Source organism: Scyliorhinus torazame, chromosome 11 (genome assembly GCF_047496885.1).
Source record: "Scyliorhinus torazame isolate Kashiwa2021f chromosome 11, sScyTor2.1, whole genome shotgun sequence".
In the NCBI taxonomy this organism is placed as follows: domain Eukaryota; kingdom Metazoa; phylum Chordata; class Chondrichthyes; order Carcharhiniformes; family Scyliorhinidae; genus Scyliorhinus; species Scyliorhinus torazame.
In genome coordinates, this window is record NC_092717.1 from 163,786,038 (window position 1) to 164,844,683 (window position 1,058,646).

A 1,058,646-nucleotide genomic window follows, 5' to 3' on the forward strand; every position below is an offset into this window, starting at 1 on the left:
CAATCATCATCGAAGGATCTTCAATCAACAAAGAAAGTTCCCCATCGAATTAACTTCATTAACAACGACAATGAATGGACAACGACAGTACATGTGAATAACAGCCCGATATAATTCAAACTTGACACTGGTGCTTCCGCCAACTTGTTAAATCGCCAGGATCTCTCATCAATCCAAGGAGATTACGAGATTATACCTGCGGCATGCAAATTAAAAGATTATAATTGTAACAAGATTGTGTCAAATGGCTCCTGCCACTTAGAAGTTATCAACAAAGAAGTGCAGAAAACACTTTATTTTGAGATTGTGGATGATCACAAATCTTCTTTATTAGGTGTTCAGGCATGCAAGGAGTTGCAGTCTATTCAAAGAATCTTCATGTACACAAATGAGACATCGCGGTTGGAAGAAGACATTCAACTGTTACTCAGTGAATACCCTGAAGTATTTCATGGTATGGGCACATTGCCATATGAGTACAAGATTTTGCAAAAAAGGATGCAAAACCCATCATCCATCCGCCAAGAAGAGTTCCAGCACCTCTACGAGAGAGATTAAAAGGTGAACTACAGAGATTACAAACTCAAGGCACAATATCCAAAGTCACGCGACCGACTGACTGGGTCAGCTCCTTGGTTTGTGTGAAAAAACCTTCAGGAGATATTCGAACTTGCATGGATCCCAAAGATCTAAGTAAAAACATACATAGGGAACATTATCCTATTCCCAAAAGAGAAGAAATTACTTCTGAAATGTCAAATGTACGAATTTTCACAAAGTTGGACGCATCACAAGGTTTTTGGCAGATGCAGCTCGATGACTCTAGCAAGCTACTCTGTACATTTAAATGCCTTTTGGAAGGTACTGCTGTAATAGAATGCCCTTCGGGATTATCTCCGCCTCAGAGACTTTTCACCGAATTATGGAGCAAATGACTGAAAACATAGATGATGTTCAAGTCGATGTGGACAACATCATTATATGGTCAACCACTGAGGAAGAGCATATTGCAAGGCTAAGGAAAGTATTTCACCGAATACATCAATACGGTTTAAAATTGAACCAGTCTAAATTCACATTGGCTACCTCGACGTTAAAATTTTTAGGTGACATCTCAGCTAAAGATGTCAGGCCAGATGAAGAAAAGATAGACGCAATACAACAAATGCAGCAACCAAATGACAAGAAAGCTGTACTTAGGTTTCTTGGGTGTGTAAATTTCCTCGGGAAATTCATCTCCAACTTATCTTCAAGAACTGTTGCTCTACGAAACTTGATCAGAATAAAATACTGATTTTGAGTGGAGTCCATGTCATCATGCAGAATGGCTGGACCTCAAACAACAATTAATCAAAGCTCCTAGTTTAAATTTCTTCAATCCAACTAAACCCACAAATATCTCGACAGATGCAAGTCAAGATGGAATTGGTGCAGTTTTACTTCAGCAAGTTGACCAGACCAATTGGATTCCAATAGCATACGCATCTAGAGCGATGACCGCCACGGAGTACAGGTATGCACAAATAGAAAAAGAATGTTTAGGACTAATAACAGGTATCACTAAGTTTCATGATTATGTGTATGGTCTACCTAATTTCATAGTAGAGACTGATCATCGACCTCTAGTAAATATCAGAGAGAAAAGCTACAATGATATGACACCAAGATTACAGAGAATGATGATGAAGTTAAGGTGGTATGATTTTACTTTAATTTATACTCCTGGCAAAGATCTCGGAGTTGCAGATACACTTTCAAGATCTATAAATACCGAAAATCTACCGTTTGAATCCATCAACGACGCAGAAGCTCAGCTGCAGTATATAAAGAAACACTTCCTGCATCAGATGTAAAGCTGAAGCATATACGTGAAGAAACACAAATAGACGAAACGTTGCTTAGGGTTATCAATCATCTACAGCATGGGTGGCCAAAAGGACACTATCCTCAGTATCAAAGTATTCAAGCAGAATTTACTGTGGTAGATGGTACACTGTTAAGAAATGACAGGGGCTGTTTAGCACAGGGCTAAATCGCTGGCTTTGAAAGCAGACCAAGGCAGGCCAGCAGCACGGTTCAATTCCTGTAACTGCCTCCCCGAACAGGTGCCAGAATGTGGCGACTAGGGGCTTTTCACAGTAACTTCATTTGAAGCCTACTTGTGACAATAAGCGATTTTCATTTCATTTCATTTCGATTGTCATTCCATCAAATCTCAGGTCAGAAATGCTAAGCAAATTTCATGAAGGACATCTCGGCATCGAGAAGTGCAAATGAAGAGCTAGGCAAGCTGTATATTGGCCGGGTATAAACAAAGACATCGCAGAAATTATAATGTTATGTTCGACATGTCAAATGCATCAACCAGCACAATGCAAAGAAACACTACACAACATGACATTGCTACATCACCATGGGTGAAAGTAGACATTGACTTGTTCCATCCAAGCGGAAAAAACTATGTTCTTGTCATTGATTATTATTCCAACTTTCCGGAAGTAATGAGATTACCTGATCTCACCTCGACAGCAGTGATCAAAGCGAGTAAGGAAATTTTTGTGAGACGTGTCATTCCGCAAACTGATAATGGTACTGTACACACCCCTGTCAGCATCAACGGGGCCGAGGTGGCGATGGTTAGCAGTTTCAAATTCTTAGGGGTGCACATCTCCAAAAATCTGTCCTGGTCCACCCACGTCGACGCTACCACCAAGAAAGCACAACAGCGCCTATACTTCCTCAGGAAACTAAGGAAATTTGGCATGTCCACATTAACCCTTACCAACTTTTACAGATGCACCATAGAAAGCATCCTATCGGGCTGCATCACAGCCTGGTATGGCAACTGCTCGGCCCAGGACCGCAAGAAACTTCAGAGAGTCGTGAACACCGCCCAGTCCATCACACGAACCTGCCTCCCATCCATTGACTCCATCTACACCTCCCGCTGCCTGGGGAAAGTGGGCAGCATAATCAAAGATTCCTCCCTCCTGGCTTACTCACTCTTCCAACTTCTTCCATCGGGCAGGAGATACAGAAGTCTGAGAACACGCACGAACAGACTCAAAAACAGCTTCTTCCCCACTGTCACCAGACTCCTAAATGACCCTCTTATGGACTGACCTCATTAACACTACACCCTGTATGCTTCATCCGATGCCAGTGCTTATGTAGTTACATTGTACATGTTGTGTTGCCCTATTATGTATTTTCTTTTATTCCCTTTTCTTCCCATGTACTTAATGATCTGTTGAGCTGCTCGCAGAAAAATACTTTTCACTATACCTCGGTACACGTGACAATAAACAAATCCAATCCAATCCAATCCAGTCCATGCTTTGCACGCTGGGAGTGATCGGAATTTTCAAGAATATGTAACTTCATTCACATTACTTCAAGTCCCCATTTTCCTCAATCAAATGGAAGAGTGGGAAAAGGTGTACATAATGTGAAGCAATTGTTAAGCAAAGCAAGAGATTCTCAATCAGATATTTACTTGGCTTTACTATCATACAGAGCGTCTCCGTTGAATTCAGGCTTATCTCCAGTTCAAATGTTGTACAATTGTGAAATTAGAACAACATTACCGAAAATGCATGTTGGTGACCCAGGTCAACTGGGTGCGCTGAAAAGAATTCAACAGCAATGTGAAAAACAACAAAGTTACTATGACAGGCACGCAAAACCACTAAATCCTGTCACAGTAGATGACGTTGTTAGAATCAGATATGCTGATGGAGGATGGTCTGATACTGCTATGGTTATTAGGCAAATATCACCACATTCCTGCATAATCAAAACTGCAGAAGGTGTATTTATTTGAAGGAACAAGCGTGCTATTTTAAAAGTGCACATTCGTCAACCTATCTTTCCAAATTTGAATCTAAATCAATCTTTAAATCAGCCTGTAAATATCAAACAACCTGTTGAAATTGAACAGCAGAACATTAAAGTGTCGACTTCTGCAATCAAATTGAGAAGATCTACTAGACTTAGAAGGAAACAGGAATCGTTTGAATTTATGAACATTTGACTGAGTGATTCATAACTAATGTACAATGCATGACAGAATACTTAAATTCTTACGTGCAATTTTCTTTATCGCGTATATAGAAAAGTGTAACACAAAAAAGGGGATGTAGCGATCTCTGTATATGTTAATACATGATTAGTTAATGTGCAGTCAGTACAGACAGATGATCACTAGATGCAACACTAACAGGACCTATATAAGGAGTTTCCCTCTCTTTCTGTAGGCTAGTGTGTGTGTGTAGTGCAGCTAGAGTAAAGACGTGACAGATCAGAGTGTAGTGTATTATCATAATTGTTAGTTTAATCTAATCTTAGTTAATTATATTACTAGTCAAAGTATTAAAGTGAAAGAACTCACAAGCATATTATTTTATTACTCAATAAATAATTTGTCATCAACTGGAAGACTTTGACTGTTTATCATCAAGTTAAATACAACTCGGCAAGACAAATGAGTAATAACAATGCACACAGCATTGAGCCTGACTGTCATCTCACATTAGGCGTGGTGCACTGTAATCTTCTGAGGTGTGTACCTAGAAGTGCAAATCAGGGCAATTATCTCCTCAACCAGTACACCATTCACTGCAGCACCAAATAATTTCAAATGTTGGGGCCATTCAAATCACTTTTTTGCAGACTTCCTTACTGAATTTGCCTTCATTGAGTTCTGCCAGAGATTGTTTCCCCTCATACCTCCAATACCCCTATAGAGCCTTCACAAATGCTACTAAATAATGTAAATCTATTTCAACCTTTATGAAGACTCATTACTTGTTCCCATATGTGATCACTTACCTTCAAGTGCCTTCATGCCTTTAAGTATGAACTGCAGCCCATTAAGAGATCTGAAGTTTTAATGTAAGCGGGCAGATCTCCTGTGGTTTTTGTCATGTTGAGTCAAACTATGCTGTTTATAACAATAGTGATGTTAATAAGAATGTGTAATGATTTGTATTTTTATTACAATATTTTAGAAATTAATAGATCTTTTGAAGATTGAATCCAAACGACTCAGTGTGTTACTCTATGATAAGCAAATTTGGATGGCTTTATGTTGTTAGGGCATTAGTTAGGAGTTATGAGTGCGAGATTAGGGATAATGGATATGTATTCTAATTGGCAGGATGTGACTAGTGGTGTTCCCTGGGAGCTATACTGAGGCCTCAGATTCTCGCTTTTTTTAAATCAATATCTTAGATGAAGGAATATGAAGCCCTGTGTCCAAGGTTACTAACATTCAGGTGCTTAAATAATGCTGATGTGAACAGGAAGCTGAAAGGGTCATTTATGGGTTAAATGGGTGTGTAGAACATTGGAAAATTGAGTTCAGTGCAGGGAACTGTGAGGTCATTTGCATTTTATTGAAGAACGATAGATCAGAGTATTTCCTAACAGGTGAGATGACAGGAACAGTGGAGAAGCAGAGAATTAGAGATTCATGTCCAGAAATAATTAAAAACTAGTGAACATATACAAAAAAGAAGAATGGAATGTTAACCGTTGCCTCATGGGATCTGACATTCTAAAGGATGGCATTTATTCCATAGTTGTATAAAGCTCTAGTTTGACCACATCTAGTACCTTCAGTGTCACATCCATCGCTCTGGAGCCCTCTCTTTGCCCTGGTGTTCACATTGCAATAGTATATATTACCTCAAGGTTTTGGTGCCACTTCTCTTTAAGAGACAGCCTGAATTTAAGAAGAGCAGGCTCGCTGCTGACTATGGTCTGCAAACAATGTTGCCAGACATTAACCATCCTGATGTGGGAATACATCGCTGTTCTTTCACTGTCATTGAGTCAAAATCCTGGAACTCACTCCCTGCGGGTGTACCCACACCACATGGATTTTAGCGGTTCAAGAAGGCAGCTCACGGGCAATCAAATGATGCGAATGTGGGAGCAGCTGTGGTTTCATGAGCTCCAGCTCTGCTCATCTTTCAATCTTCATTTTTATCCTTCTGCACATCTTTTTGTTGTTGTTTCTTGGTCTGCATTGTTAGTGTAATGTACCAAGTGTTGTTGGGCAATGTTTCAACTTTATTGAGTCAAATTGAAAGGCTTTAATCCGTGTTGTTTTGTGGCAGCTGGAAGAAGTTGTCGTGGGGCCCAATTGTGCCTGGTCCTCTCCTTGAATTTATCTTTGTGTTTTGCGATCTCTAATGTGAGGGTTCGGGTCTGGAGAAGAGTTCAAATTGCGCTTGTGGTAGTCACCACTGATGTATATATTAGGTGCTTTGTTGGAAGGCCCTGTACTACAGGTACGGGGGTAGTTCCCTGCCTGCTGGCTCCGCCCAGTAGGCGGAGTATAAATATGTGTGCTCCTCGTACAGCAGCCATTTCGCCAGCTGCTGTAGGAGGCCACACATCTTAGTGTAATAAAGCCTCGATTACATCCTACTCTCGTCTTTGTGTAATTGATCGTGCATCAATTTATTTCACTAAAGTTTTCAGAAGATGGACCTCCGCAACAAGCCGGGTCGCCTGCAGCTGGATCCGCAATCAGGCAACCCCCAAAAGGACATTGAACATTGGCTAGCCTGTTTCGAACCTTACATCAGGTCTGCACCAGACCCAATTCCGGAAGCTCAGAAGATTCAGATCCTCTACACACGGCTGAGCTCCAACATCTTTCCACTTATCCAGGACGCGCTGACCTATGAAGCCGCCATGGCGCTACTGAAGGAGAACTACGCTCAGCGGACTAACATGCTCTACGCCAGACACATCCTCTCCACTCGTAGACAACTTCCTGGTGAGTCAGTGGAAGATTTCTGGCGTGCTCTAATTCCGCTAATCAGAGACTGTGACTGTCAGCCCGTCACGGCCAAGGAACACTCGAACTTGCTCATGAGAGACGCTTTTGCTACGGGGATAGGGTCGGATTACATCTGCCAGCGCCTCTTAGAAGGGGCTACGCTCGACCTCGCGACAGCCAAAAAGCTAGTGCTCTTGCTGACGGTCGCTTCGCGCAACAACCAGGCCTACACCCCTGGCCGTGCGGCCCACCCCTCCTATGCATTGTGGACTCCGCAGACGGCCGCCCCATCGGGGACCCCACTTAGCCAACACCACGCCTGTGCCGCACGGCAGCCAACGAACCCCGGGGGCCCCAAATGTTACTTCTGTGGGCAGCCAAAACACCCCCGACAACGCTGCCCGGTACAGAGCGCACTTTGCAAGGCCTGCAGCAAGAAGGGACACTTCGCTGCGGTGTGCCAGGCCCGCGCAGTCGCCGCTATTGTTCCGGCCCCCCCACGTACGGCCAGTGGGCGACGCCATCTTCCACTCCCCGGACCACGTGCGGCCCGTGGGTGCCGCCATCTTGTTTGACCCCCACCACGTGCGGCCCGTGGGCGCCACCATCTTGTTCGACCCACACCACGTGCGGCCCGTGGGCACCGCCATCTTGTCCTCCCAGGATCATAAGGTGCCGCCACCTTGTTTCCCCCACGACACGTGCGGCCAGTGGGCGCCGCCATCATACCAGGACCCATGCCCACCGGGCACCCCATCGTCTGCCACCATCGACGACCATCCGCGTCTCACCTCGGTCACGATTGACCAGTCCCACCCACGCAACCTAGCAACGGCCTCTACCAACGTGAAAATCGATGGGCATGAGATCTCCTGCTTGCTGGACTCCGGGAGCACCGAGAGCTTCACACATCCCGATACGGTAAGGCGCTGCTCCCTCACGGGTACACCCCGCCAACCAGAAAATCTCCCTGGCCTCCGGGTCCCACTCCATGGCGATCCGGGGGTACTGCATAGCCACTCTCACTGTCCAGGACGTGGAGTTCAGCGGCTTCCGCCTCTACATCCTCCCCAACCTCTGCGCTGCCTTGCTACTCGGCCTGGACTTCCAGTGCAATCTCCAGAGCCTATCATTGAAACTCGGCGGGCCCCTACCACCCCTTACTGTGTGCGGCCTCGCGACCATAAAGGTCGACCCACCTTCTCTATTTGCAAACTTAACCCCAGATTGCGAACCCGTCGCCACCAGGAGCAGACGGTACAGCACCAAGGACAGGACTTTCATCAGGTTCGAAGTCCAGCGACTGCTTCGGGAAGGTATCATCGAGGCCAGCAACAGCCCCTGGAGAGCCCAAGTGGTAGTTGTGAATAATGGGGAGAAACACAGAATGGTCATGGACTACAGTCAGACAATCAATCGGTACACGCAGCTCGACACGTACCCCCTCCCACGCATATCTGATATGGTCAATCAGATTGCACAGTACCGGGTCTTCTCAACTGTCGACCTAAAATCCGCCTACCACCAGCTCCCCATCCGTAAGGCGGACCGCCCATACACGGCATTTGAGGCAGACGGCCGTCTTTACCACTTTCTTAGGGTTCCCTTTGGCGTCACCAACGGGGTCTCGGTTTTCCAACGGGAAATGGACCGAATGGTTGACCGGTACGGGCTGCGGGCCACTTTCCCGTACCTAGACAATGTCACCATCTGCGGCCACGATCAGCAGGACCATGACACCAACCTTGCCAAATTTCTGCACACCGCCACTCTCCTCAACCTAACTTATATCAAGGAGAAGTGCGTGTTCAGCATGAACCACTTAGTCATCCTAGGCTATGTGGTCCAGAACGGAGTTCTGCGGCCCGATCCCGACCGCATGCGCCCCCTCATGGAACTCCTCCTCCCCCATTGCCCCAAGGCCCTCAAACGTTGCCTGGGGTTCTTTTCTTACTACGCCCAGTGGATCCCAAATTATGCGGACAAGGCCCGTCCACTCATTCAATCCACTATATTTCCCCTAACGGCCGAGGCTCACCAGGCCTTCAACCGTATTAAGGCTGACATCGCCAAGGCCACGATGCATGCAGTCGACGAGACGTTGCCATTTCAAGTAGAGAGCGATGCATCAGACGTCGCTCTAGCCGCCACCCTCAACCAGGCAGGCAGGCCCGTGGCATTCTTTTCACAGACCCTTCATGCCTCCGAAATCCGGTATTCCTCCGTCGAAAAAGAGGCCCAAGCCATCGTTGAAGCTGTGCAGCATTGGAGGCATTACCTGGCCGGCAGGAGATTCACTCTCCTCACTGACCAACAGTCGGTAGCCTTTATGTTTAACAACACACAGCGGGGCAAGATCAAGAACGATAAAATCTTGAGGTGGAGGATCGAGCTCTCCACCTACAACTATGAGATTTTGTATCGCCCCGGTAAGCTCAACGAGCCCCCCCGATGCCCTATCCCGAGGTACATGTGCCAGCGCACAGGTGGACCGACTCCGGACTCTGCACGACAACCTTTGTCACTCGGGAGTCTCACGTTTGTACCACTTCATCAAGGCCCGCAATCTGTTCTATCTGACGGGTTAAAGTGTTGCACCACAAGTGTCACAAGTTGGTCCAATTAGGGTATATCTGGCGCCGCCGGGTGTGTAAGACTCCTGATCACTCCGAACGAGTGCCACAACAGTATGACCGTCTGGTGCTCATTCTCCATGGTGTTGTTGGCCCGGAAGAAGTAACGCGTTCTTACTGCGTACTGGTTCCAGTCTTCAACACCGGCATCAAATGCATCTAATCGCCCAAACAGAGGCATGTGAAATAATGGGTTCCAATCTGCATCCAGAAAATCAGGGAGGTTGCAGCGTCGACAGCATTCCAGTTTACTCCTCATTGCCAATTTAATAAGAAATGGGGAGTCCACTCTGGGTAAAATAAAGAACTTTGATTTACTTGCAATTACAGTATATACACTTCGTGGTAGATCTCTATCGGGTCTCTCTCTGGTCAGTGCCTTACTGGCCGACCTTTTATACAATGCTAAATGGCTTTCCCCCATCCCTCAGCGGGGTAGTTCGTACTCCGCAAGAACCACAGAGAAGATAATCATTCCCACCCTGTAGGTTCCATGTGGTATGTTACATTGCTGTAAGAATTAGCTGAATTCCCCTTGACACATTTTCTTTTTCTGTTATTTTGTTTTGAAGTTATGGTGTGGTGTCGGTCTAAATTGTGGCCTGTATTCTGTTCGGGTGCAGACGAGTCATTTATCGGTTGGGGGAACCTGCTGGGGATTTTGTCCCTGATTCACCTGGTCTTGTTGTTCCTAACGCTTTACTAACTGTTGTTTTGGGCTGCACCTGGTGTTCGTTGACATCTGTAGCTGCCTTTTTGCCTTTGCTTGTTTTGTGTGAATTTGTGTAAAAATTGAAAAACTCCGATAAACAGACGTTCACAAAAAAGACAGCAGCTCACCAGCACCTTCTCAAGGGTAATTAAGTTTGGGCAATAAATGCTGGTGCAACCAGCAATGCTCATATACTGTAAATGAATTTTTTAAAAAACCACATCTGCCTCGCACAGAAGCTGCAGTCAGTTTGGAGGTACAGACAACACAGGACTCAAAGAACAAAAAGAACAAAGAACAAAGAAAAGTACAGCACAGGAACAGGCCCTTCGGCCCTCCAAGCCTGTGCCGACCATGCTGCCCATCTAAACTAAAATCTTCTACACTTCCGAGGTCCATATCCCTCTATTCCCATCCTATTCATGTATCTGTCGAGATGCCCCTTAAACGTCACTATCGTCCCTGCTTCCACCACCTCCTCCGGCAGCAAGTTCCAGACACTACCCTCTGTGTAAAAAACTTGCCTCGTACATCTCCTCTAAACCTTGCCCATCGCACCTTAAACCTATGCCCCCTTGTAATTGACCCCTCCACCCTGGGAAAAAGTCTCACTGTCAATGCTACAATAGTGCAGGCAAATTTGCATGTTGCCCACCTTGACCGTTGTGTGTAAGTCACAAATCATGACCTTTGCAGCCAAAAAACAGGTTTATCCAATTTCTGGTCCTTTTGGCTTAGTCGCTGCACTCATGAATGATTCTGAACTAAAGTTGCACTATGAGTGTTCAGAACTTTGTATTCCTGTTCCGAGAGTTTAGCACTTCTGGAATCCTGAGTTTGGCAGCAGTCCTTTGGTCTGTTGTCTGGACATTACCAGAAGACAGGCCTGGTGGAAGAGGGGAGTGGTGGGATTTAGTACCCTGGTGGAATCTTGGGGCACGATTTAACTGGGGAAGGACAAAGTGCAGTAGCGAGTGCGACCTGCTGGGTGATTTCCAATGGCTGAACTGGCGAGACCGCAACGGTATCGAACGTGCATTAGGGTCGGAAATGATTCCTCACGGGCTTCACAGCAGAAATGGCTGTTCTGCCAGCTGATTCGCCTGGACTGCATCTGCCAACACCCCCCGCTAACAAGGAGGAGCAGATCATAAATGCTCCCTTCGAATCCACTCCAGTCAGTACACAGACATGACACCACGGAGACCTGCTGTTTCGGACATACCAACCTCGCCAGGCTGCTGAATGCCATGGAATTGAGATGGAACACCCTGTTACCCCGAGGGGGTTGGAGGATCAGCCACAGGTCTGCCAGTATCACCTGGGTGGTAATGGCAGTGGCCGTCATTTCGGGCAGCGTCACGAGGAGGACCACAGCCCAATGCAGGAAGAGGCTCAACAGCCTCCACTGGGCCACGTGGGTAAGTTTACACTGGCCCCCTGGCACCGTCCCACCTGCCACATCTCAAACCTCCCTCACCCATCCAACCCCCCCCCCTCTCTGAGTTGGTGTCAGGTGCACACACCATCCTCCCCCATGTATAATACCATGCCTGTGCCTCAGCACAACCCACCCATGCCCAGCAGAGGTGTCTACACCTGTCACCCGCTATAGATAGCCCCCACGATGCATCAAGTTTGCGGTTCACAATACCCTCTCTTTGTCCTCACAGGAGAAGTTGGCACATAACAGGTGGGAAAGACCCCAGGCTAGTGGTGGGGTGCCAGACATCAGAGTCCTCACCCACTATGAGGAATTGGCCCTGGAGATTTCAGGGATGCCCAAGGATAGAGCGATCACTGACAGTGAAGTTGGCCTGCACCTCAGAGATGCGGATCCATTGCCACTTCACCCAGACGACCTGTCTCAAGTGGGTTTTGCATGTCAGACGAAAATATCCTTCCTTTTCACTGATCACATGTCCATTCTCTCGCAGGATCTCCATCGGATGGTACCAGCCCACCCGGGGTGCCGCCCCCACAGTCTTCCAAGAGAACACCTCGGAGGAGAGCTCCGAGGATGCCACCATTGATCCTTCACAGCTGTCATCCCCACCATCCACCAGCGCAGAGACACACAACTTGGTGGGGAACATTAGTGGACAGGCTTCTGGGGCACTATCTGGTGAGCACCACACAGTTGCTGATGCACCTCAGAAGGAGGCAGGGACATCCAAGGGAGTCAGTAGTCGGAGGTTTGCTGGATCCCAGGACTTCACTGAGTCCCAGTTAGATGCCGAGCCTCTGGACAAGATTATCCCAGAGCTGATGCAGACACTAGAGCACGGCCGTGACATTCAGTAGGGGATGTCAGTGACACTCCGGCAAGGAGGAGTCCCAAAGCCTACAGGTGCAGGAGATGGCACCGGCAATCCGTGGCACCGAGGCCAACACTGCTAGCGTGGCGACTGCAGTGGAAAGCCTGGAGCACGGCATCTGGGCCATGAGAGGCGGTGTCCAAGGCGTGGCTCAGTCAGCGTTGGTCATGGCTGAGGGCCTCGACAGCATGTCCCAGTTGCTGAGCGACGTGTCCCAGATGCAGATGGATTTTGCCGAAGCACTCCTCAGCGTGACCCAGTTACAAAGGAGCATCACTGAGGGCATTGACACCCATGGTGCAGACAATGGGGAGACGTCAGGACCACCAGGGCTGGATGAGCTCACTCCAGCTGCCCCTCTTTCTCATGGAGGTCCTACAGTCACCAGCAGGAAGGTCGACCCGGAGTCTTCCAATAGGGAGTCTACAGCAGTCTCCAGCTCTCCCGAGTCCTCCACCTCCGCCACCGGCACAGCTTGAGGTCAGCGGCAGAACAGGGTGGCACGGTGGGCCAGTGTCACCGGTAAGGCACCTGGAGCCCTCCGATCCTAGTCCTCCAGAGGACGCCCGCCAGGGGCATCAAAGGCCACGGGGCATTTAAAGCAGAAGGATGCCTCCACCTCTGATGTATATCTGGGGACACACCTAGACCTAGCGGCGGCGGGGGGGAACGGGACACCACTGTTAGCTAAGGACAGTTAGGGTTTTAAATGTTCACAATTAAAACATGTTACACCTGAGACATGTGAAGCCTGTGACACGTATTCCGCACAGCAGGCTGACCTGCACACCCACCCCCTGTAGACCTCTGCTTTTCCATAGCCTCTGCCCCTCTGGGCAAGGTGGTCCTAGATCTGGAGCTCCCAAGGTGTACCATGTGCGGGTGATGGGTGTGCATGCGCTGTCAGCAAAAAGACAGGAATCACACTATGGCATAGATTGAGGAGCAGCAGAGCTAACCTCACAGCAGGCTATCATCACCCTCCTGTCTTGTCTAATGACCTGCTGACAATGCTGAAACAGGTCCATCGCCCTGGAATGCTGTTACACAGTCCCTGGCCTGGGGCGGGGAGGGGGGGGGGTGCAAGGGGTGGGATGATGGACAAAGCCTCGTCCTCTGACAAGTGGGCAAGGATGTGGGCCTCCTTGACCCTCCGGCCATGCTAGACCCTTACCACTGCCTATCCTCCTTCCTCCGACTGCTCCCGCGGGTCCTCCCTGGGCTCACCCTCCAGCCCGTCTGGCCTCTCCTCGCCCTCAGATGAGGCCGCATGAGCCTCCTCCTCCTCCAGCTTGTCGTTCCGTTGCTGTGCCAAGTTGTGGAGGCCACAGCAGACCACCACAAAGCTGGCAACCTTCTGGGATGGTGGGGGGGGGGGGGGGGGGGGGTGTACTCCAGTGTACCACCAGAGTGGTCGAGGCATTGGAGCCGCATTTTGAGCAGCCTGATGCAGCGCTCAATGGCAACATGGGACTCGTTATTGCGGGTGTCCCGCATCGCACTGGCATCATTGGACAGGGCCTCAGTGGGTACCCCTCAACCCCAAAGAGCCAACCCATCATCCTGGGATGGTCCCCAAAGATACCGGGGATCTCCGAGTGTCCAAGGATGAGCTTTCGTGCATACTTCCTGGGAAGCATGCGCACAGGTGCATGATCCTGAGGTGGTACTCGCTCATGCGTTGAACATTCAGGGAGTGTAATCCCTTCCTGTTACCCCTGTGTGCGCAAGGTGACATGCGTGCCATCTATTACCCCTGAACGTGGGGCATCCTGGCATGGCAGAGAATCCTGCTGCCCGGGCATCTTGATGGGCTTGGTCCAGCCCAAAGTTTATATAACCTGATGCCCGGGCATAGAGGGCATCCGTGACTTCATGAATGCACTTGTAGGCTGCAGGTTGTGAAATGCTGCACAAGTTCCCACTCGAGCCCTGGAATGAACCGGTGGCAAAGCAGTTAAGGGCTGCGGTGACCTTCACGGCCACCGGGAATGGGTATCCTCGTTCATGAGGTGCCACATCCGCAAGGACATCGCACAGGTGCCGCACCATCCCCTTGTTGAGGTGGAGCCTCGTGCAGCAGCTGCTCTCTGACATCTCCTCAAATGACCAATGACACCTGTACACCGTGGATCGTTGTTGGCCTCTCCCTCTGGGTCGCTCCCTGGCCTAATGGGCAGTCGGGCCCTCAGGGCCCTTGCACATGGGCTGCCTCATAGAGCCTGCTTACATTTCCTGCCTTCTCTCAGGGTGCCATCCACAAGCCAGCTGTGCTGGGGATCCTGCCCTGCACTCGCAACATTGGCACAGCAGAGGCCCCTGGGCCCCAGACCCCAGACCCCCACTGTGAACATTACGTGGACTCTGGTCGTGGGGACATCCCCAGCACTGAAGCCCAACTCTTGGTTGTTTGATTGTTGGCTGCTGCCTCTATGGTGTTGATGCCTCTAGGTTCAGGCAATGTCCTGGCCTCACAGTTTGAATGGGATGTTCGGCAATAACACTTGCCTGACATGGCACGTGTAGCCACGGGATTTCACTCGAGAGCTGTCAAGTGCTCATACAACTAACAATGCCAATTCCCCCTTAACAATAGCAGTCAGCTGTGCAATCAGAGGCTTCCTACAGAGAGAGTTAAAGTGTCCAGTTCCTCTAAACTCAAAAAGCTACCCCCCACAAACAGGTCCCCAAACCACTCGATCCCTGCCCGTCACCAACGCAAAACATCGCATATAACCCCATCGGTGCAAATCAATGATTACTGTAAATCGATGCCTGCACCGAGGCACCTTTCAACCTCAAGTGCTGCCGCCACTGTCCCCACACCCGCAGGGCAGCCACCACAACTGGGCTTGTGGAGTACTTGGTGGGCGAGAATGACAGAGACGCCATCAACAATGCCCCTAAACTCGTACCCCTACAAGAGGCAGCCTCCATCAGCTCCCACGCTGACCCCACCCCCACTACCCACTTCCTAACCTTGGCTATATTTGCTGCCTAGTAATAGTTCATTATATTTGGCAAGGCCAATCCACTGCTTCCCCTCCACCCGTGCCCCCATTTCAACAGTACCTTCTTTACCATGGGGATTTCCCCGCCCACACAAACCCCGAGTTCAAAGCATTAACCTGCCTGAAAAATAATTTTGGGGTGAAGATCGGGAGGTTCTGAAAAACAAGTAAGAGCCTCGGGAGTACCGTCATTTTCACGGTCTGCATCCGTCCCTCCAGTGATAACGGGAGCACATCCCACCTCTGGAAATCCCCCCTCATCTATTCCACAAACTGCGGCAGATTCAATTTATGCAGTTGTTCCCATCCCCGCACCACCTGGATGCCCAAATATCTAATGCTCACCCTCACCACCCTGAACGGCAGCTCGCCCAACCTCCACCCCTGCCCCCTCGTCTTGATCGGAAGACTTCGTTCTTCCCATGTTTAACTTATCTCCGGAAAACCGGCCTATTCCGCTAGAATATTCATAATTACCCCGATGCCTCCCAGTGGGTCCGAGATATAAAGCAACAGGTTGTCCGCATATAGCGAGACCCTGTGTTCTATCCCTCTCCAACTCCTTGACACTCTAAGCGCTAATGCCAGTGGTTCTATTGCCTAGGCAAAGAGCAATGGGGAGAGTGGGCACTCCTGCCTTGTCCCATGGTATAGCCCGAAGTACCCCGAGCTCACCCGATTTGTCCATATACTCGCTACCGGCGCCCTATACAACAAACGGACCCAGTCGACAAATCCCTACCTGAGCCCCAATCGTCCCAACACCTCCTACAATACTCCCATTCCACCTGATCAAACGCCTTCTCCATGTGACCGCCACTTCCACATCCTGTCCCTCTGGGGGCCTCATTATCACATTCAGTAATCTCCTGACAGATGCCTCCCCTTTATAGCGCGAGTACACCCTTTCACTAAATTCTTTTGTCCCCGGCCTCCCAAACTTCCACGGGTCCATCCCCTCATGCACTCCATAAACTCCTTCAGTTCCTTCACCACCGCCAACACTCTCCCCGACCACGGACTCGATTGGTCCAAACCTAGTTCAATGACCATGTTAAAGATCCCCCTCCCATAATCAACCAGTGCGAGACCAGGTCTGGGTTCTTCCCCAACACCCGCCCCGTGTACTCAACATCGTCCCAGTTTGGGGCATAGACATTCACCAAGACCACCGGCATCCCCTCCAGCTTCCCACTCACCATCACAAATCTACCTCCCAAATATGCCACTTTATTCCCCACCTCAAACGCCACCCACTTATTTATCAGCGCCACCACCAACCGCATCTTCATATCTAATCCTGAATGAAAGACTTGCCCTACCCACCCTTTCCTTAGCCTAGTCTGGTCCCCAACCTTCAAGCATGTTTCTTGCAAAAAGGCCACGTCCGCCTTCAAGCTCCACAGATGCGTGAACACGCACGACCGCCTGACTGCCCATTCAGCCCTCTCACGTTCCATGTGACCAACCTGGGCAGGGTACACCCCTCCCCTGTCGATCAACCATATCCCTTCTTGGGCCAGCCCCCGGCCCATGTCACGCGACCTACCCGGCCCATCTCTGATGTCCACCGCCACCACCTCCCTTCTTGCTGCTCCACAACAGCCACACCTTTGTCAGCACATCCCCCTTACCCCCACCCCCCTCCTTAAACAAGACAACACTCCCATCCCCCTCTGTTACATTAACCACCTGCTCAACCCCACTGCGCTTCGATTAACTAGCTCGCCCAGCTAGCCTGGCAGCCCCCGCCCATGACGTAAAACCTCTTACATCCACTGATTGCCGTCCCCCCACTCGTATACCTCTATAGCAAAAACAAGAATGAAATAAGAAAAAGGTGCAACCCTTCACGTTCCTCAAACAGCCTGCCACAGAACCAACAAAACATCTCAAAGAAGAGAGTTTCTCCCTAACCAACAAGCCAAAAGCAATAAAACGAAAAGGCAGAGGGAACCAACATCTTCTCACATTTCCTCCACAGTCCTCCCCCTCCTGCCAGTCCATTGTCTCTTAAAATTCTCATTGCCTCCTCTGGTGTCCCAAAATAGTGCTTGTGGCCGTTGTAAGTCACCCAGAAGCGGGCCCCCTTCTTAAAGAGGGCGGCCTTTACTCGGTTGAACCAAGCTCTCCTCTTCGCCAGGTCCGGGCCCAGGTCCTGGTATACCCAGAGCTCATTGCCTTCCCAGGTGCACCTCCTCGTCTGCCTGGCCCCCGCAAAATAGTCTCCTTGTCGAGGAATCAGTGGAGCCGCACCACCGTCGCCCTCGGCGGCTCATTCGCCTGCGGCTTCCTTATCAGCACCCTGTGCGCCCGGTCGGTCTCCAGGGGCTGGTCGAAGACCACCTTCCCCAGCAGCCTCTCCAGCATCTTGGCTACATATGAGCCAGAATTCGCTCCCTCATAGCCCTCTGGCATCCCTACAATTCTTAAATTTTGTCTCCGGGACCGGCTCTCCAGATCCTCCACTTTATCCTTTAGCCGTTTCTGGGTCTCCTGCACCATCCCGATGTCGGCCGCCAATGAGATAAGCTGCTCCTCGTGTTCTACCTCCGCCTCCTCCACTTTCTGGATTGCCTGGCCCTGGGTCTCTAGCCTCTGCTTCACCCAAACGATTCCTGCTTTCGGTGGTTCCACTACCTTTGTCAGGTCCTTCTGGGCTTCTCTCCTCTGCTGGTTGAACTTCTCATTTATGAAGTCCACCAGCTGCTCCGTTGACCATTGGGGTGGTAGGGCCGGCCCTTTACCCTCTGCCATCTTCACCTGTGACGCATGAAGAATTTTGTGCTCCAACAGCTCCTTCCTTCTCGACCCACCTCTGGTCCATGGATTCATACACCAACATCACCATTGCAGTTTAACTTTCCTTCACCAACTCTACACCTTTTTTCCACCAAAACATCCACCCAGCAAACGGGGAAAAGGACCGAAAAAAACTGCCTCGAGCGTGATTTAGTTCATGGTTTCAACTCCAAGCAATAAAATTACTGACATCATAATAATTCAGAGGACATTGCAGCAATAGCGAACATTCAACATAGATTCATCAGGATGGAAAACCATAGTTCTGAAGAAAGATTTGAAATACTGGTTAACTTTCATTGGAGAAGAAAAGAACTAAGAAGTCATTTAATATAGGTTTTCAAAATGTTGATATATTTTGGCGGAGAAGCTGGTTGGTCAGGGACTCGGTGTCGAGTGTTCATCAACTTAAAATGGTCACATTTACAAAGGTAGAGAGGAATTTTGTGCACATTGATTTGTTGTTTTGCCACAGGGAATGGTTGAGGCTGAGCCCACTGCTACTTTTGGAGTAGAGAGAGACAGCAGCACAATGGGATTGGTTTTAGATTCCTCTAGCAAATGGCTGACACAGAAATGACAAGTAAATTGCCTCTTTCAGTGGTAAAAATAAATACAATTTTATTTAGATCAAGTGACACTGTGGGTTCACTTAACACAGAAGGTTTAACCTTAACCCAGAACTTAGTTTATCCTGAAACCTTAGCATAGTACTGAGAAAATATTGCATTGTTAGAAATCTTGCTCTTGGTGGTGTTAAATTGAAACAATGGTTCTGGTACATATTTAAAAATACAATGTCCACACATGACAGTAGCCCAGATAAGCAGCTTTTTGGAGTGGAGGACAGGTGTGGGAGGTGTGCGGGAGGGCCCACAAACCATGTCCACATGTTCTGGGTATGTCCAAAGCTTAGGGGATTCTGGCAGGGATTTGCAGATGTCATTTCCACGGTGCTAAAAACGAGGGTGGCACCAAGTCCAGAGGTGGCGATTTTTGGAGTGTCGGAAGACCCAGGAGTCTAGGGGGTGAGAGAGGCTGGCATCTTGGCCTTTGCCTCCTTGGTAGTCCGGAGACGGATCCTATTAGCGTGGAGAGACTCGGAGGCCCTGAAATCGGGGTATGGATTAGCCACATGGCTGGGTTTCTCAGGCTTGAGAAAAGTAAGTTAGCCCTAAGAGGATCAACGTTAGGGTTCGCCCGGAGGCGGCAGCCGTTTATCAACTTCTTCGGGGAAAAGTAAACTGTTAGCAGATACAATAGGAGGGGCGGGGGTTAGGGAACGTGGGGGTGGGGGGTGGTGGTAGTCGGGGGAGTTAGTTTAGTTTTGTTTAGGCGGGCTCAGTGTGAGGAGATGGAGGGACTAAGGAATTGTGCGTATACGCCATGTTGGCTGGGTACGGTTGTTGGTTGGGGGGGTGTTGTGTACTGAATTATGTTTACATTTGTATTTGTTGTTCCAAAATCATAAATGCCTTAATAAATTTTTTTAAAAAAAAAAACAATGTCATTAGTTGAAGAAGAGCAGGGTTTTAACATTTCACCTTTAATCAATTCCAATAAAAGCACATCTGTATCTCATTGCTGTTTCAGGGGGGTTCCTGTCCAAATTAGCTAGTGTACCCATATACAATACCAATCACTCCATTTCAAAATATTTCATTGAATGATTCTGACAGCTACAGTGTTATATAAATGCAAGAATTGGTTATATGTTGGATCACTTCTGCAGCTTTTATCCAGCAAGATTACAGTTAATTCCAAATAAATTCACAAATCACATATGGATAGAATCTCAAAAGATCGAATCAAATCCAACATTTTACTAAGTCGCTCACATTCTGCTAAGTGCTGTGTTCATGTTTTGTTTTCAGTTCTGTTCTATAGAATTCTTCTTAACATTTAAATCCTGATACATCCATTCAAAAAATGAATGTTCAAGACTCTAAACAAGTCTCTGACCTAAATAAAAGTACTAATAGAGTGGTGAATTCAATAAGGTAGAAGATTCAAAGACCTGGCTTTGAATCTCACATGGACTGATGGGATTCAAGTCAGTCATAGTTGCTAGGGTCATAAGTGAAGTAGCCTGAAGCAGTCTAGCTGGCAGGAGTTCATAAAACAAAACAACCCAGAATTCAGCATTAATTGACACTAAGTTACCAGTTTCACTTGAAGTGGCCAGAAGGAAGATTGCTGCAGAATATGAAAATACTACACTATGGAAATGCTGTCCCCAGGCAGTGTTGAGGCACATTTTGGGGACAATGTATAAATATAACTCTGCAACTGGCTTGTTTTATTTTTGACCTATTAATGCTGATGCTAACCCTGCAAACATAAATTAATGTTCCATCCCCCAGTAGTATATTTTAACTGATTTTGGTGTTTATCAAGGTGAGCAACGTTGTGGCTGACCCATCAATCTCTCAGCTCATTTCAGAATTGAGCAAAAAAACAAACAGAAGAGCTGTGTGTTAGAAACTTATTTTAAAATTATATATTAATATTTCTTGCAATATAAAATTGTTTGCCTGTAAGATTGCATTAAAGTAACTCAGCTTTGATTCCTTTATCTTTGTAAATGAATAGGGCAGCACGGTGGCGCAGTGGTAGCACTACAGTCTCACGGTGCCGAGGTCGCAGGTTCGATTCTGGGTCATTGTCCATGTGAGGTTTGCATATTCTTCCCGTGTTTGCGTGGGTTTCACCCCCACAACCCAAAGATGTGCAGAGTAGGTGGATTGGCCACGCTAAATTGCCCGTTAATTGGAAAAAATGAATTGGGTACTCTAAATTTATAAAAATAAAAAATCTTTGTAAATGAACACCCATCTCCAACCCCCCTTTCTTCTTCAAAGTCCTTGAATGCATGGCTGCCTCTTAAATCCCTGCCCATTTTTCTTACAACTCCATGTTTAAATGCTTCCAATTATGTTTTCGTACTGCCACAGTGCTGAAACAGCCATGAACAAAGTCACCAATGGCTTCCTGTATGACTGACACCGTTATGCACTATTGCTTCTCATCTATTTGAGCTCTCTGAAGTCGTTGACATGGTTGACCACACCAGTCTCCTCTAATTCCTCACCTCTGTTGCTCAGCTGAGTCGGACTGCCATGGCAGATTCTATTCTTTCACCTATCCAGTCATAGCTAGGTAAATTACTGCCTTGGCTTCTCTTCCCAATCCTACACTGTTACTTCTGGAGTCCACCAAGGCTCTCTGCTTGACCTTCGCCTATTTCTCATCTACATGCTGGCCCTCAGTGGCATAATATGAAGTCATGATGTCAGACTTTGTATGTACACTGATGAAACTTCACCCTCACCTCTTCCATTCCCTTCATTGAATCACTGCTGTCAGACTTCTTGCCAATTTACAATCCTGGATAAGCCGCGATTTTCCCCAATTAAAAATTGGGAAGACACAAGTTATTTGTCTCCAGTCCCCACCACAAATTTGGATTCCTTGCCACCAATTTCATCCCCATTATCAGCCACTGTCTCAAAATTAACTAGACTGTTCCAAATCTCTGCATCCTATTTGATGCTGAGCTGAATTTCCAACCACAAATCCTTTCAATCAAAAGATCGTCTACTTTGATCTTTCTATCTCTGTCTCAGTTTTGTTAGAGTTGAAATCCTCATCCATGCTTTTGATACCTCCAAACATGACTATTCCAATAGTATCCTGACCTAGATCTAATTTTTTACCCCTCCACTAACTTGAACTTATCCAGAGGTTAGCTGTCTTTAACCGGTCTTGCTCATTCACCACTGCTTGTTGTGTTTACTGAGCTACATTGGCTCCTGGTCCACCAATTTATCATATATACAGCCTCCACCTTTCCTGCAACTTGCCAAGAACTTAGTGCTCCTCCAACTCTGGCCTCTTGTGCAATCAATTTCCTTTGTCTAACTGTCAGTAGCTGTACTTTCAGTCAGCCAGACCCTGAGCTCTGAAGTTCCCTCCCAAACTTCTCTGTCTCTCTCACATTTAAACCTATGTTTTTCATTCGCAAGTCCTAAAATCTCCTTCTTTGGTTTGGTCTCAAACATTTCCCCTTGCCTACGTTCTTGTGGAGTGCCTCGGGACATTTAACTATCTTAAAGGCACTATATAATTGCAACTTGTTGTTGCTTATAGAGATTGTGCACATGATTTGATCCATGATTAGGTTTTAAATATTGTTTCCAATTGTTTCTTCACGTTATTTTTAACACATTCGTAAAGATTTTTGAAAAACATATTTATGGTTTGATTAAAATAATTGCAATTATGTCTGCTTAGTAAGTATAAAAACGACTTCCGGGTGCGGCGATGACCAGCTGAGTCGCACGTTTCGGCAGCTCCCTGTGAAACGGACTTTTGGGCTCTTGATAGGAGCCCCAACGGCAATTTTGACGGCTAAAAACACTGTGCGGTAAACCAGAAGGGAATCCCCCCTGGATACGGATGGAAAAAGGAGGAGAGAGTGGCCAGATTGCAGTGGATCCTTTAGAACAGCGGCAAGGAAGGCAAGCAAAAACCAAGATGGCGTCGGAAGGTGGCAGTTTAACATGGGGCCCTGAACAACAAGAGTTCTTGAAATGCTGTGTGGAAGAGATCAAAAAGGAAATGAAGAAAGAGCTGTTGGCCCCGATACTACAGGCGATCGAAGGGCTAAAGGAGGAACAAAAGACCCAGGAGCGGGAGCTTCGGGTCGTGAAGGCAAAGGCAGCCGAGAATGAGGACGATATACAGGGCCTGGTGGTGAAGACGGAGACGCAGGAGGCACATCAGAAACGATGTGTGGAAAGGTTGGAGGCACTGGAAAACAACGCAAGGAGGAACAACCTGAGGATTCTTGGTCTTCCTGAAGGTGTGGAGGGAGCGGACGTCGGGGCATATGTGAGCACGATGCTGCACTCGTTAATGGGAGCGGAGGCCCCGGCGGGTCCGTTGGAGGTGGAGGGAGCATACCGAGTGATGGCGCGAGGACCGAGAGCAGGAGAAATTCCCAGAGCCATAGTGGTGAGATTCCTCCATTTTAAGGATAGAGAAATGGTCCTTAGATGGGCGAAGAAAACTCGGAGCAGTAAATGGGAGAACGCGGTGATCCGCGTTTATCAAGACTGGAGTGCGGAGGTGGCGAGAAGGAGGGCGAGCTTTAATCGGGCCAAGGCGGTGCTTCATAAAAAGAAGATAAAATTTGGAATGCTGCAACCGGCAAGACTGTGGGTCACATATCGAGGGAGGCACCACTACTTTGAGACGGCGGATGAAGCGTGGACTTTTATTGTGGAAGAAAAACTGGAATGAGCGGGTTATTAAAAAGAACGTTCGAACAAAGTGGTGGGGCGAATGTGGGGTGCAAAGAGGGGTTTTATGTACTAATCCTGCGATGTGGTAACTTTTCTCTCTCCCACAGGTGGTGATGGGGGAGGAGGGGAGGTGGAGGAGATGGGGCGTTGGCCATTGGGGGCGGGGCCAAGGGAGAAGCGTGGGCTTGGTTCCCGCGCTATGATAATCATGGCGGGAATAGAGAAGCAGGAAGGAGGGGGCGTCGCACGGTGCGAGCCGAGGTCACGGTGGGAAGCCGAGGTCAGCCAGAGTTTGCTGACTTCTGGGAGCAACATGGGGGGAGTAATTACGCTAGCGGGGGATCTAGCGGGGGGGGTGGGAGGGGGGAATTACTGGGTTGCTGCTGCTGGGGAGAGGGGGGAGCTGGTATGGGAGAGGATGGGCGGGGGGGGCACCACCTGGGGGAGATACAGCTGCGTGGGAACCGGGTGAGGAGCTGGAAAAAGGTGATGGCTAATCGACAAGGGGGGGGGGGGTAGGAAGCCCCCCAACTCGGCTGATCACGTGGAACGTGAGAGGGCTGAACGGGCCGATAAAGAGGGCACGGGTACTCGCACACCTTAAGAAACTTAAGGCAGATGTGGTTATGTTACAGGAAACGCACCTGAAACTGATAGACCAGGTTAGGCTACGCAAAGGATGGGTGGGGCAGGTGTTCCATTCGGGGCTAGATGCGAAAAACAGGGGGGTGGCTATATTAGTGGGGAAGCGGGTAATGTTCGAGGCAAAGACTATAGTGGCGGATAACGGGGGCAGATACGTGATGGTGAGTGGCAAACTACAGGGGGAGACGGTGGTTTTGGTAAACGTATATGCCCCGAACTGGGATGATGCCAATTTTATGAGGCGGATGCTAGGACGCATTCCGGACCTAGAGATGGGAAAGCTGATAATGGGGGGAGATTTTAATACGGTGTTGGAACCAGGGCTGGATAGGTCGAAGTCCAGGACTGGAAGGAGGCCGGCAGCAGCCAAGGTACTTAAAGATTTTATGGAGCAGATGGGAGGTGTAGACCCGTGGAGATTTAGCAGACCTAGGAGTAAGGAGTTCTCGTTTTTCTCCTATGTCCATAAAGTCTACTCGCGAATAGACTTTTTTGTGCTGGGTAGGGCATTGATCCCGAAGGTGAGGGGAAACGGAGTATACGGCTATAGCCATTTCGGATCACGCTCCACACTGGGTGGACTTGGAGATAGGGGAGGAAACAGGAGGGCGCCCACCCTGGAGAATGGACATGGGACTAATGGCAGATGAGGGGGTGTGTCTAAGGGTGAGGGGGTGCATTGAAAAGTACTTGGAACTCAATGATAATGGGGAGGTCCAGGTGGGAGTGGTCTGGGAGGCGTTGAAGGCGGTGGTTAGAGGGGAGCTGATATCAATAAGGGCACATAAAGGGAAGCAGGAGAGTAAGGAACGGGAGCGGTTGCTGCAAGAACTTTTGAGGGTGGACAGACAATATGCGGAAGCACCGGAGGAGGGACTGTACAGGGAAAGGCAAAGGCAACATGTAGAATTTGACTTGCTGACTACAGGCACTGCAGAGGCACAATGGAGGAAGGCACAGGGTGTACAGTACGAATATGGGGAGAAGGTGAGCAGGTTGCTGGCACACCAATTGAGGAAAAGGGGAGCAGCGAGGGAAATAGGGGGAGTGAGGGATGAGGAAGGAGAGATGGAGCGGGGAGCGGAGAGAGTGAATGGAGTGTTCAAGACATTTTATAAAAAATTATATGAAGCTCAACCCCCGGATGGGAGGGAGAGAATGATGGGCTTCTTGGATCGGCTGGAATTTCCCAAGGTGGAAGAGCAGGAAAGGGTGGGACTGGGAGCACAGATCGAAGTAGAAGAAGTGGTGAAAGGAATAAGGAGCATGCAGGCGGGAAAGGCCCGGGACCGGATGGATTCCCAGTCGAATTCTATAGAAAATATGTGGACTTGCTCGCCCCGGTACTGACGAGGACCTTTAATGAGGCAAAGGAAAGGGGACAACTGCCCCCGACTATGTCTGAAGCAACGATATCGCTTCTCTTAAAGAAGGAAAAGGACCCGCTACAATGCGGGTCCTATAGACCTATTTCCCTCCTAAATGTAGATGCCAAGGTCCTGGCCAAGGTAATGGCAATGAGAATAGAGGAATGTGTCCCGGGGGTGGTCCACGAGGACCAAACTGGGTTTGTGAAGGGGAGACAGCTGAACACGAATATACGGAGGTTGTTAGGGGTAATGATGATGGCCCCACCAGAGGGAGAAACGGAGATAGTAGTGGCGATGGATGCCGAGAAAGCATTTGATAGAGTGGAGTGGGATTATTTGTGGGAGGTGTTGAGGAGATTTGGTTTTGGAGAGGGGTATGTTAGATGGGTGCAGCTGTTGTATAGGGCCCCAGTGGCGAGCGTGGTCACGAATGGACGGGGATCTGCATATTTTCGGCTCCATAGAGGGACAAGGCAGGGATGCCCTCTGTCCCCATTATTGTTTGCACTGGCGATTGAGCCCCTGGTGATAGCGTTGAGGGGTTCCAAGAAATGGAGGGGAGTACTTAGGGGAGGAGAAGAGCACCGGGTATCTTTGTATGCGGACGATTTGCTACTATACGTGGCGGACCCGGCGGAGGGGATGCCAGAAATAATGCGGATACTTGGGGAGTTTGGGGATTTTTCAGGGTATAAATTGAACATGGGGAAAAGTGAGTTGTTTGTGGTGCATCCAGGGGAGCAGAGTAGAGAAATAGAGGACCTACCGTTGAGGAAGGTAACAAGGGACTTTCGTTACCTGGGGATCCAGATAGCTAAGAATTGGGGCACATTGCATAGATTAAATTTAACGCGGTTGGTGGAACAGATGGAGGAGGATTTCAAGAGATGGGATATGGTATCCCTGTCAATGGCAGGGAGGGTGCAGGCGGTTAAGATGGTGGTCCTCCCGAGATTCCTCTTTGTGTTTCAGTGCCTCCCGGTGGTGATCACGAAGGCTTTTTTTAAAAGGATTGAAAAGAGCATCATGGGTTTTGTGTGGGCCGGGAAGACCCCGAGAGTGAGGAAGGGATTCTTACAGCGTAGCAGGGATAGGGGGGGGCTGGCACTACCGAGCCTAAGTGAGTATTATTGGGCCGCTAATATTTCAATGGTGAGTAAGTGGATGGGAGAGGAGGAGGGAGCAGCGTGGAAGAGATTAGAGAGGGCGTCCTGTAGGGGGACTAGCCTACAGGCTATGGTGACAGCCCCATTGCCGTTCTCACCGAGGAACTACACCACAAGCCCGGTGGTGGTGGCTACACTGAAGATTTGGGGACAGTGGAGACGGCATAGGGGAAAGACTGGAGCCTTGGGGGGGGTCCCCGATAAGAAACAACCATAGGTTTGCCCCGGGGGGAATGGATGGGGGATATGGAATGTGGCAAAGAGCAGGAATAACGCAACTGAAAGATCTGTTTGTGGATGGGAAGTTCGCGAGTCTGGGAGCGCTGACCGAGAAATATGGGTTGCCCCAAGGGAATGCATTCAGGTATATGCAACTGAGGGCTTTTGCGAGGCAACAGGTGAGGGAATTCCCGCAGCTCCCGACACAAGAGGTGCAGGACAGAGTGATCTCAAAGACATGGGTGGGGGATGGTAAGGTGTCAGATATATATAGGGAAATGAGGGACGAAGGAGAGACTATGGTAGATGAACTAAAAGGGAAATGGGAAGAAGAGCTGGGGGAGGAGATCGAGGAGGGGCTGTGGGCAGATGCCCTAAGCAGGGTAAACTCGTCGTCCTCGTGTGCCAGGCTAAGCCTGATTCAGTTTAAGGTATTACACAGGGCACATATGACTGGAGCACGGCTCAGTAAATTTTTTGGGGTGGAGGATAGGTGTGCGAGGTGCTCGAGAAGCCCAGCGAATCATACCCATATGTTTTGGTCATGCCCGGCACTACAGGGGTTTTGGATGGGGGTGACAAAGGTGCTTTCAAAAGTAGTAGGAGTCCGGGTCGAACCAAGCTGGGGGTTGGCTATATTTGGGGTTGCACAAGAGCCGGGAGTGCAGGAGGCGAGAGAGGCCGATGTTTTGGCCTTTGCGTCCCTAGTAGCCCGGCGCAGGATATTGCTAATGTGGAAAGAAGCCAAGCCCCCGGGGGTGGAGACCTGGATAAATGACATGGCGGGGTTTATAAAGCTAGAGCAGATTAAGTTCGTCCTAAGGGGGTCGGCTCAAGGGTTCACCAGGCGGTGGCAACCGTTCGTCGAATACCTCGCAGAAAGATAGACGGAATGGGAAAAAGAAGGCAGCAGCAGCAGCCCAGGATCGGGGGGGGGGGGGGCGGGGGGGGCGGAGGGGGGGGGAGGGGTGGGGGGGGAGAGGAGGAACCAGAAGGACTCTCAGGGTTGTTAATATATACTGTATAGTATGTATAGGTCGTTGCTACAGATAATTATATATTGGACTGTTAAATTATATTTTTGGAGAGTGTTACTTGTGACAAGGCAGTTGCCAATTCGGGCTCGTTTTCATTTTTGTTATTTATTATTTATTCATTTTTTGTTTATAAAATAGGTCATTGTTATTTGTGTTGTTATAATATTGTGTAAAGGATGCACAATGTACTGTGTTGGTTGACCAAAAATTTTCAATAAAATATTTAATAAAAAAAAAAGTAAGTATAAAAACGTGGACAACTTAGTGGGTCCACTGTTTATATAAGACCATAAGATATAGGAGCAGAATTACGCCATTCGGCTCATCAAGTCTGCTCCGCCATTCAACCATGGCTGATATGTTTCTCATGCCCATTCTCCTGCCTTCTCTTCTGATCCCCTTATTAAGGCAAGAACCTGTCTCTCTCTGTCTTATAGACACTCAGTGACTTGGCCTCCACAGCCTTCTGAGGAAAAGAGTTCCACAGATTCACCACCCTCTGGCTGAAGAAATTCCTCATCTCATAAGAACATAATAACTAGAAGCAGGAGTAGGCCATCTGGCCCCTTGACCCTACTCCGCCATTCAATGAGATCATGGCTGATCTTTTGTGGACTCAGCTCCACTTTCCTGCCTGAACACCATAACCCTCAATCCCTTTATTCTTCAAAAAACTATCTATCTTTATCTTAAAAACATTTAAGGAAGGAGCCTCAACTGCTTCACTGGGCAAGGAATTCCAGAGATTCACAACCCTTTGGGTTAAGAAGTCCCTCCTAAAGCTCAGTCCTAAATCTACTTCCCCGTATTTTGAGGCTATGCCCCCTAGTTCTGCTTTCACCCGCCAGTGGCAACAACTTGCCCGCATATATCCTATCTATTCCCTTCATAATGTTATATGTTTCTATACGATCATCCCGCACCCTTCTAAATTCCAATGAGTACAGTCCCAGTCTACTCAACCTCTCCTCGTAATCCAACCCCTTCAGCTCTGGGATTAACCTAGTGAATCTACTCTGCACACCCTCCAGCGCCAGTACGTCCTTTCTCAGGTAAGGAGACCAAAACTGAACATAATACTCGAGGTGTGGCCTCACGAACACCTTATACAATTGCAGCATAACCTCCCTAGTCTTAAACTCCACCCCTCTAGCAATAAAGGACAAAACTCCATTTGCCTTCTTAATCACCTGTTGCACCTTTAAACCAACTTTTTGCGACTCATGCACCAGCACACCCAGGTCTCTGCACAGCAGCATGTTTTAATATTTTATCATTTAAATAATAATCCCTTTTCTGTTATTCCTACCAAAATGGATAACCTCACATTTGTCAACATTGTATTCCATCTGCCAGACCCTAGCCCATTCACGTAACCTATCCAATCCCTCTGCAGACTTCCAGTATCCTCTGCACTTTTTGCTTTACCACTCATCTTAGTGTTGTCTGCAAACTTGGAAACATTGCGCTTGGTCCCCAACTCCAAATCATCGATGTAAATTGTGAACAATTGTGGGCCCTGTCGTGTTGGGTGTCCTGATACACAAATGAGCCAACACGGCTGTAGATGGTACAACTTGATTTTATTATGTTAACTAACAGATGCAACTAACTATATACTTGGGTGCGTTCGCTACCAGCTAACCTATGGACCTAACCCTATCACTAATGTTGGTGAGGCACTCAGCACATGGTCTATGTCCGAGTGTCACGCTGCAAGCTCTGTGTCCCGAGCTGTCTCCTACCAGAATGAGCGGGAAATCTCGTGTTCCCCCTTTTATAGTGCGTGTGCTCTTACGAGTGATTGGCTGTGATGTTGTGTGTGTGCTGGTTGGTCCAAATGCCTGTCCATCAGTGTGTGTGTGTGATTGCACCATGACATGCTGATCTGGATATCATGACAGGTCCAACACTGATCCCTGAGGGACACCACTAGCCAACCAGACTGATTGCCAACCAGAGAAACACCCATTAATCCCCACTCTTTGCTTTCTATTAATTAACCAATCCTCTATCCATGCTGCTACTTTACCCTTAATGCCTTGCATCTTTATCTTATGCAGCAACCTTTTGTGTGGCACGTTGTCAAAAGCTTTCTGGAAATCCAGATATACCACATCCAGTGGCTCCCCATTATCTACCGCATTGGTAATGTCCTCAAAACATTCCACTAAATTAGTTAGGCACGACCTGCCCTTTATGAACCCATGCTGCGTCTGCCCAATGGGCATACAATCTCAGTATGAAAGGATCGTTCCTTGAGTCTGAGGATGTGCCCTCAGGTTCTAGTCTCTCCTAATAGTGGAAACATCTTCCAAACATCCACTCTATCTCGGCCTCTCAGTATTTTCATAGTAACTTCATTGCAATGTTAATGTAAGCTTACTTGTGACACTAATAAATATTGTTATTATTATTCTGTAAGTTTCAATGATATTCCCCCTCATCCTTCTCAACTTCAAATAGAACAGACCCAGAGTCCTCAACCGTTCCCCATATGACAAGTCCTTCATTCCTGGGATCATTCTTGTGAACCTCCTCTGGACCCCGCTCCAAGGCCAACACATCCTTCCTTAGATACAGGGCCTTAAACTGCTCACAATATTCCAAATGGGGTCTGACTAGAGCCTTGTACAGCCACAACAGTACATCCCTGCTCTTGTATTTTAGCCCTGTCAAAATGAATGATAACATCGCATTTGCCTTCCTAACTGTCAACTGAACCTGCATGTTAACCTTAAGAGAATCCTGAAATAGGACATTTGCAAAGGTACTAATGTCTGTTTCAGGCATGTCTCTGAGATGACTGTGCTTCAGCCTTTCCCAGTCCGGTGCGGAGGTGCTCTTTAAATATGTAGGCCCATGCTGTTTACCATTTTAGATGACTGGGCACCTCTTTACACCTGAACAATGTTCGCAGTATCTAAGAATTTCTAAGTCATGGACTCCCTACAAAGTCCCAGTGGTGTTGAGCTGAAATCCACTTACTGTCAACTTCAACTCCAGAAGTGCCAGGATGAGTGAGTCAGCAAGTGAAGCTGGTCAGGGATTGCGCATTCAGTGCAATAGAGGGCTATGTCCCTCCTAACTCAACAGGAAGGTATCACTTGCTCAAAGCAGAGATCAGCGAAAACGTTGGCTGAGTCGCAGGAGTATGTACCGTGTACCTGGGTGGGTGGTGTTCTCACGTGTAATGGTGGTACCCATGTCAATGATCTGGCACGTCTTGCAGAGGTTGCCAGGGAGCGTTGTGTGGTGTCGTGGTCGCTGTTCTCCTGAAGGTTGGGTAGTTTGCTGCAAACAATGGTTTGTTTGAGGTTGCGAGGTTGTTTGAAGGCAAGTAGTGGGGGTGTGGGGATGGCCTTGGCAAGATGTTCGCCTTCATCGATTACATGTTGAAGGCTGCGAATAAGATGTCGTAGTTTCTCTGCTCCAGGGAAGTACTGGACGACAAAGAGTACTCTGTCGATTGTGTCCTATGTTTGTCTCCCTCATACGCTGCAGGAAAGGATATCCCGAGGCGTGGTACATTGGCGAGACCATGCAGACGCAGACAGTGGATGAACGGACATCGCGCGACAATCGCCAGTCGGAGGACGCTTCAGCAGTCAAGGGCATTCAGCCTCTGATCCTCGGGGGAGCATTCTTCAAGGCGGCCTTCGGGACACGTGACAACGCAGAATCGCCGAGCGGAAACTGATAGCCAAGGTCCGCACACATGAGTACAGCCTCAACTGGGACCTTGGATTCATGTCTCATTGCATTCACCCCCCACTATCTGGCCTGGGCTTGCGATGTCCTACCAACTTTCCTGGCTTGAGACAATTCACACCTCTTTAATCTGTGATTATCCCTCTCTCCAGTTGCTCTATCTGGACCTGTAAAGACTTAATTACCTGCAAAGACTCACATTCAAAATATCGTCTTGCATCATTGACTTTGTCTACATATGTGTTTCTGGAACCCACCTCGTCATTCGCCTGAGGAAGGAGCTGCGTCCGAAAGCTAGTGATTTGAAACAAACCTGTTGGACTTTAACCTGGTGTTGTAAGACTTCTTACTATTATCTCCAATAGTCTGTTTGTGGATGTGAACAGTGTTGTGTGTTCATAGTGTTTTTAGTGTTTCCTCACAAGCAGCCTTGTAGCTGAACAAGGGCACTTTAAGAGAGCGATGGCCTGACATCATTGCCCATTTGCACAGGCAAATGGGCAGTCTAACATCTCAGTCTGTAGTGTTAACATCTTCTAAATAAAGCTCTACGTTTTGGCTGAACGTCCAAGGCCTGCCAACTCAATCTTGAATCCACCACAAACAGTTTGACCTTCTGTAGGAGCTGGTCAAGAGTGAATGAAAGGTCCCTTTACCCTATTGTTAGATTCTGATCCAGAGGTGTCTTTAATCTGCCTTGGAGGCCAATGATCTGATCTCCAAATCTAATTTCCCTGAAGGAATGAGACCCTTCAACTGCTGCTCGGGGTTTAGCAGGGCTTTGCCTTATTGAATGGATGAGGAACTGATCTGAGCTGAGGAAAAAAGAACAGCTGCTATAATTGGTTATTTCAAAGCAACCTGCAAAGTGGGTGTTTAATAATATATGGTGGGCAGAATCTTGTGCTCTATCTGACAGTGATTTAGGAAGCAGAAAGGACATGTACTTAGGCAGGATAGTGGCATAACCGAACCCTGTTGCTTTTCCAATTCCACCTGAATTACTTTCTGGGCGGGAAGGCCCTTGGCCAACCTTCCTGTCCCACTTTGACAAAGGGTCACCTGGACTCGAAACATTAGCTCTTTTCTCTCCCTACAGATGCTGCCAGACTTGCTGAGATTTTCCAGCATTTTCTCTTTTGCTTCCTGCCCCATTGCTAATTGAGGCCCTTAAGTGGTCAATTAAATCAGTGACTGATTGAGGCACTCCGCAATCTTGGACTCTGTGGTGCAGATGAATGCAAGTGTTACTGGCCTCTGATTGGCTGGTAGCTCTTGCTGGGTGGAACTTCCATTTCCAGGGTCTTGATTCCATGGGAAAGCCCACTGAAGGCCTTGCCATTGCCCGATTGGCTTGTGGTTCGGCAGGCCTTTCCAAGAAGAATCAGCATGGGCCTCTCGCTGGGTCACCGGTTGGCCGGTGAGACCCCTGAAGCCTCAGAAGATTCCTCCTGGTGAATCAGTCAAAGGTGTAGAGATTGCCAAGACGTCTACCTCTGGAATGGTGGTTTTCTACATCTTCTTTCAATCCGATTGGACATTCACAAATTTACAACCAACAACTTTACCATAGAAACAAAATGTTGCTAGATTTAGAGGACTGGCTGAAACTTGCGAAGTTAATTTGTTCTGTCGATGTAACATGTAGCCGACAAAATCACTAATCCAGATGAGCTCTGCCAGTTGCAAAAGTTCCTCACTCTTGAGGAAATGGAGATAAGAAGTTGCTTCTACTCTCTTGGCCACTAGTGGTGTTGGTGCTCATAGCACTTATCCGCAATTGTGCTTTCAGCTGCCTTGTCCCCAAGTTCTGAAAGTTCCTTCCAAAGCTCTTTGCCTTTCTCCTCCTTTAAGATGTTCCTTAAAGCCTACTTTTTTGACCAAGCTTTTTAACATCTGCCCTAATATCCTTCTATATCTTGCTGTCATAAATGTTTTATTAATAAAGTGTTTGTTCAAGACCTTAGGACAATTTGTTACATTTACAGTGCTTTATAAATGCAAGTTATTGTGGTTGTAGCATGAGCACAGTAAGAAGTCTTACAACACCAGGTTAAAGTCCAACAGGTTCATTTCAAATCACTAGCTTTCGGACGCACTGCTCCTTCCTCAGGTGAATGAAGAGGTAGGTTCCAGAAACATATATATATAGACAAAGTCAAAGACGCAAGGCGATACTTTGAATGCGAGCATTAGCAGGTAATTAAGTCTTTACAGATCCAGAGAGAGGGGTAATCCCAGGTTAAAGAGGTGTGAATTGTCTCAAACCAGAACAGTTGGTAGAATTTTGCAAGCCCAGGCCAGATGGTGGGGGGTGAACGTAATGCAACATGAATCCAAGGTCCCGGTTGAGGCCGTACTCATGTGTGCGGAACTTGGCTATAAGTTTCTGCTTGATGATTCTGCGTTGTCACACGTCCTGAAGGCTGCCTTGGAGAGCGCTTACCCGAAGATCAGAGGCTGAATGCCCTTGACTGCTGAAGTGTTCCCTGACTGGAAGGGAACATTTCTGCCTGGCGATTGTCGTGCGATGTCCGCCATCCGTTGTCGCAGCGTCTGCATGGTCTCGCCAATGTACCACGCTTCGGGACATCCTTTACTGCAGCATATGAGGTGGACAACGTTGGCCGAGAGGCACAAGTATGTACCGCGTACCTGTGGGGGTGGTGTTCTCATGTGTAATGGTGGTACCCATGTCGATGATCTGGCACGTCTTGCAGAAATTGCCATGGCAGGGTTGTGTGGTGTCGTGGTCACTGTTCTGAAGGCTGGGTAGTTTGCTGCAAACAATGGTTTGTTTGAGGTTGCGTGGTTGTTTGAAGGCAAGTAGTGGGATGTGGGGCTGACCTTGGCAAGTGTTCGTCTTCATCGATGTCGTGTTGAAGGCTGCGAAGAAGATGTCATAGTTTCTCTGCTCTGGGGAAGTACTGGACGTGTCCCGTGTTTGTCTTCTGAGACCGGGACCTTGGATTCATGTCACATTACATTCACCCCCCACCATCTGGCCTGGGCTTGCAAAATCCTACCAACTGTCCTGGCTTGAGGCAATTCACTCCTCTTTAACCTCGGATTACCCCTCTCTCTGGATCTGTAAAGACTTAATTATTTGCAAATGCTAGCATTCAAAGTATCACCTTGCATCTTTGACTTTGTCTACATTCACCTGAGGAAGGAGCAGTGCTCCAAAAGCTAGTGATATGAAACAAATCTGTTGGACTTTAACCTGGTGTTGTAAGACTTCTTACTGTGCTCACCACAGTCCAACGCCTGCACCTCCACACCATTGTATTATGAGGGCATAGCCTGAATCAATACTTTTGGCAGCAGGCGAGTCTACCACCAGTTTCAGAACTTCTTGGGCTTGAATCTCCGATTTTGAGGCTTCTCTGATTTTGAAGCTATGTCCAGAGGAAGTGTCTGGTTTTATGCTGAAAAAAATCAGCGAGGCCCCAGCACCGACTGGTGAGGGGCTAGTAGCCGGGCCATGTAAAAAGCACAGCCTTCCCTATATAAGCGCCTGGAGAATTGGCAGGTACATGGCCGCGCATGAGCATGGCGACAACCTGTAGCGGTCGCGCCGTACAACATGGTGCCGGACGTGTGCAGACCCGACCTGCCAGATAGTGCCCCCCTGGACACTCCCTGGGCCACACCCCACCAGTACCCCGAGCCCTTGCCGTAATCCCCCCGGCCAGCAGCATGCCCCCCCCCCCCCCCCCCCCCGGCCGACTGTGGCAGCACTGGACACAGACCGCAGCCTCCACGTCGGGTTCACGACAACTGAGAGCACACATGCCCCGCGTCATCGGGAACTCAGCCTTTGGGGCTGGAGCATCAGGGGAGGGCAATCAGGTAACCTCCTGAGGCCGTCCCAACGGCAGGCGGCGTACTGCTAGATGACGCCGTTTTGGAGGGGGCGGAGTATCCAAAAACAGGCACTGCCCTCGATTCGGCCGTAAACAGGGATTCTTTGCTCGATCGCTGATTACAATATTGGCTTCGGGCAATGGAGAATCCCCCCCTTGTCTCTAAAAGGGAAGCAGATGGTGTACTTACTGGAAGCTATCTACATCACTCCTGGACAGGAGGCAGTGGGGGTCTCCACATGAGTCATCTGGCCACAGGTTCTTACCATGTGGCTACCAAATTAACTGTATATTTTCAGTATGTGGTACAGGGGATCAAGGAGTCAGTTAAACGTTATTTGCTTCTGACACCAGACTTCTCATGTAACTGTTCTACTCAGAACTTGCTTGTGGCAGGAGAGTCCTGGAAGACAACAGAAACCCTTTAAGTCCTCAAAGAATACCTGAAGAGATCAAACATCATCACTGACTCATGGAAGTCCTTCGCTTGTAACTGACCAAAATTGAGGTTTATTCAGGAAGTCACCAAACACATTGAGAGACTTTGTTGAGATAATAATAATAATTTTTATTATTGTCACAAGTAGGCTTGCATTAACACTGCAATGAAGTTACTGTGAAAAGCCCCTGGTCGTCAGACTCCGGTGCCTGTTCGGGTTCACAGAGGGAGAATTCAGAATGTCCAATTCACATAACAGCAATCTTTCGGGACTTTGTGGGAGGAAATCTGAGCGGCCGGAGGAAAGCCACTCAGACACGGGGAGAGCGTGAAGACTCCGTACAGTGACCAAGACGGGAATCGAACCTGGAACACTGGCGCTGTGAAGCAACAGTGGTTACCACTGTGTTACGAGCACGCAGAGGTGAAACTGAGGCGTTGGAGAGACCGTACAAACCTCCACTCACTTCATGCACCTGACCTTTCAAGCACCACCTGCCCCACATGTGGCGGTTTGCGGATTGTGCTTTGGACATAACCGCCATCTCAGACACACCAAACCAGAGTGAAAGCAAGTTATCCTTGATCCGGAGAGACTGTCCAAGAAGATTTGTGCCATCTTTCTCTTTGACATAGGGTGTAACATTTCACCTTGAACATGCACACTCCATACAACCATTCCGACTTAGAACTATACCGCTGTTCCTTTACTTTCCCTGGGTCAAAATCCTGAAACTCCCTCCCTCATTGCTCAGTTGGCTGAACTGCTGGTTCGTGATGCAATGCAGAACCAGGCTAACAGCATTGGTCCAATTCCCGTACTGGTTGAGGTTTATTCATGAAGGCCTGCCCTTCTCTACCTATTTTACTCCTCTGAGGTGTGGTGATCCTCAGATTAGGTCACCACCAGTCAGCTATCCCCCTCAAATCTGGGATTATGGCTGTTCTACTTTGAGAGTAGACAAGTGCGAGGATCGAAGAATGGTTGCAACAACTGGTCCAGTCTTGACCACCTTGACCCAATGAATGGTCTGCCGCTCTCATGCGCCCTCTCCCAATTCTATTTGGATTTCGACTTGGGTGTCCCGCTGGCTGGTGGACACCGTGCACATTGCAAAGACAGTTTGGCCTTCAGCAGCGTGAGTGCTCCACAACATTAAAGGCCGCTGTGCTGGGGGAGGTTTCCCCCACAAGTTCTCGCTCTGCTCATCTCTCTCCCTGTCCCCCTGTGACGACCGCGGTCGCAGCGCGCGCGCGCGCGCGAGAGAGAGAGCCAACACGCGCACACGTGCACGCGGCTGTCGGTGCCGGAGATGGGAATCGGAGAGCGGGGCTGCGCGGCGGAGCGGAGAGACGAGGAGTAAGGGGGAAAGCGGAGCCGGAGCGACAGCGCAGGAGGAGCCGGAGGGGGGAGAGGCCTGTAAAGCGGTGAGCAGCTCAGGCCCGGCCGGACGTTGTTTGTGTTATTTTGTTCCGATGGGGGTGACTCGGGCACGGTTGATAGCGGAGCTCCGGCTGGGGCTGTCAGTGAGGAGGCCCCGGGGCCCGGGGGAGCTGTGCGGGCCGAGCGCCCCGAGTCTCCGGGGCCGGTCAGACAGGCGATGTGCCCGGGCCGAGGGCGCCACTGCTCCGCCTCTCGGCCGTGTTTCGGAGCTCGCACTCGATCCCGATCCTGCAGGAAAAATAAATCGGTGTTATAAATAAAAGTTATTGTCAAAGGAGTGGAGATTTGCAGCTCGGTTTCCCTGAGAAGGCTGCTGCTGCTTTTTGTGGATGATAAAATGGATCAGACATGGTCTGGCCGACAGCTCGAGATTGGTCTGGTCTGTGCTCCAGGCTGGACAGCGGATGGTTTGTCGCCTGTGTCCCGGGGGGAGGCAGAGAGAGAGAGAGAGAGGGGGGGGGGAGGAGGCAGAGAGAGAGAGAGGGGGGGGAGGAGGCAGAGAGAGAGGGGGGGGAGGAGGCAGAGAGAGAGGGGGGGGGGAGGAGGCAGAGAGAGAGAGAGAGGGGGGGGGAGGAGGCAGAGAGAGAGGGGGGGGGGGAGGAGGCAGAGAGAGAGAGAGGGGGGGGGAGGAGAGAGAGAGGGGGGGGGAGGAGAGAGAGAGGGGGGGGGAGGAGGCAGAGAGAGAGAGAGGGGGGGGGGGAGGAGGCAGAGAGAGAGAGAGGGGGGGGAGGAGGCAGAGAGAGAGAGGGGGGGGGAGGAGCAGAGAGAGAGAGGGGGGGGAGGAGGCAGAGAGAGAGAGAGGGGGGGGAGGAGGCAGAGAGAGAGAGAGGGGGGGGAGGCAGAGAGAGAGAGAGAGGGGGGGAGGCAGAGAGAGAGAGAGGGGGGAGGCAGAGAGAGAGGGGGGGGGGAGGCAGAGAGAGAGGGGGGGAGGCAGAGAGAGAGGGGGGGAGGCAGAGAGAGAGGGGGGGAGGCAGAGAGAGAGGGGGGGAGGCAGAGAGAGAGGGGGGAGGCAGGAGAGAGAGAGAGGGGGGGGGGAGGCAGAGAGAGAGAGGGGGGGGGAGGCAGAGAGAGAGAGGGGGGGGGAGGCAGAGAGAGAGGGGGGGGGAGGCAGAGAGAGAGGGGGGGGAGGCAGAGAGAGAGGGGGGGAGGCAGAGAGAGAGGGGGGGGAGGCAGAGAGAGAGGGGGGGGAGGCAGAGAGAGAGGGGGAGGCAAAGAGAGAGGGGGAGGCAAAGAGAGAGGGGGGGCAGAGAGAGAGAGAGTGGGGGCAGAGAGAGAGAGAGTGGGGGCAGAGAGAGAGAGTGGGGGCAGAGAGAGAGAGTGGGGGCAGAGAGAGAGGGGGGGAGGCAGAGAGAGAGAGGGGGGAGGCAGAGAGAGAGAGGGGGAGGCAGAGAGAGAGGGGGGAGGCAGAGAGAGTGGGGGGGGAGGCAGAGAGTGGGGGGGAGGCAGAGAGAGAGAGGGGGGAGGCAGAGAGAGGGGGGGAGGCAGAGAGAGTGGGGGGGAGGCAGAGAGAGTGGGGGGGAGGGCAGAGAGAGAGAGAGAGAGGGGAGGGCAGAGAGAGAGAGGGGGGAGGGCAGAGAGAGAGAGGGGGGGGAGGGCAGAGAGAGAGAGGGGGGGGGAGGGCAGAGAGAGAGAGGGGGGAGGGCAGAGAGAGAGAGAGGGGGGAGGGCAGAGAGAGAGAGGGGGGAGGGCAGAGAGAGAGAGGGGGGAGGGCAGAGAGAGAGAGGGGGGAGGGCAGAGAGAGAGAGGGGGGAGGGCAGAGAGAGAGAGGGGGGGAGGGGCAGAGAGAGAGAGGGGGGGAGGGCAGAGAGAGAGAGGGGGGGAGGGCAGAGAGAGAGAGGGGGGGAGGGCAGAGAGAGAGAGGGGGGGAGGGCAGAGAGAGAGAGGGGGGGGAGGGCAGAGAGAGAGAGGGGGGGGAGGGCAGAGAGAGAGAGGGGGGAGGGCAGAGAGAGAGAGGGGGGGAGGGCAGAGAGAGAGAGGGGGGGAGGGCAGAGAGAGAGAGGGGGGGAGGGCAGAGAGAGAGAGGGGGGGAGGGCAGAGAGAGAGAGGGGGGGAGGGCAGAGAGAGAGAGGGGGGGAGGGCAGAGAGAGAGAGGGGGGGAGGGCAGAGAGAGAGAGGGGGGGAGGGCAGAGAGAGAGAGGGGGGAGGGCAGAGAGAGAGGGGGAGGGCAGAGAGAGAGGGGGAGGGCAGAGGGGGAGGGCAGAGAGAGAGGGGGAGGGCAGAGAGAGAGGGGGAGGGCAGAGAGAGAGGGGGGGAGGGCAGAGAGAGAGAGGGGGAGGGCAGAGAGAGAGAGGGGGAGGGCAGAGAGAGAGAGGGGGAGGGCAGAGAGAGAGGGGGGGAGGGCAGAGAGAGAGAGGGGGGGCAGAGAGGGGGGAGGGCAGAGAGAGGGGGAAGGGGGCAGAGAGAGGGGGGAGGGGGTGGAGGGCAGGGGAGGGGGGCTGAGAGAGGGAGGGCAGAGAAGGGGGGAGGAGGGCAGAGAGAGGGGAAGGAGGGCAGAGGGGGGGAGGCAGAGAGAGGAGGGGGGAGGCCGGGGGGGGGGGTTCTTGGTCTGTCTGGGGGGAGGCAGAGCTTGGGGAGGGGATGTCTGGGGGGGAGGCAGAGCTTGGGGAGGGGGGTCTACGTCTCTGGGGGGGAGGGGGTTTCTGGGTCGGTCTGGGGTGGGGGGGGGGTCTGGGTCGGCAGAGCTTAGGGAGGTGGGGGTCTGGGTCTGTGGGGGGAGGGAGGTCTACGTCTCTGGGGGGGGGGGTGGAGCAGAGCTTGGGGAGGTAGGGCTCTGGGTCGGTCTGGGGGGGGTTCTGGGTCGGGGTGGGTGTGGGTCGGTCTGGGTGGGCAGAGCTTAGGGAGGTGGGGTTCTGGGTTCGTCTGGGGGGGGCGGTTCTGGGTCTGTCTGGAGGGGGGGGGGGGGTTCTGGATCTGTCTGGGGGGGGGTGGGGGAGATTCGGTGTGGAGGGACCACTGCAGTTCCAGTTACAAGCCACCCTCCTGGCAATCACAAAATGACCATGACGAAGCAGCAGCACGTCTTAGACTTGTACATGAGTGTTTTTGATCAAACCCCGTTCTCCCATCTGTGCGCTGGTAGGTCTCAATCCAGCGGGGGTCTAGTGTGACTGGAGAGGATGCAGTTTGCAAGTTTTGACGAAAGCATTTTTTCTCAGGTTGTTTTTTTAAAGTGTTTTGTTTTGGACTCCTGTCAGCTGTCGTGCCCCCCCCGCCCCCGGTCTGATCCAAGATGCGAGAAAAGGATGCCTCTGCTGACAAAAGTAAAACATTGCAGCATCTCATTTCTGGGCCTTTTGTAGGCCTGGTGCTGTCTGCAAGAATACAGCCCGATGAGCTGTTTTGTAATCACTGTGTTCCGATGGATTTTTAAGCCTCCCAAATGATAGTCATCGTGACCTCTCTCCATGCCTAAATGACAACTGATAAAATTCAGGAAAGCCTTCCAAATCTTCACTGAATTTCATAGATTAAGTCCCTTTTTAAAAAAAGGGAAAAGCAAAGAACGGAATTTAAATACAATCACTACAGGAGGGAATGTGCAGGCAGCAAAGCCTTCATTTCTCTTATGTGTGTTTAATAGTGTATTTGCTGATAGTTTTATTTTTGACTTGTGATTACACAGATGCCATTGTTTGTCAACATTCAAATTAAAAGTCAAAAATATTCTTTGAAGCTAAAACTGCATCCCGAAATTACAAGTCTTGATGACGATGTCCGTGAAATTAATTAACCTAAAGCTCATGCCATGTATTTATGTTGAGAGTTTTTTTACCAACCAAAGCCTGACTTTACTCAAACCCGATGCCCGTATTGTGTTTATATTATGCCTGTTTTTAATACATAACTCACTTGAAGCTTAGTTTGCTGTGGCCACCTGGACAATTATCTTAAGTTGCAGACACTTGTTAAATCACTTCATCTTGATACCTAGTATCTTTGTGGTACAAGACTGTATGAGCTCTTCTTTTGACCAGTGACTGAGATTGCAGCTACTTCAATTACTGCATGCATTTATGATCATATTTTATTTGCCTCAAAATCAGAAAATGAAATAACGAGAAGACATGCAAAAAGAATCCATGTGATTTGGCACCTATTTAATTCAGTTTTGTAAAAAGAATTTGTATGCAGGACCTCAGATTAATTATCACTAGTTATTGCGGAATATATCTCCCCGTGTCTGCGTGGGTCGCCTCCGGGTGCCCACAGTCCAAAGACATGCAGGTTAGGTGGATTGGCCACGCTAAATTGTCCTTAGTGTCCAAAAAGATTAGGAGGGGTTATTGCGTTACGGGGATAGGGTGGAAGTGAGGGCTTAAGTGGGTCGGTGCAGACTCGATGGGCTGAATGGCCTCCTGCACTGTATGGTCTATATGCACGGTTTAATAACTTCAGTTTATTTCTCTGATTGCAGTAACAGGCTGCAAATAAAATTAGATAATTTAAAATTATGCAAACCATAGTCTCAAACAAGGATCAGCAGCAGAAATATATGATGATTGACAGTCCTATTATTCTGCATGACTCTTGTTTCCTTGCTCTGTGAATTGAAAGTCACTGACGAACCGAATTTGAAGATGGGGGAAAGGGGCAATAGGATGAGGTGAGACTGAGTAATGTTTGCATTCATGGGGGCCCTGTACATGAATTATGGAAAGTTAACATACAGGTACAGCAAGCAATTAGGCAGTCAAATAGTATGTTAGCTTTAGTTATCAAGGGATTCATTTAAGAATAAAGAAGTTTTACTAAACCTCTACAGGGCTTCAGTGAGGTCGTACATGGACTTGTTGCAATTTGGTCTCCTTACTCAAAGACAAACAAGACTGGTTCCTGGATGAAAGGATTGCCCTATGAGGAGAGGCTTATCTTCTCTGCAGCCTAGAAGAATGAAAATTGATTTAATTGAAACTTGTAAAATTCTTAAGGGACATGATATAGCAGATTCTTTGTTGGGGAACCTAGACATAGGGTCACAGACTCAGAATGAGTGGTTGGCTAATTTAGCCTGAGATGAGAAGTTTCTTCACTGAAGTAGCTGTTGATCTTGGAATTTGTTGATCTTTGGAATTTGCTGTTCCAGAGAACTGTGGAGACCCGGCTGAAGTTGCGAGATTTCTGGGTACCAAAACAATTAAGGAATATGGGGATAATGGGGGAAGGTTGAGTTGAGGTGGAAGATCAGATATGGTCTTATTAAATGGCATATTTTGTATGTTCTAATGTGGGATGAACATATATCTTCTGTGATATAACAGAATATGAAGGCAATGAGACCCAAGGAAGTTGCGATTTTTAGAAAAATGCTGAGGGCTGTGATTAACCTTCTTGATGCATGGGATTAGCATAGATGTTTTTAAGGGAAAGCCGAAACAAAAAAATGCTTGAAACATATGAAAGCAGAAGCATGGGTTAATATTTTGGTATAAACCCCTGCCTAATCTTCTGAAAATTAGCTTTTACATGTTAGGTGATGGAGAAAGACGAGTAGCACCCCTGAAGGGACAGAAACAAAAGAAGTTTGTAAATTACAGGCAGGCGACAGAAAATCGGAGGGTCAATCACTTGGTCTGGTCTCATGATCTTCTCTGTGGTTGGCTCGAGTGACATGGGAGAAATTAATTTGGCTACCATATTTGCCAGAAATAGTGCATTTCCTTGGATACATAGCGTAAAAAGGATGTAAAATAACAAACAAATGCTCCTCTTTATGTGCATCTTTGAACTTTTAAGTTGTATTGTGTGTATATTATGCATTATGACCAGTTCTCAGTTGTAAGACTGTCCACAATATACATTTGAAAACAATAGTTGAATTCTAATATTTCCCATGCATCATTGTTGCATCATTTTGAAGTGCTGCTTAGAAAAATCAAAAAGTGATGACACTCATTACAGTGTTTGTGAGACCATGGTTGTAGAGACATGTAAAATTGACACTGATGGGAAAATAATCCAGAGACATTGTTTCAAAAGAATAATAGTATCAGAAATGAGCCCGACGCTGGATATTTCATTTTCTTTAGTTAAAGTGATAGATAATTCTACATTTTGTTCACCTTTTGCGGCAGGATATTCAAATTGGTCAGACAGGCGTTGGATCGAATTTGCTCGGTTGTAATTGTTATTATTTGGCAAGGGCATGTTAGTAAAGACAATTACTGTTCGGTTAGCCATACCAAATACACTGATAGCTCTACACAAACACCAGTTTGTCAGTTAGAAAATCCCCTGCTTTTGGTTCAGAATATATTTTCCTTTGGTTTAAATAAAATAAAAGCCAGGTAATTTAAGGAATATGTTTCTCTATAAAACAGATCTCTTTTTTAGTAATATATTTGAGAGAGATGTTTTTTTTCTCTGTCGGAGAGTACAGATAGTGTATTAATATTTTTACTTGAGTAAATGCTTACATTTTCAGATAAAAAAAACATTTAATTTCCATGTCTTTCCAATTGGCTGTGATATTGTTTATATTGGGTGGGATTTATCGACTATCCCGCCACATGTTTTTTGGCGGCGGAGGTGACCCACCAGTGGGATCTACCGGTCTCACCGTTGTCAACGGGGTTTCCCGGTGACAGCACCCCTCGTCGCCGGGAACCCCGTTTGCTGGCGTGGACAGCCATTGGTCCAGTAGCAATGTTAACATTTCTGAATCTTTTTAAACAACCTTGGTAGTATTAGGGATGATGTAACTGGAAGATTAGTGTTAAAAATAACAATAGCAGAAAATATTCTGCAAATGGGTAAAAATGGTAACTGATCATTCTATCAAAATATAACCAGATTGTTGAATTATGCCTTTATTTGGGAAACCAAACACTTTTTTTTACTCGCATACAATACTTGTGGACAGTGTTTTATCATGATGAAACTTCTCCAAATATTTTACATAGTGGCTTATATAGCCTTGCAGGTTTGTTGTATGGAGGAGTATAGTGGGTGAATTTAGCTTTATTCTTGCTGCACCTGAAGCAAATTGTGCAATCACAAACAATATTGGATCTCAGAATTTAATGCAGAGTCAGACTGTAGAGTTGATACTGTCAATTGTAAACCAGAGTGTACTGGAAAATGGAAATGCTTTGGTTTGCAGTTGTCAGTATAAACAGAGCATAAATGACAAAGTTGAACTCTTAAGTGCCAAATGAGATAAAATTGAATATCTCACTGTTCCACACTTGTAAAGACAGAACAGATAATTAGAACCAGATGAATTCTAATCTATTGACACATTTAAAAAAAAAAAGAAGTATATATATTGAAGTTTTCAGTTTTTACAATTTTCACATCAAAACAAAAGGAAAAGAGAAAAAACCATAGCTATCAATGAAAACAGGTACAGCACACAACAGAAGTCATTGCAAACATAGGAACAAATAAGAATGGATGAGCTGGGGACAAAGTCCCCAACGTGTTCACATCACGGATACAAGCTCTGTCTGCGCCAAAGCAGGATACAGTCAACAGCACAGAGTTACATCATACCCATAGCTTCAAAGAAAAGTGACAGAGGAATAAAAAAATCCCAGAGCTAAGATGGGAATTACACTGACACCCACACGTAATTTAGTGCCCTTCTAGGTCCAGGACAGAGCGGACAACCACCATATAATTACAAGATTACAAAGAGAGGACTGGGTACCACAATCCCAAGGAAATCTCAGTTGTCAAGCTCAGGGAAAATTAAGAAAAGAGTAAAGAATGAAGAGCAAAGACCCAAGCTATCAAACCCCACCCACCAGGTCCCAGGTCAAATGGAGGAACAGACCATCAAGCAACAACGCATCCCCTAGGGAGATACCACAGTAGCCATGAGGCGCGAGTTAAGAAAGACACCACCGGATTCCAGTCAGAAAGGACCCTGTCCCAGAGATGAGGATGCCGTCAAGGGTCACCAACAAGGCATGGGGGGAGCAACCTGATAGGGAGGGCCAGCCCATCGTGTCGTCCCCCCCCCCCCCCCCCCCCCCCCAGCACCAGAGAACCCACCCTGACGACCATAAGACCACTCATGAAAAAGATGTAGAGCTACCCAAAAACCACTTATCAAATAGGCTCGCTCATTTGACTATAGCACTGAGAACTACCATCTTAGCATCACCACAAGTACCTCAGGAGGAAACCAAGTACAAAATGAAGGAAGCAGTTGAAGCCACACCTCCAGGATCTCTCAAAAGGGAAGAGTAAGGATGGCAAGAACTATCAGAATCCAGAATCAATTGCTCGGACATCAGAGCTACCCGAGCTACCACCCAAGGCATTCCAAAATGGTCAAGAGACTTCCAACTGAGCCACAGGGGCACCTCACCCCTACCCCAGGGGAAAGAAAGGATAACTCTTAGGAACAACGCTCAGTCTGTTCCAAAGTAATTGATCACCCGGGTGCTAGACCCAGCCACACTGGGCTCCTCCCTACATGCGCCCTGAGAGAGAGCACCCCCATTCCTTGGGGACTGCAAGATACTGACCATTGCGCCAGGCCTTGGCACCGCCACAGATGGAAACTCAGGAGAATCTAAACCCAGGAACCTCTACACAACATCACTTCCACACAGTGCCAACCATTACACACACACACACACACACACAACCCACCCAACAAGAAAGGACATACAAAATGGTCCTAGCCAATGGGGGACTCCAGCACCGAGGAAAAAGAACTGTCACCCTCCACCACACCACCAGGTCAAGCCAGCATCAGAACCAACACCACCCCCAAACAAATGGGAGGAGAGAAGATAACCCCTGGGGAAGGGTGAGGAGAGAGGTGGGGGGAGATACAGCCAGATCATGGAAATAAAAAGGATACTCCAGGTTACCTCTGTCCTCAGTGAAGCTCCAACAGCAACTTAAATAATCAGAGAGGGAGACCCATATCAGGAGAAAAGACTGATTCGACCAAAAGGAAGAATCAGATATAACCCTGTATTCTTTGCGGTAAAATGCAGCCTGCCTGGGCCTAAAAAGAAAAAAGAATGGATGCTCTGAAATGAAAAAGTAGAAAACCGCCCTGAAACTGGTTAGTTCTAACTTTTTTTCAAAATATTTTCATTAAATTCGTAACAGTAATGCATGTATCAACAACCTCAACTAACATATTAAGACAAAGACCATGTCAACAATTATAACCTCCCCACCCCACAGCTTAAGGTAACCAGATCCTTGAAATACAATATAAACAATAGAACCCATCAATAGCTCCCTTCACTGTCAACTTGACCATCTCAAGATGCAAGAACTCATATCAAGTCATCCAGCCATGTTGCAACACTGGGAGGTATCACCTGCCTCCATCTCAGCAGAATCTGCTACCGAGCCAACAATGGGGCAAAGGCCAGGGCATCCGCCATCAGTCCTCGATTCCGGGTGCTCTGACATACCAAATATCGCTACTAAAGGGCAGGCTCCAAATCCACTTTTAAAATTGCCGATTATGGTGTTGAAAAAAGATCCCAGAACCCCACCAATTTGGGGAATGACCAGAACATGGACACATGGGTTGAAGGCCCTCTCGAGCACCACTCGCACCTATCCTCCACCTCTTCAAAAAATCGACTCATTCTGGCCTTGGTGAAATGTGTCCTGAGCACTGCCTTGAGCTGTATCAAACTTAACCACGCGCAGGATGACGTTGCATTCACTCTGCAGAGTGACTCATTCCATACCTCCTCCTCCAAAATGGGACCCAGCTCCTCTTCCACCTAGTCTTCACCACCTCCACTGAAACCTGCAGTTACCCCATGATCCGACCATACAACTTGGACATATGCCCCTTCTCCGACCCTGCACAGGAGAGAATCCGTTGCAGCAAGGTAGATGGTGGCAACCCGGGAATGTCGAAAAAGCTCGCCGGACCCAGTCACGCACTTGAAAGTACCTAAATGTATCCCCCCAGCTTATAATGCTTAGGATATAACCACCGGATTCAACGAATACTTCGACGGAGCCAATGGCAGAGTGGCCGTTGCCAACGCCTCCAGACACAACCACGACTCCATCCATACCCAGGCAGCCTCCTGGTCGCCGAACCAACCTAACACCTTCTCCGCATTGGTCGCCCAATAGTAAAACAACAAGTTCGGCAGCCCCAACACCCCCACATACCTCTCCCTTTGTAAGACCCCACTCCAGATCCGAGGCGTTCACCCTGCCCATATAAACCCTGTTATAAGTGGCTCCAACCCCTGGAAAAATGCTTTAGGTAGGAAAACCGGAAGGCACTGAAACAAAAACACAACTTGGCAATATATTAATCTTAGTCACTTGCACCCATCCTGCCAGAGACAATGGAAGGCTGTCCCACGCTCACCTACTCGCTAGATTCAGCGCTACCTGGATACCCAGATATTGGAAGCTTATCCCAGCACAATGAAATGGCAGCCCCCTCACCTCAGCTCCTCTTCTCCCCCCCCCCCCCCCCCCCACGCCCGAAATGTATACCCCGAAAAAGAGCTGAACTTCTCCAATATCCCCATTATATCACTAATTACTGGCCCTGGGTCCCTTGCATACATCAAAAGATTGTCAGCGTATAACGACACCCTGTGCTCCCCCCCCCCCCCCCCCACAAACGATCCCTCTCCACTTGTCCGGGGCCCTCGAGGCTCAATGACTCAATGTGAACAACGATGGAGACATAGGACAACCCTGTCTCGTCCCCCGATACAACCTGAAGGACCCTGAAACTCATGGTGTTAGTTTGCACATTAGCCAATGGTGGCTAATACAACAGCCACACCCATGACACAAACCCAGGACCAAACCTAAACTTCTCCAGAACCGTAAACACGAACCTCTACTCAACCCTGTCGGAAGCCTTTGCTGCGTCCAAAGACACAATTATCCCCGGCTCTGGCCGCACACTGGTGCAACAACCACATTGAGTAACCACCTCACGCTAGATGGCCATTTCCTATGCTTCACAAAGCCCATCTGAACCTCTTCCACAACTTCTGGGAGACATGGCTCCAACCTTAATGCTGACACTTTGACTAGAACTTTTGCATCTACGTTAAGCAGGGAGATCGACCGAGACGACCCGCACTCTGTGGGGTCCTTATCGTTTTTTAGAAGCAGGGAAGTGGAAGCCTGCCTCAATGTCTCCAGAAAGGAATCCCGACCCAATGAGTCATTAAACATTCCCAACATCAATGGGCCCAACAGATCCACAAACTTCTTATAAAATTCTACCGGGAACCCATCTTGCCCTGGCACCTTCCCAGCCTGCATCTACCCCAAAGCCGTGCACACCTCCTTCAACCCAAATCCTCCACAACTCTTCCTCTACCTGGGAAAACACCAACCCCTCTAAAAACCCGAACATCTGCTTAACCTCCGGCAACACCAACTTATAAACCCCCTCATAGAAGGTCCCAAACATACCATTGATCTTTTCTGGGACAGACACCACGAACATGTACACATGACTGTGTGGCAAAATTTGGCTCCAAACCCATCTACAGGTTTGCTGATGACCGTAGTGGGTCGGATCTCAAACAACAATGATTCCGAGTACAGGAGGGAGAAAGAGAACCTAGTGGCACGGTGAAACAACAACAATTTATCCCTCCACATCAGCAAAACTAAGGAGCTAAACATTGACTTCAGGAAGCAAAGTACCATACACATCCCTGTCTGCACAATGGTGCAGAGGTGGAGATGGTTGACAACTTCAAATTCCTAGCTGTGCACATCACCAACAATCTGACTTGGTCCACCCATGTTGACGCTTTGACCAAGAAAGCACAACAGTGCCTATATTTCTTCAGGAAACTTAGGAAATTTGGCATGTCCACATTGACTCTTAACAATTTTTACAGATGAACCATAGAAAGCATCCTATCTGGCTGCATCACAGCCTGACATGGCAACTGCTCGGCCCAAGTCCATAAGAAACTACAGTGAGTCGTAAACACAGCCCAGTCCATCACGCAAACCCGTCTCTCATCCATTGACTCTGTCAACACCTCCCAGTTCCTTGGGAATGTGGGCAGCATAATCAAAGATCCCTCCCACCCGGGTTATTCTCTCTTCCAACATCTACCATCGGGCAGAAGATACAAAAGTCTGAGAACACGCACTAACAGGTTCAAAAACAGCTTCTTCCCCACTGTTACAAGACTCCTGAATGGCCCTCTTATGGACTGAACTAATCTCTTCACATATCTTCTCTACTGAGTAGTACTACACTCCGTATGCTCAACCGATGCCTGTCCCTATGTATTTACATTGTGTATTTATGTATGTCCCATGTTTATTCATGTATAGAATGATCTATCTGGACTGTACGCAGAACAATACTTTTCACTGTACCTCGGTACACATGACAAATCAAAACCAATCCAACCAATCCCCTCTGATGTGCCATCAATTATACAAAGACGAGTTGTGGAATGAAACTGTAGTTTTAATAAACCTGCTGGCAACTGATCCCGAACTGGGGCAGGGCCAGAAGTCGACCACCTTTATACAGAGCCTGAGGGGAGGAGCCACAGGCAGAGCCAGCAGAGACAACAAACAATATATACAATACAGTAACTGGTTTACCACAATATATACAATACAGTAACTGGTTTACCATAATATATATAATACAGTAACAGTGGTTTACCACATTCACCCCCTGTTTAAAAAAAAAAGTCCGGCGGGGGTGAAGTGAACTTAAAGATCGAGTCTGTCGGGGGCTTTGACCTTATGCCGTGAATGCCTCCGACCCGGCTGTGGCGTGGGCACTGGTGTCAAGACCTACATGTCCGGGAACGTGTTGTCGTCTTCTTCGTCCAGTAGTTGAGTCGGTGGAGAGAGAGAGACAGTGAAGGGGCAGGGGTGGGGGTGGTGGTGGTGGTGATGGTAACTGGGGGGCCTGCGGGTGCCAAATTCCGAAGTAGCCGAGTAGCGGTGGAGGGAGACGGTGTAGGGTCGGGGGTGGTGGTGATGGTCGCTGGGGAACCTGCAGGTGCCAAATCCCGAAGGGAGACTGTCCTGCCGCCCGTTATGGTGTGCCACGTAGGCATATTGTGGGTTGTCATGGAGAAGAACCCTATAGATCAGGGGTCCAATTTATGACTCCTCGCATGCTTCCGGAGGAGGACGGGCCCTGGGACCGTCAGCCAGGATGGGAGCGAGACCCCTGAGGTGGACTTCCTGGGGAAGACAAACATTCGTTCGTGAGGGGTCTCATTGGTGGCAGTGCACAGGAGTGACCGGATGGGGTGGAGCGCATTGGGAAGGACCTCCTGCCAGCGGGAGACTGGGAGACGTCTAGACCGTAGGGCAAGAAGGAAGGCCTTCCAGGCCGTCGCGTTCTCCCTCTCCACCTGTCCGTTTCCCCGGAGGTTGTAGCTGGTAGTCCTGCTTGAGGCGATGCCCTTGCTAAGCAGGAACTGACTCAACTCGTCACTCATGAAAGAGGAACCCCGATCGCTATGGATGTTGGTGGGGAAACTGAATAAGGTGAAGAAACTGTGCAGGGCCTTGATGACAGTGGCAGAGGTCATGTCAGGGCATGGGATGGTGAAAGGGAAATGTGAGTACTCGTCAAAATTGTTGAGGAAGTACACGTTATGGTCAGTGGAGGGGAGGAGCCTTTTGAAGTCGATGCTAAGGCACTCAAAGAGGCGGGAAGCCTTTACCAGGTGGGCTCTGTCTGGCCGATAGAAGTGTGGTTTGCACTCCGCGTAGACCTGGCAGTCCCTGGCCATGGTCCTGACCTCCTCGATGGAGTAAGGCAGGTTGCAGGCCTTGACTAAATGAAAGAAACGGGTGGCCCCCGGGTGACAGAGGTCAGCATGGAGGGCCCGAAGTCGGTCTACTTGCGCGCTGGCACATGTCCCGCAGGATAGGGCACCTGGGGGCTCATTGAGCTTCCCAGGTTGATACAAGATATCGTAAATGTAGGTGGAGAGTTCGATCCTCCACCTCAGGATCTTGTCATTCTTGATCTTGCCCCGCTGTGTGCCTATATGACCCACACTCCAGGTCCTTCCCCTTCTTCGGGATTAGCGTAATCGCCGCCTGTGTCAATGTCTCCGACAGCTCCACATTTTCCAGCACCCCGCGAAACATCACCAAATGCGGTGCCAACCCCATCTCAAACTCCTTATAGAACTCCGCCTTGGTAACCTCCCCATATCTACGTCCTCTCCGCCGGCTCTGTACAGCTTCTCATAATGCTCCCTCAATGCCTCGTTGATCCTCCCCAGCTCCGACACTAACTCCCCCTTCCCTGTCCGCACTCTCAAAATTTCTCTAGACGTGGCCTGCCTCTGTAGCTGGTGGTCCAGCATACGGCTCACCTTCTCTCCATATTCATATTGGACCCACCTCGCTCTCCGCAACTGCCCCACTGCCTTCACCGTCGTCAGCATGTCAAACTCCCCCCTGTAACCTTTTTCCCTCTGTCAACCCTTCCTTGGTGGAAGCTCTTGAATATTTCCTGTCCACCTCGACTATCTGGTCCAACAACCTTCCATACTCCTCTCTCCTCCTCCAGTCCCTTTATGCCTTGAATGAGATAACCTCCACCCAAACCACTGCCTTCATCACCTCCCAAAACCTGGCTGCTGACAGATCCCCATTCTGATTCAACGCCACATTATCTCTGATCACTGACCGTACCTTCTCACAGACCCCCTTATCCGCCAAAAGCCAGATTCCATCCCGGCCTCTGCTCCTGCCTCGAACTAAGCCTGACCTCCAGCCAGTGCGGAGCATGATTTGATATCACAATTCCCGTGTACAATGGATGTAGTGCTGGAGTGAGCCTCCATTTGGCCCTGAATGGATTCGGGATCACTGATCCACAATAAACCTTAAAAAAATATTAGCAGCCCAGTAATAAAACAATACGTTTTGGAGTGCCAAGCCCCTGTCTGTTTATCTCTCTCGAGTGGAATTCTTACCCACCCAAATAAAAGCAGGTTATAAAATAAGGTTAATTTGTTGACCTTAATAAAAAAGGATTTTGGCAGGAAAATGGGGAGACATTGAAAGAGAAATAAAAACCTTGGGAGTACGTTCATTTGTATTGTTTGAATCATATACACCAAAGATAGAGAAAGGTTATTCCACCTCTGTAGGTCTATTTTAACATTATTGATTAGATTCGAGGAATTCAATTTGTGGCTATCCTGACCCCCAAGTAATAAAAACTTGTATTAGAGAGGCGGAAAGATATTAGAGAGGTGGAAAGGTATCATGCCTAAATAGCTCACCTTCTAGGGGGGTTGACCGGGAAACATTCACTCTTGCCTAGGTTTAACTTCTAGCCAGAGCAGGAACCAAAGGTTACTGTCTAAGTGTCTTCATTATGCCCTCAATGGAGGGAGTGGGTTTGTAATATATAAAAGTAAGTTGCCTGCATAAAGAGGTATTCAATGTTGCACCCCATCAAGGTTAATATCCCGCCATTGATTAGAGGCCCTCAAGGCTATAGAGAGTGCTCTATTGCTAGGGCGAATAAGAGTGGAGAAAATAGGCAGCCATGCGTAGTGCCCCTGTTCAAGGGGAAGTCGTCTGAGTATAAAGTGTTCGTGTGAACACTGGCTGTAGGGGCATTATATAACAAGCAGATCCAAGAGGCATATTTATGGCCGAATCTAAATCTAAATCACCCGAGAATCTAAATCACCACTCCACCCTGTCAATGCTTTCTTAACGTCAAGAGAAACTATCACCTCAGGCTGGGGGCAGGGGAGGGGGAAAGAATAACATTTAAAAGGCAATGTATATTGGCTGATAATTCTCGGCCCCATACAAAGCCAGTTTCAGCGTCCAAAATTATATTGGGAAGGCAAGGCTCCAACCAGAGTGGCAGAACCTTATCGGGCAGCTCGGTTAAGGATGAGATGGGATGATATGAACCGCATCGTGTCCTTCTCCCTCTTAAGGAGCAAGGAAATAGAGGCTGGAGTAAGGGTCAGAGGCAATGAACCCCTGGATAGGGAGCCATTAAACATATCTGATAACAAAGGTCCGAGCTGTTCCGAGAACGTCTTATAAAATTCGGAAGGCCATTCGGGCCATGCGCCTTGCCAGGCTGCAGCAGCAAAATACGTTTTAAAATCTTGTCGGGGCGTAACAGGGAGCCCATCTCAGGGCTCTTACCCACTTTGATATCTGGGACGGGCAGACAATTTAGACATGACCGACTTGTGCAAGGGGGACTCTGATTTATACAGTCGCAGTAATAGGATTTAAAAGCTGCATTTACCATTCAGTATCTGGGAGATTTCACGGGAAGCCGCTTGACGTGGATATGGTGAGCCAGAAGACGACTGGCCTTCTCCTCGTACTCATAAAAAGTACCCCTGAGCGTTGTAACTGACAAACAGTTTGGTTGGAGGACAGTAGCTCAAACTGTGTCTGTAATTTTTTTCTGCTCGCGAATAGCTCTGGAGTAGGATTGAGTGAGTACCTCTAAAATGGAGTCCACCAGCCTCTGCTGCTCCAACCTTTTGTCCTCAGCATGTATGCTCTATAATAAATAATTTCCCCCCCGGACAGCACGGTGGCACAGTGGTTAGCACTGCTGCTTCACACCGCCGAGGACCTGTGTTCGATCCCGGCCCCAGGTCACTGTTCGTGTGGAATTTGCACATTCTCCCCATGTCTGCGGGGGTCTCACCCCCACAAGCCAAAAGATGTGCAGAGTAGGTAAATTGCCCGTTAATTGGAGACAAAATTAATTGGGTACTCTAAATTTATATTAAAAAAATAATTTCCCCCCTTCCTCCCTAAGGATGGCCTAAAGAATCTTCCACAACGGGGGGAGATTGAGTTGGACCTATTTAATAGATGTAGTCGCCAATAGAGGCTGAAAGGCGCTTGCAAAATTTTTCTCAGCCAGCAAAGTAGTATTGAACCTCCAGGGTGGGTGTTGGGTTGGACCCACCATCAGCAAATTAACACTAAAACCCACCCCACATCCCATCCCCACCCCAAAAACGCCATCACAATTGGGTATAATCACACCCAAAAACAAATGAAACGGTGGCAAACAATAACACTGTAAAGCCTACATTTAACAAAATAATACGAAACCCGAACTCTAAGCTCATTTTAAAAATGATTATTATGAGCTGCAGCAAACCCTCTAATACCACTCCCATTAACTAACACTCCTTGTTAGCAGGGAGACTCCCAACTGGAGAGTAAAAACGTATTTGATTTCAAGGCCACGCTAGCGACTAAAAGTTGCGCCAGATGACAATAATGAGAAGAAAAAGGGAACAATAGATTAATGTAAGAAACAAAGAGCAGAGATCTCTCGGATATAACTAAAGGCATTAAGAGTTCACTCAAACAATGAATATGAAAAGAAACAAAGTACAAAGTGCCTGTACACAGAGCCATAAAACCGATAAAACAGCGCAAAACTTGTGCTTTGGACAAAGGAATCCACATCTCCTGGTGAGTCAATTTCTTTTTGTGGTCTTTTTCTCAATGTTACTTGAAGACAGGTTGAATAAAACATCCTGAACTTTACTCCACTCTTGTACAGGGTGAATTTCACTCCATTAAAAGCGGCTCTTTTCTTAGCTAGGTCTGCACTACAGCCTTAGAGAGTGGACTTCCCACTTGAGATCCCGGACGCTCCCTTGCCCATTGAAGAATCAGCTCCTTTTCTTTGAAACTGTGAAATCTTGCGATCACTGCACGAGGAGGAGCTCCAGAGCGAGGCTTAGGTCAAAATGAGCGATGGGCCACGTCTAATTCTCGGGGATTGAAGCAAACCCTCGTCGACCATCTTGTGGAACAGGTCGGAGAAATATTCAGAAGAGGTGCGACCCTCACTCCCATCCAGTAACCCCACAATAAGCACAATAAGGGATAGTGTTCTCTCTATTACAAGAATTTTCTATTGTGCCTCCATAAAAACACCCACAACTCTTGGAATTGGATCTTGTACCTCAGAGCTGAGATTGCCCGCCAAAACAGAATCTTCGTTGGCAGCCATCATCTGATGATGCACGCTGCACTGTCAGGGCGGGAGCCTGCTCAAAAGCAACTGCACCACTAAAGGTAGCGCCCCACCCCAACTCCTTATAGCCACCACAAACAAGCGAGGATTTAAACATTCAAACTTTGCTCCATCTTGCAGAAACACCGACCAACAATTCTCACATATAGTGTAAACTATGTAAATCAAGTAAAGACAAAAAAAGTAATGCGCATAAGGATGTGGACGATGGCACAGTGGTTAGTATTGTTGCCTTAGCACCAGGGACCAGGGTTCAATTCCTGCCTTGGATGACGGTTTACGTGGAGTTTGCATGTTCTCCCCATGACTCCATAGGTTTCCTCCGGGTGCTCGGGTTTCCTCACACAGTCCAAAGGTGTGCAGGTTAGGTGGATTGGCCATGGTCAATGTGTGGGGTTACGGGATAGGGCGGGGGAGCAGGTCTAGGTAAGAGTGCTCTTTCGGAGAGTCGGTGCAGACTCAATGGGCCAACTGGCCTTCTGCACTGTAGGGTTTCTATAGATTCTGTGAAAAGCAGAAGCTCGCAAAAACACAACCGCGCTCATATCACATAACCTCCCCCCATTGTCACTTTTTAATGCATTGAAATCGTTCAGCAATTAAGTCAATTGCATGTTCACTTCTTAAATTCTTTAATTTTTATCCAAGAAAAGTGGTGGAATCTGGCTTCCTGGCTATTTTACTGTATTTAAGTCAACCGGGACAGGCTGAGTAATAACTGTTATTCACTCCACCTCCTGCAACCTCTTTTTGTCCATATGTCTCAAAGCAAGTGTTAAAGCAGGACTAATATGTTAACTATCACCATGGCTCAGTTGCCTCTGAATCAGAAGGTTGTGGGTGAAAATCCCACTATGGATTTTGAGGACTGAATCTAGGCAGATGCTTCACTGCTGTACTGAGGGACTATATTGTCAGAGATGCCATTTATGGCTGCCCTGTTATAAAGAATTTCCATGGGGCAATTAAAAGAAGGTGCCTGATCCATATTATTCTCTCCGGTAATGCCATTAAAATCGGATTATATCCTAATTCATTTGATGGAACCTTGTGGATAAAAGGCACTGATTTCTTTGCCATATAATAGATTATATACTTCCGGAATAGTTCAATGGTTGTGAAGCATTTTGCGATGTCCTAAAACCGCGATAATGGTCCACCAAATAGATTTGTTAGCAAAATTGAAGTCCATAGATTTGAAGGGGCACTGGCAGCGGAGATATAAAATTGACTACCAGAAAAAAAGCAGAAAGTAGCAGTGAATCATTGTTTTTTTGATCGGAAGAAGGTGTATAATAATTTTTGCTAGGGTCGGTATTAGAACCGCTGCTCTTTAGTTATATGTTAATGACTTGGAATTGTATATCGGGGATGGACACAAATCAAAATGAATTTAAAAATAAGAATAGTAGCAGACTTCAGGAGGATGTAGACAAACTGGTGGATAAGCAGATGCATGGCAGATAAAACTTAATGCAGAGAAGTGTGAAGTAATGAATTTTGGTAGGAAAATGAGAGCTGGTATAATTAAATTGCCATTTTAAAAGAACAGAGAAACCTGAAAGTTTCATGCCCAGAAATATTTGAAGGTGGCAAGACATGTTGTAGGATCTGTTACTTAAAAATAAGATAAGGGATGTTGGCATCAAAAGTAGATGCACAGAGCTACTGACTTGGAAGGCAACAACACGTTCAAGGATACTCATTAAATCTCAGCCCGAGTATTGTGTCCAGTTTTTGACTTCAGAAAGAACATCAAGCCCTTTTACAAGAGTGCACCAGGGATGAAGGATTTCAGCAATGTGGAGAGACTAGTGAAGTTTGGGATGCTATGACTTTGTAGCAATAAAGGTTAAGAAGAGATTGAATAAGAAAATAATAACTGTATTTACAGAGCAATTTCTCAACAACCCAGTGCCCCAAAGTGCTTCACAGTCAGCGAACTACTTGTGTTGTAAGGTAGGAAAGCAGTGAGTTTTTTGCACTCCAAACTCCCACAAACAGCAATGTGATAATGACCTGATAATCTGTTTTGGTGATGAATATTAGCCAGGACGCTGGAGATAGCTCCCCACCTCCTCTTCAAAACAGCGGCATGTGATCTTTGAAGTCTGCCTAAGGGTCCAGACAGGGCCTTGGTTTTTACTTTAAAATCATTTTTTCCCAGTTAAGGGGCAATTTTAGTGTGGCTAATCCATCTACCCTGCGCATTTTTGGGTTGTGGGGGTGAGACCCACGCAGACACGTGGAGAATGTGCAAACCCCACACGGACAGTGACCTGGGGCGAGGATCGAAGCCAGAACCTCGGCGTTGTGATGCAGCAGTGCTAACTGCGCCACCCAGCCTTAGTTTTTACCTCTCATCCTAAAGGCCACATCTCCTGACAGTGCAGCATTTCCAACAGTACTGGGATGTCACCCTGGATTGTTGTGCTCAAGCCCTGGAGTGGGACTTGAACTCACAATCTTCAAACTCACAGGTGAGTGTTACCAACTGAGCCATGGCTGAAGTGTTATAGAGGTGTTCCAAATAATGGGGGGGTGGGGGGGTGTTGATAGGATAGATGGGGAAAAACTGTTGCCAGTGGCAGAAGGACATAGATATAAGATAATTTTGCAAAACAATGGGGGAGGTGAAAGTAATTTTTTTATTATAAATTTATGAGTACCCAATTAAGGGACAATTTAGCATGGCCAATTCACCTACCCTGAACATATTTTGGAGTTGTGGGGGATAGACCCGCACAGACATGGGGATAATGTGCAAACTCCCCACGGACAGTGACCCGGAGCCTGGGTTGAACCCGGGTCCTCGGCGCAGCAAAGCAGCAGTGCTGCTCGGAGGTGAGAGTTACAATGATCTGGAATGCAATGCCTGCAAAGTTGGTGGAAGAGGATTTAATCCTAGTTTTCAAACTGGAATTGGATCTCTACTTAAATAGGAAATATTTGCAGGCCTGTAGGGAAAGGGCAGGGTTTTAGATTGTGTTTATTATCACGTGTACCGAGGTACAGTGAAAAGTATTTTTCTGCGAGCAGCTCAACAGATCATTAAGTACATGAAAAGAAAAGAAAAAAAAATACATAATAGGACAACATAAGGTACACAGTGTAATGGCATAACACTGGCATTGGGTGAAGTATACAGGGGTGTAGTGTTAATCAGATCAGTCCATAAGAGGGTCGTTTAGGAGTCTGGTAACATCTGGGAAGAAGCTGTTTTTGAGTCTGTTTGTGTGTGTTCTCAGACTTTTGTATCTCCTGCCCGATGGAAGAAGTTGGAAGAGTGCGTAAGCCTGGTGGAAGGGGTCTTTGATTATGCTGCCTGCTTTCCCCAGGCAGCGGGAGGTGCAGATGGAGTCAATGGATGGGAGGCAGGTTTGTGTGATGGACTAGGCTGTGTTCACGACTCTCTGAAGCTACTTGCGGTCTTGGGCCGAGCAGTTGCCATACCAGGCTGTGATGCAACCAGATAGGCTGCTTTCTATTGTGCATCTGTAAAAGTTGGTAAGAGTTAATGTGGACATGCCGAATTTCCTTAGTTTCCTGAGGCGCTGTTGTGCTTTCTTGGTGGTCGCGTCGACATGGGTGGACCAGGACAGAATTTTGGAGATCAGTACCCCATGGAATTTGAAGCTGCTAACCATCTCCACCTCGGCCCCATTGATGCTGACAGGGGTGTGTACAGTACTTTGCTTCCTGAAGTCAATGACCAGCTCTTTAGTTTGGCCAGCATTGAGGGATAGATTGTTGTCGCTGCACCGCTCCACTAGGTTCTCTATCTCCCTCCTGTATTCTGACTTGGCGAAATTCGAGATCCAGCCCACTACGCTCATATCATCAGCAAACTTGTAGGTGGAGTTAGAACCAAATTTTGCCACGCAGTCGTGTGTGTACAGGGAGTATAGTAGGGGGCTAAGTACCCAGCCTTGCGGGGCCCCGGTATTGAGGACTATTGTGGATGAGGTGTTGTTGTTCATTCTTACTGATTGTGGTCTGTGGGTCAGAAAGACGAGGATCCAGTTGCAGAGTGAGGAGCCAAGTCCTAGGTTTTGGAGCTTTGATATGAGCTTGGCTGGGATTATGGTATTGAAGGCGGAGCTGTAGTCAATAAATAGGAGTCTGATGTAGGAGTCCTTGTTGTCGAGATGCTCTAGGGACAGTGTAGGGCCAGGGAGATGGCGTTTGCTGTGGACCAGTTGCGGCGGTATGCGAATTGCAGTGGTCAATGCATTCTGGGAGTATGGGGGTGATGTGCTTCATGACCAACCTCTTGAAGCACTTCATTACGACTGAAGTCAGGGCCACCGGACAGTAGTCATTGAGGCACGTTGCCTGGTTCTTCTTTGGCATCGGTAAGATGGTGATCTTCTTGAAGTAGGTGGGGACCTCGGAGCGGAGTAGGGACAGGTTAAAGATGTCCGCCAACACATCTGCCAGCTGGTCTGTGCAGGCTCAGAGTGAACGACCAGGGATCCCGTCTGGATCCGTCTTCTTCCGAGGGTTCGCTTTCAGGAAGGCCTATCTGATTTCGGAAGCTGTGATACAACAAAGAAAACTACAGCACAAGAACAGGCCCTTCGGCCCTCCCAGCCTGCACCGATCTAGATCCTTTATCTAAACCTGTCTTCTATTTTCCAAGGATCTACTTCCCTCTGTTCCCCGCCCGTTCATATATCTGTCTAGATGCATCTTAAATGATGCTATCGTGCCCGCCTCTACCACCTCCGCTGGCAAAGCGTTCCAGGCACCCACCACGCACATCCCCCTTAAACTTTCCCCCTCTCACCTTGAAATCGTGACCCCTTGTAATTGACAAGTGATGGTGGGTATGGGTGTGTTATGAGCTGCTGGGGCATTCGACAGCGGATCGTTGATTTCCTGCTCGAACCGAGCATAGAATGCATCGAGATCATCGTAGGACACATGGGGAAGTAGGACACATTAATAGATCTTGCAGAAAACCCACATAGCTTGATGGACCGGGTGTCTTCTTTCTTTGTTGTATAATTCTCTGCACTACAAGTTTAAAAAAAAAAAAAAAAAATCATAGAATCCCTACAGTGCAGAAGGAGGCCATTCGGCACATCGAATATGTACCAATGCTTAGAAAGAGCACCCACGCATCCATCCGATCCCTATAGCCCAATAACCCCACCTAACCTTTTGGACACGAGAGGGCAATTTTGCATAGCCAATCCACCTAACCTGCATATCTTTGGACTGTGGCAGGAAACCAGAGCACCTGGAGAAAACTCACGTAGTCACTGGGAGAAAGTGCAAACTCCACACAGTCACCTGAGGCCAGAGTTGGACCCGGTCTCTGACGCTGTGAGGCAGCAGTGCTAACCACTATGCCACCGTGTCGCTCCGTGTAGGAAAAAGGTGACCCCCCCCCCCCTCCTGTTTAGGATATTTCGAGGTACTTTTTTGTCATTGATCTAGGGTTTTCAATAAATTTAGAATTAGTCCCAACTTTGTTTTTATTTTTGACATTCTATTTTTCTATGAATTTTGATTTTTGAATTTTGCATGAGTCCTACCCACATCAATAAGTCAGTAAATGTAGAAAAAGTAATTTGCAGGTTGTCTAATCTGGTTCCCAGTAATTTGCAGCTTCAATCTCAACTCACTTTGGGTTCTCTCCTCACAGTTCACCATCTTCCCTGAACCTCTCCTATATAAACTCTTCCTTTACCCATATTCACACCTATACCTTGGACTTTTCTACTCAATGTAGTCTCTCTGTACTCATTGTGTTGACCACAGACAAGGAAATCTCTGGAAACTTCCTAATAATAATAATCTTTATTGTCATAAGTAGACTTACATTAACACTGCAATGAAGTTACTGTGAAAAGCCCCTGGTCGCCACATTCCGGTGCCTGTTCGGGTACACTGAGGGAGAGTTCAGAATGTCCAAATTACCTAACAGCACGTCTTTCGGGAATGGTGGGAGGAAACTGGAGCACCCAGAGGAAACCCACGCAGACACGGGGAGAACAGGCAGTGACCCAAGCCGAGAATCAAACCTGGGATCCTGGCGCTGTGAAGCAACAATGCTAACCACTGCTACTGTGCTGCCCCTTGCATTCCTCATGACTTGCATACCCTTAACTCCTTCCAACCGCAGTTATTCTGTATCTCAGCCTGTTTTTAAAAAGTGCCAAGTCACTTGCAGTTGCAAATTCCCAACTGTCAGGTTTTATGCTGCCATTGGCCATGATTCTTTTTTTTTCATAGAATTTACAGTGCAGAAGGAGGCCATTTGGCCCATTGAGTCTGCACCGGCTCTTGGAAAGAGCACCCTACCCAAGATCCACACCTCCACCCTATCCCCATAACCCAGTAACCCCACCCAGCACTAAGGGCAATTTTGGACACTAAGGGCAATTTAGCACAGCCAATCCACCTAACCTGCACATCTTTGGACTGTGGGAGGAAACCGGAGCACCCGGAGGAAACCCACGCACACACGGGGAGAACGTGCAGACTCCGCACAGACAGTGACGCAGTGGGGAATTGAACCTGGGACCCTGGAGCTGTGAAGCAATTGTGCTATCCACAATGCTACCGTGCTGCCCAATCTGCAACTATCACATCTGCTGAATCACTTCCTCATATCTGTCTTTGTCCTTGGCCCTAGTAAAGTTCTTACTCTCTCCCATACTGTTAATTTCCCTGATAAAGCCCTCTTTCACGCCCTCAAGTCCAATACATGACAAACTACTTTAATAATCCATTGCCTGAACTAATTGCACTATTCCAAGCACTTTTGGGCCTTACTCATTTATGATAGAACTGGGAACCACTCCAGGATCTCCTGGAATGCAAGGATATCGCCCAATTTATTTCCTTCACTACCAATTGGTTTCTTAAACCTTTCTGCCATGTAGCCTCGACCTCGCCTCCAACAACTGTTTGGAGCTCATATTTGTCGTCTTCACTGAGATTGAGACCATACGTTCAGCTGTCTCTGCTGCATTCCCCTTCTTGACTCTTGTCCACCAAGCCAAATTTCTCCCGAGGTCTCTCTAGCCCCAGTTCTGATCCTACATCTTCCTCCAATTGCTGTTCTCCTTAAGTTCATGTTCTTAAACCCACTTACACTGTTGAAGTGGATAACAACCAACTTCACTCTTCATCCTCATGCAATCTGACATTGTAAATTATTCCCTTTCCGCAGGTATGTAAGCTTCCCTTTCAAAATTGTGGTTTGTACCCTCAAAAGAAATCATCATTGATTCTTCTGATTTTGCAAACGACTACCCCACTTCCAATCTCCCTTTCTCTCCAAAGTCCTTGATTGTTGCCTCCCAAATTTACACCCATCGTTCCTACAGCTTCATATTTGTATATTTACGCCAGGTTTGTGCCTTTGCCAAAGCTTTTAAATGACTCTAATTAAATTTACACACATTGACATCTGTAGGGCACTATCCCTCCTTGTCCTTCACAACTGCTGAAGCTGTCTTGCCTCCATTGTCCACACATGTGGAGCACAGAGTGATTGGGAATTGTGTACTTTGCAAACAGATTGTTAAAGTCAGGAATTTGGTGCCAATGGAAAAACCTTTTTTAATCTCCAGTTGCTGGTGAGTGTTGTCTCTAAGCTAGGAAATTAACTTGCTATTTCTTTATAAATTAGTGACTAATTAACTAATCAAATAAATAAAGTTGCAACAGGTGTGTTGCCTGTCAAGTGCTGGGGTTAAAGACAGCTCCTAATGGCTAGAAATGAACCTGGAAGGGGAGAATGAAGTTTTTATGGTCCATGTAGCAACCAGTGACATGGATAGAACTCTTACAACACCAGGTTAAAGTCCCAACAGGTTTGTTTCGAATCACTAGCTTTCGGAACGCAGCTCCTTCATCAGGTGATTGAAGAGGTGGGTTCCTCAAACACACACACAAACAAATTCAATGATGCAAGGTGATACTTCGAATGCGAGTCTTTGCAGGTAATTAAGTCTTTACTGGTCCATACGGTGCGACTGGAGAGAGAGAGAGATAATCACAACTAAGAACAAAGAAAAGTACAGCACAGGAACAGGCCCTTCGGCCCTCCAAGCCTGCGCTGCCCATGCTGCCCGACTAAACTACAATCTTCTACACTTCCTGGGTCTGTATCCCTCTATTCCCATCCTATTTGTGTGTTTGTCAAGATGCCCCTTAAATGTCACTATCGTCCCTGCTTCCACCACCACCTCCGGTAGCGAGTTCCAGGCACCCACTACCCTCTGTGTAAAAAAACTTGCCTCGTACATCTACTTTAAACCTTGCCCCTCGCATCTTAAACCTATGCCCCCTAGTAATTGACCCCTCTACCCTGGGGAAAAGCCTCTGACTATCCACTCTGTCTATGCCCCTCATAATTTTGTATATCTCTATCAGGTCTCCCCTCGACCTCCGTCGCTCCACTGAGAAAAAAACGAGTTTATTCAACTGCTCCTCATAGCTAATGCCCTCCATACCAGGCAACATTCTGGTAAATCTCTTCTGCACCCTCTCTAAAGCCTCCACGTCCTTCTGGTAGTTAAAGAAGCGTGAATTGTCTCAAGACAGGACAGTTGATAGGATTCCGCAAGCCCAGGCCAGATGGTGGGGGCTGAATGTGATGAGACATGAATCCAAGGTCCCGATTGAGGCTGTACTAATGCGTGCGGAACTTGGCTATCAGTTTCTGTTCGGCGATTCTGCATTGTAGCGCGTTCTGAAGATCGCCTTGGAGAACACTTACCCGAGGATCAGAGCTTGAATGCCCTTGACTGCTGAAGTGTTCCCCGACTGGAAGGGAACATTCCTGTCTGGCGATTGTTGCGCAATGTCTGTTCATCTGTTGTCGCAGCGTCTGCATGGTCTTGCCAGTGTACCATGCCTAGGGACATCCTTTCCTGCAGTGTATGAGGTAGACAGCGTTGGCCGAGTCGCACGGATATGTACTGCGTACCTGGTGCATGGTGTTCTCACATGTAATGGTGGTACCCACGTCGAAAATCTGGCACATCTTACAGAGGTTGCCATGGCAGAATTGTGTGTTGTCGTGGTCGTTGTTCTCCTGAAGGCTGGGTAGTTTGCTGCTAGCAGTGGTCTGAGGTTGCGCGGTTGTTTGAAGGCAAGTAGTGGGAGTGTGGGGATAGCCTTGGCAAGATGCTCTTCATCGATGACGCGTTGAAGGCTGCGAAGAACATGTCGTAGTTTCTCCGCTCTGGGGAAGTACTGGACGACGAAGGATACTCTGTTGGTTGTGTCTCAAGTTTGTCTTCTGAGGAGGTCCGTGCGGTTTCTTGCCGTGGCGCGTTGCAACTGTCGATCGATAAGTGGAGCGCCATATTCCGTTCTTACGAGGGCGAACACAGAGAGAACGTGCAGACTCCGCACAGACAGTGACCCAAGCTGAGAATTGAACCTGGGACCCTGGAGCTGTGAAGCAACAGTGCTAACCACAGTGCTACAGTTGCGCCCTGTGTGGGTCTGGAGTCACGTGGGCCAGATCGGGTAAGGATGCAGATTTCCTTCCCTGAAGGACATTAGTGAACCAGATGGAATTTTACAACAATCGGCAATGGTTTCATGGTCATCATTAGACTTTTAATTCCAGATTTTAAAAAATTGAATTCAAATTTGATCATCTGCCCTGGTGGGATTCAAACCCAGGACCCCAGAGCATTACCCGGAGTCTCTGGATTACTAGTCCAACGACAATACCACTATGCCACCGCTTTCCTGTGTGTGGTCTTGGTCTCCTTATCTGAAGAAGGCTGTACTTGCTACAGAGGGAGTGCAGCAAAGGTTTACTAGGCTGATTCCTAGGATGGTGGGACTAACGTATGAGGAGAAATTGAGTTGATTAGAAATATATTTACTGGAGTTCAGAAGAATGAGGGGGGATTGCATAGAAACTTATATGCCGTGTAATGAGGCAGGGTCAATTAGTAATCTAATTAGTAAAAGACCCCCTGGAAAGGTGATCATAATACAATTGAATTCCATATTAAGTTTTGAGAGCGACTTATTCCAGTTCAAAACAAGAATCTTAAAGCCATTCACATTGGGATGAAAGGGGAGCTGGCTGTGGTTGAATGGGCTATTGGACCAAAAGGAATGGCATTAAATAAACAATGGAAACATTAAAGAAGTTTCAAAATGTTCAACAAAATCACATTCCATTAGAAAACAAAGGCTTAGTGAGAAAAATCCATCCATGGCTTACTAGGGAATTTAACGACAATATTAGTTTAACATTCCAGAAGTAGAAGGTAACAAGGAGCTAATAAGAGTGAGGAACTTGAGGCAATTCATGTCAGCAGGAAAAAAAGAGTGAAAGAAATTTACAGGATTAAAAGCTGATAAATTCCCAGGACCCGATGGCCTACCTACATCGTAAGGTTCTAGAAGAGGTAGTGGATGCACTGATTATGATTTTACAAAATTCCCAAGATTCCTGAATGGCACCAGTAGATTGGAAGTTTAAAAATTTAACACTGCTACTCAAGAAAGCAGAGAGAGCAAACAGGAAACTGCAGGTCAGTTAGCCTGGCATCAGTTTTCAGAAAATGCTGGAATTTGTTATTAAGGAAGTTTTAATAATGCACTTGGTAAATCACAGTATAATCAGACAGAATCAAGACGGCTTTACAAAACAGAAAACGTATGACAAATTGATTAGAGTTTTTTTTGGATATAGCTAGTAAAATAGATTAAGGGTAGCCAGTGTATTATAATTGGACTTCCAAAATGCATTTAGTAAGCTGCCACACAGGGTTAATATGCAAGTTAAGGGCCTGTAGTTGGGGGTTTATTAGTATGAGTGGAAGATTGGTTAATGGATAGGAAGCAGAGAGTATGGATAAATAGGCACTTTCAAGTTGGCAGGCTGTGACTAGTGGAGTGCCACAGAATCAGTGCTCAGGCCTCAATAATTTACAATCTCTATTAATGATTTAGTCAAGGGACAGAGAGTAATGTATCTATAAGTTTGCCGATGATACAAAGCTGGGTGGCAACGAAGCTGTGAGGAGGACAGAAAAATTTCAATGTGACATAGACAGGTTAAGTGAATGGGCAAGAAGGTGGCAGATGAAGTATAATGAGATTATTCACTTTGGTAGTAAGTATTGAAAAACATTACTTTTTATAAGATGTGAAACTTGTCAGTGTTGATGTTCAGTGAAGCCTGGATGCACTTGTACAAGGAACAGAAAGTTTGCATGTAGGCACAGCAAACAATTAGGAAGGCAAAAAGCAAGTTGGCATTTACTGCAAGGGGATTGGAGTACAGTTGTATCAGATCTGGAATACTGCTGCCAGTTAAGGAAGCGTATAATTGCATTGGAGCTGGTACAGAGAAGGTTCACTAGATTAGTTCCAATGTTGATAGGCTATGTAAATTGGACTTATATTTTTGGGGTGTGCAATGCAATCTCTTTAAAACATCTACGATTCTGAAGGATCTCTTCAGGGTATACAATGAGAGGTTGTTTCCCCTCCTGGGGAATCTGTAACAAGGGTACCTGGCCTCAGGATAATGTGTAGATTATTTATAATTCAGATGAGGAGAGGTTTCTTCACCGAAAAGGTTGTGAATCTAGGGAATTACGACTCGAGAGGGCTGTGGATGCATCATCATTAGGTATATTCAAGGCTGGAATAGATTGTTTTGCTAACCTCAGAGAATCAAGGGACATGGGGAGTGGTGGGAAAGGAGTTGAAGCAGAAGGCCAGTATGATTGCATTGAATCGCTAAGAGGCTCGAGTAACAATTAATTTTTTTAAACAAACATTTAAAAAATATATATATTTCTTTATTCTCCTTTTTCGCATTTTCTCCCAAATTTACAGCCACCAACAATAAACAATAATCAGTAATAACCAATAATCAGTAACAAATATGTCAATCCCCATATCGATAACAACAATCCCATCCTCCCACCAAACCCAAAACATTCGCCCACATGTTCACATAAACAACTGACAAAAAGGAATCCGGAATCACCCAATGCCACCATTAACACCCCCCCCCCCCAACCCTTCCACCCCCCGCCCCCAACTAATGTTCGATGTTATCCAGTTCTTGAAAGTGCATAATGAATAATGCCCATGAATTGTAGAACCCCTCCATCCTTCCCCTCATTTCAAACTTAACCTTCTCAAGAGTCAAGAATTCCAACAGATCCCCCCGCCACGCCAGGGCACAGGGTGGAGAGGCTGCTCTCCAACCCATCAGGATCCGCCTTCGGGCGATCAATGAGGCGAAGGCTGCAACATCTGCCTCTGCACTCGTTTCCAACCCTGGCTGGTCTGACACCCCGAATATGGCCTCCCGGGGGCCCGGGTTCAGTTTCACGTGCACCACTTTAGAAATTATCCTAAAAACCTCCTTCCAGTAATCCTCTAGCTTCGGACAGGACAAAAACATGTGAACGTGGTTAGCGGCCCCCCCCCCCCCCCGCAACGTTCACACACATCTTCTAATCCATCAAAGAATCGGCTCATCCTCGCCCTCGTGAGGTGTGCTCTGTATACCACCTTCAGCTGTATCAGCCCCAACCTCGCACACGAGGTGAGGTATTCACTCTCCGGTGCACCTCATACCAGAACCCCTCCTCCAGATCCTCTCCCAACTCTTCCTCCCACTTTGCTTTGATCCCTTCCAGCGGTGCCTTTTCCTCCTCCAAAATAGCTCCGTAGACCGCTGACACTACCCCCTTCTCCAGTCCCCCTGTCGTCAGCACCTCCTCCAGCAATGTGGAGGCCAGCTCCTCCGAGAAGTTCTGTATCTCCTTTCTGGCAAAATCTCGAACCTGCATGTATCTAAACATTTCCCCCTGCTCCAGCCCATGCTTCGCTTCCAGCTCCTTCAGTCCTACAAATCGACCCCTAAGAAACAAATCTTTCAGTGTCTTAATCCCCTTCTTCTCCCATTTCCGAAAAATTCCATCCCATCTCCCTGGCTCAAATCTGTGGTTCCCCCGAATCGGCATTTCCCTTAACCCTGCCCCCAACCCGAAGTGTTGGCAAAATTGCCTCCAAATTCTCAATGAAGCTATTATTACTGGACTCCCTGAGTACTTCCCCGGGGCTATCGGGAGCGACGCTGTTGCTAGTGCTTTCAATCCCGACCCCCTGCACAAACTCTCCTCCATTCTGACCCACTGGGAATCAACCCCACTTACCCAGCTCTGCACCTTCTCCATATTTGCCGCCCAGTAGTAATACATCAGGTTCGGAAGACCCCAAACCCCCTGCCTGCCTTACCCTCTGTAGTAGCACCTTTCTAACTGGCCATCTTCCCTCCCCATATGAACGACGTAATCCTTCCCTCAATCTCTCTGAAAAAAGCCTTTGGCAGGAAAATCGGCAGACATTGAAAAATAAGCAGAAATCGTGGCAACACGTTCATTTTAATCACCTGTACCCGATCCGCCAGTGACAGAGGGAGACCATCCCACCTTGTCAGATCAGCTTTCACTCTCCCCACCAAACTACAAATGTTGTACCTGCGGAGCCCCCCCCCCCCTCCCGGGCAACCTGCACCCCCAGGTACCTAAAGTGAGTCCCTGCCCTAAGGAATGGCAGCCCCCCCATCCCTGCCCCCGCACCCGGCCGAGATACCACAAAATACTCACTCTTGTCTAGATTTAGTTTGTAGCCTGAGAAAGACCCAAACACTCGAAGCAGCTGCAATATTCCCGCTATCGACACACTCTGTTCCGAAACGTACAACAGCAAGTCATCGGCATATAAGGACACCTTATGCTCTATTCTCTCCCCCCCCCACCCCCCGCACTATTCCTTTCCATACCCCTGAACTTCTTAATGCGATGGCCAACAGCTCAATCGCGAGTGCAAACAGCAGGGGGGGGGACATAGGACATCCCTGCCTAGTCCCATGGTGGAGACAAAAGTATCTTGAGCTGATGTTGTTTGTGCGGACACTCTCCCTCGGCGCCTCACGGCTAAATCGCTGGCTTTGAAAGCAGACCAAGGCAGGACAACAGCACGGTTCGATTGCCGTAACAGCCTCCCCGAACAGGCGCTGGAATGTGGCGACTAGGGGCTTTTCACAGTAACTTCATTTGAAACCTACTTGTGACAATAAGCAATTTTCATTTCATTTATATAGTAGCTTGACCCAATTCACAAATCTTGGTCCAATCCCAAAACGCTCCATAACTGCCATCAAGTACCCCCATTCAATCCGGTCGAACGCCTTCTCAGCGTCAAATGCCACAACCACCTCGGTTTCCTTCCCCTCTGCCGGTGCCATAATGACATTCAATACCCTTCTAATGTTTGAACAGAGCTGCCTCCCTTTCACGAACCCCATCTGATCTTCACCTATCACCTTCGGGAGGCACTCCTCCAGCCTACCTGCCAGTACCTTCGCCAATACTTTTGCATCCACATTCAGAAGTGATATGGGCCTATACGACCCACACTCCGTCGGATCCTTATCTTTTTTTAGCACCATGGAAATCGAGGTCTGCCCCAAGGTTTGTGGCAACGTCCCCTTCCCTATCACTTAATTTCCCCTAATCTGTATTCCCCTGACCTGGCGCCCAGCTTCAAGTGTTGCCTAAACTGACTCCAGATCTTCAAAGTGGCCCCTATCAGCCTAAACTTCACCTTCTCCAGGGTCAAAAACACCAGTAGGTCCCCCTGTCACGGTGAGGCACAGGGTGGAGAGACTGTTCTCCACCCCAGCAGAAACTGCCTGTGAGCGATCAGCAGGGCAAAGGCTAAAACATCTGCCCCTGCACCCGCCTGCAACTCGGGCCGGTCCAACACCCCAAAAATGGCTTCTAGAGGACCAGGCTCCATTTCTATGTGCAAGACCCCGAGATTGTGCTAAATACCACCCTCCAAAACCTTTACAGCTTCGGGCAGGATCAAAAGATATAAACGTGGTTTGTTAGGTCCCTCCCACATCACTCACAGGTATCCTTCACCCCCTCAAAAAAAGGCTCATCCTTGATTTTGTGAGGTGGAACCTATGCACGACTTTCAACTGTATCAGCCCCAGCCTCGCTCACGAGGTTGGGACATTTATCCTCGGTAGGACAGCACCTCACACCACAGTCCCTCTTCCAGCATGGTAGCATTGTGGATACCACAATTGCTTCACAGCTCCAGGGTCCCAGGTTCGATTCCGGCTTGGGTCACTGTCTGTGCGGAGTCTGCACATCCTCCCCGTGTGCGCGTGGGTTTCCTCCGGGTGCTCCGGTTTCCTCCCACAGTCCACAGATGTGCAGGTTAGGTGGATTGGACATGATCAATTGCCCTTGGTGTCCAAATTTGCCCTTAGTGTTGGGTGGGGTTACTGGGTTATGGGGATCAGATGGAGGTGTTGACCTTGGGTAGGGTGCTCTTTCCAAGAGCCGGTGCAGACTCGACGGGCTGAATGGCCTCCTTCTGCACCGCAACCCCCCCCCACAGCTCTTGCTCCCACGCCGTAATCCCCTCCATAAGCATGCTGTCCTCCAGAATTCTGCCATTGATCGCTGAAACAACCCCCTTCCCCAGCCCTCCGGCTGACAGTGCCGCCACCAACAACAAGAAGGCTGGCGCTATCGGGAAGGTGGGGAACACCTTCTTTGCGAAATGCTGAGCCTGCTGGTACCTAAAACCTTCCCCCTGCGCCAATCTATACTCCGGACTCGCGAATCATCCCCCAAGAGACAAGCCCTTCATTTCCTTAAACCCCAGTCTCGTCCCATCTCTGTATCCTTCCTCCCCAGCTCGAAACCATGATTCCCACTAATCTGTATCCCCCTGACCTGGCCCCCAGCTTCAAGTGTTGCCGAAACTGACTCCAGATCTTCAAAGTGGCCACCACCATTGTGCTCACCGAATATGGTTCCTGGAGCCATCGGGAGCGGTGGCGTTGCAAGAGCCTGCAGCCCTGACCCCCATACACGAGCCCTCCTCCATCTTAACCAATCGGGCCTCCCCATCCTTGGTCCAGCCCGGCACCTTCTCTGCATTTGCTGCCCAGTAATAGTACAGCAAGTTTGGGAGGCTTAGCCCCCCCCCCGGGCTTGTCGCTCTCTGCAAGACCACCCTCCTAATCCTGGCTACTTTTCCCCCCATTAGATAAACGAGGAGATCAATTTGTCCACCGAGAGGAGTAGTATATGAATATGGGGAGAAGGCCAGCAGGATGTTAGCACACCAGCTTAGGAAACGGGAGGCGGCTAGGAAGATTGGGAGAGTGAATGATCGAGGGGGGAACACGATCTTGGATCCAGCGGGGGTGAACGGAGTGTTCAGGGAATTTTACAGTAGGTCGTACGAGTCTGAACCCCCAGCCGGGGTGGAGGGGATGAGGCGTATTTGGAAGGACTGGAGTTTCCGAGGGTGGAGGAGGAGCTGGTGGCGGGCCTAGGGGCCCCAATTGGGCTGTTTGAAGTAGTGGAAGGATTGGAGGCTATGCAGTCGGGCAAGGCCCCGGGGCCAGACGGGTACCCAGTTGAATTTTACAAGACGTTTTCCAGGGTGCCGGGGCCCTTGCTGGTGAGGGCGTTTAATGAAGCTAGGGGGTGAGGGTTTCTTCCCCCAACGATGTGACAAGCTTTGATTTCCCAAGCGGGAGAAGGACCTGGAACAATGTAGGTCATACAGACCAACCTCCCTTCTGAACGACGACGCCAAATTGCTGGCCAAGATCTTGGCCTCGAGAATAGAGGATTGTGTGTCAGGGGTGATAGGGCAGGACCAGGCAGGGTTTGTAAAAGGGAGGCAGTTGACGGCCAACGTCAGAAGGCTCTTAAATGTGATCATGATGCCCTCCGAAGGCGTGGAGGTGGTGGTCACCATGGATGCAGAGAAGGGCTTTGACCGGGTGGAGTGGAATACCTGTGGGAGGTCCTGGGGCGGTTCGGGATTGGGCAGGGTTTCGTGGACTTGGTCCGGTTGCTGTACCAGACACCAGTGGCGAGCATGCGGACGAACCAAGTGAGCTCAGAATATTTTGGGCTGCATCGGGGGACGAGGCAGGGATGTCTACTCTCCCCACTGCTGTTTGCCTTATCTATAGAGCAACTGGCGATGGCGCTGAGAGCGTCAAAGGACTGGCAGGGGATAGTGCGGGTGGGGGGTGGAGCACACGGTTCCGTTATACGCAGACAATCTACTCTTGTGTACTTCTGACCCGCTGGGGAGGATTGGAGAGATTATGAGGATCTTAGGGGAATTTGGCCGGTTCTCGGGGTATAAATTGAATATGGGTAAGAGTGAGGTCTTTACCATCCAGGTGAGGGGGTAGGAGGAGGTTGGGTGGGATGCCGTTCAAGGAGTTTCCTTGGGAATCCAGGTGGCACTGGTTGGAAGCAGATACATAAAATTTGGCTCGGTTAGTGGAGCAGATGAAGGAGGACTGTCGAAAGTGGGATATGCTCCTGTGCTCCCGTTGTCACTGGCGGGGAGGGTACAGACCATAAAGATGACGGTTCTCCTGAGATTTTTGTTCATATTCCAGTGTCTCCCTATTTTTATTCCAAAAGCCTTTTCTAAGAGAGCCAATGCAGTGATATCTGGGTTTGATCGGGCGGGCAAAACCCCACGAGTAAAGAAGGTTGCCATCGCTTCCAGACATGCCCCCTTACTTGACCTTGACTCCATCCGAGCCCAAGCAACCTCCTGGTCCCCAAACCAACCTAACACTTTCTCTGCATTGGCCGCCCAATAGTAAAACAACAGGTTTGGCTGCACCAAGCCTTCTACCTGCCTCTCTGTAAGACCCCACTCTGAATCCGAGGTGTTCGCCCGACTCATATAAGCCCCGTTATAAGCTACTCCAGCCCCTCGAGAAACCCTTTAGGCAGGAAAACTGGAAAACACTGAATCAAAAACACGGATCTTGGCAATATACTCACCGTAATCATTTGCACCCGGCCTGCAAGAGACAATGGAAGGCTGTCCTACCTCTGCAAATCCTCCCTCACCCTACTCGCCACCCTAGTAAAGTTCAGTTTGTGAAGCCGCGCCCAATCCCCCCCCCCCAGGGGCCAACCACAATATATTCACTTTTCCAAACATTCAACTTAAATCCCGAAAAAGAGCCGAACCTCTCCAATGTCCTGAAAATATCACCCATCACTGCCCTTGGGTCCCTTCCACACAACAAAAGATAGCCAGTGTTCAATGACACCCTGTGCTGTACCCCCCCTCAACAAAAATTCCTCTTCACTTGTCCGGATTCCTCAAGACAATTGCCAATGGCTCAATTGCCAATGCGAACATCAATGGAGGCAAAGCCAACCCTGCCTCACCCGAACAACCTGAAGGACCTCGAACTCATGGTGTTATTTCTCTCACAAGCCGATGGTGCCTCATACAACAGCTGCACCCAATACTCAAACCCAGGACCAACCCCAAACTTCTCCAGAATCATAAAGAAGTATCTCCACTCAACCCTGTTGAAGACCTTTTCTGCGTCCAAAGACGCAATTATCTCCCGCTCTGGCCCCACCGCTAGTGCAAGCCCCAAATTGAATAACCGCCTGACCTTAGACGACAACTTCCTACGCTTCACAAATCTCGTTTGATCCTCCCCCACAACCTTCAGGGGACATGGTTCCAACTTTAATACTAACACCTTGGCTCGAAGTTTTGCATCTATTTTAAGCAGAGAGATTGGCTGGTATGTCTCTCACTCTGTGGGATCCTTGTCCTTCTTTAGAAGGAGGAAAATGGAAGCCTGCCCCAACATCTCCGGAAGCCCCGCACATTCTGGGTGGTCAACCTTGTCAGGAGTCTCTTACTCCCCCATCTCCATAGGCCAGAAATCGGCACCGTGACTCAATGTTCCTACTCACATTTTCGGATCCCAGGCCCCCTCCCCCCAAAATCTCAAATACCTCCACCACTTGGACAACCAGCTAGGCCCATTGCAACCAACCCAAAGAGGCCCAACAGACAGCAGCTTCTCTTTCCCCCCCCCCCTTACTCCCGTTCGGTTGCCTCCCCGCTCCTCCTTGCTAGCAAAGTGGCCCCCAGCCAGGGCCCTACTCCAACAGTCCCTCAACCAATCCATCCCTTCCCACCAACATGCTCAATTCCACCATCATTAACAAATCTCTTCCTCCTCCAGAACAATCCCCATACTTTTATTAAAGCTGTCCCCCCTTTCCCAACAAAACCAAAAACACACAACACCCCAAAGCACAAAAGCATAAATACAGTACGCAAACATCCTCTCCTTCATACACAGACTCCCAAACAGTCCTCCTCACAGGAGCCCTCTCAGATTTCTTCTCTCTGATGAAAGCGCCTGCCTGTTCCAGCGTAGCGCAAAAGTGATCTTTTGAGTCCATGGTGACCCGCGACCTCGTGGGTACGCCACCCCAAATCGCACGACCTTGCTGTAGAAAACAACCTTCACTCTGTTGAAGGCCGCACGCCTCTTCACCAGCTCAGTCCCAATGTCTTGATATATCCGCACCGTTAGCCGGTCCCAATCGATATTCCGAATCCTCTTCGCCCACGCCTGTTGTATCTGTAAAACCTCCGATACGTTCGACCAGTTCAATTCCTCAAATGTTTTACCCAGGTGTCTTTAATAATGAGAAAAACAAACTAACACAAATTCAAGTTCAACAATATTTATTACACACAATTCACCCCCATAGTACCCACAAATATAATCTAGAGGTACCCAAGATTGGTTTATACAAACGTTAAGGATGGCTTGGTAGGTCATGGATCTGACCGTGAGTCCCTCTGGTTCGTCGTTACGAAGGTGGTTCTCGCACACTGTTTGTTCCTTCCTTCTTTCTCTGGTCAATCGTCTTGACTGCCTCTGCATGGAGTCTCCACTCCTGATGTGCTTCGGTTGCCTGTTTTATCCCCCTTCCTCACGCCCGTTTGCCATTTCCTCTAGCTTTCTGCCAATGATGCATCGGGGGGAGATTCTCGGCACCAATGGTCCGATTGCTGACTGTTTGACAGGACACCTGAGCCCGCCCCAGGTGTCCACCTCTGGTGTTGTGGGCTGCACATAACCTGTTCCCATGTAAGGTGACAGCAGAAAGTCTGACCCGATCTGCGCTACTGACAATAGATCTGTGCATATCAATAGCGTGTGATGATCTCCTGACGGGTGATTGACGGGGCAGGTCCAGAACTGTTCTGGCAGTTTGTCTGTTGGTTGTGTATTCAAACTTGGCCAGTTCGAATTCCCAGGTGCTGTGTGCTGGAGTGTCTGTGGCTTGATTTAAAGTGCCCAATTCTTTAATGTAAAATACCCAATTTTAATGTGGCTTAAATCTAGGCCTTGCTAGGTTAGCACATTATCATCGCTTTTTGTCACTCTTCTCTCCCTAAAATTGCACTGCTTTTTATGGGTCGCCTCTCTCTAAAGTCTTGCTACTTTTTATGTCTTCTTTCCCCAAGGTCTCGCTGCTCTTTTTGACCCCCTGATGTTAAACTAACGGGCCTGTAGCTGCTAGGACTGTCCTTACATCCTTTCTTGCATTCGGGTGTGACAAAAACATTTGTCACTCTGTAATCCTCTGGCACCACCCCCTACACCCTCCATATGTTTAGGGAAGATTGAAAGATTAAGACAAGACCTTCTGCTATCTCCACCCTCATTTCCTTTAGCAACCTGGGATGCAAGCCATCAGGACCAGATGACTAAGCATGGCTAGCCTTTCCAGAATCCCTTCCCTTTCAATTTTCGCACTATCCATTGCCTCCACTATCTCTGCTTCCACCGATATATTATCTTAAATCCGTCTTGGTAAAGTAGGATGTGTAAATTGTGAATGTTTTAGTTTACGCATGAACATTTCGAGTAGGTATTTATCATGGTGATAAAATCTAGTGCCTAGGAAGGCAGATTATTATTTGAATGGATGTAAATTGAGAGATATTCAGCGATACTCAGCGAGACCTTGGTGTCCTCGTGCATCAGTCACTGAAAGTAAGCACACAGGTACTGCTGGCAGTAAATAAGGCAAATGGTCTGTTGGCCTTCGTAGTGAGAGGATTTGAGTATGGTAATAGGGATGTTTTTACTGCAATTGTATAGAGCATTGGTGAGGCAACGCTTGGCGTATTGTGTGCAGTTTTGTTGTCCTTATCTGAGGAAGGCTTTTGTTGTTGCTATGGAGGGAATGCAGCAAAGGTTTACCAGGCTGATTCCTGGGATGGTGGGACTGTCTCATGAGGAGAGGCTAAATCGGTTAGGATTACATTCCTTTGAGTTTAGATGAGTGAAAGAGGATCGCATAGAAACTTTAAAACTTCCAACAGGATTAGACAGGGTAGTTTCAGACGAACGTTCCCGATAGTGAGGAGTCCAGAACTAGGGGTCATAGTCTGAGGATATGCAGTACACCTTTCAGCACTGTGGTGAGGAGACATCTCTTCATCCAGAATGGTGAATCTGTGGAATTCACTAATACAAAAGTAGTTGAATCCAAAATGTTGTGTGATTTCAAAAAGGAATTAGATATATTTCTTGGCCAAAGCGATCAAGGAATATGGGGAAAGGGGGGTAAGGCTGGATCAGGGTATTGAACTTGATGATCAGCTATGATCGTAATGAATGGCAGAGCAGGCTTGAAGGGCCAAATGGCCTCCTCCTGCTTCTATTTTTGATGTATGTTTTTATGTAGTGTGAGCTGCTTGGGAGAGTCCATGGCAGGACAAAGCAGTGCTAGTGTGATGTACACAAATTTCCAGAGTCTCTGGCGAATAGCCTACTAAGAAGAAACTGAAATCAGGAACAAAGCAGTATAAAGATGATTTCTTCAGGTATGGCTTTGTTAATTGCGCCAATGAAAATCAGGATGCAAAGCCTGTGTGTGTTATATACAGGGAAGTACTGGCAGATGAGAATTGCAGACATCTTTTCACTTCCAAATGAATTGAACCTCAAATTGCAAAGGAAGGATGATGATTGCTTTTGACACTGTGAAGAAATGGCTGCTTTCAGAAAGTCATTGAAAGTTTAGCACGTGCGTGTACAAAGTCAAAACTACTGCATGTTCCCCACACTGCTACGACACAACAAAGAAAACAGTGTTAGTAAGGGAACTGTCAATAGACTGGCAAGCCTTATTCAGTCGCATCTAGTTATGCCGATCAACAGTTTTTGTTGCTGCTTTCCAGAGGAGAAGTTTCAGATTTTGAAAAGAAGTGATGGGTGAAAAATCCTTTTTGAGTTGAGACCCCAGATTCAATCATTAACTTGCACCTGACTCCAAATGAAGAGACCGAACCTCTGCGCTTCACCTGTGACAGCACATTAAAAACTCGCCACAGGTCTATGAGGCTGTCAACATTCCGGAGTAGAAGTGTCCAGTGCTGAGTAAAACAAGCATTTTGTTGCGATTGCTCTTCATAACGACCTACATGTGCACGGTTGGATTATTCCTTCTCACAAAGGTGAAGACAGCTCAAAGGACCTGGCTGAACTCTGCACCTGATATTGCCCTTTCCTGTGAACCTGATTGGAGTGAGATCATGAGGATCAAGCAGACTCATTTGTTGCATTAAAGGTAAACGAAAATGGTGTGTTGCAAAGATCGGCCAGCGTGGGTCCTGAAGGTTGGCTGGTTGGTAAAAGTGGACCCTGGAAAAAAAAAAAAAAGTTTAAAAAAACACTGGCCTGGAGTATATCTTGCTCCAGTGAATTTATGGTGCTTAGACTGTCAATGCTGATTTACTTCACATCCAGTGGATCTTTCCAGGAATCCTTTCTTTGTCAAAGACCAGGCGGAATTGAGTAGAATCTCAGTTTTACCTATGTTTTATGTTTTAGCTCATTCAATAAGTCCACTATCTTGCAATATGAGGGTTATTTTGCTCTTGAACTAAAGAAGCTCTTGCTAAAAGAACACTGGTTAAGTGCTTGTCTGGACAATATTACCTGGGAATAATCAGTGTTCTGTATTGTGGGTATAAAGAGGCATTTTTCAATTCGTCTTGAGGTACATTGAAATCATGTTATTAGAGTTTGGTGAGAAATTGGCGACCATCTCGTTTCTCATTATTTTGTAACTACACAAATATTTTTGTGCTGCTCTTGATGATGGTCAGTTTATGTAATACTGGCCAGGGTCCCAGGTTCGATTCCCCGCTGGGTCACTGTCTGTGCGGAGTTTGCACGTTCTCCCCGTGTCCGCGTGGGTTTCCTCCGGGTGCTCCGGTTTCCTCCCACAGTCCAAAGACGTGCAGGTTAGGTGGATTGGCCATGATAAATTGCCCTTAGTGTCCATAAGGGTTGGGAGGGGTTATTGGGTTGCGGGGATAAGGTGGAAGTGAGGGATTAATGTGGGTCGGTGCAGACTCGATGGGCCGAATGGCCTCCTTCTGCACTGTATGTTCTATGTAATCTATGTTCTATGTACGTAGCAATCTTCAGTGGGTTATGTTTCCCATTCTTTGTCATTGATACGGGTTGTACAAGAATGTTGTACAAATTAAATAGTTTAAATATTTGTGTATTTAATGTTCTTCAATATTGTACACATGATGGATTCCACTTTTGCACTTATCAGTCTGATTTTTCATTGAATAAATCACAAACTTAAAATTGATCACCGATGAGAACAGAAGTAAAAATTCCCGACCAATATGGATTCACACACCATGCAATAATACTAAGGAAGTGTGATGTTTGAGTTGCTGTCTTTCAAGTGAGGCTAAATACGTGTTGAAAAGTCCATGGCATTATTAGAAAAAGAGCATACTCTTGATGCATTGCATTTTCTTTCTTTCGTATGAGTTGCTGTAGTTTAGGGCAATTTCTATTTTGTAGTCTTTTAACACAACATCTATAAATAGACTCAGTGGATTAAATAACTAATCTATTGAGTTACACAGTAATTGATTTGAATTACTATATAGACAGAAACCTGCAACCTGAAAATAACTTCACTTAGGGATGTGAAAATCTCTCAAGTTTGCAACAAATCATCGCGTTAACATTGGACTCTTGGCCTAGCCGTAGAATTTTATTGACAGTTGAGTATAAAGTAATTACTGGAACCAGATTACCATAGCTCCATAATCCATAATTTACATCCTAATACGGCCTTACATTCTACTGTTGTAACCAAAGCTGACTGTAATTGCTTCACTGTAATTGTGGACGTTTTGCTGCAGTTATCCGCAGAAACAGTTGTTACTGTAATGGGTGATAAAAATGTTTATTTCTTTTTTCTACACTGCCTTTGTGTCCTTCAATATTCAATCATTAACTTGCACCTGACTCCAAATGAAGAGACCGAACCTCTGCCCTTCACCTGTGACAGCACATTAAAAACTCGCCACAGGTCTATGAGGCTGTCAACATTCCGGAGTAGAAGTGTCCAGTGCTGAGTAAAACATCAACCTCATTCTATACCCACTCAAGCACATCAGTTGGACAGTAAGATGCATTTGGCATCAACTATTTGGATAAAAGCAAATTACTGCGGATGCTGGAATCTGAAACCCAAAATAACCTTCTTTTTCCAAATAAACTATTTTGAGTTAGGCTTGGGAGTACCAATTTTTTGGGTGCTACGAATGCCCTTATAGTTCCAAATTGGTGTCTGTGATGTGTATTTGTACATTTGTAGGTGAATCACGCTGAACGCGATATTGGTACAGACATTTACACATATGCAATGAATGTCCGTTGAAAGTGTTCAGAGTAGGTACATCATGATGTCAGTCATTGCCATTTTTCCTATCAACACTCAAATACGCTCTCTCAACCTCACACAGCTGAACATGTAATCAGCAGCAGGAAGGTCAGCCCCCACCATCCTGAATAACACTGTTTAAAGGAATCATCAGCTACGTATAGTTGAATTGTTGATTGATATCTTCTAGCTGGTGCTGCAACTCTATAAGTGTGTAAGTGTTTAGTGCTTTCTATCATTCTTTCATGTTGCAGAAGTCTACAGAAAGTTATGTGGTAAGTATTGAAAAAATGTTGTTGACTTCCACACAAACTAGTTGCTCACAGGAAGTAGAATCAGTACGGGTAGAGATTAAGAATAGCAAAGGTACAAAAGTGCTGGTAGTAATGTCCCCCTAACAGTGGTTACATCGTTGGACAGAGCATTATACAAGAAATTATTGTAGTTTATAGCAAGGGCAATGTAATAGTTAATAAAAGCGAAATACTGTGAATGCAGGAATTCTGAAATACAGACAGTAAATGTTGGAAAAGCTCAGCAGTTCTGGCAGCATCTGTGGAGAGAAAAATAGAGGGTTTTTTTGAGTCCATATGACTTCAGACCTGAAGAGAGCTTAAAATGTGATAGATTTTATACCGTTGAAGATGGGTGGAGAAGTTGGTGCAAAATAGAAAGTCAGGTACAGGTGAGAGCTCAGGAAAGATTTGATAAAGATGTCATGGACGCAAGATGAAGGGAGTGTTAATAGTTGTGCTAAAGACTAAAGAAGGTGATAATAGTGGCATAAAGGTAAAATAGCGGAATATGTTCTTGGCATAACAAGGGTCAGTGCTCTGTGAACATAGAACAGTACAGCACAGCACAGGCCCTTCGGCCCTCGATGTTGTGCCAAGCCTTGTCCAAAACCAAGATCAAGCTATCCCACTCCCTGTCATTCTGGTGTGCTCCATGTGCCTATCCAATAACCGCTTGAAAGCTCCTAAAGGGTCCGACTCCACTATCACAGCAAAGCAAACGTAAGAACAGATGGCCCTGTACGGGGAGGGGTTGGGGAAAAAAGAAAGATTTTTTAAAAGATTGAAACGGAGGAGAGCATTTGTGGTCTAAAGTTGTTGAACTCCGTGTTAAATCCAGAAGGCTGTAAAGTGCCAAATTGGAAGATGAGGTGCTGTTCCTCCAGTTTGAGCTGAGCTACATTATAAGTCTCGTTTAATTTAATACTATCCTTAGCCTCCTTAGTTAGCCATGGGTGGATCTTTCTTGCAGAATTTTTATTTTATAATGGAATGTATTTTTCTTGAGCATGTTTATTTACCATCATATCTTTTAGGCTATTTATCCAAGCAATTTTAGCCAGGTCTCTCTTTGTATCAATTGACTTTGTTTAAGATTCTTTTTTGCATTGGAGTATGCCATTTTCAAACTTAATGTAGCATGATCACTATTTCTCAGTGGAACTTTTGCTGTGACATTACTAATTAACCAATACTGGATATAAAATAGCCCAATCCTAGTTGGTTCCAAAACACATTGCTCCAGGAAATTGCCACAAAAGCACTCTAAAAACTCATCTTCCAGACCAACTTTTGCCAATTTGATTGTTCCAGTTTATATGAAGATGAAAGACCCAACAACTATCACTGTTAGCATTCCGTAGAGGACGTTCCCTCCGTGACACTCTGGTCCACTCCTCCATCACCCCAAACTCCTCCATCATCCCAAACTCCTCATTCCATTCCCATGGCACAGCCCCACCTCCCTCCTCCCCTACCAAGGCCCCAAACACTCCTTTCAGATGAAGCAACAATTAACTTGCACGTCCTTCAATTTATTCATTGTATTCGCTGCTCACAATGCAGTCTCTACATTGGAGAGACTACACCCAAATACTGGAACTGCAAGTCATGTATGTCTGTGCCTGGTATCCTGGCACAAGCTATAGTGCCTAAATTCTGTGGCAGTTCGCTCTGCAGTTGCATTTGAGCCAACAAAGCAAACCAAAGGCTGATTACCGGACTAGTCTATGCAATGACTTCATGGCTGATGACTCCAGAGTGCAACCCAAGCATAAGTGTACCGTATGCATACAGTAAAAGTCATAGTGCCTAACTAAATGTGACAGAGAAGACCATTGGCATGCTGAAATAATGCTTCTGCTCCCAGGACTGCTCTGCAGGAACTGCAGTACTTGGCAGAATAGGTATTTTAAGATTCCTGGTGGTCACCTGCATGATGCACTGCCTCGGCATCATGAAAGGCCAACCCTTGCCACCAGCTATATGATGTGCATGAGGAGGAAGAACAAGTAGAGAAAGGGGGAGGCATCCTAGAAAGCCATCTGGCTGGCAGGCTCATCAAAATCTAATCTGAGTATGATACCAAGTATACCGTTTTGGATGCTGTTGGGGGGGATGACCTACCGGGGGAAGGCCCTAGCGGCCAGGTCTCTGGCACTGAGTCTGGCACTGGGGCTCGGAAGGGAAGGGGGGGTGGGGGGAGAATAGAAAAGCAATAGTAATAGGAGATTCAATGGTTAGGGGAATAGATAGGAAATTCTGTGGTCGCGAGCGAGACTCCCGGAAGGTATGTTGTCTCCCGGGTGCCAGGGCCAGGGATGCCTCTGATCGTGACTTCAGGATCCTTAAGGGGGAGGGGGAGCAGCCAGAAGTCGTGGTGCACATTGGTACCAACGACGTAGGTAGGAAAAGGGGTGTGGAGGTAATAAATGAGTTTAGGGAGTTAGGCTGGAAGTTAAAAGCCAGGACAGACAGAGTTGTCATCTCTCGTTTGTTGCCGGTGCCACATGATAGCGAGGCTAGGAATAGGGAGAGAGTGCAGTTGAACACGTTGCTGCAGGAATGGTGTAGGAGGGAGGGCTTCAGGTATTTGGATAATTGGAGCTCATTCTGGGGAAGGTGGGATCTGTACAAGCAGGACGGGTTGTATCTGAACCAGAGGGGCACCAATATGCTGGGAGGGAGGTTTTCCAGTACTCTTCAGGAGGGTTTAAAATAATTTGGCAGGGGAATGGGAACCGGATTTGTAGTCCAGCAACTAAGGTAGCCGATGTTCAAGGCGCCAAAGCGTTTAGTGAGGCAGTGGGGAAGGGAACACTGACAAAGGAGAGTACTTGCAGGCACAGAGATGAGTTGAAGTGTGTATATTTCAACGCAAGAAGCATCAGGAATAAGGTGGGTGAACTTAAGGCATGGATCGGCACTTGGGACTACGATGTGGTGGCCATCACGGAAACTTGGATAGAAGAGGGGCAGAAATGGTTGTTGGAGGATCCTGGTTATAGATGTTTCAATAAGATTAGGGAGGGTGGTAAAAGAGGTGGGGGGATAGCATTGTTAATTAGAGATAGTATAACAGCTGCAGAAAGGCAGTTCGAGGAGGATCTGCCTACTGAGGTAGTATGGGTTGAAGTCAGAAATAGGAAAGGAGCTGTCACCTTGTTGGGAGTTTTCTATAGACCCCCAAATAGTAGCAGAGATGTGGAGGAACAGATTGGGAAACAGATTTTGGAAAGGTGCAGAAGTCACAGGGTAGTAGTCATGGGTGACTTCTACTTCCCAAACATTGAGTGGAAACTCTTTAGATCAAATAGTTTGGATGGGGTGGTGTTTGTGCAGTGTGTCCAGGAAGCTTTTCTAACACAGTATGTAGATTGTCCGACCAGAGGGTTGGCCATATTGGATTTGGTACTTGGTAATGAACCAGGGCAAGTGATAGATTTGTTAGTGGGGGAGCATTTTGGAGATAGTGACCACAATTCTGTGACTTTCACTTTAGTAATGGAGAGGGATAGGTGCGTGCAACAGGGTAAGGTTTACAATTGGGGGAAGGGTAAATACGATGTTGTCAGACCAGAATTGAAGTGCATAAGTTGGGAAAATAGGCTGTCAGGGAATGACACAAGTGAAATGTGGAACTTGTTCAAGGAACAGGCACTACGTGCCCTTGATATGTACGTCCCTGTCAGGCAGGGAAGAGATGGTCGAGTGAGGGAACCATGGTTGACAAGAGAGGTTGAATGTCTTGTTAAGAGGAAGAATGAGACTTATGTAAGGCTGAGGAAACAAGGTTCAGACAGGGCGCTGGAGGGATACAAGATAGCCAGGAGGGAACTGAAGAAAGGGATTAGGAGAGCTAAGAGAGGGCATGAAAAATCTTTGGCGGGTAGGATCAAGGAAAACCCCAAGGCCTTTTACACGTATGTGAGAAATATGAGAATGACTGGAGCGAGGGTAGGTCCGATCAAGGACAGTAGCGGGAGATTGTGTATTGAGTCTGAAGAGATAGGAGAGGTCTTGAACGAGTACTTTTCTTCAGTATTTACAAATGAGAGGGGCCATATTGTTGGAGAGGACAGTGTGAAACAGACTGGTAAGCTCGAGGAAATACTTGTTAGGAAGGAAGATGTGTTGGGCATTTTGAAAAACCTGAGGATAGACAAGTCCCCTGGGCCTGACGGGATATATCCAAGGATTCTATGGGAAGCAAGATATGAAATTGCAGAGCCGTTGGCAATGATCTTTTCGTCCTCACTGTCAACAGGGGTGGTACCAGGGGATTGGAGAGTGGCAAATGTCGTGCCCCTGTTCAAAAAAGGGAATAGGGATAGCACTGGGAATTACAGGCCAGTTAGTCTTTCTTCGGTGGTAGGCAAAGTAATGGAAAGTGTACTGAGGGATAGGATTTCTGAGCATCTGGAAAGACACTGCTTGATTAGGGATAGTCAGCACGGATTTGTGAGGGGTAGGTCTTGCCTTACAAGTCTTATTGAATTCTTTGAGGAGGTGACCAAGCATGTGGATGAAGGTAAAGCAATGGATGTAGTGTACATGGATTTTAGTAAGGCATTTGATAAGGTTGCCCATGGTAGGCTTATGCAGAAAGTAAGGAGACATGGGATAGTGGGAAATTTGGCCAGTTGGATAACGAACTGGCTAACTGATAGAAGTCAGAGAGTGGTGGTGGATGGCAAATATTCAGCCTGGAGCCCAGTTACCAGTGGCGTACCGCAGGGATCAGATGGATTACGGTAGAATGATTAATTTGTTCTTAAGGGCAGCACGGTAGCATTGTGGATAGCGCAATTGCTTCACAGCTCCAGGGTCCCGTGTTTGATTCAGGCTTGGGTCACTGTCTGTGCGGAGTCTGCACATCCTCCCCGTGTGTGCGTGGGTTTCCTCCGGGTGCTCCGGTTTCCTCCCACAGTCCAAAGATGTGCAGGTTAGGTGGATTGGCCATGATAAATTGCCCTTAGTGTCCAAAATTGCCCTTCGTGTTGGGTGGGGTTACTGGATTATGGGGCTAGGGTGGAGGTGTTGACCTTGGGTAGGGTGCTCTTTCCAAGAGCCGGTGCAGACTCGATGGGCCGAATGGCCTCCTTCTGCGCTTTAAATTCTTTAATAATCTATGATTAATCTAGGACAAAGGTTCGGCACAACACCGTGGGCCGAAGGGCCTGTTGTGTGCTGTATTTTTTTATGTTCGATACCAGTAATATGGACCTGCACCATAATGCATACAGAAGTCAAATCATTTCTGTGTATTCCCTTAGTCCTCTGTGTGCCTTTGCCTGTCTGCATGCACCACCCCAATGGTTGCGGCTTGGCTAGTGGCAGTTTGCTGACTTGCAGTGATGGAGAGTGCAGGTGACCCTACAGGATCACCCTGACTGCGGATGACAACATTCTAGCTTGGCTGACTGGCGTTAAAAGTGTCTAAGAAGTGGGAGGGTTAATGTTGTCGTCCTGAGACATGACAACAGATCTAGCCACGGCTATTTCCCTGGCACACTCTGGGTCATACTGAAAGTCCTTTTGCGAACTGAAGTCTGCAGTCACGATGACCGCAGTCTGCATAACAGCACTCAGATATTGGGTGGCTGCTACTTATGGTGCGATGGAAGCTCACACATCAAACACTATCATGGTTGGGTCTGCAATTGCGTGAGTGGAGTTGGCACCACTTCCACAATGATACGGATGAACTTCAAGCTCCGTGTAAAACCCTTTGCCAAATTGGTGGTGAACTCCTCCATGCTTGCCGGCGGGTTTGGATTGGATTGGTTTATTGTCACGTGTACCAAGGTACAGCCCAACAGATCATTAAGTACATGAAAATAAAATAAAAAGAATATACATAATAGGGCAACACAAGGTACACAATGTAACTACATAAACACCGGCATCGGATGAAGCATACAGAGTGTAGTGTTAATCAGGTCAGTCCATAAGAGGGTAGTTTAGGAGTCTGGTAACAGCTGGGAAGAAGTTATTTTTGAGTCTGTTTGTGCGTGTTCTCAGACTTTTGTATCTCCTGCCCGATGGAAGAAGTTGGAATAGTGAGTAAGCCGGGTGGGAGGGGTCTTTGATTATGCTGCCCGCTTTCCCCAGGCACGGGAGGTGTAGATGGATGGGAGGCATGTTCGTGTGATGGAGTGGGCTGTGTTCACGGCTCTGAAGTTACTTGCGGTCTTGGGCCGAGCAGTTGCCATACCAGGCTGTGATGCTTTTTATGGTGCATCTGTAAAAGTTGGTAAGAGTTATTGTGGACATGCCAAATTTCCTTAGTTTCCTGAGGAAGTATAGGCGCTGTTGTGCTTTCTTGGCAGTAGCGTCGACGTGGGCGGACCAGGACAGATTTTTGGTGATGTGTACCCTGAGGAATTTGAAGCTGCTAACCATCTCTACCTCGGCCCCAGTGATGCTGACAGGGGTGTGTACAGTACTTTGCTTCCTGAAGTCAATGACCAGCTCTTTAGTTTTGGTGGCATTGAGGGATAGATTGTTGTCGCTGCACCCCTCCACTAGGTTCTCTATCTCCCTCCTGTATTCTGACTTGGCGTTATTCGAGATCCGGCCCACTACGGTCATATCGTCTGCAAACTTGTAGATGGAGTTGGAACCAAATTTTGCCTCGCAGTCGTGTGTGTACAAGGGAGTATAGTAGGGGGCTAAGTAAGTAGCCTTGCGGGGCCCCGGTATTGATGACAATTGTGGAGGAGGTGTTGTTGATAGTGGAGTTTAAACTAATTTGGTCGGGGAGGGGACGCAAGACTGTTAGCACAATAGGGACACTGCATAATACATAAAAACAATCAAGTCAGAGGAAAAACAGCGATATTAATTTTCAAGGGAGCAAGGCGAGGCAGAACGGCCTCTACTGTAATACCTGGAGTATTACAGGTAAAGCGGATGAGTTAATCACGTGGATTGACATGTGGAATTGTAATATAGTAGCCATAATGGAGATGTGATTGAGGGACAGGCAGGATTGGCAGCTCAACATCCTGGGATATGGAGTCTTCAGGTGAGACAGAGGAGGGGGGAAAAAAGGAGGAGTTGCATTATTAGTTAAGGAGTGAGTTACTGCAGTAAGGAGAGATATCTTGGAGCTGGCATCAAATGAAGTTTTGTGGGTAGAGGTTAAAAAAGGGACAGCCACATTGCTAGGTGTTTATTGTAGACCCCCAGACAGAGAGTGGGGCAATTCATGGAGGTGTGTAAAAATAATAACAATAGTGTAATTATATTAGGTAATTTCAACTATCCTAAGATTAATTGTGATAGTCATAGTGTTAATGGAGTAGATTTTTTATTGCCCATCCCTAATTGCCCTTGAGGGGGCAGTTAAGAATCAACCACATTGCTGTGGGTTTGGAGTCACATGTAGGTCAGACCAGGTAAGGACGGCAGATTTCCTTCCCGAAAGGACATTAGTGAACCAGACCGGATTTTGCAACAATCGACAATGGTTTCATGGCCATTTTTAATTCCAGATTTTTTTTTTTATTGAATTCAAATTTCATCATCTGCAGTGGCAGGATTTGAACCTGGATCCCCAGAGCATTATTCTGGGTCTCTGATTTACTAGTCTAGTGACAATATCACTATGCCACCACCTCCCCTAGATGGAGTGGAGTTCTTAAAATGTATACAGGAGAACTTTTCAGGTCAATATGCAGAGGATCCAACAAGGGACGGCGCAGTGCTGGACCTAATCCTGGGGAAGGAAGTCAGACAGGTGGTTAAGGTGTTGATGGGGGAGCATTTTAGGGATAGCGCCCACAACACGGTACAATTTAAGCTTGTTATGGACAAAGAAGTAGACAAGTTGCAACTGTATTGGATTGGTATTGCGTGGATTTTAGTAAAATAAAGCAAGATCTAACCAAGGTAGACTTGGAGGAATTACTTGTGGGGAACTCACCTTTTTACAGTTTCCCCTTGTGGGAGAGTTGAGGACCAGAGCATAATCTCAGGTAAAGGGTTGCCCATTTAAGGGGAGGAAGAATTTACAATGAGGAGGAAATTCGTCTCTCAGAGGGTAGTGAATATGTGGAATTCTTTACCACAAGAGAGCTGCAGAGGCTGGGGCATGTTCAAGGCTGAGATGGATAGCTTTTAAATCAGGGAATCAAGGGTTATGTGGATAAGAGGGCAATTTTGACCAATATTTATATAAAGAAAATGGCTGCTAACTCTGTCTAGCTCTAAATCAGTTTCAGAGAATTTATACTTGAAAATTCATCATTTCAGAATATTTATATAATATTTGGAGTCCATGATGAACTTGAGAGAGCTCCATACTATGGCAGCTTGGGGTTTTGCTTAGTCTAATGAGATAAAGTGCCATCACAGAGTTTCTATCAGTTGGCTGCAATCATAATACTCATAATTGTGATTATGATCCTCCTAATTGCTGGCATGAACTTGACAGACCGGATGGCCTCCTTTTCTGCTGTTATGTTACTTTAACTCCAGTTTTACATGTTGGGCCAGAAAGTATAATTTACTTTTTTTTGTGTACAAGACTTACATAAGTTGGTGTGTGGTACTTTAATTCTAGTTTACATATTGTGGCAGAATGTATAATTGACGATTTTTGTGTACAAGACTCGCATAAGTCAAATGTATTGTGAAGTACCTTTTGACACTAGAAAATGGCAGTCAACTTGCTGAACATCCTTTCTCTGCCAGAATGTACTGATGAGTCTTTTCAATTAATGTTTAATCTTGTGAGGGATTTGAATGTTTGCAGACAAAACCTCTAACTGAGAAATCAATCCACAACTCTTGTTACTGGAGAAATTAACATAGCACGTGGAATGTCCTGCTCCACGTGGCTTGGTCCAAAATAATTTTATTTCACTGATGACAACATACACATTGCCTCAACAGACCTGGAGCTACATCGTTCAAAGATTATTTCAACATTTATGAATACACTTGATTCCCTCACTCCCTTTCTCAATCAGGTATTCTTCTAGCTATTTCCCGTTAATAGACACAAACATTTGATAAAGTTCTTCCTGTGAGATTTTTAAAGAAGATTTTAAATTTGTTCAATTAATTGTGGATTTGATAGCTTGACTGAGATTGGCTTTGGTATAGAAATCAGATGACTATAGTGATAGAAAAAAATCTTGTTGCGAAATGGGAGGCAGCATTGCCTAGTGGAAATCTATATCTGTTATATACACTGTTTAAATTCTTTTAGTAGTAGTTGAGGCGAGAAGTGTGATTTAGATGACCTACTGAAAAGATTGATAGATCTCAAATTTTTTTTGGAGCCTTTCATGTATGGAAATTCATCATATTTGGAATCTCCATGATAGTGGATAAGGGGGGGTGGTGAGAGACCCCCAGTGAGGATCATCACGTGGAACGTGAGGGGGCTGGGATGCCCAGTCAAGAGGTCAAGGGTGCTGTGGCGCATCTTAAAAGTTTGAAGGCTGATGTAGCAATGCTGCAGGAGACTCACCTGAGGGTGAAGGACCAAGTGAGAATTAAAAAGGGCTGGGTTAGTCAGGTGTTTCATTCTGGATTTTACGGAAGAGCTTGAGGGGTAGCGGTAATGGTCAGCAACCGGGTACGGTTCCAGATGGAGAAGGTGGTTGCAGATCAGGGGGGTAGGTATGTGATTGTGACAGGGGTGCTGGAGGGGAGGCTAGTGGCTGCTGGTAAGTGTATATGGTCCCAATTGGGACGATGTGGGATTCGCTAAGAAGGTGTGTGGGGCCATCCCCGACTTGGACACACACGAACTGATAGTGGGGGAGGGGGATTGAACTTGGTGCAGAAGTCAAAATTGGACAGGTCACGGCCGTGCTCGCTAGTCCTGTTAGGGGGGGGGGGCGGTGGCGCTGGCTGGGCTAATGGTGGAAATGGGAGGGGTGGACCCTTGGAGGTTTCTGCACCTGAGGGAGCGGGTGTACTCGTTTTTCTCAGTGGTCCATAAGGTGTACTCGCGGATTGACTTTTTCATGGTGGGGAAGGCGCTGCTGGCTGGGGTTAAAGGGTCGGCGTACTCGGCAATTGCAATATCAGATCATGCTCCGCATTGGGTGGATATGGTACTGGAGAAGGGAATGGTACAGAGACCAGGGTGTAAGTTAGATGTGGGACTGTTGGGGGACCGAGGGTTCTGTGACAAAATTGGAAAAGTAATCGAGGAATATGTAGGTTTTAACTGCACGGGTGAGGTGTCAAAGGCGGTTGTCTGGGAGGCTTTAAAGATGGTCCCTTTAAAGGGGTGAGGGGTGGGGTGATGTCGTTCAAGGCTCGGCTAGACAAAGAGGAGAGGTTGGAACGTCAGCGGGTAATAGATGTGATGCTGGAGATAGACAGGAGGTATGCAGAAGATGGGCACCCAGCACAGTTGGAAAAAAGGAAGGAACTCCTGGCGAGCTTTGACCGACTATCTACCAGGAAGGCAGTACGCCAATTGAGGTGAGCAAGGGAGGCAGTTTAAGAGCGTGGTGGGAAGGCGGGCCGTATGTTGGCGGGTCAGCTCTGTAAGGAGGATGCGGCAAGGGAAATTGTCCAGGGGCGGGACAGGGCAGGGAAGTTGGTGGTAGCTCCAGATCAGATTAACAAGGTCTTGAAGGAATTCGATGAGAGGTTGTACAGGTGAGAGCCGGCTGGGAGAGGCAGGAATTTCTAGATGGGCTGGAGTACCCGAGGTTAGGGGAGGGGGGCAGGGCTACATTAGAAGGGGCGATAGTGGAGCAGGAGATAAAAGATGCGATTGGGAGGATACAGTTGGGGAAGGTGGCAGGGCCAGATGGGTTTCCGTTGGAATATTATAAAAAATTCAAAAATAAGCTGGTACCGCTGATGGTGGGGATGTTTGAGGAGGCGACAGGGAAGTGGGTGTTACCACAAACTTTGGGGCAGGCATCGATTTCCCTGTTACTTAAGAAAGATAAGGATCCGATGGAGTGTGGGTTGTATAGGCCCATATTACTTTTAAACGTGGAAGCAAAGATATTGACAAAGGTACTGGTAGGTAGGCTGGAGGAGTGCCTCCCGAAGGTGATAGGTGAAGATCAGACGGGGTTGTGAGAGGGAAGCAGCTCTTTTCGAACATTAGGAGGGTATTGAACTTGTTTATGGTACCGGCGGAGGGAAGGAAACAGAGGTGGTTGTGTCATTGGACGCCGAGAAAGCGTTTGACCGGGTATAATGGGGGTACTTGAAGGCAGTTCTAGAGCGGTTTGGAATTGGACCCAGATTTGTGGACTGGGTAAAGCTATTATATAAGGAGCCAAGGACCAGTGTCCGCACTAATAACATCAACTCAGAATACTTTCCTCTTCACCATGGGACTAGGCAGGGATGTCATATGTCCTCCCTGCAGTTTGCACTCGCGATTGAGCCACTGGTATTGAGCGATTGAGTTTGGGGGTATGGAAAGGGATCGTGCGGGGGGGGGGGGAGAGAGAGGAGGAGGGAATAGAGCATAGGGTGTACTTATATGCCGATATTATACGTGTCGGAACCAAGTGTGTCAATAGGGTGAATACTGGAGCTGCTTCGGGTGTTTGGGTCTTTCTCGGGGTACAAATTAAATCTAGACGAGTGAATATTTTGTGGTGTCCCAGCCAAAGGTGGGGGCGGGGATGGGGGGTTGCCATTCTGTAAGGCAGAGACTCACTTTAGATACCTGGGGGTGCAGATTGCCCGGGGGTGGGGGGGGGGGGGGGGGGGGCGTCCGCAGGTACAGCATTTCTAGTTTGGTGGGGAGAGTGAAAGCTGATCTGGCAAGGTCGGATGGTCTCCCTCTGTCACTGGCGGGTCGGGTACAGGTGGTTAAAATAAATGTTCTGCTGCGATTCCTGTTTATTTTTCAATGCCTGCCAATTTTCCTGCCAGAGGCATTTTTTAGAGATGCCTTGAAGGGATGATTACCTTATTCATATGGGGAGGGAAGGTGGCCAGAATTTAAAAAGTGCTGCTACAGAGAGGGAGGCAGGCAGGGCGTTTGGGTCTTCCGAACCTGATGTATTATTGCTGGGCGGCAAATGTGGAGAAGGTACAGAGCTGGGTCAGAGGGGTTGACTCCCAATGGGTTAGAATGGAGGAGAGTTTGGGTAGGGGGTCAGGATTGAAGGTGCTAGCGACAGTGCTGCTCCCGACAGCCCTGGGGAGATACTCAGGGAATCCGGTAATAATAGCTTTGTTGAGAATTTGGAGGCAGTTTTGACAGCACTTCGGGTTGGGGGCAGGGTCAAGGGAAATGCTGATTCGGGGGAACCATAGATTTGAGCCAGGGAAGTGGGATGGAAATTTTCAGAGATGGGAGGAGAAGGGAATTAGGACACTAAAAGATTTGTTTCTTGGGGGTCATTTTGCGGGATTGAAGGAGCTGGGAGAGGAGCAGGGGGAAATATTTAGGTACATGCAGGTTCCCAGTAGAGCCGGCTTCCACATTGCTGGAGGAGGTGCTGACGACAGGGGGACTGGAGAAGGGGGTAGTATTGGCGGTTCACAGGGCTATTTTGGAGGAGGAGACGGCGCCGCCAGATGGGATCAAAGCAAAGTGGGAGGAAGAGTTGGGAGAGGGTATGGAGGAGGGGTTCTGGTGTGAGGTGCTCCCTCCGGAGGGTGAACGCCTCCACCTCGTGTGCGACGTTGGGGCTGATACAGCTGAAGGTGGTGTATAGAGCGCACCTTACAAGGGCGAGGATGAGCCGGCTCTTTGAGGGGGTAGAGGATGTGTGTGAACGTTACGGGGGTGGGGGGGGGGGTGCAAATCGCCTTCATATGTTTTGGTCCTGTCCAAAGCTGGAGGATGACTGGAAGGAGGTGTTTGGGGTAATCTCTAAAGTGGTGCACGTGAAACTGGACCCGGGCCTTCGGGAGGCCTTATTCAGGCTGTCTGACCAGCTGGGGTTGGAAACGGGTGAGGAGGCAGATGTTGTAGCCTTCGCTTCGTTGATCGCACGAAGGCGGATCCTGTTAGGCTGGAGATCAACCTCTCCACCCTGTGCCCTTGTGTGGCGGGGGGACCCGCTGGAATTCTTGACGCTTGAAAAGGTCAAATTTGAACTGAGGGGAAGGATGGAGGAATTCTACAATTCATGGGTGTTATTGATTTTGCACTTTTGAGAATCGGATCACATCGAACATGAGGGGGTTGGGGGGAGGGAGACTAACTGTGTTAAAGGTGACTATGTGTGATTCCTGATTCCTCTTTGTCATTTGTTTATGTTAACATGCAGGCTAATGTTTGGAGGTTTGGTGGGAGGATGAGATCGTTATTGATATGGGGATTGACATTACATTCGTTACTGATTGTTGTTTATTGTTGGATGTAAATTTGGGAGAAAATGTGAAAAAGGAGGAGAATAAAAAAAACTATTTGGGAATCTCCAAACCATAGTACTGAAATATACAAACAGTTCCTCTTTCTAAAACAAGAAAAAAAACACTTTCCCGTAACATGACCAGAGAATCGGGTGCAAGATGATAGTGAAAGCTTGGGAATTCCCTCTCTCCTACCTTCCCTGGTGGAGAATGAATGGTACTGCTGAAATTTAACCAGATACAACTATCCAGCTTATCGGCACAGAGCAATGGCAAGTTCCCTGCTGTCTGTCCAGCCCAGACCACCCTACAGAATTAACTGGAGTGGAGGAGGATAGGCCAGGTAGAAAAAGACCAGCTGATCCATTTGTGACTAACCTATTCAGTCATGCTTCATGGAATTGAAGGAAAATAATTGATCTAGTTAGGAAATGTGTTCAGTGGAAGAAGACCGAGAATAGAGATAATAGGCAAACTACCCTAACTGACAAAATGTGACTTGTAGTGTCACACAAGGGTTTGTGTTAAGGTCTGAACAATTCACTATATTAATTAATGACTTAAATGATGGGATTAAAAAGTCATATATCCAAATTTTTCAATGCCAGAAAGATAGCCATTGTAAACCATGTATTTGTGAGGGGTTGAATTCTTATTGAATTCTTTGAGGAGGTGACCAAGCATGTGGATGAAGGTAAAGCAGTGGATGTAGTGTACATGGATTTTAGTAAGGCATTTGATAAGGTTCCCCATGGTAGGCTTATGCAGAAAGTAAGGAGGCATGGGATAGTGGGAAATTTGGCCAGTTGGATAACGAACTGGCTAACCGATAGAAGTCAGAGAGTGGTGGTCAATGACAAATATTCAGCCTGGAGCCCAGTTACCAGTGGCGTACCACAGGGATCAGTTCTGGGTCCTCTGCTGTTTGTGATTTTCATGAATGACTTGGATGAGGGAGTTGAAGGGTGGGTGAGTAAATTTGCAGACGATACGAAGATTGGTGGAGTTGTGGATAGTGAGGAGGGCTGTTGTCAGCTGCAAATAGACATAGATAGGATGCAGAGCTGGGCTGATATATGGCAGATGGAGTTTAACCCTGAAAAGTGTGAGGTTGTCCATTTTGGAAGGACAAATATGAATGCGGAATACAGGGTTAACGGTAGAGTTCTTGGCAATGTGGAGGAGCAGAGAGATCTTGGCGTCTATGTTCATACATCTTTGAAAGTTGCACTCAAGTGGATAGAGCTGTGAAGAAGGCCTATGGTGTGCTAGCGTTCATTAACAGAGGGATTGAATTCAAGAGCCGTGAGGTGATGATGCAGATGTACAAAACTTTGGTAAGGACACATTTGGAGTACTGTGTACAGTTCTCGCTGCCTCATTTTAGGAAGGATGTGGAAGCTTTGGAAAAGGTGCAAAGGAGATTTACCAGGATGTTGCCTGGAATGGAGAGTAGGTCTTACGAGGAAAGGTTGAGGGTGCTAGGCCTTTTCTCATTAGAATGGAGAAGGATGAGGGGTGACTTGATCGAGGTTTATAAGATGATCAGGGGAATAGATAGAGTAGACAGTCAGAGACTTTTTCCCCGGGTGGAACAAACCATTACAAGGGGGCATAAATTTAAGCTGAATGGTGGAAGATATAAGGGGGATGTCAGAGGTAGGTTCTTTACCCAGAGAGTAGTGGGGGCATGGAATGCACTGCCTGTGGAAGTAGTTGAGTCGGAAACATTCGGGACCTTCAAGCAGCTATTGGATAGGTACATGGATTACGGTAAAATGATATAGTGTAGATTTATTTGTTCTTAAGGGCAGCACGGTAGCATTGTGGATAGCACAATTGCTTCACAGCTCCAGGGTCCCAGGTTCGATTCTGGTTTGGGTCACTGTCTGTGCGGAGTCTGCACATCCTCCCCGTGTGTGCGTGGGTTTCCTCCGGGTGCTCCGGTTTCCTCCCACAGTCCAAAGATGTGCAGGTTAGGTGGATTGGCCATGATAAATTGCCCTTAGTGTCCAAAATTGCCCTTAGTGTTGGGTAGAGGTGTTGACTTTGGATAGGGTGCTCTTTCCAAGAGCTGGTGCAGACTTAATGGGCCGAATGGCCTCCTTCTGCACTGTAAATTCAATGATAATCTATCCTTAATCTAGGACAAAAGTTCGGCACAACATCGTGGGCTGAAGGGCCTGTTCTGTGCTGTATTTTCCTATGTTCTATGTTCTAAATCGTTGCATAAAATTACAAAGAAATATTGGAAGGGAAATAAGGTGGATATTGTGGAGGTACTTGAAAGCAAGAAAGAAACATAGTGGCTATAACCTTCCAATCCTCCTCAGATATGAGGGTGGTGCCAGAGAATTGTAAATATTATGCTCTTATTCAGTAAAAGGATAAATACAACCATCAGTTACAGGCCACGCAGCTTAACCTCAATGATGGGAAAACATTTAACAAGAATGATTTGGAACAAAAATAATAGCCACTTGGACAAATGTGAATTAATTATAAAAGCCCCAATGGATTTTGTAAAAGGCAAATCATGTTTAACTAACTTTATTACGTTTTTTGATGACGTAACAGAAAAGATTGATGAGGGTCAAGCGATTGATGTGGCATATTTGGACTTCTAGAATGCTTTTGACATAGTGTCACAAAATAAGTTTGCCATCAAATTTAAAACCCCTATAAATGAGATTCTGATGGCATTGATATCGAGTTAACAGTGATAGGAAAGAGGGTAGTGGTGAATGAGGATGACTTTGGACTGGGTGGAAGAACACATGGTTCTCCAGAGGCCGGTACTAGGAGAATTGCTTTTCTTGATATATATGAATTAATCTTAACTTGGATGTACAGGGCACCATTTCATATTTGTAGATGACACAAAATTTGGAAGTATTATGAACTGCGTGGAGGATACTGATAGACCTCAAGAGGATATAGATAGACTGATGTAGACAGCAGACATGTGGCAGATTAAATTTAATGCCGGGATAGTGTTAGGCAAATAAAGGCAATTTTAATGATTCTATATTTGTGTGTGTAAAGATTAGAAGTAAGGTGTAGTTTTAAGTTTGTTTAATTTAATGTTTATGTGCCTGGAAGGGTAAAACCTATAGTTAGATTCAGGTTGGACAAGATGTTTGTATGTGTGAGGGTTGGTTAAATTCCAACCGTGTTTCTATTGTGATTAGGAAGGCTACGGCGAGAAGATAAATAAAAGGCGCAAGCATGTGGGGGTTGCTAAGCAACTGGGGCCTTGTACGGTAGAGAAGCATTTAAGTTTTAATTCAACTAATTTGATTGCAATTGAGAGACAGGACCTCAGGGAGTGAACATCTCTTAATCCTGCCAGAAGAAAGAATGGACAGGACGGAAGCTACAAAGAGATGGGTTTACTAAAATACAAGTTATAATCCAGCTAGCCAGGGCATTGGGACAGAAAGAACGTTTAAGGTACCTGAAGTTAAGAGAACTGAGACCAAGGTATTAGAAGAAATCAAGGAAGAGGATTCTGAGTTAAAGAGACATTTGAAGTAACTAGATTTAAAACGGGATAGTAGACTTCAGAGTAGATTAAATGATGGATGTCATTTTAATACAGTTTGGAACTTAAGAACTAAAACAATTGTGAGCAGTTGTGTCACTTTTGTAATAATCCCAGTTGATGTTACAACTGGATGTGAAGATCCCAAAATAGAACCCTGGCTCAAAAGACCGCAAATTGCACGGCAGTCAAGACAAAGAAATCTGAAAGAGGTTGGTGTAAAATCCTGGACTAGATTCAATGTTATAAGTGGAGTGGAAACTTTGTTTAAGAGAGTCATTTGAAAGACCTGGTCTGTACTTAAGAATGCAAATAATAATAATCTTTTATTGTCACAAGTATGAAGTTACTGTGAAAAGCCCCTAGTCGCCACATTCCAGCGCCTGTTCAGGTAAGCTGGTACGGGAATTGAACCCGCGCTGCTGGCCTTGTTCTGCATTACAAACCAGCTGACTAGCCCACTGAGCTAAACCAGCCCTTCCACTAAAGGAAAGCATTATTATAATAATAATGATCTTTATTGTCACAAGTAGGCTTACATGAACACTGCAATGAAGTTACTGTGAAAAGCCCCTAGTTGCCACATTCCAGTGCCTATTTGGGTGCACGGATGGAGAATTCAGAATGTCCAAGGTACCTAACAGCACATCTTTCGGGAAATGTGGGAGGAAACCGGAGCACCCAGAGAAAACCCACGCAGACATAGGGAGAACATGCAGACTCCGCACAGACAGTGACCCAAGCCGGGAATCGAACCTGGGACCCAGGCACTGTGAAGCAAATTATGAGAGAAGATTTCAAATCATTTTTTTGAGTAGAGTTTGGAAACTCTCATGTGATCATCATCTGGGGTTACTCTAAGGAGAAACCCACAGACACTAATTTGGTTCAGAGCGAAGTCATTTTTTTTTAATTAATAAAAATTTTAATGAGGTATTTTTGGTATTACAAACAGCAACAGTATAAAAATAATGTACAAAGAACAAAAAACATAGTGCAATCACCGACTCCCATCCCACCAAGGCCTGCCTAATTGACCCCCTATTCTACACTACCCTACCCCCCGCCCCCCTTGCTGACGATTACTCCTCCGCGAAGAAGTCGATGAATGGTTGCCACCTCCGGGCGAACCCTAACAGTGACCCTCTCAAGGTGAACTTAATCTTCTCTTGGCCGAGAAAGCTCGCCATGTCAGTCAGCCAGGCCTCTGACTTCGGGGGCTTTGAGTCCCTCCAAGCCAGCAGTATCCATCTCTGGGCTACCAGGGAAGCAAAGGCCAGAACATCTGTCTCTTTCTCCTGGATTCTCTGGTTTTCCGACACCCCGGAAATCGCCACCTCTGGACTCTTTGCCACCCTTGTTTTCAATACGCTGGACGTGACGTCCGCAAACACCTACCAATATCCCGTAAGTTTTGGACACGCCCAGAACATGTGGACATGGTTCTCTGGTCCTCCAGCACATTTTATACACCTGTCCTCCACCCCAAAGAATCTACTCATCCGGGCCACTGTCATGTGGGCCCGGTGGACCAGCTCGAATTGGATCAAGCTGAGCCTGGCGCATGTTGCGATCGCATTGACCCTACTCAACGCATCCGCCCATAAGCCATACTCCATTCCCCCACCAAGCTCCTCTCACTTACGCTTCAGCTCCTCGGTCTGCGTCTCCTCCGCCCCCATGTGTTCTTTGTAGATGTCCGAGACTCTTCCCCCCTCCCACACATCCCTTAGACACTACCCTATCCTGGACCCTCCTCATTGGCAGGAGTGGGAAGGATGATACCTGCCTGCGCAGAAAGTCTCGCATCTGTAAATATCTAAATTTGTTCCCCCTTGCCAACCCAAACTTCTCCTCCAGTGCCCTCAAGTTAGGGAAGCACCCCTCCTAAAACAAGTCCCCCATCCTCTCAATTCCCACCCTTCGCCATACTCTGAACCCCCCATCCAAGCTCCCCGGGACAAACCGGTGATTGTCACGTATTGGGGACCAGACCGATGCCTCCACTGCTCCAACGTACCTCCTCCACTGACCCCAGATCCTCAAGGCCGCCACCACCACTGGGCTGGTGGAGTACCTCGCCCGCGTGAACGGCAGAGATGCCGTTATCAACGCCCCCAGACTGGTGCCCCTACATGAAGCTGCCTCCATCCGCTCCCAAACCGACCCCGCCCCCACCACCCACTTCCTTATCATGGCTATGTTAGCCGCCCAATAATAATTACTGAAATTCGGTAGCGCGAGCCCACCCTCCCCCCGTTTCCGCTCGAGTATCACCTTCTTCACTCGCGGGGACTTACCGCCCACACAAAGCTCAGGATGATTTTATTAACCCTTTTAAAAAAGGACCGCGGGATGAAAATTGGGAGACACTGAAATACGAATAAAAATCTCAGTAGGACCATCACTTTGACTATCTGTACTCTCCCAGCCAACGACAGCGGGAGCGTATCCCTTCTCCAAAACTCGCCCCTCATCTGTTCAACCAACCTGGACAAGTTCAACTTGTGTAACCGGCCCCAGTCGCGCGCCACTTGTATCCCGAAGTACCTGAAACTGTCCCCTACTAACCTAAACAGCAGCTCCCTCAGCCGACCCTCCTGACCCCTCGCCTGGACTACAAACATCTCACTCTTTGTCATATTCAGTTTGTACCCCGAAAACCGGCCAAACTGCCAGCGGCTCTATAGCTAACGCAAACAGCAGTGGGGAGAGGGGGCACCCCTGTCTCGTCCCCTGATACAGTCTAAAATAATCCGAGGTCGTCCTATTCGTCCTTGCACTAGCCTCCGGGGCCTGGTACAACAGCCTGACCCAGTCGATAAAGCCCCTACCAAACCCAAATCGTCCAACTCAACCCGGTCGAACGCCTTTTCCGCATCCATTGCCACAACTACCTCAACCTCCCTTCTCTCCGGGGGCATCATAATCACATTGAGCTGCCTTCTTATATTGGCCACCAGCTGCCTGCCCTTTACAAACCCGGTTTGATCTTCATAATCACATCCGGCACACCAATCCTGGAAGCCAAAATTTTGGCCAGCAACTTGACATCCACATTAAGCAGTGAGATCGGCCTATATGACCCGCATAGCTCCGGGCTCTTGTCCCGCTTCGATATCAATGAAATAGTGGCCTGCGACATCATCGGGGGCAGCATCGCACTATCCCTTGCCTCATTGAAAACCTTGACCAGGAACAGCCCTAAAATCCCCGAGAACTTCTTCTAGAACTCTACCGGGTACCCATCCGGCCCCGGGGGTTTACCATTTTGCATTGCCTTCAAGCCCTCAACTATTTCTTCGGCCCTAATCGGGGCCCCCAACCCATCTACCAGCTCCCTACCCACCCTTGGGAAGGTCAGTCCGTCCAAAAAGCGCCCCACCCCTCCGGCCCCGTGGGGGGTTCCGAGCAATAGAGCCTACTGCAAAAGTCCCTGAACGCCCTGTTAAGCCCTGCCGAGTCCCCGACCAAGTTCCCATCAGAGCGAAGTCATCTTGACCACAGTGACCTTGTGTAATTCAAAGGGCCTTTTTGCATTAATGCGAGCATTGCAGCTTGAAATGTACTTTATAATTCATGTTAATTGTTAAATCTGTGTGGATTTGTTAAGGTACGGGGGAATGAAGAATATTGTATGATCAACTTTTCATGTTTAATGTTTTTTTTCTTGTTGTTCAGGCTAATTAGTGGTCCTGTGACTCTGTTCCTCCGTGTTTTATTTAAAAAAAGTAAAAGTTACGGTCTTTTGAGCCAGGGTTCTATTTTGGGATCTTCCCATCCAGTTGTAAGATCAACTGGGATTATGGCAAAAGTGCTACATTTTGGTAAGAAGAATGTGGGGAGACGATATTAAATAAAGGATAAAATTCTAATGGGGGTGCATTAATCGAGACACCTGGGAGTATAGCTGCACAAATTGTTGAATGTTGAAGGCACAGATTTAGAAAGTGATTTAAAAAAAGCATCTGAGATCCTGGGTTTTATAGCGGCATCAAATACAAAAGTAAGAATTTATGATGAACCTTTTACAAAGCACCTCAACTGGAGTATTGTGACCAATTCTAGACACTGCACTTCAAAAATAAAATGATGGCTTTAGAGTGAGTGCAGAAAAGATTTACGAGAATTATTCCAGGGATGCAGAACTTAGTTACTTGGATAGTTTGTAGAAGTTGGGGTTGTTCTCCTGGAGAATGGACGGTTGAGGGAAGATTTGACAAAGATGCTAACAATCATGAGTGATCTAAACAGGCTAGATGGAGACAAATTGTTTCCATTGGCAGAAGGGTCGAGAACATAGGACACCACTTTAAGGTAATTGGCAGAAAAACCATTGGTAAGATTAGGAAAACCTTTTTACGCAGTCAGATTCAATTGTAGCTTTCAAAAGAGAATTTGATAAATACCCGAGAGGAAATTATGGAAAAAGGGCTGGGGAGTGGGACTAGCTCTGTTTTTCTTGCAGGGAGCTGGCCCAGGAATAGAACATATAGTTCTGAAGGAGGCCATTCGGCCCATCGAGTCTGCACCAACACACTTAAGCCTTCACTTCCACCCTACCCCCGTAACCCAATAACCCCTCCTAACCTTTTTTGGACACTAAGGGCAATTTAGCATGTCCAATCCATCTAACCTGCACGTCTTTAGACACTGGGAGAAAACTGGAGCACCCGGAGGAAACCCACGCAGACACGAGGAGATTGTGCAGACTCTGCACAGACAGTGACCCAGCGGGGAATCGAACCTGGGACCCTGGCGCTGTGAAGCCACAGTGCTAACCACTATGCTACAGTGCTGCCCATAAACCAGGGTTGTGTTCCCTGGAATTTAGAAGGTTAAGGAGTGGTTTTCTTTTCCAATTAAGGGACTATTTAGTGTGGCCATTCACCTACTCTGCACATCTATGGGTTGTGGGGATGAGACCCATGCAGACACAGGAGAATACGCAAACTCCACACGGACAGTGACCAGGGGACGGGATCAAATCGGGGTCCTCGGCACTGTGAGGCAGCAGTGCTAACCACTGCCACTGTGTCGCCCACAGTTAAGGAGAGATTTGAACACAATTTTCAAGATAAGGTAGATTGTAAGAAATACTTTGCCAATTGGGACGTCCAGGGCTATGCTGCACAGTGTAAAAATTAGAGCCAGGTTTTTCGGGAAATTAAATTACGAAATACTTCTTCACGCAAAGGGTCGCAGAAATTTAGAACTTGCTTCTGTAAATGACAATTAATGCTTGGGTGATTTGTTAACTTTAAACAGAGGTTCGATAGATTTTTGTGAGCCACAGGCATCAATTAATATGGGGAAAAGACTCGTAGATTGGCCATGATCTCATTTGAGAACAGGCTCAAGGAACAAAATGGTCTACTCTTGTTCTTATGTTCCTCTTGGTGTCATGGGAGTGTACCTTTAAGAAATGGGTGTTTATAAAATAGCTGCAGTGATGTCATTGTGTGGGTGGAGCAGGGTTGTGTCTCTGGCTTTTACTTTCATTTTGAGCTGGAAGCTGGTTGTGGCTTTGTGCTTCACTTTCGTTTTAGGCAGGTGAAAGCTGAATTCAGACAAGGAAGGTTCATTTTGTCTCCCTCTCTCTGTATGTTAAAAGGTAGCCAGATCACTTGATAATTTAAAACTGATAACTATCTTGTGTAAAGAATTTATACCTACTGTTTGTTGAAAAGAGTTTTTGGCTTATGGATGTTGTTAGGAAACTTATTATGGGTTACATATAGAGTACTGTATCTATGGGGGGTAGTTGTGTTGGTTTGATAAAATGTTTACTGTGTGTTTATAAATTGTTAACTGAATTCGTAGAATAAACATTGTTTTGTTTAAAAATACTTAAGGTCTCTGTTGCATAACACCTAGAAAGTAGGCCCTTGTGCTCCTCATAACCAAAATCCATTAAATGTTGTAGGTCAGGTAAACTCCTTGATATGCTTTGGAGTTTTCTAAACCCTGGCCCATAACAAATTGGGGGCTCGTACGGGATAAAAGTTTATCTTTCGTGATTGGGGTGGCTTAGTGAACTTAAAGACAGTGAGGGGTGAACATATTTGTGTTTGCTTTTCAGGTGTGGTATTTCAGTTTAAGTAGGGAGTGTGTTGTGGACAATGGCTCTTTCAGAGGCCCAGAAGTTTTTGGGGGTGGAGAAGGTTACACGCAATACCTTACGAACAGAGACTAAAAACAGGCTTTTAGATTTGGCAAAAACATTGCAGTTAACATTACCTGACAGAATGCGAACAGAAGAGGGACTTTTTGTTTTTGTTTCCCTTCAGTCCGGATGAAATAATCAATCGAACACCAAGTTTCTTAATCGTATGTTTATTCTCGGCCAGAGCTAAAACCACTGTATCTCTGAGAGTTACAACAGCTAGCCAAAGTCAATACATCTAACAGCAGTTTATATACATATTGACACTGTTTCATTGCTGAGGACAGCCCCCTCACCTTCTGTCTGTGCTTTCAGCTCAATTATAATTATCTTTAAAGCGAGCAACCATTCCCAAGGCCGGTCCTGCAATTTGTCTGGTACAAAAGCAGAAGTGATTACAGCTTGCTACAAAAAGCCTGTCTTGACACTCCTGCACACAAAGCTTTATCTAACATTTTGTTTTCCCATAAAGTTCCAATCCATCTTGAGCCAAACTCTCATTCCCGCCTGTTATCATTTCATGATAACTTCTAATCCATAGCTACTCGTCTCAGTCTCTCCCATTCTATCTGTACTTCTATCATTTCCTTATGTTCTTCAGCACGTTCTTTTACATCCATTAACTCTTCAAGGCTCACTTCATGTTGCTGCATTAACTGTTGAGAAATTATTTCTGCACTGACACTTTTACTCAAGCATTTCATTAGGAAGCTAAGCATAATTATTACAAGTATTACAACTACCAGGATTATTAATCCATGCACTAGGTAAGACCCCCATGATCCGGCAAACAACCAATCTAACCACCCATCTCTTGATATTTCATGCAGTTTCTTAACCTCTTTGCGGATATGAGTCACGAGGTGGGTGATGTTCTCCGAACTATCGGGTATGTAGGTGCAACATTCCGAATCGATCACGGCACAAGTCCCACCTTTGTTTGCAAGGAGGTAATCGAGGGCCATTCGGTTTTGTAGGTCTACGGTTCTTATTGCCACCATTTCATTATTTATCTCAGTCAATGCTTCAGTGGCGTCGTTTGCTACCTCTTCCATGATTTTTGCTATCGTCCTTATTTCCTTTATTGCAAGAGCTATCCCGATAGGGGGAAGCAGGATCCCAAAGTATCGTTGCGTTTCGGTTATTGCTCTCTTTTGCCACTTCATCATTTGGTAATGGTCGCCTAAATTGGCGAGGTGGTGTACAAAGGGGACTACATACCCCAGATACCAGGATCCCGTCCAATTCTCTGGCAGCCAGGGATATGCCTTGTGGCCACAAGTACATCCCATTGTATGAAGTGAGTTTGTCCACATCAAACCCTTCAGCCATCAGTGAGTACTTGAAGATACCTGTCCTGTTAGCGTAGGGGACGCCCAGTGTACACCCATAAAACTGAGGAGACGTATATACGGGATAGACCTCGGATATGTTGGCCACCTCAAATCTGTGCTCGCATTGACTAGCACCTACAAATATCCCTTTAACCACATTCCTTACTAAACATATTATTCCCAGTGGTCTTCCCATGTTGGTGGTATTAGTGAGGGTAAGAAACGGAGGCTGGTGGGATTTGTTATAACTTGGTTGGTACCACATCTCAAAGATGTTCATTGGATAGCCCCCCTCTTTCCAAGGCCTTGGGAATATGGGGAGAATCGATAAACTAGAAGCTGCCCCGCCGTCTGGGTGTCTTACCATAGATGCAATTCTTATAGTCCTGGGGGATTGACGAGTACCATTCTGGTAAATATACCATTCTACTGTTTCTGACAGGTTAAGCGGAACAGGTCTGAAGGGGATCCCTCCCTTAGCATGGATCAGGATATGTGTGCATACCCAGCAACCAGAAACATTCATATCCTTTGCGTACACATATGACATATACAGATACGTGTTTACATGTAATTCCCTTTTTCCCCGCAGACTTACCCGCCCTTGGTCAACGCATCCCAAGGGTAAAGTCTTATTTTTGTTTCTGCAGCTATAGTCCCAATTACAGTTGACCCGATGACAGGGTAGGTTGCCCTTAGTTACTCCACTGATGAGTATGGTCCGATTGCATCGTTGTACGTAGGTCGAACATTCGTCCGCAGGGGTCGCGTTCCAAGGTCCTTCTCCTGGGTCTTGACTGGTGCATTGTAAGGTGTCTCCTCGACAGAGGTGATGAGTCCGTCTTCCCTTGGGGCCACAGGTTCTTCGCTTGGCCTCTCCTCCAGTTTCCAAAAGTCCCAGCAGGGTTACGATAATAAGTGTGGCCTTCATCCTTGAAGTGATGTCGGAGTTATTACCTAGGATTCGAAACAGAGGGTTATTCTCGATTGCATTTTCACAACCTTACAATGGTGGATGTGGATCCAGGCATTTCTGCCTTCCACTTTTACAGCAGTGGGAGTAGTGAGTAGGACCTGGTGTGGTCCTTCCCATCGGGGTTCTAATCCTTTCCTAACCCAATTACGAATCAGAACATACTCCCCAGGATTAATAGTGACAGAACTGGACAAGGGAGGTATCTCCTCATAAGCAGCTCGTACCCGTGAATGGAGGCCTTTTAGTACTTTAGTCAAGGCTATCACATAGTTGGGCATTTCAGTGGTCATATGGTGAAACTGTACTTCCTTATGTTTCCCTTGATCCCAAGGAGTACGCAAGGGTCTTCCATATAAAATTTTGGCGGGACTCAGTCGTTTTCCAGCTGGGGTTGCACGTATTTGGAAGAGGGCAATAGGCAATAATTTGATCCAAGTGGCTCCAGTCTCTGCCTGTAGTTTTGCCAGTTTCGTTTTTAATGTCTGATTAGCCCTTTCTACCATTCCCGCTGCTTGGGGACGGTATGCGCAATGTAATTGTTGTTTTATTCCCAGCTGAGTACAAAATTCCTCATTGATCTGTCCCACAAAATGAGGTCCATTATCAGAGCTTAATCGATATGGAATCCCAAATCTAGGAACAATTTCTTGCATCAAAACTTTTACTACCGTAGAAGCTTTGTTATCTACAGTGGGGTAAGCTTCTATCCATTTACTAAACACATCAACAATAACTAATACATGTTTATAACATTGGCATCGTTCCAACTCAATGTAATCCATCTGGAGTGTCTCAAAGGGACCTTCCGGTAGCGGGGTTTTACCCATTTCACAGGGTATTGCTTTTCCAGGATTATACTGCTGACATACTAGGCAACGACTGCTAATGTTTTGCACTATGTGCTGCAGTCTTGGATGCCACCATGTCTTGAGCAATACATCACCCGTAGCTCGCGCACCACAATGAGTTGCAAAGTGAACACATTCGGTGACCCAGGCTGCTAATGCATCGGGCATACAGGTTTGCCCTGCCGGGGTGACCCATAAGGTGTTTACAGGATCATAACAACATCCCAATTCTTCCCATAGTCTTTTTACACAGGCAGGAGCGTCCTCCTGTAACTGAATGACGTCAGTGATGGTCGGCATTGGCTTTTCAGAGGGAGACTGACCCTTAGAGCTTTTAGTCTGGCTCATCATTTTTGGTACCACCATGTCTTTTAAGTGACAAGCCTCTTTGGCTTGGTGGTCCGCCTGCCAATTACCCGCGTCCACCAGGGTTTTGCCTGTCGTATGGGCAGCGCACTTTATTACGGCTATTTGTTTAGGGAGCATTAAAGCCTGTAGTAATTGTGTAACTAACTGTGGGATATCTGAGTGCCTGCAGATGTAAGAAATCCCCTGTTCTTTCATAATTGACCGAAGTCGTGTGTGACTCCAAATGCGTATCTGGAATCTGTGTAAATGTTTATTTTCTTATTCTCTCCTAACACGCACGCTCGGATAAGTGCAAATCGCACGGCTTGTTGGGCGGAGAACGGCGTTTCAGATACTGCTGCTTCCAGGGTTTCGCCCTGCTGATTAACTATCGCATTTCCTGATAATCTATCCCCCCTTTCGCCGATGGAAGCACTGCCGTCGGTGAAAACAGTTAAGTCTGCATCGGGCAGGGAAGTGCCAGTGAGATCATCGCGCACGGAGGCTTCCTCTCTGAGGAGCGTCAGACAATCGTGGCCCGGCTGTGAGCATTCCGAGGGTGGTTCGGAGAGAAAACATGCTGGATTGATAGTGGTGCAGTGGCGAAATTGGCGTATTTGTTCTGCCGAGCCATGGTTAAATGTTGGGTTTGGAGCTGTCCGAGCAGTGCCGTAACAGAGTGGGAACTGTAAACCACAATGTCCTGCTGGAGGGTAAGGTTAGCCGCCGACTGGAGGCTGTTGTAAATAGAAGCAAGGATCTGAGTGCAGGCGGGATAGTCAAGAACTGCCAACTTAAGAAAACTCTCATTATTCTGAATATTGTTTTATTAATTTTAAGACATTAACATATCTTGTTAGTTGTGCTTTCTTTAATAGAATCGACAAATTCATCTACAGAAAACCTATATGTTTAATAAGTTATTGTGTTTGATATTTTAAAATAAATGTTTGGAATTAGTCTGGAAATTAAAACTTCAAACAATGTGGAAGCTGGTTTTAAAAAGACCAAAACAACTCTGATTAAAAGCAAATCTATATTCCAAAAGAACAGATCGTTCAAAGACATTTGATAACGGGAATTTGGCAGCAGTCCAACTTTTACTCCCAGTCCATTTGAGTGACAAATATTTTTTTTAAAAGTTTAGAGATGCGAATGGCATCATTCCAAGCTATATACCTCTTTTTGTCTCTGCAAGAAAATTAACCCCTTCAACAAGCTTTTGTGTATAATCCAGAAGATGTCAAAGTGCAGAATGTTGCACTTTCATTCCCAATAACTAAAGAAGTTAAAGATTTGGCATTACATATCCAAAAAGAAATCAAAAAATTTGATCCACCCCAATTTATCTCTCTCTGGGATAAAATTTGTGGGTGGCTTGGACACACTGGAATGTCCACAATAAGAATAATCTTATTCTCCTGTGTAGCTGTATTCATCATTTACATAACATACCAATGTGCTAAGTGCATAAAAAGCTATTCGCTAAACGCAGGGGACCAACTATTAGAATGATTCAAACTAACCCAACTGTACCCCCAATCGATGAATTTGAGCTGAAATACTATTATTGAAATGTTACTGATCAATCAACTGTTTGACTGTATTATTAACATATTGTATAATTTATTAATACTGAATCAGCAGTATCAAATTTGATTAATTTATTAATTATAATAATTATTTTGAAATGCCTGGTTGTTGGGCCCCGGGGGTTGGCAGGGTTGTATGCTATATTGGGAACTTGCCGGATGGGGAACTGGCACTGCGACTGATGATCGTCTGGGTAATCAGGGAAATCCACCTCCGGTGCCCCCTCTTTTCCCGGGACTAACTCTTGATTCATCTGTGGGAGTTGATTAGCACGGGTTTTAGAATGAGTGCGAGTCGCCGGACCTCCTTGCGGCGGAGGTGGTGGTAGTGGCGGTGGGAGTGGTGGATAAAGGGCTTGGATGTAAGGTGGAGGCGGTGGTAGTGGCGGGGGAATGGTCGGTCGTCCCCTATATTGCCAATTTTCAGGGTCATCCTCGTCGTCTCCCTCGGTCAAGGCAAGGCCGACCATTTGACCGCACGGTCCTGATTTAGAAATGGGGGGTTTTACAGACTTGGGTCTTTTTCTATGGTGGGCACATTCCTTTCTCAAAACCTCCGCAGTCTTAACAATTCCCCCTTCTGTTAATTCAATACCCAACTTTAAAGCGTTAGCCTGCCAACTAGCCAATAAAGATGTATCTTTTAATTTTGGGCAGTACTCCCGCCATAACTCAATCAATTTCTTAGCCGTGGAGCTACGGTTATGTTGCCAAATAATCTGCTGTGCCTCCATAACCGTGGACAAACCTTTTGATCCTCCCAGGGGCCATTTCTCCTTTCCCAAATTCATATGCAGTTCCCCCGACAACTGCCGCAGCTGCTTAGAATGTTCCGGATACTGTTCGCAAAGAGTCTGAAGCTTCCACTATCAGAGGTGCTATCCAGAGTATTACCCATTGTCTCCTATCCTCGGATGATCCTTGTGGTTACCTACTTAATTTTGATGGTGATCCTAAATCGCTTATTCAATCAAGAATTTAAACGGGGTTATCCTGCCTCGTTACCCAATCAGGAGGCTTAGGCGATTGTTCGAGTGTTCCGACAGGGTACGCAACGGTGAAACCCTGATGGGAAGTACTATAATTTGGAAGGAGTTAACCATTCTCCGCTGTAGCCAATAGTCAACCCGGAGTATCGAACAAGTCAAGACACTGGTTGAGACAATCACTTGTTTTAAGGGCAACCTTTTATCGCGAAGGTATCAAGCAACCAGAAGGATCATCAACAGCCAAGCACCTTTCTTCAGCCGAGGGCCTCTAACCCTCGCGCACGGGCCTTTAACCCTAATTCGAAGAGGACTCTAACCTCTTACGGGCTTCTAATCCTGACTGTAACGGGTTCGCTGGACTGACCTGATCTCGTAAGAGTCTCTCCAGAAACAGACGGTAGGACTAGGTCGCGCTCGGTACAGCGGAGGGGGAAACCAAAGAGTTAACAAGGGTACTCACATTTGGGGGCCCAATCCCTCCTTCGCCTCTGGGCACGATCTGTCAGTTACACCGACTGCTCCTGGCGAGGCTCGTTGAGAACCCACCGCTGCCACCAAATGTGATTTTTTTTCCCCTTCAGTCCGGATGAAATAATCAATCGAACACCAAGTTTCTTAATCATATGTTCATTCTCGGCCGGAGCAAAAACCACTGTATCTCTGAGAGTTACAACAGCTAGCCAAAGTCAATACATCTAACAGCAGTTTGTATACATATTGACACTGTTTCATTGCTGAGGACAGCCCCCTCGCCTTCTGTCTGTGCTTTCAGCTCAATTATAATTATCTTTAAAGCGAGCAACCATTCCCAAGGCCGTTACTGCAATTTGTCTGGTACAAAAGCAGAAGTGATTACAGCTTGCTACAAAAAGCCTGTCTTGACATTCCTGCACACAAAGCTTTATCTAACATTTTGTTTTCCTATAAAGTTCCAATCCAGCGATTTAGCCCTGTGCTAAACAGCCCCGTTTAGCCCTGTGCTAAACAGCCCCGGATGTATCCGAAAGCACACATGGAAGAGTTATCTGAGTGTATACCAGAATGTTATTACCATAAAAGTGATGTCTTGATGAGAAAATGGAGACCTTTACATATGCAGGCGGATGAAAAGTGGGCAGAAGTTCATCAAGTGGTATTGCCGGTAGGGTATAGAAAGGAGGTGTTGCGAGTAGCACATGAGATAACAGTGGGAGGTCATTTGGGAGTAAGGAAAATTCAAGCTAAAATCCAAAAACATTTTTATTGGCCTGGACTACATAAAGATGTAGTTAAATTTTGTCCATCATGTCACACATGTCAAGTGATAGGGAAACCTCAAGCAGTGATAAAACCAGTGCCCTTAACACACATTCCAGCATTTGAGGAATCTTTCACAAGGGTCTTAAATGATTGCGTAGTGCCGCTTCCTAAAACTAAAAGGGGGAATCAATATAATTTGACTATAATGGATGTGTTTATTAGGTTTCCAGAGGCCATTCCAGTACTCAATATTGCATCTAAAAAGATTGTGGAGGACTTACTTAAATTCTTTACTAGATATGGACTACCCACAGAAATACAATTGGATCAAGGATCAAATTTTACTTCCAGGTTATTCAAAGAAGTTATGGATACCTTAGGAATAAAACAAGTTAAATCAAGTGCGTACCATCCAGAATCACAGGGAGCGTTAGAAAGGTTGCATCAGACATTAAAGACAAATGTTGAGGGCTTATTGTCAAGATTATCCAGAGGATTGGGATAAAGGAATTCCATTCGTACTGTTTGCAATTAGGGATGCACCTAATGAGTCAACCAAATTCAGTCCTTTTGAACTAATTTTTGTTCATGAGGTAAGAGGACCACTTAAATTGATTAAGGAAAAATTGGTGAGTGAGAAATCGGAAATGACATTATTGGATTACGTGTCAAATTTTAGGGAACGATGAAATAGAGCAGGTGAATTGGGTAGACAACATTTAAAAGTTGCACAAAATGTGATGAAATGGGTAGCAGACAAGAAAGCAAAAGTTCGTAGTTTTGCCAATGGAGATAAAGTTTTAGTATTGTTACCAGTGGTAGGTGAACCTTTAAAAGCAATGTTTTGTGGACCGTATCAGATTGAAAGGAAATTAAGTGAGGTGAATTATGTGGTAAGATCGCCAGTTTGCAATGGGCTTCATTGCAACATTGCAGCAGGCAAAGAACGGATATGTGAACACGAGAGCAGGAAGGTGAATTGAAATGGCAAGTGACAGTAAGGTCTGGGTCCTGCTTGCGGACGGACCAAAGGTGTTCTGCAAAGCGTCATCCAGTCTGCGTTTAGCATCTTCAATGCAGAGTAGACCGCATTGGGAGCATCGAATGCAATAAACCAGATTGAAGGAGATACAAGTGAAGCACTGCCTCACCTGAAAAGAGTGGTGCAATGAGAAGGTTAATGAATAATTTTGCTGTGCGGAGTCCTGGAGGGAAGAGTGACCATAATAGAATTCTTCATTGGAATAGTCCAAACCAAAACTCGGGTCCTAAGTCTATACAAAGGAAACTACAAAGGTATGAGAGGTAAGTTAGCTGCAATAGATTGGGTAACTTCATTGAAAGGTGGATAGGCAGTGGCTAATATTTAAGGAAAAAATGCATGCATTGCAACAGCTGTACATTCCTTTCTGGTGCAAAAACACAACAGAGTGACATAATCATGGCTAACAAAAGAATTATGGCTAGTATTAGATCCAAAGATGAATCATATAAAATTGGTAGATAAAATAGTAAGCATGAGGATTGGGAGCAGTTTAGAATTCAGCAAAGGAGGACCAAGACATTGAGAGGGAAAAAAATAGAGTAAGGGAGGAAACCTGTGAGGAACATAAAAACAAACTGTAAAAGCTTGTAATAAGTATGTTAAAAGAAGATTAGTGAAGACAAATGTAGGTCCTTTACATGCTGAAAGGGAGAACAAGGAAATGATGGAGCAATTAAACAACTACTTTAGTTCTCTTTTCACAGAAGAAGACACATAACTTCAAAGACATGAGGGAGGAGCTGGCCAGAGTTGCTTGGAAAAGGAGCCGAGCAGGAAAGTCAGTAGAACAGCAAAGGCAGGAGTTTTGAGGCGTTATTCTTGAGGCACAACAGAAAATCATCCCAAGGAGGAGGAAACATGCTAAGGGGAGGAAAAAGCATCCATGGTTGACAAGGGAAGTCAAGGACAGCATAAAAGAAAAAGAAAACAAACTAGTGAGGATTAGTGGGAAGCCAGAGGATTGGGAATCCTTTACAAGCGAGCAGAGGACAACTAAAAAAAACTAGCGGGAGAGAAGATGAAATATGAGTGCAAGCTAGCTAGTAATATAAAAGAAGATGGGAAGGGTTTTTTCCAATATATAAAAGGTAAGAGAGAGGCAAAAATAGAAATTGGACCACTGTAAAATGTGGCTGGAGAAGTAATAATAGGAAACACAGGAATGGCGGAGGAACTGAATAGTTACTTTGCATCAGTCTTCACGGTGGAAGACACCAGTGGGATGTCGGAGCTCCAGGAGAATCGGGGGCAGAGGTGAGCGCAGTGGCCATCACTAAGGAGAAGGTTCTGGGAAAACTGAAAAGTATGAAGGTCGATAAATCACCTGGACCAGATGGACTACACACTAGGGTTCTAAAAGAGATAGCTGAGGAGATTATGGAGGCATTGATGGTGATCTTTCAGGAATCACTGGAGACAGGAAGGGTCCCAGAGGACTGGAAAGTGGCTAATGTAACACCGCTGTTTAAGAAGGGAGGGAGGCAGAAGAAGGAAAATTATAGGCCGGTAAGCCTGACTTCGATCATTGATAAGATTTTAGAGTCCAATATTAAAGATGAGATCGTGGAGTACTTGGAAGTGCATGATGGCGACTAGGGGCTTTTCACAGTAAATTCATACTTGTGACAATAAAAGGCGATTATTATTATTATTATTATTATTATTATTATTATTATTAATAATTTAAAAAAAGGAGTGAGTCAGCACGGCTTTGTCAAAGGGAGGTCATGTCAGACAAATCTGTTAAGAGTTCTTTGAGGATGGGGATATGGGCTGGAGCAGGGGGAGATATTTGGATGCGTGCAGGTTCGGGATTTTGCCGGGGGGGAGATGCAGGGCTTCCCGGGGGAGCCAGCCTCCACGTTGCTGGAGGGGGGTGTTGGGGGAGGGGGGGGGGATGGAACTGGAGAGGGGGGTGGTGTCAGTGGTCTAAGGAGCTATTTTGGAAGGGGAGGGGGGGCGCCACTGGAAGGGCGGGGTGGGGGGAGGGGTTGGCGGGGGTGTGAGGGAAGGGTTCTGGTGTGGGGTGCTCCGGAGTGTGCGTGCCTCCACCTCGTGTGCGACGTTGGGGCTGATGCTGCTGAGGGTGGTGTGCAGAGCACACCTCACGGGGGCGGGGGTGAGCCGATTCTTTGGGGGAGTGGGGGATTTGTGTGGGCGTTGCAGGTGGGGGGCGGGAGGGGCGCTAGTCACTTTCATGTGTTTTGGTCCTGTCCAACGTTAGAAGATTACTGGAAGAAGGTTTTTAGGGTAATTTCTAAAGTGCGCACGTGGGGCTGGACCCGGGCCCCCGGGGGGGCTATGTTCGGGGTGTCGGACCGGCTGGGGTTGGAGGCGGGTGCGGAGGCGGATGTTGTGGCCTTCGCCTCGTTGGTCGCCTGAGGGCGGATCCTGGTGAGTTGGGGGGCGGCCTATCCACCCTGGCGTGGTGGGGGGATCTGTTGGAGTTCTTGACTCTTTGGGGGGGGGGGGATTGAGTTTGAACTGGGGGGAAGGACGGAGGGTTTCTACAATTCATGGGCATTATTCATTATGCACTTTCAAGAACTGGATAACATCGAACATTAGTTGGGGGGTGGGTGGGAGGGTTGGGGGCGGTAGGTGTTAATGGCTGCTGTGGGTGATTCCTGATTCGTTTTTGTCAGTTTATGTGAACATGTGGGTGAATGTTTTGGGTTTGGTGGGAGGATGGTATCGTTGTTATTGATATGGGGATTGACATATTTGTTACTGATTATTGTTTATTGTTGGTGGGTGTACATTTGGGAGAAAATGTGAAAAAGAAGGAGAATGAGAAATATTTTAAAATAAAGAGTTCTTTGAGGAGGTAACAAGGAAGTTAGACAAAGGAGGACCAGTGGACATGATTTATTTAGATTTCCAGGAGGCCTTTTACACGGCGCTGCATAGAAGACTGTTAAATAAGTTAAGAGCCCTTGGTGTTAAGGGTAAGATCCTGGCATGGATAGAGGATTGGCCGACTGGCAGAAGGTAGAGAGTTGGGAAAAGGGGGTCTTTTTCAGGATGCCAACCGGTGACTCGTGGTGTGGCTCAGGGTCTGTGCTGGGTCCACAACTTTTCCAATATACATTAATGATTTGGAAGAAGGAACTGAAGGCACTGTTGCTAAGTTTGCAGATGGTACAAAGATCTGTAGAGGGACAGGTAGTATTGAGGAAGCAGGTGTACTGCAGAAGGATTTGGACAGGCTAGGAGAGTGGGCAATGAAGTGGCAGATGAAATACAATGTGGGAAAGTGTGAGGCTGTGCACTTTGGAAGGAGGAATGGAGGCATAGACTATTTTCTAAATGGGGAAATGCTTAGGAAATCAGAAGCACAAAGGGTCTTGGGAGTCCTTGTTCACGATTCTCTTAAGGTTAACGTGCAGGTTCAGTCAGCAGGAAGGTAGGTGCAATGTTAGCATTCATGTCAAGAGGGCTAGAATACAAGACCAGGGATGCACTTCTGAGGCTGTAGAAGGCCCTGGTCAGACCCCATTTGGAGTATTGTGAGCAGTTTTGACGCCCAGTATCAAAGGAAGAATGTGCTGGCCTTGGAAAGGGTCCAGAGGAGGTTCACAAGAATGATACCTGAAATGAAGAGCTTGTCATATGAGGAACGGTTGAGGATTCTGGGTCTGTACTCACTGGGTTTAGAAGGATGAGGTGGATCTTATTGAAACTTACAGGATACTGCGAGGCCTGGGTAGAGTGGACGTGGAAAGGATGTTTCCACTTGTAGGAAAAACTAGAACCAGAGGACACAATCTCAGACTAAAGGGACGATCCTTCAAAACAGAGATGAGGAGGAATTTCTTCAGCCAGAGGGTGATGAATCAGTGGAACTCTTTGCTGCAGAAGGCTGGGAGGCCAAAGCATTGAATATCTTTAAGACAGATAGATAGGTTCTCGATTAATAAGAGGATCAGGGGTTGTGTGGAGAAGGCAGGAGAATGGGGATGAGAAAAATATCAGCCATGATTGAATGACGGAGCTGACTTGATGGGCCAAGTGGCCTAATTCTGCTCCTCTGTCTTATGGTTATAAATGCTAGGAAAGCAAAGGTCTAGTGAGGAGAAGTGAAAGAAATTGGTATTAGTTGAAAAAAAAGATGCTGGCAAAATTAATGGGACTGAAAACTGATAAATCCCCAGGGCCTGATAATCTATATCCAAGGGTACTAAAGGCGGTGGTCCTGGAAATAATGGATGTGTTAAAATTCTGTAGATTGTGGAACAGTCTCAACGGAATGGAGAGTGGCAAATATAGCCCCACTGTTTAAAAAAGGAGTGAGGGAGAAAACCATGAATTACCAACAGCTTAGCCAAACATAACTAGGGAAAATGTTAAGAGCCTGTTATAAAGGATTTGATTACAAGACACTTAGAATACATCAACATGATTAGACAAAGTCAACATGAATTTATGGAAAGGAAATCCTGTTTGATAAACTTCCTGGAGTTTTTTTGAGACATAACAAGCAGAATAGACAAGGGAGAACCAGTGGATGTGGTGTATTTATATTTTCAAAAATTGATAAAGTTCTACACAAGAGGTTGGTGTACAGAAATAAATTGCGGGGTAATATGCTGGCATGGATTGAGAATTGGTCAGCAGAAAGGAAACAGAGTAGGAATATTTTTTTTGGGGGGGGGGGGGGGGGTGGGGGGGTGGAAGGCAGTGGGGTACCATAGGGATTAGTGCTTGGGCTCCAGCTACTTACAATGTACATCAATGATTTGGATGAAGGAATCAAATGTAATATTTCCAAGTTTGCTGGTGATAGAAGGGAGGAGGTAATGAGGCTTCGAGGTGGTTTAGACAATTTGAGTGAGTGGTCAATACATGGCAGTATAACGTGGATATGTATGTGGTAATTCACTTCAGTAGGAAAAACAGAATGGCAAAGAGTATTATTTAAATGACGATAGAATGGGAAATGTTGATGTACAAAGGGACCTGGGTGTCATTGTACACTAGTCATGGAAAGCAAGCATGCATGTGCAAGAAAGGTAAATGGTATGTTGGTTCATTGCAAGAGCACCTGAGTACAGGGACAAGGATGTCTTACTGCAGTTGTACAGGGCTTTGGTGAGACCACAACTGGAATATTGTGTGAAGTTTTGGTCTAAAACATATACTTGCCATAGCGGGCCTTTGCTATTTGCTCACCATGCAGGCTTGATGCTGAAATAGGGCGCTTCAACGTCATCCTGTGGATAAAGGATACCCTGATCAGATAATTTCACGCTGTATATTGCACAAACTCATGGTCTATGGAAGTCATCACTCTTGTCCCTGAAAAGTATCCAGTTACCCTGGAAAGGCAGGGTATCTCAAAAATTTGCAAAGCTGGCTGTTTCACGCTGGTACTGTGCAATAGCCCCATGAGCCGCTAACTGGATGCTGTCATCAAGCCAAGAAGACCGCCTGCCTATCACACAAATGATTACTGGTGTATATGAATTTCAGTGCCAGTGTGATGCTCTGTATACACTGTGCTACTGTGCAACCCATTATCTCTGTTCTGTCAGACTGCTTGCCTGATATCCAAGTTGCATGAACCAAAATGTTTGCCAGTTAAGTAGTCGGAAAACTGAAGCCATCTTCTTTGGCTCCTATCACGAACTGCACCCTTTCCGCCTGTTCTACTACCCCCAAACCACTGTTTTCCAATGCTGTCATTTGGCATGTCGCTTGTTGTCAAGTCTAGGACCAACCATTCAACAGCTCACATGTCCCAAACTCCATGCCTGAAGTATCTAAGATCCAGAGAACTTCCTTACCTTTGTACCCTTGGGTTAAAAGGGAAAAACATTAAAGGGATAGCATACATGAGGCGGCATGGTAGCGAAGTGGTTAGCACTATTGCTTCACAGCGCCAGGGTCCCAGGTTTGATTCCCGGCTTGGGTGACTGTATGTGTGGAGTCGGCACGTTCTCCTTGTGTCTGCGTGGGTTTCCTCTGAGTGCTCCGGTTTCTTCCCACAAGTCTTGAAAGACGTGCTATTAGGTGAATTGGACATTCTTAATTCTACCTCCTGTGTACCTGAACAATCGCCAGAATGTGGCGATGAGGGGATTTTCACAGTAACTTCATTGTAGTGTTAATGTTAGCCTACTTGTGACAATAAAGATTATTATTAAGCTAATTTTCAGTATTCAAGGCCACTGATTTGTTGTTTTCATCAGACACTTCGACTGCCTTTTTCCTGAGACATAGTGATCTTGGGGATTAAAGAATGAGATGTTAGACTTGTAGGTGCTATTCTTGTGACACTTGAACATTGCACTAGGCATGCTGTAACTTAAATCTGACATAGAGCTGTGCTTTAAAAGTGCTCAGACATTCATCGGGGTATCACGGAGACTTTATAAAAGTAGCTGAATTTTTTGACTGTTATGAGAAAAGCTTGTCTACAATCTCATAATATTCAAAATTAACCTGCTTGGAAGTGGAACTGTCTGCCTGTCAGCATTTAATTATGCATGCAGAAATCTAAGTGAACTAATTGTAGGGTGCAGCAGAGTGTAACTGTTCTCCTGGATGTGGATGTCTGCAGAAATAGAAATTAAGCTTTTGACTGGTAGAAATAATATCTGTAATGATTATTGTTGTGAAGGAATTGCTAAAACTGTAATTTTATAGTCAAAGATTTTTCAAAACCGTTTTAATGCAGTTTCTTCCTGGAATATGATCCTAATAAACTGTGAGATTTTTATGATTTCCAATACTGCTACTGCACTTGTGGAGCTATTTCAGTTTACTTCGGCGGGGGGAAGCATTTACAGGATTCTTTATTCTAATTCTTATCGAAATCTGTGATGAATTTTTGGCAGCCTACCAGAAAATTCTTGTAACTAGTAACTATTATTATTTTGATAGCAAATTTCGTAATGACTGATTTTTAAAAAAAAAACAATAGCAGTCTGCTTTCATGCGCTTTTTCTCTGCTTTGGAGGCATTTCTAATTTGAATTTTAAAAAAATTTTAACTTTTTTTATCTTCCAGTTTTTTGAATTTCTTTTCCCCTCTGTCCTATTGCAGTTTTCTGTGGAAGTTTTGATTTGTTTCAGGAACAAAATGCTACTTTTCTGTAATTGGCAGCAGGAGCTTTAAAAATAATCCGAGTTATGATGAATATTTCAACAAAATTAAATGGCATCATGCCTTCAACACCATAATCTCAGCCAAGCTCACATCAAAGCTCCAAAACTAGGACTTGGATCCTCCCTCTGCAACTGGATTCTCGACTTTCTGACCAATAGGCCCCAATCAGTAAGAATAAACAACAACACCTCTTCCACAATAGTTCTCAATTCCGGGGCCCCACAGGGCTGCGTATGTAGCCCCTACTATACTCCCTGTACACACACGACTGCGTGGCAAAATTTGGTTCCAACTTTATCTACAAGTTTGCTGACGACACGACCATAGTGGGTCGGATCTCGAATAACAACGAGTCAGAATACAGGAGGGAGATAGAGAACCTAGTGGAATGGAGTAACAACAACAATCTATCCCTCAATGCCAGCACAACTAAAGAGCTGGTCATTGACTTCAGGAAGCAAAGCACTGTACATCCCCCTATCTGCATCAACGGAGCCGAGGTGGAGATGGTTAACAGCTTCAAATTCCTTGGAGTGCACATCACCAAAAATCTGTCCTGGTCCACCCACATTGACGTTACCACCAAGAAAGCACAACAGCGCCTATATTCCCTCAGGAAACTAAGGAAATTCGGCATTTCCACATTAACCCTTATCAACTTTTACAGATGCACCATAGAAAGCATCCTAAATGGCTGCATCACAACCTGGTATGGAAACTGCTCGGCCCAAGACTGCAAGAAACTTCAGAGAGTCGTGAAATCAGCCCAGTCCATCACACGAACCTGCCTCCCATCCATTGACTCTATCTACACCTCCCGCTGCCTGGGGAAAGTGGGCAGCATAATCAAATACCATTCCCACCAGGCTTACTCACTCTTCCAACTTCTTCCATCGGGAAGGAGATACAAAGGTCTGAGAACACGCACAAACAGATTCAAAAAACAACTTCTTCCCTGCTGTTACCAGACTCCTAAATGACCCTCTTATGGACAGATCTGATTAATACTACACTCCGGTATGCTCCGCCCAAAGCCGGTGTCAATGTATTTACATTATGGACCTTGTGTTGCCCTTTTATGTATTTTCTTTTTATGTTATTTCCATGTACTAAATTATCTGTTTGAGCTGCTCGCAGAAAAATACTTTTCACTGCACCTCAGTACACGTGACAATAAACAAATCCAATCCAACCATGTCAATGAAAAACCAAAGATTATATTATTCCACTCTTGTCTAGCTGCATCTTGTGGGAATAAATTTCCATGCATCCCAACAACCCTCCTTTGTTTCAACAAAGAAGTCACCATGCTTAATGCAGATAGTGAATGTTGACAGCTGTTTGACTGTGGAGGCCTTCATAAATGTGTTTTGTCTTTCCTCAACTAAGTTATATTTGTTTTTTTACATTTTTATGTTTCCTTGTTCTAAACTCCCATTTTAACATAATATCTTGGATATATAATCCAATATCTTGGAAAGGGTCAGGAATCTAACTTCAGGCATAGCAGATAAGGGGACAACTATGAGAAGGAGGGTGGTCAACGCAGGATTGAGAGTGTTGCACCTAAATGCACGCAGTATACGAAACAAGATAAATGAGTTTATAGCGCAAATTGAAATTGGTGGATACGATGTTGTGGGCATCATAGAGATGTGGCTGCAAGGGGATCAGGGCTGGGATCTAATTATCCAAGGACATGAGTCCTATCGCAAGGACAGGCAGATGGGGCAGGATTGCCTTGTTAGTATGATATTAAATCATTAGCAAGAAGCGACATAGGGTCGGAAGGCATAGAATCTGTGTGGGTAGAGTCAAGGAATTGGCAAAGGAAAAAAGACCCTGATGGGAGTTATGTCCAGGTCCCCTAGCAGTAGTCAGGATGTGGGGCAGAAAATAAATCAGGAGCTAGAAAAGGCATATAAGAAAGGCAATATTACACCAATTCTGGTGGACTTCAATATGCAGCTGGACTGGGAAAATCAGGTTGGTAGCGGATCCCAGGAAAAGGAATTTGTAGAATGTCCACGATATGGTTTTTTATGAGCAGCTTATGGTAGAGTCAATGGGAACAGGCAATCTTTGATTTGGTGATGTGTAATGAGGCAGACCTGATTAGGGAACTTAAGGTGTGAAGGAACCTTCTGGGGCAGTGACCAGAATATGATAGAATTCACCCTGAAGTTTGGGAGGTGGAAGCTGGAATCCGATGCAATGGTATTGCAATTGGATGATGGTAACTACAAAGACATGAGGGAGGAGCTGGCCAGAGTTGTTTGGAAGGGGAACATAGCAGGGAAGACAGTGGAACAGCAATGGTATGAGTTTTTTGGGTTATTCGGGAGGCACAACAGCAATTCATCCCAAGGAGACATGTTAAGGGGAGGACGAGGCAACCATGACTGACGACGGAAGTGAAGGACAGCATCGAAGCAAAAGAAATCACCTGGACCGGATGAACGATACACCAGGGTTCAGAAGGAGATAGGTGAGAAGATTGTGGAGGCATTGGTAGTGATCTTTCAGAATCTCTGGAGTCAGGGAGGGTCCCAGAAGACTGGAAAATGGCTAATGTAACACCCTTATTTAAGAAGCGAGGGAGGCAGAAGCTGGAAATTATAGGCCGGTTAGCCTGACTTTGGTCATTTGTAAAATTTTAGAGTCCCTTATTAAGGATGAGATTGCAGAATACTTGGAAGTGCATGGTAAAATAGGGCTGAGTCAGCATGGCTTCATCAAAGGGAGGTCATGCCTGACAAATCTGTTAGATTTCTTTGAGGAGGTAATGAGGAAGTTAGACAAAGAGAGCCAGTGGACATGATCTATTTGGATTTCCAGAAGGCCTTTTACAAGGTGCCATACAGGAGGCTGCTAAACAAAATAAGAGTCCGTGATGTTCGGGGCAAGGTACTGGCATGGATAGAGGATTGGTTGACTGGCAGAAGATAGAGACTGGGGATAAAAGGGTCTTTTTAGGATGGAAGCCAGTGACCAATGGTGTTCCGTAGGGTTCAGTGTTGGGACCACAACTATTTACTATATACATTAACGATCTGGAAGAAAGAACTGAGGATATTTTTGTGACGTTTGCAGATGACTCAAAGATATGTAGAGGAACAGATAGTGTTGAGGAAGCAGGGAAAGGCTTGGACAGGTTAGGAGAGTCGACAAAGAAGAGGCAAATGGAATACAATGTGGAAAATTATGAGCTAATGCACTTAAGTAGGAAGAATAGAGGCATAGGCTATTTTTCTAAATGGGGAAAAGCTTTGGGAATCTGAAGCACAAAGTCCTAGTTCAGGATTTTCTTAACGTTAACAAGCAGGTTCAGTTGGCAGTTAGGAAGGCAAATGCAATGTTAGCATTAATGTTGAGAGGGCTAGAATACAAGAGCAAGGTGGCCAAACCCCATTTGGAATATTGTGAGCAGTTTTGGGTCCCATTTCTAGGGAGGGATGTTCTGGCTTTGGAGGGGTACCAGAGGAGGTTCAGAAGAATGATCCCACAAATACAAGGCTTGTCATATGGGGAGCGGTTGAGAACTCTGGGTCTGTACTTGATCGAGTTTAAAAGGCTGATGGGAAATCTCATTGAAACTTACAGAATACTGAGAGGCCTAGATAGAGTGGACGTGGAGAAGATGTTTCTACTAGTGGAGAGACTAGAACCTGAAGGCACACCCTCAGACTGAAGGGCCGATTCTTTAAATTTGAGATGAGGAATTTCTTCAGCCGGAGGGTAGTGAATCTGTGGAACTCATTGCCGTAGAAGGCTGTGGAGGCCAAGTCACTGAGTGTCTTTAAGACAGAGAGATAGGATTTTGATTAATAAGGGGACCAGGGATTACGGGGAGAAGGCAGGAGAAGGGGGATGAGAATCACATCAGCCATGATCGAATGGCAGAGTAGATGGGATGGGCTGAATAGCCTAATTCTGATCCTATATCTTATGGTCTTGTATTTTCCTTTCCCTTGACTGACTTGTATACATCTAGGATCAACAATCAGATGTGAACTTTCTTAAATCTCAGACAGATCCTTAACTCAAGGAATCAACCTTTTCTTTGGGTTTGGTCTTGTACTTGAATACCCATTTTCACTTTTTTTTGGTTACCACTACTGGATGTAGTGCTCACTTCAGAAGCACTTAATTCGCTGTAAAGCACTTTGAGATTTCTGGTGGTTATAAAATGTGCTTTATAAATGCAAATCTTGTTTTCTAAACATTTTCCTGCTTTTAATATGTTGCTAGTGATATGGCATTCTTTACTGACAAAGACCTTTGATCGAGCACCTTATGCTCTTTAAAGAATTGGCTAGCGTGATAGTTGATGCGTTGGTTTTAATTTTCCACAATTCCCTAGACTCGGAGAAGGTTCCATTAGATTGGAAAATAGGAAATGTAACTCCTTTATTCAAAAAAGTCGAGAGACAGAAAGCAGGAAATTATAGGCCAGTTAGCTTAACATGAAATAGAATAGAACAGAATTCCTACAGTGCAGAAGGAGGTCATTCAGCCCACTGAGTCTGCACCGGCCCTTGGAAAGAGTACCCTACTTAAGCCCACGCCTCCGCCCTATCCCCATAACCCCACCTAACCTTTGGACATTAAGTGGCAATTTAGCTAATCTACCTAACCTGCACGTCTTTGGACTGTGGGAGGAAACCAGAGCACCCAGAGGAAACCCACGCAGACATGAGGAGAAAGTGCAAACTCCACACAGCCACCTGAGGCCGGAATTGAATCTGGGTCCCTGGAGCTGTGAGGCAGGAGTGCTAAACATTGTGCCACCGTGCTGCCCAATCTTTCATTGGGAAAATGTTAGAAGCTATTTTTTAAAGACATGTAGCAGGGTACTCGGTAATTAGGCATAATCAACATGATTTTTTCAAAGAGAAATCATGTTTAATCAATTTATTTTTATAAAATCTTTTTGATTGAGGCAATTTAGCATGGCCAATCTACCTACCCTCACATCTTTGGGTTGTGGGGGTGAGACCCACTCAGACATGGAGAAAAATGTGTAAACTCCACACAGACAGTGACCCGGGGCCGGGATCGAACCCAGTTCCTCAGCGCCATGAGGCAGCAGTGCTAACCACCGCGCTACCTTGCCTTTCCTGATTAACTTGCTCTTTGAAGAAGTAACATGTGCTCTGGATATAGAGGAATTGAAGGATGTACTTTACTTAGATTTGATAAGGTGCCACAGGGAGGTTATGTTTCAGTTGTACAGGATATTCGGGTGACCACTTCCGAAGTCCAGTGTGGAGTATTGGTCACCTCATTTAAGCAAGCATGTAAATGGATTGGAAGCTGTTGAGAGAGGATTTTGTTCGACTAATACCTGGAATGGGTGGGTTGTCTTATAACAAATGTTTGGACAGACTAGGCTTGTATCTGCTGGAGTTTAGAAGAGAGTAAGAGGCAAGTTGATTGAAACATACAAGATCCTGAGGAGTCGTGAAAAGGGTGTTTCCTCTTGTGGGAGACTCTGAACTAGGGGTCACTGTTTCAAAGTAAGGTGTTGCCCAATTAAGTCAGAGATGAGGAGAAATGTTTTCTCTGAAGGATGAGAATATTTTGAAATTCTCTTCATCAGATTGCGATGGAAGCAGAGTCTTTGAATATTTTTAAGGCAGAGATAGATATATTCTTGATGAACAAGGGGGTGAAAGGTTATATGGGGTTGCCGGGAATATGGAATTGAGGTTACAATCAGATCAGCCATGATCTTATTGAGTGGCAGAGCATTCTTGAGGGGTGAAATTACCCATTTTTCCTAATTTGTATGTCCGTCTGTACTGCTACAAGTAAGCTGTATCTCTCTTAGGTCAGTTGAGCTTCTCTACACTTTGCACTGGCTATGTGCTCTGGCTTCACATTGAATCAAACAATTTTTTATATAATTCAGATAAAATTGAGGAACATGTTATCAGACCACCTGTAAAAGACAGTTTTGGGTTTAATAGTACATGTCAGTTGGTGCAAAATAATTTAAAAAGTTAAATTAAACAGCAATGCAAATGAATAAAGCTCTGTGAAACATTGCATGCATAGAGAACTCGCGACCTGGTCAGAGATTGATTCAGAGCCCACGATGCTGAATCAGTGGTCAGGCTAGCACTTGTTGTGATCACATTCCTTTATCTATTCTTTAGCAAGGTGTGGGCATCACTGCCTAGATCAGTACTTGTTACCCATCCCTAATTGCCCATGGGAAGGTAATTGTGGTGAGAGCCACCTTTTTTGAACTGCTGTTGTCCATGCAGAGTTGGTGTACACATAGTGCTTTTAGGGTGGGAGTCCCAGGATTTTGACCCAGCAACAGTAAAAGAACGGTGGTGATATATTAAGGATTATGTGGTTTTGGAGAGGAACTTCCAGGTGGTCATCATCCCATGCAACTGCTGACCGTGTCGTTCTAGGTGGTCAAGGTCAGAGGTTTGGTTTGCTTAGCTTAGCTTAAAGAAAGACTTGTGTTTATTTATTTTACGACCAGTTAGTCTTATTTTTGATGCTGTTAATTGTGGGAAAATATTGGCCAAGAAATCACGAGGAATCTTTTTTTTAACCATAAAATACTGCTCTGAAATCTTGAGCAACCAATTCAAATACCAGAACAGGGAGTTGGGCCTCAGCTTAACATCTTATTCAAAAGATGATACTTTGAATATTATAGCATCCCCTCAGTACTGCACTTTAGGCTCAACCTAGATTAGATTCTCGGTATTTGCAGTGAACTTGAAGGCACTTGTGATTGTTGAGGCTGAACTGCTACCTGTCAAGCAAAGTTGATGTAATTCACATGCAGAAAATCTCATCCTGCTTAGAAGCTTATTCATCTAAATAAAGTTTTACTTGCAGGCCTTGTAATTGTTCCCTTCAGAATCCTCAGGTAGTTTAAAAAAAAATTTAGAGTGCCCAATTAATTTTTTTTCCAATTAAGAAGCAATTTAGCGTGGCCAATCCACCTACCCGACACATCTTTGGGTTGTGGGGGCAAAACCCACGCAAACACAGGGAGAATGTGCAAACTCCACACGAACAATGACCCAGAGCTGGGATCGAACCTGCAACCTCAGCAATGCGAACCACTGCACCACCGTGCTGCCCCTCAGGTAGTTTTTAACGTATTAACTTTGTACGCCCAAACCTTATAGAAGCAGAATGTCTCCTTGCACTGAGAAATTAATCCTAAAATTGTTTTAAGAACTGAGGAATAAAGTATCAAATTAAGTGTGAGCATAGTGCTTTGTTGAAGCTTATCCAACCTCTTTTATAAAGTTAATTCACAAGATATGGGCATCGCTGGCAAGAGAATACTGCCCAGCCCTATTTGACTGAGAACATGACGGCTTTTGAATTGTGGTAGTCATGTAGTAAAAGTGCATCCACAATGCTATCAAGGAGGTTGAGGAGTTTAATTCAGTGGCAGTTTCGGAATGTGATCTACGACCATCAGGAAGAAGTGTGATTTGGAAGTGAAAATTTACCTGTGTGCATGCTGCGCTTGTCCTTCTCTTTGGTGGAAATCGCAGGTTTAGGAGGTATTGTCAATGACATTTTGGTGAGTTGCTGCAGTATTTTCTACAGCCACCATAAACCAATGGTTGGGGCGGCACGTGGTGCAGTAGTTGGCACTGGGACTGCGGCGCTGAGGAACCGGGTTCGAATCCCGGCCCTGGGTCACTGTCCGTGTGGAGTTTGCGCATTCTCCCAGTGTCTGTGTGGGTTTAACCCCCACACCCAAAGATGTGCAGGTTAGGTGGATTGGCCACACTAAATTGTCCCTTAATTAAAAAAAAAAAATAATTGGGTGCTCTAAAATTTTTTAAAAAGTAAACCAATGGTGGAGAAAGTGGGTGAGTAAATCTGTGGATGGGGTGCCGATCATGTGGACTGCTTTTTCCTGGATAATTAGAACAGAATGTTGAGCTTCTCGAGTATTTTTGGAGCTTCACTCATCTAGGCAAGTGAAGAACATTCTGTCACACTCTTGACTCGCACATTTTAGGTGGAAGAGAAACTTTGAGGAATCAGGAAGTGAGCCACCCGCTGCAAGATACTGTCTCTCATCTATGGGATTTGTATGGCTGCTTCAGTTCAGTTTCTGGACAGTAGCGACCCTCAAGATATTGATGGTGACAAACTAAACAATGGTAATGCCAGTAAATACCAAGAGAAGGTGGAGATGCACTCTCTTCTTAAAGAAGGTTGTTGCATGACACTTGGATAACATGAATGTTAGTTTGTGCTTTAAAGCCCATGTCTGGATCTTGTCCAGGTCTTGCTGCATAGACTCCTTTGTTACTTGAAGAGTTGTGAATGGATCTGGATGCTGTGTAATCATCAGAAAATAGCTTTACTTCTGATCTTATGATTGAGGGAAAGTCTTTGATGAAGCAGTTGGAATATATTGGGCCCAGTGCACTGCTCTGAGGAACTCCTCCTGTGATGTTGAAGGGTTGAGATGCTAACAGCCACATCCATCTTCCATTGTGCTGTCCAAGGTTTTCCCCTTAGAAAACATAGAAAAATACAGCACAGAACAGGCCCTTCGGCCCACGGTGTTGTGTCGAACCTTTGTCCTAGATTAATCATAGATTATCATAGAATTCACAGTGCAGAAGGAGGCCATTTGGCCCATCGAGTCTGTACCAGCTCTTGGAAAGAGCACCCTACCCAAGGTCAACACCTCCACCCTATCCCCATAACCCAGTAACCCCACCCAACACTAAGGGCAATTTTGGACACTAAGAGCAATTTATTATGGCCAATCCACCTAACCTGCACATCTTTGGACTGTGGGAGGAAACCGGAGCACCCGGAGGAAACCCACGCACACACGGGGAGGATGTGCAGACTGCGCACAGACAGTCACCCAAGCCGGAATCAGACCTGGGACCCTGGAGCTGTGAAGCAATTGTGCTATCAACAATGCTACCGTGCTGTCCTTGGGAACAAATTAATCTACACTACATCATTCTACCATAATCCATGTATCTATCCAATAGCCGCTTGAAGGTCCCTAATGTTTCCGACTCAACGACTTCCACAGGCAGTGCATTCCATGCACCCACTACTCTCTGGGTAAAGAACCTACCTCTGACATCCCTCCTATATCTTCCACCATTCAGCTTAAATTTATGTCTCTTTGTAATGGTTTGTTCCACCCGGGGAAAAAGCCTCTGACTGTCTACTCTATCTATTCCCCTGATCATTTTATAAACCTCGATCAAGTCGCCCCTCATCCTTCTCCATTCTAATGAGAAAAGGCCGAGCACCCTCAACCTTTCCTCGTAAGACCTACTCTTCATTCCAGGCAACATCCTGGTAAATCTCCTTTGCACCTTTTCCAAAGCTTCCACATCCTTCCTAAAATGAGGTGACCAGAACTGCACACACTACTCCAAATGTGGCCTTGCCAAGGTTTTGTACAGCTGCATCATCACCTCACAGCTCTTAAATTCAATCCCTCTGTTAATGAACACTAGCACACCATAGGCCTTCTTCACAGCTCTATCCACTTGAGTGGCAACTTTCAAAGATCTGTGAACATAGACCCCAAAATCGCTCTGCTCCTCCACATTGCCAAGAACCCTACCGTTAACCCTGTAATCCGCATTCATATTTGTCCTTCCAAAATGGACAACCTCACACTTTTCAGGGTTAAACTCCATCTGCCATATATCAGCCCAGCTCTGCATCCTATCTATGTCTATTTGCAGCTGACAACAGCCCTCCTCACTATCCACAACTCCACCAATCTTTGTATTGTCTGCAAATTTCCTGACCCACCCTTCAACTCCCTCATCCAAGTCATTCATGAAAATCACAAACAGCAGAGGACCCAGAACTGATCCCTGTGGTACGCCACTGGTATCTGGGCTCCAGGCTGAATATTTGTCATTGACCACCACTCTCTGACTTCTATCGGTTAGCCAGTTCGTTATCCAACTGGCCAAATTTCCCACTATCCCATGCCTCCTTACTTTCTGCATAAGCCTACCATGGGCAACCTTATCAAATGCCTCACTAAAATCCATGTACACTACATCCACTGCTTTACCTTCATCCACATACTTGGTCACCTCCTCAAAGAATTCAATAAGACTTGTAAGGCAAGACCTACCCCTCACAAATCCGTGCTGACTATCCCTAATCAAGCAGTGTCTTTCCAGATGCTCAGAAATCTTATCCCTCAGTACCCTTTCCATTACTTTGCCTACCACCGAAGTAAAACTAACTGGCCTGTAAGTCCCAGTGTTATCCCTATTCCCTTTTTTGAACAGGGGCACGGCATTCGCCACTCTCCAATCCCCTGGTACCACCCCTGTTGACAGTGAGGACGAAAAGATCATTGCCAACGGCTCTGCAATTTCATATCTTGCTTCCCATAGAATCCTTGGATATTTCCCGTCAGGCCCGGGGGACTTGTCTATCCTCAGGTTTTTCAAAATGCCCAACACATCTTCCTTCCTAACAAGTATTTCCTCGAGCTTACCAGTCTGTTTCACACTGTCCTCTCCAACAATATGGCCCCTCTCATTTGTAAATACTGAAGAAAAGTACTCGTTCAAGACCTCTCCTATCTCTTCAGACTCAATACACAATCTCCCGCTACTGCCCTGATCGGACCTACCCTCGCTCTAGTCATTCTCGTATTTCTCACATATGTGTAAAAGGCCTTGGGGTTTTCCTTGATCCTACCCGCCAAAGATTTTTCATGCCCTCTCTTAGCTCTCCTAATCCCTTTCTTCAGTTCCCTCCTGGCTATCTTGTATCCCTCCAGCACCCTGTCTGAACCTTGTTTCCTCAGCCTTACATAAGTCTCCTTTTTCCTCTTAACAAGACATTCAACCTCTCTTGTCAACCATGGTTCCCTCACTCGACCATCTCTTCCCTGCCTGACAGGGACATACATATCAAGGGCACGTAGTGCCTGTTCCTTGAACAAGTTTCACATTTCACTTGTGTCCTTCCCTGACAGACTATGTTCCCAACTTATGCACTTCAATTCTTGTCCCTTGGTTCCCATTGACTTTGTTTAACTAGCTCCTCTTTGTGCCACTCTTGGTCAAAATGCCTGGTGCCAAGGGTAGTGATTCTCACCTTGCCTCTGCAACTCCGCTATCCAGACTATGTTTGGACAATAATGAGGACTGGATTTGAGAACCCAAATTGAACTTTGGTGAGAACAGGTTATTGGTACGCTAGTGTCACTAGTTATGTTAATGATTCCTTTCATCACTTGGCTGGTGATTGGGAGTAGGGCGAAGAGATTTGATTTGGCCTACTTTTTTGTGGGCAGAATATATTTGGTCAAGTTTACACTGATTAGATGCCAGAGTTGTAATTGCACAGCTTAGCACAGGTCTCAGCACTGCTATATTGAGGCATATGGTCTTTGCTAATGAGTCCTAGAGGGAATCATCTACTCGGTGGTATTGACTGACATGCTGGGTTTTGTAATCAGTGAGGATGGGGTATTCATGGAACCACCTCCTTCTGTTAGTTGTATAATTGCCTGCCTCCATTCATGAATGGATGTAGCAGGCCTGCAGAGTTTGAACTGACCCACTGATTGTGCACCACTCAGCTGGACCTATATTATGTTACTTCCACTGAGTAGCATGTATGTGCACCTTTGTTGCAACTTTATCAGGTTAGCACCTAATTTTCAGGCACTATTCCCCATCTCGTTAAAACAACGTCGTTATCTGGCATGATGTTGATGGAGAAGAGAGCAATGCGTGAAGCATGCAATTATAGATTATGGTGGGATACAATTCTATGGCTGTGTACGTATTTCATGCCCTTGGGTGGCAACTTTTGAGCTGGTAGATCTGCTTTTAATTTATCTCATTTAGCGCTGTGAAAGTGCCACATGATGTATGCTTATAAACTAGGCAACATTTAACATTACAGAGAGCGTGCAAAAATTATTAGTTTTTCAGCAGGGTGTGTTGTTATATACAAGGATCAGTTTGTGCCATAACTTTAAATGTTAGAATAAATAATCTGAGTGTGAAATAAACCAAATAAGTCATCGGAAAATTACACTCTTATGGTTGGAGCTTGTTGCTACAGGCTATTTTTGATTCATAACTACTTGCCGTTTTACCAGTGTGCATTTTTTCTTGCCTTTTCAGCATCTTAAGATTGTTGTAAAATATTGGGCCTTGTTGGAGGGTGTATGTGAAAAGAATGGAGAAGGATAAAATTGAACTAGATTTTGTTGCAACCTCAATTGATTACTGTGTAAGAAGAGCAGTGGATTGTTACAGTAGCTTCCTGAGACCTGGGTGTGTACAATTTTGTTCAACAGCATGTGCAGAGCCAAAGATTAAGAATGTTATTGGATACTTGACCTAAATTATGGAGTCCAAAAAGAAAGTTGATAATGTCAGACTGATACAGGGACTTTTTCAGAGAAGAATCAAACAGTTACATTCATAAATTGTCATTTTTTGCTTTGTTTTATAATTGAATCCAATAATGCTGATTCACAGATAAACTGAGGATTTTATGACATTTCTAAACCAAGGTAACACAGAATGATTCAAATATTTAAACTTACTGTATTAAAATACGAAGTGTTATAATATTATTACATCGTTGAATTTTTATAGAATTTTGTTCAATCTTCGAAAATAAACACGTGAATAACTTCTATTAACTACAAGGACCATCTATCTCCAAAAGGTTTGTGGAAGCTACTTCCATGATGGTTTATTAATATGGATTATTAATTATCAATCCAATGTAATCTAGCATACAGCAATTTCCATGGTTTGTTATATTAATGCTATACTGGTAGTTAGTGTATTTTGGTAGCTAACAATCTAGCTCACTGGCAATGTGATCATCACTCCTAAATAAGCAAGTAGCTAATGAACAGATCTCTGGCAATGTCGCTGCTGAGCTATCTAGAAGGATATAAGCAGGAGCACCAGATGTCTTTTACTGTTCCCCATCACCTCATCTCATTTGAAATACCTGTTTTCTGAGTGCAACAGGTGTTTTCAGGGATTCAAATTGTGTTACTGGTCATGGGTTCTGTAGGTACTTGCATGGCTGATGAGCCTGATCCTTGAACAGCATCTTCAACAGCACACTTGTTAGGTGTTTCCGGGAGGTGGGATCGGTCCTTGGACTCTGGATCACTGGTATTTTTTTCTCGGGCTCCTTTTTCAGGCTTCCTCTTGCCATTGGGTGTCCTCGAAGAATTGTGTCCCTTCAATCAGGAGCTTCTTCCAAATAGGTCTCATCTGAGCAAGGGTCTTCTAGGTGGTGATGTCTATGTTGCATTTCTTGAGCTAGGTCTTCAGGGTGTCTTCGAAGCACATCCTTTGTCCTTCTCATGTTTGAATGCCTTCCTTGATCTGGGCAAAGAATATTTGCTTTGGTAGTCGGGACTCTATTAACTCACATCTGGTCCAACAAAGTTAGTTTTGGATGATCATGGCATTGATGCTGGTGCACTTGGCTCCTTCAAGGACACTGCGTCTACTAGCCGATGTGGAGAATATGTCTTTGACAGCATTGATGGTACCTCTCCAGGGCCTTGAGATGCTATCTGTATGTAGTCTAAGTTTCTGAGCTCTGTAAAAGAGTTGGGAGGATGACTGTCTTGAACATGAGGATCTTGGCTTCAGCACAGATGTCGCAGTCATCAAAAGACTCTCATCCTTAGCTGTTCGAAGGAGGAACTCACGGATTGGATATGATGTTAGCCTTCATGTATGGGAAATGTTTGACATTTGGGAGGGTTTCTCAGTTGATCTTTATGGAGGGAGAGACCGGATCTTGTCCTGGGTGAGATGGTAAATGACTGGAGTCTTCTTGAGGTTGAAGGCTAAGACCGATTCTTTGGTATGCTTCCGCAAAAATATCAAGCAAGGCTTGGAGAGTCTGTTCTGAGAAAGTGACAATGGTGTTGTTATCCGCATATTGAAGCTCCTTGAGCAATGACAGTGTTGTTTTCTTCTTAAATTTCAACTGTTTGAGGTTGAAAAGTTTTCCGTCCATCCTGTAGATGATTTCTACTTCACTGGGACGGCGTGGTGGCTTGGTGGTTGGCACTACTGCATCAGAGCACTAGGGACCAGGGTTCGATTCTGACTTTTGGTGACTGAGTGGAGTTTTCACGTTCTTCCAGTGCCTGTGTCTGTTTCCTCCGGGTGCTCCGGTTTCCTCCGACAATCCAAAGATGTACAGGTTAGGTGGATTGGCCGTGCTAAATTGGCCCTTAGCATCCAAAGGTTAGGTGGGATTATGCGATAGGGTGGGGGAGTGGGCCTAGGTAGGGTGCTCTTTCAGACGGTTGGTGCAGACTCGATGGGCTGAATGGCCTTCTGCACTGTAGGGATTTTGTAGCTTGCTCTTGAAAAGGTGAAAGATGGTGGCGATGAAGAAAAGGGTAGGGGCGATTTCACCTTCCTGCTTGATAGCAGTCTTGTATTGAAGTTTATTTTATTTGTTTAAAGCTGTAGAATCACATGACTAAATTCTCTTAGTGGGTGACTGGGATTTCAAACTTATTCTTCTTTAAACAAAAAGTTTCTGGTTCCTAACTAGATCGTAACATCAACTGAACGTTAAATGGTCAGCAACAAATAAACTACAGAAAAAGTATTTTCCCCATTAACTAATTAACAACTGAAAACACCACATATGTTAAGGACACAGTCTTAGCAGATATGCAGCCATGTAGTTTGTATCCAAAATCTCTCCCAGCTATCAGACAGGGTTTCTTCTCCCACTACACCAAAGTGAGTCTTTAAGTGCCCTTTTAAACATCCCTTCACTCAATTAAAGTATGATCGAAGCAACCACCAACATCAAAATGAGCTCTGGCGATTCTTTGGTCTTTAAAATCTCTGTCTATTCAAAGAAAAAAATCCATTCTCACCAGCATTTTGCTTAGGTGCTTAACACAAAACAGTCTAGCCCTCGGCTTGGCACAGCTGCTGTTTTTGTCTTCCTCTCCATGTCTCTCTGTCTGACTGAGACTGTAAATCTTTACTCAAAAAAGACAGCGGTCCCACTTTTGCATCATGGTGTGAAAACTTGAAACTGTTTAAATCTGGATATCTGTCTTCATGACAATTAAATCACCTGTGCCTGTTTCTAGGCAGATTTCAGCATGATTACCCTATTTTGAGCTAAATCAAATAACTCAGTAAATTTGGCATGATTATTATCCCCATTCAGGGCAATGTAAATTAATAGACACCATTTAAAACATAACAATCTTCCATTTGTAACACGTTTCCCTTGCTCAATTAATTCTCTCCCTTCCTGTAATTATCTCTAAATAATTTTTATTCTATTGCTCGTATCCTCTTCTACCACATCTCTCTCCATCTATATAGTGGTCCCATTTAAAAAAAAATTCCTATGTCTCTCTTCTACTTTTTATGTCTCCAATGGTTGTACACATTTTACTAATGTGCTGATTATCTGTTCTTATCTTTTGAAAAGGTGTAAAGCATGCATTAAAATGGAAAGCAACATATACTATGTTGAAAGTGAGGTAGGAAAGGTTTCTGGAATAATGCTGTAACATGGGTGTTTGGGAATAAAATTGGATGCAGATGCTCGAGGAGGTATTTGCATCTGGAAGGAGCAAGAGTTTGGAGCAGGAAAGGTTGCAAGTGAATGAAGACATACTGTTTGAAGGAATTATGGTCAGAATATTAGAGTGCGAACTTTTATTGGGATTATGGACTCGAACCTGCTGGGATGTGCCAGAGCTGAATGTAGCACCGGTGAATGAGATTCTTAATGTGAATGTCCAAATTTCATACAATGTTGTTGATAGAATTGATGGCTAAAATAGTCAACCAATGTGTAGAAGCAGAGTGAACTGGTAGTACTAAGAAGTGTGGTATGTAAGAAATACTCGAAGGGAGCTCAGGAAGCTGGTGGTATGAGAAAGCCATTATACATTACATGGTAAAACCCTCCTACCTTCAATAGAATTTACAGTGCAGAAGGAGGCCATTCGGCCCTTGTAAAGAGCTGCTTATGTAAGTCCACACCTCCACCCCATCCCAGTAACCCCACCTAACCTTTTTGGACACTAAGGGCAATTTAACATGACCCATCTGCCAAACCTCCACGTCTTTGGTCTGTGGAAGAAACTGGAGCACCAGGAGGAAACCCACGCAGATATGGGAAGAACATGCAGACTCCACACAGATAGTGACCCAAGCCGGCAATTGAACCTGGAACCCTGGAGCTGTGAAACAACAGTGCTAACCGCTGAGCTACTGTGGCTCAAGATAGCACGTGTTCTGAATTAAACTTCTTGACTGGGAAAAAAAAGCTTGCATTTATATAATACCGTTCAAGATGGCCTTGATTTGATTTGATTTATTGTCACATGTACCAAAGTACAGCGAAAAGTATTTTTTCTGTGACCGAGGAAACGTACACCGTACTTACATAGTAGACAAAAGAATAATCAGCAGAGAACATTGACAAATGGTACATCGACAAACAGTGATTGGTTATAGTGCGGAACAAGGGGCCAAACAAAGCATAGGGCGTCGTGAATAGTGTTCTTACAGGGAACAGATCAGTCCGAGGGGGAGTCGGTGAGGAGTCTTGTAGCTGTGGGGAAGAAGCTGTTCCTATGTCTGGATGTGCGGTTCTTCAGACTTCTGTACCTTCTGCCTGATGGAAGGGTCTGGAAGAAGGCAATGCCTGGATGGGAGGGGTCTCTGATAATGCTGTATGCCTTCCTGAGGCAGCAGGAGGTGTATACAGAATCAATGTGGGGGTGGCAAGCTTGTGTGATGTGTTGGGCTGAGTTCACCATACTCTGCAGTTTCTTGTAATCTTGGACCGAGCAGTTGCCATATCAGGCTGAGACACTTTCTAGCCAATCTAGTACTTTAGATGTGTAATCCCTGTTGTAATATAGGAAATGTGACAGTCCATTTGCGCACTGTGTGTTCCCAAAAGCTGAAATGTGATAATCTGTTACTGTGCTGTCGATTGCGGGATAAATATTGACCAGGACACTACAGATAACTCCTTCCTTATCTTGGCAATAGAGGCATAGGATTTTTTTACATCAACATGAAAGTACAGACGTGGTTTAATATCTTGCTCAAAAGACACCACGTCCAACATGGCAACACTCCCTCAATACTGCATTGGAGGGTCAGCCTTGATTGTTTTTCTGCTCAAGGCCTGGCTCGTAACTAGAACACACAACATTTTGTCTTACAGGCGAGGTTGCTGCCAACTGAGACACAGCTGACTCCAAAGAAGGGTGCAGTCAAGAAGCTCAATGCAGTGGGGGGGGGGGGGGGGGGGGGGGGGGGAGAAAGAGAGAGAATCTGATGTTTTTTACACCCAAGAGATGGATTTCTCCCAAGTCTGTTAGGTTTAGAACAAAGAACAAAGAACAAAGAAATGTACAGCACAGGAACAGGCCCTTCGGCCCTCCAAGCCCGTGCCGACCATACTGCCCGACTAAACTACAATCTTCTACACTTCCTGGGTCCGTATCCTTCTATTCCCATCCTATTCATATATTTGTCAAGATGCCCCTTAAATGTCCCTATCGTCCCTGCCTCCACTACCTCCTCCGGTAGTGAGTTCCAGGCACCCACTACCCTCTGCGTAAAAAACTTGCCTCGTACATCTACTCTAAACTTTGCCCCTCTCACCTTAAACCTATGCCCCCTAGTAATTGACCCCTCTACCCTGGGGAAAAGCCTCTGACTATCCACTCTGTCTATGCCCCTCATAATTTTGTATACCTCTATCAGGTCGCCCCTCAACCTCCTTCGTTCCAGTGAGAACAAACCGAGTTTATTCAATCGCTCCTCATAGCTTATGCCCTCCATACCAGGCAACATTCTGGTAAATCTCTTCTGCACCCTCTCTAAAGCCTCCACATCCTTCTGGTAGTGTGGCGACCAGAATTGAACACTATACTCCAAGTGTGGCCTAACTAAGGTTCTATACAGCTGCAACATGACTTGCCAATTCTTATACTCAATGCCCCGGCCAATGAAGGCAAGCATGCCGTATGCCTTCTTGACTACCTTCTCCACCTGTGTAGCCCCTTTCAGTGATCTGTGGACCTGTACTCCTAGATCTCTTTGACTTTCAATACTCTTGAGGGTTCTACCATTCACTGTATATTCCCTACCTGCATTAGACCTTCCAAAATGCATTACCTCACATTTGTCCAGGTTAAACTCCATCTGCCATCTCTCCGCCCAAGTCTCCAGACAATCTAAATCCTGCTGTATCCTCAGACAGTCCTCATCGCTATCCGCAATTCCACCAACCTTTGTGTCGTCTGCAAACTTACTAATCAGACCAGTTACATTTTCCTCCAAATCATTTATATATACTACAAAGAGCAAAGGTCCCAGCACTGATCCCTGTGGAACACCACTGGTCACAGCCCTCCAATTAGAAAAGCATCCCTCCATTGCTACCCTCTGCCTTCTATGGCCTAGCCAGTTCTGTATCCAAGGATTGACTTTTCTCTGATAGGTAGGCCCCTTCTCCCTGGGTCATGAAGGCTGGGTACTCGGCTATTGTAATTTTGGACCATGCGCCACACTTTGTGGACTTGGTTCTGGAGTCGGGGCCCCTCTCAGCACCCACCATGGAGGTTGGATGCAGCGCTATTGGCAGATAAAGAATTTTGTGGCCGTGTGTCTTATGTCAGGTTTAATAAGAACAAATCTGTCTCGCCATCCACGCTATGGGAAGGCCTTAAGTGGTTATTAAGGGGGACATAATGTCCTATAAGGCACATAGGGGAAGGAATGTGAAGGTGGAGTGGCAGAGGCTGGTGGACTCTATCCTTGAGGTGGACCATCGGTACTTGCTTGACCCTAACCTGGGGTTGCTGGCGAGCAGGAAGAAGCTGCAGATGTAGTTTGGACTGTGTCAACAGGTAAGGCAGTAGGCCAGCTGTGGCAGTCGAACGGGATATTCTATGAATATATGAAGAAGGCCATTGTCTTTTGGTCCATCAACTGAGGTGGTAGGTGGCTTCCCGGGAGATCATAAAGATAAGGGATTCGAGTTGCAGTTTGGCTTCTGCCCCGGGCAAAGTCAGCGGAGCTTTCAAAAAACTCTACAAGAATCTTTATAGACCAGCCCCCTGGAGGAGAGTTCCGACATAGCCGAATTTTTAAATGGGTTGTCCTTCCCAATGGTGGAGACAGAGAGGAGGCCTCGTTAAATCCTAAGGAGATATTGAAAGGTATTCAATCAATGCAAACTGGCCCAGTTGGTTTCTCCGTCGAGTTCTACAAGAGGTTTGCGGGTCAGCTGACTCCATTAATATTGGACACGTTCAATGACTCTTTGTCCTGAGATTCATTGCCCACTAAACTTGCACAGGCTTCTATCTCTCTTATCCTGAAGAAGGACAAGGACCCCACGGAACATGGGTCATATCGCTTTCGATGGCAGGTGCCAAACCTTTCGCTAAGGTATTGGTGTTATGATTAGAGTCCTGTCTCCCCGGGTGATTGCGGAAGACCAGACAGGCTTCTTCAAGGGTCAGCAATTGTCGGCCAATATATGACGGTTGATGAATATTGTTCTTTCCTCCTTTCCTATGCCCGAGCCATGATTGTATCCATGGACGCCGGAAAAGCGTTTGATCGGGTGGAGTGGGGATATATTTTCAAACTTCTTGGGAGGTTCGGTTTGGGGATAAAGTTCATTTTTGTGGGTTTGATTATTGTATAAGGCCCCCATGTTTAGTATCTGCACTAATGCCTTGAGATCGGGGTATTTTCTGTTGAACAGGCGTACAAGACGGGGGTTCATTGTTTGTGATTTTGTTTGCCTTAGCGATTGAACCATTGGCCACAGCATTGAGATCTTCTGATATGTGGAAGGGGATAAGACAGGGAGGGAGGGAACATAGAGTGTCTTTGTATGCAGACAACCTGCTCTTTTTATATTACAGATCCAGTCTCCACTATGGATGAGATAATGAAGTTACATAGGTGTTTTGGCTCCTTTTCAGGCTATAAGTTGAATCTAGATAAGAGCGAATACTTTCTGGCCAATCCCCCAGGGAAGGGGAGCCAATCTGGGGGCATAACTTGTTTTGTCTTGCCAGACCTAGCTTTCGTTACCTGCCTATCCAGCTAGCTCATGATTGGGCCTAACTTCATAAATTAAACTAGGCTTGTCTGGTGAGTGGAGTTAAATCTGACTTGCAAAGGTGGGATAACCTTTCCCTGTCCTTGGCAGGCAGGGTTCAGACTATTAAAATGAATGTCCTCCCAAGGTTTTTATTTCTTTTTCAATGTCTCTCCATTTTTCTTCCCAAGTCCGTTTTGGTGGGTTAACAAGTTGATGTCCTCCTTTAATTGGGCAGGCAAGACTCCAAGTATCCATAGGACATTTCTCCAGAGGGATAGGCAGGTGGGGGTTTAGTGTTACCAAATTTGTTATTCTATTATTGGGCGGCCAACATTGAGAAGCTGATGGTGCGGGTTAGCGGTCGGATTTCCATTTGGGGATTGGATGGAGGCGAGTTCTTGTAGGGTCTCTAGCTTGGGTGCCTTTCTTCCATTCTTCCTCGTGAAGTTTTCTTCGAACCTGGTGGAGGTGTCCACCCTGAGGATATGGAAGAAATTTAGACAACATTTTAAGCTTAGCTCTATGTCGTTGTTGGCCACTATCTGTGGTGACCTATCTTTTTGTGCCATCGAGTTTAGACTTGACGTTTGGGTCGTGGGAGGGGAAGTGTCTTGAGAGGTTTGGGTACTTTTTCGTGGAGGGGTGGTTTGCCAGTTTGAGGAGCTATTGGTAAAGTTTCAACTCTCTGGGGGTGAACCTTTCAATTACTTCTAGATTCGTAACTTTTTGCCAAAGATTTTTCCTTCATTTCCCTTGTCACTACCATCCTCCCTGTTGAGAAGGATTCTGTCTTTAGCCGGGTCTAGTGGAGGGAGTACTTTGGGTATCTATGGCCAGATCTTGTCAGCGGAGTCGGCTGATGGATGAAATGGAAGGTAAAGTGAGAGGGGGAATTGGGAGCTATTTTGGACGAGGAGGTGTGGAGTGAGGCACGTTGCAGGGTAAAACTACATGTCCTCATGTGCGTGGTTCAGCCTGATCCAGTTTAAGGTGGTATATAGGGCTTATCTAACCAAGGCGAGGAAGAGTGGGGGTTTTTCGGGGGTGGAGGACAAATGTGAGCAGTGTTCTTGGGGGCCGGCTAATTATATTTGTATGTTCTGGTCGTGTCCCAAATTGTTGAGCTTTTCGGTCTCCTTTAACAACCATGTTGGAAATTCTTAACGTCAAACTGGAGCCTTGTCCTGTGGTGGCCATTTTCAGGGTATCCGATATGACCGTGCTTCTGCAGAGGGGGTGAAGGTGGTCCTCACCATTGCCTTGTTAATAGCACAGAGGCGAGTTCCGCTAGGGTGGATGCCTCCTACTCCGTTAAGTGCCTCGACCTGGTTGGGTAACCTCATGGAATTTTTGCTTTTGGAGAAGATCAAATACACCGTCAGGGGGTCAGTTGAGGGGTTCTATCTGAGATGGCCGCCATTTATTTCCTTTTTCAAGGAATTAGTCACTGACAGTTGTTTGGGGGGGGGGGGGGGGGGGGGTAGTTTCTTGTTAACGCTTGGGGAGGTGGTTTTTTTTGGAGGTGATCCATACTGTTGGTTTTGTTTCTTTTATACTATATCTCATAACATCTGTTATATTGTTATTCATGAAGTCCTGCCTACTCAACTTTGCCCCTCGCTTGAGGTGTGGTGATCCTCAGGTTAAATCACCACCAGTCGTCTCTCCCCCTCAAAGGGGAAAGCAGCCTATGGCCATCTGGGACTAGGCGACTTTGCTTTTTATCTTATTGTTAAAAATGAAAAATCTTAGTAAAAATATTATTCAAGGAAGAAGTTCAATACCATCTGGGATAGAGCACTTTACTTGATCAGCACTTCTACCACAAAACTCGCTATCCAAGACTCCGTCTCACTCACTGGCATTCTGTGGTTCCGATGCACCATCTACAGAGTTCACAGTTGCAACTAATTAAAGTCACTCTCTCAGACTCTTTTTCTCTCTCTCTCTCTCTCTCTCCCCCCTCCAGTCCCCCTCCAGTCCCCCTCTCCAGTTACCTCTACTGCTCAGAACACAAGCAACCAGGTCACATAAATCTTATTGCTTGAAGATTACCCTCCAAGCCATAAATTATTTTGACTTGTACATATATCCATGATTCTGGATCAGTAACTCAAAATGCACAACACTGGTAGGAGCACAGTTACCACAGGGATACAGCTGGTTTAAAAGGAAGCCAATCACCTTCTCAGGACTTATAATAAGGGCAGCGTAGGAACTGTGGCCTCCTTGGTGTTGCTCATATTCTAAGAATAATTTTATTTAAATCCACCAGTAATTTGGAGTTAGTCCATCAGGCTACCACCACCTTAATTTATGACATATAATGGAGAAAAATAGATTCGATTATTTGGGGATTTTGTGGTTGGGAGCAGAAGTGCTTTCAGTATAACAGGAGCTCTTTTAGTTGCACTAAAAGTAATGTATTGCAGTAGTTTTTGTCTGCATTTTTAAATTACTTTATCAGAGTTACAAAGCCAGAGCTCAGAGTGTGGACAGGGGCAAACCCCTAATGCAGCTCCTTGCCTGCTCCAAAAACCAATTCAAATTGAATCCAATTCATGGTCCCCACAAGAGAGACATACCAGATCCAGGCATTACACCTGATTGCACGCTCATCTTAGCCAAAAGGCCGAGAAGCAATTTTGTCTTCATTTTTAAAGTCCTTTTCATAGCTGTTTATGTGCATTCTACTGGGACAATAACTATTGGTTTCCACAGGATACAAACATGGAAAAGCTGTGCCCATGTTTTCTATTTATTCTGTTAACAAACAGTACCTTTATAAGTAGAAACTTAACAACAAGTTTCCTTAAAAAATATATAAATACCTTTTTGTAGCAAGTAGAATGATTTGAAATATTGCGCCCACCCTCAGTGCAAATAACATTGAAAAATGTGAGTAAATGTTTTGGGACTTGCAAGTAGATTTGTATATAAACTGGAATGTCATTATCTTGTATCGGAGACTGACTTGCATTGTATTAATTTCACAGAGCTTGCATTTGTTATATTAACATGTTAAGTAAGTTACAGTCATGTGGCATATTCTACAAAGTTGCACAATATGTAGCAATAGTTTATAATGACTAGTGAGGCTGCATATTACACATTAGGAGGAGTAATTTGACGGGTAGATACAGGGGAATAGTGTGACTTTCATTTTTTCCCCAAAAAGAATCCTGTTTTAAATATGTAAGCAACAGTTGCCATTTAAATGTTATAAAGTCAGTGGTTGGAGTCTGGAATGAACTTCCTGAAAAAGTAGTGGAGGCAAGTTTGACTGAGGTATTCAAAAGGTAATTGGATTGATATCTGAAAAGAAAGAATGCAAGGTTATGGGGATAAGGCAGGGGAGTAGGATTAGGTGGAATATTCTTTTTCAGTGATCAAGTGCATACTCGATGGGCCGAATGGCCTCCTGCCCGTAAGGATTCTGTGATTCAGTGGCCAACTGGCCTACTACTTTCCTTATAAAAATCTTTTGTTAGTCTCTCCACCGTTGTAATATATGCTGCAAATAAATTCTAAAAGTAAATTAGTGTTGTGGGCTATAAATTGAAGAAATGTGTATTAAATGCAATTTTCTCCCCAATCTGGATCATCTTGTTATTATGTTAAGGATTAGATTTGAAAGTCTATATTCCTGAATTTGCACCTATATTTGAAAAGGATAAGCCTCATTACCAGTGATCTTATGGAAACAAGCTTATTTATCTCTCTGAGAATAAATCATTATTAAGCAGCGAAAGAAAGAAACTTGTTTGGTGAAAGCAACTTTCGTGGCCCCAGGATGCGCCAAAGCACCTCACAGCCAATGAAGTACTTATAAAATGCAGCCACTGTTGTAATGTAGGAAATGCAGTTGCCAATTTGCACATAGCAATGTGATAATGACCAGTTGATCCGTTTTAATGCTTTTGATTGAGGGATAAATACTGACCAGGGCATAGCACCTCGTTGAAACAGAACCCTCTATTTAATGTCTCATCCAGCATAAAGCATGTCTGATAGTGCAATCGCACCCACAGCATTGAGTGCCAGCCTAGATTTTTGTACTCTGGGCTGGGGTGAGATTTGAACTCTGCTTAACTTCACAAGCAATACTCTTTGTGGGCTGGGACGTGAGTGAGGATGTTAAAGCTTTATGAACATAATATTACAGTTTTAAATTAAAGGTTGCATTTCTAAAACAGATTATCTGATTATTTCCTATGCTCTAGTCCATAGCTTATTTAAATCATTATGACAGATTTTCTGGTCATTATTACAAGTGGTATTTTGGAAGATTGCAATATGCAAATTCTCCACGAAGAGAGAATCTAAGAATCTCCTATTGACATTCAATAGCATGATTATCACTGCACACACCACCATCAACATCTTAGGCGTTAGCATGACCAGAAATTTAACTGGACCAGCTATGTAAGTACTGTGATCACAAGTGCATGTCAGAGGCTGGAAACCTTCAGTGAATAACTCACCTCCTGACTCCCCAAAGCCTGTCCACCATCTACAAGGCACAAGTCATGAGTGTGATGGTATACTCTCCATTTGCATGCATGAGTCCAGCTCCATCACGGCGCCGAGGTCCCAGGTTCGATCCCAGCTCTGGCTCACTGAACGTGTGGAGTTTGCACATTTTCCCCATGTTTGCGTGGGTTGTCCCTACAACCCAAAGATGTGCAGGTGGATTGGCCACGCTAAATTGCCCCTTAATTGGAAAAAATAATTGGATACACTTAATTTATATTTAAAAAAATTAGTACACTCCATCAACACTCAAGATATTCTTGACACCATCCAAGATGAAGCAGACTGGTTGATTGGCACCTTATCCATCACCGTAAGCATTCGCTCCCTCCACCAAACCTCCTTCAAACCCGTGACCTCTATAACCTGGAAAGACGAGGGTAGTAAATGCATGGAAACAGTGACAATGTTTCAAAAGTACTTCATTGACAAGATGGAAAAATGCCCTGAGAAATACAACAATTGACTCGGCAGATATAATGATTTTGATAAATGTGTGGTTATTTGACTAATCTTGTAATGTTGAATTTTCCTCCTTTGTAGGCTAACATTGCAGCCTATGACATGGCCACAGCTTGTTCAAGTAACAGTCAAAATGGAAGATCACAGTTGCATGTAACTGGTATGTATTTTTTTAATTCCATGATAACTTAGCTTGAAATTGCACAGCAATTTTTTATAAAGAGATAAATCAGCTCAGATCATGTGCTCACAGGTGATCTTAAATCTAAAGTACAAATGTGCCATTTCCAAACATACAAACAAGGAATAAGAGTAGGCCATTCAGCCCCTTGAGCCTGTTCCACCATTTAATACGATCATGACTGATCTAATAGTAACCTCAAATCTTCACTCTGCCAACTCTTTATAACCTATCACCCCCTTGCTTACCAAGAATCCATCTACTTCTGCCGTAAAAATATTCTAAGACTCTGCTTCCACCACCTTTTCAGGAGGAGAGTTTTTTTTATTTGTTTATGGGACGTGGATGTTGCAGACTGCCAGCATTTATTGCCCATCCCTAATTGCCCTTGAGGGGACAATTAAGAGTCAAACACATTGCTGTGCGTCTGGAGTCACATGTAAGCCAGACCAGGTAAGGTTGGCAGATTTCCTTCCCTAAAGGACATTAGTGAACCAGATGGGTTTCTGCAACAATCGACAGTAGTTTCATGGTCATCAATAGACTTTTAATTGTAGATTTTTTTATTGAATTCAAATTTCACCATTTGCAGCGATGGGATTTGAACCTGGATCTTCAGAGCATTACTCTGGGACTCTGGTTTACTAGTCCAGGAACAATATCACTATACCACTGCCTCCCCTAAGACTCTACATGATTCACAACCCGCTGAGTTAAAAATAGTCACCTCATCTCCATTTTAAATGGGCGACCCTATTTATAAACAGTGACACCTAGTTCTAGATTCTCCCACAAGAGGAAACATCCTCTCCACATCCACCCTGTCACAACCCCTCAGGATTTTATATATTTCAACCAAGTTGCCTCTCACTCTTCCAAATTCTAGCAGATATAAGATGACCTGTCCAACATTTTCTCATAAGACAACCACCCATTCCAGCTATTGGCCTAGTAAACCTCCTCTGAACTGTTTCCAACGCATTTACATCTGTCCTTAAATAAGATGACCAATACTGTACACAGTACTTCATAGAATATTATGTATTTGTAATGAAGAGTAACATGAGTATGGTGTCGTCATGGGGATGGAAACTGGGATGTAACATCAGAGAGGAAAAACAAGGTGCCAAAGAATTGGGAGAGTCCAGTAACACTAGAGTAAGAAACAATAAGTTCTCAGATGGGATCAGAGTAAAAGGACACGCTGTAAGCTCTAAAATTATGTTGGCCGTGCATGTATTGAACACACAGTCTGTGGTAAATAAGGTTGGCGAGCTGCAGGCGAAGGTGACTAAATGCGAACATGATGTCATGCAAAAATGGAGACCTGCATCAAAATAGAATGAGGCTGGGTGCTTAATATTCCTGGATGCAAGGTCTACTGGAAAGATGGGAAAGGAAAAAAAGCAATGTGGAAGTATTGATCAGAGAGAATATTACAGTGCTAATGAGAGAGGATGCCCTCAAAGGGTCGAGGATAGAATCTGTTGGTTAGCACTAAGGTACTGTAGAAGTACCATTACACTTGTGGGTGTAGTCAGTTGGCCGCCAACTAGTAGGAATGAATTTGTAAGGAAATTACAGTGATGCACAAACTATCTAATTATAATGGGAGACTCAAATTATCCAAATATTGTCTGAGGTAGTAATAGTGTAAAAGGCAGAATGGGGGATGAGTTTCTGAAGTGGGTTTTGGAAATTTTTCTGGATCAGTATGCTCCTGCCCAAAAAGGAAGAAGACATTGTTTTATCTGATTCTGGAGAATGCAGTGGGGCCATGTGGATCAAATGTCAGTAGTAAGATATTTAGGAGACTGTGTCCATAGTATCATAAGATTTAGGTTAGCCACAGAAAAGAAAAAAAAGCAATTTGGAGTAAAATTAGTTAATTGGGAGAGGGTCAGCAGGGTAAGAACAATTCTTTCACAGGTAAATTGGCCTGGTTGGCAGGCAAAATTGTAATGGAACAGTGGGATGCCTTTAACGGGATGGTTTGGAGTGTAGTGAGTTACATTCCCACAAGGGGGGGGGGGGGGGAGAAAGAGGTAGGAAAAACAAATTCAGCATTCCCTGGATGATGTGATAGAGGTAGACAGTAAGAGGAAGCAGAAAAAGTTTGGGTATGACAGATGGCAGGTTGATGATAAAAGTGAGAAAGATGCTGAAACTAGAAAGTTGTGAGGGGAAGTGAAAAAAGAAATGAGAAGCAAAGAGAGAGTATGCAAGGAGACTGTCAAGTAACATAAAAGTGAATCCAGAAGTCTTCTATAAATTGCAAAAGGGTGATGAAAAGAGCAGTAGGACTCATGAGGGACCAAAAAGGGGTTGACTGCATGGAGACTGTGGCCATAGCTAAGGTACTAAATGAGTACTTTGTATCTATCTTTACCAAGGAAGAAGGTGATGCGAAAGTCATAGTGAAAGAGGGAGGTAGTTGAGACATTGGAGAGCTAAAAAAATTATTAAGAACAGCGTTGGAAAGGCTGGCAGAACTTATGTTGGTAAGTCACCAGGATCTGATCAGACGCATCCAAGGATATTGAGGGAAATAGGGGTGGAAATTACGGAAGTATTGACCAAAATTTTCCAATTTTCGGATTGTGGGATGATGCCAGAGGACTGGAGAATTGCAAATGTTTACATCTTTGTTCAAAATAGGATGCAAACGTAATTTTAGCAATTGCTAGCCAGTCAGTTTAACCTCAGTGGTGTTGAAAGCTTTTAGAAATGATAATGTGGGACACAATTAATTGAGGAAAGCCAGCAAGTATTTGTTGAAGGCAAATTATGGTTAACTAAATTTATTGAGTTATTTTGATCAGGCAACGTTAGGGTTGATTAGGTAACAGTCAGAGTTCATGATGGTAATGTGATGTTGTGTACATTAAATTCCAAAAGATATTTAATAAATTGCCACAAAATAGGCTTGTCAGCAAAGTTAAAATCCATGGAATAGAAGGGACAGTGGCAGAATAGTACTTTCACAGTAACTTTGTTGCGGTGTTAATGTAAGCCTACTTGTGACAATAATAAAGATTATTAAAATGCAAAGCTCACTGATTGACAAGAACAAGGAAGGAATAGTTGTGAACGGTTGTTTTTGAAGTGCGGTAGGGTATATACCATACAATTCTACAAGGTTCGGTGTTTAGGATTACTGCTTGCCTTTCTAAATCAATGATCTGGACAGAGGTGTGTAGGACATGATTTCAAAATTTGTAGATAATACAAAATTTGGAAATATTGTAAACTGTGAGGAGGATAGTGATGAAATTTCAAGAGGACAGGCTGGTTGGATGGGTAAGGACATGGCAAATAACATTTATCGCAGAGAAATGTGAAATGATACTGTTTGGGCAGAAGAACCAGGAGAGGCAAAATAAAGGATGCAATTCTCAAGTGGATGCAGGAGCAGAAGGGATCGGGGGACATATATGCACAAATTGTTAACGGTGACGTGATAGGTTGAGAAAGTGGTTAATAAGACATACAGGATCCTAAGCTTTATAATTAGAGGAAACCAAGGAAATTGCGGTTAATCTTCATAAAACATTACACCAGCCTCAGCTGGAGTATTGTGTCCAATTCAGAGCACCACAACTCAGAAAGGATGTGGCGAGAGGGTGTAGAATAGATGAATAGTTCTACGGATGAGGAACTTCAGTGAATTGGATGAATTGGAGAAGCCGAGGCCATTCTCCACAGAAGATAGAAGGTTGTGAGAAGATTTCAAAGAGGTATTCAAAATCAAGAGGTGACTGGACCTAGCAGAAAAGGGAAAAAATGTTCCCGTTTCATAGATGAGAATTCTGGGGGGATTCTCTTCTGAGATTTCCAGATAGGTTGAGCACCACAAAGAATGATTTAATATTGTTAAAATAAGAACCAAAGGCAACATGCGGTAATACATTTTTGTACAATGACCAGTTAGGATCTGGAATGTGTATCCTGTATCTTAGAATCGCTGGATTTTTACAGTGCGGAAGGAGCCATTCGACCCATCGAGTCTGCACTTGCACTCTGGAAGAGCATTTTACCTAGTTCCACTCCCCTGCCTTACCTCATAACCTTGTACATTCTCTTTTGAATACCTCAGTGGAACCTGACTCCACCACCGTCTCAGTTGTAAAATTCTGACCACCGTCTCGGTTGTAAAATCGTTCCTCATGTCACTTTTACTCCTTTTGCCAATTATTTTGAAACTGTGTCCTCTATTTCTTGATGCTGTCTTGAGTAGGAACACTTTCTCACTGTTTACCCTGCCCATACCCCTCAGGATCTTGAATACCTCTATCAATCTCTACTCAGTCTTTTTTCCAAGGTAAACAGTCCCAACCTCTCCATTTTATCTTCATGGCTCCAGTTCTTTATCCCTGGTGTCATTCGTGTGAATCTTCTTTGTAATCATAGAATTTACAGTGCAGAAGGCGGCCATTCAGTCCATCGAGTCTGCACCGGCTCTTTGAAAGAGCACCCTACCCAAGCCCACACCTCCACCCTATCCCCATAATGCAGTAACCCCACCCAACACCAAGGGCAATTTTGGACACTAAGGGCAATTTAGCATGGCCAATCCACCTAACCTGCACATCTTTGAACTGTGGGAGGAAACCGGAGCACCCGGAGGAAACCCACGCAGACACGGGAGAACATGCAGACTCCGCACAGACAGTGACCCAAGCCGGGAATCGAACCTGGGACCCTGGAGCTGTGAAGCAATTGTGCTAACCGCCATGCTACCGTGCTGCCCTTTCTAATGCCGTCACATCCTTCCTCAGGTATGGTGCCCAGAACCTGACACAGTGCTCCAGATGAGGCCTAACTAGTGTCTCATACAAGTTCAACATGACCTCCTTACTCTTGTACTCAATGCCCCTATTAATAAAGCAGAATAAACTAGGTGCTTTATTAATTGCTCTCTTAACATGCCCTGCCATTTTCAATGACTTAGGTGCAGATATACCCAGGTCCCTTTGTTCCTGTAGCTTCTTTAGAATTTCTTCCTTTACCTTATACTGTCTCTCCATTTTCTTCCTGCCAAAATGAATCACCTCACACTTCAATGCATTGAACTTCATCTGTCACTTAGTCTTCCCAATCTACCAACACGTCTATGTCATTTTGAAGTTCAAGACTATTCTTATCACAGTTAACAATGTTTCCAAATTTTGTATAATCCGAAATTTTTGAAATCATGCCCTGAACATCACAGTCTAGGTCATTAATATATACCAGAAAGAGTAAGGATTGCAACACTGGCCCCTGGGAAACTCTACTCCGAACCTTCCTCCAATCTGAAAAGCAACCATTTACCACAACACTCTTTTTCATGTCACTCAATTAATTCCTTATCTAAGTGCGTACTTTACCTTTTATTCCATGAGCTAAAATTTTGCTCACAAGTCTGCTTTGTGGCATGGTATCGGATGCCTTTTGAAATTCCATCTACACGACATCAACAGTGTTGTCCTTTTCAAACTTCCCTGTTACCTCCTCTTTAAACACTCCTTTAGTTAAACAAGATTTTCTCTGAATGGATCCATGCTGGCTTTCCCTAATTATTCTGAATTTGCCCAAGTGACTATTGATTTTTGTCCTGTACTTTAATTTGCAGAAGCTTCCCTACCATTGAAGTCAAACTGTGACTCGTCTGTAGTTAAAGGCTTTATTCTTGCACCGCTTTTTGAACAAGGGTGTAACCTCGCAATTCTCCAGTTTTGTGGCACAATCCCTGTATCTTAGGAAAACTGGAAGTTTATCATTAGTGACTGAAATTTCTACTCTCATTTCCCTCAGTACCCTTGGATGCATGTATAGAATCCATAAAATCCATACAGTGCAGAAAGAGACCATTCACCTCTTCATGTCTGTACCGACCGTTTGAAAATGCCCCCTGCCCAGGCCCACTCCCCCGCTCTATTCCTGTAAGCCGCTGCATTGATCCTGGCCAACCCACCTAACCTGCAGATCTTTGGACTGTGGGAAGAAACTGGAGCACCCAGAGGAAACCCACGCAGACACGGGGAGAACCTGCAAACTCCACATAAGCAGTTACCCAGGGCCAGAATTGATCCCAGGCCTCTGGTGTTGTGCAGCAGCAGTGCTAACCACTGTGCCACCATGCTGCCCATCTCATCTGGTCCTGAAATCTTATCTGTTTTAAGTAAAGATAATCTTTCAAACGCCACCTCCTTCCCAATTGTAACGTATGGAGGAGGCAGAATTCTATTCTGGCTTTTAAAAGGAAATTAGATATTTCCTTGAAGAGTGAACATTTGCAGGACTATAGGGCAAACACAAGGAAGTGGAAATGGCTGAGTTGCTTTTGCAAAGAGCCAAAATGCATGCAATAGTCAAAATTGCCTCCTCCTATGCTGTAATCCGTTTTTAAAATAAACAAGAATATTCCTAATCGATCGCCTTTGACAACATTTATGGCGAGTTCAGAACCAGTTCAGCAACTTCTATAGTTCCACCACAGTGTTCCTATATCAATCGGAATACCTCCACAGGACTGGGTCTCTTTGGTCCTTATTACGGGTTATCAAGTGGCTTGGGTTGTCCTGGCATCCTGTTGATATTGTAGATCCACTGCAATAGTCTGAAAAACCAGCGAATGATAAATCATTCACCCACTTAGCTTATCAGTAGGCCAGTGAAATTTTAATTTCCAATCTCAACTTCACCTTTGAGAGAAACTTTTTCATCAGTCTTCTTTAAGAAAAGACTTGTGATTATATAGCGCTTTTGATGACTGCTGGATGACACAAAGTGCTTTACAAGAAATGAAGTATTTTTAAAGTTTAGTCCCTATTGTAATGTAAGAAACATGGCAGCCAGTTTCACACAGCAAACTCATACAAAAAGCAATGTGATAATGAACAGATAATCTGTCTTTGTGATGCTGATTGAAGGATACCTATTGACCAGGGAATGTGCTTTTCAGAATAGTGGCATGAGATTTTTCGCATTAAACTGAATAGGCGGGTTGGTTTGATATTACATGCAAAAGATGACACCTCTGACAGTGCAGTACTCCCTCACTAGGACACTGCAGTGTCAATCTTGATTTGTTAGCACAATCTGTGTAGTGGGTCTTGAATCCAGTTCTTTGGGACTTGGGCAAAAACACTATAACCAACCTAACCAATTGATCATTACTCAATTAATGGCTTGTGTTATATCCAACTATATAGCCATGCCAGAGGGTAAGAAAAAAAGTACCTGATAAAAACTTATGTTTGAGCAATTTGATCTGTGCTACTTAATGGATATTTGATCGAGTGGGAAAAACCTGAATGCTTGCTTAGTTTTTTTCTACTTATTCAGTTTAGCCCGCATTAACGGCTGGGATGAGAAGAATGCACTTTCTGTCTCTAGTTCCACTACACCATTGGTCACAACGTATATGGCCAAATACCTGCTTTAATTACCCCCCCCCCCCCCCCCCCCCCAAAATAGAGTTATTTTGCACAAATGGTTAAAAGTTTAGAGAGGTGGTCACACTGCAGCTCAAGGGACTGGAGGAAAGAAGGGTGACCACTAGGCTGGATGACTTCTACTTTAATGCTAAGATTATTATAGGTAAGACTGATGAGTTAAGGGTTTGAATTGACACGTGGAATTGTGATATTGTTGCCGTCACAGAGACTTGGTTGAGGGAGGGGCAGGAATGGCAACTGAACATTCTGGGATATTGGATCTTCATGCGAGACAGGGGAGGGTGTAAAAGAGGAGGTGGTGTTGCATTATTAATTAGAGAGTCAGTTACTCCATAAGGAGAATATAGAATCATAGAATTTCTACAATGCCGAAGGAGGCCTTCTGGCTCATCGAGTCTGCACCCAACCTTTGAATGGGCACTTTGCCCATTGACGAGTGTCCACCTCGCCCTATCCCCATAATCCCATAACCTAACATGCACATTCCTGGACATTAAGGGGCGGTTTAACATGGCCAATCCACCTAACCCGCACAATTTTGGATTGTGGGAGGAAACCAGAACACCTGGAGGAAACACACGCAGACACTGGGAGAACGCATAAACTCCAGACATACAGTCACCCAAGGCCAGAATGGAACCCGGGTCCCTGGCGCTGTGAGGCAGCAGTGCTAAACACTGGCACCCTGAAGCCCCATAAACATTGGTGCCCAACATGGAAGTGTCTTCACATGAGGCTTTGTGGGTAGAATTTAGGAATAACAAAGGGGCAGTCACTTTGCTGGGAGTGTCATAGGCCCCCAAACAGATAGCGGATTGGAGGAGCAGATATGTCGGCAATTTGTTGAGGTGTGTAAAATTAATAATAATTGGGTAATTATATTCGGAGATTTCAACTTCCTCAACATTAATTGGGATAATCTTAGTGTAAAGGGTTTAGACAAAATGAATTTATTGAAATATATTCAGGAGTGCTTTTTATGTCAATATGTAGAAGGTCCAAAAAAGGATGCCACACTGCTGAATCTAAATCTGGGGAAATGAGGCCAGACAAGTGTCCGAGATTGCAGTGGGGGAGCATTTTTAGTGATAATCTGCGTGTAAAATTATCTGGGGTAATCTGTGTGTAAAGCCGGAGGACATTGGTAGGGTGCTAAACGAGTACTTCATCTGTCTTCACTTGGAAAAGGATGTAGGTACAGAATCCAGGGAGTGGGACTGTGAGATTCTTGAACAATTTAACATAGGGAGTGAAGAGGTATTGGAGGTTTTGGCAGGTTTAGAAGTGGACAAATCTCCAGGTCTGGATGGGTTGTATCCCAGGCTACTGTGGGAGGCAAGGGAGGAAATTGCAGGGGCTCTTACCCAAATTTTTAATTCCTCTCTGACCACAGGGAAGGTGCCAGAGGATTGGTGGATAGCTAATGTGCTTCCACTTTTCAAGAAGGGTGGTATAGATAAACTAGGGAATTACAGACCAGTGAGTCTCATATCAGTGGTAGGGAAACTATTGAAGAAAAATCTGAGGAGAGAATTATTCTCTGGAGAGGCAAGGTTTGATCAGCGATAGTTAGCATGGCTTTGTCAGACGGAGGTCATGCCTAACAAATATGATTGAATTTTTCGAGGAGGTGATTGGGTGTGTAGATGGGGATAACCCAGTAGATGTAGTTCATATGGATTTCAGCAAAGTCTTTGACAAGGTCCCACATGAGAGATTGATAAAGAAGATAAAAGCACATGGAATCAAGGGAACTTGGCAATTTGGATCCAAAACTGGTTTTGTCATAGGAGACAAAATGTGGTGGTAGGAAGTTGTTTGTATGTCTTTACAGGGGCTCGTTGAGCACACTTGGCTAAATCGCTGGCTTTTAAAAAGCAGACCAAGTGCAGGCCAGCAGCACGGTTCAATTCCCGTACCAGCCTCCCCAAACAGGTGCCGGAATGTGGCGACTAGGGGCTTTTCACAGTAACTTCATTGAAGCCTACTTGTGACAAGCGATTTTCATTTCATTTCATTTCATTGAGACCAGTGTCCAGTGACATATCACAAGGATCAGTACTAGGTCCCTTATTGTTCGTGATATATATAAGCAATATAGATGAGAATGTAGTGTGATGAGAAGTAAGTTTGGTGGATGACAAGTACGATGCCCGGAACCCACGTTGCTCTGTGACCAAAATTTTGGACTTGCACCACGTCGCCGGGCGAAAAAAACCGAAGGGGAGTATGCCTGCCAGAGGCAAATTCTGACCGTTCCTTCCCGCTGCGGACCGCCCCACCCATGTCTGGCAACACACGGCTCAGGCATAGGCGCCACCCCATGAGCAACTCTTTTTTAAAAGTAAATTTAGACTACCCAATTCATTTTTTTTCCAATTAAGGGGCAATTTAGTGTGGCGAATCCACCTACCCTGCGCATCTTTGGGTTGTGGGGGCAAAACTCACGCAAACACGGGGAGAATGTGCAATCTCCACACAGACAGTGACCCAGGGCCGAGATCGAACCTGGGCCCATGAACAGCTCTGACGGCACCACACCCATGGTGGCGAGTGCCATAGTCCAGTAACAGAAGAGGAATTGGGCCTGACATGTCTCAAGGAAGCCCGAGTTTGTTTCTGCATTCCCCGCGTGGGCAAATTTGGCAAACCCGCTCTCCGCTAGAACATAGAACATTACAGCGCAGTACAGGCCCTTCGGCCCTCGATGTTGCGCCGACCTCTGAAACCAATCTAAAGCCCATCTACACTATTCCATTATCATCCATATGTTTATCCAGTGACCCTTTAAATGCCCTTAATGTTGCCAAGTCCACTACTGTTGCAGGCAGGGCATTCCACGCCCTTACTACTCTCTGAGTAAAGAACCTACCTCTGACATCTGTCCTATATCTATCTCCCCTCAATTTAAAGGCTTGTCCCCTCGTTCTAGCCATCACCATCTGAGGAAAAAGCCTCTCACTGTCGCTAGGCGTTTCAGCCAGTCTTGGCCCAGTAAGCTAGGGCCACCACTTTGCATCATGACTAACGGCAAACAAGCGATTGCTGCCCATACTCGAAAGGAACCACCGAGGTTCTGCCAATCGCAACAGCTCTCCAGTATAGGTAGTTAATCGGGCATCCATTTCCTGCAAAGATGAGACTTGGATCTCCAACTGGATTTTGATCGAAAGCGTGGCGGCTGACGACGGAGGATGGCAGCCCCTATATTCAACTCCATCAAGATTGGGAGGTCATTTATGCAGAGCGCAACTCGTATTGGTGCTCCCCTCGGTGCAGTGATGCAATTTAGGTGTTGGCAGTCATCAGCAGTCTCATCCACAAAAAAGTCTGAAATTTGGGAGGGCAGCTGCACCTGGCGGGTGGGCAGGAAGGCCCCACTCTCGGAGCAACACGGTGGCGCAGTGGTTAGCACTGCTGCCTCATGGCACTGAGGACCCAGGTTCGATCCCAGCCTCAGGTCACTCTCCATGACCAGTCATTCGTACCTGAATCAAAAATCTCCAGCTTCCCTATGTGTGGCATGTCTGCCTCGGTAAGGTGGCCTCCTGAGGCCTCTGAAACGTGGGCTGAGTTCTGAGAAATTGGCGTCGTCGGCTGCTCCAATTTTTCCTCATTGCCAGTGTTAAGTCCAGACAGAGCAACCATAAGGAAGGGATGATGAAAGCTAACAAAGGCTTTAATCACACGATAAATTACAGTATACAACTCCACTCCCCAAAGGATCTCCCCCACCACCCATATCCGGATCTGGGTTTTTATGTCCAGTTGGCTTCTCTTGTTAAGGGAAAGCCCTACCCCCTTAACGGGGAAGCTTGTATTCTTTTGAGATCTTGGGGAACCTGGCAGTCCACATCTCCTGACTCTTGTGAGGGGATAACAGAATTGAAATGCCATATTTACATGCGTTTCATTATGCAACGTAGAAACAAATAATCAAAAATACTAAACCGCATCCACACACTCATTCAATCACTTTTTATGCAAAACAAGTAGTTATTCTCTGTATCATTTTGGCCTTTAGACAATTTGGAGCAAAGTTAAATTCTAGCTAAAACATCGGCAATTACATTGCTTTTCCTCGCAATGTAGACAATCTTTAAGTGATAAGGCTGTAATAATAATTTCCATCAAAATAGTCTGGCAGTCTGGGTTTTACTATTTTTTTTTAAACTTTAGAGTACCCAATTATTTTTTTCCAATTAAGGGGCAATTTACCCTGGCCAATCCACCTACCCTGCACATCTTTGGGTTGTGGGGGTGAAACCCACGCAGACATGGGGAGAATGTGCAAACTCCACACGGACAGTGACCCAGAACCGGGATCGAACCTGGGACCTCGGCGCCGTGAGGGGTTTTACTATTTTTTTTACAAAGTGGGTGCTGATCAATATATATCAGTGTCTCCCTGTATCCATGGCAGACATACACCTCAAAATGTTTGAAAGTTCATAGCAAGCCCATGGTTTCATTTTACACAAAGGTACCTTTTTTTGGTGTTGATTTAGCTTTTTGGAAAAGTATTCCACTGGCCTTTTTATGCCCAATTTATCATCTTGTAACAGGGATGCATCATCTCCCATGTCATTAGCATCAATTAATAAAAGCAAATTACTGAGGATGCTGGAATCTGAAACCAAAAGAGAAAAAGCTGGAAAATCTCAGCAGGTCTGAGATGTACAGCATTTTCTCTTTTGGCATTAGCATCAATTGTTACTTTGAAGTGTTCAGTGTAATTTGGCACAGCCAATGCTGGTTCATTGTCCAAAGTTGCTTTCAGCCTTTCAAAAGATGCTTGGCACTCCCCTGACCATACCATCATGGCTTTCTTTTGTAGCAAGTCTATCAGCACAGCATCTATAGTGTTAAAATTTGATGCAAATTTGCAGTAAAACTCACACATCCCCAAAAACTTCATGATCTTTCACTTAGTCTTTGGTAAACAACGCCAGTATTGGGCAGCACAGTGACTCAGTTGTTAGCACTGCAGTCTCACGGCGCTGATTCTGGGTCACTGTCCGTGTGGAGTTTGCACATTCTCCCCGTGTTTGCTTGGGTTTCGCCCCCACAACACAAAGATGTGCAAGGTAGGTTGATTGAACACACTACATTGCCCCTTAATTGGAAAAAATGAATTGGGTACTCTAAATTTATTTTAAAAAACAATGCCTGTATTTCTGCTGCTTTTGGCACCACTTGTCTTTACCCTATTATCTGTCCAAGGTATGTTACCCATGCTTTCGCAAACTCACATTCGGCAAGGTTTATTACCAGATCAGCTGACTAGTTTTCTAAACAAAACTTCTAATTGTTGTAAGTGGTCCTCCCAAGTTTCATTCTATATAAGTACATCATCAAGATAGAACACAGTTCAAAACACTAGCTACCACTTGGTTCATTTGTCTCTGAAAAGCAGCTGGGGGCTTTTTTAGCCTGTGTGACAAAGGCCGATATTTCTTTAACTCGGGGTGTTAATGGAACCTGCCAATACCCCTTCAGGAAATCCATTTTGGTAAGAAACATGGGGCGCGATTCTCCACTCCCGCACCGAAGTGACCGCGCCGTCGTGAACGCCGTTGAGGTTCACGATGGCGCGAAACGGCCCCGATCCCGACCGATTCAGGCCCTGACAATGGGCTAGGATCAGGGCCAAGTCATCTACACGCGCCAGGCCTTGTCGCCCGTGTAAAGGCGGCGCCGCCGCATAGATGACGCGGCCGGCGCCGCATAACTGGCGTCATCCGCGCATGCGTGGTTGCCGTCCTCTCTAAATCCGCCCCGCAAGAAGATGGCGGACGGATCTTGCGGGGCCGCGGAAGGAAGGAGGTCCTTCTTCAGAGAGGACGGCCCGACGATCGGTAGGCACCGATCGCGGGCCACCCCACATTTGAGGTACCCCCCTCACACCCACCCCCACCCCCCCCCCCAGCATTCGCGCGTTGTTCCCGACGGCAGCGACCAGGTGTGGACGGCGCCGGGGGGAATCCGCCGTTTTGGCAAGGCCGCTCTGTCCATCCGGCCCTGAGAATAGCGGGGGTGCCGGAGAATCGCCATTTTGGGTGTCTCCGGCGATTCTCCGGCCCGCAGAACTCGACCAGGCCGTTCCTGCCGCTTGGGAGAATCGCGGGAGGGCGTCGGACCGGCGTCCCGGGAAATTTTGGCGGCCCAGGCGATTCTCCCAACCGGCGCGGGAGTGGAGAATCTCGCTCATGGTACTGCCAACTCAGTCAATACAGTCTCCCAAGCGAGGAATTGGGAAGGAATCTGCTTTTGTTGCTGCTTTGACTTTTCTGTAGTCTATGCAGAATCTGATCGAACAATCTGGTTTAGGCTCTAACACAACTCTGGAATTCTAGCAACTTTGACTGGTTCGATTAGGTGATTTTAAAACATGTATTTGATCTCTGCTTTCACCTGAGCTGTTTGTCTGGACCTGGTATGCTGTTTTATATGAGAGGATTCTTTTACATACACATCATGTATGGCTAAAGTTATACACCTGGTTTGTTTCTACAAATTCCTTGAATGCTGTGAGAAATCTTGTTGGATCACCTTGTTGTTCCGCATCGAAATACAAAAGCATGGTGTCCAATTACCCTAATAGTTCAATGTTAGCTAACTGGTTAGCCGGAAGTTCAATTTGAAAATGATCTAGGCCCCTTTCTGCCTCATTTTCTCATCTCTTTTGTCCTCCACTCTTTGCTACCTGATATACCTATACTTGTTTATCTTCCTCTTGGCAGTGACATTGCTTCAACAAAGCCTATTCTTTTTCCTGTGTTTTGGGCATAAATTTTGACTACTTTATCTGAACCACTGAACCATGTTTTTAGTGGTTCACCCTGTAAAAGCAGTGTTGTACCTGGAAAACCGTTGATACTTTTGACCAGTTTACTTACTCAAAAGTTTTACCGAGGTGCCCTTGTTCGCGAGATGAACAAAGGACAAAACAGGTTCACAGTTTAACGCAATTTTATTCACAATTCTCTTACTCAACAAAGTATGACTCAGCTGAGCTTCAGGTTTTACCCGCACTTTGTAAACGAGGCTGACCAGGCTACAATCACTCAATGTGGATGTCTTCTCTGGGTTCGAAACCCAGGGTCCTTTCTTCTTACGATGGCTGTGCCTGACTTCCAGGTTATCGCTGAAGATCTGTTCGATGTTCCTTTCTTTAAACTGATATGCTAGGATTGAGTCATAGGTATACACCACCATAGGCCATTGCCCCATCCCTCGTCTGACCAGCCATCAGCTCATTATGGAGTCTGGTGGCTTCTTTTGTCTGTTCTTCATCCTGCTGCAAAGTTGATCACCTGTGTCTGGATGTTTGCTGCATATTCATAGCATGGTCTTGTTCTTAGGAGTGGGTAATCACAAAATCCATATAGCAATAACAAGTTTATGCCTTGACTTGAGTGCTTTTGCAGATGGCCAGTATCGATTTCAGCCAGAGCCTCATGAGACAGTTTCTGTTCCTGGCCTATGTGTATCTTAGCCTGCTGTCAGTACCACAGCAGGAATGAACACCTCACCACCCGGTAGTTGAAGCTTGTCTGCCCATTTCTTCATTGTTGTTTGGGAAGCTTTATGGTGTTATTGAGCCACATTGCAGGCTCTTGTGAGTCACTGTCCGTGTGGAGTTTGCACATTCTCTCCGTGTCTGCGTGGGTTTCACTTGAATCCAGATGCATAATCTACCATGGAATATTTTTGTCCCTCTGTACTAGAAACTTTTCTTTGATGAGGGTATCTCGCCTCATATCCATAAACTATCTCAAAAGGGCTAAAACCGGTAGACTCATTCGGTGCAGCCTAATGGCGAACAAAAAATATGCTAACTTCTTGCCCCAATCATGGGGCTAGTCTTAACAGTTTGCCCTAATTCTCATAATGAGAGTCTGATGTTATTGTTCCCAATCTTGAATTTGTGAGTGGAATACTGAGGCCTTTAACTGTTTTATAGCTAATAATTACTTTATTTGATTTGATTTGATTTATTGTCACATGTACCGAACTACAGTGAAAAGTATTTATAGAAAAATGTTGAAAATGTTGAACACAAAATTGATCCAACTGGACTTCAATCTGTAATCCATATAGAGTGAAGAATTGGGGTAATTTCTCTACCATTACTGTGGCAGAAATTGTTTTCAAGAGAATGGCTTTTGAGAATCAAGTAGCCATATACAAAAGAGATTAAATATTGGTATCCCACTTTTATTTTTGGTAAAGGACAGGGCAGCACGGTGGCGCAGTTGTTAGCACTGGGACTACGTCGCTGAGGACCCGGGTTTGAATCCTGGTCCTGGGTCACTGTCCGTGTGGAGTTTGTACATTCTCTCTGTGTCTGCGTGGGTTTCACCCCCGCAACCCAAAGATGTGCAGGCTAGGTGGATTGGCCATGCCAAATTGCCCCTTAATTGAAAAAAAAATAATTGAGTACTCTAAATTTATAAAAAAAACATAATTTTTGGTAAAGGTCCCACAGAGTCTACCAACATGTTACTAAATGGTTTTCCAGAAACTGGCATGGGAATTAGCAGTGCCAGTTTGATTGTAAGTTGTGGTTTTCCCACAGTCTGGCAGTTATGACAAGTTGTACAGAACTGTACCATATCCTTGTGAATACCTGGCCAGTAAACAAGTCAGCATATATGTTCTTGTATCTTAGGATCCCTACATGTCCGGCCATAGGAATTCCGTGAGCTACCCTTCATATTCTTGACGATATTTGGGTGGAACAAATACCCGATGAGCCCTCGTCCACTCTTTAACTCCTCCTGTTTCAGCTTCGGTTTGAGCCGATTGTGCCACTTTACTTAAATCTGTATTGGCTTTCTGTGCCTCAATCAGAAAAGACTTGCTAACCATTTGCTTTGGATTTCCAAATTCCCAAAGAAAGTTTCGGATATCTATTTGCAGTGCCAATTACAATCAAATTTGTTTAGCTATTGTTCTGGTCATGACACAAGAACGAAAAATTATTTGAACCTTTTCCTGTAACTGCTCTGTCTCCTTGATTTTACTTGGTCTTTCCCTAACTACTGGAGAAGCATCAACTTTCATTCTGGCCAGAACATTTCCGAGAAGTAAATCAGTTTCATCGACAAGCAAACTGAGGAACTCCTACCATTATCAGCCAACACATTAGGTCACAGTCAAGTGCGCCTGATACAAAGGTACGGGCATATCCTCGCTACTGATACCATTCACTAAAACCTTGGCATTTAGTGAACTTTGGTGGAAAAATCATGCCTTTCCCTAGCAAAAGAGTTTGGATTATACGTATACCTAAGTAGACTTGCCTGCTTCACTTGCGTGATGAGGAGCTGCTTTTCCTTTTGACAACAGTTCCCTTTCAGGTATCTTGTTCATCTCCCCCTATACTCACAGCAGTGTTTGTACTTGGCTTTACAGCTGTAGTGAGAACCAAAGCTTGGTCTGTAGTAATCTTGGCCTGGGCCACTTCCTTTGCACCAATCTTGTGTACCCTGGTAAGTGTCTGTACTTTCTGGCAATTTGCAAGATATCTGACCTTGTGGCAATAGAAACAATTAAGCCTTCAGACATCACCCTCTCCCTCCTTTCTTTCTCACCTGAGGAAGAGATTCTGGTACATTGCCAGCTGTACATTCTCATTCCTGCTAGTTACCTCCTGTCACTCTTGCAACTTTTAACCTTCTTGGGTTTGTGGGGATGACAGAAAAAAGGTTTGGACTTGTGGACAAACTCATAATTATTAGCCATCTCAGCTGCCTGCCTAGCTGCTGAAACCTTCTGGTTTGCTACAGAAATACTTACTACTGGAGAGAGTGAAATTTTAATTCCTTCAGGAGATTTATTTCCCCAAGAGTCTCATACGAGGTCCCTCCGTTTATTGTCCATGTCCAACCATCGAAGTTACCTCTCAAATTCTATACAAGTCTGCCCAGGTTGTTTCAAGGCTACTCATAAGCAGGGAGAGTAGCCTTTTTTGCCATCTCATATTCTGTAGAAGCCTCTTCAGAAAGTAAAGCATATACGCCATGAGCTCCGCCAGTCCTTCTGCTTTGAATAAGCAATGTCCAATTTTCTCTCTGCCACATCATCTGCTTAGCTATCTTGTCAAAATAAATTTTAAAATGCCTCCATATTCCTTTCTTCAAACTTAGGGACAGCTTGTCCATATTTAAACAGCTCCCTACTGGGTCTTATGTTAGTCAGGATATTCCTCATTAATATATCCCCTAGAGTCATGGCCAGCCTGTTTTTACAGTTCCAGCAGTCTAACCCGATATTCCCTTTCTTAGTCCATTTCTTCTCGTTCTTTTTCTCTTGCCCTTTTCTGTCTCCTGCCTTTCTGTTTGCTCTCTTAAGTTCAAGCTAGTTTATTTTCTCTATCCTGCCTTCTGCTTGCTCCATTTGAAATGCTCTCGTTTTCCTTTTCCTTTGCCCAAAACTCTTAATTTCAATTCTAGTGTCCTTTGCTCTAACTGAAACTGTGCCCATATAAACTTGTCACCTTCCTATTCTACAGCTTCCTCTAGTTCTTTCACTTCCGTTTTCAGCTTTTTGACCACTAGTTTCAAAGCTCTGCTTTCTTAGCTCTCGCTCTAACTTCTGTCTGTAACTCATCTGCCACATTCGCCAATTGTGCAATGATTCATATCATTAAAGAGCCATAATATAACCATAGTTGCTTCAAAATCTCGCTTGCATCTAAAGTAGCCTTTCTTCTAACATAAACGTTTTAATGTAGAAGAAACCTGGTTGTTGCCACTTAGCCATTTATATTCTCTCAATTATTATCAGCTTACAATTACACGTTTTTGTCTTGGGTTAAATCTCACAAACCCCCAATTATATGTTACCACCGAGAGAGAATAGTGCACTGTCTGTCTCTAGTTACACTATTCCACATGTACGTCTGCGCTACTTAATGAATAGTTGATTTTCTGGGAGAAGCCTAAATGCATGCTTAGTTTTTTCTATTTATTCAGTTTAACCTGTGTTATGACCTAGATGGGAGGGATGCATTCTGTCTCTGGTTCCAATACTCCAATGGTCACAACTTCTATTTAAATGATTTCTCCAGCTAGCTTTATGACCAAATATGTACTTTCCCCATGAATCTCAGAATGAGCACTCAGTGCTTGGATTTCTCCAATAAACAATAAAATTATTTGTTTATTATAAAACCAGACTTGCCAAGTAAAAGGCAAGGCTCATTAACATACAGCATGAATTATGAAAGTATAGTAATTACTCTTCTAAATACCCTAGCATGCATACACACTCACCAAAACAAATGGAGAAATTCTGCCAAAGATCAATGATTCAAGGGAAATGGTGGAGTCCTTGAAATGGCATTTGGGTTTTACGGTTGGTTTCTCGACACTGGTCTGCAGAAGAATCAATAATTCTTGCACTACTTTTCAGACAGGCTTCATGGAAAACTTGCAGTCAGTTGATTTAAGAACATAGAGAGACTTTGAAGCAACTTTCATTCACTTTTTGCTTTGGACTGTCTAGCTAACTGAGCTAAACCAGTCCCCATGATGCAGAGCAAGGCCAGCAGTGCGGGCTAAATTACCGTACCAGCTGAGTAATTCATGAAGGTTCAGCCTTCTCAACCTTGTCCCGCGCCTGAGGTGTGGTGATCCTCGGGTTAAATCACCATCAGTCAGCTCTCCACCTCAAAGGGGAAAGTAACCTATGGTCGTCTGGGATTATGGCAATTTTACTTACTGCTTTGGACTGGGTCTGGAACTTCAGGAACTGCTGTCTTTACCCAAGCGGTTGATTCTTCTTGTTTTACCGCCTCAAAGCAAAACCTGTCAGCCAGGCATGTTTTTTTCCCCCAAAGCTGTTAACCTTTTGCCAACAGACCACCAATTGGGGTTCCAGCTTCTTTAAACTGCTTTTTTTAAGAAATCGTGATAAAATGAAAAGAAAAAACAAGAAATCAAATATATGGAAATGTGTTCTGGTGATTGTGATTGTATGTTTAAAGAAGAACAAACTATTTAAAAATGGAAATTGTAGAAAAGACAAGCTGATGAAACTAGTGTTTTGATATGGTGATTAGCCTAGCAACACTGTAAACAAATGCTTACCTAAGGCAAGTTGGTAACAATGGTGAGTGGGGATCTCTTCATTGAGGAGTGTTTCCCGAGCCTGGAGGAGCTAGAGAAGGAGTTTGAGTAGCCGAGTGGGAACGGGTTCCGGTACTGCAGGTACGGGATTTTGTTCGGAGGCAGGACCCGAGCTTTCCTCGCCTCCCACGAAGGGGACTACAGGATAAGGTGATGTCTAAAACAGGGGTTGGGGAGGGGAGGGACTCTGAAATATACAAGGAACTGATGGAGTGGGAATGTGAAGAGGAAGTGGGAGGAAGAGCTGGGAGGGGAGTTGGAAGTCGGGCTATGGGCGAAGGCCTTGCAGAGAATCAATGCAACCTCGTCATGTGCCAGGCTTAACCTGATCCAATTCAAGGTGGCCCACAAGGCTCATATGACTGTGGACCGGATGAGTAGGTTTTTTGAGGAGGTGGTGTGGGGGAAGTCCTGCGAACAATGTGCATATGTTTTGGGCGTGTCCGAGGCTGAGGGGTTTTTGGCAGGGATTTTCAGAGGTCCTGGGAGGGAGGATGACTCCGAGTCCAGAGGTGGCAATATTTGGAGTGTCAGAAGATCTGGGAGCCCAGGGAGGAAGAGAGGCCAACGTTTTGGCCTTTGGCTCCTTGGGGGCCTGGAGACGGATTTTGCTGAGATGGAGGGACTCAAAGCCTCCAACGTCCGGGACTTGAGTCAGCGACATGGCAGGGTTTCTTAGGCTAAAGAAAATTAAGTTTGCCTTAAGGGGTTCATTACAGGGTTTCGCTCGGAGGTGGCAGCCGTTCATTGACTTCTTCATGGAGAATTGACCATCAGCAGGGGATGGGGGGTGGGGGGGGGGGGGGGGGTGTAGGCTTGGAAGTGACGAATAAAGACAGGGAATCTAATGTATGGGTAGTTAGGGTTTAGGGCTGGGGGGCGTTGGGATTGTTATTGTGGTTTTTAAAAAATATATATATATTTTATTCAAGTTTTTTGGCCAAACATAACAATACGTAGTGTTTCTTTTACACAACAATAAAGCAATATAAATAACCGTGGCCAGTTTTAAACAAATAAATAAGTAATATATAAACAAAAACAAAAAACAAAACTAAATGGCAACTGCCTTGTCCAAAATAAATACTCTCCAAAAGTACAATCCAACAATCCAATATACTTATTGTGGTTTTTTTTGCATGTGTTGGATCTCTCTGTTTAAAATGTTAAAATTATAAATGCTCAATAAAATATTTTCTCAAAAAACACAATGGAGAATGGGGTGTCAAAAGTTAAAGATGGAAAAAATTCAAAAGTGATGAAGTGAATTTCTTTTTTTTTTTTTTTGTTGAATATTTTTATTCGCCTTTTCACATTTTCTCCCACATTTACACCCAACAATAATCAGTAACAAATGCAAGGTCAATCCCCATATCAATAACAACGACCCCATCCTCCCACCAAACCCCCAAACATTAGCCCGCATGTTAACATGAAAAAATGACTGAAAGGAATCAGGTATCACCCACAGTAACCATTAACACATACAGCCCCCCCCCCCCCCCCCCCCCGCAACCCTCCCAGCCATCCCCCTAACGTTCAATGTAATCCAAATCTCAAAAGTGCATAATGAATAATGGCCATGAATTGTAGAACCCCTCCATCCTTCCCCTCAGTTCAAATTTGACCTTCTCAAGGGTCAAGAATTCAAGCAGGTCCCCCCGCCACGCCAGGGCACAGGGTGGAGAGGTTGATCGCCACGCCTTCGGGCAATCAACGAGGCGAAGGCTACAACATCTGTCTCCGCACCCGTTTCCAACCCCGGCTGGTCCGACACCCGAATATGGCCTCCCGAGGGCCCGGGTCCAGTTTCACGTGCACCACTTTCGAGATTACCCTAAAAACCTCCTTCCAGTAATCTTCCAGATTTGGACAGGACCAAAACATATGAACGTGGTTTGTCCCCCCCCCCCCCCCCCCCCGCAACGTTCACACACACACCTTCTACCCCTTCAAAGAGCTGGCTCATCCTCACCCTTGTAAGGTGTGCTCTACATACCACCTTCATCTGTATCAGCCCCAACCTCACACAGGAGGTGGAGGCGTTCATCCTCCGTAGCACCTCACGCCAGAACCCCTCCTCTATACCCTCCCCCAACTCTTCCTCCCACTTTGCCTAGATCCCTTCCAGTGGCACCTTCTCTTCCAAAATAGCCCTGTAAACCACTTCTCCAGTCCCCTGTCGTCAGGGTCAGAAGACCCAAACCCCATTCCTGCCTTCCTCTTTGTAGTAGCACCTTTCTAATTCTGGCCACCTTCCCTCCCCATATGAACGAGGGAATCATAGAATTTACAGTGCAGAAGGAGGCCATTCGGCCCATCGAGTCTGCACCAGCCCTTACAAAGAGTACCCCACTGAAGCCCACGTATCTATCCTATCCCTGTAACCCAGTAACCCCCACTTAAGCATCCATTCAACCTCTCTAAAAAATGCCTTTGGCAGGAACATTGGCAGGCATTGGGAAATAAACAGCGACAACACATTCATTTTAACCGCCTCTACCCAATCTGCCAGTGAGAGAGGGAGACCGTCCCACCTTGCCAGATCAGCTTTCACCCTCTCCACCAAACTAGAAATGTTGTAGCTACGGAGTACTCCCCAGTCCCGAGCAACCTGCACCCCCAGGTATCTAAAGTGAGTCTCTGCCCTACCGAATGGCAGCCCCCCCAGTCCTGCCCCCACCCCCGGCAGAGACACCACAAAATATTCACTCTTGTCTAGATTTAATTTGTACCCCGAGAAAGACCCAAACACCCGAAGCTGCTCCAGTATTTCCGACACGTATAATAACAAGTCATCGGCATATAAGGACACCCTATGCTCTATCCCCCGCCCCCACACTTTCTCTTTCCATACATCCAAACTTCTTAACGTGATGGCCAATAGCTCAATCGCGAGTGCAAACAGCAGGGGGGGGTGGACATAGGGTATCCCTGCCTAGTCCCAGTGGAGAGGAAAGTATCCTGAGCTGATGTTATTTGTGCGGGCACTCGCCCTCGGCTCCTTATACAGTAGCTTTACCCAGTTCACAAACTTGGTCCAATCCCAAACCGCTCCAGAACTGCCATCAACTACCCCCATTCTACTCGGTCAAACGCTTTCTCGGCATCCAATGCCACAATCACCACTGTTTCCCTCCCCTCCGCAGGTGCCATAACCACGCTCAATACCCTCCTAATGTTTGAAAAAAGCTGCCTCCCTCTCACAAACCCTGTCTGATCTTCACCTATCATCTTTGGGAGGCACTCCTCTAGCCTACCTACCAGTACATTCGCCAATATCTTTGCGTCCACGTTTAAAAGTGATATGGGTATGGTTATATGACCCACGTTGTCGGATCCTTATCTTTCTTAAGTAACAGGGGAATTGATGCCTGCCCTAAAGTTTGTGGTAACATCCCCTTCCCTATCGCCTCCTCGAACATCCCCACCATTAGCGGTACCAGCTTATCTTTGAATTTTTAATAATATTCCTCCGGTAACCCATCCAGCCCTGCCACCTTAGAACATAGAATTTACAGTGCAGAAGAAGGCCATTCGGCCCATCAAGTCTGCACCGGCCCTTGGAAAGAGCGCCCCACACCTCCACCCTATTTGCGTAACCCAGTACCCCCACCTAACCTTTTTGGACAGTAAGGTCAATTTAGCATGGCCAATCCACCTAACCTGCACATCTATGGACTGTGGGAGGAAACCGGAGCACCCGGAGGAAACCCACGCAGACACGGGGAGAACGTGCAGACTCCGCACAGACAGTGACCCAAACCGGGAATTGAACCTGGGAAGCTGGCACTGTGAAGCAACCTTGCTAACCACTGTGCTACCGTGCTGCCCTTCCCCCACTGTATCCTCTCAATCGCATCTTTTATCTCCTGCTCCACTATCACCCTCTCTAATGTAGCCCTGTCCCCTTCCCTAACCTCGGGTACTCCAGCCCATCTAGAAATTCCTGCATCTTCCAGCTTCCCCCAGGTGGCTCTGACCTGTACAACCTCTCATAGAATCCCTTAAAGACCTTGTTAATGTAATCTGGAGCTACCACCAACTTCCCTGCCCTGTCCCGCAGCTGGACAATTTCCCTTGCCGCAGCCTCCCTCCGGAGCTGATCCGCCAACATACCTTCTCTCCATGCTCATATACTGCACCCCTTGCTCACCTCAATTGGCGTACCGCCTTCCTGGTAGATAGTCGGTCAAAGCTCGCCTGGAGTTCCTTCCACTTTTCTAACTTCGCTGGGTCTCCATCTTCTGCATACCTCCTATCTTCCTCCAGCATCTCATCTATTACTCTCTGACGTTCCAACCTCTCCTCTTTGTCTAGTCTAGCCTTGAACGACATCACCTCATCCCTCACCACTGCCTTTAAAGCCTCCCAGACAACCGCCTTTGACACCTCACCCGTGCAGTTAAAACCTACCTTTTCCTCGATTACTTTTTCAATTTTGTCACAGAACCCTCAGCCCCCCAACAGTCCCACATCTAACTTCCACCCTGGTCTCTGTATCACCCCCTTCTCCAGTACCATATCCACCAATGCGGAGCATGATCTGATGTCGCAATTGCCGGGTATTCCGACCCTTTAACCCCAGCCAGCAGTGCCTACCCTACAATGAAAAAGTCGATCCACGAGTACACCTTGTGGACCGCTGAGAAAAACGAGTACTCCTGCTCCCTCGGGTGCAGAAACCTCCAAGGGTCCACCCCTCCCATTTTCACCATTAGCTCAGCCAGCGCCTTCGCCCCCCTCCGACGGGACCAGCGAGCGCGGCTGTGACCTGTCAAATTTTGGCTCCTGCACCAAGTTCTAGTGCACCCCCGCCCCCACTATCGGTTTGTGTGTGTCCAAGTCGGGGATGGCCCCACACACCTTCTCCGCGAATCCCACATCGTCCCAATTTTGACTATATACACTAAACAGCGTCACTATCCTCCCCTCCAGCGCCCCTGTCACAATCACATACCTATCCCCCTGATCTGCAACCACCTTCTCTATCTAGATCTGCACCCTTTTGCTGACCATTACCGCTACCCCTCGAGCCCTTCTGTCAAATCCAGAATGAAACACCTGACTAACCCAGTCCTTTTTAAGTCTTACTTAATCCTTCACCCTCAGGTGAGTCTCCTGCAGCATAGCTACATCGGCCTTCAAACCTTTTAGATGCGCAAGCATCCCTGACCTCTCGACTGGACCTCCCAACCCTCTCACGTTCCACGTGACTATCCTAACTGGGGGTCTTTCACCCACCAACTTCTTATCCACCATCATCATACTAACAGGCCCTGCCCTATGAGCCTGACCCGTCCCTTTCCATTATTAACATCGAACCCCCTCCCAGAATCTCCCCCTGCACTTCCCCTCTAAAAAATCTCATCCAGTATCGATTCTGTCCCTCCTACTTACTCATCAAAACCTGCTAACCAGGCTCCAATGCCCACAGCCCTCCTCTCAGCTCACCTCCGTTCACTAGCCGACTTTAGTTAGCTAGCGCGGGAGGTCCCTCTCCTCAAAAGGCAAGATGGAGTGAATTTCATACTTGGGTTCTCAAAGGTGAGTTCAAGTAATAACGGTAATTAAGAGTGATTTCTGAGAAGTTTAGTTAATTAAGGGAAGATCAAAAGGAAAAACAGTACATCAGATGCAAGTTTATCCTATGCAAGGGAGCTGTGTCAACTCCCAACAAGTTGTGCCTGAGGAAAGCCTGTTTGCAAAGAAAGTTGTCTTTATCCTAAGTCACAAGCACCCCAAAAGATATAACTGCCTGGTGTGGTGACTATTACAGGATTTCACTTGTACTTTACAACCTCTGGGATGTTGTTTAAGGAGGTTTGCTTCGGAGGTTCGCAAAATAGAGAGATTTGGAACTGAATAAATTCAAAGATACTGTCTATAGCCATTAATGTGGTCAAGTATATTTTCAGTGACTTGTGTGTTTTGCTGTTTAATAAATATTTATTTTGTTTAAAATGATCACAAAATTGCTTGGGACATCCTTCACAGGTCTTCACACCTTTATTCACATTTTACCAAATTGCAAAATACAGTTGAGCGAAAGCATTCCAAGTTTCTCTGCTGGGATTTGGAATACCCGAACGTTTAACAATCATCGTGCTCTTAACACTTTTTCTCGTAAAATGCTGTCTTTCCCAGGAATAACAGCAACCCTTTAAGGGACAGTGTCTTTCAAAAAAACACTTTCTTCCAGAATGTTCCTAATCCTTGAAAATGAGCCATTTTTGATGATTAAAGCATTTATGACATGTCATTAATTATTGCTTATGTCTGGGCGGCACGTGGCACAGTGGTTAGCATCGCTGCCTACGGCGCTGAGGACCCGGGTTCGAATCCGGCCCTGAGTCACTGTCCATGTGGAGTTTGCACATTCTCCCCGTGTCTGCATGGGTTTCACCTCCACAACACAAAAATGTGCAGGTTAGGTGGATTGGCCACGCTAAATTGCCCCTTAATTGGAAAAAAAATAATTGGGCACTCTAAATTTATAGAAAAAAAAATATTGCTTATGTCATGACAGGTGCCTGTCAATAAAATATTTTAAATATGTAAATATATACCCTAAAATGTAATACTGAAGTATAAATGATTGCAGGATTATGATATTGTAATTTCTAATTAGATTGGTAGCTTACTTCAAAGCATTCAACCTGGATGAAATTGAGCAAAAGTAATGAGATTCCCCTCAACACTATTTTTAATGCTTTTCATATCCGGAAAAGGTCACTTGGACAATCACACTTTTGTGCGTGTTTTATGTCAAATTACTTGTTCAAAAGTGTGGCTTTCAGGTCTTTTATTTTTGTCATTATTAAATTGGTGGATTTTTTGGGGGAAAGTTTGATTATTAAACTCAAAATCTTATTGCTGAAATTTATACTTTTTTATGTATCTCTTTTGTTCCAAGTACAAGATCAAGCATTCCAAGATTTGATGTAGATAGCACAACCAAAAGCCTAGAATCCCCTGTCCTTTGCTTTAGTGAGATCCCTTAATTCCAGTTTTATGGTATTCCGATTTTACGATTGTGAACTTTCTAATTCCTGTGCAAGTTGTACTAAATTGTGGTCCCAGAGGAAACGTTCCTTTGCCTATTAGTAATTGGTTAAGACTTGCCAATCTCATTTTGTTTAGTATTCTTATAGCAAGTAGTTTCAAGCCGTGATGTGTCTGTGGATGAATTTAACTTGGTTTCAGGAATAATAAAAAAGTGTGTTAGCCTATTGCTCTGCACATTTTCCTGGCGTACTAGACTTTAACCTACTTACAATTACAATAGAAAATCAGGCAGTAAGAAAACTGCAGTGAAGGTAATGGGTGGGATTTTCTGGCCTCCCAGCTGCATGTTTCTCAGCGCGTCATTCGTTGGAATCTCAGTTCCTGCCGCTGTCAATGGAATTTCCTATTGAAGCAACCCCATGCCGCCGGGAAACCCGGGGTCAGAGAATCCTGCCACCAGCGAGTGGCTGGACAATTCCGGTCTATCTTACTGTCCTTGAAGAAATAAACCCTAATTTTAAGTTGTTGTTAAAGTAATTTTTGACATTGCTCGGCTATTTCTCACGTCAAACGTTAGAAGCACTCTAGTTTTTGCGATATTTAAAATGACATGCACTTCTGTTGACAATGAGTAACTCCCACGATTTCTATAAAAACAGAAGTAGAAGCATTGAATAGTAAATGACTGAAACAGGCAGCTTTTGCACTAATTAATAATTGTTTTAGCCTACTCTGAATAAATCTAATGTGAGCTAGACAATCAGGAAGTCTGAACAAAACACAGCTTTTACAGAAATATGTTTGCTTTCCCTTAATGTTACAAAATTTATTCTATTATATGATATTGCTAATTTGTGTTCTGAGGTCTGGCTCACTTGTCAGTAGGAATAGGTCATCGGCTTGGTTGACTGTCTTTGCGAAATCTGCACGTTCTCCCCATGTCTGCGTGGGTTTCCTCCGGGTGCTCCGGTTTCCTCCCACAGTCCAAAGATGTGCAGGTTAGGTGGATTGGCCATGCTAAATTGCCTTAGTGTCGAAAAGATGGGGTGGGGTTACTGGGTTACGGGAATTAGGTGGAGGTGTGGGCTAGGGTAGGGTGCTCTTTCCAAGGGCTGGTGCAGACTCGATGGGCCAAATGGCCACCTTTTGCATTGTAAATTCTATGAAATTCTATGAAATAGAGGACTGCAGGAGTAGTCCAGTCAACCCTTCAAGCCTCTCCATCATTCAATAGCTGATTTGGTTGTGGTCTCAACTCCATTTTTTTGTCTATCTAAACCCTATTTAACACAACCCTGAATAAATTCAATGACCCAGCCTCCGCTGTTTTCTAGGGAAGACACCATCTGAGAGAAAATAATTCTCCACATCATCATCTTAAAAGGGAGACCTGTTATTCTTAAACTGTGTCCCCTAGTACTTGTCTTCCCATGAGAGAAAACATCCTCCTGGTCACCCTATCAAGTCGCCTCAAGTGAATTTCTAAAGTACATTTAGTCCATTGAGTCCGCACTGACCCTCTGAAACAGCACCTCACCCAGGCACACTTCCCCCACCCCCGCAACTCCACCTAACCGTTGGACACTAAGGGGCAATTTAGAGTGGGCAATTCACCTACCTGCACATCTTTGTGACAGTGGGAGGAAACTTGAGTGCCCAGAGGAAAACTACACAGTCACGGGGAATACGTGCAAACTCAACACAGACACCCAAGGGCAGATTCAAACCCGCTCCCTGGCACTGTGAGGTAGCAACTAACCACTGTGCCACCTTGGTGTCCGGTTGATTAGATCACCTCTCATTTTTCTAAACTCCAGTAGGTATAGGCCCAATTTGTTCACCCTTTATTCATCAGCTCTTCATCCCAGGAATGGGCAGCACGGTAGCATTGTGGATAGCACAATTGCTTCACAGCTCCAGGGTCCCAGGTTCGATTCCGGCTTGGGTCACTGTCTGTGCGGAGTCTGCACATCCTCCCCGTGTGTGCGTGGGTTTCCTCCGGGTGCTCCGGTTTCTTCCCACAGTCTAAAGATGTGCAGGTTAGGTGGATTGGCCATGATAAATTGCCCTTAGTGTCCAAAATTGCCCTTAGGGTTGGGTGGGGCTACTGGGTTATGGGGAGAGGGTGGAGGTGTTGACCTTGGGTGCTCTTTCCAAGAGCCGGTGCAGACTCGATGGGCCGAATGGCCTCCTTCTGCACTGTAAATTCTATGAATGATTCAAGTGAAACTTGTGGAATAGAACAGAATAATAGACTTGTTACAGAACAGATGAAGGCTTTTTGGCCTGTTGTGTCTGTACTGATTCTCGTAAGGTGCAGTTCACATACTGCCCCCCCCCCCCTCTCCTCACATCCTTGCATATTTTTCCTTTTCAAATATTTAGAAAATGAAGAAAGATATATGGCACAGAAGCTTTGTTCATCATGTCTGCGCCAGCCGAAAAACAATCTAATCTAATTTTCTAGCATTTGGCCCATTTCCCTGGCTACAGAATATCAGGTGCATATCCAGCTACCTTTTAAATAAGCTGAGGGCTACTACCCTTTCAGACTGCTACCAGCCAGAGAGTGAAAATATTTTTCTTCTTTTCCCCTCTAATCCTTCTACCAATTTAAAAATTAAATTAATTTTTAAAAACTTCTCTGAACTACGAATGCAATTATATATATTTTTGGAATAAGAAGACCAAAACTGCACACACTTCTCCAGATCTGGCATCCCCAATTTACTAGCAAAACCCAGCACAGATTGGGCAGTGTTGCTCTTATTTGTGTCTAGTTATGAATGTAATTGAGTCTGGACACTGCATATTGTAGACAGGAGTTTGATGACAACAGGAGTTCCAATCTACAAATGCAGTGGTCACAATAACTTGCATTTGCACCAGCACAGAGTGGTGAGAAAAGGAAGCAAGTGGAGAAGAATGAAACGGGAAAATGGAAGTTAACACAAATACGGTTGGCAGAGAGTGGGAAAGTGAGCAGAAAATAGATGACAGTGGATGAGAGCAAAAAGAAGACGAGTGGCATGCTGGCTTTGTGAGGGGTTGAGGAAAGAAGCTGTAGCTGATATTTGGGATTGTGACACTATGTATAATGTCTAGCACATTAAGGGTTAATGTAATATACTAACCGACCACTAGATGGAGCTGGGGAGCAGACCTATAAAAAGGAATGCCTCTCAGGCTTCTGGGAGAGTGTAGAGAGCTAGAGAGAATAGGAGGAGAGCAGAGAACAATTTAAGATCAAGTGCATGAGACAGGTGTTAGTATAGTGTAGATTGTAGTTTAGTTATAATAGTGCTTGTTTTAAGAATAGTGATCAAACTGTATAATAAGTAGTGTAATAAATTTAGCTTTGTTTATTAGACTTAGCTTTTTGAGGTCTTTGCGTATACTATGAAATCCATCTTGTGTAATAGCAGCACAAAGAACACGATAGGGATGTGGAATGAAGAAATGTGTCAGTTTGAACTAGGTGGAGGAAAGAGAGCCAATGTCAGCATAAACTGGAGGGGGAGGGAAAATCCGCTTGAATTGGAGGGTGAAAATGTGTTGAGGGAAATGAGTTTTCCCAAATAAGTATGGAGTGAAACTTGAGCTTTGAGTTGCAAATTTCACTGACTCTGTTGTTAAATTGTGTTGTGCATAATGTTTGACTGATGCACTGTGGAACTGATCGTGTGAACATGTCTTTGTGAAGTGGTGGGGAATTAGGTGTGTCTCTGAAATGTGTCCAAAATAGATAAATATCCCGAGAATATAGGAGTGATTGCTATGGTAATTCTTTAGCGAAGTGATGGTCTGACTTAATTGGTTTCATTCCAAATGTTGCTTTTTAAGTTTAAAAAATCCACCAAATGTGAAGTAGAAAAGTACTTAAAATGTAGGGGGATTAAGGTTAAATGTCCACCCTTCTCCCCACTATGTTTAAAAATCTACCATCAAATTTATTTCCATCTTCAGGCTTGCACTCATGCTCAATAACTTCCAATACAAATTAAGACTCTAAATTACAAATCCTATATAGCTGCTTGTTTTCACTTGTCTAAGTTTATAAGCAGCCATTCTTATGTTATTAACTGTTTAAACAGTGGCAAGTTTTTTCAAGCTGTTGGTAAGCTCCTTGACTCTTTCTGGCATGTATGGAAGCAGTTATTCTGATTTGTACTATAATACTGCTGAACCATAAAGATGGGCTGAGCTTACTTAAGCGCACTTTTCTTAAATTTCGGTTCCCTTGTGCATTAAAATATCGAAACAAACCTGTTGGACTTTAACCTGGTGTTGTAAGACTTCGTACTGTGCATTAAAATAGATTAATAGTTCTGCATGATATTTCTTTGTAAACAGTAACATGTATTTCTTGCAATTATCTTGACTACTTTTAGTCAGATGAGCAAGAATTGGTCAAATGCCCTTTCCAAACCGGAATACTGGGAGCCTTCTGCATTTATTTGTAAATTCTGATACACTGGGTTGGATTTGTACTTGGCTAACTTTGTGGAGTTGATGGGACACACGGAACCCGGAAGTCAGATAACCTTGCATGATGTTGAGTACTAATTCCATAGCATACACGTTGCGTTGCTCTCAGGTTCCATGCTCGGAAACTAATCTGATTAACAGTTCAGGGGAGACCATAAGAGGAGGACTGGTAAACCCACACCCTAGGTGGTAGAGATGAGTAGACTGCCATCATGTGTCCTGTATGAGCTGTGCGTGGTGCGGTGGAGGTTGGAGACAAGAGGTGTTGTGGGAGATCAGGGACCTAGGGCAGCACACTGTTGCTTCAGAGCTCCAGGGTCCCAGGTTCGATTCCTGGCTTGAGTCACTGTCTGTGTGGAGTCTGCACGTTCTCCCTGTGTCTGCGTGGGTTTCCTCGGGGTGCTCCGATTTCCTCCCACAAGTCCCAAAAGATGTGCTGTTGGGTGAATTGGACATTCTAAATTCTCCCTCCATGTACCCGAACAAGTGCCGGAGTGTGGCAACTCGGGGCATTTCACAGTGGCTTCATTGCAGTGTTAATGTAAGCCTACTTGTGACAATAAAGATAACAAAATAATTATGGATGTTTGGGGTAGGGTGAAATCGGAAAGATTGGAGTGCAGTGGGAAATTGATGCCAGATTGCAGGAGGATCAATTGTGCAGCAGGCATGCTGAATTCAGCAGATAAACAGATAACTCCGAGATTCGACGGTGACCACCTGAGTTTAGCTACTGGATTTTACAAGGCTTAGAAAGCCTGGCCGTCCACCATTAATCTCAGAATATTGACTAATAATGGAAATTACAGTCTCATAACATTAAAGTGCCAACCTGCATTCTTAAGAGTGGCTTGATCACCCTTTTCTGTCACAGTGCTGATAAAGTGGAAGTGGAAAGCTTGGAGGTCTAATGGTTTTGAGATTCTGATCTTTAACATGTATAAACCCCACAACCCAGCCCCACCTGACCAAAACTTGCCTTTTTGTGGTTAAAATGCCCTACATCATCATATCTGTGACCTCAAACAATTGGTCTATTTTTATTTTATTTTCCATCCAAATTACTAATCCATTTCTTGTCCACAGTCTTTAGAAACACATTTGTTCACACGAACAGACAAATTTGGAGCACGAGCAGGCCACTTGGTCCCTCAAGCTTGCTCCATCATTCAATAGATCATGGCTGATCTGATTGTAACTTCAACCCCACATTGCTGCCTACTTACCTTTCATCCCCTTGTTAATCAAGAATCTATCCAGCTCTGCCGTAAAAATATTCAAAGACTGCTTCCACTGCCTTTTGAGGAAGAGATTTTGAGAGACTCATGACCCTCAGAGAAAAATTGCTCCTTATCTGTCTGAAATGAGCGACCCCTTATTTTCAAACAGTGGTCCCAAGGTGGGACTAGTGGTCTTTTGACAAGAGGAAACATCCTCTGCGTATCACCATGTATAATAATAATCTTTATTGTCACACTTCATTAACACTGCAATGAACTTACCGTGAAAAGCCCCTAGTTGCCACATTTCGGCGCCTGTTCGGGTACACGGAAGGAGAATTCAGAATGTCCAAATGACCTAACAGCACGTCTTTCGGGACTTGTGAGAAGAAACCGGACCACCCTGAGGAAACCCACGCAAATGGAGAGAACATGCAGACTCCGCAGAGACAGTGACTTAGCTGGGAATCGAACCTGGGACTCTGGTGATCTGAAGCAACAGTGCTAACCACTGTGCTACCATGCCACCCATAAGTCAATACCCCTAAGGATCATAAAGGTTACGATCAAGTCTCCTCTTATGCTTTTAAATTCTAGTGGATGCTAATCTAATCTCTCCTATCTTTCTTCCTAAGATATCATGTCCATTCCTTGTATTTGTCTCGTAAACCTTCTTGAACTGCTTCTAACGCATTTACATCTTACCTTAAATAAGGAGACCAATACTGTACACTGAACTCTAGATGTGGTCTCATCAATGCCCTGTACAACTGAAGCATAAACTCCCTACTTTTGTAATCAATTCCCCATACAAATGATAAAATTCTGTTAACTTTCCTAATTACGTACTATACCCGTGTACTAACATTTTACCTACACCTTGATGAATTCACATTTATTTCTTTTTATTTCTTTAAGCCTTGTCCTGGAAGACCAAGTTGCTGCTTCAGTGACACTTATTCTATATTTTATGCTGATACCACTTTGGTTTGCAACTTAAGAACTCTTATTTTCCTAAGATCGGTAATAGGTAATGTTGGATGGTTGGATAGTACTAAAATAATGGCTATCAAACTTTGAAGTTCAGAATTGGACTCCTTTCCCTAAGTGGCCAAAATGCTATTCCTGGTAAAGTTTTAAATAGGGATGACCCAGAGAAAGATACCGTTGTATCTTGGATATTGTTTACCCATCACATTTTAAAGAAGATTTTAGTGTACCCAATTCATTTTTTCCAATGAAGTGGCAATTTAGTGTGTCCAATCCACCTACCCTGCTGCACATCTTTGGGTTGTAGGGGTGAGACCCACTCAAACACGGGGAGAATATGCAAACTCCACACAGACAGTGACCCAGAGCCGGGATCGAACCTGGGACCTCGGTGCTGTGAGGCAGCAGTGCTAACAACTACATCACCGTGTTGCACACCCATCGCATTTTTAACAGAGCACAACTGAGAGGGTTTTGGGAAACATCCTTATTCCTGGTCATGGTGAAGTGTGTGGATGTAGGGGGAACTAAAATTATATACATATATATATTTTCAGAGATGAAGCAGGGGCTTTCGGTCATCGATTTAGATGATGGACATCATATGATACATGCTACAAATGTACTCTTGTAATAGGAGTGTATATGAGGAAGATGTAGACATGCCATCAAATGAGTTATTCACTGGGAGTAAGACGAGAATAGTTCAGTCCTCCGTAGTAGTAGGTTTTGTTGTGTGATACAAGAGTTAGCTAGGTCTCCAGTGTTTCAGGGTACTGTTTGCTTTTTTTCCAGCAATGCTCGTGTCATCCTTAAATAACAGAGCAGCTCCACCGTTCTTTCCTAGCTTCATGTTCTTCCAAAACACCACGTATCTTTGAATATTTAGTTGTCAGTATTGGTCACTTTGCAGCAAAATCTCTGTAATGACTATCAGATCATACATGTTTATTTCTATTTGAGCTGACAATTCATCTGCTTTGTAACGGACGTGACAGGCATTCAGATACAAAGCCTTTAATTTTTTCATTTTTTATTATTTTTGCAAACTCTGGCTTTATCTGCTGTTGCACTCTTAAGTTTGTAGGCTCTGTCCCTTCCTGACACACACTGATTGTCATTCTCCTTATTACCACCTTCCTCACTTGCCTTGGCCTTTTCTTTTAAATTACCACATCTTCCCTCCCACATGATTCCTGCCCCCATTATTTAGTTTCAGATCCTCTCTATTGTCTTTGTTATACGACTTGCTGGTCCTAGCACGATTCAAGTACCAATGGTACATCTGTTGCTTTCTCCAGTACTGGTGCCAGTGTGCCATGAATCAAAACCGATTCCCACACCAATCTTTCAGCCATGCATTTAACTCTCTAATCTTATCTACGCGATGAAAATTTATTTATGGATCAGAGGATAATCCAGAGATCATTATTATTGTTGCATCTGTAAAACTTCAGATACTTTCGACCAGCTCACTTACTCAAAGGTTTTACCTAGGTGTCTTTAAGAATGAGGAGAACAAACCACAAACACATTCAAGTTCAACAATATTTATTACACACAATTTACCCGTATACTACCCATAAATATAACCTAGAGGTACCCAAGAGTTGTTTATACTACCTGTAAGGATGGCTTGATCGTTCGTGGATTTGACCGTGAGCTCTTCTGGTTCGCCGTCATGAAGGTGGTTCTCGCACGCTGTTTGTTCTTTTCTTCTGTGGTCAGTGGTCTTGATTGCCTCTGCATGGCGTCTCCGTTCCTGATGTGCCTGTTTTTATCTCCCTTCCTTCACACCCTTTTGCCATTTCCTCTGGCTTTCTGCCAATGATGCATCGGGAGGGTAATCTCTGGTTGTGTGGGTTGCACATTACCTGTTCCCATGTAAGGTAACAGCAGGAAGTCTGGGTGACAGAAAGCTTGGCCCGATCTGTGCGACTGACAATAGACCTGTGCATATTAATAGTGTGTGACGATCTCCTGACGGGTGATTGACGGGGCAGGTCCAGACATGTTTGTTGGTTGGTTGTGTATTTGAACTTGGCCAGTTCGAATTCCCATGGTGCTGTGTGCTGGAATGTCTGTGGCTTGATTTAAAGTGCCCAATTCTTTAATATAAAATACCCAATTTTAATCGGGCCTAAATCTAGGCCTTAGTAGGTTACCACATTATCATCGCTTTTTGCCACTCTTCTCTCCATAAAATCGCATTGCTTTTTCTGGGTCCTCTCTCTCCAAAGTCTTGCTACTTTTTATGTCTCTTCTTTCCCCAAGGTCTCGCTGCTCTTTTTGACCCCCTGATGTTAAACTAACAGGCCTTTGGCTGCTAGGACTGTCCTTACACCCTTTCTTGCATAAGGGCGTGACAGAAATATTTGTCACTCTGTAATCTCGGTTTTAGCAAGAGAGATAAATGTTTGGATTAATCTGCCAACTAAGATAAAACCAAAAATATTCGAGTTATTCAAAATTGTGTTCTTACACCTATTTGGCTTTTTTGCATCAGGTACGATAATCATACTTTTAAATACGGCAAGACCTCTTTTAAAGTCGATCCGTTTAAAATTGCTTCTCTTTAACGTCAATAGTTACTCGGGCCCCTATTTGCATTTGGCGGGGAGGATTTTGTTTTAACGTTGCTTCGAGCTGGGTCTGATGTGATTGGTGCTATTTTGGAGCGGCCTCTCCTTCCTGACCCTCCTGGTTATTGCTGACCCTCCCTTACACCAGTCCTCCTGGTTACTGTTGACCTTCCACCACACTGCCTCTCCAGTTTCTGCACTACCTCTGCACATTCTGCAACTTGAAGCTGCTCTGCCTGCCCCTCACTGTTCATCTCGCTATCCCTTACTCATAGGAAAGGTAGTGTGCTGGAGAGTTTGGGGAACAAGCGAGGCAGCAGACAAGAGAGGCAGCAAACAGAGGGTTGGGGAATAGAAGAGGAGACAAGCTTGAGGATTGGGGAGCCAGGAGAGACAGCAAGCCAGAGATAAATTGAGGGAGTCAGTATATTTCGTTTATATTTTTTAATTAATGTTATTTTAAAAGTTATTTCATTTATAAATATAGGAATTCAGCCATGTAAGGTATTTTAGCTTACTGATGAAATGACAATGAAATGAAAATCGCTTATTGTCACAAGTATGCTTCAAATGAAGTCACTGTGAAAAGTGATATATAAAGTTGAACTGTTTTTTCAGATGAGAGAGGTCCCACAGAACTTAACTGCAGCTTTTATGTTTGTTCTAATGGGAATGGGATTTGATCAATGTTGTTTTATTTAAAGTTGCACTTTTTAGAATTGCAATTACAACGTTAAACAAGGGTTTTAAGTAGAAGAATACTCATCCCAATTATTTTCAACGGACAATGGACTACTGATGACGTCTTTAAATATTTGCATTTATTACTATTCATAGAAAAGTGTTGTGAATTTAAAATTATGTACACCTAACATTTTTTTGAAACAATTGCAGTATAAGATGAAAATGGTGGCTTTGCAAAAATATGTATTTTCAAATTAAATGGGGGGGGAACTGTTTTAGAGATTTGAATGTGGCACGAAGGTCATTTGAGATTGAGACTTTTTCATTGCTAAATATTTGATAACACAGATCAGTATGATACAGTCCAAATAGGATTTGTTTGATACAGCTTCTATTCCATCTACTGGGGGATTTAAGAGATGTACTATATGCATTTACTTAAATTTGTACCACAATTTTGCTTAATAGTTGCTTCTGCAAAACTAAAAAGAAGAAAGAATTGGTTTGGAACTGCAATCTATGTGGAATTATCAGCAGACGGAGAACTAAAGAAATCTGCAAAGTCACATAGTTCTTCCAATCCAAAATGGGATGAGCACTTAATAATGTAAGCACAATTATGAAACGAATAATTAACCTTACATGGCATTATTTTCAATGTGTAATAAATTTTAATATAACTTCATGAATATGTTCCGAACTGATTACAAAGTAACACAATGAATGGCTCTGCATAAATTGGAAAATTTATTTTTTTGGAATTATGTGAAAGCAAAATGGCAAATATTATGTGTAAATGGGACAAAACTCAGGAGGATTTTTTTTGTTTGCTGGCATTGGAATTCAGTCTCTTTTCCCACTAAGTTGTTTCAGTAACCTCACTGGCAAGCAGCATCCTGGGGTTTCCCCAACCAGCATTGTTAGAAACAGCAGGATTGCAGTTTCACCTCATGTGTGCCAATCTTCAACTGCCCAAGTCAGAGAAAACACAGGCTAAAGAAAGGGTGGGGGTAATCTATGATAGACAGGGCAATGCTTCTTACTCTGAACTTCATGTTCTTATGCAGATTTCTTAGTTTTCAGCATGGCCTTTTTGGCTTTCTGCAGCAAATTGAATATCGCTGAGTAGAAGAAATCTAATACCTGGGCTATTAAGTAACAAAATATATTCACTTTTAACTTCACTAGTTTGCAATTGATCATGAAGTATTGAACTGTCCCTTTAAGCAGTCTGCATCAGCTACATCTTCATTGTCAAAATGCCACTTCAAATATTTCCAGAAAAAGAACTCTGTTTAGGTGCTACAGGAGTCTATTTTGTTATCTTAACATGTTTAATGCAACCATAGTGCATGCGTATGATCTTTCAGAATAACCATGATTTTTTTTTTCTCATGCATTTAGACCACCCAATTATTTTTTTCCAATTAAGGGGTAATTTAGAGTGGCGAATCCACCTAGCCTGCACATCTTTGGGTTGTGGGGGTGAAACACAGACAGACACGGGGAGAATGTGTCAAAGGGTGGTCATGTTTGACAAATCTGTTAGAGTTCTTTGAGGAGGTAACAAGGAAGTTAAACGAAGGAGCATGATTTATTTAGATTTCCAGAAGGCCTTTGACAAGGTGCTGCATAGGAGACTGATAAATAAGTTAAAAGCCCATGGTGTTAAGGGTAAGGCCCTGGCATGGATAGAGGATTGGCTGACTGGCAGAGAGTGGAGATAAAGGGGTCTTTTTCAGGATGGCAGCTGGTGTCTAGTGGTGTGCCTCAGGGGTCTGTGCAGGGACCACAGCTTTTCACAATATACATTAATGACCTGGAAGAAGGAACTGAAGGCACTGTTGCAAAGTTTGCAGATGATACAAAGATCTGTAGAGGGACAGGCAGTATTGAGGAAGCAAGGGGACCGCAGAAGGATTTGGACAAGTTGGAGAGTGGCAAAGAAATGGCAAATGAAATACAATGTGAAAAAGTGTGAGGTTATGCACTTTGGAAGGAGGAATTTAGGCAAAAACTATTTTCTAAATGGGGAATTGCTTAGGAAATCAGAAGCACAAAGGGAGTTGGGATCCTTGTTCACGATTCTCTTAAGGTTAACGTGCAGGTTCAGTCGGCAGTCAAGAAGGCAAATGCAATGTTAGCATTCATGTCAAGAGGGCTGGAATACAAGACCAGAGAGGTATTTCTGAGGCTGTATAAGGCTCTGGTCAGACCCCATATGGGGTATTGTGAGCAGTTTTGGGCCCTGTATCTAAGGAAGAACGTGCTGGCCTTGGAAAGGGTCCAGAGGAGGGTCACAAGAATGACCCCTGGAATGAAGAACTTGTCGTATGAGGAAAGTTTGAGGACTCTGGGTCTGTACTCATTGGAGTTTAGAAGGATGAGGGGGATCTTGTTGAAACTTACAGAATACTGCGAGGCCTGGATAGAGTGGACGTGGAGAGGATGTTTCTACTTGTAGGGGAAACTAGAACCAGAGGGCACCATCTCAGACTAAAGGGACGATCCTTTAAAACAGAGATGAGGAGGATTTTCTTCACCAGAGGTTGGTGAACCTGTGGAACTCTGCCGCAGAAGGCTGTGGAGGCCAAATCACTGAGTGTCTTTAAGACAGAGATAGATTAAGACAGAGATAGATTGATAAGGCGATCAGGGGTTATGGGGAGAAGGCAGGAGAATGGGGATGAGAAAATATCAGCTATGATTGAATGGCGGAGCAGACTCGATGGGCCGAGTGGCCTAATTCTGCTCCTATGTCTTGTGCCTTATGGTCTGAACTCCACACAGACAGTGACCCGGGCCGCGATCGAACCCTGGTCCTCTGTGCCGTAGGCAGCAGTGCTAAATAACCATGAATTAAGATAGGATTGAATTAATTATGTCACATAAACATATGTTAGTAAACCTTTTTATTTGTTTGCAGGAACGTAACACCACACACCAAATTGGAGTTTAAAATCTGGAGCCATCATACGTTAAAATCTGACGCTTTACTAGGGAAAGCCACTTTAGACATCTGCCAAGCTTTGGAATTGCACAACAGAAAATGTAAGTTTTACAATTAACTTAAGCATTGTCGCTCCTTACTCTGAACCACTGAGACCCATTTACCTTGTAGGATTGCTTGTCAGGGAAAGGCTGTATTGCAGGAGGCAATCTTGTATTGTAAGCAGTCCAGCATCAGTTACAGTTCCTCCTTCTTTAGCTCTGTCTTTCTGAACTGGGCACCGTGGTCGCATGGACAAAGTGGAAGCAGCCATTAGCACGTGAAGAATGGAAAAGCCACAGGAGTGGGCGGGATTCCAGTGGAGATTTTCAAACTTGAAGGAGGAGATGAGATCACCCGTCATCTCCATGATCTGAAAATATGGGACAGAGAAGAAATACCTGCCGACCTTAGAAATGCCGTTATGAGCACCATCTTCAAGAAAGGAGACAAAGCAGACTGTGGGATCTGCCGAACAATCTCCGTATTCTCCATCACCGGGAAGATCATTGCCCAAATCCTCAACTGCCGACATCTCCCAGTTCTGAAGAAATCCTCCCAGAAAGCCACTGTGGCTTCCGACCAAACCGCGAAACAGCAGATATGATTTTCACTGCTCGACAACTTCAAAAGGAATACCAGAAGAAACATCAATCATTCTACGTGGCCTTCATTGATCTGCCCAAGGCTGTTGACTCAGTCAATCGGGACGTGCTATGGAAGCCCTTGTCAAAAGCCAGCTGTCCAGAGAAATTCATCAACATACTCCTCTACGACAAGATGTCGGCAACAGTCCTCACCGACGGAAATAAGAGAGAAACCTTCGAAGTCAAGACTGGGATCAAGCAGCAATGTGTCATTGCCTCCACTCTTTTCTGCATCTTCATGGCCACTATTCTTAACCTTGTCAAGAACAAACTCCCCAGTGGATTGAACGATTGTCTGTAGGATGGACTTGGATTCGGATTTATTGTCCAGTGTACCGAGGTATAGTGAAAAGTATTGTTCTGCGTACAGCTCAGACAGATCATTCCGTACATGAAAAGAAAATACATAGGGCAAACATGACTCACCGGATGAAGGAGCTATGCCCCGGAAGCTCATGATTCCAAATAAACCTGTTGGGCTTTAACTGATGTTGTATGACTTCTTACTGTGCCACCCCAGTCCAATGCCAGCATCGCCACATCAAACATAAATACACAATGTAAATACATAGACACAGGCATCGGGTGAAGGCTACAGGAATGTAATACCACTCAGTATCAGTCCATAAGAGGGTCGTTTAGGAGTCTGGTAACAGTGGGGGAGAAGCTGTTTTTGAATCTGTTAGTGCGTGTTCTCAGACTTTTGTATCTCCTGCCCGATGGAAGAAGTTGGAAGAGTGAATAAGCCAGGTGGGAGGGGTCTTTGATTACGCTGCCTGCCTTCCAAGACAGCGGGAAATGTAGACGATGGGAGACGGGTTTGTGTGACTGGGCTGTGTTTATGATTCTCTGCAGTTTCTTAGTGTTGGGACGAGCAATTGCCATAACAGGCTGTGAAGCAGCCAGATAGGATGCTTTCTGTGGTGCATCTGTAAAAGTTGGTAAGAGTCTATGTGGACACACCGAATTTCCGTAGTTTCCTGAGGAAGTATAGGCGCTGTTGTGCTTTCTTGGTCGTAGCGTCGACGTGGGTGAACCAGGACAGATTGTTGGTGATGTGCACACCTAGGAATTTGAAGCTGTCAACCATTTCCACCTCGGCTCCGTTGATGCAGACAGTGGTGTGTACAATACTTTGATTCCTGAAGTCAATGATCAGCTCTTGAGTTTTGCTGACATTGAGAGAGAGATTGTTGTTTTTACACCACTCCACTAGGTTCTCTATCTCCCTCCTGTATTCTGACTCATTGTTGTTTGAGATCCGACCCACGAGCTAAGTCCTAGGTTTTGGAGCTTTACTATGAGCCAGCTGGGATTTTGGTATTGAAGTGAATAAATAGGAGTCTGAGTTAGGAGTCCTTGTTGTCGAGATGCTCGAGGGATGAGAGTAGGACTGGTTAAAATCCAAGAAAAAAACGACACTGGCATTACTTAATAATAATCTTTATTGTCACAAGTAGGTTTACATTAACACTGCAATGAAGTTACTGTGAAAAGCCCCTAGTTGCCATATTCCGGTACACAGCGGGAGAATTTAGTATGTCCAAATTACTTAACAGCACGTCTTTCGGGACTTGTGGGAGGAAACCGGAGCACTCGGAGGAAACCCAGGCAGACACAGGGAGAACGTGCGGACTCCACACAGACAGTGACCCAAGCCAGGAATCGAACCTGGGACCCTTCAGTATGCGGATGACATTGCCATCTCCACTCTTCTCAGAAGAGTAGCTATAGGTCATGCTTTGGCGTCTTCGCGGAAGCAAACCGAAGAATCAGCCTCAACCCCAATAAGACTCAAGTCATTTACCAACCCACCCCAGAACAAAACCCGGTCTCTCCCTTAATCAAGATCAGCGCAGAAACCCAACCATACATGTAACATTTCCCTATCTGGGGGGGGGCCACCTCTCCTGTAAGGCTGACATAGATGCGGAGATCCACCATCGTATCTAATCCATGAGCACTTCTTTCGGACGCCTAAGGATGAGAGTCTTTGATGACCGTCACATCCATGCTGACACCAAGATCCTTGTGTAAAAGGCAGACGTTCTCCCAACTCTTCTAAACAGCTCAGAAACCTGGACTACAAACAGATGCCACCTCAAGGCCCTGAAGAGGTACCATGAACGTTGTCTGAGACAAATTTTCCACATCAACTGGGAGGACAGGTGTGCTAACATCAGTCTCCTTGAAGGAGCCAAGAGCACCGAGGCCGTGATAATTCGGAACTAACTCCGACGGACCAGCTATCTGCCTAGGATGTCAGAGTCCCAACTGTCAAAATAAATCATCTTCACCCAGCTCAAGGAAGGCTCCCGAACAAGTGGAGGACAAAGGAAGCACTTCAAAGACACCCTGAAGCCATACCTCAAGAAATGCAACATGGACGTCGATGCCTGGGAGACCCTTGCTCAGAAGAGACCTACTTGTAAGAATCTCCTGATTGAAAGGACAGAATTTTTCGAGGACGCCTGGCAGCAAGAGTAGGCCCGGAAAGGAGCCTGAGAAAGGAATTCCAGCGATCTAGAGTCCAAGGACTGACCCAACAACTGGAAAAACCTGCCAAGAGTGCAGGTGAAGATGCGGCACTCTGATCTGGCCTTTCAGCCGTGCAAGGTCCCACCAAATCCATGACCGGTAACATAGAGTTCCTTATGTGGTCAATAATTCTCATTAGCGGGTGATCACCAAAAAATTGCAGGAGGCAATCTTGTATTGTAAGCAGTCCAGCATCAGTTACAGTTCCTCCTCCTTCAATTCTGTCCTCCTGACTTTGGCATAAGAACATAAGAACTAGAAGCAGGAGTAGGCCATCTGGCCCCTCGAGCCTGCTCCACCATTCAATGAGATCATGGCTGATCTTTTGTGGACTCAGTGCCACTTTCCGGCCCGAACACCATAACCCTTAATCCCTTTATTCTTCAAAAAACTATCTATCTTTATCTTAAAAACATTTAATGAAGGAGCCTCTACTGCTTCACTGGGCAAGGAATTCCATAGATTCACAACCCTTTGGGTGAAGAAGTTCCTCCTAAACTCAGTCCTAAATCTACTTCCCCTTATTTTGAGGCTATGCCCCCTAGTTCTGCTTTCACCCGCCAGTGGAAGCAACCTGCTCGCATCTATCCTATCTATTCCCTTCATAATTTTATGTTTCTATAAGATCCCCCCTCATCCTTCTAAATTCCAATGAGTACAGGCCCAGTCTACTCAACCTCTCCTCGTAATCAAACCCCTTCAGCTCTGGGATTAACCTAGTGAATCTCCTCTGCACACCCTCCAGTGCCAGTACGTCCTTTCTCAAGTAAGGAGACCAAAACTGAACACACTACTCCAGGTGTGGCCTCACTAACACCTTATACAATTGCAGCATAACCTCCCTAGTCTTAAACTCCATCCCTCTAGCAATGAAGGACAACATTCCATTTGCCTTCTTAATCACCTGTTGCACCTGTAAACCAACTTTTTGCGACTCATGCACTAGCACACCCAGGTCTCTCTGCACTGCAGCATGTTTTAATATTTTAACATTTAAATAATAATCCCTTTTGCTCTTATTCCTACCACAATGGATAACCTCACATTTGTATTCCATCTGCCAGACCCTAGCCCATTCACTTAGCCTATCCAAATCCCTCTGTAGACTTCCAGTATCCTCTGCACTTTTTGCTTTACCACTTAACTTAGTGTCGTCTGCAAACTTGGACACATTGCCCTTGGTCCCCAACTCCAAATCATCTATGTAAATTGTGAACAGTTGTGGGCCCAATACTGATCCCTGAGGGACACCACTAGCTACTGATTGCCAACCAGAGAAAAACACATTAATTCCCACTCTTTGCTTTCTATTAATTAACCAATCCTCTATCCATGCTACTACTTTCCCCTTAATGCCATTCATCTTTCTTATGCAGCAACCTTTTGTGTGGCATCTTTTACATTCACCTCTATCGGCCCTTCATTGATAGTTGTGCCTTGTGCTGCCTGCATTCAGGAACTCCTTTCTAAAAATCTCTGCCTCTCCGCCTTTTTTCTTTTAAGACTTTACATAAATCCACCTTCGATGTTAGCTGTTGGTCACCCTTCGTTTGGCTTAACGTCCTTTTTATTTGTTTTCCTTTTGAAGTACTTTGGAGTGTTTTTCTATGTTACTGGAGCTATATAAATACAAGTTATTGCTGTTAGTAATAACGTTGTCATTGTATTAATTATGATTATTTCTTGCTAAAATCTAAAATTTCTCTTATCTTTTCAATATACTTTGTAATGTTTTGGTTTTCTACAACAAGAAATAAAATATTTTATAATTCTGATTACTCCATTAAATCTGTTGCTGTACATTTATAAACAACCAACATTTTATTTTAAAATCCCCACTTTGTTTTTGAATAGTGGAGAATATTAAAGAAGTATTGAAGCTCACATTGGAAAATAAAAACGGGGTGGTACAAACAGGTGACCTGACTGTTTTCCTCGATGGTATGACAGTAGATCAGGAATCTGTACCAAATGGCACTGCACCAGCAACCAGTGAGTAACTGTCACTAGTCTGATGACTGGTATAATAAATGTATATTTATTTCAAGATAATTTTTGAGTCCAAGTATATCGATTTAACTGAAATTATTTTGCACAGAAGTTCAGCAGAATGGAGATGCCATCCATGTAAATGGAGGTGAATCCTCAACAAGGGCTAGAACAAGGTATGTAAAGACTTTGTTGAAATGTAGCCACATTCCTGACTGAGACACGGCTGTTTTAAATGTGATTTCCAGAGGCGAAAATAAATTGCTGCTGTAACCTCTTGTTGGGAAATCTGGAAAAAATGTATGCATTGTTTAATGTAACTGAACAGAAAATAAGAAATGTTTGAGTTATTCCGAAAATGCCCAAAGTACCAAAGCCATTTGTACCGCGTAATTTGTATATCGTGATCTAGTATTTTGAAAAGCAACACAACTTTTCTCAAATATTTGCAACTGTCAACTTTAAAAATGTTTAAGAAATGTCTTGAAAATTCATAAAAACGCTGATGGTTTGAAACTAGAAATCGATATTTAAAAATGGTTTATGCACTTATTTAAATTGTGAGCAGGTGTGTGAGTAAGAGTTTATCTACTTCACGGAAAAAATAGACAAAATGTAAACAAGTTTGAACTAGAATTTTGCAATAACATTACAGCCTAAAGTCACACTAAATTGTTGCAAGATTTGTTTAGTAAACGGATAGACAAAATAAAGTCAGTAAACGATGAATGGAAAAACTGTGGGGGTCAAATTGCTTCATATATAGGCAAGTGTTGGAATGTTTTTATTTTCTCAGTATGCATGCTATGCGATGGAAACTACTAACCTTGGTAATTCGGGGTGTGGTTTCATGACATTGAATTTGCACTTGATTTTTACATCTGTATGAACTATATGAAATGATTGTTAAGAATGTTGCTTGATGGAGCATTCTATTGGTCACTTTCTGTTGGTAGTTTGTTATAGTAGTGGATATGCCTCCTAGTCAGCTTTGTGGTTTGATCTGTATGGAAACCTGAAGTTCTGGTTTGAAATTCCTAACTTACTGTGCATTATGCTTATTCCACCATAATCCCGACATTCAAATTTGCTTGCCTCCATTGTATTTTTATAATGAGATATTTGGGAATTTGTGTGCTCACTGGTCATATAAATCATTGGGAGTAATTTTGACTTTGGGTGATGGTGTGAAACAGGAAATATTGATTCAGCTGCCTGTTATACATCTCTTCCAACTTTTGTTTCCAATTAAATCAATGGAAATTATTGGATGGATAACAGATGGCTGAATTGGTGTCACCCATTTTACACTATCACCGAAATCAAAATTGCTTTCATTGGATGCATATGATTATAGCCTGTAGTTTAAAAAAAAACTTGTTTGTACTTCGCACAGCTAAGGCTTCTTTTGGACAAAGAAAATCTACTTTGTAATTTGTTCATAATTTCTTCCCTACTGTTCTTCTTGATGAGGATGACCAGGCTGTCTGATCCCCAGAATTGTGGAAATGGATCTTGAAGATTTGTGTCTCAGTTTTCATAGTGAATATCTAGCACTCAGCCACCTTTCTGCAGGGCACTCCTTGAAGTTTAAGTGCAGCTACTTTAAGACTCATCTTCTTCAGTTTAATCCTCACCTGTTTTTCCCTGACCCACAGCTTCTGCGTACTTACCTGACTCTGGCCGGGTTTGCATTATTTTTCACAGCTGCTCCTTTTAGTGACCAAGCAATGTCACTAAGGGGAGAGAGCTCCTAAATGCAGAAATAGATTGCTGAAGGCTTGGTCCCTAGAAGGATAAGTCAGATTGTGCTTTGTTTTAGTTAATGCCAATTAAACTTTGTACCATACAGGAACAATGCATTTCCTTCAGTGAGAGTTCAGTATATTACTTTTAAATGAAATAACTTACATTCAACAATCTATTTTTAAAATAATTTTTATTAGTGTCACAAGTAGGCTTACATTAACTCTGCAATGAAGTTACTGTTGAAAGAGAAAAACACATTCCAAATCTTCGGAGACAAAGGAAACATTCAAGATCCAATGTTATTTGGAGAGATTGTGTTATCATTGGATTTTGTAAGAAATGTGGGTAAAGTACCCTAACATAGAGGCGGGTTGATAATGTCAGCTAACATGGAGCTAAGGAAATTTTATAGTCAGAACTGCCATGTGAGCGAATCAGAGCAGCAGGTTTCATGAATTAGATGTATTTCGAGGGGACAATAGAGAGAAATACAGTGGTGAGAACTTGGTGAGAGAGTAGGATCGAGAGCTGGGTGTTGACGTTGTAGAGTAACTTGAAGAGTCAGTGGAGATTGTGCAAATTACTTTGCCCAGTCGTGCAGGATTAGGATTACTCCTCTGTGCCTCAGGGTTGGGTAGTGGAGCATTGAATTTTGACACCATAAAGTCCATGAATTCCTTCCATTTAGAACTTGAGACGAAGGCTGCTGTGTATATGTGACTTTGTTCATGAAGGAGGGAAAACTGACTTGTTTGTGCTGATGAAGTTATTGGAACTCTACCTAACCTCTCTGATGACCTTAGAATAGACAGTAGATTTGGACAGAAAGTGCAGTTTGAAATGTTTTAGGCAAATATGGCACTTGACAACCAGGTAGCTGAAAGCCATGTCAAATTGCAGCCAGTGGATTTAACGTTCCAGATATACATGTTATACAGATTGAGCAATGGTGGGAAACTGGCCATAACCTCCCTTTCTCCCAAAATAATTGATTGCTTAATGGGGTAGTGGTCCAGTTGTAATGCTCCACCCTGAGGCACTGAGGAGCAATCCTAAATTCAGCACAGACTGAAACTCAAAACTGGGATGTTCTAGATCTTTATGGCGTGAGTATTTTTTCTTCTAATTTAGCTGTTTTAATTTTGTGCCTTTGTATCCTTATTTTACTGTTTGTACCATCAGCATATTTATATGTCTGTTGTCATAGAATCATTTACAGCACAAAAGGAGACCATTTGGCCCATCACGTCTATTCTGGCCCCCCATAGAACAATCATTCAGTCCTATTCACTCCACTCTATCCCTATGGCCCTGTAAGTCCCTTCAATGACCCATCTAATTTTCTTTTGAAATCATTGGTTGTCTCCACTTCCACCAACCTCATGAGCAATGGGTTCCAGGTCATTATTGCTCGGTGTGTAAATCTTTATTCCCTGGTCCTCCTATTATCAGGGAATTATATTTCCTTGGCTACCAACCCAAACCTGTCGTAATCTTGTACAACTCTATCAAATTTCTCCTTTGCTTTAAGGAGAATAACCCCCAGCTTCTCCAACCGAACCTTGTAGTTAAAATTCCCTGGGCGCGATTCTCCGATGCCGCGCCGTTTGGGAGAATCGCCTGGGGCGCCATTTTTTCACGCGACGCTGGCCCGAAGCCCTCCCACGATGCACCCAAGCAGCGAGATCTGCACTATCTAGGTCTGCGCGGCACAGTGCGGTGAATTGCCCGAGACACCCAAAATGGCGATTCTCCGCCACCCTCACTATTCTCAGGCCCGGATGGGACGAGCAGCCTGCCCAAAACGACGGTTTCCCGCCGGCGCCATCCACACCTGGTCGCTGCCGGCGGGAACAGCGTGGAAACGCTGGGGGGGGGGGGGGGGGGGGGGGGCGGCCTGTGGGGGGGCGAGGAGGGTTCTTTCACCGGGGTAGGACTCAAAAGGGGTCTGGCCCGCGATCTGTGCGCACGATCGGCTGGCCGTCCTCTCTGAAGGCCCGCAAGATCCACCCGACATCTTCTTGCGGGGCGGCCTCGGGGAGGGCGGCAACCACGCATGCGCAGGTGACGCCAGTTAGGCGGCGGATGACGTGGCGCCGCTTTTATGCGGCGCCAATGCCCGGCGCACGCTGACAATGCTGCTTTAGCGCCACGCCCCCTGGGTTTCTCGCGGCCCCGATCCTAGCCCATTGTCGGGCCCTGAATCGGTCGAGATTGGGGCAGTTTCGCGCCGTCGTGAACCTCGATGGCGTGGGCACTTAGTCGCGGGAGCGGAGAATCGCGCCCCCTATTCCTGGAACCGTTTAGTAAATCTCTTCCCTCTTTTAAGGACCTCCTAGCCTTCCTAAAGTGTGGTGACCCAAACTGGATGCTGTACTCTAGTTGATGCCTAACCAAAGCTTTATAAAGGTTCAGCATAATTTCCCTGCTTTTGTACACTTCAATTTATGAAAAGCAACATCTGTCTACTTACTAACCATTCTCAATATGTCTTGCCACTTTTCGAAGATTTATGCACATTAGCCCCCAGACACTCTTTAGAACAATGCTATTGTGTTTATATTGCCTTATCCCTTCAGCCAAAATGCATCACATCTCCCATCTTCATATTAAATTCCATTTGCCACATTTCTGCTCAAACTGCTTGCATATCTATATTCTGTTGCAATTGATCAATATCGTCCTCACTGAATGCCACGCCTCCAAATTTTAAAAAAACCTTTGGACTGTATTTATTTCCCCAGTTTTGCTTTTTGTTGAATGGTTGCTCTTTCTTCACATCTTCAATAAATCCGTACCTGTCTATATTTGCTTCTTTATTATTCTATTCCTGACTTTGTTAGTTATTCCCCGACAGATATCTTTTTTAGCCCCTGTTCCCTTTCATCATTTATTTCCTTAGGGTAAAGGTGAGATGCTTGTTGAAATTTACATAGGTAAACTCTACTTCTAGTAGCTCTTCCTTAACCTAGTACAGACGTGAGAGCAAGGCAGATCATGGAATGAGCTGCATGGGAACGAGGCTGAGAACTAGCATCCAAAAGAAGTCTGCTGATGTATAGCTCCATAACGCGCTGATACTTAAATGTCAACATATTTCCAATGCTGGCAGCAAAAGGGGCATTTGTTTTTTTATTTCAAACTCCGATTTTCAATTTTTTCCTCCAAATACTGATATACTTCTAGAGACCTTTAGAGACTCCCCTACCTTTCAAAAGACACGTCAGCTACTCGTGGGAAATTAAGCAGCCTTATCATTATGCAGCAATGGAAAATATGTGCTATTAAGTCGAGAAGAAAAAAAAATCTTATAATCTTTAGGGTCCCCAAGTGTAGCTCAAATTGAAAAACGTATTTAATAACGTTGTACCGAATTGTAATTTAGAACACTGGAAAAACTGAGGGAACAAGTTTTGTTTCAATTTGTACATGGATAGAATAACAAAAGAATTTGCTGTAACCAGTTGAATGATTAAATGTGCCATTTAAACTTGAAATGCCACATATTGTTACCTGTTGTACTTTACAGATTATGGATGTTGCATAATAGTCGGGATCACTAATATATACACGGAGGGAAATGTTTCTGATTTTTTTACGACAAAATATTAGAAAATTATATGTTAAATTCCCTCCTCTATTAATGAAAGAAAAAGATTGAAGAATTTCAGTTTTTTAAAAACATTTTGAGCACAATACTTCAGAATCGGAGAAGGTGATCTTCGGGTTGCACAATTAGGGTGTTTTTCAGTTGCTGAGACGAGACATAGGAATATCCTTGTTTCATGTTAAACTGTTCATAGCTTGGCAGCTGTTGCAAAATTGCCTTGCTGTGGCAGTATTTTTATGGCTGGTCTATTTATGAATGGTCATGTTTAATCATGGCTGCAGTCAAAAGTGGAAATATGTATTGCGTAAAGTATTATTGCTGTAAAGAACTGGATCCCAAGTTGTTCCAAATTCTTAACTGGTCACAGTCTGTTAGTTGAAGAATTTCTCAAGTTTTCTGGAGGAGTAATTCAAGGAGAAATGAAGCAGTAATTTTGCACTGATGTTAGGCAGGATGAATTCTCGTGTCTATGTGCCAATTAGGATTGAATTTTGTACACTTGGCCCTTTTAAGACCAGTCATTTACTTTTGGTGGCAGGTATTTTTATTGTGAATATTTTCTTTACAAAGAACAAAAATACAATTAAACAATAAATATACACATCACTGAGTTAGATGAACAGTTATATTGCACTCAAGAATTCAATGTTAACAGGATTGAAGCCAGTTATTGAAGCTGAAACCAAGACACAGAGCTTTTCTTTATAAAGAGAGCTTATTGACTTTGTTCAGTATCTCAACTTTCTTCAGACACACCCAGTATCCCAGCTCTCCCCTATTTATACACTTTTGAGTACTAATAAAAATGAATTAATTGACTAACTTGTTAATTGGCATCCCTTTAAAGGGGCATTGTAACAAAAAGATAAAACTTTTAAAGGAAACTTATGTCATGACCGCCTGGACTAGTGTGTGGTCAATTCCAGCCCCACTTGACCCTTAGTCACAACACAAATGAAATTAGATGTTACCTGAGGATCTTAGCTGAGCCTAATAAACTGTAGTCACCAGGTTTGTAAATTTAGCACACAAATAACCTTTCATGATTAAACAGTAATATAATTAAACTGATAAAATTGTAACTGACTACCTAATATACCGTACCCAACTTGCCCCACTGTTGCTGCTAACTTTAGCCTTGGTTTAATTGCTCTGTTCTATCACCTTTGCTCTTGAGTCGCCAGGTATCTTTCTGATACCGCCACGTGGTTCAAGTCTGAGTAATGATCAATAATCCAACACACCGCTTCGTAAGAGTTAAATCGACGCACATTCATTATCTACAGTAATCAATACTCATGCATAAATTCTACTTCTAAGCTACTTCCTACAACTAACAGGCCAATAATTAACTTGGAAATGGCCCACCAGGTCAGGGAAACGAATGGCCTTTCGTTTGGGTTCTGAGCCTGCGGGATTCGAAGCTGGTACAGATTGATAGCTAGGAGCGCCTATCTCGTAGCGAGCGTTGAAGTAAGACTTGTGATTTGAGCGACTGTTGCAGAAGGTCAGCAGAAGGGTGCAGGAGGCAGAGGGGTGGCAGAAGGGGTGGAAGAAGGGGCGATTTGAACTTGGACTCTTCTTCTAGTCCCCAGGGGCTTCCCGCCTTTCGGGGCGGACCCTGTACCTGGTTCCAAGTGATTGGACTTTGTCCCAATCACTTGGTTCGATATTCTCCAATGCTGGATCGATTCCTTGATCGATGGGCGGTCTTGGGGTGATCGTTCACCTCCCTTTGTGTAGGCTCCTGTTGGCGCCAAAAAGTCTGGGTTGTCTTTGTGTGTCTAAATTGTTGCACATTGTTCCCGGGGATTGCTCATTAATATTCAGATGGCTGGTGTTTTGTTGTGCTGATGGCTGCAGGTATCGACCTTGTCTGGCCTTCCCAGAGGCGAATACACAGTTTTATCTGCAGCTGCTTGTTTTAGTCCTGTTGGCTGATTTTCCCATCAGCCTTTTCCGTTCGCCATTTTAAATCGGGGTTAGCCATTCTAAATCGGGAGTTAGCCATTTTAACTGGCTACATTCCCTCCTTGTGATCCTAACGCAAAGCGTGAAGAATCACATCATTATGTTGCTTTCCATTCCCTGACCTGGTTGGGGAGGGGGGCATGTCCTTCATGGCCTCTGCACTGACCATAGCTATGCACAAAAAATATTAACTAACAATTCTAAGGGCGCTATGTCAGACGGGGACATGCATTACAAAACAATAAACTTGGAACCTCTAACTTATTTGTAATGTACGACACTCACCTAAACATTCCATTATCCTACCTTCCTCAATCATACAACAAAATCATAGCATTTCATACAGTCTTTCCTGGCTTGGCAGTCAAGCTCAGGATCATACAATTTTTTTTTCCTCATGAAAAAGTTCTTTACATCTCTTTATTTACAATAACAATAAACGCAAGTGAATGCACTTTATTACTTTATTATAGATCGCGGAGGTCGGGGGTCTGATCGTAACCGAACATGGGGGATCTGATCCTATATACCAGGGTGCGAGCGCAGTAGGCTCTCCTTCTCCATTTTCGTAGACGCATAGTCTGCACGATGCAGCAGAGTATCGCCAACGCTAGTAGTGTTTCGATCACATAGGACGGACATTACCAGGTTATGAACCTGGCACACCAAGAAGATGTAGTGTCGCTGGTGACTGGGCTCTGGGTACTGCGGGATAGTGAAACATTAACGGCTGGGGGTCTTGAAGTCATGGGGTTCACGGTCACGTGCAACCAAATGTCCAATAACATTATGTTGATCCATATGAAGGAAGTCCTCATGGCTGTTCTCTTTCCTTTTCTTTCTTTGCTTTCTCCGGTCCTGGAGCTTCTGGAGTTCTGTAGAAACAAGCATAGTGTCTGTAACTATCTTTGTTTAATATCTGGTAAGCTAGTGTGTATGTACTTTTGTGCCAATTATTCCCTTTATAATTGGTCACTATGTGTGACTCCCTTATTTTTTTTCAAAAAAACAAATTTTACGACACGGCACACTTCCCAATAATGAACCAGTGCTGGTTTAGCATCCAAATGTTCCAGGATGTAAATAGCAGATGGCCGGCAATCTAAAGGTTACCTAAACAAACAAAACTTTTTGAACTGAAAAATGCCAAAATGAGGTGCGTATGGACCGCGATGGGTAAGAGTTGGATGGAGTCCCTGGGTAGGACGGCTACCAATGCCGTATCTCTCCTACGCGAGCGTAGTTGACCAGCGGGGGGGGTTCCCAGGCAGGGCGGGTCTCAAGCCGTTTCTCCACTGCCTGAGCAACCGACAAGAATGGGCAAAAATGTAGTCATCGTGGTGGGGCTGCCGTAGTGGTTCTACCTTCGAACCAGAAGGGCAGTTACGAGCGGGCTTCTGGTACCCGAACAAGTGTCTGCCGACAAGCTAGTTCCTCTGAACAAGTGTCTGGCAATGGTGGGTCTCTGTGGGCAAGTCCTCAGAGGTTTCAGGTGAATTGGCGTCTGGCAATGGTTAGCCTCTGAAGGCACGTCCTCAGAGGTTTCGGCCGAATAGGCGTGTGGCAGTGAGAAAAATTCTCCTGTCGGACATACAACATTTAACAAACGTACACACAACATAAAACATTCTGCAGGTTCCATCAGAAAGGACAACACTTCTCCCAAGCGGTTCCTTTAAAACATCATCTGGACACCTCAGTTCTCGGCTGCGAACAGGGTCGCAAAGGGGTTGGCGGTTTGGGAGTCAGACCCAAGGTCGTCCTCTTCTCCCGGGTGCCAAACTCTGGAGTGGATTAGGGCTGAAAGGGCTGCATGGTGTGAGGTGGGGTCGCTCTTGTCGTTGCGGACGAGTCTGTATGAGTTGTCACGGTGCCAATAATTGGTGTCTAGTTGTGTGGGGAGAAAATCGGGGTCGTCAGTGTGGTTCGGTGGTGGGGTTTGTTCAGGAAAGTGATCAGGAAGGGATCACTTGGATCGTAGTCGGGAGTCGCTGGGTGTGGGTCCGGTTGCATGGGGATACTAGGGAGGCGTGCTGTGGCTATCGTCCGAGTCACAGTCGCTGTCTCTGCTGCTGCAGTCTGTGGGCGTTCCGGGGCGGAGTGTATATTTCGGGGGTGGAGTCGAGGTCGAGTCCGTGGCTGGGCTGGACGTGGTGGGGGTTGGTAGGTTTACGTTGGCTGTCGGCGGGGTGTGGTGTGCTGCGTCGAGCATGACGTGGTGTGCGTGGTTCGACTGTGTTCCATATGCCTTCAGCTGGTTAATATGGAACCACTCAGTCTTACCATTGGGGTACTTTATTTTATAAACGGAAGGGCTTACTTTATCCGCAATGGAATAAATGACCCGAGTATTTTGGTGACAGGAATGTGCTGGGGTTATATACAGAGAGCATCACTTGCTGTCCGATACTATACTCAGTCGCATGCACTGTCTTGTTGAAACAAGCCTTGCTCTGTTTCTTTCTGGTGCCCAATTTTACTGCGGCTGCTAGCTGAGCCGTTTTAACATTTGCAACTAACTGCTCCACGGCTTTCTCGTGTGTGAGGGCCGTCACTTCAGGGCTGGTCAGGTCCAAACCTAACAAATATTCTGTGCCTTTCATGGGGCGTCCGGTCATGAGAGTGTGTGGGGTGTAACCTGTGGAGGTAGAAATAGTGTGACGCAAAAACATCAAATCAAAAGGGAGGACTGAGTCCCAGGTTGTTCTGCTGGACCATTTTTCTGAGGGTGGTTTTTAGGGTCCGATTCATGCGCTCCACGATACCACTCGACTGTGGGTGGTATGCTATGTGGAATTTTTAGGTGATGCCAAATACCGTGAGGACGTTCTGCATGACACGTCCCGTAAAATGGGAGCCTTGGTCGGATTCAGTGCTGCGGGGGAGTCCCCATCTTGTAAAGATGTGGTGGGTCAGAATCTTGGCTGTGGTTTTTGCAGTGTTTGTGCGGGCTGGGAATGCTTCCACCCATTTGGTAAATGTGTCTATGACCACAAGTACATATTTATAGCCATTCCTGCAAGGGGGCAATGGTCCTATAAAATTGATCTGGAGGTTAGTCCAGGGGCCATTAACGGGTCGGGTGTAGCTGAGTTGGGCCTTTTTGGCATATCTGTCGGGGTTATTCTGCGCACAGATAAGACAGTTTTCTATGTAATGGTTTACATCTTCCTTTAAATTCGGCCACCAACAAAGCTGCTTGCGATGGGCTGTAATGGGATCGATTCCCTGATGTCCATGACCGTCATGGAACAAGCAAATCAATTGATTCCTGTCCTGTTCAGGAACCACATAAAGGGTGTCCTTTAACACCACACCGTCATGTGTGGTCAGTGTATTTCTAAACCTCTCGTAGGATGCTGGATACTTCCCTTTTAATATCTCCGTGAGATTGCTGTCCTGCTTCTGGGCCTCTACTAGATCCTCGATCTTTGTCTGTGAGACCTGAACTGCACTCACTGGCGCGCCTTCGGGGGTATTCCAAAAATACCCATGTCTGGAACCTGCTTTAGCCAGTGCGTCGGCTTTTACATTTCCAGGGGGTAGGAACGATGGTGGCTGCGGACTTTGATTATCCCATAAGTCTTGTTCTGGGCTTTTTCTAAAATATGACGGAGCAATGGGGCTGAGGGGAGGGGTTTTCCGTCTGTGGAAACAAATCCTCTTGCTTCCCACAGGGGCAGAAATTCCGTAAAGCTGTTACAGACATAGAGGATGTCCGAGTATATGTCTGCTGGGCTGGGGAAGGAATCTGGGTGTTCAACTATATATGCGATGGCCGCAAGCTCTGCTGCCTGCGCGCCTAAGTCTCCGGGTAGTTTTAACGGTATTTCACGCGTCCTCGACATATATACCGCAACCTGTTATGCGTTTCCCATCCAAGACTGTGGAAGATCAATCCACATAGATCTTCATGGGCTCACATGTGCCCGTGTGCTGGGGAATCTGGGTTGAACTATCTATCTTTCTGGGGGGTGTTTTAGCGATAAAGTGGCCTGTGTTGTGGTGTGGAGAGATAATCTCACATTCATGGGGGGTTCCGGGGTACTGTAAATTGTTGGCTAAATAGGTGTGTGTCTTTCTCCTTTTCACAGTGATGTCCCGTCCCTGCAAGAGAAGGGTCCATCGAGCTGCTCGAATCTGACTAACTGTACCGTCCTTGAGTCGTCCGTGGCCAGTAAAAGTTGGGTGGGGGTGCGTTCGGTCAGAATTGTGATGGGGTTCAGTCTGGTAATATACGAAAAGTACTGGACTGTCCAGAAAACTGCGAGCAGGTGCTTCTCACAGGCTGAAAATCCCTGCTCCACAGCATCTAAAAGTCAGGAGGCGTAAGCTATGGGCCTTAACTGGTCGTGCCGTTCCTGCAGGAGCACGGCTGAAAGGGTGCGGTCTGTGGTCGCTACCTCTATGGCGTAAGGGGAAAGCGGGTCTGGAACTTGTAGTGCCGGGGCTGCTATGAGTGCCTGTTTTAAAGAGTCCACAGCATCCGTATGCTGCGGAAGCCATTCCCAGGGGGCTCCCTTCTTTAGGAGGTCTGAGAGGGGTGCTGCCTTGCTGGCGAAACCGTCAATGTGGTTTTGGCAGTAGCCAACCAGTCCTAAAAACGACCGGAGGGCTGAAACGTTCTGGGGGAGGGGCAAGTTAGCAATCGAGTCAATCCTTTTATGCTCGATCTCGCGTTTACCGTGCGTGATAATTGTTACCAAATATATCACTCTTCCAAAATCTGGGCCTTTTTGGGGTTGACTTTACAATCAATTGAATGTAATAGTTCCAGGAGTTCGGACAGAAGCTCAATGTGCTCTTCCTTGGTGTCTGTCTGCAGTAGTAGGTTGTCTACGTACTGTACCAGACATTCGGGGCGAGAAAATTTTGCTAAACCATTTGCCAGCTGTCGGTGGAAAATGGAGGGGGAGTTGTGGAATCCTTGTGGCAGGCATGGCACGTGTACTGCTGTGCTTTAAAGGTGAAGGCAAATTTGTACTGGCACGCCTTTGCCAATGGAATGCACCAGAATCCATTACTGACGTCCAACACCGTAAAGAATCGGGAATTGAGTCACTGCTTGAGCTTGGTCTCGGGTCTTGTTGCTATGGTGGGGGCTGCTGCGGGGGTGACTTTGTTGAGTTCCTGACAATCGATGGTCAGTCGCCATGATCCATCGGTCTTCCTCTCTGGCCAAATCGGGGCATTATTAGTGGAGGCTACTGATCTAAGTACGCCCTGCTCTAATAAGCTTTCTATTACTTTCGAGATTTCTCCCTCTGCCTCTTGGGGAAATCCGTACTGTTTTGGGGGTCTAGGGCCAGGTCCTGTTACTTGTACGGAGCCAGTCATCCGTCCACAGTCGTGCTTGTGGGTCGCGAATGCTGCCCTGTTCTTTTGCAGAACTGCCCTAACCTGCTTGTCCGTGCTAAGCGTGGTCAGGTTGAACCAAAATTCGCCTACGGCGCTAATTCTGTCCATGTACTCTCCTATGTTGAGCGTTGCGGGGGCTCTTGTGGATTTTGCTATCTTCCAGACACACTGGTTGACTGGATCAAATGAAAGGTGGTGGGAATTCATGAAATCAATTCCCAGAATGTGTTCTGCTGTGTGGGGCAGGTCAACTAAAACCACGGGGTGATTGGTGGTGATGTTACCAATTTGAATGGATACAGGGGCTGTGATGTGTCCCTGCTGTGAGTGGCCTGTAAAGCCGCTGAGGGTGATAGTGGCTGTAGTGGGCCACGTGTCTTTTTGGAACATGGTGGAGGAATTTATTGTGGTGATGGACCCTCCTGTGTCCCAGAGAAATTCGATGGGCTGTCCCCGAATTTTTGCTGCAACTACCGGTCGCCCGGACCTATCCCAAAGGGTGTCGCAGACCCAACTGGGGGAGCCCGTACACCGTCAGTCCGTTCCGGTCAAGTCCGTCTGATCCGAATGGGCGCTAACGCTATGAATGGGCTCTGTCTTTTTCTTAATCAGAGTGCCCGTCTGCTGGGCTCTCTGTGGCTTTTTAGGGGCATTGCACTCTTTTGCGAAGTGTCCCAACTGTCCTCAGTTGTAACACTCTTGTGACTTGGGTGGGGGGCTGTTCTTTCCCTCATTTACCCATGCGGGGTTCTGGTGTGTTTTTACTGCCTGCATACCTGCGCCGGCCTGCTTTTCCTCGCTATTCTTAACGGTGGGTTTACTTTGAACAGATTGTTCCCAAACGCGGGACAATCTTTTCACTACCCACTTCTAGTTATGGGCCTCCCCTGAGGAATCATAACCCATACAAGCTTTCTGTCCTGTTTCTGTGGCATGGGAGATAAGGGTGCCGGTCCATTTAGCCATGTTGTCTGGGGACAAATGGGCACGGTCTACGTATCCAAAGACTGCTGCGAAGTGGATCCACAGGCGTCCAGCGAACGCTGTGGGGTGCTCAGATTTCTTCTGCCTACATTTGTTGAGGCCATCTACGGGGTCACCCCGGTTATACCCGATCGCATCCAGGATCGCGGTATGCATTTCTGCAAGGGTGCCTCCTCCTACATTCTGTGGGTCGGGAAGGGTTGCTGCTACCGACGGATCTAAACTTAAAACCGTGAGCTTTACATGCTCTCGCTCAGCTAGGCCGTACATGTGCGCCTGATGTCTAACCGTGGCAAAGAAATGGTGGGGGTCTGAGGTGGGGAGGAACGGTGTGATCTTCTCGCACGCGTCCCGTAATTGGGTCATTGTTAAGGGGGTGGAATATAGATATTCCGCATCGTCCGGTGTGGCTGTGCAGAGTGTGGTTACAGGGTTCATTGGAGCGTGAACTATCTGCTGTGTGGGGGGTTGGGGCGCTTTTCTCTTTTGGGGCTTTCCCTGTGCACATGTTTACTGATCATATCTCTGCGCTATTTCGTTTAACTCTTCCCAATCAGGGCCGTCTTCCTGATCTAACTTTTCCCCAAAGGTTTCCAGAAAACCTTTTTGAACAGAAAGCAGCGATTGCAACTCTGCAATCTGCTTCCGGCACTTTGCGTGATCTAAGGTGCTTTGTGTTTGTTCTGTGGTGGCAGCATGGAGTGCTCTTAATGCTGCCTTGAGATCATTACACTGTTTCTGTAATGTCTCTCTCTGTTTTTCTGTCTCCTCTCGTACCAGGACTGCACGTTGCGTGTCCTGATAGGCCTTTTCGTATTGAGACTGGAAGCTGCTTAAATGCGCCAGACAAGACTGGTGAGCCCATTTGGTGTCATCCACCTCTCCATCTTTTGCTGCCAATTTCCTCCTCAATTCCATATTCTCTCTTTCTACTTCACTTACATCGACCGTGCTCATCCGATGTATGCCCTCAACTTCTTTGCGGAGCGTCTTAACGACCTCCTCTGTGCCGCGCAATTGTGCCAAACAGGACACGATTGCCATCGGCTTGCGATCTTTTCCCAAGCTCTTTTTGTGGCTCTCGCTCAGGTTCTCCCACCAAGTATGTCCTATACTCCTGGGACCTGGGGCGAAATTCTCCGGAAACGGCGCGATCAGACGGGCATCGCGCCGCCCCAAAGGTGCGGAATGCTCCGCATCTTTGGGGGCCGAGCCCCAACCTTGAGGGGCTAGGTCTGCGCCGGACGAATTTCCGCCCCGCCAGCTGGCAGAAAAGGCCTTTGGTGCCCCACCAGCTGACGCGGAAATGACATCTCCGGGCGGCGCATGCGCGGGAGCGTTAGCGGCCGCTGACAGCTTCCCGCGCATGCGCAGTGGAGGGAGTCTCTTCTGCCTCCGCCATGGTGGAGACCGTAGCGGAGGTGGAAGGGAAAGAGTGCCCCCACGGCATAGGCCCGCCCGTGGATTGGTGGGCCCCGATCGCGGCCAGGCCACCATGGGGGCACCCCCGGGGCCAGATCGCCCCGCTACCCCCCCCCCCCCCCCCCCGGACCCCTGAGCCCGCCTCGTTAAAAATATGAGACTGCCTGGTACCTCACCTATCCGTTGATTACCTGCCATGACTTTTACCCATTTTCTATCACCACCTTCTCCCAGCACCTGTATCCGCTGACATGACATATGTTCTGTCTTCACTTCCTTAACCTAGCATACTTTTTTCATTCAGATATTGGAAGTGGCAAAGCCAGCTTGTATTGCCCTTCCCCAATGACCTTTGCAAAGATGATTTTATAGTCACAAAACCATTGTGCGTATCCTGCTGCATGCTAGGATTACCTGGAATGGTGTTCAAACCTCTACACCTCCTGGTTCAGTGTCAGGAATACCAATGCCAATTCCTAAGCCAAAGATTTGCTCTATACTTATAATGAAGAAGACACATTTATGATTGTCGCAAAATAATGGTGAAGACTTGTGTAATTCAATACCCTAAACACCTGGTCAAATCCTAAAATTCTATTTCATAAGATTGGAATTTGATATTCAGTTACTGGAAACCTTTTGGTTCTCGAGTTAGTTTTTACACAGCACTGCTACCTTTTTTAAAAGTGCACCCTCCAACACATGGAATATCTGCGTGTGGATAATGTATTCTATTTCCATAGCCAGTGTGGGAATATTTAATGAATGGACTCTGATTGACGAGGAAGGTAGCAGAACTTATTCACACTCAGTTGAATTAGCTGACCACAGCCATGTTAGGATGCAGTAAATTAGCTGGTATTCTCTGTGTTGGTCCGTATTGAGTCACCCTTTTGGAAGTGTGCACATGTGGATGTTGGATGTGGACTGGATTGGCTTTAGTCATATTTCTGGATGGATACCATATATACTGTAACTGTAACACAGAGCAACACCTTCAGAAAGAGAGAAAAAAGGTTTAATGCAGGGAAGATTATAAGAATGATGTCTGAATTATAATTTGGACAGGGATTTTATCCAACAATAGTGACACTTGTGATAGCTTCTAATGTGTTAACTTGAAATATCTTTTTTTAAAAGATCCAACACCGAAACCTCCAACTGTGCAGATAGTCCATCAACAAGTTCTTCACGGCAGTCAGCTGCCAGTTCACCGGTTGTGAATGGAGAGAGTAATCATTCTCCTTGCCATTTAGCTGCCAGGCCTAAAAGTACAACAGCGCCAAAAAGTTCTACCACTCAAGGTGCCGACAGTACTGGTAAGAGTTTATAGGTAGTTTGATAAGTGCTAAGAGAGATATGCATTGAGGGCAGCACGGTGGGGCAGTGGGTTAGCACTGCGGCCTCACGGCGCCGAGGTCCCAGGTTCGATCCCGGATCTGGGTCACTGTCCGTGTGGCGTTTGCACATTCTCCCCGTGTTTGGGTGTGTTTCGCCCCTACAACCCAGAAATGTGCAAGCTAGGTGGATTGGCTACGCTAAATTGCCCCTTAATTGGAGAAAATGAATTGGGTACTCTAAATTTAACAAAAAGAGAGACATGATTTGGATAATGCCTTTCATGACCTCAGGATGTCCCAATGCACTTTTTAGCAAATCAAATACTTTTGAGGTGCCATCACTGTTTTATTGTAGGGAAAACAGCAGCCATTACATGGTAAGATTTCACCAACAGCAATGTGATAAAGATAATCTGCTGTAGGGCTTGACGTTGGTTGGTTTGGATCTGGAAGGCACTACCTAAAAATGCTGGAGGCAGATTCTGTTGTGACTTTCAATGGGAAATTGACCAAAAATCTGAAGTGGAAAGATTTGTTGGGTTAAAGGGGAAGGATCTGCAGAGTGGGACAAATTGATTTGTCCTTGCAGAGAACTAGCATGAGCCCAATGTGCTGTAGCCATTCCATGGTAGGTGAATTTAATTAATTTGAGGGATCAATGTTGACTGCCCTGCCCCCGCTCCTCTTTAAAATTGATCTTTTATATCTATCTGAGATGGTAAATGAGACTGATTTAAAATCTTAGTAATCCTTCAGTCAGTATTGCACTGCAGTATAATCCTGATTGTGTGGTCAAATCCCTGGAGTGGGAGATAAACTCATAAAATTCAGATTCTGAGTCAAGAGTGCACTCACTGTGATACGGCAGACACTGAACAACTGTACCTTAATAAAGTATATATTTTATTATATTATGAAATCTTTACTTTATGTTATTACTCCAATGTGGACCCTGTGTTTAAATTTAAACCCGCACCCAACTTCAAATACACAGCGAGACCTGCAACAGTTTAGTCCAAATAATTTCAAATTAGCATTTTGTTAAGTTAAAATGTAATATGTTTGCCAAAAGATCCAGTTTAAAATCCAGAAAACTAAGCACCATGACACGCAGACACAACAGATCCAAATGTTGAAGGAGGTCTTCTAAATTATTTGAAGGATAACTTCCATGAAAGATATAAAAAATGAATATTTATCTAGTTTGTTTGATACCTTCCATGTAAATTCAATGTGACACTCTCTCGTGCACAAGGCTCCATGCTAGGACCATTGCAATTCATTTAATGTGGTTAATGAGATAGATTTGAACATTAACATTACTGTTCATAAATTTGCATATGACTCGTGTTGTGTACAGGAGTTAAACATTCAGTACAAATTAATAAACTGCAGGCTTATTTAGATAAATGATTAAATTGGTCCATGTGTAGCAAAGCCCTCAGTGTGGAAAAATGTGCTGAAATATATTTAGGATTGGGAAACTCCAGGACAGTATAAGCATGCAATTTGTAAAATCAATACATCCAAAAAGAATCATGGGGATAATTGTTGATAAGTTATTAAAGATGCACAAGAGGTGGTTTTTAATAGGGTAAATGCATTTAACTTTTTAATGCCAACATCAATCGTCGTGGCACTCTTGAGTTATTCGTGCCATCCCAAAAATAACTATTCTTTATTTCTGTCCATTAACAAGTTCTCAATCCATGCTAATATAGTATGCCTAATCCCATGTGGCCTAATATTGTGAAACAAACTCTTGTGTGACATCTTATCAAATGCCTTAAAATCCAAATGTATGACGGCCAATGATTTCCCCTTATCTGCCCTGGTAGTTAGATCCTCAATAAAGCAATAGGTTTGTTAAATGAGACTCCCTTTCATAAAACAGCATGTCCTCTGCCAAATCATATTGTAATTTTCCAGTGTCCTGTTACCACATCCATGTCCCTACTATTGATATTGGGTTAGCTGGCTTTTAATTAGAGGTGGAGTTTGTGTTGTCAGCATGCATGTGCAACCTGACATGTTATTGAATGATGTCACTACAGCAAAATTAGAGGGCAGCACAGTGGCGCAGTAGTTAGCACTGCTGCCTCACAGTGCCGAGGTCCCAGGTTCGATCCCGGCTCTGGGTCACTCTGAGTGGAGTTTGCACATTCTCCCCGTGTTTGCGTGGGTTTCGCCCCCACAACCCAAAGATGTGCAGGGTAGGTGGATTGGCCACGCTAAATTGTCCCTTAATTGGAAAAAATGAATTGGGTACTGAAAATTTATAAAAAGAAACTACAGTAAAATTAAGAGGATGGACCAAAAACAGATCCTTGAGAGGTAATAATGTGGAATAGGGTGAGAAACCATTGTGGGAAATGCTGTGGCAACAATTAGCTAGATAACAGTAGAACCAAACAAGCGCAAATCTCACTGAGCTGGATTACAGAGAACAGGGTGTTGGAGGAGAATGATGGATTTGACCATTTAAGTCAAAGAGGTGAGGGATCACGGGGTTTATAGGGATGTAATTTGTGACTGCTTAAGGCTGTTTTGATGTTATGGCAGGGACAGTTACCTGATTGATGCTTCAGATATGGAACTTTGGGAGGCAAGAAAATCTGACCTTTACTGGTTTCTTTTCATACAAGTGTTTGAAGTCACATCTCTCTGTGGGCATGTTTGCTGTTTTTTCTCCTTTTGCATTAATTTGTGGGTGTGGTGGTGTTACTTCTAAATGGAGTTACTGAAAGTCATAGACTACATCCAGTTTATCAGAATTGTTGCTTTATTCCCATACCTTTATGTTGAAACCTTTTCTTACAAGTGCTTATGATAAATGGCAAATATATTGTGCTCTGAAAATTGAAGTGCTTGTCACGTTATTGAAGATTGTGGCTGTGGTGTGAAATGTGAAAAGTAAGTCCACATCTGAGCAGTAGAAATTAGTCAAAAGGGAGGAAGAAAACGTCTTGGCTGCCTGTAGGGGAGAGGAGACCAGGTGGAATGCTGCAGACCTGGGAGAGAGAACTGCATTTGGCCTTCTGACTGGAGGTAGATTCCTAAAGCAGAGGATACCAGGGACCAGTTGTACATGGCTAAAAGTCTTTAAGTTGAAAATAAAATCTACTTTTACCTGCTTATAATATCATCTAGAAAAATGGATGCAGAAGATGAACCTTGGGAGTAACAGTACAGTATATTGGGAGGGTTGAAAGGTAAATAGTTATGTGCATAGGAAAACTAATGGTAAGTACAGAAATATAAAATTTAAAGTAATTGTGGATATTATCAGCAGGTATCAATACTCAGGTGTGATACAGGAATTGATAAACATGAAGTAACCTTGAAAGTTTAAAAAAAATGTATAAATGTTAACAATTTGAGCATTTTGCAGGAACAGCACAAATGTCAGTAGTTTGCAGCAGATTTTAAAACGCAAACTTATAGTCCAACTTTCATACGTACAATTGATTCATGATTATGGATAGGTAATGGTCTAATTTGTTGAAATGTTACTTATTTTTGTCCAGTAAATGGAGAAATAGCACCACCACCACCAGCAGCAGCACCTCCAACACCTCCGTCAATATCATCAACATCCTCACCAAAAATAACTGTGACTATGACATCTGTCAGTGGAGTTACAACCCAATCTACAGAACCTTCCACCCCCACAGTTTGCACTACTGCTACTATTACTACTAGTACTACTTTACCTTCCGTGTCTGCTGTAAGTTCAACAGAAACAACTACAGCAGCTGCAGGCAATAGCACAACTTCAGCAACAAGCACATCTAGTGGTGCAACAGCTGATACTCCTTCAGAAGCCACAGCTGTGGACTCCGCTGCCAGAAGCAATACAGAGCCAGACAGTGGAAAACCTAGACATTCAACTTCAAATCCATCTGCTGGGCCTATTAGACAGCAGCCAAACAGCATTAGCACAGAACCATTGCCAGCTGGGTAAGTACATGAACACTGATTGACTTTGTTGACTATTTATCTTAGAAGTATGTTATAGGATGGAGTTTAATGGAAATACGCTATCCAAATGTTATATTCATCCTAAAATTAATTTTATTAAGCAACATTCGTCACTTGGCTAATTCAGAAATGTTTTGATTAGCTATTGCTTTTAAAACTTGTCCATATTTTTCAAAATAAATAAAGTGTATGATGTGCAAAGTTGAAAGGAAGAATTAGATTCAAGGAGCTGTAAATAATTTGATATCAGGGCTCTTAAAAAAAAAAAAAGTCCATGTACATCTGCAAAATGTTTACAATTTTTTAATGGGCCCATAGTCCCAATAATCATTGATTCAGTCTTTTTTTAGACCTAAGAAATGCTTGAGTACCACAAGAAGGGTTTTTGGTATTTTATGCCCACTCTGCCCACTTACAATGCCCTCTAAAGGTGGTGATGTATGTGAGAATATAGTTTTAATAGTATTTTTGTTAGTTTGGGGATTGAGGTTATCAAATACACGCATTAAAAAGCACAAGGAAATCAATTACTTAAAATAGTACATGAATTTATTCAGATTTTCATTTCGTCCAAAATAACTTCTGCTATAAGTACATGCTGTGGAGCACAACCTCATTAACACCACACGGTGTCAGGCAATGACCACCCCCAATAAAAGAGGATCTAAACATTTCCCTTGGTATTCAATGGAATTGCTATTGCTGAATCCCCCACTCTCAACATTCTGAGGGTCACCATTGACTGGAAACTGAACTGGACTAGCCATATAAACACTGTGGCTATAAGGGCAGGTCAGAGGCTAGCAATCCTGCAGCGAGGAACACACCACCTGATTCCCAAAAGCCTGTACACCATCTACAAGTTAGGTGTGTGATGGATTTCTCATCTTGCCTGGATGAGTGCAGCTCCAACAACATTGAAGAAGCTTGACACCAACTAGGACAAAGCAGCTTAATCCTTTCCACAAACATTCAATCCTTCCACCAATGATTAACAGTGGCAGCGGTGAGCATCATCTATAAGATGAACCTTAACATTGCTCCTTCGGCAGCTCCTTAGGTAGCACCTTCCAAACCACGTCTGTTACCATCTGGAAGGGCAAGAGCAGCAGATACATGGGAAACACCACTAGGAGGTCCCCCTCCAAGTCCCTCACCATTCTGACTTGGAAATATATCACCATTGCTTCATTGTCACTGGATCATAATCCTGGAACTCCCTCCCTAACAACACTGTGGGTGCACCTGCACCTCAAGGACTGCAATGGTTCAAGATGGCAGCTTACCATCACCTTCTTGAGGGCAACTAGGGATGGGCAATAAATGCTCGTCTAGTCAGCGATATCCACATCCTATAAATGAACTTACAAAAACCTAATCTTCATCATTTAATTAATTTTTGTCTCGAGAGTCTAGGTTTTCCACTCACCACCCCCAGTTCTCAGAATCTACATACTCCGCACTCCACACACTCGAGATCTAAACTCTGCCCCCTACCTTGCACCATGTATCAGGGTCTAAACTCTGCCCCACCACGCATAAATACTCCTGCCTGTCTCCCACCAGTCTCCAAACTCTTACCCCTCCATCCAAACTAGTACTCCCTCCAAATTCTCTTCCAGCCTCCAAATTCCCCCGCCAGCCTCTGAATTCCCCCTACAGCCTCCAAATTCTCCCACCACCGAGGTCACTTCACTCCTCCCAGCCACTTCACCTCCTCCCCAGCCACTCATCCCCGCCACTGCCCCCCCCCCACTTCTGCCACCCCCACAGCTTCCCACCTCCTTGTTTCTGCCCCCCTCTCCCAGTCTCTTCCCCCCCCCGTCTCTTCCCACCCCAGTCTCTTCCCCCCTCAGTCTCTTCCCCCCTCAGTCTCTTCCCCCCTCTCCCAGTCACGTCCCCCCCTCCCCCCAGTCTCTTCCCCCCCCTCCCCCAGTCTCTTCCCCCCCCTCCCCCAGTCTCTTCCCCCCCTCCCCCCAGTCTCTTCTCCCCCCCTCCCCCCAGTCTCTTCCCCCCCCCCCTCCCCCCAGTCTCTTCCCCCCCTCCCCCAGTCTCTTCCCCCCCTCCCCCAGTCTCTTCCCCCCCTCCCCCAGTCTCTTCCCCCCCTCCCCCAGTCTCTTCCCCCCCTCCCCCAGTCTCTTCCCCCCCACCCCCCAGTCTCTTCCCCCCCCACCCCCCAGTCTCTTCCCCCCCCACCCCCCAGTCTCTTCCCCCCCCACCCCCCAGTCTCTTCCCCCCCACCCCCCAGTCTCTTCCCCCCCACCCCCCAGTCTCTTCCCCCCCACCCCCCAGTCTCTTCCCCCCCACCCCCCAGTCTCTTCCCCCCCACCCCCCGTCTCTTCCCCCCCCACCCCCGTCTCTTCCCCCACACCCCCCAGTCTCTTCCCCCCCACCCCCCAGTCTCTTCCCCCCCCACCCCCCAGTCTCTTCCCCCCCTCCCCCAGTCTCTTCCCCCCCTCCCCCAGTCTCTTCCCCCCCTCCCCCAGTCTCTTCCCCCCCTCCCCCAGTCTCTTCCCCCCCCCACCCCCCAGTCTCTTCCCCCCCCACCCCCCAGTCTCTTCCCCCCCCACCCCCCAGTCTCTTCCCCCCCACCCCCCAGTCTCTTCCCCCCCACCCCCCAGTCTCTTCCCCCCACCCCCCGTCTCTTCCCCCCCCCACCCCCCGTCTCTTCCCCCACACCCCCCAGTCTCTTCCCCCCCACCCCCCAGTCTCTTCCCCCCCCACCCCCCAGTCTCTTCCCCCCCCACCCCCCAGTCTCTTCCCCCCCCACCCCCCAGTCTCTTCCCCCCCACCCCCCAGTCTCTTCCCCCCCCCCAACCCCCAGTCTCTTCCCCCCCACCCCCCAGTCTCTTCCCCCCCACCCCCCAGTCTCTTCCCCCCCACCCCCCAGTCTCTTCCCCCCCACCCCCCAGTCTCTTCCCCCCCACCCCCCAGTCTCTTTCCCCCCACCCCCCAGTCTCTTCCCCCCCACCCCCCAGTCTCTTCCCCCCCACCCCCCAGTCTCTTCCCCCCCCACCCCCCAGTCTCTTCCCCCCCACCCCCCAGTCTCTTCCCCCCCACCCCCCAGTCTCTTCCCCCCCACCCCCCAGTCTCTTCCCCCCCCACCCCCCAGTCTCTTCCCCCCCACCCCCCAGTCTCTTCCCCCCCCCACCCCCCAGTCTCTTGCCCCCCCCACCCCCCAGTCTCTTCCCCCCCCACCCCCCAGTCTCTTCCCCCCCCACCCCAGTCTCTTCCCCCCCCCACCCCAGTCTCTTCCCCCCCCCACCCCAGTCTCTTCCCCCCCCCACCCCCCAGTCTCTTCCCCCCCCCCACCCCCCAGTCTCTTCCCCACCCCCCAGTCTCTTCCCCCCCCACCCCCCAGTCTCTTCCCCCCCACCCCCCGTCTCTTCCCCCCCCACCCCCCGTCTCTTCCCCCCCCCACCCCCCAGTCTCTTCCCCCCCCCACCCCCCAGTCTCTTCCCCCCCCCACCCCCCAGTCTCTTCCCCCCCCACCCCCCCAGTCTCTTCCCCCCCCACCCCCCAGTCTCTTCCCCCCCCACCCCCCAGTCTCTTCCCCCCCCCACCCCCCAGTCTCTTCCCCCCCCACCCCCCGTCTCTTCCCCCACACCCCCCAGTCTCTTCCCCCCCACCCCCCAGTCTCTTCCCCCCCACCCCCCAGTCTCTTCCCCCCCCACCCCCCAGTCTCTTCCCCCCCACCCCCCAGTCTCTTCCCCCCCACCCCCCAGTCTCTTCCCCCCCCCACCCCCCAGTCTCTTCCCCCCCACCCCCCAGTCTCTTCCCCCCCACCCCCCAGTCTCTTCCCCCCCACCCCCCAGTCTCTTCCCCCCCACCCCCCAGTCTCTTCCCCCCCACCCCCCAGTCTCTTCCCCCCCACCCCCCAGTCTCTTCCCCCCCCACCCCCCAGTCTCTTCCCCCCCACCCCCCAGTCTCTTCCCCCCCACCCCCCAGTCTCTTCCCCCCCACCCCCCAGTCTCTTCCCCCCCCACCCCCCAGTCTCTTCCCCCCCCCAGTCTCTTCCCCCCCCACCCCCCAGTCTCTTCCCCCCCCACCCCCCAGTCTCTTCCCCCCCCACCCCCCAGTCTCTTCCCCCCCCACCCCCCAGTCTCTTCCCCCCCCCACCCCCCAGTCTCTTCCCCCCCCCACCCCCCAGTCTCTTCCCCCCCCCACCCCAGTCTCTTCCCCCCCCACCCCCCAGTCTCTTCCCCACCCCCCAGTCTCTTTCCCCCCCCACCCCCCAGTCTCTTCCCCCCCACCCCCCAGTCTCTTCCCCCCCACCCCCCAGTCTCTTCCACCCCCACCCCCCAGTCTCTTCCCCCCCCCAGTCTCTTCCCCCCCCCCACCCCCCAGTCTCTTCCCCCCCCCCACCCCCCAGTCTCTTCCCCCCCCCACCCCCCCAGTCTCTTCCCCCCCCACCCCCCAGTCTCTTCCCCCCCCCACCCCCCAGTCTCTTCCCCCCCCACCCCCCAGTCTCTTCCCCCCCCACCCCCCAGTCTCTTCCCCCCCCACCCCCCAGTCTCTTCCCCCCCCACCCCCCAGTCTCTTCCCCCCCCACCCCCCAGTCTCTTCCCCCCCCACCCCCCAGTCTCTTCCCCCCCACCCCCCAGTCTCTTCACCCCCAGTCTCTTCCCCCCCAGTCTCTTCCCCCCCCAGTCTCTTCCCCCCCAGTCTCTTCCCCCCCCAGTCTCTTCCCCCCCCAGTCTCTTCCCCCCCCAGTCTCTTCCCCCCCACCCCCCCAGTCTCTTCCTCCCCACCCCCCCAGTCTCTTCCCCCCCACCCCCCCAGTCTCTTCCCCCCACCCCCCCAGTCTCTTCCCCCCACCCCCCCAGTCTCTTCCCCCCACCCCCCCAGTCTCTTCCCCCCACCCCCCCAGTCTCTTCCCCCCACCCCCCCAGTCTCTTCCCCCCACCCCCCCAGTCTCTTCCCCCCACCCCCCCAGTCTCTTCCCCCCACCCCCCCAGTCTCTTCCCCCCACCCCCCCAGTCTCTTCCCCCCACCCCCCCAGTCTCTTCCCCCTCCCCAGCCTCTCCCCCTCCCCAGCCTCTCCCCCTCCCCAGCCTCTCCCCCTCCCCAGCCTCTCCCCCTCCCCAGCCTCTCCCCCTCCCCAGCCTCTCCCCCTCCCCAGCCTCCTGGATGTGGAAGCTCTGGAAAAGGTGCAAAGAAGATTTACCAGGATGTTGCCTGGAATGGAGAGTAGGTCTTACGAGGAAAGGTTGAGGGTGCTAGGCCTTTTCTCATTAGAGCGGAGAAGGATGAGGGGCGACTTGATAGAGGTTTATAAGATGATCAGGGGAATAGATAGAGTAGACAGTCAGAGACTTTTTCCCCAGGTGGAACACACCATTACAAGGGGACATAAATTTAAGGTGAAAGGTGGAAGATATAGGAGGGATATCAGAGGTAGGTTCTTTACCCAGAGAGTAGTGGGGGCATGGAATGCACTGCCTGTGGAAGTAGTTGAGTCGGAAACATTAGGGACCTTCAAGCAGCTGTTGGATAGGTACATGGATTACGGGAAAATGATATAGTGTAGATTTATTTGTTCTTAAGGGCAGCACGGTAGCATTGTGGATAGCACAATTGCTTCACAGATCCATGGTCCCAGGTTCGATTCCAGCTTGGGTCATTGTCTGTGCGGAGTCTGCACGTCCTCCCCGTGTCTGCGTGGGTTTCCTCCGGGTGCTCCGGTTTCCTCCCACAGTCCAAAGATGTGCGGGTTAGGTGAATTGGCCAATGATAAATTGCCCTTAATGTCCAAATTGCCCTTGGTGTTGGGTGGAGGTGTCTCCCCCTCCCCAGCCTCTCTCCCCCCCCATTCCTTCCCCCCCCATTCCTTCCCCCCCAGTCCCTTCCCCCATTTCCTTCCCCCATTTCCTTCCCCCCCCAGTCTCTTCCCCCATTTCCTTCCCCCCCCAGTCTCTCCCCCCCCCAGTCTCTCCCCCTCCCAGTCTCTTCCCCCCCCCAGTCTCTTCCCCCCCCCAGTCTCTTCCCCCCCCCAGTCTCTTCCCCCCCCCAGTCTCTTCCCCCCCCAGTCTCTTCCCCCCCCCCAGTCTCTTCCCCCCCCCAGTCTCTTCCCCCCCCCAGTCTCTTCCCCCCCCCAGTCTCTTCCCCCCCCCAGTCTCTTCCCCCCCCCAGTCTCTTCCCCCCCCCAGTCTCTTCCCCCCCCCAGTCTCTTCCCCCCCCCAGTCTCTTCCCCCCCCCAGTCTCTTCCCCCCCCCCCCAGTCTCCCCCCCAGTCTCTTCCCCCCCCAGTCTCTTCCCCCCCCAGTCTCTTCCCCCCCCCAGTCTCTTCCCCCCCTGTCTCTTCCCCCCCCAGTCTCTTCCCCCCCCCAGTCTCTCCCCCCCCAGTCTCTTCCCCCACCCAGTCTCTTCCCCCCCCCCCAGTCTCTTCCCCCCCCCAGTCTCTTCCCCCCCCCAGTCTCTTCCCCCCCCCAGTCTCTTTCCCCCCCAGTCTCTTTCCCCCCCCAGTCTCTTTCCCCCCCCAGTCTCTTTCCCCCCCCAGTCTCTTTCCCCCCCCAGTCTCTTTCCCCCCCCAAGTCTCTTTCCCCCCCCCAGTCTCTTTCCCCCCCCCCGTCTCTTTCCCCCCCCCCCCGTCTCTTTCCCCCCCCAGTCTCTTTCCCCCCCACCTAGTCTCTTTCCCCCCCCAGTCTCTTTCCCCCCCCCAGTCTCTTTCCCCCCCCCCCAGTCTCTTTCCCCCCCCCAGTCTCTTTCCCCCCCCCAGTCTCTTTCCCCCCCCCAGTCTCTTTCCCCCCCCCAGTCTCTTTCCCCCCCCCAGTCTCTTTCCCCCCCCCAGTCTCTTTCCCCCCCCCAGTCTCTTTCCCCCCCCCAGTCTCTTTCCCCCCCCAGTCTCTTTCCCCCCCCAGTCTCTTCCCCCCCCCAGTCTCTTCCCCCCCCCAGTCTCTTCCCCCCCCCAGTCTCTTCCCCCCCCAGTCTCTTCCACCCCCCCAGTCTCCCCCCCCCCCCAGTCTCCCCCCCCCCAGTCTCTTCCCCCCCCCCCAGTCTCTTCCCCCCCCCCCAGTCTCTTCCCCCCCCAGTCTCTTCCCCCCCCCCAGTCTCTTCCCCCCCCAGTCTCTTCCCCCCCCCTGTCTCTTCCCCCCCCCCAGTCTCTTCCCCCCCCCAGTCTCTTCCCCCCCCCAGTCTCTTCCCCCCCCCAGTCTCTTCCCCCCCCCCAGTCTCTTCCCCCCCCCAGTCTCTTCCCCCCCCCCCAGTCTCTTCCCCCCCCCCCCAGTCTCTTCCCCCCCCCCCAGTCTCTTTCCCCCCCCAGTCTCTTTCCCCCCCCAGTCTCTTTCCCCCCCCAGTCTCTTTCCCCCCCAGTCTCTTTCCCCCCCAGTCTCTTTCCCCCCCAGTCTCTTTCCCCCCCCAGTCTCTTTCCCCCCCCAGTCTCTTCCCCCCCCCCAGTCTCTTTCCCCCCCCAGTCTCTTTCCCCCCCCAGTCTCTTTCCCCCCCCCCAGTCTCTTTCCCCCCCCCCAGTCTCTTTCCCCCCCCCCAGTCTCTTTCCCCCCCCCGTCTCTTTCCCCCCCACCTAGTCTCTTTCCCCCCCCAGTCTCTTTCCCCCCCCCCAGTCTCTTTCCCCCCCCCCAGTCTCTTTCCCCCCCCCCCCCAGTCTCTTTCCCCCCCCAGTCTCTTTCCCCCCCCAGTCTCTTTCCCCCCCCAGTCTCTTTCCCCCCCCCCAGTCTCTTTCCCCCCCCCAGTCTCTTTCCCCCCCCCCAGTCTCTTTCCCCCCCCAGTCTCTTTCCCCCCCCCAGTCTCTTTCCCCCCCCCAGTCTCTTTCCCCCCCCCAGTCTCTTCCCCCCCCCAGTCTCTTTCCCCCCCCCAGTCTCCCCCCCCCAGTCTCTTTCCCCCCCCCCAGTCTCTTTCCCCCCCCCAGTCTCATTCCCCCCCCCAGTCTCATTCCCCCCCCCAGTCTCATTCCCCCCCCCCAGTCTCTCCCCCCCCCCCAGTCTCTTTCCCTCCCCCAGTCTCTTTCCCCCCCCAGTCTCTTCTCCGCCCCCCCCCCAGTCTCTTCCCCCCCCCCCCCAGTCTCTTCCCCCCCCCCCAGTCTCTTCCCCCCCCCCAGTCTCTTCCCCCCCCCCAGTCTCTTCCCCCCCCCAGTCTCTTCCCCCCCCCCAGTCTCTTCCCCCCCCAGTCTCTTCCCCCCCCCCCAGTCACTTCCCCCCCCCCCAGCCCCCAGTCTCTTCCCCCCCCCCCCCAGCCCCCAGTCTCTTCCGCTCCCCCCCCGGTCTCTTCCGCCCCCCCCCAGTCTCGTCCGCCCCCCCCCCCCCCCCGGTCTCTTCCGCCCCCCCCCGGTCTCTTCCGCCCCCCCCCCCCCCAGTCTCTTCCCTCCCCAGTCTCTTCCCCACCCCCCTCCCCCAGTCTCTTCCCCACCCCCCTCCCCCAGTCTCTTCCCCACCCCCCTCCCCCAGTCTCTTCCCCACCCCCTCCCCCAGTCTCTTCCCCACCCCCCTCCCCCAGTCTCTTCCCCACCCCCCTCCCCCAGTCTCTTCCCCACCCCCCTCCCCCAGTCTCTTCCCCACCCCCCTCCCCCAGTCTCTTCCCCACCCCCCTCCCCCAGTCTCTTCCCCACCCCCTCCCCCAGTCTCTTCCCCACCCCCTCCCCCAGTCTCTTCCCCACCCCCTCCCCCAGTCTCTTCCCCACCCCGCTCCCCCAGTCTCTTCCCCACCCCGCTCCCCCAGTCTCTTCCCCACCCCGCTCCCCCAGTCTCTTCCCCACCCCGCTCCCCCAGTCTCTTCCCCACCCCGCTCCCCCAGTCTCTTCCCCACCCCGCTCCCCCAGTCTCTTCCCTACCGCACCACCAGTCTCTTTCCCCCCCTCTCCCCAGTCTCTCTCCCCCCCTCTCCCCAGTCTCTCTCCCCCCCTCTCCCCAGTCTCTCTGCCCCCCTCTCCCCAGTCTCTCTCCCCCCCTCTCCCCAGTCTCTCTCCCCCCCTCTCCCCAGTCTCTCTCCCCCCCTCTCCCCAGTCTCTCTCCCCCCCCTCTCCCCAGTCTCTCTCCCCCCCTCTCCCCAGTCTCTCTCCCCCCCTCTCCCCAGTCTCTCTCCCCCCCTCTCCCCAGTCTCTCTCCCCCCCTCTCCCCAGTCTCTTTCCCCCCATCTCCCCAGTCGCTTTCCCCCCCTCTCCCCAGTCTCTTTCCCCCCTCTCCCCAGTCTCTTTCCCCCCCTCTCCCCAGTCTCTTTCCCCCCCTCTCCCCCAGTCTCTTTCCCCCCCTCTCCCCCAGTCTCTTCCCCCCCCTCCCCCAGTCTCTTCCCCCCCCCTCCCCCAGTCTCTTCCCCCCCCTCCCCCAGTCTCTTCCCCCCCCCTCCCCCAGTCTCTTCCCCCCCCCTCCCCCAGTCTCTTCCCCCCCCCCTCCCCCAGTCTCTTGCCCCCCCCCCTCCCCCAGTCTCTTCCCCCCCCCTCCCCCAGTCTCTTCCCCCCCCCCTCCCCCAGTCTCTTCCCCCCCCTCCCCCCCAGTCTCTTCCCCCCCCTCCCCCAGTCTCTTCTCCCCCCCTCCACCCAGTCTCTTCCCCCCCCTCCACCCAGTCTCTTCCCCCCCCTCCACCCAGTCTCTTCCCCCCCCTCCACCCAGTCTCTTCCCCCCCCACCTCCACCCAGTCTCTTCACCCCCCCCCTCCACCCAGTCTCTTCCCCCCCCTCCACCCAGTCTCTCCCTCCCCCCTCCACCCAGTCTCTCCCTCCCCCCTCCACCCAGTCTCTCCCTCCCCCTCCACCCAGTCTCTCCCTCCCCCTCCCCCCAGTCTCTCCCCCACCCCCCTCCCCCACCCCCTCCCCCTCCCCCACCCCCTCCCCCACCCCCACCCCCTCCCCCACCCCCTCCCCCACCCCCTCCCCCTCCCCCACCCCCTCCCCCTCCCCCACCCCCTCCCCCTCCCCCACCCCCTCCCCCACCCCCTCCCCCACCCCTCCCCCAGTCTCTCACCCACCCCCCTCCCCCAGTCTCTCACCCACCCCCCTCCCCAGTCTCTCACCCACCCCCCTCCCCAGTCTCTCACCCACCCCCCTCCCCAGTCTCTCACCCACCCCCCTCCCCAGTCTCTCACCCACCCCCCTCCCCAGTCTCTCACCCACCCCCCTCCCCAGTCTCTCACCCACCCCCCTCCCCAGTCTCTCACCCACCCCCCTCCCCCAGTCTCTCACCCACCCCTCCCCCCAGTCTCTCACCCACCCCTCCCCCCAGTCTCTCACCCACCCCTCCCCCCAGTCTCTCACCCACCCCTCCCCCCAGTCTCTCACCCACCCCTCCCCCAGTCTCTCACCCACCCCTCCCCCAGTCTCTCACCCACCCCTCCCCTCAGTCTCTCACCCACCCCTCCCCCAGTCTCTCACCCACCCCTCCCCCCAGTCTCTCAGCCACCCCTCCCCCAGTCTCTCAGCCCACCCCTCCCCCCAGTCTCTCAGCCCACCCCTCCCCCCAGTCTCTCAGCCACCCCTCCCCCCAGTCTCTCACCCACCCCTCCCCCCAGTCTCTCACCCACCCCTCCCCCCAGTCTCTCACCCAAGCCTCCCCCGGTCTCTCACCCAAGCCTCCCCCGGTCTCTCACCCACCCCTCCCCCCAGTCTCTCACCCACCCCTCCCCCAGTCTCTCACCCACCCCTCCCCCCAGTCTCTCACCCACCCCTCCCCCCAGTCTCTCACCCACCCCTCCCCCCAGTCTCTCACCCCTCCCCTCCCCCCAGTCTCTCACCCCTCCCCTCCCCCCAGTCTCTCACCCCTCCCCTCCCCCCAGTCTCTCACCCACCCCTCCCCTCCCCCCAGTCTCTCACCCACCCCTCCCCCCAGTCTCTCACCCACCCCTCCCCCCAGTCTCTCACCCACCCCTCCCCCCAGTCTCTCACCCACCCCTCCCCCCAGTCTCTCACCCACCCCTCCCCCCAGTCTCTCACCCACCCCTCCCCCCAGTCTCTCACCCACCCCTCCCCCCAGTCTCTCACCCACCCCTCCCCCCAGTCTCTCACCCACCCCTCCCCCCAGTCTCTCACCCACCCCTCCCCCCAGTCTCTCACCCACCCCTCCCCTCAGTCTCTCTTCCCTCCCCTCAGTCTCTCTTCCCTCCCCTCAGTCTCTCTTCCCTCCCCTCAGTCTCTCTTCCCTCCCCTCAGTCTCTCTTCCCTCCCCTCAGTCTCTCTTCCCTCCCCTCAGTCTCTCTTCCCTCCCCTCAGTCTCTCTTCCCTCCCCTCAGTCTCTCTTCCCTCCCCACCCAGCCTCTCCCCTGGAACCCACAGTGCCCCACCCCCCAGAGCCCCTCCCTGCCCCCCAGAGCCCCTCCCTGCCCCCCAGAGCCCCTCCCTGCCCCCAGCCCCTCCCTGCCCCGCAGCCCCTCCCTGCCCCCCAGCCCCTCCCTGCCCCCCAGCCCCTCCCTGCCCCCCAGCCCCTCCCTGCCCCCCAGCCCCTCCCTGCCCCCCAGCCCCTCCCTGCCCCCCAGCCCCTCCCTGCCCCCCAGCCCCTCCCTGCCCCCCAGCCCCTCCCTGCCCCCCAGCCCCTCCCTGCCCCCCAGCCCCTCCCTGCCCCCCAGCCCCTCCCTGCCCCCCAGCCCCTCCCTGCCCCCCAGCCCCTCCCTGCCCCCCAGCCCCTCCCTGCCCCCCAGCCCCTCCCTGCCCCCCAGCCCCTCCCTGCCCCCCAGCCCCTCCCTGCCCCCCAGCCCCTCCCTGCCCCCCAGCCCCTCCCTGCCCCCCAGCCCCTCCCTGCCCCCCAGCCCCTCCCTGCCCCCAGCCCCTCCCTGCCCCCCAGCCCCTCCCTGCCCCCCAGCCCCTCCCTGCCCCCTCATCCTCTCCCTGCCCCCTCATCCTCTCCCTGCCCCCTCATCCTCTCCCTGCCCCCTCATCCTCTCCCTGCCCCCTCATCCTCTCCCTGCCCCCTCATCCTCTCCCTGCCCCCTCATCCTCTCCCTGCCCCCTCATCCTCTCCCTGCCCCCTCATCCTCTCCCTGCCCCCTCATCCTCTCCCTGCCCCCTCATCCTCTCCCTGCCCCCTCATCCTCTCCCTGCCCCCTCATCCTCTCCCTGCCCCCTCATCCTCTCCCTGCCCCCTCATCCTCTCCCTGCCCCCTCATCCTCTCCCTGCCCCCTCATCCTCTCCCTGCCCCCTCATCCTCTCCCTGCCCCCTCATCCTCTCCCTGCCCCCTCATCCTCTATCCGTCCCCCTAGTCTCTACCCGCCTACCCAGCCTCTCCTCTATCCTCCAGCCTCTCCCCGCCCTCTATCCTCCAGCCTCTCCCCGCCCTCCGGCCTCCCTCTCCCCGCCCTCCGGCCTCCCTCTCCCCGCCCTCCGGCCTCCCTCTCCCCGCCCTCCGGCCTCCCTCTCCCCGCCCTCCGGCCTCCCTCTCCCCGCCCTCCGGCCTCCCTCTCCCCGCCCTCCGGCCTCCCTCTCCCCGCCCTCCGGCCTCCCTCTCCCCGCCCTCCGGCCTCCCTCTCCCCGCCCTCCGGCCTCCCTCTCCCCGCCCTCCGGCCTCCCTCTCCCCGCCCTCCGGCCTCCCTCTCCCCGCCCTCCGGCCTCCCTCTCCCCGCCCTCCGGCCTCCCTCTCCCCGCCCTCCGGCCTCCCTCTCCCCGCCCTCCGGCCTCCCTCTCCCCGCCCTCCGGCCTCCCTCTCCCCGCCCTCCGGCCTCCCTCTCCCCGCCCTCCGGCCTCCCTCTCCCCGCCCTCCGGCCTCCCTCTCCCCGCCCTCCGGCCTCCCTCTCCCCGCCCTCCGGCCTCCCTCTCCCCGCCCTCCGGCCTCCCTCTCCCCGCCCTCCGGCCTCCCTCTCCCCGCCCTCCGGCCTCCCTCTCCCCGCCCTCCGGCCTCCCTCTCCCCGCCCTCCGGCCTCCCTCTCCCCGCCCTCCGGCCTCCCTCTCCCCGCCCTCCGGCCTCCCTCTCCCCGCCCTCCGGCCTCCCTCTCCCCGCCCTCCGGCCTCCCTCTCCCCGCCCTCCGGCCTCCCTCTCCCCGCCCTCCGGCCTCCCTCTCCCCGCCCTCCGGCCTCCCTCTCCCCGCCCTCCGGCCTCCCTCTCCCCGCCCTCCGGCCTCCCTCTCCCCGCCCTCCGGCCTCCCTCTCCCCGCCCTCCGGCCTCCCTCTCCCCGCCCTCCGGCCTCCCTCTCCCCGCCCTCCGGCCTCCCTCTCCCCGCCCTCCGGCCTCCCTCTCCCCGCCCTCCGGCCTCCCTCTCCCCGCCCTCCGGCCTCCCTCTCCCCGCCCTCCGGCCTCCCTCTCCCCGCCCTCCGGCCTCCCTCTCCCCGCCCTCCGGCCTCCCTCTCCCCGCCCTCCGGCCTCCCTCTCCCCGCCCTCCGGCCTCCCTCTCCCCGCCCTCCGGCCTCCCTCTCCCCGCCCTCCGGCCTCCCTCGGCCTCTCCCCGCCCTCCGGCCTCCCTCGGCCTCTCCCCGCCCTCCGGCCTCCCTCGGCCTCTCCCCGCCCTCCGGCCTCCCTCGGCCTCTCCCCGCCCTCCGGCCTCCCTCGGCCTCTCCCCGCCCTCCGGCCTCCCTCGGCCTCTCCCCGCCCTCCGGCCTCCCTCGGCCTCTCCCCGCCCTCCGGCCTCCCTCGGCCTCTCCCCGCCCTCCGGCCTCCCTCGGCCTCTCCCCGCCCTCCGGCCTCCCTCGGCCTCTCCCCGCCCTCCGGCCTCCCTCGGCCTCTCCCCGCCCTCCGGCCTCCCTCGGCCTCTCCCCGCCCTCCGGCCTCCCTCGGCCTCTCCCCGCCCTCCGGCCTCCCTCGGCCTCTCCCCGCCCTCCGGCCTCCCTCGGCCTCTCCCCGCCCTCCGGCCTCCCTCGGCCTCTCCCCGGCCTCCCTCGGCCTCTCCCCGCCCTCCGGCCTCCCTCGGCCTCTCCCCGCCCTCCGGCCTCCCTCGGCCTCTCCCCGCCCTCCGGCCTCCCTCGGCCTCTCCCCGCCCTCCGGCCTCCCTCGGCCTCTCCCCGCCCTCCGGCCTCCCTCGGCCTCTCCCCGCCCTCCGGCCTCCCTCGGCCTCTCCCCGCCCTCCGGCCTCCCTCGGCCTCTCCCCGCCCTCCGGCCTCCCTCGGCCTCTCCCCGCCCTCCGGCCTCCCTCGGCCTCTCCCCGCCCTCCGGCCTCCCTCGGCCTCTCCCCGCCCTCCGGCCTCCCTCGGCCTCTCCCCGCCCTCCGGCCTCCCTCGGCCTCTCCCCGCCCTCCGGCCTCCCTCGGCCTCTCCCCGCCCTCCGGCCTCCCTCGGCCTCTCCCCGCCCTCCGGCCTCCCTCGGCCTCTCCCCGCCCTCCGGCCTCCCTCGGCCTCTCCCCGCCCTCCGGCCTCCCTCGGCCTCTCCCCGCCCTCCGGCCTCTCCCGGCCTCTCCCCGCCCTCCGGCCTCTCCCGGCCTCTCCCGGCCTCTCCCCGCCCTCCGGCCTCTCCCGGCCTCTCCCCGCCCTCTCCCCGGCCTCTCCCCGCCCTCCGGCCCCTCCCCGGCCTCTCCCCGCCCTCCGGCCTCTCCCCGCCCTCCGGCCTCTCCCCGCCCTCCGGCCCCTCCCGGCCTCTCCCCGCCCTCCGGCCCCTCCCGGCCTCTCCCCGCCCTCCGGCCTCTCCCGGCCTCTCCCCGCCCTCCGGCCTCTCCCGGCCTCTCCCCGCCCTCCCCCAGCCCTCCCCGCCCTCCCCCAGCCCTCCCCGCCCTCCCCCAGCCTCTCCCCCAGCCCTCTCCCCGCCCTCCCCCAGCCCTCTCCCCGCCCTCCCCCAGCCCTCTCCCCGCCCTCCCCCAGCCCTCTCCCCGCCCTCCCCCAGCCCTCTCCCCGCCCTCCCCCAGCCCTCTCCCCGCCCTCCCCCAGCCCTCTCCCCGCCCTCCCCCAGCCCTCTCCCCGCCCTCCCCCAGCCCTCTCCCCGCCCTCCCCCAGCCCTCTCCCCGCCCTCCCCCAGCCCTCTCCCCGCCCTCCCCCAGCCCTCTCCCCGCCCTCCCCCAGCCCTCTCCCCGCCCTCCCCCAGCCCTCTCCCCGCCCTCCCCCAGCCCTCTCCCCGCCCTCCCCCAGCCCTCTCCCCGCCCTCCCCCAGCCCTCTCCCCGCCCTCCCCCAGCCCTCTCCCCGCCCTCCCCCAGCCCTCTCCCCGCCCTCCCCCAGCCCTCTCCCCGCCCTCCCCCAGCCCTCTCCCCGCCCTCCCCCAGCCCTCTCCCCCAGCCCTCTCCCCGCCCTCCCCCAGCCCTCTCCCCGCCCTCCCCCAGCCCTCTCCCCGCCCTCCCCCAGCCCTCTCCCCCAGCCCTCTCCCCGCCCTCCAGCCTCTCCCCGCCCTCCAGCCTCTCCCAGCCTCTCCCCGCCCTCCAGCCTCTCCCAGCCTCTCCCCGCCCTCCAGCCTCTCCCAGCCTCTCCCCGCCCTCCAGCCTCTCCCAGCCTCTCCCCGCCCTCCAGCCTCTCCCAGCCTCTCCCCGCCCTCCAGCCTCTCCCCGCCCTCCAGCCTCTCCCAGCCTCTCCCCGCCCTCCAGCCTCTCCCGGCCTCTCCCGGCCTCTCCCCGCCCTCCGGCCTCTCCCCGCCCTCCGGCCTCTCCCCGCCCTCCCCCAGCCCTCCCCCAGCCCTCCCCCAGCCCTCTCCCCGCCCTCCCCCAGCCCTCTCCCCGCCCTCCCCCAGCCCTCTCCCCGCCCTCCCCCAGCCCTCTCCCCGCCCTCCCCCAGCCTCTCCCCGCCCTCCCCCAGCCTCTCCCCGCCCTCCCCCAGCCTCTCCCCGCCCTCCAGCCTCTCCCCGCCCTCCAGCCTCTCCCCGCCCTCCAGCCTCTCCCAGCCCTCCAGCCTCTCCCAGCCTCTCCCCGCCCTCCAGCCTCTCCCCGCCCTCCAGCCTCTCCCAGCCTCTCCCCGCCCTCCAGCCTCTCCCCGCCCTCCAGCCTCTCCCCGCCCTCCAGCCTCTCCCCGCCCTCCAGCCTCTCCCCGCCCTCCAGCCTCTCCCAGCCTCTCCCAGCCTCTCCCCGCCCTCCAGCCTCTCCCAGCCTCTCCCCGCCCTCCAGCCTCTCCCAGCCTCTCCCCGCCCTCCAGCCTCTCCCAGCCTCTCCCCGCCCTCCAGCCTCTCCCCGCCCTCCAGCCTCTCCCCGCCCTCCAGCCTCTCCCCGCCCTCCAGCCTCTCCCCGCCCTCCAGCCTCTCCCCGCCCTCCAGCCTCTCCCCGCCCTCCAGCCTCTCCCAGCCTCTCCCCGCCCTCCAGCCTCTCCCAGCCTCTCCCCGCCCTCCAGCCTCTCCCCGCCCTCCAGCCTCTCCCGGCCTCTCCCAGCCTCTCCCGGCCTCTCCCGGCCTCTCCCCGCCCTCCGGCCTCTCCCGGCCTCTCCCCGCCCTCCCCCAGCCTCTCCCCGCCCTCCAGCCTCTCCCCGCCCTCCAGCCTCTCCCCGCCCTCCAGCCTCTCCCCGCCCTCCAGCCTCTCCCAGCCTCTCCCCGCCCTCCAGCCTCTCCCCGCCCTCCAGCCTCTCCCAGCCTCTCCCCGCCCTCCAGCCTCTCCCGGCCTCTCCCAGCCTCTCCCGGCCTCTCCCGGCCTCTCCCCGCCCTCCGGCCTCTCCCGGCCTCTCCCCGCCCTCCCCCAGCCTCTCCCCGCCCTCCAGCCTCTCCCCGCCCTCCAGCCTCTCCCCGCCCTCCAGCCTCTCCCCGCCCTCCAGCCTCTCCCAGCCTCTCCCCGCCCTCCAGCCTCTCCCCGCCCTCCAGCCTCTCCCAGCCTCTCCCCGCCCTCCAGCCTCTCCCCGCCCTCCAGCCTCTCCCAGCCTCTCCCCGCCCTCCAGCCTCTCCCCGCCCTCCAGCCTCTCCCCGCCCTCCAGCCTCTCCCCGCCCTCCAGCCTCTCCCCGCCCTCCAGCCTCTCCCCGCCCTCCAGCCTCTCCCCGCCCTCCAGCCTCTCCCCGCCCTCCAGCCTCTCCCCGCCCTCCAGCCTCTCCCAGCCTCTCCCCGCCCTCCAGCCTCTCCCCGCCCTCCAGCCTCTCCCCGCCCTCCAGCCTCTCCCCGCCCTCCAGCCTCTCCCCGCCCTCCAGCCTCTCCCCGCCCTCCAGCCTCTCCCAGCCTCTCCCCGCCCTCCAGCCTCTCCCAGCCTCTCCCCGCCCTCCAGCCTCTCCCCGCCCTCCAGCCTCTCCCCGCCCTCCAGCCTCTCCCCGCCCTCCAGCCTCTCCCCGCCCTCCAGCCTCTCCCCGCCCTCCAGCCTCTCCCAGCCTCTCCCCGCCCTCCAGCCTCTCCCAGCCTCTCCCCGCCCTCCAGCCTCTCCCCGCCCTCCAGCCTCTCCCCGCCCTCCAGCCTCTCCCCGCCCTCCAGCCTCTCCCCGCCCTCCAGCCTCTCCCCGCCCTCCAGCCTCTCCCCGCCCTCCAGCCTCTCCCCGCCCTCCAGCCTCTCCCCGCCCTCCAGCCTCTCCCCGCCCTCCAGCCTCTCCCCGCCTCTCCCTGCCCCTCCAGCCTCTCCCTGCCTCTCCCCGCCCTCCAGCCTCTCCCTGCCTCTCCCCGCCCTCCAGCCTCTCCCAGCCTCTCCCCGCCCTCCAGCCTCTCCCCGCCCTCCAGCCTCTCCCCGCCCTCCAGCCTCTCCCAGCCTCTCCCCGCCCTCCAGCCTCTCCCCGCCCTCCAGCCTCTCCCAGCCCTCCAGCCTCTCCCAGCCTCTCCCCGCCTTCCAGCCTCTCCCCGCCTTCCAGCCTCTCCCCGCCCTCCAGCCTCTCCCAGCCTCTCCCCGCCCTCCAGCCTCTCCCAGCCTCTCCCCGCCCTCCAGCCTCTCCCCGCCCTCCAGCCTCTCCCCGCCCTCCAGCCTCTCCCCGCCCTCCAGCCTCTCCCCGCCCTCCAGCCTCTCCCAGCCTCTCCCCGCCCTCCAGCCTCTCCCCGCCTCTCCCTGCCCCTCCAGCCTCTCCCTGCCCCTCCAGCCTCTCCCTGCCTCTCCCCGCCCTCCAGCCTCTCCCTGCCTCTCCCCGCCCTCCAGCCTCTCCCAGCCCCTCCCCGCCCTCCCAGCCCCTCCCCGCCCTCCCAGCCCCTCCCCGCCCTCCCAGCCCCTCCCCGCCCTCCCAGCCCCTCCCCGCCCTCCCAGCCCCTCCCCGCCCTCCCAGCCCCTCCCCGCCCTCCCAGCCCCTCCCCGCCCTCCCAGCCCCTCCCCGCCCTCCCAGCCCCTCCCCGCCCTCCCAGCCCCTCCCCGCCCTCCCAGCCCCTCCCCGCCCTCCCAGCCCCTCCCCGCCCTCCCAGCCCCTCCCCGCCCTCCCAGCCCCTCCCCGCCCTCCCAGCCCCTCCCCGCCCTCCCAGCCCCTCCCCGCCCTCCCAGCCTCTCCCCGCCCTCCCAGCCTCTCCCCGCCCTCCCAGCCTCTCCCCGCCCTCCCAGCCTCTCCCCGCCCTCCCAGCCTCTCCCCGCCCTCCCAGCCTCTCCCCGCCCAGCCTCTCCCTGCCCTCCCAGCCTCTCCCCGCCCTCCCAGCCTCTCCCCGCCCTCCCAGCCTCTCCCCACCCCTCCAGCCTCTCCCCACCCCTCCAGCCTCTCCCCCCCTCCAGCCTCTCCCCCCCCCCCCCCCTCCACAGCCTCTCCCCAGCCTCTTTTAACTCACCCTCGCTTCTGCCCCCTGCCTTTCAGCCTCTCCCCCACCCCCCTATCTGAAATATTTCACTTTTTAAAAGTTGGGGGGGCGTGCAGAAGAAAATTGAACTAGGTGGGAAGGTTTTGTGTAGGGGTGGGTGCAGTTTGCAGAAGGAAATTGCTTGAGGGGCGTAAATTGCATGGCAGGGAGTGGTGGGGTCAAATCATCTTTGGTATGGGTGGTGTTGATGGGAGAGAACCGCTGCAATCGAGGGGTGGGGGTAGGATGGGTGCGGTGGTGGGGAGGGCACATAAGGTATGGGTTATAAAGAAAAACATAAAAGTGCCTTGTAAAAACAGGGCCTGCTTTCTCTAAAGTTAGCTCAAGTTTATGATTTTCAAGTTATTGAAAGTCGAAATGTGGAAAATAACCATTTTTGGTGTCCAAATGCTTAAATGATTCATTTTGAGTGTAATTGATATTAAATGAGTGCAAATGAATGCTGTTGAATGCAAATGGTATCAAACTTTTCAGGTAGAGTGACAAATGACCGAAAAATAATATTGCAGATCTAAAATCGTGGAGTGAGAAGTAAATGTAAAAATGATACTGTAGAAATTATACTATGCTTGTGGAATCTTCTCGCATGTAAGAGCTATTTTGGACTATTCCACTTGACTGAAATAGCTTGCTGTTTAGTCATGTTACGGATCTCTGAAACACAAATTCCACTGCCTCTTTTCCCCTGTTTGTGCATATTTAACCCATTGAATTAATCTTTTTCCTAAATTAATTCCACTTTTGAAGGTGGGAGCAGAGGAGGGATCCTCATGGTAGAACATATTATGTTGATCACAATACAAGAACTACAACATGGGAAAGACCACAGCCTTTACCACCAGGGTGAGTGATATTGAATTGAATGGTTTATATAGCCCTGTTTGCGAGAAGATTTTGAGTTATATTCTTGAAACATACTTTGTCTCTTAGTTGGGAAAGACGGGTGGATGATCGAGGCAGAGTCTACTATGTAGATCATAACACCAGGACAACAACATGGCAACGGCCAACAATGGAATCAGTCAGGAACTTTGAACAGTGGCAATCTCAAAGGAATCAGCTACAGGGAGCTATGCAGCAATTCAACCAGCGATACCTCTATTCGGTAGTTATTGCTTCATTTTGTTTCCCTCTTGGGTCTGTGCAGCATGCTAGCAAAAATGTTTCATTTACTTAAATATGTTCTACTAATTATTGATATTCTGTATTTTTGTCTATGGTAATTCTGTTCTGTGTTAGTAATTGTTTCCATCCTGTAGCCGGAATTGTTTGCTTCATTCCTACAGTACCAAAGAATGTACGGAAGAACGACAACAAGTTTTTTTTTTTTTTTTTTAGTTAAAAGTTTAAATTTACAACAAGTGATGGAGTTATCAAAAGAGTGTTCTTTATGCTGCTTACTAGTAGAAGTCATTTTCACACATCCAATTCTATTCAACGAATGCTAGAACACAGCCAGCTGATTATAAGCAATATGCTTCCCTGCAATTAGAAATAGATGGTGATTCAATGTGGGCTTTCTTTATGTCAATCGTGGTTAATGATTAAAGAGCAACGTGAGCCTATGCTGAACAGGAAAACGTTTGTGATACTGATGCTTCATTCTGCACATTGTAATGTATGTTGTTTGACTGAAGTGAACATTGTTTTTAACAGGCCTCAATGTTATCAGCAGAAAATGATCCTCTTGGCCCTTTACCACCTGGCTGGGGTACGTTTGTCATAATTTTTGGAGAGGTCCTGCATCACTGCTTAAAAAATACAACACATTGAGTAAAGTTTTCAGGAAATAATCATGCTCCTAAATTGGAATGGCTGTGATTTGTATAGTTTCTTAAAACGATGAAAGTTCTCTCAAATTAATAAGGATTTATACATATAGTAAAGCTTATCATTTCAACTTTAACTGAATAAATAACAAAATTGCCATTCAGTTTGGCAGGCACCTCTAACACACTTCTATTCTTTTCATACACTAATGCAAAGATATTTGAAATGCATTAAGAAAATCTTTTTATAAGCTAAGCTTTGAATTGAGGAATACACAACAAACAGAATTAACACAGACTCAAATCCTGCATTTTAAAGATTTTGTTCTTATATCTATGTTCTATGCTAAACATCACATAGCATCACTTCTGTTGTGATACTTGATTTGCTGGGAGAGGGAGAGATGCAAGAGCAACAGAACTGGGAACTTTGGGAACAGCAGCCCCTTTGCTCCAGCTCGGTCTATCTTGAAGGAAGATATGTAGGAATGAGAAATGAAAAAAACCTAAGTCCCTCTTTGTTTCTCTGTAACAGAAAGGAGGGTGGATGCGAATGATAGAGTTTACTTTGTGAATCATAATACAAAGACCACACAGTGGGAGGATCCAAGAACACAGGGGTAAGTATCTAGTCAATGAAACCCAAAGCCAAGTAAATATGTGCATATCTTAAGCCCAACTGAAGCAATAATACACTCAATAAATAATTCCCTGTATGTTTCCAAGGAAGCTATTTACATATCATCTACATATTTCAATAGTATGAGTCATGTGTTCCTTTTAAGCTGTTACAAAAGTTAATATCTAAATAGTAAAGAAAGTTCAATAATTACAGTGGTTTGTCAATTTCTAAATTGGGTTGATGTTGGGTGAGATGTTTAAATTTCAAAACATTCAAACCCAACTCCAAACATCTTTTTAAGAGGTGGGATACAGAGCAGGTAGCCAATCCAGGGGGTGGATTGGCTAATTAAGTGTTATGATTAGGCTGGCAGCTTCTTATTTGACCTGTATTACCATTTTAACAACGGCCACCCAGACACCCTGCATTTAAGGGAGACATAGACAACTTTGTGCAGACGTTAAGCGCATCTCCCATAATCTCCAAGCTCGGTCCCATCAGCCTACCCTCTCCCCTCTTCCTGGATTGGGATCAGATTCCCATCATTAGCAACAGCAGGTGATTTACTTGCAGGCCTGCTCCAAAGTGCTTCCTGATTGATTGGAAGCCATGCCTGTCAATCAGGCTGACTTCCAGACAGGGAATTGGTCAAACCAATACCATGCATTCCCACCCCAATGGAAACTATATGCCCACTTGAGCCCCGATATTTACAATGCTGCAGCTGTCAAGATTCATTGCATTAACCTTTTTGAGGAGGTTGCGATATCAAATATATTAGGGGATACCTTATTACATAAAAAGTATTAATACTTCCAAACCGTTTTTAGCAACTTTTTTTCATGAAAGGTAACTGTTTATGCTTTGGGAAATCTAGATGAAATCCGCAAATCAAAAAAACAGCTGAAAGAATCAACAGCAGTAGAATAAGACATTGATACTAAGCCAAAGAAGGAGATATTTGGATTGATGACCAAAAGTGACCTCCCATTTTATGTTTCTTGGTTCTCTCTTTCCTTTTGCCTCTGTGTAAAGGAAGGAATGTAAATCTGTATGCAAAGATTCAAGCATAGAGTTGCAGTAAAGAAGAGTACAAATTTTGGGTAATTTTAGAGAGGAAAAGGATATTGAAAGTAGGATTATAGTTTGCAAGCGTAGAGGTGTCTACAATAAATTTTTCCGAGAAGGCTGTTTTGAAAGATAAAGGGACATTGCCTAAAAACTGGGAGCCATTTACAATATTAGCCAGCATGGGGGGGAGGGAGGGGAATGTAGTCAGTGGTTAATTGGGAGCAGGATCAAAAAGCATGAGATGGGGAATCTGGTGGGAGACTCAGCAGGGGTGAATAAGGCGTTTAAGGATTTTTATAGTAGGCTGTATGGGTCGGACCCCCACCGAGGCCAGAGGGGATGAGGCACTTCCCAGGGGGGCTGAATTTCCCGAAGGTGGGCGGGGAGCTGGTAGTAGGGCTGGGGGCACCGAACGGGATCGAAGAGATAGTGGAGGGTCTGAAGGCCATGCGGTCGAGTAAAGCCCCGGGACCGGATGGGTACCCAGCGGACCTCTACAAAAAGTTCTCTGGGATATTGGGGCCACTGTTGATGAGGACATTCAATGAGGCAAGGGAGAGAGGGGTGCTTCCCCCAACAAAGTTACAGGCCACGATCGCGCTGATTCTGAAGCGGGATAAGGATCCGGAGCTGTGTGGGCCCTACAGGCCGATATCCCAATTGAATGTGGACGCCAAACTGCTGGGCAAAATTTTGTCCTCTAGGATTGAAGATTGTGTTGCGGATGTGATTGAGGAGGACCAGGCGGGGTGCGTGAAGGGAAGGCAGTTGGTGTCCAATGTAAGAATGTTGCTAAATGCGATCATGATGCCCCCAGAAGGTAAGGAGGTGGAGGTAGTGGTTGCAATGGACGCAGAGAAGGTTTTTGATTGAGTAGAATGAGAATATTTGTGGGAGATGTTGGGACAGTTCGGATTTGGATGGGGCTTTATTGACTGGGTCAGGTTATTGTATCAGGCTCCTGTGGCGAGCGTACGGATGAAAGGGACGACATCGGACTATTTTAGGCTACACCGGGGGATGAGGCAGCAGTGCCCCTCTCCCCACAGTTGTTCGCGCTGGCTATAGAGCCGCTGGCAATTGCGCTGAGAGACTCAAGGAGCTAGAAGGGGTTGGTCCGGGGGGGGATGTGGAACACAGAGTCTCACTTTACGCAGACAGCCTGCTCCTGTGTGTGTCAGACCCAGTGGGGGGATGGAAGAAATCATGAGGATTCTGGGGAATTTGGCCGGTTCTCGGGGTACAAACTGTATATGGGGAAAAGCGAGATGTTTGTGATCCAGGCAAGGGGACAGGAGAAGCGATTGGGGTAACTGCCGTTTAGAGTGGTCGGGGGAAGTTTTAGGTATCTAGGCATCCAAGTGGCGCGAGAATGGGAACGGTTACACAAATTTAATCTGGCCCGTCTGGTGGACCAAATGAAGGACGATTTTCGGAGGTGGGACGCTCTCCCGCTGTCACTAGCTGGGAGGGTCCAGATGGTGAAGATGACGGTCCTTCCGAGATTCCTGTTTGTGTTCCAGTGTCTCCCCATCTTTATTCCACGCTCCTTCTTTAAACGGGTTAACAAATTTATAATGGGCTTTGTATGGGTGGGTAAGACCCCGCGAGTAAAAAAGGGGATGATTGAGCGGAGCCGGAGAGAGGGCGAGCTGGCGCTGCCAAACTTCAGTAACTATTATTGGGCGGCGAATATATCCATGATCAGGAAGTGGGTGGTGGGGGGAGGGTCGGCATGGGAGCATATGGAGGTGGCTTCATGTAAGGGCATCAGTTTGGGGGTGCTGATAACGGCGCCTCTGCCGTTTCCGCCGGCACGGTACTCCACCAACCTCGTGGTGGTGGCAGCCCTGAGAGTCTGAGGGCAATGGAGGAAGCATGTGGGAGCGGAGGGAGCATCGGTCTGGTCCTCAATCTGTAATAACCACCGGTTTGCCCCGGGAAAGGTGGACGGGGATTTCGGAGATGGCAGAGGGCAGGAATTGAGAGGATGGGGGAGATGTTTATAGAAGGGAGCTTTCCTAGCTTGAGGGAGCTGAAGGAAAAATTCAGATTGGCGAGGGGAAATGAATTTAGGTACCTGCAGGTGCGAGACTTCCTACGTAGACAAGTCTCAACCTTCCCGCTCCTACCACCAAAGGGGATTCCGAATAGAGTAGTTTCCAGAGTGAAGGTGGGAGAAGGGAATGTCTCCGACAACTATAAGGAGCACATGGTGTCAGAGGACACGCAGACTGAGGAGCTGAAGTGCAAATGGGAGGAGTGGTTAGGAGGAGAGATCGAGGATGGTCTCTGAGCGGATGCGTCGAGTAGAATCAACGCGTCCACAACATGTGCCAAGCTCAGCCTGATACAGTTCAAGGTCGTTCACCGGGCTCGCATGACAGTGGCCCGGATGAACAGGTTCTTTGGTGTAGAAGACAGGTGTGCGGGGGGGGGCAGCGAACCATGTCCACATGTTTTGGACATGCCCAAAACTCAGGGGATTCTGGCAGGGGTTTGTAGACGTCATGTCCATGGTGTTAAAAACAAGGGTGGCACCGAGTCCGGAGCTGGCGATTTTCGGGGTGTCGGAAGATCCGGGAATCCAGGAGGCGAAAGAGGCAGATGTTCTGGCCTTTGCTTCCCTGGAAGCCCGGAGATGGATACTATTAGCTTGGAGGGACTCAAAGCCCCCGAAGTCGGAGACCTGGCTTACTGACATGGCTAGCTTTCTCTGTCTGGAGAAAATCAAGTTCGCCTTGAGAGGGTCACTGTTACGGTTTGCCCGGAGGTGGCAACTGTTCGTCGTCGACTTTGCAGAAAATTAATCTTCAGCAGAAAGGGGGGGGGGGGTTAGTTTACAGTAGGGGGCTAATAAAGGTGGCACCTTCAAGGGAGGTAGCAGACGTTTTTTGCACTTTGTTTATAGACTTATGTATATTGTTTATTTTGTCATTGTTGTAAAACCAAAAAATACCTCAATAAAATGTTTATTAAAGAAAAAAGCATGAGATGGATCACAAATAGGCTTAAGAGGGAAGGTAGAAAAAAAATTAGTGAAAGCCATCGGTTCAGACTTCAGGCAGGAATGCGCTTGAGGGACATTTTGTCTTGGTGAGCAAGGTGAAGCAGAGGCAGAATGAGTGGTCTCAATTGTAATAACAAAGAATTCCATGCTCACCTTATACTTTTTGTTGGAAGAAACTTGAGAGTTGGGTTTAACAAGGCTGATAATGGAAAGTAAGCACTGAATACTAATAGGTGAGTGCTTTGGAGAAGGAGACTCAAGAAACTTGATGAAAAGTGCTTGGTGTGCAAATGGTACCAAACTAGTGAGAAGAGGAAAATAGGGGTTAAGCAACATGTTGCCTGCAAAAATGAGTTCAACAAAATTTATAAATGGTCAATAGTGCATTGACATAGTGGGTATGCCATTGGCTGAGTGATCCAGAGCTTTGGACTAATGTTCCCAAGACATTAGTTCAAATGCCACCAGTAAATTAAATAAATCTGAAATAAAAAGCTAGTATCAGTAATGCTGATCATGAAACTTCCAAATAATCAATAAAAATCCATCTTCTTCACTATGGTGTCAGCCGTGGCTCAATGGATATCATTCTTGTTTCTGTGTTGGAAGGTTGTGAGCACTCAAATCAAAGCTGACAGAGCAATATTCCCTTGGTTCTGCACTGTATGAGTTTCAGATGAGACTGTCCTCTCAATTGGACACTATTTCAAGAAGAACAGGACAGTTACCCTCCGTATGCTGGCTATTATTTATCCCTCAATCGACATTACTAAAGCAGATGACCAGGTGATTATGACATTGTGGTTCGTGGGAGCTTGCTGAGTGCAAATTCGCCACCACGTTTCCTACATTGCAACAGAGACTAGACTTCAAAAGTAATTTGTTCGCTGTAAAAAAAATGAGACGTCTTATAATTGTGAAAGGTGCTACATAAATGCACAATTATATTTTTATTGTCTTCAGAGAAGGAAATCTGCCATCCTTGCCTTCTTGGCCTGCATGGGATTTTGGGCAGCACGGTAGCATTGTGGATAACACAATTGCTTCACAGCACCAGGGTCCCAGGTTCGGTTCCTGCTTGGGTCACTGTCTGTGCGGAGTCTGCACATCCTCCCCGTGTGTGCGTGGGTTTCCTCCCGGTGCTCCGGTTTCCTCCCACAGTCCAAAGATGTGCAGGTTAGGTGGATTGGCCATGCTAAATTGCCCTTAGTGTCCAAAATTGCCCTTAGTGTTGGGTGGGGTTACTGGGTTATGGGGATAGGGTGGAGGTGTTGACCTTGGGTAGGGTGCTCTTTCCAAGAGCCAGTGCAGACTCGATGGGCCGAATGGCCTCCTTCTGCACTGTAAATTCTATGATAAACAATGCGATGAACTCATAATTGCCTTCTGAATTGGCCTAGCAAGCAACTCAGCTATACTCAAAGAAGTGGCTCACCACTCTCTTCTTGAGGGAAATTATGGATGGGCAATAAATGCTGATGATATAGTGATACCCACCAATCATGAATGAATAAAGAAACATTTATCAGCATATGAAATATAATATAGGTGTTTTAAAAAAATTATTTCATGGATTGTAAGTGTTGCTGTCAAGGGCGGCATTTACTATCCCCTTGAACTGAGGCAGTCCATGTGCTGTAGGTTGTTGAGAAGGATGATCCAGGATATTGACCCAGCAACAGTGAAGTTCCAAGTCAGAATGGGATGTGACTTTGAGGGAAGCTGATGTGTTTTGTGGTTGGGTTGGGAGTTTTTGAATGGTGCTGCTGAAGGAAGCTTGGATGAATTACTACAGTGCCCTTCTATATGATAGGAACTGTAGCCATGGTATGCCTGCAACAAAGCAAAATAATGTTTAAGGTGTGGATATGGTGCCAGTCAAGTGGGTTGCTCTATCTTGTATGGTGACGAGTTAATTGAATGTCGTTGGAGCTGCACTCATTCAGGCAAGTGGGAAGTATTCCATCATACCAGTACAAAAACAAAATGCTTCAGATGCTGGAAATCTGAAATAAAGACAGAATATTCTAAAAAGTGGAAGTTAAGCAGCTTCTGTGACGAGAAACAGAGTTAATGGACTGAATTTTACAGGTCACTCACAGACTAGGAGGTTCCACAGGTTAGGAGGGATTACCGGGATAGGGTGGAAGTGTAGCCTTAAGTGGGGTGGCCTTTCCAATAGTCGGTGCAGACTCAATGGGCCAAATGGCCTCCTTCTGCGCTGTAAATTCTATGTTCAATGTTCTAAAGACGGGAAAAGAGGCATGTGGACCACTTAACTAGGGTGCCACGCCATCGGCGCTGGGTTCCAGGCCCGTGGCCCAACTGAGGTCCTTAAGTAGGCAATTGATGCCCAGTTATGGGCCTCATCCTGCTGGCATTCTGATATAACCGGAAACAGGAGAGGCCTTTGCCTCACGTGTGCAGCCTGGCAGGTTTAACCTTGCCTGTCAGTAAATGGGTGGGGAGGTGTGTGCCTTCCTGCCCCTGACCAAACTCCACACACTGTTTTAGATCTCTATATCAATCCTACATCCTGTTTTGCCCAACATGATGGAAACACCCCATCCCCTTTACTTGGCCTTTCACCATGACTCTGGAAAGATCTTGGTCTTAACTCAATGGCCAGGTCCACTGCCACCTCCTGCCATGCCTGCAGTACTAGCAATGGCCACTACTCCTACTTGGCGCTGTGGGTGTGCAGAGCAGCCAACCTCCAATTGGCTGGCATCTTTGAGGTATAACTTCCTCCAGCCGATGGAAGGAAGTCCCGCCTCATACTAATTAAAGAGCTGTTGCTCGAAAAATTAAAGTAGGGTGAGTTGGCTAAGCGGAGATGAGCTTGCCCTTGAAATATGCACTCGGGTACATGGAGCCCACCGTCACTGTAAATTCCAGCCTCATGTTTTTAGTATTTCATCACATTTCAGCACATGACTTGTGCTGCATCCGGGGAATCGGGAGGTGAGTTACTTGCCACACAATTCCCACCCTCTGATCTCTTTGACCAACCCTAAATGCTGTGGTGAACCCCAGGATGTTGATGGTGGGGGATTCAGCAATAATGATGTCATTGAATTTAATAATTTAAGTTGATGCTTGAGGGCAATTATTGAAATGATTAGATTTTCTCTTATTGGAGATGGTTATTGACTGGTACTTGCGTGATGTGAATGTTACTTGCTACTTAGCAGCCCAAACTTGAATGTTGTCTGGGTCATGCTGCAGGCAGGCACAGACTGTTTCAGTACCTGAAAAATTGAAAATGGAACTGAAGACTCTTAAATCATCAGTGTACATACCACTTCTGACCTTATAATGGAAAGAAGGTTGTTGATGAAACAGCTAAATATGGGCAGACCTTGGACACTTCCCTGAAGAATGCCTGCAGTCACATCTTAGGGCTAAGATGATTGGACTCCGACAACCACAACTATCTTTCTTTGTGCCAGCTATGAATCCAACCAATGAAGAGTTTTCTACAGTGTCAGATGTGCCATGAAGTCCCCCCTCTTAAGTGTGCCATGAAATAAGATTCAAAATTAGTAAAAATTCATATCTTTAAGCTAAAATTAACCTTCGTCTTCAGTCACTGGTCGGCATCTCCAAGCCCCGATGAACCTCGGGCTAACCGTACATGCACTAGCCGGGAAAGGGCTGAAGATTGGCCCTATGCACCTGTGCAAAATATGAAACCTCCTGAACGGTGCAGAAACTGCGGGAGAAGTGAGGGAGGCAGGAAGAGGCGGAAAAAATAAGAGAGAGTACAAGGAGAAGTAAAAAAGTAAATTTCCCAGTGAGGGAAGAAGACGGAGGTACAAAACAGGAACCAATAAAGCTAAGAAACGGCGAAACAGGCTCCAATTAGAGTAGGGGCTGCGTGGAGCAGATCTTAAGTGAAGTGGGCTTGTAGCCGAGGAGACCCCCAAAAAAGCCTTGACGAACTGGGAAAGCAACCAAAGGTTGGTACCTTTTTGGGCAAGGGTACACCTTTGAAGTAGTTACGTTCTGCTTGGCACAGCCAAAGAGCTGAAATTGTGCTTTTAAGTTGATGCTTGAGGGCAATTATTGTGTTGTGGAGTATGTTTAACTACATTTTGTCACGGATAAGTTCTTGAAGTGAAGAATCTCATTCTGATTTAGGTGTGGCTGAAAGAATGGAACCTCAGGAGAAAAAAAGTGAGGTTTGTACACAGACAGTACAGTAACCGCTACTTGGCCTTGGAATATCATGGATTGGTAATACCTCTTACCCTGGCCCAGCCTAATTTGCAGGGAGAAGCTTTTAAACACTGCAATGGTACCAAGTAAATTGAAGAACCATTTCTATACAAAATCCCATTCCATCTTCAGCAAGGATCTTGAGTACAGTACAGAGATCTCTACAGTACTTGAAGTGCCTAAAGAACAAAACGTAAAGCAAAATCAACATATGATGGAGTGTGTGCAAGTTTCAGTTAATGCATAGAAGGCGAGCTACCTGGTGGCATAGCTCATAGCAAAATCGCAGAACCAGCATGCCATTGCTGAAACCCTAATTCTATCAGCTTGCAGAGAAGTATTATGAGAGTAATGTTGGGAGCTGATGCTGCCACAGAAATCAACTAAGTTTGTCTTTCTGATAATGCAATCAAATAGCATATTGATGAAATGTCAGTTGATGTAGAACAGGTACTTCAGGAGAAATTAGAAATGAGTGGAAAGCTTGCCCTGCCGATAGATGAATTCTCTCCTGGCATACAGTACCTGTAACCTCTATTAGCAACCCCGACCTGAGATTCCAGATCTGGCTGACAGAAGTTGCAGAGTTCCATAAACATCTTGTTTGTAGGTGCAGATTAGAAAACACTGCCAGCTCTTAGCCAATGTCAGGTATGCTGACGGAGATTTGATCAATCAGTTTCTTCTTTTGCAAAGAGCTGTCTGGTTGTGCGCCCAGAGAGGAATTCTTTCATGTTCCAACTGCTTATCCGGAGGAAAATGATTTTAACAGGACCACCTGCGATAGCATCAGCACTAACTGAGCAGTTCCTACGGCTGGAAAGGTCAAAGGATTCATGGGTAAAAACAAAATTCTGACGTGCAGGTCAGCTGCAGTATCCTGTATTGTGAAGCCCTTGGTGCCAAAAGAATGCCATCGGAGTTAACTGCAATATTAGACTGAACAGTGAAAATCGTAAATAATGTGAAGTCACGGCCTTTAAAATTGTACTTGAAATGGGAGCCGAGTACCAGGGTTTACTTATGCACACACAAGTGCAATGGCCATCTCGGGAAATGTCCTCTCTTGTCTTTATGAGCTCTGTAACAGACTCAAAGAGCTTTTGACTGCATGAATTGCCACACAAAAATTTAACATGTGATGGTTCTTGGTTTGCTTAGCTTTGCATACCTTTCAAATATGTTAAGCCACCTGAATGTTAAAATGCAGGGGAACGGTGAGAACATTCAGATCAAAACTGGCCCTTTGGTAGGAAAAAGTGACGAGTAGGTCGACTGAGATGTTCAAGTTGGCATCAGCAAATCCTGCTGGCAAAACCATACTCCACTTTATCTCCACACATCTTGAAACACTACAAAAGAAGTTTGAATGCTTCCCCTCCACAAGTATGGAAGACTTTGTGGGTATGTGAACCACTTACATAGAACATAACGTGCAGAAGGAGGCCATTCGGCCCATCGAGTCTGCACGGACCCACTTAAGCCCTCACTTCCACCCTATCCCCATAACCGAATAACCCCATCTAACCTTTTTGGTCACTAAGGGCAATTTATCATGGCCAATCCACCTAACCTGCACGTCTTTGGACTGTGGGAGGAAACCGGAGCACCCGGAGGAAACCCACGCAGACACGGGGAGAACGTGCAGACTCCGCACAGACAGTGACCCAGCGGGGAATCGAACCTGGGACCCTGGCGCTGTGAAGCCACACTGCTATCCACTTGTTCTACCGTGCTGCCCCCACTTGTGCTACCGTGCTGCCCACATTTAGCTCACTATCCTCTGTGTCATCAGACATTGTCATTAAAAGAACAAGACTAATTTGTAGAGCGCAGGATGGATTGTACACTGAAAATGAAGTTTACAAAGATGCCTCTGGATGTATTTTATATGTTTGGGGAAACAAGAATATCCGTCTATTTGCGCTACAGCAGTGCTCTTACCACCTGTGCGAGTTGGTGTTGTCAACACTGGCTTATGTTAAAAAAACAAAAAGGGGAAGTGGTTGTCAGTGGAGTAAGACCTGCAAGTTGGCTTGTCATCATTTCCACCCCGGATCAAGAGACTCTGCTGACAGAGACAGGCACAGATGTCGCCTAATATTGTCAGTAAGTTGCTCTCCTCAGTATTTCCTTTATTTATGAACTTTCACATTGAGAAATACAGACTGAAAAAGAACGGAAAACAATTGAGACCTTTAATGGGAAAAACTTTTAAACTTGTTTACATTTTCAATAAAAATATTCTATTTGACATGCATCTTGTGATAAGGCTTTCCTTGTAAACTTCTTAAACTTTTTAAAGGATCTTTTTTTGAGGACAGTTCAGTAGGAGAAAATAGGAAATGTGCCTCAAACATTTTATAGTATGAAAGTGTGCCATGACACATAAAAGGTTGGGAACCACTGAGGTAGATGACAGTGTTGTAGCTGTACTGAAATAACTTGGCTTAGGTCATAGCCAATGCTGAAGCGCATCTTCAGCACTGCATACAGATGTTGTCATAACCCAAAACCTTTCCTGTATTCTGTGCCTTTGTTTCTTAAAATCTTGTGGTGTGAATTGAATGAGCTGAAGACTTTCATCTGTGATATTGTGGACTTCAGGAAGAGGCCAAGATGGATCATTCACACAACACTTCCGGCTGAAGATAGTTGCAAATTGATTTGCCGTGGGCTTTTGTACTGATGTTCTGGGCTTTGACATCATTAAAAATGGGGATGTCCGTTGAAACTCCTTCCCTGGTTAATTTGTTTAATTATCCACCACCATTCATGACCAGATCTGGCAGGACTGCAATGCTTTGTTTTGAACTTGATGTGGAGATGCCGGCGTTGAACTGGGGTGAGCACAGTAAGAAGTCTTATAACACCAGGTTTAAGTCCAACAGTGTTTCAAACACTGGCTTTCGGAGCACTGCTCCTTAGGTGAACTGATTCATTCACCTGAGGAAGGAGCAGTGCTCCGAAAGCTAGTGTTTGAAACAAACATGTTGGACTTTAACCTGGTGTTGTAAGACTTCCTATTGTTCTGAACTGTTGGTTGTTGGAGCTGTCAGATGCTGCTTCCACTGTTTAGCATGCATGTAGTTCTGTGTTTGAGCTTCACCATGTAGGCATTTCATTTTTATGTATTCTTGGCAGGGTTGCAAGAATAATAATCTATATTATTGTCACAAATAGGCTTATATTAACACTGTAATGAAGTTACTGTGAAAAACCCCTAGTCACCACATTGCGGCACCTGTTCAGGTACACAGGCAGAATTCAGAATGTCCAATTCACCTAACGAGCAACAAGCATGTCTTTCGGGACTTGTGGGAGGAAACCAGAGCACCGGGAGGAAACCCACACAGACTCCGGGAGAATGTGCAGACTCCGCACAGACAGTGACCCAAGCAGAAATCGAACCTAGGACCCTGGTGCTGTGAAGCAACAGTGCTAACGACTGTGCTACCATGCCGCCCCATCTGGTTCACATATGGCCTTTAGGGACTGAGGTCTGCCATCTTACCGAGCCTGGCCTGTGTGTGCTTGACTTTTAACTGTGCTGACAATGGCTGAACAAACCATTCAGTTCAAGGACAGTTGGGGATTTTCCAAAAATGCTACCCTTGCCAGCAATGCCGACAACCCATGAAAGAATAAAGAAAGCATAAGGCTCTCCCAAGTTGCTCATTGATCCCCTGGCTTGATGCTAATAGTAGAGTGGAGGATATGTCCGACTATGAGGTTGCAGATTGAGGTGCAATGCAGCTCTGCTGCTGCTGATGGCCGACAGTGTCTCATTAATGCCTAGTTTGAGTTGGTGTAGGGTACTCCATATTACAAGAAAGCATAGACGATATCAGCTTTAGAAATAGCTCAAGGTAAGCTTGAAAGGAATCTTGGCATGTTGGAATGATGTACAGTTGTGCAAAAAATAATCCAAAATAATCAAGAATCCTGAACAATATTAGTTATGCCAAATCTAATCAGGCTACAGCTTATGTACTGTCCATTACAAAGCCTTGTGCATTTAATTCATGAATATTTGCAAACTTTGACCTTATCCCTTCTACAGCTTGTGGTTAATTTTTATTCCATTTTTCTATGCTTCTTCATCTGTGCAGTTTGCAGAATGAAGATCCACTTCCAGAAGGCTGGGAAATTAGATACACGAGGGAAGGTGTCCGATACTTTGTTGACCATAATACTCGAACAACTACCTTTCAGGATCCGCGCACAGGCAAATCATCTGTGTAAGTCCTATTCATGAACAAACTGGCAGGGATTAAATAGCTTTGTGTATTGCAATCGTTCTCCAATTATAATTTAGTTTACAGTTCTTTTCTCAAAGCGGCACTTCTGCATGTTAAGCAAAATAAATTAGATATTTCCCATTTTTTCTTAAATCAATTTAATATTTAAGTAAACTGCTGAATATTAATTCTCAGAGCGATTACCAGTTTGGATGTTGATGAATTCTTTCAAATACAGGTTGAGACAAGATTTTGGTTCTACAGGTCTTTTCCTGGTTCTCTTTTGCATGCCACCTTTTCTCTGCTCATCTCACAAACATAATGTTACATGGGTTTTAAACTCTTGTATTGTCTCGCTCAGAAGGTCGTTATTACTGCATGATCCTTGACAGTGAATGTCACCAGACCAGCTCACTCATTGTCCTTTACAAAAGAACTGATCTTGATCACATTTGTCCCCACGCAATGTACACACAAATGTACTCAAGCACCACCTTCTCTGTAATATTTATACTCCTCAGGACATCACTATTTATTTCCCCAAGCTCCCTAACATTCATGCCTTTCTCAACAGTAAATACCGCTGAGAAATATTCATTTAGGATCTCACCCATCCCTTGTGGATCCGCATAAAGATGATCGTGTAGATTCTTAAGAGGCCATACTCTCCCCCTAGTTGCTCTTTTGCCCTTTATGTATTTGTAGAATTCCTTTGGATTCTCCTGTGCTTTATCTGCCAAAGCGATCTCATGTCCCCTTTTTACCCTCCTGATTTCTCTCTTAACTCTACTCCAACAACCTCTGTACTCTTCAAGGTATCCACTCGATCCCAGCTACCTATGCATGCAATAAGTTCCTTCTTCTTTTTGACCAGGGCCTCAATATGAAAATGGAAATCGGTTCTTGTCACAAGTAGGCTTCAAATTAAGTTACTGTGAAATGCCCCTAGTCGCCACATTCCGGCGCCTGTTCGGGAAGGCCGGTACGGTAAATTGAACCCGCGCTGTTGCCTTGTTCTGCATCACAAGCCAGCTGTTTAGCCCACTGTGCGTGACTCCAGACCTGCAGTAATGTGACTGACTCTTAAATGCTCTCTGAAATGGCCTAGCAAGCCATTCAAATTTTATAAAACTGCTACGAAATCTCCAAGAAATGGAAAGACCAACTGGCATTGACCTCGGCACTGGAAATAACAAATCACACCTAGCCCTGTCGACCCAGCAAAATCCTCCTTACTGACATCTGGAGAATGTGCCAAATTTTAGAGAGCTGTCCCACAGACTAGTCAAGTATTTTTTAAAGGAGAACAATGTTTATTCTATTAACTCAAGTTAACCTTTTTAAAACATACAGTGAACATCTTCGCAGCCATTAATTCAAATACAACCCCCAAAGAATACAACACTAAGTAATCCTTACTTTACTTTTAACATCGATAAGACTTTCAAAAACTTTTTAACAGAAGCACATCAGGTTTAAATTCACTACTGAGAACAGTTACAACTCTGAATTCACCAAATGATCAAGAGGTAGTCTTTACATGGCAGAGAGAACAACATTACACATTCTGTGGCTGACTGCAGTTCCAACATTGAAACGAAACCAAAAAAAAGACACACCAAGCTTTTCTCAAAGTGAAACTAAAAGCTGACAGACAGCCCAGCTCGACCCACACTCTGACATCACTGCAGTAATAAACACCCACTTCTTAAAGTTACATCCACTGTATTTATCCTATAAAAAACACCCATTTCTTAAAGGTACTCTCACATGACAATAGGGACATCGAATACCAAAGTAAGAGAGTCATGTTAAATCAGTGTAAATCATTGATTAGGCCTCGGTTGGAATATTGTGGGCACACCACCCTTTAGTAATGTTGTCGAAGCCTTGGAAAGAGTACAAATGAGGTTTACCTGGATGATATGGGATGAGGGACTTCAGTTAAGTGGAGAGATTGAAGACCCTATTCTCTTCAAGAGCCGAAAAGTCTAAGAGAGAGCTAATAGAGATGTTGAAAATTTTAAGAGATTTTGATAAAAGTAGGGAAAAACTGTTTCCTTTGTCAAGTACATTGGTTTGGACTAATGATTTAAAACGGGCAAGGGGTTTAAAGGGGAGATTTGAGATTTAATCACACTGAGAGTTGTTAGGATCTGGAACACCCACCTGAAAGAGCAATGGAATCAGATCTGTGGGGAAATTCAAGAGGCAACTGGAAATGCACTTGAAAAATACTATTTTTCAGAATTTTATGGAAAAAGCTGGGATACGGGACTCACTTGGACCAGCCACTCAAAGAGCTAATACAGGCATAACAAGTGCAAGACTTTTCTGTACTGTAAAAGCCCAGGATTCTAATGAGACTTTTAACAAAATACATTTTCGCAATATTATTAGCATGTTTAGTGTAATATTAGGATTTCTTTCTACATCATGGTGTAACAGTTAAAATAATTGAGAAATCATCTAGTTTAGGAAGAACTGGAATCCTTCCACAATATTTTACATCTTAATGATATTTCAAAGATGGTTACAAAATTCAATTAATACCAACTTCTATTCCTTTAAGGGTAAACTGTAACTTATTTTCACAGTGCAAAGGGTCCACAAATTGCATATGAACGTAGCTTTCGGTGGAAGTTAGCACATTTCCGGTATTTGTGTCAGGTAAATCAATTTTCTTTTCTATCCACAACTGACTCCTAAACCTTTGCAAGTTTATAATTACTGGGGTAGACTGTTGAAAAAGTGAGCTAATGTAAATTTTTGCATTTGAAAGATTAATGTTTTAAATATGTCACAGACATTGTTGGTTAATGCAATTGATTTTGTTCTTTCAGTCTAATGCGTTGCCCAGTCATGTAAAGATCACTGTTTCTAGGCAGACTTTATTTGAAGACTCCTTTCAGCAAGTAAGTAGTTTCCCAGTTACCAGAGGTTGAAAACTTTTTAAAAATGTTATAAAAGCTTAAGGTTATCACTTTTCACTGAAATTTCACAGTATTTTAAAGAGAATAAATATACTCTTTGTAAGCATGCCACCAATTTACAGAAAAGGTTCTTCACTGTATATGGATTCATGTTTATGAATCCTGGTTCATGAACACCAGACTTCCAGTTGATTTGTGTCTTATGCATCAACAATTTTGTTGCTCCATTACCTGGGAGAGGCAAAAAGAAAATGACTGAGAATGCCACAGGATATCAGTTTGCCCAGTAAAGGAATGCACACACCCTTTGTGTTGTGGCACATCTCACTTGGCTAAATCCAGAGAGTTTAGGAAGAGGATGGAAAGATCCAAAGCATGCAATATTTCTCCTTGATCTTGGATTTCTTCCTCCTTCCATTTTACTTGAGGTCGCCACAATGCTGGTTGATCACCCTTCTCCATTTCCTCCTGTCATTGCTCATTCTTCTTTCAATCCTGCTGCATTTAAGTCTCCTGCCACTGCATCTTTCCAACTAGTCTTCGGTCTTTCTCCAGTGGCAGCCATCTGCAAGATACACTGCAGGAACTGGCCAAGGTCCCTTAGACAGCACCTTCCAAACCCACGACCGCTACCATCTAGAAGGACGAGAGCGACAGATATCTGGGAAACCAACAATTGACGATTCCCCTCCCAGTTACTCATCACTCCAACTTGGAAATATATCACCATTCCTTCACTGTCGCTGGGTCAAAATCCTGGAACTCCCTCTCTAACAGCACTGTGGGTGTACCTATACTTCCGGACTGCAGCGGTTCCAGAAGGCAGCTCACCATCACCTTCTGAAGGACAACTAGGAGTGGGCAATAAATGCTGGCCTAACCAGCAATGCCCACATCCCGTAAATGAAATTTTAAAAAAGTAATATAGAACATAGAACATTACAGCGCAGTACAGGCACTTCGGCCCTCGTTATATTAGCCTCTCGGAGCCAGTAATGAGCAACAGTGGCTGATAATTACCAAAGATGTCCTGCTGTACTGCTACACTGCTTGATTTCAATTCCAAATGACTAAATTTGCCATGGAGTGTAGATTCAATTCTATTATTTTCCACTGTCAGTTGTACGATTTGGGGCAAAGGAGATCCATTAACCTCTCTTTTCCACCGTCTTACAAAAGTTAGTCTGTAGCTGGCCATTAGAAAAGTACCATAAAAATACTAGAAAAGCATTTGAGTCGATGCCAAATACCATTACTTTCTCAGGAGCAACTTGGTGAACATCATAACTCATGTTTAGGTGCAGCGCTGTTGCCCTTCTGTAACAGTTTGGACAACAATGCTTGCATGTCCATAACATGTTTCATTCACCTGAGGAAGGAGCAGCATTCCGAAAGCTAGTGATATCGAAACAAACCTGTTGGACTTTAACCTGGTGTTGTAAGACTTCTTACTGATCTCACACCAGTCCAACGCCGGCATCTCCACATCATGGCATAACATGTTTGTCACAGTTCAGTATCCTAAAATGTTGTACAGGAACGTTATCCAGAGTTGTCAACTAGCACGTATTTTCCGGAGTACGGTTTCTAGCACTGAAATACGGAAAAGGAGAGCTGATTGGAAAGCCACCTCCCGAAACGCTTCATTTGGTTTCCTTGGCGACAGGGCCCCACACAGAGGCCCCGCCCCATTCCTCTCTAGCCCGCACACTAACAGAGCATGCATGTCAGGTGATCCTGACCGCGCGCTCTCGCACATGAGGCATCGAGGTGTGTGTATTGGTTTCCTTGGCGACAGAGTCCCGTGCAGAGACCCCGCCCCCTCTTCTCCATCCTACACACTAACAACACATGCATGTCAGGTGATCCTGACCTTCGCGCGGTCTCGCATGAGGCATCGAGGTGACTGTATTGGGATTTTAAAAATCGAGGGTCGACTACAGTAGCCATCACCTAGATCACCTACATCATCGAAGGCCTGTAGCATTGGGAATTGTATGGGGTGATAGTGATGCAATTTTTAAATGTTTCCATCTTAATAATTTAAAAACACAAATAGATGGGTAATTTAAATCCTGCTGCATTTGTTCTCTGTGCAGTATTATAGAATATGTTTTCTAGTGCCTTCCATTACCATTTCATTTAGTCAAGTGAGGAGGAAGCTAGCCACAGCAGAGCTGTTTGTCTAGGAGTTACCAGACTAACAAGCCTGTTAGTCTCTTGTACTGACGGCATAGTCAAGTTGGAAGAAAAACCCAAATATTGAGTAAGTAGCGATCATGACTTTGTTAAGTGCTAAATCTAGAAAACCGATTCAAGAAGGACTACACATCAAGATGGTCCTTTATTGTGCAATAGAGAGGATGAATACACTGTGCAATGTAACGTCTGCTCATCAACTTCAGCATCGTTCACGGAGGAGCAAATGACATACAGGCACATATGAGATCCGAGAAACATCATGCTATGACGTTTCTGAAAGCACCTGTCTCATGGCGCCGAGGTCCCAGGTTTGATCCGGGTCACTGTCCGTGTGGAGTTTGCACATTCTCCCCGTGTTTGCGTGGGTTTCGCCCCCACGACCCAAAGATGTGCAGGGTAGGTGGATGGCCACGCTAAATGTTCCCTTAATTGGAAAAAAATGAATTGGATATGCTAAAATTTGAAAAAAAGTTTCTGAAAGCACCTGTGACATCAAACCTTTCGTGCAACAGAAAGAATGCTCAGTCATAAGAGCAGAAACTTTGATGACACATTTCCTGATTGATCACAATGTGGTGTTTTCTGCTGCCAATCAAGACTGATCTTGTGAAAGTGATATTTCCGGACATCTCGATTGCTTCTAAGTTTGCTTCACACTGGACCAAGACAACAGCAATTGCCAAGACTCTAGGCCAAGAGACAAAAAGTGACATCCTTGGGAAAATCAGGGAAATCCCGTTCTTTATCTCAACCAATGTGAGTTCTGACCATGTTGCGGAGGAACAACACTACCCTATCATTGTCCGGTTCTTTGACACAGATGTGCACAGGGTGATCAGTGTGCTACTTGAAATAGCACAACCCAAGAGAGATCAAACGGCAAAAACATTTTCCAACTTCTGGACAATGTTCTTAAGGAAAGCAACATTTCTTGAAAAAACGAGATCTGCTTTTCTGCAGACAACGCAGCAGTGATGATGGGAGTCCATAAAGGTGTCGCTTCCTTTGCGAAGAAAGAAAACCCAGATATTTTCATTAGAACATAGAACATACAGTGCAGAAGAACGCCATTGAGCCTATCGAGTCTGCACCGACCCACTTAAGCCCTCACCTCCACCCTATCCCCGTAACCCAATAACCCCATCTAACCTTTTTGGACACGAAGGGCAATTTAGCATGGCCAACCCACCTAACCTGCACGTGTTTGGACTGTGGGAGGAAACCGGAGCACCCGGAGGAAACCCACGCAGACACGGGGAGAACGTGCAGACTCTGCACAGACAGTGACCCAGCGGGGAATTGAACCTAGGACCTTGGCGCTGTGAAGCCACACTGCTATCCACTTGTGCTACCGTGCTGCCCCAAACCATTCTTGGATGTCCATGCCAACTTCTTCATCTGGCTGCAGAGAAAGGGGCAAGTCAGTTGCCATTCTCTCCAGTGGACTTGCTTGTACCAGTATATTACTACCTTGAGAAGTCTAGCAAGCACCACAAAGAGTTCAAGGAAATACAAACATTGTGCAATCTAGAAAATCGCAGAATACTCAAGCATGTCTGCACAAGATGGTTGTCCTTAGAAAGAGACAGATTTCTGGAACAATGGTCTGCGATGTCATGATATTCAGGTAAACATCATAGCACAAACATACATACATACTGATGGACAGATCAACGGACCAATCAACACACACACAACACCACAGGCAAGAGCATACACAGTACAAAACAGGAGAAACTCAGGGCACAGAGCTCATATGTAGAAGCCAGGTATTTCAAATACAACTAGTATAGGTAAAAGATAGCTGTTTAAGCATAAATGTTGAGCCCCAGTTTTAAATACCCATTTATACAGCATAATTCACTTTTACTGAGGTCCGTTCTGGCAAATGCATATTTTCAAAGACAGTGTGACATTAAAACAGCACAGTTGCAAGATAATTTGACACTGCTTGTGCTAATTGTCAAGGCCAAGGGATTGAATACACAGCAACATGAAGGCACCATTGTTCACAATGCAGATAACAGCTAGGTCAGAAAAGCTGATGTTGCACATTGAAGATGGACGGCTTGCCATCAAATCAAATGTGTTTGAGTCTAACCCAAACCAATTAGGATTATATTGGGGTGTAATCAGACGACTCAAGACAGATATGAAAGTGTATAACTGAAAAGTTTCTCCCCGCCATTTTAGGTTTTGTTTTAGTTTAGTTTTTAGGTTATTGTCTTTGGGGGTTCTGTCAGTCTAACAGTCTGTGTCAGTGATGTTAGTCCACTTTTGACTTTGAGTTTAGCTGAAGATTAGCTTTCTCTCTCTCTTCATGTTTCATTGCCAGACTTTGACCTTTTAAAAGTTACTTTCGAGCTGTCTGCCTAAGCAAAGAAAGATAATGTCTGTAATTCTCTGAAAGCTTCGAATTGTCTACGAATTGCCTTTTAAATGACTTTCAAATTGTAATCAAGTGACTACAAATAAAACAATTCCTTTTGGCACCTGAGAAGTTTATACTGCAAATTTCTGCTGAGTTCCAGTATTCGCAAAGTGCTACTGATAACCGAATAGCAGAGATGATATAAATTCCTTCAACTATACACTGTCTAATAATACAAGGAATCGAACTACTTAACACAGTCTCGAAATAGTACAAATCTTATAACTTGTCGTATTGCGCCAGGACTTGATTCATCAACTAAGCTTCCCCCAAACTTGGTGTAGTTCGACAGGTTAAGATCCCTATAAATTACAAGATTCCTTCACATACACAGTACAAAACAGGGAACACGACACTTCCTGAGCATTCCAGCAGGAGAAACTCAGGGCACAGAGCTCATAGCAAGCCACTCAGACATCCACCATGTGCTGAGTGCCACTACAAGATAGTATTAGGAATAGGTCTAGGGTTATGATCGAACCTCAGTAACCTGTTTACCATTGTAAATAAATGTTAGTGATAAAACTGAGTTGTACCATTCGCAACCGTGTTGGTTCGTCTGTGTAGCAGAGTACCCAACACATCATGCGATACAAGAGTACTTCTCCCAAGAAGCAGAATCAGAGAAAGAAAAAAGAAAGAATGAAGGGACTTGAGAAATGCTAATCAACTGAAGGTTGACACTTCTGGAAAGACTTCTACCAAGCCTCCAACGGCAGAGACCATATCAAGGAGATTCCTCAACCTTCTCACACACACACAGGGTAGTGTTACATGTAGCACATCATCTACAACAAGAACATTGTTTACAGGAACAAAAAACAGCATTCATGTTGTGAAAACAAAGAGTGGTAGAGTGTTTGTCTGGGTTTCAGCTGCTGTCAGGAAACAGGACCCTGCAACAGTGAGACTCAAAAAGACCAGTGCAGGATTTGTTCAGAAAACTGCTGCTCTTGAGCATGGTAGCAAGACTGACAATCACAAGAAAGATGGAAAAAGCAGCAGTTCAAGTGCTGGAAGCAAGATGTCTCCCACAGCTAGCAACCCTGTTGCTAATTCAACAGGAGAGCCATCTCGAGGCAAAGCTGCCAGGATTTATGCAAAGCTGTGTGATAGAAACAAACTGTATTGTATCTTTCTTCAATATACACTTCCTGTGGTCAACAGGCCCCATCAAGAGCTCCAAAATGAAGCTCCCAAGATACAGATACTACATCAGAAGTTGCTCGACTTTCTTCAGGACTTGTTGCTTCGCTTTGTGAAACCTGCTGCAATTGCCAGAGTTACATTTCCTGCTAGCTGCATGTACAAGGACAAACGCAATCAGAAGTCCGATGAAGATCTCGTCGTTGATGAACAAGCCAGGCAGTTTCTTAAGATAGGACACTTCCCCTCGCAAGATAGGAGTAACTTCTACTCATCAGTACGAAAGTACTATGTTGCAGTGTGTGATTATGTCACCACCAAATTTCCCCTTCAGGACGAATTGCTGCTACATGCAAGAGTGGCAAATCCAAGGGGGAGGATGGAGGGAAACTTTACATCAGTTTGTTACTTTGCAAAGCGATTCTATGTCATGGAAGATGTTCTGGATGATTTAGAAGTGGAATTTGCTCAATTCCAGGTTGACACATTGGAAGGTATTGCATTAGACAGATGATCAAATGAAGTTTGGGTGGAATCTCCAGCTGAGGGGAAAATCAACGGTGAGCTGAGGTATCGGCATTTTCCAAAAATCATGCTGGCAATCTTGTCAATCGCACATAGTAATGCCGAAGATGAACGAATCTTCAGTCTGGTCAAGAAAAACTCCACTGAGTTTCTACCCAGTTTAGGAACCGAGACACTTTCTGACTTCTTAACCCAGAAAGTCTGTACTCCAGCCAAAGGACAGTGCTGTCATAAAATTCAATTCAATGCAAAACTGCTTGATAAGTGTAAAAGAGTTACATGTACATCCCTAAGTAAGCCTGAGGTAAACTCGGAAATTAAGGTGAAAGCAGATGATTGCAGCACTGTCTTGACAAATGCAAAGGAGCTGCATCAGTAAGGTTAAACTGAGTTCTAATGCTAGTGTAAGGACAATTTTGAAAAAAGGCGAATGTTTTGTTCACATTTCTCATCCTTAGATTTACTGAATGTTTGAAACTTAATTTGTAAATTCCAGAGCTTAGAGCCAAAGCAGTTAAAGGCATGGCCACCAGAGGTGGGGATAGCACTTGTGGATATGCAAGAGACCAGAATGGGAGAAGTGCAGAGATCTCGGAGAGTTTGAGAAGCCATGGAGGGACTTGAAGACCAGAATGAGAATTTTTAATTTGAGGCATTGTCAGCCTGGGAGTCGATTCCACTGTGCACCTCTGCAGCATCTCTCAAGCTTCCACTCAAGTGCATACACAAGGTGGTGGATGCCCTCTTTGCCATGGCGCATGTCGCAAGAGATTAAACTAGCCAGGCAGCCCGAGCACTGAAATTTGCTGCTGTTTCAGAATTCCCACATCTGCAGGGTGCCATCAAATGCACTCACATGGCAATAAGAGCTTCCTGGCAAGAGGCAATGCAATGTATTAACAGAAAATATATCCTCTGTGTGGCACTGCCACCAGACTAAATGGGATAGATTTCAAGCAGATTTAGCAACTCAAGACAGGGCATCCATGAGGTGCTGTGGACCACCAACAGCAGCAGAATTGTATATCACTACAATTTATAATCTCATGACCTGACATACCCTCCACTCTACCATTACCACCAAACCAGAGGATCAATCCCGGTTCAATGAAGATTGCAGGACAGCATGCCAGGAGTAACACCAGGCATACCTAAAAATGAGGTGTCAAGCTGGTGAAGTACAGCACAGGACAATTTGGCATGCCAAACAGCATAAACAGTAAGCGATAGCCAGAGCAAAGCGATCCCACAACCAACGGTGAATGGTAGTCGACAATTAAACAACTCACTGAGGAGGTGGCTCCAAAAATATCCCCACATTCAATGATGGGGGAGCACAGCACATAAGTGCAAAAGATACGGCTGAGGCATTTGATACAATCTTCATCCAGAAGTGCCAAATGGATGATACATCTTGGCCTCATGTGGAGGTCCCAAACATGACATGTGTAAGTCTTCAGCCAATTCAAATTCACTCCAAGTGATATCAAGAAACAGCTGAAGTCACTGGATCTGCAAAAACTATTGGTCCTAACAGTATTCCGGCAATAAGTTGCCACACCCCTAGCCAAGCTATTCCAGTGCAGCTGCAACACTGGCATCGACTTGACAATGTAGAAAATTGCCCAGCTATGTCCTGTACACAAGAAACAGGACAAATCCAGCCCAGCCAATTACCACCCCATCAGTCTACTCTTGATTATCAGTAAAGTGATGGAAGGGGTCAACAGTGGAATCAAGCGGCACTTGCCTAGCAAAGTCCTGCTCACTGGCGCTCAGTTTGGGTTCCACCAGGGCTACTCGGCTCCGGACCCTGCAACCTTGGTTCACACATGGACAAAAGAGATGAACTCCAGAGATGAGGTAAGAGTTCATGGCCGCATTTGATTAAGTGTGGCAACAAGGCGCTTTAGCAAAATTGGAGTCAATGGGAATTGGTGGATAACTCTCCATTGGTTTGAGTCATACTTAGCACAAAGAAAGATGATTGTGGTTGTTGGAGGCCTGTCACCTCAGCTTCATGACGTCACTGCAGGAGTTCCTCAGGGAAGTGTCCTAGACCCAACCATCTTCAGCTGCTTCATGAAAGACCTTCCTTCCATCATAAGATCAGAAGTGGAGATATTCATTGATGATTGCACAATGTTCAGCACCATTCGCGACTCCTCCGATACACAGTCCATGTCCAAATGCAACAACACCTGGACAATATCCCGGTTTGGGCTGACAAGTGGCAAGTGATGTTCACCCCTTTACACTCAATGGCATTACCATCACTGTTTCCCCCACTATCAACATCCTGGGAGTTACCATTGACCAGAAACTCAATTGGACTAGCCACATACATCCTATGGTGACAAGCGCAAGTCAGAGGCGAGGAATCCTAGGCAAGTAATTTATTTCCTGACTTTCCAAAGCCCGTTTACAATCTACAAGGCACAAGTCAGGAGGGTGATGAAATATTCTCCCTGAGCCTGGATGAGTGCAACGCAAAGGACGTGACTATTGATGCTCGTCAGGTGGCCACAATGCCATTTGGGGAAAGGCACAATGATGCTCATGCCACCGAAAGAACATTGGTGGAGCAGACCATTGGCATATTGAAGATGAGATCCCAATGTCTTGACCGAGCAGCGGCACACTCCATTACCATCCTCAGAGCATCTCACGGATCATCATTTCTTGCTGCACCCTGCACAACCTGCACTGGGAGGACTTGCTGGATGACGAGCTGCAGGAGCTGCACATCTTCTCTGCGGATGAGGACATTGAGAGGGATGAGGCTGAGGAAGCTGAGGCTGCAGAGCAAGATACCATAGCATGGGCCAGTTGAGCCAGGCGTTCACGTGAGGTGCTAATAGCCACCAGATCATAGGAAAATTATGACAAAATGCTCTTAAACCAGGCCCCACCGAGGTGTGTGACTCTGTGCTGGTGGAGAGTGTGGGTGTCTGCTGTGATGGATCTTCCAACAGCATTTCGTCTGGATCTGCATTCGGGGCTCGAAATGAGGGACTGGTGCCTAGTGTCGCTGGGGCATTTGGCTGTAGTGCCTATTAAAGATAGTGGAGATTAGTAGTGCATGACACAGACTCCAAAACATAATAATGCATGCAGTGTTGCTGTCTGAAGGAGGAGCTGGTGAAGGATCCTCACTTGGGTCCGGGCCATCAATCTTACTGTCGCCACTGGCATGGCGTTCAACAGCGTGCTCCTCATGGGGAGTGGAGGGGCTTGATCTAAGGCATCGCAACATGGGTGTAGGACCTCTTCCTCTTAATGTAAGTGTCTTTGTCCTGCTTAAGGACAGATGGTGAGAATGAGATCAGGACACATGCCAAGGAAGATGATAAGCTGCTTGGTTTGTATGGGTGCTGAGTGGAGTCATGCACAGGATGAGTACGTAAGCTGCACAGGATGCGAGCCTAGATGGAGATGTCAAGGTGTGTGAGAGAGAGCTGATGTCCCTTAAGCTGGCAGTGTGTGAGATACTTGTGGAGAGTTGTTCTACGAATGTCTTCTGGGTTTGTGAGAGTACGTGTTGAGAGTGATGGTTGAGGTTGACTTATCCTGGTAGAACGAATGAGATTATTCATCCTCTTCCTGCACTAGATGACTTATCTCTTACGGGCTGAGTTGGCTTTCACCACCCTAGCCACCACCTCCCAAGCCTCAGCTTAGAGGTATTTAGACCACATCCTGTCTCACGGGGGCAAAGTGCGTGCCCTTGATCCTCAACGTCGTCAAGAAGGTAGAACAGCGATATGTCGCTAAACTTGGGAACTGCAGTCTTCTTCCCTTTGGGGGCCATCTGACTCTTCTAGCAATCCTGGGCTGCACATATTGAGAATACTGTGCGGGTGCAGTTTAAATATGGTGGCTGCTGCGGTGACGCACTAAGGCCACAGGCTCCTTGCCTGCGATTTAATGTGTTTCCTGTTGATGCATATTAAGATGGTGAGAAGTATGCAAGCTGGTGTGAAAAACACATCATCATGGCCAGTGGGGAAAAAGCTACTTTACCCTCTCCGGGCACCACACTTACACGGGAGTATATAATTCCACCCAACGTTACCGAGGACGCAACCCTAAATTTAACTACTATAAATGCTTCACTGGTTTCAGTTTTGCGAAACGCCAGTTAGCAAGAAATTTGGATCTTGTATTTTAATGGCTTATGTTATGTACGGCCAAAGTATCTGGTGGAGCCACTACTGCCGTGAACAGAGGAAGTGACTTACCTCTCTGCTTCCCAGTTACTCCACGACAATGCTGTTGGGGGCGCGCTTCACTGCTCCTGTCTCACCCAGCCTGAGTGAGGAAGGTTGGGCGAGACGGGCTTTGAAAGCTCTGCAGAGGTAAATCTGGCGAGAGTGGCAATCTGATGGAGGTTGCCCCTCTGCGGAAGTTACGACCACTGAATCTGTTTCTATTGCACTTTCAAGCAGCGGACTTGACAGACCATCACAAGTCTCTGAGTAAAGTCTTCTCTTGTTTTTTTTTAAGAAAGCACTGAAATTAAAACAACCGCTTTTGTCATAAGGTTTTGATGATTGAGCTCTCTTGAGCACATCTGCCTATCTGTGTACTTATGAAATTATAAGCTTTCTAAGGCTGATAATGTGGGGTTTTTTTTAGGTAATGTGACAGAGACTTGAATTCTACTCAGTTTTTATAATCTGGTTTTGCTCTTTGGTTTTATTAAGTTCTTTATTTCTATTTTAAATGGTAAATTTTCTGTTTTGCATCTGAAATTAATTTGGTGTTAAGCTTGGTGCAGAAATCTGCTTAACATTCATTTGATGCCTTTATCCATTATATATAAACTTAGTAAAATGCAAACAGACCATTGAGCCTAACTGATTTATGCCTGTGTTTATGTTCAAAAAAGCTTCCTACTCTGTCCTCTATTAGATGTTCTAAGGCATTTTCAGGATGAGAGGTTTTGATAGAATCATAGAATCTTTACAGTGCAGAAGGAGGCCATTCAGCCCATCGGGTCTTTACTCTGAAAGAGCACCCCACCTAGACCAACTCCCCCACTCTGTCCCCGTGACCCTACCTAACCTTCACATCCCTGGACATTAAGGGGCGATTTATATGATGGCCAATCCACCTAACCTGCACATCTTTGGACTGGGAGGAAATAGAGCACCCGGACAAAACCCATGCAGACGTGGGGAGAAAGCGAAAACTCCACACAGTCACCCAAGGCCGGAATTGAACGCGTGACCCTGGCGCTATGAGGTAGCAGTGCTAGCCACTGTGTAGCCCTGAGGTAAAATTAGGGTAAACTATTCTCTCTGGTGGGTGCATCAATGACCAGGGGTCATGAATTTTAAATGGTTGGCAAAGATCTCCTCTTCTTCGGCGATCACTCACTAACAAGCATGATTGTCCACCTAAGAAACTCTGTTTTGTTGGTCACGGATTCTGTGGTTTCTTGCATGGCAAGCATGATCCTAGAGCCATATCTTTGACCTCACACTTGGCAGGTATTTCCAGGAGGTGAGATCGGTGCTTGGACACTAGATCGCTGGTATTTCTTTCTCAGGCTCCTTTTCCGGACCTCCTCTTGCCATTGGGTGTCCTCTCAAAATCGTGTCCCTTCAATCAGGAGGTTCCTCCATGTAGGTCTCATCTGAGCAAGGGTCTCACAGGCGTTGAGGTCTAGGTTGATTGGTTTGCTCATAATCCATGAGGGTTCCTACATTCCAGGTTCCGAAATTCAGTTTAACTTTGATTTTCTGACCTCAGGTAGATGAGCCTGCTGGAAGCGGTTTTCCAGCCAGGTTGGGATGGAACAGACTATTTTTAGGGCACCTTTTCTGGCCCTTCCTCATGCAGGTAGGCAGAGTGGATCCTGAAAAGGACCGCTCAGTTGTGAAGAAAGATGCCAAAACGCGCTCTTGTTCCTAGTCCAAGAGCAAGATGACTGAATCAAACTCCACTGCCTATGTACTGGTCCTAAGCTAGGGACTTCCATTCTCATGGACCTGTCCCCCTCACCTCTCTGCGATTGCTGCAGGGTTTGTCTGTGTGGACGGTGTGCTGGTTTCCTCAAGGTAGATGCCTGGTGTGGGACATCTTTTAACATGGGAATGCCATTGCAGATCAACAGACACATAGTCCTTGACAGAGGATAGGTCCAGTTCCAGTGGCAAGGGAACCTCGACAACTGGGGATCTCCCTACTGCTGCAGCCTCTATCCGGCATTCCAGCTGTTGTTACCGCCTGATCCGCCATTGAGGACTTGTTTTGGATTGTGCTTTGGCTGGTTCCTCCCCTCCAAACTTACAGTCATGGTTGATCCTGCTAGGCGGATGGTAGTGCAGTGGTTAGCATTGTTGCCTCATGGCGCCGAGGACCCAGGTTCGATCCCGGCCCTGCGTCATTGTCGGTGTGGTGTTTGCACATTCTCCCCTTGTGTGGGTCTCATCCCCACAACCCAAAGATGAGCATGCTAGGTGGATTGGCCACGCTAAATTGCCCCTTAATTGAAAAAAAACAATTGGGTACTCTAAATTTATTTTTAAAAATGGTTGATCCTGCCAGGAGCTTAAGACTCCCGATGGTGTTGCTCTTGGGAACAACGGAACGTTCAAGGCTCTCCATTACGGCAAGGTGGCAATCCAAGGAAAAGATCTAGAGGAGAGCTGAAGATAATTATTTTCACTCCGATTTGCTCTACCCCAATAGGTGGTGCTAGCTAATTCCACAAATAATTTAAAAACTGATATGCACAAGTACTTGAGCAATTTAGAGTCATGGACAAAACGTGAGGGTTTGTGACTAAGCATGACTGCTCTTCCGAAGAGCCAGCACAGGCACTGAATCCTTCTAGTGCTCTGAGTATCTACATTCCTCTGTTCGGAGTAAAGTTCTAATTGTAATACCACCAGTTTACAGTGAGAAATGTGTAGGCCTGTTATTCATGAAGGGCTAATGTTTTATATTAATTAGGTACAAGTCCACCATGACTATCAACATTAGGTATCTGTAAAGTTATTAATTATGGCTCTGAAAATCCTTTCCTGGCAATCCTTCTGATTATATTCTGATTATGTGCCATTAAAGACCTCCAGTGCTGACCATAATAACTTATTTAATGCCAACCTATTGTCCAATTCTGCCGACTCCCACCTGCCAAAGTTACAGGGAGAGTACACTGGTACGGCTGTGAAATTTCTGATCCCTTATTTCTTTTTCAATAAACTGGCCAGTTGTTCCTTATAGAAATGTGCTATTTTAAGCTGCCTATTTTCACTTTTCCTAATGTGTGCAAAAGAAAACCTTATTAAAAAATAATGCTTTTTTTATACAGATCATGGCCTTAAAACCATATGACCTTCGAAGGCGATTATATGTAATATTTAGAGGAGAAGAGGGACTGGATTATGGTGGATTGGCCAGGTAAAGCACCATCACAATGATTTGCAAATAAATATCTAATTTCAAGTAAGATTTAGTAAAATGCAGTAACTGGGAAGAAACATTTGTTGATGTTCTCCGCTTGTGAAGATCCTAATATGCAAGGTTATATTTGAATACAGTTTTGTACAAAATAATAAAATTAATTTATTGTTGTATGGAAGATTGTTAATTTAGAAAAGAGACCATTCAATTCCTCATGCCTGTGGTGATTCTTTGAAAGAACTGTCCAATTTAGCCTCAAACCCCAACTATTTCCCCATACCCTCCAAATGGGTCATCTTCAAATGCATATCCATATGGAATTTGGTTTTACCATTCTTTCATGCAGTTCATCCCATTCATTAACCTGTGTGAAGAGACCTTGCCTTATTTCTCCTCTTCTTCCTTTGTCAATAATTTAAAATCTTTGATGCACTTATCAGAGGCAACTGCTTTTCTCTACTTACCCTAATAAAATCCCTTGTAGTTTGAAATACCTATAAGGAGAACAATCATAGCTGCTGCTTCAATCACTCCAGTCATACAGGTAAACCGCTTCTGTACCCATTACAACACTTGACATCCAAAAGTATGGTGCTCACAGTTGTACACAAGACTCAAGCTGAGGCCTAACCAGAAATTTGTAACGGTTCAGCACGAGGTCTTTGCTTTTGTATTCGATCCCCTATTTACAAAGCCTGGTATCCTGATGTCTGCTATCATGCTTGCTATTTATTATGTGTCAAGTTTTGTATTGTCTGCAAATTTAATTGTGCTCCCTGGACCCATGGCCAGGCAATTTAAGTAAAACAAGAAAAGCAACATTCATACACATCTTCTACTCCTTCAAAGAATCGGCTCATCCTCGCCCTCGTGAGGTGTGCTCTGTATACCACCTTCAGCGGTATCAGCCCCAACCTCGCGCACGAGGTGGAGGCATTCACTCTCCAGAGCACCTCACACCAGAACCCCTCCTCATTTCCTCTCCCAACTCTTCTTCCCACTTTGCTTTGATCCCTTCCAGTGGTGCCTTCTCCTCTTCCAAAATAGCTCTGTAGACCGCTGACACTACCCCCTTCTCCAGTCCCCCTGTCGTCAGCCCCTCCTCCAGCAATGTGGAGGCCGGCTCCTCCGGGAAGTTCTGTATCTCCTTTCTGGCAAAATCTCGAACCTGCATGTATCTAAACATTTCCCCCTGCTCCAGCCCATACTTCGCTTCCAGCTCCTTCAATCCTCCAAACCAACCCCTAAGAAACAAATCTTTCAGTGTCTTATCCTCCCATTCTCCTCCCATTTCCGAAAATTTCCATCCCACCTCCCTGACTCAAAGCCGTGGTTCCCCTGAATCTGCATTTCCCTTGACCCTGCCCCGAACCCTAAGTGTTGGCGAAACTGCCTCTAAATTCTCAATGAAGCTATTATTACCAGACTCCCTGAGTACCTCTCCGGGGCTATTGGGAGCGACGCTGTTGCTAGTGCTTTCAATCCTTTCCATACCCCCGAACTTCTTAATGCGATGTCCAACGGCTCAATCGCAAGTGCAAACAGCAAGGGGGACAGAGGACATCCCTGCCTAGTCCCACAGTGGAGAGAAAAGTATCTCGAGCTGATGTTGTTTGTGCAGACACTCGCCCTCAGCTCCTTATATAGTAGCTTTACCCAGTTCACAAATCTTGGTCCAATCCCAAACCGCTCCAGAACTGCCATCAAGTACCCCCATTCTACCCGGTCGAACGCCTTCTCAGGGTCCAATGCCACAACCACCTCCGTTTCCTTCCCCTCTGCCGGTGTCATAACGACGTTCAATACCCTTCTAACGTTTGAAAAGAGCTGCCTCCCTTTCACGAGCCCTGTCTGATCTTCACCTATCACCTTCGGGAGGCACTCCTCCAGCTTACCCGCCAGTACCTTCGCCAATACTTTTGCGACCACATTCAGAAGTGATATGGGCATATGCGACCCACACTCCATCGGATCCTTATCTTTGTTGAGCAACAGGGTGATTGAAGCCTGCCCCAAAGTTTCTGGCAACACCCCCTTCCCTATCGCCTCTTCAAATATCCCCACCATCAGGCGCACCAGCTTGCCCTTGAGTTTTTAAATTATTCCACCAGAAACCTATCCGGCCCTGCCACCTTTCCCGACTGCATGCTCCCAATCGCATCCTTTATCTCCTGCTCCACTATCGCTCTAATGTAGCCCTGTCCCCCTCCCCTAACCTCGGGTACTCCAACCCATCTAGAAATTCCTGCATCTCACGATCTCCCCCAGGTGGCCCTGACAACCTCTCATAAAATGCCTCTAAAACCATGTTAATCAGATCCAGCGCCACCACCAACTTCCCTGCCCTATCCCTCACCTGCACAATTTCCCTTGCCGCTGCTTCGCTCCGGAGTTGACCTGCGAACAGACGCCTTATCTCCATATTCTTAAACTGCACCCCTTGCTCGTTTCAGTTGGCGCACCGCCTTCCTGGTAGATAGTCGATCAAAGCTCACCTGTAGTTCCTTCCTCTTTTCCAGCTTTGCTCGGTCCCCATCTTCTGCATAACTCCTATCAACCTCCAACATCTCACCTATTACCCTCTGCCGCTCCAACCTCTTCCCTTTGTCAACCCTGGCCTTAAACGAGATCACCTCACCACAGCCTTTAGAGCCTCCCAAACAACCGCCTTCGACACCTCACCCGTACAGTTGAAACCTACATATTCCTTAATTACCGTTTCAATTTTGTCACAGAATACTTGGTCCCCCAAAAGTCGCACATCTAATTTCCACCCCGGCCTCTGCGCTACCCCCTTCTCCAGCACCATATCCACCCAATGCGGAGCATGATCTGACACTGCAATTGCCAAGTATTTCGACCCCTTAACCTCAGCTAACAAAGCCTTCCCCACCACGACAAAGCCGATCCGCGAGTATACCTTATGGACTGCTGAGAAAAACGAGTACTCCCGCTCCCTCGGGTGCAGAAACCTCCAAGGGTACCCCCCCATTTCCACCATTAGCCCAGCCAACGTCTTCGCCCCCCCCCCCCCCCCCCCCCCCCCCCCCCCCCCCCGATGGGACCAGCGAACGCGGCCATGACCTGTCCAACCTTAGCTCCTGCATCAAGTTCCAGTCCCCCCCCCCCCCCCCCACTATCAGTTTGTGTGTGTCCAAGTCGGGGTTGGCTCCAAACACCACCTTTGCGAATCCCACATCGCCCCAATTGAGGCCGCCACTAACGTCCTTACCAGCGCCCCCATCACATCACATATCTACCCCCTGATCTGCCACCACCGCCTCCATCTGGAAGTGTACTCTTTTGCTGACCATTACCACTACCCCTTGAGCCCTTCCGTCAAGTCGAGAGTGAAACACCTGACTAACCCAGCCCTTTTTAAGTCTCACCTGGTCCTTCACCCTCAAGTGAGTCTCCTGCAGCATTGCTACATCGGCTTTCAAACTTTTAAGATGCGCAAGCACCCGTGACCTCTTGACCGGACCTCCTAACCCCCTCACGTTCCACGTGACTATCCTAACTGGGGGTCTCTCCCCCCCCCCCCCCCCCCCCCCCCCCCCACCCTTCTTATCCACCATCATCATACTACCGGGCCCTGCCAAATGAGCCTGCCCCCCCCCCCCACCCCCCGCATCCATTATTAACATCAAACCCCCCCCCCCCCCCCCCCCCCCCCCCCCAAAAACAACCCTACACTTCCTCTCGAAAAAACATCTCCCAGCATCAATCCCCCCCCCCCGACTCACCTTGTAGGCCCATCGAAACCTGCCAACCAGGCTCAATGTCCGCAGCCCTCCTCTCAACTCACCTCCATTCACTAGCCGACTTTAGTTAGCTAGCGTGGGTGGCTCTCCCTGCCACGCTATACCGTCCCCTCCCACCCAGTCCCAGAGAAAGAAAAAACAAATCCAACAATCCAACCCATACAATTCACTAAACTAAGATATAACTGTCGCAACACAGAATGCCAATCAACCCAGCTAATAACTTGAACTCTGTAACAATGTTAAGAGAAGTAAATTACAATACACGTCAGTAAAAAGAAAGTTATAGCATTTATACATTTTCCAGCTCCCCAATCACAGTCCACAGTCTCTCGTCCAGCTCCGCTCCTCATGTCTGTCCCAAGCCTTCTGCCCTCACGAACATCTCAGCCGTCTCCGCTGTCTCGAAATAAAAGTCTTTGGCACCATACGTCACCCTCAGCTTCGCCGGGTATACCATACCAAATCGCACCATTTCTTGTACAGTGCCGCCTTCACTCGCCCGAACGCCGCTCGTCTTTTTGCCAACTCCACGTCAAGTCCTGGTAGATCCGAACTCCAGCACCATCCCATTGCACCTCGCGCTTCTGCTTCGCCCAGCTTAACACCTTCTCCTTCATGCAGTACTTATTGAAGCAGATAATTACTGCCCTTGGCGGCTCATTCACTTTGGGCTTCGGCCTTAACGACCGATGAGCTCGGTCCAGTTCGTACCGAGAGGGGTTCTCACCCTCCCCCATCAGCTCCGCCAACTTCTTAGCGAAGTACTCTGTTGCCCTTGGACCCACTATCCCTTTGGGCAAGCCCACAATTCTTAGATTGTGCAGCCTCAAGCGGTTCTCCAAGTCCTCAAGCTTTGCTCGGAGCCCTCTGTTGACCTCCACCGCCCTCCGCAGCTCGTCCCCCATCGAGGTGAGCTGGTCGCTGTGCTGCGACCCGGCCTCCTCCACTTCCTTCATCTTCTCGCCCAGCTCTCTCACCTCGGCCGATGTCTTTGCCACAGCTATTCTCACCGGGGTGGTTGCCTCCTCCATCAATGACTTCAATGTGACCGCCATCTCCTTCCTCAGAGCCTCCATGTGCCTCGCAAACTACTTCTCCAGCTCCACCGTCATCACCTCAGTCATCTTCTCCACCATAAGTAGTGCGGCCCTACCATGCGGTCCGGCCCCGCCATCTTGTCAGCACTTTTGCTCGTCTTCTCATTCAACGGCGAGCCCGCGTTTCCTCCCTTCCTCAACGCTGCTTTTCGCATCCTTTAACGACTTATTATTTTTCCTTTTTCTCACTCTTCCTCCCTTATTCAATCTCAAATTTCTTTAAAACTTCTTTCTCTTCTCTTTTTTTTTGTATACCTCCAGAATTTCCCTGGGACCGGGCTTCAGTCTTCTTACCACATTCTAGGCAGGAGCTATCCGATGTGAGACATCTCACCTACATCGCGCCCTGGCTTCGGGCCTGCAGCCTTGGCCTCCGCTTGGCTCCGCCGCCGCTGCTTCCTTCAGGTTTTCAGGAGAGAGAGAAAAATAATTTTTTTTTTCCCTTTTCCTCTCCGTGCTTTTTGAGCCCTTCGGCTTTCAGGGTGCTCTTTGGGGAACAAGTTGCGATCCCTGCTCCTCCTCCACGTGCAGCCGTCTCGCTGAACCCACCGGGATCTGTCTCTCCCCTCCCACCCTTTTAATCCTCCGTCCGGCTCCGTGAAACGGAGCTTTGATGCTATCACAGGGCGAGGGAGGCAGGGCCGACCCCGGAGAGGTTGATTTTTTCCAAACAATTTGCGGGGAACCCCCCGAAAAAGACCGCGATATCGCGGACCGGCGGGAGCTTCTTTTTTTTTTTTAAATAATATTTTATTGAAAATTTTTGGTCAACCAACACAGTACATTGTGCATCCTTTACACAACATTGTAACAATACAGATAATAATGACCTTTTTAAATTTAAACAAAAACAACAACAAATAAATAAATATTAAATAACAAAAAATAAAAACTAGCCCTAATTGGCAACTGCCTTGTCTCAGGCCACACACCACCACCCCCATCCCTCCCCCCCCCCCCCCCCCCCCCCCCCCCCAAGTCCTGGGCCGCTGCTGCTGCCTTCTTTGTTCTCCCCTATCTATCTTTCCGCAAGATATTCGACGAACGGTTGCCACCGCCTAGTAAACCCTTGAGCCGACCCCCTTAGGACGAACTTAATCCGCTCTAACTTTATGAACCCCGCCATATCATTTATCCAGGTCTCCACCCCCGGGGGCTTGGCTTCTTTCCACATTAGCAATATTCTGCGCCGGGCTACTAGGGACGCAAAGGCCAAAACATCGGCCTCTTTCGCCTCCTGCACTCCCGGCTCTTGTGCAACCCCAAATATAGCCAACCCCCAGCTTGGTTCGACCCGGACTCCTACTACTTTCGAAAGCACCTTTGTCACCCCCATCCAAAACCCCTGTAGTGCCGGGCATGACCAAAACATATGGGTATGATTCGCTGGGCTTCTCGAGCACCTCGCACACCTATCCTCCACCCCAAAAAATTTACTGAGCCGTGTTCCAGTCATATGTGCCCTGTGTAATACCTTAAACTGAATCAGGCTTAGCCTGGCGCACGAGGACGACGAGTTTACCCTGTTTAGGGCATCTGCCCACATCCCCACCTCAATCTCCTCCCCTAGCTCTTCTTCCCATTTCCCTTTTAGTTCGTCCATCATAGTCTCCCCTTCGTCTCTCATTTCCCTATATATATCCGACACCTTACCGTCCCCCACCCATTTCTTTGAGATGACTCTGTCCTGCACCTCTTGTGTCGGGAGCTGCGGGAATTCCCTCACCTGTTGCCTCGCAAAAGCCCTCAATTGCATGTACCTGAATGCATTCCCTTGGGGCAACCCATATTTCTCGGTCAGCGCTCCCAGACTCGCAAACTTCCCATCCACAAATAGATCTTTCAATTGCGTTATACCTGCTCTTTGCCACATTCCATATCCCCCATCCATTCCCCCCGGGGCAAACCTATGGTTGTTTCTTATCGGGGACCCCCCCAGTGCTCCGGTCTTTCCCCTATGTCGTCTCCACTGTCCCCAAATCTTCAGTGTAGCTACCACCACCGGACTCGTGGTATAGTTCCTTGGTGAGAACGGCAATGGGGCTGTCACCATAGCCTGCAGGCTGGTCCCCCTACAGGACGCCCTCTCTAATCTCTTCCACGCCGCTCCTTCCTCCTCTCCCATCCACTTACTCACCATTGAAATATTAGCGGCCCAATAATACTCACTTAGGCTCGGTAGTGCCAGCCCCCCCCTATCCCTACTACGCTGTAAGAATCCCTTCCTCACTCTCGGAGTCTTCCCAGCCCAAACAAAACCCATGATACTCTTTTCTATCCTTTTGAAAAAAGCCTTCGTGATCACCACCGGGAGACACTGAAACACAAAGAGGAATCTCGGGAGGACCACCATCTTAACTGCCTGCACCCTCCCTGCCATTGACAATGCTACCATATCCCATCTCTTGAAATCTTCCTCCATCTGTTCCACCAACCGCGTCAAATTTAGCCTGTGCAATGTGCCCCAATTCTTAGCTATCTGGATCCCCAGGTAACGAAAGTCTCTTGTTACCTTCCTCAACGGTAGGTCTTCTATTTCTCTACTCTGCTCCCCTGGATGCACCACAAACAGCTCACTCTTCCCCATGTTCAATTTATACCCTGAAAAATCCCCAAACTCCCCAAGTATCCGCATTATTTCTGGCATCCCCTCCGCTGGATCCGCCACATATAGTAGCAGATCATCCGCATATAAAGATACCCGGTGTTCTTCTCCTCCCCTAAGTGTTCCCCTCCATCCCTTGGAACCTCTCAGCGCTATCCCCAGGGGCTCAATCGCCAGTGCAAACAGTAATGGGGACAGAGGACATCCCTGCCTTGTCCCTCTATGGAGCCGAAAATATGCCGATCCCCGTCCATTCGTGACCACACTCGCCACTGGGGCCCTATACAACAGCTGCACCCATCTAACATACCCCTCTCCGAACCCAAATCTCCTCAACACCTCCCACAGATAATCCCACTCCACTCTATCAAATGCTTTCTCGGCATCCATCGCCACTACTATCTCCGTTTCACCCTCTGGTGGGGCCATCATCATTACCCCTAACAACCTCCGTATGTTCGTGTTCAGCTGTCTCCCCTTCACAAACCCAGTTTGGTCCTCATGAACCACCCCCGGGACACATTCCTCTATTCTCATTGCCATTACCTTGGCCAAGACCTTGGCATCTACATTGAGGAGGGAGATTGGTCTGTAGGACCCGCATTGTAGCGGATCCTTTTCCTTCTTTAAAAGAAGCGATATCGTTGCTTCTGACATAGTCGGGGGCAGTTGTCCCCTTTCCTTTGCCTCGTTAAAGGTCCTCGTCAGTAGCGGGGCGAGCAAGTCCAAATATTTTCTGTAAAATTCAACTGGGAATCCGTCCGGTCCCGGGGCCTTTCCCGTCTGCATGTTCCTAATTCCTTTCACCACTTCTTCTACTGTGATCTGTGCTCCCAATCCCATCCTTTCCTGCTCTTCCACCTTGGGAATTTCCAGCCGATCCAAAAACTCCATCATTCTCTCCCTCCCATCCGGGGGTTGAGCTTCATACAATTTTTTATAAAATGTCTTAAACACTTCATTCACTCTCTCCGCTCCCCGCTCCGTCTCTCCATCTTCGTCTCTCACCCCCCCTATTTCCCTCGCTGCTCCCCTTTTCCTCAATTGGTGTGCCAGCAATCTGCTTGCCTTCTCTCCATATTCATACTGTACACCCTGCGCCTTCCTCCATTGTGCCTCTGCAGTGCCTGTGGTCAGCAAGTCAAATTCCACATGCAGCCTTTGCCTTTCCCTATACAGTCCCTCCTCCGGTGCTTCCGCATACTGTCTGTCCACCCTCAAAAGTTCTTGCAACAACCGCTCCCGTTCCTTACTCTCCTGCTTCCCTTTATGTGTCCTTATTGATATCAGCTCCCCCCTAACCACCGCCTTCAACGCCTCCCAGACCACTCCCACCTGAACCTCCCCATTGTCATTGAGTTCCAAGTACTTTTCAATGCATCCCCTCACCCTTAAGCACACCCCCTCATCCGCCATTAGTCCCATGTCCATTCTCCAGGGTGGATGCCCTCTTGTTTCCTCCCCTATCTCCAAGTCTACCCAGTGTGGGGCATGATCCGAAATGGCTATAGCCGTATATTCCGTTCCCCTCACCCTCGGGATCAATGCCCTACCCAACACAAAAAAGTCTATGCGTGAATAGACTTTATGGACATAGGAGAAAAACGAGAACTCCTTACTGAATCTCCCTACTGAATCTCCACGGGTCCACCCCTCCCATCTGCTCCATAAAATCCTTAAGCACCTTGGCTGCTGCCGGCCTCCTACCAGTCCTGGACTTCGACCTATCCAGCCTTGGTTCCAACACCGTGTTAAAGTCTCCCCCCATTATCAGCTTTCCGGTCTCTAGGTCTGGGATGGGTCCTAGCATTCGCCTCATAAAATTGGCATCGTCCCAATTCGGGGCATACACGTTTACCAACACCACCATCTCTCCCTGTAATTTGCCACTCACCATCACGTATCTGCCCCCGTTATCCGCCACTATAGTCTTTGCCTCGAACATTACCCGCTTCCCCACTAATATAGCCACCCCCCTGTTTTTCGCATCCAGCCCCGAATGGAACACCTGCCCTACCCATCCTTTGCGCAACCTAACCTGATCTATCAGTTTCAGGTGCGTTTCCTGTAACATGGCCACATCTGCTTTAAGTTTCTTAAGGTGTGCGAGTACTCGTGCCCTCTTTATCGGCCCGTTAAGCCCCCTCACGTTCCACGTGATCAGCCGAGTTGGGGGGCTTCCCACCCCCCCCCCCCCCCCCCCCCCCCCCCTTGCCGGTTAGCCATCATCTTTTTCCAGCTTCTCGCCCAGTTCCCACGCAGCTGTATTTCTCCCAGACGGTGCCCCCCCGCCCATCCTTTCCCGTACCCACTCCCCCCTTTCCCCAGCAGCAGCAACCCAGTAATTCCCCCCCCCCCCCCGCTAGACCCCCCGCTAGCGTAATTACTCCCCCCATGTTGCTCCCAGAAGTCAGCAAACTCTGGCTGACCTCGGCTTCCCCCCGTGATCACGGCTCGCCCCGTGCGGCGCCCCCTCCTTCCTGCTTCTCTATTCCCGCCATAATTATCATAGCGCGGGAACCAAGCCCGCGCCTCTCCCTCGGCCCCGCCTCCCATGGCCAACGCCCTATCTCCTCTCCCTCCCCACCTCCCCCCATCACCACCTGTGGGAGAAAGAAAAGTTACCATACCGCAGGATTAATCATACAATCCCTCTTCGCCCCCCCCCCCCCCCCCCCCCACTCGTCCCACCACTTTGTCCAAACGTTCATTTTCGTAGTCCAATCATTCCAATTTTTCTTCTACAATAAAAGTCCACACTTCATCCGCCGTCTCAAAGTAGTGGTGCCTCCCTTGATATGTGACCCACAGTCTTGCCGGTTGCAGCATTCCAAACTTTATCTTTTTTTTGTGAAGTACCGCTTTGGCCCGATTAAAGCTCGCCCTCCTTCTCGCCACCTCCGCACTCCAATCTTGATAGACGCGGATCACCGCGTTCTCCCATTTACTACACCGAGTTTTCTTCGCCCATCTAAGGACCATTTCTCTATCCTTAAAACGGAGAAATCTCACCACTATGGCTCTGGGAGCTTCTCCTGCTCTCGATCCTCGCACCATAACTCGGTATGCTCCCTCCACCTCCAACGGACCCGTCGGGGCCTCCACTCCCATTAACGAGTGCAGCATCGTGCTCACATATGCCCCGACGTCCGCCCCCTCCACACCTTCAGGAAGGCCAAGAATCCTCAAGTTGTTCCTCCTTGCGTTATTTTCCAGTGCCTCCAACCTCTCCACAGACCGTTTCTGGTGTGCCTCCTGTATCTCCGACTTCACCACCAGGCCCTGTATATCGTTTTCATTCTCTGCTGCTTTCGCCTTCACGACCCGAAGCTCCTGCTCCTGGGTCTTTTGTTCCTCTTTCAGCCCTTCAATCGCCTGTAATATCGGGGCCAACAACTCTTTCTTCATTTCCTTTTTTATCTCCTCCACGCAGCGTTTCAAAAACTCTTGTTGTTCAGGGCCCCATATGAAACTGCCACCTTCCGACGCCATCTTGGTTTCTGCTTGCCTTCCTTGCCGTTGTTCCAAAGGATCCGCTGCAATCCGGCCACTTTCCTCTCCTTTTTCCATCCGTGTCCAGGGGGAACACCCTTCTGGTTTACCGCACGGTGTTTTCAGCTGTTAAAATTGCCGTTGGGGCTCCTATCAAGAGCCCAAAAGTCCGTTTCACAGGGAGCTGCCGAAACGTGCGACTCAGCTGGTCATCGCCGCACCCGGAACTGCCGCGGGAGCTTCTTCTGAACGCAGACGCCACCGGAAGTCCCATGAAAATTATTTATTTTGAATGCTTTGAGTTTTGTTAATGTTGCAGCTTTAATTTAAAAAGTTTGCCAATTATGTTTAAAAGAGGAAATAGGTTGTTATTACAAAAGCAAAATCCTGTTGCTGGAAATCTGAAATAAAATCAGAAAATGCTGGAACTGGTCAACACAACTAGAACATCTGGAACAGAGAAACAGTTAACAATTCAGGTTGGCCACCATTCATCAGAACCCAGAATCTGGTGAAGGAACATTGACTCTGTTAACTCGGTTTCCTTCTCCGCAAATGCTTCCAGACCTGATGAGAATTTCTAGCACTTTGTTTTCAACAGCTATTGTTCTTGCAACATGACAATTGCTCAATATATCAGCCTCCAACCTTGTAAAGTGGGAGATTCCATTTGAGTAATAAAGAAGGAACCTCATTTTTAAAAATGAGCAAGTTATGGATAGTGCATTTTAAAAGTTTTGTTTAATTTTCTTCACACAGAGAATGGTTCTTCCTGTTATCCCACGAGGTGTTAAACCCAATGTACTGTCTTTTTGAATATGCTGGCAAGAGCAATTATTGTTTGCAGATAAATCCAGCATCTACGATAAATCCAGATCACCTTTCATATTTTTGTTTCATTGGACGATTTATTGCAATGGTGAGTAGGTAATTCCTTAATTGGTTAAATGTTAAGTTGAAAATTCAAAAGGATTTATGGGTAATGGACTAGCTTCAGATCCTTTGGTGCTTTCTTTTTGTATTGAAATGAAACGAAATGAAAATCGCTGATTGTCACATGAAGTTACTGTGAAAAGCCCCTCGTCGCCACATTCCGGCGCCTGTTCGGGGAGACTGGTACGGGTATTGGGAATAAATCTAAAATGAGATGCTGTTCAAATGTTATAATTCACACCGCATAATTTTGTATACATTAGCCCCTTTAATTTGACAAATTGAAATATTAACGCACTGATAAAATGTGATACCCTAGTCAGTGAGTTTATCTTTTTAAAAAATCAGAGTACCCAATTATGTTTTTCCAATGAAGGGGCAATTTAGTGTGGCCAATTCACCTATCCTGTACATCTTTGGGTTGCGGGGGTGAGGCAGTGCCAACCACTGCGCTGCTCTGCTACTCGCCAGTGAGTTTATAATCTCAAATTGGCTGTCTGCAAAAAAAAGTTTATGAACAGAGGTGAGAATTGTTTTCCAAAGTCTGAAGGCCTATTCTAGAAGCAACAGTTTTGTCCGCCATCTAGTGGTTAGTTTCAGGAATATTGGCAAATGCATGATAGTAGGATACCTGCGCAACAGCTTACGTAGGGAGTTGAATATAAAACATATGCACTGTAAATTCTATGACCTATAACACCTCATTAAATGGACACACTAGTTATTTTCTCCGCTTTGCCAAGTAGGTGTTTTAAGAGGACAGAGAGATAACCAGAGAGATAACATTCAACAATGCTTTTATGAAATTAGCCAGTGGGAGGGGTGTTGAGGTAAATATTTTGTTTTACCTACCTCTAATTTAAACAAAACTTGCTAAAGGCTAAGAAATATAAACTAAGTTGATGAAATGCATAAACTTTAATTTATATAGTTCTTGCTGCCTTTGTAGATAAGGAAAATGTCGGCAGGATGGATGAACACTCTCACCACGTACCATGTTACAGAAAGGGGGGGTGAGTGAAAAGGAATGTGGTAGAGGACACTATCGTCAGGGGCTAGATCTTGTTGCTGCATCATGGGTAGAAGCTACAAACATACAAAATAGGAGTAGAGGTAGGCAATTCGGTCCATTGACCTTGCGCTGCCATTCAATATTATCATGGCTGATATGTTTGTGTTTCAAGTTCCCACAGTCCCATCTACCACCAAAAACCTTAGATTCCCTGGCCTAACAAGAATCTATCTATCTACGCCGTAAATATTTAATAACCCCGTTACCACCACTTTCTCAGGCAGAGAATTCCAAAGTCCATAATCATCTGAGAAAAATTCTCATCTTTGTTTTATAAGTTTGACCCATAATTTTAAATCTGTGCCCCCTAGTTCTGAACTCAACCCACAAGAGGAAACATCCTTTCAACGCCCACCCAGTCAAGACTATTCAGGATCTTGTATACTTCAGTCAAGTCACCCCTCACTCTTCTAAACCCAAGTGGAAATAAAACCAGCCTGTCCAACCTTTCCTCATAAGGCAAGTGCCCATTCCTGATCTCAATCTAGTAAACCTCCTCTCAACCGCCTGCAACACTTTCCATCATTCCTTAAATAAGGAGATCAAAACTGCACACTAGGCAAGATGTGGTTTCACCAATGCCCTGGATAACTGAAGCATGACGTCCTTACTTTTATGGCCAATTCCTCTTGTAATGAAGGATAACGTTCCATTAGCCTTCTTGATTATGTGTTATACCTGCATTTTAAAAAAATTTAGAGTACCCAATTATTTTTTTCCAATTAAGGGGCAATTTAGCGTGGCCAATCCGCCTAACCTGCACATCTTTGGGCTGTGGGAGTAAAACCCATGCAGACACAGGGAAAGTGTGAAAACTCCACACCGACAGTGACCTAGGGCCGGGATCGAACCCGAGTCCTCAGCTCCATAGGCAGCAGTGCTAACCATTGTGCCACCGTGCTGCCCTATGTTGCACCTGCATACTAACATTTTGTGACTCACGCACTAGAACTCCTAGATCACTCTGCAGCTTGGAATTCTGCAGTTGTTCTCCGCTGAAGTAATACTGTTTTAAGTCTTCCTGCCAATCTGAATAACTTCATATTATAATCCATCTGCCAGATTTTTGCCGACTCACTCAACCTAGTTATAGCCGTCTGCAACCTCCTCATGACTTCTTCACAACATTCTTTGCTACCTATTTTTGTATTGCCTGTAAATTAAGTTGTGTTGCCTGAAAATTTAGCTACCATGCCTTCGGGATGACCACCCCCACCCGTTTCCACCCCCCCCCCAAAGTAATTAATGTAAATTTTAAAAGGTTGAGGCAGCAGAACAAGCTCCTGCATCACAACCTGCCCATCAGCCACAGACCCATCAGGAGAGATTACATAAATGAGGGTTGTTTTCGTTAGAGTTTAGAAGGTTAAGGGGTAGATGAAGATAAACTATTTCCACTCAAAGAACAAAAACAAAGAAATGTACAGCACAGGAACAGGCCCTTCGGCCCTCCAAGCCCGTGCCGACCATGCTGCCCGACTAAACTACAATCTTCTACACTTCCTGGGTCCGTATCCCTCTATTCCCATCCTATTCATGTATTTGTCAAGATGCCCCTTAAATGTCACTATCGTCCCTGCTTCCACCACCTCCTCCGGTAGCGAGTTCCAGGCACCCACTACCCTCTACGTAAAAAACTTGCCTCGTTCATCTACTCTAAACCTTGCCCCTCTCACCTTAAACCTATGCCCCCTAGTAATTGACCCCTCTACCCTGGGGAAAAGCCTCTGACTATCCACTCTGTCTATGCCCCTCATAGTTTTGTATATCTCTATCAGGTCTCCCCTCAACCTCCTTCGTTCCAGTGAGAACAAACCGAGTTTATTCAACCGCTCCTCATAGCTAATGCCCTCCATACCAGGCAACATTCTGGTAAATCTCTTCTGCACCCTCTCTAAAGCCTCCACATCCTTCTGGTAGTGTGGCGACCAGAATTGAACACTATACTCCAAGTGTGGCCTAACTAAGGTTCTATACAGCTGCAACATGACTTGCCAATTCTTATACTCAATGCCCCGGCCAATGAAGGCAAGCATGCCGTATGCCTTCTTGACTACCTTCTCCACCTGTGTTGCCCCTTTCAATGACTTGTGGACCTGTACTCCTAGATCTCTTTGACTTTCAATACTCTTGAGGGTTCTACCATTCACTGTATATTCCCTACCTGCATTAGACCTTCCAAAATGCATTACCTCACATTTGTCCGGATTAAACTCCATCTGCCATCTCTCCGCCTAAGTCTCCAAACAATCTAAATCCTGCTGTATCCTCCGACAGTCCTCATCGCTATCCGCAATTCCACCAACCTTTGTGTCGTCTGCAAACTTACTAATCAGACCAGTTACATTTTCCTCCAAATCATTTATATATACTACAAAGAGCAAAGATCCCAGCACTGATCCCTGTGGATCACTCGTTGGGGATTCTAAAACTAGGGGGTATAGTCTAAACATTAGGGCTAGGCCGTTCAGGAGAGATGTTAGGAAGCACTTCTTCCCTCAAAGGGTGGTAGAGATTTGGAACTTTCTCCCACAATTTAAAATCTTCTGAGATAGATAGATTTTTGTTAAACAAAGATATTAAGGGATATGGCTAACAGCAGGTAATGGAGTTAGGCCACAGATCAGCCATGGTGTCATTAACCAACATTCTGGTGAATTGAGTAACTGGACCAGTCGGTGGGACCCTCAATTAATACTGGGGACGCGGAGGTTAAATGAGGATAAATTAAAAAGTTTGTCGAGCAGAGTTTAAATCTGAGTAAAATCACCCAGATGTGTTGGGGAAGAACAGAGTTTACCAAAGGTAATAGTTATTAAGGTGACATCTGGGAAAATAATAAAAAGTTGAAGCTTTAGGCATTATATCTAAATACATGAATCATCCATGACAAAATAGATGAAGCAATAGCACAAAACAAAATAAATGGGTTTCATCTGATACTTAAACAGATTAAAGTCCAACGGTTTATTTGAAATTGCAAGCTTTCTGACATCTGATGAAGGAGCAGCGCTCCAAAAGCTTATGATTTCAAATAAACCGTTGGACTTTAACCTGGCGTTGTGAGCCTTCTGACTGTGCCCACCCCAGTCTAACGCCGGCATCTCCACATCACTTATAACAGAGATGTGGTTGTAGATGATCAGGATAAGGAATGAAAGAGACAGACAAATTGGAAAAGAAGGGTTGGGTAGCATTGATATTGAAGAATGGACTAAAGACAGTCGAAAATAATGTTGGCTCAGAAAACCAAGATACAAAATCAGCTTGGGTGGAACTAAGGACCAACAAGAAAACATTAAGGTGGAAGAAGGGTGGGCCATTTCCTCCCCACCCCGCTACAAGATTCGACGTGCTCCTCTCAAATGCATAATTAATTAACTGAATGGTACAAGATCTCGCTCCAACTTTTCCAGCCACCGAACATAGCCTCCAGAATAGAAGAGTCTGCCCTGTTGAGAGTAGTTTATTGGTCCCCTAACAGTAGCTGTAGTGTTAGGCACAGTATAAATCAGGAAATTTGAGATGCATGAAACAAGACAGTAAAAAATGTGGAACTTTAATGTTTATAGGAGGGCACACCAAATTGGCAGTAATAGTGTGGAAGATGAGTTCTTGGAATGTATTCAAGATAGTTTTCGAGATCATTTTCTAGATCAGTGTGTCAAAGAATTAACTAAGCAAACTCAGGCTGTTAGTACTTGGACGGGAGACTGCCTGGGAAAAGCAGGTGCAGTAGGGTGGGGTGGCACAATGGTTAGCACTGCTGCCTCACAGCTCCAGGGACCCGGGTTCAATTCCGGCCTCAGGTGACTGTGTGGAGTTTGCACATTTTCCCGTGTCTGCGTGGGTATCCTCTGGGTGATCCGGTTTCCTCCCGCAGTTAAAAGATGTGCAGGTTAGGTGGATTGACCATTGTAAATTGCTTTGACAAAGGGTCATCTGGACTCGAAACGTTAGCTCTTTTCTCTCCCTGCAGATATTGCCAGACCACCTGGGATTTTCCAGCATTTTCTCTATGGTAAATTGCCCCTTAGTGTCCAAAAGGATAGGTGCGGTTACGGGGACAGGGTGGGGCGTGGGCTGCGGTTGGGTGATCTTTCGGTGGGTCAGTACGAACTCGATGGGCCGAGTGACCTCCTTCTGCACTGTAAATTCTGTGATAGGGAATGGATCATTTTAGATCATGCTTAATGCAAAATGACAAAGTTAATGAATATAAAATCAAAATGATCTGCTGCTGTAAAAATCTGAAATATAAACAGAAAATGCTGGAACTACCCAGCAGGCCAGGCAGCGCTGTGGAGAGAGAAACACAATTGACATTTCAAGTCAATAACCTTTCATAAGAACTGGTTAATTAATTGCAACTTCAATAATTGTGGATTAATTAAGGTAAGCCAGCACTAACTTGTTAAGGGAAAATCACATTTAACTACTTGAATCTTTAGTGAGGTTTAATAAAATAACAGGGAGGGTTGATGAGGGTGATGTGGTGTACATGGACTTCCAAAAGTCATTTGGTGAAATGCTGCATAGCAGGCTTATCAGCAAATAAGAATATGGAGTAAAAGGGACAGTGGCAACATGGATACAAAATTGGCTGAGTGACAGAAGCAGTGATGAAAGGTTTTTTGGACTGCAGGAAAGAATATAGTACAGTTCCTCAGGCCTCTGTTTTCTTGGTGTACACTAATGATCTAGCCGTGGGTATATAGGGCACAATTTCAACATTGGTGGCATAAGCTGCTGGAATGGGTGGACAAGCGACAGATGAAATTCAATGCAGAGAAGTGTGAAGTGATTCATTTTAGTAGAAAGAACATGGAGGGCCAGTATAAATTAAAGGGTACAATTCTAAATTGGGTGCAGGAGCAGAAGGACTTCTGTGTCTAAGTTCACAAATCACTTAAGGTGGCAGAACAGGTTAAGAGCCTGGGTAATAAAGCCAATGAGATTCTGGGCTATATCAATAGGAATAGAGAGTACACAAGCAAAGAAGTTACAATAAACCTGTGTAAAAGGTTATTTCAGCCTCGACTGATGTACTGTTTCCAGTTCTGGGACCAAATTTTCAGAAAGGTGACAAGGCATTGGAGAGTTCACATACAAAGATTCTTGAGAATGGTTCCAGGGACGAAGAACCTCAGTTATGTGGATAGATTGGAGAAGTTGGAACTGTTCTCCTTGGTGAAAAGGAGATTTAACAGAGATGTTCAAGACGATGAAGGGTCTGGACAGAGTAGATAGGGAGAAACTGTTTCCATTGGCAGAATGGTCGAGAATGAGAGGGCATTGATGTAAGATAATTAATTGGCAAAAGAAGCAATGGCGACATGAGGAAAAACTAATTTTTATGCAACGAGTGGTTAGGATGTGGAATGCACTGCTTGAAAATTGTTGGAGGCAGATGCAATCCTGGCTTTCTACAGGAAATTGAATAATTATCTGAGGAAAAAAATATTGCCAGGCGACAAAGTAAAGATAAGGCAGTGGAACGAGGTGTTGAGAAATTATCAGTGCGACAAAGCTGAATTTTGCAGCCAAAGTGTTTATTTAATGTCTCAGACTTTCCTGATTCCCTATTATATTTTCTCCTGTGTCTGCCTCTAAAGGACCCATGTTTACTTTCATTCTCTTCCGTTTTGCATACTTATGGAAATGGAGAGCTAGCACGGACATGACAGGCCAAATGGCTGATTCTATAATAACCATGCAGTAAAAAAATCACTGGGGGTATAATACTAAAAGATTGAATTGTATACAGAGTTTGAGAATATTTAATTAAGTGTTAAACTCTCAGCAATAAAACAGCCATGTAGCCACGAAGGGTGAATTAACTAAGGTAGAATGAGGAAACTAGATTAAATGATATAGTAGATAAATAATGGCAATCATTGATGTATAATTTGCAACAAATATATATTCCATTAAAGGATATAATGGGAAAAGTGGTCCAACTGTGGCTAACCAGATAAATTAAAGAGAATAAATTAAAGGCTTATAATTGTATCTAATATAGTTGAAAGCCTGGGGATTGGAAAAATTCAGCAGAGGATAACCAAGAAATTGATAGAGAGATTAAAATATTGGAGTGAAGCAACAAGAGACATAAAGACAGATTGTAGAAGTTTCTATTGGTGTTCAAAAAGGAAGAGAGTGGAAGTCCATTGGAGACAGAGACAGAAGAAAATATATTGGGGAATAAAGAAATGTCAGAGTTGTTAAAATTCAGATTTGTTGCACTGGTATTTTTGGTGCTACGGCTGATGGCATAGGTGAAAAGTTTCTGCCCACATCCAGTGTGGTTCACGTTGAACATCATGTTGTTGAAGGCATTAGCGTAAGCGTAGCATGCACATGCCATAAGTATATAGATTGGATAGATCATGGTAGTAGTTAGCGTCTCACGCTGATTTGATACCTGACGCACAATTTTTAAACTCTCTGCTCTAATTAATGCCCTCTCTAAACATGCACAGCAGAATATTTAAAGACATTATCATCAATTCATCAGCAGATGAGTTACCTTCTACTATCTACTTGCACTTGCAGAGTTTGTGGAAGTACCTGGGTTGTTGCTGTGATTCAGAAAAACTGGCAAAGTATGCTTGGGGCAGCACGGTAGCACAGTGGTAGGCATTGTCACTTCACAGCGTCAGGGTCCCAGGTTTGATTCCTGGCTTGGGTCACTGTCTGTGGGGAGTCTGCACTTTCTCCCTGTGTCTGCGTGGGTTTCCTCCGGGTGCTCTGGTTTCCTCCCACAAGTCCCGGAAGACATGCTGTTGGGTAATTTGGACATTCTGAATTCTCCCTCCGTGTACCCGAACAGGTGCTGGAATGTGGCGACTATGGGCTTTTCACAGTAACTTCATTGCAGTGTTAATGTAAGCCTACTTGTGACAATAAAGATTATTATTATTTTAGTGGTACTAGACTTTGGGAATTTGTGTGCTTCTGAAAAGCCATGGCGCACATAATTTGGTCCTGGGAGCTATAGTTGCAGTTTCCCTTTGTCCACAGCATTGGAAAGAAATGGAGCAGAGGCAGCAAAGAAGAGAAACTAATTTCAACGGAAGGAGAAGGAGGAGGAGTGTTATCAACAGAAAGATCTTCAGGATGCACTTCTACCTGCATCTAAGGCAGAAGCAATGTGCTTGATGTCATTGCTTCAAAAACAGGTGGACAGATAAGTGTGCCACCACTTAGAACCTTGGGCGCGATTCTCCGACCCCCCCACCGGGTCGGAGAATCGCCGGGGGCCGGCGTGAATCCCGCCCCCGCCGTGTCACGAATTCTCCGCCACCGGAGATTCGGCGGGGGCGGGAATCGCGCCGTGCCGGTCGGCGGAAATCACGCCGGTCAGCGAGCCCACCCCCGGCGATTCTCCGGTCCGCGGGCCGAAGTCCCGCCGCTGTCAACCCACGCCAGCCGGCGTGGATTGAACCACCTTTCGAATAGCGGGACAAGGCGGCGCCGGCGGGCTCTGGGGGGGGGGGGGGGGGGGGGGGGGGCGCGGGGCGATCTGGCCCCGGGGGGGTGCCCCCCGGTGGCCTGGCCCATGATCGGGGCCCACCGATCCGCGGGCGGGCCTGTGCCGTGGGGGCACTCTTTTCCTTCCGCCTTTGCCATGGCCTTCACTATAGCGGAGGTGGAAGAGACCCCCTCCACTGCGCATGCGCGGGGATGCCGTGAGTGGCCGCTGACGCTCCCGCGCATGCGTTGCACGGCAAAGTCATTTCCACGCCAGCTGGCGGGGCGCCAAAGGCCTTTCCTGCCAGCCGGCGGGACGGAAATCACTCCGGCGCGGGCCTAGCCCCTCAAGGTGAGGGCTCAGCCCCTCAAGATGCGGAGAAGTCCGCACCTTTGGGGCGGCGTGATGCCGGACTGATTCGCACCGTTTTTGGCGCCGATCGGCGGACATCGCGCCGATTGCGGAGAATCCCGCCCCTGATCTTTAGCCTCAAAGCAGGGTGCTGATCAAGGTGACAAGTGATCCAAATTTCTTTTATCCGTGTATCCTTCCATGCTGGAACTGGTGATATTCTAAACATATTGCAGTTTTCTATCCACCATTACGCCCAGAATTCGCTGACTTTTCAAACAAAAAGCATGAGGAGCGGGCATGTGACTTGCCATGGTGCAGGATGCCATCAACTACACACACTTGACTTTGTTGGTACGCATTTCAGTTGTGAGATGTCCCAAAACCACAAAGGGTATAACTGACTCGGTGTGCATTTGGTGTGCTCATTGTGTTGATGAATGCCTGCTCTCTTGACGGCAGTCATGATTAGTTCATTCTGCGCTAGCCCTGTAATCTTCCAGTCACCATTTGAACTAGAGGGCAGGTGCTTGGTGACGCGGTTGCCATCGCTCCGCATTGCTAACCAGCTATCCAGCCAACTGAGCTAACTGACCCCCACTGATGCACCAGATACACATCACATTGGGCTTGTAACCGTTTTCATGGGGTTGACTACCAATTCTATGCTTGAAAGAGTGGGTTACAAATCCTGGGAAAAAGCTTGTGCCAAATTGGAGCCAGACTGCTTTGTATTCCTTTGTCCGGACAATATGCACTCTGGCAGGAATGTCAAATACTTCATTGTGCATGCCCATCAACCTTTTTCCCATCATAGTCCTTATCTTGGTCCTCTGCAGCTGAATACTTATTCATCCTCACCTTCCAGTGCACTGGCACCTGTGCTTCTCCTTTTACCCTGACCTGTCAGCAGCCCACACATGTCTGGTGTCTCACCATGTACAGATCCATTCTCTATAAGTTATCCTCTAAAGTACACACCTTTCCAGTAACTGCACCGAAGGCTTCAAGTGTTCGATAGGATAATGTTGTTTCATCCTCTTCAATCTCCCAGGCCCTCGACCTCCGGCACCATTAACTGACCATGTGCTAGTACTTGGGTATATGAAAGAATAAAATGTATGGTTGAGGGTGAGGGAAGTGGTGGAGAAAAGGAAGAGGTGCATTGTTTCTTCATCAGGAACTTGTATATTACAGTGGAGTGGGGGGTGGAATTTGAGAAAGTGGATTAGGCAGGAGCATATACTCCAAAATGACTTCAGTTACACTCCTGGCCACAGCCTCAGTAATGGCTGCCCCAATTACACCTAGCACCATTTTCCTCATGTGGATCAGCAAGTGCAGCCTTGCCTGCTCTAACTACATGGTCAATGAAGAGTGCAGGAGAGCATGCCAGGAGCAAAATCATGCATACCGAATAATGAGGTGTCAATCTGGTGAAGCTACAACACAGGGCTACTTGTGTGCCAAACAGCATAAACAGCAAGTATTAGACTGCTAAGCGATTGCACAACAAATGCATCAGATCTAAGCTCTGTAGTCCTGCCACACGCAGCGATGAATGGTGGTGGACAATTAAACAACTCGTGGAGGAGGCAGCTCCATAAATATTCCCATTTTCGATGATGGAGGAGCCCAGCACGTGTGCAAAAGACAAGGCTGAGGCATTTACAACAATCTTCAGCCAGAGGTGCAGAGTGAATGATCCATCTTGTTCTCCTCCGGAGAAATCCAGTGTTACAGATGTCAGTCTTCAGCCAATACGATTCACTTCATGTGATATCAAGTAACGGCTGAAGGCACTGGGTACTGCACAGGCTATAGGTCCTGACAATATCCCGGCAATAGTACTGAAGACTTGTGCTCCAGCACTGGCCGCACCCCCTGCCAAGCTGTTTCAGTACAGCTACAACACTGGCATCTACCCGGCAATGTGTAAAATTGCCCAGGTGTGTTCTGTACACCAAGAAACAGAACAAATCCAACCCAGCCAATTACCGCCCTATCAGTCTACTCTCCATCATCAGCAAAATGATGGAAGGAGTTATCAACAGTGTTACCTAGCGACACTTACTCAACAATAACCTGCACATGACACTCAGTTTGGGTTCCGCCAGGGTCACTCAGCTCCTGACCCCATTACAGCCTTGGTTCAAACATGGACAAAAGAGCTGAATGCCAGATGTGAGGTGAGAGTGAGTGCCCTTGAGATCAAGGCAGCATTTGACCGAATATGGCATCAAGGAGCCCTAGCTAAACTGGAGTCAATAAGAATCATGGGGAAATCTCTCCATTGGTTGGAGTCATACCTGGCACAAAGGAAGATGGTTGTGGTGGTTGGAGTTCAATCATCTCAGCTCCAGGACATCACTGCAGGAGTCCCTCAGGCTAGTGTTCAAGGCCCAACCATCTTCAGCTGCTTCACCAATGACCTCCCTTCCATCATAAGGTCAGAAGTAGGAATGTTTGCGGATGACTGCACAATGTTCAGCACCATTCACGACTCCTCAGATAATGAAGCAATCCATGTCCAAATGCAGCAAGACCTGGACAATATCCAGGCTTGGGCTGACAAATGACAAGTTACATTTGTACAACACAAGTACCAGGCAATGACCATCTCCTACAAGAAAGGATCTAATCACTGCCCCTTGACATTCAATGGCATTACCATCGCTGATTCCCCCAGAATCAACATCCTGAGGGTTACCATTGATCAGAAACTGAACTGGACGGTGGCATAGTGGGTTAGCCCTGTTGCCTCATGGCGCTGAGGTCCCAGGTTCGAATCCCGGCTCTGGGTCACTGGGCCATGTGGAGTTTGCACATTCTCCCCTGCAGGCTAGGTGGATTGGCCATGCTAAATTGCCCCTTAGTTGGAAAAAATGAATTGGACTAACCATATTAATATTGTGGCTACCCTATATAAAAAAAAAACTGAACTGGACTAGCCATATTAATATTGTGGCTACCAGGACAGGTCAAAGGCTAGGAATCCCATTACGAGTAACTCACCTCCTGGCCACCCCACCATCTACAAGGCACAAGTCAGGAATGTAATGGAATACTCTCCACTAGCCTAGATGAGTGCAGCTCCAACAACACCCAAGAACTCGACACCATCCAGGACAAAGCAGCCCGCTTGATTGATCCCCCTTCCACAAACATTCAAACCCTCCTCCACCACCTACATCTACAAGATGTACTGCAGTAACTCACCAAGGTTCCTTAGACAGCACCTTCCAAACCTATGACCACTCCCATCTAGAAGGACAAGAGCATCAGATACCTGGGAATCCCACCACTTGGTGGTTCCCCTCTAAGTCATTCCACCCTGACTTGGAAATATATCGCCATTCCTCCACTGTCACTGAGGCAACACCCTGGAACTCATTCCCAACAGCACAGCGGGTGTACCTATACTTCAAGGACTGCAGCGGTTCAAGAAGGCACCTCGCCACCACCTTCTGAAGGGCAACTAGGGATGGGCAATAAATGCTGGCCTAACCAGTGACACCCACATCCCATAAATGATTTTTTTAAAAACTGCTGTTGTTGTCTATTGTAGACTTGTCCTGCAAAAGAGATGGCAGTATCTCAGTGAATGTCTATCATATGTGGTTGGTAATGTGCTTATCATAGTTGAATAGCTGACACTGTGTGAAAGATCTGAGGTTTGAATATGTGGCTTGCCAGCAGTACTAGGTGTTTGAGGGTGAGGTGTGAAGTATGAGTGTGAGATTTGAGTTGTAGTTGAAATTGATAGGTGATTATGGAGGTTTAGTGAATGGAGCAATGTGTGGGGCAAACTGTGGTACAGTTGGTGGAATGTGGCACATCATGATGCATTCATTGATCTTGGTCACTCATTTAGGTCATTTGGAGACGTGGTGTAATGGTATTGTCACTGGGCTAGTAATCCAGAGTCCTCGGGTAATGCCATCAGGCACAGGTTTTGAATTCCACTACTACAGATAATGAAATTTGAATTCAATAACAATCTGGAATGAAAATTCTAATGATGACCATGAAATGTGTAAAAACCCTTTACTAATGTCCTTTAGGGAAGGAAATCTGCCACCCAACCTGTCTACCTTACACGTGACTCCGGATCCACAGTAAAATGCCCTAGGCCTAGCAAGCTTCTTAGTTCAAGGGCAATTAGCAATGGGCAATAAAATGGTTCCTGTGAATTGGAAGGTAAGAAATGTAACCCCAACTCTTGTATAAAGGAGGGAGAGAAACTGCCTGACATCAGCAGTAAGGAAAATGTTAGTATCTATTTATAGGGATGAAACTTTAACATGACACTTAGAAAATCATGATATGATTGAGCATAGCCATCACAGATTTATGAAAGGCAAATTGCATTCAACAAATCTATTGAAATTGTAATGAGCCGGCTAGATAAAGGAACATGTTGATGTGACATTTTTGGACTTTCAAGAAGCAAGTTATAAGGTGCTCCACTAGAGGTTATTGCACAAATTTGGGACTCAAGGGATTGGGATAAAATATTAGTTTGATTGATTAATACACAGAAAACAGGAGGAATAAACAGGCCATTTTTGGTTTTGCAGGGAGTACACAGGTAGTGTGTACTGCAAAAAGCTTGGGCTTCAGCTATCTACACACTATTTCAACGAGTTAGATGTGGGGATCAAATGTAATATATTCAGGTTTGTTGATGATGCCAAACTAGGTGGATAGCTGTTTAGCACAGGGCTAAATCACTGGCTTTGAAAGCAGACCAAGGCAGGCCAGCAGCACGGTTCAATTCCCGTAACAGCCTCCCCGAACAGGTGCCGGAATGTGGCGACTAGGGGCTTTTCACAGTAACTTCATTTGAAGCCTACTTGTGACTAAGCGATTTTCATTTCATTTCAAAAAGTAAGTTGTGAAAAGAGCAACAAGAGGCTGCAAAGGGATATAGACAGACTAAGGAAGTCAGAAAGACCACAGCAGATGGGGTATAATGTAGGGAAATGTGATGTTATCCACTTCGTAGGCAAAATATTTCTATTATTTAAGAATATTTCTTAAGAAGTGAGAAATGGTAGTATTCCGAGGAATTTGGGTTGTCTTCTGTATGAATTACCGAAAGTTAACATGGCTGTGCTTGGATAGTGATGACTTGCCATTGAGGAAAACCGTGAAAAGGCGATGCATCTCCTCCAGTAGTTTCTCGATTACCTCATTGTTTTCATTGAATCGTGAGTGAATATTTTCACTGTAGACATGCGACTCTTGAGTTTCTCTGAAAGACTCCTTCATGACTGCCTGTTTGAGCATTAGGATGCAGTGCAATATTGAAGGAGTGTTATGTGAGTGTTATGTTTACTTAGAGTTACCATCTTATTGATGAGATGTTAAATTGAAGCGTGTCTACTTTGTTAGGTGAATATAATAGATAGCACTATTCAAAAAAGATCAGGGGAGTTTTCCGAGTGTTTGGGCCAACATTTGTTGGCACAGTGGTTAGCATTGCCGTCGCACAGCGTAAGGGACCCAGGTTCGATTCTGGCTTCCTCCAGGTGTTTCCTCCCACAGTCCAAAGGTGTGCTGGTTAGGTGGATTGGCCATGCTAAATTGCCCCTTAGTGTCCAAAGATATGCAGGTTAGGTGGGGTGATGGGGATTGGGTGGGGGAGTGGGCCCAGGTAGTTGTTCTTTCACAAGGTTGGTGCAGACTCGATGGGCCAAATACCCTCCATCTGCACTGTAGGAATTCCATGGGTTTGTCCCTCACCAGTATTACTAAAACAAGTTATTGTGCCATTTAATTCATTGCTGTTTTTGAGATCTTGCAGTGTGCAAATAATTGTTTCTATACTTGAAAAGTTGTTCACAGTTTGCCAAACACTGAAAAATCCTGAAATCATGAAAGGCAATGCAATCGTGAAAAAATGTTTCTTTAAAATGCTTTCCTAATGCTAATGGTTGTATTCCTCCCACCTGTCCCTGAGGTATAGAGTGAATACTGTAAAGCAATAAACCAGCATTCAGATGGATTCCTTTGGTAGCCTTCTCAGCATTGATATCAATTGAGCTTATGACCTTTCACAAGTGCATATTTAAATAGGTAGGCTTTATTTTACTTTCTAAGTCAGTAGCTTCAATTGCGGAGGCTATTCCCTGACTGTGTGGGAACACTTTACTTCTGTAATGGAGTTGGGATGATGTTTCAGAACTGGCACCAGGGCAGCAAGGTTTTTTTTGGCCACTTTCCAGTCTGTGGCAGAATTATGAGCAGGTACGTGGAGGAAGCTCTTATAAGACACCTGAATGATCATTTTGTAAAATTAACTGATAAGGTCAACCGGTATAACCCAGTTTTGCTGGGGGAAGAGACAAAGGAAGCAGTTAACAACACTTTGAGGGCTCTTTGTTATCTGTCAATTTGTGGTATCTATCAGGGATTCCATCATGCTAGATAATTGAGGTTTGAGCATATGTGTTAATACCCATATTTTATCAAAATCCTGCAAGTTTCTTTCAAGTGCTTAAAAAACTTTTGTTTCGATGTTTCTATTTTCTGTTGAAATTGACCTGTTTGTGCAAATCAATAAGATTTGTTTCAATGATAGTCTAGACTGGCTCCTTCTGGGAAAATTGGGCCGAGGGGAACATGCTAAATGGATCCTTTATAAATAAAGGAAGTATCTGGACAGATTCCAGAGAGTGTAATTTTGACTCCGTTATTATGCTTGCAGGAATCAATTTAATATTTATTATCGGGATACTTAAGAATGAAGTGTCTGTACACTATATGAATCTCTTCCAGTTCAGATCTATTTTGCAATCCTCAGGAAAATGAACAAAGAAACTGACAAAGCTGCAGTTAATATTTTGATGAATAAAATATTAACTGATATTTGAGCGTTGGGTATTGGGAGGTTGAAAACATCTAAAGAACCTGAAAGCCCAGGTACACAGAGGTCTTGCCAAACCATGTTATCATGTTTGTTAAATGCACTTCCCACCCAGCAACCAATTAAATTTTACAGCCTGACCAGCAACAATGACAATTGGTGATGGACAATAAATGCTGACCAGGCCAATGGCTCCCACATTCTGTGAACGAATAAATAAAAACACACCGAAAGAGAAGATCAGTGACAGGAGGCGGTAACTGGAAATCTCCGGGAAGCGTCCCCAGCAATTGTGGGAGATGAAGATCACCTTGTGGACAGAGTGGGAATGATCATGGGCTGGATTCTCCGTTTGGGAGACAAAGTCCCTACGCCGACGTGAAAACGGTGGTGTTTTACGCCAAGAAAACTGGTGCAAAATGGCCACCGATTCCCTGCTTGTTGGGGGGGGGGGGGGGGGGGGGGGGGGGGGGCTCGCAGCCTGGCAGCATAGAGCTCCCAGCTCTAGCTGCCGATCCGGCCCGGAGCGTTGCTGGGTCCGTGGCCACGCATGTGCACGGCGGCGGCCTGCAGTGGCCGAGCAGTGCTTCATGGCGGGCACAGCCTGCGGACACGGCCCGCAAAAATAGTCTCCCCCTTCGGCCGGCTCGCATGCCCCGGACCGGTCCTCCCCCGACTGTGGCGGCACTGGACTGAGTCCGGAGCCGCAACGTTGCGTTCCCAATGGGTGAGACCACACGTGTTCCACGCCGTCGGGAACTTGGCTGATCGGGGGCGGTGGATACGGCATGCAGCGTACTCCTAGAGTACGCCTCTTTTCAGGGGGCGGAGCATCGTGAAAGCGGCGCCGCCCCCGATTTCGTCACCATTGGGGATTCTCCGTCCCGTCGCCGAACGCGATTTCGGCGTCGGGGATCGGAGAATCAAGCCCCATATATCATGGAAAGGTGAGGTTTAGAAGGGTCCAAAGATTTCATGAGGGTCGAGCAGTCCTGCTCTCTCTAGCCCTCCAAAAGCGTTGGAAAAGGTGGCTCCTGTCACCATTTCACTACCGAGTTTCCTGGTCGCTGGGTTTAAATCGATCTCTCGATTACGTTCTTGAGCGTGATTTAGTTATGTCAATGACAGAGTCGTCTCTCCAAGATGAATACTTGGATGCTACCAGATCCATCGCTGCAAAAATGGCAATGGCACATTTACCATAGGTTAGGGTCAAATTTCTCGTATTCGATGCTTCACCCCTTTTTCACCCATCATGGTAAAGGGTTAATATCAAAGCCATAATATCTTTATGTGAGGATTTGTTAACAAATATTATCTCAATAATCAAAATAAGGAGCGAGAAATTAATCAAGAAATTTGATTTATTTAACTGATGCTATCTTGACCCAGTCAATTTAGTGTGATCTCTTGCAATTCTGTATATGTCAGTACCTTTGTTCCTTATCAAGCAACTCAAATTGTTTTTCTATAGGCTCTTTTTCATGGAAAGTTTATTGACACTGGATTTTCACTACCATTCTACAAGCGTATGCTGAACAAGAAGCTCACAATTAAGGATCTGGAATCTATTGATCCTGAATTCTACAATTCCCTTATCTGGATTAGGTATGTACTTCATAGAATTATTGTAATTTTTACAGGAATAGACAGCTGAATGTAAATCAATCACCTCAACTGAATTTGAACTTGTGTTTGTCTTAGGTAGAATTTAATAATTTGATGAGAGGAGGCTGGATTCTCCGCCGGCGGGATGCTCCGTTTCGCCGGCAGCCCGGGGCTTTCCCAACGGCGTGGGACTGCCGCACAATGGGGAAACCCCATTGACTAGCCGGCGTAACGGAGCATCCCGCCGGCGGGGTGAAACGGAAATGTGGTGCGGGAGGCCAGAGAATCCAGCCCAGGTTATCTTTCAATTTTAAATCTTTGAGTTGATTCACATGGAAAATTAAATCCCTTAGTAGAATTCTGATCAGGTGACATTCTGACAATGTTTCATTGTAACCATTTGCTTGCGAATGTGTACGAGTGGCCTGATCCCTCCTTTTCTATTCTCCAATATGCAGCTAGCATCGACTTCTAACTTTACCTCTGCTTTGGGAGGGGGAGGGAGAAAAAATTGTGGGAACTAGCCATTTGCGTAATCATGGATGAGAATCTGCAATGCACCAACATACTCTGTTAGTTAGGTTAAACGCAACAGTGTTTTCCTAAGAAACAATATGATTCTAGACAACCACCTCAATTTACAATGAAACTGGTGTTTGGAGTTTCCCTCAGCTTGCATTGGTACATGCACAACCTGAGTGAAATCGACTATCCAGTGTAAGAGATGGTGGAACTGTATGTTACATGAAATGTAAATCAAGTTTCTCCAATCTTTAATGCTGTTTAAAAAATCATTGTACCCAAAGAATAAGCCATTTAGTCCATTTAAATAGTCCCTCTAATACCTCAACTTGCTCAGCTGACTACTTTCAACGGGCAGCACGGTAGCCTTGTGGATAGCACAATTGCTTTACAGCTCCAGGGTCCCAGGTTCGATTCCCGGCTTGGGTCACTGTCTGTGCGGAGTCTGCACATCCTCCCCGTGTGTGCGTGGGTTTCCTCCGGGTGCTCCGGTTTCCTCCCACAGTCCAAAGATGTGCAGGTTAGGTGGATTGGCCATGATAAATTGCCCTTCGTGTCTAAAATTGCCCTTAGTGTTGGGTGGGGTTACTGGGTTATGGGGATCGGGTGGAGGTGTTGACCTTGGGTAGGGTGCTCTTTCCAAGAGCCGGTGCAGACTAGATGGGCCGAATGGCCTCCTTTTGCACTGTAAATTCTATGATAAATTCTATGAACTGCATTTTGAATTTCTTGAATTACTTGTTTAAAAAATATAGAACACCCAATTTCTTTTCCAATTAAGAGGCAATTTAGCGTGGCCAATCCACCTACCCTGCACATCTTTGGGTTGGGGAGGCGAAACCCACGCAGACACAGCAAGAATGTGCAAACTCCCCACGAGGCCGGGATTGAACCAGGGACCTCGGCGCCATGAGGCAGCAGTGTTAATCATTGCACCACCATCTTGAATGACGTTGATTCCATTAATTCACTTCGTATATAATTCTAAATGTGTGTAATTTATTTCAAGGTTTCCTAATATCTATTTCAAAATTTACAATTTACTAATGTAAATTCAAACCCATAAATTCTATTGATTTTAATTCACTTTAAAGTGATATTCTGGGTTTATGTGTACAATGTAATTATTTTCTTTATACATAGAACCATACGGTTCTGTGGTGTAGAAGAAGGCTAATTATCCCCTTGCAACTTTGCTGTCTGAAAGATTTCTTCACTTAACGCTATTCTCCCTCCCTTTCCCTGTGCTGCCGAACTTCTATTTTATAGATTCTACTTCCTTTTTCAAATCTATTATGGAATTATTTTCACCACTTTGATATTAACGTACCATGATCTAACAATCCTCTGCACAAGAAAACCTTGCAACCTGTTCATTCACTCTTTCGGTGATTATCTTAAATTTATGCCCTCTAGTTACCATCTCATTGACCAATCAAAATAATTGCTTGTGATTTATTTTATCAAAAAACACTCAGAATTTTGAGCATCTCTGAAATCAAATCTCCTCCTGACCTCTTTTCTTGTAACGTGACTCCCACATTCACTGGCATAATCCCGACTTCATAATTACCTCCTTAGTCTACTTATTTCTCTGCCCATTCAACTAACCTGACTATGTTTTCCTGAGTTTACTTACAGCCTTCACTAATAATCATTATTCAAATTTCATGTCATTTACAATTCTTTTTGTACGCCCTATGTCCACACTAAGATAGAGAAGGGTAGTGGTCCCATTTTTTAATGCAATCCCTTTCAGCAAACGAGTGTGAGCAAAGCAAAACCGTTGTCCATCCAATGAGGTTTACCAGAGGCTTGAACCATTTTTTATGGTTGGGTCTAACTGATAGTCTGCCAAAGCTATTCGAGCAGCTTGCCAATTATTGTTCTATCAGCCTACTCGGCATCATTAGCTAAGTGAGTTAAATGAACCTGAGCATAAAAGCCAAATAATCACCAAAAATGGGGCCACTGCCCTTCTCCATCTCAGCGTGTACATACAAAACAAATTGCAAGTGACATGAAATGTGAATAATGATTATTAGTGAAGAAGACTAAATAAACTCAGGAAATCATAAACATGTTAGTTGAATCAGCAGATAGACTAAGGAGGATGTGATGAAGAAGATTATGCCAGTGAACTTGGGAGTTCTGTCACTAGAAGCTGAAATAAAGCAGTTTAACTGACTTTGTATCTAATCTAAGTGTTTATTTGGTCTGCCAAGAGAGTTCGGAGATGTGAACGTGTAAGATTATACATATGCAGTTTAAATCACAAGGGGACACTATTGTAAAAATAGATTAAAGGACAGTGAGAGTCAACTACCATTTAAACTTAAGACTCTCAACTCGCAATTGCCAATGACAGCAACTGAACTCATGCAGGAATCCGTGATAGACAAGAATCAGTAATAGTGTGAAGTTCTAAAATTCCTGCCAGAACCCAGTTTGGATTAATCCTATGGCCATGAAATTATTTTAAAACTTTTCTCCTTGTGAAGATTTATTTAGTTGGAGGAAGAAGAACTAGTTCCTCTAGTTGGAGGAAGAAATTTGAATATACAAGTGTGAACTGCAGAATAGTTTCTAATAATATTCAACAAATACCTTTTTATAGATTAAAAATGCAGTGTCCATTCACATTTGTATTCTAGTCAGTAAAATGCAGAATAAATTAGGCAGAATTTTTTAGATGGATGCTAGTTTCATCTGTAACACATACACCAAGAAAGTATCAATAAGGAAAATTTTGGGCTGGGGAGACACTCGGACTCTACCTGCAAGAAATATATTATTTATCTTAACCTTGGTGCTTTCACAAACTTTGTTCAACCTCTCCAAATCAAGTGAAGGAATGCTGGGTATCCCAACTACTTATGTTGTAAGCTTGTTAATGACTTGCTTAAGGCTGCTCTGCCACTGAAATCAGCTAACTATGTCATAGATTTAAGGATTGAATCTCACGTTTCCTGATCAGTATGGATCAGAACATTAACCCACTGAAATACTGGCAGAGGATCAATAGGGGAACTGTACCATGTTCAATTTATAAAATTAGCTACTTTCTGATTTGCATTTAAGTGCAGTGATATCTCATAACGCTATTAACCCATTTTTTGTAGGGATAACAATATTGAAGAATGTGGCCTGGAAATGTATTTTGCTGTTGACATGGAAATTTTAGGAAAAGTTACCTCCCATGAACTGAAACAAGGAGGATCAAACATCTTAGTAACAGAGGAAAATAAAGAAGAATACATTGGGTAAAGCAATTTTTAAATACGAAACACATTTGTCACGATATTGTAAAAGTTCTTGTGTCTGCTTGAAGCTTCTGTCAATTCTTGTCATTAAATATACTTTAACGCACAACAACAACAACAGCAGCGAAAGCCGTCCTGGAGAAACAAGTAACAACACCAACACCATTCTCGTATTGCCCTCTCTATATTGGACATAACTACTGTAATTGTTCCTCCGGCACCCAAATGTATATATACCTCCCCAGTTTCCCCCCCCCCCCCCCCCCCCTATTTATTGGTTAAACGTAATATTGCTAACTGTACAGAGTTGCTGTTTTTGAGCTGGGGTACAATATCCTACCAGTTTTTAAAATATATATTTCATTCTGTGTACATAACTGTAAATATACTATGTTCAAAAACCCAATAAAAAACATTTTATTAAAAAAAATACCAACTTTTAATTTTAAAATGAAACTGCCAACATAAACTTGTTAAATTGTAATACACACTTGTATCAGTAGCAGCCCTGTAACACTTCAGTTCTGCATCTTCTGAGTCTTCAGCCTCTATGGCACAGAAATTCCTATTCGCTAACATGTATTTCTCTGCATTCTAAATTGTCATATACTTTCCTTTTTAACTAGAAACAATAATAAAATTGCAATATATAAAAACAAGGGCAGAGTTTTTGATTTAGTTCATTTAGTCCCTTGCCCTCAAACTATGCTTCATCTGAAGATGGCACTTAACATGGTTCCCCAATGTGCAAATACATCAAAAATCATTAAAAGGATTCTTTAATAATCTTGGGATGACCAGCATAGTGCAACATATATGCAACCAAATCAATGATAGCAGCATGCATCATCAACAAGGTGCACTACCACAGCTTGCTAAGGTCCTCAACAAGAACCTCTGAAACCTAGAAAGGCAAGGATGGATTCACATTGGAACACCACCGCATGAAAACTCCCCCCCCCCCCCCCCCCCCCAAAAGGCCAAGCACCATTGTGACTTGGGACTATATTGCCACTCCTTCACTATCGCTGGGCCAAAATCCTGCAACTCCCTCCCTAACAGCACTGTGGTTGTACCTACATCACATGGACTGCAGCAGTTCAAGAAGACAGCTCACTATGTCAAGGGCAATTTGAGGCTGATACTCTCATCCTGTGAATGAATCAAAACAAGTTGCAGAAAAACTAATTAGTTCATGATGTTGTTTTGACATAGAAATATTGGTTAAGAATATAACAAAAATGATTCAATCTAGAGTTCTGTCAATCAACCAATCCTCTATCCATGCCAGCAACTTGCCCCTAACACCATGGGCTCTTATCTGATTGGGCAGCCTCCTGTACTGCACCTTGTCAAAGGCCTTCAGGAAATCCAAATTAATCACGTCCACTGGCTCTCCTTCGTCTAACTTCCTCATTACCTCCTCAAAGAATTCCTATTTTAAAATTTATTTTTTATAAATTTAGAGGACCCAGTTCTTTTTTTCCAATTAAGTGGCAATTTAGTGTGGCCAATCCACCTACCCAGCACATCGGTTTGTGGGAGTGAGACCCACGCTGACACAGAGAATGTGGAAACTCCACACGGACAGTGGCCCAGGGCCATGAGGCTGCAGTGCTTACCACTGCACCACCGTGCCGCCCCCTTCTCAACGAATGCTAACGGATTTGTCAGGCATGACCTCCCCTTGACGAAGCCCTGCTGATCAGCCCTCTTTTACCATGCACTTCTAAGTACTCCACAATCTCATCCTTAATAACAGACTCTAAAATCTTACCAACGACTGAAGTCAGGCTAACTGGCCTATAATTTCCCGTCTTCTGCCTCCCTCCCTTCTTAAACAGGGGTGTTACATTAGCGATTTTCCAGTCCTCTGGGTTCCTCCCTGACTCCAGTAATTCCTAAAATATCACCACCAATGCTTCCACACTCTCCTCAGCTATCTCCTTCTGAAACCTGGGAGTAGTCCATCCGGTCCTGGTGATTTATCCATCTTCAGACCTTTCAGCTTCCCCAGCACCTTCTCCTAAGTGATGGCCATTACTTTGCCCCCGACTCTCTTGAAGTTCTGGTATGGCACTGGTGTCTTCCACCGTGAAGATTGATGCAAAGTAACTATTCTGAAATTTCTTTGTTCCCCATTACTACTTCTCCAGCCTAATTTTTCAGTGATCCAATGTGCATTTTTGCCTCTCTTAGCTTTCATATATCAGAAAAAAACTCTTGCATCCTTCTTCCTCCCCCCGCCCCCCGTTGCTTTTTTAGTTATCCTCTGCTTGCTTCTGAAGGCTTCCCAATCCTCTGGCTTCCCACTAATCCTCGCCACATTGTATGCTTTTTCTTTTTCTTTTATGCTGTCCCTGATGTCTCTTGTCAGCTATGGTTGCCTCAGACTCTCCTTACCATGTTTTCTCCTCCTAGGGATGAATTTCTGTTGTGCTTCCCGAATAGCTCCCCAAAACCCTTGTCATTGCTGTTCCATTGTATTCCTGCTAGGATCTCCTTCCAATCAACTCTGGTCAGCTCATCCCTCATGTCTTTGTAGTTACCTTTATTCCCGTAACAGCCTCCCCGAACAGGCGCCGGAATGTGGCGACTAGGGGCTTTTCACAGTAACTTCATTGAAGCCTACTTGTGACAATAAGCGATTTATTTATTTATTATTTCAATTGTAATATCGTTACATCTGATTCCAGCTTCTCTCTTTCAAACTGCAGAGAGATTTGTACCATATTGCCCCTTAAGGGTTCCTTCACCTTAAGTTCCCTAAACAAGTCTGCCTCGTTACACATCACCAAATCCAGAATTGTGGTTCCTTAGTAGGCTGTACCACAAGCTGCTCCAAAGAAAATCTTGTAAACCTTCCATGAATTCCTTTTCTTGGGATCCACTTGGGATTTTTCCAGTCCACCTGCACTTTGAAGTCCCCATGATTATTGTAATATTGCCTTCCTTGTATGCCTTTTCTATTTCCTGATTTATTTTCTGCCCCACATCCTGACTACTGCTGGGGGCCTGTACATAACTCCCATCAGGGTCTTTTTACCTTTGCGATTCCTCAACTCTATCCACAGAGATTCTATGCCTTCTGATACTATGTTGCTATCGATTTAACTTCATTCCTTACTAACAATGCAACCCCACCCTCATTGCCCACCTGCCTGTCATTTCGAAGGACACATACCCTTGTACATTTAGATCCCAGCCCTGATTCCCTTGCAGCCACATCTCTGTGATGCCCACAACATCGTACATCTAAATTTCCATACAACTATTGTTCTCCACTTAATACATTTAATAGAGTAAGAAGTCTTATGACACCAGGTTAAAGTCCAACAGGTTTGTTTCAAATACTAGCTTTCGGAGCACTGCTCCTTCCTCAGATGAATGAAAAGGTATGTTCCAGAGACGTATATATAGATAAATTCAAAGATGCAAGACATGCTTAGATGCGAGCATTTGCAGGTGATTAAGTCTTTACAGAACCAGAGATAGGGGTAACCCCAGGTTAAAGAGGTGTGAATTGTATCAAACCAGGACAGTTGATAGGATTTTGCAGGCCAGATGGTGGGGGATGAATGTAATGCGACATGAATCCCAGGTGCCGGTTGAGGCCACACTCGTGTGCGGAACTTGGTTATACGTTTCTGCTCGGCGATTCTGCGTTGTCACGCATCCTGAACGCCCCCTTGGAGAACGCTTACCCGGAGATCAGAGGCTGAATGCCCTTGACTGCTGAAGTGTTCCCCGACTGGAAGGGAACATTCCTGCCTGTTGATTGTCGTGCGATGTCCGTTCATCCGTTGTCGCGGCATCTGCATGGTCTCGCCAATGTACCACGCTTCGGGACATCCTGTCCTGCAGCGTATGAGGTAGACAACGTTGGCCAAGTCGCACGAGTATGTACCGCGTACCTGGTGGGTGGTGTTCTCATGTGTAATGGTGGTACCCATGTCGATGATCTGGCACGTCTTGCAGAGATTGCCATGGCAGGGTTGTGTGGTGTCATGGTCGCTGTTCTGAAGGCTGGGTTTGCTGCAAACAATGGTTTGAGGTTGCGCGGTTGTTTGAAGCAAGTAGTGGGGATGACCGTGGCAAGATGTTCATCTTCATTGATGACGTGTTGAAGGCTGCGAAGAAGATGTTGTAGTTTCTCCGCTCCGGGAAAGTACTGGACGACGAAGGGTACTCTGTCGGTTGGGTCCTGTGTTTGTCTTCTGAGGAGGTCGGTGCATTTTTTTTGCTGTGGCTCGTTGAAACTGTCGATCGATGAGTCGAGCGTCATATCCCATTCGTACGAGGGCATCTTGCAGCGTCTGTAGATGTCTGTTACGCTCCTCCTCGTCTGAGCAGATCCTGTGTATACAGAGGGCTTGTCCATAGGGCTTCTTTAATGTGTTTAGAGTGGAAGTTGGAGAAGTAGAGCATTCTTAGGTTATCCGTGGGCTTGCGGTAAAGTGAAGTGCTGAGGTGACCGTCCTTGATGGAGATGAGTGTGTCCAAGAATGCAACTGATTTTGGAGAGTAGTCCATGGTGAGTCTGATGGTGGGATGGAATTTATTGATGTCATTGTGTAGTCGTTTCAGTGATTCTTAGCCGTGGGTCCAAAAGAAAAAAATGTCATCGATGCATCTGGTGTATAACATCGGTTGAAGGTCCTGTGCAGTGAGGAGGTCTTGTTCAAACTTGTGCATGAAGGTGTTGGCATATTGAGGTGCGAATTTGGTCCCCATGGCTGTTCCATGTGTCTGGGTGAAGAACTTGTTGTTGAAGGTGGAGACGTTGTGATCCAGAATGAAGCGGATGAGTTGCAGAATTGCGTCTGGAGATTGGCAGTTGTCGGTGTTGAGTACTGAGGCTGTTGCAGCAATGCCGTCGTCATGGAGTATGCTGGTGTAGAGTGCGGAGACGTCCATTGTGACGAGGAATGTTCCTGGTTCAACTGGTCCATGGGTGCTGAGTTTCTGTAGGAAGTCCATCGTGTCGCGACATGCAGACGCTGCGACAACGAATGACCGGACATCGCGCGACAATCACCAGGCAGGAATGTTCCCTTCCAGTCGGGGAACACTTCAGCAGTCAAGGGCATTCAGCCTCTGATCTCCGGATAAGCGTTCTCCAAGGTGGCCTTCAGGACGCGCGATAACGCAGAATCGCCGAGCAGAAACTTATAGCCAAGTTTCGCACACATGAGTGCGGCCTCAACCGGGATCTGGGATTCATGGGCGGGATTCTCCGCAAACTGGCGCGATGTCCTCTACCCGGCGCCAAAAACGGCGCGGATCACTCCGGCGTCGGGCCACCCCAAAGGTGCGGAGGTTTCCGCACCTTTAGAGGCCAAGCCCTCACCTTGCGGGGCTAGGCCCGCGCCAGAGTGGTTTCCGCTCCGCCGGCTGGCGGGAAAGGCCTTTGGCGCCACGCCAGCCGGCGCCGAAAGGACTTCGCTGACATCATCCCCGCGCATGGGGAGGGGGTCTCTTCCGTCTCCGCCATAGTGAAGACCATGGCGAAGGCGGAAGAAAAAGAGTGCCCCCATGGCACAGGCCCGCTCGCCGATCGGTGGGCCCTGATCGCGGGCCAGGCCACGTGGGGGCACCCCCCGCAGCCAGATCGCCCCGCGCCTCCACCAGCACCCCGGAGCCCACTCACGCCGCCTGCTCCCACCGGTAAGGTTGGTGGTTTAATCCACGCCGGCTGGAGAGGGTTGACAGCGGCGGGACTTCGGCCCATCGCGGGCCGGAGAATCGCCGGGGGTGGGCCCGCCGACCGGCGTGATTCCCGCTGACCGGCGCGGCGTGATTCCCGCCCCCGCCGAATCTCTGGTGGCGGAGAATTCGGGACATGGCGGGGGCGGGATTCACGCCAGCCTCCGGCGATTCTCCGACCCGGTGGGGGGCCGGAGAATCGCGCCCCATGTCTTTTTGTTTTCCCAAAAATATACTTTATTCATAAAATCTCTAATAAACATTACAGAACATTTTGAATTGTCTTGACTGTACATTTCCATCAAAGCTACACATTCACTTGACTTTATTCCATTCAATTGGGATAACGTTACACACATATCCCTCTTTACGTTACAATTCTGCCTTAAATATTTACATCGTCATGTTTCTTTTATACATTGGAGTGTTAATGACCCAGACCGAGGGGTTTTACACTATTACCCACCCCTCGGTGTACATTTGCTGGTAAGACCTTACACAGTGGTCTTTCCCCATTGCGCCTTGGCGGCAGCTGCCCCAAGCTTGAGTGCGTCCCTCAGCACGTAGTCCTGGACCTTGGAATGTGCCAGTCTGCAACACTCGGTCGAGGACAATTCTTTGCACTCGAAGATCAGCAAGTTTCGGGCAGACCAAAGAGCGTCTTTCACCAAGTTGATGACCTTCCAGCAGCAGCTGATGTTTGTCTCGGTGTGTGTCCCTGGAAACAGTCCGTAGAGCACAGAGTCCTGTGTCAGAGCTGCTCGGGATGAACCTTGACAAATACCACTGCATCTCTCTCCAGACCTTCTTTGCAAAGGCACATTCCACAAGGAGGTGGGTGACCGTCTCATTTCCCCCACAGCCACTCCGAGGGCTGCGTGCAACGGCGCTGAGCCTTCGGGTGTACATGAAGAATCTGACGGGGAGGGCCCTTCTCACCACCAGCCAAGCTAGGTCTTGGTGCTTGTTTGAAAGTTCTGGAGATGAGGCTTTCTGCCAGATGACTCTGACAGTCTGCTCAGGGAACCATCCAACGTCCTCCACAGTCTCCTTTTCCCTGAGGGCCTCGAGGACATTACATGCTGACCACTGCTTCATTGCCTTGTGGTCAAAGGTGTTTTTCTTCAAGAATTTTTCCACGCGGGACAGGTGGTACGGCACGGTCCAACTACTTGGAGCGTTCCGCGGCACTGAGGCCAGGCCCATCCTTCGTAACACCGGGGACAGGTAGAACCTCAGTCTGTAGTGACACTTGGTGTTTGCATACCGGGGGTCCACGCACAGCTTGATGCAGCTGCACACAAAGGTGGCCATCAGGATAAGGGAGACGTTGGGTACGTTTTTCCCTCCCTTCTCCAGAGGTTTGTACATGGTGTCCCTTCGGACATGGTCCATCTTGGATTTCCAGATGAATTTGAAGATGGCCCGGGTGACTGCTGCGGCGCAGGGTCGGGTAATGGGCCAGACCTGTGCTACGTACAGTAACACCGAGAGTACCTCACACCTGGGATTCATGTCGTATTGCATTCATCGTCCACCACCTGGCCTGGGCTTTCGAAATCCTACCAACTGTCCTGGCTTGAGACAATTCACACCTCTTTAACCTGGGGTTACCCCTAGCTCTGGATCTGTAAAGACTTGATTAACTGCAAATGCTCGCATTCCAAGCATTGTCTTGCATCTTTGAATTTGTCTATATATATGTTTCTGGAACATTCCTCTTCATTCACCTGAGGAAGGAGCAGTGCTCCAAAAGCTAGTGTTTGAAACAAACCTGTTGGACTTTAACCTGGTGTTGTAAGACTTCTTACTGTGCTCTCCCCAGTCCAAAGCCGGCATCACCACATCACATTTAATAGAGTCAGAATTCCCATGCTTAGTCATTTGATTTTGGCATATTGCTCAATTGTGCTATCCAGCGAATGCAGCTTTGCTTTATGTTGTAGTTTAGAGTAATTGTTTGAACAGTACAATGTGCATATTTACTTTAAACCATGATCTCTGCCCTTGCAGTCTCATGGCAGAATGGCGATTTTCTCGTGGGGTGGAAGAACAGACCAGAGCTTTTTTGGATGGCTTCAATGAGGTAGTACCTCTACAGTGGCTCCAGTACTTTGATGAAAAAGAGCTAGAGGTGAGCGTGTTACTATTATTTTTTTTCCCCAAATAATAAAATAATAAAAAATAACTTAATTTATTAAAGAGTAATAGAACTTTCCATGTAGCTAGTGTTACTCGCCCATATACATTACCTGCCTGGCCCATTTTATAAGAGGGAATCCTTGCTTTAATTTGTCATACAATGCTTCACTTCAAGCTTTGCTCTGTTAAATGTCATTCATCATGAATCTGCCCATTTCACCAGTCCGTATCCTCTTGGAATCTGTTACCATCCTCCTAATTGCTTAGCATATCTCTTCAGTTTTGAACCATTCACACATTTTGAAAATATGCCCAGTATACCAACATCATTAATAGGGAACAAAAGGAGCAGTGTCCTAATACCGACCGATCGGGAAACACCACTATATACTTGCCTCCAGTTGGAAAAACGATTGCTCACCACAATGTTCTGCTTTCTGTCCCTTAGCCAATTTTAGATCCAAGTGCTAGTTCAATGGGCTTTTACAAGCACAAACATACCAATGGTATTTTTAAAAATTCTAACCTCTATTCTACCCATGTGGAACCCCGGACTGAGGGATAGGCAGGCGGCCTACCATTTTTCACTGCTTGTCTGTGATTATCATATGGAAGAAGTGTACATTTGCTCACACCATTCCCTAGTTTCCTGTCTCCCCTCATGTCACTTCTGAACTCATTGCATCCATGAGACCCACCTCTTGCACCCTCTACCCTCTAAACATCTGTACCTAACTTCCCTTTTTGGTCCCAATGTTTGCTGATATTGTTGACAGTTCTCTCTCTTCAGGTACTGTTCTTCTCTCCTTGAAATCTGACATCATCACCACTCAAATGAAACAAACACTTGACCATAGCATCCTTGCAACTACCACCTCACCACCAACCCCTCCTTTTCTACCTGTAGTCTTTGAATGTGTGTCACCTCACAAATTCATTCCCATCTTTTCCAGACTTCCTTGTTTGAGTCCCTCCATCGAGTTTCCTCCCACACCACAGTACCAAGATAACTGTCTGCAAATTTTTAACATTTTAGGTGGCAGTGACAAAAAAATTAACTATCTCTCCTTGTCTTGCTTTACCTGTATGCAATCTTTGACATCCTCCTCTAAAACCTCTCCAGCTAGAGTATCTTCAACAATAGTTTATTTTCCCATTTCTACACCTTTATTAGCCCCCAAGGATCTATCCTCTGTCTCCTCATATTTCTCTTCTACTTGTTGCCCTCTGCAACATTATTTGAAAACATAGTGTTAGTTTTCACATGTACGTTGACAACACTCAGTTCTACCTCACCACTACCTTTCTCGAATCCTCCACTTTTTTTAAATGAATCAAACCGCTGGTGCGTAATCAGTATTGGTACAGCAGAAGTGCACACCGGTTAATTATTGGGAAGATTGAAATCATTATCTTTGGTTCCCACTACAAACTCCATTCCTAGCTACAGAATCCGTCCTATTCACTGGCAACTTCCTCAGGCTGAACCACACTGTTTGAATATTGGTGTCAGATATGATTCAAAAATGTACTTCTACATATCTGTGCCATCACTGAGACCTCCTATTAACACCTCAATGATATTGCTCAACACCACCTCTGCCTCTAAACCCTCAAACGTATGTTTGCTATCTTGGAACTTGACTATTCAACATCCCAATGACGGGTCTCCCATATTCTATCCTCCATAAAATTGAAGTTATCCAAAAACTCTTCTGCTTGTCTGCTTAACCGCACCAAGCCCTGTTCACCCATCACCCCTGTGCTTACTGACCGACTGACTCTTGTTTAAGCAACATCTCTATTTTCCTCCTTGATTTCAAATCTGTCCATGTCCTTGCTCCTCCCTAACAATGTCCTTGCTCCTCTTTATCAATTTTCTGCATTCTAACAGTAACTACATTTTAAAAGCACTTAATTGCTGCAAAAGTACTTAATTGCAGCAAAAAGTTTTGGGGCAACATTTTGGAATGAAAGCACTATATGCAAATAATCTATCTCTGTAATCTCCTCCAACTCCATAACCCTCAAGGATGTCTGCACTCCTCTAATTATGGCCTCCGAAACAACATCCGATTTTCATCACTCCCATCATTTAGTAGCTGCGACTTCTTCTGCTCTAAGCTCTGGAATTCCCTCCACTAATCTCTCGCCCACTCGTCCTCCCTTTTATCCTTTAAGGCATTCCTTAAAACTTACCTCTTTGAGCTTTTGCCCATTTCCATTAATATCGCCCGATGTGGCTCGTTGTCAAATCTTGATTTATAATAAATATTCCTTTGAAGTGCTTTGGGTGTTTTATTACATTAAAAGTGTTGTTTATATACAACTTTTTTTTTAAAGCACTTTTTTATTCCCATCGTTCCACTTCAGTGTCTTTCTCCTCCCCTCATTCAGAATCATGTGACAACCCTGATTAACTTAAAATGTACTACCTAAGTTAGGTGTATTAAACCAGTTGCAACAGGTCAAGACACAATTAAATAAGAAAAAAGGAATAAAATTCAGAAGAAAATATATTATGAGCTAAAATAAATTGTGCAATGTGAAAGGATTAATTAATGATCTCATAGTGAAGGCGTCCCTAGGTATAATGTGATTGAGTTTTAAATTCGGTTTGCAGGAGAGAAGAGTGGGTCCAAGACCAGTATATTAAACTTAAATAAGGATAATTTTGTGGGCATGAGAACAAATCTAGCTAAAGTGAACTGACAAATTTGTTTAGGGGATAGGCCAAAAGAGATGCAGTGACAAACCTTTAAAGGGAAACGAGAAAGAAAAATTCCAAAGGAAGGACCCACCATCTGCGGTTAACTAAAGAAGTTAAAGATAGTAGGAAGTTTAAAGAAAAATAATATAATTGTGCAAGGGTGGGTGACAGGACAGAAGATTGCACGGAATATTAAAAAAGCAAAGAATTACTAAAAGAGTAAAAGGAGGGAGAAATTGGAGTACGAGAGAAAGCGAGCTTGAAACTTAAAAACAGATAGTGTTTCTGTCGCTGAACTAAAAAAGAAAAGTTAACAAAGTGAGCATTGGTCCAATATGGGGAGATAATGGAAAATCAGGAGATGATCGATGAATTGAGTATATCTTCAGTATAGATCAGGGGCTGTATTCTCCAAGCTTCCATGCCCAAATCGCATTCGGCGTTGAGGTGGAGAATGGCTGTTTACCGGAAATCAGGACCGGCACCACTGAAGTAATTCTCCGGTCCCCGGAGAATCGCTCGCGCGCGATCTACGCGGCGCAGGTAGGGGGCTATTGTCAGAGGGCCTCCCCCCACCCGCGCAATTCTCCACCTAAAACTGGCCGAGTTCCCGACGCCGTGGTTCTAACCACATATCGGCTGTCGGGAACCTCGGGTGGCGGCTGCGGACTCAGTCCGTGGCCGCCCTGGTGGAGTGGGGCGGGGGAATCGATCATCGGGTTGGGGGGGCCTCATGGATGGCCAGGGGAGCAATCAGGCGGCACGGATCCGTGGGCTCGCGCGACCTCGGTGGGGGGGGGGGGGGGCCTTCATTTCTGATGACAGTACACGGTGCGAGTCCGCCATGTCGCACAGTGCGGCCACTGGAGGCCGCCGTCCTGCGCATGCACAAACTCCCGACCGGAAGTGCGGGACCCCGTATCCGCAGCCAGAGCTAGCCCCCTGCAGGTGGGAGAATCGCTCAGGACTTTCTTGAGGAAGTCATACAAGTAACACCCCAGAAATAGCTGTAAATCAGGAACTGGAAGAGAGGGAGGAACTCAAGAAAACTGCAATCACCAGGGAAATATACTGAACAAATTATTGGAACTGCGAGCTGACAAATGCCTGGGTTCTGATGGAGTTCATCCAGGTCTTAAAATAAGTGTGTCGTGAGACAGTTGATGCGTGGATTTAAATTTTCCAAAATACACTAGATTCAGGGAAGGTTCCATTAGTTTGGAAAATCGCAAATGTAACTCCTTACTTCAAAAAGGGAGGAAGACAGAAAGCCGAAAACTAAAGATCAGTTAGCTTAACATCATATGGAAAATGATGTTTATTAAAGTTGCTTTACTAGGACACTTAAATAAATTCAAGGTGATCAGGCAGAGACAGTGTAGTTTTGTGAGGGGGATATCAGGTTTAACCAATTTATTGGAGTTCTTTGAATAAGTAACGTGCTGTGCATAAAGGGGGATTGGTGGGTGCACTGTACTTGGATTCCCAAAAGGAATTTGATAATGTGGCACATCAAAGGTTGTTGCAGAAAATAAAAGCTCATGGTGTCGGCCTGTAGGGGATAACCTACTGGCATGGACAGAAGATTGTCTAGCTAACAGGAAACAGTGAGTAGCCATAAATGGATCCATTTTCTGGTAGGCAATATGTAACGAATAGTGTACCACAGGGATCAGTTCCGGGGCCTTAATGTTTTGCAAAATGTCAATGATTTGGATGCAGGGACCGAAGGTATGGTTTCTAAGTTTGCTAATGATACAAAGATAGGGAGGAAAGTAAGTTGTGAAGAGAACATGAGTTTACAAGGGGATATCAATAGGTTAAGAACACGGTAACACAGTGGTTAGCACTGTTGCTTCACAACTCCAGGGACCCGGGTTTGATTCCCGGCTTGGGTCATTGTCTGTGAAGAGTCTGCACATTCTCTCTATGTCTGTGTGGGTTTCCTCCCACAAGTCCTGAAAGATGTGCTTGTTAGGTGAATTGGACATTCTGAATTCTCCCTCAGTGTGGGCAGAAAAGTGGAAAATGGTATTCAATCCGGAAAAGGGTGAAGTAGTGCATTCCGGGGAGGGCAAACAAAACAATGGAATACTCAATAAACGGGAAAATCATGAGAGGGGTTGAGGAAGTGAGAAACCTTGGAGTCATGTCCACAAGCCCTTGAAGGTGGCAGGACAGGTGGTCAAGGAGGCATATGGAATGCACTCCTTTATTTGGCAGGATATTGAATACAAGAGCAGGGATGTAATGATGGAACTGTATAAAATGCTGGTTAGGCCACAGTTGGAAGTTTGTGTCCAGTTCTGGTCACTGGATTACATGAAGGAACTAATTTCTGTGGAGAGAGTACAAAGAACAAGAACAAAGAAATGGACAGCACAGGAACAGGCCCTTCCGCCCTCCAATCCCGTGCCCACCATGCTGCCCGACTAAAGTACAATCTTCTACACTTCCTGGGTCCGTATCCCTCTATTCCCATCCTATTCATGTATTTGTCAAGATGCCCCTTAAATGTCACTATCGTCCCTGCTTCCACCACCACCTCCAGTAGCGAGTTCCAGGCACCCACTACCCTCTGCGTAAAAAAACTTGCCTCGTACATCTACTCTAAACCTTGCCCCTCTCACCTTAGACCTATGCCCCTAGTAATTGACCCCTCTACCCCGGGGAAAAGCCTCTGACTATCCACTCTGTCTATGCCCCTCATAATTTTGTAGACCTCTATCAGGTCGCCCCTCAACCTCCTTCGTTCCAGTGAGAACAAACCGAGTTTATTCAACCACTCCTCATAGCTAATGCCCTCCATACCAGGCAACATTCTGGTAAATCTCTTCTGCACCCTCTCTAAAGCCTCCACATCCTTCTGGTAGTGTGGCGACCAGAATTGAACACTATACTCCAAGTGTGGCCTAACTAAGGTTCTATACAGCTGCAACATGACTTGCCAATTCTTATACTCAATGCCCCGGCCAATGAAGGCAAGCATGCCGTATGCCTTCTTGACTACCTTCTCCACCTGTGTTGCCCCTTTCAGTGACCTGTGGACCTGTACTCCTAGATCTCTTTGACTTTCAATACTCTTGAGGGTTCTACCATTCACTGTATATTCCCTACCTGCATTAGACCTTCCAAAATGCATTTCCTCACATTTGTCCGGATTAAACTCCATCTGCCATCTTTCCGCCCAAGTCTCCAAACAATCTAAATCCTGCTGTATCCTCTGACAGTCCTCATCGCTATCCGCAATTCCACCAACCTTTGTGTCGTCTGCAAACTTACTAATCAGACCAGTTACATTTTCCTCCAAATCATTTATATATACTACAAAGAGCAAAGGTCCCAGCACTGATCCCTGTGGAACACCACTGGTCACAGCCCTCCAATTAGAAAAGCATCCTTCCATTGCTACTCTCTGCCTTCTATGACCTAGCCAGTTCTGTATCCACCTTGCCAGCTCACCCCTGATCCCGTGTGACTTCACCTTTTGTACTAGTCTACCATGAGGGACCTTGTCAAAGGCCTTACTGAAGCCCATATAGACAACATCCACTGCCCTACCTGCATCAATCATCTTAGTGACCTCCTCGAAAAACTCTATCAAGTTAGTGAGACACGATCTCCCCTTCACAAAACCATGCTGCCTCTCACTAATACGTCCATTTGCTTCCAAATGGGAGTAGATCGGCCTGTAGTTCCCTGGATTATCCTTGCTACCCTTCTTAAACAGAGGAACAACATTGGCTATTCTCCAGTCCTCCGGGACATCCCCTGAAGACAATGAGGATCCAAAGATTTCTGTCAAGGCCTCAGCAATTTCCTTTCCAGCCTCCTTCAGTATTCTGGGGTAGATCCCATCAGGCCCTGGGGACTTATCTCCCGTAATATTTTTTAAGACACCCAACACCTCGTCTTTTTGGATCTCAATGTGACCCAGGCTATCTACACACCCTTCTCCAGACTCAACATCTACCAATTTCTTCTCTTTGGTGAAAGAAGAGATTTACCAGAATGTTGCCAGGGCTTGAAAATTGCAGTTATTAGGAGAGATTGGATAGGCTAGGGTTATTTTCCTTGGAACAGCGGAGGCTAAGGGGTGATCCAATTGGCTTGTACGAAATTATGAGGGGACCTAGACAAGTAAGGCAGGAAATGCCTTATTCCTCTAGCTGAGGGGTTAATTACCAGGGGGCATAGACTTAAGGTGATTGGTAGAAGGATTAGAGGGAAATGAGGAAAATCTTTTTCACCCAGAGGGTGGTGGGCTTTTAGAATTCACTGCCTAAGTTGGTGGTTGAGGCTGAAACGCTCAACTCATTTAACAGGTACCTGGATCTGCATCTGAAGTGCTTTGACCTGCAAGGCTGCGGACCAGGTGTTGGAAAGTGGGGTTAAAATGAGAGGCTAGTTTCTTTTTAATCTTTTAAGCCAGCACAAACATGATGGGTTGAATGACCTCTTTTTGCGCCGTAATATTTTTATGGTTCTAAAAGGGAACCAATTGTTACCTTGTATTTGGATTTCCAAAATACATTTGTTAAGGTGCCACATAAAAGGTATAACAGTTCATGGTGTTGGAGGGAGAGCATATTAGCATCAAAGGAGGATTGACTCTTCCATTAGAGTTGGAATAATGGGTTGGAATACTGTAATTAGTAGGGTGCACAAGAATCGGTGCTGGTGTCTCAAGTATTTACAATCTATATTAATAAATTAGTTGAAAGGACTGAGTATGTTGTAGCCATATTTGCTGATGATCCAAAAATAAGTGGGAAAGCAAGTTCTGAGGAGGACCTAAAAAATCTGCAAAGGGATATCGGTGGGTAACGCGAGTGGACAATAGTTTCGTGGATGGAGTATAAGATGGGAAAACATGAGATTCTCATTTTGGTAGGAAGAACATAAAAGCAGAACATTATTCAAATGGAAAAAACGGAAGGATGTTGCACTTCCAAGGCATCGGGATGTACTCCTACATAAATGACAAAATGTTAACATGCAGGTAACTGTAAGTAATTAGGAAAGCAAATAAATTGGCCTTTCTTGCAAGGGGGGATGGAATTTACAAGTAGATAAGTCTTGTTATGATTGTAGAAGACAGCGTTGGTGAGACCATACGCAGTACAGATTTCATTTCTTTATTTAAGAAGGGATATACTTGTATTGGAGGCAGTTCAGATAAAGTTCACGAGATTGATTCCTGGGATGAAGAGGAAGGTTGAGCAGTCTATAATCTTTGGGATTTAGAAAAATGTTAAGTTAAGATACATATAAGATTCTGAAGGGTTTGACAGGGTAGGGTGTTGAGAGGATATTTTTCTTTATGGGGTTAATCTAAAATCAGGAGCAAAGTTTCAGAATAAGGGCCGGGATTCTCCCCTAACCGGCGGGGCGCGGGGTCCCGGCGGGATGGAGTAACGGGAACCACTCCGGCGTCGGGCCGCCCCAAAGGTGCGGATTTCTCCGCACCTTTAGGGGTCAAGCCCTCACCTTGAGGGGCTACCCCCACGCCGGAGTGGTTGGCGCGCTGCCGGCTGGGGGAAAGGCCATTGGCACCACGCCAGCCGGGGCCGAAGGGACCTCGTCGGTCGGCGGAAGGCCGCGTATGCGCGGGAGCATCGGCAGCTGCTGACGTCACCCCGCGCATGTGCGGGGGGGGGGGGGGAGGGCTCACTTCCACATCGCCCATCGCGGAGGCAATGGCTAAGGCGGAAGGAAAAGAGTGCCCCCACGGCACAGGCCTGCCCGCGGATCGGTGGGCCCTGATCGCGGGCCAGGCCACCGTGGGGCACCCCCCGGGGCCAGATCGCTCCGCGCCCCTCCCCCAGGACCCCGGAGCCCGCCCGCGCCGCCAGTCCCGCCGGGAAAGGAGGTGGTTTGATTCACGCCGGCGGGACTGGCATGACAGCAGCGGGACTTCGGCCCATCGCAGGCTGGAGAATCACCGTGGATGGGGGGGCGCCGACCGGCGCGGCGCAATTCCCGCCCCCGTCGTATTTTCAGTGCCGGAGAATTCAGCGGTTGGCGGGGGCGGGATTCACACCGCCCCCCGGCGATTCTCCGACCCGGCGGGGGGTCGGAGAATCCCGCCCAAGGTATCTGCCATTTAAGACTAATAAGAGAAGGAATTTATTTGGTCAGAGGGTCATTAATCTTTGGAATTTTGTATCCCAGGGACCAGTGGAGGCTTAGTTATTGAATATGTTCAAGATTGAATTGCACAGATTATTGGGAGTCAACAGTAATAGGATGCAAACAGAAAGGGGAGTTGAGACCGCAATCAGATCATCCATGATCCTATTGACTTGTAGGCTCGAGGGGCCAAATGTCCCACAACTACTCCTATTTCTTAAGCTCTTACATTCTTGAGTTCTTTTCTAAAGAAGAAAAAACCCAACCTTTTTAATCTGTTCCAAACTTTTTAATTTCTCAGCCTGGTGCCACCCTTGTAAGTTCTTTTACTTTCTCTGATGCACCTGTGCTCTTTTTATGGTATGCAGATCCGAATTGTGCACAGTGCTCTTCTACAGCCTGATCAGTGTCCCATGCAAGTTTAACATAACTTCACCACTTTTGAATTCTATAACCCTAGAAATAAAGCTAGAGCTTTGTTAGCTTTTTTTTTTATTAAATATTTTATTGAAAATTTTTGGTCAACCAACACAGTACATTGTGCATCCTTTACACAATATTATAACAACACAAATAACAATGACCTATTTTATAAACAAAAAATGAATAAATAATAAATAACAAAAATGAAAACTAGCCCTAATTGGCAACTGCCTTGTCACAAGTAACACTCTCCAAAAATATAATTTAACAGTCCAATATATAATTATCTGTAGCAACGACCTATACATACTATACAGTATATATTAACAACCCTGAGAGTCCTTCTGGTTCCTCTCTCCCCCCCCCCCCCGATCCTGGGCTGCTGCTGCTGCCTTCTTTTTCCCATTCCGTCTATCTTTCTGCGAGGTATTCGACGAACGGTTGCCACCGCCTGGTGAACCCTTGAGCCGACCCCCTTAGGACGAACTTAATCCGCTCTAGCTTTATAAACCCCGCCATGTCATTTATCCAGGTCTCCACCCCCGGGGGCTTGGCTTCTTTCCACATTAGCAATATCCTGCGCCGGGCTACTAGGGACGCAAAGGCCAAAACATCGGCCTCTCTCGCCTCCTGCACTCCCGGCTCTTGTGCAACCCCAAATATAGCCAACCCCCAGCTTGGTTCGACCCGGACTCCTACTACTTTTGAAAGCACCTTTGTCACCCCCATCCAAAACCCCTGTAGTGCCGGGCATGACCAAAACTTATGGGTATGATTCGCTGGGCTTCTCGAGCACCTCGCACACCTATCCTCCACCCCAAAAAATTTACTGAGCCGTGCTCCAGTCATATGTGCCCTGTGTAATACCTTAAACTGAATCAGGCTTAGCCTGGCACATGAGGACGACGAGTTTACCCTGCTTAGGGCATCTGCCCACAGCCCCTCCTCGATCTCCTCCCCCAGCTCTTCTTCCCATTTCCCTTTTAGTTCATCTACCATAGTCTCCCCTTCGTCCCTCATTTCCCTATATATATCTGACACCTTACCATCCCCCACCCATGTCTTTGAGATCACTCTGTCCTGCACCTCTTGTGTCGGGAGCTGCGGGAATTCCCTCACCTGTTGCCTCGCAAAAGCCCTCAGTTGCATATACCTGAATGCATTCCCTTGGGGTAACCCATATTTCTCGGTCAGCGCTCCCAGACTCGTGAACTTCCCATCCACAAACAGATCTTTCAGTTGCGTTATTCCTGCTCTTTGCCACATTCCATATCCCCCATCCATTCCCCCCGGGGCAAACCTATGGTTGTTTCTTATCGGGGACCCCCCCAAGGCTCCAGTCTTTCCCCTATGCCGTCTCCACTGTCCCCAAATCTTCAGTGTAGCCACCACCATCGGGCTTGTGGTGTAGTTCCTCGGTGAGAACGGCAATGGGGCTGTCACCATAGCCTGTAGGCTAGTCCCCCTACAGGACGCCCTCTCTAATCTCTTCCACGCCGCTCCCTCCTCCTCTCCCATCCACTTACTCACCATTGAAATATTAGCGGCCCAATAATACTCACTTAGGCTCGGTAGTGCCAGCCCCCCCCTATCCCTGCTACGCTGTAAGAATCCCTTCCTCACTCTCGGGGTCTTCCCGGCCCACACAAAACCCATGATGCTCTTTTCAATCCTTTTAAAAAAAGCCTTCGTGATCACCACCGGGAGGCACTGAAACACAAAGAGGAATCTCGGGAGGACCACCATCTTAACCGCCTGCACCCTCCCTGCCATTGACAGGGATACCATATCCCATCTCTTGAAATCCTCCTCCATCTGTTCCACCAACCGCGTTAAATTTAACCTATGCAATGTGCCCCAATTCTTAGCTATCTGGATCCCCAGGTAACGAAAGTCCCTTGTTACCTTCCTCAACGGTAGGTCCTCTATTTCTCTACTCTGCTCCCCTGGATGCACCACAAACAACTCACTTTTCCCCATGTTCAATTTATACCCTGAAAAATCCCCAAACTCCCCAAGTATCCGCATTATTTCTGGCATCCCCTCCGCCGGGTCCGCCACGTATAGTAGCAAATCGTCTGCATACAAAGATACCCGGTGCTCTTCTCCTCCCCTAAGTACTCCCCTCCACTTCTTGGAACCCCTCAACGCTATCGCCAGGGGCTCAATCGCCAGTGCAAACAATAATGGGGATAGAGGGCATCCCTGCCTTGTCCCTCTATGGAGCCGAAAATATGCAGATCCCCGTCCATTCGTGACCACGCTCGCCACTGGGGCCCTATACAACAGCTGCACCCATCTAACATACCCCTCTCCAAAACCAAATCTCCTCAACACCTCCCACAAATAATCCCACTCCACTCTATCAAATGCTTTCTCGGCATCCATCGCCACTACTATCTCCGTTTCTCCCTCTGGTGGGGCCTTCATCATTACCCCTAACAACCTCCGTATATTCGTGTTCAGCTGTCTCCCCTTCACAAACCCAGTTTGGTCCTCGTGGACCACCCCCGGGACACATTCCTCTATTCTCATTGCCATTACCTTGGCCAGGACCTTGGCATCTACATTTAGGAGGGAAATAGGTCTATAGGACCCGCATTGTAGCGGGTCCTTTTCCTTCTTTAAGAGAAGTGATATCGTTGCTTCAGACATAGCCGGGGGCAGTTGTCCCCTTTCCTTTGCCTCATTAAAGGTCCTCGTCAGTACCGGGGCGAGCAAGTCCACATATTTTCTGTAGAATTCGACTGGGAATCCATCCGGTCCCGGGGCCTTTCCCGCCTGCATGCTCCTAATTCCTTTCACCACCACTTCTACCTCGATCTGTGCTCCCAGTCCCACCCTTTCCTGCTCTTCCACCTTGGGAAATTCCAGCCGATCCAAGAAGCCCATCATTCTCTCCCTCCCATCCGGGGGTTGAGCTTCATATAATTTTTTATAAAATGTCTTGAACACTCCATTCACTCTCTCCGCTCCCTGCTCCATCTCTCCTTCCTCATCCCTCACTCCCCCTATTTCCCTCGCTGCTCCCCTTTTCCTCAATTGGTGTGCCAGCAACCTGCTCGCCTTCTCCCCATATTCGTACTGTACACCCTGTGCCTTCCTCCATTGTGCCTCTGCAGTGCCTGTAGTCAGCAAGTCAAATTCTACATGTAGCCTTTGCCTTTCCCTGTACAGTCCCTCCTCCGGTGCTTCCGCATATTGTCTGTCCACCCTCAAAAGTTCTTGCAGCAACCGCTCCCGTTCCTTACTCTCCTGCTTCCCTTTATGTGCCCTTATTGATATCAACTCCCCTCTAACCACCGCCTTCAACGCCTCCCAGACCACTCCCACCTGGACCTCCCCATTATCATTGAGTTCCAAGCACTTTTCAATGCACCCCCTCACCCTTAGACACACCCCCTCATCTGCCATTAGTCCCATGTCCATTCTCCAGGGTGGGCGCCCTCCTGTTTCCTCCCCTATCTCCAAGTCCACCCAGTGTGGAGCGTGATCCGAAATGGCTATAGCCGTATACTCCGCTCCCCTCACCTTCGGGATCAATGCCCTACCCAGCACAAAAAAGTCTATTCGCGAGTAGACTTTATGGACATAGGAGAAAAACGAGAACTCCTTACTCCTAGGTCTGCTAAATCTCCACGGGTCTACACCTCCCATCTGCTCCATAAAATCTTTAAGTACCTTGGCTGCTGCCGGCCTCCTTCCAGTCCTGGACTTCGACCTATCCAGCCCTGGTTCCAACACCGTATTAAAATCTCCCCCCATTATCAGCTTTCCCATCTCTAGGTCCGGAATGCGTCCGAGCATCCGCCTCATAAAATTGGCATCATCCCAGTTCGGGGCATATACGTTTACCAAAACCACCGTCTCCCCCTGTAGTTTGCCACTCACCATCACGTATCTGCCCCCGTTATCCGCCACTATAGTCTTTGCCTCGAACATTACCCGCTTCCCCACTAATATAGCCACCCCCCTGTTTTTCGCATCTAGCCCCGAATGGAACACCTGCCACACCCATCCTTTGCGTAGCCTAACCTGGTCGATCAGTTTCAGGTGCGTTTCCTGTAACATAACCACATCTGCCTTAAGTTTCTTAAGGTGTGCGAGTACCCGTGCCCTCTTTATCGGCCCGTTCAGCCCTCTCACGTTCCACGTGATCAGCCGAGTTGGGGGGCTTCCTACCCCCCCCCTTGTCGATTAGCCATCACCTTTTTCCAGCTCCTCACCCGGTTCCCACGCAGCTGTATCTCCCCCAGGCGGTGTCCCCCCGCCCATCCTCTCCCATACCAGCTCCCCCCTCTCCCCAGCAGCAGCAACCTAGTAATTCCCCCCTCCCACCCCCCCCCACTAGATCCCCCGCTAGCGTAATTACTCCCCCCCCATGTTGCTCCCGGAAGTCAGCAAACTCTGGCTGACCTCGGCTTCCCCCCGTGACCTCGGCTCGCACCGTGCGACGCCCCCTCCTTCCTGCTTCTCTATTCCCGCCATGATTATCATAGCGCGGGAACCAAGCCCGCGCTTCTCCCTTGGCCCCGCCCCCAATGGCCAACGCCCCATCTCCTCCACCTCCCCTCCTCCCCCCATCACCACCTGTGGGAGAGAGAAAAGTTACCACATCGCAGGATTAGTACATAAAACCCCTCTTTGCCCCCCACATTCGCCCCACCACTTTGTTCGAACGTTCTTTTTAATAACCCGCTCATTCCAGTTTTTCTTCCACAATAAAAGTCCACGCTTCATCCGCCGTCTCAAAGTAGTGGTGCCTCCCTCGATATGTGACCCACAGTCTTGCCGGTTGCAGCATTCCAAATTTTATCTTCTTTTTATGAAGCACCGCCTTGGCCCGATTAAAGCTCGCCCTCCTTCTCGCCACCTCCGCACTCCAGTCTTGATAAACGTGGATCACCGCGTTCTCCCATTTACTGCTCCGAGTTTTCTTCGCCCATCTAAGGACCATTTCTCTATCCTTAAAACGGAGGAATCTCACCACTATGGCTCTGGGAATTTCTGCTGCTCTTGGTCCTTGCGCCATCACTCGGTATGCTCCCTCCACCTCCAACGGACCCGCCGGGGCCTCCGCTCCCATTAACGAGTGCAGCATCGTGCTCACATATGCCCCGACGTCCGCTCCCTCCACACCTTCAGGAAGACCAAGAATCCTCAGGTTGTTCCTCCTTGCGTTGTTTTCCAGTGCCTCCAACCTTTCCACACATCGTTTCTGATGTGCCTCCTGCGTCTCCGTCTTCACCACCAGGCCCTGTATATCGTCCTTATTCTCGGCTGCCTTTGCCTTCACGACCCGAAGCTCCCGCTCCTGGGTCTTTTGTTCCTCCTTTAGCCCTTCGATCGCCTGTAGTATCGGGGCCAACAGCTCTTTCTTCATTTCCTTTTTGATCTCTTCCACACAGCATTTCAAGAACTCTTGTTGTTCAGGGCCCCATGTTAAACTGCCACCTTCCGACGCCATCTTGGTTTTTGCTTGCCTTCCTTGCCGCTGTTCTAAAGGATCCACTGCAATCTGCCCACTCTCTCCTCCTTTTTCCATCCGTATCCAGGGGGGATTCCCTTCTGGTTTACCGCACAGTGTTTTTAGCCGTCAAAATTGCCGTTGGGGCTCCTATCAAGAGCCCAAAAGTCCGTTTCACAGGGAGCTGCCGAAACGTGCGACTCAGCTGGTCATCGCCGCACCCGGCCGAGCCTTGTTAGCATTTTTAACTGCCTTCTTTACCCGCAATGCTGTTTTTAATAGATTTATTTCACTTCGGTCCCTTTATTCTTCTGCTCAATTCAGTTTAGATATAAGAGCAGAATTAGGCCAGTCTGCTCCGCCATTTGATCACGGCAGATCTCATCCTGGCTTTAACTCCACTGTCCTGCCTGTTCGCCATAACCCTTCAACCCATTACCAATTAAAAATCCGTCTAACTCCTCAAATTTACTCACTGTCCCAGCATCCACCGGACTCTGTGGTAGAGAATTCCACAGATTCACAACCCTTTGGGAGAAGTAATTTCTCCTCAACTCCGTTGTAAATTTTTAAATTTGCTCAGCTTCTCGTTTTGTATGTTGTAGATGATGTTTCTATTTTTTCTACCATAGTACATCTTCTATTTATGTATGTTGATATTTATTTGTAACATAACCACCCAGCCTGCAAGGTTGCTCAAGTCTTTCTTATTCATTCATGGGATATGGGTATCACTGGCTAGGCCAGCATTTAATGCCCATCCCTATTTGCCCTTGAGAAGGTGATGGTGAGCTGCATTCTTGAACTGCTGCAGTCCATGTGTCGGAAGTGCACCCGTAGTGCTGTTAGGGAGGTAGTTCCAGGATTTTGACCCTGTGACAGTGAAGGAATGGTGATATATTTCCAAGTCAGGATGGTGGATGGCTGATGGCTTGGATGTGAACCTCCAGGTGGTGGTGTTCCCATGTGTCTGCTGCCCTTGTCCTTCAAAATAATAGTGGTCATGGGTTTGGAAGGTCCTGTTCAAGGAGATTTGGTGAGCTTCTGCAGTGCATCTTGTAGATAGTACACTCTGCTGCCACTGTATGTTGGTGGTAGAGGAAACGGATGTTTTAGGTGGTGGATGGGGTGCCATTCAAATGGTCTGCTTTGTCCTGAATGGTATCAAGCTGCTTGAGTGTTGTTGGCACTGCAGTCATCCAGGTAATTAGAGAATATTCCATTACACTTCTGACCTGTGCCTTGCGGATAGGCTTTGGGGAGTCAGGAGGTGAGTTGCTAGCCACAGGATTCCAAGCTTTGACTTGCTCTTATAGCCACAATGTTTATATGGCTGGTCCAGCTCAGTTTCTGGTCAATGGTAACCCCCAAGATCTTGACGCTAAGGGATTCAGCTACGGTAATGCCATTTAATGTGAAGGGATGATGGTTAGATTCTCTCTTGTTGGAGATGGCACTTGTCTGGCACTGTACTATGTATGTTTCTTGCCACTTGTCAGTCCAAGCCAGGCTATTGTCCAGAACTTGCTGCATTTGGATATGGACTGCTTTAGTACCGGAGGTGTTGCGAATGGTGCTGAACATTGTGCAATCACCAGCGAACATCCCCACTTCTGACCTTAAGATGGGAGGAAGGGCATTGATGAAGCAGCCAAAGACGGTTGGGCATAGGACCTTACCCTGTGGAACTGCTGCAGTGATGTTGTGGAACTGAGATGATTGACTTTCAACAACCATAACCATCTTACTTTGTGCCAGATATGACTCCAACAAGCAGAGAGTTTTCCCCCTGATTCCCATTGACTCCAGTTTTGCTAGGGCTCCTTGGTGCAAGGGTCAGTCAAATGTTGCATTAATGTCAAGGGCAGTCACTGTCACCTCACCTCTGGAGTTCAGCTCTTTTGTCCATGCTTAAACCAAGGCTGTAATGAGGTCAGGGGCTTAATGGCACTGGTGAAAACCTAAACTGAGCATCTGTGAGCGTTCTTTGCTGAGTAAATGTCACTTAATTGCACTGTTGATAATCCCTTCCATCACTTTACTGATGACCGAGAGTAGGCTGATGGGACGGTTATTGACTGTATTTGTACCGAATATACCGGAGTAATTTTTCACATTGTCGGGTAGATGCCAGTTCTGAAACTTACTGGAACAACTTGGCTAGGGGTGCGGCACGTTCTAGAGCACAAGTCTTCAGTATTATTGCTGGAATATTGTCAGGGCCAATTCCTTTTCAGTATCCAGTGTCTTCAGTTATTTATTGATATGTGGAGTGAATCGAATTGGCTGATGGCAGGCATCAGTGATGCTGAGGGCCTCTGGAGGAGGCCGAGATTGATCATCCCCTCTGCATTTTTGGCTGAAGATTGTTACAAATGCTTCAGCCTTATCTTCTGCATTCATGTGCTGGGTTTTGCCAACACTGAGATGGGGATATTTGTGGAGCCTTCTCCTTCAGTGAGTTGTTTAATTGTTCACCATCATTCATGGCTGACGTGTCAGAACTGCAGAGCTTGGATATAATCCATAGGTTGTGGAATAATTTAGCTCTATCTATCCCTTGCTGCTTCTGTTGTTCGGCACGCAAGTAGCCCAGTGTTGTAGCTTCACCAGGTTGAACCTAGTTTTTAGCTATGGCACTGCTCCTGGCATGATGTCCTGCACTATTCAGTGAACTAGTGGAGATCCCCTAGCTTGGTAGTAATGGTAGAGTGGGTACACGCTGGACTATGAGGTTACAGATTACGATTGAGTACCATTTTGCTGCTGCTGATGGCCACAGTGCCTTTAGGAGCCTAGTCTTGAGTTTCTAAATCTGTTCAAAATGATCCCAGTTAGCATTGTCGTAGTGCCACACATGATGGAGAGTATCCTCAATGTGATAACAGGAATTGGCTGCACAAGGATTGTGCAGTGGTCACTCCCACCGATACTGTCATGGACAGATGCATCTTCGGCAGGCAGGTTGGTGAGGATGAGATCAAGTATGTTTTTCACCCTTGTTGGCTCCCTCACCACCTGACGCAGTCCCAGTCTAGCAGCCATGTCCATCAGGACTCAATCAGCTCAAGTCTGTAGTGGAGCTACCGAGCTGCTCTTGATGTTGGACATTGAGGTCCCCCACCTAGAGTACTTTCTGCACCCTTGTCACCCTCAGTACTTCTTCCAAGTGGTGTTCAACATGGAAGACTGAATCATCAGCTGAGGGGGCAGGTTCAACATGGAAGAGTCTGATTCATCATCTGAGGGGGGACGGTATGTGATAATCAGCAGGAGGTTTCCTTGCCATGAGACTTTATGGGGTCCAGAATTGATGTTGAGGATACCCAGTGCAACTCCCTCCCTCCCTACTGTATATCACTCTGTCGCAGCCTCTGCTGGGTCCGTCCTGCTGGTGAGACAGGACATGCCCAAGGGTGGTGATTGTGGTGCCTGGCTATAAGATATGATTCCGTGAGTCTGTGAGACAGCTTTCCAAATTTTGGCACAAGCCCCAGATGTTAGTAGGGCGAACTTTGCAGGGTCAACAAAGATTAGTTTGCCTAGGTCGATGCCAGGTGATCCATCCGGTATCATTCCTTTTAGACTTTCTAGCAGTTTGATAGAACTGAATGGCTTGCCAGACTATTTCAGAGGGTATTTAAGAGTCAACCACATTGCTATGGATCTGAAATTACATGTTGGCCAGACCAGGTAAGGACAGCAGATTTACTTCTCTAAAAGCCATGGGGTTTTATCACAATCAATAATGGTTCATGGCCATCATTCAACGTTCATCTTTCTTTATATAATTCAAGATTTCATTTTTCTTTATTAAATTCAAATGTCACCATTTACAGTGGTAGGATTTTAACACAAATCCCCAGAGTATTGACTTGGGTCTCTGGATTACTAGTTCATTGCGCTGCCTCCTTAGTCTCTGGTATTTCTGTTCTTCCTCAGTGTTAGCTGTGTTCGCAGTGCTGTGTCATCTGCAGAATTTGACATGAAAGTGTCCTAAGCACTAGTGGGAGTGAAGAATCTATGATGTCTTTAGTACCAGTCCCTTTTTCCCCTCTACTTTCTTTCCCTGTGGGAAGCCAACACGCCTCTTCTAAACACAATAACAGGCCAGTTGGGATTGGGAATGACAAAGGTGAATAATCACTTTTGCCTGATTTTTTTCAGATTACCACGGCTAATTTGCCAATGAGTTTATAATCCTAATTACCCTAAGATTTGGCTGTGTTGGCAATATGACAATGTTTAATTCTGATTGTAAAATAATTACTTGACACTCTAATTACTTGCCACAGTGCTCAATGCAGTTCTGTAATAAAACTTTATTGTCTGTCTCTGCAGGTTATGCTCTGTGGCATGCAGGAAGTAGATCTTACTGACTGGCAGAGGAATACAGTCTACCGCCATTACACCAGAAATAGCAAACAAATCATTTGGTTCTGGCAGGTATGGATGGCAGAATTTTTTAAAGTGATAGACATCTGGGGCGAAATTTTCCGGTATCGGCGCGATGTCCGCCGACCGGCGCTAAAAACGGCGCAAATCAGTTGGGCATCGCGCTGCCCCAAAGGTGCGGAATCCTCCGCATCTTGGGGAGCCGAGCACTAACCTTGAGGGGCTAGGCCCGCGCCAGACTGATTTCCGCCCCGCCAGCTGGTGGAAGTGCCCCGCCAGCTGGCGCGGAAATGACATTGCCGGGCGGCGCATGCGCAGGAGCGTTAGCGGCCGCTCACGGTATCCCCGCGCATGTGCTGTGGAGGGAGTCTCTTCCATCTCCGCCATGGTGGAGACCGCGGCGAAGGCGGAAGAAAAAGAGTGCCACCACGGCACAGGCCCGCCCGCGGATCGGTGGGCCCTGATCGCGGGCCAGGCCACCGTGGGGGCAACCCCAGGGGCCAGATCGCCCCGCGCCCCACCCAGGACCCCGGAGCCCGCCCGCGCCGCCTTGTCCCGCCGGTAAGATAGGTGGTTTAATTCACGCCGGCGGGACAGGCATCCTAGCAGCGGGACTTCGGCCCATCCGGGTCGGAGAATCGCGGGGGGGGGGGGGGCCTGCCAACCGGCGCGATTCCCGCCCCCGCCAAATCTCCGGTGCCGGAGTATTCGGCAACCGGCGGGGGCGGGATTCACGCCAGCCCCCGGTGATTCTCCGACCCGGCGGGGGGGTCGGAGAATCTCGCCCCTGTTCTGCACTATGTGCAATAATTATAAATGAATTGAATTTGCGTGCGTGATTTAAGAGGATAGCATGTCATATTACCTTGGTGATGATGTCGCTAATATACGGATTTTCACTTTTCTATTATTGATAGGGGCATTTGAAACATTACCTAAATTTCCAATTGTATATTTTTAAAAACCCTATCATCACACAAAAACAGTGATTTAGTAGATTAATGGTTTTCATTCAGATCTGACATCTTGGTATTTCCCTCTTCTGACAATCTGATCTACCTTTCCATTGAACCATATCTTTTATTTAGAAAATATTTTATTAAGGCAATTATAATTTTAACATTTTTAAACAGAAAAATCCAACAAAGACAAAAACCCAGAGTGACATAACCATCCCCCCCCCCGAACACAGACCCCAACCAACATGGTCCATAAAAAATACTCCGTCTCACGGGCCTCCCTTCATTGGTTTTCCTACCCTTACTCGTCACATCCATGCCCCCCCCCCCCCCCCCCACCTTGTTGACAGGCTAATTTTCCTTAAAGAAGTCGATGAATGGCTACCACCTCCGAGTGAACCCCTGTAACGAACCCCTGAAGGAGAATTTGATTTTCTCCAACCTGAGAAACCCAGCCATGCCGCTTACCCATACCCCGACTTCGGGGGCTCCGAATCCCTCCATCCCAGTAGAATTCGTCTCCGAGCCACCAGGGAAGCAAAGGCCAAAACATCGGCCTCTCTTCCTCCCTGGGCTCCTTGATTTTCCAACACTCTGAATATCGCCACCTCTGGACTCGGAGTCACCGACCCTTGCAGGACCTCAGACATGACGTCCGCAAATCTCTGCCAAAAGCCCTTCAACCTTGGATAGGCCCAGAACATGTGCACATGATTCGCAGGAACTCCCCCCACACCCTCACACCTGTCCTCCACCTCCTCAAAAAACCTGCTCATCCACGCCACAGTCATATAAGCCCTGTGGACCACCTTGAATTGGATCAGGTTGAGCCTGGCACATGACGAGGACGCGTTTACTCTCCGCAAGCCTCCTCCCATAGACCAACCTCCAACACCCCTCCCAACTCTTCTTCCCACTTTCTCTTCACCTCCCCTATTGGAACTCCTTCCCACTCCATCAGATCCTTATATACCTCCGAGACCTTACCCTCCTGTTTTTGACATCACCTTGCCCTGTAGCACGTCCAAAGACATGCGGGTTAGGTGAATTGGCCATGCTAAATTTGCCCTTAGTGTCCAAAAAGGTTAGCAGGGGTTATTGGGTTACGAGGATAGGGTGGAAGTGAGGGCCGAAGTGGGTCGGTGCAGACTCGATGGGCCGAATGGCCTCCTTCTGCACTGTATGTTCTATGTACCGAGCCGACGAGAACGGCAGAGATGCCGTCAACAAAGCCCTCAGGCCCGTGCCCTTACAGGATGCCGCCTCCACCTGCTCCCACACCGACCCATCCCCCACTACCCACTTCCTGACCATCAATATATTAGCCTTCCAGTAATAATTGCTAAAGTTCGGAAGAGCCAGCCCCCACCCCCTCTCCACATCCCCGCTCCATCAGAACCTTCCTCACCCGCGGGGTTTTTCCAGCCCTAATAAAACCCGAGATCGCCGCATTCACCTTCCTGAAAAATGCCTTCGGGATAAAAATTGGGAGACACTGAAATACAAACAGCAATCTTGGGAGGACTGTCATTTTCACAGTCTGTACCCTCCCCGCCAGTGACAGTGGGAGCGCGTCCCATCTTCGGAAGTCTCCTTTCATCTGTTCTATTCGTCTACCCAAATTGAATTTGTGAAGCTGACCTCATTCCCATGCCACCAGGTACCTAAAGCTCCCTCCCACCACCATGAATGGCATCTCCCCCAATCACTTCTCCTGCTCCCTTGCCTGGATCGAAAAAATCTCGCTTTTGCCCATATTCAATTTATAATCTGAGAACCAACCAAATTCCTCCAGTATCTCCATAATCCCTCCAATCCCCCCTCCCCTCCCGTCTGCTATATATATAGGAGCAAAACCGTGAAAAAAATCAAAAGAAGAAAGAAAAGAAACAAACAACCCCTCCTCAAGCCCGAACACGGGGACCAATCCCCCCATCCTTTAACAAAGAACGATAAACAAACCTGAAGCCGAAAAAGAGAGAGAAGAAGAAACAAAAAGGAAAAGGACATGGCCTTGAACACCAAAAACAATTTTTTTTCCCACAATACAGTACAGTATCTTCACATCTCCTCCACGAAAGTTCACAGTCCTCCTTCTCCTGCCAGTCCACTGTCTCTCTTCCGATGAGCCAAAATACAGCTCCCGGCCCCCTTAGGTCACCCATAGGCGAGCCGGGTACAATAGTCCAAATTTTATGCCCTTCTTGTATAGGGCCTCCGTGACCTTGTTGAAGCTTGCCATCCACTTAGCCAGTTCTGCACCTCAGGTCCTGGTATACACCAATCTCGACACCTTCCCAGGTGCAATGCCTCGTCTGCCTGGCCCACCTCATGATACGCTCCTTACCAAGGAACCGATGCAACCGCACCACCATTGCCCACAGTGACATAGATACCCCCCCCCCAACCATGGGCTTGTGCATCAGCGCCCTGTGGGCTCGATCCACGTCCAACGGCAGGTCCAACTCACCTTCCCCAAGCAGCTTCTCAAGCTTCTCCACATATGCAGCAGCATCTGCTCCTTCGCACCCCTCTGGCAGACCCACAATCCAAATGTTCTGTCTGTGTGACCGGCTCTCCAGATCCTCCACCTTCTCCTGCAGTCGCTTCTGCTGGTCTTACATCTGTCCCATCTCAGCTGCCATTGAGGCGAACTGATCTTCATGCTCCCCCGCCAGCTCCACCAACCTCTGGAACGCCTGCTCCTGGGCTGCCAGTCTCGTCTCAACGCGGGTCAACCACCACCTTGATCGAGTCCACCACCCCGGGCCAGGTCCTCCAAACTTTCCTTCCGTTGCTGAGTGAACTTCACATTCAAGAAGCTCACCAGCTGCTTTGCCGACCACTGAGCCGGCAGGGCCGACCCCTACCCCTCCGCCATCTCCGTGTGCGTCACCAGCACCACACCCGCTCCAACCAACTGATTTCCTCTTTTTAGGGCACTTCTGGTCCACAGCTCCATAAACTTGGGGGGTCAATCTCCTCGGCTCACGTTCCACACATTTTTCCTTCACAATTCCAACTACAAACCGGGGAAAAGGCCACAAAAAGACTGCCAAGAGCGGGAGCTACCACATGTGCGATCACTCACTCCATGGCCGCCACCGGAATCCATTGAACCATATTATACAGGGATTGTGATTAATTGTGACTAAGACAGTAGGATAAACTCGATCGGGCATGTGCTGCCATAGACAGCCAGCAATTATTTTGAAAAATATTCCACATGCAGCAGCACACAGTGATTGGCTGGTTCAGTTTCCTCCACTCAACTGTTTTCTTGGTCTCATCTACAATGCCAAGGGAAAGCTTAGATACTCCCTATAGGGAAGAAAGAAATCTTACTAAGAAACTGACAAAAGTGTACCAGTAAAAGTTTACAGGTTGTATGACTGTACAGCCTTTGACAAGATCAATTCTACCATTTACTTTTAGTCCTCTCTTCCATGAGTCAGCTTTATGGGAGGGACATGGATTGTTCCACACTTAGCCATGCTGGAGCATCTTTGTTAATAGTCTCTCCCCTACCTCTGGAGTCTGCTAAGATTTTTGATCTTTTTCATCTCGGTGCTGTCCCTTGATAACACTACGTTTAGACATGCGGTCAGATTCCACACGTATTCCATGAGATCTAACTAACCCTGCGTGACCGCTCTGGGTTTCTTGCCTAGAACCATAGAATAGCACAGCACAAAGGAGGCCAGCCATCCCATCGAATCCGCAATCATTTGAAAAGCAATCCAGTTAGACCCGCTACCCAGCAATCTTTTCCCATATTCCTGAAAGTATTTCTCCTCTTTACCCAATCCCCTTTTGAAGGTTGCCTCTGCTTCTTTTGCCAATCACCGTTTCAATCTGTGCCCTCTGGTTATCAATACATCAGTCATTGAAAATAGTTCCTCTTTAATTACTCATTTACTCTTGCCTAAACTTCTTATGATTTTAAACACCCATATCAAATCTCTTCCTCGCCTTAATTGCACTAAGAACAATCCCAGTTTCTCCAATCAACTCCTCATCTCTATAACCACTTGAGTAAATCGCTTCTCACTCTCTGTAAAACCTTCACACCTTTCTTATAGTGTGGTTTGCCAACATACAGCATTGCGTGAATCTTAACTTCCTCTAATTAAGATTGCGAAGATCAAAATGATTATCTTTGATCTCCATCACAAGTTCTGCTCACTTATCACTGTTTCTAACTGAACAAGATTGTTTTCAACCCTGGCATCCTATTCAATCTCGAGCTATTCAGTCTCACCACATACATTCTCCATTACAAACAGCACCAATTTGTCGCTCAGAATAATCTTCATTTCACCCAGTGCCACCCCTGCCCCACATCGCCCTAAGGGCGAACTTAATCTTTTCCAATTTACGGAATTCTACTACATCCCCTAGCCATTCCGACATCCTCGGTGGCTCCACTGACCTCCACTCCAGTAGAATTTGCCACCTGACAATCGGAGTGGCCAAAGCCACCACATCAGCCCCCTTCTCCTCCTCCAATAGCTTCTGCAGCACTGACACCCCAATGATCGACACCCGAGGACCCAGGGACATCTCCAGCCCCATAAGTTTCTATAATGCTTCAAATATCGGGACCCAAAACCCCACCAATCTTGGACATGACCAAATCATGTGGACATGATTTGCCGGCCCTCCTCCACATCTCTCACAGAAAAGAACCTGCTCATCTGCGCCCAACGTGAGCCCGATGCACCACTTTGAACTGTACCAAACTCATCCTAGCACAGGATGATGTTGCATTAACATGGGTTGCATAATCCAAACCTCCCACCCCAACTCCATGCTCAGCTCCTCCTCCCACTTCCACTTCATCTCCTCGATTGGCGCTCCCAAGGAGCCCCCCCCCTCCCTCCATCACTGCCAGACCTTCTCCACGTTCGCAGCCCAGTAATAATACAACAATTCCGGGAGGACTAGTCCCCCTCAACCCGTCGCCTCCTTTAGAAACACCTGTCGAATCTGCACCGTCTTACTCACTAATACGAACGCCGAGATTAACCAGTCCACTTTACAAAAGAATGCCTTTGGCAGGAATATCACGAGGGACTGAAACACAATCAGACATCTCGGCAAGATATTCATCTTGACCATCTGCACCCACCCTGCTAATGAAAGTGGGAGGGCATCCCATCTCTTCAGATCCCCTTTTGACCCCTCCACCAAAGCCGACCGATTCCATTTATGCATCGTGGCACACTCATGGGTCACCTGAATACCGAAGTCTCTGAACCTACTGCTGGCCAACATAAATGGTAGGACACTCAAACCTGCCGCTCTCCCCAGGGCATTATCCGGACACTTTTCACTTTTGGCTGTGTTCAATTTGCAGCTAGAGAAAGCGCTAAACCTCTCCAATATGCCCATTATCCTATCCATACATTCCAATGGATTGGAAATGTACAGCAAGTCCTCTGCATACAGCAAGACAATGCTCCCTGCCTCCCCTTACAATACACAACTACTCCTCTGATGCCCGGAGCGCAATAGCCAAGGGTTCGATAGCCAGCACAAACAGAGATGGGGATAACTGGCACCCCTGTCTCAATAACTGCCACCCCTGTCTCATGCCGCTGTGTAAACGGAAATCACCCAACCTAATCAAATTTGTCCTAATGCTAGCCGTGGGGACCGCATATAACGACCACACCCATGAGATAAACGTGAGCCCAAACTTGAGCCTCCCCAGAATGTCGAACAATTACCTCCACTCCACTCGTCTTTACTATATCGATAGATGCAATAACCTCCGGCACCCTGCCCTTAGACGTCATCATAACCATATTCAATTATAGTCTAATATTGCTCGACAGTTACCTTCCCTTTACAAAACCTGCCTGATCCTCCGACACCACATCCGGGACCACCTCTCCAACCACCTCGCCAATACCTTAGCCAGCACCTTCACATCTGTGTTTAATAGGGAGCTGGCCCTATATGACCCACACTCCACCGGTCCTTATTCTTCTTCGGTATTAACAAAATCGATGCCTGAGCCACCATGGCTGGCAGCTCCACCGAGCCAGAGAGTCAGGGAATATCTCCAGGAGATATGGGGCCAATTCCACTGCAAACTGTTCATAGAAGTCGACCGCGAAGCCATTTAATCCCAACGCCTTACCTGACTGCATCAACCAAATTGCCTCCATAACCTCCTGTAGCCCCAGCGGCTCCTCCAATCCCTGCTCCATAAGCCCTTCCAGAAACCACTCCATTTCCGCCCCCTCCCCCTGAGGCTCAGAACTGTACAGGTCCCTAGTTAAAGTCTCCAATGCTCTATTAATTCTCTCCGGCGTCGTCACCAACTCACCCCCCACACCCCTCACTTGTACTATCTTTCCTGTGGCTGCTTGTCATCTCAATTGATGAGCCTTCTCTCTATTCTCATACAGAACTCCCCTCGCTCTCCGAAGTGGGTCCACTGCCTTCCCTGTTGTCAGCAAATCAAATTTCTCCTGCAGTTTCTTCAACTCCGCTAAGAGCTCCTTGATCGGGACCATAGAGTACCACCGAACCACCTCCAGAATTCATAGATCATAGAATCCCGACAGTTTGCAATCCGTCCTCTCCAGCTTGTCTTTATGGACCTTGCACGAGATCACTTCTCCCCCTCCCAAATCGTAGAGGGTGAGACCACCCCATTCTGATTAAACTTTATATACTACCTAATTACCACAGTCACTTTTCCAAAAATCTTTTCGTCTGCCAGTAACGTCAAGTCCATCCTCCATGAGGGTCTCTGTGCCTGGTCCAAGCCAAGCCTCACATCCATAAAATATGGCGTGTGGTCAAAACCATGATTGCCCCATATTCCACCCCCACTACCCCGGGAGAATCTAATTTCCCACCACGAAAATATCTATATGGGAGTACATCTGATGCACATGGGAGAAATAGGAAAACTCCCTCCCTCCCAGATGTCTAAACCTCCACGGAACCACCTGGTCCATAAACACCCCCAGTTCCTTCGCCATTCCAGACTTAACCAGTGTCCTTGGCTCAACTGGTCCAACCGTGGATCTAACACACAGTTGCAATCACCCCTCATTATTAATTTATCCGAGCCCTGATCCGGGATATCTGCCACAATCCACTTAACAAACTCCACATCTTCCCAATTAGGCACGTAAACGCCTACTAGCACTACCGGCACCCCCTCAAAAGCCGGGCTGACCATCTTAAACCAATCCCCCAGATCCCACACCACCGCAGCCATCACAAATGTCACCCACTTATTAAATAAAATAGCAACCCCTCTCAACTTGGAATCAAAATCGGGGCCGGTTTAGCTCAATGAGCTAGACAGCTGGTTTGTGATGCAGAACAAGGCTAGCAATGCGGATTCAATTCCCGTACCAGCTTACCCGAACAGGCGCCGGAATGTGGCGACTAGGGGCTTTTCACGGTAACTTCATACTTGTGACAATAAAAGATTATTATTATTAATAAAACCTTTATTCAGATCATGTCAAAGTCTTATTTCCTTGGCTTCCCTTCAACACTTATTTGGACTGGCTACCTAAAAAATCTAAATCCTGTTGAATCTGGATTGTCCCTCATCATTTGCTCTGTCCGCTAGTTTTGTATCACTTCTTTACCTGGGAGAGTTTGCTTATCCAAATCAATGTACATGATATCGAGCAGTCTTTTGCAAATCTTTTTCCCAGGACCCACTTTTGCAAACCAGCCAATCTTCGGGACCCACGCCAGCAGACCTTCGCGACACGCACCATGTTGTGCACCTTTACTGTGAAAGGAGAGCTTGTTTGATTAGTTCTCATGGTCATACTCCCAATCAGCTTCCCAGGAGGGGAGGGCAATGCGCATATCAGGTGCAGACTTCAGCTAGTTCCTTTGTGCTGTCTTCATCTTCGTGAGAACAGAAAATCCAACCTCGTACATGTAGGTCATCATGAAAGACCATATCAACAAAATGTTTATTTTACTTAGCACTGGCTACTCCTCAGGGATTCAGAGATGCTACTCCAAAATGCTGATAGCCTCATGGGCTTTTGCTGGATTTTTGATGTGCTGTCACAGGTCAGGCGCAGCTGTCTTTTCATTTGGAGTCAGCTGTAAGTTAATAATTGATTAGATCATAGAATTTACAGTGCAGAAGGAGGCCATTCGGCCCATCGAGTCTGCACCAGCTCTTGGAAAGAGCACCCTACCCAACGTCAACAACCCCACCCTGTCCCCATTACACAGTAACCCCACCCAACACTAAGGGCAATTTTGGACACTAAGGGCAATTTATCATGGCCAATCCACCTAACCTGCACATCTTTGGACTGTGGGAGGAAACCGGAGCACCCGGAGGAAACCCACACACAAGCGGGGAGGATGTGCAGACTCCTCACAGACAGTGACCCAAGCCGGAATCGAACCTGGGACCCTGGAGCTGTGAAGCAATTGTGCTATCCACAATGCTACCGTGCTGCCCGTGATTCTGCAACATGATTCTGGGGTCTCAACCTCAAAAGGAATTTTTCACCCACCTGTTTCAAAATCTGAAACTTCTCTCATTTACCAGAAGTTTCCTGTGTCTCCCTCATGTAGGCTTTGCATCCTTGTTTGCAGGTAATGGCGTTTGATAAACAGTAAGAAGTCTTACAACATCAGGTTAAAGTCCAACAGGTTTGTTTCAAACACTCAGGAAGGAGCAGTGCTCCGAAAGCTAGTGTTTGAAACAAACCTGTTGGACTTTAACCTGGTGTTGTAAGACTGTGCTCACCACAGTCCAACGCCGGCATCTCCACATCTTTGATAAACAGGGTACACACCCAAAACATCATAGCCAGTATATTGCTTGAGAAATAGGAGCAGGCTATAACCCCCTCAAGAAGGTAGTTTCAACTACCTTCCTCTGACTTTGGCAAAATACTCTTCCTCGCTAAAGACAGATTCAGAGTGCTCATTCAGTACATCAGTCTTGCATAAATCCGCTTTGTGGTCCCTCTTTGGCCTGCACCTCCTTTTCCTACCTGTTCACAGAAGGGAAGACTTCAGGATTCTTTTTGGTGTTAGCTGCAAAACCGCTTCTCATACTCTCCTTATTTATGTTTTATTCTAATGCTTCCCTATGAGTTTTCTATATTCTGGCTAGTTCTCATTTATATTATCAACATGACATCTATTTCTTTTCCACCTTATCCTCTGTCTCTTACATCATCCTGGGAGCTCTAGCTTTGTTTGTCCTACTTTTCCACCTGGAACTGTCCCTGAACCACCTCTTCCCATTGTTCCATTACATTTTTGCATGCTGATTTTTAATTCCAGTTTACCTAGGACAAATATGTTCTCATCCCATTGATGTTGGCCCTCCCGCAATTAATTATTTTATCTTAATTCACTGCTTGTTCTTTTCCATAGCTAACCTAAATTTTATGATCCCTGTTCCCTAAATGTTCCCCAACTGACACTTTATCCCCTTGACTCCACCTCATTCCCCAGATTTAGATCCAGTACCGTTTCCTTCCTGCTTGGTTTTTTTTTTGGGGGGGGGGGCAGAATTACAAATTTAGAACATTTTCCTGAATGTACTTCAGAAATTCTTCCCCCTTTGACCTTTATTCTCTTACTATCCCAATCTACATTAGGATAATTAAAGTCCTAATAGCACTGATGTATAGTTTTTGCACCCTTGTAATTTCCTTGCAAATGTCTTCCTCTGTATCCAATAATGGCTTATAGAAACCTCCGGTATAATAATGGTCCCACATTGTTACTTAACTCTAACCAAATAGATTCTGTCCTTGATCCTTTTGACGAATGTGATATAAAATAGTTACTTTAGAGTTACTAGTTAATGTAATGTAGAAATAAGCCACTTTGATTCTTGCAGTTAGGGACAAAGGAATTTGAGACCGCATGGAAAAAGCAGGAAGAGGTGTGTCTATGAGAGTGATGCTTCATTGATAGGGGCCAGAGAAAGGGATTGGAAGTGAGCCAATCAGAATAGATCGAACAGGTCAGGAGGGACATAGGCTGACCTATGTCCGTCGAGTATGTGAAACTTGATACCATTTGAACTGATTTTGCAGAGATCCCTTTGTCTTTTAGTTCAGTCGTTTTCTGGAATGAAAGAGGCTGGATGTCTCTTACATTTCTGTAAGATGATTCAAGCTTGCAAGCTAAATAAATAACTTCTGTTCTCTGTCTTCAATCAATACTGCCACCTCTCTCCCATTCTTTCCTTCCTTATTTTCACTGAAAACCCTGTGTCTGGGAATACTTTGTACCGAGTCCTGCCCTTATTAGTGCTATCGCCAAAAGTCATATTCCCAATAGCTGTCTGTGCCTGCAGGTCACCAACCTTATTTACCATGCTCTGTGGCTTATTTACTACATTCTGTTTCTTTCCCATGCTGATTTGCAGAACATTTAGCCTTTTATTGGGGATGCGAGCTGAACTTCCATTATTATGAATATTAAGATTCTATTCTATCTCACACATTCAAATATGATTGTATGGATTTGAACCATAGGATTGTATGGGTTTGAACCATTCTGCCTCATAAGTAAATTTGTTTTGCTTCCCAGTTTGTGAAAGAAATGGACAATGAGGTGCGTTTACGATTGATGCAGTTTGTCACGGGTACCTGCCGCTTGCCGTTGGGAGGATTTGCTGAGCTTCTGGGTAAGCAGAACTGCTCAGTTATTATTGTAACCTCTGTGGCTAGTTACATCACTTCAACATTTAAATTAGTTTTGAGAATTCTGATTTTGGTGTGTACAGCCAAATTATCCATATTTATATTTGTGTTAAAATAATAATTGACTTAGATCTCCATTACAAATTATTTACCTGTTTTTCTGAAACCTTTTGACCTGTAATTTCCATTTACAGAATAACATTATGCATTTTATGTTCAGTTACTATTTATAGCTGCCTGTAGTGCACAGGTGAACTGATGACATTACTAATATTAAATGCTTTAATTGTGTGTTTCTCTCATATCCTCACACATCATTTATGCTTGCTATTATTTATGATTATTTATTTTTATTTCCATGTGTTATTTTGTTTATTTGTTATCCTGTCCCACATTTTAGGCACCCTCCATGATTGCTGCCTAATTAGATTGCCTGTGTGTCTAGTTCCTAAACCTTTGCTGCCTTATAACCAGCCATTAGAAGGTGTACAAGTGTTTCTAAGGCTAACTTGGTCCCCAGATTTCATTCCCTTCAGTCTGTGCCTCCCGTGAATCAACCTGACATTTGAAGCAAATTGTCTTGTATAGTCTTATATATCCTTGCCAGCCTTTAACCCCAACTGGGCAAGCTAGCAAAGATTATGGATGTCGAGTAGAAGTGGTAGAGATAGGGAAGGAAACATTGCAAAGTTGAAGTGGTTGGGATAAAAAAGTGGAGAGTATTACAACATATGTCACTGGACATATTCAATAAACCTGGTAGCATCTATGGAAAGAGGAACACAATTAATATTTCACGTCAAAGACTTTTGGCTAGATGTGTTCTGACCAAAGGTCATCGACTGGAAGCATTAACCTTTTTTCTCTACACAAATGCTGTGTATTTCCAGCATTTCTGTTTTCCCTTCAGATTTCCAGCATCTGTAGTACTTTGCTTTTGTATTGGGGAGAGTAAGAAATTATTTTTTATATATTCCAGAGATTAGCAAAAATACACTCTGGGAAGCTTGCGCTCAGGGCTTTTGAGGGGAAGACAGAGAGTAAAGAGGATGCAGTGTTGGTGGGGAATCAAAGCCTGGTAGACCAGTATGGTGGCTGTTAAGGACTTGTGTTCCTGGTAGGCATGGGATTGAAGTATCTGAGGTGCAACGTGGTTGACTATTAATAGTCCTCTTAAGTAGCTTAGACTCAATTGTTCTATTGGAAACCTTCTCAAGAACAACCAGGGAAGGGTAATTACTACCAACCTTGCCAGCAACACCCACATCTTGAGAATGAATAAAATAATAGGAAAACTGTGATTTAACAAAGCAAGTGTCTGCTAATTTTGCAGGACTGCTTGGCATGATAACATAGGTGCTGCAATAACAACATGTTTGTGCACTCTACTTAGAATATGTAAACTGAACTAAATTATATGCTTTCCCATTTGTGTTTCTGTCTGAAAATGTTTAACTTTTGCATTGCATTATAAGAGCTTAACAAAACAGTTTGATTGATCAGCCATTGATGATTATTGATTATTTTAAATAGGGAGTAATGGTCCTCAAAAGTTTTGCATTGAAAAGGTTGGTAAAGATACATGGCTCCCCAGAAGTCATACTTGGTGAGTAATGATCGGAACTTTAATCAACTTTATTGGAAGGGAGGAATATCCATGGTTTTAAATCTGTACTGTGCTTTAATATGATGCCTTTATAAAGTAGTAAATCTGATACTGTGCGCTGGTCTAACAGGGAACTGTTAATTAGTGTGGAATAGCCATTTTATTATCTTAGTTTCCATGTTCACGAATAGGAGCCCAGGCTATAAACAATATTACAGTAAGTCTGATGAAAACGTATCCTTTCTATTGCTTCTCCCCTTGGTATGTTCACCAATGCAGCCAGTGCATTTCTTCTTCTTTTTTAAATATAAATTTAGAGTACTCAATTCAGTTTTTCCAATTAAGGGGCAATTTAGTGTGGCCAATCCACCTAGCCTGCACATCTTTGAGTTGTGGGGGTGAAATCCACGCAAACACGGGGAGAATGTGCAAACTCCAGTGACCCAGAGCCGGGATCGAACCTGGGACTTCAGCGCTGTGAGACAGCAGGGCTAACCCACCATGCTGCCCGCCAGTGTATTTCTGGCAATAGTTTTGCTTCTCACCCCTACACCATCACTTCCAGAATCTTGGTAACTTAACCTGCAAGGGATCAACCATCCAGTGACACCCAGCTCTACTTGCCACCATATCCTTTCCATCATATCCTTTGAACCCCTTCTCAGCCTTCTGAGATCAAGTGGGGATGATGTAAAATCTCTTCCAACTGCATTGTGGGTAAACAGAGGCCATTATTTGTAATGACACTTAACTCCCCCTCACTACCATGGAATATTGTTCAAGAATCATGTCTTGTCCTTGGAGTACTTGCCTCACCCTCACGTGCAGACACTTTCTTTTTGTTACTCACCTCTAGACTTGGTTTTCCAATTTCTGTGCATTCTATTAATTAGCAACCCACATCCTGTTCCATGCCAAGTCCGTCACAGAACAGTTCAGCACGGAAGGTCATTTTGCCCATTGAGTTGGTGCCAGTGCTTTATAGAACAATTCAAGTAGTCCAAAATCCCTGATCATTTTCCAGTGAGTGCAATTTGTTCCCCTTAAACTATTTATCCGATTTCCTTTTGAAGGCTACTGTTGAAACTGTAGTCACCACCTAATACTTCAAATCCTAATCACTCATTCATCAAGATGTTTTCTCAATGCCGCCTCTGGTTCTTTTGCCAATCATTTTAAATCAATGCCAACTGATTATCGACTGTTCAGGCATTAGAAACCTTTTCTTCTTAATTGCTGTACCTTTCAGATTTCAAATGTCTCTATCAAATCATTATTTGACCTTAACTGCCCTAATGAGAACACCAGCTTCTTTAGTCTAACCACATAACTGTAATCTCTCCTTCCTGGCACCATTCTAGTAAATTTCCTCTCTACCTTCTCCAAAGTAATTCTGTCCTTCCTAAAGTGCAGTGCCCAGATTTACAAACACTACTCCAGCTGGGACCAAACAAGTGTTTTATATAGATTTAACATAACTTCATGGTTCTACTCTATGCCTCTATTCCATATGCTTTATTAATTGGTTTGTTAACATCTCCAGAAAGATTTATGCATTAACATCCCCAGGTTTCTCTGTTCTTGCATTCCCTTTGAAATGGTACCCATTATCTTGAATTGTCTTTCCTCGTGCTTCGCACCAAAATGTGTCAGCTCACATTTTTGTGGTTCAAATGTCACCTGCCCATGTCTACTTGAAGTCTATTACCATTACTATATTTCTTACTGTTAAACCACACTTCCCAGTTCAATAATAATAATCTTTATTAGTGTCACAAGTAGGCTTACATTGAAACTCACAATTACAGTTTAATATCATCTATAAATTTTAAAATTATGCCATATACTCAAAATCTTTATCAAAAACAGCAGTGATTCTAGTACTAAAACCTGGGAAACACCCCTGTATATCTCCTTCCAGTCCAAAAATATTAATTCACCACTCTCTCCTTGAATCCATGATTTTACTGTCCTTTTTATTCTATGGACTTCAATTTGGTAACAAGCCTATTATGTGGGGCTTTATCAAACAGCTCTCATCATTTACATTCTTACCGAAATACATCACCGTTCTACCCTAAAAATTGAATTTAAAGTATTTCTCTTCAAATCCTTCCACGCCCTTTCCCCACCCTTTCTGCAACGTTCCATGCCTTTCAGTTCTCTGGCATTCCACTTTTGTCACTCCACAACAGGACAGTCTCTCCCTGTGGAGTTTCAGTCCTCTTCATTTCTCTTTTCAGATTTAAAAACCTTCACAAATCATCTTTTTGCCCCAAGCTTTCAGTCATCTCCCCTTATCTTGCACTAGGGATTGTCTTTTATTATTTTATCTGGGTGTATTCGCACCCCCCCCCCCCCCAATAAATTGCCAAGGGACAGTTTCTACATTAAAGGTGCTATATAAATGCAAGTTTTCATTGTATTAAACAGACTAAAATGCCAGAGATAGCTTTCAATTTAAAAAAACATTTGTTAGCCCCATTCTATTGTACTAGCTTTACTTTCACCTTTTTTCTTCAATGGGCATATTTATTTCTTTAAACCTGCCACTCAAATCCTCCTAATATAAACAGAGAAAATACTGGAAATACTCCGGTCATGCAGCATCTTTGGAGATAGAAATTAAGTGAACATTTCAAGTCAATGACTCTTCCGATAACTATAGGCCGTGTACCTTGGTACACGTGACAACAAATCCAAATCCAAACTTCTGGTTCCCCAGCGTCGCATTTAGGGGATACCCCTATGATGCGCTGGGAATCCCTTTAGGAAGTTACCACATAAGGGTTTACCCGGCAATTGCCCTGAAGCGCTATCTTCCTCTGGACAATTGCACTTGGCTGGATGTGTTCAAATTTGGGCACTGCACTTTAGGAAGGACAGTATTGCTTTGGAGAAGGTACAGAGATTTACTAGAATGGTGCCAGGAAGGAGAGATGTTGTGGTTAGACTAAAGAAGCTGATGTTCTCATTAGGGCAGGTAAAGTCAAATAGAGACTTGATAGAGATATTTGAAATCATGAAAGGTACAGCAATTAACATCTGACAGAAGTGATTTAAATGCCAACTTTGGATGGGATTTAAAAAACCTAGACCCAGCCTTGCACAGGACACCATGCACATACATGATGCCCCAGGGGACCCACCCCCATGTCCAACCTGACCCTTCCAGACTGAGCCCCCTCCCTCTCGGACTGAGTCCCTTCCCTGCTTCCTGGACTGAGGCCCCCCCTCCCCACCCAGTCCGACTGTTTTAGTTCCTACCTCAAAAATGCTAAGCTTCCCTCCAGTAGCACGATTTCTATTTTCCACATTTCATTTGCTTCTCTCATTGTGGACTGCTTTGGCCAGGAGAAATATATCTTGCATCAGTTACATGCAAAATGTAAATCGAGGTCCAAAAAACACAGAAACATGCTGGGTTATGCAGTCCCAAGATAAAGAGGAATTCTGCAGCAGTGGTAAACCTGAATTTTGAAATTTATTCAGAACATCTACATGACAGTGTTCAAATTGAGCCAAATATTCATTGACCTACATGTGTTGTTTAACAGCTTTAATCGTTTGGACTTGCCGCCTTACAAAAGCTATGAACAGTTGAAAGAGAAACTGCTTTTTGCAATCGAAGAAACGGAAGGATTTGGGCAGGAATAGATCAGCACATCTTCTGGATGACATCACAATGTACTTTTCTTGTTTCATATCCAGCCATCTACAGTTGCACAGTTGCCTACAGTTGTATATAAGCTATTTGCCTAGAGAAGTAATTTACTTCTGGAATCCTATAGAACTGAACTGCTTTTCTTCCTGAATCATTATGCAAATTTATGTTTTGAACCACACATAGTATTTTACATACCTGTGTTTCCCCTTAAAATGAGTGTCTTGGAGAAAAGAGTTTGGCTGCTTTCTGAAACATAGAATGTTTTTTTCTAAACAGAAGCAGCTGGAATATCAATGGCTCTAGTTTTATAGAGCTTACTTGGAGATCTGGTAGGTTTGCTGTTCGACCCCCTTAGAGTTGCATCTTCGAGAAAACACATGCCCTATTGATCGGTTTCCACTGATGTAACAAATCTACCCGGGTTATTTCTCGCATGGCTGTCACTAAAGTATTTAAGGCTTATGCCAAACACTGTTAAATATCTAGAATTAATGCTGCTGGCTTGTTGAGATCATAAAATGTGTAAATGCTGACATGAGGTTTTCTTTTACTTCCTTGTGTTATTGCTGTTTATGTATGTTTTGTGTATAGCAGACTGAAAAAAAGGAACGCAAAAGTACTGGGTAGTACCCCATACTACTAATGTAATTTTATATACAAGAAGCTAATGTGGACAATTTTCACAGTAATTATGCAAAATATTACCTCTGCTGCTTTTATGTTCAGCCTTTTAGAGTTACATTTATCAATCAGGAATAAAACAAAATAAATCAAATATACGTTTTGCACATTGTAAGGAATGTTGTGTAATTAGTTTTCCCATTGCAATGTTATACATGCTGTTTTTTTTAATGGCTGTTCTGTAAATTGCTTTCTATGCATAGGTTTGATTTCTTTTTCTGTCTTTGAAATATAATTTCTAATATAGGCCTTCATTCTTTCTAGAAATACCAAGTGATTTATTTTTTTTCTTAAATGCAGAAGTTTCAAAAACATGTAATAAAATGATTTTTAAAATAGTTTCATCAGTATTGAGGGCATTTACTTAATTACATGTAACAAAAATCTATTTAAAAATAATTGTGAATTATATGGAACTGCAACTTCTAACACACCGTGCTTCCTTGCAGTGAATGGGGAGATATGGACATTGAAATGTAACATTTGTAATGCTTTAAATTTAAACATTGTAAATTCCATTAAAGTTTTTAATTTGTAAAGGTTTTGTAAATACTTGAGTTTGGTCAGTTTTTCCCATTGCAATTTTTAAAAACTTCTAGTCACAAAAAAAATTATTGTCAGCAGAACTGATCAGTTGGTCATTAACAAATAGGTGGCCGTTGCTGTGGTAGATAGGAATTACTACCTAAACTTGTTAATTTTTCTTCTGTCAGGTGTTCAAGATTAAAACTTCTCTCAAAACCAGACAGGTAACTACAGGTAGACAGACTGCTGGGGCCATTTCGTCCTGACTTTTCCTCTTTGATGTCTGTTTATTTATTTTTTCTTATCTGAAAGCCTTTCTGTCAAGCTGTTGTATAAGAAGAGTAGTTCTAGACCACACATTGTACTGAATAATTTAAGATCAAAAGAAATGGATTAACAGTTAGTGGGGGGGGGGGGGGGGTTGCTGATGATTAATTTCATGTGAAGTTTGGGATATCTTTTTGTAGATTTTATTTTGGAAACCTGAGCATTGAAGGTGCATCAGTCAATATATGATGTCATTTTCCCGTCAGTTTCCCGTGGCAGTGAGCCCTTTTCTATTGAGAATTGAGTTGCTCTGCAATTCTACTTCACTGCCTCATTGAGTTATTTACCACAATAATTACACAGAAGGTACATGAGAATATATATTATATATAAACATACTTTATTTGGTTAATGCTGTGTCCAGCCTGTACAATTTCATCATGTAGAATTCTTTTGTGATTAAAAACATTTAATAAAAACCCTTTTAATTTACCGATGTTCTGAGGAATCGATTAATTTATTTTCAAAATTAACACAAAGTTCGCTGGCGGGGGGTTGCTTTATTGGGCTAGATTGATTTAATCTTTGTTGATCAACTTCAGTAATTCTGTAGCTTCTTTTTGAACCTACAAATAGAGGAAAAGATAAGTTTGATTATCCACAATTGCTGCAAAAAAAACCTCACTTTCATGCACCAAAAACAGTGTGTGTTAGGACAGTTGTTACAAATTAAAAATGAGCTTCTGACACAAATGTAATGGTTCGGCAAAATACACCAGGAAGAATTTAATAACATTTAGCTGATTAATTTGATCACTTGAGAAAAAGAATATTTATTATATATTTTGTTATGCAAATTAATTCACCACACTTGTTTGACAATAGCCTTGAGATTCGGTGAATATTCACCACTTCTAACACGTGTAACTGTCTCTAACCTATGTAAGAGGCAGTTTTCAAGGTTACCTCTGGTTACTAAATATGCAGCTGGACATCCTCTGGCCTGTATAATCCATCAAACATAAGGGGTGGGATTCTCTGTTAGCAGAGGCCGAAATCGTGGCTGGCGCCGGATTCATGCTAAATTGTAATTCTCCTCACATCGGCGTGCGTTCTACTCCGCCCATACAGTAAATGCTGTTCGCAAACTATTAACGGGCCTGACCCGGTATTTTTCAGCAGGGCCTACACGATCCTCTGCCGGGGGATTTCCCGACAGCGAGGTTAAATCAGGAAACTGATGATGGAGAGAGAGGAGATAGGACATGCAGACGTGCGACCATGGGCTGCCTATCCTGACACCCCTTGTACTGGGGTCTGTGGCCCAAGCCAGCCAGCAGCCCCTATGCACCCAGCCCATCATTCTGACAGAGCACCAAGGCTGGTTGTAACAGAGTGAACATGTGTTTATTATGAATCTATATGTACAGGTTTGTGCCCTAGCCGCTATTGCTATTTTATGTATAATAATCTTTATTACTGTCACAAGTAGGCTTATATTAACACTGCAATGAAGTTACTGTGAAAATTCGCGAGTCACCACACTCCGGCACCTGTTCGATACACTGAGGGAGAATCCAGAATGTCCAATTCACCTAACAGGCACGTCTTTCGTACTTGTGGGAGGAAACCCACGCAGACACGGGGAGAACACGCAGAGTCCGCACCGACAATGACCCAAGCCGGGAATTGAACCTGGGACCCTGGTGCTGTGATTATCATTCACACGGTGCACTTAATAACATCGTTAACAGAATACTAGGAGAGTAACCATGATACAAACATACCATTTGACCCCTCAGAGAATCAACTGTGCTGGAAACTGGATATGAAGTTAACACCCCATGAATGAGTAAATAAGTTTGAGTTTTAAGTCTGACATGTACCAAATCCACTCTACATTCGACTTTGGGATTTTAAAACATTTTAACATTCTCAGTGACAATGTTATGTTTTTGCACAGGGTTCTGTCAGATTGTCATTTGGATGAGCTCTGCCACTGGAGTCCCCGGCACCTACACAAAATGGATGAGTTATGAAAGGCTGTGATCGGGCCTGCTGAAATTGGATCCTTAAAGCAATCAAAGAATCGGTACAGCGCAGAAGGAGGCCATTTGGCCCATCATGTCTGCACGGGCTCTCCAAATGAGCAACTCAACTAGTTCCATTCTCCTATCTTCTCTCTGTAACTCTGTATTATTTCTTTTAACAGTCCCAATTCCCTTTTGACACTGCACTCTCAGGAAAAGCTTTCTAGACCCTATCCACTCGCTGTATGAAAACATTTTTCCTCATCACTACCACTTCTTGCTCTCAATCCTTTCATTGAGCGGGAACAACTTCTCCCCATCTACTCAATCCAAACCCCTCATGATTTCAAATATCTATCCCAAAACTCCTCTCGGCCTTCTTTTCTCGAAGGAAAACCATCCTAACTTCTCAAATCCTAACCAACCATTCAGTGAAAAAGCGCTGCTTCTTTTGATGAACTCATCAATAGTTAGTTATTTTCTATTGGCACTGTTTTCCATGTCCTGGAACCTAGGACAGATAGTGCTGCTGACACTTATTTCTGGATACAATTCCTTTTTTTTGCCCTTTATTCTTTCAAGGGATGGAAGTGTCTCTGGCAAGGTCAACATTTGTTGCCTATAGGGCAGCACGGTGGCGCAGTGGCCTCACGGCGCCGAGATCCCAGGTTCGATCCCAGCTCTGGGTCACTGTCCGTGTGGAGTTTGCACATTCTCCCCATGTTTGCGTGGGTTTCGCCCCCACAACCCAAAGATGTGCAGGCTAGGTGGATTGGCCACGCTAAATTGCCCCCTAATTGGAAAAAATGAATTGGGTTCTCTAAATTAAATTTTTTTAAAAACATTTGTTGCCTATCCCTAATTGACCTTGAGTTTGGGGGCTTGCTCGGCTATTTCAGAGGGTAGTTAAGAGTCAATCACATTGCTCTGGATATATAATTATACCTGGAATATAATTCCAGATATATTACTTGAATTTAAATTCCACCAGCTGCGCTGCGGGAACCCATGTCCCAGAGAATTTGCCTGAGCTTCTGGATTACTAGTCCAGTGACATGACCACCACACCACGATCTCCCCCTGAACTTAAGTGAATGTAATCCCTTAATTAAGTTGTATTAATATTACTTTTCTACCAAATCTAGTTGATAATATGACATCCTCCATCCACCTGCAGCCTTTGAACTACTTTCTTAAGCTAAACAGGCGCTTACTGTAGCTACTTACTTCAGCTTGGCTGGAACCAAGTTGAATTAATAGTGTTTTATCAGCACCAATAAAAGCAACAAAAAAATTTAAATTTTGTTAAGAACTATAAAGCTAACCGGAAGTGAACTAAAATTTATACCACAGCAAAGATAAAGTTTCTTGAATTAAACAGTACAATTGTACCTGCTTGTCTTCTTCATTACGTGCTGGGTAGTCTCTTGCTTTTGTCAGCCACAATAGAGCCAGAATCTCATTTTTTAATTTCATATAGGTTTTACCCATCATTAGCAAGTTTTTACTGTAGAAATTTGGGTCAGCTGGAAATTAAAAACATACGAAACTTCAATTTGCTCCATTTTGAAGAATGATTTCTGGTTCTCTACTCATAAGTTCCATTGTAAAAACAAACCTTATCTGAGAAAGTCATAGAAATCTTGAATGTTCAATTTCTGGTCTATATTTAGTTAACAGATCTTAATGAGGAAGGTGGGAGCAATTTATCCCAGAGTTTCTTGGTCTGGAGGAAGGCAATACAATTAAAGAAACAAATCGAGGCACTTGCTTCTGAACTCTACCCAGTGACTACCTGCTGGAAGTTCTACTAGTGGACAAGATCAGGCTAAACTGCTCTTAAACTGCCTGCCAGGGTCCAGAGTCACTCACAAACGACCAGAAGGCTTTATACAAGAAAATGTGAAAGATTTTGACAATGTTCGTCATTCATGTCATATTTAAAAGTACCTGCCCTTTCCAACTACTGAAAGCAATTTGAAGAATGATTTTTACCAACTAACACTGCATTAATAGGGTGTTGCGCATTAACTGGAAAATCTGTTTGGAAACTTGTAGATTTATGTACAAGGCAGGATTAAGATGTTTGCCAACAATACAGAAACCAACCGGGTGGTTGGCAGTAAGAGAGAAAGCTGTAGACTGCAGGAAGATATCAATAAATCAGATGGGCAGAAAAGTTGCAAATAGAATTCAATCTGAAGAAGTGGGAGTTAATGCATTTGGGAAAAGAAAACCAGACAAAGAGATGCACAGTAAATGTTAGGATACAGAGAAGTGTACAGGAACAGAAACTTTTGAGTGCATGTCCACAGATCCTTCAAGAGAGGAAAAGAGGCAGATAAGGTGGTGAAGAAGGCACTTGAGATAGTTTATTCACTGAGGCACAGAATGCAAGAGCAAGGAGGTTATGCTGGAACTGTATAAAGCACTAGTTAGACCAAAATAAGAGTAGTGTGTGTAATGTTTTTGTCGGGTGGCCTGATTTCTATTACAACTTGTAGCTAAAGCTATAAACGATTTATTAACATTAACTGTGGGTCAAATATATACAAAACAACAGATGAATAATCGTATGGACATGCTCAAGCAACCTCTTTCTTCCAGCTCTCCAGTCAGTCTGAGGTCACCTGACTCCAACATTGACTTATATAATAACGAGACTCCTAGTGGTCAGTCGGTGAATTACAACACAACCATTATATCACTACACTGTACAGTTCTAGTCACCTCAATACAGAAAGGACATAGTACTACAGAGGGTACAGTGAACATTTAGGAGGATGTTGCCAGGACTGGAAGATTTTAGCTATGATGAAATATTTGATAGGCTGGAATTGTTTTCTTTGGAACAAATTAAATTATGGGGATATTTAATTGGGGGCGGGTGGATTTAGTTGAGTTCTATAAAACAAGGGGTTAAATAGAGTATATAGGAAGGGTCTATTCCCCTAGCAGAGAGATCAATATCCAGGGTCATAGATTTAAAGTTATTTTCATCAGTAATCAGAAACTACAAAAAGTGATGCAGAAATATAATTCACAGACTTTTTTCGCTATCTCATTTTGGGTGTACGGAACTGTTTCTCATTCTGATTAAACCTAATCACTAAATAAAAAATTAGCTAAACAAATAGCCAAGTGTACATTTCTGCCCAGCAGGCATAGTAATAATTGCACCAATGGCAGGATTTGATTCTGTCCTTAGTCTCATATTTTTATGCGGTTGATTCAAATGAAATTTGCAAAACTAATATTTGAAGTAATCCTCATTGTAGATTGGGGATATTTGGTTTCTCAAATATTCTGCAACCAAATTCCTTAAGAGGCTTAAACACTGAATACATTCTGCTGTGCAAAAATCTATAGATACTTGGGAGAAAAGAGAACAAAAATGCTGCTTGGACTAGTTCTACTCATCCCATTCCTCTGCAAATGCTTCCTTTTTAAGTAGCGAACACTGCTGCATCTCATTCCACCACCCTTTCAGGCAATGCACAGATTTTCCACACAACTTAAAGCTGGAATTGGATACTGTAATCTCCAGTTCATATCTGATCAGTATCCTTGAATGTGTTGTTGCCACCCAAATCAGTAACTATACCTTTATAAAAGACAAGAATCCCATATGTATTTTTATATTAACTATTTTTAGCAGTTGAACAGCCAACTTCAAATATTTCACTATGTGAACCCTACCCCTGCACCCTTCTGTTACACCATTTAATTTATACTGCCTCCCATCATTTTTCCTTTCACCACTTCAGAGATCTGCATTAAAATTCATCTTCCCACTGTCTACTTCCTCCTGAAGACTGCTCCATTTCTAAACTGCATCATCTGCACATTTCAATAATATGCCATGTAAACACTAAAAATAATGGATATAGTAGCTATGAAATAATGTACACGAATTAAATACAACATACAACTTCATGTAACTTAATAAACTAAATGAATGAAATACATTTATTAATTTAAAGTGCATTATTTAATAGTTCAACACGATACAACTTAATATAACTGAATGAATTAGTTTCATTAATCTCCTACCTTCCTCAGCTTTGTTAAAATATTGGAGAGCCTGAAACAAAAAGGCTTTGAAATTTTAGCATCTTCGATAATATACTAAATAAGTAACATTTTCAATCTTGTAAGGGATCTAGTTTGAGCGCTATGGTGACGGCAGCATTGCCAATGGCTCCGAATAGGTATTCAAGGAGCCCGGTTGTTGAGCGGGTGCTGAAGATCAAGGAGAAATGGGAAGCGGAGTTGGGAGGGGAGATCAATTTGGGAGCATGGTTGTGAGGCACTGCAAAGGGTAAACGGGACCTCCTCATGTGCAAAAATGAGCCTGATACAGTTTAAAGTGGTGCACAGGGTGCATATGTCGCAGGCGAGAATGAGTGGTTTCTTTCAGGGGGTAGCAGATGAATGTGAGAGGTGTGGGCGGGGGCCAGCGAATCACACGCACATGTTTTGGGGTTGTGAAAAATTGGGAAGATTCTGGGCGAGAGTGTTCACGGTCTTAGCCAGGATAGTGGAGGAGGTGGACCCGCACCCTTTGGTGGTGATATTTGGGCCAGAGCTCATGGAGAGGAGGAAGGCCGATGTCTTAGCTCTGATTGCACGGCGAGGAATTTTGCTGGAGTGGCGGTCGGCATCGCCACTGGGGGTAGCAGCTTCGTTGGGTGACCTGTATGACTTCCTGCGATTAGAGAAGATAAAGTATGAGTTAAGGGGCTGTTCAGGGGGTTTTGAGGAAAGGTGGGGGATGTTTGTGACCGTGTTTGAGGGGCTGTTCATCGCGGCGGAGGGGGGGGTGTGTGAAAAAAAGGAAAAATCTGTACAGACTATAGTTGATTGTAGGGAAGCATGTTTCCCAGCGTGTTTGTTCATTGTCACCTGTTTTGATACATGTTTGTAATAAAATACATTATTAAAAAATGTAACATTTTCCCCACACAAGTGCCAGGCAATGACCATCTCCCAACAAGAGAAGATCCAATCATTTCCCTGATACCAATGGCATTACCATTGATGAATTCCACACGATCAACATCATGGGGGTTACCTTTGACCAGAAACTTAACTGTATTGGCCATATAAATGCTGCAGCTGCAAGAGCAGATCAGAGGCCAAGAACTCTCTGGCAAGTAACTCACTTCCTGAATCCCCAGAGTGTCCACTAACTACAAAGCACACACATCTACCACCCAGAATGACCACTAACTACAAAGCACACACATCTACCACCCAGAATGACCACTAACTACAAAGCACACACATCTACCACCCAGAATGACCACTAACTACAAAGCACACACATCTACCACCCAGAATGACCACTAACTACAAAGCACACACATCTACCACCCAGAATGACCACTAACTACAAAGCACACACATCTACCACCCAGAATGACCACTAACTACAAAGCACACACATCTACCACCCAGAATGACAAGGGAGCAGATGCATAGGAATATCACCACCTGCAAGTTCCACTCCAAGTTTTACATCATCATGACTTGGAACTATATTGCTGTTCCTTCCCTGTCCCTGTTTCAAAATCCTGAAAATCCCTCCCTAACAGCATGATGGGTGTACTTACACTACACGGACTTCCATAGTTCAAGAAAACAGAACACCACGACCTTCCCAAGAGCAATGAGAGATGGGCAATATTTGCTGATCAAGCCAGCAACACCCTCATCATATGTTTAAAAAACTTCTGGATAAGTGCGGCTCCAATAACACTAAAGAAGCTTGACAGAACAAAGGAACCCACTTGATCGGCACCCCATCCACCTCCTTAAACAATCATTCCCTCCATCACTGAAATGTTGGCAGTGTGTATCGTATACAAGATGCACTGCAGCAACTTGCTCCTTTGACGGCACCTTCCAGATCTGTGATCTCTTACCATCCTGAAAGTCAAGGGTAGCAGATGCATGGGAACACCAGCACCACCGTACAAGTTCCCTGCCAAGCAGCACACCATTGTAACTAGAACTGTATCATCGTTCCTTCAATGTCACTGGGTCAAAATCTGGGAATCCCCTGTGTAACAGCATTGTGGTGTATCTACACCAGATGGACTGTAGCAGTTCAGGGCAATTAGGGATTAACCTCGTCAGTGACACTCACATCTCATGAAAAGGATCTAAAATATATTAAATTGCAGGATATGAAAAGTTAACAATGCACTCAGTATTTCTGGGGGAGGGGGGGGGGGGTTATTGAAACAACAATGACAGTTTTACTCTTCCCAACTACAGAAGTAATTTTAAAGAAGACAAAGAGAGGCTTGCATTTTTAAAGCATCTTTCATGATTGCATGATATCCCAATATAAGAAACAATGACAGCCACTTTACACACACTAATATCCCACAAGCAGAACTGTAGTAATGACCAAATAATTTACTTTTAAAGAAGTTGGTTGAGATAAAAATTGACCAGGCCATTGAGGAGAACTCACCAGCTCATCTTCAATTATTGACATGGGATTTTTTTCATCCACCCGAGGATGGATGGAGCCTTAGTCTAACATTCCATCAGTACTCCATTTATGGGCCAGTCTACATTCTGTGCTCAAATCAGATGGAACTTGTAGCCATGTAAAATGGCTGACTCCCGATTAGAATGGCCAAACCCCGATTTAAAATGGCGAACGGAAGAGGCTGATGGGAAAATCAGCCAATAGGACTCAAACAGACAGCTGCAGGTAAAACAGTGTATTCGCCTCCAGAGAAGCCAGACCAAACCGATACCTGCAGCCATCAACATCACAACACCCCAGCCATCTGCATATTAATCAGCCATCCCCAGGAACAATTGCTACAAATTAGCAACTCAAAGCCGACCCAGGCCTTTCGGCGCCGGCAGGAGCTGACACAAAGACAGGTAAACAACCACCCCTCGATCAAGGAATCGCTCCAGTATTGGAGAATAGCGAACCAAGTGATTGGGACCGAGTCCAATCACTTGGAACCAGGTACAAGGTCCGCCCCGAGAGGCTGGAAGCCCCTGGGGACTATAAGAATAGGGGCCAAGTTCAACTCGACCCTTCTTCTCCGCTCCGCACCCTTCGAGACCCTTGCTGAAAGAAACCGTAAGTTTTACTCCAACGATCGCTACCAGATAGACACTCCTGACTATCGACCTGTACCAGCTTTTGAATCCCGCAGGCTCAGAACCCATTCGAAAGGCCATTCGTTTCCCTGACCTGGTGGGCCATTTCCAAAGTTAACTATTGGCCTGTTAGTGGTAGGTAGTAGTTTAGAAGTAGAATTATTGTATAAGTATTAATTGCTGTATATAATAAATGAGCATTGATTTAACTCTTACTAAGCGGTGTGTTGGATTATTAATCATTACTCGGACTTGAACCACGTGGCGGTATCAGAAAGATACCTGGCGACTCAAGAGCAAAGGTGACAGAATTAGAGCAAATAAACTAAGGTTAAAATGAGCAACAAACTCCACAACGTTTGACTCAGGCGAGAGTCATGGTTGACAAATGAGTGGGTCAGGAAAGATTTGTTGAACTAATTGATACCTTCTATGACCAAATACAACAGTTACCCATTTTATTTAGGCCCAACATTGCTTATCAAGGGATTCTGTTATGTAGCTTATAATGCAAACATTTTGCTTGAACAGACTATTACTCCATTATTACATCTACTATGTTGTGCCTATTAACTCTAACCCTAATTTTCTTATGGCCACAGCTATTCTTTGAATGGAAGTTGTCCTTTAATTAGGACCATGATCCAGGAGGGGATTTTTTTTTTTTTTTAAAGCCTTGAAACCTGTAGATTTATCCAGTTTTTCTTTCCAATTGAGGCTGTATAATACAGGTAAAAGTTAATAAAAAGTGAAAAATGTACTAAAAAAGAACACCCAAAAACTCCAAATTAGAAAGGGTGAAGGTGATGGAAGCAGGACATGCACAAAAATTAACTCAAATAATGAAGATATCTGTACTAAAGGACATTAATTTTACTTTTCTGAACTCTATTATTTTCTATATGCTTTAGGATTCCTTGCTCACCAAAATGTCACTTTAGTCCACCTATCTACTTTACACCTGAAGATTATGGCAACTCTTTTGACATTATCCCACAGAAATACCATAGGTTCAATGCAAGCAAACAATAAAAAGATGCAAGAACTGTTAGTGGTGATAACGAGGTCTTCAATTATCCTAATATAGACTGGGAAAATAACAGTGTAAAAGGCAAAGATGGGCAGAAATTCCTGAAATGTGTACAATAGAGCCTTCTTGATCAGTGTGTTTCCAACTCAAAGGGAAGGAAGTACGGCTAAATCTTGTTCCGGGGATCAAAATGGGGCAACTAAAGCACGTTTCACTGGGGAGCAGCATTTGGAGTTCATCAATCGTATTATCATCAGGTTTAGAGAAACTATGGATATAGAAAGGAACAATCAAGCGTTAAGAATTTAATTGGAATAGGACTTATTTCAGTAAACTGAAAGTGAAGTGGGATAAATATTGGTTGGCAAAAACAATAAACTGATCAATGGAAGGCCTACAAAGAGGAGATGGTGACAGAGTAGACAAATTCACATAAAGGGGGGAAAACAAAGTACCTCCAATGCTAGAATTCCATGGGTGACAAAAGATAGAGATGAAAAATGAAAGAAAAAGGACACACATTAAATATAGGGCTGAATTCTCTGCTTCCTGACACGAGCAGCGAGAATTGCAATTGGGGGAGGAATAGCGGGTAATGCAAAACTCACTATTTTCACTGGCACAGATTCAGACGCCATTCTCCAGCCCCCACTGGCGGCATTAGTGGAGTTTGCGCCCCACGCTGGTGGACCCATGCAAAACTATAATTTGCCTGGGTTTAAATCTCATTAGCGGGTTGCAAACAAGTACCTCCACCCCTTCACGATGCTCCACTCCTCTCAGGCAGGATTCACACAAGAGCGAATTGGTGCAACTATTGACAAGCGGGGCCTGGATGCCATGGCTGTTGAGGGGGAGCGAGAAGGTAAAGAAACTCTCAAATCCTGTCGGGCTTGTTGAGGGGTGGCCGTCTGGGCCGGGGAGAGTAGCGGGGAACAACTTGGTGCCAAGTCTCCGTGGACTCGAGTGCCCCCCTCGGGATTGGGGTGGACTCCTCAAATTGCCATTTCTGCAGTATGTGATTTAAACACACCCCTCTGGTGATAGTTACAGGCTCCTGGGTGTTCACACTGATGAATGCTCCCTGTGTCCTGTAAATCCTCAGAACCAGTGGTGATGGGGAAACCCACCCAGACAGCCCCCTGGTAACCCTCATACCCCAGCTGTATCAATAAGGGGATGAGTCAGTCAAGCACAATCACCGGCCCAACAGGTGTTGGCACTCCTCAGTGCACTCATCAGAAGCGCAGCCCCATAGCAGAGGATTCAGGATATAGCAGTGCTCACCCCAACCAAAGGACACATGCACCGTGGCCTTTGGAACTCTCCCTGACGCACTGCCACTCAGTAAAGAGGATACTGCAGGTGCAACAGTGCCCCCCCCCCCCAACCCCACCATCAGCCCGCTGACCCCACATAATGGTATCCCCTCCAATGGAGTTCCCTAGAAGTCCCACCCTCGGCCCAACCCCTTGGCACTGCCACCCTGGAAATGCCCCTGGCACTGCTGTATCCCTCACCACCTGGGAGCTATACTCATCTTCTCGTGCTCTGGCATGATATTTGCGACTGGTTTCTTTTTTTGAAAACCAGCAGTGAATCCCACCGGCATGACATCATGTTGGGGGGGGGGGGACATCTGACATTGTCCAAAGATATGGCGTCAAGCCGTTTTGACATTTAAATGCATTCTAATTTATTGAAATAAGGTTCATGCCCAGATGATCACATCATCGGGGAGGGCCCGGGAACATCGCGCTCAGAAATCTCACCAGCGCAAATCCCATTATGGCCCTCTTACACAAGTTGGTAGCCACAATGGGATCTGTGCCTGCCGCAAACAGGCCCTGAAAATCTCACCCGATGGCCCATCCTCAACTGGAGTACTATTGTCAATTTTGTGTACCACACTTTAGGAAGGATGTCAAGGCCATAGAGGGGATAGATATACTAGGATATGGCAGCACGGTAGCATAAGTGGCTAGCACTGTGGCTTCACAGCGCCAGGGTCCTAGGTTTGATTCCCCGCAGCAACACTGTCTGTGCGGAGTCTGCACGTTCTCCCCGTGTCTGTGTGGGTTTCCTCCGGGTGCTCCGGTTTCCTCCCACAGTCCAAAGACATGCAGGTTAGGTGGATTGGCCATGCTAAATTGCCCTTAGTGGCCAAAAAAAAGGTTAGAAGGGTTAGTGGATTACGGGGATTGGGTGGAAGTGAGGGCTTAAGTGGGTCGGTGCAGACTCGATGAGCCGAATGGCCTCCTTCTGCACTCTATGTTAATCTATGTTAATCAGGCATGAGGGATTTCAATCATGTGAAGAGAGTGGAGAAGCTGGGATGGATCTTAGAGCAGAAAAGGTGAGGGGAATTTTAGCAGAAGGCATTCAAAAATCATTATCGCATTTCATAGAATAAGGAGAAATTATTTGCAGCAGTAAAAGGATCTGTAACCAGAAGAATTAAGGTAATTGGCAAAAGAGCCAGAGGTGACATGAGGAAACTTATTTTTTACAATGAGGTGTTGTGATCTGGAATCAAGTAAGGTGTTGGAAGTTGTTCAGCAGTAACTTACAAAAGGCCTAGTACTTGACAGCGAAAATCTGTGGGGCTATTGGGAAGGATCAGGCAAATGGGACTAGCATACTTACTCTACAAAGAGCCAGAATAGACACACGGGCAAAATAGCCTCCTTCTGTGCTATATCATCATGAAATCTTCTATTTATGGGCATTGATTTTGGATTCCCCTATAAGTGGAAACATCTTTTCTACATTTACCCTATCAAACCCCCTCATCATTTGAAAGACCCCCAGTCGCCTCTCAGTCTGCTCTCTCCGACATAAGGAAGCCCCAGCTTATTCCAATGTTTCCTGGTAGTAAAATCCAGATTTTATTTCAGGAAATCAATGGTAAGGAAATGTGCAGAAAATGAAGTTTTAATAAAATTAACATTCTAACAAATAATTTTTGAAGTACCTAAAATACAAAAAACACAATGATTGAAGATGACAATCTTCAACTTGTACATTTGTAAGAGATTGAAAGTTACACGTTGGCATAGGCTTAAAGGATTAAACTGATGGGTAACAAGATGAAAAAGCTTTAAGGTCTTTTCCGACGAGGAGAACCACAACTATAATGCTGCTGCTGCTGCCACCAGATGATAAAGGAACTGCTTATTGATCTGTGATCAAGCTTTTATTCAGTAGTGGATGGGAAGGAATTAAGAGAAGACAGCTCAATTCAAATGATTTAAGGGTTATACAATTCTTGAAAAAGAATGCTGTTTGAATGCTTTTTCCATGGGTAGATATGAATCTTGGATGGGATTCCCCAGTCCCTCAGCAGCATGTTTCTCAGTGGTGGGAGGCAGGGCTCCATTTGCTGGAGGCGGGATTCTCTATTCCTGCCGTTGTCAACGAGGCTTCCCATTGCAACCACCCCACGCTGCCGAGAAACCTGCGGACAGGGGTGTGCTGCCGGCAGGTCCAGAGAATCCCACCACCAGTGAACGATCGGATAATTCCGGCCATGGTCCCAATGCACCAAGAGAGAGGCTATGACGAGAAACAACAATGAGGTGTAATAACTGAAGGGGAAATAGAGAACCAAAATTAAAGAACAACATCACCCTCAGGCCGAGCAAAAAAGGTGGCAAGTGTGAAAAGGGAGGTGATCAATGCAGGATTGAGGGTGTTGTACCTAACTGCGCGCAGTATACGGAACAAGGTAAATGAGCTTATTGCGCAAATTGAAATTGGCCGGTACGATGTTGTGGGCATCACAGAGACGTGGCTGCAAGGGGATCAGGGCTGGGATCTAAATATCCAAGGATATGTGTTCTATCGAAAGGGCAGGCAGATGGGGTTGCGTTGCTAGTAAGGAATGAAGTTAAATCAATACCAAGGAGCGATATAGGATCAGAAGGCATAAAATCTCTGTGGGTAGAGTTGAGGAATCGCAAAGGTAAAAAGACGCTGATGGGAGTTATGTACAGGCCCCCTAGCAGTGGTCAGGATGTGGGGCAGAAAATAAATCAGGAGATAGAAAAGGCATGTAAAAAAGGCAATATTACAATAATCATGGGGGACTTCAATATGCAGGTGGACTGGGAAAATCAGGTTGGTAGTGGATCCCAAGAAAAGGAATTTGTGGAATGTCTAAGAGATGGTCTTTTGGAGCAGCTTGTGACAGAGCCTACTCGGGAACAGGCAATTCTGGATTTGGTGATGTGTAATGAGGCAGACTTTATAAGGAAACTTAAGGTGAAGGGATTCTTAGGGAGCAATAACCACAATATGATAGAATTCACTCTGCAGTTTGAGAGGGAGAAGCTGCAATCAGATGTAATGGTATTACAATTAAAATAAGGGTAACTACAAAGACACGAGGGAGGAGCTGGCCAGAGTTGATTGGAAAAGGAGCCTAGCAGGGAAGACAGTGGAACAGCAATGGCAGGAGTTTTGGGGGGTTATTCAGGAGGTACATCAGAAATTCATCCCAAGGAGGAGGAAACATGCTAAGGGGAGGATGGTGCATCCATGGCTGACGAGGGAAGTCATGGACAGCATAAAAGCTAAAGAAAAAGCATACAAAGTGGCGAGCATTAGTGGGAAGCCTTTAAAAGCAATAAAGAAGGAGAAGATGATGTATGAGCGCAAGCTAGCTAGTAATATAAAGGAAGATAGACAGAGTTTTTTTCAATTTATAAAAGATATAAGATATAAATATATAAGAGAGAGGCAAAAATAGACATTGCACCACTGGAAAATGTGGCTGGAGAAGTAATAATAGGAAACAAAGAAATGGCAGATGAACTGAATAGTTACTTTGCATCAGTCTTCACGGTGGAAGACACCAGTGGGATGCCAGAGCTCCAGGAGAATCGGGGGCAGAGGTGAGTGCAGTGACCATTACTAAGGAGAAGGTTTTGAGGAAACTGCAAGGTCTGAAGGTGGATAAATCACCTGGACCGGACAGACTACACCCCAGGGTTTTAAAAGAGATAGCCGAGGAGATTGGTGGTGATCTTTCAGGAATCACTGAAGGCAGGAAGGGTCCCAGAGGACTGGAAAGTGGCTAATGTAACACCGCTGTTTAAGAAGGGAGGAAGGCAGAAGACAGGAAATTATAGGCCGGTTAGCCTGACTTCGGTCATTCGTAAGATTTTAGAGTCCATTATTAAAGATGAGATTGTGGAATACTTGAAAGTGCATGATAAAATAGGACTGAGCCAGCACGGCTTCGTCAACGGGAGTTCATGTCTGACAAATCTGTTAAGAGTTCTATGAGGAGGTAACAAGGGAGTTAGACAAAGGAGAACCAGTGGACATGATTTATTTAGATTTCCAGAAGGCCTTTGACAAGGTGACGCATAGGAGACTGGTAAATAAGTTAAGAGTCCATTGTGCTAAGGGCATGATCCTGGCATGGAAAGAGGCTTGGCTGACTGGCAGAAGGCAGTCACAATAATGATCTGGAGGGAGGAACTGAAGGCACTGATACGAAGATTGCAAATGATACCAAGATCTGTAGAGGGGCAGGTTATATATTGAGGAATCAGCTGGGCTGCAGAAGGACTTGGACAGGCTTGGAGAGTGGGCAAAGAAGTGACAGATGGAATACAATGTGGAAAAGTGTGAGGTTATGCACTTTGGATGGAGAAATGGAGGCACAGACTATTTTCTAAATGAGAAGATGCTTAGGAAACCAGAAGCACAAAGGGACTTAGGAATCCTAGTTCAAGATTCTCTTAAGGTTCACATTCAGTTGGCAGTTAGGAAGGCAAATGCAATGTCAGCATTCATGTCGAGAGGGCTAGAATACAAGACCAGGGATGTACTTCTTAGGCTATATAAGGTTCTGGTCAGACCCCATTTGGAGTATTATGAGCAGCTTTGGGCCCTGTATCTGAGGAAGGATGTGCTGGCCTTGGAAAGGGTCCAGAGGAGGTTCACAAGAATGATCCCTGGAATGAAGAGCTTGTCGTATGAGGAACGGTTGAGGACTCTGGGTCTGTACTTGTTGGAGTTTAGAAGGATGAGGAGGGATCTTATTGATACTTACAGGATACTGCGTGGCCTGGATAGCGTGGACATGGAAAGGATGTTTCCACTTGTAGGAATAACTAGAAGCAGAGGACACAATCTCAGACTAAAGGGACGATCCTTTAAAACAGAGATGAGAAGCAATTTCTTCAGCCAGAGGGTGGTGAATCTGTGGAACTCTTTGCCGCAGAAGGCTGTGGAGGCCAAATCACTGAGTGTCTTTAAGACAGAGATTGATAGGTTTTTGATCAATAAGGGGATCAGGGATTATGGGGAGAAGGTAGGAGAAGGGGGATGAGAAAAATATCAGCCATGATTGAATGGCGGAGCAGACTTGATGGGCCGAGTGGCTTATTTCTGCTCTTATATCTTATGGTCTTATCATAAAGAGATGGGTGACGAAATCGATTCACAGTCCCTTCCCATTTCTAAAACCCTAATCTCAGGTATATCACCATAAAGAAAGATCACTTCAGGACATCACCAGGTCACCTGTACTTCCTCTAATAATGTTCTCAGTCCATTATGTCAAGCCTGGGAACAGCTCACAACTGTATTTGTGGCTCAACAAAAAAACAAATTAGGAAGGAAATAGAATCGGTTATCAAAAAGCAACAACTTGTAGATGACCAATAAATAAATGTTGGCAATTTCACAGTGACCTACAGAAATCAGTGGAGTTATTGGTTTACATTACCTCTTCATAAGTGGATCTTGGTGGTGTCGCAAAAAACATAGCAGCTATTTTCTGTTGGACCCAGGGCAATTCTGCAAATGTGAAACACCTAGAGAGAAATAAATGTGAATGAATTAAACATGTTACGATTAGAAATTTAGTATCATCTGATTAAAGGACTACAAACAATCTTTATTTTGCTGGTCATTCACTATGCCAATAAATGTAGAATCAGTAGTCTGCACCATTCACATGGTCAGGATATGAGCAACTTTAACTACTCCTCTCCTCGTCGGTGTGGCAGGGTGGCACAGTGGTTAGCACTACACACCATGGTGGCACAGTGGTTAGCACTACACACCACAGTGGCACAGTGATTGGCACTACACACAGCGGCAGGGACCTGGGTTCAATTCCGGCCTTGGGTCATTGACTGTGTGGAGTTTGCATGTTCACCCCATGTCTGGGTGGGTGATAGAAACCTACTTTATTACAGGTAATAAAGGTTTAAGGGAAGAAATTATTTAGTGACATTATACTATTAAAAATCATATAATAAACCAGGACAGCAGAAAATGCTGAGAGCATGAGAAAAGATCTGATAAGGAAGTCAGTATTCGAACTGACTATCCACATTGCAGAATAGACTCATTGTTATCATTACTGGGCAAACATCCCAGCGTTCGAGAATATGGTGGGAAAACAGGTGGTCCGATCACATCATATTAGAGAAACATAGAGAAGTTTTTCCATGCCATATTATCTTTTAAAACTTGATAGACAGACATTTTGGTCAATTGTATGAATAATAATTATTTTAACCCAATCACAGTCAGAAAGGGGACGGAGTCTAAAAAGATTATGATTTATTCAAGAGACCGTGAGAAAACCATTGCACGCTCTCTGAATTCATTTTAACCTAACCTTTGAAACCTATTTCGACTTTGCTTTGCAAACAGCTTTTTACTTTTGTTTCATTTTTGTATCGTGCATTTTGATCTGAAGAAATTACCTAGAACTGAACTGTATCTTGAATTCAACTCAACCATCTGTATTTGCGTTGGACAAACAACTTTTTAGATTCTGTATTTGTATAAAATTTGACTTGATCAATAGACTGTGAAACTGACATAAATAATGATATACTTGACTTCACCCAAGAAGCTCAGTCTCGAGTACTGTAAGATTAATATATAGTGCGGCGACACATAAATATATTAACAAAGGGCAGCATGGTGGCGCAGTGGGTTAGCCCTGTTGCCTCACTGCCCCGAGGTCCCAGATTCGATACCGGCTCTGGGTCACTGTCCGTGTGGAGTTTGTACATTCTCCCTGTGTTTGCATCTGTTTCGCACCCAAAACACAAAGATGTGCAGGCTAGGTGGATTGGCCACGCTAAATTGCCCCTTAATTGGAAAAAATGAATTGGGTACTCTAATTTAAAAAAAAAAAAAATACAGATCCATCAGTGGGTTTCCTCCGGATGCTCTGGTTTCCTCCCACAGTCCAAATATGTGCAGGTAAGGTGCTAAATTAGTCCTTAGTGTGCAAGGGTTAGAGGTGGGGTCATGGGGCTGTAGAGGTAGGATGGGGGAGTGGGCCTAGGTAGGGAGTTCTTTCAGGGGTCGGTGCAGACTCGATGGGCCAAATGGCCACCTTCTGCACTGCAGGGATTATCTATGAAGTAACACACCACACAGCCACACCACAAATTACACTCAACAGCAGTGCTGAGTTAGAGTTGACCATTAGTGTTCAACAGGCTTCTCAATTAATTTCTAACTGGAGAGTGCATGGAAGGTCACTACAAATAAAGAAGAGATGAAACCATTTAATTTAGTCCATGTTCTGAAATAGAATGGTGCAACAAGATGTCTAAAAGCAGCAAGATTAGATACTCAGGTCTCACTGATAAGTTTTCATACTTGTTTACAGATTGTTAAAATAACAGAGACAAACTCCTATAAGTAGAACTAAAGATTTACCACACATGCTAAAGTTATTACCATAATCCCATCAAATGAATTGATGTTGCGTCTTTAGGATTAAGTTCAATGGCTTTCTGAAAGAGAAAAGAAAAGGATTTCAAATAATTGTTCCACCATCAACATTTTCACAATTCCTCCATGTATATAGCTGAATGTCAGAAAGACAGCAGGGAGGAAATGGCCTTCGTTTTATTACACAGCCGCTACACTCAACATGCTTTTCCACAGAATCACAGAATTATTACAGTAGAGGAGGCCATTCGGCCCATTTTGTCTGCTAGCTCTCCAAATTAGCAATTCTAATCCTAATGCTGCTCCCCTGCCTTCACCCCGTAATCTTGCACATTCTTCCATTTCAGATAATAATCCAATTCCCTCTTGAATGCCCCCTATTGAACCGGCTCACAGGGCCTGGTGGAGGAGGTTACAAAAACTACCAGGGCTCTTGCTCTAGGGAAACCCAGGCTCACTGCCCGAACAACAGCAGGCCTGCTCTGGCAGTGTCCAAAGGAGCCAATCTGACATGTAGACCATCTTGATTGCGAGGTTACTTGGCCAATGACTGATGTTGTTCTAAAGGATATGCTAAATTCCCCACAGTTTAGGGGCTGGTTTCTGTTGAGCTGAGGAGCAGATCTTCTTCAGACCTGGCTCCAGAACAAGTTAAGATAAAGCCCCTAGTGCCTTTGTGTTAATTCTACCGCTAGATCCTACATAAGGAATTCCTGCTTCACGAGTGTGAATATTGGTGGTTCATGACCAAACTTCCCTTCCACCTCCCTTGATGGTTTGTCCCCATTCCAACCTCCTCCCACGGTGATGTGGCCCTCTTTCCTAACCTCTGCCCTCAACAGTGTGGCTCTCCTTCCTTGACAGTGTTGCACTTCTTCCTAACCCCCTCCCTCATTGGAGTGGCCTTCCTCCCTGCACGGTGTGGCCTAATTCCTATCCTCCTCCCTCGAAAGTGTTTCCTTCCTCCCTAACCTCTTCCCTCATTGGAGTGGCCCTCCTTCCTAATCCCCTCCCTCGATGGTGTGGCCCTCCTTCCGAATCCCCTCCCTCGATGGTGTGGCCCTCCTTCCTAATCCCCTCCCCCGATGGTGTGGCCCTCCTTCCTAATTTCCACCCCCGATGGCGTGGCCCTCCTTCCTATCTCCTCCTTCCTATCTCCTTCGACAGTGTGGTCTTGATTCCACTTGGCCTGCCGGTTAGCTTATAAAGTGCCTTTCACAATCTCACAAAAGAGATTTTCATTGTAGTCAACGTTGTTATGTAAGGATTTCTGACACCAAACGGCAGTTAGCAAGATTCACAAACAGAAAAAACCAGATTCCTGTGCAAAATTGGAGGGGTGCTCCCCAGCCCCTTAAAGTACCAAACTGGAGTTTGCGACACATCCACCCACTTCTGAGCAGAATGTGCCAGATGTCATATTGGTGAGGAGTTAACCAGGTTGATAAGGGGCCTGGAAACAGGAGAATCACCAGGGCCCATGCTTTCTCTCACTGTTTCTGGCTGCCTCCACCACACTTTCAGGCAAATGGTTCCCGATCTGAACCACCCACTGCATGAATAGGCTTCTCCTTTTACCAACTACCTTAAATCTGTGCCCTTTCATTCTCGATCTTTCCACCAGTGGAAATCTCCCTATCTATTCTGTCCAGATCCCTCAGGAATTTGAATATCTTTATCAAATCTCCTCTCATTCTTCTCTTCTCAAAGTCTCTATGTAACTGAAGTTCCTCATGCTTGGAACCATTTTCATGAAACCTTTCCACACTCAGGCTAATACGTTCACAATTTTCCTGAAGTATTGTGCCCAAAACTGGATGCAATACTCCAGTTGAGCCCGAGCCAGCATTTTATATGTCACTTTATTTCTCTTATACACTTTCCTCTTATTAATAAAGCTTTGGATACTCATTGCACTCTCAACCTATCCTTCCACCTTCAATGATTTATGCACATATACATCCCAAACTCATTTTCTTAAAAATGACTGCAAAATAGTTATGTCAAGAACTGCCAAGATTTTCAATTTGTGTTTTCTGCCAAGCTGTTCACCTAGAATGTCATTTGATTTTGACTTCAGCCAGGAAGAGTTTCCTCAGAGATTGGACGGAGAGCAGAGCTCACTAACTGCCAACCAGCTCTCCAGTTATGGAATAAGGGAAGGGTTTTCTGCCAATGCAGGAAAGATTGTTCTATCTCTGCCCTTGCCCCATCCTTAAGAAATTCGGCCCCATGGCACAATCATTTGATCTGCAGCGTTCTTAACTATCACTTCAGCCTCAGGAACGGGACCACCCATCGCATGTAACATCAGGGTGAGCCTGAAGAATTCAATAATATATCTGAAGATGTAGATAAAGTATTCTTACTGGCCGTGTAAAGACTGAACAAATGATCAGGTGCCAGATTTTTTTTTGCATAAAGAGTATTTCATTGTTTGAGGTTGAGGCTAATTTGTTGTCAAGTGAGTTCAATTTACAAACTGTCCAGTGGCAGGTTTTTTGATCTTTCTATGGTGTCTAATTGGCACATGAAGCATGGCTCCAAAATGGATTACTTCACAATCACCTTTCTCATGGTCCAACTGAGCCAATCAGTCCACATTTGAAATCACTCAACCAGTAAATATACCATATCCAAAACTAAACTTAATTTAGAACTCTGACCAAGTGGGGTGGGTGAGGGAAGGGAGAGATTTCCACCTTGTGCTATTTAAGATAAAGTCGCCATAGTCCCAGGTGACCATAGGCTGCTTTCCGCTTTGAGGGGGAGAGCTGACTGGCGGTGGTGATTTAACCCGATAATCACGACACCTCAGGAGAAGGACAAGGTTGAGAAGGCAAGGTCATGACTAACCTCAGCCAGTATGGGAATTGAACCCGTACTGTTAGCCTTGCTCTGCATCGCCAAGTGAGCTAAACCACCACCCCCCCCCACCCCCCCACCCCCGTGGTATTTAGAACAAAATTATAAATCAGTTTTATGTCGAAACAAGAGACAATTCTGTTGCAACAAACGCACAGAGGGCATAACCCTTACAGATAAATTTGAGATATATTATAGAACTAGATAATATACATGGATCAGTTGCATTTGATAATTATCTGGTGTTTGATCACCTATCGATTTAAAAGCATTCTTTCAGTTCAGACATTTCAATGGTATATATAGAGAAAGAAAGATATACAGAGAAAGAAAGACACTCATCTAAGGCTGACTGAGAGTCAAACATTTGCAAGGATCTTCCAGTTTCATTCACCAAACTGTATTGCTGCTGATCTCGGCTGTGTTTAATCACAACAATTAAACTTTATCGTCTTAAAGGGTTGAAATAGCTTAAAATCAGCTTCTCCTCAACAGCAGATTAATACATTCTATGTCCAACTTGCTATGATTATAAACAATTTCACTGAAGAGCCATGTCTATTTTTGAAAAAAGCAAAAATGACAATCTGGTCAGCAACAGCAAAACATTCAATCAGAATCGTTAAATGTGAGATCAGACCATCATCCTGCCCCACAAGGTTCCCATCAAGACAGATAGCAATCGAGAAGAGGATAAATGGAAATTACTGAGGTTATCTCATAAACGCTAATGATTTGCGAAAGGAAATAAAATTGAATTTGGTGAAAAACAAGGCTGCACACATGAGTACGGCCTCAATCGGGACCTTGGATTCATGTCGTATTGCATTCACCCCCCACTTTCTGGCCTGGGCTTGCAAAATCCTACCCAACTGTCCTGGCTTGAGACAATTCACACCTCTTTAACCTGAGATTATCCCTCTCTCCAGTCGCTCCGTCTGGACCTGTAAAGACTTAATTACCTGCAAAGACTCGCATTCAAAGTATCGTCTTGCATCATTGACTTTGTCTATATATGAGTTTCTGAAACCCACCTCTTCATTCACCTGAGGAAGGAGCTGCGCTCCGAAAGCTAGTGATTCGAAACAAACCTGTTGGGACTTTAACCTGGTGTTGTAAGACTTCTTACTGTGCCCACCCCAGTCCAACGCCGGCATCTCCATATCAGATCTGAAGTGAATTACTTATGACGGATATTCCTTTACTCTTGTTTGAAATACACCCATTTATTGATTAACCATTTACTTATATTTATTAAAGCCTTTTCTATATCTTTTTATATTGACCAGTGGTCTTTTTTATACCCAGTCTGAAAACTTCCCAATTTTCCCTTTCTTCATTATTTATTCATAGAACCACTGACTTGGTCACATTTCATTCACTCCTAGTTGGAACATATTCAAACTGCTCATGTCCACTTCAATATTTAAATATTTCTTATTGTTGGCCCATCATTTAATTAGCTATTTTTACCACCAATTAATCTGGGATAGCTCCCCCTTATATCCTGCTGGGCTGATTTAAATTATTGAGTTCATCACATTTATATTGGTTACTATTGTTCTTTGTCCATTTTGTAAGATGAGCCTAATGAAGATAAGGGCCAGGATTTGCCCTTAACCGGCGGGCGGGCCGTACCGGCGCCGAGGAGTGGCGTGAACCACTGGGTGCGGTATCCTCGCCACCTTCAGGGGCTAGGCCGGCGCCAGCGGGGTTGGCGCCGTGCCAACTGGCGCCGAAGGGCCTCCGCCGCCCGGCGCGAGTTGCCGCATGCCCGGGAGAGCCAGCGTGTGCTGCCGTGATCACAGCGCATGCGCAGGGGGGTTCTTCTCCACGCCGCCCATGGCGGACTGTTACAGCGGCCGGCTCGGAGGGAAAGAGTGCCCCCACAGCACAGGCCCACCTGCGGATCGATGGGCCCCGATCGCGGGCCAGGCCACCGTGGGGGCACCTCCCGTGGCCAGGCCCCCCCCTCCCCCCACCCCGAGGACTCCGCAGGCCGCCCGCAGAGCCAGGTCCTGCCGGTAAGGACCTTGGTTGATTTACGCCGGCGGGCCTGGCCGAAAACAGGCTGCAACTCGGCCCATCGTGGAGCAGATGATTGCCGGGGGAGGCCACTGCCAACGGCCCCCGACCGGCGCGACGCGATTCCTGCCCCCGCTGAAAAACCGGCGCCGGAGAAACCGGCAGCCGGCGTCGGGGCGGGATTCACGCCGCCCCCCGCCGATGCACCGGCCCGGTGGAGGATCGGAGAATCCCGCCCAAGATCACATGTTCTTCCCTTCAAGTTTCTTACTTGTCCTGCTTCATATTCTAGGGCTAGGTCTGCATCCTCCTTTAGGGGTAGCTTTTCACTCCATTTAACCAATAATTAATTCTGTAGGCACGTGATTAAAATCAGGAATTATGAGAAGCGTTGTCAGCAGGATTTAAACCTAGGTAGGGAAAGCCCAATGGATTTCAAATCCATCATCTATGACGAGTCACCATTACGGAGACTCGACTAGTTTTCAATTGCAGATATTTTAAATTAATGTAATCTAAATTCGACAAGTGGGTTTTATATTTGTTTCTCCAGAGCATCAGTCTGGAACTCTGGATTACCAGTGCAGTGATATTGCCACTCAGCCACCAACTTTCTCGACTAATCAGAATATCCCAGCTGCTCTGAGCCTGATATGATATGAACACACAACGTTCTGATGTGGAGTCGGTAGCACAGTGGTTAGCACTGTTGCTTCACAGCGCCAGGATCCCAGGTTCGATTCCCACTTGGGTCACTGTCTGCATGTTCTCCCTGTATCTGCGTGGGTTTCCTCCGGGTGTTCCGGTTTCCCCCCACATGTCCAAAAGATGTGCTTGTTAGGGGAATTGGATATTCTGAATTCTCCGTGTACCCGAACAGGCGCCGGAGTGTGGCAACTTGAGGATTTTCACAGTAACTTCATTGCAATGTTAATGTAAGCCTACTTGTGACAATAATTGTGATTATGTGCTCCTGTTGCACCACAAGCTCCACACAATATACTAATTAAGAAAACAGCAAGGCCTAATGATTGCTCAGTCTCCCACACCAATTCACCTGAAAATTACACTTATTTCTGGAGTGCAAAGTCCATGGAAGACTGATCAGCATCTATCATTCAGTAACTCAATTCACATGTAAGTGCCATTGACAAAATCTTTCCTTTCTAAACCTATGTCACAGTCCATAATTAACAAGCTCACCCCAACCATCTTTTCTAAATATTTTGCATCTAGAAATATTCAGCTCCCAGATCTATCTCAACTGTAGTCATGTTCCTGTCAACAATGTACAATCTCCCTTCGTTAAGTGCCTCTAATTTCTCCATTTCTCATGTTTTGGGTATTTGCAAATACAAATTGCAATTCTGACCCATTCACATTATTCAATAACTTCTTCCGATCTATTTCCCCCCCCCACTGTACTTTATTACCCTTTTTGACCTTTCTCACATCTGCCCTAAGGTACATCTTCAACTTAATATTTTTAACTACTTTGCCTTTTCACTGCACTTATTCTTAATTCCAACCCCAATTTATCTAAATTGGGTTTCTCAATCTTACCTTTAATAGAAGCAGCGTGACCTTTCACAAATAACACATGAAAATAAATGTGGTGATATTGCACAACTGGAAATTGTCATATTCTTTGGCTGCTACTTTACCTGAAAATGTTCTTTAATGACATAGGCATTTGCAATCTTAGCCTTGGTGCCCTCGTAGTCTCCAACATCACTGATGCATATAGCATACCACTATACAGATTAAGAAAAATTAGGTCACAAACTGGCAGAAAATTGAAAGAAAAATGACAAAATAATATGCATTACCTTATGAGCCGCAAAGCTGAATTCATTTTTCTCCAGTGCCTTTTCAGCAAATTCCAAAGCTTCATATGTCAGTTGCTTCTTCTGTTCTGCGGGGGTATTTTCCAGTTGAGCCAAATCACGTGATGCACGAGCTAGGCGCCACAGAATCTCACCATTCGTACTAGATAAAACACGGGACTTCAGTTTTGCAAACAGACAAACTTCCTTCTTCCAATCTTTTTTTCCCCCTACATCTTTAGGTCAAGGACCATGTTCTATGTGGGAAATCAAATTCATTATTCTGAGACTAATGTTACACTTTAATAGGCTAATTGTGCTTAGTTTGAGTTGGTCTGCAATTTGTACACAATTTCTCTGAACAAACATTTAGTCACTGCCTGGCATCCCAATCTCTACCATGGTTTGAGCCATGATCAAGAACTTGTAGCAGGAAGTCAAAATCTATCCCTCCATGATAGCACTTCAGTGCACTGAACTGTTTTGATACATCTGTTTTTCTTTAAGTTCTTTAAGACCCGTAGTGGGTCGGATCTCAAATAACGATGAGTCAGAATACAGGAGGGAGATAGAGAACCTAGTGGAGTGGTGTTACGACAACAATCTCTCCCTCAATGTCAGCAAAACGAAAAAGCTGGTCATCAACTTCTGGATGCGAAGAGTCGTACACACCCCTGTCTGCATCAATGGTGCCAAGGTGGAGATGGTTGACAGCTTCAAATTCTTGGGTGTGCACATCATCAACGATCTGTCCTGGTCCACCCACGTCGATGCTACGACCAAGAAAACACAATAGCGCCTATACTTCCTGAGGAAACTAAAGAAATTCGACATGTCCACATGATTCTTACTAGTTTTTACAGATGCACCATAGAAAGCATCCTATCTGGCTGCATCACAGCTTGGTATGGCAACTGCTCGGCCCAAGTCTGTAAGAAACTACAGAGAGTCGTGAACAGTCAGTCCATCACGCGAACCCACCCCCTCCCCACTGACTCGTCTACACCTCCTGCCTAGGAGCGGGCATCATAATCAAAGACCCTTCCCACCCAGGTTATTCTCTCTTCCAACTTCTTCCATCGGGCAGAAGATACAAAATTCTGAGAACATGCATCAACAGATTCAAAAACAGCTTCTTTCTCGCTGTTACCAGACTCCTGAATTACCCTCTTATGGACTGAACTGATCACTCTACATACCTTCTCTACTGTTGTAGCACTACACTATGTATGCTTTACCCGATGTCCATCTCTACATATCGTCATTGTGTATTAATTGTATGTCCTGTGTTTTCATATATGGAACTATCTGCCTGGACTGTACGCAGAACAATACTTTTCACTGTACCTCGGTGCATGTGACAATAAATCCAAAACTAAAGTTAATAAAACGCAGTCATGAATCAGTCATGAGATAGCTTCAGCAAATCTTCACTGTCTTTCAAAGTTATCTACATAAACAATTGCTTTCGAAGGTGGGGAAAAAAGCACCATATCTTTTTCTTAAGTTACAGTCACCATAGGCCCAGATGATCATAGGTTGCTTTCCCCTTTGAGGGGGAGAGCTGACTGGTGGTGATTCAATCTGAGGATCACCACACCTCAGACGAGGGGCAAGTTTGAGAAGGCGGGGCCTTTATCAATAACCTCAGCCGGCACGGGAATTGAACCTCCGCTGCCTTACTCTGCATCATGAACCAACTGTCTAGCCAAGTGAGCTAAAGCGGCCCCAAATCATATCTATTACAATGTCAATAGTGGCTTATTCAATAAATTATTTGAGCATTCTTCTGTTTATATAATTTAAAGCATCTATTGCAAAATCGTCTTTATCTTTCACATTAATGAATGAAAGTTTATATATCCAACTGTATAGTACACCAATTGAATCCTCCTTGGAAATGTAATGTACGGTTTAAATATTGGAAAAAAACATTCAAATGATTTCCATAGTTCAGTGCAACAGACAGGAGATACAACTGCATCCATGGGCCAAACAGTGAGCTATGAAGGCATTACAATAAAATGGTATTTACAAAGACTGTTGGTTCGAATTGTTTACTTTTGTAGCTGCAGAATAAATATTTCACTATTTAAATAATTATGTACATAACCTCTGGTAGCATATGAAAGCCAAAATAAACACACAGTTAAAACTGACTATTTTTAGTTCAACATACACAGGTCCCTACAGAAACATGGGGTGGTATTCTCCGAAATGAAGGTGGAGTGTTTGCGCCGTCATGAACGCCATCGAGGTTCACGACGGCACGTAACGGCCCCTATCCCGACCGATTCAGGGCCCGATAATGGGCTAGGAGCGGCGCCGAGTCATTTACGTGCCAGGCCTTGACGCTGCGTAAAGGCGGCGCCGCATACATGACGCGGCCGGCGCCGCATAACTGGCGTCACCCACGCATGCGCGGGTCGGCCGGCGCCAACCCGCGCATGCGTGGTTGCCGTCCTCTCCGCGTCCGCCCGCAAGATGATGTCTGACGGATCTTGCGGGGCTGCGGAAGAAAGGAGGTCCTCCTTCAGAGAGGACGGCCCGACGATTGTTGGGCCCCGATCGCAGGCCAGACACCATTTGAGGCCCCCCCCTGTGCAGGATCCCCCCTCGCCACCCCCCCAGCATTGCCGCGCTGTTCCCGCCGGCAGCGACCAGGTGTGGACGGCGCCGAGGGAACCCGCCGTTTTGGGCAGGCAGCTCGGCCCATCCGGGCCTGAGAATAGCAGGGGGGCCGGAGAATCGCCATTTTGGGTGTCTCGGGTGATTCTCCGGCCTGCGCTGCGCGGAACTCGATGCCGCGGAGGGCGTCGGACCGGCGTCGCAGAAAAATTTGGCGACCCAGGCGATTCTCCCAACTGGCGCGGGAGCGGAGAATCGCACCCATGGAGTGATCTCACACCCTTCTGAAAACCTCAGTAAGTCAGTAAGCATTTTTACATAAAAGCAGAAACGGCAGGAAATAATCATAGAATTTACAGTGCAAAAGGAGGCTATTCGGCCCATCGAATCTGCACCGGCTCTTGGAAAGAGCACCCTACCCAAGGTCAACACCTCCACCCTATCCCCATAACCCAGTAACCCCACCCACCACTAAGGGCAATTTTGGACTAAAAATAGTAAGCTGTTTCATGTCTCAGGTTAATGGTCTTTCATCAGATCTGGGAAAAGTGGAAGATCTAATAAGTTTTCAGCAAGTAAAAGTCAGTCAAAGGTAAGCAGGAAAAAGAACAAAAGGCAAGGTTTGTGATAGAATGGAAGACAGGAGCCATTAAATGACAAGAGGGTCGATGTTACAAGGCAAAAGGGAGTGTCAATGTGATGAGTAAAGAAGCTAAAGATGTGTCTGGAAGAAAACAAAAACAGAAAATGCTGGATAATCTCAGCATGTCTGGCAACACCTGTGGAGAGAGAATGGAGCTAACATTTTGAATCTGGGTGACTCTTTGTCAAAGCGTCAGCCCTACTGAAGCATTTTCTGTTTATGTTTCAGCATCTGCAGTCATTTGCTTTTATCTACGTATCTGGAATGTGTGAACAACAGGATCACGAACCCCTTCTGTCCAAAAATAAAAAAGACAAAACCAGTGAAAAAAAAGGAAACAAAAAATGGGGTGGAGGTTCTGATCTGAATTAGTTGGACTCAATGCTGAGAGTCCAGAAGGCTGTAAAGTACCTCATCGAAAAATGAAATGGGGTTCCTCGGGTTTACATTGAGCTTCACTGAACACTGCAAGAGGTGAAAGACAGAAAGATCAGACTGAGAGCAAGGTGTTGAACTGAAATGACAGGAAACCAGACGCTTTAGGGCAGGTTTGCTGATTGAATGGAGGTGTTCTATAAAGCAGTTCCTCAACCTGAATGTGGTATCCCAACGAAGCGGAGACCACATTGAGCAGCGAATACAAACTGTAAGTACATTGTGACCCTGCTGTAACTCGATCTACTATAGCGAGAACTTGGTATAATGCAGATCTGTCCGAATCCCCAAATTTAAATTCTGTAAATGTGGCCTCCCCCACCCCCCCCCACCAAATATTAAACACAGCCACCCACTTGAAAAAAAGATAAATTAAAAGCGGCTGTCTAATTATTTGATTGATTTTATACAGCCCCTGCTTTACACCCTGAGCAGGAGGACGAGAAACTGTAGGTACACATGTGCAAAGTTGGACCTGGCACTAGCAAGATCTGAGTGCTAGGTACCAGCAAAGACATAGTTATGAAAAAACATTGGGTGCGATTCTCCCTCAAAATGTCAAAGTTAACTTGTGGTGGGTTTTTCAGGGAGTTTCCCGCTGCTTCTGCCGGCAAATTCCCCACCGCTATTCAATGACATTTAGTCACTTTTTTGGGTCTTGGGAAGTTTCTCACCGGTTTAGTTCACACTTAGAATTTTTTTTAGCACTGGGGAGCTGAAATCAGAGATCGGGCCGCCATTTTGAAAGGGTGCCCGATCTCTCAGTGAGCATGTGTGCCCCCACACCCCCTACCCATGGGAAATGTCACACCCCACACACATAGGGGGGGTAGTGCCCAAGTGAGGACACCCCGCTATAGGGTCCTTGGGGGCCCCCCTCTTCAAGTCCCCCCCCCCCCCCAAGGCACCCTGGCACTCGGGCACCCTTGCACTGCCACCCAGGCAGTGCTCCTGCTGACTTGGCAGTGCCATCTGGGCACCTTGGCAGTGCCAGGATGGAAGTTCCAAGGTGCCCACATTCCAGGAGGAGGGCCAGGGAACCACCCTGCACTTACCCTGGCCACCTTGGGGTCTCCGGTGGCCCAGGAGACCCCCGGGTGCCATGTTTGTGTGGACTAGCACTGATCGGCACCCAGCTGCAGCCTCCCTGGAGAAACTGCAGAATCGCGGGAGACTGGTGGATCCCGCGCAGGTAGGTCGTAAATAGGTTTACGACCTACTTCCGCGAGCGTCATTCAGTCTGTGCCTTTTGGGGCAGGGTTCCGACTCTTGACGCGGGACTTCGGAGAATCCCGGGAGGCGCTCAACGCGGCCAGAGAATCGCACCCACAGTCTCAACTATAATGTAATCTCGAGATGTGGTCACGACAAGTACGCCACTGTTTCATCTGAAAGAAAAGTGTTTTAGAACTTGGGTGGCATGAAGGGAGGAAGGTAAAAGGGCAGGTCCAGAATCAGCAGTATTTTCAGCTCTGAAGAAGTCATACGGACTTGAAACACTAACTCTGTTTCTCTCTCCACAGATGCTGCCAGACCAGCCGAGTTTCTCCGGCATTTTTTATTTTTCATTCTGCAATAGTTTACTTTGGTATTAGTATTTATTTTTACTTTGTATCTATCTGTGCCGAGAGTCATCAACTCTCAGCACAAAAGGTTATTTCTTCAATTAATCCTGCAAAAGCACCCACTCTTCTACACCAAACGTCAACAAATGATGACCTCTCATAACAACCCACTGACAATAATTAATGCAAATTTAACTTGGTTTTTAGGTATTTGCATGCAATTAAGTATCAAGGTCTGATTTCTGCTGAATATCCATGGGCTCCTCAAAACACTGCCAAACACTTCAATTGCTTCTACTCTAATGTACAATAAACATTTCCCCAACTCCCATTTATTCTTTGGGGGAATTAAGATTTATGGAATTTCATGTATCATAAGGTCTGACTTCAACTGGACATTGGACAAGTGTGAATGAGTGACAGACGACAGCACAACAGGCAACACTTTGGCATATTTCCAGTATAACTTTGGTGTTAGAGTACCTGTTCTTGTGTTCAATAAGGAGGTGATACAGTTTAGCCACTTCTCCAGTACCATAAAGATAGTCAGCCTGGTCTATAATTTCTTCCACTGTAAATGCAAAAAATATTTGAATCGCATTAAACAAAGTCATACATTTGTATGTTACAATTTAAAAAGTGCAGATATTTCTGCTAGTATCATACATTATCAAAGCACACGACTGAGAAACTCATCAAGTAGTAACGCCATACTGTAGGTCCATAAAGTATGTACACCAGTTTAAGGACATTGAGAGTGTGTTGCTGGAATATAGAATCGGATGCCAACTTCATCTCACATTCTTGATGACATTAAAGAAGTTATGGTTTGTTCGCATAGATGATGCTCACGGGTTGCAATACGGACATTTTCTGAACTATTTTTGAAAGAAAAGATGTGTTCCTGAACTCTATTTTGCTGGGTAAACATTAAAAGGAATTAGCAATTGTTTCTGGATCCCAATCTGTGTCACCATTTTCAACCCCATTTATACAAATGTAACTAGATGGAGTTCCACAACTGCATTTTCTCAATATTTCTGAAGGTGGGCCTAGTTAATACTACAGGAGACAAATTTAGAACCAAATGCTGCACCGTAAGTGAACAGTTAACTATGATCAGATTCATGTGGTTCACTCAATGCAACTTATATCTGCCAGAAGAACAATGCAAATAATATCCAACACCACTTCAGTGGATTGTCTTTCTCTGCTCGTAATGAGTCTCCTCTGCATCTTGCCTTTTCTAGACACTCTGGCTAAGCTGCTGCTTTTGTAGCAAAAGCTCGACTGATTTTTAGTGGTCCTACATTCGCTGCTTCATCACAGTCAGTTAAAGATCAAAAACCACGCAATGTAGTAAGTGTGAGGCATTTATCAACCACATTGCTCAGTTTTAAGGGAGAATGGTCAAAAGATTCTGGAATTGCAAGAATTTACATAACAGACCATAACATGGAAGGATAAATATGTTATCCTACTTCCCCATCGTATTTGCTCAGAAAGGGAGTGAAATGAACTATTCTAAAGAGTGGTTCCTCCTTATTTGCTAGCTCTAATGTATATTCTCCCCAGTCAACAAAACTGACTTTAGTCCATGCATTTTTATATCCATTCAATAGATGGCAGTATTGCAGTACAAGTTGATAGATTGTTTCTAGAAAAAGAAAATATAAGTTCCAAATTCATATCGGATGCAAAATGTTGACTCTGTGTCTCTCTCCACAGATGCTGCCAGGCCTGCTGCGTTTTCCATGCACTTTCTGTTTTTGTTTCAGATCGACTGGACCCACTGCATTTTGCTTTTATTTACATGAAAAGACAAGATGGACCAGCAGTTCCATCAGGTCTTTCCTATGTCGTTATGTTGCAAGCTATGTGTCATGTGACCCCAGTCATGCAATCATCTGGGAGAAAATCCACTGCTATTCTCAGGAAAAGAGAATAAATTCCTCGGTGACACATAAATTCTAGGCCAGCACAATGACTGTGAGGGCTGCATCACCACCCAGTACCAACCTACCTTCCACATATCAGTTTGACCACCCTCAGGAACTCCACCACCTCCCTTTTCAATGACTGCAGCAAATTGGGGCTCACTGCACAAGCCAGCAACTTGTTCCATAGATTGACGACTCTCTGTGAAAATAAATAATCTCCTGACAAATAATCTGGTTCTATACCTAAGCAACTCATACTCAAATCCTTTGCTGCTTGCTGACCTATCTAACTTAGATAGCCTATCCCTTCAATGTTTGCAAATTCTCAATCAAATCTCATTGAAGATTACATTTTTCATACAAGGTGAAATCTAAACTCTCCAAGATATAAATCATAACTAAAATCTGTAAAGGTAACTATGCTACCGTGGGCAGCACAGTAGCACAGTGGTTAGCACTATAGCTTCACAGCGCCAGGGTCCCAGGTTCGATTCCTGGCTTGGGTCACTGTCTATGCGGAGTCTGCAAGTTCTCCCTGTGTCTGGGTTTCCTCCGGGTGCTCCGGTTTCCTCCCACAAGTCCCAAAAGACATGCTGTTAGGTGAATTAGACATTCTGAATTCTCCCTCCCTGTCCCCAAACAAGTGCCGGAATGTGGCGACTAGGGGATTTTCACAGTAACTTCATTGCAGTGACATTGTAAGCCTACTTGTGACACTAATAAAGATTATTATTAAAAAAGGCCACCATCTTTTGTAGAACCCCACATTTGCACAACTTAACATGTATTTAACTTTCTCAAGATGCAAAAGTTCCATGAGATCCCCCAGCCACACCGAGGCACTGGGTGGAGAAGCTGACCTCCACTCCAACAGAACCCACCTGCAAGCGGTCAATGAGATGAAGGCGAAGACATCCACCCTCGCACCCGTTTACAACTCCGACAGGCCTGACATTCCAAATATGGCCACTAGGGGACAGGGCTCCAGATCCATCAGTAATATTTCCAAGTGGGTAATTCTACCATCAATCACATTATGATGGGAATAGTGGTGCTACTATATTCGGCCATATCAGCTGACTCACAAAATGTGTGTGTGTAGAATCATAGAATTATATAGCACAGAGAGAGGACATTCACTTCAGCATGTCTGTTCCAGCTCTTTGAAAGAAATGTCTCACTGCACTGTTTTTCCAATAACTCTGTAAATTTGCCCCCAACAAGTATTTATTCAATCCCCTTTTGAAAGTGACTATTGAATCTGCTTCCATCATGAATTCCAACAGTATGTTCCAGATTATAATCATTTGCTGCATATATAACTCGTATTCACTCCACAACTTGCTCCATTTACCAGTGATGTTTGTGCCATCACTAAGCCCACAGTTTGTAACATCGCCTGACTCTGCCCACCTGATGCTGAAATCCCCCTTCCTGCCTTCATTACCTCCAGAAGTGGCTATTCTAATGCACTCCCGACTGGTCTCCTACATTCTACCTTCTGTAAACTTGAGAACATCCAAATCTCCTGCCCATATTTTAACTTGCACCAAATACTGTTCATCTATCACCCACGTGCTTGCTGATCGACATTGGCTACAGGTCAAGCAAGGTCTTGATCTTAAAATTCTTATTTTCAAATTCCTTCAATGCCACATCCCCTCCCTACATCTGTAAACTACTCCTGCCCCCAAACCTTCAGATATTTGCACTCCTCTAGTTCTAGTCTGGGCACCACCCTCTTAATTCAGTGGCCTGGACGCCAAGCTCTGGAAAAATGTCCCCGGCACCTCTCTATCGCGCTTTACTCCTTTAAGGCACTCCTTAAAACCTACCACTTTGACCAAACCTTTGGTCTTTTGACCTGACATCTCCTTATGTGGCTTGGTGTCGTACTTTCAGGGCCCAAGACAAACAGATCTGAAAGTTTTTGTGACAAAGTATCACATAATTATAGCACTTTGTGATTTTTCTCCTTGTAACCCCACACAAACCTGCCTATTTTTTTCAGTTAAAAATAATTCAATTTAAACACAAAGAAAATAATTTAAGATCGATACTTTCCCTTTTTAAAAAAATAAATGTTTTATTAAAAAGCTTTTCAAACCAACGTTTTTACATAACAAAAATAGAAGTACAAATAATAATAAAAAAGAATTATTAAACAAGGTGGGTGTTGTCTTCCTATAAAACGTACATTATATCAACAGTTCCCCCCCCCCACCTGAGCCCCCACCCCCCATTCCCCCCTCCCCCCAGGATGCTACTGCTGCTGACAATTACTGCTCCCCTAGAAAGTCAAGGAAAGGTTGCCACCGCCGGGAGAACCCCATCAAGGACCCTCTCAAGGCGAACTTTATTCGCTCCAGGCTGAGGAACCCCGCCATATCGCTAACCCAGGTCTCCACACTCGGGGGTTTCGAGTCCCTCCACATTAACAAGATCCGTCTCCAGGCTACCAGGGAGGCAAAGGCCAGTACCTCGGCCTCTTTTGCTTCCTGCACTCCCGGATCCTCCAACACCCCAAATATCGATACTGTTGGACTCGCCTTCACCCGAGTGTCCAAAATCCTAGACATCACCCTCGCAAACCCCTGCCAGAATTCTTTAAGCGCCGGGGGGAGGGTCCCTCTCTCCTTTGCCTCATTGAAGGTTCTTAGCAGGGGCGAGCTCAGTAGCTCCGAGAACTTCTTATAAAAGTCTACAGGGAAGTCATCTGGACCCGGGGCCTTGCCCGACTGCATGCTTGCCAGCCCCCTGACTACCTCCTCCAACTCAATTGGGGTCCCCAATCCCTCCGCCCCCTTCACTTCCACCCACGGGAACCTCAACCAGTCCATAAACTGCCTCATCCCTTCCCCCTCCCCGTGGGGTTCCGACTCGTATAACTTCCCGTAGAACTCCCTGAAGACTTCAGTGACCCTCTCTGGACTCAGCACCATGTTGCCCTCCTTATCTCGCACTCCCCCAATCTCTCTAGCCGCCTCCCTCTTGCGCAGCTGGTGCGCCAGCATCCTACTCGCCTTCTCCCCATACTTGTAGACTGCCCCTTTCACTTTCCTTAACTGCATCCTACTCCGCCTTCCCCGTGGTCAGAAAATCGAATTCCGCCTGAAGTTTCCGGCTATCGTTCAGCAGCCCCCCCCTCTGGGGCCTCCGCGTATCTCCTGTCTACCCTGAGTATCTCTCCCACCAGCCTCTCCCTCTCCTTCTTCTCTCTGTGGGACCTGATGGAGATGAACTCTCCCCTAACGACCACCTTCAAAGCCTCCCACACAACTGCCACCATTACCTCCCGTGTCATTCGCTCCCACATAGTTCTCAATGCTCCTCCCTATTTGCCCACACACCTCTTCATCCGCCAGCAGCCCCACATCCAGTCTCCAGAGAGGGCGCTGACCCCGCTCCGCCCCCAGCCACAGGTCCACCCAGTGCGGGGCATGGTCCGTAACCGCAATGGCCGAGTATTCGGCCCCCTCCACTCTCGGGATCAGCGCCCTACTCAACACAAAGAAGTTTATCCGGGAATAGACTTTATGGACGTGGGAGAAAAAGGAGAACTCCTTCGCCTTGGCCGCGCACACCTCCACGGGTCCACCCCCCCCATCTGGCCCATGAACTGCCACAGGGCCCTGGCCACCGCCGGCCTCTTTCCCGACATGGACTTGGAACGGTCCAAAATCGGGTCCAAGACCGTATTAAAGTCCCCTCCCATAATCAGGTTACTTGACTCCAAGTCTGGGATCCTACCCAACACCCGCCTCATAAAGTCCGCATCGTCCCAGTTCGGGGCATACACATTCACTAGCACCACCCGGGCCCCCTGCAGCTTGCCACTCACCATTATGTACCTGCCCCTCTTGACCGTCACGATACTCCCCGCCTCAAATGCCACTCGTTTACTAACCAAAATTGCCACCCCTCTGGTCTTTGAGTCTAACCCAGAGTGAAACACCTGCCCCACCCATCCTTTCCTTAGCCTCGTCTGATCCGCGAGCATTAAGTGCATCTCTTGCAACATGGCCACGTCCGCCTTCAACCCCTTTAAATGCGAGACCTCTTGACCGGCCCATTCAGGCCCCTCACGTTCCACGTGATCAGCCTGGTCGGGGGGCTGGCCACCCCCCCATCCTGCCGACTAACCATCTCCCTTTTTCGGCCAGCCACGTGCCCCCGCTTCCCAATTCCAGCCCTCCCCTTGGCGGCCCCCCAGCCCGACTCTCCATCCATTCCCCTCACCTGGCTCCCTTTCAGTCAGCACAGCAGCACCCCCGCCCCCCCACCCCACCAAGCATCCGCCTAGCTCTTATTTACCCCCACTATACTTCCATGGGACAACTCACCCAAGCTGATCCCGGCCGCTCCCGTACTTTCCCTTTTATTAAATGCAAACTTAAATTTTAATTTCAGTGAATCGAAGTATCAAAATCGCTTAACTCGCAATCCATAATTAATTAAAATCAAATCTTCGTCCACTTCCCAGTGTCAAAATGCTGTGGAAACAGGGCGGCACAGTGGCACAGTGGTTAGCACTACTGCCTCACGGCGCCAAAGATCCAGGTTCGATCCCGGCCTCGGGTCACTGTCCCTATGGAGTTGCACATTCTCCCCGTATCTGGGGATGTGCTGGGTAGTTGGGTTGGCCACGCTAAATTGCCCCTTAATTGGAAAAAAAAATGGGTACTCTTATGTTTATTTTTAAGAATGCTGTGGAAACACCATATAATACTTAATTTGGCCAGTATGTCAAGCACAATAACATAAGTAAATAACATCAACTGCTCATGGAGATTACGGCCTGGATATTCGCTGAGTCTTTAAAAATGGAGGGTAGAATCTGATTCTGGGATTCCCACCGCCCAATCCTGGGCGGGATTCTCCGCTCCGCGCCGGTTGGGAGAATCGCCTGGGTCGCCAAAATTTCCCGCGACGCCGGTCCGACGCCCTCCCGCAATTCTCCCAAGCGGCGAGAACAGCCCCATCGAGTTCCGCGCTGCGCAGGCCGGAGAATCGCCCGAGACACCCAAAATGGCGATTCTCCGACACCCCTGCTATTCTCAGGCTCGGATGGGCCGAGCGGCCGGCCCAAAACGGCGGGTTCCCCCCCGGCGCCGTCCACACCTGGTCGCTGCCGGCGGGAACAGCGCAGGAACGCTGGGGGGGGGGGGGGGGGGGGGCCTGCGCGGGGGGGGGGCCTGCACCGGGGGGGGCCTCAAATGGGGTCTGGCCCGCGATCGGTGCCAACCGATCGTCGGACTGTCCTCTCTGAAGGAGGACCTCCTTTCTTCCGCAGCCCCGCAAGATCCGTCCGACATCTTCTTGCGGGGCGGACTCGGAGAGGACGGCAACCACACATGCGCGGGTGACGCCAGTTATGCGGCGCCGGCCGCGTCATGTATGCGGCGCCGCCTTTACATGGCGACAAGGCCTGGCGCGTGTAAATGACGCGGCCCCACTCCTAGCCCATTATCGGGCCCTGAATCGGTCGGGATAGGGGCCGTCTCGCGCCGTCCAGAAACTCGACGGCGTTCACGATGGCGTGGGCACTTTGGCGCGGGAGCGGAGGATCGCGCCCCGTCTCTGGTGTTTTTTGCTGGCACAGGATAAGGATGCGGGCAATGGGCCCACGCACAATACTCCCGCCATTTCTGGTTCCATTGCTGGGTTGGGACGTTTAAAGCCCCCTCCTGCAGTTTTAGCACAATCAGGTCCCCTGCAGTAAGTAGGCATGGTTCACAGACTGGAAGAACCCCAATTTCAAATGGGGAAACAAAAAAACAACAGCCACCTGCACTCAGAATTCTTTCATTGACAGGCTTTGAAATACAAAAATAAACATTTCTTCTTTCAGTTTCAATGATTAGATGCCATATGATACGTTAGGTATGTTTTGAATAAAAGCATAAGATTATGCTTTAAAACTCAAGAAAACACTGCTTGGAATCTCTACTGTAATAATCTGAAATGACTTACTCTCCCAGAGCCATTTTAAAATGAAAAATAAACCTTCAGCTGCTTTCACTTGGAGGACAAAATAAGCAACCCCCCCTGCTCCTGGACTGCTTTCATTGACAGGACGAGACAGGGCGGCACAGTGGGCGGGGGATTGGCCCTAGGTAGGGTGCATTTTCGGAGGGTCGGTGCAGGCTCAATGGGCTGGGTGGCTTCCTTCTGAACTGTAGGGATTCTATGACATATGTAGTAATTTAGAAACATTCACATTTCCCAGGGTTTGTGATTGCAGCTGAGGCCATAATAGATGCTTGGCTGAGTTTCAAAAGCTTTGAAACCACTTATCTGAGCAAAGGGCTGTGTTCACATTTTGAGCGACAGTTTTAAGATGTTAGAAAAGGGTTATCTACTTTAATGCTGTAATGTAAATAAATGTTTGCTTTAACAACAGATAGATCACTTGAGGGGATGTTAATTTTCGAACAGGTTTTATGAATGAGTTTTTTTACATTGTGAAGTGTGTTTGATTAAATGTTCTATTAGATTGTTAAATGTTTATTTTTTAATCTCCATTTAATAAACATGGCACCTGAAATCTGCCTGTAGAGGATATTTGGTGATTCTTTAAGGAGGATATGGGGTGGGGAGGGGATGAAGAGAGCATGCAGAAGATTTAGGAATGTGAGGAGGCATGGAATAGGAATGAGGGGTATGACAGAGCAGAGCAGGGAGTGGTTGGGGATTATAAGGGAACATGGAAAAGCATAAGGGATGGGGGTGAGATGAATTGAGGATTTGAAATTCATCACTAAAAGAGGGCTGATGTCCCAGTAAGTAGAGGTGGGCGTTGGCCACACCATCTGCCCACCTCCACTGCTGCCTCAGACCGGTCCTCACTCTGCCCTTGCCTCCCCGGGCCAAAATATGGTGGCCAGGGATCTTTTTAAAGGAGATGAGTTTCCCTACTTGACCTTCCCACTCGTCTACAAAACTCCAGACATTTAGGTGAATTTATGAGGTGATAGGAAACGGAACTGTAAACCCTCCAAGGTCAGATAACATCGTGAGCCAGTTGCAGGGTAAAGAGTCTTCTGCTAAGAGCATCTCTGCTCACCATATCGATGCAAAACCGTTGCACTTTGATTAACACACATGTGTATGACTTCTACCATTAGGGATCCTAACCTATGGTGACCCAAGAGAAATCTGTGCTGTGAAGCTGTGACAAGGAACTAGACTGGACTGCTAACCACATTCCACTTCAGAGAGGTGCAGAGAGGAGGCTTCCAGTCTGGTAGTCTGAAAAGAGTTTTCACTTGAATCTAGATTTGAGAAGTGATTCCAGGTGGATTATTGCACTTCCCTATCAGTGTGACCTACAATTTCAGCGTTGACATCCTTGGGGCAGGATTCTCTGTTTGAGAGACTGAGGGCTGGATTTTCCGATTTTGCAGCCATATCCGGAGGACGTGTCTGGCCTTACAACCAAAAAGACGGCGGCGGCGCCGCACCGATGCTCTGCCCAGTGAGGGGCTAGCAGTCGCGCCACGGAAAGCCCCTGGCTTTACTTGCAAATACAGATGGAGAATGGCCAGATCCGTGGCCGCGCATGCACACGGCGTGACCTGCGCGCGGACCTGGCCTGCCAGATAGTGCACCCTGTAACCCCCTTCGCCACCCCCCACCAGTCCCCCAGCCCCCGACAAAGCCCCCCCCAGCCCCCAGCCAGCATAACGGCTCCCCCCTGACTGTGGTGGCGCTGGACACAGTCCGCATGCGCCACGCGAGGTCCCCGAAAACTGAGAGGACATGTGTCCCACACCGTCGGGAATTCGGTCCATCGGGGGCGGAGCATCGGGGGAGAGCCTCAGGTGACGTCCTGAGAACATCCCAACGGCGTGCAACGTACTCAGCAATTATGCTGTTTTTGAGGGGGCGGGGCATCTGAAAAACAGCACCGCAATGGATTCTCCAGCAACTCATCGAGCGAGATTTTGGCGTCGGCAATCAGACAATACAGCCATAAGTGCTGACGCCGGGACAGAAACAGTATTTCTATGACAACAAAATTGCTGTCGCTCCCGGAGCAATTCAACAACCGTTAATAGGCTAGCACCGCGCCACATGGAACACGAGCGATTGCAATGAGAAACGGTGTCAGATACGCCGGAGTCGGGATTGGTACTCGAGAGGTCGACAAGCTGCAGCCACATATTAGCACCCCACTCCTCACACACACCCATCCCAGCCAACAAGATGGCACTAGTTGCGCTAGATCATGCCCATCCCGTTGAAGGGTTGGCTGGGGCCAGAGGATACATTGCGGGGGAGGGGGGGGGGGGCGCTTGTTTCTCAAATTTTGAAACCACAAGTGAAACCCGCTGTCAGTAATTGAGATGGAGGCCATGGACTTCCGGGTGCGGCGATGACCAGCTAAGTCGCACGTTTCGGCAGCTCCCGGTGGAACGGACTTTTGGGCTCTTAATAGGAGCCCCATCGGCAAATTTAACGGCAAATAACACTGTGCGGTAATCCAGAAGGGAATCCCCCCTGGACACGGATGGAAAAAAGAGAGGAAAGTAGCCGGATTGCGGTGGATCCTCAAGAGCAGCGGCCAGGAAGGCAGGCACAAAGCAAGATGGCGTCGGAAGGAGGAAGTTTAATATGGGGCCCTGACCAACAAGAGTTCCTGCGACGTTGCGTAGATGAACTCAAAAAGGAGATGAAGAAGGAGCTGTTGGCCCCGATATTACAAGCGATTGAGGGACTAAAGGAGGAGCAAAAGACCCAGGAACAGGAGCTTCGGGTCGTGAAGGCAAAGGCTGCTGAGAATGAGGACGACATACAGGGCCTGGTGGTGAAAACGGAGATCCACGAGGCACAACACAAAAGATGTGTGGAAAGGCTGGAGGTGCTGGAGAACAATGCGAGGAGGAAGAACTTAAGGATTCTTGGTCTTCCCGAAGGTGCAGAAGGGGCGGACGTCGGGGCATATGTGAGCACGATGCTGCATTCGTTAATGAGATCGGAGGCCCCGACGGGTCCGCTGGAGGTGGAGGGAGCCTATCGGGTTATGGCGCGAAGACCGAGGGCTGGAGAAATTCCTCGAGCAATAGTTGTGAGATTTCTCCGATACAAGGACAGGGAGATGGTCCTCAGATGGGCCAAGAAAACTCGGAACAGTAGATGGGAGAATGCGGTGATCCGCGTGTATCAAGATTGGAGTGCGGAGGTGGCGAGAAGGAGGGCAAGCTTTAATCGGGCCAAGGCGGTGTTGCATAAAAGGAAGGTCAAATTCGGAATGTTGCAACCGGCAAGACTGTGGGTCACACATCTAGGGAAACACCACTATTTCGAAACGGCAGACGAGGCGTGGACATTTATTGTCGAGGAGAAGCTGGAGTGAGCGGGCCAGAAAAAGAACGTTTGGGACAAAAGTGGGGGGGTGAATTTGTGGGATGAAGGGGGGAATAGGGGGAAGAGAGGACTTCCCAGATTGTTAAACCTGCGACCCTGTAACTTCTCTCTCTTCCCCATGTCGTGGGGGAGGGGGTGAGGGAGGATGATGAGCTGTGGGCGCCGGCCATTGGGGGCGGGGCCAAAAGGGGAAGCGCGGGCTTTGTTCCCGCGCTATGGTAATCATGGCGGGAACAGGGAAGCAGGAAGGAGGGGGCCTCTCACAGTGTGAGCCGAGGTCACGGGGGGAAGCCGAGGTCGGCCAGAGTTTGCTGACTTCTGGGAGCAACATGGGGGGTGCAATTACGCTAGCTTGGGATCTAGCGGGGGGGGGGGGGGTTAACTGGGTTGCTGCTGCTGGGGAGAAGGGGGAGCTGGTATGGGAGGGGGGGTCGGGGCGGGGGGGCGCCGCCTGGGGGGGATACAGCTACGTGGGAACCGGGTGAGGAGCTGGATTGAAAAAGGAAATGGCTATGCGTCAGGGGGGGGGGGGGGGGGGGGGTAAAGAGCCCCCCAACCCGGTTGATCACGTGGAATGTGGGAGGGCTGAACGGGCCGATTAAGAGGGCACGGGTACTTGCACACCTAAAGAAACATAAGGCAGATGTGGTTATGCTCCAGGAAACGCATCTGAAGCTGACAGACCAGGTTAGACTTCGCAAAGGATGGGTGGGGCAGGTGTTTCATTCGGGGCTAGATGCAAAAAACAGGGGGGTGGCCATACTAGTGGGGAAGCGGGTAATGTTTGAGGCAAAGACTATAGTGGCGGATAGTGGGGGCAGATACGTGATGGTGAGTGGCAAACTGCAAGGGGAGGCGGTGGTATTAGTGAACGTGTATGCCCCGAACTGGGATGATGCCAATTTTATGAGGCGTATGTTAGGACGAATCCCGGACCTAGAAGTGGGGAAGTTGGTAATGGGTGGAGACTTTAATACGGTGCTGGACCCAGGGCTGGACAGATCGAGGTCCAGGACCGGAAGGAGGCCGGCTGCAGCTAGGGTGCTTAAGGATTTTATGGTGCAGATGGGAGGAGTAGATCCCTGGAGATTTAGTAGACCTAGGAGTAAGGAGTTTTCGTTTTTCTCCTATGTACATAAAGTATTTTCACGAATAGATTTTTTTGTTTTGGGAAGGGCACTGATCCCAAAGGTGACGGGGACGGAGTACACGGCTATAGCCATCTCGGATCATGCTCCACACTGGGTGGACCTGGAGATAGGGGAAGAAAAACAACAGCTTCCACCCTGGAGAATGGACATGGGATTATTGGCAGATGAGGGGGTGTGTTTAAGGGTGAGGGGGTGTATTGAAAGGTACTTGGAAATTAATGATAATGGGGAGGTACAGGTGGGAGTTGTCTGGGAGGCACTGAAGGCAGTGGTTAGAGGGGAGCTGATATCTATTAGGGCACATAAAGGAAAGCAGGAGGGTAGGGAAAGGGAGCGGTTGTTGAAAGAACTGCTGAGGGTGGACAGACAATACGCGGAGGCACCGGAGGAGGGACTATACAGGGAAAGGCAAAGGCTACATGTAGAATTTGACTTGTTGACTACGGGTAAGGCAGAGGCACAATGGAGGAAGGCACAGGGTGTACAGTACGAATATGGGGAGAAGGCGAGTAGGTTGTTGGCCCACCAACTGAGGAAAAGGGGAGCAGCGAGGGAGATAGGGGGGGTGAGAGATGAGGAGGGAGAGATGGAGCGGGGAGCGGAGAGAGTGAATGGAGTGTTCAAGGTATTTTATGAAAGATTATATGAAGCGCAGCCCCCGGACGGGAAGGAGAGAATGATGTGCTTTCTGGATCAGCTGGAATTTCCTAAGGTGGAGGGAGGAACAGGAGAGAGTGGGGCTGGGAGCACAGATTGAGACGGAGGAAGTAGTGAAAGGGATTGGAAGCATGCAGGCGGGGAAGGCCCCGGGACCAGACGGATTCCCAGTTGAATTCTATAAGAAATATTTGGACTTGCTGGCCCCGCTACTGATGAGAACCTTTAATGAGGCGAGGGAAAGGGGGCAGCTGCCCCCGACTATGTCAGAGGCAACGATATCGCTCCTCCTAAAGAAGGAAAAAGACCCGCTGCAATGCGGGTCATACAGGCCCATTTCCCTCCTGAATGTGGATGCTAAGATTCTGACCAAGGTAATGGCAATGAGGATAGAGGATTGTGTCCCGTGGGTGGTCCATGAGGACCAAACTGGGTTTGTGAAGGGGAGACAGCTAAATACAAATATACGGAGGCTGCTAGGGGTAATGATGATGCCCCCACCAGAGGGGGAAGCGGAGATAGTGGTGGCGATGGATGCCGAGAAAACATTTGATAGAGTGGAGTGGGATTATTTGTGGGAGGTGTTGAGGAGATTTGGCTTTGGGGACGGGTATATCAGGTGGGTACAGTTGCTGTATAGGGCCCCGATGGCGAGCGTGGTCACGAATGGATGGGGGTCTGACTATTTTCGGTTCCATAGAGGGACGAGGCAGGGATGTCCTCTGTCCCCGTTATTGTTTGCATTGGCAATTGAACCCCTGGCCATGGCACTGAGGGGTTCCAGGAAGTGGAGGGGAGTACTTAGGGGGGGAGAAGAACACGGGTATCTCTGTATGCGGATGATTTGTTGCTATATGTGGCGGACCCGGCGGAGGGGATGCCAGAGATAATGCGGATACTTGGGGAGTTTGGGGATTTTTCAGGGTATAAACTGAACATGGGGAAAAGTGAGCTATTTGTGGTGCATCCGGGGGAGCAGAGCAGAGAGATAGAGGATTTACCGTTGAGGAAGGTAACAAGGGACTTCCGGTACCTGGGGATCCAGATTGCCAAGCATTGGGGTACATTACATAGGCTTAATTTAACACGGTTGGTGGAACAGATGGAGGAGGATTTCAAGAGATGGGACATAGTGTCCCTGTCATTGGCAGGTAGGGTGCAGGCGGTTAAAATGGTGGTCCTTCCGAGATTTCTTTTTGTGTTCCAGTGCCTCCCGGTGGTGATCACGAAGGCTTTTTTCAAAAGAATTGAGAAGAGCATTATGAGTTTTGTGTAGGCTGGGAAGACCCCGAGAGTGAGGCGGGGATTCTTGCAGCGTAGTAGGGACGGGGGGGGGGCTGGCACTACCGAGCCTAAGTGAGTTCTACTGGGCCGCCAACGTTTCAATGGTGTGTAAGTGGATGGGAGAAGGGGAGGGAGCGGCATGGAAGAGATTGGAGAGGGCGTCCTGCAGGGGGACTAGCCTGCAAGCAATGGTGACGGCCCGTTGCCGTTCTCACCAAAGAAATACACCACAAGCCCGGTGGTGGTGGCTACATTGAAAATTTGGGGGCAGTGGAGACGGCATAGGGGAGGGACGGGAGCTTTGGTGCGGTCCCCGATAAGAAACAATCATAGGTTCGTTCCGGGGAGAATGGATGGGGGATTTGGAGCATGGCAAAGAGCTGGGGTAGTACAATTAAGAGATCTATTTGTAGATGGGATGTTTGAAAGTCTGGGAGCGCTGACGGAGAAATATGGGTTGCCCCAAGGGAATGCATTTCGGTATATGCAATTGAGGGCTTTTGTGAGGCAACAGGTGAGGGAATTCCCGCAGCTCCCGACGCAGGAAGTGCAGGATAGAGCGATCTCAGAGACATGGGTGGGGGACGGTAAGGTGGTGGACATATACAGGGAGATGAGGGACGAGGGGGAGATCATGGTAGATGAGCTGAAAGGGAAATGGGAAGAAGAACTGGGGGAGGAGATAGAGGAGGGGCTGTGGGCTGATGCCCTACGTAGGGTAAACTCATCGTCCTCGTGTGCCAGGCTAAGCCTGATACAATTTAAGGTGCTACACAGGGCGCATATGACTGGAGCACGGCTTAGTAAATTTTTGGGGGTAGAGGATAGGTGTGCGAGATGCTCGAGAGGCCCAGCGAATCACACCCACATGTTCTGGTCATGCTCGGCACTACAGGGGTTCTGGGTGGGGGTGGCAAATTGCTTTATATTTATATTGCTTTATGGTTGTATAAAAGAAACACTACGTATTGTTATGTTTGGCCAAAAAAACCTGAATAAAATATATATTTTTAAAAAAAGTAATTGAGATGGAGTATCACGAAAGCCCCGGAGGATACCGGGTCAGGCCCTCTAATGATATGCGAAGGGCGTTTAGTGTACAGGGGGAGTAGAACGCACTGACACTGCGGTCGAGGCACCCGACAATGGCATTCTGGCGGGCGCCTGGCGCTGGCCCCGATTTTGGCTTCACAACCAATTCTCCGCCTGATCGCCTTTCCCGATTTCGGCTGATAGAGAATCCCGCCCTAGGTGTCTGTTCTTATAGCGGTAGTAGAAGCACAATTAAGTATACAATCAGAACCTAGACAGAGATGTAGAAATTTGGTTCCATTGCATCTGGTCTTTGGCGCTACTCTGTGCCAAAATGGAATTAGGGTCATGCATGCACTAATCTTCTCTGCCAGTGCCACTTTGGTAAACAGGAGATGTCCTTTACGCCCACCAGAAACAGGTTAGAGGCTATTTGCATAATCAAATAAGCAGCATAATCCATTCCTCTGTGCCCTCTTTCAACTTTGGTTGGTGTCTGCTCAGCCAGTGTAGTATAAAAGATCAATAGAAGGGATATGCTAATGTATGCCATAGATAATGCTGCACTGCTGACATCAGTCAGTCACCTGTTAGACTCTGGAGAAAGAATTTTGAATCAGGCCCAGGAGCTATGTGCCTGCTCTGTAACCTGTTGCTATGCAGTACTAATAAACAAGCAATATGCAGATACCAGAGTATGCTGTAGTCTGTGTATTAGTCAAGTACCACACCTAGAGTCCAGGTATGGAGGACAATCTCAGAACAGCCAACACCTGTGCTGATTGTCTCCAGAAAAAACGATGCTAAGCAGGAAGGAACAAAGAAAAAGGTCATCACTCACTTTAATCACCATCCCTCCTGGTTCTGAGATCCATGACCAGAATCCCAACACTGACCATCAGGTCTCCCCCCACCATCTCCCCCCCCCCCCCCCCTGCCCCCCTGATCTCTGTCATGATATCCATATTAACATATCATGGTGCAATCACACACACACACTGATGGACAGGTAGATGGACCAATCAACACACACGCAACATCACAGCCAATCACCAGTGAGAGCACACGCACTATAAAACAGGGAACACCACAGTTGCCGCTCATGCTACGAGGAGATAGCTCAGAGCACAGAGCTCACAGCGTGCCACTCAGACATACACCATGTGCTGAGTGCCTCTCTAAGATAGTGCTAGGGCTGGGTCCACAGGTTAACTGGTGAAGTACGAACCACAGCCAGAAGTTAACAGTTGTTATTGTACAGAATAATAAAACAGAGTTGTACCAACTACAACCGTGTTGTTTCATTTGTATATCGTAACACCCAACACGACATGATACCAGGACTGGAAACTCGCCAGCAACTGTGAGACTTACCTGCACCTCTTCAGAGATCCGCCATCCTGCACCATGGACACCATCAGCCCGCCGCAGCCGCTCCAAATCGCTGGAAATCTCGGCGTCAACTGGAAGCTGTTTAAACAGCGCTTCCAGCTCTTCTTAGAAGCCACAGACAGGGAGAATGCATCCGACACCAGGAAGATCGCCCTCCTCTCCACAGCGGGGCAACACGCCATCCACAATTACAACTCCCTGGCATTCGCGGAAGGCGAGGACAAGACGAAGTACAAGGCGGTCCTTCTAAAATTTGAGCAACACTTCAGCGTTGAAGTGAATGAGAGCTTCGAGAGGTACCTCTTCAAGCAGCGCCTGCAGGGTAAGGATGAGCCTTTTCAATCTTTTTTGACACACCTCCGTATCCTCGCGCAGTCCTGCGGCTATGAGGCCACCTCCGATTCCACGATTCGGGACCAGATAGTTTTTGGGGTCACCACGGACATCCTACGCCAGCAGCTCCTCAAAATATAGTGCCTCACCCTAGCCACCGCCATCGAAACCTGCGTCCTCCACGAACACGCGACCAGCCGGTACTCCCAAATCCAGGTGGCCGAATCGGCACAGCAGGGGTCCTACGAGGCCGAGCGGGTCCAGTCAAAGACAGACAGAAAGCGCACTTCGTAAGCATTGCGTGGTCAAGGAGACACAGCCTGAGTGAGTGAGACACAGGCAGAGTGAGAATTTGGTAATTTGGTGCAGTGAGGTAATTCGGTGAAGAGTGGGAGAAGGTGCTTTTTCCCGACTGTTTTGTTCTCTCTCTTTCTTCGGGCCTAATTTTGGGAGCCGTTCGGAGGAGGAGGAGCATTCTCTGTGAGTATAGAAAACCTAACGGTAACTTCCTGTTTTCAATTTTTTCCCCCGAAAAGTGACGTCAGAGGGAAACTGTGATCTGATTGGTTGATAGCAAATCTGCCCCAAATTTTTTTTTAAAACACAGCTAAACTCGTAAACTTAAATTAAACTAATTAATTAATTAGTGATGGCTGGTCAGGTGATGTGCTTGAGCTGCTTGATGTGGGAGCTGGCAGATCCCATTGCGAGCTGCAGCGACCACATCTGCAGTAAGTGTTGGCTGCTCGAAGAGCTCCGGCTCAGAGTTGATGAGCTGGAGTCTGAGCTTCAAACACTGAGGCACATCCGGGAGGGGGAGATTTACCTGGACACTGTGTTTCAGGAGGCAGTCACACCTGTCAGAGTAAGTAGTTTAAATCCTGACAGTGGCCAGTGACAGCAGGGTGTGACTGCAAGTCAGGCAGGCAAAGGGAACCAGCAGTCAGGAACTCAGGAGCCTCAGCCTTTGACCCTGTCCAACAGGTATGAGGCACTTGCTCCCTGTGTGGATGGCGAACAGGGCTGCAGGAAGGAAGAGTCAGCTGACCAAGACACCATGGTTCAGCAGGCCATTCAAGGGGAGGAAGTAAATAGGCAAGTTGTAGTTGTAGGGGATTTTATTATCAGGGGGATATATAGTATCCTTTATGAGCAGGATAAAGAGTCCCGCATGGTATGTTGCCTGCCCGGTGCTAGGGTGCGGGACACCTCTGACCGGCTTGAAAGGATACTGGAGAGGGAGGGGGAGGATCCAGTTGTTGTGGTCCATGTCGGTACCAATAACATAGGCAAGTCTAGAAAAGAGGACCTGTTTAGAGATTATAAAGAACTAGGATTCAAATTAAAAAACAGGTCCTCAAGGGTCATAATCTCCGGATTACTGCCCGAGCCACGTGCAAATTGGCATAGGGAGGCAAGAATAAGGGAAGTTGACACGTGGCTGAAAGAGTGGTGTGGGGAAAGAGGGGTTCCTTTTCATGGGACACTGGCATCAGTTTTGGGACAGGGGGGGACCTATACCGTTGGGATGGTCTCCACCTGAACCGAGCTGGGACCAGTGTTCTGGCGAAAAGAGTAAAGAGGGTGGTCAATAGGACTTTAAACTAGAGATTGGGGGGGACAGGAAAGTCAGGGAACCAAGAGGTGAAGTAATCAGTGGGAAGCGTAGCTGCTTAGGAATACAAAAAATCACGAAAAGACAGAACTCAGGAGAGGTTACGATAGTCCCCATCCCACAAAATATGACACAGTGTATGGAAAGGCTCAGTAAACCAAGCTCCACCACACTAAGAAAACAAAAAGGGACAGTCAATAGAGAATTAAAGGTGCTATATTTAAATGCGCGCAGTGTACGGAACAAGGTAGATGAGCTTGTGGCCCAGATTGTGACTGGCAGGTATGATGTGGTAGGCATCACAGAGACGTGGTTGCAGGGGGTTCAGGACTGGCATTTAAACATCCAGGGATTCACAACCTATCGAAAAGACAGAGAGGTGGGCAGAGGGGGCGGGGTTGCCTTGTTAATTAGGAATGAAATTAAATCAATAGCACTAAACGACATAGGGTCAGATGATGTGGAGTCTGTGTGGGTAGAGTTGAGGAACCACAAAGGCAAAAAAACCATAATGGGAGTTATGTACAGGCCTCCTAACAGTGGTCAGGATCAGGGGCACAAAATGCACCACGAAATAGAAAGTGCATGTCAGAAAGGCAAGGTCACAGTGATCATGGGGGACTTCAATATGCAGGTGGACTGGGTAAATAATGCTGCCAGTGGACCCACGGAAAGGGAATTCATTGAATGTTTACAGGAGGGCTTTTTGGAACAGCTTGTGATGGAGCCCACGAGGGAACCGTCCATTCTGGACTTAAGTGTTATGTAATGAGCCAGACTTGATTAAAGATCTTAAAGTAAGGGAACACTTAGGAGGCAGTGATCATAATATGGTAGAATTCAATCTCCAATTTGAAAGAAAGAAGGTAGAATCAGTTGTAAAGGTGTTACAGTTAAATAAAGGTAATTACAGGGGCATGAGGGAGGAACTGACGAAAATCGACTGGGAGCAGAGCCTAGTGGGAAAGACAGTAGAACAGCAATGACAGGAGTTTCTGGGAGTAATTGAGGACACAGTACAGAGGTTCATCCCAAAGAAAAGAAAGGTTATCAGAGGGGGGATTAGGCAGCCATGGCTGACGAAGGAAGTTAGGGAATGCATCAAAGCAAAAGAGAAAGCCTATAATGTGGCAAAGAGTAGTGGGAAGTCAGAAGATTGGGAAGGCTACAAAAACAAACAGAGGATAACAAAGAGAGAAATAAGGAAAGAGAGGATCAATTATGAAGGTAGGCTAGCCAGTAACATTAGGAATGATAGTAAAAGTTTCTTTAAATACATTAAAAACAAACGGGAGGCAAAAGTAGACATTGGGCCGCTCCAAAATGACGCTAGTAATCTAGTGATGGGAGACAAGGAAATAGCTGAGGAACTAAATAAGTACTTTGCATCAGTCTTCACAGTAGAAGACATGAGTAATATCCCAACAATTCAGGAGAGTCAGGGGGCAGAGTTGAATATGGTAGCCATCACAAAGGAGAAAGTGCTAGAGAAACTAAGAGATCTAAAAATTGATAAATCCCCGGGCCCAGATAGGCTACATCCTAGTGTTCTAAAGGAGATAGCTGAAGAAATAGTGGAGGCGTTAGTTATGATCTTTCAAAAGTCACTGGAGTCAGGGAAAGTCCCAGAGGATTGGAAAATCGCTGTTGTAACCCCCCTGTTCAAGAAGTGAACAAGGAAAAAGATGGAAAATTATAGGCCAATTAGCCTAACCTCGGTTGTTGGCAAGATTCTAGAATCCATCGTTAAGGATGAGATTTCTAAATTCTTGGAAGTGCAGGGTGGGATTAGGACAATTCAGTATGGATTTAGTAAGGGGAGGTCGTGCCTGACAAACCTGTTAGAGTTCTTTGAAGAGATAACAAATAGGTTAGACCAAGGAGAGCCAATGGATGTTATCTATCTTGACTTCCAAAAGGCCTTTGATAAGGTGCCTCACGGGAGACTGCTGAGTAAAATAAGGGCCCATGGTATTCAAGGCAAGGTACTAACATGGATTGACGATTGGCTGTCAGGCAGAAGGCAGAGAGTTGGGATAAAAGGTTCTTTTTCGGAATGGCAACCGGTGACGAGTGGTGTCCCGCAGGGTTCAGTGTTGGGGCCACAGCTGTTCTCTTTATATATTAACGATCTAGATGACGGGACTGGGGGCATTCTGGCTAAGTTTGCCGATGATACAAAGATAGGTGGAGGGGCAGGTAGTATGGAGGAGGTGGGGAGGCTGCAGAAAGATTTAGACAGTTTAGGAGAGTGGTCCAAGAAATGGCTGATGAAATTCAACGTGGGCAAGTGCGAGGTCTTGCACTTTGGAAAAAAGAATAGAGGCATGGACTATTTTCTAAAAGGTGACAAAATTCATAATGCTGAAGTGCAAAGGGACTTGGGAGTCCTAGTCCAGGACTCTCTAAAGGTAAACTTGCAGGTTGAGTCCGTAATTAAGAAAGCAAATTCAATGTTGTCATTTATCTCAAGAGGCTTGGAATATAAAAGCAGGGATGTACTTCTGAAGCTTTATAAAGCATTAGTTAGGCCCCATTTAGAATACTGTGAGCAATTTTGGGCCCCACACCTCAGGAAGGACATACTGGCACTGGAGCGGGTCCAGCGGAGATTCTCACGGATGATCCCAGGAATGGTAGGGCTAACATACGATGAACGTCTGAGGATCCTGGGATTATATTCATTGGAGTTTAGGAGGTTGAGGGGAGATCTAATAGAAACTTACAAGATAATGAATGGCTTAGATAGGGTGGACGTAGGGAAGTTGTTTTCATTAGCAGGGGAGACTAGGACCCGGGGGCACAGCCTTAGAATAAAAGGGAGTCACTTTAGAACAGAGATGAGGAGACATTTCTTCAGCCAGAGAGTGGTGGGTCTGTGGAATTCATTGCCACAGAGGGCGGTGGAGGCCGGGACGTTGAGTGTCTTTAAGACAGAAGTTGATAAATTCTTGATTTCTCGAGGAATTAAGGGCTAGAGAGAGAGAGCGGGTAAATGGAGTTGAAATCAGCCATGATTGAATGGTGGAGTGGACTCGATGGGCCGAATGGCCTTACTTCCGCTCCTATGTCTTATGGTCTTATTTTGCGCACTTTCCGAGGCCTCCCATGCTTGTACGCGCATAAGAGGGGACGTTGCTGCAAAGGGACGTGACGCGCAGGCGCGCTCTACGCAGGACCGAACCGCGCATGCGCGATGGCGCAATGAACGCCATGACGTCACGACCTGCGGCAACTGTGGATCCGCACACTTAAAGCGGCAATGTCCAGCCAAAACTCGACAATGCCTCCGCTGTGGCAAGATGGGCCACTACGCTGCCTGCTGTCGAGCGGCTCAACCTGCCAACGCTCCGCAATTCCACCAGCCTCGCAGGGACGTGCGGGCCATTCAGCCTCCATACACCGAGTCATGCCCTGACGACGTACAGACCGGTGATACCGACGACCGGGAACCTTTCCGCGTTGCGGTAATAGGAAGAAATCGGACAGCCGATGCCAGTGCACAGCTTTAATCCGGGTGATGAATGGTGTGCCACACTAACGGCCAACCGATCACCAATCACATTCTGCTTACACACTGGTGCCTCCGCCAATCTCCTCGCATGGTCAGCCTTCTACACCTTGAAGGTCAAACCACCGATTCGGCCATCCCACTGTCAGTTGGTCGATTATAACGGTAATGTTATCCCGGCCATGGGGTCTTGCCAGCTCGAGGTTGCACACAATTCATACACAGCCACACTGTCTTTTGAGATAGTTGGATCCACGAAGGACTCTCTGCTAGTCGCACAGGCGTGCAAGATCCTCCACCTCGTTCAGCAGGTACACGCTCTGTCTCCAGAAGGCACGTCCGATTTCCCGGATGCAGACTTTAGGGCGCAGCTCCTCTCGCTCCTCGCCCACAACCAGGAAGTTTTCAAGGGCATGGGTACACTGCCCTACACTTACAGAATATGGCTCAAACCGGACGCCACCCCGGTCATTCTCGCACCTCGTAGAGTCCCAGCACCACACAAGGACCGCCTCAAGCAGCAGCTGCAGGACCAAGGACCAAGGAGTGCTTTCCCAGGTCACGGAGCCTACGCCATGGGTCAGCTCCATGGTGTGCGTAAAAAAGCCCTCTGGCGAGCTCCGGATCTGCATCGACCCAAAGTACCTGAACAATAACATCATGAGGGAACACTACCCCATACCCAAACGGGAAGAAATCACGAGCGAAATGGCCCGGGCTAAAATTTTTACCAAGCTTGATGCCTCAAAGGGTTTTTGGCAGATTCAGCTGGATCAGTCCAGCAGGAAGCTGTGCACTTTCAACACTCCATTTGGCAGATACTGCTACAATAGGATGTCGTTTGGCATCATCTCGGCATCCGAGGTGTTCCATTGCATCATGGAACAGATGATGGAGAGCAACGAAGGTGTGCGCGTCTATGTTGATGACGTCATCATCTGGTCCACCACACCACAGGAGCACATCAGTCGTCTCCAGCGTGTCTTTGCTCGGATACGAGATCACGGCCTGCGCCTCAACCGAGCCAAGAGTTCTTTTGGCCAAACTGAGCTAAAGTTTCTGGGGGACCACATATCCCGGTCAGGGGTGCGTCCGGATGCCGACAAAGTGGCAGCCATCGCAGCCATGCTGCAGCCGGCAGACAAGAAGGCAGTGCTACGCTTTCTCGGGATGGTCAACTTCCTGGGAAAGTGTATTCCCAACCTTGCCTCGCACACAACGGCTCTTGGCCACCTGGTAAAGAAGACTACGGAGTTCCAGTGGCTGCCCTCACACCAGAAGGAATGGGTGGAGCTCAAGATCAAGCTCACCACCGCCCCGGTATTGGCGTTCTTCGACACTACTCGAGACACAAAGATCTCGACTGATGCCAGCCAGTCTGGCATTGGGGCGGTACTCCTGCAACGGGATGACACTGCAACATGGGCCCTGGTCGCCTATGCCTCGCGGGCCACGACCACCACAGAACAGCGCTATGCGCAGATCGAGAAGGAGTGCCTGGGTTTGTAACTGGCATAGATAAATTCCATGACTATGTGTATGGTCTTCCGCAGTTCACCACGGAGACCGACCATCGCCCCCTGGTCGGCATCATACAAAAGGGCCTCAAATGTGATGACCCCTCGCCTCCAGCGCATTCTTCTCAAGCTCCGGAGGTACGACTTCCAACTTGTCTACGCCCCGGGAAAGGATCTCATCATTGCAGATGCTCTGTCCAGAGCAGTGAGCACACCGCCCGAATCGGGAGGGGGGGGGGGGTTAGTCTGTCAGGTCGACGCACATGTAATCTTCACATCGGCCAATCTGCCAGATACTGATGCAAGTCTGGCCCACATTCGCCGTGAGACTGCAGCTGACCCCCTTCTACAACGTGTGATGCGCCACATGACGGAAGGGTGGCTCAACGGGCAGTGCCCACAATTCTACAATGTCCGGGACGACTTGGCCGTCATTGATGGTGTCCTCCTAAAGTTGGACCGGATTGTGATCCCACACAGCATGCACCGGCTTGTCCTCGAACAACTGCACGAAGGCCATCTCGGGGTTGAAAAGTGCAGGCGGAGGGCCCGAGAGGCTGTGTGCTGGCCGGGTATCAGCGACGACATCGCCAACATGGTGCTCAACTGCCCCACCTGCCAAAGGTTTCAGCCGGCGCAACCCCCTGAGACACTTCAGCCCCATGAGTTGGTAACGTCCCCCTGGGCGAAGGTGGGTGTGGACCTCTTTCATGCGCTCAGCAGGGACTATGTCATCATAATTGACTATTTTTCCAATTATCCGGAGGTCATACGCCTGCACGACTTGACATCATCAGCTGTAATTAGAGCATGTAAAGAAACCTTCGCTCATTATGGGATTCCGCTTACCGTCATGTCTGACAATGGGCCCTGTTTTGCGAGCCAAGAATGGTCTTCTTTTGCCGCTTTATATGGCTTCACACATGTGACATCCAGCCCTTTGCATCTCCAGTCGAATGGCAAGGCGGAAAAGGGAGTCCATATTGTGAAGCGGCTCCTCTGCAAGGCTGCTGATGCCGGATCTGACTTCTGTCTCGCCCTGCTGGCCTATCGCTCGGCCCCACTGTTCACAGGCCTCTCACCAGCCCAGTTGTTGATGGGTCGCACTCTCAGGACCACTGTGCTGTCCATTCATGTTCCTAAACCCGACCATGCTCCAGTACTGCAAAGGATGCGACAGCAGCGTGCTCAGCAGAAGGTGGCACATGACGCTCGGGCAACTGATCTTCCTGCCCTGGCGCCTGGAGACAACGTCCGCATACACCTACCAGAGGGTGGCTGGTCGGCAACTGCCGAGGTTCTTCGCCGCGTGGCTCCCCGCTCGTTCCTGGTTCGCATGCCTGATGGTTCCATTCGCCGGCGTAATCGGCGGGCCCTTCGGCTGCTTCCGCGCTCGCTACGTGATCATGCACCGGTCCCATGCCCTCCTATTGTCCCTGATGTCGACTTCGTGGAGCTTCCTGCCACTCTGCCTATTCCTCTATCGCCCGTGACCAGGCCCATTCCTCAGCCGGTGGCGCCTGACCCACCCTTGAGGCGGTTAACGTGTTTCTTTTTTGTCGTTCCAGGAGTTCTCTTTCGATATTTGATGATTGCACTTGTTTTGTTTGTGGTACAACCTCGTTGCTATGTTGCACCTGACACCATCCTCTTTATATAGTTTAGCCCCATGTACATGTTGTAAATATTGCACACATATACTCAGCCGCACTCAGTACACACCAATATCTATTACCATGTAGGTACATATCCTTGTGAAAAGGGGGGGATGTCATGATATCCATATTAACATATCATGGTGCAATCACACACACACACTGATGGACAGGCAGACGGACCAATCAACACACACGCAACATCACAGCCAATCACCAGTGAGAGCACACGCACTATAAAACAGGGAACACCACAGTTCCCGCTCATTCCACCAGGAGATAGCTCAAGAGCACAGAGCTGACAGCGTGCCACTCAGACATACACCATGTGCTGAGTGCCTCACTAAGTTAGTGCTCGGGCTGGGTCCACAGGTTAGCTGGTGAAGTACGAACCACAGCCAGAAGTTAACAGTTGTTATTGTACAGAATAATAAAACAGAGTTGTACCATCTACAACCGTGTTGGTTCGTTTGTATATCGTAACACCCAACACGACAATCTCCAAGCAGCACCAATCCCCTCACCCCAATCAAGAAGCATCCACATAGTGCTGGTCATTTTCTTCCCTGATCTTCGAATAACCCTCACCCCAACTGCAGTCTGAGGCCCCCACCAAAATATCACCCACCATCTTCCTACACTGCTGACAGCACATCTGACCCAACAATGCTCCAGAATTCTGCAATCTTTTTTCCCACCCCCAAACACCCCTATCACCACCAACAGTACTCCAAGACCAAGCCAATAATACCACAGATGTCCGTGATCATTCCTGGAGAGTATGAACGTGCACAGGCTCCAACCACCATCTCTTCTGCCCAATACTAAGGGCGGGATTCTCCGGTCATCCAGCTCCGTGATTTTTGGAGGCGAGCCGTTCACTGGCGGTGCGATTCTCCTCTCCCGTCGCTTGTCAATGGGACTTCCCACTGAAGCCACTCCACACTGCCAGGAAATGCGTGGGCAGGGGTGCGCTGCAGCGGGAAAAGAGAATCCCAACAGCTGGATAATTCCGGTCAAAGTTCCAAGGCCCAAAATCCTCTGCTGCTTAGGCCTCCTCATTTGAACTCAGACTGTTAACACACTGCAACTGAGGAACCCAAAAATGATACTACCAAATTCTAGGCCGTAGTCTTGAGGGGACTTGACATGGAGGGGGATAAATCTGTGATCTAGACTATATGTGATAACATTTAGGCAATGTTTAGCAACACGGGCCATCTTTGAGCATCATAAAATGCTAAGAATGCCAGTTAAGACCACCAATAAATGAAGAATGCCAGTTAAGACCAATAATAAATGAAGATAATATATAATTTGCATCGTTGCTGGTGCCAATTCTCAAGTTTGCACTTATTTCACCGAGAAAATTGTAATGCAAACCTTCAATTATATGTTTACCTTTTTGATTAGCATGAACTATTAGAGATCCTGGAATGTTTCTGTAAGCTTCATAACCCAGAAAGGCCATTAATGTGAGAGTAAGTCCTCTTCCTAAATTTATGGCACCTCCCAAAACCTAGGTGTAGAAAAGAAAAAGTTATGGTTACACACGAGAAAATCCCAAAGTCGCAATAAACAGTAAATACCCCACCACCTTAAAATGTCATTTCCTTCCCTGCTGTCTCATTCAGACACCCAGTAAAGAGAACTTGCTGCCAGCCCACTGCCGATGCATATTCAATTGGCTGGATTCTGTACCGATCAGATGAATGTCATACAGGGACCCAAGATAATTCAATCTCTCTGGGTAAAACATTTAATACTTCTTCACAATAGCAGTGCCAAATACGAAAAAAGTACCAGCTGTTGCACAAGCAAACCCAGAACACCAGTTACTTTGAATACGCATAGAATTGATTTGGCAGTCATTTTGATTATACACATTAATTGATACAGTACTTCCTTCTCCTCCCCTGCAGGGTTGTTCCATCTACAGCTTGACACTGGGACCGCTGGTCCTGAATCCTTGCTGTACCTTGCATTCTAATTCCATGGGCAAAAAACAATTAAAACAGGAATTAAATCTCAGAGGCACTTAGAAGCAAGTGATTTATCCCTTCTTGCAATAGGATGGGTAATGGACAGCAGTGAAGCATGGCATTTTCTTTCACCAGTGATAAGTCACATGATAGTAAAACTAATTTTTCAGTCAGATTTCTATTTTCGACTGCAATATTTTTACAATACTTTAAAGATCATCAACAAATAAAAGGACAACATCCATATAACGGTACCTGGTAATGGCATTCAGCTTTCTGTTTCACCACCATCACGGCAGCTAATCTGTTCTACGTTTCCCTGCTTTGCTCTTTATCACCCAGTGTTTAAATTGCTCCATCATCTTTTCGACTGCCCCATCTGTCCTAACACCATCACTGCTCAGCACCTATGTTTGAAATTTCTCAGGACATGCTAAATAATAATCTTTATTGTCACAAGTAGGCTTACAGTAACACTGCAATGAAGTTACTGTGAAAAGCCCCTAGTCGCCACATTCCAGCACCTGTTCGGGTACACTGAGGGAGAATTCAGAATGTCCAATTCACCTAACAAGTACGTCTTTCAGGACTTGTGGGAGGAAACTGGAGCACCTGGAGGAAACCTACAGACAGAGGGAGAACGTGCAGACTCCACACAGTAACCCAAGCTGGGAATCGAACCTGGGACTCTGGAGCTGTGAAGCAACAGCGCAACCCATACTGGAATACATTAAAAATATATCTTATTTTTCTTACTGGAGATTTCCAAATTACACTCTCACTGCAGAACACTGTTTGAAATTCAAACGCACAAATTCTTGCAGTCACCCTTCCTGCCATCTGTAATGCTGCATTCACAAGAGCTTTTAAGAGTGGAACCAAACAAGGACACTCCCACCAAGTGACAGACTAGAGCCATGGTATGGCAGGGGCAGAAATCCAATAGGTGCAATTCAAGACTGACATCTGGGAGCCATTGAACCCAGTGATGAAACACTGAAGCACTGTGAAGAAAGGGAGGCTGGAGTGAAGGTCGGATGTGTATCGGGCACATCTGTGGTTGCCAACTCCTCCAGAATTGTCCAGGAGTTTGCCAGGATTGAAGATTAATGCTCACTAATGCGAGCAACATAGAGGAATTGTCACAGAGGTATTAACAATAATTGTGCATTTTTCGGTTTGTTCTGAATATTTTTGTTTATAGCTGCACGAGGGGAGAGGAGAAAAAGCCTGTATGACTGCACAGTTAGGCATGGGAAGCCATGTGATAAAAGCTGCAGATATATAAACTTGGCAACCGAAAACATGTCACCACCAAGAAACCAAAGGTTTCCAAAGTGAGCCTGCAGATTCTGTGAATTGTAAATTTTAACAAAACCAACAGACTGGGAAACTCAAAAGTTGGCACCAGACTGCCAACACTGCGCCTGCGCGCCCACGGACAGCCAGCAATGCGCCTGCGCGCACACGTCCTCTTGGGCAACTTCCAGCAGGGCGGAAGGGATAAAGCCCTAAACCGGCTCGGATAACACACATCCGGCTCGCCACCCACCTGCACTCTCACCCCAGGCCAAAAGCTGCAGGGCCTCACTCGGCAGCTCCAGCTCCGCCCGATCACTGCGGTTTTTATCACGAACCGAGTGAAAGCAGCTCGGCCAACAGCCGCCATTCTTACTGCGTTCGCACTGCAACTCCGCCACCACCCGCAGGGGGCGCAGTCAGCAGAGCCTCTGCTGACACCTAGCCTCATTTAATCCGGATCAGACCGAGAGCACCCTGTCCTCATTTGATTCAGATCAGACCGAGAGCACCCAGTCCTCATTTGATCCGGATCAGACCAAGAGCACCCCAGTCCTTATGTAATCCGGATCAGACCGAGAGAACCCAATCCTCATTTAATCCAGATCAGACTGAGAGCACCCAGTCCTGATGTAATCCAGGATCAGACTGAGAGCACCCAGTCCTGATTTCATCCGGATCAGTCCGAGAGCACCCAGTCCTCATTTAATCCGGCTCAGACCGAGACCACCCAGTCCTGATTTAATCCAGGATCAGACCAAGAGCACCCAGTCCTCATTTAATGAGGATCACACCGAGAGCACCCAGTCCTCATTTTATCCGGATCAGGCCAAGAGCACCCAGTCCTGATTTAATCCGGATCAGACCAAGATCACCCAGTCCTGATTTAGCCCAGGGTCGGATCAATAGCACCCAGTCCTGATTTAACCCAGGATCAGTCCGAGATCACCCAGTCCTAGTTTAATTCAGGATCAGACCGAGAGCACCCAGTCCTGATTTAACCCAGGATCAGCCCGAGAGCACCCAGTCCCAGATTAATTCAGGATCAGACTTGAATGCAACCCATCCTGATGTAATCCTGGATCGGACGGAGTTTGCCCACTATTCACTGGGTTATCCCACAAATGCCAACGGTTAATTAAATCTGCATTAACCAATAAGCACTCAATAATCTGTATGAAAGCATTCTATGCAGACTAACATAACCCAGCAATACCTAGGGCTGGATTCCCAAATGCCCGGGGACATAGTCACCCTACAATGCAGGCTAAATTAATCTTCAGGATTCCTGGGGATAGTTTGAAAGTACTTGGTGCCAAATGAATTCACCCACAACACATCTTGAGAAAGATAAGAGTATCCAGTGATAACTCGTTTAGCCCACAGACACCTTGGAATTCATTAAAGACTATCCAGTATCAACTTTGTTAGCTCAGTCATTCAGACAGCTAAATGCAGACTTGCATAATCCATCCGCTGACAGCAGTGACTACTTTGAAGTTGGCCAGGGGTGTCTCATCAACAATGGAGGTGTCACACGGGAGGGTTTAAACGAGTATGGCAGGGGGGTGGGTACCGGAGCAATAGGTCAGAAGGTGAAAGCATTGAGGGAGAACTAGGGAATAGGGCCAGTATGGCTCTGAGGAAGAGCAGACAGGGAGAAGTTGCTGAACGCAGTGGGTCTGGTGGCCTGAAGTGCATATGTTTTAATGCAAGAAGTATTACGGGTAAGGCAGATGAAGTTGGAGCTTGGATTAGTACTTGGAACTATGATGTTGTTGCCATTACAGAGACCTGGTTGAGGGAAGGACAGGATTGGCAGCTAAACGTTCCAGGATTTAGATGTTTCAGGCGGGATAGAGGGGGATGTAAAAGGGGTGGTGGAGTTGCGCTACTGGTTAGGGAGAATATCACAGCTGTACTACAGGAGGACACCTCAGAGGGCAGCGAGGCTATATGGGTAGAGATCAGGAATAAGAAGGGTAGAGCTCAGGAATAAGAAGGGTGGATGCACAATATTGGGGGTTTACTACAGGCCTCCCAACAGCCAGCGGGAGATAGAGGAGCAGATAGGTAGACAGATTTTGGAAACGAGTAAAACAACAGGGTTGTTGTGATGGGAGACTTCAATTTCCCCAATATTGACTGGGACTCACTTTGTGTTAGGGGCCTGGATGGGGCAGAGTTTGTAAGGAGCATCCAGGAGGGCTTCTCAGTCCAACTAGGGAAGGGGCTGTACTGGACCTGGTATTGGGGAATGAGCCTGGCCAGGTGGTAGACATTTCAGTAGGGGAGCATTTCGGGAACAGTGACCACAATTCAGTAAGTTTTAAAGTGCTGGTGGACAAGGATAAGAGTGGTCCTAGGGTGAATGTGCTAAATTGGGGGAAGGCTAACTATAACAATATTAGGTGGGAGCTGAAGAACCTAGATTGGGGGAGGATGTTTGAGGGTAAATCAACATCTGACATGTGGGAAGCTTTCAAATGTCAGTTGAAAGGAATTCAGGACCGGCATGTTCCTGTGTGGAATAAAAATAAATATGGCAAATTTCAGGAACCTTGGATAACGAGAGATATTGTAGGCCTCGTCAAAAAGAAAAAGGAGGCATTTGTCACGGCTAGAAGGCTGGGAACAGATGAAGCCTGTGTGGAATATAAGGAAAGTAGGAAGGAACTTAAGCAAGGAGTCAGGAGGGCTAGAAGAGGTCACGAAAAGTCATTGGCAAAGAGGGTTAAGGAAAATCCCAAGGCTTTTTACACGTACATAAAAAGCACGAGGCTGGCCAGGGAAAGGGTTGGCCCACTGAAGGATAGGCAAGGGAATCTATGTGTGGAGCCAGAGGAAATGGGTGAGGTACTAACTGAATACTTTGCATCATTATTCACCAAAGAGAAGGAATTGGTGGATGTTGAGTCTGGAGAAGGGTGTGTAGATAGCCTGGGTCACATTGAGATCCAAAAAGACGAGGTGTTGGGCATCTTGAAAAATATTACGGTAGATAAGTCCCCAGGGCCGGATGGGATCTACCCCAGAATACTGAAGGAGGTTAGAGAGGAAATTGCTGACTCCTTGACAGAAATCTTTGAATCCTCACTGTCTTCAGGTGATGTCCCGGAGGACTGGAGAATAGCCAATGTTGTTCCTTTGTTTAAGAAGGGTAGCAAGGATAATCCAGGGAACTACAGGCCAGTGAGCCTTACGTCAGTGGTAGGGAAATTACTGGAGAGAATTCTTTGAGACAGGATCTACTCCTATTTGGAAGCAAATGGACGTATTAGTGAGAGACAGGATGGTTTTGTGAAGGGGAGTTCGTGTCTCACTAACTTGATAGTTTTTCGAAGAGGTCACAAAGATGATTGATGCAGGTAGGGCAGTGGATGTTGTCTATATGGACTTCAGTCAGGCCTTTGACAAGGTCCCTCATGATAGACTATCAGAGGATACAGCAGGATTTAGATCGTTGTGAGACTTGGGAGTCTCCATGGCAGATGGAGTTTAATCCGGACAAATGTGAGGTAATGCATTTTGGAAGGTCTAATGCAGGTAGGGAATATACAGTGAATGGTAGAACCCTCAAGAGTATTGAAAGTCAAAGAGATCTAGGCGTACAGGTCCACAGGTCACTGAAAGGGGCAACACAGGTGGAGAAGGTGGTCAAGAAGGCATACGGCATGCTTGCTTTCATTGGCCGGGGCATTGAGTATAAGAATTGGCAAGTCATGTTGCAGCTGTATAGAACCTTAGTTAGGCCACACTTGGAGTATAGTGTTCAATTCTGGTCGCCACACTACCAGAGGGATGTGGAGGCTTTAGAGAGGATGTTGCCTGGTATGGAGGGCATTAGCTATGAGGAGCGGTTGAATAAACTCAGTTTGTTCTCACTGGAATGACGGAGGTTGAGGGGCGACCTGATAGAGGTCTACAAAATTATGAGGGGCATAGACAGAGTGGATAGTCAGAGGCTTTTCCCCAGGGCAGAGGGGTCAATTACTAGGGGTCATAGGTTTAAGGTGCGAGGGGCAAGGTTTAGAGGAGATGTACGAGGCAAGTTTTTTTACACAGAGGGTAGTGGGTGCCTGGAACTCGCTGCCGGAGGAGGTGGTGGAAGCAGGGACGATAGTGACATTTAAGGGGCATCTTGACAAATACATGAATAGGATGGGAATAGAGGGATACGGACCCAGGAAGTGTAGAAGATTTTAGTTTAGACAGGTAGCATGGTCAGCATGGGCTTGGAGGGCCGAAGGGCCTGTTCCTGTGCTGTACTTTTCTTTGTTCATTGATATTCATTAATTAGTGTGAGAGTGCGTCTCCTTTATCTTACATTATTCTGATTGTCATTACGATGGCATCCAATGTTAGCAAAACCTCTTCTGCTTATGGCAGGGGGTTGGAAACCAGAGCATGAGCTTAGATGGTGTAATAGCTGAAGGGGAAATAGAGAACAAAATTAAGAGAACAACATCACCTTCAGGCAGAGCAAAAAAGGTGACAAGTATGAGAAGGGAGGTGATCACTGCAGAACTGAGGGTGTTGTACCTAAATGTGCGCAGTATACGGAACAAGGTAAATGAGCTTGTTGCACACATTTAAATTGGCGGTACGATGTTGTGACATCACAGAGACGTGGCTGCAAGGGGATCAGGGAAGTGATCTAAATATCCAAAGATACGTGTCCTAGCAAAAGGACAGGCAGATGGGCAAAGGGGGCAGGTTGCATTGCTAAGGAATGAAATTAAATAGCAAGGAGTGATTTTGGATCAGAAGACCTAGAATCTGTGAAGAATCGCAAAGATAAAAAAGACCCTGATGGGAGTTATGTACAGGCCTCCTAGCAGTAGTCAGGATGTGGGGCAGAAAATAAATCAGGAGATAGAAAAGGCATGTAAAAAAGACAATATCACAATAATCATGGGAGACTTCAATACGCAGGTGCACTGGGAAAATCAGTTTGGTAGTGGATCCCAAGAAAAGGAATTTGTGGAATGTCTAAAAGATTTTTTTTGGAGCAGCTTGTGACAGAGCCTACAAGGGAACAGGCAGTTCTAGATTTGGTGATGTGTAATGAGGCAGACTTGATTAGTGAACTTCAGGTGAAGGAACCCTCAGGCAGCAGTGACCACAATATGATAGAATTTATCCTGCAGTTTAAGAGGGAGAAGCTGGAGTCAGATGTAACGGTATTACAATTAAATAAGGGTAACTACAAAGACACGAAGGAGGAGCTGGCCAGAGTTGATTGGAAAAGGAGCTAGCAGGGAAGACAGTGGAACATCAATGGCAGTGGTTTTGGGGGTTATTCAGGAGGCGCAACAGAAATTCATCCCAAGGAGGAGGAAACATGCTAAAGGGAGGACGAGGCATCCGTGGCTGATGAGGGAAGTCAAGGACAGCATAAAATGTCATGAAAAAGCATACAAAGTGGCGAGGATTAGTGGGAAGCCAGAGGATTGGGAAGCCTTTCAAAGCGAGCAGAGGACAACTAAAAAAAAGCAATAAGGGGAGAGAAGATGAAATATGAGTATAAGCTAGCTAGTAATATAAAAGAAAATAGGAAGAGTTTTTTTCAATATATAAAATGTAAGAGAGAGGCAAACCAAAGAGAAAGAGCTGGAAAATCTCAGCAGATCTGGCAGCATCTGTAGAGAGAGAAAAGAGCTAACGTTTCAAGTCTAGATGACCCTCTGTCAAAGCTGGTCATCTGGACTCAAAATGTTAGCTCTTTTCTCTCCCTGCAGATGCTGCCAGACCTGCTGAGATTTTCCAGCATTTTCCCTTTGGTTTGAGATTCCAGCATCCGCAGTAATTTGCTTTTATAAGAGAGAGGCAAAAATAGACATTGGACCACTGGAAAATGAGGCTGGAGAAGTGATAATAGGAAACAAAGAAATAGCAGAGGAACTGAATAGTTACTTTGCACCAGTCTTCACGGTGGAAGACACCAGTGGGATGCCAGAGCTACAGGAGAATCAAGGGGCAGAGGTGAGTGCAGTGGCGATCACTAAGGAGAATTTTCTGGGAAACGGAAAGGTCTGAAGGTCGATAAATCAACTGGACCAGATGGACTACACCCCAGGGTTCTAAAAGAGATAGCTGAGGAGATTTTGGGGGCATTGGTGGTGATCTTTTGGGAATCACTGGAGGCAGCAAAGGTCCCAGAGGACTGGAAAGTGGCTAATGTAACACCCTTGTATAAGAAGGGAGGGAGGCAGAAGATGGGAAATTATAGGCAGGATAGCCTGACTTCAGTCATTTGTAAGGTTTTAAAGTCTATTATTAAGATGCGATTGCAGAATGCTTGGAAGTGCATGATAAAATAGGACTGAGTAAGCATGGCTTCGTCAAGGGAGGTCATGTCTGACAAATCTGTTACATTGCTATGGGGAGGTAACAAGGAAGTTAGACAAAGGAGAACCAGTGGATGTGATTTATTTAGATTTCCAGAAGGCCTTTGACAAGGTGCCGCATAGGAGACTGTGAAATAGGTTACGAGCCCATGGTGGTAAGGGCAAGATCCTGGCATGGAAAGTGGGCAAAGAAGTGACAGATGAAATACAATGTGTAAAGGTGTGAGGTTATGCACTTTGGAGGCATAGACTATTTTCTAAATGGGGAAATGCTTAGGAAATCAGAAGCACAAAGAGACTTGGGAGTCCTTGTTCAAGATTCTCTTAAGGTTAACGTGAAAGTTCAATTGGCAGTGAAGAAGGCAAATGCAATGTCAGCATTCATGTCGAGAGGGCTAGAATACAAGACCAGGGATGTAGTTCTGAGGCGGTATAAGGCTCTGGTCAGACCCCATTTGGAGTATTGTGAGTAGTTCTGGGCCATGTATCTAAAGAAGGATGTGCTGACCTTGGAAAGGATCCAGAGGAGGTTCACAAGAATGATCCCTGGAATGAAGAACTTGTCGTATGAGGAACAGTTGAGGACTCTGGGCCTGTACTCGTTGGAGTTTAGAAGGATGAGGGGGGATCTTATTGAAACTTACAGGATACTGCGAAGACTGGATAGAGTGGATGTGGAGAGTATGTTTTCACTTGGAGGAAAAACTAGAAGCAGAGGACACAGTCTCAGACTAAAGGGACGAACCTTGAAAACTGAGATGAGGAGGAATTTCTTCAGCCAGAGGGTGGTGAATCTGTGGAAATCTTTGCCGCAGAAGGCTTTGGAGGTCAAATCACTGAGTGTCTTTTAGACAGAGATATATAGGGCAGAACGCTGGCACAGTGGTTAGCATTGCTGCCTCATGGCGCCGAGGTCCCAGGTTCGATCCCGGCTCTGGGTCACTGACAAAGAACAAAGAAAAGTACAGCACAGGAACAGGCCCTTCAGCCCTCCAAGCCTGTGCCGACCATGCTGCCCGTCTAAACTAAAATCTTCTGCACTTCTGGGGTCCGTATCCCATTTTATTAATTTTTTAAAAAGGAGTATCTTCCAGTCACGGCGAACGGGGCTTTCCCGTCACACACAAAAACAACAAAGGAGGATTTGCAGCAAAAAGGTCACATGGTGATAGCACCGAGTGGAAACAGTCTTCACTCCAAAGCTCAAATAAAACCTCAAGTTGTCCCCCCCCCCCCCCCCCAAGAGCATCACCGACCCCGCCAGAGCATCACCGAATGTATGGAGTTTGTACATTCTCCCCGTGTTTGCATGGGTTTCGCCGCCACAACCCAATGATGTGCAGGGTAGGTGAATTGGCCACGCTAAATTGCCCTCTTAATTGGAAAAAAATAATTGGGTACTCTAAAAAAATGTTTTAAAGATAGGTTCTTGGTTAATAGGGGGATCAGGGATTATGGGGAGAAGGCAGGAGAATGGGAATAATAATAACAATCACTTATTGTCACAAGTAGGCTTCAATTAAGTTACTGTGAAAAGCCCCTAGTCGCCACATTCCAGCGCCTGTTCAGGGATCGAACCCGCACTGCTGGTCTTGTTCTGCATTACAAGTCAGCTCTCTTAGCCCACTGTGCTAAACCTGAGAAAAATATCAGCCATGGTTGAATGCTGGAGCAAACTCGATGGGCCGAGTGGCCTAATTCTGCTCCATTGTCTTATGGTCGTATAATATCTGGTCTCAAAAGATAATTTTGAGAAAATATTCCTGTTTACAACTGAAGGCCACATTAACATTCTTAACATTAAGAATCAGAGCCTGTCCTGTTCCTGACATATAAAAATGAGCTGGATTCTCATAAGCCACTCTGAAAACACCATGGTTAGATTGCACACAGAGTATTTTGTATAAATCTAAAACACTTTGTACAACATAAGAGGCCAAAAGCCTAGAGGAAACACAGAGAACAATTGATCTGATCACTCGTGTTAAAAGATAAGCCAAAGGAAATGATTAGATAAATGAGGCACACAGTATAGAAACAAACACATCCCCACAAACAACTGTTTAAAGTTATGCAAGATTATTAATGAAAAAGTAAACCCAGAACAATTCTTCTAATGAGATGTATAAACTAATTGCCAACCTATATTCATTCACATTTGAAGAAAAAAAACAGCTCATGGCTTTTATATCAAATCTCTGGATTTTTAATAAGTTGTCTCCTGATGTATGAGTGAGCGGGGTCACGTGTCTGGCCACAGATGATAATATTATTAATTCTATTAGTTTTATGCTTTTGTCCTTTATTCATCGCACCCCACTAAAAAGGGGACCCATTTGTTAGTATTTTTGCTTGGTGACATTGAGCCAGTCCACTCGTGTCCCATTATAATTAATTCAGCAAATAGATACCAAATGCCCAGCCTCACAGTTAGGTGGCTGCTATTGAGTTTATATTGTTGAATTAATTTCACTTTATATTTAAGGCTGACATACAATATGGAATTGTCAAACTAAATGTGCTGTCCAGCTGCAATCCAAATACAGATTCTTCAAACAATCACCGTTTTCATATGCATGGGGAAAGTTTACATGCATTCAGGTAGATTATGGATTGTATGGCACTTGCAGACATATACTCAGAAAATATACATAGTTCTCCCCACTTTGAACAACATTACGTATTAACTAACGCTTTTTTGGCAGAAGGTTTAGGTCAAGGAGAAGGTCGGATGTTGGCCAGTGGACATGGGCAAGGTTTGGACAGTCTTTGAAAATGGGCAGGTTTTCAGATGGGCAAGTGACGTGCTGCATCTCGACTTTCTTTAGTCTGACTGGGGGAATCAGAATCCATTATCTCCTGAGTATTTAGCCAACCTATGCCTTAAAAAAAATTAGTAAAGGTGGTGCTGGGTTGCCCAGCGTGTTCAGGCAATGAATCAAGTCCACAAATGTCTCTTTTAAGGGGGTATTATTAAACATTATCCAACTGGATCTAATAGTGAATCTGTCAATTCTGCTAGGAATGTCCAGCGGCCCAGGGAGGTATATTTTTGTGTGTCAGGGGCTTATCGCTGTCATATACCAAGATTCGCTCCTTTCTTACTCAAAATGCAGTTTATTTCGGTGGCAGTCACTCCAAAAATAAACCACGTCAGGATACCGTTTCAATCAGTGTTTCCAACATTAACGTTGCCCAATTTCTCCAGTTTAACAACATGCCCCACCCACCACCGCAAACCAGTTGAGCTAAGTTTCAATGAGATAGATTGTTGATGGAAGAAATGTGGGTGGTGTGAGGAATGGCCTGGAAGAGACACCGCCCCTGAAGGAGTCCCGGGGAGGGAGGAGCTGGGTCAAACGCGGTTTGAATCTGGACATTTCAGTGCGTGTATTGTGGGATTTTTAAATCTTTCTCAACTACGTTCCTGCAAGTGTGGTTGAAGGAGTGAGGTGGCCCACTAGTGCTGACACTGAGTAAGAGGCGGACTCCGGGATTGCTACTGCTTCCAGCTATCTGTCTGTCTGCTGTTGGCCCTTCCCACAGGAAATACTGAATGAAGCGGCCCTGACACTGGGGTAGACACACCACTTACTAATCCTGTTCGCCTCTTTACCTGGCACCTTAGTAAGTGCGATTTCCTTACTGCCTCACTCCGGAAAAGTAGGACTGTTTTACTCTGTTGCCAGTTTGCTGTTAAAAACGGAGATCCTGCTGCGGCGGTGTGTTGGACAGAGTGTCCAGTGCGGCTCTTTCTCGGGGTGTAGTCAGTGTGGGAGGAATGCTGAGCGGCTAATCACCCGCACGAAGGGGGGAGTGCACCGTTTCCCCTCACCCTGCACGATTAATGTTCTCACCCACTGGTTAATGCTGCATGGAGGAGGTTGTGGAAGTGGTGGGTAGATAAATAAACTGACCTGTGCCCCTTGCCAGCATTGTTGTGATTGTGGACTTTTGACATCTGCTTCATTTCACAAATAGTCACAGGGGAAATACTTGGAGACGCGCAAATGTTGCCCGCAGTCGCTCCTTTTGAGTTTCGGGTATCTTTTTTCTATCGCATAGATGTTGTCTCCAGTGGTAACGGGCCTTTGCTTTGTGGGCTGAAATGGTGCATTCTGTTAGAATTACAAGGCCAGCACACTCCATTTGCATCGAGAGACAACGCCTGAATTTATTACTGGATGTTTGTGTGTGTGTGACTCTGGATGCCTGTGTGAGTGGGACTCTGGATGCCTGTGTGTGTGTGTGACTCTGGATGCCTGTGTGTGTGTGTGACTTTGGATGCGTGTGTGTGTGAGACTCTGGGTGTGTGTGTGTGGGTGACTCTGGATGTGTGTGTGTGGGTGACTCTGGATGTGTGTGTGTGGGTGACTCTGGATGTGTGTGGGTGACTCTGGATGTGTGTGTGTGTGGGTGACTCTGGATGGGTGTGTGTGTGGGTGACTCTGGATGGGTGTGTGTGTGGGTGACTCTGGATGGGTGTGTGTGTGGGTGACTCTGGATGCGTGTGTGTGTCTCTGGATGCCTGTGTGTGTGACTCTGGACGCCTGCGTGTGTGCGTGGGACTCTGGACGCCTGCGTGTGTGCTTGTGACTTTGGACGCCTGTGTGTGTGTGACTCTGGATGCCTGTGTGTGTGACACTCTGGATGTGGCTGTGATCCTGGATGTGGGTGTGTGTGAGTCGGTGAGATTGTGGATGTGGGTGTGTGGGTGGGTGAGATTGTGGATGTGGGTGTGTGTGTGTGGGTGGGTGAGATTCTGGATGCGGTTGTGTGTGGGTGAGATTCTCGATGTGGCTGTGTGTGGGTGGGTGAGCTTCTGGATGCGGGTGTGTGTGGGTGGGTGAGATTCTGGGTGCGGTTGTGTGTGGGTGAGATTCTCGATGTGGCTGTGTGTGGGTGAGATTCTCGATGTGGCTGTGTGTGGGTGGGTGGGTGAGATTGTGGATGCGGGTGTGTGTGGGTGGGTGAGATTGTGGATGCGGGTGTGTGTGGGTGGGTGAGATTCTGGATGCGGGTGTGTGTGGGTGGGTGAGATTGTGGATGCGGGTGTGTGTGGGTGGGTGAGATTCTGGATGCGGGTGTGTGTGGGTGAGATTCTCGATGTGGCTGTGTGTGGGTGGGTGGGTGAGATTCTGGATGCGGGTGTGTGTGGGTGGGTGGGTGAGATTCTGGAGGCGGTTGTGTGTGTGTGGGTGGGTGAGATTCTGGAGGCGGTTGTGTGTGGGTGGGTGAGATTCTGGATGCGGGTATGTGTGGGTGGGTGGGTGAGATACTGGATGTGTGTGTGGGTGGGTGAGATTCTGGATGTGGGTGTGTGTGTGTGGGTGGGTGAGATTGTGGATGCGGGTGTGTGTGTGTGGGTGGGTGAGATTCTGGAGGCGGTTGTGTGTGGGTGGGTGAGATTCTGGATGCGGTTGTGTGTGGGTGGGTGAGATTGAGGATGCGGGTGTGTGTGGGTGAGATTCACGATGTGGTTGGGTGAGATTCTGGATGCGGGTGTGGGTGGGAGAGATTCTGGATGTGGGTGTGGATGGGTGAGATTCTGGGTGTGGGTGGGTGAGATTCTGGGTGTGGGTGGGTGAGATTCTGGGTGTGGGTGGGTGAGATTCTGGGTGTGGGTGGGTGAGATTCTGGGTGTGGGTGGGTGAGATTCTGGGTGTGGGTGGGTGAGATTCTGGGTGTGGGTGGGTGAGATTCTGGGTGTGGGTGGGTGAGATTCTGGGTGTGGGTGGGTGAGATTCTGGGTGTGGGTGGGTGAGATTCTGGGTGTGGGTGGGTGAGATTCTGGGTGTGGGTGGGTGAGATTCTGGGTGTGGGTGGGTGAGATTCTGGGTGTGGGTGGGTGAGATTTTGGGTGTGGGTGGGTGAGATTTTGGGTGTGGGTGGGTGAGATTTTGGGTGTGGGTGGGTGAGATTTTGGGTGTGGGTGGGTGAGATTCTGGGTGTGGGTGGGTGAGATTCTGGGTGTGGGTGGGTGAGATTTTGGGTGTGGGTGGGTGAGATTCTGGGTGTGGGTGGGTGAGATTCTGGGTGTGGGTGGGTGAGATTCTGGGTGTGGGTGGGTGAGATTCTGGGTGTGGGTGGGTGAGATTCTGGGTGTGGGTGGGTGAGATTCTGGGTGTGGGTGGGTGAGATTCTGGGTGTGGGTGGGTGAGATTCTGGGTGTGGGTGGGTGAGATTCTGGGTGTGGGTGGGTGAGATTCTGGATGTGGGTGGGTGAGATTTTGGATGTGGGTGGGTGAGATTTTGGATGTGGGTGGGTGAGATTTTGGATGTGGGTGGGTGAGATTTTGGATGTGGGTGGGTGAGATTCTGGGTGTGGGTGGGTGAGATTCTGGGTGTGGGTGGGTGAGATTCTGGGTGTGGGTGGGTGAGATTCTGGGTGTGGGTGGGTGAGATTCTGGGTGTGGGTGGGTGAGATTCTGGGTGTGGGTGGGTGAGATTCTGGGTGTGGGTGGGTGAGATTCTGGGTGTGGGTGGGTGAGATTCTGGGTGTGGGTGGGTGAGATTCTGGGTGTGGGTGGGTGAGATTCTGGATGTGGGTGGGTGAGATTCTGGATGTGGGTGGGTGAGATTTTGGATGTGGGTGGGTGAGATTTTGGATGTGGGTGGGTGAGATTTTGGATGTGGGTGGGTGAGATTTTGGGTGTGGGTGGGTGAGATTCTGGGTGTGGGTGGGTGAGATTCTGGGTGTGGGTGGGTGAGATTCTGGGTGTGGGTGGGTGAGATTCTGGGTGTGGGTGGGTGAGATTCTGGGTGTGGGTGGGTGAGATTCTGGGTGTGGGTGGGTGAGATTCTGGGTGTGGGTGGGTGAGATTCTGGGTGTGGGTGGGTGAGATTCTGGGTGTGGGTGGGTGAGATTCTGGGTGTGGGTGGGTGAGATTCTGGATGTGGGTGGGTGAGATTCTGGATGTGGGTGGGTGAGATTTTGGATGTGGGTGGGTGAGATTCTGGGTGTGGGTGGGTGAGATTCTGGTTGTGGGTGGGTGAGATTCTGGGTGTGGGTGGGTGAGATTCTGGGTGTGGGTGGGTGAGATTCTGGGTGTGGGTGGGTGAGATTCTGGGTGTGGGTGGGTGAGATTCTGGGTGTGGGTGGGTGAGATTCTGGGTGTGGGTGGGTGAGATTCTGGGTGTGGGTGGGTGAGATTCTGGGTGTGGGTGGGTGAGATTCTGGGTGTGGGTGGGTGAGATTCTGGATGTGGGTGGGTGAGATTCTGGATGTGGGTGGGTGAGATTCTGGATGTGGGTGTTTATGGGTGGGTGAGATTCTGGATGTGAGTGGGGGGTGCCAAGTTCTGCAGTGATGCCCCTCCTGTCCTTAATTTCCGACAGAAGTTGGTGGCAGGCCGCCCCGGTTGGACCACTGTGGAATTTCCCCCTCCCGCTAACTTGAGACAGTTTCTGAAACTTGCAATAGCGCTGCAGCCATACATGTGCAATTGTTTTAAAATTACATTTCTAAGTTAGTTAAGTTATAATCTCCGTTATTTATATCTGATTCACTCCAGAACCCAAACGTGATCTTCATTTCAATATCTGACAATTTAGACCCATGCAATAGAGAAAATCCAGTACCATTTAATTTTCAAAAAGGTTTATTGGCAGAAAGTTTACTACTTTTGATCAGAATTATATTCCATGTGTCAGCTACTGTCAGGGTAAACTATCTCATCTCTCTTGGGATCACCTGCAATCACGATTAGTTTTAGTTGGAATGTTATCCTAAAACAGATACTGGTATCAGTAGAGTAATGTTCATTAGGGCAAATTCAATCCATGCTGACTCTGTCGAGGGTGATTCAGGCAGTTCCATGCCCTTACATTATCCCCGTAGCAAGTGCCTATCCAATTTCCTTTTAAAATTACTGACTATCTCAACATCCGCAGTGAGTTTCATTACCATATCCTGTGTGGAAATAAATCTGATTTACATGCTTCAAACCCCCTGGTGTCTCTTGCCCAAGATCTTAAATCTATGTCCCCTAGTGCGAATGGGAACAGCTTCTCTTTGTCTAGCTTATCTCAACCTGTCATAATCTTGTCCACCTTCGCTCCAGGGAAAAAAACACAGCTTCTCTTGGAGCGAAATTTCCTCATCTGAGTCCATTCTGGTAAATGGCCGCTGCGTCGTCTCCAGGGCCCTCGTATCTTTTCTACAATGGGATTATTAAACACTATGTAATGCTCCAGTTATGGCTGTGCCGCCCGCTGGCATGTTAGATGATATTGCAAACCGTTCTCTCATCGAGGATTGGCCCTCTCGTTTTTAAATCTGCTGTCAACAGCACACTTCAAAAGCAAACCCTTGACCCAACCATCCTTGCAAACTACCATCCTCAACCTCCTTTTCCTCTCCAAGGATCTTCAATGCGTTGTCACTTCCCAAATCCATTCCCATTTTTCCTAAAAGTCCGTGTTTGAATCCCTCCAATCAGGTTTCTGCCCCAGTCACAGTGCTGAACCAGCTCTTATCGACATGACAAATGACATCCTATGTGACTGTGACAAAGATAAACTTATCCTCCGCAACCTTGACCTGTCTGTCGCCTTTGCCACAATTGATCACATCATCATCCTCCAATGTTTCTTCACAGTCCTCCAACTGATAGGACTGCTCTCCCCTGGTATATGATAGACTGATCAACATTTACATAGAAACATATAAATAGGAGGAGGCCATTCAGCCCTTCAAGCCTGCTCCGCCATTCATTATGATCATGGCTAATCATCCAACTCAATAGCCTGATCCCCCCCCCCTCCCAATATCCTTTGATCCCCTTCGCCCCAAGTACTATATCGAACTGCTTCTTGAAAGCATACAATGTTATGTCCTCAACTGCTTTCTCTGGTAGTGAATTACACAAACTGACCACACACTGGGTGGATAAATATTTCCTCATCTCAGACCTAAATGGTCTACCCCTTATCCGCAGCCTGTGACGCCTGGTTCTGGACACCCCTCCCCATCGGGAACATCCTTCTTGCAGTGGTTTCTCTTCCTGCTCCCACACCATTATCTCTGGTGTCCCTGAAGGATCTATTCTTGGTCCCTCCCCTTTTTACCATCTACACGTTGCTCCTTGCAACATCATCTGAAAGCAGTGTTAGCTTCTATACATAGGATGATGACACCTGGCTCTGCCTCCCCACTACCTATCTTGACTCCTCCATGATCAGAATGCTTATCTGACTTCCAGTACTGGCTAAGCAGAAATTTCCTCCAGTCAAATATTGGGAATACTGAAGCCATTGTTTTCAGTTATTAGCAGCACCTTACTGACGACATTAATGTCACATCTGGGCCTCTTGATCCGAGAGGAAATTATGACAGGGTATCTCGCAGGTTTTGCTCCACTCTCGGGTGATTCCTCGTTTTGTTTTTTAACATGTCAGTTTTGAGAACGCCAACTCGCACAGGTAGGTTGTGGGAAACGGTATGTGAACTGCCGATAACAAAATCTGCAAGCAGCCCAAATATGTCCAGAGGCATTTCTGCTAACTTCAGTTTCAGTGTATGATCTATCCTGAGCTCTGTAAATTCTTCTTTCTTTTGATGACAATGTATTTGATGATTCAAACGAAAATGAACTAAAAATGGACTGTGGCGACTAGGGGCTTTTCACAGTAACTTCATTGCGGTGTTAATATAAGCCTGCTTGTGACATTAATAAAGATTATTATCAAGCTGTGTGGTGATGAGGTTGATCATGTTGTGCCACCAGGATTTGCTGATGCCAACTTGAACTCACTCGACCCACTTGCCATTTTTCCTTCCAAAGGGCCAGTTTTGATCTGAAACCTTGAAGTTTATCTGTGGCAGTCAGAATGTTCTCACTTTTCCCCTGCATTTCAACATTCAATTCATTCAGATGGCTGAATATATCTGAAAGATATGCAAGCTGAGCACAGCAAGAATCGCCACATATTAAATCTTTGTGTGGCAATTCATGCAGAGTTGAAAATCTTTTAGTGCATTACAGAGCTCATAAACATGAGGGGACTTTTCCCGAGACGGCCATTGCAGTTGCATGCATATGTAAACCCGGGTACTCGGCTCCCATTTCTTCACACAAAATAGTTAAACAAGCACAATTTCAAAGGACGTGACTTCACATTACTCACGATTTTCACTATTTAGTCTAACATTGCAGTTAACTCGGATGGCATTGTTCTGGCATCAAGGGCTTCACGTTACAGGATACTGAAGCTGACCTGCACGTCAGGATTTTGTTCTTGCCCATGAATCCTTTGACCTTTCCGGCCGTGGAAGATGCTCCGTTAGTGCTGATGCTATCGCAGGTGGTCCAGTAAAAATTGTTTTCCTCCAGATAAGCAGCTGTGACAGGACAGAATTCCTCTCTGGTTGCATGACCAGACAGCTCTTTGCAAAAGAAGAAATTAATTGATCGAATCCCCGTCAGCATACCTGATTGGCTAAGAGCTGGCAGTGTCTTCTAATCTGCACCTACAAACAAGATATTTATGGAACTCTGCAACCTCTGGCAGCCAGATCTGAAATCTCAGGTCGGGGTTCCTAATAGAGGTTGCAGGTACTGTATGCCAGGAGAGAATTCATTGTCATCTATCGGCAGGGCAAGCTTTCCACTCCTTTCTAATTTCTCCTGAAGCACCTGTCCAATATCAAATGAATATTTCATCAAAACCCCTTTCCATTCAAAGGGATGTGGGTGTATATGTACACATCACATTTTTCTCGCCCGCGCTAATTTCCTTTATTATACAGAGAGGTTTAGTTTGTCCTTCGTTTAACTGACCCTAAGTGCATTTCATTACCCTCCTGGATCGGTCCATGGTTCCTTCCCCTTCCCCGTTGTCCTCCCACCTCCCCCGACTTCGGCTGTGCTTTTCTTTTATTTTCCTTTGGGGCTGCTTTTGAGCTCTCTTTGACCAGTAGGGCTCTTCCCGAGCTCGCCTCACTTAATCTCTAATTGGAGCCTGTTTCTCCTTTAATCTCTAATTGGAGTCTGTTTCTCCTTTTCTTAACTTCATTGGCTCCTGGTTTGTACCTCTGACTTCTTCCCTCCCTGGGAATTTTTTTATTTTTTACTTCTGTTTTTGTTGACTTCTGCCTCCTTTGCTTCTCCTCAGGTTTTCGCTGATTTTGTGTTTTCATTTTCTGCGCAGGCACATGGGCCCTTCATCCTCAACTCCATTATCAGCATCTCCAATTCCCAAGGAACCTGGGGTCTTCCATGCATGTGCAGGCTAGGAAAGGGCTGCACATTCGCAGTTCAAACTGTTTTAAATTGGTTATTTGAACTGCACACGTGCTGGCCGGGCTTCACATGCACTGGGAGGGCTGCACATGCACATGCACTGGACGGGCAGGGCTGCACATGCACATGCACTGGTTGGGCACCGCTACGCATGCACATGCACTGGCTGGGCATGCACATGCACTGGCCGGACAGGGCTGCAGGTGCACATGCACTGGACGGGCAGGGCTACACATGCACATGCACTGGCTGGGCACGGCTGCGCATGCACATGCACTGGCTGGGCACGGCTGCGCATGCACATGCACTGGCTGGGCACGGCTGCGCAGGCACATGCACTGGCTGGGCAGGGCTGCACATGCACTGGCCGGACAGGGGTGCACGTGCACATGCACTGGCCGGGCAGGGCTGCGCATGCACATGCGCTGGCTGGGCACTGCTGCGCATGCACATGCGCTGGCTGGGCACGGATGCACATGCACTGGCCGGGCACGGCTGCGCATGCACATGCACTGGCTGGGCAGGGCTGCACGTGCACATGCACTGGCCGGGCAGGGCTGCACATGCACAAGCACTGGCCGGGCAGGGCTGCACGAGCGCACGCACTGGCCGGACAGGGCTGCACACCCACTGTTCGGATTTTCTATGTTGGTCAGGCGCATATGCATTTGGGTGTAACCAATGTTAAAAATCCAAACCGTTCATGTGCAGCCCTTTCTCAGCCAGCGCATGCGTGAAAGGCCCAAAGTTTATCGGAACATGGATGCCAATCACGAAGCTGAAGAATAGATTTAATTTATTTAAATTCATTTGTAATGTGTACACATTTTGGTTGCTTGGGGAGACCGGAATATCCACCTATTTCAGATTGCGCTACAGCAAAGTGGCACAGTGGTTAGCACTGCTGCTTCATAGCACCAGGGACCCGGGTTCGAATCCGGCCTCGGGTGACTGTCTGTGCGGAGTCCACACATTCTCCCCGTGTCTGCGTGGGTTTCCTCCAGATGCTCCGGTTTCCTCACACATGCAGAAAAATGTGCAGGTTAGGTGGTTTGGCTTTGATAAATTGCCCCTTAGTGTTCAAATATGTGCAGGTTAGGTGGGGTTGCAGGGAGGGCGGGACAGTGAGCCAAGGTAAGGTGCTCTTTCAGAGGGTTGGTGCAGACATGATGGGCTGAAAGGCCTCCTGCACTGTAGGAATTCTATGTTCTAATACCAACTTTTGATGTAAAGGCGGAACAAGATCACAAACAATGCAGATGAAAGCAGTACTCATACCGTTTCCCGCAACCTACCTGTGCGAGTTGGCATTCTCAACACTGGCATATGTTTTAAAAAAACAAAAGGAAGAAGCGCCTGAGGGTGGAGCAAAACCTGCGAGTTGCTCTCTTATTTCCTCCCCGATCAAGAGGGCAGGCCCTGGTGTCACACTAATGTTGTCGGTATGATGCTGCTCAAAGTATTTCCTTCATCTATGAACTTTCACTTTGAGAAATGCAGACTTAAAAAAAAAAAGCAATTGAAATCGTTAATGGGAAACACTTTTAAACTGTGTTCCTTTTCAATAACAATATTGTATTTGGTGATGAGACTTTCATTGTAACTTCTTAAACTGATGAAAATTGCATTAAATGGTGGCTTGACTTGTTTTGGAGATGAAAGGGTTTTGCGAGAGGGTAGTTCAGGAGAAAATGGGTGTGCTTCGAAGTTTTTTACAGTACAAAGGTGTGTCATGACATTTAAACGGTTGGGAACCACCTGTTCTAAAGTCACACATCAGTTCTCCCTACTCTTGAGTATGCATACTCCTCTTCCCTTGACCCTCCCTCACATCATACACATACAAACCAATGCATTGAATAAAGATTATTTTATTTCACACTTAACTCTTTCCAACCTTGATAGTGAAATTCATTGCGGGCTTCGATCTTCATCTTGGTTTCATGGTTAAAAGACACTACACTATGTACTTTCACAATCTTGCTGTCCCTAGAGCTAGTAGGATGAATTATGCCTACTTCCACATTAACACCAATGCCATATTCATTACTTGCTTATGACAAGTCCACATTTGGCAGCCACGTCACCTGCCTTGAATCCTGCAGCAAATTTAATTCACACTTTCACAATGTGGTGGACTGTCTGATCAGGGTGCCTACAATCGAATGCTGGCTACTAAAGTGTGATGTATGTTTTTAAATTCCTTTTTCCCCACTGCAGAAACATGATCTCTGCTCAGTTTTTCCCAGCGAGAGCCTCACTATATCCATCTCCAATCTTTTGACTGCCTATTAACTTTCGTAGTGCTAGTGAAGGAAAGAAGCAAACAAACGTGACAGGAATTGACTCATAATCTTTTAAATTCTTTCATGGAATGTGAACATTTCTGGCAAGGCCAGCGATTTGTTGTCCATCTTTAACTGCAGTCTTTGAATTGCTACAGTTCACGTGGTGTAACGACACCCACAAAGCTAGTAGGGAGGGCATTCCAGGATTTTGACCTAGCGACAGCGACGAATAGGTGATATAATTCCAAGTTAGGACAGTGTGTGGTTTGGAGGAGAATGTGCAGGTGGCGATGTTCTTGTGTGTCTGCTCCCCTTGTCCGAGGTGGTAGAGGTTGAAGGTAGAGGTGATAGGTTGCAGGCTTGGAAGGTGCTGTCAAAGGAAGCTTGACAGATTGCTGCAGTGAATCTTGTAGATGGTACAAACGCTTCTGGAGCTCCTGTATTTACATGGCTGACCCTGTTAATGTTTCGTCATTTGTGGCCCACTAACCATCCAGGATCTTGATAGTTGGGATTCAGCAGTGTAATGCTGCTGAACATCAAGACGCGATGATTAGATTCTCTCTTGTTGGAGATGGTCATTGACTATACTTGTGTGGACACTTCCGGTGACGGCGGGCGGGAGGCGGCCGCACAATGGAGAGCCCCCGCTCGGGAACGGCAATTTTGGGGCTTTAAGCCCGGTCCCAGGGTCCGCGGAGGTAGCAGAAGAAGGGAGAAGGCACGGAGGAGGCACTGAGAAGACACAGGAGGGGAAAAACCCCCAAAGAAAAATGTCGAGGGTGAGCAGAAAAACGGCCGAAAAAAAACCAGCTGGAGGTCCGTCGGGGAGTGGAAAGGTCATCGCGGGGTCACCAGGAAAAATGGAGGCAGGAGCACCAGGGAAGGCCGCACTGCTTACGGCGGAATAAATAACTAAGGTGATGGCTGTGGAATTCCAAAAGCAGTTGGCGCAGATTGCGAAATGCATGGAGACGGTGAGGAAGGAGATGAGGGAGGTTTTGAGTGTGCTGGTGGAGGAGGCGGTTTCCCCGGTGAGGACGGAGGTGGCGAGCGCAGTGGCGGAGGTGCGAGAGCAAGGGGAGGCGCTGAAGGAAGTGGAGGAGACGTTATTGCAGCACGGTGATCAACTTGCCTCGATGGGGAAAGAGATGCGGAAGGTGATGGATACTAACAAGGATCTGCGAGGAAAAATGGAAGACCTGGAAAATAGATCCAGGCGTCAGAACTTGAGGATTGTGGGGCTGCCCGAAGGAGCTGAAGGACCGAAGCCGACTGAGTATTTTGCCGCGATGCTAGCAAAATTACTGGGGGAGGGGGAGGACCCCTCCCGATATGAACTGGATCGGGCTCATCGGTTGTGGAGGCCTGTACCAAAGGCGAGTGAGCCGCCAAGGGCAGTGACTCTGTGCTTCCGTAGGTACAGGGTGAAGGAGAAGGTCCTGAGCTGGGCCAAGCAGAAGCGGGTGGTGCAGTGGGCTGGAGCTGGTATATGTGTATACCAGGACTTTACGGTGGAGCTGGCAAGGAGGCGGGCTGCTTTCAACCGGGTGAAGAGGGCACTGTACATTAGCAAGGTGCGGTGCGGCATTGTATATCCAGCGAAGCTGAAGGTGACTTACAAGCTCAGGGACTTTTATTTTGTAACGGCGGAAGCAGCGGAGGAGTTTGCGAAAGCAGAAGGACTGTGGCAGAACTGACAAACTGAGGAATGGCCATGTGCCGATGTAACCTCATGACTGTATTTTCTTCTTTTCTGTATCACTGCGCGCGGGTGTAGAGATTAAAGGAGCCAATGTGGTATATATTTGGACGAGGGAAGGGACGGGACTTTCACTCGAAATGAGAGTTCTTTGGGGTGTAGGTGGATAGGCGGGATTTGTGTGCTAAAAGGGGATCTTTGGGCTTTCCTAGGGCCGGGCAAGTGGGAAAGGGACCCGGGCGGGGGCCTCCACGCTGGCCGGTGTGTGCCGGCCAGTGAACGGGAGTGAGGTAGGGGGAGGGGCTGCGGCCATCGGAGCCTGGCAGAACAGGGTCCGAGTGGTCTAGCCGGGGTGGAAAGTTGGGGGGGAAGGAACCGATGGTAGGGGGAGGAGTTTTACAAGAGGCAGCGGACGGGAGGAGCTGGAGACCTGGGGTAGGGGGGTGGGGGGTGGGGGGGTGGGAGCTTTGTAAGATTAAGGGTGACTACGGGTAATCCCTGATTTATTTTTGTCATTTGTTTATGTAAACATGCGGGTTGAGGTTTGGGGGTTGGTGGGTAGATGGGATCATTGTTGTTATTATGGGGACTGACATATCTTGCTGATTATTGTTTATCGTTGATGGGTGTAAATGTGGGAGAAAATGTGAAAATGGAGGAGAATTTAAAAAAATTTTTTTAAAAGACTATACTTGTGTGGTGCAATGGTTACTTGCCACCTTATCAGCCTCAACCTGAATGTTGTCCAGGTCTTGCTGCATATGGACTACTCTGTACCTGAGACGTCAAATGGGGCTAAGCATTGTGCGATCATCAGCGAACATCCCCACCTTAACTTTATAATGGAGGAAAGAGCATTGATGATGCAGCTGATGGTATTTGGATATATGACACTGCCCTGAAGAACTCCTGCTGCCTACCACCCGCTGCCCTCCATACTCTTCCATCTTGAACAACACTTGGGAGGAGTCAATACTTCAATACTGCCAAGGTTCAGCTGTGACAGGTAGATTGAGGAGAGTCCAGTACAGTAGGTTTTTTCCTCATTGATTCTCTCTCTACCTGTCGGAGGCCCAGTCTGGCAGATATATTCTTTAGGGCTTGGACGGTAGTGATGCAACTGAGCCACCCATCAACTTTGAAATCCCCCACCCAGAGTAAATTTGATATTTTGCCTCCCACAGCGTGGTGTTCAAGGTGGAAGAGTACGGAGGGCAGTGGGTGGTAGGCAGCAGGAGGTTTGACATGGTGCCATGAGATTTCATGGGGACCAAAGTCCAGGACAAAGACTCTCAGGGCCACTCCCTCATGACTGTGCACCACTGTACTGCAACACCTGGTGGGTCTGTCCTGCTGATGGCAGAGGGCACACTAAGAGAAAGGTGATAGTCATGTCTGGGACATTGAATGTAAGATATGACTTGTTGCACATGACTATGTCAGGCTGTTGGTTAGATAGTCTGTGGGACAGTTCTCCCAATTTTGACACAAGGCCCCAGATGTTAGTGAGGAGAATTGTGAAAGCTTGTGCAGTATTCAGCTCAATTTGGCTGCCTTCAGAAATTTGTCCGCATTCTCTACATACTCGATGACATGCACACCGTGATCCCTGGCACAAACCCTAGCCAGGAAAACTGGGGTCAAATCAGGTTGTTTTCGTTGCACCAACTCTCTTCTACATCTACCTCATTGCAATGCTGCACTTCACCTCCATCAAATGACCACATGCGCGAAGAGAATCTACAGAACGGACAGCAAATTGTTCAACCTAAACTACTTCAACTCAAAACTGTCTGCGTGGAGTCTGCACGTTCTCCCTGTGTGTGTGTGGATTTCCTCCGGCTGCTCCGGTTTCCTCCCACAGTCCAAAGATGTGCAGGTTAGGTGGATTAGGCATGATAAATTGCCCTTAGTGTCCAAAAAGGCTAGGTGGGGTTACTGAGTTACGGCGAAAGGGTGGAGGCATAGGCTTAAGTAGGGTGCTCTTTCCAAGGGCCAGTGCAGACTCGATGAGCTGAATGGCCTCCTTCTGCACGGTAAATTCTACGAAAATGACTCCCGCGGCTTACTACGCAGCTTGGGTACCTATGAAGATGCCGGACAGGTTGGAGCAGCGGGTTTTCACCTCAGTTGTTGAGCTTCAGTATGCAGATGGCACTTCATACTCTCACTTAGAAACTGAGCTGCAGGTCACTGTCAACCCCTTCTTAGAAGCAGATGAGAAAATGGGCGCCTCACTAAACACCCAGAAAATCCACTTTTTGCACAATCTCACCCCGCCCACCTCAATCAATTAAGATCAACAGTGAGATTCTGGAAAGTGTGAATCATTTTCTCTATCTTGGGAACTTTCTCTCGATGAAGGTAGTCTTTGGCGGCAAAATTAATCATTGCCTCCAATGCACCAGCTCAGCCTTCAGCCAACTGAAGACCAGGATTTCAAGCCTGAGGCCAAGTTATTGGTTTACTGGCAATGATGATCCCCACGCTTCTACATGCTTTAGAGACCTAGACAACCTACAGCAGGCACCTCAAAGCACTGGAGGAGCATCATTAATGGCGCCTTCACAAGATCCTCCAAATCTGTGGCATGAAAGGTGGTCCAACAGCCGCAACTTCTCCCAAGTCAACCTGCCCACCATCGAGGTGCTAATAACTCAAAACCATCTCCGTTGGGCAGGACATGTCGCTTCGTATGTCTGACACCAGATTCCTGAAGCAATTGCTCAACTTGAGACTTTGTCGACGCTTCCAGGAGGACAGCGGAAATACTTTATGGATCTCTTCAAAGCACCCTTGATGAGATCAAACATTCCTTCTGGCGTATGCAAATCCCTGGCTAGTGACCAACTGAAATAGAGAAGGTTTATTTAGGAAGGTACTAAACAAACCAAGATATTGAGAACATGCAGAGCGAAGGTGAGGTGTCCGAGATGATGCACAAGTCTCTAAACACCTTCTGCCCAACCCTCCAAACGCCATCTGTTCCTCATGTAGCAGAGTCTACAGATCACCCATGGACTTTATCAGCCATCCCCGAACCCATTTAACCAGATTGAAAAGAAATCGTCCTGAATCCTGAGGGACTGCTTTAGAAGAAGAATTCAAAAATTAAAGGTCAGGAATGGTACCTCCCCTTATTACATACTCTAATAACTTAACCAAGGCTCGTCTTCCAATAGCAAACCCCTTTTATTGTAGGAACGGAAAAGGCCACTCCCGCGGCTTACAACACATGCGTTCAAGCCCGGGGGACCTATGAAGATGCCGGACAGGTTGGAGCAGCTGGTTTTAAGCTCCCACCATACATTTCCTATTGGGCAAGCGCCCGCTTAATAGGGGAATTCATACTCCACAAAGTCCACGGTGAGACCTATTGATGATATCCCATGTCCTTTGTGGCTACCATAACACATACTTTCTTGTGGGAAAAGTGATTTATGTTGAGCATCTTTTCATTCAGCACACCATTTGAACACATAGGAGTTCTGAACAAGGGATAGATAGCTGTAGCCAGAAAACAGGTTCTCAAGAAATCTATGAGACTTAGTGTAATAGTTCCTTGACTTTTTCATATTGCACCTAGACCTCCTAACAGTAATGAGGAGTTATTTTTACAGACAACTCAACAACCAGGAACACTACAAACAGTTATTCGCAGATCTGACCAAGGAACATACCCGCCAACTCAACAGACTGATCAAGACGTTGGATCCAGACATTCAGTGCACCCTATGTGCTCTCATCCCACATATCCCCGCGTTGGAGATCTCTACTGCCTCCCAAAAATACACAAGCCCAACACACCAGGCCATCCTATTGTATTAAGCAATGGGACCCTGTGTGAGAACCTCTCTGGCTACGTTGAGGGCATCTTGAAACCCATCGTACAAGGAACGCCCAGCTTCTGTTGCGATATGACAGACTTCTTACAGAAACGCAGCACCCATGAACCAGTTGAACCAGGAACATTCCTCATCACAATGGACGTCTCGGCATTCTACACCAGCATCCCCCATGACGACAGTAGTGCTGCAACTGCCTCAGTACTCAACACCGCCAATTGCCAATCTCCAGATGCAATTCTGCAACTCATCCGCTTCATTCTGGATCACAACGTCTTCACCTTCGACAACAAATTCTTCATCCAGACACACGGAACAGCCATGGGGACCAAATTCGCACCCCAATACACCAACATCTTCATGCACAAGTTTGAACAAGACCTCCTCACCGCACGGGACCTTCATACCGACGTTATACACCAGATACATCAATGACATTTTTTTCCTTTGGACCCACGGCGAAGAATCACTGAAACGACTACACGATGACATCAATAAGTTCCACCACCATCAGACTCACCATGGACTACTCTCCAGAATCGGTTGCATTCTTGGACACGCTCATCTCCATCAAGGACAACCACCTCAGCTCTTCGCTTTACCGCAAGCCCACGGATAACCTCACGATGCTCCACTTCACCAGCTTCCACCCTAAACACATTAAAGAAGCCATCTTCTGTGGACAGGCCCTCCGTGTACACAGGATCTGCTCAGATGAGGAGGAGCGTAACAGACATCTACAGACGCTGCAAGATTCCCTCGTACGAACGGGATATGATGCTCGACTCATCGACCAACGGTTTCAACGCGCCACAGCAAAAAAATGCACCAACCTCCTCCGAAGACAAACACAGGACACAACCGACAGAATACCCTTCGTCATCCAGTACTTCCCCGGAGCGGAGAAACTACAACATCTTCTTCGCAGCCTTCAACACGTCATCGCTGAAGACTAACATCTTGCCAAGGTCATCCCCACTACTTGCCTTCAAACAACCACGCAGCCTCAAACAAACCATTGTTTGCAGCAAACCCAGCCTTCAGAATAGCGACCACAACACAACACAACCCTGCCATGGAAATCTCTGCAAGACGTGCCAGATCATCGACATGGGTACCACCATTACAAGTGAGAACACCACCCACCAGGTACGTGGTACATACTCGTGTGTCTCGGTCAATGTTGTCTACCCCATACGCTGCAGGAAAGGATGTCCCAAAGCATGGTACATTGGCGAGACCATGCAGACGCTGTGACAATGAATGAACAGACATCGCCTGACAATCGCCAGGCAGGAATGTTCCCTTCCAGTCGGGGAACACTTCAGCAATCAAGGGCATTCAGCCTCTGATCTTCGGGTAAACGTTCTCCAAGGCGGCCTTCAGGACGCGTGACAACGCAGAATCAGTGACACCTCTTCATTCACCCGAGGAAGGAGCTGTGCTCCGAAAGCTAATGATTCGAAACAAACCTGTTGGACTTTAACCTGGTGTTGTGAGACTTCTTACTGAGTTATTTTTAGAAAGAGTTGTAACTGTAATAAAAAGTGATACATGTCATGTATTTGTACTAACCGAGTCTCAATCACTGCAATGTTGCATGATTGCAGGCAGCATGGTGGCACAGTGATTAGCACTGCTGCCTCACAGCACCCTGGACCCGGTTTAATTCCAACTTTGAGTTAATGTCTGTGTGGAGTTTGCACATTCTCCCTAGGTCTGCGTGGGTTTCCTCCGGGAGCTTCAGTTCCTTCCCACTGTCTAAAGATGTGCAGGTTAGGTGGGGTTACAGGGATAGGGCAGGGGAGTGGGCCTCGGTAGGCTGCTATTTCGGGGGGGTGGTGGTGGGGGGGGGGGGGGGGGGGGTGGGGGTGGGGGGGGGGGCGGTGGTCAGTGCAGACTCGATGGGCCGAATGCCCTCCTGCCCTGTAGGAATTCTATGGATTTGTGCTGATTTAAATATACTTTAGAGACTGCATCCTCCTATTAGTACAATACAGTTGAGGATACTGAATATTTCTCATTGCAGAGATCAGGATGTTATAAGTAGGGGAAAATAAAATGATTGCTCAGCCTAACCTCTACACGTGTAACAAGATGTTGACCCTGCCAGCAGCCAATTAAGCAGAATGCAGATACAATTGGCTGAAAATGATTGCTTATTCCGTTAACGTTCTTTATCTGCTGATGCTGTGGAAAGTGATCAAGCTGTACTCCGTTCTAAAAACCAAATCTTCATTCCTTGACACCTTCAAAACCAGTAAATGTGCTGATTGCATGGAACTGAAGACCTGATGATCAAATATGCTAAAAACAGAAATGTACTGTGTGATCCCGATAAGAAATATTCTACCAAACATCATAAGCTTTCTGGTATTAGAATAATTAGATGTGCAAATGATTCTCTATCTAGAATCTAGAGGTTGGCTTATCATAACACATTGCATTGTGCAAACTTAAGGCAAATTACCATTACCCACAGAACACATTGGGGATAGTAAACAATGGATCTCTCATTAATTCATTCCTTGTTTTAATGCTGTTAGCATCATTGACTTTATTTGCTCTTGGGATGTGACAAAGGTTGCAGCCATTGCCCTGAAAAGATAATAATCTTTATTAGTGTCACAAGTAGGCTTACATTAACACTGCAATGAACTTACTGTGAAAATCCCCTCATTGCCACACTTTGGGGCTTGTTTGGGTACACTGAGGGAGAATTTGGAATGTCCAATTCACCTAACAAGTCTTTTGGGACTTGTGGGAGGAAACCGGAGCACTCGGTGGAAACCCACACAGACACGGGGAGGACGTGCAGACTCCACGCAGACAGTGACGCAAGCCGGGACTCGAATCTGGGTCCCTGGTGCTGTGAAGCAACAGTGCTAACCATTGTGCTACCGTACCGCCCTGTTGATTGATATGTTGTTTGAACCATGATAAAGTAATTAATAGGGGTGAGGAAACAGTTGGCTTGTCTCAGTCTGGGTAGCAAGATTTGTTATGTTGTTAAAATATTAATTAGACGGAATAATCTTAACAGATGGTGTATATTTGAAGTGTTCTGTCTCATGTTAGTGTGCCATAATTATATTTCACGCAACTTCAAAAATAATTTGGTTTCATCATCCACTCGATGTACCATTTTTGTTTATAGTTGTGCTCTCTGTCCTTGCAAACTACCATCTTATCTCCAACCACCTATTCCTCTTGGGGCTTGAGCATGTTGCCTCCAAATCTACCCAGCTTTTCTCCAATTCCATGTTTCCTTCTTTCCAATCGTGCTTCCATCCCAGAAACAGGCTTTATGTGATGTAATTTGTGATTTTTATACAAACTGTGCCCATGGTATGTTATGCCTTTTGGTGCTTCTTGAGATCATTTAGACAATCGATCACACCATTCTCCCCCATTGTCCAATTGAGGGAGACTTCCTCCACTTGGCTCTACTCTTAGCAGTCCAGGTCACCAGAGAATCTGCTACATTTGATACTCCCGGGATCAATACTTGAGGCCCTTCCAGTTTAGCATTTATATATTCCCTCTCAAAAACACCATCCAAAAACACAAATCAGATTCCACATATTCTGACAGCACCAGGCTCCAGCTTTCATCACCACATCTCTTGGCTTCCCGACTACCATCACACAGTGCGTCTGACATCTAGTATTGGGTGAACCAAAATTTCCTCTGGTTAGCTATTTGGAAGAACAAAGCTATTGTTTTCGGCTTCGCCATCAACCTCATCCGCCCCACCACTAATTCCACCACTAATTCTGTCCCCCTCACTGTCTGAGACTAAACCAGACTCTTCACAACATCGGTGTCCTAGTTCACTCTAATCTGTGCTTCCAGCCCCATATCCTTGCCATAACCAAGGTTACCTACTTCTACCTCCCTTAATATCAGCCCAACTGCTGTTGAAACCTTCATATAAGCTTTTGTTGCCTTCAGGCTCAACTATTCCAATATTCCTCAGGCCAGTCTCCCATATTATAGCCTCCATATTCTTCAGGCCAGCTCCCATGTTCTCCATAAAATTGAGCTAATCTAAAACTCTGCTGTCTAAATTCTAACGTGCACCTGAGTTCCAGTCAACTATTGGCATTGTAGGCTTCTAGCCTAGCGATGCCTCAAATTTAAATTTCTCCTCCTTATGTTAAAATCTCTTTCTGGCCTCCTCCAGCTCTATAACCCTTTGAGACTACAACATTCCTTCAATCCTGTCTTTTTTTGCATCTCTGACTTCTTTCACCCTATCATTAGCAGCCATGCCGAAGCTCTTCAAATCCTGTAAGCTCTAGAATTCCTTCCCTAATGTTTGTTTCTCTATCTCGATCTCCGGCTTTTAAACCTACCTCTTTGATCAAGCTTTTGGTTAGCAGTTGTTGTACATCCTTCTGAGACTCAGTGTTGATGTCTATTTGAAATACCCTGGGATGTTTTGCCCCATTTAAAGCTTCATTTACATTATCGATGCAAACTGTCAGTGCTGGAGATCCCAATTCTGCCCATATTCTCTAACTATAACAAAAGGAACATGAAGACCACAATTATGAGGGACTGCGGCTAAATTTGTTGTGATTTTTTTAGTTTGAGTCTTTCACTATGCAAACTATAAACAGTGTGAAACTACTTAGTTTGCTGGCACATCAACGTTAAAAGCATCAATGCTTTGGCCGTGATTGGGCGACAAAGTCAGGTGTGTTGGAATCTTTATATTGAATTTGGATAAATCCGATATCTAGATTTAGTGCAGTCTTAATTCCCAGAAGTAACAGATGGAGATGTTACTTTGACAAGCCCTAAATATCTTCACTTCATAAATAGTGACTCCACCTATGTTTATGCTGGGCTGCTATTAATTATCTTTTGCAATTCTTCAAACTGGTTTAGCCAAACAAAAGTGTTTGTATGCTGTGCATTTGGCGATAACTCCCTGATATTATAATTAGATTATGGCTCTGGGAAAGTTTTTCTAAAAGATATCGGAGGTACCCTCAATAATGATGCTTAGAGATTAAACTGTAAAGAAGGCTTTATTAGATGAATAACTATGCTACAGCTATGGACAAGAGCTGTACAGACCATGAGGCAGGCCTTTATGTATGGCTCCCAGATGGGCGGAGCCAGAGGCGGAGTCCCCAGGGTTCCAAGCCCGGTCTTAAAGGGGACATCACCTTACATGATGATAAGGCAGTAACCGTTCATCACATTCACCCCCTGTTTAAAAAGGAGTCCGGCGGGGGTGAAGTGCCATCATAGGTCCATCCGTCTCGATGGCCGGATCGTCCTCCTCGACCTCCTCAATTCGGGCGGTGGTGCGGCGGGCACGGACGTCCCGGTTGAGGGCACATCCGGGAGCACAGCGGTCGGTGCTTCGGTCCGGGTCAGGGCAGAGGAACTAGGCAGGGCCGGGGGTAGCGGAGCCGGCGCCGGCGGGGCGTGTAAAGGGGGGCGCAAGGGGGGGCGCACGGTAGGAGCTCACCAACTCCTGGGCCGGAAGGGGGTGTGTTGTAGGGGGCGACGGGTCCTGCAGGGGAGCGGCGCGGGAAGGGGCGTCTGTGGTGGAGGATCCAGCGGGCGCCAGATCCCGGAGGGAAACCGTATCTTGCCTTTCGGAGTACTCCACGTAGGCGTAACTGGGGTTGGCGTGGAGCAGTCGGACCTTTTCAACTAGTGAGTCCGTTTTGTGGCTCCTCGCGTGCCTCCGGAGAAGAACAGGTCCCGGAGCCATCAGCCAAGGTGGAAGCGAGACCCCGGAGGTAGACTTCCTGGGGAAGAGAAACAATCGGTCGTGAGGGGTCTCATTTGTGGCTGTGCAGAGGAGTGACCTAATGGAGTGTAGGGCATCGGGTAGGACCTCCTGCCAGCGGGTGGTTGGGATATTTCTCGACCGCAGGGCCAGAAGGACACCCTTCCACACAGTCGCGTTCTCCCTCTCCACCTGCCCGTTTCCCCGTGGGTTATAACTGGTCGTTCTGCTCGAGTCGATGCCTTTGCTGAGCAGATACTGACACAGTTCATCGCTCATGAACGATGTACCCCGGTCGCTGTGGATATAAGCAGGGAAACCGAACAGGGTGAAGATGCTGTGCAGTGCCTTAATCACCGTGGCTCAGGTCATGTCGGTGCAGGGAATGGTGAATGGGAAACGGGAGAACTCATCGATCACGGTGAGGAAATAGGCACAACAGTTTGTGGACGGGAGGGGCCCCTTGAAGTCCACGCTCAGTCGCTCAAAGGGGCCCGAGGCCTTCACGAGCCGAACCTTGTCTGGCCGATAGAAGTGCGGTTTGCACTCCGCACAGACCTGGCAGGCCCTGACCATGGCCTTGACCTCCTTGGTTGAGTAAGGTAGGTTGCTGGACTTGATGAAATGGACGAGCCGGGTAACCCCCGGGTGGCAGAGGTCATTGTGGATGGCTTGCAGGCAGTCCTCCTGCGCGTTGGCGCATGTGCCGCTTGACAGGGCATCTGGGGGCTCATTGAGCTCCCCTGGACGATACTTGATATCGTACGAGTAGGTGGAGAGTTCGATCCTCCACCTCAAAATTTTATCGTTTTTTATTTTGCCCCGTTGCGTGTTATCGAACATCTAGGCGACCGACTGTTGGTCGGTGACGAGGGTAAACCTCCTACCGGCGAGGTAGTGTCTCCAGCACCGCACAGCCTCCACAATGGCTTGTGCCTCCTTTTCGACTGCAGAGTGTCGAATCTCGGAGGCGGTGAGGGTTCGGGAGAAGAACGCTACTGGTCTGCCTCCTTGATTGAGGGTAGCAGCCAGGGCGATGTCTGATGCATCGCTCTCTACCTGGAAAGGGATGGTTTCGTCCACCGCGTGCATGGCGGCCTTGATGATGTCGGCCTTGATGCGGTTGAAGGCCAATTGAGCCTCAGCCGAGAGGGGGAAAGTGGTGGTCTTTAGGAGTGGGCGGGCTTTGTCCGCATACTTGGGGACCCACTGGGCGTAATAGGAGAAAAGCCCCAAGCACCGTTTGAGGGCCTTGAGGCTGCGGGGGAGAGGGAGTTCCTTAAGGGGGCGCATGCGGTCGGGGTCAGGACCTAGGACCCCGTCTTCCACGACATAGCCGAGGATGGCCAGCCGGGTGGTGTGGAAAACGCATTTGCCCTCGTTATAGGTCAGGTTAAGGGCTCGGGCGGTCTGGAGGAACTTTTTGAGGTTAGCGTCATGGTCCTGCTGATCGTGGCCGCAGATGGTGACGTTGTCCAAGTACAGGTATGTAGCCCGCAAACCGTACTGGTCCACCATTTGGTCCATCGCCCTTTGAAAGACGGAGACCCCATTTGTGACACCAAAGGGGACCCTGAGGAAGTGGAAGAGCCGGCCGGCTGCTTCGAAGGCAGTATAGGGTCGGTCTTTTGGTCGGATGAGGAGCTGGTGGTAGGCAGATTTGAGGTCGACCGTGGAAAAGACTCGGTATTGGGCGATCCGATTTACCATTTCTGCGATGCGAGGAAGGGGGTACGCATCAAGCTGCGTGAATCGGTTTATGGTCTGGCTATAATCCACGACCATCCGTTTCTTCTCCCCGGACCGGACTACCACCACTTGCGCTCTCCAAGGGCTGTTGCTAGCCTCGATGACCCCCTCTCCCAGTAAACGCTGGACCTCTGACTTGATAAAAGCCATATCTTGGGCACTGTAGCGCCGGCTCCTGGTGGCGACGGGCTTACAGTCGGGAGTGAGGTTAGCGAATAGCGAGGGGGGTGCGACTTTCAGTGTCGCAAGGCAGCACACCGTGAGGGGGGCAAGGGTCCGCCGAACTTCAGTATCAGGCTTCGGTGGCTGCACTGGAAATCCAGTCCGAGCAGCAGGGGGGCACAGAGGTGAGGGAGGATATAAAATTTGAAACGGGTGTATTTGGCACCCTGGATCGAGAGATCCGCAATACAGTACCCCGTGATTTGTACCGAGTGGGACCCAGGTGCGAGGGCTATGGTTTGGGATGCGGGATGGGTGCGTAGGGAGCAGCGCCTTACCGTTTCAGGGTGGATAAAGCTCTCCGTGCTCCCGGAGTCGAAGAGGCTTGCAGTGTCGTGCCCGTTGACCTGGACCTGCATCGTGGAGTTCTGCAGGTGTTTTGGCCGAGTTTGATCGAGGGTGATCGCACCCAGTCGCGGGTAGTCGGAGTCGTCAGCCGAGTCGGACTCGTAAAATGGCCGCTGCCGTCGGTCACACGTGTCGGGTCGAGAAGATGGCCGCCGACCAGATGGCCGCTCCCATGATTCGCACGAGGCTGATGACGCATCAGAAGAGGGCGTGTCGGGTCGGTGCGCAGCAGCATTGCGAGGCCTGCGGGCCTGAGAGCCTGATTTTCGGGCTGGCTGTTCTTTGTTTTTCTGGCCCCTGGATCTGGCCAGGCAGACCCTCGCAAAGTGCCCTTTCTTCCCGCAGTCGCTGCAGATCGCGGAGCGGGCTGGGCAGCGTGGGCGTGGGTGCTGGCCCTGTCCGCAGAAGTAGCAAGGTGTGCCCCCATGGTGAGCGGGTCGCCGCGTGGCGCAGGCCTGTAATACGGGTGAGTCTGAGGAAGTCCGGGGGGGGCTGGCAGAGTCCGCGGGGTACCCAAGTTATGTCGGGCCACCTCCAGCGAGGAGGCGAGCGTGAGCGTCTCCTGGAGGTCTTTTGCCCCGTTTTCGAGCAGCCGCTGCCGGATGTAGGTCGAGCGGATTCCGGACACGAAAGCATCCCTGATGTGCAGGTTCATATGGACTTCCCCTGTCACATCCTGATGGTCACAGTCCCTGGCAAGCGCGGTGAGTTTCTCAACAAACTCGTCGAGCGATTTCCCCCGAGCGCTGCCGGCAGGTAGAGAGCAGATGCCGGGCGTGCACCTCATTGACGGGTTTGACAAACCGCTTGCGGAGCAACTCAATCGCTTCCTCATAAGTCGTCACCTTTTCGAGCGTGGCGGAGGTTCTGTGACTCACCCGGGCGTGGAGTAGACGCAGCTTGCGTGGCCCCAGGATGGGAATCTCTGCGGAGTCCAGGTAGGCCTCGAAGCACCGCAGCCAGTATTTTAAAATGTCCTTTGCCTCCGGCGTTCGTGCTTCCAGATTGAGCTTCTCTGGTTTTAGGCCTGTTTCCATCCTGAATCTAGTTTAGTCTAATAAATTGAGGTACCCTCAATAATGACGCTTGGAGATTAAACTGTAAAGAAGGCTTTATTAGACTAATAACTATGCTACAGCAATGGACAAGAGCTGATGCTATACAGACCATGAGGCAGGCCTTTACGTATGGCTCCCAGATGGGCGGAGCCAGAGGCGGAGTCCCCAGGGTTCCAAGCCCGGTCTTAAAGGGGACATCACCTTACATGATGATAAGGCAGTAACCGTTCATCACAATATCGAAGGGGAGGGAGTGGGGTGCTTTTAGTTTTTGCTTATTTTAACCAGATTTCATCTGAAGGTGAATGATTAACATTTGCATGCTATGAAGCACTCACTTACACTTCCTGGTACTTCAAAGTAAGCCAAGGACATGGTTTATGGATGACTGGAACTGCATTGTTCATGTAATACTTTGTTACAGATTATTGTTGTAATTTAATCATGATCTCATATAGGTGAATTGGTCAGAACACCCAAATGAAATCAAACGTAGTGTGGAGAACTGTTACTTTCCAACAGTTGTTGATGCAAATTCAAAACAAATTGAACTTGAAATTGAGATGTTTGGCAAATTGATATGTGTATCAAAAATTCAGTTCCTTTCAAATTCTTATTTTGGACATTTAATTTGTACGTTGGGTGGCGCAAGTGGTTAGCAATGCTGCCTCACGGTGCCGAGGACCCGGGTTCGATCCCGGCCCCGGGTCACTGTCCGTGTGGAGTTTGCACATTCTCTCCGTGTCTGCGTGGGTCTCACCCCCACAAGCTAAAGATGTGCAGAGTAGGTGGATTGGCTACGCTAAATTTCTCCTTAATAGGAAATTTAAAAAAAAATGTTTTAAATTTTAATTTGTACGTATTTTTCCCCTATCGATCAGAATTATTTTGTTGACTGCTAACTTGTACACAAAGAGCTTCTAGTAATGTTAAATAATGTATGTTACAATATCCGTTTGACTTGTCTACATGCTTAAACTAATTAGAGATAAGTTACAACAATTCCTGTAAGTAATGCTGAGTTGTATGTTGAGTATTATATCATGCTATCTTTAACCACAGGAGAGGGGTACCAAATACCTTTCCACAGACTTGTAGGATTGCAGCTTATTCCTGTATTTACTGGAGTGGTTTTCAGCTTTGGCCAGGTGAACAAGAAGCTGCCGGGCCAAGGTTAAAGAAGCTTCCTGTAAGAAGGAAATTCAGTGGCTCTTTTACCTCTGCATAGTATAGGGAGCAGCCAAGCAGCTTGCATGCTTGTCTTGGTAATATGTGGGGCAAGTAGCGAGGGAGCTTTTTATGTATTCTTTCATGGTATGTGGATGTTGCTGATGAGGCCAGCATTAAATGCCCATTTTTTGAACTGAGTGGCTTACCATTTCTATTTCAGAGGGTGGTTAAGAATCAACCATGTTGCAGTGGGTCTGGAATCACTTGTAGGCCAGACCAGGTATGATAGCAGATTTCCTCCCCTAAAGGACATCTGTGAACCAGATGGGTTTTTATGCCAATCACAATGATTTTATGGGTACCATTAATGAGATCAGCCTTTAAATTCCAGACGATTAATTGAATTTAAGTTCCACCAGCTGCCATGGTGGGATTTGAATCCTTGTCCCAAGAACATTGGCCTGAGCCTCTGAATTACAAGTCCGGTGACATTAACACTACACCGTCTCTCCCCCATTGAATCAAATAGTATTTTGTATAAATATTTAATTTTATGCACATTAATTTTTGATTTGAAAGTTGACAGTTTACTTAATTGTTCTACAGGATATTTTTCAGTATTTGACAAGTTAGCAGATGGCACAGTGTGTGACTAAAGTTGAACTGAGCATCTCCTGCGAGAATCTATTGGATAAAGATGTTGGTTCCAAGTCTGATCCATTATGTGTGTATTTCATAAGTACTGGCGAGAATCAATGGGCTGAGGTGAGGTGTTCTCCCCAATGTATATTTCTTTAATGTTTGTTGTGAAAATGATTTTTCAGGTCCTTGATGAACAGAGGGAATGTTTTTTTTAAGCTGCAGTTTACTTTTAGTAATCTATTTCAAGACTCTGCGACATAGTTTAATCAATATTTAATATTAGCAGTTAGCTGCTTTCTCATCTTTCCCCAACCCATTTTCATTGTCCAATAAAAGCAAATTACTGCGGATGCTGGAATCGGAAACCAAAAGAGAAAATGCTGGAAGATCTCAAATGCTGGAAATTGTCAAAGCTTTGACAAAGGGTCACCTGGACTTGAAACATTAGCTTTTCCCTCTCCCTCCAGATGCTGTCAGACCTGCTGAGATTTTCCAGCATTATCTTTTAAGTTCCATTTTCCAATGTTTGCTTTTTGTTGTAGCATTGTAAATGGTAATCGCGATGAGAGAAATTCTTGCTTTGTGTGTTGTTTTCATTGGTTCTCATGACTACTTGCTATAGAAAGATTGGTTGAAAGGAATTACAAGCTTTAACATGCTCCTTTATCCTCCCTCCCTTCTCACCACCCCTGTCCTAGTCACTTGAAATTGCTGACTCACAGAATGGTAGAAAACTACAGCACAGAAGGAAACCATTCTGTTGTTATTCCTGTGCTGCCTCCTGGAAATGTTATAATCCCATTGTGGGATCTGTTAACCAACTTTGCCAAACGATCCCAAAATTGAGAAATTGCCAATAGGAGTTCACTTTATGTAGCTTTTTCTTTACTATGAACCCGAGCCAAGGTAAATTGAACATGACTCAACAGGCAAATTATACTGTTGTATCTGTTTAAAAACTCAGATACTTTGACCAGTTTATTATTCTAATGTTTTACCCAGATGCCCTTATTTGCATGATGAACAAAATGGGTTCACGGTTTAAAGCAATTTTATTCACAATTCTGTCACTCAACGAAGTATGACTCAGACTCACAACTGAGCTCTAGGTATTACCCGCACTTAGTGAAGGAGGCTGGTCAGGCTATGATCACTCGATGTGGATATCTTCTCTGAGCTCCAAAATCCAGGGTCGCTTCTTACAATGGTTGTGCCTGCGGACTCCCAGGTTATCGCTGAAGATCTGTTCCGATGTTCCTTCCTTTACACTAGTCTGGTAGTCATAGGTATACGCCCACAACTGACTGGAGTTCTCTTGTCCCATTCAGAACCCAACTGGTTAATGGGAAAAATACTTCTGTTTATCCAGGGTGGTTCAATCAAGATCCATTGTCCTCAGAAACACCGTCGTCTGACCAGCCATCAGCTCATTATGGCGTCTGATGGTTTCTTTTGTTTTTCCTTCGTCCTGCTGCAAAGTTGATCACCTGTATCTGGAAATTCATTACATATTCATAACATGGTCTTGTTCTTTCATGTAAATGTGAGTGGGTAACCAATGTGTCTTGTCAGCCTGTTTTCAGTACAACAATACTTCAAATAAAAGGTAAATTTCACCATAAATAGTCTAGACAACAAAGTTACCTCATGTACAACCACAAGGACCCGCATCACACTGCGGATTGGTGGCAGTACACAATATACAGTTCGGTATTCACGGGGTAGATCTCTGGCATCCTATCTGACAGAAGCTTTTACCTTGTAAGTTTCACGTGCACATTTCCATGAACCCTCTCTCCCGCAGGCCACAATGTACCTGATAGTGTAGTTTTCCAGAATTAATTTCCAACAGACCTGTACGCAATCTGGTCCTCTGCTACAAACACTCTGCTCTTTTCATGCCTGAGCTATTTGCATTTCTTTTTTAGCATTCATTCCCTTTTCGGTTCATGCGTACATTGCTTCCCAAAGACCTCCTATAATTCTATTTTTCTTACTGCCTGCACTAGGTGTTTATAAGCAGCTGAGTCCAGTAGCAAAGATCATAAACAAAGGTGTTATCTGATATTGGAGTCACTGAGAAAAAATGCAGTGAGGTTGATGCTTGAGCTAAGGTGTACACAATCGTGAGGTGCTTAAGAGAATTGGGGTATTGCCTGGTTGAAAGCTAGTGTAGACCCCCCTCCCCCTACCCCCCCAAGAAACTCATCCATCGTAGAATAGCAGTAACAACTAGAACCAAAGTGAATACCTAAGAGTTGTGGCACATCTTGCTTTGGTCCCAGGAAGAGTGGGGGAACCTAAGGATATTTCATTTAAAGAATTAAGGTTTATGAAATATAATTTTAAGTTAGTACTTTCTTTGTTTACTTATTGCACCGTTAAAGAGTTTATTTAAAACATTAATTCTTTCAGGTAATAACTGGGCATTTGAAGTTATTTTAAAAAAAGTTAATGGTCTCCCTCAAGATCTGAAAGCAATGACTTTAGGCTTCGCAATAATTGATTGGATAACATTTTTACTTCAACAGTAAATTGGCATTTGAAAGTGACTGTGGCATACCAAAATTGAAGTTATCTGTGGGCCGAATGTTACCTCCTCACCATCCAGACATAGCAGAATATCTTGCCAGATTCTGTGCTTGGAGCCTCATTAATTATGCACAAGGGCTTCTCCTCCAAGTCAACTGTGGACCGGTAGCTGATTTATCCACCAATCTCTAGCTGAAGGGTTTGAAGGTCCCGGCACCATATTTAAAAACCAGTCCAGCACACTCGTATCATTCTCGCTAGCTCACCTGTCTTCACCAGACCGTGCAGGATGTTAACAACCCAGAGGTAGAAGGCTAGTAACCTCAAGAAGAAGTCTGTACTTGATTCAGCCACCTTCCCGCTTGAACCTCTACCCACCACATCTGGAGTCGTAAATGGTGTGATATCCCTTTGGACCCTGGTTTTGAGCTTTTCATGCAGCCTTATTGGAGGTCCAGTTTCCCTCCACTCGGTCATCCCCTTTGCCTTCGCTTGTTTGTCACCGCCTCCTTTTTGTTTTTCTTTATTAATTCATGGGATGTGGGCGTCGCTGGCTGGGCCAGCATTTATTGCCCATCCCTGAGGGCATTTAAGAGCCGACCACATTTTTATAAAAGCAAATTACAGCGGATGCTAGAATCTGAAACAAAAAGAGAAAATACTGGAAAATCTCAGCAGGTCTGGCAGCATCTATAGGGAGAGAAAAGAGCTAATGTTTTGATTGCCGATGACCCTTTGTCAAAACACATTTTCCGTGGATCTGGACCAGACCAGACCAGGTAAGGATGACAGATTTCCTTCCCGAAAGGACATTAGTGAACCAGATGAGTTTTTACAACAATCAACAAGGGTTTCATGGTCATCATTAGACTTTTAATTCTAGATTTTTATTGAATTCCTATTCTACCATCTGCCCGAGTGGGATTCGAACCCAGGTCCCCAGAGCATTACCCTGGATCACTGGATTATTAGTCCACTGACAATACTACTATGCCACCGCCTCTCCCTCCCTCCTTTCCCCTCTGTGTGCCTTTGTGAGACCTTGCCTTTTTCTCCCTCACTCCTTGCACAGCCCCCTTTCCACCTTTTCTTCATCAGGTCACACACCGCCAGCCCCTGCCCTCCCGTCTTAGCCAATCACTGGTTGGACTCCGGACCTTTGTTGCGGTGGTTGTATGCATCCCACAGCACAGTCCTACCAGATAGACACTGGCGTGTGACACCGGGGGGGCAAAGAGACCCCTGTACTCCCCAAACCCAAATGCAGTACTGATCTGAGATGGTGACAAAGGAGAGTCCATGGGCACAGCAACACAGTGCTGTCCATGAAGACCAGCTCGGCATGGCGATGGAGACAGGAACCAGTCTGCCCTGGCAGAGTGGTGAACAGCACAACACAATGGCAGAAGGTTTTGCAGTCGCCCTGCAGTCTGTCGCAAACTGAGGACTGCCACACTTGGGTTTGAGTCCGACGTGATGTCCCATTGGCATCGCACAAAATTGGAAGGCCTGATCTAATGCTGATGGACAGCTGTTTTAATGCGCATTCATGAGATGCAAATTGCATTTGTGCCACCTGCCAGCAGGAAGACCGACCCGCCGTTGGGAGAATTGCAACTTGATTTTACACAGTCAGGTTTCTGACTTTTTGCCTCTCACTAGATTCTCTGCGCCCACCTGCCACCAAATTGCGCTGCGGGTAGTTTGGGAGCATTCCACCCTGTATTCTTGTATTGTTGGTGCAAAAATATTTTGGCCAAATTTTAGTTCAACATTCACCTGTACCATTTAGCTTTTACTTGCCTGCTCCAACTTAGCTGAAGTGTGAACTGATAACCTTGTTGTTCCCATCATGCTGTTATCTAACCTTGATGAAGAAAAGGCCCAAGTGTGCGTATTTCCTTAGCAAGGGAGTTCAGGAAATGAGAGGAATGACAAAGAAATAGAGGGAAAATACAAATTCCTTAACAAGGGGATAAAAGAAACCAAGGAAAAGTAATAAAAAAATTAAGTTTAAAATTTGGGAGTTTTGAAATCTTCAAAAGCAACTATGTACAGGAATGAGAATGAACATTTACAATGTTCCCTTTCTGCCCCAGCTTACTGATTGAACATAAGAACTAGGAGCAGGAGTAGGCCATCTGGCCCCTCGGGCCTGCTCCACCATTCAATGAGATCATGGCTGATCTTTTGTGGACTCAGCTCCACTTTCTGGCCCGAACACCATAACCCTTAATCCCTTTATTCTTCAAAAAACTATCTTTATCTTAAAAACATTTAATGAAGGAGCCTCTACTGCTTCACTGGGCAAGGAATTCCATAGATTCACAACCCTTTGGGTGAAGAAGTTCCTCCTAAACTCAGTCCTAAATCTACTTCCCCTTATTTTGAGGCTATGCCCCCTAGTTCTGCTTTCACCCGCCAGTGTAAACAACCTGCCCGCATCTATCCTATCTATTCCTTTCATAATTTTATATGTTTCTATAAGATCCCCCCCTCATCCTTCTAAATTCCAATGAGTACAGTCCCAGTCTACTCAACCTCCCCTCGTAATCCAACCCCTTCAGCTCTGGGATTAACCTAGTGAATCTCCTCTGCACACCCTCCAGTGCCAGTATGCCCTTTCTCAGGTAAGGAGACCAAAACTGAACACAATACTCCAGGTGTGGCCTCACTAACACCTTATACAATTGCAGCATAACCTCCCTAGTCTTAAACTCCATCCCTCTAGCAATGAAGGACAACATTCCATTTGCCTTCTTAATCACCTGTTGCACCTGTAAACCAACATTTTGCGACTCATGCACTAGCACACCCAGGTCTCTCTGCACAGCAGCATGTTTTAACATTTTACCATTTAAATAATAATCCCTTTTGCTGATTGGCATTACATTTGCAATTTCTATTACTGTTCTTTTAGAAATTTACGGAAAAATCCAGCAAATTCCTTAGGTGCAAGATGCTATTTGTTTAAGGCAAATAGTGGAATCACTTACATTAACTAACAGGTTCTGGTGATTCTTAACTCACAGTGCATCTCTGTACCTCAAAACCTGCTTTCAGATTTATGCACTAAAAACGAGAGTATTGTTAAGTCTTGTTTTTTCCAGTGAGGCATGGTCTGTTTACTTTAGCAGCAACCATTTTGTTAAATATTTTGTGTAAATTGGCTTTAGATCGATAGTGTCCAATATAAAACTAGTATCTGGATGAATTCATGTTAAACTTTTTGTTTGCTTAGTAACTTGGGGTATATTTATTTTTTAGATTGAGCGCACAGAAAGAGTTAATAACTGCCTCTCTCCAAAATTCTCAAAGAAGTTCCTGGTGGATTACTACTTTGAGCAGGTTCAAAAATTGAAATTTGGAATTTATGATATTGACAACAAAACCATTGACTTGAAGGATGATGACTTCTTGGGATATTTTGAATGCACCCTGGGACAAGTAAGTACAATGTTTTTGTTATAATTCCATGTCCCAAATACCCTGGGAGCATTGTTGCAAATCTGGGTCATTCACTTATCAAGAAAAAAATTGTACTCTCGCTGGAATTCAGAACATTTTTTAGAAGATCAAACTTGATATATCCTTGCCACAACCAGATTTTTTAACCCACTTTTGACCCAAGTTAAACGACTATGATGAAGGTGCAAATGCCATATTTATAGAACCTCATTTATTTCTGTTTATTTCTTGAGCTTTGGTAAGCAACCGCCAAAGTTGTACTTTCTTAATTGTAAACTTCCTGATTATTGAAGTGATTATCACAAATAGTACAATAACTTAATTCACGAATCCTATTTGGATATGCAGTGCATGAGTTCAGCGTCATCATCTTGTAGCCTTAACTGGGATGAAAATAATATAATTCACTCCATTTAGGATTACAGTTTCAAGTGCTAACTACATGTAGCCTCTTTTTTTGCGTAGGTGTGTAATTGATAGATTTCTATGTGCAAAAGGACTTTGTTTAAAAAAAGAAAAATGTATTTTGGAAATAGTTGCACTCTGGGTCATTGTTGATCTGGTCTGTAATGAACTGTAATATCATTGGACGAGTAACCCAGAGGTCCAAGCTAATGTTTTGCTGGCATGAGTACTGTACGAACATATGAACATACGAAATAGAAGCAGAAGTAGGCCTTTCGGCCCCTCAAACTTGTGTTTCACAATAGTGACTGACCATAAACCGTTATTTGGGTTACTTAAAGAAGATATCGCCTCTGCCTGGATTCGACTTTGGGCATTAACATTCTCGACGTATGAATACACCTTAGAGCATCGGCCCCAGAGTCCGGATCACTAACGCTGATGCTTTCAGTTGTCTCCCATTACCCATAATGTATTACCCCCACCAGTGCCAGAACAAATTGTAATGGCTTTAAACGTCTGAGAAACGCTGCCAGTATCTGCAAAACAACTTGGCTGCAAAGGGACCCTATACTATCAAATGTCAAGAGTATGATGTTAAGCTGGGGTTTCAATGTTTTAAGTTTTAGAGGTCAAGAAACCTCATTTGGTTCAAAAAAGATGAGTTAAGCTATGAAGAAGGTGTAATCCTTTGGGGATCACGGGTGGTTGTTCCCAATCCCAGGAGATGATTATTGTAAAAAGAATTACGTAGTGCCCACCTGGGAATATCAAAAATGAAAATATTGGCAAGAAGCTACGTGTGGTGGCCCAGCATTGACGCTGAAATAACAGACATAACTATGTGACCCATGTCAAGAACAGTGGAACTTAACTGTTGCTGCCCTTCTTCTAAGCCTATGGGAATGGCCTGGTAGGCCTTGGGTAATAGTACACATTGACTTTGTAGGCCCTTTCAAGGGCTTAATGTTTCTTTTATTAATGGATGCACACTGTGTTGCTCTTTTTAGCCTTAGTTTTATTACCTCTGATTATGTCACCTTTGCTCACGAGTCGCCAGGTATCTTTCTGATACCGCCACGTGGTTCAAGCTCTAGTTATGATTAATAAGACAGCACACCGCTTAGTAAGATTGAAATCAACGGTCATTTATTATATACAACAATTAATGCTTACACAATAATCCTACTATCTATATAGAAACCTATCACTACTGGCCAATACTTAACTTTAGGAAGGGCCCACCAGGTCAGGGAAACGAATGGCTTATCGAATCGGATCTGGCCCGCGGGATTCAAAAGGCTGATACGGGTCGACGGCTAGGAATCTTTATCGGGTAGCGATCGCTGGAGTCAAACTTGCGATTCTTTTCTGAAGGTTCTTGCGAAGGCTGCGAGCAGGTGAAGAAGGGAGAGAGAGAGCGATCTGAACTTGGCCCCTCACTTTATAGGGCCCAGGGGCTTCCCGCCTCCTGGGGCGGCCCTTGACCCTGAGTCCCAAGTGATTGGACTTGTTCCCAATCACTGGGTTTGATATGTCCAATAACATCGATCGGGGGGTGGTCGTTCACCTGTCTTTGTTTCGGCCACTGCTGGCGCCGAGAGGTCTGGCCCGGCATTCGATTGCTAATATGTTGCAATTGTTCCCGGGGATAGCCGATTAAACTGCAGATGTCTGTGTTGATGTGCTGCTAATAGTCTTGAGTATCGATCTGGGCCGACTTCCCCAGAGCCGAATACGCTATTCTGTCTGCAGCTGTCCGTTTGTGTCCTGTTGGCTGCTTTTCCTATCAGCCTTTTCGGTTAGCCATTTTAAATCGGGTTTTGGACAAATTAATAGGGAATCAGCCATTTTAGGTGGCTACAGTCCCTCCTTGTGATCCTAATGCGAAGCGTGAAGGATCACATAAATTTTGTCCTTTCCGTTCCCTGACTGGGGGGGGACACCTCCTACATGGCCACTACTCTGACCCTAGCTATGCACAAAAATCTACCTAAACAATTCTTGAGGGCGCTATGTCAGGCAGGGGCATGTATCTACAAAATAAAAACTTGGAACCTCTAATTTTACCCAAATACACTCAGCAAGCATTGCATCATTCTATCTCTCTAAAACATACAACAACAATCATAACATTCCATGTATTCTTTCCTGGCTTGGCAGTCAAGCTCAGGATCATACATTTTTTTTTTCATGAAAGTTTGTACATCTTTTTATTTACAGGAAAACGCAAGTGCTTGTTCTTTATTTTTGTATTATAGGTCGCGGGGGTCTGGGGTCTGGTCATACCCGAACATAGGGGATTGGATCCGATATACCGGGGTTCGAGCGCGGTACGCTCTCCTTCTCCACTTGCGGAGGCGCATAGTCTGTACTGCACAGCAGAGTATGGCCAACACTAATAGTGCTTCAATAACGTACGACAGGGAGTACCAGGTTATGAACTTGGCACACCAGGATAATGCAGCGTGGCTGGTGACTGGGCCCTCGGTACTGCGGGGCAGTGAAACATTAACGGCAGGGAGGTTTGGAGTAATGGGGTCTGCGTTCCCGCGCAACCAAATGTTCATCAAAAGAGTTTTGAGCACGATGAAAGAAGTCCTCATGGCTGTCCTCTTTCCTTTTCCTTCTTGTGTTCTTTGTTTTCTCCGGTCCTGGAGCCTCTGGAGTTCTGTAAAACAAGCATAGTATCTGTAACTTCCTTGGTTTAATATCCAGTGTGTTAGTGTGTCTGTCCTTCTTGGGGCCAATTAAACCCTGATAATTGGTCACTATATGTGACTCCCCCATTTATTTTTTCAAAACAAATGTTAGGACACGGCACACTTCCCAATGGTGGACCAGTGCTAAGTTTATCATCCAAATGTTCCTGGATGTAAATAGCATGAGGCAGCAACCCAAGGGTCGCCTAAATAAATAAAACTGTTTTTGAAAGGAAAAGGTCGAATGGGGTGCGTATGGGCTGCGACGGGTAAGATTTGGATGGAGTCCCCGGGTAGGACAGCTACCAATACCGTATCTCCCCTACCCAAATGTTTTTGACCAACGGGGGGGTCCCCAGGCAGGGCGGGTCTCAAGCCGTTTCTCCACTGCCTGAGCAACCGAGAAGAACGGGCAAAAATGTAGTCATCATGGTGGGGTTGCTGCTGTGAGTCTCCCGTCAAATCAGAAGAGCAGTTACAATCGGGCGCCTGATACCCGAACAAGTATCAGCTGAAAAGCTAGTTCCTCTGAACAAGCGTCTGGTCTGTTGACCAGGTATCTGCAGATAAGTTGGTTCCGCTGAACAAGCGTCTGGCAGCGGTGGGTCTCTGAGGCAAGTCCTCAGAGGTTTCGGCAGAACGGACGTGTGAGAAAAATTCTCCTGTCGGACGAACAACACTTAAATAAACATACAAATAACATAAAACATCCTGCAGGTTCCATCAGGAAGGACAACACTTTTCACCAAGTGTCTCCTTTAAATCATCATGTGGACACCTCAGTTCTCTGTTGCGAACAGGGTCGCAAAGGGGTTGGCGGATTGGGGGTCTGACTCGGGGTCGTCCCCTTCTCCCGGGTGCCAAATTCTGGAGTGAATTAGTGTTGAGAGGGCTGCGTGGTATGAGTTGGGGTTGCTCTCGTCGTTGTGGACGAGTCTGTAGGAGATGTCGCGGTGCCAATGGCGTTCGTCAAGTTGTGTGGGGATAAAGTCGGGGTCGTCCGTGTGGTTCGGTGGTTGGTGGTGTGGTTTGTTTAAGAAAGTGATGAGGAAGGGATCACTGGAGTCGAACTCGGAGTCGCTGGGAGTAGGGAGGCGTGCTGTGGCTGTCGTCAGAGTCACAGTCGCTGTCTCTGCTGCTGCAGTCTGTGGGCGTTCCGGGGCGGAGTGCCAAGTTTGTGGGTGGAGTCGGGGGCGAGTCCGTGTCTGGGCTGGACGTGGAGGGGGTTGGTCTGGTCACGTTGGCTGTGGGCGGGGTTTGGTCTGCTGCGTCAAGCATGACGTGGTGGGCATGGTTTGACTGTGCTCCATAAGCCTTTAGCTGGTTTATGTGAAACCACGCAGTCTTACCATTTTGGTATTTGATTTTATATACCGATGGGCTTACTTTATCCGTAATGGAGTACGGATCCGAGTATTTCGGAGACAGAAATGTGCTGGGGTTATACACAGACAACATCACTTGTTGTCCTATATTATACTCCGTAGCATGTACTGCCTTATCAAAACAGGCATTGCTCTGTTTTCTTTTAGTACCCAGTTTAACAGCGGCTGCTAACTGAGCCGTTTTTACATTTACAAGTAATTGTTCAATGGCTTTCTCGTAGGTGAGAGTCGTAACTTCAGGGCTGGTCAGGTCTAAACCCAACAAGTACTCTGTCCCTTTCATGGGGCGTCCGGTCATGAGGGTGTGTGGGGTGTAACCTGTGGAAGTAGAAACAGTGTTACGCAAAAACATCAGCGCAAAGGGGAGGACAGAATCCCAAGTGGTGTTGTTCTGCTGGACCATTTTTCTAAGGGTGGTTTTTAGGGTCCGATTCATGCGCTCCACTATACCACTCGATTGAGGGTGGTACGCAATGTAAAATTTTTGGGTTATGCCAAATATCGTGAGGACATTCTGCATGACCCGTCCCGTAAAGTGAGAATCTTGGTCCGATTCAATACCGCGGGGGAGTCCCCATCTTGGAAAAATGTGGTGGGTTAGGATTTTGGCGGTGGTTTTCGCGGTGTTGGTGCGGGCTGGAAATGCTTCCACCCACTTTGTAAAAGTGTCTATGACCACCAGAACATATTTAAAGCCATTCCTGCAAGGGGGCAATGGACCTATAAAATCGATCTGGAGGTTAGTCCAGGGGCCGTTAACTGAGATGTGCCTTTTTGGCATATCTATCTGGGTTGTTCTGAGCGCAGATAAGGCAATTCTCAATGTAATGGGATGCATCCTCTTTGAGATTAGGCCACCAACAATGGTGTGTTCGATTTCGTGGTGTCCATGACCATCATGGAATAAACAGATTATTTGGTTCCTATCCTGCTCAAGAACTACATAAAGGGTGTCCTTTAGCACCACACCGTCATGTGTGGTTATTGTATTTCTGTACCTCTCGTATGAGGCTGGAAACTTCCCTTTCACGATTTCAGTGAGAGCGCTATCCTGCTTCTGGGCCTCTACTAGATCTTCGATCCTAGTCTGCGTGAACTGCACTCACTGGCGCACTCACTGGGGCGCTCTCGGGGGACTTCCAAAAGTACCCATGCCTGGATCCTGCCTTAGCCAGTGCGTCGGCTTTTACATTTCCGGGGGGGGAGGAGTGATGGTGGCTGCGGACTTTTATAATGCCAAAGGTCCGGTTCTTGGCTTTTTTCAAAATATGGCGGAGTAATGGGGCTGAGGGGAGGGGTTTCCCATCCGCGGAAACAAATCCTCTCGTTTCCCAGAGGGGCAGAAATTCGGTGAGGCTGTTGCAGATTGTCTGAATATATGTCTGCTGGGCTGGGGAAGGAATCTGGGTGCTCTACAATGTAAGCGATGGCCGCAAGCTCTGCTGCCTGCACGCCTAAGTGTCCGGGTAATTTTAATGCGATTTCCTCGAGGGCACGTCCCTGCGCGTCCTCCACATAAATCCCACAACCTGTTATGCGTTGCAAAATCCAGGACTGTGGAAGATCCATCCACATAGATCCTAATGGGATCACACGTGTCCGGGTGAGGGGGGTTCTGAGATGGAGTGGCTAGATTTCTGGGGGGTGTTTTGGCTATAAAAGGGCCTGTACTATGGTGGGGCGAGATGATTTCACACTCATGGGGGGTTCCGGGGTACTGTAGATTGTCCGCTAAGTATGTGTGTGTTTTGGTCCGTTTGACTGTGATGTCCCGTCCTTGTAAGAGAAGGGTCCACCTAGCAGCGCGGATTTGGCTGACGGTACCGTCTTTAAGTCGTCCGTCGAGTAAAAGTTGGGTGGGGGTGTGCTCGGTCAAAATGGTGATGGGGTTCAGTCCGGTAATGTATGAAAAGTACTGGACTGCCCAGAAAACTGTGAGCAGGTGCCTCGCACAGGCTGAGAATCCCTGCTCCACAGCATCTAAAATTCGGGAGGCATAAGCCACGGGTCTTAACTGGTCGTGCCGTTCCTGCAGGAGCACGGCTGAAAGGGTGCGGTCCGTGGTCGCTACCTCTATTGCGTATGGGGAAAGCGGGTCGGGAACTTGTAGTGCGGGGGTGGCGATGAGCACCTGTTTTAATGATTCCACAGCATCCGTATGCTGCGGAAGCCATTCCCAGGGGGCTCCTTTCTTTAGGAGGTCTGAGAGGGGCGCTGCCTTGCTGGCGAAACCGTCAATGTGGTTTCGGCAGTAGCCAACCAGTCCTAAAAACGACCAGAGGGCTGAAACGTGTTGGGGAAGGGGCAATTTAGCGATCGAGTCAATTCTTTTGTGCTCGATCTCGCGTTTGCCGTGTGTGATAACCGTACCCAAATATACCACTTTCTCTTCCAATATCTGGGCCTTTTTGGGGTTTACTTTACAGCCAATGGAATGTAGTAATTCCAGGAGTTCGGACAGAAGCTCTGTGGTAGTATGTATTAGGGGTCATGTGGGACTGGAAGCCCCAATGTCATTGGCTGACAGATCCCGGGTCCTGGTTGGCCGTTGACCTCTAGCTCCGCCCTGAAGGCGGAATATAAGAAGCCGGAGTCCTCCCCCGCAGGCCATTCTATTATCGAGCTGCGGGGGAACAGACACGCTTAATAAAGCCTCATCGACTTCACTCTATTCGTCTCACGGAGTCTTTGTGCGCTACAATTTATTAAGCGTGCCTAAAAAGGACTATGGAGCTCAGGATCATCCCGGAATGCCTGAGGATCAGCCCCCACGCAGTGAACGTGGCAGCAGCCTTCAAGCACTGGCAGACTTGTTTCGAGGCCTACCTCAGAACGGCCACCGGCCGGGTCACAGAAGACCAAAAACTACAGGTCCTGCACTCGAGGTTAAGCACGGAGATTTTCTCCCTCATCGAAGACGCGGAGGATTTCCAGACGGCGTTCGCAGCACTGAAAAGTCTCTATGTCCGCCCAGTTAACCAAATCTACGCTCGCTACCAGCTCGCGACGAGACGGCAAAGTCCCGGAGAATCGATGGACGAATTCTACGCCGCGCTGCTGATTTTGGGACGAGCCTGCAGCTGCCCTTCGGTGAACGCAAATGAACACACGGACATGTTAATGCGCGATGCTTTTGTGGCAGGTATGAATTCCTCCCAAATCCGCCAAAGACTTCTAGAAAAAGAGTCGCTAGGACTCTCAGAGGCACGGGCCATAGCAGCCTCCCTAGATGTGGCCGCGCGTAATACCCGCGCCTACGGCCCCGACCGTGCGGCAGCCCATTGGGCTCCGTACGTACCCGTCGCGACAAACCCACCCCCCCCCCCCCCCCCCCCCGGACACCCCACAGGCTTGCGCGGTCCAAACGCCAAGTCGCACCGGGGGCGCCCGCTGCTATTTCTGCGGCCAGGCGAAACACTCCCGGCAGCGCTGCCCGGCCCGCGCAGCAATCTGCAAGAGCTGCGGGAAAAAGGGCCATTTCGCGGTAGTGTGCCGGTCCCGCGAGGTCGCCGCTGTCCCGGGAGACCAGGGAGCCCTGCAAGCCGCTTACGCTCCCCAACCCCCCCCAGCGCCCCATGTACGACCCGCAGGCGCAGCCGCTCTGGGTCCCGACCACCGTGGCCCCGGGAGAACAGGCAGCCCTGCACGCCGCTTACGCTCCCCAACCCCCCCCCCCCCCCGTCCCCACGTATGACCCGCCGGCGCTACCAATTTGGGTCCTGACCACCGCTGTCCCCAGAGATGAGGGAGCCCCGCGCGGTCCTAACGCTCCCCAATCCCCCCAGCGCCCCATGTGCGACCCGCAGACGCCGCCATTTTGAGTCCCGGCCACCATGAGGGGAGGAAGGGCGCCGCCATCTTGGACCACCCCAGACCTGTACGACGCGTGGGGGCGGCCATTTTGTCCACCCCCGCCGCCATCTTGTGACCCCCAGCCATGTGCGATGTATGGGGGCAGCCATTTTGTTCATCCCCGACGCCATCTTGGACGGCAACAACGGACCCCAGTGTCGACGGCTCCACGGGGTTCGAGGAAGACGCTCCACTACTACAACCACGTCTCGCTTCAATTACGCTCGATCAAGCTCGGCCCCGGACACTCCAGACGACGACGACAACGGTGCTAATAAACGGGCACGAGACACCATGCGTAGTCGACTCCGGGAGCACGGAGAGCTTTATCCACCCCGACACGGTAAGACGCTGTTCCTTGACCACCTATCCCAGCGCACAAAAGATTTCCCTAGCTGCAGGATCCCACTCCGTACAGATCCAAGGTTTCTGCATAGTTACCCTAACGGTGCAGGGGAGGGAGTTCAAAAACTACAAACTACACGATCTTCCCCAACTCTGCGCCCCCACATTACTGGGATTAGATTTCCAGTGCAATCTACAGAGCCTTACGTTCAAATTCGGCGGCCCAATACCCCCACTCACTATCTGCGGCCTCGCAACCCTCAAGGTGCAACCCCCGTCCTTGTTTGCGAACCTCACCCCGGATTGCAAACCCGTCGCCACTAGGAGCAGACGGTACAGCGCCCAGGACCGGACCTTCATTTGGTCCGAAGTCCAGCGGCTACTAAAGGAAGGCATAATCCAGGCCAGCACTCCCTGGAGAGCACAGGTGGTAGTAGTGAAGACAGGGGAGAAACAAAGGATGGTCATAGACTATAGTCAGACCATCAATAGGTACACCCAACTAGACGCGTACCCTCTCCCCCGCATATCCGACATGGTCAATCGGATTGCCCAATATAAAGTCTTCTCCACCGTGGACCTCAAGTCCGCCTACCATCAGCTCCCCATCCGCCCAAGTGACCGCAAGTACACAGCCTTCGAGGCAGACGGGCGATTATACCATTTCCTAAGGGTCCCATTTGGCGTCACAAACGGGGTCTCGGTCTTCCAACGGGAGATGGACCGAATGGTTGATCAACATGGGTTGCGGGCCACGTTCCCGTATCTCGACAATGTAACCATCTGCGGCCACGACCAGCAGGACCACGACGCCAACCTCCAAAAATTCCTCCAGACCGCCAAAGCCTTGAACCTCGCGTACAACGAGGACAAGTGCGTTTTTAGCACAAACCGGCTAGCCATTCTGGGCTACGTAGTGCGCAACGGGATAATAGGCCCCGACCCCGAACGTATGCGCGCCCTCATGGAATTTCCCCTCCCGCACTGCTCAAAAGCCCTGAAACGCTGCCTGGGTTTTTTTTCATACTATGCCCAGTGGGTCCCCCAGTACGCCGACAAGGCCCGCCCCCTAATACAGACCACGACCTTCCCTCTGTCGACAGAGGCTTCCCAGGCCTTCAGCCGCATCAAAGCGGATATCGCAAAGGCCACGATGCGCGCCATCGACGAGTCCCTCCCCTTCCAGGTCGAGAGCGACGCCTCCGATGTAGCTCTAGCGGCCACCCTTAACCAAGCGGGCAGACCCGTGGCCTTTTTCTCCCGAACCCTCCACGCTTCAGAAATCCGCCACTCCTCAGTGGAAAAGGAAGCCCAAGCCATAGTGGAAGCTGTGCGACATTGGAGGCATTACCTGGCCGGCAGGAGATTCACTCTCCTCACCGACCAACGGTCGGTAGCCTTCATGTTCGATAATGCACTGCGGGGCAAAATCAAAAACGACAAGATCTTAAGGTGGAGGATCGAGCTCTCCACCTTCAACTACGAGATCTTGTATCGTCCCGGAAAGCTGAACGAGCCGTCCGATGCCCTATCCCGCGGCACGTGCCAACGCACAAATTAACCGCCTCCAAACCCTCCATGAGGACCTCTGCCACCCGGGGGTCACTCGGTTTTTCCACTTTATCAAGTCCCGCAACCTCCCATACTCTTTAGAGGAGGTCCGTACCGTCACAAGTGACTGCCACATCTGCGCGGAATGCAAACCGCATTTTTTCTGGCCGGATGGTGCGCACCTGATTAAGGCTTCCCGCCCCTTTGAACGCCTTAGTCTGGATTTCAAAGGGCCCCTCCCCCCCCACCGACCGCAACACATACTTCCTTAATGTGGTGGACGAATACTCCCGCTTCCCATTCGCCATTCCCTGCTCTGACATGACCGCGGCCACAGTCATTAAAGCCCTGAACACCATCTTCACACTGTTCGGTTGCCCCGCATACGTCCACAGCGACAGGGGGTCCTCTTTCATGAGTGACGAGCTGCGCCAGTTCCTGCTCAGCAAGGGCATAGCCTCAAGCAGGACGACCAGCTACAACCCCCGGGGGAAAGGGCAAGTAGAGAGGGAGAACGGCACGGTCTGGAAGACCGTCCTACTGGCCCTACGGTCCAGGGACCTCCCAGTTTCACGGTGGCAGGAGGTCCTCCCGGACGCTCTCCACTCCATCCGGTCGCTATTATGTACGAGCACTAATCAAACGCCTCATGAGCGTCTCCTTGTCTTCCCGAGGAGGTCCTCCTCTGGAACGTCGCTGCCGACCTGGCTGGCGGCCCCAGGACCCATCTTGCTCCGAAAGCATGTGCGGGCACACAAGGTGGACCCGTTGGTCGAAAGGGTTCACCTCCTCCACGCGAACCCGCAGTACTGCGGGATCTGGCGCCCGCCGGCAACACACACACACCCCCCGACACCATTCACCCAACCCCCCCCTTCCTGCCACCGCCGCACCCCGCGACCGCCCCCTTCCCAGGAGGATCGGTTCCCCTCCCCTCAGGCCCGACCAAGAATAAAGCCCAAGCTGAAACCGTAAGGCTCCCGGAGACGACAACACCGGTACAAGCACCACCACCACCACCGGGGCCGAGGCGATCGACACGGACGACCAGACCGCCCGACCGACTCGTGGCGTCGATCTAAATCAATATATGGACTTTTCACAAGAACATTTTGCTTTTCTCCCGATACCTTCTGTAAATAGTTGAAACAGGACAAAATTGTACATACTGTATTGCCATATGAATGTTTTCCTCCCAGGACCAGCCCTGTAAACCCTTACCACCATGCGAAGCATCACCCCGCTGGGTTCATTTTTGACAAAGGGTGAATGTGGTAGTATGTATTAGAGGTCATGTGGGACTGGAAGCCCTAATGTCATTGGCTGACAGATCCCGGGTCCTGGTTGGCCGTTGACCTCTAGCTCCGCCCTGAAGGCGGAGTATAAGAAGCCGGAGTCCTCCCCCGCAGGCCATTCTACTATCGAGCTGCGGGGGAACAGACACGCTTAATAAAGCCTCATCGACTTCACTCTATTCGTCTCACGGAGTCTTTGTGCGCTACAAGCTCAATGTGCTCTTCCTTCGTGTCTGTCTGCAGTAGTAGATCGTCTACATACTGTACCAGACATTCGGGGCGAGAAAATTTTGCTAGTCCATTTGCCAGCTGTCGGTGGAAAATGGAGGGGGAGTTGTGGAAGCCTTGTGGCAGGCATGTCCATGTGTACTGCTGCGCTCTGAAAGTGAAGGCAAATTTATGCTGGCACGCCTTTGCCAATGGAATGGACCAGAACTCATTACTGACGTCCAAAACCGTGAAATATCGGGCATGGAGTCCCTGTTGGAGCATGGTCTCGGGACTTGTTGCAACGGTGGGGGCTGCTACGGGGGTGACTTTATTGAGCTCCCGATAATCAATGGTCAAGCGCCATGATCCGTCGGGCTTCCTTACTGGCCAAATCGGGGCATTATTAGTTGAGGCTACCGACCTTAGGACGCCCTGCTCTAATAAACCTTCTATAACCTTTAGGATTTCTCCCTCTGCTTCTCGGGGAAATCTGTACTGTTTTGGGGGTCTAGGGTCCGGTCCGGTTATCTGTACGGAACCGGTCATCCGTCCACAGTCGTGTTTGTGGGTTGCGAATGATGCCCTGTTTTTTTTGCAGGACTGCCCTAACCTGTCGGTCCGTGCTGAGTGTGGTGGGGTTGAACCAAAACGCGCCTACTGCGCTAATTTTGTTCATATCCCCTATATTGAGCATTGCGGGGGCTCTAGCGGATTACGCCATCTTCCAGACACACTGGTTGACTGGATCGAAAGATAGGTGGTGAGAATTCATGAAGTCGATCCCCAAAATGTGCTCTGCTGTTGGGGGCAGGTCGACTAACACCACGGGGTGTTTTGTATTAATGGTGCCGATTTGGATGGGTACAGGGGTTGTGATATGTCCCTGTTGTGAGTGGCCTGTGAAGCCGCTGAGGGTGATAGTGGCTGTGGTGGGCCACGTGTCCTTACCAAGGGTGGAGGAATTTAAGGTTGTGCGGGACCCTCCTGTGCCCCAGAGAAGCTCGATCGGCTGTCCCCTAACCTTTGCTGCGACTACGGGTCGTCCTGACCTATCCCACAGGGTATCGCAGACCCAGCTGGGGGAGCCTATACACCGTCAGTCCGTTCCGGTCAAGTCTGTCTGATCGGACTGGGCGCAAACGCTATGTATGGGTTCTGTTTTTTTCTTATTGAGAGTGCCTGTCTGTTGGGCTCTCTGTGGCTTTTTAGGGGCCTTGCATTCTTTGGCAAAATGTCTCAACTGTCCGCAATTGTAGCATTCTTGCGTTTTGCTGGGGGTCTGCTCTTTCCCTCGTTTACCCAGGAGGGGTTGTGAAGAGTGGTTCTTACTGCCTGCACGTCTGCGGCGGCTTGTTTTTCCTCGGGGGTTCTAGCTGCGGGTTTACTGTGAGCCGCTTGTTCCCAAACGCGGGACAATCTTTTGACCACCCACTTCTCATTATGAGCCTCCTCCGAGGGGTCATAATTACTACAGGCATTCTGTCCTGCTTCCGTGGCATGGGAGATAAGGGTGCGGGTCCATTTGGCCATATTGTCTGCGGACAAATGGGCACGGTCTACGTTACCGAAAACAGCTTCAAAGTGAATCCACAAGCGTCCTGCGAACGCTGTGGGGTGTTCAGACTTTTTCTGTCTGCACTTATTTAGGCCATCTACGGGGTCGCCCCGGTTATACCCGATCGCATCTAGGATCGCGGTATGCATTTCTGCCAGGGTGCCTCCTCCTACATTCTGTGGGTCGGGAAGGACTGCTGCGACCGATGGGTCTAAGCTGAGGACTGTGAGCTTTACCTCCTCTTTCTCATCCAGGCCGTACATGGTCGCCTGGTGTTTGACGGTGGCAAAGAAATGGTGTGGGTCTGAAGCGGGGAGGAATGGTTTGATTTTAGCACACGCGTCCCGTAATTGGGTCACTGTGAGGGGGGTGGAATATAAGACTTCCGCCTCGTCTGCTGTGGTGGTGCGGCGGGTTGTTACAGGGTTCATGGGAGCCTGAACTACCTGCTGTGTGGGTGGTGGGGGTGCTCTCCTCCTTTGGGGCTTTCCCTGCGCACATGTTCCCTGAACATATCTCTGCGCTGTCTCTTGCAGTTCTTCCCAATCAGGGCCGTTTTCCTGTTCTAAACTTTCCCCAAAGGTGTCTTGGAATCCCTTTTGGACAGAAAGCATTGCTTGCAGGTCTGCAATTTGCTTTCGGCACTTCGCATGGTCTAAGGTACTTTACCTTTGTTCCGTGGTTGCAGCGTGGAGCGCTCTCAAGGCTGCCTTGAGATCACTACACTGCTTCTGTAGCGCCTCCACCTGCTTCTCTGTCTCTTTCTTAACCAGAACGGCACGCTGCGTGTCCTGATAAGCCTTCTCATACTGGGATTGAAAACTGCTTAAATGCGCCAGACAAGACTGGTGACCCCGTTTGGCATCAGCCACCTCTTCGTCCTTGGCTTCTAACTGCCTTTTCAATTCCAGGTTCTCTTTTTCCATCTCGCGTACATCGATTTTACTCATATGATGTATGCCTTCTATTTCTTTTCGGAGCGTCCTGACGACCTCATCTGTGCCTCGCAATTGTGCCATGCAGGACATGATTGCCATCGGCGTGCGCGCTTTCGCTAAGCTTTTCTTATGGATTTCACTCATGTTCTCCCACCAAGTATGCCCTATACTTCCGGGACCTGAGTCGTCATTATTACAGAAACCGCTCCACACGGGCCATCCTTTGCCCTGCAGAAAATTGCGAATTTCCACTTCCCAAATGGGACACTGTCCCACTTTAATGCTGCTGATCGGTGCGAACGCAAATTCTTCGGGGTTCATGAGGCGTTGCATTGCCTGCATGGCCATCTCTCTTATCTGCTCGCTACGTTCAAATTTGGAACAGGGGGCTAAGGTGGTGTCGTAGATGCGGGTACGGCTTGCGCTGATTTCCGAAAATACCGACTGCCGACAGTTTTGACGCAACAAAAATCTGTCAGTTTTACCTTATAACCCTGTTAGTTATGCATGCATACACACACTTCCGAATTGTGAATTATTAACCAGAACCGCTTGAACACTTGTGTTTTTTTTTGTTTCCGATTGGACTTCTAATTCAAATTGTTGGGGTTCTCCCGGAGTGGTTTTTCACTTCTATGTCGGGTCCCGGCGGAGTCGTCAATTATATTGCTCTTTTTAGCCTTAGTTTTATTACCTCTGATTGTGTCACCTTTGCTCACGAGTCGCCAGGTATCTTTCTGATACCGCCACGTGGTTCAAGCTCGAGTTATGATTAACAAGTCAGCACACCGCTTAGTAAGATTGAAATCAACGGTCATTTATTATATACAACAATTAATGCTTACACAATAATCCTACTATCTATATAGAAACCTATCACTACTGGCCAATACTTAACTTTAGGAAGGGCCCACCAGGTCAGGGAAACGAATGGCTTATCCAATCGGATCTGGCCCGCGGGATTCAAAAGGCTGATACGGGTCGACGGCTAGGAATCTTTATCGGGTAGCGATCGCTGGAGTCAAACTTACGGTTCTTTGCTGAAGGTTCTTGCGAAGGCTGCGAGCAGGTGAAGAAGGGAGAGAGAGAGCAATCTGAACTTAGCCCCTCACTTTATAGGGCCCAGGGGCTTCCCGCCTCCCGGGGCGGCCCTTGACCCTGAGTCCCAAGTGATTGGACTTGTTCCCAATCACTGGGTTCGATATGTCCAATAACATCGATCGGGGGGTGGTCGTTCACCTGTCTTTGTTTCGGCCACTGCAGGCGCCGAGAGGTCTGGCCCGGCATTCGATTGCTAATATGTTGCAATTGTTCCCGGGAATAGCCGATTAAACTGCAGATGTCTGGGTTGATGTGCTGCTAATAGTCTTGAGTATCGATCTGGGCCGACTTCCCCAGAGCCGAATACGCTATTCTGTCTGCAGCTGTCCGTTTGTGTCCTGTTGGCTGCTTTTCCCATCAGCCTTTTCGGTTAGCCATTTTAAATCGGGTTTTGGCCAAATTAATAGGGAATCAGCCATTTTAGGTGGCTACAACTGCAAATGGACAGATGTACATCAGATGAAGTCAACTACCTCCTACGCCATGTGGCTGGCCTAGTAAGGGCTATGGCTAGTCGGCGGGGGAGGGGGGCGGGTAGCCCCCTGATCCGGCTGATAACCTGGAATGTAAGGGGACTGAATGGGCCGGTCAAGCGGGCTCGGGTGTTGCGCGCACCTGAAGGGGCTGAAGGCGGATGTGGCCATGCTTCAGGAGACGCACCTGTGGGTGGCAGATCAGGTAAGATTGAGGAAGGGGTGGGTAGTGCAGGTGTTTCATTCGGGTTTGATGCAAAAAATCGGGGGGTGGCGATCTTGGTGGGGAAGAGAGTGTCGTTCGAGGTGTCGAGCATTGTGGCAGACAATGGCGGTAGGTATGTGATGGTAAGTGGCAAGCTGCAGGGGGAGCGGGTGGTGTTGGTCAATGTATACGCCCCGAATTGGGACGATGCGGGGTTCGTGCGGCGTATGCTGGGCTGAATTCCGGACCTGGAGCCTGATAATGGGGGGGGGGGGAATTTCAACACTCTGCTGGACCCGGCACAGGATCGCTCTAGGTCTGGACGGGCAGGAGGCCGGCGGCGGCCAAGGTGCTGAGGGGGTTCATGAACCAGATGGGAGGGGTGGACCCATGGAGGTTTGCGAGGCCGGGGGCCAGGGAATTTTCATTCTTCTCCCTTGTCCACAAGGCCTACTCCCGGATTGACTTTTTTGTCATGAGCAGGGCGCTGATTCCGAGGGTGGAGGATACGGAGTACTCGGCGATAGCCATTTCTGATCATGCTCCACACTGGGTGGACCTCGAGTTGGGGGAGGAGAGGCTGTGGCGCCTAGAGGTGGGGTTGCTGGCGGACGAGGAGGTGAGCGGGCGGGTCCGGGGGTGTATAGAGAGGTACCTCGAGGCAAATGACAATGGGGAGGTGCAAGTAGGGGTGGTCTGGGAGGCGCTGAAGGCGGTGGTCAGAGGAGAGCTGATCTCCATTAGGGCACACAAGGAAAGGGGGGAGAGGAGAGAGAGGGAGAGGTTGGTGGGGAGATGGTGAGGGTGGACAGGAGGTACGCGGAGGCCCCGGAGGAGGGATTGCTTCGGGAGCGGCGTAGCCTCCAGGCCGAGTTCGATTTGTTGACTACCAGGAAGGCGGAGGCGCAGTGGAGGAAGGCGCAGGGGGCGGTATATGAATATGGAGACAGGCGAGCCAGATACTGGCGCACCAGCTTTGGAAGCGAGATGCAGCTAGGGAGATTGGTGGAGTTATGGATGGAGGAGAGAGCATGGTGCGAAGTGCGGTGGGTATATTTGGGGTCTTCAGGGACTTCTACGAGGAAATGTACTGGTCTGAGCCCCCACTGGAGGAGGAAGGGATGGGTCGCTTCCTGGACCGGCTGAGGTTTCCGAGGGTGGAGAAGGGGCAGGTGGCGGGGTTGGGGGCGCCGGTAGGGTTGGAGGAGTTGGTCAAAGGGATAGGGAACACGCAGGCGGGTAAGGCAACGGGGCCGGATGGGTTCCCGGTTGAATTTTACAAGAAGTATTCGGATCTGCTGGGCCCGCTGTTGGTAAGGATCTTCAATGAGGCAAGGGAAGGGGGGGTCTCTGCCTCTGACGAAGTCTACAGCGCTGATTTCCCTGATCCTGAAGCGGGACAAGGAACCAATACAGTGTGGGTCATGTAGGCCGATCTCACTTCTAAATGCAGATGCAAAGTTGCTGGCAAAGATTTTGGACTTGAGGATAGAGGACTGTGTGCCGCAGGTCACACACGAGGATCAGACTGGGTACGTGAAAGGGAGGCAGTTGAATACTAATGTACGGAGGCTCTTGAATGTTATAATGATGCCGGCGATGGAAGGGGAGGCGGAGATAGTGGTGGCGATGGAGGCGGAGAAGGCCTTTGATGGGGTGGATTTGGGGTACCTGTGGGAGGTGTTGAAAAGTTTCGGGTTCGGGGAGGGGTTCGTCAGGTGGGTGAGGCTGCTATATGAGGCCCCGGTGGCGAGTGAGGCCACGAACAGGAGGAGGTAAGAGTATTTCCGGCTACACCGGGGGATAAGGCAGGGGTGACCCTGTCCTCCCTACTCTTTGCGCTGGCGATTGAACCCCTGGTCATGGTGTTGAGGGTGTCGAGTAACTGGAGGGGGCTGGTGCGGGGTAGGGAGGAGCATCGGGTGTCGCTCTATGTGGATGATTTGCTGCTTTATGTGGCGGACCCGGTGGGGGGAATGCTGGAGGTAATGAGGATCCTTAGGGAGTTTGGAGATTTCTCCAGGTACAAACTTGCTCTTCCCCATATTGAGTTGTTCGTGGTGCACCCAGGGGACCAGGAGAGGGGGATTGGTGAGCTCCCGCTAAAAAGGGCGGAGAGGAGTTTCAGGTACCTGGGGGTCCAGGTGGCTAGGAGCTGGGGGGCCCTACATAATCTTAACTTCACGAGGCTGATGGAGCAGATGGAGGAGGAGTTTAAGAGGTGGGACGTGCTGCCACACTCCCTGGCGGGTAGGGTGCAGTCAGTTAAAATGACGGTGCTCCCGAGGTTTTTGTTCCTGTTCCAATGCCTCCCCATCCTGATCCCTAAGGCCTTCTTCAGGCGGATTAACAGGAGCGTTATGGGGTTTGTGTGGGCGCAGAAGACCCCGAGGGTGAGAAGGGTGTTCCTGGAGCAGTGCAGGGATGGGGGGGTGTTGGCGCTGCCTAACCTCTGTGGGTATTATTAGGCCGCCAACGTGGCGATGGTGCGTAAGTGGGTGATGGAGGGGGATGAGGCGGCATGGAAGAGGCTGGAGATGGCGTCCTGTGGGGCACGAGCCTGGAGGCGCTGGTGATGGCGCCGCTGCCGCTTCCTCCAACGAGGTATACCACGAGCCCGGTGGTGGCGGCTACCCTCAAAATGTGGGGGCAATGGAGACGTCACAGGGGGGAGGTGGGGGCCTCGGTGTGGTCCCCGATTCGGGGGAACCACCGGTTTGTCCCGGGGAGGATGGACGGAGGGTTTCTGAGCTGGCACAGGGTAGGTATTAGAAGGATGGGGGACCTGTTTGTGGACGGGAAGTTTGCGAGCCTTGGTGAGCTGGAGGAGACGTTCGGGCTCTCCCCGGGGAACACCTTCAGATATATGCAGGTAAGGGCGTTTGTTCGGCGGCAGGTGGTGGAGTTCCCACTGTTGCCGCCACGCAGGGTCCAGGACAGGGTGCTGTCGGGGGTGTGGGTTGGAGAGGGGAGGATCTCGGCAACGTATCAGGTGATGCAGGAGGAGGAGGAGGCTTCGGTGGAGGAGCTAAAGGGTAAGTGGGAGGAGGAGTTGGGCGAGGAGATCGACGAGGGGACGTGGGCGGATACCCTGGGGAGGGTGAACTCTTCCTCCTTTTGCGCGAGGCTCAGCCTCATACAATTTAAGGTGCTGCATAAGGCTCACATGACCGGGGCAAGGGTAAGCCAGTTCTTTGGGTGCGAGGACAGGTGTGTTAGGTGCTCAGGGAGCCCAGCAAACCACACACACATGTTCTGGGCGTGCCCAGCGCTGGAGGACTTTTGGAAGGGTGTAGCGAGGACGGTGTCGAGGGTGGTAGGTTCCAGGGTCAAGCCGGGCTGGGGGCTCACAATATTTGGGGTGGCAGAGGAGCCGGGAGTGCAGGAGGCGAAAGAGGCCGGAATTCTGGCCTTTGCGTCCCTGGTAGCCCGGCGAAAGATTCTTCTTCAGTGGAAGGATGCGAGGCCCCCAAGCGTGGAATCCTGGATCAACGATATGGCGGGGTTTATTAAATTGGAGAGGGTGAAATTTGCCTTAAGGGGATCGGTGCAAGGGTTCTTCAGGCGGTGGTAACCGTTCCTAGACTTCCTGGCAGAACGTTAGAAGATGGTCAGCAGCAGCTAGTGTGTGGGGGGGGGGGGGGGGGGGGGTCGTTTTTCTTGAGTGGGCATGTATATTTGCCTTTGTGTTGATGAAGGCTGATAATTTATTATTTATGTATAGTGGGGTGGGTGGGGGGTTTGTTCTTTTCTTTCTGTATTTTATTGTTGATATTTTGTGAAAATTTGAACAAAAAATGTTCTGCGTACAGCTCAGACAGGTCATGCCATACATGAAAAGAAAATACATAGGGCAAACATAAAATACACAATGTAAATACAAAGACACGGACATTAGTTGAAACATACAGGAGTGTACTACTAGTCAGTAGAGAAGATGTGTGAAGAGATCAGATCAGTCCATAAGAGGGTGGTTTAGGAGTCTGGTATATAGCAGGGAAGAAGCTGTTTTTGAGTCTGTTCGTGTGTGTTTTCAGACTTTTGTATTTCCTGCCCGATGGAAGAAGTTGGAAGAGTGAATAAGCCGGGTGGGAGGGGTCTTTGATTTTGCAGCCCGCTTTCCCCAGGCAGGGGGAGGTGAAGATGGAGTCAATGGATGGGAGGCGGGTTTGTGTGATGGACTGGGTGGTGTTCACGACTCTCTGTAGTTTCTTACGATCTTGGGCTGAGCAGTTGCCATACCAGGCTGTGATGCAGCCAGATAGGATGCTTTCTATGATGCATCTGTAAAAGTTGGTAAGAGTCAATGTGGACATGCCGAATTTCCTTAGTTTCCTGAGGAAGTATAGGCGCTGCTGTGCTTTCTTGGTGGTAGCGCCGACGTGGATGAACCAGGACAGATTGCTGGTGATCTGCGTACCCAGGAAATTGAAGCGGTCAACCATCTCATCTCCACCTCGGCCCCATTGATGCAGACAGGGTTGTGTACAATACTTTGCTTCCTGAAGGCAATGACCAGCTTTTTAGTTTTGCTGACGTTGAGGGACAGATTGTTGTCGTTACACCACTCCACTAGGTTATCTATCTCCCTCCTGTATTCTGACTCATCATTGTTCGAGATCCGACCCACTACAGTTGGGTCGTCAGCAAACTTGTAGATGGCCCGATTGGCTGGCCCAAGTGAGACAACCTCCAAGGAGACCCCCAACCTGTGATACTTTCACTCTCTCAATACAGAAGGAAGTCCCCTGTTAGACTGGGATATTGATATTGACATCTCTAGGCATTAGGGGACCTGAGGGGGGAAGGATGTCGCGGCAATTCTTGGAGACCACATGACTTCTCGTACAATAGGATCGCGTGCTGCTTAAAGGAGAGCGAGGGTTTCAACCCTATAGTTTCTTGCCTGGACATGAAACGTGTAGTAGGCGTATGAATTATAATCCTACGAGTAATGATAATTGGAGAGGATTCTTCGAGACAGGATTTACGCCCATTTGGAAGCAACTGGATGTATTAGTGAGATGCAGCATGGTTTTGTGAAGGGGAGGTCGTGTCTTACTAACTTGATCGAGTTTTTCGAGGAAGTGACAAAATGGTTGATGAAGGTAGGGCAGTGGATGTTGTCTACTTGGACTTCAGTAAGGCCTTTGAAAGGTTCCTCATGGCAGACTGGTACAGAAGGTGAAGTCACACGGAATCAGAAGTGAGCTGGCCAGATGGATACAGAACTGGCTCGGTCTTGGAAGACAGAGGGTAGCAGTGGAAGTGTGCTTTCTGAATGGAGGAATGGTGGTGTTCCACAGGGATCAGTTCTGGGACCTTTCCTGTTTGTAGTATATATAAATGATTTGAGGAAAATGTAACAGGTCTGAAGTTTGTGGATGACACAAAGGTTGTGGATAGCAATGAGGACTGTCAGAGGATATAGATCAGTTGGAGTCTTGGGTGGAAAGGTGGCAGGTGGAGTTTAATCTGGACAAATGTGAGGTAATGCATTTTGGAGGGTCTAATAGAGGTGGGAAATAGGCGAGCAGGTGGAGAAGATCAAGGAGAAATGGGAAGCGGAGTTGGGAGGGGAGATCAATTGGGGAGTATGGAGTGAGGCACTGTGTAGAGTAAACAGGACCGACCCCCTCTTATGCAAGGATGAGCCTGATGCAGTTTAAGGTGGTGCACAGGGTGCATATGACTCGGGCGAGAATGAGTGGGTTCTTTCAGGGGGTAGCAGACGGGTGTGAGAGGTGTGGGCGTGGCCAGCGAATCACACGCACATGTTGTGGGGTTGCGAAATATTGGGAAGATGGTGGGAATGTTCGCAGTCTTAGCCAGGATAGTGGAGGAGGGAGTGGACCCGGACTCTTTGGTGGCGATATTTGGGGTTTCAGAGAAGCCGGAGCTCATGGGGAGGAGGAAGGCCGATGTCTTGGCCTTCACCTCTCTGATTGCATGGCGGCGAATTTTGCTGGAGTGGCGGTCGGCATCGCCATCGGGGGTAGGGGCTTGGTTGGATGACCTGTACGACTTCCTGCGATTAGAGAAGTTAAAGTATGAGTTAAGGGCCTCTTCCGGGGGGGGTTTGAGGAAAGGTGGGTGATGTTTGTGACCGTGTTTGAGGGGCTGTTTGTTCGTCGTTTTAGGGGGGGGGGGGGGGTGAAAAAGGGGAAAAATCTGTACAGACTGTATAGTTGATTGTTGGGAAGTATGTTTCTCCGGGTGTTTATTTGCAGTAACCTGTTTTGATATATATTTGTAATAAAATGCATTTTAACAAAAATACATGTGGGAAACAAACAGTAAATGGTAGAACCCTTAAGAGTATTGACAGGCAGAGGGATCTGGGTGTACAGGTCCACATGTCTCTTAAAATGGCAAAGCAGTTGCAGAAGGTAGCCAAGAAGGCAAAAGGCATGCTTGCCTTCATCGGCTGGGGCACGAGTATAAAAATTGGCAAGTCATGCTGCAGCTGTATAGAACCTTAGTTAGGCCATACTTGAAATATAGTGTTCAATTCTGGTCGCCATACTATCAGAAGGATGTGGAGGCTTTGGAAAGGATACAGAAGAGATTTACCAGGATGTTGCCTGGTATGGAGAGCATTAGCTATGAGGAGAAGTTGGATAAACTCCGTTTGTTCTCACTGGAACGATGAAGGTTGAGGGGTGACCTGATAGAAGTCTACAACATTATGAGGGGCACCAACAGACTGGATAGTCAGAAGCTTTTTCCCAGGGTGGAAGAGTCAATTACTAGGGGACATAGGTTTAAGATGCGAGGGGCAAGTTTTGTACACAAGAGGGTATTGGTTCCTGGAGCTTGCTGCCGGAGGAGGTGGTAGAAGCAGGTGCGATAGTGATATTTAAGGGGCGTCTTGACAAATACATGAATAAAATGGGAATAGAGGGATACAGACCCTGGAAGTGTAGAAGGTTTTAGGTAAGACGAACAGCATGGTCGGTGCAAGCATGGAGGGCTGAAGGGCCTGTTCCTTTGTCAAAGAGGTAGGTTGAAGGAACTGTCTTAAAGGAACAGAGCGAGATAGAGGGAGGAAACTTTAGAGAGAGAATTCCAGTGTTTAGAGCACTGACAGCTGAAGGCACGGTATCGAAAATGGAGCAATGAAATGCCAGAAGCCAAAATTGAACGACAGCAGAGATTTCCGATGATTGTAGGGCTGGAGTGAGTTAGAGATATGGAGAAGCGAGGCCTCGGAGTGACTTGAAAACAAGAATGGAAATTTTGAAATTCAGGCGCTGCCAGAGTGGGAACCGAGCACAAGGGTGATGGATGAATGGGACTTGATACGAGTTAAAATAAGTTTTGGATGAGTTCTTTACTCGGGGTGCAAGGTGGCAGGTTGGCCAGGAGAGCATTAGAATAGTCAAGGCTGGAGATAAAATACAGCACGGAATGAGGGTTTCCACAACCGATGAGCTGAGGCAGATAGAAATAAATAACTGAAGAAAATTTAAATATACATTTTGAAATGCGATATTAGCTCTGTTTTAATGTGGTTTCCTCCCATTACATGTAGGAGTATAAATGTCTGTTTATTCAATATGCTACTTAACACTCTCACTTTTTAGGTACGGTTTGATTATGAATTTGACTGTTAACAGTTTGTGCGAATTCGAGACTCCCGGCTGGCCATTTTTAAGTTCAGGTTCTGCTTCTTACTTATTGGTTATGTCAGTGAGTAAATGAATAATGCAGATTGGGTAGGTCCTAAATGCCAATTTTTCCTGATTAATTTATATAATCTGGGGCATTGTTTAGCTCCAGAAAATTACATTTGTTGATCATTTTGGAGTTCGGAATACCCGATGAGAACACACACAAAATGGTGCGCAGCAGTGGTTCAAAATGTGATCGAAACATAGGAAATAGAATCAGGAGGAGGCAATACAGCCCTTCGAACCTGTTCCACGGAAGGGGCCATTCGGCCCTTTGAGCCTGCTCCGCCATTTATTATGATCATGGCTGAAGGGGCAGCACGGTGGCGCAGTGGGTAGCACTGCTGCCTCATGGCGCTGAGGTCCCAGATTCGATCCCGGCTCTGGGTCACTGTCCGTGGGGAGTTTACGCATTCTCCCTGTGTTTGCGTGGGTTTCACACCCACAACCCAAAGATGTGCAGGGTAGGTGGATTGGGCGCGCTGAATTGCCCCTTAATTGGAACAAAATGAATTGGGTACTCTAAATTTATATATTTTTTAAATGATCATGGCTGATGATCAAGTTCAACCTTGATAGCACCTTGCAGCATGCCGTCACTTTAAGGCATATTACAACAGATCACACAGGCAACTGACTCTGAACAGATTCTTTTATTTCTCCTTTCAAATGTTCCTTAAAACATATGCAGACTTTGGTTCTAAAAACTAGCAGTACTCTGAATTAAAATGAGGGAACAAATTATAAAAATAGTGAAAATATGGTTTGGCGAATTCTAACCTTAGATCAGTTAACACAAAAATGAAGGTGTCCTATGTGTTCATTATCTTTTTAAAACAATGTTTTCACTTCGCCCAATAGGTTTATTGTCATCTTCCATGAGTTTCAATTATGGATGATAAAGGATATGGATTATTTCCCATCTTCAGGTTTCACATTGACAAAAACAGATAAATCCATAGATCTAATAAAGCTAATCTCTAACCACTGCAATGCGAAACTGCAGCATTGCTTGGCTCCTGCATTAAATAATATGCTAATGACTTCAAACTTGAATGCCGCCAGACCTAGACTATTGATTATTACTATAAACCTTTGTGCAGTTGATATTTATATGCCTAGTGCAAATTAGTTTCTAAAAACCCTTCTAATTTTTAGTTAGTCAGTTCATTTTTCCAACGTTCACATCTCTGGTTAATCATTTTGATCTTGTTTATGTGCACCGCACACTAACACACAGGACCAAGAAGCTAATCTACAAGGCGTGTATCCTCAGCACATTGCATTATGGTAAAGAAAACCCGGACAACTTTACACATACCAAGACGAAAATGGCTCAATAACCTCCATCTTTGATTTCTACGACACAATCTTGGCATCACATGGAAAGGCAAAGTCAACAATGAAGCAATCCTTTCGAGAGCAAGCATAATGCTAATGAAGCAAAAAAATTCTTTGCTGGCTTGGGAATATACGCAGGATGGAAGACGGCCATAGATCTGAGATATACCACATAAGAAAGCGGCCTGTGCCAAGAGAGCAGCAGGGCACCCAAAACTTTGATTAAAAGACGCTGTCAAAAGCCCTCAACATGGATTGCGATGAGTGGTAAAACTCAGTTGACAATTGATGCAAATTGTTACATCATTTGTATGCAGGAATTCACCGCCATGATGACATGTGATTTCAGATGCTCCAAAGCAGACTCCAGCCTTGCAAGCGAAGTATCAGTAGAGACCATCCCATGGCATCAGAAAGGAACACATGTGTGGCACTTGTCGCAGACTTCTTGCCTTTCCTGAATCGGTTTGTTTGGTGCAGCAGATGATCTCATCTGATCTCGCCAAATTTCTGGGGCTGTACTATCATCTCTCACAGATGGAAGGATGCCAATCACAGTTTATGTTACATTTAGGCACATTGACAGAAACTTTTAGTGTAGGTGTGATGAATTAGCATGCCAGCTTTCTTCACTGAGACTACTGTATTTGAGGTACTCAGCAGGATAGTGTGCATGAGTGATTCACTGTGTCTTGTTTGCTGATCCACATATTTTATTTAACCACTTCTTAAAGAGAAGTTCTTGATCTTTCCTCGTGGAAGAGCTGCGTACATTTATGAAGTGAAAATCATTGGTGAGAACTGATGGGCAATACAGTATTGGTTTGTTGCACTGTCGGCCTTTCCTTTGGTACCATGCCGGACCAGGCAATTTCATTTCATTTAAAGTTTTTTTGCTTGCTGTTGCAAAATTTTCCTGAAATAGTTATATCAGGAGCATTCACAGCATATCATCAAGCTGATCGTGGTCCAATTGTTTTTACAGATCGTCTCGAGCAAGAAACTGATGAGACCACTCGTGCTGAAAAATGGAAAGCTTGCAGGGAAAGGAATAATCTCGGTAAAGACCTAAATTGCTTTAGACACTATGCTCACGTGGGATGTAGATTGAAATGCTAAACATTGAACATTGAAATGTTAAAGTTCGACAAGTTATTGTGGTAATGTTTCAGGCAATTTTTGATTTGTGAAGCTATTTGTAAGATTAAAGTAATTTTAATAGCTCAAACAATATTTTCAGTAGGTGTGTTTGCCTAAAGGTTCAGATGCATTAGGCGTTTAAGTAGGTTACATGAATATATAAGCACAAGACTGTACTGTACATCGCTTTGGGCAAAAGCATTATTGTTTGTCTATTGGGGTATAAAATCCTTGATGTAATCTTGAAAATTAGAATCTTAGTAAAATGTAAACCACCTGAGGGTGATTTTATTTCCAACATAATGTTCTAAGATCTTCTTTAGTTCTCTGCCTAAAACCAGATCCGTGTCAACTATTTGTCAAACGCACGGCTAAGTGACATGATTTTTAAAAAATTGCGGTTTGAGTGAGGAGGCCAGCATTGAGTCTGCCTCAGCTGGAATCGGGATCTAACTCCATAGTGTTGGTGTTATCTGCCTCACGCACTCTAACCATCTAATCAACTGAACTAATTAGCATTCCAGATTCTAAGATATGGTGGCAGAAATTGTACTTGCCCAATCTCCTGCATGTCATAGGTTAAATTCCACTTTTATTTGTAATTTTTAAGATGAGCAGCCTATAAATATTATTCAACTGGCACTGTGGCAACTTACTCTTACTTGAATGACCATATGAATCAATTGGTATTTAATTGTAATATTGTTATCAATAAACCTAATAAGAAGAAAGTAAATAGATTACTGAAAATTACTTTGGTTTTTCAATTCTCAGAGGCAGAATTATTGTAACTAAGCTAATTTTACACAACGTTTAAATCCTTGCAACAATATAGGCAAGTTTCCAAACCCAGACCATGGAAGGGTACTTTATAGGATCATGTGACTTAAAAAAAAAATCTCCTTGGCTTTTAGATTTTGGCAGAAGAAGTGAAAGATAACAGAATAGTAAACCTTCAAGTTCAAGCACGGAATCTGGATAAGAAGGTATTGTTAAACTTTGTCCAAAAATTATTATTTTTTTATAGACTCAACTGTGGCACAGTGGTTAGCACTGCTGCCTCACAGAGCCAGAGACCCGGATTCGATTCCAACCTAGTGGAACTGTGTGAAGTTTGCCCTAGGTGGATTGGCTATGCTAAATTGCTGCGAGGTGGGATTGCGCAGATAGGGCGGGGGATTGGACCTGTGAAGGGTAGTGCTCATTCAGAGGGTCAGTGCAGACGCGATGGGCTAAATGGCCTCCTTCTGCACTGTAGGGATTCTATGATCTGTTCTACCACAGCACATCTGTTTGTCCTGAGGAGGTAATGTTGGGCCTTCTTGCACTGTGAAGTCAAGTTGCTACAATTTAATAAAGTTGACTGGTTGCTAGTCCACTTCACATGAACAGTTATGATTCAACCACATTGATGTGAGACTGGAGTCACATTATAAATCAAACTAGGTTAGGGGTTGGGCTCCTTCCCTCAAGAACATCAAATGCTTTTTTTAATGTCAAACCTACAGCTGTGAGTGTCTATTACTGATATCAGCTTTTTAACTCTTGATATAATTTTTAAAAAGAATGAAAATTCTCAAACTTGTGCGATTTGAATTTCCACTCTCTGGATTATGAGCATCTGGATTATTTAGATAGGAACGATAACTGCTATAATAAAGTCCCACTTCCCACAATTATGTGGCCCTGGTCTTTGGAGCTTCTTTATTTTCAGTGTAAGGCATTAATAAATAAAGTTGTTGGTTTCCCTCTGCGAAAGTTGTTGGTTTACAATGTATTGTATTTATATCTAAACTATAATTGCTCCACTCTTTATTACTCCTGCTGGTGATGGTTAGGATCTCTTTGGAAAATCAGATCCTTATTTAGAGTTCCACAAACAGACTGAGGATGGAAAATGGCAAGTGGCATACAGGACAGAGGTAAGATATCTCTCCTCACAGATAACGGCCAGCACTTTGTTTTCATCAAATATTAACACACTGATAGTTTACTTTAGTGTTTCTTACGTGCAAGTTCTAATGGCTTATTTGAGGCTTTCAAAATAGTGGTACTTTTAATACATGTATTTCCTCCGGGTGCTGCAGTTTCCTCCCACAGCCCAAAGATGTGCAGGTTACATGGGGTTATGGAGCTACGAGGATAAGGTGGAGGAGTGGGCCTATGTGTGGTGCTCTTTCTCAGAGGGTCAGTGCAAACATGATGGGCTGAATGACCTCCTCCTGCACTGTAGGAATTTGATGATTCATGTTCTGTTGCAACTGGGTGGTCACGTGTACATAGAGATGATGTGGGCACAGAAAGTGACATGTTCATAGCGTGGGTATTCTTCCCCAACCCGTACAGATACACAGCATGTAAGAGCTACGAAAATTGTTAAATAAACCCTCTGTTTATTAGTCCCTTGTCGTCAGTCTATGCAACCCAGCAACTTCTATGGTTGATTTATCCAAGACTAGGGGCAGGATTTTTCGTGAAACCCACTGTGTGTTTTGCAAAGGCAGCCGCCATTGGGCAGCGGCAGACCTTCTGGTCCCACTGTTGTCAACAGGGGTTTCCTGTTGAATGCACCCCTCGCCACCGTGAAACCCACGTTGGGGGTGCGCCATCGGAGGGACCAGCAGAATGGCTGGAAAGTTCCGGTCTAGGTGTTAGACAAGCAGTTTGGCACCATGGGGGAATGAAGGGCTTGAGAAGTAGTAAAGAGTTGCAGCAGGTGGTGTTGACATAAACGTGGATGCTGACTTCCTGGCTTCAGATAATGTCGCCAACTTGTAAAGGGGAATAGGGGGAGGCAAATGGGATACTCCAGAAGTGATTGTTGTATACAAAATCATTATGGAATAATGTTTAAAATTTTATTTTGTTCTTTCAATTTCTTCTCTATTTCTTTTCAGGTCATAAAAAACAACTTGAATCCCAGTTGGAAAGCATTTAAAACCCCTTTGCATTCTCTCTGTAATGGTGACTTGCAGAGACCTGTCAAGGTATTCAGTTTTCCTTCAATAAATAACATTACATATACATATTCAAAAGATCAGTTCTCATTAATTGGAGGGATGAGAAAATATTTACACTGACATGATTGTGTAGCTATAGAGCAGGGATTTTCTTCCTACAGCTTGGCATGAAATTTGATCCCTCTGAGAGAAAGGCACCTGTTTTTCTAGCTTGGCATTGGTTGATGTGCTATTGCTTAACTGTGTGTGTAATTCCAGGTCCCACATTCCCTCACATGAATAGAGTTTGTGAATCCTGTGATTGTGTGGGTGGGACAGTGCTGTTGCCGGTATTGAAATTATAGCTTTTAAAAAAAGAAATTTACTGTTTTAACCCTGGAAACCTGTATTCGAGAATCTGTTTGAGATTTCGAAATGTTGACCTTTCTAAAATGTACATTTAACTATGCTTGACGAAGTGCCAAATTTTGATGGTGGGTGGGTGGGGTGGGGAGGGAGGGGAGGGGGGGGGGGGGGGGGGTAACTTAGGTCTGAATAATGCACACTGTTCCTACAGCATTGCAAATTAGCCAGCAATTTAAGAGTAAAGAAGTAATACCCATGAAATGTGAATGACCACAAATTACTAATCAATGTGCACGGTCTGCTATTAGCTTTGCAAAAACAGCAACCAAAACCCAGATGACGTTTGATTTTTAGAAGTTGCTGCATTTGCACTGTAAATGACCATTAAATTTGCCACAGAAAATTAAGGCCAGGAATTTCCCCAATATCGATAAAGGCCAACGTCAGGCGGGAAAAGCAGTGTTGAAGCTCCAGATGTCAATGGCCGTTTTCTCCTTATAGTGCATGCAGAACTTTGAAAACAGAAGTTTAAAGTCACAAGTCCCATGACGTATCGCTGGCGGGGTGACCTCTGAATTGCCCACCCCACCGTCAATTTAGACACTTGATGATCTGGAAACCATTGTTAAAGGCCAGTCTTGCGCACAGTGAACAAACCAGTTATCCAGGTGCAGCTCTACCCAGGCAGTGCCAGGATTATACCAGTGGTGATGCCAGGGAATCCTTTCTCTCCTCCTAGTGCTGCACTCACCTGAGATCCTCTGGAAGTACAGCTGGCCAGGTACACTCCTTCGGACAACAGTTATGCTTCACGCTGTTCTGACATCTCATCGCCGTGGATAGATTTTTTGACAGGGGGGTGTCGAGGGTGGAGAATGATTCCACCATTTGAGACAGATAATGATACGTGAATTTATTAGAATGTTCCCAAAGTTCAACATCGGAAACACAGCCCAGGGAGGGGATAATTGCATCATCCTTTCACGCCATGTAAAATGCAACATTGCAGGGTCTTTTAGTAAAATGGCAAGCAACGGTGTGTGCGCATTCAGGACCCTGACCTTCCCGTTGCTTGTCATTTTAACACAAGACCCTGCTCCCATGTCCACATGTCTGTCCTTGGCCTGCTGCAGTGTTCCAGTGAAGCTCAATGCAAACTGGAGGAACAGCATCTCATTTTTCGGTTAGGCACATTACAGCCTTCCGATCTGAACATCGAATTCAACAACTTCAGTTGATTTGCTCTACCCCACCTCGACCCCTTTATTTTCATTCCATTTCATTTTAACTGTCTTTTACCTTTTATTTCTTTCTTGTCTTCCTTACATATATATATATTTCCCCCCCCTTTCTTTACCTTTTCTCCCTTTTGCTTCCCCCATGTCATCTCTCCCACCCATGTCCCCTCCCCCACATCTACATCTGTCACAGCTTACCCTCCGATTTTAGCTTCTCTTATTCCCTCTGGGGACTGCCGATAGCACTCTTTTCCCTTGGTTTCTGCGGTTCGCGCCGCTCCACCTGCCGATCCCGGTGCGAACTGTGCGCTGCGGGATCCGTGCAAGCGCAGTTGCACTGGCGCCAATGAGGACATGCACAGCCGGTGCCAACACACGTATACGCAGTGGCCTCCTTCAGTGCGCCGGCCCCGACGCTAAAGGGGCCGGCGCGTAGGAAAGGAGGTCCCCAGCCACAGAGGCCGGCCCGTCGATCGGTGGGCCCCGATTGTGGGCCAGGCCACAAGGAGCCCCCCACCCCCCTTCCCACAGGCCACTACCCGACCCTTCCCTTCCACACCGAGGTCCCACCGGCCCAGAGCAGGTTAGAATGGTGCCGGCAGGACTCGGCTCTTTTCTTACGGCTGCCGGAGAATCGCCGGGCCAGCCGCGTAGAGCAGCCCGCGTCCGGCACCGTGCCAACCACGGCAGCACCACTGGCGCCGCGAACTGGCGTCGCGGCGGCGTGGACCATTCGCGGGGATTCTCCGGCCCGGCCCAGGGAGAATCCCGCCCCATGTGTCTGCTGCCCTTGTCCCTTTAGATATTAATGGCCATGGGTTTGGAAGGTGGTGCCTTAGGGACCTTTTACAAGTACTATCTGATCGCTACATACATGGAGTAAATTATAATGCAATTCTTAAACTTTCATAACAATTGGAATGACATCATAACTTAAACCTGTTGTCTCATCATCACATAAAAGCAAAAATTTAAATGTTTTTTTAAACTTTGAGTGACAGTCTTTTGTTACTCAGTTACATGAATTGGAATTGATGCATTTTATGGCAAATGCATAAATTTGTCGTGCTCTATGCAGCTTAGTCTGGTGAGATGCAGAGATTTGTGGCTTGCACTTTGACTCAAAAGTCATTTAAGGTTGCAATTTACATGAAAATGGTGTAATTCCTGAGGGTTGGGGTGAGGAAGGAATGTTTGCTCCTTTTACTAACAAACATCTTAACTTCTTTTGTCAGGTGGAATGCTATGACTATGATAATGATGGGTCACATGACTTAATAGGCACATTTGAAACCAATGTTGCCAAACTTCAAGAAGCATCACAGAATGCAGTAAGATTTCTTTTTAATTTTGGTTTCAATTGGTCACTGTTCAATAATTTAAAAAAAATTTTTTAGAGTACGGAAATCATTTTTTCCAATTAAGGGGCAATTTAGCGTGGCCAATCCTTTGGGTTGTGGGGGCGAAACCCATGCAAGCACGAGAAGAATGTGCAAACTCCACACGGACAGTGACCCAGAGCCATGATCGAACCTGGAACCTCGGCGTCGTGGGGCAGCAGTACTAACCACTGCACCACTGTGCTGCCCCCGTCACTGTTCAATAATGGGATGATGCTGAAATCTGCAGTTTTGATTTTGTGTGCATGCTTGCAATTTATATTTGGCTATAATCGAGTCTCGTCTATGATAAATTTTGTATGCTGTAATTGAATAGAAGCCAGACAACCCAACAGGTCTATGATGATGATTATGGTCCACTTGAGCTTCCTCCCACCTTGCATCATCTGCTATCAGCAGGTTTTTTTCTAATATAACTGATACTTTCTCTGACTGCCATCCTTCCACATTGTTGCTTTGGCAAAGAAAGCAATTATCCCAGTTCTGGCAGGGATTCCGCCCGCCTTTAACTAGGCTGGCAGGAGGGGTTCAATGGGTGGATGGAGATGGTAGTCCAGCTGGTCACCCTCCTTTGGTCTCAGGAACCCCTTTCCACATCGGGCGCACTCTCCCCTTCCCTCTGCCACAAGTTGCTCCCTTCCCCAAGGCCTTTCCATCCTGACCCCTCACACCACTCCCTCGGCATGACCTGCACTCTAAACCGTGAGACTCCCCACACTGAGTCCTGGACTCTGGAACTTAGAATCTGAAATCTGCTCTTAGTCCCTGCCGTGGCCACCGCTGGCGTGTCCTGGTGCTGCTGTGACTACAACGATGCCAGCCAATCAGATTGGCCAACAGCTCTCTGAATCAGGGCTTCCTCCTCCGTGAGGGGTGAAAATCCGACTCCAGCCAATTAAAGCGCTTCAGGGCCACCATGACACATTGGGAGAGTTCACTTCTCTTGATAGTTGCATTTGATTCTGGTGTGATTAAATTGCTTCACTTGTGTCCCTGTCTGGCGATATCATTGCCCATACATTGTGCAATTAAATTCACTTGCAAAAAATTAAGAGTTGAAATTAGTTTGGAGCTGAGGAATGATAGAAACCAGTCCTCTTGCTTTATTTGCACATTTGGTGAGCAAACAACATGGGATATGCCTCCACAGCTTGCTGAATAAGAAAATCTATTTGTGCCAGCAGTGACCCTTGGGTGACCGCGTGGGAGAGGTTAGAGTGAACTCCAGTGGGAGGGATGGGCAATTCTGACACCTGTGGAGTCGAAAATCACTTTTCCTTCTCCTGACTTCGAAAAAGGTGTTTTATTTTCCTAAACCGCTTTTAGTTGACAAACTGCTAATGAAGCCTGACTGAGGCAGGCTAACACTCACCCTGCCGATTGCTAACTAATTTTGTAAAGGGATCCTTCAGTGGATAGTAGATCCTCTGTTAATATATTCAAGGGGCACGTAGCAGTGGGACTAAAACCTGTGCAAATTGGGTGCGGTTCCCCCACTGCTGAAATTGAATGCTTTCTTGGGCATAAAATGGATACGAGGCAAAACAAGTTTTACCGCATAATACAGTGACCATGAATATTGTTATTTTATATTTTGGGAAGAAACGTTCAATTGTTTAAGCATTTTGATGTCAAAAGGAATTTTTCCTCTGCTGTTAGGTTATATAGTGAATGGTAGAACCCTCAAGAGTATTGAAAGTCAGAGAGATATAGGTGTACAGGTCCACAGGTCACTGAAAGGGGCAATACAGGTGGAGAAGAAGGCAAGAAGGCATACGGCATGCTTGCCTTCATTGGCCGGGGCATTGAGTATAAGAATTGGAAGTCATGTTGCAGCTGTATAGAACCTTAGTTAGGCCACACTTGGAGTATAGTGTTCAATTCTGGTCGCCACACTACCAGAAGGATGTGGAGGCTTTAGAGAGGGTGCAGAAGATATTTACCAGGATGTTGCCTGGCATGGAGGGCATTAGCTATGAGGAGCGGTTGAATAAACTCGGTTTCTTCTCACTGGAACGACGGAGGTTGAGGGGCGACATGATAGAGGTCTACAAAATTATGAGGGGCATACACAGAGTGGATAGTCAGAGGCTTTTCCCCAGGGTAGAGGGGTCAATTACTTGGGGGCATAGGTTTAAGGTGCGAGGGGCAAGGTTTAGAGGAGATGTACGAGGCAAGCTTTTTTACAGAGGGTAGTGGGTGCCTGGAACTCGCTGCCGGGGGAGGTGGTGGAAACAGGGACAAAAGTACCATTTAAGGGGCATCTTGACAAATGCATGAATAGGATGGGATTAGAGGAATGCGGACCCAGGAAGCGTAGAAGATTTTAGTTTAGACGGGCAGCATGGTCGGCACGGGCTTGGAGGGCCGAAGGGCCTGTTCCTGTGCTGTACTTTTCTTTGTTCTTTGTTCAGTAGTATCACATTACTATCTTGAGGAGATACTGCAGTACGATTCTGATATTCATGCTTCTCTCACAGACGGAGTTTGAATGTATTAATCCCAAGAAAAAACAGAAAAAGAAGAATTACAAAAATTCAGGAACTGTGATTGTTAAATCATGTCAGGTATGTTTGGATTTTTCTTTTGTTTAATAAAATGTTTCTAAATTAAGCTAACATAGTATCATGGGAATATACCCCTTGTGTGATTTTGAGCTAATCATAGAATCTCTACAGTGCAGAAGGAGTCTATTCGGCCCATCGTGTCTTCACCAAACCTCTGAAAGGGCACCCCATCTAGGATCAGGCCCTCACCCTAAACCCTGTAGTCCCGCAACTGCATTAACCTTTTATAATAAGAACATTTATTGTCACAAGTAGGCTTACATTAACACTGCAATGAAGTTACTGTGAAATTCCCCTAGTCGCCCCACTCCGGCGCCTGTTCAGGTACGCTGAGGGAGAATTCAGAATGTCCAATTCGGGACTTGTGGAAGGAAACCGGAGCATCCGGAGGAAACCCACGCAGACACTGGGAGAACGTGCAGACTCCACACAGACAGTGATCCAAGCCGGGAATCGAACCTGGGACCCTGGCGCTGTGAAGCAACAGGGCTAACCACTGTGTTATTTTGGACACTCCCCTGGTTTAGGGGCTGTTTAGCACAGGGCTAAATCGCTGGCTTTGAAAGCAGACCAAGGCAGGCCAGCAGCACGGTTCAATTCCCGTAACAGCCTCCCCAAACAGGCGCCGGAATGTGGCGACTAGGGGCTTTTCACAGTAACTTCAGTGAAGTCTACTTGTGACAATAAGCGATTTTCATAAGGGACAATTTAGCATGGCCAGTCCACCTAACCTGCACATCTTTGGATTGTCAGAGAACCCAGAGGAAATGCAAGCAGACACAGAGAGAAAATGAGAAGTCCACAGAGTCAGCCGATGCTGGAATTGAACCTGGGTTCCTGCCGCTGAGAGGCAGCACTGCTAACCACTGTGCCACTCTGTTGCCCATGGATTAGCTTAGCTACCCAGGCAGTAAACCTGGACATGTAATTATTTTCCTTTATTTTCCAGTGTTAAGATTAAGTGCAGAAAATAAATTGGCATTTATATGGCACTTCTCACTTCCTTGGTAAGTTCCAAAATACTACACGATAAATGAACAACTACACAGCTTTGTAGGCAACTGATACAGTCAATTTGTGCTCCACAAGTTAACACATTGAGATTAATAATCAATTAATTATCTTAATTTGGAGGTGTGAGTTGAGCGATCAATGTGGACTATGACATCAATAGAATTCAACATTCTTCAAAGAATGTACATCTAAAATTGACCTTGGTGTATTGCATTTGAAAGACAGCTCCTACCAAAATAGCAGCCCAGCTTATATGCGTGAGTCACCAATGAGACTGGAACTTGCGAAAGTTTCATTCAGAGACAAATCCTACTGCAAGATCAAGCTAGCAATGCAAATTATTTTCCTCAATGTGACTTGCTTTCTGCAGTCCATACTTGAAATAGTTGCACTGGGCAGCAAAGCCATTTTCCCTCACTCCTATATTAAATATTTTACATAATACAACTAAATAGAACAAGAACATACAGTGCAGAAGGAGGCCATTCGACCCATCGAGTCTACACCGACCCACTTAAGCCCTCACTTCCACCCTATCCCCGTAACCCCTCCTAACCTTTTGGACACTGAGGGCAATTTAGCATGACCAATCCACCTAACCTGCACGTCTTTGGACTGTGGGAGGAAACCGGAGCACCTGGAGGAAACCCACGCAGACACAGGGAGAATGTGCAGACTCCGCACAGACCGTGACTCAGCAGGAAATCGAACCTGGGACCCTGGCGCTGTGAAGTCACAATGCTAGCCATTTGTGCTACCGTGCTGCCCATGGTATCTACGTAACTTATTAAAAAAAACTGTATTGTCTTTGCCAAGTCAAATTTGCATAATTTGAACACTTTCACTCTTTGAATGCTGAACTTTGGTAACTATGTTTTTAATTATTCGTAATTACTAATGCGGAAACATAAGGAGAATTTTGAGTTTGAGGAGAGAAGGACTAAACTGACCAAAATGTCTTGGCATCAATCCAATGATCTGGAGGTAAAATATCTGCTAAGAAGCCTTCAGTTTGACCCTTGGTGTGTTGTGGGCTAGAAAATCCGGACTGAAGTGCACTGGATGCATGCTAACTAAAGGACTGTAGTTAATTGTGACATCTCCAAAGGTAGAATGATCAGCGGTCTAAATGAGAATTTGTATTCACTGACCCCCCCCCCCTTTCTGAGGAAGATCACCTCAGTGCCATATATAGCATCCCAAGTGTAGCCTGCAGCCATTGTGACTTATTTTACCATCAATTTCATACAACCCACAACCGTTCCAGAAACTAAATAAAAGACCGTGAGAGAAACAAGAGACCAGGATAAAAGAGTAGTCCGAGAAAGATTAATTTAAAGACAGGTGAGCAGGTGACTGTCTTTTCCAAATTGCCATACTGATCACCATGGGAGATTATTAAATTGGAATTAATCAATCAAGTGATTGTTGAATAAAATCCATAGCAAATTTGACAATGTGCATTGTCATTTTTTGCCACATGTTAATCCAATTAAATGTTTCATCAACAGATTGTGAAAGAATATTCTTTCCTGGACTACGTTATGGGTGGCTGTCAGATGAACTTTACTGTAAGCAAATTTTATTTAAAATTTTAAATGAATTACTTTAGTATCAGTGGAACTTGATGTATTCTCCGTGGCAACTTGTATAAATTGAAGTTGTTGGATAACATACACCCTTCAAGATCTCAACCAAGTAATTTAATGAAACTATTGATTACATAGCTAGTGCAAAGATCAGCTCAATTTAATATTTGAAAATAAAACAGAAGATTATTAAAACACTCAGCAGGTCAGGCAGAATTTTTGGAAAGAGAAACTAATAGGCTAGGTCATAGTTACCCAAACCTTTCGAGCCGCGGAACCCCTTGTGACGTCCCAAGAGTATCGGGGAACCCTAAGCATTCTTCTAACATCAGCTGTTTTTCCTTTGCTGCGATATAGGTGTGAACATAGAAATCAAATGTAAACAAGTCTTTCTAGCTGTATCAATGCATATGTCAGGAATTTGGAAGAGGCACACAGTCACAGATACATTCACCACCTCCATAACCCTCTCACATTAAACCCTGGCCAAGCCATCCTCCCCCGGCCCTTTAACGTTAACCATTGGAAGTGGTTAATAACAGAAATGTTATTTCTGGGTTTCCTAACCATTTAATACAAGTAAGCGAGATGTTGACCTGCTTGAGGTGTTCTCTGCCCCAGCTTTTAAAAGCACACACCAAGCATGTAATTTGGGAGTTGGGAGCATAACAGAAGCAATTTGCAGAATGAAATTCAGATGTTCAAAGGCTGTGCCTTGTTTTAGTGACAGCTCACTGTCTGTGCTTTGGAGGGAGCAGAGAGAAGAGCGTTGCCTTTTCAAGTGGCCAGATCACTGGACTGATGGAACTTGAGTGAACCTCGCAACTGTGAGAGCATTCTGGTAGCATTGAGTGCATCATATATGGCCACTTCCAACTCCTTCTCATTGACGTCTGAAGAGGCTCCTTGCACCTGTTCCACCTGCAGGTCCAAACTTTGCTGCAATGTAAGTTTGTGCAGAACTCTGCATACCACGGCCATTCTAGAGAACATGCCTGATGTGTATGATGGGATCTCCAGATATGTCCAGGCACCTGAGTGTTTTCAGCAGACCAATGACTTTTTGGTGATATATATTTTCATGGCTTTCATTGTATTGCTCCGAGGCCTCATTGGTTGGATTCCTCATTTGTGTCATCAACAATGTTGTAATTAGGCAGCCAGCCACCAAACTACTTTTGAGGTACCTATCCGGGAGGTTTAACTGGCACAGATTGAAAATATCACAATAGAATCCCTACAATGCAGAAGGAGGCCATCAGCGTCTCAGGTCTACACTGACCCTCTGAAAGAGCACCCTACCTAGGCCCACTCCACCACCCTATCCCTGTAACCCCACCTAACATTTGGACACTAAGGGGCAATTGGTCTTTGCCAATCCACCTAACATGCACATCTTTGGACTGTGGGAGGAAATCAGAGCACCAAGTGGGAACTCACGCAGATACTGGGAGAATGTGCAAACTCCACAGACAGTTACCAGAGTCTGAATTAAACCCTGTTCCCTGGCGCCGTGAGACAGAGGTGCTAAAAACTGTGTCATTCTCTTGGCAGCTGCCTGGGAATCTTGTCCTCACCTGTATAAAATTTTTTGTTTTGGATGTACATCAATAGTACATTGATGAAGTGGACGTACTTTGATGATGGATATCCCTGGGTGTTGAGTGTTTTAATCACTGCCTGTGTACAGTAAATGATGCCATGCGACTGTGGGAAGTCAGCCAAGCTGAAACCTAACGCAAAGCATCTGCTCATTCTGACTAGTGCCATCGCGGGAAAAGTAAATATAATTATCAGCCCTCAGGCCAAAAAGCCATCAATCATCCATTTGGTAAAGAGCGACTTCTTCAAAAAAGGCTGCAAATGTCTGCCCCAAAGTTAATTGTATAACAATTGTGGTTCATTATATGCAGATGGACGATGTTGATTGCGTTGTTACTTGAGTACATATGTAAAGGGATATTTTGGATGCGATCTAATAAAAATAAAAATTTGGCCCCTTCAAGGCCACACTTTGCCGCGGAGCTTCTCAGTGCAAAAAGGGATTGGGAAGCCAATTGCCAAATTGCCCCCTTATCTCACAAATTCCAAAGCGACCACCCCAACTCCCCTGCAGGGGGATCCTCGGGAGCAGGGGGGGTGGTGTACCCCGTAAGATACGGACAGGCCTCCTCTGGGCCTGATTCCTGGTGCAGGCACCATGCCAGTCTGGCACCCTGGCAGTGCCTCTGCCAAAGTGGCAATGCCACCTGGGCACGCAGGCAGAGCCAGGCTGGCACTGTCAGGTAGCACCAACAGTGCCAGGGCAGCACCAGCAGTGCCAGGGTGCCACTTTGCCCAGTAGCCAACCACCCGGGGGACCCGCTCACCTGGGAGATTCCCCCCCCCCCCAGGTACCATTCCACCTGGTCCCTGTTTGTGGGAACAACAACTGAACGGCGCGCAATGGGGTCTCCTCGGTGAGGCCAGTACTTGCGGGTGGCTTTTCGATCCGCTGAAGGCAGAAGTAAGTTAGCTTCTAAGCCGACTTCACTCTTGTAAGATCGCCATATCCGCGAGATCTGGTTAGATCTCACGAGGTGTAACGGCTGATGGGAAGCCCAGGGGGGGATTCTTCTCGTGGCATTTACCAGCCGCGTCGTACCCCCGTTCAGGCGCCCTTTATTTTATGGGTGATCAAAAGAGAATCTAAAGCGACACCTACTGTCACTGGGGTGAGGATTGAATTAGGTGCTTACAATGTTTCCCTCAGAAAAAGTTTAAACTGAGTAAAGATTGATTCTGGTTTTATTCTTTACAAACTGGCTGTCAGAGGTTTTAATTCACTGAGCACCTGGGAAGGTTTATACTCTAGCTGTAGTGTGCCTGGGCATGGTCTGCAGTGAGCTGCATTTCTCGGTTGATCCCATACTCTTCCATTGAACTACATTTCTGTGTCGTTGTTGCTGCTGTTGGTGCTGGTCATCATCTTGGGTTCATCTGAGATGGGGCCGGAAAGTGGAGCTGAGTCCACAAAAGATCAGCCATGACCTCATTGAATGGTGGAGCAGGCTCGAGGGGCCAGATGGCCTACTCCTGCTTCTAGTTCTTATATGGAGTAACATGATGTAAGCAGCACCCACGTTGATCTAATAGGTCAGAACTTCAAAGTGCAGATCAGATGCGTAAACCTCCTAAGTTATAAAACTAACCTCCCGGCACAAGTACTATTAGTAAAGCCTTTAACACAAACAGGCAAGAAAGCAACTGAGAGTTTTATGTACTTATTGGCATATTTCCCTGCCATGTTCCCAGTGCCCACAATTGGCACCATGTTCTCACCTTGCTTCCCTGAGAAGTTCAAGAAATACTGGGAAATACACAAACCCACAATTGCAAAAGTAGTGTGGTTGTTGTTGATCAATTAACATATTGAAATTGACAATACCGAAGGGATAAACAGTACAAAATTGGAAAGTAAGAATACTGGTCAGAACTATTTTTCCTATTGGGTATCAAGCTGGTTTGGAAAGGCTGGGGGTGCAGTCAGAGTGCAACCTAATACATAGAACATAGAACATAGAACATAGAACATACAGCACAGAACAGGCCCTTCGGCCCACGATGTTGTGCCGAACCTTTGTCCTAGATTAATCATAGATTATCATTGAATCTACAGTGCAGAAGGAGGCCATTCGGCCCCACTGAGTCTGCACCAGCTCTTGAAAAGAGCACCCTACCCAAACTCAACACCTCCACCCAACACCAAGGGCAATTTGGACATTAAGGGCAATTTATCATTGGCCAATTCACCTAACCCGCACATCTTTGGACTGTGGGAGGAAACCGGAGCACCCGGAGGAAACCCACGCAGACACGGGGAGGACGTGCAGACTCCGCACAGACAATGACCCAAGCCGAAATCGAACCTGGGACCATGGATCTGTGAAGCAATTGTGCTATCCACAATGCTACCGTGCTGCCCTTAAGAACAAATAAATCTACACTATATCATTTTCCCGTAATCCATGTACCTATCCAACAGCTGCTTGAAGGTCACTAATGTTTCCGACTCAACTACTTCCACAGGCAGTGCATTCCATGCCCCCACTACTCTCTGGGTAAAGAACCTACCTCTGATATCCCTCCTATATCTTCCACCTTTCACCTTAAATTTATGTCCCCTTGTAATGGTGTGTTCCACCTGGGGAAAAAGTCTCTGACTGTCTACTCTATCTATTCCCCTGATCATCTTATAAACCTCTATCAAGTCGCCCCTCATCCTTCTCCGCTCTAATGAGAAAAGGCCTAGCACCCTCAACCTTTCCTCGTAAGACCTACTCTCCATTCCAGGCAACATCCTGGTAAATCTTCTTTGCACCTTTTCCAGAGCTTCCACATCCTTCCTAAAATGAGGCGACCAGAACTGTACACAGTACTCCAAATGTGGCCTTACCAAAGTTTTGTACAGCTGCATCATCACCTCATGGCTCTTAAATTCAATCCCTCTGTTAATGAACGCGAGCACACCATAGGCCTTCTTAACAGCTCTATCCACTTGAGTGGCAACTTTCAAAGATGTATGAACATAGACCCCAAGGTCTCTCTGCTCCTCCACAATGCCAAGAACTCTACCGTTAACCCTGTATTCCGCATTCATATTTGTCCTTCCAAAATGGACAACCTCACACTTTTCAGGGTTAAACTCCATCTGCCACTTCTCAGCCCAGCTCTGCATCCTATCTATGTCTCTTTGCAGCCGACAACAGCCCTCCTTACTATCCACAACTCCACCAATCTTCGTATCGTCTGCAAATTTACTGACCCACCCTTCAACTCCCTCATCCAAGTCATTAATGAAAATCACAAACAGCAGAGGACCCAGAACTGATCCCTGCGGTACACCACTGGTAACTGGGATCCAGGCTGAATATTTGCCATCCACCACCACTCTCTGACTTCTATCGGTTAGCCAGTTCGTTATCCAACTGGCCAAATTTCCCACTATCCCATGCCTCCTTACTTTGTGCAGAAGCCTACCATGGGGAACTTTATCAAATGCCTTACTAAAATCCATGTACACTACATCCACTGCTTTACCTTCATCCACATGCTTGGTCACCTCCTCAAAGAATTCAATAAGATTTGTAAGGCAAGACCTACCCCTCACAAATCCGTGCTGACTATCCCTAATCAAGCAGTGTCTTTCCAGATGCTCAGAAATCCTATCCTTCAGTACCCTTTCCATTACTTTGCCTACCACCGAAGTAAGACTAACTGGCCTGTAATTCCCAGGGTTATCCCTAGTCCCTTTTTTGAACAGGGGCACGACATTCGCCACTCTCCAATCCCCTGGTACCACCCCTGTTGACAGTGAGGACGAAAAGATAATTGCCAACGGCTCTGCAATTTCATCTCTTGCTTCCCATAGAATCCTTGGATATAACCCGTCAGGCCCGGGGGACTTGTCTATCCTCAAGTTTTTCAAAATGCCCAACACATCTTCCTTCCTAACAAGTATTTCCTCGAGCTTACCAATCTGTTTCACACTGTCCTCTCCAACAATATCGCCCCTCTCATTTGTAAATACAGAAGAAAAGTACTCATTCAAGACCTCGCCTATCTCTTCAGACTCAATACACAATCTCCCGCTACTGTCCTTGACAGTATTGTCACCTAATGCATTGAGGTTAAATGCAGAAGTCGGTGGGTTGGAACAATAGAGGTTTTTTTCAGGACTTCTCGCCATCCATTCGCCTTTAAACCCATATTAAAGTTTCTCCAAATCTTTCGGGTCAATTACCTTTCACCAGACCCCACATATTTGCAAAGTACACTGACAGTACCTACTAATAAAAGATCCATAATTCGTAACTTGGAGAGGATAAACCAATTATTTCATTTTTTAAACTTTTTTTTAATAAATATTTTATTGAAAATTTTTGGTCAACCAACACAGTACATTGTGCATCTTTTACACAATATTATAACAACACAAATAACAATGACCTATTTTATAAACAAAAATGAATAAATAATAAATAACAAAAATGAAAACTAACCCTAATTGGCAACTGCCTTATCACAAGTAACACTCTCCAAAAATATAATTTAACAGTCCAATATATAATTATCTGTCGCAACGACCTATACATATTATACAGTATATATTAACAACCCTGAGAGTCCTTCTGGTTCCTCCTCCCCCCCCCCCCCCCCCCCCCCCGATCCTGGGCTGCTGCTGCCTTCTTTTTTCCATCCCATCTATCTTTCTGCGAGGTACTCGACGAACGGTTGCCACCACCTGGTGAACCCTTGAGCCGACCCCCTTAGAACGAACTTAATCCGCTCTAGCTTTATAAACCCCGCCATGTCATTTTTCCAGGTCTCCACCCCCGGGGGCTTGGCTTCTTTCCACATTAACAATATCCTGCGCCTGGCTACTAGGGACGCAAAGGCCAAAACATCGGCCGCTCTCGTCTCCTGCACTCCCGGCTCTTGTGCAACCCCAAATATAGCCAACTCCCAGCTTGGTTCGACCCGGACCCCCACTACTTTTGAAAGCACCTTTGTCACCCCCATCCAAAACCCCTGTAGTGCCGGGCATGACCAAAACATATGGGTATGATTCGCTGGGCTTCTCGAGCACCTCGCACACCTATCCTCCACCCCAAAAAATTTACTGAGCCGTGCTCCAGTCATATGCGCCCTGTGTAATACCTTAAACTGAATCAGGCTTAGCCTGGCACACGAGGACGACGAGTTTACCCTGCTTAGGGCATCTGCCCACAGCCCCTCCTCGATCTCCTCCCCCAGCTCTTCTTCCCATTTCCCTTTTAGTTCATCTACCATAGTCTCCCCTTCGTCCCTCATTTCCCTATATATATCTGACACCTTACCATCCCCCACCCATGTCTTTGAGATCACTCTGTCCTGCACCTCTTGTGTCGGGAGCTGCGGGAATTCCCTCACCTGTTGCCTCGCAAAAGCCCTCAGTTGCATATACCTGAATGCATTCCCTTGGGGCAACCCATATTTCTCGGTCAGCGCTCCCAGACTCGCAAACTTCCCATCCACAAACAGATCTTTCAGTTGCGTTATTCCTGCTCTTTGCCACATTCCATATCCCCCATCCATTCCCCCCGGGGCAAACCTATGGTTGTTTCTTATCGGGGACCCCCCCAAGGCTCCAGTCTTTCCCCTATGCCGTCTCCACTATCCCCAAATCTTCAGTGTAGCCACCACCACCGGGCTTGTGGTGTAGTTCCTCGGTGAGAACGGCAATGGGGCTGTCACCATAGCCTGTAGGCTAGTCCCCCTACAGGACGCCCTCTCTAATCTCTTCCACGCCGCTCCCTCCTCCTCTCCCATCCACTTACTCACCATTGAAATATTAGCGGCCCAATAATACTCACTTAGGCTCGGTAGTGCCAGCCCCCCCCCTATCCCTGCTACGCTGTAAGAATCCCTTCCTCACTCTCGGGGTCTTCCCGGCCCACACAAAACCCATGATGCTCTTTTCAATCCTTTTAAAAAAAGCCTTCGTGATCGCCACCGGGAGGCACTGAAACACAAAGAGGAATCTCGGGAGGACCACCATCTTAACCGCCTGCACCCTCCCTGCCAGTGACAGGGATACCATATCCCATCTCTTGAAATCCTCCTCCATCTGTTCCACCAACCGCGTTAAATTTAAAACCTATGCAATGTGCCCCAATTCTTAGCTATCTGGACCCCCAGGTAACGAAAGTCCCTTGTTACCTTCCTCAACGGTAGGTCCTCTATTTCTCTACTCTGCTCCCCTGGATGCACCACAAACAACTCACTTTTCCCCATGTTCAATTTATACCCTGAAAAATCCCCAAACTCCCCAAGTATCCGCATTATTTCTGGCATCCCCTCCGCCGGGTCTGCCACGTATAGTAGCAAATCGTCCGCATACAAAGATACCCGGTGTTCTTCTCCTCCTCTAAGTACTCCCCTCCACTTCTTGGAACCCCTCAACGCTATCGCCAGGGGCTCAATCGGCAGTGCAAACAATAATGGGGACAGAGGGCATCCTTGCCTTGTCCCTCTATGGAGCCGAAAATATGCAGATCCCCGTCCATTCGTGACCACGCTCGCCATTGGGGCCCTATACAACAGCTGCACCCATCTAACATACCCCTCTCCAAACCAAATCTCCTCAACACCTCCCACAAATAATCCCCATTTTTTTTTAACTTCTAACCAGAGATCAGTACCTTAGTAAAGTCCATAAATGTATAAAACAAAAGCCTAAAGGAATGACTCATGGAATGTAATAAGTGTGTTTACTTACCTTGCTTTTTAAAAAAGATTTCCAATTGAGGAACAGTTTAGTGTGTCCAATCCCCATACCCTGCACATCTTTGGATTATGGTGGGGAGAATGTGCAAACTCCACATGGACAGTGACCTATGGCTGGGATTGAACCCGGGTCCTCGACGGCGTGAGGCAGCAGTGCTCAACACTGTGCCACCGTGCTGCCCAGGTTTACTTACCTTGCTGAACAATTACAGGAAATGGTGTGTATATATTCAGAAAATTATTTTTGTCTCTTCATGCCCAGGTGGGTATCGATTTCACAGGCTCCAATGGGGATCCTCGCTCACCTGACTCGCTACATTATATAAATCCGAATGGATTTAATGAATATCTGATGGCAATCTGGTCTGTGGGAATGGTCGTTCAAGATTATGATACGTAATGTATTCTTGTTTATTTTGTTAATTGTATTACTGTGATAAAACAGGATGCTACGAATACCGGAAGAATTTGACCCAACATGAATGAAGTAATAAATGCTCATGTTCTTTTCCGTTCATTTATAGTTATTAGCACATTTCCAAAAGATACCAATGAAATTTGTTTTCTTGTTGAGTTGAGCCCAATTTATTTTTAGCAGATCCACTCTTTCTCACTTCTCAATCACTGATACAAATATTGAGCCGTATAGTGTGTAAGTTTCAGAAATAACGTTTGAGATATACATCGTCATTTGCGTTGTGTAGGTAAATTGTTTTAAAATGCATAAAAATAATCCTGCAATTTGAAATTGTTAAATCCACAATGCAAACATGTTAATTATTTTCTCACTGTCTATGGTCAGATGTAATAGAATATACGTGCCATCAACTGACAAACACAGATGTAATTAGAGATTGAGGTTGCCGATGTGTCAGCATATCAAATGTTGGTACATGGTGACAGTTTCTCAAGAAGATAATGTTGTAACTCCTGGCTTTCTAAGGACTGGGCCAAATCTACATCGGCCTTTAAAAACCTATATTTCACGTTGTTGTTTTTGACCTAATGGTGTTGGGCTATAATGAACAAGTTTATAATGAACAAGTTTTAAGTGAACAACAGGCTTTTGTTTATTTTGTCCTTGCTTTGAATATTTATCTGACACACTTTAGCAAACATACACATTTCTGTACTTTCTTTTTAAAGGACAGTATTTAAAAGAGAAATGGAAATTAAATGGAGTCCTATTTAGGGCGCGTTTACCGGAATTTTTCCCTGCGCTTGTAGCACCGAGAATGGCCCTGCTATTAAACGGGACTCTGCTTTTTTGGGCCTTGGCGAGGAACGTTTCACTGAGACTGCACTTGGACCCATTTCCTGCACTAACATGCTTACCAGTGCAGGAAGAGATCAAATGGCGTGCCAATCTTTGGACCCCCTCACCACAGCCTCCATACTCCCAATTAAGGATCCTCAAGCCCCGATACCCACTTCATAAGAGCAAGGCACTGACAGACCTGATCCCTGGCCTAAGCAAGATGCCAGGTGGGCACCTTGACACTGGCAGCCTGGCCGTGCCACCTAGGCACCCTGACACTACTGGGGTGGCACACAGGTGGCACTGCCTGGGTGGTATTTGGAGTGCCAGGGTACCATCCTGCCCAGATGCCGAACACCTGGGGGCCTCGATCACCCCCCCCCCCCCCCCCCCCCCAATCTCCCAAGTGCCATCTTCTGGTCCATGTTTGTGGAATCCAATGCTAAACGGCGCCCACTCTGGGTCTCCGGAGAATGGCTGTTAGGACCCGTGTCTTGGGTAACTTCGGTGCAGATATATTCAAGTGAATCTAACTACTCGAATATGCAAATTTTGATCACGCCCATTGAGGGCGAGATCCAGATCGCGATGCCTCCTTAAATATCACGAGGCGTAATGAGTGTCGTGAATTTTACCGACCTCGTTGTGTCCCGAGTCGGGTGCAACGAGGCCGTTAGATCACATGCCAAGTTGCATCATCAAGGTTTGTTCTGATGTTTAATTAACCTCAGGACTTGTCTAAAGTTAGTTAGATACAAATACTGTCAATGAACCGCAGCAATTAGATTTTGCGGCCTTAAATTTATAAGCAGCAAGATTTTAGCAACAGAATATTACGTGTTGTATCCTTTTTTAAAAATAAAATGTGGAACCATTAACTTGTGAATAGCTTCATTGGATGGCTAACAGTTACATGAATACAAATACAGGGACAAAAAATTGTTTTTCTCAAAAAATGTTTTGTTCCTATTGAATTCAAAATGATTGCTCTGAGGAAGTTGCTACTAAGAAATGCACAAGAGTCTGCTGGGGAGACTTTTTTTTTCTCCTTTCCTAGTCCAGCTCCAGTGGAAATTACCCACAAGGTTATCACTGAGCTTGTAAGCCTATAACATTGAGAGAGTTGCATCATTCTGTAACATTACAATTCACTGGACCATCCCTGTCATCTTGTATGAGCTGTGCTATAAACAATTAGCACTTTTCCTGCAGAAGTGAAGAATCACTGGCCCAAATTTCCTTGGGCTTGTGAAAGGTGAATCAAGCTCTCTCCTGACTTCTGAAATGCCAGGCTGCCTCTGAAATCCATTCCTGGCACATTTCTTTCCTCTGAGAGATGAAGGAGGGGGAGGGATTGGCTTTTGCAAGCCATGGTGCAATGTGGGAGGAGTGCTGGTGCGGAGGAAGCTGGTTTGAAGGCCTGCCTTAGTTCTGAGACAACAGTCCAACTCCCTACGTTATTTATGTGCCCCCTAATCTTCAACTCCCCCCCCCCCCCCCCCAACCCCCCATGCCTGCTCTATGTATCCTCCATAGACACTTACCCAGTGCCCACTATGTACAGTCCTCAGGATCCATGTGATACAAATGGGAATTCTTTTAAATGTAACTGAAACATACCTGTAACAATTTAATAAAACTCGTTCAAACAATTGTCATTGATATGGCAATAAAGCTTTAATCCTATACAAAAAATAGTTAGGTGGTCATTAAGTGGTGTAACCAAACAACTATGACAATTAAAAAACACGTAAGTGACAGATAATGTTATTGCAACACCCCCTGTTGCTCCTCTAAACAATTGTATAAACAGACCATCTACTGAGCTGAGTATTCCCATTAGCTTTTGGAACTCAAGTCAAGCATTTATAATGGCCACAGCTGTCAAAAGTTTTAGCTGGCAGCAGCTGACCCTGAAGCCAAAAGACGGATGGTGTTAGTTTTCTGTTTCAAATTAATCAATTGAGTGGAGACGGTGTTTTATTAACCTTCATCAGCAGGAAAGCTTTTTCTCAAAGTTAAAGATTTCTGGACATTTAATTTTTTAAAAATCTTTTCCAATTAAGGGGCAATTTAGCATGCCCAATCCACCCATCCAACACACCTTTAGGTTGCGGGGATGAGACCCACTCAGTCAGTGAGAGAATGTGCAAGCTCCACATGGACAGTGACCTGGGGCCGGGATCAAATCCAAGTCCTCGCCGCCATCTCTGTACATTTAAATCACAGTCCAAAACATGAGAATTTCCCATCACGTTTCTCTACACTTCTGAATGCATTATGACACTTTCCAATAGGAACAACATTGTAATGCATATCAACACTTGCACAACGCTACTTAATGCAATGGCCAACTTGCCTAAAGCCGTATGCTCAATCACTGCATTACAGCACAGCATCAAACAGTGAAATTTGAAGGTGTTGAAACATTTAACGTTTATCTGTCAGAATGTTCCTCACACCTCAGCCGGATTCCACCAATGGTAACGAACGCCCGAGCCTGGCGGATTTTTTATTTTTTAAGACTGCCAAAACCCGCACCAGCAGATGTAAATAACAGAGAAAGAAATTGTAATTTCTTATAGGGTTCACAAAAGCAACTTCGACCTCTGAAGAGGTGGGAGCGGGATTCGCACGCGATGCCTTTCTGATCCACTAAAAGGCAACACAAAAATAGCTTGGGGTTGGGAAGGCACTGCAAGTTGAAATTTGCAGCCGAAAATTCTTAACTCTTTACTTCCCTGACCTCAATGTCACCTCCATCAGGAGTTGACAATCCAGCCCCTAGTGTCTAAAATGAACTAGGAAATATTTGTTTGATCTCCTGCCAAATATCTGATTCAATGATGCCTCCCATTCCTTTACAGAGACAAGATGTTCCCAGCTTTGGGGTTTGGTGCTCAGATACCCCCTAACTGGCAGGTAAATATAAATCAATTGCATGAAAGAATATTTTGCGTGATTACTACATTGGTTGTCAAATCTGAGCTATGTCTTTTTATCCTTCAGGTGTCACATGAATTTCCAATTAACTTCAACCCTGACAACATGTTATGTGCAGGTATGAAGTTGTGTAAAAACGTATAATACTGGGTCACTCATGGATGTTGGGGATAATGCAAATACATAGTTAGAAACAGCTTTGATCTTAGCACAATTATATATAATTTCATGGATTGGACAGTGAGATTATAGTGTTATAATTTACTGTCTACCTGGGCTTCACTGAATTGACAAGTTGCTGATCTCAGTCATATTACTGAGGTTCTGCTGAACTAATAGGAAGAATATTGGCCTGGCTTCTCCGCTGTGAGTCCGCCCACTACCGCTGCTAGCAAGGACGGTAATTTGGCGGCGGGTTTCTTTACTCTTGCCGCTTGTCATTGGGATTTCCCGTTCAAACATCCTACGCCGCTGCTAAACCCATGGGCAAGGGTGCGCTGCCAGCACGACCAGAGAAGCCCGCTGCCAGTGAATGGCCGGAGAATACCGGCCATTATTTGTATCACAGAAATAAACACTAAACTGGATTTCCAAACGGTTTAGCAGAGAACATTCATTTCTGCTTTCAAAATCATTTTTAATGAAGTACTTTTTCTGAGAGGGTGGTATTGAAAAGCACTCTGGGAGAAGTCAGTGCCGTCGGCAGGCAGCGGACTTGGCGCGAACTCGAGGAGGAGGACCTCCAGAGCAGTAAGTATAAATAATTAAGTTGGGGATTAGCGGACTAGTTGCCAGGGAGTGGAGTCGGCGAGAACTCGGGGAGGAACGGGGGTTCGTGATCTAATCGGCAGGGAGTGGAGTTGGTACGAATTCTGGGAGGAGGAGTTTCAGAACAGTAAGTGTAAATAATTACCTCGGGGATTAGCAGCCTAGTCGCCAGGGAGCAGAGTTGGTACTAACTCAGGGATGAGAAGCTTCGGAACAGTAAGTATAAATAATTACCTTGGGGGTTCTGGATCTAATCGCCAGGGAGTGGAGTTTGCGCAAACTCGCGGAGGAGGAGTTTCAGAACAGTAAATATGAATAATTACCTCAGGGTTTAGCGGCCTAGTCGCCAGGGAGCAGAGTTAGCTCGAACTTGGGGAGGAGGAGATTCGGAAAAGCAAGTATAAATAATTACCTCGGGGATTCACGGCCTATCGGCAGGGAGCGGAGTTGGCGTGAACTCGGGGAGGAGGGGGAGCTACGGAACAATAAGTATAAATAATTACCTTGGGGATTAGCGACCTAGTCGACAGGGAGCAGAGTTGGCATGAATTTGGGGGGGTGGTGATCAGGACAGTAAGTATAAATAATTACCTTGGGGGTTCATGGCCTAGTCACCAGGAAGCGGAGTGGCATGAATTTGGGGGGAGGGTGATTCAGAACAGTAAGTATAAATAATTACCTTGGGGGTTCATGGCCTAGTCGCCAGGGAGCGGAGTTGGCATGAACTCGGAGAGGAGGAGATTCAGAACGGTAAGTATAAATAATTGCCTTGGGGATTAATGGTCTAGGCGCCAGGGAGCGGAGTTGGCGTAAACTCATGGAGGAGGAGATTCGGAGCAGTAAGTATAAATAACTTGCCTGTTGGTATCAGGACTGGGGAAAAAAACTGAAAAGTGACATTATAGTAAAGCTGTGACCTGATTGGCTGGTTGGGAATTTGTTTTAAATTTGAAAAACTAGAGTGATTAACTAGGGGATTAATGTATTTAGCATGTATATTTATCGGCGAAATCTAGCGCAAGAGACCATATAGTTAATTTTAACTTAAATTTAATAAGTATTTATTTTGACATAATTGATTAATTAGTGCCTCTGTGGTCGTGATAAAGACTCCAGGATGGTGTTGCCTCCCTGGTGCCAGGGTCCGGGATGTCATTGAACGACTGCAGGGCATCCTGAAGGGGGAGGGTGATAAGGCAGAGGTCATGGTACATGTTAGTACTAATAACATAGGTAGATAAAGGGATGAGGTCTTGCATCAAGAATTCAGGGAGCTAGGCAGTAGACTAAAGAGCAGGACCTCGGGGGTTACTCCCAGTGCCACGTGCTAGTGAATACAGAAATAGGAGAATAGCACAGATGAATGCATGGGTTAAGAGTTGATGCAGGAGGGAGGGTTTTAGATTGCTGAACCATTGGGACCATTTTTGGGGAAGGTAGGACCTGTACAAGCGGGATGGTCTACATCTAAACCAAAGTGGAACTAACACCTTTGCTGGTGGGTTTGCTAGTGCTGTTAGGAAGAGTTTAAAATAGTTTGGCAGGGGGAGGGGATGCAGACTGATAGCAGAATGGGGACAGAGTATAACATAGAAAAGCAATCTGGTCAGAGAGAATACAACGGTAGTATGTTTCAAGGGAGTAAAACAAGTCTGGATGGCCTCTACTTTAATGCCAAGAGTATTAATGGTGAACGGATGAGTTAAGAGAGATGATTGAAACATGTAATTATGATATAATAGCTATCCCAGAGACTTAGTTAAGTGAGGGACAGATTTGGCAGCTCATCTTCCCGGGATATAGAATCTTCAGGCAAGACAAGACTTGGGCGGAGAGATGGCAGATGGAGTTTAATCCGGACAAATGTGAGGTAATGCATTTTGGAAGGGCTAATGCAGGTAGGGAATATACAGTGAATGGTAGAACCCTCAAGAGTATTGAAAGTCAAAGAGATCTAGGAGTACAGGTCCACAGGTCATTGAAAGGGGCAACACAGGTGGAGAAGGTAGTCAAGAAGGCATACGGCATGCTTGCCTTCATTGGCCGGGGCATTGAGTATAAGAATTGGCAAGTCATGTTGCAGCTGTATAGAACCTTAGTTAGGCCACACTTGGAGTATAGTGTTCAATTCTGGTCGCCACACTACCAGAAGGATGTGGAGGCTTTAGAGAGGGTGCAGAAGAGATTTACCAGAATGTTGCCTGGAATGGAGGGCATAAGCTATGAGGAGCGATTGAATAAACTCGGTTTGTTCTCACTGGAACGAAGGAGGTTGAGGGGCGACTTGATAGAGGTATACAAAATTATGAGGGGCATAGACAGAGTGGATAGTCAGAGGCTTTTCCCCAGGGTAGAGGGGTCAATTACTAGGGGGCATAGGTTTAAGGTGAGAGGGGCAAAGTTTAGAGTAGATGTACGAGGCAGGTTTTTTACGCAGAGGGTAGTGGGTGCCTGGGACTCACTACCGGAGGAGGTAGTGGAAGCAGGGACGATAGGGACATTTAAGGGGCATCTTGACAAATATATGAATAGGATGGGAATAGAAGGATACGGACCCAGGAAGTGTAGAAGATTGTAGTTTAGTCGGGCAGTATGGTCGGCACGGGCTTGGAGGGCCGAAGGGCCTGTTCCTGTGCTGTACATTTCTTTGTTCTTTGTTTTGTTTGACAAGGGAGGGGTTTAAAAGAGGACGAGATATTGCATTATTAGATAAGGAGGCAGTTACTGCAGTAAGGAGAGATGATATCTTGGAGGGAGCATCAAATGAAGCTTTGTGGGCAGAGTTTAGGAATAAAAAAGGGACAGCTATGTTGCCAGGTGTTTATTATAAACCCCCAGATAGTCAATGGGAAATTGAGGAGCAAGTATGTGCCCATTTCGCGGAGGGGTGTAACAATAATAATAGAGTAATTATATTAGTTGATTTCAACTTTACGAAAATTAAATGCGATAGCCATCATGTTCAGAGCTTAGATGGAGTCGACTTCATAAAATGTATACAGGAGAACGTTTTAGCTCAATTTGAAGAGGGTCCGACTTGGGATAGTGCAGTGCTGGACCTAATTCTGGGGAATGAAGCTGGGCAGGTGGTTAGGGTAATAGGAAGATTTAACAAATCCAGAGAACCATGGATGACCAGAGACATTCAGGATACGATGAGAAGGAAAAAAAAGAGGCTTTTAACAAGTATAAGGGGAGCAAGTCTGCAGAGGCATTAATGGAGTACAGAAAGTGCAGGATGGAGCTTAAGAAATTAATTAGGAGAGCAAAGAGGGGATCTGAGAAAGCTCTGTCTGGTAAAAGTAGGGACAATTCCAAGATATTTGTGACACTAATAAAGATTATTCTAAAAGTACTTCAATTGGATGAGGATAACCAGGGAAAGATTAGGGCCCATTAAGGACCAAGGGGGATATATGTGGGTGGAGCCAGAGGACATTGGTAGGATGTTGAACGAATATTTCACATCTGTCGTCACCCAAGACAATGAGGAGGAAGTTATGGAACTCTGGGAAAGAGTTTGTGAGATTCTTGAGCAAATTGTCATAGGGAGTGACAAGGTATTGGCAGGCTTAAAAGTGGACAAATCTCTAGGTCCGGATGAATTGTGTCCCAGGATGCTGTGGAAGACGAGCGCAGAGACTGCCGGGGCTCTGACCCAAATTTTTAATTCCTCTCTGGCCACGGGGAACATGCCAGTGGACTGGAGAACAGCTAATGTGGTCCCACTATTTAAGAAGGGTTTAAGAGATAAGCCAGGGAATTACAGACCAGTGAGTCTCAAGTCAATGGTTGGGAAACTACTGGAGAAGATTCTAAAGGAGCGAATCTTGGCGAGGCACGGTTTGATCAGTGATAGGCAAATGCACATGGGCATACAGGGTGATTTGATAAGGTGGATTCGTAATTGGCTTAGCGATAGAAGACAGAGGGTGATGATAGACAGCTGCTTAAGTTTCTGGAAGCCAGTGACCAGTGGCATACCACGGGGATCCGTGCTGGACCCCCTCTTGTTTGTCATTTAGAAAAATTACGTAGATGTGGGGGGCAGGATCAATAAGTTTGTGGATGTCACAAAAATTGGCCAAGTGGTTAACAGTGAGGTTGTGTGGCTTGGGTTACAGGAAGATATAGACGGGATGGTCAATTGGGCGGATAAGTGGCAGATGGAATTTAACCCTAAAAAGTGTATGGTGATACACTTTGGAAGGAGTAATTTGACAAGGAAGTATACTATGAAAGGTCTGACACTGGGAAGTTCCGAAGAACAAAGGGACCTTGTCCATAGATCTCTGAAGACAGAAGGGCAGGTTGATAGGGTGGTGAAAAGGCATATGGGACAATCGCTTTTATCAATCTGGGCATAGATTACAAAAGCAGGGAGATCATGATGAAACTGTATAGAACTTGGGTGAGGCCACAGCTTGAGTACTGTGTGGAATTCTGGTCGCCATATTGTAAGAAGGATGTAATTGCACTGGAGAGGGTGCAGAGAAGATTCACCAGGATATTACCTGGGATGGATAGGCTTGGGTTGCTTTCTCTGGAGCAGAGAAGACTTGAGGGGTGATCTGATTAGAGGCGTACAAGATTATGAGGGGTGTGGATAGGGAGCAAATATTCCCCTAATTTGAATGGTCAGTTGTGAGTGGATACAAGGTGAGGGGCAGGAGGTCTAGGGGGGATTTGAGAGAAAACCTTTTTATCCTAAGGATGGTGATGGTCTGGAATGCACTGCCGGGTAGGACGGTAGAGGCGGGATGCATCACATCCTTTAAAAAGTACCTGGATGAGTACTTTGCACGCCATAACATTAAAGGCTATGGACCAAGTGCTGGCAAGTGGGATTAGGTGGGCAGGTCAGTGCCTTATGCGTCGGTGCAAACGGGATGGGCCGTAGGGCCTCTTTTACACTATTATTTTGTGATTCTGTGAGAACCGAATACAGCTGAAGAAAACACTTTGGGAAAATGCTGGATTTAAATAAAATTAAGGGTTGAAAATCTGCACGTAACGAGGGTCTGCTTTTTGCAGCTCTGACCCTGTAAATAATCTCACTCCTGAAACTCCAGCACCTAATTTAATATTGTTGTAGCATCTAATTGGTCTTTCTTATAACACTTTGGAAAGCCTTTAACAATGGTACAGTAACAGAAAGCCTATGCAGTCACCCATTACGTACCATTTGCTTCTAATTATCGCAGTATAAGGGTGGAGGAAAAATACATTTTGAATTGTGGAGGATGATGCATCTTATTGTTGCTTTTTGCGATGACAATCAGGGGGATTTTCTGGTTCTTCTCGCCAGCGGAATCTTCGGTCCCGCCAATGGGAAACCCCCACCGCGGGTTTCCCGGCGGCAGGAGGTGGATTCAATGTGATTTCCCATTGACAGCGGTAGGACTAGAAGATCCCGCCACTGACCAATAGCGGGCCATCTCCTGCCATCGAGAAACACAACACAAACACAACACAACAGAGAAAATCCCTTCCAATTTTACTGCAAAATTCCTCAATGACCGAATTTTTCTCCCCTCCCACCTCCAAAAGTATTTAATCTAAGAACTCAATGAGTTATTAAAATTATTGCCTGAGATGGTTTTGGTTCCTTTGGTTTTTGTGCTCCTATTTTCTTGGCTAGGAAATGAACCTTTGTATATGATTCAAATACAGGATCGTACTCCATTGCTTGTACACGAAGGGTGCCTCGAAGCCTGCAGCCCAGGGACCAAGTTCGTGCCAGATATCGGATCTTGGTGGTTTAGTCCGGGTTGGGTTGGGCATGTAGAGTGTTAAGAGCATGTTTTTCAATTAAGGATTGGAAAAGGCAGTTTTGAAAGAAAGCGAGACAATGCTGTAAGATAAGCCAGGAAGTTTTTTGGAGCTCTTTCAGATCAGTCAGTGTTACTTTACCAGAGGTGCTGCAGAAGCTCTGTTTATGCATCTGAATGGTGTTCTCCATACACTTGTGCTAATAGTGGAGTAGGACTGAGAGCAGCTCCAAGGAATTTCCCAGTCACGCAGTTAGACTAAAGATGTTGGTGAGGAGGGAAAGTCAGGAGATGGCAGCTTAACAATTGTCCAGTTTTGGGATAGCCGGATGTGATACATGTACTAACAATTGAAGTGCTGGAAGGCAAGAAAAATAACATAAGCACTATTACTTTTTGATGTGCATTTTTCAGGTGAGACTAAAAAGCACCAATGCAATTTGCCTCTATAATTTTAACATAATTTGAGTATGAGTATGTGGGATGGAGCTTATTGTGGTAGTTATTAATGAGCGAGTGAAGAGGTCTGTACTTATAAACATTCAGATATTTTGGGCTTAATTTAACGGAAAAACCTTTGAAGTGTCATTTTGGGTGCGATTGTCAGGGTGTTTCTCGACGGCTGCATTGGCGAGATCGCGGCCCATATTTACGGCAGTTAGTGACGAAAATTAGCCCCCATGAGCGTCCATGCCGTCACTGGCTGTCTCAGCGTCTGATTCACCAGATTCGCACCTCAGCGTCTTGTCACTAACAAGGGGGAACTGCTTTTAAACGGTCCCTCACCACTCACTCCCAGTAAATACACAAGCATGGCAGTGCACAGACCTATTCCTTGTTTTCTTGGACTTGGATTCGATTTTCCACCAGTTTAATTCAGTAAATATTTTGAAAAGGAATCATTTTTCACTGTTGTGTCAAGGGTGTAGTTACCATAAATAAGTCCTTTAGAGAAGGAAATCTGCCATCCTTACTTGGTTTGGCCTACATGTGACCCCAGACCTACAGCAATGTGTTTGACTCTTAAATGTCCTCTGAAATGGGCTAGCAAGCCACTAGGTTGTCTTCAACCACTATGAAAAGACAAAAAAGTAATGAAACTGGACGGACCACCCAGCACCAAACCAGGCACTGGGAATGACAACTGCAAACCCAGCCCTGTCAACCCTGCAAAGACCTCCTTACTAGCATCTGGGCTTGTGCCAAAGTTGGAAGAGCTGTCTCAAGACTAGTTCAACACCAGCCTGACATAGTCATACTCACGGAATAATGCCTTGCAGATAATGTCCCAGACACCACTATCACCATTTCCGGGTATGTCCTGTCTCACCGGCAAGACAGACCCAGCAGAGGTGGCGGGGCGACACAGTGGTATACAGTCGGGAGGGAGTTGCTCTGGGATCCTCAACATCAACTCTGGACCCACAAAGTCGCATGGCTTCAGGTTAAACATGGGCAAGGAAACTTCCTGCTAATTACTACGTACCAGCCACCATCAGCTGATGAATCAGTACTCCTCCATGTTGAACACTACTTGGGGGAAGCACGGAGGGTGGCAAGGGTACAGAAATGCTCTGGGGGGGGACTTCAGTGTCCATCACCAAGAGTAGCTCGGTAGTGCCACCACAGACCGAGCTGGCCATGTGCTAGACTGGGACTACAGCAGGTGGTGAAGGAACAAGAAGAAGGAAAATATACTTGACCTCATCTTCACCAATCTGCCTGCTGCAGATGCATCTGTCTATGACTGTATTGGTAGAAGTGACCACGCACAGTCCTTGTGTAGACAAAGTCCCATCTCCACATTGAGGATACCCTCCATCGTGTTGTGTGGCACAATCCCCGTGCTAAATGTGATAGATTTTGAACAGATCTAGCAACTCGAGACTGGGCATCCATGAGGCTGTGGGCCATCAGCAGCAGCAGCAAAATTGTATTCAACCACACTCTGAAACTTCATGGCCAGGTATATCCCCTCTCTACCATTACCACCAAGCCAGGGGATCAACCCTGGCTCAATTAAGAGAGCAGGAGAGCATGCCAGGAGCAATATCAGGCATACCAAAATATGAACTACAACACAGAACTACTTGTGTGACAAACAGCATAAGCACCAAGTACAGAGCTAATTGATTCCCCAATGAACACATCAGATATAAGCTCTGCAGTCCTGCCACATCCAGCCGTGAATGTTGGTGGACAATTAAACAACTCACTGGAGGAGGAGGCTCCACAAATCTCCCCATCCTCAGTGATAGAGGAGCCCAGCACATATGTGCGAAAGACAAGGCTGAAGCATTCACAACAATCTTCAACCAGAAGTGCTGAGTAGATGATCCATCTCTGTCTCCTCCGGAGGTCCCCAGCATCACAGACGTCAGTCTTCAGACAGTACGACTCACTCCACGTGATATCAAGAAATGGCTGAACGCACTGGATACTGAAAAGACTATGGACCCTGACAATAGTCCGGCAATAGTAATGAAGACATATGCTCCAGAACTTGCCGCGTCCCTAGCCAAGCAATTCCTGGCATCTACACGGCAGTGTGGAAAATTGCCCAGGTGTGTCCTGTACACAAAAAAACAAAACAAATGCAACTCAGCCAATTACAGCCCGATCAGTCTACTCTCCATCAGCGGCAAAGTGATGGAAGGACTCATCAACAGTGCTATCAAGTGGCATTTGCTCAGCAATAACCTGTTTACGTACACTCAGTTTGGGTTTCCCCAGGGTCACTCAGCTCCTGACCTCATTACAGCCTTAGTTAAAAACTGGACAAAAGAGCTGAATTCCAGAGGTGAGGTGAGTGATTACCCACGTCATCAAGGCAGCATTTGACCGGGTATGGCATCCAGGAGCCCTATCTAACTGGAGTCAATGGGAATCAGAGGGAAGCTTTCTGCTGGTTGGAGTCATACGTGGCACAATGGCCGATAGTTGTGATGGTTGGAGGTCCATCATCTCCGCTTCAGGACATTACTGCAGGAGTTCCTCAGGATTGTGACCTAGGCCCAACTCTTCAGCTACTTCATCAATGACCTCCCTTCCATCATAAGGTCAGAAGTGGGGTTGTTTGCGGATGGCTGCACAATGTTCAGCACCATTAGCGACTCCTCAGATAATGAAGCAGTCCATGTCCAAATGCAGCAAGACCTGGACAATATCTAGGCTTGGGCTGACAAGTGGCAGGTTATATTTGCATCACACAAGTGCCAGACAATGACCATTTCCTACGAGAGAGGATCTAATCATCGCCCCTTGATATTCAATGGCATTACCATCGCCGAATCCCCGACAATCAACCTCCTGGGGGTAACCATTGGTCAGAACTGAAGTGGACTAGCCATATACATACTGTGGCTACCAAGGCAGAGTGAAGGCTAGGAATCCTATGGCGAGTAACTCACCTCCTGACCCCCCCAAAGCCTGTCCACCATCTACAAGGCACAAGTCAGGAGTGTAATGAAATGCTCTTCAGTGCCTGGATGCGTGCAGCTCCAACAGCACTCGAGCTGAACACCAAACTAAGCTTTTTCAGTGTATGGCCTGTACCTCACAGTAAGGTGGATTTCAGTTCAATTTCAGTCAGTACATTCCAGTCAAACTTGTGCTGCCTCTTCAGTGTGGTCATGTATATAGTTCTAGTAATAAGTCATGTGTAGCAGCACAGTAGTAAACTGCTGTTTCATGGAACGATAGGACGTAGATTTCCAATCTTATTCTTATTGTGCTTGATCGCATTCATTCCATCGGGCAATGCTCAGTGCAAATTGAGTAATTTCTTCTCCAATGGAAGACCAGAGGACAATCATTCTGGGCTGCTCTACTGCAACTGGTTCAAAAACACCATCGAAGGCCTGTAAAAAACCTGCCAACTTAATCTCTGTTGGGGAGAAAAAGTCTTATTTATTTTTCTTCTTCCGGCCTCTCTGCACCACATGTTTCAAGAAGTAGAAAGGATAATTTTCACCTATTCCAATGACTTAAACTAAAAGTGTAATGTGTTTGTCTGAGTTGATCTGCAGTGGTAATAAACAGTTCTAACTATTCAAAAGAAAAGAAGCTGAGCACCATCCAGGACAAAGCAGCCCGCTTGATTGCTCCTTGTTCCACAAGCATTCAAACCCTCCACCACCACCGACGAACAGTGGCAGCCGTGTGTACCATCTGCAAGATGCACTGCGGTAACTCACCAAGGTTCCTTGGACAGCACCTTCCAAACTCACGACCACTCCCATCTAGAAGGACAAGAGCAACAGATACCTGGGAACCCCACCACCTGGAGGTTTCCCTCCAAGTCACTCACTGCCCTGATTTGGAAATATATCGCCGTTCCTTCACTGCCGCTGGGGCAAAATCCTGGAACTCCCTCCCTAACAGCACAGTGGGTGTACCTACACCTCCAGGACTGCAGTGGTTCAGGAAGGCAACTTGCCACCACCTACTGAGGAGCAACTCGGGATGGGCAATAAATACTGGCCTAACCACTGCTGCCCACATCCTGTAAATGATTTCTAAAAATGTTGCACAATGTCACCAAGCACTTACTTCTGTGAGTGTAAGCACATGGTTCACAATGTTCCTCAAGAATGATGATGTTGCCTCAATATATTGCAATGTTGTAACACATAACAGTATTGCGTAGAACTACACAACTATAATTGAAAAAGTGTTCAGCACAACCAGTCTGCTGTCATATTTATCTTCCACAAGAACAGTCGTTTTTATTCCCAATTTTCTTTATGCCCCCTTTCCTTCAACCATATAACTTGCCTAGTTTTAAAAGTTCACATTGGCCCAGAGCTTCTGATGCCAAAGACAGTGAAAGTTCAGACCTTAAATAAAAGCAGAAAGTTCTGGAAAAGCTCAGCTGGTCTGGCAGTATCTGTGGAGTGAGAAATAAAATTAACATTTCAAGCCCAATGTGTTTCTTATGAACTGGGTTCTGAGGAAGTCATGTTGGACTTGAAACATTAACTCTGTTTTTCTCCCCACCCCCACAGATGTTGCCAGACTTGCTAGAGTTTTTTCCATCGCTTTCTGTTTTCTATTTCAGGTTTCCAGAATCCGCATTATTTTGCTTTTATTTTAAAGGCAAGGCCCTATTGGGGGTCACAATTGTAGTGATATGCTGATGGCCTATATCATAGATGGATGGTGTGCAACCTCCAACCAGCAGGTGGTGGTGCAGACACACCATGCGGTCTTTAGACAAAGGTCATGTGACCCGTGACTCTGCTATAAGGGCAGATACATCCAGCCATCTTCAGAAGAAGATTGAGAGGATAATAAGACATACACGTGAATGTTCAGTGCTGGGTGCAAGTTCCAGAGGAGTAATTAGCAGACTCCATGATACATACATAGATCATACAGTGCAGAAGGAGGCCATTCGGCCCATCGAGTCTGCACCGACCCACTTAAGCCCTCAATTCCACCCTAACCCCGTAACCCAATCATAGAATCTACAGTGCAGAAGGAGGCCATTCGGCCCATCGAGTCTGCACCGGCTCTTGGAAAGAGCATCCTACCCAAGGTCAACACCTCCACCCTATCCCCATAACCCAGTAACCCCACCCAACACTAAGGGCAATTTTGGACATTAAGGGCAATTTAGCATGGCCAATCCACCTAACGTGCACATCTTTGGACTGTGGGAGAAAACCCACACAGACATACGGAGAACGTGCAGACTCCGCACAGACAGTGACCCAGCGGGGAATCGAACCTGGGACCCTGGCGCTGTGAAGCCTCAGTGCTATTCACTTGTGCTACCGTGCTGCCCTTATAACGTGCTCTGTATCAGATTGCTATCCTACCACACGAGACTCAATAAACTATTCTGGTTTGGACAAGTTGAAGTGTTTGGTGGATTCCTTCGTAAGGTACAAAGGACCAAACACAACAACAATGACATTGTAAGTTGAAGGGTGCTGACTTATGTCTGAACTTGGAACTTCTAATACCTCAGAAATAATTTCATATAAACCTTTGCTGATAGTACTGCCGATGCAGGGGTTTGGGGATACAGTGGGGTGAGCATTGTAAGGAGGTTTGGATGAGCATTCAGGGAGCGGATGAGCATTATTAAGGGAGCTGTATTGCCAGGGTGAGCTGTGGCGGGAGAAATGAAGGAGGTCTGGTAAGCAGTATGTCAATAAGGGTGGGGGGTGAGAAGGGCATGGGGTAGGGCGAGGGTGCCGGCTGAGCAGTGTTGGGAGTGTTGGTTTTGGGGTGTGGACCTAAAAAATCCAAGAACGTTGAAAAAAATGTTTGAAGACAGATCTTAAGGGTGTGTCTTCAGTTCAGAATGAAAAAAAGGGCATGATTTCACTGCTCTTGTGCATTGCCGCTGGACCTCAGCACTGCTCGTCACTGGAACTAAGGCTTCAGTGTAAAAAGGCATGCATGTTGTTTTAAACAGGATCAGCGGGATGTGCTCCTCCTTTGCTTGCTGACCAGAAGATCTGACCGTAATGTACCTTATGTTTAACACAAAAAGTATTTCTTGAGCACTCCCTCAGTATGGCACAACTGTCAGCTCATGAGATTGTGCTCAAGTTTTTACGGGCCTTGAAAGCCTCTGCCTTGGGAGTTCCACCACAGAGCAAAGACTGACACCTAAATTCTCGATTGTTTGAAATCTTTTTGGTAAAAAAAGCAAATTTCCCTTTAAAATCTCAAGACTAGGAGAGACCCCTTCTGCATCAAGTCCCAGAAATCTACAGATGCATTGTATATTTTTTGTCATTTACACATGCACAAAATGCACATACATAGTTTAAAACCTTCTTTTATTCTGAGGTGGAATATCCTGAACTTTAGCTCTGAACTATAAACTTTAAGAAGGTCTTAAAACACAAAGCAATTCAGTGGATAAATGTTAATATGTTGTTGTTAAATATGCAGAAGTTTTTGTTACTTTGCCAAACATGTTATTTTGGAAGACGGAATATCAGAAACTTGCGCCAATTTAGTAAATTGTTTGAGTTACTCGTGTTCTGTTAAAACCTGTACAATGTTACATTGCTAGATATTGTGAGGCCAAAGTCACATTAAGATATTTGAGTGGTCTTTTAGTGTTGAAGACCAGTGAAATATCTAGATGCAAGTTAAAATTGAAACCATGCCAGGTTGTCTTCAATAAACATCTTTTACCAATTTGTGTGTTAGGAGTACAAGGGATTGTGGATGCCTACCGCAACTGTCTTCCTCAAGTCAGACTATATGGACCAACAAACTTCGCCCCCATAATAAACCATATGGCACGATTTGCAGCTACAGCAGCACAGCAGCAGACAGCTTCTGTGAGTATGAAGAGAACGTGAAATACTAGAAATAGAAAATCAGTCAATGTCTGGGGGAGAAAATGAAAGATAAGCTACTGTTTAAGGTGGGTTCCTTTTATCAGCATCATACACTCCAGTATTTTCTAGCTGCAGTAAGAATCTTCATGGCTGTGGGTGTTCAGTTTTGTCACACACTGCAGCGGAAAGACCTTTTTTTCCAGTTCTAGCTTTATCATTTGGAACTAACTGATCCTTATGGATATCATTATAAGTACTTTGGATGAGCAAGAAAAGGTTATCAATATGTAGGATTCCACCTAATCTGTTTTATTTGTATGAACCATTTTTAAAACTCATTTCATGAGATCTGGGTGTCACTGGCTGAGCCTGCATTTGTTGCCCATCCCTAATTGCCCTTGAACTGAATAACTTGCTTGGCCATACCAGTGGGCAGTTAAGAGCCAACAACATTATTATGGGTCTGGAGTCACTTGTAGGCCAGACCGCCTAAGGATGGCAGATTTACTTCCCTATAGGACATTAGTGAAGTAGATTTTTTTTAATGACAGTCGCTTCATGTTCATCATTCGACTTTTAATTCCAGATTTTTATTAAATTCTAATTCCACAACCTTCCATGGTGGGACTTGAACCCAGGTCCCCAGAGCGTTACCCTGGGTCTCTGAATTACTAGACCAGTGACAATATCGCTACTCTACTGCCTCCCCAATATTTGTGTAAATTATTGCTGTAAGTGTGGTATTTTGTTAAGACTGTATTTTAATTGACTACAACATATCAAGCAGCATTTTCTGTGATATACAATTAGACAAATCAATAGAAAATAGATGAATAAATGGTCTGATCAGGTACATATTTTGGAGCGTAGCTTTAAAAAAAATAATATCTCATTTTTTTACGAGCAAATTGTGATATTGTAGGACACTAGCTGGACAGATTTCACTACAGGTTGAGCAGATAGGTGGCAAATACAGTTCAATGAGGAAACATATAAAGTGATTGATATTGAAAAATATGAACATAGAAAGGCCAAGCACCTTTTTGGATGGTAAGGTTTCAAATGATATACAGGAGCAGAACGACAGTGTTCTGACATGGTGGATATCATTAGATTAGTAATCTAAATGATCTGGGGACCTGCATTCGAATCCCACCATGGCAATGGTGAAATTTGAATTCAATGAAAACTCTGCAATTAAAAGTCGAACCATGAAACCGCTGTTGATTGTTGTAAAAACCTATCTGGTTCACTAAAGCCCTTTAGGGAAGGTGATCTGCCATCCTTGCCTGATCTGGTGATTGATTCTTAAATTCCCTGTGAACAAGGGCAATTAGGGATGGGCAATAAATGCAGGCCGAGCCAGAGACATCCCATGAACGAATAAAAAAAAAAATTAAAGTTTGGAGCACAAGTAAATAAAGTCATGCAATGGGAAGAATGGATTTTGTAATTAGAGCCGCAGCATACAAGGGCAAAAAAAATTGTTAAATTTGTAAAAGACCTCAATTAGATCAGTTACTGTATTCTACACAGTTTTGTTTGGATCATTCTAATATTCTATTCCAATATTCTTTCTTTCTTTCTTTATTTCTCATTTGAATGCCTTTTTCTGTGCTGTAGGTGAGTCTATGTTTCACTGCTGGGCATAAAGGCTGACAGTACTTTATCACTTTGTCAGTCTTGTTGAGCACTCACAATGGGAAAACAAATTACTCTGGGGCGCAGGGAGGTTAAATTTCAAAAGCCTCTGTTCTGCCTGCTTTTTAGATAAGATATGTCCATAAACTCCATGCTTTCTCCTCGGCATGATTCAAAATTCTCTGGGTGTACATTTGATTGCCATGTTTGAATATGGTTAAAGTACAATAAAACTTTGACCACAAAATTCAATATATAAATTGTTTGATTTCAATTGTTATCTAATATAATGGTGTGATAAGAGATAATTCAATCATGGAAAAGAACACAGTGGTTTACATTTAAAGATATGGAGGCGGAACAGGATGGAAAATTCACCTGTTGTTCCTCCAGAAACTTGAGGTGAATTATTAATTGTAGGTAAATTGTATCAAATTTCTCATTGACATTTATCATGTCACCCATTTCTGGCATTTAAAAAAATGAATACTGAGGCTATGTAATACATGAGTTTAAGTTTCATGTTTTATTTCCTCTGGAGTTCTTTTTAAAAATAAGTTTAGAGTACCCAATTCTTTTTTTCCAATCGAGGGGCAATTTAGCTTGGCCAATCCACCTACCCTGCACATCTTTTTGAGTTGTAGGAGTGAGGCCCACGCAGACAAGGGGAGAATGTGCACACTCCACATGGACAGTGACCCGGGGCTGGGATCGAACCCGGGTCCTCAGCGGCGTGAGGTAGCAGTGCTAACCACTGCGCCACCATGCTGCCCTATTTCCTCTGGAGTTCTAATGCCCATTTATAAACCTTAGATTTTGAAGTTTTTTTTCCATTTTCTGTCAGCATTTCTTGAAAGCATAGACTGGTACATAGTTTTACAAATATGGTAGCTCTCTGGCACTGCATTCCATTATGGCTATTCTCTTGGCCAGCAAGAAATGACACGATAAATGCTAATTCGATGTTTAAAAAAAACAATTGGATTTTAATCAAAGTGGAGGTGCGGAAATCCTACAGGAAGGCAAATAATCATGAAATATCAAGGAAAGGCCAGTATTGATAGGTGCATTTCCTGTCAGTTGCACCTTCAAAACATTGCATGTAAGAAATACCTGTGCTCCTGTCTTTTGCATCTTTTGATAATGCAACTGCTGGTACTTGGGTGCTGTGTTCATCCTGCACAACCTCAGTGGAAGTGGCATCAAAAGAGCAACTTCTCAGCCAGCTTAACTGAAGAAGAGAATTTGACATGAGTTTGTGAGATGTCAGAACATCTCAAAGTGATAGATTTTTTTTCCAAAAGTATCTAATCGTTATTTAATTTATATGTATTTAACCTGTGTTTGGTAAAAAATTATATTTCAGCACAGCACTAAAGTGACCCTTTGTTATGCCGTTTATCTTTGATCTGTGAAAATCTTTTTGATCTGTGAAGATCTTTGTTTCAACAGCAATATTTCATCCTGCTGATCATCACAGATGGAGTGATAACAGATTTAGATAATACAAGACAGGCCATTGTTAATGCTTCTAAGTTGCCAATGTCCATCATCATTATTGGTGTTGGTGGAGCAGATTTCAGTGCCATGGAATTTCTGGATGGCGATGACGGTGTTCTGAAATCACCCACCGGTGAAGCAGCTATTCGTGATATAGTCCAGTTTGTGCCTTTTAGGAAATTCCAAAATGTAAGTATTTTATTGCTTATCACGGCATTAACATTTGAGCTCTATTTTCAATGTTTGTAGTAACTATGGACGCAATCCTCTGGCCGCGCTGCGCCGGTAAAGCATCTTGCTGCGATGCAACGTGGCCGGTGAAAGCTGGGAGTCCCCGCTCCCGGGATCCACCCGGCTCGCAACGCCTCGCGAGATTCAACGCAATCTCACGAGACGTTGCAAGGAGAATCCCACCCACAATGGGAACGATCACTTTTTGGCAAATCTACACATTAGAGCGAGGCAGCTAGCCTTACCCTAATGTGCAGATTCCTGAGGTACCTGAGGCTTTGGGATTGAATCCCTTCGCCTTGGGGACCACGGGCGAGTGCCGTTTGGTACTGGTCTCCACAAATGGGAAGACTTGTGGGGGTCCCCAAGGGGATTGGAGGCTCCACGCTGCATGCCCTTTGGGCAGGGTGGCGTATGGCACTGTTGATGCCAACTGGGTACCCTGGCAGTGCCAGGCTGGCAGGGGCACTGCCATGGTGCCAGGTTGACACTGCCAAGGTGCCAAGCTGACATTTTTTGCGCACCCGCGATTGGGTGGGGGGTGCCCACCTTGGGTGTTAGAGGGTAGCAAACAGGGGATCCTCCCATGTTGCTTTCGGGCTGGGGGGAGGTCGGGGTTTTTTTTTTTTTTTGTTGGTTTCGGAGATTGGGACGGCATTTAAAAATGGTGTCCCGATCTCTCGCTACAACGGGCAGCTCTGGCAAGCAGAGCTCCCTGTTGTAAAAAACGGGGCTATGAGCGGCTTCAGCCGTGCATTTCCCATTTAGGCCCCTTATTCAACACGAGTAGCGTTGAATAGCCAGGTGTTTCTCGGCACTGCGAGTGCCATGAAACCCACGGCCAAACGCGCTCGCTAGGGAACTTTATTCCTTTTGGGAAGATCGTGCCCATAGTCATAGTAGTACTGATTTGTAGGAACTAAATTATTTAACTTAAATGTTAACCATTATTGTCGCTCTTTCTCGTCAGTGTTAATGTAGACAGAATGCCATCCTTTAAAACTGTACGCATCTTAATCAATACGGCACTCGGGTATTTCAACAACTCTCAGGGATTTTATGACGTAAGACAAGTCCTGTACACTATTTGATTAATTGGGAACATGGACCAATAATAACTGGGTCTGTTTCAGTCAGTCACCTGGCATTGTTCTGGCTGTGTTTTTAAAAAAATATATATATATTTTTATTCTCCATTTTCACATTTTCTTCAGAATTTACACCCCACCAACAAACAGTAAACGGTAACGAATACAATGTCAATCCCCCTACCAACAACGATCCCATCCTCCCACCACCCCCCAAACAACGACCCGTCTGACAACATAAGCATCAAATAAAACGAAACCTCCCAAGGAGGAAAAAAAGGAAAAAAGAAAAACGAATCCGGAATCGCCTATGGTCACCATTGACATATATAGAGTCCACCCTCCCAACCACCCCCCCCTAATATTCAATGCCATCCAATCCCCGAAAAAGTACCGCGAATGACACCCATGAATTGTAGACCCCACCCCCCTCCCCGACTCCTCCCCTCCACGACTCCTCCCCTCCGCTTCCTCTTGTAAACTCCTCCCCCCAACCTCTGTTCCTTCCCCCATCATTTCAGCCCAGCTAGACTCACCGAAACCTATTCTGCCAGGCTCCGATGACCGCAGCCCCTCCCCCCACCTCACTCCCGTTCACTGGCCGGCTTAACCGGCCAGCGTGGAAAACTCCTGCCCGTGACTCCTTCCCCCTTGCCTGGTCCCAGGAAAACCAAGAAATCCCCTTTAGCACACAACCCCAACGTACACACCCAAGCCCCAAAGAACCATCATTGCAATAGAAAGTCCCAACTCTTCCCTTGTCCAAATATACATCGTCGATTCATTTAGTACATACACCAACACGCAGTGAAAAAAATAAAGTTACATGAGGCGACATCAGTACACGACCCGCTCTCAGTCCCATTTCTCAATTCTGCCACAGTCCTTCTGTCTTCGCAAACTCCTCCGCCGCTTCCGCCATCCCAAAATAAAAGTCCTTGGATTTGTAGGTCACCCTCAACTTAGCTGATATACTGTGCCGCACTGCACCTTGCTGATGTACAGCGCCTTCTTCACCCAGCTGAAGGCAGCCCACCTCCATCCAGCTCCACCATAAAGTCTTGGTATATGCGTATACCAGCTCCAGCCCACTGCACCACCCTCTTCTGCTTTGCCCAGCACAGGACCTTCTCCTTCACGCTGTACCTACGGAAACACACAGTTACTACTCTTGGCTGCCCACTCGCCTTTGGTATAGGCCTCCACGACCGATGAGCCCGATCCAGTTCATATCTGAAGTGTTGGATACTCTGAGACACAGACGAACCAACACGGTTGCGAATGGTACAATGCAGTTTTATTTCATTTAACTATTGACATAGTAAACTCTGGTACTCAGCACATGGTGACTGTCTGAGTGGCTGGCAATGAGGTCTGTGCCCCGAGCCGTCTCCTGCTGGACTGCCCAGGAAGTGTTGTGTTCCTTGTTTTGTACTGTGTATGCTCTTGTCTGTGATTGGCTGTCGTGTTATGTATGCTAATTGGTCCGTTGATCTATCTATCATTATGTATGTATGTATGTGCTGTGATGTTCACTTGAATATCATGACAGTATCTGGAGGGATCGTCCACGTCCCCCAATAGCTTCGCCAACATCACGGCAAAATACTCCGTTGGCCTCGGGCCTTCCACCCCTTCGGGCAGACCGACGATCCTCAGATTCTGCCACCTGGATCTGTTTTCCAGGTCTTCCATTTTGGCTCGCAGACCCTTGTCACTATCATCTTCCGCAACTCCTTCCCCATCGACGTGAGTTGATCACTGTGCTGCGATAATGCCTCTTCCACTTCCTTCAGTGTCTCACCTTGCTCCCGCACTTCTGCCGCTGCACTCAATACCGCCGCGCTCACCGGGGCAATCTCCTCCTCCACCAGCACTTTCAATACATCTCCTTCTTCATCGCCTCCATGTGCTTTGTGAAGTGTTTTTCAAGTTCCACAACCATCACCGTGGTCATTTCTTCTGCTGTGAGCAATGCGGCCTCCCCTGGTGCCCCAGCCTCTGCTTTCCTTATAATTCCTGCGCTGACTTTTCCACTCACCTGCGGACTTTCGTTAACCCCCTTTTTCATGGCCGTTATTTTCCAAACTTGGACATTTCTCCTCCCTGTGCCTTCTTACAGCTTTCTCAGCCTCCGATTCCCCCGGGACCGGGCGTTAAAACCCCAAAATTTCTATTCCCGAGCGGAAGCCCTCCAGTGTGTGGCTGCCTTCCGCCCGCCGTCACCGGAAGTCCCGTTCTGGCTGCGTTTATGAAAAGAAAAAACGGATACAGATGCAAACTTTATTTTGTAATATTGTGGAAAATATTACACCTGTTTAATATTTAACCTGTTTAATTATTCTATGTCCCACTTACAACTGGCTCTATGTGGTACCACCAATTGTTTCTTAAATAGAGGCACTTGGACACAAGTTTCCAATATTCTTTATATGTGGAGTAGTGTCAAAGGAGTGGAGGATTGAAAATATTACACCTGTTTAAAAAGGGGAGATGGATAAACCTGAGAACTATAAATTAAACAGCGGAACACGATATTGGGGAAACTTTGAAATAAAATCCTTTGTTAAAATTGATGGCATTTGAAAAAGTATGGAAAGTTATCCTAGATTAGTTGAAGGCAAATTACATTAGACAAACCTGATTTGAGTTCTTTGAAGTAATGGCGAGATGACGATAATGCTATTGATGTATATCAATGTTTGAAAGGACACAAGCAAAGTACCACACAATAGTCTTAATAGCAAAATGAAAGTCCATGGGATTAAATGGATAGTGCTTGTGTGGAGACAAATTTAACTTAGGGATGGAAAGTAAGTTGAAAGAAAATCAGCAATAATTGTCATTAATTGCATTGCTCTCCAAAAGGGCTAGCACAGGCATAATGAGCTGAATAGCTTTTTTTGTGCAAGATCATTCCATGGTTCGAGGATATTTAATTTGCAGTACTCCATGTCGAGAATCTATTTCATTTTATCTCACACAGAACAGGAAACCTCTTAATGTCAGTCCCAAATTTGCTTTTTACTTGTTTGAACCTTGCCCTGCTCTTAAAGTTTAATTTGAGGTAATTTTTTTTAATGATTTGCTTTTTCCTATAAATCTCACCATCTATACTTCTATGTCCCTTCAACTGCATTGTCTTTCCAATCTTTCACAACAGGAATCATTCCCTGGCACTTTTCAAGACTGCCTCGAAAACAAATTAGTATCTCTGTCTTTTTTGTGTTCGGTGCTAATCACTGTAACATGGCACTCAAGCTGCAGGTTGGCCAGAGCACTGTAGTTTGATCATCATTTCCTCTCTTGGCGAATATGGTCTGGATAGTAGAATGCAACATTCATTTGGAAGTTCAAGACTGAGGGAGATGGGGAGGTCCCACTTTCTGGATGAGATGTTAAACCGAAGCATGGGTGGCTTCTCGGGTGATTGTAAATGGTCACACGGCACTATTTTGACAAAAACGGGAGTTCTCCTATTGTCCTGGACAACCTTTATCCCTCAACCAAAATATGAAACAGATAATCATAGAATCCCTAAAGTGCAGAAGAGGCCATTCGGCCCATTGAGTCAGCACTGACCCTCTAAAGGAGCGCTCTACCTCGGTCCACTCCCCCTGATCATTTATTTCATTTCTGTTTGTGGGAGCTTACTATTTGTAAATTGGCTACTGTTTCCTGCATTACAATAGTGGTTGTGCTTCAAAAGTACTTCACTGGTTGTAAAGTGATTTTAGAACATGGCACGGGCATGAAAAGCACCAGAGATGCATGTCTTTAATTTATTTTGCTGCTTTGTATTGGTTGAGTCTACAAAACTTCCAGGTATTTTTCAACCTTGGCGATTTGAAGATGGAGTGCACATTGCATTTTTTATTCTTGCTATGTGCAGAACTTGCACTCATCCATATCAAATCTGATCTGTTCATCTCCAGTTTTTATTGAATTCTCTAATTTTTGTGCTGCCTCCTCCTATTTCAGTACTCCTAATTTGGTGTTATCTGCAGCCGGAGGAAACCCACCCAGACACGGGAGAACGTGCAGACTCCGCACAGACAGTGACCCAAACCGGGAATTGGACCCAGGACTTGGGTGCTCCGGTTTCCTCCCACAAGTCCCGAAAGATGCGCTTGTTAGGTGAATTGGACATTCTGAATTCTCCCTCTGTGTACCTGAACAGGCGCCATAGTGTGGCGACTTGGTGATTTTCACAGTAACTTCATTGCAGTGTTAATGTAAGCCTACTTGTGACACTAATAAAGATTGTTATTATTATTACATTACCATTGGTGTTGGATTGCTGGATCTTGGTTGTTGTGGCCTCAAAATTGTGGAGGTGTACATTTACTGGAATAATAGATCACAGAGACTTAATCAAGACTGTTGATATTATGAAAAGTTGTGGTCGGGTTAAAATAAACTGTTTCCACCAGACCACAAGATGATAGCTACAGGGCACACATTAAACATAACGACCTAAGAAGTTGAGGTGATATCAGTAAAAATAACCTTTACATATTGGTTGTGAAAATTAATGTCCCCAATACCCCTTTTCCCTGGGTGAGTTCAGAGACTGGGGTCGGGGTTATGTAATTCGGTGGGTGTAGGGTGGAGAACTAAGAAGCTACTTCTCCGCTCACTCTCTCCCCTCCCATTCCCCCATAACGCCCCCCCCCCCTCCCCATCCTCTCCCACCCCTCCCATCTGCTGGAATTGCAGAACTGCCAGCCTCTGATTGGCTGGCAGCTTCCAGGGATGGGATTCCTGTCCTACTGGAGCTTAATCATTGGGAGGCTCGATGTTGTCCAGGTAAGCTCCTGTTTGGAATTAAATAACATCGGGACCCTAGAGAAAGGCACCCTAGAAAAAGGTAATGTGGGACTCCCCTCTGTTGAACCCCTGTCATCCACATTAAACCCCAGCGTAGATTTGCAATTCTGCCACACACTATTATTGAAGTGGAGTCCTTTGTAACTTCCAAACAGAAATGGAACATTGCTTAAATTAAAAGAATTTTAAAGAGCATGGCTGGAGGGCAGGTAAGTGGTATTTGCTCCACGAATTGTTTTGTACCCTTGTCTGGTAGTTCCAAAATCTTACAGATTCTATTGTAGGAATTTTAGTTCCAAAGTTGTTCTATACTGCTTGAATGATAGCATTATCTTCTAACAACAATTTGTATTTACATAATAAAACGTCATAAAATGTCCCAAAATATTTTGCAGCTGTTATCAGGCCAAATTTGACACTGAAACACAAGACATTAGAATAGTGTCATTAAATCATTTTTTTGTGCTTTCTTGTCCCCTGTGGAGATTGTAACATTCAGAACACAGGATACTCCCATATTTGTGACATTTCATCCTGCCTAGTGGTGTTTTGATAGGTCAGTGAAGAACAGTTTAAGGATTGGGCAACTTTAGTCATTGAGAGAATGGGGAACAGGAATATAAGCTTTGTGCAGCTAACTCCGAGGAGCTGGGTTGGCAGGCTCCTGGTAGAGAGGGCTCTGGAGAAGCCCAGAAGAGCTGAATAGACTCCGGAAGCTCGGTAACTCTGTGCTGTGGGTTGTTGGGACAAAGATATCCCTTTGAAGCAGTGGTGTTCTGCTCAACATGGCTGAAGGGCTGGAGTTGTGGCTGAGTTGGCATTGGAGTACAGACTGAGGAATCCATTGGGAACGTAATCTCGAGAGATAAGATTAAAACCCTGGGAGATGAGCAGTCATTGGAACAGTCTGAGTGGGACTGAACTTTGCAGGGAATTCTGAGGCTAGATTTCTGAAGGGGAAGAGTGAAAACTTGCAATCCCTTATAAGGGAGACAGAATTTTAACGAGGTTGTGTAACGTACAATGAAATTGATGTCTGGGTGGGTTGCTGAGAAACCTATGTTGTCTGTCTTGGTCACATCTAACATTTACTGTGCAGTGTTGTGTGTTTACCATAGTTTACCTGTTAATTCACATGTACCTTACATTAACTCTGAATGTTAGAGTATAAGAAAGGTATTGTAAATTGTTTTACTTTCTTGACTTTGTAAAACGTATTTTATTTGGAAAACAAAATAATAGTGCCAGGTAACATATAGTTAACAGTAACTTTTTTAAAAAACGTTTAAATTTAATTTACTAATTAATTGACGCAATGTCAGTTAGAGGGGTGCTGTGCTCTGACTGTGAGATGCGGCAGGTCCGGGAGCCTTCCAGTGTCCCGGATGGCTTCATCTGCAGAAAGTGCACCCAACTGGAGCACTTCACAGACCGCATGGTTCGGTTGGAGCAGCAGTTGGATGCACCTAGGAGCATGCAGGTGGCGGAAAGCGTCATAGATCGCAGTTATGTAAATGTGGTCACACCCAAGGTACAGGCAGAGAAATGGGTGACAACCAGAAAGGGCAGGCAGTCAGTGCAGGAAACCTCTGTGGTTGTCCCCCTCTCGAACAGGTATACCCCTTTGGATACTGTCGGGGGAGATAGCCTATCAGGGGAAAACAGCAGCAGTCAGAGAAGTGGCACCACGGCTGGCTCTGATGTTCAGAAGGGAGGGTCAAAACGCAGAAGAGCAATAGTCATAGGGGACTCTATAGTCAGGGGCACAGATAGGCGCTTCTGTGGACGTGAAAGAGACTCCAGGATGGTATGTTGCCTCCCTCGTGCCAGGGTCCAGGATGTCTCCGAACGGGTAGCGGTCATCCTGAAGGGGGAGGGCAAACAGGCAGAGGTCGTTGTACATATTGGTACTAACGACATAGGCAGGAAGGGGCATGAGGTCCTGCAGCAGGAGTTCAGGGAGCTGGGCAGAAAGTTAAAAGACAGGACCTCTAGGGTTGTAATCTCGGAATTATTCCCTGTGCCACGTGCCAGTCAGGCTAGAAATAAGAAGATAGAGCAGCTAAACAGCTGGTGTAGGAGGGAGGGTTTCAGTTATCTGGACCACTGGGAGCTCTTCCGGGGCAGGTGTGACCTGTATTAGAAGGACGGGTTGCATCTAAACTGGAGAGACATAAATATTCTGGCCGCGAGGTTTGCTAGTGTCACACGGGAGGTTTTAAACTAGTATGGCAGGGGGTTGGGCACTGGAGCAATAGGTCAGAAGGTGAAAGCATTGAGGGAGAACTAGGGAATAGGGCCAGTATGGCTCTGAGGCAGAGCAGACAGGGAGATGTTGCTGAACACAGCGGGTCTGGTGGCCTGAAATGCATATGTTTTAATGCAAGAAATATTACGGGTAAGGCAGATGAACTTAGAGCTTGGATTAGTACTTGGAACGATGATGTTGTTGCAATTACAGAGACCTGGTTGAGGAAGGACAGGATTGGCAGCAAAACATTCCAGGATTTAGATGTTCCAGGCAGGATAGAGTGGGATGTAAAAGGGGTGGCGGAGTTGCGCTACTGGTTAGGGAAAATATCACAGCTGTACTACGGGAGGACACCTCAGAGGGCAGTGAGGCTATATGGGTAGAGATCAGGAATAAGAAGGGTGCAGTCACAATGTTGGGGGTTTACTACAGGCCTCCCAACAGCCAACGGGAGATAGAGGAGCAGATAGGTAGACAGATTTTGGAAATGAGTATAAACAACAGGGTTGTTGTGATGGGAGACTTTAACTTCCCCAATATTGACTGTGACTCACTTAGTGCTAGGGGCTTAGACGGGGCAGAGTTTGTAAGGAGCATCCAGGAAGGCTTCTTAAAACAATATGTAGACAGTCCAACTAGGGAAGGGGCTGTACTGGACCTGGTATTGGGGAATGAGCCCAGCCAGGTGGTAGAAGTTTCAGTAGGGGAGCATTTCGGGAACAGTGACCACAATTCAGTAAGTTTTAAACTGCTGGTGGACAAGGATAAGAGTGGACAAGGATAAACAGGGTGAATGTGCTAAATTGGGGGAAGGCTAATTATAATAATATTAGTCGGGAACTGAAGAATCTCGATTGGGGGCGGATGTTTGAGGGTAAATCAACATCTGACATGTGGGAGGCTTTCAAGTGTCACTTGAAAGGAATTCAGGACCGGCATGTTCCTGTGAGGAAGAAGGATAAATACAGCAAATTTCGGGAACCTTGGATAACGAGAGATATTGTAGGCCTCGTCAAAAAGAAAAAGGAGGCATTTGTCAGGGCTAGAAGGCTGGGAACAGACAAAGCCTGTGTGGAATATAAGGAAAGTAGGAAGGAACTTAAGCAAGGAGTCAGGAGAGCTAGAAGGGGTCACGGCAAAGTTATTGGCAAATAGGGTTAAGGAAAATCCCAAGGCTTTTTACACATACATAAAAAGCAAGAGGATAGCCATGGAAAGGGTTGGCCCACTGAAGGATAGGCAACGGAATCTCTCTGTGGAGCCAGAGGAAATGGGCGAGGTGCTAAATGAATACGTTGCATCAGTATTCACGAAAGAGAAGGAATTGGTGGATGTTGAGTCTGGAGAAGGGTATGTAGATAGCCTGGGTCACATTGAGATCCAAAAGGACGAGGTGTTGGGCGTCTTGAAAAATATTAAGGTAGATAAGTCTCCAGGGCCTGATGGGATCTACCCCAGAATACTGAAGGAGGCTAGAGAGGAAATTGCTGAGGCCTTGACAGAAATGTTTGGATTCTCACTGTCTTCAGGTGATGTCCCGGAAGACTGGAGAATAGCCAATGTTGTTCCTTTGTTTAAGAAGGGTAGCAAGGATAATCCAGGGAACTACAGGCCGGTGAGCCTTACGTCAGTGGTAGGGAAATTACTGGAGAGAATTCTTCGAGACAGGATCTACTCCCATTTGGAAGCAAATGGACGTGTTAGTGAGACGCAGCATGGTTTTGTGAAGTGGAGGTCGTGTCTCACTAACTTGATAGTTTTTCGAAGAGGTCACAAAGATGATTGATGCAGGTAGGGCAGTGGATGTTGTCTATATGGACTTCAGTAAGGCCCTTGACAAGGTCCCTCATGGTAGACTGGTACAAAAGGTGAAGTCACACGGGATCAGGGGTGAGCTGGCAAGGTGGATACAGAACTGGCTAGGTCATAGAAGGCAGAGAGTAGCAATGGAGGGTGCTTTTCTAATTGGAGGGCTGTGACTAGTGGTGTTCTGCAGGGATCAGTGCTGGGACGTTTGCTGTTTGTAGTATATATAAATGATTTGGAGGAAAATGTAACTGGTCTGATTAGTAAGTTTGCAGACGACACAAAGGTTGGTGGAATTGCGGATAGCGATGAGGACTGTCAGAGGATACAGCAGGGTTTAGATCGTTTGGAGATTGGGCGGAGAGATGGCAGATGGAGTTTAATCCGGACAAATGTGAGGTAATGTATTTTGGAAGGTCTAATGCAGGTAGGGAATATACAGTGAATGGTAGGACCGTCGAGTATTGAAAGTCAGAGAGATCTAGGTGTACAGGTCCACAGGTCAATGAAAGGGGCAACACAGGTGGAGAAGGTAGTCAAGAAGGCATATGGCATGCTTGCCTTCATTGGCCGGGGCATTGAGTATAAGAATTGGCAAGTCATGTTGCAGCTATATAGAACCTTAGTTAGGCCACACTTGGAGTATAGTGTTCAATTCTGGTCGCCACACTACCAGAAGGATGTGGAGGCTTTAGAGAGGGTGCAGAGAGATTTACCAGAATGTTGCCTGGTATGCAGGGCATTAGCTATGAGGAGCGGTTGAATAAACTCGGTTTGTTCTCACTGGAACGACGGAGGTTGAGGGGCGACCTGATAGTGGTCTACAAAATTATGAGGGGCATAGACAGAGTGGATAGTCAGATGCTTTTCCCCAGGGTAGAGGGGTCAATTACTAGGGGGCATATCTTTAAGGTGCGAGGGGCAAGGTTTAGAGTAGATGTACGAGGCAAGTTTTTTTACACAGAGGGTAGTGGGTGCCTGGAACTCGCTGCCGGAGGAGGTGGTGGAAGCAGGGACGATAGTGACATTTAAGGGGTATCTTGACAAATACATGAATAGGATGGGAATAGAGGGATATGGATCCAGGAAGTGCAGAAGATTGTAGTTTAGTCGGGCAGCATGGTCGGCACGGGCTTGGAGGGCCGAAGGGCCTGTTCCTGTGCTGTACATTTCTTTGTTCAGAAACTGAGGAACCTTGTGGTTTTATTCTCTTAATAAGTACCCGGGATCTCAAACTTTGTCTACTTCAAACCAAAAGTTACTGATCCTAATTAGATTGTGCCAAAACATGGGGCTCTGGCCCAGATTCGTAACAATAGGTGATCAAACGCTTGATCAATGAGGTAGGTTTTTAAGATCATAAAGAAAAAATTAGATGGAGAAGCAGAGATGTTTTGGGAGGGAATTACATAGCTTAAGACTTATGGTTTAAGAACCAATCACCAGTGCTCTGGTGAAGGATTTTTGAGGGTACACAAATGGCCATAATACTGACACTGGGTTCGAAAGGTAAAAGGAAATAAAGCTCCATTTCCCATCACAAACATTAGTTACATTCCTCCCAATTGAAAGTAATGTGTTTAAATTGCACTTTTTATCGCAAGTATTCAGGAGGATTAAAATCTAGTTTTATTAATTGCTGTATACTGAAGTTAAAGTTTCCTTTTATTGCAAATTGAGTGATTTACATTAATTTGAATAAATATTTGATTTGCATCTGAATTCATAAATACATTTAAATTGTTTATGATATTTTAGGGTAACTTTAAAATTTGTCCAGATCCATGTATTGACCTTTGACCTTTTCTCCAGGCTGCCAAAGAAGCTCTTGCACAAAGTGTACTCGCTGAAGTGCCTCAACAAGTGGTGTGCTATTTCAACACACGTAAAATGTCTCCTCCAAAAGAACAAAAACCTGAAGACCTTCTGGATTTCTAGTTGACGGACAATTGTCCTTCAAAACTTAGACTTGTCTCTGTGCCATTTAGCTTGTTAAGCTCTTGTAAATTCGTGAAACAATTGCCTCTGGTTAGTCTATTCTAAAGGAAAAAGTTAACAAAGTTGTTCCTCCCCCTACTGTGTGACTAATGTTTTGATTTGAGGCTTGATTTGGGGCCTCTTTCGAAAATGAGTTGTTTGATTGGTCTACTCTTGTGATGCAAGTTATGGGTGTGTCTGGCTGCATGTGATTCCATTGCTTTGCACAAAGCTGATCTAAAGGTGCTTGAATTGGGACATGGTATTACCTGAGCACCTTTTCATGTTCAGCTGCATGTCATAGCCTGGGGTTGCTCCACCAACTAAGTTAATTAGCTTTGCCATTCCCAGGCTATTAAGGGAATCGTTCAGTCAGAGTTCTTGCTCGAGACTGTGCGAAGCATGGATAGTGATTGTGTGAAGCTGAGGACAATCCAGCTCTGATAGTTCCCTGACCCTATTTCTAAAAAAATCTTCCACGTGAAAGTGGCCACTTGGATGAGACACTTGAACAGGCTGTTTGTTCCTGTGGACCTGTACAGATGCCTCCTTATTCAAAAAAGGAGGGGCATGGGAAGGAAATTAAAATATATATATATATTAAAAAATTAATGCTGATTCCATATGATGTCTAGGTAACTATATGGAGTTGACCCAGGATACAACAATAATCCACATCATTAGAGCAGCTCCTGGTGTGAGCAGACATGAAGTGGCGATTTGCAGTGCATGAGAGGAGAGAAGTAGAAAGCAAATGAAAGCACTTTTGTTATAAGTTGGCATTTCCCGTATTTTCCATTACATGCAATAGCTTTCTGTTGAATTATTCATCCAGACATCTCTGCACCACTTTCTTCCCCAGAAACATGTTTCACCTCTAAATTGATTTCTTAAATGTTTAGCAAAATTTACATTATCATGTTTAATTATTCTAAAACAATATTCAACATAGATCTTAAAATGATTTTGTTTTTGCTAAGCTTTACAGAAGATTATTTCTGATGGTAGGCAGAGCATACTTTTACAGTGGTCTCATTTCCCCAGTTTTGCCAATTACACGCATTCAGTATAAATATCAGGTGTAACATTGAACTGGAAAATGACTTGTGTAGTGTGCTTTTAATATAGCACCATGCAGTACATTCTATTAAAAGCTTCAAATATTTAGCCAAAATTACCCAAGAGTAAAAATTAATAAGGAAAAGCTAAGCTGTTAGAGTTGTTTCAAAAACAAAGAAGTATTTGCCAATGAGAGTTGATGAAAAATGCTGGTGGCACGTTTTGCAATAAAGAAACCATGAAAACATAATTTTCCGTATGCTGTTTGTTTTAGAGCTCATCTGTTAATATTGCTGGCAAAATTACTTTTTAAAAAAATATATATATTTATTAAAGTTTTCAACAACACAATTTTTTCCCCTTACAAACAATAACACCCCCCCCCCCCCCCCGGTAAAAAGATAACACAAAATCGCACTGAGCAAGATATATACATGGCAAAATGGTATATTTACATAGCTTTATACACTGGCTCTCTCCCGCACGTGCCAGTTTCCCCCACCCTTCATGTTATCTCCTGCTCCTCCATCCCCCCCAAGCAACGCCCCCCCCCCGCCCCCCCAGGGTTGCTGCTGCTGCTGACCGACCATCCTCTAACGTTCCGCGAGATAGTCTAGGAACGGTTGCCACCGCCTGTAGAACCCCTGCGCAGACCCTCTCAAGGCAAACTTAATCCTCTCCAGCTTTATGAACCCGGCCATGTCGTTTATCCAGGCTCCACGCTGGGGGGCTTCGCCTCCTTCCACATTAGCAAGATCCGTCGCCGGGCTACTAGGGACGCAAAGGCCAGAATGCCGGCCTCTTTCGTCTCCTGCACTCCCGGCTCATCCACTACTCCAAATATTGCTAGCCCCCAGCTTGGCTTGACCCGGACTTTCACCACCTGAGATATTGCTCCCGCCACTCCTCTCCAGAACCCCTCCAGTGCCGGGCATGACCAAAACATATGGACATGGTTCGCCGGATTCCCTGAACACCTTCCACATCTGTCCTCTACCCCAAAGAACCTTCTCAACCTCGCCACCGTCAAGTGCGCTCTGTGAACCACCTTAAATTGTATCAGGCTGAGCCTGGCACATGAGGAGGAGGAAATAACCCTACCCAGGGCATCAGCTCACAAACCTTCCTCGATCTCCTCCCCCAGCTCCTCCTCCCATTTACTCTTCAACTCTTCTGCTAGCGCTTCCCCCTCTTCTTTCATCTCTTGGTGTATTGCCGAAACCTTGCCCTCCCCGACCCATACACCCGAGATCACCCTATCTTGAATTTCTTGTGCGGGGAGCAACGGGAATTCCCTGACCTGTCGCCTCACAAAAGCCCTCACCTGCATATATCTAAATGCATTTCCCGGGGGTAACTCAAACTTCTCCTCCAGTGCCCCTAGGCTCGTAAATGTCCCGTCAATGAACAGGTCCCCCATTCTTTTAATCCCCGCCCGATGCCAGCCCTGGAACCCCCCCGTCCATCTTCCCCAGGACAAAACGGTGGTTACCCCTGATCGGGGACCACACCAAGGCTCCCACTGCACCCCAATGCCATCTCCACTGGCCCCAGATCCGTAACGTTGCCGCCACCACCGGGCTCGTGGTATACTTTGATGGCGAGAACGGCAGCGGTGCCGTCACCAACGCCCCCAAGCTCATTCCTTTACAGGACTCCATCTCCATCCTCTTCCATGCCGCCCCCTCTCCCTCCATAACCCACTTGCGGATCATCGCACATTTGCTGCCCAGTAGTAGCTCCCTAGGTTTGGCAGCGCCAACCCTCCTCGGTCCCTACTGCGTTCCAGGAACCCTCTCCTTACCCTCGGGGTCTTATTCGCCCACACAAACCCCATAATACTCCTACCTACTCTCTTGAAAAAGCCCTTGGTGATCACGATGGGAAGGCACTGAAACACAAACAAAAACCTCGGGAGGACCACCATTTTGACCGACTACACTCTACCCGCCAACGAGAGCGGTAACATGTCCCATCTTTTGAAGTCCTCCTCCATTTGGTCCACCAACCTCGTCAGATTCAGTCTGTGTAGGGCCCCCCAACTCCTGGCTATCTGGATCCCCAGATACCCGAAACTCCCCACCGCCCTCCTCAGCGGTAGGTCCCCTCTTTCTTGGTCCCCTGCCTGTAATACAAAAAGCTCACTCTTCCCTACATTGAGCTTATAGCCCGAGAACTCCCCAAACTCCCTCAGAGTCTGCATGACCTCCACCATCCCCTCCATTGGGTCCACCACGTACAGCAACAGGTCATCCGCGTATAGCGACACCCGATGCTCTTCTCCCCCTCGGACCACCCCCCTCCATTTATTAGACTCCCTCAGTGATATGGCCAAGGGTTCGATCGCCAATGCAAACAACAGGGGGCACCCCTGCCTCGTTCCTCGGTGTAGCCGAAAGTACTCCGACCTCCGCCGGTTCGTCACTACACTCGCCACCGGGGCTCTGTAAAGGAGCTTAACCCAGCTGATAAACCCTCCCCCGAACACAAACCTACGCAGCACCTCCCAGAGGTACTCCTACTCTACTCGGTCAAAGGCTTTTTCCGCGTCCATAGCTGCCATTATCTCCGCCTCTCCCTCCTCCGATGGCATCATTATTACGTTTAAGAGCCGCCGCACGTTAGTGTTTAATTGCCTGCCCTTTACGAATCCCGTCTGGTCCTCATGAATCACCCCCGGGACACGATCCTCGTGGCCAGCACTTTTGCCAATACCTTAGCGTCCACATTGAGGAGCGAGCTCGGCCTGTACGATCCACATTGTGGGTCTTGTCTCGCTTTAGAATCAAGGAAATTGTCGCCTCCGACATTGTCGGGGGCAGGGTCCCCTCCTCTCTTGCCTCGTTAAAGGTCCTCACTAGTAGCGGGGCCAACAGGTCTACGTACTTCCTGTAGAACTCCACCGGGAACCCGTCCGGCCCCGGGGCTTTCCCCGCCTGCATACTCCCCAAACCCTTGCTCAGCTCCTCCAACCCAATTGGTTCCCCCAAACCAGCCACCTCTTGCTCCTCCATCCTCGGGAACCTCAGTTGGTCTAGGAATCGTCTCATCCCCTCTTTCCCCCCCCCCCCCCCCCCCCCCCCCCCCCCCCCCCCCTTCCCGGGGGCTGGGATCTGTACAGCTCTTCATAAAAGGCCTTGAATACCTTGTTTATTTTCGTTACACTCCGAACCGTGGCTCCCCTTCCATCTTTGATTCCCCCTATTTCCCTCGCTGCCGTCCTCTTACGGAGCTGGTGTGCCAGCATCCGACGAGCCTTTTCCCCGTACTCGTAGGTCGCCCCCTGTGCCTTCCTCCACTGTGCCTCCGCCTTCCCCGTGGTCAACAGGTCAAACTCCGTCTGGAGCCGTTGTCTTTCCCCAAGTAATCTTTCCTCCGGGGCCTCTGCGTATCTCCTGTCCACTCTCAAAATCTCCCCCACTAACCTCTCCCTTTCCATGCCCTCTGTCCTCTCCCTATGAGCCCTGATGGAGACTAGCTCTCCCCTGATCACCGCCTTCAACGCCTCCCATACCACCCCCACTCGCACCTCCCCGTTGTCGTTGGCCTCCAAGAACCTTTCGATACACCCCCTCACCTTCCCACACACCACCTCATCTGCCAGCAGTCCCACATCTAGTCGCCACAGTGGGCGTTGGTCCCTCTCCTCGCCCAGCCCCATTTCCACCCAGTGCGGGGCATGGTCCGAAACGGCTATGGCCGAATACTCCGTCCCCTCCACCCTCTGGATGAGCGCCCTGCCCAGAACAAAGAAATCTATCCGGGAGTAGGCTTTGTGTACGTGGGAGAAGAAAGAAAATTCCTTGGCCTGCGGTCTCGCAAACCTCCATGGGTCCACTCCCCCCATCTGATCCATAAACCCCCTGAGCACCTTGGCCGCCGCCGGCCTCTTTCCCGTCCTTGACCTGGAGCGGTCCAGTGCTGGGTCCAGCACTGTATTGAAGTCCCCTCCTATTATCAGGCCACCTACCTCCAGGTCCGGAATGCGCCCCAACATGCGCTTCATGAATCCAGCATCATCCCAGTTCGGGGCGTATACATTTACCAACACCACCCACGTCCTTTGCAATCTACCACTCACCATCACATATCTCCCTCCATTATCCACTACGAGTCTTGGCCTCAAATGACACATGCTTTCTCACCAAAATTTCCACCCCTCTATTTCTCGCGTCCAGTCCCGAGTGAAATACCTGTCCTACCCATCCCCTTCTTAACCTGACCTGGTCCGCAACCTTCAGGTGTGTCTCTTGGAGCATAGCCACGTCTGCCTTCAGTTCCTTCAAGTGCACGAACACTCGAGCCCTCTTCACCGGCCCATTCAGGCCCCTCACGTTCCACGTTATCAGCTGGATTGGAGAGCCGGATTGGAGGGGCTCTCACCCCCCCCCCCCCCCCCCCCCCCCCCCACCGCCGCGACCCCCCCCCCGACTAGCCATCTCCTTTTCTGGGCCAGTCCCATGTCCGCGTCTCCCTCGCCCTCCAGTTCCCCAGCCGGGGGACCTCCGTCCCGACCACCTCTTCTGTGTCCCATTCCCTTTCGGCCAGTGCAGCAGCAACCCTCTTCCCCCCCCCCTCCCCCCCGCTAGACCCCTGTCTAGCTTTTTTGCTCCCCCCATATCACTCCCGTAAGTCAGCTGACACCTGCTGACCCCGGCTTCCCCCGCCGTCCCTTTGACCCCCCCCCGTGTGGGAGTCTCCCAATCAATCCTTCATTCCCCTTCCCGCCTTTCTTCCCGCGCGCGGGAAAAAAAACCCTGCGCTTTCCAAAGCCTGCCCCGCCCCCTCTGGCGCAGCTCCTGTCGCGGCCTAGTCTCTCTCCCCCAGCCCATATAACATTTCCTGCGCGTGGTTGACCCCCTATATACAACAACCATCATACTTCAACCCTCAAACACCCCCCCACCCTCACAAACCCTCAGTTAGAGTCCAGCTTTTCAGCTTGTATAAAGGTCCACGCCTCTTAAGGCGTTTCGAAGTAGTAGTGTTGGTCCTTGTATGTAACCCACAGTCGCGCTGGCTGCAGCATTCCAAATTTCACTCCTTTCCGATGCAGCACCACTTTGGCCCGGTTGAAACCTGCTCTCCGCTTGGCAACCTCCGTGCTCCAGTCCGGGAAATTCGGATCTCTGCATTGTCCCACTTGCTGCTCCGTTCCTTCTTGGCCCATTTCAGGACCCTCTCTCTCTGTCCGTAAACCAGTGAAATCTCACCACCATCGCCCTTGGCGGCTCAGTTGCCTTGGGCTTCCTCGCCAACACCCGGTGCGCCCCGTCCAGCTCCAGCGCCCTCGAAGGGGCCTCCGCGCCCATCATCACCCGATCATCGTGCCCGCTTATGCCGCGGCATCTGCCCCCTCCACTCCTTCTGGGAGACCCAGGATCCTCAGATTATTTCTCCTCGACCTGTTCTCCAGGTCTTCGAGTCTTCCCGTCCACTTCTTGTGTAGCGCCTCGTGCCGCTCGACTCACCGCCAGGCCCAAGAGCCCGTCCTCATTCTCACTCACTCTTTTCTGGACCTCCTGGATCTTCACCTAGTGGGCCTTCTGGGTTATCCCTAGTCCTTCAATTACCGCCAGCATAGGCGCCAGCATCTCCTTACGCAGCTCCTCGAAGCAGCGCATGATGAATTCCTGCATCTTCTCTTTGTCCCTGGCCACCGCCATTTTGCTTTTTTTCCCTCGCTTCTCCCGCTGCTCCAATGCCGCTTTTTTGGCCGTTGCACTTCGGGTCCGGTCCATAAAAGTCGGTCGGGGACCTCTCTCTTCTCTTCCCCACGGGTTGTCTGTGAAAAAAAAAATTCCGTTGGGGTTCCTCTAGCAAGCCCGAAAGTCCGTAATCGCGGGAGCTGCCGAATCGTGCGGCTTAGCTCCGCATAGCCGTAACCGGAAGTCCTGGCAAAACTACTTTTATTGCAGCTGATGCCTAAAGATCTTTTTTATTTACATCTCATTTTTCAAACATTTAACTAATACTTGGGGCTACTCTCTCATAATGAAGATTATCAAGCTTGTGCTCCAAGCTATCAGATAACAAAAATAGGCATTTTTGCTTCAATTTCACAAAATAAAATCAGAATAACCATTGCATTTTTGGTGAGGGGATGGATGAGAGGGAATGTTGGGAGAAAGATGATAAATCTATTTGGAACAAGTTTGGAAAGTCTGGAAAAACTCAGTTCTTCATTTGCTTTCAGCATCTACGGGGGGGGGGGGGGGGGGGGGGGTTCAATGGACCGTTGGGGTGTTGACGGCCTCTGAGGTGACCAAAGATGAGGTACTGTCTGAGCTGAAAATGCTGATTTAACCTGTGTTTAATGCAAGATGATCTACATACTATTGAAGCTTGCACCAAGAATGGTGACCTGGAGCCCTAAAGGATGGATTGCCACTTTTGTATTGGCTTTTTCCTATTGCTTATTATGAAGATGGTGGACATTGACACCGACAACTGGAAGACGGTCCGCCGATGGCCACGACCAATGGTGCTTGACTGCTTGAAGGTACATTGCAAAAGACTATCACAAGCAGAGAGCTTTGCTGGCCAAGAAGGGGTTCCAGAGAAAACTGAGATCAGCCCACTGTCTTCCTCTGCAGCAAAATGCGCCACAGCCTGCAGGGGGCAGTTTGGAGCTGCATCCTGAGTGTAGCGCACAGGTGAGTTTTAAAGCAGTGATTTTTTTTTTCCCCCACTGTTTCTGTCGGGACTCCTCTCAATCTTCCAGGCAGAGGTCTCTTTTATGGTGGTGGTGGGGGGGGGGGGTTCTGGTGGTGGTCTTTCTTTTGGAGGCGTTGCCTCTCTTATTGGAGGGATCTGGTGGGGGGGTGGTCAGGATTTGCATTGTGGGGGCTAGGAGGGCCCTCCAATGGATGGTGGAGGTGGGCAGGATTTGCATTGTGGGGGCGAAGGGGGCCACCAATGGATTCTGGTGGCTGGCCCACCACGTCAGGGCCACGCTGGGAAATACCTGCACCAATTCTCACCCACGTGAATCCAGGTCTACAGAACCGCAGAATCACACGGGCTTTGAGAATCCGGTGCCCGACAGTTAATAGGATACAATTGGGTCAATTTGACCTATTTGCACCTTCTCGCTGGTGTGGGGCTAGAAATTTGACCAAACAAAACCAAAAAACTGCTAGTAACACTCAGCAGGTCAATCAGTATTTGGCCGAGAAACAGAGAACATTTCAGACTGAATAATATTCAGCACTCTATTCTCCATTGGTCTCAGAACATGGAAGCATATCTATTCCCCTCCAATTAGCTCCTGCCGCTTCTTTGCACCACCTTGTCTTACAATAGAGAGGAAAGTATATCCATGAGTATTGTGGAGTATGTTTGACTAATGTGGCTATCTGATTGAATAGCTGACTGTGTGTGCGAACTGTGTGTGCTAAATATGTGAGAAGACAAGGTGAAGCAAATGGTAAATGGCTCCGTACTGATCTATGGGAGATGAGTGAAAATGATACGGTGATCTGAGCAGTGGCTGTGGCTATGGCTGCGGTTGGTAGGATAGAATTGTATTCTATGCCTCGGATATGTGCAGAGATTACACATCGGGTGGGGGGTGGGGGGGGATTGATCTGATTTTGGAGGGTGGTTGTGATTTGTGGTGATCAGTTGAGTTACGTTAACTCACCACTGAGTTAAACCAGGTATTAAACTAACATTTCCACGGTAAGTATGCAGCTCAGTCCCATGTATCTAGCCCAAGTCTCCATCATGATCCCAAAGTCAGAGACATTCGTGGAGGTTCCCAGGGAGTGGAAATCAACATTGGAAGTTTAAACTTCCTGAGCAATTTCCGTCCATCTCCCAACTTGTGACCCATCTCGATGGTCCAGTCATCAGAAGATTTGGCACATTGTAACGACACCCAGGCTTCACTAACAACACAAAAACAGTCAATCGATACACAATTAAACACCGAACAATTGAATACTGTAGATAGGGTATCTGAAGATGCATTTTCTGATGTAATCATTTGTGAGGACATTGAACATCTTACAGAACGGCATTCAAGTCTTGGGGCTTGACTCCTGGCATTAACCAAATGCTCCTTCTTGCTTTAGATGATATGACTGGAGGACCTACTTTGCCCTACAAAGAAAGGACATCATGACTCTCAGCACCTGCTCTAACCACATGCATCGGCCCTTTAAAAGGTGCAGGTTCATTTTACATGCTGCAGGCTTATTTTGCACACACAGTACATGCAGGTTTTATGGGGGGCTAGCTGCCCCTGATGATGTGCCTAGCTAGTCAATAACAGTTCTGGCTGGGCACACTGGTCGCTGAAATCAGTCTGAAGCTGTTTAGTCATTTGCATTGCAATGAGTAAAGGCAGGATAACTGCGCTTTGCCATTTTGGATCAGTATTTGGAGGCTTCCCAATTTGATCTTCCCTTATCTTTACCTTTGAGTTTTGATTTCTACCCTCCAATTATCTTTCTATCAATGTGGCTACATTCCCCCTCTATTTCACACCCCTCATCTTTAAGTTGTTGTGCAATACCTTGTCCCATACTTTTGTAACATTAATTTTAAAAAATGCAGTTCATTTCTTTCATTGATTTTTTTTTAAAAAGAGGATGGCTCTAAACTCAGTTTGGTGGCATGGTGGCACAGTGGTTAGCACTGCTGCATCACAGGGACCTCTGTTCACTTCCAGCTTCGGATGACTGTGTCGAGTTTGTACATTCTCCGCATATCTGCGTGGGCTTCCTTTGGGTGCTCCGATTTCCTCTCACAGTCAAAAGAAGTGCGGTTTAGGTGGATTGGTCATGCTAAATTGCCTGTAGTGTCCAAGGTTAGGTTGGATTTTGGAGTTATGAGGATAGGGTGGGGGGAGTGGTCTGAGATAGTGTGCTCTTCCAGAGGATCAGTGCAGACTCAACGGGCTGAATGGTCTCCTTCTGCACAGCAAGGATTCCAAATACAAACTTTTAGAAATATGTACAAACTGACCCTGATGCAGCCTCCCACATTTTTATTAAAAAAGAATAAGTATCCTGATTCAATTCATTAAGTAAGTGACATGGTTGATGAATATATCTTTTGTATGGATTCCCCCAGGCCACTCAGCTCCAAGTCTCTTGACAGCCTTGGCAAAAATAGAAAATAAAAGTGCTCAAAGAGTTGAGGTCAGGGTGAATGCCTTTGACAAAAATTGAAGTCCATAAGAATCGGGGATGGCCGGCGGGGCGGGGCGGGGGGGGGTGGTGGGGTGGGGGGGGGGGTGGGGTGGGGGTGGGGGGGGGGGGTGGGGGGGGGGGGGGGGTGGGGGGGGGTGGGGGGGGGTGGGGGGGGTGGCGATGGAACTCTCGACTGGTTGGAGTAATATTAAGGAATATGGATGTGCTTGTTGGAAACTAATCTTAATCCAACAACATCGCTGCTGGAGTTCCTCAGGGTAATATCCTGGGCCCGATCCTTAGTTGCTTCATCAATGAACTTACGTCCATCATAAAGTCAGAAGTGGGGTGTTTGCTGACGATTGCACAATGTTCAGTATCATTGTGGACTCATATACTGAAGCAGGTCCATACACATGTACAAAAGACACAAGCTTGGGCCTAGTAAGAAGCAAGTAAATGTTGTCCTCCACACAGTTCAGGCAATGATCCTCTCCAGCAAGAGAGAATTTAACCAGTTCCCCATGATGCTCAAATGCATTACCATTACTGTGATACCAATGTAAATATCTTGGGGTGACCACTGACTGGAAACTTAAGACATATAAATACTGTGGCTACAAGAGCAGGATAGAGGCTGGGAATTCTGTGGTGCATAACTCATATCCTGACTCTCCACTACTGTTCAGTTACCTGACAGGTACAAGTCATGAATGTTATGGAATGCTTTCCGCTTGCATGGAAGTATGCATCTGTAATAACACTGAAGAGGTTCAAGACCATCCAGCTACTTAAATGGCACCTCATCCACCACCTCAAACATTCATCCCCTCCACCATTGATGTGTCGTGGAAGTAATCATAGAATCCCTACAGTGCAAAAGGAGGCCATTTGGCCCACTTGTGTTGGGACTCTGAGCTCTGTGGGGCTGGAATTGGCCATGCACTAATCCCGGATGTCGTAACATAAATTTAGTTCAATTTTCACCTTATTATTTAATTGGAACTCTATTGCACCTGACCATTGGGTGCAGATATTTTCCTGATTAAATCTTTGGCCTCTTCTGCACTCAATATATTTTTGATATAATAACAGTGGCTACCTTTTTCAATATACAATCTATACAATAATGCAATTATATTGCAGTTATCTCCTTTCAAGGATTGTAAACCACAATTTCTGCAATCTATCATGTCCCTCAGCCCTCGGATTCTGATAATCAGCTTGTGGCTCGTGTTTGAACTGTGTGTCGGGCTTGAATGCCTTCTTTGGGCTTTAGTGACCACAAATGGTCTGCCTATTATAATATATCCTGGTATTCTCCTCCCATTCTAAAACAGTGCATTATAAAACAAAGTGGATGTTATCACTATATATACAAATTACATATCTGCTCCAACATATTCCAGTGTCAGACTTCACATGTGCAACTCACAGATGTATTTGTCTCATAAAGTACTGGAAATACACAATAGGTCTGACAGCATCTGTTGAGAGGGAGACAGAGTTAACCTGTCTGGTCCATGACCTTTCATCATATTTTTATTCATGTGCCATTATAATGAAAATGGAATTTCATCCAACGAAGTGAGAAACAGCACTGGGGGAAAAAATCTCGAACACAATGTACAAAATAGAAATGTCACAATAAATTCTTAAACTTTGCTGGATTAGCACATTGGGCTAAATCGCTGGCTTTGAAAGCAGACCAAGGCAGGTCAGCAGCACGGTTCGATTCCCGTACCAGTCTCCCCGAACAGGCGCTGGAATGTGGCGACTAGGGGCTTTTCACAGTAACTCCATTGAAGCCTACTTGTGACAATAAGCGATTTTCATTTCATTTCGAATTACAACTTCCTAAAATAATTCACCAGGGACATCATGAACACATCATCCCAAATAGAGAGTTAACCTAAGTCAAGGATTTCAATATTAAGACTGAAGTTGCAGGCAAATTAAAAAGGTTCAAACTAAATAAACCACCAAGAAAGATTTTTGGGCAGCACGGTAGCATTGTGGATAGCACAATTGCTTCACAGCCCCAGGGTCCCAGGTTCAATTCCGGCTTGGGTCACTGTCTGTGCGGAGTCTGCACATCCTCCCTGTGTGTGCGTGTGTTTCCTCCGGGTGCTCCGGTTTCTTCCCACAGTCCAAAGATGAGCAGGTTAGGTGGATTGGCCATGATAAATTGCCCTTAGTGTTGGGTGGGGTTACTGGGTTATGGGGATAGGGCGGAGGTGTGGACCTTGGAAAGTGTGCTCTTTCCAAGAGCCGGTGCAGATTCAATGGGATGAATGGCCTCCTTCTGCACTGTAAATTCTGTAAATTTACTCAAGCACTATTTTCTGTGTTCAACAGCATGGGACAGATTAATGCACTGGCCTCTAGGGCAAAACATAACATAATGCAGAAAGCTTCCTCACAGCTGCTGGTTCAAAATATTCTGGAAATGAAAAACTGTCAAAAGGAAGTGAGGCAGGCATTTTACCGTATAAAAGCTGACAGTTGTTGTGGTATGCATGTATGCAGTAATGGGCTAGGCTAGTGTGTGGAAAGTCCCCAGAGATTTCTTAACTCCAATATGATCCATTACAGTGCAATTCAGTGGGAGGTGGAAAACAAACATCACTTTGAAAGCTTCCAGGAAAGCTTTATTCAAGGGCCTTTACAAAAGAGAAACTGAAAATATATGAAAGGCATATAGAATACCAAACAGAAATGCACAAGGAAAAATGTTATGAAATCTCCTCAAAAACAGGCATACCTAATTACTATTTTCCTTCACAGATCACTAACTTTTATATTTGACCGTTCCTGTATTTCCCTAGATTTGGAGAAGGGGGGGGGGGGGCTGTAACCCACCTTACATATGCACAAAAAATATTTATTTGACAAATGCTTTTAGCTTGCTGAAGTTATTTAAATTATACATCCATGTGCAGTGTCCTTTCACCAGTTACTGAAAACAAGACAGCACTTTCCTGAAATACATTGTACTCCTCTAAAAAATACCCATTAACTAGATGTTAGTCTATTTTTTTTCATGTTGGACAATCTGTTGTGCAACTCTGATTTTTACGGAATTTGTTTTCAAATCGCTCTCTTCCCAAGACTATGTTTTAAAACCCCCCGTTGCTGCTGTGGACCCACCAAGACCCTGTTTTAAAAGCCTCCTTTGCTTCTGTGGACCCACCAAGACCCTGTTTTAAAAGCTCCTTTGCTGCTGTGGACCCACCAAGACCCTGTCTTAAAAGCTCCTTTGCTGCTGTGGACCCACCAAGACCCTGTCTTAAAAGACCCTTTTGCTGCTGCACAAACATACTGTCTGAAGTGTCAACAGGAATGACGTCTCCTGCAACCCCGCCCAGCACACTGGCATGCGCAGTGCGATCGAATCTTGTGTCAGCCGGAGCGGGGGTTTGTGCGCGAGCTGATCAATGAATGTAGCTGCGGCTCCGAGTGGTAATACTTTATTTTCCCTCGTCGCGGTATGAAATGATATGTCATGAGGTGCTTCTGGTTGTTTCTTTATGCCGTGTTTTCCATTCTGGGGAGACGCAGTGAAGGCAGTTTCAGTGAGAGGTGTGTCGACTGACTCGGGGAGTTTTCCTTCAGACTGCTTCAGTGTGATTTGCTGGCGAGCACGGAGGAATGAGCCCGCCTCACGTTATGGGGTGTCGTCAGAATAAGAGCTGAACCAGGCAGCCACCCGGTGTTTGTGCGTTGCCATCGTGGTGTGAAATCTGGTTTGTCAGTAAGCCTTCCTGCTGCTGTCCATTGACCCTTTGCGGTGGAATCTCAGCGATTATGTTTTCGCTTAAGGCTCTGGGTGTGAGAAATAAAATGTCAAAGAAATTGCATTTCTGTGGCTGGTGTTAACTTTCTGATCAACCGCCCCCCCCCCCCCCCCCCCCCCCCCCATCAGATTTTTTTTTCTGTTGAAGAAGGCCATTGCCTGGCACATGTGTGGAGCGAATTGTCACTTATCAGCCTAAGCTTGAATGTTATCCAGGTCTTGCTATCTGCAGGCATCGACTGCTTCATTTTATATATAGAGTTGATCACTGAAATTATCAGCAGACAACTCGACTTCTACTTTATGAGGTATTGTGGAAGCAACTGAAGAAGGATACAAGGGATTTTCCGGCCCAGCTGTGTGTGGTGTGACCCGCTGTGAGTGTTACGGTGGGCCAGCCAGACGTCCACTGACCTTTGGTGGGGCCGGAGGATCCCAGGAGGATCCTGTGCAGGCAGGAAAATCCCAGTGTCGGCATTGCCCTTCAGAAACCCGTGCACTGATGTGCTGGAGCTGAGATGATTGGCCTGCAGCCACAAGAGGAGGGGGCGGGGGCAAAAAAAGTCACTCGAATCCCTCTGTCCTTCACTCGTCTGATGTGTGAGCTCAAGGAATGGCACCTCTTTTTTGAATAGGCACCTTGAAACGTTCAGGAGTCAATTTGAGTTCAACAATTTCAGATCATAACCCTGCCCTCATTTACTTTGGACATCAGTTGTTGATGATGATTCTGCTACTTCCCATTTATACCTCCTACTAGGTCCAACCTTTCTTTGTTTACTTGCTTGATTATCATCTCATTCAAGACCACCTTTTCCTTCAATCACTCCTGCTTAATCACAAGACCATCCCTTTTTGTTTCCTCCTCCCACCATTCCCTGCCCCTGCATTTGCTTAAAACCTGTTACGACTCTACTTTTTCCATTTCTGGCGACCTGAAATGTTAACTGTTTCTTTCCACAGATGCTGCTAAATCTGCTGAGCATTTTGAGCATTCTATTTTTGTTTCACATTTTCAGCATCTGTAGTATATTGCTTTCCTATTCTGTTCCCAGTCATTCCATGTATGTATTATTAATATTTGTATGATGTGTAATCATTTCATTCAAATGCCCTGTGTTATCAGCGCTTGTTAATCTATATTTGTTCTTCTCGATGTGGGGACAGTGGTCGGGTCACATTTATTTTTGATTGTGATCTGCAATTGCTTGAGAAGGTTGTGGTGCCTACTCCTTGAACAGACCTTACAGACATGTCCCAGACACCAGTATCACCATTCCTATGTATGTTCTGGCTCCCCAACAGGACAGACCCAGCAGAGGTGCCAGCACAGTGGTATACAGTCAGGAGGGAGTTTCTGGACCCCATGAAGTCTCATGACTTCAGGTTAACATGGGCAAAGAAACCTCCTGCTGATTACCACATACTGGCCACCATCAGCTGATGAATCAGTACTCCTCATGTTGAACACCACTTAGAGAAGCACTGAGGGTGGCAAGGCTGCAGAATATGCTCTGGGGAGGGGACTTCAATGTCCATCACCAAGAGTGGCTCGGTAGTGCCACCACAGACCGAGCTGGCCGGGTCCCAAAGGACATAACTGCTAGGGTGGGGCTGCAGCAGGTGGTGAGAGAACCAACAAGAGAGAAAAACATACTTGACCTCATCCTCACCACCATACTGCCTGCTGCAGCTGCATCTCTCCATGACTGTATCGGTAAAAGTGACCACCACACAGTCAAAGTCCCATCTTCACATTGAGGATAGTCTCCAGCGTGTTGTGTGGCACTATGACTGTGCTAGCAAATCAAGATTGGGCATCTATGAAGCGCTGTGGGGCATCAGCAGTAGCAGAATTGTATTCAACCACCATCTGCAACCTCATGGTCCGGCATATCTCCCACTCTACCATTACCGCCAAGCCATGGGATCAACCCTGGTTCAATGAAGAGTGCAGGAGAGCATGCCAGGAGTAACATCAGGCATACTGAAAAATGTGGTGTCAACCTGGCAAAGCTACAACACAAGGACTAATTGTGTGCAAACAGTATAAGTAATAATCTTTATTTAATAATCGTTATTATTGTAAAAGTAGGCTTATATTAACACTGCAATGAAGTTGTTGTGAAAATCCCCTCGTCGCCACACTCCGACGCCTGTGCAGGTACACAGAGGGAGAATTCAAAATATCCAATTCACCTAACAAGCATGTCTTTCGGGATTTGGAGGAAACCTTCGCAGACACGGAGAAAATGTGCAGAACAGTGACCCAAGCGGGAATTGAACCTGGTACCCTGGCGCTGTGAAGCGACAATGCTAACCACTGTGCTACCATGTCGCCCACAACAGACAGAGCTCGCCAATTCCACAACAACCTCATTAGATCTCAGCTCTGTAGTCCTGTCACATCCAGCCGTGAATGGTGGTGAACAATTAAACAACTCATTGGAGGAGGCAGCTCCATAAATATTCCCATCTTCAATGATAGAGGAGCCCAGCACATGTGTGCAAAAGACAAGGCTGAGGCATTCAAAACAAGGCTGAGGCATTCAAAACAATCTTCAGCCAGAAGTGCAGAGTGAATGATCCATCTTGGTCTCCTCCGGAGATCCCCAACGTTACAGATGTCAGTCTTCAGCCAATACAATTCACTTCATGGGATATCAAGTAACGGCTGAAGGCACTGGGTACTGCACAGGCTATAGGTCCTGACAATATCCCGGCAATAGTACTGAAGACTTGTGCTCCAGCACTGCCCGCACCCCTAGCCAAGCTGTTCCAGTACAGCTACAACACTGGCATCTACCCGGCAATGTGGGAAATTGACCAGGTGAGTCCTGTACACAAGAAATAGGACAAATCCAATTACCGCCCTATCAGTCTACTCTCCATCAGCAAAGTGATGGTAGGAGTCATCAACAGTGCAATCAAGCAGCACTTACTCAGCAATAAACTGCTCATGGACGCTTAGTTTGGGTTCCGCCAGGGTCACTCAGCTCCTGACCTCATTACAGCCTTGGTTCAAACATGGACAAAAGAACTGAATGCCAGACGTGAGGTGAGAGTGACTGCCATTGACATCAAGGCCGCATTTGACCGAGTATGGCATCAAGAAGCCCTATCAAAACTGGAGTCAATGGGAATCAGTTGGAAAACTCTCCGCTGGTTGGAGTCATACCTGGCACAATGGAAGATGGTTGTAGTTGTTGGAGGTCAATCATTGCGGCTCCAGGATATCACTGCAGGAGTTCCTATGCCCGACCATCTTCAGCTGCTGCATCAATGACCTCCCTTCCATCATAAGGTCAGAAGTGGGGGTGTTTGCGGATGGCTGCACAATGTTCAGCACCATTAGCGACTCCTCAGATAATGAAGCAGTCCATGTCCAAATGCAGCTAGACCTGGACAATATCTAGGCTTGGGCTGACGAGTTGCAAATTACAAAGTGCCAGGCAATGACCATCTGCTGCAAGGGAGGATCTAGCCATCACTCCTTGATAGTCAATGGCAATAATAATAATAATAATAATAATCCCTTATTGTCACAAGTAGGCTTCAATGAAGTTCCTATGAAATGCCCAAAGCCTATCCACCGCCTACAAGGCACAAGTCAGGAGTGGAATACTCTCCACTTGCCTGGATGAATGCAGCTCCAACAACAAAAGCTCAACGCCATCCAGGACAAAGCAGCCCGCTTGATTGTTCCACCTTCCACAAACATTCAATGCCTGCACCTGTGACAAAAAGTGGCAGCCTTGTGTACCATCTACAAAATGTACTGCAGTAACTCGCCAAGCTTCCTTTGACAGTACCTTCCAAACCCATGACCACAACCATCCAGATGGACAAGAGCAGCAGATACCTGGGAACGCCACCATCTGGAGGTTCTCCAAGTCACTCACCACCCTGACTTGGAAATATATTGCCGTTCCTTTACTGTCGCTGGTCGCTGGGGAACCCCCTCCTAACACAGTGGGTGTACCGACATCTCGAACTGCAGCGGTTCAGGAAGGCAGCTCAGCAGCACCTTCCAAAGGGCAGCTAGGGATGGGCAATAAATGCTGGAGTAACCACCGATGCCCACATCCTGTAAATTAATTTTTAAAAGTTGCAGTACTTGTGGTGATGGTGATCCTGCGGATGGTGTTGGATAGCGAATTCCAAGATAATGACCGAACAATGATATATATAGAGGTTTCAACGTTCATTATGTCCTCACCTAAGTTGCATCTGGTCATGCCTGTCTTGAGCATTTTGAATAGAAATGTTGCAGCATGTAATGTTAGAATATTTTAAGAATTGCTTGGATTAAAATTTTTTATATTTTCCTCTGACTCTAGTCTCTGATAAGAATCAGTTTGACTTGTACTAAAGTTTGCTCTTTAATGTTTTCTAAAAATCTATTCCTCCGTTTTCAAGAACATTTAACTTCATAACTTGTACAATTTTAAGCTACCTAACACGACATGCAGGTTCAACATTCCCTTCTCAAACCTCTTGCTCTGTCTGAAGTCTTTGACGTAGTTGATGACCATCCTCCACCAATCCCTGTCCATTGTTAACTAAGCCAGTTGGAACTGCACTCACTTAGTCTGATTGTTATAAATCTAACACAGCCGACTTCCGGTCCGCACATTTCGGCAGCTCCCACGAGAACGGACTTTTGGGCTCTCTGGAGGAGCCCCAATGGAACTTTTTTGATCTAATCCCGTGTGGGAAGGTGAAGTAAGGTCCCCCTTCCGTCGTGTATGGAGGGGACTAGAAGTGGAGGGATAAAAAAAGAAGCTTTGGAGCAGCGGCAGAAAAGAGGGGGAGAAAACAAGATGGCGGAGATCGAGCAGCATGGGGGCCGGACCAGCAGGAGTTTCTCAGGCGCTGCATGGAGGAGCTTAAAAAGGAGGTGCTGGCGCCAATGCTGTTGGCGATCGAGGGGCTGAAGGCGACCCAGAAGGCCCAGGCGGTAGAGCTCCGAGAGGTGAAGGAAAAAACTAATGAGAACGAGGACGAGATCCTGGGCCTGGCGGTGAAGATGGAGGCGCGTGAGGCGCTGCACAAGCGGTGGGCCGAGAGATTCAAAGTCCTGGAGAACAGGTCGCGGAGGAAGAATCTCCGGATTCTGGGTCTCCCCGAAGGAGTGGAGGGGGCTGATGCTGGGGCGTATGTCAGCACGATGCTCCATTCGCTGATGGGTGCGGAGGCCTCTCCGAGCCCCCCGGAGCTAGAAGAGGCTCACCGGGTCCTGGCAAGGAGACCCAAGGCTGGTGAGCTGCCAAGGGCGATAGTGGCGAGGTTCCATCGTTTCGGCAAGAAGGAGCGGAGCAGTAGATGGGAGAATGCGATAATTCGAGTTTACCAGGACTGGAGCGCGGAGGTGGCAAAGAGGAGAGATGGCTTCAATCGGGCCAAGGCGGTGCTGCATTAAAAAAAAGGGTGAGATTCGGAATGCTGCAGCCAGCGCGACTGTGGGTCACGTACCAGGACCGACACCACTATTTTGAAACGCCAGAAGAGGCTTGGACCTTTATCCAAACGGAAAAATTGGACTCGAACTGAGGGGCTGTGGTAGTGGGGAAGAGGTTGACTGTATACAGGGTTGTAAATATGGGTAAAGAATGTTTCACTGGTGGGACGATGGATGGGGATGGGGAAGAGTTTTTAAGGGGGTACAGTGAGGAATGTGGGCGTCGGTGCTGGAGGGAGGTGAGACTCTGGGATGGGGGAATTAGGATAAGGCCACAACAGAAGCTGCGCCACAGGGGGCGGGGCTGGCTTAGGAAAGCGTGGGCTTTTTCCCGCGCTAGTGAGGGGGGGGGGGGAAGGAGCGCAAGGAGGAGGAGTGATTTCCACACGGGGCGGGGGGGGGGGTCAACGTGAAGGCGGGGGTGGCCGGGGTCAGCAGGAGTCAGCTGACTTACGGAAGTATTATGGGGGGAGCAAAAGAGCTAGATTTGGATCTAGCGGGGAGGGGGGGGGGACAATAGAGTTGCTACTGCAATGGCCGAGGGAGAACTGAAAATGGAAGAGGTGGTCAGGGCGGGGGTTCCCCGTCTGGGGACTGGAGGGTGTGGGAGACGCGGGCAAGGGACTGGCCGAAAATAGGAGATGGCTAGTCGGGGGGGGGGGGGGGTAGCCCCCCAATCCGGCTGATCATGTGGAATGCGAGAGGCCTAAATGGGCCGTTTAAGAGGGTCCGAGTGTTCGCGCACTTAAAGGGACTGAAGGCAGACGTGGTCATGCTTCAGGAGACACATCTGAAGGTGGCAGATCAGGTCAGGTTAAGACAGGGATGCATAGGACAGGTGTTCCATTCGGGGCTGGATGCGAAGAATAGAGGGGTGGCAATACTGGTGGGGAAGCGGGTGTCGTTTGAGGCCAAGAACATAGTGGTGGATAACAGAGGCCGATACGTGGTGGTGAGCGGTAGTGGACGGGGTGGTATTGGTAAATGTATACGCCCCGAATTGGGACGACGCTGGATTCATGAAACGTATGTTGGGGCGCATTCCGGACTTGGAGGTAGGAAGTTTGATAATGGGGGGGGGACTTCAACACGGTGCTGGACCCAGCACTGGATCGCTCCAGATCCACGAGCGGAAAGAGGCCGGCTGCGGCCAAGGTGCTCATGGGGTTTATGGACCAGATGGGGGGAGTAGACCCGTGGAGATTTGCCAGGCCTTTGGCCAGCGAATTTTCTTTTTTCTCCCATGTACACAAGGCCTACTCCCGGATAGATTTTTTTGTTTTGGGCATGATCTCGAAAGTGGAGGGAACGGAGTATTCGGCCATAGCCATTTCAGACCACGCCCCGCACTGGGTGGAATTAGAGCTGGGGGAGGACAGGGACCAACGCCCGCTGTGGCGGTTAGATGTGGGACTGTTGGCAGACGAGGAAGTGTGCGGGAGGGCGTGGGGGTGCATCGAAAGGTATCTGGAGGCCAACGACACCAGGGAGGTGCAGGTGGAGTAGTATGGGCGGCGCTGAAGGTGGTGGTCAGGGGAGAGTTAATCTCCATCAGGGCTCATAGGGAGAAGAGCGAGGGCAGGGAAGGGGAGAGGTTAGTGGGGGAGATTTTAAGAGTGGACAGGAGATATGCAGAGGTCCCTGATGAGGGACTACTCTGGGAGAGGCGAAGTCTCCAGACGGAGTTCGACTTGTTGACCACAGGGAAGGCAGAGACACAGTGGAGGAAGGCACAGGGGGCGATGTATGAATATGGGGAGAAGGTGAGCCGGATGCTGGCACCTCAGCTCCGTAAGAGGATGGCAGAGAGGGAAATAGGTGGAGTCAAGGATGGAAGGGGAACTACGGTGCGGAGTGCAGTGAAAGTGAATGAGGCATTCAAGGCCTTCTACGAGGAGCTGTATAGGTCCCAGCCCCCAGGGGGAAAAGAGGGGATGCGATGATTCTTGGACCAACTAAGGTTCCCGAGGGTGGAGGAGCAGGAGGTGGCTGGTTTGGGGCGCCAACTGGGGTGGAGGAGCTGGTTACAGGATTGGGGAGCATGCAGGCAGGAAAGGCCCCGGGGCCGGATGGGTTCCCGGTGGAGTTCTATAGAAAGTATGTAGACCTGTTAGCCCCGTTGCTGGTAAGGACTTTCAATGAGGCAAGGGAGGGGGGGACCCTGCCCCCGACAATGTTGGAGCCGACGATCTCTTTGATCCTGAAGCGGGATAAGGACCCACTGCAATGTGGGTCGTATAGGCCGATCTCGCTCCTCAACGTAGATGCTAAGTTGCTGGCAAAAGTGTTAGCTACGAGGATTGAGGACTGTGTCCCGGGGGTGATTCACGAGGACCAGACGGGATTTGTAAATGGCAGGCAGCTAAATATCAATGTGCGGAGGCTACTGAATGTGATTATGATGCCATAGGTGGAGGGAGAGGCGGAGATAGTGGCAGCTATGGACGCGGAGAAGGCCTTTGACCGAGTAGAGTGGGAGTATCTCTGGGAAGTGTTGAAGAGGTTTGGGTTCGGGGGAGGGTTTATTAGTTGGGTTAAGCTCCTGTATAGAGCCCCGGTGGCAAGTGTGGTCACGAACCGGCGGAGGTCGGAGTATTTCCGGCTGTATCGAGGGACGAGGCAGGGGTGCCCCCTGTCCCTCTGCTGTTTGCATTAGCAATTGAACCTTTGGCCATGGCGTTAAGGGAGTCGGGGAAATGGAGGGGTGTGGTCCCAGGGGGAGAGGAGCATCGAGTGTCGCTGTACGCAGACGACCTGTTGCTGTATGTGGCGGATCCAGTGGAGGGGATGGTTGAGGTCATGCAGATTCTAAGGGAGTTTGGGGACTTCTCGGGCTATAAGCTCAATGTGGGAAAGAGTGAGCTCTTTGTGGTGCACCCGGGGGATCAGGAAAGAGGGATAGACGACCTACCGTTGAGGAGGACGGAAAGGAGTTTCGATACTTGGGGATCCAGGTAGCTAGGAGCTGGGGGGCACTGCACAAACTTAATTTGACGCGGCTGGTGGAGCAGATGGAGGAGGACTTTAAAAGGTGGGACATGTTGCCACTCTCGCTAGCGGGTAGGGTACAGTCGATTAAAATGGTGGTCCTCCGAGGTTTCTTTTTGTATTCCAATGCCTCCCAATTGTGATTACCAAGGCCTTTTTTAAGAGGGTAAGCAGGAGCATTATGGGATTTGTGTGGGCGAGCAAGACCCCGAGGGTAAGGAGGGGGTTCCTGGAGCGTAGTAGAGATAGAGGAGGGCTGGCGTTGCCGAATCTGGGTGGCTACTACTGGGCAGCCAACGTGGCGATGATCCGTAAGTGGGTGATGGAGGGAGAGGGGGCGGCATGGAAGAGATTGGAGATGGCGTCCTGCAAAGGAACGAGCCTGGGGGCACTGGTGACGGCACCGCTGCCGCTCTCGCCGACAAGGTACACCACGAGTCTGGTGGTGGCGGCAACGCTAAAGATCTGGGGGCAGTGGAGACGACACAGGGGTGCGATGGGAGCCTCGGTGTGGTCCCCGATCAGAGATAACCATCCGTTTGTCCCAGGAAGGATGGACGGTGGGTTTCAGAGCGGGCATCGGGCAGGGATTAGAAGAATGGGGGACCTGTTCATCGATGGGACGTTTGCGACCTTAGGGGCGTTTGAGGAGAAATTTGGACTACCCCCGGGAAATGCCTTCAGGTACATACAAGTGAGGGCACTTGTGAGGCAGCAGATGAGGGAATTCCCGCTGCTCCCGGCACCGGGGATTCAAGACAGGGTGATTTCGGGCGTATGGGTCAGAGAGGGCGAGGTGTCGGCGATATACCAGGAGATGAAAGAAGAGGGGGATGCTTTGGTAGAGGAGCTGAAGGGTAAATGGGAAGAGGAGCTGGTGGAGGAGATTGAGGAGGGTCTATGGGCTGATGCCCTAAGTAGGGTTAATTCCTCTTCCTCATGTGCCAGGCTTAGCCTGATACAATTTAAGGTTGTTCACAGAGCGTATATGACGGGGGCGAGGCTGAGTCGGTTCTTTGGGGTGGAGGACAGATGTGGGAGGTGCTCAGGAAGCCCGGCGAACCATGTCCATATGTTTTGGTCATGCCCGGCACTGGATGGATTGTGGAGGGGAGTTGCAAGAACAGTATCTAAGGTGGTGAAAGTCCAGGTCAAGCCAAGCTGGGGGCTAGCACTATTTGGAGTAGCGGACGAGCCGGGAGTGCAGGAGGCGAAAGAGGCCGGCATTCTGGCCTTTGTGTCCCTGGTAGCCCGGCGAAGGATCTTGTTAGTGTGGAAGGATGCGAAGCCCCCCAGTGTGGAAGCCTGGATAAATGATATGGCAGGGTTTCTCAAGTTGGAAAGGATAAAGTTTGCCTCGAGAGGGTCTGTGCAGGGGTTCTCCAGGCGGTGGCAACCGTTCCTAGACCATCTCGTGGAGTGTTAGATGGAGTTCGGTCGACAGCAGCAGCAACCAGTAGGGGGGGGATATCTCTTTCTGGGGGCGGGGGGGGGGGGGGGGGGGGGGGGGAAGAGGGAGGGATAGGGAAGGTTTTTTTTTCGGGGGGGCATCTGAGCAAGAAAATACATAAAGGATCCGGAAAACTGATATGTACGGGAGGAATCCAATGTACAAAGTTCTGTATCATATTGATTTGCCATGTTTATGTCTTGCTGTGCGAGTTTTTTCTTCTTTTTTGTTACGGGGGGTGGGGTTTGTTTATATGGTTGAAAATCTAACACCGCCAGCAAGTCAACTACAATTGCCTTATTTCCTACTTCTGCATCATTACCTCTGCTGAGCACCAAGCAAGTATCCTTGCCCCCACACACACACATATACTGGGCGGAATTCTCCGACCCCCTGCCGGGTGGGAGAATCGGCGCCGCGACATGCCGCCCCGACGCCGGCGCGCCGATTCTCCGGCCCGGATGGCCGTCACAAAAAATCCGAGTCCCACCGGCACTGTTCTAACATCCTCTGAGCCAGCAGGACCTCGGGGTTGAAAGGTCCAGGGGCGGCCTGTGGGGGGGGGTCCGGGTCCGACCTCGGGAGGGGGGGGTCCTCTGCAGTGGCCTCTCTGGCTGGGATCCTCCTTTCCTCCGCGCCGGCTCCTGTAGCCCTGCGCCATTTGTCGTCGGGGCCAGCGCAGGGAAGAAGGCCACTGCGCATGTGCTAGTTGGCGCCGACCCATCTGCGCATGCACAGACCCCGCGGCGCCGGGTTCAGGCCGGGATCGGCAGCTGGCGGGAGCGACGTGGGCCGCTCCAGCACTGTGCTAGCCCCCTGTGGACCGGAGAATGGAGTCCTGCAACGAGTTGCGATGCCGGAGTAAAACACTCCCACTTTCACGCCGGCGTCGACACTTACCCACCCGATGGGAGAATCCCGCCCACTGTTTCTCATTTACATGAGATGTATCCAAAAACAGTATTTTCCACATGTAGACTGATGACGTGTAGCCCTACCTTACCACCACCTATTTTGACCCCTCCCGTGTCGTTAAACTCAACAGTCAGTAAACAATGTCTGACACTGGTTATATGGAACATAGAACATAAAGTGCAGAGGGAGGCCATTCGGCCCATCGAGTCTGCACTGACCCACTTAAGCCCTCACTTCCATCTATCCCCGTAACCCAATAACCCCTCCTAACCTTTTTGGACACTAAGGGCAATTTAGGCTGGCCAAACCACCTAACCTGCACGTCTTTGGACTGTGGGAGGAAACCGGAGCACCCGGAGGAAACCCACACAGAGACTGGGAGAACGTGCAGACTCCGCACAGACAGTGACCCAGCAGGGAATCAAACCTGGGAACCTGGCGCTATAACGCCACACTGCTATTCACTGTGTTACCGTGCTGCCCGTGCTAGGTACTGGATGAACAGAAATGTTCTCCATTAACCTGGCATATCATTGACCAGAAACTGAACTGGACCAGGCATATACATACTGTGGCTGCAAGAGCAGGGCAGAGGCTGGGAATCCTGCAGAAAGTAACCCAGACTCCTGACTTCCCAAATTCTGCCCACTATCTACAAGGTTCTGGACTGTGATGAAAGACACTGCACTCGACTGGATGAGTGCAGCTCAAACAACACCCGAGAAACTCAAAACCATCCAGGACAAACCAGCTTCCTTGATTGGAATCCATCCACTACCTTAAACATTCCCTCCCTCCACCACTGACACACAATGGCAGCAGTGCATACCATCTACAAGATGCACTGCAGTTACTCACAAGGGCTCCTTCGAAACCTGCGGCTTCTACCACCACCTAGTGTAAGAGTCCTTCCTGTTTAATCCCTTTGTTCCCATTTTCTTTTCTTTTCGTGTGATTGGATGGCTGACAACCAGTGGGTTGGCCAGGAACAGTGTTCTGCTTGACAACAATCAGTGATTGGTTCCTGCATGATCCTTTCTGAGAGGATTTGACAGAGTGTTTAGACCTTGGATGGAGAAGGAACAGTTTCTCTGTCTCTTGCTTGCTGAAGTGAAGAACTGCTTTATTGTTCTTCAACCAGTAAGTTCTTGGCACATCTATGCTGTTAACTTGAAATAATCCTGAATTTACAAAAAAAAAATCTCCAACCTGCAAGGAAGAAGTACTAAAACAAAAGCTTGAACTCCAGATAGACATTAACTGGAGGCCATCTCAGTGCATCAAAGGTCCTTTATCCTTTTATTTTTATTAATATTTTCTTTACCTCTCAAACATTCTTTTCCCTCTGATGTTTGTGTGTGTGTGGTTTTGAGAGTGGGAGTAGATTAATAATAATGCTGTACATAATAAAAGGTTACTTGTGTTAAAGTTACAAAACTGGTGACTGCAGTTTATTGGGCTCAGTCAAGGTCCTCAGCTATTTTAAAATAACATCTAATTTCACTAGTGTTGTGACTCTGGGTCAAGTGGGCTGGAATTGACTGCACACTCACTCAGGGTGTTGTATCACTAGAAGGACAAGAGCAGCAGATGCATGTGAACCCCACCACCTGCAAGTTTCCCTTCAAGCCATACACCATCGTGACTTGGAACCATATCGACGTACCTTCAGTGTTACTGGGTCAATATACTGGAGCTTTTTGATTTTTAAAAAATTTAATTTGATTTATTGTCACATGTACCAAAACACAGTGAAAAGTATTTTTCTGCAGCCAAGGGAACGTACACCATATGTACGTAGTAGACAAAAGAAAAATAATCGACAGAGTACATTGACATGGTGCATCGGCAAACAGTAATTGGTTACAGTGCGAAACAAGGGGCCAAACAAAGCAAATACATGAGCAAGAGCAGCATACGGCATCGTGAATAGTGTTCTGAACAGTACTGTAGGAGTACCTACACCACATGGACTGCAGTGGTTCAAGAAGGCGGCTCATCACCACCTTCTCTAGGGCAGTTAGGCTAGGCAACAAATGCTGGCCTATCCCGTGAATGAATAAATTTTAGCCTATATATTGAGAAGACTGAGGTTCTTGTCTTTGGTCCTTGCCACAAACTCCGTTCCCTGACCAATTGCACCATTCCTGTCCTTGTTAACGGAGACTGAACCAGACTGTTTGCAATGTTCGTGTCATAGTTTCTTTTTAAATATTTTTTTATTCTCTTTTTTCACATTTTCTCCCAAATTTACACCCAACAACGAATGTAATGTCAATCCCCATATCAATAACAACGATCCCATCCTCCCATGAAACCCCAGACATTGGCCCACATGTTAACATAATATAAACAAATGACAAAAAGGAATCGGGAATCACCCATAGTCACCATTAATACATACAATCCCCCCCCCCAACCCTCCCAGCCCTCCTAATGTTCGAAAGTGCATAATAAATAATGCCCATGAATTGTAGAACCCCTCCATCCTTCCCCTCAGTTCAAATTTGACCTTATCAAGCATTAAGAATTCCAGCAGGTCCCCCTGCCACACCAGGGCACAGGGTGGAGAGGTTGATCTCCACCCTAACAGGATCCGCCTTTGGGCGATCAACGAGGCGAAGGCTACAACATCTGCATGTTCATGTCATAGTTTATCCCAAGATGAGCTTCCGGCCATATATCTGTGCCATCACAAGAGCAGCTACTGCCACCCCTGTACCGTCGACCATCTCCACTCTGCCTCAACTCATCTAATGCCAAAATCTCATCCATGCCTCTATTACCTATACACTGTTCCAGTGTTGGCCTCCCACATTCTACCCGCCATAAACCTGAGGGCATCTAAATCTTTGCCACCTGACATTTGCCTATTACCCCGGTGCTCCCTACATTGGCCTCTGGTCAAACAATGCCTTTATTTTAAAATTCTCATCCTTATTTTCAAATCCCACTGCAGACTCGCCCTGCTCTACTTCTGTAATCTTCCCCAACTGCAGAATCTTTGAGATATCTGCGCTTTCCTAATTCAGGTTTCTTCACTGCCCCTAATTTCTACTGCTTCACCATTGCTGGCTGTGCTTTAAGTTGTCAAGACTCAAAACCCTAGAACTCATTTCCTTAAACTTCTTCTGCCTCTGTACTTTTTTTCTTTTGAAAAGGTGCAACTTTAAAAAAAAAAAATTTAAGCGTACCCAATTATCTTTTCCAATTAAGGGGCAATTTAGCGTGGCCAATCCACCTATCCTGCACATCTTTGGGTTGTGGGGATGAAATCCACGCAGACACGGGGAGAATGTGCAAACTCCACACGGACAGTGACCCAGGCCGGGATTCGAACCCAGGTCCTCAGCGCCGTAGGCAGCAGTGCTAACCACTGTGCCACCGTGCTGCCCGAAGAGACACAACTTTGGTCATCTACCACAATACTTCCCTCAAGTGACTTGCTGTCAAATTTTGCTTTTTAATATTCCTGTGAAGCACCTTGGGATGTTTTATTACATTAAAGATGTTGTGTTGTATACATATAACTTGCCTTGTAACTCCTGAAAGAACTGTCCAAATAAGCCATTGCGATCTTTTATTTAAATATATCACTTTGGAGCTCACTCCAAAATATCCCATCTTATAAAATGTGTTCTTAACTTGTACATTTTCACGAGGCACATTTTCCTTTTCTCAAAATTGAGGCTTTGTAATTAAAATTTAAATCATTAATAACTAAAAATGATTTATAATTTCTAACCTTACAAAAGTGCCTACACGTCACAAGAAATAAGTTGGATCTAATGTGCTTTGGGGCATCCTGAGAATGCAAAAGGTGCTATACAAATGCAAGTCCTTTTTCTAAAAGAAGCTATTGTGAGTAATCTCTAGCTTGTCTGTATAAAACATAGTATTTAGGATTACCGTTGACAAAGATAATTATTGATGATCTGACTGATTCCAAAGTTGAAAAAACAACTACTCTGCAACCTCTTGCTTTTAAAAAGTTTCTGGTTCTCTTTTAACCTTACCTGACACTATCTATTTCCAGTTGTTCTCAGAGCAGTAAGCTCGAAACAGCTGTACCACTTTCTGTGAAATAATTCAATATGATATTTGTTGTATATTAAGTGCACCAAGGTGCCGGCAGAAATATCTGTGGCCAAGACTGTTTCTGGTCCATCTAATACTGAGTACAAACAGATGAGAGGTGTGCCCGTGTATGCATGCGTGTGTGTGTAAAGGTTAACAGAGATAACTTGTCTGGGAGAGTTGAGAGATAAAGGAGTAACGGTGAAAATGCATATCTATGTAATAGCCCATGGTGACGTGGATTTATAAGTGAACATGAGGTTTAGAAATTTGCATTAGGAGACATACAGAGACTTGGCTTTTCAGCTGTTAAATTGATATGGGGAGTAAGGAACTTTTACTAGTTACTAAGGTTTCATAAGTAAAGATGGGGGAGGCAATAGGAAAATATAAAAGACATTTTTATATTTTGGATAGGTTGAGTTCAAAGAGGTGTAAGGGGAGGAAGACACCCTGAGAACATCGCTATGCTGAGAGACGGTGCAAAATGTGAGGCAGCCTCCAGAAATCAGAAAAGTCTTTATTTCAGAAATCATTCTTGTTTCTGGATTTTCTTGGATTACCACAACAGAGTGTGAGTGAGTTAGAAGTCATGTGGGATACCTTTACTAAAGTGACTGCAGTTTTTGACTTGGGTAACATTACTGGATTTTTTAATGGTAAAAAAACTAGAACAAAGTGGTTGCCTCGAGGTGTTTACTTGTGTATTCTGGCCAAGTGGATTTTTTGGGGGATGTTTTGTTCGACTTTTAACTGTGTAGTTTTGATTTCATATGCTTAACTTTACTTTTCTTCTTCTTAATAAATCTGTTAATTTTTAAAATTTGAAAAACTTGTTACTGGAATTCTATGTTCCTGAGATCAGTAGTTACATTTTTCCCTTGTTTTCAGAATATGAAGAAAGGATTATGATCAGCAAGGCAAGGTTCCCTCTGGGATTTGGCTTGCTCAGTAGATAACATGTGGTCGTAACACATTCAATATTTATTGAAAATCGACGATCCCTGTCTTGTTAGTAATTTGTTGAATTGTTTTTAGGCATTCTCCAGTTAGCCTGGTGGAATGCATATCTTCTGTTTCCACACCGAGGTATAATTTTAAAAATACATTTAGAGTACACAATTATTTTCTTTTCCAATTAAGGGGCAATTTAGCGTGGCCAATCCACCTACCCTGCACATCTTTTTGGGTTGTGAGAATTGACCCACACAGACATGGGGAGAATGTGCAAACTCCACACGGACAGTGACCTGGGGCCGGGATCAAACCTGGGTCCTCGGCGCCGTGGGGTAGATATTCATCAACGATGGCAAATGACTGGCTGGAGGAAGTCGCATATTTTAATGACAAGAAGTGCGGGGAAGACTGTTTGTATAATAGATCTGTCTCTGAAGAGTCATATTGGACCCGGTGAATCTCTGCCTAATGCAGCCAGGCCTGCGGAGTCTTTCCTTCAGATCTCCAGCATCTACAGTATTTTGCTTTTATTCTGGTTCTTTACTTGTACTGCTTATATTTTAATGCAGGTAATTGGACCAATTGTGGATGAGGTTGTTTTAATAATTTGAACAAAAGAGTTTGCTGATTTTACAGCATTATAGGAACCTTTGGGTAATTTAACATTCATGCAAAGCATACTGATATGTACCGTACGCCTATTTCATAATCTCTCTTACCCACTTAATCAGCAATCACGGTAAGTCATACTTGATGAAACCTGTTTACCTCACAGAGGGAACAAAAGAAAATCTACTTTTTAAGTTAATACCACAACCAGGCCTTGTGCACATTTTGAATGACCAGTTTTAGAGCATCACCAGTGTTAATCTAGGAGCAATGGTCTGCCTGTCCTGTTTGTCATTTTAAACTTGCATTGATGCATGTTTAGAGTTTTAAAATGTGGTACTATGCATAGTAGCTAACTTATATATTTAAAAGCTCTTTGAGGTATGGGCTAGTTCCAATGGCCTGGGGTAATTGCGATAATAAGAAATCAAACCGCGGAAATTATAGACCAGTTAATTTGCCATCTATTGCAGAAAAAATAATGAATGGCATTTTAAGGTCTGTGGTGTCAACAATTCTAAGGGAATCCCAATATGGATTTAGGAAGCAGACACTTTGCCTCAGAAACCTAATCTGAGCTCTTTGAACAAGGGAACAGATCAGTGGATATCTGTCGAGTAGACGTTGAGTTCAATTTCTAGAAGTATTTGATAAAGTGCAACAGCATAGACTAATGGGTAAGATTTCATCATGCAAAGGTGATGATCAGATATCTTACTTGAGAGGAAGTGGATTTCAACCTAGTCGTTTCAACCTAGTTTCAAATTGAATGTCTGTCATTTTCATACCCAAGGTGACAGCATTAACAGAACTTTTTGGAAGGACATAAAATGTGCATTAGATTTGGAATTTAAATACAATGAAGACAAATTACAATCTGATGAGGGAAATGGATCAATTGTGACTGATGCCCTTCAATGTGGAAAAGTGATGCTGTGCACTTTGAGAATCTCTGCTAAAGGTTGCTCTGCAGGAAGGGGACCTAGTGCTAAATCATTCAAGGATCACAAACAATAGGGCAGCACAGTGGCGCAGTGGTTAGCACTGACCCTCACATCACCGAGCTCCCAGGTTCGATCCCGGCTCTGGGTCACTGTCCGTGTGGAGTTTGCACTTTCTCCCCGTGTTTGTGTGGCTTTTGCCCCCACAATCCAAAGATGTGCAGGCTAGGTGGATTGGCCACGCTAAATTGCCCCCTAATTGGGAAAATTAATTGGGTACTCTAAATGTATTTTTAAAAAAGGATCACAAACAAGATGGCAAGACTACCGGGAGGGAAAATAAGGTTTTATGTTGTATTGCAAAATTGGTACAGAATAGAAATAAGCATAGTAACCTTGGGCATGGGTTCACTTGAAATGCTGTGTCTAGTTTTACTTCTCATAAGGGCCTTGGTGAAGGTACAGAGCAGGAATACCAGAAGAATAATCTGTCATGGGGCAGATTGGCTGAATAAGTTGCAGCTTTTTCCATTCACAAAGCACTGGCTCAGTAAAGATATAATTGAAATTTTAAAATGAAGGGATTAGATTCCATCTAGATGATGTCATGATATTCAGATAAACATATCCTGGTGCAAACACACATACACACTGATGGACAGATCAACGGACCAATCAACACACACGCAACATCACAGCCAATCACCAGTGAGAGCACACGCACTATTAAACGGGGAACACCACAGTTCCTGCTCATTCCAGCAGGAGACAGCTCAGGGCACAGAGCTCACAGCGTGCCACTCAGACATACACCATGTGCTGAGTGCCTCTCTAAGATATTGTTAGGGCTGGGTCCACAGGTTAACGGGTAAATTACGAACCACGGTCATAAGTTTACAGATGTTGTTATTAAGAATAATAAAACTGAGTTGTACCATCTACAACCGTGTTGGTTCATCTGTATAGAGGAACACCCAACACGACATAGTACCAGGATTGGAACCCAGAAACTGTGAGACCTACCTGCACATCTTCAGGGATCCGCCATCCTGCGCCATGGACACCATCAGCCCGCCGCAGCCGCTACAAATCGCTGGAAACCTTGGCGTCAACTGGAAGCTGTTTAAACAGCGATTCCAGTTCTTCCTAGAAGCCACAGAAAGGGAGAACGCATCGGACACCGGGAAAATCGCCCTCCGCTCCACGGCAGGGCAACATGCCATCCACATCTACAACTCCCTGGTGTTCACGGAAGGTGAGGACAAGACGAAGTACAAGACGGTCCTTCTCAAACTTGAGCAACACTTCAGCGTCGAGGTGAACGAGAGCTTCGAGAGGTACCTCTTCAGCAGCGCCTGCAGGGTAAGGATGAGCCTTTTCAATCTTTCCTGACACACCTCCGTATCCTCGCGCAGTCCTGCGGCTATGAGGCCACCTCCGATTCCATGATTCGGGACCAGATAGTTTTTGGGGTCACCTCGGGCACCCTACGCCAGCAGCTCCTCCAGATAAAAAGTCTCACCCTAGCCACCACCATCGAAGCCTGCGTCCTCCATGACAATGCGACCAGCCGGTACTCCCAATTCCAGGCGGCCGAATCGGCATGGCAGGGGTCCTACGAGGCCGAGCGGGTCCAGTCGATCGAGTTCCTCCCGGCCCACGGCCCGGACGAGGGTGGCCATTTTGCGTGTTTTCCGCAGCCTCCCGCGCTTGTACGCGCCCAAAGAGACGTCGACGCAGAGGGACATGACACGCAGGCACGCTCTACGCAGGACCGAACTGCGCATGCGCGGTGGCGCAACGAACGCCATGACGTCACGACGTGCGGCAACTGTGGATCCGCACATTTGAAGCGGCAATGTCCAGCAAAGAATCAACAATGCCTCCGCTGTGGCAAGATGGGACACTAAGCTGCCTGCTGTCGAGCAGCTCAACCGGCCAACGCTCCCCAATTCCGCCAGCCTCACAGGGATGTGCGGGCCATTCAGCCCCCATACACCGAGTCATACCCTGACGACGTACAGACCGGTGATACCGACGACCGGGAAGCCGTCCGTGTTGCGGTCATTGACAGGAATCGGATGTCCCCAAGTAGGACCCACCAGCCGATGCCAGTCAACAGCGTTAATCCGGGTGATGAATGGTGTGCCACCCTAATGGTCAACCAATCACCAATCACATTCCGTTGAGACACTGGTGCCTCCGCCAACCTTATTGCATGGTCAGCCTTCTACGCCTTGAAGGTCAAACCACCGATTCGGCCATCCCGCTGTCAGCTGGTCGATTACAACGGGAATGTCATCCCGGCCATGGGATCCTGCCAGCTCGAGGTTACACACAAGGTATACGCAGCCACACTGTCCTTTGAGATAGTTGGATCATCGAAGGAGTCCCTGCTAGGCGCACAGGCGTGCAAGATCCTCCACCTCGTTCAGCGGGTACACACTCTGTCTCCAGAAGGCACGTCCGACTTCCCGGATGCAGACTTTAGGGCACAGCTCCACTCGCCCACAACCAGGAGGCTTTCGAGGGCATGGGCACACTGCCCTACACTTACAGAATACGGCTCAAACCGGACGCCACCCCGGTCATTCACGCACCTCGTAGAGCCCCGGCACCACTCAAAGACCGCCTCCAGCAGCAGCTGCAGGACCAAGGAGCGCTTTCCCAGGTCACGGAGCCTACGCCATGGGTCAGCTCCATGGTGTGCGTAAAAAAGCCCTGGCGTGCTCCGGATCTGCATCGACCCGAAAGACCTGAACAACAACATCATGAGGGAACACTACCCCATACCCAAACGGGAAGAGATCACGAGCGAAATGGCCTGGGCTAAAATTTTTACAAAGCTTGATGCCTCAAAAGGGTTTTTGGCAGATTCAACTGGATCAGTCCAGCAGGAAGCTGTGCACCTTCAACACTCCCTTTGGCAGGTTCTGCTACAACAGAATGCCGTTTGGCATCATCTCGGCATTCGAGGTGTTTCACAGAATCATGGAACAGATGATGGAGGGCATCGAAGGGCTGCGCGTCTATGTTGACGACGTCATCATCTGGTCCACCACACCACAAGAGCACATCAGTCGTCTCCAGCGCGTCTTTGCTCGGATACGAGAGCACGGCCTGCGCCTCAACCGAGCCAAGTGTTCTTTTGGCCAAACTGAGCTAAAGTTTCTGGGGGACCACATATCCCGGTCAGGAGTGCATCTGGATGCAGACAAAGTGACAGCTATTACAGCCATGCCGCAGCCGGCAGACAATGCAGTGCTACGCTTTCTCGGGATGGTCAACTTCCTGTCGAAGTTCATTCCCAACCTTGCCTCCCACACAACGGCTTTTCGCCACCTAGTGAAGAAGACTACGGAGTTCCAGTGTCTGCCCGCACACCAGAAGGAATCGGAGGAGCTCAAGATTAAGCTCACCACAGCCCCGGTATTGGCGTTCTTCGACACCTCTCAGGATACGAAGATCTCGACTGATGCCAGCCAGTCCGGCATTGGGGCGGTACTCCTGCAACGGGACAACACTGCATCATGGGCCCCGGTCGCCTGTGCCTCGCGGGCCATGACCCCCACAGAACAGCACTATGCGCAGATTGAGAAGGAGTGCCTGGGTTTGTTAACCGGCATAGATAAGTTCCACGACTACGTGTATGGTCTCCCTCAGTTTACCGTGGAAACCGACCATCGCCCCCTGGTCAGCATCATACAAAAGGACCTGAATGAGATGACCCCTCGCCTCCAGCGCATTCTGCTCAAGCTCCAGAGGTACGACTTCCAACTGGTCTACACCCCGGGAGAGGACTTCATCATCGCGGATGCCCTGTCTAGAGCAGTGAGCACACCGCCCGAATCGGGGGGATTCGTATGTCAGGTCGAAGCGCATGTGGCCTTCACTTCGGCCAATCTGCCAGCTAATGATGCAAGTCTGGCCCGTATTCGCCGGGAGACTGCGGCTGACCCCCTTCTACAGCGTGTGATGTGCCACATGACGAAACGGTGGCTCAAAGGACAGTGCGCAAAATTCTACAATGTCCGGGACGACTTGGCCGTCATTGACAGTGTCCTCCTAAAGCTGGACCGGATTGTGATTCCACAAAGCATGCACAGGTTGGTCCTCGAACAATTACACGAAGGCCATCTCGGGGTTGAGAAGTGCAGTCGGAGGGCCCGAGATGCTGTATACTGGCCGGGCATCAGCGACGACATCGCAACATGGTGCTCAACTGCCCCACCTGCCAAAGGTTTCAGCCGGCGCAACCCCCTGAGACCAGGGGCGGGATTCTCCGTTGGCTGACGCTGAAATCGCGAAACACAATTTGGCGGAGAATAGGTTGCAATGTCAAAATGGCGGCGGGCGCTGATTTAACGCCAAATAACAATTCTCTGTCACCTCGATAGCAGTGTCAATGAGGTCCGGAACGCACGTACTGTAAACACCGTTTGCATGACATTAGTGGGCCCGACTCGGTATTCTCCGGGGCATCCGCGATGCTCCGCCTTCGATGGGCCGAGTTTCTGACGACGCGGTTCACATGTGCTTTTAAAAATCGTGAAACCCAGCTCCGTGGCTGCTGAGGAAGTGAGAGGGCGTACGAAAGTGTCCAACATGGCCATATTTTGTTGATAGTTGGGCCACAGGTCGGGGGCTTATGTCAGGGCTTTGGGGGGGGGGGGGGGGGGGGGAGTAGCAGGAGGTGGGCTGTAGGGTCGGGGTGTACGGGCACAGAACATCATTGCCGCAGCCGCAAGGCAGCCAAGCAGCTGCACACGCCGCCAAACGCCCACTGTGAACTAAGGGCCATGGGTCGTATGGGTGTCTTCCCAAGCCACCCCCCCTAGATGCCCTCTTGCCCCAGTCGACCCATCAGCTGTATGGGCATGTTCCAGCACAGCCAGTGCCATCTTGTTGGCTGAGATGAGTGTGTGTGGAGATTGTAATGTGTATATGCGGCTGCAACTTGTTAGCCTCCCAAGTTTCTGACGGCACAGTTCACTTGTTCTTCTAAAAATCGTGAAACCCAGTTGGGTCAGGCTCCTATATAGAGCCCCGGTGGCAAGTGTGGCTACGAATCGGCAGAGGTCGGAGTACTTTCGGCTGTACCGAGGGACAAGGCAGGGGTGACCCTGACCCCCTTGTTGTTTGCATTGGCAATCGAACCTTTGGCCATGGCACTAAGGGAGTCCAGGAAATGGAGGGGACTGGTCCAAGGGGAGAGGAACATCGGGTGTCGCTGTATGCGGACGACCTGTTGCTGTATGTGGCAGATCCAGTGGAGGGGATGGTGGAGGTCATGCGGATCCTAAGGGAGTTTGGGGACTTCTCGGGCTATAAGCTCAATGTAGGAAAAAGTGAGCTCTTTGTGGTGCATCCAGGGGACCAGGGAAGGGGGATAGACGACCTACCGTTGAAGAGGGCGGAAAGGAACTTTCGGTACTTGGGGATCCAGGTGGCTGGGAGCTGGGGGGCCCTGCACAAGCTCAATTTGACGCGGTTGATGGAGCAGATGGAGGAGGATTTCAAAAGATGGGATGTGCTGCCACTCTCGCTAGCGGGCAGGGTACAGTCATTTAAAATGATGGTCCTCCCGAGGTTTCTCTTTGTGTTCCAATGCCTTCCCATTATGATTACCAAGGCCTTTTTTAAACGGGTAGTAGGTGCATCATGGGTTTTGTGTGGGCAAATAAGACCCCGAGGGTAAAGAGGGTGTTTCTGGAGCGTAGCAGGGACAGGGGAGGGCTGCCGCTGCTGAATCTGTGCGGCTACTATTGGGCAGCCAACGTGGCGATGATCCGTAAGTGGGTAATAGAGGGAGAGGGGGCGGCGTGGAAGAGGTTGGAGATGGCGTCCTGCAGGGGCACGAGACTGAGGGCGCTGGTGACGGCACCGCTGCCGCTCTCGCCGACAAGGTACACCACGAGTCCGGTGGCGGCGGCAACGTTGAAGATCTGGGGGCAGTGGAGACGGCATAGGGGCGAGGTGGGAGCCTCAGTTTGGTCCCCGATTCGGGAGAACCATCGGTTCATCCCGGGAAGGATGGATGGGGGGTTTTGGAGCTGGCATCGGGCAGGGATCAGAAGAATGGGGGACCTGTTTATAGATGGGACGTTTGCGAGCCTATGGACGCTGGAGGAGAAGTTTGAGTTACCCCCAGGAAATGCTTTCAGGTACATGCAAGTGAGGGTGTTCAAATGCTTTCAGGTACATGCAAGTGAGGGCCTTTGTGAGGCGGCAGGTGAGGTGAATTCCCGTTGCTCCCGGCACAGAGGATTCAGGACAGGGTGATTTTGGGTCGGAGAAGGCAAGGTTTTGGCGATCTATCAAGAGATGAAAGAAGAGGAGGCGGTTTCGGTAGAGGAGCTAAAGGGCAAGTGGGAGGAGGAGCTTGGGGAGGAGATTGATGAGGGTCTGTGGGCTGATGCCCTGAGTAGGGTTAACTCCTCTTCCTCTTGCGCCAGGCTCAGCCTAATACAATTCAAGGTTACTCACAGAATGCATATGACAGGGGCGAGGTTGAGTAGGTTCTTTGGGGTGGAGGACAGATGGGGGAGCCCGGCGAATCACGTCCACATGTTCTGGTCGTGCCCGGCACTGGATGGGTTTTGGAGGGGTTTCGCGAGGACGATGTCTAAGGTGGTGAAAGTCCAGGTCAAGCCGAGTTGGGGGTTGGCACTATTTGGGGTAACGGACGAGCCGGGAGTGCAGGAGACGAAAGAGGCCGGTATCCTGGCCTTTGCGTCCCTGGTAGCCCGGTGGAGGATCTTGCTATGATGGAAGGATGCGAAGCCCCCCAGTGTGGAAGCTTGGATCAATGACATGGCAGGGTTCATTAAGCTGGAGAGGATAAAGTTTGCCTTGAGAGGGTCTGTGCAGGGGTTCTCCAGGCGGTGGCAACCGTTCCTAGACTATCTCACGAAGCGCTAGGAGGAGGTCAGCAGCAGCAGCAACCCAGGAGGGGGGCGGTGTCTCTTTCGGGGGGTATTTGGGCGGGTGGGGGGGGTTCCCCAAGGGTACTTTTGAATGTCATATGGGGGGTTAATATATATGGGAGAAACCCAATGTATAAGTAGCTTATTATTTTTGATTGTGGTGTTTGTGTTCTTCTTTTTGTTATGGGAGGGGGGGTTGTTTGTTACAAAAATTTTGTTGGAAAAATTTGAATAAACTTATTTTTTTTAAAATCGTGAAACCCGGCTCCGTGGCTGCTGAGGAAGAGAGAGGGGGGTACTGTCTTTTACCTTTATTTCTTTTCACAGTAATTTCATTGCTGTGTTAATGTAAGCCTACTTATGACAATAAAGATTATCATTATTATCAAGGAGGCACTTGGAGAGTTCAGGGACCATGAAGTGCACTAACAAGCTTCTTTGTGATAGCTTTCAGCTGTCAGGCTGGAGGCTGGTCACAATCAATGGGGTGTGAAATGAAATGTGAACACCCAAACACACAAGTAGAAAAGAAGGCAGATTGCAACATTGAAACCACAGAGCCTCTTTGAACCTCAACAGGGTGAAATGGACTTCCATGAGGCAAGCTGCAGCATGGCTCTGTCCTGGGAGAGTTTGGCAGGACAGACAAGCTGTAGCTGTGGTTGCCCCTGTTATGGGTGTCCACAATATTTAAAGATGGTTTGAATGCTCACATATCGAAATTCTCCCCACCCCACCCATCCCGGTCCCAGGTGACTTCCCCGACTTGGTCTCTTCCAGCCCCGAAACAACCCCAGCCCCTTGCACGGCTGCTCCCCCCAGCTAAGATGCCCCTGAGCTACATGCAGGTAAATGGAGAGGGCTACTTACCTCTTCGCTCCCCTCAACGTCCATGGCACCAGGTCCCCACTTTTTCAGAGGAGTACTAAACAACGTCCCCGTGACTTCTCACTAATGAGATTAATATGATTGCTAGTGAGATTAATATGATTGCATATGAGGTTTAAGCAGGTCTCGTTCTTTCTGGGCCAGATCCTGATTGTGCCGTCCCGTTTTTGGCCTCTCGCTATTCACTCGACATAGCGGGATTGGCACCAGGCGCAACATTGTTGTAAATCGCACCCAATGTTAATACTGAACTAATTGGTGTGCCTGCCTTTGAGAGTCCTACACACACCAAACGGGTGCAAAATATTACACTCTTGTTTTAGTGGAGATTAATTGATTTGTCTTCATATGCAGCTTTTCAAGGCAATTTCTTCAATAAGTATTCAAAATAAGATGAGAATTGGGAAACCATTTGTGGTAAACCGGATTCCTCTAATTCTACTTTATGACTTTTAGCATTTGAAACATAGCATCTGTGTTAAGGGGCTAACTATTTGATGCTGCCTTTGCAACTGTTACATTTTGCATAGGTGCACTGGCTCCTGCTGGTGGCCACAGGACCACCAAGTGCAGGGAGAGCGGGGCTGCTATATTCATAGTGTTGGGGCTGGTTTAGCACACTGGGCTAAATCGCTGGCTTTTAAAGCAGACCAAGGCAGGCCAGTAGCGTGGTTCAATTCCCGTACCAGCATTCCCGAACAGGCGCCGGAATGTGGCGACTGAGGGCTTTTCACAGTAATTTTATTGAAGCCTACTCTTGACAAGCGATTTTCATTTTCATTTCAAGTTCTTTTTGGTAATGAGGCCCCTCGCTCTTAGACCTGTGAAGAATGTAGGAATTTCAGATATATTGTATGATATGTACTTGGTGCAGTAAGGGTTAAAAGCCTGGGTTCGTGTGCGTATGACTGCTGCAGTCGTGTTTTTAAAAATCCTTGTTTGCAAGACAGCTAGGCTTTTTGGGAGCCAGAGGCTGCAGCATTGTAGACGTTTGATCTAATGGATTTTTGTTTGGATTAAGAGGGTTCCCTGGGGAGTAGATAGTTGGAGTCATTGTGTTCAGTTGGTAAGAAGATGTAGTTAATGGGAGGAGCCATAGGCTGAAGCAGTCTGATGTTGAGGTTTCAGTTTAGGTTTTAGATTGGGATGTGAACAGAAGTCAAGCATCTGCTCTCAATACAGTTCAGTGAAAAGTCTGACTGGAGACAGACAATCGGTTTCTTTCCAAGTAGTTCAGAGTCAATTGGGAGCTGGAAGCCACTGTGAAGGCAGTTTCTGAAGACTTCAGCTAGAGATCCTATATTGTTCTGACATGGTCAGGCCTCTTTCTTTAAAACAGTCTCAAAAATTTATCTTTTTCGAAGTAGAGTTTCAAGATATCTCTGTACAGCACGTATTTCTGAGTGATAATTGTATTTAATAATGGATTGGGATCATAGATGGTCCTGTTTGAATGGAAGTAAAGATAGCAGTTGAGGGTTATTATGTCACTGTATGGATTAACATTATTTAAAGGATAATGTTAAGATTTTTTCATGTTGATGTTAAAGATATTTTAACACTGTTAGAAATAAAGTTTGTGTTAATATACCATAAACCCTATTTTGCGTGAAATCACTCCTGGTGTGAGGTATCCTTTCCTCAGAGTATTACAAAATTAAAATAAAATATTGGGGTTTCTATCCAGTATCCTAGCCACTGTTGGGGTCTGTTCCAGGATTGTATTGGACCCAATGACCCCTGCCTCCACCCTACCCATATGCTCTCACCATAAGAACCACTGACCCCCCCCACCCCTTGCTGATCCTACAATCAGTGTTCTTTATTTATTTTCTTAAAGAGTTTCTCACTCTTCTATACAGAAAAAGAACACAGAGAAAAGAACAAAAACAATTATTTTGAGGAGAAGAAGCAAATCTCTAAGGAAGGAGTTTTTTCCTATTTGGCTGGCAAGGAAGCAGGAGCTCTTGGAAGCACTATGCGAGCTCGCTAAAAAAAGGTGTAAAACCTGCAGGGTGTATGAATAGCTCATGGTCGTTAAAGCAATGGGTGTTGTTACAGAATTGGCCAAACTGTAACCTGAAGTTTTATTGGTTGGTCAGTTGAATAGGAACTCCAGGAAGCTACACCATCGGGACTATTGTGACCCAATTAGAGAGAGGATCATAGAAATATCCATGTGATTGACAATTGTACCTGTGAAACTTGAGAGCTGCCGCCAGATAAGACTCTTAACCTAGACAGCATGAATAAAAAACAGCATATTGTGGAACTGTGTGGCTATGTAATGCCACATGTCTGTGGGAAGGGATATGGGTGCTTGTCGGGGAGTGATATGGGTATTTGTGGTTGTGTAAAATGTACCTTTTTTAGATTGACTATTTTAAAGTGAAATTTACCTATTTTATTTGAAGTATCATTTGTTGTTAATTCATGTTTAGTTTACATTGGTTCTGATTCTTGTCAAAGTAAAAGTTGTAATAACCTTTGTTGGAACCTTTAGGGGTGTCACAGTGGCATAGAGAGAGGTAAGCGCTGCTGCCTCACAGCTCCAGGGACCGGGTTCAATAAAGGCCTTCTTCACTACAGGGATTCTATTATCTTCTAATTTCTTCATTTGAGGGTTATTTGGTAATTTTGGTTTACGCTTACCCCCCACGTGGATTATAAAGTCCCCCCCCCCCCCCCCAGTTTTCACTGCAGTGCTTGTGATTCAATGTAAGATGAGTTAGCTGCTAATACAGAGTTTGCTCACTCAACCTTGTTGCCTTCTGGAGCCAAGGTGTTGGCTCCCTTTTTTATACATGTTTAAATACTTGGCTCATCTGCCAGTTTTCTTAATGCTGCGCCAATTGGAATGCAGAAAATCCTGAACTTAACAATGAAATATTTTCATGTGCTGAAATGTTCAGTAGGTGACATCAGGTAGCGGCCATGGAGTGAGTGGTCGAGGTGTAACTGTTTGGTCTTTTTCACACAAAATAGGGCGTGTTTGCTGATGCAAAATGCATGAACAGTGAAAGATAGAAATTCTCCTCCGGCATGGCCTGTTTATGGTTTATCGAATGAGGAGTGTAACATTCAAGCCTAGTGTAGCCTAGCCGGGAGGACTTTTGAAATGCAACGGAGGGGAGGGGCAGCGGGCTCAGGGACGTCGTTGCCTGCCTAGCGGTCTACTGAGCAATTGGTGGATTTCCTGAATGCCAAGTTCCAATAGCAGAGGCAAGAGGTCTTGGAGGACCTGGCTAAGGTGGCAGAGGCAATCAGAGTGGCTATTGAGAGAGTGAAGCAAAGTCTGGAGACACATAGAGTTCGGCACTCCAGAAGGTGGAGGTGTCAGTCAGTGGTGGATCATGATGATCCGTTGGCCTCATTGGCGGCAGAGATGGTGCTCGTGGTGGAGGGCCAGAATTTGATTTGATTTGATTTATTTATTGTTACATGTACCGAAGTACAGTGAAAAGTATTTTTCTGCGGCCGAGGAACGTACGTACCCCTCGTATCCAGCACGTACATAGTAGACACAAGAATAATCAACAGAGAGCATTGACAAATGGTACATCGACAAAACAGTGATTGGTTACAGTGCGGAATAAGGGGCCAAACAAAGCAAATACATGAGCAAGAGCAGCATAGGGTATCATGAATAGTGTTCTTACAGGGAACAGATCAGTCCGAGGGGGAGTCGTTGAGGAGTCTTGTAGCTGTGGGGAAGAAGCTGTTCGTATGTCTGGATGTGCGAGTCTTCAGATTTCTGTACCTTCTGCCTGATGGAAGGGTCTGGGAGAAGGCAATGCCTGGGTGGGAGGGGTCCCTGATACTGCTGTCTGCCTTCCTGAGGCAGAGAGAGGTGTATACAGAATCAATATGGGGGTGGCAAGTTTGTGTGATGCGTTGGGCTGAGTTCACCGCAGTCTGCAGTTTCTTGCGATCTTGGACCGAGCAGTTGCCATACCAGGCTGTGATGCAGCCGGATAGGATGCTCTCTATCGCACATCTATAGAAGTTTGTGAGAGTCGATGTAGACATGCCAAATTTCTTTAGCTTCCATAGGAAGTAGAGACGTTGGGCTTTCTTGACTGTTGCATCAACGTGAGTGGACCAAGATAGACTGTTCGTGATGGTGACCCCCAGGAACTTAAAGCTATCGACCATCTCCACTTCGGAACCATTGATGCAGACAGGTGTGTGTGCCGTGCTGCGCTTCCTGAATTCGATGATCAGTTCCTTAGTCTTTCCAACATTTAGAGAGAGGTTGTTTTCAGTACACCATGCAACCAAGTGATTTATCTCCCTCCTGTAGTCTGATTCGTCATTGTTTGAGATGCTACCCACCACAGTCGTATCATCCGCAAACTTATAGATTGAGTTGGAGTTAAATCTTGCCACATAGTCCTGTGTATATAGGGAATACAGTAGAGGACTGAGCACACATCCTTGTGGGGCTCCGGTGTTGAGAGCTATTGTGGAGGAGGTGCTGTTGCCTATCCTGACAGATTGCGGTCTGTTGGTGAGGAAGTTGAGGATCCAGCTGCACAGGGAGGGGTCAAGTCCAAGATTACGGAGTTTGGTTATTAGTCTTGTTGGGATAATGGTGTTGAAGGCAGAGCTGTAGTCTATGAACAGCAGTCTTACATAGCTGTCTTTGTTGTCGAGGTGCTCGAGTGTTGATTGCAGAGCCAGTGAGATAGCATCTGCTGTGGACTGGTTGTGCTGATAGGCAAACTGCAGTGGATTGAGACTGTCTAGGAGGCTGGCAGTGATCCGTCACATGACAAGCCGCTCAAAGCATTTCATGATAACGGATGTTAGGGCCACCGGTCGGTAGTCGTTGAGGCAGGCTACCTTGTTCTTCTTTGGTACTGGTATTATGGTGGTCTTCTTGAAGAAGGTGGGGACCTCAGAGCGGAGGAGTGAGGTGGTGAGGATATCTGCGAATACACTCGCCAGCTGGTCTGCGCAGGCTCTGAATGCTCGCCCAGGGACTCCATCGGGGCCCGTCGCTTTCCGCGGGTTCACTTTCAAGAATGCAGCTCTTACCTCTGAGGCTGTAATAGTGGGTATGGGTGTGTCCAGGGCTGATACATTAGCTGACTGCTCAAAGCGCGTATAGAACTTGTTCAGATCATCGGGTAGGGATGCTCCAGCCCCAGATATTCCGCCTGGCCTTGTTTTGTGGCCTGTGATCTTGTGTAGGCCCTGCCATAGTCGTCATGGATTAGTGTCGTTGGCCTGGGACTCTAGTTTGATGCGGTATTGTCTTTTTGCATCCCTGATGGCTTTCTGTACGTCGTACCTAGTTTTCTTGTATTGGTCAGGGTCGTCAGACTTGAAAGCCTCCGTCCGGAACTTCAGCAGGGAGTGAACCTTTTGGTTGAGCCATGGGTTTCCGATTGAGGAATACTCGTATTGTCTTCTTGGTACACAGTCCTCGACACACTGATAAAGTCTGTGACGGTGGTTGGGTACTTGTCCAGGTTAGCTGCCACGGCCTTGAATATGGACAGTCCATAGTCTCCCAAGCAGTCGCGGAGGATGTCCTCAGATTCCTCGGACCAGCACTGCACTGTTTTCTTGACTGACTCAGCATGCTTGAGTTGCTGTTTGTAAGCCGAAAGGAGGAGTACCAACTTGCCATAGTGAGGTCGGGGAATGGAGCGGTAGGCTCCTTTGATGCTTGTGTAGCAGTGGTCCAGGGTGTTTGCACCGCTGGTGGAGCAGGAGATATGTTGACGGAGTTTGGGTAGGATCTTCCTGAGGTTGGCCTGATTGAAGTCTCCAGCCATTGACTTCAGGGTGATTTGTTTCTTGGCTGTTGATGGTGGAATGTAGTTCGTCAAGTGCTTTCTTCACTTCTGCCTGGGGTGGGATGTAGACTGCTGTGATGAGTACAGAGGTGAACTCAAGTGGGAGGTAGAAGGGGCGACACTTCACGGTTAGGTATTCTAGGTCTGGGGAGCAATGGCATGCTAGAGACACCAGATCCGAGCACCAGGAGGCCGCCACCCCCCCCCCCCCCCCCCCCCCCCCTCTCTCTTCACTCTGGGAGGTAAGTCTAGCGTTGAGGTCATCCAGCTTGTTCTCAATCGCTTGAACGTTCGCCAGGAGTACGCTGGGGAGGAGTCTTGAAGCCGCATAATTTAAGTTTCAGAAGCAGCTGAGGGAGATGGTGTAGGACATGGAGAATCACTTCAGGAGGCAGATTTTCCTGATGTGGGGCTGCCTGATGGGATTGAGGGAACGTAGGCCACAAAGTATGTGGAGAATATGTTCGAGACGTTGGTGGGGGAGGGGCACCATACTAGCAGGCTAGTTAATGGGAGTGAAGTGCAGGTTGAGAGATGACCGGGGTATGGTGGTAACGGAGCAGGAGGAGATAAATGGGCTATTTGAGGCTTTTTACTGGAAATTGTATAACTGAGCCTCCGATGGGGGTGAGGGTGCGATGGGGGTGAGGGCATGTGGTGGTTTTTGGATGGGCTGAAGTTCCGAGTGTGGAGGAGGCAAAGGTGCAGGGACTGGGGCCCCCGATTTGGCTGAGGGAGATAATGGATTGCTTGGGTTGAAGCTGGGGCATCTGTTGTCGAGATGTGTAATGAGTCGATGGAGAGGGGAGAGCTCCAAACCATGCTGTCTTAGGCCTCTGTCGCTTATTGTAAAGAAAGACAAGGAGCCCGAGCAGTGTGGGTCATACTGCCTGATTGTGCTGTTGTATGTAGGTGCAAAGTTGTTCGTAAAGTTACTGATGATGCAGATAGAGGATTGTGTGCCAGGGGTGATAGGTGAGGACCAGACGGGATTTGTGAAGGGGCAGTAGCTCTCGATGGGTGTCCAGAGGTTACTGAATGTAATTATGATGCCCTTGGTAGGCTTGGAAGTGGTTGTGGCGATGAGCGCGGGGAAAACGTTTGATTGGGTTAAGTGGGGACGTACTTATTCCTGGGGCTGGGGCGGTTTGAGTTTGGACAGGGATTTGTGGACCGGGTTTGGCTGTTGAATAAGGTGCCTAAAGCGTGTGTTCAGACCAATAAGGTTAGTTTGGAGTATTTTGGGTTGGAGCATCGAGTCTATTTGTATGCGGATGATCTGTATGTTTCGGACCCGGCCGGGAGCTTTGAAATGAAATGAAAATGAAAATTGCTTATTGTCACAAATGAAGTTATTGTGAAAAGCCCCTAGTCGCCACATTCCGGCACCTGCTCGGGGAGGCTGGTACAGGAAAAGGAGTATAAGATCAACATGTGGAAAAGTGAGATATTCCCACTTAATACCCAGGGACAAGGGAGGAGTTTGGGGGGGCTGCCTCTTCTGTTGGTCGGGAAAGTTTTTGTTACCTTGGGTTACAAGTGGGAGGAGTTGGGCCCAGCTGCACAAGTTGAATTTGTTACAGTTGGTGGAGGGAATGAAGGTGGACTTTATGGGGTGGGATGTGCTGCCATTGTCATTGGCTGGTTGGGTCCAGATGGTAAAGATGACGGTGTTGCCGTTTTTCAGAAGCTCCCGATCTTCGGTCCAAATCCTTATTTAGGGAGGTTAATGGGATGATCTTGAGGTTCGAGTTGGCGGGTAAGTCTAGGAGGGTGTTTTTGGAGGCGGGTGGACTTACAAAACTACTATTGGGCAGCAAACATTCTAATGGTTAGGAAATGGGCGATGGAGGAGCGGTCGGTGTGGGGGCGGATGGAGGCGGCCTTGTGTGAGGGGACCAGTTTGAGGGCACTATTGCTGGTGCCCTTCCGTTCTCCCCGTCTAGGTACTCCAGTGGTGGTGTCAGCGTTGAGGGTGTGGAACCAGTGCCAGCAGCATTTTAGAATGGAGACATGTCTCTGTGGGAGCTGATTTGCGACAATCATAGGTTTGCCCCAGACTCGGAGCTTGGATGTGAGGTTCCAGTGGCGGGGCAGAAGGGGATAGAATACTTTAGGGATTTGTTGTTGGAGGGAAGTTTGCAGACCTGGAGGAGCTGGAAGGGACATATCAGTTGCCGAAGGGGAATGGATTCAGGGTATCTGCAGGTTCAGGACTTTGTGAGGAAGGAGATGCCTTTGTTTCTGGTGCTGCCACCCCCGGTGCTGCAGGACAAACTCCTGTCCAGGAGGAAATAGGAGAGGGCAAGATCTCTGACACATATTAGGAGCTGTTGAAGAGAAGTGCCCCGGTGGAGGAGGTGAGGCGTGAATGGAAGGAAGAGCTTGGTGGGACGCTGGGAGCTGGAGTATGGAGCGAGGCTTTGCAGAGGTTTAATACATTCTGATAGTGTGTAAGACTAAGTCTCATCCAGTTCAAAGTGGTACACCGGGCCCACATGATGGTGTCCAGGATGACGGTTCTTTCCAGGGGTGGAGGATAGCTGTGGGGAGGCAGGCGAACCATGGCCATATCTTTTGGGCATGTCGGAGGATTGAGGCGGTTTTGGACAAGATTTGCAGATATAATGTCGACGAGTTTGGTGGTAACAGTAGCTCCGATCCGGAGGTGGAGGTGGCAATATTTGGAGTGTCGGAAGATCCAGGAGTGCAGGTGAGGAGAGTGGCCGATGTGTTGGCCTTTGCCGGTGGGGGGGCGGGGGGGGGGGGGAGGTGGCAGGATGTTTTGGCTGTCTGCTGTTGCAGCAGTTGGATTTTGTTTTTCTTTGTTGTGTATATATTTGAAAATGCCTCCGATAAAATATTTTTAGAAATAGAAAATGTCAGTAGGCCTGGAAACATCTGTGTAGAGAGAAACAAAGAGTTAAGTTTCAGATTGATGACCTTTCATCGTGTGTGGATTTGGAAATTGAGCATCCCATACAAATGATTGTTGGGCTCATGGTTAAGGTAAAATGCTAGGACTGTTGGGCTGCAAATGTTGGGGCTATAGACTGAAGGAGGGGGGAAATGTAACATTTCAGTCAAATGCAACCTGGCTGCATTAACTACATGTTGTTTTGTTCTGTTTCTCTTGCAGGGCAGCAGATGGCAGATTGTGTCAGCAAAGTTGAGCTGAGTGTCTGCTGTGAGAACCTATTGGATAAAGATGTTACTTCCAAATCAGATCCACTGTGTGCGCTGCTTATGAACGTTGGTGGAAATGAATGGGTTGAGGTAAGTAATTATTTTCAGATGTGCAGTGCAATCTTGCACCCATGGAACAACAAGATCACATCAATGGTGCTTTTATTTTCCTTCTATTCAGGTTGAAGAGGCACATTTTCTAACTTATTTTGCCGATCTGCCTCCCACTATTAAATCCTCCATTCCTTACTTCCATGCGGAAGATATGAGTGAGATTTTTGTTTCAAATTTTGCTGTCCCACAGTTCTTCAGGCTAGTTAGTCTCCAGTGGGGACCAGCTTACGGAGTGGACACCGCTAACAAGGTCCTGGGATTTTACTTGGATAATCAATATTTGTTAAACTGACCTTGAATGTTACTTGCAATATGATCGAAATTGATAGTAAAAGTCTGCAGGAATTCTGAAAGTTATAATTTTGCCAGTAATAACGTGAATGGTGCTGTATGAACTGCATCTGCACATACATCCTTCATAATTCGGGTTTACCAGAAGTGATCCATTGATTTCTTTTTTTACCTGTCTTTGGAGCTGCAGGTGCATCTTTTGTGGTAGTGAGACCTGGAATACCAGTTTAGAGTGTTATTTCCCATTGGCATTTTTGTAGACTTTGTTATAGCCCTGGTTTATCGGCATATAGTTGGTGCTTTTCGACCCATCTGAGTCTGGAAAGAAAATAGAGGGGAAGCTACAGTTCAACATGATTTTTACATAGATTGTGATCATCAATTTTTGAGTTTACGATACACTGTTGGCATGGGCTGTGCCATTTGATCCATTTTACTTTAATGATTTTAATATTAGTAGTTGAGAACTGCAGAATAATTTGTTGAGTGAACAAACAATGATTAGTATTTTGGGGGTTTTATCAGTAGGTGCATAGATTTCACAAGTGATGATATAAAGTTGTGGAAAAGTTATATTTGATAGATTTGAGCACCTTATACAAAAGATGTTAAAGCCATATTATAGATTTGCCAGGATAATCCCAGGGATGGCAGTCAAAACTTGTGAGCGGAGACTTGAGGTTATTTCCAGTAGTGCAGAAAAGATGATATTCAGTGGAGATTTTTAACATTATGAAAGGCTTGAATGAATGAATGAAATGAAAATCGCTTATTGTCACAAGTAGGCTTCAAATGAAGTTACTGTGAAAAACCCTTGGTTGCCACATTCCGGCGCCTGTTCGGGAAGGCTGGTACGGCTTTTGAGGGGAGGAATAGGGAAATATTACTTCTCTCCCCTTTTGTTGGGGAGTCATCCATTTAAAATGGTCATGAAGTGAGTGGTGAAATGAAATTCCTTTGCTCCGGAATTGGAGGACATAATACTTTGCCACAGGGACTATTTGAACCAGATTCCATTTTAAGGGGAAATTGGGAAAATATTTAAAGCAGTGTACAAAGCAGCGGGATTCATTTTGAAATTCTCTAGCAAAAGGCTGACAAGAAATGTTGGGCCCAATGGCCGTCTTTTCTGCTGTAAACATGTACGGTTCTGTGAACATTTCTGTCTTGGACAAGCTGTGTCAGCATTAGGCACTCTTATCTTCCTTGGTCCCTTGATACTTTCGAGAACTTTAGATCAGAATAAGTGTCCCACCAGACCGTAGCTCTGTATAGGTATAATGTCGCTGTTGCTTACTTTCTAGTGACCTAATTAGGTACTTTAGATTCTATTTATCTATCGTTGGCGTTGAAGAAATTTGAAACAGTGCCCACAATACACTAAAATAGCGTTGGGCAGTTTCTGCTTTGTCGCTAGTTAATGATGTATTTTGGGTTTAGAACACTACTGGCATGAATTGTACTTGTTAATTCTTTCACTCCAGTAGTTTTAATTCTTGGATTGTATTCTTTGTAGATTGCTCAGTAGTTTTAATTCTTGGATTGTATTCTTTGTAGATTGCTCGCACAGAGAGAGTTAATAACTGTCTCTCTCCAAAGTTTGCAAAGAAGTTCCTCATAGATTACTGCTTTGAGCAGATCCAGAAACTGAAGTTTGGAGTTTACGACATTGACAACAAAACCATTGATTTGAGTGATGACGACTTTCTGGGAGAGCTTGAATGTACTCTGGGACAGGTAAATAAGAATAAAAGTTTTTATTTGTTATTGCCACTGAATAACACTTTGGGGATTTTATTTTAACAATGCTGAATTAGGTAAACAATTTATAAACCTTAGGATACCTCTGCTTTGATCAGAAATAGATTTGTTAGGGCGGCACAGTGGCACAGTTGTTAGCGCTGCTGCCTCATGGCGCTGAGGACCCAGGTTCGATCCTGGCCTGGGTCACTGTCTGTGCGGAGTTTGCACATTCTCCCGTGTCTGCGTGGGTCCCACCCCCACAACCCGAAGATGTACAGGGTAGGTGGATTGATCACGTTAAATTGCCACTTAATTGGGGGGGAAAAAAGAGTTGGTTACTCTAAATTTATTAAAAAAATAAAAAAATTTGTTTCATGAGAAGGAAAAAAGGCTTTTAAATGAAAAAAATGTGCACACTTTTGGCCAAGTCTTGAGGGAAGATTCTGTGGAGGCTTTTAAATTACGAAGGAATTCGAGAGGATGAATAGGGAAAAATGACTTTTCTCTTTTTATTGGAGAGTGTTCACTGCTGCCCACAAGGTCTGGTGATACTTTTGTGACAGCAATTTTGGTCTGGTGCCAAGTTGAGGGGATTTCGAAGTGTACAACTGCAGTATTGTCAGCAAGGATGTTAAATGTACTGAATGACTTCACTTTTAATTTAAATCTTAAGGTACTGACATAAATAATTATGGATTAAGATAAAAACCAACTATTATAAACAAACTTTTAAAAAAATAAAACAAGCGTACATGGAGTTTTTTTTACAACAAAGAAAGTTGACACACTGCAAGTAACTTGTTTGATGGTACAGAACTTCAGTCCTGAGAAAACAATCATGCTATCGAAGCTTTTCATCTTATACTCATCAGGACAGCTAAGCAAGATGAATCCACAGTAAAGGGAACAATAATTTAGACTGGATGGAAGAGAGTGCTGATTGATTGGCAAATTGAGTCTGATTGGAGAACAGAGCAGAGAACTGTTAACTGCCCAGTTTTTGTTTCAAATTCAAACCAGGCAGGTTATGTATGATTAGTCAAGGCATTACCATGGGGAATGAACCAGGCCCCAAGTTTGCCTTGTAATATCTTCAGCAATCTCAACTTCAGATATTTTCCATATAAATTTCTACATCTACAATTATAATGGAAACTGCCTGTAAAACTTGTTAAACTGGAACCACTGCTTCTGTTTGTAGTAGAACTGCAGTGCTTCCAGTGGTGGAGTAACAAATTTACAGCACAAGGACTTGCGCAGTTTTCACTGCAAATATGGATATGGGCGATCTGTATTGAAAATAACTGGCTTGGTACATGTAGAAGTAAGGTTTTTAATATCGATTTTAAAATTATTTTTTGTTATTTCACTAAGTTTTAATGCAAAACACTTGATGAATACTACATTGTGTGCAGTAACAGCCTGATATATAAAGCCGGCTAACCATTTCTAATTGCTAGCATGATTTCTTACTTTACAATGGATTCTGAAATTAAAAGCACATAATCTCAGTCTTTTGTCAATAATTTATTTTCTTGTTGCGTGTTTGTTTAATGCCATTTATTTTTATATGCTCTGCCTTGGTCCCAATGATGTAATACATGAATTTGTGGTACTTGAGTTGAGGTAGAATATTGCTCTCTAGATTATACTATTGAATACTTCACAGTAATCTATCTGCATGTTCAGGTATAAGTGTGAAGGAACATCAGCATTTTTACTCACTGTTTTGTATATTTTGCCTGTGGTTGTTGCTCCTATTGGAAACAGTGGGCCTAATAATTGAGTTGTTTTGACAGATTGTCTCCAGCAGAAAACTGACTAGACCTCTTGTGCTGCGAAACAGAAGACCAGCCGGAAAAGGAACTATTACGGTACAGACTTGAAATAATTTTTTTTTAAATTGTCAGGTGTACACTTGTGAATGCAGCTAGGAAGTAATTTTAATATTATGTCAACAACATTAGGAAAACAACACAGTGGATCATACAAATGCATTGTCTTAACTGTTTCTCCCTCCGTTATTTTTCTTACTTTTCTCTGCTAAAAGGTGTCTTGTGCTAGAGCCCTCTGACACCTTGCCCAAATTGTCATACTGGACCGGAGTTTAGATTTCAGCGTGTCCATATGACATTGCTGCAGAACTCTTCGTGTTCTGTGGGGGGGGGGGGTCATTTTATATGTATGGTGGATTTTTAACAATATTCCTACTCCTGATTAGTTGGAAGAGAGGACATTACCGTCTAAGTCGGTTAGGATTATGTTCATTGGAGTTTAGAAGAGTGAGAGGGGATCTCATAGAAACTTATCAAATTCTAACAGGATTAAACAGGGTAGATTCAGAAAGAATGTTCCCAATGGTGGGGGAGTCCAGAATTTAGGGTTATAGTTTGAGGATAAGGGGTAAACCTTTTTAGGACTGAGGTGAGGAGAAAATTCTTCACGCAAGGGGTGGTGAATCTGTGAAATTCACTACAAAAAGTAGTTGAGTCAAAAACGTTGTGAAATTTCAAGAAGGAGTTCGATATAGCTCTAGGGTCTAAAGGGATCAAGGAATATGGGGGGAAAGGCTGGATCAGGGTATTAAACTTGATGATCAGCCATGCTCATTATGAATGGTGGAGCAGGCTCGAAGGGCTGACTGGCCTCCTCCTGCTTCTATTTTCTATGTATATTTCTATATTACAGTGCAACTAAATAGCTGCAAGTTTTTTAAGGGGTCAGAAATAGTAGATTTTGGGGACACATAAGCTAACTAGCAGGGGATGCAATAGTAGATACTTCTATTGTCATTGGAGCCTCCAGATTCCTGAGTGCTTCAATTTACGCACTTTTGGCAAAGATAAAGGCAAGGATAAACCAATTGCTCAACATTCATTTGGCAGGAAGGATCAAGGAAAACCCAAAAGCTTTCTATAGGTATGTCAGGAATAAGCGAATGACTAGGGAAAGAGTAGGACCAGTCAAGGACAGGGATGGGAAATTGTGTGTGGAGTCTGAAGAGATAGGCGAGATACTAAATGAATATTTTTCGTCAGTATTCACTCAGGAAAAAGATAATGTTGTGGAGGAGAATGCTGAGCCCCAGGCTAATAGAATAGATGGCATTGAGGTACGTAGGGAAGAGGTGTTGGCAATTCTGGACAGGCTTAAAATAGATAAGTCCCCGGGACCTGATGGGATTTATCCTAGGATTCTCTGGGAGGCCAGGGAAGAGATTGCTGGACCTTTGGCTTTGATTTTTATGTCATCATTGGCTACAGGAATAGTGCCAGAGGACTGGAGGACAGCAAATGTGGTCCCTTTGTTCAAAAAGGGGAGCAGAGACAACCCCGGCAACTATAGACCGGTGAGCCTCACGTCTGTAGTGGGTAAAGTCTTGGAGGGGATTATAAGAGACAAGATTTATCATCATCTAGATAGGAATAATATGATCAGGGATAGTCAGCAAGGCTTTGTGAAGGGTAGGTCATGCCTCACAAACCTTATTGAGTTCTTTGAGAAGGTGACTGAACAGGTAGATGAGGGTAGAGCAGTTGATGTGGTGTATATGGATTTCAGCAAAGCGTTTGATAAGGTTCCCCACGGTAGGCTATTGCAGAAAATACGGAGGCTGGGGATTGAGGGTGATTTAGAGATGTGGATCAGAAATTGGCTAGCTGAAAGAAGACAGAGGGTGGTGGTTGATGGGAAATGTTCAGAATGGAGTACAGTCACAAGTGGAGTACCACAAGGATCTGTTCTGGGGCCGTTGCTGTTTGTCATTTTTATCAATGACCTAGAGGAAGGCGCAGAAGGGTGGGTGAGTAAATTTGCAGATGACACTAAAGTCGGTGGTGTTGTCGATAGTGTGGAAGGATGTAGCAGGTTACAGAGGGATATAGATAAGCTGCAGAGCTGGGCTGAGAGGTGGCAAATGGAGTTTAATGTAGAGAAGTGTGAGGTGATTCACTTTGGAAGGAATAACAGGAATGCGGAATATTTGGCTAATGGTAACGTTCTTGAAAGTGTGGATGAGCAGAGGGATCTAGGTGTCCATGTACATAGATCCCTGAAAGTTGCCACCCAGGTTGATAGGGTTGTGAAGAAGGCCTATGGAGTGTTGGCCTTTATTGGTAGAGGGATTGAGTTCCGGAGTCGGGAGGTCATGTTGCAGCTGTACAGAACTCTGGTACGGCCGCATTTGGAGTATTGCGTACAGTTCTGGTCACCGCATTATAGGAAGGACGTGGAGGCTTTGGAGCGGGTGCAGAGGAGATTTACCAGGATGTTGCCTGGTATGGAGGGAAAATCTTATGAGGAAAGGCTGATGGACTTGAGGTTGTTTTCGTTGGAGAGAAGAAGGTTAAGAGGAGACTTAATAGAGGCATACAAAATGATCAGGGGGTTGGATAGGGTGGACAGTGAGAGCCTTCTCCCGCGGATGGAAGTGGCTGGCACGAGGGGACATAACTTTAAACTGAGGGGTAATAGATATAGGACAGAGGTCAGAGGTAGGTTCTTTACGCAAAGAGTAGTGAGGCCGTGGAATGCCCTACCTGCTACAGTAGTGAACTCGCCAACATTGAGGGCATTTAAAAGTTTATTGGATAAGCATATGGATGATAATGGCATAGTGTAGGTTAGATGGCTTTTGTTTCGGTGCAACATCGTGGGCCGAAGGGCCTGTACTGCGCTGTATTGTTCTATGTTCTATTCAAGCAAAGTCACACAAAGCGGTCATTATAGAGGAGATGGCTCAGTGCAACCCCCACCCTATCCAGAGCCATGCATTGAAGAAGAAAGACTTCAAGACATCCATGAGGTTAGCCAAGGGTAAGTGAAGGCATGAATGCCTGTGATCACCTTGAAAGAGTATTAGGAGCATAATTTGCTGCCATTTTCACCCTTACTGTGCCAGCGCAAAGCTCAAATGAAAGGTGAATGGTCTTCTATCCTACACTTAGAATGATTATTATCAAAATATGGATGGACACACCATTAGGTGACATTAATTGGAGTGGCAAGGAGACACCTTTAGTACTCTCTGCTTTCTTTGCAAAGTAAAAAGTGGCTTATGATCAGAGTCAACAAGTAGCCATGGGGAAAGAACCCTGAGAGCACTGACTAATGCGGATTAAATCAGTGAATCCTGTCTTACATCTACTGTATGCTCAGAATGATAATTATTGTCAACAATTGTTAATTTAGTCACAATGAAGATATTCACAGAGGCATCACCAAAAAAAGATGGTTGTTTTCCTTGACACTGTATCATCAGGTGCTGGATGACCTGTCCTTTGTCCGCAACGTCCTCTCCCTCAACTGGTACCATTAACCTTTTGTAAATGACATAATTGTGTAACATTCATTCAGGCGGCATGAACCTATCAAGGTAGCTGTGAGAGGATTTCTGATTATGTTCTTGTCTTGTAATTGGACTGATTGTAAGAGTCTTCACTGTTGGGTTGAATGCTAGGAATATCCTTCCTTTCCAAACAACCAACCCCAAAGCAGTGATCTGGCTCAATAATGCAGATCTAATTGATTTTCCAAAATGAATCATGGTGGTTTCCAAGGTACCACATGTTCATGCTTAGTAGCACATAAAGTTGATGGGGCTCTTGTATAGGTTTTCATGAGGTTTTCAGTAACACAATGTACACGCGGGACTCGTGCTATTCTATAAAATTAACTGCTGTGTTCCTTGCTTGAAAGGGTCTATTTAAGAAGCCTGCCTGATAGAAGATCTTGTAGCCACTTTAATACACTAATGCACAGCAGATAGACAGATGTGAATTAGGTCATCCAAAGCTGCCTGGAAGGACCTGGTGAAAACAGTCAGTGGTGTTGTCACATATCTGCTAACAATGATCTCCTTATTCATTTGGGCTGTAAATCTGAATCCAGCAACTGGCATGACCAGTTGGTTGCCTTTAGGTGAATTGACATACTAATATTGCCTCTGTGAAAAGTCAATTTATGACCCCCAAGCTTAGAATACCTTCTGGAGTGGGTGCATATAATTCAGATCCTGACTTCTTTCATGATGCCTTCGTCATCATGCTTCCATCTTCTACTCCATGTTTTGATCATTACTTCTCATAACATGGGAAACGAGGGTATTCTCACAGTGAAATCCAATGTTTTTCCTAAAATACATGAAATTTATGCAGTACTTGCTCAACTCTGACGTATTGTCAGGTGAAGAGCGTACTATGACTGTAGTATACACTATCTAAAAGATACACTGCAATAAGTTGCCCAGCCTTAATTGAAAGCACCTCTCAAAGCTGAAATCTGTGTAATTTAGAAGGACATGGTCTCGGTGCTTGGGAGTGCCCTCACCTCCCGAATTTTCCTTCCAAGTGACACAGCATCCCGATTTGAACTTGTAGCGCTGTTCCTTCATTGTCGCTGGGTCAAAATTCCAGAACTACCCACCTAACAGCACTGTGGCAGTACCTACACCAAAACCAGCTTCTCAAGAAGGTAATGGGATGGGTAATAAACCAGGGATGGGTAATAAATGCTGGCCTGTCCAGTAATTCCCATATCACAGAATATTTATGGCGTAGGATGAGGCCATTTGGCCCACAGTGTCTGCACCAGCTCTCCAAACAAGCATCATGACTTCGTGCCATTCCCCACCTTTTCCCCCGTACTCCCTATCTTGGGAAATATGTTGAATTTATGCCCTGAATCTTCAGGGTAATTGACAGAAACTTTATACACTAACAAAGTTGACAGCTTGAATGCACTGGCATCTGAACAAATTTGCTGTATTGGTATAGAAACGAAAGTAATTTTAACAATATTGCTGAACAGTCGCAGCATGATTTATATAGCCATTGTAATGTACACATATCCCAAGGCATGTTAGAATAATAGGAAGATGACTAGTTGCCAGCCAGAGAGACTGGATGATTAAAAAGGGTAATGGAGAAGATGTGGTTTTAAGCTTAGCTCAATTAAAAAAGACACTATGATTTTGCACAGTATTGTTCAGCCTAAGTTGGTGGCCAGGGAAAGGATGAAGTCAGTGGTAAGGAAGGGCTTCTTCACTACTGAGATCATCTCCAAACCTGCCCACTTGTGTCGGTAGGGGTGGACTTCAGAACAGTGGATTCCACAAACAGTAAAAACCTGTTGCTTTTGAAATTAAAGGTTGATGAATAGATTGCCTTCAGGGATAATTTGGACAACATGTTAAATATTTAAATATATTAGAATAACTCATAAAATGTGAATCTTTAATGATTGGTATCCATTAGCTATAACTCTAAATTGAGTGATGTAGATCATAGCAACTAGAAAGAAGAAATAATTGATGAAGAATCTGAAAGGAACATTGTGGCCTAGTAACTCAGACATGCAGCGCCTTGTTTCAGGTTCACTGTGAACACCCAAGGCCTCAAAATAGTGGGCTTGAAGCATGCCTGCACTTCTGACCAGATGTGCACCTCCCACCATTTTGGATAAGGACAAATCATATAGAATCACGAATTCAGCCCATCGAGTCTGCACCGACCCTCTGAAAGAGCACCGTACCTACGGTCACGCCCCCACCCGCTCCCCATAACCCAATAACCCCACCTAACCTTTTGGACACTAAGGAGCAATTTAGAATGGCCAATCCACCTAACCTGCACATCCTTGGTCTGTGGAAGGAAACTGGAGCACCCGGAGGAAACCCACGAAGACACAGGGAAAATGTACAAACTCCACACAGTCAATGGCTCAAGGCTGGAACTGAGCCCGGGTCCCTGGTGCTGTGAGGCAGCAGTGCAAACCACTGTGCCACCATGTCACCCTTGAGGTGTGCCAGACCCATGCCTGAAGTAGGTGTTGATCCCTTTGCATAAGAAAATAAAAGGGTTAAATCCACTTGAGGTCCATATTGTAAAATTGGTTTGCCCTGATGTACTCCGTAGAATGAGTGCCGTAAACCCAACAACAAAGGTAATTAGAACTTAACTGAATGTGGAACCAGGAGACGCAGCAGTGTTTCTTCCAACTGCACATTAAAGGACCCTCCTAATGGCCACTGCTAACCCTGTACACCCTAGGCCCAGAGATCCCAAACCTCTGCCACTCCAAGCCTCTTCTAGCCCACAATATATTGCCCTATTCCCAACCAGTCCCTTGCACCCACTTATCTGAGGGCCTCTATTGTGCTCACAGCAGTGTATTTCTTACCAGTATGTTCCATTTTTCATTGTTCGGTTCTGCCATGATGGCTCAATTACAATATGGTCCAATGCTCAATATCTAGGACACCTTGCACTTGTCATTCGGGAACAAGCTATTTGCCGTGGGCCCTCTGTGAGCATAAAAATAGTTGATGCCGAATTTTCCTATGATTTTAAGGCCAATGCCTCTAGTTCATATACTTGAAGTGCAAGTTACTTAATCATCTTGTTTTTAATTGGTTTTTATTCTGTTCTTTATCTTCTTGCTCAAGATTTTTGCAGAGGAGATAAAAGATAACCGAGTAGTAAATTTTGAAGCACAAGCACGGAATCTGGACAAAAAGGTGGGTTTTGTGTGTAAAAACTAAAATACACAGCTAGTTCTTCAACCCAAATCATGGGTCAATCTTCCGTCTTTTCAGTTGAACCCCTAGAACACTGACTGTTTAATTTCCATCAATTTCTCTTTCGGATTAACAGCGTTATCAGTTTTGCCTTCTATTTCTGAGTTTTATACCTCGCCTTAGAGTATTATCTGTACAGTGATGGTTTGTCCACGTTTTCTGACTGATAATATTTGTTGTTCATTTCCTCGCATTGATGGTGATCAGGATTTCTTTGGGAAGTCGGACCCTTATTTGGAGTTCTACAAACAGACTGAGGATGGAAGATGGCAAATGGCGCATAGAACAGAGGTGAAGGTTACAATTTGAAGAGCTATTGGTAACATGTTAGCTCTTGTTTTTAATACACTATTGTCTACTTTTCTTCCTTATGCAATCCAGCTATCTCTGTTACTTTGATCCTTTTAAGTGTATAGTAATTGGGATGTTGTGATTTTATGCCGAGGTGTGGCAATCTTCCAGTTAAATCACCATTAGTCAGCTCTCTCCCTCAAAAAGGGGAAAGCAGCCTTTGGACATTTGGGGCTATATCGACTTTACTATGTATAGAGATCTGAATTGGATAGTAAAGTGCTTGATTTTTAGGTCCTATGTGATCACACCTGGATTAAAAAATTAGGTTCAAGATGTTGGAGCAGACTCCTGCCACGAAACAAGAGCCTATGCTTGTAGTAAGCCACTTGTTTGCATATTAAAAGCCGACGCATGCTTCTAGCCCAATGATGGGCAACCTAGGCTAGTGAGTGGGCCACACGAGTGTCCTTCCTTCACCTGTGTGCCGCAAGATTGAAATCAGGCTTGTTTGCTAACCAAGACCCCTATGAATAAGATCAAATACATTTAATACACGCTGAATATTTCATAGCGAGTAGAAAATGTTTATTCATTCATATATTAATAGAATTATCAACTTGAAATGGTAAATATAAAATAAATATTCACGCTTGGTTGGACACAGAGGGAGCTCATGGCTCTCCCAGTCAATGTTATGTGCAATCAGCACACTTCACTTGCCCTTGCTTTACGTGCGTATCACTTCGGTCATACCGGTAGGAAACATCTATGTGGACGGAAATCAGCAGAAAAAGTGGCAACACTACACTTGGGCAACGGTCAACAAAATGCCTCTTGGGCTGCACTCAGAACCCAAATTGGCCACATATGGCCCCCAAGCCGAAGGTTTCTCATTCCTGATCTAACCCCTGCTGTAACTTTGAAGGTAGCCAATGCCTATCTCTATTTCCTCTAAGTACCATTGAAGTTACACCACACCTGATACCTCTCTCTTCTTCGCCTCCCCCTCCCTCGCCCCGCCCATATCATTAATAGTGCTTGCTGTGCCTGTGATCTTACTGCCTGATCCACAGTAACACTGTGAACATCTTAAAATTACTCCCAAGACCGTTGTTCTTCCTACCTGAACCTTGATCACCGTCTTCTTTTTCTGCTGCAGGTTCCCACGATTCAACTCGATCACTTAACCTGGAAGTTGGAAAACTAATTTGTGTAGCTTTCCAGCATAACTCCACTTGCATTCCAATGAGACCTGAGACCCAAAATCCAGATATCCTTGGAACTCACCGTTTTAGTGTGGGCTGTTAACACTGCACAAGTGGGGTATCTCTGAATTTATCCCCATAAGTGTGTTATTGCTTTGATTAATTTGGTACACTTTTTGGGAAAATCAGATGAGTGAATATATATATATATATATATATATATATAATAATCTTTATTAGGGTCACAAGTAGGCTTACATTAACACTGCAATAAAGTTACTGTGAAAATCCCTTAGTCGCCACACTCTCAGGGTACACTGAGGGAAAATTCAAAATGTCCAATTCACCTAACAGCATGTCTTTCGGGACTTGTGGAAGGAAACCGGAGCACCCGGAAGAAACCCACGCAGACAGTGGGAGAACGTGCAGACTCGGCACAGACAGTGACCCAAGGCGAAAATCGAACCCGAGTCCCTGACGCAGCTAATCATCAGTGCTAACCACTGTGCTGCCGTGGATTGTGCTGGATATTATACGGTAGTGTTCCTGCTCTGGATAGTTGGATTCCGGAAACCCCTACCTTTGGCGGTGACCCCCCCATTAAGACCATGAACCATTCATGAATCCATTTACAAAAAGCAGGTATATGATTTTAATAAAAATGCACAGAAATCCTAATCTAACCCATTCTGTGGACAGAATTCTCCCATCCCGCCCGCTGCTGGTTTGGCAGCTGACTAGCGTGGAGGATCTGGAAAGAGCCAAAAAGGTGGAAACCTACTGGTGTAAAAACACGTTGGAATTCTCTCAATTGTGGGTTAATAGTAGGTCAGTAATCCTGCTGGCTGAACGCCATTTGCATTCATTTGTATCTCATTGAAATAGCTGCCCATCCCAGTGTGAAATCATGTTGGCAACAAACCTGATTTCCAAAGAGTGGCATGCACAAGGCTGTCCTCCGTTCTCCAGAGACTTTGAGGTGAGTGCAGTAAAGCACATCTGCCATAGTACTGCGCTGCTCCTGATGAGCTGTGCAACATTCTGCCGGGTCAGATCGGTTTCTGCCCTCCTTCTCCATGCTCAGCTGGTCTACAGTGACTGTACCGTGCTGCTGGACCCATGAACCCTCCTGTGCCACCATCTCAGTTCAGAACTGCACCAGGGGTTGGGGAGTACAGTGGTCTCCTTCCCCTTCACTGGTACAACACACCAATGTCTATCTGGACTGGACTGTGTTGCGGGACCCAGGCAAGCACCGCATCAAATGTCCAAAGTTCGACTGGGGGTGGAGTACGAGGAGAGTGGGCTGGTGGTGGTAGCCTGACAAAAGGCAAGGAGGGCAATGTGGACATGGGGCTGTGCAACGAGGGGAATAGGCAGAGGGCTCACAATGGCAGGCACAGGTCCAAGGAGGTGGATGAAGAGGAAGAACAACTGAAAGCAGAGAGAAGATAGAGGAGAGGGAAGCTGGACTCTGGCAAACTGCGTGAAAAGCTCATAAACAAAGGGATACCACTCAGTTTACAGGAAGGGGATGGCGAAGACTCCAGAAGCGGAGGATAGAGGTCCTAGTGGAGCACAGGCATCCCGCAGGTGATGGGCTCGGGGCAGCATGGCTGAATCGAAGAACTGACATCTTCTTGAGACCTTTTGCCTCTGTATTGCTGACATCCTGCATGGTCTGGTGAAGACGGGTGGGCTGCAGAGAGTGATAAGAGCATGCTGGACAAGTATTTAAATATGTCGCTGGGCCCCTCGAATCCCTCAGCTGCGGGCGGGTGGGTGAATCAGCTGATTATGAAAATTAATTAAGTTCCAGGCAGAGAACATGGTGTGGGCTCCCAGCATTCTGTCAACGGGACAGGTGCCGCTGCAGCCATTCGCAACCACAGTTAGTGTCAAAATGGGAGAATTCCACCTAATATCTTGATAAAATAGAAAGTGCAAACCAGAAATATCACCAGAATATTTACATTGCTTGGTGATTAGTTCTAGAATATTCCCCTGACGAGACAACAAAATCCATCATCCCTGTACCAAAGAAAAGCCAAGCAGCATGCCTTAATGTCATCCAGTGGCTCTGACATCCATCAATGTGAAGTGCTTCGAAAGGTTAGTCATGGCACGAATCAACTCCAGCCTCCCGGATTGCCTTGATCCATTTCAGTTCGCCTACCGCTGCAACAGGTCCACAGCAGATGCCATCTCCCTGGCCCTGCACTCAACACTGGAATACCTAGATAACAAAGACACCTATGTCAGACTCCTATTTATTGACTACAGCTCAGCCTTCAACACTATTATTCCTACGAAACCCATCTCCTGGGCCTCGGCTCCTCCCTCTGTGACTGGACCCTGAACTTCCTAATCCACAGACCACAATCAGTAACGATAGGCAACAACACCTCCTCCACAATCATCCTCAATACCGGTGCCCCACAAGGCTGTGTCCTCAGCCCCCTACTATATCCCTTCTACACCTATGACTGTGGCTAAATTCCCCTCCAACTCGATTCTCAAATTTACTGATGATACCACCGTAATGGGTCGGATTTCAAACAATGATGAGGCAGAGTACAGGAATGAGATAGAGAATCTGGTGAACTGGTGTGCCGACAATAATCTCTCCCTCAATGTCAACAAAACGAAGGAGATTGTCATCGACTTCAGGAAGCGTAGAGGAGAACATGCCCCTATCCACATCAATGGGAACAAAGTAGAAAGGGTCGAGAGCTTCAAGTTTTAGGTGTCCAGATTACCAACCACCTGTCCTGGTCTCCCCATGCCGACACTACAGTTAAGAAAGCCCACCAGTGACTACTTTCTCAGAAGACTAAGGGAATTTGGCATGTCACCTACGACTCTCACCAACTTTTACAGATGCACCATTGAAAGCATTCTGGTTGTATCACAGCTTGGTATGGTTCCTGCTCTGCCCAAGACTGCAGGAAACTACAAATGGTCGTGAATGTAGCCCAGTCCATCAAGCAAACCAGCCTCCCATCCATTGACTCTATCTATAATTCCCACTGCCTCGGAAAGGCAGCCAGCATAATTAAGGACCCCTTGCATCCCGGACATACTCTCTTCCACCTTCTTCTGTCAGGAAAAAGATACAAAAGTTTGAGGTCATGTACCAACCGACTCAAGAACAGCTTCTTCCCTGCTGCCATCAGACCTTTGAATGGACCTACCTGAATGGACCTACCTCGTATTAAGTTGATCTTTTTTCTACATCCCAGTTGTGACTGTAACATTATATTCTGTAGTCTCTCCTTCCTTCCCCATGTATGGTATGCGTTGTCTGTATAGCATGCAAAAAACAACACTTTTCACTATATACTGATACATGTGACAATAAATCAAATCAAAAATATCCTGATCTAAACAGCTGACTTAATTTTTAGACACTTTATTTATAAATAATATATAATTGAAGATTTAATAAATTTTGGCTTGTTAAGATCAGAATGTACACACTGAGAATTGACTGATCTGTAGCACAGTCATTTCAATAAATTTATCATCTCAGTGGCTTCAATTCATAAAATTCCAACCATTTACTTCTGTTTGAAGCATAAGGTGTTCATGGTCATGTAACTGAAAAAATGCCTTCACAAATTCACTCACCTTTTTAAAAGTAACAGCAATAGTGTTATTAACTAAAGTGGGTACATGGTGTTAGTAAGCTGAAACTACCATAAGGCTCTCAAATCTCCTTTCTCAATTAAATAAATATGTAATGTTTTGCGGTAGCCTCACTGATAAATTGGGATTTCGCTTCTTAAATCTGAAAACTTACTTAAACACCAAATCAGTGGAATGAACTAAATGGCACAATGCAAGTGGCAGTTTGAAGCTCATAAGCAGAAAATTATAATTCAACACTTTCAACCTGTCACTTAACTGGGAATCAACATTCATAACAACACAAAATGTACGATAAATGATTCAGTTAGCTATAAGTGATTTATTTATCTGAACTAAGAATTATGGAACACCCTCCCCCCAAATTGTAAATCGCAAGGCTCGAGAGCTGTGTTTTTCAGACTTTTTTTCCCCAGAGACCCACTTTTACAGATTGGCCGAATCTTGCAACCAATGCCACATTCACAAAAAATTCTCCTCCGTTACTTTCAAAAACGCCACACTCATTGCTGGAACTTCTGTATTATTAAATGTAAAATTGTAAATTGAGCTGCTGTTTCACCTTAAACAACAGCTCCACCCGGACATAGAACATTGAACATTATAGCGCAGTACAGGCCCTTCGGCCCTCGATGTTGCGCCAACCTGTGAAACCACTCTAAAGCCCATCTACACTATTCCCTTATCGTCCATATGTCTATCCAATGACCATTTGAATGCCCTTCGTGTTGGCGAGTCCACTACTGTTGCAGGCAGGGCATTCCACACACTTACTACTCTCTGAGTAAAGAACTTACCTCTGACATCTGTCTTATATCTATCTCCCCTCAATTTAAAGCTATGTCCCCTCGTGCTAGACATCACCATCCGAGGAAGAAGGCTCTCACTGTCCACCCTATCCAATCCTCTGATCATCTTGTATGCCTCAATTAAGTCACCTCTTAACCACCTTCTCTCTAACGAAAACAGCCTCAAGTCCCTCAGCCTTTCCTCATAAGATCTTCCCTCCATACCAGGCAACATTCTGGTAAATCTCCTCTGCACCCTTTCCAATGCTTCCTCATCCTTCCTATAATGCGGCGACCAGAATTGCACGCAATACTCCAAATGCAGCCGCACCAGAGTTTTGTACAGCTGCAACATGACCTCATGGCTCCAAAACTCAATCCCTCTACCAATAAAAGCTAACACACCGTACGCCTTCTTAACAACCCTCTCAACCTGGATGTCAACTTTCAGGGATCCATGTACATGGACACCGAGATCTCTCTGCTCATCCACATTGCCAAGAATCTTACCATTAGCCCAGTACTCTGTCTTCCTGTTATTCCTTCCAAAATGAATCACCTCACACTTTTCTGCATTAAACTCCATTTGCCACCTCTCAGCCCAGCGCTGCAGCTAATCTATGTCCCTCTGTAACTTGTAACATCCGTCCGCACTGTCCACAACTCCACCGACTTTAGTGTCATCTGCAAATTTACTCACCCATCCTTCTACGTCCTCCAGGTCATTTATAAAAATGACAAACAGCGGTGGCCCCAAAACAGATCCTTGTGGTACACCACTAGTAACTGGACACCAGTCTGAACATTTCCCATCAACCACCACCCTTTGTCTTCTTCCAGCTAGCCAATTTCTGATCCAAACTGCTAAATCACCCTGAATCCCATGCCTCCGTATTTTCTGCAGTAGCCTATCGTGGGGAACCTTATCAAACGCTTTACTGAAATCCATATACACCACATCAACTGCTTTACCCTCATCCACCCATTTGGTCACCTCAAAGAACTCAACAAGGTTTGTGAGGCACAACCTACCCTTCACAAAACCGTGTTGACTATCTCTAATCAAATTATTCCTTTCCAGATGATTATACATCCTATCTCTTATAAACCTTTCCAAGATTTTGCCCACAACAGAAGTAAGGCTCACTGGTCTATAGTTACCGGGGTTGTCTCTACTCCCCTTCTTGAACAAGGGGACAACATTTGCTATCCTCCAGTCTTCTGGCACTATTCCTGTAGACAAAGATGACTTAAAGATCAAGGCCAAAGGCTCAGCAATCTCCTCCCTAGCTTCCCAGAGAATCCTAGGATAAATCCCATCCGGCCCAGGGGACTTATCTATTTTCACACTTTCCAGAATTACTAACACCTCCTCCTTATGAACCTCAAGCCCTTCTAGTCTAGTAGCCTGAATTTCAGTATTCTCCTCGACAGCATTGTCTTTTTCCTGTGTGAATACTGACGAAAAATATTCATTTAGCACCTCTCCTATCTCCTCGGACTCCAAGTACAACTTCCCACTACGGTCCTTGACTGGCCCTACTCTTGCCCTAGTCATTCGTTTATTCCTGACATATCTAAGGGTGTAACTTAGGATTATTTGATTATTTTATATCTTCACACCTATTGTTAGCATTTGGAGAATTGCCTACACGCGCTGGAAAGATTAACAAGCGCAATATTGTACAATTTTAACAACATCATGTTCAATCGTTCGAAACCTAACAGGTCCTCGGATAGAAAATTAAACTCAAAACTTCCACTTCAGAAACAGGAGCCCTAACTGCTGAACACGGTCAGACAGAATGTCACTGGACGCCTGTCAGTACTGTTTCCCGGTAAATAAGTAACAGACTGCAAACATGCTGAGAAAAAAAACAAGGCTTGGCACAACTCAGCTGACCATATGCAAACGTGCAGACACATTTCATTCCATATACCTGCAACATTTTACCGGCTCCTGTATATAGGAGTGTAGTTTAGTTTCCAGCTAATGCCATCCTTGGCGAACAATTGAAGGCCCGATAAAGGTAGGTGTAAAAGTCCTTGCGGTACAGGATCCAATTCAGCTGATGGAGTCCAAGCAGCCGCATGGCAGAGATGGATGATTGGGGACGAGTACATGGAAAGAGGGGGTGGATAGCGGCGGAAGAGAACATAAGAACATAAGAACTAGGAGCAGGAGTAGGCCATCTGGCCCCTCGAGCCTGCTCCACCATTCAATGAGATCATGGCTGATCTTTTGTGGACATCGTATTGTGGACATTGCTGAAGGGGTTGGATTACGAGGCGAGGTTGAGTAGACTGGGACTGTACTCTTTGGAATTTAGAAGGAAGAGGTGGAATTTAGAAGGAAGAGGGGGGATCTTATAGAAACATATAAGATTATGAAGGGAATAGATAGGATAGATGTGGGCAGGTTGTTTCCACTGGCGGGTGAAAGCAGAACTAGGGGGCATAGCCTCACAATAAGGGGAAGTAGATTTAGGACTGTGTTTAGGAGGAACTTCTTCACCCAAAGGTTTGTGAATCTATGGAATTCCTTGCCCAGTGAAGCAGTAGAGGCTCCTTTATTTAATGTGTTTAAGATAAAGATAGATAGTTTTTTGAAGCATAAAGGGATTAAGGGTTATGGTGTCCGGGCCGGAAAGTGGAGCTGAGTCCACAAAAGATCAGCCATGATCTCATTGAATGGCGGAGCAGGCTCGAGGGGCCAGATTGCCTACTCCTACTCCTAGTTCTTATGTTTATGTTCTTATGTTTACTAGGGTGTTCTGAGCAAGTTAATTCTTTTGGGGAGGTTCATGTGTGATTGTTTTAACTGTGTCACCTTAATATTGTGTGCTTATGTTTTTTTTAATAAATCTTTTTTATGTCACTGTAATTCTATGCTTCTAGGATCAGTAGTATCTTCCTCGTTTTCAGAATGCAAACGAAAGTGACATGTTAAGTAAGGCACGTTTCCCTCCGGGATTGGCATGCTCAACAAATAACATCTATGATAGTAACAAATGTGGTGCCATGATTTTAGATAAAATATATTCTTACATTAGTTGTATTCCAGGAACAGATAGAATGTTGATGTTTATCGATCTGTCATCACCAAATCAATGGATGCAACTGATTGAACTGCCACACAGATAAGAAGGGATTTTGTTTGAATTCAAAGCAACATTTTGTTACTGTGTTTCCTACCTTTTTAGGTAATAAAGAACAACCTGAATCCAAGTTGGAGACCCTTTAGAATCCCTTTGCGATCTCTGTGTAGTGGTGACTTGCAGAGGCCAGTCAAGGTACTTTACGTTTATCTACTATGAAGGGGAACAAGTATTTTTCACATCCTTTTAAGAATATCGATTTACTAAAAACAGTTGGGAAGTATATAGTACTTTGATTAACTTTATAGTGATCAGTACAAAATCGCCTCAGCAAATGTGTCTGCCTGAATATTAATATTGCCATCAGCATTCTTGTAAAGAACTGACCAAACTGAAAGATTACATTCGATTGTGAATTAAGCAATATAATAGATACATGGTTATTATTTTTTTTTACTAGTAAGTAGTGACAGACAGGTTTTGAATTGATGTGATGGATGGTTTGGGAATATTTAGGTGTCCTGAATTGAAGTGATAAGATTCTTAAATAAAGACCACTCGGAAAGAAAGTCATCTTCAACTCTAACCATTGGCATTAGTTCTGTAAGTAGTTCTATTTTTTATGAAAGTCAGATTTAGGCTGAGTTGAAGTTTGGCAAACGTTTCCAAAGGCACTTTACTGCATTTACCTGTTTGTCATGTGCTCCCATGTTGCTTAACTAAGGTCTTCCTACCCTGGGATGAGCAGTTTGCTATTGTTTAACAGATAATTTCTGACATATCACAGCGATGATTTGGCAGTGCACTTGCTGAGACTTCTGTTGCAGATTTGCATTGAGTATTTTTTATGACCAGTACTACTGCAAGCAACAGAATGAATGAAATGAAATGAAAATCACTTATTGTCACAAGTAGGCTTCAAATGAAGTTACTGTGAAAAGCCCCTAGTCGCCACATTCCGGCGCCTGTTCGGGGAGACTGTTACGGGATCCCCGAACAGAAGATAGTAATGAATGGCATCAATCAGCAACAATAGGCATATTAATACTGTAGATTAAAGTGTGGAAACTTGAAAGTAGCAATTTTTCAGGTAACAGCTAAATGTAATCTTTTTCAGGTGGATTGCTATGACTACGACAATGATGGATCACATGACCTAATTGGTATATTTGAAACTAATGTGACTAAACTACTAGCAGCATCCCACAGCTCGCCGGTAGGTTTTACAGAGAATTACATCGAATATACAGCGCAGAAAACGCACAGTAGCACAGGGGTCAGCACTGTTGCTTCACAGCGCCAGGGTCCCAGGTTCGATTACCACTTGGGTCACTGTCTGTGCGGAGTCTGCACGTTCTCCCCGTGTCTGCGTGGGTTTCCTCTGGGTGCTCCGGTTTCCTCGCACAAGTCCTGAAAGACGTGCTTGTTAGGTAATTTGGCCATTCTGAATTCTCCCTCTGTGTACCTGAATAGGTGCCAGAGTATGGCGACTAGGGGCTTTTTAACTTCATTGCAGTGGTAAATAATGTCAGCCTACTTGTGACAATAATAAAGATGATAAAAACAGGCAACTCACCCAACTAGTCTGTGCTCCACGCAAGTCTCTTTCCATTCCATCTACCTCATTTCAATCTTTCAGAATATATTTCTATCCCTATTCTCTCATGTACCAATTTGGTGTCCTTTTGAAAGCATTGTTTTATTTACCTCAACCACTTCTGTAGCTGAAAGAATCGTATTCCAACCACTCTAAGTAAAGAAATCTCTCCTCCTGCCCCTATTAGATTTATTAGTAACCATATCTTGTACTTATCCATAGAATCCTACAGTGCAGAAGGAGGCCATTCGGCCCATCGAGTCTGCACTGAGTCTCCAAAAGAGCTCCCCACCCAGGCCCACACTGCTTCCCTATCCCCGCAACCTTACCTAACCTGCACATCTTTGAACTGTGGGAGGAAGCCGGAGATTCCAGAGGAAACCCACGCAGAAAGTGCAAGCTCCACACAGATACCCAAGGTCGGAATTGAACCTGGGTCCCTGGCGCTGTGTGCCACTGTGCCACCCCTAGAAACTGAATCCATCCCTCTCCCTGGCAACCTCTGAGGCTGACCCAGATTATACGGTTTCATAATTAACCCAGAGCTGAGCTACTGACCTCATTTACTCATTCGCCAAGACCACTTACTTCCATGATAACACTTGATGCCACCCCCCCCACCAGCTTCCTCCCTCACCCACACCTCCGCTGGTTTGCTGCTGAAATCTTCATCCGCGCCTTTGTTACCTCTAGGTACGACTAATCCAGTTATCTCCTGACCAGCCTCCCATCTTTCACACTCCAGAAATTTGAGCCTACCCAAAGCTTTTGTATCATAACTCGCATCAAGTCCCATTCACCTATTGCTGGCCTAAAGGGATCAAAGGACTGAGGGGGGGGGGACACACAGAGATTACTGAGCCATTATCATAATGAATAGCAGAGGAAGCTCAAAAGGTACTCCTATTTTCTATGTTTATAAACTCAGTTAGCTAATCTAAATTGGAGTTGAGTGAATCAAAATTCTGATCCATGTTTTCAAAACCCTCCCATGCCCTCGCTCTTCCCACCCTATAACTGTCTAAAATACGAACAAGGAGTAGGCCATTCAGCTCCTCGAGCTTAGTTCCCGGTACAACTGAAGAATAACCTCCCTACCTTTGAGTTCAATTCCCCTCATAATTAGTGAAGCTGGATTAGCACAGTGGGCTAAACAGCTGGCTTGTAATGCAGAACAAGACCAGCAACGCGGGTTCAATTCCCGTACCGGCCTCCCTGGACAGGCGCCGGAATGTGGCGACTAGGGGCTTTTCACAGTAACTTCATTGAAGCCTACTTGTGACAAGCTATTATTATTATTGATGATAACATCATATCCACTTTGCTAATTACTTTAACTGTATACGAGCCTTTTATGATTCATGCAATGGGACACCAAAATCTCTCTGCACCTCAGAGCTCTGTAATCTCTTACCATTTAGATATACCCTTTTTTTATTCTTCCTGCCAAAATGAACAATTTCACATTTTCCCACTTTGTACTCCATTTACCAGATCTTTGCCCACTCACTAAAACTTATCTATATCTTTTTGTAGCCTCCTAATGTCCTCGTCACAACTTGCTTTCCTACCTATCTTTGAGTCATCTGCAAATTTGGCAACCATCCCTTCAATATCTTCATCCAAGTTATTTAAATCTCTGCTCTCCTCGAATCTTGCACAAGCCTGATTTTTACTTGCTCTACCAATTTCTCTTCCTCAAATATCTCTGCCTCTTTCTCTCTCTCTCGTCTTCTGCAGGCCAGTGGTGACACCTGCTTCTTTGTCCAAGCTTTTGATCATCTTTCTGGTATATATATATATATATATATCCTTATATGACAGGTGACAAATTTTGTTTGATAACTCTGTCGTGAAGCACCTTGAGATGTTAAATTAAAGGTGCTATATAAATTCAGGTGATTATTTTACTATATGTGTGGAGTAGGGAAAGGAAGAAAGAACTTTTGGAAGAACTGTGTGACAAAATATTACAACCTTCCTCTTTGAAGTTCGTATTTTGCTTCTCACTTCGAGCAGAGTATTATGAGGTTATACCTGTGAATTCTTTCTTTGCAGTAACCTACTGACATTGTCTTTGGCTTTATACTTTAGGGGACGATTTTAATAGGTCACTTTAATTTTGTATGATCAGCACGTCTCATGATTTTCTCTTATGATTTGCAATAACATAGCCCATGGTATTTTTCTTGCAGGCAGAGTTTGAGTGTATTAATCCGAAGAAGAAACAGAAAAAGAAAAGTTACAAAAACTCAGGAATAGTGAGTTTTAAATTATGCCAGGTAAGAAATGTTTGATTAGATTACTGAAGAGTTTTATCCCGATTGCTGCAGTGATGGTTGATTTTGATGCTTTTATTTTATTTTCTTCTCGTCTCTTCTGTTTCTTTCTGCTTTATCACGTCACCCACTTTCTTTCTCCCTGTCTTCTCCTTTCCTGCACTCTATCCTGTGACTACAATTACCCTCAGTTTTGCGCCTGAAGCCGCAGCTGCTGCTTACCTTCCACCTTTCATCCCAACGAGTTCCTTGAGCCTCAGTCGCTCTTTCTGACAGCCAGGACTGCTGCTGCATCATTGTCAATTTTGTGGCATTGAGTCAGCAGCTTAGATTCTAAGCTGACAATCTGTTTGCTGCCTGTTTATTTGACAAATGTCTTTGATGCAGAATGATGCTTTAAAAACTCAGCTGTTCTCCCAGCTCAGCACTGTAAAACTCTGAAGCAGGTCGGTCGGTGCCTGGTGGGAGGGTTAACTGCAGGATTTGGGGAAGGAGACAGAGGGGATATGAGGAGACATTGGGCTGCCAAGAAAGTGGGGTATGGGGAGATGGAGTAGAGGAAACGTTTGCCAGAGGAGGGGAAGACAGGAACTAAAGAGAAAAGGAAGTAGGAGAATAAATGCTGGAATGGAAGGAAGGGAAGGGCTGCAAGATGATGTGCTGGAAGACAATGAGGGAACATATGCAAATGCCACCTTTTCCACATTGTTTTCTGTTGCTGCCCTATGACTCTGCAAAGCCACCATGCAGCCTTGGCTGGTTCCCTCTTTAGATCTTCAGATGTAGCTCCAACAACAGAGGAAACATTCTCCCCTAAAGGCTCTGTTACTGCTGCTGCTTAATCTGCACTACTCTGGTTGGTTTGTTCAGATTTGGGATGGGGCTCTTTTCTCACCCTTTGTACTTCCACTGCAGCTATGCATTCACATATTCAGTTTTGGCCTGCCCGCCTGTTACCAGTGCTATCAGCTCCTGACCTGTTGATGTTTTGTCTGAAGCCTCTGGCTTCAGGCCTTTGACCTGCACAACACCAGTATTTGTCTTGATCTGTGTCTCAATCTTTCAGCCATCCAATCTCTCACCCACCGTATTTCTGTTCTTGCTGGCTCGTCATCACGAAACCGCAGTTTTGGGGAACTTTGTAAAACAAAAAGCTTATTTCTCAGATGTTTTATTTTTAAAACTGGATGTGGGGGTGAGTTGGAGTTTTGGAAATAATCTAAGAATTTGTGGAGCTAGCATCCCGATCAAGTTTCATCTTTCTTTCTCCAGCTGTCAGAATGATAAAGCCCACCTAGCCTTGCGGTTTTGTGTCTGTAATTTCTGTCTGGGTAGTACAAATATTGAGTTATATAAACTAATATTTTGTATTTTCTGACTGCAAATATAGTGGAAGCATTTCAGAAACTCGGAGCTTGTTTTTCTGTTAAGTACCAGGCAAACAGTTTGGAAACTTGGGAATTTTAGGAGAAAAGGGTGTGAGGACAAGTTGTAAAGTGGTAGAGATGGTGAATCTGTGGTAGGATCTGTTGGTGAAATGATAATCGTGGGAGGTGCTGAGCAATCTCTGCCATTTGCTTTTTTTTTTGTAGTATAAGAGTCTGGCACATATATGGTTAATGTGGGACTGAGTACAGTACCGCCCACACAGTGATATGAAAAGTCACATGACCCAGACCCAGGGGTCAGTGTGGTGTTGAGCGGAGATGTATGTAGACCTCAGCATGGGGACAGCTCAGGGCTAGCACATTTACTGTCCATGTGTGAATAGTTCTAGTAGTTAATAAAGACTTGTTAACCTACCTAAGACTACAGCAACTTCTTTAAGATGTACTGATCTGTAACCGACACCTCCCGACATGGTGGCAGCAAGGGGATAAAAACCCCAAATCTCACAAGAATACAGAGAGAAACTGAAAAGCTGGAAGACTGAGGGAAAATTTAATGAAGCATTCTGGCCTGAAAGAAGAAGCTCCAGAAGAAGCAGGCGCTGCAGTGGAAAAATCGCCAGAAAAAGGCCTGGAAGCTGAAGGCAGAGATTAAAAATTCCTTACTGCAGCAGCAGACACTTGATTCTCCTTTGCAAGTCCAGCTTCAGAATGCAGAGTTGACAGAATCTGCAAGGGTGAGTTAAAGCTTTTAAAATTTCAGGCTGCTGCAAGCCTAGAATATCTTTAAAGTAATTGTCAGAAGTGTTGTTTGCTAAAAGCGACTACGAGTCAGAGCCTGAACACATGGTATCTGAGCTCATCTGAAAAAAGAGTGAATCAATTAAATATTGCGGGAACATCGTGACTGTCCAGTTCAGTTTTTTAAAAAAGCAGAAGCTCCATTTCAACAGTGAGTCTAAAAAATAAAGCACTGAATTAAAAAAGCCTGCAGGCAGCTGAACTAGGCCGTCATTGTTATGTTTTTTTCAAAAAGAATGCCATTACCGTTGTGCAGAGCCCGCCAAAGCTGTCAAGTGCGGGATATCTCTTTGTCTCTGAATGAATGGCGACACCATCTTGAAATTCAGAAAACTGTTCAAGCTGAACATACACTTTTGAACATGGATCATAATTCCACACTTTCAAGTCAACTCACATTAATCCAAGCCCGAGACCAAACACAAAGTTAAGGACTTTGGAAGAAAAGATTCTTCAGCATCGTTTAAGGTTTAAATAAAAATTCAGAAGAAGGGGAGGTGAACACGCTGCTTTACCCAATAGGCCCAATTGCAGACAATATCATTTTAAGGGAATTTTTTTTTATTAAATATTTTATTGAAAATTTTTGGTCAACCAATACAGTACATTGTGCATCCTTTACACAATATTATAACAACACAAATAACAATGACCTATTTTATAAACAAAAAATGAGTAAATAATAAATAACAAAAATGAAAACTAGCCCTAATTGGCAACTGCCTTGTCACAAGTAACACTCTCCAAAAATATAATTTAACAGTCCAATATATAATTATCTGTAGCAACGACCTATACATACTATACAGTATATATTAACAACCCTGAGAGTCCTTCTGGTTCCTCCTCCCCCCCCCCCCCCCCCCCCCGATCCTGGGCTGCTGCTGCTGCCTTCTTTTTCCCATTCCGTCTATCTTTCTGCGAGGTATTCGACGAACGGTTGCCACCGCCTGGTGAACCCTTGAGCCGACCCCCTTAGGACGAACTTAATCTGCTCTAGCTTTATAAACCCCGCCATGTCATTTATCCAGGTCTCCACCCCCGGGGGCTTGGCTTCTTTCCACATTAGCAATATCCTGCGCCGGGCTACTAGGGACGCAAAGGCCAAAACATCGGCCTCTCTCGCCTCCTGCACTCCCGGCTCTTGTGCAACCCCAAATATAGCCAACCCCCAGCTTGGTTCGACCTGGACTCCTACTACTTTTGAAAGCACCTTTGTCACCCCCATCCAAAACCTCTGTAGTGCCGGGCATGACCAAAACATATGGGTATGATTCGCTGGGCTTCTCGAGCACCTCGCACACCTATCCTCCACCCCAAAAAATTTACTGAGCCGTGCTCCAGTCATATGTGCCCTGTGTAAAACCTTAAACTGAATCAGGCTTAGCCTGGCACACGAGGACGACGAGTTTACCCTGCTTAGGGCATCTGCCCACAGCCCCTCCTCAATCTCCTCCCCCAGCTCTTCTTCCCATTTCCCTTTTAGTTCATCTACCATAGTCTCCCCTTCGTCCCTCATTTCCCTATATATATCTGACACCTTACCATCCCCCACCCATGTCTTTGAGATCACTCTGTCCTGCACCTCTTGTGTCGGGAGCTGCGGGAATTCCCTCACCTGTTGCCTCGCAAAAGCCCTCAGTTGCATATACCTGAATGCATTCCCTTGGGGCAACCCATATTTCTCGGTCAGCGCTCCCAGACTCGCGAACTTCCCATCCACAAACAGATCTTTCAGTTGCGTTATTCCTGCTCTTTGCCACATTCCATATCCCCCATCCATTCCCCCCGGGGCAAACCTATGATTGTTTCTTATCGGGGACCCCCCCAAGGCTCCAGTCTTTCCCCTATGCTGTCTCCGCTGTCCCCAAATCTTCAGTGTAGCCACCACCACCGGGCTTGTGGTGTAGTTCCTCGGTGAGAACGGCAATGGGGCTGTCACCATAGCCTGTAGGCTAGTCCCCCTACAGGATGCCCTCTCTAATCTCTTCCACGCCGCTCCCTCCTCCTCTCCCATCCACTTACTCACCATTGAAATATTAGCGGCCCAATAATACTCACTTAGGCTCGGTAGTGCCAGCCCCCCCCTATCCCTGCTACGCTGTAAGAATCCCTTCCTCACTCTCGGGGTCTTCCCGGCCCACACAAAACCCATGATGCTCTTTTCAATCCTTTTAAAAAAAGCCTTCGTGATCACCACCGGGAGGCACTGAAACACAAAGAGGAATCTCGGGAGGACCACCATCTTAACCGCCTGCACCCTCCCTGCCATTGACAGGGATACCATATCCCATCTCTTGAAATCCTCCTCCATCTGTTCCACCAACCGCGTTAAATTTAACCTATGCAATGTGCCCCAATTCTTAGCTACCTGGATCCCCAGGTAACGAAAGTCCCTTGTTACCTTCCTCAACGGTAGGTCCTCTATTTCTCTACTCTGCTCCCCTGGATGCACCACAAACAACTCACTTTTCCCCATGTTCAATTTATACCCTGAAAAATCCCCAAACTCCCCAAGTATCCGCATTATTTCTGGCATCCCCTCCGCCGGGTCCGCCACGTATAGTAGCAAATCGTCCGCATACAAAGATACCCGGTGCTCTTCTCCTGCCCTAAGTACTCCCCTCCACTTCTTGAAACCCCTCAACGCTATCGCCAGGGGCTCAATCGCCAGTGCAAACAATAATGGGGACAGAGGGCATCCCTGCCTTGTCCCTCTATGGAGCCGAAAATATGCAGATCCCCGTCCATTCGTGACCACGCTCGCCACTGGGGCCCTATACAACAGCTGCACCCATCTAACATACCCCTCTCCAAAACCAAATCTCCTCAACACCTCCCACAAATAATCCCACTCCACTCTATCAAATGCTTTCTCGGCATCCATCGCCACTACTATCTCCGTTTCTCCCTCTGGTGGGGCCATCATCATTACCCCTAACAACCTCCGTATATTCGTGTTCAGCTGTCTCCCCTTCACAAACCCAGTTTGGTCCTCGTGGACCACCCCCGGGACACATTCCTCTATTCTCATTGCCATTACCTTGGCCAGGACCTTGGCATCTACATTTAGGAGGGAAATAGGTCTATAGGACCCGCATTGTAGCGGGTCCTTTTCCTTCTTTAAGAGAAGCGATATCGTTGCTTCAGACATAGTCGGGGGCAGTTGTCCCCTTTCCTTTGCCTCATTAAAGGTCCTCGTCAGTACCGGGGCGAGCAAGTCCACATATTTTCTATAGAATTCGACTGGGAATCCATCCGGTCCCGGGGCCTTTCCCGCCTGCATGCTCCTAATTCCTTTCACCACTTCTTCTACCTCGATCTGTGCTCCCAGTCCCACCCTTTCCTGCTCTTCCACCTTGGGAAATTCCAGCCGATCCAAGAAGCCCATCATTCTCTCCCTCCCATCCGGGGGTTGAGCTTCATATAATTTTTTATAAAATGTCTTGAACACTCCATTCACTCTCTCCGCTCCCCGCTCCATCTCTCCTTCCTCATCCCTCACTCCCCCTATTTCCCTCGCTGCTCCCCTTTTCCTCAATTGGTGTGCGAGCAACCTGCTCGCCTTCTCCCCATATTCGTACTGTACACCCTGTGCCTTCCTCCATTGTGCCTCTGCAGTGCCTGTAGTCAGCAAGTCAAATTCTACATGTAGCCTTTGCCTTTCCCTGTACAGTCCCTCCTCCGGTGCTTCCGCATATTGTCTGTCCACCCTCAAAAGTTCTTGCAGCAACCGCTCCCGTTCCTTACTCTCCTGCTTCCCTTTATGTGCCCTTATTGATATCAGCTCCCCTCTAACCACCGCCTTCAACGCCTCCCAGACCACTCCCACCTGGACCTCCCCATTATCATTGAGTTCCAAGTACTTTTCAATGCACCCCCTCACCCTTAGACACACCCCCTCATCTGCCATTAGTCCCATGTCCATTCTCCAGGGTGGGCGCCCTCCTGTTTCCTCCCCGATCTCCAAGTCCACCCAGTGTGGAGCGTGATCCGAAATGGCTATAGCCGTATACACCGTTCCCCTCACCTTCGGGATCAATGCCCTACCCAGCACAAAAAAGTCTATTCGCGAGTAGACTTTATGGACATAGGAGAAAAACGAGAACTCCTTACTCCTAGGTCTGCTAAATCTCCACGGGTCTACACCTCCCATCTGCTCCATAAAATCTTTAAGTACCTTGGCTGCTGCCGGCCTCCTTCCAGTCCTGGACTTCGACCTATCCAGCCCTGGTTCCAACACCGTATTAAAATCTCCCCCCATTATCAGCTTTCCCATCTCTAGGTCCGGAATGCGTCCTAGCATCCGCCTCATAAAATTGGCATCATCCCAGTTCGGGGCATATACGTTTACCAAAACCACTGTCTCCCCCTGTAGTTTGCCACTCACCATCACGTATCTGCCCCCGTTATCCACCACTATAGTCTTTGCCTTGAACATTACCCGCTTCCCCACTAATATAGCCACCCCCCTGTTTTTCGCATCTAGCCCCGAATGGAACACCTGCCCCACCCATCCTTTGCGTAGCCTAACCTGGTCTATCAGTTTCAGGTGCGTTTCCTGTAACATAACCACATCTGCCTTAAGTTTCTTAAGGTGTGCGAGTACCCGTGCCCTCTTTATCGGCCCGTTCAGCCCTCTCACGTTCCACGTGATCAGCCGAGTTGGGGGGCTTCCTACCCCCCCCCCCCTTGTCGATTAGCCATCACCTTTTTCCAGCTCCTCACCCGGTTCCCACGCAGCTGTATCTCCCCCAGGCGGTGCCCCCCCGCCCATCCTCTCCCATACCAGCTCCCCCCTCTCCCCAGCAGCAGCAACCCAGTAATTCCCCCCTCCCACCCCCCCCCCCCCGCTAGATCCCCCGCTAGCGTAATTACTCCCCCCATATTGCTCCCAGAAGTCAGCAAACTCTGGCTGACCTCGGCTTCCCCCCGTGACCTCGGCTCGCACCGTGCGACGCCCCCTCCTTCCTGCTTCTCTATTCCCGCCATGATTATCATAGCGCGGGAACCAAGCCCGCGCTTCTCCCTTGGCCCCGCCCCCAATGGCCAACGCCCCATCTCCTCCACCTCCCCTCCTCCCCCCATCACCACCTGTGGGAGAGAGAAAAGTTACCACATCGCAGGATTAGTACATAAAACCCCTCTTTGCCCCCCACATTCGCCCCACCACTTTGTTCGAACGTTCTTTTTAATAACCCGCTCATTCCAGTTTTTCTTCCACAATAAAAGTCCACGCTTCATCCGCCGTCTCAAAGTAGTGGTGCCTCCCTCGATATGTGACCCACAGTCTTGCCGGTTGCAGCATTCCAAATTTTATCTTCTTTTTATGAAGCACCGCCTTGGCCCAATTAAAGCTCGCCCTCCTTCTCGCCACCTCCGCACTCCAGTCTTGATAAATGCGGATCACCGCGTTCTCCCATTTACTGCTCCGAGTTTTCTTCGCCCATCTAAGGACCATTTCTCTATCCTTAAAACGGAGGAATCTCACCACTATGGCTCTGGGAATTTCTCCTGCTCTCGGTCCTCGCGCCATCACTCGGTATGCTCCCTCCACCTCCAACGGACCCGCCGGGGCCTCCGCTCCCATTAACGAGTGCAGCATCGTGCTCATATATGCCCCGACGTCCGCTCCCTCCACACCTTCAGGAAGACCAAGAATCCTCAGGTTGTTCCTCCTTGCGTTGTTTTCCAGTGCCTCCAACCTTTCCACACATCGTTTCTGATGTGCCTCCTGCGTCTCCGTCTTCACCACCAGGCCCTGTATATCGTCCTCATTCTCGGCTGCCTTTGCCTTCACGACCCGAAGCTCCTGCTCCTGGGTCTTTTGTTCCTCCTTTAGCCCTTCGATCGCCTGTAGTATCGGGGCCAACAGCTCTTTCTTCATTTCCTTTTTGATCTCTTCCACACAGCATTTCAAGAACTCTTGTTGTTCAGGGCCCCATGTTAAACTGCCACCTTCCGACGCCATCTTGGTTTTTGCTTGCCTTCCTTGCCGCTGTTCTAAAGGATCCACTGCAATCCGGCCACTTTCTCCTCCTTTTTCCATCCGTATCCAGGGGGGATTCCCTTCTGGTTTACCGCACAGTGTTTTTAGCCGTCAAAATTGCCGTTGGGGCTCCTATCAAGAGCCCAAAAGTCCGTTTCACAGGGAGCTGCCGAAACGTGCGACTCAGCTGGTCATCGCCGCACCCGGAAGTCCATTTTAAGGGAATTAATGAATAACTTGCAAAATTTGAAGCGGTACTGAAATCGTTTGACATTTTATTTTAATTTAAGAAGCAACAAGATACTTGAAAGAGCTAAATTCAATAAGATAATCCAACTACCAAGGAAACCAATTGATTCATTCATAAATGATCTGTCCAGGATGGCAGACTATTGTGACTACGGAGAATACTTGGGAATGTGCAGTTTTGCACATACACAGGTATCCCTGCTTAGGAGTGTGAAAGGTTGGTTACGGATGAAATAGATCTGCTCAAATGCTGATCTATTTAATCTGTAATCAACCTTTCGCTCTCCGAAGCAGGGATATCTGTGTAGCCTTGGATCTCCTCAAAACGGCAGATGATGTCAAGACAACTGCCATTAACCAAACAAAACTGCACATTCCCAAGTACACAAACAAAAAAAAGAGTATTCTAACTGGAACTTGAAACTTTGAACTGTCTTCTCTCTTTGTGGAGCAGGTCTGTCCATTCGCATTACAAGTTCCGGAAGCCTCTCAATGATCAGGCCAGGACCACGATGCCTACAATGAAGAGGTGAAAGAGAGTGATCAGTAGTCCAAGAAGCCTCTCTCCAACCCTGACAACGGTACAGCATATCAGCTCTGCAACCGCTGTGTATACATTGAAACTCCCAGCCAGCATGCCAAAGCCACACGAGATACTGGTACCAGGTAGCAGTCATCCATGGCCAACAACAAAAAAACAGAGATGAACATACCACTAAAGCTTATACTCCCCACAGGAACACTTTTCCTCAGCCACAGAGGAGTGAAAGAAGCAACAAGGAGATGAATACAATGATCATCCAGCCTGCCAGAAATTAGTCAGCAGCAGCCATCAATCAATACAACAGCCAAACCATCCAAGTGCTGTTCAACATGAAGGAATGGAAGAACAGAACAATTATCCAGATACCAGCTCAACCTCCAACCAAACAGAAAGAGGCAGCAACGACAGAGCCTACCACTTCTTTGACAGAACTGCGAATGAGATATGGAAGGGCTCCAAACTGCATGAATCAAGGACTTAAGGGGGAAGATGGTGTGGCGATAATGTAGTAATAATGATAAAGTAGTAACAAAAATAAATGTATAGGAATGACAACAAATATTAGAATGAAGTAAGCTCATATAACTGCAAGTACATTTGATGAAGACTTTGGGGGAGGTGTAGTATAAAGGTCTGTCACATATAGGGCAGCATGGTGGCACAGTGCTTAGCACTGTTGCCTCACAGCTCCAAGGACCCAGGTTCAATTCCAGCCTTGGATCACAGTCTGTGTAGAGTTTGTACGTTCTCCCTGTGTTAGGGTTTCCTCCGGTGTTCCGGTTTCCACCCACAGTCCAAAGATGTGCGTGTTAGGTAGATTGGCCATTCTAAAGTTCCCCTTAGTGTACAAGGATGTGCAGGTCAGGTTATGTCGTTACAGAATATAGCGGAGTGGACAGGGAGTAGAGTGTTCATTTGAAGGGTAGGTGCAGACCTGATGGGCCGAATGGCCTCCTGCCTGTAGGGATGCTATGATTAGAGTGTTAATATGGGCGGCATGGTAGTACAGTGGTAAGCGCTATTGCTTCACAGCTCCAGGTTCCCAGGTTCGATTCCGGCATGGGTCACTGTCTGTACTGAGTCTGCCCTTGCCTGCGTGGGTTTCCGACGGGTGCTCCGGCTTCCTCCCCCAAGTCCCCAAAGACGTGCTGTTAGGTAATTTGGACATTCTGAATTCTCCCTCCGTGTTCCCGAACAGGCGCCATAGTGTGGCGACTAGGGGCTTTTCACAGTAACTTCATTGCAGTGTTAATGTAAACCTACTTGTGACAATAAAGATTATTATTAATATTATGTAGCACTGAGTACATTATCACCCACATAGTGATGTAAGAAAGCATATGACTCAGACCCTGGCTCCAAGTTGAACAGAGATGTGTCAGGCTGTGGCTGAAAACCGGTGTGTGTCTCTCCAGATGCACTGCTGGGTTTTCAGACCAGACCTTGAGCCACTTTGAGAAAAGGATTGGGAGCATGATTTACACAGACACCCCTGGCGGAGCAGGATCTGATGAAAGCTGGCAAGGCTGGCTCCCCAGAGATCATCCTCCCCCCCCCCCCCCCCCCCAAACAAAAAAGTTATCGGGGGCTCTCCCAACTTGTGCCAGGGTGCAGTGCCCAGGCATGCCCCTTTCCCCCAGGAGCTCTACTTAACTTTCCGCCCCTGTTAGGATCCCCTCAACTGCTTTGCGTTTTTAAATAGCTGTTGTCATGTCATGTTGGTGACGTATGAATATTTACTGGGAGGGGGGAGCATATGAGTAGGAAGCACTTTATTTAAATTTAGGGAAATAGATTAAAATCTCGTTTCACAACTCTTGCGATATTTTGTGCCGCATCACACCCTTTATGTTTGAGTTACTTTAATACTGCTGCTGGTATTAGTATTTGTCCTGCTTCTAATTCCAAAGTTCCCCAAAATGAACGTAACATTCCTGGTGATCGCTTAGTAGAGCATTAAGGAAATGGGCAAAGTCCAGCAGCAGTGAGGAAAGGTCCTGGATTTGACCGAACTGGTTTGTAAATTTCTTCTAAATCTCTGGAACATTATATTGTTTATTTTGTGATGGAAAATACTGCTTTTCCTTGGATAAATAAGTATCACAACCGCATAAATAAATGTCTATATCTCCCGGAAACTGTGAATAAAACGTCAACTGTCCTGAAGGTCGTTTATTTTCAAATATTGGATTTGTTTATTGTCACGTGCACGAGGTACAGTGAAAAGTATTTTTCTGCGTGCAGCTCAAACAGATCATTTAGTACATGAAAATAAAATACATAATGGGGCAACACAAGGCACACAATATAACTACCTAGACACCAGCATCGGGTGGAGTAAATACAGGAGTGTAGTATTAATCAGGTAGGTCCATAAGAGGGTAATTTAGGAGTCTGGTAACAGCAGGGAAGAAGCTGTTTCTGAATTTATTCATGCATGTTCTCCGACTTCTGTATCTCCTGCCCGAAGGAAGACTTTGGAAGAGTGAGTAAGCCGGGTGGGAGATGTCCTTGATTATGAACAAATAGCAAATTCAATCATCAATTTTTGCACAGTAGAAAATGAGTGGGAGAAGTGGGGCTTAGAATCCTCTGTAAACACCCTGTCTTCCTGTCATACAGAAATGTGTCCTAAAATTACTTCTGGAAAACCTGAGATAAAACAACATTAGATTTTTAAAGAACTAAATCTGTTTAATTTGCAGATCGTGAAAGAGTACACTTTCCTGGATTATATTATGGGTGGCTGTCAGCTGAACTTCACTGTGAGTAAATGATGAACAAATGTATGTTTGGTCACTGCTTGGTCTATTCTGATTGTCAAAGCGGTTATGAAATATTATACTTGAAGGATCTAGAGCTGATATTGGAGTAACATTAACAATTTTGGAAAATGACTTTTGGGTTTTTGGTCTTCCAGTTGTGTATCTCCTGAGCTGGATTCTCCGCTGGTGGAATCCCCTGTATCGTCGGCAGCGCACTCACGCCAGCGGATTTCCCTACGGTGTGGGCAGCCCACAATGGGAAACCCCATTGGTCGGCTGGCAGGATGTGATGCCACTGCCGGCGGGAGAGCGCTACACCACAAAACCGGTGCAGCGGGATGGAGAATCCCGCCCCCTGTCTTCTGGTCCTCGTTTTTTTATCCCACCGTGAATTCCTTTTCTGTTTGATACCATGTCAGAAACATTAATCTGTTTGGAAGATAGCTATAGTTAGAAAAAGTAAATAACACCATGCAAATACTGTGTGATGCTCAATTTACAGGAACGTTCCTCCAAGTATCCTGGTAAAACAAATGGTAAATTAAAATCCCTGTTTTTAACATTAATCAATGTTTTATTGATTGGTTTATTGTCACATGTACTGAAGTACAGTGAAACTTATTTTCCTGCGGCCAAGGGAACGTCCACAGTACGTACAAAGTAGACAAATAGAATAATCGACAAAGTACATTGACAAATGGTACATCGACAATAGTGATTGGTTACAGTGCGGAACAAGGGCCAAACAAAGCAAATACATGAGCAAGAGCAGCATATGGCGTCGTGAATAGCGTTCTTACAAGGAACAGATCAGTCCGAGGGAGAGTCGTTGAGTCTAGTAGCTGTGGGGAAGAAGCTGTTTCTATGTCTGAAAATGCGGGTCTTCAGACATCTGTATCTTCCTGACTGAAAGGTCTGGAAGAGGGCAAAGCTTGGGTGGGAGGGGTCTCTGACAATGCTGTCTGCCTTTCTGAGGCAGCAGGAGGTGTAGACAGAATCAATGGGAGGGTGGCAAGCTTGTGTGATGTGTTGGGCTGAGTTTGCCACACTCTGCAGTTTCTTGACTGTTGCATTTTAGACTCAAAAATAAAAAATGCTGTACAATCAAAGTAGGTCTGACAGCATCTGTGGAGAGAGAAGGGAGCTAACGTTTCGAGGCTGGATGACTCTTTGTCAAAGCTGAAGAGAACTGGAAATAGGGTCAGATTTATACTGTTGTGGTGGGCCGTGGAGCGGTGGGGCTGGATAGGAGGCCAGCGATAGGTGAAGATTGACAAAGATGTCATGGACAGAAAGACAAAGGGAATGTAAAATGGGGGTGATTAAGGCTAAGAAGGGTGCTGATAGTGGCACATAAAGAGATTAGAATGTCTGAATGTCAGAACAAAGGAATGCAGCGCGTCAAAGGGCAACTAGGAAAGATGGCTCAAGTGAGATAGGGGGAAGGGGAACAATGGTGAGAAAAAAAACAGATCAATGGCAGAAATGAATATAAATGGATGGAAATAGAAATGGGGTGAAGGTGGAGGAGAGAGTTCACAGACTGAAGTTGTTGAACTCAATATTAAGTCCGGAAGGTCTAACCGGAAGATGAGTTGCTGTTCCTCCAGTTTACGCTGGGCTTCACTGGAACATTGCAGCAGGCCAAGGACCGACATGTGGATGTAAGAGCAGAACAGTGAGTTGTGGGGCGGCACAGTGGTTAGCACTGCTGCCTCACGGCGCTGAGGACCCGGATTCGATCCAGGTCCTGGGTCACTGTCCGTGTGGAGTTTGCACATTCTCCCCGATGTCTGCGTGGGTCTCACCCTCACAACCAAAAGAATGTGCAGGGTAGATGGATTGGCCATGCTAAATTGCCCCTTAATTGGAAAAAAAATAATTGTGTACTCTAAATTTGTTTAAAAAAAGGATAGTGAGTAGAAATGGCAAGCGACAGGAAGGTCTGGGTCCTGCTTGCGGATGGACCGGAGGTGTTCTGCAAAATGGTCACCCAGTTTGCGTTTAGTCTCTCCATTATAGACTGGTGAGTAAAGCCCAATTCTGACCATAAGTGTTCCTCTGCTACTTAACAATAATTTTTATTTTTAGAAGATGAATGTTAATCCAAGAGCCTGCATGCTTCAGTTCATTTCCTACTTCCCTTAATTGTTTTAATGTTTCCAAATTGTAGGTTGGTATTGATTTCACAGCTTCAAATGGAGATCCACGGGTACCCAACTCTTTACATTTTATAAATCCTAATGGATATAATGAATACCTCATGGCAATCTGGTCTATTGGAATGATCATTCAAGACTATGATGCGTAAGGAATTTCTTTATCCTTCATCAGTTTACAGTGTTTCGTTTAAAGCTTCTCTTCAAAGCTATAGTAGAAAATTCTACCTTCTGATGAGGGTAAAAGCTGTATAACACACATTCTGACGGTATGTATGATGATGTTCCCTGTGCCTGTCTAATGTCAGTGAAAGGTATTTGAAAGATTTTTATGGAAATATGCCGTTAAAATAGAGTACTGTGAGACTCCAGATTTTTAGATTTGACTCTGCTTTTGTAGCAGTACTGAGACCTAGCAACGTTTTGTTTCAACTGCCATTGTCTTTGTAATTCTTGATGTGGTGATGCCAGCATTGGACTGGGGTGGGCACAGTAAGAAGTCTTACAACACCGGGTTCAAGTCCAACAGGTTTATTTGGAATTATTTCTTTGTTGAGAGGCCAGTTTGTTGAACAACCCTATAGGCCGGGATCCCTTTCTGTAACTAATATGCAGTAATTTGTGTACCACAGTTTGGTTATCTAGCTTCTAATTTGTTGAGTTACTTTTTACGTGTTAATGCTGGAATAATGTACACTCAATCGTGTATTCTCTTTCTCCAGTAATTTGCAGACAGATATCTAATTGTGGTTGTATATTTACAGAGACAAATTATTCCCAGCATTTGGATTTGGTGCACAAACACCCCCAATGTGGCAGGTAAAAATAGGCCATTTGTATAAAAGATGTATTCAAATACTCTATTTGTGTATACAAGTCATTCTATGAGGTGGCATTTTTCCTGTAGGTATCACACGAATTTCCACTTAACTTCAACCCTGAAAACCCATTTTGTGAAGGTACGAAACATATATTTATTTTGTAATAGTTATTTACAAGGGGAGGATGAAGGTTAAGATGTTGTTAAAGCAATGATGCGATTCCAACTAAGATGTGGAGCTGTTCATGCGATGTTAATTTTTTGCCATGTGACATCAAAATAATTGATTCCTATGTTGAAAGGACATCTTTTTAAAAGCTCCACTCCTAACTAGTCGTGAATATTTTGCAGTTTGAGGTCATAAGAAATAGCAGCAGGAGTTTGGCCTCTTGAGCCACCTCGGCCATTCAAAACAATCATGGCTGATCTGATAGTGACCTTGACTCCACTTTCCCACCAACCCCCCCATAACCTTTGACTTCCATGTAGATCAAAAATCTGTCCAACTCAGCCTTGGCTGTTTTCAATCACCCAGCTTCCATTGCTTTCTGGGGAAGAGAATTTGAAAGATTAACAATCCTCAGAGAAGAAAACCCTCATCTCAGTCTAAAATGGAAGAGCCCATATTTTTTAAAACTGCTAGATAATTCTAGATTTACCCATGAGGGAGAAGCAACCTCTTAGTCTCTACCCTGTCAAGCTCATTCTGATTCTTAGAATCATAGAATTCCTACAGTGCAGAAGGAGCCCATTGCGCCTATCGAGTCTGCTCCAACCATCTGGAAAAGCACCCTACCTAGGCTCAGTCCCGTCCCCATAACCTCACCGAACCTGCAGAATTTTCGATACTAAGGCGCAATTTAGCATGGCCAATCCACGTAACCTGCACATCTTTGGAGGAAGCAGTCACAGGGAGAATGTGCAAACCCCATGCAGACAGTCACCCAAAGTCAGAATTGAACCTGGTACTGTGAAGCAGCAGTGCTAATCACTGTGCCGCCCCTCTTGGGGTGGAATTTTCCCATATTTTTTTCAAAGTGTCAGTCCCGGCAAAAAAACCGGGTAGAATCCCATCGGGGGTGGCGGGAAACTCGCCGTATAGCCAGCTCTAACTATTTTTTTCCTCATGATTCACGCACACTTGTGGCGGCTTGTCTCTGATGCAATCACCCCAGGAAAACTTAATCTCTGGAAGGTAAAGTCGCCATAGTCCCAGATGACCATAGGCTGCTTTACCCTTTTGAGGCGGAGAGCTGACTGGTGGTGGTTTAAGCTGAGGATCACCACATCTCAGGCGAGGGGCAAGGTTGAGAAAGTGGACCTTCATGAATAACCTCAGCCAGTACGGGAATTGAACCTGCGCTGCTGGCCTTGTCTGCCTCACAAACCAGCTGTCTAGCCCACTGAGCTAAACTGGCCTCTGTAATCAATGTGGTGCTCCTTTTAAATGCCTCCCCAGCACTTGTTCCAAGTTCAGTTGGTGGAATGTCTGCCAGAAAGATAGCACTACCTTTCATAGACGGAGCCCTCACCAAATGTTTCGATGATGTTGAGCAGAGGCATGATACCCTGTAGCTGTGATTGGCTCAACGACTTTAAGCAAGGTCACAAACTCCGCCAGGGAGGCTGTGGCCACATTAGTGAGTGCCAGCTCACTCCATAAGAGGACGGGGCTACAATGCCGAACGAAGATGCGTTACCTCTGAAAGGCCTTTGAGGCCTGAGAGACTTAACCCTGAGACTTAACTGGGTCCCTGCGCATCCTCTCATTGAGTCATAGAGGTCTACAGCATAGAAAAGACCCATCACGTCTGAGTCATTTAAAAACAACCACCTAACAGCTCTAATCCCATTTTCCCGCACTTGGCCCGTAGCCTTATATGCCTTGGCATCGCAACTGCACATTTAAATACTTCTTAAATGTTATCAGGGTCTTTGCCTCCTCTCTTTAAGGAACTGAGTTCCAGACTCAGACCACCCTCTGAGTGAAAAAGCTTTTTCGTACATCCCTTCTATATCTTCTCCCCTACCTTAAATCTATGCTCCCCCTGGTAATTGATCCCTCCACACAGGGGAAAAGTTTCTCCCTGTCTCCCCTATGTATGCCCCTCATTTTATACATCTCAATCATGTCCCCCCCTCAGTCTTCTCTGCTCCAAGGAAAACAACCCCAATTTATCCGATCTCTTTTTATAAGTAAAACTCTCCAGTCCAAGCAATATCCTCATAAATCATCTCTGCAACCTTTCCAGTGCTAGCACATCCTCCTATAATGTGGATTCCAGACCTGCACACAATACTCTAGCTGTGGCCTAACCAACATTTTCTACAGTTTCAGCATGACCTCCCTCTTCTTAAACTCTCTCCCTCAGCTAATAAAGGCTAATACCATATGCCTTCTTAACTACTGTATCCACCTGTCCTGAAACCTTCAGAGACCGATGTGCATGCACACCAAGATCCCTCTGATCCTCGTGCTTCCCAGGATCCTGCCGTTCATCATGTATTCCCTTGTCTTGTTTGTTCTACTGAAGTGCATCCAAATTGAATTCCATTATTCACTGATCAGCCCATCTGTCCAGCCCTTCTATATCCTGTATTCGAAGGCTATCTTCCTCACTATTTACCATCCAACTCCAGGATATCACTGCGGGAGTACCTCAGGGTAGTATCCTAGGCCCAACCATCTTCAACTGCTTCATCAGTGACCTCCCTTCCATCATAAAGTCAGAAGTGGGAATGTTCACAGAAGACTGCACAATGTTCACCATTGAGACACCAACTGCACATTCAGCGAATGGAATCCCTTCCGGTTTGTGAAGGGCACCCCCTCATGAGGTGGTGCTCATAGGGGGGCATGCGTCCTGTTGCTCACCCTCTAGATATGGGGCATGCAAGCGATGGCGGGGAAGAGGCCGTGCGCCACTGACCGACAGCATGCTTGGAGGCATGCATGCGGGCAGGCCCATGGGTGGGTCTCGGCTCGGCTTGAGAGGGGGGGGGGGGGGCACCTGTTGGGACCTTAGTGAGGTAAGCTGTGGGTCCTTTGTGCAACATACCAGTTTTGCCTACTTCTCTGGAGGCAGGGGCACAGTGGGCAGACAGGGCTTCGTGACAGCCGGTAACCCTGCAGGGTGGGTTAGCTGATGGTGTCACTGTCAGGGGCAGTGTACCAGGAATACAGGGGGTGGATGGGTGTTGAAATTGGCAGCCCACTCACCATATTTAAGGAAGTAAGCAGGGGTCAATTGACCTTGTTGACAAACCTATTGACCCTGATAACATGTTTCCCATGCCGTAACATGGTTAGTATGGGCAGTCACATGGGAATGAGCAGGCCATTTTCTTAAGTAACTTGTTCAAAGGGCACAAAGGAAGGGGTGGGTTTCTATCTTCAGGGGCGTGCCCTTTGCCCATTGGGGGAAGTTCCGCTAAGATGGTGATCTTAAAATTTAGAGAAAAAGTAGGCCATTCAGCTAATCAAGTCTGTCCCCGCCATTCAATGAGTTCATGATTGATTTGATGTGATAATCTTCAACTCCACCATCCTGCCTTATCCCCATAATCTTTGATTCCTTTACTGAAAATCTGTCTATCTCAGCCTGTAATATACTTAACGCCGCCCCCCCCCCCCCCCCCCCCCCCCCCACACACACACACACACACACTTTCTACACACCTGCTCTCTAGAACCCACTACTCCCCTGCCCCCTTCCCGCCCAAGGCCTTGGAGTTACTTTGCACCAGGATCCATGCACCAACTTCTTCGGCCTGATGCAAACCCAGCAGCTCCTACTAATGCACTCTTAGTGCTGCTAGGACTGCAGGGTATTCTCTTCTGAACATGTTCCAGAACTTTGTTCCCAAGTTGTGATGAGCGCTTTATCCTTTGATACCTTCCAACCCATGGACACTGTTCTAGAATCTAACGAATTCTGGAAGCTCAAAACCAACACATCCACTAACTCTGCAGCCATCTCTTTAAAAGCCCTCAGTATGTGGGGCCATCAGATCGCGATCATTAATTCACTTTAATTCACTTTCAACCTAATTAATTTCTCTTTCACTTTTTCGCTAGACCTCTCATTAGACCTTCTACGTGTACACGCATACCAGGGCCAGAATCTTCCCAAAAATGCAGAGTGTTGGCTGAGGCGAGAAAACCAGTGTGAAGCTCGCAGCCTGCACAGCCCTATTTTCTCACCATATTGGAGAGCACTCTCAATTTCAAAGGGGGATTAAGATTCTCTCAGTCAGCTAATTTGATTTGATTTATTGTCAAATGTACCGAGGTATAGTCTGTTCTGCATACAATCCAGACAGATCGTTCCACACATGAAAAATATAGGGCATACGATAAATCCACAATTTAAATACATAGACACAGACATCGGGTGAAGCATACGGAGTGCCGTATTAGTCAGTAGGGAAGATGTGTGGAGAGATCAGTCCAGTCCATAAGAGGGTCATTCAGGGGTCTGGTAACAGCAGGGATGAAGCTGTTTTTGAACCAGTTAGTGTGTGTTCTCAGACTTTTGTATCTTCTACCCGATGGAAAAGGTTGGAAGAGAGAATAACTTGGGTAGGAGGGGTCTTTGATTATGCTGCCCGCTTTCCCAAAAGGCAGTGGGAGGTGTAGACCGAGTCGGTGGATGGGAGGCAGGTTCGCGTGATGGACTGGGCTGTGTTCACAATTCGCTAATTTCTTATGGTCTTAGGCAAAGGAGCTGCCATACCAAACTGTGATGCAGCCCGATAGGATGCTTTCTATGGTGCATCTGTAAAAATTGGTAAGAGTCAATATGGCCATGCCGAATTTCCTTAGTTTCCTGAGGAAGTATAGGCGTTGTTGGCCTTTCTATGTCGTAATGATTTATCAAAAAATATTCTGAAAACAAGAGAAGCAAGGAAGATCTCTGCAGCCTCATTTCTTTTTGTTTCTAGAGAAGCAAAGAGAGTGGAAAAGAAAGTTTTAAAAACAATTACGGCCCCAGAATGTAAACTGTGAAGCAGTAACTCTTCTGGAAAATAGCATTGTTACAACTGGTATTCACATCAGTGCTATATTGTAACTCATGAAGCTGAGTAGCAACCACTTGAAACTTAGGCCATTTTTTTTTTTGCATAATCAGGATCTTGAGATATGTTTTTAACAAAAGGGTCACTACAAATTATAAAGTGTTATAATCCATTGTGATTCCCCATAACTTACCATTATAACTATGAGCATTGAGTTCAAGGAAATTCTGAGCATGCAATGTGTTTAGTCTATTTTGTGATTGCTTTAATAACAACCATCTCATCGTGGTTCCCTGGTGGTAAAGCAGTCAGCACACTATTCTGTGTCTTGTGGAACTTGAGACTGACGTTAGAGCAGCACCAAATGGAGCTTTAATGGAATAATTCATGAATGTTTTGTTACTGATTGGGTTCTTTAGGGGTGCAGGGAATAGCTGATGCCTACCGCAACTGTCTTCCTCAAGTCAAGTTATATGGACCCACAAACTTCTCTCCAATAATAAACCATGTGGGAAGATTTGCAGCTGTAGCAGCACAGCAGCCAAAAGCTTCAGTAAGTTATTTTACATCTCCAGTTAAATCCACTGGTAATAAAGCAGCTTTTAAGGGTGGTGGAAAGCTAGAATGTAACCCAGTGTTTTGGTAAGGGATTGGTGTGCACAAAACTGGAATGGGCAGAAAGTGTTGTTTAACATTTCAAAGATCTTTGATAACAAAGGGTTAAAAATTTCGGACAAGACAGAGTATTTGGCCCGTACCGGCCTCCCCGAACAGGCACCGAAATGTGGTGACTCGGGGCTTTTCACAGTAACTTCATTGAAGCCTACTTGTGACAACAAGCTATTATTATTATTAGTAGCAGTAGTAGTAGCAGTATTCGATATTCCATAATCATAGTATTAATGTTTCAGGAGGATAAAGCATCCTGGATCAATATTTTTCTCTTTAGCTGAAGACATGGCTTCTTCCTGCCATGTAGTTTCATGAACAGGAAACAGTCTCCATACTGCATGTTTTGTGATTCATTGCGAACCAGGATATTGAATGCTTTTAAATTATTTAGTTGTGGGTAGTTAATGGGGCTTAAATCGTGGCCGAGAATGATTTGTCTGGCTGCACATTTCCCAGTGGGTGTTTGCAATTTGGAAAATGAGCCTGCTTTTTCCCCACATTTCTTATAATCTAATCTTTCCCAGGACAGCCCAGCACTTACAGGCCATACTCCAAGTGTGGCCTCACCAAGGCTGTACAATTGCAGCAACACATCCCTACTTCTATACTCAAAACCTCTTGCAATGAAGGCCAACATACCATTAACCTTCTTTACCACCTGCTGCACCTGCATGCTTACCTTCAGCGAATGGTGCACAAGGACACCCAGGTCCCGCTGCACACTCCCCTCTCCCAATTTACAACCATTCAGGTAGTAATCTGCCTTCCTGTTTTTGCTTCCAAAATGAATGACCTCACATTTATCCAAATTATACTGCATCTGCCATTGGTTTGCCCACTCGCCCAACCTGACCAGATCTTGCTGTAGGATCTCTGCATCCTCGTCACAATTCATCCTCCCACCTAATTTGGTATCAGCTGCAAACTTTGAGATGTTACATTTTGTTCCCTCATCCAAATCATTAATATATATTGTGAATAGCTGGGGTCCCAGCACCAATCCCTGTGGTACCCCACTAGTTACTGCCTGCCAATTTGAAAAGGACCCATTAATCCCTACTCTTTGTTTCCTCTCTGCCAACCAGTTTTCTATCCATCTCAATACATTTCCCCCAATCCCATGTTCTTTAATTTTGCACAAGAATCTCTTATGCGGGACTTTGTCAAACGCCTTCTGAAAGTCCAACTAAACATCGACTAGCTCCCCCTTGTCGACTGTACTGGTTACCTCTTCAAAGAATTCCAACAGATTTGTCAAGCATGATTTTCCCTTCATAAATCCATGCTGACTCTGACTGATCCTGCCACTGCTTTCTAAAAGCTCCGCTATAAAGTCCTTGATAATGGATTCAAGCATTTTCCCCACTACCGATGTTAGGCTTACTTGTCTATAATTCCCTGCTTTCTCTCTACCTTCCTTTTTGAATATCGGAGTGACGTGAGCTACCCTCCAATCTGCAGGGAAGTTCCAGAGTCTATAGTATCCCGGAAGATGACCGCAAATGCATCCACTATTTCCAGAGCCACCTCCTTAAGCACTCTGGGATGCAAATTTTCAGGTCCTGGGGATTTATCCGCCTTCAATCCCATCAGTTTTCCCAGCACCATTTCTCTACTAATGTTGATCTCCCTCAGTTCTTCCCTCTCACTAAATCTTTCATTCTCCAACATTTCTGGGATCTGATTTATGTCCTCATTTGTGAGGACAGAACCAAAGTATGTATTTAATTGCTCAGCCATTTCTTTGTCCCTTATTATGCATTCCCCTGTTTCTGTCTGCAGTGGGCCTACATTTCTCTTTACCAATCGCTTTCTCTTCACATATCTGTAGAAACTCTTAGTGTCAGTCTTTATGTTTCTTGCAAGCTTCCTTTCTTCCTTGGATCGGATACTATTTCTAATTCCTTTGTAAGCCATGGATTGGCCCTCTTACCCCCTTTGCTTTTGTGCCAGACAGGAATGAACAGTTGCTGTAGTTCCTCCATGCGTTCCTTGAATGTTTGCCATGTCTATCCCAATCTATCAAGGCCAACTCACGCCTCACATCCTCATAGTTTCCTTTATTAAGATTCAGCACCCTCGTCTCCGAATCAACTACTTCACTCTCCCTGTTGATAAAAACTTCTGTCATGTTATGGTCGCTCATCTCCAAGGGGTCTCGTACAGTCAGATTGGCAATAATTCCCTTCTCATTACTCCGTACCCAGTTTAAGATGGCCTGCTCTCCAGTTGGTTCCTCCACATATTGGTCAAGAAAACCATCCCGTATACACTCCAGGAATTCCTCCTCTATGGCATTGTGGCTAATTTGATTTGCCCAATCTATGTGAAGATTAAAATCACCCATGATCACCGATATTCCCTTATGACATGCATCACTAATTTCTTGTTTAATGCCATTCCAACCTCACCAGTGCAGTTTGGGGGTCTATAATTATTTTGTCCCTTGGTATTTCTCAACTCTACCCATACAGATTCCACATTGTCAGGGCTAATATCCTTTCTCACTATTGTGTTAATTTCCTGTTTAGCCAGCAGTGCCACGCCACCACCTTTTCTTTTATGCCTGTCCTTCCTAAATACCGAGAACCCTGGTACATTTCAGTTCCCATCCCTGGTCACCCTGCAGCAATGTCTCCGTAATCCCAATTATATCATACCCATTTATATCTATCTGCGCGATTAGTTCATCCACTTTATTGCAAATGCTCTGTGCATTAAGGCACAGAGCCTTTAAGTTTGTCTTTTTCACAATGCTTGGCTTGCTCCCAATATTTTTCTCTACTGCCCTGTTTGAATTTTGTCCTTGGTTTCTCCACCTGTCACTTTTCTTAAATGTGTGTTAAAGGAATTGTATGTTTTCTTTTACAAATCTCAAAAAACATGCTCAAGTAATTGACAATTTCTGAAAGTGATTATTTTAATTCAGTATATGGTTTATATATTCACGTTTGAATTTTAGTTGACAAAAGAACGTGGGAAAGATTCTCTGGCCTCCCTACAGCATGCTTCTAGGTGTCAGGAGACGGCCTGCTGTTGGCCCGTGGTGGGATTTTCTGGTCCTGCCACTGTCAATAGGATAGCCCACTGAATCCACCCCATGTCTCTGGGAAACCCACAGCGGTATGCCGTCGGCAGGGTCGGAAGATCCCGCCGCCATGAACAGCTGGAAGATCTCGCCCAATATGTAAAACTGCTTTACCTTTGCTTTAACATTTGGACACCGTGAGCTTGTTTTGCTAGTGAGATGTGCGGTTGATGCACAGTCCAGTACAGACAGTAAAATCAATCTCAAAATGTATGTGATGATTACAACAGTCTCAATCCATCTGTTTCACAATCTTTGTAATTAAACTATCCATTAAGAAGCTATGCTTTGTGTATATGCTAATCCATTTGCTGTTTATGATTTTGTTGAAATATTAATGGTAGGATTTCTATTTTGGCAGCAATATTATATCCTGTTGATCATCACAGATGGAGTGATAACAGATTTGGATGAAACAAGACAGGCCATTGTCAATGCTTCCAAGTTGCCAATGTCCATCATCATTATTGGTGTTGGTGGAGCAGATTTCAGCACCATGGAATTTCTGGATGGTGACGATGGTGTTCTCAGATCACCAACAGGAGAAGTAGCTATCCGGGATATTGTCCAGTTTGTGCCTTTTCGGAAGTTTCAAAATGTAAGTACGCACACTACTGTCCAACTAATAATAGTCACGAGTCTTACTTTACAGGCTTGAAATAACAAAGTACTCGATTAGGCAAATGTATGAAATCTTGTCAAATCTGACCTGTAAATCACTTTCATGGAAATCTTTTTAAATGTGACTGGTATAACTGAAAATGGATTAATTAAGGAAATTACGCATTGTGCAACTGGGACTTCTTGGGAAAGAAGCAGATGATAGAATTTTCTTTGTAATTTCCAACAAGTAGATGCCCCGGCAGAAGGTACAAATAACAAAGTTGCAAGTATTTCGCATCCGGGTTGTTCATTGGCAAAGGCCTGTTTATGTGATGGGAAGTTTTTTATTTCGCTAGTTCTGGTTATTTAAAAAAAAAGAAAATCAACCTTCTATGGATAATGTGATTGTGGTGTGTCACAGTTGCGTCAATACACGTACTAAAGTATGAGTCATGAGTTGAATATAGCTGGTAAACGTATTGTTTTTGAACATGTCATTTGACATTTGTTTTTAGAAAGAAATTGCTCAATTCCAACGAAAATAATAATATCAACGGTGTGATTGGCCACACATAGTCCACTTTGAATAGTTTCTTAACAAACTGGCATAATAAAATGATTGTGCCAAATTATGTAAATTAGAAGTTCAAAACACTGGTATTAATTATGAAGCTTCATAACTTGCATTAAATTGTATACCAGAAAAGCTGCAATTCTATTGCTGCAGTAGCAAATCTTGGCATTGAATCAAGCTTCCCTTTAGAAAAGTAGAATATTATGGCCCAAATTTTCCACTTGCGTGGAATTGAGACACCTCTTTAGTGTGGTGGTACTTTAGCTTTCCAGTAATGTATCCCCTGACCACAGCTAATCTTGTGCGAATGGTTCATTTAAATAAATTTGGAAGATACTGTGGCTTCCAAAAGCATCAGTGGATGATTTAGAGTTAATGGGGCCCTGTACGTTTCTTCATGTTTGCCCCCCATGCCCCCACCTTGAAGTTCTCTCCATGAACAAAATTGGTAAATTCCATTAAAAAGGCCCAAGAATAATGCCTACGGTAAAATTGTACCTAAATGTCCGCTCCGCATAAGCTAATTATTATTAGCTTGAGTGTAAATCACCCCAAGGATCAGCGCAATTTAAACCGAACCAGGGGCGTCATTCTCCGACCCCCCGCCGGGTTGGAGAATCGCCGGGGGCTGCCGTGAATCCCGCCCCCGCCGGTTGCCGAAGTCTCCGGCACCGGTTATTCGGCGGGGGCAGTAATCGGGCCGCGCCGGTTGGCGGGCCCCCCCCCCGCTCGATTATCCGGCCCGGATGGGCCGTAGTCCCGCCGATAAATTGCCTGTCCCGCCGGCGTGGATTAAACCACCTTTTGAACGGCGGGACAAGGCAGCGTGGGCGGACTCCGGGGTCCTGGGGGGGGGGGCGCGGGGCGATCTGGCCCCGGGTGGTGCCCCCACAGTGGCCTGGCCCGCGATCGGGGCCCACCGATCCGCGGGCGGGCCTGTGCCGTGGGGGCACTCTTTCCCTTCCGCCTCCGCCACGGTCTCCACCATGGCGGAGGTGGAAGAGACTCCCTCCATTGCACATGCGTGGGAAACTGTCAGCGGCCGCTGACGCTCCCGCGCATGCGCCGCCCGGAGATGTCATTTCCACGCCAGCTGGCGGGGCAACAAAGGCCGTTTGCGCCAGCTGGCGGGGGGAAAATTCCTCCGGCGTCGGCCTAGCCCCTCAATGTTGGGGCTTGGCCCCCAAAGATGCGGAGCATTCCGCACCTTTGGGGCGGCGCGATGCCCGTCTGATTGGAGCCTTTTTGGGCGCCAGTCGGCGGACATTGCGCCGTTTCGGGAGAATTTCGCCCCATGTCGCCTGTTGAAAATTTTATTTCATTGTGAACAAAATGCAGATTTCCAAATGTCAGTGAGTCCCACCTGCCTGCACCCAATTATGAGGCCGCCACCAGGAACTCTGTCTTAATAAGCACAGCAGGAATGTTTACTCCAAAAGGGGAGGAGGGGTTGCAGAAAAGTGGGCGTGGGGGGTGCAGAAGGTATGGTGCAGAGGGGGCGGGCATGCAGAAAGCGGGGTGATTCTCTCCAACTACGGCCTCGGTGGGGAGAAAACTCCGGAGGCCAAAATAAAAGGCAAAATGCTATTGTATAGCGGGGTAATTCTCGGCGCTGCAGCCACCCTGCCAAATGCGCCCAAAAGCGGACTTAAACTTTTGTCTGCTGAATCGCACCCAAAGTTTCATTTTCGGCAAGGAAATCTGTGCTATTGCTGACATTGAGATCCAGATCTCAATCTTTAGGCACTTTGGGGTGGGGGTGCGGGGGGCCGGGGGGGGGGGGGGTGGGGGGGTGCAGGGAGTATGCCAGGACTCAGCTATACCTCAGCCAGGTGTCGTGCCTCTGGATACGTTTCGGCCCTGAGCTTTTGGGGATTCAAAGGCAGACTCTGGAATACCAGGAGGTATTGTCGGCGACATTCATGTCATTGTACTGCCAAATGGAGGAGTCCCAGAGCTTCTTGTCATAACAGATGTTGCTGGCTGCGTGGCACCCAGGCCAACTGTGCCAGGATGGCATCTGCAGTGGAAAGCCTGGGCAAGACATCAGATCCACGACTGCGACTGCTGAACTTGGAGGCATAGTTCAGTCCCAGAAGGGCCATGTCTAAGGGGTTTAACACCATGGTCCGGACAATGGCAGGTTTCCAAGACTAGCAGTACCAGGTGACATTAAGACTTCTGGAGCTCACTCCAGCTGCCCAACCATCCAGTGGAGTAATCCAAGGGCCCACAAGAACCCGGAGGGAGAAGGATCAGCTAGAGCACCTCCCAGGTTTTACACCCAAGAGAGCCTGTGTTTGACAAGTCCTTCTGAATCCCCTCTTCCTGATACTGCTGCACCTCCAGAGCAGTGGGGCTGAACAGGGTGATGCAACAAACCCTGTGCCACAGTAGGGTCCTGGCTCTCCCGTGGATGTCCACGAAGGATATCTCTGGCAACAGGGCATGGAAGGCAGCAGGCCACCTCCACTTCGGATGTGCATTCTGGCATACATTTAGATGTAGAGGGAATTGCATGGGGCACAGAGTGGGGTCAAATACAGTTAGGCACAGATAACAGTCTTTATCAAATGTCACAAATGCACATGTACTGCATTGAAAATTCTTGTTTTTCACAACCTTACAGTTTCATAGATTATAGAATTTACAGTGCAGAAGGAGGCCATTCGGCCCATTGAGTCTGCACCGGCTCTTGGAAAGAGCGCCCTACCCAAGGTCAACACCTCCACCCTATCCCCATAACCCAGTAAACCCCACCCAACACTAAGGGCAATTTTGGACACTAAGGGCAATTTACCATGGCCAATCCACCTAACCTGCACATCTTTGGATTGTGGGAGGAAACCGGAGCACCCGGAGGAAACCCACGCACACACTGGTAGGATGTGCAGACTCCGCACAGACAGAGACCCAAGTCGGAATCGAACCTGGGACCCTGGCGCTGTGAAGTAATTGTGCTATCCACAATGCTACCGTGCTGCCGTGGTTATCACTGTTGATAACCTTCGTTCCACTGGCAAGTGCTTCAACCTATCTGGACACAACTCTCCTTACAGGCCCTCAAAGTCAGGCAGACAGTTAGGCACACTCAAAAGTGAAAATAACATAGGGGGCGATTCTCCGATATTGAGACCAAGTGTTCGCGCCCTCGTGAATGCCGTCACGTTTCATGACGGTGCAAACAGGGCCCGGACACGACCTATTCTGGCCCCCATAGGGTCTTACGCACGCCGTCCCCTCACCTACATGGAGCTGGTGTTCTGGGGCCGCACGCAGAAGGAGGTAGGCCCGAGGAGGGGGGGGAAAGGCCGGCCCGCCGATTGGTGGGCCCCGATCACGGGCCAGACTCCACTGGAGGCCCTCCCGGTGAAGGAGCCCCCCCCCACCCCCAGCGTTCCCGCAGAGTTCCCGCCGGCAGCGACCAGGGGTGGACGGCGCCGGCGGGAACCTTTTGTGTCGTAGCGGCCGCTCGGTCCATCCTGCCGGAAAATCGACGCTCACCGGTTCTCCGAGCGGCCCGGTGCGAATCGCGCGCCGCTGGTTTCTGGGGGGAGGGAGAATCGCGTGCAGGGGTCGGGGCGGCGTGGCGCGACTCGCGCGGCGCCCCGGCGATTCTCCCACCCGGTGGGGGGGGGGCGGTGAGAATAGTGCCCATAATTCTTCAAAGGACTTGGGCATTAATCACTGAGCTCTGGACTCTCACCCCTAATTCCCCTCTAGTGCTATACGACAAGGGGATGTAGGGACAAATCTCACTCACATATGAGCTAGGGAGTCAGTGTGCTGGCAACAGACAAACCAGAGTCAGACATCAACAATAGCTGAGGTGCATCACAGAGCTTTCCTCACTGAGTCGTCATCACCCTCCTACTGATCAGTATTTTCAAGGACTCCCTAGGCCCATCACCCTGATGACTAAGATTTACTGCGATCCTTCTTCAGTGGTCACGAAGAGGATAGCACCTTCTGGGTGTGGGGGGGTGGGGGGCGGCCTCCTTGAGCTGTCAGACAACATGGTGCTCCTATAGTGAAGGGATGAAATGATGAGGGCAGCCCTGGTCCTTCTGCCCATTCAAACCCTTGCCCCGCCTGCCCTCCAGCTCCTCTCCGGCCTCATCCTTCACTCCCTGAGTCAGAAAGTAATTGTGCCCTCTAACATTCCCAAGTCTCATGCAACCAGAATGTTTCTATCACTCTCACTCGCAGCTTACTGATCGAGGTCCGTCTTGAGCCAGTACACAGCCCCTTAGATCCTTCTCCTTCAGTCTCATTACACACCCCCCCTCCCCATTTCGTTCGACCTGTACCCACAGGTCCTAACTCCACTAACAACTGACTAACTCAGCACTCATTAAACTTTACCATAGCACAGGCAGTAGACTGACACAGTGCCCTCAGAACTTTGTGGACAACACAGGCTGCAGACGGAAGCGGTGCTCTAAAAATGCCTGACTGATGCAGACTTCAGGGCAACACACACCAGCTCCTCCCCACAACTGGGGCTGGGCAGTGGGCCCTGTCCCCATGGACTTCCTGGAACAAGGTGGAGAGAGGTGCTTACCTCCTTGCGTCCTCCCTCTCGGAGGTTGTGGTGGCTGATTGCGATTTTTAATGAGCAGTAGTAATTCACACCCATGCGACATCACGCTTGTTGGGTGGGAAGATTCAATGAGGTCTGAAGATTCGACTTTAACCTCACTAAATACATTATAACACATTCAAATTGATGCAAATCAGGTTTGCGCACTTCCTGGGTATGAGCCTGATCACGCCATTGGGGAGGGCCTGGGAAAATTGTGATCGGAAATCTCACCATTGCTAATCCCATTTTTGCCCGCTCCTGATATTTTGCAGCCTTTACATGATTTGCGCCCACAACTAGCAGGCCCACTAAATCCTGCCCACAGACCTAAACACAAGGAAACTCCTGAACACAAGGACTCAACAATACTCGGTGCAAAGATTTATTTGGTCTGTTGTAAAACTTGTTAAATATTTGAACCGGGCAATTACCCAGGTTTTCTGGATTTTAAAATTTAAGTTTCCTCCTTGTGCTGTCATTGCAATGCTGGATGCCATCGACAAACAACCAAGTGATGGGAACAAACATTGGTTGATGCATTTTCATTGTTTAAACATTTCAATATGCCTAATCATGTATGTGTAGCATAGTGGGTACCATTGGTCATTTCCAATTAGAAATTCAATGGGTGTGCAATCGTGGAGTCAAATCCATTTCATTTCCCACCTTTGCCTGTCCCAGTGCTCCCAGAAGGCAGTGATTCCAATCTGTTTTTAGCCAACTTGTCAGGATGTTTTGGTTCCATCTGCCCTTATATTTTTGTTATAACCTGCCTACTTACCATTGGCTGGGGACTAATGACTATCCCACAATCCTGTGGGAGTATGAGCTTCCCCAATGAGGGGGGCGGAGAAACCACTAGTAAACTCATAGTATAAATAAGCTGGCCAGTTCAGGAACCAGGAGGAAGGAGTATGTAGCAAGGGAAGTTACTGCGACTGTTATGTATATATGTTATAGTGAATAAATGTTATTACTTTGTATCCTTAAAACTTGTGCTGGATTCTTCGTGGCCCTTATAAAAATTTTGAAAGCCGTTGGCTAGGGGTTTCTGCTTCTAGCCTCATTAGCTTGCAATTTTCTGACCATCCTGTTTAATCACTGACTGGTGAGGGAAGAGCAGAAATATCCCAACTATTCTCACCAAAGTATGGCTTAATGAAAATGGGATAGTGCTGAGGAGTACTTCATTGTGCAACATCACAATATATGGCAGCACGGTGGCACAGTGGTTAGCACTGCTGCCTCATAGCAGCAGGGACCCGGGTTCAATTCCAGCCTCTGGTGACTGTGTGGAGTTTGCACGTTCTCCTCATGTCTGTGTGGGTTTCCTCCGGATACTCCGGTTTCCTCCCACAGTACAAAGATTTGCAGGTTAGGTGGATTGGACATGCTAAATTGCCCCTTAGTGTGCAAAAGGTTAGGTGGGGATGTTGGCCTAGGTAGGGTACTCTTTCCAAGGGCCAGTGCAGACTCGATGGGCCGTATGGCCCCCTTCTGCGTGGTAGGGATTCTATGATTCTATGAATGAGGAGAAGCTGTTTTCACTGGTAGGGCCAGTAACCAGAGGGTGCAGTTTTAAGGCGATTGACGAAAGAATCAGAGGTGAGTTGAGAATTTTATTTTTAAAGCAGCAAGTTATGATCTGGAATGCCCTGCCTGAAAGTATGGTGGAAGTGAATTCAACAGAAACTTTCAATAAGGAATTGAATAAATACTTGAAGAGGGACTATTGCAGAGCTACGTGGAAAGAACAAGGAGGTTGAAGTAATTGGATAACTTTAAAATAACCAACACATACCATAAGACATAGGAGTGGAAGTAAGGCTATTTGGCCCATCGAGTCCACTCCACCATTCAATCATGGCTGATTTCAACTCCATTTACCCGCTCTCTCTCCATAGCCCTTAATTCCTCGAGAAATCAAGAATTTATCAACTTCTGTCTTAAAGACACTCGACGTCCCGGCCTCCATTGTGGCAATGAATTCCACAGACCCACCACTCTCTGGCTGAAGAAATTTCTCCTCATCTCTGTTACATACACAATGGATTAAGCAACATCTGTCCTGTATGACTCCATGATACAGTGTAGACTAAAAATTTGGTGTGATGGCTGTGATTTACTGTTTGTTGTCCACATAGTTGGTGTCTTTTGGTTGACAACATTGTAATTTCATTCAACAGGCACCCAAAGAAGTTCTTGCACAAAGTGTACTGGCTGAATTACCTCAACAAGTGATGTGCTACTTCAACACACGCAAGCTCTGTCCTCCTATTGAGCCAAGTTCCTAAATATCTGAACGTCTGAGCTGACTTCTGTGCCTGATCAACAAATATATTCACTGAGTGCAGAAATCTTCAATCCTGCCAGTATTAGCCACTAAACATATTTTTATGATATATTTTTTAGTTTAAAATGTTTCAAAGGCTGATAAATTTAAATTCATTTTCATTTTGAATAACTTTGATAAAACAATATAACGTAATTTGACTAGGTTAAATTGATCCACAGCAGGTAATTCAATTGATGAATTATCTCGATGGTGGTAGCTCTTGTTTCCTCTGTTCTTCCTGCTCTTTACGCCAATCCTGTAAATTGTCTCCATTCTGATGAAAGGTTAAACCTGTCGGTTTTATGAATGCTACTAACTGGTTTTATTTCAGATGTCCAGGCATTGCAGCCTTTTTTAAAAATTGTGCTACATATTTCTAAGTTATTCTGCAGATGTTTTATTTAAAAAATTTTGTAACTTACTGGCGGAAATGTTCCACCTGAATTTTTAGATTGGGGCCAAATACTTACATGATATAGCTGCTGTTATTAAATAATTGAGATTGGTTGGAGCTTTCATGAATTATCACTATAAAAATGTTTAATTATTTAAAAAAGTTGAATAAAGATTTTTAAAACATACTAAATGATAAATCCAGAGTAAGTTATGTTCTGTCTCAATGGAGTGATATAAACCTATGTTTTGTCGTATGAAGGTGGGTGGAATTCTCCCATGCCCCCCCGTCTGGCAAGTTCAATGGAGTGTGCAGGAGGGAGAATTCAGTGGGAAGCCCAAGAATCGGTTTAACGCCTGCGTGATTTTCCCACAGGATCTTCCACTGGTCCCTGCCACTGCAGATCAGGAATCCCGCTGGTGGTTCACGTCTTGCTAATCGCCTGCAACTGAAGGGCACACCGGAATCTCCCCCCCCACCCCCCCCCCCCCCCCCCCACTCAATGTCTGGTCCTCCCAAGAAGGCAACGGGAAAACATGCCAGTCCAGAGCACATCTGCAACAGTGTGGCGTGCAGAAGCCAGGACTTACCTGAACAATGCCGGCTAGGGCTGCCTTTGGAATTCAGTGTGGAGGCCCCCAGTGACACTGGACCATAGAAAACCACAGCAGTGTCTTTCGTGAGCATTTGTCAGGTGGTTCTTCTAGCTTCAGTGTCTTCGAGGAGGTCCATCTTCCAGCCTCAGTGTGTTCCTGGAGATCCATCTTCTTCCTTCAATCATGGCTCAGCCTATTCCTAGAAATGATGGCGGGTGCATGCATTCAAGCCTGCCCTGCCATGTAAAATGCCGCCAAACCCCTGGGTGCGTAATTAATTAGGTCGGAACTGAAAGATATGGGGCAGGATTCTCCGGTCTCCAACACCGAAAACGTGTTGGGCAATCGGCTGGCGAATCCACGTTGGCACCGAAACCGGGGACAGCGGCGCTTTTGCGATGCACCGCCCCCTCCAAAAAGGATGTTACCTGAGGCCCTCCCCTTGCTGCTCCGCCCCCGATGGACCGAGTTCCCGACGGCGTCGGTCACTCATGGTATTTATTTTCGGGAACTCAATGTGGTAGCTGCGGACTAGGTCCTGTGCCGCCACAGTTGGGGGGGGGGGGGGGGCGATCTGTGGGCAGTGGGGGCTTTGGCAGGGGCCGGGTCCGCGCGCGGCAGGTGCCATGTTGCACGCCGCGGCCGCTGCAGGCCACTGCCGTGTGCCTGTGCGGCCATGGACCCGACAATACTCTGGCCGTATCCACAGCTAGAGCAGGGTGCTCTACGCTGCGTGCCTGCTAGCCCCGCACCAGACGGGGGAATCGATGGCCGCTCTGCACCTTTTTTTCGGCCGTTAAACACCACCATTCCTACGCCGGTGTCAGCACTTAGTCTCAGAATCGGAGAATCCAGCCCATGGTGTGGTTTCCCGTCTGCCTCTGCAGCGGGAAACACTCCCCATCTCTGTCATGTGACTTTGTCCAGGTGGGAGAATTCTGCCTACTGTATTAGCCACTTAATTTTGGCAGTTTAGAAACAGATAATAAATACAAAACTATAATTTTAATTTAAAACAGCAGCAACAAAATATGAAATGTTCTTAAACGTGTGATAAGTCATCACCTCTGTATTTATCTTTCAAATAAATAATCTGCAACATTTTATCCATCCTTGTTGATTTAAAAATTCAAATACTCAGTTAACTACATATGTTTCCAAATTTAACACGGCATCAGGGGTAAAGAAAACATTTTAAGATTTTGAAATGCGCACAGCTAGAACTGTGTACGGTGCTTATATTGTCCTTTAAAAACAATTAATTGTGCAAAGCTCTTGAAGACATTTTGACACAGGATTAGATACCGCATGAATGTAATTATTTATTATTTTTTTAATAAAACTCATTTGCAAATCATTGCCAGATTTTTTCGACTGTAAATTTCTCAAAATGGTGATTGTTCAACAAACAGGAAATAAGTTACTAATTAATAAATTACGGGTTGCTTTCTGCCCCAAAAGTGTCATTTCGAGTGGGGAAAGCTGCTGTGAATCCTGCCAGCTGATCATGTGCGATTCCCATCACAATTCTCCCATACTTAGTCATTTTGTTTGGAACTTGGGGAGATTCCTGCCGGCAATGAAATGTGCAGGATCTGAAGATGCTGGCCAGGCTGGCTCCTTGGAAAAGGGGTGCCCCGATCTCCAGATAAACCTACAGCCCCTTCTACTCGCCGGAAGATACCCAGCCCTCCAGGGTCCCCCCTTCATTTGCCTCTTCAGGCCCCTCCTTCAATCCACCCTCTTTAATGGACATGCCCCCTTTAGGCTCCACCCCATGACAGTGCCAACCCAGCAGTGCCAGGTTGGCACTGCCATGTCCCCGACCACCCATGGGCCCCAATGTTCTCCAAGCTCCCCCCACGTTGTCATAACGTCTGGTCTCCAATGCTGAAAACCAGGAGTGATTCCTGCCATCCTGCGCTGGTGCGGGTGAAGAATCCAAGAAGCTGGAGGACTCTGGCTGAGGCCTGGAAATGTATATTTGTCTTTTTTTCTGGCATGTTGAACTTCATCAGTGTTTCATCAATATTTCCAGTGTAGACATTCTAATTGATGCACATGACACGGTAAAATGATGATTCTATTCTTGAGTTCCGGTGGCTGAGGCCGTGAAATTTTTGTTTTCTGATGGAATTCTAAATGCGCCTTTTCATAAACCTTGTGCACCATGTGGGACAGGCCTTGAATTTTCAAATAACCTCTTCGCTTCTCGGCAGGTGTAAAGTGGGTGGTGATATGACAATTTTAACCAAAATCTGTTAACCTATTCTGCCAATTCTTTTGCCAGTTTAAATTGAAATTTATGCTTATCATTCTTATTTGAAGGCATCATGTTAGATCATGTGGTACACAGTAATTTTGTCTATTGGCTGGGAGATTGCTGCAAGATTTGGCAGAGGGAAAATGTAAAGGTTCCCATACGGGCCTTTAAGCTGATGACTGTAGTAATTACCAGTGAGTAATTAATAACAACTTGATTTGATCCCTGGAAAGCTAGAGTCAACTTTGACGCGAGGTACGGAAAAACGACATATTCATTTTGGGTCAAACGTCTTGGGGGTTGATGTTTGCACAAAATCTACATTTCACATGTATATAGGGTTTTCAACTGCCATTCTATTTCCATGCAATTTCTCATGAGTTCTTTGTACCCCTTTTTCCAAAACATCCCTGGGATTTTGTTGTTAAATCTCCTCTTCGTTAGTCATCGTTAAAGAGCAAACAATTTATACTGAACTAAAATTCTGGTTGAAATTTAAAAACCTGCATTAAATAAGTTATGGATCTGTAAGTTGGGATACACAATCCTTTTCTGGTTTGTGACGAAAAACTGCTTCCAACTCCCTCAACTCACTGGTCTAGGGAGATGCTGCAGTAAAAGTAAACGTTGAGCCCCATTTTTTATTTTGCCAGTTCGATAGCAAAGCTATCATTGATATCCAAAAGTAAGTGTGAGTGGGGACAGTGCATCTGAGGCCTGGGCACAACATGCATTGCGAGACAACTTACATTATCCACACAGTAGGTTGTGCATTAAATCACAACACATGTGCTTAGCTTGGAAACTGCTTACGTGAAATAAACGGTCGGGAGAAAGGTTGAAGAAATGGGAGGGGGGGGGGGCACGGCAGCACAGTGGTTAGCACTGTGCTTCACAGCTCCAGGGTCCCAGGTTCGATTCCCGGCTTGGGTCACTGTCTGTGCGGAGTCTCCACGTTCTCCCTGTGTCTGCGTGGGTTTCCTCCGGTGCTCCGGTTTCCTCCCACAATTCCCGAAAGACGTGCTGTTAGGTAATTTGGACATTCTGAATTCTCCCCCTGTGGTGATTAGGGGCTTTTCACAGTAATTTCATTGCAGTGTTAATGTAAGCCTACTTGTGACACTAAAGATCATCATTATAAGTATAGATCCGGGATCAGAAAAATAGTGGAAAAAAGTGGGGCCATGATGTGTTTGACGAAGATTATGAGACACTGAAGAAAGGTTCCATTGTAGCTTGTGATAAATTAGACACTGGAAAACCTGCAAGTTGAGACTCATCTCAGCTTGGATGGACGACAAACATTCATGTTAAAAAAACATAGTCCACCCAGCTAAACCAGAAGATTTTGTTATTTTTAAAAATCAATTTAGAGTACCCAATTATTTTTTTTTCCAATTTAGGGACAATTTAGCGTGGCCAATCCACCTAACATGAACATCTTTGGGTTGTGGGGTGAAACCCACACAGACACTGGGAGAATCTGCAAACTCTACACGGACAGTGACCCAGGGCTGGGATTCGAACCCGGGTCCTCAGCACCGCAGTACCAGTGATAACTACTGCGCCACATGCTGCCCCTAAACCAGAAGAGCTGATGACATTTCTCTCCCTATCTGTTGCTGATAGCTGAAAGATTCCTATTCTATAATTGCGCACAAGAGGAAGGGGGAACCTTTTTGCAATTCGTAGCAACATTACGTAAATGAGTCAAATACAGTGAACTTGGTCAAACACTTGGCGATAAACATTGAGACAGACTGGAGTCCAAGCAAATGTTCATAAGTTGAGTCTGCTAGAAGGAGGTCTGAAAAATCTACCATGTCATTGCTGTACTCAAGTGGGACATTCAGTAGGCAAAGGTTGGAGTAAGGAGAATAAATGCAAAAATTGGTAAAGTAGGCCACATCACCAAAACATGTTGGTCACACCAACCTTCATCAGAACAAAAGAAGTGTACGAATAAAATCACAGTTGAAAAATGTGCAGGTTGGGTGGATTGGCCATGCTAAAATGCCCCTTACTGTCCAAAGGGTTAGGTGGGGTTACAGCGATAGGGTGGGTGTGTGGGCCTAAGTAGGGTGCTCTTTCGGAGGGTTGGTGCAGACTCTGCACTAAGTCTGCAGGTTGAGTTTACCAGTTAAATGACGGAGCTGAAGACTTACTAGGGGACAATGTGTCAAGTCAGTTTAAAGAATTCAAAGTTGGTGTCTTATCAGTTAAAGGAGATCAGCAATGCTTTGCCGTTTATCATAACTTAATGGAAATACTGATGGAAGTGGACGGGCACTGCATCATCACTCATACCTGAGACAATATACAATCAGAAGCTAAAACATCTACCTTTACAGCCATCAGATGTTGTACTGAAGACATACCCTGAAGAGGTTGTGCTACTGAAAGGATGCATCAAGGTTAATGTGGCAGTTAAAGATCAGAGATGCCACTACACGTTGTCCAAGGAAACTTTCCAGCATTGTTCGGTAAATCATGGTTGAGGAAGATAAAACTCAACTGGGTTGTCGTGAACCAACGCGCTGATTCAGCGAACGATCTACAACCATTTCTGATTAAGAAATATGGAAGCAGGTTTGCAAAATCACAATCTTAGAGGCAAGAAAGAAAAGTGAATTTTTAAAGTCTTTTATCAACTTCCTGAATTATTTCATTGACAAGGACGGTTTACATAAAGAACCAAAGAAGATGGCTGAAATCCTAGAAGCTCCACGTCCACAAAATGTAACTCGGTTGATGTCATTTTTTAGGATTGCTCAATTATTAGGGCAAATGTGTTCCAAGCTCAGCAACGAGGCAGAAGCCATTACACACTTTGTTCCAGTGCAAAGCTTGTTTGACACAACGCCAAGAATGTGAAAATGCTTATCAAAATGTCAAAGAAGTTTTAAAGTAGTTGGTGTTATTGGTCCACTACAACCCAAAGCTGAGGTTACAACTTGCTTGCGATGCATCACCCTAAGGGGTTGGCGTAGTTATCTTGCCCATAATGCCCTCAGGATAGGAATAACCAATAGCATTTGCTTCTAGAACATTAACTAACGCTGAGTGGAACTATGCTCAATTGGAAAAAGAAGCTTTGAGCTCATTTTTGGCATAAGAAGGTTCCGCCATTACCTTTTATGGGCGTCGTTTTACATTCTGACTGACCATTGACCTTAACTACAATCTTTGGGCTGTATAAGGATATTCCTTCTTTAGCAACTAGTTGATTGCAATGATGGCATTTGATCTTCTTGTCACCTGGTTATGCCATCCAGTATCGTAAGTCAAAGCAGCATACAAATGTGGATACTTTATCTGGATTACACTACAAGTCAAACGAGATCAGGGAGTCAAACAAGAATCTGATGAAATTGTCACTCTCCTGTTGGAAATGTACCAGTAACTTAATCTCAAGTACAAAGATGTACAAGAATTGATCCAGTCATTGGTAAGGTTATGGATATGATCCAACTTTAACAAATGTGCATTCAAACCTCACGCCCTACATCACTTGGCATCTTGAGTTGATAGTTCAGAGTGGAATTCTTCCTTGGGGTATTCAAGTGACAATTCCGCCGTGTCTACAAAACAGAATAATTAACAGCTCCATGAAGGACATCCTGGTGTGGTTAGGGTGAAGGAGTTGGCAAGCAGCTGCTTTTGGTGGCCGGGATTAGTTTCCCAAATTGTGGAGAAGGACGGGTTATGCTAATCCTGTGCTACATTAAGGAATACTCCACCCCTGCAAACTTTGCCTCTGTGGGAATGACTTACATAGCTATGGCAGAGAACTCCTATTGACTACGCTGATCCAATTGAGGGGCAGGTTGACGCACGCTCAAAGTGGCCAGAAGTCACAATTATGAAATCCACGAAACTGAATAGACAATTGAGAGACTAGATGAGGTATTTGCAAGGTTTGGAAGGAAGGAGCAACTCATGATTTACATCAATCGAATTGCAGGGGATTGGTATCCACCATATAAGACCTGCTCCGTATTACCCAGCAAGCAACAGGCTGACCGAACGCTTTGTGCAATTGCTCAAAGATGCAGTAGCGGCATCATGAAATCAAGATTCTTTAGCTTTCTAATGCCATACAGAAAATCTGCGCATCCAACAACGCGAGACTCACTGGCGATGCTACCATTCAAGAGGAAATTGAGAATACAATTCAATCTCTTCACACCACCAACTTTGGAAATTGTTAGGTGATGGCATCAAACATAAATAGTTAGAAGAGATCAAAACTCGAAGAGCAGAAAATTATATCACGAGTGACAAATGGACTCCAGCCATCATTATAGTCAAGACAGATCCAATATCTTACACAGTTCAAACAACCATGAATGAGTTTGGCATTGGCAGGCTGACCAGTTATTAGCTTCACAAAGTGAATGTACAGAGTCTGCACCAGAAATATTCACATTGGAGTGTATGAACAGTGCTACGCCAGAACTGAGATCTACCACTACAGAAATTACTGAACTTGTCACTATAGAATCGTCAGTACCAATAGAAACAGATCCTGACTTAGTTTCAGAAGATGTACACCAACAAGTAAACAGGAAGACACTTCTGTGATCTCAAATAGCCAAATCCCTGAACGTCAGACATTACCTAAACGAGACAGACGTCCATCAAATACTCTGTCTTACTGATGTATATATGTATAAATAACTTGATGATGTAATGTAATGAATATTGCGTTGGATCTGTGTTTAACTTTGGAAAAAAAAGTCGATGGCACTGAAGGAGTAGTGGGGGGGGGGGGGGGGTTTATGTATATGAGTAACACTATTGGCTGGTGACATGTCTCATGTTAAACAGTGATGTCAGTGGAGCGTTTTGTGGGCTTTTGGGGAGTTCATCATCTTCCCCTGGGGCAGCAACATCGCTTAATAAATCCTGCACTATGAAGGTCCGTCTTCTCAACCTTGTCCCGTCTCTTCCCCCCCCCCCCCCCCCCCGATCTGAGGTGTGGTGATCCTCAGGTTAAATCACCACCAGTCAGCTCTCCCCACTCAAAGGGGAAAGCAGCCTCTGGTCATCAGGGACTATGGCGACTTTATTACATTTTTACAAACTTAAAGCCCGGCACCTCTACTTTGCAACTATAACAAATAACTAGAACATACTTGTTAACTGAATAATTGCAACTTTTGAAAGAACAAAGTTTTTAAACTGCCTCAAATGTCTTTAATTGAAATGCTTAAAGGTAACCATACTTATTTTCGGGAGACTACAGAGCCATCAGTTTGTAACATTGATTTGATGCTTGTGGTGCCATTGCAACTTTTCTATTCCAGTTAATGCCCCCTGTTAACAATGGTTCAGCAGTAGGAAGGACCTTCCCACTAACGCTGTTGAAAGGGATCATCAACTATTTTCAAAAGAGTTGCTCGTTAATTTTTACTGATTTTTACCATCTCAGTTTCTGGAATTGTGGCGAATTTTCTAGTACCACTTAAAGTTGAGGATGCCTGCAGGGAGTGTGTGCACATGTTTGAAGGCCTTGGTTTTGCCTTTAGATTCCCAGTTATTGGTGCTGTATTCACAAGGTCTGCAGTCTGGCATGCAACATGAAAAGGAGATTGAACAGAGGCAACATAGAGGAGAATAGACTCCTTGCAGAGGGAGAAGGAAGATGGAGGAGCTCTCAACAAGAGGCCATGTTCACCCAAGAACTTCACCGACTCTCTCTTACTTCCGCCAAGGGGCCATTGTGTGACATATCTGTTTTATGAGGAAGATGCTCACTGAAATCAACTATCTCTTGCAGGCATACCTGCAATTTCATTGCTGAAGGAGGAGATCACTGTCAGTAACTATGCAGGTGACCATGTCCATGAGGTTTCTTTGGCGTGGGATCCCTCCAGACTGTTGCACTGATTTTGACCATTTTTGTAAGGTCATTGGACTCTTTTTGGCTTTGCATTCCGGGCGTTGGGCTAGGCTGCTGGCATTGACCTTAATGGCTATCTGCTCTAATTGCCTTTTCATTGTCTGTTTGGGGAGGGGTGCTTTGCAGTCTTCTCTCCTATCCACCTCCTGCACCAAGGCCTCCAGTGCTGTGTCAGAGAATCTGGAGCACACTCTGCACCACATTTGTTCTTACAGGTCAGACACTAATCCCCAGCTGCTTCCACCTGCTGCAGCCAGAATGCACCTTGATTTGTTATGTTGTAGGTGTAACATAAGCGGCTTCCTTGTGATGCACTTGACAAAGGAAGGTTCAGACGTGGAGATAACTTCAACACGTTTATTAAACTATTTACACTTCTATTACTCGGGTTTGACACTACTGCTAATCCTAATATAGCTACCCAGACTGACTAACCAGCTGCTGCAATCCACGTGGTGGGTCTAATATTGAATCAACCCTGTGTCTGTACTCACTGACTGTCTCCACTGGAAAGAGCCAGATTATGTGTGTGGTGTCCTTTATATATGGGTTGGTGTAATGCCCCCCTGTGGTCGTGTCACGTCCTTGTGTATCGTGAATGTCTATTGGTCATGTTCTATCTACTTGATCTATTGGTTGAGTGTGTGTGTGATGTTTCTGGTGCTCCCTCTAGTGTCTAGCTAGCCTACATGCATTTACATTGATGCACATCATCACACACCTCTCTAAGATGCAGGCTGGCTTGAAATGGTACTTGTCCTACATGAATTTGATCCAATGCTGAGGTGAGTGGCCACTCAGCAAGCATTTAATACTGGGTTGCATGTTATTATTAACAGGTAGCACAAAGATTACATGTTGTCTGCATTGCAATGAACAGATGCCAGCATGAGACTCATTCAATTTCCCCCCACTAATGAATTTGTGAAAAGGAAAATGTAAAAACGTAAACACAAATAACGACAAAAGGAGAAATGCAATGATAAAGAAATTCACTAATTACTAAAAGGACTATGGCGTGAGATCAATAAATGTGTGAACAAAATTCTTTGAATGTTTTTCATTACTTCTTTTTAAAAAGCACTGCAGTAACTTGGTTCCACCAGTTATGATTGAGCTATAACACTTAACACAACAGCTATTTAGAGAATGATACAGATTCAACGCTTTCAGTCATGTCTCCAGGATCTAACTGAGCAGTGCCAATTACTGATTGGACGAGTGGGTGATGTGACCCTTCAGAAGCTCACCCCTTAAAGGGGTACTACATCTCTCCCCCTCTAAGTTCCTTGCTGTACAGAATGATAGTTAACTTATACAGGTACCTCTCACCTAAAAAGTTTACCACAAACCCGGTGGTGGCGGCAACATTGAATATCTGGGGACAGTGGAGGCGACAGAGAGGGGTGCGGGGAGCCCTGGTGGGGTCCCCAATCAGGAACAACCATAGGTTCGCCCCAGGAAGAATGGATGGAGGATTTCAGAGCTGGTTCCAGTTGGGAATTAGGAGGGTGGGAGATTTATTTATAGATGGGACTTTTGCGAGCTTGGGAGCATTGGAGGAAAAGTATAAGTTGCCCCGGGGAAATTTCTTGAGATATATGCAGGTGAGGGCATTTACTAGACAACAGGTGAGGGAATTTCCGTTGCTCCCGACACAGGGGATACAGGACAGGGTGCTTTCAGGGGTGTGGGTCGGAGAGGGCAAGGTGTCAGAGATTTACCGAGAGATGAGGGAAGAGGGGGAGGAGTCGGTGGGCGAACTAAAAGGAAAGTGGGAAGAAGAACTAGGGGAGGAGATAGAGGAGGGTATGTGGGCTGATGCCCTAAGCAGGGTAAATTCCTCTTCCTCATGCGCCAGGCTTAGCCTGATTCAATTTAAGGTGCTACATAGAGCACACATAACGGGAGCAAGATTGAGCAGGTTCTTTGGAGTGGAGGACAAATGTGGGAGGTGTGGCGGGAGCCCGGCAAACCACGCACATATGTTTTGGGCATGCCCGGCACTGGAAGGGTATTGGAAGGGAGTGACGGGAGTGATTTCGCGGGTGGTGAAGGCCCGGGTCAAACCAGGCTGGGGGTTAGCTCTATTTGGAGTTGCGGAAGAGCCGGGAGTGCAGGAGGCGAAAGAGGCCGACGTTGTGGCCTTTGCGTCCCTAGTAGCCCGGCGCAGGATCCTACTCGTGTGGAAGGAGGCGAAACCCCCCGGACTGGAGGCCTGGGTAAATGATATGGCGGGGTTCATTAAACTGGAGCAGATAAAGTTTGCCCTGAGAGGATCGGCTCAAGGGTTCACCAGGCGGTGGCAGCCATTTCTCGACTACCTAGGGGAACGTTAGAGGGAAGACAGATGACCAGCAGCAGCAACCCAGGGGGAGGGGGGGGGGGGGGGGTTAGTTTAGGTCAAAGATAAAGGGGTTTTGTTACTTGTGTATTGTTTAAAATTTCTGTATTGTTATTGTTGCGTTTGCTTTGTAAGAGGGGAAAAATTGTTGTTTGGGAAAAAAATTTCAATAAAACATTTATTAAAAAAAAACTTATACAGGTCCCCATAATTTACAACAATGAACATTTTTAATCAGTCCATCAAAAACTCTCTGTGACTTCTCCTTGCTTGTAGAGTGGCACAACTCCATCACCTGGGGTGCTTCTGTTGAGGTACATTCCGTAGAAACTGTCACACTGCGTCTCTTTTCTGGTACTGATGCTTCAATCTCCTCTGTTTCAGTCAGAACAATACTCTCGCCTGTCACAGGCTGATTGGACATTTCACTTCTCGAGCAGCCAACAACACTTCCAACTGGCAACAACAAATCAGGCTGTAACATTGGCTCTTGGGACGACTCTCGCCCACGCAGATGGTCCACATGTTTCCTCAAAGTCCAGTCCTGTACACTCACTTCATAAGGTAACGGTCATGTATTGGCCACAATTCCTGGAACCCTGCTTGGGTCATTCCCAAAATTCTCACCTAAACTGGATCATCTAATTTGAATGATCTTGCATCTTTAGATGAATCTTGGTTCCTTTTTTGGTTAATTTGTCTAGTCTTTACCCTCCCTGCTAAACTTGGGAATACCAGACTTAGCCTGGTCCTTTAAAGGCGACCTATTGATTGTTCTGCTGCAGATAGACTTGTAGTCGAATGAGGGGTGGTCCTGTATGCTGAGAGGAACGGAGCAATTTTTGTTTCCAAAGATGCAGCTGATTGTTTCTTTAAGCCGGCCTTGAAAGTCTGGACTGCCCGCTCAGCTAGTCCATTGGATGAGGGATGATATGGTGCAGTTCTGATGGGCTTTATCCCATTGGAAGACATAAAACCTTGAAATTCGGTGTTTGGAAAAGCCACTGCATTATCTGTTGCGAGTACTGAATAGAAATTGTCCCATTGGGCAGATGCAGCATGCGTTCATGAAAGGCAGGTAATGTTTGACTAACTTAGTGGAATTCTTTGAGGACATTATGAGCGCAGTGGACAACTCTCACCTGTCACAGGCTGATTGGACATTTCACTTCTTGAGCAGCCAACAACACTTCCAACTAGCAACAACAAATCAAGCTGTAACATTGGCTCTTGGGACGACTCTCGTCCACGCAGATGGTCCACATGTTTCCTCAAAGTCCAGTCCTGTACACTCACTTCATAAGGTAACGGTCATGTCTTGGCCACAACAATTCCTGGAACCCTGCTTGGGTCATTCCCAACATTTCTCACCTAAACTGGATCATCTATTTTGAATGATCTTGCATCTTTAGATGAATCTGGATTTCCAGAAGGCATTCGACAAGGTGCACACAAAAAGGCTGCTGCATAAGATAAAGGTGCTTGGCATAATGTATTAGCATGGATAGAGGATTAACTGTTAACTGACAGAAAGCAAAGAGTGGGGATAAATGGGTGTTTTTCTGGTGGCGATCAGTGGCTAGTGATGTGCCTCAGATATCAGTGTTGGGTCTGCAATTGTTCACAATTTACACAGATGATCTGGAGTTGGGGATAAGTGTAATGTGTCAAAGTTTGCAGATGACACTAAGATGAGTGGTGGAGCCAAGTGTGCAGAGGACACAAAGTCTGCAGAGGGAAATAGATAGTTTAAGTGAGTGGGCAAGGGTCTGGCAGATGGAGTACAAGTACAATGTTGGCAAATGTGAGGTCATCCATTTTGGTAGGAATAACAGCAAAATGGACTATTATTTAAATGGTAAAAACTTGCAGCATGCTGCTGTGCAGAGGGACCTGGGTGTTCTTATGTATGAATCGCAAAAAGTTGGTTTGCAGGTGCAGAAAGTACTTAAGAAGGCAAATGGGATTTTGTCCTTCATTGCTAGAAGGATGGAATTTAAAAGAGGGAAGGTTGTGTTGCAGCTGCAAAGGGTGCTGGTAAGGCAACACCTGGAGTACTGTGTACAGTTTTGGTCTTACTTGAGAAAGGATGTACTGGCACTGGAGGGTGTGCAGAGGAGATTCACAAGGTTTATTCTGGAGTTGAGAGGATTAGCTTATGAGGAGAGACTAAGTAGACTGGGACTATACTCATTGGAATTTAGAAGAATGAGAATCTTATAAAATAATAAAATTATGAAGGGAATAGATAGGATAGAAGCAGGGAGTTTGTTTCCATTGGTGGCATAGCCTCAAAATAAGGGGGAGCAGATTTAGGACTGAGTTGAGGAGGAACATCTTCACCCAAAGGGTCTTGAATCTGGGGAATTCACTGCCCGGTGAAGCAGTTGATGCTACCTCGTTTAATGTTTTTAAGGCAAAGATGGACAGATTTTTGAACAGTAAAGAAATAAAGGGTGATGGCGAGCAGGCAGGTAAGTGGAGCTGAGTCCACAAAAAGATCAGCCATGGTCTTAATGAATGGTGGGGCAGGCTCGAGGGGCCAGAGGCCTACACTTGCTCCTAGTTCTTATGTTCTTTTGTACTTCAGGTTGTTTCTAGGGGCCGGTGCTGCCTTTATTTTCCTTACTTTGTCCTCCATAGGATGCTGTCCCTGGGCATCCTCACAGTAACCAAGGTAACCTACTTCATTGGCATGGAAAGTGCATTTTTCCCTTTTTAGGTGAACTCCCACCTCCTGAAATCTTCTCGGTACTTCTAGATTAGCCAAGTGTCTTCCTTTGGTTGCACCAGTAAACAATATGTCATTCAAGTATTCAACAACATACGGCAAGCCCGGCAATAAACTTTCCATGGTTTCTTGAAAAAGGCTCAAGCTGATGAAACGCCGAAAGGCCAGCATGTACACTGATATAATCCTTTATGGGTATTAACAGTCACGTAACCTCTGGAATCATCATCCAACTCCAACTGTTGATATGCATGGCTCAGATATAATTTCATGTATGAATGTCCTCCAGAAAGTCTTGCAAATAAATCCTCTATCTTTGGGATAAAGTATCTGTCCAGTTTTGCTGCTTGGTTTATTGTTAATTTATAGTCTCTGCAGATGCAGACTGTCTTATCTGGTTTTACCACAGGCATTATGGGGCAGCCCATTCTGCAAACTGGACTGGCTGGATGGGACCCAGTTCTTTCAGCCTTTTTAGCTCAGACTCAACTTTCTCCAAAAAAGCATAGGGCGCAGGTCTTACCCTAATAGTTTTGGGGTGACTTCTGCGTCTACAGGAATTTTTGCCTTTAAGCCTTTATTTTTTCATGCTCATTTTAAAAATGTCCTGTTGCTTCCAGATTACTTCATGCAGGCCTCCTTCCTTAATTCTGAACATTTCCAACCAGTTGAGTTTTACTCCTGGAGCCAGTAACAGCCCATTAAACTTGATCCATTGCCAGACACTATGACTAATAGAAGTTGGGCCGACTGTTGCTCACAGGTGTTTAGTCTTCCCCACTAACTTAATGGCCTCCCTTATGTAGGTAGCTAATCTAGTTGATGTGCTCTGTATACTCAGAGGCTGAACAACCTCCAAAAAGCCATCCGGGATGCCAAGAGAGAATATCACACCAAGCTAGTCACAGACTAGCGTTACAGACTCTCGGCGGTTGTGGCAAGGCCTAAACAACACAGTCGGTTACAAAGCGAAGTCGAGCAGTTTCTCCGGCACAGCACACTCCTCCCCGATGAACTCAATGCATTCTATGCTCGATTAGAGCAGGAAACCAACGATTCGCTGTCGAGTGCCCCAGCAGCCCATAACACACCCATACCCACCTTCACAGCTTCCGAAGTCAAATAGGTCTTCCTGAAAGTGAGTCCTCGGAAGGCGACGGGTCCAGACGGGATCCCTGGTCATGCACTCCGAGCCTGCGCGGACCAGCTGGCAGATGTGTTCGCGGACATCATTAACCTGTCCCTATACCGCTCCGAGGTCCCCACCTGCTTCAAGAAGACCACCATCATATTGGTGCCAAAGAAGAACCAGGCAACGTACCTCAATGACTACCGTCCGGTGGCCCTGACATCAGTCATAATGAAGTGCTTCGAGAGGTTGGTCATGAAGCGCATCAACTCCATACTCCCAGAACGCCTTGATCCACTGCAATTCACATACCGCTGCAACCGGTCCACAGCAGATGCCAACTCCTTGGCCCTACACTCATCCCTAGAGCATCCCGACAACAAGGACTCCTACATCAGACTCCTATTTTTTTTTTTAAATAAATGTTTTATTAAAGCTTTTCCAACCAACGTTTTTACATAACAAAAATAGAAGTACAGATAATAATTAAAAAAAAAGAATTATTAAACAAAACAAGGTGGGTGTTGTCTTCCTATAAAACGTACATTATATCAACAGTTCCCCCCCCCCCCCACCTGAGCCCCCGCCCCCCCCCCCCCATTCCCCCCTCCCCCCAGGATGCTACTGCTGCTGACAATTGCTGCTCCCCTAGAAAGTCAAGGAAAGGTTGCCACCGCCGGGAGAACCCCATCAAGGACCCTCTCAAGGCGAACTTTATTCGCTCCAGGCTGAGGAACCCCGCCATATCGCTAACCCAGGTCTCCACACTCGGGGGTTTCGAGTCCCTCCACATTAACAAGATCCGTCTCCGGGCTACCAGGGAGGCAAAGGCCAGTACCTCGGCCTCTTTCGCTTCCTGCACTCCCGGATCCTCCGACACCCCAAATATCGCTACTGTTGGACACGCCTTCACCCGAGTGTCCAAAATCCTAGACATCACCCTCGCAAACCCCTGCCAGAATTCTTTAAGTGCTGGGCATGTCCAAAACATATGGGCATGGTTCGCTGGACTCCCTGCACATCGAGGGCACCTGTTCTCCACCCCAAAAACCTTACTCATCCTTGCCGCCGTTATGTGCGCCCGATGCACCACCTTAAACTGAATTAAGCTGAGCCTGGCACATGATGAGGAGGAGTTCACCCTGCCCAGGGCATCGGCCCACAGGCCCTCATCCAGCTCCTCCCATTTCCCTTTCAACTCCTCCACTGAGGCTTCCGCCACCTCCTGCAGCTCCTGATATATGTCTGACACCTTCCCCTCCCCTACCCAGATGCCAGACACCACCCTGTCCTGGATCCTACGCGGGGGCAGCAGCGGAAATGTCCCCACGTGTTTTCTAAGAAAGTCCCGAACCTGGAGATACATGAACGCATTCCCCGGGGGCAGGCCAAACTTCTCCTCTAGCGCCTGCATGCTAGGGAAAGTCCCGTCTATAAATAGGTCCCCATCCTCCTAATACCTGCCCTATACTAGCCTTGGAACCCCCTATCCATCCTACCTGGAGCAAATCTATGGTTATTCCGTATTGGGGTCCACACAGAGGCCCCCTCCTCCTGCCTGTGTCTCCTCCACTGCCCCCAAATCCTCAGTGCCGCCGCCACCACCGGACTTGAGGTGTATCGCGCCGGTGAGAACGGCAGCGGAGCCGTGACTAGTGCCCCTAGGCTGGTGCCTTTGCATGACGCCGCCTCCAGCCGCCCCCTCTTCCATCATCCACTTCCTAATCATGGCCACATTGGCCGCCCTATAAGAGCTGCAGAAGTTCGGCAGAGCCAGTCCACTCCCCCCCCGGCTACGGTCCAAGAATGCCCTTTTAACTTGCGGGGTTTTATTCGCCCACACAAACCCCGTAACAATCCTATTCACCCGCTTAAAAAAGGACTTGGGGATGAAAATGGGGAGGCACTGAAAGACGAAGAGGAACCTGGGGAGAACCGTCATCCTCACAGACTGCACCCACCCCGCCAGGGAAAGCGGGAGCATATCCTACCTTTTAAACTCTCCCTCCATCTGCTCCATGAGCCGGGTTAAGTTGAGCCTGTGCAGGGCATCCCAGTTCCTGGCCACTTGTATCCCCAAGTACCGAAAGCTCCTCTCCACTATCGTGAGCGGGAGCTCCCTCAGTCTCTCCTCCTGGCCCCTAGCGTGAACCACGAACAGCTCACTCTTCCCCACGTTCAATTTATACCCCGAGAAGCTCCCAAAGCCCCTCAGGATCCGCATGACCTCCCCCATCCCCTCTCGCAGGTCCGAAATGTACAACAACAGGTCCAGACTCCTATTTATTGACTACAGCTCTTCCTTCAACACAATAATCCCAGCCATGCTCATATCAAAGCTCCAAAACCTAGGACTTGGCTCCTCACTCTGCAACTAGATCCTCGACTTTCTGACCCACAGCCCGCAATCAGTAAGAATGAACAACAACACCTCATCCACAATAGTCTTCAATACTGGGGTCCCGCAAGGCTGAGTACTTAGCCCCCTACTATACTCCCTGTACACACACGACTGCGTGGCAAAATTTGGTTCCAACTCCATCTACAAGTTTGCTGACGACACGACCATAGTGGGCCGGATCTCGAATAACGATGAGTCAGATTACAGGAGGGAGATAGAGAACCTAGTGGAGTGGTGCAGCGACAACAATCTATCCCTCAATGCCAGCAAAACTAAAGAGCTGGTCATTGACTTCAGGAAGCAAAGTACTGTACACACCCCTGTCAGCATCAATGGGGCCAAGGTGGAGATGGTTAACAGCTTCATATTTCTAGGGGTGCACATCACCAAAAATCTATCCTGGTCCAACTACGTCGACGCTACCACCAAGAAAGCACAACACCGCAAGAAACTTCAGAGAGTCGTGAACACAGCCCAGTCCATCACACAAACCTGCCTCCCATCCATTGACTCCATCTACACCTCCCGCTGCCTGGGGAAAGCGGGCAGCATAATCAAAGACCCCTCCCACCCAGCTTACTCACTCTTCCAACTTCTTCCATCGGGCAGGAGATACAAAGGTCTGAGAACACACACTAACAGATTCAAAAACAGCTTCTTCCCCACTGTTACCAGACTCCTAAACGACCCTCTTATGGACTGGCCTGATTAATACACCTCTGTATGCTTCACCCGATGCCGGTGTCTATGTATTTTCATTGTGTACCTTGTGTTGCTCTATTGTGTAATTTGTTTCTATTTCATTTTATTTTCATGTACTTAAAGATCTGTTTGAGCTGCTTGCAGAAAAATACTTTTCACTGTACCTCGGTACACATGACAATAAACAAATCCAATCCAATCCTTCTTGAGGATATCTGTAGATCTGCTCCCCTACTATGGTATCAGGTGCTTATCACGCGAGGGAGATATTCGGAAATTGGGCCCAGAAATGAGACCTCAATGTAGCAGACAATTTGGGGGTTAAATAGACTTGGGGGTGGGGGAGGGGGCCTGCTAGCACAGTCCAAAAGATACGTCCACACCTGGCTGAGTTACAATGTCCCAATCAGACTTACACTCATTATGGGGAATACACAGGATGTCTCAGATCCATTATTCTTTGGAACCATCCTGTCTGACCGGCTATTAGCCCATTACAGAGCCTAATGGCCTCTTTGTCCATCAATGGGAGGTTAGTTGCATGGCTCTGTCCTTCTGCATAAACAGGAGTGGACAATCAGACAAGATAATGATAATAGGTTCAAGTCTGGAAACCCCAGAGAACATTTGTTTGAGGGGCTGGGCAGAGCTTAGAGAGAGAAAGAGAGAAGGAAGGCTATTTTGAACAGTTACAGGAAAAGGCTTTGGGAATCGATTGAGAGGGTAATGAAAGTTGTCATGGAGGCAGGCTTTGGAAAAAGGGTTCAGAATGAATGTCCCTACCAGAAGGAAAATTGCTTCGTAAATGCAAGTATTGCCATTGTCTGCCTGTGAAAGTGGCATGAGAACTGCATGTTATGTTACAGTGTTGTTTAATGGGAAATAGTGTGTTAAGGTTAAGAAACTGCATGTAATCTATTATTTTTAGGATTGAAGTTTAAAGATTTAAGTATTGTTTTATTTTATTTTAATAAAGTTTGTTTATAAAATATCCAAGCCCTATTTCTTATATTATCACTCCTGGGATGAATCGATCTTACAGCACTGTTTTAAAACTTTAAAATGTTATGACTTAAAAGAATGACCAGGGTGAGGTTAGGGCCGGTCAAGGACAGGAGTGGGAATATGTGCGTGGAGTCAGAAGAGATAGGAGAGGCTTGAATGAATACTTTTCTTCAGTGTTCACCAAGGAGAGGGACCATGTTTTTGAGGATGAGAGTGTGATACAGGTGGGTAGGCTGGAGGAGGTAGATGTTCTGAGGAAGGATGTATTAGCAATTTTGAAAAACCTTAAGGTCGACAAGTCCCCTGGATATATCCTAGGATTCTTTGGGAGGCAAGAGACGAGATTGCACAGCATTTGGCTTTGATCTTTGTGTCCTCACTGTCCATGGGGATAGTGCCAGAGGACTGGAGAGTGGCGAATCATAGAATTTACAGGCAGAAGGAGGCCATTCGGCCCATCGAGTCTGCACCGGCCCCTACAAAGAGCAACCCACTCAAGTCCACGTATCTACCCTATCCCCGCAACCCAGCAGCCCCCAGTTAACCTTTTTTGGACACTAAGGGCAATTTAGCATGGCCAATCCACCTAACCTGCACATCTTTGGACTGTGTTTGCAATGGGCGAGCGGCGATTCTCCCAGCGGCCAGCCGTGATTCTCGCCGTGACGGTTTGGGGGGTTGGGAGAATCGTGTTGGGGCGGCGTGGTGGGACACGCACGGCGCCCCGGCGATTCTCCCACCCGGCGTGGGGGGGTAGAATTCCGCCCACAATCTCTATAAATGAGCTTGCATTGGGTGGGTTTGAGGACGTAAGGGCTGCGCATTATTTTAGGCTTGGGCTTTGAAGAAAAATTCCAATTGTTCAATTTAGCATACACAATCTTCAGCAGAGGCGTCAAAGAGATCCACTCTACCAAATCCAGTTCGACTGGACCAGGTTCTGAGCTGATGACCTTGCAAGTGCACTTGCTGTTTTTTAAAAAATCTCATTGTCAAATGTAGTAACTTGGCTTCACCATTTATGAACAAACTATAACGTTTCTTAACGCGGCAAATATTTGCAGGGGGATGCAGATTCAATGCTTCCAATCCCATCTATCGGATGACCCTGTGCGCGAACTACCGATTGGACAAGTGAGTCATGTGACCCTTCAGAATATCGCCCCTTAAAGGGGCTAGCTGCTACTAGCAGCTGTGGCAATACCAGCTTAATACACCTAAATACAAACACAAACAGCTTTCACAATGTTTCTGTGTTTACAGTATTTATAGAAAATAATCCAATTTCCAACAACACGATATCTGCCTTCTGGACTAACAGGGACCCTGGTGATACTATTTTGTCAGTGAATACAGTGTATTTTCAGGCATACAAAATAGACCCAATGACAATTGATGAGTGTTACCACAAGGTGTGAATTACTGTAGCTCTTTTAAAATTACTTTGTTGTTTTTCAGTCTATTTTCAAATAATTTTGCTTAAATTAAATACGGATGCCACTGACTAACTGAAGTTAATATTTACCCAGCAAAGGTCAAACTTGAGCATGTTAACTATCTAATGACTAATGAGTGACTATCCTTCTTGTGAGTTATATGGTTGAGTCACTTTGGGATGGAGCTGGTTGCAAGATCTGCTCATTAATGGATGAAGGCAGCCAAGACAGCCTTTAATGCTAAACTTTAGTAACCTGGCACTTGAGACAGGCAGGCCTGTGGCACTCCAAGGATTTTATCAATTATTTTGACTATTTTGCAACAAAACGCTTCTGAAAAATTAGTTATTTTAATTTAAAAAAATTATTTGAGCAAATGCATTCTGAAGTTTACAAAAAATACCTCGATAAAAAAATATTAACATGATAAATAGAAGTTGTTTTCCTCAGTGACTAGCCAATTTGCAACTTCTTAACAGAAACAAGGGACCTTAAAAAACCTCACATGCAGTGCTTTGGAAAGTCCTTTGATCCCTATTTGGAAAGAGAATAGAGGAGACAGACAGACAGAGAGATAGGTAGATACAGTAAAAGGTGAGATATGTGCAGGTTTATTAAAGCAAACCCTGTGGGGTGAAGAGGTTGGAAGTGCTGGTGAGGAGTTAGAAACAGTCTTGTTTAAGTCAAATAATACTACTCACTAATGTGAGGAAGTATGGTGTGGCTTCACTTTGTGTTACTACATGATAGGCTGTGCAAACTTAATTACTTTATTTGGATTATAATAGTTATTATGTACCGTACTGTGAAGTGAAGTGGTTTAATGACTAAACTATGATTTAGTCTCATCAAGAATCTTTCTGTTTCTGCATTTGAAGAGATTGAAGAAATGCACATGAAAAACTCAGGTCAGAAGTGGTATTTTTGTTGTACCCCAGGATTATGTTAGCATATAAGTAAATAAACTACTGTTTGAATCAATCCTTGTAATAATATTCCCAGAATACTACTGGAAACAACTAGAATGAAGTCGAGATTAAGTACAGAAGACCTAAATTTGTAACATCTAGCCTGACTGACTCGTGAAACCTGCTGACCTATATCAGATTCTTCCAATTGAATTCCAGGCAATGTTAGAAACTAATATAGATGCTATAAATCTGAAATGAAAACAAAAATGCTGGAAGTAGGCCAGCATCTATGGAGAGGAACAGAGTTAATATTTCAGGTCATTGACCTTTCATCAGAACTCAGTGAATCAATTTCGTTATGGGCAATGTGGTCTTGGGCAGCTAGGTTGAGGATGCTAATCATGGATGCCCATATTAGATTTTGTAGATTTGTTCTGCATGTAACCTACTTAGCATGTAGTAGTGCCTCACAACACCATGGAGGGTGTCCTCAATAACTTGAGACCAAACAGAAGTAAGAATTTGGGACAAAAAAGAGAAACAACTGAAGCGAAGGCATGCTCTGACCTATATTGACCTGTCACTGAATACCCTCTAAAATGGAGTAAAGCAGACTTTGGGCATGCTTCTTTGCTAAAACTCCTTACTAAACCTGTTTGGATTTAAATATGCCTGGTAAAAAGTCTTAGACTTGGACATCTAGAATATCAAACTGAGTGACACAACACGTGCTGCTCTGTGTATTCCTTCCACCCCATTGAAATATTAGTGCCTTCTTGAGCTTGCCTGAAAAGTGATAATGATTATCTCTTCTTGAACCACTGCAGTACATTGTATTGGTCTGATACAACTGAGAGGTTTGCTCAAGTTATTGGATACTACACCTACCTACCCTATAGTGGTTTGAAATAGCTTAGAATCATGTTGAATTCTTCTATGGATTGCCTCCTTGTCATGGCGGAGAGACGATCCCTAAAGTGATACCATAAGACCATAAGATATAGGAACAGAATTAGGTAATTTGGCCCATTGAGTTTGCTCTGCCATTTGATCATGGGTGATATGTTCCTCATTCCTATTCTCCTGCCTTCTCCCCATAACCCCTGATCTCCATATTAATCAAGAAATCCTCTTAATAATCAAGAACACCAGATTTATGCTTGAGGTGTTGTTACGTAGAGGGCTACAGACAGAATGGTTCTTTCTTAGAACAGCAGAATTAGGAGCCAGAACAAGCAATTTATCACTTACTCCACCGTTCAGTACGATCATTGCTGATCTCATCATGGCCTTAACACCACTGTCCTGCCCGTCCTCCATAACCCTTCAAACTATTAACAATTAAAAATTTGTCTCACTCCTCTTTAAATTTAGTCACTGTCCCAGCATCCACCGTACTCTGGGGTAGCGAATTCCACAGATTCACAACCCTTTGGAAGAACTGAATGCCGCCGGGAGTCTTAAAATCCTAGCAGGGTCACCCATGACAGTAAGGTCGGAGGGGAAAAAACCAGACATGGCGCAATGCAAAATAAGTCCTCAACGGCAAAAGATACTTGTATGGTATCAACAGCTGTGATGAAGGCTGCATCAGTAGGGAGATTCCCAGTTGTCGAGGTTCCCTTGCCACTGGAACTGGACATAACCCTCTGTCAAGGACTGTGTGCTTGCTGATGTGCAACGACATACCCACCTTAAAAGATATCCCTCACAAGGCTAGTGACCAAGAGGAATCGAACACGTGCCCCACATAAACAAGCCCTGCGGCGATCGATCCCTAGCTTTGGAATGGCAAATAAGCGGTGGAGTTTGATTTAGTAATTTTGCTCTTGGAATAGGAACCGGAGAGCATTTCGGCAGCTTTTTTCACAACTGAGCAGCTCTCTTCAGGATCCACTCTGCTCACCACGCATGGGGAAAGGACTAGAAAAGGTGCCCTAAAAATAGCCCGTTCAGTCTCCAACGTGACTGGAAAAACGCATCCAGCAGGCTCATCTACCTGTGATCAGAAAATCAAAGTTTAACTCAATTTTGGAACCTGGAATGTATGAACCCTCATGAGTAACAAGCAAAACAATTGATTGGAACGGAGAACTGCACTTACTGCCTGTGAACTCAGGCACTTCAACATTGATGTGCTGCCCTGCAAGAGACCAAAAGAGCAGGTGAAGGGCAGCTGAAGGAAAAAGACGGTGGTTACGCCTTTTTCTGGAGGGGAAAACCCGAGAATCAGCCCAGGACACATGAAATCAATTTTGCCATCGAGAACAAACTCGTCAACCGACTCTCAGAGCTCCCTGTCGGCATCAACGAATGCCTCATGATTCTCCGTCTACAACGTCCCAAGAATCAGCAAGCAATGGTCGTGAATGCCTACGCCCCAAGTCCAAAGACGGTTTCTACTCCACCATGGACACCGTACTCTCCAACATTCCGAAGGAAGATAAGAGCATCCTCCTTGGGAACTTCAATGCGAGGGTTGGAAAGGACTCCCAACTCTGGCAAGGAACCATCGGAAAGGAAGGAGTTGGGAATTGCAACTCCAATGGGGTTCTCCTGCTCACCAAATGCACAGAACACCAAGGTTGAGTGGCTTCAAGAGGCAAGCATGCTAGCGAACGTCCAACAGGGTCTTCACAAGAATCTCCAAAACATTCTTTCTATTGGAGTGCAGGAAACCTGGAAAGAGCTGAAGACAGCCATCATCTCAAACTGTGATGAAACCATCGGCTACAAGACCAGGAAATACCAAGACTGGTTCACCAAGAATGACCACACCATCCAAAACCTCATCGACAAGATGCGCCTGACAAAACAACATCACCAGCAAGGCAAAGAGAGCTCATCAAACAGCCAAGGTGGACGTGCAAAGAAGATCTAGGGAAATCAAGAACCAAGGGTGAACTTAGAAAGCTAAGGAGCTGCAATTCCTTGCCGACAAGCATAACACTCGGGCTTCTTCAGTGCTACCGGGACAATATATGAACCCAATATCCTAGGCCTCAAACTGGTGTGGAGTAAGGACAGAACTCTTTTGAGAGTGTAAGAGTTCTCCCTGTTTATTTCCTTTGTCCCCATTTTTAAATGTTATTTTATTATTTTGGTCTGTGGACTCAGCACGGTAGCATAGTGGTTAGCACAGTTCCTTCACAGCTCCAGGGTCCCAGGTTTGATTCCCAGCTTGGGTCACTGACTGTGGAGTCTGCACCGTCTCCCCGTGTATGCGTGGGTTTCCTCCGGGTGCTCTGGTTTCCTCCCACAGTCCAAAAATGCGCAGGTTATGTGGATTGGCCATTCTAAATTCCCCTTAGTGTCCAAAATGGTTAGGTGTGGTTACTGGGTGGATAGGAGATAGGGTGGAGGCATGGGGCTTAAGTAGGGTGCTCTTTCCAAGGGCCAGTGCAGACCCGATGGGCTGAATGGCCTCCTTCTGCACTGTAACTTCTATGATTCTATAATCAGAGTGTGCCTTTAAGTGGAAGACTTAAGGTTGAAGCTCCCTGCTTATGTTCCCAGATTTTGTATTTTGGAGAGGAGAAACCAGACTCCTTGGCATTGAGTGGATCTTAGGAACAAGGTTTAGAGGGAAATGGATCAATTGGTTGGCTGGCAATGGGTGAGTTGGGCAGGGTCAGTGTTCTGCCTGACAACAGTCAATGATTGGTTCCTGCATGATGCTTTCTAAGAGAACTGGGCAGAAGCATTTAGACCTTGGAAGTGAAAGGAGTGCTCTCTCTCTGTCCTGCTTGCTGAAGTGAAATTGTTTTGAAAGCAGCGAGTTCCTGGCATATGCTTTGCTGTGAACCTGGAATGATGCTGAGTCTGCAGAGAAGGTAGACAACCTTGTCAGAGAAAACCATCTCAAGCCTAGAAGGGAGAAATATAAAAGCGAAAGCTAGACTTCAGAAATACACTAACTAGGAGTCATCCCAGTGCATCAAAAAAATCTTATCCTTTTATTTTTATTAATATTTTCTTTCCCCTTCCACCACCTTTGTGTGGTATATTTCTTTGTGTGTGTAGAGTGGGGGTAGTTAGGAAGGAGGGTTGGGAAAGGGGTATTAGATAGTCAGTTACATTTTCTGTTTGTTTAATTATAATACTGTACATAATAAAATATTACTTATATTAAAGTTACAAACCTAATGACTGCGGTTTATTGGGTGCAACCAAGGACCTCCAGTATTTTAAATAAAATCTTATTTCACCTGTGTTGCAACTCCGGGTCAAGTTGTTGCAATTTTAACCGAAGTATGAAAGGATCCAAATCTTTAAACGTGAAGGTTCGATCAAGTTTTTAATTATTTTTTTATTTTTTTAATTTTGCTGCTCTTTCGGTCCTATCCTCCTATCAATGGTGCACCCTTGGTGTCGTGACACGAGACATCAGCCTTCAATGGAGAGAACACTTCAAAGAACTCCTAAACCATGATACAATCACAGATGTGGATGTTTACAAGGAAATCCCCCAACTTCCGGTGAAAGATGGTTTTGGCCTCTCACCAAGCGTGGATAAAGTCGAAGCCGCCTTTAAACAGATGAAGAATGGAAAAGCCACAGAGTGGACGAGATTCCAGCTGAGATTTTCAAACTTGGAGGAGAAGAGTTCACCCATCATCTCCATCAGCTGTGCCTGAAAATCTGGGACAGTGAATAAATTCTTGCCGACCTCAGGGATGCCGTCATCGCCACCATCTTCAAGAGACCAAGCAGACTGTGGGATCTACCGAGGAATCTCTCTACTCTCCATCACCGGGAAGACCATTGTCTGAATCCTTGCCTTTTGCCAGTCTCTGAAGAAATCCTTCCAGAAAGCCAGTGGAACTTCTGACCAAACTGTGGAACAATGGACATGATTCTCACCGCTGGACAACTTCAAGAGAAAGACCGGGAGCAACATGAACCACTCTACATGGCCATCATCGATATGACCAAGACTTTTGATTCAGCCAATCGGGAAGTGCTGTGGAACACCCGGTCAAAGGCCAGCTTCCAGTGAAATTCATCAACATCCTCTGACTCCTCCACAAAAAGATATCGGCAACAGTCCTCACCGACAGAAACCTTTGCAGTCAAGCAGTGATGGTTGAAATCCAAGAAGTAAACAACACTGACATTAATCGTAGAACTTAAGTATGTGGATGACATCGGTATCTCCCCTCTCTCAGAAGAGAATCTGCAAGCCATGCTTGATGCCTTTGTGGAAGTATATCGAAGAATCGGTCTCGGCCTTAACCTCAAGAAGACTCGAGTCCTTTACCAACACAGCCCAGGGCAAGATCCGGTCTCTCCCTCTGTCAAAATCAAAGGAGAAGCCCTCCCAAATGTGGAACATTTCCCCTACCTGGGGAGCCACCTTTCATCCAAGGCTGACATCGATGTGGAGATCCAACATCGTATGCAGTCTATGAGTTCTGTCTTTGGATGTCTAAGGAAGCTAGTCTTTGATGACTGCGAGATCAGTGTTGACACCAAGATCATCATGTACAAGTGTGATCCTCCCAACTCTTTTATACAGCTCAGAAACTTAGACTACATACAGATGCCACCTCAAGGCCCTGGAGAGATACCATCAACAGTGTCTGAGAAGGATTCTCCGCATCAGGTGGAGGACAGGCTTACTAACATCAGCGAACTTAGTGTTGCTAACTTTTGGTTGGCTATTAAATCGTAATTTGCTCTGTTTGTTTAACCTTTGCTCTAGAGTCGCCAGCTATCTTTAGGATATCGCCACGAGGTTCAAGTTCAAGTAATGATCAATAACTCAACACACCAATTAGTAAGATTCAAATCAAAACACATTTATTATACACAGTAAATCGCTACTCATGCATAAACTCTACTTTCTAGACTATTCCTATCACTAAAAGGCCAATACTTAGCTTCGGACTGGCTCACCAGGTCAGGGGAACAAATGGCCTTTCGTTCAGGTCCTGAGTCTGCAGGATTCAAAAGCCGGTATGGACTGGTAGCTAGGAGCGCCTATCTCGTAGCGAGTGGTGACTTGAGACTTGGTTGGCGGCCGCTGGACAGTTCACTCTCAGGGGTTGCTTCACGTTGCTGAGTGACCCTGTCAAGAAGGACGATTTGAACTTGGGGGCTTTACTTTGTAGTTCCCAGGGGTTTCCCGCCCTTCGGGACGGAACCCGTACCTGATTCCAAGTGATTGGACTGCGCTCCGATCACTTGGATCGATTTCTCCAATACTGGAGTTGTTCCCTGATCGCTGGGCGATCCCTAAATGTCTGTTGGCCTTCCTTTGTCTTGGCTCCTGCTGGCGACGAGGAGTCTGGCTTGGCTTTATTCACCTTAACTGTTGCAATTGTGCCTTGGAATTGCTAATTACTTTGCAGATGGCTGCTGGTTTCAGTGCTGTCTGGTTTCTTACAGGTTTCAATACACATGATTTCTGTATTTGCTCGTGTTTGCCTGTGTTGGCTGAATATCCCTTCAGCCTTTGCGGTTCTCCTTTTTAAGTCGGGAAGAGGCCAACCCAGGTGGCTACACTCCCTCGTGATCCCTAACGTGAAGCGTGAAGCATCACATAACTGCGTTGTCTTCATTCCCTGACCCGGCGAGCTCTCTTCTATTGCCTCTACACTGACCATAACTATGCAAGAAAAATTTTAACTAACAATTTCTAAGTGGCGCTATGTCAAAACAGGGGCATGCATTACAAAATTTTAAAAAACGGTACCTCTAACTGTCCTCAATAAACTACACTCACTAAACATTCAGTCATATTAACTTCCTAAACAATACAAAATAAAAGCAGCATTCACATTTTTCCTGGCTTGGCAGTCAAGCACAGGGGTGTACAATATTTCCATTTCTTTATTTACAAAAGATGCAACACAAATGGTCTTTATTGTCGATCAAGGGGTTCGGGGGCCTGGTGAAAACCGGAAATAGGGGATCTCATTCTGTATCCCGGGGTGCGAGCGCGGTAGGCTCTCCTTCTCCATTTCCTCATGCGGATAGTCTGCACGATGCTGCAGAGTATCGCCACCACTAATAGGCATTCGACTACGTAGGAAAGGGAGTACCATGTTATGAGCTTATCACACCATGATGGTGTGGTGTTGCCTGTTACTGGGCTCTGGGTGCTATGGGGAAGTGAATCATTAACGGCCAGGGGGGTTGGGGTCAGGGGGTTCGCGTTCACACGCAACCGGGTACACATTATGACGAAAAACACGTATGCCGTCTTCATTGGTGTCTTCTTCTTTCTCTTCTCTTCTCTTCCTTTCCGTTTCGTCTCTTTTCCTGGAGCTTCTGGGGTTCTGTGGGATCAAGCATAGTTTCTGTTACTATCTTGGTTAGTATCTCGTGCGTTAGTATGTCTGTCCTTCAGTGCCAATTCTCCCGTTACAATTTGTCACCATGTGTGGCTCCCTCATTTTTTTATTTTTTTAAACCGAATATTCAGGACAAGACACACTTAAAAATACTGAAACAGTGCGAGCCGTCTCGCAGGCTGTGCGATTTACCATCCAAATGTTTGAGGATGTAAATAGCATAGGGATGGCAACCTAAGGGTTGCCGGAAAACAAAGCAAAACTTTTTGAACCAAGAGTGCTGAAATGAGGTGCGTATGGGCCGCGACGGGTAAGAATTGGATGGGATCCCCGGGTAGGATGGTGATCAATGCCGTATGTGCTCTACACGAGCGTAGCTGACCAGAGGGGGGTCCTCAGGCAGGGTGGAGACCAATGCCGTTTCTCCACTGCCTGAGCAACCGACAAGAACAGGCAAAAAATGTAGACATCGTGGGGGTTGCCGTATTGGTTCTACCTTTGAACCAGAAGAGGAGTTATGAACGGGGGTCTGGCAAGCTCTCAGCGGTTTCTGCCGATGAGTGTGCTGGCAAGTTCTCATAGGTTTCGGCAGACAAATATGGTGTGGGGCCGTGAAAAACAATTTGCGATCTTGCAAACAACACATAACAATAACAGTAACAAACAACATTAAACAACATGCTGCAGGTTCCATCAGAAAGGACACCGTTTTCTCCCAAGCGGTTCCTTTTTAAAACATCATCTGGGCACCTCAGTTATCATAGAATCATAGAATTTACAGTGCAGAAAGAGGCCATTCGGCCCATCGAGTCTGCACCGGCTCTTGGAAAGAGCACCCTACCCAAGGTCCACACCTCCACCCTATCCCCATAACCTAGTAACCCCACCCAACACTAAGGGCAATTTTGGACACTATGGGCAATTTAGCATGGCCAATCCACCTAACACGCACATCTTTGGACTGTGGGAGGAAACCGGAGCACCCGGAGGAAACCCACGCACACACGGGGAGGATGTGCAGACTCCACACAGACAGTGACCGAAGCTGGAATCGAACCTGGGACCCTGGAGCTGTGAAGCATTTGTGCTATCCACAATGCTACCGTGCTGCTCGGAAAATCAGTTGCGAACAATGTCACAAAATAGTCAGCACGGATTTGTGAGGGGTAGGTCTTGCCTTACAAATCTTATTGAATTCTTTGAGGAGGTGACCAAGCATGTGGATGAAGGTAAAGCAGTGGATGTAGTGTACATGGATTTTAGTAAGGCATTTGATAAAGTTCCCCATGGTAGGCTTATGCAGAAAGTAAGGAGGCATGGGATAGTGGGAAATTTGGCCAGTTGGATAACGAACTGGCTAACCGATAGAAGTCAGAGAGTGGTGGTGGATGGCAAATATTCAGCCTGGATCCCAGTTACCAGTGGCGTACCACAGGGATCAGTTCTGGGTCCTCTGCTGTTTGTGATTTTCATTAATGACTTGGATGAGGGAGTTGAAGGGTGGGTCAGTAAATTTGCAGATGATACGAAGATTGGTGGAGTTGTGGATAGTAAGGAGGGCTGTTGTCGGCTGCAAAGAGACATAGATAGGATGCAGAGCTGGGCTGAGAAGTGGCAGATGGAGTTTAACCCTGAAAAGTGTGAGGTTGTCCATTTTGGAAGGACAAATATGAATGCGGAATACAGGGTTAACGGTAGAGTTCTTGGCAATGTGGAGGAGCAGAGAGATCTTGGGGTCTATGTTCATACATCTTTGAAAGTTGCCACTCAAGTGGATAGAGCTGTGAAGAAGGCCTATGGTGTGCTCGCGTTCATTAACAGAGGGATTGAATTTAAGAGCCGTGAGGTGATGATGCAGCTGTACAAAACTTTGGTAAGGCCACATTTGGAGTACTGTGTACAGTTCTGGTCGCCTCATTTTAGGAAGGATGTGGAAGCTTTGGAAAAGGTGCAAAGAAGATTTACCAGGATGTTGCCTGGAATGGAGAGTAGGTCTTACGAGGAAAGGTTGAGGGTGCTAGGCCTTTTCTCATTAGAACGGAGAAGGATGAGGGGCGACTTGATAGAGGTTTATAAGATGATCAGGGGAATAGATAGAGTAGACAGTCAGAGACTTTTTCCCTGGGTGGAACAAACCATTACAAGGGGACATAAATTTAAGGTGAAAGGTGGAAGATATAGGAGGGATATCAGAGGTAGGTTCTTTACCCAGAGAGTAGTGGGGGCATGGAATGCACTGCCTGTGGAAGTAGTTGAGTCGGAAACATTAGGGACCTTCAAGCAGCTATTGGATAGGTACATGGATTACGGTTAAATGATATAGTGTAGATTTATTTGTTCTCAAGGGCAGCACGGTAGCATTGTGGATAGCACAATTGCTTCACAGCTCCAGGGTCCCAGGTTCGATTCCGGCTTGGGTCACTGACTGTGCGGAGTCTGCACGTCCTCCCCGTGTCTGCGTGGGTTTCCTCCGGGTGCTCCGGTTTCCTCCCACAATCCAAAGATGTGCAGGTTAGGTGAATTGGCCAATGATAAATTGCCCTTAATGTCCAAATTGCCCTTGGTGTTGGGTGAAGGTGTTGAGTTTGGGTAGGGTGCTCTTTCCAAGAGCCAGTGCAGACTCAAAGGGCCGAATGGCCTCCTTCTGCACTGTAAATTCAATGATAATCTATGATTAATCTAGGACAAAGGTTCGGCACAACATCGTGGGCCGAAGGGCCTGTTCTGTGCTGTATTTTCTATGTTCTATGTTCTATGTAAAGGGGTTCTCGCTTTGGGAGTCAGACTCAAAGTCGTCATCTTCTCCCGGATGCCATACTCTTGAATGTATAAGGGCTGATAGGGCTGCATGGTGCGATTTGGGGTCCATCTCGTCGTTCCGGACGAGCCTGAATGAATTATCGTGGTGCCAAAAGGTGGTGTCTAGTTCTGTGGGGACGGAATCGTCATCGTAGGGCGGTGGTCGTTGTTGGGGTTTGTTGAGGAATGTGATCAGGAAGGGATCACTCGAATCGTTGTCAGATTTGCTGGGTGTGGGTCCTGTTGCATGGGGATAGTAGGGAGGCGTGCTGTGGCTATTTTCTGTGTCACAGTCGCTGTCGCTGCTGTCTGTGGGCGTTCCGGGGCGGAGTCTAGAGGTCGGGGGTGGAGTCGAGGGCGAGTCCGTGGATGTGGTGGGCGTGTTGGGGGAGGGTAGGGGTACGTTGGCTGTGGGCGGGGTGTGGTCTGCTGCGTCGAGCATGACGTGATGTGCGTGGTTGGACTGTGGGCCATATGCCTTAAGCTGGTTAATATGGAACCATGCAGTCTTTCCTTTGGGGTACTTAATTATATAGACGGAGGAGCTTACTTTGTCCGCAATGGAGCTTACTTTGTCCGCAATGGACCCAAATACTTTGGTGACAGAAATGTGCTGGGGTTGTAAGTTGAGAGCAGGACCTGCTGTCCTACCTCAAACTCAGTTGCATGCACTGTCTTGTCGAAACAGGCCTTGCTCTGTTTCTTCCTTGTGCCTAATCTTACTGCGGCTGCTAGCTGAGCCGTTTTCACATTCTCCACTAACTGTTTGACTGCGTTCTCGTGTGTGAGGGCCGTCACTTCAGGGCTGGTCAAGTCCAATCCTAATAAAAATTCTGTGCCTTTCATGGGGCATCCGGTCATGAGAGTGTGTGGGGTGTAACCTGTGGATGTTGAAATAGTATTTCTCAAAAACATCAGCACAAAAGGGAGGACTGAATCCCAAGTGGTGTTGTTTTGTTGGACCATTTTTCTGAGGGTGGCTTTTAGGGTCCGATTCATGCCGTTCCACGATACCACTTGACTGGGGGTGGTATGCGATGTGGAATTTTTGGGTAATGCCAAATATCGTGAGGACGTTCTTCATGACACGTTCCGTAAAATGAGAACCTTGGTCGGATTCAATGCTGCGGGGGAGTCCCCATCTCGTAAAGATGTGGTGGGTTAAGATCTTTGCGGTGGTCTTTGCGTGTTCGTTCTGGATGGGAATGCCTCCACCCATTTCGTAAAGGTGTCTATGACGACTAATACGTACTTGTAATCATTTTTGCAAGGGGGCAATGGTCCTATAAAATCGATCGGGAGGTTAGTCCAGGGGCCGTTAACGGGGCGAGTGTGACTAAGCTGAGCCTTCTTTGCGTATCTGTCCGGATTGTACTGGGCACAGATAAGGCAACTCTCAACGTAGTGCGTTACATCTTCTTTTAAACCTGGCCACAAACAGAGCTGCCTGAGGTGGGCTGTAGTGGGATCAATTCCCTGATGTCCATGACTGTCATGGAACAAACAAATAAGTTGATTCCTGTCCTGTTCAGGAACCACATAAAGGGTGTCTTTTAGCACCACACCGTCATGTGTGGTCAGTGCATTTTTAAATCTATCGTAAGGTGCCGTAAATTTTCCTTTCAAAATCTCCCTGAGGTTGCTATCCTGCTTCTGGGCCTGCACTAAATCCTCGATATTAGTCTGCGAGACCTGAACTGCATTCACTGGTGCGCTTTTGGGGGGTGTCCAAAAATATCCATACCTGGAACCTGCTTTGGCCAGTGCGTCGGCTTTTACATTTCCAGGGGGGGAGGAACGGTGGTGACTGCGAACTTTAACAATACAAAAGGTCCTGTCCTGTGCTTTCTCTAAAATATGGCGGAGCAATGGGGCTGAAGGGAGGGGTTTTCCTTCTGCGGAAACAAATCCTCTTGCTTTCCACAGGGGTAGGAATTCTGTAAGGTTGTTGCAGACATAGAGGCTGTCCGAGTATCTGTCTGCTGGGCTGGGGAAGGAATCTGGGTGTTCTACAATGTACGCCACGGCTGCTAGTTATGCCGCCTGCGCGCCCAAGTGCCCTGGTTGCTTTAAGGAGATGTCTTCTAGGGCACGTCCCTGCGCGTCCTCGACATATATGCTGCATCCTGTAATGCACTTCCCTTCTAATACTGTAGAAGAACCATCCACATAAATCCTTAAAGGTGCACATGTGTCTGTTGTGAACTACCTATCTTTCTGGGGGTATTTTCGCAATAAAGGGGCCTGTGTTGTGGTGCCGTGAGATGATTTCACATTCATGGGGGGTTCCGGGGTACTGTAGGTTGTCGGCTAAAGAAGTGTGGGTCTTTGTCCGTTTCACAGTGATGTCCCGTCCCTGCAAAAGAAGGGTCCATCTAGCTGCTCTAATTTGGCTAACTGTACCGTCCTTAAGTCGTCCGTCCAGTAAAAGTTGGGTGGGGGTGTGATCTGGAGGATTGTGATGGGGTTTAGTCCGGTTATGTAGGAAAAATACTGAACTGCCCAGAAAACTGCGAGCAGGTGCCTTTCACAGGCCGAAAATCCCTGCTCCACAGGATCTAAAAGTCTGGAGGCTTAAGCCACGGGTCGTAACTGTTCGTGCCGTTCCTGGAGGAGCACGGCCGAAAGGGTGCGGTCGGTGCTAGCTATCTCTATCGCATAGGGGGAAAGTGGGTCTGGAACTTGTAGTGCGGGGGCTGAAATGAGGGCTCTTTTCAAAGCATCCACAGCATTCGTATGCTGCGGAAGCCATTCCCAAGGAGCTCCTTTCTTTAGGAGTTCCGAGAGGGGTGCTGCCATGGTGGCGAAACCGTCAATATGGTTTCGGTAATAGCCAACCAGTCCTAAAAGCGACCGGAGGGCTGAAACATTCTGGGGAAGGGGCAATTTGGCAATCGAGTCAATTCTTTTGTGCTCAATGTCACGTTTACCATGCGTGATAATCGTACCCAAATATATCACTTTGTTTTCCAAAATCTGGGCCTTTTTGGGGTTTACTTTACAACCAATTTTCTGTAGGAGTTCCAGGAGTTTGGCCAGAAGCTTGATGTGCTCTGCCTTGGTGTCTGTCTGCAGTAATAGGTCGTCCACATACTGAACCAGACATTCGGGGCGAGAAAATTTTGACAAACCATTTGCCAGCTGTCAGTGGAAAATGGAGGGGGAGTTGTGGAATCCTTGTGGAAGGCATGTCCACGTGTACTGCTGATTTTTAAAAGTGAAGGCAAATTTGTATTGGCACGCTTTTGCCAATGGAATGGACCAGAATCCATTACTGACGTCCAAAATCGTAAAGTATTGTGAGTTGAGTCCCTGTTTGAGCATGGTTTTGGGACTTGTGGCTACCGTGGGGCTGCTGCGGGGGTGACTTTGTTGAGTTCCCAGTAATCGATGGCCAGTTGCCATGATCCATCGGGCTTTCTCACTGGCCAAATCGGGGCATTATTATGGAGGCTACTGATCTGAGTACGCCCTGCTCTTATAAGCTGTCGATAACTTTTGAGATTTCTCCCTCTGCCTCTTGGGGAAATCCGTATTGCTTTTGGGGTCTAGGGTCAGGTCCTGAGATTTGAACGGAACCAGTCATCTGGCCACAGTCGTGTTTGTGGGTCGCGAATGCTGTCCTGTGCTTCTGCAGAACTGCCTTAACCTGCTTGTCTGTGCTAATCGTGGTCGGGTCAAACCAAAATTCGCCTACTGCACTAATCTTGTTTGCTTATTCACCTATTGTGAGCGTTGCGGGGGCTCTTGCGGATTTTGCCATTTTCCAGACACACTGGTTGACTGGATCAAAGGAGAGGTTGTGGGAATTCATAAAATCAATTCCCAAAATGTGTTTTGCTGTGTGGGGAAGATCGACTAAAACTATGGGGTGCTTTGTCGTTATATTGCCAATCTGAATGGGTACAGGGGCTGTGATGTGTCCCTGCTGTGAGTGGCCTGTGAAGCCGCTGAGGGTGATAGTGGCTGTAGTGGGCCACGTGTCTTTCTGGAATATGGTGGAGGAATTTATTATGGTGCGGGACCCTCCTGTGTCCCAGAGAAATTTGATGGGCTGTCCCCATATCTTTGCTGCAACTCCTGGTCGGCTGGACCTATCCCAAAGGGTGTCACAGACCCAACTGGGGGAGCCCGAACACCATCAGTCCGTTCCGTTCAGGTCCGCTTGGTCTGAACGGGTGCTCACACTATGTATGGGCTCTGTCCTATTCTTATTCAGAGTGCCTGCCTGCTGAGCTCTCTGTGGCTTTCGTGGGGCATTGCATTCTCGTGCAAAGTGACCTAATTGTCCACAGTTGTAACACTCCTGTGGTTTCTGTGGGGGGCTGTTCCTGCCTTTGTTCACCCATGCGGGGTTCTGGTGCGTTTTCACCGCTTGGATGTTTGCTTCTGCCTGCTGCTCCTCGGGTTTCCTAACTGCGGGTTTGTTTTGTACAGACTGCTCCCAGGCGCGGGACAATCTTTTTAAAACCCATTTCTCAATGTGGGCTTCCTCTGAGGGGGTCATAATTCATACAGGCTTTTTGTCCTGCCTCTGTGGCATGGGAGATAAGGGTGCGGGTCCATTTGGCCATACCGTCTTGGGACAAATGGGCACGTTCTAAATGTCCGAAAACTGCTGTGAAATGAATTCACAGGCGTCCAGCAAATGCTGTGGGGTGTTCTGTCTTTTTCTGCCTGCACTTATTCAGGCGTTCTACGGGGTCACCACTGTTGTAGCCGATCACGTCTAGGATCGCTGCGTGCATTTCTGCAAGGGTGCCTCCTCCTACATTCTGTGGGTCGGGAAGGGCTGCTACGACCGAAGGGTCTAAACGCAAAACTGTGAGCTTCACGTGCTCCCGCTCATCCAGGCCGTACATGGTCGCCTGCTGCTTTACTCTAGCAAAGAAGTGGTGGGGGTCTGAGGTGGGGAGGAACGGTGTGATTTTCTCGCACGCGTCCCGTAATTGGGTTACGGTTAAGGGGGTGGTATAAAGAAATTCTGTATATCCGTCCGATGTGACTGTGCGGTGGGTGGTTACTGGATTCATTGGCACCTGAACTATCTGCGATGTGGGGGGTTGGGGCGCTTTTCTCTTCTGGGGCTTTCCTTGCGCACATGTTCCCTGAACATATCTATGCGTGGTCTCATTTAATTCTTCCCAATCCGGGCTGTCTTCTGTATCTAACTGGGATCCTAAGGTGCTCTGGAATCCATTCTGAACTGAAAGCAAAGACTGTAGTTCTGCAATCTGCTTCCGGCACTTCGCATGATCTAGTGAGCTCTGTCTCTGCTCCGTGGTGGTAGCATGGAGCGCTCTTAATGCTGCTTTCAGGTCGCTACACTGCCTTTGCAATGCCTCTACCTGTTTCTCTGTTTCCTCTCTTACCAGGACTGCATGTTGCGTGTTCTGATAGGCCTTTTCGTACTGTGTCTGGAAGCTGCTTAGGTGCGCCAGACAAGACTGGTGTGCCCACTTGGCGTCATCCACCTCTCCGTCCTTTGCTGCTAACTTCCTTCTTAATTCGAGGTTCTCTTTCTCAACCTCACTTACATCGACCTTGCTCATTCGATGTACTCCTTCTATCTCTTTATGGAGCGTCCGAACGACCTCCTCTGTGCCTCGCAATTGTGCCAAACAGGACACGATTGCCATCGGCTTGCGAGCTTTTCCCAAGCTTTTCTTATGAATTTCTGACAAGTTTTCCCACCAAGTATGTCTTATACTCCCGGTCCTTTTTCCTCATTGTCACAGAATTCGCTCCAAAGGGGCCATCCTTTCCCTTTGAGGTACTTTCTGATTTCCTCTTCCCAAACGGGACACTGTCCTACTCTACTGCTGGTCGCTGCGACCACAAATTCTTCGGGGTTCATGAGGCGTTGCATTGCCTGCCATGCCATCTTTCCTCTCTGAATACTTCTCTTAAAATTTGGGACGAGGGGTATTAAGGCGGTGCTGTAATTACAGGTACGGCTTTTGCTATTTTCCGGAATACAAACTCCCGACAGTTTTTCGCAACAAAAATCTATCAGTATTATCTTATAGCCCTGTTAGTTATGCATGCATTAACACACTTCCGAATTATGAGGATTGATCAGAACTGCTTGAACACTTGTGGTTTTTCTGTTCCCAATTGGATTTCTAATTCAAATTTTGGGTTCTCCCGGAGTGGTTAAGCCACTTCTAAGTCAGGTCCCGTCAGATGTCGCCAGTAATATGTTGCTAACTTTTGGTTGGCTCTTAAATTGTAATTTGCTCTGTTTGTTTAACCTTTGCTCTAGAGTCGCCAGCTATCTTTATGATACCGCCACGAGGTTCAAGTTCAAGTAATGATCAATAACTCAACACACCAATTAGTAAGATTCAAATCAAAACACATTTATTATACACAGTAAATCTCTACTCATGCATAAACTCTACTTTCTAGACTATTCCTATCACTAAAAGGCCAATACTTAGCTTCGGACTGGCCTACCAGGTCAGGGGAACAAATGGCCTTTCGTTCAGGTCCTGAGTCTGCAGGATTCAAAAGCTGGTATGGACTGGTAGCTAGGAGCGCCTATCTCGTAGCGAGCGTTGACTTGAGACTTACTTGGTTGGTGGCCGCTGGACAGTTCACTCTCAGGGATTGCTTCACGTTGCTGAGTGACCCTGTCAAGAAGGATGATTTGAACTTGGGGGCTTTACTTTATAGTCCCCAGGGGCTTCCCGCCCTTTGGGGCAGACCCCGTACCTGATTCCAAGTGATTGGACTGCGTTCTGATCACTTGGATCGATTTCTCCAATACTGGAGTTGTTCCCTGATTGCTGAGCGGTCCCTAAATGTCTGCTGGGCTTCCTTTGTCTTGGCTCCTGCTGGCGACAAGGAGTCTGGCTTGGCTTTATTCACCTTAACTGTTGCAATTGTGCCTTGGAATTGCTCATTACTATGCAGATGGCTGCTGGTTTCAGTGCTGTCTGGTTTCTTACAGGTTTCAATACACATGATTTCTGTATTTGCTAGTCTTTGCCTGTGTTGGCTGAATTTCCCTTCAGCCTTTGCGGTTCTCCATTTTAAGTCGGGATGTGGCCACCCCAGGTGGCTACATTAGAAGGCACCAAGAGTACCAACATCGAGGCCATGATCATCCAAAAACAACTCTCCTAGGCTGGCCATGTGCTTAGGATGCCTGTGTCCTGACTGCGAAAGCAAATTTTCATCCAGCTCAAGGAAGACTCCCGAACAAGGGGAGGACAAAGGGAGCAATTCAAAGACTTAACTCAAAAATGTAACATAGACATTAATGCTTGTGAGACCCTTGTTCAGAAGAGACCTACTTAGAGGAAACTCCTGATTGAAGGGACAGAATTCTTCATTGACATCCAACGGCAAGAGGAGTCCTGGAAAAGCAGTCTGAGAAAGGAATACTAACGTTCTTGAGTCCAAGAACCAATCCCACCTCCCCGAAACACCTGCCAAGTGTGCGGTGGGAGATGCAGCTCTCGGATTGAGCTCAGCAGCCACGCAGGGACGCACAGAAGCCATGACCAGTGACACGGGGATACTTAAGTGGACAATCCTCCTCCTTTGCGATTGATTGCCGAAGAAGAAGAATCAGCCTGAAATCGACCGTTGAAATTTTAATAGACCTAATGCTAAATATGTTAAAAATGCATAGCAACCACGAAAGAATGCGATACAAGTCAGATGAGGCAGTAATGAAACTTCCTTGTGCCTGCTAAGGTCCCATTTTGTCACTGTATCCCAGCTGTTGTCGACAACAACATTCAAGCGCTGGAGACTAGTGCAATTTGAAACAGTAAAACGTTTTACAACACCAGGTTAAGGGTGTTACATAGAACATAGAACATAGAACAATACAGCGCAGTACAGGCCCTTCGGCCCACGATGTTGCACCGAAACAAAAGCCATCTAACCTACACTATGCCATTATCATCCATATGTTTATCCAATAAACTTTTAAATGCCCTCAATGTTGGCGAGTTCACTACTGTTGCAGGTAGGGCATTCCACGGCCTCACTACTCTTTGCGTAAAGAACCTACCTCTGTCCTATATCTATTACCCCTCAGTTTAAAGCTATGTCCCCTCGTGCCAGCCATTTCCATCCGCGGGAGAAGGCTCTCACTGTCCACCCTATCCAACCCCCTGATCATTTTGTATGCCTCTATTAAGTCTCCTCTTAACCTTCTTCTCTCCAACGAAAACAACCTCAAGTCCGTCAGCCTTTCCTCATAAGATTTTCCCTCTATACCAGGCAACATCCTGGTAAATCTCCTCTGCACCCGCTCCAAAGCCTCCACGTCCTTCCTATAATGCGGTGACCAGAACTGTACGCAATACTCCAAATGCGGCCGGACCAGAGTTCTGTACAGCTGCAACATGACCTCCTGACTCCGGAACTCAATCCCTCTACCAATAAAGGCCAACACTCCATAGGCCTTCTTCACAACCCTATCAACCTGGGTGGCAACTTTCAGGGATCTATGTACATGGACACCTAGATCCCTCTGCTCAGCCACACTTTCAAGAACTTTACCATTAGCCAAATATTCCGCATTCCTGTTATTCCTTCCAAAGTGAATCACCTCACACTTCTCTACATTAAACTCCATTTGCCACCTCTCAGCCCAGCTCTGCAGCTTATCTATATCCCTCTGTAACCTGCTACATCCTTCCACACTATCGACAACACCACCGACTTTAGTATCATCTGCAAATTTACTCACCCACCCTTCTGTGCCTTCCTCTAGGTCATTGATAAAAATGACAAACAGCAACGGCCCCAGAACAGATCCTTGTGGTACTCCACTTGTGACTGTACTCCATTCTGAACATTTCCCATCAACCACCACCCTCTGTCTTCTTTCAGCTAGCCAATTTCTGATCCACATCTCTAAATCACCCTTAATCCCCAGCCTCCGTATTTTTTGCAATAGCCTACCGTGGGGAACCTTATCAAACGCTTTGCTGAAATCCATATACACCACATCAACTGCTCTACCCTCGTCTACCTGTTCAGTCACCTTCTCAAAGAACTCGATAAGGTTTGTGAGGCATGACCTACCCTTCACAAAGCCATGCTGACTATCCCTGATCATATCATTCCTATCTAGATGATTATAAATCTTGTCCCTTATAATCCCCTCCAAGACTTTACCCACTACAGACGTGAGGCTCACCGGTCTATAGTTGCCGGGGTTGTCTCTGCTCCCCTTTTTGAACAAAGGGACCACATTTGCTGTCCTCCAGTCCTCTGGCACTATTCCTGTAGCCAATGATGACATAAAAATCAAAGCCAAAGGTCCAGCAATCTCTTCCCTGGCCTCCCATAGAATCCTAGGATAAATCCCATCAGGTCCCGGGGACTTATCTATTTTCAGCCTGTCCAGAATTGCCAACACCTCTTCCCTACGTACCTCAATGCCATTTATTCTATTAGCCTGGGGCTCAGCATTCTCCTCCACAACATTATCTTTTTCCTGAGTGAATACTGACGAAAAATATTCATTTAGTATCTCGCCTATCTCTTCAGACTCCACACACAATTTCCCATCCCTGTCCTTGACTGGTCCTACTCTTTCCCTAGTCATTCGCTTATTCCTGACATACCTATAGAAAGCTTTTGGGTTTTCCTTGATCCTTCCTGCCAAATACTTCTCATGTCCCCTCCTTGCTCGTCTTAGCTCTCTCTTTAGATCCTTCCTCGCTACCTTGTAACTATCCATCGCCCAAACCGAAACTTCACACTTCATCTTCACATAGGCCTCCTTCTTCCTCTTAACAAGAGATTCCACTTCCCTGGTAAACCACGGTTCCCTCGCTCGACGCCTTCCTCCCTGTCTGACCGGTACATACTTATCAAGAACACGCAGTAGCTGATCCTTGAACAAGCCCCACTTATCCAGTGTGCCCAACACTTGCAGCCTACTTCTCCACCTTATCCCCCCCAAGTCACGTCTAATGGCATCATAATTGCCCTTCCCCCAGCTATAACTCTTGCCCTGCGGTGTATACTTATCCCTTTCCATCATTAACGTAAACGTCACCGAATTGTGGTCACTGTCCCCAAAGTGCTCTCCTACCTCCAAATCCAACACCTGGCCTGGTTCATTACCCAAAACCAAATCCAACGTGGCCTCGCCTCTTGTTGGGCTGTCAACATATTGTTTCAGGAAACCCTCCTGCACACACTGTACAAAAAACGACCCATCTATTGTACTCGAACTATATCTTTTCCAGTCAATATTTGGAAAGTTAAAGTCTCCCATAATAACTACCCTGTTACTTTCGCTCATATCCAGAATCATCTTCGCCATCCTTTCCTCTACATCCCTAGAACTATTAGGAGGCCTATAAAAAACTCCCAACAGGGTGACCTCTTCTTTCCTGTTTCTAACTTCAGCCAATACTACCTCGGAAGAAGAGTCCCCATCTAGCATCCTCTCCGCCACCGTAATACTGCTCTTGACTAGCAGCGCCACACCTCCCCCTCTTTTGCCTCCTTCTCTGAGCTTACTAAAACACCTAAACCCCGGAACCTGCAACATCCATTCCTGTCCCTGCTCTATCCATGTCTCCGAAATGGCCACAACATCGAAGTCCCAGGTACCAACCCACGCTGCCAGTTCCCCTACCTTGTTTCGTATACTCCTGGCATTGAAGTAGACACACTTCAAACCACCTACCTGAACGCTGGCCCCCTCCTGCGACGTCAAATCTGTGCTCCTGACCTCTATACTCTCATTCTCCCTTACCCTAAAACTACAATCCAGGTTCCCATGCCCCTGCTGCATTAGTTTAAACCCCCCCAAAGAGCACTAACAAATCTCCCCCCCAGGATATTTGTGCCCTTCAGGTTCAGATGTAGACCATCCTGTCTGTAGAGGTCCCACCTTCCCCAGAAAGAGCCCCAGTTATCCAAAAATCTGAAACCCTCCCGCCTGCACCATCCCTGTAGCCACGTGTTTAAATGCTCTCTCTCCCTATTCCTCATCTCACTATCACGTGGCACGGGCAACAACCCAGAGATAACAACTCTGTTTGTTCTAGTTCTGAGCTTCCATCCTAGCTCCCTGAAAGCCTGCCTGACATCCTTGTCCCCTTTCCTACCTATGTCGTTGGTGCCAATGTGGACCACGACTTGGGGCTGCTCCCCCTCCCCCCTAAGGACCCGGAAAACACGATCCGAGACATCACGTACCCTTGCACCTGGGAGGCAACATACCAAACGTGAGTCTCTCACGCTCCCACAAAATCTCCTATCTGTGCCCCTGACTATAGAGTCCCCAATTACTAATGCTCTGCTCCTCTCCCCCCTTCCCTTCTGAGCAACAGGGACAGACTCCGTGCCAGAGGCCCGTACCCCATGGCTTACCCCTGGTAAGTCCCCCCCCCCACAAGTATCCAAAGCGGTATACTTGTTTCTCAGGGGAACGACCGCAGGGGATCCCTGCACTGACTGTTTTTTCCCAGTCCCTCTTACAGTTACCCACCTATCTCCAATCTTTGGTGTAACTAATTCCCTGAAGCTCCTCTCCACCAGAATTTATTGGTGAGGGTCTTCCCAGACGTCCGCGGGTCGACTTCCTGATCCCGCCTAAAAAACTAATTTAAAGAAAAGAGAAAAAGTCTCAGCTCCTGCTGAAACTGACTCACCACTCACCAGCTGCTCTCACGCCGCCGAAATCGACTGGCCTGCCCCTGCAAAGACAAGTGCTTTTAAAGGTTGACTTACCTCCCAGCACCCACAGTGTTGTAAGACTTCTTACTGTGCCCACCCCAGTCCAATGCCGGCATCTCCACATCATGGCTAAATTTGAAAGACTTGGATAGACCAGAGCTGAAAATCTTTAACGAGGATCTCTCTCTCTATGACAGCCTTGCTTCTCTTCAGGATTAAGGAAAAAGTTAAGATTGAATATTATTTCAAACGAAAAGTGAAGGTGGATCCGGGACACATTCGGACTGATAGGAACATTCTTCAGCAATGTAGTACATTTGCCAAGCGGAGTCTTAACACCGTTTGCATGCTATCGTATGGGAAGTGAGGTTTTCCTTCAATTGGGCTGGAGAACTTCCTTCTTCCGCAACTCGTCTGATGGTAGGAGAGGAGGTTGCCCTTTGGCAAGTGCATGCGCAGTGCGCAGGCTCTGGGAAGCCTGTCAGTAAAACGTTGGGCTGAGGGAATCAGAGTGAACTTCATTGAGCTGAGGGGGAAGTTGGTGCTGGGGCGATTGTCTTTGGATATTTTCCCCCTCCAGTTGCCGGGGAACAGATCTGCAGCCAAAGACTTGGCTTGCACGGCTAAATAGTTTTCGAGGTCTTTTTTCTTTTCTCTCAGTTTTTATCCCCCCCCCTCTCTCTAGGCTGTGCCAATAATCTCATTCCAGACGGAAAGGAATTACTTGCGGGAGTGTTGGTCACTTTCCAGGTAAGATATATGCGCAAGTAATACGATCGAATGTTCAACACTTAGTCTGATAAATAAAGAAATTTGATCTTGAGACGTGCGTTGATTTATGTTGAAACTTTCGAGGGCGTAGTCAGCTTGTCTGAGAGTGGCGATAGATTTCACGAGCAAGTGCGTGCGCGCGTGTCTGGGAATCAGGCTGCTTCTGCCTTCACCATGTCAGCTCGCAGCTTTGGCCCTGGACAAGTAGAAGTAGGAGGGATGGGTTGAAAATAGGCTCGCCATGCTGGCAGCAAATGGTTAAGGACGCGACTACCGACGTCTTCAATTACACACTACATAAATTGGAGTGGAGGAGGGGTGGGGGACGACGACAGTGAAATGGGGGCGTCAGCAGTCTCCCCCTTTTGAAGACAGATCGGTGGCCTTTAGGGACCTTTTTAAGATGAAGGGTCATCGACCTGACACCTTAACTCTGTCTCTCCACAGATGCTGCCTGACCTGGCTTTTTTGTCCAGCATCTGCAGTATTTTACTTCTGTAACCTTCAAATAATCCAGTTTTAAACCATGTCTGCCTTTAAAAGGACTCAAAGCACATTTTGTTTTTCTACTTGTCACGTCAAATACCTTTTATTGACAAATAGATGTCCCACTAATCACGATTTCAGTGTTTATGTGTTCATATTATTGCCATTTTCGTAGCTGGTTTATTATTGTACGATTAGTCTGTTTTGAGGTTAAATTAAATTGTAGGATACAGGAGTGATTGAAATCACGTCAGTGTTGCAGTGAAATGCTCCTTTAGCGTGTTTTGAAAACACTTTTGAGTCCATTTGTGTTTGTTGTTTCTGCCCCCCTTATAGTAATAATAACCTTTATTATTGTCACAAGTAGGCTTACATTAACACTGCAATGAAGTTACTGTGAAAATCCCCTAGTCGCCATATTCCGGCGCCTGTTCGGGCACACAGAGAGAGAATTCAGAATGTCCAAATGACCTAACAGCACATCTTTTGGGACTTGTGGGAGGAAACTGGAGCTCCCGGAGGAAACCTATGCAGACACTGGGAGAACATGCAGACTCCACACAGACAGTGGCCCAAGCCGGAAATCTAATCTGGCACCCTGGCGCTTGAAGCAACAGTGTTAACCACTGTGCTACTGTGCCACCCTTTTATTTTGCCAAGCTATTGCACTATATTCCCGTAACAGCCTCCCCGAACAGGCGCCGGAATGTGGCGACTAGGGGCTTTTCACAGTAACTTCATTTGAAGCCTACTTGTGACAATAAGCAATTTTCATTCATTTCATTTCATTTTGTAACTTGACCTGCCTTGCCTTGTGAGGTTCGGCTAATTTGTTACTTGATTGGCTGCTGAATTCTTCAGTCATGTATGCCTTTGCTACCGCTTTGATTATCCCATTACCATTGAAGTCATCCAAAACTCTTGCCCATGTCTGAATTGACATCATGACCCGTTCATCTATCGCCCTTGTGGCTCGCTGACTTAAATTGGCTCCTGGTTAAACAATGTCTTGATTCAAAGAAAAATTCTCATCCTTGTCTTCAAACCATTCTTCCCTCTCTCCGCCATATCCAATCAGCCCCACAAAGAGGTGAGGTATCTTCACTCCTCCAATTCTGGCCCCTCCCGCTCTGCAGGAGCTCTCACAGTCTCCTTAGCCAACACCTTTCCAAACTCTCAGCCACTACCATCTAGAAGGACAAGGGTCGTCGACACATGGGGACACCACTACTTGGAAGTCCCTCTCAAGCCACTCACTAGTCTGACCTGGAAATATATGGTCGTCCCTTCACTGTCACTGGGTCAAAATCCTGGAACCCCTCCCTAACAGCAATGTAGGTTTACTTACATCACATGGACTGTAGCGGTTCAAGGGGGTGGCTCACCACTACCGTCTCAAGGGCAATTAGGAATGAACAAAAATTGCTGCCTAGCCAGCGAAGCTCACATCCCTTGAATGAATTTTTTAAAAATCCCCGATTTTAATCTCACCACCATTGGTGGTTGTGCCTTCAACTGATAAGGCCAGAAGTTCTGGAATTCCCTCCATAAACCTCTCTGTCTCTCTTCCTTTAAGATGCTCCTTATCTCTTTGACCCAGCTTTGAGTCATCTGCCTTAATTTTGATAATCATTCACGAGATACCCAGTGTAGTGAATTTGTTCACTCTTTACAGGCAGCTTGTGTGTTTATGAAGCTAGACTCAACAGACAGTAATTATATTTCATATACTATGGGTGTCATGTCATTTTTGTTCATTCATGGGGTGAGGTTGCTGATGGCATCTCTAATTGTCTGAGAGAAGGTAATGGAGATCTGCAGCCTGAAACTGTTGCAGTTGTGTAAAGACTCTGGCAGTGCTGTTAGTTAAGGGTGGCGAGTGATATAAAGGGGAACATTGTGTACCTGCTGCGATCATGCTTGGAAAATGTTGTTGAACAAACCTGGCAGGCTACTGCAGTAGATCTTGAAAATGACAAACGCTGCTGCCAGTGGTAGTGGAGGGAATTACTTTTTAAGGTGATACGTAAGGTTGCGATCAAGTTGTCTGCTTTGTCCTGGATGATGTTGGAGTTTCTTGAGTGTTGTTGGAATTGCAGTCATTCAGGCATTTTCCATCGCATTCCTGACTTGTTCCATGTAGATAATGGACAGACCGTGGGAAGTCAGGAGGTGATTTACTCATCAGAGTGCCCTGCTTCTGATTAGCTCTTGTAAACTTTTATTTATGTGCTGGTACAGTTGAGTTTGGCACCAATATCCCCTTGGGAAGATTCACAAATGTAGTTTGGAAGGGTTTGAACTAAATTGGCAGTGGGATGGGCACTGGGATATAGAAGTAGAAAGGAGGAATGAGGTGCAGAATTTGAGTGCTAAGTAGCACTTGAGAAAGGAATAGTTCCATATTAGATGGGAGTGAACCAAGAAGGAGTAGGGAAATGCAAGGACAGGATTACAGTGCGTGGACTCAAATGCACAAAGTTTGATGACTCTATCGAGAGTCACAACCCACAGTTTTGGAACCTCTGATCTAAATTAGAACATCTAAACTAGAAGAGGCCTAATTTCAATGTGATGAGAAGGGATCTAGCCAGCGTGAAATGGAACCAAAGACCAGAGAGGAAATAATGTAACAGAACAATGGAGATATTTATAGAAGAGATACATCAGGTAGAGGCAAGGTACGTTCCAATGAGGGCAAAAGATAGGGAAGCTTAAAAACAGGATTGCTTGGATGCCAATCGAGATAGTAATTATGATGAAATAAAAAAAGAGGGTGCCTGATGCATGTGAAGTGAATTTGTCAAGTAAGAGCCAGGTCAATCGCAAAGTTTGAGAAAGGTGATTAAAAATTGGGAAGAAGGAGATATTGGAACAGCTAGCTATGTAGAAGAATCATCTGGCCTGGGACCCTTGCATCCCAGGTTGCAAACAGAAGTGGGGGTGAGGATAGTAGAAGGACTTGGCATAATCTTTCAATCATCCCTCGATACATGAGAGGTGCCAGAGCATTGGAGAGTGGGAAATGTGACATTATTATTCGATAAATGATTATTGAATTATGGGGCGGCACGATCGCGCAGTGGTTAGCATTGTTACTTCACAGCACCAGGGACCCGGGTTCGATTCCCAACTTGGGTCACTGTCAGTGCGGAGTCTGCACATTCTCCCCATGTCTGTGTGGGTTTCCTCCGGGTGCTCCGGTTTCCTTCCACAGTCCAAAGATTTGCGGGTTAGGTGGATTGGTCACGGTAAATTGTCCAAAGGTTAGGTGTGGTTGCTCGGTTACGGGGATAGGGTGGGGGTGTGGGCTTAGGTAGGGTGCTCTTTCAGGGGCCGGTGTAGACTCCATGGACTGAATGGCCTCCTTTTGCACCGTAAATTCTATGATTCTAGTTTAAAGGGCACAAGGACAGACCTAGGAACCACAGATCAGTTCATTTAACATCAATAGTTGGCAAGGTTTTAGAAACTATAATCAGTGACAAAAATCGATATGCACTTGGCGAGAGCTAAGTATGGAGAAGACCCAGCACAGTTTTGCAAAAGGGAGATTGTGTTTTGACTAGTCTAATAAATTTTTTTATTAAGTAACGGAGAAGGTTGCAAATGTTGTTCATGTGGATTTTAAGGATGTGTTTGACAAGATGCCATATAGAAGCTGATGAATAAAATTGACCTCATGAATAGTGGGGTCAGTGTCCAATTGGATTTTTAAAAAAATTAGCTTAAGAACAGAACACAGCGAGTTGTGGTAGATGGTTATTTTTCAGACTTGAGGATGTGGTGGTTCCCAAGAGTCAGTAATAGGAATTCTACCTTTCTTGCTATATATAAATTATTTGGATCTTGGAATATAGAGTAGAATTTCAGAATTTGACAATGATACAAAACTTGGAGGAATGGTAAACAGTGAGGATGATGAGAATCTCCTGAAACTTAGACTCGTGGAATTGGCAGACAAGTAGCAGATAGAATTTAATATAGAGAAGGACTTTTTGGAGGAGGAACAGGGAGAGACAAGAGAGAAATAATTGTTCTAAAGAGGGATCTAGAGGTACATGTGCATCAACCTTGAAGGTGACAGAACAAATTGAGATTGTGGTTAGCAATGCATATGAGATCTTGGGCTTCCAAATAAAGACATTGGACCTGGAATTTGGGAAGACTCCTCAGACCTTTAAAAATGGTGCATAGGACCCGGATACAGAGGTTTGGCAGATCTAAGTTTTGCCGGCAGGGAGAAGTGGGTGGGTGTGATTCGCACAGATGAGAAACTTGCTCAGTAGGGCTATTTGAACTTAGTGCTGAGTTCACATAGATCCCGTTTTGGCTGTTGTAAGTGCTTAACACGCAGAGCGGAAGGCATGGATTTGTGGAGTGGGCATAAATGCCTTTAAAAGACAGTTACGGTCTACTTAAGTGTCATGATCTGACATTTTTAAAAGATCCTCCTCTTTAAACTTGGCAATAAAACAGGCTTAAGCTACAAATTAAAGTTAAATAAAAAAGTCTCTGCAGAACTGCTTTGATTGACAGGCTGTCTGGTGTAGGTTGGAAAAAAGCATTACCACCTGTCTGCAGTTTAAATACAGTTCTTTGGTGATCTTTCTTAATGGATATTATTATGTCATTATGAATGTTTGGCTGAGTTTCAAAATATATTATCTCAGCAGGGAATTCTGAGTTCGCATAGCTTGGCAGTTTAAAGAGGCTAGTAAAGATTACCTGTCCTTGATATGGATACTGAATAGAAGTTTGTTTTTATAAGAGCTTGAACACTTCAGCTTTGAATGGATTTCATGAAAGGAGCTCTATTTCACTCATGTCTGTATGGATGAGAGCTGTATTGGATTGTTACAAGTTTTTTTCACCTCTGCGTTGCTCATGGCATCTGGATATTGAGAGAGTGGCAAGTGCAGGTGGGCGGGGAGCATGAGTCTAACAGGATTACTTAAACTGAGGTGGGTGTGAAGTACTGAGAACATTTCTAACTTCAGCTACTTGCTTTGGTAGAGAAAATCTGGCCTATTGAGTCCAAAACCAGAGCGTTATGCTGAAGCTTCATAAACAACTCTAGGTAGGCTCAAGCTAGAGTATTACATTCAATTCAGGTCACCACATTTTAGGATGGGTATGAGGGCATTTGAGAGGGTAAAGAGTGTTTCCACAGATGTGAGATTTCAATTACAAAGTTAGATTGGAAAAACTGTGTTTGCTCTCCTTGGGGAGTAAAGGAAATTGAAGGAAGATATCATAGAGGTATACAAGATTATGATAGGCTTAAGTAAAGTAGACAAGGAAAAATCCTTTCACTAGCTGGCGGCAAAAAGACTAGGAGACCACAGATTTATGGTCCTGAGCAAGAGATGAAGGGGGAGTATGGGGGATAATTTTTTTTAAACAGCGATTGGTGATGATCTGGAACTTGCTGCGCACAATGGTGGTGATAGCAGAAATAACTAATGATTTCAAGAGGAAATTGGATGAGTACTTGAAGGAAATGAACTTGCAGGTCTATAGGAATGTAGCATTGACCAGTTGCTTCACAGTACTTAACAGCAACTCATTCATCTTATTTGCTGCAGATGAATGTATTTGTTATCTATCCTTCCCATGCCTTTGGAGTTGGCAGTGTAGAACCGTGTTGTTCGTACATTAGCCTCCAACCAGCATGTAGCTTATTGGGAATCCAGATATGGCTAATTGGATTACTGATTAGCAAGTAATGGATATAGTCCTTGGGCATGTGATCTTGATAATCATATTCACGTGGCATGCATGTTTGCACTTAACTTATGTTTTTTTTAGTTAAATGGCAAGATGGGAAGCAAAATGAGAGAATGCTTTTTGATCATTGTGAGCACTCTTACTTTCTTGGCTGTTGAATAGTATAGCTATTTGTCTATTGCACCTATATATTGAATATTTACCTGTATTGTGTCAGCTTAAGTAAGTGCAGGTAGCTAAAACACTGCCACCACCTGTGGCTAGTCAACAATTTCTATGAACAAAATTTATGTGGACCGCTGTTCTCTGCATAACCATACCTTATCCTCCATGTCCTTTGTTCTGCATGTTTTTCTCACTGAAACAAGTTTTGCCTTTCCTACCGCAAATTTGCCTCGGTTTTTATTTTCAACTTTTTGATCAAAAGAAGGCACTTAGGCTTTGACTTTGTTCTGATGCCATTGCTGCTGACCTTCGCTTCCTCGAACCATTTGACGTTGAGCTTGTCTTCACTAAATACGTTTGTGATCTATGTTTCTGTTTTGAAGCTAGAACTTTTAAATTTATTATTGATGTTCATCGATTAAATCTAACTTTCTCTCTGCTGAAACACTATTCTTGTTGACTTTCATGTTCAAGCATCAGGAATTACTCTACCTTCCCTCTTCTGTGAATCAGTTTGGCAACCACACTAAATTAATTTAAGAGGAATTAGAGTGGGCAATTTAGCCTCTTGTGTCTGCACTGTCACGTAAATTAGATCATAGTTGATCTGTACCTGTTCCCTTGCCTGCTATCTGTTCCATTCCCCATGATACCCACCGCTAATGAAAAACTGCAAGGCACCTTATTGAAAATTTCAGCTGACACAGCATCCACAGCATTTTGAAGGGGATCATTCTAGATTTTCACCACTTGCTGTGTAAAATTGTTTTTCTCCAATTACACTTTTAAAATAAAAATGTATTTTATTCCAAACATATTCAAAAGCACAAAGGCATGAATCAAAAAACATGATCAACACCCCACAGTTCACAGTTTGTGCAAGTTTTGCCCCTTTTTACCCCCCCCCCCACCCAAAGATTCCTCAAAAATTGAACAGTCCACACCGTGCCTCAGCTGATGCCCTCAATTCAAACTTGATCTTTTTCAGTAGGAAGAAAGCCAATCGCCAATCCAACAATATCCTTCGCAGGGCAATAAGAGAGGTGAAGGCCACAAGATCCTCCCTTCCCTTCCTTCCATCCATCAGCTCCGGCATTTCTGATACCCCAAAAATCACCACCGTTGGGTCTGGCCCGATCTCTATCCCCACAATCTTCGATAGCGTCCGAATACACCCAGTATTTCTTCAACTTCTCACAGTCCCAGAACATTTAATTTGCTGGCCCTCGCCCATGGTTCTTACACTCATCTGCCACGCCCTGGAAGAACCCACTCATCCTCGCCCGAGTCATATGCACCCTGTGCACCACCTTAAACTGAATCAAACTTGCCCTTACACACGAGGAGATTGAATTTACCCTGCGAATCGCCTCACTCCACAATCTCCATCCTATCCCCCCATCCACCCCCCGGCTCCTCCTATTTATTCTTAATCCTCACAACCTGCACTCCCCCTTGCTCCCCCAGCCACCCATATATATCACCAATCCTGCCCTCCCCCTCCACAGACTGGAGCAGCAGCCGCTCCAACAGCGTTTACTCCGGCAGCTTGGGAAACCCTCTCCATTCTTTCCGCGCAAAATCTCTCACTTGCATATAGCTGAACTTGCAGCTCCACCCTCTCCTGCAGCTCTTCCAGACCTGCAAAACTCTCCTCCAGGTATAGATCCCTCACCAGTACTACCTCCTTCCACTTTCCTTACATACCATCTGACTCCTCCGGCTTAAACCCGTGGTTCCCATACAACAGTGTCTGCACTGACGACCCTCCATCCTAAAGTGTCTCCTCAACTGGTTCCACACCCTGATCATAGACTGCACCACTGGGCTCACTGTGTACCTCCCTGGCGAAAGCGGAAGCGACGCCGTCACCATGGCCCTCAAGCTGGATCCCCTACAGGACTCCTCCTCCATTCTAACCCACTCTAACCCCCCCCCACCACCATCTCACCTTAGCCACATTTTCCACCTAGTAGTAATGCAGCAGGTTTGGTAGTGCCAACCCCCCTTTCTGCTTCTGCAATAGGGCCCTCTTCACCCTAGATTCCTTCCCTGCTCATATAAACTCCGAGATCGCTGTGTCCAGTTTCCGTAATAAGGCATTCCGAATGAAGATCAGGAGGGTCTGGAATACAAACAGGAACCTTGGCAGAATGTTCAGTTTAACTCTCCCAGCCAGTGTCAGGTGTAAACTCTCCCAGCCAGTGTCAGGTGTTATGTATCCCATCTCCTAAAGTCCCCCCAACCACCTCCACCAACGTTGTCAAGTTCTACTTGCCCATCGTCAACCACTCCCCTGTCACCTCGAACCCCAAATACCTGAACATTTCCCTGGCTACCCTAAATGGCAACAGCCCCAGATTGGCCCCCCAACCAATCACCGGGACAGCTACTTCTTTCCAACATTCAGCTTATAACCTGAGAAGCCCTGAACCCCACCTAATATGTCTAGAATTCTCTTTCCCCCCCCCCCCCCCCCCCCATTGACTTAGGGCTCGACCTATCCAAACTCTGTTCCAACATGCAGTTAAAATCAACCCCCATAACCAACTGATGCATGTCTAGGTCCGGGATCATACTCCGCAACTCCTTCACAAACCCCACGTCGTCCCAATTTAACACTTAGACATTCACTAGCATGCTAGTCCCCTCCAACACCCTGCTCACTATCACATACCTCCCACCCAGGACCCTACAAATCCCGTCCTTTTTCTCAGCAAAATGGCCACCGCCTGTGACTTTGAATCAAACCCCGAGTGGAATACCTGTCCCACCCATCCCTTTTTCAGCCTACCCTGATCCTTCACCCGGAGGTGCGTCTCCTGTAGAAAGACCACCCCCACCTTCAAGCTCCTCAAATGCGCAAAGAGTCGAGACCCCTTCACCAGCCCGTTCAGCCCCCGTATGTTCCATGTTACGAACCTTACTAGTGGCTTACGCCTCCACTCCCCTTTTACCGTCTGCCATCATCCCCTTCCAATTCTACCTCCTTTGATTTTGCTTTGATTTCACTTGGCCATCCCCGCGGGCCACCTACCCCACCTTCCGTTCACCGGCATTACTTGCCAGTGTCGCAGCTCCTGCCCGAAGGCTCCTCCTACCTACCCCTCCATCCTTCCCCTGTCCGTCCCTCTTTGGTCTGTGCACCCCACCCTCCCCCACATAAACAAAGAGAGTTCCAAAACCACAGGTTACAGATGGTGATGGTATGGGGGGGGGTGTAGTTGCCACCTTACAAAATTATTGCCGCTTAACAAATAACCACAACATCAAATCACCGCACACGACAAAGGTCCCCACCCTCAAACCGCCCAATACCCGCATCTTCCAATCTCTGCTGCACCAGCTCCTCCGCCTCCCATCAACATTCAGTTCTCCCCCAATTTATGGTCTTTGATGAAGTCGTTGGCCTCCTCTGCGGTTTCAAAATAGTACTCCCGGCCATCGAAAGTCACCCACAGTTCCACTGGTTACAGAACTCCAAACCGAATCTGCCTTTGGTATAGCACCGCTTTGGCCTTGTTAAACCCGGCACGCCTCTTCACCAGCTCCGCTACAATATCTTGATAGATTTGGACCCTGTTCCCTTCCCATTCACATTTCCGCTTCTCCCTGGCCCATCACAGGATCTTTTCTTCTTCCAAAAATGTACGGAGCCTCACGGGCAGCGCCCACGGCGGCTCCCCTGCTCTCAGCTTCTGCCTTAGTGACCTTTGCATCCTGCCCATCTCTGGGGCCCTGTCCAGCATCCCCTCCGCCACCAGCCCCACCAGCATCCTTGAGACGTATCTCATTGCATTTCTACCTTCCACACCCTCAGGCAGGCCAACGATACACAGATTTTGCCTTCCTAATCTGATCTCCTGCTCCTCCCTTAGTGACTTGTGAAGGTCCCCCAGGAGCTCCACCTCTGCCTCCAACACCACCACCCGATCACTGTGGTCAGACATCACCTTCTTCCGAATTCGCGACCCCTGTGCCTCCAGATATTTCTCAGCTCGCTCCATTGATCCTTTTCAGGCGTGCTACCACTCCCTCCAAGGCCTTTGACTGATCTTCCTGCAAAACCTTTCTCTGCTGGTGGAACTCTTCTCTAATAAACTCCATCAACTGCTCCATCTGGGGTTTTCCAAACTGCGACAAGCCTTCCCCCTCCACCATCTTTCCAATTGCTACTGCGCCACAGGTCTCTTCCAGTTCCTTGGCCAGCTCTTTAACCTTTTTCTACTGGCTCTGGTAACCAGCAGACATGTCACTCACAGGGGGAACTTCTCCATCACACCTTCAGCTACACTTTCCTGTCGAAACTACCCCACTTTCGGGTAAAAAGAGCTCAAACCAATGTCTTCGAGCCGCTGCTGTCCAGTGTGTGAATACTCACTCCATGGCTGCCACTTGAAGTCCCTCTAATTGCATTCTTGGCTGGTCTGCTGTGGAACTCGATAACTCGCCAGTCATTGGCCAGTTGATCAAGAATAAGTGTACATTCAGCAAATCCAGACTTTCTATTCTTTTGGATTGTGGGCATTGCTGGCAAGGCCAGTCTTTGTTGCCTATCCCTAATTGCCCCTGAACTGAGTGGCTTGATTGACCATTGCAGAGGGCAGTTAAGAGCCAACCACATTGCTGTGGGTCTGGAGTTACATGTAGGCCAAACCAGGTAAGGACGGAAGATTTCCTTCCCTAAAGGACATGAGTGAATCAGATGGGCTTTTGCAACAATCAATAATAGTTTCATTGCCACCAATACTGACACTAACTTTATATTCCAGATTATTAACACAATTCAAATTCCACCTACTGTCATGGTGGCATTTGAAACCATGTCCCTGGAGCATTCGCCTAGGCCTTTGGACATTACCACAATGCTATCATCACCCCACAAAACCAGAGCTTTAGAGACTCCTTTATTTTATCATCGAATAATTACAGTGCAGAAAGAGGACAATTGCCTCATCACAGACATGCCAGCTCTCTGCAAGAGCAACACAGCTAGACCCACTTGCCCATCTTTTCTCCTTATACCTGCAAATTTTTCCGCTTTAGGCGCTTATCCAATTCCCATTTGAAAGCAAGGATTGAATCTGCCTCCATCACAATCCCAGGCAGTGCAATCCATATCCTAACCATTCGCTGTGTAATTCCTTTTCCTTTCATCACCTTTTATTCTCTTGCCAATCAACTTCACTTGTGTCCTTTTGGTTCTCACTGCCTCTGCCAATGGGAGTGATTTCTCTTTGGTCTACTCTGTCTAGACCCCTCATGACTCTAACATCACCATTGAAGCTCTTCTCAATCTCCTCTTCTCCAAGAAGATGAATCCCAGATTCAACAATCTATCCTCATAAGTGCAGCTCCTCTTCCTTGGAACCATTGTTGTAAATGATTTCTGCCCCCTCTCTAAAGCACGTTTTCCACTCTATCTTTCTATTGTATTTCTTTGTTGCCGCGAAGAGGAAATGTATGGAGGTGCCCGTTCTCTGGATTCTTGTAAAACATGATGAGAGGCTCATTAAAGGTGTTGCTCATACAATCAGGATTCTGTTCTTTGTCCAGAAGAGAAGAAACTTTCAGAAGGCCAGTATTAAGAGTGATGGGGGATCCATCCATCCAAAAGGCAGTAAATTCAACATACAAAGACAAGTGAAGATGTTGATAGTTCCACACAAGCATTGCGAATGACTCTTGTGCCAAGAGCAGGTTACAAGAGACAGACCAGTAAAAATGAGCAAATTACACGTTTCCAGAACTGAAACAGAGTTGCAGAAAAAGAGCGGGCCTCCATCATAACAATAGCAGAAGCATCGACAAATTAAGTATGGTCTCAAAACACCATGACAAAAATACACCCCTCCTGTGCCATCTTGCAAAGAGACTGCACGCATTCAAAGCCAAATTATTCCGAAGAATTCAAATCTTGCGAAACAAGCCTTCCAATTGTAATGCCTGAATTTAATGGACTAAGCAATATATTATTGACTCTCAAGCTGGGTCCATGCCAGTTCAATGTCATTTGGTGAGTGCTGTACTAATGGAGCATCCAGCAGAAACAAAACCATGGAAATCCACATCCAACTGCAAACTTGAATGCCAAATTGAATTGCATGCTGACTCGCAAGAAAATAGATTGATTGTTGGGAAAGAAACGATAATGGAATTTCCTGTTGACTGCCTGGTAATAAAATTTGGCCTTGACGCTTAAATGGCAGAATTCATGGACAACTCTCAAAAAGTGAAAAATCAAACAGTGGGCTCTCTGGGCAAAAGCTAACAGATGAAACCCCTCTTGGAACTGCAAGGAACTGAGAGCCAATTTGAAAATCGGCAGCCTAAACAACCCCAGCGTGAAATCAAACCAATATAATCATGGGTCAAAGATCGAATGGCCAAAAGTAAACATGCTGGATCAGGAATAGGGGGCGGGATTCTCCCAGCCCCGGGCCGGGCCGGAGAATCCCCACAAATGGGCCACGCCGCTCCGACACCAGCACGCGATTCTCTGCAGAGGTTGGCGTGGCGCCGGTCACGGGCCGCTCTATGCGGCCGGCCCGCCAAGCGGCTGTAAGAAAAAGCCGAGTCCCACCGGCGCCATTCTAACCTGCTCTGGGCCGGCAGGACCTCAGCGTGGAAGGGTTGGGTGGCGGCCTGTTGTGGGGGGGGAGCTCTGATGTGGCCTGGCCCGCGATCGGGGCCCACCGATCGGCGGGCCAGCCTCTGTGGCTGGGGGCCTCCTTTCCTACGCGCCGGCCTCTGTAGTCTCCTGCGCCATGTTGCGTCAGGGTCGGCGCGTTGAAGGAGGCCACTGCGCATGCGCGCGTTGGCGCCGGCGCCACTGCGCATGTCCTTGTTGGCACCGGCGTGGATCCCGCAGCGCACAGTTCGCACTGGGATCGGCAGCTGGAACGCTGCGAACCACTCCAGTGCCGTGCTGGCCCCCTGTAGGCCAGAGAGAAGGAGCGACAGAGGGAGAGGCAGAGGGAGACGGATAGAGAGACAGAAAGAGACTGTTCACACCATCGTAAAACGCGACGGCGTTTCCGCCGGCGTGGACACTCTGCCGCGGGATGGGATAATCCTGCCCTGTATTTCCTGACTGGTTTAGAAGTTGGGTCCTCCAGCTCCTCTCGGGATTCTAAACCGCCTCTAAAGCTTGCGGTAGTCAATCCCCAGCAGATGGAACTGCATATTGATTCCTCGGAGAAATCAACACGCCTTGACAAAAAACCTGAAGATCTTTATCAAAGTGTCATGGTTGAGTCCCCCATTTTTGTGAGGAGTCTGCTAATGATTTCTCCGCCCCCGTCATCGGGGAAGCTCATACTCCCACAGGATTGTGGGATTGTCATTAGTCCCCAGCCAATGGTAAGCAGGCAGGTTATAACATCCCATCCTCGTCGCCAGTTTTGTGAGGGCCACGAAGAATCCAGCACGAGTTTCAAGGATACAAAGAAATAACATTTATTTACAATAACATATATATATACACAGTAGCAACTCCACTTGCTGCTTACTCCTTCCTGCTGGTTCCAAACTGGCCAGCTTTATTTATACAGGGAGTCTGCTAATGATTTCTCCGCCCCCCCCTCATTGGGGAAGCTCATACTCCCACAGGATTGTGGGATTGTCATTAGTCCCCAGCCAATGGTAAGCAGGCAGGTTATAACACCCATTGAATCTTCCCCTGCTGAATCCCAAATAGGAGAATTCATGGAATGGATTAACAGCACTGGCGGCACTGTTGTTTTGTGGGCAGTAGCAACTGGACCTTGTGTTAAATTACGGATAACTGAATTCCAAGTCAATATTCCAAAATGCAATTGGTTGTCACCCTGGCCTCTGGTCGAGACACCGCGTTCCCCGAGAACTACGACACTGGCGCATGCCTGGCTCTCGTACCTCCCAACTGCTCATACCTTTCGCTCAGGTGGCCAAGCCTCAACGACCATGTGTGCTCTCTCGCCCTCACCACCTTTCCGGTTGCCGCCCAGCCCTCTCACTCTTAGCTCTGGCTCTGGTCGAGTATCCCGCTGGCTACTGCTGTCCGACAACCACGTTACCGGCTCTTGCCTACCTTTCACACCTCCCGACTGCTCACACCTCAGCTCTCGCTCAGGTGGCTGGGCCTCAAGTCCTGGCAACCGCGTGTGCTCTTGGCTGGCTGCCTGACTGCTGACGGGTGATGGTTTTATCTGTTCTGACGTCTGTTCTTTGGTGGGCTGCCCGCCTAACCTCCTCAGCTCTGGCATGGAGGTCGAGGGTCGGTCCACTGTCTCCCCCCTCCCCGGCCCCCCATAGCTGTTGGCCAGTGCCGCCTCCTCGCAAGTTCAATGAGCCAATCAGCAAATTCGATCAGGCATTCCCCCGCTAAGTGTCCAACCTGTGTACAACCGTGACATGGTTGCACTTTTGCAGCCTTGTTCCTTAAGGTATCCATTTTGTGGATCTTTTCTCCAGCCTCTATCTGCGAAGCTTCTCTTGTTGCAAGCTCCATAGATGTGGTAACTTCTACAGCAGCTTTCAGAGTTACGTCACTTACAGTGAGCAGTTTCCTCTGATTTGCTTACTGTGTAATCCACAAACCAGCCTGTCTCAAAGAGTATCATCAAGTGTTGTACCACATTCACAGTATCTAGCTAATCTCCTTAAAGATGCTATAAACTGTAAAATGGTTTCACCTTCTTCCTGACAACGTGGAAACGGAACCTTTCTGCAATCAATAAGAGTTGAGGAGAGAAATGTCCCTCTCTATAATTTTCATTAATTCACCGAACAATTTGTCTCCTGTTTATGCCGGTGAAAGATTCTGAAGCAGCATAAATGTTTTATCGCCAACTGAGCTGAGAAATGTTGCCACCTTTCAGTCCTCCGGTGTCTGATTAGCTATTAAGAACAAATTGTAATCTTTCTTCATATAAATTCCATGTTTCATAATTCTCATCAAACGCATTCATGGCACCTGTCTTTTTTTTGGGATCCCGCTCTAAGGGTCTACACTTCCTCCCTTCCAACTGTGTTGCAAAGTATGGCACAATCCCTTGAACAAACAACTGGGATATCTTTCCCCTTTTAATGCCTGAGTATTTGAGCTTTTCTACCGAGTAGTGGCCCTTGCAGAGTCGGCAGACTTCAAAAGCCACATGCAAGCAGCCTGTGTAGCTTCATCACATGCGCGGTGCCTACAGCCCAGGCCCCACTCACTTCAACGCAAGCAAGTCTTCCCTGACTATTTGTCTACTTGCTCACAGTTGCTGTCAAAACTATTTTTAAACCGAAACATCGGCGGCAGTGATTTGCCCGCCGTGTGTGTGTGTGTGTGTGTGTGTGTGTGTGTGTGTGTGTGTGTGTGTGTGTGTGTGTGTGTGTGTGTGTGTGTGTGTGTGTGTGTGTGTGTGTGTGTGTGTGTGTGTGTGTGTGTGATGAGAATCCTCTGTTGCTCCCAATGCCGCTTCACAGTTAGTCGACTTTCCAGCGATTCTTTTGCCTCAGTCCTCATCGCTAGTTTTTTCTCCTGTTATATTTCTTTGTTGCGCAAAGAAAAACAATATGGAGGTGCCCACACTTTGGATTCTTGTAAAATACGATGAGAGGTTTATTAAGGGTGTTGCTCATACAGTCAAGACGGTGTTCTGCCTAAAGCCTGCGCGAACTCGCTGCTGATGTTACTACACATCACGTAACGCAGAACCAGCAAAAATATATTCCCAGATACATAACACTTTCCCACTTGTTAGTGTCCAATAGAATACACCCAGTCGTGTAATGGTGCATCTGTTGGGTGGGATGACACCTGCACTGACGCTGTTTTCAGCAGGTTCCAGAAAATGTTAACATACTTTCAAGGATCCCTTTCTCAAACATGCGAGGCACAAGATTTGCAGAGTCCTGAAGATCTAATTGTGGATTTCCTCTGGATCAAGAGCTTCAGTTTGAAATCCTGAGACCTATCTTTTTTTTATTGGAATCCTAATTTTACCTTTGTCTGTTTCCACATTGCTACCATTTTCAGACCACCAAAACACATTTTCATCTTTGCACAATTCCTCATCCTCAGCGCTGCTTATCACCACTTGCTGCTGTTGATGAGGTGTACATGAACTTCCAAAAAGAATTGATGCAGAGCCTGAAGGATGTGAAGGCATTGGAGAGGGTGAAAAAACAATCTAGAGAATGGTTCCAGGGGAACCTGGAGGAACTTCAGTTCTGAAGATAGATTGGAGAAGTTAGAACTCTTTTCCTCATAGCAAGGAAGGCTGAGAGGAGATTTGATAAGAGTTATTCAAAATCATGAGTTTGGACAGAGTCGATAGGGATGGACTATCCCCACCCATGAAATGATGAGAATGAGGGAACATAGATTTAAAGTAATTTGCAAAAAAAGCAAAAGTGACTTGAAGAAAATGTTCTTCATGCAACGAATGATTAGGGTTTGGAACATACTGACTGAGAGTGTGGTGGAGGCAGCTTCAATTGAAGCATTCAAAGGGGAATGAGACTGCTATCTGAAAAGGAAGAATGTGAAGGGTTACAGGGCGAAGGCGGAGGAATAGAACTGGATGTGTGCTTATTTGGAGTGCTGGAGGCCAAATGGCCTCCTTCTGTTCCGAAGCAACTTTGTGATGCTGTGTTTATTTTGTACCTTCAACGTGGAAAAACATAAAGTGCTTCACAAAGTAAGCCAGGAACAGATGCAGCTGCTATGGTCAAGGTGAACAAAAGATTTATTGAAGAGGTAGACTTTTTGAAGAGTGAGCTTTTAAAGATTGAGAGTTGGAAGGGTTTAGAGTGCAAATCCTAGAAAATAAGGCAGAAATTACTGACGGTCATGTCACCACTAGTTGAGTGAAAGATTAGAGGATACAACAAAGGCTAGAAGCAGAGAAAGAGGAAAGTAACACCGTTGACTTTTATTTACCATATTCTTTGGGCAGTAAGATGCACTTTTTTTTGAAAAAGTTGAGTAAAGTTGTACATTTTTATGGTTCCAAGATCATGTCCGAATACATCTGTTTAATAACCTGATGCATCTTTTGGCCCAGTGTGTCTTATGGTCTGAGAATACCGTAGATTCTTATGTTCTGCTCTAAAAAATATCTTACGAAGCTAGATAGTAAATTACAAAATGTGTTAACACAGCATTCTCTCGGACCAAACTGAATCCATTGCTACTGTATTTAGTTCTCTGGGATATGGCACAAGTCCTCTTGTGAACTCCTGGACTTTGGAAAGTGGAAAAATAAACATTCTGTTGGACTGGGTGCATGTTTATTCAAAGAAAGTCTAAGCAAGAGACAATAACAGCTTGTACAATATTTTCACAGAGCTTTTCTTCATTTGGCCCATGATTATACAAACACATATATTACAAGACACTTTATACTTGTGGTTAGTACTGTAGCTTCACAGCGCCAGGGTCCCAGGCTTGGGTCACTGTCTGTGCGGAGTCTGCATGTTCCCCCCGTGTCTGTATGGGTTTCCTCCGGATGCTCCGGTTTCCAACCACAAGTCCCGAAAGATGTGCTGTTAGGTGAATTGGACATTCTGAATTCTCCCTCGGTGTACCCGAACAGGCGCCGGAATGTGACGACTAGGAGCTTTTCACAGTAACTTCATTGCAGTGTTAATGTAAGCTTACTTGTGACAAAGGTAAAGATGATTATTATTATGTCGGTATTTATTCGTACATGCGTTTATAAAAATATTATTGTTACAAAACAATTTCATGCTGTAGCGTGTATTCGCATATAATTTGATTCCTAAAACTTCTTGATTTTGACTGGCATCTCAATCTTGTAGAACAAGACACAAGACATGGCACTTTTCTAATTCTGATACTTATCTGAGCTAATATCTATTGGCACTCTTAATGCGTGGGGATTCATAATCGTGAATGGAGCTCCACAGGGACCCTTCCACATAAATTGTAATCCTATGATTTTTCATTTGTCTATTGGAATTTATATTTTCTGTTCATAGAACTGTCCAACAAAGTGAGCCTAAAAAAATTAAGGTTTTCAACACCCTATTTTTCTTTGAAGATCAGGCCAAAACAAAAGAAGACTAAGCTTTTGCACAAACAAATACAACATTCACTTGAAAAGTTCAGAGATATCAATGTGATTTTCCTGTCTGACTGCCAATCTGAGTGACTAGCTGGCAATCAGATTGCTGTTTTAATGTGTATCATTTAGTTCATCTGCTAAGATCAATTGTAAATCTGTGTAAGTATAAAAAACAGGACTAACTTGGGTGACTTCTGCATCCTCAATTTGTGGCTTTCCTCATAGTGTCAATTCTAACCACATTTGCAGAATGTAGATTCCAACTCAACCAGCGAGCACAAGTTGTTTCAGTTCACAAACTTTTCTTCTTGTCATCACAATTTTTGTCATACTTTTATTTCAACGTTTAATTTTAAGAATCCCAATGGAAACATTTATTTTTGCCTATAAAAACAGTTATCTGTCACTGTTGAAGATTCAACTGGATCACTCAGTAGTTTTTTCAATACATGAGCTGCAGCTATATAAAAACTGTTTACTCTAAAAGATTTTGAAAGTGAAGATTGAATTCTCAGCCCATTTATTTCAGCCAAGTCTGGCAATGATTTACAGAAGAAAAAACTTGCATTTATGTGTCGATTTTCACAACCACTGGATATTTCAAAACGCTTTGCAGTTAATGAAGTACATTTGGAAGTCTGACTACTCTTGTAATATACAAAATATGCCAGTTAATTTGCACGCAACAATCTTCCACAGACAGCAAGGTGATAATGACCAGATTATTTGTTCTTTGTGATGTTGATTGAACTGAATTGTTGATTAAATTTGATCCCTCGGTACTTCTCTGGCGTATCAGAGATATCAGCCTTGATTTCTGCATGGGGCTTGAATCCAGAACATTGTGGTTTAGACACAGGTGCGCCACTGAGCTGTAGCAAACACATTTATTAATACTGGTGAATAATAGTGTCTCATGAAGGGCTTTGTGCAGTTTTGCTCCCCTTATTTCAGGAAATACCCACCAACTCAACAGGCTGATCAAGACCTTGGATCCAGACCTTCAGAGCACCCTGGGCGCAATTCTCCCATCGGGAGACTAAGGCCCGGCGCCGGAGTGAAAACCGGAGTGTTTCACTCCGGCGTCGGAGGCCGCTCCCAGCCCCCTATTCTCCCGTCCCAGGGGGGCTAGGAGCGGCGCCGCATCATTTACGCGCGCCGGGCCTTGCCGCTGCGTAAAAGCGGTGCCGCGTAAATGATGTAATCTGCGCATGCGCAGGTTGACCGGCGCCAACCCGCGCATGCGCGGTTGCCGTCCTCCCCGCGGCCACCCCGCAAGAAGATGTCAGATGGATCTTGCGGTGCGGCGGAGGAAAGGAGGTCCTCCTTCAGAGAGGCCGGACCGCCGATCGGTGGGCACCGATCGCGGGCCAGACCCCTTTTGAGTCTCTTCCCCCCCCCCCCCCCGGTGCAGGAACCCCCCCCCCCACAGGCCGCCCCCCCCAGACGGCGCCGGTGGGAACTTGTCATGTTGGGCAGGCCGCTCTGCCCTTCCGGGCCGGAGAATCGCCGCTCGCCCGTTACAAACGGCGAGCGGCGATTCTCTGAGCGGCCAGCCGTGATTCTTGCCGCGCCAGTTTGGGGGGGTGGGAGAATCTCGTGCGGTTGCCGGGGCGGCGTGGCGGGACTCGCGCGGCGCCCCGGCGATTCTCCCACCCGGCGTGGGGGGGAGAATTCTGCCGCCTATGTTTAAACTAGTATGGCAGGGGGGTGGGCACGGGAGCAATAGGTCAGAAGGTGAAAGCATTGAGGGAGAACTAGGGAATAGGGCGTATGGCTCTGAGGAAGAGCAGACAGGGCGATGTTGCTGAACACAGCGGGTCTGGTGGCCTGAAGTGCATATGTTTTAATGCAAGAAGGGTAAGGCAGATGAACTTAGAACTTGGATTAGTACTTGGAACTATGATATTGTTGCCATTACAGAGACCTGGTTGAGGGAAGGAGAGGATTGTCAGCTAAACGTTCCAGGATTTAGATGTTTCAGGCCAGATTGAGGGGGAAGTAAAAGGGTGGCAGAGTTGCGCTACTGGTTAGGGTGAATATCACAGCTGTACTACGGGAGGACAATTCAGAGGGCAGCGAGGCTATATGGGTAGAGATCAGGAATAAGAAGGGTGCAGTCACAATGTTGGGGATTTACTACAGGCCTCCCAACAGCCAGTGGGAGATAGAGGAGCAGATATGTAGACAGATTTTGGAAAAGAGTAAAAACAACAGGGTGGTTATGATGGGAGACTTCAACTTCCCCAATATTGACTGGGACTCACTTAGTGCTAGGGGCTTAGACGGGGCAGAGTTTGTAAGGAGCATCCAGGAGGGCTTCTTAAAACAATATGTAGACAGTCTAACCACGGAAGGGGCTGTACTGGACTGGTATTGGGGAATGAGCCCGGCCAGATGGCAGAAGTTTCAGTAGGGGAGCATTTTGGGAATAGTGACCACAATTCAGTAAGTTTTAAAGTGCTGGTGGACAAGGATAAGACTGGTCCTAGGGTGAATGTGCTAAATTGCAGGAAGGCTAATTATAACAATAATATTAGGCGGGAACTGAAGAACCTAGATTGGGGGCGGATATTTGAGGGTAAATCAACATCTGACATGTGGGAGGCTTTCAAATGTCAGTTGAAAGGAATTCAGGACCGGCATGTTCCTGTGCGGAAGAAGGATAAATACGGCAAATTTTGGGAACCTTGGATAACGAGAGATATTGTAGGCCTCGTCAAAAAGAAAATGGAGGCATTTTTCAGGGCTAGAAGGCTGGGAACAGACGAAGACTGTGTGGAATATAAGGAAAGTAGGAAGGAACTTAAGCAAGGAGTCAGGAGGGCTAGAAGGGGTCACGAAAAGTCATTGGCAAATAGGGTTAAGGAAAATCCCAAGGCTTTTTACACGTACATAAAAAGCAAAAGGGTAGCCAGGGAAAGGGTTGGCCCACTGAAGGACAGGCAAGCGAATCAATGTGTGGAGCCAGAGGAAATGGGCAAGGTACTAAATGAATACTTTGCATCAGTATTCACCAAAGAGAAGGAATTGGTGGATGTTGAGTCTGGAGAAGGGTGTGTCGATAGCCTGGGTCACATTGAGATCCAAAAAGACGAGGTGTTGGGCGTCTTGAAGACCTGATGGGATCTACCCCAGAATACTGAAGGAGGCTAGAGAGGGAATTGCTGAGGCCTTAACAGAAATCTTTGGATCCTCACTGTCTTCAGGTGCTGTCCCGGAGGACTGGAGAATAGCCAATGTTGTTCCCTTGTTTAAGAAGGGTAGCAAGGATAATCCAGGGAACTACAGGCCAGTGAGCCTTACGTCAGTGGTAGGGAAATTACTGGAGAGAATTCTTCGAGACAGGATCTACTCCCATTTGGAAGCAAATGGACGTATTAGTTAGAGGCAACATGGTTTTGTGAAGGGGCGTTTGTGTCTCACTAACTTGGTAGTTTTTCGAAAAGGTCACAAAGATGATTGATGCAGGTAGGGCAGAGGATGTTGTCTATATGGACTTCAGTAAGGCCTTTGACAAGGTCCCTCATGGTAGACTGGTACAAAAGGTGAAGTCACACGGGATCAGGTGAGCTGGCAAGGTGGATACAGAACTGGCTAGGTCATAGAAGGCAGAGAGTAGCAATGGAAGGGTGCTTTTCTGATTGGAGGGCTGTGACAAGTGGTGTTCTGCAGGGATCAGTGCTGGGACCTTTGCTGTTTGTAGTATATATAAATGAATTGGAGGAAAATGTAACTGGTCTGATTAGTAAGTTTGACACAAAGGTTGGTGGAATTGCGGATAGTGATGAGGACTGTCAGAGGATACAGCAGGATTTAGATCGTTTGGAAACTTGGGTGGAGAGATGGCAAATGTGAGGTAATGTATTTTGGAAGGTCTAATGCAGGTAGGGAATATGCAGTGAATGGTAGAACCCTCAAGAGTATTGAAAGTCAGAGAGATCCAGGTGTACAGGTCCACAGGTCGCTGAAACGGGCAACACAGGTGGAGAAGGTATTCAAGAAGGCATACGGCATGCTTGCCTTCATTGGCTGGGGCATTGAGTATAAGAATTGGCAAGTCATGTTGCAACTGTATAGAAACTTAGTTAGGCCACACATGGAGTATAGTGTTCAATTCTGGTCGCCACACTACCAGAAGGATTTGGAGGCTTTAGAGAGGGTGCAGAAGAGATTTACCAGGATGTTTCCTGGTATGGAGGGCATTAGCTATGAGGAGCGGTTGAATAAACGTGGTTTGTTCTCACTGGAACGATGGAGGTTGAGGGGCGACCTGATAGAGGCCTACAAAATTATGAGGGGCATAGACAGAGTGGATCGTCAGAGGCCTTTCCCCAGGGTAGAGGGGTCATTTACTAGGGGGCACAGGTTTTAAGGTGCGAGGGGTAAGGTTTAGTGGAGATGTACGAGGCAAGTTTTTTACACAGAGGGTAGTGGGTGCCTGGAATGCGCTGCCGGAGGAGGTGGTGGAAGCAGGGACGATAGTGACATTAGTGCAGCACGGTAGCATTGTGGATAGCACAATTGCTTCACAGCTCCAGGATCCCAGGTTTGATTCCGGCTTGGGTCACTGTCTGTGCGGAGTCTACACGTCCTCCCCGTGTGTGCGTGGGTTTCCTCCGGGTCCTCCGGTTTCCTCCCACAGTCCAAAAATGTGCTAGTTAGGTGGATTGGCCATGATAAATTGCCCTTAGTGTCCAAAATTGCCCTTAATGTTGGGTGGGGTTACTGGGTTATGGGGATAGGGTGGAGGTGTTGACCTTGGGTAGGGTGCTCTTTCCAAGAGCCGGTGCAGACTCAATGGGTGTTCTATGATAATTTATGATTAAGGGGCATCTTGACAAATACATGAATAGGATGGGAATAGAGGGATACGGACCCAGGAAGTGTAGAAGATTTTAATTTAGTCAGGTAGCATGGTCGGCACGGGCTTGGAGGGCCGAAGGGCCTGTTCCTGTGCTGTACTTTTCTTTGTTCTTTGTTCTCATCCCATGTATTCCCCGCGTTGGAGATCTCTACTGCCTCCCAAAAATACACAAGGCCAACACACCAGGCCAACCTATCATATCTGGCAATGGGACCCTGTAGTGAGAACCTTTCTGGCTACATCGAGGGCATCTTGAAACCCATCATACAAGGAACGCCCAGCTTCTGTCGCGATACGACGGACTTCTTAGAGAAACTCAGCACCCATGGACCAGTTGAACTAGGAACATTCCTTGTCACAATGGACGTCTCGGCACTCTACACCAGCATCCCCCATGACGACGGCATTGCTGCAACAGCCTCAGTACACAAAACTGACAACTGCCAATCTCCAGACGCAATTCTGCAACTCATCCACTTCATTCTGGATCACAACGTCTCCACCTTTGACAACAAGTTCTTCATCCAGACACACGGAACAGCCATGGGGACCAAATTCGCACCTCAATATGCCAAACTTCATGCACAAGTTTGAACAAGACCTCTTCACTGTACAGGACCTCCAACCGACATTATGCACCAGATACATCGATGACATTTTTTTCCTTTGGACCCACGACGAAGAATCACTGAAACGACTACATGATGACATCAATAAGTTCCACCCCACCATCAGACTCACCATGGACTACTCTCCAAAATCGGTTGCATTCTTGGACACACTCGTCTCCATCAAGGACGGTCACCTCAGCACTTCGCTTTACCGCAAGCCCACGGATAACCTCACGATGATCCACTTCTCCAGCTTCCACACTAAACCCATTAAAGAAGCCATCCCCTATGGACAAGCCCTCCGTATACACAGGATCTGCTCAGACGAGGAGGAGTGTGTGTAACAGACATCTACAGACGCTGAAAGATGCCCTCGTACGAACGAGATATGACGCTGACTCATCGATCGACAGTTCCAACGCGCCACAGCAAAAAAACGCACCGACCTCCTCAGAAGATAAACACGTTCACAACCGACAGAGTACCCTTCGTCGTCCAGTACTTTGTCCAGTACTACTTGCCTTCAAACAACTGCGCAACCTCAAACAAACCATTGTTTGTTTGTAACAAACTACCCAGCCGTCAGAAATGTCTACATTGCATTACTAATGCTCCCAGATCTTAAACCGCCACTGGGTCCCATAACCCATCTCCTAGTGACTCCCAGATTTCAGACCTGATAAACCCGTATCTTCAGAGTTCTGGCGTTTGATAAAATCATTCATAATAAACGGCATGGTGTCACAGTGGTTAGCACTGTTGCTTCACAACGCCTGGGACCCGGGTTAGATTCCTGGCTGGGCCGCTGTCTGTGCGGAGCTTGCACGTTCTCCCTGTGTCTGTGTGGGCTTCCTCCGGGTGCCCCGGCTTCCTCCCACAGTCCAAAGATGTTCAGGTTAGGTGGATTGGCCACACTACATTGCCCCGTAGTGTCCAAATGTTAGGTGGGGTTGCTGGGTTTACGGCATAGGGTGCAGGTGTGGGCTTAAGTAGGGGGCTCTTTCAGGGGCCGGTGTAGTCTCGATGGGCCGAATGGCCTCCTTCTGCACTGTAATGTCTATGATTCTACGATAGACTGTAAGTTAAACATGAAGCCCATGAAATTGAGGGAAAATTATTGATCTGGTGAGGAAGTTGTCTGAGTGGCAGGAGATGGAGGGAAAACTGGAAAGTTACTCAAATTGAAAGGATGTGACTAATGCTGTCTCTCAAAGGACTGTATTCGTGCCTTAACTATTAGCCATATTTAACAACTTACATTATGTGATCGAGGGCGGAGCTCTCTCATTTTGTGCTGTGATAGGGGCAGGAATGTGGAATATTTCCCACTGCGGAGGCTGATGTGAAAACACGGCAAATCTTCTGGCCCAACCTCATTAATTATGCAGCCAGGTGTTTTACGCTGTGTCTGTGGGGGAGTAGGCCCGTTTGGCACATAATACGCCATTGTGCCTGGGTGCCATGTTGAAAAGGTGCCCAACATCACTGACCCACTATGGAAGAAAGACGGTGGATCTTCTAAAAAATGAAGATTGATCTCTAGGAGTACTTGGAGGACAGAAGATGTTCCTCCTGAGAACAAAGATGTATCTCCAGGTACGTTTCGAGGCTGCAAGTTGGAACCCTTCCAGGACACCTAATCTGGAAGGTGCACCCCTACCCATGAATCTGGTGTTCCAGAGTCAAGGGTTGTGGGTGTCCTTCATCCTGAATTCCAGAGGCATGTCTATGTGAGTCCCGACATCTGCACCCCACATTGTTCCAGGTGTGTTTCATGCTGGCGTGCTTCGGTATCGCAGAGAACATGGTGTGGGAGGGTTGTGCCTCCATCTGCATCCCATTAATGGGATACAAATGAGGTTCACTCCAGCCTCTGGCAGATTTTTCAACCCATCAGGGCGAGCACCAACGGAAGATTCTGCTGTAAATTCATACCGGTGTGAAACATAATTTCTGGGCCTCCCTGCATACCCTTCCCTGCCACCCCCGCCATTGAATCCACTGGTGGGGGCTTGGGAGAATTCTGCCCGCAGAGCCACATATCAAAGTTTGTTGTTGACACAAAGATGGTCAGAATTGTAAGTAGTGTAAATAGAAGCTTAACAATACTAATATATGAATAGATTAAGTGAATGGGTAAAACTATGGCAAATGTATTTCTCTGATGGCAAGTGTGAGGCCATCCACTTTGGATCTTATATGATAGGCCAGGACTTCCTAAATAGTGGAAAGCTAGAAACAGTGGCTAGATCAGGGGCACGATTTTTCCACCCCATTTCACCCGGTGCTGATCCCATTCTGCAGGTAGCTTCGTGGGAGAGGCCCAAAATGGGCTTGACGTCGGGTGCCAAACCGTGTATGAGCCATGTGCAAGTCACCTGACCTACGGCACCCCATGTGATCGGGGGATGAGGGGTGGTTATGAAGGTGCATCATGAAGGTTGGGGGTGTAAAGAAGGGAGGGCCTCAGCGACCTCATAGCTGGGTATGCTCACTTAGGGGGGTGGGGGGGGCAATGCCCTGATGCCACAAGGATGGATGTGTGTGAGGCAGGGTCACCTTCATGCCTGGGGGGTGCTCAATGTAACTTTTCGCGGGGGGGGGGGGGGGGGGGGGGGTGGAGTGGAGCGCGGGTGCGGTGAAGTTACCTCTCAAGGGGCCACATTGTCCTTCGGTGGGGGACCCTCAAGCTCACTTGAGTTCGAGGCACCCTTTTCAGCTCTAGCTGGCGAGTTTAGTTTCCCACTGCAGAAAAACATTAAGTGGGATTAACTAGTGAGAAACTCCCCAAGGCCCCCCCCCCCCCCCCAAAATGACCAAGTGAGTGAATACAGGTCTGGATCGCACCCAAAAAGCAGACGGGAAATACCCTGGACCCGAATCTCACAAAAGATTTCTAAGTTCATTTGTGGGGATTTATTTCAGGAGGATTTGCTCTGCCGGCGAGTTCCCCATGGCTATTCAATGACATGTAGTCACTTTTTGGGGTATTGGGGCGTTTAGGACGTGATTCTCTGGCCTCATTACGCTCTCGCTCAAACAAAACTAGGTCAGTAATTAGCAGGAGAGGCAGAAATTGTGAACCGCCAGGCGCCAAAAGGCTTGCGATGCAACCAGCCCACTCCCGTAGGTGGAATCAGGATCTCGCCGTAGCGTGGCCAGAAACCAATTATCACCACTTAAGCCCTATTTCAAAGCAATTAATGAGAACCACCCCTTATCCAATGGCTTCCCGTCATTCATCGGCCTCCCCAGCAAGTGCTCACGCTGGTGCCGATTGGTACTCCTTTTGAAAAACATGACTCCCACATGAAAACATGAACCTGGTGGAAAGGCATCGGTGGGGAGCTGAGGAGGTGAGTAGCCATCTCTGATGTCAGGCGAAGAGCCCGGGGGGCACTGGGCTTGCCGCCCCAGTGCTCGGCAGGGGTTGGGGGACCCTCGGTTGTGGGTAGGAGACTCACCGCATGGGAGGCTGGCGTGAGGTGCTGGGGGCTGGGGAGGGCAACTGCGCGCACCACCACCATACTAACCCCTGGATCGTGTGTACCCATTCCGGAGGCAACCCTTGTCCCTACCCATCTGCTCCACTGATCATCCAAAACCCCCCCACAGATTGCCGAGGCCTCTGGCCATGCGGCTGAAGGCTATTGCTGATAGGAAATTGGCAATTGTGGTTGAGCACTTCACACAATCCAAGTGGATTCCTGTGGGTGGGCGGGCCATGTAGCATGTGGGAGTCATTGCCCAGCATCCCAATCACTCCTTGATGCCTGGACACTCTGCGTGGACACTGCGGGAGGCAACTCCACACACGCAACATCCGAACACCCAGGGGAGGGGACACCGCTCCGGGCACATGTCCACAGCTGGAAGGTGGGTGAGTGCCACGGGGTGGGGGTGGGGAGTAGAGGGGGGGGGGTGGGTGGGGGGGGGGGGGTGCCTGGAAAGATGGGCCAAGGGTTCAGAGATCGACGCGCATTGCGGAAGAAAGTGATCGAAGCATCATACTAGTTGTGCACAAAGGTGTTTATTGTATTTTTACAATTCCCCACCCTCAGGATGGTGCTGCCCCCTGACCCCCTACCTATCCTCCGCCGGTGCCCTCAGTGATCCTCGGTGCCCTTTGCCCTCCTAGCTCTACCACTACGTCTAGGTGGCGGAGGCCAGCGGCTTACCATGTCCCATGGCTTACGATTCCCCTATCGGGTGTCCTCTTGGCGGCTCTGGGCCGGAGAGCCCTGGCTCACATGCTGCCCGCCCTGTCCCATGTGCTGGCTGTGTGATGTGGCCTTATCAAAGGGGTGGAACTCGGGGGAGCTGGTGGCCACCATCGCCACTCCATGGGACGGGTGCAGGTTGGCACCCGTTGCCCCCTCCTTCCGCTCTGTGTCCATAGGGACATGGGGGTCACCTTGGAATGGAGGGGCAGCTGGCCTACTCCCCTGCATCATCTGGCTTGTCCAGCCCTGATAGTTCCCCAAGGTCTGCACCATTGTGTCAACACCCTCGGCGCTACTCCTCAGTGACTAGGACATGCTCTGCAGTGACTTGGCAATGCCCACCTGCGACTCGGACAAGCTCCGCAGCGCCTCGGCCATTCCCATCTGAGAGCGGGACATGTCCCGCAGAAGCTCATCAAAGTCAGCCTGGTACTGGGTAACATCCCCCAGCGAGGCAGACATTCTGTCGAGACCCTCACCTATGGCCGTCACCGACTGCGCGACCCCTTGGGCCACCTCCACTTATCATGCAACGTCGTGCACCAGGCTTTCCACTGCAGTCGCCACCCTAGCAGTGTTGGCCTCGGTGCCATGCATTGGCGACGACATCTCCTGCACCTGTAGCCTCTGAGACTCCTCCATGCGGCTATGGATTTGCTGGAATGTTGCTGACACCTCCCTCTGAATCTCCTGACTGCTTGCTATCGTCTCCATCAGCTCCGGGATGACCTCTTCCACAGACTCAGCATCAGGCTGGGACCCAGTTGGGTCCTGGGATCCAGCAGACCTCTGAGTGCTGTCTCGCCTCAGGGTTCCTGCCTCCACCTGATGTGCATCTGCAACTGTGTGGTGCTCACCATTGTGCCCCTGAAGCCTGACCACTAACATTTCCCACTGAGGTGCATGATTTAAGAGGCAGCTGGATGGGTACATGAATAGGGAGGAAATAGAGGGATACGGATCGAGTAAGGGCAGAAGATTATTTTTTTAGTGAGGGCATCATGATTGGCACAGGCTTGGAGGACTGAAGGGCCTGTTCTTGTGTTGTACTTTTCTTTGTTCTTTGTATCTGTGCAGGTGGAGGGTGGGGATGACAGCTGTGCCATGACTATTATGGTGGCATCTTCGGAGCTCTCCTCCGAATTGTCCTCCTGGGAGGCTGGAGAGGGGACCACCCGGGTTGGGCCGTCGCCGTCGGCTGGAGGACCAGTGGGAGAATGGACATGTGATCAGTGGGAGGGATGGGGCAGTCAGTAAGGCAATACTAATTGGCATTTGACAAGTCCTTTGGCTGGGGCCAGGTGGTTCCTCACCTCTGCGGCGTCCGCCAGCCTCCATGTTGAGGACCGCTCTCTCCTCTGTGGGGAGAAGGGGGGCTCCCTTCTCCGCTCCGGCCCCGACCCAACATGGTGGAGGGCTGCAGGGGCTGGTGCGGAGCAAATGAGGTCCCAGCCCGAGAGGCCGGCCCCCCGGTCGCAGGCCAGGCCACAGCGGAGGCCCCCCCCAACAGGCTGCTCCCGGATGCATGCACGGCGAGGTCCCACCGGGTAAGACCACACGTGGACGGCGCCGACGCGAGTTGGACTTTTTGTGCGCTGGGGGGAGGGGGGCGCTCTCCGGAGAATCGGCGGACCGGCGTCGGGGCGGCGTTGCGCGATTTGCGCCCAACCCAGCGATTCTCCGGCCCGGCGTAGGCTGAAAGAATCCCGGCCCCTATGTCCCAATGTTGGCTGATTGAATCAAACATCAAGTTCCTTTCGATTCTTCATAATAAGCAGAGTGTGGGTTGTACTCATCAAGTCCTCACTTATAAAACCCAAATAAAACGTCTACTGTTAGATGTGATTCCGAGATTGGACAGCACTTACTGAACAATACTGAGTGTGCTCGTAGTTGCACTTGCAACCAATTTAGATAATTAGAGCTCATTAAGTAGTTCATTTTCAGCAAAATGCCTTTAATCATCCTAAACACCTCAATTCCCCCTAATTTTCTATACTCAAGGGGAATGCAAACCTAGTGTATACAACACCTTCAACCTTGTATTATTCTGGTGAATCTGTACTGCCCATCTCAGATGCCTTTATATTTTTCCAAAGTTGTAGCGCCCAAAACTGAATACAATACACTAAAGAGGGTCTAACCACAACTTTATATAATGGTAACATAACTTCAGCCCCTTTGTATTGCAGCACCTTTGGAACAAAGGCCATAATTCTCTTTTCAACCAACAACATGGGCAGCACGGTAGCACAGTTGCTTCACAGCGTCGGGGTTCCAAGTTCGATTCCCGGCTTGGTTACTGTCTGTGCAGAATCTGCACATTCTCCTCGTGTCTGCGTGGGTTTCCTCTGGGTGCTCTGGTTTCCTCCCACAGTTCAAACATGTGCAGGTTAGGTGGATTGACCATGCTAAATTGCCCTTCGTTTCCAAAAAGGTTAGGTGGGGTTACGGGGATAGGGTGGAGGTGTGGGGCTTAAGAGGGGTGCTCTTTCCAAGGGCTGGTGCAGACCCGATGGGCTGAATGGCCTCCTTCTGCACTGCAAATTCTGTGTTCTAATTCCATTAGCCGTTTAAATTATTTTTAAAACTATCAACTAGTTTTTAGTAATTTGTGTACTGGGACCCATAGTCTCTGTTCCACAGTTCCTCGCTTCTTGCCATTTAGAAAATAATCTGGCCTCTCTTTCTTGGATCTAAAGTATGTGGCCTCACATTTCTGCATATTGAAATTCATCTAACACTGTTTTTCCTGCTCACTTTATCTATCAAGGTCCCTTTACAACTTTCTACCCCCATCTATCACTATTAAACTGTGCCAACTCACCTGATGTTGTCACCAAACTTGAATAGATGGCTCTCTATTCCTTCATTAATACATTTATAAATTTAGTAAAAAGCCGAGCCCCCAGTACAGATTCCTGGGGAAACAACACTTGTTAGACCCTGTCAACTGGAGTATCCAAAGCCTTCCTCTGCCTCTCCTGCCCCAACATTACAAAACTTTGCTGTCAACTGCTGAACCCTCCCCGCATCCATGCTCCCTAATATTGCATTTCCTACTCTTCTCTTTCCTTACCATTCCCTTTTGAATTTCATTAATCTAATTTGTTTTCTCTTTCTACCAACCTCAACCTCATCATGCACAATATATTATTCTGGACAAAGTTACCTTTATTATCTTTTAATAATGTTTTTATTGAGGTATTTGAAAAACTTTGTAACAGTAACATAAACAATGACATCAACATGGTAAAATAAACATTTCCCCCCCATCCCAATCTTCACGCACCTCAACAATCACCCCCCCCATGGAATACTGCATCTGCTGACGTTTAAATTTTCCCCGAGAAAGTCGACGAACGGCTGCCACCTCCGGGTGAACCCTAACATTGACCCTCTTAAGGCGAACTTTATTTCCTCGAGACTGAGAATCCCAGCCATGTCACTAACCCAGGTCTCTACACTCGGGGGCTTCGAGTCCCTCCACATTAACAAGATCCGTTTCAGGGCTACCAGGGAGGCAAAGGCCAAGTCGTCGGCCACTTTGGGCCCCCTGAACTCCCGGATCTTCCGACACTCCAAAGATCGCTACCTCCAGACTCGGCACCACTCGTGTTTTTAGTACCGTGGACGTTGCCTTCGCAAAATCCTACCAAAACCCTCTAAGCTTCGAGCATGCCCAAAACATGTGGACATGATTTGCTGGGCTTCCCGCGCACCTCACACACCTATCCTCAACCCCGAAGAACTTACTCATCCTAGCCGCTGTCATGTGGGCCTGGTGGACTACATTAAATTGTATCAGGCTAAGCCTGGCGCATGATGAGGAGGCATTAACCCTGCTTAGGGCATCCGCCCATAGCCCCGCCTCTATCTCTCCTCCTAGCTCGTCCTCCCACTTGCCCTTAAGCCCCTCCACTGAGATTTCCTCCGTCTCCGAAAGCTCCTGGTGAATATCCGATACCTTCCCCTCTCCCACCCAGGTACTGGAAACGACTCTATCCTGTATCCCCCGTGGCAGCAGCAGCGGAAAGGTCGGCACCTGTTTTCTCAGCAAGTCGCGCACCTGCAAATACCTAAAACCATTCCCTGCTGGCAATTTAAATTTATCTTCCAAAGCTTACAAGCTGGGAAAGCTCCCATCTTTAAATAGACCCCCCATCCTTCTAATTCCTGCCCGTTGCCAACGCCGGAACCCGCCATCTAGCCTACCCGGTACAAACCTGTGGTTATTATAAATCGGGACCAAATCGATGCTCCCTCCACTCTCTTATATCTCCTCCATTGCCCCCAGATCCTCAGAGCCGCCACTACCACCGGACTTGTGGAGTATCGGGCCGGCGAGAATGGCAGAGGTGCTGTTACCAGTGCTCCCAAACTGGTGTCTTTACATGATGCCGCCTCCATCCGCTCCCATGCCAACCCCTCCCCCACTACCCACTTCCTAATCATGGCTATATTAGCCGCCCAGTAGTAATTGCAGAAGTTCGGCAGCACCAACCCACCCTCCCCCCAACTGCGCTCCAGCAACACTTTCTTCATTCATGGGGTTTTACTCGCCCACACGCCCACACAAAGCCCAAAATGATCTTATTCACCCGCTTGAAAAAGGCCTTAGGGATGAAGATGGGGAGGCACTGAAAGACAAACAGAAATCTGGGGAGGACCGTCATTTTCACGATCTGTACCCTCCCCGCCAGTGATAGTGGGAGCATGTCCCATCTCTTAAAGTCCCCTTCCATTTGTTCTACCAACCGGGATAGGTTTAGCTTGTGCAGTACCTCCCATTCCTGGGCCACCTGGATTCCCAGATATCGAAAGCTCTTCCCTACCATTCTAAGCGGCAGCTCTCCAAGTCTCTTCTCCTGTCCTCTTGCCTGGATCGCAAACATCTCGCTTTTCCCCATGTTCAATTTATACCCCGAAAAATTTCCAAATTCCCCCAAGATTCGCATTATTTCCCCCATCCCCTCCCCTGGGTCTGAAATTTACAAGAGCAGGTCATCTGCGTACAGCGAGACCCGGTTCTCCACTCCCCGAACCAGCCCTTTCCAGTTCCTAGAGGCTCTTAACGCCATGGCTAATGGCTCTATGACCAGAGCAAACAGTAACGGAGAGAGGGGGCACCCTTGCCGCGTCCCTCGGTGTAGTTTAAAATACCCCGACTTGCCGGTTCGTACAACCGCGCCCAGTCAGTAAAGCCCTCACCAAACCCAAACCTTCCCACAGGTAATTCCACTCCACCTGATCAAAAGCCTTCTCTGCATCCATCGCTACCACCATCTCTGCCTCCTCTCCTTCTGAGGGCATCATAATAACATTTAGAAGCCTTCGAACATTGGCCTCGAGTTGCCTGCCCTTAACAAATCCCGTCTGATCTTCCGCTATCACCCCGGGACACAGTCCTCTATCCTTGTGGCCAGTATCTTAGCCAGCAGTTTGGCATCCACATTCAGTAGAGAAATCGGCCTATTATGACCTGCATTTCTCCGGATCCTTCTCCCGTTTCAGCATCAATGAAATCGAGGCCTGCGAGATTGTTGGGGGGAGGACTTCCTTCCCTCTTGCTTCGTTAAATGTCCTCACCAGCAATGGGCTCTGTAGCTCTGAAAACTTCTAATAGAATTCCACTGGGTGGCCGTCAAGCCCCAGGGCCTTGCTCGACTGCATGCCCTCCAGCCCCTTGATTATTTCCTCAATCTCAATTGGGGCTCCCAGCCCCTCCACTAGGTCCTCCTCCACCCTCGGGAACCTCAACTGATCCAGAAACTGCCTCATCCCCTCCACCCCAGCCGGGGGTTCCGACTCATATAATTTACTATAAAAATCCTTAAACACCTCGTTCACCGCCGCTGGGTTCAGGACAGTATTAGCATCTCTACTCTTTACTTTACCTATCTCCCTGACCGCCTCTCTTGTCCTGAGCTGGTGCGCCAACATTCTGCTTGCCTTTTCCCCGTAGTCCTAGATCGCCCCCCTTGCTTTCCTCAACTGTTCCACCGCTTTCCCTGTGGTCAACAGCCCAAACTCCACCTGTAACCTCCGCCACCCCCTCAGTAGCCCTGCGTCTGGGGCCTCCGAGTATCTCTTGTCCACCTGGAGTATCTCCTCAACTAACCTGTCCCTCTCAGCCCGTTCCACCTTTTCTCTGTGGGCCCGTATCGAGATTAATTCCCCTCTGTCTGCTGCTTTCAAAGCTTCCCAGACCGTCGCTGCAGAGACCTCCCCTGTATCATTTGTTTCCAGGTAGTTCTGGATGGATTTGTTAACCCGCCCACAGATCGCTTCGTCTGCTAGCAACCCAACATCCAGTCTCCACAGCGGGCGTTGCCCTCTCTCCACACTAACCCATAGATCCACCCAGTGTGGGCATGATCCGACACTGCAAATGCCGAGTACTCAGTATCCACCACCTTCGGTATTAGCGCCCTGCTCAGAACAAAAAAGTCGATGCGAGAGTATATCTTGTGGACATGTGAAAAAAAGAAAAACTCCTTCGTCCTCGGCCGTGCAAACCTCCATGGCTCTACTCTCCCCCCCATCTGTTCCATAAAACCCTTCAATTCCTTTACCGCAGCCGGCCTTCTCCCTGTCCTGGATTTTGACCGGTCCAATTCCGGATCAATGACTGTATTGAAGTCCCCTCCCATGATCAAGTTATTTGTCTCTAAGTCTGGGATCTTACCTAACACCCGCCTCATAAATTCCACGTCGTTCCAATTCGGAGCATATATCTTCACAAGTACCACTCGAACCCACTCCAGCTTCCCACTCACCATTATGTCCCTACCCCCCTTGTCTGACACGATTCTCCCAGCCTCGAATACCACTCGTTTGCTGATCAAGATCGCTACCCCCCTGGTCTTTTGAGTCTAGTCCTGAGTGGAACACTTGGCTAACCCACCCCTTCCTCAATCTCGTCTGGTCTTTAACCTTTAACCTTTAGGTGTGTCTCTTGTAGCATTGCCACGTCCGCCTTCAGTTCCCTCAAATGCGTGAACACGTGAGCCCTCTCGACCGGCGCATTCAGTCCTCTCATGTTCCATGTGATCAGCCTGGATGGGGGGCCGACTAGCCATCACCCTTTTTCGGCCAGCCTCGAGCTCGCGTCCTCCGCTTCCTCGAGTCCCCACTCGGGCTGTCGCCGTTCCCGTGCTCACATTTGTCCCCTAGTAACAGTTCCTCCCCTGTCAGCAAAGCAGCTCCCCCTCCCTCCCCCGCTAGCAACAACACTAGAAACCCAATCCCCCAAGTCAAGCTCCAGCTTAACACCTGCACACCCCCCACTGCGCTTCCGAGAGTCAGCTCACCCATACTGACTTGATAGCGCCCGCCCCTGGCTCCAAGCAGTCTGTCTCCCTATTGTTCTCTCCTCTCTTTCCCCCCCCCCCACATGAATAAACATTTTAAAAGCATCAGATTCCCCAGTAAACAAACATCAGAAAAAACAGTGAAGAAATAGTCACTTTAGAAAAATAGTCACCTAAAAAGCAGAACCAAATTCAAAGCCCATCACCCCCTCTAACAAGGTCCCTGCAAGATAAAGCCATCTGTAACCATCCACCCAGCCCATTATTTCACATAGAGCTACTTAAATTTATACAATCCAGCACCACAAATCGCCGCCACAGTACTTCTCCAAGGCTTTAGTGTCTTTTAACTTGGCTCCAGCTTCATTTCTTTAATAAAAGTCCATACTTCGTCTGGCATTTCAAAGTAGAAGTCCCGTTCCTCATGTGTGACCCACAGATGGGCTGGGTACAGCATCCCGAACTTCACCCCCTTCTTAAATAGGGTCGTTTTTGCCCAATTGAACCCAGCTCGCGTCTTAGCCAAATCAGCTTCCAGGTCCTGATAGATGCGCAACTCACAGTTCTCCCACTTGCTGCTCCGTTCTTTCTTGGCCAACCGCAAAACGTGTTCCTTGTCCATGAAACGGTGAAAACGTACCACCATGGCCCTCGGCGGCTCGTTCGCTCTGGGCTTCCTCGCGAGGGCTCTGTGTGCTCTGTCCAATTCTAGGGACCGAGGGAACGCCCCAGCCCCCATCAACTTCTCCAACATGTCCGTCACATAGGTCCTCACATCCAATCCCTCACTCCCTTCAGGGAGGCCAACAATTCTGAGATTCTGCCTCCTGGACCTATTCCCCAGGTCCTCCAGCTTCTCCTGCATTCTTTTCTAGCGGTCGTTCATCATCCCCACCTTGCTTTCCAGCACGGTTATATACTCCTCGTGCTCGGACAACTTTTGTTTCACCTCCTGGATTGCTCTCCCATGGGTTTCCTGATTCTGAACCATTTGATCAATCGAAGCCTTAATCGAGTTCAGCTTGTCCTCCTTCAGCTTGGCGAAGCAATCCTCGAAAAACTTCACCAGCTGCTCCGTCGACCACTGTGCCGTCTCCCCGCAGCCCTTGCTCGCCACCATGCTGTCCCGTGTTACCAGCTCTACTTGGGTCTCCCTTATAGGACTTTGTCATCTCACACGGCCACTTCTGGTCCAATTCTCCATGCACCGGAGAGGGATTTCTCCTTACTGTCTGACTCTTCACCGATTTATCCCATAAAATCCGGAAAAAAACGGGGGGAAAGGTCCAAAAGTCCGTTACAGGCGGGAGCTATCAAATGTGCGACCTACTCCTCCATGGCCGCCACCAGAAGTCTCCAATGTTACCTTTGTGATTGCAACTTCAGCATGTTATCCTTCTTTATTCTTAATGCTATGCCTCTTTGGTATGGTCACTACGTTCCTTTCTAACACTTCTTCAGTATAGTGGGCATCTGTGGTCTTGCCTTTCAATGGTTCCACTTTACCTGTACCTACATTTTTTATTCCTTCAAAGTTATGTGGGCTTTGCTGCTCAGGCCAACATTTATTTCCCATCCCTGATTGTCCTCGAGAAGGTGGTGGTGAATTGCCTTCTTGAATTGCTGCAGTCCATGGATTACTAGTCCAGTGATTATACCATTACGCCACCGCCTTCCCTCAAGTCCCAAGTCAGGAGTGTGAGTGACTTGGAGGGGATCTTCCATGTGGTGGTATTCCCATGTGTCTGATGCCTTTGTTCTTCCAGGTGGCAGTGATTATGGGTTTGCAAGATGCTGTCTGAAGAGTGTTTGTGTGTTTCTGCAGTGCATCTTGTAGAGATGGTGTACACTGTAGCCACTGTGCGCTGGTGTCGGAGGAAGTGAATGTGGAAGGGGTGCCAATTATGCAGGCTGCTTGTCCAGCATAATCTGTTTGTCCAGTCACCTCTGACCTGTTTCAAGATTGCACCATTGGCCCTCTCCTATTACTGGTTGACATATTACCCCTTGATGATGGTGACTTTTATTTGTACACATCGGAGAATGGATTCAAGTATATAGTTTAAACTGACGTGTTGGTATTCCATGTGGTCGCTAAGGTGGCAATGAAGGATCCCATGACAATATTCAGAAGAGAGAAGTTCTGCTGATGCTCTTCCCTCAACAGATGAGATCAGAACAGGTTATCCAATCACTCATTTATTTTCTATGTATAGCTTTGGTGCACTTTTGCCTATCTGAAATGAAATGAAAAATCGCTTATTGTCACGAGTAGGCTTCAATGAAGTTACTGTGAAAAGCCCCTAGTCGCCACATTCCGGCGCCTGTTCGGGGAGGCTGGTACGGGAATCGAACCGTGCTGCTGGCCTGCCTTGGTCTGCTTTAAAAGCCAGCGATTTAGCCCAGTGTGCTAAACCAGCCCCTTCTATCTGCAGCAAAATGTTGCATTTATATACCACCAATAATATAGTAAAACATCTCTGGGTGCTTCACAGGAGCATTATTAGAGAAAAATTGATACTGAGCCATATATTGGAACAGCTGGACAAAAACTTGGTCAGAGATAGATTTAAAGATTGTCCAGAAGAAGAAGAAAGCAAAACTGAGTTGAACAGATTCCTGGCTTGGGACTTAGGCAGCTGAATGCATGCTGTCAATACTTAGGAGACCAGGGAGATCAGAATTGGAGTCACTGAGAACTCCTGGAGAGTTGTACTTGTTTACAAAGAAAGGGAGGGGCGAAGCCATGCAGAGACCTCGAACACAAAAATAATCTTTTTCATTTTGAGTATTACTGGACGGGACCAAGTGTTGATTGGCGCAAGGCTTATAAGTGAATGGTACTTGACACTAGTTAGTCTTGTAGATGAGTTGAAATTTGTTAAGGGTGTAACTTGGGAGGGAGGCTGGCTAGGAGAGCATTAGAGTGTGGAACAACAAAAACATGGATGAGAGCTTTAGTTGCAGTTGATATGGGTAGGGCAGGAGGTGAGCAATATTGCAGAAATAGGTGGTTCTGAGGGAAGGATAGAAGAATGGAAGTTTCAGTTCAGGAAATCTTTCAATTTATAATGACCCAATAACAGTGACAGAATGCCAAATATAATCATTGGTTGTAAAGGGCTTTGGATACCTTGAGGCATAATACATTGCAATATAACTGCAGTTTCTTCTTTCCTTGCATTGATGACAATGAGATTTATATCTTTTATGATTGACTTCTCCACCATCATCAAAGCACAACTGTTCATGGGTGGCACGGTGGCACAGTGGTTAGCCCTGCTGCCTCACAGCTCCAGGGAGCCAGGTTCAATTCCTGCCTTAGGTGACTGTGCAGAGTCTGCACGTCCTCCCTCTGTCTGCGTGGGTTTCCTCCGGGTGCTCCGATTTCCTCCCACAGTCCAAAAATGTGCCGATTAGGTGGATTGACCAAGGGGCAGCACGGTGGCGCAGTGGATAGCATTGCTGCCTCACGGCGCCGAGGTCCCAGGTTCGATTCCGGCTCTGGGTCATTGTCCGTGTGGAGTTTGCACTTTCTCCCCGTGTTTGGGTGGGTTTCACCCCCACAACCCAAGATATGCAGGGTAGTGGATTGGCCATGTTAAATTGCCCCTGAATTGGGTACTCTAAATTTATTTTTAAAAAGGTGGATTGACCACGCTAAATTGCCCCTTAGTGTCCAAAGGTTAGGTAGGGCTACTAGATTATGGGGATAGGGTGGAGGTGTGGGCTTAAGTAGGGTGCTCTTTCAAGGGCCAGTGTAGACTCGATGGGCTGAATGGTCTCCTTCTGCACTGTAAATTCTATGATTCAATATTAAACAGTGGCTTAAGCCAGACAACCAGTTTAACATTAATAGGACCTGAACCATCCGTTTGGCTTCCAAGCATTGCTTTGTAGTTCCTGATAAATTCTGATTGCTCGCTTTGGTTAATGGTGTGCCACCTGTCTTCATTTCTTACTTTCCCTCAAGTCTCTTGATGTTTTGCTGTATTAAAGCTTAAATATATGCCAACTATTAATATATCTAATTAATATTTTGCATATACAACTGGCAGAACTATTTTTAGTTTTCGTTCCAAATCTAATTATAAACGCTAAGGTGTAGTATAAGATTCGGTGTCCTGTGAGCTGCTTTTTCCCGAGCAAAGTGAATACTATCAGAGAAAATACCCTTGGTGAGGAAAGAACTATGCAATCATTTGATAGAGATTGAAGAGTAATTCACTGAGCAGGCCTGATCTATTAGCTCTGATTATTTGGAAAAATCAGAATCATTTTCCCCGAATCATTGTATAGGAAAAAAAACCTGTTTTGTGCTGAAGAACCACATTATGGGGAGTTTGTAGTAATCAGATTTGGAAAATAAGCTCAGATATTGATGTGACACATTTTGCTACACTGAAATGTGGTGCTTGAGACATTGTAATGTTATCTGAGCACCTGTTGTGTAAATTTACATCATCCTATTGTAACATGGATTGTGTTGTAAACAAACCAGGAGTTCCATTTGTTTAAAGAGAAAGCATTCTGGATACAAGAGACATAGGTATAGCTAGGGTGCTAGGCTGCAGCCAGTGGTTAATTAAGAAGATGCTTTATCATTTACTAATTAAGGAAAAGCTTATTTTAACTTTTTTAGTAGGTGAAACTAAGTAACGCTGGTTAATCAGTCATGTTAGTCTATACAAATTAGATACCAACTAAGGAACAAACAGTACTGGCCCTCACAGCCTTTAACAAGTTCCAGTGACTAATTTGAAGTATGCTAAAATCTGATGGATCTAGTTTATTGTTTTAAAAAAAGTGCACTGATGTACACAGAGAGTGATTTTAACTAGTTGACACTGGTTTGGTGTAGAATGGAGGGTGAAAGCAACGAAGGGTCACGAGAAAATATCTATGTATATCTCTTATTTTAAAGGTGCACATACACATGCAACAGTTATGACCTGAGCCTAACATTATTTGTTACACAAATGAAGCATTTTTAACTGTGATGAATTTTCAAATTCATCTTGGGATGTGGACAACATTGAAAACGTATTATTTATTGTCCATCCATTAGTTCCGAGGGTATTGAGAATCAACCATGTTGTATGTGATTATGGGCGGTAAGGTAGCACAGTGGATAGCAATGTTGCTTCACAGCTCCAGGGTCCCAGGTTCGATTCCTGGCTGGGTCACTGTCTGTGCGGAGTCTGCACGACCTCCCTATGTCTGCGTGGGTTTCCTCCAGGTGCTTCAGTCTCCTCCCACAGTCCAGAGATGTGCAGGTTCGGTGGATTGACCATGCTAAATTGCCCTTAGTGCCCAAAAATGTTGGGTGGAGTTACTGAGTTACGGGGATAGGGTGGTGGTGTGCCCTGAAGTAGGGTGCTCTATCCAAGGGCTGGTGCAGACTCGATGGGCCGAATGGCCTCCTTCTGCACTGTAACTTCTATGAAATTAGTGTTACAAGTAGTCTGAGACCACATAAGGATGATACGTTCCTGAAGGATATTGGAGAACTAGTTGCATATGTTGCAGCAGTTTTCATGGCCGGATCTCAAATCAATTGATTTGTTGAATTCAATTTCACAATTTGCGAAAGTGTGATTGAAGTTGTGACTTCTCTAACTCACAAACAAAACCACTAAGCTGCCATACTCTAGTCACGACAGCTAGGATTACATTTGGTTGCAGGTGACTCTTTCTACAGTCTGCTAAGGAAACAAATTCTCAAGTTTTCTGCTAGAGGATAAATCTCTTTATACACATGAGGATGTATCTGAGATGTACCTTGATAGCAGTGGGTCAGTGTGACAAATCATTGGGTCAAGCCATGCATTCTAAATCTTTAAAAAAATATCTATTTTATTCCAAACGCAGTCAGATACAAACAACACCTCAAAATAAACATGTTACACACAGTTAGTAAATGTTTTCCTGTTTTTCACCCCTAAACCCACCCTCCCTCCCCACTGGCGACAAACAAGTCCTGAAACATGGCCTCCACTGCACCAAAGCCCCTCTTCCGATCCCCTAAGGGTGAACCTGATTTTTTTCCAAACTCAAAAATTCAAACCAAACACCAAACCATGCCGCGATCCCCCGCTGCGATGCTGACCTCCAACTCAATAGAATTCATCGTCGGGGATTCAGAGAGGCAAAGGCCACGACATTGACCCCATTCCCCTCCATGTGCTCCGGCAAGTCTGACACCCCAAAAATTGCCACCAAAGAGCATGGTGCCACCTTGACTCCCACTATCCTCAACAAAGTCTCAAACAGCGCCTCCCAGAAATTTGCACCCCCCCCCCAAAACAAATGAGCGTGTTTCGTCAGCCTCCTGCCATACCTCTCACATGCATCCTCCACTCCCGGGAAAAACCCACACATCCTACTCTGTGTCATTTGAACTTTGTGTACCACCTTTACACCTTGAATCATATGAGACAATATCAGACTAAGCTAGAGTCATAGACTAGTGTTACAGACACTTGTCGGTTGTGGCAAGGCCTAAACAACATAACGGGCTACAAAGCGAAGCCGAGCAGAATCTCCGGCAGCAGCGCACCCCTTCCCGATGAACTCAATGCCATTCTATGCTCGAGCAGGAAACCATCAAATCGCTGTTGACTACCCAACAGCCCCGGACACACCCATACCCACCGTCACCGTTTCCAAAGTCAGATCAGCCTTCCTGAAAGTGAATCTTCGGAAGGCAATGGGTCCGGATGGGGTCCCCGGTCGTGCACTCAGAGCCTGTGTGGACCAGCTGGCAGATGTGTTCGCAGACATCTTCAACCTCTCCCTACTCCGTTCTGAGGTCCCCACCTGCTTCAAGAAGACCATCGTTATACCAGTGCCAAAGAAGAACCAGGCAACATGCCTCAATCACTACCGTCTGGTGGCCCTGACATCGATTGTAATGAAGTGCTTCGAGAGGTTGGCCATGAGGCACATCAACTCTATACTCCCAGGATGCCTAGATCCATTGCAATTTGCATACCGCCGCAACCGGTCCACAACAGGCGCCATCTCCCAAACCCCGCCCTGGAGCATCTCGACAACAAGGATTCCTACATCAGACTCCTATTTATTGACTACAGCTCTGCCTTCAACACCATAATCCCAGCCAAACTCGTATCAAAGCTCCAAAACCTAGGACTTGGCTCCCCACTCTGCAACTGGGTCCTCAACTTTCTGATCCATAGACCACAATCAGTAAGAATAAACAACACCACTTCCTCCATGATAGTCCTCAATACTGGAGCCTCGCAAGGCTGCATACTTAGCCCCCTACTACACTCCCTATACACACATGACTTCTTTCATCGGGCAGGAGATACAAAAGTCTGAGAACACGCACTAACAGACTCAAAAACAGCTTCTTCTCCGCTGTTACCAGACTCCTAAATTACCTCTTATGGACTGATCTGATTAATACTACACTCCTGTGTGCATCACCCGATCATAGAATCATAGAATGTACAGTGCAGAAGGAGGCCATTCGGCCCATCGAGTCTGCACCGGCTCTTTGAAAGAGCACCCTAACCAAACCCACACCATCCCCATAACCCAGTAACAAAACTGAGGGCAATTTTAGACACTAAGGGCAATTTAGCATGGCCAATCCACCTAACCTGCACATCTTTGGACTGTGGGAGGAAACCGGAGCTCCCGGAGGAAACCCATGCACACACTGGGAAGACGTGCATGCTCCTCACAGACAGTGACCCAAGGCGGGATTCGAACCTGAGACCCTGGAGCTGTGAAGCAATTGTGCTATCCACTATGCTACCGTGCTGCCGATGTCGGTGTCTATGTATTTACATTGTGTACCTTGTGTTGCCCTATTACATATTTTCTTTTCATGTACTAAATGATCTGTTTGAGCTGCACGCAGAAAAATACTTTTCACTGTACCTCAGTGCACATGACAATAAACAAATCCAATCCAATCCAAGGCTCGTCCTCACACAAATGGAGGTCAAGTTGACCGGATGTGTTAATCATTCCCAACCCAGCTCGATCCCCAGCTCTTTCTCCCACTTCTGCTTCATCCCTTTCACTAGCACCTTCTCTCTTCTCTACCCCCCCCCCCCCCAAACCACCTGTAGATATCATCGATCCTCCTTTTTCCCTTCACTGCTCTGGAACCAACAACTTTTCTAACAGTGTATACTCCAGTAAGTGAGGAAACGAGGGTGATTCCTTTCGTGTCACGTTCCCCACCTGGAAATATCTAAATCCACCCCCCTCGGCAATTCAAACTTCTCCCACAATTCCTCCAACCCTACAAACTTACTCTCAGCGAACAGGTCTTTCACCCGTTCTATACCTACTCCACGCCACCTCTCATGCACCGCATCCATCCCCCAGGATTAAACCTATGGTTCTCACCTATAGGGGCTCGTACTGATATATGCCTTAACTTAAAATGCCTCTTTAACTGGTTTCAAATTTGATTGATGACACCACCTCCGGGCTGCTAGTATACTTCTGTACTTCCCTTGAGAAAACTGGAGCAGAACTGCACCCATTCTATAACCCCCCCCCCCCCCCCCCCAACCACCACCACCACCATCGTTTCATCTTATCGGCATTTGCTGCCCAGTAGTAATACAATAGGTTTGGGAGTGCCAACCCCCCCCCCCCCACCCCCCGGGCCTCTCTCTCTGCAAAAAGGCTCTGCCAATCCGTGGCGTCGTGCCAGCCCACACAAACTCCAAGATCAATTTATTCACTGTCTGGAAAAACGCTGTTGCTATCTTTACTTGCTATAAATATGGCAGTCAATGAGGTTGCCCTTCTATCTAGAGTCGCCAGGTATCAAATGATACCGCCACAAGGTTCATCCGGGTATCGATCAAAGAGCCAAATAACCAGTTAGTTCATTCAAGATCAATGAGACTTTATTTACACACAAGATTAACTTACACATGCAACATAAACACTACGAGCTAAACTACACCTAACAACTATGACAACCTGTACTTAACTTCAGGCACCCGGCTTAGGACAGAGGAACAGTGGCCTTTGTTCGAATCTGGATCTGCTGGGTCTGGAGAAGTAACTGCTGTTCAGCTGGGCTCACCCGTCTGGTAGCGGGCGTTGAACTTGAACTGAGCGCCAGGTCCAAAAGAGATCGAACACATGGCAGTGTTTCTCTTTATCCTTGGGGATTTCGCGCTCTTTTGGGCGGTCCTTGGGTTTGTACCCAATTAATTGGGCAGTTCTCAATCATTGCCTTCGATCTGAGCCAATGAAAGGGGCGGGTGCCTTGATGGCGGGGCGTGTCCTCAGCGGTCATTGACCTTGCTGTTTATACTTCCTGAGTAAAGGGAGTGGTGCGGATGTGTCTGGGATTGTATCGGTTACCTCAGTATCAGTCCTTTGTCTTACAGAAATGGACCATTAAAATGCTAATCGGTTGGGGGTTTCGATGCTGTCTGGATTCTCTGCTCACAAATATACATTCAGGCTCTGAGCCTGCCTGAATCTTACATTGTCCATATTTCCCTTTAGACTTTGCGAACGTCCATGTGGTGGCCATCCCAGATGGCTACAGTCCGTCCTCTTGATCCTAAACGTGAAGTGTGATGGATCACACTACCGAATCTTCTTCTGTTCTCTGGTGTGCCGGGTACCCTTAATCAAGGACAGGTTCTATACTACTCTGTCTTATGGATTGGAACATTTACATAAGTTTTCTTTTAATACATCACACATCTATAAAAATTCTAAGGGGGCATTATAACATTCAGTCATACATTTCAACTTCTTTACACAAACAGGGGAACCTCTAACTGTCCTTATCTAAACTACACTTATGCTGCTAGCTAATAACCAAAATAACTTATATTACAGTACAAAATAAACAGTAGCAGCATCACATTTCTACTTAACACTTATGCCATTTACAGAGAAAGTAATTTGTCTTGAAAACTGCGGAATTTATTAGGCAGAAAAGGGTTCAGAAAGAGTGTGGGGTCTGTTGAAGTCCAAGAAAAGGGGCTCTGAGTGTGTATTCTGGGGAGCAGGAGGCTCTCCTTCACCATTTCCGAAGTCTAAGTGTCTGGACGACACTGCAAAGTATTGCTATAATCAATAGGGCTTCTACCGTGTAAGAAAGGGAATACCACTTTATGATATTATCGCACCATGTGGGGGTATCAGTGGCTGTTTCTATGTGTGGTGTAGTATCCGGGCTAGGGGTATTGTGTTGGGTGGTCATGTTTAGGGCCTGTGTGGTGAAGGATATAGGGGCTGATAACGCGTGCAACTATAGTGATCCAACGACAATCATGATGCAGGTCATCAGGTCCATCTGCATTTTGTCTTTGACTTCCTCTGTCTCCTGGTATATTCGTATCTTCCTGGGGGTACAAGCATAATATCTGTTATTATCTTGTTGTTTAATATCTCGTTTGTCTGTCTGTTTCTCCTTAACATCAATTTCCCATTTTAGAATTGTCACCATACGTGACTCCATCATTTTTTTTTTTAAACCAACCATTTTGGAGGCAAGACATCCGAGAAAGAAATTCTGTTACATTGCGAGCAATCTCGCAGCCTGTGGTCGATGCGCTGGGTGGACAATTTCTCCGTCCAGTGTTGAGGTAGTTTCCCTAGCAGCAAATTTGTTTCAATCAAGTGTTTGGACATGTAACTAGTAGTTGGGGGTTAGCGACCGAAGGGTAGCCGGAAAGCAAACAAAAACTGTGGCAAAGTGCATTCTTTAAACCACACTTTAAAAGAACAGTAAAAGAGTTTCGGAAAGAACCTTCTGAATGGGGTGCGTATGAGCTGCGGCAGGGCAAGAATGGGTGGAATCCCCCGGTAGGGCGGTGATCAGTGCCGTTGCTCCACTACCCTAGCTTGGCTGACCAAATACATAGGGGGTCCTCAGGCAGGGCGGGGATAAGTGCCGTTACTCCACTGCCTGGGTGACCTTACAAGAACGGAAAGAATTTGAATATCTATGGACTGCTGACAAACTTGTTCCTTTAACTACCATATGGCGTCAAAAGGGTAGTTATGACTGCATCAAGAAATTTGGAATGACATCGACACACAAAGTCCTACAAGAGGCAAACATTCAACATAAAAAACAAATTAAAAGAAAAAGGCGGGCAGGCTCCATCAGAGAATAGGACATCGTAAATCTCAATCGGTTCCTTTCTCTCATCATCTGGACACCTCAGGCTTCCATTCCAAAAAGGGTCGTAAAGCGGTTAGCATGGTGGGGTTCAGACTCTTGAGTCATCACCATCTCCCGGTTGCCAAACTCGTGACTGGAGTTTCTGTGACAAGGCAGCGTGGGCCAATGTGGGATCAGTCTATAAGAGTTATCGCGGTGCCATTGTTTCTTATCCTGTAGGGCGGTAGCGGCAAGGAGGGGATTGCTGTCGGGCGGTGGGTCAGGTTCTGGTAGTGGCAAATAAATGGTCTCTGAGGGGCCGAACATATTGTGGTCGGTGTCACTGGGGCTGTAGTGACTGGGGCCTGGTCTGTTTTGCCATTAGTCGGGGATTTCCAGTACGTCCGTTGTGCTATCACTAGCGGCCGAATCAAATGTGAGGCGGAAGCTCGTCTCTGGGGGCAGAGTCAAAGTCGTGTCTGTGGATGTGCTGTCCTGGCTGGGGGAGGGTTGGATTAGGTTGGCAATGGGCGGGTCTTCGTTGTCTAATAGAAACTTACAAGATAATGAATGCCTTAGATAGGGTGGATGTAGGGAAGTTGTTTCCATTAGCAGGGGAGACTAGGACCCGGGGGCACAGCCTTAGAATAAAAGGGAGTCACTTTAGAACAGAGATGAGGAGAAATTTCTTCAGCCAGAGAGTGGTGGGTCTGTGGAATTCATTGCCACAGAGGGCGGTGGAGGCCGGGACGTTGAGTGTCTTTAAGACAGAAGTTGATAAATTCTTGATTTCTCGAGGAATTAAGGGCTATGGAGAGAGAGCGGGTAAATGGAGTTGAAATCAGCCATGATTGAATGGTGGAGTGGACTCGATGGGCCGAATGGCCTTACTTCCGCTATATGTCTTATGGTCTTATGTTCTGTAATAAAATTAAACATCGACTTGTTCAATGACAATGAATGAATGGCCCTGATAATTCATGCTGCATTATACAGCGCAAAACTATAGCTATAAACTTGTGTTCTCTGGTGATGAGCTTGGAGGCTGCACCTCAGAAGTCGCCTTTAGCTCACAAATTCTTTCCCACTTCATCATCATAGACCAATATGTTCCACCCTCTGGAATTCTTTTTCAAACGTTCTTGGCCTTAGTTTCCCTCTCCCCTACTGCTTTACTGATTTCTCATGTAACATGATACTAAAAACCAAGCAGAATGTTCCTTACCAAAAGCAACGATGAAGTGAAATGTAAAATAAATGCAAATTCTTTAAGACAGAAGTTGATAAATTCTTGATTTCTCGAGGAATTAAGGGCTATGGAGAGAGAGCGGGTAAATGGAGTTGAAATCAGCCATGGTTGAATGGTGGAGTGGACTCGATGGGCCAAATGGCCTTACTTCCGCTCCTATGTCTTATGGTCTTATGGTCTGCTATTGCCAGTGAAATGTGGTGTGAGTGGCTGCACTGAGTTCCATAAATCTTAAGTTGGTTTATATGAAACCATCCTGACTTTCCATTTGGCTACGTAATCTTATAAACTGAGGAGTTTACTTTCTCAGAAATTGAGTAGGGTCCTGCAAATTTGGGGCAGAGGAATGAACTCAGATTGTACAGGGAGACCATGACTTGCTGTCCGACTGGATACTCTACCGGGTGTACTGTTTAATCAAAGCAGGCCTTACACTGCTTTTTCCAAGCGCCTAGTCGAACAGCTGCAGCGAGCTGTGTTGCTTTAATATTTTTCATTATTTGTTGGACTGCTTTTTCGTGGGTAAGGGCGGTGACTGTGGGGCTGGCCAAATCAAGTCCAAATAAATACTCGGTACCCTTCATGGGTCGTCCGGTCATGAGGGTGTGTGGGGTGTATCCTGTTGAACTCGACACCGTGTTTCTAATAACTATCAGTGCAAATGGGTGCACTGTGTCCCATGTTGTATTATGTTGTTGCACCATCTTCCTGAGTGTTGCCTTTAGGGTTCGGTTCATGCGTTCCACAATGCCGCTGGATTGTGGGTGATAGGCAATGTGAAACTTCTGTTTAATTCCAAAAATTGTTAGGATGTTTTTCATTACTCTGCCTGTGAAGTGCGAACCTTGGTCCGACTCAATACTACGGGGGAGCCCCCATTTAGTAAATATTTGCTGGGTTAGAATTTTTGCTATCGCTTTTGCTGTGTTTGTCCTGGAAGGAAATGCTTCCACCCATTTTGTGAAGGTGTCGATCACGACCAACACATATTTAAATCCATTTCTGCAGAGGGGGGAGGGGACCAATGTAATCTAATTGTAAGTTCGTCCATGGGCCATTAACAGGGCGGGTGTGTTTTAGCTGACCTTTCTTTGCATATCTGTCTGGGTTGTTCTGGGCACAAATTAAGCAATTTTCAATGTAGTGGGTTACGTCAGTTTTTAAATCGGGTCACCAGCAGAGAGGTCTGAGGTGGGCAAGGGTGGATTCTATCCCTTGGTGTCCATGTCCGTCATGGAATTGACAAATAATCTGATTCTTGTCCTGGGTGGAAACCACATAAGTACCATTCTTTAATATGATTCCATTGTGTACCGTTAAAGTGCCTTTGAGCTGGGAAGTTTCCTTTGAAAATTTCCTTAAGCGTGTCATCTTCCTTTTGTGCCTGTGCCAAATCTTGAATATTGGTCTGTGAGACCTGGACCGTGTGTACTGGGGCACTCTCGGGAGGGGTTACCAAAAGTGACCATGTCGTGAGCCTGCTTTTGCTAGGGCGTCTGCTTTTATGTTACCGGGTGGGGAGGAATGATGATGGCTTCTAACCTTTATGATTCCATATTTGCGATCTTCAGCTTCTTTGAGGTGTGTTTTAGTAATGGCGCTGAGGGTAGGGGTTTACCGTCGGCAGATATAAATCCTCTAGATTCCCACAGGGCAGGAATTCCGTCAAGCTGTTGCAAACGTATAAACTGATCGAATATATGTCTGCTGGGGAACAAATCTGGATGCTGCACAATGTAAGCAATGGCTGCTAACTTGGCTGCCTGCGAACCTAAATGTCCAGGCAATTTTAACGTTATCTCCTCTAATGCGCATCCCTGCACGTCTTCTACATATATGCCACATCCTGTAATCTTTTTTCCATTTAGAATTGTGGAGGATCCATCTACATAAATTATTAGCGAATTATCTGTGGGCTGGGTTCTCTGTGGTCTGACGCCTATTTTTGTCGGTAGCGATTTGGGAATAAAGGGTCCTCTGTTGCGCTTGGCTGCAATGATTTCACACTCATGTGGGGTTCCTGCGTATTGTAAATTATCAGCCAGAAACGTGTGCGTCTTTGTCCTCTTCACTCTGATGTTGTGTCCTTGTAGGTGTAGGGTCTAGCGCGCTGCTCTAATTTGGCTTACTGTACCGTCTTTTAGCCTACCGTCTAACAGTAGCTGTGTTGGGGTCTCCTCGGTCAAAATGGTGACGGGGTTGAGTCCTGTTATGTACGCGAAGTACTGAACAGTCCAAAAAAACTGCGAGCAAGTGCCTTTCGCAGGCTGAAAAATCCTTGCTCTACCGGATCTAAAACTCGTGAGGCATAGGCTACGGGTCCTAAACGATCGTGCCTTTCCTGGAGAAGTACGGCTGAAAGGATTCGGTCGGTGGTCGCTACCTCTATTACGTATGGGGAGTGTGGGTCTGGTGCCTGCAAAGCGGGAGCTGAACTTAGGGCGCGTTTCAATGCACCTACGGCATCGGGGTGCTGTGGAAGCCATTTCCATGGGGCATGTTTCTTAAGGAGCTCGGAAAGTGGGGCTGCCTTTGTGGCAAAAACGTCGATATGGTTCCTGCAGTAACCAACCAGTCCTAAAAATGACCGGAGTGCTGTAACTTTATGGGGCAAAGGCAATTTAACAATTGAATCAATACGATTTTGCTCTAGCTCACGCTTAACATGCGTTATAACTGTACCTAAATAAGTTACCTTTTCTTGGAGAATTTGGGCTTTTTGGGGGTTGATTTTACATCCAATTTCTTTTAGGAGATCTAAGAATGCAGAAAGAAGTGAAATGTGCTCTTCCTTGGTTTCAGTCTGTAGGAGCAAGTCGTCCACATACTGAATGAGGCATTCGGGTCGGGAAAATTTCGATAATCCATGCGCCAATTGTTTGTGAAAAATGGAGGGGGTGTTGTGGAAACCTTGTGGAAGGCATGTCCACGTGTATTGCTGTCCCTGGAAGGTGAACGCAAATTTATACTGGCACTTTTTATCCAATGGAATGGACCAAAAGCCATTGCTAATGTCCAGAACCGTGAAAATCTTTGAATGTAGTCCCTGCTTTAACATGGTCTTGGGACTCATGGCAACGGTGGGGGCTGCTAACAGAGTTACTTTGTTTAATTCTCTATAATCGATGGTCAGTCTCCATCAACCATCTGGTTTCCTTAGGGGCCAAATCGGGGCATTGTTTGTTGAGGCTACGGGCCGAATGACACCTTGATCCAATAAACTTTGAATTACCGTAGCTATTTCTCCCTCGGCTTGCTGTGGAAAACTGTATTGTTCCTGGGGCTTAGGATCGGAACCTGTAATGGTGACCACTCCTGGAATTTTACTGTAATCGTGCTTGTGCTGGGCAAAAGATGCTTTGTGTGTCTTTAAGACTTCCCTAATTGTTTTGTCTGTGGTAATGGTTTGTGGATCAAACCGGTACTCTCCCACTGAGCTAATTCTGTGTTCGTAGTCTCCTACTGTGAGCGTGGTGGGGGCTCATGCTGCTCTAGCCATTTTCCACACTCACTTATTCACGGGGTCAAAAGAAAGGTTGTGTGAGCTCATGAAATCTATCCCCAAGATATGTTCTGCTGTCTGGGGTAAATCTACCAAAACGACTGAGTGCTTGGTTCTAATGTTACCGATCTAAATACCCACAGGGGTCATAATGTGTCCCTGCTGGAGGTGTCCTGTAAATCCACTAAGAGTGATAGTGCCTGTAGTGGGCCATATTCTCGTTGGTACATTGTGGAGGAGTTTAACTTGGTTCGGAACCCTCCTGTGTCCCAAAGGAACTCTACGAGGTGTCCCCGGACTGTGCCTGTGACTACCGGTCTTCCGGACTTGTCCCAAAGTGTGTCGCAGACCCAAGTTGGGGAGTCAGAACACTGTCAATCGGTACCATTTATGGCCAAATTATCTGAACGGGCGCTAACTCTGTGGATAGGTCTGGCATTGTTCCTATGTGGGGCATTTACATGTTGATTCCATTGCTGTTTCGGGCGGGGCATTGCATTCTCGGGCGTAATGTCCCTCGTGTCCACAATTGTAGCATCCCTGCATTTTGGGGTGCTGCGTATTATTTTTACCTTCATTTACCCAGGCGGGGTCTTGATGTGTCATTACTGGATTTGTGTTCACATCTACTTTCTCCTGCTCTGCCTTTTTATGTAGGGATTGTTCCCAAGCCCTAGATAGTCGCTTCAGTACCCACACTTCATTGTGTGCCGGGTCTGAGAGGTTGTAATTCGCACATGCCTTTTGTCCTGCATCTGTGACGTGGGAGACTAAAATACGGGTCCATTTGGCCATATTGTCTGCAGTTAAATGGGCGCGGGCTAAATCTCCAAATACTGCTGTGAAGTGGACGCAGAGGCATCCACAAACGCTGTTGGATGCTCTCCTTTCTTCTGCCTACATCGGTTGAGTCCTTCTACTGGACCTCCTCTATTATAGCCAATTGCATCTAGGATGGCTGTCTTCATATCCTGGAGGCTACCTCCTCCTACATTTTGTGGGTAGGGAAGGGCTGAACTAACGGAGGGGGTCAAGGCTCATTACTATGAGTTTCATTTCTTCCTGCTCGTCCAGACCGTGCATGACTGTCTGTTGTCTAACCCACTCAAAGAAATGGTGTGGGTCTAATGTGGGGTGAAAGGTTTCTATTTTATTAAGGGCATCCCTTAACTGGGTGATGGTTAGTGGGGTGGTGTACACAAAATCGGGTTGGTCTTCTCTGCGCTGCGTGGTGACTGGATTCATAGGGTTGGGTGCTGCCTGTGCAGTCGGTGGTGCGGGTGCTTTCCTTTTTGGGGCCTGGGGAGCTCTATTCTGAATCTGTGTTCCGTTTACGTACCGATGGGCCGTTTCATTAAGTTCCAATCGGGGCCATCTTCCTGGTCTAAATTTGGTCCAAAGATATCTCTGAAACCATTCTGAACTGAGAGCAGTGATTGCAATTTTGCAATTTGCTGCCTGCATTTGGCATGGTCTACCGAACTCTGCCTTTGTTCCGTGGTGGAACTGTGGAGTGCTCGTAGGGCTGCCTTTAAGTCCTCGCATTGCTTTTTCAATTGTTCTACTTGGTGTTCTATTTCTTCCCTTACCGAGACCGCGCATTGCGTGACTTGGTAGGCCTTATAATACTGTGACTGAAAGCTGCCTAGGTGAGCGAGACAAGATTGGTGTGCCATTTGACATCAGCCATCGCCTTGTCCTTCGCCGCTAGCTGCTCTCGGAGTTGCTCATTTACTTTTTTGCATTCACTAACGTTTCCCTCATTCCTCTCCTCTCTCTACAAGCTGTCTGCGGAGCGTCCTCACGACCTCCTCTGTGCCTCGCAATTGTGCCAAACAGGACACAATTACCATTGGCTTACGAACTCTACCTAAACTCTTTTTATGAATCTCTGTCTGGTTATCCTACCAAGTTTGCCCTATACTACCAGGACCTGTCTACTACCAGGACCTGTCTCTTCATTTGCACAAAACTCAGACCATCGGGGCCATCCTTTCCCCTTTAGGTATTTCCTAATTTCCTCTTCCCATATGGGACACTGTTCTACTCTATCGGTCGCTGCGACCTCGAGTTCCTGTGGGTACATAAGGCGTTCCATTGCCTTCATTGCCATTTCTACGATTATGTCTCTCTATCTCTACCGTGAATTTGGGACAGGGGGGAATAAAGCAGTGATGCAAACAGCGGGTATGGCTTAAGCTATTTTCCGGTTCTCTCAACTCCCGAAAGTTTCACGCAACAAAATCTTAACGAGTTTACCTTATATCTCTGTTAGTATGCATGCAAATTACTGCACACTTTAGAATCTTGGAGGTTTGATCGATACTGGTCTTACACTTGTGGTTTATTTCACTTTTCCAATTGGGTTTCGAATTCAAACATTTTGTGGGTTCTCTCGGAGTGACAAAATCACTTCTGGGCTGAATCCCGTCAGAGGTCGCCAATAAATGTTGCTGTCTTTACTTTCTATAAATATGGCAGTCAATGAGGTTGCCCTTCTTCTATCGAGATATTGATATGATATGCTTTCAGAGTCGCCAAGTATCAAATGATACCGCCACAAGGTTCATCCGCGCATCGATCAAAGAGCCAAACAACCAGTTAGTTAGTTCAAGATCAATGAGACTTTATTTACACACAAGATTAACTTACACATGCAACATAAACACTATGAGCTAAACTCCACCTAACAACTATGACAACCTGTACTTAACTTCAGGCACCCGGCTTAGGTCAGAGGAACAGTGGCCTTTGTTCAAATCTGGATCTGCTGGGTCTGGAGAAGTAACTGCGGTTCAGTTAGGATCATCCGTTTGGTAGCGAGCGTTGAACTTGAACTTCTGGCGGTGCTACGATTGGTGTTGGACGTTGCCGCAGCGCCAGGTCCAAAAGAGGTCGAACACATGGCAGAGTCTCTCTTTATCCTTGGGGATTTTGCGCTCTTTTGGGAGGTCCTAAGGTTTGGACCCAATTAATTGGGCAGTTCTCGATCACTGCCTTCGATCTGAGCCAATAAAAGGGACTGGGCGTGACCTAAGCGGTCATTGACCTTGCTGTTTATGCTTCCTGAGTAAAGGGAGTGGTGCGGATGTGTCTGGGATTGTATCAGTTACCTGAGTATCAGTCCTTTGTCTTACAGAGATGGGCCATCAAAATGCTAATCGGTTGGGGGTTTCGATGCTGTCTGGATTCTCTGCTCACAAATATACATTCAGGCTCTGAGCCTGCCTGAATCTTACATTGTCCATATTTCCCTTTAGGCTTTGCGAACCTCCATGTTTCTTGTTGTAAGTGGCCATGCCAGATGGCTACAACGCCTGCGGAGACATATTGAGAGAAATTGAAAAATAAATAAAAATCTTGACAGCACGTATGTTTTCACAGTCTGTATCCTCCCCACCAGTGATAGCGGCAGCACATCCCACCTCTTCAGATCCCCTTTGACTCCCATCTACCAGACCGGTCACATTCCACTTCTGGATATTTGTCCAGCCATGGGCCCCTTGAATCCCCAAATACTGAAACCTTGCCCTGGCCACCTTGAATGGCAAGGCTCAAAGGTCCACACTTCTCCCTGGGAATTCACCGGGAAAACATTGATTTTTCCCACATTCAATTTATACCCTGAAAGTGCTCCGAATTTCCCCAACAGGTCCATAGTTCTCCCCATACTGTCCAGTGGGTTTGCAATGTACAACAATAGATCATCAGAATACAAAAACACCCTGTGCTCTCTACTCCTTCTTACAATCCCCTGCCATTCATTCAAAGCCCACAGCGCAACCGGCAAACGCTGAATGGCCAAAGCAAACAGCAGCGGAGATAACAGACATCCCTGTCTTGTCCCGCTATGCAACGTAAAATACCCCAAATTCATCCCATTCATTGTCACACATGCTGTGGGGAAAGCATATAATAACTGTACGCATGCAACGAACATCAGCCCAAACCCAAACTTCCTAAGGATCCCGAACAAGTACCGCCACTCCATCCAATCAAAGGCCTTCTCCGCGTCCACCGATACGATCAGCTCTGGCACCCTACTCCGCGACGGGGTCCTAACAACATTGAATACCCTCCTGATATTACTTGACAAGTGCCGGCCCTTAACAAACCTGGTCTGGTCCTCCGAGACCACATCCAGCACACACTCCTCCAACCGCCTCGCCGATAGCTCGGCCGTACTTGCATGTCTGTATTTAATAACGAGATGGGCCTATAGGATCCACACTCCATCGGATCCTTACCCTTCTTTGGAATCAAAGAAATAGATGCCTGTGTCAGCATTGCTGGCAGCTCCCCCTTCGCCAACGATCCATTAAAAATATTCAAAAGATGAGGTGCCAACTCCCCCAAAACCGCTTGCAAAATTCAACCGGGAAGCCAGCCGGCCTTGGCACTTGCCCCAATTGCATCAACCCCACACACTCCATTATCCCCTGCAGACCCAATGTCACCCGCAGTGTCTGTCGCTTCTCCTTTTCCACTTCCGGGAACTCCAACTCATCCCAAAAAAATACCCCATATCTGTGACCTCCCCCCAGGCTATGATCGATATAGCCCCCCGGTAAAAAACGTCAAACGCCTCATTGATTTTCTCCAGAGGCGTCACCCTCTCTCCCTGCCACCCTTACCTGCACAATTTCCTGTGCTGCTGCCTGCCGCCTCAACTGGCCCTCTCGCGATACTCCTATTGAACCCCACGGAACTGACCCACTTCCTTCGCCCGCTGTTAGCTGATCAAACTGCCCCTTGCAAATCCTTCCTTTCCGCCAGCAACTCCCTAGTCGGAGACACCGAACACCTACGATCCACCTGTATGATAACTTCCAGCAGCCTCAGCTTTCCTCCCTCTCAACCCTATCCCTTTAGGCCTTAAAGAAGATATCCTTCCCCCAAACCACTGCCTTCAATGTCTCCCGGAATGTGGTCGCAGACACCTTCCCATTTTGATTAAACTCCATGTAGTTCCTTATCTCCAATGCCACCTTGTCACAAAACGTCTTGTCAGCCAAAAGTGCAGAACTGACCGCCACCCTGGTCGAACGTTTTCCCCCACCCATTCCTTCCTTTTTTTTTCCAATTAAGGGATAGTTTATCGTGGCCAATCCACCTAGCCTACACATCTTTTGGGTTGTGGGGGTGAAACCCACGCAGACACGGGGCGAATGTGCAAACTCCACACAGACAGTGACCCAGAGCCCGGATCGAACCTGGGACCTTGGCGCCGTGAGACAGCAGGGCTAACCCACTGCGCCACCGTGCTGCCTAAACCCCCATCCCTTCCTTAACCACAACTGATCCTTCAACCGCATGTGTGCCTCCTGCAGGAAAACCGGATCTGCCCTCAAACTCTAGGTGTGCAAACCCAAGACTATTTAATCGGACCATTTAACTATGCACATTCCACATTACAATCCTCACTGGGGGTCTCCGACCTCCCCTTCTGCTAGGTCTGCTAGCATCATTGACCCCACGCCATGCCCAACAATCAGTTCCCCCACTAACCTGGGCCCGTTCAAAATAGCCACACCCTCCATAATCACCAAAAACCATCCCTCACCCCCACGGACTGCCCTCTGCAGATCCCAGCCTCATACTTCTTCCATTTGCTAGCAACCCTGCCAGCATGGTGGCCCACACCTGGAGGACCAAACAAACCCCCCACTCTACTTGCTCCATAACAACCACCCTGTGCAAAAACCAACTGACTGCAAACCCATTAGTGCATGCACGTTTCACATCAAGTGCAATAACAACAAAACCACAACAGTGAACCCCGCGGCTCACGTGCCAATATGGCCGGGTCTCTGGCCGCTCATGCGCACACCGATGACCTGCAGCGGTCGTGCCGTACAACATGGTGTCAGCCATGTGTGGCCTCGACCCGCCAAATGCGACCCCACAGGCCCCCCCTGGCCACCCCCCCACTAGTCCCCCCAGCCCTCGCGGAAACCCCCCCCGGCCAACGGCATGGATCCTGGCCGACTGTGGCAGCACTGGTCACAGTCCGCAGTCACTACTCTGGTTTCCTGACTGCTCAGACCACACGTCGTGGTCTGGAACATGACCCATCGGGGGCGGAGCATCATGGGAGGCTCTTCCAATGACATGCCAATGCCGTTTCGACGGCATGCTTCATTTCGGAGGGTGCAAAGACTCGAAAACCGCGTCAAACTGCCGCCGCTTGAGCAGTAGTCAGGGAGTGAGAATGGAATTTTCACCAATGATATGGAACTTTTGGGCATTCATGTTGGTGGCTTTGACCGTACAGGTATAAGGGGCACTAACAAGGTGGCTCAGTGGTTAGCACTGCTGTCCCACAGCTCCAGGGACCCGAGTTCAATTCCGGCCACTGGTAACTTTCTGTGTGGAGTTTGCACTTTCCCCCCTTGTCTGCATGGGTTTCCTCCGGATGCTCCGGATTCCTCCCACAGTCCAAAGATGTGCAGGTTAGGTGTACTGGCCATGCTAAATTGCCTCTTAGTTTCTAAAAAGGTTAGGTAAGGTTACTGGGTTACGGGGATAGAGTGGAGGCATGGCTTAAGTAGGGTGGCTTTTTTTCCAAGGGCCAGCGCAGACTCAATGGGGTGAATGGCCTCCATCTGCATTGTAAATTCTATGGACATATCAAATAGGAACAGGAGTATATTATTCTGACCTGCCATTCAACATTTACAAGTTTCGCACCATTTAAAATTCTGCTACTTTAGTCCCATGAACAATGTGAATAGCTACTCATTTCCCCACATTATACTCTTTCACCTTGTTGCTCTTCCACCTAACCAGTTTATATCACTTTGCACCCTCTTTGTGTGCTTTGCCAAGCTTGGTTTCCCACCTTGATTTGGATCATCAGAAAACTTAGATGCCCTGGGCCACTTTCTGAGGAAATGCCAGTAGAATCTCAGTCTGTAATACAACGAAAGAAACCCACGTAAAGTATTGCACCATGTTACATCAAGCTTAAGACACAGGATAGATCACATTATATGCTCACGGTGCCAAAATGCAAACTAGTGAGAGGGGACAATACACTATGGGCGTGATCGAACGGACGCGTAGTGCCCAACTTGGTGACGCGATGAGGCTGTTAAATCTCATGAGATTTGTGATGCTCGGGACGCCTTGTGAGATCTGACGAGAACTCATGAGACATTGCAATCTGGACCTCGCTTTCTCTGTGCAAGATCCAAATTTACATATTTCAGTGACCCATTAGGCTCATTTAAATATGCCGGTGCCTGATTCGCCAGTGGCCGCAACAAACGCCTGCGCCTGGGAAGCCTTGTCATGGCGCCATTTAGCATTGGTCCACACAAACCTGGACCAGGCATAACGGCACTTAGGGAGGTCTCCCAGGCCAATGGAGGCCTTTGGGTGGTAAGGCATTGTGCAGGGTAATACTCTGGCACTCCCGCTGACACCCGGGCACCCTAGCAGTGCTACCTGCGCATGGCAGTGCCAGGCTGGCAGTGCTGAGGTGCCTGGGTGCCAGGTTGCCCATGCCGAGGATTGGGCCCAGGGGGCCTGTCCTTAAGAGGTGGGATGAGAGGGAGGGCTCCAGGACCCTCTGAAAGTTAAGTTGGGGGGTCCAGAGGTTGCAGTGGGGAGCAAGAGAGGGTCGAGAGATTGAAGTGGCATTTAAAAATGGCACCCCAATCTATTCCTGCAGGAAGTGAGGCAAGTGTGACGTCGGCCGGGCATTTCTCGCCGAGACCAAAGAAAACAGATAGCAGGGTTGGTCTGACCACTGCATGTGCCAGACTTTTTTGGGGTGTTAAATCGTAGTCATCCTGTTTCAAAATGGTGTCCTACTAGTTGGGCATCTTAAAGAGCGAGAGAACATATTTGATACGGCTCTAGAGTTTGATCCTTTGTTCTTGGTTCTGGGGCTCCCAGATAAAAAGATAATTGACGTCAATGAGAAAAGCTTGTACAATATTTCAACATTTGCAGCATGAAAGAATATCATTTGTTCCTGGATTAACGATTGGCCTTCTGTTCAGAATTGGCATAAAATCATTATGGATTGCATCCCAACGGCATTTCTAACCTGTATACTCTGATCCAAATCTGTTGCATTCCAAAAAGTACGGGGCCACTATCTCAAATACCCAGGCCCTGTAGCCTTTGACTTACTCCTACAAGGTTTTCCATAGGTTATGTGGGTCTGCCTCTGATAAACTGGATGTGAGGCTTTTCATGGCTTTATCCTTTTCCTCTTGCTACCCTATTACTTGTCCTCTGTACCTTTGGAAACACCGGGTTTACTGAACCAACTGCATTGGCTTCCTTCTGACTGTGATCATGCTTTACTGTACCAGTTTTGAGGGTGTGTTGAATTCTCCAATAATTATTCCTTGTCTATTTGCCTAAGTTATAAATGTAAATAGCCAAGGCTTCAGTCCTGATCTTGCAGCACATCACTGGTTACAGCCTGCAAAAGTTTAAATATTCCATATATCCCTACTCTTTAATTCCTGTCCATTAACCAATTCTCAATCAATCCAACCATCCTAGTCTATTCCCCATCTCCTTGAGCCCTTGTCTTACCTTTTGTAACTTCCCTTCTTCATGGGTTGTGGGTGTTGTTGGCAAGGTGAGTATTTGTTGCCCATCCCTAATGCCCATAATCTGAGTGGCTTACTAGGCTATTTCAGAGGGTAGTTAAGAGTCAAACACATTGTTGGCCTGTAGTTACACGTAGGCCAGACATGGTAAAGGATGGCAAATTTCCTTACTGAAAGGATGTTAGTGGTGCAGATGGATTTTTATGACAATTGATGATATTTCACCATTACTGAGACTAGCTTTCAATTCCAGATTTTATTAAGTGAATTTAAATTCCACCAGTTGCCATGGTGGGATTTGAACCCATGTCCAAGAGCTTCAACCTGGGCCTCTGGCTCACTAGTCCACTGACATTACTATATTACTACACATGCAGCAGAAAGGGGCATGTAGCTGATTGGGCAGCATACAGACAGTGGCAGAATTGAGACAGATTGGAGAGGTTGGGTCCCTAGGTCATCAGTGAACATGTGAAAGATGCCTTCCTGTCTGCAAGGGCAGCATGCAGAGAAGAAAGAGGTTGGGGCCAAGGATATATCCTTGTATGACCTTATATCCAGTAAGGAAATCAACAATATATAAAGGGCTCAAGAGGTAACTGTTTGGACGTCAGAAAATAAGTTCTTGAATGAAAATTGAAAATCGCTTATTGTCACAAGTAGGCTTCAAATTAAGTTACTGTGAAAAGCCCCTAGTCGCCACATTCCGGCGCCTGTTCGGGGAGGCTGATACAGGAATGATACGGGCTGATTCTTCATGGAGAAGTTCTGTGAATAATTGGATAGGCAAGAGGGGAGGAAAGCAAAAGAAGTTCCATTGAGCTGGACAATGGCGAAGAACATTGGCGGAGAATGTTGTAGTTGACCTTGTCCAAGTATGGTGAGAAGTCAAGGAGGAATAATTTTTTAGGGGACATTTTTTTACTGCAATGTTAACAATTTCTGTGCAAAGTTTATTTTTTTTAAACCACCAAACAAGAACACATAACAACAGGAATAACCCCCCCCCCCCCAACAGCTTGGGGAGGATTAGCAGACATTAAGGATTTAAAGGAGATCTGAGGAAGGGAAGTGTTTGAGGAAAGGAGAAGATTCCCGAGGAAAAGGGTTAAGAGACAAAGGTGTGATTTAGCTATGCCAATTCACCACCTAATCTATTTTGACACCCAGTTCTTCATGTCTGTTTATTCTGCGGTTTCTTTAAAGGCTCTTGAAGAAATTGTTCTTGCTTCAAACTGCAATTTGATTTTGAGGGTTTTTCCGAAGATGAACATGTGTTCTTTTTGACATGAGAAAATTGTAAGGTCTTCAATTACTAGTATGGTGTCATTTTCTGGTTTGATGTTGAAAACATTTGTTCAATGTTTTGAAGCCGTGTATGTTCTTCAGCCGCCTGAAGATTAGTAAATAGAGTACAGTGATGAGTTATTGGTTTGACCCTTTGGTTTTACCCAATATCTAGATAAATGTAGTACATAATAACAACACTTTGGTTTGTAGGGGACACAAGGCTATTGACATTGAGCCATGGAAAAATATACAGTTTTAAAAAACAAACAAACAAATTCCTGTGCTAACCTTGAAATGTAGTTTTACCGAGGCTCCTAAAATGTGTAACAAGTATAATGTAACTTGCCTCAGGACTGATGGTGTACACTGCATAGTGGCTTTCACATTCCCATGATGTCCCAAGTGTTTTGAGTTAAATTATCTCTGGAGGGTAAGGATTGTTTATATACCTGCAAATGTGGCAGCTAAAAGGCACACAGCAAAATCCCATGAACAGCAAATTGGAGGAATGACTTACCAATCTGCTGTTGGTTTTAGATGACAGCTGATTATTAGCCAGAACACTGGGAAAACAGTGACCCGGGATCTTTTACATCCACTGACATCATCTGACGGGATGCTGGTTTAGTTTCTCACTTGAAGACACTGGGACACTCCTGGGGCGAAATTCTCCGGTAACGGCGCGATGTCCGCCGACTGGCGCCCAAAACAGCGCAAATCAGTCGGGCATCGCACAGCCCCAAAGGTGGGGAATGCTCCGCATCTTGGGGGGCCGAGCCCCAACCAAAAGGGGCTAGGCCCGTGCCGGACGCCCCGCCAGCTGGCGGAAAAGGCCTTTGGTGCCCCGCCAGCTGGCGCGGAAATGACATCTCCGGGCGGCGCATGCGCGGGAGCGTTAGCGGCCGCTGACAGCATTCCCACGCATGCGCAGTGGAGGGAGTCTCTTCCGCCTCCGCCATGGTGGAGACCGTGGTGAAGGCGGAAGGGAAAGAGTGCCCCCATGGCACAGGCCCGCCCGTGGATTGGTGGGCCCCGATCACGGGCCGGCCACCGTGGGGGCACCTCCCGGGGCCAGACCGCCCCCAGGACCCCGGAGCCCGCCCGCGCCGCTTTGTCCCGCCGGTAAGGTAGGTGGGTTAATCTACGCCGGCGGGACAGGCATTTTAGCAGCGGGACTTCGGCCCATCCGGGCCGGAGAATCGCGGGGGGGGGGGACGGGACGCCAACCGGCGCGGCGCGATTCCCACCCCCGCCGAATATCCGGCGCCGGAGAATTCGGCAACCGGCGGGGGCGTGATTCACGCCAGCCCCCGGCGATTCTCCGGCCCGGCGGGGGGTCGGAGAATCTCGCCCCTGATCTCTAAAGGGTGAAAGACACCGCAGTGATTACACAGACCAAAGTCTACTTTTACTGGCTTTGCCTGGTGTTCATCAGATGGAAATAGAATGGGACTGACTTTTTTTTTTACGTTAAGCCTCATCAGCCTGTTAATGGCGACCGTTATCTGTTGACTCCATTTTGAAATTAAGGTGTTCAAAGCTTTTGCCTGTTACATGCGATAGGCCTGATATTCTGGAAATTTGGGAATTTATGATTTCTTTGTATCCCTGGATGATCTAAGGCCTTCAAAAATAACCTGGGGCCCTCTGTCCATGCTCACATCCCCTTACCCCATTACTTTCAATGCTGGCAACATGCCAGGTCCAACCTTGAGGTCTCAATTAGGCAAGCTACATTGGACATCAGGGGCGCGAATCTCCGACCCCCACCGGGTCGGAGAATCGCGGGGGCCGGCATGAATCCCGCCCCCACCGTGTCCCGAATGATCCACCAACGGAGATTCGGCGGGGATGGGAATCGCGCCGCACCGATCGGCGGGCCCACCCCTGGCGATTCTCCGGTCTGCGATGGGCCGAAGTCCCGCCGTTGTCAACCCACGCCAGCCGGCGTGGATTGAACCACCTTTCGAACGGCGGGACAAGGCGGCACGGGCGGCCTCCGGGGTCCTGGGGGGGGGGGGGGGGGCGGGGGCGCGGGGTGATCTGGCCCCGGGGGGTGCCCCCACGGTGGCCTGGCCTGCGATCGGGGCCCACCGATCCACGGGCGGGCATGTGCCTTGGGGGCACTCTTTTCCTTCCGCCTTCGCCATGGTCTTCACTATGGCGGAGGCGGAAGAGACCCCCTCCACTGCGCATGCGCGGGGATGCCGTGAGCGGCTGCTGACGCTCCCGCGCATGCGTCGCACGGCAAAGTCATTTCCGCGCCAGCTGGCGGGGCACCAAAGGCCTTTCCCGCCAGCCGGCGGGGCGGAAATCAGTCCGGCGCGGGCCTAGCCCCTCAAGGTGAGGGCTCGCCCTCTCAAGATGCGGAGAATTCCACACCTTTGGGGCGGCGCGATGCCGGACTGATTTTCGCCGTTTTTGCCACCGGTCGCCGGACATTGTGCCGATTGCGGAGAATCCCGCCCCAGTTGAGTACACGATACCTTGCCTATAAAATTTAAATGAGGCCCACAAAATTGTGGAGCCCTTTCGACGTCTGAGCAGGCAGCCAGCCAGCTAAAGTCTAAATTGATGCTCAAATGTTGCAAGTTCAAATATAGCTTGTTTATTTTCAGAAAAAATACATGCAGAAGTAAGATAAATCCGATAACTGACAAAACTGTACTTAGCACTCCTGGATGTCTTTAACTATTTTGACATCAGAATAGCAAATCCTTATGAAACTGTTGATCCATGGGGGAATTCGGTCTCATTGCATTAACCAAATAGAATAAAAGATCTTTGATGGGATTCTCCATTTCAGAAACTTGTGTTGACACTGGGACTGAATTGATGGACTTCTAAGACAACTAAATTGGTGCTGATCCTGGAGTAATTCAGGATCCGTTAAGGGGCTAGCACTGGCGGCACATGGAACGCGGTCGATTCCAATGAGAAACAGTGTCCGATTTGCCGGGTTCGGGATTGTCACTCCAGAAGCTGACCAGCTGCATTTTAGTACTCCACTCCCCCCATGCATTCAACTCGGCCGGCAAGATAGCAGCATGGAGAGCGGCAACCCATCTCGCAGACACCGAGCTGGAGACCTTGTTGGACGCCGTGGAGGAGGATAGCGGCTACATGCTGCCACCCGCCGCCATATACTGGGCCTGGTCACAGGTGGCAGAGGCCGTGAGCACCATGGGCCCCGCTGCCAGGACTAGCCAGCAGTGCCGAAAGAAGGTGCAAGACCTCCTCAGGGAAGTGAGTAGGCGGCACTGTGACCCTGGCACCAAGCCCGGAGAGTGAATGAACCCCATCTGCCGTAAGTGTGCTCCTTCCCCACTCTACATCACATAACAGCACCCATATCGCCCTCCATGGCCAGGTGCCCTGTTCACAAAGGCCATCAGTTGTTCACCCCCTGTGTGATTTCACGTGGCATGAGAGCCCACCCTCTTCCACATGCCAACCACTCCCCATCACCCCAACCGACGATCCAATCATGCATCATGTCATGGACAGTTGCATAGTGGTTAGCACTGTTGTTTCGCAGCACCAGGGCCCCAGGTTTGACTCCCGGCTTGAGTCACTGTCGGCCCGTGTCCGCGTGGATTTCCTCCGGGCGCTCCCGTTTCCTCCGACAAGTCCCGAAAGACGTGCTTGTAGGTGAATTGGACATTCTGAATTATGGCTGAGAACATCATTGGTATTGGTATTGCCTGGGAGCTGGCTGACCGAGCCTGTCCCAGCGGGAGGTGGCCCAGTCCCTGTGCTCCATGGCCGCGGGTATTGAGACCCATGTCGAGACGAGAGCAGGCCTCCAGAACAGCCAACACCAGGTGGCGGGGGAGCCCCAGGAGTTCGTTCTGATTGCACCCACAGCTCACAGAGTAGCACAGGGGCTATCGGGCACCCCGAGGGAGGAGGAGGTGCTGGGCTCTGCTGGTGACTCTCACAGGGGAGGTGTTGGAATACTGCAGCGCCTCAGACTATTCTCCCCCCCCCCCCTCAATCCTCCTGTACTTGGTGCATCTGATGGGCAGTGAGCAGAACACCACACCACTTGGGCACCTGAGCAGCAGCGAGGCTCATCCAGGCCTGGTTGCTCAAGTGGATGTCAGCCAAAGGGGACCCAGGTCACAGGGTGAGATTCGCAGCAGGCCACCTCCAACCCTGATGTACCACCTCAGATCCACCTAGTCATAGCGTTAGGGCCCGTAAGGCCAGAAAGCTAAGCACCAGTTAAGATGCACGGATGCAGGGCATAGGATAGGAGCTAGGGCACAAACCTTATAGTGATGTTCACAGGTTCTTTGTCAAATAAACAAAGGTTTCAACATGCATCGGTGCTCAGTCAGCAGAGTTTGAGGGCTGGACTGGTTGGGAGGGGGGCAGGTGTCGGGGTGGCAGATGATGGACAGACGGTGCTGGTGGTCTGCGTGGGTTTCCTCCGGATGCTCTGGTTTCCTCCCACAAGTCGCGAAAGAATTACTTGTTGGGTGAATTGGGCATTCTGAATTCTCCCTCAGTGTACCCAATCAGGCGCCGTAGTGTGGCGACTGGGGGATTTTCACAGTAACTTCATTGCAGTGTTAATGTAAGCCTACTTGTGACACTAATAAAGATCATTATTATTATTAATCTTCCATTCATGGAGCATGCCTGAACTAGTGCAATGATGATATGGAGATGCTGGCGTTGGACTGGGGTGGGCACAGTAGGAAGGCTTACCTGATGAAGGGGCTGCGCTCCAAAAGCTAGTGATTCGAAACAAACCTGTTGGAATTTAACCTGGTGTTGTAAGACTTCTTACTAGTGCAATGATGAAAAAGGTCAGAGTCCTGTTATTGTCCATGCGATACCATTGTTGTGGGAGCACCATCACCAGAGTGACTGCAAGGATTCAACCAAAGGCCAAACACCACCTCGTGCAAGAAGGAATAGCTAATAAATGTGGCCTTGTCTGCATTACACATACCAAAGGCCGCCTTTAAAAAAAAGTACAGCAAGAATTGTGATGATTTTCTAGATGGCCTGTAGAGGATTTTATGCCACAAATTCATGGGCTTGTTTGTTGATGACATCTGTCTGGTGACAGAAATTTCACTCTTACTGTTTGATGTACAAATCACTGAAAACAAACAGTGCTGTAATAGTCTTTCCTCCTCCGTCCTCAAAAAAAACATGATTGTACAACAAACAGACAATCTGCAGTCATAACATCATTGTTGGTTATTGGCCAGAATTTGCTGATAGAAGTAAAAGCAATGTGGAGGTGAAGATACATTTCACAGTGGCTTTTAAAAACCTACACAGGAAACATTATTGTACTTTTGTTGCCAAATGTTTGTATCACTTTTTCTCTTCCTCTGGAAGGCATTTATTTGTATCTGTGCCCAACGCAGTTGCAAATGACCAGTGGCAATGTGTCTTGCATTGAGATCTCTTGAGATGTGTACATTCTAACTGACTGAAATTGTTCCCTTACCTGACATTTGTATACCATAAAAGGAATTTCTGGCTAATTCTCCTGTCTAAACCAAGGAACGCTGAAGACCATTGTGTACTGCCACTTGGCGAAGAACAACAAACCTAACACAGACCAGAAATTTAACTTTATTTATTTTGAATTTTATATGCTCTGTTGCAAAATGTGTTCCTTCAGTTAATCTAGTGATTAATAAAAACGAGGAAGTACAATATCACATATTTTCTTAATGTCAAACTTGAGTTCAAGTTAGGCTCAAAATGCTAATTTGTTTGAGGCTAATACAATATTCAGCCAATTTTTTTAATAAATAAAAAACATAACTTGAAATATTGATATTCTAAATTTCATTTTTTATCTGCTTTTCAGGTTAGCAGATGGCGGATTGTGTGAGTAAGGTGGAACTAAGCATTTCCTGTGAAAATCTATTAGATAAAGATGTCTTCTCTAAATCTGATCCACTCTGTGCACTTCTTCTAAATACTGGTGGAAATCAGTGGGTTGAGGTAAGGAATATCTTTAAGCATCTTAACTCAGTTAGCCATGTGAAAAGCATGATTTTATATTATACTCCTAGTCTCTTGACATTGACTGCTAACTTGGCAGTGTGGTACTGCCCCTTGGTTGTAGCCTCACAGTTAATTCAGTGACCAATTCTACAGAACATGTTTAAAAATGTCATGATTATTTGCTCGTTTCTACATTTTTAGATCACTTTTATTGTATTTTGTTTTCATGCATAATACTTTTCCATCGTTCAACAGAGAATATGTTGGTAGAAGAGCTACTTCTTACTCATACCAGTATGCATTCATATTTTTATTTACAGCAACCATATTCTTGGCCTTTGACAGTTGATGCTAAAGAATGGGTAGTTAATGCCATGCATTGGTACCTGCTAAGAAAATGTTTGTGATTGACCAAACTTAAGTGACTGGTACTTTCCTAAATATTTTGTTACAGATAAAAGAAATATGATTGACATATTAAAGCCAGTTTGGAACTTCTTTATCATTATATTTTATTATCTCCAGCTGTGGATTTTAGTTCCGCTGGAATAGGGCCAGTGTGCCATGGCTACTGTGCCTACTGATGGAGCGGAAGATTATATTTGGCTCCTATCTGGCTCCAAGATTTCCCTGGCATGGACTCAATTAGCCGAATGGGCTCCTCCCGCATTGTAATGACTTCATGGGCAGAACTTTACAGTCCTGTCATGGTGGGGGTGGGGTGTCGTTCAAACCAAGTCGTTCAAAAGTCCATTGACTTTGGTGGGACTGGAATATTTACTGACAGGAGGGGCTGTAAAGTTCTGCCCAATGGCTCTATATTGTGATTGGGTTTAGTTATTACTATTAGTCGACGAGATTATTCTATTGAAGGTTCATTGTCCTTTTACTCTTTCCTAGATTGGCCGAACAGAAATGGTTAAAAACTGTCTTGACCCAAAATTTTCAAAGAAATTCCTGATAGATTATTACTTTGAGCAAGTACAGAAACTGAAATTTGGAGTTTACGATATTGACAATGAAACTTTTGACCTGGGCGATGATGATTTCCTGGGAGAATTTGAATGTACTCTGGGTCAGGTAAATATAAATATTTCATTCTTCTATTTGTTAAGACTGAGTACTCTGGCTGATTCTACAAAGCTGCTTGGTTTGTGTTTTATCATTCAAGTCAAAAAATAACTTTTTCTTTCTCAGTGGTAATTTTGTGCACTGCAGTAATTTTCATGCATAATTCTTGCATGATGAAAATGTTTCAAGATATGGGTCAGAATTCTCTGCCCATCGCGATTCACTGTTTCTGCCGGTAGCGCATCCACGCCCACGGGTTTTCTGGTGGTGTGAGGTGGCTTCAAAGGGAAATCTCACTGACAAGCTAGAGAATCCCACCGCCAGCGAACAGCACGCCGCTCAGAAACACAGGGCTGGGGGATTGGGAAAACCAGCCCATGATATCAATATGTTGGGGTTTATTGTAAATTACCTCTCTGCTCACAGATCATTATCATGACATTTCTGTATCTATGATGAATTTTGAAAAACATTGAAATCCAACTTAATTCCCATATACATTGCTGAAGTTGATGAGATTTCTCTTTGGCTGATATTAAAGCTGATATTAAATCCTATCAATTAAGAGCCATAACAAATTGAGGAAGCTTTCAAGGGGCCATAAGACAGCTTCTTGGGTGGGCAAACGCATGGCAGGTGCAGTTTAGAGCAGAAAATATAGGGCGGGATTCTCTCAGCCCGGGGCCGGGCTGGAGAATCCCCGCGACCGTCGCGAATCATGCCATGCCGCCCGACGCTGGCATGCGATTCTCCGCAGAGCGGAGAGTTGGTGCCATTGGTGCTGGCGTGGTTGGCGCGGCACCAGTCATGGGCTGCTCTACGCGGCCGACCCGCCGATTCTCGGCTCGGGGTGGGCCGAACAGCCGTCGTAAAAACGCAGAGTCCTGCCGGCGCCACCCACACTTGCTCTCAGCCGGCGGGACCTCGGCGTGGAAGGGTCGGGGGGCGGCATGTGGCGGGGGGGGGGGGGGGTCCAATGTGGCCTGGCCCGCGATCGGGGCCATCAATCAGTGGGCCGGCCTCTCTGGCTGGGGGCCTCCGGCCTCCTTTCCTACGTGCCGGCCCCTCTAGTCCTGCGCAATGTTGCGTCGGGGCCAGCGTGTTGAAGGAAGACACTGCGCTTGCGGGCATTAGCACCAGCGCCACTGTGCATGTGTGGATCCCGCGGCGCCCAGTTCACGCAAGGATCAGCAGCTGGAGCGACGTGAACCCCTCCAGTGCTGTGCTGGCCCCCTGTAGGGGCCAGAATTAGTCGTGGGGTCGGCCTGTTCACGCCGTCATAATATGCAACGGCGTTTACGATGGCGTGGACACTCTGCCGCGGGATTAGAGAATTCCACCTGTGAAGTTTTGGGAATTGAGGCTCTGTTGTACAGGTCGCTATAACCGTTGTCCTCTTGTTAATATTGATCTGCTTTTGTCATTTTTAACTTCACCATTGCAACTTTTTTGAAGTTCCGCATGTGCAGTGTTTGTATTTTAGGTTTAATGTTTGAGGAAAATTCGGCTGATTGGCACAGAGCTTTTCTTTCTATCCTAATTATTATGATAAAATAATAATACATGTTTTTAAATTGTTTTGACAGATTGTCTCCAGCAAGAAATTGACCAGACCTCTTGTGCTGCATAATGGGAAACCGGCAGGGAAAGGAACAATCACGGTACAGACCCAAATACCTCATGTAGTTGCTAGAGCTTGATGGTGGTCAAGTGAACCCTAAAATTCTGATGGTTTGTTGCACCAATAGAACTTCTGCACAAAGTCACTTGACCACCATCCGGCCTTGGGCGACTGTCTGTGTGGAGTTTGCACTTTCTCCCCGTGTGTGCGTGGGGTTCCTCCGGGTGCTCCAGTTTCTTCCCACAGTCCAAAGATGTGCAGGTTAGGTGGATTTAGTGGGATGCTCTTTCAGAGGGTCGGTGCAGACTCGATGGGCTGAATTATCTCCTTCTGCACTGTAGGGATTCCATGTTTGACTTCCAACCCTCCGATCTTTAGATATTATGTGCCCACTTCATCCAGATATTTGTTAAGTGAACACAAGTTTTGAATGGCCTTTTGTAAATCAGGTCGGCAGTTGTACTCTATCCACTGAGTGGCTGCTTTATCGGGGAGGGGTGGGGATGTGGGATTGCTCTCAATCACATCTGTTGTAAGGTCAAGGCCTGGTTCCAGATATAAAAAGTGACTTGTACATTGTCACGGAAGCAGAATATCCTTTGCAATTATATAGCAACATGCTAAAGACAGAGCTAAGCAATCCCACAATTAGTGAATCAGATCAGTTCTGCCACATCCAGTCATGAATGGTAGTGGAAACATATACGTCAGTAAGCGGGTACTCAATAAACATCATTATTCTCAATGATGGGGAGGCCAACACCAATATAATCTTTTAAGGGGTTGCAGCATGACATCACTAGAAAGAAAGTGTCATGCGATCCAGTTTAAGTTTCATTTTTACTTGGGTACCATCACATGTCTGAACCGGCTACATTGGATGCTAGGTTTAGAAGTTGGGAGGTGAAGGGGGTGGCAGTAATGGGGGATTTATTATTGGAGGGGCAGTTTGTGAGTCTTGAGAGGTTAGCAGAGAAGTATGGATTACCGCAGTCAAAGGGGTTCAGATATTTGCAAGTACAGAAGTTTGCTAGGAAGATTTTTCTGACATTCCTAGTATTGCCATCATTGGTGGAGAGGGTATTGTCATTGGTGGGGGTGGAAGACGGGAGTACTACTGGGATTTATGGGAGAATTCTGGCAAAGGACACAGCGATGCTGGAGGGCATTACGGCCAAGTGGAGGAAGAACTGGGGGAAGTGGGGGATGGGGGGGATGAAGACCTTCGGAGGGTGAATACCACCTCGACATGTGCAGGCTCGGGCTCATACAACTAAAGGGGTGGTGCATCGAACACATTTCACAAGGGCAAGGATGAGTCGGGTGTTTGAGTGGGTAGAAGATCAGTCTGAGCAGTGTGGGATTGGCCCAGCGAATCATGTACATATGTTCTGGGCATGTCTTGAGTTAGCAAGCGTTTGGGGTTCCTTCTTCAGCACCATGTTGGCGACCTTACAAAGAGAATTGGAACCTGATTCCCCAGAGGCCGTTTTTGAGGTGTTGGACCTGCCGGAATCACAGATGGCAGATGTTTTAGCCTTCGTCTGGCTGATTGCTCGCAGGCGAGTTCTGTTGGAGAGGTGGTCAGCTTCTCCACCCAGCACCTCGGTGTGGCTGGGGGATCTCATGGAATTTTTGTACCTTGAAAAAAGTAAATACACATTGAGAGGTTAGATTGGGAGGTTTTACACAGGATGGTAGCCATTTGTCATGTATTTCAGGAACTGGTCACCGTCAAATGTTAGGGGAGTGGGATGGGGGTGGTGGTTTTGGGGAGTTATTTATCAATTTTGTATTTTTGTATTTAGATATTCAAAAAATGTTCAATAAAAATATATTTTTTTCAAAGTATACCCATGGTGCTGTTAGGAAGAGTCCCAGGATTTTGATCCAGTGTCTTTGATGGAAAGGCAATATAGTTCCACGTTAGGATGGTGTGTAGTTTGGACGCGAACATGGTGGTGTTCCCATGCACCAGCTGGTAGATATTGCGGGTTTGGAATGTGCTGTCATGTGAGCCTTGGTGAGTAGCTGTAGTGAATCCTATCTATGGTACACATTGTTGCTACTGTGCATTGGTGGTGGGGGGAGTGAATGTTCATGGATGTGGTGCCAATCAAGTGGGCTGCTTTGTCCTGGTTGGTGTTGAGTTGTGTTGGAGCTGCACTCACCCAGGCAAATGAAAAATATTCCATCAGGGCATGTCTACTTAGTGCAGCAGAGAGCGCATCAGTCTGCTGAGGTGCTGAGTTGAGTTCTCGGGTTACAGTGTAGTTAGTGCACATTCTTTGTGGGAGATTATGGTGTAGGGGTAATGTTGCTGGACTAGTAATCCGGAAACTCAGGCTATTGCTCTGAGGACATGGGTTCAAATCCAACCATGGCAGCTTGTGGAATTTTAATTCATTATTAAAATCAATGGGGGGGGGGGCAGTTCTCCCCTGTGTTGCACCCAACACACCTTCTGCCATTCCCGGAGAATAGCGGGAGAGCCCCTAAACTGGGTATGCGTTGGGCGCTGAATGGAGCATGATGCTCCCGGCCCATGGCACCGGATCCCACGCTGGGCGTGAACCAGACTCGGATATTTAAATGAGTATTCAAACTAATTTAAATATGAATTTCTAGGTTTTAGCCAGAATCTCCTGGCTCCCGGGATTCTATGCCCCGCCGGTGCAACGTGAATCCAGCGATGATCATGCCGGGGGGGCTCCAATGGCCTCTGAGCCCACAAGTGGTTCGGGGCAGGGCAAGGTAGTGCCCTGGCACTGCCAGGTTGGCATTACTCAAAATGGCGGCTCGATACCAGAATCCCGCGAGCTCCCCACCATGCATAAATTTGCATGGCAAGAGAGAGGAAATTGCTCCGAGGCGGCAATGCTCCTAGCGCAGGCCAAGAGTGATACTACTACAGTCTCTCGAATGGGGAATCCTGCCCCCGAATAGAAAATTAGTCTCAATAATGGTGACCATTAACCTATTATCAATTGTCATTACTGGAACCAGATGGGGTTTTTATTGGGAAGGAAATCTACTGGTTACTGGCCTACATGTGACTACAATCCTACAGCATTGTGATTGTCTCTTAACTGCCCACTGAAATAGCCTGGCATGCTCCTGAGTTAAAGGGGATGGGAAACAATTGCTGGCTTTGCCAGAACACCCACATCCCATGAAAGAATTTTTTTAAAACATCACATGCCTACATGTGCCTTGTAGATGGTGAACAGACTTTGTGGATCTAGGAGGTAAGTTACTCACTGCAGAATTCCCAGCCTCTGACCTGCTCATGTAGCCACAGTATTTATATGGCTGGTCCAGTTCAATTTGGCACTAATGTGGGGCAGATGTAACTTGCCACTTCCCAGCCCAAGCTTGAATGTTATCCCAATCTTGCTGCATATGGAAATGGACTGCTTCAGCATCTGAGGAATTGGGAATGGTTCTGAACGCTGTTGATCAGCGAACATCCCCAGCAGCTGAAGGTGGTTGGGCCTAGGACAATACCCTGAGGAACTCTTGCAATGATGTTCTGGACTAAGATGATTTGAAATCACAACCATCTGCCTTTGTGCTAGATATGATTCCAACCAGCGAAGAGTTTTCCCCCCTGATTCCCATTAACTTCAATGAAAGCAAAATACTGCGGACGCTGGAAATCTGTAATAAAAATAGAAAATACTGGATAAACTCAGCAGGTCTGGCAGGATCAGGGGAGAGAGAAACATAGTTGAGTCTATATGACATTTCTACAGATGCTTCTCTTTTCACAGATGCTGCCAGACCTGCTGAATTTATTCCACATTTCCCATTACCTTCAATATTGCAAGGGCTCCCTAATGCCACGGTCGGTCAAATGACCTCAAGGGCTGTGACTCTTGCCTCAACTCTGGAGTTCAGCTCTTTTGATCATGTTTGGACCAAGACTGTAATAGGGCCAGGAGCCGAGTGACTCTGGGGAAATAAACTGAGTGTCTGTGAGCAGGTTATTGCTATAAAGTGCTGCTACCTAGCGCTGTTGAAAACACCCTGCATGACGACACATTGCATCACTTTGCTGATGATTGAGAGGAGCTGATGGGGTGGTAATTGGCCAGGTTGGATTTGTCCTGCTTCCTGTGGGCAGGACAGACCGAGCAATTTTCCACATTGTTAGATAGATGCAGTTTTATATCTGGAACAGCTTGACTTTTTAATTAATAATCTTTATTGTCACATGTAGGCTTACATTAACACCGCAATGAAGTTACTGTGAAAAGCCCCTAGTCGCCACATTCCGGCGCCTGTTCGGGTACACAGGCAGAATTCAGAATTCTCAGCTGGTACGGGAATTGAACCCGCGCTGCTGGCCTTGTTCTGCATTACAAACCAGCTGTCTAGCCCACTGAGCTAAACCTGCTGAAGAGAAGTGCTTTTCCAGAAGGCAGGATATTTTGTTAGCCCTGTCTGTAAGTTTTTCTTGGTTAACCAAATATGAGCAGCACAGCTGATTTTCTGGGAGCAGGTTACCTCTGACTCTAAAATGCAGGTAGTTTCTGGGTCAGAAAGGTCATTAATGGAAAAGAGAAGTAAGTAGATTGTTAGATAATGCATCCTTTTTGTAAAATGCCTCTCTTTATTTTATCTACTTTAGATTTTTGCAGAAGAAGTAAAAGATAACCGAGTGGTCAACTTTGAAGTTCAAGCACGCAAGCTGGATAAAAAGGTAGAACATATTTTTAAAAAATATATCACTACTGCTGTACAAGGTTTGTTTTATTGGAAGTTATTAGTTTACACTTAGATTTTTTTTAAAACTCTTTAACTAACCTGGGGTGTTTGTTGCTTGTAATGAACAGGATTTCTGGGGGAAATCAGACCCGTACTTAGAATTCTGCAAACAGACGGAAGATGGGAAATGGCAAATGGTGCACAGGACAGAGGTGAGAGAAGTTTTCTGAAAGATACAATGATTCTTTCCATTCCATATCACTCGTAAGAGACGTACTGCTTCATACAATGTTCTGATTCTATATAAATAGAAGGGTAATGGTCACTTTTTTTTCTCACACAATTCATATCTAACTGGCCTGCTTATAGTAAGATTATGAGGCAGTGTCAATACCACAGCTCAAGGTTTTAAATCAAAGTACACTCTTATTTGTGCTGGATTAAAGAACTGAGGTTATCAATGCTCATCATTACATTAAAACTGGGCCACAGATTTTGTGAGTGTCAGAGCTTAACTTCACATTAGCCAGATAAAATGAATTACCAGTATCTCAAACTGATTTCCTGTAACGCTAGTCTTTTAATCCAAAAGGGTAAGTAGATATGTGACATCAGGTTTCTCATAAAAGACAAATATAAGAAGGCTAATTTTCTGTGGACTTTCGCATCACATCCCCCATTGCGAGGACAGGACTTGCCTTGGACAGAATTCAATTCCATCCTTGAGAGTTGGCTGGGAGACATGGGGTAGGGAGGGGACTTAAAGGTGGAGGGACAGAAGAGGTGGAGTGCCCATCATCGTCCGTTGAGGACGGCCTTCCTGTCCAGAGGCCAATTGAGGCCCTTTCAATGGCCAGTTAAGGGGGTCCATGTGAACACATCATTGATTGTGACAGGGCAGATTCAGAGCGCCGTTAATAGAACCCAGGATTCCGTATACTTTATCAATAGGGGCAAAGACTACTGTGATAAATATAGGAATTTCAGATATATTGCATTATACATATTTGGTGAGGTAAGGGTTAAAAGCTTGGGTTAGTGTGTGTTTGACTGCTGAAATCATGTTTTAAAAGATTCTTAGGTTGTAAACAACAAAGCTTTTAAGAGAAATAGGTGCAATTAACCACCGGAAAAAGTTTGGGCTGATTCATTTTGTTTTGCTTCAGAAGGAATTCATTAATTTTCAGCTTGGTGAGACGATGTCATTTCAGGGTGGAGCTAAGTTACCGACTTTTTGATCAAGCACCTTCAGTTCAGTCCTGAGCTGAATTAAGCTGTGTAGAGAAGTGAGGAAGTTCTGCTCTCACTGTCGGTTAGTTAAAAGAGATTAACAGTATTTAAAGTAGTACAGCCTTGTCTGAGGATAGTTGAAACAGCTTTTGAAGATATACAGCCAGAATTTCTGATGGGAGTCAGATGTTTCTGTAAAGTAGTATTATGAGATCTCTTTCTCAAAGAATAACTCTGTAAAGCAAGTGTTCCTCTGTGTCTTTGGTATTTAAGGTGGATTGAGAGCTGAGATGTTTTTTATTTTGCTGTTGTTTAAGTGGGAATAAAGTTAGCAATTAAGGGTATTGTACGGCAGCACGGTCACACAAGTGGATAGCACTGTGGCTTCACAGCGCCAGGGTCCCAGGTTCAATTCCCCGCTGGGTCAATGTCGGTGCAGAGTCTGCACGTTCTCCCCGTGTTTGCGTGGGATTCCTCTGGGTTCCTCCCACAGTCCAAAGACGTGCAGGTTAGGTGGATTGGCCATGATAAATTGCCCTTAGTGGCCAAAAAGGTTAGGAGGGATTATTGGGTTACGGGGATAGGGTGGAAGTGAAGGCTTAAGTGAGTATGTGCAGACTCGATGGGCCGAATGGCCTCCTTCTGCACTGTATGTTCTATGTTCTATCCATTGTATTGAGAAGCATTGTGTAAGAGGTAATTGTCAGTTATTTTCTGGTGTGATGTTAAAGATTTTAATACTGTGTTCGTAATAAAGGTTGTTTTAACAAACCATATCCCTATTTCTTTGTGCACTCACTCTTTCAAGTGATACAGTTTAAATAGTGAGGGACTGGAAAGGCTCTTGCAGTTGCAGATATTTTCCTGGCTGTGGATGAGGTCACTTGGGCTGGTTTACAGAAGGTGATTAAAACAAAACTGTTGGGTTTGGCAGACAGGCTGCAGTTAACTTTATCTGAATGGATTAGGGTGATGAAGATGATACAAACAATAGTTCCGCATTTACGTTTGTCAGAGATACAGCCTGAATCATTAGCTAGAATTCAATTAGAAATGAAACAATGAAGAAAAGCAATGAGAGAGGGCAGAAAAGGAAAAAGCGAGGGCCTTTCAAAAGGAAATGGAAAGGGTGGCATGGTGGCTCAGTGGTTCGCACTGCTGCATACGACCCCCGGGTCACTGTCCATGTGGAGTTTGCACATTCTCCCCGTTTCTGTGTGGGTTTCATCCCCACAACCCAAAGTTGTGCAGGTTTGGTGTATTGGCCACACAAAAATTGCCCCTTAATTTGAAAAAAAATCATTGAGTACTCTAAATTTAAAAACACAAGGAAATGGAAAGGAGGAAACCTGAGGTAGAAATAGGAAGATTGGCAAAGCAAAGAAGGGACAAGATGTAAGAGCGAGAAGCAAAGAGAATGAATTTACCTTCGGGAAATTGGAACTGCAAAGAGAACATCTACAGAACATGTTGAGTTAACATTAAAAGCAGTGCAGACTTGTCTGAGGACAAGGGTGAGCTGAAACAAGCCAGTTGAAACATCTTTTGAAGATTTAAAGCCATAATTTCTGAAAGGAAATCTGAAAGGCATCAGCTAAGGAAAGTCTAGAAGAAGGAAAAACATTTCCTAGTCAAACGCCTCGTAATCATATTAAGTGCATATGAGCTAGTGCCAGAAGCTTACAGACAGAAGTTTAGATATCTAAGGAAAGAACCAGGTCAGACTTGTATAGAATTTGAAAGAATTTTGTTAAATGGATAATAGCTTTAAAAATAGACCAAACCTATGACACTCTTAGGGAAATGACTATTTAGGAAGAATATAAAATTCACTTCCCGCAGTGGTGAGAACTCATGTGGAAGAGCAAAGGGTTAAAACTGCTAGACTGGCAGCAGAAATGGCAGATGATTTTGAATTTGTTTCCAAAGTTTGGTTTATGACATCAATTTTTGTCAGTTAAAAACTGGGGAAATGTGACATTCACAGGTCGTCAAGGCAATGGAGATTATAAGGAGAATTTATCTCAAGTTAAAAAGGAAACCGATGCTAATGGAAGAGAGATAAGAAAACTTAAATGTTTTCATTGTAATAAGGTTGGACACATGGAGTCGCAGTGTTGGTATCTTAAGAAAAGACAGACTCATTAAAACAAGATAAGTTAGTTATGTAAAGTTGGAAGAAAAATCATGGTTCCAGTGGAAGAGGTGTAATCGAGCCTGTTCAGAGGTTGGTGGATAAGCAGGTGCCAGATCTTTTAAAATATATTATTTGTGATGGGAAGGTTTACTTGCGTGTGCAAGGTGGAATACGTCAGGAGATTAAGATCTTAAGGCGTCCAGGAGCAATTCAGTCTTTACTGGTGAGAGATAAGTTGATATGTAATTCGGAAGAAGTGTTGCCAGAAAATGAGGTAATGTGTGGAATTAGTTGTGAGTAGTGTCTCACTGTGTAAAGTTTAGTTAGAGGTCTGGTGAAAAGTGGTGAAGTGGTGGTAGGAGTATCAGAAACATTGGGCGCAATTCTCCCATCGGGCGACTAAGTCCCGGAGCCGGAGTGAAAACCGAAGTGTTTCACTCCGGCGTCGGAGGCCGCTCCCAGCCCCCTATTCTCCCGTCCCCGGGGGCTAGGAGTGGTGCCGCGTCATTTACATGCGCCGGGCCATGCCGCCGCATAAAAGCGGCACCGCGTAAATGATGTCACGCGCGGTTGCCGTCCTCCCCGCGGCCGCCCCGCAAGAAGATGTCGGATGGATCTTGTGAGGTGGCGGAGGAAAGGAGGTCCTCTTTCAGAGAGGCCGGCCCGCCAATCGGTGGGCACCGATCGTGGGCCAGACCCCTTTTGAGTCCCGTCCCCCCCACCCCCGCTGCAGGAACCCCCCCGCCCCCTCCCCCACAGGCCACTCCCCTCCCCCCCCCCGCCCCCCCCCCCCGCGTTCCCGCCGGCAGCGACCAGGTGTGGACGGCACCAGTGGGAACCTGTCGTGTTGGGCAGGCCGCTCGGCCCATCTGAGCCGGAGTATCGCCGCTCGCCCGTTACAAAAGCGAGCAGCGATTCTCCGAGCAGCCAGCCGTGATTCTCACCGTGCCGATTTGGGGGGAGGGTGGGAGAATCGCGTGTGGGTGCTGGGGCGGCGTGGCGGGACTCGCGCGGCGCCCCGGCGATTCTCCCACCCGGCGTGGGGGGGAGAATTCCGCCCATGACAATTTTTAAGGGTACAATTATCCTGGGTAATGATTTGGCTGAATCACAGGTGGTGCCTACTGTGGTTGAAAAGCTGGTGGTAAGTCAGACAACTGAGGTGTTTCAAGAAGCATATCCTGGGGTGTTTAGCTCACTTGACTAGACAGCTGGTTCGTGTTGCAGAGCAAGGCCAGAAATGTGGGTTAAATTCCCGTACCGGCTGAGGTTATTCATAAAGGCCTCGCTTTCTCAACCTTGCCCCTCGACTGAGCTGTGGTGAACCTCCGGTTAAATCACCACCAGTCAGCTCCCCCCCTCAAAGAGGAAAGCAGCCTATGGTCACCTGGGACCATACCTTTACCAAAACTTTGGGGATCGATTAACTAGGATTGGTGAGTTGGCTAGAAAACATATCAAATTGCCACGTTAGATGAAAAAAGAGACGAATAAGAAACCTCTAATTTTCGGAGGCCCTCCTGGCCTCCGATCCGCCCGTTGTTACGCGAGTATCCCGACCGGCTGGAGCACATTAGTTCCTTGCCGCCGGGACTTCAGCCGGTCGGGGGCGGAGGATGTCGGAGTTGGCCTCTGGCAATGGCCCCAGGCGGCATGGCGTACTCCCTGAGTATGCCGCTTTTTGCCCGGAGAATCGGCGAACCGGCACCGGTCACGTTTCTGCGTCAAACTGGATTCTCTGCCATGGCGCCGGCTGCAATTTTGGCATCGGGGTGCGGAGAGTCCAGCCCAATGAGTTTGGTATTGGAGTTACAACATTTTGACATTTATGTTGCTAACAATTCATTGGAGACAATTGTATATACAGACTATAATCCGTTAAAGTTATGAGAAAAGTTTAAGGAGTATCCAAGACATCTCTATACAATAAGTATTCCTGGGTACTAACTGTTTTTCAAAGTGGATTGGGATCTGAGATGGTTTTGTTATTTGAATGAAAATAAAGGTCGCAGTTAAGGATTATTGTGTCACTGTATTGATTAGCATTGTTAAAGGGGTAATTTTAAGCTATTTTTTGTGTGATGGGAAAAATATTTTAATACTGTGTTGGTAATAAAGTTTATTTTAATATACTATATCCCTGTTTTGTGTGAAGTCACTCCTGGATTAATCACTTCTTGATTAATAAGGGGATCAGGGGTTATGGGAAGAAGGCAGGAGAATGGGGATGAGAAAAATATCAGCCATGATTGAATGGCGGAGCAGACTCGGTGGGCCGAGTGGCCTAATTCTGCTCCCATGTCTTATGGTCTTATGGAGTGAGCTATCATTTCCTCACAGACTTCCAAAGTTAAAATAAAATATTGAGGTTTCTGTCCAGCATCCTATCCACTGTTGGGGTCTGGTCCGGGATCAGAATACATCCTTAAACAAATGTGTTGTAATTTCCAGATCCTATACTCCATATCATGCACCTCCTGAACTACACCTTAATGCAGTTATTATGACAAAAGATACTGAACAGCAAATACTTTTGTTGTACAATAATGCATTTATTGTTTTTAAAAAATTATTTTCAGGTCATAAAAAGAAATTTAAACCCCACTTGGAAACCATATAAAATTCCTTTGCAGTCACTGTGCAATAGCGACTTGCAGAAACCAATCAAGGTATTTCTCATTTTTCTTACTGAATAGTTAAGAAATATTTACTTAGCAGCTTTCTTATTGAAAAGGTTATTATGTAAACAAACTTGTATTAGCTTCAGTAAAGGAGGATTTGCTGGACTGAAGAAGTATCTATAGTCTAGTTAAAGTTGTGAACTCTCCAGCTCATCTGCATGTGCTCCCTCTGTTTTGATCTCTTTCATTCTCCCTTTCACATGTTTCCCGTTAAACTGACTTAACAGCCTCTCAAAGTATTTTTACTTGAAAAAAACAATCTTGGAGCATGTGATTGTCTTTAATCAGCAAATGAGCAGGCATCTTTTGTCAAATTTCAAATTTGTTCAACAACACTCCAATTCACTGCTGCCTTTATTAAGCATTGTATTTGCTTGCAATATGACTGCTGTTTATCTAGCACATTTGTTACATCCAGTTAATTCTTTGTAAAGGTCACATGCTGGAATGGAATATAGGTTAGAATTAAATCCAGCCCTTTTTGCGTGGGGAGTGGGTGGGGGGGGGGGGGGGGGGGGGGGCTCGGTCCACTGCCGCCAGTGTTCAATGAGTGATGGGTGGGGACCACAACATGTGGGCAACTTGCCAGGTAACCCCTGGTGTGAGAGGGTCCCTCCTACCTGAGCGGTCCATGCCCAACTGAGAAACCTGTGGTGGCTGTAAATTACTGAACTTAAAAGTATTTTGTGGATTATGAAGTACTTTGGGAAGTAGCAAGGTACTATACAGATGTAAACTGCTCAGTAAGTTAGTTTCTATAATCTTCAATCTACTTAATATAACTTTTTCAGGTAACCTGCTACGATTATGACAACGATGGATCACATGATCTAATAGGAACATTTGAAACAAATATGCAGATGTTGCAAATGGCATCGCAGAGTTCACCAGTAAGTTTGTAGTTTTCTTTATAATACTCCTGTTTAATACTACAGAAACATCTGGCTATTTTCTTCTGCTTTAAAAAAAGAACTAAAGAAAATAAAATTGTAGCAAGTTGTCAGAGTATCAGTTTGCATTTATAATTTCGCCATTAAGTTCCCATTCTGCACCGTCAGACAGGTTGGTGAGGTGCTTTGTATCTAGGCCGTTGCTAATTCCATCCTTTCAGTCAGCTGTGAGAAGATGAGCGAGGGCAACCCAGAATTTGCATTTATTTTACATTTCACTTCATTGTTTCTTTTGGTAAGGAACATTCTGCTTGGTTTTTAGTATCATGTTACATGAGAAATCAGTAAAGCAGTAGGGGAGAGGGGAACTAAGGCCAAGAACGTTTGAAAAAGAATTCCAGAGGGTGGAACATATTGGTCTACGATGATGAAGCGGGAATGAATTTGTGAGCTAAAGTCGACTTCTGAGGTGCAGCCTCCAAGCTCATCACCAGAGAACACAAGTTTATAGCTATAGTTTTGCGCTGTATAATGCAGCATGAATTATCAGGGCCATTCATTCATTGTCATTGAACAAGTCGATGTTTAATTTTATTACAGAATATAAGACCATAAAGGAGTGGAAGTAAGGCCATTCGGCCCATCGGGTCCACTCCACCATTCAATCATGGCTGATTTCAACTCCATTTACCCGCTCTCTCTCCATAGCCCTTAATTCCTCGAGAAATCAAGAATTTATCAACTTCTGTCTTAAAGACACTCAACGTCCCGGCCTCCACCGCCCTCTGTGGCAATGAATTCCACAGACCCACCACTTTCTGGCTGAAGAAATTTCTCCTCATCTCTGTTCTAAAGTGACTCCCTTTTATTCTAAGGCTGTGCCCCCGGGTCCTAGTCTCCCCTGCTAATGGAAACAACTTCCCTACATCCACCCTATCTAAGCCATTCATTATCTTGTAAGTTTCTATTAGATCTCCCCTCAACCTCCTAAACTCCAATGAATATAATCCCAGGATCCTCAGACGTTCATCGTATGTTAGGCCTACCATTCCTGGGATCATCCGTGTGAATCTCCGCTGGACCCGCTCCAGTGCCAGTATGTCCTTCCTGAGGTGTGGGGCCCAAAATTGCTCACAGTATTCTAAATGGGGCCTAACTAATGCTTTATAAAGCTTCAGAAGTACATCCCTGCTTTTATATTCCAAGCCTCTTGAGATAAATGACAACATTGAATTTGCTTTCTTAATTACGGACTCAACCTGCAAGTTTACCTTTAGAGAATCCTGGACTAGGACTCCCAAGTCCCTTAGCACTTCAGCATTATGAATTTTGTCACCGTTTAGAAAATAGTCCATGCCTCTATTCTTTTTTCCAAAGTGCAAGACCTCGCACTTGCCCACGTTGAATTTCATCAGCCATTTCTTGGACCACTCTCCTAAACTGTCTAAATCTTTCTGCAGCCTCCCCACCTCCTCCATACTACCTGCCCCTCCACCTATCTTTGTATCATCGGCAAACTTAGCCAGAATGCCCCCAGTCCCGTCATCTAGATCGTTAATATATAAAGAGAACAGCTGTGGCCCCAACACTGAACCCTGCGGGACACCACTCGTCACTGGTTGCCATTCCGAAAAAGAACCTTTTATCCCAACTCTCTGCCTTCTGCCTGACAGCCAATCGTCAATCCATGTTAGTACCTTGCCTCGAATACCATGGGCCCTTATTTTACTCAGCAGTCTCCCGTGAGGCACCTTATCAAAGGCCTTTTGGAAGTCAAGATAGATAACATCCATTGGCTCTCCTTGGTCTAACCTATTTGTTATCTCTTCAAAGAACTCTAACAGGTTTGCCAGGCACGACCTCCCCTTACTAAATCCATGCTGACTTGTCCTAATCCGACCCTGCACTTCCAAGAATTTCGAAATCTCATCCTTAACAATGGATTCTAGAATCTTGCCAACAACCGAGGTTAGGCTAATTGGCCTATAATTTTCCATCTTTTTCCTTGTTCCCTTCTTGAACAGGGAGGTTACAACAGCGATTTTCCAATCCTCTGGGACTTTCCCTGACTCCAGTGACTTTTGAAAGATCATAACTAACGCCTCCACTATTTCTTCAGCTATCTCCTTTAGTACTCTAGGATGTAGCCCATCTGGGCCTGGAGATTTATCAATTTTTAGACCTCTTAGTTTCTCTAGCACTGTCTCCTTTGTGATGGCTACCATATTCAACTCTGCCCCCTGACTCTCCTGAATTGTTGGGATATTACTCATGTCTTCTACTGTGAAGACTGACGCAAAGTACTTATTTAGTTCCTCAGCTATTTCCTTGTCTCCCATCACTAGATTACCAGCGTCATTTTGGAGCGGCCCAATGACTACTTTTGCCTCCCGTTTGTTTTTAATGTATTTAAAGAAACTTTTACTATCATTCCTAATGTTACTGGCTAGCCTACCTTCATATTTGATCCTCTCTTTCCTTATTTCTCTCTTTGTTATCCTCTGTTTGTTTTTGTAGCCTTCCCAATCTTCTGACTTCCCACTACTCTTTGCCTCATTATAGGCTTTCTCTTTTGCTTTGATGCATTCTCTAACTTCCTTAGTCAGCCATGGCTGCGTAATCCCCCCTCTGATAACCTTTCTTTTCTTTGGGATGAACCTCTGTACTGTGTCCTCAATTACTCCCAGAAACTCCTGCCATTGCTGTTCTACTGTCTTTCCCACTAGGCTCTGCTCCCTGTTGATATTCGTCAGTTCCTACCTCATGCCCCTGTAGTTACCTTTATTTAACTGTAACACCTTTACATCTGATTCTACCTTCTTTCTTTCAAATTGGAGATTGAATTCTACCATATTATGATCACTGCCTCCTAAGTGTTCCCTTACTTTAAGATCTTTAATCAAGTCTGGCTCATTACAGAACACTAAGTCCAGAATGGCCTGTTCCCTCGTGGGCTCCATCACAAGCTGTTCCAAAAAGCCCTCCTGTAAACATTCAATGAATTCCCTTTCCTTGGGTCCACTGGCAGCATTATTTACCCAGTCCACCTGCATATTGAAGTCCCCCATGATCACTGTGACCTTGCCTTTCTGACATGCACTTTTTATTTTGTGGTGCATTTTGTGCCCCAGATCCTGACCACTGTTAGGAGGCCTGTACATAACTCCCATTATGGGTTTTTTTGCCTTTGTGGTTCCTCAACTCTACCCACACAGACTCCACATCATCTGACTCTGTTGTTTAGTACTATTGATTTAATTTCATTCCTATTAACAAGGCAACCCCGCCCCCTCTGCCCACCTCTCTGTCTTTTCGATCGGTTGTGATCCCTGGATGTTTAAATGCCAGTCCTGAACCCCCTGCAACCACATCTCTGTGATGCCTACCACATCATACCTGCCAGTCACAATCTGGGCCACAAGCTCATCTACCTTGTTCCGTACACTGCGCGCATTTAAATATAGCACCTTTAATTCTCTATTGACTGTCCCTTTTTGTTTTCTTAGTGTGGTGGAGCTTGGTTTACTGAGCCTTTCCATACACTGTGTCATATTTTGTGGGATGGGGACTATCGTAACCTCTCCTGAGTTCTGTCTTTTCGTGCTTTTTTGTATTCCTAAGCAGCTACGCTTCCCACTGATTACTTCACCTCTTGGTTCCCTGACTTTCCCCCCCCCCCCCCAATCTCTAGTTTAAAGTCCTATTGACCACCCTATTTACTCTTTTCGCCAGAACACTGGTCCAAGCTCGGTTCAGGTGGAGACCATCCCAATGGTATAGGTCCCCCCTGCCCCAAAACTGATGCCAATGTCCCTTGAAAAGGAACCCCTCTTTCCCACACCACTCTTTCAGCCACGTGTTAACTTCCCTTATTCTTGCCTCCCTATGCCAATTTGCACGTGGCTCGGGCAGTAAACCGGAGATTATGAACTTGAGGACCTGTTTTTTAATTTGAATCCTAGCTCTTTATAATCTCTAAACAGGTCCTCTTTTCTAGACTTGCCTATGTTGTTGGTACCGACATGGACCACAACAACTGGATCCTCCCCCTCCCTCTCCAGTATCCTTTCAAGCCGGTCAGAGGTGTCCCGCACCCTAGCACCGGGCAGGCAACATACCATGCGGGAATCTTTATCCTGCTCACAAAGGATACTATCTATCCCCCTGATAATAGAATCCCCTACAACTACAACTTGCCTATTTACTCCCTCCCCTTGAATGGCCTGCTGAACCATGGTGCCTTGGTCAGCTGACTCATCCTTCCTGCAGCCCTGTTCGCCATCCACACAGGGAGCAAGTGCCTCATACCTGTTGGACAGGGTCAAGGGCTGAGGCTCCCGAGTTCCTGACTGCTGGTTCCCTTTACCTACCTGACTTGCAGTCACACTCTGCTGTCCCTGGCCACTGGCAGGATTTAAACTACTTACTCTGACAGGTGTGACTGCCTCCTGAAACACAGTGTCCAGGTAAGTCTCCCCCTCCCGGATGTGCCTCAGTGTTTGAAGCTCAGACTCCAGCTCATCAACTCTGAGCCGGAGCTCTTCGAGCAGCCAACACTTACTGCAGATGTGGTCGCTGCAGCTCGCAATGGGATCTGCCAGCTCCCACATCAAGCAGCTCACGCACATCACCTGACCAGCCATCACTAATTAATTAATTAGTTTAATTTAAGTTTACGAGTTTAGCTGTGGTTTTTTAAAAATTTGGGGCAGATTTGCTATCAACCAATCAGATCACAGCTTCACTCTGACGTCACTTTTGGGGGGAAAAACTGGAAAACGAAGTTACAGTTAGGTTTTTATACTCACAGAGACTCCTCCTCCTCCTCCAAACGGCTCCCGAAATTAGGCCCGGAGAAAGAGAGAGAACAAAACAGTCGGGAAAAAGCACCTTCTCCCACTCTTCACTGAATTACCTCACTGCACCAAATTACCAAATTCTCACTCTGCCTGTGTCTCACTCACTCAGGCTGTGTCTCCTTGACCAGCGCAATGCTGAGACACAGTGATATGTTTATGTTTAAGTTTTACTGTTTGCCTTGTTTTAAAGCCCAGGATACCAATGAAGTTGGTGGCGAATGGTTTCCAGGGGCGGGATTCTCTGACCCCTCCCCCCGCCGGGTCGGAGAATCGCAGGGGCTGGTGTGAATCCCGCCCCGCTGGTTGCCGAATTCTCCGGCACCGGATATTCGGCGGGGGCGGGAATCGTGCTGCGCCGGTCGGTGGCCCCCCCCCCCCCCAGTGATTCTCCGGCCCGCGATGGGCCGAAGTCCCGCTGCTGGAATGCCTGTCCTGCCGGCAAGAATCAAACCACCTCTCTTACCGGCGGGACTAAGCGGCGTGAGCGGGCTCCGGGGTCCTGGGGGGTGATCTGGCCCCGGGGGGGTGCCCCCCATGGTGGCCTGGCCTGCGATCGGGGCCCACCGATCCGCGGGCGAGCCTGTGCCGCGGGGGACCTCTTTTCCCTCCACCTCGGCCATAGCCTTCACCATGGCCGACGCGTAAGAGATACCCCCCTCCCCCAGCGCATGCGTGGGGATGACGTCAGCAGCCGCTGATGCTCCCGCGCATCCGCGGACTTCCGCCGGCCGGCAAAGTCCTTTCGGCCCTGGCTGGCATGGCGCCAAAGGCCTTCCACGCCAGCCGGTGGAGTGGAAACCAGTCCAGCGCGTGCCTAGCCCCTCACGGTGAGGGCTTGGCCCCTCCGCACCTTTGGGGCGGCCCGACGCCGGAGTGGTCCCCGCCACTCCATCCCGCCGGGACCCCCCGCCCCACCGGGTAGGGGAGAATCCCGGTCCTGGTTTCAGGTAGCTCAGTAGTAGGCTGCAAGGTCTGTGCCTAGCTGCAGTGAAATGTTGGGAGTGTTTATTTGGTAATGTTGAGGGATACTGGGGCACCAGAAAAGACAGCCAAGGCAGGTAAAATTTTATTTTGACAGTAATGCAAAACTGGACAATAGCAAGTTGGCAGCCTGCTCTACAACCTGCCTAATTTCCCTTCCTATGGACTTCAATTAAAAATAAAATTTAACAGGGTGTAAAGTAAACTGTTGATTTGTTAATTGCTCATTTTGTGCTTCTTGTGAAGTTAATTTTCAGCCCTATGGGGTTCAGATCATTGAGAATGGAATACCCAGACACTGGAAGGAGATGGGCAGGATTGTCTTGATTTCACAACACTGGAGGGAATTACTGATCGTGATAATGATGGGAACGCAAATAGGGGTGTAGAAATGCTGAGCTGCTGAAGTTCTGGGGCATTGGCAGGGATTACTGAGTGTGGGAGTATTGGAAACAAAGTTACAAATTTTCTCCGGGAGCCAAGTGTCTTGTGCTGAATTAGAAAGGAATGGGGCCGTCACATTCTTGCAGGAGGTGGGAGGAAAGCTTTCCTTAGTAGTGAATTTGGTAAATCTATGATTTAGAAGGTAGCTGTTTATTTATTTAAAATTCTTAGCAATGTTCTTGAAAAGGTCAACCACTCCTCCTCCCCCAAGCCACTGCCATCAATCTCTGCTGACCTGTTGCCATGAATCCCACACTGACCACACCACAAGTAAGTTGCTATCAAAACTTTTTATAAAAATATGTGCAGACAATGTCTTTTTAAAACTGGATTTTAAGTTGTATCTTCAGTCATCCTCCAATTATTCACTTCATCTGAAAATTTCACTTGATCTTTTAATCTCTATCTAGTGTCGTAGAAGGCTGACAAATAGTGTAGTTAAGCACTTACACAAAGGTCTGTGTAACCCAATTTGGCAATGGAAAATAAGTGAAGAGGGAGGAGCAAGTGAGGACGTGGGATGTTCTGAAAGTTAAATTATTGGCTCCATGGTGTCACTTAATCTGGAGTTAGCATCGATCAAAATTTAACTGGATTAGCCAAATAAATACTGTGAGTTCAAGAGCAGGCTCAGAACCTGGGAATTCTGTGGCAAATACCTCACCTCTTGACTCCACAAAGTCTGTCCACCATCTATAAAATACAAGCCAGGAGTGAGATGGAATACTCACCACTTGCCTGGATGCATTTGGTTCCAACAGCACTCCAGAAGCTTGACATCATCCAGGACAAAGCAGCCCACTTGAGCAGTACTCTGTCACCTTAAACATTCACTCCCTCCACCACAGGCGCACAGTAGTAGCTGTGTGTGCAATCTACGAGATGCATTGCAACAGTTCACCAAGGTTCCTTTGACAGCACCTTCCAAACCCACAAACTCTACTAAATGAACAAGGGTAGCAGCTGTATAGAACTCTACCACGTGCAAGTTTTCCGCCAAGCCACACACCATGCTGACTTTGAACTATATCATCATTCATTCATTGTTGCTGTGCCAAAACCCTGCAACACCCTCCCTAAAAGCAACGTTGGTGTACCTACAGCATCTGGACTGCAGCAGGTCAAAAAGTGGCTACCTCCAGGCCTTCACTGGATCAAGGATCGTGGGGGGCAGAAATCCTAAAGGGCTTGGAGTTTTTGCATTTTATTTCTGCCTTGCTTTTGATTTTACACAAACTGCACGGCAGCATACCGCACAGGCTTCTGTTCACTTACCAGCTGCTGCAGAAGTTTGGGTTGGACAAGATCTATGAAGGAGATCTTGAATATTTAAAATTACTTTGTGGACCTTGTGTGATTGTGCTTTGATTAAGTCAAATAATTAATCAGTAGTGATGGTGATAACAAGTTGTGTTTTCTCAAGACTTTGTTGTTTATATTGACCATTCATGGATGGGTATATGGGGCGGGATTCTCTGACCCCCCGCCGGGTCGGTGAATCGCCGGGGGCTGGCGTGAATCATGCCCCTGCCGGTTGCCGAATTCTCCGGCACCGGATATTCGGCGGGCCCCCCCCCCGGCGATTCTCCGGCCCACGATGGGCCGAAGTCCCGCTGCTGGAATGCCTGTCCCGCCGGCGAGAATCAAACCACCTCTCTTACCGGAGGGACAAGGCAGCGTGGGTGGGCTCCAGGGTCCTGGGGGGCGCGCGGGGTGACCTGGCCCCGGGGGGGTGCCCCCACGGTGGCCTGGCCCGCGATCGGGGCCCACTGATCCGCGGGCGGGCCTGTGCCGTGGGGGCACTCTTTTCCTTCCGCCTTCGCCATGGTCTCCACTATGGCGGAGGCGGAAGAGACCCCCTCCACTGTGCATGCGCGGGGATGCCGTGAGCGGCACCAAAGGCCTTTCCCGCCAGCTGGCGGGGCGGAAATCAGTCCGGCACGGGCCTAGCCCCTCAAGGTGAGGGCTCGGCCCCTCAAGATGCGGAGAATTCCGCACCTTTGGGGCAGCGCGATGCCGGACTGATTCGCGCTGTTTTTGGCGCCGGTCGGCTGACATCGCGCCGATTGCGGAGAATCACGCCCTTGGTCTGCATGTTTGCTTTCCCTTTCTAAACTGGAATACTAAAATAAAAGTTGTCTTTTATTCATCATAAGTTATTTTACTCACTGCATTTGATGACCCTTGAACTACAAGCCAAGACAATGAATAAGCTTACATCCGGAGTGGTAAACTATAGTACAAAATCAGGAGTTGGAGTTTGATTCATGGACATACGTCCAGATTGATGGCCAAACATGTGCCAACAACTTGAATATTTCGACATGCTTGCGAGAGAAATTTGATAGAGACTCGGGACGAGATTTTCTAGCCGTTCCCATCGGCGGGATCTTCCAGTCCTGCTGACGGCAATCCCCCCACGACAGATTCCCTGGTGGCAGTGGATGGGAACAACGGGAAAACCCATTGACAGTGGCAAGATCTTTCAGTCAATGGCAGGCTGCCTGTGTTGCCGCAAAACACACCGCAGGAGTTGGCGCAGAAAATTACACCCTCCGTTTCCCAGACTTTGCTATTGAGAAAGTTTCAAGGGGCGGATTGGCGATAGAAATTTGGTTTAAAGGGACACTGCTTCCAGGATTCACTGCAGCACCCGGAGTGAAATAGTCAACCACTTGAGACGACAGGAGGAAATGCCAGGAATGACGCTCTTTTCCTCATGAGGAGGCCATGGCCGCTGTCAAGCATGACAGCTGCTGGAGATGCAGTGTAAGGGTATGAGAATCCCTTTTGGAGTCTCACTTCGGTTATGAGGCATCTGGACATGCATGAATAAGTGACAATGCCAAGTAATGTGTTAAATCAGCAATTTTATTGAACATGATCATTATGTAACAATTATAATTAATAATACAAAAAAGAAGTAAAGTAAAAGAGCCTGCTCTTGTCTCCACAGTATTTTTATGGCTAGTCCAGTTAAATTTCTGACCCAGCTTAAGTGACACTGTGGAAGAACCAATCACTTATGTTTCAGAACTTCCCGCCCCCTCACTTGCTCCTTGCTCTTAACTTAGTTTCCCGTTGATAAATTGAGTTACAATATTAGTTAATTAATAATCTTTATTAGTGTCACAAGTAGGCTGACATCAACACTGCAATGAAGTTGCTGTGAAAGTCCCCTAGTCGCCACACTCCAGCGCCTGTTCGGGGACACGGAGGGAGAATTCAGAATGTTCAATTCACCGAACAAGCACATCTTTCGGGACTTGTGGGAGGAAACCAGAGCACCCGGAGATAACCCACACAGACATAGGGAGAGTGTGGCTGTAGGCCTACACCTGAATCGTGCAGTGGCCTAAGACAGGGTAATTCATGATGGGATGGGTTTCATGGGTGGGGGTCATGATAGGGGAGTTGGCGGAGGGCAGTAGCAAGGGGGTGGCTCTCAGCTGCTCCTCACCTTCCTGATGTTGGATCCATCATTCAGACACTGAGGGCGGGATTCTCCACTCCCACGCCGAATTGGCCGCGCCGTCGTGAACGCCGTTGAGGTTCACGACGGTGCGGAACGGCCCCGGTCCCGACCGATTCAGGCCCTGACAATGGGCCAGTATCGGGGCCGCTCGTCTACATGCGCCAGGCCTTGTCGCCCGCGTAAAAGCGGCGCCGCATAGATGACGCGGCCGGCGCTGCATAACGGACGTCATCCGCGCATGCGTGGTTGCCATCCTCTCTAAGTCCGCCCCGCAAGAAGATGGGGGACGGATCTTGCGAGGCCGCGGAAGGAAGGAGCTCCTCCTTCAGAGAGGACGGCCTGACGATCGGTGGGCACCGATCGCGGGCCACCCCACATACCAGGTGAATCCCGGTGCAGGATCCCCCCTCGCCCCCCCCACAGGCCGCCCCCCCAGCGTTCACGCACCGCCCACAACTGCAGCGACCAGGTGTGGATGGCGCCGGGGGGAACCCGCCATTTTGGCCTGGCCGCTCGGCCCATCCGGGCCTCAGAATAGCGGGGGTGCCGGAGAATCGCCATTTTGGGTGTCTCCGGCGATTCTTCGGCCTGCGGCCCGCGAAACTCGACCGGGCCATTCCCGCCGCTTGGGAGAATCGCGGGAGGGCGTCGGAAATTTCCCCGGAAATTTTGGCAGCCCAGGCGATTCTCCCAACCGGCGTGGGAGTGGAGAATCGCACCCTGAGTGCCTATGAATGAGGGATCTACTGGGAGAAATCACAAGCAGCTCAGACAGGTTTAGTGATTGCGCACAGCACATGCAGATACACCTGCCCACAGCTGGGTTAATACCATGAATGGGAATTAATTGGCCACTGTTGGGCCTCAATTGGCAGCAGAGCAGGAAGTCTTACCATAGGCCTACTCGCTTGGGACTTAATTCAGGCAGAAGTAGGAAGGCAGTGGAATGTTCACAAAGCACCCTCCCACTGACCTGATTGAGTGAACTCCCCACCTCCAAACATGCCAGGAGGGAGGGCATAGAATCCATCCACTTCCATCCCGAGGTATAACACAAAATCATCGACAATTAATGCTGCATTTGTGTCCATTTTACACTTTGTTATATGTGTCAGCCAAGATAAATGATTTGCCCAGAAATATTGGTTTAAGTTTCCATCACTAAATCTATGGGGAAACTAGTGTAGCTCTTGGCATAATTTCTATGTAAGTGCTAGCCTGGAAGTTCAAGGCCATTTTAAAATAATATTCAACAAGACTGACTGTGTCCTTTCAAGTAAAGTTTTGGTAACCAATTGTTTTTAAATTGTATCCCAGTAGAAATCAGTATTCATGTTTAAATTGGCCAGAAATCTTTTCAAGTTAGCCTAGTTTGTCACACTATTAATTTCAAAGTTCACCACTGAGGATTTACAAAACTGTGAAATTGGCTCATTAAGGTGGTGGTCACATCAAAAGGAATGTGCTATCCTCTAGATTTGGATTCCGATCAGAGGTATTTAGGATCCAACCCTGCCCCTGATTGGTGTGGACAAACCATTTATTAATAATAATCATTATTAGTATCACAAGTAGGCATACGTTAACACTGCAATAAAGTTACTGTGAACATTTTTAATTTACTTAATCCAAATCTAAATATTTCCAATACTAAATCAGTTTGTTTCCCTTCTCTATGATGCTCCATCTTTTCACTTCCTCTGCACCTGGTACTGTTATGGGCCACGAAGGCAGATATTCAATCTGAAAATAAGTCTCTGATAATACCACTCTAACAGGCCACTGGTACGATTAACTCCCCACAAGTATGATCGGCCCTCTTTATTTTCCAAATGAACTTATTGGACTTCACCCACAGCAACCAGCCTATGAACTGGTACGGCTGTTCTAAAGAAGCTTTGAAGCATTCTTGGCAAACTTGACATCGGGGTAATTCTAAATACAAAAATAATCTGCATGAAAAAAAACACTGTTGGGTTTGTCAATCTACTAACATTCCTTGCATTCTCTGTGTATAGTAATGATTCTGTTTACACACTGAATACAATGAATCAGTTAATCATAGAATTTACAGTGCAAAAGGAAGATATTCAGCCCATTGGGTCTGCATCCTTTGATCCCTTGGAAAGAGCACCGTACACCTCCACCCAATCCCCGTAACCCCACCTAACCTTTTGGAAAATAAGGGGCAATTTAGCATGGCCAATCCACGTAACCTGCACATCTTTGGACTATAGGAGAAAATCGGAGCACCCGGAGGAAACACACACAGACACGGGGAGAAAGTGCAAACCCCACACAGTCACCCGAGGCCGGAATTGACCTGGAACCCTGCACTGTGAGGCAGCAGTGCTAACCACGATGCCACCGTGGTGCTGTATCCATTTCTCATGATCTGGGGCCGATTTAGCTTAGTAGGCTGGCCGGCTGATTTGTGATACAGAGCAAGACCAACAGGATGGGTTAAATCCCCGGCTGAGGTTATACATGAAGGCTTCGCCTTCTAAGCCTTACTCCTCGCCTGAGGTGTGGTGACCCCCCCGGTTAAATCACCACCAATCAGCTCTCCCTCTCAAAGGGGAAAGCAGCCTATGGCCATCTGGGACTATGGCAACTTTACCTTTTACAACATTTCTGACAAGTGTTTCTTTTGCAGGCAGAGTTTGAGTGTATTAATCCAAAGAAGCAGCAAAAAAAGAGAAGATACAGAAACTCAGGAATAGTGAGTTTTAAATTGTGCCAGGTAAATATTTCATAGTTTTTATTTCCAAGAATAGATTTATTTTTGTAAATCTGTTTGACATGTTATACAGCTCCACCTCCAACATTGTTAGTGCACTGATATTTTCAGTGACTCTTCTGCCCCTCCCAGTCTATCACCATATTTATTTTACCAGACTAACACTGTATTTGGCAGAGTGTGAATTTTAAAAAGTCATTTCCAAATACCATGAGAAGTACAGTATTTTCTGCAGATATGAATCAAACACAGTAGGGTCTGGATTGACTGGTAATTTTCCCTATTTTAAAAATTGCAATGAGTTGTAAATTTGCAGTGAGCAACTGATGATTATTTTGACTTTGGTTTGCTCACCTCTATTTAGCTGAACACAGATTAAATAAATCAGTTAAATTGACCTCCCACCCTCATCTGGACAACCGCTCCATTTTCTTTTTAAAAAAGCAAGGAATGCATGGGCTTCGACAACGGGAGATATCCCTTTCAAAACAAGATGGCATTGTTGGCCACCAAAAGTGTCATTGCAAAATCCATATAGTTTTGTGTTTGGAAGAAAACTAGTGTCAAATCCATATCAGGCTGATCCCTTTAAAGATTCACAATCTTCTCACTGGTTGGAATGACTGCTTTTTAAGAGTTTTATAAAAATGTAATTCGTGGGTGGTCCGTGTCGCAGGTAATATTTGTATTTTGTGCCCATCCCTAATGCATATTAATACTTGGATAAGAATATTAATTGATGGATTGTGTAATAGACACTCAATTTATTGCACACAAAAAATGACATGCTTCTGGACGTTTAATTTACAGATTGTGAAAGAGTACTCTTTCTTGGACTATATCATGGGTGGCTGTCAAATGAACTTCATTGTGAGTAAATTGCTCAAGTATGTAAACTGATCAAGAATGTCAGCTCTATTTTTTGGGAATGAAAATGAGAGATGTAGGTTTTTTTTTAGCACTCAACCTATTTTTTTGATGAATTAAAATTAATGAATTTATTTTCTGCAACAAATTAATGATTTGGCCTCATTACCTTCAATCCTTGGAGTTTACCTCCATCCTTAGTTTTTTCTTTCACTATTCTCATTGATCATCTCGATTTCGTTTTCTTCCATTTCGCCTGTTGGAAGCAGTGGTCTTAAATGGAAATATGGAATAAACTGTGCTCTAAAAAACAAAGCTTACATTAATATTAACTAAGCAAATGACATCGGCCAGGATTTGGCTGGAAAATCTGGTGAGTCATCCAGAAGTTCATTGATTTTTGATGGGGGTTTCCAGTCCCGATAGTTATATTAATACAAAAAATGTGATATTATGATATTATGAACATACAAACAAATAAATTAAGAGCAGGAATAGGCCACTTGGCCCCTTGAGCTTGCTCAGCCAGTCAATAAGATCATGGCTGATCTGATTGCAACCCCAGCCCCGCGTTGCTGCCTACCCCCAATAACCTTTCACCCCCTTGCTGATAAAGAATCTATCCAGCTCTGCCTGAAAAATATTCAAAAACTCTGATTCCTGTCTTTTGAGAAAGAGAATTCCAGAAACTCATGACCCTCAGAGAAATAAATCTTTCCTTGTCTCTCTGTCTTAAATAAGCGATCCTTACTTTTATACAGTGGCCCTCCCAATTCTAGATTCTTCAACAAGAGGAAACATAATAATAAAGTCATAATAATCGTGTCACAAGTAGGCTTACATTAACACTGCAATGAAGTTACTGTGAAAATTCCCTAGTTGCCACACTACGGCACCTGTTAGGGTACACTGATGTCAAGACCCTCAGAATCTAAAAGGTTTCAATCAAACCATCTCTTACTTTTCTAAACTTCTAGTTGCAAGGCAATACCACAGATGGTGACTGTAGTATTACAAACCTAATCTCTCCAACCTTTCATAGGACAATTCGCCCATTTCTGGTAGTATTCTAGTGAACCTTCTCTGAACTGCTTCCACTGCATTTACATCTTCCCTTAACTAATAATAATAATCTTTATTGTCACAAGTAGGCTTACATTAATACCGCAATGAAGTTACTGTGAAAAGCCCCTAGTCGCCACATTCTGGCGCCTGTTCGGGTACACTGAGGGAGAATTCAGAATGTCCAATTCACCTAACAGCACGTCTTTCAGGAGACCATAATGTACAGAATATTCCCAATGTGGTCTCAACAAGCCCTATAAAACTGAGCATAACCTCCCTAATTATGTAATCAATTCCCGTCACAATAAACAATAACATTCTGGTAGCTTTCCTAATTACTTGCTGTACATGTATACTAGCCTTTTGTGATTCATGCACTAGAACTCTCAGATCCCTCTGCACCTGAGTTGTGAAATCACTCACCATTTTTACTTTTCCTGCCAAAATGGACAATTTGTCCACATTATATTCCATTTATCAGATTTTTACCCATTTACTTCACCTCTCGATGTCCCTTTGTAGCCTCCTTGTGTCCTCTTCACAATTTACTTTTCTACCTATCTTTGTGTCATCAGCAAATTTCTTCATCCAAGTCATTTATATAAATTGTAAAACGTTCAGGCCGCAGCACTGATGTATGTGGCAAACCACTCATTACATCATGCCAACCGGAAAAAGACACACCTGTTTCCTGTTAGCTTGCTAATCCCCTATCCATGCCAATGTGTTATCCCCGACACCATGGGCTTTAATTTTCTGCAACAGAAGGCATTTGATAAGGTGCCACATCAAAGTATTAAAATCCAGTGGTTTCATTTGATCCACAGCATTTGTGATTCTTTCAAAAGAACTCCAATATTTTTAAAAAACATTATTTCCATCACAAAACCATGTTGAGTGTACCTGATTGCCTTGCATTTTTCCAACTGTCCTTTTTTAACATCTTTAATAATGGCTTCCAACATTTTCCCTGTGACAGATGTTAATCTAAATAGCCTGTAGTTTCCTGCTTTCTGTCTCCCTCCCTTTTTGAAGAAGGGAGATACATTTGCTATCTTTGAATCTAATGGAACCTTCCCTGAATCTAGGGAAGTTTGGAAAATTGATACCAATGCATTAATTATCGCATTAGCCATTTCTTTCAAAACTTTTGGGTGATGTCCACACAGGGATTTGTCAGCCTGCACACCCAATAATTTGCTCAATCCTACTTCCTTTGTGATTATAATTTTCCTGAGTCCCTTCTTCCCTTCCATTTTCTGATTTACAGCTATTTCTGGGATGTTACTTATGTCCTCTATAGTGTTATGAACCCCGCTAATGTTGAATGCGAGGGTATCCCAAAACCCAACAGGGTAACTTGGAAACCATTGGTAGTGGTGTATATTTTCATTGGTATAATGTGAGAAAAGATATACAACCAAGGAGGAATCGTCCAGTCTTTTTGTGATTAATTAATAAGAATATTTATGAACTTAAAAGAAAAGCAATGACGAGGGACTATAAGATGCTACAACAGTGCACGTAACTACATTAATGTGCAGTTTAGGTAGATTGGCCATGCTAAATTGCCCCTTAGTGTTCAACGGTTAGATAGGTTTATAGGGTTATTGGGATGGGGTCTAGGTAAGGTGCTCCTTTGGAGGGTCGGTGCTGACTTGCTGCACCAAATGGCCTCCTCCTCCACTGCAGGGATTCTATAATAGCTATGCACATACAGTGTTGTATGAAGTTACCTCTTTGTTCCCAACTACCTACATCTTCTGAACACTGAGACATCCCTTGTTCCCAGTCAACATCCAATATTATATAACTCTGAGCTAAATTCAGCAGATAATTACCATGCACAGGTTATTTGTCCACGTTTGGGGAAAACCGTCTTCAGTTTCAGTGAAGGCATAATCTTCTCGTTTTGAGTTTTGGATTTTAACCGGCTGCCCTTGTAGTAATAACTTGTTTTCAGAGGGGCCAACTCTCTGCAGCAGGGAGTGGCTGTAATGGTAACTGCCTCTACTGTGTCCCTTTCTCCAGTTATTGTGCTATGGATCTATCATTCTTTCCCTTTGATGTTACCCACCCTGTGGATATAGTTTTTAGCGCATAAGTCTCAATTCCTTCATCCCGCCACTTAAGTTATCTCTTCTGTACCCCATTGTTTTCCCCTCGTCACATAGGTAAACACTTGCTTTTCTCACTGTATGCTAATTCGCATATCAAAATCTCCTCCAGCCAGCTGCCCTTATCAATTCCCCTTTTTATTTTAACCCAATTTTCCCCAATTTTTAATAATAGTGAAGACAGATGCAAAATACTTGTTAGCTTAATCTGCCATAGCTCTGCATTCCAGTATCAATTCCTGAAAAGTACAACGCAATTTGTTACCTCTTTTTTAATTTAAATATCTATGCTTTTGTATTTCGAGGTAGATTTCTCCCGTAGTTTTGTTTTCCTCTCCTTTTCAAAGTGTCAACTCTGGCGGGAAAGGCGGTATGCTGCCTGCTGGCTTTTCCCATTGATTGTTTTAGCACTTGGGGACAAAAAACAGGAGGTAGGTCCCATTATGGTCATGTTGGCAGGGCAGGCTCTGAATGAGCCAGCAACTTTGGCTCCTGAAAGTAGGGCACCCTGATATGAAACAAAAAACGAATCACCCACTGGACACAGACCACCCCTATCCCTACCTCGCTGGACACGGACCCGCCCCCCGCCCCAAACCTTCCCAACAGGAGCCCACCCCCATGGAGCAGTGCCAGTGTCCCGCATGGGCATGATCCTCTCCCTTCTGGACAGTACTTACCTGTGCCCCCCTGTCGGATTCTGTTCCCCAGCTCCCCATTTTAAAAAACCTGTCATGAACCCATCAGACCTTGCCGCTGGGGGGAGGGAGCTTTCCTACGTGGGGGGATGTTGCAGCATGAAGGCCCACTAATTATATTAAAATGTATACAAATGGGGATCACGTCATTGCATGGTGAGAACCCCATTACATCACTGTAGAGGGGTGGGGACACTTGAGTGGGGAAATCCTGTCAGCATAAAAGCCATTTTGGTATTCTCTCCTCGTTTCTCTGCCCCGCTCTGTCACTCTCGCCCACTGAAAGTGCGAGTGGTAATGTTGGTGAAACTTTCAGTCCTGTCTTACAGTTTAAAACTAACAGAAACTTAATTAAACGTAGAAATCCAGAAGTCGTTGTCAGTGATCCCTGTTCTTCTACAGGGTGCATCGTTGCAGTCTTCAGACATAAAGGCAGCAGAGAATTGGTGAATTCCCATGAACATTCACATTTTATGCCTGATTTTTGCTGTAAAAAAACATTGAAAATGTTAAGTCTTGAATGAATTGTAAAGAAACTTTTAATGGTGTTCTAAACAGTCCCTGCTCACAAAAAACTGAATTTGTATGTGTCGAATGCCATTCTCTTCAATCCATAATAATTTACTGATCTTTAAAATAATTATTTAGTTTTTAAAGTTTGTTTATGATATTTTAATGTCTACTTTAAAGCCATGTGTATGTCCCAATCTTTATTTTGCTTTCAGAAAAGTAATTAAAAAGTGAAGAACAATTTGTGCTTTTTACATCCTAATTTTCTGTCGGTGAGAATTCTTTGATCTGAGCCTGTACAGCCTCCTTGTTAACTTCACTGATATTGAACACCCTGGATCCCCTATAGATCATGTCTGATTGAAGGTCATGTTGAGAATGGGTCAGTGGACACTCCAGAGCCTGCTAAACGTTTGCGGGCAGCTTTCTTTTAGGCTAGTGGTGAGTGCAGCTTGTTCGTAGTTGAGTGCAAAATGCAAGCAAAAAGATTTTTTCTTTTGAAAAAGTCACTCACTTCTTACTTGGAATTTCCAGAGGCGCTCTCCCCACAGGACTCTCTGGACCACGGAAACATATTCCAAATCATGGTAGTGTAAATGAATTTGTATTTAATAATTGCCCTATGATTTGATATTAAAGCAAATAACTGTTTAATTTGTTCCCTTAATGGACAAGTATGCTCATTAGAGGGGAAAACTTAAATAGAAATCAGCTTCAGTTTTCACTTAAAGAACAAAAGCTGAAGGGTTCCACTCTTAATACAACCAACATGAGCTCCATTTAGCATTGATGTGGCAATGTTGATGATCTGTGTTGTTTGTAATCATTTCCAGCAAATGTTTTCTTGCTTAATTGCAGGTTGGTATTGATTTCACAGGCTCAAATGGAGACCCTCGTAAACCTGACTCTCTACATTACATAAGCCCTAATGGATTTAATGAATACCTGATGGCAATCTGGTCTGTTGGAATGATCATTCAAGACTATGATACGTAATGCATTCTTGTTTTTAAAAAAATCAGTCTAGCTTCTTGCCTTTCATTATGCATCCTTACTTGGTTCCTTTAGGGGCTGCACGGTGGCACAGTGGGAGCACTGCTGCCTCACGGTGCTGAGGACCCATGTTCAATCCTGGCCCCAGGTCACTGATTGTGTGGTGTTTGCATATTCTCCCCATGCATACCAGCTGAAAATTCTGAATTCTCCCTCTGTGTACCCGAATAGGTGCCAGAATGTGGCAACTAGGGGCTTTTCACAGTAACACTTCATTGCAGTGTTAATGTAAGTCTACTTGTGACAATAAAAATATTATTATTATTATGTCTGTGTGGGTCTCACCCCCACAACCCAAAGATGTGCAGGGTAGGTGGATTGGCTCTGCTAAATTGCTCCTGAATTGAAAAAATTAAAAAATAGATAAAAATTAAAAAAGAATAACACTTGGTCCCTTTGGACTACTCCGAGATCCTTGCCCCTAGGGTGGATGGATGAACTGATCCCAAACCTTCACCAGCGATTTTCCTGTTTTTAAAAAAAAGCAGTGGCTGGAAAGTGTGTGATCAGACTGAGGCAATTTGCCTTCTCTTCCTCCTTATTACTGCTTGGCAGCTCTTGGGGTGGGTTTCTCATTCAATCGGACTCCGTGGCATCGGGAAGGGGGTGTCTGCTGAGAGCCATCCCACAGTCTTTGCTGCTGACATTCCAACAATCCCCCCCCCCCCCCCCCCCCCCCACTGCCACAATAACCATCCTGTGACCCTGTCCTGCCATCACTCACCTGTGTCTGGGTCCATAAGTGTTCCTTGTGCAGGTGCAGTACTGGCAGCAGCCACTGACTCACTGGTGGCACTGCCAAGCCATGAAGAACTGCCATCTCTAGTTGGCTAGTAGATCTTGACGGGCAGCATTTCCAGCTCCTTTATAGAGGCAATGTGGGTCCCTTGCCAACCCCCCTTGCCAGTGGGCAAGACCCCTGCTGCCTCCATTATATACCACCCAAAGTTTTGAACACCTCTATCTCAACATCGTCTGCTCTAAGAAGAACAACCCCAAATTCTCCAGCCTTATCTGCTTAACTGGAAACATTCTAGCAAATTACTCTGCATCCTCTCCATGGCCTTCATATTCTTCTGAAATTGTGGTGCCCAAAATTGGACATAATATATAATGGTGGCAGAACCAGTATTTTATAATGGTCCATCATCATTTCCTTGCTTTTGTACTCATTGGGCTATATTCTTGGCCATTCACTGGCTGCAGGATTCTCTGCTCCTGCTGCTTGTCAATGGGATTTCCCATTGAAGCCACCTCACACCACCGGGAACAGGGAATCTCAACGGCAGGGGATTTCTTGGCATTGTCTATTTATAAAGACCAGAATCACGTACACCGTTTTTAGTTCTTCGCCAAAGTGGCGACTAGGGACTTTTCACAGTAACTTCATTGAAGCCTACTTGTGACAAGTGATTATTATTATTATTAAGTACCTTGCCACCTTCAGTCATTGTATGTATACACCCAGCTATCTGTGCTCCTTCACCCCCTACTGAATTGTACCCTTTTGTTTCTATTGCCTGTCATTTTTCTTTCTAGCAAAATGTATCCATTTGGATTTCTGAGCTTGCTTTCAGCTGACCACACAATCTACTAAGCTTTCTGCCCAACCCCCCTCTTCCCCCCCCCCCCCCAAGTCTATGACAATCCACATCACTGTTTACTACACTTATAATTTTTATAACATCTGAAAATTTTGAGAGTACTCTGTATGCCCAACTACAGGGGCTGCATTTTTGCTGCTTGAGCCATGTAAGAATGGGAGATAAGGGGATTTAGGATTCCTGTCTCCTTTTCAGTGCGGCAGTTTTTGTTGTGCGAGATAAGAGTGTGGGTAGAAAGCTTTCACCCTGAACTCTCCACATGGCTGTCCCCATTGCAAGGGTAGCATCTCCTAGCACCCTGCAATTTTTGTGGAGTTTGGCCATGCTTCTCCATAATCTGTAGTTCACCTGAACCATAGTCTGAATCTGGCAACCTTTTGATAGGCAAGTTCAAAAGGTCTTACCCATACCCCCACTCCCTCCCTTCCGCATGGCCCCTCATACTCTCAATGCCAACTCATGACCCTTCCAACCCCATTCACCCAGTCTACACTATGGGCGCGATTCTCCTGAAAAGTTTCCAAGTGTTGTAGCGAGTGGAAATTGCCACGCGTTACCCGGCACTCGGTGCAGGGAAACCGACAATGCAATTCAACGTTAATTGTTCCACTTAAGGAGGCCTGACGGGTTTCTCGCCGCAAATAACACCTCACCTGCCGATTCGCCCAGTCTGCGCTCACCAGCCCCCGTGTTAACAAGGTTGAGCAGCACATAAACTGCCCTTGCTCGGCCAACCCCAACCAGCTTGCAGTAATGGCGCTGAGGAGACCGGCCCCAAGATTCGTGGACACTGACCTGGGGATGCTCCTGGACCCGGTGGAGGCCAGGAGGGATGACCTGTTCCCCCAGGTGTCCCGGAGGGTGAGCCACAAGGCAGACAGTGCTGCCTGGGACAAGGTGGCAGCAGCCATTAGCTCCAACAGTATGACAAAGAGGACTGGCCCCCAGTACAGGAAGAAGGTCAACGACCTACACCGGGCAGTAAGAGTGAGTAGACACGAACGCCACCTCCCCTTCCCATCAAAGGGAGCATCACCCCCAACTCTCCAAGTGACCCCCAACCCTCCCTCCCTCTTCCTCCCCTAGCCTTCACCCCCACTCCCACCACTGAACCACGTGTGTCTCTAACGATGCTCTTTGTGTGTCTCCTCAGGAAAAACTCTCTCACAATCGGCGGGAGACGGCCCAGACTGCCGTTGGGGTGCCAGACATAAGAATCCTCACCACCTTTGAGGAACATACCCTGGAGGTGATGGGGGTGGCCGAGCACAAGGCGATCACCAATGCGGAGGCTGGCGGACGCCGCAGAGGTAAGGAACTACCGGGATCCACCTGGAGGACCTATCAAATGTGAGTAATGATTGCCTTACTGACTGACCCATCCCTCCCACTGACCACATGTCCATTCTGCCGCAGGTCGTCCAGCCGATGGCGCCGGCCCATCCCGGGTGGTCCCCTCTCCGACTCCAAGGAGAACACCTCAGAGGAGAGCTCCGAGGATGCCACCGTGGTCACGGCACAGCTGTCATCCCCACCCTCCACCAGCACAGATACACACACCTCGGTGGGACATGTTAGTGGTCAGGCTGCTGGGACATAATCTGGTGAGCACAACACTGCTGCTGATGTGCATCTGGTGGAGGCAGAAACGCCCAGGAGAGACAGCAGTCAGAGGTCTGCTGGATCCCTGCATGCTAAGCCACTGGAAATGGGGTTACCCGGAGCTGATGGGGATGATAAGGAGCGGCTGGGACATTAAGAGGGAGATGGCAGCATCACTCCAGGAGATCCATGGCCGCTTGGAGGTGTCTCAGAGACTGCGGGCGCAGGAGATGGCACTGGCAATGAGTGGCACTGAGGCCAACATTGCTAGGGTGGCGACCGCAATGGAGAGCCTGGTGCACGACGTCGGCACCATGAGTGAAGGTGCCCAAGGCACCACGTGTTTGATTACGGCCATGTCTGAGGGTCTCAGCAGAATGTCTGACTCGCTGGGGGATGTCACCCAGTGCCAGGCTAACCTAGATGAGGTTCTGCGGGACATGTCCCACTCTGAGATGGGCATGGCCGACGTGCATGCCCCAGTCACTGAGGAGCATTGCTGAGGGCATCGCTACCATGGTGCAGACCATGGGAAAGCACCAGGGCTGGCAGAGCCAGACGATGCAGGGGTAGGCAGGACTCAAACTAGCTGCCCCTCCGTCCCAAGGTGAACGCCAGGGTCCATGGGCACCAATCAGGAAATGGTGGCCTGTGTGCCAACCTGGACTTGTCTCATGTAGTGGCAACAGTGGCCACCAGCTCCCGAGAGTTCCATCCCTCTGATGGATGAGGCCACGTCTCGCAGGCAGCACACAGGACAGAGCGGCACGGCTGTGCATTGGCTGCCGGCAAGTGAGCCAGGGTCCTCCGGCTCCAGAGCCCCCAGAGATCGCCCGCCAGGGGCATCGAGGGCCATGGGACGAGGTAAGCAGCTGGCTGCCTCCACCTCAGATGTGCATCCTGGGGAAACACCAAGATGTAGTGGTAGAGCTAGGAGGGCCAAGCATGTTGAGGATCACTGAGGGCATGGGAGGAGGGGGTGGGGTTGGGAACTCCGGGGTTGGGGGCGGCACCATTTTGAATGGAGTATTGAACAGCACATTAAACAACATTTTGCACAACCATTATGGTGACTCTGTCACTTTCTTCCGCAATGTGGGTTGACCCCCGGACCCTTTGCCCACCTCTCCAGGCAAATCCCCTGATGCCGCTAACCCAAGCTCCGGTTGTGGACGCGTCCCTGGAGCTGTGTGCCATCCCATGGGTGTTCGGATGTTGGCTGCTGCGTGTGAGGTGTTGCCTCACGCAGTGTTCAGGCACAGTGTCCAGGCATCAAGGTGTGATTGGAATGCTAGGCAATGACCCCCCACATGCTATGTGGCCTGCCCACCCAGGGGAGGTGCCTGATTAGCGGTAGCCTTCAGACGTGCAGCCAGAGTCCTCAGCAGTCGGTGGGGGTTAGGGTGATCGGTGGGGCAGACGGACAGGGACAAGGGTTGCTCCCGGAATGGGGTTGGCATGGTGGTGCCGCGAGCGATTGCCCCGCCCAGTGTCAAAGCTGGTCAAAGGGTCATCTGGACTTGAAACGTCAGCTCTTTTCTCTCCGTACTGATGCTGCCAGACCTGCTGAGATTTTCCAGCATTTTCTCTTTTGAACTCACTGAAAGATGTCAATTAAGCAAAGTCGGCAATTTACTTCACTGGTCATAACAGAATCCCTGCTGAGCTTATACTTTTATTGATTTGAGTTCTCAGCCAAGCATGCATAATGAGGCTGACTGATGGGAGGATAGCAGCTACAGCGCCTGACTACTTTTATTACAACTGGAATGAAGTGCCAGAGAACCAAGGTGGGCCTTCTAATCGGACTACGTTGGCACATGCCTCCCCACATGGCAGCCTATGATCTGCTTCCTGGGTTGGCGAGCCTGACTCGATCATGCACCTGCCTCCTCAAGAGTGAGAAATCATATGATTTGAGGCTCTTTAAACTAAGCTGGGTCCCTGTTGGAGCTACTCGCCTCAGTAGCAAATATTGGACCCTACGGAATTAATATATTATCATAAAAAGCAATTGGCCTGACTAATTAAAAAAATAAAATTTAACATTTTTGCTAAATTCACCCACCTATAAAGAAATTATAGTTACCTTGCTTTCTGCCTCATCATTTGTCACTTCAGTGCAATAAGTTTATGCATGTTTTAAAATTTATTTTTGGGATGTGAGCACCCCGCGTAAGGCCAACATTTATAGGCCTTCCCTCATTCCCTTTGTGATGAATAAATGAGAACCAGAGCAAGGTAACCTTTAGAATGATCTTTATATTTTGTACTTTATCATTCATACACCTCTAATCCATTCTCTTCCTTTATCATTTCTAATTCCAGTGTTGGAACACTGTTTAATTTGAACAGTCAGTTTTTTTCCCTTGTGCAATTAAAAACCTACTGTTACGGTCTTTGTATTGGAAGGAGTATAGCCCTGCCTTTAGCAATCCCGCTGGTCTGGGAACTTGAAAGTTTCAAACTTTTTTAGGTCAGGGGGATTATGTCTGAGTTCTATTGGATCGCCTGAATGCTGTTCTTTCATCAAAGTAGTTGCCTGTCAGCATATTTTCTTGCCAAGAAAATTTTAATCTGAACTAGCATTATAAACAAGCTAAAGCACATCTAGAACAATTTGGCCTGCCTTGTAAATGATGGAGATATACCACTGGATGAGCTTTTGCAGAATATTTGTTGTAGCACATTGCTGGTTATGATTGTTTTCTTTGCTTTCAATTTACTGGTGAATGTCTGATTATGATTATTTCAGAGACAAATTGTTCCCAGCGTTTGGATTTGGTGCACAGATCCCCCCTAATTGGCAGGTAAATATGGAACAATTAATGAAAGGTATTACTAATTTGATTTTATATTTTGTGTACAATTTATACTTTGATGGCTTTTCCCCTCTGCAGGTATCACATGAATTTCCACTTAATTTCAACTCTGCCAATCCATTCTGTGCAGGTATGGCATTCTCCTCCTCTGACATTTTTTAGCATGTTTTAAAATGACAGTAGGGGCAATACTAAACTTATTTTCCGACGTATTGTGTAAGATGGAGGTATTTTGTAGCACTGAGGTTTCATGATCAAGTATTCAACATGGGGATGGTCAAATCTAATTAATTAAAAGACACAAAATGCATAACTTTAGAAGATCCACTCCATATACTTCAGTTCTACATTGTGTGGAAGGTTGCATCATATTTCACTTGTTAATGAAAAGAACATAAAAGGTTTTATTAATGGCATAACAATACTGTGAACTATTTGAAAGGATAGAGTAAGAGATGAAGTATCATGTATTTCATTGCACTGTGAAAAGTTGCCATATAGTTATGACTATGCCAGAATAAATTTTAAATGAAATGCTCAGTGTTGTGCAAAATAATATAATTAATATAACATATGATGTGGAATCATGGAATCCCTACAGAAGGAGAAGGAGGCCATTCGGCCTAGCGGGTCTACGGACTCTGCCCATTCCCACTCCATCGCCCCATCCCCGTAACTCCACCTAACCTTTGGGCACTAAGGGGCAATTTAGCATGGCCAATCCACCTAACCTTCACATCTTTTTTTAATGATTATGCGGTGGTGCTATCATTTGCTGCTTATGACCTGCAAGCACTGATGCTAAGAGAAAGCTTAAAAGCCCATTTTTTCCTGGATCCATTTATGTAAATAGAATCTGATTCAATTTGTCTGTATGTGCTTTCTGTTTTGGAAAATTAGTTTGTAAAATTTCAAATTAAGATGTGAGGTAATTCCAATCTTACGAACTCTTCTTCCTTTAACATCCTCCTTAAAATCCATCTCTTTGACAGTTTTTGGTCACCCTGCCCAACATCTCATTCTTTGTCTTGGCATCTATTGGTGCCTTTGATTAATCTCTGTGAACCTCCTTCAGATGTTTTTCTACATGGTGCTATAGAAATAAAAGTTGTGGTAGATGTTGCTGGAAACATTGGATTTTACAGTACAGAGGATGCCATTTAAATATTATATCTGCTTTGGATACTTTTTAAAACAATTGAAAACTAATCCTATTGGCCCATTTTGTCATATCTTTGTATCTTTGCCCTTTTCAAAAAATGCACCTAAATTTTCCATGAAAGATGCAATGGTCTCTGCTTCATTCATTTCCTGTCTTAAATCTCCAAACAATGTTTGTAGTTTCAATAAATAAGGCTGGTGTCCTCAGAACCTCGTGATCTGAGCCACATGTGCTTTCCAGGTAATGTATTTGAGCAGCTAGAACCTCAGTCTTGGTTTTCTTGTTGGAAGTGCCACTCCAGAGGCTTGAGCATGCAGTTCAAGCTGACACTTCAGCGCTGTACTGGGGGGGGGGGGGGGGATGTCAGTGCCAGAATGATGTTAAACAGAGGCCTTGTCTCCCCTCTTAACTGGACATAAAATATCCCACAGCACCATTTTTGAAAAATGTCGAGGGAGTTCTCCCCAGTATAATCTGACCATTAATTATCCCACAACCAATATCACTAAAAGAAAATCTGACAGTTAACGCATTGTTGGTTGTGGGAGCTGGCTGTGCACAAATTGACCATCCGTTTTCCTACATTACAATGCTTAGTACACTTCCAAAATACTTCATGGGCTGTAAAGCACTTTGGGATGATCTGAGGTTATGAAAGGTGCTTTATAAATGCAGGTAATTCTTTTTCGTTTAATGTTATCCAACTAGTACATCTGTGTAAAATGTTTCCTGAAACATTCAAAACGGGCTTGTGTGTTGAGTAAGTTGTTCTGCAAAATTGTTAACTTATTGGGCCACAAGTTGTGGTGAGCATGATATGTTCTCTTTCTTGCATGAAATTTGATGTTTCATTATGAATTGTGTTTATTAGGAGTGGAGGGGATAATTGATGCCTATCGAAACTGTCTGCCTCAAGTCAAGCTCCATGGACCTACAAACTTTTCACCCATTATAAACCATGTGGCAGGATTTGCAGCTGCAGCAGCACAGCAGCCCATAGCGTCAGTGAGTATTCCTCCATGTACATATTCCTTTCTGCAGGCTCCATCAGGGGGCCTGCAGAAAAAATCTAGATCAAAAGGGCATCATAATGTTGTTCTCTGTATGTCTGATGAGGTTTATCTCAGGAAGCTGCTACTGTTACAATAATGAGATTTTATTTTTTAAAAGCAACATACAATTTGTGTTGTAATATATGTTGGTGCATACAATCAAAAATAGTACAAAGGAGCACTATGCAGTTTCTGGTAAATGCTTGAAGAAGCAAAATATTACTGTCTGTGGCTTTGAATATTTTATCCATGAGAGAAATGCTTTGTGGATTGAATAGCTTCATGATGACATCATTGACAACCACGAGAATATTATGTCATTACAAATGAGAATTTTTTAAAAAGCTAGTATGGGCTGGAGCATAGCAGGTTAAACTGGAATCTGTTAACATTGCCTCTTATTTGTCAGGGTTGGAGATTTTCACCTGCCAGTGTGAAAAATAAAACTTTGTTGAGATAAGGAATCCCAAATAATGTTTCAAAATGAGTATTTTTGATTACTGTTAGAAGTATTGCTGTGTGCTTAATCTAGAAATGTTGTGCACAATATTTCTGTGTTATCTTGCATTAAAGGAGGGAGAGAGATATCGACATGGAGCCTTTGCAAGCTAATTCCTTTCTCACTGTACTGCTGGAGGCTGATAGAAAAGCTATAGCATTCAACCCTTGTGTAAAGATTCTCTTCTTGAACAGATAATCTTAAAATTAATTGGGAACTATACAGGGAGCAAGATATCTGGAGATGAATCCTCCTAGTTGAGGCAGAGTTTCATCAGAGCAGAAGTATGTCTTCCCATTCTTGATCCATTTTCCTCGATTAAGAGTCATTGCATGTACATGACAAGACTCCTCATGAGGGGGAAACGCTAAGGGAGGAGCTTTTGGCAGTGAAAAAACCCTGGAGGCATAAGCTCTCCTGAAGGTCAGAATGAAGGCATCCGTTGATGGCTGTAGCCAAGATTGAAGTAATAAGGGCCAACGGGAAGGAGGAAGCTACTAAAATGAAGCAATCTGTGGCCTACTTCTCAACTTTACCTGTCAGCCTCGGAAAGCAGCAGTGGGGAGGGAAAGGATGGAAATCTGGTGTGAAGTCAACTCAGTTGCACATAGTGTGAATGGAAGCAGCAGCATTCACAGTGGGTGTTGGGAAGACCATCCCAGTCAGCATGAGGAAATTCTGGCTTCTTCACCTGAATTTTTCAGCATACACCCCTGCAATGTCACCTGATGTTGGTTGTGGTCACAGAAGGGAATCCCCCCCTTTGACTTCAATTATTTCATAACTATTTAAAATGTGTATCAGAAACTATTGTTTTAATTGTCACAAAATGAGGCCATTCAGCCATCACCGTTGTGTTGGCTCTCTAAAAGAGCTGTCGAATTAGTTTCAATCTTCAGCTTTGTCTCAATACGTTTTTTTCAATTTTCTTCACCAAATATTTGTCTCTTTCGCATTCCAATTTCCTTATCTCTCCTTGTAATTAAAGCCTCTCATTTTGTGACATAATCTGAGTAAATCATGTGCATTTCCCAATGACTTTGTTGTCTTTCTTAAAATGGTGTACCCAAAACTGAACATGATGCATTAGAATTCCTGCAAATTCCCTACTCTGCTGCTGTATCTGTTTATATCTCTATCATTCCTTTATCCCCAAGTTTAAAATTTCAGCCATGATTTTTACTTCTGACGGGTTAGCAGCAATGTGAAACAAAATTATCTTCTAGTGTTCCTACATTTATACTGTAAATGCAGTTTTACTGTGTACCTCAAACTATGTGTCCATTAAATTTAATGTGCCTGATAATAAAATGCATTTGCAGCATATTGAATTGCATTTTCCTGTTCTTTAACAGCAATATTTCATCCTCCTGATCATCACAGATGGAGTGATAACAGATTTAGATGATACAAGACAGGCCATTGTTAATGCTGCGAAGTTGCCAATGTCCATCATCATTGTTGGTGTTGGTGGAGCAGATTTCAGTGCCATGGAATTTCTGGACGGTGATGACTGTGTCCTGAAATCACCCACTGGTGAAATAGCTATCCGAGATATTGTCCAGTTTGTGCCGTTTAGAAAATTTCACAATGTAAGTCTTGCATGGTTACAGTGTAACATATTACATCACTTACAAGATTTAATTTTACATTGTGTTTTAAAAATTGTAAAAACTGATTTCATGTAAAGAGTTTTGCACAGGGTGAGATTACATTATTGGTATTTTTGGCAAATATCTATACCTATCTGTTCCAACATTGCCAGCACATTTGTTGCAATTGCTTTTATCTTGTTCTGTCCTATTGTTGTCCAAGTTGCAGTTTAAACCTCACTTCCAGATTCTTGGAGCTGAGAAAATTTAGAAAAACAAACAACTGTAGAATTCATCAAAATAGATTTATGGCTCTTACACAGTTCAGGGCATCATCTGGTTTTAGTCAAGTATAACAACAGCAATAACTAATATTTATGTAGCATTGTTGTAAAACATTCCAAAGCACTTCACAGCAGTGTTAGCAAACAAAATCTGACACTCCGCCACATAAGATATTAGTACAGGGGATTCAAGTCTGAAGGAGCATCTTAAAGGAAGACAGAGAGGGTTAAGGAGAGGGAATTTCAGAGCTTGGGTCTTGGCAGCTGAAGGAATGGCTACCAATGATGAAGTGATGAAAATTGGGCATGTACAAAGGTGTAAAATCAGAAAAATTCAAGAGGATTCTGAAAGTAGTAGGACTGGAGGAGGTTACAAAGCTAGCAAATGGTGAGACCATGTAAGGAGTTGAAAACAAGAACAAGAATTTCCAGGTCAAGGCTTGATGAACTGGGAGCCAAAGTAGGAAAGTAAACATGAGAGAAGAAATTGGGTGTATATTAAGATAGGTGCTTGAGAATTTTACAGCACATGTAAGGTGAAAGGTTAATCGAGATAATGTTGGATTAGTCAAATATCAAGGCATGGATGTTGGTTTCAGCAGAATAAAAGCAGGAGGAGGCCATTTGGCAGCGTTATCATGCTCACCTATTCAATAAGATCATGGCTGTCACGAAGCACACTGATGTTATCTGCTAGGGTATTTTGTTTTGGTGTGAGGAGACAAGTGAAACCCCATTGAGAATAAATAGCTCAGTTGTGTAACAAGTATTAAACACTATGTATGAAAGTAAGGAAAAGGCAAATACACACAAACAGGATGATTCTACTCATGCAATTAAGATGTATGAATTGTTAAACACACAGTTTCTATAGAATATGTCCCTTGTTGCACAATATATCTACGATACCTGAACGCTAAAGACTTCCCCTGTTCCCCAAACAACATCCAAGTTGAAAAACCGGCTATAGTAACACACAATACAGGATGATACTCAAATCTGGGAACTGTCTTTTTCCTAGTCCAGAAAAGGTTTTATGAAGGGTTTCAGCAGGGTCGCACAGTGGGGCAGTGGTTAGCACTGCTGTCTCACGGCGCCAAGGTCCCATGTTTGATCCGGCCCTGGGTCACTGTCCGTGTGGAGTTTGTACATTTTCCCCGTGTTTGGGTGGGTTTTGGCCCCCCAACGCAAAAGATGTGCAAGGTAGGGGGATGGGGCACACTAAATTGCACCTTAATTGGAAAAAACTAATTGGGTACTCTATATTTATTTTAAAAATGAAGGGTTTCTGCACTGCCTTGGCTCTAAGACTCAGACCCTTGTTTGTTGTAAACCTGGCCTTCAGATTTAGTGGCTGAAAACTGGCCTGTTCGCTTTCAGGGACTGCTCAATGGTAACTGCTTGTCCTGCTTCTCAGGGTTTGGGCAATTATACCTTTGGTGTTCTTTGATTATGCGTTGGGTGTATTCGGGTGTCTGCCCATATCAACGTTCTTGACTATAAATTAAAATATTTATATCTCCGGGACCGTACCAATGTCTATAATCTGTTTCTCTTCCCCCCCCCCCCCCCCCCCCCCCATAATCTTTGACTCCCTTGTAGATCAAAAAGTTGTAAAATGTAGAACGATAGAAAAGTTACAGAACAAAAGGTGGCCGTTCCGCCCATAACTGGGATAGAATGTAACATAGCAAAATTTGTGGATGATATTAAAATAGGTGGGAAAGCTGGCAGTGAAGAGGAGATAAAGATTTTGCAGATGGATATAGATAAATGAGGAGATTAGGCTAAAATTTGGCAGCTGGAGTTTATTGTGAGGTTATCCATTTTGGCCGAAAAAATAGAAAGGCAAATTATTATCTAAATGGAAAGCAGATTTAAAATGTGTCTGGGCAGAAGGATGTGGGTGTCTTTGTTCATGAATCACAGAAAGACGGTATGCAGGTACAGCATGTAATTAAAAAGGCAAATGGAATGTTAGCGTTTATTGCAAAAAGACTGGAGCATAAAAGTAGAGAAGTGTTGTTGCAGCACAGAAAGCGGTCATTCGGCCCATAACTGGGTGTTGTATATGAGAGTGTTGGTGAGACCACATCTGGAGTATTGTGTTTAGTTTTGGTCTCCTTATTTGAGGAAGAATGTGGTGGCACTGGAGGCAGTTCCGGGGATGAAAGGACTGACGTTTGAGAGATTATAAACAGTTTGGGCTTATACTCGCTGGACTTTAGATGAGAAGGGATCTGATTGAGGTACATAAAATACTAAAATGGATTGATAAAGTAAACATAGACCAAATGTTTGTTCCCCCTTGTGGGAAAATCTAGAATGAGGTCACAGATATAGATTGAGAGGTGGTAGATTTAGAACTGAGATGAGGAGGAACTACTTCTCGCAGAGGGTGGAGAATTTGTGGAACTTGCTGCCCCATAGTACGGTGTAATCTGAGTCATTAAATTGTTTCAAGAAGGAGATAGATATATTTTTGATTTTTTAAAAAAGGTTAAAGGGTGTAGCGCACAAAGACTCCGTGAGACGAATAGAGTGAAGTCAATGAGGCTTTATTAAGCGTGTCTGTTCCCCCGCAGCTCGATAGTAAACTGGCCTGTGGGGGGAGACTCCGGCTTCTTATACTCCGCCTTCAGGGCGGAGCTTGAGGTCAACGGCCAACCAGGACCCGGGATCTGTCAGCCAATGACATTAGGGCTTCCAGTCCCACATGACCCCCAATACATACTACCACATTAACCCCTTGTCAAAATGAACCCGGCGGGGTGATGCTTCGTATGGTGGTAAGGGTTTACAGGGCTGGTCCTGGGAGGACAAAACATTCACATGGCAATACAGTATTGGACAATTTTGTCCTGTTGCAACTATTTACAGAGGGTATAGGAAGAAAAGCAAAATGTTCTTGTGAACAGTCCATATTTGTTTTACATCGACGCCACAAGTCGGTCGGGCGGTCTGGTCGTCCGTGTCGATCGCCTCGGCCCCGGCGGTGGTGGTGGTGCTTGTACCAGTGTTGTCGCCTCCAGGAGCCGTACGGTTTCAGCTCGGGCTTGATTCTTGGTCGGTGCTGAGGGGAGGGGAACCGATCCTCCTGGGAAGGGGGCGGTCGCGGGGTGCGGCGATGGCAGGAAGGGGGGGGGTTGGGTTGATGGTGTCGGGGGGGGGTGGTGTTGCCGGCGGGCGCCAGATCCCGCAGGGAGACCGTGTCCTGTCGGCCGTCGGGGTACTCCACGTAGGCGTACTGGGGGTTCGCGTGGAGGAGGTGAACCCTTTCGACCAACGGGTCCGCCTTATGTGCCCGCACATGCTTTCGGAGCAGGATGGGTCCTGGGGCCGCCAACCAGGTTGGCAGCGACGTTCCAGAGGAGGACCTCCTAGGGAAGACAAGGAGACGCTCATGAGGCATTTGATTAGTGCTCGTACATAATAACGACCGGATGGAATGGAGAGCGTCCGGGAGGACCTCCTGCCACCGTGAAACTGGGAGGTCCCTGGACCGTAGGGCCAGTAGGACGGCCTTCCAGACCGTGCCGTTCTCCCTTTCTACTTGCCTGTTCCCCCGGGGGTTGTAGCTGGTCATCCTGCTTGAGGCTATGCCCTTGCTGAGCAGGAACTGGCGCAGCTCGTCACTCATGAAAGAGGACCCCCTGTCGCTGTGGACGTATGCGGGGTAACCGAACAGTGTGAAGATGCTGTTCAGGGCTTTAATGACTGTGGCCGCGGTCATGTCAGAACAGGGAATGGCAAAAGGGAAGCGGGAGTATTCGTCCACTACATTAAGAAAATATGCGTTGCGGTCGGTGGAGGGGAGGGGGGCCTTTGAAGTCCAGACTGAGGCGCTCAAAGGGACGGGAAGCCTTTATCAGGTGCGCTTTATCTGGCCTGTAGAAGTGCGACTTGCATTCCGCGCAGATGTGGCAGTCCCTTGTGACTGTACGGACCTCCTCTAAAGAGTATGGGAGATTGCGGGACTTGCTGAAGTGGAAAAACCGAGTGACCCCTGGGTGGCAGAGGTCCTTGTGGAGGGTTCGGAGATGGTCCACTTGTGCGTTGGCACATGTGCCGCGGGATAGGGCATCGGACGGCTCGTTCAGCTTTCCGGGACGACACAAGATATCATAGTGATAGGTGGAGAGTTCGATCCTCCACTGCAAGATCTTGTCGTTCTTGATCTTGCTCCGCTGTGCATTATCGAACATGAAGGCAACCGACCGTTGGTCAGTGAGGAGAGTGAATCTCCTGCCGGCCAGGTAATGCCTCCAATGTCAAAGAACAAAGAACAAAGAAATGTACAGCACAGGAACAGGCCCTTCGGCCCTCCAAGCCCGTGCCGACCATACTGCCCGACTAAACTACAATCTTCTACACTTCCTGGGTCCGTATCCTTCTATTCCCATCCTATTCATATATTTGTCAAGATGCCCCTTAAATGTCCCTATCGTCCCTGCCTCCACTACCTCCTCCGGTAGTGAGTTCCAGGCACCCACTACCCTCTGCGTAAAAAACTTGCCTCGTACATCTACTCTAAACCTTGCCCCTCTCACCTTAAACCTATGCCCCCTAGTAATTGACCCCTCTACCCTGGGGAAAAGCCTCTGACTATCCACTCTGTCTATGCCCCTCATAATTTTGTATACCTCTATCAGGTCGCCCCTCAACCTCCTTCGTTCCAGTGAGAACAAACCGAGTTTATTCAATCGCTCCTCATAGCTTATGCCCTCCATACCAGGCAACATTCTGGTAAATCTCTTCTGCACCCTCTCTAAAGCCTCCACATCCTTCTGGTAGTGTGGCGACCAGAATTGAACACTATACTCCAAGTGTGGCCTAACTAAGGTTCTATACAGCTGCAACATGACTTGCCAATTCTTATACTCAATGCCCCGGCCAATGAAGGCAAGCATGCCGTATGCCTTCTTGACTACCTTCTCCACCTGTGTGGCCCCTTTCAGTGATCTGTGGACCTGTACTCCTAGATCTCTTTGACTTTCAATACTCTTGAGGGTTCTACCATTCACTGTATAAACTTCCACTATGGCACAGCTTCCACTATGGCCTGGGCCTCCTTTTCCACTGAGAAGTGGCGGATCTCTGAAGCGTGGAGGGTGCGTGAGAAAAAGGCCACGGGTCTGCCCGCTTGATTGAGGGTGGCCGCCAGAGCTACGTTGGAAGCATCGCTCTCGACCTGGAAGGGGAGGGATTCGTCGATGGCGTGCATCGTGGCCTTTGCGATATCCGCTTTGATGCGACTGAAGGCCTGGCGGGCCTCTGTCGACAGGGGAAAGACAGTGGACTGAATTAGCGGATGGAACTTGTCCGCGTAGTGGGGGACCCACTGGGTGTAATAAGAGAAAAAGCCCAGGCAGCGTTTCAGGGCCTTGGAACAGTGAGGGAGGGGGAATTCCATGAGGGGGCCCATGCGTTCAGGGTCGGGGCCTATAACTCCATTTCGCACTACGTAGCCGAGGATGGCTAGACGGTCGGTGCTAAACACGCATTTTACCCTGTTGTATGTGGGATTCAGGGCGTTTGCGGTCTGGAGGAATTTGCGGAGGTTGGCGTTGTGGTCCTGCTGATCGTGGCCGCAGATGGTGACTTTATCGCGGTACGGAAATGTGACCCGCAAACCATACCGGTCAATCATTCGGTCCATCTCCTGTTGGAAGACCGCGACTCCATTAGTGACGCCGAATGGAACCCGTAAGAAGTGATAGAGCCGCCCATCTGCTTCAAAGGCAGTGTATTTGCGGTCGCTCGGGCGGATGGGGAGCTGATGATAGGCAGACTTAAGGTCCACCGTGGAAAAGACCTTGTACTGTGCAATCCGATTGACCATGTCGGATATGCGGGGTAGAGGGTACGCATCCAGCTGCGTGTACCTATTGATGGTTTGACTATAGTCTATGACCATCCTCTGCTTCTCCCCGGTCTTTACAACTACCACCTGAGCTCTCCAGGGACTATTGCTGGCCTGGATTATGCCTTCCCTCAGCAGCTGCTGGACTTCTGACCGGATAAAGGTTTGGTCCTGGGCGCTGTACCGTCTGCTCCTAGTGGCGACAGGTTTGCAATCCGGGGTGAGGTTCGCAAACGGGGAAGGCGGGTCGACCTTGAGGGTCGCGAGGCCGCAGATAGTGAGTGGGGGTATAGGGCCGACGAATTGAAACGTTAAACTCTGGAGGTTACACTGAAAATCCAACCCCAGGAGTGTGGCAGCGCAGAGGTGGGGGAGGACGTTAAGCCGGTAGTTCTTGAACTCCCTCCCCTGCACCGTGAGGTTCGCGATGCAGAACCCTTTGATCTCTACGTAATGGGAACTTGCTGCCAGGAAAATCTTTTGATTACTCGGGTGGATCGAAAGAGAACAGCGTCTTACCGTATCGTGGTGTATAAAACTCTCCGTGCTCCCAGAGTCGATCAGGCAGGGCGTCTCGTACCCGTTTATGAGTACCGTCGTTGTTGCCATTTGGAGCGTTCGGGCCCGAACTGGTCCATGTTCACCGAAGCCAGTCGCTTTTGCTGCATCGGGGCGTTTTCCTCAGGCCCCGTGGAGCCGTCCATTCTGGGGTCCTTAGCCGTCAGCCAAGATGGCGGCGTCCACGTGTAGCACACGGTCGGGGGTAGACAAGATGGCGCCGCCCATTGATCGCACGTAGCCGGGGAGCACAAAATGGCGGCGCCCATCCCTCCTGCATGGAGTCCGGGACCCAAGATGGCGGCGCCCGTTGGCCGCACATGGATCATTGGGGGGGTTGAGTTTGGGGTCCTGGTTCTCCCCGGAGATTGCGGCGACCCCTCGGGCCTGGCACACCGCTGCAAAGTGCCCCTTTTTGCCGCACCCTTTGCAGAGGGCTGAGCGGGCCGGGCAGTGCAGCCGGGGGTTGTTTCGTTTGCCTGCAAAAGTAGCAGCGGGGCCACCCCGGGTGGTCTGGCGCTCTGGCAGCCCAGACCTGCGGGGGGGGGGGGGGTCGGTCGCGGCGGGGGTCCACCGTGCCCAAGGGGCTGCCGTGCGGTCGGGGGCGTAGGCACGGGCATTCTGTGATGCCACATCGAGCGAGGCAGCGAGGGCCCGTGCCTCCTTGAGGCCTAGTGAGTCTCTTTCCAGCAATCGCTGGCGAATTTGGGAGGAGAGCATACCTGCCACGAAAGCATCCTGAATTAATAGCTTCATTAGCCGAAACCTGTGGGCAGTTGCAGTTTCTCCCCAGTATTAACAGAGCACTGTAGAATTCGTCCAGCGATTCCCCGGGGATTTGCCGTCTCGTCGCGAGCTGGTGGCGTGCGTAGACCTGGTTGACGGGCCGAACGTAGATTCCTCTCAGCATGGCTAGCGCCGCCTGGAAATCGTCCGCGTCCTCTGAGAGTGTAGATTTCCGGGCTCACCCTGGAATGCAGGACCTGCATTTTCTGGTCTTCTGTAGGTATGCAGGTGGCCGTTCGGAGGTATCCTTCAAAACACGCGAACCAGTGTTTAAAATTGGCCGCTGAGTTTGCCGCGTGGGGGCTGATTCGCAGGCACTCCGGAGTGATTCAGAGCTCCATGTCCTTTAAAGTTTGCGTAATAAATTGCAGCACAATCAATCACTCACGAGACGAGATGAGATGGAGTCAATCGATGGCTTTATTACGCAGATTTGTTCCCTAGCAGCACAGTTACAGAATGCGGCTGCTGGGAAAACCCGGGCTCTTATACTCCGCCTTACTGGGTGGAGCCAGTGGGCGGCTGATCCAATCGGGACCCGGCGTCTATCCACCAATAGCCTTTCGGCATCACAGGGTACCTAATGCATACCACCACAGTTATCCTGTCCAGTCTATCTCTTCCCCTCATAATTTTGTACCCCTCAATCAAGTCATCTCTCAGCACTCTTTGTCCCAAGGAAAATAACCCAACCTATCCAATCTCTCCTCTTAGCTGCTCTAGTCCTGACAACATTCTTGTAAGCCTCCTCTGCACTCTCTCCAGAGCAATTATGTCTTTCTTGTAATGCGGTGACCAGAACTGCACACAATATTCCACAGTTGTGGCCTCACCAGTGTTTTATAAAATTTCAACATTATATCCTTACTTTTATATTCTATACTTTTGTCACTGAAGGAGAGCATTGCATATGCCCATGGTAGCTGGCAGTGCCAGACTGGCACCCAGGTGGCACTCTGTCAGGCTGGCACTGCCAGGGTACACAGGTGGCATCAGTGCCAGGGCACCACCCTGCCCAAAGGGCATTCAGCGGGGGGGGCTCTGATCCCCTTGGCAACCCCCACAAGTGCTGATTCGTCTGGTTTCCCTTTGAGGGACCAGTACCAAATGGTGCTCACCCGAGTTCTCTGAGGCAAAGTGGTTGAATCCCAAAGCCTCCGATACCTGTGGAGTCTGCACATGAGAGTAAAGCTTACTGCCTCGCTCTAACATGCAGATTTGCCAAAAAATCATCCTGCCCAATGTGGGCAGATTGTGTTGAATCTCGCGAGGCGTTGCAAGCTGGGTGATCCCGGGAGCGGGGTTGACTGGCTTTCATCAGCCACGCTGCACTGTGGCGAGCTGCTTTTCCGGCACAGCGGAGGATTGCGCTCATATGGTTCGTAAATGTCCTTTAGGGAAGGAAATCTGCTGTCTTTACTTAGTCTGGCCTATATGTGAGTCCAGATCGCTAGCAATGTGGTTGGCTCTTAAATGTCCTCTCCTCTGAAATGACTGAGTCACTCAATTCCAGGGCAATACATGCTAGACCAGCCAGCAGAAACCATGAATGAATTTAAAAAGAAAATTCAGTTTTCAGATAATTTTGTTTTTTGGATACCACATTTGAACTTGCATTACAATAGCCTAAGCTTAGGCTAGCTATAGGGCATGATTCATCAACCCTGTTGTGCCTGGCGTGGATCTGGGCTCAGTGGATGAATCGTATCGAGCACAAAATTAGGCTCTGCGCTAGGCACTAAACCTTGTGCGAGTCACGTGACTTGCTCCGTGATCTGGGCAAGATCCAGAGCTGAAAAGTTAAATACCTGGATGCAGGATTCACCCGGGATGCAGGACTCACCGGCCGTGCCTGGTAGACCTTGCCAGGGTGCTGTTTAGCACACAAACATGGACCAGTCGTAATGGCACCTGGGGGGTCTCCCAGGCCATTGCTGACCCCCGGGCGGTTGGGACAGGGCAGGGTGGCACCCCCGCACTCCCCCTGATACAAGGACACCTTGGTACCACCAGTCTGGCACCCTAGAAGTGTCACCGGGTACCCCACTACAAGAGACCTCACCAGAAACTCTTTTCCCTCCCTCCATAAGAGAGATCCCTGCCTGGAAGCTAGAGAGTAGTCCAGACAGAGACCGTGAAAGAAGAGTTAAAACTCAACTGGGCAATACTACACCTGCTGGCTCAGGCAGAGAAAGCACCACTTGTAAATTCCTAGAAATGGGAAACCTCATCAGCTGGGTTTAAACCCCTTCAGATTTTTCATCTGCAAGACTTTCAACCATATCAATGTGAAATTGATTTTACTAGGCTGTGACTGACAGCTTGCACACACAGCCAGTTGTCTGAATTGTTTAGTTAAGTACATTCTACAGAGAAAAAGAGGAAGTGAAAGCACTTAACTGGCTTTGACGTGGTCCAAGAGCTGTCAGTCATAGCTAGAAGTTTATAAACATTGCGTTTAGTTTCCCAGGAGGCTACCTTGAAATCCAATCGAGAGTGAAGGGAAATGCAAGTAAACAATCCGGACAGAACATGGCCTCCCAAACTTAGAATTCTGACCATTATGTTTGTGGCAATGCAAATGAGTTTGAATCGAAACTTGAAACATCACTTTGTTAAACATTAACCAATTGGTGATGTCAGATTTCAAATTAAATTGACTTTACATTAATTAGGTTAACATTGTATCTCTACAGGCAACAAAAGAAGCTCTTGCACAAAGTGTACTGGCTGAATTGCCTCAGCAAGTGGTGTGCTACTTCAACACACGCAAACTTCGCCCTCCGAACGAGCCTGATCCTTAAGTTCTCTGGATTCATAGCCAAATGTTTGTAATACACTATATCAAATAAATCTATACTTTTTCTTCTAAATAAATTTAGAAATGCATGCATCAACCAACACTGTATTATATTACATATGAAATTTTTCATAGTTTTGAAATTATTTAAAATAGTTCATTGCATTATTTGTATGTGAACTTAAGGCAACATTTTTGTTGCAAAACGATCCAGTAAAATTCAGTAGGCCAAACCGTTGTATCATAATCATTTACCAGTTGTGACAGTGTAAAATTGTTCACTGTCTTTGAAAAAGTTTTATTAATGCTATAGAAGCATTTTTTGTTAGCCTCCAATGCCTTTTACAGTTTTTATACTGTCGTTTTGATTGATAATTCAACTTTTGGATTTTTGGATAATATGCCTGCATCTGGCACCAAGGTACACAGCAGTTTTTAATGTTAAATTCTAAAATTGAGAATTGTTTGCATATAATGCTTCATATTATAGCATCATGTAATTGTATTTACGACTGGTTTTACATTTTTTAGGTTTAATAATTGGAAGATATAATGAATTAAAGCTAAAAATAACTATACTGTGGGTGAGGTTATCCAACCCATGATGTTTTGTGTATATGATGCAGTTTTTAAAATTGGTGATGTAATATTAAATGGACGTGGGTCTGAAATTTTGCAATGATGGAGAGCCTCTTTGTTGCGGAAATGGCAAAACAGATCAGAATCCCGAAGTCTCATCTTAGATCGCCACACATTCCATTTTCGTAGCAATGGTAATAGGCCCAGATCGGGATTTGCGCATGTGTATTTCATAGAGGCAGCTGACCATAGGAATCAGCAGCTGCCTCTATGAGAGCTGCCTGAGATCCCAATTTGCATCATCATGATGCAGAGGTGCATGCGCAGATTAGACCTATTAGGAGCAGGTCTGAACTTGTGGATTTTTTTGAATAGCCAGGGTGCCCTTTTGGACAGGTCAGATGCCCTTTTGTGATACTGAAAGTAGGCATGGATGTGTGTAAAAAGTTTATAAACCAGTTGGAACTGCAAGCTCATTGAAACTTTCAAAAACAACTCAAAAAAGTGTCATGGTGAACTGTCAAAGGAGCTACTATACTGCCGAGGCATTTTAAACTCCTATCCTTCAACTCTTTGAAAAACTGTCTTGAGAGTTAATGAAATAATTATTCATTATTTCACTCTGTTGACATAAACCTTAGGGCTACCATTATTGGATTAGTGCTGCATGACTGATTTCACGATGGTTGATTTATCATAGTTGGATGCCTGGCATTTGAGTTTGATTGACAGCTCAACGTGATAATGGATTCTTTGAAGTGGGACTATGAATTGCAATGCTTGTTTTTTTTAAGGGATTATGCAATTGAATTAAATGTTTGCTGTTATAATGATAACATAGTTGAAGGAATGTAAATGAGTTTTTATGAATAGTAGTGTATTTTTTAAATAACAAAGTCTGCACTAGAACTTTTAACTGTATTTAATCTCCACATGGGTTAAGAGGCCTGCCCATGGTGGATGCTGACTGCATAGGTATGGTAGGTTAAAGATAAGGCCACAGTCCCAGATGACCCTTTGAGGTGGAGAGCTGACTGCTGGTGCTTTAAGCTGAGGTTCACCACACCTCAGGTGAGGGGGAAGGTTGACAAGGCGGGCCTTCATTAATAACCTCACCAGTACGGGAATTAAGCCCACGCTGCTGGCTTTGCTCTGCTTCATGAACCAGCTGTTCATGAAGTGAGCTAAACCAATCCCTGCATGGTAGGTATAAGGGCAAAAGGTGGTGGATGGGGCATGAGTTAGCATGAATTTGCACTAAAGTTGCCATGGAGCAATAAAGGGCCATGGAGAGTGGACAGAGATACATATGTTATCACTGTATGTATGACGGGCCATGGGGGATTGATGGCACAGATGGAACTTTGAGAGTGTTGGGGATGAGTGCTTAGGTTTTACTGTTTTTCTAAAACTTATTCTATACATTGCCAGTGCACCCAGTGCCTTTTGCCTAATCTGCCTCCGCACCGGATCATCTACACTCATTCTGAGGTTTCCCAGCCTGACTCCCAAGGAACCCCACTAGAATGAAAACCTGACTGCGTCATTCTCTCCCAGTTCAGGTTTCTGGAACTAGCAATATCCGGACTCTGCATTTTAAAAATTAATCTTTAGCATATATGTTCTGTGTCCGTTTTATAAATATTTTTAAAACGCTGGATAAACACTGAATGAAATCAAAATTAAACACAAAAATGCTGGATATGAGTAGGGTTATTGATAGAGGACTACTACCATCTGTGTCATATCAGTCATCAGAACAGAACAAGGGGTCTCATGTAAGACATTGGTCTCTAATGTTATGGGGTGGCAAAGACTGTGGCGCATAATCCTGGTAGCAGAAGCTCTAGCTGGAGAGGTTGGTTAAATTGAGCTTTCTGGAAACGTGCTTGACACCAAGTCAGATTTAATACCTGACTGGGGTAGCAGTTTGGAAATTTGGCCTCAAAAATGCTGAGGAGGCCAAAGGACTTCACGAGGGGCCTGGGAGTGTATTCCTGCTTCTACTTGCCCACGAAGCAAAGAGGAAGGCAATTTTGAAACATAACCAGCCCTCTGCTCGCCATGGTTCTGGTGCAAGGTTTCCCTTGGTTTAATGTTAAAATATGAGCTTGCTATTGATGTCATCACATTGTGAACTTTGCACCTGAATTCTACTCCCACTGAGCTCCGTCATTGGCCTGAACAATAATATAAAGTTAATATTAAAACAGCCCAGCGAACACGCTGACTTAGTGGCAGGAATTTGTGGGCGGCACGGAGGCACAGTGGTTAGCACTGCTGCCTCACAGCGCTAGGGACCCAGGTTTAATTCCGGCCTTGGTGACTGTGTGGAGTTTGCACTTTCTCCCCTGTGTGGGGTTCCTCCGGGTGCACCAGCTTCCTCCCACAGTCCAAAGATGTGCACGTTATGTGGATTGGCCATGATAAAATTGACCCGTAGGTTAGGTGGGATTATGGGGATAGGGTGGGGGAGTGGGCCTAGGTAGAGTGCTGATTCAGAGGGTTGGTGTAGACATGATGGGCCAAATGGTCTCTTTGTGCACTGCAAGGATTCCAAAATTCTAACCGTCATCCAAAAATTTCCTGCATGTCTGAATACCTTTTTAGAAAATTCTACATATCAGCTGAATTACTGTGCATTTCCAGCATTTTCACTTTTTATTTCAAGATTCGTAGTTTTTCTTATCAGAAAGATTTTTGTTCCTACATTATTTGGTTAGATGTCCCCATTTATTAAGTACTATTTGTATATAATGCTGGGTTATCCTAACCATCTAACACTGCTCCATCAAACACTTGTGTATAATATTATGAAGCATTGTTTTATAGAAAGGATCTTGTACTTTAGCCATTTGTACTGTTGTTCAGTATGCATTTCTACTTGACCTCAAAATTAAAACTCATGAAAAAGTAAGTGTTGTTGAACAATCTATCAACATCTCGTCAATAAACTTATCCAGCCCTTAAACTACAGTAGAGGGTTACTCTTTAATTAATTAATTTACACTAAGCACCACTTCCTTGTAATTGACAAGGTTTGTTAGTCTTTGCTTTCCTGTTTTGCCATTCATTACAAGTGAGAAGGTCACTTTCTCTTTCCAGCAATTCTACATGGGGCAATCCCTGTGGCTTCAGCAAAGGTCTGCTCAGATCTGTGCTGTTGTAAAGTGAAAGGTGGGTAAATGTACCCCGACTAACTTTGACCAGTTTGCAGTAACCTTTTTCAACTCCGGCGCGTTAAGTGGTGAGATAGACAAAGGGGACAAGAGTCTGGTGAAGATCCAACACAGTGTTATTGAACACTTTATCAAGGAAAAACAATATTTATCAGACTCTACTATTGTACTTTAATTAAACTCTATCAATTTCTTCACTGAAGTCTTCAGTAAACAGTCTTAAATCTGTAAGTAAATGGTCTCAAATCTACACTATTTCTGCACACGCTTCCGAGGATTCACTACACGCTATCCACAGGCCCCCATCACTATATTTGAACTGTTCATCTGAAAAGATTGGCAATACCAGTTCAATAAGGCTGGGATAGGTTGTTCCTTGGTCTTTGAGGATTGGCTGATGTTTCAGGATCTGCAGTCATCGATTTGGGCTTCCTCTCTCGCCTAGGGCTGGCGCTCTGGTCTTCAGGTCATCTCACCAAGGTGGTTTTCTGGGTCTGTTCAGTCTGATGATGCACCAGGTTGCCTCTTTTATCAACTTCTTCATTCTTTTGCATCCTTTTCGAAGACTGTCCAATACTAGCATTGGGTGGGGGCAGGAAGGTCCAATGAGGTAACTTACTTCCATATTTGGAGGCCGCAGAACCTTGAATTGTCAAGTGCTGTCCTTGTCACGCTCTGCCTCTGGCCTCCTATTGAGCTGGATGCCAGCAAGTCTGCGTAGCATTCATCAAACAAAGCATGTCCACTGGGGGTGTAAACATCGGTTTGTTCAGACACAGTGTAGCCGTTGGCACCTGGCCAGGCAGTTCCAGGCCTGTCTGGTTTCAATGGGAAGTTGATTGTCCCAGGCCTGGATGCTGAATACTGTCTGCTCCAACTTTGCCGTCTGCAAATTGCAGAGCGGAATCCGGCTAGGTTTAAACTTGGCTTTTATATTTACAGTTTTTATCCATTATGAAAAAATATCAATATTTTTAAAACAATCCTGCAGGTCATGGGTCACCTGACCACCGCTGACTGCCGAGATGCTCTTGTCCAATGTGCTCTGGACTTTGTAGCTTGTGGTGACACTGTTAAAGACTGCTCCTTTTGGACCTGTATTGTGGTGTGGACGTGCAGGTGAGCCATGAGTTGGAGAGCACATTGCTGAAGATCGGTGAAGCAATGAATAGCCAATTATCAATCCTTGGCAAGATGTACCGACCTTGTCGCGACTGACTTGGTGTTGGGACGAGGCTGTTGAATCTCATGAGAGGCCTCATGAGATTCGCGACGCTGGAAATGTCTCACGAGATTGTGGACTTCGCGATCTGGATCACAGGTCAGGCAAGACGAGGCCGGGAAATCGCGCCCCTGATCTCAGATGCCTGTGACATCATGCCACTTGAAATAGACTCCTCCAATCTCTCAACAAGTGTGCACAGTGCATTTGAAAAGCTTGCCAATGGTGTACACATTTTCTGCTGCTGTGACAGAAGTGTCCTCTTCATTGATGACCCCCGAGTTTCAGCGTCATCATCTAGCTTAGCAGAGCTTGCAACATCCTGCAGCCTCTGACCTAAACTCCTCACTGCTGTCTCTGGGTGAAATCTTTCATTTGGGAGACTAAGTGTTGACACCGGGACAAAGTGTGTGGTTCGCGTTCCCATTGGGGATGCTATTTGTGGAGTATTTCAGGATATGCTGGTGTGAAATCCGAACAATTCCTGGCTCAGCAGACACTCTAACCATTAAGGCTGGAGTTAGCGCCAAGGAACTTATGAGCTGAAGCTGTTTTTAAGCATTCGACTGAACATGCACTCACTGCCGCCACGAAGATGGCTCAGAGAAGACCTACTCCCCGAGGTCGGGAGTCCGAGATGGACCCACATCTCCAGGCCAGTGAGTAGCAGAGGAGCACTCTTCCCCATCGTGGGCTGAAGACTTGAGCCTGCCCTCCTGAACACTGCCTTGGAGATGGTGGTAGAGGCAGTCAGTGCTGCCAGTCTCATCAGGAGGGTACAGCTGGTGATATGGAAGAGTAGGGGTCACTGGTGAGGTCTCTTCCCTTAGAGGGGTGGAGAACCAGGGAAGGTTACAAAGGTCCCGGTGCGAGTGTCCTCTGGTTAGGGTGAGCTCTGCTGATCCCTTGCTTCCTCTGCAATGGGCCAGCGCTTCTGAGGAGTATCAACCCCTGGTGGGCTCCTGATTGAGCTTGGCAATGCCCATCCCTTTGTACAGCTGGGGTATGAGCGTGTCCAGAGGGGCAGGCTCCCTGATAACCAGAGGCCTTCAAAGCATTTAAAGGACACACTGACTTGGCAGCAAGTCACCTACCCACTACTGCCCCCGGCACGGTCAGCCATCCCTCAGCATGTCTAAGGGTTTTCAGTGCTTTTTCAGTGTTTTATTTAGCCTCCCGCTCCCCCTCCGCAGCCATGGTGCTCAGTCCATGTTTGTAAATACTTGTAGTAATTCAAGCCCGCGTCCCGTCCACCTGAGAGGAGCTGAGCATCATGGCAGGGGCGAGCATACAGTGTCCAACCCGCTAATCACATTGAAATGCATGTAAATGCCGGTTTTGCATGCCGTCGCTGGCATTGGGCGCAAACCTTGTTATCGCCACCAGAGAGGACCGGAGCATGGCCCCTGAATCAGTGCTGGGCACGGACCATGGTTTGTATCAGTCCGCTGACAATGCAAATCTCTGAGTGAGTAGACTCCTGTGAGGAGCCATTGATCCTCCTGGGATGGGGGATAGCAACCTTAATAGCAAGAAGGGCCACTTAAAAATGTTAAAAGTGCAACAATTTAAGTGCTGCAATGCTGTTAATCAAATGTCAATATTAATGATAAATAGGATAGAGACACAGTTAAAATTATTTTAAATGTTTTTTTACAAAAAGTTTTTATACATCAAAAGTTTTAATAAAAATAAAAATCTATTTAATTACCATCAAATAGGTTTGATTGATCGGGAGTTGTACTCCAGTCCTTAATGAGTCACATGTGGCACTGAAGCTGTGGGTTGCTCATCCCTGTCTGGGACCAGCTCATGCAGGACACATGAAGGTGCTGTGGAAGATGACAGACGTGAATTAAAACTGTCAAGGTGTGAACATTATGCATAGGATCATAATTCACTTGCTGCTGACATCAAATCAGCCCAGGATTCTGGTGGATGCAGCAGACAACCCTGAATGTACAGCCACATGCATGCTCCCCTTGCCTTCCGCTGGTTAGAGCGAAGACTAGGAAATCCCCATCCTGACGTGCAGGCCCTCCCTTACTCTCTGATACAGTGATGCATGGTGAACTGAGAGATTTGTCAATGTTGGCTGCAGCTTGGAAAGATCCAGTTGCAGAAAATTTGAGGGTGACTGTGATCTTCATGGTTAATTGCAGTGCCCTCCTTCCCCTGCTTTAATGGAGTTGTGGTTGGAGGTGGCACAAGTCAGTGACCACCTGCTTGATGTTGTATTTGCCCCAGGTACTGTTCCCTGAAAATTCTAGGTGGGTAAGGCCTTCTATTGAGAGCCCTTATCCTCCCTCTCTGCTGTATATGCTCCATCTTCCCAATCATGGTGTAGCCTATGAGGGAACTTACCCAGTTATAAGTACAACGTGCTGCTTGAGCCATACTGGAAGCCAATCAACTGCTAGTTTTGAGTCTCTGGCCGAAAGTGTTTCTTAACTCACGCATGTTCAACGCAAAATGATCCTAATTTATCCAGGAACATGCCACCATACCTGCTGAGAATTGCAATGCTGACATTTATAAATCCATGTACCATGTAATCTGTTGTTTTTACCTCGGTGCAGCAGAAGATAGCCCATAAGAATCGAGAGCAAACATGCACAGGATCAGAGCCTGCAAAGATTCATTATGCAGCTCCATGTGATGAAGGCTTGTAAATTTTAAGGAGAGAATCAATCGGTAGGGAAGAGTGGAACAGCAGAAAATGCTGAAGAAGAGTGGTTTTACCTCCAACCTCGTAAGCCACTCCACGACAATCTTCCTGCTGCAAGTTATATGTAAAAGATGTTCAAAGGGATCGCCTCCCTGCTCTGCTTCTTTTTCCAGATGTTCATAGGAAGGCACGCCCAAGGTGCAATGTTACAATGTATCTGTCTGTTTCAGCCCTTCCCTGTTTTACGCACTGCATCCCTCGCAAATACAATCACAGGAACATCCATCCTCAGAAAATTTAAAGAACAAATCAGAGGATAAAACACAAGGATGTAAGCGAATGAGAGTTGTTGTTAGTGACATAGGCATCTGTTGTCCTGCCTTGGTCGATGAGCCTTGGAATATGGACCTTGCAGAGCCTGGGCGCTTTCTGAGCATTGAAAGTTGGTGTGTCCAAGGAGGCTCATGTTGAACAGCCCGCTGCAGGTGACAACTCATTTGGAGAAACCCAGTAGTTTGGGCCGAATGGCCTCCTTCTGCACTGTAAATGCTATGAGTTGTATGTGTGGGGTTTCCGAGGATGCTTTTGCAACATTACAGTCCAGTGTGGAGCCCTTGCCAATTTTAGGCCTTAAAAGCAATGAATATTTGAATTTAATTGGGGCATTTTATTTTTCTAATTTTGTAAGACATGCATTTTAGCCAACATGGCTGTGTATGATTATTCTGTAAATTAATCACATACTCATGCAATGAATGGGGTAACAATCTGATGAGAATGTCTTTGCCAAAGTTTAATGTTTTTGTCTCTAAGGTATGATTTTATTCTCTGAGCGATGCTTCAGAAACCATGATGTGATCACGGTAATATAATTTTGGCCTCTCTGAATATGTTTATATTTTGATATAAATTTTGCAAATGTCAAAAATTGTGAAATGAAGTAGAGCCGTTCTATTGTTGGTACAATAAATGCATTTTAAGATGTTAACGATCACCAGAAGGTGATAGGGTCATAGAGGTCTACAGCACAGAAAATGACCTTTGGCCCATCGTGTTTGCCCCAGTCAAAAAAAACACCTAATTATTCGAATCCCATTTTCGAGCACTCGGTCCATAGCCTTGTATGACTTGGCATCGCAAGTGCACATCTAAATATTTCTTTTATGTTATGAGGGTCTCTGCTTCCACCGCCTTTTCAGGAAGTGAGTTTCAGACTCCTGCCACCCTCTAAACCTCCTGCCCCTAATCTTAAATCTATGTCCCCTGGTCATTGATCCCTCCACCAAGGGAAAGGTTTCTTCCTGTTTACTCTATGCCCCTTATAATTTAATACATCTCGATCATGTTCCCCCCCTTGGTCTCCTCTGCTCCAAGGAAAACAACCCCAGTCTGTCCAATCCCTCTTCATAATTTAAACACTCCAGCCCAGGCAACATCCTGGTAAATCTCCTCTGCACCCTTTCCACTGTTATCACATCCCTCCTACAATGTGGATTCCGGTACTGTACACAATACTTTAGCTGTGGCCTAACCAGCATTTTATACAGTTCCAGCATAACCTCCTTGTTCATAGAATTTCATAGAATTTACAGTGCAGAAGGAGGCTAATTCGGCCCATCGAGTCTGCACCGGCTCTTGGAAAGAGCACCCTACCCAAGGTCTACACCTCCACCCTATCCCCATAACCCAGTAACCCCACCCAACATTAAGGGCAATTTTGGACACTAAGGGGCAATTTATCATGGCCAATCCACCTAATCTGCACATCTTTGGACTGTGGGAGGAAACCGGAGCACCCGGAGGAAACCCACGCGCACACTGGGGGAATGTGCAGACTCCGCACAGACAGTGACCCAAGCCGGGAATCGAACCTGGGACCCTGGAGCTATGAAGCAATTGTGCTATCCACAATGCTACCGTGCTGCCCTATAGAAGTGATAAGCCTGGGAACTACAGACAGGTGAGCCTTACTTCGCTAATGGGTAAGTTGCTAGAAGGTATTCTGAGGGACAGGATCTACGGAGATTTAGACCGGCAAGGATTAATTAGGAAAAGTCAGCATGGCTTTATAAGGGGAAAGTCATGTCTCACAAATTTGATTGAGTTTTTTGAAGGGGTAACCAAGAAGGTAAATGAGGACAATACGGTCGACGTTGTCTACATGGACTTTAGCAAGGCCTTGGACAAGGTACCACATGAGTAGGTTATTGCAAAGGATAAATCTCATGGAATCCAGGGCGAAGTAGCCAATTGGATACAAAATTGGCGATCGAAGCCAAAGGGTGGTTATGGAGGGTTATTTTTCAAACTGGAGGCCTAGGACCAAGTGCCTATGAAGACACGGGGAGTCCACACTGAGTAGAATAAAAGAAATAAAGGTTTATTTATAAGGTCTGAGCGCGGCCGGTCCCCAACTAGCCGACATCAGATACAATAGCAATTAAGCTTCCCCCATCCACTAGTCACCACATTCCGGTGCCTGTTCGGGTACACTGAAGGAGAATTCAGAATGTCCAATTCATCTAACAGCACGTCTTTCGGGACTTGTGGGAGTAAACCAGAGCATCTGGAGGAAACCCACGCAGACACGGGGAGAACGTGCAGACTCCGCACAGACAGTAACCCAAGCGGGAATTGAACCTGGGACCCTGCCGCTGTGAAGCAACAGTGCTAACCACTGTGCTACCATGCCCCCCCCCCCCCATCTCTTTTACCTCCTTCCCGATCTCGCCGGAAGATCCTGTATCCTGGAATATTGAACTGGCAATCCTGCCCCTCTCTCAACCATGTCTCAGTGACAGCAATGGCATCATATCTCCATGTTTTAATTTGAGTCCTCTACTCATCTGCCTTGTTCATCAGACTCCTTGCACTAAAATAAATACCATCCAATCTTGTCAAACCCCCTTGTGATTTAACTGGTTGAGACATTCTATGCCTTCCTGACTCACTTGATGTTTCTTCTAATTTTGGCTGTGTATCCATCCCTGCTGAACTTGCTCTCAGGATCACAGCCCCATGCCAAGTTAGTTTAAACCTAAACTAGCAATAGCAAACCTCCCTGCAAAGACACTGGTCCCATTTCGGTTCAGGAGTAAACTGTCCACCTTCTGTAGGTTCCATGGCCGCCAAAGATGGTCCTAATGTCCCAGAAATCTAAAGCCCTCCGTCCTCCACCATTTCTCTAGCCTTGCATTCATCTGGACTAACCTTCTATGCCTATACACACTAGCACATGGCACTGGAAGTATTCCAGAGATTGCTAGCTTCTGGGTCCTGTTTTTTAATCTACTTCCTGGCTCCCTAAATTCTGCTTGCAGGACTTCATCCCTTTTTCTGCCTATATCGTTGGTACCAATGTGTACCACAATATTTGTTGTTCTTGTCCTCCCCCTTCAGTATGCCCTGCAGTGACATCCTTGGTCCTGGCACCAAGGAGGCAACATACCATCCTGGAGTCTCTTTTACTGCCACAGAAACGCCTGTTTATTCCCTTACAATGGAAACCTCTACCACTATAGCCCCGATGTTCTTCCTCCTCCCCTCTTGTGCAGCAGACCCACCCATGGTTCCACGAAGTTGGCTGCCATTGCTTTCCCCTATACAGTCATCTCCCCCAATAGTATCCAAAATGGTATATCTATTAGAAAGGGGGATGGTCACTCCCTGCCTTCCTCTACTCTGAATATTGAACAGCAGTAATTTCTGCATGGATGAGGAGATGAATGAACAATGAATCACCATTCTGTTTACCTTCAATTTACATATTTTAGATTAATGAGGGCATTCAGAAAATCATATGCCATGAGTTTTTCTGCCTTTGGGAGAGCATGAGTAAGATGTATTGCTTCACACCTTTCTGATAATTTCCCATTTATCTTCTTAATAAAACATTTGCATCATTGTTATGAAATTTCTTTGGCTACGTAGACTTTAACTGAAGATAGATCTAGAATAGAAATCTCCAGCGATCCCAACGGGGCTGGATCAGTGAGTGGCCTACGGAAATGAACTTGCGTGCTAAACATACATCATCTGCTGATGGAAATCCAATCAACATTCATCACAATCAGTTACAGGCATTTGTTAATCGCCTGTAATTAAAATAAGCCTCATCTAATGACTTGTTTCAACTCCTGTGCTGGATTTTTAAAGCATCAACAGTAATAAGGAAATAATTGTTGCCAAGTTAAGGCAGCCATGTGGTAGTAGTGTCATCAGATTAGTAATCCAGAGGCCCAGGCTGAAAGCATGTGTTCAAATCCCCATGGCAGTGATTGAAATGCAATGAATTAATTAATAAAAATCAGGAATTGAAAGCCAGTCTGAATGGTTCAAACAGGGGAGGTTGTAGAAGCAGATACATTAACGGCGTTTAAAAGGCATCTTGACAAACACATGGATAGGATGGGTATAGAGGGATATGGCACAAGGAAGTGCTGAGGGTTTTGGCCAAGGTTGGTTTCATGACCGGTACAGGCTTGGAGGGCCGAAGGGCCTGTTCCTGTGCTGTATTGTTCTTTGTCCTTTGAATGTCCTTTAGGGAAGGAAATCTGCTTGCTTATCTGGTCTGGCCTGGTGTCCCATAGACCAGTCAAGCAACAGCCTAACCATCATAGTCATAGCCATTGTCTCAGCTACCACCATCACCATCCCTAGTCCTCAATCCATCAACACAGCAGAGGCAGTGGCATACAGTTGAGAGGAAGCTAACTTGGGAATCGGCAACATTGACTCCTATAATCTAATAATCTCGCACTAACTGCTCTTATGACCTTCACTAGCTATCTCCTGCATACACTCCTCCCATTAGGTCTAGCATCACTACTTTATATAGTAGTATCTGCAGCTCCCTCTAGTGGCTGTTCATGGTACTAGATTAACCCTTATAATGCTGATAATTATGATAATACCACAATGTTGACATGAATGCAAGATGGTGAGTTAAAATGGCAAACGGCAGGAAGGTTGGGGTCATGTTTGTGGACTGAGTGAAGGTGTCCACAAAGTGGTCACCCAGTCTGTCTTTAGTCTCCCCAGTGTAATGGAGTCTGCATTGGGAGCAACAAGTACAATAGACCAAATTGAAGGAAGTGCAAGTGAAATGCTGCTTCAGGGTGGTGAAATGATCCCTGCCGAATGCTGAAGGGCGGGGGAGGAGGGGGTGACGGGAAGATGTATTTCAGGTGGCATCATGGTGGAGTTGGCAGAAATGGCAGAGGATGACCCTTTGAATGCAAGAGGGACCCGATCATCCCTCAGTGCCTGCATAGTCCTCACTCTAGCAGATCAACCCTGGTTTATGGAATAGTGCAGGAGGGCAAGCCAGAAGCAGCACCAGGCATACCTAAAATCGAGGTGAATCTACAGCACAGGATGCACTAACAGATTTAGGGGGGAAATTCTCCATTGATTACATTCCTATCAAGCACAGAAGGAAATTTCTTGTGGGTGTTGGAGGTCAGTCATCTCAGTCGCAGAACTGCAGGAGTTCCTCAGGATAGTATTCTAGACCCAATCGTCTTCTGCTGATTCACCAACCCACCCCCCTAATATAAGGTCAGAAGTGAGGATGTTTGCTCATGATTGCACAATATTCAGTACCATTTACGATTCCTCAGCAACAGAAAAGCTTTGTTCCTATTTGCAAAGACCTGGACAACATTAAGGCTTGGGCTAATAAGTAGAAAGTGACATTCTCACCACACAAATGTCGATAATGACCATTTCCAACAAGAGAGAATCCGACCATCTCTCCTTGACATTTAATAGCATTATCATCACTGAATTCCCCATGATCAACATCCTGGGGCTTACTATTGATCAGAAAGTGAAATGGAATAAACATCTAGGCCCATAAGCTCCTGGTTCCTCAGTGTTGCATTTGGGGGTTACCCCAATGATGTGCTGGGGAATTCCTGTCAAAGATTCACAAATAAGGGATTACCCAGCAATTGGCCAGAAGGGTTAACATCCCCTAACAATTGCGCTGAGATGGGAACCATTCAACAAAGTGATTTAAATCGCTAACTTTGAATGGTTTTGTTAGTCTTACCCACATAGAAAGAGTTAGATGGAATAAAAGCACTTCTCAATCTTTAACTATTTAAATTAAAAAACGCAACAGCCCCGCCTGGGATATCCGGCACATCCACAACCCCTGAGGGGACCTCCCACACTACCCCCACCGCAACCATGTAGTGGATCCCCACACCATCTCAACCATGCACACACCTGCGACCCGACACTGGGTACCCCTTCCCAATGGTGTAACCCCCTCTTCCCGTACTGCCCCCTAACCCCCACCTTTCTCCCCCAACTTTCTCAACTGGTCCGACCACACCCTCTCCTGGTCCGACCCCTCTCCTGCCGTTCCAACGCTCCCCCCCCCATTTCGTTCTGACCCCTCCCTCATGGTCCAACCCCACCCTCTTTCAAAGTCCAATTCCCTCCTCCCGCCGGTCCAACACCCCTCTCCCAATCCGAACACCCCTCTCCCGGTCCGACCCCCAATGACACCTTCCCTCATTCCCAGCCTGAATTCCCCCACCTTGTAACTGTGCAGAGTGAAGAAGCAGCCTGCACTGAACACACCTCATTAATAAAGCTCCTTTAGCTTGTCAGCCTCCGTGCAACCTAGCATTGATCCTGAGGACATAACTCAAAAACCAGGGACAAGCATTCAAACAACATTTGCTAGCCTCCGGGGAAAAGTCGGGAAAAAGGACTTTGAAGAAAAGCTCTCCATTTATTCTGAACAGAACAAACTTGGTGGACGCGAATGATGATTGTCCTTCAAGGCGATTAAAAGCGATTGCAGAAACCATGATAGAGCTGGGGTGTTTATGGAAACAGACTGAAGCTCCGGTTGCGTCTTGTTTACAAAAGGAAAAGCAATGTAGCTGCTGAAAATACGTTGCAAAGAGTGCATACAGGGAACCTCGATTTGGAAGAAAATAGCAGTGGGTTTTGGCGCTGTGGGACCCTTCAATGAAAATCCGGAGCAATGGAGCTCCGATATGGACCAGATTGACTATTTTGTGCAAGCAAACAAAATAGCAGAATATATTGACGTTCCCACGTTCCTGGGCGTATTTGGTGGGGAGGAAGGGGGGCCTTTAATCTCCTCTGAAGTTAATGCAGCCAGAGAAGCCAGGCACTAAGGCAAATTAAGATATAGAGATTTTGCAAGCACACTGCTCGCCAAAGCCTTTAGTGATTTTGGAGTGTGGTAAACCACTGTTACACCTGTATTAGGTGATGTAAGGTAGGACATGTACTCGGGTTCGCCGGTAGCCCCTGCCTGCTGGCTCCGCCCAGTAGGAGGAGTATAAATATACGTGTCCTCTATTCAGCAGCCATTTCGCACAGCTGCTGTGGGAGGCCACACATCTTACTGCAATAAAGCCACAGTTGTATCCAACCTGAGTCTTTGTACAATTGATCGAGCATCAATTTATTGCAGTAAGATTTTCTAGAAGATGGACCTCCGAATCAAACCAGATCGCCTGCAGCTGGATCCGCAATTGAGCGATGCCAGAAAGGACTTTAATCACTGACTAGCCTGCTTCGAGGCCTATATCAACTTAGCGACCACCCCTCTGACGGAGGCTCAGAAGATACAGATCCTGTACTCAAGGTTGAGCTCCAGCGTGTTTCCGCTGATCCAGGACGCCCTGAACTACGCGGACGCCATGGCGCTCCTCAAAGAAAACTACGCACAGAAAGCGAACACACTCTTCGCCAGCCATGCACTCGACACTCGCTCTCAACTCCCTGGTGAGTCCATAGAAGACTTCTGGCGGGTCATAATCCCACTCGTCCGGGACTGTGACTGTCAGGCCGTTACAGCCACCGAACATTCTAACCTTCTTATGCACGATGCTTTTGTAACAGAGATTGGGTCGGACCTCATTCGCCAAAGGCTGCTTGAAAGGGCCACGCTCGACCTAGTGGGGACTAAGAAGCTAGCACTCTCCATGAAGGTCGCCTCAGGTAATGCTCAGGCCTACTCCTCCGGTCACGCGGCCCATCACTCCTATCCCTCGTGGACCCCACAAACGGCCGCCCCAGCCAATACGCCTGCGCCACGCGGCAATCCGCGCACCCTGTGGGTCCCTGATGTTACTTCTGCGGCCAGCAGAAGCACCCTCGCCAACGTTGCCCGGCCCGCGCTGCCATTTGCAAGGCTTACAACAAGAAGGGCCACTTCGCCGCAGTGTGCCAGTTGCTGCTATCGTCCCCTCCCCCCTGGCCCACACACAATGGGCGCCGCCATCTTGTCCTGGACCACTCGCAGCCGGTGGCCGCCGCCATCTTCACCTCCCCGGACCACGTGCAGCCAGTGGGTGCCGCCATCTTCACTTCCCGGGGCCACACGCGGCCAGTGGATGCCGACATCTTCGACTCCCGGGGCCGCGAGTGGCCAGTGGGCGCCGCCATCTCCTCCCCCCCCCCTCACCCCCCCGCAGTCCATGTGCGGCCCATGGGTGCTGCCATCTTGTCCAGCCCCCGCAACGTGCGGCCCATATGCGCCGCCAGCTTGTCCAGCCCCCGGAATGTGCGGCCCATGGGTGCCGTCATTTTGTCCACCGCAGGATCTTCAGGCGCCGCCATCTTGTCTTCCCCACAGGGCATGGATGCCGACAACATTCCACGACCTGGGCCCCCCACGCTCTCCGTCTTCGGACACCAGCGACGACCAACCGCAGCTCGCCTCAATGATGCTCGACCAGTCTTGGCCACTCAACCTGGCCACTGCCTTGACTATGGTGAAAATCAACGGCCACGTGACCTCTTGCCTTCTGGACTCCAGGAGCACCGAAAGCTTCATCCACCCGGATACGGTAAGGCACTGCTCCCTCGCGGTCCACCCCACCAATCAAAGAATCTCCCTGGCCTCCGGATCCCATTCCGTCCCAATCCGGGGGTTCTGCACGGTCACTCTCACGGTCCAGGGAGCAGAATTCAGCGGCTTCCGCCTACAGGTCCTTTCTAATCTCTGCGCTGCCCTACTACTAGGCCTGGACTTCCAGTGCAATCTCCAGAGCCTTACCCTCAAATTTGGCGGGCCCCTACCACCCCTCACTGTGTGCGGCCTCGCGATCCTAAAGGTCGACCCACTCTCCCTCTTTGCCAATCTAACTTCGGATTGCAAACCCGTTGCCACCAGGAGCAGACGGTACAGCACCCAGGACAGGACCTTCATCAGGTCCGAGGTCCAGCGGCTGCTTCGGGAGGGCATCATCGAGGCCAGCAACAGCCCCTGGAGAGCTCAAGTGGTAGTCGTTAAAACTGGGGAGAAGCACAGAATGGTCGTGGACTACAACCAGACCATCAATCGGTACACGCAGCTCGACGCGTACCCCCTCCCACGCATATCTGATATGGTCAATCAGATTACGCAGTACAGGGTCTTCTCAACGATAGACCTAAAATCCGCCTACCATCAGCTCCACATTCGTAAATCGGACCATCCATACACTGCTTTTGAGGCGGACGGTCGTCTCTATCACATCCTCAGGGTTCCCTTCGGCATCACTAACGGGGTCTTGGTCTTCCAAAGGGAGATGGACCGAATGGTCGACTGGTACGGTTTGCAGGCCACCTTTCCGTACCTAGACAACGTCACCATCTGTGGCCATGATCAGCAGGACCACGATGCCAACCTTGCTAAATTTCTCTGCACCGCCACTCTCCTCAACCTCACCTACAACAAGGAGAAGTGCGTGTTCAGCACAACCCGCCTAGCCACCCTCAGCTATGTGGTCCAGAACGGAGTTTTGGGGCCCGACCCCGACCGCATGTGCCCTCTCATGGAGCTTCCCCTTGTAGCCATCTGGGATGGCCACTTCCAGATTACAAAATGGACACTTTGCAAAGATTGCAGGGAAAATGGACAATGCTGAGAAAACAAGCAGGTTCAGGGGTTGTCTGTTTATTGGAGCTGCAGCTCCCAGACAAGACCCAAACTGTAGGCCCATTAGCATACTAATGGCCCATCTCCGGGAACAAAAGATAACATTTGTGTAACCGATACTAAGGCAGACACCCCGGCGCCAGAGGAGACCGGAACAAAGCAGGCCAACGGCCACCTAGGACACGCCCAGCCATCAGGACACCCACCCCTTTATTGGACGAGATCAATATGAATGATCAAGAAGCGGCCCAATTGATTGGGTCCAAGTTCAAGGCCCGCCCAAAAGAGCGCGAAGCCCCTTTGGGTATAAGAAGGAGCCCCCATGAGCAAATCATTCTCTTGGACCCGGCTCTCATCAAGGAGAGACCTGTCCACCAGCTGCACCAGGAGCAAGTAAGTCCAAGGTCAACGCTCGCTACCAGACAGACGGCCTTAACTGTTCCCCTTCGCCACTTCGACCACAGCAGCCTCAGAACCGAACAACGGGCATTGTTCCTCTGACTCAGTGGGCGCCCGAAGCTAAGTATAGGCTTTAGCAGTAGTGATAGTTTAGTCTGTAAAGTTTTGTGCATGAGTATATTTAACTGTGTGTGTAAATAAATAAACATTTGATTTTTAACTAACTAACTGGTGTATTGAGTCTTTGATCAGTATTCGGTTTGAACCTTGTGGCGTTATCGAAAGATACCTGGTGACTCTAGAGCAAATGTAATTAGAATTAAAGAAGGCGACCATATTGACCGCCATATTCAGAGCCAAACAAATATAGCAACATTTACTGGCGACTCCAGTGGGACTCGACCTAGAAGTGGCCTAGTCACTCCGAGAGAACCCAAATTTGAATTGGAATACAATTGGAAAGAGAAAAACCACAAGTGTGAAAACGATACTGATCAAACCTCCGAGATTCGGAAGTGTGTCAATGCATGCGTACTAACAGGGATATAAGGTAAACCTGAGAGATTTTGTTGCGTAAAACTGTTGGTAGTTTTGTATTCCTGAAAATAGCATAAGCCGTACCCGTGTTTACATCACCACTTTATCACCCCCTGTTTCAAATTCAGTAGAGAACCCAGAGATAGAGAGAAAATGGCACTGAAGGCCTTATGAACCCCCAGGAATTCGAGGTCACAGCGACCAGTAGAGTAGGACAGTGTCTAGTTTGGGAAGAAGAGATCAGAAAATATCTCAAAGGGAAAGGATGGCCCCTTTGGAGTGAATTCTGCGCCAGTGATGAAACAGGTCCCGGGGGTATAGGACATACTTGGTGGGAGAACCTGTCAGAGATTCATAAGAAGTGCTTGGGGAAAGCTCGCAAGCTGATGGCAATCGTGTCCTGCTTGGCACAATTGCGAGGCACAGAGAAGGTCGTTAGGATGCTCCATAGAGAGACTGAGGAGAGAAACAGAAATAGTGAGGGAGATGTAAGCGAATTTGAGAAGGAGAATAAGGAGTTAAGAGAACAGTTAGCAGCGAGGGACAGAGAGGTGCATGATGCCAAGCGGGCACACCAGTCTTGTCTCGCCCATTTGAGTAGTTTTCAGACCCAGTACGATAAGGCCTACCAGGAAACGCAATGCGCGGTCTTGGTAAGACAAGAAACCGAGCAACAGGTCGAGCAATTGCAGAACAGTGCAATGATTTAAAAGCAGCCCTACGAGCGCTCCACACTTCCGCGACGGAACAAAGGCAGAGCTCCGTAGATCACGCAAGGTGCGTGAAGCAAATTGCAGAATTGCAATCTCTGCTTTCTGTCCAGAATGGGTTTCAAAGTACGTTTGTGAAGTGTTGGGTGCTCTGAGGTACAGACGAACCAACACGGTTGCGATTAGTACAACGCAGTTTTATTCCATTAAACTATTTATTATCAAACTTGGTACTCAGCACGTTGTGACTGTGTGAGTGTTTTGCTTTGAGGTCCTGGCCCTGTGCCGTCTCCAGATGGACTGCCCAGGAAGTGTTGTGTTTCTTGTTTTATACTGTGTCTGCTCTTGTCTGTGATTGGCTGTCGTGTTATGTGTCCTAATTGGTCCATTGCTCTGTCTATCATTATGTATGTGTTATGATGTATGTTTGAATATCATGACATCCCCCCTTTTTTTACAAGATTATGTGCCTACGTGGTTATAAATATAAATGTGTCCTGAGTGCAGCTAAATGTGTGTGTGTGCGTAATATTTACATCATGTACATGGGGCTTAACTATATACAAGGGGCGATGTCAGGTGTGACATGCTAACGAGGTTGTACCATAACAAAAAGAAGAACAATGTGGAAATTTGGAACGATCAAACGAATGCCTGTAAGGAGAAAACAGAGACATGTTATAAAACAGTGGTTGCAAAAGTTCAACGTGTGAACAGTCTCATAAGTCCAGTCTAGTAGGTGGGCGACGAATTCGGGTTGACCGCCTCAAGGGTGGGTCGAGAACCACCGTCTGAGGTGCGGGCCTGGCCACGGGCGGCGACAGAAGGGGCATGGTATACGGCAGCTCCACGAAGTCGCTATCAGGAACCAGTGGAGGACAAGGCGTCTGTGTAATGTCCCGTTGCGAGCGTGGAAGTAAGCGAAGAGCTCGGCGATTGCGCCTACGCAAGGATCCATCAGGCATGCGTACCAGGAACGAGCGGGGAGCCACGCGTCGGAGAACTTCGGCAGGTGCTGACCAGCCACCGTCTAGTAGGTGGATGCGGACGTTGTCTCCAGGGGACAGGGAGGGAAGATCAGTTGCCCGTGTGTCGTAAGATCCCTTCTGGCGACCGCGCTGCAGTTGCATCCTATGCAGTACCGGAGCATGGTCTATTGTTGGTGCCAGGATGGAAGGCACAGTGGTTCTGAGGGTGCGACGCATCAGCAGCTGTGCTGGTGAGAGGCTAGTGGGGCCGAGCGATAGGCCAGCAGGGCGAGGCAGAAGTCCGTCCCGGTTGCGGCAGCCTTGCAGAGGAGCCGCTTGGCAATGTGAACGCCCTTCTCCGCCTTTCCATTGGACTGGGGGTGCAGAGGGCTGGACGTCACGTATGTGAAGCCATACGAAGCAGCAAAGGACGACCATTCCTGGCTGGCAAAACAGGGCCCATTGTCCGACATGACAGTCATCGGAATGCCGTGGCGAGCAAAGGTGTCTTTGCAGGCCCTGATGACAGCAGACGACGTCAAATCGTGCAGGCGTATGACTTCAGGGTAGTTTGAGAAGTAGTCAACTATGATGACATAGTCCATGCCGAGCGCGTGAAACAGGTCGACACCCACCCTCGCCCAGGGGGACGTCACCAGCTCATGGGGCAGAAGCGTCTCAGGATGTTGCGCCGGCTGAAACCTTTGGCAGGTTGTACAGTTGAGCACCATGTTGGCAATATCGTCACTGATGCCCGGCCAGTATACCGCCCCTCGGGCCCTCCGTCTGCACTTCTCCACCCCCAAGTGGCCTTCATGTAGTTGGTCGAGAACCAGCTGGCGCATGCTGTGCGGAATCACAATCCGGTCCAGCTTCAGAAGGACGCCATCAATGATGGCTAGGTCGTCTCGTACATTGTAGAACTGCGGTCACTGCCCTTTGAGCCACCCTCCCGTCATGTGGCGCATCACTCGCTGCAGAAGGGGGTCGGCCGCAGTCTCTCGGCGAATACGGGCCAGACTGGAGTCATCAGCCGGCAGATTTGCCGATGTGAAAGCCACCTGTGCCTCGACCTGACATACGAACCCCTCCGCATCTGGCGGCGTGCTCAATGCTCTGGATAGGGCATCCGCCACGATGAGGTCCTTCCCTGGAGTGTAGACCAGTTGGAAGTCGTACCTCCTGAGTTTAAGTAGGATGTGCTGGAGGCAAGGGGTCATCTCGTTCAGGTCCTTGTTTATTATGCTGACCAGGGGGCAGTGGTCAGTTTCGACAGTGAACCGGGGAAGACCATATACGTAATCATGGAACTTGTCTAAACCGGTTAGCAAGCCCAGGCACTCTTTTTCGATCTGCGCGTAGCGCTGCTCTGTGGGGGTCATGGCCCGCAATGCATAGGCCACTGGGGCCCATGATGCCGTGTCATCCCGCTGCAGGAGCACTGCTCCAATGCCGGATTGGCTGGCATCAGTTGAGATTTTGGTGGCACGAGACGTGTCAAAAAACGCCAACACTGGTGCCGTGGTGAGTTTGCGTTTGAGCTCCTCCCATTCCTGCTGGTGTGTGTGTTGCCACTGGAACTCTGTGGATTTTCTGACGAGGTGGCGCAGAGTCGTCATGTGGGAGGCAAGGTTGGGAATGAACTTCCCCAGGAAGTTGACCATGCCTAGGAATCGTAGTACAGCTTTCTTGTTGGCCGGCTGCGGCATGGCTGTGATGGCGCTCACCTTGTCTGCATCCGGACGGACCCCTGACCGGGAGATATGGTCCCCCAGGAATTTCAACTCGGTCTGGCCATAGGAGCACTTGGCTCGGTTGAGGCGCAGGCCGTTTTCCCGTATGCAGGCAAAAACGCGTTGGAGACGATATATGTGCTCCTGCGGTGTGGTGGACCAGATGATGACATCGTCCACATATACACGCACCCCTTCGATGCCTTCCATCATCTGCTCCATGATTCTATGGAAGACCTCGGATGCTGAGATGATGCCAAATGGCATCCGGTTGTAGCAGAACCTGCCGAAAGGGGTGTTGAAGGTGCATAGCTTTCGGCTGGACGGGTCCAGTTGGATCTGCCAAAACCCCTTAGAATCATCCAGTTTCGTGAATGTCTTCGCCTGGGCCATTTCACTGGTGATCTCCTCCCGTTTGGGTATGGGATAATGTTCCCTCATAATATTATTATTGAGGTCTTTGGGGTCAATACAGATGCGGAGCTCGCCGGAGGGCTTCTTGACACACACCATGGAGCTGACCCATGGCGTGGGCTCCGTGACCCTGGATAGGACCCCTTAGTCCTGGAGATCCTGCAGCTGCTGCTTGAGGCGGTCTTTAAGTGGCGCAGGAACCCTGCGAGGTGCGTGAACGACCGGGATGGCGTCCAGTTTGAGGCAAATTCGGGAGGTGTATGGCAGTGTTCCCATGCCCTCGAATGCCTCCTGGTTGTGAGTGAGGAGCGATTGGAGCTGTGCGTTAAACTCTGCATCCGGGAAGTCAGACGTTCCGTCTGGAGAGAGAGAGTGGATTTGTTGCACAAGGTGGAGAGCCTTGCATGCCTGTGGGCCCAGCAGGGAGTCCTTCGATGAGCCGACTATCTCAAACGAGAGTGTGGCCGTGTGTGTGTTGTGTGTCACCTGGAGCTGGCAGGATCCCATGGCCGGGATAACGTTCCCGTTGTAGTCGACCATCTTGCACCGTGATGGCCGGATTGGTGGTCTGACCTTCATGGCGTAGAAGGCTGACCATGCTATGAGGTTGGCGGAGGCGCCAGTGTCCAGGTGGAAAGTGATCGGCGATCGGTTGACCGTCAGGGTGGCACACCATTCATCGCCCGGATTGATGGTGTTGACCCGGTTCCCATCAATGACCGCAACCCGGAAGGCGTCTTGGTCATCTGTGTCGTTGGGTTGGATGTCGTGATGTGGAGGCTGAATGGTCTGCACGTTCCTGCGAGGTTGTCGGAGATGTGGAAGATCAACAGGTTGAGCCGCTCGACAGTCGGCAGCGTAGTGGCCCATCTTGCCACAGCGTAGGCATTGTCGGGTTTTTGCAGGACATTGCCCTTTTAAATGTGCAACTCCACAGTTGCCGCACATCATGATGTCATGGCGTTCGTTACGCCACTGCGCATGCGCAATTCGGTCTTGCTCCGGGCGCGCCTGCGCAGCACGTCCCTGTGTTGCCGTAGGTTTTGGCGCGCACAAACGCGGGAAGCCTTGAAAAGCGCGCGAAACGGCTGCCCTCGTCCGGGCCGCGGGCCGAGAGAAACTCGATTGCCTGGACGCGTTCGGCCTCGTGGGTGGCCTGGCTTGCCGATTCTGTCGTGTGGGACCTTCTCCGTGCCGATTCGGTTGCCTGAAATTGGGCATAGCGGCTGGTCGCATTCTAGGACACAGACTTCAACTGCAGATGCCAAAAACGATCTGGTCCCGGATCATGGACTCTGAGGTGGTGTTGTAACCGCAGGACTGCGCGAGTATGCGGAGGTGCGTCAGGAAGGACTGAAAGAGCTCATCCTTATCTTGCAGGCGCTGCTGAAAGACATACCTCTCAAAGCTTTTGTTGACCTCAACGTTGAAGTGCTTGTCGAGCTTGAGGAGGACCGTGTCATACTTAGCTTTGTTCTCGCCTTCCGCGAACACCAAGGAGTTGTATACATCGATGGCTTGCTGACCTGTGGTAGTGAGGAGCATGGCAATCTTTGTTTCGTCCGAGGCGCCCTGTTTTTCATTGGCTTGCATGAAGAGTTCGAAGCGCTGCTTGAAGAGTGTCCAATTTATGCCCAGGTTCCCAGCGAATTGCAACGGCTGCGGTTTGTTGAGGGTGTCCATGGCTCAGGATGGCAGATTTGCCGGCAGGTATCGATCCACTCCTGGTACCATGAATTGTTGGGTGCTCTGAAGTACAGACGAACCAACACGGTTGCGATTGGTACAACGCAGTTTTATTCCATTAAACTATTTATTATCAAACTTGGTACTCAGCACGTTGTGACTGTGTGAGTGTCTTGCTTTGAGGTCTTGGCCCTGTGCCGTCTCCAGATGGACTGCCCAGGAAGTGTCGTGTTTCTTGTTTTATACTGTGTCTGCTCTTGTCTGTGATTGGCTGTCGTGTTATGTGTGCTAATTGGTCCATTTCTCTGTCTATCATTATGTATGTGTTATGATGTATGTTTGAATATCATGACAGTTTGGACCCCAGTTAGACCAGGAAAACGGCCCTGATTGGCAGGAGTTAAATGAAACTGCCCACAGATACGTACATGGGACATGTACGCAAGAAAAACCACGAAAAAGGAAAGCGCCCCAACCCCCGACTGAACAGGCAGAACACACCCCCCATGAACCCTGTAACCACACACCGCAGGGCCACAGCCGAAGGAAACGCAGATTTCCTATATACAATCCCGTTAACCGTGATCCAATTACGGGACGCGTGTGGAAAAATTACACCGTTCCTTCCCACATCAGACCCCCACCAGTTTTTCGCTAGGGTTAAACAGCAGGCGACCATGTACGGCCTGGATGAAAAGGAGCAAGTGAAGCTGACAGTTTTAAGCCTCAACCCTTCAGTCGTGGCAGCCCTTCCCGACCCACAGAATGTAGGAGGACACTCCAAGAAATGCACATAGCGATCCTGGATGCGATCGGCTATAACAGAGGAGACCCCGTAGAAGGCCTAAACAAGTGTCGGCAAAAGAAAACCGAGCACCCCACAGCTTTTGCTGGGCACTTGTGGATACATTTCACAGCGGTATTTGGAGAGTTAGCCTGCGCCCATTTGTCTCTCATGCGACAGAGGCAGGACAGAGAGCTTGCGCAAATTACGACCCCTCAGACGAGGCCCACATCGAGAAATGGGTTTTGAAAAGATTGTCCCACACTTGGGAACAATCCGTCCAAGGCAAAACCGCATTTGTAGAACCAGATGTAGAGCAGGCAGACATGCATCCAGTCAGGATGCACCAGAATCCCGCATGGGTAAATGAGGGCAGGAACAGCCCACCGCAGCCTAAATCCCAGGAATGCTACAACTGTGGACAATTAGGTCACTATGCACGAGAGTGCAACGCGCCCCAGAAGCAGCAGAAACCCCAACAGACAGGCACCTAAATAAGAATAGGGCAAAGCCGATCCATAGCGTTAGCGCCCGTTCAAAGAACATAGACATGAACGGCACCGACTGACGGTGTTCGGGCTCCCCAACTTGGGTCTGCGACACCCTTTGGGACAAGTCCGGTAGACCGGTCGTAGCAGGCAAAGTCCAGGGACACCCCGTAGAATTTCTTTGGGACACAGGAGGGTCCCGCACCACGCTCAATTCCTCCACGATGTTTCAACGAGGCACGTGGCCCACAACAGACACCATCGCACTCAGCGGCTTTACAGGTCATTTACAACAAAGACACATCACAGCCCCTGTAGCGATACAAATAGGGAACATTACGACTAAACACCCCGTAGTTTTGGTCGATCTACCCCAGACAGCTGAACACATCCTAGGAATCGATTTTATAAGCTCCCACAACCTCTCTTTTGATCCGGTTGATAAATGTATATGGAGAATGGCAAAGGAAGCACGAGGCCCCGCCACGCTCACAGTTGGAGACTATTGCAAACAGGTTGGGGAAGTCCTACAGCAACACAAAGCAGCATTTGCACAACCCAAGCATGACTGTGGCAAGATAGTTGGCTTGGTGAACATTACAGGTCCCGACCCAAGACCCCAAAAGCAGTACGGTTTTCCCCAAGAAGCAGAGGGAGAGATCTCCAAAGTAATAGAGAGTCTGCTTGATCAAGGTGTACTCTGATCAGTAGCCTCCACAAATAATGCACCAATTTGGCCCTTCAGGAAACCCAATGGATCATGGCGACTGACCATTGATTACCGGGAACTGAACAAAGTAACCCCAGTAGCAGCCCCCACCGTAGCCACGAGTCCCGAGACCATGCTCAAACAGGGACTCCAGTCAAAATTTATTTCGGTTTTGGACATTAGCAACGGCTTTTGGTCCATTCCATTGCATGAAAGCGTGGCAGTACAAATTAGCCTTTACATTCCAGAGACAACAATATACGTGGATGTGCCTTCCACAAAACTTCCACAACTCCCCCTCCATTTTCCACCGACAGCTGGCAAGTGGACTAGCAAAATTTTCCCGACCCGATGACTTGCTACTACAGACAGACACAAAGGGAGAGCACATTTCGCTTTTCGCTGAACTCCTCGGACTCCTAAAACAGATTGGATGTAAAGTCAACCCCAAGAAGGCCCAGATTTTGCAGGAAAAAGTGATTTACTTGGGTACAGTAATCACTCATTGTAAACACGAGATCGAGCAAAAGAGAATTGACTCGATCATCAAATTGCCCCTTCCCCATAATGTCTCAGCCCTCCGGTCATTTCTAGGACTGGTTGGCTACTGCCGAAACCATATCGACGGTTTCGCCACAAAAGCAGCGCCCCTATCCGACCTTCTCAAGAAGCAGGCACCTTGGGAATGGCTTCCACAGCACACGGATGCCGTTGATGCTTTAAAGAGAGCCCTCAGCACAGCCCCGCATTACAGGTCCCAGATCCACTTTCCCCGTACGCAATCGAAGTAGCAAGCACCGACCGAACCCTTTCGGCCGTACTCCTCCAGGAACGCCATGACCAATTATGCCCCGTAGCATACGCCTCACGCGTGTTAGATCCTGTCGAGCAAGGATTTTCTGCCTGTGAAAGGCACCTGTTCGCAGTTTTTTGGGCAGTACAGTACTTCGCCTACATTACAGGACTCAACCCCATCATCATTCTCACAGAACACACACCGACACAGCTATTATGAGACGGTCGACTTAAAGATGGCACAGTCAGCCAAATCCGCGCAGCCCGTTGGACCCTTCTTTTACAGGGACGGGACATTACAGTAAAAAGAACCAAGACCCCCCACTTTCCTAGCCGATAATTTGCAATATGCAGGTACCCCACATGAGTGTGAGATCATCACCATGAACCATATCTCAGGCCCATTTATACCTCAGTCAGCTCCCAGGAAATACACCCCAGAGACCCCAGCCCACAGACACGTGCGCACCCCTGAGAATTTATGTGGAAGCCTCCTCCACAGTTTTGAATGGAAAGAGAATCACCGGTTGCGACATTTATGTAGAGGATGCACAGGGAAGTGCCCTAGATGAGATTTCATTAAAGTTGCCAGGACATCTAGGCTCGCAGGCAGCAGATTTGGCAGCCATAGCTTACATTGTAGACCACCCTAACTTGTTTCCGACCCCAGCAGACATATATTCAGACAGCTTATATGTCTGTAATAGTTTAACAGAATTCCTACCCCTGTGGGAAATTTGAGGATTTGTTTCCACAGACGGAAAGCCCCTACCCTCAGCCCCATTACTCCGGCATATCTGAGAGACAGCTAAAGATAGGAAATACAGCATATTAAGGTTCGCAGTCATCACTGTTCTCCCCCCCCCCGGTAACGTTAAAGCAGACGCCCTAGCCAAGGCAGGTTCCAGACATGGTTACTTTTGGAACCCCCCCCCCCCGAGAGCACTCCAGTAAACACAGTTCAGGTCTCACAGATCAACATTCAGGATCTAGCGAATGCCCAAAAGGAAGAGGAAAAGCTCAGGGAAGTTTTAAAAGGAACCTTCCTAGCCCCGTATGATAAGTTTAAGAACACAATAACCACATATGACGGTGTGATTTTGAAAGACGGCATTTATGTAGTCCCCAGCCAGGACAGGAACCAGATTATTTGTCAGTTCCATGACAATCATGGACACCAAGGCATTGAACCCACCCAAACCCACCTCAGACCTCTCTGCTGGTGGCCTGATTTAAAAGCCGATGTAACTCATTACATTGAAAATTACTTGATCTGTGCGCAGAACAATCCAGACAAATATACAAGAAAGGCTCAGCTTAGTCTCATCCGTCCCGTTAGTAGCCCCTGGACGAATTTGCAGATAGATTACATCGGACCCCTACCCCCCTGCAGAAATGGTTTTAAGTATGTGTTGGTGGTCATCGACACCTTCACAAAATGGGTGGAAGCTTTTCCATCCAGAACGAATACGGCAAAAACAACAGCTAAAATCCTAACACAGCACATCTTCACAAGATGGGGCCTCTCACGCAGTATAGAGTCCGATCAAGGCTCCCATTTTACAGGACGAGTAATGAAGAACGTCCTCAAAATTTCCGGAATTAGGCAGAAGTTTCACATAGCATACCACCCCCAGCCAAGCGGCATTGTAGAGAGGATGAACAGGACTCTAAAAGCCACTCTCAGGAAAATGCTGCAACAGAACAACAGCACCTGGGATTCAGTTCTCCCATTTGCTTTAATGTTCCAAAGAAACACTGTATCCACGTCCACAGGATACACCCCCCACACCCTCATGACCGGACGCCCCATGAAAGGGACAGAGTATTTATTAGGACTGGATTTGGCCAGCCCCGCAGTCACAGCCCTCACGCATGAAAATGCTGTACAGCAGCTAATTGAGAACATAAAAGGCAGCCCAGCTCGCAGCAGCCGTGAGACTTGGGACCAGGAGGAAACAAAGCAAAGCTTGTTTCGATAAAACGGTACACACCACCGAGTTTGTAGTAGGACAGCAAGTGATGCTTTCCCTATACAACCCCAGTTCATTCCTCTCCCTCAAATTTTCCGGACCATAGTCCATTTCGGACAAAGTCAGCCCCTCTGTATACAAGATCACATATCCCAATGGCAAGTCTGTGTGGTTTCACATAAACCAGCTTAAGGCTTATGGCTCGCAGAACAACCATGCTCACCACATCTCGCTGGCAGCAGCAGATGAACAAGCCCCGCCCACATGACGCATTCTTACCCTCCCCCAGCCAATCCAGCCCGTCCTCAGACACATCTTCAACTCCACCCCCAGAGGCACGACTCCGCCTCTCCCTTCCTTTAACCAACAGCGACAGTGATGGCGATAGCAATGACGACAGCCACAGCACACCACGTTATGATTATACCCCTGCACCAGGCCCCACTCCCAGCCAATCCGAGCATGATTCCGGTGACCCCTTCGAAATCACGTACATCAAGGCCCCTGACCCAGACACACCGCCTGACGATTACGGATTAAAACCTAGTAGCTCCAACCTCGACGCACGATTCTGGCACCGAGACAATTCGTTCAGGCTCATCCGGAATGATGAGATGGACCCCAATTCGCCCCAAGCAGCTTTAGCCAAACTACTCCAGTCAAGAGCATGGCAGCCGGGAGAAAATGATGACATCGAGTCTGACTCCCACCAAACGAATCCCTTTGCGACCCTGTTCACTACTGAGCACTGAGGTGTCCACATGATGGTACAAAGGAACCGATGGAGAGATACGGTGTCCTTTCTGATGGAACCTGCACCATGTTTGTTGTATGTTTGTTCGTTCAATGTACATGTTAAATGTTGTTTGTGAATTTAAAAGTTTTCATGGCCCCACACCACCACTCTTTTGACGCCCACTGGCAGTTAATGGAACAAGTTTGTCGGCAGACAACCGTTCAGAGGAACTAGTTTGTCGGCAGACAACCAATCATAGCTACTCTCCTGATTTGAAGGTAATTATGAGAGGCAGCCCCCACGACGACCACATTGTTACCCGTTCTTGCCGGTTGCTCAGGCATTGGAGAAACGGCACTGATCATCGTCCTACGCGGGGATTCCACCCATTTCTTACCCTTCGCGGCCCATACACACCCCATTTTGGCACTTTCAGTTCGAAATTCTTTTATTTGTTTCTGGCGATCCTTAGGTTGATTCCTAATGCTATTTACATCCTCAAACACTAGGATGGTAGATCACACAGGCTGCGAGACGGCTCACACTGTGTCCGTATTTTTCTCGGATGTCTTGTCCAAATATTCGTTTTTTTTTAAAAATGAGGGCGTCTCAGATGGTGACCAATTATATGGGTAACTGGCAACAAAGGACAGACAGACAGACATATGAGATCTTAAGCAAGATAATAACAGAAATTATGCTTGTGTCCATAGAACTCCGGAACCTCAGGAACCCCAGAGGAAGAAAAAGAAGAAGACCGACAAAAGAAAAGATGAAGACAACCTTCATGTTTTTCACCTGGATCTTGTCGGGATCCCTTCAGTTGCACGCGGACGCTACCCCTCTGACCCCTACCACACAGACCGTGAATGATTCCCACCCCTGCCGTACACTGTACCCCGAGATAGTTAACCCCGAGATAGTTAACCCCGAGATAGTTACCCCCGAGATAGTTACCCCCGAGATAGTTACCCCCGAGATAGTTAACCCCGAGATAGTCAACCCCGAGATAGTTAACCCCAAGATAGTTAACCCCGAGATAGTTAACCCCGAGACAGTTACCGATACCCCGACCTGGTGTGACAAGTTTATCACCTGGTATTTACTATCGTACATCGTAGAAGCACTCTTAGTACTGGCGATACTCTGCGGTGTCGTGCAGACACTTAGACTCAGGAAATGGTGAAGGAGAGCCTCCCACTCTCGCACCCCGGTATACACGTTTAGGTCCCCTATTTTTGGACTCCAACAAACCCCCCAACCCCTTTGAGTGAATTAAAGTGCATCCGTTTTTCTTTGTGTGTGTTTTGTTCGTTCAATTAAGAAATGCAAACCTCTGTGCTTGACTGCCAACCAGAGAAACTTGTGTTGGTGCTATTTGTACAGTTTAACATGTTGTAGATTATTCTTGATTGTTTGAGTGAGGATAAGTGTAGAGCCCGTGAAATGCTTATGGGTGCCCGCTTGGCCAGAGAACGAAGACGACGCGGTAATGTGATCCTTCACGCTTCACATTGAGGATCACAAGGAGGGTGTGTAGCCATCTGGGATGGCCACTTCCCGATTACAAAATGGACATTTTGCCAAGATTGCAGGGAAAATGGACAATGCTGAGAAAACAAGCAGGTTCGGGGTTGTCTGTTTATTGGAGCTGCAGCTCCCAGACAAGACCCAAACTGTAGGCCCATTAGCATACTAATGGCCCATCTCCGGGAACAAAAGATAACATTTGAGTAACCGATACTAAGGCAGACACCCCGGCGCCAGAGGAGACCGGAACAAAGCAGGCCAACGGCCACCTAGGACACGCCCAGCCATCAGGGCACCCACCCCTTTATTGGACGAGATCAATATGAATGATCAGGAAGCGGCCCAATTGATTGGGGCCAAGTTCAAGGCCAGCCCAAAAGAGCGCGAAGCCCCTTTGGGTATAAGAAGGAACCCCCAAGAGAGAATCGTTCTCTTGGACCCGGCTCTCACCGAGGAGAGACCTGTCCACCAGCTGCACCAGAAGCAAGTAAGTCCAAGGTCAACGCTCGCTACCAGACAGACGACCTTAGCTGTTCCCCTTCACCACTTCGACCCCAGCAGCCTCCGAACCGAACAACGGCCATTGTTCCCCTGACCGAGTGGGCGCCCGAAGCTAAGTATAGGCTTTAGCAGTAGTGATAGTTTAGTCTGTAGAGTTTCGTGCATGAGTATATTTAACTGTGTGTGTAAGTAAATAAGCATTTGACTTTGAACTAACTAACTGGTGTATCGAGTCTTTGATCAGTATTCGGTTTGAACCTTGTGGCGGTATCGAAAGATACCTGGCGACTCTTGAGAAAACGTAAATAGAATTAAGGAAGGCGACCATATTGACCGCCATATTCAGAGCCAAACAAATATAGCAACACCCTCCCCTACTGCTCCAAGGCTCTCAAACGCTGCCTGGGGTTCTTCTGCTACTATGCCCAGTGGGTCCCAAACTACGCGGACAAGGTCCGCCCACTCATTCAGTCCACCCATTTTCCCCTTACGGCCGAGGCACAACAGTCCTTCCCCCGTATCAGAGCTGATATAGCCAAGGCCGGGATGCACGGAGTAGACGAAACACTGCCCTTCCAAGTAGAAAGCGACGCATCAGACATCGCACTTGCTGTCACCCTCACCCAGGCAGGCAGACCCGTGGCATTCTTCTCCCGCACCCTTCATGCCTCAGAAATTCGGCACTCTTCCGTCGAAAAAGAGGCCCAAGCTATCGTTGAAGCTGTGCGGCATTGGAGGCATTACCTGGCCGGCAGGAGATTCACTCTCCTCACTGACCAATGGTCGGTAGCCTTCATGTTCAACAACATGCAGCGGGGCAAGATCAACAATGATGAAATCTTGCGGTGGAGAATCGAGCTCTCCACCTATAATTACGAGAATCTGTATCACCCCGGCAAACTCAACGAGCCCCCAGATGCCCTATCCCGAGGTAGATGTGCCAGCGCACAAGTAGACTGACTCCGGGCCCTACACGACAGCCTTTGTCACCCGGAGGTCATACGGTTGTACCATCTTGTCAAGGCTTGCAATCTGCCCTACTCGGTCGAGGAAGTACGGACAGTCACCAGGACTGCCAAGTCTGTGCGGAGTGCAAGCTGCACGTCTACCGGCCGGACCGTGCGCGCCTGGTGAAAGCCTCTCGCCTCTTTGAACGCCTCCGCGTGGATTTCAAAGGGCCCCTCCCCTCCACCGACCATAACAAGTATATTCTCAGTGTGGTCGATGAGTACTCCAGGTTCCCCTTCGCCATTCCCTACCCCGATATGATGTCTGCCACCGTCATCAAGGCCCTCAACACAATCTTCGCTCAGTTCGGCTTCCCCGCCTACATCCACAGTGACGGGGATCCTCATTCATGAGTGATGAGCTGCGTCAGTTCCTGCTCAGCAGGGGTATCGCCTCCAGCAGGACGACCAGCTATAACCCCCGGAGAAACGGGCAGGTAGAGAGGGAGAACGGGACGGTTTGGAGGGCCATCCAACTGGCCCTACGGTCCAGGAACCTCCCAGCCTCTCGCTGGCAGGAGATCCTCCCTGATGCAGTACACTCCATCCGGTCGCTACTGTGCACCGCTACGAATAACACACCCCATGAACGTCTTTTTGCCTTTCCCAGGAAGTCCACTTCCAGGGTGTCGCTCCCGACTTGGCTCGCAGCCCCAGGACCGGTCTTGTTCCGCAGGCACGTCCGACTCCACAAGGCGGACCCGTTGGTGGATAGGGTGCACTTGCTCCATGCCAACCCCCAGTACGCCTACGTGGCGTACCCCGACGCCCGCCAAGATACTGTCTCCCTCAGGGACCTGGCACCAGCAGGTTCCACTCATACACACTTCCCCGGCCCGGCGCCACCCTCCCCTCCCTCGGTGCTCCCACCAGGCCCATCCCTCCTTCCCCTGCCCACGCAAGAGGATGAAGAGGATTTTGGCACGCTCCCAGGGTCACCCGACATCAGGCCAACACCGACATCGCCAGCATCGACATCGCCGCTTCCATTACGTCGCTCCCAGCGGAACATCAAGGCACCAGACCGGTTGAATCTCTAACTGGCACCGGACTTTCAAAAGACATTTTTTTTCTCTCCTAATAAAACCCTGTACATAAATTCACTACTGCATATAGTTCTCCACCACCCCCGCCGGACTAATTTTTAACAGGGGGTGAATGTGGTAAACCACTGTTACACCTGTATTAGGTGATGTAGGGTAGGACCTGTACTACAGGTTCGCAGGTAGCCCCTGCCTGCTGGCTCCGCCCAGTAGGAGGAGTATAAATATGCGTGTCCTCTATTCAGCAGCCATTTTGCCAGCTGCTGTGGGAGGCCATACATCTTACTGCAATAAAGCCACAGTTGTATCAAACCTGAGTCTTTGTACAATTGATCGTGCATCATGGAGTGTTGCAAATTTCACAAACGTAATGAAGAGGGGGAATCAATTGTGTAATTTGTGGCTGTAGAGTTGCAGAGTACTGTGAGTTCAGTGATGTCTTAAATTATACAATTTGGGACATATTGTGGTCTAACTGAGAATAACCTAACTCTGAGAAAGGCCATAGAATTTGCTGAGTCGATGGAGCCGGCAATGAAAGAAGCTCAGCAGCTGAGTTTGAGTACTTGGGTACACAAAATGTCAGCTGAGTTGATGCTTAAGAGTTTTGAAACTCAAACATAAACCCATACATGCCACAGATGTGCGAAGACACGACATTCAGCTGCAGAATGCTGGTGCAAAGATATTGTATGCAGAAACTGTGGAAAAAGAGGCCACATTGAGCTGGAAATAAAAGCAAGCTGTGGGCAAAAATAAGAAGAAGCAAGGGCAGAACAAAGGGACATAGAAACAGAACCAATGAAACACTGTTCATGCTGTGTAAAAAGGTCAAGAGGAACAAGACGTTTCACAGTCTGAGGACAGAATTGTCACTGAATGTGCTGTCCATTGTTAGTGCTAGACACTGGGTCACACCACTGCTGGATGGACAGTCAGTAAGAATGGGGCAGCAGTCTCACTGGTGTCAGAGACTGTTTATATCAAAAAGCTCAGGCATATTCCCTGAAACCTTTAAGAATCATGTTGAAGACATACATTGGTGAAGTGATGCCATTGAAGGGCCACATTGACGTAGCTGTACAACTGAATGGACAGATGGCAGATTTGTCTTCACATATAGTACAGGGCAATTATCCAGCACTGATTAGTTGAACATGGTGAGAAAAGATCTGACTAAATTGGGCCAAAGTCAACCTGATGACTAATGCCATATCAGGCCTTACAAAAATGTGACAGCATGTTTAATGGAGAACTAGCAAGTATGAAATATATCACCATCAAATTGAAGATGAAATAAGGGAGCCAAGCAAAACGCTTGAAGGCAAGGTTGGTACCCTATGCTATCAGGCCAAAGGTAGAGGCAGACTTAGAATGACTGGCGATGAAGGGAGTCTTGGAACCTGTCAGCATTAATGAATATGCTGCACCAATCGTACCAGTTATTAAGAAGGATGGACCTGTGTGGATTTGTGGAGACTTGAAAGTCACTCTAAATCCTGTGTTGTGTACGGAATAATACCCTCTACCCCAAATCGATGAACTGTTTGCAGGATTGGCAGGAGGAAGCTCGACCTCAGCCAGACATATCTACAAATGAATGTAGATCAGAAGTCTCAAGAACATCTGATGACTGTTGATGTGTTGGGTGCTCTGGATCCGTGGAGCACATACAGGCCACCAACACTTAAAATAGCACAACACTATTTTATTAAGTTAGAAACTGTTAAAACTGTTAAAAATCCTGCCAACTCCAGGTGACACACAATACATACACGGCCACACTGTCCTTCGAGATAGTTGGATCATCGAAGGACTCCCTGCTAGGCGCACAGGCGTGCAAGGTTCTCCACCTCGTTCAGCGGGTACACACTCTGCCTCCAGAAGGCACATCAGACTACCTGGATGCATAATTTAGGGCACAGCTCCACTCGCTCCTCGCCCACAACCAGGAGGCATTCGAGGGCATCGGCACACTGCCCTATACCTACAGCATACGGCTCAAACCGGATGCCACCCCGGTCATTCACGCACCTCGCAGAGTCCCAGCACCACTCAAAGACCGCCTCAAGCAGCAGCTGCAGGATCTCCAGGACCAAGGGGTGCTATCCCGGGTCACGGAGCCCACGCCATGGGTCAGCTCCATGGTATGCGTTAAGAAGCCCTCTGGCGAACTCCGGATCTGCATCGACCCGAAAGACCTCAACAACATCATGAGGGAACACAACCCTATACCCAAACGGGAACTGGAAGCGCTGTTTTAACAGCTTCCAATTGACACCGAGGTTTCCAGCGATTTGGAGCGGCTGCGTCGGGCTGATGGTGTCCATGGCGCAGGATGGCGGATTCCTCAAGATGAGTAGGTAGGTCTCACAGTTACTGGGTTGCAACCCTGGTACTATGTCGTGTTGTGTGCTCTGCTACACAGACGAACCAACACGGTTGCGGATGGTACAACTCAGTTTTATTACTAACAATAACAACATCTGTAAACTGGTTACTGTGGTTCGTTCATTACCCTCTAACCTGTGGACCTAGCCCTAACACTATCTTGGAGAAGCACTCAGCACATGGTAAATGTCTGAGTGGCTTGCCGTGAGCTCTGTGCCCTGAGCTGTCTCCTGCTGGAATGAGCGGGAATTGTCGTGTTCCCCATTTTATAGTGTGTATGCTCTTGCCTGTGATTGGCTGTGATGTTGTGTGTGTATTGATTGGTCCGTTGCTTTGTCCATCAGTGTGTCTGTATGTTTGCACCATGATGTTTATCTCAATATCATGACACCAAAGATTACAGTTTGGTGTCACATCAGCTCCAACATTGTTCCAAAGAGCAGTGGACCAAATCCTGAGTGTGCTGAGCAGAGTCTAGTGTTACCTGGATGACATTCTAGTTACTGGTAAAATGAAGAACATCTTCGGAATCTAAATGCCACTTTTCAAAGATTGGAGGAGTACAGATTGGGAGTTTGGCAGGGACAAGTGCGAGTTCTTCCAGTTGCCCGTTGAGTATTTGGGACATGTGAGTGACGTCACGGGTCTTTACAAATCTCCTTCAAAGATCAAATCTATCATAATGACACCCGCAGCTTAGAATGTGAACCAGTTGAGATCCTTCTTCGGATTGTTGAACTACTACTGTTCTTTGTTCTTTCGGGTTTTGGCCAAGGGTGGTATCATGACTGGTACAGGCTTGGAGGGCCAAATGGCTTGTTCCTGTGCTGTATTGTTCTTTGTTCTTTGTACGACAGAGGATTTGTTCCAAATTTGGCAATAATTTTGAAACCGTTGCATAACCTGCTATGCTAAAAGAAAAAGTGGAAGCGGTTGTCGGATCAGTTCAGTAACGTGATCGTGCAAGCCAAGGAGGCATTACTCAAATCTGAAGTCCTGACACATTTTGATTCAAACCTCCCTCTACAGTTACCGTGTGACGCATCTCCCTCTGGTGTTGGATCTGTGGTATCTCACATCATGCCGTTGGGTGAAGAGAAACTCATTGCTTTTGTGTCCAGAAAGTAACTACGCACAAATCAAAGAGAAGCCTTAGGAATTATCTTTGGAGCAAAGAAAGTTCACACTATTGACAGACCATCATTCATTAACGATAATTTTTGGACCACCTACTGGAATACCGTCATTGGCAGCAAGCAGAATGCAGAGATGGACACTACTTATACCATCAGGTGCGGCACGGTAGCACGGGGGGTGGGGGGGGGGGGCACGGTACCACAGTGGGGGCGGCACGGTAGCACGGTGGGGGCTGCCACAGTGCAGGTGGCATGTTAGCACTGGGGGCGGCATGGTAGCACAGTGGGGGTGGCACGGTAGCACAGTGGGGGTGGCACGGTAGCACAGTGGGGGCGGCACGGTAGCACAGTGGGGGCGGCACGGTAGCACAGTGGGGGCGGCACGGTAGCACGGTGGGGGAGGCACGGTAGCACGGTGGGGGCAGCATGGTGGGGGCGGCACGGTGGCACAGGGGGCGCAGCACGGTAGCACAGGGGGGTGGCATGGTGGGGGCGGCACGGTAGCACGGTGGGGGCGGCACGGTGGCACAGGGGGCGCAGCATGGTAGTACAGGGGGGTGGCATGGTGGGGGCAGCACGGTAGCACAGGGGGGGCGGCACGGTGGCACAGTGGGGGAGGCACGGTAGCACGGTGGGGGAGGCACGGTAGCACGGTGGGGGCAGCATGGTGGGGGCGGCACGGTGGCACAGGGGGCGCAGCACGGTAGCACGGTGGGGGCGGCACGGTGGCACAGGGGGCGCAGCATGGTAGCACAGGGGGGTGGCATGGTGGGGGCGGCACGGTAGCACAGGGGGGCGGCACGGTGGCACAGTGGGAGCGGCACGGTAGCACAGTGGGGGCGGCACGGTAGCACAGTGGGCGTGGCATGGTGGGGGCGGCACGGTGGTACGGGGATGGCACGGTAGCACGGTGGGGGCAGCACGGTAGCACGGTGGGGGCGGCACGGTAGCACAATGGGGGCGGCACGGGGGGTGGCACGGTGGCACGGTGGGGGCGGCACGGTAGCACAATGGGGGCGGTCCGGTGGCACAGTGGGGGTGGCACGGTGGCACAGTGGGGGTGGCATGGTAGCACAGTGGGGGCGGCACGGTAGCACAGTGGGGGCGGCACGGTAGCACGGTGGGGGCGGCACGGTAGCACAATGGGGGCGGCACGGTAGCACAGTGGGGGCGGCACGGTGGCACAGTGGGGGTGGCACGGTAGCACAATGGGGGCGGCACGGTAGCACAGTGGGGGCGGCACGGTGGCACAGTGGGGGCAGCACGGTAGCACATTGGGGGCGGCACGGTGGCACGGTGGGGGCGGCATGGTGGGGGTGGCACGGTAGCACAGTGGGGGTGGCACGGTAGCACAGTGGGGGTGGCACGGTAGCACAATGGGGGCGGCACGGTGGCACGGGGGGGCGGCACGGTAGCACAGTGGGGGCGGCACGGTGGCACGGGGGGGCGGCACGGTAGCACAGTGGGGGAGGCACGGTAGCACAGTGGGGGTGGCACGGTGGCACGGTGGGGGCGGCACGGTAGCACAGTGGGGGCGGCACGGTGGCACAGTGGGGGCGGCACGGTAGCACAGGTGGGCGGTACGGTAGCACAGTGGGGGTGGCACGGTAGCACAGGTGGGCGGTACGGTAGCACAGGTGGGCGGTACGGTAGCACAGTGGGGGGGCGCGCGGTAGCACAGGGGGGCGGCACGGTAGCACGGGGGGGGCGCGCGGTAGCACGGTGGGGGCGGCATAGTAGCACAGTGGGGGCGGCATGGTGGCACGGGGGGTGGCACGGTAGCACGATGGGGGCGGCATGGTGGGGGCGGCACTGTGGCACAGGGGGGGCGGCACGGTAGCACAGTGGGGGTGGCACGGTAGCACAGTGGGGGTGGCACGGTAGCACAGTGGGTGCGGCACGGTAGCACAGTGTGGGCGGCATGGTGGCACAGTGGGGGCAGCACGGTAGCACAGTGGGGGCGGCATGGTGGCACAGTGGGGGCAGCACGGTAGCACAGTGGGGGCGGCATGGTGGCACAGTGGGGGCAGCACGGTAGCACAGTGGGTGCGGCATGGTAGCACAGTGGGGGCGGCATGGTGGCACAGTGGGGGCAGCACGGTAGCACAGTGGGGGCGGCATGGTGGCACAGTGGGTGCGGCACGGTGGCACGGTGGGAGCGGCACGGTAGCACAGTGGGAGCGGCACGGTAGCACAGTGGGTGCGGCACGGTGGCACAGGGGGGCGGCACGGTAGCACGGTGGGAGCGGCACGGTAGCACAGGGGGGTGCGGCACGGTAGCACAGGGGGGCGGCATGGTAGCACGGTGGGGGCGGCACGGTAGCACGGTGGGGGCGGCACAGTAGCACAGGGGGGCGGCACGGTAGCACAGTGGGGCGGCACGGTAGCACAGTGGGGCGGCACAGTAGCACAGGGGGTACGGCACAGTAGCACGGTGGGGGCGGCACAGTAGCACAGTGGGTACGGCACGGTAGCACAGTGGGGGCAGCACGGTGGCACAGGGGGGGGCGGCACGGTGGCACAGGGGGTGGCACGGTAGCACAGGGGGTGGCACGGTAGCACAGGGGGGTGGCACGGCAGCACAGGGGGGTGGCACGGTAGCACAGGGGGGTGGCACGGTAGCACAGGGGGTGGCACGGTAGCACAGGGGGGTGGCACGGTAGCACAGGGGGGTGGCACGGTAGCACAGGGGGTGGCACGGTAGCACAGGGGGTGGCACGGTAGCACAGGGGGTGGCACGGTAGCACAGGGGGGTGGCACGGTAGCACAGGGGGTGGCACGGTAGCACAGGGGGGTGGCACGGTAGCACAGTGGGTGCGGCACGGTGGCACAGGGGTGGCACGGTAGCACAGGGGGGTGGCAAGGTAGCACAGGGGGTGGCACGGTAGCACAGGGGGGGCGGTACGGTGGCACAGGGGGGGCGGCACGGTAGCACAGGGGGTGGCACGGTAGCACAGGGGGTGGCACGGTAGTACAGGGGGTGGCACGGTAGCACAGGGGGGTGGCACGGTAGCACAGGGGGTGGCACGGTAGCACAGGGGGTGGCACGGTAGTACAGGGGGTGGCACGGTAGCACAGGGGGGTGGCACGGTAGCACAGGGGGTGGCACGGTAGCACAGGGGGTGGCACGGTAGCACAGTGGGGGCGGCACTAGCACAGTGGGGGCGGCACGGTGGCACAGGGGGGTGGCACGGTAGCACAGGGGGTGGCACGGTAGCACAGAGGGTGGCACGGTAGCACAGTGGGTGCGGCACGGTGGCACAGGGGTGGCACGGTGGCACAGGGGGGTGGCAAGGTAGCACAGGGGGGTGGCACGGTAGCACAGTGGGGGTGGCACGGTGGCACAGTGGGGGCGGCACGGTAGCACAGTGGGGGCGGCACGGTAGCACAGTGGGGGCGGCACGGTAGCACGGTGGGGGCAGCACGGTGGCACAGGGGTGGCGGCACGGTAGCACGGTGGGGGCGGCACGGTAGCACGGTGGGGGCGGCACAGTAGCACGGTGGGGGCAGCACGGTAGCACGGTGGGGGCAGCACGGTGGCACGGGGGGGCGGCACGGTAGCACAGGGGGGCAGCACGGTGGCACGGGGGGGCGGCACGGTGGCACGGGGGGGCGGCACGGTGGCACGGGGGGGCGGCACGGTAGCACAGTGGGGGCGGCATGGTAGCACGGTGAGGGCAGCACGGTAGCACGGGGGAGGCGGCACGGTAGCTCGATGGGAGCGGCACGGTAGCACGGTGGGGGTGGCACGGTAGCACGGTGGGGGCGGCACGGTAGCACGGTGGGGGCAGCACGGTAGCACAGTGGGGGCCGCATGGTAGCACAGTGGGGGCGGCACGGTAGCACGGTGGGGGCGGCACGGTAGCACAGTGGGGGCAGCACGGTAGCACAGGGGGGTGGCATGGAAGCACAGTGGGGGCAGCACGGTGGCACAGGGGTGCGGCACGGTAGCACAGTGGGGTCAGCACGGTAGCACACTGGGGGCGGCACGGTAGCACAGTGGGGGCAGCACGGTGGCACAGGGGGGGCAGCACGGTAGCACGGTGGGGGCGGCATGGTAGCACCGTCGGGGCGGCACGGTAGCACGGTGGGGGCAGCACGATGGCACAGGGGGGGCGGCACGGTAGCACGGTGGGGGCGGCACGGTAGCACAGTGTGGGCGGCACGGTAGCACGGTGGGGGCAGCACGGTAGCACCGTCGGGGTTGCACGGTAGCACCGTCGGGGTGGCACGGTAGCACGGTGGGGGCAGCATGGTAGCACGGTGGGGGCAGCATGGTAGCACGGTGGGGGCAGCACGGTAGCACAGTGGGGGCGGCACGGTAGCACCGTCGGGGCGGCACGGTAGCACGGTGGGGGCAGCACGGTAGCACAGTGGGGGCGGCACGGTGGCACAGGGGGGGCGGCACGGTAGCACAGGGGGGGCGTCACGGTAGCACGGGGGTGGCACGGTAGCACAGGGGGGGCGGCAGGGTAGCACAGGGGGAGCGGCCCGGTAGCACGGTGGGGGCGGCACGGTGGCACGGTGGGGGCGGCACGGTGGCACAGGGGGTGGCACGGTAGCACAGGGGGTGGCACGGTAGCACAGGGGGGTGGCACGGTAGCACAGGGGGGTGGCACGGTAGCACGGTGGGGAGCGGCACGGTAGCACGGGGGGGAGCGGCACGGTAGCACGGTGGGGGCGGCACGGTAGCACAGTGGATGCGGCACGGTGGCACAGGGCGAGCGGCACGGTAGCATGGTGGGGATCGGCACGGTAGCACGGTGGGGGCGGCATGGTAGCACCGTCGGGGCTGCACGGTGGCACAGTGGGGTCGGCACGGTAGCACAGTGGGGGCAGCACGGTGGCACAGGGGGGGGCGGCACGGTGGCACAGGGGGTGGCACGGTAGCACAGGGGGTGGCACGGTAGCACAGGGGGGTGGCACGGTAGCACAGGGGGGTGGCACGGTAGCACAGGGGGGTGGCACGGTAGCACAGGGGGGTGGCACGGTAGCACAGGGGGGTGGCACGGTAGCACAGGGGGTGGCACGGTAGCACAGGGGGTGGAACGGTAGCACAGGGGGGTGGCACGGTAGCACAGGGGGTGGCACGGTAGCACAGGGGGTGGCACGGTAGCACAGGGGGGCCGGCACGGTGGCACAGGGGGGGCGGCACGGTAGCACAGGGGGTGGCACGGTAGCACAGGGGGGTGGCACGGTAGCACAGGGGGGTGGCACGGTAGCACAGGGGGGTGGCACGGTAGCACAGTGGGTGCGGCACGGTGGCACAGGGGTGGCACGGTAGCACAGGGGGGAGCGGCACGGTGGCACAGGGGGTGGCACGGTGGCACAGGGGGGGGCGGCACGGTGGCACAGGGGGTGGCACGGTAGCACAGGTGGTGGCACGGTAGCACAGGGGGGCGGCACGGTGGCACAGGGGGGTGGCACGGTAGCACAGGGGGTGGCACGGTAGCACAGGGGGGTGGCACGGTAGCACAGTGGGTACGGCACGGTGGCACGGGGGCGGCACGGTAGCACAGGGGGTGGCACGGTAGCACAGGGGGGTGGCACGGTAGCACAGTGGGTGCGGCACGGTGGCACACGGGTGGCACGGTGGCACAGGGGGGTGGCACGGTAGCACAGGGGGGCGGTACGGTAGCACAGTGGGTACGGCACGGTGGCACGGGGGGGCGGCACGGTGGCACAGGGGGGGCGGCACGGTAACACGGTGGGGGCGGCACAGTAGCACAGTGGGGGCGGCACGGTGGCACAGGGGGGTGGCACGGTAGCACAGGGGGTGGCACGGTAGCACAGGGGGGTGGCACGGTGGCACAGGGGTGGCACGGTAGCACAGGGGGGTGGCACGGTAGCAAGGTGGGGCGGCACGGTATCAAGGTGGGGGCGGCACGGTAGCACAGGGGGGCGGCACGGTAGCACGGTGGGGGCAGCACAGTAGCACAGGGGGGCGGCACGGTGGCACGGGGGGGCGGCACGGTAGCACGGTGGGGGCGGCACAGTAGCACAGGGGGGCGGCACGGTGGCACAGGGGTGGCGGCACGGTAGCACGGTGGGGCGGCACAGTCGCACAGGGGGGCGGCACGGTGGCACAGGGGTGGCGGCACGGTAGCACGGTGGGGGCGGCACAGTAGCACAGGGGGGCGGCACGGTGGCACGGGGGGGCGGCACGGTAGCACAGGGGGGCAGCACGGTAGCACAGTGGGTACGGCACGGTGGCACGGGGGGGGCACGGTGGCACAGGGGGCGGCACGGTAGCACAGTGGGGGCGGCATGGTAGCACAGTGGGGGCCGCATGGTAGCACAGTGGGGGCGGCATGGTAGCACAGTGGGGGCGCCATGGTAGCACGGTGGGGGCGGCATGGTAGCACGGGGGGAGGCGGCACGGTAGCTCGGTGGGAGCGGCACGGTAGCACGGTGGGAGTGGCACGGTAGCACAGTGGGGGCCGCATGGTAGCACAGTGGGGGCGGCATGGTAGCACGGGGGGAGGCGGCACGGTAGCTCGGTGGGAGCGGCACGGTAGCACGGTGGGAGTGGCACGGTAGCACAGGGGGGCGGCACGGTGGCACAGGGGGCGCAGCACGGTGGCACAGGGGGGCGGCACGGTGGCACAGGGGGGGCAGCACGGTACCACAGTGGATGCGGCACGGTGGCACAGGGGAGCGGCACGGTAGCACGGTGGGGGCGGCATGGTAGCACCGTCGGGGCGGCACGGTAGCACGGTGGGGGCAGCATGGTAGCACAGTGGGGGCAGCACGGTAGCACCGTCGGGGTGGCACGGTAGCACAGGGGGGGCAGCACGGTGGCACAGGGGGGGGTGGCACGGTAGCACGGGTGGGGGCGGCACGGTAGCACGGTGGGGGCAGCACGGTAGCACAGTGTGGGCAGCACGGTAGCACCGTCGGGGTGGCACGGTAGCACCGTCGGGGCGGCACGGTAGCACGGTGGGGGCAGCACGGTAGCACAGTGGGGGTGGTATGGTGGCACAGGGGGGGCGGCACGGTAGCACGGTGGGGGCGGCACGGTAGCACAGTGGGGGCAGCACGGTAGCACAGGGGGGGCGTCACGGTAGCACAGGGGGGGCGGCACGGTAGCACAGTGGGGGCAGCACGGTAGCACAGGGGGGGCGTCACGGTAGCACAGGGGGGGCGGCACGGTAGCACAGTGGATGCGGCACGGTAGCACAGGGGGGGCGGCACGGTAGCACAGTGGGGGCAGCACGGTGGCACAGGGGGGGGCGGCACGGTAGCACAGGGGGGGCGGCACGGTGGCACAGGAGGAGCGGCACGGTAGCACGGTGGGGACAGCACGGTAGCACAGTGGATGCGGCATGGTGGCACAGGGGGAGCGGCACGGTAGCACGGTGGGGAGCGGCACGGTAGCACGGTGGGGGCGGCATGGCAGCACCGTCGGGGCGGCACGGTGGCACAGTGGGGTCGGCACGGTAGCACGGTGGGGGCAGCACGGTGGCACAGTGGGGGTGGCTCGGTAGCACAGGGGGGGCGGCACGGTAGCACAGTGGGGGTGGCTCGGTAGCACAGTGGGGGCGGCACGGTGGCACAGTGGGGGCGGCACGGTAGCACCGTCGGGGAGTCACGGTAGCAAGGTGGGGGCAGCACGGTAGCACAGTCGGGGCGGCACGGTAGCACAGTGGGGGCGGCACGGTAGCACAGTGGGGGTGGCACGGTAGCACAGTGGGGGCGGCACGGTAGCACGGGGGGGCGGCACGGTAGCACAGTGGGGGCGGCACGGTAGCACCGTCGGGGCGGCACGGTAACACAGTGGGGGCGGCACGGTAGCACAGTGGGGGCGGCACGGTAGCACAGTGGGGGCGGCACGGTAGCACAGTGGGGGCGGCACGGTAGCACAGTGGGGGCGGCACGGTAGCACGGGGGGGCGGCACGGTAGCACAGTGGGGGCGGCACGGTAGCACCGTCGGGGCGGCACGGTAGCACAGTGGGGGCGGCACGGTAGCACAGTGGGGGCGGCACGGTAGCACAGTGGGGGCGGCACGGTAGCACAGTGGGGGCGGCACGGTAGCACAGTGGGGGCAGCACAGTAGCACGGTGGGGGCGGCACGGTAGCACAGTGGGGGTGGCACGGTAGCACAGTGGGGGCGGCACGTTAGCACAGTGGGGGCGGCACGGTAGCACAGTGGGGGCGGCACGGTAGCACAGTGGGGGCGGCACGGTAGCACAGTGGGGGTGGCACGGTAGCACAGTGGGGGCGGCACGGTAGCACAGTGGGGGCGGCACGGTAGCACAGTGGGGGCGGCACGGTAGCACAGTGGGGGCAGCACGGTAGCACGGTGGGGGCAGCACGGTAGCACGGTGGGGTCGGTACGGTAGCACAGTGGGGGCGGCACGGTAGCACAGTGGGGGCGGCACGGTAGCACAGTGGGGGCAGCACGGTAGCACAGTGGGGGCAGCACGGTAGCACGGTGGGGGCAGCACGGTAGCACGGTGGGGTCAGCACGGTAGCACGGTGGTGGCAACACGGTATCACAGTGGGGGCGGCACGGTAGCACAGTGGGGGCGGCACGGTAGCACAGTAGGGGCGGCACGGTAGCACAGTGGGGGCAGCACGGTAGCACGGTGGGGTCAGCACGGTAGCACAGTGGGGGCGGCACGGTAGCACAGTGGGGGCGGCACGGTAGCACAGTGGGGGCGGCACGGTAGCACAGTGGGGGCGGCACGGTAGCACGGTCGGGGTGGCACGGTAGCACAGTGGGGGCGGCACGGTAGCACAGTGGGGGCGGCACGGTAGCACAGTGGGGGCGGCACGGTAGCACAGTGGGGGCGGCACGGTAGCACAGTGGGGGTGGCACGGTGGCACAGGGGGTGCGGCACGGTAGCACAGTCGGGGCGGCACGGTAGCACAGTGGGGGGGGCACGGTAGCACAGTGGGGGCGGCACGGTAGCACAGTGGGGGCGGCACGGTAGCACGGTGGGGGCGGCACGGTGGCACAGTGGGGGCGGCACGGTAGCACGGTCGGGGCAGCACGGTGGCACAGTGGGGGTGGCACGGTGGCACAGTGGGGGCGGCTCGGTAGCACAGTGGGGGTGGCACGGTAGCACAGTGGGGGCGGCACGGTGGCACAGGGGGGGCGGCACGGTAGCACAGTTGGGGCGGCACGGTAGCACAGTGGGGGCGGCACGGTAGCACGGTGGGGGCGGCACGGTGGCACAGGAGGGCGGCGCGGTAGCACAGTGGGGGTGGCACGGTAGCACGGTGGGGTCAGCACGGTAGCACAGTGGGGGCGGCACGGTAGCACAGTGGGGGCGGCACGGTAGCACAGTGGGGGCGGCACGGTAGCACAGTGGGGGCGGCACGGTAGCACAGTGGGGGCGGCAGGGTAGCACAGTGGGGGCGGCACGGTAGCACGGTGGGGTCAGCACGGTAGCACTGTGGGGGCGGCACGGTAGCACAGTGGGGGCGGCACGGTAGCACAGTGGGGGCGGCACGGTAGCACAGTGGGGGCGGCACGGTAGCACAGTGGGGGCGGCACGGTAGCACGGTGGGGGTGGCATGGTAGCACAGTGGGGGCGGCACGGTAGCACAGTGGGGGCGGCACGGTAGCACAGTGGGGGCGGCACGGTAGCACAGTGGGGGCGGCACGGTAGCACAGTGGGTGCGGCACGGTGGCACACGGGTGGCACGGTGGCACAGGGGGGTGGCACGGTAGCACAGGGGGGCGGTACGGTAGCACAGTGGGTACGGCACGGTGGCACGGGGGGGGCGGCACGGTGGCACAGGGGGGGCGGCACGGTAACACAGGGGGTGGCACGGTAGCACAGGGGGGTGGCACGGTGGCACAGGGGTGGCACGGTAGCACGGGGGTGGCACGGTAGCAAGGTGGGGCGGCACGGTATCAAGGTGGGGGCGGCACGGTAGCACAGGGGGGCGGCACGGTAGCACGGTGGGGGCAGCACAGTAGCACAGGGGGGCGGCACGGTAGCACGGTCGGGGCAGCACGGTGGCACAGTGGGGGTGGCACGGTGGCACAGTGGGGGCGGCTCGGTAGCACAGTGGGGGTGGCACGGTAGCACAGTGGGGGCGGCACGGTGGCACAGGGGGGGCGGCACGGTAGCACAGTTGGGGCGGCACGGTAGCACAGTGGGGGCGGCACGGTAGCACGGTGGGGGCGGCACGGTGGCACAGGAGGGCGGCGCGGTAGCACAGTGGGGGTGGCACGGTAGCACGGTGGGGTCAGCACGGTAGCACAGTGGGGGCGGCACGGTAGCACAGTGGGGGCGGCACGGTAGCACAGTGGGGGCGGCACGGTAGCACAGTGGGGGCGGCACGGTAGCACAGTGGGGGCGGCAGGGTAGCACAGTGGGGGCGGCACGGTAGCACGGTGGGGTCAGCACGGTAGCACAGTGGGGGCGGCACGGTAGCACAGTGGGGGCGGCACGGTAGCACAGTGGGGGCGGCACGGTAGCACAGTGGGGGCGGCACGGTAGCACAGTGGGGGCGGCACGGTAGCACGGTGGGGGTGGCATGGTAGCACAGTGGGGGCGGCACGGTAGCACAGTGGGGGCGGCACGGTAGCACAGTGGGGGCGGCACGGTAGCACAGTGGGGGCGGCACGGTAGCACAGTGGGTGCGGCACGGTGGCACACGGGTGGCACGGTGGCACGGGGGGTGGCACGGTAGCACAGGGGGGCGGTACGGTAGCACAGTGGGTACGGCACGGTGGCACGGGGGGGGCGGCACGGTGGCACAGGGGGGGCGGCACGGTAACACAGGGGGTGGCACGGTAGCACAGGGGGGTGGCACGGTGGCACAGGGGTGGCACGGTAGCACAGGGGGGTGGCACGGTAGCAAGGTGGGGCGGCACGGTATCAAGGTGGGGGCGGCACGGTAGCACAGGGGGGCGGCACGGTAGCACGGTGGGGGCAGCACAGTAGCACAGGGGGGCGGCACGGTGGCACGGGGGGGCGGCACGGTAGCACGGTGGGGGCGGCACAGTAGCACAGGGGGGCGGCACGGTGGCACAGGGGTGGCGGCACGGTAGCACGGTGGGGGCGGCACAGTCGCACAGGGGGCCGGCACGGTGGCACAGGGGTGGCGGCACGGTAGCACGGTGGGGGCGGCACAGTAGCACAGGGGGGCGGCACGGTGGCACGGGGGGGCGGCACGGTAGCACAGGGGGGCAGCACGGTAGCACAGTGGGTACGGCACGGTGGCACGGGGGGGCGGCACGGTGGCACAGGGGGCGGCACGGTAGCACAGTGGGGGCGGCATGGTAGCACAGTGGGGGCCGCATGGTAGCACAGTGGGGGCGGCATGGTAGCACAGTGGGGGCGCCATGGTAGCACGGTGGGGGCGGCATGGTAGCACGGGGGGAGGCGGCACGGTAGCTCGGTGGGAGCGGCACGGTAGCACGGTGGGAGTGGCACGGTAGCACAGTGGGGGCCGCATGGTAGCACAGTGGGGGCGGCATGGTAGCACGGGGGGAGGCGGCACGGTAGCTCGGTGGGAGCGGCACGGTAGCACGGTGGGAGTGGCACGGTAGCACAGGGGGGCGGCACGGTGGCACAGGGGGGGCAGCACGGTGGCACAGGGGGGCGGCACGGTGGCACAGGGGGGGCAGCACGGTACCACAGTGGATGCGGCACGGTGGCACAGGGGAGCGGCACGGTAGCACGGTGGGGGCGGCATGGTAGCACCGTCGGGGCGGCACGGTAGCACGGTGGGGGCAGCATGGTAGCACAGTGGGGGCAGCACGGTAGCACCGTCGGGGTGGCACGGTAGCACAGGGGGGGCAGCACGGTGGCACAGGGGGGGGTGGCACGGTAGCACGGTGGGGGCGGCACGGTAGCACGGTGGGGGCAGCACGGTAGCACAGTGTGGGCAGCACGGTAGCACCGTCGGGGTGGCACGGTAGCACCGTCGGGGCGGCACGGTAGCACGGTGGGGGCAGCACGGTAGCACAGTGGGGGTGGTATGGTGGCACAGGGGGGGCGGCACGGTAGCACGGTGGGGGCGGCACGGTAGCACAGTGGGGGCAGCACGGTAGCACAGGGGGGGCGTCACGGTAGCACAGGGGGGGCGGCACGGTAGCACAGTGGGGGCAGCACGGTAGCACAGGGGGGGCGTCACGGTAGCACAGGGGGGGCGGCACGGTAGCACAGTGGATGCGGCAGGGTAGCACAGGGGGGGCGGCACGGTAGCACAGTGGGGGCAGCACGGTGGCACAGGGGGGGCGGCACGGTAGCACAGGGGGGGCGGCACGGTGGCACAGGAGGAGCGGCACGGTAGCACGGTGGGGACAGCACGGTAGCACAGTGGATGCGGCATGGTGGCACAGGGGGAGCGGCACGGTAGCACGGAGGGGAGCGGCACGGTAGCACGGTGGGGGCGGCATGGCAGCACCGTCGGGGCGGCACGGTGGCACAGTGGGGTCGGCACGGTAGCACGGTGGGGGCAGCACGGTGGCACAGTGGGGGTGGCTCGGTAGCACAGGGGGGGCGGCACGGTAGCACAGTGGGGGTGGCTCGGTAGCACAGTGGGGGCGGCACGGTGGCACAGTGGGGGCGGCACGGTAGCACCGTCGGGGAGTCACGGTAGCAAGGTGGGGGCAGCACGGTAGCACAGTCGGGGCGGCACGGTAGCACAGTGGGGGCGGCACGGTAGCACAGTGGGGGTGGCACGGTAGCACAGTGGGGGCGGCACGGTAGCACGGGGGGGGCGGCACGGTAGCACAGTGGGGGCGGCACGGTAGCACCGTCGGGGCGGCACGGTAACACAGTGGGGGCGGCACGGTAGCACAGTGGGGGCGGCACGGTAGCACAGTGGGGGCGGCACGGTAGCACAGTGGGGGCGGCACGGTAGCACGGGGGGGCGGCACGGTAGCACAGTGGGGGCGGCACGGTAGCACCGTCGGGGCGGCACGGTAGCACAGTGGGGGCGGCACGGTAGCACAGTGGGGGCGGCACGGTAGCACAGTGGGGGCGGCACGGTAGCACAGTGGGGGCGGCACGGTAGCACAGTGGGGGCAGCACAGTAGCACGGTGGGGGCGACATGGTAGCACAGTGGGGGCGGCACGGTAGCACAGTGGGGGCGGCACGGTTGCACAGTGGGGGCGGCACGGTTGCACAGTGGGGGCGGAACGGTAGCACAGTGGGGGTGGCACGGTAGCACAGTGGGGGTGGCACGGTAGCACAGTGGGGGCGGCACGGTAGCACAGTGGGGGCGGCACGGTAGCACAGTGGGGGCGGCACGGTAGCACAGTGGGGGCGGCACGGTAGCACAGTGGGGGTGGCACGGTAGCACAGTGGGGGCGGCACGGTAGCACAGTGGGGGCGGCACGGTAGCACAGTGGGGGCGGCACGGTAGCACAGTGGGGGCAGCACGGTAGCACGGTGGGGGCAGCACGGTAGCACGGTGGGGTCGGTACGGTAGCACAGTGGGGGCGGCACGGTAGCACAGTGGGGGCGGCACGGTAGCACAGTGGGGGCAGCACGGTAGCACAGTGGGGGCAGCACGGTAGCACGGTGGGGGCAGCACGGTAGCACGGTGGGGTCAGCACGGTAGCACGGTGGGGGCAACACGGTATCACAGTGGGGGCGGCACGGTAGCACAGTGGGGGCGGCACGGTAGCACAGTGGGGGCGGCACGGTAGCACAGTGGGGGCAGCACGGTAGCACGGTGGGGTCAGCACGGTAGCACAGTGGGGGCGGCACGGTAGCACAGTGGGGGCGGCACGGTAGCACAGTGGGGGCGGCACGGTAGCACAGTGGGGGCGGCACGGTAGCACAGTGGGGGCGGCACGGTAGCACGGTCGGGGTGGCACGGTAGCACAGTGGGGGCGGCACGGTAGCACAGTGGGGGCGGCACGGTAGCACAGTGGGGGCGGCACGGTAGCACAGTGGGGGCGGCACGGTAGCACAGTGGGGGTGGCACGGTGGCACAGGGGGTGCGGCACGGTAGCACAGTCGGGGCGGCACGGTAGCACAGTGGGGGGGGCACGGTAGCACAGTGGGGGCGGCACGGTAGCACAGTGGGGGCGGCACGGTAGGACTGTGGGGGCGGCACGGTGGCACAGTGGGGGCGGCACGGTAGCACGGTCGGGGCAGCACGGTGGCACAGTGGGGGTGGCACGGTGGCACAGTGGGGGCGGCTCGGTAGCACAGTGGGGGTGGGACGGTAGCACAGTGGGGGCGGCACGGTGGCACAGGGGGGGCGGCACGGTAGCACAGTTGGGGCGGCACGGTAGCACAGTGGGGGCGGCACGGTAGCACGGTGGGGGCGGCACGGTGGCACAGGAGGGCGGCGCGGTAGCACAGTGGGGGTGGCACGGTAGCACAGTGGGGGCGGCACGGTAGCACAGTGGGGGCGGCACGGTAGCACAGTGGGGGCGGCACGGTAGCACAGTGGGGGCGGCACGGTAGCACAGTGGGGGCGGCACGGTAGCACGGTAGCACAGTGGGGGCGGCACGGTAGCACAGTGGGGGCGGCACGGTAGCACAGTGGGGGCGGCACGGTAGCACAGTGGGGGCGGCACGGTAGCACAGTGGGGGCGGCACGGTAGCACAGTGGGGGCGGCACGGTAGCACAGTGGGGGCGGCACGGTAGCACAGTGGGGGCGGCACGGTAGCACAGTGGGGGCGGCACGGTAGCACAGTGGGGGTGGCACGGTGGCACAGGGGGGGCGGCACGGTAGCACAGTCGGGGCGGCACGGTAGCACAGTGGGGGGGGCACGGTAGCACAGTGGGGGGGGCACGGTAGCACAGTGGGGGCCGCACGGTAGCACAGTGGGGGCGGCACGGTAGCACAGTGGGGGCGGCACGGTAGCACGGTGGGGGTGGCACGGTGGCACAGTGGGGGCGGCACGGTAGCACGGTCGGGGCAGCACGGTGGCACAGTGGGGGTGGCACGGTAGCACAGTGGGGGCGGCACGGTAGCACAGTGGGGGCGGCACGGTAGCACAGTGGGGGCGGCACGGTAGCACAGTGGGGGCGGCACGGTAGCACAGTGGGGGCGGCACGGTAGCACGGTGGGGTCAGCACGGTAGCACAGTGGGGGCGGCACGGTAGCACAGTGGGGGCGGCACGGTAGCACAGTGGGGGCGGCACGGTAGCACAGTGGGGGCGGCACGGTAGCACGGTGGGGGTGGCATGGTAGCACAGTGGGGGCGGCACGGTAGCACAGTGGGGGCGGCACGGTAGCACAGTGGGGGCGGCACGGTAGCACAGTGGGGGCGGCACGGTAGCACAGTGGGGGTGGCACGGTGGCACAGGGGGGGCGGCACGGTAGCACAGTCGGGGCGGCACGGTAGCACAGTGGGGGGGGCACGGTAGCACAGTGGGGGGGGCACGGTAGCACAGTGGGGGCCGCACGGTAGCACAGTGGGGGCCGCACGGTAGCACAGTGGGGGCGGCACGGTAGCACGGTGGGGGCGGCACGGTGGCACAGTGGGGGCGGCACGGTAGCACGGTCGGGGCAGCACGGTGGCACAGTGGGGGTGGCACGGTGGCACAGGGGGGGCGGCACGGTAGCACAGTCGGCGCGGCACGGTAGCACAGTGGGGGCGGCACGGTGGCACAGTGGGGGCGTCACGGTAGCACGGTGGGGGCAGCATGGTAGCACAGTGGGGGCAGCACGGTGGCACAGTGGGGGCCGCATGGTAGCACGGTGGGGGCAACACGGTGGCACAGGGGGGGCGGCACGGTAGCACGTCGGGGTGGTACGGTAGCACGGTGGGGGCAGCACGGTGGCACGGGGGGGCGGCACGGTAGCACGGTGGGGGTGGTACGGTAGCACAATGGGGGCGGTACGGTAGCACAGTGGGGGCAGCACGGTAGCACAGTGGGGGTGGCACGGTAGCACAGTCGGGGCGGCACGGTAGCACAGTGGGGGCAGCACGGTAGCACCGTCGGGGCGGCACGGTAGCACGGTGGGGGCGGCATGGTAGCACCGTCGGGGCGGAACGGTAGCACGGTGGGGGCAGCACGGTGGCACAGGGGGGGCGGCACGGTAGCACGGTGGGGGTGGTACGGTAGCACGGTGGGGGCAGCACGGTGGCACAGGGGGGCGGCATGGTAGCACAGTGGGGGCAGTACGGTAGCACAGTGGGGGTGGCCCGGTAGCACAGTGGGGGTGGCACGGTAGCACAGGGGGGCGGCACGGTAGCACAGTGGGGGCGGCACGGTAGCACAGTGGGGGCAGCACGGTAGCACAGTGTGGCTGGCACGGTAGCACAGGGGGGCGGCACGGTAGCACAGTGGGGGCGGCACGGTAGCACAGTGGGGGCAGCACGGTAGCACCGTCGGGGCGGCACGGTAGTACCGTCGGGGCGGCACGGTAGCACAGGGGGGGCAGCACGGTAGCACCGTCGGGGCGGCACGGTAGTACCGTCGGGGCGGCACGGTAGCAAAGGGGGGGCAGCACGGTAGCACAGTGGGGGCAGCACGGTAGCACCGTCGGGGCGGCACGGTAGTACCGTCGGGGCGGCACGGTAGCACAGTGGGGGCGGCACGGTAGCACAGTGGGGGCAGCACGGTAGCACCGTCGGGGCGGCACGGTAGCACAGTGGGGGCAGCACGGTAGCACAGGGGGGGCGGCACGGTAGCACAGTGGGGGCGGCACGGTAGCACAGGGGGGGCGGCACGGTAGTACCGTAGGGGCGGCACGGTAGCACAGGAGGGGCGGCACGGTAGCACGGTGGGGGCAGCACGGTAGCACAGGGGGGGCGGCACGGTAGCACAGGGGGGGCAGCACGGTAGCACAGTGGGGGCAGCACGGTAGCACAGTGGGGGCAGCACGGTAGCACAGGGTGGGCAGCACGGTAGCACAGTGGGGGCAGTACGGTAGCACGGCGGGGGCAGCACGGTAGCACAGTGGGGGCAGCACGGTAGCACAGGGGGGGGCAGCACGGTAGCACAGTGGGGGCGGCACGGTAGCACAGTGGGGGCAGCACGGTAGCACAGTGGGAGCGGCACGGTAACACAGGGGGGGCAGCACGGTAGCACGGTGGGGGCGGCACGGTAGCACAGGGGGGGGCGGCACGGTAGCACAGGGGGGGCAGCACGGTAGCACAGGGGGGGGCGGCACGATAGCACAGTGGGGGCGGCACGGTAGCACAGGGGGGGCAGCACGGTAGCACGGTGGGGGCGGCACGGTAGCACAGGGGGGGGCAGCACGGTAGCACAGTGGGGGCGGCACGGTAGCACAGGGGGGGCAGCACGGTAGCACGGTGGGGGCGGCACGGTAGCACGGTGGGGGCGGCACGGTAGCACAGGGGGGGCAGCACGGTAGCACGGTGGGGGCGGCACGGTAGCACAGTGGGGGCGGCACGGTAGCACAGGGGGGGCGGCACGGTAGCACAGGGGGGGCAGCACGGTAGCACGGTGGGGGCGGCACGGTAGCACGGTGGGGGCGGCACGGTAGCACGGTGGGGGCGGCACGGTAGCACAGGGGGGGCAGCACGGTAGCACAGTGGGGGCGGCACGGTAGCACAGGGGGGGCAGCACGGTAGCACAGTAGGGGTGGCACGGTAGCACAGGGGGGGCAGCACGGTGGCACAGTGGGGGCGGCTCGGTAGCACAGTGGGGGTGGCACGGTAGCACAGTGGGGGCGGCACGGTAGCACAGTGGGGGCGGCTCGGTAGCACAGTGGGGGCGGCACGGTAGCACAGGGGGGGCAGCACGGTAGCACAGTGGGGGTGGCACGGTAGCACAGTGGGGGCGGCTCGGTAGCACAGTGGGGGCGGCACGGTAGCACAGGGGGGGCAGCACGGTAGCACAGTGGGGGTGGCACGGTGGCACAGGGGGGGTGGCACGGTAGCACAGTGGGGGCGGCACGGTAGCACAGTGGGGGCGGCACGGTAGCACAGTGGGGGCGGCACGGTAGCACAGTGGGGGCGGCACGGTAGCACAGTGGGGGTGGCATGGTAGCACAGTGGGGGCGGCACGGTAGCACAGTGGGGGCGGCACGGTAGCACAGTGGGGGCGGCACGGTAGCACAGTGGGGGCAGCACGGTAGCACGGTGGGGGCAGCACGGTAGCACGGTGGGGTCGGTACGGTAGCACAGTGGGGGCGGCACGGTAGCACAGTGGGGGCGGCACGGTAGCACAGTGGGGGCAGCACGGTAGCACAGTGGGGGCAGCACGGTAGCACGGTGGGGGCAGCACGGTAGCACGGTGGGGTCAGCACGGTAGCACGGTGGGGGCAACACGGTATCACAGTGGGGGCGGCACGGTAGCACAGTGGGGGCGGCACGGTAGCACAGTGGGGGCGGCACGGTAGCACAGTGGGGGCAGCACGGTAGCACGGTGGGGTCAGCACGGTAGCACAGTGGGGGCGGCACGGTAGCACAGTGGGGGCGGCACGGTAGCACAGTGGGGGCGGCACGGTAGCACAGTGGGGGCGGCACGGTAGCACAGTGGGGGCGGCACGGTAGCACGGTCGGGGTGGCACGGTAGCACAGTGGGGGCGGCACGGTAGCACAGTGGGGGCGGCACGGTAGCACAGTGGGGGCGGCACGGTAGCACAGTGGGGGCGGCACGGTAGCACAGTGGGGGTGGCACGGTGGCACAGGGGGTGCGGCACGGTAGCACAGTCGGGGCGGCACGGTAGCACAGTGGGGGGGGCACGGTAGCACAGTGGGGGCGGCACGGTAGCACAGTGGGGGCGGCACGGTAGGACTGTGGGGGCGGCACGGTGGCACAGTGGGGGCGGCACGGTAGCACGGTCGGGGCAGCACGGTGGCACAGTGGGGGTGGCACGGTGGCACAGTGGGGGCGGCTCGGTAGCACAGTGGGGGTGGCACGGTAGCACAGTGGGGGCGGCACGGTGGCACAGGGGGGGCGGCACGGTAGCACAGTTGGGGCGGCACGGTAGCACAGTGGGGGCGGCACGGTAGCACGGTGGGGGCGGCACGGTGGCACAGGAGGGCGGCGCGGTAGCACAGTGGGGGTGGCACGGTAGCACAGTGGGGGCGGCACGGTAGCACAGTGGGGGCGGCACGGTAGCACAGTGGGGGCGGCACGGTAGCACAGTGGGGGCGGCACGGTAGCACAGTGGGGGCGGCACGGTAGCACGGTAGCACAGTGGGGGCGGCACGGTAGCACAGTGGGGGCGGCACGGTAGCACAGTGGGGGCGGCACGGTAGCACAGTGGGGGCGGCACGGTAGCACAGTGGGGGCGGCACGGTAGCACAGTGGGGGCGGCACGGTAGCACAGTGGGGGCGGCACGGTAGCACAGTGGGGGCGGCACGGTAGCACAGTGGGGGCGGCACGGTAGCACAGTGGGGGCGGCACGGTAGCACAGTGGGGGTGGCACGGTGGCACAGGGGGGGCGGCACGGTAGCACAGTCGGGGCGGCACGGTAGCACAGTGGGGGGGGCACGGTAGCACAGTGGGGGGGGCACGGTAGCACAGTGGGGGCCGCACGGTAGCACAGTGGGGGCGGCACGGTAGCACAGTGGGGGCGGCACGGTAGCACGGTGGGGGTGGCACGGTGGCACAGTGGGGGCGGCACGGTAGCACGGTCGGGGCAGCACGGTGGCACAGTGGGGGTGGCACGGTAGCACAGTGGGGGCGGCACGGTAGCACAGTGGGGGCGGCACGGTAGCACAGTGGGGGCGGCACGGTAGCACAGTGGGGGCGGCACGGTAGCACAGTGGGGGCGGCACGGTAGCACGGTGGGGTCAGCACGGTAGCACAGTGGGGGCGGCACGGTAGCACAGTGGGGGCGGCACGGTAGCACAGTGGGGGCGGCACGGTAGCACAGTGGGGGCGGCACGGTAGCACGGTGGGGGTGGCATGGTAGCACAGTGGGGGCGGCACGGTAGCACAGTGGGGGCGGCACGGTAGCACAGTGGGGGCGGCACGGTAGCACAGTGGGGGCGGCACGGTAGCACAGTGGGGGTGGCACGGTGGCACAGGGGGGGCGGCACGGTAGCACAGTCGGGGCGGCACGGTAGCACAGTGGGGGGGGCACGGTAGCACAGTGGGGGGGGCACGGTAGCACAGTGGGGGCCGCACGGTAGCACAGTGGGGGCCGCACGGTAGCACAGTGGGGGCGGCACGGTAGCACGGTGGGGGCGGCACGGTGGCACAGTGGGGGCGGCACGGTAGCACGGTCGGGGCAGCACGGTGGCACAGTGGGGGTGGCACGGTGGCACAGGGGGGGCGGCACGGTAGCACAGTCGGCGCGGCACGGTAGCACAGTGGGGGCGGCACGGTGGCACAGTGGGGGCGTCACGGTAGCACGGTGGGGGCAGCATGGTAGCACAGTGGGGGCAGCACGGTGGCACAGTGGGGGCCGCATGGTAGCACGGTGGGGGCAACACGGTGGCACAGGGGGGGCGGCACGGTAGCACGTCGGGGTGGTACGGTAGCACGGTGGGGGCAGCACGGTGGCACGGGGGGGCGGCACGGTAGCACGGTGGGGGTGGTACGGTAGCACAATGGGGGCGGTACGGTAGCACAGTGGGGGCAGCACGGTAGCACAGTGGGGGTGGCACGGTAGCACAGTGGGGGCGGCACGGTAGCACAGTGGGGGCAGCACGGTAGCACCGTCGGGGCGGCACGGTAGCACGGTGGGGGCGGCATGGTAGCACCGTCGGGGCGGAACGGTAGCACGGTGGGGGCAGCACGGTGGCACAGGGGGGGCGGCACGGTAGCACGGTGGGGGTGGTACGGTAGCACGGTGGGGGCAGCACGGTGGCACAGGGGGGCGGCATGGTAGCACAGTGGGGGCAGTACGGTAGCACAGTGGGGGTGGCCCGGTAGCACAGTGGGGGTGGCACGGTAGCACAGGGGGGCGGCACGGTAGCACAGTGGGGGCGGCACGGTAGCACAGTGGGGGCAGCACGGTAGCACAGTGTGGGTGGCACGGTAGCACAGGGGGGCGGCACGGTAGCACAGTGGGGGCGGCACGGTAGCACAGTGGGGGCAGCACGGTAGCACCGTCGGGGCGGCACGGTAGTACCGTCGGGGCGGCACGGTAGCACAGGGGGGGCAGCACGGTAGCACCGTCGGGGCGGCACGGTAGTACCGTCGGGGCGGCACGGTAGCAAAGGGGGGGCAGCACGGTAGCACAGTGGGGGCAGCACGGTAGCACCGTCGGGGCGGCACGGTAGTACCGTCGGGGCGGCACGGTAGCACAGTGGGGGCGGCACGGTAGCACAGTGGGGGCAGCACGGTAGCACCGTCGGGGCGGCACGGTAGCACAGTGGGGGCAGCACGGTAGCACAGGGGGGGCGGCACGGTAGCACAGTGGGGGCGGCACGGTAGCACAGGGGGGGCGGCACGGTAGTACCGTAGGGGCGGCACGGTAGCACAGGAGGGGCGGCACGGTAGCACGGTGGGGGCAGCACGGTAGCACAGGGGGGGCGGCACGGTAGCACAGGGGGGGCAGCACGGTAGCACAGTGGGGGCAGCACGGTAGCACAGTGGGGGCAGCACGGTAGCACAGGGTGGGCAGCACGGTAGCACAGTGGGGGCAGTACGGTAGCACGGCGGGGGCAGCACGGTAGCACAGTGGGGGCAGCACGGTAGCACAGGGGGGGGCAGCACGGTAGCACAGTGGGGGCGGCACGGTAGCACAGTGGGGGCAGCACGGTAGCACAGTGGGAGCGGCACGGTAACACAGGGGGGGCAGCACGGTAGCACGGTGGGGGCGGCACGGTAGCACAGGGGGGGGCGGCACGGTAGCACAGGGGGGGCAGCACGGTAGCACAGGGGGGGGCGGCACGATAGCACAGTGGGGGCGGCACGGTAGCACAGGGGGGGCAGCACGGTAGCACGGTGGGGGCGGCACGGTAGCACAGGGGGGGGCAGCACGGTAGCACAGTGGGGGCGGCACGGTAGCACAGGGGGGGCAGCACGGTAGCACGGTGGGGGCGGCACGGTAGCACGGTGGGGGCGGCACGGTAGCACAGGGGGGGCAGCACGGTAGCACGGTGGGGGCGGCACGGTAGCACAGTGGGGGCGGCACGGTAGCACAGGGGGGGCGGCACGGTAGCACAGGGGGGGCAGCACGGTAGCACGGTGGGGGCGGCACGGTAGCACGGTGGGGGCGGCACGGTAGCACGGTGGGGGCGGCACGGTAGCACAGGGGGGGCAGCACGGTAGCACAGTGGGGGCGGCACGGTAGCACAGGGGGGGCAGCACGGTAGCACAGTAGGGGTGGCACGGTAGCACAGGGGGGGCAGCACGGTGGCACAGTGGGGGCGGCTCGGTAGCACAGTGGGGGTGGCACGGTAGCACAGTGGGGGCGGCACGGTAGCACAGTGGGGGCGGCTCGGTAGCACAGTGGGGGCGGCACGGTAGCACAGGGGGGGCAGCACGGTAGCACAGTGGGGGTGGCACGGTAGCACAGTGGGGGCGGCTCGGTAGCACAGTGGGGGCGGCACGGTAGCACAGGGGGGGCAGCACGGTAGCACAGTGGGGGTGGCACGGTGGCACAGGGGGGGCGGCACGGTAGTACAGTCGGGGCGGCACGGTAGCACAGTGGGGGCGGCACGGTAGCACAGTGGGGGTGGCACGGTAGCACAGTGGGGGCGGCACGGTAGCACAGGGGGGGCAGCACGGTAGCACAGTGGGGGTGGCACGGTGGCACAGGGGGGGCCGCACGGTAGCACAGTGGGGGCGGCACGGTAGCACAGTGGGGGCGGCACGGTGGCACAGTGGGGGCGGCACGGTAGCACAGTGGGGGTGGCACGGTGGCACAGTGGGGGCGGCTCGGTAGCACCGTCGGGGCGGCACGGTAGCACGGTGGGGGCCGCACGGTGGCACAGGGGGGGCGGCACGGTAGCACAGTGGGGGTGGCACGGTAGCACAGTGGGGGCGGCACGGTAGCACAGTGGGGGCAGCACGGTAGCACCGTCGGGGCGGCACGGGAGCACGGTGGGGGCGGCATGGTAGCACCGTCGGGGCGGAACGGTAGCACGGTGGGGGCAGCACGGTGGCACAGGGGGTCGGCACGGTAGCACGGTGGGGGTGGTACGGTAGCACGGTGGGGGCAGCACGGTGGCACAGGGGGGGCGGCACGGTAGCACAGTGGGGGCGGTACGGTAGCACCGTGGGGGCAGCACGGTAGCACAGTGGGGGTGGCCCGGTAGCACAGTGGGGGTGGCACGGTAGCACAGGGGGGCGGCACGGTAGCACAGTGGGGGCGGCACGGTAGCACAGTGGGGGCAGCGCGATAGCATAGTGGGGGTGGCACGGTAGCACAGGGGGGCGGCACGGTAGCACAGTGGGGGCGGCACGGTAGCACAGTGGGGGCAGCACGGTAGCACCGTCGGGGCGGCACGGTAGTACCGTCGGGGCGGCACGGTAGCACAGGGGGGGCAGCATGGTAGCACCGTCGGGGCGGCACGGTAGTACCGTCGGGGCGGCACGGTAGCACAGGGGGGGCAGCACGGTAGCACAGTGGGGGCGGCACGGTAGCACAGGGGGGCGGCACGGTAGCACAGGGGGGGCGGCACGGTAGCACAGTGGGGGCGGCACGGTAGCACAGTGGGGGCGGCACGGTAGCACAGGGGGGGCAGCACGGTAGCACAGTGGGGGCGGCACGGTAGCACAGTGGGGGCGGCACGGTAGCACAGTGGGGGCGGCACGGTAGCACAGTGGGGGCAGCACGGTAGCACCGTCGGGGCGGCACGGTAGCACAGTGGGGGCGGCACGGTAGTACCGTCGGGGCGGCACGGTAGCACAGGGGGGGGCGGCACGGTAGTACCGTCGGGGCGGCACGGTAGCACGGGGGGGCGCCACGGTAGCACAGGGGGGGCGGCACGGTAGCACAGTGGGGGCAGCACGGTAGCACAGGGGGGGCAGCACGGTAGCACAGGGGGGGCAGCACGGTAGCACAGTGGGGGCAGCACGGTAGCACAGTGGGGGCGGCACGGTAGCACGGTGGGGGCAGCACGGTGGCACAGGGGGGGCAGCACGGTAGCACAGTGGGGGCAGCACGGTAGCACAGTGGGGGCAGCACGGTAGCACAGTGGGGGTGGCATGGTAGCACAGTGGGGGCAGCACGGTAGCACAGTGGGGGCAGCACGGTGGCACAGGGGGGGCAGCACGGTAGCACAGTGGGGGTAGCACGGTAGCACAGGGGGGGCAGCACGGTAGCACAGTGGGGGCAGCACGGTAGCACAGTGGGGGCAGCACGGTGGCACAGGGGGGGCAGCACGGTAGCACAGTGGGGGCAGCACGGTGGCACAGGGGGGGCAGCACGGTAGCACAGTGGGGGCAGCACGGTAGCACAGGGGGGGCAGCACGGTGGCACAGGGGGGGCAGCACGGTGGCACAGTGGGGGCAGCACGGTAGCACAGTGGGGGCGGCACGGTAGCACAGTGGGGGCGGCACGGTAGCACAGTGGGGGCAGCACGGTAGCACAGGGGGGGCAGCACGGTAGCACAGTGGGGGCAGCACGGTAGCACAGTGGGGGCGGCACGGTAGCACAGTGGGGCGGCACGGTAGCACAGTGGGGGCGGCACGGTAGCACAGTGGGGGCGGCACGGTAGCACAGTGGGGGCGGCACGGTAGCACAGTGGGGGCAGCACGGTAGCACAGGGGGGGCAGCACGGTAGCACAGTGGGGGTAGCACGGTGGCACAGGGGGGGGCGGCACGGTAGCACAGTGGGGGCGGCAGAGTAGCACAGTGGGGGCAGCACGGTGGCACAGGGGGGGCAGCACGGTAGCACAGTGGGGGCGGCACGGTAGCACAGTGGGGGCGGCACGGTAGCACAGTGGGGGCGGCACGGTAGCACAGTGGGGGCGGCACGGTAGCACAGGGGGGGCAGCACGGTAGCACAGTGGGGGCGGCACGGTAGCACAGTGGGGGCAGCACGGTGGCACAGGGGGGGGCGGCACGGTAGCACAGTGGGGGCGGCAGAGTAGCACAGTGGGGGCAGCACGGTGGCACAGGGGGGGCAGCACGGTAGCACAGTGGGGGCGGCACGGTAGCACAGTGGGGGCGGCACGGTAGCACAGGGGGGGCAGCACGGTAGCACAGTGGGGGCGGCACGGTAGCACAGGGGGGGCAGCACGGTAGCACAGTGGGGGCGGCACGGTAGCACAGGGGGGGCAGCACGGTAGCACAGTGGGGGCGGCACGGTAGCACAGGGGGGGCAGCACGGTAGCACAGTGGGGGCGGCACGGTAGCACAGGGGGGGCAGCACGGTAGCACAGTGGGGGCGGCACGGTAGCACAGGGGGGGCAGCACGGTAGCACAGTGGGGGCGGCACGGTAGCACAGGGGGGGCAGCACGGTAGCACAGTGGGGGCGGCACGGTAGCACAGGGGGGGCAGCACGGTAGCACGGTGGGGGCGGCACGGTAGCACAGGGGGGGGCGGCACGGTAGCACAGTGGGGGCGGCACGGTAGCACAGGGGGGGCAGCACGGTAGCACAGTGGGGGCGGCACGGTAGCACAGGGGGGGCAGCACGGTAGCACCGGGGGGGTAGCACGGTAGCACAGTGGGGGCGGCACGGTAGCACAGTGGGGGCAGCACGGTAGCACAGTCGGGGCGGCACGGTAGCACAGTGGGGGTGGCACGGTAGCACGGTGGGGGCAGCACGGTAGCACGGTGGGGGTGGCACGGTAGCACAGTGGGGGTGGCACGGTAGCACAGTGGGGGCAGCACGGTAGCACAGTGGGGGCGGCACGGTAGCACAGGGGGGGCAGCACGGTAGCACAGGGGGGGCAGCACGGTAGCACGGTGGGGGTGGCACGGTAGCACAGTGGGGGTGGCACGGTAGCACGGTGGGGGTGGCACGGTAGCACAGTGGGGTTGGCACGGTAGCACAGTGGGGGCAGCACGGTAGCACAGGGGGGGCAGCACGGTAGCACAGGGGGGGCAGCACGGTAGCACAGTGGGGGCAGCACGGTAGCACAGGGGGGGCGGCACGGTAGCACAGTGGGGGTGGCACGGTAGCACAGGGGGGGCGGCACGGTAGCACAGTGGGGGTGGCATGGTAGCACAGTGGGGGTGGCACGGTAGCACAGTGGGGGCGGCACGGTAGCACCGTCGGGGCGGCACGGTAGCACAGGGGGGGCAGCACGGTAGCACAGTGGGGGCAGCACGGTAGCACAGTGGGGGCGGCACGGTAGCACAGGGGGGGCGGCACGGTAGCACGGTGGGGGTGGCACGGTAGCACGGTGGGGGTGGCACGGTAGCACGGTGGGGGTGGCACGGTAGCACGGTGGGCGCGGCACGGTAGCACGGTGGGGGTGGCACGGTAGCACAGTGGGGGCGGCAGAGTAGCACGGGGGCGGCACGGTAGCACGGTGGGGGCAGCACGGTAGCACAGTGGGGGTGGCACGGTAGCACACTGGGGGCGGCACGATAGCACAGTGGGGGCAGCACGGTAGCACAGTGGGGGCAGCACGGTAGCACAGTGGGGGCGGCACGGTAGCACAGTGGGGGCGGCACGGTAGCACAGTGGGGGCGGCACGGTAGCACGGTGGGGGCAGCACGGTGGCACAGGGGGGCGGCACGGTAGCACAGTGGGGGCGGCACGGTAGCACAGTGGGGGTGGCACGGTAGCACAGTGGAGGCGGCACGGTAGCACGGTGGGGGCCCCGGCAAGGTATCACGGTGGGGCGGCACGGTGGCACGGTGGGGGCGGCACGGTAGCACAGGGGGGGTGGCACGGTAGCACGGTGGGGGTGGCACGGTAGCACGGGGGGGCGGCACGGTAGCACGGGGGGCGGCACGGTGGCACAGTGGGGGTGGCACGGTAGCACGGGGGGGCAGCACGGTAGCACGGGGGCGGCACGGTAGCACAGGGGGGGCGGCACGGTAGCACAGTGGGGGTGGCACGGTAGCACGGGGGGGCGGCACGGTAGCACAGTGGGGGCGGCACGGTAGCACAGTGGGGGCGGCACGGTAGCACAGTGGGGGTGGCACGGTAGCACGGTGGGGGCGGCACGGTAGCACAGGGGGGGGCAGCACGGTAGCACAGTGGGGGCGGCACGGTAGCACAGGGGGGGCAGCACGGTAGCACGGTGGGGGCGGCACGGTAGCACGGTGGGGGCGGCACGGTAGCACAGGGGGGGCAGCACGGTAGCACGGTGGGGGCGGCACGGTAGCACAGGGGGGGCAGCACGGTAGCACGGTGGGGGCGGCACGGTAGCACAGTGGGGGCGGCACGGTAGCACAGGGGGGGCGGCACGGTAGCACAGGGGGGGCAGCACGGTAGCACGGTGGGGGCGGCACGGTAGCACGGTGGGGGCGGCACGGTAGCACGGTGGGGGCGGCACGGTAGCACAGGGGGGGCAGCACGGTAGCACAGTGGGGGCGGCACGGTAGCACAGGGGGGGCAGCACGGTAGCACAGTAGGGGTGGCACGGTAGCACAGGGGGGGCAGCACGGTGGCACAGTGGGGGCGGCTCGGTAGCACAGTGGGGGTGGCACGGTAGCACAGTGGGGGCGGCACGGTAGCACAGTGGGGGCGGCTCGGTAGCACAGTGGGGGCGGCACGGTAGCACAGGGGGGGCAGCACGGTAGCACAGTGGGGGTGGCACGGTAGCACAGTGGGGGCGGCTCGGTAGCACAGTGGGGGCGGCACGGTAGCACAGGGGGGGCAGCACGGTAGCACAGTGGGGGTGGCACGGTGGCACAGTGGGGGTGGCACGGTAGCACAGTGGGGGCGGCACGGTAGCACAGGGGGGGCAGCACGGTAGCACAGTGGGGGTGGCACGGTGGCACAGGGGGGGCCGCACGGTAGCACAGTGGGGGCGGCACGGTAGCACAGTGGGGGCGGCACGGTGGCACAGTGGGGGCGGCACGGTAGCACAGTGGGGGTGGCACGGTGGCACAGTGGGGGCGGCTCGGTAGCACCGTCGGGGCGGCACGGTAGCACGGTGGGGGCAGCACGGTGGCACAGGGGGGGCGGCACGGTAGCACAGTGGGGGTGGCACGGTAGCACAGTGGGGGTGGCACGGTAGCACAGTGGGGGCGGCACGGTAGCACAGTGGGGGCAGCACGGTAGCACCGTCGGGGCGGCACGGGAGCACGGTGGGGGCGGCATGGTAGCACCGTCGGGGCGGAACGGTAGCACGGTGGGGGCAGCACGGTGGCACAGGGGGTCGGCACGGTAGCACGGTGGGGGTGGTACGGTAGCACGGTGGGGGCAGCACGGTGGCACAGGGGGGGCGGCACGGTAGCACAGTGGGGGCGGTACGGTAGCACAGTGGGGGCAGCACGGTAGCACAGTGGGGGTGGCCCGGTAGCACAGTGGGGGTGGCACGGTAGCACAGGGGGGCGGCACGGTAGCACAGTGGGGGCGGCACGGTAGCACAGTGGGGGCAGCGCGATAGCATAGTGGGGGTGGCACGGTAGCACAGGGGGGCGGCACGGTAGCACAGTGGGGGCGGCACGGTAGCACAGTGGGGGCAGCACGGTAGCACCGTCGGGGCGGCACGGTAGTACCGTCGGGGCGGCACGGTAGCACAGGGGGGGCAGCATGGTAGCACCGTCGGGGCGGCACGGTAGTACCGTCGGGGCGGCACGGTAGCACAGGGGGGGCAGCACGGTAGCACAGTGGGGGCGGCACGGTAGCACAGGGGGGCGGCACGGTAGCACAGTGGGGGCGGCACGGTAGCACAGTGGGGGCGGCACGGTAGCACAGTGGGGGCGGCACGGTAGCACAGGGGGGGCAGCACGGTAGCACAGTGGGGGCGGCACGGTAGCACAGTGGGGGCGGCACGGTAGCACAGTGGGGGCAGCACGGTAGCACCGTCGGGGCGGCACGGTAGCACAGTGGGGGCGGCACGGTAGTACCGTCGGGGCGGCACGGTAGCACAGGGGGGGGCGGCACGGTAGTACCGTCGGGGCGGCACGGTAGCACGGGGGGGCGCCACGGTAGCACAGGGGGGGCGGCACGGTAGCACAGTGGGGGCAGCACGGTAGCACAGGGGGGGCAGCACGGTAGCACAGGGGGGGCAGCACGGTAGCACAGTGGGGGCAGCACGGTAGCACAGTGGGGGCGGCACGGTAGCACGGTGGGGGCAGCACGGTGGCACAGGGGGGCAGCACGGTAGCACAGTGGGGGCAGCACGGTAGCACAGTGGGGGCAGCACGGTAGCACAGTGGGGGTGGCATGGTAGCACAGTGGGGGCAGCACGGTAGCACAGTGGGGGCAGCACGGTGGCACAGGGGGGGCAGCACGGTAGCACAGTGGGGGTAGCACGGTAGCACAGGGGGGGCAGCACGGTAGCACAGTGGGGGCAGCACGGTAGCACAGTGGGGGCAGCACGGTGGCACAGGGGGGGCAGCACGGTAGCACAGTGGGGGCAGCACGGTGGCACAGGGGGGGCAGCACGGTAGCACAGTGGGGGCAGCACGGTAGCACAGGGGGGGCAGCACGGTGGCACAGGGGGGGCAGCACGGTGGCACAGTGGGGGCAGCACGGTACCACAGTGGGGGCAGCACGGTAGCACAGTGGGGGCGGCACGGTAGCACAGTGGGGGCAGCACGGTAGCACAGGGGGGGCAGCACGGTAGCACAGTGGGGGCAGCACGGTAGCACAGTGGGGGCGGCACGGTAGCACAGTGGGGGCGGCACGGTAGCACAGTGGGGGCGGCACGGTAGCACAGTGGGGGCGGCACGGTAGCACAGTGGGGGCGGCACGGTAGCACAGTGGGGGCGGCAGAGTAGCACAGTGGGGGCAGCACGGTGGCACAGGGGGGGCAGCACGGTAGCACAGTGGGGGCGGCACGGTAGCACAGTGGGGGCGGCACGGTAGCACAGGGGGGGCAGCACGGTAGCACAGTGCGGGCGGCACGGTAGCACAGGGGGGGCAGCACGGTAGCACAGTGGGGGCGGCACGGTAGCACAGGGGGGGCAGCACGGTAGCACAGTGGGGGCGGCACGGTAGCACAGGGGGGGCAGCACGGTAGCACAGTGGGGGCGGCACGGTAGCACAGTGGGGGCGGCACGGTAGCACAGGGGGGGCAGCACGGTAGCACAGTGGGGGCGGCACGGTAGCACAGGGGGGGCAGCACGGTAGCACAGGGGGGGCAGCACGGTAGCACAGTGGGGGCGGCACGGTAGCACAGGGGGGGCAGCACGGTAGCACGGTGGGGGCGGCACGGTAGCACAGGGGGGGGCGGCACGGTAGCACAGTGGGGGCGGCACGGTAGCACAGCGGGGGCAGCACGGTAGCACAGTGGGGGCGGCACGGTAGCACAGGGGGGGCAGCACGGTAGCACCGGGGGGGTAGCACGGTAGCACAGTGGGGGCGGCACGGTAGCACAGTGGGGGCAGCACGGTAGCACAGTCGGGGCGGCACGGTAGCACAGTGGGGGTGGCACGGTAGCACAGTGGGGGCGGCACGGTAGCACAGTCGGGGCAGCACGGTAGCACGGTGGGGGTGGCACGGTAGCACAGGGGGGGCAGCACGGTAGCACAGTGGGGGCGGCACGGTAGCACCGGGGGGGCAGCACGGTAGCACAGGGGGGGCGGCACGGTAGCACAGGGGGGGCGGCACGGTAGCACCGGGGGGGCGGCACGGTAGCACCGGGGGGGCGGCACGGTAGCACAGGGGGGGCAGCACGGTAGCACAGGGGGGGGCAGCACGGTAGCACAGTGGGGGCAGCACGGTAGCACAGGGGGGGCGGCACGGTAGCACAGTGGGGGTGGCACGGTAGCACAGGGGGGGCGGCACGGTCGCACAGTGGGGGTGGCATGGTAGCACAGTGGGGGTGGCACGGTAGCACAGTGGGGGCAGCATGGTAGCACGGTGGGGGCGGCACGGTAGCACCGTCGGGGCGGCACGGTAGCACAGTGGGGGCAGCACAGTAGCACAGTGGGGGCGGCACGGTAGCACAGGGGGGGCGGCACGGTAGCACGGTGGGGGTGGCACGGTAGCACGGTGGGGGTGGCACGGTAGCACGGTGGGGGTGGCACGGTAGCACGGTGGGCGCGGCACGGTAGCACGGTGGGGGTGGCACGGTAGGACAGTGGGGGCGGCAGAGTAGCACGGGGGCGGCACGGTAGCACGGTGGGGGCAGCACGGTAGCACAGTGGGGGTGGCACGGTAGCACACTGGGGGCGGCACGATAGCACAGTGGGGGCAGCACGGTAGCACAGTGGGGGCAGCACGGTAGCACAGTGGGGGCGGCACGGTAGCACAGTGGGGGCGGCACGGTAGCACGGTGGGGGCAGCACGGTGGCACAGGGGAGCGGCACGGTAGCACAGTGGGGGCGGCACGGTAGCACAGTGGGGGTGGCACGGTAGCACAGTGGAGGCGGCACGGTAGCACGGTGGGGGCCCCGGCAAGGTATCACGGTGGGGCGGCACGGTGGCACGGTGGGGGCGGCACGGTAGCACAGGGGGGGTGGCACGGTAGCACGGTGGGGGTGGCACGGTAGCACAGGGGGGCAGCACGGTAGCACAGTGGGGGCGGCACGGTAGCACAGGGGGGGCAGCACGGTAGCACAGGGGGGGCAGCACGGTAGCACAGTGGGGGCGGCACGGTAGCACAGGGGGGGCAGCACGGTAGCACAGTGGGGGCGGCACGGTAGCACAGGGGGGGTGGCACGGTAGCACACTGGGGGCGGCACGATAGCACAGTGGGGGCAGCACGGTAGCACAGTGGGGGCAGCACGGTAGCACAGTGGGGGCGGCACGGTAGCACAGTGGGGGCGGCACGGTAGCACGGTGGGGGCAGCACGGTGGCACAGGGGGGCGGCACGGTAGCACAGTGGGGGCGGCACGGTAGCACAGTGGGGGTGGCACGGTAGCACAGTGGAGGCGGCACGGTAGCACGGTGGGGGCCCCGGCAAGGTATCACGGTGGGGCGGCACGGTGGCACGGTGGGGGCGGCACGGTAGCACAGGGGGGGTGGCACGGTAGCACGGTGGGGGTGGCACGGTAGCACGGGGGGGCGGCACGGTAGCACGGGGGGCGGCACGGTGGCACAGTGGGGGTGGCACGGTAGCACGGGGGGGCGGCACGGTAGCACGGGGGCGGCACGGTAGCACAGGGGGGGCGGCACGGTAGCACAGTGGGGGTGGCACGGTAGCACGGGGGGGGCGGCACGGTAGCACAGTGGGGGCGGCACGGTAGCACAGTGGGGGCGGCACGGTAGCACAGTGGGGGCGGCACGGTAGCACAGTGGGGGTGGCACGGTAGCACGGTGGGGGCGGCACGGTAGCACAGGGGGGCGGCACGGTAGCACAGTGGGGATCGCACGGTGGCACAGTGGGGGTGGCAGAGTAGCACGGTGGGGGCGGCACGGTAGCACAGTAGGGGTGGCACGGTAGCACAGTGGAGGCGGCACGGTAGCACAGTGGGGATCGCACGGTGGCACAGTGGGGGTGGCAGAGTAGCACGGTGGGGGCGGCACGGTAGCACAGTAGGGGTGGCACGGTAGCACAGTGGGGATCGCACGGTGGCACAGTGGGGGTGGCAGAGTAGCACGGTGGGGGCGGCACGGTAGCACAGTGGGGGTGGCACGGTAGCACAGTGGGGATCGCACGGTGGCACAGTGGGGGTGGCAGAGTAGCACGGTGGGGGCGGCACGGTAGCACGGTGGGGGCAGCACGGTAGCACAGTGGGGGCGGCACGGTGGCACGATGGGGGTGGCACGGTAGCACAGTGGGGGTGGCAGAGTTGCACAGTGGGTGCGGCACGGTAGCACAGTGGGTGCGGCACGGTCGCACAGTGGGGGTGGCACGGTAGCACAGTGGGGGTGGCACGGTAGCACAGTGGGGGTGGCACGGTAGCACGGTGGGGGCGGCACGGTAGCACAGTGGGGGTGGCACGGTAGCACAGTGGGGGTGGCACGGTAGCACAGTGGGGGTGGCACGGTAGCACAGTGGGTGCGGCACGGTAGCACAGTGGGGGTGGCACGGTAGCACAGTGGGGGTGGCACGGTAGCACGGTGGGGGTGGCATGGTAGCACAGTGGGGGTGGCACGGTAGCACAGTGGGGGTGGCAGAGTAGCACAGTGGGGGCGGCAGAGTAGCACAGTGGGGGCGGCAGAGTAGCACGGTGGGGGCGGCACGGTAGCACAGTGGGGGCGGCACGGTGGCACGATGGGGGTGGCACGGTAGCACAGTGGGGGTGGCAGAGTAGCACAGTGGGGGCGGCAGAGTAGCACAGTGGGGGCGGCACGGTAGCACAGTGGGGGTGGCAGAGTAGCACAGTGGGGGCAGCACGGTAGCACAGCGGGGTGGCACGGTAGCACAGTGGGGGTGGCACGGTAGCACAGTGGGTGCGGCACGGTAGCACAGTGGGGGTGGCACGGTAGCACAGTGGGTGTGGCACGGTAGCACGGTGGGAGCGGCACGGTAGCACAGTGGGGGTGGCACGGTAGCACAGTGGGGGTGGCACGGTAGCACAGTGGGTGCGGCACGGTAGCACAGTGGGGGTGGCACGGTAGCACGGTGGGGGTGGCACGGTAGCACGGTGGGGGTGGCACGGTAGCACAGTGGGGGTGGCACGGTAGCACAGTGGGGGTGGCAGAGTAGCACAGTGGGGGTGGCACGGTAGCACAGTGGGGGCGGCAGAGTAGCACAGTGGGGGCGGCAGAGTAGCACGGTGGGGGCGGCACGGTAGCACGGTGGGGGTGGCACGGTAGCACAGTGGGGGCGGCACGGTAGCACAGTGGGGGCGGCAGAGTAGCACAGTGGGGGCGGCAGAGTAGCACGGTGGGGGCGGCACGGTAGCACAGTGGGGGTGGCACGGTAGCACAGTGGGGGTGGCATGGTAGCACAGTGGGGGTGGCACGGTAGCACAGTGGGTGCGGCACGGTAGCACAGTGGGGGTGGCACGGTAGCACAGTGAGGGTGGCACGGTAGCACAGTGGGGGTGGCAGAGTAGCACAGTGGGGGCGGCAGAGTAGCACAGTGGGGGCGGCAGAGTAGCACGGTGGGGGCGGCACGGTAGCACAGTGGGGGCGGCAGAGTAGCACAGTGGGGGCGGCAGAGTAGCACGGTGGGGGCGGCACGGTAGCACGGTGGGGGTGGCATGGTAGCACAGTGGGGGTGGCACGGTAGCACAGTGGGGGTGGCAGAGTAGCACAGTGGGGGCAGCACGGTAGCACAGTGGGGGCGGCACGGTAGCACAGTGGGGGCGGCACGGTGGCACGGGGGGGCGGCAAGGTATCACGGTGGGGGCGGCACGGTAGCACAGTGGGGGTGGCACGGTAGCACAGTGGGGGCGGCACGGTGGCACGGTGGGGGCGGCACGGTAGCACGGTGGGGGCGGCACGGTGGCACGGGTGGGCGGCAAGGTATCACGGTGGGGGCGGCACGGTAGCACAGTGGGGGCGGCACGGTAGCACAGTGGGGGCGGCACGGTAGCACGGGGGCGGCACGGTAGCACAGTGGGGGCGGCACGGTAGCACAGTGGGGGCAGCACGGTAGCACAGTGGGGACAGCACGGTAGCACAGGGGGGCGGCACGGTAGCACAGTGGGGGCGGCACGGTAGCACAGTGGGGGCGGCACGGTGGCACAGTGGGGGCGGCACGGTAGCATGGTGGGGGCAGCACGGTAGCACAGTGGGGGCGGCACGGTAGCACAGTGGGGGCGGCACGGTAGCACAGTGGGGACAGCACGGTAGCACAGGGGGGCGGCACGGTAGCACAGTGGGGGCGGTACGGTAGCACAGTGGGGGCGGCACGGTAGCACAGTGGGGGCGGTACGGTAGCACAGTGGGGGCGGCACGGTAGCACAGTGGGGGCGGCACGGTGGCACGGTGGGGGCGGCACGGTGGCACAGGGGGGCGGCACGGTAGCACAGTGGGGGCGGCACGGTGGCACGGTGGGGGCGGCACGGTAGCACGGTGTGGGCGGCACGGTAGCACAGTGGGGGCGGCAGGGTAGCACAGTGGGGGCGGCACGGTGGCACGGGGGGGCGGCAAGGTATCACGGTGGGGGCGGCACGGTAGCACAGTGGGGGTGGCACGGTAGCACAGTGGGGGCGGCACGGTGGCACGGGGGGGCGGCAAGGTATCACGGTGGGGGCGGCACGGTAGCACAGTGGGGGTGGCACGGTATCACGGTGGGGGCGGCACGGTAGCACAGTGGGGGTGGCACGGTAGCACAGTGGGGGCGGCACGGTAGCACAGTGGGGGCGGCACGGTGGCACGGGGGGGCGGCAAGGTATCACGGTGGGGGCGGCACGGTAGCACAGTGGGGGCGGCACGGTAGCACAGTGGGGGCGGCACGGTGGCACGGTGGGGGCGGCACGGTAGCACGGTGGGGGCGGCACGGTGGCACGGGGGGGCGGCAAGGTATCACGGTGAGGGCGGCACGGTAGCACAGTGGGGGCGGCACGGTAGCACAGTGGGGGCGGCACGGTAGCACGGGGGCGGCACGGTAGCACAGTGGGGGCGGCACGGTAGCACAGTGGGGGCGGCACGGTAGCACAGTGGGGGCAGCACGGTAGCACAGTGGGGACAGCACGGTAGCACAGGGGGGCGGCACGGTAGCACAGTGGGGGCGGCACGGTGGCACAGTGGGGGCGGCACGGTAGCACGGTGGGGGCAGCACGGTAGCACAGTGGGGGCGGCACGGTAGCACGGGGGCGGCATGGTAGCAAAGTGGGGACAGCACGGTAGCACAGGGGGGCGGCACGGTAGCACAGTGGGGGCGGTACGGTAGCACAGTGGGGGCGGCACGGTAGCACAGTGGGGGCGGTACGGTAGCACAGTGGGGGCGGCACGGTAGCACCGTGGGGGCGGCACGGTGGCACGGTGGGGGCGGCACGGTGGCACAGGGGGGCGGCACGGTAGCACAGTGGGGGCGGCACGGTAGCACAGTGGGGGCGGCACGGTGGCACGGTGGGGGCGGCACGGTAGCACGGTGTGGGCGGCACGGTAGCACGGTGGGGGCAGCACGGTAGCACATGGGGGCCGCACGGTAGCACAGTGGGGGCAGCACGGTGGCACTGTGGGGGCGGCACGGTAGCATGGTGGGGGCGGCACGGTAGCACGGTGGGGGCAGCACGGTAGCACAGTGGGGGTGGCACGGTAGCACGGGGGGGCGGCACATTAGCACGGTGTGGGCGGCACGGTAGCACGGGGGCGGCATGGTAGCACAGGGGGGGTGGCACGGTAGCACAGTGGGGTTGGCACGGTAGCACGGTGGGGTCGGCACAGTAGCACAGTGGGGGTGGCACGGTAGCACAGTGGGTGCGGCACGGTAGCACAGTGGGTGCGGCACGGTAGCACAGTGGGGGTGGCACGGTAGCACGGTGGGGTCGGCACAGTAGCACAGTGGGGGTGGCACGGTAGCACAGTGGGTGCGGCACGGTAGCACAGTGGGGGTGGCACGGTAGCACAGTGGGGTCGGCACAGTAGCACAGTGGGGTCGGCACAGTAGCACAGTGGGGGTGGCACGGTAGCACAGGGGGGGCGGCACGGTAGCACAGTGGGGGCAGCACGGTGGCACAGGGGGGCGGCACGGTAGCACGGTGGGGGCTGCACGGTAGCACGGTGGGGGCAGCATGGTGGGGCGGCACGGTAGCACAGGGGGGTGCGGCACGGTAGCACAGGGGGGCGGCACGGTGGCACGGTGGGGGGGCACGGTAGCACAGGGGGGCGCGGCACGGTAGCACAGGGGGGCGGCACGGTAGCACAGGGGGATGCGGCACGGTAGCACAGTGGGGGGGGGGCACGGTAGCACAGGGGGGTGCGGCACGGTAGCACAGTGGGGGGGGGCACGGTAGCACAGGGGGGTGCGGCACGGTAGCACAGGGGGGCGGCACGGTGGCACGGTGGGGGCGGCACGGTGGCACGGTGGGGGCGGCACGGTAGCACAGGGGGGCGGCACGGTAGCACAGGGGGGTGCGGCACGGTAGCACAGGGGGGCGGCACGGTGGCACGGTGGGGGCGGCACGGTGGCACGGTGGGGGCGGCACGGTGGCACGGTCGGGTCAGCACGGTAGCACGGTGGGGGCGGCACGGTAGCACGGTGGGGGCAGCACGGTAGCACGGTGGGGGCGGCACGGTAGCACAGGGGGGCGGCACGGTAGCACAGTGGGGGCGGCACGGTAGCACGGGGGCGGCACGGTAGCACAGTGGGGGCGGCACGGTAGCACAGTGGGGGCAGCACGGTAGCACAGTGGGGACAGCACGGTAGCACAGGGGTGCGGCACGGTAGCACAGTGGGGGTGGCACGGTAGCACGGTGGGGTCGGCACAGTAGCACAGTGGGGGTGGCACGGTAGCACAGTGGGTGCGGCACGGTAGCACAGTGGGGGTGGCACGGTAGCACAGTGGGGTCGGCACAGTAGCACAGTGGGGTCGGCACAGTAGCACAGTGGGGGTGGCACGGTAGCACAGGGGGGGCGGCACGGTAGCACAGTGGGGGCAGCACGGTGGCACAGGGGGGCGGCACGGTAGCACGGTGGGGGCTGCACGGTAGCACGGTGGGGGCAGCATGGTGGGGCGGCACGGTAGCACAGGGGGGTGCGGCACGGTAGCACAGGGGGGCGGCACGGTGGCACGGTGGGGGGGCACGGTAGCACAGGGGGGCGGCACGGTGGCACGGTGGGGGGGGCACGGTAGCACAGGGGGGTGCGGCACGGTAGCACAGGGGGGCGGCACGGTAGCACAGGGGGATGCGGCACGGTAGCACAGTGGGGGGGGGCACGGTAGCACAGGGGGGTGCGGCACGGTAGCACAGTGGGGGGGGGCACGGTAGCACAGGGGGGTGCGGCACGGTAGCACAGGGGGGCGGCACGGTGGCACGGTGGGGGCGGCACGGTGGCACGGTGGGGGCGGCACGGTAGCACAGGGGGGCGGCACGGTAGCACAGGGGGGTGCGGCACGGTAGCACAGGGGAGCGGCACGGTGGCACGGTGGGGGCGGCACGGTGGCACGGTGGGGGCGGCACGGTGGCACGGTCGGGTCAGCACGGTAGCACGGTGGGGGCGGCACGGTAGCACGGTGGGGGCAGCACGGTAGCACGGTGGGGGCAGCACGGTAGCACGGTGGGGGCGGCACGGTAGCACAGGGGGGCGGCACGGTAGCACAGTGGGGGCGGCACGGTAGCACGGGGGCGGCACGGTAGCACAGTGGGGGCGGCACGGTAGCACAGTGGGGGCAGCACGGTAGCACAGTGGGGGCAGCACGGTAGCACAGGGGGGCGGCACGGTAGCACAGTGGGGGCGGCACGGTGGCACAGTGGGGGCGGCACGGTAGCACGGTGGGGGCGGCACGGTAGCACAGTGGGGGCGGCACGGTAGCACGGGGGCGGCACGGTAGCACAGTGGGGACAGCACGGTAGCACAGGGGGGCGGCACGGTAGCACAGTGGGGGCGGTACGGTAGCACAGTGGGGGCGGCACGGTAGCACAGTGGGGGCGGTACGGTAGCACAGTGGGGGCGGCACGGTAGCACAGTGGGGGCGGCACGGTGGCACGGTGGGGGCGGCACGGTGGCACAGGGGGGCGGCACTGTAGCACAGTGGGGGCGGCACGGTAGCACAGTGGGGGCGGCACGGTGGCACGGTGGGGGCGGCACGGTAGCACGGTGTGGGCGGCACGGTAGCACAGTGGGGACGGCAGGGTAGCACAGTGGGGGCGGCACGGTGGCACGGGGGGGCGGCAAGGTATCACGGTGGGGGCGGCACGGTAGCACAGTGGGGGTGGCACGGTAGCACAGTGGGGGCGGCACGGTGGCACGGGGGGGGCGGCAAGGTATCACGGTGGGGGCGGCACGGTAGCACAGTGGGGGTGGCACGGTATCACGGTGGGGGCGGCACGGTAGCACAGTGGGGGTGGCACGGTAGCACAGTGGGGGCGGCACGGTAGCACAGTGGGGGCGGCACGGTGGCACGGGGGGGCGGCAAGGTATCACCGTGGGGGCAGCACGGTAGCACAGTGGGGGTGGCACGGTAGCACAGTGGGGGTTGCACGGTGGCACGGTGGGGGCGGCACGGTAGCACGGTGGGGGCGGCACGGTGGGGCGGCAAGGTATCACGGTGGGGGCGGCACGGTAGCACAGTGGGGGCGGCACGGTAGCACAGTGGGGGCGGCACGGTAGCACGGGGGCGGCACGGTAGCACAGTGGGGGCGGCACGGTAGCACAGTGGGGGCAGCACGGTAGCACAGTGGGGACAGCACGGTAGCACAGGGGGGCGGCACGGTAGCACAGTGGGGGCGGCACGGTGGCACAGTGGGGGCGGCACGGTAGCACGGTGGGGGCAGCACGGTAGCACAGTGGGGGCGGCACGGTAGCACGGGGGCGGCATGGTAGCACAGTGGGGACAGCACGGTATCACGGGGGCGGCACGGTAGCACAGTGGGGGCGGTACGGTAGCACAGTGGGGGCGGCACGGTAGCACAGTGGGGGCGGCACGGTAGCACAGTGGGGGCGGCACGGTGGCACGGTGGGGGCGGCACGGTGGCACAGGGGGGCGGCACGGTAGCACAGTGGGGGCGGCACGGTAGCAGAGTGGGGGCGGCACGGTGGCACGGTGGGGGCGGCACGGTAGCACGGTGTGGGCGGCACGGTAGCACAGTGGGGGCGGCACGGTAGCACGGGGGTGGCACGGTAGCACAGGGGGGCGGCACGGTAGCACAGTGGGGGCGGCATGGTAGCACAGGTGGGCGGTACGGTAGCACAGTGGGGGTGGCACGGTAGCACAGGTGGGCGGTACGGTAGCACAGTGGGGGTGGCACGGTAGCACAATGGGGGCGGCACGGTAGCACAGTGGGTGCGGCACGGTAGCACAGTGGGGGTGGCACGGTAGCACGGTGGGGGTGGCACGGTAGCACAGTGGGGGTGGCACGGTAGCACAGTGGGGGTGGCACGGTAGCACAGTGGGTGCGGCACGGTTGCACAGTGGGGGTGGCACGGTAGCACAGTGGGGGTGGCACGGTAGCACCGTGGGGGTGGCACGGTAGCACGGTGGGGGTGGCACGGTAGCACAGTGGGGGTGGCATGGTAGCACAGTGGGGGTGGCAGAGTAGCACAGTGGGGGCGGCAGAGTAGCACAGTGGGGGCGGCAGAGTAGCACAGTGGGGGTGGCACGGTAGCACGGTGGGGGTGGCACGGTAGCACAGTGGGGGTGGCACGGTAGCACAGTGGGGTTGGCAGAGTAGCACAGTGGGTGCGGCACGGTAGCACAGTGGGGGTGGCACGGTAGCACAGTGGGGGTGGCACGGTAGCACAGTGGGGGTGGCACGGTAGCACGGTGGGGGCGGCACGGTAGCACAGTGGGGGTGGCACGGTAGCACAGTGGGGGTGGCACGGTAGCACAGTGGGGGTGGCACGGTAGCACAGTGGGTGCGGCACGGTAGCACAGTGGGGGTGGCACGGTAGCACAGTGGGGGTGGCACGGTAGCACGGTGGGGGTGGCACGGTAGCACAGTGGGGGTGGCACGGTAGCACAGTGGGGGTGGCAGAGTAGCACAGTGGGGGCGGCAGAGTAGCACAGTGGGGGCGGCAGAGTAGCACGGTGGGGGCGGCACGGTAGCACAGTGGGGGTGGCACGGTAGCACAGTGGGGGTGGCACGGTAGCACAGTGGGGGTGGCACGGTAGCACAGTGGGGGTGGCACGGTAGCACGGTGGGGGTGGCACGGTAGCACAGTGGGGGTGGCACGGTAGCACAGTGGGGGTGGCACGGTAGCACAGTGGGGGTGGCACGGTAGCACAGTGGGGGTGGCACGGTAGCACAGTGGGGGTGGCACAGTAGCACGGTGGGGGTGGCACGGTAGCACGGTGGGGGTGGCACGGTAGCACAGTGGGGGCGGCACGGTAGCACAGTGGAGGCGGCACGGTAGCACGGTGGGGGCGGCAAGGTATCACGGTGGGGCGGCACGGTGGCACGGTGGGGGCGGCACGGTAGCACAGGGGGGGTGGCACGGTAGCACGGTGGGGGTGGCACGGTAGCACGGGGGGGCGGCACGGTAGCACGGGGGGGCGGCACGGTGGCACAGTGGGGGTGGCACGGTAGCACGGGGGGGCGGCACGGTAGCATGGGGGCGGCACGGTAGCACAGGGGGGGCGGCACGGTAGCACAGTGGGGGTGGCACGGTAGCACAGTGGGGGTGGCACGGTAGCACGGGGGGGCGGCACGGTAGCACAGTGGGGGGCGGCACGGTAGCACAGTGGGGGCGGCACGGTAGCACAGTGGGGGCGGCACGGTAGCACAGTGGGGGCGGCACGGTAGCACAGTAGGGGTGGCACGGTAGCACGGTGGGGGCGGCACGGTAGCACAGGGGGGCGGCACGGTAGCACAGTGGGGATCGCACGGTGGCACAGTAGGGGTGGCAGAGTAGCACGGTGGGGGCGGCACGGTAGCACAGTGGAGGCGGCACGGTAGCACAGTGGAGGCGGCACGGTAGCACAGTGGAGGCGGCACGGTAGCACAGTGGAGGCGGCACGGTAGCACAGTGGAGGCGGCACGGTAGCACAGGGGGGCGGCACGGTAGCACAGTGGTGATCGCACGGTGGCACAGTGGGGGTGGCAGAGTAGCACGGTGGGGGCGGCACGGTAGCACGGTGGGGGCAGCACGGTAGCACAGTGGGGGCGGCACGGTGGCACGATGGGGGTGGCACGGTAGCACAGTGGGGGTGGCAGAGTAGCACAGTGGGGGCGGCAGAGTAGCACAGTGGGGGCGGCACGGTAGCACAGTGGGGGTGGCAGCGTAGCACAGTGGGGGCAGCACGGTGGCACAGCGGGGTGGCACGGTAGCACAGTGGGGGTGGCACGGTAGCACAGTGGGTGCGGCACGGTAGCACAGTGGGGGTGGCACGGTAGCACAGTGGGTGTGGCACGGTAGCACGGTGGGAGCGGCACGGTAGCACAGTGGGGGTGGCACGGTAGCACAGTGGGGGTGGCACGGTAGCACAGTGGGTGCGGCACGGTAGCACAGTGGGGGTGGCACGGTAGCACGGTGGGGGTGGCACGGTAGCACGGTGGGGGTGGCACGGTAGCACAGTGGGGGTGGCACGGTAGCACAGTGGGGGTGGCAGAGTAGCACAGTGGGGGCGGCAGAGTAGCACAGTGGGGGCGGCAGAGTAGCACGGTGGGGGCGGCACGGTAGCACAGTGGGGGTGGCACGGTAGCACAGTGGGGGTGGCATGGTAGCACAGTGGGGGTGGCACGGTAGCACAGTGGGTGCGGCACGGTAGCACAGTGGGGGTGGCACGGTAGCACAGTGAGGGTGGCACGGTAGCACAGTGGGGGTGGCAGAGTAGCACAGTGGGGGCGGCAGAGTAGCACAGTGGGGGCGGCAGAGTAGCACGGTGGGGGCGGCACGGTAGCACAGTGGGGGTGGCACGGTAGCACAGTGGGGGTGGCACGGTAGCACAGTGGGGGTGGCAGAGTAGCACAGTGGGGGCAGCACGGTAGCACAGTGGGGGCGGCACGGTAGCACAGTGGGGGCGGCACGGTGGCACGGGGGGGCGGCAAGGTATCACGGTGGGGGCGGCACGGTAGCACAGTGGGGGTGGCACGGTAGCACAGTGGGGGCGGCACGGTGGCACGGTGGGGGCGGCACGGTGGGGGCGGCACGGTGGCACGGGTGGGCGGCAAGGTATCACGGTGGGGGCGGCACGGTAGCACAGTGGGGGCGGCACGGTAGCACAGTGGGGGCGGCACGGTAGCACAGTGGGGGCGGCACGGTAGCACGGGGGCGGCACGGTAGCACAGTGGGGGCGGCACGGTAGCACAGTGGGGGCAGCACGGTAGCACAGTGGGGACAGCACGGTAGCACAGGGGGGCGGCACGGTAGCACAGTGGGGGCGGCACGGTAGCACAGTGGGGGCGGCACGGTGGCACAGTGGGGGCGGCACGGTAGCATGGTGGGGGCAGCACGGTAGCACAGTGGGGACGGCACGGTAGCACGGGGGCGGCACGGTAGCACAGTGGGGACAGCACGGTAGCACAGGGGGGCGGCACGGTAGCACAGTGGGGGCGGTACGGTAGCACAGTGGGGGCGGCACGGTAGCACAGTGGGGGCGGTACGGTAGCACAGTGGGGGCGGCACGGTAGCACAGTGGGGGCGGCACGGTGGCACGGTGGGGGCAGCACGGTGGCACAGGGGGGCGGCACGGTAGCACAGTGGGGGCGGCACGGTAGCACAGTGGGGGCGGCACGGTGGCACGGTGGGGGCGGCACGGTAGCACGGTGTGGGCGGCACGGTAGCACAGTGGGGGCGGCAGGGTAGCACAGTGGGGGCGGCACGGTGGCACGGGGGGGCGGCAAGGTATCACGGTGGGGGCGGCACGGTAGCACAGTGGGGGTGGCACGGTAGCACAGTGGGGGCGGCACGGTGGCACGGGGGGGCGGCAAGGTATCACGGTGGGGGCGGAACGGTAGCACAGTGGGGGTGGCACGGTATCACGGTGGGGGCGGCACGGTAGCACAGTGGGGGTGGCACGGTAGCACAGTGGGGGCGGCACGGTAGCACAGTGGGGGCGGCACGGTAGCACAGTGGGGGCGGCACGGTAGCACGGTGGGGGCGGCACGTTAGCACGGTGGGGGCGGCACGGTGGCACGGGGGGGCGGCAAGGTATCACGGTGGGGGCGGCACGGTAGCACAGTGGGGGCGGCACGGTAGCACAGTGGGGGCGGCACGGTAGCACGGGGGCGGCACGGTAGCACGGGGGCGGCAAGGTATCACGGTGGGGGCGGAACGGTAGCACAGTGGGGGTGGCACGGTATCACGGTGGGGGCGGCACGGTAGCACAGTGGGGGTGGCACGGTAGCACAGTGGGGGCGGCACGGTAGCACAGTGGGGGCGGCACGGTAGCACAGTGGGGGCGGCACGGTAGCACGGTGGGGGCGGCACGTTAGCACGGTGGGGGCGGCACGGTGGCACGGGGGGGCGGCAAGGTATCACGGTGGGGGCGGCACGGTAGCACAGTGGGGGCGGCACGGTAGCACAGTGGGGGCGGCACGGTAGCACGGGGGCGGCACGGTAGCACAGTGGGGGCGGCACGGTAGCACAGTGGGGGCGGCACGGTAGCACGGTGGGGGCGGCACGTTAGCACGGTGGGGGCGGCACGGTGGCACGGGGGGGCGGCAAGGTATCACGGTGGGGGCGGCACGGTAGCACAGTGGGGGCGGCACGGTAGCACAGTGGGGGCGGCACGGTAGCACGGGGGCGGCACGGTAGCACAGTGGGGGCGGCACGGTAGCACAGTGGGGGCGGCACGGTAGCACAGTGGGGGCAGCACGGTAGCACAGTGGGGACAGCACGGTAGCACAGGGGGGCGGCACGGTAGCACAGTGGGGGCGGCACGGTGGCACAGTGGGGGCGGCACGGTAGCACGGTGGGGGCAGCACGGTAGCACAGTGGGGGCGGCACGGTAGCACGGGGGCGGCATGGTAGCAAAGTGGGGACAGCACGGTAGCACAGGGGGGCGGCACGGTAGCACAGTGGGGGCGGTACGGTAGCACAGTGGGGGCGGCACGGTAGCACAGTGGGGGCGGTACGGTAGCACAGTGGGGGCGGCACGGTAGCACAGTGGGGGCGGCACGGTGGCACGGTGGGGGCGGCACGGTGGCACAGGGGGGCGGCACGGTAGCACAGTGGGGGCGGCACGGTAGCACAGTGGGGGCGGCACGGTGGCACGGTGGGGGCGGCACGGTAGCACGGTGTGGGCGGCACGGTAGCACGGTGGGGGCAGCACGGTAGCACATGGGGGCCGCACGGTAGCACAGTGGGGGCAGCACGGTGGCACTGTGGGGGCGGCACGGTAGCATGGTGGGGGCGGCACGGTAGCACGGTGGGGGCAGCACGGTAGCACAGTGGGGGTGGCACGGTAGCACGGGGGGGCGGCACAGTAGCACGGTGTGGGCGGCACGGTAGCACGGGGGCGGCATGGTAGCACAGGGGGGGTGGCACGGTAGCACAGTGGGGTTGGCACGGTAGCACGGTGGGGTCGGCACAGTAGCACAGTGGGGGTGGCACGGTAGCACAGTGGGTGCGGCACGGTAGCACAGTGGGTGCGGCACGGTAGCACAGTGGGGGTGGCACGGTAGCACGGTGGGGTCGGCACAGTAGCACAGTGGGGGTGGCACGGTAGCACAGTGGGTGCGGCACGGTAGCACAGTGGGGGTGGCACGGTAGCACAGTGGGGTCGGCACAGTAGCACAGTGGGGGTGGCACGGTAGCACAGGGGGGACGGCACGGTAGCACAGTGGGTGCGGCACGGTAGCACAGTGGGGGCAGCACGGTGGCACAGGGGGGCGGCACGGTAGCACGGTGGGGGCTGCACGGTAGCACGGTGGGGGCAGCATGCTGGGGCGGCACGGTAGCACAGGGGGGTGCGGCACGGTAGCACAGGGGGGCGGCACGGTGGCACGGTGGGGGGGCACGGTAGCACAGGGGGGCGGCACGGTGGCACGGTGGGGGGGGCACGGTAGCACAGGGGGGTGCGGCACGGTAGCACAGGGGGGCGGCACGGTAGCACAGGGGGATGCGGCACGGTAGCACAGTGGGGGGGGGCACGGTAGCACAGGGGGGGTGCGGCACGGTAGCACAGTGGGGGGGGGCACGGTAGCACAGGGGGGTGCGGCACGGTAGCACAGGGGGGCGGCACGGTGGCACGGTGGGGGCGGCACGGTGGCACGGTGGGGGCGGCACGGTAGCACAGGGGGGCGGCACGGTAGCACAGGGGGGTGCGGCACGGTAGCACAGGGGGGCGGCACGGTGGCACGGTGGGGGCGGCACGGTGGCACGGTGGGGGCGGCACGGTGGCACGGTGGGGTCAGCACGGTAGCACGGTGGGGGCGGCACGGTAGCACGGTGGGGGCAGCACGGTAGCACGGTGGGGGCGGCACGGTAGCACAGGGGGGCGGCAGGGTAGCACAGTGGGGGCGGCACGGTAGCACGGGGGCGGCACGGTAGCACAGTGGGGGCGGCACGGTAGCACAGTGGGGGCAGCACGGTAGCACAGTGGGGACAGCACGGTAGCACAGGGGGCCGGCACGGTAGCACAGTGGGGGCGGCACGGTGGCACAGTGGGGGCGGCACGGTAGCACGGTGGGGGCGGCACGGTAGCACAGTGGGGGCGGCACGGTAGCACGGGGGCGGCACGGTAGCACAGTGGGGACAGCACGGTAGCACAGGGGGGCGGCACGGTAGCACAGTGGGGGCGGTACGGTAGCACAGTGGGGGCGGCACGGTAGCACAGTGGGGGCGGTACGGTAGCACAGTGGGGGCGGCACGGTAGCACAGTGGGGGCGGCACGGTGGGGGCGGCACGGTGGCACAGGGGGGCGGCACGGTAGCACAGTGGGGGCGGCACGGTAGCACAGTGGGGGCGGCACGGTGGCACGGTGGGGGCGGCACGGTAGCACGGTGTGGGCGGCACGGTAGCACAGTGGGGACGGCAGGGTAGCACAGTGGGGGCGGCACGGTGGCACGGGGGGGCGGCAAGGTATCACGGTGGGGGCGGCACGGTAGCACAGTGGGGGTGGCACGGTAGCACAGTGGGGGCGGCACGGTGGCACGGGGGGGGCGGCACGGTAGCACAGTGGGGGTGGCACGGTAGCACAGTGGGGGCGGCACGGTAGCACAGTGGGGGCGGCACGGTGGCACGGGGGGGCGGCAAGGTATCACGGTGGGGGCGGCACGGTAGCACAGTGGGGGTGGCACGGTAGCACAGTGGGGGTTGCACGGTGGCACGGTGGGGGCGGCACGGTAGCACGGTGGGGGCGGCACGGTGGCACGGGGGGGCGGCAAGGTATCACGGTGGGGGCGGCACGGTAGCACAGTGGGGGCGGCACGGTAGCACGGTGGGGGCTGCACGGTAGCACGGTGGGGGCAGCATGGTGGGGCGGCACGGTAGCACAGGGGGGTGCGGCACGGTAGCACAGGGGGGCGGCACGGTGGCACGGTGGGGGGGCACGGTAGCACAGGGGGGCGGCACGGTGGCACGGTGGGGGGGGCACGGTAGCACAGGGGGGTGCGGCACGGTAGCACAGGGGGGCGGCACGGTAGCACAGGGGGATGCGGCACGGTAGCACAGTGGGGGGGGGCACGGTAGCACAGGGGGGGTGCGGCACGGTAGCACAGTGGGGGGGGGGCACGGTAGCACAGGGGGGTGCGGCACGGTAGCACAGGGGGGCGGCACGGTGGCACGTTGGGGGCGGCACGGTGGCACGGTGGGGGCGGCACGGTAGCACAGGGGGGCGGCACGGTAGCACAGGGGGGTGCGGCACGGTAGCACAGGGGGGCGGCACGGTGGCACGGTGGGGGCGGCACGGTGGCACGGTGGGGGCGGCACGGTGGCACGGTGGGGTCAGCACGGTAGCACGGTGGGGGCGGCACGGTAGCACGGTGGGGGCAGCACGGTAGCACGGTGGGGGCGGCACGGTAGCACAGGGGGGCGGCACGGTAGCACAGTGGGGGCGGCACGGTAGCACGGGGGCGGCACGGTAGCACAGTGGGGGCGGCACGGTAGCACAGTGGGGGCAGCACGGTAGCACAGTGGGGACAGCACGGTAGCACAGGGGGCCGGCACGGTAGCACAGTGGGGGCGGCACGGTGGCACAGTGGGGGCGGCACGGTAGCACGGTGGGGGCGGCACGGTAGCACAGTGGGGGCGGCACGGTAGCACGGGGGCGGCACGGTAGCACAGTGGGGACAGCACGGTAGCACAGGGGGGCGGCACGGTAGCACAGTGGGGGCGGTACGGTAGCACAGTGGGGGCGGCACGGTAGCACAGTGGGGGCGGTACGGTAGCACAGTGGGGGCGGCACGGTAGCACAGTGGGGGCGGCACGGTGGGGGCGGCACGGTGGCACAGGGGGGCGGCACGGTAGCACAGTGGGGGCGGCACGGTAGCACAGTGGGGGCGGCACGGTGGCACGGTGGGGGCGGCACGGTAGCACGGTGTGGGCGGCACGGTAGCACAGTGGGGACGGCAGGGTAGCACAGTGGGGGCGGCACGGTGGCACGGGGGGGCGGCAAGGTATCACGGTGGGGGCGGCACGGTAGCACAGTGGGGGTGGCACGGTAGCACAGTGGGGGCGGCACGGTGGCACGGGGGGGCGGCACGGTAGCACAGTGGGGGTGGCACGGTATCACGGTGGGGGCGGCACGGTAGCACAGTGGGGGTGGCACGGTAGCACAGTGGGGGCGGCACGGTAGCACAGTGGGGGCGGCACGGTGGCACGGGGGGGCGGCAAGGTATCACGGTGGGGGCGGCACGGTAGCACAGTGGGGGTGGCACGGTAGCACAGTGGGGGTTGCACGGTGGCACGGTGGGGGCGGCACGGTAGCACGGTGGGGGCGGCACGGTGGCACGGGGGGGCGGCAAGGTATCACGGTGGGGGCGGCACGGTAGCACAGTGGGGGCGGCACGGTAGCACAGTGGGGGTGGCACGGTAGCACGGGGGCGGCACGGTAGCACAGTGGGGGCGGCACGGTAGCACAGTGGGGGCAGCACGGTAGCACAGTGGGGACAGCACGGTAGCACAGGGGGGCGGCACGGTAGCACAGTGGGGGCGGCACGGTGGCACAGTGGGGGCGGCACGGTAGCACGGTGGGGGCAGCACGGTAGCACAGTGGGGGCGGCACGGTAGCACGGGGGCGGCATGGTAGCACAGTGGGGACAGCACGGTAGCACAGGGGGGCGGCACGGTAGCACAGTGGGGGCGGCACGGTAGCACAGTGGGGGCGGCACGGTAGCACAGTGGGGGCGGCACGGTGGCACGGTGGGGGCGGCACGGTGGCACAGGGGGGCGGCACGGTAGCACAGTGGGGGCGGCACGGTAGCACAGTGGGGGCGGCACGGTGGCACGGTGGGGGCGGCACGGTAGCACGGTGTGGGCGGCACGGTAGCACAGTGGGGGCGGCACGGTAGCACGGGGGTGGCACGGTAGCACAGGGGGGCGGCACGGTAGCACAGTGGGGGCGGCACGGTAGCACAGGTGGGCGGTACGGTAGCACAGTGGGGGTGGCACGGTAGCACAGGTGGGCGGTACGGTAGCACAGTGGGGGTGGCACGGTAGCACAATGGGGGCGGCACGGTGGCACAATGGGGGCGGCACGGTAGCACAGTGGGGGCAGCACGGTGGCACAGTGGGGGCAGCACGGTGGCACGGTGGGGGCGGCACGGTAGCACGGTGGGGGCAGCACGGTGGCACGGTGGGGGCGGCACGGTAGCATGGTGGGGGCGGCACGGTAGCACGGTGGGGGCAGCACGGTAGCACAGTGGGGGTGGCACGGTAGCACGGGGGGGCGGCACAGTAGCACGGTGTGGGCGGCACGGTAGCACGGGGGCGGCATGGTAGCACAGGGGGGGTGGCACGGTAGCACAGTGGGGTTGGCACGGTAGCACGGTGGGGTCGGCACAGTAGCACAGTGGGGGTGGCACGGTAGCACAGTGGGTGCGGCACGGTAGCACAGTGGGTGCGGCACGGTAGCACAGTGGGGGTGGCACGGTAGCACAGTGGGGGTGGCACGGTAGCACAGTGGGGGCAGCACGGTAGCACAGTGGGTGCGGCACGGTAGCACAGTGGGGGTGGCACGGTAGCACAGTGGGTGCGGCACGGTAGCACAGTGGGGGTGGCACGGTAGCACAGTGGGGTCGGCACAGTAGCACAGTGGGGGTGGCACGGTAGCACAGGGGGGGCGGCACAGTAGCACAGTGGGGGTGGCACGGTAGCACAGTGGGGGGTGGCACGGTAGCACAGTGGGTGCGGCACGGTAGCACAGTGGGGGTGGCACGGTAGCACAGTGGGGTCGGCACAGTAGCACAGTGGGGGTGGCACGGTAGCACAGTGGGGTCGGCACAGTAGCACAGTGGGGGTGGCACGGTAGCACAGTGGGGGTGGCACGGTAGCACAGTGGGGTCGGCACGGTAGCACAGTGGGGGTGGCACGGTAGCACAGTGGGGGCGGCACGGTAGCACAGTGGGTGCGGCACGGTAGCACAGTGGGGGTGGCACGGTAGCACAGTGGGGTCGGCACAGTAGCACAGTGGGGGTGGCACGGTAGCACAGGGGGGGCGGCACGGTAGCACAGTGGGTGCGGCACGGTAGCACAGTGGGGGCAGCACGGTGGCACAGGGGGCAGCACGGTAGCACGGTGGGGGCTGCACGGTAGCACGGTGGGGGCAGCATGGTGGGGCGGCACGGTAGCACAGGGGGGTGCGGCACGGTAGCACAGGGGGGCGGCACGGTGGCACGGTGGGGGGGGGCACGGTAGCACAGGGGGGGCGGCACGGTGGCACGGTGTGGGGGGCACGGTAGCACAGGGGGGTGCGGCACGGTAGCACAGGGGGGCGGCACGGTAGCACAGGGGGATGCGGCACGGTAGCACAGTGGGGGGGGGCACGGTAGCACAGGGGGGTGCGGCACGGTAGCACAGTGGGGGGGGGCACGGTAGCACAGGGGGGTGCGGCACGGTAGCACAGTGGGGGCGGCATGGTAGCACGGTGGGGGTGGCACGGTAGCTCAGTGGGGGCGGCACGGTGGGGGCGGCATGGTAGCACGGTGGGGGTGGCAAGGTGGCACGGTGGGGGCAGCATGGTCGCACGGTGGGGGCAGCATGGTAGCTCAGTGGGGGCGGCACGGTGGGGGCGGCATGGTAGCACAGTGGGGGTGGCATGGTAGCACGGTGGGGGTGGCACGGTGGCACGGTGGGGGCAGCACAGTGGCACAGTGGGGGCGGCATGGTAGCACAGGGGGCTGGCACGGTGGCACGGTGGGGGCAGCACGGTGGCACAGTGGCGGCGGCACGGTAGCACAGTGGGGGTGGCACGTTGGCACAGGGGGGGCGGCACGGTAGCACGGTTGGTGCGGCACGGTGGCACAGGGGGGCGGCACAGTAGCACGGTGGGGGCAGCACGGTAGCACAGGGGGGGTGGCACGGTGGCACGGGGGGGCGGCACGGTGGCACAGGGGGGCGGCACAGTAGCACGGTGGGGGCAGCACGGTAGCACAGTGGGTGCGGCACGGTGGCACAGGGGGGCGGCACGGTAGCACAGGGGGCGGCACGGTAGCACGGTGGGGGCAGCACGGTAGCACAGGTAGGCGGCACGGTAGCACATTGTGGGCGGCACGGTAGCACGGTGGGGGCGGCACGGTAGCACAGGGCGGCGGCACGGTGGGTGCAGCGCGGTGGCACGGGGGGGTGCAGCACGGTAGGACGGTGGGGGTGGCACGGTAGCACAGGGCGGCGGCACGGTGGGGGCGGCACGGTAGCACAGTGGGGGTGGCACGGTGGCACAGGGGGGCGGCACGGTAGCACAGTGGGTACGGCACGGTGGCACAGGGGGGCGGCACGGTAGCATGGTGGGGGCGGCACGGTAGCACAGTGGGTGTGGCACGGTGGCACGGGGGGGCAGCATGGTAGCACAGGGGGGCGGCACGGTAGCACATTGGGGTCAGCATGGTAGCACAGGGAGCAGCACGGTGGCACGGTGGGGGCGGCACGGTAGCAAAGTGGGGGCGGCACGATGGCATGGTGGGGGCGGCACGGTGGCACAGTGGGGGCAGCATGGTAGCTCAGTGGGGGCGGCATGGTGGCACGGTGGGGGTGGCACGGTGGCACGGTGGGGGCAGCACGGTGGCGCAGTGGGGGCGGCACGGTGGCACGGTGGGGGCGGCACGGTGGCACGGTGGGGGCGGCATGGTAGCACAGTGGGGGCGGCATGGTAGCACGGTGGGGGTGGCATGGTAGCTCAGTGGGGGCGGCACGGTGGGGCAGCATGGTAGCACGGTGGGGGTGGCACGGTGGCACGGTGGGGGCAGCATGGTAGCACGGTGGGGGCAGCATGGTAGCTCAGTGGGGGCGGCACGGTGGGGGCGGCATGGTAGCACAGTGGGGGTGGCATGGTAGCACGGTGGGGGTGGCACGTTGGCACGGTGGGGGCAGCACGGTGGCACAGTGGGGGCGGCATGGTAGCACAGTGGGGGTGGCATGGTAGCACAGGGGGGTGGCATGGTGGGGGCAGCATGGTGGCACAGTGGGGGCGGCATGGTAGCACAAGGGGGTGGCACGGTAGCACGGTGGGGTCAGCACGGTGGCACAGTGGGGGCGGCACGGTAGCACAGTGGGGGCGGCACAGTGGCACGGTGGGGAGGCACGGTAGCACGGTGGGGTCAGCACGGTGGCACAGTGGGGGCGGCACGGTAGCACGGTGGGGGCAGCACGGTAGCACGGTGGGGAGGCGCAGTAGCACGGTGGGGTCAGCACGGTGGCACAGTGGGGGTGGCACGGTAGCACGGTGGGGGCAGCACGGTAGCACGGTGGGGGCAGCACGGTAGCACGGTGGGGGCAGCACGGTAGCACGGGGGCGGCACGGTAGCACGGGGGCGGCACGGTAGCACGGTGGGGGCGGCACGATAGCACAGTGGGGGTAGCACGGTGGGGGCGGCACGGTAGCACGGTGGGGGCGGCACGATAGCACAGTGGGGGCGGCACGGTAGCACAGTGGGGGCGGCAGAGTAGCACAGTGGGGGCGGCACGATAGCACAGTGGGGGCGGCACGGTAGCACGGGGGGGCGGCACGGTAGCACGGTGGGGGCGGCACGGTAGCACAGTGGGGGCGGCACGGTGGCACGGTGGGGGAGGCACGGTAGCACGGTGGGGGCGGCACGATAGCAGAGTGGGGGCGGCACGATAGCACAGTGGGGGCGGCACGGTAGCACAGTGGGGGCGGCACGGTAGCACAGTGGGGGCAACACGGTAGCACAGTGGGGGCAACACGGTAGCACAGTGGGGGGGGCACGGTAGCACAGGGGGGTGCGGCACGGTAGCACAGGGGGGCGGCACGGTGGCACGGTGGGGGCGGCACGGTGGCACGGTGGGGGCGGCACGATAGCACAGTGGGGGCGGCACGGTAGCACAGTGGGGGCGGCACGGTAGCACAGTGGGGGAGGCACGGTAGCACGGTGGGGGCGGCACGATAGCACAGTGGGGGCGGCACGGTAGCACGGGGGGGCGGCACGGTAGCACGGTGGGGGCGGCACGGTAGCACAGTGGGGGCGGCACGGTGGGACGGTGGGGGCAGCACGGTAGCACGGTGGGGGAGGCACGGTAGCACGGTGGGGGCGGCACGATAGCACAGTGGGGGCGGCACGGTAGCACAGTGGGGGCGGCACGGTAGCACAGTGGGGGCGGCACGGTTGCACAGTGGGGGAGGCACGGTGGCACGGGGTTGCGGAACGGTAGCACAGGGGGGCAACACGGTAGCACAGTGGGGGCGGCACGGTAGCACAGTGGGGGGGGGCACGGTAGCACAGGGGGGCGGCACGGTGGCACGGTGGGGGCGGCACGGTGGCACGGTGGGGGCGGCACGGTAGCACAGGGGGGCGGCACGGTAGTACAGGGGGGTGCGGCACGGTAGCACAGTGGGGGCGGCACGGTAGCACAGGGGGGTGCGGCACGGTAGCACAGGGGGGCGGCACGGTGGCACGGTGGGGGCGGCACGGTGGCACGGTGGGGGCGGCACGGTGGCACGGTGGGGGGCGGCACGGTAGCACGGTGGGGTCAGCACGGTAGCACGGTGGGGGGCGGCACGGTAGCACGGTGGGGTCAGCACGGTAGCACGGTGGGGGCGGCACGGTAGCACAGGGGGGGCGGCACGGTAGCACAGTGGGGTCAGCACGGTAGCACGGTGGGGGCAGCACGGTAGCACAGGGGGGCGGCACGGTAGCACGGTGGGGTCAGCACGGTAGCACAGGGGGGCAGCACGGTAGCACAGTGGGTACGGCACGGTGGCACAGGGGGGGCGGCACGGTAGCACAGCGGGGGCGGCACAGTAACACGGTGGGGGCGGCACGGTAGCACAGTGGGGGCGGCACGGTGGCACAGGGGGGTGGCACGGTAGCACAGTGGGTGCGGCACGGTGGCACAGGGGGCGGCACGGGAGCACGGTGGGGGTGGCACGGTAGCACAGTGGGGGCGGCATGGTAGCACGGGGGGAGGCGGCACGGTAGCTCGGTGGGAGCGGCACGGTAGCACAGAGGCTGCGGCACGGTGGCACAGGGGGGCGGCACGGTGGCACAGGGGGGCGGCACGGTAGCACAGTGGGGGCGGCACGGTAGCACGCTGGGGGCAGCACGGTAGCACAGTGGGGGCGGCATGGTAGCACGGTGGGGGCAGCACGGTAGCACAGTGGGGGCGGCATGGTAGCGCGGTCGGGGCGGCACGGTAGCACGGTGGGGGTGGCACGGTAACACAGTGGGGGTGGCACGGTAACACGGTGGGGCAGCACGGTAACACGGTGGGGGCAGCACGGTAGCACGGTGGGGGCGGCACGGTAGCACGGTGGGGGTGGCACGGTAACACAGTGGGGGTGGCACGGTAACACGGTGGGGCAGCACGGTAGCACAGTGGGGGCGGCACAGTAGCACAGGGGGGTGGCACGGTAGCACAGTGGGGGTGGCACGGTAACACGGTGGGGGCAGCACGGTAGCACGGTGGGGGCAGCACGGTGGCACAGTGGGGGTGGCACGGTAGCACAGTGGGGGTGGCACGGTAACACAGTGGGGGCAGCACGGTAGCACAGTGGATGCGGCACGGTGGCACAGGGGGGCGGCACGGTAGCACAGTGGGGGCGGCACGGTAGCACGGTGGGGGCAGCACAGTAGCACGGTGGGGGGCGGCACGGTAGCACAGTGGGGGCGGCACGGTAGCACCGGGGGGGCAGCACGGTAGCACCGGGGGGGCAGCACGGTAGCACAGTGGGGGCGGCACGGTAGCACGGTGGGGGCAGCACGGTAGCACCGGGGGGGCAACACGGTAGCACAGTGGGGGCGGCACGGTAGCACAGTGGGGGCGGCATGGCAGCACAGTGGGGGCGGCATAGTAGCACGGGGGGAGGCGGTACAGCACACTGGGGGGGGGGGCGCACGGTAGCTCGGTGGGTGCGGCACGGTAGCACAGGGGGGCGGCACGGTGGCACGTTGGGGGCGGCACGATAGCACAGTGGGGGCGGCACGATAGCACAGTGGGGGCGGCACGGTAGCACAGTGGGGGCGGCACGGTAGCACAGTGGGGGAGGCACGGTAGCACGGTGGGGGCGGCACGATAGCACAGTGGGGGCGGCACGGTAGCACGGGGGGGCGGCACGGTAGCACGGTGGGGGCGGCACGGTAGCACAGTGGGGGCGGCACGGTGGGACGGTGGGGCAGCACGGTAGCACGGTGGGGGAGGCACGGTAGCACGGTGGGGGCGGCACGATAGCACAGTGGGGGCGGCACGGTAGCACAGTGGGGGCGGCACGGTAGCACAGTGGGGGAGGCACGGTGGCACGGGGTTGCGGAACGGTAGCACAGGGGGGCAACACGGTAGCACAGTGGGGGCGGCACGGTAGCACAGTGGGGGGGGGGCACGGTAGCACAGGGGGGCGGCACGGTGGGGGCGGCACGGTGGGGGCGGCACGGTAGCACAGGGGGGCGGCACGGTAGTACAGGGGGGTGCGGCACGGTAGCACAGTGGGGGCGGCACGGTAGCACAGGGGGGTGCGGCACGGTAGCACAGGGGGGCGGCACGGTGGGGGCGGCACGGTGGCACGGTGGGGGCGGCACGGTGGCACGGTGGGGGGCGGCACGGTAGCACGGTGGGGTCAGCACGGTAGCACGGTGGGGGGCGGCACGGTAGCACGGTGGGGTCAGCACGGTAGCACGGTGGGGGCGGCACGGTAGCACAGGGGGGCGGCACGGTAGCACAGTGGGGTCAGCACGGTAGCACGGTGGGGGCAGCACGGTAGCACAGGGGGGCGGCACGGTAGCACGGTGGGGTCAGCACGGTAGCACAGGGGGGCAGCACGGTAGCACAGTGGGTACGGCACGGTGGCACAGGGGGGGCGGCACGGTAGCACAGCGGGGGCGGCACAGTAACACGGTGGGGGCGGCACGGTAGCACAGTGGGGGCGGCACGGTGGCACAGGGGGGTGACACGGTAGCACAGGGGGGTGGCACGGTAGCACAGTGGGTGCGGCATGGTAGCACGGGGGGAGGCGGCACGGTAGCTCGGTGGGAGCGGCACGGTAGCACAGAGGCTGCGGCACGGTGGCACAGGGGGGCGGCACGGTGGCACAGGGGGCGGCACGGTAGCACAGTGGGGGCGGCACGGTAGCACGCTGGGGGAAGCACGGTAGCACAGTGGGGGCGGCACGGTAGCACGCTGGGGGAAGCACGGTAGCACAGTGGGGGCGGCACGGTAGCACAGTGGGGGTGGCACGGTAACACAGTGGGGGCAGCACGGTAGCACAGTGGATGCGGCACGGTGCCACAGGGGGGCGGCACGGTAGCACAGTGGGGGCGGCACGGTAGCACCGGGGGGGCAGCACGGTAGCACCGGGGGGGGCAACACGGTAGCACAGTGGGGGCGGCACGTTAGCACAGTGGGTACGGCATGGTAGCACAGTGGGGGCGGCACGGTAGCACAGGGGGCGCAGCACGGTGGTACAGGGGGGCGGCACGGTAGCACGGTGGGGGCGGCATGGTAGCACGGTGGGGGCGGCACGGTAGCACAGGGGGTGCGGCACGGTGGTACAGGGGGGCGGCACGGTTGCACAGTGGGAGGCGGCACGGTAGCACGGGAGGTGCGGCACGGTAGCACGGTGGGGGCAGCATGGTAGCACGGTGGGGGCGGCACGGTAGCACAGTGGGGGTGGCACGTTGGCACAGGGGGGGCGGTACGGTAGCACAGGGGGGCGGCACGGTAGCACGGTTGGGGCGGCACGGTGGCACAGGGGGGCGGCACAGTAGCACGGTGGGGGCAGCACGGTAGCACAGGGGGGGTGGCACAGTAGCACAGTGGGTGCGGCACGGTGGCACAGGGGGGCGGCACGGTAGCACAGGGGGCGGCACGGTAGCACGGTGGGGGCGGCACGGTAGCACGGTGGGGGCGGCACGGTAGCACAGGGCGGCGGAACGGTAGCACGGTGGGGGCGGCACGGTAGCACAGGGGGGGCAGCACGGTGGCACGGGGGGTGCAGCACGGTAGCACGGTGGGGGTGGCACGGTAGCACAGGGGGGCGGCACGGTAGCACGGTGGGGGCGGCACGGTAGCACAGGGGGGGCAGCACGGTGGCACGGGGGGTGCAGCACGGTAGCACGGTGGGGGTGGCACGGTAGCACAGGGGGGCGGCACAGTAGCACGGTGGGGGCGGCACGGTAGCACAGTGGGGGTGGCACTGTAGCACAGTGGGTACGGCACGGTGGCACAGGGGGGGGCGGCACGGTAGCATGGTGGGGGCGGCACGGTAGCACAGGGAGCAGCACGGTGGCACGGTGGGGGCGGCACGGTAGCAAAGTGGGTGCGGCACGATGGCATGGTGGGGGCGGCACGGTGGCACAGTGGGGGCGGCATGGTAGCTCAGTGGGGGCGGCACGGTGGCACGGTGGGGGTGGCACGGTAGCAAAGTGGGGGCGGCACGATGGCATGGTGGGGCGGCACGGTGGCACAGTGGGGGCGGCATGGTAGCTCAGTGGGGGCGGCACGGTGGCACGGTGGGGGTGGCACGGTGGCACAGTGGGGGCGGCACGGTAGCTCAGTGGAGGCGGCACGGTGGCACGGTGGGGGCGGCATGGTAGCACAGTGGGGGCGGCATGGTAGCACGGTGGGGGTGGCATGGTAGCTCAGTGGGGGCGGCACGGTGGGGGCGGCATGGTAGCACGGTGGGGGTGGCACGGTGGCACGGTGGGGGCAGCATGGTAGCACGGTGGGGGCAGCATGGTAGCTCAGTGGGGGCGGCACGGTGGGGGCGGCATGGTAGCACAGTGGGGGTGGCATGGTAGCACGGTGGGGGTGGCACGGTGGGGGCAGCACAGTGGCACAGTGGGGGCGGCATGGTAGCACAGGGGGGTGGCACGGTGGCACGGTGGGGGCAGCACGGTGGCACAGTGGGGGCGGCATGGTAGCACAGGGGGTGGCACGGTAGCACGGTGGGGTCAGCACGGTGGCACAGTGGGGGCGGCACGGTAGCACAGTGGGGGTGGCACGTTGGCACAGGGGGGGCGGTACGGTAGCACAGGGGGGCGGCACGGTAGCACGGTTGGAGCGGCACGGTGGCACAGGGGGCGGCACAGTAGCACGGTGGAAGCAGCACGGTAGCACAGGGGGGGTGGCACAGTAGCACAGTGGGTGCGGCACGGTAGCACAGGTAGGCGGCACGGTAGCACATTGTGGGCGGCACGGTAGCACATTGTGGGCAGCACGGTAGCACGGTGGGGGCGGCACGGTAGCACGGTGGGGGCGGCACGGTAGCACGGTGGGGGCGGCACGGTGGGTGCAGCGCGGTGGCACGGGGGGTGCAGCACGGTAGTACGGTGGGGGTGGCACAGTAGCACAGGGGGGCGGCACGGTAGCACGGTGGGGGCGGCACGGTAGCACAGTGGGGGTGGCACGATGGCACGGGGGGGCGGCATGGTAGCACAGGGGGGCGGCACGGTAGCACAGTGGGGGTGGCACTGTAGCACAGTGGGTACGGCACGGTGGCACAGGGGGGCGGCACGGTAGCATGGTGGGGGCGGCACGGTAGCACAGTGGGTGTGGCACGGTGGCACGGGGGGGCGGCACGGTAGCACATTGGGGTCAGCATGGTAGCACAGGGAGCAGCATGGTGGCACGGTGGGGGCGGCACGGTAGCAAAGTGGGGGCGGCACGATGGCATGGTGGGGGCGGCACGGTGGCACAGTGGGGGCGGCACGGTAGCTCAGTGGGGGCGGCACGGTGGCACGGTGGGGGTGGCACGGTGGCATGGTGGGGGCAGCACGGTGGCACAGTGGGGGCGGCACGGTAGCTCAGTGGGGGCGGCACGGTGGCACGGTGGGGGCGGCATGGTAGCACAGTGGGGGCGGCATGGTAGCACGGTGGGGGTGGCATGGTAGCTCAGTGGGGGCGGCACGGTGGGGGCGGCATGGTAGCACGGTGGGGGTGGCACGGTGGCACGGTGGGGGCAGCATGGTAGCACGGTGGGGGCAGCATGGTAGCTCAGTGGGGGCGGCACGGTGGGGGCGGCATGGTAGCACAGTGGGGGTGGCATGGTAGCACGGTGGGGGTGGCACGGTGGCACGGTGGGGGCAGCACGGTGGCACAGTGGGGGCGGCATGGTAGCACAGGGGGGTGGCACGGTGGGGGCACCACGGTGGCACAGTGGGGGCGGCATGGTAGCACAGGGGGGTGGCACGGTAGCACGGTGGGGTCAGCACGGTGGCACAGTGAGGGCGGCACGGTAGCACAGTGGGGGCGGCACAGTGGCACGGTGGGGGAGGCACGGTAGCACGGTGGGGTCAGCACGGTGGCACAGTGGGGGCGGCACGGTAGCACGGTGGGGGCAGCACGGTAGCACGGTGGGGGAGGCACGGTAGCACGGTGGGGTCAGCACGGTGGCACAGTGGGGGTGGCACAGTAGCACGGTGGGGGCAGCACGGTAGCACGGTGGGGGCAGCACGGTAGCACGGTGGGGGCAGCACGGTAGCACGGGGGCGGCACGGTAGCACGGGGGCGGCACGGTAGCACGGGGGGGGAGGCATGGTAGCACGGGGGGGTCAGCACGGTAGCACGGTGGGGGCGGCACGATAGCACAGTGGGGGTAGCACGGTGGGGGCGGCACGGTAGCACGGTGGGGGCGGCACGATAGCACATTGGGGGCGGCACAGTAGCACAGTGGGGGCGGCAGAGTAGCACAGTGGGGGCGGCACGATAGCACAGTGGGGGCGGCACGGTAGCACAGTGGGGGCGGCACGGTAGCACAGTGGGGGCGGCACGGTGGCACAGTAGGGGCGGCACGGTAGCACAGTGGGGGCGGCACGGTAGCACGGTGGGGGAGGCACGGTAGCACAGGGGGGGCGGCACGATAGCACAGTGGGGGCGGCACGGTAGCACAGTGGGGGCGGCACGGTAGCACGGTGGGGGAGGCACGGTAGCACAGGGGGGGCGGCACGGTAGCACAGTGGGGGCGGCACGGTAGCACAGTGGGGGCGGCACGGTAGCACGGTGGGGGAGGCACGGTAGCACGGTGGGGGCGGCACGATAGCACAGTGGGGGCAGCACGGTAGCACGGTGGGGGAGGCACGGTAGCACGGTGGGGGCGGCACGATAGCACAGTAGGGGCGGCACGGTAGCACAGTAGAGGGCAGCACGGTAGCACGGTGGGGGAGGCACGGTAGAACGGTGGGGGCGGCACGATAGCACAGTGGGGGCGGCACGGTAGCACAGTGGGGGCGGCACGGTAGCACAGTGGGGGAGGCACGGTGGCACGGGGTTGCGGAATGGTAGCACAGGGGGGGCGGCACGGTAGCACAGTGGGGGCGGGACGGTTGCACAGGGGGGGCGGCACGGTAGTACCGTCGGGGCGGCACGGTAGCACAGTGGGTGCGGCACGGTAGCACGGTGGGGGCAACACGGTAGCACAGTGGGGGCGGCACGGTAGCACAGTGGGGGGGGCACGGTAGCACAGGGGGGTGCGGCACGGTAGCACAGGGGAGCGGCACGGTGGCACGGTGGGGGCGGCACGGTGGCACGGTGGGGGCGGCACGATAGCACAGTGGGGGCGGCACGGTAGCACAGTGGGGGCGGCACGGTAGCACAGTGGGGGAGGCACGGTAGCACGGTGGGGGAGGCACGGTAGCACGGTGGGGGCGGCACGATAGCACAGTGGGGGCGGCACGGTAGCACAAGGGGGCGGCACGGTAGCACGGTGGGGGCGGCACGGTAGCACAGTGGGGGCGGCACGGTGGCACTGTGGGGGCAGCACGGTAGCACGGTGGGGAGGCACGGTAGCACGGTGGGGGCGGCACGATAGCACAGTGGGGGCGGCACGGTAGCACAGTGGGGGAGGCACGGTGGCACGGGGTTGCGGAACGGTAGCACAGGGGGGCAACACAGTAGCACAGTGGGGGCAACATGGTAGCACAGTGGGGGCGGCACCGTAGCACAGTGGGGGGGGGGCACGGTAACACAGGGAGGCGGCACGGTGGCACGGTGGGGGCGGCACGGTGGCACGGTGGGGGCGGCACGGTAGCAAAGGGGGGCGGCACGGTAGTACAGGGGGGTGCGGCACGGTAGCACAGTGGGGGTGGCACGGTAGCACAGGGGGGTGCGGCACAGTAGCACAGGGGGGCGGCACGGTGGCACGGTGGGGGCGGCACGGTGGCACGGTGGGGGCGGCACGGTGGCACAGGGGGGTGCGGCACGGTAGCACAGGGGGGCGGCACGGTGGCACGGTGGGGTCAGCACGGTAGCACGGTGGGGGCGGCACGGTAGCACAGGGGGGCGGCACGGTAGCACAGTGGGGTCAGCACGGTAGCACGGTGGGGGCAGCACGGTAGCACAGGGGGGCGGCACGGTAGCACGGTGGGGTCAGCACGGTAGCACAGGGGGGCAGCACAGTAGCACAGTGGGTACGGCACGGTGGCACAGGGGGGGGCGGCACGGTAGCTCGGTGGGGGCGGCACGGTAGCACAGTGGGGGCGGCACGGTGGCACAGGGGGGTGACGCGGTAGCACAGGGGGGTGGCACGGTGGCACAGGGGGCGGCACGGGAGCACGGTGGGGGTGGCACGGTAGCACAGTGGGGGCGGCATGGTAGCACGGGGGGAGGCGGCACGGTAGCTCGGTGGGAGCGGCACGGTAGCACAGAGGCTGCGGCACGGTGGCATAGGGGGGCGGCACGGTGGCACAGGGGTGCGGCACGGTAGCACAGTGGGGGCGGCACGGTAGCACGGTGGGGGCAGCATGGTAGCACAGGGGGGGCGGCACGGTAGCACGGTGGGGGCGGCATGGTAGCGCGGTCGGGGCGGCACGGTAGCACGGTGGGGGCAGCACGGTAGCACAGTGGGGGTGGCACGGTAGCACGGTGGGGGTGGCACGGTAGCACAGTGGGGGCGGCACAGTAGCACAGGGGGGTGGCACGGTAGCACAGTGGGGGTGGCACGGTGGCACGGTGGGGGCAGCACGGTGGCACAGGGGGGTGGCACAGTAGCACAGGGGGGTGGCACGGTAGCACAGTGGGGGCGGCACAGTAGCACAGGGGGGTGGCACGGTAGCACAGTGGGGGTGGCACGGTGGGGGCAGCACGGTGGCACAGGGGGGTGGCACAGTAGCACAGGGGGGTGGCACGGTAGCACGGTGGTGGCAGCACGGTGGCACAGGGGGGTGGCACAGTAGCACAGGGGGGTGGCACAGTAGCACAGGGGGGTGGCACAGTAGCACAGGGGGGTGGCACGGTGGCACAGGGGGGCGGCACGGTAGCACAGTGGGGGCGGCACGGTAGCACGGTGGGGGCAGCACAGTAGCACGGTGGGGGGCGGCATGGTAGCACTGGGGGCGGCACGGTAGCACAGTGGGGGCGGCACGGTAGCACCGGGGGGGCAGCACGGTAGCACCGGGGGGGCAGCACGGTAGCACAGTGGGGGCGGCACGGTAGCACGGTGGGGGCAGCACGGTAGCACAGTGGGGGCGGCACGGTAGCACAGTGGGGGCGGCATGGTAGCACAGTCGGGGCGGCATGGTAGCACAGTGGGGGCGGCACGGTAGCACAGTGGGGGCGGCACGGTAGCACAGTGGGGGCGGCATGGTAGCACAGTGGGGGCAGCACGGTAGCACCGGGGGGGCAACACGGTAGCACAGTGGGGGCGGCACGGTAGCACAGTGGGGGCGGCATGGTAGCACAGTGGGGGCGGCACGGTAGCACGGTGGGGGCAGCACAGTAGCACGGTGGGGGGCGGCATGGTAGCACTGGGGGCGGCACGGTAGCACCGGGGGGGGCAGCACGGTAGCACCGGGGGGGCAGCACGGTAGCACAGTGGGGGCGGCACGGTAGCACGGTGGGGGCAGCACGGTAGCACAGTGGGGGCGGCACGGTAGCACAGTGGGGGCGGCATGGTAGCACAGTGGGGGCGGCATGGTAGCACAGTGGGGGCGGCACGGTAGCACAGTGGGGGCGGCACGGTAGCACAGTGGGGGCGGCATGGTAGCACAGTGGGGGCAGCACGGTAGCACCGGGGGGGCAACACGGTAGCACAGTGGGGGCGGCACGGTAGCACAGTGGGGGCGGCATAGTAGCACGGGGGGAGGCGGTACAGTACACTGGGGGGGGGGGCGCACGGTAGCTCGGTGGGTGCGGCACGGTAGAATGGTGGGGGCAGCACGGTAGCACGGTGGGGGCGGCACGGTAGCACAGTGGGTGCGGCACGGTGGTACAGGGGGGCGGCACGGTAGCACGGTGGGGGCGGCACGGTAGCACAGTGGGTGCGGCACGGTGGTACAGGGGGGCGGCACGGTAGCACGGTGGGGGCGGCATGGTAGCACGGTGGGGGCGGCACGGTAGCACAGGGGGCGCAGCACGGTGGTACAGGGGGGGCAGCACGGTAGCACAGTGGGGGCGGCACGGTTGCACAGTGGGAGGCGGCACGGTAGCACGGGAGGTGCGGCACGGTAGCACGGTGGGGGCAGCACGGTAGCACAGTGGGGGCGGCACGGTGGCACGGTGGGGTCAGCACGGTAGCACGGTGGGGGCAGCACGGTAGCACAGTGGGGGCGGCACGGTGGCACGGTGGGGTCAGCACGGTAGCACGGTGGGGGCAGCACGGTAGCACAGTGGGGGCGGCACGGTGGCACGGTGGGGTCAGCACGGTAGCACGGTGGGGGCGGCACGTTGGCACAGGGGGGGCGGTACGGTAGCACAGGAGGGCGGCACGGTAGCACGGTTGGGGCGGCACGGTGGCACAGGGGGCGGCACAGTAGCACGGTGGGGTCAGCACAGTAGCACAGTGGGTGCGGCACGGTGGCACAGGGGGGCGGCACGGTAGCACGGTGGGGGCGGCACGGTAGCACAGGGCGGCGGCACGGTGGGTGCAGCACGGTAGCACGGTGGGGGTGGCACGGTAGCACAGGGGGGCGGCACAGTAGCACGGTGGGGGCGGCACGGTAGCACAGTGGGGGTGGCACTGTAGCACAGTGGGTACGGCACGGTGGCACAGGGGGGCGGCACGGTAGCATGGTGGGGGCGGCACGGTAGCACAGTGGGTGTGGCACGGTGGCATGGGGGGGCGGCATGGTAGCACAGGGGGGCGGCACGGTAGCACATTGGGGTCAGCATGGTAGCACAGGGAGCAGCAAGGTGGCACGGTGGGGGCGGCACGGTAGCAAAGTGGGGGCGGCACGATGGCATGGTGGGGGCGGCACGGTGGCACAGTGGGGGCGGCATGGTAGCTCAGTGGGGGCGGCATGGTGGCACGGTGGGGGTGGCACGGTGGCACGGTGGGGGCAGCACGGTGGCACAGTGGGGGCGGCACGGTAGCTCAGTGGGGGCGGCACGGTGGCACGGTGGGGGCGGCATGGTAGCACAGTGGGGGCGGCATGGTAGCACGGTGGGGGTGGCATGGTAGCTCAGTGGGGGCGGCACGGTGGGGGCGGCATGGTAGCACGGTGGGGGTGGCACGGTGGGGGCAGCATGGTAGCACGGTGGGGGCAGCATGGTAGCTCAGTGGGGGCGGCACGGTGGGGGCGGCATGGTAGCACAGTGGGGGTGGCATGGTAGCACGGTGAGGGTGGCACGGTGGGGGCAGCACGGTGGCACAGTGGGGGCGGTATGGTAGCACAGGGGGGTGGCACGGTGGCACGGTGGGGGCAGCACGGTGGCACAGTGGGGGCGGCATGGTAGCACAGGGGGGTGGCACGGTGGCACGGTGGGGGCAGCATGGTAGCACGGTGGGGGCAGCATGGTAGCTCAGTGGGGGCGGCACGGTGGGGGCGGCCTGGTAGCACAGTGGGGGTGGCATGGTAGCACGGTGGGGGTGGCACGGTGGCACGGTGGGGGCAGCACAGTGGCACAGTGGGGGCGGCATGGTAGCACAGGGGGGTGGCACGGTGGCACGGTGGGGTCAGCACGGTGGCACAGTGGGGGCGGCACGGTAGCACAGTGGGGGCGGCACGGTGGCACGGTGGGGGCAGCACGGTAGCGCGGTGGGGGAGGCACGGTAGCACGGTGGGGTCAGCACGGTAGCACGGTGGGGGCAGCACAGTAGCACGGTGGGGGCGGCACGGTAGCACGGTGGGGGCAGCACGGTAGCACGGTGGGGGGGCGGCACGGTAGCACAGTGGGGGCGGCACGGTAGCACAGGGCGGCGGCACGGTAGCACGGTGGGGGCGGCACGGTAGCATGGTGGGGGCGGCACGGTAGCACAGTGGGGGCGGCACGGTAGCACAGTGGGGGAGGCACGGTAGCACGGTGGGGGCGGCACGATAGCACAGTGGGGGCAGCACGGTAGCACGGGGGGGCGGCACGGTAGCACGGTGGGGGCGGCACGGTAGCACAGTGGGGCGGCACGGTGGCACGGTGGGGGCGGCACGATAGCACAGTGGGGGCAGCACGGTAGCACGGGGGGGCGGCACGGTAGCACGGTGGGGGCGGCACGGTAGCACAGTGGGGGCGGCACGGTGGCACGGTGGGGGCAGCACGGTAGCACGGTGGGGGAGGCACGGTGGCACGGTGGGGGCGGCACGATAGCACAGTGGGGGCGGCACGGTAGCACAGTGGGGGAGGCACGGTAGCACGGTGGGGGCGGCACGATAGCACAGTGGGGGCGGCACGGTAGCACGGGGGGGCAGCACGGTAGCACGGTGGGGGCGGCACGGTAGCACAGTGGGGGCGGCACGGTGGGGGCAGCACGGTAGCACGGTGGGGGCAGCACGGTAGCACAGTGGGGGTGGCACGGGGTTGCGGAACGGTAGCACAGGGGGGCAACACGGTAGCACGGTGGGGGCAGCACAGTAGCACGGTGGGGGCGGCACGGTAGCACGGTGGGGGCAGCACGGTAGCACGGTGGGGGAGGCACGGTAGCACGGGGGGGCGGCACGGTAGCACAGTGGGGGCGGCACGGTAGCACGGGGGGGGGCGGCACGGTAGCACAGTGGGGGCGGCACGGTAGCACAGGGCGGCGGCACGGTAGCACGGTGGGGGCGGCACGGTAGCATGGTGGGGGCGGCACGGTAGCACAGTGGGGGCGGCACGGTAGCACAGTGGGGGAGGCACGGTAGCACGGTGGGGGCGGCACGATAGCACAGTGGGGGCAGCACGGTAGCACGGGGGGGCGGCACGGTAGCACGGTGGGGGCGGCACGGTAGCACAGTGGGGCGGCACGGTGGCACGGTGGGGGCGGCACGATAGCACAGTGGGGGCAGCACGGTAGCACGGGGGGGCGGCACGGTAGCACGGTGGGGGCGGCACGGTAGCACAGTGGGGGCGGCACGGTGGCACGGTGGGGGCAGCACGGTAGCACGGTGGGGGAGGCACGATGGCACGGTGGGGGCGGCACGATAGCACAGTGGGGGCGGCACGGTAGCACAGTGGGGGAGGCACGGTAGCACGGTGGGGGCGGCACGATAGCACAGTGGGGGCGGCACGGTAGCACGGGGGGGCAGCACGGTAGCACGGTGGGGGCGGCACGGTAGCACAGTGGGGGCGGCACGGTGGGGGCAGCACGGTAGCACGGTGGGGGCAGCACGGTAGCACAGTGGGGGTGGCACGGGGTTGCGGAACGGTAGCACAGGGGGGCAACACGGTAGCACAGTGGGGGCGGCACGGTAGCACGGTGGGGGCGGCACGGTAGCACGGTGGGGGCGGCACGGTAGCACGGCTTTCGATTCGCAGTTTGCATACTAAAAATCACTCCACGTTTTTCAAAGGACTCTTTTGAACAGAGTTTTTGCTCCACGCCTACCAGCAAATCCACTCAAGGTTTTACAGTTACCCCTTTTAGGATTTTTTTATCCTGACGACTTCCATTGTGAACACAAACTCTGATAGCCAGCCAATATTATCTTCCCAATTACTTTGAAATGTGTTTTGCATGCTATAGTAAGGCAAACTTTAGGATAATCTTTGAAACCTGTAGGATTACTTTAGAAAGCTTTCAAAACTTAGCTTTTCAGCAGCCATCTCAGCTTTGTGTATGTTTAAGGCTGAGTTAGACAAATTCTTGATCAGAAAGGGAATCAAGGGTTTGGGCAAAGGGCAGGAAAGTGGACGTGAAGAATGTCAGATCAGCCAACATCCTATTGAATCGTGGGATAGGCTCGAGGGGCTGAATGGCCTACTCCTGTTTCTATTTCCCATGGTCTTATTGTCTGTGCTGCCCATGAACATTATCTTGTTCTATTTCCAGGTTTCTGGAACCAACCGTCCTTTAGTTCCTCCGGAGCTAATTTTCTTGAGTTTTACTACTTTGAGCAGAGCTATGAGAGCTGCCTTCTTGCACTCTCCCTGTCTCCAACTGTAGTTAGCGGAGCTGTGGGAGACATTCCCTCACCGGCAGTCTTGCTGCACTAACTACCCTGACGTCCAGTTAAAACTAAAGAACAAAGGCAGGTTTTATCCCTATAAGTGCCTCTAGTTGTCAATCAATCACAGGGCACGTTTCAACGGAAACATTTCTAAGTGTCATTTTGGGTGGGTTTGGTGGGGTATTTCTCGACGACCACGCTGGTGAGATCACACCCCATAATGATCCTTCCCTCTTACTGACCACATGTATATTTTATCTCAGAATCTCCATCTGTTGAGGCTGGGCCACTTGGAGTCGTTCACCCCCCTGCCACCCAAGAGACCATCACAGAGAAGAGTTCCAAAAAGACCACCATCAAGGTGTCACAGCTCTCACCCCCACATTTCACCAGCACACAGACAAACACCTCAATAGGCGACATTAGTGGGAAGCCTTCTGAGGCACAATCTATTGAGCACCACACAGATGTTGATGCACATCAGCTGGAGGCAGGAACATCCAAGTGATACAGCAGTCGGAGGTCTTCTGCATCCCAGTAATCAGCTGGGTTCAAGTCAGATGCTGAGCCTCTGGACATGGTTCTCCCAAAGTTGATGCAGATGATAGGACACAGCTGTGACATTCAGGAGGGGATATCAGCGGCATTCCAGTGACTGCGTAGCTGTTGGAGAACTCCCAAAGGCTTCAGGTGCAGGAGATGGTGCTGACAATGGAGTGGCACCAAGGTCAACACTTCTAGGGTAGCGACTGCAGGGGAAAGCCTGGAGCACGACGCCTGCGTATTGAATGGTGGTGTCTAAGGCGTGGCTCAGTTTGTGACAACCATAACTGAGGACCTCGACATCATGTCCCAGTCACTGAGGGACATGTCCCAGATGCAGGGGACCTTGCTGAGGCACTCAAGAGCATAGCCCAGTCACTGAGGAGCATCCCTGAGGACATTGGCATTGTGGTGCAGACAATGGGAACTGCCAGGACTGGCAGAGCCAGATGACTGGGAGGCCTCTGGAGCTCACTCCAGCTGCCTATCCATCCTATGGAGACCCCTAGGCCCCTACGGGCACCATCAGGGAGGAGGAAGTGCTGGAGGCCAACACAGCGGTCTCCAGATCTTCAGAATATACCGCCTGACATTTGTAGCCATGTAAAATGGCCACATGCAAAGGACAATGGGAGTTGTGGTCTATTTGGGACAGGTACACAGCCTCTGTGTATTGCGCAAAGAAACCAGACTTGGCTGAAACTTGTATCCATTAAGAGTTGATCACCATTTCCCCCAGGACAATAGAGTTGAATCAAGCAGTTACAACATTAGCAGACTAACCGGCACCACCCGCCCCCCTTATTTGGAAAGGCCTACATGCCTGTGACCCGCCAAGCTATCGAGCTATCCACCCCCTAATGGCTGAGATCGATGAAGGTGACCCGGAGTAAGGACCGCCCAAAAGGGCGCGAAAGAGACAAAAGATAAAAAGCCCTGCGCACTAGAGATCTGTCTCTTTTGGGACCGGCCTGTGTGCGACCAACTGCAGCAGGACAACCAAGTTCAAGGACCCGCGTCCATTCCTGAAGGATGAGCCCAGCTGAGACGAACCCAACCACTTCCAAACCGACCACGTGGACCCGGATATAGGCCTTATTTCGCACAGTACCGGTCACTCGAAGTTAAGTAAAGGTCATCTCAGTCGTTAGGTGAAGTTTAGTATGGAGCTGCCTGTGTTATTGCATAGAGATACAAGTCTTGTGTTATTAATAAACTGTGTTTTTAAGCTAACATATTGGTTGTGTGGTCATTTGGTCGATATAAGAAACAGCTTGTGGTTCACCCCAAAGTAAAGAAGGCAACACACTGACGCATCTCAAGGGCAGCGGGCAGAAAAGGGTGACACGGCGACACCTGTGGTACCAGTAGGTCAGCTGGGGCTCTCCAGTTCCTGGCCCTTCAGAGGACGTCCACCAAGGGCATCAAAGGCCACAACGCGCAGAAAGCAGCAGTCTGCCTCCCGCTTTGATGTGAATTCATTAAAAAAAAAAAAATTTAGAGTACCCAATTCTTTTTTATCCAATTAAGGGGCAATTTAGCATGGCCAATCCACCTACCCTGCACACCTTTGGGTTGTGGGGATGAGACCCACGGAAACACGGGGAGAATGTGCAAACTCCACACGGACAATGACCCGGGGCTAAGAACAAACCTGCGTCCTCGGAGCCGTGAGGTAGCAGTGGTAACCACTGCGTCACCATGCCACTCCTCTATATGCACCCTGCAGACACACCTAGACATAAGACTAGATCATGAAAAATTAAGATGAGTGCAGAGCATGGGTTAGGGCACTGTGGCGTTCACTATGTGTAGCTGGGGGGAATGGAAATGTGAAATGTTCACTATTAAAACATGTAACATCTGATACATGTGACGTCTCTGCCATGTTAATTTTCACTACGGCCTGCCTGCACCCCAACCCTCTGTTGCTCTCCATTCCCCCAACTTCCTACCCCCACTCCTCGGACACAGAGTTCCAAGATCAAAAGCCCCCGATGCAGACCCCGTTCAGAGGATGGGTATCAGCGTGCTGTTGGAAGAAAGACAGGGCTCCCAGCGAGTGGTCATCACTCTCCTGCCTTGTGACCCACTGACAATGCCGACATAGGCCCATCACCCTGGTGTGACGTAACATAGACACTTGGACAGTAGAACAGGGTGGTCAGAGTGGGGGTGTGAGATGGGGGAAGGGGAGAAATGGGGGGGCGGGGATTGGAAGGAAGGAGGGAAATGGGGGAGGGGAGATTGGGGAAGGAGGAAATGGGGAACGGGGAATTGGGGAGGGGGCAATTGTTGGCGAGGGGGAGAATAGGAAGGGGAGAGGTGGAAATGGGTGAGGGGTTGAGCTGATGGACACAGCCTCATATTATGAGAATCTGGAGACAATGAGGGCCTCCTTGATCCCCCTCTTTCCTGTTAATGAAGGCTACTCGCTGATGCCCCAGTACGTACAAAGCGACATGCATGCCATCGATTCCCCCCCTTACCTGGAGCATGTCGCTGATGGTGGCATGTCCTGCAGCCCGAGCATCTTGGTGGGCCTGGCCCAGCTCAAAGGTGATGAAGTCTGATGCCCGGGCATGCATAGTATCCATCACCTCCCAGAGGCACCTGTGAGCTGTAGATTGTGAAATACCTCACAGGTCCACACTCGAGCCCTGGAATGAATCGATACGGTAAATGTTTAGGGCTGCGGTGACCTTCACAGTAACCGGGTGAGGGTGGCCTCCTCCTCCACACGCTTTTTTATGCTTTCATGGGATGTGCGAAATTGCTTCAAAAAAGCATTTATCTATTATTTGAGAAAAAAACTGGTCATCCTACAACCTTATGAAAGAGTCAATAAAACAGACAATTAAAGTATTAATAACGGAAGCTTTAAACTTTATACGCCTCTTCATCATGGGCAAATAAACATTGAAGCATTGACAAAAGAGATCACAGAAAGAGCAACAATATGTAACCACACAGAGATGTAAATCAAGCAACAGTTCTGTCCAGCTGTGTAAACAATGTCCCCACTCACATAATCCTTTATGGGTCTGGACCCACATGTTTGATTGACACTTTTACAGAGTTATCGAAAAAAGTTTTTTTTCAAAGAATTCTGACTTGGTACTTTTTAAATAGCTTGACTCATTCCATTATTACTACAGGGTTCATTGTTTCTGCATATAGTCTATACTGGGTGAATGGGCATGGAGGGGCCATGAGTTGGCATGGAACGAGTGAGGGTGGGTGGGGGCATGAGTTGGCATTGCATTGACATGGAGAGGGAACGGGCAAGACCTTTTGAACTTACCTTTCAAGAGGCTCCTGGATCCACACTGTGGTTAACGACTCTTCTGAAATCTGTGAACCATGAGTCATGGAGAAGCTGGTCAGACTTCATGAACATTGTGGAAGTCCAGGAGAGGCCTACTCTCCCAATGGAGCAGACCAGTTCGTGAGTGCAGGGTGTGGGCTTCCTACTTCCACCCTTAATCCACATTTGTGAAAATTGGGGGTGCCGGGAATTGGCATTAGAATAGCAGAAATTGGGTTCCGCCTTCCATTTATATTCGCCCTGGAGGCCTTCTGACTATGTGAAAATCCAGGCCTTAGTGCCTATTTGACCACATGCTAACTTTCCAACTCCATATAATACGGCTCAGTGGCACAGTGGTTAGTGCTGCTGCCTCACAGCGCCAGGGATCCGGGTTCAATTCCGGCTTGGGTGACTGTGTGGAGTTTGCACGTTCTCCCTGTGTTTGCGCGGGTTTCCTCTGAGTGCTCCAGTTTCCTCCCACAGTCCAAAGATCATCATAGAATTTACAGTGCAGAAGGAGGCCATTCGGCCCATCGAGTCTGCACCAGCTCTTGGAAAGAGCACCCTACCAAGGTCAGCACCTCCACCCTATCCCCACAACCCAGTAACCCCGCCCAACACCAAGGGCAATTTTGGACACTAAGGGCAATTTACCATGGCCAATCCACCTAACCTGCACATCTTTGGACTGTGGGAGGAAACCGGAGCACCCGGAGGAAACCCACGCACACACGGGGAGGATGTGCAGACTCCGCACAGGCGGTGACCCAAGCCGGAATCGAACCTGGGACCCTGGAGCTGTGAAGCAATTGTGCTATCCACAATGCTACCATGCTGCCCTGCAGGTGTGCAGGTTATGTGGATTGGCCATGCTAAAATTGCCCCTTTGTGCCCAAAGATTTCTAGGTTAGGTGGGATTATGAGATAGGGCAGGGGAGTGGGCCTGGATTGGATGCACTTTCAGAGGGTAGCCTAAATCTGTACTATAGGGATTCTATTATTCTATACCTATCATTAATACCAACTACTTCAACCACTTTCTATTCTACTTTAGCCTTAGCCTATCTCATGCTGAAACCTTCATTCTTGCTTTTACCATATCTTAGCTCAGGTGTTTCGATTCTCTCCTAGTTGACCTCCAAACCGTCTACCCTCATAACCTTCAATTAAATAGATAACTGCCATAAAAAAACATCAATGTCACACCACTCTTAGTGTACAGCTCCAAGAAAATCTATGAAGGGAATGCTAAGAGTCAACTATCTGCATGCATTTTTTAACAGAGTGGCTTAGATGTCCACAAAGTGGCAGCACTTCACCTAATAATGGGCACAAGGCCCATCAAATACATATGTCTTTTAAGATCTAAAATAAGATGAAGCTATAAATCAATAAATAACATAAACTGTACCATAACATCACTGACCTCAACAGTCAAAACTTTTAACTATTAATATATCTATAATGTTCACATCTAACATTAAACATCAACCATGTTCATTGCAAATCCATTTACAAATACATTAATTAATCTCCTGATTATTGATGTTGAACCTTGCTCAGTGCACTGTATATGGATGCTACAGTTTTCTATGTTTCTATATATTGCGATAATCATATGAGCAGAGGGAATAGGAGCTCCAGCATTCAATTGCCTTTTCTGCCTGCTTCCCCTGTCTCTTGTTTCTCTAAGAGACCGTCTGTCTGCCTCAACCTTGAATATACACAACATTGGAGCATCCACCACAATCTGGGGTAAAAGAGTCACAACACTCTGAATGAAGGAATTTCTCCTCATCTCAATTCTAAATGATCGAAATACACAATTGAAACATGATCCACAATATCTATATTTTACTGCTTACACAGACTTCTTCATTCAATATTGAGAAGGGACGTGTAATTTTTCTATTATTCATGGGATTACACATTTAGGGTTGTTGTATGGCTCGAGACAATACATTGGAGACTTCCAGTAACAATAAAAGGACTTTATTAGCAGAAGGAAAAGGCAAATATATACAGGCACAGTGAATTGATGGTCAGGTCCAGCTCCAGGGTCCAATGCTGCCCGGGCCCCTGATTCCAGCCCCCCATGCTTTATCTCGATTGGTCGGGATTAGCATTCTCTCGCACAATTAGTCCTGAGCTGATCACATGGACCGCAAAGCCTGCCCCCTTAAAGGGGCTGAGCTGCCACATCCCTCCCCCTTTAAGTTGCTCTTTTCAATTTACAACGTCGGCTATAAACAACAGCTATATATACAAGATCAAGAGAAATGAGGGAAAATGTTGATCAGAAATTCAGACTGTCCAGAAATCTTCCAGGGATCTTTGAATCCTCGTGTACCTCCTTAGTCCCCCAGCCATCTCCACCGTCCCCGAGGTAGTCTTGTTGTGTGCAGAAGATGACGGTTCAAATGACTCCACCTCCTCTATGGGGCTGCTTGCCTCGCCAGCTCCCACCAGGACCTCTGGTGGGGCTGACTCCACCCTCCCCACCAAATTTGGAAATATCAAGTCCAAATGAGGTCTGAGGTGATGGCCAGCAATTCAGCCGGCATGACCCCCATGGTGAAATGGGGGTTTGTGTTGTAGGACAATAGGAAGTTGGCCAGCCAATGGTGCAATGGCCAGTCTGATTGCTTCCTCATGGCATTTTTAAATGTATGTATGGCCCTATCCACCAAACCGTTGGGTGCAGAGTGATAAGGGACTGTCCTGGTATGCCAAATTCCATTTGTCTGAACAAAGTGTTGGAACTAGCCCCCAGTAAAAGGGGTGCAATTATTCAGACACAACGGCTTCTGGTAGGCCATGTATGATGAATACACCCAACATAAGGCATCCACAGTAGCTACTGAGGTGATAATTCCCGTCTCTTGTATGGATAGCCATTTGGAATAAACATCTACCAAGACAAGGAACATCCTACCCAATAAAGGGCCTGTATAATCGATGTGTACTTTGATCCATGGGCAACCTGGCCATTCCCAAGGGTGCATGTTGGCTGGAGGAGGTAACGATTGTTGAGTCTGGCAGGGGATGTATTGCCGTACAACTTCCTCAATAGCTTTATCGATTCTTGGCCACCAGATATAACTGCAAGTCAGCATCTTCAGTTTTGTTTGGCCCGGATGGGCATTGTGTAATTCTTGTCAGAGGGTTTCCCTCACTGGGGGAGGAATGACGATGTGAGTGCCCCAGAGTATTACTCCATCCTCGCAGAATAGTTCACGCCTGCGGGTTAAATAGGACCTCAACTGTTCAGACCTCTTGCGGTGCCAACCTGGCAGTATCATCTGTTTCACCTTCGATAATACTGGATCTCACTGGGTCTAATTTTGTATTGTGGCAATCTAAAATGGCCACCCGCAAAGTATAACGGGAATTGTGGTCAAGTTGGGACACAGACAGTACACAGCCCCTGTGTATTGGGCAAAGGAAACCAGACCGAACTGAAACTCGCACCTGTTAAAGGTCAATCACTGATTTCCCCAGGACAATAGACTCAAATAATGGAATAGCAACAGTAGAAGACTCCCGGCGCCGCTCCCCCTTATTTGGAAAGGCATTTTGGGACAATGGTAACTAGGACCCGCCCAGCCGTCGAGGTACCCACCCCAATTTGGCCAGAATCGATTAGGGTGATCGAGACCCTATCGATCCATTGGATCCTGATTTAGCACCGCCCAAAAGGGCATGAGAAAGGAGAAGGATAAGAGGCTCTGCGCCACTATGGATCAGTCTCTTTTGGGACCGGCCTGTGCCCACACCAACTGCAGCATAACGACCAGCCAAGTTCAAGACCCGTGATTGCTACCTGAGAGAGACGAGCTGCAGCCGAGACGAACCTCACAACTTCCAGCCGACACACGTGGGGATTCAGATAAAGGCCTTAACTACCGGCACAGAGCCGGTCATCCAGAAGTTCAGTGAAGATCATCTTAGTTGATAGGTGTAGTTTAATACATAGCCACGTGTATCATTGCACGTAGAAATAAGTCTTGTGTTTAATAATAAATTGTCTTTTGAACTAACATACTGGGTGTGGTCATTTGGTCAATACAGGAAACATACTCGCTGCTTGTGTGGTTATTATTAACAACGTTATTGGTGACTCTGATGGGATTCGATTAGAAGTGACTTTGTTACTCTGAGAGATCCCACAACTTTGAATTAAATTAGAAAAAGGAAAACAAACCACAAGCGCAAGTTTTGTATTGGCCAAATGACCGAATTTCGGAGGTGTGCCCTAACCGCATGCGTAACTAACAGGGAACGGTCAGGTAAACTCGTCAGATTTGCATGCAAATCGAGAGGGATTGTGAACCGGAATATAGCCATAAGCCGTACCCATTGTTCGATCGACTCCTTATTCCCCCTGTTCTAAATTAAAAGTAGAGAGAGTCCAATCTGACTCTATCCCCTCTGTTTGGTTGTGGGATAAAGAGTGCATTCCACAACGCTCCGCACTCTAAACCCTTCTCTCTTCCACCTTTCTCTAGATCCTTTCGGTCGTTCACTCCCACATGTTATTTACACTTAAGAATTACTGCTGCTGGGCAGCACGGTGGCGCAGAGAGTTAGCCCTGCTGCCTCACGGCAGCGAGGTCCCAGGTTCGATCCCGGCTCTGGGTCACAGTCTGTGTGGAGTTTGCACATTCTCCCCGTGTTTGCGTGGGCTTCACCCCCACAACCCAAAGATGTGCAGACTAGGTGGATTGGCCACGCTAAATTTCCCCTTAATTGGAAAAAAATGAATTGGGAACTCTAAATTAAAAAAAAAAAATTACTGCTGCTGTACACGGAACCCCTCTGTGCCCCTGGGACAAAACTTTATAAATCTAGGCCGTCTTGAAATTCGGCTGGTTAAGCAAAGCTCAACCTCCCATGGTTGTGAGTAAGATGGAGACTGGTCGAAGAAAGTGTCCGCCCACTCCAAACATCGACCACACAAGCTGTGAGATACTCGAACAATGGAACTCTGAACTTTAATTTGCATTTCTGGTCTCTCTCCAAAATCTATTGAAAACAAAATGGGGGAGTTACACATGGTAATTATAATAATAATAATAATCACTTATTGTCACACGTAGGCGTCAATGAAGTTACTGTGAAAAGTCCCTAGTCGCCACATTCCGTTTGGGGAGGCTGGTACGGGAAGTGACTTTGTTACTCCGAGAGATCCCACAACTTTGAATTAAATTGGAAGAAAGGAAAACAAACCACAAGCGCAAGTTTTGTATTGGCCAAATGACCGAATTTCAGAGGTGTGCCCTAACCGCATGCGTAACTAACAGGGAACGGTAAGGTAAATTCGTCAGACTTGCATGAAAATCTTGGTGACAATCATAAAGGGTAATTGGAATTAAGAGAGAAAGACTAATAAAATGCAGATGTTAAGCAAAGATAATAGCTTGATACTATGCTTGATTCCCTAGGAATACATGGAAATACACGAAAATACAGGGAAGACAGACAAACTACAGAATGAATCCAGGACCCTTATTCGTCACAATGATCATCACTGGCCTGACAGAACTCCGAGCGCAACAAAACATGGACTTACTCCATGCTGGACAACTGTGGTTTGCACCAACTAGGGCAGAGGAATGTGAGGACGGGACATTATGGGTAAAACCCAACAGAAGCATCCTATTTGGGTGTAACAATCAAAGGGCAATGTGCAAAAGGCCCAACGGGACCACATCTGCATGCTACATCAGCACAACTGGAAAAGGGGATTGGTGGGAACTGATGAAAGAAGGGTGTCCCGAAATTGGATGTTTGAAGAGAAGCTCAAGGAACACATTAGGAATCGGACAAAATTGCCCCGGGACACCCACTAAAGGTAATTTGGTATTGCACAGAATTAGATTAGGACATAAGCCAGTCCCAAATACAACCACCCAACAGACCACCTCCAGTCAGGATACCATTGGTGCCAATTTCTATGACAAAGGGAGACAACTCAATGCGTCTGCATTGAAGATTTGGGTGCCATGCCTGTTTTCGAAAGTGTAGTTGTTGGCCGCGAGCCGCAAGGCCTCACATTGCACCCTGGCGGAGACAATTGGGGGTAATAGTTTTCCCTTTTTCAAAAGGCTCAATAGTGGCTTATGGTCATTTATTATTACAAATTGCCATCTGTATATTTATTCGTCAAATCTTTTAATATCATAGGTAAGTCCCTCCTTTTCAATTTGGGTGTAATTTTTCTCAGCTTCTGAGAGAGTCCTTGAGGGAAATACATTGTGCCGTTCTGATCCATCCTCCATCTTATGGAATGGAACAACCCCAATCCTATATCGCGAGGCCTTACACGTGAGAACAATTGGTTTCCCCGGGTCAAAATTAACTGAAACGTTTGAAGATTAGAGAGCTTGTTTGACCAAGCGGAAAGCTTCCTCTTGCTGTTCTTTCCATTGTCAACATTGCTGTTTCCTCAGAAACTGGTATAGTGGCACCACTGTCGTGCCCAGGTTTGGAATTAACCTGCCAGAATAGTTCACCATTCCCTGGAAGGATTTCAGTTTAGCTACATTTCTGGGTGCTGGCCTCTTCGATTGCGACAAAAACAAACAAACCTGCGACATTGGCAAGCATCCTTAGGGTGGTCTCCTCCACATCGATCGCAGTCCTGGGCTGACGGCCCATTCTTTCCCCTGTTTCTTAATTTTGATCCGGCCCCGAGGACCATGTCTCGTTATCCACTAAAACTGTTGACCTTCCCATGTGCCTTAAACCGTCCAGAAGTATCCCCTTCTGCTTATTTTCCCTTGGTATTTCATTTGCTATGAAGAAATAGTGAGTCGTTGGATGTACTGACTCCAGTGTTCGGCCCCCAAGGTCGAATGGGTCTAAATTTCCGATCGTTGTCATTTTCACTCACTTTTTGTGTGCTACCGTCGATCCTTCCCGATTCTCGTCTGTCTTTGGAGGCTTCTTCCTCTCCCCGTCGAATACCGAACTGCTGAAGACTAATGATTGAAACGTTTACCTCGTTGCAAATGTGGTGGCCCAAACCAATGTACAGGAGACTTCCAGTAACAATAAAGAGGGGTTATTAACAGTTGGCAAAGACAACTATATACAGCACAGAGCAATGCTGGGTAGGTCTTCACTCTCGAGATCCAGGGTCCACAATGCCTGGGGCCCTGTTTCCAGACGCCCGCGCTTTCTCTCTATTGGCCAGGGTTCGTGCACTCCTCTGCGATTGGTCCCGAGCCGGTCATGTGGACGGTAAAGCAAGTTCTGTTAAATGGCCGTTCTACGATAGTTATCATTATTTTCCTCTACAATAAATTAAGAGCTCACTGATTTTGTTGGACTGCATGGTGTCAGCCCCATCCTAATTCCTGCTGCATACCGTAATTCAGATTCTGATGGGTCTTGATTTACTGCTGAAAGAGGATTTTTGCCTCTACGAGTAGTTGGATAACCTGCAAATTTCCTATCCTTAGTTTTCATTGACTGTCTGCATTACAGAGTAGTATTTGGCCATCCTACCTGCTGTTTGTAGAATTTATGAATGAGGAGTCTTTGCCTCACCCATGCAGTCCTTGAATTCCATCTGCCATGTATGTTGCTTTGCATTCACTGAGCACCATTGAATGTCAAAGGTATTATTTTATTGAAATGCAGCTTCTGTCTTGGTAATCTTCTTGCAATTGTTTTATTTTGAATGCTCTTCTGAGTGAATTTGATAACGGCAGCTTTCCTGTGTAGGTTAGCATTACCACCTTCACATCAGTATTTAAACATGTCCCTCTCCAGTATCATGGTATTCTAATATACACAGGTGTGACTCACTTCCAGTTACCACAGGTTCAGACAGATGTTAACCCCTATAGTCTTACTCTAACAGCCCATCTGCTTGGGATCTTCTTGATAACAAAGTTGTATGCTTAAACTTCTCTAACTTTGCAAAGAATTTCAAGCCTTCATTCTATGCTTGAATGGTTGATGACAGTGAGGCTCAAGTAACTCAAGACTCAAATAGCTGATGTGATCAAAGTGGCCGCTGGCACACCATAAGGACAGACTAGCTCTCATAGTTTGTCATGGCTTTTCATCACTGATTAGAATTTCTTTCTGCTGATATTTCCTGTGGCAATTTCACAATTGGACATTTGACATGCCGAAGCATGAATTTTCTTGAATTTTCTAATTCTACAAAGTATATCGACGATGAAAGTAAGTTGTGAAGCTCTGACTTCTATTTCTTCCACGAGTGCTTGAATTATATCTTCAGACATTACTTACCTCTTCTGAGTGCTATTTCTCTTGCTCTCTGGCTGAGTACAGTCCTTGCTCTTCCAGTTTGATAATGTTAGCTTCAGTTTCCAAATCTATCATTGGAGAATTTCTCTGCTCCATTAACCTTAGACCTACCACAACCTCAGGCTGGTGCGTTGCTGTGCACTGGTGCTTTACTGTGACCTGAAGCATTACGATTTCCTCTACTTCTGTATTCCATCTGAATATGACTGACTTTCCCACCTGAATAGCACTTTGACTGGAAGTGTGGGCATTTAGATGGTTTATGGCTACCATGGCAACGGCAACATATAAATTTCTGACTCTGAATCTGTGATCTTGGCTGCCCGTACGTGGATCTTGCTGAAATCCAATGGATTACACAGCTCCCTTGCACCTGGGACCTCCCCAGTCAGTTCAGGAACAGACCTTCCTTGCAATTTGCAACTATCTCTTTCTGCTATTTCCAAATACTTAAGCATTTGAGTTTCATCAGAGTGGGCGTTCTGGGAATACGATATATAAAAGGGAGTCTTGGCAAAATGGAAAGAGCTTCTCCGACTGAGTGTGAGAACAGTTACAGAAGTTAAAATTCTATGGTTATACCAGCCAGATCTAAGTGTGATATAGTTGTATGGGTTTCTTGAGACCAAGGGAGGTGAAATTTATGTGAGCTAGTCCAGGTACAGCTATGAGTTGCCATGTGAGTGTCCCTTTAAGAAATGTTTTTGCCTTATCACATGGCTTCAGTGATGTCATTGTGTGGGTAGAGCTGGGCTGTGGCTCTGTGAGTTTTTACTTTCACTTTAAGTTGGGAGCTGGCAGTGGCTCTGAGTTTTACTTTCACTTTGAGTTTGGACTGGTTTGTATGGCACAGGTTGAAAAAAGGGTTTCTCTATCTTCATTTTAAAAGCTGTTTCCAGACTACTTGATAACTTAAAAGAGATATTTGCTTCCTGGAAGGAATTCAGACCTGCTGTTTGGAAAGGAAGCAAGAGTATCAATACAAAGTCTTAAAGACAGTAAGAGTGCCATGTGCTGGGCCACATCTTTGAAAAGGGGTTTCTAGTTTCTGGGATCTTGTTATTGAATTGGAACAGTTAAAGGAGGAATTTATTAAGAGTTATACATAGATTACTGTAACTGTGTGGGGTCTTTATGTTTATAGTTGATAAAAATACTTACTGTGTGTTTATACAAATGTTAACTAAATTCGTAGAATAAAGCTTGTTTTTTGATTAAAAGCGCCTAAGAACTCTGTGGAATAACATCTGAAAGGCAGGCTCATGTGCTCATCGTAACCAAAATCAATAAATAGTTATAGGTCAGGTGAACTCCATAATATACTTTGGTGTGTTCTAAACCCTGGCCCATAACAAGTGGTATAGGTTATGGGATCTATTGTGATGGGGATAAGGTGGGAAAGTGGAGCTGAGGATTATCACATCAGATCAGTCATGATCTTATTGAATGTCGGAGCAAACTCGATGGGCTGAATGGCCTAATTCTGCTCCTATGTCTTATGGTCAGTGAATTTACCTACGAAGAGATCATGCTGGAAGAATAGATGACACTTCTGAAGATGAAGGTTCATCACCCAAACATCATCCTTCCAGAGTAAGACGGGCAACAAATCTCAGCTTCTAAGAACTAGGTCATATCATGTTGCTAACTGTAAGCTTATGGGTTTTAAACTATCTAATAGGTTAGTTAACAAATGGCGTTAACTGTCAGCTATTTAAAGATTATAACCATTGTAAATAATCTTTGTAAATAAACCTCATCAATTCATATCAATCTCACACATTGATCTCAGCTATAACTGTTTGAACAACAAGACGTTAATACTTGATTACTGACGCTGTCGCCGGCCAGGTACTCCACCAGCCCGGTAGTGGGGGCGACCCTACGGGTATGGGGCCAGTGGAGGAGGCATGTAGGGGGGGTGGGTGCGTCTGCCTGGGCTCCAATATGTGATAACCATCGATTCGCCCCCGGGAACATGGATGGAGGGTTTCGAACATGGCGGCGGGCGGGGATGGGGAGGGTGGGCGATATGTTCCTGGAGGGGAGCTTTGTGAGTTTGAGGGGCTTGGAGGAGAAATTTGGGATGGTAAGGGGAAATGACTTTAGGTACTTACAGATGCGGGACTTTGTACGCAGACAGGTCCCATCCTTCCCATGCCTCCCGCCAACAGGGATCCAGGACAGAATAGTCTCTAGAGGAGAAGGAGGAGAGGGTAGAGTCTCGGATATTTACAAAGTGCTCATGAAGGGGGAAGAGTCCCAGACGGAGGAACTGAAACTCAAATGGGAGGAGGAGCTTGGCAGGGAGATGGAGGACGGGCTGTGGGCAGAAGCAATGGGTAGGGTAAACTCAACCGCAACATGTGCCAGGCTCGACCTGATTCAATTTAAGGTTGTTCACCGGGCCCACATGACGGTAGCTCGGATGAGCAAATTCTTTGGGGTAGAGGACGAGTGAGCTAGATGCGCGGGAGGACCAGCGAACCACGTTCACATGCTTTGGGCATGTCCTAAGCTTAGGGGGTACTGGGAGGGATTTGCGGGGGTCATGCCCCGGGTGCTGAAAACAAGGGTGGTGATGAGTCCAGGGGTGGCAATTTTCGGAAGACCCGGGAGTCCAGAGGGAGAAAGAGGCAGATGTTCTGGCCTTTGCTTCCCTAATAGCCCGGCGGCGAATACTGCTGTCATGGAGGGATTCAAAACCCCCGAAGACCCAACAATGGCTTTCGGACATGTCAAGTTTTCTGGGTATGGAAAAAATTAAGTTCTCCTTGAGGGGATCTGTACTGGGGTTCGCCCGAAGGTGGCAACCATTCATCGACTTCTTCGCGGGAGAGTGAACGTCACCGGGGGGGGGGGGGCGGGGGGGATTAGAGTAGAGTAGGAGGGATAAATAGGCGGGTAGTGTCTAGGGGAGAGGAGCGGGCATGTGCAGTATGGTTTGATTGAAGTATTGGTTTTATATTGATGTTTGCACATTTCTGTTATTTGTAACTGTTTACAATGCCAAAAAATACCTCAATAAAATTGTTTGTTAAAAGAAAATACTTGATTACTGACTTAACTGCACTGTCTTGGTAAATTCTTATTTATTTTACCAATTAATGTCTATTATTTATTTATATACTTAATGTTTGAGCTGCTAATTTAGGATTCTATGGTTAATAAGCAATTAGTAGTTCATGAAGTTGTTTGAATTCTTCTTTGATTTAGTCCTCCCTTGAAAATTATCATTCATTTACTAGCTCGTATGGATCCTGGTGAGAGGATGATAATTTAAATGCTAATATAATCAGGACTGGTTGATGTAAGACTGTTTTATGAGATATATTTAAGTTTCATTAAATCCTGGGCATAATCCTGATGGTAAACCTCAGATTGGTGAGGAATTTGGTGAAAGGGTTAAGGATTCATCCAATATCTTTCATGAACATTCTCGTCACAATATTGACTCCCAGTGTTCTTATGAATTCCATCTTTTAAGTCCTTGCCTTCACTCTGCATCTCTTAATGGCCTTATTTCCTAGATATTTTCTTGTAATGTAATTTTTGTCTGATTATGCCTCAGCAAAGTATTATCTTAAATGTTCTATTTAAACCCAATTATCACAGTTAAAACTATTCAATTAAATTGGTGCTTGTGGATTTCTGGAGCAGTGTGTCCCACATTTCCGCAGCTCTTTGTGTGTTCTTCCTGGATTCATTTTTTCATCTTAGATCAAATTCTAAGATTAGAGATTCTTCTGGATTTCTTTACTCCAGAGAATAAATGTTTCCTATCTATCTTGACAATTCTTTTCATTATCTTTGATACTCAAGTAAAGTATTCCTTAACCTCCTCATCTCCAGGAACCTGAACCCAAATTTACCGATCACTCAGTCTTTCATCACACTGCTGAATCTTTGCTGGTTTTCCTTAAAGGCTGGTGTATTAAATGGAGGCCTGCCCCAGCCCAATCGAGCATCGCCTTCCTCTTCCTGGATGAATGTGTACTTACGTTAAACAACTTATCCTTTGACTCCATTCACTGTCTCCAAATGAAGGTTGTTGCTGTGGGCTATGTGGAACATTTTTTGCTCTAGCCCTACTCAGATCTCCTCCTTCACCTCTTATTCCAGTACATTGAAGACTACCAGTGCTGGTTTCAGCTCCTGTCCTGAACGAAAATATTTCAATGACGGTGCTTCCAGTTTCTATCCCTTCCTATGGTCCACCTTCAACCCTTCCCCTTCTGACTTCTCCAACTCCATTTTCAGAAATAAGCCATCGGCCCGCTCCTACAGCTGGTTTTATTACACTTCCTCCTACCCTGCTTCCTGTAGAGATAGTTTTCCATGCTCCCAGTTTCTCCTCCATTGTGTCAGTTCTGATGATGTCACCCTCCATGCCAGTGCTTCCGATATGTCTTCCTTTCTCCGTAACTGAGGATTTCCCGCTACCTCAGCCACATCCATCACATTTCCTGCTCTTTTGCTCTCACCCTTTCCCTTCCCTCCCACAACCACAAAAGAGTTGCCTTTGTCCTCACTTTCCACAGTATGTCCCAATCAACATTCAACATCATGCCACTGCCATTCTGCACCGCCAGCAGAATGCCATCACCAAACACATCTTCTCCTCCCCAATCAGCATTCTGAAGGGACCATTCCCTCTGTGACACCCCAGTCTGCTCTTTGATCATCTTCAACAACCCCTCTCCTTCCTATAGCACCTTCTGATTTTACCTTCTCCCTTCCCACTATCCTGGACCTTGAACACTCTTTCCAGATGAAACAGTAATTTGCATGTGCAAATAATTTTTTTTTAAAAACGCATTTTATTCAAGCTTGTATCAAAGTAGGTTACAGCAAAAAACACCCCGGGAAAAATTCTTCCCAACAATCAATTATACAGTTTGTACAGATCTTTCTCCTTTTTCACCCCCCCTCCCTCCTCATCACCCGCGCGATGAACAGCTCCTCAAACACGGTCACAAACATCCCCCACCTTTTCTCAAACTCCCCTGCTGAGCCCCTTAACTCATACTTTATCTTCCCTAACCGCAGAAAGTCATACAGGTCACCCAACCAAGCCCCTACCCCCGGTGGCGATGCCGACCGCCACTCCAGCAAAATTCGCCGCCATGCAATCAGAAAGGCGAAGGCCAAGACATCGGCCTTCCTCCTCTCCATGAGCTCCGGCTTCTCTGAAACCCCAAATATCGCCACCAAAGGGTCCGGGTCCACTCAGTCCTCCACTATTCTGGCTAAGACCACGAACACTCCCGCCCAGAATCTTCCCAATTTTTCACAACCCCAAAACATGTGTGCATGATTTGCTGGCCCCCGCCCACACCTCTCACACTCATCTGCTACCCCCTGAAAGAACCCACTCATTCTCGCCCAAGTCATATGCACCCTGTGCACCACCTTGAACTGTATCAGGCACATTCTTGCACAACAGGACCTCCCGTTTACCCTTCGCAGTGCCTCACTCCATACTCCCCAATTGATCTCCATTCCCAGCTCCGCTTCCCATTTCTCCTTGATCTTCACCACCTGCTCGCCTCCCTGCTCCCCCAGCCACTTACATATATCCCCAATTCTTCCCTCCCCTCCCACATCCCGAAGCAGCAGTCGCTCCAGCAGGGTGTATCCTGGCAATCTAGGGAACCCCTTCCAGACCTTTTGTGCAAAGTCCCTAACTTGCAGATACCTGAACTTACTCCCCCTCGGCAGCTCTACCCTCTCCCTTAGCTCCTCCAGACTGGCGAACCCTTCCTCCAAATACAAATCCCTCACCTTGACCAGCCCCACTTCCCTCCACCTCCTGTATACACTATCCATCCCCCCCCGGCTCAAACCCATGATTCTTGCACAGCGGCGTTAGCACCAACATCCCTTCCACCCAAAAATGCCTCCTCAGCTGATTCCATATCTTCACTGTGGACTGCACCACCGGGCTCCCTGAATACCTACTCGGAGCCATTGGCAATGCTGCTGTCGCCATAGCCCTCAAACTAGACCCCTTACAAGATTCCTCCTCCATCCTAACCCACTCTACCCCTTCTCCTTCCCACCACCGCCGCACCTTGTCCACATTCGCCGCCCAATAATAATGAAGCAAGTTTGGCAACGTCAACCTCCCCTGCTGCCTCTGCCTCTGTAGCAGGGTCCTCCCCATCCTCAGCACCTTCCCTATCCATAGAAAGTCAGAGATGATTGTGTCCACTTTCTGAAAAAAGGCCTTTGGTATAAAGATCGGGAGAGCCTGAAAGATAAACAAGAACCTCGGCAGAATATTCATTTTCACCACTTGGACCCTCCTCGCCAACGTTAAGTGCAGTGTATCCCACCTCTTAAGATCCTCCCTGGCCTCCTCCACCAGCTTCGTTAAGTTCCACTTATGGAGCCCCGTCCATTCCCTCGCTACCTGAATCCCCAAATACCTAAACCTATCCCTCGCTACCGTAAATGGCATCCCCCCTAAATTAGCCCGCTGTGCCAGCTCATTCACCAGGAATACCTCGCTTAATTCCCTACATTCAGCTTGTCTCCCGAGAACCCTCCGAACCTCCCCAACAGGCCCATAGTCCTTCCCATACTTGTGCGCATAATTTAAGTTACTGCATTCATTGCTCACAATCTACATTGTGAAAACTAAATGCAGATAGGATGTGGTAATTGCTTTATGAAACACCCCCATTCAGTCCACAGGTGTGTCCCTGAGCTTGTGCTCACCTGTTGTTTCAATTCTTCAACCCATTCCCACTGACCTCTCTATCCTTGACCTCCTATACTGTTCTAAATAAACTCAATGTAAGATTGAGAACAGTACCTCGGGCGAAATTCTCCGTTATTGGCGGAAAGTCCGCCGATCGGCGCAAAAAACGGCGCAAACCCCACTTGCATCACGTCATAAAAATGGGACGATAGTCTCCGGCCCGAAATGGGCTAGCAGCGACGTAACGGGATCCGCGCTTGCGCAGTGGTTCACGGCGTGCAGCGTCATACGCGCTGCACGGCGTGACGGCTCATAAGGCCGCGCAGCTCCCCCCCAACCGACCGGAACACCCGACCGCAACACCCGACTGGATGGCTGGCCGTCGCTCAGCCCCGAGGTTCGAGTCACGCGATGTGGAGGCGCTCCTGGACGCGGTGGAGCAGAGGAGGGACGCCCTGTATCCCGGGCACGGCCGCAGAGTTGCCCCACGCCACAGCCGGCGTCTGTGGAGGGAAGTGGCAGAGGCCGTCACCGCTGTGGCCCTGACACCACGGACAGGCACCCAGTGCCACAAGAAGGTGAACGACCTCGTCAGAGCAGGCAGGGTGAGCCTCCCCCATATCCCCCCTCCCCATATCCCCCCTCCCCATACCCCCCTCCCCATATCCCCCCTCCCCCATATCCCCTATATCCCCCCTCCCCCATATCCCCCATATCCCCCATATCCCCCTCCCCATATCCCCCCTCCCCATATCCCCCCTCCCCCATATCCCCCCTCCCCCATATCCCCCATATCCCCCCTCCCCCATATCCCCCCTCCCCCATATCCCCCATATCCCCCCCTCCCCCATTTCCCCCCTCCCCCATATCCCCCATATCCCCCCTCCCCCATATCCCCCCTCCCCCATATCCCCCATATCCCCCATATCCCCCCTCCCCATGTCCCCCCTCCCCCATATCCCCCATATCCCCCTCCCCCATATCCCCCATATCCCCCCTCCCCCATATCCCCCCTCCCCATATCCCCCATATCCCCCCTCCCCCATATCCCCCCTCCCCATATCCCCCCTCCCCCATATCCCCATATCCCCCCTCCCCCATATCCCCCCTCCCCCATATCCCCCCTCCCCCATATCCCCCCTCCCCCATATCCCCAAGTGAATCCAGCCCTAACCTTAACCTCTGCAATGCACGCGCAACCGATGGCGTGCATTCATATACCTGCCTAACACTGTTGCCTTTTACCCCTGCCACCACCCCTCCCCCCCCCCCCACAGGAGAAGCGCGCACACAACAATAGGGAGCATGTGAGGACTGGAGGAGGGCCCGCTGATGAGAGGCCACTGACCGTACACGAGGAAAGGGCCCTGGAACTGGCTGGCGGACCTGAGGACCGGGAGGTTGCTGATACAGAGGTCGGGGGCCCACCAGCAAGTGAGCCACCGACAGCCCGTCCCCATATCCCCCCTCCCCTATATCCCCCTCCCCCGTATCACCTGATCACTGCCTGATGTCTAACCATGCATGCTTCATTGTGTATCGCAGGACCAAACGTCCAGGCACCCATCCCCGCAGATGCACACCGCAGGATGCCCCTCGGAGACCACAGGAGACGGAGAGACCCGCACCCTCCAGCATGCGACGCCCGCAGGATGCCCCTCGGAGACTACGGGAGACGGAGAGACCCGGACCCTCCAGCATGCGACGCCCGCAAGGATGCCCCTCGGAGACCACGGGAGACGGAGAGACCCGGACCCTCCAGCATGCGACGCCCGCAGGATGCCCCTCGGAGGCCACGGGAGACAGAGAGACCCGGACCCTCCAGCATGCGACGCCCGCAGGATGCCCCTCGCACACCACGGGAGACGGAGAGACCTGGAGCAACAGGGAGACGACACCCCCGTCACGTGCGGGAGCGACCACCCAGCGATGAGGGGGGCAGCCACAGGCCCCCGTCACGTCCGAGCCAGGACACCACTACCCAGGACACCACTACCCAGGACACCACTACCCAGGACACCACTATCCAGGACACCCCTACACGGGACAGCACTACCCAGGACACCCCTACCCGGGACAGCACTACCCAGGACACCCCTACCCGGGAAGACGAAATACCAGACAGTGACTCAGAGTGGATGGGTGGAGACGAACCCCCACCCCAAAGTGCCATGGAGTCAGAGTGGGACGAAGAGCACGACACAACGCCACTGCTGTCACCAACACCCTCCACCATCGCAGAAACACTCACCACGGTTGGGCACTTTAGTGATGAGGCGTCTGGTACACTCACTGGTGCGCACAACACAGCCGTCCCGGTACAGCAGGTGGAGGTAGGAGCAGCAGAGGAGCCGGGCGGTCGGAGGGCAGCCCAGCCCAAGCGAACATCTGCCGCCCAGATGGATCCCGGGTTCCTGCAGTTACCACACCCACACATAGATCCGATGCAACCACCGACCCGGAGACGAGCGAAGAGGGTGACGGGCGGCTTGCGCCGGCTGCGGTCGCAGGTGGAGGGGTCCACCCGCGTCCAGGAGCTGGGAGTGGTCCCGGTCATGCGTGCCACCCAGGCTGACACCGCACGGGTGGCGTCCGCGGTGGAGGCAATGGTTGCGACGGTGTCAGACATGGGGAACGGTTTGCGAGGCCTGGGGCCTTCCGTGCAGGCGGCGTCTGTGGGCCAGGAAATGGCTGCCCTCTCACAGGAGGCCATGAGCCAGTGCCAGCGCCAGATGGCAGAGGCGCTCAACGCCATAGCCCAGTCTCAGCAGGCCATGGCCCAGTCTCTGCAGGCCATGGCCCAGTCTCAGCAGGCCATCGCTGAGGGCATCGGCGCCAGTGGCCATGTGCGAGCCGGCGTCGCACTGTCACAGACAGGGTTTGCCAACACCCTGGGCTCCATGGCTGCAAACCTGCAGACCCCTGTCGATACCAGCACGGGCCTCCAGGACTGGCAGCGCCAGATGTCAGGGGGGCGTCGGATGGCCAGTCCGTTCGCATCCCCCACCCATGTAGAGGCCTGGGGGCCATCGGGCACCCCGAGGGAGGAGGAGGTGGTGTGGTCCGTCCCGGCTCCCTCTGTAGGGGAGGTCCCGGTACACCGCGACACCTCGGACTCCCCCCCCCCTTCCGTCCCAGGTGTATCGGGTGGGCAACGGGCAGGACAGGCTGGCAGCTCGCCATCCCAGTCGCCCGGGCCGCAGCCTGGCCCATCTAGGCCAGGACGCCCCAGGAAACGGCCGCCAAAGGGATCCAGTGTCAGAGGGCAGGAATCACAGGAGTCCACCTCCAGTTCTGCTGTACCGTCTGGGGAACCACGTAGACGTAGTCAAAGGGCCCGTAAGGCCAAACAATTAGACACTGAGTAAGTTGGCACGGGTGCAGGGCACAGATGAGATTTAGGGGCTAGGGCACGTGCATGAACTCCTTTGGTTATTAAAGTCAATGTTACACCTACCGAAGCTGCCTTTGTGCTCTGTCCAAAGTGTGCGGGCGTGTCATGTACGTTGAGCACAAGTGTGTGTGTGGCGGGTGGTCTTACCTCAGCCCCAGGTGAGTCTGCCCCCTTCCCCCTGGGCCGCCATCAACATCCCCCGGGCAGAGGACGGGACCGTGCGCTGCAGTGTCACAGCCGCATGCAGGGATGGTCCGGGTGGATGGTGGTACTGTGGCCATGGGTCAGACATAGTCCAACGATGTAGAGCCAGGAGCTCATCGCAGGGCGGGTTGTCATCATCCTCCATGGCCTGCGATAGACACGCGTCCACCCGCAACTGGGTGAGCCCGGCCCGTTGTGCCGCCGGTGGATCGGCAATTGGGGGGAGGGGGGTGGTGTGCATGCGGGTGGGGTGTGTGGGGTTGGGGAGGGGGGTGAGGGTGCTGGGTGGGTGGATGGGTGGGGGGTGTGGGTGGTCGGCTGTTGCCATGGTGTGCGGTCTGTGGCCATACTACCCGATTCCCACGCCCATCTAGTCAGTGAAGCGGGCGGCTATCAGTCTGTCTCGTGCCCGCTGGGCCAGCCGGTAACAGTGGACAGCCACCCGCCTGTGTCTACCCCGTCTGCCCTGACCATTGCCCCCATCCCCCTCATCTGGGGAGGACTGCGCCTCTTCCAGCTGCTCCTCCACTCCGCCCTCCTCTGCCTGCGGCACATCGCCCCTCTGCTGGGCTATGTTGTGCAGGACGCAGCACACCACAATGATGCGGCCGACCCTATCTGACCGATACTGGAGGGCGCCCCCAGAGAGGTCCAGGCACCTGAAACGCATCTTCAGCACGCCAAAGCACCTCTCGATCACTCCCCTTGTCGCTACATGGGCATCATTGTAGCGGTTCTCCGCCTCATTGCGTGGCCTCCGTATAGGCGTCATCAGCCACGATCGCAATGGGTAGCCCCTGTCGCCCAGCAACCAGCCCCTCAGCCGGGGATGGCGTCCCTCGTACATGCCGGGGATGGATGACTGCGACAACACGAATGAGTCGTGTACACTGCCTGGGTGACGGGCGCAGACGTGCAGGATCATCATGCGGTGGTCGCAGACCACCTGTACGTTCATCGAGTAGGTCCCCTTCCTATTAGTGAACACGGCCCTGTTATCTGCAGGTGGCCGCACGGCGACGTGCATCCCATCGATCGCGCCCTGGACCATGGGGAACCCGGCAACGGCAGAGAAGCCCATGGCCCGGGCATCTTGGCTGGCCCGGTCCACGGGGAAGCGGATGTAGCGGTGCGCCATGGCATAAAGGGCATCTGTCACTGCCCGGATGCACCGGTGCACCGATGTCTGCGATATGCCGGACAGGTCCCCACTCGGTGCCTGGAATGACCCCGTTGCATAAAAGTTCAGGGCCACCGTAACCTTGACGGACACGGGGAGAGGGTGTCCCCCGCCAGTGCCACGTGGTGACAGGTGTGCCAGCAGGTGGCAGATGTGTGCCACGGTTTCCCGGCTCATCCGGAGTCTCCTCCTGCATTCCCGGTCCGTGAGGTCCTGGTATGACTGCCGGGGCCGGTACACACGGGGCGCCCTCGGGTGCCTCCGTTGCCGTGGGGCCGCGACGTCCTCCTCCCCCTCCTCGTCCTGTCGGTCAGGTGTCCCTCCAGCCTGGGCGGCTGCCGCCTGCCCCTCTGCGGCAGCCTGCGCCGCCTCTCTGGCACGCTCCTCCTCCTCCTCCTCCTCCTCCTCCTCATCCAGGGCAGCATAGACATGAGCGGCTGCCACCACGGCGACCAACATCGCTGGATGATCTGAAAACATGACGGCCTGGTGGGGGGGAGGGGAATGACGACATGTCATCATTGCCCATATCCCCTCCTCCCCCCAGCCAGGTGGCATGGACCGCATGGGTCCAACTGTTGGAGGCTGGCACCTGGCCAGGTGGACCAACTCATTTGCCCTCCCATCACCCTCCTCGGCACGGACCCCCTCCCCAACCTCCACCCCGGCGCGGACCCCCTCCAACCCCCAACCTCCACCCCGGCACGGACCCCCCCCCCAACCTCCACCCCAGCACGGACCCCCCCCCCCCCAACCTCCACCCCGGCACGGACCCCCTCCAACCCCCAACCTCCACCCCGGCACGGACCCCCCCCAACCTCCACCCCGGCACGGACCCCCTCCCGGCACTCCCCCGGAGCCCAGCCTACTCTAACCACCCCCCCCCCCCGGCCGCACACACACACACACAAGCCGAGACACACGTCTCGTCACGCAATCAGTCTGCGGCCACGCCATTTCCTGCCCAGAGCCAACCCCCCAGGCCATCACTCACCTCCTCGCTGGTCGGCGTGAGCCTGGAGCACCGGGTCACGCCGATGAAAAGGAGGTTTAATTCACGTCGACGTGAACGGTCATCACGTCGACGGGACTTCGGCCCATCCGGAAGGGAGAATATCGGCAGGCCGAAAATCGGCTGCCTTGCGCAGACCCGTGACATTCTCCGCGGCAGCGGCGCCATTAACGCCCCGCCGACTTTTCTCCCTTCGGAGACTTCGGCAACCGGCGGGGGCGGGATTCACGGCGGCCAACGGCCATTCTCCGACCCGCTGGGGGGTCGGAGAATGACGCCCCTCATCTTTTAATTAGGCATTTGCAATCGTCCAGAGGCATTTGCAATCGTCCAGGCTTATCATTGAGATCAATGATTTACTACTGCTGCCATTATTTTGGACAGCAGCTGTTAGCAATCCTTTTGCTTTTGTTGTATATCTCTTCTCTAGATCCATCTGTTGTTTCTTTACATATCCCATTACCAACCCTTTTGCCTTTCACTACCCCCCTTGTGTTAATCTTTCCTACGTATCACAAAACTACACTTTTTCTTTCCTCCCCTCCCTACTTTCACTGCCTCTGTCCTTGCTTAAAACCTGTTACGTCTATAACTTTTTCCAGTTCTGAAGAAAGAGAATCAACCTTAATGCAAACTCCGCTTCTCTCTCTCCAGGCGCTGCCTGAGCAAAGAAATTGAAGCATTTTCTGTTCTTATTTTCATAAATCAAAATGTGAACTGGAGGGAGAAACTGGAAACAATCGCTACCACTTAGAGAAAAGGCACTGGTAAAACTGTTAGCCCTAAAGGCTGACAAGTCCCACGGGACCTGATGGCCCACGTCCTAGAGTCTTGAAAGGAATTTCTGCAGAGATAGTCGAGGCATTGGTTATTACCTTGCAAACTTCTTCAGGTTCAGAGAGGACTCCAGTGGATTAGAACATACCAAGTGTAACACCTTTATTCAAGAAAGGAAAGAGGCAGAAAGCAGCAATCTATAGGTGGGTTTCTCCCTTCCCCCAGCTATGTGTTTCTCAGTGGCGCACAGTTCGCTGCTGGAGGGATTCTCTCTCCCCGGCGCCTGTCAGCGGGATTTCCCACTGAAGCTACCCCACGTCACTGGGAAATACACGTGCAGGGGAGCACGGCCAATGGGAAAAGAGAATCCCAATGACCGGAGAATTCTGGCCTATAGGTCAGTTTGCCTAACATCTGTCATAGGAAATTGCTAGAATCCATTATTAAGGAGCTTCAAACACGATACCTAGATAATCATATTGGGATCAGACAGAATTAACAAGGCTTTGTGAAAGGGAAATCATTTTTAGCTAAGTTATTTGAGTTCATTGAGGAAGTAACAATCAAGTTGGATAAAGGGGAACCTGCAGAACTGGTGTACCAGAATTTACACGTGGCATTTGATAAGACGCCGCATCAAAGGTTGCTGTACAATAAAATAGCTCATGGTGGACGGGGTAGCATACTAGTCTGATTAGAGGATTGGTTAGCCAACAAGAAGCTGAGTGTAGGAATAAATGGGTCATTTCAGGTTGGCAAGCTGTAGCTGGTGGAGTGCCACAGGGGTCGGTGCTGTGACCTCAACTAATTGCAATCTACATCAATGGCGTGGATGAGGGGATCGAATATTTGGAACCTAAATTTGTCAATGATACCAAGTTAAGTGGGAAAGTAAGTTGTTAAGTCAAGGTGAAGATTCTACAAAGGGATACAGATAGGTTACGTAAGTGGGAAAACAACCGGCAGATGGAGCATAATGTAGGAAAAGTGAACTTGTTCACTTTTGGCAGGAAGACGAGAAAAGCAGTGTACTGTTTAAATGGAGAGAGATTGCAGAACTCAGTGGGACTGGGTGCCTGACACATGAAACACAAAAGATTTGCATGCAGGTACAGCAAGTTATTAGGAAAGCAAATGGAATGTTGACATTTATTGCAAGGAGAATGAATATAAAAGTCGAGAAGATTTATTATAGCTCTACAGGGATTGGTGAGACCACATCTGGAATACTGTGTATAATTTTGGTCTTCTCTGTAAAATGATATAAAAGTGTTGGAAGATCCCATGTGATAGACTGGTTAAAAATATAAAAGTCCATATGATCCAGAGGAATATAACAAACTGGATACAAAAGTGGCTCAGTGGCAGGAAACAAAGAGTATTTGTTGATCGATGTTTTTGTGACAGGGTGGTTGTTTCCAGTGGGGTTCTGCAGTGCTCAGTATTAGGTCCCCTGCTTTTATGGGTATACATGATTTGGGCGTAAATGTCAGATAAATAATCAAGAGGTTTGCAGAGGACACAAAAATTAGTCGTGCATTAGTTAGTGAGGAGGATTGCTGTATTCTGCAGGAAGATACCAATGGACTGGTCGGGTGGGCAGAAAAGTGGCAAATGGAAGTCAACCCAGAGAAGTGTGAGGTCAGACAAAGTTAATATTAAATGCATAATAAATAGGAGGATACTGAGAGGTGTAGAGGAGATGATGGACCTTGGTGTGAATGTCCATAGGTCGGTGAAGGTAGCAGGACATGTTGATAAAGTGGTTAAGAAGACATATGGAATCCTTTTATTTATTAGTGGTAGCTCAGTGGTTAGCACTGCTGCTTCACAACGCCAGGGACCCGGGTTCAATTCTGACTTTGTGCAACTGCCTGGGTGGGGTTTACACATTCTCCCCTTGTCTGCGTGGGTTTCCTTCAGATGTTCCGGTTTCCTCTGTTGCTCTTAATTTGGCGCTATTTAATCACGTTTGCTCAAGAGTCGCCAGGCGTCTTTCAACACCACCACAAGGCTCAGAACCGAATACTGATCAATGACTCGATACACCAGTTAGTAAGTTCAAAAGCAATGCTCATTTATTTACACACAGTCAAATCTACTCATGCATAAACTCTACAAACTAAACTACCACTATTACCAAAGCCTATACTTAGCTTTGGGTGCCCACTCAGTCAGAGGAACAATGGCCGTTGCTCGGTTCTGAGGCTGCTGGGTTGAGCTGTTTACAGGGTAGCAACTAGGAGCATCTATCTCGGAGCGTGCGTTGACTTGGAACTTACTTGGTCTGCTGTAGCTGCTAGGCTGGTCTCTCTCTTCGCTGAGAGCCAAAGCCAAAGAAGGAAGATTCTCCCTGGGGGAATATCTTTTATACTAAAAAGGGCTTCACACGCTTTTGGACGGGCCTTGAACTTGGCCTCTGCTTTGTCTTAGTCTCTTCTGGCGCCGGGGATTCGGCCTTAACATTGTGTATCTAAATGTTTCCCTTTTGTCCCCGGAGATGGCTCATTAGTATGTAGATTGCTTGGCAGTTTCTGTCCTGTCTGAGAGTTTAAGGTTCTAATCAACAGACAAAGCTTGCACCTGCTTGTTTCTTAGTATTGTCCAATTTTCCCTGCATTCTTTGCGAGTGTCCATTTTGTAATCGGGACGTGGCCATCCCAGATGGCTACACTCCCTCCTTGTGATCCTCAACGTGAAGCGTGAAGGATCACACTACTATGTCGTCATCATCCTCTGACCGGGGCACCCATACTTAGGCTCTACACTGTCCTATCCTATGCAACACAATTTTACATACATTATCATAAAACTCTATGGGGCGCTATGACATTAATACATGCATTACAGAAAAATAAAAAAAATGGAACCTCTAACTATTCTCAATAAGCTATCCTCATTCAAACAATCCAAAAATACAAACAATCCCAAAATAATCTATACATCTTAAACTGTACAAAATAGTCAGACAGAGAGGTTTACATCTCTTTATTCCACAGAATACTTGAAGAAAATGGATGCTCTTTAATCCATCCCAATGGGTTCGGGGGTCTCGTGAAATCCGAAAATGGGGGACCTAAATCTGTATACCGGGGTATGAGAGCGATATGGTCTCTTTCACCACTTCCTAACTCAAAACGTTTGCACGACACTGCAAAGTATCGCCAGCACTAAGGGTGCTTCAACTACATATGAGAGTGAGTACTAGGTGATAAACTTATCACACCAGGTCGGGGTATTGCTAGCTGTCGCTGGGCTAGTTATCTCAGGGTTCCGTGTATTGCAGGGGTGAGAATCGTTTACTGTTTGTGTGGTAGGGGTCAGGGGGGTAGCGTCCGCACGCAACTGAAGGGATCCTGCTAAGATCCATGTGAACACGAAGGCTGTCTTCATCTTTGTCAGACTTCTTCTTTGTCGGACTTCTTCGTTGTCTTCCTCTGGGGTTCCTGAGGTTCCGGAGTTCTGTGAACACAAGCATAATTTCTGTTATTATCTTGCTTAAGATCTCGTATGTCTGTCTGTCTGTCCTTTATTGCCAATTTCCCTTTATAAGTGGTCACCATCTGTGACTCCCTCATTTTTTAAAAACCGAATATCGGGACAAGACATCTAAGAAAATACTGCCGTACTGCGAGCCGTCTTGCAGCCTGTGTCATTTACCATCCCAGTGTTTGAGGATGTAAATAGCATAGGGAAGCAACCTAAGGGCTGCCAAAACCAAACAAAAAAATGTCGAATGTAATGAGCCGAAATGGGCTGCGTACGGGCCGTGGCGGGTAAGAAATGGGTGGAACCCCCGGGTAGGACGGTGATTAATGCCATATGTGCTCTACCCGATGTAGCTGACCAGTGTGTAGCTCGGTTCTGAGGCTGCTGGGTTGAGCTGTTTACAGGGTAGCAACTAGGAGCGTCTATCTCGTAGCGTGCGTTGACTTGGAACTTACTTGGTCTGATGTAGCTGCTAGACTGGTCTCTCTCTTCGCTGAGAGCCAAAGCTAAAGAAGGAAGATTCTCCCTTGGGGAATATCTTTTATACTAAAAAGGGCTTTGCGTGCTTTTGGGCGGGCCTTGGACTTGGCCTCAACTAATTGTGTCTTTCCCAATCAGTCGTATCGATCTTCCTCCAACAGAGGGGTGGTTCCCTGATCGTTGGGCGTGTCCTAGGTGACTGTCAGTCTGCTTTGTCTTCGTCTCTTCTGGCGCAGGGGTGTCTGCCTTAACATTGTGTATCTAAATGTTTCCCTTTTGTCCCCGGAGATGGCTCATTAGTATGTAGATTGCTTGGCAGTTTCTGTCCTGTCTGAGAGTTTAAGGTTCTAATCAACAGACAGAGCTTGCACCTGCTTGTTTCTTAGTATTGTCCAATTTTCCCTGCAGTCTTTGCGAGTGTCCATTTTGTAATCCGGACGTGGCCATCCCAGATGGCTACACCTCCCACAGTCCAAAGATGTGTCGCATGGATTGGCCATACTAAATTGCCCCTCAGTGTCCAAAGATATGCGGGTTAGTTGGGGTTACAGGGATAGGGCGGGTGAGTAGGCCTAGGTAGGGTGCTCCTTTGGAGGACTTAATGGGCCAGATGGCCTCCTTCTGTACTGTAGGGATTCTATGGATTAGTCGAGGTAGAGAATATAATAGCAGAGAGGTTATGCTTGAACTATATAAAACATGAGTTAGATCACAACATGAGTACTGTCTGCAGTCTGGTCAGAAGGATGTAATTGCACGAGAGAGGGTACAGAGGAAATTTACGATATTGACTGAAAAATTGCAATTACGAGGAAGATTGGATTAGCTGGGTTTGTTTTGCTTGGAACAAAGTGATCTGATTGAGATATACAAAATTGAGAGGAGCTTGGATAGAGTGGATTGGAAGGGCTATTTACTTTAACAGAGAGGTCTGTGACTCGGAGGCACAGATTTAAAGTGATCAGTAGAAAGACTAAGGGCGTCCAGAGGGTCGGAGAATGGCCGTTGGCCGCCGTGAATCCCGCCCCCGCCGGTTGCCGAAGTCTCCGAAGGGAGAAAAGTCGGCGGGGCGTTAATGGCGCCGCTGCCGCGGAGAATGTCACGGGTCTGCGCAAGGCAGCCGATTTTCGGCCTGCCGATATTCTCCCTTCCGGATGGGCCGAAGTCCCGTCGACGTGATGACCGTTCACATCGACGTGAATCAAACCTCCTTTTCATCGGCGTGACCCTGTGCTCCAGGGTCACGCCGACCAGCGTGGAGGTGAGTGACGGCCTGGGGGGTTGGCTCTGGGCAGGCGATGGCGTGGCCGCAGTCTGAATGCGTGAGGAGAGGTGTGTCTCGGCTTGTGTGTGTGTGTGCGGCGGGGGGGGGGCGGTGGGTGGTTAGAATAGGCTGGGCTCCGGGGGAGTGCCGGGAGGGGGTCCGTGCCGGGGAGGGGGATGCGGGGTCCGTGCCGGGGTGGAGGTTGGGGGGGGGTCCGTGCCGGGGAGGGGGATGGGGGGTCCGTGCCGGGGTGGAGGTTGGGGGGGGGGTCCGTGCCGGGGAGGGGGATGGGGGGTCCGTGCCGAGGAGGGGGATGGCGGGGTCCGTGCCGGGGTGGAGGTTGGGGGGGGGTCCGTGCCGGGGAGGGGGATGGGGGGGTCCGTGCCGGGGTGGAGGTTGGGGGGGCTCCGTGCCGGGGAGGGGGATGGGGGGGGTCCGTGCTGGTGAGGGGGATGGGGGGGGGGTCCGTGCTGGGGAGGGGGATGGGAGGGGGGTCCGTGCCGGGGTGGAGGTTGGGGGGGGTGTCCGTGCCGGGGTGGAGGTTGGGGGGGGGGTCCGTGCCGGGGAGGGGGATGGGGGGTCTGTGTCGGGGTGGAGGTTGGGTGCGGTCCGTGCCGGGGAGGGGGATGGGTGGGGGTCCCTGCTGGGGAGGGGGATGGGGGGGTCCGTGCCGTGGTGGAGGTTGGGGGGGGTCCATGCCAGGGAGGGGAATGGGGGGGGTCCGTGCTGGGGAGGGGGATGGGGGGTCCTTGCCGGGGTGGAGGTTGGGGGGGTGTCTATGCCGGGGTGGGGAATGGGGGGGGTCCGTGCTGGGGAGGGGGATGGGGGGGTCCGTGCCGGGGTGGAGGTTGGGGGGGGGGTCCGTGCCGGGGAGGGGGATGGGGGTGACCCTGCTGGGGAGGGGGATGGGGGGGGTCCGTGCCGGGGTGGAGGTTGGGGGGGGGTCCGTGCCGTGGAGGGGGATGGGGGGGGTCCGTGCTGGGGAGGTGGATGGGGGGGGGGTCCGTGCCGGGGTGGAGGTTGGGGGGGGTGTCCATGCCGGGGTGGAGGTTGGGGGGGGGTCCGTGCCGGGGAGGGGGATGGGGGGTCTGTGTCGGGGTGGAGGTTGGGTGGGGTCCGTGCCGGGGAGGGGGATGGGTGGGGGTCCCTGCTGGGGAGGGGGATGGGGGGGTCCGTGCCGTGGTGGAGATTGGGGGGGGGTCCGTGCCAGGGAGGGGGATGGGGGGGGGTCCGTGCTGGGGAGGGGGATGGGGGGGGTTCGTGCCGGGGTGGAGGTTGGGGGGTGGGTCCGTGCCGGGGTGGGGAATGGGGGGGTCCGTGCTGGGGAGGGGGATGGGGGGGTCCGTGCCGGGGTGGAGGTTGGGGGGGGGTCCGTGCGGGGAGGGGGATGGGGGGGGGTCCGTGCTGGGGAGGGGGATGGGGGGTCCTTGCCGGGGTGGAGGTTGGGGGGGTGTCTATGCCGGGGTGGGGAATGGGGGGGGGTCCGTGCTGGGGAGGGGGATGGGGGGGTCCGTGCCGGGGTGGAGGTTGGGGGGGGGTCCGTGCCGGGGAGGGGGATGGGGGGTGACCCTGCTGGGGAGGGGGATGGGGGGGGGTCCGTGCCGGGGTGGAGGTTGGGGGGGGGTCCGTGCCGTGGAGGGGGATGGGGGGGGGGTCCGTGCTGGGGAGGGGGATGGGGGGGGGGGGTCCGTGCCGGGGTGGAGGTTGGGGGGGGTGTCCATGCCGGGGTGGAGGTTGGGGGGGGGGGTCCGTGCCGCGGAGGGGGATGGGGGGGTCTGTGTCGGGGTGGAGGTTGGGTGGGGTCCGTGCCGGTGAGGGGGATGGGTGGGGGTCCCTGCTGGGGAGGGGGATGGGGGGGTGCGTGCCGTGGTGGAGGTTGGGGGGGGGTCCGTGCCAGGGAGGGGGATGGGGGGGGTCCGTGCTGGGGAGGGGGATGGGGGGGTCCGTGCCGGGGTGGAGGTTGGGGGGTGGGTCCGTGCCGGGGTGGGGAATGGGGGGGGGTCCGTGCTGGGGAGGGGGATGGGGGGGTCCGTGCCGGGGTGGAGGTTGGGGGGGGTCCGTGCGGGGGAGGGGGATGGGGGGGGGTCCGTGCTGGGGAGGGGGATGGGGGGGTCCTTGCCGGGGTGGAGGTTGGGGGGGTGTCTATGCCGGGGTGGGGATTGGGGGGGGGTCCGTGCTGGGGAGGGGGATGGGGGGGTCCGTGCCGGGGTGGAGGTTGGGGGGGGGTCCGTGCCGGGGAGGGGGATGGGGGGTGACCCTGCTGGGGAGGGGGATGGGGGGGGGTCCGTGCCGGGGTGGAGGTTGGGGGGGGGCCGTGCCGTGGAGGGGGATGGGGGGGTCCGTGCTGGGGAGGGGGATGGGGGGGTCCGTGCCGGGGTGGAGGTTGGGGGGGGTCCGTGCCGGGGTGGGGAATGGGGGGGGTCCGTGCTGGGGAGGGGGATGGGGGGTTCCGTGCCGGGGTGGAGGTTGCGGGGGGAGGGGGGTCCGTGCCGGGGAGGGGGAAGGGGGGTCCGTGCTGGGAAGGGGGATGGGGGTGTCCGTGCCGGGGTGGAGGTTGTGGGCGGGGTCCGTGCCGGGGAGGAGGATCGGGGGGGGTCCGTGCTGGGGAGGGGGATGGGGGGGGGTCCGTGCTGGGGAGGGGGATGGGGGGGTCAGTGCCGGGGTGGAGGTTGGGGGGGGGTGAGTCCGTGCCGGGGTGGGGAATGGCGGGGGGGACCGTGCTGGGGAGGGGGATGGGGGAGTCCGTGCCGGGGTGGAGGTTGAGGGGGTCCGTGCCGGGGAGGGGGATGGGGGGAGTCCCTGCTGGGGAGGGGGGTGGGGGGGTCCGTGCCGGGGTGGAGGTTGGGGGGGGGCCCGTGCCGGGGAGGGGGATGGGGGGGGTCCGTGCTGGGGAGGGGGATGGTGGGGTCCGTGCCGGGGTGGAGGTTGGGGGGGGGGGTCCGTGCCGGGGTGGGGGATGGGGGGGGTCCGTGCTGGGAGGGGGATGGTGGGGTCCGTGCCGGGGTGGAGGTTCGGGGGGGGGTCCGTGCCGGGGTGGAGGTTGGGGGGGGGGGTTCGTGCCGGGGTGGAGGTTGGGGGGGGGTCCGTGCTGGGGTGGAGGTTGGGGGGGAGGGGGTCCGTGCCGGGGTGGAGGTTGGGGGGTCCGTGCCGGGGTGGAGGTTGGGGGGGGGTCCGTGCCGTGGAGGGGGATGGGGGCTCCGTGCTGGGGAGGGGGATGGGGGGGTCCGTGCCGAGGTGGAGGTTGGGGGGGGGTCCGTGCCGGGGTGGGGAATGGGGGGGGGTCCGTGCTGGGGAGGGGGATGGGGGGGTCCGTGCCGGGGTGGAGGTTGCGGGGGGAGGGGGGTCCGTGCCGGGGAGGGGGAAGGGGGGGTCCGTGCTGGGAAGGGGGATGGGGGTGTCCGTGCCGGGGTGGAGGTTGTGGGCGGGGTCCGTGCCGGGGAGGAGGATGGGGGGGGGTCCGTGCTGGGGAGGGGGATGGGGGGGGGTCCGTGCTGGGGAGGGGGATGGGGGGTCAGTGCCGGGGTGGAGGTTGGGGGGGGAGGGGGGTCCGTGCCGGGGAGGGGGATGGGGGGGGGTTCCGTGCTGGGGAGGGGGATGGTGGGGTCCGTGCCGGGGTGGAGGTTGGGGGGGGGGGCTGGGTCCGTGCCGGGGTGGGGAATGGGGGGGGGGGTCCGTGCTGGGGAGGGGGATGGGGGAGTCCGTGCCCCGGTGGAGGTTGGGGGGGTCCGTGCCGGGGAGGGGGATGGGGGGAGTCCCTGCTGGGGAGGGGGGTGGGGGGGTCCGTGCCGGGGTGGAGGTAGGGGGGGGGGGCCCGTGCCGGGGAGGGGGATGGGGGGGGGTCCGTGCTGGGGAGGGGGATGGTGGGGTCCGTGCCGGGGTGGAGGTTGGGGGGGGGGTCCGTGCCGGGGTGGGGGATGGGGGGGGGTCCGTGCTGGGAGGGGGATGGTGGGGTCCGTGCCGGGGTGGAGGTTCGGGGGGGGGGTCCGTGCCGGGGTGGAGGTTGGGGGGGGGGGGTTCGTGCCGGTGTGGAGGTTGGGGGGGGGTCCGTGCCGGGGTGGAGGTTGGGGGGGAGGGGGTCCGTGCCGGGGTGGAGGTTGGGGGGGTCCGTGCCGGGGTGGAGGTTGGGGGGGGGTCCGTGCCGGGGAGGGGGATGGGGGGGGGTCCGTGCTGGGGAGGGGGATGGGGGGGTCCGTGCCGGGGTCCAACAGTTGGACCCATGCGGTCCATGCCACCTGGCTGGGGGGAGGAGTGGATATGGGCAATGATGACATGTCGTCATTCCCCTCCCCCCAACAGGCCGTCATGTTTTCAGATCATCCAGCGATGTTGGTCGCCGTGGTGGCAGCCACTCATGTCTATGCTGCCCTGGATGAGGAGGAGGAGGAGGAGCGTGCCAGAGAGGCGGCGCAGGCTGCCGCAGAGGGGCAGGCGGCAGCCGCCCAGGCTGGAGGGACACCCGATCGACAGGACGAGGAGGGGGAGGAGGACGTCGCGGCCCCACGGCAACGGAGGCACCCGAGGGCGCCCCGTGTGTACCGGCCCTGGCAGTCATACCAGGACCTCACGGACCGGGAATGCAGGAGGAGACTCCGGATGAGCCGGGAAACCGTGGCACACATCTGCCACCTGCTGGCACACCTGTCACCGCGTGGCACTGGCGGGGGACACCCTCTCCCCGTGTCCGTCAAGGTTGCGGTGGCCCTGAACTTTTATGCAACGGGGTCATTCCAGGCACCGAGTGGGGACCTGTCCGGCATATCGCAGACATCGGTGCACCGGTGCATCCGGGCAGTGACAGATGCCCTATATGCCATGGCGCACCGCTACATCCGCTTCCCGTGGACCGGGCCAGCCAAGATGCCCGGGCCGTGGGCTTCTCTGCCGTGGCCGGGTTCCCCGTGGTCCAGGGCGCGATCGATGGGATGCACGTCGCCGTGCGGCCACCTGCAGATAACAGGGCCGTGTTCACTAATAGGAAGGGGACATATTCGATGAACGTACAGGTGGTCTGCGACCACCGCATGATGATCCTGCACGTCTGCGCCCGTCACCCAGGCAGTGTACACGACTCATTCGTGTTGTCGCAGTCATCCATCCCCGGCATGTACGAGGGACGCCATCCCCGGCTGAGGGGCTGTTTGCTGGGCGACAGGGGCTACCCATTGCGATAGTGGCTGATGACGCCTATACGGAGGCCACGCAATGAGGCGGAGAACCGCTACAATGATGCCCATGTAGCGACAAGGGGAGTGATAGAGAGGTGCTTTGGCGTGCTGAAGATGCGTTTCAGGTGCCTGGAGCTCTCTGGGGGCGCCCTCCAGTATCGGTCAGATAGGGTCGGCCGCATCATTGTGGTGTGCTGCGTCCTGCACAACATAGCCCAACAGCGGGGCGATGTGCCGCAGGCAGAGGAGGGCGGAGTGGAGGTGCAGCAGGAAGCGGCGCAGTCCTCCCCAGATGAGGGGGATGGGGGTAATGGTCAGGGCAGACGGGGTAGACACAGGCGGGTGGCTGTCCACCGTTACCGGCTGGCCCAGCGGGCACGGGACAGACTGATAGACGCCCGCTTCACTGACTCGATGGGCGTGGGAATCGGGTAGTATGGCCACAGACCGCACACCATGGCAACAGCCGACCACCCACACCCCCCACCCATCCACCCACCCAGCACCCTCACCCCCCTCCCCAACCCCACCCACCCCACCCGCATGCACACCACCCCCCCCCATTGCCGATCCACCTGCGGCACAACGGGCCGGGCTCACACAGTTGCGGGTGAACGCGTGTCTATCGCAGGCCATGGAGGATGATGACAACCCGCCCTGCGGTGAGCTCCTGGCTCTACATCGTTGGACTATGTCTGACCCATGGCCATAGTACCACCATCCACCCGGACCATCCCTGCATGCGGCTGTGACACTGCAGCGCACGGTCCCGTCCTCTGCTCGGGGGATGTTGATGGCGGCCCAGGGGGAAGGGGGCAGACTCACCTGGGGCTGAGGTAACACCACTCCTCACACACACACTTGCGCTCAACGTACATGACACCCCCGCACACTTTAGACAGAGCACAAAGGCAGCTTCTGTAGGTGTAACATTGACTTTAATAACCAAAGGAGTTCATGCACGTGCCCTAGCCCCTAAAATTCATCTGTGCCCTGCAACCGTGCCAACTTACTCAGTGTCTAATTGTTTGGCCTTACGGGCCCTTTGACTACGTCTACGTGGTTCCCCAGACGGTACAGCAGAACTGGAGGTGGACTCCTGTGATTCCTGCCCTCTGACACTGGATCCCTTTGGCTGCTGTTTCCTGGGGCGTCCTGGCCTAGATGGGCCAGGCTGTGGCCCGGGCGACTGGGATGGCGAGCTGCCAGCCTGTCCTGCCCGTTGCCCACCCGATGCACCTGGGACGGAAGTGGGGGGAGCCCGAGGTGTCGCGGTGTACCGGGACCTCCCCTACAGAGGGAGCCGGGACGGACCACACCACCTCCTCCTCCCTCGGGGTGCCCGATGGCCCCCAGGCCTCTACGTGGGTGGGGGATGCAAAATGACTGGCCTTCCGACGCCCCCCCGACTCTGGCGCTGCCAGTCCTGGAGGCCTGTGCTGGTATCGACAGGGGTCTGCAGGTTTGCAGCCATGGAGCCCAGGGGGTTGGCAAACCCTGTCTGTGACAGTGCGACGCCGGCTCGCACATGGCCACTGGCGCCGATGCCCTCAGCGATGGCCTGCAGAGACTGGGCCATGGCCTGCTGAGACTGGGCCATGGCCTGCAGAGACTGGGCCATGGCCTGCTGAGACTGGGCTATGGCGTTGAGCGCCTCTGCCATCTGGCGCTGGCACTGGCTCATGGCCTCCTGTGAGAGGGCAGCCATTTCCTGGGCCACAGACGCCACATTCACGGAAAGCCTCAGGCCTCGCACACCGTTCCCCATGTCTGACACCATCGCACCCATTGTCTCCACCGCGGACGCCACCCGTGCGGTGTCGGCCTGGGTGGCACGCATGACCGGCACCACTCTCAGCTCCTGGACGCGGGTGGACTCCTCCACCTGCGACCGCAGCCGCCGCAAGCCGCCCGTCACCCTCTTCGCTCGTCTCCAGGTCGGTGGTTGCATCGGATCTATGTGTGGGTGTGGTAACTCCAGGAACCCGGGATCCATCTGGGCGGCAGATGTTCGCTTGGGCTGGGCTGCCCTCCGACCGCCCGGCCCCTCTGCTGCTCCTACCTCCACCTGCTGTACCGGGACGGCTGTGTTGTGCGCACCAGTGAGTGTACCAGACGCCTCATCACTAAAGTGCCCAACTGAGGTGAGTGTTTCTGCGATGGTGGAGGGTGTTGGTGACAGCAGTGGCGTTGTGTCGTGCTCTTCGTCCCACTCTGAGTCCATGGCACTTTGGGGTGGGGGTTCGTCTCCACCCATCCACTCTGAGTCACTGTCCGGTATTTTGTCTTCCTGGGTAGTGCTGTCCCGGGTACTGCTGTCCCGGGTAGTGGTGTCCTGGGTAGTGGTGTCCTGGGTAGTGGTGTCCTGGGTAGTGGTATCCTGGCTCGGATGTGACGGGGCCTGTGGCTGCCCCCCTCATCGCTGGGTGGTGGCTCCCGCACGTGACGGGGGTGTCGTCTCCCTGTTGCTCCAGGTCTCTCCGTCTCCCGTGGTGTGCGAGGGGCATCCTGCGGGCGTCGCATGCTGGAGGGTGCGGGTCTCTCCGTCTCCCGTGGTCTCCGAGGGGCATCCTGCGGGCGTCGCATGCTGGAGGGTCCGGGTCTCTCCGTCTCCCGTGGCCTCCGAGGGGCATCCTGCGGGTGGTCTGCATCTGCGGGGATGGGTGCCTGGACGTTTGGTCCTGCGATACACAATGAAGCATGCATGGTTAGACATCAGGCAGTGATCAGGTGATACGGGGGAGGTGGATATAGGGGAGGGGGGATATGGGGACGGGCTGTCGGTGGCTCACTTGCTACTACGCCCCCGACCTCTGCATCAGCAACCTCCCGGTCCTCAGGTCCGCCAGCCAGTTCCAGGGCCCTTTCCTCGTGTTCGGTCAGTGGCCTCTCGTCAGCGGGGCCTCCTCCAGTCCTCACATGCTCCCTTTTGTTGTGTGCGCGATTCTCCTGTGGGGGGGGGGGTGGCAGGGGTAAAAGGCAACACTGTTAGGCAGGTATATGAATGCACGCCATCGGTTGCGCGTGCATTGCAGAGGTTAAGGTTAGGGCTGGATTCACTTGGGGATATGGGGGAGGGGGGGATATGGGGGAGGGGGTATATGGGGGAGGGGGATATGGGGAGGAGGGATATGGGGGAGGGGGGATATGGGGGAGGGGGGATATGGGGGAGGGGGATATGGGGGAGGGGGGATATGGGGGAGGGGGGATATGGGGAGGGGGGATATGGGGGAGGGGGGATATGGGGGAGGGGGGATATGGGGTTGGGGGAGGGGGGATATGGGGGAGGGGGGATATGGGGTAGGGGGGATATGGGGGAGGGGGGATATGGGGGAGGGGGGATATGGGGAGGCTCACCCTGCCTGCTCTGACGAGGTCGTTCACCTTCTTGTGGCACTGGGTGCCTGTCCGTGGTGTCAGGGCCACAGCGGTGACGGCCTCTGCCACTTCCCTCCACAGACGCCGGCTGTGGCGTGGGGCAGCTCTGCGGCCGTGCCCGGGATACAGGGCGTCCCTCCTCTGCTCCACCGCGTCCAGGAGCGCCTCCACATCGCGTGACTCGAACCTCAGGGCTGAGCGGCGGCCAGCCATCCAGTCGGGTGTTGCGGTCGGGTGTTCCGGTCGGGTGGGGGCGAGCAGCGCGGCCTTTTGAGCCGTCACGCCGTGCGGCGCGTATGATGCTGCACGGCGTGAACCACTGCGCAAGCGCGGATCCCGTTACGTCGCTGCTAGCCCATTTCGGGCCGGAGACTATCGACCCATTTTTCCGACGTGACGCAAGTCGGATTTGCGCCGTTTTTTGCACCGATCGGCGGACCTTCCGCCGATAACGGAGAATTTCGCCCTAAATGGGGGGATGATGAATTATTTTATAACCCAGCGGGTTGTGGGGGTCTGGAGATCACTGTCTGAAAGACTAGTGGAGGTATAAACCTCAACTCATTTAAAGGGTGTCTGGATATGTACCGCAAGTACAGTAATGGAACAATGGAACAAATGCTGGAAAATGGGACCAGGCTGGGTGGCTCATTTTTTGGCTGGTGCAGACACAATGGGCCAAGTGGCCATTTTCTGTGCTGTAAACATGATTCTATAATTCTAAGCAGTGCAGAGAAGTGTCACACGACTCATTCCTGGAATGAAGGGCTTACCTTATGAAGAAAGGTCAAACAGGTTGGAATTTAGAAGAATGAGAGGTGACCTTATTGAAACACACAAGATCCTGTGGCACACCAGGTGCTGTCACTTCTCCGTGCATTCATCAGAAGCACAGCCCCACTGCAAGAGAAGCAGGGGAATAGCAGAGCTCACCCCAAACAAAGGCCACATACACCATGGCCTTTGACACCTTCCCTGGCACACTGACACACAGCCCCACTCAGGGCAGAGGCTTCCCCAGTGACACTATCAGCTAACCCACTCCACAGGACCAGCAGCTGTCTCCAAGCCCTGCCTGCCCACTACGCCCCTGCTCCCATCCATCTTGCCGTCATATAGGTTGTCACAGTCTATGTTACATCCAGGACCACATCACACTGCAGCGACATTCCCAGTAGCCGCACACTTCCCTGCCTGACCCCCATCTGTAGGCCCTGCTAACACACAAGCCTCGAAGCATGGAGGCGATTGGTGGCACACGGTAACCCTTTCCATCACACAACCAGGTGGCAGCCTGCTGGCAGGGTAACACATGGTCCTCCCAATGAGGACACCCACAGTAAAACCCACTGAGGAAGCAGGACAGTGGTCGCAGAGCATATCGCTGATGAGGATTATGGCAGCTGCCAGTACCTCAGTTCACAGGGACAGGAGGTGAGGATAGAGGCCACTCATTGTTGGGGTCAGAGGTGCAGGGTGGAAGGCAACATATCGGGGGAAATGGCAAAGGGGTGGGGGTGGTTTTGGGGGAGGGGCATGTGGAGGGTGGAGCTGAAGTGCAACACAGGTCACCATGTAGCTGTTGGGTTTGGATGGGCCAGGGAATACTCATCTTGCTAACATATCTACTCTTTTCCCCCCCTGCAGAGAATGAATTTTGGAGTACAGTCAGGAATGCTTGCTATCTACCTGTCCGCAGCCTTTGCGGATGCACGGAGGTTGGAGGCACAGGGCCTGCTCAAATAGGACCCTGCACAAGAGGAGCTTGCCCAAGAAGAACAGAGGCCAGCTGGTGAGGCTCAAGCACCGGCTGCCCAACAGGCCGAGGTGGAGGTGCGAAGGAGGTGCTGCATCAGGCCATGTGTATATCATCAGCGCCCGTCCTCCAAGGAGATGCCGGACTGCATATGCCGCTAAAGACTTCAGCTATCCAGGGAAACCGTGCACCACTTGTGCCAGATGATGGTACACCTGGAACTGTGGTGGATACCCGATCCTGGTGGCTGTCAAGGTGATGATTGCCCTGAACTTTTATGCTCCTGGGTCTTTCCAGGGGCTGAGTGGGGACCAGTCTGGAATCTCTCAGACATCTGCACACAGGTGCATCCAAGCTGTGATGGATGCTCCATGGGCCTGGACAACAGGCTATATAAACTTCAGTCTGGACCAGGCACACCTGGATGCCCAAGCAGCAGGATTTGTCGCCATCGCTGGTATGCCCCAGGTACAGGGGGTGATGGATGGCACACATGTCTGCCTATGAGCAGTAGCTCATCAGGGGGTGCCCTTCATCAATCAGAAAGGCTTTTTCTCTCTGAATGTGCAGTTGGTGTGACCACCAGCTGCACATCATGCATGTCTGCGCCCGATATCCAGGCATCATGCACAACGCATATGTCTTGACGCACTCGTTGTTTCCCAACACATTTGAGGTGCTCACTCAGATGAGGGGTTGGCTCTTGGGCAACAAGTGATACTCGCTGAGGTTTTGGCTAATGACGCCTGTCTGGAGGCCCCAGAACGATGTGGAGAATCGTAGCAACCAAGAGCGTCATTGAGCGGTGCACTGGCACTTTCGATGCCTGGACTACTCCAGTGATGCTCTCCAATATAGCCCAGGAGGGTCTCTAACATTGTATTGGCCTACTGCCAGGGGAACAGAGGTGGTGGCAAACCTGAACTGCTCTATGGAGACCGTTCATCTTCTTGCACACTGTGTGCTAGTCCGCCTGGTGAGGCTCTCAGCGCTGACCGCCTCGGCCACCTCCACCAAGGTCCAGTTGACCACCATGGTTGGGAGTCTCCTGTTTACCTTGGGAAATTGGGTGTTCCACCTCTCCTCCACCGCATCCAATATTCTATTGCGCTCCGACTCTGTGAAGTGTGGTGCTAGTCTTCTCTGACCCATCTTCCTGGCTGCAATGAGAGTGATGGGGATTGGAGTACTTAAAACAGCTCCAGCTTGCCAAGCTCTTCAGCGCCAATTCCAGCTCCAGCGAATCCGACGGCGGTGGAAATGAGAATTGCTCTAGATTGAGGTGGGCAGAGTCTGGCCCATTAGCACATCCTGAATTAATCCACAAAGTGTGCCCCCAACGGAAACATGAACAACACTCAATTCATTCCCGGCGAGTCTCCCAAACTGAGAATTTTCCCCCCTATTTCCAGCAACCACAATATTTTACTTTTGTCTAGGTATATTTTTCCTAAGGTGATAATCAAAATCTGAGCAGTTTTCCAAATAAGGTCAGAATTTCAGCAGCAATTCTTAGTTTGATCTTTGTATACTTCTTATTACATACCTCTGGATTCTATTGGGATTTTCGATCTCTTTGTGCGCTTGCAAACCGGCTTATATTCACAGAATCCCTACAGTGCAGCAGTAGGCCATTCAGCCCATCAAGTCTACACCGACCCTCCGAAGGTGCACCCCACCCAGTCCCACTCCTCCAGCCCATCCCTGTAACCCCATAACCCCACCTAACGTTTGGACACTATGGGCAATTTATCGTGACCAATCCACCTAACCCGCACATCTTTGGATTGAGTTATATTGATTTATGTATCTGCCCCCTAAATCCCTTTGGTTATCTGTCTTCCCCTCATTTTCCTCAGTTAGATTATACTTTCATCTGTTGTTCTTCTGTCCAAAATGTGATATCCCATGTACATTAAGCAGAATTGGGTGACATATTTGCTGTGGTTCTTCCAATCAGTGAATCCCACTGTAAAGCCAACAGAGACCCCAAATGTTGAGTGAATTTTTTTTATTTCTGGGGCAGAAAAAGCCAGGAGTGCTTTTACAGACTTCACAAGGTTATGTACTGCTCCAAGTTCAGCCACACTTACCATGAATGAGACCCTGCCAAATCCCAACCTGGTCCACCAGCCCTCACTATTTGGAGACATGGGTAGGAAAGGGTTATTGGCCAGGATTCTTTGCGCCTCCGTGCCGAAATGGCGCTTGGCGCGGGGGCGGAGAATGGGGCCTCAGACCACTGATCAGGTCCGATGGTCGGACGCAATTCTCCGGCGACCGGAGAATAAACGGCAGTCGCGCGCACGAGGTCGACGGGGCGCCGGTCAGGTGCCATTCAAAGAGGCCGTCGCGGCGATTCTCCTCGGTCGACCGGCCGAGTTCACGCCGGCGTGGTTCACGTATTGTTCCACCCGGCGGGAGCTTGGTGTCGCGGCTGCGGTGGCCGTCCTGGTGAGGGGCGTGGGGGGTATCAGTCTCCGGGGCTGGCCTCTACGACGGCCAGGCCCGCGATTGGGGGCCATCGATCGGCGGGGGGGCGGGATCCGGGGGGGTGGACCTACCTTCTTCCTCACCGGCCCGCTGTGTGGCTCCGCCATGTTGCGCGGAAGCGGCCGCCGTGCGCATGCGCGGACCTGTGGCGAGCAGTGCAGGGCCGCGTACGGCAGCTGAAGCAGCGCGGAGCATTCCGGCGCCGTGCTGGCCCCCTGTGGGCTACAGAATCGCTGGGCCAAGAGGCCCGTTGACGCCGGCGTGAAACACTCCAGTGTTTATGTCAGCGTCAACACTTAGCCGCGTTCTTAGAGAATCCCGGCCACTATCTTTAAACACACAGGCAGCAGAATGTTTTCCTTTGGTTTTACCTGACAGATCTCCTCAGGTTGGGATTCCACATTAAGAAATCTGTGATTTACCATGACATAATCGTTAGCAAATCCTTCATTTGTAGTATTAACTTTTCTTAACACAGGTGAATTGGTAGAATGTTTGAACTACAGAAACAATTGCAAATATCTCTTTATCTGGACGTAACTCACCTATGATCTTGTTCCTATGTTCCTTTACAGTACAACTAAATCACCACATGCTGCCTTCAAAAATGAGAAAATAATCATCATTTAATTTAAACAACTGAAAAATCCTGTGCTTTCCTCATTTTAATTTATGATTGCATTAATACAGTGTAGTGCTTTCGATGCAGAGTTCTAGGACAGCTTTCCTGAAGCTTTAGACGTATCTGCTGAGTGGTTCTGTGACTTTGAAACTTGTCTCTCAAATGGACATTCAGAAGAGCCATGAATATAATTTGTCAGTCCTAAGAGAGCTTGGATAAAACTTGCTGTCCTGGTGTTCACTGTCGTTTGACAAGGAAATTTGTCCTGATTTACAAAACAGACGCTGAATTGTGTTGCGTTTCTCGGCATTACAAAGTTTATACATTTGAAGGACACATTGCAAATTAGTACCAGGTCAGGAATGTATTTACTTCTTATAAGTAGTTGTACAACGGTAAATGTTTTTTTACTCTTCAGCTTGGTCACTATTCATTTAACTTTGATAAACAATCATTTGGAATATGACTGGGTATGAATGTGGGAAGAAAAACTGAGCTTATTGAAAAGTATGTTCAGTTTAACTGTGCCGAACAAAATTTATAAACTGTGCAGCAATGAATTTCTTCATGAGTTCCATCTGACATCTCTAGCAGGACCCTTGGAAGAACATTCTGGAACCAGACCAGGATATAGAAGGCGTTCAGTATTCTAAAGGATAGAAGCTCTGCCTGTTGATTAAAAGGAGAATGACATAAAAGAATTAGGGTTCCCTACACTGGAAATTCACGTGTCCTTGTCCAGAAGGTATCTGGTGACAGACGGAAGGCTGGTTAACCCGGAGGGGTGAGGTGTGCTGGCCTCAGAAACACCATGTGAGTCTCAACAAGGGAGCACTGGACAGGGAAATTTCAGGTATCCCTGAAACACAGGAACCAATTATTCTTCTAAAAAATTCTCCATCTACTCCCCGAAACTCAGCGATAAGCAAGGATTCATCAGGGTCCTTAAAAGGGAGCCTCTGGTGGCAGCCAAGTAATGGTAAGTAGGCACATTAGAGGCATCATTAGTGGTGTGGATGTTTACTGGCCCCAGGGTAATTAGATAACATTCCATCAACCCATCAAAGTTTGGCAGAGCTGGAGGTTACTGACAGGCCCAGCCCAAAAAGTGATTACAGCCCAAAGTGGATGAAGTCTCATTTACGATTGGGAATGAATTAAATTGTCTTAATTCTGGAAGCTTCAGCAATTAACATTCAACATTGATCAATAGTTGCTTGATCAGGAGTTGTTTTCAGGATTTGGGAGAGGGGGTGAACATGGTGCTAGTCTGTGTTGCCATTTATTTTGACAGGCATGGTGCATTCTGGGAAATGTAGTCAGACCTGCCCCAGATTGTGCTCTTGTCTGCCCCCACAGGCACCAGCCCACTAAAGAACCCCATGTGCTACTTTCAGAGCATTCGCTCTCATATCGACGATTAAAACGTCTTTACCGGAGCCTGACGGAGTGAAGATGAAAATAAGGCCTTGGAGGTTTTTTTTGCTTTTTTTATAAATTTAGAGTACCAAATTCAAATTCAATTTTTCCAATCAAGGGGAAATTTAACGTGGCCAATCCACCTAGCCTGCACATCTTTGGGTTGTGGGGGCGAAACCCACGCAAACACGGGGAGAATGTGTAAACTCCACACGGACAGTGATCCAGAGCCGGGATCGAACCTGGGACCTCAGCGCCGTGAGACAGCAGTGCTAACCACTGCGCCACCATGTTGTCCTAAGCCTTGGAGTTTTTAAGCTTCTTTTTCACTTCTTTGCAATTTCCCCTGCTTTATTACAATAGTTTTAGCTTTATTTGTGCACCAAAGATTACAAATAACTTGTTGACCATTATCTTTGGATCATTACTTTTTATTTCTCTCCTGCTCTCACTTTATTTCTTTGGTAAATTGCTAATTGGCTAATATCTTAATCACTAACATAAGTCATGTAAATAACCCTTGTACTATGAATTTCTTCATTAAGTCTTTATGTTTCTTAATTACTAGCTTCCTCTATAATTTATAAAATCATTTTTCTGTTCTGATCAGTAAAATCAAATTGCTATTTACATGTGATCTACTATGGGCAAAATTTTCCCATCCTCCCGCCACCCCCCCCCCCCACCCCCCCCCCATGGCGGGTTTGGTGGTGGGCGGGAGTTGAGATTAAAGCGGGAGCCAAAAAGTAATGAACATGTCAGCATAAAGTCACATAGAAATCCTCCCAATGGCGGGTTAATGGCAGGTCGATCTTCCCACTGGCTGGTGGCGTGAACACCATTTTAATTCATTTACATCTTCTAAATGCTCATTAAAACAGCTGCCCACTGGCATCCTCTCAGACCTTTTAACCTTGCGTCACAGTGAAATCACTGTGCTGCTGGACTCATGAACCTTCCTTTGTCACCGTCTCAGATCAATACTGCGCCTGGGGTTGGGGATAACAGAGGTCTCCTTGCCCCTAGTGCCACAAACCAGGCTTTATCTGGTCAGGACTGTGCTGTGGGACTCGTTCAGCCACCGTAACAAAGATTCGAAGTTCGATCGGGATGAAATGCGAGGTGAGCCACTGCATTGAAGATCAAATATGGAAGAATTGCACATTTATTTCCAGGTTTAAAAAAATATTTCATAGGATGTGGATGTTGCTGACTGGGCCAACATTTGTTTCCCATCCTTAATGCCCTTGATTGACTTATTTGGCCATTTTAGAGTCAACCAGATGTCTGTGGATCTGGAGTCACATGAAGGTCAGACCAGGACATTAGTGAACCAGATGGGTTTTTACGACAATTGACAAATATTTCATGGTCATTGTTAGACTTCTAATTCCAGATTTTTATTGAATTCAAATTCTACCCTCTGCTGTGGTGGAGTTCAAACCCGGGTTCAGAGTGACATCACAGTAAAACCAATGGTGCTCAGGAGATAAAAGAGCGTGAGAAAGAGCAATACTGAGCGCAGAACTCGGAGATAAAAGAGTGCAATGTAGAGCAAGATGGAGAGCCAAGCTGGTATGATAAACGATCGCGATAACGAGTGAGACTGAACGCAGAGCCGGGAGATAAAAGGGCGCGAGAAAGAGTGAAACTGAGAGCGGAGCCGGGAGGATAAAAGCGTTAGAAAGAGCAAGACGGAGAGCCGAGCCGGTAGGATAAACGATCGCGATAAAGAGTGAGACTGAATGTGGATCCGGGAGATAAAAGAATGTGAGAAAGAGCGAGATTGAGAGCGGAGTGCAAACTTGGAATTTGGAGCTCCCGATGTGGCATTGGGATTCAAAAGTGAGTGGGGCAAGTGGAAGTAGCTGATTGGGTGAGTATGGCCAGGTAAGTATTTAATATTTTCATTGCTTATAGTTTGTAATGTCTTTATTTTGTGGTATTTAGTTTGTAAGAGCTTTCTACCAGGATCAGTGAAGAAGGGCCCTAAATTAATTGACATTATTATTTGACTCAAGTGTCTTTAAAAAGGTTTCATTTAATGGGGTAAGTCATGGCAGGAGAGCTCAAAGCCATGGTGTGTTCCTCCTGTATTATGTGGGAAGCTGGGACTATTTACAATGCTCAGGGCCAACATGTTTGTAGGACGTTTATCCAGCTGAAGCTCCTGGAAGCCTTGTGGAGCATCTGTGAGACGGAAAGTATCGTGGATAGCATGTCACATCATAGGCTAAGTCCCCACAGGCAGGAAGGGAATGGCTGACCACCAGGCAGAACAAAAGAAATAGGCAGGCAGTGCAGGAATCTACTCTGGCCACTCCCCTGCAAAACAGATACACCACTTTGGATACTGTTGGGAGAATCGCCTCTCAGGGAAAGCAGCATTGATCAGCGAAATTTGTTGCACTATGGTTGGGCCTGCTGCACAGTGGAGGAGTAAAAAGTGTGGGAATGCAATAAATATAGGGCATTAAGTTATGAGGGGAATAGATAGGCATTTCAGTAGTTGCAAACGAGACTCCAGGATGGTGTGTTGCCTCCCTAGTGCAAGGTCAAGGTTGTCTCAGAGTGGCTGCAGAACATTCTGGAGAGGCAGGATGAACAATCAGTGGTCGTAGACCACATTGGTACAAACGACAAAGCAGAATATAGGGAGTTAGCAAGTAAGTTGAAAAGCAGAACCTCAGGACCTCATGAAAAGTAGTGATCTCAGGATTACTACCAGTGCCACATGCTAGACAGAACAGAAATATGTGGCTGGAGAGTGACGGGGTGATGAGCGGGACATGCACATACACACATACAAGCGCTGTTTCTCACCGAGAGCATGTAGGTGGGCAAATTGTGACAAGAATGCCCATATTTAGGAATTTGGCAGTGATAATGGAAAACGACTGGACTGTTTGGAGTTGAGATCACCAGATTTATTTCTCACAGTGCGCCAAGCTCCCTAATTTGCATCACCAGAAAACTTCATATTGCCAACTGTCTGCTTCCCGAGCCTTTCATGTTTCAGCCTTTGTTTTTGATACTTATGCAATGGCTAAATATCACTGATTTGATGATGGCTCGGAAAACCACAACAAGAACAACTTAAGTTAATATAGTTAACTTAATGTAGAAAAATATCTCAAAATCCTGGCGAGATGTGTAATGGAAAAATGGATCCTAATTGAAAGAGATGTATATTTGGAGGGGTGACCAAATGAGTCAGTGGAATGGAGAGCTTAGCAAGGCAGGCAGGGAACACTGGCTGTAGAGCTGGAGAAGGTTAGACAGATAGGGAGAGGTGAGGCCATGCAGGGGTTTCAACACAAGGGTGTGGCATTGGGACATAAACAATTTATGTGAATAGACATGGGAGATATATGAACAGGACAGGATAGAGGTGGCAGAGCTTTGGCGAGGCTGAAGGTCACAGAGAATGGAGGATGGAGAGCTGGGTCAAGGGAGCACAGAATATTGTATTAATAAAATCTGGAGGTGGCAATTAAGTGATTAATGGTGCCAGCATCACATGGGCTGAGGTAGGAGTGGAGGTGACTAATAGCCACATGGGAAATGATGACATGGCAATAACGGAGGCTGAGTATTAAATGTTTCTGGGTATGAGGTGTTCAAGAAAGATAGGAAAGGAAAGAAAGAGGGAAGGGTGGCAGTATTGATTAAGGAGAATATTAGAACATAGAACATAGAACAATACAGCGCAGTACAGGCCCTTCGGCCCACGATGTTGCACCGAAACAAAAGCCATCTAACCTACACTATGCCAATATCATCCATATGTTTATCCAATAAACTTTTAAATGCCCTCAATGTTGGCGAGTTCACTACTGTAGCAGGTAGGGCATTCCACGGCCTCACTACTCTTTGCGTAAAGAACCTACCTCTGACCTCTGTCCTATATCTATTACCCCTCAGTTTAAAGTTATGTCCCCTCGTGCCAGCCATATCCATCCGTGGGAGAAGGCTCTCACTGTCCACCCTATCCAACCCCCTGATCATTTTGTATGCCTCTATTAAGTCTCCTCTTAACCTTCTTCTCTCCAACGAAAACAACCTCAAGTCCATCAGCCTTTCCTCATAAGATTTTCCCTCCATACCAGGCAACATCCTGGTAAATCTCCTCTGCACCCGCTCCAAAGCCTCCACGTCCTTCCTATAATGCGGTGACCAGAACTGTACGCAATACTCCAAATGCGGCCGTACCAGTGTTCTGTACAGCTGCAACATGACCTCCCGACTCCGGAACTCAATCCCTCTACCAATAAAGGCCAACACTCCATAGGCCTTCTTCACAACCCTATCAACCTGGGTGGCAACTTTCAGGGATCTATATACATGGACACCTAGATCCCTCTGCTCATCCACACTTTCAAGAACGTTACCATTAGCCAAATATTCCGCATTCCTGTTATTCCTTCCAAAGTGAATCACCTCACACTTCTCTACATTAAACTCCATTTGCCACCTCTCAGCCCAGCTCTGCAGCTTATCTATATCCCTCTGTAACCTGCTAAATCTTTCCACACTATCGACAACACCACCGACTTTAGTATCGTCTGCAAATTTACTCACCCACCCTTCTGCGCCTTCCTCTAGGTCATTGATAAAAATGACAAACAGCAACGGCCCCAGAACAGATCCTTGTGGTACTCCACTTGTGACTGTACTCCATTCTGAACATTTCCCATCAACCACCACCCTCTGTCTTCTTTCAGCTAGCCAATTTCTGATCCACATCTCTAAATCACCCTCAATCCCCAGCCTCCGTATTTTCTGCAATAGCCTACCGTGGGGAACCTTATCAAACGCTTTGCTGAAATCCATATACACCACATCAACTGCTCTACCCTCATCTACCTGTTCAGTCACCTTCTCAAAGAACTCAATAAGGTTTGTGAGGCATGACCTACCCTTCACAAAGCCATGCTGACTATCCCTGATCATATTATTCCTATCTAGATGATTATAAATCTTGTCTCTTATAATCCCCTCCAAGACTTTACCCACTACAGACGTGAGGCTCACCGGTCTATAGTTGCCGGGGTTGTCTCTGCTCCCCTTTTTGAACAAAGGGACCACATTTGCTGTCCTCCAGTCCTCTGGCACTATTCCTGTAGCCAATGATGACATAAAAATCAAAGCCAAAGGTCCAGCAATCTCTTCCCTGGCCTCCCAGAGAATCCTAGGATAAATCCCATCAGGTCCCGGAGACTTATCTATTTTCAGCCTGTCCAGAATTGCCAACACCTCTTCCCTACGTACCTCAATGCCATCTATTCTATTAGCCTGGGGCTCAGCATTCTCCTCCACAACATTATATTTTTCCTGAGTGAATACTGACGAAAAATATTCATTTAGTATCTCGCCTATCTCTTCAGACTCCACACACAATTTCCCATCCCTGTCCTTGACTGGTCCTACTCTTTCCCTAGTCATTCGCTTATTCCTGACATACCTATAGAAAGCTTTTGGGTTTTCCTTGATCCTTCCTGCCAAATACTTCTCATGTCCCCTCCTTGCTCGTCTTAGCTCTCTCTTTCGATCCTTCCTCGCTACCTTGTAACTATCCATCGCCCCAACCGAAACTTCACACTTCATCTTCACATAGGCCTCCTTCTTCCTCTTAACAAGAGATTCCACTTCCTTGGTAAACCACGGTTCTCTCGCTCGACGCCTTCCTCCCTGTCTCACCGGTACATACTTATCAAGAACACGCAGTAGCTGATCCTTGAACAAGCCCCACTTATTCAGTGTGCCCAACACTTGCAGCCTACTTCTCCACCTTATCCCCCCCAAGTCACGTCTAATGGCATCATAATTGCCCTTCCCCCAGCTATAACTCTTGCCCTGCGGTGTATACTTATCCCTTTCCACCATTAACGTAAACGTCACCGAATTGTGGTCACTGTCCCCAAAGTGCTCTCCTACCTCCAAATCCAACACCTGGCCTGGTTCATTATCCAAAACCAAATCCAACGTGGCCTCGCCTCTTGTTGGCCTGTCAACATATTGTTTCAGGAAACCCTCCTGCACACACTGTACAAAAAATGACCCATCTATTGTACTCGAACTATATCTTTTCCAGTCAATATTTGGAAAGTTAAAGTCTCCCATAATAACTACCCTGTTACTTTCGCTCATATCCAGAACCATCTTCGCCATCCTTTCCTCTACATCCCTAGAACTATTAGGAGGCCTATAAAAAACTCCCAACAGGGTGACCTCTCCTTTCCTGTTTCTAACTTCAGCCCATACTACCTCGGAAGAAGAGTCCCCATCTAGCATCCTCTCCGCCACCGTAATACTGCTCTTGACTAGCAGCGCCACACCTCCCCCTCTTTTGCCTCCTTCTCTGAGCTTACTAAAACACCTAAACCCCGGAACCTGCAACATCCATTCCTGTCCCTGCTCTATCCATGTCTCCGAAATGGCCACAACATCGAAGTCCCAGGTACCAACCCACGCTGCCAGTTCCCCTACCTTGTTTCGTATACTCCTGGCATTGAAGTAGACACACTTCAAACCACCTACCTGAACACTGGCCCCCTCCTGCGACGTCAAATCTGTGCTCCTGACCTCTATACTCTCATTCTCCCTTACCCTAAAACTACAATCCAGGTTCCCATGCCCCTGCTGCATTAGTTTAAACCCCCCCAAAGAGCACTAACAAATCTCCCCCCCAGGATATTTGTGCCCCTCAGGTTCAGATGTAGACCATCCTGTCTGTAGAGGTCCCACCTTCCCCAGAAAGAGCCCCAGTTATCCAGAAATCTGAATCTCTCCCGCCTGCACCATCCCTGTAGCCATAATGAAACCATTATGTAGGTCCATAATATTATGCCGGAGAGAGATGATGCCCCAGATGATTCAAGGAAATAATCTAATTTGGTGAGAGTTAAGAACAAGGTACCATAATACAATAGGGTATATTCTATAGGCCACCACATTGTGGGCAAGTTTGGAGGAGTAAATTTGTAGGGAAGTTACAGAGAGTTACAAAAAAATCACCATATATCTTTGTAGAGCAGTGATGATGTGAGACTTTATTTATCCTAATATAGACGTTGAAAAAAGAAAGACTTGCATTTGTATAATGCTTTTCATGACCACTGGAAATTTAAAGTATTTTACAGCCAATTAAATATTTTTGAAGTGTCGTCACTGTTGTAATGTAGGAAACATAAGTGGCTAATTTGCACTCAACAAACTCCTACAAAAAGCAATGTGATCACCATATAATCTGTTTTTGTGATGTTGATTGAGAAATAAACATTGGCCAGGACACCATGGACAACTCCTCTACTCTTCTTCAATATAATGGATGGGAGCTTTTACATCACCCCAAGGAGGCAGTTTGGGATAGTAATGGTATGGAGGGCAGAGAGCATGTAAGATTCTGGGGATCTTGCACTACTTTAAGACAGGAACAGACTTGGCAGTAAAGCTTTATTAAGACAAAGTCATGACAAGTTTATTAAGTTTCCAGACAAACTATGGGCGAGATTCTCTGGCTTCCCAATCACATGCTTCTAGGCGTCGGGAGGAGGTCCACTGGGATTTCCCATTGACTCCACCCCATGTTGTCGGGAAACCCCTGGCGGGGTAGTGCTGTCAGCGGGAGTGGAAGATCCCACCGGTGTGAACAGTTCGACGATCTCACTCTATGCCAATTAACTTTGGCGGTGATTTACAGTTTAATGTGGAATATACTCCCTTGTTAAATCTGGACAATAAAAGTGTACAATATGTTTTCTCTCACAGCTTTGGGCCGGGATTCTCCGACCCCGTATAGGGTTGGAGAATTCCCGGGCCACGCCGCCCCGACACCGGCTCGCCGATTCTCCAGCGGCAATTTTCTGGCGCCCACAGGATGGCCACTGCAGCGGTCGGGAGCCGTTGAAAGCAGCCACCCCAGCGATTCTCCGGGCCTCAACGGGCCGAGTGCCCGTCGAGTTCGGCCGAGTCCCGCCGGCGTGGGTTACCTATGGTCCCACACGGCGAGACCTCGGAGCTCTGTCTGCGGGGGCCGTTCTGGTGGGGGGGGGGAGGGTCGGGGGGATCCGCCCCGGGGGATCCGCCTCCACGGTGGCCCTGTAGGGCTTTGCCATATTGCCTGGGGCCAACAGGGAGACGGGAACCCAGATGCATGCGCGAACTCGCGCAAGTGCGAACTCATGCCGGCCGTGCCGCACCGGCTGGAGCTGCAGAAACCACTCCGGCACCGTACTAGCCCTCTAGGAAGGGGTGGATAGCTGCCAGGTGAGGCCCGTTGACACCGGAGTTGCTCGCGCCACTTTTCACGCCGGTGTCAGAACTTGGCCGCAGGATTGGAGAAACCGGGCCCTGATCTTTTGGTCTTTGAGCTTCACTTCCTCTTTCTCTCTCGTCTCTTATCTTGGTTTGTTTATGTCTCAGGAGGGTCTTTCTGTCTGCAGCGAAGAAGGCAAACTGAGGGTACCTTTTATTCTGGCTGTTATCCAATTAACTCCTCCTTCACCCCAACAATCTGCAACCCCATTGTGAGGACATTTTTCTTAAGTTGCCAGGAATAGTTTATGCGGCTATTGCTAACCTTACATATTTATGTAAATAATGTCCTTTGTATCACAAAGCTGTTCCTTATCTGTTAGAGGGAGATAAGCAGTTTTTTACAGACAGCCTTCAAGGATTTGTCCATTTTTGCTGTGATGTGAGCAAACTCTTTTTAGCTTGACAAACTTCCTGAATCTCTCTACCTTGGCATTTTTCCTATCCTGTGCCCAATACGTTTTCTCACTGTACTATCTGACAAAGAGGACTAACCATAAAGTTACGCAAGTAAACTGCTAAGTTGCTGATAATAAAGTTTTGTTTTAACAATTAATATTCTTGTTAGTAACCTAATAATCATAGAAGCAGGAACAGTTTCTGAAATGTACTTAGGAGAATGTTCTTGATCAACATGTTTCCAACCCAATGAGGAAGGAAGCATTACTGGATATGGTTCTAGGAAATGTGGTGGGTCAGGTGGATCAGATGTCAGTAGGGGAACATTTAGACATTCATAGCATAAAAGAACAGCAAATGAACAAAGAACAATACAGCACAGGAACAGGCCCTCCAAGCCTGCGCCTATCTAGACCGACCGCCTGCATCATTCTCTACCCCATCTGTTCATGTGCCTATCCAGATAGGTCTTAAAGGTCGCTACCGTATCTGCCTCAACCACCTCACTTGGCAGTGCATTCCAGGCCACCACCACCTTCTGTGTAAAAAAGTTGCCCCACACATCTTCACTGAACCTTTTTCCCTTCACCTTGAACTTGTGTCACCTTGTAATGTAATTTCCACCCTGGGAAAAAGCCTCCAACTGTTCACCCTATCTATACCCCTAATAATTTCTATCAGGTCTCCCTGCAGCCTCCGCCTCTCTAGGGAGAACAATCCCAGTTTATTCAATCTCTCCTCGGCTAAAAAGAAATATAAGAACAGCAAAGACTTAAGATTAGCTCTGAAAAAGAGCAAGGAGCAACCCAGAATAGCAATATTTAATTGGAGGGGCGCCAATTTCAGTGGGGTGAGAAAAAAATCTGTTCCCGGCAAATTGAAATCAAAGATTGGCAGGAAAAGTTGTGACAGAATTATGCGCTTCCTTTACAGAGGGGATGGTTCCGGTACACTCAAACTACATTCCCACAAGTGGCAAAGATAGGGCACCAAAGCTAGTGTTTACTGGATGATGAAAGAGATAGAGAGCAAGATGAAGCACCAGAACGGTTCACAAGACAGATTTCAGGTTTATAATATGAGTGGCAACAAGGCTGAACATTGAAAGTTCAGAGAGGAAGTGAAAAAAGAAATATAAGAACAGCAAAGAGCGAGTATGAGAAGAGAATGGCAACTAATATAACAATAAATCCTTCTGTCTTATTTCGGCATATAAATAGTAAAGAGCTAGCAAGAGGATGACCCTCGAAGGTCCAAAAAAGGGATGTATGCATGGAGTCTGAGCTCATGGCTGAAGCACGAAATGAATATGTAGCATTGGTCTACACCAAGGAAGAGAATGCTGCCAAAGTCACAATGCAAAGGGAGGTCATTGAGATAATAGTTGGTCTAAAAATTGATAAAGAGGTATTATTAAAAAGACCGACTGTATATATAGCCCGCAGGACTTGATGGGATGTATCTGAGGTTGCTGAAAAAAGTAAGGCTGGAAATTGCAGAGGTACTGGCTATAATCTTTCAATGCTCCTTCAATACGGGTTGATGCCAGAGGACTGGATAAAAAAAACATTATTTCTTGTTCAAAAAAAAGAAGTCATGATAAAACCAGTAAATTCAATTTAATCTCAGTGATGAGAAAGCTTTCAGAAATGATAATCTGAGACATAATCAATAGTTACTTGGGAAAATGTGAAGTAATTAAGGAAAGCCAGAATGGATTTGTTAGAGTTAGGTCATATTGAACTAACTTGATTGAATTTTTTGACAGGGAAACAAAAGGTTGATAAAGGTAATGCAGTTGATGTGGTGTATACAGATAATGTCCCAAGTGATAGACTTACCAACAAAGCTAATGTCCTTCAATGTGCCATCACACCCAGCTGTCCCCAAAACTAAGTTAGTGGGTCACACGCTGAAGATTCCTGTAGTTCCTGCCTCTTCCGACTCTTCCAGATGGCTACTTATCCATTACCGCGAATGCTTACTGCCTATGAGGTAATCACCTCCTGGGCTGTATGATTCAGGAAATGCTCATTCCGTATACTTTTAAAGTTGTTCCTCTCAAACTTATGAGTATCCCTGAACTGCCTTCCGTCAGTATGGCATACGTTAGTGACTCTTTCATCTATCAGTCCCATCTCTTTGAACAGAGAACCAGTTCCCATCAACATCTTGCTTTTTCTCTAACACAAAAAAAGGATTTTCCTTTTCTTTTTATGGAAACAGTTGTGTTTGCCTCCCTGGGTCTCTGAGCCTGTGTGTGTCTGTGTCCAAAAATCATCTACCTCTCATTTGTGTTAAATTTGGCACTTGATTTTCTATACATTTCAACCTGGGCCTCTTTCCCATGACAACTAGATCACATGGATCTGACTCTGGAAAAGGTTTAGCATGATTTCAAGATCCCCACATTCAGGAAATGTAGAGATGGACTCTGTGCTACTTACTTTAATAATGCCAATAACAAGTTCTGCATCATAAACCTAACCCGAAGAAAGCATTAGGTTCTCTTTGAGACAAGGTTAATTGACCAACTCCACTCTAGAATATGCATGCATTTTTATGATCATGAAGATACATGTTCACTGGGTTTGCAATCTTTAGTTACTGATCCAGATTGATTCCTGGGGCATTGAGAGTTGTTGAATGGGAGCAACTCCAAAGAGATCCCTGAACCAGGCTGGTACCCAGATGCTTTAATGTCCTGTATCTTTAATCCAGATCATCTCCTTCCACAGGCCAATTGGCAACCAGGTAATTTTTTCTTCTCTCTCCCGCTCCCACAAGCCTTGATGGTTGAATCTGGAGCATTCTCATGTTCAGAAGCTCAGCCTCTTCCGAAGCTCAGAGGCCTCTATGGCTTTTCACCTCATATCCTTCTTGCTGCATGCCGTTCACTTATGAATCCAGAAACAGCCCCACCACCAGGTTTGTTTTTAGTGACAGGCACATCAAGTAAGTCAACAGACTGGCAACAGAAAGAGCAACAGACTTCCATTCCATTCCAATATGACTCCTCTTTGGAACTGAGGAGATAGAAGAGATAGTTTTTGTGCTATTGAAAAGGGGAAGGCGGAGATCAGGAGAAACAAAATGGAAGGTCAAGGATAGGTTAGAGGGCAGGGAGATTAATTACCACAACAGGCAAAGGGAGTGGTAATGATAGAAACAAAGCATTGGTCCAGAGTAGGTGTTAATAGCCCAATAAAGGTCAGCATTGTGTGAAAACAAAAACATGAAAACGAGATACAACCTGGCAGTTGGGGAGAAAGATCATTCAAAATGGAGGACAGAGTTCATGGTCTGAAACTGTTGAACTCAATCTTGAGTCCAGGAGACTGTAAAGTGCTGAATCAAACATGAGCTTCTGTTCCTCCAGCTTGTGTTGGGCTTCATTGGATCATTGCAGCAGGCCAAGGATGGACATCTGGGGCGAGATTCTCCGACCCCCCGCCGGGTTGGAGAATCGCCGGGGGCTGGTGTGAATCCCGCCCCCGCTGGTTGCCGAATTCTCCGGCACCGGATCTTCGGCGGGGGCGGGAATCGCGCCATGCCGATTGGCGGGCGCCCCCTGGCGATTCTCCGGCCCGCGATGGGCCGAAGTCCCGCTGCTAGAATGCCTGTCCCGCTGGCGTGGATTAAACCACCTCTCTTACCGGTGGGACAAGGCAGCGCGGGCGGGCTCCAGGTTCCTGGGGGGGGGGGGGGGGCGCGGGGCGATCTGGCCCCGGTGGGTGCCCCCACGGTGGCCTGGCCTGCGATCGGGGCTCACCGATCCGCGGGCGGGCCTGTGCCGTGGGGGCACTCTTTTCCTTCTGCCTTCGCCATGGTCTCCACCATGGCGGAGGCGGAAGAGACTCCCTCCACAGCGCATGCGCGGGGATGAGCGGCCGCTGATGCTCCCGCGCATGCGCCGCCCGGCAATGTCATTTCCACGCCAGCTGGCGGGGCACCAAAGGCCTTTCCCGCCAGCTGGCGGGGCGGAAATCAGTCCGGCGCGGGCCTAGCCCCTCAAGGTTAGGGTCGGCCGGTCAAGATGTGGAGGATTCCGCACCTTTGGGGCGGCGCGATGCTGGACTGATTTGCGCCGTTTTTGGCGCCAGTCGGCGGACATCGTGCCAATTGCGGAGGATTTCGCCCCTGAGCACAAAAGCAAGGTGGTGAATTGTGACAAGCCTGCTTATTTCATTGTGTGGTGCATTCTGGATTGCTACCTATACACAGCCATGCGTGCTCACGTCTTAAAGGGGACATTGCGTGCCAGGGATGCCCATATCCCATGAATGAGTATAAAGAAAGAAAGATTTCCTATTCCAGTTTGCACAAATTCCATAAAATCATCGACATGAATTTCCAGGCTAATTATTGATATACCTGTGGCATTGTTGCTAATGACAATGGTTTAAAGTTGACCTTATCATTTCCTTCAGCGTTGAGAATATTTCCTAAATAATTCTAGCTTCAGAAAAATCAATCTCTGATTTTCTTTACTTGCTGAAATATGGAAAAGCAATGTTTGAAGTTTTGCATGTACTTAGCTTTGTGAGATGTCAATCATATATTATGATCTAGATAATACATGTATAAAACAGCTTGTCAGCTAATAATCGCCCTCACACGAACGAATGACGCCTCCAAATTTAAATAAAAACAAATTAGTGCATCTCAGTACTCAGTTGCAATTGAAGACTGATTTTCAGTTTAAGATTATTTTGAGTAGTTGTTTAGAAGTAAATGAAGGAAATTAAGGGCTGTACTTTCTGGGGAGATGTGTTTCCCACACCCCTTCCCCTCAATCTGATGAGAAGGTTGTTCTTGAGCCCCTCGCCTCAGGCCTCAGAATCTGGCTGCTCTGCAGCGACATTATGCTAATGGCATTGGCTGGCAGTTCCCAGCAACACCAGGATCAAGCAATGGCCACTGCTGTTAATGTAGACTGTTCCGGAGGAAGAGGAGTAGAAATTGGACAGATTTTTAATTGGCAATTAGTTGAAGGGTTATGGAGAATGGGCAGGATATTGGAGTTAAGGCCAGGATGAGATCAACCATGATCGAATGGTGGAGCAGGCTCGATGGGCCAAATGGCCTAATTCTGCTCCTATGTCTTATGAACTTCTCAGAGTCGTGAAGACCAGGCTCAAGCCAGTGTTTTCGATGGGCCTGGTTGGGTGACTTCAGTAAGGGTGAAGGAAGTTACTGGGGGGATTTGCCTCCGATGGGCACAAGGAAACCCATAAAGGAGGCCTTGCCTACACCTTCCTTGTCACATGTGGAAAGCAGTGGAGGTAGAACGAGGCCCTTAACTGGGCCATTAATTGATCACTTAAGGGCCTTAATAGGCCTAGCTGCCTGATGACTTTCTTGCCTATTATAACATGGGGGATAGATTGTGGAGAGTGCGGTGAGATCCCAGTCGAAAGGCCTCGAATGACGCCTTTATTTTACGAGCCCCCCCGCCGCCTCCAAATACGCCAGCCGAGGACCATAAACAATCTTGAAGCTTTGAGAAGAATTGAGTGCAGTAGGTGAGGTAAATAAATAAGAGAAGTTTCAGCTGCTCTAGGGGAAGAAAGCATTTTCTGACATCAAATCAATGCAATCTGTGCATTGTGCCCATATTTACAAATAATCAGAAGTTGGCCTCAATAACTGACAATAAAACAGGAATTGAGGAGTGCCATCAGTGGATTCTGAGGCAGCTTAGTCAAGAACACAGACTGCATGTAATGGAAACATTACATCATGTTCAGTAAACTGTAGCAACTGTGAATGAATTGTCATTATTTACCTCGGTACAGAACGTGGGCCGAATCACATGATTAAATTCCTTCAGCTAGAAAATGGAGAGGAACACTTTTCTGCGGTAGTTTAAATTGTGTGAATGTTTGACCTGAAAGGGAAGAAAAGGTAACCTCATGGCACTATTTTTAAGACGAGCAAGCAAGTTTTTCTCAGTGTGCTGGCAAATACCTATCGCTTCATCAACACCGCAAAAACAGAATATCTGGTCATCATCACATTGCTGTTTATGGGAGCTTGCTGTGTGCAAATTGGCTGTGACTTCTGTCACAATAATGACTGAGGGTGGGATTTTCCGGTTGCGCCCACCCCAAGGCGGAAATTCCCACTCAAGGTCTACAGACTTTTAAACGATTCATGAAACTGTCTGTTCTGCCCCTGACTATTCCCGTAGTAGGCAGGACTGGAAAATTTTCCCCTACATTTTAAATGTACTTCATTGGCTGTAAAACGCTTCAAAATGTCCAGTGGTTGTGAAAGGTGCTATATGAATGCCAGTCTCTTATTATTTTTTCAAACTAATGTGCATAATATATCTGCAATTTATTAACTGAACTATAACTGTAGGTAAGCAAATAAGATACTTCATTCTCTGTTCTAATCTGACCCTTCACTCCCTGTGATCCATTTCCTGCTGACTATCCAATGTAGTCCTTAAGATATCTTGCACAAACTGGCTAATATGTTAATAATCCTAAAGTCACTCGCAGTTCCTTTTATTGCTTTGCCTAATTTAAGGCCGCTTTTAAAATCCATTCAAAGAAACGGATGATACCAGCTGAGCTAAATCCAAAGGATTCAATTTTACTTTAAGGTTTGAGTTGCAAATTAAATTGCAAATTGCAGAATTTAAAAGTAGTTAATTTTCTATCACCGTATACTGACCAGGTAATAAATTCTGCATGGGAGGAAATTGGTCAAGTAAATCTCCTGGAAAGCTACTGTTCTGGCTAACGAATTCTGCAAGTCATAGGGTATTGAATTTTACAGCACACAAAGAGGCCCTTCAGCCTATCATGTCTGCACCGGCCATCAAGCATCTATCTATTCAAATCCCATCTTCCAGCACTAGGTACTATGGCATTTCAAGTGCTCATCTAAATGCTTCTTTTGTGAGACTTGACATCCCACTTGACGTCACCGGAAGCCCCTAAATGCTTCTTAAATGTTAGGGTTCCTGCCTCCATTACACTTTCAGACAGTGAGTTCCGGATTCCCACCACCCTCTGGGTGAAAAATATTTGTCCTCAAATCCCCTCTCAACCTCCTTACTTTAAATCTATGCCCCCTGGATATTGACCCCCTCCAGTAAGGGGAAAGGTTTCTTCCTATCTACCATATCTATGTCCCTCATAACATTGTACACCTCAATCAGCCACCCCCCTCCACCCCTCCAGCCTTCTCTGCTCTAGGGAAAACAACCCAGCCTCTCTTAGCTGAAGTGCTCCAGCCCAGGCAACACCCGAGTGAATCACCCCTGTACACTTTCTGGCGGATCACATCGTTCATATAATGTGACAACCAGAACTGCACACAGTACTCTCTGCAATATGACTTCTAAATGAATCACTTCATTTCATTACTCAAATAAATGGGGGGGGGGGGGGGGTGTCAGGAGCAGATACGATGAATAATAAAATATGTTTGAACTCTCATATCAATCTAATTGAAAATCCAAATAATTATTTAAGTCCTTACTGTAAGGTTTTATAATGGAGTGGCCAAATTGTGGTGGCTCATTTACAGATAAAGCTTGGCTCCCCACTTTTATAGATAAAACAGGGCAGTTGTTATAACGGGGAGATTATTCCGGATCATTCTGGAGAATTGGGTGGCGCGCTGGCTGGGCGTGAGGAACCACCTCACCTACCAGCCCAACTTCAACGTGACTGCTTCAGCCCGATTTCTGTGACTTGGTGATGGAGAGGCCATGCTGCCAGTAGCTGCTGCTCCCATGTACAGTCTGCAGAATGTGGTAAACCACTGTGTTCTGATATTAGGGGTTGTACGGTAGAACCTGCACTACAGGTTCACCTGTGGCCCCTGCATGCTAGCTCCGCCCAGGAGGCGGGTTATAAATATGCGTGGCCTCCAGCTCGCAGCCATTTCGCCAGCTGCTGTGGGAGGCCACACATCTGATACTAATAAAGCTTCAGTTTGGATTCAACTTTGTCTCCAGCCAAATTGATCGTGCCTCACAGAACACCTTACTGTACTGGATTATATGTCTGGTTCTGCCTTGCAATCAAGAATCAATGTCACTGGACTGGGGTGAGAGCCGGGCCAGACTGAGAACAGGGCTGGGGTTGGGCTGGGAGGCTGAGGTCGGGTCAGGGCTGAGAATATAGAACATAGAACATAGAACAATACAGCGCAGTACAGGCCCTTCGGCCCACGATGTTGCACCGAAACAAAAGCCATCTAACCTACACTATGCCATTATCATCCATATGTTTATCCAATAAACTTTTAAATGCCCTCAATGTTGGTGAGTTCACTACTGTAGCAGGTAGGGCATTCCACGGCCTCACTACTCTTTGCGTAAAGAACCTACCTCTGACCTCTGTCCTATATCTATTACCCCTCAGTTTAAAGTTATGTCCCCTCGTGCCAGCCATTTCCATCCGCGGGAGAAGGCTCTCATTGTCCACCCTATCCAACCCCCTGATCATTTTGTATGCCTCTATTAAGTCTCCTCTTAACCTTCTTCTCTCCAACGAAAACAACCTTAAGTCCATCAGCCTTTCCTCATAAGATTTTCCCTCCATACCAGACAACATCCTGGTAAATCTCCTCTGCACCCGCTCCAAAGCCTCCACGTCCTTCCTATAATGCGGTGACCAGAACTGTACGCAATACTCCAAATGCGGCCGTACCAGAGTTCTGTACAGCTGCAACATGACCTCCCGACTCCGGAACTCAATCCCTCTACCAATAAAGGCCAACACTCCATAGGCCTTCTTCACAACCCTATAAACCTGGGTGGCAACTTTCAGGGATCTATGTACATGGACACCTAGATCCCTCTGCTCATCCACACTTTCAAGAACGTTACCATTAGCCAAATATTCCGCATTCCTGTTATTCCTTCCAAAGTGAATCACCTCACACTTCTCTACATTAAACTCCATTTGCCACCTCTCAGCCCAGCTCTGCAGCTTATCTATATCCCTCTGTAACCTGCTACATCCTTCCACACTATCGACAACACCACCGACTTTAGTATCGTCTGCAAATTTACTCACCCACCCTTCTGCGCCTTCCTCTAGGTCATTGATAAAAATGACAAACAGCAACGGCCCCAGAACAGATCCTTGTGGTACGCCACTTGTAACTGAACTCCATTCTGAACATTTCCCATCAACCACCACCCTCTGTCTTCTTTCAGCTAGCCAATTTCTGATCCACATCTCCAAATCACCCTCAATCCCCAGCCTCCGTATTTTCTGCAATAGCCTACCGTGGGGAACCTTATCAAACGCTTTGCTGAAATCCATATACACCACATCAACTGCTCTACCCTCATCTACCTGTTCAGTCACCTTCTCAAAGAACTCAATAAGGTTTGTGAGGCATGACCTACCCTTCACAAAGCCATGCTGACTATCCCTGATCATATTATTCCTATCTAGATGATTATAAATCTTGTCTCTTATAATCCCCTCCAAGACTTTACCCACTACAGACGTGAGGCTCACCGGTCTATAGTTGCTGGGGTTGTCTCTGCTCCCCTTTTTGAACAAAGGGACCACATTTGCTGTCCTCCAGTCCTCTGGCACTATTCCTGTAGCCAATGATGACATGAAAATCAAAGCCAAAGGTCCAGCAATCTCTTCCCTGGCCTCCCAGAGAATCCTAGGATAAATCCCATCAGGTCCCGGGGACTTATCTATTTTCAGCCTGTCCAGAATTGCCAACACCTCTTCCCTACGTACCTCAATGCCATCTATTCTATTAGCCTGGGGCTCAGCATTCTCCTCCACAACATTATCTTTTTCCTGAGTGAATACTGATGAAAAATATTCATTTAGTATCTCGCCTATCTCTTCAGACTCCACACACAATTTCCCATCCCTGTCCTTGACTGGTCCTACTCTTTCCCTAGTCATTCGCTTATTCCTGACATACCTATAGAAAGCTTTTGGGTTTTCCTTGATCCTTCCTGCCAAATACTTCTCATGTCCCCTCCTTGCTCGTCTTAGCTCTCTCTTTAGATCCTTCCTCGCTACCTTGTAACTATCCATAGCCCCAACTGAAACTTCACCCCTCATCTTCACATAGGCCTCCTTCTTCCTCTTAACAAGAGATTCCACTTCCTTGGTAAACCACGGTTCCCTCGCTCGACGCCTTCCTCCCTGCCTGACCGGTACATACTGATCAAGAACACGCAGTAGCTGACCCTTGAACAAGCTCCACTTATCCAGTGTGCCCAACACTTGCAGCCTACTTCTCCACCTTATCCCCCCCAAGTCACGTCTAATGGCATCATAATTGCCCTTCCCCCAGCTATAACTCTTGCCCTGCGGTGTATACTTATCCCTTTCCATCATTAACGTAAATGTCACCGAATTGTGGTCACTGTCCCCAAAGTGCTCTCCTACCTCCAAATCCAACACCTGGCCTGGTTCATTACCCAAAACCAAATCCAACGTGGCCTCGCCTCTTGTTGGCCTGTCAACATATTGTTTCAGGAAACCTTCCTGCACACACTGTACAAAAAACGACCCATCTATTGTACTCGAACTATATCTTTTCCAGTCAATATTTGGAAAGTTAAAGTCTCCCATAATAACTACTCTGTTACTTTCGCTCTTATCCAGAATCATCTTCGCCATCCTTTCCTCTACATCCCTAGAACTATTAGGAGGCCTATAAAAAACTCCCAACAGGGTGACCTCTCCTTTCCTGTTTCTAACTTCAGCCCATACTACCTCGGAAGAAGAGTCCCCATCTAGCATCCTCTCCGCCACCGTAATACTGCTCTTGACTAGCAGCGCCCCTCTTTTGCCTCCTTCTCTGCGCTTACTAAAACACCTAAACCCCGAAACCTGCAACATCCATTCCTGTCCCTGCTCTATCCATGTCTCCGAAATGGCCACAACATCGAAGTCCCAGGTACCAACCCATGCTGCCAGTTCCCCTACCTTGTTTCGTATACTCCTGGCATTGAAGTAGACACACTTCAAACCACCTACCTGAACACTGGCCCCCTCCTGCGACGTCAAATCTGTGCTCCTGACCTCTATACTCTCATTCTCCCTTACCCTAAAACTACAATCCAGGTTCCCATGCCCCTGGTGCATTAGTTTAAACCCCCCCAAAGAGCACTAACAAATCTCCCCCCCAGGATATTTGTGCCCCTCAGGTTCAGATGTAGACCATCCTGTCTGTAGAGGTCCCACCTTCCCCAGAAAGAGCCCCAGATCTCCAGAAATCTGAATCCCTCCCGCCTGCACCATCCCTGTAGCCACGTGTTTAAATGCTCTCTCTCCCTATTCCTCATCTCACTATCACGTGGCACGGGCAACAACCCAGAGATAACAACTCTGTTTATTCTAGTTCTGAGCTTCCATCCTAGCTCCCTGAAAGCCTGCCTGACATCCTTGTCCCCTTTCCTCCCTATGTCGTTAGTGCCAATGTGGACCACGACTTGGGGCTGCTCCCCCTCCCCCCTAAGGACCCGGAAAACACGATCCGAGACATCACGTACCCTTGCACCTGGGAGGCAACATACCAAACGTGAGTCTCTCACGCTCCCACAAAATCTCCTATCTGTGCCCCTGACTATAGAGTCCCCAATTACTAATGCTCTGCTCTTCTCCCCCCTTCCCTTCTGAGCAACAGGGACAGACTCCGTGCCAGAGGCCCGTACCCCATGGCTTACCCCTGGTAAGTCGTCCCCCCCACAAGTATCCAAAGCAGTATACTTGTTTCTCAGGGGAACGACCGCAGGGGATCCCTGCACTGACTGCTTTTTCCCAGTCCCTCTTACAGTTACCCACCTATCTCCAATCTTTGGTGTAACTAATTCCCTGATGCTGCTATCTATGACCCCTTCTGCCTCCCGAATGATCCGAAGTTCTTCCAACTCCAGCTCCAGTTCCCTAACTCGGTCTTGGAGGAGCTGGAGATGGCAGCACTTCCTGCAGGTAAAATCAGCAGGGACACTAACTGCATCCCTCACCTCAAACATCCTGAATAGTGTTGATGGTTCGGCGGTGTGGGGGGGGGGGGGGGGGGGGGTAAGGCTGAAAACAGGGCTAAATGTTGGGCGGTGTGGGGGGCACAGCTGGTGGAGACTGTGAGGGGGTAACTGAGAATCAAGGCCTGGGTTTGGGTTCTCTTTCCACTTCTGGGCAAGATGGAGAAATTTAGGTATGGTGAAAGGTCGAGAATGAGGAGGTGTTGAGTGAGTGGGGCTGCTTAGAGACAGAGGGCATGAGTGAGTGAATGTGGACAGGAGGGAGGGCAGTAGTGAGTGTATGGGGTCTGAGTGGGGAGGAGGGACATGTAAGTATGTGCAATAGTAATGGAAATAAAAGTTGTCTGTTTTTTGCGGCCCTCAAATGTTTGGAGATTATCGTACGCAGCTCCAAGATTGAGAAAGTTTGCCCACCCATGTTTTATAATTTCCTTTAGGCATTTTTCTTCTGGAACTTAAAATAAATCATGAACCAAATTATAACTTATATTTGTTTAAATTGTGTTTTTAGGGTAACATGATAGCAAGTTGAATATTGGTTCTACTTTAATGTATTCTGTTAAAAACATGTTAATTTATAAAACATTTTAATCAATAATCCATTTACCTTCAGGCATTTGCTTTGCATTCTATATGCCCTCAGCAAAAAAAACCTTTAATTTTGAACATTTCATTAACGTTTCATTACTAGTAGCTGTAGCTTATTACAAAGCTACCTCTTGCTACATATTTAAATTAGCTCAATGCTAATCTCTCTGATTAGCATATAAACTAAATTCACAACCACTGTGACACCATTGGCATAAAAATCTGTTTTTGGCCGTTAGTGCCGACTTGCCAACAGGAATTGTACTGGCGTAGTCTGGCCTTTTTATCAAAAATAATTGCAATAAGGATAATATTTTCACTTGATGCAATTTGTCAAATAATGGGCAGGATTCTCCATTTGGGAGACTAAGGACATGATTGGACGGAAATTAAACAGAGTGCCGCGTCAACCGCGTTTAGCCGGGTATTTCCCGATGCTCACAGCAATGGAAAAGACCCTGCTATAAAATGGGACATTGTTTCATTTCAGGGCCTCAGCGGGGAACGCCTCACCGAGGCTCCATTTAAAAAAAAATTTAGAGTACCAAATAATTAGTTTTCAAATTAAGGGGCAATTTTGCGTGACCAATTCACCTACCCTGCACATCTTTGGGTTGTGGGGGTGAGACCCATGTGGACACGGGGAGAAAGTGCAAACTCCACACAGACAGTGACCCAGGGCCAAGATCGAACCCAGTCTTCAGCGCCGTAGGCAGCAGTGCTAACCACTAAGCCACCATACCATCCTAGAGGAGCTCCATTTTTAAATGGCGCCCCAATCTCAAGACCCCCACAACATGACCCCTGGACCCATCCAATGCCCCAACCCACCTATACAGGGGTCACCAAGCCCTTCACACCCCACCTAATAAGGGCAAGGCACCTTCGGGCTCTTGAGAACCTCAGTGGGCTGCGTTACTCCCCCAAGGGTGAGGAGTGAGGATAGTTGAGCGCATTCAATGTGAGGATGAGAAGGGAGATTTAATAATGGGAGATGAGGAAATGGCTGAGGAACTGAACAGGGTTTTTGGGTCGGTCTTCACAGTGGAAGTCACAAATAACATGCCAGTGACTGATCAAAATGACGCTATGACACGAGAGGACCTTGAGATGATTGTTATAACTAAGGAGGTAGTGATGGGCAAGCTAATAGGGCTAAGGGTAGACAAGTCTCCTGGCCCTGATGGAACGCATCCCAGAGTGCTAAAAGAGATGGCTAGGGAAATTGCAAATGCACTAGTGATAATTTACCAAAATTCACTAGACTCTGGGGTGGTCCCGGCGGATTGGAAATTAGCAAATGTGACACCACTGTTTAAAAAAGGAGGTAGGCAGAAAGCGGGTAATTATAGGCCAGTGAGCTTAACTTTGGTAGTAGGGAAGATGCTGGAATCTATCATCAAGCAAGAAATAGCGAGGCATCTGGATGGCAATTGTCCCATTGGGCAGATGCAGCATGGGTTCATAAAGTTCGTGTCTAAATAATTTAGTGGAATTGTTTGAGGACATTACCAGTGCGGTAGATAACGTGGAGCCAATGGATGTGGTATAGCTGGATTTCCAGAAAGCCTTTGCAAAGGTGCCACACAAAAGGTTGCTGCATAAGATAAAGATGCATGGCATTAAGGGTAAAGTAGTAGCATGGATAGAGGACTGGTTAATTAATAGAAAGCAAAGAGTGGGGATTAATGGGTGTTTCTCTGGTTGGCAATCAGTAGCTAGTGGTGTCCCTCAGGGATCAGTGTTGGGCCCACAATTATTCAGAATGTACATTGATGATTTGGAGTTGGGGACCAAGGGCAATATGTCCAAGTTTGCAGACGACACTAAGATGAGTGGTAAAGCAAAAAGTGCAGAGGATACCGGAAGTCTGCAGAGGGATTTGGATAGGTTAAGTTAATGGGCTAGGGTCTGGTAGATGGAATACAATGTTGACAAATGTGAGGTTATCCATTTTGGTAGGAATAACAGCAAAAGGGATTATTATTTAAATGATAAAATATTAAAACATGCTGCTGTGCAGAGAGACCTGGGTGTGCTAGTGCATGAGTCGCAAAAAGTTGGTTTACAGGTGCAACAGGTGATTAAGAAGGCGAATGGAATTTTGTCCTTCATTGCTAGATGGATGGAGTTTAAGACTCGGGAGATTATGCTGCAATTGTATAAGTATTAGTGAGGCCACACCTGGAGTATTGTGTTCAGTTTAGGTCTCCTTACCTGAGAAAGGACGTATTGGCGCTGGAGGGTGTGCAGAGGAGATTCACTAGGTTAATCCCAGAACTGAAGGGGTTGGATTACAAGGAGAGGTTGAGTAGACTGGGACTGTACTCGTTGGAATTTAGAAGGATGAGGGGGGATCTTATAGAAACATATAAAATTATGAAGGGAATAGATTGGATAGATGCGAGCAGGTTGCTTCCACTGGCGGGTGAAAGCAGAACTGGGGGCATAGCCTCAAAATAAGGGGAAGTAGATTTAGGACTGAGTTTAGGAGGAACTTCTTCGCCCAAAGGGTTGTGAATCTATGGAATTCCTTGCCCAGCGAAGCAGTAGAGGCTCCTTCATTAAATGTTTTTAAGATAAAGATAGATCGTTTTTTTGAAGAATAAAGGGATTAAAGGTTATGGTGTTCGGGTCGGAAAGTGGAGCTGAGTCCACAAAAGATCAGCCATGATCTCATTCAATGGCGGAGCCGGCTCGAGGGGCCAGATGGCCTACTCCTGCTCCTAGTTCTTATGTTTATGTTCTTACATAGACAGTGCTTTTGTGGATATCTAATCTGAGGGACAGGATGTCCAGCAATTCATAGATTGTTTAAATAATATGCCCAAGTCCTGGAATGGGGCTTGAACACACAGGACTGAACAATATATACGCAGGTGTGGAAGTAGCCGGCATTCAGCCTTCATCGCCCACCGCCCAACGACATTGACTGAAGTATAACTTGGACCAAGTAAGAGTGTTGGGTAGGTTCTGAGCCACGGACTAAGAGTATCCCTCTCAATCAGAGCAATAGGGCGGGATACCCGTCATTGGAGCACATCGGCCTTGACCTGGTTCAAAATCATGCGCCCGTAAGTTAAAGGGCCGCACTGGCCTCTTTAGCAGTGCAATGCAGAAATGGGCATCTCTGTCTGAAGCATTAGGTTCTTAAATCATGAATTTAAGTCAGTTTAGATCTGCTTTTTTCGCGCGGCACTTCCAGTGGCCAAAGAACACTGAACAGCCAAGATTTAACTCTGTCCCCAGACAGCTCACCGTTACAACCTGCCTGACAGAAAAAATGGGAAATATGGTTGGGGTAAATCCCATTCTGAAAGCGTTTTGTTCCACTTTTCACATACTATGGTAGATCATTGCATTTTTAATGAGCACCATTAGCCTATTACCTTCAATTTGCAAAGTGTGAGAGGGCTTTTGATTTTCAGAGCCACCTGCTAATTGTATTATCTCAGACTGATGTGATGATGTAGGGAATTTGACCCGATATCTTTGTGCCCAATAATACATTGGCGTGTCTGCATTTCGCTCACATTTATGGAATGCATTATTCCAGCCATAACCTTTGTATTCAAAGGCAAAAGTACTACTACCAGAACTGCACAATCATTTTTGGAGGGGAAAAAAAATCTTGCAAGGATACGGGTCTGAGGATTTAATACTATTATCTTTATTCGCTTGGTTGTACAGAATATTACGAACCCTGCTGATGTTAAATGCAAGATTATCCCAAAACCCAGAAGGATAACTTGGAAGATTGGTTCTTACTGGTGCATATTTTCAATTTGGTGTAATGTGAGAAAAGATATGCAAACCAGTGAGGAACAGTCCAGCCTTGTTGTAATCAATAAAGAATATTTATTCATTTAAAAGAAACACACAAGAAAGAGTATCGGAGCAGGCTCGAGGGGCCAGATGGCCGAGTCCTGCTCCTAGTTCTAATGTTCTTATAATACACTACAACAGTACACTGAACTACAATAATGGATACGCACACACAGTATCTTATGAAGATTACCCTTGTTCCCAGCTATCTATGTTCCTGAACTCTAAGAAATGACCTTTTCACAAACAACATCCAATCTTATATAACTCTATGAGATAGGTTCAGCATATAGCTACCACCCACAACTTATCTTCCAATTTGGGAAAACTGTTTGTTAGTTCAGTGTAGCATTTCTTCTCTTTGTAACTTTCTAATACAGCATCTTTCAGCACCAACTTGTTTTCGGGAGAACCTACTTTTCCAACTGGGCGTGGCTATGGTCGTAGCTACTTACTAGCTGTACCTCTTTCCTCCTCTCCTGCTGTGCTCAGTTACCCTACTGTGGATATACTGTTGCAATAACATCTTGGACCAAGTTTTTAGCATATTGGTTCAAATTATTTTCTGATCACTCCATTTTGAACTCATCTCCTCACACCTATTTTTGTGCACTGTTGTTTACCCCCAGTCACTTAGGTAAATACTTGTTTGCCTACTGCTCGACTAATTCACAAATCAAAACCACCTGGTCAGACAGCTGCATTCATAACAGTTTCCCTTTTATCCAATTTCTTTACTTTATTTTGTCCCAATTTTATGTTTAACCTTGATTTTACTCAATTCTTGACTCTTCCTTTTACTCCAGTATTTTGACAAGAATTTGAGTACTTCTGAAGAAAGAGACACACTGTTGAAGCTTTTCATCTTGTCCTCATCAGGGCAGATACAAAAAAAGCCACATTTCAAAGGGAAGAACATTTTATACTGCATGAGGATCTTGCATGCGAATATATGTAGTTTCTAGCAAGCTTAAGTGAGCTATATTCATAGAATCATAGAATTTACAGTGCAGAAGGAGTCCATTCGGCCCATTGAGTCTGCACCGGCTCTTGGAAAGAGCACCCTAACCAAGCCTCCACCTCCACCCTATCCCCATAACCCAGTAACCCCACCCAACACGAAGGGCAATTTTGGACACGAAGGGCAATTTAGCATGGCCAATCCACCTAACCTGCACATCTTTGGACTGTGGGAGGAAACCGGAGCACGCGGAGGAAACCCACGCACATATGCGGAGAATGTGCAGACTCCGCACAGACAGTGACCCAAACTGGGAATCGAACCTGGGACCCTGGAGCTGTGAAACAATTGTGCTAACCACTATGCGACCATGCTGCCTGACTAAAAATCATAAATTAATTTTTAACAGAATTCATAGCACACTGAGGATTGTTCAGCAAGCAAATATTGGTTGAAAACCCAGAACACAATTTCTAATGTCAATATGACCCCTGCAAACAAAAGAAATATGTCTAGACATTGTACCTTTTTGAATAACCATGACATGACAAAGCCTCCTGGTGCAGTTGCCATGGCAATATCTCGGCCAATCAGAGTTGACTTGCCAGCCATTCAGCATTCTTTTTCTCAAACAGTATAAATTGTTTGCCTTTCTTTCATCTGCCCTGTTGAATGCAAGATGAAAAGCTTCGACAGCATGTATCTTTTTACAGCAATGTGTTGTTTTTCTTGTGGTCAAGTACCAGATATGTGGGAAATGAATGAAAGGCACTGATGTAACAATAATTCTTTGCTCACATGGCGCTGCACCTCTGAACAAAATGAAAACATTCAGAACCTGGGGCGAAATTCTCCGTTATCGGCGGAAAGTCCGCCGATCGGCGCAAAAAACGGAGCAAATCCCACTTGCGTCACGTCATAAAAATGGGACGATAGTCACCGGCCCGAAATGGGCTAGCAGCGACGTAACGGGATCCGCGCTTGCGCAGTGGTTCACGCCGTGCAGCGTCATACGCGCTGCACGGCGTGACGGCTCATAAGGCCGCGCAGCTCCCCCCCACCCGACCAGAACACCCGACCGCAACACCCGACTGGATAGCTGGCCGTCGCTCAGCCCCGAGGTTCGAGTCACGCGATGTGGAGGCGCTCCTGGACGCGGTGGAGCAGAGGAGGGACGCCCTGTATCCCGGGATCGGCCGCAGAGTTGCCCCACGCCACAGCCGGCGTCTGTGGAGGGAAATGGCAGAGGCCGTCACCGCTGTGGCCCTGACACCACGGACAGGCACCCAGTGCCACAAGAAGGTGAACGACCTCATCAGAGCAGGCAGGGTGAGCCTCCCCCATATCCCCCCTCCCCCATATCCCCCCTCCCCCATATCCCCCATATCCCCCCTCCCCCATATCCCCCCTCCCCCAAATCCCCCATATCCCCCCTCCCCCTTATCCCCCCTCCCCCATATCCCCCTCCCCCATATCCCCCCTCCCTATATCTCCCATATCCCCCCTCCCCCATATCCCCCATATCCCCCCTCCCCATATCCCCCCTCCCCCACATCCCCCATATCCCCCCTCCCCCATATCCCCCTCCCCCATATCCCCCCTCCCCCTTATCCCCCCTCCCCCATATCCCCCCCTCCCCATATCCCCCTCCCCAATATCCCCCATATCCACCCTCCCCCATATCCCCCCTCCCCCATATCCCCCCTCCCCAATATCCCCCCTCCCCCATATCCCCCATATACCCCCTTATCCCCCCTCCCCCATATCCCCCCTCCCCCATATCCCCCCTCCCCATATCCCCCATATCCCCCCTCCCCCATATCCCCCATATCCCCCTCCCCCATATCCCCCATATCCCCCCTCCCCCATATCCCCCATATCCCCCCTCCCCATATCCCCCCTCCCCCATATCCCCCCTCCCCCATATCCCCCCTCCCCATATCCCCCCTCCCCCATATCCCCCCTCCCCCATATCCCCCCTCCCCCATATCCCCCCTACCCCATAGGCCCCATATCCCCCCTCCGCCAGATCCCCCATATCCCCCCTCCCCCATATCCCCCATATCCCCCCTCCCCCATATCCCCCATATCCCCCCTCCCCCAGATCCCCCATATCCCCAAGTGAATCCAGCCCTAACCTTAACCTCTGCAATGCACGTGCAACCGATGGCGTGCATTCATATACCTGCCTAACACTGTTGCCTTTTACCCCTGCCACCACCCCCCCCCCCACAGGAGAAGCGCGCACATAACAATAGGGAGCATGTGAGGACTGGAGGAGGGCCCGCTGATGAGAGGCCACTGACCGTACACGAGGAAAGGGCCCTGGAACTGGCTGCCGGACCTGAGGACCGGGAGGTTGCTGATGCAGAGGTCAGGGGCCCACGAGCAAGTGAGCCACCAACAGCCCGTCCCCATATCCCACCTCCCCTATATCCCCCTCCCCCGTATCACCTGATCACTGCCTGATGTCTAACCATGCATGCTTCATTGTGTATCGCAGGACCAAACGTCCAGGCACCCATCCCCGCAGATGCACACCGCCCGCAGGATGCCCCTCGGAGACCACAGGAGACGGAGAGACCCGCACCCTCCAGCATGCGACGCCCGCAGGATGCCCCTCGGAGACCACAGGAGACGGAGAGACCCGCACCCTCCAGCATGCGACGCCGGCAGGATGCCCCTCGGAGACCACGGGAGACGGAGAGGCCCGGACCCTCCAGCATGCGACGCCCGCAGGATGCCCCTCGGAGGCCACGGGAGACGGAGAGACCTGGAGCAACAGGGAGACGACACCCCCGTCACGTGCGGGAGTGACCACCCAGCGATGAGGGGGGCAGCCACAGGCCCCCGTCACATCCGAGCCAGGACACCACTACCCAGGACACCACTATCCAGGACACCCCTACCCGGGACACCACTACCCGGGACAGCACTACCCAGGACACCCCTACCCGGGACAGCACTACCCGAGACAGCACTACCCGGGACAGCACTACCCAGGACACCCCTACCCGGGAAGACGAAATACCGGACAGTGACTCAGAGTGGATGGGTGGAGACGAACCCCCACCCCAAAGTGCCATGGAGTCAGAGTGGGACGAAGAGCACGACACAACGCCACTGCTGTCACCAACACCCTCCACCATCGCAGAAACACTCACCACGGTTGGGCACTTTAGTGATGAGGCGTCTGGTACACTCACTGGTGCGCACAACACAGCCGTCCCGGTACAGCAGGTGGAGGTAGGAGCAGCAGAGGGACCGGGCGGTCGGAGGGCAGCCCAGGCCAAGCGAACATCTGCCGCCCAGATGGATCCCGGGTTCCTGCAGTTACCACACCCACACATAGATCCGATGCAACCACCGACACGGAGACGAGCGAATAGGGTGACGGGTGGCTTGCGGCGGCTGCGGTCGCAGGTGGAGGAGTCCACCCGCGTCCAGGAGCTGGGAGTGGTCCCGGTCATGCGTGCCACCCAGGCTGACACCGCACGGGTGGCGTCCACGGTGGAGGCAATGGGTGCGACGGTGTCAGACATGGGGAACGGTTTGCGAGGCCTGGGGCCTTCCGTGCAGGCGGCGTCTGTGGCCCAGGAAATGGCTGCCCTCTCACAGGAGGCCATGAGCCAGTGCCAGCGCCAGATGGCAGAGGCGCTCAATGCCATAGCCCAGTCTCAGCAGGCCATGGCCCAGTCTCAGCAGGCCATAGCCCAGTCTCTGCAGGCCATGGCCCAGTCTCTGCAGGCCATGGCCCAGTCTCAGCAGGCCATGGCCCAGTGTCAGCAGGCCATCGCTGAGGGCATCGGCGCCAGTGGCCATGTGCGAGCCGGCGTCGCACTGTCACAGACAGGGTTTGACAACCCCCTGGGCTCCATGGCTGCAAACCTGCAGACCCCTGTCGATACCAGCACGGGCCTCCAGGACTGGCAGCGCCAGATGTCGGACGCGCGTCGGATGGCCAGTCTGTTCGCATCCCCCACCCATGTAGAGGCCTGGGGGCCATCGGGCACCCCACGGGAGGAGGAGGTGGTGTGGTCCGTCCCGGCTCCCTCTGTAGGGGAGGTCCCGGTACACCGCGACACCTCGGACTCCCCCCCTTCCGTCCCAGGTGCATCGGGTGGGCAACGGGCAGGACAGGCTGGCAGCTCGCCATCCCAGTCGCCCGGGCAGCAGCCTGGCCCATCTAGGCCAGGACGCCCCAGGAAACGGCCGCCAAAGGGATCCAGTGTCAGAGGGCAGGAATCACAGGAGTCCACCTCCAGTTCTGCTGTACCGTCTGGGGAACCACGTAGACGTAGTCAAAGGGCCCGTAAGGCCAAACAATTAGACACTGAGTAAGTTGGCACGGGTGCAGGGCACAGATGAGTTTTAGGGGCTAGGGCACGTGCATGAACTCCTTTGGTTATTAAAGTCAATGTTACACCTACCAAAGCTGCCTTTGTGCTCTGTCCAAAGTGTGTGGGCGTGTCATGTACGTTGAGCGCAAGTGTGTGTGTGACGGGTGGTCTTACCTCAGCCCCAGGTGAGTCTGCCCCCTTCTCCCTGGGCCGCCATCAACATCCCCCGGGCAGAGGACGGGACCGTGCGCTGCAGTGTCACAGCCGCATGCAGGGATGGTCCGGGTGGATGGTGGTACTGTGGCCATGGGTCAGACATAGTCTAACGATGTAGAGCCAGGAGCTCATCGCAGGGCGGGTTGTCATCATCCTCCATGGCCTGCGATAGACACGCGTCCACCCGCAACTGGGTGAGCCCGGCCCGTTGTGCCGCCGGTGGATCGGAAATTGGGGGTGAGGGTGGTGTGCATGCGGGTGGGGTGTGTGGGGTTGGGGAGGGGGGTGAGGGTGCTGGGTAGGTGGATGGGTGGGGGGTGTGGGTGGTCGGCTGTTGCCATGGTGTGCGGTCTGTGGCCATACTACCCGATTCCCACGCCCATCTAGTCAGTGAAGCGGGCGGCTATCAGTCTGTTCCGTGCCCGCTGGGCCAGCCGGTAACGGTGGACAGCCACCCGCCTGTGTCTACCCCGTCTGCCCTGACCATTGCCCCCATCCCCCTCATCTGGGGAGGACTGCGCCTCTTCCAGCTGCTCCTCCACTCCGCCCTCCTCTGCCTGCGGCACATCGCCCCTCTGCTGGGCTATGTTGTGCAGGACGCAGCACACCACAATGATGCGGCCGACCCTATCTGACCGATACTGGAGGGCGCCCCCAGAGAGGTCCAGGCACCTGAAAGCATCTTCAGCACGCCAAAGCACCTCTCGATCACTCCCCTTGTGCGCTACATGGGCATCATTGTAGCGGTTCTCCGCCTCATTGCGTGGCCTCCGTATAGGCGTCATCAGCCACGATCGCAATGGGTAGCCCCTGTCGCCCAGCAACCAGCCCCTCAGCCGGGGATGGCGTCCCTCGTACATGCCGGGGATGGATGACCGCGAGAACACGAATGAGTCGTGTACACTGCCTGGGTGACGGGCGCAGACGTGCAGGATCATCATGCGGTGGTCGCAGACCACCTGTACGTTCATCGAATAGGTCCCCTTCCTATTAGTGAACACGGCCCTGTTATCTGCAGGTGGCCGCACGGCGACGTGCATCCCATCGATCGCGCCCTGGACCATGGGGAACCCGGCCACGGCAGAGAAGCCCACGGTCCGGGCATCTTGGCTGGCCCGGTCCACGGGGAAGCGGATGTAGCGGTGCGCCATGGCATAAAGGGCATCTGTCACTGCCCGGATGCACCGGTGCACCGATGTCTGCGATATGCCGGACAGGTCCCCACTCGGTGCCTGGAATGACCCCGTTGCATAAAAGTTCAGGGCCACCGTAACCTTGACGGACACGGGGAGAGGATGTCCCCCGCCAGTGCCACGCGGTGACAGGCGTGCCAGCAGGTGGCAGATGTGTGCCACGGTTTCCCGGCTCATCCGGAGTCGCCTCCTGCATTCCCGGTCCGTGAGGTCCTGGTATGACTGCCGGGGCCGGTACACACGGGGCGCCCTCGGGTGCCTCCGTTGCCGCCCCCGCCTCCTCCTCCCCCGCCTCGTCCTGTCGGTCAGGTGTCCCTCCAGCCTGTGCGGCAGCCTGCGCCGCCTCTCTGGCACGCTCCTCCTCCTCCTCCTCCTCCTCATCCAGGGCAACATAGACATGAGCGGCTGCCACCACGGCGGCCAACATCGCTGGATGGTCTGAAAACATGACGGCCTGGTGGGGGGGAGGGGAACGACGACATGTCATCATTGCCCATATCCCCTCCTCCCCCCAGCCAGGTGTCATGGACCTCATGGGTCCAACTCTTGGAGGCAGGCACCTGGCCAGGTGGACCAACTCATTTGCCCTCCCATCACCCTCCTCGGCACGGACCCCCCCCCCCCAACCTCCACTCCGGCACGGACCCCCTCCCCAACCCCCAACCTCCACCCCGGCACGGACCCCCCCCCAACCTCCACCCCAGCACGGACCCCCTCCCCAACCTCCACCCCAGCACAGACCCCCCCCAACCCCCAACCTCCACCCCAGCACGGACCCCCCCCCCCAACCTCCACCCCGGCACGGACCTCCCCCCCCAACCTCCACCCCGGCACGGACCCCCTCCCCAACCTCCACCCCGGCACGGACCCCCCCCCCAACCTCCACCCCAGCATGGACCCCCCCCCCCCAACCTCCACCCCGGCACGGACCCCCTCCCCAACCCCCAACCTCCACCCCGGCGCGGACCCCCCCCCAACCTCCACCCCAGCACGGACCCCCTCCCCAACCTCCACCCCAGCACGGACCCCCCCCAACCCCCAACCTCCACCCCAGCACGGACCCCCCCCCCCCAACCTCCACCCCGGCACGGACCCCCCCCAACCTCCACCCCGGCACGGACCCCCTCCCCAACCTCCACCCCAGCACGGACCCCCCCCAACCCCCAACCTCTACCCCAGCACGGACCCCGCCCCCCAACCTCCACCCCGGCACGGACCGCCCCCCAACCTCCACCCCGGCACGGACCCCCTCCCCAACCTCCACCCCAGCACGGACCCCCCCCAACCCCCAACCTCCACCCCAGCACGGACCCCCCCCAACCTCCACCCCGGCACAGACGCCCCCCCCAACCTCCACCCCGGCACGGACCCCCTCCCCAACCTCCACCCCAGCACGGACCCCCCCCAACCCAAAACCTCCACCCCAGCACGGACCCCCCCCCCCCCAACCTCCACCCCGGCACGGACCCCCTCTCCAACCCCCAACCTCCACCCCGGCACGGACCCCCCCCCAACCTCCACCCCAGCACGGACCCCCTCCCCAACCTCCACCCCGGCACAGACCCCCCCCCCAACCTCCACCCCGGCACGGACCCCCTCCCCAACCTCCACCCCAGCACGGACCCCCCCCAGCCCCCAACCTCCACCCCAGCACGGACCCCCCCCCCCAACCTCCAACCCGGCACGGACCCCCCCCAACCCCCAACCTCCACCCCGGCACGGACCCCCTCCCGGCACTCCCCCGGAGCCCAGCCTACTCTAACCACCCCACCCCGCCGCACACACACACACACACACAAGCCGAGACACACCTCTCCTCACGCAATCAGTCTGCGGCCACGCCAGTGACATTGCCTGCCACTTTAGTGGCACAAAAGTTACTTGCCACATGTTAACCTTTTACTTAAAGGGGCGGTACGGTGGCAGAGTGGTTAGCAATGCAGCAATGCTATCTCACATTTCCAGGGACCCAGGTTCAATTCCGGCCTCAGGTGACTGTCTGTCTGGAGTTTGCACTTTCTCCCCGTGTCTGCGTGGATTTCTTCTGGGTGCTCCAGTTTCCTCCCACAGTCCAAAGATGTGTGGGTTAGGTGGATTAGCCATACTAAATTTCCCCTTACGTTACGTGGGGTTACTGTGTTACGGGGATAAGGTCAAGGTGTGGACTTAAGTTTGGTGCGCTTTCTAAGGCCGGGTGCAGACTCGTAGGGCCAAATGGTCTCCTTGTGCACTGTAAAATCTATGATATAACCCAAACCTGGATATTGTCCAGGTCTTGTTGCATTTGGACATAGACTGCTTCGGTATCTGAGGAGTTGTGAATGGTGCTGAAAATTGTGAAATCATGAATTAACATCCCCATTTCTGAACTTATGATTAAAGGATGGTCATTGATGAAATAGCTAAAGATGTTTCGGCCTAGGACACTACACTGGTGAACTCCTGTGGCAATATCCTGGAGCCTGGCATCTTTCAGGTGAAGACCACTGGAATTTTAGCAAAATGTTTGAGCTCAGCGGCTTAAACTTACTGTAACATCTTGGGGCACTATTCAGCCTGTTTTAGCCACCAGCGAGAACGGTGCCACGTGCGCAAGATATGTTCCCAATTCTCGCCGGCGACATCGTGTTTTGCGATTTTCCATGGAAGTTCAGGAATCCCTTTTGAATACATTAGCATCTTATTAGCCCTCCTAACGCGACTGTTCTCTCACTGAATATTATCTTGGCGTTGGCTTGACATCACGTCGGCACGATGTTCAAAAGCTGTGTAAAAACGGAACCTGGCAACCTCATCTTCAAAAGGAAATCGAAAGTGAGCGCTCAGGTCGCCATCACCCTCCAGGGAGATAATTACAGAAGGGGCACCAGAGAGGGCATGGAGGACACAGATAAGTTCAACTCAGGGCCGGGGGAGGGGTAGGTGGTTCACTGTCAGTATCTTGGGGGATGGGGTCACTCGCTGGCCTTAGCGGCCCTTCGTGGCTGTGAACCTCGAGTTGCCCTTGCTAGGCTTGTGGTGATGCGACGTCTGAGGGATTGCCCTTCTAGGGTGGCAGTTGAAACGTGGGTGGGAGCAGGTAAATCCACAGGGTCAGCAAAGGGGAAGACTTGGAGTACCTTGGGTGGGGTTCTGTGAGATGTCAGGCTGCATGGGCAGAGTGGGGGACTCTGACAAGGGCTTGTTTCCAGCCTGGTGAGGGCGGAAGACCCTCACAAGGCGGGGAGGACGCGTGCAGTTGAAATGAACCCCTACACACAGGCAGCACTCTAAAGTCAGAGAGCATTTGATTTCTGGAAGTTAAAGGCCACCTCCATGGATGGGGCTTCAGAGGGGTGGGGGGCAAGGGGAGGGGGGATCGACTTGGGAATCTATGCCAGCAGTGGCACAGTTTATTGTCTCATCAGTATGGGAGGTGGGAGAGACATAGTGCCGCCATTCTCACACAGCACAGGAATGAAATGCTATGTTTTTACGGGGGTTTGTGGTGCATGACGCCATGACATGACATCATTGAGAATCTGTGTGGTGAATAAAGTGATTTTTAATATAAGTGCACAATTACAATGATGACCTATCTCTACTAGTTCCTAGGTTCACCTCTATCCGCGAGGTGGCTATCATTTATTACCGACCCGCTAAGTCTAGGTCCCGAATCCACAGCTGAGGTTTAGCTGGCCTGCTGCCTTCTATGCCCTGTATCTTATGCTGACATTGGTGGGCATACCCTGGGGGGCCTGGACTTTGAGGATCCAGGTCTACCATTGGGTTGCACGAGTGTTGCAGTGCTTCCTTCCTTAGTGTGCAGGACTGGAGGTGTGTAGCTCACAGGGAAGGGAGTGTCAGATGAGCTGGACTGCCCCAGGGTTTTCTGTGTGGAAGGCCCCGAGCTGAGCTCCAGTTGACTCTCTTCCCTGGGCTCCTCCATGGGATAGAGAGGCAGTTGGTGTGAGATCCAGAAGTGTTGCCATCCTCTGGCACTGACACTCGTTCCCACTAGTGCCTTCACCATGCAGTTGAAGCTCTGGACAATGGAGTTGATGCCCTCAGCCATGGCGGTCATGAACTGAACCAGGGAGTGGACATCCCCAGCCAGGGAATGCACATCCTGCGCCAAGTTCTCCACCGCGAACGCCTCCCTCACAGTGTTGGTTCCATTGCATTGGAGTGACGGCACCATCTCCTCAGACAGAAGGCGATGGGACGCCTTGAGTCAGCCTTGCAGTCTGAATATGCATGCAACTCTGCCTTTGCAGTTCCAGCAGCTCTGGGACAAGCAGACCCAGGTGCAGGTCTTTGGTCGGGCTCATTACAGTCTGGGCTCCGGCATCGCTCCCATGAGTATTCAGTGAGGGTGGTTCATGTGGCCGGGGCCGGTGAGGGGGTGGGGTTAATAATATTATAATTTATTCAAATGTATTAAAATGAGGTTCTCGCCCTTTGTGGGTGTGAACCTTATGACATCGCCAGCAAGGGTCAGGGGAAATGGGGAAATGCGATCTTCTCTGAGAGAATCGTGTTTCCCGAATTTTCCACCTGCGTCACTGTTCTTTTTAACCCAAATGCACACTGAAAATCGCCCCCATAGAAAATAAGAGCAGGAGGACACCATTCGGCCCTTTAAGCCTGCTCCTCCATTCATTATGATCATGGCTGATCATCCAACTTAGTGACCTTTTCCCGCTTTCTCCCCCCATTTCCTTTGATCTCTTGATCCCCAAGAGTTCTATCTCACTCATTTGTGAAAACATACAATGTTTTGGCCTCAACTGCTTTCTTTGGTACTGAATTCCACAGGTTCACCACTCCCAAGGTGAAGAAATTTCTTCTCCTCTCAGTCCTAAATGGTCTACTCTGTATCCTTATACTGTAACCCCTGGTTCTGCACTCCCCCACCATCGGAGACATCCTTCCTGTATCTACCCTGTCTAGTCCTGTTAAAAGTTTATAGGTTTCTATGAGACCCCACGCCCCCATTCTACTAAACTTCGGCGAATATAATCCTAACTGACTCAACCTCTCCTGTCAGTCACACCATCCCAGAAATCAGTCTGGTAAACCTTCTCTACATTCCCTTACTCCCTTTATAGCAAGACCATCCTTCCTCAGATAAGGAGACCAAAACCCACACAATATTCCAGGTGCGGTCACACCTTGGCCCTGTATAATTGCAACAAGACATCCCTACTCCTGTACTTGAATCCTCTCTCTATGCTGGCGAACATACCATTTGGCATCTTTACTGCCTGCTGCACCTGCATACTTACTTTCAGCGACTGGTGTACAAGGACACCCAGGTCTCGTTGCACATTTCCCTCCCCCAATCAATAGCCATTCAGATAACAATCTGCTTTCCTGTTTTTGTTACCAAAGTGGATTACCTCACATTTATACATATTATACTGCATCTGTCATTCATTTGCGCACTCACTCAGATTGTCCAAATCACACTGAATCATCTCTGAATCCTCCTCACAGCTCACCCTTCCATCCAACTTTGTACCATCTGCAATTTTAAAAATATTACATTTAGTTCCCTCATCTAAATCATTTACATATATATATATTGTGAATAGCTGGGGTCCTAGCACTGCTCCCTGTGGTCTTCCACTCGCCACTACCTGCCACTTGGAAAAATATCCATTTATTCCTACTCTTTATTTCTTGTCTGCCAACAAGTTTTCTTTCCATCTCAATACACTACCTCCAGACCCATGTGCTTTAATTTTACACGCTAATCTCTTATGTGGGACCTTGTTGAAAGCTTTCTGAAAATCCAAGCAAACCACATCTACTTCTCCCCTTGATCAACTCAACCTCTTACATCTTCATAGAATTCCAGTAGATTGGTCAAGCATTATTTTCCGTTCAATCTGTAGGAACTATGCCAGAGTCCATAGGACCACCAATGCATCCACTATTTCTAGGGTCACATCCTTAAGTACTCTGGGATGTAGATTATCAGGTTCTGGATATTTATTGGCCTTCAATCCCATCAATTTCTCCAACACAGTTCCCCTATTAATACTGTTCTCCTTCAGTTCCTCCCGCTCACTGAAGCCTGTGTTCCCCAACATTTCTGGCACATCATTTGTGTCCTCCTTTGTGAAGACAGAACCCAAATATGTATTTAGTTGGTAAGTCATTTATTTGTTTCCCATTATAAATTCCCGTTTCTGACTCTCATCTTTTTCTCTTCACATACCTATAGAAGTTTTTACAGTCAGTTTTTATGTTCCCTGCAAGCCTACTCTTATATTTTATTTCGCCCCTTCTTAATCAATCTCTTTGTACTCCTTTTCTGAAAACTGCTCCCAATCCTTAGGTCTGCTGTTTTACTAGCCAATTTCTATGCCTCTTCCTTGGATCTAATACCATCTCTAACTTCCCTTGTAAGCCATGGTTTGGCCACATTTCCTGTTTTATTTTTCTGCCAGACAGGGATGAACTATTCTTGCAGTTCACCCATGCGCTCTTTGCATATTTGCCATTGTCTGTTCGCCATCATGCCATTAAATAACGTTCCTCAATATCATAGCCAACTCGGGCCTCATACCATCGTAGTTTCCATTGTTTAGATTCAGGATCCTAGTCTCAGAATCAAGTATGTCACTCTCCATCTTGATGAAGAATTCTATCATATTATGGTCGTTAATTTCCAAAGGGCCTTGCACAACTAGATTACCAATTATTCCTTTCTCATTGCACAATACCCTAGGATGTCCTATTGTCTCGTTGGTTCCTTAACATATTGGTCCAGAAAACCATCCCATACACACTCCAGGAATGCCTCCTCTACGGTATTGTTACGAATTTGATTTGCCCAATCTCTGTGCAGTTTTAAGTCACGCATAATTACAGATGTCTCTTTATCGCATGTCCTGTTTAATGCCATCCCCAGCATCGCCACTGCACCTTAATATGCCACCTACAATTTTTTTGCTTACTCACTTAACCTATATATATATATATACCTTGACAGATTTTTTGCATCCTCCTCACAATTGAACCCGGTGGCAATCCAATGGTTACAGCTTGCCAACCTGAAATTGACTCATTTATCCCCACTCTGTTTCCTGTTAGCCAATCCTCTGTCCTTGCTTATATTTCTTGCTTAATTAAGGCCCCCACGCACCCCAGACATACTCTCTTCCACCTTCTTCCGTCAGGAAAAAGATACAAAAGTTTGAGGTCACGTACCAACCGACTCAAGAACAGCTTCTTCCCTGCTGCCATCAGACTTTTGAATGGACCTACCTCGTATTAAGTTGATCTTTTCTCTACACCCAAGCTATGACTGTAACATTATTCTGTAGTCTCTCGTTCCTTCCCTATGTACGGTATGCATTATCTGTGTAGCATGCAAGAAACAATACTTTTCACTGTATACTAATACATGTGACAATAATAAACCAAATCAAATCAAATCATTTCATGGTTTTGTGGTTCCATAACACCAGGGCCAATGAGTGGAAAAATTGATAAGGCACCATCCATTCAATACTGAATGCATTTCCTCCTGAAATTGTTATCTTTTAATTTCCAGTTACCTTCGGTCACAGTTTTTGGTGGCGCATGTAGATTGGTGCTGCATTTATCTTTTTGCTTTCACTTAACTCTTTAATAATGGAGTCTCAATTATTTCATGAAAGAGAATGACAGGATCAATAAATTTCACAAGTAGTAAATCAAATATCTTTGATGGAAGAGGCTAAAGGCATGCTTCATTTATTTCACGGTCAGAAACAGAATTCATTATCCCCAGACGGAGCTCCGTGCAAATTTTCTTTATTGTATATAAATCACCATAACCTTTTCATTTTCACAAAGTATACTTTGAAATCTGTTGAAGAGAACATTTATGAAGAGAGACACCAATAAGGAAAAAATAGGACTTTTTTTTCCACAAATAGCATTCCAAGAATCAACTGAAAAAGCTAATGTTGTCACACGGGTAATGAAAGATGTGTACGGGTATAGGAAAGATAAATGATCAGCAGGGCAAGTGGATGGAAAAATACTACATATGCTGACAGGAGATTGAAGTGACACTACCTCAGATATTTAATTTGAGTCAAAACTCACCTGAGAGGGTCTGTAAAATAAATAGGGTCATTCAACACTGTCAGAAGATTTCTCTGTTTCAGGGGAGATTTCTCTATATCTAAGGAGATTGCTTAAGGCAGTGTCCATGAAGGTCTCATGGTGAATCTTAAAATAAAAGCAAAGATAGTCATAATGTCCTGTAAATGCAAAGCAAACAAAGTAATTTTCCATTAGATATAATAGCTGGGATTCTCGAGGTTGGAATTCTGGCAGAGCAGGATTTTCACTTGCCCCTATTATTCCACCCCAGCTCAAATCTCTTTTATTCTGTCAACTTTCATTGAATGTGCGTGCAATGCTGATGATGGTAAACTCATTATCCAATTGGGAGTCCACCATCAACACAAGGCAAATTCTAGCACTTCTTGCTGTGCCCAAAGGACTGAGTACAGAATTGAAAGGGTAAAAGCATGCCAAAGCCTGATGGGGCTGCAGCTTTGTAGACATGGCAGAAAATAAGGCCTATGTCGGTGTCACTGGAGTTCACTTTGGAGCAAAAGAAGGCCTTTACAAAACTTTCTCCTTTCTTGAATGGCCTTTATTTCTGTCTGGCCCATTTGTTACTGCCTCCCAGGCTCATAGAGAAGATGGCAGTAGGCCTGGAAGAAAATGTGTCCACTGGCATGGGACCTTGCCTTTCTGCCATGGTATGTGATCCTGGGGAGGGGAGGGGGTTGCGGGGGAGCTATTTGGAATTTTTACACTCAAATCTGCTAATGATTCAAAAGTGGAGGTTTGACCAACACTAAGAAGACTACAAACTATTTCAGAAAGTCATCCTGAGCTCGCCAAAAAAGTGGCAAATTAAATTTAAGGTGGGAGTGTGAGGTAATACCTTTTAAGGGAGAAAACAAATGATAGGAATATGCACTTCATGGAATGACACTGAAGTGATTAGATAAACAAATAAACAGAGAGACCTAAGGGTTCAAAAACATAATTCTGTGAAAGTACAAGTGTAATAAAACCCCTAAAAACCAATAAGATTTTGAAATTTATGAATAGGGCATAAAATGCAAGTGTAAAGAAATAATGATGAATTTATACAAAGACATTTGTAATGCTACAGTTAGAACACTTGTACATTTTAGATAGTATATAGAACTATAGAATCCCTACAGTGCAAAAGGCCACTCAACTATCGAGGCTGCACCGACCGTGATAGTGAAATCTTCCCAGGATACCGCCTGGGAAGGAAACTATAAAGGAAAGGCATATACTTCTGGGAATATCCTCATTGGACTATATCTATGGAGATATAACAGAACTTTTAAAAATTATAAACGTTGTTAGAAAGAATAGGCAAAGATTAATTCCTCTGTCGAGTAAGTCATGGCCCCTATTCCACTTTCATTGGCAATGGAAAATGAGAGATCACGTGTTTTTCTTTTGTGCAGAGGGTTGTGCTTTACGTCAGTGAATGTGTTTAATGTGATCAGTTTTCTTCTGCCTTGGAGCAAGTAAATCAGTGATACTTAAAGGGATTGCTTGAGGCTACAACCAGCTAGGACTCACTCCAGACCATAGCAGTTAACTGCCCTCCCACCACCCTATCTTCTCCTCCTTCACAACTTCACCATGGGACTTTCATTAACTTCAGGATATGCTTACTCGTTATTGGGAAATTACTGGCACCCCCTGCTTGTTAGTTGTGTCCCGATGGGTACTTGTTTTGTGCTTAGGTACCAGTGTCAAGCAATTTCTATCCCTTAGTTGCTCAAACAAATCAAGATAAATGTATTAACTGACTGTGTGCTTTGGAAGGTAACAGGAGGTGGGTGGTGCCATCTCACTTGACGAACATTGTTACAGTACTTTTTGTCTGCAAAATCATAAATATAGAAAGTTCACCAGAGGGACACACAACACAAATATATTTTCTGCCAAATGTGATGGCAGATGTCACATTGAGATTACGCAATAATGAGACTACTAGTTTTGTACTAGTACAAAAGGTGAAGTCACACGGGATCAGGGGTGAGCTGGCAAGGTGGATACAGAACTGGCTAGGTCATCGAATGCAGAGAGTAGCAATGGAAGGATGCTTTTCTAATTGGAGGGCTGTGACCAGTGGTGTTCCGCAGGGATCAGTGCTGGGACCTTTGCTGTTTGTAGTATATATAAATGATTTGGAGGAAAATGTAACTGGTCTGATTAGTAAGTTTGCAGACGACACAAAGGTTAGTGGAATTGCGGATAGCGATGAGGACTGTCAGAGGATACAGTAGGATTTAGATTGTTTGGAGACTTGGGCGGAGAGATGGCAAATGGAGTTTAATCCAGACAAATGTGAGGTAATGTATTTTGGAAGGTCTAATGCAGGTAGGGAATATACAGTGAGTGGTAGAACCCTCAAGAGTATTGAAAGTCAGAGAGATCTAGGAGTACAGGTCCACAGGTCACTGAAAGGGGCAACACAGGTGGAGGAGGTAATCAAGAAGGCATACGGCATGCTTGCCTTCATTGGCCAGGGCATTGAGTATAAGAATTGGCAAGTCATGTTCAGGCTGTATAGAACCTTAGTTAGGCCACACTTGGAGTATAGCGTTCAATTCTGGTTGCCACACTACCAGAAGGATGTGGAGGCTTTAGAGAGGGTGCAGAAGAGATTTACCAGAATGTTGCCTGGTATGGAGGGCATTAGCTATGAGGAGCGGTTGAATAAACTCGGATTGTTCTCACTGGAACGACGGAGGTTGAGGGGCGACCTGATAGAGGTCTACAAAATTATGAGGGGCATAGACAGAATGGATAGTCAGAGGCTTTTCCCCAGGGTAGAGGGGTCAATTACTAGGGGACATAGATTTAAGGTGAGAGGGGCAAGGTGTAGAGTAGATGTACGAGGCAAGTTTTTTACACAGAGGGTAGTGGGTGCCTGGAACTAGCTACCGGAGGAGGTGGTGGAAGCAGGGACGATAGTGACATTTAAGGGGCATCTTGACAAATACATGAATAGGATGGGAATAGACGGATACGGACCCAGGAAGTGTAGAAGATTGTAGTTTAGTCGGGCAGCATGGTCGGCACGGGTTTGGAGGGCCGAAGGGCCTGTTCCTGTGCTGTACATTTCTTTGTTCTTTGTTCTTGAGAGCAACATAAAAGAGAGAGTATGTTCAATTTTTATCACCTTGTCAAAACTGGACATAAGATATAATCATAAGAAATAGGAAATAGGGTCAGGGGCGGGATTCTCCGCAATCGGCGCGGTCTCCGCCGATCGGCGCCACAAACGGCGTGAATCAGTCCGGCACCGCGCCGCCCCAAAGGTGCGGAATTCTCTGCATCTTGAGGGGCCGAGCCCTCACCTTGAGGGGCTAGGCCCGCGCCGGACTGATTTCCGCCCCGCCAGCTGGTGGGAAAGGCCTTTGGTGCCCCGCCAGCTGGCGCGGAAATGACTTTGCCGCTCAGCGGCCGCTCACGGCATCCCTGCGCATGCGCAGTGGAGACCATGGCGAAGGCGGAAGGAAAAGAGTGCCCCCACAGCACAGGCCCGCCCGCGGATCAGTGGGCCCCGATCGCGGGCCAGGCCACTGTGGGGGCACCCTCCGGGGCCATATCGCCCCGTGCCCCCCCCAGGACCCCGGAGCCCACCCGTGCCACCTTGTCCAGCCGGTAAGAGAGGTGGTTTGATTCTCGCCAGCGGGACAGGCATTCCAGCAGCGGGACTTCGGCCCATCGCGGGCCGGAGAATCGCCGGATGGGGCCCGTCAACCGGCGTGGCGCGATCCCCACCCCCGCCGAATATCCGGTGCTGGAGAATTCGGCAACCGGCTGGGGCAGGATTCACGCCAGCCCCTGGCGATTCTCCGACCCAGCGGGGGGTCAGAGAATCCCGCCCCAGGAGTAGGACATTTGGCCCATCGAGTCTTCTCCAGCACTAATAAAATTCACATTCAACAGTTGTCCGGTATTATTAAGAAAGTACAACACCAGGAACGATGTAAATAACTAAAAATGCAATATGGGACTCAATGGTTAAGCCGTTCCACATCACTGTAATTCACTGAGGCAGCACATTAGTGTTTTTTTAAATCCAAGGCTGCCTGGCATTTTACAATGATGCAAATACCTATTTCCTTTGCCCTCCACTCTCAGCGATAAGCGCCTGTTGAGGTTGTTTGATCTGGCAAATGTCACTTATTCCCTCATCAACTTGTTACCATTGATTACCTACATAACTGCTATTGGGAGCTTTCCTATATTAGATTGACTCCAGGACATGTTCCAGGTCAGCAATGATTCAGTTAGATGAGCACAAAGCTCACTCTGCTGATGGATTGCCACAAACTCACCAACAGAAAAGTCTGAGACCTATTCTTTCAACTCATCGAGGTAATCAAAAGTGACTGCCAAAACAGGTAGGACTGTATCAGCAATTGATTTAGAAAAATGTGTTGTGAAAAGGATAATTTAATGATAAAATTGAGAGCACTGCAAATTTGCCTTGTTCCGTTCCAAGCCTCATTTTGTAATCTGGCTCCCATTAGGTAGGGCTCCACGTAGAGAGGGAAGTCTCTGAAAAAATATCCATCACCACCACTCCATCCAGCTTGAACATTCTCTATTGATACAATTTCCATTGCCAAAGAGCTACATCCAAATATTTAATAAATGTTGATCATCTATGCACACCCTCCATTTTTAACAATTCTTTCATGGGATATGGGTGTTGCTGGCAGGGTCAGCACTTGTTACCCATCCTGGAGTAATTGGCTAGGCTATTTCAGGGGGCAGTTATGAGTCAACCACATTGCTGTGGATCTGGAGTCACATGTAGGCTGGACAATTTCCTTCCCTAAAGGGCATTAGTGAACAGGACAGGTATCTGCAACAATCAGTGAGAGTTTTATGATCACTATTGCTGAGATGAATTTTCAATTCCACCAGCTGGTGTTGTAGCATTTGAACCCATGTCATTTAGGTCAGTGACATTACCATTGCACCCTCCCCCACCCCAAACTGGTCACATTTGAATTAGATTTTCTTCCTCAATTAGTTGTTAAAATATACTCTTTAGCAGAGGTACTGTGTACAATGAGCAGGAAATGCAGGGCAAAAACAAAATCCTCTCCAAATAATGTGTTAGATGTCTGCCGATGAGTGAGTAAAAGTTATGAAGCTACTGAAAAGCAAAGGCTGGTAGGAGAGTGTCCTGATGATGTAGTCAGAGGACACCAAGCTATTAATGCTGTCGCAGAAGAAAGATGATCATAGTGGCTGTGCTACAAATTGAAGCTTTTGGGAAAGTGACAGGTAAGATTTATGTGAATATTTATAACCCATCTAATAAAATTGTGACATTTATTTCAAGAGAGATGTAAACAGTAAAATGCTTTCAGTATAATTACAAATATTAACTCGGAGAATTCTCTTTCTTTTATTCCTTTCTGCTGCCTTCCTTTAGATGGAAAGTTAGCTCAATGCTACTGTTTGGTTATATTATTCATTTCTTTTTTAAAAAGTCATTACTGGGATGTGGGCATCACAGAGAAAATGCCAGCCTACTGGGATGTGGGCATCACAGAGAAAATGCCAGCCTTCCTTATCACCAGTCAGCTTTGAAAAGGAAATGGTGGGCACTGTTCTTGATTGCTGCAGTCCATGTGATGAAGGTACGTCCACAACTTTGTTAGGTAGGGAGTTACATAATTTTGACCAATCAGGGAATGGAGATAAATGTCTATGTCAGGGGCACCTGGAAAATTGGCCACTCCAAGATAAGCTGGTCTCTGAAATTGTCCTCTGTATCCGTTTTACACCGGGTTGGTGTAATTGGGAGTATAGCGCCCATAAGTTTCCATTCATTGAAATTAATAGAAATAAAATGATGGGTAGTACACCAGTGGTCTCCCATTAAGCCACTGAATGCTTTTGGGGCCTATCTAACACTGCAGGATCGCAGTGGACTTTGCACTTAAATTATGTCAATGCATCAATATTTTCCCATTTTTCAGACAGAGGGATGCATGGTCATGATAAAAACACAGAAACATAGAAGGATATGTGGCAAAGAAGGGGAAAGGTGTAAGCTTACTATTTTTTAAATTCACTTATGTGATGTGAGTGTTTCTGGCAAGACCAATGTATATCGCCCATCCTTGGGAAGGTGATGGTCAGCTGACTTCTTGAATCACTGGGGTTCTTGTGGCGTAGGCACTCCCAGGGAGGCATTCTGGGAATTTCACCAAGTGACCATAAAGGAACGGTGATATGTTTCCAAGTCAGGATAGTGTGTGACTTGGAGGGAAACGTGTAGGTGGTAGTATGCTCAAGCACTTGCTACCCTTGTTCATCCAGTTGGTAGTGGTTGAGTGTTTGGGGGATGCTGTTGAAGAAGCCTCAGTGAGTTACTGCAGTGCATCTGTAGATGGTACACGTTGCATCCATTGGTGTTGAAGGGAGTGAATGTTTAAGATAGTGGATAAGGTGCCCATTAAACAGGCTGTTTTTTTAAAACATCTTTTTATTGGAGTTTCTACATTTTTACACAAATTCGCACAACACAAACAAAGGAAAAATATAGCTACAGGTGTCAATGTATAACAGGTGCAGCCCAAAACACCAATCAGTAAAGCATTAGGAGCAACAAGACCAGGTGAATCAGGGATCCAGCAGGTTCCCCCGGCAGATAAATTACCCGTCTGCACCCGGACAGAATACAGGCAAAAATTTAGACCGACACCACACCATAACTTAAAAGCAGAATGACAAAAAGAAAACAACATCTGAGAACCCCAGTGCTATGGGGAATTCGGCTAACACTTACAGCACAATTTGAACTCTTCACCAGTCCCAAACCATCTCATTCAAGATGGCCGAACACAAAAGACAAATTCAAGGAGAGGACCAGACATAGCCGGACCCATGTTAACAATCTATGGTCTCCCTTAGAGATAGTAGAAAGATCAAGAACAAGAGCTAAGAATCGAACCACCCACAGTCCCATTACCCAGCCCCAGAACCAAGGACAAAACAAATCACTGAACCACCAACATGAACACTGTCCCCAAAAGGGCAAAAGGCAACATTAGGGTCAAGACCAAAGGAAAATAGCCTGGTCCCAGTCAGAGAGGCACCCCCCCCCCCCCCCCCCCCATCTCCAAAACCATAAAAATTAGGAAAGGATTCAGCCACCCAAAAACAAACAGAAATCAATATTGGTTTGTTCATACCACCTTCCAACACTGCCACCACGAGCCTTCAAGGGCATCACAATTAAAATTAATGCTCCTAACACCTCGCCAAGTTTGAAGGGAAATGAGGAAGAAGAATGTCAGATGTAACCACTCGAATCCGCCATTTTACGTAAAACATCGAAGGGCCAACCAACCGCCATGTAGGCCCGATGTGGTAGTCACCACTGTTGTATTATATTGTATATATGGGTATTACGGTAAGGCCCCTGTACTACAGGTACAGGGGTAGATCCCTGCCTGCTGGCTCCGCCCAGTAGGCGGAGTATAAATGTGTGTATAAACAGCAGCCATTTCGTAAGCTGCTGGAGGAGGCCACACATCTCTGTGTAATAAAGCCTCGATTACATTCTACTCTCGTCTCATTGTAATTGATAGTGCATCACCCGCCTAAAGACAGGGCTTTACCTTCAGATCTACCCCATCCTAACATCGCGCTGAATGTGGATCACCCACTTTGGGACCCCTCATGGCACCCACGGATACTGGCCGCGACACTGGGCGGGGTCTAGCCTAACACCACCACAAGAATAAAGACACAAAATAATTGCCCCTCGGATTATCAAACCACCCTAACCAACACTCCACCAAGGCCAGGTCCGTCTGGTCCTGTGCAAAACACAACACCTAAAGTGTCCCTCCCAAGAGGGACCACCCCAACGGACACACCACCTATTACCAGATAATAGGGGATATAAGGCCGACCTCACCACAAACGTTCTGATAGCAGAAGAACAGTCTAAGAGGTAGACCCAATTCAGGATAACTCACCAGGAGCTCGACAAACCCCTGTCCTCAACAGCAGCCATTTTCTAACGCAGGGTCACGACCGGGGATGGGTCGTGAGTGGGTGTCGGAAGGGCTGCGGAATGATTAGTCGCCGCATTGCCGATCATGGGAAGAAGTGCCCAACAGCCGTGACCGGCTTTTACAAGTGCTGGTCGTGACTGACTTTAGAAACTGCTGGCCGTCCCGCGCATGTGTGCTCCTTAAGCCGGATCTAGCAGAACGCAGGCTCAGAGCCCAGTGGGGCAGACCACCTCCTCCTGACGTCAGTGTGCTTTCCCAGGACCAGACTTTTTTTGAATCAATGGAGTCTTACCGCCAGAAATGGCGGCAGAGAGCAGGTCATGCCCCGTACACTGATGTCCCGTGCTCTGGGCGCCAAATCACGGAGGAGAGATTCCTCCGTTTTGTAGCTGCCAGCAAACAAGTAATAGCACTGTGTGAAGAATTGAAGATGGATAATTTTGTAATAAAGAGAGGCATAGAGACACAAACAGGCCAGGATCTCACAATTGAATTTTCACAAATCCCACATACACTATCCAGTTTAACATAATACAACCTTATTAATTTAGGATAATTGATGGTGCAAACCATCACTCACAAAAAATTCACTTCACACATAAAATATCAACATTAACAGACATCATGATTATCAGGTAGTAAAGTCCAGGAGCATAACTGAGTAACAAGGTAATCATTAGGATAAAAGATCACAAAGCGCACAAAGAAAGTAGATGACAAGGATAAAGCAGGAGCTATAACAGAGAGCATCCTCCAGGATCTTCGAAGGATTTCAACAAATGGAACATGCCCTTGCAAGATGAGCAAAACAAGATCTTGCTAAATTGCAGCCTCTCCCACGTTCACATCATGTGATCCCCAAAGAGGCTGCATTATCTTGGATGATGTGGAGTTTCTTGAGAGTTGTTGGAGCTGTGCTCACTAAGTAAGTGGGGAGTACTTCATCACACTCTTGACTTGTGCTTTGTAGATGGTGGAAGGGCTTTGTGGAGTCTGGAGATGAGTTACTTACTGCAGAACACCCAGCCTTTGGCCTGTTCTTGTTGCATTGTGTGCCTTCCCAATTAGGTTTTTGGTCAATGGTGTTGATGGTAAGGGATTCAGTGATGTTAAAACAATTGAAAAACAAGGGGATATTATTAAATTCTCTCTTGCTTAATATGATTCAGTTCTTTCCCCCACAAGGTACCACAGAAACGGAAATTCATACTGATGTTAAAATTAAAATTATTAGCAAAAGACTCGATCAGTAGATAGAACCCTTTTTGAGCTTCTAACTTTGCTGCTCAAGTAAATTAGCAAAACTATTTTCAAGGACCACAACAGACCATGCAATTTCAGAGCTTTTCTTTGGAATAGAACACATGATATTAAACTTATGCAAACAATTCGAAGCAGTTAAAAGTGCAAAAGTATATTTTTATGATAGATCAGAAAATATCACTAGATCACCAGGATTAGGAGCAGTATGCCATTTAGCTCCTTGAGCCTGCTCCATCATTCAATGAGATTATGGCTGATTGTGGGCTAACTCTACTTTCCTGCCTGTCCCGCTTCACTCATCACTCTCATCTGGCTGGAAGTGAGTGTGCAGAGCAAGGTTTGCCAGCACAACTGGCTCGCTGGATGGCACTCTGAAGGAAGACTGGACATGTAAGGGTGGGGGAGGATTTGAGGAACCTGGGTGGCCGGGTCTTCAGGATGTGCAACGTGGCCCCATGTGCAAGGGGCCATGTCGCACATCCTGAAGACTTGGCCACGCAGGCTGAAGAAGGACCCAGAAGACGAGGCCAGCGACGGCCCAAAGTGCACAGGTGTCGTTGGTCATTATGTGGTTATCAATGCTGCTTCACAGCGTCAGGGACCTGGGTTCAATTCCGGCCTTGGGTGCCTGCCCGTGTGGAGTTTGCACTATCTCCCCTTGTCTGCATGGGTTTCCTCCGAGTGCTCTGGTTTCTCTGGTTTCTTCCCACAGTCCAAAGATGTGCACATTATGTGGATTGGCTATGCTCCTTAGTGTCCAAAGATGTGTAGGTTAAGTGGGGTTATGGGGTTACAGGGATAGGGCAGGGGAGTGGGCCCTAGGTAGGATGCTCTTTCAAAGGGTTGGTGCTGACTCAATGGGCTGACTGGCCTGCTTCTGCACTGTAGGAATTCTATGATTCTAATCTATATTTCTCTTGCTGACACTATGTGCCGCAGAAGACTGCATCTCAGAAGAGAGACAGTGAGGTACCTGTGCCACGTCCTCGCAGACTTGGCACCTCGTGGAGGAGGAAGACACCTGCTCTCAGGGGCCATGAACGTCACCTCAGCCCTGAACCTTTATGTCACTGGGTCATTCCAGGACTTGAGCTGGGACCTTTGTGGCATTTCACAATCTACAGAACACAGGTGCACCTGGAATGCTTTGCATCCAAGGCATCCAACTATCTCACCTGGACCAGGCCCATCAAGATGCCCAGACTGCAGGATTCTCCACCATTGCCTTGATTCCACATGTTCAGGGGGCAATCAATGGCACACATGTCACCCTGTGCCCACCAGGGCATCAGGGACTGCCCTATATTAACAGAAATGGGTTTCACTCCCTGAACGTTCAGATAGTGTGTGACCAGCGTCTCTGTATTATATACTTGTGTGCCTGCTACCCAGGAAGCGTGCATCGAGGCAATCCAAGATCCCTGTGTTTTCGTAGACTACCCGAAGATGACGAGTTGGCTTGTGGGGACAAGGGATACCCGCTGAAGTCATCGCTCATTGGTGCAGAGGCCTGAGACTGGGGAGGACACCCGATATAACGAGGCCTACATTGCCACCCGAGCTGTAATTGAGCAGTGCATTGGACCGCTGAAAATTCGGTTCCGGTGCCTGGCCCACTCTGCTGGTGCCTTGCTGTACATCCCCTGAGGGTCTCCCGCTTTGTGGCGGTCTGCTGTACCCTCCACAACCTGGAACAGCAGCGGGGCGACATGCTGGAGGAGGAGGAGGGGAGACATGTTACCTCGTCAGAGGAGGAGGCGGACCAGGAGGGGCTGGAGCACGAGCCCAAAGCGGAGCCGGAGGATAGGTGGCATCAAGGCAATCAATGGCAGGAGGACAGGGAGGACCTCATAGTCTCCTGATTCTCAGAGGATCAGACGTCTTTCAACTCAACCCCTCCCAATCCTGCCATTTCCCTCCTTCCCCCCCCCCCCCCAACCCCTGCTCGCCCTTCCCTCCTCCCCCCCCCCCATTTTCCTCCTTTCCACCATTTCCCCCCAAATCTCACTTCCGCTCCATTGGGGCGGCCGAGTGGCACAGCGGTTAGCACTGCTGCCTCACAGCGTCAGGGACGCAGGTTCAATTCTGGTCTTGGGTGACAGTCTGTCTGGGTGGAGTTTGTACATTCTCCCAGTGTCTGCGTGGGTTTCCTCCGGGTGCTCCGGTTTCCTCCAACAGTTAAAAGATGTGCAGGTTAGGCGGATTGGCCATGCTAAATTGCCCCTTCATTTCTAGGGATGTATAGGTTAGGTTAAGGGGTTATAGGAATAGATCAGGGAAGTGGGTTTGGGTGGAGTGTTCTTTCAGAGGGTCGGTACAGACTCTATCGGCTGAATGGCCTCCTTCTGCACTGTAGAGATTCAAAAAATTGTATTCTATGAATTTCCATCTTTCCCACCCCAACCCCCTCTTCCCCAATTCCCCGACCTCCCATCACAACATCCCAGCTCCAACCACCCTGTTTCACCCTCCCAAGGGTCTGTGCAACATCACCCCAGTTTGATGAGCCTGTGGTGGCACTGTCAGCGGGTCACTATACAAGGAAGGAGAGTGATGATAACTCACTGTGATGAAAGTTCTCGATGGTCCTCAGTTTCTGCAAAAGTCTTAATCCTGTTTTTCTGCCGGCAGCGTGCTCACATCCATCCTCTGAATGGGGTCTGCATCGGGGGCTTTTGATCTTGGACCATTGTGCCCTGGAGCGGGGGTGGGGGTGGGCGGAGCGGAGGACAACAGGGAGTGGGGATGCAGGCAGGCCCGCTGTGAAGATTAAGACAGAGGCTTCACATGTATCAGGTCTTACATGTATTAATAGTGAACAACTTACATTTCCATTCCTCCCAGCTACAGATAGTGAACCCCTCAATGCCCACTCAGTTATCTTCAATCCTTGATCTTTGTGATTTAGTGCTACATCTATAGTATTGCATTTTGGTGTATCCCCAGAATGCACATCAGAGATGGAGGCAGGCTGCTGTTTTTCGTGCCCTGTGGCCTTTGATGCCCTTGGTGGATGTCCTCTGGAGGGCCTGGAGCTGGAGGGCCCCAGCCGGCTTACTGGTGTTAAAGGCATTCCTGTGCCAACTTGATCTGCCCACTGCCCTTGAGAATCATCGGTGTCAGGAGGTGGGGGTGGGGGGTGGATTCGGAAGAACTGAAGACCATCATTGTCTCCTCGTTGGCAGGCCTTTAGCACTTTTTCCACCCTGATGTTGCCCTTAGGGCCTTAGGGTCTCTATGGGACAGAGGTGCAGCTGCAGTGAGCTCCAGAATCCTCTGAGTCATCTGGCTCCACCAGTCCTGGCGGCTCCCCATTGTCTGCACCATGCTGTTGATGTCCTCAGCGATCTTCCTCAGTAACTGGGCTATGCTCTGGAATGCCTCGGCAATGTCCACCTGCATCTGGGATATGTCGCTCATCAACTGGGACGTGATGTCTATGCCCTCAGCCATGGTCATCACAGACTGAGCCATGCCTTGGGCACCACCAGACACATATGTCGTGCTCCATGTTTTCCACTGCAGTCACCACCCTCGCAATGTGGCCCTCAGTGCCACGCATTGTGAGCACCATCTCCTGCACCTGGAGCCTTTGGATTTCTTCCAATCGGCTTTGCAGTCACTGGAATGTTGGTGACACCCCCTCCGGAATGTCACGGTTATGTCCTATTATCTGCCTCAGCTCTGGGAGAATCTTGTCCAGAGGTTCGACATTGGAGTCCTGGGACCGAGAAGACCTCTGCCTGATGTCTCCCTTGGATGTTCCTCCCTCCACCTAATGTGCATCAGCAACTGTGTGGTGCTCACCAGATTGCGCCCCAGTAGCCTGTACACTAATGTCGCCCACCAAGGTGTGTGTCTCTGCTCTAGCGGAAGGTGGGAGTGATTGCTATGACACCTCAATGGTGGTCTCCTTGGAGCTCTCCTCTGAGGTGTTCTCTTGGATGGCAGAGGGCGGGAACGACTCCGGATGGCTCGACCCCATCAGATGGAGATCCTGCGAAACATGGACATGTGGTCAGTGAAAGGGTAGGATCATTTTGTGTGACATGAACAATTCACTTGAGACAGGTCACCTGGGTGAAGGGGCAGTGGATCCTCACCACTGTGGAACTGGCCAACCTCGCTTTCCTGCTTATTATGGGATATCTTCTTCTGCAGTAGAAAAAGGGAGGGCAGTGTGAGTCGCATGCTTGATGGTCGGGGGGGTGGGGGTCTACAGCAGGTGGCATATATGGGCACCACAACTGGACACAAAGGGGCTGTGCTGGTGGGTGCCAGGGGTGCTGAGGGACAAGCATGAAGATCGGATGTGGGGAAGGTGCGAGGTGTCAGCCAGTGATCTGTGGGGGGTTGGGAATTTGAGGTGGCAGACAGAACTGATGCCAGGAGAGAGGTTGTATCTTACCCTTGCAGCTCGGTGGAGGTGGTTGATTTTCTTCCGACATTGGACATCAATCCTCCTTGCCATGCTGCCCTCACTGACAGCCACTACCACTGCCTCCCAGGTGACATTGCTGCTCCAGCTGCCAGTCCTTCCACCCCCTTTGGGGAACAGGGTGGCCCGCCTCTCATCCACAGAGTTGAGAAGCTTGGCCTGGTCAAACTTTGTCAAAGCGAGGGTCAGGCCTGCAAGTTGCCATGCATGTGTGTTGACTGGGAGTGAGTGGTGATGGGGCGTTTAAAAGCAGCTCCCTCGTTTTAACTGCGAGCAGCTGCAGCACGAGTCAGCTGAATTAGATGGCGAGGGAGTCAGTAATGTCGAGAGTCTTGAGGAGGCTCATTTTGGCACCAAGTGCCATTGAATTCAGGGGCGCGATTCTCCGACCCCCCACCAGGTCGGAGAATCACCGGGGGCTGGCGTGAATCCCGCCCCCGCCGTGTCCCGAATTCTCCGCCACCAGAGATTCGGCGGGGTCGGGAATTGCGCCGCGCCGGTCAGCGGGAATCGCGCCAGTCGGCGGGCCCACCCCCGGCGATTCTCCGGCCCGTGATGGGCCGAAGTCCCACCGCTGCCCTCCGGCGTGGATTAAACCTCCTCTTGAACGGCGGGACAAGGCGGCGCGGGCAGGCTCCGGGGTCCTGGAGGGGGGGCGGCGGGGCGATCTGGCCCTGGGGGATGCCCCACGGTGGCCTGGCCCGCGATCGGGGCCCACCGATCTGGGCCTATGCCGTGAGGGCACTCTTTTTCTTCCGCCTTCGCCATGGTCTTCACTGTGGCGGAGGCAGAAGAGACCCCCTCCCCTGTGCCTGCGCGGGAATGCTGTGAGTGGCTGCTGACGCTCCCGCGCATGCGTTGCCCGGCGAAGACTTTTCGGCGCCGGCTGGCATGGTGCCAAAGGCCTATCCTGCCAGCCGGCGAATCGGAAACCACTCCGGCGCGGGCCTAGCCCCTCAAGGTGAGGGCTTGGCCCCTAAAGGTGCGGAATTCCGCACCTTTTGGGCGGCCCGATGCCGGAGTGGTTCCCGCTACTCCATTACGCCGGAACCCCCCGCCCCGCCGGGTAGGGGAGAATCCCGCCCCAGGTCACAATTTCACCATCGAGAAATACCCCACCAAATGCGCCTAAAATGTCACTTTGAAAATTTTCCGTTAAATCGCACCCTACGTTTCAGCTGAAGGAGTGCAACAATCTTGGGGCTGCCAATCCAGCCTCCATAAACACTTACAAACACACATTTATTACATCATAAGCCTGATAAAGATTTCCATTACAGTAACTAAGTAACTGTAACAAGGAAAGCGAATATAATGATTGACAACTTCACAAACAATGGTGATTAAACAAATGATGATTATTTCATTGATAGAGCAATGGTTGTAAATTAGTAAGAATATATAGAGGCAATTCTGTGACCCTTTGTTGTACTCATAGGAAATGTTAATCAGTCAGGGCTACATTTTGTAGCGTCTTTTTTAAACGAACAATGCTTGCCAGCCCAACTCTCTTCCAGGAATATGTGGTTGTGGTATTCCTATTTCTATCAACATACATCTTCAACAAAAATGAAAGTGGTTTAGTCACTGATAAAACCTAAACAAACACAGGTACTAGAACACACAAGTCCAATGGAATCAAAGGTCAAAAGTTAATAATTTTTCTTATTTGTTATGACTTCAACAATGAGTTCCCATTCATTGGGCGAAGGAGCCATATTGATGAAGACGTATTTCATTTGTCATTCCTCTTGACAAACTGAACTCTTTCTGCAGAGGTTGCTTGCCTTTGGAATCAGCTTTGGAATTAAGCTGTCCATGTTCACTGCTTGGTTGGAGAATGCATGCTACTACAATTCATGTCCTCTTGTGGTTTTAGGTGAAGTGGCTGAGAGGTGCTTCACAGTTCTGTTGAAAGCAAAGATATTAAAAGTGATACATTTTTCAATTTTGAGTCAATTGTAAAGTTATCTTTACTTGCCTTATGTTGCCAATGATAGAGATACCATTATATTCATAACTCCACATCAATTATATGTTGATATTCTGATCATTATAAAGTTTATTTTCAGTCTGCTGTTAAGAGTTATCCAATTAATACCTTTGCTATTGTTCAGTTTTTTAATAGTATTTATTTTTCATTTAAATTAATAATGCTAATGAAGGAATATTAGGAAGTGAAGATTGCGTATCACATTTATCTTATACAAAGAGTAGCTAAGAGGATTTAAAAATGCTTCTTGGGATCTGTGTCGAGGTAACAACATTGCCATTTATTGTTTATCTTTAGTGCTCTTGATAAGATAGTGGTCGGCTGCCTTCCTAAACTACAGCAGTGTGGTAAACGTGCTCTCACAAAGTAGTTAGGTAGAGAATTCCAGGGGTTGAACGCAGTCACAACAAAGGAACAGTAATAGAAGTGATGGTGTTCCCGCTTCTTTGTTGCATTTTTCGGCTCGGTGATTTGTTATGGACCAGGGTTTAGAGAACCCCAAAGTGTATCATGGAGTTCACCTGACCCACAACTTTTAATAGACTGTGGTATGGGAGCACACGGCTCACTCTACAAGTATGGTATAGCAGAAAATGGACGAGTGGTTTTTAAAACAAAACAATGTGTATTCTATGAATGTTAACCATTTTAAAACAAAGTGCATCTCTTAGCAACCAGTAAATTAAATACACCCCCCAAAGAATACAACACTAAATAATCTGTATGCCGTCCTTTTAACATCCAAAAGACTTAACAAACCTTCAAACAGGAGCACATCAGGGTTTACATTCAAACCTGAAAACATTTATAATTCTTCTGAATTCACCAAATGATTAAGAGATAGTCCTTCATGGCAGAGATCAACAGCAGTGCAGCTCACACACACCTAAGCTTTCTCAAACAGAAACTAAAAAGCAGAAGTGGAGCTCAGCTCCACCCACACTCTGACATCCCTCCAGTAACATGAGCAGCTCCATTTCTTCAAGGTACATTTCTTAAACACCCATTTCTTAAAGGGTACTCTCACATGACACCTCCCCCCCCCCCCAAGAAAAAAAACACCCATCAACTTCAAGATGGTTTCATTTTTCACCTTTTCACCATCCTTTAAGAGATACACACAGTAAATATACTTTTTGTTTCAAAAAAACAACACACGCAAACAGGTACAATAATATAGTCCATTTTTTTCCTTCTTCCTCCAACTGAAATTGCTTCCGTTCATCACATTCGTGACAAAGCATCAGCTAGAACGTTTTCTCGTCCTGTCACATGTACTATTGTTAAATGAAATGGCTGTAACAGTAAACTCCAGCGAAACAGCCTTGCATTGTTATTCCGGAATCAATCCAAAAATGTCAACGGATTTTGATCCATATATATATATAACAGTGAGAGACGGATTGCTGGTTACATAAATGTGAAAAGTTGCAAAGCCAGCACCAAACTCACCCTCCTTCTCAATCGTGGAATAGTTTTTCTGGTGAGAATTCAATTTCTTTGAAAAATAACCAATAGGCCGCTCTAGCCCTTCGTCGTTGTCCTGTAGAAGCACCGCACCTACGCCCACATCACTCGCATCAACAGCCACTTTGAATGGTTTGGTGTAATTTGGGATGGCTAACACAGGAGCAGTGGTTAACACAGCCTTCAGGCCGTCAAATGCCTGTTGACACTCCGCTGTCCAATGGAATTTGTTACGCTTCTTGAGCAAGTCCATCAGTGGAGCGACCACACTGCTGAAATTCGGTACAAATATCCGGTAAAATCCACTCATACCAAGAAATCGCATTATTTCCCGTCGTGTCGAGGGTATCGGAAACTTCCCAATAACTTTGGTTTTCACATCCTCTGGGACCATTCGACCCTGTCCGATTGTATGGCCAAGGAAAGTGACTTGGGCTTTTCCAAATTCACTTTTGGCTAGGTTTATCACCAAACCCGCCTCCTGAAGTCGATCGAATAACTCCATCAGATGTTTCAAATGTTCTGGCTGAAAATTACCAGATCGTCGATGTATACCGCATAATTGAGTAATCCTGAAATTACTTTGTTAGTTAACCGTTGAAATGTGGCTGGGGCGTTTTTCATGCCAAATGGCATAACTTTGAATTGGTATATACCATCTGGAGTCACAAAAGCTGAAATCTCCTTCGCCCTTTCAGATAAAGGTACCTGTGGTGATATACATCACTAAGTGCACAAAGGGTTAATGTACATACACTACACCTAGCTAGACACTAGAGGGATCACCAGAGACATGACACACAGACAGTCAACCGATAGGTCAGTAAGATAGGACACGACCAATGGGCATTCACGATACACATAGAGGTGACACCACCACAGGAGGGCATTACACCAACCCATATAAAAAGGACACAACACACATGCTCAGTCTCTTTCCAGTGGAGACTCTCAGTGAGTACAGACACAGGGTTGATTGAACATCACACCCACCACGTGGATTGTAGCAGACTGGTTAGTCAGTCTGAGTAGCTATAGCAGGATTAACAGGAGCGTTGAATCCAAGTAGGAGAATTGTTAATAGTTTAATAAATGTGTTAAAGCTATCTCCAAGTCTGAACCTTCCTTTGTCAGAGTGCACATCAAGGAAGCAGCTTATGCTACGACAAGAGCATAACAAAACAGTACCTACCAGTAACCTTTAAGTAAATCCAATCAGGAGATAAAAGCCGATTGTCCCACTTTCTCAATGCAATCCGCCAAATGTGGGATAGGATAAGTGTCCGTTCTTGTAACTTCATTAACCTTTTTATAGTCCACACACAACTGTTGGGTACTGTCTGGTTTAGGCACCATCACTATGGGTGAGCTCCATTGGCTGCAACCCACTTCAATTATACCATTTTGAAGTGTACTCTCAATCTCTTTGTTGACCTGTGCCAATTGTAAAGGGTTAAGTCTATATGGGTGTTGTTTGATTGGAACAGCATTTCCCACATCTACATCATGTATAGCCATTTTAGTACTTCCCAATTTATCCCTACAAACTTGCCCATGTGGTATCAATAACTCTTTCAGGTAAGTTTGTTTTTCCTCTGGAAGATAACCCAACAATTTATCCCAATTTTTAAGAACATCCTCATTTTCCAATTTAATTTGAGTTATGTCAAATTCACAGTCATCTCGATTTGGTTCGTCACTTTGAGTTAGAATTAGAATCATTAAAACCTCCACCTTTTTCTCTTCTTCCCTTTCAAAGTACCTTTTAAGTATATTCACATGACACACTCGGTGAGTCTTCCTTCTATCTGGTGTTTTTACCACATAATTCACCTCACTTAATTTCCTTTCAATCTGATAAGGTCCACAAAACGTAGGTTTTAAAGGTCAACCTACCACTGGTAACAATACGAAAACTTTATCTCCACTGGCACAACTACGAACTTTAGTCTCTTGTCCACTACCCGTTTCATCACATTTTGTGCAACTTTTAAATGTTGTCTAGCCAATTCACCTGCTCTATTTAATCGTTCCCTAAAATTTGACACGTAATCCAATAATTTAATTTCCGATTTCTCACTCACCAATTTTTCCTTAATCAATTTAAGTGGTCCTCTTACCTCAAGACCAAAAATTAGTTCAAAAGGACTAAATTTGGGTGACTCATTCGGTGCATCCCTCATTGCAAAAAGTCAAATGGAATTCCTTTATCCCAATCCTCTGGATAATCTTGACAATAAGACCTCAAAATTGTCTTTAATGTCTGATGCCACTTTTCTAATGCTCCCTGCGATTCTGGATCGTACGCAGTTGATTTAAATTGTTTTATTCCTAAGCTGTCCATTACTTCTTTGAATAACCTAGAGGTTGAATAACCTAGAGGTAAAATTTGATTCTTGATCCGATTGTATTTCTGTGGGTAGTCCATATCTAGTAAAGAATTTAAGTAATTCCTCCACAATCTTTTTAGCTGTAATATTAAGTACTGGAATGGCCTCTGGAAACCTAGTAGACACATCCATTATAATCAAAACATATTGATTCCTACTTTTTGTTTTCGTAAGCGGTCCTACGCAATCAATTAGGACTCTTGTAAAAGGTTCCTCAAATGCTGGAATGGGTATTACGGCGCTGGTTTTATCACTGCTTGAGGTTTCCCTATCACTTGACATGTGTGACATGATTTACAAAATTTAACTACATCTTTATGTAGTCCACGCCAATAAAAATTTCTGGATTTTAGCTTGAGTTTTCCTTATCCCCGAATGACCTCCCACTGGTACCTCATGTGCAACTCGCATTATCTCCTTTCTATACCCTACCGGCAATACTACTTGATGAACTTCTGCCCACTTTTCATCCGCCTGCATATGTAAAGGTCTCCATTTTCTCATCAAGACATCACTTTTATGGTAATAACACTCTGGTATTCACGCAAATTCCTCTTCCGTATATTATTTCTATATCTTTTTGTTGTAACTCCGCCAATTTTCCTGAACTAAAAATATCCGCCTCATCCTCCACCTGTTCTTGTTCTTTTTCAACCATCTGATCAAAAATCATTTCTGATGATTGCTCTTCAACGTCATCTTCACTCTTTGATTTCTCCTCTTGTCTTAACCGGTGACTTTGCGACCTTGTTACTACACAATCCGGAAAAATCCCAGGATATTCGTCCTTCAACACTTCAGTTGTCTGATTTTCCACTGGCTTATCAACCACAGTAGGCATCCCTCCCACTTGCGATCCAGCTATTTCATTACCCAAGATAAACTGTATTCCTTTTTTTAAAAAATATGTTTTATTGAAATTTTTTTCCCAAACAACAATTTTTCCCCTCTTACAAAGCAAACGCAACAATAACAATACAGAAACAACAAATACAAAACCCCTTTATCTTTGACCTAAACTAAACTAACCCCCCCCTCCCCCCTCCCTCCTCCCCCCCCCCCTTCCCCCTGGGTTGCTGCTGCTGGTCATCTGTCTTCCCTCTAACGTTCCCCTAGGTAGTCGAGAAATGGCTGCCACCGCCTGGTGAACCCTTGAGCCGATCCTCTCAGGGCAAACTTTATCTGCTCCAGTTTAATGAACCCCGCCATATCATTTACCCAGGCCTCCAGTCCGGGGGGGTTTCGCCTTCTTCCACATGAGTAGGATCCTGCGCCGGGCTACTAGGGACGCAAAGGCCACAACGTCGGCCTCTTTCGCCTCCTGCACTCCCGGCTCTTCCGCAACTCCAAATAGAGCTGACCCCCAGCCTGGTTTGACCCGGGCCTTCACCACCCGCGAAATCACTCCCGTCACTCCCTTCCAATACCCTTCCAGTGCCGGGCACGCCCAAAACATATGTGCGTGGTTTGCTGGGCTCCCGCCACACCTCCCACATTTGTCCTCCACTCCAAAGAACCTGCTCAATCTTGCTCCCGTTATGTGTGCTCTATGTAGCACCTTAAATTGCATCAGGCTAAGCCTGGCGCATGAGGAAGAGAACTTTACCCTGCTTAGGGCATCAGCCCACATACCCTCCTCTATCTCCTCCCCTAGTTCTTCTTCCCACTTTCCTTTTAGTTCGCCCACCGACTCCTCCCCCTCTTCCCTCATCTCTCGGTAAATCTCTGACACCTTGCCCTCTCCGACCCACACCCCTGTCCTGTATCCCCTGTGTCGGGAGCAACGGAAATTCCCTCACCTGTTGTCTAGTAAATGCCCTCACCTGCATATATCTCAAGAAATTTCCCCGGGGCAACTTATACTTTTCCTCCAATGCTTCCAAGCTCGCAAAAGTCCCATCTATAAATAAATCTCCCACCCTCCTAATTCCCAACTGGTACCAGCTCTGAAATCCTCCATCCATTCTTCCTGGGGCGAACCTATGGTTGTTCCTGATTGGGGATCCCACCAGGGCTCCCCGCACACCTCTCTGTCGCCTCCACTGTCCCCAGATATTCAATGTTGCCGCCGCCACCGGGTTCGTGGTAAACTTTTTAGGTGAGATCGGTAGCGGCGCCGTCACCAGCGCCTCTAAACACGTCCCTTTACAGGACTTTTTCTCCAGTCTTTTCCACGCCGCTCCCTCACCCTCCATCATCCATTTACGTATCATTGCCACATTGGCGGCCCAATAGTAATCGCCCAAGTTCGGTAGTGCCAATCCTCCTCTGTCCCTACTGTGCTGAATGAACCCCCTCCTTACTCTCGGAACTTTCCCTGCCCACACGAAGCTCGTGATGCTCCTGTCTATTTTATTAACAAAGGTCTTGGTGATTAGTATAGGGAGACATTGAAATACAAATAAGAACCTCGGGAGGACCATCATCTTAATTACTTGCACCCTGCCCGCCAGCGATAGAGGCTGCATGTCCCACCTCTTGAAGTCCTCCTCCATTTGTTCTACCAACCGTGTCAGATTAAGTCTGTGCAAGGTTCCCCAGCTCCTAGCGATCTGAATCCCCAGGTATCGGAAGTTTCTTTCCACCTTCCTTAGAGGCAAGCCTTCTATCTCTCTACTCTGGTCCCCTGGATGTATCACAAATAATCCACTCTTCCCCATGTTTAGCCTATACCCCGAGAAATCCCCGAACCCCCTCAAAATTCGCATAACCTCTATCATCCCCCCCGCTGGGTCCGACACGTATAACAATAGGTCATCCGCGTATAACGAGACTCGGTGTTCTTCTCCCCCTCTAATCACCCCTCTCCATTTCCTGGAGTCTCTCAGCGCCATGGCCAGAGGTTCAATTGCCAACGCGAACAACAATGGAGACAGCGGGCATCCCTGTCTTGTTCCCCTATATAGTCGGAAATACTCCGATCTATGTCGACCTGTAACTACGCTTGCCGTTGGAGCCCCATAAAGAAGTCTAACCCAGCTAATAAACCCGTTCCCAAACCCAAACCTCCTTAACACTTCCCATAAATACTCCCACTCCACCCTATCAAATGCCTTCTCTGCGTCCATTGCCGCCACTATCTCTGCCTCCCCCTCCACTGGGAGCATCATTATCACCCCTAATAGTCGTCGCACGTTAACATTCAGTTGTCTCCCTTTTACGAACCCTGTCTGGTCTTCGTGCACCACCCCCGGGACACAGTCCTCTATCCTCGATACCAGTACCTTTGCCAACAATTTGGCGTCCACGTTCAATAATGAAATGGGTCTATAGGACCCGCACTGCAACGGATCTTTATCCCTCTTCAAAATTAACGATATCGTCGCCTCCGACATCGTCGGGGGTAGAGTCCCCCCTTTCCTGGCCTCATTGAACGTCCTCACCATCAACGGGGCCAACAAGTCCACATATTTTCTGTAATACTCCACCGGGAACCCGTCTGGTCCTGGGACCTTCCCTGCTTGCATGCTTCCCAGTCCCTTAATAACCTCGTCCACCCCAATCGGTGCCCCCAGGCCTACCACCCCCCGCTCCTCCACTTTCGGGAACCTCAATTGGTCCAGGAACTGCCGCATCCCCTCCTCTCCCTGTGGGGGTTGAGACCTATACAGTTCCTCATAGAAGGTCTTGAACACCTCATTTATCTTTCCTGCCCTTCGCACCGTGTCTCCCCTTTCGTCTCTAATTCCTCCTATCTCCCTCGCTGCTGCCCTCTTTCGCAATTGATGAGCCAACAGGCGACTAGTCTTTTCCCCATAGTCATACCTCCTCCCCTGTGCCTTCCTCCACAGTACCTCCGCCTTTCTGGTGGTCAGAAGGTCAAATTCCGTCTGGAGTCGTCTCCTCTCCCTGTACAATTCCTCCTCCGGGGTCTCTGCAAATTCCCTATCCACCCTTAAAATCTCCCCCAGTAATCTTTCCCTTTCCTTGGCCTCTGTTTTCCTTTTGTGGGCCCCAATGGAGATCAGCTCTCCTCTGACCACCGCTTTTAGTGCTTCCCATGCCACTCCCACAGGGACCTCGCCGTCGTCATTGACCTCCAGGTATCTCTCAATACACCCCCGCACTCTTGCACACACTCCCTCATCCGCCATCAGTCCCACATCTAATCGCCAGAGTGTTCTCTGCTCCCTTTCCTCTCCTAATTCCAGGTCCACCCAATGTGGGGCATGATCCGAAACCGCTATGGCTGAGTACTCAGCTTCTTCCACCCTAGAGATCAACGACCTTCCCAAAACAAAAAAATCTAACCAGGAGTACACTTTATGGACATGGGAGAAGAAGGAAAACTCCCTAGCCCTAGGTCTAAGAAATCGCCATGGATCCACTCCCCCCATTTGGTCCATAAACCCCTTAAGTACCTTGGCCGCTGCCGGCCTTCTTCTGGTCCTTGAGCTGGATCTATCTAGCCCCGGGTCCAGCACCGTATTAAAGTCCCCTCCTAAAATCAAGTTTCCTACCTCCAGGTCCAGTATACGCCCCAGCATCCGTCTCATAAATCCCGCATCGTCCCAGTTTGGGGCATACACATTAACCAACACGACCTCCATTCCCTCCAGCCTGCCACTCACCATTACATATCTACCTCTGCTATCTGCTACGATGTTCTTTGCTTCAAATGCTACCCGTTTCCCCACCAAAATGGCCACCCCTCTATTCTTTGCGTCCAGTCCTGAGTGGAACACCTGTCCCACCCATCCTTTCCTTAGCCTAACTTGGTCCGCCACCTTTAGGTGCGTCTCTTGAAGCATAACCACGTCTTCCCTTAGTCCTTTCAAATGCGCGAGCACTCGGGCCCTTTTTAAATCGGTCCGTTCAGGCCTCTCACGTTCCACGTGATCAGCCTCACTAGGGGGCTACATGCCCCCCTCCCGTGTCGACTAGCCATTACCTTCTCTAGGCCAGTCCCATATCCCGCCTCCGCGCTCCCGCTCGCTCCCCCAGCGTCGCACACCATCCCCGCCCACCCACTCTTTAGCCATTTCCTTTTGGATTTCCGCAGCAGCAACGATAAACTGTATTCCTGGACAAACTGTATTCCTGGACAAGGGAGTTTCTCTATTACTCCTACTACCACTTCACCACTCTTCACTGGACTTTCCAACCTTTACCTTATATAATTGAACACTACTCCTCTCACCCTGAATTCCACATATTACCACCTTTTCTGGCAACATTCTTCCCAACCTACAAAACATCCTCATCTTTTACCATTAAAGATTGACTAGCTCCCGTATCTCTTAAAATTGTTACTTCTTTACCTGCTGCTCTGGATACACATGAGTAAACTTTACCCACACAAGTAAATTCTTTAAAGAAATCTGGCACCTTCTTATCAATCACCTCTTGATCAGGCTGGACAATCTTTTGCACCTCCTTTGCTTCCCTTGAGCTTTCCTTTACCACTCTAACAAACCCCACTGTCTAATCCTGTTTTACCACATCAGCCTTCCCAGTGCTTTTCTTCAACCACCAACACTGTGACTTTACATGGCCTAGTTTATTACAGTGAAAACATTTGAAACTTTTAATTTCTTTTCCACCCTCCTGGATTTGTTTTTTAATCTGAGGTACACTCTCCTTATTATCTCCCATCAGAACACCTTTACCACTTGAATATTTCTCATGTTCTCAGTTTCTATCCCTCACAGGCTGAAACTGATGTTGGAATCCAAGCTTTGATTTATGAACTAGTTCATAATCATCTGCCATTTCTGCTGCTAATCTCGGCAGTTTTAACCCTCTGTTCTTCCACATGAATTCTCACTACATCAGGAATTGAACTTTTAAACTCCTCCAAAATTATAATTTCTCGGAGAGCTTCATATGTTTGGTCTATTTTCAAAGCCCTTATCCACCTATACAAATTACTCTGTTTGATCCTTTCAAACTCCATGTATGTTTGACCAAATTCTTTCCTTAAATTTCTAAACCTTTGTCTGTAGGCTTCAGGCACTAGTTCATATGCACCCAAGATGGATTTTTTCACCTCCTCATACGTCTCAGGTACCTCCTCCGGTAGTGATGCAAACACTTCACTAGCTCTACCTACCAGCTTTGTTTGAATCAGTAACGCCCACATGTCCTGTGGCCATTTTAATTTGTTTAGCTACCTTCTCAAATGAAATGAAAAAGGCTTCTACCTCCTTCTCGTCAAACCTTTGCAATGCTTGGACATATTTAAATAGATTCCCACCAAGCCTTCGACTTTGACGCTCTTTCTCACTATCCTCATCACTATCATCCAACTGTACGTTTCTCTTTACGTCTGCCAATTTCAATTGACTGTCATGTTTCATGGCCATTTTCCGAAGTTCAAACTCTCTCTCTTTATCTTTTTCCCTGATCTATATCTCCCTTTCTCTTTCTTTTTGTTCTGCTAGGGCTATTCTTTCTTTTCTCCTTTCTTCTCTCTCCTCTCTCTCTCTTTCTTTTTCCTCTCTCTCTCTTTCGTATTCAAGCTGCTTTAATTCTTTTTCATGTTCAAGTAGCTTAATCTGCAACTGGATCTTTGCCATTTCAAATGAGCCAGACTGTACCTCAGGCAATTTTAAATGCTTAGCCACCGCCATAATTACCTCACCTTTTTGCATTTTGTCAGGTAATGTTAACTGCATAAAACAGTCTGATTTTAGTCTCCGTCCGTAAGGTACTGCGTGTGACCGTCTCCACCCCCAAAAACTTCTGAGCGTCTGAAAGAGCCATTGTCCACAACACACTCCCCACTTAAACTAAAATACCACACCTGAAAAGCAACCACAATATGCGCACCCCTCACTGTCTTTAAGTTCACTAAGCCAAACGAATCGATAGACTTTTATCCCGGACGAGCCTCCAATTGTTATGGGTCATGGTTTAGAGAACCCCAAAGTGTATCATGGAGTTCACCTGACCCACACCTTTTAATAGATTGTGGTATGGGGAGCACACGGCTCACCCTACAGGTATGGTATAGCAGAAAATGGACCAGTGATTTTTATAGCAGAAAATGGACCAGTGGTTTTTAAAACAAAACAATGTTTATTCTGTGAACTCAAGTTAACCTTTTTAAAACAAACCGTGAATCTCTTAGCAACCAGTAAATCAAATACACCCCCCAAAGAATACAACACTAAATAATTTGTATGCCGTCCTTTTAACATCCAAAAGGCTTAACAAACCTTCAAACAGGAGCACATTAGGGTTTACATTCAAACCTGAAAACATTTATAATTCTTCTGAATTCACCAAATGATTAAGAGATAGTCCTTCATGGCAGAGATCAACAGCAGTGCAGCTCCCAGACACACCCAAACTTTCTCAAACTGAAACTAAAAAGCAGAAGTGGAGCTCAGTCCCACACTCTGACATCACTCCAGTAACATGAGCAGCTCCATTTCTTCAAGGTACATTTCTTAAACACCCATTTCTTAAAGGGTACTCTCACATGACAGATTGAAGGAAAGAACATGAAAAATAGGAGGAGTGGGCCATTCAACCCCTCAATAGGTCTCCACCATTCAACTAAATCACTGCTGATTTCCCTCAATATCATTTTCCCCATACTATCCCCATATACATTGATATATTTAACATCTAGAAAAAGGAGGATGTGGGGCTGGTATATGTTGCTGAAGAGACCCCCTTGTGCATTCTTGTAGTGCCGCATCATTATCTGTAACCAGTTTCCAAGTGATTAAAGGCAGTTCAGTTTGAACCATCTATAGCAATGCGCAGCATGCTTCTGCTGTGCTAATGACCTTCATAAACAAGTCCTCCATTGTGGAAGGCATAATGGTGCAATGTGTTCAATGGCAGATTGGAGTGCAGGTAACCATTGCTCTGGAGCAGCACTCAGATGGAAGGTATCATTCAATCTGGGTGTTATAGTCATCTAATGGCTCAGATCTTTCATTTTTCACAAGGATGCATTGACACAGACCACTTGCTGCACTACATCAATGCAAAAGCAAGTTCAATTTTAATGTCACTCAGGAGAGGTTATCCTATGCTTGTATCAATTGACCTCACCTCAAACACCATGGCTGGATTCTCCGCAGCCCTGCGCCAAAATCGCAATTGGTGAGGGGGCAGAGAATCAACTTTTACGCCAAAATCAGGCCAGGTGCCAGTCCGGCGATTCTCAGGGACCCGGGAATCGGCGCGTTCGCGGAGTACTCCGCGCGGCTGGGGGAAAGATATATGTGATACGCAATAGTTACTTCCTAATATTTCCTCCATTGCCAGAAGCCCGCCCAGTGATCCACCGCTCCCAACCAGCTGAGTTCCTGATGGCGTGGTTCTAACCACCTATCGCCATACGGGAACCACGCGTGGCGGCTGCGGACTCAGTCCTTGGCCGCCCTGGTGGGGTGCGGGTGGCCTTATGGCCGGCTGGGGGACAGATTGGGCCGGTTGGATCTTCAGGCGTATGGACGATTTTGGGGGGGGGGGCCTACATTTTCCAGCTGCCTCCGCGGTCCGAGTCCACCATGGCGCTCGGCGTGGCCGCTGGAGGCCACCGCTGTTAGCGTGCATGGACTCAAAACCGGAAGTGTGGGGGTCCGTATCCGCAGCTTAAGCTGTGTGAATCACTCTGGGTCCCTGTTAACCCCCTGCAGGTGAGTGAATTGGCTTATATCTTTTTGTGAGGAAGCTCCGGAGCGAAACACCAGCGTTTTTACGCTGGCGTGGGGACATAGCCTCATTTTGGGAGAATTCAACCCCATATCCCTAACTCACCAGTACTCAATTACTTACCCGATACTTGTTTATCTTCATAAGTATAAAACTTTACTTCATAGTCTGTACCTGTGCTGTCTGTCCCATATAAAGGTTGTGATGACTGGTGCTTTGTTGAATGGTGAACTTCAGGTTTAGCTTGAGGGTGACTGGATTCACCTTGTTCTGTCAAGAGGGCAGGTGGCAAATAATGAGTAAATTCATGCATTTCTTTATTGGAACACTGCATTTATGAAATGGATAGGTATGCACACAAATGTGGTAATTTTGATTTCAGGTAATTCTTTAAAATGGGTGATGTGAAGAATCCTACTTCGGACACCATGGGCGAAATTCTCCCCCAACGGCGCGATGTCCGCCGACTGGCGCCAAAAACGGCGCCAATCAGACGGGCATCGCGCCGGCCCAAAGGTGCGGAATGACCCGCATCTTTGGGGGCCGAGCCCCAACATTGAGGGGCTAGGCCGGCGCCGGAGGGATTTCCGCCCCGCCAGCTGGCGGAAATGGCGTTTGGTGCCCCGCCAGCTGGCGTGGAAATGCAGCGCATGTGCGGGAGCGCCAGCGGCCGCCGACAGTTTCCCGCGCATGCGCAGTGGGGAGAGTCTCTTCTGCCTCCACCATGGTGGAGGCCGTGGCGGAGGCGGAAGGGAAAGAGTGCCCCCACGGCACAGGCCCGCCCGCAGACCGGTGGGCCCCGATCGCGGGCCAGGCCACCGTGGGGGCACCCCCCGGGGCCAGATCGCCCCGCGCCCCCCCCAGGACCCCGGAGACCGCCCACGCCGCCTGGTCCCGCCGGTAAATACCAGCTTTGAATTACGCCGGCGGGACAGGCAATTTCTGGGCGGGACATCGGCCCATCCGGGCTGGAGAATTGAGCGGGTGGTCCCGCCAACCGGCGCGGCCCGATTCCCGCCCCCGCCCAATCTCCGGTACCGGAGACTTCGGCGGGGGCGGGATTCACGGCGGCCAACGGCCATTCTCCGACCCGGCGGGGGGTCGGAGAATGACGCCCCATGAACTATACTTCGTAGTCTTGAGTATATTAACAACAAATCCTCACCGACAACTCATAACTATGTGCATATATACAGTAGAGGGTTACAGGTTGCACCTGAAGTAGATTTAATATTTGTCAGATAACTGGGGGGGGGGGGGGGGGGATTTCCAGCTGTTCATGGCAGCGGGATCCCGCCAATGGTGAACCCCAGCTGCAGATATTGAAGGGGGTGGAAATCCCATTAACAGTGACAGGACCAGAAGATCCCACTGCTGGCCAACAGTGGACCACCTCCCACTGCCGAAAAACAAGCCGCAGGGGATGGGGAAACCCCCCCCCCCTATGTCAGAATTCCAAAATGAAGAGCCGCATTCTCTGATGTCACCCAATAAGCATGGTTGTATGTCTTCAGGGGTTTTGAGTTTTGACCTCGTATCACTTTTGGGTGTCTGTGCGTACTCGGATTTTGCCTTGCAGTTTCCTGTTGGTTACAGTGGAAGCATTGTATGTTGCCTAAAGACACCCACCTGTGAGGGTGTTTCACACTGCTGGGCAGCTCAGAGATGTTTTCCTTAACTTGGATGATCCCTGCATTTCTTTGACCTGATATGGTGGACGGAGGGTAACTTTCTGTCTGTATTGCCCTCTCCCCTTAAGATGGTCCTGTGTTGTTCATGCAGCTCAGACAGCCTGACTAGCTGGATTGCCTTGCCTAGGGTAAGTTCCTCAGAGTGAATCATCAGCAACATCCACCACAATTCTGTTGTAGATGACCATATTTGCATCCCTCTGCTAACATGTAGAGATTGCTTATGAAGGAATCAACAGGCTCCCGGTCATTGGACTCTCTTATTAAACGTGGCTCTCTCCAATATTTTATTGGATCTCAAATTGAAATAAACATAGGAGTTTAAAAAAGCATTAAATTTCTGCAATTGCCCCAATTGAGTAAATAAGTGTATTTACTTGTTCTGTATATATGCACATAGTTATGTGTTGTTCAACTTACGATTTTATTTTTATTTAGACCTGCAGCAATGCTGTATCTTAAAACATCTTTTCCTCCACAATTTTTTGGCTAGTCTGGGCCATGGGTGAATTTATGGAAGTGTCAAATTGTGATCAATATTGAAGATTTTAAAAAGTGTGTGCACAGATTTGGGATCACAGGCTCCCTATATGGCATTGCTCGTCAGTTCTTGGCAGCTCTCCAAAATAGCGACACACGCGTCTGCCTAAATAATCAGGGTCTGGAATGGCTGCGTGGCGCAGCTGGCTGCCTGCTTAATTTAATCAGCGGTATAACGTTGCAGGTCAGGATGCGGAGAAAAGAACTGCAGGCTTGCTGTTTGGGAAATTAGACGGTTGCAACTTACCCCAAGTCGACAAAATCAATTATTAAATGCTTTTGTTTCTTTGCCGAACTCGGGAACCCCTCGGTGTCTCAGATTGGGATTAGCAGTGGGGGAGCGTTTGACTGAGTGTGTTGAGTGCAAAGGGGTTCCTCAGGACTGACATTCTCTCATCCAATGGAGATTTATGCTAGAGTAAAGCTTCTACCTATTTGCTGCCATGTTTTTCTCGCTCTGGCACTCTTTCTTTCTGGTGAATTTCCTCCATACCTGTAACTCCAATTGGGAGTTTCAGTTCAGAATCCATTGAAGGTATGTTTTTCTTAGTGATCCTGCATTCTTGTGATTTTTGGTCCGAATGATGCCACCGTGAAGAGTCGTGCTTCGAACACCATGACGTGGGAATCGTAGTCTTGAGTATATTAACAGTGAGTCTTTATTAACAACTCCTAACTATATACAGTAGAGGGTACAGGAATAAAGCTGACTCCATCCTAGGTCTTTACCCATCTCTAGACTGACCCTGGCTCTGGGTCATGTGCCTTCTCCAATCGCTATACTCTGTGCCACATTAGCACTGCCTGTACCAGACCCTACTACTGCAAATGTTGATTTCGCTACCTCTTACCATCTAACCAGATTTTCATCAGATTTATATTACGAGTGGCTCAATACCTCTGTTTTACACTATCGTACAACTAGGTCAAAATTACCCCTTACTGTATAGGCAGGTTGATGTAATATATCAGGCAAAACACATACCACATGTGCTGCTCACTTCTTCAATGACTGTGCACTCACTGTCTTCTCGTCTCTCCCTCTTGACTTCAGGTGTGAACTGATCCATGTTTGCGGCTCCACCAACCGTCACATGTTGCAACCTTCGATGACCTGCCTTTAAGCATATGGCCAATTGGATTAGGATAGGGTAATTTAGTCGTTCAGTATTATTTCCTTCAATATAATCTCTTTGTTATTATGGCAAGTGTAAATTAATTTGCATTGCTCTGCTATTTTATTAATTTATACAATGACAATGTTTCTCAATGCCAGTGCAGTTCAAATATAACTTTCTGCAAATCTGAATAGATAATAGATGCGCCTGTTCAGCTGGTCACCAAGATCATGGAAAATCTTTGTTGCCACCTCATCATATGGAAAGGGGTGCACTGCCAGTTCTACCACACTGTTTATTGGCAGCATTTGCGCTTGGTTAAGGGGAGGAGCAGGTGGTGGTTCAAAGGTGATTTCAGCTTGCAGCCACAAAGGCCTTTGTCCACACAGCCAGCAGGAGAAAAGAGATGTTGTTCATCACACAAGGTGAGGGAGCAGGCGACAACTGGAGGAGGGACTGGACAGGCTGGATGCGGGAAGAATATTCCTGATGTTGGGGACATCCAGAACTAGGGTCACAGCCTAAGAATAAAGGATAGGCCATACAGAACTGAGATGAGGAAGAGCTTCTGTCAGAGAATTGTGAACTTATGGAATTCTCTACCACAGAAAGCTGTTGGGGCCAGTTTGTTAGATATATTCAAGAGGGAGCTGGACGTGGCCCTTGTGGCTAAAGGGATCAAGGATATGGAGAGAAAGCGTGAGTGGGATACTAAATTTGCATCATTAGCCATGATCAGATTGAATGGTGGTGCAGGCACGAGGAACCGAATGGCCTATTCCTACATGCATTTTCTATGTTTCTATGATGATGCGACTGACACATCCTGTTGCTACCGGAGGAGCAGGATCTCAGCATTGTGGGAAGAATGAGTGGGGTTGGAAATTCACGGTTATAGTCACTCGGGTTAGGCCGGAGGACATGCCGGATTGCTTCAATTTAATCCTCTTTTTATTTTCCTTCTCGCTTCCAACTCGCCCTATATTGTATGAATGAAAAATTGCAGCGGCTTTTGGCAACCACTTCTTTCTGCTTACGTTTCACACTAAAAACTAACTCTTATCATTCTCTTCCATTTCAGATACAGAAAATGCAGAAGGCCATGGGGAAAATGCAAGGAGGGTAGTCTTCTTGTATATTCAGTGTTTGCCATTTTGACCCTGACGAGCAGAGACAATCACCATGTGTACTCAAATGGGTCCACCAGTGGGCGGGTCTTCATGTGACCAAGCACAAGTGTTCAGGAACTATGGCAGGAGGATAGGATGACATGTTGTAAGGCTAGATCATATTCCAACCTTTTTGAGGAACACACAGATGTTGGGAGCAAACCTGGACAGTACCCCCAAACACGCACAAGGATTGCAATACACAGTTAACCTACATCCATTGGTTAAAATGAGAGCTGCTTGCTCATTGTAACGATTTGTGTGCAGCTAGTAGTAACCGCACAGTTTATTGGCTGCACACATCAGCAGAGGGCCCCAGTTCTTAAACCACGTAAAGCTACACTGCTGTTCCTGCTGCTCTTTCCCGGATAGACGTGGATACAGCAGGAGTCTTCCAAAAAAAATGTACTTGCATATTTCATTACTAGCAGTGAGCAATGACTCCAGGGTCCAGCCTATAAAAGGTTATTCTACAAGAGAACAGTGTGCCTGGATTTTCAGTATGCATCATAGACAATTGGAGCTTACTTCTGGAAGTGTACATAAGAAATGTAAGTATGTACGTACGGAATGTACTGTGCACACTTCAATGCCACTAATCAAACAGGCAACCAAAATTTCACTCTGGTCCACCCTGTTCAGGGGTAGCAAATCTTCCCCCAGATGTTTTCAGATTTTGGCTGCGATCTAATAGCCCTGTTGCCCGCGGGCGCAAATCCCGCAGTGGCCACTAAATTTCGCAAGAGGCCCAAAACTGGATATGCGTCGGCAACATCTCAGAATGAGATCCTCCCAGCCAGCGACGTAACCAGGTTGACGCCCAGGAAGGGCATGAGCCTGATTTGCATAAATTAACATTACATTAGCGGACTTGATGCTGCCACTTCAGCAAATCACCACAGGTTTTCAAAAACAATAAAGTCGAAATGACCATGCCTGGGGCACACAGGTAAGTATAGCCCCCAGGTGGTGAGGGACAGGCCTGGGCATTGTAACCTAGCACTCTGGCATTGCCCACGGCACTACCAGGGGCCCTGTGAGGTGTGCCATTGCGGGAGTTCCACTTATCCATTGGGGGCAGGATTGCCCTTCTCTATGGGGTGGTTCTCATTGTCCGTTTGGGAGTGGGGTCCCCTTGTCCATTGGGGGTTTTGGAATCTGTGCGGTGCAGGAGGCAGCCTTCCATTTAAAATCGGGGCAGCCTTCCCGATCTTGGAATTGCTGGCTTGCCTGCTTTTAGGCCCCGCCAGCTGACTTGGGAGAATCTCGCTTCCCCTTACACAGAGAGCCGTTCAATATGAAGTGAAAAGCTGGCTGTGCAATCTGAGCTTCACATTGGTTTTCGCAATTGAGCCATTTTTGCGAGGACTCCGGCCTTGGTGTTTCAGTTTGGTTTTCAGTCACAATAACTGTCTGCTGCACAGGTGAATAAACAAACCTTTCGGCATTTACACTGCTTAAGTAACTCAATAGCTGTGTGAAAAGTGTTTAAATGTTCATTGTTATGAATGCAATTGTTCTGATTCTTAACACTGACAGGTCATGTGAGCAGGGGGAAGGAGGCAATCTGCTTCCATGCGGAGCCCTTGAGACTTGGGTGTTGTTAGCAAGATCAGCATTCATTTCTCACTATAATTGCCCTTGAATGGTACTTTGTTGAAAATTTAGGCTGGGATTTTCCGCTCCCATTCATGTCGAATCAGAGACTGCCCTGGCAGAAATACGTTATGATACCTGTGACTTAAAGTTTCTTTTTCAAAGTTCCGTGCAAAATGGCGGAGAAAACTGCCATTGTCATTGGCGGCTTCAACACCGCTTTTCCCACCCGACATCAGCCTTTGCCGATATCAGGGAAAATCCTGGCCCTAGTGTCTTGCTAGGCCATTTCGGAGGGCAGTTAAAAGTTAACTACGTCTCTGTGGGTTTGGAGTCACATATCGTTCAGGCTGAGCAAGGATAGTAGATTTTCTTTCTACAGACCATTAAAGAAGCAGATCGGATTTTGTGCCTATTTGGTACATTCGTGGTCAACATTCCTGATATTTTTCAAACATTAATTACTTTCTTTAAATTACATAGTTACTAAGTTAATTGAATTGAGAACCCCAGCTGCCATGATGGGATTTGAATTCCTAGCTGTGGATCATTAGTCCAGGCTTCTACATAATCACTGTGGTACCATGCCCCTCTCTGCATATTAAAATCCAGCCCATCAAAGGTGAACCATTTTTAGTGTAATTACTTTGAGACTGGTTTTGTTTTATGCTTCAAAACGAAAGTCACTTATTTTATGATGAGATGCTGAGTCTAATAAAGTGAAGTAATGTGATCACCTCCATAGACTCTAAACATTTATTGCATCGAGGAGGAATGTATGCCAAGAAACTATTGAACACCAAACCATCGATAGTAATTGACCCAATGATATATTCCAATAGCTGCAAGTCATATGTTCAATGTGACGTTATTGGTTCTAATTGAATATGATATTTATTCAATGAAATTCTACAGATCATAAATACTTTTGATTTTTATGGGGGGTCATTTTTAAAAGTAATGCCTTTTTACATGAAGGGACATATCTTTGCAAGCACAGCAGCTCCTGATGTTGTGCAACTTTTGGATCAGTGTATGAAGTACTTGTAGGTTAATATTTCCCGTCATCACTTTTGGGTCTAGATTTTATTGTATTTAAAAGGAGATTTCATCAAATTCTGGATGACCTTCCTGATCAAATCTAATATCAACATATTAATATATTCTAATTAAATTAATATCGCTTCTATTTATTGCAGGTATCATTAATTTGTTATATATTTTGGCACTGCCTTTTTAGGTAATATGAAATTGTGGTAACGGTCACATGAGCTGCTCTGTCTTCTGTCTAACAACAGGCCTGGGTGTTGGGGGGGAAGGGGGGCACAAGTTTGACTTACTGGGTGCAAGGTTCTTGATGTTCACATCCACGAAGAGCTGTGTTGACTGGCCACCTGATAGTCTCCAACTCTCAAATGCAAGTATTAGGAATATCAGGCTTTATAAAAGGTTATACTTTAATCTGTTTAATTCCAAGCCAGAATGGAGTTGGGGCTCTAGAGAATAGCTAATTAGCATTTTTCCCTGGACTCATCGCCCATATAAATCATTGTAGAGATGAGTGGTGAGAAGGGTAAAGCAGAAAGCCATTGTAGTACCTGGTTGTGGGTTTTCTAAGATATCATTGAAATAGGCGGGCCATTTTGCAAGGATTTGAGAGAGAAAGCGAGATCATGCACACACACAGTCAGTGCTCTGCAAAGGCAGAGAAAATACTGACTCTGGTGGTCAACATGCAAAATGTAGGCTGGAGCTTGCACTCAGATTGAAGGCATCAAGTTCATGGGGACTTAAAGGAGGCTGAAAGATATATCTAGTTTCGGCTAATGGAAGGCATCTCCAGTGTAATGTTTGTTAGTAAAACAAAGGTAGTTTTAAAGGATTTATATTGATGAAGGAGCTACGCTCCGAACGCTAGTGATTCCAAATAAACCTGTTGGACTTCTTATTATTCTTATTTTAAATGTGTTTAATGTTTTTTTTGGAAGGAAGGGTGTGATGAACGGTTACTGTACTTACCGTACCCTTGTCATCATATAAGGTGATGTCCCCTTTAAGACCGGGCTTGGAACCCTGGGGGACTCAGCCTCTGGCTCCGCCCACCTGAGAGGCGTATATAAGGGGCCGCCTCGTGGGCGGCACCCAGTTAGCACCCGTCTCGGCACCAGGCTAGTTCTTAGCTTATTAAAGCCTTCTTTACCGTTTTGCTCTCGAAGCGTCGTTATTGAGGGTACAACAATTTAATAAGCTAAACTACATCAGGATGGACGCAGGCCTGAAACCAGAGACGCTCAACCTGGAAGCACGGACACCAGAGGCTAAAGAAATTTTTAAATACTGGCTCCGATGTTTCGAGGCCTATCTGGACTCCTCAGAGACTCCCATCCTGGGGCCATGCAAGCTGCGCCTACTCCACGCCCGGGTGAGTCACAGAATCTCCACCACGCTCGAAAAGCGACTACTTATGAAGAGGCGGTCGAGTTACTCCGCAAGTGGTTCGTAAAACCCATCAACAAGGTACACGCCAGGCACCTGCTCTCTACCTGCCAGCAGCGCTCGGGGGAATCGCTAGACGACTTTGTTGAAAAACTCACCGCGCTTGCCAGGGACTGTGACCATCAGGATGTGACAGGGGAAACCCATATGAACCTGCACATCAGAGATGTGTTCGTGTCCGGTATCCGCTCGACCTACATCTGGCAGCGGCTACTTGAAAACTGGGCAAAAGGTCTCCAGGACACACTAACACTCGCCTCCGCGCTGGAGGTGGCCCTACATAATTTGGGTACATTTGCGAGCCCCCCTCGGACTTCCTCAGACTCAGCCACGTTACGGGCCTGCGCCGCGCGGCGACCCGCTCATCCTGGGGGCACACCGTGCTACTTCTGCGGGCAGGGCCAGCATCCACGCCCACGCTGCCCAGTCCACTCCGCGATCTGCAGCGACTGCGAGAAGAAGGGGCATTTTGCAAGGGGCTGCCTGGCCAGGCCAAGGGCCAAGAAAAACAAAGAACAGCCGGCCCGAAAATCAGGCCCGAAGGCCTCTCAATGTGGCTGCGCACCAACCCAAAACGCCCCCTTCTGACGCGTCATCCGCCTCGTGCAAATCATGGGAGCAGCCATCTTCTCGACCCGACACGTGCGACCAACGGCGGCCGCCATTTTACGAGTCCGACTCGGCTGAGGACTCGGACTACCCGCGAGTGGGAGCGATCACCCTCGACCAAACCCGGCCAAAACATCTGCAGAACTCAATGATGAAGGTCCAAGTCAACGGGCGCAACACTTCATGCCTCTTCGACACTGGGAGCACGGAGAGCTTTATTCATCCAGAAACGGTAAGGTGCTGCTCCTTGCGCACCCATTCGCGTCCCAAACCATAGCCCTTGCATCTGGGTCCCACTCGGTTCAAATCAAGAGGTATTGTATCGCGGATCTCTCGATCCAGGGCACCAAATACACCTGTTTCAAACTTTACATCCTCCCCCACCTCTGTGCCCCCCTGCTGCTCGGACTGGATTTCCAGTGCAGCCACCGAAGCCTGACACTAAAGTTCGGCGGAACCTTGCCCCCCCCTCACGGTGTGCAGCCTTGCGACACTGAAAGTTGAACTCCCCTCACTATTCACGAACCTCACTCCCGACTGTAAGCCCGTCGCCACCAGGAGCCGGCGGTACAGTGCCCGAGACATGACTTGTATCAAGTTAGAGGTCCAGCGCTTACTGGGAGAGGGGGTCACCGAGGCTAGCAACAGCCCTTGGAGAGCACAAGTGGTGGTAGTCCGGTCCGGGGAGAAGAAATGGATGGTCGTGGATTATAGCCAGACCATAAACCGATTCTCGCAGCTTGATGCGTACCCCCTTCCTCGCATAGCAGAAATGGTAAATCGGATCACCGAATACTGAGTATTTTCCACGGTCGACGTCAAATCCGCCAACTACCAGCTCCCCATCCGACCAAAACACCGCCCCTATACTGCCTTCGAAGCAGCCGGCCGGCTCGTTCACTTCCTCAGGGTCCCCTTCGGCGTAACAAATGGGGTCTCCGTCTTTCAAAGGGCGATGGACCAAATGGTGGACCAGTACGGTTTGCGGGCTACATACCCGTACTTGGACAATGTCACCATCTGCGGCCATGGTCAGCAGGACCATGACGCTAACCTCGGAAAGTTCCTCCAGACCGCCCGAGCCCTTAACCTGACCTATAACGAGGAAAAATGTGTTTTCCACACAACCCGGCTAGCCATCCTCGGCTACGTCGTGGAAAACAGGGTCCTATGTCCCGACCCCGACCGCATTCGCCCCCTAAAGGAACTCCCCCTTCCCCGAAGCCTCTAGGCCCTCAAACGGTGCTTGGGGCTCTCCTCCTATTGTGCCCAGTGGGGCCTCAAATATGCGGACAAAGCCCGCACACTCATAAAGACCACCATATTTCCCCCCTCGGCTGAGGCTCGATTGGCCATCAACCGCATCAAGGCCGATATCACCAAGGCTGCTATGCGCACGGTGGACGAAACTATCCCCTTCCAGGTAGAGAGCGATGTGTCAGACATTGCCCTGGCTGATACCCTCAACCAGGCAGGCAGTAGCGTTCTTCTCCCGGACTCTCACCGCCTCCGAGATTCGACACTCTGCAGTCGAGAAGGTGTCACAAGCCATTGTGGAGGCTGTACGGCACTGGAGGCACTACCTAGCCAGTAGGAGGTTCACCCTCGTCACCGACCAACGGTCGATCGCCTATATGCTCGATAACACGCAACGGGGCAAAATAAAAAACGATAAAATTTTGAGGTGGAGGATTGAACTCTCCACCTACACGTACGATATCAAGTATCCTCCAGGGGAGCTCAACGAGCCCCCAGATGCCCTGTCCCGCAGCACGTGCGCCAACGCGCAGGAGGACCACCTGCAAGCCATCCACAATGACCTTTGCCACCTGGGGTTACCTGGCTCGTCCACTTTATCAAGTCCCGCAACCTACCTTACTCCAAGGGGGTCAAGGCCATGACCAGGGCCTGCCAGATCTGCGCGGAGTACAAACTGCACTTCTACTGGCCAGACAAGGCTTGGCTTGTGAAGACCTCGGGGCCCTTTGAGCAACTAAGCATGGACTTCAAGGGGTCCATCCCATCCACCAATTGCAATGCCTATTTCCTCACCGTAATCGATGTGTTCTCCCGCGTCCCATTCGCCATTCCCTGCCCCGACATGACCTCTGCCACCGTGATAAAGGCACTGCACAGCATCTTCACCCTGTTCGGATTCCCCGCTTATATCCACAGCGACTGGGGTACATCGTTCATGAGCGATGAACTGCGTCAGTATCTGCTCAGCAAAGGCATCGCCTCGACCAGAACGACCAGTTATAACCCACGGGGAAATGGGAAGTTGGAGAGGGAGAATACGACAATGTGGAAGGCTGTCCTTCTGGCCCTACGGTCGAGAAGTCTCCCAACTACCCGCTAGCAGGAGGTCCTGCCCGACGCCCTACACTCCATTAGGTCGCTCCTCTGCACGGCCACAAATGAGACCCCTCACAACCGATTGTTTGTCTTTCCCAGGAAGTCTACCTCCGGGGTCTCGCTTCCACCTTGGCTGATGGCTCCGGGACCTATTCTTCTCCGGAGGCACACGAGGAGCCATACAGCAGGCAAGATACGGTTTCCCTCCAGGATCTGGCACCCACTACAACGCACCCCCTCCCGGCCTCACAATGTCACCATCTGCGGCCATGACCAGCAGGACCATGACGCTAACCTCGGAAAGGTTGGTGCCCCCTAGCGCTCCCCCCTCTACACACCCCGCCGGCACCGGCACCGCTACCCCCAGCCCCACCTATTCCCCCTGCGCCCTGATCCCCTACCCCGACCAAAGCTCCGACCACCGTGCTCCCGGACGTACCCACAACTAAGACGTCCGTGTCCGCCGCACCACTGCCCGAGCTGAGGAGGTCGATAAGGATGATCAGGCCACAGAGAGGAATGGACTTATGATGGCACTTCACCCCTGCCGGACTTTTTTAAAAACGGGGTGAATGTGATGAACGGTTACTGTACTACTGTACCTTTGTCATCATATAAGGTGATGTCCCCTTTAAGACCGGGCTTGGAACTCTGGGGGACTCCACCTCCAGCTCCGCCCACCTGGGAGCCGTATATAAGGGGCCGCCTTGTGGGTGGCACCCAGTTAGCACCTGTCTCAGCACCAGGCTAGTTCTTAGCTTATTAAGCCTTCTTTACCGTTTTGCTCTCTAAGCGTCGTTATTGAGGGCACAGCAAAGAGTAAACCTATAGTTAGATTCACGCTAGTTTGCGTTTCGATTGTGCTTAGAGACAGCTACAGCATCAAGAGTTAAACCAGCAGTGGTTGCTTATCAAGTGGTAAGTTTGTAAGATAGAAAAGCTTTTAAGTTTTATTTTTAGCTGGATATATTGCAATTGGGGACAGGGCGCTAGGTAGTGATCCTCTTTCAACTCTGCCATGAGAGGCTGGACAGGACAAGAGTGTTGCAAAGATGCAGGCTTCCTAAGGAATAAGTTACAGTCCAGAAAGAATGGTCTTGATTCTCCGAGGTGCGCGCCAAAATCGCGAAACGTGATCGGCCGGAGAATCGACTCTGACGCCGAAATCGGCGCAAAACCGGCGTCAAAGCTAATTTCGGCATCAGAGTCGATTCCCTCGCCAACGCCGGTTTCGCGCCGATTCTCGATTCTCCGGACCCCCCAACACGATGGAATCGCAGCGCCTGCCGTGCGGCCCGCAGAATCGCATTAGGTGGCCCGACGACCGATTCTCCGGAGCCTGTGCGATTCTGCGGCCCGGATGGCAAAGTCCCGATGGCAAGGTTCTAACCACGTATCAAAAATTATGAAGCTGTCGTGATGGGTGATGTGGCGGCGGGAGGAGGTGGGAGTTGGCATGGGGGGACTGTGGGCTCCCGAAACGGACACCGGCTGTGGCTGCTGTGGGGGGCCCTGTCACGTAAATGGCCTCCATGACAGGGCAGTGTTCATGCAACGGGTGCTAGTACGGTGGCCACCTTGCTGGGCACCCACTCCGGGCGCTGGGTGAGCGCAGGGTTAACGGCCGTATGGGTGGGTGCCGGCTCCCTCACTGACCACCGCACCCACCCGGCGACACCCACAGGACCGAACAGCCAGGGCCACACCGAGGGAAGCTCTTAGTGAGGGAAGTGGCATCAAATGGTGGCCATGGCAGCAGGGATGGGCACCAGGAGCAACGGCACCGACGGCAGGGTGGAAGTGGGGAATCATGCGAGGCTGGGAACTGGTTGCCAACCGGGACCACTATGCAGCCCATGGCACCTGGTAGTGCACGGGTCCATGCGCCATGCTGACATTGTGTCCCCTCACTCCCTGCAGATCATAATGTTTGGGAACCAACCAGTGATGTTGGCTGCCGTTCCAGGGACCGCTGCCCTGCATGCAGCCCTCTGGCAGCACAAACGCAGGTGGCTCAGGAGGCGGAGGCCTCAGCAGAGGAGCGGGCCACAGAGGGGCAGGTGCCAGCCGCTCAGGCTGGAGGGCCGCCCGCCCGACAGGCTGAGGAGGGGGAGGAGGAACAAGACGAGGAGGAAGACTGGGAGCAGGAGGACGAGGACACCGGGGGGGGGGGGAGGCACCCACTACCGGTGGCCATCAAGGTGTCGGTTGCCCTCGACATCTACGCCACGGGGTCATTCCAGTCACCGAGTGGGGACCTGTCCGGCATCTTGCAGGCATCGGCGCACAGGTGCATCCGTGCCATCACGGACGCTCTGGATGCCCTGGCGGACAGGTACATTCAATTCCCTGTGGACCGCGCCCACCTGGATGCCCGGGCACTGGGGTTCGGTGCCATCGTCAGGATGCCCATGGTCCACGGGGTCATCAATGGATGCATGTCGCCCTACGAGCACCGGTGGATAACAGGCCGATGTTCACGAACAGGAAGGGGTACCACTCCATGAACGTACCGGTGGTCTGTGACTCCCCCGCAGCCCCCCCACCCCCCCGGCTGCGGGGGTGGTTGCTGGGTGACAGGGGTTACCGATGCGTTTGTGGCTGATGACGCCTATACAGAGGCCACAGAGCGACGCGGAGAACCGCTACAATGATGCCCATTGTACAACCAGGGGTGTGGTAGAGAGGTGCTTTGGGGTGTTGAAGATGCACTTCAGGTGTCTGCACTGTTCTGGAAGGGCCCTCCTGTACGAATCAAGGATGGTCGGCCGCATCATCGTGATCTGCTGCGTCCTCCACAATCTAGCCCAGCAGAGGGGTGATGTGCTGGAGGAGGATGTGCTGGAGGAGGATGAGGAGCAAGGGCAGGCCTCGTCAGACGAGTAGGAGGAGGGGAGAGGTAAAATTGGCAGGACATGGGGGCTAGACATGCACAGGAGGCTGCACTACGCCACCGGCAGGGCCAGCAAGCACGGGACGCTTTGCTCGTTGCACGTTTCACCAACTGGGGGGGTTGCTGGGCAGGGGCACGGGCACCACAATACCTCACCACCGATTACCCTCGCCCCCCCCTCAACACCAGGGAAACGCACCTCCCCCGCCACCGAAACACCCGCATGCACACCACCCCTCCATTATATATCCATCTGCGGCACTATGAGCTGGGGGCACTGGGTTGCCAGTGACAGCGGGTCTGGTGCATGGGATGGAGGATGATGACAGCCTGCTCTGCGATGATCTCTGAGCTCCACATCGTGACACAGTAGAACTTCCCACCTGGCCGATCCCTGCATGCGAGCTGGCCACTCCAACACATGGCCCTGTCGTATCGCTAGGGACGGGATGATGGCAAGTCTGGGGCGGGGGGGGGGGGGGGGGGGTGCTGGGAGGCTGCACGGCGCACTCACTGGGACTCACTCTTCCATCACCCCTCACCCACAGTGGCCCTCACTTACCGACCCTCCCCCGCACCCATCAGGCAGAGCACAGAGGCAGCTTCCATCGTTGATAACAGGTGTTTATTGTGCAGAGGTGTGCACCCATGCCAACTTAATTGTTGTCTATCTTTCTGGCCTTACGCACAGGTGGATTCTCAGATGGAATAGCAGGACTGGAAGTGGACTGCTGTGACCCCTGCCCTGCGACTAGGGTCCCCGTTGGTACACGTTTCCTGGGGCAGCCCGGCCTGGATGGGCCAGGCTGGTGTGGTGCTGCCCTGTTCTGCCCGCTGCCCACCAGATGCACCAGGGACAGCAGGGGAAGGGGGGGGGGGTAGTCCGAGGTCCTGCAATGTTCTGGCACATCCCCAGCACCATCTCCTCTCTCGGGGTGCTGAATGGTCCCCTGGCTTCTCCATGGGATGGGGGTGCGAGCGGAGCCAAACCCCAAGGCCCCCCGACACCTGACGCTGCCAGTCCCGGAGGCCGACTCTGGTATCAACCAGGGTCTGTATGTTCGTGGCCATGGAGCACAGGGAATGGGCCATCCCTGACTGGGATTGTGCCACCTCCCTCTGGGACTGTGCCACCTCCCTCTGGGACTGTGCCAGCTCCCTTTGGGACTGCGCCATCTCCCTCTGGGTCCGTGTGATTCCGTCCAGCACCTGGGAAATGGCATCGATGCTCTCAGCCATGGCCTGCTAGGACTTGGCCACACTGAGGAGCGCTGCTGCAATCTTCAGCTGCCTGTGAGTGGGCAGCCATGTCCTGGGCCACAGACCCCGCCTTGCAAAACCTGACCCATGTCCGACACCATCGCCCCCATTGCCTCCACTGCGGACGCCACGTGCGCGGTTTCGGCCTGCGTGGCACGCATGACCGGCACCATTCCCTGCTCCGGCAGGCGGTTGGACTCCTCCACCTGCGTCTGCAGGTGATGGAAGCCGGCCGTCATCCCTTCCTCTAATCCATGGGTCGTTGACTGCTCCTGATCTATGGGTGGGAAAGGATATTCTAGGAACCCAGGACCCATCTGGGCAGCAGCTGGTTGCTGTAGCCAGGCTGCCCTCCGACCGTCCAGCCCCTCAGCTGCTCCTACTTCCACCTGCTGTACCGGAACGGCTATGTGGTGCCGACCAGTGAGTGCCCAAGGAGCATCGTCGCTAAAAAACCCAGCCGAGGTGATAGTCTCTGCGATGGTGGAAAGTGTAGGAGACATCAGTGAATGAAAGACTATGTCATAGATTCTCATAGAATTTACAGTGCAGAAGGAGGCCATTCGGCCCATCAAGTCTGCACCGGCTCTTGGAAAGAGCACCCTACCCAAGGTCAACACCGCCACCCTATCCCCATAACCCAGTAACCCCACCCAACACTAAGGGCAATTTTGGACACTAAGGGCAATTTATCATGGCCAATCCACCTAACCTGCACATCTTTGGACTGTGGGAGGAAACCGGAGCACCCGGAGGAAACCCACGCACACACGGGGAGGATGTTCAGACTCCGCACGGACAGTGACCCAAGCCGGAATCGAACCTGGGACCCTGGAGCTGTGAAGCAATTGTGCTATCCACAAGGCTACCGTGCTGCCCCTTCCATCATCATCAGACCTGAACTCTGGGGTCTCCTCTGTCGTGTTGTGATGTGCGTCTGTCCTCTGTGTCATTGTATGCTGTGTGCCCGTCTCCTGTGTGCCCGTCCCCTGTGTGCCCGTCCCCTGTGTGCCCGTCCCCTGTGTGCCCGTCCCCTGTGTTGTGTGTTGCCTGTTCGTCCCCTGCGTTTCCGTCCCCTGGGTCGCGGTGTCCTGGCTCGTCTCAGGCGGAGGGGTGTTGTTATGGCTGCCCTCCCTGTCGGTGCTTGCGCGCCTGGGGGGCACCGGCCCTGGCTGGGGGCGGGGGGTGCCGGATGGGCCGAGTCCATCGCTGGCTGATCCTGCAAGATGCAAGACAGCATGTATGGTTAGACAGGCGGATGGGGGTGCAGCATGATGTGGTGAGGGGCTGTGGTGAGGCGGTGGGGTGGGGGTAGGCTCCAACCTCCGTATCGGCAACCTCCCGCTCCTCGCGTCCGCCAACAATATCCATTGCCCTCTGCTCGGCAAGATGAGGGGTCGCAGTTCTGGTGGTCCCCTTCCTGTCTTCTCCCGCTCCCTGCGGTTATATGCGGACTTCTCCAGGGAGGGTGCGCGCGGCAAACATAAACAGCAACAGTGTTAGACGGCCTGGCGCATGCAGCCCAGCAGTTGGGTCTGTGATGGCATCAGTGCACAGGACACTCGGCCATTGCGGCTGGAATGGGTGGGTGCAGCCATGTGGGTCAGGGTGGAAGTGGTACCGTCCCCTTTGGGTGGGTGGCTCACATGTGTGTGGGAGGTAGGGTGGTTGGTGCCAGGGCCACAGTGCTGGGTACTTACCCTGGCTGCCCTGAGGAGGTCATGCAGCTTCTTCCTGCACTGGTCCACGGTCCTGGCCACAGGCCTGACAGCACTGACGGCGTCTGCCACCTCCGCCCTCACACGCCGAACGATGGCGCCCACTATCCTGCAGTCCGGCGTGGGGTACAGAACCAGCCTCCTCCCCTCCACGACGTCCAAGAGTGTGTCCAATTCGCCGTCTCTGTATCTCGGGGCTGCTTGTCTGCCGGCCATCTTGCCTGCGATGGCTGTGTGTGGGGGAGAATGCTGTTCAGCAGATGCGACATCGCGTCGATGACGCTACCCGCATATCGGCGGCTGATCGGCGGCTGATCGGCAGCCGCTCCCTCGGGCGCTTCACGTTGCACCCATGCTAGCCCCTTGTGGGCTGCTGAATTGCTGCACCTGGGGGCCCGATGACACCGTCGTGAAACTCCACGATTTTCACGACGGCATCAACACTTAGCCCCATTATCGGAGAATCCCGCCCAATGTCTCAAGATGACTGAAGCTAAGGGAACAGAGATCAAGGTATTGTTCAGAAAAATTCAAGTGTCATGGAAGAGTACCTTTAAGAAATGGGTGTTTATAAATAGATGTGTATATAAATATCTGTAGTGAGAGTACCTTTAAGAAATGGGTGTTTATTACTGCAGTGATGTCAGAGTGTGGGTGGAGCTGGGCTGTCTGTCACCTTTTTACTTTCGTTTTAGGCTGTTTGCTGCAGGGTGTGTTTTAGTTTCATTTTCAGAGCTGGACAGCTGCAGTCACAGCCAGAAGGGGTATTAGTCTCTCTCTCTGTCACCTAAAAACTGTAAATCGATCCTTAATAACTGCTCTCAGTAGTGACTTTAACCTGATGTGCTTCTGTTAAAAGTTCTTTTTTAAGTCTTATGGATGTTAAAAGGACAGCTTAAGGATTACTTAATGTTGTATTCTTTGGGGGTTGTATTGAAATTAATTGTTGTTAAATGTTCACTATGTTTTAAAAAGGTTAACTTGAGTTCATAGAATAAACCTTGTTTTGCTTTAAAAAATACTTTTCCATTTCTGCTGTACCACACCTGTAGAGTGGGCCGTGTACTCCCCATACCACAATCTATTAAAAGTTGTGGGTCAGGTGAACTCCATGATACACTTTGGGGTTCTCTAAACCCTGGCCCATAACACAAGGAACAGTAAATAAAGTGTTCTGAGTTAGCATAGAATCTGTGGAAAAGGACAAAGAAAGTTAGCCATTTGGAGCTGCCAATTTTGTTGATGAACTGCCAATTTAAGGAAAATGTAAAGTATAATTGAGGCAGGACATTTTCAGTCATGGCAAAAGCTAAATGGGAAATTTCCCATCTGTAGTTTGGAGAATAAGTTGCCTACTGTGGTGTTTAGACCCTGGGCGTTTCAGAGACGAAGTGTTGACCATGGGACAAAATCAGTGGACTTCTACATCAGCAAAATTGGTGCAGGTCTGGAGCAATTCTGGAATGGTTAATGGGCTAGCATTGGCACCACGTGGAACACGAGCGATTCCAATGAAAAACGATGTCGGATTCGCCGGGGATCTGGATTGACACTCGAGATGCTGACAGGCTGCAGCCGCATATTAGCGCTCCACTCCCCACACACACTCATCCCAGCCAACAAAATGGCACTAGTTGCGCTGGAGAATACCTGTCCCGTTTCTGGTTCGGCTGGGACCAAAGGGTAACTGGGGGTGACCTAGGGCGGCATTCATATGACCTGCGGTATAGGTTTACAGTGGGCAGTGAGTGGTGTGCGCAGTTGCATAGCTGCCTTGCAGGCTGCGGCAATGGTATTCCGTACCTATCCATTCCGACCCCATGGCCTGCCACGTGGCCATGCCCCACTGCTCTCCCCAGCCCGGCCAGAAACCCTTGGTCAGCGGCACAACTTTCAGCATGTTATGGTGATGTTGGACACTTTCCGTACCTCCTCTCTCTCAGCAGCCCCGTGCCTGTTTCCTGATTTTAAAAATCACAAGTGAAACTCGCCAGCGGTAATTCCTCCTGGTGGAGGTGGAGCATCGAGGAGGCCCCGGAGAAGACTGGGTCAAGCCTGTTAATGATATGCCAAAGGAGTTTACTGTAGGGCAGAGTAGAACGCACTGACGCTGCTATCGAGGCACTGGAGCATGGCATTCTGTCGGGGGTCTGGCACGGCCATGAATTTCACCTCAGAAGCCATTCTCCGCCCAACTGCTTTCCCTGATTCCGGCATCGGCCCCATGTTGCTTTTTGTTTGGTTGTTACAGTAAATGTCTTAAAACTTGAAATCTTGTCATGTGTTCCTTAGTCTGTTACTGAAAATTCAAATATCTTTTTAAACGTTATCTGTCTCTGTGGTCATTGAAAGTACCTCTTCATCATACCAAAACTATACATAAGCAATCTTTTGTATCTATATATTAAATCTACAATAGAAAACTTCAGAGCAAATTTTTTTTGGCAGATTCAAGTATTGAAACATGATTAGATGAGCCTCATATTATAGAACAATTCGTAAATAGACATACTAAAACTATATATAAGCAATCTTTTGTATCCATATATCGATTCTATAAATATCTTCTGAGCAAAAGTTTATCATAGATTCAAGTTAAATGTTTAAAAATATTACCTAAGCCTCATATTAAAGGACAATTAATAAATAGACAGTATTTATTTCAAAAATAATACCCAGGATCTCACTTCACATTTGATTGGCTGACGAAATAGAAATCTTCCAACATATTTTCTTTGCATAAGAGCATCAAACACACCTTATGCATTGTGAATATCCTTAATTAATTTTGTACTTTCACTTTTCTTCCTATACATAATGTGACTGATACATCAAAATAAAGATTAACCACAAAGAACTCTTATTACCTTGGTTTCAGTTTCCCTGAATCTCTTCAGAAGACTTGATCCTCTATTTTTTATTGCAGCCAACAATATATGGAAAAGTTTTGGAGTAGCAGGTCTGTGTGGGATTAGGAGTATTGAGCCTTTGGAGGGGTTAATTTTGACTTCATCCTTCTTGTCTTTTTCTTTAGGAAACAATTTTCTGAAAAATAAATGAATAGCATTGTTTGCAAAACATGTAGCATTTCAAACCTGCAACCTTATTTAGAATAATAATCTTTATTGTCACAAGTAGGCTTACATTAACACTGCAATGAAGTTACTGTGAAAAGACCCTACTCGCCACATTCTGGCACCTGTTCAGGTACACTGAGGGAGAATTCAGAATGTCCAATTCACCTAACAGCACGTCTTTAGGGACTTGTGGGAGGAAACCGTAGCACCCAGAGGAAACCCATGCAGACACGGGGAGAACTTGCAGACTCCGCACAGACAGTGACCCAAGCCGGGTAATGAAGCTGGGACCCTGGCGCTGTGAAGCAACAGTGTTAACCACTGTGCTACCATGCGCATTTACACTTTGATATTCATGAGATTCCAGTATATACGGAGATCTTACTATAATGCCTTCACTGAAGAACAGGTGGGACATATTTTAAAGTCACCACAAATGAGTTGCCGTGGTCCTTCTTGGATGTGAAGGTTATTTAGGGAATATGACATTCCACTATCCTTGGAATCAATCTGGTGTACAATGGACTATACAATCTACAATGCTCTACATTTACTCATCACATTTTAGTCACAGTCCAGCCAGGCAAAATCATCATTTAAATCGGTGGAATAGCTTATTGTCTCAAAACCTTCATCTATTGTTCTTCAGTACTAGCAACCAAGTCCTTTTTTAAAAAAATTGAACATTTGTCTTCTATTAAAGTCAATAATATCTTGCAGTCAATTATTTGACTTTTTCTTTGGTTGAGCAGTCAACTGTTTGACTACTTCCTAACATGTCATTTGGCCATTATTTGTTTTGTAATGTAATTCTACATATAATCCATTTAAACACACATTACATAGAATTGCAATGCCACAAATGCACAATGTGTGAGTGAATAATAGGTGATGGTGGAATTGGGGCTTTAATTATGCTACCATAATTGGAAAGCATCTAAATTTGTGTGTGGTGTTTAGATTCTGTTACTTTGACACTTTAATAAATTTATATACACATGCGAGATATGATAGCTGATATCAGATCTACATACACTGTAGGCATTGATTCCTTGTGGAATTCACTAAATATATACAAAATGATTATAGATCTAGTATAGTCCTCAAAAGAGGTATATTATGACTGCATAATTAAAGCAATTTTCAAATTTGCTGAATTCTGATACTTGGCTTTAGATTCAGGGCCAGATAAGTACAGAGGAGCAAAATTTGAGAGATGAGTACACGTGCAAAATAATTCTTGTGGAAAATAAAGCAATTGACCTGAGGTCCAACCCAGGCTGGCTGCATGTCTGGAAGAAATGGCCAATGATAGTCTGAGCTTCAGGTTTGCACGTGATAACATTCAACATCTCAGATGAGTCATATCGGGGAGAGGGTCAGGTTATTACCATGGAAACTGCCTGAGTAATGGACAAATCAGTATGTTATATGGAAGTTCATCTGTGATGGAACAGGGCATATTTGAAGTCAAATACATTAGCTCTTCACCATTTTGCCTAATGCATCATTATAATAAATTTAGTTGTGAAGTAAGCATTTAAAACTCTTTACACAGTCCTTATATTTATCGACGAAGCAGCCATTTAAAAGGCTCATACTCCTTGCAACATATTTTGTAATCATTAGCCATGAATCACTGGGCGCGATTCTGTGGGTCCGTTAGCTGCAGGCTCAAATCCCGTAATGTCTGTAAATATTGCAAGAGGCCAAAAGTGGGATTTGCGCCTTCGAGATTTCAGAACGCGATCTTCCTAGGCCCTCCCCGATGATGTGATTAGGTTCACACCCAGGAAGGGCGAAAACCTGATTTGAATGAATTTGAATCAATTTTAATGTCATTAATAAGTTTAAAGTCGTATTTTTGGGCCTCAAATTAGGCGCAAATTACCGCTAGATTTCAAAAATGGAAACCAGGCGCCATGACCTCAGAGAGGGAGGAAGGAGGTGAGCTCCCCTCTCCACCTTGTACCAGGATGTGTTAGGAGACAGTTACCGTTGCTCAGGTCCGGAGGGTGGTGGATGGAGGTCGCAGCTGGTGTTAGTTGTTCTGAAGCCTGCATGCTGTGTATTTTAAAATATTCTCAGTGTGGCATGTCAGTCTGCAGGCTGTGCAGTTCAAAGTGTTGCGTTGTCAGGAAATGAAAATGAGGGCTTAGCTACTGGCAACAAGGATTGAGGCAAAAAACAAATCGCTGAAAGAAAAATAGTTGACATAAACAGTTGCCGATGACATTGAGAGCGGATAAAGATTCTTGGGACAGCTCGCGTGTTGGGTGAAGCAAGCCGCTGATCTTGAAGGTTGAAGAAAAAAAATAACAGAGCACAAACGCAAGAACAATTACAGTGGGCAGAATCTGGGCTACAGGGACTGCATACATGGCAGAACTAAACGGGCTGAGGGAACGGGGATTCTGAAGTCTTCTGATTCTGTATAGGTTACTACTCAGGAAAAAGTCAAACCACAGTCAGCAAAGAGAAAAATTCTAAGTTGCATTGCAGTTAAGGGGATTGCTTGTGCCATACATCCAAAAGAATTGGAAGGGAAGATGCTGTTTGAAATATAGACCCTAGGAGCCAGGATCCTGAATGGTAGGAAAAACAGGCACCATGGATGTATTTGATGAAGACTGTGAGACTTGGAACTCATGAGGAAAGATTCCAATTGTATCTCATAGTGAATAATGGATACCACAAGAAACAAGGCTGCAAGGTACAAACATGTCATCATGTACACAGGTTGGATACTCAGCAGGGAAATGCTGGAGTAGAGAAAATAAGTGCAAGAACTGTGGCAATAAAGTGCCATATTGCCAAAGAATGCTGGGCTCAGCAAACTTCTCCAACACTAAGGATGTGCAAGAAGAAAACACCTCTAAGTAGACTAGTCATCTCTATAAGTTAGTAGATAGAAGTTTGAGATCATTCAGCAGACTACATACCCAAGCAACTTCAGAATCTGAGACTAGGCGTCTTGTTGGTGCAGGATGATCAACAATGTTTCTGGGCATTTCCAAAACTTGAGAGTCATGAATTAAAGATAGAAGTGGATACTGGCATAGTTGTATCATTAATACCCGAGACAATTTATAATCAAAAGTTGAAGCATCTGCCTTTAAAACAGTCAAATGTGATCCTAAGGACGTACACGCACAAGGCCATACCTTTAAAAGGATGCATTATGGTGAAAGTAGAAGCAAATGGACAGATGGCAAAGTTGGCTCTTCACATTGTCAATGGAAATGTTTCTACTTTATTTGGTAGAGCATGGCTGACCAGGCTTAAACTCACATGCAGAGCAGGAAACCAACTAATGGATTCAAAGATCAACCTACAACTTCAAGAAGTACGAGAAGGTATTTGAAGATTCACTTGACTCAATGATCAGAGTTGAAGTGCAACTAAAGATCAAGCCAAAAAGCACACCCAAATGTCTCAAAGCTAGAATCGTATGATACACCATCAGGTCAAAAGTCGAAGAAGTAGAAAGGCTAGTCCAAACAGGAGTCATTGAACCAGTTACTACAAGTGATTGGGCGACATCAATAGTTCCTGTATTGAAACAGTGAGAATATGTGGAGATTTTAAAATAACTATTAACCCAGTATTGTGTGCAAATCACGATTCACTGCTGCAAACTGAAGATTTATTTGCTGGACTTTCTGGAGGACAGAAATTCAATAAAATTGATCTTTCACAGGCGTATGTACAAATTAATGTGGCTAAAAATATCACAGCCCCTACTCACCATTGTGACACACAAAGGTCTGTTTCGTTATAGAAGACTTCCTTTTGGAATAAAATCAGCTCCTGCTCTTTTTCAGAGGTCCATGGAACAAATTCTGAGTGGGCTAAATGGGATGCAGAGTTATTTTGATGACATTCTAATCACTGGTTCAAGTGAACAGGAAGACTTGAAGAATGTGGAAGCGACTCTGATGCATCTACAAAGCCATGGGGCGGGATTCTCCGTCCCGCTGCACCAGTTTCTGGTGTGGTACACCCCATGGGTTCTCCGTCTCGCAAGCTGGCCAATGGGGTTTCCCATTGTGGGCAGCCCCACACCGTCGGGAAACCCCCGGGTTTCAGGTGCAACGGAGAATCATGACAACCAAGAATCCAGCCCACACTCTTTGAGTTGAAAAGGAAAAGTGTGACTTTTTCAAAACATCCATAAATTTCCTGGGTGATATCATCGATAATGATGGCTCACACAAGGAATCAAAGAAGATGAAGCACCACGTCCTCAAAATGTGACACAACTAAGGTCACTTGTAGGATTGATCAATTATTATGTTAAACTGGTGCAGAACTTGGCAACATGATTGCAGCCCTTATACAGTTTTTATGTGCCAAACAGGTATGGCATTGGTTAGAAGAAGGTGAAAATGCATACAATAAGGTAAATGATGCATTGCAGCATTCCGAGCTGTTGGTTCATTACAAATCGCAAGTTGAAGTTACAACTTGCTTACAATGCATTGCTGTGGGGTTGGCATAGTTGTCTCACAAATTATGCCTTCAGGAGAGGAATGACATTTGCATCAGGAACTCTTACTAGCGCAGAAACTAATTACGCTCAGCTAGAAAAAGTTTGAGTGTCATATTCTGGTTATGGACGTTATTTTGCTTATTTGACAGACCATTGATCCTTGATGACAATCTGGGGCAGGAAAAGGTATTCCTTCTTTAGGAGTTAATAGGTTTCAAAGATGCGGCTGGATTCTCCGTTTCTGAGACTAAGAGCTAGATTCTTCCGCTCCACCCGCCGCAAGAACACCACGGGCGAGAGGCAGATAAAGGAGAAGTCCATTGACCTCAGGTGGGATTATCCAGTCGGCGGGTGGACGCGGTCGTAGAATCCTGCTCTAAGTGTTGATGACAAGGCAGGATTTGTGGACTTCCATGACAGCAAAACTGGCACCACACCTGGACTGATTCAACGACTGTTATTCCTTCGTGCTTGCATACTAAAGTCATTGATATACTATATGAGGGACATCCTGGCGTGGTGAGGATGAAGGAACTAGTATCCAGTAATTTTTGGTGGCCAGGATTAGATGCTCAAATCAAAGAGAAAGTGGGGAAATGTCAATCCTGTGCAAAACTAAGAAAAACTCCACCACTGCAACCGCTATATGTTGGGAATGGCCGACATAGGCTGGTTTAGCACAGGGCTAAATCGCTGGCTTTGAAAGCAGACCAAGGCAGGCCAGCAGAACGGTTCAATTCCTGTACCAGCCTCCCCGAACAGGCGCCAGAATGTGGCGACTAGGGGCTTTTCACAGTAACTTTATTTGAAGCCTACTTGTGACAATAAGCGATTTTAATTTTAATTTCAGAGCCATGATAGAGAATACACAGACTATGCTGGTTCAATGCATGGTAACATGTTCTTGGGTGATTGGAAAATGCTCTCTCTAAATGGTCGGAAGCCGTGATTATGAAATCCACGAAGAGAGATCAGACCATTGAGAAGATGGACAAATTAGTCGCAAGATTTGGAACACTGAAGCAGATAGTAAGTGACAATGGTACTCGGTTCACGTCATAGAAGCTCAAAGACTACTTGAAATGAAACGATATTCAGCACATCAAGTCAACTCCATACCAACTGCAACTAATGGGTTGATCAAACATTTCATTGAATCATTGAAACATTCCACCAAGGCATTGAATTACCAAGGGACATTTGTGAACAAATTCTTAATGTCTTAATGGAACAAGATACACGCAACATCAAAGAGTTCACCAGCAATGCTGCTGTTCAAAAGGAAACTGAGAACATGGTGCGATTTGTTAATACAACCTGATACTTGAGATTGTCAAATGACAACAACAAATTTCTAGGAGGGAATAAAACTCGAAAAAGTATTCAATCAGGGAGAACGAGTGTTAGTCAGAAGCTACAACACCAATGAGAGATGGATACCTGCTGTTATCCTAGCAAAGAGGCTCAATATGATACACCGTACAGATGGATGAAGAAAGAGTTTGGTCGCGCCATACTGATCATCTACTAGTTTCACAAAGTGAATCCACTGAAACTTCTCAACAAGTATTTGCCGTGGAAAATTTGGACAACAACACTTTCGAACAGAGACAAGTTTAGATTCTGTTTGAGGAATTCCTAATACCTATAGAAATGGACACTGGAATTTCTTCCCAGGAAGTACCACCTAATGAAGGAACAGAGGACATTTCCAAGGTCTTCAGTAGCCAGGTTCCAGAACTCCGAATTCAACCAAAAGGAATAGATGTCCACTTGAGTCTTATTGAGTTGTATATATGTGTACAGAAATAATGCATATGTGGGTCTGTTGTTTAAATGTTAAGTCAGTGTCGTTATACTAAACAAGTAAAGGGGGGAGGGGTGTTATGTATCAGAGAATACATCCTTGCTGGTGAAGCGTCAAGTGACCTGTGACATCATCAGTGAGCGTTTGCACAGACTTCAGTTCTCCATCTTAGATTGTACGAGCAACATCCCTAATGAAACCTCTCACCATGTTTGTAAGAATCCAAAGTGTGGCACCTTTTCTCTGTGCAGTAAACTCAAAAGATGCAACAAGTGTAAAGACCTGACAGTAATGAGATCTCGGGATGATGCAGCCGGAGGAAGAATGGTGCCTATTCCTGATGCAGAAAATAATTGTGCCCTCTAACATTTCTGAGACTCATGCTCATCAAATTAATTGACTAGCATGAGTTAAGCCAGCTGTCCATATTCTCAAGTCAAGGTTGTGGATGAAAACTAATGTTTCAAGGATAAAAGGTTGGGTGCAGGGGATTGAGAGGGAAGCATAATTGCCGAGCCCCAACGCCTGTCATAGAGGATGTGTTAGCCCTCAAGATATATATAAGCATCCAGTTGACACTGATCATGTGGAATGAGCGACCATTGAAACAGCTTGTCAGAACCGCCGTGATGTCTATATTAAGCGAGAGGATAACCAGACAGGAGGCTACTGGCAAATTTGAAGGGGTGAGGGTATAGATTGAGGCAGTCAACCAATTAAGTGGGAAGAATACCAGACATGTGAGGGAGCATTAGCTGCCAGATAAGGATAAAATGGCTGCTTCCGGGACCGAGAGGACAAAGGGTGAGGGGATGGTCTGAAGGTAACTGGCTAGACACCAACCTGACTGTCTCTCTCTGTCTGTCTCTCGCAGCTGTCAGATAGATATTGGATGAAGCGAGTGGAGTTGGCAATTATGCTCATCAAAGCACTGGAGGAGCACAGACCCCAGTAGGAACGAGCGGCCACACATAGGGAGAACCCAGTACCAGGAGGCCAGGGAGCAACTGGGCAAGTTCAAGGGCCAGGTGCATCACGAGCCGACACTCTATCCACCTTGGCATGGAGGAGCAGGGAACCCGCTCCCTATGGCCTTGAAGGCGATGGCAACCCTAAACCTCTACCCCACAGGATTGTTCCAGGGTTCAACGAGTCACGGACCCAGCAGGGATTGATAAAATCTTTGCGTCCTTCTTTCAAAGGCTATACTAATCGAAACCGCCACCGGACAACGAAATGAGACATAGATTCCTAGATAGGTTGGAGTTTCCGAAGGTGGGCAAGCTAGGGTGCAAGGATTGGGGGCTCCAGTAAGTCTGTGGGAGCTGCTGGGATGTGTGAATTTGATGCAGTCAGGGCAGGCCCCGGGATCGGACGGATTCCCAGCTGAATTTTGGCATATCCATTTGACTTTTTGGAATGATTTGGGTTCGGACAGGGATTTGTGGACTGGGTTGAACTGTTGTATATAGCCTCGAAGGCAAGCACCTCGACTAATGGGGTTAGTTCTGAATATTTCACACTGCAGCGTGGGGCGAGGCAGGGGTGTCCACTCCTTTGCTATTCGCCCTTGCGATCGAGCCTTTGGCAATGGCTCTTCAGACGTGTGGAGGGATATTAAGTGGGGTTGGGGGTGGGGGGGGGGGGGGGGGGGGGGAAGTGGAACATTGGCTTTCTTTGTATGCAGGTGACCTCAAACTGGATGTTTCCAACCCCTTGGAGTTATTTGATGAGAGCCTGGGAATTTTGAGTGAATTTAGCTCTTTCTCCAATTACAAACTTAATATGGCAAAGATTGAGATGTTCTTGATTGGCTCCGGAGGATGGAGGGGTGTTTGAGTGAACTCCCGTTTTGCTTGGCTAGAAAGAGCTTTCGCTATTTGGGAATTCAGGTAGCCCGGGATTGGGCCCAGCTTCACAAGCTCAATCTGACATGCTTAGTAGAGGGGATGAAAGAGGAGTTTAAAAGGTGGGACAGTTTGCCTCTATCTTTGACTTAAGATGGTGATTCTGCCGAAGTTCCTTTTCACGTTTCAGAACGTCCCAATCTTTCTGTCCGAATCCTTTTTCAGAAAGATTAATAGGTTTGTCCTGTGCTTTGTGTGGGCGGGGAGGGTTCCTCGTATTAAGAGTTTGTCTGGAGAGGAGTAGACGAGGGGGTGGTCTGGCCCATCCCAATTTTCAATGTTACTACTGGGCTGCTAGTATTGTTATGGTCTGAAGATGGTTGTTGGACCAGGGGTTGGTATGGTGCAGAGTGGAGGAGGCCTTGTGTAAAGAGACTGCCTTAAGTGCAGTGGTTTAGGCTCCCCTTCCTTTTTTTCCAGATAGGTACTCATCAAACCCAGTGGTGGTTTCCACTTTGAGGGTTTGGAACCAGTGCCGGTTACATTTTAGCCTGGGGAGTGCACAGGAAGGCTCCGATTAGTGGTAACGATAGATTCATCCCAGCGAGCTGGGATGCCAGGTTTAAGGAATGGGACCGCTTGGGGAACAAATGCTTTGCGGACCTGTTTTTGGGTGGGAGGTTTGCAGTACTAACTGAGCTGATGGAGGCCTATCAAATGCCCAGCGGTAATAAGTTTTGGTACCTCCAGATAAGGGCCTTTTTGAGTAAAGAGTTGGGTTCGTTCCCAATGTTGCCGCCCTTGGGTGTACAGGACAGGCTCCTCTCGGATGATGAGATTGGGAGGGTAAGATCTCCAATATGTATGCTGAGTTGGCCAGGAGGGAGGAAGTTTCAATGGTGACGGTGCGGCAGAAAAGGGAGGAGCATTTGGAACTGCAGAATCCCACAGGCATGAGTGGATGGAGAATTCTGACCACAGTGTAAACTTGCTGGCTTCACAGATGCCTTTTCTTGCATGATCAAACAGCACTGTGCAATTCCAGCTGTGGGTGGGGGGAGGGCACCGGGGGGGGGGGGGGGGGGGGGTGCACCGGGGGGGGGGGGGGCACCGGAGGCACTCATCGGTAAAGCTGGGATTCCGAGATTGGGGTACTAAGTCCCTCTCTCCCATCCACGGACATCGGAACCCCCGGCGGACATGGGGAACACACCCAGCCCTTGCCTGCAGAGTGGCAACCCTCCCACCGCTGGAAGATTGGGACTACATTCCTCCTCCACACTAGGCAAACATCAGGGTGACCCAAACCTACCCCGCCCTCCACAAGCATTGGGGCACCCCTCTGTCTTCGCCACCAACAATGCAGGCACAAGCCCAACCCCCAGCCCAAGATCAAAGGATGCAAGAAGGGCCTTGATCCTCATGATCTTGGTTCAGCGTGCAGCACACAATTTCAAAATTTGTAGATGACACAAAACCTGGAAGCATTATGAACTATAAGGCCATGATGTGGAGATGCCAGCGTTGGACTAGGGTGGGCACAGTAAAAAGTCTTACAACACCAGGTTAGTCCAACAGGTTTGTTTCGAATCACTAGCTTTCAGAGCATAGCTCCTTCATCAGGTGAGTGAAGAGGTAGGTTACACAAACACATACATAGATAAAGCCAATGATGCAAGATGATTCCTTGAATGCAAAGTTTTGCAAGTAATTAAGTCTTTACAGGTCCAGACAGTGCACCTGGAGAGAGGAATAATCAACGGTTAAAGAGATGTGAATTGTCTCAAGCCAGGACAGTTGGTAGGATTTCGCAAGCCCAGGTCCGATGGCGGGGGTGAATGTAATGCGACATGAATCCAAGGTCCCGGTTGTGACGATACTCATGCATGCAAAACTTGGCTATAAGTTTCTGCTCGGCGAATCTGTGTTGTCACGTGTCCTGAAGGCCGCCTTGGAGAATGCTTACCCGAAGATCAGAGGCTGAATGCCCTTGACTGCTGAAGTGTTCCCCGACTGGAAGGGAACATTCCTGCCTGGCGATTGTCGTGCGACGTCCGTTCATCCGTTGTCGCAGCGTCTGAATGGTCTCGCCAATGAACTATAAGGAGAATCATGATAAACTTCAAGAGGCTGGAGGAATGAAAGGACACATGGCAGCTGAAATGCAGAACAGTATGAAGTGATTCATTTTGGTCGGGAGAAGAGGGAAGGCTCTACAGCTAAAGAGGTAAAATTCAAATGTGGGTGTAATGCAGAGAGACCTGAGGGTATATGCGCACAAACTATTAAAGAGGCAGGGCAGATGGGAAAATGGTTACTAAGACAGGCTGCAATCTAGATCTTACAAATAGAGGTATGATGGAATCTCCCACTCCAGAGACTAAGGGCGGGATTTTCAGTCCCGCCCCACTGGCGGGATCTTCTGATCCTTTCTGATCTCGCTGAAGGTCAATGAGGATTTAAATGGATCAATGCATCTGCTGCAGGAAAACCCACCATGGCAGGGTTCGAAAGTCTCAGCCTAAGTGTGGCAGTGGGCAGGATAAGCTCACTTTGAAGCTCAATGCTTATGAATCGCTCTGTGAGCAGCTCTCAGAGTGACATGGTGGTTGGGCACTGATTCATCCGCCCCGCTGTAATCTACTGGAGTCGAAAGTCCAGATAACCATATTAAACACCGTCTGAACACACAGTTTCACTGTGTGCAGCTCAACTGTGCTCACCACCAACACAGAGATGGCCCCCAGGAGAAAGAAGAGTGCAGGCCCGAGGTTTAACCATGACTCCCTGGAGGCTTTAAAAGAAGCATCCACCAGCACCGGGGTGTCCTGTACCTGAGGGATGGTTCCAGGATGGTTCTCACCTCGCCGGCCTGTGAGCCAGGGGCCAAGGAGGTCTGTGCTGCCGGCGATTACTAGCGAAATGCCCTGCAGTGCAGGAAGAGGATGAATTATCTCATCTGCTCCACCAGGGTAAGCCAACCTTCCGCTCACTCCAAACTCACACCCGTATTGGCATCGTGCACTCATTAGGGTTACATTCCTCAGGGATCTTACAAAATATTAGCGGGGGGAGGGGGGACATCAGCATGGAATGTCTCACGAACAGTTTAACATCACCAGCATCTCATCCATCTTGTTGCACAAACAGCACCTTTAGACGTTAATAGGGAGGACTCAGCACATATAGCAGGCATGCACGCTTCCCAACTTCTGCTCCATCCTTTCTCATCACATACCATCCATTTGTCTTCATGTAGGCCAAGCTTGCCTACCTCGGTCGCTTCAAGGAGGATGCCGTCGTGTTGGCAGGGGAAGATAGCAATTGCTCCTGTGACGCAGGCGAGTTCAGCCTCTTTCAGCAATCCTCTTACTCCTCCACAAGTTGATCACATCCTGATATTCACAGTGAGTGACATGCAATGTTGTATTCGGAAGCATGTCTTCAGGATGCCAATGGTCTGCTCACTGATGGATCTTGCGGCACAGCGTGCCGTGTTGTGTCTCTCCTCTGAGGCACTTTGAGGACGAGGCACAGGAGCCATCTATTCGACAGGTACACCTTTATCACCCAGCAGCTATGCCTTTGAATATCTGTGATGTCTGGGAGTGACTCAAGATTTAGGAGTTGAAAACTCCCAGGGCACCTGGTACAAACATGCATGATGTGTTTCTGATGATCATACACCAGCTGATCATTGATGGATTGGAACCCTTTCCAGTTAATGAATATCAGGGGCAGCTTCCATGGAGCTCTCAAAACGACATGTGTACAATCGATTGCGCCCTGTACTCTAAGGAAGACTGAGATCACTGCCAGATCCTAGATATCTAGCAGCCCGGCTAGCTTTATCCATTGTGAACGTAATATAATTATGAACCTTACTATAGAAGCCTTTAATACACTTATGTGTTGAGGACTGAAAGATGCCATATTGTTCCCCTGTTGATCCCTTGAATGAGACACTTGCAAAACAATTGTGTGGCAATGACCTTCAGGGGCACTGGCAGAGGATGTTCTCCCAGTCCATGCGGCATTAGATCCTCCTGCAGATTACGACAGATATGAGCCACCGCATCTGTTAACAATCACAGGTGTCTCTTGCTCGTCTCCAAAGAAAAAATGCATCTTCGGTAGACCATTGGTTATGCCAGTCACCTCTTTGGGACGGATCGGACTTCCTCAGCCATTGATTCTTCCTGGAGCTTACCTGGATCAGGCACCTCAGGCCGGGGTCCTCCCTAAGCTGTGCTCGTCAGGCCCTTCTTATCCTACTCATACTGAGCACTGCCAGAAATGAAGTAGCATTGAGCGCAGCATCCAGTCTGCAACCCACCTCATTCCTGCTCTTTGGAGAAGAGAATTCCACAGACTAACGACTGTTTGAGAGAATCATTTCTGCTCATCTCACTTTTAAATGTATATCTCTAATTCTTAAACTGTGTCCCCTGGTTCATCTCTCCCCGAAGTGGAAGCATAAGCCTGGTATCTAACCTATCAAATCAGCTCAGGATCTTAAGCTCACTTCTCATTCTTGTAAATTCAAATGGGTAAAGGACAAATCTTCCCAACCTTTCTTCATAAAATAAGCCCCTCATCACAGGAATGAGTCGAGTGCACTTCCTCTGAAATGCTTTTAATGCAAATGTATCTTTTTTCAAATAAGGAGACCAAACAGTATACAGTATTCCAGATATGGTCTCACCAAGGCCCTGTCCACTGCAGTAAAGATTACCTACTTTTATAATTCCATTCCCCTTACAATAAGCAGCAACATTCCATTTGCCTTCCAAATTATTTGCTGCATCTGCATTTTTGTGATTCATGTACCAGGCCACATTCTCTATACCACACACTTCTGCAATCTCTCTCCATTTAATAACAATAATAATCGCTTATTGTCACAAGTAGGCTTCAATGAAGTTACTGTGAAAAGTCCCTAGTCGCCACATTCCAGCGCCTGTTGGGGGAGGCCAGTACGGGAATTGAACCTGCGCTGCTGGCATTGTTCTGCATTACAAGCCAGCTGTTTAGCCCACTGTGCTAAACCAGACCCTATGTGCAAAACCAGCCCCTGGTTAAATAGTCTACTACTTTTCTATTCTTCCTATAAAAATGGACAAGTTTACATTTTCCCAGATTATACTCCATCTGCCAAATTTTTGCTCATTTTCTTGGCCTGTGTATACCCCTGTGCAGTCTCTCTACCTCCCTTGACACCTTACTTTCCCACCTATCTTGGTCGCCATCAGCAAACTTAGCTACCATACATTCAGCCCCTTCATTCAAATAATTGATGTAGATTTTTTAAGTATCCCTGATATGACGTCCTCCATGATGGATTCCAGTAATTTCCCTGTGACGGATGTTAGGCTAATCGGCCTGCAATTTCCTGTTTTCTGCCTGAATCCTTTCTCAATAAAGGTGTTACAGTAGCTATTTTCCATGCCACTGGGATTCTTCTGGTATACAAGGAATTTTGCAAGAGTATAACCAATGCGCCTGTTATGTCTGCTGCGATTTCTTTAAGATGCCAGGAAGCAGGCCAATGAATCCGAGGGACTTGTCAGCCTTTAAGTCAAATAGTGTTCCCAGCAGCTTTTCCCTAGTGATGGTGATTGTTTTAATATCCGCTTTCCTGTTCACCTCTTGATTTTTGGGAAGCTTTCTAAGTCTTCCACAGTGAGGACATACACAAAATACCAATTCAACGCCTCTGCCATTTCCCGTTCCACGTTTGTAATACCCCAAATTCACACTCTGGAGGATCGGTGCTCGTTTTAGTACTATTCTATTTAAATACTTGTAGAAACTCTCATTATCTGCTTTTATATTATTAGCTGGCTTTCTTTCATTCTGTTTTTTCTCCCTCATTTTATTTAAGTCATTCTTTGTTGGGTCAAAATTCGGCCCATCATCTGATTTGCCACTAATTTGTGCAGATTTGTACAGTGTTTCTTTCAATTTGATACTATCCAGAATTTCCTTATTCAGCCATGGATTAATTGATCCTTCCCAAGGAGTCTTTTTTTTCTCACTGGGATAAATCTTTGCTGTGGGTTATTAAATATCTCCTTAAAAGTCTGCCACTACATCTGATGGTGCCGCCCCCCCTTCTCCACCCCCTCCCCCGCTGCCCTCCGTGATCTTCGATGTACTTTGCCCTCCTAGCTCTACCACTACGTCTAGATGTGTCCCTAGGATGTACATCTGAGGTGGAGGCAGCCAGCTGCTTACCTTGTCCCGTGGCCTTCAATGCCCCAGACGGACATCCTCAAGGGGCTCTGAGGCCAGAGGGCCCGGCTCACCTGTCAGCGGCACATGCACAGCCGCGCCGCCCGGTCCCGTGTGCTGGCTTTGAGAGGGCTGGAACTCGGGGAGCTGGTGACCACCGTCACCACACCATGGGATGGGTCCAGGTTGGCACTCAGCGCCTCCTCCTCCCGCTCGATGCCCATCGGGCCTTGGGGTTCACTTTGGGATGGAGGGACAGCTGGTTTGAGCCCCGGCTGCCCCTGCATCATCTGACTCTGCCAGTCCATATATATAATTGATTTGGAGGAAAATGTAACTGGTCTGATTAGTAAGTTTGCAGACGACACAAAGGTTGGTGGAATTGCGGATAGCGATGAGGACTGTCAGAGGATACAGCAGGATTTAGATTGTTTGGAGACTTGGGCGGAGAGATGGCAGATGGAGTTTAATCCGGACAAATGTGAGGTAATGCATTTTGGAAGGTCTAATGCAGGTAGGGAATATACGGTGAATGGTAGAACCCTCAAGAGTATTGAAAGTCAGAGAGATCTAGGAGTACAGGTCCACAGGTCATTGAAAGGGGCAACACAGGTGGAGAAGGTAGTCAAGAAGGCATACGGCATGCTTGCCTTCATTGGCCGGGGCATTGAGTATAAGAATTGGCAAGTCATGTTGCAGCTGTATAGAACCTTAGTTAGGCCACACTTGGAGTATAGTGTTCAATTCTGGTCGCCACACTACCAGGAGGATGTGGAGGCTTTAGAGAGGGTGCAGAAGAGATTTACCAGAATGTTGCCTGGTATGGAGGGCATTAGCTATGAGGAGCGGTTGAATAAACTCGGTTTGTTCTCACTGGAACGAAGGAGGTTGAGGGGAGACCTGATAGAGGTATACAAAATTATGAGGGGCATAGACAGAGTGGATAGTCAGAGGCTTTTCCCCAGGGTAGAGGGGTCAATTACTAGGGGGCATAGGTTTAAGGTGAGAGGGGCAAGGTTTAGAGTAGATGTACGAGGCAAGTTTTTTACGCAGAGGGTAGTGGGTGCCTGGAACTCACTACCGGAGGAGGTGGTGGAAGCAGGGACGATAGTGACATTTAAGGGGCATCTTGACAAACACATGAATAGGATGGGAATAGAGAGATACGGACCCAGGAAGTGTAGAAGATTGTAGTTTAGTCGGGCAGCATGGTCGGCACGGGCTTGGAGGGCCGAAGGGCCTGTTCCTGTGCTGTACATTTCTTTGTTCTTTGTTCCATGCGGTTCCCCAAGGTCCGCACTATTGTGTTGATGCCCTTGGCGATGCTCCTCAGCAACTGGGCTATGCTCTGCAGTGCCTCGGCAATGCCCACCTGCGACTGGGACAAGCTCTGCAGCGCCTTGGCCACTCCTATCTGAGAGCAGGACATGTCCTTCAGAACCTCTCAAAGCCAGCCTGGTACTGGCTGCCATACCCCAGCGAGGCAGACATTCTGTTGGACTCTCAGCCGTGGCCATCACCGACTGTGCGATGCTTTGGACACCTTCACTAATGGTGCGGATATTGCGCACCAGGCTATCCACTACGGCCGCCACCCTAGCAGTGGTGGTCTCAGTGCCACGCATTGCCGGTGACATCTCCTGCGCCCGTAGCCTCTGGGCCTCCTCCAAGCGGCTATGGGAGTATCGCTGACGTCTCCGTCTGAATGTCCCGGCCACTCCCTAATGGCTCCACCTGCTCAGAGATTACCTTTTCCACTGGTTCAGCATCAGGCTGGGACCCAGCTGGGTCCTGGGATCCAGCAGATCTCCAAATGCTGTCTTGCCTGGTAATGGGAAACTCAATTGACCGGTCGGCATAACGGTGCATCCCGCTGGCGGGCTAAAACAGAAATGTGGCACGGCGGAGCGGAGAATCCAGCCCATAGTAAAGGTCACTTGTGAGAGTAGTGACATGGTAGGACAGTGTGTACACGAAGAAATAAATGGGGCATGTAAGGAAGTTATGGCAATAATCATGTGTGACTTTAGTCTACATGTAGATGGCTGAATCAGATTGGCAAAGGTAGCCTGGAACATTGAGACACTATTTTACAGCAGTATATTCTAGATTCAACCAGGCAGCAGGTTATTCTGGATCTGGTCGTGAGCAATGAGACAGGAGCCAGCCTCCACGTTGGTGACCACTCTGTCCTCAGCCACACCGGTGAGGTGGTGAGGATCCTGATGTCTGCCATACCACCGCCAGTCTGGGCCCTCTCCCGACAATTGTGAGAGAGCTTTTCCTGAGGAGACACAGAGAGGGCACCATTAGCCACACGTGTGATTCATAGTGGTGGGTGGGGGGATGGGGTGATGCAGGGGTTGGGGGGTTTGAAGGGGGTAGGGGTGGATGAAGGGTTGGGGGATTGAAGATGCTCCCATGGGAGGGGGTGGAAGGTCTTGGTGGGGGGGTGAGGGGAAAGAATGACGTTGGTATCTACTCACTTGTGCTGCCTGGTGTAGGTCATTGACCTTCTTCCTGCACCGGAGGCCAGTCCTCCTGTCCACCATCTGAGCTCACTACTGCCGCCACTAGGTGGCACTGGCTGCCCTATTGCTGACACTCCGGGACCCTCGGAGGAACAGGATATCCCTCCTGGCCTCCACAGCGTCTAGCAACCTCCCCAGTTCAGCATCCCTGAATTTTGAGGCTGGTCTCCTCGGCGCCATTGTTGCCAGCTGGTTGGGGTTGGCTGAGCAAGTGCAGCTTAAGTGCTGCTCGACCCTGTTAGCGGGGGGCTGGCGTGCGCGGTGCCAGCGAATCAGCTAGCGAGCCTTCATTTGCGATGAGAAGCCCGGGAGGCCTTGTTAAGTGGACCAATTAACGTTGAATAGCGTTGCTGGCCTCGCTGAGTCGAGCGCCGGGAAGCTCGCGGCAGTACCCGCTCACTAAATCTTTCTGGAGAATTGCTGTTCCTGTCTCATTGCTCACGACCAGATCCAGAATAACCTGCTGCCTGGTTGAATCTAGAATATACTGCTGTAAAATATTGTCTCAATGTTCCAGGCTACCTTTGCCAATCTGATTCAGCCATCTACATGTAGACTAAAGTCACACATGATTATTGCCATAACTTCCTTACATGCCCCATTTATTTCTTCTTGTACACACTGTCCTACTATGTCACTACTCTCACAAGTGACCTTTACTATGGGCTGGATTCTCCGCTCCGCCGTGCCACATTTCTGTTTCACCCTGCTGGCGGGATGCACCGTTATGCCAACCGGTCAATAGGGTTTCCCATTGCAGGGCAGCCCCACGCCGTCGGGAAACCCCTGGGCTGCTTGCAAAATGGAGCATCCTGCTGGCGGAGAATCCAGCCCTGTGTTTTATCTCTACCCTAACCTATTCCGGCATCTTGCTGTTCTGAGCCAAGATATTCTCTCACTAGGTATGGTAAAATCGGCATAGTCCCAGATGACCATAGGCTGCTTTCCCCTTTGAGCAGGAGAGCTGACTGGTGCTGCTATAACCTGAGGATCATCACACCTCAGGTTTTGGGCAATTGAACCAGTGCTGCTGGCCTCAATCTGCATGACGAATCAGCTGTCTAGTCAACTGAGCTAAACCGGCCGTCACTACTGTACTAATGACATCCTTAATTAACAGAGCAATCCTAATCCCTTTTCCTAGCTTCCTATCTTTTTTAATATGTCAAATATCCTCCAATACTCTGGTCCCAGCCTTGGCCACTTTGAAACCATTGGCGTGATTTAATGGAAATGAAAGAGTCCCATTTTGGGTACTTTTAGTGTGCTGCTTCCTGGCGCTTGCATTGCCGAGAACGACCCGCTATTAAGCGGGACTCTGCATCATTTTTGGGCCGCACTTAAGCTCATTTCCTGCACTAACGAGCTCACATCGATGAGGGAGTTGAAGGGTGGGTCAGTAAATTTGCAGACGATATGAAGATTGGTGGAGTTGTGGATAGTGAGGAGGGCTGTTGTCGGCTGCAAAGAGACATAGATAGGATGCAGAGCTGGGCTGAGAAGTGGCAGATGGAGTTTGGCCCTGAAAAGTGTGAGGTTGTCCATTTTGGAAGGACAAATATGAATGCGGAATACAGGGTTAACGGTAGAGTTCTTGGCAATGTGGGGGAGCAGAAAGATCTTGGGGTCTATGTTCATACATCTTTGAAAGTTGTCACTCAAGTGGATAGAGCTGTGAAGAAGGCCTATGGTGTGCTAGCGTTCATTAACAGAGGGATTGAATTTAAGAGCTGTGAGGTGATGATGCAGCTGTACAAAACTTTGGTAAGGCCACATTTGGAGTACTGTGTACAATTCTGGTCGCCTCATTTTAGGAAGGATGTGGAAGCTTTGGAAAAGGTGCAAAGGAGATTTACCAGGATGTTGCCTGGAATGGAGAGTAGGTCTTACGAGGAAAGGTTGAGGGTGCTAGGCCTTTTCTCATTAGAACGGAGAAGGATGAGGGGTGACTTGATAGAGCTTTATAAGATGATCGGGGAATAGATAGAGTAGACAGTCGGAGACGTTTTCCCCGGGTGGAACAAACCATTACAAGGGGACATAAATTTAAGGTGAAAGGTGGAAGATATAGGGGGGATGTCAGAGGTAGGTTCTTTACCCAGAGAGTAGTGGGGGCATGGAATGCACTGCCTGTGGAAGTAGTTGAGTTGGAAACATTAGGGACCTTCAAGCAGCTATTGGATAGGTACATGGATTACGGTAAAATGATATAGTGTAGATTTATTTGTTCTTAAGGGCAGCAAGGTAGCATTGTGGATAGCACAATTGCTTCACAGCTCCAGGGTCCCAGGTTCGATTCCGGCTTGGGTCACTGTCTGTGCGGAGTCTGCACATCCTCCCCGTGTCTGCGTGGGTTTCCTCCGGGTGCTCCGGTTTCCTCCCACAGTCCAATGATGTGCAGGTTAGGTGGATTGGCCATGATAAATTGCCCTTAGTGTCCAAAATTGTCCTTAGTGTCGGGTGGAGGGGTTGACTTTGGGTAGGGTGCTCTTTCCAAGAGCTGGTGCAGACTCAATGGGCTGAATGGCCTCCTTCTGCACTGTAAATTCAATGATAATCGATGATTAATCTAGGACAAAAGTTCGGCACAACATCGTGGGCCGAAGGGCCTGTTCTGTGCTGTATTTTTCTATGTTCACGAAGAGAAAATGGCACCCCGATCTCTGAAATCTCCACCGCGGCCTCTGGACTCCCCAATGCCCAACTTACTAATTCGGGGATCCTTGAGCCAACCGCACCCCACCTCATAAGGTCAGGGCACCCCTGAGCCCAATCCCTGGCACAGGCAAGATGCTACCTGGGCACCTTGGCACTGCCAGCTTGGCACCATGGCAGCGCATCTGCCAACCTGGCAGTGCCACCTGGGCACGCTGGCAGTTCCAGGGTGGAATTCAGGTGGCACAGCCAGCATGCCAGGCTGGCAGTGCCACGGAACCCAGGTGGCATCGGAAGTGCCGGGGCATCACCCTACAGAGCCCAACCACCTAGGGGTCCCCCAATTGCCTAGGAGAGCCCCCCAAATTTCCGGTACACCTGGTACACGTTTGTGGAAACCAGTGCTAAATGGTGCCTGCTGGAGGTCTCCGAGGCGAGGCCATTAGGTCCCGCATCTTGGATTACTCTGGCGGGAACATATTTATGTGAGATTAACGGCACACCTAAATATGCAAATCTGAATCCTGCCCATTGAGGACAGGATCTAGATTGAGATGCCTCGTGAGATTTCGTGTGGAATAACAAGTGTTGTAATTTACCGCCCTTTTGCGTCCCGATTGAGCGCGACGTAGTGTTAGATCGCACCCCATATCTCTGGAATGGCTACACAGTCATACATAGTTATTTCCATTTGAAAAATGAAATGAATGAAAAATGAAAATGAAAATTGCTTATTGTCACAAGTAGGCTTCAAATGAAGTTACTGTGAAAAGCCCCTAGTCGCCACATTCCGGCACCTGTTCGGGGAGGCTGTTACGGGAATTGAACCGTGCTGCTGGCCTGCCTTGGTCTGCTTTCAAAGCCAGCGATTTGTGCAAACAATTCATTTATTTTGTTACAAATGCTGCAGGCATTCAGATACAGCACATTTTTCCCATTTCTGCACTCTCTCTCCGGCTTTAACTGCACTCGAAGTTTGTTCTCCTTGTCTCTTCTTGCCACACCATGACTATCATTACCCAAATTACTACTCTGCTCTATTACCTTGTTATTTACCTTTGATTTACTACACCTCCTCTTTCTTGCAAGACCCCTTAGTTTGAAGCTCTCTCTCTCTGTCCCCATCATGATCCCAACATTTTCATGAATCAGAATTCATGTATGACGCGTTCTTGGCGAATCGTAAGGACCAAGCCGACACCACAATGCTGACAAATTCTGATGTGCTCAAGTGGGACATTCATACTAGTACCTAGTAAAGCAAAGTTACCATAGTCCAAGATGTAAGAAGTCTTACAACACCAGGTTAAAGTCCAACAGGTTTGTTTCGAATCACTAGCTTTCGGAGCACTTGAGGAAGGAACAGGTGTTGTAAGACTCCTTACTGTGCTCACCCCAGTCCAATGCAGGCATCTCCACATCATAGTCCAAGATAACCATAGGCTGCTTAGCTGACAGGTGGTGATATAGCCTGAGGATCACCACACCTCAGGTTATGGGCAATGTTGAGAAGGTGGGGCCTTCATGAATAACCTCAGCTGGTATAGGAATTGAACCAGCGCTTTTAGCGTCGCTCTGTATCACAGACCGGCTATCCAGTCAACTGACTAAACCGGCTCCCCATTCAGCACATAGTACCTGAAAAACTACAACTAATGGAAGACGAAGCACCCAAAGCCAGATAATTCAAATGGGGTTTAGAAAACCACTGAGTGAGTCATCATTTGTTTTGGGGCAGAAGTAAATAAAAGTGGTTAATATCAGGTCCTCCCCTCATTGTTATATCAACATCCACATCCCTGACCAGGTCTTAGCGTGGTGATGGATCTCTGTGTCTATTCGGAACCCTGGATATCCGTTATCCCTTCTCAGTTCCCGAATGATGTAGAGATGCTGGTGTTGGACTGGGGTGAGCACAGTAAGAAGTCTTACAACAACAGGTTAAAGTCCAACATGTTTGTTTCAAACAATAGCTTTCGGAGCACTGCTCCTTTCTCAGGTGAATGAAGAGGTATGTTCCAGAAACATATATATAGACAAATTCAAAGATGCAAGACAATGCTTAGAATGCGAGCATTAGCAAGTGATTAAATCTTTACAGATCTAGAGATGGGGTAACCCCAGGTTAAAGAGGTGTGAATTGTCTCAAGCCAGGACAGTTAGTAGGATTTCGCAAGCCCAGGCCAGATGGTGGGGGATGAATGTAATGCGACATGAATCCCAGGTCCAGGTTGAGGCCGCACTCATGTGTGGGGAACTTGGCTATAAGTTTCTCCGGGTAAGCGTTCTCCAAGGCGGCCTTCAGGACGCACGACAACGCAGAATCGCCGAGCAGAAACTTATAGCCAAGTTCCCCACACATGAGTGCAGCCTCAACCGGGACCTGGGATTCATGTTGCATTACATTCATCCCCCATGGTGGCCTGGGCTTGCGAAATCCTACTAACTGTCCTGTCTTGACACAATTCACACCTCTTTAACCTGGAGTTACCCCATCTCTGGCTCTGTAAAGATTTAATCACCTGCTAATGCTCGCATTCTAAGCATAGTCTTGCATCTTTGAATTTGTCTATATATATGTTTCTGGAACATACCTCTTCATTCACCTGAGGAAGGAGCAGTGCTCCGTAAGCTAGTGTTTGAAACAAACATGTTGGACTTTAACCTGGTGTTGTAAGACTTCTTACAGTTCTCAAATAACAGAGGTCAAGTCTGTGTTTTTTGGCAAAGTCCACTTGTACTTTATTTGTCAGCTGTGCCACTGGTAAATTTATTTTTAATACAAAATTTAGGAAGTTTCCAACTAGCCCTGCAGCAAGCTAGTCAAATTGATTGTCTTTAGTGAATACAGTAGTTGAGTTTTCATTCATTTACAGATCGTAGTAATTCTTCAAATCATAATACACAGGATAAAATAACTAAGTAATTTAAACAAAAGAAAGATGGCGATTAGCAAAATCAAGCAGTAAAGGAAATAGGTTTTAGAAATATAGATGGGGTGATCCCGGGATGAGTTTTTCCATCCCGGTAAGTGATTCTTAAGGAAATTATTATCTTAAGGTCTAGTCTTCTTTTTACCTCTGATTGGCTTTAACTAAATGATAGTTTACTCAATTCTGCCAAAATGTTTGTCCATCAATTTAAGAGATATATGTATTTAAATGTATTTGTGCAAATTTCCCATTCCATCGCTTGCCAATTTTCCAAATTATCCACACCGCATCTAACATTAATTAGAAAAACACAGTTTTCGTTAAGACATTATCATCCTAGACTGGCTTCCACCATAGAAACGGGACTACTCATTCTTGGACAGTAGCTTCAATTCAATTCTTACCATACAATGGGGCCTTTTAGCTAGTTGACGTCACTGACCTTGCAGCCTCAAGCAACTTGCAGATGTGTAATTAAAGTGTATGATCTGGATTAATCCTTAGAGGATTCCCAGCTATTGTTGCTTACTATGATTATAGTTAATTATTCTTAATGTTCTCAGTTAACCCTTTTACCTCTATCATCTTCCCTTACTCTCATGGTTATAGCTGACTAGAAAAGTCAATTTCTATCACGTGGTTAGATGCTACTGCAATAAAAAGGCAGTGAAATCAGCTGTTGTGTATACCCTGCCTCTGCTCGGAGAGCTGTTAAACTCCGATAGTAGCTATACAATAAGAACTAGAAAGCAAGTCTTTCTTTTTGACTCAAAATTTATTGTGTTCAGTAATCACTTCTCCATTAACAAAGCAGTGCCACCTGTATCCACTTTATATATTGGTGCCATAATAAGTGCAATCTATTGAACAATTAAAACCCCAGTTCTAACTTAAATACTAGGAACATTAACTCTTTCCTAACACAAGCTCCTGCAGATGGTGGACAGGAACTTTCATCTCATCACGTTCGGGTACAGGAATCTGTGGTAGACCTGCTTGTCCATCCTTCCTGCTGTACGACTGCTATACCACCTGTCGGGCTGTTAGCGGAAGAAATTGCTATATGTGTCAGGATTGGTATAATAAAGATGTCTCAAAGTATTGTAATAGCACAGGTCAAGGGCAAACCAGCAGGAAAGGGGTTAAACGTATACCAAGGGAAAACCAGCAAGCAAGGTGTTAAAGAAACCCACATTGGAAATGATTTAATCATCTCACAGAGTATTTGAATATGAAAAGGGAAGCACAGGAGGCCCTAGTAAGTCTAAGGGATCCATTGTCCAACACATTTGCACTTCTTCTGGAAGTTAAATATGTTAAGCACAAACCCATGAGATTGTAAGGAAACAGTGTATTCTTTAATCGTTTTCCCATTACGGGGACCAGAAAATAAGCTTACTGATCACTTTGTATTCCGAATGGTTCAGTGACGTCAATACCTGCTTGTGACTCCAATGAACCTTAAATATATATGCATGTAATTCTGACTATGATCAGAGCTGACTTTTGCGAGCTGCAGGGTGGTCGCGGGGTCTGCCTCTCCTGTGTGCACACAGTTTTTCTGAATTAAACAAAGTTTTACCAACAACACGCGGTCGAGAACAGACTTTAAGGTTTTTCTTTCCTCCAACAGGGCCAAGCATAGCTATGGAGATGTGACAAATTTTAAAGCAAATTTTTTAAAAGTGGAAAACAAAATTTGTTTAAGATGGCTGTTGCATATCATTTGATTTGATTTGATTTATTACTGTCACATGTATTAGTATATAGTGAAAAGTGTTCTTTCTTGCATGCTATACAGACAAAGCATACCGTGCATAGGGAAGGAAGGAGAGACTGCAGAATGCAATGTTACAGTCAGAGCTTGGGTGTTGAGAAAAGATCAGCTTAATACGAGGTAGGTCCATTCAAAAGTCTGATGGCAGCAGGGAAGAAGCTGTTCTTGAGTTGGTTTATGCGTGACCTCAAACATTTGTATCATTTTCCTGACAGAAGAAGGTGGAAGAATGTCCGGGGGGCATGGGGTCCTTAATTATGCTGGTTGCCTTTCCGAGGCCGTGGGAATTACAGATAGAGTCAGTGGATGGGAGGCTGGTTTGCGTGATGGTCTGGGCTACATTCACAACCTTTTGTAATTTCCTGCAGTCTTGGGCAGCGCAGGATCCACACCAAGCTGTGATACAACTCGAAAGAATGCTTTCAATGGTGCAGCTGTAAAAGTTGGGGAGAGTCGGAGCTGACATGCCAAATTCCCTTAGTCTTCTGAGAAAGTAGAGTCGTTGGTGGGCTTTCTTAACTATAGTGGCAGCATGGGGGGACCAGAACAGGCTGGTGTTAATCTGGACACCTAAAATCTTGAAGCTCTCAACCCTTTCTCCTTCATTCCAAGTGATGTAGACAGGGGCATGTGCTCTTCTACGCTTCCTTAGGTCGATGACAATCTCCTTCATTTAGTTGACATCGAGGGAGATATTATTGTCGGCGCACCAGTTCACCAGATTCTCTATCTCATTCCTGTACTCTGTCTCGTCATTGTTTAAAATCCGACCCAGACTTCCGGTTACGGCTATGCCTAGGTAGGTCGCACGTTCGGCAGCTCCCGTCGTGAACGGAATTTTGGGCTCTTCAGAGGGGCCCCAACAGCAATTGTTCGACGTCTTCCAGTGTGGGAAGGTGGCAGCAAGGTCCCCCCGACATTATATGAATTGGACCAGGAGTGGAGCGGCTAAAAAAGTGATCCTGGTGCAGCGAAAAGTGCGAGGGAGGAAAAGCAAGATGGCGGCAGGTGGAGACCAAGCAGCTGGGCGCAGTGGTCGCAGGAGCAGCAGGAGTTTCTTAAACGTTGCTTTGAGGAGCTGAAGACAGAAATGCTGCCGCCAATGAAGGCGGTGATTGAGAAGCTTGTGGAGGCCCAGAAGGCCCAAGGGGCGGCGATCTGGGAGGTGCGGCAAAAAGTTTCGTAGAACGAGGACGAGATCTTGGGCCTGGCGGTGAAGGTGGAGGCGCTTGAGGCGGGTGGAAAAATTCGAGGACCTGGAGATTAGGTCGATGAGGAAGAATCTTCAGATTCTGGGTCTCCCTGAAAGAGTGGAGGGGCCCGATGCCGGGGCATATATGAGCACGATGCTCAATTCGCTGATGGGCGCGGGAGCTTTCCCAAGGCCCCTGGAGTTGGATGGGGCTCATCGGGTCCTGGCAAGAAGACCCAAAGCCAACGAGCCGCCAAGGGCTGGAGTGGTGAGGTTCCACCGCTTTGTGGACAGAGAGTGTGTCCTGAGATGGGCCAAAAAAGAGCGGAGCAGCAGGTGGGAGGACACGGAGATCCGAATTTATCAGGACTGGAGTGCGGAGGTGGCTAAGAACAGGGCTGGTTTCAACCGGGCTAAGGCAGTGCTCCACCGGAAGGGGGTGAAGTTCGGGATGCTGCAGCCAGTGCGATTGTGGGTCACATTCCAAGATCGGCACCACTATTTTGAATCCCCTGATGAGGCATGCAACTTTATACAGACTGAAAAGTTGGACTCAAATTGAGGGTTTGTCGTGGGGGGATGTTTACTGTGGTTACCGCGTTTGGGGAATGTTCCTTTTGTTTGAGTGCTGGGTGGGGATGGGTGAATGGATTTGAAGTGGGGGCTGTGGGAGAGTGTGGGCGACGGTGTTGGTGGGGCAGGGCCCCACAGAGGAAGAGGGAGGGTGGAGGCCCGGGGCTGGGGAGTTCGGTAAGGCCGCAAAAAGGAGTTGCGCCAGAGGAGGCGGGGCCGGCTCAGGAAAGCGCAGGCTTTTTCCCGCGTTAGGGAAGGATGGGGGCGGGGCCAGGGGGAAGGGCGGTGCTGGAGAGGAGTGCACACTGACTGCCAAGGGGTGGGGGGATTATCACACTGGGGCGTCGATGGAATGGCAGGAGAGGCCGGGGTCAGCAGGAGTCAGCTGACTTACGGGTGTGTCATGGGGGAGCAAAATGGCTAGATGAGAATCTAGCGGGGGGTAGGGGGGGGGGAACTGGGTTGCTGCTGCATTGGCCAAAAGGGAGCTGGATGTAGGAGAGGTAGTCTGGGCGGAGGTCTGCCGCCTGGGGGACTGGAGGGTGCGGGAGGCGCGGGCACGTGGCTGGCCTAGAAACGGAGATGGCTAGTCAGCAGGGGGTGGTGAGTAGCCCCCCAATCCGGCTGATAACTTGGAATGTGAGGGGCCTGAACAGGCCAATCAAGAGGGCCCGGGTGTTCGCGCACTTAAAGGGACTGAAGGCAGACGTGGTTATGCTCCAGGAGACACATCTGAAAGTGGCAGGTCAGGTTAGGCTGAGAAAGGGATGGGTAGGGCAGGTCTTTCATTCAGGGCTGGATACGAAGAACAGAGGGGTTGCAATACTGGTGCGGAAGTGGGTGTCGTTCGAGGTACTGAATATTGTAGCGGATAATGGAGGTCGATATGTGATGGTGAATGGTAGGTTGCAGGGGGTGCGGGTGGTACTGGTGAACGTATATGCCCTGAATTGGGATGATGCTGGATTTATGAAACGCATACTGGGTCGGATTCCGGATCTGGAGGTAGGAAGCTTGATAATGGGGGGGACTTCAACATGGTGCTGGACCCAGCACTGGGCCGTTCTAGGTCCAGGACGTGTAAAAGGCTGGCTGCGGCCAAGGTGCTCAGGGGGTTTATGGACCAGATGGGGGGAGTGGATCCATGGAGGTTTGCCAGACGCCGACCAGGGAATTTTCCTTCTTTTCCCACGTCCATAGAGCCTACTCCTGGATAGATTTTTTTCATTTTGAGTAGGGCGCTAATCCCGAAAGTGGAGGGAACGGAGTATTCGGCCATAGCCATCTCAGACCATGCCCCGCATTGGGTGGAGCTGGAGTTGGGGGAGGAGAGGGACCAGCGCCCGCTGTGGCACCTCGATGTGGGACTGTTGGCGGATGAGGGGGTATGCATGCGGGTGCGGGGGTGTATTGAAAGATATTTGGAGGCCAATGACAACGGGGAGGTGCAGGTGGGGGTAGTCTGGGAGGCGTTGAAGGCGGTGGTCAGGGGACAGCTAATCTCCATTAGGGCTCACAGGGAGAAGAGAGAGGAGGGAAAGGGAGAGGTTGGTGGGGGAGATTCTAAGGGTAGACAGGAGGTATACAGAGACCCCCGAGGAGGGGCTACTTAGGGAGCGACGGAACCTCCAGATGGAATTCGACCTGTTGACCACGGGGAAAGCAGAGGCACGGTGGAGGAAAGCGCAGGGGGCGACGTATGAGTATGGGCAGAAGGCGAGTCAGATGCTGGCACATCAGCTTTGTAAGAGGGAGGCAGCGAGGGAGATTGGTGGAGTTAAGGATAGAGGGGGAATACGGTGCGGAGTGCGGTGAAAATAAACAAGGTATTTAGGGACTTCTATGGGGATCTGTACAGGTCTGAGCCCCCAGCAGGGGAGGAGGGAATGCGACGTTTCCTAGATAAACTGAGGTTCCCGAGGGTGGAGGAGGAGGAGGTGGCTGGTTTGGGGGAGCCGATTGGGCTGGAGGAGCTGGTTAAAGGATTGGGGAGCATGCAGGCGGGGAAGGCCCCTGGGCAGGATGGGTTCCCGGTTGAATTCTACAGGAAATACGTGGACCTGCTGGGACCGTTGCTAGTGAGGACTTTTAATAAGGGGATGGAGGGGGGGACCTTGCACCCGACAATGTCCAGGGCGCTGATTTCTTTGGTCTTGAAGCGGGACAAGGATCCATTGCAATGTGGGTCATATAGACCGATCTCGCTCCTCAATGTTGACGCTAAGTTGCTGGCGAAGGTGCTGGCTACGAGAATTGAGGACTGTGTCCCGGCTGTGATTCATGAGGACCAGACGGGATTTGTAAAGGGTAGGCAGCTAAACACAAATGCGCGGAGGCTCCTCAATGTGATTATGATGCCCTCGGTGGAGGGGGAAGCGGAGGTAGTGGCAGCTATGGACGCAGGGAAGGCCTTTGATCGGGTGGAGTGGGAGTATCTTTGGGAAGTGTTGCGGAGGTTTGGGTTCGGGGAGGGGTTCATCAGTTGGGTCAGGCTGCTACATAGATCCCCAGTGGTGAGTGTGGCTACGAACCGGCGGAGGTCGGAGTACTTTCGACTGTACCGGGGGCCGAGGCAGGGGTGCCCATTATCCCCCTTGTTGTTTGCACTGGCAATTGAGACGTTGGCCATGGCACTGAGGGAGTCCAGGAAATGGAGGGGACTGGTCCGGGGGGGAGAGGAACACCGGGTGTCGTTGTATACCGACGACCTGTTGTTGTATGTGGCGGATCCAGTGGAGGGGATGGCGGAGGTCATGCAGATTCTTAGGGAGTTTGGGGACTTTTCGGGGTATAAACTCAACGTAGGGAAGAGTGAGCTCTTTGTGGTGCATTCAGGGGACCAGGGAAGGGGGATAGACGAGCTACCGCTGAAGAGGGCGGAAAGGAGCTTTTGGTACCTAGGGATCCAAGTAGCTAGGAGTTGGGGGGCCCTGCACAAGCTCAATTTGATGCGGTTGGTGGAACAGATGGAGGAGGATTTTAAAAGACGGGATATGCTGCCACTCTCACTAGCGGGTAGGGTGCAGTCGGTCAAAATGACGGTCCACCCGAGGTTTCTCTTTGTGTTCTAGTGCCTTCCCATTATGATCCCCAAGGCCTTTTTCAAACGGGTAAGCAGGAGCATCATGGGATTTGTGTGGGCGAATAAGACCCCAAGGGTGAAGAGAGTGTTTCTGGAGCGTAGCATGGACAGGGAGGGCTGGCGCTGCCGAATTTGTGTGGCTATCATTGGGCAGCCAATGTGGCGATGATCCGTAAGTGGTAATGGAGGGAGAGGAGGCGGCGCGGGAAAGGCTAGAGATGGCGTCCTGTGTGGGCACGAGCCTGAGGGCGCTGGTGGCGGCACCGCTGCCGCTCTCGCCGACAAGGTACACCATGAGTCTGGTGGTGGCGGCGACGCTGAAGATCTGGGGGCAGATTGACACAGGGGCGAGGTGGGAGCCTCAGTTTGGTCCCCAATTCGGGAGAATCTTCGGTTCGTCCTGAGAAGGATGGATGAGGGGTTTTGGAGCTGGCATCGGGCAGGGATTAGAAGAATGGGGGACCTGTTTATCGATGGGACGTTTGCGAGCCTAGGGGCGCTGGAGGAGAAGTTTGGGCTAACCCCGGGAAACGCTTTCAGGTACCTGCAAGTGAGGGCATTTGTGAGGCGGCAGGTGAGGGAATTCCCGCTGCTTCCGGCACGTGGGATTCAGGACAGGGTGATTTCGGGTGTATGGGTTGGAGAAGGCAAGGTGTCGGCGATATACCAGGAGCTGAAGGAAGAGGAGGAGGCCTTGGCGGAGGAGTTAAAGGGCAAGTGGGAGGAGGAACTTGGGGAGTAGATAGATCAGTCTGTGGGCTGATGCCCTGAGTAGGGTTAATTCTTCCTCCTCTTGCGCCAGGCTCAGCCTAATACAGTTCAAAGTTACTCACAGATCGCATATGACAGGGGCGAGGTTGAGTAGGTTCTTTGGGGTGGAGGACAGATGTGGGAGGCGCTCGGGGAGCCCGGCAAATCATGTCCACATGTTGTGGTCGTGCCCAGCATTGGATGGGTTTTGGAGGGGTTTTGCGAGGACTATGTCCAAGGTAGTGAACGCCCGGGTCAAGCCGAGCTGGGGATTGGCATTATTTGGGGTATTGGACGAGACAGGAGTGCAGGAGGCGAAAGAGGCCGGTATTCTGGCCTTTGCGTCCCTGGAAGCCCGGCGGAGGATTTTGCTATTATGGAAAGATGCAAAGCCCCCCAGTATGGAAGCTTGGATCAATGACATGGCAGGGTTCATCAAGCTGGAGAGGATAAAGTTTGCCTTGCGAGGGTCTGTGCAGGGGTTCCTCAGGTGGTGGCAACCGTTCCTAGACTATCTCGCGGAGCGTTAGGAGAAGGTTAGCAGCAGCAGCAGCAGCCCAAGGGTGGGGGGGCGGGGGGGGGGGGGGGGGTTCTTTTGGGATGGCGTTTGGGTTAAGGTGGGGGGGTTTCCCTATTTGTGTTTTTAAATGTTATATGGGGTTTATTGTATATGGGGGAAATCCAATGTATAATTTCTGATTGCTGTGTTCTTGTTTCTTTCTTTTTGTTGGGAGGGAGGTTTTGTTGAAAATTTGCTGAAAAATTTGAATAAATATATTTTTTTAAAATTAAAAATAAAAATCCGACCCATTACGGTGGTGTCATCAGCAAATTTGACAATCGAGTTGGAGGGGAATTTAGTCACACAGTCATAGGTGTATAAGGAGTATAGTAGGGGGCTGAGGACACAGCCTTGTGGGGCACCGGTGTTGAGGATGTTGAGGAGGTGTTGTTGCCTATCCTTACTGATTGTGGTCTGTGGGTTAGGAAGTTCGGGATCCAGTCACAGAGGGAGGAACCGAGGCCCAGGCCACAGAGTTTGGAGATGAGTTTTGTAGGAATAATGGTGTTGAAGGCTGAGTTGTAGTCAATAAATAGGGGTCTGACATAAGTGTCTTTGTTATCTAGGTGTTCCAGTGCTGAGTGCAGGGCCAGGGAGATAGCTTGCAGCATTCAGCTCCAGACAGTGCTGAAACTGTCATATGAATAATCACAGCCAATTGTCAAATTCATATATCCCTTTGTTATGGATGAGCCATCAAAAGAAAGAAGCTAAACGTACCCGCTGGCTCATCTTTCTGCTTCACCATGGGCAATGGGGTAAATGAACTCAATAGGTGTTAGACAAATATGAAATGGATCTCATCGACCTTTCATTGTATTGTGAACACCATGACCATGGCTGTTTGAAACTCTCGGGGTGTGAACAGCCACTACGCAGGATCTTCGCTGATCTGACACACCACTTTATTCGGAAAATGATTTGGACTTATAACTGGTAAGACACCCATGTTTATTACCTGCTTTTAAACATAACAGTAGAAGCTGCTCTGAGACAGAGACCATCAGAAACACCACCTAAATTATCCAACCAGCTGCAAGATAACTATGCAGCGAAGGTAACATAGAAGAACTCCCCCCGCCCCCCAACTTCAAGATCTCCTGAGACCCAATCTCCTGACAAATTCAACTACAAGATGCCTCACAGATGACTTGAGAATTCTGCTCTTACAACACTTCCACTCCAGCATATGGTGTGTGTGAGATATCACATTTAAACCTCCGAGGCAAGTGTCTGATAATAAATAATTTTCTGTACTTTTTAATTCACAAAAGCTTGCTGCTGGTATCACGTCCATTGAGACAAAACACTCGGAAGGTAAGAAAACATAGTAACCTCACATTTTAAAACACTTTGATTACAGAAAATAAATCATAAATTCTGTCACTGGTACACCCAATAGCTCGAATGCGCAAGAAAATACCTCCCTCAGTATCTCCATCATTCACCCTCCATGAAAGTATATCTTTTTATTTTCAGTTTTACAATTTCTTTACCTGTTCTTCTACTTTTCACGTGTCTACAATATATTTTACTATTTCTCTTCATGTTATCTAGCAGTCTTTCTTTACTCTTTTAGAATTTCTGCCATGCTATTTTGTTTGCATTCTATATTTTATCTACAGTGTATTATTAGCTCCAGACTTGTTATGTACCTCTTTATACGTTCTATTTTAATTTTACACATCTAAGAACTCTTCTTTATTGCAACAAATATTCCCATTATTTCTGGGCTAGTTCTCTTTTTATCACTTTGAAATTTCCTTTTTTTCAGTCAAGTAACTTCATCTGTCCTTCTCCTTTTCTGTTTTAAGTTGATCCCAATGATGTTATAGTCACTTTTCCCAACTGTTTCTCTGCCCTTACATGACCTTGTTGCTGCATTTCATTCCTTAGAACTTGTTGAACAAAAAACATGTAATGATAAAGGTAGTCATTATAATTTTAGCAACAGTGAGGGAGATTCTAAGGTATCAGCGGAAACTATAACTAAGGAAGAAGGAGGTGAAAGTGAAACTTGGGATGAAATTGATCATAGTAGTTGTGCACCATTGTATTCAACCTAATTAGATAATGTGGGAAATTATGTTTTGACATACAGGCACTGCATGTGCGGGGTGGAACTGAAACATTTGTCTTTTATTTTGCTGGCATTGAACAGTAGGAACTTCAATTCATCTCCAAGCAGTTGTCGGAGCACCAAATTCATAACACTGCAAAAATCTTGCTCAGAGCTAGGATGCAAATTACATCGGATTCCACCTCCCCTCCCCCGCCCTCCACTGCCCCCGTCTCTGGTGGTGGAGACATCCCGCCATTGACCAGCATCCCGCCGCAGTCGATGAGGTTTCCCATTGGTCGCGCCCTCCGTCGCCGGGGAACCCG

At 48.9% G+C, this 1,058,646-nt stretch overlaps 5 protein-coding genes across 9 annotated transcripts; 4 read left to right on the top strand and 1 right to left on the bottom strand.

Moving 5' to 3' along the window:
- The first annotated feature begins 37,314 nt into the window (after nucleotides 1-37,314).
- On the top strand, nucleotides 37,315-337,531 carry LOC140385621 (NEDD4-like E3 ubiquitin-protein ligase WWP1). 3 transcript variants are annotated; one of them, XM_072467951.1, is made up of 24 exons: nucleotides 37,315-37,456; nucleotides 144,122-144,200; nucleotides 181,241-181,379; nucleotides 183,699-183,823; nucleotides 188,801-188,938; nucleotides 189,045-189,111; nucleotides 205,170-205,348; nucleotides 208,897-209,329; nucleotides 228,528-228,623; nucleotides 228,711-228,885; nucleotides 229,437-229,491; nucleotides 230,085-230,169; nucleotides 242,586-242,714; nucleotides 245,312-245,384; nucleotides 245,558-245,629; nucleotides 259,276-259,364; nucleotides 271,088-271,247; nucleotides 288,504-288,637; nucleotides 292,282-292,422; nucleotides 300,142-300,262; nucleotides 319,344-319,448; nucleotides 330,926-331,022; nucleotides 332,572-332,644; nucleotides 336,202-337,531. In XM_072467951.1, the coding sequence occupies exons 2-24, from the start codon at nucleotides 144,143-144,145 to the stop codon at nucleotides 336,299-336,301; spliced, it is 2,844 nt and encodes a 947-aa protein (XP_072324052.1). In that variant the 5' UTR covers nucleotides 37,315-37,456; nucleotides 144,122-144,142; the 3' UTR covers nucleotides 336,302-337,531. The 3 variants fall into 3 exon arrangements, with proteins under 3 accessions (XP_072324052.1, XP_072324053.1, XP_072324054.1); XM_072467952.1 differs by having other exon boundaries at nucleotides 189,048-189,111; XM_072467953.1 differs by lacking the exon at nucleotides 181,241-181,379 and having other exon boundaries at nucleotides 37,376-37,456.
- A 636-nt stretch (nucleotides 337,532-338,167) lies between these two features.
- On the bottom strand, nucleotides 338,168-397,818 carry rmdn1 (regulator of microtubule dynamics 1). 2 transcript variants are annotated; one of them, XM_072467957.1, is made up of 10 exons: nucleotides 397,680-397,818; nucleotides 395,547-395,664; nucleotides 369,173-369,260; nucleotides 363,422-363,581; nucleotides 363,257-363,346; nucleotides 356,709-356,764; nucleotides 354,724-354,811; nucleotides 343,868-343,898; nucleotides 341,207-341,340; nucleotides 338,168-338,410 (listed from the first exon to the last, which is right to left on the bottom strand). In XM_072467957.1, the coding sequence occupies exons 1-10, from the start codon at nucleotides 397,794-397,796 to the stop codon at nucleotides 338,363-338,365; spliced, it is 930 nt and encodes a 309-aa protein (XP_072324058.1). In that variant the 5' UTR covers nucleotides 397,797-397,818; the 3' UTR covers nucleotides 338,168-338,362. The 2 variants fall into 2 exon arrangements, with proteins under 2 accessions (XP_072324058.1, XP_072324059.1); XM_072467958.1 differs by lacking the exon at nucleotides 363,257-363,346.
- On the top strand, nucleotides 397,173-520,072 carry LOC140385622 (copine-3-like). 2 transcript variants are annotated; one of them, XM_072467955.1, is made up of 16 exons: nucleotides 397,173-397,277; nucleotides 433,763-433,921; nucleotides 439,598-439,777; nucleotides 465,815-465,889; nucleotides 466,884-466,955; nucleotides 467,808-467,891; nucleotides 468,867-468,956; nucleotides 471,748-471,843; nucleotides 474,393-474,479; nucleotides 477,005-477,064; nucleotides 485,652-485,785; nucleotides 489,515-489,569; nucleotides 489,657-489,708; nucleotides 503,306-503,439; nucleotides 506,533-506,769; nucleotides 518,599-520,072. In XM_072467955.1, exons 2-16 carry the CDS (start codon nucleotides 433,793-433,795, stop codon nucleotides 518,722-518,724), a joined length of 1,611 nt encoding a protein of 536 aa, XP_072324056.1. In that variant the 5' UTR covers nucleotides 397,173-397,277; nucleotides 433,763-433,792; the 3' UTR covers nucleotides 518,725-520,072. The 2 variants fall into 2 exon arrangements, with proteins under 2 accessions (XP_072324056.1, XP_072324055.1); XM_072467954.1 differs by lacking the exon at nucleotides 397,173-397,277 and adding an exon at nucleotides 407,151-407,403.
- A 12,244-nt stretch (nucleotides 520,073-532,316) lies between these two features.
- Nucleotides 532,317-624,288, top strand: LOC140385626 (copine-3-like). The gene is made up of 16 exons (XM_072467959.1): nucleotides 532,317-532,424; nucleotides 566,917-567,053; nucleotides 568,926-569,105; nucleotides 570,911-570,985; nucleotides 577,555-577,626; nucleotides 577,894-577,977; nucleotides 586,825-586,914; nucleotides 587,837-587,935; nucleotides 590,512-590,598; nucleotides 602,272-602,331; nucleotides 604,505-604,638; nucleotides 605,255-605,309; nucleotides 605,398-605,449; nucleotides 610,749-610,882; nucleotides 614,451-614,687; nucleotides 622,038-624,288. The coding sequence occupies exons 1-16, from the start codon at nucleotides 532,400-532,402 to the stop codon at nucleotides 622,143-622,145; spliced, it is 1,629 nt and encodes a 542-aa protein (XP_072324060.1). The 5' UTR covers nucleotides 532,317-532,399; the 3' UTR covers nucleotides 622,146-624,288.
- Nucleotides 624,289-666,261: 41,973 nt separating this feature from the next.
- LOC140385627 (copine-3-like) lies at nucleotides 666,262-791,039 on the top strand. Its single transcript, XM_072467960.1, has 16 exons — nucleotides 666,262-666,517; nucleotides 733,577-733,713; nucleotides 734,617-734,796; nucleotides 736,374-736,448; nucleotides 741,042-741,113; nucleotides 741,247-741,330; nucleotides 747,065-747,154; nucleotides 747,958-748,056; nucleotides 760,472-760,558; nucleotides 761,366-761,425; nucleotides 766,671-766,804; nucleotides 772,827-772,881; nucleotides 772,972-773,023; nucleotides 774,927-775,060; nucleotides 776,962-777,198; nucleotides 787,386-791,039. Exons 2-16 carry the CDS (start codon nucleotides 733,585-733,587, stop codon nucleotides 787,491-787,493), a joined length of 1,596 nt encoding a protein of 531 aa, XP_072324061.1. The 5' UTR covers nucleotides 666,262-666,517; nucleotides 733,577-733,584; the 3' UTR covers nucleotides 787,494-791,039.
- Nucleotides 791,040-1,058,646: the final 267,607 nt, after the last annotated feature.

Bases quoted from the DNA above. Each gene is read 5' to 3' on its own strand.
- LOC140385627 (XM_072467960.1), top strand. From the start codon at position 733,585: ATGGCGGATTGTGTGAGTAAGGTGGAACTAAGCATTTCCTGTGAAAAT. The intron at 734,797-736,373 runs GTAAATATAAAT...TTGTTTTGACAG, and splicing joins TTGAATGTACTCTGGGTCAG to ATTGTCTCCAGCAAGAAATT. The intron at 761,426-766,670 runs GTGAGTAAATTG...GCTTAATTGCAG, and splicing joins GCTGTCAAATGAACTTCATT to GTTGGTATTGATTTCACAGG.
- LOC140385626 (XM_072467959.1), top strand. From the start codon at position 532,400: ATGAATGTAGCTGCGGCTCCGAGTG. The intron at 586,915-587,836 runs GTACTTTACGTT...AATCTTTTTCAG, and splicing joins ACTTGCAGAGGCCAGTCAAG to GTGGATTGCTATGACTACGA. The intron at 605,310-605,397 runs GTAAAAATAGGC...TTTTTCCTGTAG, and splicing joins AAACACCCCCAATGTGGCAG to GTATCACACGAATTTCCACT.
- LOC140385622 (XM_072467955.1), top strand. From the start codon at position 433,793: ATGGCACAGTGTGTGACTAAAGTTGAACTGAGCATCTCCTGCGAGAAT. The intron at 489,570-489,656 runs GTAAATATAAAT...TTTATCCTTCAG, and splicing joins AGATACCCCCTAACTGGCAG to GTGTCACATGAATTTCCAAT. The intron at 489,709-503,305 runs GTATGAAGTTGT...TTTGTGTGTTAG, and splicing joins TGACAACATGTTATGTGCAG to GAGTACAAGGGATTGTGGAT.
- LOC140385621 (XM_072467951.1), top strand. From the start codon at position 144,143: ATGGCCACAGCTTGTTCAAGTAACAGTCAAAATGGAAGATCACAGTTG. The intron at 242,715-245,311 runs GTAAGTCCTATT...TTATTTTCACAG, and splicing joins CGCACAGGCAAATCATCTGT to TGCAAAGGGTCCACAAATTG. The intron at 245,385-245,557 runs GTAAATCAATTT...TTGTTCTTTCAG, and splicing joins ATTTCCGGTATTTGTGTCAG to TCTAATGCGTTGCCCAGTCA.
- rmdn1 (XM_072467957.1), bottom strand. From the start codon at position 397,796: ATGGCGGCTGTTGGCCGAGCTGCTTTCACTCGGTTCGTGATAAAAACC. The intron at 363,582-369,172 runs GTACTCTAACAC...TGTTTTATCTAG, and splicing joins CTTATTGAACACAAGAACAG to TACGAATGGTGAGATTCTGT. The intron at 363,347-363,421 runs GTAATGCATATT...TAATCTGTATAG, and splicing joins TCAGCTTTGCGGCTCATAAG to TGGTATGCTATATGCATCAG.